The sequence below is a fragment of the Ranitomeya variabilis genome, chromosome 3 (genome assembly GCF_051348905.1).
Source record: "Ranitomeya variabilis isolate aRanVar5 chromosome 3, aRanVar5.hap1, whole genome shotgun sequence".
In the NCBI taxonomy this organism is placed as follows: domain Eukaryota; kingdom Metazoa; phylum Chordata; class Amphibia; order Anura; family Dendrobatidae; genus Ranitomeya; species Ranitomeya variabilis.
In genome coordinates, this window is record NC_135234.1 from 124,155,732 (window position 1) to 125,309,164 (window position 1,153,433).

The 1,153,433-nt window shown below is 43.4% G+C and overlaps 3 protein-coding genes and 1 long non-coding RNA gene across 7 annotated transcripts; 2 read left to right on the forward strand and 2 right to left on the reverse strand.

Moving 5' to 3' along the window:
• Window positions 1-10,955: 10,955 nt before the first annotated feature.
• Window positions 10,956-541,455, forward strand: SH3KBP1 (SH3 domain containing kinase binding protein 1). 2 transcript variants are annotated; one of them, XM_077294639.1, is made up of 18 exons: window positions 10,956-11,365; window positions 137,742-137,899; window positions 238,542-238,662; window positions 306,709-306,815; window positions 332,326-332,452; window positions 339,672-339,865; window positions 444,813-444,891; window positions 448,914-449,008; window positions 458,703-458,810; window positions 470,768-470,819; window positions 475,598-475,681; window positions 477,196-477,358; window positions 482,840-482,925; window positions 525,186-525,295; window positions 532,511-532,636; window positions 534,153-534,406; window positions 537,770-537,833; window positions 538,951-541,455. In XM_077294639.1, the coding sequence occupies exons 1-18, from the start codon at window positions 11,362-11,364 to the stop codon at window positions 538,990-538,992; spliced, it is 1,974 nt and encodes a 657-aa protein (XP_077150754.1). In that variant the 5' UTR covers window positions 10,956-11,361; the 3' UTR covers window positions 538,993-541,455. The 2 variants fall into 2 exon arrangements, with proteins under 2 accessions (XP_077150754.1, XP_077150755.1); XM_077294640.1 differs by lacking the exons at window positions 10,956-11,365; window positions 137,742-137,899; window positions 238,542-238,662; ... (1 more) ...; window positions 332,326-332,452; window positions 339,672-339,865 and adding an exon at window positions 420,580-420,666.
• LOC143815450 (uncharacterized) lies at window positions 539,571-590,670 on the reverse strand. The gene is made up of 2 exons (XR_013223752.1): window positions 589,595-590,670; window positions 539,571-539,701 (listed from the first exon to the last, which is right to left on the reverse strand). It is a non-coding gene; the product is annotated as an uncharacterized LOC143815450 (long non-coding RNA).
• A 65,075-nt stretch (window positions 590,671-655,745) lies between these two features.
• Window positions 655,746-889,578, forward strand: MAP3K15 (mitogen-activated protein kinase kinase kinase 15). Of its 2 annotated transcripts, XM_077294642.1 has the most exons (30): window positions 655,746-656,263; window positions 728,381-728,520; window positions 734,935-734,958; window positions 791,891-792,084; window positions 797,685-797,853; window positions 800,623-800,729; window positions 816,961-817,131; window positions 819,886-819,998; window positions 822,221-822,380; window positions 824,963-825,113; window positions 827,763-827,870; window positions 829,180-829,229; window positions 833,789-833,884; window positions 839,421-839,508; window positions 839,693-839,826; window positions 842,798-842,925; window positions 844,776-844,906; window positions 860,421-860,526; window positions 863,979-864,136; window positions 865,073-865,256; window positions 872,420-872,600; window positions 876,810-876,984; window positions 877,797-877,982; window positions 878,190-878,295; window positions 879,189-879,396; window positions 880,124-880,233; window positions 880,531-880,634; window positions 880,715-880,791; window positions 881,897-881,961; window positions 889,257-889,578. In XM_077294642.1, the coding sequence occupies exons 1-30, from the start codon at window positions 655,885-655,887 to the stop codon at window positions 889,307-889,309; spliced, it is 4,056 nt and encodes a 1,351-aa protein (XP_077150757.1). In that variant the 5' UTR covers window positions 655,746-655,884; the 3' UTR covers window positions 889,310-889,578. The 2 variants fall into 2 exon arrangements, with proteins under 2 accessions (XP_077150757.1, XP_077150758.1); XM_077294643.1 differs by lacking the exon at window positions 889,257-889,578 and having other exon boundaries at window positions 881,897-883,789.
• Window positions 889,579-895,267: 5,689 nt separating this feature from the next.
• On the reverse strand, window positions 895,268-918,644 carry PDHA1 (pyruvate dehydrogenase E1 subunit alpha 1). Of its 2 annotated transcripts, XM_077294644.1 has the most exons (12): window positions 918,446-918,644; window positions 916,083-916,097; window positions 909,190-909,258; window positions 908,799-908,972; window positions 907,630-907,756; window positions 905,509-905,600; window positions 901,999-902,091; window positions 901,589-901,744; window positions 898,806-898,877; window positions 896,603-896,670; window positions 896,023-896,131; window positions 895,268-895,781 (listed from the first exon to the last, which is right to left on the reverse strand). In XM_077294644.1, exons 1-12 carry the CDS (start codon window positions 918,506-918,508, stop codon window positions 895,617-895,619), a joined length of 1,203 nt encoding a protein of 400 aa, XP_077150759.1. In that variant the 5' UTR covers window positions 918,509-918,644; the 3' UTR covers window positions 895,268-895,616. The 2 variants fall into 2 exon arrangements, with proteins under 2 accessions (XP_077150759.1, XP_077150760.1); XM_077294645.1 differs by lacking the exon at window positions 916,083-916,097 and having other exon boundaries at window positions 918,446-918,643.
• Window positions 918,645-1,153,433: the final 234,789 nt, after the last annotated feature.

Below are 1,153,433 nucleotides of genomic sequence, written 5' to 3' on the forward strand. Positions count from 1 at the left end.
TGCATAATTATTCCTCCCTCTCTACTGGATATCCGCTCCATGCATTCATTTCCCTTGGTGTAAGATTCTTTTTCTGACCCAACTAATCTAATAACCAGCTAGCAATGAACTAAAAAATCATAATAAATCATAAACATTACTGATAACGTATGTATATTGATGAAAGGAAAACACATTATCAGCACTCACTATGTTCTGTAAAATGCTGACAAAGATGATAATAAGATGAACAAGCGCCTCTACGGTCAAAAACATCATGGACACATCAATTTATTCCAGACTGTGCAAGAATTTACAGATTTACAGATGATGCAACTGTGCTTAAACTCTATTTGAGCCTGTGCTTCTCAAAAACCAATCAGAGTAGGCAGACCTGCAGGAGGAGGGAATGTGCAGCAGCCTGAACCAATGAGGAGACAGGGGGCGTGGTTCAGACTACCTCAGACTCCCTCTAGGTACAATATTAAGCTGTAGGAGCCGTTCACAGCTCTGCTAATAGATATAAGCTAAAATGAAATCAAGGAGCAAGACCAGAGGAAAATAGAAAGTAGTCCCCTACTATAGGTAGTGAATTACATTTATTTTTAAGCTTTGGAAAGGACAGTCATTTAAAGGGATCATTCAGGTGTCTGATTTTTGTGTACAGATGCTTTCTGAGATTTTTACGGATAGCATTCATACCTGGGATAGTGTTTGGGGACATTCACATATCCGATTTTTTCATATTTGCAGAAAATCATGGAGACATGTCTGAGTTTGATCCAAGGGTTGAATCAAAATCAGCAATGCAAGTCTATGGTTTTCATGAGGGTGTCACGTCCCCTTAAAAGACCTGGAGTTAGATGGTCACATCGGGTAGTGACTCATAGGTCTTCTTTAGAGATGGTGTGATTTGTGTCCCATATTAAATAAATCTAGTTTCCTCTGGTGCTGAAGAGGTTAGCGACCCTTTCTATGCTGGTCAGAAGCATGCAGCTCCATTTCAGCTGCTTCTCATCTGGTTATTACCTCTTTCTATAAAAACTGGCCAGGCCTTCTTGACCCGGTTGAAGCATAAAGCAGAAAGAGAGCGGGCACCGCAACAAGTTTTTTCAACAGGGATCAACCACGTGCATATAAAGAACACAGAAAACAAAAAAAGGAGAAAGATATGCACACTAGTGGGATCAACCAACCATATTACTCTTTATTTTAAATGACATTACAAAAACAGGAGCAAAGAAAAGGACACACAATTTAAAACCATTTAAAAAGGCCAAAAGGGCCAAGTGAAACAACTAAGATCCCCCAGGAAATAATATGTATACATGTAATCAAGCATTTATATAAGTGCAGGCAAATCTGGCAGTAAATATAACAATTTATACAAACACATAACAGTGTGTACAATTAGATATGAAGCAGACTGACACACACAAAAATAAGTAAGTTTGCATTACACAAACCAATAACCTGTGCTGCCAGCTGAACTCAAACACATGCCATCAGCCCATATGTAAACTGATAACCCATTGGTAACATGCAGGGATAAACAAAGTATCACAGTACCAATTATTAAAATAGTGCACGGTTACCTAGATCCTGCCACAGCCAATAAGCATACAATATAAAGTGGGCGACCAAATAATCTGGGCCTAAAAAATGCTGTGGCGTTTTTAGTCAAGTAGGAGGAAAGATATCAGCAATTCCCTAAGTCGTCCCTTGGCCAGCAGGTGCATGGTCCTGCATTCAAATAGCTAAAGTGCATGACAGGGTTACCAAAAATCCTGGGGGGATCAAGGCCTTCTTGTCCCTGCTGGTGAAAGATTTGTCTTCCTGTGCTGTGTGCTAAAGCTAAGTGGTTGAAGTTGTTATAGTATTGTTCTGTGGTTTGCTGTAGTACGTGTGTTTTTAATACCTGGTCCCTGGTCCCATTTAGTTTATTCCTCCCTGTCCCTTTCCTCCTCCCTATTGTTGGTTAGTGCTTTTGTATGATAGAGATTTCTGTTGTCCATGTTGTCTTTGTGTCTTGTTTACCTTACATTTCTGTACCATGACACATGAGGTGGGGGAGGGAACAGATCAGAGTTTAACAGGAGCATAGTAAGGTTTGTGACCCCGGGCCTCTCTACCTTCAAGAGTACTCCTGGGACAGGATAGTTAGGGTCCCAGTTCCAGGGACAGTTTGAGGCCCCCCTTCCTTACCGAAAACCGTCACAGCGTAACAATGTTTCTTGAAAAACTCGGACCTTAATCATATGACATACATGTGTGCTCAGATTTTCACAGACTGTCAGAATGGAGAAGATGGAGGAATTTTTTTAAATTAATTTCTCCATGTATGAAAAAATCGGATGACACTGATCCAACTCTGATCAGAATAATCGGTCTGCTTTTCTCATACGTTTGAATGAGCCCTAAGTGCAGGGAAGTATTTGCCACTAGGCACTTGAGGGCATGTGCCTAGGGTGGGATGATGCGGGGGGTGGCACCTGTGCAAGTTTTTTTTTTTTTTAAAATTACAGTCCGGGGTCACCTCCTGACCGACCCCCCCCCTCGCCTGCCTCCTTCAAGACGTCATGCTCACCCTACTCCAGCGATGCCTGGTCTCAGCAGCGGCAGCTCGTCCTGTGTGAGCGGTCATGTGGTACCGCTCATTAAGATGAATATGGACGCATATTCCTGACCTTAATGAGCGGTACCACGTGACTGCTCACGCCGGAAGGTGCTGCGCCAGGACAGAGATGGAGGGAAGTTCGGCGCGGTGTGGGAAATGTGAGTATGACAGCCAGGGAGGACGGGCTGGGAGGATGAAGGAGGACGGGGAGCCGAGCCATGCAAGATGGGAGCGGGGAGCCGAGCCATGCATACAGGAAGGGAGGGAGGGTTAGATGAGCCATGCATACAGGATGTTAGGGGAGCCATGCATACAGGATGGGAGGGGGGTGAGATGAGCCATGCACACAGGATGGGAGGGGGGGTGAGATGAGCCATGCATACAGGATGGGTGGGAGGGTGAGATGAGCCATGCACCCAGGATGGAAGGGGGGAGATGAGCCATGCATACTGGATGGGAGGGGGAGAGGAGCAATGCATACAGGATGAGAGGGGGAGATGAGCCATGCATACAAGATGGGAGGGGGGCATTATACAGTATGGAGCATCATGTGGGGTTATTATACAGTACTGAGCATCATGCGGGGTCATCATACAATATGGAGCATCATGTGTGGCCATTATACAGTATTGAGCATCATGTGGGGTCATTATACAGTATGGAGCATCATGTGTGGCCATTATACAGTACAGAGCACTGTGTGGCCATTATACAGTATGGAGCATCATGTGTGGCCAATATGCAGTATAGAGCACTGTGTGGCCATTATACAGTATTAAGCATCATGTGTGGCCATTATACAGTATTGAGCATCATGTGTGGCCATTATACAGTATGGAGCACTGTGTGGCCATTATACAGTATGGAGCATCATGTGTGGCCATTATACAGTATAGAGCATTGTGTGGTCATTATACAGTATGGTGCACTGTGTGGTCAAAATACAGTATGGTGCACTGTGTGGCCATTATACAGCATTGAGCATCATGTGTGGCCATTATACAGTATAGAGCACTGTGTGGTCATTATACAGTATGGGGCATCATATGTGGCCATTATACAGCATAGAGCACTGTGTGGCCATTATACAGTATGGAGCACTGTGTGGTCATTATATAGTATGGTGCACTGTGTGGCCATTATACAGTATGGAGCATCATGTGTGGCCATTATACAGTATTGAGCATGTGCGGCCATTATACAGTATAGAGCACTGTGTGGCCATTATACTATACACAGCATCATGTGGGGCCATTATACAGTATTGAGCATCATGGGGGCCATTATACAGTATGGAGCACTGTGTGGCCATTATACTGTACGCATCATCATGTGGGGCCATTATACAGTATTGAGCATCATGTGGGGCCATTATACAGTATGGAGCACTGTGTGGCCATTATACTGTATGGAGCATCATGTGGGGCCATTATACAGTATTGAGCATCATGTGGGGTCATTATACAGTATGGAGCACTGTGTGGTGATATATTTTTTTGTTTAGAATTATTGTTTATGAAACAGTGTGATCAGCAGTACTAAATGGGTGTGGTTGGGGCATGGATATGGGTGTGACTAGTTGTGAAATGGGTGTGGTCAGAGGCATGGCCTAAAATTTGCCGCTGCGCTCCTCTTTCCCTTCTTCAAAAGTTGGGAGGTATGATACCGCATTTGCCAGATCGCGGCAAGTGCCGCAAATCCCATAGGAAATGGAGTGTTGCCATAAGTGATCCGTTACGCGGCAGATGCGGAAAAACTGCCGGATCTGCTGCAAAAGGCTACTTTCACATCAGCGATTTTTTACAAAGTCACTGCGATAGTGTCATACTCACCAAAGGGGGAGGCAGCACTAAAAGTGCCTAGGGCAACAGAAGCTCTAAATTCAGCCCTGCCTAAGTGTGCGCTTCTGTCCGGCAAACAGACCTATATTCAATCGGGTCATATAAATCAGAGACACCGTGATTGCAATGTTGTGCCAGATTTCAGTAAGGGCTGTCCCACACGTCCAGATAATTCCGGTACCGGAATAAATCGGTACCGGAGTTATCCGTGTCCGTGTGCCTGGGAACTCACGGAGGCCATACGTGCGGCACACGTGTGCCGCCCGTATGGCGAGTGGGTACCACACGGAGCGTGTGGTACCCACTCTGCATGGTGCTGAAGCTGCGATTCATATCTTCCCTGCAGCAACGTTTGCTGTAGAGAGAATATGAAGAATAGTGTTTAAAATAAAGATCTATGTGTCCGCCGCCCCCCCCACCCCCTGTGCGCCCCCCCGCTGGTCAGAAAATACTTACCCGCTCCCTCGCTCCTTCCTGGTCTGGCCGCGGCTTCTCCTGCATGCGGTCACGTGGGCCCGATCATTTACAGTCATGAATATGTGGCTCCACCTCCCATAGGGGCGGAGCCGACTATTCATGATTGTAAATGATCGGCCCCACGTGACCGCATACAGTAGGAGGCGCGGCCAGACCAGGAAGGAGCGAGGGAGCGGGTAAGTATTTTCTGACCAGCGGGGGGGCGCACAGGGGGTGGGGGGCGGCGGACACATGGATCTTTATTTTTAACACTATTCATATTTTCTCTATAGCAAACGCTGCTACAGGGAAGATATGAATCGCGGCTTCAGCACCATGTGGGGGGGACAGCGCTTACTGTAGCGCTGTCTCCTGCACGCACACGGACCCCAGACGGAGAATGTCCGTGTGAGGTCCGTGTTTTACGCGGACCCATTGACTCTATTGGGTCCGTGTAAAACGTGCGCTCCCACGAACACTGACATGTCTCCGTGTTTGGCACACGGAGACACGGTCCGCAAAAAATCAATGACATCTGCACAGATGCATTGATTTTTATGGGTCTACGTGTGTCAGTGTCTCCGGTACGTGAGGAAACTGTCACCTCACGTACCGGAGCCACTGACGTGTGAAACCGGCCTAAGAGAAATTTCTAAGCTCTCTACAGATCCCTTTCATTCAGGAAATCAGCAAGAGATCTCCTCCTTCACCAATGTGATCTCACATGTACTATTTCAGTTTCTCATTATTTCTACCAAGAACTACTCCTACAATAACACTGGTCAACAGCATTTTTGGTGCCAAAGATATTTCATCGAATTTAGGGTATTTTTGGGGTGCTGATTCTGAATACGTCATCAGTTTTGCCAGATTGGCTCAAGTTTTTGAGATTTTTGGTGTCTTATTTATAGCACTTGTTGGTAAATGCGACGCATCATCTCATTAATTTCTTTGGATTAGTACTTGAACTGAGCAGTTCTCAATATAGTTTTGTGTTAATTAGTGTTCTAAAAGTTTGTTCATAGCTTGATTTTTGCACTAACTTTATGTTGTTGTCTGTTTTCCAGTGAAAAGCATGAACTCATCAAGAAGAAGTTGTCTTAACGATCCAGACTCATTGTGTTACATTTGTGGTGAATACACACTGCCAAAACATAGAAGAAACATAACAGACTTCGTAAAAAAAAGTGTATTTTGCCTATTTTGGGGTTATGCTTGGGGACCAAGACAAGTTTTGGGCACCACACATAGTGTGCAAAGCATGTATCGAATTATTACGAAAATGGAGCAAAGGACAAAGAAAAAGCTTCAAATTTGGTGTTCCAATGGTGTGGAGAGAGCAAAAAAATCATCATGATGACTGTTATTTATGGTAAACACAGGTACAGGCACATCTTCACAATGAGGGACAGGCCTTCTTGCAGATTCCATGTTACTCCCATTTTCGTTTCTTATGCTTATTGAATCCTTGCACTTGCACTGCACAGAAATAACAGTCATCATGATGATTTTTTGGCTCTCTCCACACCATTGGAACACCAAATTTGAAGCTTTTTCTTTGTCCTTTGCTCCATTTTCGTAATAATTCGATACATGCTTTGCACACTATGTGTGGTGCCCAAAACTTGTCTTGGTCCCCAAGCATAACCCCAAAATAGGCAAAATACACTTTTTTTACGAAGTCTGTTATGTTTCTTCTATGTTTTGGCAGTGTGTATTCACCACAAATGGAACAGAATGAGTCTGGATCGTTAAGACAACTTCTTCTTGATGAGTTCATGCTTTTCACTGGAAAACAGACAACAACATAAAGTTAGTGCAAAAATCAAGCTATGAACAAACTTTTAGAACACTAATTAACACAAAACTATATTGAGAACTGCTCAGTTCAAGTACTAATCCAAAGAAATTAATGAGATGATGCGTCGCATTTACCAACAAGTGCTATAAATAAGATACCAAAAATGTCAAAAACTTGAGCCAATCTGGCAAAACTGATAGCATATTCAGAATCAGCACCCCAAAAATACCCCAAATTCATTAAAATATTTTGGACACCAGAAAAAAAATTTTTTTTTGTTGACCTGTGTAATTAATTAGGAAACTGTTCTTTTCTGTGGGCAATTACTAAACAGGACAATTATAAATACCAACAGAGAAAGAGAAACTGATGTCTCGCCGTCTGAATGCACAATACTCATTAAAGGATCCTGTCAGCAGGTATTTCAGACCCTAAACTAACGTCATCCGTGAAGAGCATCTGCAATGTTGGTTATATGTCCAATTCTTCGTCTTCTAAAAAATCATTTGCGGATATGCAAGCACGGGGCTTGGCCGGCACCTACACGTCTCTTTTCTTAATGCCTTTTCTCTTCTGAATCTCGGCTAATTTTCGCCCATTTAAGTCTATGGGAGCTAAGAAATAAAATATCAGCCCCATGCGGTTCTTCGGTATAGCATACGATTTTTACTACTTTGCAATTATTAATACAAGATTTTTTCTCTCTCTTGTCATCTATGTGCTGTCCGCTTCTTTACTCTGCAGCTATTTATCATTTACAGGACCATTTACAGTTTCCTAGGTTACAGAATTGTAATGTATCCTTAAAAAGCTCGTGCATTACTGATGGTCCGTATGGCATCCGATTTTTTTTCCCGTGCCCATCAGATTTTGGAGTGAAATGCCAGCATACTGCATTTTTTTAAAAGACAGATTCTGTCAGTGAAACAAATCAGTCATCAGCACTGTCGCTTTGAACATCATTGGTCCAAGTGCGATATATATATATAAATATGACAGCACTCATCCAGTTTATAAGTTTATACAGAGGTGTGATCGAGCCCTAAAAGTGATGGAAATCCGAGATTCCTCTGACCTCTGTCCTTAGAGCAGAATTGTCCGGTTTCTGATGAATGGCTGTGCCCATGTAATCGGACCCCTGCCTTCTCAAGGGATTAACTGACACTTCCTCTTAAAGGGAACCTGTCAGGTCCCCAGTGCCCTCCAACCCAGCACCATTCACTTATGTATCAGTAAATTCCCTGCCTTACCAGCCTTGTATAATGTTTTTAGGTGAAAAATTAGGTTTAAAAACTAAAAATGCATTTATATTTCCCTGTTTTCTATGCAAATTAAGGCTTTGACTAGTTGATGGGCCGTTAGTTACCCCAGACTAGTCAGTCCTCTTTCCAAAACCTAATTTTTACCTAGAGACGTTTTACAGGGCTGGTTAGGCAGGGAATGTACTGATACATAAGTAAATGGTGCTGGGGTGGAGGGCATGGGGGACCTGACAGGTTCCCTTTAAAATCTAGTAATCCCCAGTATGTATAAAACCGATGGTAGTCCACTGCTGGAAAATTCTCTTCCTCTTTTTCTTGCTTTCTGGCAATGATTAGTGGCTGCACTACAGCTTCTGCGTGGGTTGCTGGTACCTTGTGATGCAATCCCAGCCACAGATTTTAGCCCTGACCTCCCGAGGGTCCAGGCTCCGACATCAACCCGCAGTATAACAGGACCCAAATGTGGAGCAGAAGACAAGGCGATTTCTTCTCACTCGGATGTAGTTATTGGACGACTTACAAACGTCCGCTGTGTGCAATGCCAGCAATTCCTAGTTCTCTATAGATGGGGCTCCTCATTTACAATATGGAGAACCTGCAGATTCGGCACCAGGACGTAGAACATGACTGTACAATAAATAAAGCTATCCATATGTAGCTGAAGTGTTCCCAGTGAGCAAAATCCATGCCGCGGGTTTTCCAATCTGTTCTATGCTCATTCTGTTGAAGAAATGCCACAGATTTTTCACTGCAAATTTAACCCCTTAAGCATACAAGGGGTAAAAATCTCAGTGAATCAGCAGGAAAATCTGCATATAACATATGGCGTATCTCCAATGATAGCAATCTGCAGCGATATCCGTGGGGCACAGATCTTCTCTACATCCGACTTACCCTGAGGCCACGTTCACATATATAGCGGCAGATAGATCACGCAGTTTATGTCAGTTTTCTGGTGTAAAAGAGCTCGAAATGTTGCAGGATTTTTGTGCCTTTTTTTTTACACTCTCGCCCAACTCTGACAGTGCCTGATTGCAGTGGTGCACCGGAGCTGAAAGGTGCACATCTTTCTTCAGTACACACTTCATCAAGTCTAGTGGATATTCTTCAGTCCGGATAAATCACAGCCATATTTCCCACCAATGGATTTGCACTTGACACCTAGTAGTGATGAGCGAACGTGCTTGGATAAGGTGTTATCTGAAAAATATGCTCGAGACCCCGAGGCTGCTCGACAGGCACAAAACCCACAGGGATTGCCTGTTTTTTGACAATCCCAGCATGTGTTGAGGCAGTCGAGCAGCCTCGGGCAATCCAATAAATTTTTTGAGAACGCTGAAGCCACTTGGTTAGCACCCGATCATGCTCAGATAACACCTTGTTCAAGTACATTCACTCATCACTAACACCTAGATCCAGGGACGGACATATCATTGGTTCCACCCATGCGGCTGTACAGGGGCCCAAGAGGTAAGGAAGGCTACCTCCAAAGCAGGTGGGATTGTGCATTGTAATGAGATATTGGACTGCAAATGGTCCACATATTGTTCTTGTGTAGGGGTCAGCCCCTGCTATGAACTGATTTATACTGTGACTTTAAGAGACAATGCTCCCCTCTGATTTGTGTGCATTTGCACTAGTTCCTTCTCCCTTGCAGCTTGCTGTGTGTTGGTTTGAACAAGAAGCAGGACTTGTCGGTTCGAGAAGAGGGAGCCTCCTGGCTGTGACAAACAGGCAGGACAATAAGTGTGTCCTAATGGTAAATGAACTATTGGCTTCAAGTGAGAAGGTAGTGCCCGGTTACTGCAGGATTGATCACCAGCACCGTGTCAGAAGGAAAGCGCCGCATCGCACAGCCAGAGTGGTTCCCCCCAAGCACCTGTAACCTGAGAGAGCAAACAACGCTGAGGTAGCAGTAAGCTCTCAACATTGAAAATGTGAACAAGACTTGCCCAGACAAGGAAGAAGACGAATACATTAACCTGAAAGAAGCACTCAACACAACAAACTCAGCTCCATTACATCAGGACCAAGAAGGAGCTACCAGACTTTCTTCTAAGCTTAAAGGGAGTATGTTACCTCATTTTGGCCCTATAAATTGCGGCCACCGCCATCAGGGGCTTATCTATAGTATTCTGTAATGCTGTAGATAAGCTCCCGATGTAACCTGAAAGGTAAGAAAAACAAGTTAGATTATACTCACCCAGGGGTCCGGGGCCTCCCATCTTCATACGATGTCGTCCTCTTCCTTGCTCCTGCCGCGGCTCCTGCGCAGCTGTACTTTATTTACCATTTTGAGGGCAGAGCAAAGTACTGCAGTGCGCAGGCACCAGGAAAGGTCCGAGAGGTCCAGCGCCTGCACACTGCAGTACTTAGCTCTACCCTCAAAATGGTAAAGTACACCTGCGCAGGAGCCGCGGCAGAAGGAAGAGGACGTCATCGTATGAATATTGCTGTTATCATTCTAAGAACTATTAGCTTCATTTTCCGGCATAAAATCCTCTGTCTTTCAGTAAGGCCGGTGTTTTGTTTCCGCCTGGTCTACTCTACCGCATGTGAGTCCTGCCCGGCAGCGTGGTTGAGGCACCACTTCGTGGCACAGGTCCCCTTCTGTCTGGCAGTGCCTAGGTCACATGCCCGGTATCCTGCCCACCAACTCTTCACATGTCTGTTTTGGGGTTCGTGCAGAACAGGTGCAAACGGAAGCTTGGGGGCACCACTGGGTATTATGGGGTCTATTGGATTTCCATTTGGTGGAGGCTTTCTAGAATGATGGACTCTTCTGTTCTAAAAGTGGAAATGGACTCCAGCTGACCCTGTAATAATCAGTGTGGCCCCTCCTTCTGTTTACATACAATTAGATCCATATGGGGCATTAAATCCGTTGTTTTTAAAACGGATGAGCCAAACGGAACAACCCTAAACCAGACTGCAGGGCGGCGTATCTCCGTGAGGCCACCAGGGTCACTGACACAGCGCGATCCCGGCCTGATCGGTCACTCACAGGTGCCAGGTCGGTGCGGAGCCCCCGCGCACAGCAGCAGGCGGAGGAGGAGCGGGCGGCTCTCGCGATGCTTGGTACCCGGCGCTGGGTGACACTGGCGGCGGAGAGAGAGCATCAGTGAGGCGGCACACACTGCAGGAGCGGCTGCGGGAGGAGGAGGCGCCGGGGAGGAAGGAAGGGGAAATGCTGCGCTCATCACTGCCACACGGCTCCACACAGCGGCGCATCCTCCGGTGCTGACAGCCGCAGACAATAGCAAGGTGCCCCTGGACCACACTGGCACAGCAGCCCGGCTCCTCTCTATGAGGCTGGCGCACCGTCCGCAGGGGGCCCCCTATTCTCCTCACTGGTGAACCCTCCGCACAGCAGGGAACTTTACCGGAGAACCCGAGTCCACATAAATGGGTGAGTGACATTATGTGTAGTGGAGCTGCCTCCTGCCCGTCACCTCCGGGAGCCGGTATACCGACAGTGTACCGACTGTGCCATGTATATACACCAGGTGTGCCACAAATATATATATAGATAGATAGATAGATAGATACATACACACTAGGTGTGCCACATATACTGTATATATACCAGTTGTGCCACATATATATATATATATATATATATATATACACACCAGGTGTGCCACATATACTGTATATATACCAGTAGTGCCACACACACACACATATATATATATATATATATATATATATATATATATATATATATATATACCTGGTGTGCCACATATACTGTATATATACCAAGTGTGCCACATATATATATATACATACACCAGGTGTGCCACATATACTGTATATATAAAAGGTGTGCCACATATACTGTATATATACCAGGTGTGCCACATATACTGTATATATACCAGTTGTGCCACATATATATATATATATATATATATATATATATATATATATATATATATACACACCAGGTGTGCCACATATACTGTATATATACCAGTAGTGCCACACACACACACACATATATATATATATATATATATATATATATATATATATATATATATATATATATACCTGGTGTGCCACATATACTGTATATATACCAAGTGTGCCACATATATATATATACATACACCAGGTGTGCCACATATACTGTATATATAAAAGGTGTGCCACATATACTGTATATATACCAGGTGTGCCACATATACTGTATATATACCAGGTGTACCACATATATATACACCAGGTGTGCCACATATACTGTATATATAAAAGTTGTACTATATATATATATATATATATATATATATATATATATATATATATATATATATATATACACACCAGGTGTGCCACATATACTGTACATATACCAGGTGTGCCACAGATATATACACCAAATGTAACACAAATATATACACCAGGTGTGCCACATATATACACCAGGTGTGCCACACACACATATATACACACACACCAGGTGTGCCACATATATACCAGGTGTGAGATATACGTATATATACACCAGCTGTGCCACATATATATACCCCAAGTGTGCCACAGATATATACATTTCATGTAATATACATAGTATACATATCATTCTAGTTGTATACTATTTGGTATATATACTTCTGATTATTTCTGCATCATGTACAGTGAGTCACACTATAAACATATGTTGTATTCACCAGAAGATTGCAGAAGTATATACATTTGCCATATACCGTATTTTATACCATATGTACTATACTGTAGCACGTAAACACCTTTCACACTGCACTGTACATTCATAACATACAATATGTACACCAAACATGTCTGCCTTATATGTATCCGCCAAATGTATCACATTTACCGGATACATCTTCACACACGTGTATCAGTATTGTGAGGCTCTATTGCCGTACAGTAATGGAATGTGTTCTCTGGCATATAGATAGAAGGCTAGAAATAGACATGTAGATTTAGAGAGATATCTCAATATATACTTACCTTGTAATGTCTTCACATCCTGTTCCGTCCAGATGTGTCCGGATCCCAGAATTCCAAGCGGAGGAAGTTCACCGACCTCCATATTGGGACACCCAAGTGATGGGTGTCTCAATATGGAAACTGCTGGTGGTACCAGCCCCTTGTGTGGTACCACCAGCGGAACACCGTCGCACCACACAGACACACACTGTATATGCCGTACGCACCACACACACACACACACACTGTATACGCCGTACGCAACACACACACACACACTGTATACACCGTACGCAATACACACACACACTGTATACGCCGTACACAGCCTCTTGCACGGTACCACCAGCGGAACGCTGTAGCAAACGCCGCCGCCGGGATTAGCCGAATGATTCACTGACCGCTGCCATCTTCGTACAGGAGGAGTGCATGCACAGTTTTAATGTGACCGCCGCTATCTGCACAAAGATGGCGGCGGTCTGATTTACTGCTCCTGTGCAAATTCCGCGCAGGCGCAATGAATAATTCGACTGATCTCGGCGGCAAATGTGCAACGTGATATGAGGGAAGAAGACAGCACAGTGGTGGAGAGAGAGATATATACGTGGGCTGCGCAATATACAACGTGGGCTGCGCAATATAAAACGTGGGCTGCGCAATATACTACGTGGCCTGCGCAATGTACAACGTGGGCTGCGCAATATAGTACGTGGGCTGCGCAATATAGTACCTGGGCTGCGCAATATAGTACATGGGCTGCACAATATAGTACGTGGGCCACGTAGTTTATAATAGCCCACGTAGCATATAACACAGCTCACGTAGTATATAACAGCCCACACACACAGTATATAACACAGCCCATGTAGTGTATAACACAGCCCATGTAGTGTATAACACAGGCCATGTAGTGTATAACACAGGCCACGTAGTGAATAACACAGGACACGTAGTGTATAACACAGCCCACGTAGTATATTGCACAGCCCACGTAGTATATTGCACTGCCCACGCAGTATATGGCACAGCCCACGTAGTGTATTGCACAGCCCACGCAGTATATTGCACAGCCCACGCAGTATATTGCACAGCCCACGCAGTATATTGCACAGCCCACGTAGTATATTGCACAGCCCACGTAGTATATTGCACAGCCCATGCAGTACATTGCACAGCCCACGTAATATATAACACAGCCACGTAGTATATTGCACAGCCCACGCAATATATAGCACAGCCCACGCAGTATATAGCACAGCCCACGCAGTATATAGCACAGCCCACGCATTATATTGCACAGCCCACGTAGTATATAGCACAGCCACGTAGTATATAGCACAGCCACGTAGTATATAGCACAGCCCACGTAGTATATAACACAGCCCACGGAGTATATAGCACAGCCACGTAGTATATAACACAGCCCACGGAGTATATAGAACAGCCATGTAGTATATAGCACAGCCCATGGAGTGTATAACAGCCCACATACCATATAACACAGCCATGTAGTTTATAACAGCCCACATAGCATATAACACAGCTCACGTAGTATATAACAGCCCACGCACACAGTATATAACACAGCCCACATAGTGTATAACACAGGCCACGTAGTGTATAACACAGCCCACGCAGTATATAGCACAGCCCACATAGTATATTGCACAGCCCACGCAATATACAGCACAGCCCACGCAGTATATTGCACAGCCCACGCAGTATATGGCACAGCCCACGTAGTATATAGCACAGCCCACGCAATATATAGCACAGCCCACGCAGTATATTGCACAGCCCACGCAGTATATTGCACAGCCCACGCAGTATATTGCACAGCCCACGCAGTATATTGCACAGCCCACGCAGTATATTGCACAGCCCACGTAGTATATTGCACAGTACATTGCACAGCCCACGTAATATATAACACAGCCACGTAGTAAATTGCACAGCCCACACAATATATAGCACAGCCCACGCAGTATATAGCACAGCCCACGCAGTATATAGCACAGCCCACGCATTATATTGCACAGCCCACGTAGTATATAGCACAGCCGCATAGTATATAGCACAGCCACGTAGTATATAGCACAGCCCACGGAGTATATAACACAGCCCACGGAGTATATAGCACAGCCACGTAGTATATAACACAGCCCACGGAGTATATAGAACAGCCATGTAGTATATAGCACAGCCCATGGAGTGTATAACAGCCCACATACCATATAACACAGCCACGTAGTTTATAACAGCCCACATAGCATATAACACAGCTCACGTAGTATATAACAGCCCACGCACGCAGTATATAACACAGCCCACATAGTGTATAACACAGGCCACGTAGTGTATAACACAGGCCACGTAGTGTATAACACAGGCCACGTAGTATATTGCACAGCCCACGCAGTATATAGCACAGCCCACATAGTATATTGCACAGCCCACGCAATATATAGCACAGCCCACGCAGTATATAAACAGCCCACGCAGTATATTGCACAGCCCACGTAGTATATTGCACAGCCCACGTAGTATATTGCACAGCCCACGTAGTACATTGCACAGCCCACGCAGTACATTGCACAGCCCACGTAGTACATTGCACAGCCTACGTAGTATATTGCACAGCCCACGCAGTATATAGCAATGTGGGCATCATATCCCTGTTAAAAAAAAGAATTAAAATAAAAAATAGTTATATACTCACCTTCCGTTGGCCCCGGATCCAGGCGAAGCGGTTACCGACGCTCCTCGCGTGCTCCGCGAGACCGCTACGTCATCATCTCGCGAGACCGCAACGCATGGAACGGTCACCGGAGCGTCGCGAGGAGCGGGAAAGGCCGGTTCTGGATGCGGGGGCCGACGGACGGTGAGTATATAACTATTTTTTTTTTTTTTTAATTATTTTTAACATTAGATCTTTTTACTATTGATGCCGCATAGGCAGCATCAATAGTAAAAAGTTGATCACACAGGGTTAATAGCAGTGTTAACAGACTGCGTTACACCACGGTCCGTTAGCGCTGCCATTAACCCTGTGTGAGCGCTGACTGGGGGGGAGTATGGAGCGGGCACTGACTGCAGGGAGTAAGGAGCGGCCATTTTGCCGCCGGACTGTGCCCGTCGCTGATTAGTTGTGGCCGTTTTGCCGCGACCAATCAGCGACTTGGATTTCCATGACAGACAGAGGCCGCGATCAATGAATATCCGTGACAGACAGACAGACAGAAGGACAGACAGACAGACGGAAGTGACCCTTAGACAATTATATAGTAGATATACACTGCTCACAAAAATAAAGGGAACACTAAAATCCCACATCCTAGATATCAGTGAATGAAATATTCCAGTTGTAAATTTTTATTCATTTCGTTGTGGAATGTGTTGAGAACAATAAAACCTAAAAATGATCAACGTAAATCACAATTAATATCCCATGGAGTTCTGGCATTGGAATGATGTTCAAAATCAAAGTGGAAAATGAAGTTATAGGCTGATCCAACTTCAGTGGAAATGCCTTAGGGTCCCTTTCCACTTGCGAGGAAAACGGATGCGTGCAATCCGATAAAAAATCGGATTGCACTCGGACCAATGTTATTTAATAGGTGTCTTTTCATTTGCGATTTTTTTCTCAGCCGAAATCGGACTGAGAAAAATCTGAATCGGCTGAGAAAAAATTCGCAGCATGCTGCGTATTGCTGCGATTCTCGGACGAGACTCGCCAATGCAAGTCAATGGATGCGAGAAAAAAATCGCACAGCACTCGCACCATGCGAGTTCTGTCCGATTTTTACGCACCAGTGTCCTTTGAAAAGCCGGCAATTCAGTGCGGTGTACAGTAAAATCACACTGACAGGTTAGAATAGAGAAGATATATACACATAGAATAGGTATATATACATATATATATGTCAGTGAGACACCTATATATGTATATTTATATTTAATGCAGCGCTAGATAGCTTAAAAGCCCCTGATTCAATTGCCGGCTTTTTCCTTCTCCTTCACAAACCCGACATGATATGAGACATGGTTTACATACAGTAAACCATCTCATATCCCTTTTTTTATTACATATTCCTCTTCACTAATGTAACAAGTGTCTGTGTGCACAATTTGGGGGCTCTAGCTATTAAATTAAAGGGTTAAATGGCGGAAAAAATTGGCGTGGGCTCCCGCGCAATTTTCTCCACCAGAGTGGTAAAGCCAGTGACTGAGGGCAGATATTAATAGCCAGGAGAGGGTCCATGGTTATTGGCCCCCCCGTGGCTAAAAACATCTGCCCCCAGCCACCCCAGAAAAGGCACATCTGGAAGATGCGCCTGTTCTGGCACGTGGCCACTCTCTTCCCATTCCCGTGTAGCGGTGGGATATGGGGTAATGAAGGGTTAATGCCACCTTGCTATTGTAAGGTGACATTAAGCCAGATTAATAATGGAGAGGCGTCAATTGTGACACCTATCCATTATTAATCCAATTGTTTGAAAGGGTTAAAAAACACACACACACATGATTTAAAAGTATTTTAATGAAATAAACACAGCGGTTGTTTTAATATTTTATTGCTGCCTCAATCCATTTGCAGACCCTCGCTTGGCAAAACAATAAACCCACAATATACATACCTTCTGCTGACCCGTCATGTCCCACGAGGTAATCCATCTGAAGGGGTTAAAATAATTTACAAGCAGGAGCCCTGCAAATGCAGCTGTGTTCGTGCTTGTAATTCCCCGGTGAATGAAGGAAATGTAGGTCATTGACCTACATTCCCTTCAGTCGCGGTGATGCGCCCCCTGGTGGATGTCCTCATATGACCTGGAGCGTGGGAAAAAGTTCCCAGGCTGCAGTTCATGAGAACATCCAGCAGGGGCGCATCACCGCGACTGAAGGGAATGTAGGTCATGAGAACATCCAGCAGGGGCTGGATGTAGTTCATGAGAACATCCAGCAGGGGCGCATCACCGCGACTGAAGGGAATGTAGGTCATTGACCTACATTTCCTTCATTCGCCGGGGAATTACAAGCACGAACACAGCTGCATTTGCAGGGCTCCTGCTTGTAAATTATTTTAACCCCTTCAGATGGATTACCTCGTGGGACATGACGGGTCAGCAGAAGGTATGTATATTGTGGGTTTATTGTTTTGCCAAGCGAGGGTCTGCAAATGGATTGAGAAAGCAATAAAATATTAAAACAACCGCTGTGTTTATTTCATTAAAATACTTTTTAATCATGTGTGTGTGTGTTTTTTAACCCTTTCAAACAATTGGATTAATAATGGATAGGTGTCATAATTGACGCCTCTCCATTATTAATCTGGCTTAATGTCACCTTACAATAGCAAGGTGGCATTAACCCTTCATTACCCCATATCCCACCGCTACACGGGAGTGGGAAGAGAGTGGCCAAGTGCCAGAATAGGCGCATCTTCCAGATGTGCCTTTTCTGGGGTGGCTGGGGGCACATGTTTTTAGCCACGGGGGGGCCAATAACCGTGGACCCTCTCCTGGCTATTAATATCTGCCGTCAGTCACTGGCTTTACCACTCTGGCGGAGAAAAATGCGCGGGAGCCCACGCCAATTTTTTCCGCCATTTAACCCTTTATTTGAGCAGCTACAGCGGACAAAATTTGCACATACACACTACTAACATTAGTAGTGTGGAATATGCAAAAAAAATGGGGATATGAGATGGTTTACTGTATGTAAACCATGTCTCATATTATGTCGGGTTTGTGAAGGAGAAGGAAAAAGCCGGCAATTGAATTAGAGGCTTTTAAGCTATCTAGCGCTGCATTAAATATAAATATACATATATAGGTGTCTCACTGACATGTATATATGTATATATACACATTCTATGTGCATATATCTACTCTATTCTAACCTGTCAGTGTGATTTTACTGTACACGGCGCTGAATTGCTGGCTTTTCAAAGGACACTGGTGCGTAAAAATCGGACAGCAATACGGATGTCATACTGATGTCATACGGATGGTGCGATTAAAAAATCGCATGTCACTCGCATAACACTCGCATGACAATCGCATACGTTCCATCCGTTTTTTCGGTCCAGATTACGGACCGTTTTTTATCTCGCAAGTGGAAAGGGACCCTTAAGACAAGGAAATGATGCTCAGTAGTGTGTGTGGCCTCCACGTGCCTGTATGACCTCCCTACAACGCCTGGGCATGCTCCTGATGAGGCGGTGGATGATCTCCTGAGGGATCTCCTCCCAGACCTGGACTAAAGCATCCACCAACTCCTGGACAGTCTGTAATGCAATGTGACGTTGGTGGATGGTGCGAGACATGATGTCCCAGATGTGTTCAATCGGATTCAGGTCTGGGGAACGGGCGGGCCAGTTCATAGCTTCAATGCCTTCATCTTGCAGGAACTACTGACACACTCCAGCCACATGAGGTCTGGCATTGTCCTGCATTGGGAGGAACCCAGGGCCTACAGCACCAGCATATGGTCTCACAAGGGGTCTGAGGATCTCATCTCGGTACCTAATGACAGTCAGGCTACCTCTGGCGAGTACATGGAGGGCTGTGCGCCCCTCCAAAGAAATGCCACCCCACACCATTACTGACCCACTGCCAAACTGGTCATGCTGAAGGATGTTGCAGGCAGCAGATCGCTCTCCACGGCGTCTCCAGACTCTGTCACGTCTGTCACGTGTGCTCAGTGTGAACCTGCTTTCATCTGTGAAGAGCACAGGGCGCCAGTGGTGAATTTGCCAATCCTGGTGTTCTGTGGCAAATGCCAAGCTTCCTGCACGGTGTTGGGCTGTGAGCACAACCCCCATCTGTGGACGTCGGGCCCTCAGACCATCCTCATGGAGTCAGTTTCTAACCGTTTGTGCATACACATGCACATTTGTGGCCTGCTGGAGGTCATTTTGCAGGGCTCTGGCAGTGCTCCTCCTGTTCCTCCTTGCACCAAGGCTGAGGTAGCGGTCCTGCTGCTCAATTGTTGCCCTCCTACGGCCCCCTCCACGTCTCCTGGTGTACTGGCCTGTCTCCTGGTAGCACCTCCAGCCTCTGGACACTACGCTGACTGACACATCAAACTTTCTTGCCACAACTCGCATTGATGTGCCATCCTGAATGAGCTGCACTACCTGAGCCACTTGTGTGGATTGTAAACTCCGTCTCATCCTACCACGAGTTTGAAAGCACAACCAACATTCAAAAGTGACCAAAACATCAGCCAGAAAGCATTGGTACTGAGATGTGGTCTGTGGTCCCCACCTGCAGAACCACTCCTTTATTGAGTGTGTGTCTTAATAATTGCCAATAATTTCCATCTGTTGTCTATTCCATTTGCACAACAGCATGTGAAATTGATTGTCAAAGAGTGTTGCTTTCTAAGTGGACAGTTTGATTTCACAGAAGTTGGATTTACTTGGAGTTGTATTCTGTTGTTTAAGTGTTCCCTTTATTTTTTTGAGCAGTGTATATAATCATTAATAATAATCCTACTATTTCTTTTTTTGAAAGCTCCCTGTCTCCCACCACCCATCTAAACAGAATACCATTTGGCAGATCACTATTGTGCACACACATTGCATCTTTTACTGCTGTTACCTTACATGCGAATAATAGATTGGTTGAGAGGATGCAGGCAGCTCAATGTTAACACTTCCCTGCAGTTATTGTCATACAGTGGTTGTAGTGATGATACAGTGTACTGGCAGTGTGTGGCACTGGGGCCTCTTTCTTTCTTTTTTTTTAAGAAAAGCTCTTACTTATTGTGTAATAATGATTATCAACTCTGATATGAAGATGCGTCACTACTAAGGAAATCATCCGGAATTTGAGTAAATGTGTTTCAGAGAGTCTTATACTAAATACATGTTATGATATATGTTGTACTCTCCCGTTACATTATGTTTGGTTTTCAATGATTGTATAGGTTGGTTGAGCGAAAGATCCTGACACCCAGGTGGTCCTCAGGGCATAATACAGTTGTGATCACATTAGTATATACAGGTCACAGGAGTATGCTAAAATAAACCTTCTATCTATCTATCTATCTATCTATCTATCTATCTATCTGTCTGTCTGTCTGTCTGTCTGTCTGATTATCTGCAGGTAATTCTCACAAAATTAGAATATAATCATATAATTAATTTACTTCAGTTCTTCAATACAAAAAGTGCAACTCATATAGTATATAGAGTTATTGCAAACATAGTGATATATTCCAAGTGTTTATTTCTGTTAATGTTGGTGATTATGGCTTACAGCCAATGAAATCCCAAAAGTCATTATCTGAGTAAATTAGAATAATTAACAAAAACACCTGCAAAGGCTTTCCAAGCATTTAAAAAGGTCCCTTAGTCTGTTTCTGTAGGCTTCACAATCATGGGGAAGACTTCTGACTTGACAGATGTCCAGAAGGCTGTCATTGACACACTCCACAAGGAGGGTAAGCCACAAAAGGTCATTGCTAAAGAAGCTGGCTGTTCAGAGTTATGCATCCAAGCATATTAATGGAAAGTTGAGTGGAAGGAAAAAGTGTGGTAGAAAAAGGTGCACAAGCAACTGGGATAACCGCAGCCTCAGGGCCGGACTGGCCATCGGGCACAGGGCAAATGCCAGGTGGGCCGCTGCACTGTTCCTCCCCCTCCCCCCGCCAGTGCTGCCGCCGCATCTAACTATACCGGCGTCTATGACGCCGGTATAGTTCAATGCAATGATGGAGGAGAGAGCGTCTCCTGACGCTCCCTCTCCCATCATTCCCCGCTCTGCCCCTGACAGTACACTGCGGGTGCGCGATGACGTGGGCAGATGGGCAGACTGCAGCCGCCGAGACAGGAGCAGGGAGCAGCGCGGGCAAAAGGAAAGGTGAGGAGAGTGTTTTTTTTTAAACTGGACTGTGGGGCCATTATCGGGGGGGGAGTTGGTGGGGGAGAGATGAGATGTGGGCTGTGCTCTATATATCCCTGTATGGGCTGTGCTCTATATATCCCTGTGTGGGCTGTGCTCTATATATCCCTGTGTGGGCTGTGCTGTATATACCCCTGTGTGGGCTGTGCTGTATATACCCCTGTGTGGGCTGTGCTGTATATACCCCTGTGTGGGCTGTGCTGTATATACCCCTGTGTGGGCTGTGCTGTATATACCCCTGTGGGCTGTGCTGTATATAGCACTGTGTGGGCTGTGCTGTATATAGCACTGTGTGGGCTGTGCTGTATATAGCACTGTGTGGGCTGTGCTGTATATAGCACTGTGTGGGCTGTGCTGTATATACCACTGTGTGGGCTGTGCTGTATATACCACTGTGTGGGCTGTGCTGTATACTACTACGCGGGCTGTGCTGTATACTACTACGCGGGCTGTGCTATATTATGCAGGCTGTGCTATATACTATGCAAGTTGTGCTGTATACTATGCGGGCTTTGCTATATACTATAGGGGGTATATTATATTCTATGGGGGAGGCCGTGTTATATACTATGTGGCTGTGTTATATACTATTGCGGGGGTATATTATATTCTGTAGGGGAGGCTGTATTATATACTATGGGGGTATATTATATTCTATGGGGGAGGCTGTCTTATATACTATGGGGGGCTGCATTATATTCTATGGGGGGCTACATTATATATTATGGGGAGGTGGGCTGTATTATATTCTATGGGGTGCTGTATTAGATTTTATGAGGGATGATTGCATCATACTCTGATGGGGCTGCATTATATTCTATGGGGAGGTGGGCTGTATTCTATTCTATTCGGGGCTACATTAAATTCTATGGGGGGCTGTATTATATTTATATTCTATGAGGGGTGATTTCATCATACTCTATGGGGGGCTGCATTATATTCTATGGGGGGTTACATTATACTCTGGGATGGCTGCATTATATTCTGTAGGGTGGTGGCTGCATTATACTGTATGTGGGCTGCATTATACTGTATCGAGGACTATGGGGAATACGTTATACTATATGAAGAACTATGGGGTGCATTATACTATGGGAAGTGAATTGTACTACATGGATGACTATAGCGGTGCATTATACTATATGGAGCACTATGAGGAGTGTATTATGCTCTGTGGAGGACTGAGCAGTGTATTTTCATATATGGAGGACTATAGGGAGTGTATTATACTATATGGAGGACTGTGCTGCGCATTATAATATATGGAGGACTATGGGGTGTATTTTACTAAACAAGTAAAATGCTGCATATTCAGATTGTTTTTGCCGGAACAAAAATCATTGTTCTCAGCAGCACATTGCCAGCGTAAACTGTAGATGTGCTGCTGATAACATGATACTGTATGGTGATCTGTTAGTGATCGTTCTGTCCCATCATTCTGTCTCAGACGGTGGAAAGAGGCTGGGAAACAAGCGTTGAACAACTTCAGTATGGTCGATCAAACTCATTTAGCGGCCTGAACTTAGCGCATGTAAATACAACCGAAATGCTTTTGTGTGATGTGCAATATGTTAGCATTTGGGGCCCCATTTTAAACTTTGCCTAGGCGTGGGGCCCCACTTTGCCTAAAACCGGCCCTGCCTACAAGTGTACAAAGATATTATACAGTCACCATGTGACAAGTGGGCCTGTGTAACTTCAAATGCCAGGGCTGAATTTTAGTCCCAGTCCGGCCCTGCGCAGCCTTGAAAGGATTGTTAATAAAAGGCCATTCAAAAATTTTGGGGAGATTCACAAGGACTGGACTGCTGCTGGAGTCATTGCTTCAAGAGCCACCACACACAGACGTATCCATGACATGGGCTACAAGTGTCGCATTCCTTGTGTCAGTCACTCATGGCCAATAGACAATGCCAGAAGCGTCTTACCTGGGCCAATGAGAAAAAGAAGTGGACTGTTGCTGTCATGTCGGACACTGTCCAGACCAGGTCGTCTGACAGACAGCGGTAATTCCGCGTTTGACCACTGTTTGCTCATTGGCGTCGGCTAGTTTTCGTCTGGCTGCTCCGGGGTTAATTTATCTGATCCTCAGATTGGAAGCTGGGCCATGCCCATTTCCTTTAAATGGTTCTCCTGATCTTTGGGCGTCGCCAATTATAGCTTCTGTCTTATCCGTAGTTATCTCGGTCCGGAGTGGAGAGTGTTGTGAACTCTATTTTTGGGCTCCCTCTAGTGGTCACAAGCGGTACTGTGTAGTGTTGTCTTTCTGCAGGTTGGCAGCATCAGCTGGTTCGTTATCCTGGTTGGTTTCCTATTTAGCTCACCTGGATACTCAGTTCCTTGCCTGCTCTCAATGTATTCAGTGCTCTTCAGATTCCTTGTGACTACCTTGCTCCCAGTCTCTCCAAGACAAGCTAAGTTTTTGTTTGTTTATTTTTTGATTATCAGCATTTATCATGTTTCTTGTCCAGCTTGCTAAAATGTGATTTCCTCGCTTGCTGGTTGCTCTAGGGGACTGAGTTTCTCCCCCCACACCGTTAGTTGGTGCGGGGGTTCTTGAAATCTCAGTGTGGATATTTTGTAAGGGTTTTTTACTGACCGCACAGACCCCTTTTCTATTTTCTGCTATCTAGTATTAGTGGGCCTCATTTGCTGAATCTGCTTTCACCCCTGTGTATGTGCCTTCCTCTTACCTCACCGTTATTATTTGTTGGGGGCTTCTATATCTTTGGGGATTATTTCTCTGGAGGCAAGTGAGGTATTTCTTTCTTTCTCTCTAGGGGTAGTTAGTTCTTCAGGCTGGCTCGAGACGTCTAGGATTTTAGTCACGTTCACCGGCTACCTCTAGTGTGTTGGATAGGTTCAGATTTGCGGTCAGTCCAGTTTACCACCTCCCTAGAGCTTGTCCTATGTTTTGTTACTTAGCTGGAGTATTTTGTGATCCTCAACCACTAAGGATCATAACAGGAAAGCTGGTTGTTGGAGAACCGTTGCTGGTGGTGTATTTTCCTTTGTCTTATTTACTCCTTCCTATATTTGTATTTATTTTGCCCTGCACCTTTTTAGTGTATTCCTGATTGAATGCGGCGTGGTGTATATTTTCCTTTATCCTTGTTTGTTATAACTGTGGGTATTGGTCTATTGCATTCACTGGGTGGTGGGCGGTGGTGTTCAGTCTAGGGCTGAATCAGGAGTCAGGGTGAGGGTGGAGGCCTGAACATGCACACCTTCAGTGTAAACTTCAGGTAGAGGGTCAGACAGGGTTTCCCTAGTCTGAGGGATAGTGCAGGGGCCCGGGTTATTAGCTCTCGCCCTCCTTGTATCCCCGTGACAGTTGCTCAGTTGTCCAAGGTGATGTTTTCACATGAAAGTAAATTTTGCATTTCACTTGGAAATCAAGGTCCCAGAGTCTGGAGGAAGAGTGGTGAGACCACAATCCAAGCTGCTTGAGGTCTAGTGTGAAGTTTCCACAATCAGTGATGGTTTGGGGAGCCATGTCATCTGCGGGTGTAGGTCCACTGTGTTTTATCAAGACCAAAGTCGGCGCAGCTGTCTACCAGGAAATTTTAACGGCACTTCATGCTTCCCTTTCCCGACAAGCTTTTTGGAGATGTAAATTTCATTCTTCAGCAGGACTTGGTACCTGTCCACACTCCCAAAAGTACCAATACCTGGTTTAAAAACAACAGAATCACTGTGCTTGATTGGCCAGAAAACTCGCCAGACCTTAACTCCATAGAAAATCTATTGGGTATTGTCAAGAGGAAGATGCGAAACCAGACCCAACAATGCAGACGAGCTGAAGGCTGGTATCGAAGCAACCTGGGCTTCCATAACACCTCAGCAGTGCCACAGGCTGATCGCCTCCATGCCACGCCGCATTGATGCAGTAACTGATGCAAAAGGAGCCCCGACCAAGTATTGAGTGCATTTACTGAACATACATTTCAGTAGGCCAACATTTCAGATTTTAAAATCATTTTTCAAGATGGTGTTATAAAGTATTCTAATTTACTGAGATAATGACTTTTGGGTTTTCATTGGCAGTAAGCCATAATCATCAACAATAATAGAAGTAAACACATGAAATAGATCACTGTTTATATTGACTGTAATATATGAGTTTCACTTTATGTTTCAAAAAACTGAAATAAATTAACTTTTTAATGATATTCTAATTTTGTGCATCGGCTACAAGTGGTCAAAGCTTTGCGAAACCACCCTAGTCTCCATAACTCTCATACACTTCTGTGAGAGTTAGGCTGTGATCAGATACGCATTGTAATAATCGAGACCATCATATCACAGACGTGACTGGCTCAAAACGCAACGTGTCTGTAGGGTTACATTTGCCCAACCGAGGACAAAAGAGGGTTTATTGGATTGGTTCATGTAGAGTACAGTGTTTCATATACAGGATCCTGTAATATAACGTATCCTTTAAACAGATGCCATAGTGGTGTTTGGGTGTCAGGCGTCATGGTATGATCTTCTCAATAGCTTTTCCATATGTAACTAAACGGTTGCCAAATTATTCTGTGTGATTGATGCCTGTGACAAATGCCATACTGTCATATTCGTCATCTATAGACCATTTCAGAGTTATCATATGATTTATCCATTAAACAGATTTTATTTTAGCCAATAGATGACACACAAGACTGTTCGGCATCCATCGCAGGATCCATTTAATGTATAAATCGAGAGTGTATATACTTTAAACGGGGCCATTACTCCTATGTGAGCATAGTCTAATACTCTGATTGTACTATGAGTCAATAGTGGCCAATCTAAAGGTCTGTGTAGTTCAGGTATGTCGTCCATTCACTTTACTTCTGGCCCACAAATCGGCTATATACAGGCAGAGGTTGTTTCCTAGAGATTTTTTACAGATTGATGAACATGATTGGGACAGAACGATGCATACATAAAAATATTTTAAAAAAGTGACCCTATGAACAAGCATAATTTCTGCCCTGTTTAGATGGATCAATAATTGGGGATGAGCTGGCCTATTAATGCATGTTCAAAAACTATGGGCTTAACGAGATGGATCATTACTCTATGTGTTCATAGCAGGTGATTGTGTAAGTAAAGTGGAGAAAACTCCTACATTGCATTGTGTATCTTGTCCTAGAAACGAGAAAATGGAATAAACAGTTATAGCAAAACTAGATGGCAGCCCGATTCTAAAGAATCGGGAGTCTAGAATCCATATATACTTTATTTATTCAAATGTAAGAATAATACAATTAATAAATAATAGTAAGAAAGAACAAAAAATGGCTGCACTCACCAGCTCTTGACAATTCTTGTTATTTAAGGTACAGTTACACAGGATCCATGAACATGCTTATGAGGGGAGTGATGAAAGACATCAGACAACAACTTTGCGTGTTGTGGCAAATGCCACAACAACAGTTCTTTGCTTAAGAACAATAATGTAAATAATATGTATCAATAACTATGTATATTGGTATGTTCTATGACATTTTAAAATATTTCATTATTATGTGGAAAAGCTCTTCGTACCCATACTGGCGCATACTTGTGTGCCCATCAGGTATTTTCACAGTAATTTTACATCTGATGGGTTGGTATGAAACGTTTTTAATCATCTCTTGGGCTTAGCTAAGCCTTCATTTTAAATAATTCTAATAAGTACAACAGAAATAAAAGCCTTTTTGTGTATCCAAATTTTTTGTGTTTATTTTTACAGAAGTGTAAAATTTAAGAAATCAACGTTCATAGTACACCGATGGGCTAATATAAGCATGCCCATCAACCACGTCACGGTAGCCTTTGAACTGATGGGTCCTAACTAACTGATTCCTATTTCTTAATACTCAAACCTCTTTCACATCTGCATGTTTCTGATATTTGCAGAAGTAATGTTAAAAACAATACAACTTCCACACTTGGCACCAAAGAACTGACCTACAACACACTTTCAGCAAGTGCCATGCAATGTAGATGAAGCTTGGAGTTAACTTGCAGTAAATGCGGCAAACGCGGCTTCGACAATTGCATTAAATGCAGCCACAACAAAAACACTGGTAAGTGGAGATTTTGTGGTGAAAACTGCAGAAACCACATGTGCCGCACCTGCCGCAAGTGAAGTACAAATTCCGTATACATTGCATGCAACTTACAGCAAGAGTGGCGTGGGTCAGCCCTTAGGCAGGAAGTGCAGAAATAGCCTTTTTTCCACCATAAATTCTCCAAATAGCAGAAAAATGTTGATGTGAAAGCAAAATCTCTATTCTTTCCCTATCTATCTAAATATGTACCTATCTATATATCTATTTCTATGTACAGAACACACCTGGAGATAGAGATGTGTGTGAACAGCCATCCCACCCGTCTCTTACCTGTTCACAAAAACCTCACCCTTTTTAAAAACAAAATGAAATCTCTCAGCAGCTATACTGCTGGAGCTTCAAATACAGGTTCCTATCACCAAATACAGGCATTTGGATGATACACATCTTACATCTTGTACTTAATGTGTGTTCTACTTACCTATAAAAATATGTATTGATATATCATATTTCTAAATTTATGTAGATATGATATAGAGTTATTAACCCTATATGCTAATGAGTACGTATGTTATATACGTATTTCCTACATAAGTACTTTAAAATCTATATGTCTATGGCTACACTATTTTTTTTTTGTTTTTGTTTTTTTTCCTTATCTCTATACATAGAATTTGCCTATTGCTGTCTATGTTATTAGAAAAACTGAATAATGAAAAAAAAAAAAAGTAACTTTAAACTAAAATATTTTTGTAGATAATATTACGTGTGAAGACTTTAGTATTAACCACTTTAACCCTCACATTGCAACATTGCTTCACCCTGGAAAAAGCAACATACAATTGACCATGGGCAAAAGCAGGTTCTGGTAGATAAATGCCAACTCGATGGAGGGTCTGGCCTTGAGATTTATTTATGGTCATTGCAAATGCGGGCTTGATAGGAAATTGTCTCCATCTTAATTTAAAAGGTAGTCCAGTCTCTGATGGACACAAATCAATTCGTGGAATGAATACCACATTTCCTGCTGCTGACCCACTAATTACTTTAGCCAGTATGATATTGGCATGTAAGGCAGTGACAATGAGCCGCGTACCATTGCAGAGACCTTTGTTCGTGTTCAGATTACGTAATAACATGACAATGGTGCCAATTTTAAGTTTCAGCCGATGTGAAGGCATTCAAGTTGGTGTTAGTGAATTCAAAAACTCAAGTGGGTATTGATCGAGGTCATCAGCTTCATCAGGATCGATGGAATCATCACTGATATATTCAGTATAGTCACCTATCAATAAATCCATGACTTGGGAATTGACTTTCTCAACGTCCTCATTTTTTGGACATAAAATTGCATGAGATGCAGCTGTATTTATGCTTTCGGTGTCATTCACATCAATACAAAGATTATCTCCAAAAATTTCAATTATTAAAGAGCCAGTGCATACCATGTCTGGAGGAATTTCAATTACATCATCTCCAAGGTTATGTTCATTAGATAGTTCACCATTTCCCAGTTGAAGCAACCAACTGCTGTAGTGAGGATCAATGGAGCGCATGTTGTTAATAAGTGGCAGGCGAGTAAAATGTTGCCAGTGTTGTGAATATTTTATACAGCTCTCTACAACATCAGTTCTTGTCCCATGAGGGATGACAGGAAGACATTGTCTAAAGTCGCCTCCAAAAACAATCACTTTACCTCCAAACGGTGTTTTTTCTTTGTGAGCTACATTTGTTGTCATGACATCACGTAAAACTCTATCAATGACATGCAATGCATATTTGGATAGCATTGTGCACTCATCAATAATAAAAAGTTTAGTGCTGTGCAAATCTTTTGCTGCATCGGTATCATTCTTAATCCTGGAAACAGATGTTTCATTCACAGGAATTGGAATCCCATAAAGAGAATGAATGGTTCGTCCACCTTGTAGCAAGTTGGCGGCAATTCCAGTAGTGGCAGCAGGTGACACAATGTCTCCTTGTCCTCTTAGCTGATGTAGGAGTAGATGATATAGGTACGTTTTTCCGCTGCCACCAGGACCATCAAGGAAAAAACACTTTGCTGTAGAATTAGTGTCTTCTAAAGCTTGAGTGATAGCATCAAAAGCAAAAAGTTGGTCCTCATTTAGAGTAGCTTTCATTTCAGCAGCTGCTGATAACTCATAATCTTTATCATACTGTGGGAGGAGGTGTTGTTTCTTGACTGGACGTGGCAAATTAAAATCAGTATAAGTTTTGCCATGAGCTTTAAGAACATGTTGGACATCTGTCATAGCATAGCCTTCACAATTGACACACTCCAGAGTGTCGGAGTGGTATGCATAGCAGTAGTCTTCTACAAAGTGTTCCTTAAATTCATCCCATAAGTCCCGAGGTTTAGCTGGAGGACCAAAAATACAAATGTAGGCAAACATGTCACGTAGCTGTGCTGGCATGTTGAGAATACTGGCATCAAGTAATGTATTTCTCCACAGACTATCATCAAATAGTAAGCCAAGAGCTAATGCCGCATCTTTGAAGGTTTCATGTGTGACTCCGTGTACAGTTTTTATGCTGTCAAAACTGGTTGCACCTTTGACATGTAACAATAACAATCTTAAATAGTAGCGTTCTTGGTCTTTCACACTGACAGTATACATTCGTCCAATCACAGAACCACCTGCTCGCTTTCTAACTTCCCAAGAACCTTCTTTCCAAACATAGTTTTCGGGAATTTCACGGTATAAATAAATATGATCATGATGGTCGTTCTGATTAAGCTTGAAGTAGGCCATAAGTGTAGAATTTTGATGGAGCTTTTGTTTGATGTTTCCAATAGAGTCATCCTCATGAAAATAGAGTGGCTGAGAATGCGGTAGATGTACAGCAAGGCGAATGATGCTATGAGATTGTTTATGCATTGGATATGAGAATATTCGCCAAGCTGCCTCTGGTGCACTGACATATCTTGAATCCATGAATTGGTGTGTTTCATCATGTTGGATGTTAGTCTGGCAGATTTCAAGATTGGCTTTATCATGTCCTTTGTAGACGTATTTAAATAAATATTTCACAGCCTGAATGGAACCACAAACTTCGACATTTATATGGCACTTGTATTTTAATAGCAGGAACGGATTATATGGAACCACCCACGAATTGTCAATCATGTTAGAATGGTGTTGAAAAGATGGGCCAAAGTGTCTGCGATAAGTAGGATAGGCGTCCTTAGCTATGATGGTTCTTGGTTGCAAATCTTTAGGGAAACCTTTTGTACACTTCCCCAGATCCATACAGGGAGAATTTGGGTTGTGTTCTCCACACGGACCATGAATCATATGTTGGAGAACAATTTTATGCAGCTGAGGGTAGTGGGTAGGATTGGGAATTTCAGCCCACACTGTATTGTCTATGTCCTCCTCAGTCCTTAATTTGGAGTTGCTGTCCAGAATAATCAAAATGTGAGCGTGTGGAAGGCCACGTTTTTGAAATTCAATTACATGAACCATAGCGCAAACTTTCCCAAATAATCCGTTGTTAATGTCTTTTAAAAGTGCTTCCAGTTTTATTTTGAAAACACGTGCCACCAAATCAGGTCTATGTTCCACACGCTGCCAAGGTTCCAAATTCTCAGTAATCTCATTCCATTTCGGATTACAGGTCATGGTGATGAATAGATCAGGACGACCATATTTAGTCACAATAGCCATGGCATCCTGGTACCGCTGCTGCATATTCCTGGGACTGCCTTCAAACGAAGATGGTAAAATGACCGTTTTTCCAATGGGGATGCCCTTCTCAATGGATTTTTTCTGGAGATGTTCCTGGAGTACACAATAATCCTCTACTTTCAAATCCTTTTGGTGTTGATGGATATAATTTAGGCGATTTGCCTCGATTTTCACATAAGCATCCACTAAGTACTGCTGAGTGAGTTTGCCACCATTCAGGAGTGGATTAAACTGATTACGGACAGACAGCACATAGCAGTAATATTGCAGTTGTGTAACTCTGCGTGGACTTTGCCCTTGTTGCTTGAGGCCATCATGCCAGCCCTGGTCTCCGTAAGGGAAAAATAAAGGATAGAGTAAAGCATCTAAATTACTGTGTAGAATGCTGACCTGTTGTGTTCTTGGCGCCAAAGGATTTTTGGGGTCCGGTTGTAAATGTATTAAAATATCACGATTAAATGGTGGCTCTCCATTGTCATTTTCAAATACGACAGCAACTTCATTGACAGTTGGATTATTATATCGGCGAGGGTCTTGATTCCGATCTTGTTTAAGGGCCATGATGATATTTGGCATGAGAGTGCCATTAGCTTCAGCTTTAAGATGTTCTTCATGTTCCACATCTCGTAACATTTTGTAGGCAGCAACAAAGGGATTCACATTGTCTAACTGAAGAGCAATTATACTCATCAAAGTGGGATGACATTTTTGATTTTGTTCACAGTTTAAACGTTGTTCATTCGCGGTAGCGGTATCCAAAATATACAGTTGGGCATAAGCTGCAACTTGATCATCACTGGGATGTAGGGTTCCAGTACGATGATATATTTGTCCATGTATACGGAAACAGTAAGGGCCATGTCCAGGTGGAGGGGATATATTGGCACCCATGGAGGCGAAAGCAAATGAGCTGTTAATACTACGAATATTTTCCATGAGATTCTTACTGAACTCACTCTCCCCTGTCAGCAATCGTTTAAAGACCTCGGGATATTGGGGTATAGGTATATGCACTTTACTCTTGTGACAACACAGAGTAAAATTTTTATCTGCTGGTATCTCAGCATTAAAATGTAATGCTTGACAATGTTCACATAAATAGTTCATAGGACCACAGGAGTGTTCTACTATGGTACTGTCATCATTAGTAAAACCTGTAGGATGTTGAGGTACAGGTTGTGGTAACGGAGCATTGGAATGTTTCTTTAAGCCAACATATATAAAGCGTGGACCTGGTAGAGGATCTTCACTGTCCACAGATTCAATCACTGAGGAGTTGGAAGGTGTATCGTGGTCAGGGTTTATTAATATGGAGGTGCAAGCGGTTTTTTTGCGCCGTTCACGGCGTGCACCAGCTGCATTTGGTAATGGTTTGTTTGTTGCCTTAGAAGAGTCAGGTGTGAAGCATGTCTTATAAGCAGACTTAACGGTGTACAGGCGACGGCGTTTATCATTTGGAGTGTAAGTAGGACAGTGTTTGCGCTTACGTGCAGATTTACCAACGGTTAAAGGAGCTTCAGGCTGCACACATTCTATGAATGGAGACAAAGAAGCTGTATTGTGGGCAGAATCTATGACTGAGGACGTGGAAATATTATGTTTGCAACGTTGAGAGCGTGCAGCAGCAGCTTTATTACTTAATCGATTAGTTTTGTCCTCAAAAGACTCATTAGTAATGCGTTTATTGCAAGCAGCATTAACAGTGTCCAGGCGCTTCTGTCTGTCCTCTGTAGTCTCGTTAGCACGCTGTTTGCGCTTACGTGCGGCATCGGCGGCTTTTCGCTCTGCGTCATTGGTATACTTATTATCAGACCTGATGTTACGTGCGCCATCAGCAGCTTTGGGCTCTGTGTCATTAGTATACTTAACAGTGTCCAGGCGCTTGCATCTATCCTCTGTACTCTTGTTAGCACGCTGTTTGCGCTTACGTGCAGCATCGGTGTCTTTTCGCTGTGCGTCATTGGTATACTTATTATCAGACCTGATGTTACGTGCGCCATCAGCAGCTTTGGGCTCTGTGTCATTAGTATACTTAACAGTGTCCAGGCGCTTGCATCTATCCTCTGTACTCTTGTTAGCACGCTGTTTACGCTTACGTGCGGCATCGGCGGCTTTTCGCTCTGCATCATTACCATACTTTATATCAGACCTGATCTTACGTGCGCCATCAGCAGCTTTACACTCTGTGTCATTAGTATACTTAACAGTATCCAGGCGCTTGCATCTATCCTCTGTACTCTTGTTAACACGCTGTTTACGCTTACGTGCGGCATCGGCGGCTTTTCGCTCTGCATCATTACCATACTTTATATCAGACCTGATCTTACGTGCGCCATCAGCAGCTTTGGACTCTGTGTCATTACTATACTTAACAGTGTCCAGGCGCTTGCATCTATCCTCTGTACTCTTGTTAGCACGCTGTTTACGCTTACGTGCGGCATCGGTGGCTTTTCGCTCTGCATCATTACCATACTTTATATCAGACCTGATCTTACGTGCGCCATCAGCAGCTTTGGACTCTGTGTCATTACTATACTTAACAGTGTCCAGGCGCTTGCATCTATCCTCTGTACTCTTGTTAGCACGCTGTTTACGCTTACGTGCGGCATCGGCGTCTTTTTGCTCTGCATTATTAGTATACTTTATATCAGACCTAATCTTACGTGCGCCATCGGCAGCTTTGGGCTCTGTGTCATTAGTATCCTTACTATTAGAGCTCATGTTGGCTAATCTAAACAGCTTTAAACGTGGTGGTGGCAAACAACAGGTTAATAAGAGGCAGTGTCAGGTAGTAGGAAAATAGCCAGTTAATAATAGGCAATAGTTCTTTGCAGGAATACAGATATTAATAAATAGGCAGTTTATATTGCAGAGAAATTGCTGGGCAATAATGGACAATGTCCTTATGTGGCAAATAATAGAGCAATATACCCAGTGTGGCAAAGAAGAGGCTAATAAACGGCAGTCTCTCAGTATGACAGTCAGTGAATAATAGGCAGTATATGGAGAAAACACCAAACAAAAGTTCAAAATTGGTGTGAAAATGTCACTGAACCACTTCACAACTAAATATATATAGTTTTGGTAAATGGTATTATCATTTTTTTGATGAAATTCGGCAGGAGCTTGAAGAGCGACGTCACTGGGACCGCCTCCACGCAGTAGAAACTTGCTGTGAGGTAAAAATTCAAAAATCACACCAAAATGGCGGGCGGAGTGTGTCACAGTACGGCACATTTCTGATTGGTCGCTCGCGGCAGGCGGCAACCAATCAGAAAAGTGCCGCGCACCACGAAGGCATATATCTTTGTCCACCCTGAGCGGGTGTAGGACGCTGGTGACGTCACTTATCTCCGGACATTATCTCCGGACAAAGCCACGGAAGTTGGCACAAATTGCCGGAAGTAGTATTCTAGGCAATTATATATTAGATTTTAATGTTATCAGTGTTTACCTTTGAACGTTTATATTGTATTGTCCTGTCACCAGCCATGTGTACGATTATCGGCCGAAAGCCTCTCTGGAACCAATAATCACCCCATGTAAAGGTATCTTTATAAGTTAAAGATTCAGAATACTATGACTTTTATCATATCCTGAACAGTCAAGTTTTTTATGAACCGTTAAGGTTTTCTGGTTGAAGTAAAAAAAACTGAGTGTTTACAGTTTGAAACCATAAAATGTTGAAAAATTATGTCATTCTTGAGTATATCACTCAATGGTGCTCATAAACGTGTCAAATTTGATCTATAATATACTTTAATATACGTTACTTTAATCTTTAATATACTTAAGAACAGGGCCCCAGACATCACACAGGGGGTCTGAAACACCGCACAGTGGTCCAAAATATCACTGCGCTCTGCCTGGGGCCCCATATGCTGCCTGGGGCCCCTGTGCTCTGCCTGGGGCCCCATATGCTGCCTGGGGCCCCTGTGCTCTGCCTGGGGCCCCCGTGTTCTGCCTGGGGCCCCATGTTCTGCCTGGGGCCCCTGTGCTCTGCCTGGGGCCACTGTGCTCTGCCTGGGGCCCCATATGCTGCCTGGGGCCCCTGTGCTCTGCCTGGGGCCCCTGTGCTCTGCCTGGGGCCCCATAGGCTGCCTGGGGCCCCTGTGCTCTACCTGGGACCACTGTGCTCTGCCTGGGGCCCCATATGCTGCCTGGGGCCCCTGTGCTCTGCCTGGGGCCCCTGTGCTCTGCCTGGGGCCCCTGTGCTCTGCCTGGGGCCACTGTGCTCTGCCTGGGGCCCCATATGCTGCCTGGGGCCCCTGTGCTCTGCCTGGGGCCCCATATGCTGCCTGGGGCCCCTGTGCTCTGCCTGGGGCCCCATATGCTGCCTGGGGCCCCTGTGCTCTGCCTGGGGCCCCTGTGCTCTGCCTGGGGCCCCATGTTCTGCCTGGGGCCACTGTGCTCTGCCTGGGGCCCCATAGGCTGCCTGGGGCCCCTGTGCTCTGCCTGGGACCACTGTGCTCTGCCTGGGGCCCCTGTGCTCTGCCTGGGGCCCCATAGGCTGCCTGGGGCCCCTGTGCTCTACCTGGGACCACTGTGCTCTGCCTGGGGCCCCATAGGCTGCCTGGGGCCCCTGTGCTCTACCTGGGACCACTGTGCTCTGCCTGGGGCCCCATATGCTGCCTGGGGCCCCTGTGCTCTGCCTGGGGCCACTGTGCTCTGCCTGGGGCCCCATATGATGCCTGGGGCCCCTGTGCTCTGCCTGGGTGTAGGACACTGGTGACGTCACTTATCTCTGGACATTAGCTCCGGACATTAGCTCCGGACATTAGCTCCGGACAAAGCCACGGAAGTTGGCACAAATTGCAGGAAGTTGTATTCTAGGCAATTAATCTCCGGACATTAGCTCCGGACATTAGCTCCGAACATTATCTCCGTACATTAGCTCCGGACAAAGCCACGGAAGTTGGCACAAATTGCAGGAAGTAGTATTCTAGGCAATTATATATTAGATGCGTAGAAAGGAAAGAAATCAGACAAGAGGGAGCTTCATAGTGGGACACATGGTGATAACCTTCCTTCTCCATTGTGATGAGCAGGAGCAATCACCCAGCGTTCACTATCTTATTATTCTGTCCAAAGACCTTACTGAGGACTAGGGGGCACTCATTACGGGTGGAAGAAAAGCGATTCCGACAGCTAAATAGGAAAGGGTTCTTTACAGTTAGAGCAGTCAGACTGTGGAATGCCCGACCACAAGAGGTAGTAATGGCAGACACCATAACTGCTGTTAAAAAAGAGTTGATTTCCTTGATACACATAACGTTGTGGGTTATTGTTAAATTAGTGGCAAAATATACATTTGGTGGAGAAAGGTTGAACTTGATGGACCTAGGTCTTTTTTCAACCTATATAACTATGTAACTTATACAAAGGACTGGAGAAGTTCTGCTGGCTATTTGGTTGCTTTCTTTTTGTTGGAGTGACAGTAAACCAGGTTGGACTAAATCGGGAACAAAAATAATTAATATTTGCGACTAATGCCCGTGGTAATCGCCACTAGTCCACATAATAATGCTTGGATGCCAAACCACTAGATATTTCAGGAAAAATGACATCACTATTGCACATTACATGTCCCGTGCCATAATAACCTTCTTCTCCCATTTTGATGAGCAGTAGCACCCAGTGTTCTCTTTTTTTAATGCAAAGTAGCAAAGCGAGATGATAGGCGTTCCTTTATGTAGAAAGATTGTTTTGTCATAGGGAGGAATGGCCAAATCACATTAGAAGCCCTGAGCATGTAAGACATTGATCGGCATCCAACACACTCTCCAGTTAAAGGGAATCTGTCCGCAGATTTTATTTGTAATCCTAGAGCAGCTCAATGTAGAGGATGAGAGTGATTTCAGTGATTTATCACTTACTAGGCTGTCTGCTGTTGTTTCAATACAACAAGTGTTTTATCAGCAGGAGATTAACACTACGGGGGTACATCTCCCATAAAACACCAGTCTATTGTAGGAAGGGGCTATAAGCATATAATCCATAGGAATCAGCCAGGAAGAGACTCAAGGCAGAATACACAGTACTAAGGAATATTCCCATTTTTGACAATAATACCATATCCACAGCACATCTGTGCATTTGGGGCAATGTGCTGCCAATAGTTACAGTATGCATGCAGACAAGCATTTTTCTCATTCAGCGGGTGATTGCTGGCCTGTTTAGGTGGGCCAATAATTGGGAACGAATGGTCCTACAAATGCTTGTTGACCGACAGTAGTTTGTCTAAATGGATCACTGCTCTATAAGAGATCACATCTCTATGTGTCCATAGCAGGAGATTTTGTAAGTTAATGGTAGAACATATCCACTTCTAGAAGTAAATAGAGAACGACACTTCTGTATTTATTCAAAACCTGGATGTTGCAGCCTGGATCCACCTCACCAGGAGGAATAACCTCTATCCAGGAGATAGATGCAGGTCTCACCTTTGAGAGCCGGTCAGAAAAGCAAGTAGTAACAAAGCAGCCGTGTTTAAACCTCCACACTCCTTTTACCCGCCCAGATATATTTCTTGAAGAAGCACTCCAAAGAAGCATCATAGTTTTCGTGCTGGACTGTTAGGGCTGCAGTCACACTGGCGTATACTCTGTTATGCCAGAGAATGGACCGATTATGCTAAGTGTCATCCGAGTGTGATCACATTCTCTTGCATGATAGAATCACAGCAATCTGCATCATCCACGTCAAGGACTTGCCGAGGAGAGGGGTGGAGTGAGTGAACCGAAGCCACGCCCATCGGACCGGACGGACCCTATTAGCATACATCGCGGGAGACATATAAAAGGTTTTTATGGGTGATTCATGGGGAGTCAGGGGGTTATATAATTATTTAGGGAATGCATAGTTGACACTGAATAAAATGATATATTTAGTTGGTAGGACAGAAAAGTGGTGACAGGTTTCCTTTAAATGTGCCACCTAGGACATTTCTGGAACATTGACAGAATATGCCATAAATCACAGACAGATCTAGAAAACAAGGCCTCCTTACATGCTGTCAAGAATAGATGGGTACACATGCACCTATCAATTCATTTCTATCAGCAATGAAAATTGCACAGTAGACTTGCTTGGGGCAGTGTTCACACTGCGTTTTTCATATTTTTGGGGGTTCTGCCTGAATTCCCTTAAAAATGGGATTAGAATGAACCCCGGATGGTGCCATTGACTGCTATGTTGGTGTCATTGCAGCCTGTGGCCCCTTCTGGGGTTGTTCTGAGTCCTATTGTTACAGGAATTCAGGTGGAACTTTCAAAAACCCTACAGAAACGCAATGTGAACACGGCCTATATGTGCTTGCCCAGGTTTTTACATAGATACAGGTCCGATCTATTGGGCCTGTATTACAAAAAGATAGAATCTAGATGAGTCTATTTCTGTATCTCCGTCCATCTCATAATGGTGGCACCGATCGGTTATTTGATTGTATGTTATTATTTGACTATAGTCAGCCATTTATTTGTGTGAAGAATTTATATTAGCGGTAGTGTTGTAAAACTGTCCTGCACGCCTGACATGTACTATCCCACTGAATGCGTAGTGAAGACTATCCTAGAGTGTCTTACTTCCAGCGTACATGCTTTAGTTACAACACGACATACCAAAAAGAAATACAATTGCAGCATAAAAGAAGAAAAACACTTAAAAAAGTCCTGAAAAAGTATTGTGAAAACGTAGCCTTAGGGTTCCAACCTGCTTTAAAAAAAAAAGCTACAAAAATTTTCTGCAAAAAAAAAAAAGCTACAAATATGGCTTTTTTTTACAAGTTTTTGGTCCCATAACAGACATTTTTTTTTCTGATGTTTAGAAACTTATACAAAAAAAGGCAGAAGAAAAAAATCCACACATGGAGCATTGCTGTGTTTTGGGGAAAAAAAGCTACTTATAACAAAAATACCTTAAAAAAATGTGTATGTAAACTTTTCAAAATGTCTCAATATTCTTTACGGTAACAACTACAGTATTTAACCCTCAGTATAATACTAGAATTAGGGGAACCATTCACAACCTCAACTGCCAGCTAGACCAAAAATGGAAGGTCAGAGGGCGCGATGACTTATTAGTGTGCGCGCCGCCCTCTGCCTGAACAGTTAGTGTGGATAAACGGGACTCTGAGGAGCAGCGACAAGAGGTGAGTATGTCAATTTTTTTATTGCAGCAGCATTATATGTGACACATTGTTATATGGAGCGTCTATAGGGCCATAAAGAACTGTATGGAGCATTATATGTGGCACATTGTTATACGGAGCATCTATGGGGCCATAATGAACTGTATGGAGCATTATATGGGGCACATTGTTATACGGAGCATCTATGGGGCCATAATGAACTGTATGGAGCATTATATGGGGCACATTGTTATACGGAGCATCTATGGGGCCATAATGAACTGTATGGAGCATTATATGTGGCACATTGTTATATGGAGCATCTATGGGGCCATAATGAACTGTATGGAGCATTATATGGGGCATATTTGTATATGGAGCATCTTAGGGGGCCATAATGAACTGCATGGAGCACTATATGGGGCATATTTGTATATGGAGCATCTATGGGGCCATAATGAACTGTATGGAGCATTATATGGGGCACATTGTTATATGGAGCATTTATGGGGCCATAATGAACTGTATGGAGCACTATATGGGGCATATTTGTATATGGAGCATCTATGGGGCCATAATGAACTGCATGGAGCACTATATGGGGCATATTTGTATATGGAGCATCTATGGGGCCATAATGAACTGTATGGAGCATTATATGGGGCACAATGCTATATGGAGCATCTATGGGGCCATAATGAACTGTATGGAGCATTATATGGGGCATATTTGTATATGGAGCATCTTATGGGGCCTTAATGAACTGCATGGAGCACTATATGGGGCGTATTTGTATATGGAGCATCTATGGGGCCATAATGAACTGTATCTAGCATTATATGGGGCATATTTGTATATGGAGCATCTATGGGGCCATAATGAACTGTATGGAGCATTATATGGGGCATATTTGTATATGGAGCATCTTATGGGGCCATAATGAACTGCATGGAGCATTATATGTGGCACATTTGTATATGGAGCATTATATGGGGCCCATCATGAACTGTATTGAGCATTATATGGGGCTCCTGATTCAATATGGATATTCAAAAACACTTAACCTACTGATGTCTCAATTAATTTTACTTTTAATTTGTATCTATTTTTATTTTTGAAATTTACCAGTAGCTGCTGCATTTCCCACCATAGGCTTATACTCGAATCATTAAGTTTTCCCAGTTTTTTGTGGCAAAATTAGGGGGGTCGGCTTATACTCGAGTATATACGGTATACAACAAAAAATACAGATTTTTTTTCCCTATATTACATATACAATAGTACTGAAAAATCTTCTATATCTTGTAAGCATGTAATTCCAAAATCAATATGCCAGTGGGTGATCGGACACCTCGCTGCCTGCTCAGGCCTCGTCGGAAGGAAAAGCATCATGCGCCTCCCACAAGTCACGTATGGGAAACATGATGGTCACCTGTGGCACAACTTTTATATTTTCTTGCACACTTCAAATAACTGAGGCTAGATTTACCTGGTGAGTTTGAAAGAAAACCATGATCATACTGTAATGAAATGTGTCCTTTATTGTCTTTCTACATAAAACTGAGAATGAAAATGCTCCATATTCTATATCTTAGAAAGAATTTTCTGTGATTGCCGAAATCTTTTTCTTTGTGTTCTAATCAGTTTGCTGTCAGTGGTCCACATCTATAGTCATCTATCATAGACAGCAAGAAACGGAAATAAAAACTGAGCATCTGTAAGACAAAACATTAATTTTATGTGGCTGTGCTGTATACTATGTGGCTGTGCTATATACTATGTATATATACGGCGCTCATAGCAATCTGGCTATGACAAACATAAAGGTCTGCTGGAGACCTCTGGTTGTCATGCCAACCCATTGGTGACCCGGAAGCACGAGTTAAATGCTGCTGTCAGAGATTCACAGTGGCATTTACCAGGTTAACAGCCGTGGGTGGATTAAAATTCCACCCGTGGCTGTTAGAGGCACATGTCAGCTATTCCAAAGAGCTAATATGTACTGGGAAACTTGTGGGCTCAGCCAGTGTCGGAGCCTACATCAAAGGGAGGCAGTCCGACGTGGGCGTATTATTACACCCAACGTCAGAAAGAGGTTAAACTTTTGTAATTTTGACAACTTTTATATTTCCCCCTTTCCTACTTTATCCTTTCCTAATAACAAGATGCCTATTCACAACATGAACTAGTGTCCACAAACAGTCATTTTTAAGCCATCATAAAATGTATGTATATAATTTGGAAAACAAAATAAATTCTGTTGCATTTAGTGATACTAGCTGATGTCGTTTTAGAAAGAGAATAGTGGAAAAAAGATGAATGGTGGACGGTATTCTTCAAAGCTTTATTTCAAACAGGTTAATAGTCAATGCGTTTCGAGGTCATGCAGGACCTCTTCCTCAGGACAGAACCTTCTTCTTCTGTTCTCAGCAGCACTCCAGTTGGCTTCTGCAGTTTGTGACCTGTCGGATTTCTCCAGTGTTTGATCCAGAGTGATGCTATCATAGAATCACATTGAGAGCTTGTCACCATTAGTTGTGACTTCCGGGCAGTCACAAGATGGCAGAACGGGATCAGAGAGGCATTGGGAAGAGCAGAAGACTGCAGCTGGTATGTATTTTCCTAGAGGCAGGGAACAGACATTAATGATTTTTATTTATTTTACCCCCGGAGTGGCACTTTAACTAAGACATTATCTTTTTTTCATTACCTGGGGCTGCTCAAAACTACAAACAAAAAAACGAAACGTAAAATGCAGCCAATGGATTCAGCCTTAGGCGAAGGCTTTGTCTTACATTCTGTACAACTCAGTTGGCAGGGGAGACATGCTGCGGGCTTTCAGTCTTTTCAGTTAAAGGAGTTTTCCACTTACAGGAAAGTGGACCCCAAATGTGCAAAAATAGGTAGAGTGACAAACACAGCAGGTTCTCTCCCTCCCTGGGTCACCGTTGGTGCTCAGGTCTCGGGTTTGTGGCTGCAGCAGTGACATCATGTCTACAGAGCGCATCACCGTTGTCGCCAGTCTCTGAGCTCAGTGACTCATGCCGCCTTCATCAGTACAGCCACCGATCACAGTGATTAGCTACAAAGGCACTCCCTTGACTTGATGTCATGGCTGCAGTGAAAACACCGAAACCTGAGCATCGGCAGGGAAGTGGTGCCAGATACGGGAAGAATTAGTACCTACAGTGTTTATTTTAAAGCGTTTAGGGTCCACTTTCCTAAAATTGGAAAACCCCTTAAAGTTACATGACAGGAGTTTTATAGCTTGAATTTTATGTATCCTGGAACTTTTAACCTTTGTGCTATAAAGTATCTACAGAAGTACAAGGCTAAAATACAATATACATTATTGTAACACTTCTACTTTTTCATACCAGCCCAGCTTTACAGCATTATTATTCATAATGTTCTCCTTCTTTGGCTCCTAAAAGAGAATTGAACTTCTAGTTGGCAGATATCTTTTGCCTCCATTTAAGAGTCATATTTGAAGGTCTGCCGCTCGTTATATATTCACTCGTGCCTCTTAAGTGAAGTGATAACAGAATATAAGCACATAATATAGTGTGGAAATGGAACAAATTGAAGTCTTCTTAATTAATGTATACCGGTTAGTTTCATGATGAATGCAAATGAAGACGATCCCAGAAGACAAATGTTTTATTTAAAGTCTAATAAACCATATGTATATAATTTCGGAAATTACTGTGCTGTATGGCAAGGTGATACCTATTGAGATGTTACATGACTATATATAGTTCTTATCGTGCCTTTACATGATTCCACAATGTTTGATGTTGATATTGCTAATCAAGTGCAATAACAATAAGAGGCTGTGACCTCAAGGGAATGTGACATTTCAGAATTGGGTAAATTATAGTTGACTAAGAAGCCAAACAATTTAAAGGGGTTATCTGTGACTATTTCGTCTTTCTTTTATAGCCTAAGAACTCACTGGTAGATAGTTAACTACCTGCTTGGTGCCCGCTGCTGTTCTCTGCTTGCTCAATAAGCTGATGGACCGCTCTTTCCGGCAATTCTGCTGTTATGGTGATATCACGTCAACAGAGCAGCTGCTTCTCTTCCACTCTGGTCTGTTGACAGCTCATGACTGCTGATTTCATGCTGATTGACAGCCGGCTCCCTGCTGCATAGCTATGGTAAGCCAGCTGTCACCCACCATTGACGAGGTGCTCTGTTGATGTGAAGCAGCAGAATCGCTATCCTGAGCAGTCTGTGATTGCTCTTAGCCGACGCAGGGCAGAGCAGGCAGGAAGTTAGCAACGACCCACCTGTCAGTTCCTAGCCCAATAGGAAAAAATCAAACATTCCCAGACAAACCCTTTAAGTTAGCCTTATACATCACATAGCTGTCAGCTGAATACTTATAATACATGCAGCTATCTCTCCCATCATCCTGTTCCTCCATGTCACTATTCAGATGCAGCAGACTTTGCTTGGCTGAATGTGCATGTGTACTGAATGAGGAGAAGAGAATGAGCTTCTGTGAGAGATCTCTGGTGGCAAAGTATCTATACTGACAAACAAAGGATCAGGCATGTTGAAATCCAGCTGCCTGATCCTTCTCTTCTCCATCACCCTGGAAAGATTAGGAGGCTTCCATACAAAATAGATCTTCAGCCAGTCTTGCTGAAATTGCTGTGTTCTGCTGACATTAATCTAATGTATTTCCATCTTAAATCATTAGTAAATATACAGCAATTTTCAACATAAAGACATAAAATAAAAAAAGAAAGACAATAAACTCAAAGATCAAAGTTGAACAGTCTAACCATGTCTCACCAAATGGTCTAACGCAGTGTTCCCCAAGTTTGGTCCTTAAGAGCCACCAATGGGTCATGTTTTCAGGATTTCCTTAGTATTGCCCAGGTGAGAATTCCATCATCTAGACAGGCAACCATTCCATCACCTGGGCCATACTAAGGAAACCCTGAAAACATGACCTGTTGGTGGCTCTTGAGGACTGGAGTTGGGGAACACTGGAGCAATGAGAGATCTGTCAAGCTTACTCAAAGACTAGATATTATCAAACAATATAATTCAGTCCCTGAGCTGTACTTGAAGGCGCCATATGGTGTAAGTATGTTTAATATTTGCATTAAGGGATTATTTCTCAAGTTATCCCCTATCCATTGGATAGGGAATATATTACTGATCGCTGACGGTCTGACCACTGAGATTTCCAGTGATCCTGAGATTGGAGCTTTAGAGCCTCGAGAATGGGGCTCTGGAGTAGTATCCTGAATTGAGCGGAGGTATGAATACTGTACATGGTCTCCACTCTATTCACTGTCTTTTATGAGAGTAGCCCTGTTAGGGGTCGAGTTCCCACCTCTGCACAGGGGGAATCTCGGGCCATCTCCGCTGCGGTCTCCCATTCTTCTCCTGCCGCAGTGGAGTCTGCTCAGCGGAGACGTCGGTCCCAGCGTCTTGCTCAGTCTGTCTCTGTGCAAAGGGTTACTGCTGCTTTTCCAGCTTCTGCCATTGAAGCCAGTGCTGGGCAGTGGTGAGCAGATGCTTTTGGGACTAAGTCCTGCTTTTCTCCTTCTGAGCATGCCCAGGGTAAGATCTCTCATTGGAGATCGAGGGTCACATGCTTGGATACTGCAGCAAAGCCCATTGGTTCTCCAGGAAGGTCCTGAAGGTGCTCAACTTCTGTGGCAGCCTCTCATTGGTCCTTCTAGGAAGGTCTTGTACTTGCTGCAGCTATAAAAGGCTCGCATGGCCGCACGGCCATGCTCTAGTATCAATCCAAATATGTGCTTTGCGCCAGTGTGGCTATGTATGAATGTATTCAGGGACCTGGCTGAAATAAGCCCCTAGAATACCGGCACCTCCGGTGAGGAGATTGTATGAACATATTCAGGGACCCAGCTGAAATAAGCCCCTAGAATACCGGCACCTCCGGTGAGGAGATAGCGTGTGTGCAAAACCACTGACTGCTATCAGTTCGGCAGCAAGCTTGTGCTCCTGTGAGGCTAACAGGGCGCAGTGCTTTCCTCTCACGGCTACTCTGTGAAGTAACAGAGCTAGTCTATACCGCCAAACAGTGCCACCATTCACTAGCAGCAGGTTCCTCCTGCACGGTGGACCCCGGGCTGCGAACGCACCATTTATAATAAACATCTATATTTACTCGGTGCGTTCCGCTAGCCGTAACAAGCCCAGCCTTGCACTCAGCAGTCCTGTAGACAATAAATGGAGTGGAGACCATTCTACCTTCAGCTCGGGTTGCAGAACCCCATTCTAAAGCCCTGATCTCAGAATCGCTGGGAGTCCTAGTAGTTGGACCCCCAGTGGTCAGAAAGTTATCCATTATTCCATTGGTAATAATTAGTGATGAGCGAATATACTCGGTACTCGAGATTTCCTGAGTACGCTCCGGTGACCTTCGAGTATTTTTTAGTGCTCGGAGATTAAGTTTTCTTCGCCGCAGCTGGATGATTTACAGCTACTAGCCAGCTTGATTACATGTGGCGATTCCCTAGCAACCAGGCAACCCCACATGTACTTACAGTATGCTGGCTAGTAGCTGTAAATCATCCAGCTGAGGCGATGAAAACTAAATCTCCGAGCACTAAACAATATTCGGAGGTCACCCGAGCGTGCTCGGGAAATCTCGAGTAATGAGTGTATTCGCTCATCACAAGTAATAATCATTTAATCATTGGTTAATAGAGAGGATTGAGAATCTCCAATGCAGGGAAGAAAGTAAATTATGGCAAGGTGGCTTCAGCCAGTAGATCTAAAAACTCAAATTATAATATTAACCAGAGACCTAACACAGCATAATAAAAATGCCCCATTCAGTTTACCACTAAAGACTTGTGTAGCTTTATGTGACAGGCGTTAAAATGTTATGTTTCAAAATGTGTAGATATTCATGTGCTTTCTGTATGTATTGTGGTCACCCTATGTGGATTATGAGCTGTTGAAAATAAAAAAATGTGGTTTTATCCTATTTGGTTAAACATCTTGCATCTTTGAAACTGAAGAACATTTGACAGGAACACTGTCAGTGAAAAAAGATTTTTTTTAAAGGTACCCTTTGAGCTTGTGAAAACTTCCTTTCCTGTAATTTTGCATTTCCCTTAGTTTAAGATTGCATCATTAGGAAACATTAAAATATATGGCTGAATGAAACATTATGGAACAAAGTCAAGGTTCTGTATTCACTCTGGCTGTTGTCGAATTTGGAATCAATCATCTATAGATTCACTTGTCCAGCAGAACCCCGGTCCGTTGTTCTTTGTTCTTTTGTCTCATTGTTTTGTGTTTTTTTTACTATATTGGTGCTATAGAAATAAAGTGTTAGTATCATGGGCATGGCTAATGGAGCTATATGTGCACACTACGAAATCGATTTTTTTAGAGAAAGCCGAAAGTGCTGACACTTAGCTAAGAGTCATCTAATTTTTTTTTAGGAACTTCATATTCAAATTTTATGCTAGAACTGAAGCCTTTTGTTTAAAACCTATTATTTAGAGCAATATTCCCGAATAGTACATGGATTCCAGAAGCTAAAAATAGTGCTCAGCATTACATTTTATAAAATCTGTTTACTGTTTATTTCCTTATTTAGGTTAATTATGTACAGAGCTTATAAAGCAACTTCCTAAAAGGAATCAGTTTCATGTCATCGGCCGAAAACAAAACACCGCATAAAATGCATGTTTATAGTGCTCAGTGGAGACCTATAAAATCATTTATAGGATCATTTATAGTGACTGCGTTAGTTGTTTTATGGAAACATGCAATACACTGTTTGCCTTAAAGTAGCAGATTTCTTTGGTAACCCCATTATATATGGAGCACCCCACTACTATGAGCAACAAAACAAAATCAGCGGATCACAGTGCCAGAATTGTATTTTATGTTCATTTTACTTGCAATATGATTGTCAGCGTTGTCATAAAAAACCAGAACACTCTATGTGACTATCGAACAGTTACGCCTGTGGATGTTCCATAATTGTCTTGAGTGGAAAATCTCCATTTACCGTATATATGCCAGACGCAGAGCCTAGATGTAGTCAACTGTTTGTGTACTCTCATTGTCAGAAAGCATATACCACAAAGTATATGTATTTTTTACAGGTTGCACATGTTTTGGAAAGCATACCTGAATATGCACTATAGGAAAAGATGCTTACTTACTGTACATGGTAATGTGAACAGAGCTTGATATGTGAGTGAACCTAAATTCTGTTCTATGTTAAGGACTACGTGGAAATAAAGTATAGAGCACAGTTCTGTTTTTTGCCTATGTTTGACCTATAAATGCTCCTGTGTGGTCAGAGGGAGCCAGAAGATTGTCTAAAAATGTATACCTAACAAGAAAAAGTTCTCAATGTAATTATTTCCAAGAACTTGTTTGGGTACGTCCAGAACAGCCGACAGCTTCCCTGTTACATCGTCTCATGAAAAACTTTCTGACTTCTACAGAAGTTCGAATTGTCTTTTGCTGTTTGAATGTGCTGATCCATAACACGGTTACTCCATTGGTAACATATTATGTACATGTACATCACATCTGTGCAGGAGGACTATGGAGGGGCAGGCTGTGTTATACAGCAGTGTTATCCATTAATACGCCACAGTCAATAGCAGCTGTGGCCTGTAGCGGTCAAACAGATGTAGCACCCTTCTCATCTGCAGATTTCAGCTATCTTCTGCAGTGCCATAAGCAATAAATGGAGAGGTGGTGGGCATGAGATCACCAAGCTATCAGCTGTCCTTTGGATAGGTGATAGCTTGTAGTCTTAGTACACCCCCTACCTACTCGCTGGACAACATTTGGAAAAAATAATTTGCACGTGGTGTTTTCAATTGTACATGGTAGGTCAGGTTCTGATTGAGGAAGTTAGCTACCTGAAACGTCTTTGACAAGATGCAGCCATGGAAGAGAATCTGCTAGATTATTCTTCAATGGGCCTGGATTTAAAAATCAATATTTACTCTGATGCATGACAGGTTTTGTGGTTTGTTTCTGGGTATTACCAATGTAGCACTAACATCTTGTATGATCGATGCTTCTATCTAAGAATGGCAATGTCCATATTCAGGACTGGGTTGATGTACAGTCCGACAGCGACACAATGTTTTTGTAGGACTTACTTTAGTCTGTCTCGTCTCTACTGAATTTCCATTGGTAGCGTTAGATGAATTTTCTGCTGTAAAAATGCAATGGGGAGAAAATCACTCACAATTTAGCACTGTGTTGGAACCAGGAACAAATTTAGAAAAAAATATTTCTCGTTAGATCTTGCAGCAAGAATGTAATTTGAATTATTTATTAGGGTGGTAGCTGTCAAAGATGATTTCTTGAAACGTTGGTATACTTTAGAAAGTCATCATTATGGTCCCTGTAGTAAACAATAGGTATTTCTTCACATCGTTGTTGCTTGCACCCTATACCACTATCAGAACCATCCATAACCTAGTATTAAACAAGATTTTTTTTATTGATTTATATCAAATAATACACGTGATGGCATATAGAAGATACATAATAAAGACTATTATCTCTAACCTGGTAACAGTAATATCATTTATCTTTGCATCCTTCATGTTAGTATTACATTCCGCCTGCATTGATTTGACACAAGCTGCATTACATTTATGAGGGTCTCTCTACCCCGTCAATCATACAGAAGCACAATGTCATCAGCGTAACAAGTTTCCTATTAAAACAACATTCCAGGTCAATGGTTAATGCAAAGTAATGGATTTGTGATTTATGCCGAGAAGTTTTAATCCTCTAAAGGTTCCAGCCAATGCAGTGTGGCCTCCACATTGTTTGCTAATCCGACAGGACAAAACATTTTGGCGGTGCAGTAATACTCAGCTCCACAAATGGTTGTTGGCCAGCAGGAGCGGCGCAGGCTGGTGACTCCCGCAATGTGGCTGTATTTGAAACTTCTTTTAAGCTCCTGTAGCAAAATAGGATTACAAGTTTCGTCACAGGAGGATCTGCCATGCCTGTCTGGTACAGACTCTCATAATGCTTTCTTACAGCAAGGCAGATATTAGGTTTCTTGACAAGAAATTCTAGAAAGTCTATCATGTAAGTTTATGCTGTCTCTCAAGATGTCTAGTAGACTTTTAGGGTATGTGCACACGTCAGGATTTCTTGCAGAACTTTCCTGACAAAAAACGGACATTTCTGCCAGAAATCCGCATGCGTTTTTTTTGCGTTTTGTATGCGTTTTTTGCGCGTTTTTTTTGCATTTTTTCCCAATGCATAGAATAGCGGGAAAAACGCAAAAAATCTGCAAAATTAATGAACATGTTCATTTTTTTACCGCGATGCGTTTTTTTCGCGGAAAAAACGCATCATGTGCACAAAAATTGCGGAATGCATTCTAAATGATACGGTGCATATGTATACGTTTTTTATGCGTTTTTATCGCAAAAAACGTGAAAAAAACGCGAAAATTCCTAAACGTGTGCACATACCCTTAAAAAGCTTGTTTCTGTTATGTCTTGATTTTTTTTGCACCAACATATTCCGCAGTGCTGTACAGAGGTTACGACACTCCCATCAGCCGCTGGCAACTTGGGGCTCATAGCTAAAGCTGGCCATACACATTAAATAGCTGTCAGATGACTGTTATCTTTCCTGAGTGCCCCATACACTAGAACACTCAGTTCTCCCCCAGGGTTACAAAATGTCCCGAAATTCTTGGACAGTCTGTAAAAACATGGCACATTTTTCCACAGATTTTCCACAGATTTTTATGCCTGTATTCAGGGCCGGCCTTTGCCCTGTGCGACCTGTGCGGCCGCACAGGGCGCCAAGGCTCGTTAGCATACAAGGGGCGCATTTATTGAGCTCAGCAGATTAATGTCACATTACATCAAAATCAGGGGTGGGATTCAGCCGGTACGACCCGGTACGGGGCAGCCGTTTTCTAAAATTTCCATCTGCCAGCGTTCCGGTTACCACGCCCCCGGTCATCGGGCCCCCCCTGGCAGTGGCGTAGGAAGGGGGCGGCACAATGCGGGGGGCGGCACAATGCGGGGGGGCGGGTCGCCGGCGGCGCAGAATTTACCTGGCTGTTCGCTTCTCGGCTTCAGAAAAATGGCCGCCGCGATCTCCATCTGCGCATGCGCGGCATCCCGCGGCCATTTTCCTGAAGCCCCGGGCAGCAGAGCACTCCACCTGCGCACGCGCGGCCTCAGGAAGATGGCCGCCCCCACCGATAAGCAGATAGAGCAGGATCGCGGTCAGGTAAGAAGAACTTGTTTTTTTTTTTTTAATTATTATTGAGAGCGGCGATCGGGAGGGGGGGGGCAGGGCAGAAAGCTGGACACAGGGAGGCAGAACGCTGGACACTGGGGCAGAAAGCTGGACACTGGGGCAGAAAGCTGGACACTGGTGCAGAATGCTGGACACTGGGGCAGAAAGCTGGACACTGGGGCAGAAAGCTGGACACTGGTGCAGAAAGCTGGACACTGGGGCAGAAAGCTGGACACTGGTGCAGAACGCTGGACACTGGTGCAGAACGCTGGACACTGGGGCAGAACGCTGGACACGGGGGCAGAACGCTGGACACTGGTGCAGAATGCTGGACACTGGTGCAGAACGCTGGACACGGGGGCAGAACGCTGGACACGGGGGCAGAACGCTGGACACTGGGGCAGAAAGCTGGACACTGGGGCAGAAAGCTGGACACGGGGGCAGAACGCTGGACACTGATGCAGAACGCTGGACACTGGGGCAGAAAGCTGGACACGGGGGCAGAAAGCTGGACACGGGGGCAGAACGCTGGACACGGGGGCAGAAAGCTGGACACTGGGGCAGAAAGCTGGACACTGGGGCAGAAAGCTGGACACGGGGGCAGAAAGCTGGACACTGGGGCAGAAAGCTGGACACTGGGGCAGAAAGCTGGACACTGGGGCAGAAAGCTGGACACTGGGGCAGAAAGCTGGACACTGGGGCAGAAAGCTGGACACTGGTGCAGAATGCTGGACACTGGTGCAGAATGCTGGACACTGGTGCAGAATGCTGGACACGGGCAGAATGCTTGACACAGGGGCAGAATGGAGACACGGGGCAGGATGACAGACATGGCGTCATGACTGGAGACACTGGAGGCAGGATTGGAGACAGATGGGGCAGGATGGATACGATGGAGACAGATGGGGCAGGATGGGAAGATCATATGGGGCAGGATAGATACTCATTAGGGCAGGATGGGAGAATATATGGCTGACGCCAGGAATGAGACACACGGGGGCCAGGATGGCGAATATTATTACCATAGGGGCTAATTAAGGGATATTATTACTGCAGTGATGTATTTATTTTATTTTTTGAGTATACTGTTTTAAATGGAGGGGCGGTCCTATTACTGTGTAGAGTGACACTATGTCGCCTTCTTCATGTGGTGTAATGTAGAAGTTGGGAAAATTAAGTAATGTGTTCTGCAAGTGGAACTCGAGATAACTGTGTTATTTCCTGCAGAGACGAGTCCTGGCTGGATGAAGTGATGGCGGTCTGTGCGGGATGAAAGATGAAGGACTTCACCTAGAGATGTCACTGGTGAGTCAGTGTGTTACCTATACACTGACACTATACACTGTATACTATATACTGAGGTCCTGTGTATGTCACCGGTGATCACTGTATTACCTATACACAGACGCTGCATACTAAGTACAGATCTCCTGTGTATAATGGCACTTATGGTGATAGTATTGTGGGTTTTTTTATTATTGATCAGTATTGTAGTATTCAGTCACTATGTGGTGGTAATATGTGGTCTGGTCATGATGTTGTGGTATTCGTTCCTTGTATTTGATATTATTCGATCACTGTGGTGGTAATATGTCATCTGGTCATGGTGTGGCGGTGTTTGGCCTTGCAGGCCGCCGCTCTGCACTCTGATTGGCTGTCAGCCCATATGGCTTTGGACCAAGCGTCATTTTTTCCTTTTGGTCCGCTTTAAAGCACTTTATAATTCCCGTTATTGCAATATTAGTGTTTCTTCAAGTGTTTTGCAGGGAAACACAAGTTTTCTAAGTAAACGTGTTGTTGTGAATATTAAAGAGTTATTGTTTTCTTTCAAAGTTTGGAGGGGGGGGGGGCGCCGTCCTGCAGTCTCGCACAGGGCGCCTTTTGGGCTAAGTCCGGCCCTGCCTGTATTTATCACACTTTTACAGCTCACAGAGACTGAGGCTGATGTCTTCTTATATGATTTATGGTCTGTAGACATGTATCACTTATAATCCTAATGATTTATTATGATCATCTAATGTGTCCGTGATTTTTTTAACAGCTGTCCATAAAAGCTAAAAAATCAAGTCGGCAATCCTGTTCATCCCATCCTAATGTCCAGTGACACAATGTGGATGGATAGTCTGGAGGCCCCATACATCTTAAATCAGGTGTGGGGAACCTATATCCTGGCAAGGGCCATTTGGATATTTAGACCATCTCTCGGGGGCCATACAAAGTTATCAACTTGAAAATTACCCTACTATATTTTGTCAGATATTTCATTAACTCATCCCTAATGTGTTGTCTGCAACTGCTTCTGTTTTGTGCGTCTGTGATGTTAGGTGGTATGGATGATATTGCTACTCGTAACTACTTCTCCAGATGTGCATTGGTCTGGATTGCTGTCTATTCTTTATGAGTACAATGGGTACTGAACACAGATGTATATTACAAGTCTCCTCAAAGTGGGAAATCCATTACTGTTCACGGTACATTTATAGACCTCAAGCAGTGGGAGACCTACGGTTTTCATCACATAGGGACACCGTGACTGCTGTATACACATCACATAGGAGACACAGAGAGAGCTGTATGTACATCACATAGAAGACACAAAGACTGGTGTACACATCACATAGGGAACACTCAGACTGCTGTATACAGATCACATAGGAGACACAGAGCTGTATACATCACATGGGAGGCACAGAGACTGCTGTATACATAACATAGGAGATACCAAGAATGCTGTATACATGACATAGACACCAAGACTGCCGTATACATCCCATAGGAGTCACCGAGACTGCCATATACATCACAGAGACACTAAGACTGCTGTATATATCACATAGGAGACACAGAGACTGCTGTATATACTTCACAGAAGACATGGGCTGTGGCATGAATATCACAGGAGACATGGGGCTGCGGCATATATATCACAGGAGACATGGGGCTGCTATGTATACATAACAGGAGACATGGGGCTGCGGCTTATAAATCACTAGAGAGACATGGAGCTGCTATATACATATCATAGGTGATTTGGGGCTGTGACACAGACATCACACAAAATATGGGGCTGTGGTTTAGACATGACAGTAGATGCTGGGGCTGCGGTATTTACTTTACAGTCATGGGGCTAGGGTACATACATCACAGGAGACATGGGACTAGGGTATATACATTACAGGAGATGCTAGGGCTGCGGTATGGGCATCACAGTAGACACTAGGTTTAGTCATCACAGGAGATATGGGGCTGGGACATATACCTCACTGGAGACGCTGCCGCTGCTGTCTTCTTCTCTGAGACAGGAGCACATGGCATGCTATCTCTGCCCACATAGTACGTCCTGACGTTGGCACTGGTCAGTATCTTGATGCAATCTTTCATTGCATGTTCCACAGTGTTGAATAGTGAACCCTGAGTGCGCGTGATTGCAGAGCACAAGAAATTAAACGGCTGGCAGCCATCAAAAGGTAGCTGCAGGCCCAAGCACTGCAGTCCCCTGGAATTTGCCCTGGGGCTGGAGAAAAGGACCGGAGGATTCCCACACCTGCCTTAAATTGTCATCTGATCCCGTGGATCAATACATTCATCTCTAGTCCCAACGGTACTGAATGCAGCAGAGAGTCCTGGATTTAGATCTGTAGTGTCGGGCATCTGCTGATTGTCCCTCACTGCCACCCTCTCTGACATCTCCTCCTGCCAAGACAGAAAGAAATACTAAATGGGTGTGATTTGTGGAGTGGTCATCATTTGCTACTCGCACTTCATGATTTGTCCCTATTGTTGTATTTAAAAATATGGGAGGTATGTTAATATAATACTTGCTTGTAGCTGAACAATGGGCCCCTAGAGTCAGTTTCACTGGTGGGCCCTTGGCACCCCAGTTCAACATGGCCCCATCTTTGCAACCCAACACTGTCAACCACCAAATCACTACGTGTTAACTTTCAATATTTCACTGTTAAAAATATAAAACAATTTTTAACAAATTATACTTAAATCCCCCTATTTTAGTGTTAGAATTTTGTGAGACGTTTCTTCACTAAAGTACAGGAATCCTGGCAAATACAGGATTGTTGGCTGTTTTGTCTTGACAAGGACACTGAGATCCAGAGTGGTCACCTCCAGCTCCAGGTTAGGCGAACCTGTCACCAGGTTTGGCCGATATGAGGTAAAGCCACCACCTTTCAGGGCTGATATACAGCATTCTATAATGCTGTATATCTGCTCCCAACCCGATCTGTAAGAGAAGAAAAAGAGCTTGTATTATACTCACCTGCGGGGCGGTCCAGTCCAAGGGGTGTCGCTGGACTTGGTCCTGTTCCTCTTCTTGCGATGCCATCCTCCTTTCTTGCTTCGTGTGGATGACGCGTCCCTACTTCGTCCACACAGTGTCCCCTGCATCACACTCCTGCGCAGGCGTACTTCTCTGCCTTTGTTGAGGGCATAGTAAAGTACTGCAGTGTGCAGGTGCCGGGAAAGCTGAAAGAGGCCAGCGCATGCTCACTGCAGTACTTTATACAGATCTTAGCATTCTGAGAACTATTAGATCTTCAGCAGAGAAAACAGGGATTTTATTAAAATGACAGCAAGCAGCTCAGTAAGTGACACATCGCTGGAATCAGGATTTCAGCTCCTACAACATACTGCTGATGTATTAAAAACCTGGTGATAGATTCTGACGCGTCCGCCAAGGCCGTGGGGTACCCGGAATAGGATCTGACAGAACTGGGGGAGGTCACGGGGCCGTGATCCGTTTCCGTGGCCATGGCTGTGTCATAAAATGGAGGATAATTATGTGTTGTTTGGTCGTGATGCCACTTGTGATGTTCGGCAATGGGTGGCCGATGCTGCTTTTTAGGTCCACTGGGGCTGATGGTGACTCAGCAAAGATGGTTCAGCTCCCCACGGGTAGAGCGGGCCCCAGTGTAAATATATTTCATTGTTCAGATGGTGGTGAATGTTGGGGGTGCAGCGAAGAAGTGGAGGACTCAGAGGTGCAGTTTTCTTTACCTTTTTACTTGAAAGTAGATGCGATCTGGGGTACCAATTACAGATGACGGATTGAGTCCGGCTTGCCTGGAGGCTTTCAGGGGATCCACCGTGCCAGGTGGGGTTGGGGACTTTCCTTCTGTGCTCTCTTTTAGGGTCCCTGCTGCTTGTGGCTAAGCTGCAGCCCGCTCCTGCGTGATGGTTTCTAACCTGTATGGCAGACAGCGTGAGCCTATTTCACGGGCACTGTCCTTTTCACTGTCAGCCCCGAGCTCTTGGTCTGCTACCGTGCCATCAGGTGTTTGGTGTGGCCAGGGAACTTGCAGTCCCCTGTCCTCCAGATTCGGCTGTCAGGGCGTACAGCACCCGCCCAGCCAGGGACTCTGGCATCCCTTTTTATCAGCACTCCGCTCTGGGGTCAGCTATACGCAGTTTTTATTCCCCTGAGCTCTTGTCTCTGCTCCTGTCCCTTCCCTCTCCACAGACCAACTTCCAACTCTCCTCTCTCACTGCCCTGTCACCAGCTCCAGCTGGCGCCCGTTTCCATGACAACTCCCCTGTTTACTCTCTCAGCTGACTTCTTTCTGACTCACTAACCCCACCTGCTGGCCAGAATTTATAAGGACGCACCTTCCTTCTTGCCTCCAGGCATGACATCACCCCTTAGAGGGAGGCAATGTCACCGTGGCAACCGGACTCTGGGGTGCCACAATTCCCTTTAACAGTTTTTATTCTCTTTAACATTCTAGACAATAGTGAAAGGCTGGATAATCAAATGAAGGCCATGGTTTTAATTTTTCTCTTTAGCCGTGTTGGCAAGTCAGAATCACATTGTAGGAAAATCACTAAATCACAAATCAAAATCAGAAGTACAGACCTGCCAGGATGAATGTAACACAGGCAGAGGAGAAAGGCCGGGTTCACATGAGTCTATTTCATGGTCCATATACAGACACAAACCTACAGCCTCATATGTGTCTATGAAGCTGGGTCAGGAGACCTGAAGAAGGTCAATACATTGTGATCCGTATATCGACTATGAAATACGCTCATGTGAACCCGGCCTAAGAGAAAGAAACCAAGCAGAGAAACAACTTACTTAAAAAAGTGAAATTTTCCGCTGTGTTGCCAAACTGATGTATTCTTTGTTTTGTGTGCAGTGATCATGAGCAAATAACATTTTTTGCAGACAAATTAGAAAACGTAATACAAAAATGATTAGTTATATAATGAATGCATTAGCACTGTTTGCTGTAAAACTGTGACAACTATAATGACAACATTGTTAATTCAACCTCATAAATAACATACCGTAGGTAACCTATCCTTAGAATAGGTCATCAATATCAGAATGATGGTAATCTGCCACTTGGTATCCGTATCGAGCAGCTGTTTTCAGCTTGTATTTGCTGCATGAAGACAGTGAGTGGAGCTGGAACAGCTGTGAAGCTGAACTGCGGTACTTGGGAATGATGACTACAGAGGGATCTGTTCTGTATCATTGTCAGAGCCAAAAATTGCTGATTGTTGCGTGTGCTAGGAGTCGGACACTCACCTTATCCCAAGGATAGGACATCAGTACTTTAAAGGGAACCTGCCCCCGATGTATCCTGAAAGATGAGAAAAAGAGGTTAGATTATACTCACCTGGGCGGTCCGATCCGGTGGGTGTCGCGGTCCGGTCCGGGGCCTCACATCTTCATAGGATGACGTCCTCTTCTGGTTTTCACGCAGCGGCTCCGGCACAGACGTACTTTGTCTGCCCTGTTGAGGGCAGAGCAAAGTACTGCAGTGCGCAGGCGCTGGGCCTCTCTGACCTTTCCCGGCGCCTGCGCACTGCAGTACTTTGCTCTGCCCACAACAGGGCAGACAAAGTACACCTGCGCCGGAGCTGCAGCGTGAAGACCAGAAGAGGACGTCATCTGATGAAGATGGGAGGCCCCGGACCGCGACACCCATGGGACCAGGACCGCCCCTGGGTGAGTATAATCTAACCTCTTTTTCTTATCTTTTAGGATACATCGGGGGCTTATCTACAGCATTACAGAATGCTGTAGATAAGCCCCTGATGCTGGGAGGCTTAGCTCACCCTCTATTTTGGGGGTGACAGGTTCCCTTTAAGGCAGAATGACCTCCTATAAGCTTGATAAAAATCAAAATGAAAAAAGTTCCCATACTGTCTGGAAACTTATGTACCATTGTCAATCCTGCCGGAAGACAAAAGATTCCCTTTATGGCGCTCTTCTTGCTTTCTCAGCTGCAACATTTTGCAAGTTACAGAGACCCTTTGTTGAGTGGTCCAAAAGATGCATTGGGTGCATTGTGGAAAGTCTGAACCGTTCTTCCCGCCACCACTCCAATTCCTTAGGACAAACCAACACAGATAACATTAGAACTTGGCACTTTCAGTCCTATATTTGCCTCCCCTCCACTCCTGTAAGCTATGCTAGCTCTGAAGTCAATGCTGTGATGACGGCGCTGACATCGTCGGTCTATCCCATGGCATAGTGGAGGTAGCGTAAATGCAAGTGAGACACACTCCACAGTGCTCCCACAGTAGTGACCATTTTGGACAGTTAGAAAGGCACCCCAGAACTTGCCAACTGCATCTACGGAGAAAGCAAGGAGGGCACCAAGTATAGTGACTAGATATCAGATATCAGGTATGTATAATTGTATGTCTATGGTGTCGGGCGCTGTAACGTATTTATGATTAACCTACAGAAATTGACTAGTGCCCTTGACTTTTGTAGAATACAGCTCACAGCTCTAAACATTAATTGCATTACTGTTCATACCTGCTAATTACAAAACTTGTAATGCATGTAATTCACATGTTAATAAATCAGTCTCCTGCAAAGTGTTGAGAAAACATAGTAAAAATTATGCTCATGCTGAATACCATTTTTTTGTATTTTGCCAGAAAACCAATTTATTGTAGTAAGTCTTTCCATTGACTTTATCAGATACAGACCAGATCTGTGTAAGTAGAGGACAATATTATTGAGTAAACCGTAGTAGCATCTGCAGGGCTGAATCCCATCACTGACGTTTGGAGTCATGTGTACATAACATAGGATTTGCAGTACAGAATCAGATGCTTTGTTAAGGTCACTGAGAAGTCTGTGTGCACGTCGCGATCAGAATCGGTGTGGTGACAAATGTCTGTATATCAGTAGAGCACACACTTTATGGGGGCTGTTTATTGAGCTTGTCATACCTTCAAACGTCCTTGTTATAACGGTTTAATTACAACCAATCTTTTTTTATCAGAGCAGTTTAGGAAATGATTGACAAACTGGTTATGATAATGTTCTCTATTTTTTGTCTACACTAGTTATTATCTTCATAGTTGAAAATAATCCAAGAGCACCTCTGACATGTATTATAGCTTCTTTGTTTTAGAGACAAGTGATAATCATATCAATTGGATTATCACCTATCAGTAAGTAGGAAATATCTTGGGGCATCACTTGTTTTGGTGGGAAACTCCTTTAAGGCCAAATTCAGACATCCGTAAAACTCCGTCCATGTTCGGAATGTGATTACTGGACTGGCTCTGGGTCGCCTAAGCCAAACTCATCACTGCTGTGGTCTGAGGGGAGACGGGAGGGGCGTAACTAGGTGAACACCTGACTGTTCACTAGAGCCCCTGATGGTGGGGTTAGAATTGGCTCCAGATGGACACCAGGTACTACACCAGGACAGACCACGGACGCACGACAGCTGACGCCCAAGGGGCAGTAAACTGGAACAGCCCAGAAGGAGAGTACAACTGGTACAGGCAGGTACAACAGGAGCCGCAGGTGCTGGCAGGAACAGCTGATATACAGACAGGCACTGGCAGTTGCTGGCTGGTACGGCTGATAAGTAGGCACTGGCGGGTGCAGGTTGATATGGCTGATATATCAGTGAGCACAGCAGGTGCAGGCTCATATAGCTGGTATACAGGTCAGCACAGCTGGTGCAGGCTGGTACAACTGGTATACAGGTGAGCACGACAGGTACAGGGTGATATGGCTGGTATACAGGTAGGCATGGCAGATGCAGGCAGGTACAGCAAGCAAGGCTGGTATACAGGCGGGTACGGGCAAGTACTAGAAGACAAACTAGAACAGGGGACCTGAAAACTTGCAAGCATGCAACAAGCAGAGTATACATATTTCTCAGGCACCACCCCACAGGTGGGGACACTTTAGAATGGAAAGTCCTGTCCCTTTAAGAGAGTTGGAGCGTGCACACGCCAAAAGCTCAGTGCCCAAGGATCTGCAAGCTGTTTGCAGACCTGGGCGGCAGCAGGAGGACGAAGTGCGGGACAGGGACTGTGGCGGTAAGTGGGTCGGCGTCCCTACCAGGGAAGGAAGGAACCATGCAAAGACGCTGGCGCTACACTTATAGGCATATAGTATACACACATTTACCAGAAATGTTGCTGGCAAAACACAGAGGCAAAGGCACATATAATTAAAATATATATTTTTATTATAAATATATTAAAATAATACATAAAACAAGACAAGGAGATTTCATAAAGATATATCTGATGGTGACAAGAAAAGTAAGAATTAAGACATGCTATGGGCATAACATAGAAAAAAGTTTCCAAATAGGACTACACCTTAGACCTCATTAAATAAAGTGCATTGTGCAATAAATATTTTTTTATATATAGGGCCCAAAACAAAGGAAGGTAGCCTCAAATAAGTACTCCGATGTAGGCACTAATGCATATTAACTTAGTGTAATATATAAGCAAAGTGCATAGTGCTGAACAAGCATGAATTATAACCTACAAGCTAGTAGCAGCTTACAAAGGAATAAAATACCATCTGAACACAGTCAAAAGAATGCCCCAGCAAATGAAATGCTATTACTTACTTAAAATGTGACCATCAGTGACCCCGACAGCGCCGTTTCGCCATATTGGCTTCCTCAAAAAGGGGCGTGACACGTCGGGGATTTATCTAACACGTGGATTTATCTAAGACTGTTGCTAGGTTTTGGTTGTGTACAAATCCTCTCCTTCTCCTACTTTGGTTTTTCCTATCCGTCACTCTCTGGTGCCTCCTTCTGTTGTTTGTGAGTGCATTTTTGTATGATTGATATTTTCCTTTATCCTTGTTTGTATTACCTTGTTAGTCTGACAGACTGAGGGCGGATTCTGGAGCTCAGCAAAGTATCTGGCCTTGGCGTCTTCACTATTAGAAGTAATGCGGGAAACAGTGATAGGGCACCCCTAATGTTAGAGACAGGGAAAGGGGTCCCTGGCCCCGGGATACCTGACAATAGAGAAATGACAGCATATCTCAAGAGCAGACCGTGTCAGGAAAAAAAAAGAAATTGCTCAGATTCAGGAGAACAGGTACAATATATCTTTATGGCAACTGAGAGTTTGTCTTCACATCAATACACTTGGTGGCTATTTCACAGTATTGCTTATCAGTGTTGAAAGTATCACCAATGTGGAAAAATTGAAAACCGACTTCACAAACAACTATACTAGTCACCTTATCATTTGAGAGAAAGATACAGGGAAGCAAGATAGGGTTCTAAGGAAAATTAAGAATAAGTCATGTAAATATTTTATTTTTACATTCCTGTTCTTGAGGAAAGTTGACACACAGCTGCATGAGAAATAAGCTGCTCCCATGTATACATACAAACAGTGGTGCCAGGTGCTGAGGCTGTGGTTAACCTCTAAAATTTGTGATAAATATAACTAGATAACAAAATCTGAGTCCCTGAGAACTTGTCATTTCAAACTTTAAATCTCCTTTATAATCTCAAGGTATAGAACAATCAAACAGCAAAATATACTGTCCTAAGGCATTAACACAATTAAAATATGAAGAAAAGAAAAAATACATATAAAATATGGTAGATCTTTATTGAAAAATCATTAAAACAGACATGGGATAAAAAGAGAAACCCCCAAAAAAATAAATTAACACAAAAGGCGGGTAGGATGCAATTTATGGCTACAATGATAAAGGTCTATCAATGCCTGTACAATAATAAGGCCTGGGACATGTACAAATTGATTTAAAGTAAAGTGCAAGGGCAACACAAGAATATGTATCAATCCCTAAATCTAAGACGCATAATTTATACAGAGACAGTGCCAGTTAGCTGAAGCATATGTAGAAAGTATATGTGGGTCAGTACACAGATGCATATAATGTAAAAAAATCAAAGGACATACCCAAATAGTTCACAAAGTGCAAGTGCAGCACGAAAAAAACTTACACATGAATGCGTATAAGTTGGGATAATAGGACCAGAGCAAAGAGAAAGAAGCCACTCAAGAATTTAATGCACACCACCCAAAGTAAGTATCAAAAAGGAACAACTTTAATGGTAAGAAGAAATGTTTAAAAACAATTAAGAACAATCAAAGAACAACTCCCCCATCAGTCCTGTTCAAAGATAATCACTGCGTAAGACATATGAAAACATGACAGTATAATGAGCACACTAAATGGAAATATGCGCCATGAGAACACACTACAACAAACCCACAGGATGTAAGATAAATATTAATGAGTAACCACTAGAATATGTGGCAATACCATATAACCATGCTGCCCATAGGTAAATATAATGGGAGCCAAAAAACTCCTATGTGAGCCAGCAGATAGAAGAAAGCAGTGTGAAAACGGCTGCCCTATAATCACCTATGATAAGGATGGTAGCCAGGCAGCCACACAGAGAACAGGACCGTCAGGTGGGAGATCCCAAGTTGGGATAATAGGTTTGCACAAAGGCACAATCAGCTAACTGGAACATAGGGAAAAGGAATATGTGGAGGTACAAATAAATATATCATTAAATACTGGCTAAGTTGCCAGTAAATGTATAAACAAAGTTTCAGCTAGCTGAGAAAAGTTACCAAAATAGAGAATATATACGGTAATCAAATGGTGACAGACCCAGAAAAATGACCATAAATAAAGTATTGAACATCCCAGCAGTAAAAATCAGTCAGAGAAGGACAAAAGGCCATATTGCAGAGATGGAACACACCCAACCACAGGAAAACACCTCACTATCCTTTCGCCAAAGTTTCGTCCATGGAGTAATGACAAAGCTCAGGCCAAATGCGCATAAGGTGTGCTCCTGTATTTTCTAATTTTCATAAAAAAGGTGTTGCTATTTTATTATGGGGCATTTCTTGAAGGTAAAGGCAGAGTGTAAGTGTCTAGGAAGCAGGTATTTAGATGTTACCTTCTCCACACTTCCGTGTTGTTTTGGTTAGCCTTATGTAATTGTGGCTATTTTAGAGGAGTAAGATAAAGTCTACAGGATACATTCTCAATGTAAGTTCTGTGGATCCAGAATGCAGAGTGCAGTGTCTTCACTGCACCAGCTCTATTATATAAGCACAGCCTCATTTCTGCACTGATTCTCCCTTCTACAGCCCATGAGTGATTCTTCTCTCTGGCATTGACGGACACTGATTCTCACAAGTGTATGATATTGCTCGTTTCTACAGCTAATAACTTGGATGATCTACTATTTGGTTTATAAAAGGATAATGTATACACTAACAGTATATTGGACATATATGAGTCAGAAGTGTTCATGTAAGGATCACTTACTCCTCTCTCCCTTCCCCTCGCAGCAGTGATTGACAGCTAGTTGTTGTGTAACTGCAATGCAGAGGCCCAGTAATCACGGAAGGGCAGGTAGAGTTAGGGCAAGCGCCAGCTCATAAATATATTGGGCTGATAGCTATGTGCCCAGAGTATTGTTTGCCTCCTCTTAGCCAACCTGCATGACTTTTTTTGTGTTGAATTGTCTAGTAGGAGGGCAAAACAGCCAGAATTAGAAAGTTGAAATTTTGCATTTAGGAAGAAAATAACCAATAAAAAAAAAGTTTCCATTCAAAAGTAAATGTAATCTTTATGGAGGTGTTATGTTACTAAAGATTTACAGTCTGCCCCAGTAGCATTGTCATGTTGCTGATAAAATTGTACAGGTCCTTGTCTTTACAAGCACTTTGCTATTTAAAGGGAACCTGTCACCCCCAAAATCGAAGGTGAGCTAAGCCCACCAGCATCAGGGGCTTATCTACAGCATTCTGTGATGCTGTAGATAAGCCCACGATGTATCCTGAAAGATGAGAAAGAGAGGTTAGATTATACTCACCCAGGGGCTGTCACGGTCCGGTTCTGGTCCGATGGGCATCGCGGTCCGGTCCGGGGCCTCCCATCTTCATCAGATGACGTCCTCTTCTTGTCTTCATGCTGCGACGCAGGCGTACTTTGCCTGCCCTGTTGAGGGGCCCTCAACAGGGCAGACAACGTGCGCCTGCGCCAGAGCCGCAGCGTGAAGACAAGAAGAGGACGTCATTGTATGAAGATGGGAGGCTCCGGACTGCGACGCCCATCGGACCAGAACCGGACCGTGACAGCCCCTGGGTGAGTATAATCTAACCTCTTTTTCTTATCTTTCAGGATACATCAGGGGATTATCTACAGCAATACAGAATGCTGTAGATAAGCCCCTGATGCCGGTGGGCTTAGCTCACCTTCGATTTTGGGGGTGACAGATTCCCTTTAACTCATTTACCAACATGAGGCATTTAAAGTCCTGCTGTGGATTGTCTGTCTCAGTCATTTTTCTGGTTATTTGATGTTGCATTATGTTATTGCGTTTCCGCTTGTTCTTTTACTGTTGCAGCCCATAATCGATAAAACTAGTGGTTTTGGGAGTGAGATCAGAGGCTTATAACACTGGAACATACTGGAATTTTACTGTATGCTATATCTAGACAAACAGTCCGATTTATCAAAGCTTTTATGCCGAAAAAGCTTTGAAAAGTCATAACATTTTGGCTCACGCTGTGAAATGTTGCAGCTTTAGGCATTCTCATGCCATTTTCACCCAACCCTGACAAAGTGCTACGCCACAAATGTTACTCTACTAGGGACAGGAGTAAGATTTCTGGCAAGGCGCACACATCTGCACCCTGCTTCACCCCTCATCTAATTAATTATGAGGCGTGCCCCATTGTATGAATCAGGAGTCTGGCACTCCATCATGCCCCCTCATCAAGACCAGCATGAATATCGCCAGTCTTAATGAACTGGGGCCTAAATATTTTTGGTTTTATTCTTCTACCCACTAGATTACGCATTAGAGCTATCTATGATGGGCCTTCGTAACACGCAGATACTGCTGTAGGCTCATGTACTATATGATCTGCACTACCCTGGTGACTACTGGGAGCACCTGGAGAATTCTCTAGTTTTTCTTACCATTTTGTTCTGATAATTTAGTAAATAAATTGTTAGTGAAGTGATAATAAAGTTCAGCCAATGTATTTGCTTTTTGCCCAGAACGTTTTTCTCCATAGGAAAATAGTAATATTGAAATGGAGCCCTTCTCTTATTGAGAAGTTTTTCTTGAGAGATTTTCTTACAGTATCTGCTTACAGTATGCAAGTTTGAGGAAGTTACAACACTTAGAACTGCGGCTCAGCTCAGGCTGTGATCTGATGTGGGAGGCTTGGTGAATCATCTCTGCATCCACTCCTCTGCAGAATGGCTGCAAAAATAGCAGAAGGCTTCAACCTAAAAATTCATTATGTAAATGTGTGTTAGCTTATGAGGGAATAAAAAAACAGGATGGAAAAGTGATAGAATTATAGGACTCCGAATTGAAAGAATCAGCTGTTATTACTTCCTTGCGTTATCATATTCTTCCAGTGCGTTATAGCGGTTTGTTGTTGCGTGATAACCACCATTAAAATTGTCTTCTTGGTTTTCTCTAGATGTGAAAAGCAGACCTATGTACTTATAAGGCCGCCGTCACACATGCGAGTTTTACGGACGTAAGAGCGCAGAAACTACGTGCGTAAAACTCGCATAACATACGGCACAATGCTTCTCAATGGGTCTCGTCCTATCAGCCGTATATTACGGTTCAGTATTATACGGCGTTCTACGGCCGTACAAAATCGCAGCATGCTGCGTTTGTCAGCGTATTGCGTGAAAAAATCGCCAATGAAAGTCTATGGGGGCGAGAAAAATACGGATTCCACACGGACCAGCAGTGTGACTTGCGAGAAATATGCAGCGGTGTTAGTGAAAAGTCGGTAATTCAATTGCCGGCTTTTCATTTCTCCTGCCTAAATCCGACAGGATATGAGACATGGTTTACATACAGTAAACCATCTCATATCCCCTTTTTTTTTGCATATTCCACACTACTAATGTTAGTAGTGTGTATGTGCAAAATTTCAGCGCTGTAGCTGCTAAAATAAAGGGTTAAATGGCGGAAAAAATTGGCGTGGGCTCCCGCGCAATTTTCTCCGCCAGAGTGGTAAAGCTAGTGACTGACGGCAGATATTAATAGCCTAGAGAGGGTCCATGGTTATTGGCCCCCCGTGGCTAAAAACATCTGCCCCCAGCCACCCCAGAAAAGGCACATCTGGAAGATGCGCCTGTTCTGGCACTTGGCCACTCTCTTCCCATTCCCGTGTAGCGGTGGGATATGGGGTAATGAAGGGTTAATGCCACCTTGCTATTGTAAGGTGACATTAAGCCAGATTAATAATGGAGAGGCGTCAATTATGACACCTATCCATTATTAATCCAATTGTTTGAAAGGGTTAAAAAACACACACACATGATTTAAAAGTATTTTAATGAAATAAACACAGCGGTTGTTTTAATATTTTATTGCTCTCTCAATCCATTTGCAGACCCTCGCTTGGCAAAACAATAAACCCACAATATACATACCTTCTGCTGACCCATCACGTCCCACGAGGTAATCCATCTGAAGGGGTTAAAATAATTTACAAGCAGGAGCCCTGCAAATGCAGCTGTGCTCGTGCTTGTAATTCCCCGGCGAATGAAGGAAATGTAGGTCATTGACCTACATTTCCTTCAGTCGCGGTGATGCGCCCCTGCTGGATGTTCTCATGAACTGCAGCCTGGGAACTTTTTCCCACGCTCCAGGTCATATGAGGACATCCACCAGGGGGCGCATCACCGCGACTGAAGGAAATGTAGGTCAATGACCTACATTTCCTTCATTCGCCGGGGAATTACAATTTACTTTTAAATCATGTGTGTGTGTGTGTGTTTTTTAACCCTTTCAAACAATTGGATTAATAATGGATAGGTGTCATAATTGACGCCTCTCCATTATTAATCTGGCTTAATGTCACCTTACAATAGCAAGGTGGCATTAACCCTTCATTACCCCATATCCCACCACTACACGGGAATGGGAAGAGAGTGGCCAAGTGCCAGAACAGGCGCATCTTCCAGATGTGCCTTTTCTGGGGTGGCTGGGGGCAGATGTTTTTAGCCACGGGGGGGCCAATAACCATGGACCCTCTCTAGGCTATTAATATCTGCCATCAGTCACTGGCTTTACCACTCTGGCGGAGAAAATTGCGCGGGAGCCCACGCCAATTTTTTCCGCCATTTAACCCTTTATTTTAGCAGCTACAGCGCCCAAATTTTGCATACACACACTACTAACATTAGTAGTGTGGAATATGCAAAAAAAATGGGGATATGAGGTGGTTTACTGTATGTAAACCATGTCTCATATCCTGTCGGGTTTGGGAAGGAGAAATGAAAAGCCGGCAATTGAATTACCGGCTTTTCACAGATATCGCGCTGTAGTAAATATACGGTAAATACAGACTATACACTCACTGGCCACTTTATTAGGTACACCATGCTAGTAACGGGTTGGACCCCTTTTGCCTTCAGAACTGCCTCAATTCTTCGTGGCATAGATTCAACAAGGTGCTGGAAGCATTCCTCAGAGATTTTGGTCCATATTGACATGATGGCATCACACAGTTGCCGCAGATTTGTCGGCTGCATATCCCAAAGATGCTCCATACAAGGCAGGATGGATCCATGCTTTCATGTTGTTTACGCCAAATTCTGACCCTACCATCCGAATGTCGCAGCAGAAATCGAGACTCATCAGACCAAGCAACGTTTTTCCAATCTTCTACTGTCCAATTTCGATGAGCTTGTGCAAATTGTAGCCTCAGTTTCCTGTTCTTAGCTGAAAGGAGTGGTACCCGGTGTGGTCTTCTGCTGCTGTAGCCCATCTGCCTCAAAGTTCGACGCACTGTGCGTTCAGAGATGCTCTTAGGCCTACCTTGGTTGTAACGGGTGGCGATTTGAGTCACTGTTGCCTTTCTATCAGCTCGAACCAGTCTGCCCATTCTCCTCTGACCTCTGGCATCAACAAGGCATTTCCGCCCACAGAACTGCCGCTCACTGGATTTTTTTTCTTTTTCGGACCATTCTCTGTAAACCCTAGAGATGGTTGTGCGTGAAAATCCCAGTAGATCAGCAGTTTCTGAAATACTCAGACCAGCCCTTCTGGCACCAACAACCATGCCACGTTCAAAGGCACTCAAATCACCTTTCTTCCCCATACTGATGCTCGGTTTGAACTGCAGGAGATTGTCTTGACCATGTCTACATGCCTAAATGCACTGAGTTGCCGCCATGTGATTGGCTGATTAGAAATTAAGTGTTAACAAGAAGTTGGACAGGTGTACCTAATAAAGTGGCCAGTGAGTGTATATATATATGTGTCTCAATGACATATATATATATATATATATATATATATATATATATATATATATACTGTATATATGTTTTCCCGAACATTTGAGCACATAAATCCATTAGATGTCGGCTTTGCAAGCCTGCGAGAAAATATCGCAGTACGGATGCCATACGGATTACATACGGAGGATGCCATGCGCAAAATACGCTGACACACCCTGCCTACGGATCACTATTTTGGGAACATTTCTCCGTATTACGGCCGTATTACGGCCGTAAAATACGGACCGTATTGTCTTACGCCGAGTGTGACGCCGGCCTTACACTCCTACTGCAGGGGTGCATCAATAAATAACTATCCATATTCGTCATGCAGAAGTCTATTACCGGTATGTTAAATGCAGCATTGAGGGAATGTGTATGTAGCTAGGCTTTCCCACCATTAAAGACCCATTTACCATGACCAGAAGATTAAAAAAAACTTTCCTTGAATTTGATTACTCATTACACTGGAAAATATATTGTATTTAGTAAAAGTTAAATGGGTCGCGGGTTGGACAGTGCCTACTAATTAAGAGCGTCACTTTACAAAAAAGCTGATGTCGCAGTTTCCCCTCTTTAGAAACCCCAGGAATCAGCTATAGTCTGTGGGGAAACTTAGCAGAAAGGCCAAATTATCACATTTATGTTTCGTGGTCTGACTACGGACCACGATGGACAGAATGACGTCAAGTCTTCAAAAGGATTATATGTGACTAAAAACAACAGTAAAAATGGATGTGGCTGCCGCAGGGTACTGCACATCCCCCTCCTATTGATTTGATGTGTGAATATGGCCTTAGTATAAAGTTTTCCTGCAGTTGTACTGTAGGAGAAGTTAAAGAGATGTCCACTACTTTAGCATTGATGACCAATCCTTGGGTGCCGGCGGCGGCGTCCGGCCGGAAGTACTCACTTGCGAAGTTGGCTGTCTTCTGATAGTGGCCACCACAGCGTACTGCACATCCGCCTCCTATAGATTTAAAGTGTGAATACGGCCTTAGTGAACAGTTTTCCTGTAGTGCTACTGCAGTAGAAATTAAAGAGGTTGTCTACTACTTTAACATTGATGACCTATCCGATCGCTTATCCTCCAGTGGCAGGTTTGGGATGGAGGGTGTATCAATTTCAGGTCCAGTACTAACGAAGCATGGTCTGACCATGTTATAGAGCCCAATTCTACTTTCTCAAGTAAACTCAGGATTGATATATTAGCAAAAAAATAAATCTATGCTTGTGTGGGTGCGGTGCGGGGGAGAGAAGAAAGAGTAACTCCTTTCCCCTGTGTTATCTATTCTCCAAAGTTCAAACAGAGTTAGATCTGATTAATTTCCTAAATTCCAGTTCCATTTTGTACAAGTTTGTTGAGGGAGGAGTACCCCCTATTATCTGCCTATCAATGATTTCAGAAAAGGGCATATTGAAGTCCCCAACAATTTGTAAGGGCATTGAGGTTAATTTCTCAAAAAAAACCTGCGTAGGAAGCAAATCTGTCCAATATTCGGAGCGTAAATGTTGCATAAGTTTATATATTTACCCCTTAGGCTTGTTTCAATGATTATAAATAAGTGAAATTATATGCATCATAATGAGCGTCTGGTGAATGAAAAAAGCTCAATTCAGAGTTGATACTCACTGGATGTTCCCATACAGATACCCTGGATTGGGTCCAATCCTCCAACTGCTCATAGGTATCCATCACATTCAAGAAACAGGAATAAACTAGTGGAGAGCGGAGGGAAGAACACTTAACGAAGGCGGCTAGGTTCACATTGCGTTAGTGGGTTAGCGCACCCATTGACAGCAATGTAAATTTCGCCTGCAGCGCATCGCTAGCGCGTGCCCTTCTCGGCTCGCGCTAGCGATGTGCCGTTCTTTTGTAGAACGCCTCGGACGCTGCTTGCAGCGTCCACGGCGCGCCCGAGGTCCGTTCCCCGCTCTCGCAGATCAGGGATCTGCGAGAGCGGGGACGTTAGCGCGACCCCTAAACGCGGCCCCTACAAAAACATTGCGTTAGCGCAATCCGCTAGCGCTAAACGGATTGCCCTAACGCAATGTGAACCTAAAAAAGACAACAACAAACAGTCATTTCAAACACAGAGTTGAATATTAGAAAAAAGTTGAAAAAAAGTTTTCCAACAATAATCCTGGAAAGGGGTTTCTCCTGTGGCATCCAATGAGACCACTCAAAAGGAAAAAAGTGAACTTCTGTTTTATCAGGTAAAGAAGATAATAGACTAGCAAACAAAGCCACTTTAATTGGTACGTGGTAGAGGATCCAGGAAATAATTCAGCTAGAAGGAATTTATAAGTAACTGAACAATGTGGCCAAACAGGCACAACATATTTAACAGATGCAAAAAAATTGCTTGATTTATTCATGGCAAAAACCTTAATAAAGTTTTTTGTAAAGTACAAAAGTACTAACCAGTACTATCCAATCAATCCCCAGAAAAAGTATTGAGATATATTAGAGGAACCAGTGATACAAATATTAGAGTCAGCGAGGTCTGGGTGGGGGGCTCGACATCTCCTCTGTCCTCCATTCTCCTCCGCTCCCTTCTTTCCCCACTGAGACCAGACAGGAGCTTCAGATGGGGATGTTGCCTCCCAATCCTGGATCTTTGGGTGTAGTAGTCCCAGGGCATCCCTGAAAGCAGGAAGGTCCTCCAAGGAACGCAGGGTAGGCAAAATCCCATTATGTCTGGCAGTGAGAGCAAAGCGAAAACCCTATCTATATGAAATTTGCTGATCCATCAGAATCCTTAATAACTGAGTAGTCTCCTTTTCTGAAGGGTTATGCGAGAGAGGTTTGAGAACTACTGAATAAGCTCATTGCCCATATAGGATATGGATTTTGGGTGCTTGTTTTAGTTTCACACTCACTGCAGGTCCTGTCTCACACATGCTATTTCTGACGTGCAAGCCTCTTTTACCTCAACAATTAAGGTTTTAATATCAACTTTAGAGGATAGCTGAGTGATACATTTCTTCCATGTTGAGGTGGATGTTGGGGAGATCATGCATCAGCCATTCATAATCAGAGGGATCAAGGGAAGAATCCCTGTGTTGTTGGTATATATTGTTTGCAATGAAGTACCTCCTGTGTCTGAGGAATCCCTTTTTCTCCATTCTGTGTGAGACCTTTTTTGATGGGGTATTCTCTTGTGTTCCCCTTTGTCTGCTTTCCTCTAGCCTTGTTCTGTCTTCCTGTGCTCCCTGCAGTGAGGATAAACAGGGAATGTCCTTGCCCTTTGTTGTGTGTGTTGGTGGGGTGTCAGATACCTTATTGTATTTTGGGCCCCCGATGTAACTGACCCCTCCACCCTTGAATTGAACTGGGTGCCTCCTACCTTTGTGCACCAATTTGCGATGTCTTCCACGTGGGGAACAGGGGCCTCTGGTGCAAGGCAAGATGGCGCCGGAGCCCATGAGTCCGTCGGCTCCTTAGTGAAGAGAGCATCCAGAGCCGTGGTTGTCATGATCTCTGCAGGCAGAGATCATAGCAAGCCTATAGAGGGACAAGCTCTCGGAAGATGGAACTATACTGACCATGAACTAAGCCTGCCGCGCAACTAGAAATAGCCAGGTAGCATTTCCTATTTATCGCTAGATGCCCAGCTCTGGCCTAAGACCTAAATAGCTAGCAGAGGGAAATATAAGACCTGGCTCACCTCTAGAGAAATATTCCAAAGAAGACAGTAGCCCCCCACATATAATGACGGTGAGTTCAGATGAAACAACAAACGCAGCAGGAAAATAGTCTTAGCAAATTTGAGGTCCGCTTACTAGATAGCAGAAGACAGATAGTATACTTTCATGGTCAGCAGAAAAACACTAACAAAACACCATCCAGAGATTACCTTAAACTCTGGCATTAACTCATAACGCCAGAGTAGCAATCCCTGATCAACGAGAGCTTTCCAGACACAGTAACAAAACTTCAGCTGTGAACTGGAACAAATAGGCAAAACAAAACATGGACAAAAGTCCAACTTATCTAGTAGTAGTCTAGAAGCAGGAACAAGCACTGAGAGGCATCAGATAACATTGTTGACCGGCAAGAAACCACCAGAGAAATGAGCTTAAATAGCGACACCCACTACTGATGGAACCAGGTGAAACAGGAAAGAGGATGACAAGTCCAATTCCACAAGCGGCCACCGGGGGAGCCCAGAATCCAAATTCACAACAGTACCCCCCCCTCAAGGAGGGGGCACCGAACCCTCACCAGATCCACCAGGGCGACCAGGATGAGCCCTATGGAAGGCACGAACAAGATCAGAAGCATGAACATCAGATGCATTGACCCAAGAATTATCCTCCTGGCCGTAACCCTTCCAGTTGACCAGATACTGGAGTCTCCGTCTGGAAACACGAGAGTCCAAAATTTTCTCCACAACGTACTCCAACTCACCCTCAACCAACACCGGAGCAGGAGGCTCAACTGAAGGTACCACAGGTACCTCATACCTGCGCAATAACGACCGATGAAAAACGTTATGAATGGAAAAGGACGCAGGGAGGTCCAAACGGAAAGAAACAGGATTAAGAATCTCCAATATTCTATAAGGGCCGATGAACCGAGGTTTAAACTTAGGAGAAGAGACCCTCATAGGGACAAAACGAGAAGACAACCACACCAAATCTCCAACACAAAGCCGAGAACCAACACGACGATGACGGTTGGCAAAACGCTGAGTCTTCTCCTGGGACAACTTCAAATTGTCCATAACCTGCCCCCAGATGTGATGCAATCTCTCCACCACCGCATCCACTCCAGGACAATCCGAGGATTCCACCTGACCGGAGGAAAATCGAGGGTGAAACCCTGAATTACAGAAAAACGGGGACACCAAGGTGGAAGAGCTGGCCCGATTATTGAGGGCGAACTCTGCCAATGGCAAAAAAGCAACCCAATCATCCTGGTCAGCAGAGACAAAACACCTCAGATATGTCTCCAGGGTCTGATTAGTCCGCTCGGTCTGGCCATTAGTCTGAGGGTGAAAAGCAGATGAAAAAGACAAATCTATGCCCATCCTAGCACAGAATGCCCGCCAAAATCTAGACACAAATTGGGTACCTCTGTCAGAAACAATATTCTCAGGAATACCGTGCAATCGGACAACATTCTGAAAAAACAGAGGAACCAACTCAGAAGAAGAAGGCAACTTGGGCAGAGGAACCAAATGGACCATTTTAGAGAAACGGTCACAGACCACCCAGATGACAGACATCTTCTGGGAAACAGGCAGATCTGAAATAAAATCCATCGAGATGTGTGTCCAAGGCCTCTTAGGAATAGGCAAGGGCAACAGCAGTCCGCTAGCCCGAGAACTACAAGACTTGGCCCGAGCACAAACGTCACATGACTGCACAAAGACTCGCACATCTCGTGACAGGGAAGGCCACCAGAAGGATCTTGCCACCAAATCCCTGGTACCAAAAATTCCGGGATGACCTGCCAATGCAGAAGAATGTACCTCAGAGATGACTCTGCTGGTCCAATCATCCGGAACAAACAGTCTATCAGGCGGACAACGATCCGGTCTATCCGCCTGAAACTCTTGCAAGGACCGCCGCAGATCAGGAGAAACGGCCGACAAAATTACTCCCTCCCTAAGGATACCTGTGGGTTCAGAATTACCAGGAGAGTCCGGGTCAAAACTCCTAGAAAGGGCATCTGCCTTAACATTCTTAGAACCCGGTAGGTATGACACCACAAAATTAAAGCGAGAAAAAAATAAAGACCAGCGCGCCTGTCTAGGATTCAGGCGTCTGGCAGTCTCAAGATAAATCAAATTTTTGTGGTCAGTCAATACCACCACCTGATGCCTAGCCCCCTCGAGCCAATGGCGCCACTCCTCAAACGCCCACTTCATGGCCAAAAGCTCCCGATTCCCAACATCATAATTCCGCTCTGCGGGCGAAAATTTGCGAGAAAAGAAGGCACAAGGCCTAATGACGGAGCAGTCGGAACCTTTCTGCGACAACACTGCCCCAGCTCCGATCTCCGAAGCGTCAACCTCAACCTGAAAAGGCAGATTCACATCAGGCTGACGCAACACAGGGGCAGAGGCAAAACGGCGCTTAAGCTCCTGAAAGGCCTCTACAGCATGAGGGGACCAATTAGCAACATCAGCGCCTTGTCTGGTCAAATCAGTCAGTGGTTTAACGACATCCGAAAAACCAGCAATAAATCGGCGGTAAAAGTTGGCAAAGCCCAAAAATCTCTGAAGACCCTTAAGAGAGGAGGGCTGAGTCCAGTCACAAATAGCTTGCACCTTGACGGGATCCATCTCAATGGAAGAGGGAGAAAAAATATACCCCAAAAAGGAAATTTTCTGGACCCCAAAAACGCACTTAGACCCCTTCACACATAAAGAATTAGACCGCAGAACCTGAAAAACTCTCCTGACCTGCTGGACATGAGAGTCCCAGTCATCAGAAAAAATCAGAATATCATCCAGATATATTATCATAAATTTATCCAGAAAATCGCGGAAAATATCATGCATAAAAGACTGGAAAACTGAAGGGGCATTAGAAAGACCGAAAGGCATGACCAAATACTCAAAGTGGCCCTCGGGCGTATTAAATGCGGTCTTCCACTCATCCCCCTGCCTGATCCGCACCAAATTATACGCCCCACGAAGATCAATTTTAGAGAACCACTTAGCACCCTCTATACGAGCAAACAAATCAGTAAGCAATGGCAATGGGTATTGATACTTAACAGTGATCTTATTCAGAAGCCGATAATCAATACATGGTCTCAAAGAGCCGTCTTTTTTTGAGACAAAGAAAAACCCAGCTCCCAAGGGAGAAGAAGATGGACGAATATGTCCCTTTTCCAAAGACTCCTTTATATATTCCCGCATAGCAGCATGTTCCGGCACAGACAGATTAAACAAACGACCCTTGGGATATTTACAACCCGGTATCAAATCTATGGCACAATCGCACTCACGGTGCGGAGGTAACGACCCAAGCTTGGGTTCGTCAAAGACATCTTAATAATCAGAGAGGAACTCAGGGACTTCAGAGGGAATGGACGACGAAATAGAAACCAAAGGTAAGTCCCCATGAATACCCTTACATCCCCAGCTCAACACAGACATTGCTCTCCAGTCCAAGACTGGGTTGTGAGACTGCAACCATGGCAATCCCAGTACCAAATCGTCATGTAAATTATACAGCACCAGGAAACGAATAATCTCCTGGTGATCCGGATTGATACGCATGGTTACTTGTGTCCAGTATTGTGGTTTATTATTAGCCAATGGGGTGGAGTCAATCCCCTTCAGAGGAATAAGAGTCTCCAAAGGCTCTAAATCAAAACCACAACGATTGGCAAAGGACCAATCCATAAGACTCAGAGCGGCGCCAGAGTCAACATAGGCGTCCGTGGCAATGGATGACAAAGAGCAAATCAGGGTTACAGACAAAATAAACTTAGACTGAATGGTGCCAATGGAAACAGACTTATCAAGCTTCTTTGTACGCCTAGAGCATGCTGATACAACATGAGTAGAATCCCCACAATAGAAACACAATCCATTCTTCCGTCTAAAATTCTGTCGCTCGCTCCTGGACAGAATTCTATCACACTGCATACTTTCTGGCGTCTTTTCCATAGACACCGCCAGATGGTGCACCGGTTTGCGCTCCCGCAGACGCCTATCAATCTGAATAGCCATTGTCATGGACTCATTCAGACCTGCAGGCACAGGGAACCCCACCATAACATCCTTAACGGCATCAGAGAGACCTTCTCTGAAAGTTGCCGCCAAGGCGCACTCATTCCACTGAGTAAGCACAGACCATTTACGGAATTTTTGGCAGAAAACTTCAGCTTCGTCTTGCCCCTGAGATAGTGCCATCAAAGTTTTTTCTGCCTGAAGTTCCAAATGAGGTTCCTCATAAAGCAAGCCCAAGGCCAGAAAAAACGCATCCACATCGCGTAACGCAGGATCCCCTGCTGGCAATGAGAAGGCCCAATCTTGAGGGTCACCCCTGAGCAAGGAAATCACAATCCTAACCTGCTGAGCAGGGTCTCCAGCTGAACGAGACTTCAGGGACAAATAAAGCTTACAATTATTTCGGAAATTCTGGAAGCTAGCTCTATTCCCTGTGAAGAACTCCGGCAAAGGAATTCTCGGCTCAGATACCGGAGCATGTACCACAAAATCTTGTAAATTTTGTACTTTCGTGATGAGATTATTCAAACCCGCAGTTACACTCTGGAGATCCATTATTGTCAGGTGCACACAGAGCATACAGAGATTAGGAGGAGAGAGAGAAAAAAGACTGCAGCAAGGCAGACTGGAGGAAAAAAAAAAAAAAAAAAAAAATTCCAGCAGACTTCTTATAACTCTCCTTTCTCAACCTGGGTCTTTAACACTTTATTGGCCGGTCAAACTATCATGATCTCTGCAGGCAGAGATCATAGCAAGCCTATAGAGGGACAAGCTCTCGGAAGATGGAACTATACTGACCATGAACTAAGCCTGCCGCGCAACTAGAAATAGCCAGGTAGCATTTCCTATTTATCGCTAGATGCCCAGCTCTGGCCTAAGACCTAAATAGCTAGCAGAGGGAAATATAAGACCTGGCTCACCTCTAGAGAAATATTCCAAAGAAGACAGTAGCCCCCCACATATAATGACGGTGAGTTCAGATGAAACAACAAACGCAGCAGGAAAATAGTCTTAGCAAATTTGAGGTCCGCTTACTAGATAGCAGAAGACAGATAGTATACTTTCATGGTCAGCAGAAAAACACTAACAAAACACCATCCAGAGATTACCTTAAACTCTGGCATTAACTCATAACGCCAGAGTAGCAATCCCTGATCAACGAGAGCTTTCCAGACACAGTAACAAAACTTCAGCTGTGAACTGGAACAAATAGGCAAAACAAAACATGGACAAAAGTCCAACTTATCTAGTAGTAGTCTAGAAGCAGGAACAAGCACTGAGAGGCATCAGATAACATTGTTGACCGGCAAGAAACCACCAGAGAAATGAGCTTAAATAGCGACACCCACTACTGATGGAACCAGGTGAAACAGGAAAGAGGATGACAAGTCCAATTCCACAAGCGGCCACCGGGGGAGCCCAGAATCCAAATTCACAACACGTGGTGTAAGCTGTCACGGTGACTCCTGCCGGCCCCGTAGTCCTGGCTTTACAGGGACCCATCATAGCAGATCAAACATCTGGTAATGCTGCGGGATTAAGTTGTGCCTGGCAGGAGCACCTCTGGAGACATGACCCTTTAACTTTATTTTTTATAATAATTTTTTTGCTTTTAACTGAGAAATCTAATGCTGGACACCTCTTCCTTCTCTGTTTATCTGTGTACCATGATAGCTCACCTTAAGGGTGTGTTCACACTGAGTTCTTAGGAGTTTTTGAAGCAAAAAATTAGTGGAATTTCTCCAAATCCTCCTCCAAATCTCACACACTTTTTAAAAATTTGAGTGAGTGGCGTAAGATCTGTGTAGTGAAAGCAACCACTCATCATAAATTTAATGTGCAGACTTCACGCCATCCCGCCCCAGCTCTGACCACTTTACCAGAGCTGAGCAAAAATAGTTGGGGTGGGATGGTGCAACCGATGCACGTTAAATTTATGATGAGTGGTGACGCTCACTACACAGATCTTATGCCAACCGCAAAAGTTGCAACATTTTAGAGAAGCCTCCAGTTGCTCTCAAATTATGCAACATTTCAAGGCTTTTTATGCCAGGACACTGGCTTAAATGTTTTGATGAATTGAACCCTTTGTGTGCACATAGCCTCACTCATTATGCTTACTGGCTGTATTATGGAAATCCAGAGATAACTCATTTTAGAATCACAGCAGATGACATCTCCTTCTCAGTTATATCTGTTGAACATGAGATGATTCACCCAGGAATATATATATCAGCACTTTAAGTGCCTCTATCTTGTACCCATTGTGTAAATGAGTCATAAAATTAGATCATGTGTGATTAGGCATTACAAAGTCTGTTATATTATCAACAATCTTAAAAAAGTATGTATATTATGGTATATTAGAGAGGTTTTTTTTATTAAAGATAAACCATGAAGTTAAAGTACCAAATGCGCATTTCCCGATGCCTCTTCCTAGCCCAGTGATGGCAAACCTATGACACGCGTGTCAGTGCTGACACGCGTAGTCATTTTCAGTGACACGCCGGCCGCCGGCCGCGGCCCCATAGAAATTGCTTCTTTCCCAGGGTCTGAAGGAGAGGAAACTCTCCTTCAGGCCCTGGGAACCATATTAATATGTAAAATAAAGAATTAAAATAAAAAATATTGCTATACTCACCTGTCCGACGCAGCCTGGACGTCCGCGAGGGAACCGGCAGCGTTGTTTGCTTAAAAATCGCGGTTTTCCTTCCTTCCTTGAAGTCCCGGCTTGTGATTGGTTGCGTGCCGCCCATGTGACCGAGACGCGACCAATCACAGCAAGCCGTGACGTAATTTTAGGTCCTTCAGGATTTTAAAATTACGTTCCGGCGTTGTGATTGGTTGCGTCGCCCATGTGACCGCACGCAACCAATCACAACGCCGGAACGTAATTTTAAAATCCTGAAGGACCTAAAATTACGTCACGGCTTGCTGTGATTGGTCGCGTCTCGGTCACATGGGCGGCACGCAACCAATCACAAGCCGGGACTTCAAGTAAGGAAGGAAAACCGCGATTTTTAAGCAAACAACGCTGCCGGTTCCCTCGCGGACGTCCAGGCTGCGTCGGACAGGTGAGTATAGCAATATTTTTTATTTTAATTCTTTATTTTACACACATTAATGTTGTTTCGATACCGATACCCGATACCACAAAAGTATCGGATCTCGGTATCGGAATTCCGATACAGCAAATATCGGCCGATACCCGATACTTGCGGTATCGGAATACTAAACAATGGCATTCGATCCGATTTTTTATCGGATCGGATGCCATGCAGGAGGTCTGTGGGTCCAAACAACAGAGCTCCGGTGCAGAGCGTCTAGGCCTGGGACTTCCGGTAGGCCAGGCGCAGCTCCCGGAAGTCCCAGGCCTCTGCATCGGATCTGTGTTGTTTGGGCGACATTGCGCTGCTCCCTGCTGCGCCGACCAGAAGTCCCAGGCTGCACCGACCAGAAGTCCCAGGCTGCACTTCTGAGGCCTGAGGAGATAGCTGTCTGGAGGCCCTGTGATAGCTGTCTGGACTCAGGCCCTGTGATTGCTGTCTGGACTCAGGCCCTGTGATAGCTGTCTGGACTCAGGCCCTGTGATTGCTGTCTGGACTCAGGCCCTGTGATTGCTGTCTGGACTCAGGCCCTGTGATTGCTGTCTGGACAGGCCCTGTGATTGCTGTCTGGACTCAGGCCCTGTGATTGCTGTCTGGACTCAGGCCCTGTGATTGCTGTCTGGACTCAGGCCCTGTGATTGCTGTCTGGACTCAGGCCCTGTGATTGCTGTCTGGACTCAGGCCCTGTGATTGCTGTCTGGACTCAGGCCCTGTGATTGCTGTCTGGACTCAGGCCCTGTGATTGCTGTCTGGACTCAGGCCCTGTGATTGCTGTCTGGACTCAGGCCCTGTGATTGCTGTCTGGACTCAGGCCCTGTGATTGCTGTCTGGACTCAGGCCCTGTGATTGCTGTCTGGACTCAGGCCCTGTGATTGCTGTCTGGACTCAGGCCCTGTGATTGCTGTCTGGACTCAGGCCCTGTGATTGCTGTCTGGACTCAGGCCCTGTGATTGCTGTCTGGACTCAGGCCCTGTGATTGCTGTCTGGACTCAGGCCCTGTGATTGCTGTCTGGACTCAGGCCCTGTGATTGCTGTCTGGACTCAGGCCCTGTGATTGCTGTCTGGACTCAGGCCCTGTGATTGCTGTCTGGACTCAGGCCCTGTGATTGCTGTCTGGACTCAGGCCCTGTGATTGCTGTCTGGACTCAGGCCCTGTGATAGCTGTCTGGACTCAGGCCCTGTGATAGCTGTCTGGACTCAGGCCCTGTGATTGCTGTCTGGACTCAGGCCCTGTGATTGCTGTCTGGACTCAGGCCCTGTGACTACTACAGCAACCATCATCCAGTGAACTGTGGGGTGTCATTGGCCATTACTGAGATAAGTGAGAGGGAGGCATCAGTGATGGCGAACCTGTGGCAGTCCAGCTGTTGCAAAACTACAATTCCCATCATGGCTGGCCATTCAAAGCAAAGGCTTTGGCTGTAAAGACATGATGGGAATTGTAGTTTTGCAACAGCTGGAGTGCCACAGGTTCGCCATCACTGGAAGAATTCCCCCTCCCCCTCACTTATCTTAGTTCACGGCACCCCACACAAGTTAAATAATAGCAAGACCAACAAAAGAAACCAACTGACAGATGAACAAAGAAGTCACTAAGCAGGTAAGTTAATTCTAATTATACATATTTGTTATTTAAACTATACATGTCGCAAAATTATGTTTTTTTATCAAGGTGACACACCACCCAAGTTATGCTCGGTTTTTTGGCGAATTTTGACACACCGAGCTCAAAAGGTTGCCCATCACTGTCCTAGCCACATACCCCTTACCTTTTTGCTCCCTGGTTTTTCATCACCCTTTTGTATCACTCTGGCTAATGGAGTGGATCTGATCTGGGGGTTCTTGTTGATGTCAGACTAGGAGAGATTCGGGAGTACTCTAGTTGGTCTGCAAAATAACATCTACATGAATGCTAGGACCCAAGGTTTATATTGCCCATAGTATTGTACTACATACGGGCTTGCCGTCTTCCCATGGCACATCCTGGTTCCTGTTCTTTCCCTTACAAATAATGTGCATACTACCGGCTGCCACAAGATGACTTATATTATGCAAGCTTCAATGTACTGTGTGTTTTAGCACCTATCACACTATAGCTAGTATTCGCTTTTGCCAAATGCTGTTCATATAGTCCCTTAGCTTAGGCCATATGCTCATGGCATTGTTTCTCTATGCACCGCTAGGGCTATTCTTCCATATTGTGTCTCCATATACAACCATGTTCACATAGAGGTTTTGCATGTTTCAGATTTTATATTTTTTCATCCTGTGTTGTATTAGGAGTATTTAATTGTCCAGAAGGATTGCTTGTAGGAGAAAAAGTCTGCTTTATATGTTGCAGTAGAGAGGAGCTATATGGCTACTTGTACATGTGCACAGGGAGAGTATGGTGGCACAGTGCCCCTATAGTTGTGTATCACAGGAACATAGAACTAAATGTGCCACTGAATATACTACATGCACACAGGTTTGCCATGTGCAAGTGGCCTGAGAGTAACTTCAGGGTTTTTGAGCCTCTATATTTTAGCACATTGCTGTGCATTACCACCTTTGTTAAGTGAAACATTCAGGCCAGAGTAACTTTTTGGACAATAGTTTAGACTTGAGGTGGGTGAGTGACATCTCCTCCCTTCCCCACATACTCCTACCCTTCCCCACTCTGCCCTTTGGAAATTACTTGCTATTCGGTCATGCCTTTTGTATGCCTTTTAGAAGTGAACATTTTTTTTTTACTGTAGGCTGCAAAGCTCCGTACTTTTGTTGGACCTGTGTGCATTGCAGTCATTTGGTCATGAGAAATCAGCATGTGCTAAAACAGCAAATTGGAAATTACATCATTATATGTTGTACGTTTTCTACTTGGAAAAATAAGTTCAAAATGGTGAAAAAAATAGATTTTTTGTAATTCTCACTTAAAATGTGAGTGAGTTGTTAAGATCTATGGGCCAGGCACAGATGTCCCTGATTATCTGCCTCCAGAGCTCATTTGAAATAAAAGGGGGAGATGTAGATAGGAGAGCAGACTGTCAGTCATTACATGTCTCTCTCTGGTAACACCCATGTAAAGTTAGCTGGAAGCAGATACTCAGGGAGATCGCTGTCCATCCCATAACATCTCATTTACATTTTAAGAAAAACACAAATTTCTCTGGAATAAAACATCAAATTGCAAATGTCGAAATATCATTTAATTCAACCTTCTATTACCTGCAAGCCCCAATCCACATTGTTGGGGTGCACTTGCATGCTGTGAGTTTTTTGGCACAGATATTTAGGATATTGTAGTAAGGGAAGAAAATCTAAAAATATTATGATGTGATCATTGTTATGGCAAAATGACTCGCTGAGGCAACAGGGCTGAGATTAATTGGCTAGTCAGGGAAGATAAATTGTCGGCTCTCCTCGTTTTATGTGCAGACAGCTTCAATGCTTCCTCTCCTGAAGCTTCTGGCAGGCGCTTTATAACACCAAACTCCCTACGGCTTCTATATTTCTTTCTTTCGCTAGGACAGCGATGGCAGTTGGGTGGGATAATCACTTCATACTAACCGTCTATGGAAACCGCTATTATTCATAGGCACTTTATGTGATAGCTCTGTGCCCTCTAAGCTGGACAGTCTGGAAATCATATTGGTAAATGGGTTCTAATCCGAAGTCATCGTGAACTGTTGGCTTGGGACCTATATATGACTTACAGGTCCCCAACATTTCGATCCCCAGATGGTGGCAATTATGAATGCTAAGTGATGCCAATAATAATATAATGTTACTGACACTTGGCATAGGGATCAAAAACCATGCAGTGAAAGGTTAAAATTAACCCTAACATCCTGTCGTTCAAGGTATTCTTTACCTTGCAATTGTTGAAATAAAACACAAAAAAACAGTCTGACTGATTCACATCTCTGATGATTCATCAGAGTACTGGAAGCATCAATGCAGAAATCAGTGTAATAAACTGCTCATTCTTACCCTACTAAAAGGCTCCTTTAAGATCGGTACTTCCTTCACAATTATTACATATCCCTAGGCAACCTATTCATTCATTGTCTGCTCAAAACCTCAGTAGAATTATAAGCTTTTCTCTCTGTAGTAATGAATGGTATATCACTAAGAGGATCTCCATTGGGCCCCTTAGAGATGTGTATCTTAGGTCGGATTCGGAAGTGTAACCCAACCGTATTCAAGTAAAACCCCTTAATGTTTTAGTGATCTGAAGGAGTCTGAGATCTCAAATGAACAGTAAGCTATACAACATAACTTGCTATAAGGAGTATACGGTTAAAGGGACTTTATCAGCACAGAATGAGTGTTCATTTTAAGTACCGCTGCTCGTGCACTAGGGTGTGTATAACTGTTTAAAAACACCTTCCCACCTGCTTGGTTTCCCTCAATCTCCACCCCCTCTCCTCTTTGATTGACAGCTCTGGCTTCATAGAGGCAGAGATAGACAGAAAACCAGCAGGTGGGAAGTGGTATATATAAATGATTGGCCCCGCCATAAAGCCCCACCGCCTGTACTTGGTTTGAACAGTCATTCTGTGCTGACAGAGACCCTTTAAATGACTACAAAAAAATTGCCACACTACTGAATGAATAAAAATTAACGCCATCTTTTAAGCAATTATTTATAACTTATGAATAAACTCTAGGAACCGATCTCCCCCTTTTTTTTTCACATTTTCCCACCTTATGGTTTTCGGTTTCTCACTAGCAATGTAGACTCTGTTCAGACTTGTCAAGAACACAAGGCAGTGCTAGATTTATTCCATGACAGTCAACAGTGACAACAACAAACCCTATTTACTTTTAATAATATATTAATATATACTGTATACAATGTGTGTATATATATATATATATATATATATATATATATATATATATATATATATATATATATACATATACATATATACATATATATATATGTTATACATACTGTGTGCAGTGTATATATGTATGTATATATACCCACTATATATACTGTAGTATTTCTCCACTATCTGTGAACGGGGAGTACTCACTTGGCCGGTCGTTGAGGCATACACTGGGACACTCAGGGTTAAAACAAAAGTCCATTTGGTTTATTGATACACAGCATAAACTGAATCTCAGGTACATGGAACCTGGCTCTAGAGTACCCATGGTCCTCGCTGATCCTAGGTGTGCCTAACACGGATTAATGTCCGTTAACTGTCCGTGACGACCACACAGGTTCCCGGATACCTCTTATCCTCAGAGGCATCCTCTCCGGAGGTATACCACAGGCCTCCTCTCTCTAGCTCAGCCAGCACTGCCCGTGCACAAAACACACGGACTCCACCTTGGGTGTTCAGACACACCCCCTTGGGTGGTGTATGTAGATGACTGGACCCACCCATCTCTCCAAGTCACCTGGAAGCCTTCCCAATGTATAGTAACCCTCAGCAGTAGATCTACTGAGCAAAAACAATCCCAGGCTTCCATCACGGGGCCACCTACCTCTGTGATACATACCGCCCATTAACCACGTTGCCACCCGCCATACAACAATACATACACTACCGTTCAAAAGTCTAAGGTCACTTAGAAATTTCCTTTTTTGTTTTAAAGAAAAGCAGTTTTTTTTCCAATGAAGCTAACATTAAATGATTCAAAAATACACTGTATACATTGTTAATGTGGTAAATGATTATTCTAGCTGCAAACATCTGGTTTTTAATGCAATATCTTCATAGGTGTATAGAGGCCCAACAACCATCACTCCAGTGTTCTTATGGTACTTTGTGTTTGCTAACTGTGTAAGAAGGCTAATGGATGGTTAGAATACCCTTGAAAACCCTTGTGCAAGTATGTTAGCACAGCTGAGAACAGTTTGGCTGATTAGAGAAGCTCTAAACCTGATCTTCATTTGAGCTAGTTGAGAATCTAGAGCATTACATTCGTTGGTTCCATTAAACTCTCAAAATAGCCAGAAAAAAAGAACTTTCATGTGAAACTCGACAGTCTATTTCTGTTCTTAGAAATGAAGGCTATGCCATGTGAGAAATTGCCAAGAAACTGAAGATTTCATACATGTACTACTCCCTTAAGAGGAGAGCACAAATGGGCTCAAAACAGTAGAAAGAGAAGTGGGAGGCCCCGCTGCACAACTGAGCAACAAGACAAGTACATTAAAGTCTGTAGTTTGAAATATCGACGCCTCACAGGACCTCAACTGGCAGCTTCATTAAATAGTACACGCAAAACGCCATTGTCAACATTTGCAGTGAAGAGGCGACTCCGGGATGCTCGCCCTCAGGGCAGAGTGGCAAAGAAAAAGCCGTATCTGAGACTGGCTAATAAAAGGAAAAGATTAATATGGGCAAAAGAACACAGACATTGGACAGAAGAAGATTGGAAAAAGGTGTTATGAACAGACGAATACACGTTTGAGGTGTTTGGATCACACAGAAGAGCATTTGTGAGACACAGAACAACTGAAAAGATGCTGGAAGAGTGCCTGACGCCATCTGTCAAGCATGGTGGAATTAATGTGATGGTCTGGGGTTGCTTTGGTGCTGGTAATGTGGGAGATTTGTACAAGGTAAAAGGGATTTTGAATAAGGAAGGCTATCACTCCATTTTGCAACGCCATGCCATACCCTGTGGACAGCGCTTGATTGGAGCCAATTTCATCCTAGAAAAGGACAATGACCCAAAGCATACTTCCAAATTATGCAAGAACTATTTAGGGAAGAAGCAGGCAGCTGGTATTCTATCTGTAACGGAGTGGCCAGCGCAGTCACCAGATCTCAACCCCATTGAGCTGTTGTGGGAGCAGCTTGACCATATGGTACACAAAAAGTGCACAACAAGCTAAACCAACTTGTGGGAGGGGCTTCTGGAAGCATGGGGTGAAATTTCTCCAGATTACCTCAGCAAATTAACTGCTAGAATGCCAAAGGTCTGCAATGCTGTAATTGCTGCAAAGGGAGCATTCTTTGACGAAAGCAAAGTTTGAAGGAGAAAATTATTATTTCAAATAAACATCTTTTTTTGAATCTTGTCAATGTCTGGACTAGATTTTCAATTCATTTGGAAACGAATGTGATTAATAAACATGAGTTATCATGGAAAACACAAAATTGTTGGGTAATCCTAAACTTTTGAACAGTAGTGTACACTCTGACATTGAAATTGCAACAGCTAGAGTGAAACCTTGTGGCATTCTAGAAATAAATTGATAAACATGTTAATAATATGTAAACTAAACAAAATTTTCAAATCTTGATTCATAAGCATCAGGTAGGAGTGCCAGGCACAGAAATACATGTACTTACAGCCTATTAGGGTTCTAAGGGGAAACTCAAAAGTGGACCCTCTGGGTCGCGGCTCCAGAGCCCCCGAAGGAGGAGTGGACCAGATGGATCCACCCCCTATTCAGGGAGTGTTAGGTGCAGGTCCAAGGGGGATGTAACCACAACTGCCGGAGCCAAAGGGACGACTAGGGTAAATCGAGGAAAAGAGAACACAGGTCTAAAAAGGGAAAGGAAGGAAGGTCTGGGACAGACAATGGCTGAGAGCTGCAAGAGAGGGAAAAATCAAATAGGGTGGAACCGTTAAGGGATCAGGCTAGGAGAAATTAAAGATCCAAGAAAAACAAGGAGCGAAGGACTGCAGAAGACACTGAGCTGACAAGCTGACAGGGCACAGAAAGAACGGACAAGCACGGTAGGGGACAGGACAAACAGGGAACAGAAAGACCCAAACAGGCAGAGACACAGGAGCGGAGGACTGGGCAGAGCCAGAAGAATAAACAGAGACACGGGACCTGAGGACGAGAGAGGACACCAGCAAGAATGCAGGCGCCGCAACAACGATACACAGGCGTCTTACAGCAGTAGACGCCGGGCAGAAATATCCGGTGGGCGCCGCCATGATGGGGCGGAGCGACCGGATCACGACCTCCCAGGAAACCTAGCGGCGGAAGAAGCGCAACTGCGCATGCGCGAACCGCCAAAGTGCCGTGAGCCCGAGAAGTTGGGCGGACAGCGGCGAGGGACCATGTCTGGGACGTGCTGGGAGCCAGAAGACAGGTAAGTATCCGAGGACGTGACACAGCCTTGGCATGCTATCAGTGAGGTTACCTGCAGTTGAGCACACAAATCATCAAATTCTGCGGCTCGCAGGTCCATTTGCAATTGTCAACCACTGACGACCCAGATCTGGTCAATAGGAGACAAGTCCAGTGTCAAGTGACAAGTCCAGGCCATGTAAGCACATATACGCCACACAGGCTGCTCACAGTAGCACATTGTTGTGATGAAAAATGACTCATGGGACACTTTGGCGAGATGGCTGTTCCCCATTATGGGTTCCACAATTCATTCATTCTGAACTTCAAATGAAATTGGGCTGTGAGCCAGGTGTCCAGCTTTAGTTGTTCCATTGACCTCAAACCACCATTCTCAAAGTTTTTCATGGTGCAACACAGGACTGCAATGGAGCCTGGAATGGAGGTTTAACCTCTTCAGCAATGAATCCTGCTTTTTGTCTTGGATGCAATGATAGCCAGAGACTAGTCTGGATTCTATGTGGACAATTCCATAAAGAGGCCTACATGAGGGAATGTAAAACTAGTCCTACTAGGGATTATGGTGTTTTTTGGAATTCTGTACAGTAGCCAAACCCCTGTAGTCTACATGCCAGCTACACTAACAGCTCAATGTTATATTGATTTGGTCATGAAACAAATGGTTCGACGATACCTCCAATGTGTCTCAGGAGCTGTATTTCAACAAGAGAACTCCAGGCCTTATGTTGCTTGTGCTAATGTGAGTATCCTGTGTGGCCTAAACGTACTACTGTGGCTTGCAGTGTCTCCAGACTTGTCTTCCATCTAGCATATCTGGGACACCATTGGTCAACAATTACAAAGGGAGCTGCCAGCAGTTGATCTTGATGACTTTCCCAAATGCATTGTGCTTGGCAGAACATTCCTCAGACAATCATTAATAATCTTATTGATTGTATTCCAAAGTGTGTAAATGTGAATAAATCAAAATGTTTTGAAAATGTTTCCATTTCTTCATCATTTTATATACAGTGCCTTGCGAAAGTATTCAGCTCCCTGGAACTTTTCAACCTTTTCCTACATATCATGCTTCAAACATAAAGATACCAAATGTACATTTTTGGTGAACAATCAACAACAAGTGGAACACAATTGTGAAGTTGAACGAAATTTATTGGTTATTTTACATTTTTATGGAAATTCAAAAACTGAAAAGTGGGGCGTGCAAAATTATTCAGCCCCTTTAACTTAACCTCTTTCTGACCTCGGACGGGATAGTACGTCCGAGGTCAGATACCGCGCTTTGATGCAGGGCTCCGGCGGTGAGACGCATCAAAGCCGGGACATGTCAGCTGTTTTGAACAGCTGACATGTGCCCGCAATAGCGGCGGGTGAAATCGCGATTCACCCGCCGCTATTAACTAGTTAAATGCCGCTGTCAAACGCTGACAGCGGCATTTAACCGACGCTTCCGGCCGTGCGGCCGGAAATGATCGCATCGCCGACCCCGTCACATGATCGGGGGTCAGCAATGCGTCAGAATGGTAACCATAGAGGTCCTTGAGACCTCTATGGTTACTGATGCCGGCCTGCTGTGAGCACCACCCTGTGGTCGGCGCTCATAGCAAGCCTGCATTTCTGCTGCATAGCAGCGACCTGATGATCGCTGCTATGTAGCAGAGCCGATCGAGTGGTGCCAGCTTCTAGCCTCCCATGGAGGCTATTGAAGCATGGCAAAAGTAAAAAAAAAAAGTTGAAAAAAATGTGAAAAAAACAAAAAAATATATAAAAGTTTAAATCACCCCCCTTTCGCCCCCTTCAAAATAAATCAATTAAAAAAAATCAAACCTACACATATTTGGTATTGCCGCGTTCAGAATCGCCCGATCTATCAATAAAAATAAAGGATTAACCTGATCGCTTAACGGCGTAGCAAGAAAAAAATTTGGAACGCCAGAATTAAAATGCAATAACGGGCGATCAAAAGAACGTATCTGCACCAAAATGCTATCATTAAAAATGCCAGCTCAGCACGCAAAAAATAAGCCCTCACCCGACCCCAGATCATGAAAAATGTAGACGCTACGGGTATCGGAAAATGGCGCAATTTTTTATTTTTTTTGTTTAGCAAAGTTTGGAATTTTTTTTCACCACTTAGATAAAAGAGAACCTAGACATGTTTGGTGTCTATGAACTCGTAATGACCTGGAGAATCATAATGGCCGGTCAGTTTTAGCATTTAGTGGTGAACCTAGTAAAAAAGCCAATCAAAAACAAGTGTGGGATTGCACTTTTTTTGCAATTTCACCGCACTTGGATTTTTTTCCCGTTTTCTAGTACACGACATGCTAAAACCAATGATGTCGTTCAAAAGTACAACTTCTTTCACAAAAAATAAGCCCTCACATGGCCATATTGACGGAAAAATAAAAAAGTTATGGCTCTGTGAAGAAGGGAGCAAAAAACGAACACTGAAAAATGGAAAATCCCAAGGTCATAAAGGGGTTAATACTTTGTTGCGCCACCTTTTGCTGCGATTACAGCTGCAAGTCGCTTGCGGTATGTTTCTATCAGTTTTGTATATCGAGAGACTGAAATTCTTGCCCATTCTTCCTTGGTAAACAGCTCGAGCTCAGTGAGGTTTGATGGAGATCGTTTGTGAACAGCAGTTTTCAGCTCTTTCCACAGATTGTCGATTGGATTGAGGTCTGGACTTTGACTTGGCCATTCTAACATCTGGATACGTTTATTTGTGAACCATTCCATTGTAGATTTTGCTTTATGTTTGGGATCATTGTCTTGTTGGAAGACAAATCTCCGTCCCAGTCTCAGGTCTTTTGCAGACTCCAACAAGTTTTCTTCAAGAATGGTCCTGTATTTGGCTCCATCCATCTTCCCATCAATTTTAACCATCTTTCCTGTCCCTGCTGAAGAAAATCAGGCCCAAACCATGATGCTGCCACCACCATGTTTGAAATACAAAAGCGTCTAAAAACATATAAATGCTAATATATAGGGACCTTCACCATGGAAAGACTTCCCAAAAAGCATAAAAGTATAGGGGTGTGTAGACTTACAATAACCTCACACACGGATACAAAGTATCCAAACACACACAAAATGAGTGTTAAAGAGATAACACTTTTTATTAGAAGTATAGTTAATAGAAATATCATAAATAACATGTCACAATACTAAGTAAGAGAAAAGAATTTTTACCCGAGTATATTGCACAAAATAAGATAAAGAGAATACATACAGGCTCTTTGATCATGTGATTCATGTGAAAACGCTAACACATCAACATGCATTGTATAAAGCCTGGCCGAGCTGGCCGTAAAGTGCACAGTGCAAATGCCTAGATAAGTCAATGAATATATAATAGCTGACACATACCCATATAGTACGCCCGTCCTCAGTATCACAAGCACCCCGACGCGCGTTTCGCGTACCGCTTTCTCAAGGGGAAGGTGTGTTCAGGGTGTTGAGCTGTGTTGCCTTTACGCCAAACATATCGTTTGGCATTTTTTGCCTAAAAGTTCGATTTTGGTTTCATCTGACCAGAGCACCTTCTTCCACATGTTTGTTGTGTCTCCCAGGTGGCTTGTTGCAAACTTTAAACAACACTTTTTATGGATATCTTTGAGAAATGGCTTTCTTCTTGCCACTCTTCCATAAAGGACAGATTTGTGCAGTGTACGACTGATTGTTGTCCTATGTACAGACTGTCCCACCTCAGCTGTAGATCTCTGCAGTTCATCCAGAGTGATCATGGGCCTCTTGACTGCATCTCTGATCAGTCTTCTCCTTGTTTGAGATGAAAGTTTAGAGGGACGGCCGGGTCTTGGTAGATTTGCAGTGGTATGATACTCCTTCCATTTCAATATGATCGCTTGCACAGTGCTCCTTGGGATGTTTAAAGTTTTGGAAATCATTTTGTATCCAAATGCGGCTTTATCTCCACAACAGTATCACGGACCTGCCTGTTGTGTTCCTTGGTCTTCATGATGCTCTCTGTGCTTCAAACAGAACCCTGAGACTATCACAGAGCAGGTGCATTTATACGAAGACTTGATTACACACAGGTGGATTATATTTATCATCATTAGGCATTTAGGACAACATTGGATCATTCAGAGATACACAATGAACTTCTGGAGTGAGTTTGCTGCACTGAAAGTAAAGGGGCCGAATAATATTGCACGCCCCATTTTTCAGTTTTTGAATTTCCACAAAAATTTTAAATAACCAATAAATTTTGTTCAACTTCACAATACAAATTATATTTTTCAAATATTTAGAAACCCATGTATCACTTCCTTTACACTTCATAAATACTTTTCTACTTTGTGTTAGTATATCACATAGAATCCAAGTAAAAAAATTAAATTTGTTGGTGTAATGTGACGTCAATGCTGCTGTCAAACAACAGAGACTGGGCAGCCACGAAGAGCTGGCTCTGGACCCATGAAGAGGAAATAATACTCTGTTTTTTATAACTATCACAGCTTTTAGCAGTCAGTTTTCTGAAATGGAACAAACCATTTAAAGATCTCATATAAATTTGCTGAAAGTTGGCTGAACAACCGATTTCAGTAGGACCGATCTGATGTGTATGGAGACCTCCTGACTCTTGAAGAGCAGTGGACAGTTTACATTCAAGCACTTGTTCCAAGAGATTTTTTCCCCTTTACTCATTAAAATCTCACAGGCTCATGTATATAGGTAGTTGAGAGAGATGGGTAAATGCAAACAGCGTTCTCATGTGTATGGGCTCCTTTAGTTGTTTGTACTTTATAATCATTCTGTCTGTAATTGTTATTATGTAAATCATTTATTGCTGGACTGACTTCCTGCTGGACTTTTGAGGTATGACTGGCTGTGACTAATCAATGGCTTTGTTCAAATCTGAAAAAGCTGAAGATGATAGGTAAAGGATTTGTAAACAACCTGGACTTTTTGCATAATCAGAAATATTGTAGCTGTTTTTTTTTTTACTAGAATAAATAGCACTAAGAGCAAACCTGAAATCATTCATCACTGAAAACTGGAGCAGGTTCAGAGAAGAGCTACTAGGATGGTGAGCGGATTGCAAAGTATGTCCTACTAGGAATGGTTACAGGGTCTGGGAATGTTTAGATTGCAACAAAATAGAAGGCTAAGAGGAGACGTACCGTATATACTCGAGTATAAGCCGACCCGAGTATAAGCCAACCCCCCTAATTTTGCAACAAAAAACTGGGAAAACTTATTGACTCGAGTATAAGCCTAGGGTGGAAAATGCAGCAGCTACCGGTAAATGTCAAAAATAAAAATAGATACCAATAAAAGTAAAATTAATTGAGACATCAGTAGGTTAAGTGTTTTTGAATATCCATATTGAATCAGGAGCCCCATATAATGCTCCATACAGTTCATTATGGCCCCATAAAATGCTCCATATACAAATATGCCCCATATAATGTTCCATGCAGTTCTTTATGGCCCCATAAGATGCCCCATATAATGCTCCATGCAGTTCATTATGGCCCCATCGATGCTCCATATAATGCTCCAAGCAGTTTATTATGGCCCCATAAGATGCCCCATATAATGCTCCATGCAGTTATGGCCCCATAGATGCCCCATATAATGCTCCATGCAGTTATGGCCCCATATAATGCTCCATGCAGTTATGGCCCCATAGATGCCCCATATAATGCTCCATGCAGTTATGGCCCCATATAATGCTCCATATAATGCTCCATGCAATTATGGCCCCATAGATGCCCCATATAATGCTCCATGCAGTTATGACCCCCATATAATGCTCCATATAATGCTACATGCAATTATGGCCCCATAGATGCCCCATATAATGCTCCATGCAGTTATGGCCCCATATAATGCCCCATATAATGCTTCATGCAATTATGGCTCCATAGATGCCCCATATAATGCTCCATGCAGTTATGGCCCCATATAATGCTCCATATAATGCTCCATGCGATTATAGTTACATAGTTATTAAGGTTGAAGGAAGACTGTAAGTCCATCTAGTTCAACCCATAGGTGAACCTAACATGCCCTAACATGTTGATCCAGGGGAAGGCAAAAAAACCCCATGTGGCAAAGAGTAACTCCACCATGGGGAAAAAAATTCCTTCCCGACTCCACATACGGCAATCAGACTAGTTCCCTGGATCAACGCCTTATCAAGGAATCTAGTGTATATACCCTGTAACATTATACTTTTCCAGAAAGGTATCCAGTCCCCTCCTAAATTTAATTAATGAATCACTCATTACAACATCATACGGCAGAGAGTTCCATAGTCTCACTGCTCTTACAGTAAAGAATCCGCGTCTGTTATTATGCTTAAACCTTCTTTCCTCCAGACGTAGAGGATGCCCCCTTGTCCCTGTCTCAGGTCTATGAATAAAAAGATCATCAGAAAGGTCTTTGTACTGTCCCCTCATATATTTATACATTAAAATAAGATCACCCTTTAGTCTTCGTTTTTCCAAACTAAATAGCCCCAAGTGTAATAACCTATCTTGGTATTGCAGACCCCCCAGTCCTCTAATAACCTTGGTCGCTCTTCTCTGCACCCGCTCCAGTTCAGCTATGTCTTTCTTATACACCGGAGACCAGAACTGTGCACAGTATTCTAAGTGTGGTCGAACTAGTGACTTGTATAGAGGTAAAATTATGTTCTCCTCATGAGCATCTATGCCTCTTTTAATACATCCCATTATTTTATCCCATTATGGCCCCATAGATGCCCCATATAATGCTCCATGCAGTTATGGCCCCATAGATGCCCCATATAATGCTCCATGCAGTTATGGCCCCATAGATGCTCCATATAATGCTCCATGCAGTTCTTTATGGCCCTATAGACGCTCCATACAGCATTGTGCCACATGTAATGTAATGCTGCTGCTGCACTAAAAAAAAAAGAATGACATACTCACCTCTCGTCGCTGCCCGCTGCTCCTCAGCGTCCCGTCTCTCCGCACTGACTGTTCAGGACAGAGGGCGGCGCGCACATGAATACGTCATCGCGCCCTCTGACCTGAACAGTCACAGCAAGAGGACAGGAAGACAGAGCTTTGGTGGAACGAGGGAAGGTAAATATACTCACCTACTCCCGGCGCTCCTGACGCGGCACCTGCATGTCCCACGGTGTACAGCGCGGCAGCTTCTTCCTGTAGTGAGCGGTCACATGGTACCGCTCATTACAGTAATGAATATGCGGCTCCACCCCTATGGGCGTGGAGTCCATATTCATAACTTTAATGAGCGGTACCACGTGACTGCTGAAGAGGGTAAGAACGTGAAGCTGCCGCGCCGAACACTGTGGGACATGCGGGGACCGCGTCAGGAGCGCCGGGAGTAGGTAAGTATTTCACAGGCGTCGCTCCCCCTCAACCGCCGACCCCCCCGCCGACCATGACTCGAGTATAAGCCGAGAGGGGCACTTTCAGCCCATTTTTGGGCTAAAAATCTTGGCTTATACTCGAGTATATACGGTAATTACAGTGTAGGGGATCATCCTTATTCTCATTTGCACATGGAAGCAATGGAATGAAACTGAAAGGGAGAAGATACAGATTAGATATTAGAAAAAACTTTTTGACAGTGAGAGTGATTAAGAAGTGGAACAGGCTGCCACTAGAGATGGTGAGTTCTCCTTCAATGGAAGTCTTCAAACAAAGGCTGGACAACATCTGCTGAGATGGTTTGGTGAATCCTGCATTGAGCAGGGGGTTGGACACAATGTGTCAGGACTCTGAACATTTTTATTACCTTTTGTGCATTACTGCCCTTTTCCAAGATGGCGTCTTTGATCTCATGTGCACTGTGTCTTCCTGCTATAAAACTCCACCCCAGCCTTCAGTCTGTGCTAGAGTATTCTGCCTTGCATCCAGCTCCTGACTCTGATTACTCCCTGGCTATATACATGCTCCTGTGAACCTGTGTGGTTATCCTACTACTCTGCTCTGAGTTCCTGCTGCATACTCCAGTTTCCAGTAATCCTCCTTCATCTGCTGCTCGTGTTTACTGCCATCTGCATTTGCTGGAAATGTAAGCTGTTGCTGCTCTGCTTAAACCTGAGATTATCACCCAGGCCTTCCTGGTTGAGATAAGACATTGCTTGAACTGCCTTATAAGCATATCTATCTATGTTTGGATTAAAATGAAGGACTTATTCGTGTCATGTTTCCTCAAGAATAACTGTGCTTCATAGACTTTCTGCGTGATTGCATTTTCCTCTGAAGTTCCCTATAGACTGTTTAAGCTGCGTTTAATATTTACACCAAGTGTTGTGGACTTGAGTTTCTCTCTGCACCTGTTTGAATCACCGTGTGATAATATAGACTTTACCACTTATAAGACTGTGTCCTGTAGTTGTCTTGTTCCATGCAAAGAGTCTCCTGAGTTATCCCCTATAATCATTACAGAATGACCCTGGAGTTCCCTTCCAGCTCTAACATTCTATGATTCTATGATGTAGACACACACACAACTGCACTGCACCTACAGGTTCTATTATCCTATGATAAAAGTTTGGCCCCAATGGATCAGCGCTAAAAAAAAATAGTCCCAAGAGAAGAAAGGTGAGCTGCACAAAATAGTGAGTGAGCAGTGTGTCATAGGCAGTTTCTTGTACAGTGTGATATACTGAGAACCATGGCTGCACTTCCTCTCTTTACACTTCATAAACTTCTCTTAATAAAGGAAGCAAATGGGGGAAGTGAACGTTTTCAATAACTTAATGACTAATTGTCCCATCAGTATAAACAAATATATGACTGTTATAAGCTAAAGGTTTCAAGTATTACTGTTCACTGAATGTTGATCCAAATCTTATTTGCTGTAGGTCCTGCAAACTGTCACATGATAATAATTTACTCTTTAATCCTTAGCCAATGGAAAGTGGCCTAAATCTGACAACAGATTTGTCATTGAGTTGGAATAATTTGCCTTTTTTTATGTCAGTGTTACTGGTAATGGTAATTGTAAGCCTATTAGTGGAACTTGTTGTATATTCCTCACATTATGTTAATTTTCTTTCAATTCCTTAGTGACAGAGCCAATTTTAATCTTAACGACCAAACCAAATTTTACAATTCTGGCTACTGTCACTTTATATGGTAATGACTCTGGAACGCTTTGATGCATCCCACTGATTCTGTGATTTTGTTTTTGTGATATATTGTACTTCATGTTAGTGGTAAAAGTTATTCGATATGGCTTGCGTTTATTTATGAAAAAAATGGAAAGTTGGCAAAAATTTAGAAAATTTTAAATTTTCAAACTTTTAATTTGTATGCCCTTAAATCAGAGAGTTATGTCACAAGAGAGCGTTAATAAATAACATTTCCCGCATGTTTACTTTACATCAGCACAATTTTGGAAACATGCTTTTTTTTTGTTAGGAAGTTATAAGGGTTATAGTTGACTAGCTAATTTCTCATTTTTCTAACAAAATTTACAAAACCATTTTTTTTAGGGACCACATCACATTTGAAGTGACCTTGAGTGGCCTGTATGACAGAAAGCACCTAAAAGTGACACCATTCTAAGAACTGCACCCTTTAAGGTGCTCAAAACCACAATCAAGAAGTTTACAGGAACTGAAGCTTTCTGGAATGAAAAAAGTGACCATTTTACTTTTTTTTCACAAAAAATGTAATAAAAAAAAATTAAAATTAATTTAGACCCAAATTTTTACAAGGGCAACTAGAGAAAATGGACCACAAAATTTGTTGTGCAATTTCTCCTCAGTACGCCGATACCCCATATGTGGGGGAAATCCACTGTTTGTGTGCACGGCAGAGCTCAGAAGGGAAGCAGCACCATTTGACTTTTTGAACACAAAATTGGTTGAAATTGAAAGCATACGCCATGTCACGTTTAGAGAGCCCCTGATGTGCCTACACAGGGGAAATCTCCTACAAGTGACACCATTTTGGAAACCACACCCCTCAAGGATTTTATCCAGGGGTATAGTGAGCATTTTGAACCCACAGGAACAACACAGAATTTGATAACATTAGGTTGTCATATTGAATACATTGTCATTAGTGACGAGCGTAAATCATCGCCACTCCAGTTTGCATTGGGTGCTTGAGATATGCGCTAAATATCACGGGTGCTTGAGTGACATTCTCAAGTTCCCGCCCCACTTGTTTTGTGACTGTTAGACACCCCCCAAAAAAATGTGGGGATCCGCGATACTCCGTGCATACCTGAGCACCCGATGTAAACTCAAGTAGCGAGCACATGCTTTCAAGACTAGCCGTCATATCGTCATCATTTTTTTTTTTACTTGTGAAAAAAACCCAATTCTGTCTCCAACCCTAACATAACCCTAACCCCAACCCTAGCTCCAACTGCAAATAATGGAGAAAAAATGATTTTATACGTTTTATCTAACTAACGAAAGTGACAAAGGGGTACTGGATTTACTATTTATTTATTTTGATCACTGTGATAGGGTCTATCACAGTGATCAAACGGAGCCAATAGGAATGGGTGTGCGCTAGCGATGTGCCGTCATTGAGTGACAGACCCTGGGACGCAGGCTGCAGCGTTTCCGGGTCCGTCACTGCTAGCGCAGATAGAGCATCTGCTAGCTCTATCTGCACTAGCGTGATGACATATTGGCACTTGCGTTAACAGCAGCCCGTTAACGCATGTGTTGAATGGGCTGCTGTTAACGCAATGTGAACCTAGCCTAATATTTATCAAATGTGAATCTCCCGGGTTTTTGTATTATACAACCGGAGGTGTTGACTGCCTCCTTTCTGGCTGAGCACTCCTCCCATCAGCCTAAGGTGGTTTTTAATTAATGCTGGATCCTACCTGTTTTTTAAAATTGTAGGCTTTTAGCCCAGGAGAGGCATATTTGATACATTTTACGTTTAGGGTCCCATCAAAGAAAGTTACGCCTTGCCGTGCTTAATGGACTCACATGAATATGCCAATTTATGCACCAAGTTCCTTCATCTTTATAATTTTCATATAGCAGTAATGCAGTTAAAATGTCATATTCAATGTTTGCATGCTTCTTAGCTCTTGTATCGTGCTGCTGTATTTTTTTGTTATATATGAAAAAGGAAAAGAGGAAGGCAGCACTCCAAAAATTTCAAATAGAAAGTGGATTTATTTGAAAACAAACATGGTATGGCGACGTTTCGGCTCACAATGAGCCTTCCTCAGGCTGCATCTTTTTGTTTGTGTGTGTGTGTGTGTGTGTGTGTGTGTGTGTGTGTATATATATATGTATATATATATATATATATATATATATATGTATATGTATATATATATATATATATATATATATATATATATATATATATATATATATACCGTATTTTCCGGCGTATAAGACGACTGGGCGTATAAGACGACCCCCCAACTTTACCAGTTAAAAAATAAAATCTTCTTAAAAGTCGGGGGTCTTCTTATACACCCTATGTCGTCTTATAGGGCCGGTGAATATGTGCCTTTTGGGGGGGGGGGAGTGATCCTGATGAGGACGAGGGGGCGTCTCACAGGAAAGTGAGTATCCCCCATTACCTTATCATAGCGCTGCAGCGTGGGGTCTCTGTGCTGGGAGCGGCGGCTGCTGTGCTGTGCTGTGCTGTGCTGTGGCGGCTCCTCTTCTGCAGTGTGGGGCCTCTGGTGCTGTGGGGCGGTGGCGGCGGCGTATCTTCATACAGTCGGGGCTCCTCCGGCATCTCAAAGACTGGAAGCCCCGCCGGCAACTCCATGGGTACAATGCGGTCAGGTGGCCTCCGGGAAAATGGCCGCTGCTCAGATTCAGATCTCGTCCCGAGATCTCGGGAGACGAGATCTGAATCTGAGCAGTGGCCATTTTCCCGGAGGCAGCTCAATAGGTGCGATGCGGTGGCCCGGCCGCTGGGGGCTGCGCATGCTCAGATTCAGATCTCAACGAGATCTGAATCTAAGCAGCGGCCATTTTCCCGGAGGCCAGCGCATTGTACCGATGGAGTTGCCGGCGGGGCTTCCAGGCTGAGATGCCGGAGGAGCCCCCACTGCATGAAGATACGCCGCCGCCGCCACCGCCCCACAGGCCCCACACTGCAGAAGAGGAGCCGCCACAGCACAGCAGCCGCCGCCGCTCCCAGCACAGAGACCCCACGCTGCAGCGCTATGATAAGGTAATGGGGGATACTCACTTTTCTGTGAGACGCCCCCTCGTCGTCATCAGGATCACTCCCCCCCCCACCCACCATATACACCCGGCGTACAAGGCGATTCCCGGCGTACAAGACGACCCCCGACTTTTAAGAAGATTTTCAGGGGTTAAAAAGTCGTCTTGTACGCCGGAAAATACGGTATATACAGTTGTGCTCAGAAGTTTACATACGCGGCAGAATTTTTGCTTTCTTGGCCTTTTTTCAGAGAATATGAATGAGAACACCAAAACTTTTTCTCCACTCATGGTTAGTGATTGGGTGGAGCCATTTATTGTCAAACTACTGTGTTTTCTCTTTTTAAATCGTAATGACAACCAAAAACATCAAAAGTTCACATACCCTGGTGCTTTTGGCCTGATAATATGCACAGAAGTTGACACAAATGGGTTTGAATGGCTACTAAAGGTAACATCCTCATCTGTGACCTGTTTGCTTGGAATCACTGTGTGCATAAAAGCTGAGTGAGTTTCTGGGATCCAGACAGACTCTTGCATCTTTCATCCAGCCACCGACATTTCTGGATTGCGAGTCATGGGGAAAGCAAAAGAATTGTCAACGGATCTACGGGAAAAGGTAGTTGAACTCTATAAAACAGTATAAACATATAAACAGCTTTATAAGGATGTCAGGGACAAGATCATAGACCTGCGCAAAGCTGGAGTCTGCTACAAAACCATAAGTAAGATGCTGGGTGAGGAGGCAAGTTTTGGTGCAGTAGTAAGAAAATGAAAGAAATCCCAAATGACTGTCAGTTGACACCTTGCAAAATCTCACCTCGTGGGCTATCCTTGATCATGAGGAAGGTGAGAGATCAGCCTAAAACTACACGGGGGAACTTGTTAATGATCTCAAGGCAGCTGGGACCACAGTCACCAAGAAAACCATTGGTAACATTACGCCGTAAAGGTTTAAAATCCTGCAGTGCCTGCAAGGTCCCCCTGCTCAAGAAGGCACATGTGCAGGCCCATCTGAAGTTTGCCAATGAACACCTGGATGATTTTGTGAGTGATTGGGAGAAGATTCTGTGGCAGTCTTTGGCATTAACTCAACTCGCCGTGTTTCTAGGCAGAGAAATTCTGCCTATGACCCAAATAACAACGTCCTCACTGTCAAGCATGGAGGTGGAAATATTCTGTTTTGTGGGTGTTTCTCTCCTAAGGGCACAGGACTACTTCACCGCATCAATGGGAGAATGGATGGAGCCATCTACCGTAAAATCCAGGGTGACAACCTCCTTCCCTCCACCAGGACATTTAAAATGGGTCGTGGCTAGGTCTTTCAGCAAGACAATGACCCAAAACATACAGCCAAGGCAACAAAGGAGTGGCTCAAAAAGCAGCACATTAAGGTCATGGAGTGGCCTAGCCAGTTTCCAGACCTTAATCCCAAAGAAAACTTATGGAGGGAGGTGAAGCTCCGAGTTGCCAAGGGACAGCCTCCAAATCTTAATGATTTAGAGGTGACCTGCAAAGAGGAGTGGACCAAAATTCCTCCTGACATGTGCGCAAACCTCATCATCAACTAAAAAAAAAGTTTGCTTTGCTTGCCAACAAGGGTTTTGCCACCAAGTATTAAGTCTTGTTTGCCAGAGGGATCAAATACTTATTTCTCACTGCAAAATGCAAATTTACATAATTTATACAATGTGATTTTCTGGATTTTGTTTTTTGATATTCTAACTCTCAAAAATTAGCCTACCCTTTAAAATTATAGACTGTTCATGTCTTTGTCAGTGGGCAAACTTACAAAATCAGCAAGGGATCAAATACTTATTTCCCCCACTGTATATTTTAATCAATATCTCACTGAATACAAAAACATTTTCCAAAATCTAAATCCAGCAGCACTCCTGCAGCCCTACATAAGGACACTATCACCACAACGTTTTACTGTAGGCACCATGCATTTCCAAAAAGGATTTAGAAAAATGCATGGTACCCACAATGAAACATGTTGGTGGCAGTGACCTTATGTGGTGCTGCATGAGTGCTGCTGATGTGAGAGCTACATGTCATTGATGGTATCATGAATTCACAGATGTACTTCTCAATATCCGTGCCCTTGGGAGACGTGCACTTTTCAACATGACGATAATCCAAAACACACATCTCAGGCCACTGTTGCATTACTGAAGAACAGGGTGAAAGTCCTTCAGTGTCTATGTATGTGTCCTCATCTGAACCCAATTGTATACCTGTGGGTAGTTCTGTAGAGACAAGCTGAGCACCACTCTCCATCCAGCATCAAGGCTCCAAAAGAGGTTGTTCTTGCAGAATGGGAAAAATAGATGTTGCAACACTCACTAACTTGTTAATTTCATGCCCAGAAGACTTGGTGCTGTCCTTAAAGGGAACCTGTCACTAGAAAAAAAAAACGATTAACCTGCAGATATGGAGTTAATTATGTTATTATCGTGTGCACTTAGCCAAACACTGTGGGAAGAAAATGTATTTTATTCTCTTAGCAGTGTTCCAGATTCATTCATGGGGCAGCTCCAACACTGGTTCTGTCACTGCTGTAACATTTTCGTGTTTTGTATACTGTGAGAATATATATATTTTTTTAATATTGTGACTGGTCACTGTGTCACCATTTCTCTGGTTAATGGGGTCAGCAGGATAAGATGGTATTTAATGAAGACCATGGACCTTCTGCTACAATAGAGAGCCAGCACTACATAAACAGCTGTTATTAATGGCAGCAAATATGTTTCCCTTGGAAAGTGGATATTTGCTAACTATTATGGGGGCTTAACCTATGCATAATAATTTTTGCTGCATTTCGTCTATACTTCCTTATGCTTTTATGTCCAGTACTCCTTATCCGCTTTGTGTGTGATTGTATGTTAGATTCTTCATTAGTTTAATGTACTAGCTGCCAACCACAGGATATCCTGCTCTCAAAGGCTGATTGCATGGGGCACAGGACTAAATATTCACATATTTAACAGCATGTTGTCCTGCTTGGTGTAGATTAGATATCCAGCAAAAGCACAGTCTGCATAAAGAAGAGGCCATCCAATAAACGCTTGTAAAGAAAATAAATATGCATGACACTCATAAGCAGCCCACGACTTATACCCTGCTTGCCACATTTCCTGATTCCCGGCTCTTGCTCCACAAAGGGCCTCCTTGAAATGAAAGAGATCTTACAAATTATGTTATTGCTCTACTATTTCTGCCTACCTGCACCCGCAACAGATGTCTTTACAAAGACAGCTCCTGGTCGAAACGTTGGACCACATCTATTTTTGACTCCTTATAAACTTACAATGCAGCAAGACCTACAGTCTCATTATCTTTTGTGGTGCAGAGGTTCCTGCTCGAGATGAGTGAACTTGTTCGGAAAACGGTCACCAATCCTAAATTTGGCATGAACGTAGAACATTCAGATTCGTGTTTGGTTTCCCAAACATTTTTACTCAAAATAGTCAAAATTCGTTTACAGTTCGGTAAGTCATCGTGTTTGCACTAATACTTTTGTCATTACTTTGGCTATGGTAGTGGTGCTGTATAATGAGCGAGGTGGACAGGGAGACGTGTTTGATGAGGGGAGGGGGGTGTCTAGGTTAGAGGAGCTGCAGAGAGTAATTATTTTTTCTTTAACCCCTTTCCCACCTTAGACGTATAGGTACATCTAAGGTTGCCACCCCCTGTGTGATGCGGGCTCCGGAGATCAGCCAGCAACTTTTCCGGCACATGTCCACTAATATCATTAGCAGACATGTGCCCCTAACAGCAGTGAGTGGAATTGTGATCTACCCGCAGCTATTAACATGTTAAATGCCACTGTCAATCTCTGAAAGCAGCATTTAACATTCTCGCACCGGAAACACACCACTAATCCCACCCATCGGCGCCCATCTCACATAACTGCCAATGGATTGGCATGACAATTCGGGGTCTTTTTTCTTCGGTATGTACATATATTCAGGAGATGATCATGATGAAACTCAAGTACCAGAGGCGCACGCGGACGGCACTGTGGTGTCAGGGCAGCAAGAGGAGGGTGACTCTCAGGGTGAGGAGTGCGAGAACAGAAAGGATGACTATGAGGTTATAGATCCCACTTGGTGTGAACCCAGAGGTATGCAGCTGAGTAGCTTAGCAGAGGAGAGGAGGATTGATGAGGAGGTTACGTTACGGCTTCCCACAAAGACATGATGTGATGCAACCATGACAAGCACTGCATCCTTAGCCTCAACTTTGGCTGTGGCCAGCATCAGTCACGTGTGCAGTTCGCAGGGGCTTCAGGGGTTTCCTAGCCTGGGTCTTTTTGAGACTGCAAATGATGACCCAAATCACGTTATCTACCAAATTTGCAAAAAAAATCGCAATAATTTAACAACTACGTGCATGAAACTGCACATGCGCTATCAACATGCCTTAGTGTGGGAATCTCACTGTGCTAAAATGCCAATTAGCAGGACTCGCCAACCACTGGCTGACCCATCAACCACATCTGCTGCTTCTTCCTTCTCCGTCATTGTGCCAAGTCTTCACACACAGGTCTCTGGCAGCAGAAACTTCACTTGTTTACCCCCTACAGTTGGGGTGTGTGAGAACCCGCTAGCTGTTACGTAAGTGGACATGACTGCTGTTTTTGTGTTACCTAGCACAGCACATCTTTCTCAATCCACCACTGCATCTCATCCTGCACCTCATAGTCCAGCAGTTTGGCCTGTTCTCTGTATTCCACCCTCTCTCAGCACAGTATCCAGATCTTGTTCTTGCAGTTGTGGTCACGTAAAAGAATGTTTCCTCCTACGCATGCCAAAGCTAAGAGCTTGAACTCCACCATCTCCAATCTGTTGGCCACGGAAATGCTGCCTTTCTGCCTGGTGGATACAGACAGTTTCAGAAAGTTGATGGCTGTCGCAGTCCCAGTGCCCTGTCACCTTTACTTCTCTAAGAAAGCTGTGCCTGCGCTACACAAGCATGTCGCAGAAAACATCACCCGTTCCCTGTAAAAAGCTATGTCTGCCATAGTGCGTTTCACCACTGACACCTGGACAAGCAAACCTTGGCAGGGGTGTTACATCTTGCTGACTGGGCACTGGTTGACTCTGGTGGCTTTTTTGGGCAGGCGGTCAATGGGCTCCTACACAAGTCTCTGAATCCCCAAGGCTTGTGTAAATAACACTTCCTCCACTGCTGCTGGCTCCTCCACCTTCTCAACCCCTCCCTTAATCAGACTCACATTCCAGCAGTGCAGATAGAATCCCTCCACCTCTGTGCTGCGCAGCCATGGCTCACAGCATTCAGGTAGTGTTCCAATTAATATGCCTTGGGGATCGCAGTCACACAGCTCAAGACTTGTGGACAGCTATCCGGGCAGAGTTAGAGCAATGGCTGTCTCCACTGAACCTGGAGCCAGGCGAGGCCGTGTGCTATAATGGTGCAAACCTGGTGGTGGCCCTACGCCGGGGCAACCTCACACACGTGCCTTGCAAGGCTCACACCCTCAACCTGGTGGTACAGCAATTTCTTTGCAACAGCCTGGATGCACTGCTGCAGAAAGCATGTGTTGTGAATTTACCTTTTGGCTCCCTCTAGTGGCTACTAGTGTTTTTACTCTGGGTATGTCTATCATCCCTTGTATGCTCACCTGGGTCGTTAGGTCAGGGGTGTTGCTATATTAGCTCCCTGGACCTTCAGTTCAATGCCTGGCAACGTTGATATCAGAGCTAATCTGTAGTGCTCTTGTCTACTGATCCTGGTTCCTGCTTGATTAAGCTAAGTCTGCTTTCTTGCTTTTTGCTATTGTTTTTGTTTGCATTTTTGTCCAGCTTGTACATAATCTGTATCCTATCCTTGCTGGAAGCTCTAGGGAGGCTGGAGTTCTCCCCCCGGGCCGTTAGACGGTTCGGGGGTTCTTGAATCTCCAGTGTGGATTTTTGTAGGGTTTTTGTTGACCATATAAGTTATCTTACTACATTCTGCTATTAGTGAGTGGGCCTCTCTTTGCTAAACCTAGTTCATCTCTGTGTTTGTCATTTCCTCTTACCTCACCGTTATTATTTGTGGGGGGCTTGTATCCAACTTTTGGGGTCTATTCTCTGGAGGCAAGAGAGGTCTTTGTTTTCCTCTTCTAGGGGTAGTTAGTCCTCCGGCTGGCGCGAGACATCTAGCGACCAACGTAGGCATGTTCCCCGGCTACTTCTAGTGTTGGCGTTAGGAGTAGATATATGGTCAACCCAGTTACCACTGCCCTATGAGCTGGATTTTTGTACTTCGCAGACTTGCTGATATCTCTGAGACCCTCGCCATTGGGGTCATAACAGCATGGTTGCTATGTGCTCCATTATGACTATCGCACTCCGCAGGTCATCGACGTGCATCACTACAGAAGTCTTTCTGCCTATTGGTTAACTATTTTTTTTGCAATGTGCTGACACAGCGGAATTCCATTCTGCACATGTAGCAGCGATTGTGGCTGTAGTGATGAGCCCTGGTGCAGTATGTCCTTTTGCATAGCCTGGGCCAACGCAGTATGGACGTGATGCAAATCACGCTTGCGGAGTGGGCACAGCTGAAGGACCTCTGCACCCTTCTGCACAGTTTTGAAATTGCTTCTTAATTGTTAGCGCTGATGATGTCGTCATCAGCATCACTACTCCAGTCATCTACATGCTGAAGCACACTTTGAATAGTCTGCTTGAGGAGCTGGTGGTCCCAAAGGAAGAGGTGGAAGCAGAGGAGGATACGGAAGAAATAATATCTCAATTTTCTGGACTGTCATCGCACAGGCGGGTGCCATGGGAGGGTGGTTTATAATGATCGAGGGGAGCTTATGGTACCAGACAAACTCTTAGTAAAGGTGCAGGAGCCGAGGAACAAATGGCGGAGGAAGAGGTGATGGACGCTCAACAGTCAGGAGATGAAGAGGAAAATGATTCCCTCTCTTTTGTGCGTGGTTGGCAGGAGGGGACGGAGGAAGCACCCTTGAGTATTACCCCCTCACCAACACACCATGGACTTGATCCTCATGGAAGCATCCGACACCTGAGCGCCTTCTTGCTGCACTATCTTCAACATGATGCCCATATTTTTAGGGTTATAAATAGTGCTGTTTAGCAAGTAAGTTTAGCAAGAAGTTTTCTCCCCTAGAAAGAGACGTGCGCATGCTGTAGTTTCAAAGCATGATTGTAGGCAATCTTAAGAGTGTTTTTTCCAAGACAGCTGTGAGGCACACAGTGTGCTTTGCAGTTATAGACGTTGCACCCTAGGAACATCAAGGTGTCATTAAAAGAACATTAGCAGCAGCAATAGCAGCAGTGTAAGTGGAATAAGCAATTTCTGTGAGTCGATTCACACATTTATTAGACCAACCTGTGTACCAGCAGAAAAGAGTACAAGTCTGACACGTGAACGACTGGAGAGGATAGTGCAGGGGTATCTGAAGCTCAGTATCAATGCCATCAGGGGGATTTAGACCCTTTTGAATTTTGGTCTTCAAAAATAGAAGAGTGTCCTGAGCTCATCCGTCACGCCTTGCCCTTGAAGGTTTTTCCATGCCCGGCAGCCAGTGTTCTCTCAGTGCGTGTCTTCAGGGCCGGCCTTTGCCCTGTGCGACCTGTGCGGCCGCACAGGGCGCCAAGGCTCGTTAGCATACAAGGGGCGCATTTATTGAGCTCAGCAGATTAATGTCACATTACATCAAAATCAGGGGTGGGATTCAGCCGGTACGACCCGGTACGGGGCAGCCGTTTTCTAAAATTTCCATCTGCCAGCGTTCCGGTTACCACGCCCCCGGTCATCGGGCCCCCCCTGGCAGTGGCGTAGGAAGGGGGCGGCACAATACGGGGGGCGGCACAATGCGGGGGGGCGGGTCGCCGGCGGCGCAGAATTTACCTGGCTGTTCGCTTCTCGGCTTCAGAAAAATGGCCGCCGCGATCTCCATCTGCGCATGCGCGGCATCCCGCGGCCATTTTCCTGAAGCCCCGGGCAGCAGAGCACTCCACCTGCGCACGCGCGGCCTCAGGAAGATGGCCGCCCCCACCGATAAGCAGATAGAGCAGGATCGCGGTCAGGTAAGAAGAACTTGTTGTTTTTTTTTAATTATTATTGAGAGCGGCGATCGGGAGGGGGGGGGCAGGGCAGAAAGCTGGACACAGGGAGGCAGAACGCTGGACACGGGGGCAGAACGCTGGACACGGGGGCAGAACGCTGGACACGGGGGCAGAACGCTGGACACTGGGGCAGAACGCTGGACACTGGGGCAGAACGCTGGACACTGGGGCAGAACGCTGGACACGGGGGCAGAACGCTGGACACGGGGGCAGAACGCTGGACACTGGGGCAGAAAGCTGGACACTGGGGCAGAAAGCTGGACACTGGGGCAGAAAGCTGGACACTGGGGCAGAAAGCTGGACACTGGGGCAGAAAGCTGGACACGGGGGCAGAACGCTGGACACTGATGCAGAACGCTGGACACTGGGGCAGAAAGCTGGACACGGGGGCAGAAAGCTGGACACGGGGCAGAACGCTGGACACGGGGGCAGAAAGCTGGACACTGGGGCAGAAAGCTGGACACGGGGGCAGAAAGCTGGACACTGGGGCAGAAAGCTGGACACTGGGGCAGAAAGCTGGACACTGGGGCAGAAAGCTGGACACTGGTGCAGAATGCTGGACACTGGTGCAGAATGCTGGACACTGGTGCAGAATGCTGGACACGGGCAGAATGCTTGACATAGGGGCAGAATGGAGACACGGGGCAGGATGACAGACATGGCGTCATGACTGGAGACACTGGAGGCAGGATTGGAGACAGATGGGGCAGGATGGATACGATGGAGACAGATGGGGCAGGATGGGAAGATCATATGGGGCAGGATAGATACTCATTAGGGCAGGATGGGAGAATATATGGCTGACGCCAGGAATGAGACACACGGGGGCCAGGATGGCGAATATTATTACCATAGGGGCTAATTAAGGGATATTATTACTGCAGTGATGTATTTATTTTATTTTTTGAGTATACTGTTTTAAATGGAGGGGCGGTCCTATTACTGTGTAGAGTGACACTATGTCGCCTTCTTCATGTGGTGTAATGTAGAAGTTGGGAAAATTAAGTAATGTGTTCTGCAAGTGGAACTCGAGATAACTGTGTTATTTCCTGCAGAGACGAGTCCTGGCTGGATGAAGTGATGGCGGTCTGTGCGGGATGAAAGATGAAGGACTTCACCTAGAGATGTCACTGGTGAGTCAGTGTGTTACCTATACACTGACACTATACACTGTATACTATATACTGAGGTCCTGTGTATGTCACCGGTGATCACTGTATTACCTATACACAGACGCTGCATACTAAGTACAGATCTCCTGTGTATAATGGCACTTATGGTGATAGTATTGTGGGTTTTTTTATTATTGATCAGTATTGTAGTATTCAGTCACTATGTGGTGGTAATATGTGGTCTGGTCATGATGTTGTGGTATTCGTTCCTTGTATTTGATATTATTCGATCACTGTGGTGGTAATATGTCATCTGGTCATGGTGTGGCGGTGTTTGGCCTTGCAGGCCGCCGCTCTGCACTCTGATTGGCTGTCAGCCCATATGGCTTTGGACCAAGCGTCATTTTTTCCTTTTGGTCCGCTTTAAAGCACTTTATAATTCCCGTTATTGCAATATTAGTGTGTCTTCAAGTGTTTTGCAGGGAAACACAAGTTTTCTAAGTAAACGTGTTGTTGTGAATATTAAAGAGTTATTGTTTTCTTTCAAAGTTTGGAGGGGGGGGGGGTGTTGTGAATTCTGTTTGTGGGCTCCCCCGGTGGTGTTTTATGGTAGTGCCACTTATTTGCCTTCTTCTATCCTTGATCACCTGTTGCCACCCATTAGGGGAGTTTCCTATTTAAGGCTGCTTGGCTGCTGGTCCTATGCCGGCCAACAATGTATCAGTAGCATTCTGTTGCATTCTCCTGCCTCAAGCTCCTGTTCAGCTAAGTTGAATTTTGTTTCTTGTTTATGCTATTTTTGTCCAGCTATCTGCAATGTGACTCTCTGTAGCTGGAAGCTCTCGCGGACTGAAATTGCCACTCCAGTGGCATGAGTTGTCACTGGAGTTTTAAAGTAATTTCAGGATGGTGTTTTTGAGTAGTGTTTTGAAGTTGACCGTGAAGTAACTCTTTCCTGTACTTCTGCTATCTAGAAAGCGGACCTCACTGTGCTAAATCTGCTGTTCATCCTACGTATGTCTTTTCCTCTTGACTCACCGTCAATATTTGTGGGGGGCTGCTATCACCTTTTGGGGTTCATCTCTGGAGGTAAGGCAGGCCTGTATATTCCTCTGATAGGGGTAGTTAGATCTCCGGCTGGCGCGTGGTGTCTAGGGCATCGTAGGAAACACTCCCCGGCTACTTCCAGTGTCGTGTCAGGTTCAGGTCACGGTCACTTTAGTTCCCATCACCCGAGAGCTAGTCCGTTCGTTATTTTTGATTTCCCTGCCATTGGGAGAATCACAACAGTTTGGCCGGCCAATGTGTTAAAACTATGCACTAAAGCAGGAAAGGATGTGAAAAGGTTTTTTTTTTTTTTTCTCCTTCTGTGTTTGGAATGTGCTCAGTTGTACTCCTTGCTTAAACTGCAGTCTTCAGCCTTTTTTTTTCCTCTCCTCTTAATCTCTGAATGGCTTTGGTTACACCTGTTTGAATCATGGATCCACAGACTTTGGTTGCAGGTTTGAATAACCTGGCTACAAAGGTCCAGAACTTACAAGATTTTGTTATACGTGCTCCAATGTCTGAACCTAAGATCCCTATGCCTGAATTTTTTACCGGAGACAGATCCCGTTTTTTGAATTTCAGAGAGAATTGTAAATTGTTTTTGTCTCTGAGATCTCACTCTGCTGGTGATCCTGCACAACAGGTTAAAATTGTTATTTCTCTATTACGGGGTGACCCACAAAGTTGGGCATTTGCATTGTCGCCAGGGGATCCTGCGTTATTAAATGTAGATGCGTTTTTTCTGGCTCTGGGGTTGCTTTATGAAGAACCTAATTTAGAGATTTTGGCTGAGAAAGCCTTGATAGCTCTTTCCCAAGGGCAAGATGAAGCTGAGATATACTGCCAAAGATTTCGTAAATGGTCGGTGCTTACTAAATGGAATGAGTGCGCACTAGCAGCTAATTTCAGAGAAGGTCTCTCTGATGCCGTGAAGGATGTCATGGTGGGGTTCCCTGTGCCTACAGGTCTGAATGATGCCATGAAATTGGCTATCCAGATTGATCGGCGTTTACGGGAGCGCAAAGCTGTGCACCATATGGCGGTATCTTCTGAGCAAAAATCGGTGCACCATATGACGGTATCTTCTGAGCAAAAGCCTGTGCACCATATGGCGGTGTCTTCTGAGCAAAAACCTGTGCACCATATGGCGGTATCTTCTGAGCAAAGACCTGTGCACCATTTGGCGGTGACCTCTGAAAAGGCACCAGAGCATATGCAATGCGATAGTGTTTTGTCTAGAGGCGAACGACAGAATTACAGGCGCAAAAATGGGTTGTGCTTCTATTGTGGAGATCCAGCTCATGTTATATCAGCTTGCTCTAAACGCATAAAGAAGGTTGATAAAAAGGTTGATAAATCTTTTTCTATGGGTACCTTGCAGTCTAAATTTCTTTTGTCCGTGACATTGATTTGTACTTTATCATCTGTTACTGTGGATGCTTATGTGGATTCTGGCGCCGCTCTGAGTCTCATGGATTGGTCCTTTGCCAAGCGTTGTGGGTTTGATTTAGAGCCTCTGGAGGTTTCTATTCCCTTAAAGGGTATTGATTCTACACCTTTGGCTAGCAATAAACCACAATATTGGACACAAGTGACTATGCATCTTTCCCCAGACCATCAGGAGATTATTCGTTTCCTTGTGTTATATAATCTACATGACGTATTAGTACTTGGATTACCATGGTTACAAATTCATAATCCAGTCTTGGACTGGAGATCAATGTCTGTGCTGAGCTGGGGATGTCGGGGGATTCATGGGGATGCACCTTTGGTTCCCATTTCTTCATCTACTCCCTCTGAGATCCCAGCATTTCTGTCGGATTTTTATGATGTCTTTCAGGAGCCTAAAACTGATTCTCTCCCTCCTCACAGAGAGTGTGACTGCGCTATTGAGTTGATTCCCGGTAGTAAATTTCCTAAGGGTCGCTTGTTTAATTTGTCTGTACCTGAACATACTGCTATGCGGGAGTATATCAGAGAATCTTTGGAAAAGGGTCATATTCGCCCCTCTTTGTCTCCACTGGGGGCAGGGTTTTTCTTTGTGGGCAAAAAGGATGGTTCATTGAGACCTTGTATCGACTATCGACTTCTGAATAAGATTACAGTTAAATACCAGTATCCGTTACCTTTACTGACTGATCTGTTTGCTCGCATAAGGGGGGCGAAATGGTTCACTAAGATCGATCTACGTGGTGCGTATAATTTGGTGCGGATTAAGCAGGGGGATGAGTGGAAGACCGCATTTAATACGCCTGAAGGCCATTTTGAGTATTTGGTAATGCCTTTCGGTCTCGCGAATGCCCCTTCCGTTTTTCAGTCCTTTATGCACGATATTTTCCGTGAATATCTGGATAAATTTATGATTGTGTATTTGGACGATATTTTGATTTTTTCGGAGGACTGGGAATCTCATGTTCAACAGGTCAGGAGAGTTTTTCAGGTTTTACGAGCTAATTCTCTTTTTGTGAAGGGCTCAAAGTGTATTTTTGGGGTTCAGAGAATTTCCTTTCTGGGATATATTTTTTCCCCTTCATCTATGGAGATGGACCCTGTTAAGGTTCAGGCTATTTGTGATTGGATACAACCTACTTCTCTAAAAAGTCTTCAGAAATTCTTGGGATTTGCTAATTTCTATCGCCGATTCATAGCGGGTTTTTCTGCCATTGCTAAACCTTTGACTGATTTGACCAAGAAGGGTGCTGATGTTGCTAATTGGTCCTCTGCGGCTGTGGAGGCCTTTCGGGAGCTTAAGCGCCGCTTTTCTTCTGCTCCTGTGTTGCGCCAGCCTGATGTGTCGCTCCCGTTCCAGGTTGAAGTAGATGCTTCCGAGATCGGAGCAGGTGCAGTTTTGTCGCAGAAAGGTCCTGACTGCTCAGTGATGAGACCATGTGCGTTTTTCTCTCGAAAGTTTTCGCCCGCTGAGCGAAATTATGATGTTGGAAATCGGGAGCTCTTGGCCATGAAGTGGGCATTTGAGGAGTGGCGTCATTGGCTTGAGGGTGCTAGACACCAGGTGGTGGTCTTGACTGACCACAAAAATCTAATTTATCTTGAGTCAGCCAGGCGTCTGAATCCTAGACAGGCGCGCTGGTCGTTGTTTTTCTCTCGATTTAACTTTGTGGTTTCATATCTGCCTGGGTCTAAGAATGTGAGGGCGGATGCCCTCTCTAGGAGTTTTGAGCCTGACTCGCCTGGTGATTCCGAACCTACTGGCATCCTGAAGGATGGGGTGATATTGTCAGCTGTCTCCCCAGACCTGCGGCGCTCTTTGCAGGAGTTTCAGGTGGATAGGCCTGATCGCTGTCCGCCTGGTAGACTGTTTGTCCCTGATGACTGGACCAGTAGAGTTATTTCGGAGGTTCACTCTTCCGCGTTGGCAGGTCATCCTGGAATTTTTGGCACCAGGGATCTGGTGTCTAGGTCCTTCTGGTGGCCTTCCTTGTCTCGAGATGTGCGTATTTTTGTGCAGTCTTGTGATGTTTGTGCTCGGGCTAAGCCCTGCTGTTCCCGGGCCAGCGGGTTGTTGTTGCCCTTGCCTATTCCTAAGAGGCCTTGGACGCACATCTCTATGGACTTTATTTCTGACCTTCCTGTTTCTCGTAGGATGTCCGTCATCTGGGTGGTGTGTGACCGTTTTTCCAAGATGGTTCACTTGGTACCTTTGCCCAAATTGCCCTCCTCCTCTGAGCTGGTCCCTCTATTTTTTCAGAATGTGGTGCGTTTGCATGGTATTCCTGAGAATATAGTGTCTGACAGGGGCACTCAGTTTGTGTCTAGATTTTGGCGGGCGTTCTGTGCCAGGATGGGCATCGACTTGTCTTTTTCGTCTGCATTCCATCCTCAGACTAATGGCCAGACTGAGCGTACTAATCAGACCTTGGAGACTTACTTGAGGTGTTTTGTGTCCGCTGATCAGGACGATTGGCTTGATTTTTTGCCATTGGCAGAGTTTGCCCTTAACAATCGGGCTAGTTCTGCCACTTTGGTTTCTCCATTTTTTTGTAATTCAGGGTTTCACCCTCGCTTTTCGTCCGGTCAATTGGAGTCTTCGGATTGTCCTGGAGTAGATGCTGTGGTTGATAGAATACATCAGATTTGGGGACAGGTTGTGGACAATCTGAAGTTGTCCCAGGAGAAGACTCAACAGTTCACTAATCGTCATCGGCGTGTCGGTCCTCGTCTTTGTGTTGGGGACCTGGTTTGGTTGTCTTCTCGATTTATTCCTATGAAGGTCTCGTCTCCTAAGTTTAAGCCTCGGTTTATCGGCCCTTATAGGATTCTGGAGGTTCTCAATCCTGTGTCCTTTCATTTGGACCTCCCAGCATCTTTTACTATTCATAATGTTTTTCATCGGTCATTATTGCGGAGGTATGAGGTGCCGGTTGTTCCTTCTGCTGATCCTCCTGCTCCTGTGCTGGTTGAGGGTGAATTGGAGTATGTGGTGGAAAAGATCTTGGACTCCCGTGTTTCCAGACGGAAACTTCAGTATCTGGTTAAGTGGAAAGGCTATGGTCAGGAGGATAATTCTTGGGTGACAGCATCTGATGTTCATGCTCCTGATTTGGTTCGTGCATTTCATAGTGCTCATCCAGATCGCCCTGGTGGTTCTGGTGAGGGTTCGGTGCCCCCTCCTTAAGGGGGGGGGGTACTGTTGTGAATTCTGTTTGTGGGCTCCCCCGGTGGTGTTTTATGGTAGTGCCACTTATTTGCCTTCTTCTATCCTTGATCACCTGTTGCCACCCATTAGGGGAGTTTCCTATTTAAGGCTGCTTGGCTGCTGGTCCTATGCCGGCCAACAATGTATCAGTAGCATTCTGTTGCATTCTCCTGCCTCAAGCTCCTGTTCAGCTAAGTTGAATTTTGTTTCTTGTTTATGCTATTTTTGTCCAGCTATCTGCAATGTGACTCTCTGTAGCTGGAAGCTCTCGCGGACTGAAATTGCCACTCCAGTGGCATGAGTTGTCACTGGAGTTTTAAAGTAATTTCAGGATGGTGTTTTTGAGTAGTGTTTTGAAGTTGACCGTGAAGTAACTCTTTCCTGTACTTCTGCTATCTAGAAAGCGGACCTCACTGTGCTAAATCTGCTGTTCATCCTACGTATGTCTTTTCCTCTTGACTCACCGTCAATATTTGTGGGGGGCTGCTATCACCTTTTGGGGTTCATCTCTGGAGGTAAGGCAGGCCTGTATATTCCTCTGATAGGGGTAGTTAGATCTCCGGCTGGCGCGTGGTGTCTAGGGCATCGTAGGAAACACTCCCCGGCTACTTCCAGTGTCGTGTCAGGTTCAGGTCACGGTCACTTTAGTTCCCATCACCCGAGAGCTAGTCCGTTCGTTATTTTTGATTTCCCTGCCATTGGGAGAATCACAACAGGGGGGGCGCCGTCCTGCAGTCTCGCACAGGGCGCCTTTTGGGCTAAGTCCGGCCCTGCGTGTCTTCATCGCTGCTGGTAGTGTCCTGATGGATAACTGCATCTGGCTGTCCCCTGAAAGTGTAGACCACCTAACTTTCATCAAAATGAACAAGTCATAGATCTCCAATTACTTTTACACCCCAGTTGTAGACTGCACAGTCTAGGCGATGGTTTCGTTTTTAGTGTCATTCATTGATCTCATTTATTGCAGTCTGTAACACCTTTGTTGTGGCTTCTGTGCCTGCTGTTGCTACTGCTGCTGGTGTTACAAACAATTTTTGTAATGTGGAGACTGCAAGTTGGGTCTACTTCTGGTGGGTTGCCTCTAGAGGAAGATGTGTCAGAGACCTATTATGCTATTTCTACTCTGGAAATTAATCCCACTTTAGTGGTGTGTGACAATACTTTTTTTCTATTTTGTATTAGAAGGTGTATCAGAGGCATATTATACATTTTCTACTCTGTGGAAATTGATGCCCCTGTTGTTGTCTGTGAGAATATTTTTTTTGAAATGTGGAAACTCCAAGTTGAGACTCCCATCTGGTGGGTTGCGTATGTAAGTAGGGCTCCCAGTGAGGCAGGCCTGTACTTTCAGTCAATTACCTGTGTTACTTTCCTTACATTTTTCTTCCAATAATACTGTATGAAACTGATGTTTATGCCATCTGAGCGTGGCTGAAAAAAAAATATTGGAGATATTGCATGAGGTATCAGGGCTCCCAGCTAAGAAGGCTTACACCTCTCCCTTAACTACCAAGTCCTCATTGAAACTTCAATTCAAAGCTGTAAATGCAGGCCCAGACCCTGATACCTCATGCAGGCAGCAGGGTGGCTCAGTGGTTAAATTTGCAGCGCTGGATCCAAATCCCACCAAGGACAACATCTGCAAGGAGTTTGTATGTTCTCCCCGTGTTTGCGTGGGTTTCCTCCCACATTCCAAAGACATACTGATAGGGTATTTAGATTGTGAGCCCCATCAGGGACCGTGCCAATAATGTCTGTAAAGTGCTGTGGAATTAATGGTGCTATATGAATGAGTAAAATAAATAAATAAATGCATGGCTGACTGCTGCTGTGCCATTTACAAAATTTCTACTGTGGGTCAATTGATGGCCACTTTTCATGGTGTCTTCCCCTAAATTAAGCTGTTTGGGAAGCTTTTTATCACTTATTAAGGTGTTGTTTATACATTGTTTGACCACCCATTAAATTTAATGGGGTTTGGGTACGTACAGCGAACCTTTCGGCAACTGTCTAAACGTTCGGCAAATCTAGTCGAACTGGACCTTGAAAGATTCGCACACCTCTAGTTCCTACCTTTATAAATCTGGACCACGATTCTTTTTCTCAAGCACACAATTCATTTAAAAGGACAGTGTGCCAGCCTTTTTCCTTCATATATTAAAGGGAACCTATCACCCCGTTTTTTTCGGTATGAGATAAAAATACTGTTAAATATGGCCTGAGCTGTGCATTACAATAGTGTAGTTTGTGGACCCCGATTCCCCACCTATGCTGCCGAAATACGTTACCAAAGTAGTCATTTTCGCCTGTCAATCAGGCTGGTCAGGTCGGATGGGCGTGGCTTCTTCCCCCAGATATTGCGTAGTTTTCCGTTGGTGGCGTAGTGGTGTGCGCATGTCCAAGGTCCCCAATCCTGCACGGGGGGGTGAAAATAGCAGCGATGTCCGTTATTCCATTGGTGGTCGGTGGGCGCGGCCATCTTCCTTTGGCCGCGCGTGCGCAGAAGCGGCGCTCTGCTGGCTGCGGCTTCAGGAAAATGGCCGCCGCGATCTCCATCTGCGCACGCGCGGCATCCCGCGGCCATTTTCCTGAAGCCGCGGCCAGCAGAGCGCCGCTTCTGCGCACGCGCGGCCAAAGGAAGATGGCCGCGCCCACCGACCACCAATGGAATAACGGACATCGCTGCTATTTTCACCCCCCCGTGCAAGATTGGGGACCTTGGACATGCGCACACCACTACGCCACCAACGGAAAACTACGCAATATCTGGGGGAAGAAGCCACGCCCATCCGACCTGACCAGCCTGATTGACAGGCGAAAATGACTACTTTGGTAACGTATTTCGGCAGCATAGGTGGGGAATCGGGGTCCACAAACTACACTATTGTAATGCACAGCTCAGGCCATATTTAACAGTATTTTTATCTCATACCGAAAAAAACGGGGTGATAGGTTCCCTTTAATATTCATGGCGTTTTAGCTAATGATTTTGATTTTGTCAGCTTATATGGCACGGTCTGCTGGTTGCAATGCAACACGACCACTTGCGTCACAATTTAGCAATGGAATAGTACAATCTCTTACCAAGCAATGTCTATTGTGGCCAAAGTCCCTGTGTAGCACCACCCTTACTGTATATGTAAGAACAAACCTTGTACACCATGATCCTATAAATTTCTTTTTATTTTAAGGGAAGCTGGATTTTCAGTAGTCTAGCAGATATATGAGATTTGGCAGTCACAGCAGGGACCAAATATGTATGTCTGGAGCTCATTATTGAATCTGGGTCCATTGCCAGACAAAAAAATAACTTCCTGAGCAGCTGTAGGACTGCAGCATTTTCTATGGGTCCTGCTTCTTGCTTTGCGACATTTTCCGTATGCTGGCTATTCACTTTCTAATCCTTTGAAGTTAACATTGCATGAAAGGAGAATTTTCTAAGAATTGTGTATAAAAATATCAATAATTGTGATTTATGAATCTGCAAATTGCACATATGATTTCATGTGATTCTGCAGATTCTCCATTTGCCCAAGCACACTCATTATTGATACGTCATATGGGGAGCAGATATCATCTGTACTGTGGAGGTTATCAGTGGAAGGATTTAAGCTGTGAAATTTAAAATGAATGCTTTATTGGGATTTTTTCATGATCATAAATGTAATTTTAATGGAAATTAGTGTCTTGGCCTTGGAATTCTGCTCTATGGTACATGTCTTCCAGGTGTTGAGAGTCTACTGATGTTTATAGTGCTGCTTGCTTCCAAGTAGATTCCAATGCCCAAGTCATGTAAGATATCAGAATACGCATCCTATATGAGGCTTGTAAGATATCAGAATGCACATCCTATAGAAGGCATGTAAGATATCAGAATACACATCCTATAGAAGGCATGTAAGATATCAGAATGCACATCCTATAGAAGGCATGTAAGATATCAGAATACGCATCCTATATAAGGCTTGTAAGATATCAGAATGCACATCCTATAGAAGGCATGTAAGATATCAGAATGCACATCCTATAGAAGGCATGTAAGATATCAGAATGCACATCCTATAGAAGGCATGTAAGATATCAGAATACGCATCCTATATAAGGCTTGTAAGATATCAGAATGCACATCCTATAGAAGACATGTAAGATATCAGAATGCACATCCTATATAAGGCTTGTAAGATATCAGAATGCACATCCTATAGAAGACATGTAAGATATCAGAATGCACATCCTATAGAAGACATGTAAGATATCAGAATGCTCATCCTATAGAAGACATGTAAGATATCAGAATGCACATCCTATAGAAGACGTGTAAGATATCAGAATGCACATCCTATAGAAGCCATGTAAGATATCAGAATGCACATCCTATAGAAGACATGAAAGATATCAGAATGCACATCCTATAGAAGGCATGTAAGATATCAGAATACGCATCCTATATAAGGCTTGTAAGATATCAGAATGCACATCCTATAGAAGACATGTAAGATATCAGAATGCACATCCTATAGAAGACATGAAAGATATCAGAATGCACATCCTATATAAGACATGTAAGATATCAGAATACACATCCTATAGAAGACATGTACGATATCAGAATACACATCCTATATAAGGCTTGTAAGATATCAGAATGCACATCCTATAGAATACGTGTAAGATATCAGAATGCTCATCCTATAGAAGACATGTAAGATATCAGAATGCACATCCTATATAAGGCTTGTAAGATATCAGAATGCACATCCTATAGAAGGCATGTAAGATATCAGAATGCACATCCTATAGAAGACATGTAAGATATCAGAATACACATCCTATAGAAGACATGTACGATATCAGAATACACATCCTATATAAGGCTTGTAAGATATCAGAATGCACATCCTATAGAATACGTGTAAGATATCAGAATGCTCATCCTATAGAAGACATGTAAGATATCAGAATGCACATCCTATAGAAGGCATGTAAGATATCAGAATGCACATCCTATAGAAGCCATGTAAGATATCAGAATGCACATCCTATAAAAGACATGTAAGATATCAGAATGCACATCCTATATAAGGCTTGTAAGATATCAGAATGCACATCCTATATAAGGCTTATAAGATATCAGAATGCACATCCTATAGAAGGCATGTAAGATATCAGAATGCACATCCTATAAAAGACATGTAAGATATCAGAATGCACATCCTATATAAGGCTTGTAAGATATCAGAATGCACATCCTATGGAAGACATGTAAGATATCAGAATACACATCCTATAGAAGACATGTAAGATATCAGAATACACATCCTATATAAGGCTTGTAAGATATCAGAATGCACATCCTATAGAAGGCTTGTAAGATGTCAGAATGCACATCCTATAGAAGGCTTGTAAGATATCAGAATGCACATCCTATAGAAGACGTGTAAGATATCAGAATGCACATCCTATAAAAGACATGTAAGATATCAGAATGCACATCCTATATAAGGCTTGTAAGATATCAGAATGCACATCCTATAGAAGACATGTAAGATATCAGAATGCACATCCTATAGAAGGCATGTAAGATATCAGAATGCACATCCTATATAAGGCATGTAAGATATCAGAATGCACATCCTATATAAGGCTTGTAAGATATCAGAATGCACATCCTATAGAAGGCATGTAAGATATCAGAATGCACATCCTATAGAAGGCTTGTAAGATATCAGAATGCACATCCTATAGAAGACGTGTAAGATATCAGAATGCACATCCTATAAAAGACATGTAAGATATCAGAATGCACATCCTATAAAAGACATGTAAGATATCAGAATGCACATCCTATATAAGGCTTGTAAGATATCAGAATGCACATCCTATAGAAGACATGTAAGATATCAGAATGCACATCCTATAGAAGGCATGTAAGATATCAGAATGCACATCCTATATAAGGCATGTAAGATATCAGAATGCACATCCTATATAAGGCTTGTAAGATATCAGAATGCACATCCTATAGAAGCCATGTAAGATATCAGAATGCACATCCTATAGAAGACATGTAAGATATCAGAATGCACATCCTATATAAGGCTTGTAAGATATCAGAATGCACATCCTATAGAAGACATGTAAGATATCAGAATGCACATCCTATATAAGGCTTGTAAGATATCAGAATGCACATCCTATAGAAGCCATGTAAGATATCAGAATGCACATCCTATAGAAGACATGTAAGATATCAGAATGCACATCCTATATAAGGCTTGTAAGATATCAGAATGCACATCCTATAGAAGACATGTAAGATATCAGAATGCACATCCTATATAAGGCTTGTAAGATATCAGAATGCACATCCTATAGAAGGCATGTAAGATATCAGAATGCTCATCCTATAGAAGGCTTGTAAGATATCAGAATGCACATCCTATAGAAGGCATGTAAGATATCAGAATGCTCATCCTATAGAAGGCTTGTAAGATATCAGAATGCACATCCTATATAAGGCTTGTAAGATATCAGAATGCACATCCTATATAAGGCTTGTAAGATATCAGAATGCACATCCTATGGAAGACATGTAAGATATCAGAATACACATCCTATAGAAGACATGTAAGATATCAGAATACACATCCTATATAAGGCTTGTAAGATATCAGAATGCACATCCTATAGAAGGCTTGTAAGATGTCAGAATGCACATCCTATAGAAGGCATGTAAGATATCAGAATGCACATCCTATAGAAGGCTTGTAAGATATCAGAATGCACATCCTATAGAAGACGTGTAAGATATCAGAATGCACATCCTATAAAAGACATGTAAGATATCAGAATGCACATCCTATATAAGGCTTGTAAGATATCAGAATGCACATCCTATAAAAGACATGTAAGATATCAGAATACACATCCTATAGAAGGCATGTAAGATATCAGAATGCACATCCTATAGAAGGCATGTAAGATATCAGAATGCACATCCTATATAAGGCTTGTAAGATATCAGAATGCACATCCTATAGAAGCCATGTAAGATATCAGAATGCACATCCTATAGAAGACATGTAAGATATCAGAATGCACATCCTATATAAGGCTTGTAAGATATCAGAATGCACATCCTATAGAAGACATGTAAGATATCAGAATGCACATCCTATAGAAGACGTGTAAGATATCAGAATGCACATCCTATAGAAGCCATGTAAGATATCAGAATGCACATCCTATAGAAGGCATGTAAGATATCAGAATGCTCATCCTATAGAAGACATGTAAGATATCAGAATGCTCATCCTATAGAAGACATGTAAGATATCAGAATGCACATCCTATAGAAGACATGTAAGATATCAGAATGCACATCCTATAGAAGACATGTAAGATATCAGAATGCACATCCTATAGAAGACGTGTAAGATATCAGAATGCACATCCTATAAAAGACATGTAAGATATCAGAATGCACATCCTATATAAGGCTTGTAAGATATCAGAATGCACATCCTATAGAAGACATGTAAGATATCAGAATGCACATCCTATAGAAGGCATGTAAGATATCAGAATGCACATCCTATAGAAGGCATGTAAGATATCAGAATGCACATCCTATAGAAGACATGTAAGATATCAGAATGCACATCCTATATAAGGCTTGTAAGATATCAGAATGCACATCCTATAGAAGACATGTAAGATATCAGAATGCACATCCTATAGAAGGCATGTAAGATATCAGAATGCACATCCTATAGAAGCCATGTAAGATATCAGAATGCACATCCTATATAAGGCTTGTAAGATATCAGAATGCACATCCTATAGAAGGCATGTAAGATATCAGAATGCACATCCTATAGAAGGCATGTAAGATATCAGAATGCTCATCCTATAGAAGACATGTAAGATATCAGAATGCACATCCTATAGAAGCCATGTAAGATATCAGAATGCACATCCTATAGAAGGCATGTAAGATATCAGAATGCACATCCTATAGAAGCCATGTAAGATATCAGAATGCACATCCTATAGAAGGCTTGTAAGATATCAGAATGCACATCCTATAGAAGGCATGTAAGATATCAGAATGCACATCCTATAGAAGGCATGTAAGATATCAGAATGCTCATCCTATAGAAGACATGTAAGATATCAGAATGCACATCCTATAGAAGACATGTAAGATATCAGAATGCACATCCTATAGAAGCCATGTAAGATATCAGAATGCACATCCTATATAAGGCTTGTAAGATATCAGAATGCACATCCTATAGAAGCCATGTAAGATATCAGAATGCACATCCTATAGAAGCCATGTAAGATATCAGAATGCACATCCTATATAAGGCTTGTAAGATATCAGAATGCACATCCTATAGAAGACATGTAAGATATCAGAATACACATCCTATATAAGGCTTGTAAGATATCAGAATGCACATCCTATAGAAGACGTGTAAGATATCAGAATGCACATCCTATATAAGGCTTGTAAGATATCAGAATGCACATCCTATAGAAGACATGTAAGATATCAGAATACACATCCTATAGAAGGCATGTAAGATATCAGAATGCACATCCTATATAAGGCTTGTAAGATATCAGAATGCACATCCTATAGAAGACGTGTAAGATATCAGAATGCACATCCTATAGAAGGCATGTAAGATATCAGAATGCACATCCTATGTAAGGCTTGTAAGATGTCAGAATGCACATCCTATAGAAGACGTGTAAGATATCAGAATGCACATCCTATAGAAGGCTTGTAAGATATCAGAATGCACATCCTATAGAAGGCATGTAAGATATCAGAATGCACATCCTATAGAAGACGTGTAAGATATCAGAATGCACATCCTATAGAAGACATGTAAGATATCAGAATGCACATCCTATAGAAGGCATGTAAGATATCAGAATGCACATCCTATAGAAGACATGTAAGATATCAGAATGCTCATCCTATAGAAGACATGTAAGATATCAGAATGCACATCCTATAGAAGACATGTAAGATATCAGAATGCACATCCTATAGAAGGCATGTAAGATATCAGAATGCACATCCTATAGAAGGCATGTAAGATATCAGAATGCACATCCTATAGAAGGCATGTAAGATATCAGAATGCACATCCTATATAAGGCTTGTAAGATGTCAGAATGCACATCCTATAGAAGACGTGTAAGATATCAGAATGCACATTGTCATGGTTCCCAATGGCAAGGGAACGTAAAAAACACATAAGTAACGAACGAGCTCTCGGGTGATGGAAACTCGAGTTGACCGTGAGCTAAATCTACCACACAACTAACAGTAGCCAGGGAGCATACCTACGGCTTCCTATATGCCACGCGCCAGCCGGAGGACTAACTGCGCCTGGTAGAGGAAGAAACAGACCTGGCTTACCTCTAGGGAAATACCCCAAAAGATGATAGCAGCCCCCCACATGTAATAACGGTGAATTAAGAGGAAAAGACATACACAGTATGAAAGTAGATTTAGCAAAGAGAGGTCCACTTTCTAGATAGCAGAAGGATACAAAAGAGGACTTCATGGTCAACTGAAAACCCTTTCAAAAAACCATCCTGAAATTACTTTAAGACTCCTGTGTCAACTCATGACACAGGAGTGGCAATTTCAGCCCGCAAGAGCTTCCAGCTACAGAGAATCACAAAAATTGCAAACTGGACAAAAGGTACAAAACAAAAGGACAAAGTCCACTTAGCTGATCAGCAGACTAGTAGCAGGAACATGCAACCGAAGGCTCTGGTTACAATGATGACCGGCAAGGAAATGACTGGAGAGCAAGGCTAAATAGGAAACTCCCAAACACTGATGGAAGCAGGTGAACAGAAGAAGCAAAGTGCAAACAAGTCACCAGTACCACCAGCAACCACCAGGGGAGCCGAAAAAGCGGATACACAACAGTACCCTCCCCTTAAGGAGGGGGCACCGAACCCTCACAAGAACCGCCAGGGCGATCTGGATGAGCCCTATGAAAGGCACGAACCAAATCCGAGGCATGAACATCAGAGGCAGTTACCCAAGAATTATCTTCCTGACCATAGCCTTTCCATTTAACCAGATATTGAAGTCTCCGTCTGGAAATACGGGAGTCCAAGATCTTCTCCACGACGTACTCCAATTCACCCTCCACCAGCACAGGAGCAGGAGGTTCAGTAGAAGGAACCACCGGTACCTCATATCTCCGCAACAACGACCGATGGAACACATTATGGATAGCGAAAGATGCCGGGAGGTCCAAACGAAAGGAAACAGGGTTAAGAATCTCCAAAATCCTATAAGGACCGATGAACCGAGGCTTAAATTTGGGAGAAGAAACCCTCATAGGGACAAAACGGGAAGACAACCACACCAAGTCCCCAACGTGAAGGTGGGGACCAACACGACGACGACGGTTAGCAAACTGCTGAGTCCTCTCCTGGGACAATTCCAAATTATCCACCACTTGTCCCCAAATCCGATGCAACCGATCCACCACCGCATCCACTCCAGGACAATCCGAAGATTCAACCTGACCAGATGAAAAACGCGGATGAAACCCTGAATTGCAAAAGAAAGGAGAAACCAAAGTGGCAGAACTAGCCCGATTATTAAGAGCAAACTCCGCCAACGGCAGAAAGGCAACCCAATCATCCTGATCCGCAGACACAAAACACCTCAAATAAGTCTCCAAAGTTTGATTAGTTCGCTCCGTCTGGCCATTGGTCTGAGGATGGAATGCAGACGAAAAGGACAAATCAATGCCCAACCTGGCACAGACTGCCCGCCAAAATCTAGACACGAACTGGGTACCCCTGTCAGAAACGATGTTTTCCGGAATACCATGCAAGCGAACCACATTTTGAAAAAACAGAGGGACCAAATCAGATGAGGAAGGCAACTTAGGCAATGGCACCAAATGAACCATTTTAGAAAAACGGTCACACACCACCCAGATGACAGACATCTTCTGAGAAACAGGGAGATCCGAGATAAAGTCCATAGAGATGTGCGTCCAAGGCCTCTTCGGAATAGGCAAGGGCAACAACAACCCACTAGCCCTAGAACAACAAGGCTTGGCCCGAGCACACACATCGCAAGACTGCACAAAAACACGCACATCTCGAGACAGGGAAGGCCACCAGAAGGATCTAGCCACCAAATCTCTGGTGCCAAAAATTCCCGGATGACCTGCCAGAGTAGAAGAATGAACTTCCGAGATGACTCTAGTGGTCCACTCGTCAGGAACAAACAGTCTACCAGACGGACAACGATCAGGTCTATCCGCCTGAAATTCTTGCAAAGCACGTCGCAAATCTGGAGAGACAGCAGACAAAACCACTCCATCCTTAAGGACACCAGCAGGTTCAGAATTCACAGGAGAGTCAGGCTCAAAACTCCTAGAAAGAGCATCTGCTTTCACATTCCTAGAACCCGGTAAGTACGAGACCACAAAATTAAACCGGGAAAAGAACAACGACCAACGTGCCTGTCTAGGATTCAGGCGCCTGGCAGACTCCAAATAAATTAAATTCTTGTGATCAGTCAAAACTACCACCTGATGTCTGGCACCCTCAAGCCAATGACGCCACTCCTCAAATGCCCACTTCATGGCCAAAAGCTCCCGATTACCAACATCATAGTTTCGCTCGGCGGCCGAAAATTTTCGCGAAAAGAACGCACAAGGTCTCATCACTGAGCAGTCGGAACTTTTCTGCGACAAAACCGCCCCCGCTCCGATCTCGGAAGCATCGACCTCAACCTGAAAGGGAAGAGAAACATCAGGCTGGCGCAACACAGGGGCAGACAAAAAGCGGCGCTTAAGCTCCCGAAAGGCCTCCACGGCAGCAGGGGACCAATTGGCAACATCAGCACCCTTTTTAGTCAAATCCGTCAGAGGTTTAGCAACGCCAGAAAAACCAGCTATAAATCGACGATAAAAATTAGCAAAGCCCAAGAATTTCTGGAGACTCTTCAGAGAAGTAGGCTGCGTCCAGTCGTAAATAGCCCGAACCTTGACAGGGTCCATCTCAATAGAAGAAGGGGAAAAAATATACCCTAAAAATGAAATTTTTTGAACCCCAAAAACACACTTTAAACCCTTTACACACAAAGAATTCTCCCGCAAAACCTGAAAAACCCTCCTGACCTGCTGAACATGAGACTCCCAGTCATCAGAAAAAATCAAAATATCATCCAAGTACACAATCATAAATTTATCCAAATATTCCCGGAAAATATCATGCATTAAGGACTGAAAGACAGAAGGTGCATTAGAAAGGCCGAAAGGCATTACCAAATACTCAAAATGGCCCTCAGGCGTATTAAATGCGGTCTTCCACTCATCCCCCTGCTTAATTCGCACCAAATTATACGCCCCACGAAGATCAATCTTAGAGAACCACTTAGCCCCCCTTATGCGAGCAAACAAATCAGTCAGCAAAGGCAACGGATACTGATATTTGACTAATTTTATTCAGGAGACGATAATCAATACAAGGCCTCAGAGAGCCATCCTTTTTAGAGACAAAGAAAAAACCAGCTCGTAAAGGTGATGAAGAAGGATGAATATGTCCCTTTTCCAGGGACTCCTTAATATACTCGCGCATAGCAGCATGTTCAGGTACAGATAGGTTAAACAAACGACCCTTTGGAAATTTACTGCCAGGAATCAGATCTATGGCGCAATCACAATCCCTGTGAGGAGGGAGTGAACCAATCTTAGGCTCTTCAAAAATATCACGATAATCAGACAAAAATGCCGGAATCTCAGATGGAATAGATGACGAAATGGACACCATAGGAGTGTCCCCATGAGCCCCCCGACATCCCCAGCTTAACACAGACATAGCCTTCCAGTCAAGGACTGGGTTATGAGACTGTAACCATGGTAATCCAAGCACCAAAACATCATGTAAATTGTACAACACAAGGAAGCGAATCACCTCCTGATGGTCTGGAGTCATACGCATAGTCACTTGCGTCCAGAACTGTGGTTTATTACAAGCCAAAGGTGTAGAATCAATACCCTTCAGAGGTATAGGGACTTCCAGAGGCTCTAAATCAAACCCACAGCGCCTGGCAAAGGACCAGTCCATAAGACTCAGAGCGGCGCCCGAGTCCACATAGGCATCCACGGTAATAACTGATAATGAACAAATCAAGGTTACAGACAAAATAAATTTGGACTGTAAAGTGCCAATTGAAATGGACTTGTCAACCTTCCTAGTACGCTTAGAGCATGCCGATATAACATGAGCAGAATCACCACAATAGAAGCATAACCCATTTTTACGCCTATAATTCTGCCGCTCGCTTCTGGACATAACTCTGTCACATTGCATTTTCTCTGCCGTCTCTTCAGAAGATACCGCCAAATGGTGCACGGGTTTGCGCTCCCGCAAACGCCGATCAATCTGAATTGCCATCATCATGGACTCATTCAGACCTGTAGGCGCAGGGAACCCGACCATAACATCTTTAACGGCATCAGAAAGGCCCTCTCTGAAATTTGCCGCTAAGGCGCACTCATTCCACTGAGTAAGCACAGACCACCTACGAAATTTTTGGCAGTATATCTCCGCTTCATCTTGCCCTTGAGATAGGGCTATCAAAGCTTTTTCAGCTTGAATCTCCAAATTAGGTTCCTCATAAAGCAACCCTAAAGCCAGGAAAAACGCATCCACATTGAGCAACGCAGGATCCCCTGGTGCCAATGAAAATGCCCAATTTTGAGGGTCACCTCGCAGCAAAGAGATTACAATCTTAACCTGCTGGACAGGATCTCCTGAGGAGTGAGGTCTGAGAGAAAGGAATAATTTACAATTATATTTGAAATTCAAAAACCGAGATCTATCTCCGGAAAACACCTCTGGTGTAGGGATTTTAGGTTCAGAAATAGGAGCATGTATAACAAAATCTTGTAAATTTTGAACCTTCGTAGCAAGATTATTTAAACCTGCAGCCAAACTCTGGACATCCATGTTAAACAGCTAAGGTCAGAGCCATTCAAGGGTTAAGAGGAGGTAAGAAGCAGCTAGACAGCAATTAAGGGCTAGGCAGCAAAACTCTGAGGGAAAGAAAAAAAAATAATTTTCCCTTCAACACTTCTTTTTCTCCTGCTTCAGCCCAAACAATTAACACTTTGTTGGCCGGTCATACTGTCATGGTTCCCAATGGCAAGGGAACGTAAAAAACACATAAGTAACGAACGAGCTCTCGGGTGATGGAAACTCGAGTTGACCGTGACCTAAATCTACCACACAACTAACAGTAGCCAGGGAGCATACCTACGGCTTCCTATATGCCACGCGCCAGCCGGAGGACTAACTACGCCTGGTAGAGGAAGAAACAGACCTGGCTTACCTCTAGGGAAATACCCCAAAAGATGATAGCAGCCCCCCACATGTAATAACGGTGAATTAAGAGGAAAAGACATACACAGTATGAAAGTAGATTTAGCAAAGAGAGGTCCACTTTCTAGATAGCAGAAGGATACAAAAGAGGACTTCACGGTCAACTGAAAACCCTTTCAAAAAACCATCCTGAAATTACTTTAAGACTCCTGTGTCAACTCATGACACAGGAGTGGCAATTTCAGCCAGCAAGAGCTTCCAGCTACAGAGAATCACAAAAACTGCAAACTGGACAAAAGGTACAAAACAAAAGGACAAAGTCCACTTAGCTGATCAGCAGACTAGTAGCAGGAACATGCAACCGAAGGCTCTGGTTACAATGATGACCGGCAAGGAAATGACTGGAGAGCAAGGCTAAATAGGAAACTCCCAAACACTGATGGAAGCAGGTGAACAGAAGAAGCAAAGTGCAAACAAGTCACCAGTACCACCAGCAACCACCAGGGGAGCCCAAAAAGCGGATACACAACAGCACATCCTATTGAAGGCTTGTAAGATATCAGAATGCACATCCTATAGAAGGCATGTAAGATATCAGAATGCACATCCTATAGAAGACGTGTAAGATATCAGAATGCACATCCTATAGAAGACATGTAAGATATCAGAATGCACATCCTATAGAAGGCATGTAAGATATCAGAATGCACATCCTATAGAAGGCATGTAAGATATCAGAATGCACATCCTATAGAAGGCATGTAAGATATCAGAATGCACATCCTATAGAAGGCATGTAAGATATCAGAATGCACATCCTATAGAAGGCATGTAAGATATCAGAAATGTTACTACTTTTAACAGTATTAAGTATCTTAAGTACCATCTTCTTGTATAATCCAATTGTTAGTCCAAAGCAACACCCCCATGAACTCATTTATGTGAGATAGCGCTTACTGAGTGTGTTGGGGACACTCGCTTAACATGGGAGTCAGTCACACTGGCACGGGTTTCCACTTAAACAGTCTATCCGGTGTATTTTATGCAGCATAAACCAGGTCATTCACAGTTCATTATATACACTTTTTACGGCTTCAACTCTCAGACACTAAACATGCTGGACCTTACTTTGTCCAGTCGCCATGGGTGACCACATGCCGCACAGTTCATCAATGTCCAGGGAACAAAACACGCACCAACAGTCTGTTCCACTAGCAGATACTTCTCTGCCGTTATCATAGCCTTTCTGGGTGTTACCTTTCTGGAGCTCCTGCTTCACATGCTGACCTCCTGTCAGTCCTTTCTCCTGGGAAGCTGCCGAAGTGGGATCACTGTTCCGGATAAAGCCTTGCTCACAATGCCACCTGACAGTCCAGATCCTCAGACGGGCTGTAGCTTCCCCAATGCAATGCCGTTGCAGACTGCATAAATTCGGCCTTTCCGTGCGCTCTTCAGGACGTCCGTCCCCACCTGGGACCGTCCAACACACAAGTCTCTCAGTGCACTGTTCAGGGATCCAATCCTACTCCCAGGATCTCCCAACACATAAGTCTCTCAGATCCACAGCCTCTCAGTGTGCGCTATTCAGTTATCCGATCCTACTCCCAGGATCTACCAACACACTAACCCTGCAATCCTCCCATTAAGTAAACAAACACAAATACTTGTGGGGCTACAGGTCCCAGAACAACAATACTGTTTCAGGCTTACAGCGCAGATTCCCTCTGCAACACATACCAGCCATTTACAATCCTGCAGTTCACTGTTTCACCATCGTAATCACAGATACGCCTTCATGGGCATCCTGAGGAGCATCTACAGCGCCCCCTAGCTGTAACAGGGATCACTGCATCACACTTATTATAGAGAAGACTCACATTCCACTATACTCAACCTTTTAATGAGCTCAAACCTCATTAAGGCTGTGTGCACACAATGCGTTTTTGATGCGTTTTTTTTTTTCCATACAGAATTGGCCAAAAAATGCCATGGAATCCTTATGCCAGCAAAGTCAATGAGAATCCTGAAGTGCTGTGCACATGATCCGCATTTTTCCTTTCAGGATTTGCGGTGCGTTTAAATCCACAGCATGTCAATTCTTTGTGTGTTTTTGACACATTGAATGCACAGGAAAAATATGCATGCAAAAAAACGCACTTACAACACGGCAGAATTTTCCGCAGCGTTTTTGCTGCCAGGAAATGCAGAAACCTTGTAGAAATTTCTGCAAGAAATTACTCAACGTGCACACAGCCTTAAATCTATATGGATGGATCCACAACCGTAAAAGGACACACAAAGTAAATAGACAAGTAAAGGGAAGTTGTCAACCCCCAGGGCGTTTTTAAGTAAAAGAGCCACCTTCAGCAGCACTAAAGATGCATTCTGTGAAGGTGGCTCTTATGTTTCTGATCCCTAGTAACACTGAAATATTGACTTTTATATATTGCGCCCCATACCTGTATTGAGTCCCAGAGGTAAGGTGTCTCCCCCTGTTTCTGCCGCCTCCCAGCCATCCATCATCCAGCTCTTGTGCCGCCTCCTGTGTTGCTGTTACATGCCTGGCGCCTGCCCCCATCTCCCTCCTCCTCTTTCTCTTTCCTCCCTCGGCAGAATCTGATGAGCTAAGCTTCCCATACGCAGTTCACTGGCAGTTCTTCTGGAAAGGTGTCTCATAAAAGATAGGGAAAATCTATATATATAATTGTCTAAGGGGTACTTCCGTCTTTCTGTCTGTCTTTCTGTCTGTCTTTCTGTCTGTCACGGATATTCATTGGTTGCGGCCTCTGTCTGTCATGGAAATCCAATCGCTGATTGGTCGTGGCAAAACGCCCACGACCATTGCCACGACCAATCAGCGACGGCCATAGTCTGGCAGCGAAATGGCCGCTGCTTTACTGCCCTGCAGTCAGCGCTGAGTGCTCACACAGGGTTAATGCCAGCGCTAACGGACCGCGGTGTAACGCACTCCATTAACGCAGCTATTAACCCTGTGTGACCAACTTTTTACTATTGATGCTGCGTATGCAGTATTAATAGTAAAAAGATCTAATGTTACAAATAATAATAATAAAAAAAAAAAAGCTTATTCTCACCATCCGACGTCGCACGCTGTCCTCGGCAGTGCAAGCGGCAGGTTCCGGTGCCAAGGATGCTATGCGAGAAGGACCTGCCATGATGTCACGGTCATGTGACCGCGACGTCATCACAGGTCCTGCGCTCATACCAACCCTGGGACCGGAAGCTGCCGCGTGCACCGCACACAGGCGCCAGGACTTCAAGGGGCCTTCGGAAGGTGAGTATATGTTTATTTTTTATTTTAAGTCTTTTTTAACCACGCATATACTGCCCACATTGCTATATACTACGTGGGCTGTGTTACATACTGCGTGGGCTCTGTTATATACTACATCTCTGTGCTATATACTATGTAGCTGGGCAATATACAACGTGACTGTCCAATATACTACATGGCTGTGCAATATACTACGTGCTCTGTGTTATATACTACGTAGCTGTGCAATATACTATGTGGCTGTGTCGGTTCTGTTATATGCTACGTCGACTGCAATATACTACGTGGCTCTGTTAAATACTGCGTGGCTGTGCAATATACTACGTAGCTATGCAATATACTACGTCCCTCTACAATATACTACGTGGCTATGTTATATACTACGTGGCTCTGCTATATACTACGTCGCTGACCAATATACTGCATAGCTGTGCAATACACTACGTAGCTGTGCAATACACTACGTGACTGTGTTATATACTACGTGGTTGTGCAATATACTACGTGACTGTGTTATATACTATGTGGCTGTGTAATATACTACGTGCCTGTGCAATATACTGCGTGGCTCTACAGTATACTACGTGGCTATGTTATATACTACGTGGCTCTGCTATATACTACGTGGCTGACCAATATACTACGTGCCTGTGCAATACACTACATGGCTATGTTATATACTACGTCGGTTGTGTTATATACTACGTCACTGTGCAATATAGTACGTAGCCTGTGCTATATGCTACCTACATAGTCTAGAATACCCGATACGTTAGATTCAGGCCACCATCTAGTAGGTTATAAACAAGAAGGAGATCACGTGAAAGTAAAATAAGTACAGAATTGTAGCTCTGCTGCTACATGAAAGAAATTGAAGACAGCAGCTCCCTGTATACACACAGACATCACATCCAGTTTTATTACTTGGAGATTCACTCTCTCAAGAGAAAAATCTGATACTTGGATCAGGCTGGAGGCTTCATATCAGGGGTCTGAAAATGAATGCAGGAATGAAATTAAATTTTTATTTAACTTAGGCTACACGTTGACTTTAATTGTGACATGGGTCATGCAGCTAAAGATCGTTATATGCTGCTGCAGAATTACTATATAATGAAGGTGAATGAGGTTTCATTAGGAACCTTAGGGTACTGTGACCATGACAATAAGTCACAACAAATACAACTGGTTCCAACTTTTTGTGATTTGCTTTTCGCTAGAACCTAGGGGTCACGAGGTGACCCTATTCACATGCATTACGCAGAGATGTATCAGCAACACATACCAATCTTTGACAACACGCTTTTAAAGGTTAGATCATTTTCAGTATTATGTTGTAATTTCTATTGTAGGGAATATAGACCACTATTGAAGCCCAAGGTGACCTACTACAATAACTTTTCTTATTAGCTGTAAATTCATCTAATAATATGCTTTTGATTACGGTAATTATTTAAGACAAATTCTAGCTTTTAATTATATTTTTGCCATTTATTACTTTGTAGGATTAGTATTGTGATTCCTTGCCTTGTATGAAAATATCTATCGATCAAGAAACCACTTTATAAAATATAGATAAAACACCTTTGTATCCAGGAGAGACCAAGCTTTTTCATAAAGAAATCTAGTTTTTGTGGAGCTACAAGAACATCTATGAGTCGTAGGGCAGATATAGGTGGCATGTGGAGGATGCTGCTGCAGAGTTTATATTGGCAGCCAAAAAGGGCATGAGCCTCCCATTAGCTTTTAGCAATGCTCATCATTCACAAGTTCCAATTTCAAGTGGGATGATGGATTTCTCTGGAAGAAGAATGCAAATTGGAAATAACTAAGTGTTTTAGTAGCGCTTAACACTAACACACCACTATATTGCTCAACTGTTTTGGAGCAAAGAATTTGACTAAGGCCGGGATCACACATATGCGAGATACGGTCGAGTGTCGCAGGTGAAAACCCAGCTCTGGTGCTGGCACTCCGGAGCAGAGCGTGCGGCTCCATGTATTGCTGTGCGGCTGCAGGCTCCGCTCCGGAGTGTCGGTGCCAGAGCTGGGTTTTCACCTGCGAGACTCGGCCGTATCTCGCGTATGTGTGATCCCGGCCTAAGGCTCATATGTGATGATTTTAAATTGGGCATCCAACTACTGTGAGACAGTTTCATTGTGAAAACCAACGGATTTAGCTCTGAGACAGGTCACAGCTCATCATTGCGGGACCCAGTCGGGAATACATTATGATGAGTTCATTGTTAGCGGTCTTTATAGAAAAATGGATACTTCAAATCAAACAATGGTAAAGGATTTTTCCTTTAAAAACTCCCAAACATTTATTACCTATCATCATTTTCTGTGGTCCCACTGCTAAGACCAACACATATCAATAGAATAGGGGAGTCTTGATCTCCTGTTCCTCCTCAGTGCAGTTGGTATTGTATGGCATGTTAATTCATGGCCCGGTCACTTCATTAAGTGCTCAACAATCTCCATCAGTCCCATAGATATGTCATGGAGCGGCAGCGATCATACAGAACGTGACCATACCACTCCTTTCAATTGTGAAGCAGTGAAGAAAAATGACAAAAAATGGAGAGGGGGATGGGTGTGGATCAGCACACCTGTTCTAGTGATTGCTAGGGATCCCAGCAAAACATTTATCACCTGTCTGGTTGATAGCTGATATTTTTCATTTCTGGGAAAACCCATTTAAAGTTACCAACTTAATAAAGGGCAATATAAAATTTGCAAAGCTCCTAGAAATCTGGCAACATTCACAGCTCGTACTATCCAGTTTCATATAAACATGGCTACATAGTGAATTTCTTCTGCCAGACAGACTTGCTATGAAATTGTTATTATTATATTGAGGCAGCGTTCAGTCTGTAAAGTCTGGCATGTACGACTGTTCACGGCTTCATTTATAATTTTACCGTATCACTTAGAACTCTGAAGAAGCTTGTGTTTATTATCTGTAAAAATGGCTGATGAGCCGATTTCAGAACTTGTGCAAACATTCCTAATGAATACACAATCCAATTTATTGATGTTCATTTTAAGCAAAGCTTCTGTACAGTTTCCATGATCCACAACCTGGGCTGATATTTGATTTGGGCTCCTTGATTACGTGGGTATAGAATCTCTTGAAAATATGATGCATGCTTTCCTCATATTCTTTTTTATATGTTAGAAGCTATTTTGTTTGGTTTTAAAAAATAATTGTGTTGTAGAGATTTAACATTTCTATACATATAACAACGTCTCTCTATCTGCTTCCCATTGTAATACTTATGTTTAGCATTTCTCTAAAATTTAAATTCTCAAAATTGTGCATGACTGTAAAGTTCTTATGTTAAAGTTCTGAAGGTAGAAATCTTATTGAGGAATTCTACTTCCATTAGATAATTTTATAATGCTATCATTGTTGGCCCACCCCATCCCCTTCTCAAGATTCACAGTATAAACCCTTTTCACATTTCACATAAATTTCTGATTCGGCACTAGTAGTAACAGTAATAGGTGAAGTCATATAAATGTCATGTTACAAGTTGTCCTTACATTAATCACACAGAGATACATTGAAAAAAAGCTTATAGAAAATAATAGCATTGAGTTTTTCATTTTTTTGTAAAAAGAACAGCACAATTTTGGGGAAAACACAAGCCTGCAATCACTAAATAAAGAATAAAACATTTGCTCCAAGTTACAATAATTATCTGAAGACACAGTTGTTAATAAAACAAGGCAAGGGTTTCCATATAGTCTGGTTACACAAATGATATCACCATCAACAAAAAATTATTCTATCAATCCTTCACTTTTGTCTTTTTCACTAGGTGGTAATTAATATACAATCGTGCCATTGAAACACTGAACCACTTTTCTATAGTTTATACGTATGAAGAATCTAAATATAGAGTTGAATCACTTTGTAAATACATGAGTTATTTTGTGTTGTATTATACTTCAGAGCTGTATTCACAATTCTACAGTCACCAAGCTCGTTGTCAGACACTTTCCTAATAGCTGAGCTCCTGCTATTTTTTTCTTTTACACAATATGATCTATAGACCACACTGGAATAAAACTTGAATGCCAATTACCCGTTCAACTTCTGCATTGACTTTGAGTGTGAAAGCAATTCTGGAAGTTTTCAGCTGATATGCACTTAGAAGTCTGAATACAGCACATGCAAGTAAAAGGAGGTTGCCGAGTTCTATTCATATTTATCTTGCAATGATGCTCGCTCAAGATAAATGGCAATTATATTTCTGTGCATTCATAATGAAAGCAAAGACGTAACACTTGAAGGTTCCTGTATGGTTATGCCGTTTTTGCTGTGTTATTGTAGCGGTAGCTGCGGGGGAGGCACTCGTCTTCTCCTCTGATGCCCCGATGCACTACATGAAAGAGTGGGTCTTGGCTGGGTGTTAGTGATGGTGCTGTGAGGGCAATGGTGTTGGCTGGCCAGGACTATATGTTCCCCAGTTCAATAAAGGAGACTCCCGCTGTAACACAGTTTTTACTGAACGGTAATTTGGTAAGGGTTATATACAAGGGGTAGCGGGTACAAAGTATCCTTCCACTGTAGTCTACTCCAGGGCTGGTGGAGCACACTGTTTCACCCTACTTCATCATAGTCTAGGCTCGTCACCACAGTCCTGATGAGAAAGGCTGTCTACGTGCTCAGCGGTTCTGCATCCTATTTCTTCCACTACTGTTGCCCAGAATCTACCACTCAGAACTCCCACTAGCCCCATGAGTTCAGTTTTATTTAGATCCGTTACTTTCAGCTCTTGACACGTTGTCCTATCCAAGGACCCCTTTTTGGTGGAAGGCCACCTCTTACTATGGGCTAGAACATTAAGTCTTTCACTCCGCTAACGTCACTATCTAATATTCACTATCTTACCCTACCTATCTTATGTCCTAAGTCCTAACCTATGTCTTACCCTATATCTTACCCTACCTATCTTATGTCCTAAGTCCTAACCTAAGTCTTACTCTGTGCTATCCTATACTGTACACTATGTCCTACACTGTACATTACCAACATTACTTATCTTACATTTTACTACATCACACAAGAACATATCACATGACACAATGTACGGTATATATACAAAAGACGCAAGACCTACTACACACAACGCGATCGGTGTCCTCAGGGGTTGGAACGTGACAGTGCAATCCACACCCATTACCTTATTACGCAGTGTATTTTGTACATAAAATTCACAGTATTTTACAGTACCAGCGTAATCAACTAGACTTCTGAAATCTCACACACAAGCTGATTTTTTTATCCACATATTTAAGACGCAGTATGTCAATTCTTTCAGCGTTTTTGTTGAGTTTTTCAGACATTCAAATAAATGGGTGAAAAACACAAGTAAAAACGATGCAAAAAAGCCACATGTGAACATGCCCTAATTGAAAGACTTACAGTGAAGATCTAGCCTTTGTCTTATTATAATTTAATTTTATGGATTAATCCAATAATGAAATGTTTTATTTCTGTAACTTTTTTATCAAATTTATATTATTTATTTCTTTGCAGTGGATGCGATTGTGGAGTTTGACTACAAGGCTCAGCATGATGACGAGCTGACTATTGTGGCAGGTGACATCATCACCAAAATCAAAAAAGAAGATGGCGGTTGGTGGGAAGGAGAGCTGAAAGGAAGGAGAGGACTTTTCCCTGATAACTTTGTAAGAGTGAGTATCTACTATATATTTCTATAGAAAATTAGAAGACTATAAAAATGTTATAGCCAATAGGATGGGAATAGCCGATTGGAAATGTACTTAAAGCCTTACTCCATTCCACCCATGAAAATGTGGCTGTTGCTGCTCTAATGGTTAATATCCTACAGCTCCTACTCTCAAGAGGCCAGTAAAAATATCATATAATATCATAATCTGAGCTGGCCCAGTGCCTGTCTACGATTTGTGGGCACCGGTAGTTTCTTTTGTGCAGGGTTAACAACATTATTTTCACAGTTAGGGAGGTCACAGTGGACCCGGAAAAATTGGTGTTGTTAACAAGCAACACCCCATATCTTAGCAATCTGGTTCTTCAATGTAAGTGTGACATGGTGGAATGTAAAAATTCTGGCTAACTGCGCCACTCCTAAATCAAGTGGAATTATAGAAGTAGCATTATGTTTTTTAGACAATGTTCCTGCATCTACACGGCTGTTCACTGAACCAGGGCCACAAGAGAGTCATTTTGGTTGATATGTGATAGCATACCTCTTTAAAGGCAGTCTGTCACTCTCAAATTGCAAATTAACCCCTTAGTGACAGAGCCAATTTGGTACTTAATGACAGAGCCAATTTTTACAATTCTGACCAGTGTCACTTTATGAGGTTATAACTCTGGAACGCTTTATCGGATCCCGCTGATTCTGAGATTGTTTTTTCGTGACATGTTGTACTTCAAGTTAGTGGTAACATTTATTCGATATTACTTGCGATTATTTATGAAAAAAATGGAAATATGGCGAAAAATTTTTAAATTTTGCAATTTTCAAACTTTGTATTTTTATGCCCTTAAATCAGAGAGATATGTCACAAAAAATAGTTAATAAATAACATTTCTCACATGTCTACTTTACATCAGCACAATTTTGGAAACAATTTTTTTTTTTGTTAGGGAGTTATAAGGGTTAAAAGTTGACCAGCAATTTCTCATTTTTACAACACCATGTTTTTTTTAGGGACCACATCACCTTTGAAGTGATTTTGAGGGGTCTATATGATAGAAAATAACCAAGTGTGACACCATTCTAAAAACTGCACCCCTCAAGCTGCTCAAAACCACATTCAAGAAGTTTATTAACCCTTTACGTACTTCACAGGAACTAAAACAATGTGGAAGAAAAAAATGAACATTTAACTTTTTTTTGCAAACATTTTACTTCAGAACCATTTTTTTTAATTTTCACAAGTGTAAAAACAGAAATTTAACCACAAATTTTGTTGTGCAATTTTTCCTGAGTACGCCGATACCCCATATGTGGAGGTAAACCACTGTTTGGGCGCACCGCAGAGCTTGGAAGTGAAGGAGCACCGTTTGACTGTTTCAATGCAGAATTGGCTGGAATTGAGATCGGACGCCATGTCGCGTTTGGAGAGCCCCTAATGTGCCTAAACAGTGGAAACCCCCCACAAGTGACACCATTTTGGAAACTAGACCCCCCAAGGAACTTATCTAGATGTGTGGTGAGCACTTTGAACCCCCAAGTGCGTCACAGAAGTTTATAACGTAGAGCCGTGAAAATAAAAAATCGCATTTGTTTTCACAAAAATGATTTTTTCGGCCACAAATTCTTATTTTCACAAGGGTAACAGGAGAAATTAGACCACAAAAGTTGTTGTGCAATTTCTCCTGAGTACGTCGATACCCCATATGTGGAGGTAAACCACTGTTTGGGCGCACCGCAGAGCTTGGAAGTGAAGGAGCACCGTTTTACTTTTTCAATGCAGAATTGGCTGGAATCGAGATCGGATGCCATGTCGCGTTTGGAGAGTCCCTGATGTGCCTAAACAGTGGAAACCCCCCACAAGTGATACCATTTTGGAAACTAGACCCCTTAAGGAACTTATCTAGATGTGTGGTGAGCACTTTGAACCCCCAAGTGCTGCACAGAAGTTTATAACGTAGAGCCGTGAAAATAAAAAATCTCATTTTTTCTACAAAAATGATCTTTTTGCCCCCAAATTTTTATTTTCACAAGGGTAACAGGAGAAATTAGACCACAAAAGTTGTTGTGCAATTTCTCCTGAGTACGTCGATACCCCATATATGGGGGTAAACCACTGTTTGGGCGCACCGCAGAGCTTGGAAGAGAAGGAGTGTAGTTTTACTTTTTCAATGTAGAATTGGCTGGAATTGAGATCGGACGCCATGTCACGTTTGGAGAGCCGCTGATGTGCCTAAACAGTGGAGACCCCCCACATATGACACCATTTTGGAAACTAGACCCCTTAAGGAACTTATCTAGATGTGTGGTGAGCACTTTAAACCCCCAGGTGCTTCACAGAAGTTTATAACGTAGAGCCGTGAAAATAAAAAAATCGCATTTTTTCTACAAAAATGATCTTTTTGCCTCCAAATTTTTATTTTACCAAGGGTAACAGGAGAAAATGGACCCCAGAAGTTGTTGTACAATTTGTCTTGAGTACGCCGACACCCCATATGTGGGGGTAAACCACTGTTTGGGCGCATGGCTGAGCTCGGAAGCAAAGGAGCGCCATTTGACTTTTCAATGCAAAATTGACTGGAATTGAGATCGGACGCCATGTCGCGTTTGGAGAGCCCCTGATGTGCCTAAACAGTAAAAAAAAAACAAAAGTGACCCCATTTTGGAAACTAGACCCCCCAAGGAACTTATCTAGATGTGTAGTGAGAACTTTGAATGCCCAAGTGCATCACAGAAGTTTATAATGCAGAGTCGTGAAAATAAAAAATATATATTTTTTAACAATAAAGATTTTTTAGCCCCCAAGTTTTTATTATCACAAGGGTAACAAGAGAAATTGGACCCCAAAAGTTGTTGTCCAATTTGTCCTGAGTATGCTGGTACCCCATATGTGGGGGTAAACCACTGTTTGGGCGCACGGCAGAGCTCGGAAGGGAAGGAGCGCCATTTTGGAATGCAGACTTTGATAGAATTGTCTGCGGGCGTTATGTTGCGTTTGCAGACCCCTAATGTACCTAAACAGTAGAAACCCCCAACAAGTGACCCCATTTTGGAAAATAGACCCCCCAAGGAACTTATCTAGATATGTGGTGAGAACTTTGAATGCCCAAGTGCTTCACAGAAGTTTATAATGCAGAGTAGTGAAAATAAAAAATATTTTTTTTCCCACAAAAAAGATTTTTTTAGCCCCCAAATTTTTATTTTCACAAGGGTAACAAGAGAAATTGGACCCCAAAAGTTGTTGTCCAATTTGTCCTGAGTATGCTGGTACCCCACATGTGGGGGTAAACCACTGTTTGGGCGCACGGCAGAGCTCGGAAGGGAAGGAGCGCCATTTTGGAATGCAGACTTTGATAGAATTGTCTGCGGGCGTTATGTTGCGTTTGCAGACCCCCTAATGTACCTAAACAGTAGAAACCCCCAACAAGTGACTCCATTTTGGAAAATAGACCCCCCAAGGAACTTATCTAGATATGTGGTGAGAACTTTGAATGCCCAAGTGCTTCACAGAAGTTTATAATGCAGAGTAGTGAAAATAAAAAATATTTTTTTTTCCCACAAAAAAGATTTTTTTAGCCTCCAAATTTTTATTTTCACAAAGGTAACAAGAGAAATTGGATGCCAATATTTGTTCTCCAATTTGTCCTGAGTATTCTGGTACCCCATATGTGGGGGTAAACCACTGTTTTGGCACACGGCAGAGCTCGGAAGAGAAGGAGCGCCATTTTGGAATTCAGACTTTGATAGAATTGTCTGTGGGTGTTACGTTGCGTTTGCAGAGCCCCTGATGTACCTAAACAGTAGAAACCCCCACAAGTGACCAAATTTTGGAAACTAGACCCCCTAAGGAACTTATCTAGATATGTAGTGAGAACTTTGAAAGCTCAAGTGCTTCACAGAAGTTTATAATGCAGAGTAGTGAAAATAAAAAAATATTTTTTTTTCCAACACAAAAGATTTTTAGCCCCCAAGTTTTTATTTTCACAAGGGTAACAGGAGAAATTGGACCCCAAAAGTTGTTGTCCAATTTATCCCGAGTTCGCTGATGCCCCATATGTGGGGGTAAACCACTGTTTGGGCGCACGGCAGAGCTCAGAAGGGAGGGAGTACCATTTGACTTTTTTAGCGCAAAATTGGCTGTCGTGTTTGGAGACCCCCTGATGTACCTAAACAGTGGAAACCCCCAAATTATAACTCCAACCCTAACTCCAACACACCCCTAACCCTAATCTCAACCCGATCCATAATCCTAATCACAACCCTAACGATAATCACAACCCTAACCCCAAAACAGCCCTAATCTCAACCCTAACCATAACCCTAATCAAAACCCTAAATCCAACACACCCCTAACCCTAATCCCAACCCTAACCCTAATCCCAACCCTAATCCCAAACGTAACACTAATCCCAACCCTAATCCAAACCCTAACCCTAATCCCAACTCTAACCCTAACTTTAGCCCCAACCCTAACCCTAACTTTAGCCCCAACCCTAACCATAACTTTAGCCCCCGTCGTCACAAAAAAAGTTCAATGTAACCTTTTTTTTGTACGTCGCGTCCGCCATTTCCGCGCATGCGTGGCCGTAACTCTGCCCCCTCCTCCCCAGGACATAGACTGGGCAGCGGATGCGTTGAAAAACTGCATCCGCTGCCCACGTTGTGCACAATTTTCACAACGTGCGTCGGTACGTCGGGCCGACGCATTGCGACCTCCCCGTACCGACGCAAGTGTGAAAGAAGCCTAAGGCTACTTTCACACTAGCGTCGCACTCAGCCCATCGCAGTGTGTCGGGCCGACGTACCGACGCTAGCGTTGTAAGCGCCGCACAACGGGTGCAGCGGATGCTGTTTTTTCAATGCATCCGCTGCCCCATTGTGAGGTGCGGGGAGGCGGGGGCGGAGTTCCGGCCACGCATGCGCGGTCGGAAATGGCGGACACGTCGCACAAAAAGTTACATGTAGCTTTTTTTGTGCCGACGGTCCGCCAAAGCACGACGCATCCATCGCACGACGGATGCGACATGTGGCAATGCGTCGCTAATGCAAGCCAATGGAGAAAAAAACGCATCCTGCAAGCACTTTTGCAGGATGCGTTTTTTCTCCAACGACGCATTGCGACGGAAGCCAAAAAACGCTAGTGTGAAAGTAGCCTAACCCTAACCGTAGCCCTAACCCTAACCCTAAATTTAGCCCCAACCCTAACACTAACCCTAACTCTAACCCTAACTCTAACCCTAACTCTAACCCTAACTCTAACCCTAACTCTAACCCTAACTCTAACCCTAACCCTAATTTTAGCCCCAACTTGTCTTCTCCTGCCGGCCGGCAGATGGCAGCAGATGGCGGGCGCACTGCGCATGCGCCCGCCATTTTCTTTCCCGACGAAGAAGCCGGCCGGCAAGAGAAGACACAGGAGGACCCAGGGACACCGGGTGAGTATTATAGGGTTCCCGAATCCCCCTATTTCTCTGTCCTCTGATGTGCGATCACATCAGAGGACAGAGAATTACAGATCGCTTTTTTTTTTTTTTTTTTGCGGTCGCCGGTAAACTGTTAATTACCGGCGATCGCAAAACAGGGGTTGGTGCAAACCGACCCCGATCATGTTCTTTGGGGTCTCAGCTACCCCCGGCAGCCGAGACCCCAAAGATCTTCCGGGTGCCGGGCGGCGGGCGCACTGCGCGTGCGCCCGCCATTTTTTCCCGGAAAAAAGATGGCGGCGCCCATCGGGAGCCACGAGGAGCACCGGGAGAGGTAGGTAAGTATTGGGGGGCTATTGGGGGCCATCGGGGACCACATTTCTCTGTCCTCCGATGTGCGACAGGACATGAGGACAGAGAAATTAAACGGCAAATCGCGTTTTTTTTTTTTTTGTTGCGACCGCCGGTAAACGGTTAATTACCGGCGATCGCAACTCGGGGGTCGGTAAAAACCCCCTGAATCATGTTCTCTGGGGTCTCGGCTACCCTCGGCAACCGAGACCCCAGAGAAAATCCGACTCTGGGGGGCGCTATTCACTTTTTCCACAGCGCCGTTAATTAACGGCGCTGTGGTTTAAGTACCCTTAGCGGCCGCCGTTAAAAGGCGTATCGGCGGTCGTTAAGGGGTTAAGCTAATTAAACATTTATTTAGGGGACATGGCGTCAATAATAAAATCATACAACAAAAAAATTTGGGATGCTATGTAAAGTGTAAAGAAAACAAGAATACAATGATTTGGATATCTCATATTTTATTCACAATAGAACATACAGATAAAAAATTGAAAAATTAGACACTTTTCATTTGAAAAAAATGAACTCAATAAGAAATAGACAGCAGCAACACAAATATGTTGAAGGGTAAATAAAAAGGCGGGAAAAGTAAGTGCTACTAATGAAAACCAGCTAGAGGATCAATATTCAACTATGTCACTTGACTGTGTATAAAATGAGCATTTTATAGAGGCAGAGTCTCTCAGAAGTAATGATAGTCAGATGTTCACCAATTTGTGAACAACTGCTTGTAAACATTGTGGAACAATTTCAGAAAAAATGTTTCTCCATATAAAATTGCAAATACCGTATATATTAGAGTATAAGCCAAGTATTTCAGCACATTTTTTTGTGCTGAAAACACCCTCCTCGGCTTAAACTCATTAAAGTCATTGTGCTAGAAGATGGAGGAGGAGGGGGAGTGGCGGAGCAGTGGGTCACAGGAGGCAGGATCTGGCTGCTGCGGCTACCTCCTGTGCCCGCTGCTAAAGAGAAATTAATATTCACTGCACTGACAGTGAGTATTCATTTCTCTGTACTAGCATGCACAGTGTCAGCCGTAGCTGCTGGTTTCGAGCAGTGCCCGGGCTGCCACGTGTCCCCACTAGAAATGAATATTCACCTTTCTCCACTCCCAAAGGTGTAGAGTGCAGTGAATATCTTTCCCTTAAGTGGCGGGGACACGTGATCGCCCAGCCGCTGCAGCTGCTGGCACCGGAACAAAATGCTGCGAGGGAGCGCAGGGACGGTAAGTAGGATGTTTTTTGTTTTGTTTTAATGCCTTTCTGATGGGGGCCATACATACAAGGATAGGGATGAGCGTGCCATGCATACCAAGATAGGGATGAGGAACCATGCATACTAGGATAGGGATGAGATGACCATGCGTACAAGGATGGGGATGAAGGGTCCATGCATACAAGGATGGGGATGAGGAACTATGCATACCAGGATAGGGATGAGATGACCATGCATACAAGGATGAGGATGAAGGGGCCATGCATAAAAGGATGGGGATGAGATGGCCATGCATACAAGGATGGGGATGAAGATGCCATGTATACAAGGATGGGGATGAGATGGCCATGCATACAAGGATGGAGATGAAGGGCCATGCATATAAGTAAGGATGGGATGAGGGGACAATGCATACCTGGCTTATATTCGAGTCAGTAAGTTTTCCCAGTTTTCGTTGCAAAATTAGGTGCCTCAGCTTACATTCGGGTTGGCTTATACCTGAGTATATACGGTACTTTAAATTATCACATCATCTATATTACAATAAACTGCTGGAAGGAAAAAAGCGCAATAGGGTCTTATCCGGGTACTAGGAGATAAATTCCACTTGGATTTACTCACCAGATAGAGCCCAAATACAGGCTCATGAAAGTGTCAGCTGCTGCAGATCCACCCGGTGGATTATCTCCGCGCTGCTTGACATATAAAACAGTCCAAAGAGACTCCTTCATCAGGATACCACAAATGTATATCTTATATATATACATTTGTGCAATCCTGATGAAGGAGTCATAGTGCTCCGAAACGTTTTGAATAAAGCCACTTTTTCATTTGATTTTCTCTGTGGACTGTTTTATACATCAAGCAGCGCGGAGATAATACTTTTTTCCACTATTATCTATATTACGTAATATCATCAAAAGATTTAGAGATTCTGGGGAAATCCATGTGCACAAGGGACAAGGCTGGCACTCAATACTGGATGCTCATGATTTACAGGCCCTCCCAAGCGGCACTGCAATAAAAACAAGCAGGTTTTGTGCAAATTACTGCATAAGCTCAGGAACACTTCCAGAAATCATTGTCTGTGAACACTGTCTGAAATGAAATCCACAAATACAAGGAAAGCTCTATTATGCGAAGAAGAAGGAACCAAATACAATCCAGAAACACTGGCACCTAATCTGGGTCAAAGCTCATTTAAAATGGACTGAGGCAACATGGGGAAACTTTTTTTGTAGTCAGAGGAATCAAAACGGACACTGTGTCCTATAGACTCAAAGAGGAGAGGAACCATCCAGCTTGTTATCAGTGCAGAGTTCCTGCATCTCTGATGGTATGGGGCTGCATTAGTGCCCGTGACAGGGGCAGATTACACATCTTGAAAGACACAATCAATACTGAGCATTATATACAGGTTAGAACCACATATGCTCCCACAACCAGACAGCGTCTATTTCAGAGAAGGTCGGTATATTTTACCAAACCATACATCACAACAGGATGACTACCCAGAAGAAGAGTTCACATGAAGAATTGGCGGCCAGCAAGACCTTTTACCAACAGACAACATTTGATGCATTATGAAATGTAAAGTCCAGCAAAGAGGAAACAGGGCTCTTGAGCTGCTAGAATCCTACATCAGACAAAAATTGAACAACATTCTTCTCCCAAAACTCCAGCAATTGTCTCCTCTCTTGCCAGACATTTACAGCCTGTTGTAACAAGAAGAGGGGATGCTACACAATGGTAGACATGGCCCCGTCCCATCTTTTTGAGACGTGTTTCTGCCATCAATTTCTAAATTCGTAAAAAAAATTTAAAAATGGGAACATTTCTAATTTTCATCATCTAATCTGTGTTCTGTGGTCTGAATAAAATATGGCTATATGAGATTCCCAAATCATTGCATTCAATATTTTCTTTATATTTTACACGACGTCCCAACTTTTTTGGAATTGGAGTCAGACTAGTGTGCCAACGACCCACCAATTCCTGGGCCCCACTTTTAAGTTACATGCAATATATCCTCAATCACAAATTTATGTAACACTCAAGATTGTTATATGAATAGGATGCTTGCTTTGTCTGTACATAGTGCCAAGTACTGCTCATATAAGGGGGTTGTGGCCCACTCCTGCACTGGGGCCCACCGGACGATTCTCCTGTGGGCCAGTCCAAGCCCGATTATACCTGTAACATGCATTTTAGCTGCTCAAAAATTTTCTTTGAATCCATATGCAAATGATGACACTTTGTTGCAACCTTGGTGTGGCCAACGTTGCGGTGCACCATTATGACCTCCAATTCCAATATCGAACAGTGTCCCTGTGCTTGATTGACAGCTAATCTCAAATCCCCTAATGTTTATTTAGATGAATTTGCACTTTGGAAGTCTTTTAGACTCCCTTTCTGTATCTTTGAAAGCAATATAAAGCAAAATGGGATACGGTTACAGTATATAGGTCAAGATCATAGGTTTGGTGTATAACTGATTTAAGATAACTGAAAGATGTCTCCTTTGTGCTAATAAACGTCTCCTCTTGCAGATATATCTATTTATGGATTTCATTACTCTTTTTTACGCCATCTGGTATTTGGGGTGTAGTGTATACAGTGAGATATGTGGCGGCTTTACTTATCACACTGATCTCAGAGCAGAGAAACTGTACGCCAGTCATCTTCGCAGTTTATTAAAAATTCACACCTCTAAAGGTGAAGTGTTACTTTTTTTTTCAAAAATGCTAAATAAATTACTATTTTGAATAAAAGAGGGGGTCTGTAATGGGAGTACATTGTTCATCACAACTTTTCTGCTTTGCGTTGAGCATTTATCATTATTGACTGCATCACAATATTGAGGACGGCCACTTCATGGCTAATGAGGGAAACTCCAACAGAAATAGGACTGCTATCTGCTGAAGCGTGTAACTAGACTGGGTTGTTCAGCCAGTCACCTATATTTTCCTTGACCTGTGGGCACAATATTAAATAAGACGTCTGGTTAAAACAAGTTATCGCCTAACTACAGCATAGGTGATAACTCGTAGAGTGGTTGGTGTCTCTTTTGTAGGCTCCGAACCCTTTGGCAGACCGAGGACTTTTTATCACCAATGGGGAACTTTTATCCCCATTACAAAATGGTGCAACAGGCCGGACGTCTGAGCACCACTCCAGTCATTGTGTATGGGGCTGCCATAAAAAAACTGAGTACATCACTGCACGACCCCATTGATTGAAAGTACACGTTCAGGCATGTGCATTGCCGCTTCCTTGTAACGGGGATAAAAGTTCAATGTTCTACCAATCACTATGGATGACAGCGGCTGGACCCCCATGATCAATAAGCTATCACATGGATAAGTGATATTTTCTTAACTATACAACCACTTCAGCAACAGAATTTTTACTGTATCGCTCAAGTCTACATGTCTTAGAAACCCAAGAAAGGTTTCATATGCGTTTATTAAATAGCAATTTTATACGGTTTAAAGGGGTTAAGGGCTTAGGCTGGTTAAAGCAAAAATAAGAAAAGTAACACTCTTAGCAATCCACCATAGCTCTTGCTTATTCCAGCTCTGCTAGTTTCCACTTCCTTGTCCCATCTCAACACATTGAATATGGCCCTATATGTGGCTGGATGCAGTGGTGGCTTTTCCAGACAACTCAGACCACCAAATATAGACTAATGGGAACTAGCTAAGGGTCGGAATGGACCTGTAAGGCATTGATGAGGGTGAGTTTTATTTGCACTTTTGTTACCCAGGTTGTGTTTTTTCAAAAAATATTTAACCTCAATACATGGAAGTTTTGTTATATAATCCGAGAGCTGAATGATGCAACTTCAGAAGGCTATTAACCTGCAGATTAGCTTCATATCTGCAGGGTAATAGCATTTTTTTTACATGAAAGGTTCCCTTTAACAGAAAAAAAGAGGACAACTCTGTTTAACTGTAAGTAAATGTGAGGCTAGACCCCCATGCTTGCAACCAAATTACAGTCTCCATTTTCATTACTGATATTTTCTGGATGTTTAGCTTAAACTAGATTTTTAAAGAAGGAAATAGAACAGATGTGATTTTTGTATACAGATAGATCAAAAAGAGAAAATCCAAATATTTTAGAAATCAGGAAACTGAGGCCGCCAAGTTTACAGTATGTGGGCTAACCACCTGACCATGGCTCTGAGAGAGCAGATGCCATTGCGTCTAGGATATACTGTAATGAATGTTTTATTGCTAAATGGGTATATATTGTGTGCAGACTGCTGCTGAGTGTCCACCTCCAGTAGGTGTATATGCCGAAAAATAATGCACCATTATAGGCAGTGGCCTCGTCGGCGCGCACACCTGAAACCCTTTTTTCCGGGGGGTTCAGATGTGAACCCTGATGGGACCACCGAACGTCGGCAAGAACACAATGTGAATGGGGCATTAATGTACATTTATAGCCAAGGAAATCACTACTCACTCCTCAGACTTTTGAGTACTGTGAAGGCCAAGGGCACTTTAATTAAAAAGAATGTAACATGCTAATAATGCAGATTCATTGCTTTTCTTATGGATTTAAATCATATCTTCCTTTTTTGTTCAAAACTTTCAAAGTGACTTAATGCGGCTGTAGAAGTTCAATAGTTTGATAGGTAAAAACCATACCCCAGAGACGGCTGTTGGTAACATGCTTAGTTAACAGAATGTTGTCCCACCGTGTAAATTGCAAATTAACCTTTTAATTAGCTGTTAAATGGCCCATTGCTCTTTGTTAACTTGACCTCAGCAATGACATCTTGATTAACCACACCACTAAGGCCAGTGATTGTCTGCAGCAGTCAGGTGTGCAGACAGGATCAGGACATCAGTATTGCAGCCAAGTAAGCAAAAGACCCGTTCACTACAGCATTACAAAATTCCTTGTGGACATTCCTGCAACATTCGGAGCTCATGGCTTAAGACAGGTGCTATGGAGAGCACCTCAAATATTTCCGTAGAGCGGATGATGGAAGTGGAAGCGCATATAGGAAAGGTAACGGATCTCGGGTGTACTGTGGATCTGGACTTGGAATCGCCGGGGCTGACAGGATCAGTGAGCATAGGGATAGTCCAGGTAGAATGGAAAGAAAAGCTGAAAATGTACTATATTACAGAAACAAGAAACGGAGGGTGCTATGCCCGATACTGCGTGCTACAATCTGATGCACTTGAAGTGTTGAATAAACTTCTGTGTGTTAAAACAAACTGGATGTCCCCTTATCTATGTACAGTGGCTCCTGAAGTTGGAGAACTGGAGACAACGGAGGCCAGCGGCCTGCAAATGAGTGTAATGCACCGCACACGTCACAGCACAGTGGGACTGGGGCACGACCTTTCTGTATTGTGCCAGGGAGACATAGAGCAGCAGTGCGCCCATGACTAATGCCCTCTGGCAGCTTACACTCACATGTAACTTAGTGCAAAGAAGAAGCAAGTGAATGTTGGAGTGCTTATGCTTAAAGGGATATTTTCCTCTTCAAGATCCTTTCCAATATGTAGTAGGTGTAATAATAATAATAATAATAATAATATTAGCAAATATCTCAAATTAGAAATTTAGTATAGTTCTTCTGATTCGCTAAGTCGCTTACCCCATGTACAGATCATTGTTAAAGCTTAGATATCCCTGGTTACGACCACTAACTGCTAACTAATTAACTAGCTGTTACTATATGAGTGGATACCTAAGCTTCTGCAATGCCCTGCACATGGGGTAAGCGACATAACAAATCAGAAGAACTATACTACATTTCAAATTGGAGGTATTTGCTAAGAAAATTATTATTACGCCTAATACATATTGAGATACATATATATGCGTGGACTGATTGGTAGTCTCCTGACCTGATCTTCCATCCTCATAGATACAGTACATGTGAGGTTGTAAGTCTTGTTCGGGAGACCCGCTGCCAGGCTGAGCATTGCGGTCTGTATACGGTCTGTGACAAATGCTCATATGAACTCGGCCTTGATGAATACAGCTATTATAAATTGATTCTCAGGACCTGATCATTTTTCGGTATCAGTGTCTATAGTTATGATAATCTCATACGTCCTGGTATATGTTGTAGGTAGTACCGCAGGATAGTATGTGGTGTGACACACAACAATGATCCTGATATGGTTTGCTGATACTTCTTTTTCTTGCCAGTCGGTAAGGTGTCAGAAGATAATAATAATCTTTATTTTTTATATAGCGCTATAGCTATAGCGCTTTACATTTTGCACACATTATCATCACTGTCCCCGATGGGGCTCACAATCTAAATTCCCTATCAGTATGTCTTTGGAATGTGGGAGGAAACCGGAGTGTTGTGAATTTGGATTCTGGGCTCCCCCGGTGGCCGCTTGTGGAATTGGACTTGTCATCCTCTTTCCTGTTTCACCTGATTCCATCAGTAGTGGGTGTCGCTATTTAAGCTCATTTCTCTGGTGGTTTCTTGCCGGTCAACAATGTTATCTGATGCCTCTCAGTGCTTGTTCCTGCTTCTAGACAACTACTGATAAGTTGGACTTTTGTCCATGTTTTGTTTTGCCTATTTGTTCCAGTTCGCAGCTGAAGTTTTGTTACTGTGTCTGGAAAGCTCTCGTCGATCAGGGATTGCTACTCTGGCGTTATGAGTTAATGCCAGAGTTTAAGGTAATCTCTGGATGGTGTTTTGTTAGTATTTTTCTGCTGACCATGAAAGTATACTATCTGTCTTCTGCTATCTAGTAAGCGGACCTCAAATTTGCTAAGACTATTTTCCTGCTGCGTTTGTTGTTTCATCTGAACTCACCGTCATTATATGTGGGGGGCTACTGTCTTCTTTGGAATATTTCTCTAGAGGTGAGCCAGGTCTTATATTTCCCTCTGCTAGCTATTTAGGTCTTAGGCCAGAGCTGGGCATCTAGCTATAAATAGGAAATGCTACCTGGCTATTTCTAGTTGCGCGGCAGGCTTAGTTCATGGTCAGTATAGTTCCATCTTCCGAGAGCTTGTCCCTCTATAGGCTTGCTATGATCTCTGCCTGCAGAGATCATGACAGTTTGACCGGCCCAGTTAAAGTGTTAAAGACCCAGGTTGAGAAAGGAGAGTTATAAGAAGTCTGCTGGAATTTTTTTTTTTTTTTTCTCCTCCAGTCTGCCTTGCTGCAGTCTTTTTTCTCTCTCTCCTCCTAATCTCTGTATGCTCTGTGTGCACCTGACAATAATGGATCTCCAGAGTGTAACTGCGGGTTTGAATAATCTCATCACGAAAGTACAAAATTTACAAGATTTTGTAGTACATGCTCCGGTATCTGAGCCGAGAATTCCTTTGCCGGAGTTCTTCACAGGGAATAGAGCTAGCTTCCAGAATTTCCGAAATAATTGTAAGCTTTATTTGTCCCTGAAGTCTCGTTCAGCTGGAGACCCTGCTCAGCAGGTTAGGATTGTGATTTCCTTGCTCAGGGGTGACCCTCAAGATTGGGCCTTCTCATTGCCAGCAGGGGATCCTGCGTTACGCGATGTGGATGCGTTTTTTCTGGCCTTGGGCTTGCTTTATGAGGAACCTCATTTGGAACTTCAGGCAGAAAAAACTTTGATGGCACTATCTCAGGGGCAAGACGAAGCTGAAGTTTTCTGCCAAAAATTCCGTAAATGGTCTGTGCTTACTCAGTGGAATGAGTGCGCCTTGGCGGCAACTTTCAGAGAAGGTCTCTCTGATGCCGTTAAGGATGTTATGGTGGGGTTCCCTTTGCCTGCAGGTCTGAATGAGTCCATGACAATGGCTATTCAGATTGATAGGCGTCTGCGGGAGCGCAAACCGATGCACCATCTGGCGGTGTCTATGGAAAAGACGCCAGAAAGTATGCAGTGTGATAGAATTCTGTCCAGGAGTGAGCGACAGAATTTTAGACGGAAGAATGGATTGTGTTTCTATTGTGGGGATTCTACTCATGTTATATCGGCATGCTCTAGGCGTACAAAGAAGCTTGATAAGTCTGTTTCCATTGGCACCATTCAGTCTAAGTTTATTTTGTCTGTAACCCTGATTTGCTCTTTGTCATCCATTGCCACGGACGCCTATGTTGACTCTGGCGCCGCTCTGAGTCTTATGGATTGGTCCTTTGCCAATCGTTGTGGTTTTGATTTAGAGCCTTTGGAGACTCTTATTCCTCTGAAGGGGATTGACTCCACCCCATTGGCTAATAATAAACCACAATACTGGACACAAGTAACCATGCGTATCAATCCGGATCACCAGGAGATTATTCGTTTCCTGGTGCTGTATAATTTACATGACGATTTGGTACTGGGATTGCCATGGTTGCAGTCTCACAACCCAGTCTTGGACTGGAGAGCTATGTCTGTGTTGAGCTGGGGATGTAAGGGTATTCATGGGGACGTACCTTTGGTTTCTATTTCGTCGTCCATTCCCTCTGAAGTCCCTGAGTTCCTCTCTGATTATCAAGACGTCTTTGACGAACCCAAGCTTGGGTCGTTACCTCCGCACCGTGAGTGCGATTGTGCCATAGATTTGATACCGGGTTGTAAATATCCAAAGGGTCGTTTGTTTAATTTGTCTGTGCCGGAACATGCTGCTATGCGGGAATATATAAAGGAGTCTTTGGAAAAGGGACATATTCGTCCATCTTCTTCTCCCTTGGGAGCTGGGTTTTTCTTTGTCTCAAAAAAAGACGGCTCTTTGAGACCATGTATTGATTATCGGCTTCTGAATAAGATCACTGTTAAGTATCAATACCCATTGCCATTGCTTACTGATTTGTTTGCTCGTATAGAGGGTGCTAAGTGGTTCTCTAAAATTGATCTTCGTGGGGCGTATAATTTGGTGCGGATCAGGCAGGGGGATGAGTGGAAGACCGCATTTAATACGCCCGAGGGCCACTTTGAGTATTTGGTCATGCCTTTTGGTCTTTCTAATGCCCCTTCAGTTTTCCAGTCTTTTATGCATGATATTTTCCGCGATTTTCTGGATAAATTTATGATAATATATCTGGATGATATTCTGATTTTTTCTGATGACTGGGACTCTCACGTCCAGCAGGTCAGGAGAGTTTTTCAGGTTCTGCGGTCTAATTCTTTATGTGTGAAGGGGTCTAAGTGCGTTTTTGGGGTCCAGAAAATTTCCTTTTTGGGGTATATTTTTTCTCCCTCTTCCATTGAGATGGATCCCGTCAAGGTGCAAGCTATTTGTGACTGGACTCAGCCCTCCTCTCTTAAGGGTCTTCAGAGATTTTTGGGCTTTGCCAACTTTTACCGCCGATTTATTGCTGGTTTTTCGGATGTCGTTAAACCACTGACTGATTTGACCAGACAAGGCGCTGATGTTGCTAATTGGTCCCCTCATGCTGTAGAGGCCTTTCAGGAGCTTAAGCGCCGTTTTGCCTCTGCCCCTGTGTTGCGTCAGCCTGATGTGAATCTGCCTTTTCAGGTTGAGGTTGACGCTTCGGAGATCGGAGCTGGGGCAGTGTTGTCGCAGAAAGGTTCCGACTGCTCCGTCATTAGGCCTTGTGCCTTCTTTTCTCGCAAATTTTCGCCCGCAGAGCGGAATTATGATGTTGGGAATCGGGAGCTTTTGGCCATGAAGTGGGCGTTTGAGGAGTGGCGCCATTGGCTCGAGGGGGCTAGGCATCAGGTGGTGGTATTGACTGACCACAAAAATTTGATTTATCTTGAGACTGCCAGACGCCTGAATCCTAGACAGGCGCGCTGGTCTTTATTTTTTTCTCGCTTTAATTTTGTGGTGTCATACCTACCGGGTTCTAAGAATGTTAAGGCAGATGCCCTTTCTAGGAGTTTTGACCCGGACTCTCCTGGTAATTCTGAACCCACAGGTATCCTTAGGGAGGGAGTAATTTTGTCGGCCGTTTCTCCTGATCTGCGGCGGTCCTTGCAAGAGTTTCAGGCGGATAGACCGGATCGTTGTCCGCCTGATAGACTGTTTGTTCCGGATGATTGGACCAGCAGAGTCATCTCTGAGGTACATTCTTCTGCATTGGCAGGTCATCCCGGAATTTTTGGTACCAGGGATTTGGTGGCAAGATCCTTCTGGTGGCCTTCTCTGTCACGAGATGTGCGAGTCTTTGTGCAGTCATGTGACGTTTGTGCTCGGGCCAAGTCTTGTAGTTCTCGGGCTAGCGGACTGCTGTTGCCCTTGCCTATTCCTAAGAGGCCTTGGACACACATCTCGATGGATTTTATTTCAGATCTGCCTGTTTCCCAGAAGATGTCTGTCATCTGGGTGGTCTGTGACCGTTTCTCTAAAATGGTCCATTTGGTTCCTCTGCCCAAGTTGCCTTCTTCTTCTGAGTTGGTTCCTCTGTTTTTTCAGAATGTTGTCCGATTGCACGGTATTCCTGAGAATATTGTTTCTGACAGAGGTACCCAATTTGTGTCTAGATTTTGGCGGGCATTCTGTGCTAGGATGGGCATAGATTTGTCTTTTTCATCTGCTTTTCACCCTCAGACTAATGGCCAGACCGAGCGGACTAATCAGACCCTTGAGACATATCTGAGGTGTTTTGTCTCTGCTGACCAGGATGATTGGGTTGCTTTTTTGCCATTGGCAGAGTTCGCCCTCAATAATCGGGCCAGTTCTTCCACCTTGGTGTCCCCGTTTTTCTGTAATTCGGGGTTTCACCCTCGATTTTCCTCCGGTCAGGTGGAATCCTCGGATTGTCCTGGAGTGGATGCGGTGGTGGAGAGATTGCATCACATCTGGGGGCAGGTTATGGACAATTTGAAGTTGTCACAGGAGAAGACTCAGCGTTTTGCCAACCGTCATCGTCGTGTTGGTTCTCGGCTTTGTGTTGGAGATTTAGTGTGGTTGTCTTCTCGTTTTGTCCCTATGAGGGTCTCTTCTCCTAAGTTTAAACCTCGGTTCATCGGCCCTTATAGAATATTGGAGATTCTTAATCCTGTTTCTTTCCGTTTGGACCTCCCTGCGTCCTTTTCCATTCATAACGTTTTTCATCGGTCGTTATTGCGCAGGTATGAGGTACCTGTTGTACCTTCTCTTGAGCCTCCTGCTCCGGTGTTGGTTGAGGGTGAGTTGGAGTACGTTGTGGAGAAAATTTTGGACTCTCGTGTTTCCAGACGGAAACTCCAGTATCTGGTCAACTGGAAGGGTTACGGCCAGGAGGATAATTCTTGGGTCAATGCATCTGATGTTCATGCTTCTGATCTTGTTCGTGCCTTCCATAGGGCTCATCCTGGTCGCCCTGGTGGATCTGGTGAGGGTTCGGTGCCCCCTCCTTGAGGGGGGGGTACTGTTGTGAATTTGGATTCTGGGCTCCCCCGGTGGCCGCTTGTGGAATTGGACTTGTCATCCTCTTTCCTGTTTCACCTGATTCCATCAGTAGTGGGTGTCGCTATTTAAGCTCATTTCTCTGGTGGTTTCTTGCCGGTCAACAATGTTATCTGATGCCTCTCAGTGCTTGTTCCTGCTTCTAGACAACTACTGATAAGTTGGACTTTTGTCCATGTTTTGTTTTGCCTATTTGTTCCAGTTCGCAGCTGAAGTTTTGTTACTGTGTCTGGAAAGCTCTCGTCGATCAGGGATTGCTACTCTGGCGTTATGAGTTAATGCCAGAGTTTAAGGTAATCTCTGGATGGTGTTTTGTTAGTATTTTTCTGCTGACCATGAAAGTATACTATCTGTCTTCTGCTATCTAGTAAGCGGACCTCAAATTTGCTAAGACTATTTTCCTGCTGCGTTTGTTGTTTCATCTGAACTCACCGTCATTATATGTGGGGGGCTACTGTCTTCTTTGGAATATTTCTCTAGAGGTGAGCCAGGTCTTATATTTCCCTCTGCTAGCTATTTAGGTCTTAGGCCAGAGCTGGGCATCTAGCTATAAATAGGAAATGCTACCTGGCTATTTCTAGTTGCGCGGCAGGCTTAGTTCATGGTCAGTATAGTTCCATCTTCCGAGAGCTTGTCCCTCTATAGGCTTGCTATGATCTCTGCCTGCAGAGATCATGACACCGGAGTGCCTGGAGGAAACCCACGCAAACACGGAGAGAACAAACAAACTTTTTGCAGATGTTGTCCTTGGTGGGGTTTGAACCCAGGACCCCAGCGCTGCAAGGCTGCTGTGCTATCCACTGCGCCACCGTGCCGTGAAGATGATTTATGTTTCCTGCGTGTTCAGATACTTAACAAATACGCTGACAATTTAATGAGCTAACACTGTATAGCCATATTCCTATATATGTTTTACATTGTATTATTACTTTTAACATGGCTCTTCTCTTTATGTTGATGTAGAGAGCAAACAACATCACTTATTTTTTCTTACACCTATTTAAAACACTGACTTTTCTATCTTTTTCTGCTCCATTTCATTAATGCTGGTGAAAGCACAACATATTCTCCAATTTACTCATTTTGAAATCAAGCGCCTTGTCAGAAGACACGAGTGCTAGATGCCTGTCTAGGAGGGGCACCGGGTGATGGGTACCATTACCATAGCAACTAAAAATATGAAAAAGAAACAGCTTTTAACACAGAAAAATATTTTAGGCCCCTTTCACACATCAGTTTTTTGCCATCAGTCACAATCCGGATAGCAAAAAACTGATGTGTGAAAGGGGCCTTGCAAAGTGGCAAGTGTTGACCTGAGGTCGAGAAACTTGGCTACAATCTTTTAGCGGTATTGTGTGCTAGTTTGCTACACTTCAGAGTCATCATCCAAACTTGCCTGTATGACCTCCCTACAACACCTGGGCATGCTCCTGACAAGGCTGCGGATGTTCTCCTGAGGGATCTCCTCCCAGAACTGGATTAAAGCATCAGTCAACTCCTGGACAGTCTGTGGTCCAAAGTGGCCGATGGAACTAGGATGGATGGAAAGAGACATGGCATCCCAGATGTGCTTGTTTGGATTCAGGTCTGGGGAACGGGCGGGCCAGTCCATGGCATCAGTGCCTTCATCATGCAGGAACTGCTGACACACTTCAGCCATATGAGGCCTAGCATTATCATGAATCAGAAGAATCCCAGGGTCCACCGCACCTGCATATAGTCTCACAATGGATCTGAGCATCTCATCCCTGTACCTAATAGCAGTCAGGGTACCTATGGCTAGCACATGGAGGGTGTGCGGCCCTCCAAAGAAATGCTTCCCTACACCATTACTGACCCTCTGCCAAACCGGTCATGCTGGAGAATGTTGCAGGCTGCAGAATGTTCTCCACGGCATCTCCAGACTCTGTCACATTTTCTCAGTGTGCACCTCCTCTTATCCGTCATGGGCACAGGGCGCCAATGTTGAATCTGCCTATCTGGGTGTTCTCTGCAAATGCCAATCGCTCTGCACCTGTTTGGCTGTAAGCACGACACCCACTTGTGGACTTCGGGCCCTTATACCACCCTCATGGAGTCTGTTTCTGACAGTTTGAGAAGACACGTGGATGTTAGTGGCCTGCTGGAGGTCATTTTGCAGGGGTCTGGCACTGCTTCTCTTGTTCCTTCTTGCACAAAGGAGGAGGTAGCGGTCCTGCTGCTGGGTTGTTGCCCTCCTATGGCCCCCTCCACATCTCCTGGTGTACTGGCCTGTCTCTTGGTATCTGTTCCATGCTCTGGACTTTGTGCTGACAGACATAGCTACCCTTCTTGCCACAGCTCACATTGATGTGCCATTCTGGATGAGCTGCACTACCTGAGCAACTTCTGTGTGTTGTAGACACCGCCTCATGCTACTGTACAGAACCTCTATTGGTGAGAGCAATGACAAAATGCAAAAGTGACCAAAGCAATACCCAAAATGAATGAGAACAGAGAAATGGTCTGTGGTCACCCCCTACATAACCACTTGTTTATAGTGGTTGTTTTGCTAATTGTCTATAATTTTCTACTTGTTGTCTGTTCCATTTGCACAACAGTAGTAGAAACTGATTCACAATCAGTGTTGCTTCATAACTGGACAGGTGAATTCACAGAAATGGTTAAAAAAATTAACCATTACTGACTACCACATTTTTTTTTCTTGTTTTCTTTTAGTGTTTCTTAAAGCCAGAAAGTTGCCACTTGAAATGACTTTAGTTTTGTGCCATGTCTGTGATCTGCTTTTTTCTACAAAATTAAACTGAATAACATCCTCCAAGGCCGGTGATTCCATAATTTTTGCCAGGGGTTGTATATATATATATATATATATATATATATATATATATATATATATATATATATATATATATACACTCACCGGCCACTTTATTAGGTACACCATGCTGGTAACGGGTTGGACCCCCTTTTGCCTTCAGAACTGCCTCAATTCTTCGTGGCATAGATTCAACAAGGTGCTGGAAGCATTCCTCAGAGATTTTGGTCCATATTGACATGATGGCATCACACAGTTGCCGCAGATTTGTCGGCTGCACATCCCAAAGATGCTCCATACAAGGCAGGATGGATCCATGCTTTCATGTTGTTTACGCCAAATTCTGACCCTACCATCCGAATGTCGCAGCAGAAATCGAGACTCATCAGACCAAGCAACGTTTTTCCAATCTTCTACTGTCCAATTTCGATGAGCTTGTACAAATTGTAGCCTCAGTTTCCTGTTCTTAGCTGAAAGGAGTGGTACCCGGTGTGGTCTTCTGCTGCTGTAGCCCATCTGCCTCAAAGTTCGACGCACTGTGCGTTCAGAGATGCTCTTAGGCCTACCTTGGTTGTAACGGGTGGCGATTTGAGTCACTGTTGCCTTTCTATCAGCTCGAACCAGTCTGCCCATTCTCCTCTGACCTCTGGCATCAACAAGGCATTTCCGCCCACAGAACTGCCGCTCACTGGATTTTTTTTCTTTTTCGGACCATTCTCTGTAAACCCTAGAGATGGTTGTGCGTGAAAATCCCAGTAGATCAGCAGTTTCTGAAATACTCAGACCAGCCCTTCTGGCACCAACAACCATGCCACGTTCAAAGGCACTCAAATCACCTTTCTTCCCCATACTGATGCTCGGTTTGAACTGCAGGAGATTGTCTTGACCATGTCTACATGCCTAAATGCACTGAGTTGCCGCCATGTGATTGGCTGATTAGAAATTAAGTGTTAACAAGAAGTTGGACAGGTGTACCTAATAAAGTGGCCGGTGAGTGTATATATGTATATATATACAGTCATATGAAAAAGTTTGGGCACCCTTATTAATCTTAAGCTTAATGTTTTATAAAAATTTTTTTTTTTGCAACAGCTATTTCAGTTTCATATATCTAATAACTGTTGGACACAGTAATGTTTCTGTCTTGAAATGAGGTTTATTGTACTAACAGAAAATGTGCAATCTGCATTCAAACAAAATTTGACAGGTGCATAAGTATGGGCACCCTTATCATTTTCTTGTTTTAAATACTCCTACCTGCTTTTTACTGACTTACTAAAACACTTTTTTTGGTTTTGTAACCTCATTGAGCTTTGAACTTCATAGCCAGGTGTATGCAATCATGAGAAAAGCTACTTAAAGTGGCCACTTGCAAGTTGTTCTCCTGTTTAAATCTCCTCCGAAGAGTGGCATCATGGGCTCCTCAAAACAACTGTCAAATGATCTGAAAACAAAGATTATTCAACATAGTTGTTCAGGGGAAGGATACAAAAAGCTGTCTCAGAGATTTAACCTGTCAATTTCCACTGTGAGGAACATAGTAAGGAAATGGAAGAACAATCCTCAGACCACCTCCAGAGATCTGCAGCATCAACTTGCTGCAGATGGTGTCACTGTGCATCGGTCAACTATACAACGCACTTTGCACAAGGAGAAGCTGTATGGGAGAGTGATGTGAAAGAAGCCGTTTCTGCAAGCACGCCACAAACAGAGTCGGCTGAGGTATGCAAAAGCACATTTGGAGAAGCCAATTTCTTTTTGGAAGAAGGTCCTGTGGACTCATGAAACCAATATTGAGTTGTTTGGTAATACAAAAAGGCGTTATGCATGGCGGCAAAAAAACACAGTGCTTTATATAGTTGACCGATGCACAGTGACACCATCTGCAGCAAGTTGATGCTGCAGCTCTCTGGAGGTGGTCTGAGGATTGTCCTTGACTGATCTCACCATTCTTCTTCTCTGCCTTTCTGATGTTTTTCTTGGCCTGCCACTTCTGGCCTTAACAAGAACTGTACCTGTGTTCTTCCATTTCCTTACTATGTTCCTCACAGTGGAAATTGACAGGTTAAATCTCTGAGTCAGCTTTTTGTATCCTTCCCCTGAACAACTATGTTGAATAATCTTTGTTTTCAGATCATTTGACAGTTGTTTTGAGGAGCCCATGATGCCACTCTTCAGAGGAGATTCAAACAGGAGAACAACTTGCAAGTGGCCACTTTAAGTAGCTTTTCTCATGATTGCATACACCTGGCTATGAAGTTCAAAGCTCAATGAGGTTACAAAACCAAAAAAAGTGCTTTAGTAAGTCAGTAAAAAGTAGGTAGGAGTATTTAAAACAAGAAAATGATAAGGGTGCCCATACTTATGCACCTGTCAAATTTTGTTTGAATGCAGAGCGCACATTTTCTGTTAGTACAATAAACCTCATTTCAAGGCAGAAACAGTACTGTGTCCAACAGTTATTAGATATATGAAACTGAAATAGCTGTTGCAAAAGAAATAATTTTTATAAAACATTAAGCTTAAGATTAATAGGGGTGCCCAAACCTTTTCATATGACTGTATATATATATATACTCCCGAGATATTGGTGCTGAGATTTGAATCTGCACATGCACCCCCCCCCCCCTTTCCCGGCGGCCATTTTCCGGGAGTCCACTTCACAGGAAACCACGGAACTGCTCTGGCCTTTTACAAAATGTTGGCAAAGCCCCCCGCAGCACCCCCGGGACACAGTGCTGCAGCAGCACTGGATACAGCACAGCAGCAGCACGGACACCCGCAGCAGCGCACCAATAAGGTATATATTTGGGGGGGAAAGTGCGTCTTATAATCCGAAAAATACAGTGCGTATATATGTGTGTGTGTGTATGTGTGTATATATATACAGTGTATGTATATATATATATATATATATATATATATATATATATATATATAGCCTGGGATAGTGCAGCATTTAAACATGTCTTCTTGCTGAATGTAGTTATGTGTGTGGCAAAAAGATTTGTGATGAAAAATTTGTAGCAAAAATGGACAACACAGAGTTGTACTCTCTACAGTAGACCTTTTAATGGTTACTAGTAATGTTTATGGAGTGGCGCGTTCATGGGAATATAGTATATAGTATTTTTATGGGGTGCTCTATTGGCACTATTTATGGGCAGCACTTTGTACTATTTTTTAAGATCACACTGTTAGCTGGGTTATTCTGGTCCCTGTTGTTTTCTACTTACTTTCTGCTGTGATCCCATGCTGTGCATCATTCACATGTTGTGACCATGAGGCCATGGATTGGCTGCAGGTGTCACATGGATTATGCACAGCACATGATGTCTGCAGAATGTAAGCAGACACTGTTGGTGACATCTGGAGCAGGTGTGGAACTGCAGGAGATTAGTGGGAGTGAGTGAGGGGTTTTTTTTTTCTTATTTTTAAACCCATTCCCTGTTCTCTGTCATTTTATTTAATGAATCCCAGAAAAATACATAACATAATTTTTTTTTGTTCAGAAATTTTTACACAGTCAAATGAATACAGATAATATTTCTAACAGATTTTTTGTCCATTAACCAGGGCAAAACTACTCCAGGAAATCAATAAAAATATCTAAAATTCAGCTATACATTATACAAGTTCAAACTAATTCAGGCATTTCATTTCCCACATGTTCTGCATTTAAGGCGCACATACTGCAGAGGCCAGGGAGTTGCAGATGTTAAATGTTTCAGAAGGCTATTCTCCACATACATTACATTGGAGAGGAGCAAATACTCAGACTTGTCTGGAAAAGTCAGTCTGACAAAAGGTGAATGGAAAAATAATTGTCCAACATTAGCAACCTAATACAGCCAGGGCTGAGTGTGGATTAAATCTTCAGCGTCTGCCCGGAATACAGTCCAGGAAGCACAGATTCACAGTGACGAGAACACTTGTATTACCATCTCAGTGTTTCCCAATCTATTGGTAATCTTTATAAACTGGAGATCTACCACTCCACAAATCAGAAAAAATTGTGTATTGGAAAACTGAATTGAAGTTGTAGTGGCTAGATGATGTATCCTCCAAGAGCAGATATCATTATAGATAAAAGATTGGTTTAAGTACTAGCGTTATCTTCTAAGAAATATATTCAAGTATGATATAAAAACAAACAAACATTAAAGTATTCACTCCTTACCAACTAGGGGATTATTCATTTAATCTTACATTTTTCCTCCTTTTTCTTCCAAAACCCACAACCCAACATAAGCATATAAGGACCTTTTTTTCCTGGACAAGTTGTAGTTTTGAATAACCATCATTCATTTTACCATATAATGTACTGGAAACATGAAAGAAAAAGGAGGACGGCATGACAAGAAGATGGGAGGCACCGACCAAGAAGAGTAACACCCCTTGGACTGGACCACCCTGCAGGTGAGTATGGTAAAAGTTATTTTTCTTCTCTTACAGGTCGGGCAGATATACAGCATTATAGAATGCTGTAAATCAGGGCTGAAAGGTGGTGGCCTTATCTTATATCCACCAAAGCTGGTGACAGGTTCGCTTTAATGGTGATGTCAGGAAACCATTGTAGTCATAGGACTGCAACACGGTAGTTAATTTGGAAGTCGATGGTCCTGTCATATAACAGATGCTGTTCTATGATGTCATACATTGAGCAGTTGATTTATTGGTGTTATCAGGAAAAAGTTGCAGTCATATGACTACATCAGGGTCGTTAGTATGGAAGTGGCTGATGATGTCATAAAGCAGGTATAGAACTATGAGATCATATATTTAGCAAGTTGATTTGTGGTTGCATGGAACGTCACAAAGTGAATGTGGAGTTGTCACATGTTACATTGTAACATTTTATCACAATAAATATTTTGTAGTGAGGCATATCCTTGTATTCATCTAACATTGCTGACAATACATAAGTGTGCTGCTGCCTTGGCAGCCTTCTGGGATTCTCTGGGTTCTAGTTGGAAATGTGTAAGATCATCTGGTTTACTGTACTTTAGGATTTACTCCTTTTCAGTTCTATGAATCGTGTGTAAAGAATTTATGAATTGCAATCTATTCACTACATTGTGATGCCTATAAGCTAGCTTATGTGGGAAGCTGATCTGATCGTGTCACATACAGTTCTTAGGTTACTGTCTTCCAGATATAAACTGTGTACAGTAGACTGAGGATATTGTGCCGTGTCAGTGTGTCTGGAGCAATGGGGTACTTTCATCTTTATATCATCTGCCGTTTTGTGGTTTTCACACAGCTTACTTCTGTTGAAAACTGATTGTTTCATATTTAAATAGCAAACGGTGTAAAATATGCACTCAAAAGTCAGGATAATCATTCCCGGTATGTAGCACAAAGTGTAAGAATGTATTCTATGAAAAAATAATTAAATATTCTGGTCTTCTCAATAACAAAATCAAATCAGCTTGATAACCAAACTCTTTGTCATTCTTTTCTGCCACTTCCTGTTCTCTTCATTACTGAATCCAATTATACTTAAATATTACAATGTTTTATATTGATGTCTAAAATTGATTTCCACCTCCATCACAGCCGGATACAATGTGGTCACCACTTTACCCCATGTTTCTGCTTCTATAACTTCGAAAGTGTGAGTTAATTAAATACAGTAGATCAAGCTACTAATTAGTTTCATATATAGTACTGCTACAATAATTCCCGTCGATAGTGTGAGAAGCCTACGCTGTTGAAATTGTTTTCATGTTTCCTGGTTCAGAACTACAAATACTGATGCAAAAATCTGCCCATAATACTGTCATGTGAAAGTGGCCAATGAGTGTCTTCACATTTGGGTATGGAAAGAGATAAAGTTGTGGAGAAGAGTGAAGCAGGATTAGGTTATTAAAATATAGCCCAGGATCTGAATATCTCATTGAGCACTGACTGTTCAATCCATCATCCAAAAATGGAAGGAGCATGGCACAACTGTAAACCTACCAAGACATGGCCGTCCACCTAAACTGACATCCCAAGCTTGGAGAGCACTAATTAGAGAAGCATCCAAGAGATGCTACAGAGATCCACAGCTCAGGTGGGAGGATCTGTCCACAGGACAACTATTAGTCATATACTGCACAAATCTGGCTTTTATGGAACAGTGGCAAGAAGAAAGTCATTTTTGAAAGCAAGCCATAGGAACTCCTGTTTGCAGTTTGTCGGGGACACAAATAGCATGTGGAAGATGTTACTCTGGTCAGATGCAAAAACACCATCCCCACCATCAAGCATGGTGGTGACAGCATCATGCTATGGGGAAGCTTTTCTTCATCAGGGACAGGGAAGCTGGTCAGAGTTGATGGGAAAATAGATGGAGCTAATTACAGGGCAATCTTGAAGAAAAACCTGTTATAGCCTGCAAAAGACTTGAAACTGTGGCGTAAGTTCACCTTCCAGCAGGACAATGGCAGTAAACATACTGCCAGAGCTACAATGGAATGGTTTATAATATATCAAAACATATTCATATGTTTCAATGGCCCTATCAAAGACCAGAGCTAAATCCCTTTGAGAATCTGTGACAGGACTTGAAAATTGCTGTTCACAGATGCTCTCTACCCAATCTCACTGAGTTAGGGCTCGTTTGCAAAGAATAGGCAAAAATGCCTGCCTCTAAATATGCAAAGCTGGTAGAGACATACCCCAAAAGACTTGTAGAAATAATTGCAACTAAAGGTGGTCATACAAAGCAGGGCTGTGAAGTTGAAGTCGTGGAGTCAGAGTTGGTGTCCATTTTGGTCGAGTTGAAGTTGGAGTCGGTATAAAATGGACCGACTTCTAAAATATATAATAAATTGGTTTCTATGCAGGATGCGCTGTAAATGTTTTCATAATAATTTGGGAACGTTATGAAATGGCCTATAAATGTCTGTACTGTTCCTGATCTTAGAATCTAGGCTTTTAGTTGAGATGAATCTGTTCTGCACTTTATGTACATGCTCAGTAGTGACCAGTGCTATGGAGTCGTGAAGTCGGATTCGGAGTTGGAGTCGGAAGTCAGGGAAATTGAGGAGTTGAAATCAAAGTTGGAGTCGGTGATTTGGCTTACTGACTCCACAGCCTTGCTGCAAAGTAATGACTGAGGGGCAAAATACAAATGCATGCCACAATTTTCAGATTTATATTTTTCAGTTATTTAGGAAACCATGTATCATTTCCTTTACACTTAACAAATACTTGCTACTTTGTGTTGGTATTTCACGTAAAATCCCACATAAAATACATTTAAGTTTGTGGGTGTAACATGAAAAAAATGTGGAAAAGTTCATGGTGTATGAATAACTTTTCAGGCACTGTAGCAGTTTCTTACTATGTAATACATCAGTAAAGTATAATCTCGTGCCATATATTGTTGGGCCAGTGATATACGAGATATAATTGCTGCAGCCAAATAAATGGAAGATCGACATGGAGTATTGGGGGGCTGGAACGGTGGGATTAAATCAGTGCGTATGCACCTAATAGTTATTTTAGTGCTATTCATGGCGGCAGCCAGGTTTAAACTGATGTGAAAACCTCCTTAATTTAGCATTTTAGGCAGAGGCATTCTTTCAATCACAATGCTCAAGATATACTAAAATACACTTGAATTAGAATTTGGCTGAAATAGTAATGCAGTGTTTAGTCCCTCATATTCAGGGGAACCATAAGACCTGTTGTGTTTCACAACGGAGGTTGATTCTTTTGTAATGTCCCATTGACAATATGATCAGTGATAACAAAAATTCCCCATTAAATGTCACCTGCTTAACCCAGCAGGAAGTACGGCGGCGTCTAAGGCTTTGTGCACACTTTGCGGTGTGCTCTGCGGGTTCTCCCGCAGCGGAATTGATAAATCTGCAGGGCAAAACCGCTGCGGTTATCCCTGCAGATTTATCGCGGTTTGTTTTGCGATTTCCGCTGCGGGATTACTCCTATACTATTGATGCTGCATATGCAGCAATATGCAGCATCAATAGTAATGTTAAAAATAATAAAAATTGGTTATACTCACCCTCTGATGTCCGGATCTCCTCGGCGCTGCACGCGGCGATCCGGTTCCAAAGATGCTGTGCGAGAAGGACCTTCGTGATGTCACGGTCATGTGACCGCGGCGTCATCACGGTCATGTGACCGCGACGTCACCCCAGGTCCTGCTCGCACAGCAACTAAGACCGGCCGGCCGCGTGCAGCGCTGAGAGGTGAGTATAGCATCATTTTTTATTTTAATTCTTTTTTTTTACACTATTTAGGCTTCCCAGGGCCTGGAGGAGAGTCTCCTCTCCTCCACCCCGGGTAGCAACCGCCCATTATCCGCTTACTTCCCGCATCGTGGGCACAGCCCCATGCGGGAAGTAAGCGGAACAATGCATTCCTATGGGTGCAGAATCGCTGCGATTCTGCACAAAGAAGTGACATGCTGCGGGTTGTAAACCGCTGCGTTTCTGCGCGGTTTTTCCCGCAGCATGTGCACTGCGGTTTCCATAGGGTTTACATGTTAATGTAAACGCTATGGAAACTGCTGCGGACCCGCAGCATCAAAATCGCCGCGGATCCGCGGTAAAAACCGCAAAGTGTGAACATGGCCTAAAAGTCACTAAAATTGACAAATCTCCGGACACGGATGGGTTACACTCCCGAGTACTGCAGGAACTAAGTACAGTCATTGATAGACCATTATTTTTAATCTTTAAAGACTTCTATACCACAGGACTGGCGTATAGCAAATGTGGTGCCAATATTCAAAAAGGGGACAAAAGCTGAACTCGGAAATTATAGGCCAGTAAGCTTAACCTCTGCTGTGGGTAAAATCCTGGAGGGCATTCTAAGGGATACTATACTGGAGTATCTGAAGAGGAATAACCTCATGACCCAGTATCAGCACGGGTTTACTAGGGACCGTTCATGTCAGACTAATTTGATCAGCTTCTATGAAGAGGTAAGTTCCGGACTGGACCAAGGAAACCCAGTGGACGTAGTGTATATGGACTTTTCAAAAGCTTTTGATACGGTGCCACACAAAAGGTTGATACATAAAATGAGAATAATGGGGATAGGGGAAAATATGTGTAAGTGGCTTGAGACCTGGCTCAGGGATAGGAAACAAAGGGTGGTTATTAATGGAGCACACTCGGGCTGGGTTGCGGTTAGCAGTGGGGTACCACAGGGGTCAGTATTGGGCCCTCTTCTTTTTAACATATTTATTAATGACATTGTAGGGGGCATACAGAGTGGAATTTCAATATTTGCAGATGACACTAAACTCTGCAGGGCAATCAATACAGAGGAGGACAATTTTATATTACAGGATGATTTATGTAAACTAGAAGCTTGGGCTGATAAATGGCAAATGCGCTTTAATGGGGATAAATGTAAGGTCATGCACTTGGGTAGAAGTAATAAGATGTATAACTATGTGCTTAATTCTAAAACTCTGGGCAAAACCGTCAATGAAAAAGACCTGGGAGTATGGGTGGATGACAAACTCACATTTAGTGGCCAGTGTCAGGCAGCTGCTACAAAGGCAAATAAAATAATGGGAAGCATTAAAAGAGGCATAGATGCTCATGAGGAGAACATCATTTTACCTCTATACAAGTCACTAGTTCGACCACACTTAGAATACTGTGTACAGTTCTGGTCTCCGGTGTATAAAAAAGACATAGCTGCACTAGAGCGGGTGCAGAGAAGAGCGACCAAGGTTATTAGAGGACTGGGGGGTCTGCAATACCAAGATAGATTATTACACTTGGGGCTATTTAGTTTGGAAAAACGAAGGCTTAAGGGTGATCTTATTTTAATGTATAAGTATATGAGGGGATAGTACAAAGACCTTTCTGATGATCTTTTTAATCGTAGACCTGAGACGGGGACAAGGGGGCATCCTCTACGTCTGGAGGAAAGAAGGTTTAAGCATAATAACAGACGCGGATTCTTTACTGTAAGAGCAGTGAGACTTTGGAACTCTCTGCCGTATGATGTTGTAATGAGTGATTCATTACTTACATTTAAGAGGGGACTTGATGCCTTTCTTGAAAAGTATAATGTTACAGGTTATATACACTAGATTCCTTGATAGGGCGTTTATCCAGGGAACTAGTCTGATTGCCGTATGTGGAGTCGGGAAGGAATTTTTTTCCCCAATGTGGAGCTTACTCTTTGCCACATGGTTTTTTTTGCCTTCCTCTGGATCAACATGTTAGGGCATGTTAGGTTAGGCTATGGGTTGAACTAGATGGACTTAGAGTCTTCCTTCAACCTTAATAACTATGTTACTATGTAAATCCATTCAGGGTCATTACTAATATGATGATGAACACAGCACAGCTCACGAAATCTAATATATAAAGCTGAATGTGTGTATGTGTGTGTATGTGTGTATGTCCGGGATTGGCATCTGAACCGTCGCAGCTACAGCCACAAAATTTTGCACAGTCACACGTCTGGATCCCGAGAGCGTCATAGGCTATGTTGTGAGGTGAAATTTTAACCCTGCGCTTTCCAATTCACCAAACAATTTTGCCCCTATCTACATAATGGGGAAAAAATGAAAGGAAAAGTGTTGGAGGCGTCGCAGCTACAGGCACAAAATTTTGCACAGTCACACGTCTGGACCCCGAGAGCGTCAAAGCTATGTTGTGAGGTGAAATTTTAACCCCGCGCTTTCCAATTCACCAAACAATTTTGCCCCTATCTACATAATGGGGAAAAAATGAAAGGAAAAGTGTTGGAGGCAAATTAACAGCTTCCAGATGTGAACAAGGGGGACTTAAAGAATGACAGCGATGGCGCCAAAGAGTATATACTGTACAGTTGCTAAGGTGGGGCCCCGACATGGGATAATCACCACACCACCACGGGGATATGAACACACACACAAAATGCGCCACACACTACCACGTGCTTGAACACATATACCACCCTCAGCGCACATTTCACCACACATACACCAACCTCGCCACATAAAAGTCGAAACACAAAAGTCGCCGCTCAAAACTCGCCACACGCAAAACTCTCCACATGCAAAACTCGCCACACGTGCAAAACTCACCTCATGGAAAACTCGCCACACGCAAAACTTGCACACGCGGAAAAATTGCCACATGCACAAAAGTTGCAACACATGCAAAAGTTGCCTCACACAAAACTTGCACATACTCAAAAGGCACCACACATAAAACTCGCCACGCGCAAAACTCGCCATGCGCAAAACTTGCTGCACACAACTTGCTACACTAACCTGTCACATGCAACTCGACACACAAAAAGTTGCTACACGCATGTCGCCACACAAAACTCATCTCACAAAAGTCGCTACATGCATGTCGCCACACGCAACTCAACACACACAACTTGACACATGAAACTCGGCCTAAAACACACACAAGTCTGGTATTATCCTTCAAAAATAAAAATCTGATTAATAAGCAGACAAACTACAAGAGCAACAAATGTACCATATAGGAATCCGGCAGCTGTCAGTCACATGACCAGTCTATTATGTGTATGTGTGAGCTAATATATACTGCCAGGGGGTGGGCTTACTGTTGGCTGGAGATTACAAAATACTGAGGTAAAAATACTGACCAAATAACGTGTGAACGAGGTCTAATACAGGAGGTGATGACATACAGATATATACTATATACAGGAGGAGATGACACACAGGTATATACTATTAACAGGGGAGATGACACACAGGTATATACTATATACAGGAGGAGATGACACACAGATATATACTATATACAGGAGAGATGACACACAGGTATATACTATATAGAGGAGGAGATGACATACAGGTACATACTACATACAGGAGGAGATGACATACAGGTATATACTATATACAGGAAGAGATGACACACAGGTATATACTTTATACAGGAGCAGATTACCTACAGGTATATAGTATATACAGGAGGAGATGACATACAGGTATATGCTATGTATAGGAGGAGATGACATACAGGTATATACTATATACAGGAGGAGATGACACACAGATATATACTATATATAGGTGAGATGACACACAGGTATATACTATATACAGGAGGAGATTACATACAGGTATATACTATATATAGGAGGAGATGACATACAGGTATATACTATATACAGGGGAGATGACACACAGCAGGTATATACTATATACAGGGGAGATGACATACATGTATATACTATATACAGGAGATGACATACAGGTGTATACTATATATAAGGGCGATGACAAACGTATATACTGAGGTGAAAATGAGAGGTGTGAGGTGAAAATGAAAAGGTGTGAGTGCAAAATGAGAGGAGTGAGGGAAAATAGTGGAGTGATCGGAAAATGACAGATGTGAGGTCGAAATGACAAGTGTTAGGGGGGAATGAGAAAATGAAAGATGTGATGGGGAAAATGAGAGGCGTGATGGGAAAATAAGAGAAGTGAGGTGCTATAACTAACCACAGATATTTACTATGCCCAGGCAACGCCGGGCTCTTCAGCTAGTATGGTATAAACAAAGAAGCCTTTTCGGAAAACCAATCCCCCTGACAAATCCATAAAATCTGTTCTGGCACAGAACTTTATGGGAGCTGCGAGAGTGTTCTCATTTGCATGTCTCCGAGCAATGTAGCTCAATGTAGCACTGGAAACGTTGCTCTGGATTTTATTACCATGTGTTTCTATGAGCTTTCAAGGGATAAACCTATTTTAGATAAACCTATTTTGTAAAGATAAACTTGGCAGACTAATCAGGTAAATCAGGCATATTGCCAAGTCAACCTGCTCTAGCCTCTGTAAAAGCATAAGTGGACTAGGCATACACTCTGCAGGTTCCAATCTTTTTCTACAGATATATTGGAAAATATTTTAATTTTTAGCTGTAACTTTAAAAAAAAAATCTTTGGTATATGACAAGTTTATATTATATCCTAGTGCATCTAATATACCATAGGTCATGGTACCCAGCATTTATTATATTTAATTGGAGTCTTTATTTTTGGCTCATACATTTATTTTTTGTCTTTTTTAACCGATCTAAACGTAAAGTGATATTACCAATGGGATATTATTAAAGATGGTTATTATCTTTGCTTGGCATGTTCATATTCTTATTATGATAATTTAGCTTTTGAACAATTTGTAAAAGGCTTGAATAATGTGGAATTTGAAATGTGGCTTGTCCAAAAGCAGTCTGAGGTACATACAGTGCCTACAAGTAGTATTCAACCCCCTGCAGATTTAGCAGGTTTAATAAGATGCAAATAAGTTAGAGCCTTCAAACTTCAAACAAGAGCAGGATTTATTAACAGATGCATAAATCTTACAAACCAAAAAGTTTTGTTGCTCAGTTAAATTTTTATAAATTTTAAACATAAAAGTGTGGGTCAATTATTATTCAACCCCTAGGTTTAATATTTTGTGGAATAACCTTTGTTTGCAATTACAGCTAATAATCGTCTTTTATAAGACCTGATCAGGCCGGCACAGGTCTCTGGAGTTATCTTGGCCCACTCCTCCATGCAGATCTTCTCCAAGTTATCTAGGTTATTTGGGTGTCTCATGTGGACTTTAATCTTGAGCTCCTTCCACAAGTTTTCAATTGGGTTAAGGTCAGGAGACTGACTAGGCCACTGCAACACCTTGATTTTTTGCCTCTTGAACCAGGCTTTGGTTTTCTTGGCTGTGTGCTTTGGGTCGTTGTCTTGTTGGAAGATGAAATGACGACCCATCTTAAGATCCTTGATGGAGGAGCGGAGGTTCTTGGCCAAAATCTCCAGGTAGGCCGTGCTATCCATCTTCCCATGGATGCGGACCAGATGGCCAGGCCCCTTGGCTGAGAAACAGCCCCACAGCATGATGCTGCCACCACCATGCTTGACTGTAGGGATGGTATTCTTGGGGTCGTATGCAGTGCCATCCAGTCTCCAAACGTCATGTGTGTGGTTGGCACCAAAGATCTCGATCTTGGTCTCATCCGACCAGAGAACCTTGAACCAGTCAGTCTCAGAGTCCTCCAAGTGATCATGAGCAAACTGTAGACGAGCCTTGACATGACGCTTTGAAAGTAAAGGTACCTTACGGGCTCGTCTGGAACGGAGACCATTGCGGTGGAGTACGTTACTTATGGTATTGACTGAAACCAATGTCCCCACTGCCATGAGATCTTCCCGGAGCTCCTTCCTTGTTGTCCTTGGGTTAGCCTTGACTCTTCGGACAAGCCTGGCCTCGGCACGGGAGGAAACTTTCAAAGGCTGTCCAGGCCGTGGAAGGCTAACAGTAGTTCCATAAGCCTTCCACTTCCGGATGATGCTCCCAACAGTGGAGACAGGTAGGCCCAACTCCTTGGAAAGGGTTTTGTACCCCTTGCCAGCCTTGTGACCCTCCACGATCTTGTCTCTGATGGCCTTGGAATGCTCCTTTGTCTTTCCCATGTTGACCATGTATGAGTGCTGTTCACAAGTTTGGGGAGGGTCTTAAATAGTCAGAAAAGGCTGGAAAAAGAGATAATTAATCCAAACATGTGAAGCTCATTGTTCTTTGTGCCTGAACTACTTCTTAATACTTTAGGGGAACCAAACAGAATTCTGGTGGGTTGAGGGGTTGAATAATAAATGACCCTCTGAAAAGACTTTTCCCAATTTAAAAAAAAAATAAACAAAGAAATAACATTCTTTTTTGCTGCAGTGCATTTCACACTTCCAGGCTGATCTACAGTCCAAATGTCACAATGCCAAGTTAATTCCAAATGTGTAAACCTGCTAAATCTTCAGGGGGTTGAATACTACTTGTAGGCACTGTAAGTAAAGGTGTTACACTCAGCTGTCGGGATAGACTTCAAGTACATTAAATCATTTGAATGACCATTCACTTCCATTGGTGCTAAGCTGCAGTACCTAAAATGTCCAAGAGAACTCCTCTGTAAGAGAATATTAGCTGATCTCCAGTACCCAGCAGTGGCTGCTACACATTGAATGTAACGTCACCCTGCGGTTCTGTTCAATACTTACCTCCAGTTGCCATGGGAGCTAATACAAATGGATTGTTGGGTTTGCTGTTGGATTGTTGGAGATGACCAAGGATAGGTCATCAATATAATTTTCCCCAACAACCTTTTAAAGGGAACCTGTCACCCCCAAAATCGAAGGTGAGCTAAGCCCACCGGCATCAGGGGTTTATCTACAGCATTCTGTAATGCTGTAGATAAGCCCCTGATGTATCCTGAAAGATGAGAAAAAGAGGTTAGATTATACTCACCCAGGGGCGGTCCCGCTGCGGTCCGGTCCGATGGGTGTCGCTTTTCCGGTCCGGGGCCTCCCATCTTCTTACGATGACGTCCTCTTCTGGTCTTCACTCTGCGGCTCCTGCGCAGGCGTACTTTATCTCTCCTGTTGAGGGCAGAGCAAAGTACTGCAGTGCGCAGGCGCCGGGAAAGGTCAGAGAGGCCGGGCGTCTGCGCACTGCAGTACTTTGTTCTGCCCTCAACAGGGCAGACAAGGTAAGCCAGTGCCAAGCCGCAGCGTGAAGACAATAAGAGGACGTCATCGTAAGAAGATGGGAGGCCCCGGACCGTGACGCCCATCGGATCGGACCGCCCGCCCAGGTGAGTATAATCTAACCTCTTTTTCTCATCTTTCAGGATACATTGGGGGCTTATCTACAGCATTACAGAATGCATTACAGAATGCTGTAGATAAGCCCCTGATGCTGGTGGGCTTAGCTCACCTTCGATTTTGGGGGTGACAGGTTCCCTTCAAGTTCTTCAGTTTGTGTATATCATGCAACTGTTCTTTACCTCTTGTTGCGGAACACTCCCTCTACCATGACTTGATTAATTAATAATTGCTAATTACTAGAGATGAGCAAATAAATCCGCAAGGATCGAGATTGATTCAAATTTCCTGACATTTGCGGTTTAATGTCAATTAGAACATTTTGAAATTTGATTTGTGGTTGTACTTTGATATTATCCATATGTCATGGCATAATTTTTGTATAATTTCCATGCTAATAACAATTGGGCTGTGACTGTGCTGTGTGCTGACGTAACTAAGTACATTATATCTGTGCTGTGACATCACTGTGTCCATTCATGCTGTTCTGTGACATCACTGTGTGTATTATCTTTTCATTTTGACCTCCTACAGTATGTGCACCAATCTTCTTAGTACTTGTAACCTTGCCAACTGAATTAAACCTGTACCATGACATTAGGGTCTATATTATAATTTCTTCATGGTCTGCAATCACATGCTGCTGAAGATGGACATTATGGACCCTCTCTATTTCCTCTATGATGTCTATCTGAAAAGTAGTACTGTGCCAATAGGGTTCACATATGGCTTTAAAGCCCATGGCCCCTTTCCTGATGAACCATCCTTCTGATAGGCCGCACCTCCTTGTTGAACGTGTCTCGTGTACATTTAGGTTAGTAAATTAGCCACATTGTTTTTTTGGAAAACAGACACTGCACAGTTTGATGCATTGTTCTGATCCAAAGCTGGTAGTGGATCCAACAACAAAGGAGACGTTATAAGTCTGTATTCATATGTAGAGGTGGTCCAATGGAGAAAAGCCCCCTTAGACACCTTGGATCCCGGTTAGACGCCTCTCACCCAGCTAAACCACATCTCACACTTAGCACTGATGAGGGGCAGTATCCCGAAACATGGTGTCTGCAAATTGAGATTTTGGTTTTGGCTTTTATCCTAAGTCATGTAAAAGGCTCATTAGAGGGTCGATATTGACTGGTTGGATTGCTACTTCTTATAGGTGGTGCTAGAGTTCTAATCCTCTTCCTTTCTGAAGAGACAATTTGCAATGGCAAAAAAAGCACTCCGCCATACCTGTCTGCATGCTTTGCAAATGACAGAACATCTAATCGCCATGTGATACTGGCCCTGTGGTTATGATGCAATAGTGCAGTTCACTGTGCAGCCTTTAATATTTTGCTCATATGCCAATATATTTTTGTGTGAAACCAGCCTGTGGGCATTTTCAACTATTAAGTGATTTGTATGTCTTCCATCTAGCTCAGTGCATTTCCTATCTAATTTAATTTAGCAAATTTGAAAGAGCCATTCAATGTATAAGGCTCCCTTTAAAATGGTCAGCACGTGGTAGCCATTTTTTGTGTCTGATATGGCTGTGTGAATGTGCCATTAAATTGACAGCCTGTCATCAAAGACCAGGAAAAATGGATGAGAGGCATTGCTGGACTTTCATAGGATGAGTATCTGAGATTTTTTTTCTTTCTCCATTTTTCCCTTGCTCAAGCATTTAGAGATTAAAAAATAACAGAAAAACCCTTAAATCATTAAAGTATCCTGTTGATATTTTTTTGTTACCGGTATTTACTGACTTATATAGCGCCATTATTTCCACTGTGCTTTACAGCCGTCATAGTGTAATAACAATAAATGGTGTTATATAGTGACCCGCATGCATTAAAATAAGTATGGGTATAATGTTGATAATCTGTCATTAAAACACACAACACACACAGACACATAAATATATATATATTGTACTGAGTCAGCTCTTTTTACATATGGTAGCGTTCACACAGGCTTGCGGTATCTTTGTCTAAACTGGCAGATTTATTAAAGTTCATAAGTCTGCACCATAAACAAATGTACATCCTTCCGGCATAAAGCAGAGACAAAATGACAATAGTCTGTACAGCAATATGGCTCAGCCATTTAGATATCACAGGGCTTTGTCCCGCTCTGATCTGGGCTGAAAAGCACAATAGGCCTTTCCACCTGTCCACACAGACCAAGACTGAAGCAGCTGAGCCGCCGTAAATATGCCGTTCAACTCTTGGGGTGGAGATATGGGAGCAGCCAGTCTTCCCCATCTTTTCCGACTGCTCCTAAAAACCCGGACCAATGCTGCCCTACTAAAAAAAAGTCTCAGCGTCTTTGCATCATTGAGGCTAACAACCTCGATGACACATATCTCCCATCGAGGACTTGTTCTGCTGCAACTTTACTATATATATACCGTATATATATATACTGTAGATAATGTTGTTTTTGCTATATAAATGATTATAGATTGTTATATACAGCTCTGGCAAAAATTAAGAGACCACCACATCAAAACCCTGTCATGGGCATCCCAATCTCCAGACCTGAACCCCATTGAAAACCTCAGGAATGTAATCAAGAGGATGATGGATAGTCACAAGCCATCAAACAAAGAAGAACTGCTTATATTTTTGCACCAGAAGCAGAGTGAAAGACTGGTGGAAAGCATGCCAAGACGCATGAAAGCTGTGATTAAAAATCATGGTTATTCCACAAAATATTGATTTCTGAACTCTTCCTGAGTTAAAACATTAGTATTGTTGTTCCTAAATGATTATGAACTTGTTTTCTTTGAATTATTTGAGGTCTGAAAGCACTGGTTTTTTTTCGTTTTTTTTTTATTTTGACCATTTCTCCTTTTCAGAAAAAAAATACAAAATGTATTGCTTGGATATTCGGAGACATGTTGTCAGAAGTTTATAAAATAAATGAACAATTTACATTTTACTCAAAAATATGCCTATAAAGAGAAAAATCAGACAATCCTTCAGTTATTTTTCAGTGGTCTCTTAATTTTTGCCAGAGCTGTATTTTGAAAACTATGACCTCATTTAGGCGTGTGATTTTTTCACGTTTTGGATCACAGTTTCATCAGTGTTTGGTCCATATATCAGTTTTTACCATCCGTGCTTCGATATTTCAAAGCTTCTCCAATCCTTTTTAATGTTAAAAATGGACATCTGACAGATTGCACTTGTATAGGTAATTTTTTCCATGCGTCCACTCAAAATTGGACTTGTTTCTGTGATTTTTTTTTTTTTTTAAGTCACTCGGTTCACAAAAAACAGACTGGCGAAAAGCTCCTTGGATCATAATGAGTAAATGGATTATAATGGTGTCTGAAAAATGTATGAAAAACTGATGTGAGAATGTTTGTGAAAAAGGGATGTCTGAATGAGGCCTAAATAACTTCCATTAGAGTGTGCCAAAGCTCATTTTCCGATCAGATGACTAAAAGCCCCTAGAACTGTCATCTATAAAACAACTCAAGACAATAAAGTGATTTCGGTAATGGCAATTTTAGTGTTTATAACTACGGTAACTGGAAAGTGAAATCGTTTTGCCAAAGTCACAACATCTCATAGAGTACAGATGTGCTGGTTATGTGGAAACTTTCTTCATTTGTCATGCACTTAACTGAGAAAGAAATCTTAAAATTGAACCGTTCCCTTCTCGTGGTGTATGGGTAGAAGCTCCAATCACACTGGGACTCTGTGATGATACATCTGGCATTTGGAAGAGATGAGGGAATGCAATGTCATTTTCACGATTTGTTCTTGCCCAGTTGCTTACTCAGTTTACAGAAATTCAGAGGTAGGAAGAAATTACTTAAATCCATTTGCTTCAATCCTTTGAGTCATAGGTCTTAATAATAATAATAATAATAATAATATAATAATAATTGGGAATAATGCTCAGATAGAAGAAACATTTCGTCCATAGCAGCTGAATGTGGGGACATATTGGCACAATGCCCCTGTACATCAGATGCTTATTTGAGTGCCAGGTGAGGCTATATTTCAGATAAATCATTTCCTTTTTCTGATGCCCCCATACTATTTTATATGATCAAGGATTCTTATTGTCTGGCAGAAATTAACCCCTTCACCCCCGGAGCTTTTTCCGTTTTTTTCGTTTTCGTTTTTCGCTCCCCTCCTTCCCATAGCCATAACTTTTTTATTTTTCCGTCCATATGGCCATGTGAGGGCTTATTTTTTGCGGGACGAGATGTACTTTTGAACGATACCATTGGTTTTACCATGCCGTGTAACAGAAAACTGGAAACAAATTCCAAGTGTGATGAAATTGCAAAAAAAGTGCAATCTCACACTTGTTTTTTGTTTGGCTTTTTTGCTAGGTTCACCAAATGCTAAAACTGACCTGCCATTATGATTCTCCAGGTCATTACGAGTTCTTAGACACCTAACATGTCTATGTTATTTTTTTATCTAAGTGGTGAAAAAAAATTCCAAAGTTTGCTAAAAAAAAAAAAAAAAAATTGCGCGATTTTCCGATACCCGTAGCGTCTCCAATTTTCATGATATGGGGTTGGGTGAGGGCTTATTTTTTGCGTGCCAAGCTGGCGTTTTTAATGATACCATTTTGGTGTAGATACGTTCTTTTGATCGCCCGTTATTGCATTTTAATGCAATGTCGTGGCGACCAAAAAAACTTAATTTTGTCGTTTTGATTTTTTTTCTCGCTACGCCATTTAGCGGTCAGGTTAATCCTTTGTTTTTATTGATAGATCAAGCGATTCTGAACGCGGCGATACCAAATATGTGTACCGTATTTTCCGGCGTATAAGACGACTGGGCGTATAAGACGACCCCCCAACTTTTCCAGTTAAAATATAAAATCTTCTTAAAAGTCGAAGGTCTTCTTATACACCGTATGTCGTCTTATAGGGCCGGTGACTAATGTGCCTTTTGGGTGGGAGTGGTCCCGATGACGACGAGGGGGCATCTCACAGGAAAGTGTGAGTGGACTATCCCCCATTACCTCATCGTAGCGCTGAAGCGTGGGGTCTCTGCTGGGAGCGGCGGCTCCTCTTTGTGCCGCGTGGGTGCTGTGGGGCGGCGGCGGCGTATTTTCATGCGGTCAGTCGGGGCTCCTCCGGCATCTTCTAGGGGCAGCGCATGCTCAGATTCAGATCTCGTCCCGAGATCTCGGGAGACGAGATCTGAATCTGAGCAGCGGCCATTTTCCCGGAGGCAGCTCCATTGCTGCGATGCGGCGGCCTCCGGGAAAATGGCCGCTGGGGCGGCGCATGCCCCTAGCGGCCATTTTCCCGGAGGCAACCGCATCGTAGCAATGGAGCTGCCAGCGGGGCCTCCGGGCTTTAAGGAGATGCCGGAGGAGCCCCGACTGACTGCATGAAAATACCCCGCCGCCGCCCCACAGCACAGAGGCCCCACACTACAGAAGAGGAGCCGCCGCTCCACAGCACAGCACCCACACGGCACAAAGAGGAGCAGCAGCCGCCGCTCCCAGCACAGAGACCCCACGCTGCAGCGCTACGATGAGGTAATGGGGGATACTCCACGCACTTTCCTGTGAGACGCCCCCTCGTCGTCATCAGGACCACTCCCCCCCCACCCACCATATACACCCGGCGTACAAGACGATACCTGGCGTATAAGACGACCCCCGACTTTTAAGAAGGTTTTCAGGGGTTAAAAAGTCGTCTTATACGCCGGAAAATACGGTAGATTTGATTTTTTTTTAATAGTTTTATTTTGATTGGGGCGAAAGGGGGGTGATTTGAACTTTTATATATTTTTAATTTTTTTAATATTTTTAACCACTTTTTTTTTTTTTATTTTGGCATGCTTCAATAGCCTCCATAGGAGGCTAGAAGCATGCACAACTCGATCGGCTCTGCTACATAGAGGTGACATACAGATCACCTCTATGTAGCAGAAAGGCAGGTGTACTTTGAGCGCCGACCACTGGGTGGCGCTCAAAGCAATCGGCCATCAACAACCATAGAGGTCTCAAGGAGACCTCTGGTTGTTATGGCGATGCACTGCTGACCCCCGATCATGTGACGGGGGTCAGCAGTGCGAGCACTTCCGGCCGCGCGGCGGGGAGCGCTAGTTAAATGCCGCTGTCAGCGCTTGACGGCGGCATTTAACTAGTTAATGGGCGCGGGCGGATCGCGATTCCGCTCGCGCTCATGCGCAATGTACAAAACAGCTGACATGTCGCGGCTTTAAGGTGGGCTCGCCGCCGGAGCCCACCTTAAAGCAGGGGATCTGCCAGCTGACGTACTATTCCGTCAGCTGACAGAAAGGGGTTAAGAACATGTACTGCAAAAAATGCAGGTGTAGGGTTTGGTTTTTAGTTTGGTAGTAAGTGACTCCGCATACCTAACTTGTGGACGAGAAATAGTAATTTGCTAAATTATTTAATTATTTTTGTAGTGGGTTCTTAAAGTTTATGTATTGGAAAATAGATAAGCATCAGGATCTGAGTAGCCAAGTTATAATGGCTGGATGGGTTAGAACATTTCCAAAATGGCATTACTTGTGGGGTACTAGCAGTAGGCTGTGAATAGAAACTATTAAAAAATGTTTATGAGTGAAGAACTGATAAACCAACATGATGCATGTCAATATAATTTATCTGATTGAAAGGAAAAGATGTTAAAGGAAAGCTGTCATTAGAAAAATATTGTATATACTCATGTATAAGCCGACCCGAGTATAAGCCGAGGCACCTGGGAAAACTTATTGACTCGAGTATAAGCCGGGTATGCATTGTCCCCTCATCCCTGTCCTGGTATGCATGGTTCCTCATCCCCATCCTTGTATGCATGGCTCCTTATTCCCATCCTTGTCTGCATGGCTCCTTATTCCCATCCTTGTCTGCATGACTCCTTATCCCTATCCTTGTATGCATGGCTCCTCATCCCTATCCTTGTATGCATGGTTCTTCATCCTTATCCTTGTATGCATGGTTCCTCATCCCTATCCTTGTATGTATGGCCCCCATGAGAAAAGCATAAGAAAAACACCTCATCCTACTTACCTTCCCTGTGTGCCCTTGCACCATCTTGTTCCAGTGCCAGCAGCATCTGCGGCCGGGCGATCATGTGTCCCCGCTCATTAAGGTAATGAATATTCACTTCTCTCCATGCCTATGTGAGTGGAGAGAGGTGAATATTCATTACCTTAATAAGCTGGCACCCGTAATAGCCCAGTAACTGCAGGAGCCGGTGTTTGCGGCTGTAACTGTGCGCGTTATAAGAGAAATGAATATGCATTGCTAGTGCAGCGAATATCCATTTCTCTTTATTAGCTGGCACAGGCTTTAGCCGCTGCAGATGGCTCCTGCCTCCTGTGACCCGCTGCTTGCTGCTCCCCCTTCCACGCCGTCTTCTGGGACAATGACTTGTGTATTAACTGAGGAGGGCATTTCCCGCACAAAAAAATTGCTGAAAAACTCTACCTATCAGATTTTTTATGTTAAATGTATTTTGCAAAAAATGTTGGCAATGTTTTTATTTTCCATTATCGCACAATCTGTATCCAAAGTAAAAAATAGAAATCTTGCAATTTTAATACTGGCCACTCTGGAATTTTTTGTAATTTTCTAGCTTCCTGTTATTTCAGAAAATCCACATGTCTATTAGCAGCAACAATCTGACTCCAACTCTATCTTTTGTATTGCAGCATCTAATCAACCTGTGCAGAGGTCATTGTGAAGGGAGGAGAGGGGTCAGCTGTGACAGTGCCTATTATTATTGGTTGATCCTGTTTTGTCAGCTGTGTATAGAGGTGTTACCTGTCATTGTAATCCTAACTCTGATGATAGGGAGCCTGATGAAAACTCTTTCTCAAAGGACAGGAACTGAGTTTAAAAAAGTCCCAGTTGTCAGTGTGAAAATTACAAGATTACAAATTTTGTTTTTAATAAAGATTGTGTTATGAAAAAAAAATTGCCAACAATGTTTAAAAAAATACATGTAACACAAAAACCTGATTTAAACAATAGGTCTTTTTGTTCCTGTAGCTTCTCTTGAATGATAGAAAGGCTGTCAGAACACAGAGTGCATCACAGACATCTGTGTATTGGACTGTGTAGCCATTGACCATCCACTGTGCCCGTGTAGATGCCTGTCCACCAAATGTGTGACCACTGAGAACATGACGATGAAACAGAGGAAAATTGTCACCTGGTCTTATTAATGATATTCTCTTTTACATTAGGAGAATGTTTGGGTGTTTGTGCTTTGCTTAATTAGGAGGAAAACATGGTATCGCTATGGAAAGAAAGCAAGCTGATAGTGTGGTGCTCTGGGCAATGTTCTGCTCAAAATCCCCGGGTCCTGGCTTTTATGTTCCTTAGACATTTACCACCCATCTAAACATTTTAGAGGCCCATGTATAGCCTGTCTTGGTTATACTATTTCCTAATGGCAATGGACTCAGCAGGATTATGTGCCCTGCCACTTTACAAAACACGTTCAGAAAAGGTTTGAGGAATATGTAAAAAGGTGCAAGGTGTGTTCAAGATTCCCCAAATTCCACAAAATCAGTCTGATTGATCAGTTGTGGGATGTACAGGTAAAAAATCTTCCAAGGAGGCCACAATGTGCACATTCAAAATGTGCCCGATGCCACAGGACCCCTCCAGAGGTAGGTGCAAGTAGTTTTAATGTAAAGGCTGATCAGTAGAGACTTAGGCCGCTTTCACATTTGCGGTTGTGTCCGCAGCGTTTCTTCCGCAAATATCTGCATGCGTTGTGTATTCCTATCTTTAACATTATGGACGCATGCGTTTTTCTATGTTCGCGTTTTGCCGCGTTTGACGACGCATGCGTCGTCTAGCCGTCTGCGTCTTGGCGCGGAAATGCAACATGTAGTAATTTTTAGAGGCGTCAATTTGCCGCCTGGAAACGCATGCGGCTGATTGCGCAAGGTTTGCGCCCAAAAAACGCATTGTAGTCTATGTAAACGCATGCGTTTTCCAGTACATGCGTTTGCTTGCGTTTGCCGACGCATGCGTCTCAATTGAGAAAAACATGTCTAGACACTGATAAGCCACCCCCCACATAGAAGGTGATAAAGGGAGGAAGTGGACATTTGCAGGTCACTAGTCAGCAGACTGCCTTGCAGACGAGACGCCCCACAGCCCCTTGGATCAGCAAACAAGCCTCAGAACTATGTGAGTATATCCTATCCAAAGCATTTCTTTTCTATAATCTGTGTCTATGTGCCCTAATTTCTGTCATTCCTTTCTTTCTGCACACATCAGAATGTCTTCTGCTTCTGATGAGGAAACGCCTGGGCCTGCACAAGGGGAACATGTCAGCGAAGTGAGTATTCACCTCCTCAGATTGGTAAGTATTCACTGTCACATCTACACATATGACAATGTATATTTTCCCTTTTTCAGACCACTTCTTCTACAGCGGAAGACACTGAGCAGGAGACTGGGCAGGAGCAGCGTAGTCACGGCCGGGCAACACGGCGGCATCGTGTAAGTATAGCTGGCTGAATGTGTATTGTATCCTCACTTTATAATTCTGGAATCTTCATTTCTTTCTACTTCTCTCTTTCTTTCCCTTTGGCTTCAGCACCAGTGTTTTTTTTTTATTTCAATATTCATGCCATTCCTCTGATTCTGTTTTCTGTCTTCCGTATGTGAATGCCTCCAATATTAATGTCCTTTTTGTTGTTAGGTTCCAGAGGAGGATGAGGACCTAATTGAGAATGAACACCTCATCTCCCTGGTTCACGAGCGAGTCGCATTGTGGGACACCAGGGATCCACTGCACGCCAACAATGTGACGATCCGGAGGCTTTGGAATGAGGTGGCTGCAGCGTTGTGGGATGGCTGGGCCAATGCCCCGGCTCGGGTCCGTTCTGCATTTGGTAAGTATCGCAATGCAGTGTGATGTAGTCAATACCTTGGCCATGCTCACACAACTGTGTATGATGTCAGAAAGTCATTACTTTTTCACAGCACATACAGTTGTGTGACCATGGTCAAAAGACCATTGTCCTAACTATTATGTTTTGTTTTGCCAACAGTGTCAAAAGTGAAAACACGTTGGAGATCGATGAAGGACCGCTTCAACAAGGACCTGCGCCAAGAGAGCCGGCTTCCAAGTGGTTCTGCAGCAAGGATACGCAAATACAAGTACCACCGCATCCTTGCGTTTTTGAGACCAGTCCTTGCACGAAGAACGTAAGTATATTGGTTAAAAAAGAAAAAAAAATGGTGTATAATGCAATTTGTTGTTGGTCATTATTTCCCATCAGTATTTGTAATCCGAAACCTTGATTGATTGATAGATGCAGCAGTGGGGTACGTGTTCTTTGAATACTTTCCCTCACATAGTTCCTCTCCAGGTTTTGGCATACCAATACTGATTTGAAATACTGATCAAATACTGAGAGTGTGATGGCAGCCTGCACAACAGATCTATACTCAGCAAGTTAGGTGTCAGAAATAATGAATTCAGGATGCCAATGGCTCATCAATTCATTTTTCCTGACACTTGTCCTGGTGAGTATACAGGTGGCTTGTATGTCCTCTGTCGTCAATTCGTATTTCCCATCAGTATTTGTAATCCGAAACCTTGATTGATTGATAGATGCAGCAGTGGGGTACGTGTTCTTTGAATACTTTCCCTCACATAGTTCCTCTCCAGGTTTTGGCATACCAATACTGATTTGAAATACTGATCAAATACTGAGAGTGTGATGGCAGCCTGCACAACAGATCTATACTCAGCAAGTTAGGTGTCAGAAATAATGAATTCAGGATGCCAATGGCTCATCAATTCATTTTTCCTGACACTTGTCCTGGTGAGTATACAGGTGGCTTGTATGTCCTCTGTCGTCAATTCGTATTTCCCATCAGTATTTGTAATCCGAAACCTTGATTGATTGATAGATGCAGCAGTGGGGTACGTGTTCTTTGAATACTTTCCCTCACATAGTTCCTCTCCAGGTTTTGGCTTACCAATACCTTGTATAGAGATATGGCTTGTATTGCCTCCATCGTCTCTTCATAGTTTACATCAGTTTTTGTAATCCCCAAGGACTGGTCGATGCATGCAGAAGTATAGCATGTTGTTTTATGAAACTTTTATTCCTACTGTTGAACTCCTGGCTTGAAAATTCTGATGTAAAATTCACTACAAATAGTAGTGTGACCTTTCCCTATCTGAATGTGTATCTAAACTGTTCAGTTATCTTTTTGTAAATGTTTTGTAATATTTTTTTTTTTTTTTCCACAGCACTTGGAGCTCCACTGTTGGCCCAGGTTCTGGAGCGGTCCTTCATCAGTCAGCCACGGACCCGTCCCAGCCATCCTCCAGCGCTGCAGCAAGTGGGCCTGCCACACAACCTGGAGACCAGGAAGCTGGTCCATCAGATGTTCCCCTTCCCCAGTCCTCTGCCTCTAGCCAATTTTTTATGGGCTCCTCCCGGCAGCGGCAGAGGGCCGCGGACAGGTCACTCATGCCCGAGTTTTTGCACTTGAGCTCGGTCTTCCATGAGGGACTCAAGGCGATGGGTGACCGACTGGATACTGCCATTCGTCATATGAGCACATGTATCCAGGAGGTAACCACAGCCCTTGCCCAAGTGAAAGCCGACCTCCAGAGGCCAGCACATCATTTTTTTAATCAGATAGAACAGGGCATGTCGGAACACCTTAGTCCTGAGCTCCAGATTACTATTATGCAGGCCTGCAATGCTGCTTACGTGCAGGCTATGCAGCAGAGTCGGTATTTTCAGCAGACAGTGGGGGCATTTCCAACAGTGCCCACACTGTCACGCTTTACATCAATGCCGACATCTGCTGCATACCACTGCACGGCCACCTCCATTCCAAACACTTCCGGACCGTATTATAGCACCACCACCATGCCCAGTGCAGTGGGTCAGCCCACCGCCACCACCATGACAACTGCTGCTCCTGCTTGGGCCTCCTCCACTGCCACCAGCATGCTGCCGCCGCCGGACCCTGCCCTGGTGTTTCCTGGCACCACCACTACCAGACTGCCGCCGCCGGACCCTGCCCTGGTGTTTCCTGGCACCACCACTACCAGACTGCCGCCGCCGGACCCTGCCCTGGTGTTTCCTGGCACCACCACTACCAGACTGCCGCCGCCGGACCTTGCCCTGGCGTTCTCTGGCACCACCACTACCAGACTGCTGTTGCCGGACCCTGCCCTGGCGTTCTCTGGCACCACCACTACCAGACTGCCATTGCCGGACACTGCCCTGGCGTTCTCTGGCACCACCACTACCAGACTGCCATTGCCGGACCCTGCCCTGGCGTTTCCTGGCACCACCACCACCAGACTGCCGTTGACGGACCCTGCCCTGGCGTTTCCTGGCACCACCACCACCAGACTGCCGTTGACGGACCCTGCCCTGGCGTTCCCTGCCACCACGACAACGTGCCCGCGCAAAACAAGAAAGGGGAAAGGCAAAAAAAAACAAAAAACCATAGCTATCCCTCCCCCCTCACCTCCCAATGTGTCTGTAATGTCTGGTTTGTCTCACCCTTCCAGTGTGTCTCAACCCTCTCATGTGTCTAGCCCTATCCCTGAATATCCTGACCCCAGTAGTTTCATAGCGCCTTCTCCTGCCACCCCTATGTCGGCTACAGTAATAAGCCAGACCTCACTACTCAACACCCCACAATATCGGCACTCAACCCCAAGCAGGCGCAGTTAATTTTTTGGTTTGTGTGTGTTTAATAAACCTGTGTTTTTTGCCCCAATAAGGTTTGGTTAATTGTGTATTTCGCCACCGTCACCACACAGCCTGCGCCAATAACAAATTATGCGTCAAACACATTTTTGGGGGCCACCTCCAACCTCCAGTACCTACTTAGCAGAACACTGAAGCTTGGTGTGTTTGGTTGAGAGATATGAGGTTGCCCCCAAAAATAACACTTGTATTTTCTCCAAAAACAGTTCTTTCTGTTTACTCCGTGACTTTTGGTCGCACACAGAAGACAAAATGGTGGTAATACACAGCACAACTATACTCAACAGGTCCTTTCTTATCCGAAACATTATTTATGACCCCTGACCTGCTGATTTTAGAAATGCATTGTATTACCTCCATTTTATCTTATTGGTACATATACATATATTTCACACAAAGTGAAGGAACAATGTACATGGCATATCTATACTCACCCGGACAAGTGTCAGGAAAAATGAATTCAAGAGCAAATAGCATCATGAATTCATTAGTTCAGACACGTGACTTGATGACTATAGATCTCTGGTGTAGGCTGCCATCACACTGTCAGTATTCGCTCTGTATTTTACAGCACTATTTGTAAGCCTAAACCTGGAGTGGAACTATGTGAGGAAAAGTACATTAACATTAAACAGATATGCACCACTAAAAGCATTTAACTACCGCTCCTGGTTTAGGCTTACAAATACTGATGTTAAGTACTGGACAAATACTGCGACAATAACGGACATCGTCTATACAGTCTGCGGCAAAAAGCTAATGGTGAACCAAGACAGGACTCACGTCAACAACCTAAGCCCAAAAACCCAAAGTGGTTTGTTAAGGAAATAGATAGGAGACATGGTGAAGAAAGTAAAACACAATTATTTTATTTGAAAAAACATTAACATTCCAAACATAAATTTGCAGACCCGAAACCAGCAGTACATTTTACACCATATTGTCCTGCCATGGCACACGTCCAATGTCAGAATCAAAAAACGCTGCAAATTGGTCCCGCATGTGGCCTACTTCAACTGTTGACCGCAGCGGATGATGACGGTAATCAGGCAAAGGGTTGGCAACAGGTTCATCAAGTTCTATGGTGGGTCGCTCCTTAGCCAGAATGAAATTGTGGAGAACCACACAGGCTTTAACTACCTCATCCACTGTCTCCATTTTTAGATTTATTGCAGTTGCTAGAATGCGCCATTTGGACACCATAATCCCAAAGGCACACTCTACTGTTCTGCGTGCCCTGGTTAGTCTGTAGTTGTAGATCCGTTTTGTGCGGTTCAAGTCCCGACTTGAATAGGGCTTCAGGAGATTTTCACTCATCTGAAAGGCCTCATCCCCAACCATTACAAATGGCAGCGGTGGGCCTTGAGTGTAGGGGAGTGGTCGTGGCTGTGGGAAATTAAAATTTTTGCCATAAACACGTCGGCCCATATCAGAGGTTTTAAAAGTCTGTGAATCGTTGCCACGGCCAAAAGCACCAATGTCCACAGCAATGAAGCGACAGTCCGCATCGGCTATTGCCATAAGAACTACAGAAAAATATTTTTTGTAGTTGAAGAACTGTGATCCCGTTCTGGCTGGTTTGGTAATCCGGATGTGCTTCCCATCCACCGCACCCAAACAGTTGGGAAAATCACAAACAGTCCAAAATTTGTCAGCAATTTCTTTCCACATGTCCTCCGTGGGTATGGGTATAAATTCCTCACGGAGAATGGTCCATAAAGCCCGGCAGGTTTCAAAAACAATTCCGGAGAGCGTGGAAATCCCAAGGCGGTACTGGAAATGAAGGGATGACAAGCTCTCTCCAGTTGCAAGAAATCTGTAGTAAGAATAAATAAATTACAAAATAGGCAAAAAAACATCAGACCTGCAAAAAATTTTGGTTAGCTTTTGTTTAGAATTATTACGTACCTTAAGGTAACCAGGAGACGTTCCGCTGGTGGAATGGCTCTACGGAGCTGTGTGTCCTGTCTCCGGATGGCTCCTTGGACACGATCAAGCAAATCCCGGAAAGAGTCTTGTGACATCCTGGTATATTCTGGGAATTTTTCTGGGTTCTCATTGAGCTCGCCATACAGGGTGTGATATGTACCACGGCTCTCCCGCAGTTCTACAATGGGGTGTTGCCAAAACCGCCTACGCCTTGTCCTTCTCTGTCTTTCCCGGTTTCGGTGTTGCTCCCAAGCAAACGCACATGCCAGAAAAATCTTGATGCTCAGATCCAGTTTAAAGTAATAGCTATCCATGTGAAGATCCATCTTCTCACAGGACACAGGAGCAAAATCTGAAGATTTCAGCTGTCCTAGGGTCTATATATAGATTTCACATAATACACGCCCTCTGTAGTCCCATTGGCTGGTTCTTGCATCTAGAATTTTTCTCTGGTGAAATTTTGCGCCATGCGCACAAAAAACGCAAACGCATAGAAAACGCAAGCAAAAGCATGTAAACGCTGCGTTTTAATGACGCATGCGGTAACCGTAAGCGTTTTAAAAACGCTGCGTTTACACGCGTTTTCATGCGTTTTTCGTGTCCTTCCGTTTGCGGATTAAACGCTGCAGATTCAAACGCTAATGTGAAAGTAGCCTTACAAATCAATTCCTAACAAAACAAATTTTTAATGAGTTTCAATAAAAAGTCAGAACCACCAGCATCCACCTTTTTTGGGATTTGATTCACACTAAGGCTACTTTCACACTAGCGTCGGGCTCGGCCCGTCGCTGTGCTTCGGGCCGACGTTCCCGACACTAGCGTTGTCTCCGCCGCACAATGGGGGCAGTGGATGCATTTTTCCAGCGCATCCGCTGCCCCATGGGGAAGTGCGGTGAGGTGGGGGCGGAGTTCCGGCCGCGCATGCGCAGTTTGAAAAAGCGGACCGTCGTGAGCAAAAAATGTTACATGTAGCGTTTTTTGCTCCCGACGGTCCGCCACTGCACGACGCATCCGTCGCACGACGGGTGCGCCGTGTGGCAATGCGTCGCAAATGCGTCGCTTAATGTTAATCAATGGTGAAAAAACGCATCCTGCAAACACTTTTGCAGGATGCGTTTTTTTGGCAAAACGACGCATTGTGACGGAATGCAGTTAACGCTAGTGTGAAAGTAGCCTTATCCAGCAAAAAAAAGGTGCTATTTTTTTAAGGGCAGGAAAGGGGTAAAAATAAATAAAATGTCTTACCTCTCCCTAATTTGTTCTTGTGCCACCTTTGCCCCCAATGTAGCTGCCAGATCCTCCCCACTAGTCTTCAGTTCTTCTGGCCAAGGTCATTCAGTCGGATTCCTGTCTTTGGCCTCACACAGTCTTTCATGAGATTCACTTGTCCCTAGTGATCAGTTAATTTGTACCATATCCAAATTTCCAATAGTTCTTTATTATTATCCAATCACACTGGTTTATTGGAATTGTACTGCATTTAAAAAGATATAGCCATGCTGTCACAACTATATATATCGACACTGGGATGCTTGCCTGAACTTCCATTTTTCTGGTATCAGGAGAGAACATAGATAAGTGCAAGTGATGCAGGATTTGTATTAGCGTTATGCCATAATCATGCGGTATGAGACCATTATATTTCACTTCTGTATTCTGACTTTTTGTTATATACAACGCTGCCCACACCAAAGACAGACACAAGCTACGCTTTGTAACGCTTCCCAGTACTGGTTACCAAGGTACTGTTAATGCACACCTGGAGATCAGACAGGACTGGAAAGAAAGTTCAACGACTTCTCTGGAAATTAAACCGTTAAAGCAGTTGGGAGGAAATTAGCTACATTGATTTATTAAAGGTATTTGCTATATGCGGCCCTGTAGTTCTCATTATCATGGAGGAGAAAAGCTTCAGCTAATTGATACATGGAGGCAGAATCTCTCCGCTGGGCTTCAAGGCAAAGGAGAACTGCTGGTTGCTGTCTAATTGCTCAGCATTTGTTAATTTTCTTCAGGCAGATGGTCCATCCAAATGATTCTCATGGCTTTTTGTCAGCTGAAATGACAGATTTCGTTTGTATACAATGCTAGGCACATTTGGAAGGAATCCTTATACAACGTAGCTGACACCACTGTTCCCCACACAGCAATCTACAGAAGAGGTTCACACAAGGTAATAGGATGTGTGGTGATGACACTGAATATTAGGATGTTTTTTAATTCCTCTATAATTATTCTAATGCCCTGAGCTATTACATTCTGGTAGTGGAGGAAATGTGAAATGTAGTCACTGTCAGATGATCTGTATATATAAAGTTGAGTGTATGTATGTGTGTGTGTGTATGTATCGAGCCATGCCCGCTCCACATAGCAGGCACAGGACACATCTAGCTCCGTCGTGTCTAGAATGGAGTTGCTCCTGTAAGGTTAGATGTCAAGGGAAAGAGAGGAGCCTCATGGATAGAGATGTGAGTGGGGAAATGAGTGAAGTGAGGTGCTGCTGCAGTAGGAGGCTGTGTATAGAGAAGAGTGAAGCGCTGCAGGTGGACGCTGTGTATAAGGGCACATTCACACATTCCGTATTTGGTCAGTATTTTACCTCAGTATTTATAGGCCAAAACCACGAGTGGGAGAAAAATACGGAAGTGGTGACGTGTTTCTAATATACTTTTCCTCTGATTGTTTTACTCCAAGTTTTAGCTTTCAAATACTGAGGTAAAAATACTGACCAAATAACGTGTGAACGAGGTCTAATACAGGAGGAGATTACACACAGATATATACTATATACAGGAGATGACACACAGGTATATACTATATACAGGAGGAGATGACATACAGGTATATACTATATACAGGATGAGATGACATACAGGTATATACTATATACAGGAGGAGATGACATACAGATATATACTATATACAAGAGGAGATGACACACAGGTATATACTATATACAGGGGAGATGACATACATGTATATACTATATGGAGGAGATGACATACAGGTATATACTATATACAGGAGGATACTACCTACAGGTATAAACTATATACAGGAGGAGATGACATACAGGTATACACAATGACACACAGGTATATACTATATACAGGAGGAGATTACATACAGGTATACACTATATACAGGAGGAGATGACATACAGGTATATACTATATACAGGAGGAGATGACATACAGGTATACACTATATACAGGAGGAGATGACATACAGGTATATACTATATACAGGAGGAGATGACATACAGGTATAGACTATATACAGGAGGATATAACATACAGGTATACACTATATACAGGAGGAGATGACATACAGGTATAGACTATATACAGGAGGATATAACATACAGGTATACACTATATACAGGAGGAGATGACATACAGGTACATACTATATACAGGAGGAGATGAGACATAGGTATCTACTATATACAGGAGGATATGACATACAGTATATACTATATACAGAATGAGATGACATACAGGTATATACTATATACAGGGGAGATGACATACACGCATATACTATATACAGGAGGAGATGACATACAGGTATATACTATATACAGGAGGAGATGACATACAGGTATATACTATATACAGGAGGAGATGACATACAGGTATACACTGTATACAGGAGGAGATGACATACAGGTATATACTATACACAGGAGGATATGCCATACAGGTATATACTATATCCAGGGGTGATTACTTACAGGTATACACTATATACAGGAGATGACATACAGGTGTATACTATATACAGGGGAGATGACATGCAGGTATATACTGAGGGGAAAATGAGAGGTGTGATCTGAAAATGAGGAGGTATGAGTGCAAAATGAGAGGAGTAAAAGGAAAATAGTGGAATGATCGGAAAATGACAGATGTGAGGTCAAAATTACAGGAGTTAAGGGGGAAAATTAGAGGAGTGAGGGGGAACATGAGAGGTCTGAGTTGAAAAATGAGAGGAGTGAGGGGAATATGAGTGGTGTGAGGGGGTAAAGGAGAGGTGTGATGGGACAATGAGAGAAGTGAGGTGCTATAGCTAACCACAGTTAATTACTATGCCCAGGCAATGCTAGCAACATTTTTAATACACTGAACCCTTTAACCTCTCAAGAACCGATCTTATACGCACATGCTATAAACTGTTTCAGAAAGCCTTCACCTTGTTTGATAGAGGTAGGCATTAGTGATAAGTGAGCGTGTTTGGATAAGGCATTATCTGATGTCACGGGTGTGTCAGATGCAACAGACTGTTGCTCTGCATGTGGCTGCAGAAGGTCTCTGCATTTGACGTTACAGATGCCTCCTTAATCCTACTGACTCTTGGACCCAGCGGCAACCTCCCTCCGGCTCTAGTTGACACACCTGGACCTGGGTGTTTATAAATCCCCAGTTTGCAGCAGAGAGTCGCCGGTGATATTCATGTTTTTCCTTTGTGAAGGCTTGGAACTATTGCACTTGGCTAAATTCCTCTCAGGAGCTGTTTGAGGACGTTTGGTGTTGCTTCTCTGAATCTGCTCAAGCTAAGTTCATTCCCCTTGTCTCTCAACCTTTTGTCTTTAGTTTAAAGTGGGGATTGGCCAGTGCTTATCCCCTCCCTATCCAGGGCCTAGCTCTAGGGAGATACAGGGCTTAGGTTCCTGCTCAATGATTGGTGAGGAACCAATTTAGGGACGGTAGGACAGATAGGGTGTTATCAGATCTGCCTATAGGTCTCCACTCACCAAAAACAGGCAGAGATGCTTACCTGTCTTAATGGGCCGCAATACAAATGCACAAGCAGGGTGCAGCGGACCCAAATAAAATAGCAAATGCACAGGTGCAATACCTAATGAAACAGCCAGCCTTCAATCAGGGATTGGCCGTGTGGTACACCAATGCACTAAGATACATACTCTGTATGTGGCGTGTTCACACAAGGAATGCAGAGCATCTGGTTCTCAGCCTATTAATGACGCCCTGTGGCGGGCTGCCCAGTGCTAACTATAATGAATCCTGTGTGAACAGAGGCCACAGTGTACAGAACCATTTGGGCCCAACTGCACCCCGCAAAAAATACAACGTGCAAAACAAAATATATAAATATATGTAAGGTATTGGTTGATATTCTGGCCATAATATGTAAGCCGGCAACCCGCGTCAAGGGTCCTTACGTTTTGCCAGTCCTACTCTAACATGAAAAACACCAAAAAAGGAAAAATTCAAGAAAACACACCACCCTTTCCCTAATGTCTGGGCTTCCTTCATCTCATCCCTTCGTGTTGCACTTAGTCTTCCCACACTGTACATGACATCTGAACACGCTCGGGTGCTAACCGAGTGGCTTCAGCATGCTCGAATAATATATTCGACTCTTCGCACATGCTTGTCTCGCTGCTGTTCGACAGTCACAACACAGTCGCAGCCTTTTGTTAGGCAATCCCTGCATGTGTTGTGGCTGTCAAACAGCCACGAGATATGCAAGCACAGAGACTCAAACATGGTTAGCACATAAGCACGCTCGGATACCACCTTATCCAAGCACGTTCGCTCATCTCTAGTAGGCATATTACAAAGCACGATTAAATATCTTTAGGGATCCTTCATATGCTATTTTTCATAGGCTTTTATTAAAAAGCACCTTACTTGTTAAAAAAAAAAAAAATTCCACCTTGGTATTTGTCTCAAGCATTTTTAATAACATTTTAACAACATTTTTGAAAAGCGCTTTTATTATTTGGGACTATAAGGCTGTGTGCCCACGTTGCGTTTTTTATGCGCTTCTGCCGCGTTTTTTGCCGCAGCGGAAATGCTTCAAAAAACGCTTAAAAAACACATTCCCATGCAATCCTATGGGATTCCGCAGTTGCTGTGCCAATGCTGCGGATTTTCCTGCTGCAGAATCGCATAGCGGTAAAATACGCAGCATGTTCATTTCTGCGGAATCGCAGTGATTCCGCCACCATAGGATTGCATTGAAACGCTCACTTTACGCATGTGGCTATGCCCACCATGCGTAAGGTGAGCGCTTCATGTGTGGATGGTACCCAGGGTTTCGAGGAGAGGAGACTCTCCATCAGGCCCTGGGATCCATATTCATGTGGAAAAAAAGAATTAAAATAAAAAATAGAGATATACTTACCTTCTGATGGCCCCCGGAGCCCTCCCGGCTCTCAGCGGTGCACGTGGCAGCTTCCGTTCCCAGAGATGCATTGATTGAATCACCTGAGATGACGTCGCGGTCATGCAACCGTGACGTCACAAAGGTCCTTCGCGCAAAGCATCCTTGGCAACGGAACGTGCAGGGAGCGCCACTGAGGAGATCGGCCGCCGTCGGAAGGTGAGAATAACCATATTTTTTATTTTTCTTAATTATTTTTAACATTCTATCTTTTACTATTGATGCTGCATAGGCAGCATCAATAGTAAAAAGTTGGTCACACTTGTCGAACACTATGCTTGACAAGTGTGACCAACCTGTCAATTACTTATCCAAGCGATGCTTCAAATTGCTTGTAAAAGCGCAAGCTTTCTGCAAGCTAAAAACGCTTGCAAAACGCTTGTGTTTTGCGGGAAAACGCATGCGAATTCCACATGCGTTTTACCTGCGGCAGGCAGTTGCGGAAATGCTGCAGACATTTCCGCAGCATTTCTGCAACATGGACATAGCCTAAAACATGTTTTTATTCTGGTGCTTTTGAAATATTATAGAAAAGCCTCTTTGTATGTTGTTGTGTTCAATCATTTTGCTGAAGACTTTAATGTAACATCTGGTCACGTAGTTTTTGCCCTAAAAAAAGTGTTATTAAAAACAGAAATAAAAACACAACAAATAAATGCCACATATTGTGTGTTTAACATAATCGGTCCCTGTTGCCTTCATTCTATAGATTGTCAATTTATCATAATATCTATAAATTACGATATTAAAAAATAATCACTCCAATGTGCCTTCCACTCGCTGTCTCCCTTCATTAATTCCTGTAGTCCTGAGACAGGTCTTAGTCTTTCTGCTATTGCTCTCCTGTCTGTCAGTCTGCATGCTGACAAAACAGAGAGGTGGGCTTTCACCTCAGGGAAGGCAAGCTATTGGACAGTAGCAGTTAAAATGCGTACTGAGAAGTGATCAAAAAAAGTTTTAGCACCTGTAGTGCCGGTAGGATGCAGAGGAAAACTAACTACCCACTACAAAGAATAAATAGCAAGTTGTAGACCAAGAGATTTAGACTGTTCCTGAACATACAATATTAAATATACCATATATGCTGGAGTATAAGCTGAGATTTTCAGCCCATTTTTTTAGGCTGAAAGTGCCCCTCTCGGCTTATACTCGAGTCATTGTACCAGGGGGCTGGCGGGGGAGGGGGAGCAGGAGTAGTGGCGGCTGTTACATCATACACACCCCCACCTGACGCATCTCTGCACGTCCCTGCTTCTCAGATGGTGTCTGGCGCTTGCAGCTCTTCCTGTCTTCAGCGGTCACATGGTACCACTCATTAAAGGGAACCTGTCATCCCCAAAATCGAAGGTGAGCTAAGCCCACCAGCATCAGGGGCTTATCTACAGCATTCTGTAATGCTGTAGATAAGCCCCCTATGTATCCTAAAAGATGAGAAAAAGAGTTTAGATTATACTCACCCAGGGGCGGTCCCGGTCCGGTTCTGGTCTGATGGGTGTCGCGGTTCGGGGCCTCCCATCTTCTTACGATGATGTCCTCTTCTTGTATTCACGCTGCGGCTCCGGAGACCATCGGAAAAGCAGGGACTTGCAGAGACCACGCCAGGAGAGGGTGAGTATTATGGGTGAGGGTGAGCCATGCGATATTCACCTGTCCCCGTTCCACCGCCAGGCTGTGTCTTCCGCGTCCTCTGGCTGTGATGATCAGGTCAGAGGGCGCGATGACGTGTTTAGTGTGCACCCTCTGCCTGAGCAGTCACTGCAGAGAGCCAAAAGACACAGCGGCGCGAGGCGGTGGAACGGGGACAGGTGAATATTGCAAGTGCTGGGGGTCTGAGCCAGCGGCGACTCCAGCACCTGGCCCCCAAAGCGTGCTGATGTCCCTGCCTGCTCAGGACACCGGCACTCGGCGCCCAGCGATGAGAGGTGAGTATGTCATTTTTTTTTTAAATTGCAGCAGCAGCATGTGGGGTATATTATGCTATGGAGCATCGTATGGGGCATCAACCTTTATGGAGCAGCATATTAGGCATATTATTCTATGGGGCATCTTATGGGGCCATCAACCTTTATGGAGCATCATATGAGGCATATTATCCTATGGAGCATCTTATGGGGCCATCAAACTTTATGGAGCAGCATATGGGGCATATTATTCTATGGAGCATCTTATGGGGCCATCAACCTTTATCGAGCATCATATGAGGCATATTATCCTATGGAGCATCTTATGGGGCCATCAACCTTTATGGAGCAGCATATGGGGCATATTATTCTATGGAGCATCTTATGGGGCTATTAACCTTTATAGAGCAGCATATTGGGCATATTATGCTATGGGGCATCTTATGGGGCCATCAGCCTTCATGGAGCAACATATGGGGCATATTATTCAATTGAGCATCTTATGGGGTCATCATTAACCTTTGTGCAGCATTATATGGGGCATATTTTTATATGGAGCATCCTATGGGGCCATTATTAACCTTTGATCAGCATTATATGGGGCATATTTTTGTATGGAGCATCTTATGGGGCCCATCATGACCTTTATGGAGCATTATATGGGCCGTATTTTGTATTGAGCATCTTATGGGGCCCATCACGAACTGTATGGAGCATTATATGGGGCTCCTGATTCAATATGGATATTCAAATACATTTAACCTACTGATGTCTCAATCAATTTTACTTTTATTGGTATCTATTTTTATTTTTGAAATTTACCGGTAGCTGCTGCATTTCCCACCCTAGGCTTATACTCGAGTCAATAAGTTTTCCCAGTCTTTTGTGGCAAAATTAGGGGACTCCGCTTATACTCGGGTCGGCTTATACTCGAGTTTATACGGTACTATGAGAACTGAAAGCCGTTTTAAACTTATTGTTGGGCAAGGCCATGCTTTTCTACAGGTTGTGTGAAAAGACACGAATGTTTTAAAGTGTATGAAAACTATATTATATTTTATGTGTAAATATAAACCATTTATAATTTTAAGTAACTTTGCTTCATGAAAGTTCATTCATATCAGTAGTTGCATCCACCATTTTGCTGGTTTCTTGTAAGTTCTGATTTAGCAACTACCTGCTGGATCAGTGTCTAATCGTGTAAAGTTCTCGTGTAAAGTTGCAACTTCCATGTTCTATGGTCAATAATGAGGTTTAGGCATCATTAAGTTCTGTCTGGTATGGCTTTAGAAGTCCTGCTGTAAACTAATACAGAAATATCTGCATTAGAGTGTATTAGCCAAGATAGTAGGAAAGTGTCAGCAGAATCATTTAACAGCATCATTTTACAGATGTTTTTCTCTTTTACTTTATTGTGCAGTGGTAAATATAAGCTTTTTTGAGCAGCGACACTCAGGGCCGGACTTAGCCCAAAAGGCGCCCTGTGCGAGACTGCAGGACGGCGCCCCCCCCCCCCTCCAAACTTTGAAAGAAAACAATAACTCTTTAATATTCACAACAACACGTTTACTTAGAAAACTTGTGTTTCCCTGCAAAACACTTGAAGAAACACTAATATTGCAATAACGGGAATTATAAAGTGCTTTAAAGCGGACCAAAAGGAAAAAATGACGCTTGGTCCAAAGCCATATGGGCTGACAGCCAATCAGAGTGCAGAGCGGCGGCCTGCAAGGCCAAACACCGCCACACCATGACCAGATGACATATTACCACCACAGTGATCGAATAATATCAAATACAAGGAACGAATACCACAACATCATGACCAGACCACATATTACCACCACATAGTGACTGAATACTACAATACTGATCAATAATAAAAAAAACCACAATACTATCACCATAAGTGCCATTATACACAGGAGATCTGTACTTAGTATGCAGCGTCTGTGTATAGGTAATACAGTGATCACCGGTGACATACACAGGACCTCAGTATATAGTATACAGTGTATAGTGTCAGTGTATAGGTAACACACTGACTCACCAGTGACATCTCTAGGTGAAGTCCTTCATCTTTCATCCCGCACAGACCGCCATCACTTCATCCAGCCAGGACTCGTCTCTGCAGGAAATAACACAGTTATCTCGAGTTCCACTTGCAGAACACATTACTTAATTTTCCCAACTTCTACATTACACCACATGAAGAAGGCGACATAGTGTCACTCTACACAGTAATAGGACCGCCCCTCCATTTAAAACAGTATACTCAAAAAATAAAATAAATACATCACTGCAGTAATAATATCCCTTAATTAGCCCCTATGGTAATAATATTCGCCATCCTGGCCCCCGTGTGTCTCATTCCTGGCGTCAGCCATATATTCTCCCATCCTGCCCTAATGAGTATCTATCCTGCCCCATATGATCTTCCCATCCTGCCCCATCTGTCTCCATCGTATCCATCCTGCCCCATCTGTCTCCAATCCTGCCTCCAGTGTCTCCAGTCATGACGCCATGTCTGTCATCCTGCCCCGTGTCTCCATTCTGCCCCTGTGTCAAGCATTCTGCCCGTGTCCAGCATTCTGCACCAGTGTCCAGCATTCTGCACCAGTGTCCAGCATTCTGCACCAGTGTCCAGCTTTCTGCCCCAGTGTCCAGCTTTCTGCCCCAGTGTCCAGCTTTCTGCCCCAGTGTCCAGCTTTCTGCCCCAGTGTCCAGCTTTCTGCCCCCGTGTCCAGCTTTCTGCCCCAGTGTCCAGCTTTCTGCCCCCGTGTCCAGCGTTCTGCCCCCGTGTCCAGCTTTCTGCCCCCGTGTCCAGCTTTCTGCCCCAGTGTCCAGCGTTCTGCATCAGTGTCCAGCGTTCTGCCCCAATGTCCAGTGTTCTGCCCCCGTGTCCAGCTTTCTGCCCCAGTGTCCAGCTTTCTGCCCCAGTGTCCAGCTTTCTGCCCCAGTGTCCAGCTTTCTGCCCCAGTGTCCAGCTTTCTGCCCCAGTGTCCAGCTTTCTGCCCCAGTGTCCAGCTTTCTGCCCCAGTGTCCAGCGTTCTGCCCCCGTGTCCAGCGTTCTGCCCCCGTGTCCAGCGTTCTGCCCCAGTGTCCAGCGTTCTGCCCCAGTGTCCAGCGTTCTGCCCCAGTGTCCAGCGTTCTGCCCCAGTGTCCAGCGTTCTGCCCCTGTGTCCAGCGTTCTGCCCCCGTGTCCAGCGTTCTGCCCCCGTGTCCAGCGTTCTGCCCCCGTGTCCAGCGTTCTGCCCCCGTGTCCAGCGTTCTGCCCCCGTGTCCAGCGTTCTGCCCCAGTGTCCAGCGTTCTGCCCCAGTGTCCAGCGTTCTGCCCCTGTGTCCAGCGTTCTGCCCCCGTGTCCAGCGTTCTGCCCCAGTGTCCAGCGTTCTGCATCAGTGTCCAGCGTTCTGCCCCAATGTCCAGCGTTCTGCCCCAGTGTCCAGCGTTCTGCCCCAGTGTCCAGCGCTCTGCCCCCCCTGTGTCCAGCTTTCTGCCCCGTCTCCAGCTTTCTGCCCGTGTCCAGCTTTCTGCCCCAGTGTCCAGCTTTCTGCCCCAGTGTCCAGCGTTCTGCCTCCCTGTGTCCAGCTTTCTGCCCTGCCCCCCCCCTCCCGATCGCCGCTCTCAATAATAATTAAAAAAAAAAAACAAGTTCTTCTTACCTGACCGCGATCCTGCTCTATCTGCTTATCGGTGGGGGCGGCCATCTTCCTGAGGCCGCGCGTGCGCAGGTGGAGTGCTCTGCTGCCCGGGGCTTCAGGAAAATGGCCGCGGGATGCCGCGCATGCGCAGATGGAGATCGCGGCGGCCATTTTTCTGAAGCCGAGAAGCGAACAGCCAGGTAAATTCTGCGCCGCCGGCGACCCGCCCCCCCGCATTGTGCCGCCCCCCGCATTGTGCCGCCCCCTTCCTACGCCACTGCCAGGAGGGGCCCGATGACCGGGGGCGTGGTAACCGGAACGCTGGCAGATGGAAATTTTAGAAAACGGCTGCCCCGTACCGGGTCGTACCGGCTGAATCCCACCCCTGATTTTGATGTAATGTGACATTAATCTGCTGAGCTCAATAAATGCGCCCCTTGTATGCTAACGAGCCTTGGCGCCCTGTGCGGCCGCACAGGTCGCACAGGGCAAAGGCCGGCCCTGGCGACACTCAACTTTCCTAACCCAGTGAACCATTATAAAGTATGAGATAATCATGTGCCATAGCTTGGGTTGTGGCCTGTGGAGTGCCTTCTGTTATATCTGCCTCCCACCCCCATTCTTATGGGGTACCGTGCAGTGCCCAAATGAAATTGTTGTAAGGTGCCAAATAAGACTACCCAATCAATAAAACTAGGGAATAGTGCTTCCACAATCCCATAGGTCTGAGCAGCAAATGTGATATCAGACTTTAGGTGCCTTAAGAGATACAGTGGGTACGCAAAGTACTGCAGTGCGCAGGCGCTGGGAAAGGACAGAGAGGCTCGGCGCCCGTGCACTGCTGTACTTTACTCTTCCCTCAACAGGGCAGAGAAGTACGCCTGCGCAGGAGCACGATGGCGGGGAGCGATGAAGAAGCTGGAGGGCGGCGTCACAAGAAGATGGGATGCGCCGGACCCGTACCTGCAACACCCGTCGGACCGCACCGGACCCCCCTTCCCCCGGTTGAGTATAATAAAACGTACTTTTCTTATCTTTCAGGTCGGACCAGGGGCTTATCTACAGCATTACAGAATGATGTAGATAAGCCCTGAAAGGTGGTTGCCATATCTTATATCGGCCAAAACTGCTGACAGGTTTGCTTTAACTATTTAATTAAAGCAAACACTTAAACAAACACTCGCCAATACGATGACCCATATGTAATTTTCAGAATATAAATAATGGGAGGGTGGGAGATCCTTACTGTCTGTTGGGAACCTAAAATGGCTACTCAACCCAACTTGGCCGTCCCTTATAAACTTTACTCCTCCTCCTTAGATGTCCCCACACCTTAGTAACAATTAACATGCCCACCCCAATCCCATGTCTACCCTGACAGCACCACTAACCCTTTGGCTCACTATAAGTCTGCCGTCACACTATCAGTATTTGGTCAGTATTTTCCATCAGTATTTGTAAGCCAAAACCAGGAGTGGGTGATAAATACTGAAGTGGTGCATATGTTTCTATTATACTTTTCCTCTATTGTTCCACTCCTGGTTTTGGCTTACAGATACTGATGGAAAATACTGACCAAATACTGCTAGTGTGATGGCTGCCTAATTCCTGCATTAACCCTGTCATGCCCACCTCCCTGTAATGACCCTGGGCCTGAGTATGGCCTCCCTGTAGAGTCGTATCTGTAAATGCAGAAATGACAAGTAATAACTATGTGTAAGATATGAACATAAACGTCTTGTCAATATGTAAAGATGGGTGTTTCGGTGTTTCTTAGCAAGAAATAGATGGAAAAATATGAATGCGATTGAAGAGAAGGATTCCTGGGACATTTGGTATTTGAGTTGCAGTTTGCACAATGTTTATATACAGCAGCACTGATATGTTAATTTCAGCAGATGAAGAGACGCTGTACACAAGTCATAAAAAATCCAGCCCATCTGTGTGTCTCATTGATGATCATATATATACGGTAATTACCATGGTGATCTCCTGAACTGCTGCTGTTTTTCATGGCCTTGTCAGGACAAAATAAGAGCAGTAAGGATGAGAAATGAGCTCTTGGGCGATAATGGTCATTATCTCCAATAGAAATCAGTTTCCTTCTAAGTGGTAATTAAAGCACGGCTCAGGAATTCTGATATTAACCTTTTTCTCAAAGAAATAGTAAAAATGAGAGGTTATTGTCCCTTCTCGCAATATAATAGTCCATGAAAATTCTGGTTTCCAAGAAAAAAAAAGTAGATTGAGCTTTTTTTTTGTCACATAATGTTGCCTTGGGTAAAAAAAAAACAACACAATATATCAGAATTTTCTTCTTGGCTCTATCCTTTGCCCCATATTTTTGTAAGGTGCGCTTCCTCTTTCTGATTGGAAGGAATATAACAAGACTGTGTGTAATATGGAGAGACAGTCTGTTATGAAGCTGATGGGATGTACATCCGGAATCGTTACCCCGATAGAAAGTCATGCATACGGTAAGTAACCTGAAATACCAGTGTGTTTAATAAACTACGTGAATCATGAATTCTACTTATTTTCTGCTCCATAAATGTGTTTGGACGATCAGTGCTTTGTCTGATGAACGAGCTTCTCAGCATTTCTGTCATGAAACCATCTGGAAGCCATGTTTTTCTGGAGGTTTCAAGAGCCTTTGTGGGCCTCCCAAAACATTTACCAACTCTCCCGAGAGTTTAGGATGGCTCTATTGTTTCCAGGAGACTCCGATGTTTGTTGGCAAGTTTTTTCTCAGTAATGGTTGTGTCACTGCAGTGACTTTAGACCTATTTATAGTATAATAATAATAATAATAATCTTTATTTATATAGCGGCAACATATTCCGCAGCACTTCACAATTAAGCGGGGACATATACAGACAAATTCAATACAAGTTAAGACAATTTAAACAGTGACATTAGGAGTGAGGTCTCTGCTCGCAAGCTTACAATCTACAAGGAAATGGGGGGACACAATAGGTGAAAAGTGCTTGTTATTTCAGGTCTGGCAATTATAATACATAGGGATTTTCATACAAAGCTGCATGATCCGGTCATCAGCCCGTGTGTTTAAGTGCAATAGTCAAGTATCAAGTGCAGTTATCATGTGCATGGAGGGTGTGGAGACAGATGAATAGTAGGGTGCAGATTTAGAATAATATTTGGAAGGAGGGAACAGGGCAAAGTTAGTTTACTGAGTAGTTGATGTGGTAGGCTTGTTTGAAGAGATGGGTTTTTAAAGCGCGCCTGAATAGATCGGGGCTAGGTATCAGTTTGATCGTCTGGGGAAGGGCATTCCAGAGAGCTGGCGCAGCACGAGAGAAGTCTTGGAGACGGAGGTGTGAGGTTCGGATTACAGGGGATGTTAGTCTTAGGTCGTTTGTAGAACGGAGGGCACGTGTAGGGCGATATACAGAGATGAGAGAGGAGATATAAGGTGGTGCAGAACTGTGGAGAGCTTTGTGGGTGAGAGAGATGAGTTTATACTGGACCCTGTAGCGAATGGGTAGCCAGTGTAATGACTGGCACAAGATGCAGGCATCGGTGAAGCGGCTAGACAGATATATGACCCTGGCTGCTGCATTCAAGATGGATTGGAGAGGAGAAAGTTTGGTAAGAGGGAGACCGATCAGAAGAGAGTTGCAGTAATCCAGACGAGAATGAATAAGAGCGACAGTAAGAGTCTTAGCAGTTTCAACTGTGAGAAAAGGTCGGATTCTGGAGATGTTTTTAAGATGCAGGTGACAAGAGCGAGCGAGTGATCGGATATAGGGAGTAAAGGAAAGTTCGGTGTCGAATATGACCCCAAGACAGCGGGCATGCTGCTTGGGAGTTATGGTTGAACCCTCCAGGGTAATTTCGATGTTGGGTAGAGAGAGGTTAGTAGAAGGGAGAAACACAAGAAGTTCCGTTTTGAAGGGTGGTATAGGGTGGTTCCGTATAGGTGGTACATTGGTGGTACAGCAGTCACAGGCATCAGTTATTGCTCCATGTAAATGTAGATACCAGAACCCGTTCCTGTGGGCAAATGGGGGGTATCAGCGGTGGATCACTTGGAGAAAGTATAATTTTTGGGTCTGGGATCCCCTGAGACGGGATTGGTCCTTCTTTGTACAATCCTTAATACGGTAGTTTTATCAGCCTGGCCTATAATATGTTATCTAAGCCCACTTTTACCGAATGCTTTTGGAATTGCATCAATGTAGTAAAGTCATTGTGCTTTATGGTATTTGAAAATTGTTCTTTTTCATTTCTGCAATCCTTGCTATAGTCCACTGATCTGTTAACATCTGTATTTAATGGAGAATTAGGGTACATTATCACAGATAGCAACAGTTCCTGTTTTGGACCTTTTATTACAGAAGTAGTAAAACAACTCCACAGACATGGCAGAATTGTGAGTGCAAAATACACATATATTGAGGAATTGTGTGAAAAGGTGAGCCATTGTTCTTTGCTGTGTAAAGGATTGATTAAGCTGAGGATACCAAGACAATTTGTAACCCTGATATTGTGGCATGTGGATTACTCTTCATTATTCGTCTTCATGTTCATGTGTCAGCCACACAGACATCTGATGGATGCGGTGAGCATGTCCCTCGGCAATTAGTGATAGTACTGTATTAAAGCCAGATCTTATACCAGCAGGCCTCTGGAGAAAAAAAACTGTTCATTCCAGCAGCTTGTAGGAGGGCCAGCTCTGAGTGTGTAACTCTCCACCGTTACATGGTACCACACTCGGTGATGGCACAATTCAGCAGAATGGGTCAAAAGCAGCCAGTTTTTGCTCTCATTTTATTCCTATTGCTTCTCTGAGTATTCTTTGTGTTGTTTTTTTTAATATGCGCCATATGGTTTTATTTATTTATTTTACTCACTTATATAGCACCATTAATTCCGCAGCACTTTACAGACATTATTGGAACTGTCCCCGATGGGGCCCACAATCTAGATTCCCTATTAGTATGTCTTTGGAGAGTTTGAGGAAACGGGAGAACCCGGAGGAAACCCACGCAAACACGGGGAGAACTTACAAACTCCTTGCAGATGTTGTCCTTTGTGTGATTTGATCCCACGACCTCAGAACTGCAAGGCTGCAGTGCTAACCACTGAGCCACCGTGCCACCTGGTTTCAGAAATATGGGATTTTTTTGGGGGTGCTAATTTTTATTTTCTTTACGAAAGGGGAAATGCTCCCAGAGTAATAATACAGAGCGGCTTAAAGATACATCCCTGGAGAATCCTGAGCGCACCAACCCCTTTGGTGAAGATTGGATTTTAAAAAAAATCCAAGAAGCAGCATACTCAGGGAAACATCGGGAACAAAATAAGAGGAAGAACAGCACACTTTAGACCATGTGACAGATCCTCTTTAAAGGTTAAAAATAGTGATGAGGAAGCGTGCTTGGATAAGGTGTTATCCGAGCATGCTTATGACCTAATCGAGTATTTTCTGCGTGTTTGAAAAAATGCTCGAGTCACTGCAGCTTCATGTCTTGCAGCTGTTACACATGCAGGGATTGCCTGCTTATTAGGCAATCCACGCATGTGTTGTGGCTGTCGAACAGCCGAGAGACATGCAGTCGTGATGACTTGAGCATTTTTTTCAAGCAAGCCTTATCTGAGCATGACTATGCCTACTGGTTATGTTATATGGTACAGAGTCTTGGAAGTTACAGTCTATTGACACACAATTTTTGTGGTTACTATCTTTTGGCAAAATATTTTGGCAGTATTAGTTAACTCAATGGCTGCCGGCTCAGGTCAGTTATTGTCTAATCATACTGTATATTGAGTTCTGTCCACCATCTGTAACTTTTCCCAGAGTGATCTTCAATGACACACGGGAGACACAGACTGCACCGATGTTGTCAGGGACCACTTACAGGTGCTTCTCACAAAATTAGAATATCATCAAAAAGTTAATTTATTTCAGTTCTTCAATACAAAAAGTGAAATTCATATATTATATAGAGTCATTGGACGCTGTGTATACCCATAGCGGCCAGATGTAACAGCATAGTGGATGGGATTTCAAGAAATCCCATCTCCACTATGTGTGCAGGGACGTCTCCGGCTTCCCTGTGGAGTCAGCCATGTGGCCCATCTTTCCAGACCACAGCATGTCTATTCATCTTGCGGAGACGCTCAGTCTCCGCAAGATAAATATCACCAGTCCAATGTATTGGGTGCTGTGATTCCACACAGTTCAATGAACACATGCGGAATCGCCTGCATTCAAAAGCCAGCAGCGCTTTGGACAGAGCAGACATGTGCTGCGTCCAAAGTACTGCCCAATACTGACCGTGGGAACATACCCTTAATGTTGATGATTATGGCTTACAGCCAATGAAAACCCAAAAGTCATTATCTCAGTAAATTAGAATAATTAACAAAAACACCTGCAAAGGCTTCCTAAGCGTTTAAAAAGGTTCCTTAGTCTGTTTCAGTAGGCTCCACAATCATGGAGAAGACTGCTGACTTGACAGATTTCCAGAAGGCAGTCATTGACACACTCCACAAGGAGGGTAAGCCACAAAAGGTCATTGCTAAAGAAGCTGGATGTTCACAGAATGCTGTATAAAAGGATATTAATGGAAAGTTGAGAGGAGGGAAAAAGTAGTTCTGGATACTGGAGTGCTCCAGAACCAAATAGCCAGGATACACAGGATAAATGTGCTTGTACTCACAAACGCTAGACATCTCCATGTGTCTTTACCCTTCTGACAGGCCAGCCACCTCACTGTCTGCACATGACACACTAATTTTCCTCCAGCAAACCAAAAGCTATAAAGGGAACCAATCAGCTGATCCATGCTGCCCAGACTATGGCCAGAATGAATCAGACAGTGGCTGTGTTATTGCAGTAATGTATGTTTTATTCTGAAATGCTGCGGGTTTCTGAAAAAACATACTTTGAAAAGCTGTCTGGGAACTCTGCATCTTGAATGACTAGTCCAATGCAGTCCCCGGAGGCTTCTCCACGCCCCACTTCCCTAGACTGACAGGTTATCATACCACATCTCCTGGGCAGGGGAGGAAGCAAAAAAATGTATACAGATAACACAGCATGCGATCACAGCTGATTATTTTTGTGAGGTAAAACATTTCACTTCCCGTTTTTTTTTAATGTTTTACCTCACAGAAAGAATCCAGTGCTGTAATTTCTGTATATTTTTTCCTCCCCCCCCTGCCCAGGAGATGTGGTATGATCAGACCATGTTCCTGTATGGTCAGACACAGCCATTACACAGTACACAGCAGGGGCACATGTATAAGATTATCTCAGCACAGGAACATTTTATTTAAACACATCCAATTGTGGAAATTATTATTATTTCAAGATGTTTTCATTAAAATTAACTGTGTTCATGGAAAAACCCCTTTAAAGTATGTTTTCTCTGAAATAGTGCAGTGCTATAACACAACTGCAATCTACACAGCCATTGTCTGATCCATGTTGCCCGCACTTCCTTTTAACCCCTTAATGACCGCCGATACGCCTTTTAATGGCGGCCGCTAAGGGTACTTAAACCACAGCGCCGTTAATTAACGGCACTGTGGAAAAAGTGAATAGCGCCCCCCAGAGTCGGATTTTCTCTGGGGTCTCGGTTACCGGGGGTAGCCGAGACCCCAGAGAACATGATTCGGGGTTTTTTTACCGACCCCCGAGTTGCGATCGCCGGTAATTAACCGTTTACCTTCGGTCGCAAAAAAACCCCCAAAACGCGATTTCCCATTTAATTTCTCTGTCCTCCGATGTGATCGCACATCAGAGGACAGAGAAATGGGGTCCCCGATCGCCCCCGATGGCTCCCCGATACTCACCTGTCTCCCCCGGTGCTCCTCGTGGCTCCCGATGGGCGCCGCCATCTTCTTCCGGTAAAAAAAAATGGCGGGCGCAGTGCGCCCGCCGGCCGGCACCCGGCAGATCTTTGGGGTCTCGGCTGCTGGGGGTAGCCGAGACCCCAAAGAACATGATCGGGGTCGGTTTTTACCGACCCCTGTTTTGCGATCGCCGGTAATTAACTGTTTACCGGCGACCGCAAAAAAAAAAAAAAAAAAAAAGGCGATGTGTAATTCTCTGTCTTCTGATGTGATCGCACATCAGAGGACAGAGAAATAGGGGGATTCGGGGACCCTATCATACTTACTGGTGTCCCTGGGTCCTCCTGCGTCCTCTCCTGCCGGCCGGCTTCTTCCTATGGAAAGAAAATGGTGGGCGCATGCGCAGTGCACCCGCTCTCTGCTGCCATCTGCCGGCCGGCAGGAGAGAGGAGTTGGGGCTAAAATTAGGGTTAGGGCTAGGGTTAGGGCTAGGGTTAGGGTTGGGGCTAAAGTTAGGGCTAGAGTTAGAGTTGGGGCTAAAGTTAGGGTTAGGGCTAAAGTTAGGACTAGGGTTGCGGCTAAAGTTAGGGTTAGAGTTGGAATTAGGGTTTGGATTAGGGTTGGCATTAGGGTTACGTTTGGGATTAGGGTTAGGTTTGGGATTAGGGTTAGGTTTGGGATTAGGGTTAAGGTTAGGGTTGGGATTAAGGGTGTATTGGGATTAGGGTTAGGTTTGAGGTTAGGGTTGAGATTAGGATTAGGGGTGTGTTGGATTTAGGGTTCTGATTAGGGTTATGGCTGTTTTGGGGTTAGGGTTGCGATTATCCTTAGGGTTGTGATTAGGATTATGGATCGGGTTGGCATTAGGGTTAGGCCTCTTTCACACTTCAGTCTTTTGGTGTCAGTCTGAAACCGCCATTTTCGTCAAATAGCAGATCCGCCATTTTTTTTTGTCGGATCCGCTATTTTCCCATAGACATGCATTAGCGACGGATTGTGGCGGATGGTCGTCCGTTCCATCCGCCATGCGACGGATCCGTCGAGATTTGGCGGACGTCATCTAGACATTGACGGCCATTGTAACGTTTTTTGTCTGCGCCCAAATTGCGGTTCGCGACGGATCCGTCGCGTTCGTCATTCCATAGAATGGCCGCCTATGGGCGACGGATCCGTCGTTACCGTCATTTTGGTGGATCCGTCGCCCCAATCCGCTATTTCAATTGCGCATGCTCCAAAAAGTAGATACTTTTCCCAGACAACCCCCAAGTAACAAATCCGTCATAAAAACGGATCCGTTAGAACCGTTTTCTCAACAATTGTGACGGATCCGTCGATCCGTCACTATGTCGGAGCTGACTGACGCCAAACAACTGAAGTGTGAAAGAAGCCTTAGGGGTGTGTTGGGGTTAGGGTTGGAGTTAGATTTGGGGGTTTCCACTGTTTAGGTACATCAGGGGGTCTCTAAACGCCACAGCCAATTTTGCGCTCAAAAAGTCAAATGGTGCTCCCTCCCTTCTGAACTCTGCCGTGCACCCAAACAGTGGTTTACCCCCACATATGGGGCATCAGCGTACTTGGGATAAATTGGAAAACAAGTTTTGGGGTCCAATTTCTCCTGTTACCCTTGTGAAAATAAAAACTTGGGGGCTAAAAAATCTTTTTTGTGGAAAAAAAAAATATTTTTTATTTTCACGACTCTGCATTATAAACGTCTGTGAAGCACTTGGGCATTCAAAGTTCTCACCACACATCTAGATAAGTTCCTTGGGGGCTCTAGTTTCCAAAATGGGGTCACTTGTGGGGGGTTTCTACTGTTTAGTTACATCAGGGTCTCTGCAAACGCAACATAATGCCCGCAGACCATTCTATCAAAGTCTGCATTCCAAAATGGCATTCCTTCCCTTCCGAGCTCTGCCATGCCCTCAAACAGTGGTCCCCCCCACATATGGGGTATTAGTGTACTCAGCACAAATTGGACAACGACTTTTGGGGTCCAATTTCTCTTGTTACCCTTGTCAAAATAAAAATTTGGGGGCTTAAAAATCTTTTTTTGTGGAAAAAAAATTTTATTTTTATTTTCACGACTCTACATTATAAACTTCTGTGAAGCAGTTGGGCATTCAAAGTTCTCACCACACATCTAGATAAGTTCCTTGGGGCGACTAGTTTCCAAAATGGGGTCACTTGTGGGGGTTTCTACTGTTTAGGTATATCAGGGGCTCTGCAAACGCAACATAACGCCCACAGACCATTCTATCAAAGTCTGCATTCCAAAACGGCGCTCCTTCCCTTCCGAGCTCTGCCATGCGCCCAAACAGTGGTTTACCCCAACATATGGGGTATCAGCCTACTCAACATAAATTGCACAATAAATTTTGGGGTCCAATTTCTCCTGTTACCCTTGAGAAAATAAAAAATTGCAGGCTAAAAAATCATTTTTGAGGGAAAAAAAAAGATTTTTTATTTTCACGGCTCTACTTTATAAATTTCTGTGAAGCCCTTGGGGGTTTAAAGTGCTCACCACACATCTAGATAAGTTCCTTAAGGGGTCTAGTTTCCAAAATGGGGTCACTTGTGGGGGGTTTCTACTGTTTAGGCACATCAGGGGCTCTCCAAACGCGACATGGTGTCCGATCTCAATTCCAGCCAATTCTACATTGAAAAAGTAAAACGGCACTCCTTCTCTTCCAAGCTCTGCGGTGCGCCCAAACAGTGGTTTACTCCCACATATGGGGTATCGACGTACTCAGGAGAAATTGCACAACAACTTTTGTGGTCTAATTTCTCCTGTTACCTTTGTCAAAATAAAAATTTGGGGGCAAAAAGATCATTTCTGTAGAAAAAATGCGACTTTTTATTTTCACGGCTCTACGCTATAAACTTCCGTGAAGCACCTGAGGGTTTAAAGTGCTCACCACACATCTAGATAAGTTCCTTAAGGGGTCTAGTTTTCAAAATGGTGTCACTTGTGGGGGGATTCCACTGTTTAGGCACATCAGGGGCTCTCCAAACGCGACATGGCGTCCGATCTCAATTCCAGCCAATTCTACATCGAAAAAGTCAAACGGCACTCCTTCTCTTCCAAGCTCTGCAGTGCGCCCAAACAGTGGTTTACCCCCACATATGGGGTATGGATGTACTCAGGAGAAATTGCACAACAACTTTTGTGGTCTAATTTCTCCTGTTACCCTTGTGAAAATAAAAAATTTGGGGAAAAAAGATAATTTTTGTAGAAAAAATGCGATTTTTTATTTTCACGGCTCTACGTTATAAACTTCTGTGAAGCACTTGGGGGCTCAAAGTGCTCACCACACATCAAGATAAGTTCCTTAAGGGGTCGGTGTCACTTGTGGGGGGTTTCCACTGTTTAGGCACATCAGGGGCTCTCTAAACGTGACATGGCATCCGATCTCAATTCCAGACAATTCTGAATTGAAAAAGTCAAACGGCGCTCCTTCTCTTCCAAGCTCTGCGGTGCGCCCAAACAGTAGTTTACCCCCACATATGGGGTATCGGCGTATTCAGGAGAAATTGCACAACAAAATTTCTGTTTTTACACTTGTGAAAATAAAAAAAAAATGGTTCTGAAGTAAAATGTTTGCAAAAAAAAGTTAAATGTTCATTTTTGCCTTCCGCATTGTTTCAGTTCCTGTGAAGCACGTAAAGGGTTAATAAACTTCTTGAATGTGGTTTTGAGCACCTTGAGGGGTGCAGTTTTTAGAATGGTGTCACACTTGGTTATTTTCTATCATATAGACCCCTCAAAATGACTTCAAATGTGATGTGGTCCCTAAAAAAAATGGTGTTGTAAAAATGAGAAATTGCTGGTCATCTTTTAACCCTTATAACTCCCTAACAAAAAAAAATGTTGTTTCCAAAATTGTGCTGATGTAAAGTAGACATGTGGGAAATGTTATTTTTTAACTATTTTTGTGACGTATCTCTCTGATTTAAGGGCATAAAAATAGAAAGTTTGAAAATTGCAAAATTTTAATTTTTTTTGCCATATTTCCATTTTTTTCATAAATAATCGCAAGTAATATCGAAGAAATGTTACCACTAACATGAAGTACAATATGTCACGAAAAAACATTCTCAGAATCAGCAGGATCCGTTCAAGCGTTCCAGAGTTATAACCTCATAAAGTGACAGTGGTCAGAATTGTAAAAATTGGCCTGGTCATTAATTACCAAATTGGCTCTGTCACTAAGGGGTTAAAACATCTAGCTCCACACTAGGAGACAGTCTGTCACCACCCTTACCATCTTCACCTGCTCAAAGGCCACTATTGGCCACAACAAGCATTAGTATAACATTTCAGCATAAATGTCTAGGTAACTTAATTTTTTTCAGTCTAGAACACCAAGTTATAAGCTGCATTTGCTAATAGAAGGAGATACTTTTTGGGGAACTCTAAACTTTTCTGTTCCAAGTGGACATATGAAAATGGAGCATTCAAATCAGTACTCTGGTGATGATTTTATTCTTTTATGATGTTTTCTGAAGTAGATTAAGACAAATATCAACGTACATATACCTGAGCTGAAAGGAGATACAAATCTGATGTTGCATTTCCTATCAGGTGAATGGTAAGTTATGCATTACATGGTTTCCAGTGGCATAGTTAGATGAAGGGGGAACAGGGACAGTTGCCCTGGTACTTGTTGTCCAGGGGTGGGATGACGTATGGTGTCAACAATCCTCTTTGCATGGTTTGTGGTATATAGTACAGGACTTAGGTGTCTGATTGACCCTTTTCCCCGGGTGAAGGAAAGCCAAACTGCAGCTCTGATGGTCATATTCAATCCACCAACTATATGTTATGTTGCATTTGCTGATGATTGGAATAACTGCATCGTTGATCCAATTCATTCTATGTGACTGCAGACTTGTGAATGCACACATCACGGGTCTTTGGTAGGCACGTAACTGCAAGTATGTGATTTGTATACCTACGGTCATGTGCTGACTAGACGTTCGCCTCACTCAATTCAAGTCTATTGAGCAAGGCAGGACAAGTCTAGTCGGAATGTGACCGGAAGTGTACTGTTATGACCCCAATGGCAGAGGGTCTCAAAAGTACATACCAAGTCTGCAAACATAAAAAACCAGCTCATAGGGCAGTGGTAACTGGGCTAACCGTATATCTAATCCTAGCACAACAAATAGCAGCAGCCGGGGAACGTGCCTACGTTGGTTCTAGACGTCTCGCGCCAGCCGGAGAACTAACTAACCCTAGAAGGGAAAAGATAGACCTTTCTTGCCTCCAGAGAAAAGACCCCAAAAGTTGGATACAAGCCCCCCACAAATAATAACGGTGAGGTAAGGAGAAAAGACAAACGTAAGAATGAACTAGATATTTAGCAAAGAGAGGCCCACTGACTAATAGCAGAATATAGTAAGATGACTTATACGGTCAGCAAAAACCCTATCAAAATTTCCACGCTGGATATTCAAGAACCCCCGAACCGTCTAACGGCCCGGGGGGAGAATACCAGCCCCCTAGAGCTTCCAGCAAAATCAGGAATCACATTTAGTACAAGCTGGACAGAAAATAAGAGCATACAAATAACCAAAAAACAAGGAAGCACGACTTAGCTTAATTTTGCAAGAACCAGGACAGCAGACAGGAGCAAACAGAAAGGATCTGATTACAACGATGCCAGGCACTGGACTGAGAATCCAGGAAGCTTATATAGCAACACCCCTGGGCTAACGACCCAGGTGGGTGCCAAACTGAGAAAGACAATCCCAGAGTCATATCACCAGTGACCACAAGAGGGAGCCAAAAAAGTCTAATTCACAACAGTACCCCCCCTTTAAGGAGGGGTCACCGAACCCTCACCAAGACCACCAGGGCGATCAGGATGAGCAGCGTGAAAGGCACGAACTAAGTCGGCCGCATGCACATCAGAGGCAACCACCCAGGAATTATCCTCCTGACCATAGCCCTTCCACTTGACCAGATACTGAAGCCTCCGCCTGGAGAGACGAGAATCCAAGATCTTCTCCACCACGTACTCCAACTCGCCCTCAACCAAGACCGGAGCAGGAGGCTCAACAGAAGGAACCACAGGTACAACGTACCGCCGCAACAAAGACCTATGGAACACGTTGTGAATGGCAAACGACACCGGAAGATCCAAGCGAAAGGACACAGGATTAAGGATTTCCAATATCTTGTAAGGACCGATGAAGCGAGGCTTAAATTTAGGAGAGGAGACCTTCATAGGAACAAATCGAGAAGACAGCCATACCAAATCCCCAACACGAAGTCGGGGACCCACACCGCGGCGGCGGTTGGAAAAACGCTGAGCCTTCTCCTGTGACAACTTCAAGTTGTCCACCACATGATTCCAGATCTGCTGCAACCTATCCACCACGGAATCTACCCCAGGACAGTCAGAAGGCTCCACATGTCCCGAGGAAAAACGGGGATGGAAACCAGAGTTGCAAAAAAAAGGCGAAACCAAAGTAGCGGAACTAGCCCGATTATTAAGGGCAAACTCAGCCAACGGCAAGAATCATCCTGATCTGCAGAAACAAAACACCTCAAATAAGCCTCCAGAGTCTGATTAGTTCGCTCCGTTTGTCCATTAGTCTGAGGATGAAAGGCAGACGAAAACGACAAATCAATGCCCATCTTAGCACAAAAGGATCGCCAGAACCTGGAAACAAACTGGGATCCTCTGTCAGACACAATATTCTCAGGAATGCCGTGTAAACGAACCACATTCTGAAAGAACAAAGGAACCAGATCGGAAGAGGAAGGCAGCTTAGGCAAAGATACCAAATGGACCATCTTGGAAAAGCGATCACATACCACCCAGATGACAGACATGCCCTGAGACACCGGAAGATCTGAAATGAAATCCATGGAAATGTGTGTCCAAGGCCTCTTCGGGACAGGCAAGGGCAAGAGCAACCCACTGGCATGAGAACAGCAAGGCTTAGCTCGAGCACAAGTCCCACAGTACTGCACAAATGACCGCACATCCCGTGACAAGGAAGGCCACCAAAAGGACCTAGCCACCAGATCTCTGGTGCCAAAAATTCCCGGATGCCCTGCCAACACCGAGGAATGAACCTCGGAAATGACTCTGCTGGTCCACTTATCAGGAACAAACAGTCTGTCAGGTGGACAAGAGTCAGGTCTACCAGCCTGAAATCTCTGCAACACACGTCGCAAATCCGGAGAAATGGCTGACAAGATAACTCCCTCTTTAAGAATACCAACTGGTTCTACGACTCCAGGAGAGTCAGGCACAAAGCTCCTTGAAAGAGCATCAGCCTTCACATTCTTTGAACCTGGTATATACGAGACCACAAAGTCAAAACGGGAGAAATACAATGACCAGCGGGCCTGTCTAGGATTCAGGCGTTTAGCAGACTCGAGATACATCAGATTTTTGTGATCAGTCAAGACCACCACACGATGCTTAGCACCCTCGAGCCAATGACGCCACTCCTCAAATGCCCACTTCATGGCCAACAACTCCCGATTGCCAACATCATAATTCCGCTCAGCAGGCAAAAACTTCCTAGAGAAAAAGGCACATGGTCTCATTACAGAGCAACCAGGGCCTCTCTGCGACAAAACGGCCCCTGCCCCAATCTCAGATGCATCCACTTCAACCTGAAAGGGCAGTGAGACATCAGGCTGGCACAAAACAGGCGCTGAAGTAAACCGGCGCTTCAACTCTTGGAAAGCTTCCACGGCTGCAGGAGCCCAGTTAGCAACATCAGAACCTTTCTTGGTCATATCCGTCAAAGGTTTAACAATGCTAGAAAAATTAGCGATAAAACGACGGTAGAAGTTAGCAAAACCCAAGAACTTCTGAAGACTTTTAACTGACGTGGGCTGAGTCCAATCATGAATAGCTCGGACCTTGACTGGGTCCATCTCCACCGCAGAAGGGGAAAAAATAAACCCCAAAAAGGGAACCTTCTGTACTCCAAAGAGACACTTTGAGCCCTTAACAAACAAAGCATGCTCACGCAAAACCTGAAATACCATCCTGACCTGCTCTACATGCGAGTCCCAATCATCAGAAAAAAACAGAATATCATCCAGATAAACAATCATAAATTTATCCAGATACTTCCGGAAAATATCATGCATAAAGGACTGAAACACTGAAGGAGCATTAGAGAGCCCAAAAGGCATCACCAAGTACTCAAAATGACCTTCGGGCGTATTAAATGCAGTTTTCCATTCATCTCCCTGCTTAATGCGCACAAGGTTGTACGCACCACGAAGATCTATCTTGGTGAACCACTTGGCACCTTTAATCCGGGCAAACAAGTCCGACAACAGAGGCAAAGGATACTGAAATTTAACAGTGATTTTATTCAGAAGCCGATAGTCAATACAAGGTCTCAAAGATCCGTCCTTCTTGGCCACAAAAAAGAATCCCGCACCAAGAGGGGAAGAGGATGGATGGATATGCCCCTTCTCCAGAGACTCCTTGATATACGAACGCATTGCGGTATGCTCAGGTACAGACAGATTAAATAGTCTTCCCTTAGGAAATTTACTACCTGGAATCAAATCTATGGCGCAGTCACAGTCCCTATGAGGAGGCAGAGCACTGGACCTGGACTCGCTGAATACATCCTGATAATCAGACAAATACTCAGGAACTTCCGAAGGAGTAGAGGAAGCAATAGACACCGGCGGGGAATCACCATGAATTCCCTGACAGCCCCAACTTGACACAGACATTGCCTTCCAATCCAAGACTGGATTATGGGTCTGTAACCATGGCAGACCCAAAACGACCAAATCATGCATTTTATGCAGAACAAGAAAACGAATCACCTCCCGATGTTCAGGAGTCATGCACATGGTTACCTGTGTCCAAAACTGCGGTTTATTTTCCGCCAATGGCGTAGCATCAATACCTCTAAGAGGGATAGGATTTACCAAAGGCTCAAGAACAAAACCACAGCGCTTGGCAAATGACAGATCCATAAGACTCAGGGCAGCACCTGAATCCACAAACGCCATAACAGGGTAGGAAGACAATGAGCAAATTAAAGTCACAGACAAAATAAATTTAGGTTGCAAATTACCAATGGCGACAGGGCTAACAACCCTTGTTAGGCGTTTAGAGCATGCTGATATAACATGTGTAGAATCACCACAGTAAAAACACAACCCATTCTGACGTCTATGATTTTTCCGTTCATTTCTAGTCTGAGTTCTATCACATTGCATTAAATCAGGTGTTTGTTCAGACAACATCACCAGAGGATTAGCAGTTTTGCGCTCCCGCAAACGCCGGTCAATTTGAATAGCCAGCGCCATGGAATCATTCAGACTTGTAGGAATGGAGAAACCCACCATCACATTCTTAATGGCTTCAGAAAGGCCATTTCTGAAATTTGCGGCCAGAGCACACTCATTCCACTGAGTAAGCACGGACCATTTCCGAAATTTTTGGCAATACACTTCAGCTTCATCCTGGCCCTGAGAAATAGCCAGCAAGGCTTTTTCTGCCTGAATTTCAAGATTGGGTTCCTCGTAAAGCAATCCGAGCGCCAGAAAAAACGCATCAATATTTGCCAATGCCGGATCTCCTGGCGCTAGCGAGAAGGCCCAATCCTGAGGGTCGCCCCGTAAGAAAGAGATAACAATTTTAACTTGCTGAGCTGAGTCTCCAGATGAACGGGGTCTCAGAGATAGAAACAATTTACAATTATTCCTGAAATTCCTAAACTTGAATCGGTCTCCAGAGAACAGTTCAGGAATAGGTATTTTAGGTTCAGACATTGGACTACTGGTAACAAAATCTTGTATGCCCTGCACACGAGCAGCAAGCTGATCCACACTTGTAATCAAGGTCTGGACATTCATGTCTGCAGCAAGCACAAGCCACTCAGAGGTAAAGGGGAGGAACAAAGAGAGGAAAAAAAAAAAAAAAAAACTCAGAATTTCCTTTCTTATTATCCCACTTCTGCAATGCATTAAACATTCAACTTTGGCCTGGCATACTGTTATGACCCCAATGGCAGAGGGTCTCAAAAGTACATACCAAGTCTGCAAACATAAAAAACCAGCTCATAGGGCAGTGGTACCTGGGCTAACCGTATATCTAATCCTAGCACCACAAATAGCAGCAGCCGGGGAACGTGCCTACGTTGGTTCTAGACGTCTCGCGCCAGCCGGAGAACTAACTAACCCTAGAAGGGAAAAGATAGACCTTTCTTGCCTCCAGAGAAAAGACCCCAAAAGTTGGATACAAGCCCCCCACAAATAATAACGGTGAGGTAAGGAGAAAAGACAAACGTAAGAATGAACTAGATATTTAGCAAAGAGAGGCCCACTGACTAATAGCAGAATATAGTAAGATGACTTATACGGTCAGCAAAAACCCTATCAAAATTTCCACGCTGGATATTCAAGAACCCCCGAACCGTCTAACGGCCCGGGGGGAGAATACCAGCCCCCTAGAGCTTCCAGCAAAATCAGGAATCACATTTAGTACAAACTGGACAGAAAATAAGAGCATACAAATAACCAAAAAACAAGGAAGCACGACTTAGCTTAATTTTGCAAGAACCAGGACAGCAGACAGGAGCAAACAGAAAGGATCTGATTACAACGATGCCAGGCACTGGACTGAGAATCCAGGAAGCTTATATAGCAACACCCCTGGGCTAACGACCCAGGTGGGTGCCAAACTGAGAAAGACAATCCCAGAGTCATATCACCAGTGACCACAAGAGGGAGCCAAAAAAGTCTAATTCACAACAGTGTACATATACTTGTAGTCATATGACAGCCCACTACTGGCACCAGCACCTGGGAATTCTTACAGCACGCAGTGCGCACCATTTTTAGATTCACAAATCTGCAGTCACATAGAGTGATTGCAGACTTGTAGCCTACGACTGGACAGCCCCTTTAATGGTTCTAGTACTGGGCCTGACTCCAACTCAATTGAACATGTATAGTTACAAAACTTGAGTCTAAGTGAGAGCTCCTGGAATAGCTAAAGGTGTTCTTTACACTAATAAACCTGATTTTACGCTCCTCTCCATTTCACATTCTCTGGTGTTCATTAGATACAGGAAATCATAAACTGTAAATCCTCCGTCACCTGGAGATCAAAGCTCTGTAATCAGAAATCTCATCTATTTAATTTCCCTTTGGTTTTCATATGCTTTCCATTGTTTTTTTCTCTTTCATCTGCACATTTTGTCGTTAAACCCTGTTTTGGGTTGTGTGATGATGAATTTTCTTGGATTAATTTTAGCATAATTTTTTTTCCAGTTCTAATTCTAGTAGTATTTAATTTTCTAGATGTTTGTGCAGTTTGTGTTTATGTGGATATTTCTACTTTTTTCTTACATCTATTATAACTTGTTTGCCATCCAAGCTTAGAAAATCTATTTGTAATCTTGCCTGAAGAAGGAGCCCCTGTGCTCTGAAAGCTCGCAAACATATTATTTTCTGGTTAGCCAATAAAGGTATCACTCCTAGAATACTTCTGTCATCATTGGGCAGAAAAGTATTCACATCGTTAACATATAGTGTCATTTAATCTGTCTTACTGCAAAGATTTTTAATAGTGCCTTATTATACCCATCACAATTGTAAAACTATCCTCCATCTTTACCAAAAAATCAGTAGGGATATTGGGGAAGATATTGCACGAAAAGATGTGACACCCATACAACAAATGAAAGTTGTAATTTAAACACTTTTTGCACTTACTGACAATTTTTTTAAATGTGTCCTGGAGAAAGAAGCATAATTATGAGGGGATAGCGAATATGCCGAATAGATTAAAAATGTTAAGCATTTTTTTGGTGCGGGTATTACAAGTTGGCGTAAGACAGGGAAAGTTCCTAGCAAGTTGTACAAAAATGTATAACTTTTGTCATTTGAAAAAAATAAAATAAAACCCCATTGACTCTTGTCCGTCTTATGATGACTGTGCTTCAGGTTTTATGATATTTTTAGGCTTTGCCCATACAGGATGACGCACAACGCAATTTTTGCCTCAAAAGATAGGTTTAAGTTGTGGATTAGATTTTATGAAAAAGCAAGTAAATTAAGAGGTGCTGATTTACAGTAAATCTACAGAATTTCTGCAACATAATCCACATAAACTTCCATACCTCGTGTAAAATTTGCAGAATATGATATACCGTACAACCCTTATGGACATACCCTTGATCAACACTGTATCTTTAGCCAGAAGTACAACAGTGCGTAAAAATTTGGTGGTCCACCAGTATGGGCACACAACTTGTTTTTCAAGCTGTAAAAGCCGTGAAGTGACTAAAAGAGGTGACCCAGCAACTCTTCTGGCAACTTCCATTTGGAAACGGCTTAGTACTATATATTTATATTTACTTATATTTATTCAACAAGAAAAAAGACACTGGGCTCAAAAACGACACCAGAGAAAATTTTTCAAGAAAAACACATGCGGCATTTTGCTGAAGCATCTTGCTATAACAAAAGCACAGCGATTACACTGGCGTCTGTAAGACACTATGGACACACCGTTAGTGGATTATTTAATTAAGAAAAAAGGCAATGAAGCACAGTACCCAAATATTCATCAATATTCAACATTGCTACCCGACCAGAGGCTCTTGTGTCCCCTGCATGTGACTCCATAGCTGTTAGCGGTTTCAGATCCTATTGTGCATTAGTGGCCTTAGCAGAACTTGGCAATGGGTAAAAGCCATATAACTGAGGGTAAGATATGAGATGGTCAGATCTTAAGTAGGCTGATTTATTCACTAGGGAGCTCTGGCCCAGGGAATAAATCATGCAGAATGTTTCTCAATTTCGCTTTGAAATTAAGTATACTTCTTGTAATTATTTATGAAATATGTTAAGAGATATAATGAGCTTACATTTATTTTGCTTCTATTGCAGTAATTTAGTGATGGTGTAAGATTAAAGCATCTAACTTTCTTAAGTGCTTATTATCAGGGGAGAAGATCCTCCATACTCTGAGACAAAATAGTCATTAGAAGGGTGGAGTAATGAGGAGCCCAGCGATTAAGGAACCTGTTGCTCCATACGACTTCTTCAAGGAAAATACTTTTTAGTTAAGTAAGACTTTCACACTAGCGTCGTACGACGCACGTCGCAATGCGACGTGGCAACGTACCGACGCCTACTGTGCAAGAAAAACACAACGGGGCAGCAGATGCAGTTTTACAACGCATCCGCTGCCCCATTGTGATGTCCGGGGAGGCGGGGGCGGAGTACATGTAACTTTTTTTGTGCCGACGGTCCGCCTCAACACGATGCAACATGTGGCAATCCGTCGCAATGCGTCGTTAATGCAAGCCTATGGAGAAAAAAACGCATCCTGCAAGCAATTTTGCAGGATGCGTTTTTTTTTCCAAAACGACACATTGCGACGTACGACGCTAGTGTGAAAGCAGCCTAAGGGTATGTGCACACGATGCGGGTCCGCAGCAGTTTCCCATGAGTTTACATTACAATGTAAACCTATGGGAAACAAAAAACGCTGTGCACATGCTGCAGAAAAAAACTCAGCGGTTTACATTCCGCAGCATGCCACTTCTTTCTGCGGATTCCGCAGCGGTTTTACAGCTGCTCCTATGGAAAACCGCAGGTGTAAAACTGCAGTGAAAACCGCAGAAAAACCACGGTAAATTCAAGGTAAATCCGCAATAAATCTGCAGCAAAAATGCAGCGTTTTTGCCCTGCAGATTTATCAAATCCGCTGCGCAAAAATCCGCAGTGGACCAGAATACGTGTGCACATAGCCTAACAGTTCACTTCCTTCAAGAATCATTGTCTACAAAAACCATTGTTAGATAAAGCGATCGGCGGCTAATATGATTCTGCGCTATAGTATATAGTAGGGAATCCTCTAATAGTCATTTATTATTTGTATTGTTGTAGATTATTTTCCTTAAATTATTACCCATTTTTAATTAAGGTAATCAGGCAATTTGTTTTATATTATTTAAAATACCTTTTTTTTAATCACAGAGACCTATTATTCACAGATCATTTTCATGAAAAATTATTGTACAGCTAACAATATACCTCATAATGATAGGATTAAATTATAATGATGTTATGTAATAACAATTATAACAAATATTTAATGATGACATTCTAATGACAGCTGAGCAAAATAATTCACAGGATGCTGGTCCAGTGGCCATGTTGGTGCTCTGTGTCAGCCAGGCCAGAGCACTATGGACCTCCTACTACTTGCTGGCATTCTCGGTGCCTCTTCTGAATATTATGCCCCCACAATATTATGAATAAGGCTATGTGCACACGCTGCAGATTTTGCTGCCGTTGCAGATTCGCAGCAGTTTTCCATGAGTTTACAGTACCATGTAAACCTATGGAAAACAAAAACAAAATCCGCAGTGCACATGCTGCGGAAAAAAAACGTGCGGAAACGCTGCGTTGTTTATTCCGCAGCATGTCAATTCTTTGTACGGATTCCACAGCGGTTTACACCTGCTCCTCAATAGGAATCCGCAGGTTTAAAAACGCAGGTGAAATACGCACAAAAACCGTGGAGAAAAAGGTAAATCCGCGGTAATTCCGCAGTAAATCCGCAGTGCGGATTTCCTGTGGATTTACCAAAATCAGTGTGGAAAAATCCGCACAACATTCCACAACGTGAGCACATACCCTAAGGCCTGTCCCACACGTCCAGATAATTCCGGTACCGGAAAAAATCGGTACCGGAGTTATCCATGTCCGTGTGCCCGTGAGCTCACGTAGGCCATACGTGCGGCACACGTGTGCCGCCCGTATGCCGAGTGGGTACCACACGGAGCGTGTGGTACCCACGCGTGTGGTACACTGCATCGTGCTGAAGCCGCGATTCATATCTTCTGTGCAGCAGCGTTTGCTGCATAGAAGATATGAATAATAGTGTTTAAAAGAAAGATCTATGTGTCCGCCGCCCTCCCACCCCCTGTGCGCCCCCCCGCTGTTCTGAAAATACTCACCCGCTTCCCTCGTTTGCTGTCGATGCTTCCTGGTCTGACCGCGCCTTCTACTGTATGCGGTCACGTGGGGCTGCTCATTTACAGTCATGAATAGGCGGCTCCACCCCTATGGGAGGTGGAGCCACCTATTCATGACTCTAATCGGCGGCCCCACGTGACCGCATACAGTAGAAGGGGCGGCCAGCACAGAACACTGCGAGGGAGGCGGGTGAGTATTTTCAAAACAGCGGGGGGGGCGCACAGGGGGTGGGAGGGTTTTGGACAGATAGATCTTTCTTTTAAACACTATTATTCATATCTTCTATGCAGCAAACGCTGCTGCACAGAAGATATGAATGGCGGCTTCAGCACCATGTGGGGGGGGGACAGCGCTTACTGTAGCGCTGTCTCCTGCACGCTACACGGACTGCACACGGAGAAGGTCCGTGTGTGGTCCGTGTGTGGTCCGTGTTTTACAGGGACCCATTGACTTTAATGGGTCTGTGTAATACGTGCGCTCCCACGAACACTGACATGTCTCCGTGTTTGGCACACGGAGACACGGTCCGCAAAAAATCAATGACATCTGCACAGATGCATTGATTTTAATGGGTCTACGTGTGTCAGTGTCTCCGGTACGTGAGGAAACTGTCACCTCACGTACCGGAGCCACTGACGTGTGAAACCGGCCTTAGGGAATGTCTGATGTGCCACAGAAACGCACGGGCACACGGATAACTCCGGAACCGATTTTTCCGGTACCGGAATTATCTGGACGTGTGAGACTGGCCTAAGTGAATGATCATTCTTTCATGTACATAAATGCCTGTCTTTAGGGCTCATTCAGATATCTGCTTTTTCCACTTAGCCTGCGGTCACACGTTCAGTATTTGGTCAGTATTTCACATCAGTATTTGTAAGCCAAAATCAGGTGAGGAACAATCAGAGAAAAAGTATAATAGAAACACGTCACCACTTCTTCATTTTGGACCCACTCCTGGTTTTGGCTTATAAATACTGATGTGAAATACTGACCAAATACTAATAGTCTAACTGTGGCCTTATGAGAAAAACGGATCAATCAGACCTCTTTTACACTTGCCGTGTTTTTGGGGCCCGTTTTTGCGACCCCAATACATTTCTATGAGGCTGCAAAAACGGGCCGCAAAAATTCGTCGGTATACCGTATGGCCGTGAGGGCCGTATTTACGGCTGTGAAAAAATATCGAGCCTGCACGATATTTTTCACGGCTTACGGACACGGTCCCCATTGAAAATCAGTGGGGCCGCAAAAACAAAGGAAGCTTGTTTTTGCGGTGCACCGTGAAGACTGTATTTGCGGAATGCCGGTTTTTTCAATACTTTTTCCCTAGTATTCGAAACCAGAAAAACAGCGATCCGCAAGATTTTTGCTGCACATTTTCGTGGCAGACAGTGAACATTACGGCAAAAAGGCCCCCCCAAAAAGGGTCGCAGAAATCACGGCAAGTGTAAAAGAAGCCTTATTCTGATCAGACTTTGATCAGAGTGTGGTCCCAAGGTCGCCTGTTTTCCTTACACGATGAGCAATAAACAAAACTTTCTACACCTTCGCCATCTGAGTGCGGTCTGTTTTTTTCACGGATCCATTGACTTTACCAATTTTGATCTGACCCTCTGATATATCTCCAATTTTTTCTGCAGACCACTGCAGAAATATGGACTTGTGCGCAGCCCCATAGAATATCGTAGGTACAAGTGCAGTGCTTTCCATGAAAACCACGGATAACATTCGTATGGGAAAATTGAACGTGTGAACGAGCCCTTAATTCCTTGTCTTATTCTTATGTTGTAGCTTAGGTAAGCAATGCGAAAGGTTTGTACAGACACATCTGACGTTTTCTGAATATCATTCCCTGGGCAACTCAAATGCAATGCTTTACCAACTTGTTCTTTGTATGTGGAGGGCATTGGTAAATGGGATTATATTGTCCTCCTGAATGGAAGCGCATTTTCTGAATCAGATGATGTTGTAGCAAAAGGTGAAGTCTCATTTCGTGTATCAAAGACATTGGAAAGGGTTTGCTGTGAAAGGCGAGATAGAAGAACTGCACAGACGTGATTACTTCTCTCCATGTGATCTTTTCCTTCCTGATTGATATTCTGTACATACAGTCTAGATGTGGTAATAAAATCTATATTGCTCTTCACAGCTATTTCTGCCTCACAATTCATTCGGCCTCCAGGGTTATTGTGTGCACGTTGTTTACAGCACTTGCAGCGTGGTTCAGACTAATGGGTTATTGTGCCTTTCACTAAAGACCTAAACGTTATTATAATTGCTAACGATCATTATGTGTAGGCTTCAAAAACAATAGGTTCAAATGGAAAATAATCTGTCTACCTGCCATAACAGCTTTTGCTTTAGACCATTTGCTACACGGACTTTTTGTGCAAATAGAGCCCGATATAAAAAATACAAAAAAAAATTATTATTTTGAATACTTATATAGCGCCATTAATTCCGCAGCATGTTACAGACATCATCATCACTGTCCCCATTGGGGCCCACAATCTAGATTCCCTATCAGTATGTCTTTGGAGTAAGGGAGGAAGCCAGAGAACCCGGAGGAAACCCACGCAAACACGGGGAGAACATACAAACTCCTTGCAGATGTCGTCCTTGGTGGGATTTGAACCCAGGACTCCAGAAGGCGGCAGTGCTAACCACTGAGCCACCGTGCTGTGCTGGCCTTTATTATGCCCCCCGGCCGCTCCCCATCAGTCATATATTTTTTAAAGTAATTTTTGTCAGGTAAAAATGACATCTTACCGCTGTTAACGTTTTGTAAAAATTGATAGAAAATCATGCTTGTGGCTAAAAGTCTGACCCAAACGTCCTGAAATGCGATAGATCTGTAAATAGGGACAGATAGGAAACATTGGTTTGCATATAACACTATATCTTGCATTATATTAATTTGCCCTATGTTCATTTAAAAGGGCTCTAAACACAATTTTTCTCATACATCGCTTGCATATAATATCTATGGCTTCCTTCAGATCATCAGGTTTTACTTTTTAGATTACTGCCATTTCTAGTTTTGAGTTTGCTGCAGTGATAAACTGTAAATGAAAAACATGCTGTCTCCTTTTCTACTTGGTAAATTCTCGTATAACAAGTTGCCCCTTCTCATGCGTCTTTCTGAAGGGAAGTTACCATTTTAATTGACAAAGGATGCGACATACAGTCTTTTATACATTAACACATGTAGAAAGAAATGTTTAAAACCTCCGCCATTCGATGCCCTGGTGATCTGAATGACACAACATGTTATGGTCCATTTAAATTGATGGTGCTTCGGTTAGAAAGTTGTGCTGGAGGTGTAGAATAGTCTGATGTCTGGCTCTTCTCTCACATATCCATTACAAAATAACTTTAATATATCATGTAATTTCATCTGTATTTAAAGGGACTCTATTACCAGGTTTTCGCTATGTAATCTGAGAGCAGCATAACGTAAGGGCAGAGACCCTGATTCCAGGAATGTGCCACTTACTGGGCTCTGCATATTGTAGTTTCAATAAAATCAGCATTTTATCAGCAGATTATCACTAGAGGATTAGTTTTCTTGTGCCATGTAATCTTCCTGCTCTGTGTAATCCCACCACTGATTGTCAGCTTTCTGCCTATGCACAGTGTACACAGTATGCTGCTAATGAGTGGTGTGGGTGGGTTCATTCAGGGCTAAGAAATTCAGAGAAAGGTAATTCAGCAGATAAAGCAGTATTATTATTAAAAGAACACCAAGCAGCCCAGTAAGGGATAAGTCGCTAATATAAGGCCCTCTGTCCCTGCATCTTGCTGCTCTCAGATTACATACAATCCTGGTGACAGATTCCCTTTAAGGCTGTTTTAATTGATGTTTGTATTCTTTATTAGTACAAAGGAATATTAGAAGTCTGAAAGCATTAAAGTGAATTTTCACACCTCCCCAAGATAGATAGGACTAGAGGCAAAGAAAAAAAATGTGGGGATATAGTGGGCGCCCCGTAAGTAGAGAATGCAGAGATGAATCCAGTGGCTAGGAGAATGTTTTTGCGCCAATAGATTGTATTTAACAGACTTTAGGCCATGATCTGTGAGGTACCTGTCCACTGTGTATGACCTGGGGAAGAAAGCAGCATGCTTTCGAAACGCGTTGCCTTTTTATACAATACAATTCTCCTATCTACTGGATTCATCACTGCTTTGTTTCTGTACAGGTCGCCCACTATATCCCCACGTTTTTTCCTTAGCTACTGCTCTTAAGCATGAGTACAAAAATGCGTGATATGAATGCGTTGGTTGCTCTTATTATATATGCGTTGATCCAATGACCATTGACCATCGGGAATAAATATAAGAAAAAGAGGATCCACCAAAAAAGAACTAAAATTCTAAATCTTTATTCCATCAAGTTAAAAATTAAGACATCCCTAGCACATGATAAAAACCATGTTCTTTTTACCACGTTTCTGGCCAAAGCCCTTAGTCGTAGAATATCAATATAATTTTACAACTAAGGGCTTCAGCCAGGAAAACAATAAAAAAAATGTTTATTATCTTGCACAATGGATGTCCTCATTTTTAACTTGATGGAATAAAGATTTGGATCTTGATTTCCTTTTTTTTGCTGGTGCTCTTTTTCTTATACTCTTATGCATGACAGCTTACTAATAGTAAGCCTTTTACTGACGTTTTCACAAATCATGTATTGCGCAGGGTTTATGGTAGAAATAAAAAAAAAAGAAATTTAGAATTAAATACAACATACATAAACACAACTTAGAAGTGATCTATAGGTAACTTTTTCTATATCTAATTTTTATTGTGCATCATTTCTGGTTATAGACATCGATCACTTACAATTTAAAGGGAATCTGTCATGTCCAGAAATGTTATTTACTTGCAGATATAGGGTTTCTCTGCAAGTAAATCATTTTCAAATCATTTCTGCATGCTTTAGTGGAATCGCAGCTACAGGGAGAAAATGACCATGTATCCTCCCCCTACTATTACTACTTGCTTCCAATAATAGGGGGGGACATGGAGCTATTATAGTCACCGATCACTATATCATGAGGGCAGCTGTTATCACTGTGCCTACATAATGATTGCCCTTAGGACATCATATCTGACATTTAGGTGAAGAAGTTTTATTTTTCACCATACACAGCTTGGTCAGGACAAGGAAAGACTAGAAGCAATGGGATAAAACTGAAAGGGAGAAGATACAGATTAGATATTAGAAAAAAACTTTTTGATAGTGAGGGCGATCAATGAGTGGAACAGGCTGCCACGAAAGGTGGTGAGTTCTCCTACAATGGAAGTCTTCAAACAGAGGCTGGACAAACATCTGTCTGAGATGGTTTAGTGAATCCTGCATTGGACAGGGGGTTGGACACGATGACCCCGGAGGTCCCTTCCAATTCTAACATTCTAATTCCAATTTCTTTACAGGTACTGACATTTCACTGAAGGAGCTGGTAATAATTAGGGGATGCATGCTGAATGAAGGTTTTACAGTAGCATTAGAAATCCATCTACTGTCCTTGAGAAATAATTATATTGCACAATTATAGTAATTATACAAATAAATTGAAATGTCAAATTTTGTGAAATAATGTCTCGTATGCATCGGACCACGACGCCTACATGTCTACGCTACGCTCTCTCCTTGAAAACTGTTTGCTTTAATTAAGAGTCCTTGACATTTTAGTTTTAGTCATTATTTTTATAACTCATCTGTTTTATTGTCAACTAATAGAAACTCAAAATCTGTATTCGCTAGTTAGGGTGCCATTAGTAAATCCCAGCCTGCCATCATTCTTACATGGCTGGTGAATATGGATCTGATCTGGATAGTTGTTTGTTGCAGTTCGCACACTGGTGAGCCGGTGGTCACTGGATATTTTCTTTAGCTGACTGAACATAATAATTGCTCTACCGGGAAAAGTGTCAGAAGAATTTTTTATGCTTTATATTCTATGCAAAGAAAATGACAAGCTACTCCATCCATCCAATGAGACATTCCTGTATAGCTGTTCCAATATCTCATCTTCCTGCATCCTTGAATGACGTGAGGATGATATTGGGGTTAAAAGCTGACCTGCGTTCTTTTATTAAATGTAAATAGGCAGTTTGAGGCACTTTTTTATTTTTTAATTGGGGTTTAAAGGTGAGGTTTGATCTTTAGCTACAAGTCTGCAGAGACTGTATGTGACTCTGTGTGACTACAGACTTGTGAATCCTTACGTTGGGCGCACTGTGAGGATTCTCCAGGAGTGGCGGGCACATGGTCGCAAGTATGTGATTTGCATACATGTGATCACGTACCGACTGCATGGGCGCAGCCTCATTCAGTGCAAGTGTATTGACGGAGGCCAGAAACAGTGTAGTCAGAATGTGGCCAAGGAAACCCTGGAGTGGTTATTATCATGATCATTCTTCGTGAAGCAACTGAGTGAATACTCTGGCGACTGCCTGCACATACTGTACTCTACAGAGAACTCTATAAGGTACTACATTTATGCAAACAAAGTCAGACTTAAAGAAATATTTCAGAAATTAATGATACAATCAAATATAAAGGAAATTTTGTAATATATTGTATAAGAGAAATATGCTTCTTTCTCCATTTATAAGCCATTTCTCCTACCCCATGCATGCTGAACTGAACTTACACTCTGAACAACTGCTACAATTTTGGGCCAGACCGTATAAGACTGTTAGTTCACTGTTGGATCAGGTTACAGTTGCCTATTTTAAGACTATTTCCAGAGAAGGGGAAAGAATTAGGGAGAAACAGATTGAAAGACAGAGACACAAACAGATTTTGCTTGTTTTCACAGCTTTTCCAGGTTCCACAGTTAAAATGCTCAGTAATGTCCTCCATTCTGCTACACAGAGACAGGAGGAAATATTTCTGTTTGTAATGTTCAGGAGACAATCATAGCAGCTAGTCTCCGCACACTAGGTCCGAGGAAAGTGAAAACTAAAAAATTTAGCCTTTCAAATAAGGCATATAAAATTTACCTTTATTTAAAGGTAGACGTTAAATAAAGCTTTTATATTACATAATTTGTGGAATAGAACATACAGTGGCATGTAAAAGTTTGTGCACCCCTCGTCAAAATTACTGTTATTGTAAACAGTTAAGCAAGTTGAAAATTAAATGATGATGATTAAAGTTAAAGATGACACATTTCATTTGTATTTAAGTCAAACAAAAAAAAATTGTCATATTTTACATTTTTAAAAGTGTAAAAAGAGAAATTTTGCAAAAGTTTAAAGTTGGAGATACCTAAATTAGCCTGTTAGGGATATAACTTGTTCGATATCATGCAAATTTCCCAGCTTTATAGAAACCTAACCCCCTCTAACCTTTTGCCAAAAAACAGCAGCCATGTATTCTTCTAAGCTGCTGCCTAGCACTTGAAAATTAAATTGGTGGAGGCCCACAAAGTAGGAGAAGGCAGTAAGAAGATGGCAAAGCATTTTGAAGTTGCCCTTTCCTCAGTTTGAAATGTAATTAAGAAATGGCAGTTAACAGGTACAGTGGAGGGCCACAAAAGGTCTGGAAGACCAAGCAAAATTTCAATGAGAATTGCTTATATGATTGTTAGAGATGCAAATCAGAACCTGCTTGACTGCAGTAGACCTTCAAAAAGATTTAGCAGACTATGGGAGTTGTAGTACATTATTCAACTGTTTAGAGACACCTGCACAAATATAAATATACACCTTAATGGAAGAGTCATCAGAAGAAAACCTCTACTGCATTCTCACCATAAATTTCAGCGTCAGAAGTAGGCAAAAGAACATCTAAACAAGTATGATACATTTTGGAAACAAGTCCTGTGGATCGATGAGGTTAAAATAAAACTCTTTAGCCACAATGATTAAAAGATATGTGTGTTGAAAAAAAGGAACAGAATTTCATGAAGAGAACATATTGCCAACCATTAAGCATGGGAGTGGATCAATCATGCTTCGGGGTTGTGTTGCAGCCAATGGCACAGTGAACAGTTCACTGATAAAGTGAAGAATGGATTCAGTGAAATGTAAACACTTTTTTATGCAAACATAACACCATCTGTAAAATAGCTGAAGTTGAAAAGAGGATGGCTTCTTCAAATGGATAATGATCCTAAACACACATCAAAATCCATAATAGACTACCTCAAAAGGGGTAAGCTGAAAGTTTTACAATGGCCCTTACAGTCCCCTGGTCTGAACATCATTGAAATCTGTAGCTAGACCTCAAAATAACAGTGTATGGAATATGACCCGGAAGTCTCACAGAACTGGAAGAATGGATGAAAATTCTTCAAACAAGAATTAAAAGACTCTTGGCTGGCTACAAACAGCGTTTACCAGGTGTGATACTTGCAAAAGGGGTTCTAATAGGTAAAAACCATGTAGGGGCCTAAAATGCAAAGTATTTTTCTTATTATAAGACACACTTTTTCCCCTCCAAATTTTTTGGGGAAAATGGGCATGCATCTTATAGTTCGAATATACCTTACCAGCTGCAGTGGAGCAACCCTGGGATCCTGCTACACCGCAGCCGCCACCTTTGGTAAGTAATAAAATACACGGATTATAAGAAGCACCACCATTTTATTAAAAAATATTTTTTCTTATTTTTCTCCCCAAAATTTGAGATGCGTCTTATAATCCGTTGTGTCTTATGAAAAACAAAATACGCTAATTGTGTCATTTTTACCTTTAGGTAAACTAAGTAAGTTAAGTACTATATTTTGGACTATAAGATGCACTTTTTTCCACCCATATTTGGGGTAAAATGGGGGTGGGTCTTACAGTCAGAATGTAACTACCAGTAGTGTGGCGGCAGCAGGAGTCTTGCGATTCTGCAGTGGTCCGATGATACAGGGCGATGATCTCACTCCCATCCCAGGCTGGTGCGGCAGTATTTGCCAGTGCTTGGTGGTGTGGGGGCTCTGCTGACATTTTGTGAAAGCCCAGAGCCACCGCACTTCTTTTGCGACGATGCTGTGGCCTCCAAGAAAATGGCCGCCGGAGGTGGCGCATGCGCACATTGAGATTTCAGCAACGATATCACGGGAGATGAGATCTCGATGACGAGATTTCAGTCTGCGTATGCGCTGCCTCTGGTGGCCACCGCATCGCAGCAATGGAATGTCCGGGGGCTCCAGGTTTTCACAAAATGTTGGCAGAGCTCCCTTACCACCAAGCACCGCCGAACCTGCCACATCAGCCTGGGATGGGATTTCCCATAGGCCACCGCATTGCAGCAATGGATGTGCGGGGGCTCCGGTCTTTCACAAAATGTTGACGGAGCCCGAGCACCACCGAACTTGCCACACCAGTCTGGGAGTCATGTGATCGTCGGACCACCGAACACCCCCTGTGACCCTGCTCCACCAGTGCTGCCGATCCCCCCCTGGTAAGCTGAATTTGGACTGTAAGACAGACCCCCATTTGACGCATTCATTTTTTTCCCTATCTTCCTTCTGAAAATTTGGGGTGCGTCTTATGGTCCGGTGCGTCTTATAGTTCTAAAAAATACGGTAAGTTTAACATCAAAACAATTCAGATTGAATAAATTATATTGACCAACTAGTGGAGACTAGAAACATAAAACTTATATTTATTACATTATTATTATTATTATTATAATGCTCTCTAAGTGATCCTGTTTGCGCAGATAGCAGGAATCGGAAGTTATAGTTTTAGGTTATGTGAGAGTGACAGCTTTAAGATGCCGATGCTGGCGCTGAGGTTTTTGTAGGAGAAGGAAAAAGCTCAGTGTTTTTCCTGAAGTGGCTTCGCTAGACGTTTTGTCATCAATTTAGGCGCTTCAGTCTATTTTTTATAATTTTAAACTGTAACTAGGTTCTACTGTGAAGCCACTTGAAAAATGAGCATACTACTTTTTACAGCAAAACGGTTTCTGAACACTGAAGTAGTCAAAAGAAGTAACAAAACACTGATCATGTGCACAGCAGTGTTGTTATAACATTGCTGTGCACCATACTCATTGTTTGCAGTGGCTTCACAGCGCTTTTTCAGGTGACTTCCAGGCAGAATTCTGCCTGAATAAGACGTTGTTTTCACATTCCATAATATTTTCTTTAGGTTTATGAGAGAAGTAACCTAAGCAGAAGTCACACTAGTTAAAAAAACACACAACAGTACAAATCAGGTGAACTCCAAAGCTGTGCAAGTGCAAGACAGGACGTATGGTAAATGTGAAGGTTATGAGTCACTTTATATAAACATAGCCAAAAAGGACAAAGGGAATTTTGCTGCTGTAAATCATGAAATATCTTGTCATGTGGTTATAGGTGACTGTTCCTAGTTCCCTCTCCTTTTTTATGTGTGGATGCTTGACTAAGGTTATGCAGCGCCCCAGAGCCCTGGTCGTTGCAGTACTGTGGCTCTGCCGCTAAGGGGAGCTATGGTACGTCTGATGGCACTGAAGGAGTTCATCTGACCAGGTATCACAGACACCAATACATTTCACAGTCGGGCCTCCAGGGGGAGCTAAGGGTGCTATTCACTAGGCCACTCCCCACCATTGTGGGTAAACTGGGGGTCAGGCAGGAAGTTAGATCAGAAAGCTGACTGGGTTGGAACCAGGCAACACCTTGTGGCAGAGGGTGTTGTGGGGGAAGATACAGTAGGGTCTCTGTCAGGGGTGGGATCCTGACAGAGGCTTGGCAACTTGAACGAACGTAACGGGACCGTGCCTGCTCAGCATAGCGGCGGTGCCCAAGGAAGGATTAGAAGCGAGATAGATTGTGCTGAGTGAGAAACGAGATCACGCAAAAGGAGAAATACCAGTAGGAGTCATGCTGTAAGACCGAGGCAACATCCTACTGAGGCGCACTACCGGTGGCCGGAACGCCGAGGGAGTATCATAACATTCAGCTTCAAGCAATACTCCAAACAGCGGCAGGACAGTCAGTTTAAGGCGGGCTGTCTAACTTAAATCACCTATGCAGTCTTGGGGGGCAACTTGTGGAGAGGGGCGACTCTAGGGTCCCGGAAGAGCTCCGAGCCTACCCGTCAAACGGGTGCCGTCCCAACCAGAACATCAGGGAGGGACGGAGGATTAGCAGAACATCATCTAATCGAGTTGTGAGGGAACTTAAGAAACAGACACAACAGTTGTGGGGGACTTTCCGTAAGCACAGCAGGGAAGGACCACAACACATAGCGCAAGCAGGAAGGCACAGATTTCCACCTGTGAAGAGAACTCTGGAGGTGCCATTGGACCGGCCGGACTTGCGCAGCCTGGTGAACCGTATTCTGGACTGAGGACCCAGAGATCTTCAGTAAAGAGGTAAAAAGACTGCAACCTGGTGTCCTCGTTATTTACCGCGACCTGCACCCCACAACTGCACCGTTATCACCACCATTCACATCTTTCCCTACTTGTTTTACTGCGCGCCCCACGGCAGGGTCACGGACCGGGGCCTAGCCACCGTGACAACCCCAGAGCAGAGACTCAGAGGCCCGGTACCGGGTACCCCTCGGCCCTGCGGCGGTGGGGGCGCTGCAGTTACTTTCACACTAGCGTCATGCACTGCACGTCGCTATGCGTCGTTTTGTAGAAAAAACGCATCCTGCAAAAGTGCAACGACGCAATTCGTCGTGCGTCGTACGACGCTAGTGTGAAAGTAGCCTTAGTCGTCTGGGTTTTTGCATACAGTATAGGATTGTAACGCATATTAGTCTTTTGTATAATACTCATTAAAATAAAATTTATAAACAAATCTTATATAATTAACTCCTTTATAAAAAAAAATATTTTTATATTTTTGGCATTTAAATTTCTTGTTTTTGTTTCTCTCCATAGCTTTTAATATAAAGGCTAAATTAATATAACAGTGGGCACATGTAATGCTGGTTCCCTTGTGCTTTCTACATTAATGCAGATGCCATTCATTCAGGTTCTGCAATAAAGGCTATGAAAGGGTTTATCCCGTTTTTTGTTCTCAGGAGCGCACTGCTGCCCTGGTGCCCGGCTTTTTGCTTGCAGAGGCTGATGGCTCCTGTTCAATTGACAGTTTGGAATAATGGCATCATTCTGGGGTTGGCCCGAACTGTCTCCTCCAGTGATCCCAACAAACTTTAGTGCAGTGCAATCAATAGAAACCAGATTGTAAGCAATGTATATGTTCTGCCACCAATGCTAAGCGCAGCAGTGGCCAGTAACGTAGGAAACGAGCAGTAAACAATAGGAGATAAAAGTAGAATTAATGGAGCAGTGCAAACTTTAATGATTTTACAAGCACTTGTCCATTATACCCATTTTTAGGATGGGATAACCTTTTCAAGTGTATTTATCACTAAGATTTAGCATGCATCATGGAGGATGATGAACATTAAAGTTTGACACGTTCTCCAGGGTCATCTTGCTGTAATGTCTTCTGTCTTGGGAATTAGGGCCCATTCATATGTCAGTTTTCTTGCCCAAGTGATATCCAAGTTTTTTATGGATAGACCTCATGCCTGTTATAGTCTATGGAGTATTTCAGATATTTTCCTCACACAGAGTGGTCTGCGCAAAAGCATGGAGATTTGTCCAATATTGATCCCAGTCAGCTCAAATTCACCTATGCAAGTCTGTGGATCCGTGAAAAAAATTGGACAATATTGGGATGCCGTCCATCTGATGTCCCTTTTCTTTGAACTTTTTGTTATGAGAAGCTTGATAAACCTCCTTAATTTTTTTTTCATCTCAGAAAAACTGAAGAACTTCTGACAACTCTGACGGCGAAAAGTGACACTGACCAAACTCTGGTGATTCTGATCAAAAACACTTGTGAAACTTGGGCCGTGAGAAAATAACTGACATCTGTATGAGCCCTTGTTTTTAGCATGTAAAAGAGCTTGTCCCAATCAAATGTTTCTCTTATTTACTTAAGGATTATAAAAGTCCATCCTAGAACTCAGAAAAATAAAATGCTCAATAAATCTTTTAACTCAAGATCAATGTTATGATATTGTAGTCAAATAAATCAATTCTCATAGCTACAGATGGAGCCAAGTTTGTTGTTGACCAAAATCTCAGGACAAAAAGTCTGTGTTATACATCACCTCCTTCAGTGCTGAGTAGAATGATGGATCCGTCTCTGCACAAAATATTCAGAGTGCCATGCATTTATGCCATTTACTCCTAGCTCCTAAATGTTAATTCACCAAAGGTGGTTGTCCCCATTGAAGGGATATTCCTATCATCTACATTTATGGTATATTATATTGATGGACACAGACAGAAGAGTCCCCTGTGCAATAACAAGATATGGGCCCTTTGGAGCCCGATATTTTATCATAATGCACAGTTCCATCTGCTTTGGAGGTGGAAATGGGCACCCTTGCCTCTTGGGCCCCAGTGAGGTCACACAGGTTGCAGCAGTGATATGTCCGCCCATGGTATATTACCAGGATATAAATATATATATAGGGTTATCAAAAGCAAAAATGTTTAATAGGTCATTTTAGTACAATTTAGAGCCCGCTTTCAATATTCTGTGAGGACTTTACCAGGAAACATCTTCTTTTGAAAGATGACCAGTTAATATGTAATGTTTAATATTTAAATTAGTAAATATTTAAAGCACCACTCCAGTGTGTGTTTTTATTGCAGCGCTGGAGTGGTGCTACTAATCTAAGTTGACTGACCCTTGTCTTATGCTTAAGAAGCTCTGGAGAGGGACAGAGCCACACACAAAACAGGAGAATACCGTCTGGTAAGGGATAGGTATAATTGATGGTAGCACTCACCTAAAGGTGTAGTGTGCAGGCTCAAGACCTATAAAAGTGTGGAAAGTCACTGCTGCTGCTCGGTGGCTGGAGGAAATGGTTCTTCCAGAGGTATAATGGCAAAAATGAACTCTGACACGTTTAGGGGAGCTGCACTGCAAAAATTAAGTGCCTTGGGACTCTAAACTGGCGCCTTTCTCAAGATATAATAATGGGTTTTATACCTTGAGAAAGGAGCCGGTCCAGTGCAGAAACATGTTGGTATTAATAAAAACTGTTTTGGAATCCCAAGGCTCTTCATGCCTCCAGCTTCCATTTTTGCTAGTAATATGCTTACTAGCCGCCTTCCTCAGCTCCTTTTGGCTCCGCTCCCTGTTCCGCTTTGCCATCTTGTGACCCCCAACTCCTGACTGGCCATAAGCCCTCAATGTAAGTGTATGAGAACCAGAAAGAGGCTTTCATAACTTGCATTGAGAGGTGACCTCCCGCTCACCCAGCAAACTCTGGAGCGGCAGACCACAAACTATTGGAGACCGATTGGAGTGGCATGGAAAAATATAAAGGCGGCTCTTAAGTATAAGGTCAGAAGAAGGACCTTAAGTAAGTCGGACCACTCTAGCGCTGCCATAAAAAAACTGCAGTGGTGCTTTAAGAGGATCACATAATACACGATGAGATGAGATTTCATTATACTGGAGATATCGTCACCACCTATTTATACTTTTTTTGACTCATTTCTGCTTGTATAGTGTATTTTATGGACTATACTTACCGTATGCTGTAGACCTTTATAACTTTTCCATCCGGGAGATGGAAATAATAGATTGTATAATTACTGCCGTTTGGTATACCATAAATATGTTTGCTTTAGCTGTTTTATTTGACACTTGTACAGGCAGGCACTACAGGGGGCACAATGACCTTTGTTTGATGTGACTTCTAAAGTTGTCATTTCTTCTCTCTATACATTATTTTTATTTTTTTATGCAGGAACTAAAGAAAGACGTTAAGAAAGACGTGAGCAGTAAACCACCAGACAGACCTAACCAGACCATATCTAATGGCAGTGCCCTGCTCTCAAGTGAAGCCGTGGTCCGTGGTCACGGAAGAGGTAATTGAAATATCACTCTGTACACTGCCTTGATGTCTTTTGGTAAAATGCGTTTCAAAATATTTTCAATTTTTTTTTCATTAAGGAGATTGTTATAAATAATTATTTCAAATTCTTCCACCTATGTCCTTTGAAATTCTGGATGATCGGATTGCTCATGTTTCATTACCAGTGCAGGTTGCCACCATTGTGAAGGATCACAAAATAACATGTAGGAAAAGTGTTGATACATGAAATATTGTTGTAGAAGCATAATTGTGTAACTGAAATAGTAAAATATTCACTTATCCTGTAATGAGTACTGCAATGGTGTCTACAGTGTGAGCAGCTGAAAGAGAACCTGTCATCGGGTTTTTATTCCTCAAACTAATGCCATCTATGTAAAGGCACTGACCTTCATACCTTTATTTCAGAAATATAAATTTCCAATTTAGAGAAATGTAGTGTTGAATGGTTATGCAGATGAGCCACAAGGGCAGCAGGGGGGGCACTGCACTTATAGCTCTGCTGCCTCTCTTCCCTATTTCCCTCTCAATGATTGACTGATCTTTCATCTTTCAAGGACTTTTCTCTCCCACTCAAGGTCTAGTGCAACCACGATCATTCACCAGATTGGTGCAAGCACAGTACGACGACTGTAAGTGTTTGTCAAACTATGTAGATCATGCTTGCAATACACTGGCTGTCTTTTGAACTTATGCTGCTCGTTCCCATATCGGGCATCCTGCTGAAGAGGACTTTTGATATTTGGAGCAATCTGCAAACTATGCAGATCACAGCAGACACTGATAGTCTTCTTCATTAGGACAATATTGTTCATGCACTAGCCCAGAGAATGACTAGATCTTGGCAGGTAACTGAAAGAAGAGTGACCTATCAATCATGCAGGTGGGGAATAGGGAAGAGAGACAGAAGGACTGTATGTGCAGTGTCTGCCCCGCTGCACTTGCAGCTCTTTCGCATAACAAGTCAACAATAAATTTCTCTAAATCAAAAACTCATATTTCTGAAGTAAAGGTATGGATGTAGTCAGCATTACAGTGCCTTTGCATAGGTGGCATTAGTTTGGCATTCCCTTTAATGCATCTGGGGCTGTAAAGTGTGTTTAACAGCTCTGCTTATACTGCACTTGTAAAGAACTACTTGGAAATAAATTTCGCACAGGAAATTATTATATAATTTAAAAAAAATTATAAAATGTATAATAAATAAAGACTGTATTGAGAAAATAACACTGGTGTGCACACTTGTGTTGTTGTTTTTATATGTACACTATACAGATATTCAACAGCGTCAAAAACTCACCAAAAGCTCATCGTAGGAAAGTAGCCTAGAACAGCAAAAGTCAACATTTTTGCTTGAAAAGTTGAAAATATTATCCTATGTTTTTAACAGTAGAAAACAAATATAAAGCTTTAATAACTCCCCCTATAAGTGTTCTGATCTGGTGGCCCAGGAGCAGCATGGACAAGCTCTGGAGTAGGTGGCCTCTATACTGACCGCAGACCCTGAACTTAACACCGCAACTATAAGTAGCCGTGGGATGTTCCTGTCACTCCCTCGACACCTCGTCACAGCCGGAGGACTAATTACCCCTAAAGAAAGAAACAGGAAAACTATCTTGCCTCAGAGAAAATCCCCAAAGGAAAGACAGCCCCCACAAATATTGACTGTGAGAGGAGAGAGAAATTACAAACGCAGACTGAAAACAGAATTTAGCAAAGGAGGCCACGCTACCTAGAAAGAAAAGACAGGACAGAGTACTGTGCGGTCAGTATTAAAATACTACAAAAATCCACCACAGAGAATACAAAAATCTCCACACCTAACTAAAGGCATGGAGGGTAACTCTGCGACTCCAGAGCTTCCAGCTTGGCTGAATAAATCCTTACACAGACAAAGCTGGACAAGAAAAAACATAGCAATTCACTGAACTATAAAGTCCACCGCATGTGGACTGCAAAAACAAAGCCAGGACTTATCTTTGATGATTTGGACAATCCAGCAGGAGAAACCAAGCAGAGATGTGAATCCTCCAGAAAAACAATGGAAAACTGGCACTCACTAAAGGGTGAAGCCAGACTAAATAGCCCCGTCCAAAGTGGAAGCACCTGATGACTGCTGTGAAGGACAAACAGCAGCACTACCACTTATAACCACCGGACGGAGCCCAAGAGCAGAACCCACAACAGAATTCACAACAATAAGTCTTGAAACTGCAGAGAAACACCATCCAATTGCTAAGATAATAAAGTACCTGAAATGCTAGAGAACTGGGAATGGAAATTAGACCGAAGTGGCAAAGTGCTGAAACGGAGGCCAGAGAGAGCACAGAGTCATAGAATCATAGAATGTTAGAGGGACCTCCAGGGTCATTATGTTCAACCACCTGCTCAAGGCAGGATTCAGTAAATCATCTCAGACAGATGTCTGTCCAGCCTCTGTTTGAAGACTTCTATTGATGAAGAACTCACCACCTTGTGGCAGCCTGTTCCACTCATTGATCACCCTTACTATCAATTTTTTTTTCTAATATCTAATCTGTATCTTCTCCCTTTCAGTTTCTAAACATTCCCAGAATCTTTAACCATTCCTCATAGGACATAGTTTGCAGTCTGCTCACCATCCTGCTGGCTCTTTTCTGAACTTGCTCCAGTTTTTCAATGTCTTTTTTAAAATGTGGTGCAGAACTGGACACAGTATTCCAGGTGAGGCCTGACTGACTGACTCCATCTGCTTCATTAAACTCAAAGGGCTCGTCGGTGGTTCTGCTTGAATCCTGTTTTGTCAGTGCTTCTAACAAAATGGTCAATTGACATGTGGCAAAGAAGCAATGTGTACATGGCCCGAGCTGGATGCTCTGAAAATGATGTACCATATATACTCGAGTAAAATAAGAGGGAGAAAAAGGTATATAGCAGCATCACTATACTAATAATGTCGTCCGTTTAATGTGATACAATGTAATCTGTAAGGTGTGGACTTATTAGAGATCAATCGCCATCAGTACATAAGGGGAGGGAAAGTTTGTGGAAACCACAAAAAATGCGACAGTACGATCTGAGATGTAAATATACCACAAGATCTTTATTGGAACATACAATGGGACTAATGGAGAACATGTGCAAAAAACATGCAAGAAAGTGCAACTGTGCAGAAAAATGACGACGGTCTGGAAAGAAATCACCATAAATATTATTTCCTCCTGACGAAGGAGCTAGTCTCCGAAACGCGTGTCGGGACTCACGGGCGGTCTGGGATCTTTCACCTGCCAGCATCCAGGTAATTGTGCATGGACATTCTTTCTACCATTCCCCCTTAGTCTACCTCCCTCCCTCGTGGCTAAGTGCTATCAGCTCTCACCATTAGGTGTCTATCTCAAACAGGCTGGTCTTTCATGTGCCAGCTGGCAACTAATATCACAGTTTGACATTGCCATTGAGTGAAGAGTTATATATACTAGTACCATTTTTGACAGACATATCTTTAGGTCTTTTGATATATACTACCATTTTTTGCATATATCTATAGTTTTTCATACAAGGTTTCCTTGGGGGTGATGATCATTATTGTCATTGTTGCCATGCATTAGCTATGTACATATAACTTATGTCAATAGAAATAATATTTATGGTGATTTCTTTCCAGACCCTCATCATTTTTCTGCACAGTTGCACTTTCTTGCATGTTTTTTGCACATGTTCTCCATTAGTCCCATTGTATGTTCCAATAAAGATCTTGTGGTATATTTACATCTCAGATCGTACTGTCGCATTTTTTGTGGTTTCCACAAACTTTCCCTCCCTTTTTATACTCGAGTATAAGCTGAGATTTTCAGCCCCCCAAAAATGGGCTGAAAGTGCCCCTCTCGGCTTATACTCGAGTCATGGAAGGCGGGGGGGTCGGCGGGTGAGTGGGAGTGACAACGGTCATGTACTCACCTGCTCCTGGCACTCCTGACGCAGTCCCTGCATGTCCCACGGTCTCCGGCGCCGGCACCTTCTTCCCCTGTTCAGAGGTCACGTGGTACCGCTCATTAACGTAATGAATATAGACTCCACTCCCATAGGGGTGGAGCCGCATATTCATTACTGTAATGAGCGGTACCAGTGACCGCTCAATACAGGAAGAAGCTGCCGGTGCCGGAGACCATCTGTCCGGGAGAAGCTGCCAGGGACCACGCCGGGAGCAGGTGAGTCCCTCGTTCCAGCATCGGCGCCGCTCCGTCTTCTGCGTCCTCTGCAGTGACTGTTCAGGTCAGAGGGCGCGATGACGTATTAGTGTGCGCGCCGCCCTCTGCCTGAACAGTCAGTACAGAGATACGGGACGCTGAGGAACAGCGACGAGAGGTGAGTATGTAATTTTTTTTATTGCAGCAGCATTATTTGTGGCACATTGTTATAAGGAGCGTCTATGGGGCCATAAAGAACTGCATGGAGCATAATATGTGGCACATTGTTATATGAAGCATCTTATGGGGCCATAATTAACTGCATGGAGCATTATATGTGGCACATTGTTATATGGAGCATCTATGTGGCCATAATGAACTGTATGGAGCATTATATAGAAACTCAACAATATCTCATACCTTCCGTCGTTCCGTCAGTCCCACGATGTAAATCCATCTGAAGGGGTTAAATCATTTTACAGCCAGGAGCTGTGCTAAAGCAGTGCTCGTGGCTGTAAAACCCCCGGGAATGAATGGATTGCAGGGGAATGACCTGCAGTTACCTTGAGTTGCGGTGAGGCGCCCTCTGCTGGATGTCCTCATATGAACTCGAGCGTGGGAACTTTTACCAGGCTCCAGTTCATGAGGACATCCAGCAGAGGGCGCCTCACCGCGACTCAAGGTAACTACAGGTCACCCCGCTTTCCATTCATTCACTGCTTTAGCAGAGCTCCTGGCTGTAAAATGATTTAACCCCTTCAGATGGATTTACTTCGTGGGACTTGACCTGAGCGTCGGAAGGTATGAGATATTGTTGAGTTTTTATTTTTCCTTTGTTACAGGACGAGGGTCATCAGGTGGATTACCAGTATAATAAAATATTACAACAACCTGTGTCTTTATTTCATTAAAATACTTTTAAATAATGTGTGTGTGTTTTATTAACCATTTCGTACTATTGGATTAATAATGGATAGGTGTCATAATTGACGCCTCTCCATTATTAATCTGGCTTAATGTCACCTTACAATAGCAAGGTGACATTAACCCTTCATTACCCCATATCCCACCGCTACACGGGAGTGGGAAGAGAGAGGCCAAGTGCCAGAATAGGCGCATCTTCCAGATGTGCCTTTTCTGGGGTGGCTGGGGGCAGATGTTTGTAGCCAGGGGGGGGCCAATAACCATGGACCCTCTCTAGGCTATTAATATCTGCCCTCAGTCACTGGCTTTACCACTCTGGCGGAGAAAATTGCGCAGGAGCCCACGCCAATTTTTTCCGCCAATTAACCCTTTTATTTTACAAGCTAGAGTGTCCACATTTTGCACATACACACTACTAACATTAGTAGTGTGGAATATGCAAAAAAAAAGGGATATGAGATGGTTTACTGTATGTAAACCATGTCTCATATCATGTCGGGTTTGGGAAGGAGAAATGAAAAGCCGGCAATTGAATTACCGGCTTTTCACATATCTCGCGCTGAATTAAATATAAATACAGAATATATATATATGTGTCTCAATGACATATATATATATATATACATACTGTATATATGTTTTAACGAACATTTGAGCACATAAATCCATTAGATGTCGGTTTTGCAAGCCTGCGAGAAAATATCGCAGTACGGATGCCATACGGATTACATACGGAGGATGCCATGCGCAAAATACGCTGACACACCCTGACTACGGATGACATACGGATCACTATTTTTGGAACATTTCTGTGTATCTGCGTATTACGGCCGTAAAATACGGACCGTATTTTCATACGCTGAGTGTGACACCGGCCTTAGGAAAATCATTACAGCACTGGTTTCACCAGTACTATGTAGCAATTGCACTTGTCGCTTGGGTTAGGCCTGGCAACATAAAAAGGAATTGCTTATATTGGATAACCCATTTAAGGCTTCCTGGAATCACTTTATTTTGCTTTTTCCATGAGTTTTTACTAATGTTCTTTATGTGCTGTTTATTTTTTATGTGTTTTAAAGAAATAACTTGGGGAAAATGTATAAAGAAAATACCATATGTACAGTATGCTGTGGTTTGAATAACTAAAACACACACCAAAAATTACTAAAAAAACAGCAAAACCCCCGTACTATTTGTAGTATTGTATTTTTGTTTATCCTTATTCACAGTTAGGCTGCCGTCTCACTAGCAGTATTGGTCAGTATTTTACATCAGTGTTTGTAAGCCAAAACCAGGAGTGAAACAATTAGGGCTCATTTCCACTTGCGAGGAAAACGGACGAGTGCAGTCCAATAAAAAATCGGATTGCACTCGGACCAATGTTATTCAATAGGTGTCTTTTCATTTGCGATTTTTTTCTCAGCCGAAATCGGACTGAGAAAAAAAATCGCAGCATGCTGCGTATTGCTGCGATTCTCGGACGAGACTCGCCAATACAAGTCAATGGGTGCGAGAAAAAAACCGCACAGCACTCGCACCATGCGTATGACATCTGTTTTTTACGGATACCTTACCATTCTGTGGCATAGAGCACTGTAAATGGTCCTGAGTGTAAATGACTGTATAGAAATAGTTGCTGAGAAAAAAAACAGATTGCATACGGATGACATGCGGATGTAAAACGTATGGTGCGATTAACAAATCGCATTGAACTCACATGACAATCGCATACTTTTCATCCCTTTTTTTCGGTCCATATTACGGACCGTTTTTTTTTTCGCAAGTGGAAATGAGCCCTTAGAGGAAAAGTATAATAGAAACATATGCACCACTTCTGCATTTATCACCCACTCCTGGTTTTGGCTTACAAATACTGATGTAAAATACTGACCAAATACTGCTAGTGTGTTGGCAGCCTTACACAGAAGCAAAAACACAGGAAAAACTGGGAGGAGAAATCCCCAAATGTGGCTTTCTTCCTAAAAAAACAGAAACTATAGTAAAGATGATGATTTCAATGTAAGACACAAAGATACGAAGCATGGTGTTGATTGTCTACATTGCCAAGTATAACAAGAAGCATGCCTATTGGAATGATTTAATGGCACAGAAATAAATTGGTAAATAAGTGATCACTTAATTTGACAGCCATTGTATATGTGGACAGATTCTATGGATTAGTCTGTAAAGTGCACACATATTATTCAGAGTAATGTGCGTGTCCATGTTAAAGTGACTGTTAAATGCACACACTGCCGCAGCGAGATTTATGATCGCGTAGTCTAGATAATGACATTTCCTCGCAGGGGGCAGCGTAAATTGATTATATGTCAGCAGAATGCATGGAAAGTGCAGCTTGTTGCCACAATCTGGGGGAAACATTACAATTCCGTTGTTTCTCGAAAATGTCTGCCGGAGACGCTGAAAAATTCCAATTAGCTTTTTTACTCTATCATTGTAACGGGGTAGCTTGAGACTCACTGTAATTAAAATGACCTACGACCAATGGCTTGACAGGTATGATCATTTCTGGTGAATCATTTTCATTGTGAGTTATTTCAGTAAGGACTAGAGAGCAAAATAACATATACTAGGAGTGAATGCTTTTTTTTGTTCTTTTTCTTTAATTTTAATGTATGCAAAATTCTATGCAAATTTTTAACCCTTTAGGAAAGCAGCTTTCTTGCAGTTCATCCATCAGTGATTTGAGATTTTTTTATTTTTTCCATCGACTTATGTAGAATTGTACATTTGCATTTTAAATAGCTTCATTTTATTGCTATCAATCACTATACTGCAGTTGAACAAAATAAAAGAGCAAGTATGTGCAGGGCGCAGAGTAAGGCCCCCTTCACAAGTCATTTTTTTATGTACGTATGCAGTCCGCTTTTTAAGGACCGCAAATACGTAGTACATACGCACATATTGCATTCAATGGTGGTGTGCTCATGTCTGGTTTTTCACACGGACCGTGTGTCCGTGTGAAAAACCCGCATACATGTCAGTTTTTATTGCGCAGCACGGACAAAATGCATGGCGCACACTGATGACACAAATGGGAAAAAGCATTACGTTTCGCGCTGATCCCAGGTGCCAGCTGCTGAAAGCAGCTCTCATCATTATCGCCTGGTCTCCCTGAGATTAGCGCGACCAGGAGACAATGATGGGGGTTGTATTCAGAACTCACAGTGTACATCCTGTGTAAAATTAAGAATTGAATTAAAAAAATTGTGTGGACTCCCACATAAATTTCTTATCGAGCAGAGGGAAAGTCCACGGCTGATGTTAATAATCTGGTAAAGAGGACAATATCCCAAAAGGTTCCCAGACTATTAATAACAGCTCACAGCTGTTTGCTTAGCCTTTACTGGTGAGTTTATGGGGGACCCCAGAAAAAAATCACTTGGGGTCCCCTATAAATTCAAACCAGCAACGGCTAAATAGACAGCTGTGGGTTGATATTAATAGCTTGGGAATGTGCCAGGGATATTGCCCCCCCCTCCTTAGTTACCCCATAGTAAGTTTTTAAATAAACACACAGTAAGAATAAAGTCCTTTATTTGAAATAAAGCTCAACACCCTCTTTTACATATTTATAAAAGAAAGTCATATTCAACGTTATGCCTATTATTATAATCCATCGAAGCCCATGTCCCCTGTAAAAGACAAAAAATAATAAACATCCATATTCCCCACCTGTCCGATGGGAAGATAATCCATACTGTCCCATACTGTCCTACAACTCTCCTCCTGGCCCTGGGAATCAAATATTTGTAAAAAAAAGGAATTAAAATAATAAATCATGATATTCTCACCTTCCGGCATCCCTCGCAGCGTTCCCGCTCCTCGTGATGCTCCTGTTCCCAATAATGCCTGGCGGCAATGACCTGTGATGACCTAGCGGTCTAGCGAGACCGCTACGTCATCACAGGTCATTCTTGCAATGCATTACTGGGAACAGGAGCATCGCGAGGAGCGGAAAGACTGCTGGGGACGCCGGAAGGTGAGAATATCACGATTTTTTTATTTTTTTATTATTTTTAACTTTAGATCTGTTTACTATTGATGCTGCATAGGCAGCATCAATAGTAAAAAGTTGGTCACACTTGTCAAGCACTATGTTTGACAAGTGTGACCAACCTGTCAATCAGTTTTCCAAGTGATGCTACAGATCGCTTGGAAAACGCTAGCATTCTGCTAGCTAATTACGCTTGTAAAACGCTAGTGTTTAGCGGGAAAACGCATGCCAATTCTGCGGCAATTCCGGATGTGTGCACATAGCCTAAAAAAAAAGGATCCCAAGTCATCAAGATGGGGAGGAAGGGGGGGCGTGTTGGAGTCAGATCCTACAGATTCATTAAGAGGTGCATGTTTGTTAATTATTAAGGCGCATCTGTCAAGTGGCATACGCCCCCTTTTGCTTCACCAGAAATCTTACTCCAGCCACAGCTCATCATGAATTAGTTGAGTTTTGGCGTCATGCCCCCATCCCACCCTAGCTCTGCCCATTTTGGCAGAGCTTGGCGAAACTACCATGAAAATGCCAAAAGTCGCAATTTTTTTGTGTAATTGCTTTGATAAATCAGTGCCAAGGAGTGTGGCTACAGCTATACATGGCACCAAACTGTTATGGAACCATCTTGTGGCCAAATACATCTCTTAGAATGGTCATATTAGAGCGGTGATCTTTAACTCATGACTCTCCAGCTTTCCAAAAGCCATTAGTTGCCCATGGTTGGAAATGCTCTGCGGATTTACAGCTTGAATTTACCATGCTGAAAATCTTATTATAGTAGCAGCAGCATCGATGAGATTCTACCAGATCATCATCATTGCCCTGCGTTAAAAATCCACAGCCTAAATTGGCATGTGGTGCTTATATTCAATCTTCAGCCCGTTTATGTTGTCGACTTTCACAGCGGTTCCAAACTTTGCAAATAAGTCTGAAAAAAAAGGTCAAGATTTGGTACTTTCTTTTACTGTGGCATCAGTTCTGTAGCTTGCCCTTGTTACACTTTCATATTGCCTATATCATTAAATGCCCTTTTCAATTTCATATTCATCCACAGATAAATCTAAGAAGAAAAAAAGAAATTAAAATTAGAATTCAATTTCAAAAATTCTAATTATAAAGCTGAAATAGCATTTTATCTAGAAAATTAAAAAAATATATACAGTATATCAAGTGGAAATAGGAAATATAATAGTTAAGGAATGTAATCATTACTGTGATAAATACCAGTTTAATCTCGGAATTACCCATAAATATGTGAAATATTCTTCCTGCAGCCTGTGTTTTTTCTTTGTGGCAGCATTTGTGAAATTTTCATAATGTTCTGCATTTGTAATAATTGCCTTTAGCAAAATATGAAGATTCTTAATGTTTGTATGCAGCAGATGAAGAAATTAATTTTACTGTCATATTAATTTGTAAACCATTACATTCATCATTAACTATTTCATACAGATCTATACAACATATTAACAAAGAGGAAGCTTGAACTAATTTCTTGTAAACTCTGTGGCCCTAATTCATTATTCCTTTTTTGCTTTTGTTTTATTTTTTAATTAAAGTTTTAAGTATTTTATGCCACATTCATTATTGATATTGCGTTACGTTTACTCTAGTGTTTTCAGACATGTCTTTTTTGGGGGTTTGCTTGACATCATGGGCACAATTTTCATTTTCAATTATTTCATCACTTGTGACTTTTTGAAATGCTGCAAAATGTTTGTACAATGGTGCTTCAGGCTACGTTCCCACGATTAGCTTTTGGTGAGTTTTTGATGTTGCAGATTTTCTGCACTAGTTTTGCACCTATTAAGTAAAATATACAACACCTACAAGAAAGAAAATGAGCAAAACCCCCACTATAACTAAATAAGTAAAAAGTAAAAGTGCATTTAAATAACTCAGGATTCTTAATAATACTGTTTTTTATCAAAAAAAGCCATCCCACCTCGACAGGGTGACTCTGATCGGGACGGTCCTATGCCGTCTAATATTAAAAATTAAGTAAAATAGGTTACCGTACTTGCCTTTTTTTCTAAAGTATGCGGCGGAAAAAATTCACCAAAAAAATCATCATGGGATCGTAGCCTTAAGCATGTGCACACGTTGAGTATTCGGTGATTTTTTTCCTCAGTATTTGGCAGCCAAAACCAGGAGTGGGTTCTTCTCCTCTGATTGTCCCACTCCTGGTTTTGGCTTACAGATACTGATGTAAAAAATACACATGTGCACGTGGCCTCAGAGTACAAAATCTGTGTTAGGCCGGGGTCACACTAGACCGTAATACGGACGAGTGCTATGCGATAAAAAATCGCATAGCACTCGGCCCAATGTTAATCTATGGTTCAGCTCCCATCATCCGATATTTTCTCCACCGTATTTCGGATCCGAGGGAACTTGCAGCAGGCTGCGATTGTCAGCGTATCTCGGCCGAGACTCGCCAATGCAAGTCTATGGGTGCGAGAAAAAATCGGATTACACACGGACCATGCGTGTGCATTGCGAGAAATACGCAGCGGTGTTAGAGAAAAGCCGGTAATTCAATTGCCGGCTTTTCATTTCTCCTGCCTAAACCCGACAGGATATGAGACATGGTTTACATACAGTAAACCATCTCATATCCCCCTTTTTTTTGCATATTCCACACTATTAATGTTAGTAGTGTGTATGTGCAAAATTTCAGCGCTGTAGCTATTACATTTAAGGGTTAAATTGCGGAAAAAATTGGCGTGGGCTCCCGCGCAATTTTCTCATATCATGTCGGGTTTAGGCAGGAGAAATGAAAAGCCGGCAATTGAATTACCGGCTTTTAACATATCTCGTGCGGAATTAAATATATATACAGAATATATATATATATATATATATATATATATATATATATATATATATATATATATATGTGTGTGTCTCAATGACATATATATATGTATACTGTATATATGTTTTAACGAACATTTGAGAACATAAATCCATTAGATGTCGGTTTTGCAAGCCTGCAAGAAAATCTCGGCATACGGATGCCATACGGATGTCACACGGATGTCAAAGGGATCATTTGATGCGAGGAAATCGCATCCTCGCACTGCACACGGATCACTGTTTTGGAAACATTTGTGCGATTCTCGTCCGTGAAAAACGGACCGTTTTTTTATACGTTGTGTGTGTCCCCGGCCTTAATGTTTTTGCGCAGTTGAAGACATTGCGTGCCTCCAAAAAGGCACAAAAAAGCAAAAGAGGAAAAAAAAAGTTGTACTAAATTTATGAAACCTCTTGTGTCATTTTCACAAATTTGACTTAAAGGGCCGCTGTCACCCCCCTCCAGCCGTTTAAACTAAAAGAGCCACCTTGTGCAGCAGTAATGCTGCATTCTAACAAGGTGGCTCTTTTAGTTTTAGGTTCAAGCATACCCCAAATAAAGCGTTTTTATACTTAGCCACAATTCCTGTCTCTAGCTAGGTAGGCGGGTCCTCACTCCCCAGCTTGGCCAGCTCCTCTGCCGTCACTCACATCTTCCTGCGCTTTCGGCGCCGCCCCCTCAGCGCTGTTATCGTTTCAAATCCGGCGCCTGCGCTGTGTACTGGTGTCCTGCGCAGACGCAGTAAGCTCTGGCCGTCTGATGTAATGGCTGATACCAGAGAACAAAAGACATCCACAGAACACCTGTTATGGTTTCCAATGGCAAGGAAACACCAGAAGCATAGAATAAACGGGCAAGCTCTCGGGTGATGGAAACTAGAGCTGACCGCGATGCTAAACCTACACACCACACTAGAAGTAGCCAGGGGGCATTCCTGCGTTGTCTCTAGATGCCGCGCGCCAGCCGGAGAACTAACTACCCCTGGTAGAAGAAAACACAGTCCTGGCTTGCCTCCAGAGAATGTCCCCACAGGAGATAGCAGCCCCCCACATATAATAACGGTGAGAGCAGATGAAAAGACACACGTAGTATGAAAGCAGATTTAGCACAGAGAGGCCCGCTAACTAAATAGCAGAAAGATACAACAGAGGACTTCGCGGTCAGCTGCAAAACCCTTCAAAACACCATCCTGAAATTACCTTAACTCATGTGACAACTCATGCCACTGGAGTGGTAATTTCAGCCCAACAAGAGCTTCCAGCTGCAGAGATTCACATAAGTGCAAACTGGACAAAACATACAAAAATAGACTTAAGGACTAAAGTGTCCAACTTAGCTGAGCAGAAAACTGGGAGCAGGAACATGCAACAGAATCACTCTGGATACATTGATGGCCAGCATTAGAATGACTGAGGAGCAAGGTTAAATAGGATACTCCCACATCCTGATAGGAACAGGTGAACTGAGAAGGCAAAGCTTGCAGGACACCAGTACCACAAGAGACCACCGGGGGAGCCCACGAACCGAATCACAACAGTACCCCCCCCTTAAGGAGGGGGCACCGAACCCTCACAAGAACCACCAGGGCGATCTGGATGAGCCCTATGAAAGGCACGGACCAAATCAGAAGCATGAACATCAGAAGCTGTAACCCAAGAATTATCCTCTTGACCGTAGCCCTTCCATTTCACCAGATATTGAAGTCTCCGTCTGGAAACACGGGAGTCCAAGATTTTCTCCACCACGTACTCCAATTCACCCTCAACCAGCACAGGAGCAGGAGGCTCAACAGAAGGCACAAGTGGTACCTCATACCTCCGCAATAATGACCGATGGAAGACATTATGGATAGCAAAGGATGCTGGGAGGTCCAAACGAAAAGACACAGGGTTAAGAATTTCCAAAATCTTATAAGGACCGATGAACCGAGGCTTAAACTTAGGAGAAGAGACCCTCATAGGGACAAAACGGGAGGACAACCACACCAAGTCCCCAACACGAAGACGAGGACCAACACGACGATGGCGATTAGCAAAACGTTGAGTCCTCTCCTGGGACAACTCCAAATTGTCCACCACCTGCCCCCAAATACGATGCAACCTATCCACCATGGTATCCACTCCAGGACAATCCGAAGACTCCACCTGACCAGATGAAAAACGAGGATGGAACCCTGAATTGCAAAAGAAAGGGGAGACCAAAGTGGCAGAACTGGCCCGATTATTAAGGGCAAACTCAGCCAACGGCAAAAAGGAGACCCAGTCATCCTGATCAGCAGACACGAAACACCTCAAATAAGTCTCCAAGGTCTGATTAGTACGTTCCGTCTGGCCATTTGTCTGGGGATGAAATGCAGACGAAAAAGACAAATCAATGCCCATCCTGGCACAAAACGCCCGCCAAAATCTGGACACAAACTGGGATCCCCTGTCGGAAACTATATTCTCCGGAATACCATGCAGCCGAACCACATTCTGAAAAAACAGGGGCACCAACTCAGATGAGGAAGGCAGCTTGGGCAAGGGCACCAAATGAACCATCTTAGAAAAGCGGTCACACACCACCCAAATGACGGACATCTTCTGAGAAACAGGGAGATCAGAAATAAAATCCATAGAGATGTGTGTCCAAGGCCTCTTAGGAACAGGCAAGGGCAACAACAACCCACTAGCCCGAGAACAACAAGGCTTGGCCCGAGCACAAACATCGCAAGACTGCACAAAAGTACGCACGTCCCGAGACAGGGAAGGCCACCAGAAGGACCTAGCCACCAAATCTCTGGTACCAAAAATTCCCGGATGACCTGCCAACGCAGAAGAATGAACCTCCGAGATGACTCTATTGGTCCACTCATCCGGCACAAACAATCTACCAGGCGGACAACGATCAGGCCGATCCGCCTGAAACTCTTATAAAGCACGTCGCAGGTCTGGGAAGACAGCAGACAATATCACCCCATCCTTAAGTATACCCGTAGGTTTAGAATCACCAGGGGAATCAGGTTCAAAACTCCTAGAAAGGGCATCCGCCTTCACATTCTTAGTACCTGGCAGATACGAAACCACAAAATTAAACCGGGAGAAAAACAACGACCAGCGCGCCTGTCTAGGATTCAGACGTCTGGCCGACTCAAGATAAATCAAATTTTTGTGATCAGTCAAGACCACCACCTGATGTTTAGCACCCTCAAGCCAATGACGCCACTCCTCGAATGCCCACTTCATCGCCAAAAGCTCCCGATTACCGACGTCATAATTTCGCTCGGCGGGCGAAAATTTTCGAGAAAAGAACGCACAAGGTCTCATCACTGAACAATCTGAACTTTTCTGCGACAAAACCGCCCCCGCTCCAATCTCGGAAGCATCAACTTCCACCTGAAAAGGAAGAGAAACATCAGGCTGGCACAACACCGGAGCAGAAGAAAAACGGCGCTTAAGCTCCCGAAAGGCCTCCACAGCAGCAGGAGACCAATCTGCAACATCAGCACCCTTTTTAGTCAAATCAGTCAAAGGCCTGACAACGCTAGAAAAACCAGTTATGAATCGACGATAAAAGTTAGCAAAGCCCAAAAATTTCTGAAGGCCCTTAAGAGAAGTCTGTTGCGTCCAGTCACAAATAGCCCGAACCTTCACAGGATCCATCTCAATAGAAGAGGGGGAAAAAATGTACCCCAAAAAAGAAATCTTCTGAACCCCAAAAACACACTTTGAACCTTTAACAAACAGAGAATTGGTCCGCAAAACCTGAAAAACCCTCCTAACTTGTTGAACATGAGATTCCCAGTCATCCGAAAAAATCAAGATATCGTCCAAATACACAATCATAAATGTATCCAGATATTCACGGAAAATATTGTGCATAAAAGACTGAAAGACCGAAGGGGAATTTGACAGACCAAAAGGCATCACCAAATACTCAAAATGGCCCTCGGGCGTATTAAATGCGGTTTTCCACTCATCCCCCTGCTTAATTCGCACCAAATTATACGCACCACGAAGATCAATCTTAGAGAACCACTTCGCCCCCTCAATGCGAGCAAATAAATCTGTCAGCAATGGCAAAGGATACTGATACTTGACTGTGATCTTATTCAAGAGTCTATAATCAATACAAGGTCTCAAAGAACCATCGCTTTTAGCTACGAAAAAGAACCCCGCTCCAAGAGGAGACGAAGAAGGACGAATATGTCCCTTTTCCAAGGACTCCCTAATATACTCTCGCATGGCAGCATGTTCAGGTACAGACAGATTGAATAGACGACCCTTAGGAAATTTACTGCCAGGGATCAAATCTATGGCGCAATCGCAATCTCTGTGAGGAGGAAGAGAATTAAGAGTAGATTCCTCAAAAACCTCACGATAATCAGACAAAAACTCAGGAATTTCAGAGGGAATAGATGAAGCAATGGAGACCAAAGATGTGTCCCCATGATTTCCCTGACATCCCCAGCTTAGTACAGACATTGTTTTCCAGTCAAGGACTGGGTTATGAGTTTGCAACCATGGCAATCCCAGCACCAACACATCATGTAGATTATACAGTACAAGGAAGCGAATCACCTCTTGATGGTCTGGAGTCATACGCATAGTCACTTGTGTCCAGTATTGTGGTTTATTACTAGCCAATGGTGTAGAATCAATACCCTTTAAAGGTATAGGAACTTCCAGAGGCTCTAGATCAAACCCACAGCGCCTGGCAAAGGACCAATCCATAAGACTCAAAGCGGCGCCAGAATCCACATACGCATCCGCAACAATAGAAGATAACGAACAAATTAGAGTTACAGACAAAATAAACTTGGACTGCAAAGTGCCAATAGCAGAGGATTTATCAACTTTCTTTGTTCGTTTAGAGCATGCTGATATAACATGAGTAGAATTTCCACAATAGAAGCACAAATGATTTTTGCGCCTATAAATCTGTCGTTCGCTTCTGGACAGAAAGCTATCACATTGCATACTCTGTGGTGCCTCTTCAGAAGACACCGCCAACTGGTGCACAGGTTTGCGTTCCCGTAAACGCCGATCAATCTGAATTGCCATTGTCATGGACTCATTCAGACCAGTAGGCTCAGGAAACCCCACCATGACGTCTTTTACAGCATCAGAGAGACCTTCTCTGAAAATTGCCGCCAGAGCGCACTCATTCCACTGAGTAAGCACAGACCATTTTCGAAATTTTTGGCAATATATTTCGGCTTCATCTTGCCCCTGAGAGAGGGCTATTAGGGCTTTCTCAGCCTGAATCTCCAAATTTGGTTCCTCATAAAGCAACCCCAAAGCCAGAAAAAACGCATCCACATTGAGCAACGCAGGATCCCCTGGTGTCAATGAAAATGCCCAATTTTGGGGGTCACCCCGCAGTAAAGAAATAACAATTTTTACTTGCTGGGCAGGATCTCCAGCAGAATGAGATCTCAGCGAAAGAAACAATTTACAATTGTATTTAAAATTTAGAAAACAAGATCGATCTCCAGAAAAAAACTCCGGTATAGGAATTTTAGGTTCAGACCGAGGAGCATGTTACAAAAAATCTTGTATATTCTGAACTTTAGAGGCAAGATTATACAAACTAGTAGCCAGACTCTGGGGATCCATATTTCAACAGATAAAGTCTGAGCCATTCAGGGGTTAAGAGGAGAGGAAAACAGGAGACTGCAATTAGAGCTGGAGTGCAACTTCAGAGGAAAAAAAAAAAAAGGTTTCACACAGTTCCTTTTCTCTCCTGCTTCAGCCTATAGATTAAACATTCTGGCTGGCCATACTGTTATGGTTTCCAATGGCAAGGAAACACCAGAAGCATAGAATAAACGGACAAGCTCTCGGGTGATGGAAACTAGAGCTGACCGCGATGCTAAACCTACACACCACACTAGAAGTAGCCAGGGGGCATTCCTGCGTTGTCTCTAGATGCCGCGCGCCAGCCGGAGAACTAACTACCCCTGGTAGAAGAAAACACAGTCCTGGCTTGCCTCCAGAGAATGTCCCCACAGGAGATAGCAGCCCCCCACATATAATAACGGTGAGAGCAGATGAAAAGACACACGTAGTATGAAAGCAGATTTAGCACAGAGAGGCCCGCTAACTAAATAGCAGAAAGATACAACAGAGGACTTCGCGGTCAGCTGCAAAACCCTTCAAAACACCATCCTGAAATTACCTTAACTCATGTGACAACTCATGCCACTGGAGTGGTAATTTCAGCCCAACAAGAGCTTCCAGCTGCAGAGATTCACATAAGTGCAAACTGGACAAAACATACAAAAATAGACTTAAGGACTAAAGTGTCCAACTTAGCTGAGCAGAAAACTGGGAGCAGGAACATGCAACAGAATCACTCTGGATACATTGATGGCCAGCATTAGAATGACTGAGGAGCAAGGTTAAATAGGATACTCCCACATCCTGATAGGAACAGGTGAACTGAGAAGGCAAAGCTTGCAGGACACCAGTACCACAAGAGACCACCGGGGGAGCCCACGAACCGAATCACAACAACACCAGGATGGATCTGCTGCACAGCAAATAGCTGCTGTAGGACCTGTGATGATGTCACTGCCATGTGATTAGGGCAATCACATGGCAGTGACGTCATCGCAGGTCCTACAGCTATTTGCTGTGCAGCAGATCCATCCTGGTGTTCTGTGGATGTCTTTTGTTCTCTGGTATCAGCCATTACATCAGACGGCCAGAGCTTACTGCGTCTGCGCAGGACACCAGTACACAGCGCAGGACACCAGTACACAGCGCAGGCGCCGGATTTGAAACGATAACAGCGCTGAGGGGGCGGCGCCGAAAGCGCAGGAAGATGTGAGTGACGGCAGAGGAGCTGGCCAAGCTGGGGAGTGAGGACCCGCCTACCTGGCTAGAGACAGGAATTGTGGCTAAGTATAAAAACGTTTTATTTGGGGTATGCTTGAACCTAAAACTAAAAGAGCCACCTTGTTAGAATGCAGCATTACTGCTGCACAAGGTGGGTCTTTTCGTTTATAACGGCTGGAGGGGGGTGACAGTGGCTCTTTAAAGTCCATTTGCGGAAACAATGTAGTACAATTACTGCAAGTGCAATATTAAGGCATATGTGCTCGACAAGACTGATGAGTTTTCCAAGCAGAAGACAATTCAGGAAACTTTGACATTTTTTTTCTTGAACTTCTTTTGTGTCATTTTTTTGGTCATTTCTTGTGCAAGTTTCCCATGTTTATGTATTTTTTTTAGGGTTTTACCGTGGTTTTTGGGTAATCTTTTTTACAATCCATTTCTGGTTCTTTTCACTCCTGTGAACACTGAAGAGACCGAAAGTGTTTTTTTAAGCATAAATGATGTCAAATTGCTCTAAAAGACGTCCGATCGTCATCTGTCTTCTCAACCCTCCCTTTGACTTGTGTAGTACAGAGGGTCTTAAAAACAGAAAACATAAGAAGAAAGGAAAGGTCACTTCTTTTAACTGATTGGCTTTTTTAGAATACTAAACCAGTTTAACAACTTTCAAAACCCTGAACATATGCACAGCAAGTTGTTTTTACATAGAAATGCAACATTTAATTATTTTGAGCTTTTAACGATAAGTTTTTTAAGTGTTTTTCACTTACTGGGCTACTAAGTGTAGTTTTGATAAAATCACTGTTTTATAAGCAGGAGATTATCACCAAAGGACTTGATAAACTGCTTCCATGTAGTTAAGCATATTCATGATATTGCGGCCAGATTTTGTCAGGGTGATTTTTGTGCTGGGAAACTTTCTATGTGAGAGTATAGAGTTCAGCAATGCCCATCCATTCTAACAAAGTTGGGACTTAACCAGAAGCCAGCTTTTGGTGATGACCTTTTTTTTCATAATATTACAATTTAAGGATGGCATTCGGGAACACTGCTTTATGGCACATAGGGCAAAGCATATTTGACAGCTAAAGCATTTGTCTTGATGACATCAAACAGCTATCCATATCACAGTTTCCAGGATCCTAGAAGTCTGTAACAAAATGTTCTCCGTGTAGTACGTTATATTGGATCATATCTATAGAATTCAGTTAAGCTGGAAAAACTACATAGCATTCGTTGTCACATCAGCGCATATAAGCAGTACTCGTGGTAAATATTTGCTATGTTTTCAAGCTCATCTGTTTTGTTCTGCTTTTTGTTCCCTCTTTATACCTTTTCTACCTACTGCTAAATATAATTTCATTCAATGCCACAAAAAAGGCCAATAGGCATGAGAATATTTGGGCCATTTAATTCCTAATATACAGTGGGGCAAAAAAGTATTTAGTCACTCAGCAATAGTGCAAGTTCCACCACTTAAAAAGATGAGAGGCGTCTGTAATTTACATCATAGGTAGACTTCAACTATGGGAGACAAACTGAGAAAAAAAAATCCAGAAAATCACATTGTCTGTTTTTTTTATCATTTTATTTGCATATTATGGTGGAAAATAAGTATTTGGTCAGAAACAAAATTTCATCTCAATACTTTGTAATATATCCTTTGTTGGCAATGACAGAAGTCAAACGTTTTCTGTAAGTCTTCACAAGGTTGCCACACACTGTTGTTGGTATGTTGGCCCATTCCTCCATGCAGATCTCCTCTAGAGCAGTGATGTTTTTGGCTTTTCGCTTGGCAACACGGACTTTCAACTCCCTCCAAAGGTTTTCTATAGGGTTGAGATCTGGAGACTGGCTAGGCCACTCCAGGACCTTGAAATGCTTCTTACGAAGCCACTCCTTCGTTGCCCTGGCGGTGTGCTTTGGATCATTGTCATGTTGAAAGACCCAGCCACGTTTCATCTTCAATGCCCTTGCTGATGGAAGGAGGTTTGCACTCAAAATCTCACGATACATGGCCCCATTCATTCTTTCATGTACCCGGATCAGTCGTCCTGGCCCCTTTGCAGAGAAACAGCCCCAAAGCATGATGTTTCCACCACCATGCTTTACAGTAGGTATGGTGGTTGATGGATGCAACTCAGTATTCTTTTTCCTCCAAACACGACAAGTTGTGTTTCTACCAAACAGTTCCAGTTTGGTTTCATCAGACCATAGGACATTCTCCCAAAACTCCTCTGGATCATCCAAATGCTCTCTAGCAAACTTCAGACGGGCCCGGACATGTACTGGCTTAAGCAGTGGGACACGTCTGGCACTGCAGGATCTGAGTCCATGGTGGCGTAGTGTGTTACTTATGGTAGGCCTTGCTTCATTGGTCCCAGCTCTCTGCAGTTCATTCACTAGGTCCCCCCGCGTGGTTCTGGGATTTTTGCTCACCGTTCTTGTGATCATTCTGACCCCACGGGGTGGGATTTTGCGTGGAGCCCCAGATCGAGGGAGATTATCAGTGGTCTTGAATGTCTTCCATTTTCTAATTATTGCTCCCACTGTTGATTTCTTCACTCCAAGCTGGTTGGCTATTGCAGATTCAGTCTTCCCAGCCTGGTGCAGGGCTACAATTTTGTTTCTGGTGTCCTTTGACAGCTCTTTGGTCTTCACCATAGTGGAGTTTGGAGTCAGACTGTTTGAGGGTGTGCACAGGTGTCTTTTTATACTGATAACAAGTTTAAACAGGTGCCATTACTACAGGTAATGTGTGGAGGAAAGAGGAGACTCTTAAAGAAGAAGTTACAGGTCTGTGAGAGCCAGAAATCTTGATTGTTTGTTTCTGACCAAATACTTATTTTCCACCATAATATGCAAATAAAATGATAAAAAAACAGAAAATGTGATTTTCTGGATTTTTTTTTCTCAGTTTGTCTCCCATAGTTAAGGTCTACCTATGATGTAAATTACAGACGCCTCCCATCTTTTTAAGTGGTGGAACTTGCACTATTGCTGACTGACTAAATACTTTTTTGCCCCACTGTATACTAGTCAAGAACTGTTTGTGATTCTTGCTCCCTTATCTACAGGTATCATGTAGAAGTTTTGCACCTGTTTGTAGTGTCCCCCGGATCTGTCAGAGGCTTTTATTCTTGGAGAATAATATTTGAGCTCTAAGAAATGCTCATTGGGGAGTGCAGTGGTGTGATTGATGTCTGTACAATTAGATTTTACCATTTGCACCTGCAAACCTCATCTGCCTGATTGTATTGTATAATTAGAGCCTATATAATGAGCGAACATACAGTTACCGTCACACGAGGATTCTGCATAGAAATGTTGCCATGTTACACTTATCACCTTGTCTCACTGTAGCTTCATTTCTATCCCACTACTGGTAATAAACACCATTATTCATTTCTCTGATGTCTTATGGCTGAGAAATAATCTTACCAATTTACGTGATGTTATTGAAATAGAAAGTAAAAACCCCTTTGACATGTGAAATGAATTTATTTGTTTATTCCTAGAAGGAATAATATGGGAACGGCACAGTGCAGAGTTATAATAAAATATACTCTAGAACTGTTACTGAGAATGCAATAATTTACTAAAACAGACTCATTGGAAAAGACTGTTCTTCTTTAAAGGTGTTTTTTTATTATTAAAGGGGCTGTCCATGACTCAGACAACCCTTCTGAATCCATATGTTTCTCCCCACTAAAATAATAACACATAAACTCCCCTCCAGTGCTGGCGCCGTCCCCGCAGTGTGGACACTGGCTCTTCCGGGAATCGCGTGACATAACAATTAGCGTTGGTTTCACGCTCCTCTCCTTGGGACAAGTCAAGACATCCAGAGGAAGCGGTGGCTGCTGCTCTCTCACCTCCTCCGGAGGTTAATTACATCTGTAGGAGAGGAGAGTGAGGCCAGCTCTGATTGGCTGCAGGGATCAGTGCCAAAATGACCCCCGGGAGAGCCAGTATTAACACAGTCGGAACAACGTCGGCATTAGAAGTGACTGTAAGTGTTATTATTTTACTGGGAGGAAACACAAGGAGTGAGAAGGACTTGTCCGAGTACTGAACAACCCCTTTAAGACACATATAGAAACAGGCGTCAGATAATTACTATACATATGGCGACTCAATCATAAGTTATTTAAACCGGAGAAACAAGAGTCAAAATTGGCCCAAAAAGATAAAAAAATATTATTTATTGAAAATTAATAATGACCACCTAAAACATACACATAAAGTATAATAGATAATAATTCACAAAATTGTGTAAGGTGACTAATCCATAGGTGCAACCAATATTCCAGGTATACAGAAAAGGACACTAGTAACTCCGATCATAACAAAGGGTGCCTGGTACGTACTCATAAATAATAGTAAGTCTGGTATATGGCACATAGAACAAATGGCAATGTCACATGGCTATACAAATTAGACCAATAGTACCACCATGCACCATACCTGTACAGACCAAAACATGTGAACTAAAATGAAGAAGTAAACAGACTAATTACCCATGTCTAACAGAGTGTCCTGAGGAAGCGGCAACACACGAACGCGAAACGCGCGTTGGGGTACGGGACCAGGATCCAGACAGGACACTCTGTTAGACATGGGTAATTAGTCTGTTTACTTCTTCATTTTAGTTCACATGTTTTGGTCTGTACAGGTATGGTGCATGGTGGTACTATTGGTCTAATTTGTATAGCCATGTGACATTGCCATTTGTTCTATGTGCCATATACCAGACTTACTATTATTTATGAGTACGTACCAGGCACCCTTTGTTATGATCGGAGTTACTAGTGTCCTTTTCTGTATACCTGGAATATTGGTTGCACCTATGGATTAGTCACCTTACACAATTTTGTGAATTATTATCTATTATACATTGTGTGTATGTTTTAGGTGGTCATTATTAATTTTCAATAAATAATATTTTTTATCTTTTTGGGCCAATTTTGACTCTTGTTTCTCCGGTTTAAATAACCCATTAAGACACATGTGGTGTTAGGGATGTTAATTTATGAGCCATTACAGAAGTTTAGCCATTAGCCACACATTCCAGGACAAACATGACCAGTATACAATACCGCTTTACCCTTGCAGCAAGGAAATAATAATATCTTGGGCTGTGTTCCTTGTGTCCTTTTACCTTTATAAGAAAAGAACATGAGCAGCCTCTGAGCACATGTATTGTACCTGGAAGGAATAAAGGTTCCATAAGCTGAAACTATGAAACAAAAAGGAAAAATCATAAATATGACAGATAGAAAAGGCTGCACAGTAAAGCTACATACAGACCTATTGTTACTGTCAGAACAAGGGAAATTACAATGGAACCATTTATAATTCAATCTGCAGTATTGGGGACATTAATTTCTGGGCTGTAACAAAGGGCTGGCGGAGGCGGTCCAACCACACATCACAAGGACGAACATGCTCTTCAATGGCTGCTATATAATGCCATGTTACCATTGTGCCATGGGGAAAAAGGCAAAGTTGTTTTCACAGACTCTGTTCCTTTTACCTTTATAAGAAAAAAACATGATTAGCGTCTGAGCACATGTATTATACCTGGAGAGAATACATGTTCAATGGAACTATGAAAAAAGGAAAGAATCCCAAACATCACAGGAGGAGTGGAACTGAATGCAAGACTTATCCCTACTGCCAGAACAAGGGAAAGCACAAGGGAACCAAGCATAATTCAGTACGACCCATTGGGCACTGCTGGTGTTAGTCATGACAGCATGGATCCAGGTGAAGAGGTTAACAGTGGTTAATCTGATCTATATCGCAGCCCTTGGGTTTACTTACACGGTAGACAAATTGTGCAGCTGGGTGCAGCGACACAACTGCAATAAGTATAGGTAGCTGAAGCTCAGCAATGGTTTTAGAAAAGTTTAGTCGCAACTAAATCATATAATGGTGCTGCTGCCGCCATTCTGTGCATTTCCTCCCCTAGAGCCTAGTCTGGTAGCAGTAGCAGCATCCGTTCTGACGAAGTTGCGTGAAATGATGTTTCACACGGTAAATGTTTATTAGTAATTGTTGTGTGACTTGCGCTCTAGCAGTCGGCGGCTGTTGTTTTCATTACTTGTTATGGCCAGTTCTGTCAGTAATCTGTCACTGGCAGTAAATTTAGTTATCATTTTTCATTCTTTTTTAATAAGCTCAGCTATATACTCAGTTTCGATATATGGAAACAATTCAGTATGTTTTTCGGAATATAGGTGGAGTCAAGTGTAACCATTCATCATGTATGCTAATTCAGTTGTAATCATCACTTTCAATCTTGTGAACCAGATTTGAGTCTGTGTTCGATATATATTATCATGGCTGCTGCTGTTCTGCTACTTATTATATATATATATATATATATATATATATAATATATCCCTGGCTCCTTTTTTGAATAATTGGCGTGGCACGTTGTCCTGCTTGCTTAGTATGACAAATTCCTCATTGAGTTTGTATGCGTAATGTGGCTCTGTCAGTGGTCTCTTGGCAGCTCTAAAAATGGATACCACAGACAGGCTTAGCACAAGCCACTACGTTTACCATAGCCTTGGTTTTGCCCTGGCCTTTACCCTTTAACCCTTGTACAGGAATCTGGACTTACCTAGGAGCCACTGAGCTGGAGCCATGGAGTCAGCTGCTGTTGTGGTGCAGGCTGGTAGTAGTGGTCATGTAGCTGAGTCAGAACCAAGAGGACAGAGGAGGTACAAAGTCAGAAGATGGAAGAGTAGTCAATAAGCAGGCCAAGGTCAAAACAAGAAACAAATACACTAGACAGGAACTGAGACCACATAAGAGTCAACTAGAGGATCGCACGTCTTTATCTGGCCGCATCCAGCAGTAAGCTGGAATCTTAAGTAGGTGTTGTGCTTTCCAGTAGGCTGAAGCAGGGGGCTTATTACTCTAGCTGAACAGCAAATACACATACTGCCAGACTGAATGGTACTACAGATCCAGCCACCCTAATCTTAATGACTGGACAGAACCTGGTGTTTCACGCAGAACTTCTGGCTCCGACATCTCATCCATCACCAGTGCTGCCTGTAGAATAAATACAGCGGGCCTGGTGACAGAAGCTGACTCTGTAGGAGCAGGTCCCAGAGGAGATGTGACAGTATGTTTTTGTTTTTTTTTGTTTGGGTTTTCTTCTCCTCAACGTTTTATTTTTTCTCCCCAATGTTCATATTATTCAAACGTTTGTTAAATGAAAAAAAATGGGGCACTACCCAAAAGAGATGGTGGTATAAAGTTTAACTACCCAGTCTAAAAACAGGATGAGCCATTTTGATAAACTTAGCAAAATTTAAAGAGGTCTATCTAAAGCTTATAAGCATGTACTGTTTACATCAGCAGAGTCTCTGAGTGATTGGCTGCAGCGGTGATGTGAGCTGTTGGCATGATGTCACTGCTTCAGCCAAAACACTGAGACTGGAGCAGCGGCTAAGAGTTGGAGCTGAACCCTGGGAGGATTAGTATTATCTGATTTGAGTATTTTATACAAGTTTTACCACCACAATTCCAAAAATGTTGGGCATAGGGTAAAATATAAAGAAATCAAGAATCTAATGATCTTATAGCCATATTTTATTTACAACAGAACATAAAACACAGATCAGAAGTTGAAAGTTAGACATTTTTCTATTTGATTTAAAAAAAAAATAAGCTCTTTTAGAAATTAATGGCAGCAACACATCTGAGAATAGTTAGTGCAAGGCCATGTCTAACTGTCTGAGGCAGTATTTCCCAAACTCCAGTCCTCACGGACCCCAACAGGTCATGTTTTCAGGATTTCCTTAGTATTGCACAGGTGATGGAAGTATCAGGAGTTCTCTCACTTGTGCAGCACTATGGAAATCCTGAAAACATGACCTGTTGGGGTCCGTGAGGACTGAAGTTTGGGAAATACTGGTCTAAGGCCAAGTCTAACATTGTGTAGTATCCTCTCTTGTTATTACAATTTTTGATCCTCTGGGAAATAAAAATATTATTTGCTGAAGTTTTGGGTGAGGAATGTTGTCCCATTCTTGTTTGATGTAGGATTCTATATAGTCAAAAGTTGTGGGTCTTAACTGGATGTTTGTTTTATAATGTGCCTAATGTTTTCTATTGGTGAAAGGTGTAGAGTGCAGGCGGCCGGTTCATCACTCTTCTGTAAAGCCGTGTTGTGTTGGAGTCAGTATATTGTTTAGCATTGTCTTACTGAAATATGCAAGGCCTTTCCTGAAATATACGTTGTCTGGATGGAAGCCTATGTTGTTGTAAAACCTTCATATACTGCTCAGCATCGATAGGGCCTTTCAGGATTGTAAGCTTCCCATGCCGCAGGCACTAATGCAACTCCCCATACCAAGCTGGATGGTCTGACTCCTCATAAGTACGCAGGATACGGTGTGTGGTTTGCACAAAAAAATGTCACATTTTGATTCATCTGACCACAGAACAGACCACAGAATTTTGTCTCAGTCCATTTTAAATGAGCTTTGGCCCAGAGAGGACAGCAGTGTTTTTGTATTTTGTTGATATATGGCTTCTTCTTTGCATTATAAGAGTATTATCTTGCATTTGTGGATTGCAAGGAAAACTTTGTTCACAGACAATGTTTTCTGGAGTGTTACTGAGCCCATGCCGTGATTTGTAGGACCAAAACATGCTTGTTTTTAAAGCAGTGTTGCCTGAGGGCCCGTAGATCACAAGCATCCAATATTGACTGTCGACCTTGTCCCTTGGGCACAGAATCCAGAATCTCTGATTGTTTTGTAATGATATTATGTACTGTAGAAGGTGGGATATTCAAAGTCTTTGCAATTTTACGTCGAGGAAAATTTTTCAGAAATGGTCTCAAAATTTTTAAACCCTGTTCACAGATTGGTGAACCTCTGACTATCTTTGCTTCTGAGAGACTCTGCCTCTTTAATATGCTATTTATGTACACAGTCATATGATTTAATTAAAAATTGACTTCCAGGTTTATTTCACTAACACCATTTATATTTCCACCCTTTTTTTTAACCTTGATATGTGTTGCAACCATCAATTTTTAAATGAGTACACTGTGTAAGCATTAGACCTTTTTAGTAAATCTGACAGTGTGTGATTTCGCTACCAGCCTTTTGGATGGCTGAGTCCAAGCTCTGAATGTGACAGTTCTCTCTCCACTTTGCGTTTTAGTAATTTTTAGTGCAACAAAAACAGAAAAAGATGAGAGAATAAGAGCATATTCCAACAATGGCGTCCAATTCTCTAATGTAAATTTAAATGAGGTGATCAGACAGGCACTGAGGGAATGCAAAGAGCTTATTGTCCGTCTCACCGAAGGGATGTAGCTAATTTTCTACACAATGCAAGTAAAATGGAGGCACAAAAACTCTCTGCATTAAAATAGGATTTTCCTTAACAAACAGAAAGTCTCCTCTGATTTCTCCTGTCGGATCAATCAAGTGTGATATTGCATGTTCATGCTGTGGAATATATAAAATCTACCGTCAGAGATAATAATGTCAATCTTCTTAAATTAACGTTCAACTCTCAGTAGGCAAAATCATGCACCTAAGACATTTTAGACGCTGTACAATTAATATCAGGTTACGGTCTTGTTTCTTTTTTTTTGTGCACCTCCATAGTTTAATAATCCTTAAACCATGCTATGAAGGATTTATGTTTTTACATTATATTACTATTGCTAATAATCAACTACTGCATTTTCATTGTGCAGTTTACATTACGTTATTTCTTATTTTAAGAGGTTTTTGTCATGAACTCTCTACAGTCAGCTGTGATTGCCCAAAAGAAACCACATATTGCCACGTCATCTGCTGCAATAGAAGTGAAGCAGTACACAGCGGCCATTCAGGGGAATGGCTTTCCGTTCTGGCTCATAGATCGGGTCCCAAAAAAGACCACCTTTCAAAAATAGATAGGTGTGTATGAGAGTTGTGCATAATAGAATAGCGATAGAGTTACAACCAGGGCTGCGGTGTCAGTAAGCCAAACCACCGACTCCGATTCTGGCTCCTCAATTTAATTGACTTCCGACTCCAACTCTGACTCCACGACTCCGACCCCACAGCACTGATCACTACTGAGCATTTACATAAAGTGCAGCACAGATTCATCTCAGCTAAAAGCCAAGATCCAAATTCTTAAGGAAACATTTACAGCATTTTCTGCACTGAACTACTGAACCCAATGTGTTGTATATTTAAGGAGTCGGAGTTGGTCCATTTTGTATTGACTTCCCACTTCCGACTCCACCAAAAGACACTTAGACTCTGACTCCACAACCCTGGTTACAACCCATGGGAGATTCTCAATAATTGCTACAATGAATCAGCCCCCAAAGCCCTTCCAAGCAATAAATTCCTTTATATACTCAAGATTTACCTCAGTGAACTTTAAATCTTCATGTTCATAGCCTTGTGCGGCAACAGTGATAGAATTTACATGTACATTACTATACCTTCAAAGGATGTGGCAGCAGCACATGTTGTTTATATATTTATCATGCTGTCATCATTTTCCGCAGTGTTTTACAGACATTTTCATCACTTTTCCCATTGGGGCTCACAATTAGTGATGAGCGAATATACTCGTTGCTCGGGTTTTCCTGAGCACGCTTGGGTGACCTCCGAGTATTTGTTAGTGTTCGGAGATTTAGTTTTCATCACCGCAGTTGAATGATTTACAGCGACTAGCCAGGCTGAGTACGTGTGGGGGTTGCCTGGTTTTGAACAGCTGACATGCGCCCACAAGAGGCGCGGGTGGAGTCGCGATCCACCTGCACCTATTAACTAGTTAAATGCCGCTGTCAAACTCTGACAGTGGCATTTAATGTGCGCTTCCGGCCATCGGGCTGGAAATACGCGCACCACTGACCTCCGTCACGTGATCGGGGTCATGGGTCATCGGCATAACAACCAGAAGACTCCTTCAGACCTCTATGGTTGTTGATGCTGGATTGCTATGAGCGCCACCCTGTGGTTGGCGCTCATAGCAATGCAGTAATTCTGCTACATAGAGGTCATCTGAGCATCGCCTCTATGTAGCAGAGCCGATCAAGTTGTGGCAGCTTCTAGCCTCCCATGGAGGCTATTGAAGCACGCCAAAATAAAAAAAAAGTTTTTAAAAATATAAGAAAATATAAAAGTTTTTAAATCACCTCCCTTTCACCTCATTCAAAATAAAGCAATAAAAATAAAATCAAACCTACACATACACTGCGGTTCCAAAGTTTAGGGACACCCAGACAATTTTGTGGTTTCCATGAAAACTCATACTTTTATTAATCAAATGAGTTGCCAAATGAATAGAAAATCTAGTCCAGACATTGACAAGGTTCGAAAAAAAAGATTTTTATTTGAAATAATAATTTTCTCCTTCACACTTTGCTGTCTTCAAATAATGCTCCCTCTGCAGCAATTACAGCATTGCAGACCTTTGGCATTCTAGCAGTTAATTTGATGAGGTAATCTGGAGACATTTCACCCCATGCTACCAGAAGCCCTTCCCACAAGTTGGTTTGGCTTGATGGGCACTTTTTGCGTACCATACGGTCAAGCTGCTCCCACAACAGCTCAGTGGGGTTGAGATCTGGTGACTGCGCTGGCCACTCCATTACAGATAGAATACCAGCTGCCTGCTTCTTCCCTAAATAGTTCATGCAGAATTTGGAGGTGTGCTTTGGGTCACTGTCCTGTTGTAGGATGAATTTGGCTCCAATCTAGCGCTGTCCACAGGGTATGGCATGGCGCTGCAAAATGGAGTGATAGCCTTCCTTATTCAAAATCCCTTTTGCTTTGTACAAATCTCCCACATTACCAGCACCAAAGCAACCCCAGACCATCACATTAATTCCACCATGCTTGACAGATGGCGTCAGGCACTCTTCCAGCATCTTTTCAGTTGTTCTGCGTCTCACAAATGTTTTTCTATGTGATCTAAACACCTCAAACTTCGATTCGTCTGTCCATAACTTTTTTTTCCTAATCTTCCTCTGTCCAATGTCTGTGTTCTTTTGCCCATATTAATCTTTTACTTTTATTAGCCAGTCTCAGATATGGCTTTTTCTTTGCCACTCTGCCCTGAAGGCCAGCATCCCGGAGTCGCCTCTTTCACTGTAGACATTGACACTGGCGTTTTGCTTGTATTATTTAATGAAACTGCCAGTTTAGGACCTGTGAGGCTTAGATTTCTCAAACTACAGACTCTAATGTACTTGTCTTGTTGTGCAGCGGGGCCTCCCACTTCTCTTTCTACTCTGGTTCGAGCCTGTTTGTGCTCCCCTCTGAAGGGAGTAGTACACACCGTTGTAGGAAATCTTCAGTTTCTTGGCAATTTCTTCATTTCTAAGAACAAGAATAGACTGTCGAGTTTCACATGAAAGTTCTTTTTTTTCTGGCCATTTTGAGAGTTTTATGGAACCAACAAATGTAATGCTCCAGATTCTCAACTATCTCAAAGGAAGGTCAGGTTTATAGGTTCTCTAATAAGCCAAACTGTTTTGAGCTGTGCTAACATATTTGCACAAGGGTTTTCAAGGGTATTCTAACCATCCATTAGCCTTCTTGTTATCAAACACAAAGTACCATAAGAGCACTGGAGTGATGGTTGTTGGAAATGGACCTCTATACACCTATGAAAATATTGCATTACAAACCAGACTGTTGTGAATTCCGCTCTTGGGCTCCCTCCGGTGGTTATAAGTAGCATTTTTGTGAGTTCTGCTCTTGGGCTCCTGTTATGATCCTGGTGGTAGGATCTCAAACTGACCTGACAAATATACCCTGAGTATATAGGACAAGTTCTGGGGATGTGGAAGCTATACTGACCGCAATCCTGATCCTATCCAAACACACTAAAGGCAGCTGTGGAACGTTACCTGAAAACCTAGACGTCTCGTCACAGCCTGAGAAACTGACTACCCCTAGAGAGAAAGCAAAGACCTCACTTGCCTCAGAGAAATGTACCCCAAAGTTTTAGATAGCCCCCCACAAATAATAACGGTGAGTCAAGGGGAAAACACAAACGTAGAGATGAAACAGATTTAGCAAATGAGGCCCGCTAATACTAGATAGGCAGAAAATAGATAGGTGTCTGTGCGGTCAGTACAAAAACTATCAAAAGTAAACCACGCAGAGAATACAAGAACCCCCACACCGACTCACGATGTGAGGGGCGCACTCTGCACCCCAGAACTAACCAGCAAGCAAGCAAGCAAAAAATCATATAAAAGCAAGCTGGGCTGAACTCATAATATAATGAGAAACGTTTTCAAGGAAATAATGAGAAACTGAACAAGCAAACTTAGCTTCTCATAGCAGGAGACTGGTCACAAGGAATATTCAGGAGAGCACAGGATCAGGACTGAATACACCGACAGCAGGCGACAAGTAAAGGTCCAGGTGAGTTAAATATGCCCAGCCTAGCAGGAGATGAAACAGCTGAGCCCAGCCAAGACCAGCCATATCGCTAAAGGCCACCAGAGGGAGCCCAAGACCAAACTCACACAGTACCACTCATGACCACAGGAGGGAGCCCGAGAACGGAATTCACAACAGGCTCCCTCCTGTGGTTTTGAGTGGTATGGCTGCTTCTTGGATTTAGCATCAGCAGCTGTTTTCACTGATCATCTTTCTGGCTCTGCTATATTAGTCTGGCCTTTTCCCTAATTCAATGCCAGTTGTCAATTGTTGAGCTTGGAGTCATGGCTCTCTGAGGATTTCCCTGTCACTCTGACCATTTCAGCAAAGCTAAGTCCTTGCCTGTCTTTTTGCAATTCACTTGTTGTGGACTTTGTTGTTTAGCACTTTCTATGTTTTGCTCATTTGTCCAGCTTATCAGTATGTATCTAGTCAGCTAAGCTGGAAGCTCTGGGCAGCAGAGTTTGCCCTCCACACCTTTAGTCAGGTGTGGAGATTTTTGCATTTCTCTGCGGTGGACTTTTTCTAGTTTTTATTACTGACCGCACAGTGTTCTGTCCTGTACTAATTCTTTCTAGCTAGTAGTGGCCTCCTTTGCTAAATCTTGTTTCATACTACGTATGTCATTTCCTTCTCCTCTCACAGTCATTATTTGTGGGGGGGCTGTCCTATCCTTTGGGGATTTTCTCTGAGGCAAGATAGCTTTCCTGCTTCTACCTTTAGGGGTAGCTAGATCTCCGGCTGTGATGAGGTGTCCAGGGAGTGACAGGAACATCCCACGGCTACTGCTAGTGTCTGTGTTAAGATCAGGAACTGCGGTCGGTATAGTTACCACCTGCTCAGAGCTAGTCGCATGTCGCTCCTTAATCACCAGACCATAACAGTACAACTGGCCAAAAATGAGCTGAATGCATCTCAAAAGAAGGAAAAGAAAAAGAGTTTTGAGCCATTTTTTTTTTCTTTAGTCTGTTTTGTCTTTTTCCTTGCTCTTAATCTCTGGGTGATTCAGGATTTGGATGCGGGCATGGATGTTCAGGGGTTGTTTTCTCGTGTGGATCAGCTTGCTGCAAGAGTACAGAGTATTCAAGATTATGTTGTTCAGACTCCGGCCTTAGAGCCTAGAATTCCTACTCCAGATTTGTTTTACAGGGATAGATCTAAGTTTTTGAACTTTAAAAATAACTGCAAATTGTTTTTTGCTCTGAAATCCCGTTCCTCTGGTGACCCCATTCAGCAAGTAAAAATAGTTATTTCTCTGCTGCGTGGTGACCCTCAGGACTGGGCATTCTCCCTTGAGTCAGGGGATCCGGCATTGCTTAATGTAGATGCATTTTTTCAATCGCTTGGATTATTGTATGACGAACCTAACTCTGTAGAGCATGCTGAGAAAACACTGTTGGCCCTGTGTCAGGGTCAGGAAGCGGCAGAATTATACTGCCAGAAATTTAGAAAATGGTCTGTGCTCACTAAATGGAATGAGGACGCTCTGGCAGCAATTTTCAGAAAGGGTCTTTCTGAAGCCCTTAAAGATGTTATGGTGGTGTTCCCCACGCCTGTTGGTTTGAGCGAATCTATGTCTCTGGCAATTCAGATTGATCGGCACCTGCGCGAACGCAAAGTGGTGCACCATATGGCAGCGTCCTCAGAGCAGAGTCCTGAGTCCATGCAATGTGATAGGATTTTGACTAGAGCGGAACAGAGGGGATACAGACGTAAGAATGGGCTGTGTTTTTACTGTGGGGATTCTGCTCATGCTATTTCTGATTGCCCTAAGCATATTAAGAGGGTCGCTAGATCTGTTACCATTAGTACTGTGCAGCCTAAGTTTCTCCTGTCTGTGACCCTGATTTGCTCATTGTCATCTTTTTCTGTCATGGCATTTGTGGATTCGGGCGCTGCTCTGAACTTAATGGACTTAGAATTCGCTAGGCGCTGTGGTTTTTCTTTGCAGCCTTTGCAGAGTCCCATACCCTTAAGGGGTATTGATGCTACACCGTTGGCCAAGAATAAACCTCAGTATTGGACTCAGCTGGCTATGTGCATGGCTCCAGCACATCAGGAAGATTGCCGTTTTCTGGTGTTGCATAATTTACATGATGTTGTTGTACTGGGTTTTCCATGGTTACAAATACACAATCCAGTGCTGGATTGGAAATCAATGTCTGTGACTAGTTGGGGTTGTCAAGGGGTACATAGTGACGTTCCTTTAATGTCAATTTCCTCTTCCCCCTCTTCTTATGTTCCTGAATTTTTGTCAGATTTCCAGGATGTATTTGATGAGCCCAAGTCCAGTTCCCTTCCTCCACATAGGGACTATGATTGTGCTATTGACTTGATTCCTGGCTGTAAGTTCCCTAAGGGCCGACTTTTCAACCTGTCTGTGCCTGAACATACCGCCATGCGGAGCTATGTAAAGGAGTCTTTAGAGAAGGGGCATATTCGGCCGTCTTCATCACCATTGGGAGCGGGATTCTTTTTTGTTGCCAAGAAGGATGGCTCGTTGACACCCTGTATTGATTATCGCCTTCTTAATAAGATCACGGTCAAATTCCAATACCCTTTACCTTCTTATCTTCTTTATCTCTGATTTGTTTGCTCGGATTAAGGGGGCTAGTTGGTTTACCAAGATTGACCTTCGAGGGGCATATAATCTTGTTCGTATTAAACAGGGTGACGAATGGAAAACTGCATTTAATACGCCCGAAGGCCATTTTGAATACCTGGTGATGCCTTTCGGGCTTTCTAATGCTCCTTCTGTATTTCAGTCCTTTATGCATGATATTTTCCGCAATTATCTTGACAAATTCTTGATTGTGTATTTGGATGATATTTTGATTTTTTCCAATGATTGGGAGTCTCATGTGAAGCAGGTCAGGATGGTATTCCAGATCCTTCGTGATAATGCTCTATTTGTGAAGGGGTCTAAGTGCCTATTTGGAGTTCAGAAGGTCTCTTTTTTGGGGTTTATTTTTTCTCCTTCGTCTATAGAAATGGATCCTGTTAAGGTCCAAGCCATTCATGACTGGATTCAACCCACATCTGTGAAGAGCCTTCAGAAATTTTTGGGCTTTGCTAATTTTTATTGCCGTTTCATTGCCAACTTCTCTAGTGTGGTTAAGCCCCTGACCGATTTGACGAAGAAAGGCGCTGATGTGACTAATTGGTCCTCTGAGGCTGTTGAGGCCTTTCAGGAGCTTAAACGCCGATTTACTTCTGCCCCTGTCTTGCGTCAGCCGGATGTTTCTCTTCCTTTTCAGGTTGAGGTTGACGCTTCTGAGATTGGGGCAGGGGCCGTTTTGTCACAGAGGAATTCTGATGGTTCCTTGATGAAGCCATGTGCCTTCTTTTCCCGAAAGTTTTCGCCTGCGGAACGCAATTATGATGTCGGCAATCGGGAGTTGTTGGCTATGAAGTGGGCATTTGAGGAGTGGCGACATTGGCTTGAGGGAGCCAAGCACCGCATTGTGGTCTTGAATCTGATTTACCTCGAGTCGGCCAAGCGGCTGAACCCTAGACAGGCTCGGTGGTCCCTGTTTTTCTCCCGTTTTGATTTTGTGGTCTCATATCTTCCAGGATCTAAGAGTGTTAAAGCGGATGCCCTCTCTAGGAGTTTTTTGCCTGATTCTCCTGGTGTCCTTGAGCCGGTTGGCATTCTTAGGGAAGGGGTGATTCTGTCTGCCATCTCCCCTGATTTGCGGCGGGTGCTTCAGGAATTTCAGGCTGATAAACCTGACCGCTGTCCTGTGGGGAAGCTGTTTGTTCCTGATAGATGGACAAGTAAGGTAATTTCTGAGGTCCATTGTTCTGTGTTGGCCGGTCATTCTGGGATTTTTGGTACCAGAGATTTGGTTGCTAGGTCCTTTTGGTGGCCTTCCTTGTCGCGGGATGTGCGTTCTTTTGTGCAGTCCTGTGGGCCTTGTGCCCGGGCTAAGCCTTGCTGTTCCCGCGCTAGTGGGTTGCTTTTGCCTTTGCCTGTCCCGGAGAGGCCTTGGACGCATATTTCCATGGATTTTATTTCGGATCTACCTGTGTCCCAGAGGATGTCTGTTATCTGGGTGGTTTGTGACCGGTTCTCTAAAATGGTCCATTTGGTACCTTTGCCTAAATTGCCTTCCTCCTCTGATTTGGTTCCATTATTTTTTCAGCATGTGGTTCGTTTGCATGGCATTCCAGAGAATATTGTGTCTGACAGAGGTTCCCAGTTTGTTTCCAGGTTTTGGCGGGCCTTTTGTGCTAAAATGGGCATTAATTTGTCTTTTTCTTCGGCGTTCCATCCTCAGACAAATGGCCAAACTGAGCGAACTAACCAAACCTTGGAAACCTATTTGAGATGCTTTGTGTCTGCTGATCAGGATGATTGGGTGGCTTTCTTGCCGTTGGCCGAGTTTGCCCTTAATAATCGGGCCAGTTCGGCTACTTTGGTTTCGCCTTTCTTTTGTAATTTTGGTTTCCGTCCTCGTTTTTCTTCAGGGCAGGTTGAGCCTTCTGATTGTCCTGGTGTAGATTCTGTGATGGACAGGTTACAGCAGATTTGGACTCTTGTGGTAGACAATTTGACGTTGTCTCAGGAAAAGGCTCAGCGTTTTGCTAACCGCCGTCGGTGTGTTGGTCCTCGGCTTCGTGTGGGGGATTTGGTCTGGTTATCCTCTCGTCATGTTCCTATGAAGGTTTCTTCCCCTAAGTTCAAGCCTCGGTTTATTGGTCCTTATAAGGTTTCTGAGATTATCAATCCAGTGTCTTTTCGTTTGGCCTTTCCAGCCTCTTTTGCCATCCACAATGTTTTCCATAGATCTTTGTTGTGGAGATATGTGGTACCCGTTGTTCCATCTGTTGATCCTCCTACCCCGGTGTTGGTTGAGGGGGAGTTGGAATTTGTGGTTGAGAAAATTTTGGATTCTCGTTTTTCGAGGCGGAGGCTTCAGTATCTTGTCAAGTGGAAGGGTTATGGCCAGGAGGATAATTCTTGGGTGGTTGCCTCCGATGTCCATGCCGCCGATTTGGTTCGTGCTTTTCATTTGGCTCGTCCTGATCGGCCTGGGGGCTCTGGTGAGGGTTCGGTGACCCCTCCTCAAGGGGGGGGGGTACTTGTTGTGAATTAGACTTTTTTGGCTCCCTCTTGTGGTCACTAGTGATATGACTCTGGGATTGTCTTTCCTCAGTTTGGCACCCACCTGGGTCGTTAGTCCAGGGGTGTTGCTATATAAACTTCCTGGATTCTCAGTCCAGTGCCTGGCATCGTTGTAATCAGTTCCTTTCTGTTTGCTCCTGTCTGCTGGTCCTGGATCTTGCAAAATTAAGCTAAGTCCTGCTTCCTTGTTTTTTGGTTATTTGCATTGCTCTTATTTTTTGTCCAGCTTGTACTAAATGTGATTCCTGATTTTGCTGAAAGCTCTGGTGGGCTGGTGTTCTCCCCCCGGGCCGTTAGACGGTTCGGGGGTTCTTGAATATCCAGCGTGGAAATTTTGATAGGGTTTTTGCTGACCGTATAAGTCATCTTACTATATTCTGCTATTAGTCAGTGGGCCTCTCTTTGCTAAATATCTAGTTCATTCTTACGTTTGTCTTTTCTCCTTACCTCACCGTTATTATTTGTTGGGGGCTTGTATCCAACATTTGGGGGCTTTTCTCTGGAGGCAAGAAAGGTCTATCTTTTCCCTTCTAGGGTTAGTTAGTTCTCCGGCTGGCGCGAGACGTCTAGAACCAACGTAGGCACGTTCCCCGGCTGCTGCTATTTGTGGTGTTAGGATTAGATATATGGTCTGCCCAGTTACCACTGCCCTATGAGCTGTTTTTTTGTGTTTGCAGACTTGGTATGTACTTTTGAGACCCTCTGCCATTGGGGTCATAACAGGTACTGTTGTGAATTCCGCTCTTGGGCTCCTGTTGTGAATCCGCTTTTTGGGCTCCCCTGGTGGTTGCTGGTGGTACTGGTGACTTGTGTGTGCTTTGCTGTCTCAGTTCACCTGCTCCCATCAGTGTTTGGGAGTTTCCTATTTAGCCTTGCTCTCCAGTCATTTCCTTGCCGGTCATCATTGTAACCAGAGCCTTCGGTTGCATGTTCCTGCTACTAGTCTGCTGATCAGCTAAGTGGACTTTGTCCTTTTGTTTTGTATCTTTTGTCCAGTTTGCAGTTTTTGTTATTCTCTGTAGCTGGAAGCTCTTGCGGGTTGAAATTGCCACTCCTGTGTCATGAGTTGACACAGGAGTCTTAAAGTAATTTCAGGATGGTTTTTTGAAAGGGTTTTCAGTTGACCGTGAAGTCCTCTTTTGTATCTTTCTGCTATCTAGTAAGTGGACCTCTCTTTGCTAAATCTACTTTCATACTGTGTATGTCTTTTCCTCTTAACTCACAGTTATTACATGTGGGGGGCTGCTATCATCTTTTGGAGTATTTCCCTAGAGGTAAGCCAGGTCTGTTCCTTCCTCTACCAGGCGTAGTTAGTCCTCCGGCTGGCGCGTGGCATTTAGGAAGTCGTAGGTATGCTCCCTGGCTACTATTAGTTGTGTGGTAGATTTAGCTCACGGTCAGCTCGAGATTCCATCACCCAGAGCTCGTCCGTTATTTTTGTGTTCTGATGTTTCCCTGCCATTGGGGATCATGACAGGCTCCCTCCGGTGGTTATAAGTAGCATTTTTGTGAGTTCTGCTCTTGGGCTCCCTCCTGTGGTTTTGAGTGGTATGGCTGCTTCTTGGATTTAGCATCAGCAGCTGTTTTCACTGATCGTCTTTCTGGCTCTGCTATATTAGTCTGGCCTTTTGCCTAATTCAATGCCAGTTGTCAATTGTTGAGCTTGGAGTCATGGCTCTCTGAGGATTTCCCTGTCACTCTGACCATTTCAGCAAAGCTAAGTCCTTGCCTGTCTTTTTGCAGTTCACTTGTTGTGGACTTTGTTGTTTAGCACTTTCTATGTTTTGCTCATTTGTCCAGCTTATCAGTATGTATCTAGTCAGCTAAACTGGAAGCTCTGGGCAGCAGAGTTTGCCCTCCACACCTTTAGTCAGGTGTGGAGATTTTTGCATTTCTCTGCGGTGGACTTTTTCTAGTTTTTATTACTGACCGCACAGTGTTCTGTCCTGTACTAATTCTTTCTAGCTAGTAGTGGCCTCCTTTGCTAAATCTTGTTTCATACTACGTATGTAATTTCCTTCTCCTCTCACAGTCATTATTTGTGGGGGGGCTGTCCTATCCTTTGGGGATTTTCTCTGAGGCAAGATAGCTTTCCTGCTTCTACCTTTAGGGGTAGCTAGATCTCCGGCTGTGACGAGGTGTCCAGGGAGTGACAGGAATATCCCACGGCTACTGCTAGTGTCTGTGTTAAGATCAGGAACTGCGGTCGGTATACAGGTCCTTCTCAAAAAATTAGCACATAGTGTTAAATTTCATTATTTACCATAATGTAATGATTACAATTAAACTTTCATATATTATAGATTCATTATCCACCAACTGAAATTTGTCAGGTCTTTTATTGTTTTAATACTGATGATTTTGGCCTACAACTCCTGATAACCCAAAAAACCTGTCTCAATAAATTAGCATATTTCACCCGGCCAATCAAATAAAAGTGTTTTTTAATAACAAACAAAAAAACCATCAAATAATAATGTTCAGTTATGCACTCAATACTTGGTCGGGAATCCTTTGGCAGAAATGACTGCTTCAATGCGGCGTGGCATGGAGGCAATCAGCCTGTGACACTGCTGAGATGTTATGGAGGCCCAGGATGCTTCAATAGCGGCCTTAAGCTCATCCAGAGTGTTGGGTCTTGCGTCTCTCAACTTTCTCTTCACAATATCCCACAGATTCTCTATGGGGTTCAGGTCAGGAGAGTTGGCAGGCCAATTGAGCACAGTAATACCATGGTCAGTAAACCATTTACCAGTGGTTTTGGCACTGTGAGCAGGTGCCAGGTCGTGCTGAAAAATGAAATCTTCATCTCCATAAAGCATTTCAGCCGATGGAAGCATGAAGTGCTCCAAAATCTCCTGATAGCTAGCTGCATTGACCCTGCCCTTGATGAAACACAGTGGACCAACACCAGCAGCTGACATGGCACCCCACACCATCACTGACTGTGGGTACTTGACACTGGACTTCAGGCATTTTGGCATTTCCTTCTCCCCAGTCTTCCTCCAGACTCTGGCACCTTGATTTCCGAATGACATGCAAAATTTGCTTTCATCAGAAAAAAGTACTTGGGACCACTTAGCAACAGTCCAGTGCTGCTTCTCTGTAGCCCAGGTCAGGCGCTTCTGCCGCTGTTTATGGTTCAAAAGTGGCTTGACCTGGGGAATGCGGCACCTGTAGCCCATTTCCTGCACACGCCTGTGCACGGTGGCTCTGGATGTTTCCACACCAGACTCAGTCCACTGCTTCCTCAGGTTCCCCAAGGTCTGGAATCGGTCCTTCTCCACAATCTTCCTCAGGGTCCGGTCACCTCTTCTCGTTGTACAGCGTTTTCTGCCACATTGTTTCCTTCCAACAGACTTACCATTGAGGTGCCTTGATACAGCACTCTGGGAACAGCCTATTTGTTGAGAAATTTATTTCTGGGTCTTACCCTCTTGCTTGAGGGTGTCAATGATGGCCTTCTTGACATCTGTCAGGTCGCTAGTCTTACCCATGATGGGGGTTTTGAGTAATGAACCAGGCAGGGAGTTTTTAAAAGCCTCAGGTATCTTTTGCATGTGTTTAGAGTTAATTAGTTGATTCAGAAGATTAGGGTAATAGGTCGTTTAGAGAACCTTTTCTTGATATGCTAATTTATTGAGACAGGTTTTTTGGGTTATCAGGAGTTGTAGGCCAAAATCATCAGTATTAAAACAATAAAAGACCTGACAAATTTCAGTTGGTGGATAATGAATCTATAATATATGAAAGTTTAATTGTAATCATTACATTATGGTAAATAATGAAATTTAACACTATATGCTAATTTTTTGAGAAGGACCTGTAGTTACCACCTGCTCAGAGCTAGTCGCATGTCGCTCCTTAATCACCAGACCATAACACCAGACGTTTGCAGCTAGAATAGTCATTTACCACATTAACAATGTATAGAATGTATTTCTGAATCATTTAATGTTAGTTTCATTGTAAAAAACTGTGCTTTTCTTTCAAAAATAAGGAAATTTCTAAGTGACCCTAAACTTTGGAACGGTAGTGTATTTGGAATTGCCGAGTTCAGAATCACCTGATCTATCAATAAAAAAAGGATTAACCTGATCGCTAAACGGCATACTGATAAAAAAAGTCAAAACGCCTGAATTACGTTTTTTTGGTCACCACGACATTGCATTAAAATGCAATAACGGGCGATCAAAAGAACGTATCTGCATCAAGATGGTATCATTAAAAACGTCAGCTTGGCACGCAAAAAAATAAGCCCTCACCCAACCCAAGATCACGAAAAACAGAGACGCTACGGGTATCGTATGTCGCAATTTTTGCAATTTTTTTTTTAGCAAATTTTGGAATTTTTTTTACCCCTGAACTCATAACGACCTGGAGAATCATAATGCCAGGTCAGTTTTAGCATTTAGGGAACCTAGCAAAAAAGCCAAACAAAAAACAAGTGTGAGATTGCACTTTTTTTTGCAATTTCACCGCACTTGGAGTTTTTTTCCCACAACATGCTAAAACCAATGATGTCTTTCAAAAGTACAACTCGTCCCGCAAAAAATAAGCCCTCACATGGCCATATTGACAGAAATATAAAAAAGTTATGGCTCTGGGAAGGAGGGGAGCAAAAAACAAAAACGCAAAACCGGAAAAAGCTGGGGTCATGAAGGGGTTAAAGAAGAATTAGTCTTAACTGTTGTTTAATTTTTCGTAATTAGAATTTTGTATGCCAAACTTTAGCTTTGCTCCTAAGACTTTCATTTTAGCAACATGGTGTTTAATAATTTAGTTAGGAAATTAATTTTTGAGTGTACAAAATAACAAACCTTGTTTCCTATCAATGGCCCATATTTGTGGGAGTTTTTGTAGTAGGTATCCCATGGAAAATATTGATTCTGAAAGGAATATAAAGGTTTTCTGACAAATCTGTTGGGGTGTACATATTTATTCTTAGCACTGTATATGGAGGTAAGAACCCATACAGTTTTATGTACACCACCATAAAAATCGGTTCTAATTTGTAGTGTAAATATGGCCATGTATACAAAGCCATGGAATTACTAAGAACTAGAGATCCAAAGGCACCTCTATTTGCAAGAGACAATGCCTCCATAATAGAGCATGCAATGCTGCATGAAACAAAACTCTGTGTGCACCTGTATATAAAATCGAAGGGCTCATAGCAGATTGTGGGAGATGGAGATAATAGGTATTTCTAAGCATCTCTATCAATGATGTTCTTGGCCACCTGGGGAAGAATTGCACTAGACTGTGGATTGAAAAATGATGGACTTTTAAAGAAAAAATGCATACATAGCCCAAACTAAATCATGTCTTGTATGATCAATTAATCCCTTTATTCTTGAATAAAGTAACTTTAAGGCTATGTGCACACGTTCAGGAATTCTTGCAGAAAATTCCTGAGAAAAACCTGAAATTTTCTGCAAGAAATCTGTATGCGTTTTTTGCGCGCTTTTGCCGCCTTTTTGGTGCGTTTTTGATGCGTTTTTTTCCGGACATTTCCCAATGCATTTTATAGTGGGAAATCCGCAAAAAAAACCCCGCAAAATTAATGAACATGCTGCGTTTTTTACCGCGGAAAAAAAACGCATCATGTGCACAAAGCATGCGGAATTCATTCTAAATGATGGGATGCATATTGTATGGTTTTTTTTTTGCAGTTTTAGAGCGTTTTTATCGGGAAAAATCGCGAAAAACTGCCAAAAGTCAGCAACGTGTGCACACAGCCTAAGATGGCACACTTTCAACAAACTTTGCACAAATCAATAGTGCAGGTAGATATAAAAAAAATTGTAATATATCTTATCAGAGTAATCAGCTTCCTTACCATTTATCAGCCTTTTCTTCCTATCTCTCCCCTGGTTCCTGAAGGTGTCATTCACTCTGAACAAAATCAGCCCATTATACTATTATACTCACTGGAGAGTGGAGGAGGGTAGAGGATTGGGGAGCATGGAGAAGAAAGAAGGAGTGGGAAACATAGAAAGATCGAGTTGAGCTTTTCAAATTATCTTTTAGCTAACCGCAGAGATGAATCTCATCTACACAACATTACAGTGTTATATAATTTGCGGCAATGATCCTGCAGTTTGTCTCTGTGGGCTAATTAATGAATGAAGAGCAGGAATCCTCTGTGTGCTGCGCTGTGTATGGCAGAGATACCAACACCAACTCAGAATGGATTGCAAATTGGAGATAAAGAATGCAGATTGGAAAGCTGGTGAAAATATAGGATGCAAATCATGTAAAAGCCAGAAATAGTATTCTTCCTCATGTACACACACAGGACAGCTTATTCTAAAAAGATAATTAAACATACGATCACCCCTTTATGTCAAATAATTTGTGTGAATTGTTTTTCCAGCTGTTCATTTGGCATACTGTAATATTTGCTGCTTCTGAAGTGCACGGGAAGAAATGAAGAGCTGAACAGCCCACACAGTTGTGTCTGGCAGGGTTAACGATTCTGTGTCCAGTTTTAACACCCCTGCTATCTGGTGCTTAGTTCCCTGCTATCCTGTACATTGCACTAGGAGTTATTAGTTCCGCAGTGACAGACTGTGAAAACCTGTCCTTACAATTTTACTTGTACTTTCAAGTATTTAATGCTCTATAGGGATGTACGAAAAGCCTGGCCTTTTATAAATGGGTCAAGACAAGGCATTTATTTTCCAGCATTTTTAACATGCTGATCTGGCAGATTTACTTATTTATTACTGCTAAGTATAATCCAACATTTAAAGGGAAAAATAAGGTTTTTATGTAATCTTGCCATATTGAGTCTTATAAAGATGGTAATCTTTTAGTGTCCCATTGCATAGAGACCCTGTAATTAGCCAATGTCACCAGAGGGGTGAATTTATGACCAATCATTTACTACTATGGAGAAAATGTTAGATCACATTGAGCGCTTTGAAATTATATAATATTACAAAGTTATTCCCATGTTATGCATTTATGGCTGAGATGGAAATAACAGCATCCAATCAACAGCCACAGTAGGTAAGATTCCAAAAACATGCAAGTGTGGCCAAACTACGCTTTTTCAACAACTGCGATATAAGTAAATCAGATAAGTTCAGTTAGCTGCATTGTTTTGTAACTTCTATTCATTTACATGGGAGTTACTGAACCCGAGTAGTGCATTCGTGCTCAGCTGTTTCTGTAGCTCCACTGTCAGGAGGTTGTCACATCCCCCTGGGAGACCTGGAGTTAGACGGTCACGTCAGCTAATAAATCTCAGGTGTTCTTTAGAGATGGTGTGATTTGTGTCTCATGTTAAATGGATTTAGTTTTCTCTGGTGCTGAAGAGGTTATCGACCTTTTCTATGCTGGTCAGAAACATGCAGCTCCATTTCAGCTGCTTCTAATCTGATCATTACCTCTTCCTATATAAACTGGTCAAACCTTCTTGTCCCTGCCGGTGAAAAATTCATCTTCCTGTGCAGTGTGCTAAAGCTAAGTGGTTGGAGAAGAGTTGTTGTAGAAGTGTTCTATGGTTTGCTGTAGTACTTGTGTGTTTATCTCCTGGTCTCTGATCTCATTTAGTTTATTCCTCCCTGTCCCTATCCTCTTTCCTATTGTTGGTGCTTTTGTAATGTAGAGGTTTTGTCTTTGTGTCTTGTTTAAATTGCATTTCTGTCCAATGCCTCATGGGGTGGGGGCAGTGGACAGATTAGGGTTTAACAGGAGCATAGTAAGGTCAGAGACTTGGGCCTCTTTATCCCCTTAATCCCATATGACTTACTATCCCGTCGAGGTGACCTGGGACTTAATTCCCAGTAACGGGATAGTACGTTGTATGCGATCGGCCACGCTCACGGGGGGAGCGCGGACGATCGTGGCTGGGTGTCAGCTGACTTTATCGCAGCTGAAATCCCGCACTATGTGCCAGTAGCGGTCACGGACCGCCCCCGGCACATTAACCCTCGGCACACTGCGATCAAACATGATCTCAGTGTTCCGGTGGCATAGGGAAGCATCGCGCAGGGAGGGGGCTCCCTGCGTGCTTCCCTGAGACCCTCGGAGCAACGCGTTGCTCCGAGGGTCTCCTACCTCCTCCCTGCAGGCCCCGGATTCAAAATGGCCGCAGGGCTACATCCGGGTCCTGCAGGGAGGTGGCTTACCAGCGCCTGCTCAGATCAAGCGCCGGTAAGCCTGCAGCCCTGCATGTCAGATCGCTGATCTGACACAGTGCTGTGCAAAGTGTCAGATCAGCGATCTGTCACTATAACATGATGATCCCCGGAGCAATGTTATAAAGTAAAAAAGAAAATGATTCACATGTGTAGAAAAAAAAAAAATCCTAAATAAAGAAAAAAAAAATATTGTTCCCATAAATACATTTCTTTATCCAAATAATAAAAAAATGAAAGTAAACATATTTAGTATCTCCGTGTCCGTAACAACCCCACCTATAAAACTGTCCTGCTAGTTAACCCCTTCATCGAACGCGGTAAAAAAAAACAAACAAAAAAAAGCGAGGCAAAAAACAACGCTTTATTATCATACCGCCGAACAAAAAGTGGAATAACACGCGATCAAAAAGACGGATAGAAATATCCATGGTACCGCTAAAAACATCATCTTGTCCCGCAAAAAATGAGCCACCATACAGCATCATCAGCAAAAAAATTAAAAAGTTATAGTCCTTAGAATAAAGCGATGCAAAAATAATTATTTTTTCTATAAAATAGGTTTTATCGTATAAAAGCGCCAAAACATAAAAAATGATATAAATGAGGTATCGCTGTAATCGTAGTGACTTGAAGAATAAAACTGCTTTATCAATTTTACCAAACGTGGAACGGTATAAACGCCCCCCCCCAAAAGAAATTCATGAATAGCTGTTTTTTGTTAATTCTGCCTCACAAAAATCGCAATAAACAGCGATCAAAAAATGTCACATGCCCGAAAATGTTACCAATAAAAACGTTAACTCGTCCCGCAAAAAACAAGACCTCACATGACTCTGTGGCCCAAAATTTGGAAAAATTATAGCTTTCAAAATGTGGAGACTTAAAAACTATTTTTTGCAATAAAAAGCGTCTTTTAGTCTGTGACGGCTGCCAATCATAAAAATCCGCTAAAAAACCCGCTATAAATAGTAAATCAAACCCCCTTCATCACCCCCTTAGTTAGGGAAAAATAATAAAATTAAAAAATTGTGTTTATTTCCATTTACCCATTAGGGTTAGGGCTAGGGTTAGGGCTAGGGGATAGGGTTAGGGGTAGGGTTAGGGGTAGGATTAAGGCTAGTGTTAAGGCTAGTGTTAGGGCTAGGGTTAGGGCTAGGGTTAGGGCTAGGGTTGGGGCTAGGGTTAGGATTTCAGTTAGAATTGGGGGTTTCCACTGTTTAGGCGCATCAGGGCTCTCCAAACGCGACATGGCGTCCGATCTCAATTCCAGCCAATTCTGTGTTGAAAAAGTATAACTGTGCTCCTTCCCTTCCGAGTTCTCCCGTGTGCCCAAACAGGGGTTTACCCCAACATATGGGGTATCAGCATACTCAGGACAAATTGGACAACAACTTTCGGGGTCCAATTTCTCTTGTTACCCTTGGGAAAATAAAAATTTGGGGGGCTAAAAAAACATTTTTGTGGGAAAAAATGATTTTTTTATTTTCACGGCTCTGCGTTATAAACTGTAGTTAAACACTTGGGGGTTCAAAGTTCTCACAACACATCTAGATAAGTTCCTTGAGGGGTCTAGTTTCTAATATGGGGTCACTTGTGGGGGTTTCTACTGTTTAGGTACATTAGGGGCTCTGCAAACGCAATGTGACGCCTGCAGACCAATCCATCTAAGTCTGCATTCCAAAGGGCGCTCCTTCCCTTCCGAGCTCTGCCATTCGCCCAATCGGTGGTCCCCCCCCCCCACATATGGGGTATCAGTGTACTCAGGACAAATTGGAAAACAACTTTTGGGGTCCAATTTCTCCTGTTACCCTTGGGAAAATACAAAACTGGGGGCTAAAAATAATTTTTGTGGGAACATTTATTTTTTTATTTTCACAGCTCTGCGTTATAAAGTGTAGTGAAACACTTGGGGGTTCAAAGCTCTCACAACACATCTAGATAAGTTCCTTAGGGGGTCTACTTTCCAAAAGTGTGTCACTTTTGGGGGGTTTCAATATTTAGGTACATCAGTGGCTCTCCAAACGCAACATGGCGTCCCATCTCAATTCCTGTCAATTTTGCATTGAAAAGTCAAACCCGCTCCTTCCCTTCTGAGCTCTGCCATGCGCCCAAACAGTGGTTTACCCCCACATATGGGGTATCAAAGTACTCAGGACAAATCGTACAACAACATTTGGGGTCCATTTTCTCTAGTTACCCTTGGTAAAATAAATCAAATTGGAGCTGAAGTAAATTTTGTGTTAAAAAAGTTAAATGTTAATTTTTATTTAAACATTCCAAAAATTCATGTGGAACGCCTGAAGGGTTAATAAACTTCTTGAATGTGGTTTTGAGCACCTTGATGGGTGCAGTTTTTAGAATGGTGTTCCACTTGATTATTTTAGATCATATAGACCCCTCAAAATGACTTCAAATGATATGTGGTCCCTAAAAAAAATGGTGTTGTAAAAATGAGAAATTGCTGGTCAACTTTTAACCCTTATAACTCCCTAACAAAAAAAATTTTTGGTTTCAAAATTGTGCTGATGTAAAGTAGACATGTAATGTATCTTATTCAAGAATTCTTCTTTCTTCACTTAGGAGCCATTTTCCCTTCCACTTATCTCCTATACTTATCATATACTCTAAAAAAAATAAAAAAAACAACTTAAATCTGTCCTGTGTGACCATGAACCAAGCTGTGGCGCAATATTGGGGTGTTGATGGCTTGCCATGACTTGCCATGATGATACTCCAGCCTGTGACTCATATTCATTGGAAATTGTTTTTTACTATGATATTGCAGTGTATAGCCCAAGCATTTTACTATATACTGCAATACGGTATTGCAGTGTATAGCTCAAGCAATCGGATGATCACAGATTCAGGTTCCCTAAGGGGACTATAAAGTAAAGTATAAATAATTTCTGACATTTATTTCACTACTTAAGTTAAAAAATGATACAATTTGGTAATGCTTTAATGGTATTGACCTGCAGAATCATTTTACAAGGTATTTTTTTTTCTGCTCAATGAGTGCTGTAAAATCAAAACACAAAATAAAAAGAAATAGTTGTCTACAACGTACATATCTTTTAAGCTAACCATACAATATTTGTCATTCACTAGCAGTACCATCATTTTAATTGCTTGTATAATTTCTTCAATGTATCCTTCAGTCTCCAATTATGCCATGTAGTTGTGTGATGTGTGCAAAATTGTCAGAGAAGTATTACAGTACATAATGACGAAAGTATATTGACCAATAAATCAGTTTGGAAATACACTCTCACATAAATTAACCCTGACAGGAACAAATGTCATTATCGTATTTTGGAATGATGCATTCTATGGCCATATACACTCACCGTCCACTTTATTAGGTACACCATGCTAGTAACGGGTTGGACCCCCTTTTGCCTTCAGAACTGCCTCAATTCTTTGTGGCATAGATTCAACAAGGTGCTGGAAGCATTCCTCAGAGATTTTGGTCCATATTGACATGATGGCATCACACAGTTGCCGCAGATTTGTCGGCTGCACATCCCAAAGATGCTCCATACAAGGCAGGATGGATCCATGCTTTCATGTTGTTTACGCCAAATTCTGACCCTACCATCCGAATGTCGCAGCAGAAATCGAGACTCATCAGACCAAGCAACGTTTTTCCAATCTTCTACTGTCCAATTTCGATGAGCTTGTACAAATTGTAGCCTCAGTTTCCTGTTCTTAGCTGAAAGGAGTGGTACCCGGTGTGGTCTTCTGCTGCTGTAGCCCATCTGCCTCAAAGTTCGACGCACTGTGCGTTCAGAGATGCTCTTAGGCCTACCTTGGTTGTAACGGGTGGCGATTTGAGTCACTGTTGCCTTTCTATCAGCTCGAACCAGTCTGCCCATTCTCCTCTGACCTCTGGCATCAACAAGGCATTTCCGCCCACAGAACTGCCGCTCACTGGATTTTTTTTCTTTTTCGGACCATTCTCTGTAAACCCTAGAGATGGTTGTGCGTGAAAATCCCAGTAGATCAGCAGTTTCTGAAATACTCAGACCAGCCCTTCTGGCACCAACAACCATGCCACGTTCAAAGGCACTCAAATCACCTTTCTTCCCCATACTGATGCTCGGTTTGAACTGCAGGAGATTGTCTTGACCATGTCTACATGCCTAAATGCACTGAGTTGCCGCCATGTGATTGGCTGATTAGAAATTAAGTGTTAACAAGAAGTTGGACAGGTGTACCTAATAAAGTGGCCAGTGAGTGTATATGTACATTAGTGCAGAACACCTCAGAGTCCCTTGTGGCTTCTGACTTTGGAGTTAAAAAATCCTCCTCATTCTGTCTTATAAAATTGGGCATAGAGAAGCATAGTAAAGCGCTAATAAGGCTCTACACATCAAGAATCTGTGATAGAACCATGTGCATGTGACCTCAAGATGAATATTTTTATTCAGGAACACGCTCGGCACCATTTATTCTGTTTGGTGACAAGGACATACTGTAATTATTTCCGTTCTTTGACATTTTAGTGTAGGTTTATGTTGTCGACATGACAGTCTGGAGAATTGCAGTGTGATTTAAGGTAAAAAAAGAACAGAGAGATGAACAGTTATCATTTGTGATGTGTAGATAAAATCATAATAATTGCCCTCTGACTTATTATTGTGTTATATGAATTATTTTCATTAATCTTTTTTTTAAATCTTTTAATCTTCTGTGATTGATTATTGTAATTGAGTTATTCTATTATAATACAATAACATTTTTGTTTTCAATCATAGCAGTAACATGGTACAATACTGACCTTTAGTAATATTTTTAGCAGTCATCTTGCAAAGCTCCTTAAAGGGTAACTATACTTTCAAGTAACATTTCAGAATAAGCTGTCCTGTGTGAATGTACATTAGTACTAACATTATCTATAGCCATTATATCATATTTATACTAGATTTTCTCCAGTTTTTACCTTTACAGGCTCTATTTCATAATTTGCAAATGACTCTGAGCTAGTGGGTGAAGACTGCCTGCTATGATGTATCGTATACACAGCACAGCACACAAAGGGATTCCTGCTCTTCTTTTCACAGTTAGCTTACAGAGAGAAGCAGAGTCATGGAGGATAATATAAAGCACTACTTTGCTACGTGGATGTGAATCAAGCTCCGGGTTGAAGTAAAAAGACTTGCTAGAAAGCTCAGCACAATCTTTCTTTGTCTCACTCTGACTGTTTCCCCTTCCTGCTCCCCACTCCTCCTCCACCCTTAAAGTATATTGGGCTGTGCTACTGGACACCACATTTAGCCTGCATCCTATCTTGTTTGAGAAAGATGGATTATGAGCTACACTGATGAGCAAAAGGGTAGCAATGTTTGACTTGCAGCTATTTAACATATGACTAGTTATGCAGATTCTTATCATGTCACTGTATTGTTACTTTTTTTATCCTAAAAATCTAAATTTTATTTTTTAGTATGTTGTTAGTATTTTTAAATCCACCTTTTAGCTTTCTTTCTTTCAATGTTCTTTTTACTGAGAGATTCAAATATAACAAACAGTGTTTGAGAAAGTGACCGTAACAGAAATAGGAACAACAGTTATTTCCGGTAAATGTACAATGGTTATTTTGTATACAAAACTCAATCACCGTAATCAATAGATTTTCAGAGACTTTCAATTTTAGTTAAAAGAATGAGATGAGCAACAAAAGGAGTACACCTTTTAGCTTTCAACCCTGCCTGAATCCTTCTGGGCATGCTCTCGATCAGATTCAAACATGTCTCGACCGAAATCTGATCCTAGGTCTTTTCTACATGTTCCCAAAGTTGGTGCATACTGGTCGACTCCTTTGGGTAGGTATACTGTTTTTTTCTTCAACTCTACCCATGCGTGTTTGATTGGGTTGAGGTCTGGGGACTGTAGGGGCATTCCAGCACCTCTACTTCATTGTCATTGAACCATTTCTTGACAATCTCAGCGCTCAGTGTATTCTTCGGGTATTCGGGTATTGTTCTGCTGGAACAATATTTCATCCTTTTCATACCCATAGTTCTCGAGTGTAAGAAATAACTTGTCTTGTAGGATACTCACATATACAGTGCCTTGCGAAAGTATTTGGCTCCCTGGAACTTTTCAACCCTTTCCCACATATCATGCTTCAAACATAAAGATACCAAATGTAAACTTTTGATGAACAATCAACAAGTGGAGCACAATTGTGAAGTTGAATGAAATTTATTGGTTATTTTACATTTTTGTGGAAATTCAAAAACTGAAAAGTGGGGCGTGCAATATTAATCAGCCCCTTTAACTTGATACTTTGTTGCGCCACCTTTTGCGGCGATTACAGCTGCAAGTCGCTTGGGATATGTCGCTATCAGTTTTGTACATCGAGAGACTGACATTCTTGCCCATTCTTCCTTGGCAAACAGCTCGAGCTCAGTGAGGGTTGATGGAGATGAGATCGTTTGTAAACAGTAGTTTTCAGCTCTTTCCACAGATTCTCGATTGGATTGAGGTCTGGACTTTTACTTGGCCATTCTAACACCTGGATACTTTATTTGTGAACCATTCCATTGTAGATTTTGCTTTGTGTTTGAGATCATTGTCTTGTTGGAAGACAAATCTCCGTCCCAGTCTCAGGTCTTTTGCAGACTCCAACAGGTTTTCTTCAAGAATGGTCCCGTATTTGGCTCCATCCATCTTCCCATCAATTTTAACAATCTTCCCTGTCCCTGCTGAAGAAAAGCAGACCCAAACCATGATGCTGCCACCACCATGTTTGACAGTGGGGATGATGTGTTCAGGGTGATGAGCTGTGTTGCCTTTACGCCAAAGATAACGTTTGGCATTGTTGCCAAAAAGTTTGATTTTGGTTTCATCTGACCAGAGCACCTTCTTCCACATGTCCCAGGTGGCTTGTTGCAAACTTTAAACAACACATTTTATGGATATCTTTGAGAAATGGCTTTCTTCTTGCCACTCTTCCATAAAGGCCAGACTTGTGCAGTGTACGACTGATTGTTGTCCTATGTACAGACTGTCCCACCTCAGCTGTAGATCTCTGATTAATCTTCTTGTCAGGACTCTGAACATTTTTTACCTTTTGTGCATTACTGCCCTTTTCCAAGATGGCGTCTTTGGTCTCATGTGCACTGTGTCTTCCTGCTATAAAACTCCACCCCAGCCTTCAGTCTATGCTAGTATTCTGCCTTGCATCCAGCTCCTGACCTCTGATTACTCCCTGGCTATAAACCTGCTCCTGTGAACCTGTGTGGTGATCCTGCTACTCAGCTCTGAGTTCCTGCTGCATACACAAGTTTCCAGTAATCCTCCTTCATCTGCTGTTCGTGTTTACTTCCATCTGCATTTGCTGGACATGTAAGCTGTTTCTGCTTTGCAATAACCTGAGACTATTAACCAGGCCTCCCTGGTTGAGCTAAGATATGATTTGAACTGCCTAATAAGCATATCTATCTGTGCCTGGACTAAGACAAGGATTTATTCGTGTCAAGTATCCTCAAGAATAACTGTGCTTCATAGACTTTCTGCTTGATTGCATTTTCCTCTGAAGTTTCCTATAGACTGCTAAGCTGCGTTTATTATTTGCACCAAGTGTTGTGGACTTGAGTTTCTCTCTCCACCTGTTTGAATCACCGTGTGATAATATAGACTTTACCACTTATAAAACTGTGTCCTGTAGTTGTCTTGTTCCACGCAAAGAGTCTCCTGAGTCATCCCCTATAATTATTACACTTCTCCTTGTTTGAGATGAAAGTTTAGAGGGACAGCCGGGTCTTGGTAGATTTGCAGTGGTATGATACTCCTTCCATTTCAATATGATCGCTTGCACAGTGCTCCTTAGGATGTTTAAAGTTTTAAAGTTTTGGAAATCATTTTGTATCCAAATCCGGCTTTAAACTTCTCCACAACAGTATCACGGACCTGCCTGTTGTGTTCCTTGGTCTTCATGATGCTCTCTGTGCTTCAAACAGAACCCTGAGACTATCACAGAGCAGGTGCATTTATACGGAGATATACGGTGGATTATATTTATCATCATTAGGCATTTAGGACAACATTGGATCATTCAGAAATCCACAATGAACTTCTGGAGTGAGTTTTCTGCACTGAAAGTAAAGGGGCTGAATAATATTGCACGCCCCAGTTTTCAGTTTGTGAGTTTCCCAAAAAATGTAAAATAACCAATAAATTTCGTTCAACTTCAGAATTGTGTTCCACTTATTGTTGATTCTTCACCAAAAATATACATTTGGTATCTTTACGTTTGAAGCATGATAAGTGGGAAAAGTTTGAAAAGTTCCGGGAACCGAATACTTTCGCAAGGCACTGTAGCTCAGCATTGAGACCACCATCAATCCTGGTCAAGTATCCAACGCCTTTGGCTGTGAAACAATCCTATATCATCAGGCTTTCTCCACCGAGCTTAACAGTTCCTTCAATTTTTCGATCCGTTAGCCCCTTTTTCCCTTGTTTCTTCCAGACCCATTTGCACCCAGCAGAGCCTAGTCTGCTGACTTTCGTGTCATCACTAGCTTCTTACATACACTTTGTGAAGACGCATACCTGTGTATGTCTGCATGTAGAGGATTCCATAAAAACCCCAGGCACCTCTATGACTGCCCAATCATTGTCCTATGCAGAAGCCATGTGCATGAGTTCTATTAATAATGGTCTTGTATGCTATAACTTTCTGAACATCATTTGGTCTTCCGACCATGAGAAAGGCGCCGATACGGTGTTGAAACACGTTAGAACTAATAAAAGCCTTATCCTAAGTTCCAAGGCTCGTCATTTCCCACAACGCAGCCCACCTATCGTGATTCTCTCCATTCTGGTAAAAAGCTTCCTGAATGTTTCGGCTCTCAACACACATACATGTAGATAATTGTTTTTGCATGTGTCTTCACATTCTCTAGAAATCTCAGATCCCATTCCATTGTGCTGGAATGTAAGGAATTACCTTCAGACCGCTGTGTTCATATTGTATTGGTGCATCCCAGCTATTTTATATTGATCAGTCTGGTTAGAATGTCCGGCAATGAATCATTTTGGATGTTTTCTCTATCTGGGAAGCACAAGTGGTCAGCAGATGTTGAAATTACTATTACTCGATCCTAAGACAGGTGACATTCATCAGGAAATGAATTGCTATCCTGCTTACTCACATACATTGCTGCTTACTATCCTGCTTACTAAGACACTTTGCACAGAACACTCTGTATAATATGGTGGGATTGCAACCACACATCACTTCTATGCTACCGCTGTATTCTGACAGTGATACGACTCAGCAAACAGCTCTTGTTTCTCTATATTATATTTTCCACATTGAGTTTGTGTTGCTTTTTTTGTTATGTACAACATTGCTTATCAAAAGTCAAACGTTTGTTCACAAATTATTTTGAAGTAATGCAATAAATTGCTGTTTTGCATTGCAAGCTCCAGTTGCTGTACTAAGTTATGACATTAAAATGCTTCCTCAGTGGCTGTCGTGCCCAAATTAAGGTGGTGGCATATGTAGTATAGTGACCTAGGTTATAGGTAGGGGGCGCTGTATGAGCTTCCCAGAGTGTGCATAGAGGCATGTGTAGGCCATAGAAGTGCATGATAATCACAGATATAAGTGTGGTGATGAGTCAAAGTCCGGCATTATGGTGAATGGCCGGTGTGTGTGTGTCTCAGAGGGAGACACTCTGCACTGTCAGCCTGAAGCAAGGATGTTCTGGGACCTGTAGTCCTACATGTGAATGGTGTTGTTTAGCTAGGGAGGCTGGCAGCGCTAGTTCTGAGAGATGGGAGGGTCAGACTAGCCAAATACACTCCCATCTAGGGGAGTGGTTAGTAGCATGTAATGTGACTGATGTTTGGTCACATGGGCTCTGAGTGTGGACCTGAATGGTCTGTGCTGGAAGGTCCTGGAGAGAGCCCCATGTGTTGGGAGTGTCGGCTCCCTGAAGAGCACATGGCAGGGGCTCTGGACCTTGCACAGACCAGGCTGTGGAACGGATGGAGATCCGTGTTGTACTGACTGGGGTCAGAGTGAGAATGTCTGAAGGATACCTCTGAGGAAGAGAGGTATCCGGGAACCTGTGCAGCAATGGCAGGTAACGAATGGAGATTCATGTTGTACTGACCGGGGTCAGAGAAAAGGAAAGACAGAGTGAGAATGTCTGAAGGATGCCTCTGGTGAAGAGAGGTATCCGAGAACCTGTGCGGCACCCACAGGTAACTGGAAGGAACCGTGTTGTACTGACCGGGGTCAGAGTAAATGAAAGAGAGAGACATTGTGTCTGTGGCACCTCTGAGGTCAAGGGGTGTCCAGGAACCCGTGAAGGTCGCCAACAGGTAACGGATGAGGTCCGTGTGTTATGCTGATCGGGATCAGTGAGGTACTGTGATGAAGCTGAATATGTACAGACGGTGTTTATGCTGTTATAAAGTTCCTGAAGATGTTGTTCATGTGGATGTGAAATAAAGCTAAGAGACTGTGTTTTGATAGAAAAACGTGCCTGTATGCGTTATTCCCGTGCCAAGCGAGTGTCCCCCAAGACCCGAAGTAAGGGAAACGCTACACATAGTATGCGAAACCTTAGTCGTTACATATGCAAGTGGTGGCGCAAGGATCAAAGACGAAAAACATAATAATAATCTTTATTTTTATATAGCGCTAACATATTCTGCAGCGCTTTACAGCGCAAATTATCATATCTGTCCCCGATGGGGCTCAAAATCTAAATTCCCTATCAGTTTGTCTTTGGAGTGTGGGAGAAAACCGGAGTACCTGGAAAAAACCCACACAAACACGGGGAGAACATATAAACTCCTTGCAGATGTTGTCCTTGGTGGGATTGGTGCTAACCACTGAGCCACCGTGATTCTGATTCCCATATTATAGGCGGGAAGATTTGTTTGTTTTTTAAATAACGTGAAGATAATTGTATTTTTTTTGCACACGGTATCTTGGTAATATCATAGTTTTTGAACCCTTCCATCCATTTGGTTCAGGAATGGAAGGTCCTATTATATCTCCAAAGTCTTAGGCTATGTGCACACGTTGCAGATTTACTGCGCATCCGCAGCGTTTTTTTCCATGCAGAAACGCTGCAGAACCGCAAGTGATTCCCATGTAAATCAATGGGAAAATAAAAACGCTGTGATAATGGTGTGGAAAATTTCGCAAGGAATCCGCAGCGGATTAAAAAAAGGACCATGTCAATTCTTTGTGCGTTTCTGCAGTGTTTCTGCACCCATTCCATTATAGGAAAACGCAGGGGAAAAACGCATAAAATCTGCAGTAAAAACGCACAAAATCCGCATAAAAAAACACGCAGATTTTGACCTGCGTTCTCTGCCAAGAGATGCAGAATCCGCACGGAAAATTCCACAGGCAAATTCGCAACGTGTGCACATAGCCTTACCTAGATGGTCATGGAAGATTGGAAGATGTGTACGTGTCTTCGCGCAGGTTGTTCTTAAAGCCTGGCTAGATAACATTTACATGACTGCCTAAAGCATAAATAGGGATTAGGGTTCTGCTCTTGAGCCTTTTGGTTATGTATACAGCCAGGAAAACTTCAGGAATAAATGATAAATTATCCTTAGAGATCCATTAAGGATAGAAGAGTGATCTTTTTGCCTCCATGAGGGTTGGTAGCAGAGTGCACTTTCATTTAAAAAGGGCAAAACGAAAGAAGCGAACAACACTCGTTTACGATGTTACCAAGGGACTCAATGGGCGTTGGAGTTACACATCAGAGAATCTTCCTGGCTTGTACTGCCAATAAAAATCCAAACGTGGTATACAAATAGAGCCTGACCTGTTGTGAATTCCCTTCTCGAACTCCCTCCTGTGGTCATGAATGGTACTTCGGCGAGTTCTGTCCGTGGACTCCCTCTGGTGGCTGTGAGTGGAACTGCTGGTTCTTGAGGTTGCTTCCTCAGCTGCCCTCGTTTGCGGCTAGGCTGGCTTCTCTATTTAACTCCACTCAGATCGTTACTTCATGCCAGCTGTCAATGTATCAGTACTGGTTCAGATCTCTCTCGGATCTTTCTGATGACCTGTCTACTCCAGCAGAAGCTAAGTCCCTGCTAGTTTATTTTTTGTTCATTGTGTACTGAATATATTTCTTAGTACTTGCTAAGTTCTAGTCCAGCTTGCTAACATGATATTGTTTTGCTAGCTGGAAGCTCTGGGGTGCAGAGTGGCACCTCCGCACCGTGAGTCGGTGCGGGGGTCTTTTTGCACACTCTGCGTGGCTTTTTGTAGTTTTTTGTGCTGACCGCATAGATCCCTTTCCTATCCTGTCTATTTAGTGAAGACTGGCCTCCTTTGCTGAAACCTGTTTCATTCCTGTGTTTGTGACTTTCCTCTTAACTCACAGTCAATATTTGTGGGGGGCTGCCTTTACCTCTGGGGAATTTCTCTGAGGCAAGGTAAGGCTTTATTTCCTATCTTTAGGGGTAGTTAACTCTTAGGCTGTGAAGAGGCGTCTAGGGAGAGTTAGGTACGCTCCACGGCTATTTCTAGTGTGTGTGATAGGATTAGAATTTGCGGTCAGCAGAGATCCCACTTCCCAGAGCTTGTCCTGTTGTCTAGTTTAACCATCAGGTCATTCCAGGTGCTCCTAACCACCAGGTCCATAACAGTACAGCTGGCCAACAAAGTGTTAATGCATCTCAATAGAGGGATAAGAGAAGTTCTGAGACCATTTTTTTTTTCTCTGCAGTGTGTTTTGTCTTTCTTTTCCCCTTAACCTCTGGGTGGTTCAGGACTCAGGTGTAGATATGGACATTCAAGGTCTGTCCTCTTGTGTTGATCAACTCACTGCAAGGGTACAAAGCATTCAAGATTATGTAGTTCAGAATCCGATGTTAGAGCCTAGAATTCCAATTCCTGATTTGTTTTCTGGGGATAGATCTAAATTTCTGAATTTCAAAAATAATTGTAGACTGTTTCTTGCTTTGAAACCCCGCTCCTCTGGTGACCCCATTCAGCAAGTAAAAATCATTATTTCTTTGTTACGTGGCGACCCTCAAGACTGGGCATTCTCCCTTGCGCCAGGAGATCCTGCATTGCTTAATGTAGATGCGTTTTTTCTGGCGCTTCGATTGCTTTATGACGAACCTAACTCTGTGGATCAGGCAGAGAAAATCTTGCTGGCTTTGTGTCAGGGTCAGGATGAGGCGGAGGTATATTGCCAGAAGTTTAGAAAGTGGTCTGTGCTTACTCAATGGAATGAGTGTGCCCTTGCAGCAATTTTCAGAAAGGGTCTTTCTGAAGCCCTTAAGGATGTTATGGTGGGGTTCCCCATGCCTGCTGGTCTGAATGAATCAATGTCCTTGGCCATTCAGATCGATCGGCGCTTGCGTGAGCTCAAGGTTGTGCCCTATTTGGCGGTATCCTCTGAGCAGAGGCCTGAGCCTATGCAATGTGATAGGACGTTGACCAGAGCTGAACGGCAAGAACACAGACGTCAGAATGGGCTGTGTTTTTACTGTGGTGACTCCACTCATGCTATCTCTGATTGTCCTAAGCGCACTAAGCGGTTCGCTAGGTCTGTCACCATTGGTACGGTACAGCCTAAATTTCTTTTGTCCGTTACTCTGATTTGCTCTTTGTCGTCCTACTCTGTTATGGCATTTGTGGATTCAGGCGCTGCCCTGAATTTGATGGACTTGGAGTTTGCCAGGCGCTGTGGTGAGCCCTTGCAGTATCCTATTCTATTAAGGGGAATTGATGCTACACCTTTGGCCAAGAATAAACCTCAGTACTGGACTCAGTTGACCATGTGCATGGCTCCTGCACATCAGGAAGATATTCGCTTTTTGGTGTTGCATAATTTGCATGATGTGGTCGTGTTGGGTTTGCCATGGCTACAGGTCCATAATCCAGTATTGGATTGGGAATCAATGTCTGTGTCCAGTTGGGGTTGTCAAGGGGTACATGGTGATGTTCCGTTGTTGTCAATTTCTTCTTCTACTCCTTCTGAAGTCCCTGAGTTTTTGTCGGATTACCAAGATGTATTTGATGAGCCCAAATCCAGTGCCCTACCTCCTCATAGGGATTGTGATTGTGCAATTAATTTGATTCCTGGTAGTAAATTTCCTAAGGGACGACTTTTCAATTTATCTGTGCCGGAACACGCCGCTATGCGGAGTTATATAAAGGAGTCCTTGGAGAAAGGGCATATTCACCCGTCGTCGTCACCGTTGGGAGCAGGGTTCTTTTTTGTGGCCAAGAAGGATGGTTCTCTGAGACCTTGTATAGATTACCGCCTTCTCAATAAAATCACGGTCAAATTTCAGTACCCTTTGCCTCTACTGTCTGATTTGTTTGCTCGGATTAAGGGGGCTAGTTGGTTCACCAAGATAGATCTTCGAGGGGCGTATAATCTTGTGCGTATTAAACAGGGCGATGAATGGAAAACAGCATTTAATACGCCCGAGGGCCATTTTGAGTACCTGGTGATGCCATTCGGGCTTTCTAATGCTCCATCTGTGTTTCAGTCCTTTATGCATGACATCTTCCGAAAGTATTTGGATAGATTCATGATTGTATATTTGGATGATATTTTGGTCTTTTCGGATGATTGGGAGTCTCATGTGAAGCAGGTCAGAATGGTGTTCCAGGTCCTTCGTGCTAATTCTTTGTTTGTGAAGGGGTCTAAATGTCTCTTCGGAGTTCAGAAGGTTTCCTTTTTGGGCTTCATTTTTTCCCCTTCTACTATCGAGATGGATCCTGTTAAAGTTCAGGCCATTTATGATTGGACTCAGCCTACATCTGTGAAGAGCCTTCAGAAATTCCTGGGCTTTGCTGATTTTTACCGTCGCTTCATCGCTAATTTTTCTAGTGTTGTTAAACCGTTGACGGATTTGACCAAGAAAGGTGCTGATGTGGTTAATTGGTCCTCTGCAGCCGTTGAGGCTTTTCGGGAGTTGAAACGTCGTTTCTCTTCGGCCCCTGTGTTGTGTCAGCCAGATGTTTTGCTCCCTTTTCAGGTCGAGGTTGATGCTTCTGAGATTGGAGCAGGGGCTGTTTTGTCTCAAAGAAGTTCTGATGGCTCTGTGATGAAGCCATGTGCTTTCTTTTCTAGAAAGTTTTCACCTGCTGAGCGCAATTATGATGTTGGCAATCGGGAGTTGTTGGCTATGAAGTGGGCATTCGAGGAGTGGCGACATTGGCTTGAGGGAGCCAAGCACCGCGTGGTGGTCTTAACGGATCACAAGAATCTGACTTATCTCGAGTCTGCCAAGCGGTTGAATCCTAGACAGGCTCGATGGTCGCTGTTTTTCTCCCGTTTCGATTTTGTGGTTTCATACTTTCCGGGTTCTAAGAATGTGAAGGCCGATGCCCTTTCAAGGAGTTTTGTGCCTGATTCTCCGGGAGTTCCTGAGCCGGCTGGTATTCTCAAAGAGGGGGTAATTCTGTCTGCCATCTCACCTGATTTGCGGCGGGCGCTGCAGGAGTTTCAGGCTGATAGACCTGACCGTTGTCCAGTGGAGAAACTGTTTGTCCCTGATAGATGGACTAGTAGAGTTATCTCTGAGGTTCATTGTTCGGTGTTGCCTGGTCATCCTGGGATTTTTGGTACCAGAGATTTGGTGGCTAGGTCCTTTTGGTGGCCTTCCTTGTCACGGGATGTGCGTTCTTTTGTGCAGTCCTGTGGGACTTGTGCTCGGGCCAAGCCCTGCTGTTCTCGTGCCAGTGGTTTACTTTTGCCCTTGCCAGTCCCGAAAAGGCCTTGGACGCATGTTTCCATGGATTTTATTTCAGATCTCCCTGTCTCTCAAAGGATGTCGGTCATCTGGGTGGTTTGTGATCGCTTCTCTAAGATGGTCCATTTGGTACCCTTGCCTAAATTACCTTCCTCCTCTGATTTGGTTCCATTATTTTTCCAGCATGTGGTTCGTTTGCATGGCATTCCGGAGAACATCGTGTCGGACAGAGGTTCCCAGTTTGTTTCAAGGTTTTGGCGGTCCTTTTGTGCTAAGATGGGCATTGATTTGTCTTTTTCTTTGGCTTTCCATCCTCAGACAAATGGCCAAACCGAACGAACTAATCAGACTTTGGAGACCTATCTGAGATGCTTTGTTTCTGCTGATCAGGATGATTGGGTGACCTTCTTGCCATTGGCTGAGTTCACCCTTAATAATCGGGCCAGTTCGGCTACTTTGGTTTCGCCTTTTTTTTGTAATTCTGGTTTTCATCCTCGTTTTTCTTCAGTGCAGGTTGAGCCTTCAGACTGTCCTGGTGTAGATTCTGTGGTGGACAGATTGCAGCAAATTTGGACTCATGTAGTGGACAATTTGACATTGTCCCAGGAGAAGGCTCAACGTTTCGCTAACCGCCGTCGTTGTGTTGGTCCCCGACTTCGTGTTGGGGATTTGGTTTGGTTGTTGTCTCGTTATGTCCCTATGAAGGTTTCTTCTCCTAAGTTTAAACCTCGTTTCATTGGTCCTTATAAGATTTCTGAAATTCTCAATCCTGTGTCGTTTCGTTTGGCCCTTCCAGCTTCTTTTGCCATCCATAATGTGTTCCATAGGTCGTTGTTGCGGAGATATGTGGCGCCTATGGTTCCCTCCGTTGACCCTCCTGCTCCGGTGTTGGTCGAGGGGGAGTTGGAGTATGTGGTGGAGAAGATTTTGGATTCTCATATTTCGAGACGGAAACTTCAGTACCTGGTCAAATGGAAGGGCTATGGTCAGGAGGATAATTCCTGGTTTGTTGCCTCCGATGTCCATGCTGCCGATTTGGTTCGTGCCTTTCATTTGGCTCGTCCTGATCGGCCTGGGGGCTCTGGTGAGGGTTCGGTGACCCCTCCTCAAGGGGGGGTACTGTTGTGAATTCCGTTCTCGAATTCCTGTGGTCATGAATGGTACTTCGGCGAGTTCTGTCCGTGGACTCCCTCTGGTGGCTGTGAGTGGAACTGCTGGTTCTTGAGGTTGCTTCCTCAGCTGCCCTCGTTTGCGGCTAGGCTGGCTTCTCTATTTAACTCCACTCAGATCGTTACTTCATGCCAGCTGTCAATGTATCAGTACTGGTTCAGATCTCTCTCGGATCTTTCTGATGACCTGTCTACTCCAGCAGAAGCTAAGTCCCTGCTAGTTTATTTGTTGTTCATTGTGTACTGAATATATTTCTTAGTACTTGCTAAGTTCTAGTCCAGCTTGCTAACATGATATTGTCTTGCTAGCTGGAAGCTCTGGGGTGCAGAGTGGCACCTCCGCACCGTGAGTCGGTGCGGGGGTCTTTTTGCACACTCTGCGTGGCTTTTTGTAGTTTTTTGTGCTGACCGCATAGATCCCTTTCCTATCCTCTGTCTATTTAGTGAAGACTCGCCTCCTTTGCTGAAACCTGTTTCATTCCTGTGTTTGTGACTTTCCTCTTAACTCACAGTCAATATTTGTGGGGGGCTGCCTTTACCTCTGGGGAATTTCTCTGAGGCAAGGTAAGGCTTTATTTCCTATCTTTAGGGGTAGTTAGCTCTTAGGCTGTGAAGAGGCGTCTAGGGAGAGTTAGGTACGCTCCACGGCTATTTCTAGTGTGTGTGATAGGATTAGAATTTGCGGTCAGCAGAGATCCCACTTCCCAGAGCTTGTCCTGTCGTCTAGTTTAACCATCAGGTCATTCCAGGTGCTCCTAACCACCAGGTCCATAACACTGACCTACATGTATCTCAGAAGATCTGCACTCAAAACTATCATGTGCAAGACATTATTTTGTTTTAGAGTGGGGTTACAATGGGAACCTTGTGTCTGAAAAGCTGGAAATTTGCTCGAAAGGGAACCGGTCATCAACTTTAGACCTTTCCTCACACAAACGAATGCATGGAAATACAATGTAATTGATACCTGTATGTACCAAAGTGATATTCCAGTGCTAAGAAATCCCATTCTGAACTTATCTTTATGAGGCTGGAAGTTCCTTGGTGGCTGATCGATCCATACGCATGTGTTTTCTTCATTACTCCCCACCCAGCACCACTCTCCTTTCCTTGATTGACAGCTCTTCCCTCTGTCGTGCTAGGGGTTTGGCTGGTGGAAAGCCAGACATTTCCATATAACTTAAATTAAACATTACTTTGTTCATTAAATCAATTAATTTTTTCCTCTACCGTATTTAACAAAAATATTTTCACAACATCCAGCAAGTGTCTCTATATGGAAAAATGAGTATAAAATGTCAATCTACACTGCAGATATCCTGCTTGTTCTCTTCCCTTGATTTCATGCTCCACTTACTCAGCAGTGACATTATCCAATAACCCAGAACATCTAGCTCACTTAGGATGATACAACATGTCCAAGGAAAGTGAAGGTAAAGTGAGTTTTCATTATAACTGTAATGTGCCTATGAAGTGTAACACTATAAATGGTGACAGCCACCTTCACGACACCATCACGTCTGGTTCAGTGGTCTTACTGTTATCCAGGGAAGCATATTTTAGCACACAGGTAGAATATGTGAAAACTTTCTTACTATTGCAGAAACTTATGGAGGAGGAATTGTAGAAGACATGATCATTTCTTTTTCATCGTCTGCTTTTAAAGTGATGCTGGAGATATTTCAAGTATTGGGTGTTGAAAAATTAAGACATAAATGTATAGATTCCACTTCCTTGCCGAATAAGGTAAAAAGAAACTAAAATACACAGTATTCGGATATTGCGGGCTATAGCGGTTCACCAATACCTTAGATGAGGGGTGATAAATTTTCCTAAGATGCCACATGAGAGACCCTGACTGTTGTGTTGCTTATTATTATTTAATATTTTTATTACTTAATATTTTGCAGAATTCAGTATATTGAGCAGCAGCTACTGTTAATACATATTCAAAATAGGGCTTAGTGTAACATGTATTCTTACATGCAGCAGCTAAGCAAAACAATATAATTTACTACTTTTTAGAAAATTTATAAAAAACAGCAAATTGTACTGCTAATGCTTTTCAGTCTTAAAGATATTTAATAAGTATAGATGTACCTTTATCAACAGCTCCCCCACACAATATGTGTGCCTCACGCAGTATTTTGTCCCTACAGGCCCCCAGGCAAGTATGATGTCTCCACAGCCACTCACACATTTTATGGTTCTCCCACACAAGTATGATGTCCCCACAGAACCCCACACATTATGAGGTCCCCACAAACAAGTATGAGGTCCCCACAGCCCCTCACAAAGTATAAGGGCCCTAGAGCCCTTCATTATGTCCCAAAAGCTGCACATCCAGTATTATTTCCCCACATTCTGTTACACAGTATCATGGCCCCACAGCCCTTCATACAGTATTATGTCCCTACAGTGCCACACAGCATTATGTCCCCACAACCCCACAGAAAAATGTGATGCTTCCACAGCCCCTCACATAGCATGATGCCCCCTCAGCCTCTCACGCCGTATTATGTCTCCAAAGGCACTCATATTGTTATGGTCCTCCCACACAAGTATGATGTCCCCACAGGCCTTCTCACAGTATCATGTCCCCATAACCCATCACACAGAATTTTGTCACCACAGCCTCTCATACAGTAATATGTTCCCACACCCCTTCACACATTATGATGTCCTCACACTAATATGATGTTCCCTCTGCTCTTCACTCAAGTATGACATCCAAACAACGCCTTACATAGTTTTATTTCCCCAAAGCCCCTGACACTGTATAATGCTCCCCACGCAAGTATGATATTAAAATAGTCATTAGATTTATTGTGCTACTTATATTAAAATGTCTAACATTAAAAACAGCTACAGTGCAGCTTCCATGTCTATGGAACAGCTTGAAAAAATGAAAGCAGAGCTTTGCTTAGTTGTCTCATTTATCTGTTAGACCATTTTATTAACAGGAGCCCAGATTCTTGGAAATGATCGACCATTCTGTGGATAAGCATTTGAACATTTCCACACATTTAGGAAAGTTTGTCATCATCTAGAACAGGGGTCCCCAACCTGTAGCTCGGGAGCCACATGTGGCTCGCGGGCCCGTGATGTGTGGCTCGCGGCTGCCAGCTTGGTCCATTAGCACCAGGTGTAAAGAACTATTAAGAGCAGATGTCTAAATGGTTACTTTTGTGTGTAGCCCTGTATGGAAGAGCAGGCCTGAATGGGGGTGAGATAGGAAACCGTGGAGCTTGGCATACTGCCTTGATGCGATTTCAGTGGAAAAGCTTTGGTTCTCATTATACCAGTAATGGAAGCTCTCGATGTCACTACTGTGAGTGGGGAAGGAGCTGGTTGTGCTCACGACCCTCTCTCAGAGCTGAATGTGGCTCACGACCCTCTTTCATAGCTGGAAGTGGCTCTCAAGGTCAGAAAGGTTGGGGACCTCTGATCTAGAACAATATTACTACATATTGATTGTTTTGTGTAAATAAGCAATTGTGTAAATTGATTGGGGGAAAATGCTAAAATAAATAAGCCCACTAAACAAAACATACTGTACAAAATATTCATACATAATGTGAAATGGTAGAACATTTATTTCAGCAGCTACTCACAGACATTGATGCTGCCACTTCTGCGACACGTTGTGCAATCTCACCTAGCAAAGACCAAACTTACTTGATTACGGTGTTTTGCTCCACATTTTTTTCTGCAGCACACAGTATTTTGAGGTACAAAATGGGAACACGAAAGTTATGATTTTTTCACATTGCAAATATTTTACATGTAAGTAACCCTAGAAGAGAATGACTATATGTAAATTATCCTGGGGTGTTTCAGTTCAAAAGTAAATGTTTCAGTTCAATATGTTCTGGCCTAAGGTAATCGCATTGTTGATGCTACCCCCTGACACCTATCTACGAGGGCACATGCCTTGAGTTCTACGTCTTTGTCTTGTTCTCGCTTAGCCCCATTTGTAGATTAGCTATAATTTGTAATGTCTATAACCAAAATTAGAAAAATGTTGTCTCTGTCCCAATATATATGGATGTAACTGTACATTGTAAATCCAAATTAGCAGAGAAATCCAGATGTTTTCCATCAGTTGTTTCATCAGTACAATTTCCTTGATACCTTTAAGGGTGACGGCATCCACATCCAATATGTCTTTTATTTAAATAACACATACCCGCTCTCTCTTCATGACCAGTTTAGCAAATTCTTGTATTTTTGATATATTAATACTGCTGCAGCGTCTTTTCTCACAACTCTGTGTTGTGTCGTTCCTCGGTTATTCTTGCTAGAAATGTATGAATAAATTGATAATTGAATGTTGAGGATGCATCCCATTAACAATGAATGATACTGCCTGCTTGTAAAGTTATTCATAAATATTCAGGAGGACTAACAGAAGAACTTTACAACATAGAGGGATCCTACACATGCCCATGCCGATTATGCTTCCTGTAATTCACTTATGGTCCATCATGTTCAGTCCCACCACTTCTAAATGAAGCGATTCCGCAAGAATAAAATCTGTCTTTATTTGGAATGGTTGTGTCACAGGCTCTAGGCTTTATCATATGCAAAAGCCCCAATAGCATTATTTTTACTCAGATAACTCTATGCAATGTATGAAAAAGTTATTTATATAAGTTCTAAAATATTGGCATCAGATGCTTGTCATGAGATGATGTTTATTGGCTTTACTCAACTCTGATATTTATATTTTTATATTTAGTCATTTTTCTCTGCTTTGTGCTCACCTAGGAACTAGCGCACACAATATTCCACTGGGAAGAGGCGTTCTATATTGTTTATATCTATGACTATGAGTTCTTTTAGAACTAAAATGTTAAGTGCTTTCTTTTATTTCTGTTCTCGTGAAAAATATCACTTTGCATTGTATTCAACCCTCGCTGCTGTTTCAGTTAAAAATTAATCATAAGAAACAATGGAAGATCTAACTGCCTTGTCTGCTTTACTCTGGGTTACCACATATTATTTCAGATTATAATAAAAGGTATTACCAGAGTAATATTTCTTTATCTATATGAAAATCAAATACTTTTTCTATCCTCCTCTGATATTAGGTGCCTTTTAACTGGCTGCAAGTGCATGAAATAAGTCTCAATGTTATTTCAGATCACCTCTTATAGATGTTATTCCAAGATATCTTTTGTAGGGCCTTGTGTCCTTATTTCCAGATTATTTTGTGTTTTAAAGGTTATGACATGGAAAGATCCATTTTTGCACAGAACTATGTTGCCTCAGGGATAAAGCCGGGTAGTAGGGCATGTGCCCTGGGTTTTGGTTGCTTTTTTAAATATTCCATAGACTAGTGGATCAGGAATATCGGTGGCAGGTGACTGGTGAATGGGCAATATGGAAATTATGGTTTGCAAATTGGGAAGTATATTATTTTACTACTTTATTTCCTAATGAACCAAGTTGGTTATTTAGGGAAACTAATTTAATGGGTGGCTCATCTTGGTTGGCAGACTTAGAGGATCTCACGGTACCACTAAATTCTATTCTATTTTTTCATTAGACTTGAATAAAATAGGGAGAATAGGTTGAATGGCCTGTTTTGTGGTCATCTTGCTTGTATTAGAAGCATATTTTTACCTCTCTTCAATCTCTTCATGTGGACAGGTGAGAGAACAAGGCGGAGAAGATGTCAAGTGGCCTTTAGTTATATACCACAGAATGAAGATGAACTTGAACTTAAAGTTGGGGAGATCATTGAAGTACTTGGAGAAGTAAGTCACTGTTTTTATGGTTCTGAATGCTATGCTTAAAGTCATATAAATGCTTAAGGCGGGATGCTGAGACCCCAACAATAGTTAAAATGAAGAAACAGAGGTGCTCAGTTGTGCAATACTCTCCTCCAAAAATTAGGATAGAGTCTATGGACGTTTTATGTCTTCAGTCTTGGAGGAGAGCAGCTCTATATTGATGCTGTATCAAAATAACACTGTTCCATTGGTTGTACATGTATTGCATAGAGAAGTAGATTGACATTGTTACATGTAGTAATATTAATAGATAAGCATACAGAAACCCATTTACACATTCTTTGACCATGGATGTGAGTCACATAAAGAAGAGAGCACCTGGAACTATGCTTTATCATTTCCATAATTATGTTTTTGTAATTGCCACCTAGGGCAGCGTTCACACATCCATTTTTTTCGGCAGCACACAGATTCGGAGTTTAATTGATCCATACACACCGATCCTTGAGACTCAAAGCATGTTATATTCTTGCTTGTTTCGTGGGTCAGACTCGGGGAATAAAGCCTTTGACGATCTGTTAAACACTGATGAAAAATAGAAGATACACTTTGTCGTTCCATCCTTCCTTCATCTGTTTTTCACATACCCATTGTTAAGAGTCACTGGATAAAAGTTCACACAGTTTACCTGCTCCAGTGAGAAAACAAAGAATGCAACATGGAGGCAAAACAGACGACATATGGAAGAAAAATTGTCTGTTTTACACAAATGTGAAAATAGACATAGATGTGTGATTGTATCCTAAGGGCTTGTTCAGACTAGCCTGTTGTATCTACTGTGTGGGTTAAATTTGGACACCACACAAGCCAATATTATTAAATGAGGCTGTCAAGTATGCACTAATCTCTTCCAAATTTTGGATAAGACTCAACCATATAAGTCTATGGGTGTGCAAAATCGAAATGGATCCCATACGGATCATTTGTATTGCATCCATTTTTTTTACAGATACATTACAATTATTTTTAAATGTTCATGTATAAAAAAGTACCGTATGCCATACAGATGTTAAAAACAGACATGTGGATGACTCACGGATGGTATACAGATAGAATACTAATGTGAAAAACAGACATACCGTTGACTCACGGATGGTATACAGATACTAATGAAAATCATCCGTTTTTTTCTGGATGAAAATTGGATAATTTTTCATACGTTTGTCTAAACCGCGGCCTAAAGGTAATATATTGTTGGTATTATAACAAAAAACTTTCTTCCATGTTGAGATTTTAGGAGTTAAAAAAGACATATTCCTTCAGTAGAACTGAAACCACATAAGATTTATTGCTCTATGGAAAGAAATAACATTTTTTTCTTTTATGCGCTCTCCTTTTATGTTAATTGTGAACGGTGGGTGTTTATTGAGCAAAATGGCTTTACTATTTTTATTCTTAATGTGCCTTATATGTAGGCATCCCCATGGAGTTGCTGATGTGTGGGTTTTATGTCACTCGCATACAGACCTTTTGAATTTGCAATAATTAATAAGAAACTAACTTCTGTTCAACTTTCTCAGAATGTATTTTTTAGTAAGCATGACTTGGTGTTTTAAAGGGCACTCCATTTAAAGCATTACATGGCAAGCCTAAACGAAATGCAGGAGCTCCTCAATGCCACTGTTAACTCCCTTACTTTCTCCCTCTTAATAAAGACAATAATCACAGATTTTATTGGGGCCTTACTGTTCCCTAGTATTCCTCACAGAAGAGCTGCCATCCTGTTTCCTGAACCTGGAGCCCTTTCTTGCAAAACTTAGATTTTCCTGCATTTTAGAAAGAATTGTTAGTGTTTAATTTAGATAATGCCATTAGCGATCAATTCCATTTATACATGTACATTACCAGTGATTACATGGACACTGCAGTTGTGTCTGTGTCCATGTGATCAGGAAAAGGAGTGTGGCTTTAATAATAATAATAATAATAATAATAATAATAAGCTTTATTTATATAGCGCCAACATATTCCGCAGCACTTTACAGCTTAACGGTTTCAAACACAACAGTCATAAGTAACAACGTTAACAATACAATAATTAAAGCGAAATCAGACAACCCTGCTCGTGAGAGCTTACAATCTACAATGAGGTGGGGGAGATGCAAAGTACAGGAGCTTATTTACAATGATGTATTTACAATGATGGTCCAGCCATCTTCAGGGAGGGGGGGATACATGGAAGTAGTGAATGGGCTACACACAAACATAAAATGACTGCTTAGGGAACATGATAGGCCGCTCTGAACAAATGTGTTTTGAGGGAGCGCCTAAAACTGTGCAAATTGTGAATGGTCCTAATATCTTGGGGTAGAGCATTCCAGAGGATTGGCGCAGCACGGGAGAAGTCTTGGAGTCGGGAGTGGGAGGTACGGATTAGTGCAGAGGTTAGTCGAAAGTCATTTGCAGAGCACAGAGACTGGTTAGGCCGATAGACAGAAATGACGGAGGAGATGTAAGGGGGTGCTGCACTGTGAAGAACTTTGTGGGTGAGAACAAGTACTTTGAATTGGATTCTATAATGAATGGGCAGCCAGTGTAACGACTGGCGTAGAGCGGATGCGTCCGAGTAACGATTAGCTAGATAGACAACCCTGGCTGCCGCATTAAGGATAGACTGGAGAGGGGAAAGTCGAGTAAGGGGGAGGCCAATTAACAGAGCGTTTCAGTCATCCAGGCGGGAGTGGATCAGGGCGACAGTGAGGGTTTTTGTTGTTTCCATAGTGAGAAAAGGGCGGTTTCTAATGATGTTCTTTAGGTGTAAGCGGCACGAGCGGGCAAGAGATTGTATATGGGATGTGAAGGAGAGATCGGAGTCAAACGTAACACCCAGACTGCGTGCCTGCTGCCGGGGTGTTATTATGGTGCCACCCACGGAGAGGGAAACGTCAGGTTTAGGGAGGTTAGTAGATGGTGGGAGCAGAAGAAGTTCAGTTTTGGAGAGGTTAAGTTTCAGATAGAGAGCGGACATGATGTCGGAGACTGCGGACAGACAGTCACTGGTGTTCTGCAGTACAGCGGGAGTAAGGTCGGGGGATGACGTGTATAGTTGTGTGTCGTCGGCATAAAGATGGTACTGAAAGCCAAATCTGCTGATGGTCTGTCCAATTGGGGCCATGTAGAGAAAGAAGGGAAGGGGGCCAAGGACTGAGCCCTGAGGTACCCTGACAGTGAGAGGAAGAGGAGATGAAGTGGAGCCAGAGAATAGAACACTGAAGGAGCGGTCAGAAAGATAGGAGGAGAACCAGGAGAGAGCAGTGTCCTTAATGCCTAGTGACTGGAGCCTAGAGAGTAGGAGAGGGTGGTCAACAATGTCGAAAGCTGCAAAAAGATCTAGAAGAATAAGCAGAGAGTAGTCACCGTTACATTTTGCTGTCAGACGGTCGTTGGTCACTTTGATGAGTGCAGTTTCTGTCGAGTGTAGGGGGCGGAAGCTGGACTGTGAAGGGTCTAGGAGGGAGTGAATGGAGAGGTAACAGGTAACAGCCAGACCCTTACTTCAACACCTAGGGTCAGAGATAACTTTGATCTTGGCTTGAGAAAGGATTTTATATCCGAAACGTCGCCATGCCATTGGGCTTTAAAGTTCAATTTTTTTTATATTTTTGTGCTGTTTCCCCTTTTTGCTATTTATTCAAAGGAGCCAGTTGATTGCTGGTTGGGGAAGCATGCACGCTATTGAGGTATTTTCTATGGTGCTGTTCCAATATATATATATATATATATATATATATATATATATATATATATATACATACTGTATATATATGTGTGTGTGTGTGTGTGTGTGTTCCCCCCTGGATTTATGCATAGTGTGACTCCTATGCACATGCATACAGTGGGAAAAATAAGTATTTGATACAATGAAGATTTTACATAGTTTCCCACTTACAAAGAATGGAGAAGTCTGTAGTTTTTATTGTAGGTGCACTTCAACTGTGAGAAACAGAGTCTAAAAATATAAACCAGAAAATCACATTATATGATATTTAAACTATTAAATAGCATTTTATTGCATGAAATAAGTATTTGAACACTTACCAACCAGCAAGAATTCTCCCACTAACAGACTTGTGAGTTTTTCTTTAAAGGGAATCTGTTATGTCATTTCAAGCATCTAAACTGTCCAGAGTGCGTTATTAGTGATGCAATGTGTTTCACGAACACTTTTTTTTAAAATTAAAAACAGCGCTGTAATGATGTCCAAAAAGCACTTTATACACTTACATTGTACCTGCTCGTTTAGTAATAGGAGTGTGTGTCATTTTCTGTTCAGTCATGTGCATTTCCGATCACTCAGTTTGATTGATTTCTTAGGTTGCGCCGATGTCACTGGAATCCCCCGCGTGCAGTGTGACACTTGGAGTCATGCTTGCGCAGTGTCTAGCGGGCATCTGCGCTTGCGCAGTGTGTAGGGTGGAGCCGGCCGTTCTTGCACAGTGTCGATCGGGGAGCCGAGCATGGGCTGTGACACTCGACTCCCCACTAAGCATTGCACAAGCGCGGCTAGCTCGATGCTACACACTGCGCAAGCGTGGCTCCAAGCGCCACACTGCGCAAGCTTGGGATTCCAGTGATGTCGGCTCAACCAGGGAAATCGATCAAATTGAGTGGGTGCGATGCCCGTGACTGAACAGAAAATAAAGCACACTGTAATAGGACGGGTTTCCCTCCTAACTAAACTAAAAATAATAAACCTTATAGTATCAAAGGAGGAACCCTCCTTACACCTCTAGTGAGGTCCGATATTAACTATTATCACGGAGCTTGGCTAATAATAATTAATATCCACAAAATAATGCCTCAACGTTATCTTTTCCTTATGCTATATACAAACTGAGACAAAACAGTGTAACAATAAAGGATATTTATTACACATACACACAAGTCTGCAGTCTATAACATACATATATATTTATACCCAAGCTGGTGACTATAAATATATATATATACAATTATGCTGATACTACAACACTAATACAGTAATTTCACTACAGTATACAGTGATATCCCAACAATATCACACAGTAATAACCGTCAATTAAGATGTGACACAGTAAAAACCCACAATAAACTGCCCAAATTACCCAAATCACATATACAATATCACCCCTCCCATCTATAGCTTGCTATCCCTAATGAGTAGTACAGGGCCTCATAAGAAAAGGAGATACAGAGTATACTTAACCACCATGTACGTCCATGATCTTCCCAGCAAGCCAGAGAGGCAAAAGAGGCCTCCAAGCACATGTGTTGTCCCTTTTATGTCCAGCCAAGAAGAGGTGTGTCCAGCCCCAGGTATGTGGGGATGAGGTCACAAGTCTAGTGTCCGCTGGCAAAGGTATATCCCCTCAATCCTGATACCAGCACATGGTGCAAGGTGGAGGAGAGGCTACTGAGCACATGTGGAGGAATTATATATCACTATACACATATCTATGTAAAGATGTACATTTTGGGGTACTTCCCTTCTACAATCTTCCTGTTGTCGAGAACACTACAATGAAATTTGAGGGAAGTGTTGTGCTGGGATTTATTTGCCTACTCAACCCCATTTATAACTAGTGACAGTTCATGATGGAATGAAGTATAATTCTGCACTTAGGTACCTAGACATCATCCACATGGCCGTCAGCTCTTCCCTGCAGTTCACCGTAACCCACATCTCTATCCACAGAGTTCACCTTCTTCTTCTTTCTTGGAGTCTTATTGCAGTCTTCAGTCTCTGTTCTGGTTTTTAGTTGTCAATCTTCAGGTTTCCGCCTATCCCAAAGCCATCTTTCTCCAGTTGTGACTGGTCAGACTCTGGAACAGCTTCATCCTCACAGTCCATAGGTCAGTCAACATCATCCTGTTTGCACCCGTCACCTTGCCAGACTTCACGTTACTCTCCAATAGCTTGATTCAGCAGGCTTTTGAGAATGTCTGGCATGATGAGACTGCTGGATGTCACAAGTTTTTTTTCTTTTTTCTGGATATCGTGGACTAAGGCACTGGAAATGACTGGACTCAGGCACTGGAAACGACTTTCATCAGACATGCATCAGACATGACTTCCATCAGGCAGTTCTCCTGTAGTCTTGATTAAAGATCGTTGATGAGGTTCCTCCATGAATAGATATGCAGATCTTTACTAGGCATGTCACAATTTCTTGAGTAGGGAGTGATGTGACAATACCTAAGTTAACTGCGGGAAGAACACCGTCTAATTCTAACCGACATTCAATCCATCCCATACGAACTTCACCATTGCTAGGGTTAAAGTGGCAAATAACTTAGAAGCTGAGAGGACCTGTCCTTAGAGAACCTTACTCTTTTTCCCCATTCACACAAAACACATAAATTACAATTCCATAATGCATATAGAGACCTAAGCTAAAATAGCATGGCTGCTAATGATCCATAATTCACATGCAGATCATTGATCCACGTACAGTTGGAGTTATCTACTGGCTGTAAGTGCATGAATGGGGTTGGGCCGATCAGTTGTGTTGTGCAGAAGTCTGGTGGATACACAGCTGATAGTCCTACTGAATAGACTGTTAGAATTTGTATTATGGCAAGAAAAAAGCAGCTAAGTAAAGAAAAATGAGTGGCCATCATTATTTTAAGAAATGAAGGTCAGTCAGTCTGAAAAATTGGGCAAACTTTGAAAGTGTCCCCAAGTGCAGTGGCAAAAACCATCAAGTGCTACAAAGAAACTGGCTCACATGAGGACCGCCCCAGAAAAGGAAGACCAAGAATCACCTCTGCTTCTGAGGATAAGTTTATCTGAGTCACCAGCCTCAGAAATCGCAGGTTAACAGCAGCTCAGTTTAGAGACCAGGTCAATGCCACAGAGAGTTCTAGCAGCAGACACATCTCTACACCAACTGTTAAGAGGAGACTTTGTGCAGCAGGCCTTTATGGTAAAATAGCTGCTAGGAAATCACTGCTAAGGACAGGCAACAAGCAGAAGAGACTTGTTTGGGCTAAAGAGCACAAGGAATGGACAATAGACCAGTGGCAATCTGTGTTTTGCTCTGATGAGTCCAAATTTGAGATCTTTGGTTCCAACCACCGTGTCTTTGTGCAACGCAGAAAAGGTGAACGGATGGACTCTACATGCCTGGTTCCCACTGAGAAGCATGGAGGAGGAGGTGTGATGGTGTGGGGGTGCTTTGCTGGTGACACTGTTGGGGATTTATTCAAAATTGAAGGCATACTGAACCAGCATGGCTACCACAGCATCTTGCAGCGGCATGCTATTCCATCCGCTTTGCGTTTAGTTGGACCATCATTTATGTTTCAACAGGACAATAACCCCAAACACACCTTCAGGCTGTGTAAGTGCTATTTGACTAAGAAGGAGAGTGATGGGGTGCTACACCAGATGACCTGGCCTCCATAGTCACCAGACCTGAAACCAATCGAGATGGTTTGAGGTGAGCTGGACCGCAGAGTGAAGGCAAAAGGGCCAACAAGTGCTAAGCATCTCTGGGAACTCCTTCAAGATTGTTGGAAGACCATTCCCGGTGACTAGCTCTTGAAGCTCATCAAGAGAATGCCAAGAGTGTGCAAAGCAGTCATCAAATCAAAAGGTGGCTGCTTTGAAGAACCTAGAATATAAGACACTAGATGGTGGCCCGATTCTAACATATCGGGTATTCTAGAATATGCATGTCCACTTAGTATATTGCACAGCCCACGTAGTATATTGCCCAGCCCACGTAGTATATTGCCCAGCCCACGTAGTATATTGCCCAGCCCACGTAGTATATAGCCCAGCCACGTAGTATATTGCCCAGTGACGTAGTATATTGCCCAGTGACGTAGTATATTACCCAGTGACGTAGTATTTTGCCCAGCCACGTAGTATATTGCCCAGTAACGTAGTATATTGCCCAGTGACATAGTATACAGCACATAGCCACGTAGTATATTGCCCAGCCACGTAGCATATTGGCCAGTCACGTAGTATATTGCCCAGCTACGTAGTATATTGCCCAGCCACGTAGTATATTGCCCAACCACGTAGTATATTGCACAACGACATAGTATACATCACAGAGCCACGTAGTATATTGCCCAGCCACGTAGTATATTGCCCAGTTACGTAGTATATTGCCCAGTGACGTAGTATTCAGCACAGAGCCACATAGTATATTGCACAATGACGTAGTATACAGCACAGAGCCACGTAGTATATTGGCCAGTCACGTAGTATATTGCCCAGTTACGTAGTATATTGCCCAGTGACGTAGTATACAGCACAGAGCCACGTAGTATATTGCACAGCGACGTAGTATACAGCATAGAGCCACTTAGTATATTGCCCAGCCACGTAGTATATTGGCCAGTCACGTAGTATATTGCCCAGCTACGTAGTATATTGCCTAGCCACGTATGTCACAGGTTTAAAAAAAAAAAAACCATATACTCACCTTCCAGGGACCCTTGTAGTCCTGTCGCCTCCTTCTCGCGCAGGCGCGCAGAACCTGTGATGACGTCGCGGTCACATGACCGTGTCGCGGTCACATGACCGTGACGTCACGGCAGGTCCTTCTCGCGCAGGCGCGCAGGACCTGTGATGATGTCGCGGTCACATGACCGTGACGTCATGGCAGGTCCTTCTCGCAGACCATCCTTGGCACCGGAACCTGCCGCTTGCATGGAGCGGTCACCAGAGCGTCGCGAGGAGCGGGAAAGGTGAGTATATAATGATTTTTTATTATTTTTATTATTTTTCAACATTAGATGTTTTTACTATTGACGCTGCATAGGCAGCGTCAATATTAAAAACTTGGTCACACATGTTTAATAGCGGCGGTAACGGAGTGAGTTACCCGCGGCATAACGCGGTCCGTTACCGCCGGCATTAACCCTGTGTGAGCGGTGACTGGAGGGGAGTATGGAGCGGGCGCCGGGCACTGACTGCAGGGGAATAGGGAGGGACTAATCGGACTGTGGCCGTTGCTGATTGGTCGCGGCAGCCATGACAGGCAGCTGGCGAGACCAATCAGCGACTTGGATTCCATGACAGACAGAGGCCGCGACCAATGAATATCCGTGACAGACAGAAAGACAGACAGAAAGACGGAAGTGACCCTTAGACAATTATATAGTAGACTAGATGGTGGCCCGATTCTAACGCATCGGGTATTCTAGAATATGTATGCGTAGTGTATAGCACAGCCCACTTGGTATATTGCACAGCCACGCAGTACATTGCGCAGCCCACGCAGTACATTGCGCAGCCCACGCAGTACATTGCGCAGCCCACGCAGTACATGGCGCAGCCAATGCAGTACATGGCGCAGCCAACGCAGTACATGGCGCAGCCAACGCAGTATATTGCGCAGCCAACGCAGTACATTGCGCAGCCAACGCAGTACATTGCGCTGCCCACGCAGTACATTGCGCAGCCCACGCAGTACATTGCGCAGCCCACGCAGTACATGACGCAGCCAATGCAGTACATGGCGCAGCCAACGCAGTACATGGCGCAGCCAACGCAGTATATTGCGCAGCCAACGCAGTACATTGCGCAGCCAACGCAGTACATTGCGCAGCCCACGCAGTACATTGCGCAGCCCACTTAGTATATTGCGCAGCCCACGTTGTATAGTCACGTAGTATATTGCCCAGCCACATAGTATATAGCACAGCCCATGTAGTATATTGCCCAGCCACGTAGTATATAGCACAGCCCATGTAGTATATTGCCCAGCCACGTAGTATATTGAACAGCCCATTTAGTATATTGCCCAGCCCACGTAGTATATAGCAATGTGGGCATCATATCCCTGTTAAAAAAAAGAAATAAAATAAAAAATAGTTATATACTCACCTTCCGGAGCCCCCGGATCCAAGCGAAGCGGTTACCGACGCTGCTCGTGCGCTCCGGTCTCAAAAGTGCATTGCGGTCTTGTGAGATGATGACATAGCGGTCTTGCGAGACCGCTACGTCATCATCTCGCGAGATCGCAGCATGGACCAGTCACCGGAGCGTCGCGAGCGGGAAAGGCCTGTTGTCGATCCGGGGGCCAACGGACGGTGAGTATATAATGATTTTTTATTTTTAAATTATTTTTAACATTAGATCGTTTTACTATTCATGCTGCATAGGCAGCATGAATAGTAAAAAGTTGGTCACACAGGGTTAATAGCAGCGGTAACGGAGTGCATTACACCGCGGCATAACGCGGTCCGTTACCGCTGCCATTAACCCTGTGTGAGGGCAGACTGGAGGGGAGTACGGAGCAGGCATTGACTGCGGGGAGGAAGGAGCGGCCATTTTTCCGCCGGACTGTGCCCGTCGCTGATTGGTCGTGGCTGTTTTGCCACGACCAATCAGCGACTTGGGATTTCCGTGACAGACAGACAGAAGGACAGACAGAAGGACAGACAGAAAGACGGAAGTGACCCTTAGACAATTATATAGTAGAAGAGCAGCCAGATACAGGTAAATAAGAAAATTATACATGAAAAAAAAAAAGTATGTATTCAGTGCAGTGGACACTGATGGAGACAATGTGTAAAAGTAGGTATTCTAGAATATGTATGCGTAGTGTATAGCACAGCCCACGTAGTATATTGCACAGCCACGTAGTACATTGCGCAGCCCACGCAGTACATTGCACAGCCAACGCAGTACATTGCGCAGCCCACATAGTACATTGCGCAGCCCACGTAGTACATTGCACAGCCCACGCAGTACATTGCGCAGCCCACATAGTACATTGCGCAGCCCACGTAGTACATTGCGCTGCCCACGTAGTACATTGTGCAGCCCACGTAGTACATTGCGCAGCCCACGTAGTACATTGCGCAGCCCACGCAGTACATTGTGCAGCCCACGTAGTACATTGCGCAGCCCACGTAGTATATTGCGCAGCCCACGTAGTATATTGTGCAGCCCACGTAGTATATTGCGCAGCCCACGTAGTACATTGCGCAGCCCACGTAGTACATTGCGCAGCCCACGCAGTACATTGCGCAGCCCACGCAGTACATTGCGCAGCCCACGCAGTACATTGCGCAGCCCACGTAGTACATTGCGCAGCCCACGTAGTACATTGCGCAGCCAACGTTGTATAGTCACATAGTATGTTGCCCAGCCACGTAGTATATTGCCCAGCCCACGTAATATATAGCAGTGTGGGCACCATATCCCTGTTAAAAAAAATAATAAAAATAAAAAATAGTTATATACTCACCCTCCGTCGTCCAACGAAGCTGTCCCGATGCGCGAGCTGCTGCCGCCAGCTTCCATTCCCAGAGAGGCATTGCGAAATTACCCAGATGACTTAGCGGTCTCGCAAGACCGCTAAGTCATCTGGGTAATTTCGCAATGCCTCTCTGGGAATGGAAGCTGGCGGCAGCCGCGCGTGCATCGGCGGACAACGGAAGGTGAGAATAGCAGGTTTTTTTTTTTTTTTATTATTTTTAATATTAGATTTTTTTTTACTATTGATTCTGCATAGGCAGCATCAATAGTAAAAAGTTGGTCACACAGGGTTAATAGCAGCGTTAACGGAGTACGTTACCCGCGGCATAATGCGGCCTGTTAACGCTGTTATTAACCCTGTGTGAGCGCTGACTGGAGGGGAGTATGGAGCGGCGCCGGGCACCGACTGGACGGGAGTAGGGAGGGCCTAATTCTCGGCCGGACTGTGCCCGTCGCTGATTGGTTGAGGCCTGACGGCCTCGACCAATCAGCGACGCAGGATTTCCGGGACAGACAGATGGAAGTGACCCTTAGACAATTCGCATCGGGTATTCTAGAATATGTATGTCCACGTAGTATATTGCACAGCCCACGTAGTATATTGCCCAGCCACGTAGTATATTGCCCAGTGACGTAGTATACAGCACACAGCCACATAGTATATTGCCCAGTTACGTAGTATATTGGTCAGTTACATAGTATATTGCCCAGTGACGTAGTATACAGCACAGAGCCACGTATTATATTGCCCAGTGACGTAGTATACAGCACACAGCCACGTAGTATATTGCCCAGTGACGTAGTATATTGGCCAGTTACGTAGTATATTGCTAAGTGACGTAGTATATTGCCCAGTGACGTAGTATACAGCACAGAGCCACGTAGTATATTGCCCAGCTACGTAGTATATTGCCCAGCCATGTATGACACAGGTTAAAAAAATAAAAAATAAACATATACTCACCTTCCGCAGGCGCGTTGTAGCTCTGTCGCCTGTGTGGGGTGCAGGTGGCAGCTTCCGGTCCCAGGGTGTGATGACGTCGCGGTCACGTGACGATGTCGCGGTCAAATGACCGTGACATCATGGCAGGTCCTTTCCGCGCAGGCGCGCAGGACTTGTGATGACGCATTCCTTTCATTAACTGCTCAAACAGATCTGAGTAGTGAGGTCTCGGTAGCATAACTTTTCCTTTTTGGCAGCATTGCGTAAACTGATTGTCAGATGGTTTTTCATCAATGAAATTCAGAGAGACGCATTTAGAGCAAACTGCATTCATATTCCCACAGTAGTGTTCATGAATTGTACTTTCATTGTCTGTTACGTAATGTGCAAGTTGTTGAATATTGTCCTGGTAGTGCCTTAGTTGGTAGAGTATTCGTTTTTTATGAATTTTGCGATCATGTTGTTCCTGTCGTACAACAGTTTGTTGTGGTGTCTCCAGTTGGCGACGGTGTCTGTGAGATTCCGCATCCTGGGCTTGTCTAGCAGCAGTTTGTTGTGGTGTCTCCTGTTGGCGACGTTGTCTGTGAGATTCCACATCCTGGGCTTGTCTGGCGGCAGTTTGTTGTGGTGTCTCCTGTTCCCGATGGTGTCGTTTTCTTGCTGCTGCTTTTCTGTCATCCTCATTGGCGTATTTTCATTTACGACCCATTCTAAGATAGAAACACAGGGAGATGCCGCCCATACAGGGAGACGCAGGCACACACCCTACACAATGGCGGCACTTGACAGCAGTGGAGGACAATGATGATTCCAGAATTCGCGGCAGACTGTGCCCGTCGCTGATTGGTCGAGGCCGGCTGGCCTCGACCAATCAGCAAGGCGGGATTTCCGAGACAGACAGACAATTAGACCCTTAGACAACACAATGGCGGCACTTGACAGCAGTGGAGGACAATGCCCGTCGCTGATTGGTCGAGGCCGGCTGGCCTCGACCAATCAGAGACTGTGCCCGTCGCTGATTGGTCGAGGCCCAGGCGGCCTCGACCAATCAGAGACGCGGGATTTCCAGGACAGACAGACAATTAAACCCTTAGACAATTACTTGTTTCACACTTTTTTGTTAAGTATATAATTCCACATGTGTTAATTCGTAGTTTTGATGCCTTCAGTGTGAATGTACAATTTTCATAGTCATGAAAATACAGAAATATCTTTAAATGAGAAGGTGTGTCCAAACTTTTGGTCTGTACTGTATATAAAATAATGACCAGGAAGAAAATGACAGGAACAGGTAGCTTCGGGCTTTATTATGGTCTCCTCCTCATGGCTGAAATCTGAGAGGAGATGTTTCAGCTCGGCACCAAACGTAAGAGTGGTGTTCTGGAGTCACTCAGGGGCATCTGGGCAAAGGTCAAGACTTCTTCTCTGGAGTGATAGGTGCTCTTCTACATAGATACCTAAAATGGGACAAAAGGAACAATACGCTCTGGGAGATCTCCCAGTGTAGTTAAAAACATCCTTATTTGATGCTTCCCTGTCCCACCAAACTCACTCATTCTTTATACTTTTACTTCAGGGTGACCTCCCCCTGTTAACCTTTCTTGAGCTGCCCAGTAATTAACTAGTGCCTCAACTCTCCTGAACCCCACAAAATTAATGCAATTTTCTTATAGTACGATCTTAGTCAATTGCCTCTGTTTCCTGTACAGACACCCCTACCAGTTTACCACAATTCAAAAGAGTAACATACAACCCTCACCGCTTCTTAACACCCTAGGAAAACTAAACGTAAATCTAAGGTACACTGACTTTAGTTGTATCCTGCATCAGGTCTTAAACAAAACCATGTTATCGTTCCAAACTTCAAGGTCAGCACATAGTATAACACGACACTCCATCGTGTACGTCCGTTATCTGTCCATGCTTCTTTGCCTGTCTTAGTTCACGTAACAACAACCTTTATCCAATCTAAGATGCACAGGAAAACAAGCAAACAAAGTAAATTTTACAGCTGAATTTCAAGGCCTAGGTGAACACACACCTCCCTACCTATCTTAGTTCAAGCAACAAATCAGAGCATCCATGGATGTGACTCTATTATCCTGTGATCTGTGTTACTCTTAGCATTATGAATTCTATGGAAAACTGGAGCTAAAAATACAAGTACCAGTAAATAAACCTCATTTACTTTACAGGGGGTCTGATAGAAAACAGCAAACAACCAACATCTAACAAATCCTGTTATCATTGCAATCACAATGAACCTCAGAAAAGGCCCTTCTGCCTCCTGTCTAAGGGTACCGTCACACAGTGCCATTTTCATCGCTACGACGGCACGATTCGTGACGTTGCAGCGTCGTATAAGTATCGCTCCAGCGTCGTATACTGCGGTCACACGTTGCAATACACGGCGCTGGAGCGATAATTTCATGACGTATTTGCGATGTAGAAGCCATTGGTTACTGTGCGCACATCGTATACAACCTGTGTCACACAATGCAATCATGCCGCCACAGCGGGACACTAGACGACGAAAGAAAGTTTCAAACGATCTGCTACGACGTACGATTCTCAGCGGGGATCCGGATCGCAGTAGCGTGTCAGACACAGCGATATCGTAAATGCATCGCTGGAACGTCACGAATCGTGCCGTTGTAGCGATCAAAATTGCACTGTGTGACGGTACCCTAAGGGTACTGTCACACAGTGCAATTTTCGTCGCTACGACGGCACGATCAGTGACGTCGCAACGTCGTACGATTATCGCTCCAGCGTCGTAGACTGCGGTCCCACATTGCAATCACGGCGCTAGAGCGATGCCGAAGTCCCCGGGTAACCAGGGTAAACATCGGGTAACTAAGCGCAGGGCCGCGCTTAGTAACCCGATGTTTACCCTGGTTACCAGGGTAAATGTTAAAAAAACAAACAGTACATACTCACATTCCGGTGTCTGTCCTCCGGCGTCTCAGCTTCTCTGCACTGTGTAAGCACAGCGGCCGGAAAGCACAGCGGTGACGTCAGACGTCACCGCTGTGCTCGCTTTCCGGCTGGCCGGCGCTCACAGTGCAGAGAAGCTGAGACGCCGGAGGACAGACACCGGAATGTGAGTATGTACTGTTTGTTTTTTTAACGTTTACGCTGGTAACCAGGGTAAACATCGGGTTACTAAGCGCGGCCCTGCGCTTAGTTATCCGATGTTTACCCTGGTTACAAGCGAACACATCGCTGGATCGCTGTCACACACAACGATCCAGCGATGTCAGCGGGTGATCAAGCGACGAAAGAAAGTTCCATACGATCTGCTACGACGTACGATTCTCAGCAGGGTCCCTGATCGCTGCTGCGTGTCAGACACTGCGATATCGTAACGATATCGCTAGAACGTCACGAATCGTACCATCGTAGCGATCAAAATTGCACTGTGAGACAGTACCCTAAACTTCACTGGTCTAACAAAACATTTCACTTAAGGTACCTTCACACTAAACAACTTTACAACGAGAACGACAACGATCCCTGACGTTGCAGCGTCCTGGATAGCGATCTCGTTGTGTTTGACACGCAGCAGCGATCTGGATCCCGCTGTGATATCGCTGGTCGGAGCTAGAAGTCCAGAACTTTATTTGGTCGTCAGATCGGTGTGTATCGTCATGTTTGACAGCAAAAGCAACGATGCCTGCAATGTTTTACAATGGTAACTATGGTAAATATCGGGTTACAAAGCGCAGGGCCGCGCTTAGTAACCGGATATTTACCCTGGTTACCATTGTAAAAGTAGAAAAAAAAACAGTACATACTCACCTTCTGATGTCTGTCACGTCCCCCGGCGTCCGCGCTGCTGCTCAGAGCTTCCTGCACTGAATGTGTCAGTGCCGGCCGTAAAGCAAAGCACAGCGGTGACGTCACCGCTCTGCTTTAGGGCCGGCGCTTACACAGTGCAGGGAAGCGGACGCCGGGGGACGCGACACACACCGGAATGTAAGTATGTAGTGTTTGTTTTTTTTTACATTTACACTGGTAACCAGGGTAAACATCGGGTTACTAAGCGCGGCCCTGCGCTTAGTAACCCGATGTTTACCCTGGTTACCCGGGGACTTCGGCATCGTTGGTCGCTGGAGAGCTGTCTGTGTGACAGCTCTCTAGCGACCACACGACGACGAAACAGCGACGCTGCAGCGATCGGCATCGTTGTCTATATCGCTGCAGCGTCGCTTAATGTGACGGTACCTTAAGTCTCCACATCCTTGTGCATGTCGTTGTGTTGCATTACTTTTTATCAGAAAGCACACAGACCCGCTGAGTATGTCCTATTCTTATCCTCAGCGTCGGCTCCGAGCGCGACATGCTCCAAGTTTAACCAATCTCATTCTCGGATCTGTCATTTTCATGGATATTTGAATGGATCTGTTATTCTTCAAGCTCGTCAGATATCACTCAGAGATTTCACACAGTTTTGTGAATGCATCCTGATGCCCCAGCTTCTGTGTGTTTGGGAATGAATGGGGGCAATAAAAAGCCACTTCTACCCTGTCCAAAGTATTTAATTGTAGGGCTAGATTAGTGAACTGCACTTTTGCCCCAGGTGAAGGAAAGCCTAGCTACGGCTCTGACCTGAAATCATTCTTCCACGAAGAAATGTGACCTAAATATTTGCAAAGCTGCAATAATCTGTATTACAAAACATTGTACTCCACCCACGTATGTGTCTGATGTTTCTCTTATTAGTACTGATTTATTATAAAATAAAGGAGCAGCATTCTCTTATCTTTACAATATGATTTATGGCATTTATGGATTTATTTTATGCATCAAAATATTTAGGGAAAATGCAAATAAATATAATTTTCTATGATATAATGAAGTTACCCTTGAAGTTTGCCCTTAAACATCCATGACTTCCACAGTTTTCATGACCAGATCAGGCTTAATTTTACTGGTATATTTGCAGGGCCGGACTGGCCATCGGGCACTTCGGGCAAATGCCAGAAGGGCTGGTGCCAGTAGTGGGCCGCTGCACTGTTCTTCCCCCTCCCCCGCCAGTGCCGCCGCCGCATTTAACTATACCGGCGTCTATGACGCCGGTATAGTTCAATGCAATGATGGAGGAGAGAGCGTCTCCTGACGCTCCCTCTCCCATCATTCCCTGCTCTGCCTCTGACAGTACACTGCGGGTGCGCAATGGCGTCATATCATCGCACACCTGCTGTGTCCTGGGCAGACTGCAGCCGCCGAGACAGGAGCAGGGAGCAGCGCGGGCAAAAGGAAAGGTGAGGAGAGTTTTTTTTTTAACTGGACTGTGGGGCCATTATCGGGGGGGGGGGGGGGAGAGATGAGATGTGAGCTGTGCTCTATATATCCCTGTGTGGGCTGTGCTCTATATATCCCTGTGTGGGCTGTGCTGTATATACCACTGTGTGGGCTGTGCTGTATATACCCCTGTGTGGGCTGTGCTCTATATATCCCTGTGTGGGCTGTGCTCTATATATCCCTGTGTGGGCTGTGCTCTATATATCCCTGTGTGGGCTGTGCTGTATATACCACTGTGTGGGCTGTGCTGTATATACCCCTATGTGGGCTGTGCTGTATATACCCCTATGTGGCCTGTGCTGTATATACCCCTGTGTGGGCTGTGCTCTATATATACCTGTGTGGGCTGTGCTCTATATATACCTGTGTGGGCTGTGCTCTATATATACCTGTGTGGGCTGTGCTGTATATACCCCTGTGTGGGCTGTGCTCTATATATCCCTGTGTGGGCTGTGCTGTATATACCCCTGTGTGGGCTGTGCTCTATATATCCCTGTGTGGGCTGTGCTGTATATACCACTGTGTGGGCTGTGCTGTATATACCCCTATGTGGGCTGTGCTGTATATACCCCTATGTGGCCTGTGCTGTATATACCCCTGTGTGGGCTGTGCTCTATATATACCTGTGTGGGCTGTGCTCTATATATACCTGTGTGGGCTGTGCTCTATATACCCCTGTGTGGGCTGTGCTCTATATACCCCTGTGTGGGCTGTGCTCTATATACCCCTGTGTGGGCTGTGCTGTATATACCCCTGTGTGGGCTGTGCTGTATATACCCCTGTGTGGGCTGTGCTGTATATACCCCTGTGTGGGCTGTGCTGTATATACCCCTGTGGGCTGTGCTGTATATACCCCTGTGTGGGCTGTGCTGTATATACCCCTGTGTGGGCTGTGCTCTATATATCCCTGTGTGGGCTGTGCTGTATATACCACTGTGTGGGCTGTGCTGTATATACCCCTATGTGGGCTGTGCTGTATATACCCCTATGTGGCCTGTGCTGTATATACCCCTGTGTGGGCTGTGCTCTATATATACCTGTGTGGGCTGTGCTCTATATATACCTGTGTGGGCTGTGCTCTATATATCCCTGTGTGGGCTGTGCTCTATATACCCCTGTGTGGGCTGTGCTCTATATACCCCTGTGTGGGCTGTGCTGTATATACCCCTGTGTGGGCTGTGCTGTATATACCCCTGTGTGGGCTGTGCTGTATATACCCCTGTGTGGGCTGTGCTGTATATACCCCTGTGGGCTGTGCTGTATATACCCCTGTGTGGGCTGTGCTGTATATACCCCTGTGTGGGCTGTGCTGTATATACCCCTGTGTGGGCTGTGCTCTATATATCCCTGTGTGGGCTGTGCTGTATATACCACTGTGTGGGCTGTGCTGTATATACCCCTATGTGGGCTGTGCTGTATATACCCCTATGTGGCCTGTGCTGTATATACCCCTGTGTGGGCTGTGCTGTATATACCCCTGTGTGGGCTGTGCTGTATATACCCCTGTGGGCTGTGCTGTATATACCCCTGTGTGGGCTGTGCTGTATATAGCACTGTGTGGGCTGTGCTGTATATAGCACTGTGTGGGTTGTGCTGTATATAGCACTGTGTGGGCTGTGCTGTATATACCACTGTGTGGGCTGTGCTGTATATAGCACTGTGTGGGCTGTGCTGTATATACCACTGTGTGGGCTGTGCTGTATACTACTATGCGGGCTGTGCTGTATACTACGCGGGCTGTGCTATATTATGCAGGCTGTGCTATATACTATGCAAGTTGTGCTATATACTATGCGGGCTTTGCTATATACTGTAGGGGTATATTATATTCTATGGGGGAGGCCGTGTTATATACTATGTGGCTGTGTTATATACTATTGCGGGGGTATATTATATTCTGTAGGGGAGGCTGTGTTATATACTATGGGGGTATATTATATTCTATGGGGGAGGCTGTCTTATATACTATGGGGGGCTGCATTATATTCTATGGGGGGCTACATTATATATTATGGGGAGGTGGGCTGTATTATATTCTATGGGGGGCTGTATTAGATTTTCTGAGGGATGATTGCATCATGCTCTGATGGGGCTGCATTATATTCTATGGGGAGGTGGGCTGTATTCTATTCTATTCGGGGCTACATTAAATTCTATGGGGGGCTGTATTATATTTATATTCTATGAGGGGTGATTTCATCATACTCTATGGGGGGCTGCATTATATTCTATGGGGGGTTACATTATACTCTGGGGTGGCTGCATTATACTCTGTAGGGTGGTGGCTGCATTATACTGTATGTGGGCTGCATTATACTGTATCGAGGACTATGGGGAAAACGTTATACTATATGAAGAACTATGGGGTGCATTATACTATGGGAAGTGAATTGTACTACATGGATGACTATAGCGGTGCATTATACTATATGGAGCACTATGAGGAGTGTATTATGCTCTGTGGAGGACTGAGCAGTGTATTTTAATATATGGAGGACTATAGGGAGTGTATTATACTATATGGAGGACTGTGCTGCGCATTATAATATATGGAGGACTATGGGGTGTATTTTACTAAACAAGTAAAATGCTGCATATTCAGATTGTTTTTGCCAGAACAAAAATCATTGTTCTCAGCAGCACATCGCCAGCGTAAACTGTAGATGTGCTGCTGATAACATGATACTGTATGGTGATCTGTTAGTGATCGTTCTGTCCCTTCATTCTGTCTCAGACGGTGGAAAGAGGCCGGAAAACAAGCGTTGAACAACTTCAGTATGGTCGATCAAACTCATTTAGCGGCCTGAACTCAGCGCATGTAAATACAACCAAAATGCTTTTGTGTGATGTGCAATATGTTAGCATTTGGGGCCCCATTTTTAACTTTGCCTAGGCGTAGGGCCGCACTTTGCCTAAAACCGGCCCTGCCTACAAGTGTACAAAGATATTATACAGTCACCATGTGACAAGTGGGCCTGTGTAACTTCAAATGCCAGGGCTGAATTTTAGTCCCAGTCCGGCCCTGTATATTTGTATTCATGCTCATTAACTCTCTTAGCCAAGCTCCTGTCATGGGGATGCCACCACAGAGTGGGGCCAGAGGATTGTGGCATCTGGTTACACGTACATCTGGTTTGGTTAGAACTGCTTCACCTTCCTATAAAGCCATGTATTGTTCACACGTTGCGGTTTTTACCACAGATCCGCGGCGTTTTTGACGCTGCGGATCTGTAGCAGTTTTCCATGCGGATTACAGTAGCATGTAAACCTATGGAAAACCAAATCCGCTGTGCACAAGCTGCGGGAAAAAACGCATGGAAACGCAGTGTTGTTTTTTCCGCAGCATGTCAATTCTTTGTGCGGATCTGCAGTGTTTCTGCACCCATTGACTTGCATTGAGTCGGGCACATACGCAGCAAAACGTAAAACGTAAAAAATTTAAAAAAGATCTGCAGTTTGGCTGCAGGTGAAAACGCTGCCTTTTGGGAAGGGGAAATGTGTGGACGGAGTGTGGGCGGAGACTGCGTGTCTGTGTGTGCGGGCTTGTCGGTGGTCTGTGCGGGTCTCTCAGGTCTTTTTGTGTGTGTGTGTGTGTGTGTGTGTGTGTGTGTGTGCAGGCATCGTCCGATGGGACTACAAGTCCCATCGGGCTATGCCTGCTACAATGACAGTGATTGACATATTAGCCAATGATGGGACAGTAGTAGTCCCATCATCCGGCTAATGTGTTGAGTGTAAAAAAAAAAAAATACAACATATGACAGAACATATAACAGAACATACAACATATAACAGAACATACAACATAGAACATACGACATATAACATATAACAGAACATACAACATATAACATACAACATATAACAGAACATACAGCATATAACATACAACATAGAACAGAACATACAACATATAACATACAACATATAACAGAACATCCAACATATAACGTATAACAGAACATACAACATATAACATATAACGGAACATACAACATATAACAGAACATACAACATATAACAGAACATACAACATATTACAGAACATACAACATATAACATACAACATAACAGAACATACAACATATAACAGAACATACAACATATTACAGAACATACAACATATAACATACAACATAACAGAACATACAACATATAACAGAACATACAACATATAACAGAACATACAACATATTACAGAACATACAACATATTACAGAACATACAACATATAACATACAACATAACAGAACATACAACATATAACAGAACATACAACATATAACAGAACATACAACATATAACATACAACATATAACAGAACATATAACATACAACATATAACATACAATACATACATACAGTACATTCATACATTACATACATATATACATAGAGTACATACTCACCATCACCTTGTCACCTTGATCCCCGAAGCCAGTGTCACCTGTAAAAAATATTAAAATAATAAACAACCAATATACTCCCTGACCCGCAGAAATCCAATTAAAACGAGCGTCCCATGACGATCTCCCGTGGAGAGCAGGAGCATCAGCTGATGCGACTGCTCTCTAGGGGCTCCAGGAATACAATGACGGAAGGTATCCTTCCACACTGTATTCCTCCGCCACTGTAAAAAATAGTGCCTAGTCTCACTTGTGGCACTGCTGTGTGTGAAAGTTCCCACGCAGCAATGTCATAAAGTGAGACCCTGAACTGAGGTAACCTCAGTGATACACAGCAGGAGCCATTGTCTCCTGTCAGTGTGTCACTGGAGGTCCTATAGAGCAGTGACATCACCCGATGTCACTGTTCTATAGGGGAGATCGTCGTGGGACATTCGTTATTAATTGGAGTATAAGGTTTATTATTTTTAATTTTTTACAGGCGATTGAGTAGGGTAAGTATGGTTAAATTAAGAATATTAAAATAGTTTTTTCTGGCTGTGTCTTTATTTTTTTTTTAACTCTTTCACTACTCTAGGGTTAATAATGGATAGGCGTCTTATTGACGCCTCTCCATTTTTTACCCGGCTTAATGTCACCTTACAATAGCAAGGTGACATTAACCCCTTATTACCCCACAGCTACTTGGGAGTGGGAAGGGAGGGGCTAAGTGCCGGAATTGGCGCATCTCACAGATGCGCCATTTCTGGGGTGGCTGTGGGCTGGTATTTGTAGCCGGGGGGGGGGCCAATATCCATGGCCCCTCTCTAGGCTATGAATATCAGCCCGCAGCTGTCTGCGTAGCCTTTCTGGCTATAAAATTTAGGGGGACCTCACGTCATTTTTTTGGAGGTCCCCCTATTTTAATAGCCAGTAAAGGCTACGCAGACAACAGCGGGCTGATATTCATAGTCTGGGAGGGGGCCATGGGTATTACCCCCTTCCCAGGCTACAATTATTGGCCCCCGGCCGTCGACTTTCCCCCTCTGGCGCAGAAAATTGGCGGGAGCCCACGCCATTTTTTTCGTTTTTTTTTTTTTAATTAAACATTCATTAAGAAACATAGGCCTTGCTATTATATATCTATGGATATATCTATGGATATATCCATAGATAAATCTATCCATACATGGATATCTATGGATATATCTATGATATATCTATGGCTATATCGATCTATAGATATATTTATAGATAGATAGATATATCTATAGATACATAGATGTTTCTATCCTTATATCTATCTGGCTACTTTCACACATCAGGTTTTTGCCTTCAGGCACAATCCGGCGAGTTTTAACAGATCCGTGTTTTTTTTCCACCGGATCCGTTTTTTTCTCATAGAGTTGTATTAGCGCCGGATTGCGCCTGATGGCCTCACGTTTCATCCGTTTTTTGCCGGATCCATCAGAAAAGCTGTTTCCAGCGGACGGAGAAAACGTACGGCGAAAGAACGCGCAGCGACGGATCTGGCGAAAAACGTATGAAACTGAGTTGTGACATGATGAATCCGGCCTCCGAATCCGGTTTTTCATCCATTTTTTCCATTGAAATCATCCATATATCTATCTACATCTATCTATCTCATTCCATCTATCTATCTATCTATCTGTCTGTCTGTCTGTCTATCTGTCTGCCTGTCTATCTATGTGTGTAATGGAGTGTTAGTTGGACAAATGTAAAAGAGGTTGGACAAGACATGACATCACAAGTCTTTTTTTTTGTTCAATTATACATCTTTATTTAGCTTTCAAAAACGCATACAAAACCGCATAAAAAAACGCATCAAAAAACGCAAAACCGTGCAAAAACCGCGTAAAAAAAATGTGCAAAATATGTGCATGAATCTACTGACAAGCCCCTGTTTTTCAGGCCATCCAGTTTTCATCTTCAATTCTGCACCTTCAATAATAATCGTTCTTTAAGAATACCTGGGGAGGAAGGGTTTTCTCTGTCTACTACTTCGGTATGGTGGGGTGTTTTTACATTTTTAAGGTGGATGGGTTCCAAATATAATTGCATGGTTGATCAGAAACGCTTGGGTGGTCCGGACCTCTGTGTTGATGATTTTGTGTGGTTGTACTCGAAGAACATTAAGTTGAAGGTTCCTTCTTGTAAACCGTGACCCAGGTTTATCGGCCCCTATAAGATAGTTGCCATCATTAATCCTGTAGCATTTTACCTTGCTTTATATATACGTGGCTCACCCTGTATATTGGAGCACACCCGTTTTTGAAAACGTCAACCCTTTAGTAACACAAAGTAACCCCAATTATCGGACAAACCACAAAATGTCTAAAACATAATAAATGTGGTGCAAGGCATGTAAGATAACTGGTGCCATGTTTAGCCTAGTAACTCCCCACTGTCTCACTTTACATTAATATCCCATCCACAGTGTGCTTTGGCAGCTGTCATATTCTCTCAGCTGTGTATGTTACACAATATTTTATTGCGTGCACGATATGCTATCAATTTTGCACATGTCAGAAAAACAGTATTAGAGAAATCAGAAGCGCGGTTTTATGGGCTTTCAAATGCATTTTGTGCCATCAACAGCTATGATAACGTTCATATTTCCAATTAAGCATAAGCAGTAACTCATGAATTATTTGTCATTGCCAGTGTTAAAACAGTGACAGTTTGCTGAAATGAGATCTGTAAATTACTGCCTCATGAATCAGTGTCATCTGAAAAGATACAAAATAGCTACGGAATATGTCGAGGCATAATGAACACCTATTAAGGAAGAAATTAGAGGGGTATCCCAGACTAAAGATATTACCTATTCACTGGATAGTTCGGAACTGTGACATTGGTATGGGTTCCACTGCTGCCCCCTCTTTTTCCTGATTGCCAGAACAGGGGCTTGTATTTTTTTGAGCCAGAGCTGTAAATGGGTCCAGCTTAAAAAAAAAGAAGTCTTTCTTTTATATTTCCCTTTCCTTAGAAATTCACTTTTGGCTTTGATTGAGAAAATTAGCTAAAAAATTATCCCAAAAACTGTAATCCCGATTCATCAAGACTGGAGTGTTAATCTGGAGTATAGTGCTTCAAATGTATTAACCCCAAAGCTGCTTAAGCGCTGTTTTAGGATTATATTTGACACAGATCTGCCCTTCACTCCCTATATCCAATCACTCACATGTTCGTGTCACCTGCACCTCTACAACATCTCTAGAATTCACTCTTTTCTTACTTTAAAGCTGCAAAAATTCTTACTGTTGCTCTTATTCATTCTTGTCTGGACTACTGCAGCTCTCTACTAATTAGTCTCCCACTTTCCAAGCTCCCCTATACAATCTGTCCTAAATGCAGTAGCTAGGGTCATAGTTTTATCCAGCCACTATCCTGGTTCCTCCACCCTGCACCAGCCATTGCACTGGTTCTTCGTTTGCTACAGAATAGAACATAAACTTTCACATTTACCCACAAAGCTCTCGACAATTCTTGATGTAGCTGGGCCTATATTTTCAAGTACTTTAGCTATTTGCCTTAAACATTATTATTATTATTACTACTTATTTTTATTATTAGATAAAGCTAAAATTGTGTTGTTTTTGCTTCATGAAGGTGGAGGAAGGCTGGTGGGAGGGAATTCTCCATGGAAAGTCTGGCATGTTTCCCTCTAATTTTATTAAAGAGCTTGTGACTGAAACTGAAATTGGAGGAAATTTTGATGAACACCAAATAAAGCAAGGTAAGAAAATAGCACATGATTAAATGATCATATTGTTAAGTTTGATATAATTTTGGGGAAAAATAATTTCAAACACAATATCTCCTTTTTAAAACAACAGCAATTAAGTTCAAGAGGGTTTGTCCAAAAATTAAGGAAAAAAAATAGTGTAGAATGGAATGGGTTGCATTAAAAAAAAAAAAAACCACAAAACCAAACATATATACACTGTGTTCCAAATTATTATGCAAATAATATTTCCTCATATTTTCTCTAAATTACCTATCTGAATTGCAGTCATTGTTATTTTCCAGTCATCTACTATTCTAGTATAATTGCAATGTTTTGGAACAAACTGCCTATGAAAACAGTATCTTTTTAAAAAAAATTAAACACTCAAAATGCATGTTCCAAATTATTATGCACAGCAGAGTTTTCAACCTTTTTTTTTTATTTTGAACAAACAAATGGTCAATTGTGAAGTTATAAGCATTATCAGCTTATTACAAAATGAAATCAAACAGTTTTCAAGTGAAAACTTTATTCTAGGTGATGTTACATTTGCACATAGGACCCCTTGTTCGAAAGAAGCTTCTGAACTCTCTCGTCCATTGAATTTGTCAGTTTTTGGATGGTTTCTGCTTCAATTGTTTTGCATGTGGACAGAATACCCTCCCAGAGCTGTTGCTTAGATGTGAACTGCCTCCCGCCATCATTGACACTCCTTTTGATGATGCTCCAGAGGTTCTCAATGGGGTTGAGGTCAGGGGAAGATGGTGGCCACACCATAAGTTTGTCCTCTTTTATGCCCATAGCAGCCAGAGGTGCAGATGTGTTTTTTTGCAGCATGAGACGGTGCATTATCATGCATGAAAATGATCTTGCTGCGGAAAGCACGGTTCTTCCTCTTGAACCATGGCAGGAAGTGTTGTTTTAGAAACTCCACATAGATTATGGAGTTCATCTTTACCCCTTCAGGGATCATAAAGTGGCCCACAATCTCTCTCCCGATGATTCCAGCCCAAAACATTACTCCACCTCCTCCTTGGTGGCACCTTAGCCGTGTTTTCATGGGGTGTCCATCAACCAGCCATCCTCCACTCCATCCATCTGGACCATCGAGCGTTGCACGGCACTCATCGGTGAACAAAACAGTTTGGAAGTCAGTCTTCATGTATCGTTTGGCCCACTGGAGCCGTTTCTGCTTGTGTGCAGTGGAAAGAGGTGGTCGACAAGATGGCTTACGCACAGCTGCAAACCTCTGAAGGACCCTGCATCTTCTTGTTCTGGGGACGTTGGAGGCACCAGCAGCTTCAAAAACTTGTCTGCTGCTATGACAAGGTATTTTTGCAGCTGCTCTTTTAACCATACGCAATTGCCTGTTGGAAAGAGTCCTCAATTTTTCCTTATCAGCTCGCACACGTGTGTGCTGGGAATCAGCTACATACTTCTTGATTGTGCGATGATCACGATGAAGTGTCTTGGCAATGTTGATTGTAGTCATGCCTTGACCTAAGTACTCCACAATTTGTTGCTTCTCAGCAGCCGACACATCCTTTTTCTTTCCCATTTTGGCAAAAAATGTAGGCTGCTTAATAATGTGGAACAGCCTTCTTAAGTAGTCTTGCCTTTATTTGGACACACCTGCCAAACTAATTTGCACAGGTATCTGCAATTGCTTTCAGTGATATAAAGAGCCCTGACACACATCACCATCAATGAGTTTAAATGACAAACAAAAAAATTCTAACCTTATCACTCATAAACTCTTTGTGCATAATAATTTGGAACACAGTGTATGTAGACATTATATTTCTGCAGTGGATATGAAAAGTCTACATGCCCCTGTTAAAATGCTATTTTTTTATCATGTAAAAAAACATATCAAGAAGAAACATAAAAGAACTTTATCTACCTTTAATGTCGACTATAATCCATATTAGTCAACTGAAATCCTTTCCAGGTGGAAAAACAAAAATAAAGAACTAAAATAACATTGTTGCACCAATATACACACCCTTAATTAATACTTTTGTTGAAGTACGCTTTGAATTTTTTACAGGATTCAACCTTTGATCACTCTTCCTTGCAGTAGCACTCCAAATCTGTCAGTTTGCGAGGGCATCTCCTGTGTACTGCACCCTCTTCAGGTTAACACACATTTTAAATTGACTTCATGTCCAGGTTTTACCAAAATTGTGATCTTCTTCTGGTGAAGCCATTTTTTTGTTGATTTGGGGTATGCTTACAGTCGTTATTGTGCTGAGATTCATCTTCAGCTTCTTAACAGAAGGCTCCAGTTCCAGCTTGCAAAAAACAGCCCCAAAGCATAATTCTGCCTCCACCATAATTAACTGAGGGGCTGGTGTTTTGTTGATGCGAGGCATTAACTTTCCCCAAACAGGACTATTTGAAACAGCGAGTGCTGTAATCTGCTTTCTTTGGCAGGCTCCATTGAAGACAGCACTTTGCTAAGTCCCATTCCGGATATAAGTAGTGGTTCAACTTGTCCAACATTGTGACCCCGAAGGTACTGCACTGCGACAAACAAATTGCAAGCATGTCAGACACAGTTGAATTGTTTGCAACTTGCTTGTTTCAGTTACAATACCCTCTGAGTTGAAATGCGAGCCCATTTAGTTGTATTGTGCTTAGATATAATAGTGACATCTTTGGCTGCTCAACCCGTCTCAAGTTGCTGTACTACCCCAGCCTTAAAGTTTTTTTCTATATTTGCCGATAAATAAGTAAAAGTATTTAGTAGTTATTAACCTGGTAGAAAGACTCCTTCTAAGAGTATGTGCACACGTTCAGGATTTACAGCAAAAAATTCTGCTGCAAATTCTGATGTGTTGACAGGAAAAATACTGTGTAAAATAGCACTTTTTTGCTGCATTTTTATCACTTTTTTATATGCATTTTTGTTGTAGATTTTTCCCCACTTACTAGCTATGTAGCACAAACCATTTTCAGTCATTATTAGGTCTGTTTAAAAGACTATTAGTTTGGGAAATAAAAAATGGCAATGTTCGTGATAGTGAATACACGTTTTCTTATGACAACTCACAGAACATCTATAATATAACGCTGGGAGCGTCACTCTGTCCGAAGCCTTTATAGACTGCGCAAGCGCAAGCGCCGGCGCAGTCTGGACCCCACAGAGTGACGCTCCCAGGAGATCGCGGTATGCGTAACGCACACCGCGATCTCCAACGGAAAAGCAGGTACCAGCCAGGAGGGTGTGAGTATGCTATATTTACCTGACTGTCCCGTTCCACCGATGCGCGCTGCTCCATCCTCTGCCTGTGACGTTCAGTTCAGAGGGCACGATGACGCGCTTAATGCGCGCCGCCCTCTGACTGAACAGTCACAGCCAGAGGACCCGGAAGGCGGAGCGGCACGCAGCAGTGGAACGGGACAGTCAGGTAAATATAGCAAGTGCCGGGGGCCTGAGCTAGCGGCGACTCCGGCACCTGACCCCCACAGCGCGCCGGTGTCCCCGCCTGCTCAGGCCCCCAGCACTCGGCGCCCAGCACAGCCACGCACAGCCGCCCGCACTCACCACAGCCACGCACAGCCGCCCGCACTCACCACAGCCACGCACAGCCGCCCGCACTCAGCACCGCCATGCACAGCCGCCCGCACTCACCACAGCCACGCACAGCCGCCCGCACTCACCACAGCCACGCACAGCCGCCCGCACTCACCACAGCCACGCACAGCCGCCCGCACTCACCACAGCCGCCCGCACTCAGCACAGCCATGCACAGCCGCCCGCACTCACCACAGCCACGCACAGCCGACCGCACTCAGCACCGCCACGCACAGCCGCCCGCACTCAGCACCGCCACGCACAGCCGCCTGCACTCAGCACAGCCAGCTCAGCCGCCCGCGCTCACCACAGCCACGCACAGCCGCCCGCACTCAGCACAGCCGCGCACAGCAGCCCGCGCTCACCACAGCCACGCACAGCCGCCCGCACCCACCACAGCCACGCACAGCCGCCCGCACTCACCACAGCCACGCACAGCCGCCCGCACTCAGCACCGCCACGCACAGCCGCCCGCACTCAGCACCGCCACGCACAGCCGCCCGCACTCAGCACCGCCACGCACAGCTTCCCGCACTCAGCACCGCCACGCACAGCCGCCCGCACTCACCACAGCCACGCACAGCCGCCCGCACTCAGCACAGCCACGCACAGCCGCCCGCACTCAGCACAGCCGCCCGCACTCAGCACAGCCACGCACAGTCGCCCGCACTCACCACAGCCACGCACAGCCGCCCGCACTCACCACAGCCACGCACAGCCGCCGGCACTCAGCACAGCCGCCCGCACTCACCACAGCCGCCCGCACTCACCACAGCCATGCACAGCCGCCCGCACTCACCACAGCCACGCACAGCCGCTCGCACTCAGCACCGCCACGCACAGCCGCCCGCACTCAGCACAGCCACGCACAGCCGCCCGCGCTCACCACAGCCACGCACAGCCGCCCACGCTCACCACAGCCACGCACAGCCGCCCGCACTCAGCACAGCCACGCACAGCCGCCCGCGCTCACCACAGCCACGCACAGCCGCCCGCACTCACCACAGCCACGCACAGCCGCCCGCACTCACCACAGCCACGCACAGCCGCCCGCACTCACCACAGCCACGCACAGCCGCCGACACTCAGCACAGCCGCCGGCACTCAGCACAGCCGCGCACAGCCGTCCGCACTCACCACAGCCGCCCGCACTCAGCACCGCCACGCACAGCCGCCCGCACTCAGCACCGCCACGCACAGCCGCCCGCACTCAGCACCGCCACGCACAGCCGCCCGCACTCAGCACCGCCACGCACAGCCGCCCGCACTCAGCACCGCCACGCACAGCCGCCCGCGCTCACCACAGCCACGCACAGCCGCCCGCACTCACCACAGCCACGCACAGCCGCCCGCACTCACCACAGCCACGCACAGCCGCCCGCACTCACCACAGCCACGCACAGCCGCCCGCACTCACCACAGCCACGCACAGCCGCCCACACTCAGCACAGCCGCCGGCACTCAGCACAGACGCGCACAGCCGTCCGCACTCACCACAGCTGCGCACAGCCGCCCGCGCTCAGCACCGCCACTCACAGCCGCCCGCGCTCAGCACCGCCACGCTCAGCCGCCCACGATCAGCACCGCCACGTACAGCCGCCGGCGCTCAGCACCGCCACGCACAGCCGCCGGCGCTCAGCACAGCCACGCACAGCCGCCGGCGCTCAGCACAGCCACGCACAGCCGCCGGCGCTCAGCACAGCCACGCACAGCCGCCGGCGCTCAGCACAGCCACGCACAGCCGCCGGCGCTCAGCACAGCCACGCACAGCCGCCGGCGCTCAGCACAGCCGCCGGCGCTCAGCACAGCCACGCACAGCCGCCGGCGCTCAGCACAGCCGCCGGCACTCAGCACAGCCACCGGCACTCAGCACAGCCGCCGGCACTCAGCACAGCCGCCCGCGGGCAGTAGAGCCGGAGAGAAAAATATGGCAGCAACATATGGCAGAATGGAAACAGGAACAGGCAGAATGGGTGCAGCACATTACAACAGAATGGGGGCGCAGGATGGGAGCAGCACATGATAGAATGGGGGCACGGGATGGGATCAGCACATGACAGAATGGGGGCACGGGATGGGAGCAGCACATGACAGAATGATTGCGCACGACGGGAGCAGCACATGACACAATGGGGGCGCACACATGACAGGATGGGGGTGTAGGATGGGAGCACATGACAGGATGGGGCGCAGGATGGGAGCACATGACAGGATGGGGCGCAGGATGGGAGCACATGACAGGATGGGAACAGCACATGACAGATTGGGGGCACAGGATGGGAGCAGCACATGACAGAATGGGGACACACACATGACAGGATGGGGGTGTAGGATGGAGCAGCATATGACAGGATGGGGGCGCAGGATGGGAGCAGCACATGACAGAATGAGGACGCAGGATGGAGCAGCACATGACAGGATGGGGGCGCAGGATGGAGCAGCACATGACAGGATGGGAGAGCAAGATGGGAGCAGCACATACCAGGATGGAGACCATATACCAATATAAATGCTCGCCACCCGGGCGTAGAACGGGTTCAATAGTTAGTTAGTACATAATGAAATAAACCAATGTATTAGTCCAATTTACAGTAACTCTGAGCCCCTACTGACTAGCTAAGAAAAAAGGAGCTCTAAAAGACAAATCACAACTTAGGAGAACTAAGTAAAAAGTGATAAGTTGGGATGTAATGATCTTCAATGTTGCAAATGTGCAATGACACTCATGTTGACATGTAAGACAATGATTCATGGTTGCTTTGTAATATCGTGGGAGGCACTGCATGACAGTAACAGAAAAGCTATGCTATGGGGTTTGGTGGTGGAAAGGGAAATGTTGCTTCTTCTTTTGGAAATTTGATGTGAAGTAAGAAAAGAAATGACCCCTGTAAGCTGAAGAAACAGGAGCTGCAAGCAATTTTAAATATTGGGGCCCAATTCATCATTTGTGTTTTTTAAAGTCACTTTTCCTTTTTTTTATCTTGTAGTGTTTGCTGATTTTTTTCATTCTAAACTCATAAAAATAGCGGACACGGATCATAAATTTTGCCTAAATTAAATATGGTCTATTTTTCTGCTTTTAACCATCTTTGCAAATTTTTAGAGCATAAAGACACATGTTTTGCAAAATGTCACAAAAAATGGTAACAAATTACTGGTGTACATAAAATCAGTTATGTTTGGGAGTACTGGAGTACATTTGTGACAAATTTTGCAATTCTTTGGAAAGTCCCAAATGATAAATCAGGCAAAAACATCTGAGGACCCTATACCTCGCCTACATTGGTGGTATAAACAAAAACAAACAGGCGAAAACACATAAGATAGACTTTAAAAAAGACACAAATGGAAAGATAACTGTTGAAAACCAAAAAAAGTTTCAAAACGCCAAAATCTCAAGAAAAAGCTGCGCAAATGCAATAATGAATTGGGCCCTTGGTGATTAGATATTGTCTACGAGTTTACGTCATGGCACTTTCATAGAATATATGGTAACGAGGATAAAGCGTCTTAACATTTTACATAATTTAGGGTTTTTTCAGATCTAAAGCCTCCTTATTAGAAGTACAGTGAAGAAGGAACAGTTACCTCCTAAAATCAGACCAGGTTGTCATAGCAATTATGTTTTAATGTTTCTCTTCCTGGCAGGATTTAAAGATACTGCCGGCTCCGAGAGTGATGGGGGCGACTCCAAGTCAGAAGGGACTAATGGAACAAGTGGAGCAGAAAACCAAGCAAAAAAGATCAGGGGATTTGGCTTTGGGGATATTTTCAAAGACAAACCAATTAAACTGAGACCAAGGTCAATGGAAATAGAAAATGACATTTCTTCAGTAGAAAAGGTAAATATGTGTCTGTATGCTATACATACTTTATTGTACCGGCGTCTGGTTTTACTAAATACAAGGAAAACAGACTTGACTTGGGCTGCCTGGCTAGAAACCACAATGGTGGCTCATATAGATGCCTGAAAGCCAGGTGTCCTTCACAGATGCTTCATATTTTATTGGATCATCCTACAAAACTAAGTACATTTCTCTTCTCTGTTGAATGTGAATAGAACCATTATCTTCCTTCATTTCCTCAGCTTTATATAACTAGAACATATTACATAGTGACCATCAGCAGTGGATGACCTTCTTCCAGATGTGCTCATTAGTTGGAGCTGCATGATGTTGAGGATGTCAGTGGTCGGACCTGCATGATCTGCGGGATAACATTGGTTGGACCTGCATGATTTAGGGGATGCTGCATTAGTATATTTATTTCCCGTTGTCCACACGTTACAGAGCTCTGTACAAATATCAGAAGTGTCTCGGTCCCAGTAGGGTTCACATTTTTGTTTCCCTATGAGGGTTGCCAATTTGACTTGACTTTTTGTTTCTGGACAGCTTTTCAAAAAATCATGGATAGACTATTTTTTTTTATTTTGATTATAAGTGATGCATGTCTACACCCCATAATTCTGACAAAAGGCATTAGCTACCCATACTGTGAACTGGAAAGTGAAAATTATAGTCAAAAATAATCTGCATGAGATTCTTCAGATTCCAAAAAGTCACGGATGCTTTATATTTTTTTTCACAGACAGAGCAAAAAAGTTCCCTATTTTTACTTACTGACCAGAAATTTCTGGATGGATGGCAAATAGGGGTCTCTTTTGGGGTGCCCACATTAGGACCATTTTGATATGCTGGGAAGAAAATGTGCTTCAGAAAAATACATAATGTGTGATATCAATCACCGTACATATTTTTTTTTAAGTTTTTTTAAGGAGTTTCCCATTTTCACACAAAATTTGGGGGAACATGCAGGTAATTGTATAATTAACAAAAAATCATTAATCATCTATTGAAGCTCCTGCCACTTTAGCGCCACCTCTTGGCTACTTCCTGCTAGTTTTTGTTTATAGGGCTGCAGTGGTGATGTTTTAGCATATTTTATATCCTAAGGTAGATGGCATATATATGAATTTTCCCTATAATTTGTCTGTAGCTACAGTTATGTGTTTTTAAAGTGCTTTGCCAATGCAGACATTTTGGGGAGAGGTAACCATTAATAAGCCGTCTCCAAGCTGGAGGGTTTCTTAGTGTGACAATAAGAGGCAGCTCTAACCTCTGTATGTTACTTAGAGCCATAGGGTAAAATGAGGGCAGCGTTATTTAAATCCAACAAGCCCCATCATGATCACCAGGGTCCATCAGGCACCTTGGCGGCTCATCATGTAAAGGTTCTCATACCAATATTTTGCCAATCTCTGCCAATATTTTTGTAATTGTGTTGGTATAAGGCATATAGTAGGATGGCAGTGTTAGGCAACTCACATGGTGGATGAGGTGATCTCTCACAGATTTAGCATTGGGGTCCTATGTTCCCCTTTTGAATCAGGAACATATCTCCCATCCCACAATCATCCATAAAGCTATGATCAGCAACATAATTAGGAAAATGCTTCTATTTACTGTGTTAAGAAAACTGATTTGTTGTGTACTTGGGTGGACCATGGTGGCCATGTTCCAAACTATATTGTAGATGCTATATTTTTCCATGCATCACAGTTATTTCCATGTTTCCTCTACTTAGCGGTTTAACCAACATCTCTGGAACTGTACAGAACATTTATGTTCCACTTACCAATAGCTTTTTTCACCCCTTTTTTTGGTTTGCATTAAAGTGATCTCAGTGTGACCTTAAATGAACCATCTATCATGCCAAGTGATTTATTGGGCCAGTTATCTGGGGACCCATGACCAATAGAAGAGAAAAATAATTGACAGTGTGTGTCTTGTAGTTGTGTTGATATAGTCTATAAGAAGTCTAATTGATTTTTTAGGTCAAGGTAAAGCACCATTTTTTTATTTTTGTAATTGTTTTTTTTTTTTTTTACTTGCTCTAATATCAAACATTTCTGTTCTGTTTCTTCCATATCTCCATTTTATTTCAAGTCCACATGTAAGTAACATTTTCCAGGCTAAATTAACCCTTTAGCTCTAATGGATGTACCGGTGTCCACGTTAGTGGTTTGCATCTGTAGAAGCGACTCAGGAGCTGAGCACGCTCCATGCACTTCAGATACTGGTTGTGTCACACACCTGACATATGTGTCTAAATGCAGTGACCAGTAGTACTGGTGTGAACACCTGAAGTCAATGGGTTACCATGGCAATTGTGGGGCTGCTTATAGTCCTCATTGCTGTCATATTGGTACTTCTAGTCCGACTAGTCTTCCGTGTGGCTTGGTCCCTGACAGCTTTTAAGCTGTTTTTCTCTGAAATGCCACAGTGTTTCAGAGTTAAACATACAGTGCTATGAAAAAGTATACCCCGTGAACTTTTCCACTTGTTTTCACATGACACCCACAAACTTAAATGTATGTTATTGGGATTTTATGCGATATACCTACACAAAAGTAGCAGGTATTTGTAAAATATAAAGGAAATGATGCATGTTTTTCTAATTACTTCAATAAACATAAATCTGAAAATTGTAACGTGTATTTGTATTCAGCCTTCTGTTGTCTGATACCCCTAAATAACATCCTGAGTGACCAATTGCCTCCGAAAGTCACATAATCAGTAAATAGAGTCCACCTGTGTGTAACTTACTCTAAGTAAAACTACAGCTGTTCTAATAAGGGCTCAGAGGTTTGTTTGAGAACATTAAGGAATCAAACAGCATCATGAAAACCAAGGAACAAACCCGACAGGTCAGGGATAAAGACGTGGAGAAGAGTAAAGTTAGATTATAGAAATCTAGCCCAAACTCTGAACATCTCATAGCACTGTTTAATCATCATCCAAAAATGGAAGGAGTATGGCACAACTGCAAACATACCAAGAAATGGCCATCCACCAAAACTGGCATCCCAAGCAAGGAGAGCACTAATTAGAGAAGCAGCCAAAAAGCCCATGGTCACTCTGGAGAAGCTGCATAGATCCACTGTTCAGGTGGGAGAATCTGTCTGCAGGACAACTATTAGTCGTATATTACATAAATCTGGCATTTATGGAAGAGTGGCAAGAAGAAAGCCATAAAAACTCCCATTTGCAATTTGCAAAAAGCCATGTAGGGGACACAGCATGTAGAAGAAAGTTCTCTGGTCAGATGAGACCAAAGTAGAAGTGTTTGGGCTAAGTGCAAAATGCTATGTGTGGCGGACAACTAACACTGCTTATCACCCTCAAAACACCCTTCCCACCATAAAACTTGCTGGTGGCAGCATCATACTGTAAGGATGCTGTTCTTCATCAGGGTCAGCAAAGGTGGACAGAGTTGTTGGGAAGATGGATGGAGCTAAATACAGGGCAATATTGGAGGAAAACCTGTTAGAGGCTGCAAAAGACTTAAGACTGCGGCATAGGTTCAACTTCCTGCAGGACAACGACCCTAAATTGTCAAAGCTAAAATGGAATGGTTTAGATTAAAGCATATTCATGTTAGTGTGACTAGACCACTGAAAGTCCAGATCTAAATCCTGTTGAGAATCTGTGACAAGACTTGAAAATTGCTGTTCACAGACATCTCCATCCAATCTAGCGGAGCCACAGCTAGTTTGCAAAGAAGGATGGGCAAAAATTTCAGCGTCTAGATGTGCAAAACTAGTAAAGACAGACTGCAAAAGACTTGCAGCAGTAATTGCTGTGAAAGGGGATTCTACAAAGTATTGGTTTAGTGGGACTGAATACAAATGTATGTCACAATTTTCAGATTGATTTTTTAAAAATCAAGAAAACCATGTATCATTTCTTTTATACTTCACAAGTATTTTCTACTTAGTGATTGTGGGTGTAAAGTGAACAAATGTTGAAAAAATTATGGGTATGGTACTTTTATAAATACTTACCGCTAAAAGTCACAATGTGAAATCCTCCTTCAATAAAAAGTAGAGCAAGAGCCAGTTAAAAAAGTTACTTTCGTTCAACCACAAAACTAGATTGCCTTCGTTAGCTTCAATTATTCATGAAATTCCTATAACAAGGTGATTTGACGTAGGAGTGCGGTATGTGAAAATAGGTTGGGGAATTCATGGACAGCTGGCATATTATGAAGCCTCAGAAATGATTCACCTTTTTTTGCTTCTCATCACTTTATAAATGTAAGACATTTACTGAATAAGTCATTTTACAGATACATGCCAACCTGACCTGCATTCAGAGCAACAGCAAGTAACTTACCTCTATGTTCAAACTATTAGAGATGTGGAATTTTTTGTCAGTACTGTGAGATAGTGACAGGAAAAGTGGTCAGGAATTTGTAAATTTCCACAAGATTCCTCTTAGGACTCATGCAGACATCCGTGCAAATAGGTCCAAACCTAATAACTGGTTTGGACACCCTTAGCAGCAACAAGCGTTTGTGATAACTGGCAATAAGTCTTTTACAACGCTGTGGAGGAACTTTGGCCTACTCATCTTTGCAGAACTGTTGTAATTCAGCCACATTGGAGGGTTTTCGATCATGAAACGCCTTTTTAAGGTCATGACACAGCACCTCAATTGGTTTAAGGACTTTGACTAGGCCATTCCAAAGTCTTAATTTTGTTTTTCCTAAGACATTCAAAGGTGAAGGTGGTGGTGTGTTTTGGATCATTGTCCGGCTGCATATCCCAAGTGAACTTCACCTTGAGGTCACAAACAGATGGCCAACATTTTCCTTCAGGATTTTTTGGTAGAAAGCAGAATTCATGGTTCCATTTACTACAGCAAGTCTTCCAGGTCCTGAATCAGCAAAACAGCCCCCAATTTAATTATAAACAAAAAAAAATATGGCCACAGAGCTCCATACTGTATAATGGCCACACATGATGCTCAATACTGTATAATAGCCACACATGATGCTCCATACTGTATAATGGCCCCACATGATGCTCAATACTGTATAATGGCCACACATGATGCTCAATACTGTATAACGGCCACCACGCATGATGCTCCATACTGTATAATGGCCACACACAGTTCTCCATACTGTATAATGGCCACACATGATGCTCAATACTGTATAATGGCCACACATGAACAGTGCATATTCAGTTTGGATTTACATATGCTTGACCAGCAAGTGCACGGCACTGAATTCTCCGGTGCAAGAAAACCAGAGAAGCGACAGAAATAAAAGTTACAGATTCTGAAAGGGCTGCCTAAGCCATATTTCAGGATACCATTAGTATTGTATTAAAAAATCAGCTGCCCATCAAGTTCAACCTATAACCCAACATGTTGATCCAGATGAAAGGAAAAAACCCTGAGGCAGATGTTAATTGCCTCATATTGAGGGAAAAATTATTTCACAATTGCATTCAGACTAGTTCCCTGGATAAACAGCCAATCTTAACCCCTTAACGACCGCCGATACGCCTTTTAACGGCGGCCGCTAAGGGTACTTAAACCACAGCGCTGTTAATTAACGGCGCTGTGGAAAAAGTGAATAGCGCCCCCCAGAGTCGGATTTTCTCTGGGGTCTCGGTTGCCGAGGGTAGCCAGACCCCAGAGAACATGATTCGGGGGTTTTTTACCGACCCCCGAGTTGCGATCGCCGGTAATTAACCATTTACCGGCGGTCGCAACAAAAAAAAAAAACGCGATTTGCCATTTAATGGCCCCCGATAGCCCCCCAATACTCAACCAACTCCCCCGGTGCTCCTCGTGGCTCCCGATGGGCGCCGCCATCTTTTTCCGGGGAAAAAATGGCGGGCACAGTGCGCCCGCCGCCCGGCCCCCGGAAGATCTTTGGGGTCTCGGCTGCCAGGGGTAGCCGAGACCCCAAAGAACATGATAGGGGTCGGTTTTTACCGACCCCTGTTTTGCGATCGCCGGTAATTAACTGTTTACCGGCGACCGCAAAAAAAAAAGCGATCTGTAATTCTCTCCTCTGATGTGATCGCACATCAGAGGACAGAGAAATAGGGGGATTCGGGGACCCTATCATACTTACCGGTGTCCCTGGGTCCTCCTGCGTCTCCTCCTGCCGGCCGGCTTCTTCCTCGGGAAAGAAAATGGCGGGCGCATGCGCAGTGCGCCCGCCATCTGCTGCCATCTGCCGGCCGGCAGGAGAGACGAGTTGGGGCTAAAATTAGGGTTAGGGTTAGGGCTAGGGTTAGGGTTGGGGCTAAATTTAGGGTTAGGGTTGGGGCTAAATTTAGGGTTAGGGCTAGGGTTAGGGCTAGGGTTAGACTACTTTCACACTAGCGTTTTTTGGCTTCCGTCGCAATGAGCCGTTTTGGAGAAAACGCATCCTGCAAAAGTGCTTGCAGGATGCGTTTTTTCTCCATTGACTTGCATTAGCGACACATTGCGACGGATTGCCACACGTCGCATCCGTCGTGCGACGGATGCGTCGTGCTTTGGCGGACCGTCGGCACAAAAAAAGCTACATGTAACTTTTTTTGTGCGACGTGTCCGCCATTTCCGACCGCGCATGCGCGGCCGGAACACCGCCCCCGCCTCCCCGCACCTCACAATGGGGCAGCAGATGCGTTGAAAAACAGCATCCGCTGCACCCGTTGTGCGGCGCTTACAACGCTAGCGTCGGTACGTCAGCCCGACACACTGCGACGGGCCGAGTACGACGCTAGTGTGAAAGTAGCCTTAGGCTTCTTTCACACTTGCGTCGGTACGGGGCGGTCGCAATGCGTCGGCCCGACGTACCGACGCACGTTGTGAAAATTGTGCACAACGTGGGCATCGGATGCAGTTTTTCAACGCATCCGCTGCCCAGTCTATGTCCTGGGGAGGAGGGGGCAGAGTTACGGCCACGCATGCGCAGAAATGGCGGACGCGACATACACAAAAAAGGTTACATTGAACTTTTTTTGTGACGACGGTCCGCCAAAACACAACAGATCCAGTGCACGATGGACGCGACGTGTGGCCATCCGTCGGCAATACAAGTCTATGGGCAAAAAAGGCATCCTGTGGGCACATTTGCTGGATCCGTTTTTTGTCCAAAACAACGGATTGCGACGGATGCTGTTGTGAACTCTGTTCTCGAGCTCCCTCCTGTGGTCAGGAATGGTATTTCTGTGAGTTCTGTCCGTGGGTTCCCTCTGGTGGCTGAAAGTGGAGCTGCTGGTCTGGAGGTGGCTTCCTCAGCTGCATCGTTTAAGACTGGGCTGGTTCCTCTATTTAACTCTGCTCAGATCGTTACCTGATGCCAGTTGTCAATGTATCTGTACTGGTTCAGATCTCACTTGGATCTCCTGATGACCTGTCTACTTCAGCAGAAGCTAAGTCCAAGTTAAGCTCATTTGTTGTTCATTTGTGTGCTGAATGTATTTCTGAGTACCTGCTAAGTTTTGTCCAGCTGGCTATCATGATATTGTCTCGCTAGCTGGAAGCTCTGGGTTGCAGAGTGGCACCTACCGCGCCGTGAGTCGGCGCGGGGGGTTTCTTGCTCACTCTGCGTGGCTTTTTGTAGTTTTTTGTGCTGACCGCAAAGATCCCTTTATCTATCTTCTGTCTATTTAGTAAGTCGGGCCTCCTTTGCTGAAACCTGTCTCATTCCTGTGTTTGTGCCTTCCTCTTAACTCACAGTCAATATATGTGGGGGGCTGCTCTTTTCCTTTGGGGAATTTCTCTGAGGCAAGGTGAGGCTATATTTCTCTTTAGGGGTAATTACCTCTCAGGCTGTGAAGAGTCGTCTAGGCAGAGTCAGGTACGATCCACGGCTAATTCTAGTGTGTGTGATAATAGATTAGGGCTGCGGTCAGCAGAGCTTCCACTTCCCAGAGCTCGCTCTATTTTGCAGTTTTGACTATCAGGTCATTCCCGGTGCTCCTAACCACCAGGTCCAGCCATAACAGTACAACTGGCCCAAAAGTGTTAATGCTTCTCAATAGAGGGATAAGAGAAGTTCTGAGACCATTTTTTTTTCTCTGCAGTGTGTTTAGTCTTTTTTTTCCCCTAAACCTCTGGGTGGTTCAGGACTCAGGTGTAGATATGGACATTCAAGGTCTGTCCTCTTGTGTGGATAATCTCACTGCAAGGGTACAAGGCATTCAGGATTATATAGTTCAGAATCCTATGTTAGAGCCTAGAATCCCAATTCCTGATTTGTTTTCTGGGGATAGATCAAAGTTTCTGAATTTCAAGAATAATTGTAAACTGTTTCTTGCCCTGAAACCTCGCTCCTCTGGTGACCCTAGTCAGCAAGTAAAAATCATTATTTCCTTGTTGCGTGGTGACCCTCAAGACTGGGCATTCTCCTTTGCGCCAGGAGATCCTGCATTGCTTAACGTAGATGAGTTTTTTCTGGCGCTTGGATTGCTCTATGACGAACCAAATTCTGTGGATCAGGCAGAGAAAATCTTGCTGGCTCTATGTCAGGGTCAGGATGATGCTGAAATGTGTTGTCAGAAGTTTAGAAAGTGGTCTGTGCTTACTCAGTGGAATGAGTGTGCTCTGGCAGCGATTTTCAGAAAGGGTCTTTCTGAGGGCCTTAAGGATGTTATGGTGGGGTTCCCCACGCCTGCTGGTCTGAATGAATCAATGTCCTTGGCTATTCAGATCGATCGGCGTTTGCGGGAGCGGAAAGTTGTGCACCATATGGCGGTGTCCTCTGAGCAGAGGCCTGAGCCTATGCAATGTGATAGGACTTTGACCAGAACTGAACGGCAAGAGCACAGACGTCAGAATGGGCTGTGTTTTTACTGTGGTGACTCCACTCATGCTATCTCTGATTGTCCTAAGCGCACTAAGCGGTCCGCTAGGTCTGTCACCATTGCTACTATACAGACTAAATTTCTTTTGTCCGTTACTTTGATTTGCTCTTTGTCATCCTACTCTGTTATGGCGTTTGTGGATTCAGGCGCAGCCCTGAATTTGATGGACTTAGAGTATGCCAGGCGCTGTGGTTTTTTCTTAGAGCCCTTGCAGCATCCTATTCCATTAAGGGGAATTGATGCTACGCCTTTGGCCAAGAATAAGCCTCAGTACTGGACCCAGTTGACCATGTGCATGGCTCCTGCACATCGGGAAGATATTCGCTTTTTGGTTTTGCGTAATTTGCATGATGTGGTCGTGTTGGGTTTGCCATGGCTACAGGTACATAATCCAGTATTGGACTCGAAATCTATGTCTGTGTCCAGTTGGGGTTGTCAAGGGGCCCATGGTGATGTTCCAGCATTGTCAATTTCTTCTTCCACTCCTTCTGAAGTACCTGAGTTTTTGTCGGATTACCAGGATGTATTTGATGAGCCCAAGCCCAGTGCCCTGCCTCCTCATAGGGATTGTGATTGTGCTATTAATTTGATTCCTGGTAGTAAGTTTCCTAAAGGCCGACTTTTCAATTTATCTGTGCCAGAACACGCCACTTTGCGGAGCTATATAAAGGAGTCCTTGGAGAAAGGGCATATTCGCCCGTCGTCGTCACCGTTGGGAGCAGGGTTCTTTTTTGTGGCCAAGAAGGATGGTTCTCTGAGACCTTGTATAGATTACCGCCTTCTTAATAAAATCACGGTCAGATTTCAGTACCCTTTGCCTCTATTGTCTGATTTGTTTGTTCGGATTAAGGGGGCTAGTTGGTTTACCAAGATAGATCTTCGAGGAGCGTATAATCTTGTGCGTATTAAGCGGGGCGATGAATGGAAAACCGCATTTAATACGCCCGAGGGCCATTTTGAGTATCTGGTGATGCCATTCGGGCTTTCTAATGCGCCATCTGTATTCCAGTCCTTTATGCATGACATCTTCCGAAAGTATCTGGATAGATTCATGATAGTATATTTGGATGATATTTTGGTCTTTTCGGATGATTGGGAGTCTCATGTGAAGCAGGTCAGATTGGTGTTCCAAGTCCTTCGTGCTAATTCCTTGTTTGTGAAAGGGTCTAAGTGTCTCTTCGAAGTTCAGAAGGTTTCCTTTTTGGGCTTAATTTTTTCCCCTTCTACTATCGAGATGGATCCAGTTAAAGTCCAGGCCATTTATGATTGGACTCAGCCTACATCTGTAAAGAGCCTTCAGAAATTCCTGGGCTTTGCGAATTTTTACCGTCGCTTTATCGCTAATTTTTCTAGTGTTGTCAAACCACTGACTGATTTGACCAAGAAAGGTGCGGATGTGGTGAATTGGTCCTCTGCGGCCGTTGAGGCGTTTCAGGAGCTGAAACGTCGTTTTCCTTCGGCTCCTGTGTTGTGTCAGCCAGATGTTTCGCTCCCTTTTCAGGTCGAGGTTGATGCTTCTGAGATTGGAGCAGGGGCTGTTTTGTCTCAGAGAAGTTCTGATGGCTCTGTGATGAAGCCATGTGCTTTCTTTTCTAGAAAGTTTTCGCCTGCTGAGCGTAATTAAGATGTTGGCAATCGGGAGTTGTTGGCCATGAAGTGGGCATTCGAGGAGTGGCGACATTGGCTTGAGGGCGCCAAGCATCGCGTGGTGGTCTTGACGGATCACAAGAATTTGACTTATCTCGAGTCTGCCAAGCGGTTGAACCCTAGACAGGCTCGTTGGTCACTGTTTTTCTCCCGTTTCGATTTCGTGGTTTCATACCTTCCGGGTTCTAAGAATGTGAAGGCTGATGCCCTTTCAAGGAGTTTTGTGCCTGATTCTCCGGGAGTTTCTGAGCCGGCTGGTATTCTCAGAGGGGGTGATTTTGTCTGCCATCTCCCCTGATTTGCGGCGGGTTCTGCAGGAGTTTCAGGCGGATAGACCTGACCGCTGTCCTGCAGAGAGACTGTTTGTCCCTGATAGATGGACTAGTAGGGTTATCTCGGAGTTTCATTGTTCGGTGTTGGCTGGTCATCCTGGAATTTTTGGTACCAGAGATTTGGTGGCTAGGTCCTTTTGGTGGCCATCCTTGTCCCGGGATGTGCGTGCTTTTGTGCAGTCCTGTGGGACTTGTGCTCGGGCGAAGCCCTGCTGTTATCGTGCCAGTGGGTTACTTTTGCCCTTGCCGGTCCCAAAGAGGCCCTGGAAGCATGTTTCCATGGATTTTATTTCAGATCTCCCTGTCTCTCAAAGGATGTCGGTCATCTGGGTGGTTTGTGATCGCTTCTCTAAGATGGTCCATTTGGTACCCTTGCCTAAGTTGCCTTCATCCTCTGATTTGGTTCCGTTGTTTTTCCAGCATGTGGTTCGTTTGCATGGCATTCCGGTGAACATTGTGTCGGACAGAGGTTCCCAGTTTGTTTCGAGGTTTTGGCGGTCCTTTTGTGCTAAGATGGGCATTGATTTGTCTTTTTCTTCTGCTTTCCATCCTCAGACAAACGGCCAAACTGAGCGAACCAATCAGACTTTGGAGACCTATCTGAGATGCTTTGTTTCTGCTGATCAGGATGATTGGGTGACCTTCTTGCCATTGGCTGAGTTCGCCCTTAATAATCGGGCCAGTTCGGCTACTTTGGTTTCACCTTTTTATTGTAATTCTGGTTTCCATCCTCGTTTCTCTTCAGGGCAGGTTGAGCCTTCGGACTGTCCTGGTGTGGATTCTGTGGTGGACAGGTTGCAGCAAATTTGGACTCATGTAGTGGACAATTTGACATTGTCACAGGAGAAGGCTCAACGTTTCGCTAACCGCCGTCGCCGTGTTGGTCCTCGACTTCGTGTTGGGGATCTGGTTTGGCTGTCATCTCGTTATGTTCCTATGAAGGTTTCTTCTCCTAAGTTTAAGCCTCGTTTTATTGGGCCTTATAAGATTTCTGAAATCCTCAATCCTGTGTCATTTCGTTTGGACCTTCCAGTGTTGTGAATTTGCTTTTTGCTCCCTCTAGTGGTTACTAGTTTTTTGACTCTGGTTTTTCTGTCATTCCTTTTATCCGCACCTGGGTCGTTAGTTAGGGGTGTTGCTATATAAGCTCCCTGGACCTTCAGTTCAATGCCTGGCAACGTAGTTATCAGAGCTAGTCTGCTGTGCTCTTGTCTACTGATCCTGGTTCCAGTTATATCAGCTAAGTCTGCCTTTTGCTTTTTGCTATTTGTTTTGGTTTTGTATTTTTGTCCAGCTTGTTCCAAATCTATATCCTGACCTTTGCTGGAAGCTCTAGGGGGCTGGTGTTCTCCCCCCGGACTGTTAGACGGTTCGGGGGTTCTTGAATTTCCAGTGTGGATTTTGATAGGGTTTTTGTTGACCATATAAGTTACCTTTCTTTATTCTGCTATCAGTAAGCGGGCCTCTCTGTGCTAAACCTGATTCATTTCTGTGTTTGTCATTTCCTCTTACCTCACCGTCATTATTTGTGGGGGGCTTCTATCCAGCTTTGGGGTCCCCTTCTCTGGAGGCAAGAAAGGTCTTTGTTTTCCTCTACTAGGGGTAGCTAGATTCTCCGGCTGGCGCGTGTCATCTAGAATCAACGTAGGAATGATCCCCGGCTACTTCTAGTGTTGGCGTTAGGAGTAGATATATGGTCAACCCAGTTACCACTGCCCTATGAGCTGGATTTTTGTATTCTGCAGACTTCCACGTTCCTCTGAGACCCTCGCCATTGGGGTCATAACAGTTTGCCAGGCCAGTATTAAATGTTTAATGCATTGCAGAAGAGGGATTATAAGAAAGAAGATTCTGAGTTTTTTTTTTTTTTTCTTCTTCCCCTTTACCTCAGAGTGGCTATGCTTGCTGCAGACATGAATGTCCAGACCTTGATTACAAGTGTGGACCAGCTGGCTACTCGTGTGCAGGGCATACAAGACTATGTTATCAGAAATCCTAGGTCAGAACCTAAAATACCGATTCCTGAACTGTTTTCCGGAGACAGGTTTAAGTTTAGGAATTTCGTGAATAATTGTAAATTGTTTTTGTCCCTGAGACCCTGTTCATCTGGAGATTCTGCTCAGCAAGTAAAAATTGTTATTTCGTTCTTACGGGGCGACCCTCAGGATTGGGCTTTTTCGCTGGCGCCAGGAGATCCGGCATTGGCTGATCTTGATGCGTTTTTTCTGGCGCTCGGTTTACTTTATGAGGAACCCAATCTTGAGATTCAGGCAGAAAAGGCCTTGCTGGCTATGTCTCAGGGGCAGGACGAGGCTGAAGTGTATTGCCAAAAATTTCGGAAATGGTCCGTGCTGACACATTGGAACGAGTGTGCACTGGCCGCTAATTTTAGAAATGGCCTTTCTGAAGCCATTAAGAATGTTATGGTGGGTTTTCCCATTCCCACAGGTCTGAATGATACTATGGCACTGGCTATTCAAATTGACCGGCGGTTGCGGGAGCGCAAAACCGCAAATTCCCTCATGGTGTTGTCTGAACAGACACCTAATTCGGTGCAATGTGATAGAATCCTGACTAGAAATGAGCGGAAAATTCATAGACGCCGGAATGGCTTGTGCTACTACTGTGGTGATTCTACACATGTTATCTCAGCATGCTCTAAACGTATAGCTAAGGTTGTTAGTCCTGTCACCGTTGGTAATTTGCAACCTAAATTTATTCTGTCTGTAACTTTGATTTGCTCACTGTCATCTTATCCTGTCATGGCGTTTGTAGATTCAGGTGCTGCCCTGAGTCTCATGGATCTCTCATTTGCTAAGCGCTGTGGTTTTACTCTTGAACCATTAGAAAATCCTATTCCTCTTAGGGGTATTGATGCTACACCATTGGCAGCAAATAAACCGCAGTATTGGACACAGGTTACCATGTGCATGACTCCTGAACACCGCGAGGTGATACGTTTCCTGGTTTTACATAAAATGCATGATTTGGTTGTTTTAGGGCTGCCATGGTTACAGACCCATAATCCAGTCCTGGACTGGAAGGCTATGTCAGTCTCAAGTTGGGGCTGTCGTGGTATTCATGGGGATTCCCTGCCTGTGTCTATTGCTTCTTCTACGCCTTCGGAAGTTCCGGAGTATTTGTCTGATTATCAGGATGTCTTCAGTGAGTCTGAGTCCAGTGCACTGCCTCCTCATAGGGACTGTGACTGTGCTATAGATTTGATCCCAGGCAGTAAGTTTCCTAAGGGAAGACTGTTTAATCTGTCGGTACCTGAACATACCGCTATGCGTTCATATATCAAGGAGTCTCTGGAGAAAGGACATATTCGTCCGTCTTCTTCCCCTCTTGGTGCGGGATTCTTTTTTGTGGCAAAAAAGGACGGATCTTTGAGACCTTGTATTGATTATCGGCTTTTAAATAAGATCACTGTCAAATTTCAGTATCCTTTACCGCTGTTGTCTGACTTGTTTGCCCGGATTAAGGGTGCCAAGTGGTTCACCAAGATAGACCTTCGTGGTGCGTACAACCTTGTGCGCATTAAGCAAGGTGATGAATGGAAAACCGCATTCAATACGCCCGAAGGTCATTTTGAGTACTTGGTGATGCCTTTTGGGCTCTCCAATGCGCCTTCAGTTTTTCAGTCCTTTATGCATGACATTTTCCGGAAGTATCTGGATAAATTTTTGATTGTTTATCTGGATCATATTTTGTTTTTTTCTGATAATTGGGATTCGCATGTGGAGCAGGTCAGGTTGGTCTTTCAAATTTTGCGTGAAAATTCTTTGTTTGTCAAGGGCTCAAAGTGTCTCTTTGGTGTACAGAAGGTTCCCTTTTTGGGGTTCATTTTTTCCCCTTCTGCTGTGGAGATGGACCCAGTCAAGGTCCGAGCTATTCTTGATTGGACTCAGCCCTCGTCAGTTAAGAGTCTTCAGAAGTTCTTGGGCTTCGCTAACTTCTACCGTCGTTTTATTGCTAATTTTTCTAGCATTGTGAAACCTTTGACGGATATGACCAAGAAGGGCTCCGATGTAGCTAACTGGGCTCCTGCTGCCGTGGAGGCTTTCCAGGAGTTGAAACGCCGGTTTACTTCGGCGCCTGTTTTGTGCCAGCCTGACGTCTCACTTCCCTTTCAGGTTGAGGTGGATGCTTCGGAGATTGGGGCAGGGGCCGTTTTGTCGCAGAGAGGCCCTGGTTGCTCTGTTATGAAACCTTGTGCCTTTTTCTCTAGGAAGTTTTCGCCTGCCGAGCGAAATTATGATGTGGGCAATCGGGAGTTGTTGGCCATGAAATGGGCATTTGAGGAGTGGCGTCATTGGCTCGAGGGTGCTAAGCATCGTGTGGTGGTCTTGACTGATCACAAAAATCTGATGTATCTCGAGTCTGCTAAACGCCTTAATCCGAGACAGGCCCGCTGGTCATTGTTTTTCTCCCGCTTTGATTTTGTTGTCTCGTATTTACCAGGTTCAAAGAATGTGAAGGCCGATGCTCTTTCTAGGAGCTTTGTGCCTGATGCTCCTGGAGTCGCTGATCCTGTTGGTATTCTTAAAGATGGAGTTATCTTGTCAGCTATTTCTCCGGATCTGCGACGTGTGTTGCAGAGATTTCAGGCTGATAGGCCTGAGTCTTGTCCACCTGACAGACTGTTTGTCCCGGATAAGTGGACCAGCAGAGTCATTTCCGAGGTTCATTCCTCGGTGTTGGCAGGTCACCCAGGAATTTTTGGCACCAGAGATCTGGTGGCCAGGTCCTTTTGGTGGCCTTCCTTGTCAAGGGATGTGCGGTCATTTGTGCAGTCCTGTGGGACTTGTGCTCGAGCTAAGCCTTGCTGTTCTCGTGCCAGCGGTTTGCTCTTGCCCTTGCCTGTCCCGAAGAGACCTTGGACACATATCTCCATGGATTTCATTTCTGATCTTCCGCTATCTCAGGGCATGTCCGTTATCTGGGTGATATGTGATCGCTTCTCCAAGATGGTCCATTTGGTTCCTTTGCCTAAGCTGCCTTCCTCTTCCGATCTGGTTCCTGTGTTTTTCCAGAACGTGGTTCGTTTGCACGGCATCCCTGAGAATATTGTGTCAGACAGAGTATCCCAGTTCGTTTCCAGGTTCTGGCGATCCTTTTGTAGTAGGATGGGCATTGATTTGTCGTTTTCGTCTGCTTTCCATCCTCAGACTAATGGACAGACGGAGCGAACCAATCAGACTTTGGAGGCTTATTTGAGGTGTTTTGTCTCTGCTGATCAGGACGATTGGGTGACATTCTTGCCGTTGGCTGAGTTTGCCCTTAATAATCGGGCTAGTTCCGCCACCTTGGTTTCGCCTTTTTTCTGCAACTCTGGTTTCCATCCTCGCTTTTCTTCGGGTCATGTGGAGCCTTCTGACTGTCCTGGGGTGGATTCTGTGGTGGATAGGTTGCAGCAGATCTGGAATCATGTGGTGGACAACTTGAAGTTGTCACAGGAGAAGGCTCAGCGCTTTGCCAACCGCCGCCGCGGTGTGGGTCCCCGACTACGCGTTGGGGATTTGGTGTGGCTTTCTTCCCGCTTTGTTCCTATGAAGGTCTCCTCTCCCAAATTTAAACCTCGTTTTATTGGGCCTTACAAGATATTGGAAATCCTTAATCCTGTATCTTTTCGTCTGGATCTTCCTGTGTCGTTTGCTATTCACAATGTATTTCATAGGTCCTTGTTGCGGCGGTACATAGTGCCTGTAGTTCCTTCTGCTGAGCCTCCTGCTCCGGTGTTGGTTGAGGGCGAGTTGGAGTACGTGGTGGAGAAGATCTTGGATTCTCGCCTCTCCAGGCGGAGGCTTCAGTACCTGGTCAAGTGGAAGGGCTATGGTCAGGAGGATAATTCCTGGGTGGTCGCCTCTGATGTTCATGCGGCCGATTTAGTTCGTGCCTTTCATGCCGCTCATCCTGATCGCCCTGGTGGTCGTGGTGAGGGTTCGGTGACCCCTCACTAAGGGGGGGGTACTGTTGTGAATTTGCTTTTTGCTCCCTCTAGTGGTTACTAGTTTTTTGACTCTGGTTTTTCTGTCATTCCTTTTATCCGCACCTGGGTCGTTAGTTAGGGGTGTTGCTATATAAGCTCCCTGGACCTTCAGTTCAATGCCTGGCAACGTAGTTATCAGAGCTAGTCTGCTGTGCTCTTGTCTACTGATCCTGGTTCCAGTTATATCAGCTAAGTCTGCCTTTTGCTTTTTGCTATTTGTTTTGGTTTTGTATTTTTGTCCAGCTTGTTCCAAATCTATATCCTGACCTTTGCTGGAAGCTCTAGGGGGCTGGTGTTCTCCCCCCGGACTGTTAGACGGTTCGGGGGTTCTTGAATTTCCAGTGTGGATTTTGATAGGGTTTTTGTTGACCATATAAGTTACCTTTCTTTATTCTGCTATCAGTAAGCGGGCCTCTCTGTGCTAAACCTGATTCATTTCTGTGTTTGTCATTTCCTCTTACCTCACCGTCATTATTTGTGGGGGGCTTCTATCCAGCTTTGGGGTCCCCTTCTCTGGAGGCAAGAAAGGTCTTTGTTTTCCTCTACTAAGGGTAGCTAGATTCTCCGGCTGGCGCGTGTCATCTAGAATCAACGTAGGAATGATCCCCGGCTACTTCTAGTGTTGGCGTTAGGAGTAGATATATGGTCAACCCAGTTACCACTGCCCTATGAGCTGGATTTTTGTATTCTGCAGACTTCCACGTTCCTCTGAGACCCTCGCCATTGGGGTCATAACATTCCAGCTTCTTTTGCCATCCTGTTGTGAACTATACTTCTTGTCTCCCTCTTGTGGTCACTAGTGATTTGGCACTTGGATTGTCTTTTACCAGGTTTGTACTCACCTGCTTCGTTAGGCCTGGGGTGTTGCTATTTAAACTTCCTGGATTCTCAGTCCAGTGCCTGGCATCGTTGTATTCAGTTCATTTCTGTTTGCTCCTGACTTCAGGTCCTGGTTCTTTGCAAGATAAGCTAAGTCCTGCTTTCTTATTTTTTGTTATTTTGCTTTGTTCATATTTTTGTCCAGCTTGTATAAAATGTGATTCCTGATTTTGCTGGAAGCTCTAGGGGGCTGATATTCTCCCCCCTCACCGTTAGTCGGTTTGGGGGTTCTTGGATATTCAGCGTGGATATTTTGCAGGGTTTTTTGCTGACCATATAAGTCACCTTACTATTTTCTGCTATTAGTCAGTGGGCCTCTCTTTGCTAAAATCTAGTTCATTCTTACGTTTGTCTTCTTACCTCACCGTTATTATTTGTTGGGGGCTTGTATTACTTTGGGGTCTTTTCTCTGGAGGCAAGCGAGGTCTTATTTTCCCTGATAGGGTTAGTTAGTTCTCCGGCTGGCGCGAGACGTCTAGGATCAACGTAGGCACGTTCCCCGGCTACTGTTAGTGTTTGTGCTAGGATCAGGTATATGGTCAGCCTAGTTACCACGTCCCTATGAGCTGGTATTTATGTTTGCAGACTTTGCTGTAATCTCTGAGATCCTTTGCCATTGGGATCATAACACCATCCATAATGTGTTCCATAGGTCGTTGTTGCAGAGATATGTGGCGCCTATGGTTCCTTCCGTTGACCCTCCTGCTCCGGTGTTGGTCGAGGGAGAATTGGAGTATGTGGTGGAGAAGATTTTAGATTCTCGTTTCTCGAGACGGAAACTTCAGTATCTGGTCAAATGGAAGGGCTATGGTCAGGAAGATAATTCCTGGGTTCTTGCCTCCGATGTCCATGCTGCCGATTTGGTTCGTGCCTTTCATTTGGCTCGTCCTAATCGGCCGGGGGGTTCTGGTGAGGGTTCGGTGACCCCTCCTCAAGGGGGGGTACTGTTGTGAACTCTGTTCTCGAGCTCCCTCCTGTGGTCAGGAATGGTATTTCTGTGAGTTCTGTCCGTGGGTTCCCTCTGGTGGCTGAAAGTGGAGCTGCTGGTCTGGAGGTGGCTTCCTCAGCTGCATCGTTTAAGACTGGGCTGGTTCCTCTATTTAACTCTGCTCAGATCGTTACCTGATGCCAGTTGTCAATGTATCTGTACTGGTTCAGATCTCACTTGGATCTCCTGATGACCTGTCTACTTCAGCAGAAGCTAAGTCCCAGTTAAGCTCATTTGTTGTTCATTTGTGTGCTGAATGTATTTCTGAGTACCTGCTAAGTTTTGTCCAGCTGGCTATCATGATATTGTCTCGCTAGCTGGAAGCTCTGGGTTGCAGAGTGGCACCTACCGCACCGTGAGTCGGCGCGGGGGGTTTCTTGCTCACTCTGCGTGGCTTTTTGTAGTTTTTTGTGCTGACCGCAAAGATCCCTTTATCTACTGTCTATTTAGTAAGTCGGGCCTCCTTTGCTGAAACCTGTCTCATTCCTGTGTTTGTGCCTTCCTCTTAACTCACAGTCAATATATGTGGGGGGCTGCTCTTTTCCTTTGGGGAATTTCTCTGAGGCAAGGTGAGGCTATATTTCTCTTTAGGGGTAATTACCTCTCAGGCTGTGAAGAGTCGTCTAGGCAGAGTCAGGTACGATCCACGGCTAATTCTAGTGTGTGTGATAATAGATTAGGGCTGCGGTCAGCAGAGCTTCCACTTCCCAGAGCTCGCTCTATTTTGCAGTTTTGACTATCAGGTCATTCCCAGTGCTCCTAACCACCAGGTCCAGCCATAACAGGATGCCACACGATGCAAGTGAAAGTAGCCTTAGGGCTAGGGTTAGGGTTGGGGCTAAAGTTAGGGCTAGGGTTAGGGTTAAATTTAGGGTTAGGGTTGGGGCTAAATTTAGGGTTAGGGCTAAAGTTAGGGTTAGGGCTAGGGTTGGGGCTAAAATTAGGGTTAGGGTTGGGGCTAGGGTTAGGGTTGGGGCTAAAGTTGGGTTAGAGTTGGGATTAGGGTTAGGGTTTGGATTAGGGTTGGTATTAGGGTTACGTTTGGGATTTGGGTTGGGATTAGGGTTACGTTTGGGATTAGGGTTGGGATTAGGGTCAGGGTTGGGATTAGGATTAAGGTTAGGGTTGGGATTAGGGTTAAGGTTAGGGTTGGGATTAGGGTTAGGGGTGTATTGGGATTAGGGTTAGGTTTGAGGTTAGGGTTGAGATTAGGATTAGGGGTGTGTTGGATTTAGGGTTTTGATTAGGGTTATGGTTAGGGTTGAGATTAGGGCTGTTTTGGGGTTAGGGTTGTGATTATCGTTAGGGTTGTGATTAGGATTATGGATCGGGTTGAGATTAGGGTTAGGGGTGTGTTGGGGTTAGGGTTGGAGTTAGAATTGGGGGGTTTCCACTGTTTAGGTACATCAGGGGGTCTCCAAACACGACAGCCAATTTTGCGCTAAAAAAGTCAAATGGTGCTCCCTCCCTTCTGTGCTCTGCCGTGCGCCCAAACAGTGGTTTACCCCCACATATGGGGCATCAGCGTACTCGGGATAAATTGGACAACAACTTGTGGGGTCCAATTTCTCCTGTTACCCTTGTGAAAATAAAAACTTGGGGGCTAAAAATCTTTTTTGTGGAAAAAAAAATATTTTTTATTTTCACTACTCTGCATTATAAACTTCTGTGAAGCACTTGAGCATTCAAAGTTCTCACCACATATCTAGATAAGTTCCTTAGGGGGTCTAGTTTCCAAAATTTGGTCACTTGTGGGGGGTTTCTACTGTTTAGGTACATCAGTGGCTCTGCAAACGCAACATAACGCCCGCAGACCATTCTATCCAAGCCTGCATTTTAAAATGGCGCTCCTTCCCTTCCGAGCTCTGTCGTGCGCCCAAACAGTGGTTTACCCCCACATATGGGGTACCAGCATACTCAGGACAAATTGGACAACTTTTGGGGTCCAATTTCTCTTGTTACCCTTGTGAAAATAAGAACTTGGGGGCTAAAAAATCTTTTTTGTGGAAAAAAAAATATTTTTTATTTTCACGGCTCGGCATTATAAACTTCTGTGAAGCACTGGGGCATTCAAAGTTCTCACCACACATCTAGATAAGTTCCATGGGGGGTCTAGTTTCCAAAATGGGGTCACTTGTGGGGGGTTTCAACTGTTTAGGCACATCAGGGGCTCTCCAAACGCGACATGGCGTCCAATCTCAATTCCAGTCAATTTTGCATTGAAAAGTCAAATGGCGCTCCTTTGCTTCCGAGCTCAGCCATTCGCCCAAACAGTGGTTTACCCCCACATATGGGGTGTCGGCGTACTCAGGACAAATTGTACAACAACTTCTGGGGTCCATTTTCTCCTGTTACCCTTGGTAAAATAAAAATTTGGAGGCAAAAAGATCATTTTTGTAGAAAAAATGCGATTTTTTTATTTTCACGGCTCTACGTTATAAACTTTTGTGAAGCACCTGGGGGTTTAAAGTGCTCACCACACATCTAGATAAGTTCCTTAAGGGGTCTAGTTTCCAAAATGGTGTAACTTGTGGGGGGTTTCCACTGTTTAGGCACATCAGGGGCTCTCCAAACGTGACATGTTGTCCGATCTCAATTCCAGCCAATTCTACATTGAAAAAGTAAAACGACACTCCTTCTCTTCCAAGCTCTGCGGTGCGCCCAAACAGTGGTTTACCCCCACATATGGGGTATCGACATACTCAGGAGAAATTGCACAACAACTTTTGTGGTCTAATTTCTCCTGTTACCCTTGTGAAAATAAAAATTTGGGGGCAAAAAGATTATTTTTGTAGAAAAAATGCGATTTTTTATTTTCACGGCTCTACGTTATAAACTTCTGTGAAGCACTTGGGGGTTCAAAGTGCTCACCACACATCTAGATAAGTTCCTTAAGGGGTCTAGTTTCCAAAATGGTATCACTTGTGGGAGGTTTCCACTGTTTAGGCACATCACGGGCTCTCCAAACGCGACATGACGTCCGATCTCAATTCCAGCCAATTCTACATTGAAAAAGTAAAACGGCACTCCTTCTTTTCCAACCTCTGCGGTGCGCCCAAACAGTGGTTTACCCCCACATATGGGGTATCGACGTACTCAGGAGAAATTGCACAACAACATTTGTGGTCTAATTTCTCCTGTTACCCTTGTGAAAATAAGAATTTGTGGGTGAAAAGATCATTTTTGTGTAAAAAAATGCGATTTTTTATTTTCACGGCTCTACGTTATAAACTTCTGTGAAGCACTTGGGGGTTCAAAGTGCTCACCACACATCTAGATAAGTTCCTTAAGGGGTCTAGTTTCCAAAATGGTGTCACTTGTGGGGGGTTTCCACTGTTTAGGCACATCAGGGGCTCTCCAAACGCGACATGGCGTCCGATCTCAATTCCAGCCAATTCTGCATTGAAAAAGTCAAACGGTGCTCCTTCACTTCCAAGCTCTGCGGTGCGCCCAAACAGTGGTTTACCTCCACATTTGGGGTATCGGCGTACTCAGGAGAAATTGCACAACAAAATTTGTGGTTAAATTTCTGTTTTTACACTTGTGAAAATTAAAAAAAATGGTTCTGAAGTAAAATGTTTGCAAAAAAAAGTTAAATGTTCATTTTTTTCTTCCACATTGTTTCAGTTCCTGTGAAGCATGTAAAGGGTTAATAAACTTCTTGAATGTGGTTTTGAGCACCTTGAGGGGTGCAGTTTTTAGAATGGTGTCACACTTGGTTATTTTCTATCATATAGACCCCTCAAAATGACTTCAAAGGTGATGTGGTCCCTAAAAAAAAGATGGTGTTGTAAAAATGAGAAATTGCTGGTCAACTTTTAACCCTTATAACTCCCTAACAAAAAAAAAATTTGTTTCCAAAATTGTGCTGATGTAAAGTAGACCTGTGAGAAATGTTATTTATTAGCTATTTTTCGTGACATATCTCTCTGATTTAAGGGCATAAAAATACAAAGTTTGAAAATTGCAAATTTTTAAAAATTTTCGCCATATTTCCATTTTTTTCATAAATAATCGCAAGTAATATCGAAGAAATGTTACCTCTAACTTGAAGTACAATATGTCACGAAAAAACAATCTCAGAATCAGCGGGATCCGCTAAAGCGTTCCAGAGTTATAACCTCTTAAAGTGACAGTGGTCAGAATTGTAAAAATTGGCTCGGTCATTAAGTACCAAATTGGCTCTGTCACTAAGGGGTTAAAATCTAGTACCCGTACTCAATTTTGTTATTGATTCAACCGTTACATCATCATGTGGCAGAGATTTCCATAGTCTCACTGCCCTTACAGTAAAGAATCACTGCTAGTGATGATGTTTAAGCCTGTCTTCCTCTGGATGTAGAGGGCTTCCTTCACCCAGTGTATTACCGGTGCAGAAAAAAAAGAAAATTTCAAAAACACCTAAGAAAAAACAGCCAGACATCTCAAGGATGTTGTGAGGTCAGAGAAAAGTAGCGGTCAATGGAGTTTTTACAACACATGCTGGCATTGTGTCACACACTTTCATCTTGCAGTGTCTCTTTTCCTAGAGGTTGTTAGCCATAAATAACATTGTTACATGTTATATACAAAAAGTTTTTTTTTCCAGTCTGTTACAAGACTTCAGTAAAATGAGTGCATAGGTACTTATTTTGTTAGAAACATCTTAAAATCCTGTGCAAAATATTTTTGTCATTTTGAAATAAATAGTTTGTCCCATTAGGTGAAGAGCTTGCATTTTTTTATGTTGACTTCACTCCTGTTTTTTTTCTCCTTTTCCTTAAGTTGAATGTCCTATCTGCTGCTGGTTATCTCCCCTGGCTTTGCAGTAAACATGCACACTTGGCTGAGCATGCATGTCTATCTCAACACAGAGGTGGCCGATTGAGAGACTGCCAGACACCTCTGAAATTCAACATGACAGATCCTTATCACAAATTTTCTGCCTGGGGACTGTATGGCTGACCCATACACATTACATTATCAGCTTATTTATTATGTATGGCCAACATTAAAGAGGTTTTCTCACCCAATAGCATTCATTAGATGTTACATTGGTGGCATCAGACCTTTAGGACCTCCTCTGACCTCTAGAAAGATAAACCTCAACAAAATGGACAAAAGTAATATAAGTTATTAGAGGGAAACCCCTTTTCATTTTATCTGGTTCTAGAATCTTCATCGTTGCTGAAGAAATGAAAATCTCTACTGAATTTCTGCAGTTTGAACCCATATTTTATATTTCTTAAAGGTGGGTTTACACAAACTTCGTTCTCTTTAATCAAACCAGTTTAGATTTGCCCAAACTTTGCCATTTAGACACCTAATTCTCCTTTATGGACTTCTTTCTACAAACCACCGGTGATCAGAACAGTTATTGCTGAGCATCTTACAGGTATTGTAGGACAACCTTCACATTTGTCAGAGAGAAAACGTCTCCCTGCCGGTGGAGGAACATTGCTGTTGAATAGTGGAGGATCATGTAATGGTTGTCTGCAATGTGTATTCTAAGTTCCACTACATGTGATGTATCTTGTGAACCTAATTGGTAGTTGGCTGGTATAACGAGGCCTTTTCTCATTCTTTCTGATACTCCTAATTAAAATTTAGGTCAGTTTTCTAGCATATATAAAAGAGGGACAGCACCACAGCAGTTGTGAAAAAAGAACCACGTATTTATTCCACCTCTTGCAACGTTTCAGTCCGCAGACCTTTATCAAGAATGCTTGATAAAGGTCTGCGGACCGAAACGTTGCAAGAGGTGGAATAAATACGTGGTTCTTTTTTCACAACTGCTGTGGTGCTGTCCCTCTTTTATATTTGGACTTGGACTTTAACACCGGGATGGATCCCCTGGTAAGGACGTGCACCCTGCTATCCATAGAGATGTTACATGTTTAGGGTGCGGCTTGACTACTTTTCTGTAAGTTTTGCCTAATTTTCTAGCATATGACACACGATTCAACCAGGTCAAGACAAAATTTCCAGTCAACAATATTGATTGATATTGGATGGCTTAAAGGGAACCTGTCACCCCCAAAATCGAAGGTGAGCTAAGCCCACCGGCATCAGGGGCTTATCTACAGCATTCTGGAATGCTGTAGATAAGCCCCCGATGTATCCTGAAAGATGAGAAAAAGAGGTTAGATTATACTCACGCGGGCGGTCTGATCCGATGGGCATTGTGGTCTGGTCCGGGGCCTCCCATCTTCATAGGATGACGTCCTCTTCTTGTCTTCACGCTGCGGCTCCGGCGCAGGCGTACTTTGTCTGCCCTGTTGAGGACAGAGCAAAGTACTACAGTGCGCAGGCTGCGGGAAAGGTCAGAGAGGACCGGCACCTGCGCACTGCAGTACTTTGCTCTGTCCTCAACTGGGCCGACAAAGTATGCCTGCGCCGGAGCCGCAGCGTGAAGACAAGAAGAGGACGTCATCGTAAGAAGATGGGAGGCCCCGGACCGCGACGCCCATCGGACAAGAACAGAACCGGGACCGCCCCTGGGTGAGTATAATCTAACCTCTTTTTCTCATCTTTCAGGATACATCGGGGGCTTATCTACAGCATTACAGAATGCTGTAGATAAGCCCCTGATGCCAGTGGGCTTAGCTCACCTTCGATTTTGGGGGTGACAGGTTCCCTTTAAGTGGGCCAAAGGAACTCTTAAGCATAGAAAATGCTCCTAAAAAAACCCCAGCCTTTCTTTCATTTACTTTTACTTTTTGTTGAACCAGTCTTATCTTGCAAAAAGGAAAAAAAATATAAAGAATAACCCCCACCTCCTGCTCCTTACAAGCCTATGTCTTTCCTGACTTTAACACAACTACTGTAGCTGCAGCAGGAGCCTCTCCCCTATGTCCTGTGTGCTATCGATCATTAAGCACTGCTTCTTCTGCTAAGCTGGACTCCTATCCCACCATTTACCCAGCCTCTAGCACACGATGGATCAGGTAAACAGGAGATTAACCCCTGTGATCACTTAGGATTTCTACAAGACTAATTTCGTGAACATATGGTAATTTACCATGCATTACTTGTTTCTTTTGTGGTAGTCGTTACTTCATTAAGATTACTTTTTATAGAATACCACAATACACATTGTACTGCTGCAATAAGCTTTGTTACATCTGCATATTGAGTCATTATTTCTTGAAAACGAAAAGGGAATGCAGAATACTGTGTTTTTTTTATTTTCATGTTAGGATGAATAATCAGGTTTACATAGTAGATGTGTTATTATAAATGCCAGCCTTTTTGTTAGACTGGAGTCACACTTACTGTATAAAAAAACGTGTGATTTTGACAGCCGAAAATCGCACAAATGTTCCCTAAACAGTGATCCGTATGTAATTCGTTTTTCTAGTGCGAGGATGCGATTTCCTCGCATCTGGTAACAGTGTGATATCCGTAAGGCATCCGTATGCAATGCAATTTTAGCATGAACTTTTACATAGCAGCAGTTCTCTCTATGTAAATAATCTTCAAAACATATATATAGATATAGTTAGATTAAAAGCCGGCAAATGATCTGCCGGGTACAGTATAGAATAGGTTAGAATAGAATATATATATATATATATATATATATATATATATATATATACTGTATATATATATACAGTTCCGTATTTAGAGTTTCTGCTGCCCTAGGCACTTTTAGTGCTGCCTCCCCCTTTGGTGAGTATGACACTATCGGCAGTGACTTTGGCAAGAATCGCTGATGTGAAAGTCGCCTTTTGCAGCAGATCGGGCAGTTTTTCTGCATCTGCCGCGTAACGGATCACTTACGGCAAGACTGCGTTCAGCCTCATTCATTCCCTATGGGATTTGCGGCACTTGCCATGATCTGGCAAATGCGGTACCATACCTCCCAACTTTTGAAGAAAGGAAGGAGGTATAAAGTTTGCGGCGCGCGTAGTGCACCGCGGCAAATTTTAGGCCACGCCTCTGACCACACCCATTTCACAACTAGTCACACCCATATCTATGTTCCAACCACAGCCATTTAGCACTGCTGATCACACTGTTTTATATACAATAATTATAAACAAAAAAATATGGCCACAGAGCTCCATACTGTATAATGGCCACACATGATGCTCAATACTGTATAATGGCCACACATGATGCTCAATACTGTATAATGGCCACATATGATGCTCAATACTGTATAACGGCCACCACACATGATGCTCCATACTGTATAATGGCCACACACAGTTCTCCATACTGTATAATGGCCACACATGATGCTCAATACTGTATAATGGCCACACATGATGCTCCATAGTGTATAATGGCCACACATGATGCTCCATAATGTATAATGGCCACACAGTGCTCCATACTGTATAATGGCCACACATAGTGCTCCATACTGTATAATGGCCACACATAGTGCTCCATACTGTATAATGGCCACACACAGTTCTCCATACTGTATAATGATCCCACATGATGCTCAATACTGTATAATGGCCACACATGATGTACAATACTGTATAACGGCCACACATGATGCTCAATACTGTATAATGGCCACACAGTTCTCCATACTTTATAATGATCCCACATGATGCTTAATACTGTATAATGACCCCCCCTCCTGTATGCATGGCTCATATTTCACCCCCCCTGTATGCATGGCTCGTATTCCCCCCCTGTATGCATGGCTCATATTCCCCCCCATATGCATGGCTCATATTCCCCCTCCCGTATGCATGGCTCATATTTCCCCCTCCTGTATGCATGGCTCATATTCCCCCCCTGTATGCATGGCTCATATCCCCCCCCCGTATGCATGGCTCATATTTCCCCCTCCTGTATGCATGGCTCATATTCTCCCCCCTGTATGCATGGCTCATATTCCCCCCCCCCTGTATGCATGGCTCATATTTCCCCCCCCTGTGTGCATGGCTCATATTTCCCCCTCCTGTATGCATGGCTCATATCCCCCCTGTATGCATGGCTCATATTCCCCCCCCCCCCCGTATGCATGGCTCATTTTCCCCCCCCTGTATGCATGGCTCATATTTCCCCCTCCTGTATGCATGGCTCATCTCTCCACCCCACCCCCCTGCTCCCATCTTGAATGGCGCGGCCTACCGTCCTCTTTCATCCCCCCTCCCCTGTCTCCCCGTCCCTCATACTTACCTGTTCCTCACCGCGCGGCCGCGCTGACATCCCTCTGGCTCTGTCCCGACTCTCGGCGCAGCACCTTCTTCCTGCGTGAGCGGTCACGTGATACCGCTCATTAAGGTCATGAATATGCGCATATTCATGACCTTAATGAGCGGTACCACGTGACCGCTCATTCAGGAGCTCTGCAGAAGCCGAGACCAGGCATCGCTGGAGCAAGGTGAGTATCTTCTTCAAGGAGGGTGAGTGGGAGGTGGGCGGGCTGGCGGCCGGGGGGGGGCGGGGCTGGGTCGGTCGGGAGGTGACCCAGCTTTTACAAAAGAAAAAAAAAATAACAAACCTTGCTCAGGTGCCGCCCCCTGCTTTGTCCCCGCCCTAGGCACATGCCCTCATGTGCCTAGTGGCAAATACGGCCCTGTGTATGTATGTATATATATATATATATATATATATATATATCTTTATATTTCATAGACAGATAGCAGAATAGCCGATAATTCATTTGTCGGCTTCTGTACAATCTTTATACTCGAGAAAAAACTACCAATCCCAATCAATATTCCAATGCAGCAGGGTAGAATGGGTACTAAAATAAAATAAAATATAACTTTTAATATTAGTGTTTAAAATCTATAAAGACAAGAACAGCAACAAAAAGACATAAAACACACACCACCAAAAGGTAGTAAAAAACACCCACAATACCAAACCACTTTTTGGGTGTATCAACAGTTCACTCAGAAAATTCAGCAAGTCTCAATCTCTCAGCCTGTAGATTCTCATAATCCGAGCAACAGCATAACAGTGTCCCTAGGCATAATACGATTGGTATCAGTAACCTCAAAACAACAGGTCTAACTGTACCATGTCATTATCGTGTATCATATAACTATCATAATAGTAGAAGAGACATCTGTTTAAAAACGGAACAATCTCACCCAGGTCGACCCTGCATGTGTTCCTCCTGGTCTCTCAGACGGCTCCAAAAGGATGTTCCAAGTTCCAAGAGTGTGGGGAAACAGGTACACCACAATTCCCGCAATATTGAAAACCCACTATTAGGATACCAGAGCTTCCAGGATTAACCCCGTGGCCTCCCGACGCGTTTCATTGTTCAAAATCATCAGGGGAGGAACAAATGAAAAAGTATATTGCCAGCTTTGGGGATTAGAGGGGTTTTCCTCGCAAGGAATAAACCACCTCCTTGCTTACAATCATCCAGCGATCTGCCGCCGCTCTCATCTCGGCCATTTATAATGACTCACTTGTTTGAAATCCACCTCCAGCACTTCCGGAATCCTCCACATGTGTAACCTCTCCACGTGCAAAAGAGGAACGCCAAAAGGTTGCAGGGGGCGGTCCGCCTCCATACCACAGCGTAATAGATCCGCCCATTCAGTCTGTCACCCAAGCACTATTACCAGACACACTGGAGGGCGGATACAACACCTTCATGCCGGGGCATCAGAGGCTCCACCCCTCCAGTCCGTCATAATCAAGTCCAAAGTAGGACGATCCTTTACCTTCCAGTCTGCCTCTATCTTAGCTCCGCCCACCACTATGTCACTCCAGAGACGCAACAGTTTCTAGAGGGCAGACTCAATACCTATGCCCACCAGAAGCACCTCCCAAATGCGGCGTCATCGTCTCATATGATTAACAGGACGATATAGGGACTCGTGCAAAGGCTAACCACAGTGTTGCAGCCTCACAACCCCGCCTACTTAAATACGTCACTTGATAGACGCTGTAGAATCTATTAGAGGGCGCACTGTATACCTCTGCTGTTGTGAAATTGGATTCTGGGCTCCCCCGGTGGCCACTTGTGGAATTGTACTTGTGTGCATCATCCCCTCTGTTCACCTGCTCCTATCAGGATGTGGGAGTCGCTATATAACCTTGCTCCTCTGTCAGTTTCATGCCGGTCAACAATGTAATCAGAAGCCTTTCTGTGCATGTTCCTGCTACTAGACAACTCCCAGCTAAGTTGGACTTTTGTCCTTGTGTGTTTTTGCATTTTGTTCCTGTTCACAGCTGCTGTTTCGTTACTGTGTCTGGAAAGCTCTTGTGAGCGGAAATTGCCACTCTGGTGTTATGAGTTAATGCTAGAGTCTTAAAGTAATTTCTGGATGGTGTTTTGATAGGGTTTTCTGCTGACCATGAAAGTGCCCTTTCTGTCTTCTTTCTATCTAGTAAGCGGACCTCGATTTTTGCTAAACCTATTTTCATACTACGTTTGTCATTTCATCTAAAATCACCGCCAATATATGTGGGGGCCTCTGTCTGCCTTTTGGGAAAATTTCTCTAGAGGTGAGCCAGGACTGTCTTTTCCTCTGCTAGGATTAGGTAGTTCTCCGGCTGGCGCTGGGCATCTAGGGATAAAAAAACGTAGGCATGCTACCCGGCCACTTCTAGTTGTGCGGCAGGTTTAGTTCATGGTCAGTATAGTTTCCATCTTCCAAGAGCTAGTTCTCATATATGCTGGGCTATGTTCTCTCGCCATTGAGAATCAGGACAGTTTGACCGGCCCAAAAAAAAGGGGTTAAATTACTGGCTGAGAAAGGAGAGAAAAAAGAAGTCTGCTACAATTTTTTTTTTTTTTTTTTTTCCCTCTAGTTCTGAGTGTGCTCTTAATTGAATCACTTGCTAGTCTGCCTATACTGCAGCCTTCCTCTCTTTCTCTCCTTCTTATCCTTGAATGGCTCTGTGTTCACCTGTTTCAAATGGATCTTCAGAGTGTAGCTACAGGTTTGAATAATCTCGCCACAAAGGTACAAAATTTGCAAGATTTCGTTGTTCATGCACCTATGTCTGAGCCTAGAATTCCTTTGCCTGAATTCTTCTCGGGGAATAGATCTCACTTTCAAAATTTTAAAAATAATTGCAAATTGTTTTTGTCCCTGAAGTCTCGCTCTGCCGGAGACCCTGCACAGCAGGTCAGGATTGTAATTTCCTTGCTCCGGGGCGACCCTCAAGACTGGGCTTTTGCATTGGCACCAGGGGATCCTGCGTTGCTCAATGTGGATGCGTTTTTTCTGGCCTTGGGGTTGCTTTATGAGGAACCTCATTTAGAGCTTCAGGCGGAAAAGGCCTTGATGTCCTTGTCTCAGGGGCAAGATGAAGCTGAAATATACTGCCAAAAATTCCGCAAATGGTCTGTGCTTACTCAGTGGAATGAGTGCGCCCTGGCGGCGATTTTCAGAGAAGGTCTCTCTGATGCCATTAAGGATGTTATGGTGGGGTTCCCTGTGCCTGCGAGTCTGAATGAGTCCATGACGATGGCTATTCAGATCGATAGGCGTCTGCGGGAGCGCAAACCTGTGCACCATTTGGCGGTGTCTACTGAGAAAACGCCAGAAAATATGCAATGTGATAGAATTCTGTCCAGAAGCGAGCGGCAGAATTTTAGACGAAAAAATGGGTTGTGCTTCTATTGTGGTGATTCAACTCATGTTATATCAGCATGCTTTAAGCGTACTAAGAAGCCTGACAAGTCTGTTTCAATTAGCACTTTACAGTCTAAGTTTATTCTATCTGTGACCCTGATTTGTTCTTTGTCATCTATTACCGCGGACGCCTATGTCGACTCTGGCGCTGCTTTGAGTCTTATGGATTGGTCCTTTGCCAAACGCTGTGGGTATGATTTGGAGCCATTGGAGGCTCCGATACCTCTGAAAGGGATTGACTCCACCCCATTGGCTAGTAATAAACCACAATACTGGACACAAGTGACTATGCGTGTTAATCCGGATCACCAGGAGGTTATTCGCTTTCTGGTGCTGTATAAGCTACATGATGTTTTGGTGCTGGGATTGCCATGGCTGCAATCTCATAACCCAGTCCTCGACTGGAGAGCTATGTCTGTGTTAAGCTGGGGATGTAAAGGAACTCATGGGGACGTACCTTTGGTTTCCATTTCATCATCTATTCCCTCTGAGATTCCTGAATTCTTGTCTGACTTTCGTGACGTTTTTGAAGAACCCAAGGTTGGTTCACTACCTCCGCACCGGGAGTGCGATTGTGCCATAGACTTGATTCCGGGTAGTAAATACCCTAAGGGTCGTTTATTTAATCTGTCTGTGCCTGAACACGCGGCTATGCGAGAATATATAAAGGAGTCCTTGGAAAAGGGACATATTCGTCCTTCGTCATCTCCCTTAGGAGCCGGTTTTTTCTTTGTGTCTAAGAAAGACGGCTCTTTGAGGCCGTGTATTGATTATCGACTTTTGAATAAAATCACGGTTAAATATCAATATCCGTTACCACTGCTTACTGATTTGTTTGCTCGTATAAAGGGGGCCAAGTGGTTCTCTAAGATTGATCTCCGTGGGGCGTATAATTTGGTGCGAATCAAGCAGGGGGATGAGTGGAAAACCGCATTTAATACGCCCGAGGGCCATTTTGAGTATTTGGTGATGCCTTTTGGTCTTTCAAATGCCCCTTCAGTCTTCCAGTCCTTTATGCATGACATTTTCCGCGATTATTTGGACAAATTTATGATTGTGTATCTGGATGATATTCTGATTTTTTCGGATGACTGGGACTCTCATGTCCAGCAGGTCAGGAGGGTTTTTCAGGTTTTGCGGTCTAATTCCTTGTGTGTGAAGGGTTCTAAGTGTGTTTTTGGGGTTCAAAAGATTTCCTTCTTGGGATACATTTTTTCACCCTCTTCCATCGAGATGGATCCTGTCAAGGTTCAGGCTATTGGTGATTGGACGCAACCCTCTTCTCTTAAGAGTCTTCAGAAATTTTTGGGCTTTGCTAACTTTTATCGTCGATTTATTGCTGGTTTTTCTGATGTTGTAAAACCATTGACTGATTTGACTAAGAAGGGTGCTGATGTTGCTGATTGGTCCCCTGATGCTGTGGAGGCCTTTCGGGAGCTCAAGCGCCGCTTTTCTTCCGCCCCAGTGTTGCGTCAGCCTGATGTTGCTCTTCCTTTTCAGGTTGAGGTCGACGCTTCTGAAATCGGAGCTGGGGCGGTGTTGTCGCAGAGAAGTTCCGACTGCTCCGTGATGAGACCTTGTGCTTTTTTTTCCCGTAAATTTTCGCCCGCCGAGCGGAATTATGATATTGGGAATCGGGAGCTTTTGGCCATGAAGTGGGCTTTTGAGGAGTGGCGTCACTGGCTTGAGGGGGCCAGACATCAGGTGGTGGTATTGACTGACCACAAAAATTTAATTTACCTTGAGTCTGCCAGGCGCCTGAATCCTAGACAGGCGCGCTGGTCGTTGTTTTTCTCTCGGTTTAATTTTGTGGTGTCTTACCTACCGGGTTCTAAGAATGTTAAGGCGGATGCCCTTTCTAGGAGTTTTGAGCCTGACTCCCCTGGTAATTCTGAGCCCACAGGTATCCTTAAAGATGGAGTGATATTGTCTGCCGTTTCTCCAGACCTGCGGCGGGCCTTGCAGGAGTTTCAGGCGGATAGACCTGATCGTTGCCCACCTGGTAGACTGTTTGTTCCTGATGATTGGACCAGTAGAGTCATCTCTGAGGTTCATTCTTCTGCGTTGGCAGGTCATCCTGGAATCTTTGGTACCAGGGATTTGGTGGCAAGGTCCTTCTGGTGGCCTTCCCTGTCACGAGATGTGCGAGGCTTTGTGCAGTCTTGTGACGTTTGTGCTCGGGCCAAGCCTTGTTGTTCTCGGGCTAGTGGATTGTTGTTACCCTTGCCTATCCCGAAGAGGCCTTGGACGCACATCTCGATGGATTTTATTTCGGATCTGCCTGTTTCTCATAAGATGTCTGTCATCTGGGTGGTGTGTGACCGTTTCTCTAAGATGGTCCATCTGGTTCCCTTGCCTAAGTTGCCTTCTTCTTCCGAGTTGGTTCCTCTGTTTTTTCAAAATGTTGTTCGTTTGCATGGTATTCCGGAGAATATCGTTTCTGACAGAGGGACCCAATTCGTGTCTAGATTTTGGCGGGCATTCTGTGCTAGGATGGGCATAGATTTGTCTTTTTCGTCTGCTTTCCATCCTCAGACTAATGGCCAGACCGAGCGGACTAATCAGACCTTGGAGACATATTTGAGGTGTTTTGTGTCTGCGGATCAGGATGATTGGGTTGCTTTTTTGCCTTTGGCGGAGTTCGCCCTCAATAATCGGGCCAGCTCTGCCACCTTGGTGTCCCCGTTTTTCTGTAATTCGGGGTTTCATCCTCGATTTTCCTCCGGTCAAGTGGAATCTTCGGATTGTCCTGGAGTGGATGCTGTGGTGGAGAGGTTGCATCAGATTTGGGGGCAGGTGGTGGACAATTTGAAGTTGTCCCAGGAGAAGACTCAGCTTTTTGCCAACCGCCGTCATCGTGTTGGTCCTCGGCTTTGTGTTGGGGACTTGGTGTGGTTGTCTTCTCGTTTTGTCCCTATGAGGGTTTCTTCTCCTAAGTTTAAGCCTCGGTTCATCGGCCCGTACAAGATATTGGAGATTCTTAACCCTGTGTCCTTCCGTTTGGACCTCCCTGCATCCTTTTCGATTCATAATGTTTTTCATCGGTCATTGTTGCGCAGGTATGAGGTACCGGCTGTGCCTTCCGTTGAGCCTCCTGCTCCGGTGTTGGTTGAGGGTGAGTTGGAGTACGTTGTGGAAAAGATCTTGGACTCTCGTGTTTCCAGACGAAAACTCCAGTATCTGGTCAAATGGAAGGGATACGGTCAGGAGGATAATTCTTGGGTCACTGCCTCTGATGTTCATGCCTCCGATCTTGTCCGTGCCTTTCATAGGGCTCATCCTGATCGCCCTGGTGGTTCTGGTGAGGGTTCGGTGCCCCCTCCTTGAGGGGGGGGTACTGTTGTGAAATTGGATTCTGGGCTCCCCCGGTGGCCACTTGTGGAATTGTACTTGTGTGCATCATCCCCTCTGTTCACCTGCTCCTATCAGGATGTGGGAGTCGCTATATAACCTTGCTCCTCTGTCAGTTTCATGCCGGTCAACAATGTAATCAGAAGCCTTTCTGTGCATGTTCCTGCTACTAGACAACTCCCAGCTAAGTTGGACTTTTGTCCTTGTGTGTTTTTGCATTTTGTTCCTGTTCACAGCTGCTGTTTCGTTACTGTGTCTGGAAAGCTCTTGTGAGCGGAAATTGCCACTCTGGTGTTATGAGTTAATGCTAGAGTCTTAAAGTAATTTCTGGATGGTGTTTTGATAGGGTTTTCTGCTGACCATGAAAGTGCCCTTTCTGTCTTCTTTCTATCTAGTAAGCGGACCTCGATTTTTGCTAAACCTATTTTCATACTACGTTTGTCATTTCATCTAAAATCACCGCCAATATATGTGGGGGCCTCTGTCTGCCTTTTGGGAAAATTTCTCTAGAGGTGAGCCAGGACTGTCTTTTCCTCTGCTAGGATTAGGTAGTTCTCCGGCTGGCGCTGGGCATCTAGGGATAAAAAAACGTAGGCATGCTACCCGGCCACTTCTAGTTGTGCGGCAGGTTTAGTTCATGGTCAGTATAGTTTCCATCTTCCAAGAGCTAGTTCTCATATATGCTGGGCTATGTTCTCTCGCCATTGAGAATCAGGACACTCTGCATTCAAAAGAACTGAAGTCCCATGTGTATCCAAAGCACCATATGGGAAGTATATCATATGACATTTATGAATATTAGAAAATCCCCACTACATTGGTTTAGCCCACGCAGGTTTTAATACATTATACCAATAATAAATACATATATCTCTGGTCAAAGCCAGTTCATTATTCTGAACATCCAAAAAGATACTAGAGGGGATTCACTATAAATTCTTAGCCCATGTACCTGCACAGGTAACATAAATAAAGAGGTGGATAACAATTCCAGATTATTACTGGTTATTCGAAAAATAAGAAGCAAACTCCTACCATCTCAAAGAACTGAGAGAGGAGAATTAAAGGCGAAATGCCCACCCAGGCTCAAACTACAGACACAGATTAGCATGGATAAATAAATGAGTAAAAAAAGGGGGGGGGGGGGGAATTGCTGATTCTATCCAGACCCTAAACTTCCTATATACCCCCTACCTCGCAGCGGGGGTTGGCACCCTAATTAAACGAGAAGGCGCTCTCACTCCACGACGGCTATCCCTCATCTAGCCCTACTTTCCCTGGTTCTAAGTGAGAGAAAAAGAAGAAAAGAAACAACAGTAGTGTAAAGACTTGCTTGTATAAAAAGCAAAGACCGCTATCCTGGTATCAACAAAATGTATGCCTACTGTTCAACTAGAAAAGCTGACCCTGCCTAACCAGTGGAGATTGGCACCCTATGGGAACAGTGATAATGGCGCCCCCACTCCGCGGCGGCTAGCCCTAGATAACCCTATCTCGGGCCATGCACTTTACAAAAAACAGCTAAAGGTGAGGATCTCATTGAGGCCGGTGGGTGTCTGTGTTTTCAGGCGATGAATCCACCTTGCCTCACATTGTAATATTCTCTGGTCCCAATCACCTCCCCTTTTAGGCTTTTCCACCCTATCAATACCCATAAATCTCAATTGTGAGTAATTCCCATTATGAGTGGTATGGATGTGTCTAGATAGCGGAGTGTCCCTCTTCAACTCTATGTCTCTCAAATGTTCACCCACTCTTCTACGCAACTCCCTAATCGTCTTTCCCACATATTCCAAACCCCAACCGCAGTCAGCTTTGTAAATTACTCCCTTTGTCCTGCAGTTTATAAAATGTCTTATCTCAAATTTCTTTTTAACAGCATTGCCTTCAAAGAACTTTCCTTTTTTAATTACGGGACAGGCCACACAACCACTACATGCAAAACACCCCTTTGCCTCCCGTGTCAACCAAGTGTCTTTTTTGGGGGGTACAAAGTGGCTTGACACTAGCCTGTCCTTCAGGGACCTGCCCTTCTGAAAATTTATTTTTGGTTGAGATCCTACTAGCTCCCCTATATCCTCATCCATTCTTAGGATCGGCCAGTTACTCTTTAAGATTGATCGTAATTGCTCTGACCCATTACTGTAGGTGGTAATGAATCTACACACTTGAGGCTCAGATTTGGATACTGAAGGTCTAAGGAGTTGTGCCCTATCCATTTTTGTGGTCTCATTGAATGCCTTCTGTAGGACCCCTTTGGGGTACCCTCTTTGTTGAAATCGTTCACGTAGGTCATCCGCCTGCTCCAAAAAATCCCTTTCCAAGGTACAGTTTCGTTTCAACCGTAAGTATTGTCCCTTGGGGATGCCCTTCCTCAGGGGAGCCGGATGATGGCTCTCCCATCTGAGGAGGGCATTGGTCGAGGTAGGTTTGCGGTAGACCTTAGTGTTGAGTATACCCTCGGCATCTTTCTGAATCCACAAATCCAAGAAGGCTAGTTCTGTAGGATGGTATTCAAAAGTAAAAGACAGGCCCAGGGGATTAATATTCAATTTAGTAACAAAATTCCTCAAGCTTGTCACATCCCCATTCCAAATTACCAGGACATCATCGATAAAACGTATCCATAATGTAATTTTTGCCATGTCCTCTACAAGATCTTCCCCAAAGACAAAATTCTCCTCCCACCAGCCCAGGAGCAAGTTTGCATAGGATGGTACACAAGGGCTACCCATCGCTATGCCCCTGAGCTGGTGGTAAAGAGAGCCGTCAAACAAGAAAAAATTAGTTGTCAGGCAGAAATGTAGGAGCTTTGAGACAAATTGGTTGTGTAACTTGAATTGCCTTCCCCTCGTATTAAAAAAAGACTCAACCGCTTTTAAGCCATCACTGTGCTTAATAGACGAATAGAGGGCCTCTACATCAATGCTACATAAGATAGAATCTGTTTCCACCTGTAGCCCCTCCAGTTTTCTCAATACGTCTGTTGAGTCTTTTACAAAGGAGTTGAGTGACAAAACGAAAGGTTTCAAGATTTCATCGATGTAGATCCCTGCCCGCTGACCAATACTGCCAATCCCCGACACAATGGGCCTCCCCTTCAGAGGGGATAGGCCCTTATGGATCTTGGGTAAACAGTAGAAGGTCGCCATCACAGGATGTACAGGGAACATGAAATCATATTCGTTCTTACTGATGACCAAGTCACTAAGACCCTCATTCAGAATTATTTTCAATTTTCTGACAAAATCAGATAGGGGATTTGAAGTCAATTTCTCGTAACCCTCTTTGTCTCTCAAAATATTAAGACACATCTCCTGGTAGATATTGTGATCCATTACCACAACATTCCCCCCTTTGTCAGAGGGTTTCACCACAAGATTTTCATCGTTTTCAAGGGCTCTCAGTGTCTCCATTTGTGTTTTAGTCAAATTTCGATAACCACCCAATTTTTTATTTTCTAATCTCTCGAGATCTTTTGACACCAATTCTAAAAATACGCCAATTGTAGATTGGTCACCCTGTACGGGGGGCATCCTCTTACTTTTAGATTTTAAATTTGTAAAAGGGCCTTCCCCTGTGGTTCCAGGGACTGGGTCTGATAGACCATAAAGCAATCTTACATCAGATAAAAGCGAATCGGGGATATCCATATTTTGACAAAGACGTTTATCCTCCCTAATGTAATGTTTTCGCCACTTCAACTTTCTTACAAAAAGGTGGAGATCTTTTAAACAATCAAAAACCCGAAAGTCAGATGTTGGGACGAAATTTAAACCTTTATTGAGAATCTCTGTTTCACTCTCCGTCAATATTTTAGAGGATAAATTGATGACCTGACATTCCTCTATGGGTTTTGATTCATTCGATTTCTTTTCTTCCTCTAAGAGGATATGCATGAACCTAAGGGAACTTACTTACACTCCCTCTTACAGCAATGCCTTCAAAGAACTGACTAAAGCATATAAAACCCAAATTTCTAGCTGGTGGGAGGTGCAGAGCCTAGAAAGTTATACAAAATCAGGTATAATCCCACGTCATCTGAGAATTACCCTTCAACCTGGGTTTAGATATAGAAATTCATCCTTTAATGAACAATGGGAGAAAGAGGCGACTGCCAGTTCCCTTAGGTTCATGCATATCCTCTTAGAGGAAGAAAAGAAAACTTTGATAAGTGCAAATGACAAACTTAAAGAACAAATTGAAATTACTAAAAAATTTTCAGGGGAGACGGACTTTGTGACAAAAGAACTGACTCTCCAGAACACAATAGAGAGATACCAATATAATTTGAAGGAACGAAAACATCGAAATTTCGTTAGGGACTTACAGGATTTTAGAGATAAAAAGGCTTATCAACTCCCAACCAGCAGAAATACATCACGAAATTTTGAGACTGATATATCCTCAACAGACACTGATTTATCAGATGTAGAATCACGTCATAAGACTGGGAGAAATAGACAACGGGGTCGGGGTGGTCAAAGAGGGCGACCAAATGAGAGATCAACTGGGGTACGTTTTTTAGATCAGGGGTACCCCTTGAGAAATCGAATGAATCAAAACCCATAGAGGAATGTCAGGTCATCAATTTATCCTCTAAAATATTGACGGAGAGTGAAACAGAGATTCTCAATAAAGGTTTAAATTTCGTCCCAACATCTGACTTTCGGGTTTTTGATTGTTTAAAAGATCTCCACCTTTTTGTAAGAAAGTTGAAGTGGCGAAAACATTACATTAGGGAGGATAAACGTCTTTGTCAAAATATGGATATCCCCGATTCGCTTTTATCTGATGTAAGATTGCTTTATGGTCTATCAGACCCAGTCCCTGGAACCACAGGGGAAGGCCCTTTTACAAATTTAAAATCTAAAAGTAAGAGGATGCCCCCCGTACAGGGTGACCAATCTACAATTGACGTATTTTTAGAATTGGTGTCAAAAGATCTCGAGAGATTAGAAAATAAAAAATTGGGTGGTTATCGAAATTTGACTAAGGCTACGTTCACATTTGCGTTGTGCGCCGCAGCGTCGGCGCCGCAACGCACAACGCAAACAAAAACGCAGCAAAACGCATGCACAACGCTGCGTTTTGCGCCGCATGCGTCCTTTTTTTTATTGATTTTGGACGCAGCAAAAATGCAACTTGCTGCGTCCCCTGCGCCTGGACGCGTGCGCCGCAGTGACGCATGCGGCGCAGAACGCAAGTGCGACGCATGTCCATGCGTCCCCATGTTAAATATAGGGGCGCATGACGCATGCGGCGACGCTGCGGCGCCCGATGCTGCGGCGCAGACCGCAAATGTGAACGTAGACTAAAACACAAATGGAGACACTGAAAGCCCTTGAAAACGATGAAAATCTTGTGGTGAAACCCTCTGACAAAGGGGGGAATGTTGTGGTAATGGATCACAATATCTACCAGGAGATGTGTCTTAATATTTTGAGAGACAAAGAGGGTTACAAGAAATTGACTTCAAATCCCCTCTGAATGAGGGTCTTAGTGACTTGGTCATCAGTAAGAACGAATATGATTTCATGTTCCCTGTACATCCTGTGATGGCGACCTTCTACTGTTTACCCAAGATCCATAAGGGCCTATCCCCTCTGAAGGGGAGGCCCATTGTGTCGGGGATTGGCAGTATTGGTCAGCGGGCAGGGATCTACATCGATGAAATCTTGAAACCTTTCGTTTTGTCACTCAACTCCTTTGTAAAAGACTCAACAGACGTATTGAGAAAACTGGAGGGGCTACAGGTGGAAACAGATTCTATCTTATGTAGCATTGATGTAGAGGCCCTCTATTCGTCTATTAAGCACAGTGATGGCTTAAAAGCGGTTGAGTCTTTTTTTAATACGAGGGGAAGGCAATTCAAGTTACACAACCAATTTGTCTCAAAGCTCCTACATTTCTGCCTGACAACTAATTTTTTCTTGTTTGACGGCTCTCTTTACCACCAGCTCAGGGGCACAGCGATGGGTAGCCCTTGTGCACCATCCTATGCAAACTTGCTCCTGGGCTGGTGGGAGGAGAATTTTGTCTTTGGGGAAGATCTTGTAGAGGACATGGCAAAAATTACATTATGGATACGTTTTATCGATCGATGATGTCCTGGTAATTTGGAATGGGGATGTGACAAGCTTGAGGAATATTGTCACTAAATTGAATATTAATCCCCTGGGCCTGTCTTTTACTTTTGAATACCATCCTACAGAACTAGCCTTCTTGGATTTGTGGATTCAGAAAGATGCCGAGGGTATACTCAACACTAAGGTCTACCGCAAACCTACCTCGACCAATGCCCTCCTCAGATGGGAGAGCCATCATCCGGCTCCCCTGAGGAAGGGCATCCCCAAGGGACAATACTTACGGTTGAAACGAAACTGTACCTTGGAAAGGGATTTTTTGGAGCAGGCGGATGACCTACGTGAACGATTTCAACAAAGAGGGTACCCCAAAGGGGTCCTACAGAAGGCATTCAATGAGACCACAAAAATGGATAGGGCACAACTCCTTAGACCTTCAGTATCCAAATCTGAGCCTCAAGTGTGTAGATTCATTACCACCTACAGTAATGGGTCAGAGCAATTACGATCAATCTTAAAGAGTAACTGGCCGATCCTAAGAATGGATGAGGATATAGGGGAGCTAGTAGGATCTCATCCAAAAATAACTTTTCAGAAGGGCAGGTCCCTGAAGGACAGGCTAGTGTCAAGCCACTTTGTACCCCCCAAAAAAGACACTTGGTTGACACGGGAGGCAAAGGGGTGTTTTGCATGTAGTGGTTGTGTGGCCTGTCCCGTAATTAAAAAAGTAAAGTTCTTTGAAGGCAATGCTGTTAAAAAGAAATTTGAGATAAGACATTTTATAAACTGCAGGACAAAGGGAGTAATTTACAAAGCTGACTGCGGTTGTGGTTTGGAATATGTGGGAAAGACGATTAGGGAGTTGCGTAGAAGAGTGGGTGAACATTTGAGAGACATAGAGTTGAAGAAGGACACTCCGCTATCTAGACACATCCATACCACTCATAATGGGAATTACTCACAATTGAGATTTATGGGTATTGATAGGGTGGAAAAGCCTAAAAGGGGAGGTGATTGGGACCAGAGAATATTACAATGTGAGGCAAGGTGGATTCATCGCCTGAAAACACAGACACCCACCGGCCTCAATGAGATCCTCACCTTTAGCTGTTTTTTGTAAAGTGCATGGCCCGAGATAGGGTTATCTAGGGCTAGCCGCCGCGGAGTGGGGGCGCCATTATCGCTGTTCCCATAGGGTGCCAACCTCCACTGGTTAGGCAGGGTCAGCTTTTCTAGTTGAACAGTAGGCATACATTTTGTTGATACCAGGATAGCGGTCTTTGCTTTTTATACAAGCAAGTCTTTACACTACTGTTGTTTCTTTTCTTCTTTTTCCCTCACTTAGAACCAGGGAAAGTAGGGCTAGATGAGGGATAGCCGTCGTGGAGTGGGGGCGCCTTCTCGTTTAATTAGGGTGCCAACCCCCGCTGCGAGGTATGGGGTATATAGGAAAGTTTAGGGTCTGGATAGAATCAGCACTCCCCCCCCCTTTTTTTACTCATTTATTTATCCATGCTAATCTGTGTCTGTAGTTTGAGCCTGGGTGGGCATTTCGCCTTTAATTCTCCTCTCTCAGTTCTTTGAGATGGTAGGAGTTTGCTTCTTATTTTTCGAATAACCAGTAATAATCTGGAATTGTTATCGACCTCTTTATTTATGTTACCTGTGCAGGTACATGGGCTAAGAATTTATAGTGAATCCCCTCTAGTATCTTTTTGGGTGTTCAGAATAATGAACTGGCTTTGACCAGAGATTTATGTATTTATTATTGGTATAATGTATTAAAACCTGCGTGGGTTAAACCAATGTAGTGGGGATTTTCTAATATTCATAAATGTCATATGATATACTTCCCATATGGTGCTTTGGATACACATGGGACTTCAGTTCTTTTGAATGCAGAGGTATACAGTGCGCCCTCTAATAGATTCTACAGCGTCTATCAAGTGACGTATTTAAGTAGGCGGGGTTGTGAGGCTGCAACACTGTGGTTAGCCTTTGCACGAGTCCCTATATCGTCCTGTTAAACATATGAGACGATGATGCTGCATTTGGGAGGTGCTTCTGGTGGGCATAGGTATTGAGTCTGTGTCACGATACTAGTGGATACAACTGGACACCAGTGGCTAGGTCAAAGAGACTGCAGACACAATGGTTTGAACAAGCAAGATTGTATTTGTGATCTGAATGCTATATAGCATGTAAGTCCAGATAAATGTTCAGTCAATCTGATAAACAGTAATAGCAGAGCTGATACTCTGCGACACAGCATGCAAAGTCACTGAGCAATGAGTGCACAAGACACAGTCTCTTGCAGAGCAGAGGAACACATTAGCTGGCTGGAGTTCTTACTTCACCGCAGGTGTGGTCAGGCAGAGATTTCTGTTGTCAGGTGTTTAGCAATCACTTGGTCAGCAGGCAGGGATCCAGACGTGCAGGTTGGCAGAGGACTCCGCCGTTAGGAAAGGACCCACAGGGATTGTAAGTCCAGGCTTGGGACTGCAGAGGAACAAGGTCCAAAACATAATACACAAGCAATGAAACAGAGCAGGTGCTGGCTTTATATACAACTTTGGCAGGAAGCAAGATGGCCGACGTGAAACATCAAGATCCATGTTAACTAAGGGCAAGTCTAAGGGCAAGAGAAACAGATTCCAGGACTAGATACTGACATTACTCCCACCTCAAGAACGGCCTCCGGACGACCCAAAACCAGGTTTGCCAGGGTACCTTTGATGGAACTGCTCAATCAGTCGGGAGGCGTTAATATTGTTCACGGGTTCCCAGGAATTCTCCTCTGAAGAATAGCCTTGCCATTTAATCAGATACTGTAATCGATTTCTGTAGATTCTTGAATCCAGAATCCTCTCAACGATGAACTGCTCTTGACCATCCACAAGAACGGGATTGGGCGGAGGAGATGAACGTCCTGGAAAAGGATTTGGTACTACAGCCTTTAGGAGGGAAGTATGAAAGACAGGATGTATCTTCATTGTTCCTGGGAGTTTTAAGCGACATGCAACAGCCCCTACCAGACCACTGATCCTATAAGGACCGATGTACTTCTGTCCCAACTTAGGAGAAGGGATCTTCATCTTTAAATTCTTTGTAGATAACCAGACTAAATCTCCTACCTTAAATTTTGGTGTTGGTTTGCGAAATCTGTCAGCTGCATTCTTGTACCTATCTTGTGCGGAACCCAAAGTCTCTTTCAGAAGTTCAAGGTTCTGTTGAAGTGAAGAGATCCTGTCGGCAACTGCTGGTAAAGATGTATCTACCGGTAATCTGGGAAGAATGCTAGGGTGATAACCCAGGTTAGCGTAGAATGGAGACTGCTTGGTGGAGGCACTCTGAGAGTTGTTGTAAGAAAATTCAGCCAATGGGAGTAGCCTTACCCAATCATCTTGCAAATGGCAAACGTAGCAGCGAAGGTATTGCTCCAGTGTTTGATTGGTACGTTCTGTCTGCCCGTTGGACTGTGGGTGGAAAGCAGAAGATAAGTTAACTTCTATGCCTAGTGCCGAACAAAAGCTTCGCCAGAACTTTGAAGTAAATTGAACTCCACGGTCCGAAACAACTTCATCCGGAACCCCGTGCAGACAAAAGATGTTCTGGATAATTAGATCAGCAGTGTCCTTCGCAGAGGGTAAACCGGAACAAGGGATGAAATGGGCCGCCTTGGTCAGGCGATCGACCACCACCAAAATTGTACTCTTTCCCTCGGAAAGGGGCAGTTCTACAATAAAGTCCATAGAAATGGATCCCCACGGGCGAGACGGCACCGGCAAAGGCTGTAACAGACCAGTAGGGGAGGCACGTGGGACCTTGAATTTGGCACATACCTCGCAAGATGAAACGTACTTCTGAACATCCTTCCGAAAACCTGGCCACCAGAAGAAGCGAGATAAGAATTCTTGAGTCTTCTGAATTCCTCTGTGCCCTGCAACCTTAGAGTCATGAACCATTCTCAACACTCTTAACCTCACAGCTTCAGGAATGTAGAGGCGCCGTTCCCGGGTCCAAACTCCATTCCTAAAAAGAAGGCTTACCTCTTCAGATGGCTGAGACAGGAAAAGATCAGAGTTGTAAGCTTCTTTGATGACCTGCAACAAATCTTGGTTATGAATGACACCTACAAAATTGCAATCAGAAAGTATGGTCTTAGGTGGAGCATCTGGAACAGTGTCAGTAGAGTACATCCGGGATAGAGCATCTGCTTTTCCATTGCGAGAACCTGGTCTATAAGAGATTGTAAAATTGAATTGGTTAAGGAAAAGACTCCAACGGGCCTGCCGTGGGGTCAGGCATCTTGCTGACCTGATGAACTCAAGGTTGCGGTGGTCCGTGAGGACAATGATCGGTTGTGAAGCTCCTTGCAGAAGATGTCTCCACTCCTTGAAGGCGGCGATGATAGCCAGTAATTCTTTATTTCCTACATCATAGTTCTTTTCGGCAGGAGACAGTCGCTTGGAAAGAAAAGCACAAGGATGAAGTAAATCTTTCTCACCTGTTCTTTGGGACAGTATAGCCCCGACGGCACAGTTTGAGGCATCTACTTCAATAATGAAGGTGAGTTCCGGGTCAGGGTGGATCAGTACTGGTGCTGACGTGAACTTGGTCTTGAGTCGAGAGAATGCTTCTTGGGCTTGAGGGGACCAAATAAATGCTGTCTTCTTCTGTGTCAACCGGGTGATGGGTGAGACGATGTCAGAGAAGTTCTTGATGAAACGTCTGTAGAAGTTAGCAAATCCGATGAAACGTTGGACTTCCTTGACGTTCTTGGGGATTGGCCACTCCTGAATTGCCCTGATCTTGCTGTTATCCATACTCAGACCCTGTGGAGAAATTACATAACCTAAGAATTGGATCTCCGACTTGTGAAATTCGCACTTCCCCAGCTTGATGTACAGATGGTGTTCCCTCAAACGCTGCAAGACAGTCTTGACATGTTGCTGATGTTCCTCCATGGAGCTAGAAAAAATCAGAATGTCATCCAAATAGATTACGACAAAAATATCAAGAATGTCTCTAAAAATATCATTTACTAGGTGTTGGAAGGTTGCTGGGGCATTGCAAAGTCCAAATGGCATGACCAAATACTCAAAGTGTCCATATCGAGACCTAAATGCTGTTTTCCATTCGTCTCCAGGTCTTATACGGACTAGATTGTATGCCCCGCGTAGGTCCAATTTTGAAAAGACCTTGGCCTGCCGAACTCTCTCGAGAAGCTCCGGAATTAATGGCAGGGGGTAGCGGTTCTTGATGGTTACCTTGTTAATTTCCCGGTAATCAACACAGGGTCTGAGAGATCCATCCTTCTTTTTAACGAAAAAGATGGGTGCACCGGCTGGAGAGGACGAGGGGCGTATGAACCCCTTAGACAGGTTCTCGTCAATATATTCTTTGAGAGTCTTGAGCTCAGGACCGGACAATGGATAAATATTTCCAAAAGGAATGGTAGCAGCAGGCAGAAGCTCGATTGGACAGTCATAAGAGCGGTGTGGTGGCAATTTGTCTGCATTCTTTTTATCGCACACATCCGAAAATTCTTTATAAACTGTCGGTAACTTTAGGTCTGATGATGGGTCGCCCGGAGATGGGTCAATCGAATTCACAGAGGTTACCTCCTTAGCTGGGAAGCGCAATCTCTTTGTCTCCCAGTCAATGATGGGATTTTGAGCCTGCAACCAGGGTAAACCCAAGATAATAGGGAAATGTGGAGAGGAAATCAGAAGGAAGGGCAATTTCTCCTGGTGATCATCTCCCATGAGGACCTTCAGTGATTCAGTCTGCTGGTCTACTGGCCCCGAGGTCAAAGGGGATCCATCCACAGTCTCCATCAGAATTGAAGATACTCTCCTCTGTGATCGGATTCCATATTTCTTAGCAAAAGAAGTGTCCATGAAGTTACCGCTGGCCCCAGAGTCTATCATGGCGGAACTGTTCACCCAACGGGAGTCAATCCAGATCTTGATAGGGAGGTAACAATGTGAGTCTTTTTTTTTATTGACAGGGTGTGAAACTGCAGAAGATAGAACAACAGCATTGATGGGTAGTACCGTTTCGGATGTAACAGAGTTCATATCTGAAAAGTCATAATCCGGAACAGTTGCTGCAATCTCGGGTGGCCCTGATTCGGAAGTCACGGAGTATGATTCAGAGAAGTCGCGTTCTACCACGGCTGCGGTGGTCCTGCGAGAACGACTGGGACAGTTGATAATAAAATGTCCTGACTTCCCGCAGTAAAAACACAAATTCTCCTTGAAACGAAATTCCTTCCGTTCATCACTTACTCGACTTCGTAGGGAATTTACCTGCATCGGCTCGGGTGCGGACTCCTGAGGACTTGAGTCTGGAGTCTCCTTAGGAAGAAAAGGAAGAAGCGATTTATTGCTGCGGTTCATCTCAGTCCACCTTTCTAGTTTTCGTTCAGAGATTCGAGCGTCTAGGCGAATACAGTGATTGATGAAATCTCCTAGAGCAGTGGGAGCCTCCGCACGTGCAAGCTCGTCCTTGATAGAACTGGACAACCCCTTCTTAAATATTGAGTACTTTGCTGCACTATTCCAGGTGGTATCCTGAGCCCACCTTCTAAAGTCCATAGCATACTCAGTCACTGGGCGTTTACCTTGACGCAAATTCAGCAGGGCCGTCTCCGCTGTAAGGCAACGGTTCGGATCATCAAACATCTGCCCCATGGCAGCAATGAACATATTAAAGTCATTCAGACATGCATCCTGCGATTCTATCAGAGGGTTTGCCCAGGCAAGAGCCTTGTTAGTCAGCAACATGATAATAGTCAATACTTTGGATCGGTCCGTAGGAAACTGTGTGACATGTGCAGCAAAGTATAAACGACACTGGTTCAGAAACCCACGGTATTTGTCTCGGTCGCCACCAAACCTAAATGGCGGTAGTTTGGGGATGGCAGGAACAGAAGCCTGAGATTGTGCCTCCAGAGCCGCAACTCGACCACGCAATTCCTGAAGGGTCTGACTGAGCACTTGTATATCATATTTAGTCTGCCCCTCTAGGCCTTCTATTCTGCTCTTCCATGTCTGCACTTCAGCGTGTACAGTGGCAGTGATATTATTTAGCTTCTTAACACGCACCTCTAAAGTCTCTGACCCAGCGGCATCCATTTTTTTTTTAGGCTTGTGTATCCTGTCACGATACTAGTGGATACAACTGGACACCAGTGGCTAGGTCAAAGAGACTGCAGACACAATGGTTTGAACAAGCAAGATTGTATTTGTGATCTGAATGCTATATAGCATGTAAGTCCAGATAAATGTTCAGTCAATCTGATAAACAGTAATAGCAGAGCTGATACTCTGCGACACAGCATGCAAAGTCACTGAGCAATGAGTGCACAAGACACAGTCTCTTGCAGAGCAGAGGAACACATTAGCTGGCTGGAGTTCTTACTTCACCGCAGGTGTGGTCAGGCAGAGATTTCTGATGTCAGGTGTTTAGCAATCACTTGGTCAGCAGGCAGGGATCCAGACGTGCAGGTTGGCAGAGGACCCCGCCGTTAGGAAAGGACCCACAGGGATTGTAAGTCCAGGCTTGGGACTGCAGAGGAACAAGGTCCAAAACATAATACACAAGCAATGAAACAGAGCAGGTGCTGGCTTTATATACAACTTTGGCAGGAAGCAAGATGGCCGACGTGAAACATCAAGATCCATGTTAACTAAGGGCAAGTCTAAGGGCAAGAGAAACAGATTCCAGGACTAGATACTGACAGTCTGCCCTCTAGAAACTGTTGCGTCTCTGGAGTGACATAGTGGTGGGCGGAGCTAAGATAGAGGCAGACTGGAAGGTAAAGGATCGTCCTACTTTGGACTTGATTATGACGGACTGGAGGGGTGGAGCCTCTGATGCCCCGGCATGAAGGTGTTGTATCCGCCCTCCAGTGTGTCTGGTAATAGTGCTTGGGTGACAGACTGAATGGGCGGATCTATTACGCTTTGGTATGGAGGTGGACTGCCCCCTGCAACCTTTTGGCGTTCCTCTTTTGCACGTGGAGAGGTTACACATGTGGAGGATTCCGGAAGTGCTGGAGGTGGATTTCAAACAAGTGAGTCATTATAAATGGCCGAGATGAGAGCGGCGGCAGATCGCTGGATGATTGTAAGCAAGGAGGTGGTTTATTCCTTGCGAGGAAAACCCCTCTAATCCCCAAAGCTGGCAATATACTTTTTCATTTGTTCCTCCCCTGATGATTTTGAACAATGAAACGCGTCGGGAGGCCACGGGGTTAATCCTGGAAGCTCTGGTATCCTAATAGTGGGTTTTCAATATTGCGGGAATTGTGGTGTACCCGTTTCCCCACACTCTGGGATCAACTTGGAACATCCTTTTGGAGCCGTCTGAGAGACCAGGAGGAACACATGCAGGGTCGACCTGGGTGAGATTGTTCCGTTTTTAAACAGATGTCTCTTCTACTATTATGATAGTTATATGATACACGATAATGACATGGTACAGTTAGACCTGTTGTTTTGAGGTTACTGATACCAATCGTATTATGCCTAGGGACACTGTTATGCTGTTGCTCGGATTATGAGAATCTACAGGCTGAGAGATTGAGACTTGCTGAATTTTCCGAGTGAACTGTTGATACACCCAAAAAGTGATTTGGTATTGTGGGTGTTTTTTACTACCTTTTGGTGGTGTGTGTTTACCTTTTGGTGGTGTGTGTTTTATGTCTTTTTGTTGCTGTTCTTGTCTTTATAGATTTTAAACACTAATATTAAAAGTTATATTTTATTTTAGTACCCATTCTGTTCTGTACAATCTTTGCAGAAGCCGACAGGATAGGAGACTTGGTTTACATACAGTAAATCATTGCAGAACAGTTATATTTATATATGTCAGTGACTAATGCTGTTATTAGTATGTGTGTAAAATTTGGGTCTGTATGTATTTAATAAAAGAATGTTTTTACTGAAAAAACTGGCGTGGGCTCCCGCCCAATTTTCTGCGCCACAGAAGGAAAGCCACTGCCCTGTAGTGGTGGCATATGGGGTAATAAGGGATTAATGTCACCTTTGTATTGTAAGGTGACACTAAGCCGGCTTAGTAATGGATAGGTGTCAATTAGACACCTATCCTTTACTAATCCTATAGTTGTTAATGGGTTAAAAAAAAAAGACACAGCCAGAAAAAAGTATTTTAATGAAATAAAACACTAAACACAGTTTGACCATTTTATTGTTACTGGTAATCCATGCAAAGCCCTCGATCTCCTGGAAAAAAAATAAAAAATAAAAAACCAACAATATACGCATACCTGTCTGGCGTTCAGTCAGTCCCACGTCGTGATCCATATCTGAGGTATATAAAGTTTACAATCGGGAGCGGTGCTAATGCTACCATCCCGCCTGTAAACTACTGGGAAATGAATGAAATGTTGGGAGCTGAGCTTCAGTGACTAGCGGTGACGTCACTGAAGCTGCGCTCCCTCACAGCATGAACTCAGATGAACTCTTGAGCATGGGAAAATGCCAGCTGATTTTCCCACGCTCAAGAGTTCATCTGAGTTCAGGCTGTGAGGGAGCGCAGCTTAAGTGACATTACTGCTAGTCACTGAAGCTCCACTCCTAGATCGAGGGCTTCGCATGGATTACCAGTAACAATAAAATGGTCAAACTGTGTTTAGTGTTTTATTTCATTAAAAGACTTTTCTGGCTGTGTCTTTTTTTAACCCATTAACAACTATAGGATTAGTAAAGGATAGGTGTCTTATTGACACCTCTCCATTACTAAGCCGGCTTAATGTCACCTTACAATACAAAGGTGACATTAACCCCTTATTACCCCATATGCTACTGTTAGGGTGTTCTGCAAGTCAGACCCTCAGGGATATTGGATGGCTGCCAGATATGGATGCTCCAGAACAATGATGGACAGAGACAGACGTAATCTGTTTCAGAAACCATAAATTTAATAGTTCCGGACCGTCAGTTATGTACACCTTTGAGTAGGCGTATACATTATGTTTGTGCACAAATCAGCTGTTTATTACATATGAGAACATTCTTAATTCATCAGTTTATTCCTTATAAGGAGAGAACTGTGGACAGGTAGTGGTGTGAGAGGTCCTAAGTCTCATCTTGATTAACCTCACCTTCTGTCAGCAATTCTAATTGATAATCAATAGTCAGCAGAATTACTTTAGCAAAACAAGGCTTGTCCGGGCATATTCTGTCAGTCTCAGAGACATGTATATGATTTGTAAGAATACATCAAGGTGGTCCCTGATTTCCCCATCACTACCATTACAGGGCAGTGGGAAGAGAGAGGCCAAGTGCCAGAATTGGCGCATCTTACAGATGCACCTTTTCTGGGGTGGCTGGGGGCAGATGTTTTTAGCCAGGGGGGCCAATAACTATGGTCCCTCTCTAGGCTGTTAATATCTGTCCTCAATCACTGGCTTTCCCTCTCTGGCGCAGAAAATTGTGCTGGAGCCGACGCCATTTTTTTCAGTGAAAACATTCTTTTATTAAATACATACAGGTCCCAAATTTTACACACATACTACTAACAGTATTAGTCACTGACATATATAAATCTAATTGTTCTGCAATGGCTTACTGTATGTAAGCCATGTCTCCAATCCTGTCAGCTTCTGCAATGATTGTACAGAAGCAGACAAATGAATTATCAGCTATTCTGCTATCTGTCTATGAAATATAAAGATATACTGTATACACTGCTCACAAAAATAAAGGGAACACTTCAACAACAGAATATAACTCCAAGTAAATCAAACTTCTGTTAAATCAAACTATCCACTTAGGAAGCAACACTGTTTGACAATCAATTTCACATGCTCTTGTGCAAATGGAATAGACAACAGATGGAAATTATTGGCAATTATCAAGACACACTCAATAAAGGAGTGGTTCTGCAGGTGGGGACCACAGACCACATCTCAGTACCGATGTTTTCTGGCTGATATTTTGGTCACTTTTGAATGTTGGTTGTGATTTCACACTCGTGGTAGCATGAGACGGACTCTACAACCCACACAAGTGGCTCAGGTAGTGCAGCTCATCCAGGATGGCACATCATTGCGAGCTGTGGCAAGAAGGTTTGCTGTGTCTTGTCAGCGTAGTGTCCAGAGGCTGGAGGCGCTACCAGGAGACAGGTCAGTGCACCAGGAGATGTGGAGGGGGCCGTAGGAGGGCAACAACCCAGCAGCAGGACCGCTGCCTCAGCCTTTGTGCAAGGAGGAACAGGAGGAGCACTGCCAGAGCCCTGCAAAATGACCTCCAGCAGGCTACAAATGTGCATGTGTCTGCACAAACGGTTAGAAACTGACTCCATGAAGATGGTCTGAGTGCCCAATGTCCATAGATAGGGTTTGTGCTCACAGCCCAACACCGTGCAGGACGCTTGGCATTTACCACAGAACACCAGGATTGGCAAATTCGCCACTGGCGCCCTGTGCTCTTCACAGATGAAAGCAGGTTCACACTGAGCACATGTGACAGATGCGACAGTGTGTGGAGAAGCCATGGAGAGCGATCTGCTGCCTGCAACATCCTTAAGCATGACCGGTTTGGCAGTGGGTCAGTAATGGTGTGGAGTGGCATTTCTTTGGAGGGCCGCACAGCCCTCTATGTGCTCGCCAGAGGTAGCCTGACTGCCATTAGGCACCGAGATGAGATCCTCAGACCCCTTGTGAGACCATATGCTGGTGCGGTTTGCCCTGGGTTCCTCCTAATGCAGGACAATGCCAGACCTCATGTGGCTGGAGTGTGTCAGCAGTTCCTGCAAGATGAAGGCATTGCACGTGCAGTTGGCTCTCCAGTTGTAGGTGAGACATGCTCTCCTTCTGTACGCACCTTCAGATCCACTAGGTTGGCTGTATTTTACGGCGGTACCGTTTATAATTACCGGTGGTATGTGGAATGCGCACACCCGTGGGTTACTACATTTGTTGGTTGTTGCCACAATGACCCTGGTTCAGGCTAATAAGGGTGGTGCGCATATGGTACTTTGTTAGGAGGGCTTAGTCTCAATGCAATACAATTGTTATTTGTATGGTTATGATTGGATATGTGATATTATACTGAGGGCCATCTTTATCTGGTGTCTTTGATTACCAATACTTTCATCACTTTGTCTGTGTTTTTAAATTGTTTGTTATTGGTCTTTAATAAAGTTTTTGGTATTTTTATAGAAAAAACTCCCAGTTGGTCTCCGGTGTTTTTTATTGGTTTATAATGTGGAGGTATATGTACTGATTTAGTGACTACTTGCAGTCACAAATATGAATCTGGAAAATGTCTTATTAAAGATGAAGGCATTGAAGCTATGGACTGGCCCACCCGTTCCCCAGACCTGAATCCGATTGAACACATCTGGGACATCATGTCTCGCACCATCCACCAACGTCACGTCTCACCACAGACTGTCCAGGAGTTGGCGGATGCTTTAATCCAGGTCTGGGAGGAGGTCCCTCAGGAGACCATCCGCCGCCTCATCAGGAGCATGCCCATTCATTGTAGGGAGGTCACAGGCACGTGGAGGCCACACACGCTACTGAGCATCATTTCCTTGTCTGGAGGCATTTCCACTGAAGTTGATCAGCCTGTAAATTCATTTTCCACTTTGATTTTGAGCATCATTCCAACTCCAGACCTCCGCGGGATATTAGTTGTGATTTAGGCTGATAATTTTTAGGTTTTATTGTTCTCCACACATTCCACTATGTAATGAATAAAGATTTACAACTGGAATATTTCATTCCGTGATATCTAGGATGTGGTATTTTAGTGTTCCCTTTATTTTTTTTAAGCAGTGTGTGTGTATATATATATATATATATATATATATATATATATATATACTAGATTGTGGCCCGATTCTAACGCATCGGGTATTCTAGAATATGCATATCCCCGTAGTATATGGACAATGATGATTCCAGAATTCGCGGCAGACTGTGCCCGTCGCTGATTGGTCGAGGCAACCTTTATGACATCATCGTCGCCATGGCAACCATTATGACATCTACGTCGATACTGTGCCCGTCGCTGATTGGTCCAGGCGAATTCACGGCAGATTGTGCCCGTTGCTGATTGGTCGAGGCAACCTTTATGACATCATCGTCGCCATGCTGTGCCCGCCATGCCTGTGGAATCCCTGCTTTCTCTGCTGCAGATCTATCAGTGCCAATAATACTGATCTCTATTGCCCCGCCCACACCACTGATTGGCAGCTTTCTGTCAATGTACAGTGTACACAGAAAGCAGCCAATCATTGGTGGGGAGTGTCATACAGAGCAGTTGACTAGGAGGCACCAGACATCTAGTCCTGTAGTGATAATCTCCTGGGAATCAGGGTCTCAGGCCTTACATCATGCTGCTCTCAGGATAAATACCTGATTGTGGAGCCCTATAATGACGGAGGTCCTATTTCCACATGTAGATTACTAAATACATTTTCTAATGAGCTTTCTATATCCTGTGTCTGAGTTGAAAGCAAAATATATTTAAACAAATTCAGGTTATGCCCATGAATTGTGAAACAAAATCATAAAATTAAATATAGAAGCATTATACATTATATATTGACCCAAATAATGTAATCACCGTTTAATTGCCTTAAATGTCAAAATATTTATGAAATAATATGTCATTATTATTATGTAACTGTGACTGCGCTATTAAGGGAGGCTCTGTAATGAATGTGCAGAGACTTCTATAACACCCAAAGGACCTTCCATCTAACTCTTGTTGTGATAGCTGTTATGGAAAGAGTCAGAGGAAGTCAAACCCTACATACTATTTTTAGGTGAGGGAATAGTGGCAGAATTTTCCTTCCCAGTAGTCCATGTACATTTGCTTCATGACTCTGGAAGTGGTCAGTCTATTTCCTAGTCCTGTACATAATAGGAAACGTTTTATTTTTTCCCCCTAGATTGAATTTGCAGTGTGAACAGGGCTTGTCGAGGACGCCAGGTTATCATTTGACTGGACCCTGTCCTCATTCTCATTATTGCATTGCGATGCTTTAATGAGGTTATTACACCATAAGTTATTTATAATAACATTCTGGCAGATTTTCAGTAGTGACCTAAGAAGAGCCATAGTCAAGGGAAAAGCTATTTATTTACTTCTTGCTAAATTGTACTAAACTAATTGAAAAAGGCACACATTGTACAGGGTGATTCACTCACTACCCGGAAAAATTGCTGTAATTTCTAAAAGGGACGGCTGATCGTACCGAAATTTGGACTGTTCACACTTTTGGTTCCTGAGAAGTAGTGTGTAATGATATGACGAGAAACATCCTCGCACCACGTGGTCTCACCAACTTGTCGCCCCGCCGGTGGTCTCCACTATGACATAGACTTTGAGTGTCGGTAGTTTGTGTGGTGTTTGCATTTCACTCCTGCCGGATTCCTTCTTCGTTTGCTAACAATGTACAGATACAGTTTGGAGGAGCTTGTTTTCATTGTGAAAACTTATTGGAAAACTGAGTCCTTAAAGAGATGCTAAAGTGAGTTTCTAAGAAGTTAGGAGGTCGAAACCCGCCATCCAAACCCTATATTCTGTCATTGGTGAATAAGCTGGAACATGCAGGAACATTGCTGGATAGGCATGATGGAGGACATCCGAAAATGTCTGAGGAAACAATTCAAGATGTGAAACAACGATTTCTGGAATCGTCACGTAAATCGTTGCACAGTTTTCCCGGGAGACCGGCATGTCGTATTCCACCTGTCAACGAGTGGGGAAGACAGGTTGCGTTCGCCCGGACAGAGTCACTGTCGTTCAGAAATTAAAAAAGCCCGGTCAAGAGAAAATAATTAATTATTGCCTGATTTTTTCCTTTGGGGCCATTTGAAGGGTTAGGTGTACAGTGACAAGCTGCGAACATTACAGGAACTGCGAGAGATCATACAATGAGAAATTCAGGCTATTACCCCAGACCTCCTGCGGAATACATTCAACAATATGGAATGGTGCATGCAGGTGTGTGTGGATGTGAACGGTGGACATTTTCAACACCTGCTTTAAAACATCAGTTTCTCATGAACCAAAGTGTGAACAGTCCAAATCTCAGTACGGTCGTCAGTCTCTTTTAGAAGTTTCAGCAATTTTTCTGGGTAAAGTAGCGAGTGTAATATCTAAGATGCTGCTCCTAGCAAGACGCCTCTTGTGTGTTTATGTAGTCCACCATTTACCAGACACAAATGTCTAGGAAAACACAGCAGCCTGTGCTTTGCAATTCCTATTCCACGCCTAATGCTCCATGTGGACTGCATTTTTGTTTTAGAATGAGGCCTATGCTGGGCAGATGCCACATGAATCAAAACAGTGACCCTAGCTAGTGGATCAATTCGCAGTTTCGACACTTTATATAAATTTCTACCTGGTGCACAATTCTAGTCTGTTTATTTGTGTACTGACTTTTCCTTTAATTAACTACTCTTGCATTAACCCCTCGATGCCCACATATCATTCCATGTGACAGAATCATTACACTTGTCACGCATTCTATTCTAACTAAGCCCGGCTGTTACCTTTCTAAAAACATTCCACAAAAGTATCTCATTATTTTCCTAAAGCCTCGTTCACACGCTCACGTATTTGGTCAGTATTTCATATCAGTATTCGTAAGCCAAAACCAGGAGTGGGTGATAAATGCAGAAGTGGTGACATGTTTCTATTATACTTTTCCTCTGACTGTCCCACTCCTGGTTTTGGCTTACAGATACTGATGTAAAATACTGACCAAATACTGATAGTGTGACTGTAGCCTAAAAGTGAGAACAGTTTTAGGTCACTAGGTATGTCTTAAAGAGAGGGGTCCCTCTCCCCTCTTTTCCAGTCTGTCATTGTTAGTTTGTTCATTGTAATTTATCTCTGTATTTTGTTTGTAACTCCTTTTACATGAACAGCACCATGGAATCAATGGTGCTCTAAAAGTAAATGATAATAATTATGTATCTAGGGTGAGAGATTGATAACTGAGTAGCTACCTATAGGTGGCACTGTAAGAAAAATGAAAAAAAGAACTACAGACAAGCCTAGGCATTATCAATAGATTTTCAGATTTATTCAGTATTTTGCATAATTTTTTTATTTTATTTTAACTCCTTTTTGCCAGCTGACAGAATAGTACGTCAGCTGGCAGATCCCCTGCTTTGAGGTGGGTTCCGGCGGTGAGCCCACCTCAAAGCCGCGACATGTCAGCTGTTTTGTACAGCTGACATGTGCGCGCAATGAGCGCGAGCGGAATCGCGATCCGCCCGCGCCCATTAACTAGTTAAATGCCGCCGTCAAACGCTGACAGCGGCATTTAACTAGCGCTCCCGGCCACGCGGCCGGAAGTTCTCGGACCGCTGACCCCCGTCACATGATCGGGGGTCAGCGGTGCATTGCCATAACCTCTATGGTTGTTGATGGCCGATTGCTTTGAGCGCCACCCTGTGGTCGGCGTTCAAAGCAACCCTGCATTTCTGCTACATAGAGGTGATCTGTGCTTCACCTCTATGTAGCAGAGGCGATCGAGTTGTGCATGCTTCTATGAAGCATGCCAAAATAAAAAAAAAAAAGTGTTTAAAAATATTAAAAAAAATATATATATATAAAAGTTTTAATCACCCCCCTTTCGCCCCAATCAAAATAAAACAATAAAAAAAAATCAAAACTATACATATTTGGTATCGCCGCGTTCAGAATCTCCCGATCTATCAATAAAAACAAAGGCTTAACCTGATCGCTAAATGGCGTAGCGAGAAAAAAAATCAAAACGCCAAAATTACGTTTTTTTGGTTGCCGCAACATTGCATTAAAATGAAATAACAGGCGATCAAAAGGACGGATCTGCACCAAAATGGATCATTAAAAACGTTAGCTCGGCACGCAAAAAATAAGCCCTCATCTGACCCCAGATCACGAAAATTGGAGACGCTACCGTTATCGGAATATTGCACAATTTTTAATTTATTTTTTTTTAGCACATTTTTGAATTTTTTTTACCACTTAAATAAAAAAGAACCTAGACATTTTTGGTGTCTATGAACTCGTAATGAGCTGGAGAATCATAATGGCCGGTCAGTTTTAGCATTTAGTGAACCTAGCAAAAAAGCCAAACAAAAAACAAGTGTGGGATTGCACTTATTTTGCAATTTCATCGCACTTGGAATTTTTTTCCCGTTTTCTGTTACATGACATGGTAAAACCAATGGTGTCATTCAAAAGTACAACTCGTCCAGCAAAAAAATAAGCCCTCACATGGCCATATTGACAGAAAAATAAAAAAGTTATGGCTCTGGAAATAAAGGGGAGCGAAAAACGAAAAGGAAAAAAACGAAAAAAGCTCCGGGGGTGAAGGGGTTAAATAAAACTAGGAGTGGATTCTAAGCGCAAAAATGTGGAGAAAACTCTAGTATTCATCTTTGCATTAAGTCCTGATTTTAAAGAAGTAAGATATTGACCATATTTTCAGTCCGTTAGTAGATGTGGGAAAAATTCTTCAAAGTAAGAATGCTTTCAAAAATAGAAGTATTATTAGTTTACTTGTATCAATTACAAAAATGTAAAGTGAATGAACATAAGAGAAATCGAAGTCAAATCAGTGTTTGCTGTGACCGCCTTTTGCTTTCAAGTATCCATTCTTCTAGGTACTTGTCACTTACAGTTTTTGAAGGAACTCAGCAGGAAGTTTGTTCCAAACATCTTGAAGAACAAATCACAGATCTTCTGTAAATGTAGCCTTGCGCAAATCCAGCTGTCTCTTCATGTAGTGTAATGTTTTGTTCACCCAGAGCATTTGTGCTAAGTTTTTTTTGTTGCATTTTTTTTCTGCAGAAAAGAAGCTGTGTTTTACAATTCCTGCCAAAGCTATGAGATTTCACAAATCTCACGCTCACGCTTGTTTTGTTTTTGTCCTGACTGAATTTTGAGAACTTTTTTGAAATCGGCAGCATGTCAGTTCTTTCATTATTTTTGGGTTAGTACAAAAAACACTGCAAAAAATGCAACAGACGGGATTTACTGCATTTTTGTAGCATTTTTCGTTGAATTTTTGTTGAATAAAACTGACTTTAATAAACTTGAACTGTAGACAAATCACAGCTGTAATCTCCCCCAAAAAACACCAAAAACTTGCATTTTGAATGCAGCGTTTTTACAGTCGAAAGAGAGCAGGTTTTGGGTGAAGAAAGAAGTCTAAAAACACTGCAAAGTGGAAAATGCCAAGCTGAAGTAAGGAGGCTTATAGACCATACAATGCTCCCCTAAGAATTTAAATATGTAACTATCCTCTTCAGATAAAAAGAAGACAGGACCTCTAGCATCATCTATTGCATGTAACAACCCTAAATGTCAATATCAACTCTTAACGAGACTTGGCTCAGGAATTAAAAAAATAATCCAAACCAGAAGATCCATTTGCAGACATGTATTTTGGGGTGTTTGCCCCTCCTCAGTGCAAAGCAAGAGGTTTGATTTGGGTAGGTGTGAGGCCTTTCACATGGTGTCCAAGCGGAGGACATTTCTCCTTGTTGGGAATGCCAAGGTTTGAGCTCTTATCCTTAGTCATGTGCCCTTTAATGTTTCCTATTTGCACCATATTTCAGGCTAATACTAATATTTCTACTAATAATGCATCCAGTAGAATAAGCCACTGTCTCCTCTTGTGTTCCATATGAAATTGGAGGCATATGGAGATGCTTTATGGATCCATAGATCTTAGGTCATGTATTCTTACTCTTTGAGCCTGTACTAATGTTGCCTTGTCCATTAGATCAATCTCTAGTAGCCTGAATGCTCGTGGCCTTCACATCTTGTGAATTACCTTTCTCTTACAATATGACATTTGGCTGGCACAAAATCGCATGGATTTTTCTACATTTTACATTGTTACCAAGGCACTAACAAGGTCCTGCTGTATGAATATGATATGAATTCATGGAGGTATGTTCTTACCAGCGATGTATTCGGACACTAGCCATCTGCAGTACAGATCATTAGAGCATTCGTTTCCTAACACATTACCCAACAAACGTTATATCCCATGCTAATTGATGAATTCTTGTCTGAGGGTAAGGGTTAAATATGCAAAGGCGTTTTATTCCTTCTAATTAGCGCTGTCTGTGCGGATTATATTTTGACTGTATTTTTAATGAAATAATTAAAATGAAAATGGAATTAGGAAGGAAAGAACGTCAGAAGCCGGAGCTGCCCACACATCTGTATCTCCAGGATCCATTCACAGAGGAGCTGGATCATCTCCTGGCTGCTCTCTTGTGCCCGCAGCTACTAAAATGTATATTTTCTTGTTCATGTTCCAGGATCACGTCTCTTCTGAGGCTTGTGAGTCACCACTAGTGCTTTCATGTAAAATTAATTGGCGTGGATGGGTTCTTTACAGTGAAGTTGCTAAATATTACAGTATATTGTATTTTTGCATTAGGGCTCATTTCCACTTAAGAGAAAAAAACGGTCCGATTTACGAACCGAACAAAACGGAGGTAAATCATGCGATTGTCATGAGAGTGTCATGCGATTTTTAATCGCAACATCCGTATGACATCCGTATTACATCCGTATGCAATCTGCGTGCAATGCGATTTTAACATGAGCTTTTACATACAGCAGTTCTCTGACATTTACACATCGTGTTATAACGAAATATTCTTCAAAACACACACATATTTTTATATATATATATATATATATATATATATATATATATATATATATATGAAGGAACAGCACAAAATACTTATCTTCGGGTGCAAGGCCCCCAGACAACCTGTCCACCGATCATCCAGACGTTATAAACTTCAAAAAAAAGCACTCCATTGTTCCAATATAAAATGTGCAGGGTTTAATCTACCCACATGTCTAGGCAACGTTTCAGCTCAAAATGAGTGAGCCTTTCTCAAGCCCATATATATGTGTCAGTGAGACACCTATATATATTTATATTTAATATAGCGCTAGATAGCAGAAAAGCCGGTTTCAATTGCCGGCTTTTGCTATCTCCTTCCCAAACCCGACAGGATATGAGACATGGTTTAAATACAGTAAACCATTTCATATCCCTTATTTTTTTACATATTCCTGACTACTAATGTAAGAAGTGTCTGTGTGTAGAATTTTGTGGCTCTAGCTGTTAAAATAAAGGGTTAAATCACAGAAAAAATTTGCGTGGGCTCCCATGCAATTTTCTCCGCCAGAGTGGTAAAGCCAGTGACTGAGGGCAAATATTAATAGCCTAGAGAGGGTCCATGGATATTGCCCCCACCTGGCTAAAAACATCTGCCCCCAGAAAAGGCACATCTGTAAGATACGCCTATTCTGGCACTTAGCCACTCTCTTCCAACTCCCGATTAGCAATGGGATATGGGGTAATAAAGGGTTAATGCCACATTGCTATTGTAAGGTGACATTAAGCCAAATTAATAATGGAGAGGCGTCAATAAGACACCTATCCATTATTAATCCAATAATAATAAAGGGTTAAAAAAACACACACACACACATTAGGAAAAAAGTATTTTAATTAAATAAATACGCATGGTGTTGAAATAGTTTATTATACGTTCAATCCAATTGAAGACCCTTGTCACGTGAAACAAAGTTAAAATAAAAAAACAACAATATCCCATACGTGTCCGCCATATACAGTCATGTCCCACGATGTAAATCCATCTAAAGGGGTTAAATAATTTTACAAGCAGGAGGTCTGCTAATGCAGCTGTGCTCCTGTCTGTAAAAATTGGGGAATGAATGGAATGCAGGGGAACGTAGCTACCTAGACTTGCGGTGCTGCGCCCCCTGCTGGCATAACCTCATATGAACTGTAGCATGGGAATTTGTCTAAATATTTTCCCATGCTACAGTTCATAAGAGGTTATGCCAGCAGGGGGCACAGCACCGCAAGTCTACTATGCTATGTTCCCCTGCAGTCCATTCATTCCCCAGTTTTTACAGCCAGGGGCGGCTGCATTAGCAGGCTTCTGGCTGTAAAATTATTTAACCCCTTCAGATGGATTTACAGCGCGGGATAAGACTGTAACGTCGGAGAGGTATGGAATATTGTTGCTTTTTTATTTTAACTTTTTTTCAGGTGACAAGGGTCTTCAATTGGATTGAGCATATAATAAACTATTTCAGCACCATGTGTTTTTATTTCATTAAAATACTTTTTTCCTAATGTGTGTGTGTATTATTAACCCTTTATTACTATAGGATTAATAATGGATAGGTGTCTTATTGACACCTCTCCATTACTAACCTGGCTTAATGTCACCTTACAATAGTAAGGTGACATTAACCCTTTATTACCCCATATCCCACTGCTACTGGGGAGTGGAAGGAGAGTGGCTAAGTGCCAGATTAGGCGCATCTTACAGACGTGCCTTTTCTGGGGTGGCTGAGGGCAGATGTTTTTAGCCAGGGGGGGGTCAATATCCATGGTCCCTCTCTAGGCTAATAATATCTGCCCTCAGTCACTGGCTTTCCCACTCTGGCGGAGAAAATTGCCAATGTTTTCCGTGAATTGACCCTTTATTTTAACACCTAGAGCCCCCAAATTTTACACACAGACACTTCTTACGTTCGTAATGAGGACTATGTAAAAAAATAAGGGATATGAAATGGTTTACTGTATGTAAACCATGCCTCATATCCTGTCGGGTTTGATAAGGAGATAGCAAAGCCCGGCAATTGAATTTACCGGCTTTTCTGCTATCTAGCTCTGTATTAAATATAAATATATATATCTACCTATACTATATGTAGACATTTATTTTATCTACTAGATGGTGGCCCGATTCTAACGCATCGGGTATTCCAGAATATGTATGTATGTATATAGCAGCTACATAGTATATAGCACAGGCCACGTAGTATATAGGAGCCATGTAGTATATTGCAGACAAATACTACGTGGCCTGTGGTATATACTATGTGGCTGCTATATACATACATACATACATATTGTAGAATACCCGCTGCGTTAATACAGGCCACACAGTATATAACAGTGGCCACGCAATATATAACACAGCCCAAACAGTATATAACACAGCCCACTCAGTATATAGCAGCCATGCAGTATATAACACAGGCAACGTAGTATATAACACTGGCCACGTAATATATAGCTCAGCCCACGCAGTATATAGCACAGCCCCCGCAGTATATAACACTGGTCACGTAATATATAGCACAGCCCATGCAGTACATAGCGGCCACGCAGTATATAGCACAGCCCCCGCAGTATATAACACTGGCCACGTAATATATAACAGCCCACGCAGTATATAGCAGCCACGCAGTACATAACATAGCCACGTTAGTATATAGCACAGAGATGTAGTATGTAACAGAGCCCATGCAGTATGTAACACAGCCCACGTAGTATATAGCAATGTGGGCACTATATGCGTTGTTGAAAAAGACTTAAAATAAAAAATAAACATATACTCACCCTCCGAAGGCCCCTTGAAGTCCTGGCGCCTGTGTGCGGTGCACGCGGCAGCTTCTGGTCCCAGGGTTGGTATGAGCGCAGGACCTGTGATGACGTCGAAGGGTGAGAATAACCTTTTTTTTTTATTATTCTTATTTGTAACATTAGATCTTTTTACTATTGATGCTGCATACCAAAAGTTGGTCACACAGGGTTAATAGCTGCGTAACCGGAGTGCGTTACACCGCGCTCCGGTAATGCTGGCATTAACCCTGTGTGAGAGCTGACTGGATGACTGGAGGGGAGTATGGAGCGGGCACTGACTGCGGGGAGGAAAGAGCGGCCATTTTGCCGCCGGACTATGGCCGTCGCTGATTGGTCGTGGCAATGGTCGTGGGCGTTTCGCCACGACCAATCAGCGACTTGGATTTCCATGACAGAGGCCGCGACCAATGAATATCCGTGACAGAAAGACAGACAGACAGACTGAAGGACAGACAGAAAGACGAAGGTGACCGGTGCGTAAAAATCGGACAGCACTCGCATGGTCTCGAGTGCTGTGTGATTTTTTTTTTCTCGCACCCATTGATTTACATTGGCGAGTCTCGTCCGAGAATCGCAGCAATACGCAGCATGCTGCGATTTTTTTCTCAGTCCGATTTCAGCTGAGAAAAAAATGAGATGTCACCCATTGAATATTATTGGTCCGAGTGCAATCCGATTTTTTATCGGATTGCACTCATCCATTTTTCTCTCAAGTGGAAATGAGCCCTAACTCCCCGATCAGTGACGGTTTGCCAGGGCTTTTAGTTGTTTACTACTTTAGAGTCTATTACTCCTGTAGCGGCTCTTCTTCAGGTTTTGACGTTCTATTGTGAGAGTGTCCTACAAATCAAGTACTGTTTATAGTAAGGGAAACGACTGAAATCCCCAAAGCGTGCATGTATTTGGTTTTTATATGTAATATTAAAATATATATGTCTAAATTAAAGGGGTTGCCCACTGCTAGGACTATATGTTTGCTGCCGATAAAAAAAAATAACACTTATCCTCACCTGGCGCCATTCCAGCGGTGTTGACACTCGTGTTCCTGGTGCTCTCGTGCGGTTGTTATGACACATGAGCCCTGCGCCTAATCAGCGCTGGCATCACTGCCCCTGCCTTTGGACAAATCGAGCATCAAGAGGAAGTCAGAGAGAACCTGATAGGGATTTAGATTGTGAGCCCCATTGGGGACAGCGACGATAATGTGTGCAAACTGTAAAGCACTGTGGAATATGTTAGCACTATATAAAAATAAAGATTATTATTATTAACTGTATGCTTTACTAGAGTTATTCTCTCGTAAGGCCAACATAGACATTGGATAAAAGACGACCACACCTACAAAATTTGGTGACCATTTAATGTGTATATGGGCCTCTTTCCTTAAAGATGATGTTGGGTGGAAAGAGCAAGCCAGCCTGAAGAATTTCATGGACCAATACTTTTGCAGGAATCTAGATTTGGCTCTCTTACAGAAAACACAAGAATGCTCGGGGGTATTGGGAGAGATAGCTGAGGGCCAAAATGAGCATTTGTCGCACAGTTATCTAGACATGTTGCTTTAGGTTGAGAAGTCAGGGGTCACCATTCAGTGACATATGGACTATGTTTGTATCCATGATATTGATCCGTAGTGACCCTGTGTGACATTGTGCTTAGTATACTTGTAAACCCTTATTCAAGCCCTGTTTGACTAGTGAGCTGCCCCTAATAGCTCCCTGCTCTGCTGGTACAGGAGCAAGTCTTCTAGGGTGAGAGCTGAAGACTGACAAGTATTATAAAGTGACAGCAATGTCAGTGCAAATGACTTGGGAACGTTTCACAATCCCTTGAAAAGAAAAGTTGATAGCAGAGCCTCCTGACCTGACGTTCACCCTTATAAATTGCTTGTCATTGTGTATTGTGGTGCAGAAACAATAACATTTGCCGTCTTATATAAGTGGCCACTTCATTTATCTTAGTGTAATAGATGAGAATAATCAATTTGAATGAATGTAATTATTCGCAGACTGTGCACATACAGTGTGTATGTGTGATCCTTTAAGGGCTCACGAGTTTGTGATTTCGACCCATGGCCACCAGTGTGCCGCCACATGGTGCATCTGTGAGGCAAAGGCTGTTTCCATAGGAGCAGTTCTCAGCTATACTTTGTGATGGGACTAAAATCTATGAAGAAAAAACCTTCTTAAAGGGAACCTGACAGCTGATTCATTGTGCCCCAAACCACGGGCAGCAGGAAGCAGATTGTGGCTGGGTTATTACAGACTGATATGCTCTGCTCTGAAATGTTGCAACTTTTCAGGGAAAACATACCTGGAAAAGAGGCCCATGTCAGTCTGATGGCTAGTCCGAGGCTAGTCCCTCCGCACTAAAGCATGGTTATGGACAGTAGTGCCCTTCATTTGTGTTCACTATACACTGTCACAGAACATTAGACTTCAGGTTTCATTTTTCAGGTGGAAATTATCTGTGAGGTCCCAAATGTGTCTATTTAGTGCATGAGACTTAAATTGCCAGACATATTGGCTCATTTCTCATATAAACCAATAGTTTATGCCAAATTAAAAGTAACAAGTGTCAGAATAGATATTGCCCATTCAGTCTACACTCTTACTCTTTTTCATAAGAAAATCTGACACCGTTTTTCCCAAATCAGTAACAGCAGATAAGGTCAGCTTGTTTTAGAACAGGAGAAATTGAACAGATTGATATATAGGTTTCTGGGAAAAGATTCAGCATAACTTGCATTTTATTCATTGAGATCCCAGATCATTCAGAGGATAGCAGTCAAGGGGGCTGTCCTAATCAGTGATTGACAGCTATCTCACTTATGTACACGTATGCAGGCTGTCAGTCACTGATTAGGACCACCCCTTCACTGATAAGGCCAAAATCAGCAGAGATTTCAATACATCCTGTAAATATAAGTTATATGGAATCTTCTCCCACAAACCTATATACTGTATCCCTCTGCTCAGCACTTTCTTTTCTGTTACAAGCTGCTGGCAGATCACGCTGCATTTTCAATGTCAGACACAGGACAACCGTTGTTGAACATATACTCTTATTCAAAGGTCATAACTCCTTCACGTGGTGCTCTGCTTATATGTTCATAATGCAGCCTGCTGGCCGGTCACTGATGCCTCACTGACCTGCCCCCTAGTTTACATAATGAATAAATGTACATACTGTAGAAAAAACCCTTCTGCAGGCGGTGCCAGCCATGGCCCCTGTGCTGCAGCATAATCACATGTTTACTGTGATAATAATAAATGTGCTTGAGGTTATCCAGAGAGTGTGTGTATATATATATATATATATATATATATATATATACACTCACTGGCCACTTTATTAGGTACACCTGTCCAACTTCTTGTTAACACTTAATTTCTAATCAGCCAATCACATGGCGGCAACTCAGTGCATTTAGGCATGTAGACATGGTCAAGACAATCTCCTGCAGTTCAAACCGAGCATCAGTATGGGGAAGAAAGGTGATTTGAGTGCCTTTGAACGTGGCATGGTTGTTGGTGCCAGAAGGGCTGGTCTGAGTATTTCAGAAACTGCTGATCTACTGGGATTTTCACGCACAACCATCTCTAGGGTTTACAGAGAATGGTCCGAAAAAGAAAAAAAATCCAGTGAGCGGCAGTTCTGTGGGCGGAAATGCCTTGTTGATGCCAGAGGTCAGAGGAGAATGGGCAGACTGGTTCGAGCTGATAGAAAGGCAACAGTGACTCAAATCGCCACCCGTTACAACCAAGGTAGGCCTAAGAGCATCTCTGAACGCACAGTGCGTCGAACTTTGAGGCAGATGGGCTACAGCAGCAGAAGACCACACCGGGTACCACTCCTTTCAGCTAAGAACAGGAAACTGAGGCTACAATTTGTACAAGCTCATCGAAATTGGACAGTAGAAGATTGGAAAAACGTTGCTTGGTCTGATGAGTCTCGATTTCTGCTGCGACATTCGGATGGTAGGGTCAGAATTTGGCGTAAACAACATGAAAGCATGGATCCATCCTGCCTTGTATGGAGCATCTTTGGGATGTGCCGCCGACAAATCTGCGGCAACTGTGTGATGCCATCATGTCAATATGGACCAAAATCTCTGAGGAATGCTTCCAGCACCTTGTTGAATCTATGCCACGAAGAATTGAGGCAGTTCTGAAGGCAAAAGGGGGTCCAACCCGTTACTAGCATGGTGTACCTAATAAAGTGGCCAGTGAGTGTGTATATATATATATATATATATATATATATATATATATATATATATATATAAAATCTAATTGAAAATGGCGCCCGCCGATGCAGTAGCAGCTATCGGTGTATATGGAGGCTCAGGCGTTGGTAGCGCCATCTTCAAGGAGGACATTTTTTTTCTTCTCTAGCAAGATGTGCAGTAGCAGCTATTGGATCACCTCTATGTACACCAATAGCTGCTATTTCGCAGGCGCCATTTTAAAATGGATCTTATATATATACAGTACAGACCAAAAGTTTGGACACACCTCATTTAAAGATTTTTCTGTATTTTCATGACTATGAAAATTGTACATTCACACTCAAGGCATCTAAACTATGAATTAACACATGTGGAATTATATGTACCAATAGAGGAACAGACTGGAGGAGCAATTTCCAATATTAAACCATTTATTAGTTAAAATAACCACAGTACAAAACAATACATAAATAGAATGATCAATAAAGAAGGAGTACCACTCAGATGGAATAGCCCATCTGTGAATTGATGTCAGCAGAAAAAGAAAAAAACCAGGAGCAAAACCCAAAGACCATGTAGACCAAAATGAATAACCCAGGGAGCTATATGATAGTAAGCTCTTAAAACTTATACCAGGGGCAGTCAATAAACATAAGTATATTGGACAGCGATGAAGCCTCCTTCAAAGTATAATACTGCCACCAATATTGCACCAACCCATAAGCCTAAAATAACCTGTTAATCATATCAAAACATATCATGGCATGAGGGCAAAAGGGCAATAGTATATACACTCACCGGCCACTTTATTAGGTACACCATGCTAGTAACGGGTTGGACCCCTTTTGCCTTCAGAACTGCCTCAATTCTTCGTGGCATAGATTCAACAAGGTGCTGGAAGCATTCCTCAGAGATTTTGGTCCATATTGACATGATGGCATCACACAGTTGCCGCAGATTTGTCGGCTGCACATCCCAAAGATGCTCCATACAAGGCAGGATGGATCCATGCTTTCATGTTGTTTACGCCAAATTCTGACCCTACCATCCGAATGTCGCAGCAGAAATCGAGACTCATCAGACCAAGCAACGTTTTTCCAATCTTCTACTGTCCAATTTCGATGAGCTTGTACAAATTGTAGCCTCAGTTTCCTGTTCTTAGCTGAAAGGAGTGGTACCCGGTGTGGTCTTCTGCTGCTGTAGCCCATCTGCCTCAAAGTTCGACGCACTGTGCGTTCAGAGATGCTCTTAGGCCTACCTTGGTTGTAACGGGTGGCGATTTGAGTCACTGTTGCCTTTCTATCAGCTCGAACCAGTCTGCCCATTCTCCTCTGACCTCTGGCATCAACAAGGCATTTCCGCCCACAGAACTGCCGCTCACTGGATTTTTTTTCTTTTTCGGACCATTCTCAGTAAACCCTAGAGATGGTTGTGCATGAAAATCCCAGTAGATCAGCAGTTTCTGAAATACTCAGACCAGCCCTTCTGGCACCAACAACCATGCCACGTTCAAAGGCACTCAAATCACCTTTCTTCCCCATACTGATGCTCGGTTTGAACTGCAGGAGATTGTCTTGACCATGTCTACATGCCTAAATGCACTGAGTTGCCGCCATGTGATTGGCTGATTAGAAATTAAGTGTTAACAAGAAGTTGGACAGGTGTACCTAATAAAGTGGCCAGTGAGTGTATATAATACCTGTGGTCATGATGGCCTGAGTATCTGACCCGCACTAGACACCTCGACGCGCGTTTCACCACGCCAGTGGCTTCATGGTAAAATAGCTGCTAAGGACAGGCAACAAGCAGAAGAGACTTGTTTGGGCTAAAGAACACAAGGAATGGACATTAGACCAGTGGAAATCTGTGCTTTGGTCTGATGAGTCCAAATTTGACATCTTTGGTTCCAACCACCGTGTCTTTATGCGATGCAGAAAAGGTGAACGGATGGACTCTACATGCCTGGTTCCCACCGTGAAGCATGCAGGAGGAGGTGTGATGGTGTGGGGGTGCTTTGCTGTTGATTTATGCAAAATTGAAGACATACTGAACCATCTTGGCTACCACAGCATCTTGCAGCGGCATGCTATTCCATCCGATTTGCATTTAGTTGGACCATCATTTAGTTTTTCAACAGGACAATGACCCCAAACACACCTCCAGGCTGTGTAAGGGCTATTTGACCAAGAAAGAGAGTGGTGGGGTGCTACGCCAGGTGACCTAGCATCCACAGTCACCAGACCTGAACCCAATCGAAATGGTTTGGGGAGAGCTGGACCTCAGAATGAAGGCAAAAGGGCCAACAAGTGCTAAGCATCTCCGGGAACTCCTTCAAGATTGTTGGAAGACCATTCCCGGTGACTACCTCTTGAAGCTCATCAAGAGAATGCCAAGAGTGTGCAAAGCAGTCATCAAAGCAAAAGGTGGCTACATAGAAGAACCTAGAATATGACATAATTTCTGTTGTTTCTCACTTTTTTGTTAAGTATATAATTCCACATGTGTTAATTCATAGTTTTGATGCCTTCAGTGTGAATGTACAATTTTCATAGTCTTGAAAATACAGAAAAATCTTTAAATGAGAAGGTGTGTCCAAACTTTTGGTCTGTACTGTGTGTGTGTATATATATATATATATATATATATATATATATATACACATACATACACTCACCGGCCACTTTATTAGGTACACCATGCTAGTAACGGGTTGGACCCCCTTTTGCCTTCAGAACTGCCTCAATTCTTCGTGGCATAGATTCAACAAGGTGCTGGAAGCATTCCTCAGAGATTTTGGTCCATATTGACATGATGGCATCACACAGTTGCCGCAGATTTGTCGGCTGCACACTCCAAAGATGCTCCATACAAGGCAGGATGGATCCATGCTTTCATGTTGTTTACGCCAAATTCTGACCCTACCATCCGAATGTCGCAGCAGAAATCGAGACTCATCAGACCAAGCAACGTTTTTCCAATCTTCTACTGTCCAATTTCGATGAGCTTGTACAAATTGTAGCCTCAGTTTCCTGTTCTTAGCTGAAAGGAGTGGTACCCGGTGTGGTCTTCTGCTGCTGTAGCCCATCTGCCTCAAAGTTCGATGCACTGTGCGTTCAGAGATGCTCTTAGGCCTACCTTGGTTGTAACGGGTGGCGATTTGAGTCACTGTTGCCTTTCTATCAGCTCGAACCAGTCTGCCCATTCTCCTCTGACCTCTGGCATCAACAAGGCATTTCCGCCCACAGAACTGCCGCTCACTGGATTTTTTTTCTTTTTCGGACCATTCTCTGTAAACCCTAGAGATGGTTGTGCGTGAAAATCCCAGTAGATCAGCAGTTTCTGAAATACTCAGACCAGCCCTTCTGGCACCAACAACCATGCCACGTTCAAAGGCACTCAAATCACCTTTCTTCCCCATACTGATGCTCGGTTTGAACTGCAGGAGATTGTCTTGACCATGTCTACATGCCTAAATGCACTGAGTTGCCGCCATGTGATTGGCTGATTAGAAATTAAGTGTTAACAAGAAGTTGGACAGGTGTACCTAATAAAGTGGCCAGTGAGTGTATATATATATATATATACACACACACACTATCTGGATAACTTTTTATTTATTATTATCACAGTAAACGTGATTATGCTGCAGCACAGGTGCCACGGCCGGCTCTGCCTGCAGAAGGGTTTTTATTCAGTATGTACAGGTATTCATTATGTAAACTAGGGGGCAGCTCAGTGAGGGATCAGTGACCCATCATATGAATACCTAATCAGTGCACCACATGAAGCCCACCACAGGTCGTCCCAGAGCACGGGCATATCATCAAATAAAAACTACAAGTAAAGATTAAACAGCCACAAGATGGATTTAATCACCCAGGTATCATTTTAATCAGTATAACGGTACCTACCTGACACTGTAGGTTACTGTATACAAGCCTGCTGACAGGTTCCCTTTAACACTCTTAAAGTTTTTAAGAGGGCTTGTCACTTCTAAAAATAATTGAGTTAAATTAATTGAGTTAAACACACTGTAGAAATCCCTGCAATTCTCTGCCACGTAATTCGCTTTATTGTGCTACTCCACTGCAGAGATATTCACATTTATTGCTTTTGGAGTGCAGTATGTGAAATCTCTGCTTGCAGGCCAACTGGGCATCTTTTCTGGAGGTGTGTACTTTCACCCCTCCCTCCCAGCCGCTGTCAATCACTGCTTGTCAGCTTCTGAGATTCAAAGATCAGTTGCAGTGCTGAGATTGGCAGTGTCTGGAAGGGGTGACAGCGTATGGGCCCATAGAAGACTGATGAAATACTGTACATAGTTGGACTACAAGCAGTGATTTCACCTACTGCGCTCCAACAGCAGTAATAATTGTGAATGTGTCTGCAATGGAGCGACGTCATGGAAAATTTTTTAAAAAAAAGGCAGATTTAGGGGAGCTCAGATTTTTACAAGGAATTTACCAAAATTTTTCTAGAGAGTGACAGGTCCTCTGTATGATTATAATTTTGATAGTTTAAAGTAGTAATCTGAAATTCTTCACATTTTAAGATGCGACTGATCAAAATGAGCCTGTTTTGTTGACCCATAAATAATGTAGCTTACTGCTCCCCTATTTATGTCCCTTGACTTCATGTTTCAGATACCAGCGGTAAGCCTGTCATTGTCATTTTATTCTGAAACCAGCACAGTCAATATACTGATGTATTTAGATATAGTGTGGTTGTAGCGGGAGCGAAAGAAGTCTGGCCTCCGTAAGTAGTTATCACCACACCAGAAGAGAAACTGAGAATTTCCTGTGGTAATTAGGCCTCATACAGCACAAGTCTTTAAGCCGTTGCTTGGATACAAGAGGTGAAAGTCTTCTGTCCTCCTAAGTATGTGTGATTTACATCGTCTCTCAGCTGTTTAAAGAATGAGTTAAATCTGGTAGTTGATAGCAAAAATATTTTGTAATAGCATTTACGGGGACCCAAGGTTTAAGGACCTCGTTTATAATCTAGAGTGAGGAATCCCTCAGTTTCAGGGCTCACTCACATGCGCGAATGTAACGTGGCGCGGGCCGGTAGCCGTGGGTGAGGTACTTGTGTCTTCCGCCCCATCACGATACATGAAGCTGGGGGACCGGGCTGGATGTGTGGACTTGTGGTGTGGGGGCGCTGCGCCTTTGTAGGCCGCATGTAACTGATGACTTGGGATGGCCAGGTCCAGGTGTTTGACAGTTCAGTAAGGTAGATCACCAGTCAAAAAGAAACTTTTTACTCAGCGATAAATTGGGAGGGATTACATACAGGGGACATATCTTGTTAAACGTTTTATTTACAATACGGAGCATTTTCCATATACAATATCAATACCTTCCTCAATTCCCTTTTATCTTCTATCTTTAGCGTTCCTCTACACTTCACCATAGCCCGGCTCAATACTACAGTCCAGTTAGTACAGTCCTATTCTCAACCCACGGTTCCGCATCTTCTCTCTCCTCTATATTGCCAGTATGGCTGATACTTGGTCTTCTCTTTCTCTGATGCTCTTGAACTCCTGCCCAGGGCATTAGGAACAGCCATGTCATGTGGCACTGCTCACATTAGACCTCAGGTCTTTTCTCTATGCACACTGGGCGCTTTCTGACTTCCTGACAGGAAAACTACTACTTCTGTCCCATCAGCTTAGCCCCTCCCACTTCGGGCTATTCCCGGCACAACGTGGGCAGCGGATGCAGTTTTTCAACGCATCCGCTGCCCATTCTAAAGTCCCGGGGAGGAGCTAGAGATCTCCGCCCGGGCATGCACACTCCAAAGTGCAGGATGCAATGTACGAGAAAACGTTCCCTTGAACGTTTTCTCGTGACGACGGTCCGCCAAAACACGACGCATCCAGTGCACGACGGACGCGACGTATGGCCATACGTCGTGATCCGTAGGCAATTCAAGTCCTTCGGAAAAAAACGCATCCTGCGGGCACATTTGCAGGATGCGTTTTTTTCCCAAAACGACGCATTGCGACGGAGACCAAACGACAGAAGTGTGAAAGAAGCCTAACTGTCCTTGTCAAGTACCCGTTTCTGGGTGGAATACAATGCCAACACCATTTCACAGTTCACATTACACATCAACAATACACATATTCTTCAAGGGGAATGTTGGGCAATATGTCCATCCCTTACATGAATAGGGTCGATTATGGTAATGACAATCTGTTCAAATTCTCAAAGTTTGATGTGAGTATCAGTTTACTGTGATCCGATTCACTTGCATGAGAATATTGCAGAACAGATGCGGAGAAGACGGGGAACTTAATTTCTCCATCTCCTACATTGTGTGTGTCCTTGTAAATCGGACTGCATTGATATGACATCCGAGTGTAGTCCGATATTTTACACACACCCATTTCTTTGACAGTCTATTGATAATACCTAGAAATGTGTAATGCTTCATTATTCCTGTGGAGGTGCTGCAGGCAAACTGAATAGTTGCTAAAAAAGTATTCTGCAGATTACAGACTATGGCTTAGCAAGTAAACACATACAGGAAACGTTACCATTTTCACATTTTACATGTACAGTACGTGCTGGTTGTTAATTTTGGTAATTATTGACAACCCTTCAGGGCATGGTAATAGATAGTATAAGGCAGACCTAAAACGCATCTCATCTGAATTTTACTGGGAGGCAGAGTCCAAGGCCACAGTCACACGTCCAGTATTTGGTCAGTAATTTACATCAGCATCTGTAAGCCAAAACCAGGAGTGGAACAATCAGAGGGAAAGTATAATAGAAACATATGCACCACTTCTGCATTTTTCACATTCTGATTTTGGCTTACAAATACTGATGTAAAATACTGACCTAATACTGAACGTGTGAATGTGGCCTAAGGGTTTTATAACCATTCAAATTTGTTTTCAGCCTATATTAGTTTTTGTTTCCTGGTTACTGCACCAGAAGGAAATGAGCCCACTATTGTCATTGCTGTCGACATTTTGTCATTTACCTTTCCTCTTTGCAGAACCAGGAAATACGTTATTAGAAATGATTTCCTATAATAACAGCGCTGTTACCTTACAATATTAAGATTTTCTTTTATTACAGGAAACCCTATTTTTATATGTAGTTACAGTATTTTTTCTTGTACTACAGTTGTGTGAAAAAGTGTTTGCCCCCTTCCTTATTTCCTATTCTACTGTATGTTTGTCACACTTAAATGTTTCAGATCATCAAACAAATGTAAATATTAGACAAAGATAACACAAATAAACACAAAATGCACTTTTTCACACAGGGCCCTGTAGGTTTTCCCTTAATAATAAAGAACTGCGTTTAAAAACTGCATTTTGTGTTTATTTGTGTTATCTTTGTCTAATATTTACATTTGTTTGGTGATCTGAAGCATTTAGGTGTGACAAACATGCAAAATAATAGGAAATCAGGAAGGGAGCAAACACTTTTTCACACAACTGTATCTACTATACAATTGTCTAAGGGTCACTTCCGTCTGTTTGTCTGTCTGTCTGTCACGGATATTCATTGGTCGCGGCCTGTCATGGAAATCCAAGTCGCTGATTGGTCGTGGCAAAACGCCCACGACCATTGCCACGACCAATCAGCGACAGGCACAGTCCGGTGGTAAAATGGCCGCTCTTTCCTCCCCGCAGTCAGTGCCCGCTCCATACTCCCCTCCAGTCAGCCCTCACACAGGGTTGATGCCAGCGTTACCGGAGCGTGGTGTAACGCACTACGGTTACGCAGCTATTAACCCTGTGTGACCAACTTTTTTACTATTCATGCTGCATATGCAGGATCAATAGTAAAAAGATCTAATGTTACAAATAAGAATAATAAAAAAAAAAGCTTATTCTCACCCTCCGACGTCACCCGCTGTCCTCGGTAGTGCAAGCGGCAGGTTCCGGTGCCAAGGATGCTATGCGAGAAGGACCTTCCATGACGTCACGGTCATGTGACTGCGACGTCATCACAGGTCCTGCGCTCATACCAACCCTGGGTCCGGAAGCTGCCGCGTGCACCGCACACAGGGCCAGGACTTCAAGGGGCCTTCGGAAGGTGAGTATATGTTTATTTTTTTATTTTAAGTCTTTTTCAACAATGCATATAGTGCCCACATTGCTATATACTACGTGGGCTGTGTTACATACTGCGTGGGCTATGTTATATACTACATCTCTGTGCTATATACTAACGTGGCTATGTTATATACTGCGTGGCTGCTATATACTACGTGGCCAGTGTTATATACTGCGTGGGCTGTGTTATGTATTACGTGTCCAGTGTTATATACTGTGGGGGTTGTGCTATATACTGCGTGGCTGCTATGTACTGCGTGGGCTGTGCTATATATTATGTGGCCAGTGTTATATACTGCGGGGGCTGTGCTATATACTGTGTGGCTGCTATATACTGCGTGGGCTGTGCTATATATTACGTGGCCAGTGTTATATACTGCGGGGGCTGTGCTATATACTGCGTGGCTGCTATATACTGCATGGGCTGTGCTATATATTGCGTGGCCAGTGTTATATACTATGTCGCCTGTGTTATATACTGTGTGGCTGCTATATACTGCGTGGGCTGTCTTATATAGTATATGGGCTGTGTTATATACTGCGTGGCCACTGTTATATACTGCGTGGCCTGTATTAACGCAGCGGTTATTCTACAATATGTATGTATGTATGTATGTATATAGCAGCCACATAGTATATAGCACAGGCCACGTAGTATTTGTCTGCTATATACTACATGGCTCCTATATACTACGTGGCCTGTGCTATATACTATGTGGCTGCTATATACAGTCATATAAAAAAGTTTGGGCACCCCTATTAATCTTAAGCTTAATATTTTATAAAAATGGTTTATTTTGCAACAGCTATTTCAGTTTCATATATCTAATAACTGTTGGACACAGTAATGTTTCTGCCCTGAAATGAGGTTTATTGTACTAACAGAAAATGTGCAATCTGCATTCAAACAAAATTTGACAGGTGCATAAGTATGGGCACCCTTATCATTTTCTTGTTTTAAATACTCCTACCTACTTTTTACTGACTTACTAAAGCACTTTTTTTGGTTTTGTAACCTCATTGAGCTTTGAACTTCATAGCTAGGTGTATGCAAGAAAAAGAAAAGCTACTTAAAGTGGCCACTTGCAAGTTGTTCTCCTGTTTGAATCTCCTCTGAAGAGTGGCATCATGGGCTCCTCAAAACAACTGTCAAATGATCTGAAAACAAAGATTATTCAACATAGTTGTTCAGGGGAAGGATACAAAAAGCTGTCTCAGAGATTTAACCTGTTAATTTCCACTGTGAGGAACATAGTAAGGAAATGGAAGAACACAGGTACAGCTCTTGTTAAGGCCAGAAGTCGCAGGCCAAGAAAAACATCAGAAAGGCAAAGAAGAAGAATGGTGAGATCAGTCAAGGACAATCCTCAGACCACCTCCAGAGAGCTGCAGCATCAACTTGCTGCAGATGGTGTCACTGTGCATCGGTCAACTATACAACGCACTGTTTTTTTGCCGCTATGCATAACGCCTTTTTGTATGACCAAACAACTCAATCTTGGTTTCATGAGTCCACAGGATCTTCTTCCAAAAAGAAATTGCCTTCTCCAAATGTGCTTTTGCATACCTCAGCCGACTCTGTTTGTGGCGTGCTTGCAGAAACGGCTTCTTTCCCATCACTCTCCCATACAGCTTCTCCTTGTGCAAAGTGCGTTGTATAGTTGACCGATGCACAGTGACACCATCTGCAGCAAGTTGATGCTGCAGATCTCTGGAGGTGGCCTGAGGATTGTCCTTGACTGATCTCACCATTCTTCTTCTCTGCCTTTCTGATGTTTTTCTTGGCCTGCCACTTCTGGCCTTAACAACAACTGTACCTGTGTTCTTCCATTTCCTTACTATGTTCCTCACAGTGGAAATTGACAGGTTAAATCTCTGAGACAGCTTTTTGTATCCTTCCCCTGAACAACTATGTTGAATAATCTTTGTTTTCAGATCATTTGACAGTTGTTTTGAGGAGCCCATGATGCTACTCTTCGGAGGAGATTCAAACAGGAGAACAACTTGCAAGTGGCCACTTTAAGTAGCTTTTCTCATGATTGCATACACCTAGCTATGAAGTCCAAAGCTCAATGAGGTTACAAAACCTAAAAAAGTGCTTTAGTAAGTCAGTAAAAAGTAGGTAGGAGTATTTAAAACAAGAAAATGATAAGGGTGCCCATACTTATGCACCTGTCAAATTTTGTTTGAATGCAGATTGCACATTTTCTGTTAGTACAATAAACCTCATTTCAGGGCAGAAACATTACTGTGTCCAACAGTTATTAGATATATGAAACTGAAATAGCTGTTGCAAAAAAAAACATTTTTATAAAACATTAAGCTTAAGATTAATAGGGGTGCCCAAACTTTTTCATATGACTGTACATACATACATACATACATACATACATACATACATATTCTAGAATACCCGATGTGTTAGAATCGGGCCACCATCTAGTGTATAATATTCAGCTTGTGTTCTGCATTTGGTCACTGATTTATAGACTAATGTCCAGTTTAGAACTGTTTTCATATAATCTATAAAGGAAATTCTGAGTTTGTAGAGGAGGTCTATTCAGGGTTCCTGCTCATAAAGGAGAACTATTACAAAGACCATATCGTGTATGGAGAACCTTCCCGCTGCTGTATTACACAGACAACCCGCTCATTGTCTTCAGGACCATCCATGTGGTGGTGCTGCAGAAAAAATAAGCACGCACTGCTAGGTGTCCCGAAAGATTTCAGATGGGGGAGTGAAGATCCCAACTATGAGAAACTTTGTGAGACACTTGTTAGGCTATTTTCATACCTCAGGTTTTTGCGGTCAGGCTCAATCCGGCAAGTTTTGAAAAAAACGGATCCGTTGCAAATTGTGAAAAACTGATGTGACAGATCCGGTTTTTAACCGGATTCAGAGAGAGAGAGAAAAACGGAATTCGTCGCCGGATTCCATAATTTGACGGATCCGGCGCCATAGTGTTCCATTATAGCAAACGATGAACAGCGACGGATCCGTCTGTCCGTTTTTTCGACGGACACACCGTTTTGCCTGGCCGCTGGAAAAAGAATTTTTTTGACGGATCATGCGAAAAAACGGATGAAACCTGAGGCCATCTGTCGCTAATACAAGTCTATGAGAAAAAAACGGATCCGGTGGCAACTTTTGCCGGATCCGTTTTTTTCAAAACTCGCCGGATTGTGCCTGATGGCAAAAAACTGATGTGTGAAAGAGGCCTTATCAAGTGGGATATTTAAAAAGTAGGGCTAGAGAACAACCCTATTAACCACCAATGTCTCAATGATATGCAGGATCATTCACCCTGTAATAGAAGGGATTTTACTAATATTACATCGCGGCCTGCTGTAAACGGTGTGGCTTTCAACCTATCAAGAGAAAGACTAAGGGGCTGGTACATCAAAGTGTTTATGCCAGAACACTAATGAAAGACACTTTGAATAGTTAATTTTTAAGCAATGTTGAGTTGCACAAACATTTTCAAACTTTTTACTTTTTAATGCCAGTTTAAGCAGCTCCGCCAAAGTAGGTGGAGCTTGGGAGGAGCCAGGATGGGATGTTGCAGCGCCCCCCATCAAAATCAGCAACGTACTACTGATAATGTGCTCCCAATTCGCTCGCTGGTGTGCGCCTCGTAATGAATTCAACTCCTCTTATTCCTGCAGGTCCCTCATTAACACTTGTGTACGAAACGCCAGTCTCAATAAATCAGGGCCTAAGGATCCAATTCATCATTTCTAGTTGTTTTATGTCACTTTTCTTTTTTTTTTGTTTTATGGTATTCGTTGATGTTTTTTGTGCCAAATCCATCAAAATATCACATGTAGTTCATGAAATGTTGCTCGAAAGCAAAGATGCTATTTATTGTTTTCTTTTACCTGTTTCTGCCTTTCTAATGCAAAAAGTCACATGTTCCGCTAAAAAGACACAAAATGTATGGGGGATAAAAAATCAGACATACGGTAAATAAAATCATTCCAGAAGGAGCTTGAATACATTTGGCCACAAAATGTGCGACTTTAAAAAAAAATTGCAATTGATTATTCAGCCATAGATATCTAGAAAACAAAAAACTCTGCCCACAGAAGCAAATATGAAGAAAAGAAACAAACAACAAGCCAACACTAATAAAATAGAATTACAAAAGGTGCAATCAAAAGAAGAATTTGTTGCAAATCAATAACACCAAAAAGTAGACAAAAATGCAATAATAAACCAGGCTCTTTATATGAAATTGGATGCATAGTGAAGTACCGTGAATCTTCATCTATATCTATGAGTATTGCTTACTAAACCGTATAACTCTGAGCTTGTGCGAATCAGTAATATGACCATGTGTAGGGAGTTGTAAGTGGAATCTGTCACCAAGATTCAGATACTCCATCTAAGAGCAGCATAATGTACAGACAGAGACCATGATTCTAGTGATGTATCACTTACTTTACTGCAGGCTGTAGTTTTGATGAAAAACTGTTTTATCTGCTCCAGATTTAGCAGTTCTCTGAATGCTGAGCTCTGTATAACCCCTCCCACAGCACTGAATGGTGGCTTTCTGCCTATGCACAGTGTACAATGAGTGGTGGACTATTTGGCAGCAGGTTTACTAGTCCTCTAGTGATAATCTCCTGCTGATAAAACAGTGATTTCATATAAACTACACTAAGAAGCCCAGTTAGTGATACGTTGTTGGAATCTAAGCGGATTTTGCGTTACAGTTTTGCAAAATCTGAAAGAATCCAGTGAACGAAGTTCATTTTTTTTTTTTCAGAATTGAAAAGGGATTTTCGAAAATCCAATTCCCAATGATCTCAAGGTCGTATGTGGAATCTGTACTCAAAAGACTCCCAAGAAATGTTCTTTACATTTTGTTATCTTTACCGTTACTTGCTTAATCTATAGAACACTGGTAATAAATATGACATTAAGTTTAAGAGACTTTAAAAACGTACTTAAAAGCAAACAGACCTATAAGAGTCCTCAGTGTTTGCCTGTGTATACAAATGGCTGCAACCCACACTGGAAAATGCTAAAATATTCCTGATGCATCCTCCCTGCTGAAAGTCACCAGAGCTGAAGCTGCGTTTTTTGGAGAGAAAGTAAAAAAAAACAGGGAAACCTCCAACGTAAAGTCTCCCAACTGGTAAACTGCTCCAAGCTTCCTGTGTAATAAACAAATGTAAGCTTTGTTTTCCTGCAAGCTCATTTGGCCCTAAGTGTGACTCAGTATTAGGCTGTGTCTGTCAGTCTTTGTGTACTTAGCTGCTTAAAGGAAGTGGGAGGATTGGAGTTCTGACTTCTTGGACATTTTGCACAGCAGCCACTTTTCACAATGGGAGATGAGGTATTTGAATGTCTTGTGTTTTCCTATTTATTGTCATATTTACAGTATTATGATGTGGCAGTATTAGCTGGAGGAGGAAGCGGAAAAAAGAGAACAGGAACTCCATTGAGTGCTGGCAGGGTGGTGAAAGTTTCTCCTCCGTGCAGTCATACTTCCAGGGATGTTCATTAGAAGAACTGTATTAATCTGTTAGTGATTAGTCAGGAAAGCCTCTCGCTGCCCTGACTTATGTGGCAATTTTAACGATTTTTTTCTTACATTTCTGGAGGAATTGTATTTCCAGATGTGTGTTCATCTTTCCCCTAATTTATTTTTCCGTGACATCCTCCTGTAAGGAAGAAGATGTGCCGTTACTGTGCTGTAGCCGCAATCTGTCCATTTTGGGACTTTTTCGGCTTCTATATGTAACTGACGTACAAATAACAAAATGTATGATTTCTAAAAAAAAAACAAAAAAAAACAAACTTGTTTTTTCCTGTAGTACTGATGTAAAATACAATGTAAAGAGTGGATGAATGTAGTAAAATATGTGATATATAGAGACAAGATGCAAGAGTCCTGTCTAAAAATGCATATATACATGGAATTTTTTTTGTCCTTTGCATTGCCCTCACTGTTGTGAACTACAAGGCTCACCATGCCTGAACTGGTATTGGTTGAAAGTATTTTATAAGCAGCTATAGCAGCCTATCACCGGGACTATACGGCTCCACATGCTCAGTTTATGGCCCATATGCAATTAAAAAAATTGCTAGCAGGGCTCAATTTACATTTTAACTTTTTTCCATAAGAATAATGCAGTCGTTATTCTTGCTATCAAAAATAACAAACCAAAACATAAACCAGTGTAAATGGAAGCCATGACAGCTAAGCAGAGTGTCTTTTCTAGTGGTCCTTTTCCTTCAAACCTTTAGAGACTGTTAGTTTTATCTATTTTTGGGAATTCTGGGTGACAGCAAAAATTGCAATTGGTACAGTACTTGCCGTCACCCAACTTTCCACGTCTACTAAGCTGCATTAGTATTGAAGGGGACATCATTGCCTAACTCATAGGAGCTGCTACTTAGCAGGACATGATGGTTGTCATCTTTTCCAGTGGCAGAAAAAAAAGTGGTTGTACTGTCGGAATGAATGTCAGAAAGCGCCTATAGACCCTGGTAGCCTAACAATTGCCAGAAGATGGGCACTCGAGTTCTGCAGTCCTAACTAACAGTGTGAAAAAAACATAGTTTACTGCAAGTTTTTCTTGCAATGGCAGTCTATGACAGATATATGCATCTTTAGGATTTGGTTACACCTGCGTATAAATTCAGCAAGTGCAATGCGAGAAAAAAATCTCATTGCACTTGCACCAGTTACTCATTGAGACAGTGCTCATCTGCTAGTTTTTCCTCAGCTAGAATTGGGTTGAAGAAAAAATTACAGCATGCTGTGTATGGCCTCGTAGAATGACCGAGACTCGCCAATGTAAGTTTGTGGGTGCTGTCCAGTTTTTACTCATACAACTCAAAGGAAAGCCGATGTTTCCTCAGCCACCCCAGTAAATTCACAGCCCGAACCGTCAGAACAAAATAGATAGGTAGAAAGATGTCAGTGATATATTTAATCAGTGCTTTCAAGTTTTCTTTACTTGTATTTAGCTAATAAATAAATAAATGAAAAAATGGCTTGGGGTTCCCCTTATTTTTTAATAACCAGCTAAGGAAAAGCAGACAGCTGTGAGATGATCTTGTCAGTCTGGGAAGAGGCCGATAACCATTGAGCTTTCCAGCATATTAATATCAACTCACAGCGGTTTGCTTAGCCTTTAGCAGTTATTAAAAAGGGGACCAAAAACTAAATTATGTGGTGTCACCTCTATTTTTCATAACCAACAACAGGTTAAGCAGACTGCTGTGGGTTGATATTAATATGCTGGTAAGGTCCATGGATATTGGCCCCTTTCTTTCCTAATAAGACCTACCCTCAGCCACCACAGAAATGGCGCACCCATTAGATGTGCCAATTCTGGCTCTTAGCCTCAGGCTCTTCCTGATTGTCCTGGTGCGGTGGCAATCAGGGTATCCAGAGCCCTGCTTCAGAATTACAGCAGGAGTCGGTGCACGTGTTACAGAAGGATAGAGAGAAAGTAAGGAGAGCTGCGGTGAACTTACCTGCTGGATGGCAGGACATGAAACATAAGAAATCTGGGGGAGTGGACGGAGGCAGAGCCACATCCCGAGTGGCGTTTGCTGGAGAGTAGTCTGAACGTGCCGAAGTCAAGCTGGGAGGTCAACGTAGTGCCAAAAGAGTGAGACGTAAGCGTGGTCGGGACATAGCAAAAAGGTAGGGGAGCAGTGCAGTACAAACGGGGCAGACAGGAGGTAAGTTAGAGTACCAAGCTGAAGGTCAGAGCCAGAAACAGACAATTAGCTCAGAGACACAAAGCACAGAATGCGAAAACAAACCAAGTCATACACAAAAAAGCTACCGGACAACAGTATGCAAGCACACCAGGGGGTCAGACACAGCCAAGACAGATGTATCACTGGCAAGGATCCCCAGATGAAGGCAGGTAAATATAGGCCTCCTCAAACCAGAAGGAGGCTATACAAATTAACCCTGAGAGGACAGGGAAGGAACCCTGTACACCAGAGGTGTCAAACTGCATTCCTCGAGGGCCGCCAACAGGTCATGTTTTCAGGATTTCCTTAGCATTCCACAAGGTGCTGGATTCATTCTGTGCCGGTGATTAAATTATCACCTGTGCAATACAAGGAAATCCTGAAAACATGACCTGTTGGCGGCCCTCAAGGAATGCAGTTTGACACCTCTGCTGTACACAACCATGACACATGGTAATGGTTTTGGGGTTGATGGCAGCTGTATAATATCCACTGACTTCAAGCCCAGGGGTTCGTAATGGAGTAAAAAAAATAATAAAACACACACAGAAAAGTCCTTTAATTGTAAAAAGCACTCCCCAACACTTGTCCTCTTTTACCCATTTGTTACTATAAAAGAATAATCCACAGGGGTCCGCCGCAATCCATAATATGGATGTCCCACAACGTTCCCCATCTTCTTCGTCTAGTCTTTGGAGCCCCGTTCAGAGAATGCACCTCCATAGACTGGAGCAGCAGCCACTGCCGGTTCTTACACTGTGTAACACGGCAGCTGTGAACTGCAGTGTCATCAGTAAGGTTACAGCAGTTCACAGCCATTGAACTGCAATAACATTACTGACGTCACCGCTCAGATGTGAGCGAACCCTTATAGGCATAAACTTAAATGTACCGTATCTGTCTATAATTCGAACTTAGAATACACTTACCAGACATGCTAGTTTTCACGTCAGAACCAGATTTCAGCTAATAGTAGAACGTTTTGGGGTTCTAAGGAATGAATGAAAGGATTTGTCCAGTATTAGAACACATGGCTGAGTTCGATCAGAAATAACCTCCGCCCCGACCATGAGTTGTGCGTGATATTGCAACTTAGTTACATTCACTTCAATCGGGCTGATTTGCAGTATCAGACATAACCTGTAGTCAGAAGTGGTGCTGTTTCTGCAAGAAAGCAGCCATGATTTTCTAATCATGGTTAACCCCTTTAAATTTAAGATATTCTTGTAAAAGGTTAAATCAGTGAACATTTGGAGCATCTACAATAGGCTACCTGCACCAGAGTTTTGTGTGTGTATAATGTACCTGGTCTTCAGTTGAGAAGGATATTTGGGAGGAATATTGTGAATTTGTCAGCTGACACACAAAGCTGTTCTCACAATGCCCCCCCTACAGTTATTTTCAGCTGGATGCCAGGAACAGCAGGGAGGGCATACCATTGGTGCAACCTGTTCAGCTGCACAGAGGCCTAAGAGGTGGGGGGGGGGGGGGGCACATCCAGCTGGAAAGCAGGTGGAATTGTGCATGATGATGAACTATTGGATGAGCTTGCACAGGGGCCTCTTCTGTCTGTGTCCTCCGCTGAGGCACAGCAAACAGCCCCGAAACTCATTTGCACTCTATACGTTAACACTTTTTCAGCCACTATCCATGACCTTTTTTTAATGTGTTTCCATCTCATAACTACTGTTCATTAAAGGGGTTTCCCACGACTTCGACAACACCTTTTAAATTCTCTAGTTGCTGGATAAAATGTAATACAGCTTATACTCTCCTCCTGCACCAGCAGTAGTCCAGCAATGACAGCGTCAAGTCTCCTGCTGCTCCCTTGACATTTTTATGTCACATATGCGCTGCAGCCAATCAACAGCTAATTGGCTGCAGTGTTCACACGTCCCCATATGTCCCAGTTTTGTCCAAGGGAGGTGGATGTGCAGCAGCCAATTAGCAGCCACTGATGGGCTGCAGTACTCACATGGCCTAACAGTGTCATGCGAGCTCCAGGGGACCTGGCTCCCATATCGCAGGAACAGTGCTGGCATGAGAGAAAAGTGGAAGCTTAATTTATTTTATTTTACTTGGAGTACGACAGCATTTAAGGAGGGGTGTCCAAGTAGAGGAAAACCCTTTCAATCTCATTTAAATTGCTACAAACTAAGTTAGCTTAAATGAATGTATCATCAGTATATTACCATGTATTTATATCATTTTTTTGTTTGAATGTGTTTTTTAATTTAATTTTGAATGTTTTTTCTTTTCACAGTGTGCAGTAAAAATGTTTTTAAATATTGCCTTTTTTACACTGACAACTGGGACTATCATGCACTTATATTTCATGTTCTTTACAGAAAAGTCTTCAGTAGTCTCCTTATTACAGGCAGGATTACAAGGACTGATAAGACCTCTATACACAGCTGATTACATGATATCCACCAATCACAATAGGTGATGTCACAGCTGACCCTGCTCCCCCTCCCTTCACAAAGACCTCTGCACATGCTCATTAGATGCTTTGGTAAAAATCATGGGGTCTGAGTCTTTTTCTGGTAATGTGCGTGTGGATACAGCGGGGAAACAGCGCTGGGTCTCGGGATGATGAAACCGCTAATTAGCTACATACACTTTAGGCTCAGTTCCCACGATGAGCTTTTAGTGTGTTTTTGACACGGCATAATTTCGCTGCTCAAAAAACGCAGCGTCTTACAGTTCCAGTAAAGTGGAAGGGATCTGTGGAATTCTCCTGCCCACTGGGTTTTTTTTTACGACGTGTAAACTGAGCTGCTGTGCGATTTTGATATCTGCTATCTGTCATTGTCTCTTGCGGGAAATATATGTTTTATTTGCAGATTTTCCCCATAGACTTTAATGAAATGAGCAAAATCTGCAGGTAAAAAACCGCATGTGTTTTTAGTGCGTTTCCACAACTTTATCAATAAAGTTTTATTAAAGCAAGTTTTAAAAACAAAGCGGCTTAATTTAAAACTTGAATTAATTTGAACAAAAAGACAAAATCCGAAGCTGAAAAAATGTAATAAAAACTGATGGGAACGTAGCCTGCGTGTGAGGGTATGTTCAGCATAATTTATTACAGTCTCATAATTTGTCACATTTTCTTACTTACTATGGAATACCGTTGCCATTTTTTGTTCTAAATCTCAGTGTATACTTCCTATAGAAAGCTGTGACATATCTGGCTGTATAGTCTTATCGAGGCTGTACCAATTGTAAAAAACAAAATACCGTAAGAAAAAGAAAAGTTTATTTTCCAGAATATTTCTTTACGGTGTACCTTTGTATGGAGTAATTTGGTCTGTGTCTCCGCTCCATACAGTATATACTTAAGGGTTTTCTGGGCTGAAAACCCTTGGCAGTGTTAAAATGATTAAAATTATACCTGGGGTGAAGAAATCTGTCTTATGGTTCTTGAGTAATCTGTGTTCAGAGTCTTATCTTCCTGCCCTAGGCCAGAGAAACAAGAAGAGACCTGTCCACAGGCCGCCCCAAAGCACAACCAGTGCGCAGGTGCCGGGGCTCTTCGACCATTTCTGGACCTGCACACTGCAGTACTTTGCTCTACCCTCAACAGGGCAGATAAAGTATGCCTGCACAGGAGCGCGATGTCGGGGAGCCCATGTGGATGATGCAGCGACGCATCATCCACAAGAAGCAGGCAGGAGGGCAGCGATCATAAGAAAATGGGAGACGCCGGACCAAGACCAACAACACCGACACCCATCGGACCAGACCGCCCCCCCCCCCCCCCCCCCCCGGTAAGTATAATAAAACGTATTTTTTTAGTTCTTCCATGTTGGGTTGGGGGCAGACATACAGCATTATAGAATGCTAGAATGCTGTATATCAGCCCTCAAAGGTGATGGCTGCATCTTATATCGACCAAACCTGGTGACAGGTTCACTTTTAACTGAAAACCTCTAACATTCATTGCATAAGAACCACAAGATGGATTTCTTCATCCCAGGTATCATTTTAATCAGTATAACAGCGGCAACCTGACAGTGTCTGTAGGTTACTTAGCAAACTCCTGCTGACAAGTTTGCTTCAAGGCCTCTAGTTCATTTATACCCTTTGAAGAGTTCTAAACATATATGTAAAACAGAGGCTCAGTGACATCTCTCACCAATAGACATTCACTTTTAGAAATGTATCCATTTAACATAATTTTTTTTTCTGGATCCTGGATGGAAAAGCACAGTCCAGTGGTATTCTATATTTTTTTTAGTCCACTACAGTATTCTATATATTTGTTTTTTGCAGTATGCTACAAGTATAGCAGCCAGAGCAAAGCCAGAAAGTCACTCTTGAGGCCTCTGTATAGTAGTAAAACCCTAGTTTGTACGCCAGCAGCTTTCCTGCATGGCAGTCAGGGCCAGCGTCAGCACCCGGCGCACCCGGGCAAGTGCCGGGGCCCTGAGCAGGCAGGGGGCTCACTTGCCGTCGGGGACACTGGCGCGCTATAGTGTCGGCCCCCGCGAGTGGACCCCCCGCCTGCTCCGGGCCCTGGCACTTGCGATACTTACCTCTCCCGGGTCCAGCGCTGCAGCATCTTCCATCCTCTGACTGTGACGTTCAGGTCAGAGTGCGCGATGACGTCACCAGTGCGCGTCCTCTGCCTGAGCAGTCGCAGGCGCACAGAGAGCAGGAAGACGCCAACGGTGAGGAGTCCAGAGCAGAGCAGCGTCAAGCAACGAGAGGTGAGTATTTCATTTTTTTTTTTTATATTTGGAGCAATATATGGGGCTAATTCTATATGGAGTATCTTATGGGGCCAATAATATAGGGAGCATCTTATGAAGCCAATTCTATAGGGAGCATTATATGGGGCCAATTTAATATGGAGCATCTTATGGGGCCAATTCAATATAGAACAGTATATGGGGTCAATTACATGTGGAGCAGTATATGGGGCCAATAATATATGAAGCATCTTATGGGACTAATTATATATGGAGCATTTTATATGGCCAATTATATATGGAGCATTATATGGGGCCCATTATACATGGAGCATCTTATGGGGCCAATTATTTTTGGAGCATTATATGGGACCCATTCTGTAAAGAGCATCATATGGGGCCCATTCTGTATGGAGCAATATATGGGACTCAGTATACTGTATGGGGCCGATCATATACTGTATGGAGCATTATATGAGGCCCATTGTATATGGAGCAATAGATGGGTCCCATCATATACTGTATGGAGAATTATATGTGGCTCACTATACTCTATGGAGCATCATATGGGGTCTGTTCCGTATGGAGCAATACAGTATATGTGGCTCATTCTGTATGGAGCACTCTGTGGTGCCCATTATACTGCATGAAGCATTATATGAGGCTCATTATTCTGTATGGAGCATAATATTGGGCTCATTATTCTGTTTGGGGCAATATATGGGGCTCATTATTCTGTATAGAGGACTATGTGGTGCCAATTATACTGTATGGAGCACTATATGGGGCCATTATACTGTATGGGGCAATATATGGGGCTCATTATTCTGTTTGGAGCAATATATGGGGCTCATTATTCTGTATAGAGGACTATACTGTCCGGTTTCTGAGCTAATGTAGAATGCACAGTAGATATCACTCATGTAATGTAAGAAGTAAGTGAAATCTTTGGCATTGTACTATACCTATATTTCTCTGCCGTATCTGTGCATTATGAATTGTGGTATGTGTTAAAGGGGCCCACCGGGACTCTTTCGCCCAGGGCCCATGAAAACCTGGAGCCGGCTCTGATGGCAGTAACGCTCTGTGAGTGCTGCGTAAGGCATACTGAGTGGATTTATACCGAAAGGTCACTCATAGGAAATATGCTAGGTCAATGAGGGCTATAGAAGAGTTTAATGTATATGTTGGAGATTTCCTGGCGCATATAGGGGTGCAAATAGTTATGTTAGGAGGCCCTGCAATATGCTGTGTATAGCAGTAGAGTGTTTTTTGTTATGTTTTTTGTCTATTATAGTATATACGGTTAATATGATTTCATTTTCACTAATGACACATGCAGCCAAATCATGTAAGCTTATATATATATCTTTTAATTGCCATGTCTAATGGTATTCCAGTACGGTAATTATAGCAGTCTAGTTACTGTAGTAATACTGGGAGTAAATGTTTACTGTAGAATAATACCTATAAAAGTAAGAATGACCTAAATTTGCAAGCACTAATTCGGCAGTGAACTACGTGCAGGATTTTTTTTTTTTGGCAAAAAGTTCTACAGATGTTTTAGATCAACTAAATATGGTCTACAGAGTATGTTTCTAAATTAGCTGTATGGAGAAACACCCTATTCATTTTAATTTTGTATGTCGCGTGATCTTAAAAGCTGTCATCTGCCAAAATGGCTACTTTATGGGAAAGTTCTGAACATTTCACCTCCTTTACCGCCAAGGTTTTCCTTTAAGGGGTTAGGCTAAGGTGTGTTTTCTTGGCTGCGCTGGTGTCTGCTCTTGACCCCTCATACTCCATGGTTATCAGCACCAGGATGTCATTAGTGGCACTGTGCTGTGTCCCACCCCATGTGGTATTAATGATATGTTCAGTAGACATTGTTGTGCAGTGGTTAATAATGGAAAATATGTTCCTTTTTTCTGCTCACAAGGCATAGATATATGTCTGCAGCTTTAAAATAGTCTACTACCATAAACTACAAGTATCCAAAGGGGCCGTGACGCTCCTCGGAGCCCTGAAACCTTTGCAGCACCACTTCGAGATTTCATTTAGAAACAAATAGAAGCAAAGGGCTTTTCAAATAAATGGCAGCTTGCTTAGAGCGTTTTGTCAGAGAATTGTTAAAATTGACTTCTGGGTTTCTGAGAGATTTGATTACTCAATAGTGTAGAAAGCAAAAACCTATGGCCCCGATTCATGAAGACCGGCGATTTTCACTCTGACTTAATGAAGGGGCATGCTGGAGTCAGATGCTCTTGATTAGGAGGCTCGTGCCTAGTGGCTTGCGTTCCCGTGTGCCTCACCACAAATCTTACTTCAGTCGGTGACTGAAGTAATATTTCTGGCTTGAGGTACGCCACAGCTAGTCATGACCAGCTGTGGCGTCATGCTCCCATCACACTCCCGTCCTGTTCCAGCTCATGACAGATCTGGGAAAACTGGTGTGAAAACTAATTTTTCGACTATTCAATGCACTTTATGCCATTCCGATGTAATCGCTATTGTGAATATGGGTCATAGTCGTCATTTTGGAATCTAATAACATCAGAGACATATTTCAGCTGGGCTCATATAAGAAAATGCTTTATCATTGCAAAATCTAGGGCCCCTCACTTTCACAGGTTTTAAATAGTATTAGCCTTTTGGGTATTCCTTTAACTTCTGGGTCTGGCTGGAGCTGTAACTCATGCACCCACTATAGTTATGTCCTTGGGAGTAGGGAATGTTTCTCTGAATATTCAAAAACTTTATTCAGACAAGCCCCCAACGTTTCCATGCATTGCACTAAGCCAAACGTCATCCAAACAATGTACGGTAACTTTGGACTCGGTTTACCTCCTTTTTGTCAGTGTCTGTCTATTTTGTGGGATACAGTCAGATAAACTACCACACTGTTGTATCTTGCAAAATAGATGGATACCACCAGACAGAATGCAAAGTTTTATCTTATGGACCCTGAGTCATTGCAGAATGGAAAGTCAGAGGATATCTGAATAACATTTTTGAGAATGCAGCTTTAACCCCTCAATGGAATATTGAGTGTAGAGCGTCTTCCTAATGTGAACCCTGGCTTAAAGCGAACCTATCAGCAGAATTATGTTAAGTAAACTACAGACATGTTCAGATTGGCACTGTTATATTGATTAAAATGATACCTGGGGTGCAGAAATCCGTCTTGTGGTTCTTGTGTAATCAGTGTTAGAAGTTTTCAGTTAATGATATGCCCATTCTCTGGGGCGGGACTGTAGGCAGAGTCTTATCCTCCTGCTCTAAGCCGAGAGAAACCAAGGAGAGACCTGCCCACAGGCCACCCCGAAGCACAAACATTTTCCTCATCATAGAGACAGACAGAGAGACAGACTGTGCTTTGGGGAAGCATGTGGACAGGTTTTTCCTTGGTTTCTCTGGCTTAGAGCAGGAGGATAAAACTCTGCCTACAGGCCGCCCTGGAGAACAATAATCTCATTAACTGAAAACTTCTAACACTGATTACACAACAACCACAAGACGGATTTCTTCACCCCAGGTTTCATTTTAATCAGTATACCAGCGCCAACCTGACAGTGTCTGTAGTTTACTTAGCAAAATCATGCTGACAGGTTCATTTTAACTTATGTTTATATGCAGCTGTTTTTTTCCTGCATTTTTTTATGCAGATTAAAAGCTGCTCTTTACAGTACCAGCAAAAGCGATGAGATTTCAGAAATCACATGCTTGTTCTTGTTCTCGGACTGAATTTGAGAACTGCATTGTTTTTATTTTTTAACTCTGCAGCATGGCAATTCTTTGTTTTTGTACAGTTTTGTTTTACCCATACAAATCAATAAGAACGTATAAAAACACTGCAAAAATCAGAGTTTGCTGCATTTTAACAGTGTTTCTGGTAAATAAAACTAACTTTATCAAACTTGTACTGTAGACAAAGCACAGATGTAATCCGAACTCAAAAAACGGTGAAAAACGGGAGTTTTGAACTTGTCATTTATACTGCCAAGTGAGCAGATTTTGGCTGCAGAGAAAAATAGGCAGCAAACACGCTGTGTGTGAACATAACCTTTCCGTTTATGCTGCCGAGTGCTCATACCCTATACCACGGTGAAGCTATGCTCACACATGATGTTGCAGTCCTTGTGCTATTTTCCCCTCCCATCAAACTCAAACCTTCATATTAGGTGGGTCTCCTCCACCCCCCAATCAAATTTAAAGACCTTAGACATAATCAGCCTCTTGCCTGCACACCTAAATATTGCTTCATGCCCATAATGCCATTATACAATCGTAATGCGAAATTGCAGTGCACTATACAAAATGTAGCTATAAATGCAATATTTATACGGTAACTATTGCCAATACAGCACATAGAAAAAATGTTGACATACAGTACTAATACGTAATGCTGCCATACAGTGCAAAATAAAAACAAACAAACAAGTTTTAGAATACAGCACTATTCATACATAAAAACACAGAGACACACCAATATGTGTACACATAACCTCTCCAAGATACATGATGAATACGGTCGCTCTTTTCGGTAAACAGTTGGTGAATTGTGATGTGCTGATCATGCAAGAAATATGAATGTATGAATGTACCCATGTGATCCGGGGTAGGACATTGCTTGTGATACACAGAGGAACGTCTGATCTCGGGGATTTAACCATTAGAATGTTATAATCAATGCCAATCAGAGCTTCATTTTCATTTGAGGTATTGGAGGAACCTACTGTGACTAGATTGAGGACCTTACCTAGTATGAGCACCAAGGGCTTTTTGGCCACACGTACCCATTATAACCTATGGTGCTATGCAGATGCCTTTGTTTTTACATGGACCATATGTCAGTGCAGAACACACAGATGACAAGGGCCAATGCAAGTCTTTGGGTCCGTGAAAAAACATGTACAACACACAGATGACATCAATGTACAGTCCGTGTGCTGTCTGTATATGACATTGCAAAATATAGGGGAAGCTTCGTAATTTATTTATTTCTTTATCTATACTGGAAAACACTGATGACACTGGTGGTAAAAATGGACACACTGACAGAAAACACTGACACCTGTATCGGTTTTTCACATAAGTGTTTTGTATGGACATGTGAAAGAGGCCTTAGGTTATGTGCACACAACATCTTTGTCAGGCAGGCGAGCTCAGGGAGTTTTTCAAAAGAAAGATGCTTCAGGAAACAGCACTGTTTTTCTTTTTTTTTTTTGCTTGTCTACTGTATGCTTTTTTGACCACTGGCTCGTATTTTGAGCAGTTTCCCAGCATTTTTGTGGTGTCTTTTTTACTGGTGTTTTCTGGTCTTTTTTTTTTTGTTTACTCTGTCCAACAATGATGAAACTGTTGGCTGTTTTGTAAGAAAAAACGCTTTAATAACGTTCAAAAAGATGCCCTTTTATCTTCTGGGCGTCTTCTGTTATAAAATACAGAGCGTCTTCCAAGTGGAAAACGCATGAAGAATGATCATATGATTTCTTTTAACCACTTGGTGTCTTTAGAAACCTGAACCAATTCATAGGAGCTCAAACCCTCAACAAAAGCAAAGCAAGCAAGGCTGTGGAGTCGGTGTCAATTTTGGTGGAGTCAGTATAAAAGTAATCGATTTCTCAAACATATAATAAATTGGGTTCAGCACTACAATTCAGGATGTGCTGTAAATGTTTTCAGAAGGATTTGGGAAAGGTATAAAAAGTCCTATAATTGTTTGTTCTGTTCCTAATCTAAGGATCTCGGCTTTTAGTTGAGATGAATCTGTGCTGCACTTTATGCACATGCTCAGTAGTGACCAGTGCTGTGGGGTCGGGAGTCAGGGAAATTTAGGAGTCAGAGATTTAGCTTACAGACTCCGCAGCCCTGATAGCGAGTCATTTTTGCATATTTTTATAAATTCATGTTTATTCTTTTGAGTGTTTAGTTTGCTCTTCTTCAGATTTCAAAGCATAATCCACCAGAAAGAGATCACATATTCTTTTAGACATCAGAAACCTGCTAAGTTTCACTAGCAAGAGACACTTAATAAAAATGTTAGTGGTATTTTTTTAAGCATAATTTTTGCTGTCTTCTCTGTCATTTATTGCTTTAGATTGGTCACCAGTAGTGATGAGCGAATATACTCGTTACTCGAGATTTCCCGAGCACGCTCGGGTGTCCTCCGAGTATTTGTAAGTACTCAAAGATTTAGTTTTCAGTGCCGCAGCTGAATGATTTACATCTGTTAGCCAGCATAAGTACATGTGGGGATTCCCTAGCAACCAGGCAACCCCCACATGTACTTATGCTGGCTAATAGCTGTAAATCATTCAGCTGCGGCACTGAAAACTAAATCTCTGAGTACTTACAAATACTCAGAGGACACCCGAGCATGCTCGGGAAATCTCAAGTACCGAGTATATTTGCTCATCACTAGTCACCAGTGTTGTTTTCTTATCTACTGGTATGTATAAGTCAGTGACTTTCTTAGAGGAAGCCTCCTGAAGAACAGTCAGGTCACTTCTTTTAACTGCTTTACATCTTTAGAAGCGTGAAGTGGTTAAAAGAATCTCAAAGAAGCACTGAGCATGCGCACAGCAAGTTGTTTTTACAGTTACAGTGCATAGGTTCGTTCTTGTTAACGTTCATTGTTATGATCCTAGTGGCTTAGGATCACAAATCTAACCAGCTAAGTAGAAAATAATAGGACGAGCTCTGGGGATGTGGTAACTGGACCAACCGCAAACCCGATCCTAACCGCACACACTATAGGCAGCCGTGGAACGTTTCCTGAAATCCTAGACGTCTCTTCACGGCCTGAGAAACTGACTACCCCTAAAGAGAAAGCAAGACCTCACTTGCCTCAGAGAAATCCCCCAGAGATATAGAAGCCCCCCACAAATAATAACGGTGAGTTAAGAGGAAAAGACAAACGCAGAGATGAAACAGGTTAAGCAAATGAGGCCCGCTAACGCTAGATAGCAGAAAATAGCAAGGGATCTGTGCGGTCAGTAAAAAACCCTATGCAAAAATATCCACGCAGAGAATGCGAGAACCCCCACACCAACTAACGATGTGGGGGGAGCAACTCAGCACCCCAGAGCACCAGCAAGCAGGGAAATCACATATTAGCAAGCTGGACAAAAACTCATCATATACTAGGAAACATCTTGAACACAGATGAGCAAAAATAAGCAAACAGAACTTAGCTTCTCTTGGAGAGACTGATAACGGATGTAGACAGGAGCAATCAGAATAGCACTGAATACAACGGCAACAGGCAAGGAATGAAGGACCAGGTGGATTAAATAGGAAACCTAACTAGCAGATGACGAGACAGCTGATCCTGCCAGAAACCTGCAAAATAACAAAAAGAGCCACCAGGAGGAGCCCAAAGAGAGAACTCACAGAGTACCACTCATGACCACAGGAGGGAGCCCGGAAACAGAGTTCACAACAGTTCATCTAGGGCTATTTCAGGTGAGTTATGGAGTGAACCCTCCTGAACATTGTGTGCGCATACTCATAGATTGCTCAGTTTCCTCTTATGTGTGTCCATAGTGGTCATTGCCACATTTGGTCAATCTCTCTTCTTCATGCATTAGAAGAGATAAGATCTTCGTATTTCATCTTGATGTTAGCCTGTTATTGTATATCTATACTATCAAAAAGTTTTAAAGGGGTTTTATTTATTTAATCACCATCATAATCCACAGCACCTTACAGACGCTATAATTACTGTCCCCATCAGTATGTCTTTGGAGTATGGGAGGAAACCGGAGAACCTAGAGGAAACCCATACAAACATGGGGAGACAAAATAATCCCCTTACAGATGTTGTCTTTGGTGAGATTTAGACCCATGACCCCAATGTTGTAAAGCAACTGTGCTAACCACTGAGCCATTGTGGTTGACGCAACATCATAAATGGTTAAAATTAGAAAGTGTTTGTGGAGACAAGCATCTCTTATTCCACTTCCTCTCTGTTCTCAAGAACTGATGGATGTTTAATTGTATTGTTTATTGATCTTTGCCTAGGTTACCGTCCATGCTTGCAGTCTGTCAGAGGTGTCCGATCTGCTAGGAAAGGAGGACAGCTCTTGCAGGTTCTTTGCAATAGAGCTTGCAAGCATTGCTGTAAAATTGGGCAAATCGTTACAGCCAGGGCAGGTTCCAATGCCAAAGATTTCTCTTACTTCTTACATTACATGAGTGATATCTATTGTAAATTCTACAATACCTCAGAAATCAGCGAATCCTTGCAGCGCACAGCACACATAGTGACTGTAGACTTTTCATTTTAGTACAGTATAGTCCTCCATGCTGTATTATGGGCACCACATAGTCCTCCATACAGTATTCTGGGCACCACGTAGTCCTCTGGGCCCCATATGTTGCTCCATACAGTATAATGGGCCCCATGTAATGCTCCATACAGTATATTGGCCCCACATAATGCTCCATACAGAATAAAGGGCCCCATATATTACACCATACAATATATTGGGCCTGTATAATGCTTCATACAGAGTAATTGGCCCCATATAATGCTCCATACAGTATAATGGCCTCATATAATGATCCAAATAGTATATAATGGCCTCATATAATGCTCCATATAGTATATAATGGTCTCATATATTGCTCCATACAGTATAATGGCCCCATATACTGCTCCATACAGTATAATGGTTCCATATATTGCCCCATTCAGAATAATGGCCTCATATAGAGCTCCAGACAGTATAATGGGCCTCATATAGTGAACCATACATAAAAAGAAAATAAATACCTCTTCTTGTTCCCTGCAGCTCTGGTCTCCTCAGTGTCTTCTAGCATTCTGCACTGCTCAGCACAGGGCGCGCTGTAGTGGCGTCATAGTGTCCACTGCCCTGAAAAGTCACAGAAAGTCAGAAGGTGCTGAAAAGACCGGAGCAGCGTGAAACGTAGAGGTAAATATTTAAGGAGGGTTGGTGCCAGCGCTGGCACCCACCGGGCTCCCCCGACTCACGGGCACCATAAAGTGCCGTTGTTCCCGACAACAATTGGGCCCCCCATTCATCCTGGACCCCTGCACTAGCCGGATGGTCCTGGCTACAGCTTCAGTTTCCCTGTCATGGGAGAATGCACAGTTCAGGCCATTAGCTCCACCATGTTGTGGAGATAAATTATTAATGATCTGTAGCGCCCCAGCAATCAGGGAGGCAGAGGAGCTCCTGAAGCGCTATGTTGGGATAATGATTTTTTTTTTTTCTTTCCTTTTGGTATTGCATAATACATCTTTATTATTGATGTTGATGATTACATTTCTTAACTACCGGTAAATCTTTTAAGTGTAGACTCCTCTTCATTAAATAGGATATGATGGAAATATAATTTAAATAACAAGTTTAGTGACTTAGTAAATCAATGCATTAGACTACTTATCATCTTTTACTCATCTGCCATAGACCAATTATTATAGCCTTGAGCTTTACTGTATTCTTGGCTGCACTGCAATTCTACTTTCATATTTTTGCTTCATGTAATTCTCTCCAAACGAGTTTGTCTCTTTTGGACCTTTGGGGCTGTTTATTGGTTAATAGCCTGTTCTAATTCTGCAGGGCCAGTCTAACCCTTCTTCTCCAATAGCAAATAACCAGATACATTTATATAGATCCACTTAACTAGCAATAGGTTTTTGGAGAACATTTATGTTTTAAAATGGTGCTCAAAAATAAACTTTCACTCTATTGATTCTATGGGTTATTTATATATTAACCCACAAGGGAAAAGCCAGATATGGATGAATGTTATGGCCATGTATTTTGGCAGGTGATACAGCTGTTGCCCCTGCAAAATCCAGTAATTGTTCAATAGGCTGTTTGAAAACCATAGCGGCTCCCTGCCGTCATAGTTCTGCATCATGAGCACCTACAGACACATTTTTCTTTCTTTTTGCATATTAAAAATTGACCATTTTTGATAAGTGTGCTAGTTCCAGTTTTCTTACATGTTTGGTCCATGCATCTATATTTACCATCAATGTGGCATCTGTATTCCTTATATACTGTAAAAACATTCCAAGTGTCTTCTACCCATTAGACACATAAATGGCATCTGAAGGCCATTGTTTTCTTTGATGGACCCATTTAATTGAATCGGTGAGTTTGATCCAGAAATAGGGTGCAAAAAGAAATTGTCTCTGTTTTTATTACCTTATTTTGCAGACAGTCTGGACATGTGAACATAACCATTAACTGTAATAGGCACGTGTTCTATCGGTGAAAACCATCAATAGAGCACATATGTGAAAAACAGACATGTGAATAAGGCCTAAGAAATATTCCCTAGTTGCAAGTGATTGGCCCCAAATGAGTTTTCTTTTACTTGATCCCTACAGCCCATTATTGCATGAGAACCTGGGCTCACTGGGGCATTTGTCGGTGTGCCACTCTGTCTATAGATATGACACATTCTAAGAAATTGTATGAGAAATCCTCACGTTGCATGTTTTAAGTATAGACAGACAGCCTTACAAAAGCTAATTTTACGCAGCCAATTTACGTAACTCAAGATACTTCAATCATCATATTTCAGGTCATAACTCTGTATTTGTATGATTGGAACAATAAACTGCTAAACAAAGCAATTTACATTACCAGTCAAAAGTTTGGACACAGCTGTTCATGCAGTGGTATACCTTGTTCTTATGGGAATGTACTTATTATAGATTCAGATTGTTACTAAGTAATATAAAGTATCCAAAACATTTTTTTTATTTAAAGCATGACACCAAAAAGAGTCAAAAACTTCAGATGAAAAAATGTGATAACGCACTCAAAAACTTAATGAAAAAATGCAAGTAACCTTATTTAGCTAATATATACAAAAATACCATAGAAAATCTGCAACATCAAAAAAGCACCAACTACCCATCATAGGAATGAAGCCTAAGAAATAAAGGTCAGTCAATCCCCCAAAAAATTGATAGAACCATGAAGGAATTCTCAAGTGTAATCATGAAAACCATCAATTGCTATGATGACACTGGCTGTCATGAGGGCTGCACCAGGAACAGAAGACATAGATTGACCATTATTGCAGAGGATAAGTGCATCAGAGTTACAAGCCTTAGAAAATGCAAATTAACAACACTTCAGATAACAGCCGTCATAAATAATGCACCGTAAGTAATAGACAGATCTCCTCATCAGCTATCTGAATAAGACTGGGAAAAGTTGGTGTTTATGACCAAATTTCTGCAAAGAAGACTTTACTTAGGGCTACAAATAAGAAAATACTTATTTGGAGCAAACAACTCAAGGACTGGACATTAGATCAGAGGAAATCTGCTGTGGTCTGATTAATCAAAATGTGCAACTTTTAGTGTTAACTGCCATGTCTTTATGAGTTGCAGAAAAGATGAGTGGATGGATGCACATGTGTGGAGCCCACTGTGAAGCATGGAGAGGAAGGTGTGATGGTGTAGGGATGCTTTGCTGGTGACACTGTTGGTGATTTATTCCAAATTCAAAGCACACGTACCCATCAAGGCTACCACATCATTCTTCAACGACATGCCATCCCATCTAGCTTCCAATTAGTAGGACCGTCGTCTGTGTTTTATCAGAACAATGACCCAAAACACTTCCTAGGCTACATAAGGCTTATGTGACCAAGGGGGATAGAGTGCTGCGTCAAAATACATGGCATTCACAGTCACCCCACCTCAGCCCAATTGAGATGGTTTGGATGAGTTGGACACAGAGTGAAGGTAAAGCAGCCAACAAGTCCTCAGCACCTCTGGAAATTCCTTCAAGACTGTTGTAAAAGCCATTCCAAGTGACGATTTAATGAAGATGCTTGAGAGAATGCCAATTGTGTGCAAAGCTGTCATCAGAGTAAAGGGAGTATACTTTGAGGAATCTACGTTTTAACACACCTTCTGGTTAGTGGGGCAGCATGGTGGCTCAGTGGTTACACTGTTGCTTTGTACAGTATATGAACAATATATTGGGCAGTTGCTGTTTAAGCAAAGGATTAGAATCCATGGTGTTTTGGTGAATACATTTTACTTCTGTGTACAGCTGTCTGTCTTTTCGGTCTGCTAACCTTCAAGCGTAAGGACATCCGCCAACTCCGTGAGACTGCATGCCACGCAGCAGTACTTGTCATATTAAACAGCCTAATTTTCCTGCATTTATATGAAAAGCTGATAAATGGCTTAGACGCTGCCTGATGAATCTGCTGGTAATGTTCCAATTTGTAAAATAAATCAGTCACTGCTACTAGCTGCTCATGAAACATTCATGAATTTCCATATCATTAAAGAAAACAAAGAAAGGACTAATTGTACTTTGAGATTGATAAACCTGGGGAGAACCTAGCTAACATCTTCCCTGCACGGCTGCTGGCTGCTTTTCCAAAACAATAATTCATCTCACAGCTTGAATTCCCTCCTTCTGCCAGTGGAAAAAACGTTCATTCACTTGTCCAGAGAAGATAAAAATGTGGAAAGTTTTCAATTCAGCTACTGTATAGCAAATAGCTTTGAAGGGTTAATTACGAGGCGAAAAATGGCATCCCATTTGGCTGCGCCTTTTCGCCATCATGTATAGTTTAAAATAAAAGAGGGCTAATTACATCAATCACAAATGATTACAGACATCCAGAATAATAAGTGATGCTGTTTAGCTAATTACTATTGGCAGAATTGATGTTTGTGTTGTTTTCTGTCCTTCCGTCTAGCGCTCAGTAGTACGGCTTGAAATTGAATATTTCATATTTTAACATACGGCTCTTTGGAGACCATACAAAACCTCTTTGGAAGAAGTCAATGCGCTGCTTGGTCTGGCTGATGTTTTGAAAGCTAATCTCATCTAGCTGTCAGAGAAACTGTCAGCTGTGTTTATCTTGGTAAGCAGGCCGAATAATCAGACTCAATCAGGCTTTCCAACATGCTCAGTATTTGAGTGGGTGCACAGATGTGAATATATAAATAACAGGGTTCTTGTGGTAGATTCATTCTATGCCCAAGCAATGAATGAGAGCTCCAAGGGTAGCCATTTGGACACAATGACCATTAGCGTGACCTAGTAATTGGCTGTCGTTGTTTTGTATCAACTGTGCCTGTAAATACAACTTGGAATCGCTTGCAAAGATAGAGTCCAATGATCGAGTGCCTGCAAGATCAGGCAGATGTCCAATTTCTCACTTTTTTATTTTTCTTGTAATTATCTTGTTTAACTTGTTCAACTTTGAAAACATCATATTTTTTATCTAATGCATCTAAATGTAAAATGAAGAAAATAAAATGTCAATTATTAGACAAAAGCATGACTGTTATCGAGTGCCGATGCAGGATTGAAGGAACCTGTCTTGTAAAAAAAATGCTATTAGCCTGCATATATCTGGTTAATCTTCAGGTTAATAACGTTCCAAAGTTGCCAGACCACTGCACTGAAAGCCCAGTTGCCAGAAAGAAAAGAACTTTATTCTTCCGGCTTTCAGTCATAGAGTCAACACCAGTCACCGCCAATACACAGTGTGCGGGGGGTGTAACTGTGCCCTGGAACTGACTGACATCCAGCTCTGTACTGAATCACTGCTGAGCCGGCTGTCAGTCATTGCTGCTCACCGTGTGTTGAGCGGTGACTGAAGCCGTGCCTCTATGACTGAAAGCCGGAGGTTGCTGGGAGGAATAAAGTTCTTTTCCTCCAGGTAGCCATTGCTTTCTGCCATCTGCAGATGATAGGTGAATGGTGAATATTTTCCATGCAATCTTCTCCAGCAGATAGCAGATGGCCTGACTGTAAATGTACATGAGCTGGGGGAGTGAGGACACAATTCGGATCGCCAGTGCAACCCACAGTGATCATACTTAAAAGGGAACCTCGTTCGATTCATGCTGTCCAAACCACAGGCAGCATGAATCAGAGCTTGGCTGCACGATGGCAGCCAGACACATTTTACTCTGAAACACTCCAGAGCTTCAGAGAAGACATAATTTGAGGATCCAGTAGAGGACTACAGGGAGAGGTCCGGCTAGCTCTGCACTGGCCTCAGCCAGCTTCTCCTCACATTGCTGCACTTCTCTCCCAATGTACACACAGGGGAGAGATGTGTCAGTCAGCTAGAGAGGTGCAGGGAGAAGTTGGCCAGAGACAGCACAATACTAGTGTTGTCTTTGCTGATGGTCCTTGGCTGGATCTTCAGTTTATCTTTTTCTGAATTGCAGGGGCGTTTCAGAGTAAGAGATACCACACTACAATCATGCAGCCAGGCTCTGAATCATGCTTCCTGTGGTTAGGGCAGCATGAAATGACTGACAGGAGCTCTGTCCCCAAGCTGTACTTTACTGACCCACCCCAGGTTGAGCATGGAAAATCTGCCACTGCTCCCAGTGTCTATTATTGTCTGCAGTCTGGTATCAGCATCTTGTCGATAGTGTTGTAGTCAATAACAGAGTTTAGCGACTCTGCCCGGGTTCATGGCAAGAGCGCTCAGAGCTGCTGAGCTCTCCGATTGGCTGCAGTGCTGCCAAATGTGCCAACAATGCCACAGACAATAACAGACACAGTGAGTAGCAAAGGAGACACATTGCTGGAAGGTGAGTAAAGCAACATTTTGTTTTTAGTAAAACAAACTGCAACTGGGAGACAACCGGAGCGGTTACCTACATACGCAGACTAGAAGGCGGTATGGTGGTGGCCTGGCAGAAATATTACTTTACCTGGCAGGAGTTTCCCTTATGATCATCCACAAAGTTCTGATTCAGAAAGCTGTTTCTTGTACAATAAACTGAAAACAGAAGAAGCCTAAAGCCCAAATCACTAAACTAACAGCTTCATGCTGCCACATTATCATGACAGACAAGAATATTACATGAACTGTGCATTCATGGTCCATTCCTCACCAAAGCTTAAAATTCAGGCCAAAAAGTGAGAGCACAGTATTTATTTCTGCATATCTTGGGTTAAAGAAAATCTTTCATAATGGAGAACTTGATCTTGGTTGAAATCGGGAACAATGCGCACATACGGTGATAACGTTTCAAAAAAGAGAAAAGTGAGACTGCAATCATGCTCACCTATTTAGGTTGTGACAGGCACAACTCCCCAAAGGCATAAAAAAAAATCTGCAGCTCCATGTGCAGATGGAGTGATGTTATTCAGCAACAGGATTGGAGTGTATAGGAACCATGGATATGGTTGATGCGTTTCGGAGCTGTAACAGCTCTTTTCTCAAGACAAAACCACATCACTTGAGAAAGGAGCTCCAAAACTAATCGACCAATAAACAACATTTCTATTTGTGTCTTTCAATCCTCTGTGGAGATTCCTCTGATTCCAGCAGTGCACCACCATATCTATGGATATCCCTATATATGCTCTATAACGGAGAACATGGCATTCCTTCAAATGCCTTGGGAGTGTGCCAAGACTCAAGTTACAGTACGTTCTCGGAGCTAAAAAGTCAGTAATGAGGAAGGATCTAAAATAGTGTAAAAAATGTGATGTCTTTTCTTCAAAAGTCCAGTCAATCTCTTCAATGTCTATTCTGTGTGATAAACATTACATCTCATAGGTCTGTTGTACATAATGATCTTCTATTCTCCGTCTTCAGATTACCATGATTACATCAGCACGTTCCTGAGGTCTCTGTTCTCTTCCCTGTCCCACATTAGTAAATTGTTCCAATGTATACACCCGACATACATCCTGGACATATGACTTACATGCATGACATATACCTCACCCATTGATTCCCATCGAATAAGAATGTATTTAGAACATTTTTTTGCAGATAGTGTATTGAAATTCGGACTTGACTACAGTTTGGAATTCAGATTTTAGACATTAAGACTAAGTTCCTATGATGAGTTGTTGGTGTATTTTAATATTGCAGATTTTCATCAGCAGTTCTATATCAATTAGCTAAGGTTAGGTTACTTGCGTTTTTGAGTAGGTTTTTTTAACAGATACTTTTATCGCATTTTTATTCTGCAGTTTTTGCTTCCTTTTGATATGTCATGTATTAAATAAAGCTGCTTTGTTTTTAGTGCTTCCTATTAGCTTATAATAAAACTCTACTGATACATTCATGTGAGAATTCCATGTGATTTTTGTGTGTTACTGGAGAAAAATTTCCACATTTCATTCACATAAAAACATATACCGTATTTACTTCAAGAGAAATTTAGTTTTTGCAAATTTAAGAATACGGTAATTTCTCAGGTCTGCATCTGCAGCTTTAAAAAACGCACAATGGGCCTGAGAATGTGAGAAATTCCATCTGCTTTTCTGTAAGTTTAAAAAGCTGTTTTTTTTTGTGCGGCAAAAAAATACACCAAATACTCAACGTGGGAACTTTGCCCAAAAGGAGCATGTCATTGGGCTTTCCCTATAAAAGCCATTGCCACCACATTCGTCAGCCTTTTAATACTTTCCTATATTCACCAGATCCCCTGGGCAACGTTGCACACCTGAATAAGAAGTTTTGAAGTTCTCCAGCACTGAGTGGTCCTATGGGTGTCTCCGGATCGTGCTTAGCATTGCCTCTATGTCTTGTTGCTTTGCTCCTCTTATGAATGACGTGGATGAGGTCCTCTTCATCATCCACACAGCCAGCAAAGCCTTGTGCACGCACTGGTTCTCCGCTGTCTGTGTACATCATCGTAAGTGGATAGGTGATGTTACAGGGCCGAGAGTGGACGCCCGAGCATGGTCCAGAGACGCCCATCGGTCTGCTATGTGCACATTAGAATGCAGCCGGGCAACTTCAATGCTCATGTTTTAAAGATATTTAAAAGGTTGAAGAATTTAGTGGAAACATCTTTTATAGGAAAAACCTGATGACACTGTCCCTTTATGTGAAAAATAGTACTCGGAGGACGGAGGTGGACACTGGCTGAAAGAGGTCCTCAGTTTTTTAGTTGTGTGTTTAGCTTGCATGTTAGGTCCACGTGCTTGAGCAGCTAATATCAAGGTCCAATGAAATAAAAAAGCACAAGCACAATATTAAACACATCTTTTAGTATTTAGGTTGATGGTTGAATGGACTTTAAAAGTTACAAATTCTTGATTTTTTTTCTTTCCAGCAAACAATGGGGAAAAAAATTCCGTCAGCCATAGCATCACAGGAATCTCTGAAGATGGAAGCTGAAAACAAATCAAAGAGTAAGATTTCTTCTGTGCACCGTTACTGCAGTTCTAGTATTTCAATACTTCTATCACCATGCGTTATGATATAGAATGTTATAACTGATCTGATACAGTACTATACATGCCACGCAGTGACCCCTTGTCAGAAAATCTTCATACATTTCCTCTCCAACTTTAGTTTCCAGAAGGGCCATTCCGTCTCCTATAAGGCCATGATGTCTTAATGAGTTTCCCAGAAGTGACATTCATTGCCTTTATAGTGCTGTACAGCCTAAAGGGGATTTAAAAAAATATTTTTTAAATATGTGACAATGTTATGAGAAATGGCATGAGAAACAATAACTAAGCTACACTCACCTATTTTAACCAGTGGACCCCATAGGTCTCTGCTTACTTCCTACAGAGATGATGTGCCGTCCATGAGCACCTGACCACTCAAACATTCACTGGTCTTATGTGCCGCACATTATTAATGAGATCAATGATTGTCTGCAGTGGTATTTTGCAAGTAGCCCATCAATTTTCTTAGAAATAACCAGAGACCGAAAGAGACGACTGGAGCGGCAGCACCAGAGCATGTGAAGGTAGAAAAGCATTTCCTTGAAACTTCTTTTCTTAAATCAGTGGAACTGGAACCCCCATTGATAGGTCTTTCACGTCCTCACCAGGGGTGGCTTATTGGGTTTGCAGCCTCTTCCAGTCTGTTTATGGAGGGGACGTCATTATGCTGACATGCATCTGGAAATGTGTTCATTTCAATATCTACATATGCAAAAAATGCCGTGCCATTTGCACAACTCGTTAAAGGGTTGATTGTGACTTGTAGGATCGCTACTTCCAATAGGTGGCGCTGTAGAGTTTAAGTCCTCTTTTTCTCAGAAGAGGCAATTTGCATATTCTGCCATTTAGTGCCATTCTTGTAATAACTCCCCATAGGTGCGCCAATGTGTAAAACTCGTATTAATATTCTAAGTTATTTAACGTACATTAAGCCATTACGCAGAATATAAAATATGGTTTTCATCAAGTCATGTTATAGTATATGGACCGGCTTAATCTGTGCTATTTTATAGCACAAATGACTGCTCACCGTAAACCAGGAGCCATGTTTCCACTATACCTGAGAATGCTCTAGTCAGACAAACAGGTGGAGCAGTGATAAAACCACCGAGACAGAAAGCCACCGAGACAGTGCAATGTATAACCAAGGCACATGATGTGAGCAATACCCAGTACTCAGATTGTACATGCTTTATTGTACCAGAAACCCTCAAGGCAATGGCTTCTCCAGTCCTCCTAAGGGCACTCATCCACAACAAATAGCTGATTGAAGAATGTGGCATCAGCCCAGACGCACATTCACTGCAGGCGCACAATCTTCACAGCCAAGCACAGACTTGGCATGGAGCGAGCCGGGATTGTAGGGAAATATATAGTGAGTGGTTTGGTGTAAAATAACTATCACTTCCTATACAATCATGTTTCATTAGATTATTCACGCAGCTATTTGTTAATGTCATTCCTTCCATTTTTTGCAAATGTTTTGGTTTTTCAAGTTTCTACATTTTTTTCCCTTGTTTTAAAGTAGCTGATGTCGCAGTATGATCTCCTTCAGAATTCTAAAGCACATTGTCCTATGTACTAAGTATAAGCAAGGGCCAAAGCTGAAAAAATGAAGTACTGCAGCGCCCACTCTACCTTTAGGAAGTGGCTGTTGTATTCTGTAACATTTTTAGCAATGAACTGCTTCACGTTCTCAGAACCGTCCATTATTGGAACTAAAATAATTTCACTAAAAGCTTAACACCCAGACATTAGTGTTGGCATCAACTTCTATTCTAGAAGAGGACGTCACACTTGGCAAGCCACACTGTTATTATACCGTGAGACCGGAAGGAGCTCCACCCGATTCTGCCTATGAATGCCCTTCCCTTTCAAGCTTTTCTGGTCCAGTGTGAAGATTCTGCCTCCTGCTCTACGCTCCTACACCTCAATGTATTTTCGGATGTGTCTTCCAAGTAGTTTATGCCCATTTCATAAAAACCGGCTGGCAGTATTATTTATAACATTTTATGGCATATGGTTTCATCAACACTAGTATATGCCTGCCACATGGTCATGAAATTGGCAAATTTTAACACAGTCATTTGGAATCCATTAAAACATTTTTCGGGGCTGGGAAGGTGCTTTTTCTCATGGTGGAGACTGCCAAATAGTGTAGGGAGACTTATAAACCATGTACTTCTTCTTGGGGGGGAAAAAAGTATACAAATTAGTTTTCCTCCAGATAAGTTGCATTACGTGACAATAACAACTACATACTGTATGGAGCTGTGGTGTTCGAGCAGCTGTGGAACCTGCAAACAGCTGATCAGTGGGGGCGCCAGGTGTCAGACCCCCATTAATCCGATATTTATTACATACCCTAAGTATAGGACGTTATTAATATTAAAGTCTTGAGCAATATCCCTTATGTGTAAAGAGCCTCCCATACATTAAACTAATGTTGGCCAAACCCCCTGATATCAATGGGTTCAATCAACAGTTTAATGTTCATGGAGCCCTCGACTCTTACTTGACACTTGATGTATACCCAGAGCAGTGACTGAACCAGTGCCGCCCCTGTGACCGAAACAGGAATGCTGTGGGGGAGAATAAAGTTCATTTTCTCCCGCAGCATTAGGCTAACTGCAGGCATCGGCCAGTATAATAACTCTATTAACCTGCAGATATGGGGTCAATCTGAACCTGCAGATATGGGGTTAATGTGAACCTGCAGATATGGGGTTAATCTGCAGGTTAATAGTATTTTTTTCCGTTGACAGGTTCCCTGTAATGCTGTACCAGACATATCTATCTCCCCTATCTCTCAGTTTCGTGCTGTGAGTCCTATTACTACCCTGACTGTGAATTTATTTCACCTGTTCATAAAACTACTTTAAAGCAGATCTGTCCACCAGATTTCACAATACAAACTGTGGACATTAATTAGATCTTTCATCCCTGTTGTGGCTGGTGTATTTATTATGAAAAGCAATGTCAAAATGGTTGCATAATCTTTTATGAAAGTTTAACCACATCTCCACCCACATGTTGCTGAGATCCCACACTCCTCAGTACAAGCTGCAGCTGTCAGTCAGGGTGGGTGAGTGGAGATTGAAGACACTTGGACTCATGAGTTATATTGTTGGTGAGTGTGTGAGTGGAGATTGAAGACACTTGGACTCATGAGTTATATTGTTGGTGAGTGGGTGAGTGGAGATTGAATACACTTGAACTCATGAGTTATATTGCTTTACAGCTGGACTCATAAAATTCTAGTCATAATATCAGGATTATGCATCCCTTCTGTCGTTGATTTTCAAAGTAAATACACCAGCCTCATTAGGCCTAAGACATGTATTTAATAATTTGTGCAGATTGTATTGTGAATTCTGGTCATAGATCTTTTTGATGCACATACACCTTGAATAGTTGTTGACTTGTTCGGCTGTCTGCTAACTCTTCCGAATCCCCCATACGCATGAACATTCAGCTCAAGGTGTTCAATTTTGTGTGTGGCGGCGAAGGGGGAGCGGCTTTTCTGCAGGCAGAACAAAAAGGTCACGCTATTAAATTATATCTGCCCAGTCCTTATATCTCCTACATCATCTTTCAGAGGAAAGTTGGGAGGTCTTGATGCACATTAGATAGTTGGCTGATCATGGGTGGTTCAGCCATGTTTTTACCTTACGTATATGGGGGCCTTTACAGATATATAACTGTGATATTGTCTTTGTCCCATTATTTAGCTTTTTTATGGACTAGTACATCAGTTTTCCATATAAAAACTTCAGAAACTCTCATCATCATGCGTGCTATGATAGCGAGCTCTATTTTATGCCTAGCAGCAGTTTTGTAATATTGGATTGCATATATTCATGCATACAGAGTTATTAATTCTTGGCCTCTGCCAGCTTCTCTGATAGCAGCCCATCCATTTGCATACTGATTACTGATGCTAAATAAATCAAATCTTGTTTCTTTTTGTTTCGTAGCCAAGGATTACTGTAAAGTCCTCTTCCCATATGAAGCGCTCAATGAAGACGAATTGACAATCAGAGAAGGTGATATTGTGCTCGTCGTAAACAAGGTAATTTCCCGATGTTAATGTTCACGTCAGATATTTATTCTGGCACTTTCAGATTGGAAATCTCAATCCCATGGTCTCCATTAACAAGTATTGCGCTTATTTGATTGCCATCTGGAGCAAATTACAAATATAGCAAGAAATATCTTAATGTCAATGGAGTGTTCAGCTGGGCTGCGACCATCAAAAATTCAGGTCAGCAGAGCAATTTTAGGTTCAGGATAGTTCTTAGCCCTTATACCCATGGCAGAGACACATGTAATCCCTGTGAGTCCGTGTAATTCCGCCAAATGACGATATCATATTGTGTTGTATCAGGAAGGTAATGCATTGCCTCGCTGTAAAGTCCTACCATTGTCATCAGTATGACACGTGGGAACTGTAGTGACCATGAAAGTCTATGAGCGATGTATTATGGCTTCATGAAATATATGTATTGTGCACAAGCCTTTATGTAGAAGCAGTAAATATGCAGGAACACATTGCCATTCACATTGCATAAAATCTACCTTCTTTAGCGCTATAGCAGTCTGACAGCCACTGTAGGTAATTGTAAGATTTGCCCCTTCACGTTTAGTTTTACACATGGCTTCCACTTGTGAAAAATTAACTTTCATTGATCCAGCAGATCAGCAGTATCACATAAAATGACACCCAGAATCCAAATCAATGTTTGTTGGTCATCAGCTGCTAGGCAGGCTTCACGGTATATAATCTCCAGCAGGTTTTGCATGCTTTTAGCCATACAGTTTGATGTATGAGTAGCGATTTTGTCTATTTTAATACATTATATGTAAAGGCTTAAAAGAACAGAAATACCGAATCAAACAGTCCAATGATAACCTGCCTGCTAGAGATGAGCGGGAGTATGTCCTTGTTATTCATTGTGGAAAAGTGGGCAATTCTTGGCAAAGGCTCAGCGATCTATCTGTGTCTTCTGCTAATCATCTAGTCCAGAAACATATCACCACTGTTCTAGTATTTTACCCACCTTTTTATAGTCTGTCATTAGAACAGGTACCATTATTTCCTAGTAAATAGCACGCTGCATACTGGAATGGACACAGCTAGTGGTTCACTGACCCCGAAGAATAATTGGTGGCCACTCAGCAGTACCCTCTTAGTCCGAAATGGTTATATCGACTGGGAAGCTGAATACCACAGTTCCTAACATTAGAGGGAAGGCTCCTGGAAGAGACCATAGAGGAGAAGAGCCAAAACTTATGGCCATCGATTTATGTGGGCCAAGAACTTAACAGTTTATGGGGCAGGAGAGAGAGAAGCTATATTACATCATGTACACGTGATCCCAAGAACAAGGGTTTATTGTTATAAGCAAGAGGACCAGATGGACCCTGATGCAAATCCTGGAACAGGCCTACCACCTATGAACATTTATTATATTGGCCCCTCAGCCTCCAGGACTTTGCCGGAAATCTGCACCCTGATTGTACAGCTCTGGGGAAAGCCTCTGTTGTAATAACTACGGTAAATCACTGAGGATGCCTAACAGGATAAGAGTGCCTTACCAACAGTGAAAATGTCAGTGGATGTTTATTTTGGATCCCAACAACACAGATTTATAGATACAGTATGAATATTACAATTCTGCGCCCGAGATGTAGATTTTCCCATAAACTGATTGTTTGTGGATAGCTCTAGAATAGCTAGAGTAGCGCCAGTACCACCGCAGCACTGTGGTCAAGAAGAGATCCAAAGGTTGTCAACAGGACACAGTCAGGAATGCAACAGGCAAAAGGATAAAATGGGAAAATTGTAAAGAAAAGAGCCAAGGGTCTGAACTACGAGTAGAACAAGTATCTGGGAGACAAAATAAATTAATGTCCAATAAAGACCCATTGCATCACTCATGCAAACAGAAGCAGAGGAACCATAATGATGCCCTCATGTGTCAATTTTTAGAACGGATAAGTATGATGTGCTTTTTCTTTCTAAAAGCAGATACAGATCAGAACCCAGACTGACCCTAAAATAGCTAACGAAGTCCCTTTGCATCAGTTATGCAACACATTAGTCTTGGACGTTAATTCTGAATTAGGAATGTCCAAAGTGTGAACAGAGTATTACTATTTCTTATAAACTAGGGAACATTATATCCTTACAGTGACCTAGAGAAATGTCTATAACCTGGGCTTTCCCGTATTATGTCTTCTATGTTTATTTTTGCTTGTTTTCGGGTATTTTTATTCTCCCTGCAGTGGAGCTTAGTTATTTCCTTGAGAATTTTCATTTTTATTCTCCTTGTATCCACACTTTTAAGGAATAAAGTAAAGTATTCATAGTGCATAAAAACCAATTACTTTATACCCTGCTAAATGCTTCTGCTATTATATGTATGCCCCGAAACTGAAAGGATCATTAAGTGTGTGTGCTGCAGCAGGCTTTTAGCTGCCTCTAATCAGGTTTTATGGCCTACTAACTTTCACACCATTTGCAGCTTACACCTTAATGTGTTGCCAATGTCACAGTGAAAAGGCCTTGTCTGGTTTAGACATCCCCCACTAGTTTCCCAAAACATCACTGATGACAAATGGGGCAGTCTCACATCAGAGGGAATGCTGGAGCACAAGAGTCATTTGAGTTGACAGCAGCATTTGCAGCATTTAACCCTTTCAAGTTTATATGGCACAATAATCAGTACAATGTACAGTTGTGTGAAAAAGTGCTTGCCCCCTTCTGATTTCCTATTCTTTTGCATGTTTGTCACTTAAATGTTTCAGATCACCAAACAAATTTAAATATTAGACACAGATAACACAAGTAATCACAAAATACCTTTTTTTAAATGAATGTTTTTATTATTGAGGGAAAAAGAAATCCAAACCTACAGGACCCTGTGTGAAAAAGTGATTGTCCCTTAACCTAATAACTGGTTGGACCACCCTTAGCAGCAACAACTGAAATCAAGCGTTTGCGATAACTGGCAATGAGTCTTTTACAACGCTCTGGAGGAATTTTGGCCCACTGATCTCTGCAGAATCATAGTAGTTCAGCCACATTGGAGGGTTTCCGAGCATAATCCTTTTTAAGGATCTCAATTGGATTAAGATCAGGACTTTGACTAGTCCCCTCCAGAGTCTTAATTTTGTTTTTCTTAAGCCATTCAGAGGTGGACTTGCTGGTGTGTTTTGGATCATTGTCCTGCTGCATAACCCAAGAACACTTCAGCTCGATGTCACAAACAAATGGCCGAACATTCTCCTTCAGGATTTTTTGGTTGCCAGCAGAGTTCATGGTTACATTTACCACAGCAAATCTTCCAGCTCCTGAAGCAGCAAAACAGCCCCAGGCCAACACACTGCCACCACCATATTTTACTGTGGGTATGATGTTCCTTTTCTGAAATGCTGTATTACTACTATGCCAGATGTAATGGCACATACACCTTCCAAATAATTCAACTTTTGTCTCGTCAGTTCACAGAATATTCACCCAAAAGTCTTGGGGGTCATCAAGATTTTTTCTGGCAAAACTGGGACGAGCCAATATGTTTTTATTGCTCAGCAGTGGTTTCTGTCGTGAACTCTGCTATGCAAGCCATTTTTGCCCAGTCTTTTTCTTATGGTGGAGTCATCAACACTAGCCTTAACTGAGGCAAGTGAGGCCTGCAGTTCTTTGTATGTTGTTGAGGAGTCGCTTGTGACCTCTTGGATGAGATGTTGCTGCGCTCTTGGGGTAATTTTGGTTGGCCTGCCACTCCTGGGAAGGTTCACCACTGCTCCATGTTATCACCATTTGTGTATTATGACTCACGCTGTAGTTCGCTAGAGTCCCAAAGTTTTAGAAATTACTTTATAACCTTTCCTAGACTGACAGATCTCAATTACTTTTTTTTTCTGTATTTCATTTGTTCCAGAATTTCTTTGGATCACAGTATGGTGTTTAGCTTTTGAGGACCTTGGTCTACTTCCTTTTGTAACGCGGGTCCTATTTAAGTTATTTTCTGATTGAGAACAGGTGTGGCAGTAATCAGGTTTGGGTGTGGCTAGGGAATTTGAACTCAGCTTCCCAAAGATGTGATGAACCACAGTTAATTTATGTTTTAACCCCTTTACCCCCAAGGGTGGTTTGCACGTTAATGACCGGGCCAATTTTTACAATTCTGACCACTGTCCCTTTATGAGGTTATAACTTTGGAACGCTTCAACGGATCCCGGTGATTCTGACATTGTTTTCTCGTGACATATTGTACTTCATGATAGTGATAAAATTTCTTTGATATTACCTGCGTTTATTTGTGAAAAAAACGGAAATTTGGCGAAAATTTTGAAAATTTTGCAATTTTCCAAACTTGAATTTTTATGCAATTAAATCACAGAGATATGTCACACAAAATACTTAATAAGTAACATTTCCCACATGTCTACTTTACATCAGCACAATTTTGGAATCAAAATTTTATTTTGTTAGGGAGTTATAAGGGTTAAAAGTTGACCAGCAATTTCTCATTTTTACAACACCATTTTTTTTTAGGGACCACATCTCATTTGAAGTCATTTTGAGGGGTCTATATGATAGAAAATAACCAAGTGTGACACCATTCTAAAAACTGCACCCCTCAAGGTGCTCAAAACCACATTCAAGAAGTTTATTAACCCTTCAGGTGTTTCACAGGAATTTTTGGAATGTTTAAATAAAAATTAACATTTAACTTTTTTTCACAAAAAATTTACTTCAGCTCCAATTTGTTTTATTTTACCAAGAGTAACAGGAGGAAATGGACAACAAAAGTTGTTGTACAATTTGTCCTGAGTACGCCGATACCCCATATGTGGGGGTAAACCACTGTTTGGGTGCATGGTAGAGCTCGGAAGCGAAGGAGCGCCATTTGACTTTTCAATGCAAAATTGACTGGAATTGAGATGGGACGCCATGTTGCGTTGGAGAGCCCCTGATGTGCCTAAACATTGAAACCCCCCACAAGTGACACCATTTTGGAAAGTAGACCCCCTAAGGAACTTATCCAGATGTGTGGTGAGCACTTTGACCCATTAAATGATTCACAGAAGTTTATAATGCAGAGCCGTAAAAAGAAAAAATCATATTTTTTCACAAAAATGATTTTTTCGCCCCCAATTTTTTATTTTCCCAAGGGTAAGAGAAGAAATTGGACCCCAAAAGTTGTTGTACAATTTGTCCTGAGTATGCTGATACCCCATATGTGGGGGTAAACCACTGTTTGGGCGCATGGGAGAGCTCGGAAGGGAAGGAGCGCCGTTTGTCTTTTCAATGCAAAATTTACAGGAATTGAGATGGGACGCCATGTTGCGTTTGGAGAGCCACTGATGTGCCTAAACATTGAAACCCCCCACAAGTGACACCATTTTGGAAAGTAGACCCCCTAAGGAACTCATCTAAATGTGTTGTGAGAGCTTTGAACCCCCAAGTGTTTCACTACAGTTCATAACGCAGAGCCATGAAAATAAAAATTATTTTTTTTCCACAAAAAATATTTTTTAGCCCTCAGTTTTGTATTTTTCCAAGGTTAACAGGAGAAATTGGACCCCAAAAGTTGTTGTCCAATGTGTCCTGAATACTCTGATACCCCATATGTTGGGGTAAACCCCTGTTTGGGTGCACGGGAGAGCTCGGAAGGGAAGGAGCACTGTTTTACTTTTTCAACGCAGAATTGGCTGGAATTGAGATCGGACGCCATGTCGCGTTTGGAGAGCCCCTGATGTGCCTAAACAGTGAAACCCCCCAATTATAACGGAAACCCTAATCCAAACACATCCCTGACCCTAATCCCAACGGTAACCCTAACCACACCCCTAACCTTGACACACCCCTAACCCTAATCCCAACCCTATTCCCAACCGTAAATGTAATCCAAACTCTAACCCTAACTTTAGCCCCAACCCTAACTTTAGCCCCAACCCTAACTGTAGCCTTAACCCTAGCCCCAACCCTAACCTTTGCCCTAACCCTAGCCCTAACCCTAATGGGAAAATGGAAATAAATAGTTTTTTTAAATTTTTCGCTAACTAAGGGGGTGATGAAAGGGTGTTTGATTTACTTTTACAGCGGGTTTTTTAGTAGATTTTTATGATTGGCAGCCGTCACACACTGAAAGACGCTTTTTATTTCAAAAAATATTTTTTGCGTTACCACATTTTGAGAGCTATAATTTTTCCATATTTTGGTCCACAGAGTCATGTGAGGTCTTGTTTTTTGCGGGACGAGTTGATGTTTTTATTGGTACCATTTTCGGGCACATGACATTTTTTGATCGCTTTTTATTCCGATTTTTGTGAGGCAGAATGACCAAAAACCAGCTATTCATGAATTTCTTTTGGGGGAGGCGTTTATACCGTTCTGCATTTGGTAAAATGGATTAAGCAGTTTTATTCTTCGGGTCAGTACGATTACAGCGATACCTCATTTATATCATTTTTTATGTTTTGGCGCTTTTATACAATAAAAACTATTTTATAGAAAAAATAATTATTTTTGCGTCGCTTTATTCTGAGGACTATAACTTTTTTATTTTTTCTTTGATGACACTGTATGGCGTCTCGTTTTTTGCGGGAGATGACGTTTTCAGCGGTACCATGGATATTTATATCCTTCTTTTTGATCGCGTGTTATTCCACTTTTTATTTGGCGGTATGATAATAAAGCATTGTTTTTTGCCTCGTTTTTTTTTTTTTTTTTTTACGGTGTTCACTGAAGGGGTTAACTAGTGGGACAGTTTTATAGGTCGGGTCGCTACGGATGCGGCGATACTAAATATGTGTACTTTTATTGTTTTTTTATTATTATTTAGATAAAGAAATGTATTTATAGGAACAATATATATTTTTTTTTTTTGCATTTTATTTGGAAATTTTTTTATTTTTTTTTACACATGTGAATTTTTTTTTTTTACACTATAACATTGCCCCAGGGGGGGCATCATGTTATAGTGTAAGATCGCTGATCTGACACTTTGGTGTGCACTGTGTCAGATCAGCGATCTGACGTGCACAGATCCTGGAGGCTTCCCGGCGCCTGCTCTGAGCAGGCGCAGTGAAGCCACCTCCCTGCAGGACTCGGATGCCGCGGCCATTTTGGATCCGGGCCTGCCGCAGGGAGGAAGAGACCCTCGGAGCAACGTGATCACATTGCGTTGCTCCAGGGGTCTCAGGGAAGCACGCAGCGTGTCTCCTCCCTGCACGATGCTTCCCTATACCGCCGGAACACTGCGATCATGTTTGATCGCAGTGTGCCCGGGGTTAATGTGCCGGGGGCGGTCCGTGACCGCTCCTGGCACATAGTGCCGGATGTCAGCTGCGATAGTCAGCTGACACCCGGCCGCGATCGGCCGCGTTCCCCCCGTGAGCGCGGCCGATCGCGCTGGACGTACTATCCCGTCGGTGGTCATACGGGCCCACCCCACCTCGACCGGCCAGAAGACCGCGGTGTATGATTCTACTTACTCCTTCACTGATTAGAAGGACTTTCCCTTCACATTTAGCAGTGCAGAGGTTAAACTGTTCAGCTTAGAGTCTCTGAAGCATCCCTGCTTGGATGATCTCAGCTGTTCAGTGCTCTGCTATATATACTGACCTCTGGTAATTTGTATTGCTAGTGTTAGCTTTCTACTGCCTGGAGAGGAGGAAGAGTCGGTTGTTGGTAGAGGCGTTTGGAGTGTTGATTTGCGATTGTTGCTTGGTGTTTCTGCTGTGTGTGATTCTTCATCCTCTCATATATTGCTTACCCCCCTTTTCTCTCCAGTGTTCCTCTCAATTGTGTGAATACATATTTGTATGGTTGGTATTTCATTTGACCTGTACATCCTCTCTTGTTAGTCTGGTTTGTGTATATACATGCACTATTAATCCCCACTTCCCTGGGTGGGCGAGATTGACAGCTATAGGGCTGATGCAGGAGGTCAGCAAGGTATGTGGCCCGGCGTCTTCGCCATCAGAAGTAATTTGGGGTGCAGGCATAGCTATGGCACCCCATAGCATTAGGGACAGGGATGGAACCCCTGGCCCCGGTTATTCCAACTATAGAGTTGTGACATTTATGCTTTTTATGTGTAGTGGAAATATTTTGCCTATCGTAATATTATGGAACTATTGTATGATTGGTGGGCATGCAAGTGGGGTGGAAAAGTACCCACATACCAGTAAGTAAGATAAATACTCTAGATTGTACATGTAGTGACAAGGGTTTTCGAGGCTCTTAAAGAAATAAAAAGAATTCCCACTTTTTGTGACACCTTACAATATTAACTACGGTAACCTGATTCACATGAAAAAGTTCTGAGAACAATCCTTCTGCCAATTGTAAAATTGTCATTGCTGTAAACATGTCACGTTACAAGCAATGGAAACAGTGTTACAAATGTAACCAAAATTTGTAAGAGTAAACTCCATTAGTATGAAAACCAGATAAATATTGAGTAGTTTTTTGTCTTGTCAGTGCCATATTTAAAAGGGATAGTCCAATGTTTTATACTTTACCTTAGGATAGGTCATCAGTATAAGTGGGGGTGCGACATTGGTCACTCATACCATCCAGCTGTTCTCAGTGTCGGTGGCAGCCAGGAGTGATCAGTTGCACTGGGAAACAGCACAGCTCCACCAACTGTGTAATGGCCGTGCAGTACCCGGCTGAGGCTATTATACAGTTTACGGAGCTGTGCTGTTCCGCTCCACAACTGATCCCTTCCAACCGATGCTGGCACCGAAAAGAGCTGATCGGTGAGGGTGCGGGGTGTCATCCCTCACTGATTTGATATTGATGGCCTATCCAATTATTTTGTGACTTGCTTGTCGCAGAAGTCTGACAATGCTACCAGCTCTTTCACTTGTTTCGTGCTGTGATATAGGAGCGACACTTAGCAAACTTTGGTGTTCGTGACAGGTGTCACAGATAAAGTTGTCATGTAGCCAAATCTTTAGGACTACTCTTGATAGCACAATTTATAACAGCACTATATAGTATTAGCAACCTCTAACGCATAAAATAATTTCCAAAAAAAGATTGCGTTTCTAGGTCCGTATTTTCTATTTTCCCCTCCCATAGGATGTTCATTTTCAGCAGATTTGTCACTGACATTTTCGCAACTGGACGTGCAAGGCCATTTTCACATTTCTAATATTCAATGCCCTGACCGTTCGTGGTCTCCTGACCCAAACTCAACAGTCTTATTGATACATATGACATCAAGGTCCGTGCCATGAATGTTGGACATGTGCAACCGACTTAAACTATACATCTGAGCCAGGTTGCATTTGCAAAACCTATATAATTTTTTGCTAAAATTATTAGTACCACAAAAGTTAAAAAGATTTACTATTTTTCTGAGGCTGTATGCTTCCAATTATAGGGTTTTAAAATGGAAGCTTTTTATACAAAGCCATAGTTGCTAATAGCACAAACTATAGACATTATCATATGTTATCGTATATTACTTGATCGATTGGTTTCAACCAATGGAAGTTGTAATATTATTATTGTTACTGATTCAAGCTAATACTTATTTCCAAGAAATACATATATTTGAATGCACATAAATTACAAGTTCAAAAGACAGAACAACTTTCAAACATATCTTCTAATTCTTTAATTGAAATAGTGTTTGTTGAAAATTCTTAGTTTTGTCAGGTATTCTTTTTCTGTAAGTTATACTGTTAGTTAGATGACAAAAGCTCATTGAATAGCTATAACGTGATTTTTTTATTAGGACTGTGTGGACGTGGGATGGTGGGAAGGAGAACTAAACGGCAGAAGAGGTGTGTTTCCAGATAACTTTGTCAAGCTACTTCCTCTTGATTACGAAAAGGAAATCCACGTGAGTGCCATTTCATGTTATTTTTAGCCTTGATAAAAACCCCTAAATGTTGGCGTTCTTTCACACATTCAAACCTTTAGTGAAGTATAAAAGGGATTGTTCACTACTAGACATTACCATCTGAATCACGCCAAGATGCAGCATAAAATAAAAAATTGCATATTTGCTTCTGGATTGGCTTAGTCGGTAAGTCTCGCACGTGGTATAACAATATAACATTATTATATCACGTGACCACTGCAGTCAATCAGGGCGCTGATCGGCTGCAACCTTTCAGCAATCTGTCAGAGCACATGACGTAAATAGGGGATTAACCAAAGATGAGAACATATTGTATATTTTTTGTAAATTTATTACGTCCTCTACTATCTGTCCATTGTTTTTTTTAATCCCGGACGAACCCTTGCAGCAAAACTCCAATTAAGCAAAATTAAAAAGCTGCTAAACAGGTGCAAAAAAAGTAATGATAATGCATTGTGCGGGCGGCCATATTCAGTCTCTATTTTATACTGAGCGGTATTAGGGCACGCATAGAGGTGCTTGGATACTTAGGATTTCTTTGAGAGATGTTCAGATAATTTTTTTGTACCCATCTGACAGAAGAAAACCCTCTTTATTTGCATGCTGTATATTAAGGTCTAATCACATTATATATATTCCAGAATGTTACTATATTAAGAATATTTCTTCCAAGTGAGACTATCTCCACACATGGCAGCTGATGAAGCGGTGGCACGTGGAGGCCTGTACTACACCTACACTGGGTCTTGCCCGAATGTAATGCGTGCAACTTTACATCTCAGTTAAAATGAACTGACCGCGTTTTCTCAGAACTACTAGATAGGTTGAATTGTAGTGGAGGAGATAGACTTATGGTGAACATAAACGCAAAGTAAATGAAAGTTGTCAGGACATTTTTATTACTTAGCCTAGTGGCATGATTGCAAAGGTCCTAATAACACAATGAACATAATACCTGTTTTATGGTAATTCGACGTGCAAGCACAGAGAAATCAAGTTTTAATGCTGTATGCAAATTGGTCTGTCTGGAAGTGTATTAGGGTATATCCATTTTCTCTGAGTGCATCAACACACCCTCAGAGCACTTCAGGAAAAGGGGAGTGGTCCAGTTCCATTGGCTTACTCCCCTTCTCTACAAGTACAGCGGGGAAAATTTCATACACTGCTGATTTTGCAAGTTTTCCCACCTACAAAGAATGGAGAGGTCCGTAATGTTTGTCGTAGGTACACTTCAACTGTGAGGGCAGAGTCAGACTGCCATATTTCTCGTGCGAGAATCGCACTGCACGGACTGGCCTGGCACCTCTCCTGACCTGAGCACAACAGTGTGATGGATTACTACGCAGCTGTCAAGCTCAGGTCAGGAGAGCCAACAGCCAGTACGAGGTTTAAGATGCGATCCTCGCATGATAAATATGGCAATCTGTCTCTGCCCTGAGAGACAGGATCTAAACGTAAGAACCAGGAAACCACATTGTATGATTTTTACATAGTTAAATTCAATTTTATTGCATGATATAAGTATTTGATCACCTACCAACCAGCAAGAATCGTCCCTTTCACAGACCTGTTAGTTTTTCTTTAAGAAGCCCTCCTACTCTGCACCCATTACCTGTATTAATTGCTCCTGTTTGAACTCACTACCTGTATAAAAGACACTTGTCCACACATTCAATCAATCACACTCCAACCTCTCCACCATGGCCAAGACAAAAGAGCTGTCTAAGGACATCAGGAACACAATTGTAGACTTGCAAAAGACTGGGATGGGCTACAGGACAATAGTCAAGGAAAAAACTGTTGGCAAAATTTATTAGAAAATTGAAGAAACACAAGATGACTGTCAGTCTTCCTCGGTCTGTGGCTCCATGCAAGATCTCACCTCGTGGGGGTAAGGATGATTATGAGAAAGGTCAATAATCCGCCCAAAAGTAGACAGGAGGACCTGGTCAATGACTTAAAAAGAGCTGGGACCACAGTCTCAAACATTAACGTTAGTAGCACACTATGCCGTCATCGATTAAAATCCTGCAGGCACGCAAGGTCCCCCTGCTCACGCCAGCACATGTCCAGGCCCGTTTGAAGTTCGCTAGTGACCATCTGGATGATCCAGAGGAGGCATGGGAGAAGGTCGTGTGGTCAGATGAGACCAAAATAGAACTTTCTGATAGCCACTCCACTAGCCGTGTTTGGAGGAAGAAGAAGGATGAGTACAACCCCAAGTACACCGTCCCATCCTTGAAGCATGGTGGGGAAAACATCATACTTTGGAGGTGCTTTTCTGCAAAGGGGACTGCACCTTTTTGAAGGGAAAATGGATGGGGTCATATATTGCAAGAATTTGGCCAACAGCGTCTTTGCCCCTCAGTAAGAGCATTGAAGATGGGTCATGGCTTTGTCTTCCAGCAAGACAATGACCCGAAACACACATGGCAACTAAGGAGTGGCTCCGTTAGGTCCTGGAGTGGCCTAGCCAGTCTCCAGACCTAAATACAGTAAAAAAATCTTTGGAAAGAGCTGAAACTCAATGTTGCCCAGCAACAGCCCCAAAACCTGAAAGATCTGGAGAAGATCTGTATGGAGGTTGCCAAAATCCCTGCTGCAGTGTGCGCAAACTTGGTTAAGAACTACAGTAAAAGTCTGACCTCTGTAATTGCAAACAAAGGTTTCTGTACCAAATAATAAGTTCAATGTTTCTATTGTATCAAATACTTAGTTCATGCAATAAAATGCAAATGAATTATGTAAAAATCATACAATGTGATTTTCAGTTTTTTTCTTTTTAGATTCTGTCACTCACAGTTGAAGTGTACGTACGATAAAAATTACAGACCTCTTAGCACTCTTTGTAGGTGGGAAAATCGGCAGTGTATCAAATACTTATTTTCCCCACTGTAGCAGGTCCATAGCTGTCAGCTGAAGAAGAGTTTAGCTGCTAGCTATGTGAAATACATGAAATACACTGCCACTTCTGGTTCTGATTTGGACAATTTTTTCAGCTGCAGTTATGATATACTGTATAGGAATGGATGAATAAATCAGACAACTGCCCTGATAATGTGAATGATGGAGGTAATCGACTCAGTGATCGTTATGTGCTCTTTCCAGAGTAGGGACAATATTTAGACATTTTATAGGAATTACAGTGGAATTCTGTGTCACTAGAGGAAATAATGCAATTTATGGATGAAAAATACAATGTGAGAGACCTGGATACCTCTTGAGAAAAGAACAGCATAAGTCATCCTGAGCTGACACTGTAAAATAATGTTTCCCTGCAGTTTGAAATCTGCCTGTCATTTTAACAATGGAAGTACAAAAATAGTCCAGGCCAGACATCGGAAATCGTGAGTTAAATTGCTGTAATTATAGAGTTCCTATTTAATTCAACAATTTACGCCCACCTCCCTAGGTCAGATTAAATCATCTATTATATTGAGAGAAAAAGTTCAGGCTTAACAGTAGCATGTGCTGAATGCAAGGCTGCAGACTGCTCTCTTAAGACCTTTATCTTCTGAAAATGTACACAACATATTTACCCCCTACTTTAAAATGATTTACCACAGCATCTGGGTTTTTTTCGGTTTGCATCAGTTCATGCAAAGAACATGCCCATAACTGTGAGCATGTGATTTTCTCTTAATTGTGAAGCAAACAACAAATGGGACAAAATAACTGAAAACTTAACTGTACATATTCACCCCCATTGTAGAGCCTCCTATTGTGGCAATTTCAGCTGCAAGTCGCTTTGGCTAAATCTCTATGACCTTTCCACATCTTGTCATTGGGAATTTTGCCCATTTCCTCAACGCAGAACTGCTCCAGCTCCTTCAAGTCTGACCACAGATTCCCAATTGGATTAAGGTCTGGGCTTTGCCTAGGCCACTCCCAAAATATTTACACGTTCCCCCTTAAACCTCTCGAGTGTTGCTTTAGCAGTATTCTTTGGGTCATTGTCTTGTTGGAAGGTGAACTTCTGTCCCAGTCTCAAATCAGTCAGTGACAGACTGAAACAAACTTCAGTATCCATCTTCCTCTCGACTCAGACCATTTTCCCTGTCCCCATTGCCGAAAATCATCCCCACAGCATGATGCTGCCACCACCATATTTAACTGTGGGGATGGTGTTCTTGAGGTGATGAGCTGTATTGGTTTGTGGCCAGACATAGCGTTTACCTTGGTGGCCAAAAAGTTAAATTTTGGTCTCATCTGACCACAGCACCTTCCTCCATACATTTGGGGAGTCTCCCACATGTCTTTTGGCAAACTCAAATGAGCCTTACAATTTTTGTGTGTACTGTAAGTAAAGGCTTTTTTTATGCCCACTCTTCCATAAAGGCCACCTCTATGGAGAGTACGGCTTATTGTGGTCCTATAGACAGATACTCCAGTCTCTGCTTGGGAACTCTGCAGCTCCTTCAGGGTTACCTTTGATCTCTTTGCTGCCTCTCTGATTAATGCCCTCATTGCCCGGGCTGAGTGTTTTGGTGGGCGGCCCTCTCTTGGCAGGTTTGTTGTGGTACCATCTTCTTTCCATTTGATGATAATGTATTTGATGGTTCTCCGGGGGTTCATCAGAGATTGGGATATTTTTTTCTCATAACCCAACTTTGGCCCTGACTTGTTTGGAGATCTCCTTGGTCTTCATGGTGTTTGGTTAGTGGAGCCTCTTGTTTAGTGGTGTTGCAGCCTCTGTGGCCTTTCAGAAAAGGTATGTATATACTGACAGACCACCTGACACTTAGATTGCACACAGTTGGACTTCCTTTCACTAAACATGTGACTTATGTAGGTAAATGCTTCCACCAGAAATGTTTAGGGGCTACGTAGGAAAAGGGGTGAATACATATACCAATTTTATTTATTTGATCCCATAAATTTCATTTAGACCTATATTTTTTTCACTTCATATTTATTAAAACTTTGAGTTATGTGTTTTTTTCTGTTATTCATCCTAGAAATGTATGAGTAAATTGACAATTGGGTGATACTAGTTGGGGGCATGGCCCTAAATTCTATTGCACTGTTCAATCAGTGCCTCACGCCTTTGACAAGCAGAATAATGACAGAAGGAAAAACAGAAGATCAGAACAATGCAGAAAACATGATGCCCTAATAATAGCGTAATAAAGGGTGCCTGTAGTGATAAAGGAGTGTGTATATGTGATAAGTTATGCAGCAGCACTCTACTACTGCTGGCTACATGAGTTCCACTATTGCTACATAAAAATGTGAGATTCTTACTCCACATTGTAATCAAAGTGTGTATGCCCACCTGCCGACAACTTCTTTTAGATGAAACCCAAAACTAAACCCTCATATTTGTCTGTGCCTAGACCTTAAATGAACTGGAGATAAATAGAATCTTCTGGATTCTGCATCCAATTATTTTCAAGTTCAGCTGAAGGCTGAGCACAAAAAATAGGAGAATCGTAGGGTCCCATCTGTAAAAGGTCATCTTATCCTTAGCAAATGTGCATACACACTAAGGTCAAAATAAAATAGGAACCTCCTGTTTTTATGTTTGTAAGAATAGTGAAATTTGCCTTTTTGGAGAACTAATAGGATTCAGAATCCAGAAGATCCCATTTTTCCTCAGTTCAGTTGAGGTCTACGTACAGACAGAAGTGAGTGTTTAGGGTCTCATCTGAAGGAGGCAGATGAGCATACACGCTGCTTAAAATGTGGACAAGGAACCTCCCATATTTACCTGTGTGCCAATAGTGGCATTTGTGTGCTCAGTAATAGCAGAGTGCTGACGCTTAGTATTTCCATGTAAAGCCACAGTGTACTTGCACCTGCGTATTTATTAATTATTATAACGTGTGATTGCCAATTTGTAGATTTATGTATCATGTGTTATGGCTTTGGGAGGTACGATAGATTTATTTAAATAGTGTAAATGATCATTATAATAATTTTGTTTACTAGCAGACCCCACAAAGAGATCCAGGTAACTCTGCCTGCTAAAGCCCCCTATTACTGCAGGAAACTAGATACAGTATTTCCCATAAAGCAACCATGTAACTTGTACAGTGGCTTTTAGCTCTGTCTAATGCACACTATTACAGAACCACAGGCAGATGATGTGCTGCCATACAGAGCTTTGTGTACAATGGCTACATAGTGTTCTCCCCTAAAGGGCGATGCCTTAAGAGGATTTGTAATGTGATTCAGAGGTATGCGGAGTATATAAACGGCTACTGGGACACTTTCAATTTCCCTTGTGAAGGCTTCTTCATGGCATTACCCACGTGGCCTCGAGACCAGTCTATGGCTATCATTGCATTTAAGACAAAATATGGATACATTGCTGAAGAAGATGGACCTCCATTCCAGCCTCCACGGTTGTCTTGCTCTGTACTATGATGGGGCACCAATGGAACACCTGTAGCTGGACGTCGGGCTCAAAGCATAATGTGGTGCAAACTCCTGGCTGTTGGTGTAGACACTGTTTGGCTGGGTATGTGATGTCCAATTTCACTATGCAATACAGATTGGATTGCTAAGCACCATTCTTCGAGTCTAATGAAACCACATGAAGCAACAGTATGATGATTTCATGAGGGAACATCACACCACTCCTACTACCGATATTAAGGTATTATTTGTCATAATGTACTCGAGTCTCTTCATTCTAGGTACACTAACAGCTCAGTGTAACATTGATTTGATCAGGAAACCAGTGGTAGGACACATTTCTCCTGTATCCCAGTAGCAGTTTTTCAACACAACAATGCCAGGTTCCATGTTACTTGTGCTACTGGGAGCTGTCTACATGGCCTAAACATTGTACCATGGGCTGCAGCGTCTGTGGACTTGTCTCCCATCAAGAGAATCTGGGATGTCATTGGTCGACAATTGGAAAGCTTGCTGCCAGCTGTGGATCTTGATGATTTATGTTCCCAAGTGCATTCAGCATTGTAGAACAGTCTTGAGACAACCAATATTGACCTCATTGATAGCAGCCAAGGCGGTTAAGGGCAGGAATTGCTGCAGTATGCACTCATACTTGATGCTGAATAAGTCAATATATTTAGAAAATTTTGTTTCCATCTTTTCAGCTTTTGTACATCATTAACATGTCTATCCATTCTATGATTTTCATAACTCCACAACTTTTTCTTCTTGGTGTTGCATTTTCAATATTGACGAGTGTAGATTAAGGTAATTGTTGGATGTTCTTCTTCAGGAACACAATTAAATTGTTTTAAATGGTGTGTAGTACTGATTCAGTAAAGGAGGAACATTATTTTTACTCTTTAGCAAATTAGTTTTTTTTTCTTCTAAGCTTTTTGTGCACATAACAATCTAATATGTCCAGGAACTGTCTTGATTCTCATGCCTGGCCCATCTACTCTTTTTGGGTATGTAGTTTATCTTCACCAGCATTCTGTCAGCACTATACATGCTAGAACTTCCATTCTCACCACTTTCCATTATGTATTGAAACAGATTTCACTAGACAACAGGCAGTATACAGCTAGTCAGACAAAAAGGAGACACCTATTAGCTTGCACTTTGGATTAACTTTTTTAAGGCTACGTTTCTCCTTGTGGAGAGTGACATACCAACTCTGGCTTGTCAAGACAAGGAGGATTATTCGCCGTGCAATGCTCCTCTGGGGAATTTAATATGCAAATTGTCTCTTCAGAGAGGAAGAGGACTAGAACTCCATAGTGCCACCTATTGGAAGTAGCGATCCCATAAGTCACAATCAACCCTTTAATGAGTCTTGCAATATGACTTAGGATAAAAGCCAAATCAGAATCTCAATTTGCAGACACGGTGTTTTGGGCTATATACCCTTGACAGTGCAAAGTATGTCACTCTCCACAAGGAGAAACGTTATCCCTTAGACCCCAGTCACCTAGCCAAATCAGATCTCATACTTTGCACTGATGAGGGGCAATACCCTGAAACACCGTGTCTGCAAATTGAGATCCTGTTTTGGCTTTTATCCTAAGTCATATTGCAAGACTCGTTAAAGGGTCCATATTGACTTGTAAGATTGCTACTTCCAATAGGTGGCGCTATAGAGTTCAAGTCATCTTCCTCTCTGAAGAGACAATTTGCATTTTTTGAGGCTGACGTCTAATTTACAGTAGAGAACCTTCAGTTGTTTTAACCATTGCAGTGGCCATCGTATGAGCCCAAGTTTATTGAATCGACGGTGACCATTTAAAAAGTAGAACAATACATCGATCAAAATAAGACCTAACGATTACTACCATAGGATATTAAAAGCAAATTATGATTTTGCAGGTAGCAGGAGATTACATTTGTAGGAAAGTTCTTTTGATTGCTAATTTATTTCTGACCTAATACACCAATGCGTATTTGAGATTCATGACTGGAATTAATGTCTGATAATATTCTTTATTTTGCATAAAATCTGTTTAAATGTGAGGTTTAAGATGTGGGGGTGTAATATTCCATTATATTTGCAAATAGAAATATATGATTGTATATTAATACATTCTGATCTGAATTAAACAGAAATCAGGGTCACTCCGGGAAACCAGGCAATGAGTAAATTGGTATTCTGGATGTGAAATGGAGCAAATTGTCCATTTTGCAATTTCCATGGATCAATTTCAGACGTTAAATGGTGATTCACCGGGAATTTAGCTGCACATTGAACATTATACAAAATAAATATATTTTACGTAGAGGAAAATATATTTGCATTACCTAGCAGATTGTGCACATGTAATCTCTAGAGAAAATGATATGCAATCTAAATAAGCACCTGCAAAGCCCTGTAGGATCTTTCATCAGCAAAAGCATTAGCAAAGTTAAAGAGCACATTAGACTCTTTTAGTGGAGTCTGAATTCATGTTTATTTAGGGATTATGGATGTTTTTATGTGAATAATGTTTCCATCTCATGACATTAGAGGTTTTGCTAGCTGTCCCTCTATCTAAGCCTAGATTCACAGCATGTTTAGGCTTTACAATTGGCCGGCCGTGTGAAACTTTATGATGAACATATGCCCAGATGTATGCAATTGTGTGCTTGTACAGTTGCATGCTGTACTGTGCAAATGATTTAGGCAGGTAAAATTCTGCAAAGTAAGTATGCTTTCAAAAATAGAAGTGTTAATATTTTTTTACCCATTAACAAAGTGCAAAGTGAATGACCAAAGAGAAATCTAAACCATATGAAATTTTGGTGTGACCGCCCTTGACTTCAAAATGGCATCAAATAATCAATTATTGTAGTTACACTTAAACAACATCAAGATTTATATTCAAGCATAGGAGTAACCAGTTCGACCAAACAAGGTATAAATCATTTTCATATATATGCAGGGTGCGGAACAGCCAAACTCTGCTGCAAAGGTGAGGTTGTGGAAGACAGTTTCATGTCATAGGTCATACACCATGGCAAGACTGAGACAAGCACAAGACACAAGGTATTATTCTGCGTCAGCAAGGTCTCTTCCAGACAAAGATTTCAAAGAAGACTTGGATTTTAGGAAACGCTATTCAAGCTCATTTGAAAAAAAACATGAAGAAATGGGACTGCAAAATTGGAGGTTGGCCAAGAAAATTTAGTGCAGCAGATGAAAGACAAATCATGTTTACTTCCTTTTGAAATCAAAAGATTTCCAGCATTGCTATTTTCTCAGGACTGGCAGAACATGATGTCTTGGCGTAGGCCATGACCTTTGAGGCGCATGAGCAGAACCCTGGCCTATCAAACCCCTATCAGAGCGGTCGATGGCAATCCAATGTGAAGATTCAATGAGAACAAAATCACTGACTGAGGTGGACTGCAGATAAAATTTAACTTTTATTGTTATTACTCTAAAATGATATATTTTCAACTCCACCGTGCCTGTGCAGTCTATCCACTACAACCCCACTTTACATTCTGAGGTCATATATTGGATACTATTATTTCATAAAAATACTCATATCTGCTAATGTCCTCTGTTCTAACTATTGTCCTTCTAATAACTGTCTAATTGATAATATTCCCCTGATTATTGTTATAACATCAGGATAATATTATATTTGTAGATCACCATCTACAATAGTATTGCACCTACGCCCTCAGACGTATTTATGTGGGAATATTATATTATTCAGTCCAATCACAAGTTGAGGTTCCTTTTTATACTTATTTCTATACCCTACAGTGTCTCCACATCAGGGACTTAGTCCCAATTGGATATCACTCATAGTTATCCTCAATATATTGCACTCTTGCCCTTAGGGCAGAGACAGACTGCCGTATTTCTCGTGGGAGAATCGCATGGCACTGCACGGACTGGCCGGCACCCTCCTGACCTGAGCATGACAGCATGAGGAATTACTATGCAGCTGTCAGGCTCAGGTCAAGAGAGCAGACAGCCAGTACAAGTATTACGATGCGATTGTGTGTCTCTGCCCTTAGTAGAATTATAGCAGGAATATTGCACTATGCCCTTTATTGTTACTAAAGCATAGCCAGAAATTGCACATTCCTTAGAGTCACATTGACAAACTGTATATCTAAACAGAGGGCATTGTAGGAGTATGAATCTATGAGCTACATTGAGAGCCACTCGCGGTTTATAGATTAAACCCCGGCCTTCCCCGACGCGCACACCCTAGAGCCAATCACGTAGACTCTACCTTAGAGCCAATCACATACAGTGGAGTCTGAGGCACGTGCCATTATGTCATCCAGGATGTGGCGGTATTCATGGTGATCAGACGCCAGAGAAGCTGAGGTATGAAGATCTCCTAATATTCATTACACTTAGCGATTTGCTTTCTCAAAGTTCTATGTACATTATAGTATCACATTTAGGTTAGCTATTGCAAACCTTTCTGCTAGATGCCATTTACATGTTATGCTAGCCTTTATGTCCTACTCTCAACTTTTATGTATTTATTTGTAACTCATCAGATGGACAAACGGACCTATTTCTGGGTAAGTATTGTTAGTGTTTTATAATTCACACCTCTGTCGGCCATCTGATGAGTTACAAATAGATACATAAGGGATGAGTTTCCTAGGTCCTCACAATGTGAAGATGGAATGAGGACCAGATGGGCGGCAATGAGGAGCTGAGGGACCAGAGAGCTGAGCGGTAAGGTGAATATAAGGTTTTTTATTTTTTAACATTTTTTCCATGGGTAGCACGGTGGCTCAGTGGTTAGCATTGCAGCGCTGGAGTCCTGGGTTCAAATCCCACTAAGAACAGTATCTCCAAGGAGTTTGCCAGTTCTCCCCGTGTTTGTATAGGTTTCCTCTGGATTCTCCGGTTTCCTCCCACTCTCCAAAGACATACTGATAGGGAATCTAGATTGTGAGCCCCATTGGGGACAGTGCCAATAATGTATGTAAAGCGCTGTGGAATTAATGGCGCTATATAAGTGAGTAAAATAAATAAATGGTCTTACGGTTCACAAAGATGGCCAGCAGCTCCCATTTTACTGAGTCCACACTGAAGCAAATTGCTGAAAATCGGCATTTTTTGTGAAAGTGGATTTTTGTAAAATTCAAGCAGAATTCAATTCCAGTAAATGTATTCAGTCATCTCTGACGCAAACCTACGGATCATCCACAGAAGATCTGTGGTTAGTGTTCCAAGATGTTTGGAACAATTTCTCTGTTGAGTTCCTTCAAAGACTAGGTGCAAGTGTATGTAGAAGAATTGATGATGGCTTTATAGCAAAGAGTGGTCACACCAAATATTGATTTGATTTAGATGTATCTTTTGTTCATTCATTTTGCTGTTTTCTTACTTGATTAAAATTAACTATTGACACTTCTATATTTGAAAGTATTCTTACATTGCAGCATTTTTTCCCCACCTGTCTAAAACTGTAGCATGTACAAATATATTTCTGGAATTCAGAAAGAGATGTTTATTTCATAATATACATTTTTTTTGTATTTTAGGTGTTTGCACTAATATGTATATTTTCATTTTTTAGAGACCGAAGAAGCCACCTCCTCCATCAGCGCCAGTCACCAAACCAGGAGCAGGTAACTGAAAAGCCAGTAAAATCACTAGAGATGAGCAAATCGATTCACGCTGCCCGTGTCTGACATCCAGTCTTCACTTCTGCACCCTGCATACTTGGTCCGGCAACTTAGACTATGTTCACACGTTGCGTTTATGCTGCGGTTTTTTTTTCGGCAGGCAAAACCTGCTCTCTTAGCAGTAAAGAAGCTGCCTACAAAAAGCAAGTTTTGCTGCTTATTTGCTGTTTGGTTTTTTTGCTGCATTTTTATCAGGTGCATTTGTCTCTTGGGCATGCTGATAAAGTTAAGTATATATAAAAAAAACATCATGCAACTTCCTTAGGTGTTTGCACTTCCGCATTGCTTTCTATGGGTGAAAAAATCCTGCAAAAACGCTGAAAGAAGTGACATGCTACAGTTTTCAAAGCGCAGCAGTTTTCCCAATTTAGTCAGAAAAACAAAACCAATGTGTGTGTGTATAAGATTTCTGAAATCACTTAGCTTTTGCTAGTACTGTAAAATGCAGCTTAATATTTGCACTTAAAAACACTACGTGTGAACATAGCCTTAGGCTCTTCTGGCGCTTATTAGGCTTCACAGCATCATGACAATACGGTGCGATGTATGGAACGTGATGCTTGGAGACTGGGCTCACATAACGTTATACCATCAGAGGGCTAAGAGCTGTAGGCACCCAGTGTGCCAGATTAGGAATACGGGGCACAGAAGTGAGGACCGGCTGCCACAGAAGACCACACTGGACACCGAACATGGCAGCGCAAATGGAAAAGTCATTTCTACTAATGACACTAGGTTTGTTCCAATTATTGATTTATCTGCAAACACCTATCTATCTAACAACAAGAACAACAGACAAGCACAGGTAACTAGTATAGCAGGGGAGTGTAAGCCACAAGGCCCCAGCCAGAATAGTCCACATATACATACCCAAAAACAGCACTCCAAATGGTTAAAAGTAAAGAAAATAACGTTTATTGACCTAAGCTTGCGATGTCTCAGCCCAGGAGTCTTGGACCTTTTTCAAGCTTGTTTTGAATATTTGGGAATTAAACAATATGAAAGTTTTACTGTAAGAAGGTTCTCAAAAGGTAGGGACATTTGCCATCTAGTGGTCATCTGCAGTAAGAAACACATAGCTATTGGTACATGCTTCTTGCTTTGGCAAAACTAAATGCACTATTGGTAACCGACCGCCTCATTATCTTAAATTTGGGAATGAGTTTGCTGCAATAAATATATATAATAGATTAAGAAGCTGGGGATGTCATAGCACTTAGGAAAAGAAAGGTCACTGTAAAGTAAATTTCTGATAATGTGCCAATTTTGGGGAAGCATGATGTAATTTCAGTACTCTTAGCCTTCTCATCTTACTAAAAGACGGGGGGAAAAGAGTGGGGTAATACATCACTGTACAATTTGATTACTTAGGGGGCTTGCTTATAGTCAGTTCCCATGGAGACACAACGGATTGCATAAGCGCAGTATACACTATAATGTTGCGCTATAATTTTTTGTCCTTGCTTACACAACCCTTTTACTAATACAAGTTCATTTCATGGTATATTGACTGACTGAAGATTAATATTATGTAAGTGAAAAATGTTTAAAGAAGCAAATGCAGAAAAAACTATTCTACAATCCCTCGGCAATAGTGTTAAAATATCAATTGATCTTTTCTGATTCTTAGCAGCATTAAGGCCCCGTCTCACATAGCGATTTACCAACGATCACGACCAGCGATATGACCTGGCCGTGATCGTTGGTAAGTCGTTGTGTGGTCGCTGGGGAGCTGTCACACAGACAGCTCTCTCCAGCGACCAACGATCAGGGGAACGACTTCGGCATCGTTGAAACTGTCTTCAACGATGCCGAAGTCCCCCTGCAGCACCCGGGTAACCAGGGTAAACATCGGGTTACTAAGCGCAGGGCCGCGCTTAGTAACCCGATGTTTACCCTGGTTACCAAAAAAAACAAACAGTACATACTCGCCTTTCGGTGTCCCTTGCCGTCTGCTTCCTGCTCTGACTGAGCCGCCGTACAGTGAGAGCAGAGCGCAGCGGTGACGTCACTGCTGTGCTGCGCTCTCACTTTCCGGCCGGCAGTCAGTCAGAGCAGGAAGCAGACGGCAAGGGACCTGACGGACATCAGATGGTGAGTATGTACTGTTTGTTTTTTTTTACTTTTACGCTGGTAACCATGGTAAACATCGGGTTACTAAGCGCGGCCCTGCGCTTAGTAACCCGATGTTTACCCTGGTTACCAGTGAAGACATCGCTGGATCGGTGTCACACACACCGATTCAGCGATGTCAGCGGGACCTCAACGACCAAAAAAAGGTCCAGGCCATTCCGACACGACCAGCGATCTCGCAGCAGGGGCCTGGTCGCTGGTACGTGTCACACATAGCGAGATCGCTACTGAGGTCGCTGTTGCGTCACAAAACTAGTGACTCAGCAGCGATCTCGCTAGCGATCTCGCTATGTGAGACGGGGCCTTTACAATCCTCATTTGAACATTGTGACCGCAATTCATACTAGCCAAATTACACAGCATCTTCCATCGTCATGGATTGGTAGCTGCTGTCCCTATGTAAATCTCACATCAAGACTCTCATATACCCCTGTATAGGTATCTAACTTACACAGGGGTCTCTGGGTAAGGGCTTCAGAGTCAGCTTCTATTTGGGGTTGCAAGCTGGCCAGAAGGATAGTCAGGTAGCTGGGTCCAAATCAAAAGGTTGGAAAAGGTACAAAATCGTCAGGCAGGAGACACATCAATAAACAGGCTGAGGTCAAAGTACAAATACAGCACAGGAGCAGAAACCACAGACCTAAACCAGGGAAGCACAAAGCTATATCTGGCAGCTTCTAGCAGTAATCTGGAAGCTTAAGTAGGGTGTAGTGCTCTCCGATTGTCTGGACGGGGAGCTGATAACTCCAGCAGGACAGCACACACCCATAATGCTAAACTAGATGGCACTATGGCTGGACAGAGCCTGTGCCATACAGAGCGTCTGGTTCCATCATCTCTTCCTGATCCTGCAATAGAAGCACACTTCGCAGGATCGGGTCCTAATGGAGATGTGACACCTACATTGAGAAAGCGACTTCTAGAACAAACAGAAGACGCTGTGTGAGCCGTTCAGTCTGATTGTGGTTACATTGTTCCGAAGATCAGAAATTCACTGGGAACTGAAGAAGACGCAGTCAGTATTTTAACATTAGGCTTCTTTCACGCTTGCGTCGTCTGGCGGCCGTCACATTGCGTCGGCGTGACGTATCGACGGATGCGTCAAAAATAGTGAAAAGCGAATGCAACGCATACAGTATTTCGACGGATCCGCTAGTCGGTTCCGTCTAAAAACTGGATCCGTTGCATCCGTCATGTCCGTTTTACCGTTTTTTTTGACAGATCCGTTTTAAGGGAAACCTATATATTGACTGTTTTTACACTCCATCTTTGATAGGGTTTAGAGAAAGTGGCAGAGATGCAAGGAGTGCTTGTGAAGATTGCGACCATATGTTCTGATGTTATTTTTGAGACCAATAGGCTGGCAATAATAGTTCACAGGCGCACGCAAACACACACAGATTCTGGCTGGATGCTGGCAGGAGTCTAGCTGGCACATTTGGGGGTGACACCCCAGGCCAGGTTTATATAGATTTGGGGCTGTCTGGCCAATTGGCTACTAAATCCTGTTTCTGAGCATGCTCAGTGTAAAAAAACGGATTCCAGCGCTCGATTCCGTCATACGACGTGTCACGAAGGATCCTGCCTCCATAGGCTTCCATTGTAGCCAATGACGTATGCCACAGGATCCGTCGCGACACGTTTTTCCGACGCAGACAAAAAACGTTACATTGAACGTTTTTTCCAGACGACGGTCCGCCAAATTCTGACGGATCCAATGCACGACGGATGAAACGTGTGGCCATACGTTGCGATCCGTCGCTAATACAAGTCTATGGGGGAAAAGCGCATCCTGCGGGCACATTTGCAGGATGCGTTTTTTCCCCAAAACGACACATTGCGACGGAGGCCAAACGACGCAAGTGTGAAAGTAGCCTTATACCTTCATATACACAACCTATTGCTAAGTGATTAGGGACTACATTTTTTTCGGAAGTGCTTCTTTAATCAGTCATTTGCATTATTAACAATCTCGGAGTGGTATGTGTACACTGTAGCAGGATGCCATTTATCTGTACCGTAAGGCATAGAAAGCGTTCACATCTGTGCTCATAAAAAGGCTGAGTGCATGGCGGGCAGCTGTTTAAATAAAGGAAAAATTGACAGCACTGTAGCTAATGCCGATCACCAGTGAGATAATGAGGTTCTGCGGAGCATTTTCTATTCTTGGTTAGTGCACTGAGGGAATTGAGCCCAGGGCGCATCCACATCATTACACACGAGGTGACCAGGAATGACATTATTTGGCTTTGTATCTGTATGTAGGCAGGGTTTTGTCAGCTGAGATTTATCTTACATGCGTTATAAATTCCCTGAAGAGGTGAGGGAGAATCTATACATCCTGGATTTACATTTATGAATTTTAAGTAGATGGCGTATGGTGCTAGACAAGATAATCTTATTTCCATCAAGGTGTCCTGACTAAGCTTCTTGCACTGTATTGTACGGCTGGCTGCTTCTCCTGGAGTGTGCTGCCTGAATCATGGCTGTAATCCCAGTGTTGTGCGCTGAATGTTGGATTTGTGGGCTGTTTGGCTGATATCCCCTTTTGTAGATAAGTTCATTTAGTGTTTTTTTTTCTCTCGCAGTGGGAGCATCTGACAGAAAGCAAGACATCAGGAAGATTCCCCCAGAAAGGCCTGAAACGCTCCCACACAGACCAGAAGAGAAGGGTCAGTGCCGTGCATTATTCTACAGGAAGGAAGTCTATAAGCAGAAAATCACATGTTATTACTTAAATGCTTTTTCTCTGGAAACTTATTATGCTATTAATGTTTTTTTTAATCTATGTTTTTGTTACATTTCCATTTTCACTTTAGTTCTTAGTACACAACAGGTTGACATTTTCTAGTTTTTTTTCCCTGCTCATTTTCTGGCTTTCCTGTGTAGAATGGGTCAGATTCAGTAGAGTCATCCCATTATTATTATCGGTCAGGGCATGTAATTTATACATTGAAATCAGTAATAAAATATTATGAAGCAATCCCCTATGTTTCCTGTAATAGTCATGGCAAATAAATAGATTTCCATCTAATTTCCATCTTATTTAAATATATGATCAAAGGGAAATAGCTGTGTCGGAAAAATGATAATAAGAATTTGTTGGTTTACCATAAATGCATAAGCTTGATTAAATGGGTTCTCTGGCAAATGTAAAAAAAAATAAATAAATACAAATTTACATATAAATATTTAATTTAAATATTAAACATTTTTCTAAATACCTTTATATAACAGAAATGTTCATTTTATCATCTACTTCACTCTGTCAGTATTTTAAAGATGGCAGCTGCCATTAATCACAACCCGTCCTAGATTTCATAGGACATGCAGTAGGAAGGGCTGCATGACGTAGGAGACAGAGGTCACGTCAGAGCAGCGTCAGGCATCCTGAACCCAGGTTACACTGGGTTAACCATACGGTAATGACATAGACACTTGAGACTACAGACCATGATTAGCTGTTGGCCCTCCAAGCCAACCTTTTATATAAAAAACGTTATTAAGAACATTGCTTAAGAAAATATTGATTCCCTAGCCAGACTTTATAATGCAATGTAAAATACAGACATGAAATGGATTCCCATAAATTGGCAACAAAATGCAAAAAGAAATGCCATGTAAAATATCACTTGTATGGGCAGTATGTGTGGGGTATTGCCGTGGGTGGGTCTACCCACTTATCATTAGCATTAGTACTAATATTGTATCTCCGGAAACTGTCACATTTGGTGTTAGGATATGTTTTTTTCTCATTTCATGTTATAAAAAGGTCTTATCTTTCATACAGCATATGCTCTTCATTGGATATGTAACTGGTTATGTAATCTTACTGTGACACGTCTTTTATAACCCTCAAGTACCTATACCATGTAGTTCTAATGTTTTTAATTGCATGTTTGCTCATTGTTCTATGTGATATTTAGTTATATGCATATGCATTTTGGATAATTCACTGACTGCTCATTTACATCTTTTCCCACACTGCTTTTTTCTCTTTGTTCATGTATGACTTTCCTTGGTGTGCGGAAAGTAAAATCTCCATTGTATTCTTAGTATTGCAAATTATACAAGTGAGGATATTCAATTTAAGGATTAAGATATTTCTTTTATTGAAATCGTTGAATTATCGTTCTGCTAGTCCTTTTGATTTCTCTTTTTAATTTGATCAAGCATTTTATTACAGAGAGGTCAGACCGAGAACACAAAGGGGACAGTTCACTGAAGCACTCAGTTCCCGCTATACCTCCAAAGAAGCCTCGCCCACCCAAAACTAGCACTTCTAATAAGTCTGGCACTCTTCCTCCTCGGAGGCCAGAGAGACCAGCAGGACCTGTAACACATGCACGGTAAGTCTCGGACTAGAATCTAATCTTTCTTTGTTTTGATTTGTTTTTTTTATTTTATCTGAAGATTTCCAATGTATTTTTTGTATATTACCACTATCCGTACCCTGACACAAATACAGTGGCATGGAAAAGTCTGGGCACCCCTGGTCAAAATTACTGTTATTGTGAACAGTTAAGCAAGTTGAAGATGAAATATTCTCTAAAAGGCCTAAAGTTAAAGATTACACATTTCCTTTGTATTTTAGGCAAAAAAAATTATATATAGCCATTTTAAAAATTACAAAAAGGAAAATGGGCCAATGCAAAAGTTTAGGAGATTTGTGTGCTCAGATAACTTTGACCAAGGTTTCAGACCTTAATTAGCCTTCTAGGGTTATAACTTATTCACTGTCATTGTTAGGAAAGGCCAAGTGATGCAAATTTCCCATCTTTATAAAAACCTAGCCTGCTCTAACCTTGTGCCAAAAAGCAGCAGCCATGGGCTCTTCTAAGCAGCTGATAAGCACTCAAGCACTCTGAAAAGGAAAATGATGGAGGCCCACAAAGCAGGAGAAGACTACAAGAAGATAGCAAAGCGTTTTCAAGTTGCCCTTTCCTCAGCTCGAAATCTAGTTAAGAAATGACAATTACCAGGAGCAGTAGAGGTCAAGATAAGGTCTGGAAGAATAAACAACATTTCAGTGAGAGCTGCTTGTTGATAACTAGAGAGGCAAATTAAGGTACCTTCACATTAAGCGACGCTGCAGCGATAGCGACAACGATGCCGATCGCTGCAGCGTCGCTGTTTGGCCGCTGGGGAGCTGTCACACAGACCGCTCTCCAGCGACCAACGATGCCGAGGTCCCCGGGTAACCAGGGTAAACATCGGGTTACTAAGCGCAGGGCCGCGCTTAGTAACCCGATGTTTACCCTGGTTACCAGCGTAAAATGTAAAAAAAAACAAACAGTACATACTTACATTCGCGTCCCCCAGCGTCCGCTTCCTGCACTGACTGAGCGCCGGCCCTAACAGCAGAGCGGTGACGTCACCGCTGTGCTGTACTTTCACTTTCACTTTACGGCGCTCAGTCAGTGTGGGAAGCGGACGCCGGGGGACGCGAAGGTGAGTATGTAGTTAGTTTTTTTTACATTTTACACTGGTAACCAGGGTAAACATCGGGTTACTAAGCGCGGCCCTGCGCTTAGTAACTCGATGTTTACCCTGGTTACCAGTGTAAAACATCGCTGGTATCGTTGCTTTTGGTGTCAAACACGACGATACACGCCGGTCTGATGACCAAATAAAGTTCTGAACTTTGTTCAACGACCAGCGATATCACAGCAGGATCCTGATCGCTGCTGCGTGTCAAACTAAACGATATCGCTAGCCAGGACGCTGCAACGTCACGGATCGCTAGCGATATCGTTTAGTGTGAAGGTACCTTTAGACTGCAAAAGACCTTCAGAAAGATTTAGCAGACTCTTGAGTTGTGATACATTGTTCTAGTGGTCAGAGACACCTTCATAAATATGGCCTTCATGGACGATTCATCAGAAGAAAACCTCTCCTGCGTCATCACCATAACATTCAGAGTCAGAAGTATGCAAAAACATGTAAACAAGCCTGATGCATTTTGGAAACAAGTCCTGTGGTCCGACAAAGTTAAAATAGAACTCTCTGGCCACAATAAGCAAACGTATGCATGAAAAAAAAGGCATAGAATTTCAGGAAAAGAACATCTCGTCAACCAATAAGCATAGTGGTGGATCAATCATGCTTTGAAGTTGTGTTGCAGCTTATGGCACGGGGAACATTTCACAGTTAGATGGAAGAATGGATTCAATTAAATTTCAACAAATTCTTGATGTAAGCATAGCATCATCGGTAAAAAAGCTGAAGATGAAAAGAGGATGGCTTCTACAAATGGATAATGATTCTAAACACACGTCAAAATCCACAATAGACTATCTCAAAAGGCGCAAGCTGAAGGTTTTACAATGGCCCTCACAGTCCCCTGATCTGAACATCATTGAAAATCTTTGACTAGACCTCAAAATAGCAGTGAGTGCAAGACGACCCAGGAATCTCACAGAAGTGGAAGGATTTTGGAAGGAAGAATGGATGAAAATCCATCAAACAAGAATTGAAATACTATTGTCTGGCTACAAAAGCATTTACAAGCTTCCACAAGGGGGTGCAACTAGGTTCTAACCATGCAGGGTGCCCAAACTTTTGCATTGGCCCATTTTCCTTTTTGTAATTTAAAATGAGAATTTATTTTTTTTTTTGCCTAAAATACAAAGGAAATGTGTCATCTTTAAGTTTAGGCCTTACAGAGATCATTTCATTTCAACTTGCTGAATTGTTTACAATAACAGTAGTTTTGACCAGGGGTGCCCAAACTTTTACATACCTCTGTATCACACCAATACAAAACTATATAAGTAATATACATTTTATTAACTACACCAGAAAAGACACATTGAGGAGAATTTATTATCCCTGTTCACCAGTTTTCTGAGATCAAAAAGGTACAATTTCTTTGCAAGTGTCATTTGCATAAAAGTTTACTGCCTTTTTATCCTGGCACTTTTCTAAAAAAATGGCTCAGCAAAAGGTTTGAGGCAAATTGCTGCTTACCATATACTGTACATTACAATGTGCACCATAATCTGATGAAAATTGTAGCTGAAATATATGGAAACTCTCATAGATTAGATCATGGAGATTCAGCAGGCTTCTAGTTTAAGATTAGTGTGAAAAATTCCGCCAGTGTCAAACAAATATAAAATAAATAAAAAACAAACATAGGACAGAAGAAAATGCCAAGTGCTGGCATTTATTTTATGTATAGTAAGTAATCAAAATGACAGCAAAGAGTGCTATACTCAGTACCCCTAGAGGAAGCCGTGGGGTGAAACGTATGTCAGTCTGAAGTGAAGGTTGCTACCTGGTCATTGTGTAAAATAGTAGGTAATTTATAACATTACTGATTTGTTTTCTTCCACTACCCCTGCTTATTCTTCTTATTATTATTATCATGACATTGCTTGATAGTTTTGTGTTATAAACATTTTACAGTGGCACTTCTTACTATTTGCTGTGATACATTATTGCCCTCACGTGGCACTGTCCATTTTTCCTCATTTTTGGGGGGAATGTTTTGATTGCTTTTATGTTTGTGACATATCTTCAAAGAGAATCTGTGACCTAATTTAACAATAAAAATGCATACATTATTATATAGGTCCCTTAGACCCAGTGAGGCTGGTGTAGTTGCAGTAAAAATCCATGTCTGGATGACTGTTTTAGTCGTTTGGAAATGTTCCCACTGGATATGGAAATGCTCTTTAATATAAGGATTATACTGATTTTCCATATGGTGTCATAAACTACAGTATAACCACCTCCTTGTGTGTACATGGAAGATGTCCAGTTAAAGATCTTATTATATGATCTCAGCCACTTAAATGTAATGAGGAGTTAATTGGACCCACAGAAGTGTTCTTGTGAGTAGTAAATTGAAGTGTAAGCCAAGGGCAATGGCAGCCCAGACGTAGGTGACATGGAGGTGACTCCTCTGGCAGCTCTGCCATTTCAGCGTGATATACTAATAGATGAGTTATATTTATCATCATCTGCTGGCTCAGCGTACTACAGTCATGCTGTGTTATTAATTACTGTTCATATTAGAGCATACATAACAGTGTTTTCTGTCATCATGATCAATCCTATGTGACAATAGTTTGAGGAGCGGACATAATGCCTCTACAGCCGGTTCAACTGCACAAGGGACAATGGGGTCGGGTGGCCAAACCAAGAACCCAATCTTTGCCAACATGATCTATGCACTAATTAACAGCAGTACAGTCATTACAACAGCCAGAGCTTTCCTCCTAATGTATATGTGCCTAGTCACAGGAGTAATGATGGATGTCCGATCGCTTGGACCCCATGAAAGACTCCAAAGTTTAAAGTCTAAGGGGTAACGTTTCTCCTTGTGGACAGTGTCATGCCATCCCTGGAATGCCAGTGTAAGGAGGCTTATTTGCCATGCAATGCTCCTCGCAAACAGGAAGAGGACTAGAACTCTATAGCGGCACCTGTTTGATGCAACGATCCCTCAAGTCACTAAAAAGTAATGCAAAGTAATTTCATCCTAAATCCTTAATCTGAACTCATTTCTAATATACATGAATTAAAAATTCCCTTCCGTTCCCTAACTAAACTATTCATCTGGTTTCTTTCTTTTTTTTACTACTTGCTTTATTGATGACACTTCATGTGAGAAAACTCAGTGCATGGTGGGACACTCAAGCGAAGCGTCATCTGAGGGCACAGACAGCAGTCATCAGTGACGCTCGATGCAAGGGCTGGGCTATTCCCTGCATGCTGTGCAATTTCCAGAATGACAGTGCACTCTGTGTTGCTGACTCAGATAAGCAATAATGAGCCGGCAACAGAGCGCACTGTTAGTGTGCGTTCTATAACTATCTGGAATGCAGAGACCAACGCCGTCACTGCATGCGGTTAGTCTTAGAGCACACATCGCACAGTGCGCAGCATGCAGGAACTAGCCCAGCCTTTGATGACGTTTTTGTTACAGGTCGGGGACAGAGGCTGCGGCAGTGACCACAGCCTCTGCCCCCTGACGACGTGTCAGTAAAGTATCCCAGCATGCACTGAGATTCTCAAATAAAGCATCGTCAAAAAAGGAAGCAGTAAAAAAAAGAAAAGCAGTTAGATAGTGTAGTTAAGGGATGGTAGGGAAATTTCAATTCAAGTATATTAGAAATTAGTATAGATTATGGCATTGAATAGATAGGGATTTAGGATGAAAATTACTCTGTATGTCAGACCACCTCATTAACAAGCCACACACTAAAGGTAAATTGCACAGTAGATTTGTTCTTACAACGGCCCCCAACAAGAGTGTCACTTTGAGAATGTGCAAATTGCCTCTGCTGAAAAAAAGAGAGGACTTAACTCTATAGCGCCACCTATTGGAAGTAGCGATCCAACAAGTCACAATCAACACTTTAACGAGTTGTGCAATATGACTTAGGATAAAAGCCAAATCAGTATCTCAATTGAGATACTGATTTGACTTTTATCGTAAGTCATATTGCACGACTCGTTAAAGGGTTGATTGTGACTTGTAGGATCGCTACTTCCAATAGGTGGCGCTATAGAGTTAAGTCCTCTCTTTTTTTCAGCAGAGGCAATTTGCATATTTAAATTCCCAGAGGAGCATTGCACGGCGAATAAGCCTCCTTACCTTGACAAGCCAGCTGGTATGTCACTCTCCATAAGGAGAAACGTTACCCCTTAGACCCCACTTTGAGAATGCTAAGATACTAAAACTCCATATCGTGCCTTCAGCACGTTCATATAGTAAGAACGGCAGACATGTGCATTTAGAGAATACGTTTGTTTCTTTGTGACATGTGAGCACAGGCTAATATCTTAGTTTGCTAATGTTTGGCTGTCTTGATAAATAGGAGTGACAGTCCGAAGGCCGAGGTGGGAATCAGTACTGTGTCCAGCACTCCCGACAGAGACTCGTCAGACAAAAGCAATGACATTGGTAAGTCCTGAATGTCTTACTGCCTGGTTATAAATAGAGTCCGGACTCAGACATCCACACTGACAGATTCATGCACCTCCTAAATATCAGCCTACTCCATTACTAAACCCCTGTAGGGTCCGCACACAAAGCGCTACACTAGTAACGGCAGATCTGGGGAATACTACTAACCAAAATACTGGCAGGACATTCCTGCAATAGACGTATGCAAGAGTGCCAGTGTCATCTACAGGGGACAAGCCTCTGACAAGTGGAGAGGGATCTGTATAGCAGGAGGATTAGCCGGATTGTGCATCCTTACAAGTAATGCATATAACATTCTAAATTTATTTTCCAATAGTTTTTATTATAATTTTAAGACATTTAAGACAAGACGGAAGAGGGAAAAGGGTAACATGGGGAAAAGGGAGAGGGGGATAACACACACTACAATAATGTCTAAAGTAGCAAAAGCCATATACTACAGACATAAACAATTAATAAGATAAAACCATCTCTTTAACCTAAAACAATAATCTAAAATGTTGATATCAGATACTAAATCTCAACCAAATCTCAACAGGACACCCAAAGTAATTAATTGCTGGAGTGTAAAGGGGAGAATGCTTTGACTTGAATTTCAAATTCCAGGAATCCCATTTATTCGTATATTTTGGAAGGAAATTATTATTTATCGCAAATCTCCACTCCAAAGGACTGTGAATCAGAAGGGAGTCAAGAATCTCTGAAAATTTTGGAGGGTCCTTTTTTTTTTTTTCCACCGTGAGGCCAGGGTGTTCTTTACCACCAACAGAATATGTATAACAATCTTCCTGACAGCAGGATCAATTTCCCCTATTGTGACATTTTCTGCTTTTTTATTATGTTTTAATTTGATATGAAATAAAATTACGTTTTATTTGGATCTCTTCAGTGTTCGACCCATTAATCGGATCGAAATGTGAAACATATAATATTCTAAGACTAGTTCTCACATTTCTTCTTCTATGTCACTTTGACATATACTTGGTTGGTATTTTAAAACCCAAACTGTGTTGGTATAAATAGTAGTCCGCATTTGTTTTCCAGGCATATGAGATTGATGACCTATGCGTGTGATAGATAATAATAATAATCTTTATTTATATAGCGCCAACATATTCCGCAGCGATTTACAATCCAACAGTTCATATACAAGCCATGAGTAACAACATTAAACATGATACAATAATTAAAGCAAGATAATGACGACTCTGCACGTAAGAGCTTACAATCTACAATGAGGTGGGAGACAAAAAGTACAGGTGCTTCTTTACAATGATGGTCCTGCCATCTTGAGGGAAAGGGTATAGTTAAAGGCTGCACGAGATGGTCACCAGAAAGTATGTGTGGTGCTTTTGGGTGCTGTGGAGATTGATGGGGAGTTATGTTCAGAGAAAGTGATCTCTCTCTCTCTCTCTCTCTCTCTCTCTCTCTCTCTCTCTCTCTATATATATATATATATATATATCTATATATATGTTTGGACTTCGATTAGGGAACGTGATAGGCCGCTCTAAACAGATGTGTTTTTAGGGAGCGCTTAAAACTGTGTAAGTTGTGGTTAGTCCTCATTTCTTGGGGTAAAGCATTCCAGAGGATTGGTGCAACTCGTGAGAAGTCTTGGAGCTGGGAGTGGGAGGTACAGATTAGTGCGAATGTTAGTCGAAAGTCAGAGTGTAACGAGCGGGTCAGCTGATAGACAGAAATGAGGGAGGAGATGTAGGGGGTGCCGCACTGTGGAGTGCTTTGTGGTTGAGGACAAGCAGTTTAAATGGGATCCTGTAATGTATGGGCAGCCAGTGCAATGACTGGCAAAGAGCTTAGGCGACCGGGTACCGATTGGCCAGATAGACGACCCTGGCTGCTGCATTAACCCCTTCATGACCTTGGGATTTTTCGTTTTTCCGTTTTCGTTTTTCACTCCCCTCCTTCACAGAGCCATAACTTTTTTATTTTTCCGTCAATTTGGCCATGTGAGGGCTTATTTTTTGCGGGATGAGTTGTACTTTTGAACGACATCATTGGTTTTACCATGTCATGTACTAGAAAACGGGAAAATAATTCCAAGTGCAGTGAAATTGCAAAAAAAGTGCAATCCCACACTTGTTTTTTGCTTGCCTATTTTGCTAGGTTCACTAAATGCTAAAACTGACCTGCCATTATGATTCTCCAGGTCAGTACGAGTTCATAGACACCTCACATGTCTAGGTTATTTTTTACCTAAGTGGTGAAAAAAAATTCCAAAATAAAATTGCGCCATTTTCCGATACTCGTAGCGTCTCCATTTTTCGTGATCTGGGGTCAGGTGAGGGCTTATTTTTTGCGTGCCGAGCTGGCGTTTTTAATTATAGCATTTTGGTGCAGATACGTTCTTTTGATCGCCCGTTATTGCATTTTAATGCAATGTCGCGGCGACCAAAAAAACGTATTTCTGGCGTTTCGATTTTTTTTCTCATTACGTCATTTAGCGATCAGGTTAATGCTTTTTTTTTATTGATAGATCGGGCGATTCTGAACGCGGCGATACCAAATATGTGTAGGTTTGATTTTTTTTTTATTGATTTATTTTGATTGGGGCGAAAGGGGGGTGATTTAAACTTTTATGTTTTTTTTATTTTTTTCACATTTTTAAAAACTGTTTTTTTTCACTTTTGCCATGCTTCTATAGCCTCCATGGGAGGCTAGAAGCAGGCACAACCCGATCGGCTCTGCTACATAACAGCGATCATCAGATCGCTGTTATGTAGGAGAATTGCAGGTGTGCTGTGAGCGCCGACCACAGGGTGGCGCTCACAGCCACCGGCGATCAGTAACCATAGAGGTCTCAAGGACCTCTATGGTTACCATTCAGAAGCATCGCCGACCCCCGATCATGTGACGGGGGTCGGCGATGACGTCATATCCGGCCGCCCGGCCGGATGCGGTAGTTAAATGCCGCTGTCTGCGTTTGACAGCGGCATTTAACTAGTTAATAGGCGTGGGCAGATCGCGATTCTGCCCGCGCCTATTGCGGGCACATGTCAGCTGTTCAAAACAGCTGACATGTCCCGGCTTTGATGCGGGCTCACCGCGGAGCCCTGCATCAAAGCATGGGAGCTGACCTCGGACGGTATAGTACGTCCGAGGTCAGTAAGGGGTTAAGGATGGACTGGAGAGACGAAAGTCAAGTGAGGCCAATTAATAGAGCATGTATGGAGGCTAATAGCTGCATAGTAAATGGAAGGTATGTGTCACAGAGATGGCTGCTCTCTGTGATGTATTTTCTGTAGTGCTAGTAAGCACTAAGAGGTTTGTTTGGTGCACCTGGGACCGGGTTGCGGGTAGCTATGAAAGATGGGAGGATCTCATCTCGGTACCTAATGGCAGTCAGGCTACCTCTGGCGAGCACATGAAGGGCTGTGCGGCCCTCCAAAGAAATGGCACGCCACACGATTACTGATCCACTGCCAAACCTGTCATGCTGAAGGATGTTGCAGGCAGCAGAGAGCGGCGTCTCCAGACTCTGTCACGTCTGTCACATGTGCTCAGTGTGAACCTGCTTTCATCTGTGAAGAGCACAGGGCGTCAGTGGCGAATTTGCCAATCCTGGTGTTCTGTGGCAAATGCCAAGCGTCCTGCACTGTGTTGGGCTGTGAGCACAACCCCCATCTGTGGACGTCGGGCACTCAGACCATCCTCATGGAGTCAGTTTATAACCGTTTGCACAGACACATGCACATTTGTGGCCTGCTGGAGGTCATTTTGCAGGGCTCTGGCAGTGCTCCTCCTGTTCCTCCTTGCACAAAGGCTAAAGTAACGGTCCTGCTGCTGGGTTTTTGCCCTCCTACGGCCCCCTCCACGTCTCCTGGTGTACTGGCCTGTCTCCTGGTAGCGCCTCCAGCCTCTGGAGAGACAGCAAACCTTCTTGCCACAGCTCGCATTGATGTGCCATCCTGGATGAGCTGCACTACCTGAGCCACTTGTGTGGGTTGTAGAGTCCGCCTCATGCTACCACGAGTGTGAAAGCACAACCAACATTCAAAAGTGAGCAAAACATCAGCCAGAAAGCATTGGTACTGAGATGTGGTCTGTGGTCCACACCTGCAGAACCACTCCTTTATTGAGTCTGGAGGCTGTTGTTTGGCACATGGTCTGTGTGTTGGGAGGGAGAAGGACTCCTGTGTTTTTGGCTCCAGGCCGAGCCTGAGAACTGGACACTAACCTAACCTGTGTGCCCACAGGCCTGGCTGTGCAGAGCCCTGCTATGGACATTTTGTGTTGTATTTGCCTGATCTAAAAACTGTTTATGTTCTGTTTTGCTTATGGGGATTATGAAGCAATAAACCCCCATGAACTTTTAAAGGAACAAGCCTCCTGTTTTCCTCCCGTTGCACCCGAGTGAGTAAAACCCCTACAAGCATTACAGTCCCACCTCTGATTGACAGCTGAAACCTGTCAGTCAGTGGTGTGGGCGGGTTATACAGAGCTCAGCAGTCAGGGAACTGGCAGATCTGCTGCAGATAAAACAGAATTTATCAAAACTGCAGCAAGCAGCCCAGTAAGTGACAAATTTCTAAAATCAAGGTCTCTGACCCTACATCATGCTGCTCTTAGATTAAGTAGAAAAAACTTGGTGAGAGATTCCTTCAAGAATCCTCTCCATTCTCTAGAATTTTTAATGCTATAGTTTACAGCTTGTTCTGGTGCTTATCATTGATCAGTTTTCTAGAAGTGCAGTCCTTTGTTTCACAGCTTGCAAGCGCAGCTCTGATGCTGCCTGGATATCAGTGTTTGGACATTTTCTGTGCCCCTGCTATATTACCTTCCGTCATCGGAGAGCAGACAGTTAAGACCAGCATCTGAACCATATCACCATATCGTTGGTCCAAAGTGTCAATCATCAGGATCGCACCATTCCCCAAGCAAACAATAAGCACTAAGTTCACTCTTAAAGAAAGTTCTTGAGAGAACCCCATTTTTGTACTCTTGTGTTGTGCAAAAGTTTTGCAACTTTTCACATTTTTTTATGCCATACTTCTGGCGTAAAAGTTTTGATGAATCAAGGAACTTGTGTCTTTGTTGCCCGCTGGTCATTAGAAAGCTGCAGTGTGATTGGTTGCCATGGGTAACAAAAACAGTTTTTCTTTTAGATCGTTTTGATAAATCTGCCCCAGGTCTTTGTTGTCCATAGTGACCAATCGCAACGTAGCTTTCATATTAATTTCTGTTTCTGAAAAATGAAAATTTCGCTCTGGTTGGTTATGGTGGCAGCAAAAGCAATTTTTTCTAATTTTAGACAGATTTCATAACAGTTTTATTTCCACAGTATTATACTGCAAAACCAAAGAAATGAGCCGAAGTATGAATGGATATATGTGCAATGTGTAGGAACATATTCACACTGTGGCCATTTCACAGACAAAACCCAAGAAAAAAACAAAATGAGCATATTCCCTGTAGTAAGTAAATAGTACTAGTACATGTAAATGACATACTGGAGGTGCTACTCTACATTGTAGTAATCATTGCGCTCTGATGACCTCTCACTTTTAAGCTCAGTTGCAGCATTGTTAGGCCTCCCTCACATGAGAGTACAACACGGCCGAGTGATATCCAATGTTTTAGCGGAAAGCTCTCAGACCAATGTTAGGCCAGTCTCACACGTCCAGATAATTCCGGTACCGGAAAAATCGGTACCGGAGTTATCCGTGTCCGTGCGCTCACGTGGCACATCAGTGTGGCACACGTGCCGACTGAGGACCACACGGACCGTGCAGAAGAGACAGCGCTACAGTAAGCGCTGTCGCCCCTGCGTGTGGTGCTGAAGCCGGCATTCATTCCTTCTCCCCAGCAGCCTTTGCTGGAGAGAAGGAATGACAAATCAAGGTTTTTGGGGTTTTTTTGTGTTTAAAATAAAGTTCCTGGACACCTCCCGCCTCCCACCCCCTGTGCGCCCGCCCGCTTGCATTAAAATACTCACCCAGCTCCCGCGATGCTTCCTCTCAGCGCCGGCAGCTTGTCCTGTGTGAACGGTCACGTGGTGACGCTCATTACAGTGATGAATATGCGGCTCCACCCCTATGCCGCATCAGTATCACACAGATGGGCGCCAGGGGAGAATGATGAGAGTTATGTTCAAGTGATAACAATGACAGCAGGTGGACTATTACTCCCATCAGCCTACACCTGCTGCCGCTAATAACAGTGACAGCAGGAGCGGCTGATAGGAGTATTACTCACCCGCCACCTGCGCTATAAATAATTTAAAAAAAACAGCATAAGGACCCCTCTATTTTTGATAACCAGCCTTGCTGAAACTGACAGCTGAGGGTTGCAGCTTCCAGCTGTGAGTTTTGTCTGGCTGGTTATAGAAAATACAGGGGAACCCACGCTGTTTTTTTCATTTAATTATTTATTTATAGCGCAGGTGGTGGGTAATGAATACCCCCATCAGCTGCTCCTGCTCTCACTGTTATTTGCGGCAGTAGGTGTAGGCTGATGGGAGTAATAGTCCCAAAAGCTGCCGTCTGCTGTTAGTGTTGTCACTTGAATATAACTCTCATCATTGTCCCCTGCTCGCGCTGATCGCTGGCATAGCAGGGGAGAATGATTAGAGCCATCTTCAGCACCCGTCGCCGAGGAACAGCGCTTACTGTACCGCTGCTTCTCAGGCGCCAGAACGTGTCACGTGTATGACATCCCAGTGCGTCACTGTCATCCGTGTGCATTTGTGCGGGATGTTTTGTGGCCCATGCTGATGGTAAAAAATGGTCCGTGGAAACACACTGACATGTGCACAGACCTATTCACTTGAATGGTTCTACTTGTGTCAGTGTCTCTGGTACGTGTGAAAACTGTCACCACAGGTACTGGACACACTGATGTGTGAAAGAGGCCTTATAGAAAGCAATTGTTCTCTCTTAAATGTGTTATTTGGATTCATTTTTATTTCAGAATGGGCTTACAGATGTAGAAAATAACAAAGTCGGCTACATCCACCCTCCCCAGGTCCAGCGCTGCCTCTGACCTGTCTTTTTTGACAGTCTACAGTGGTGACATCACAACTACAGCTCGCATGCAGCCAATCATTGGGCTCAGTGGTAATGCCAATGTAGAGTATGAGTCTAGTGATTAGCTGCAGCAGTCTTGTTGACTTTAGTTATGACATCTGCAGCCTTTCAACAAAGACTGGGAAAGTAGTACAAAGGCAGCAATGGACCTTGGGACAGTGAGTATAACTGAGTTCGATCATTTTGCATGTCTTTAAGCTTATGCTAAAATAACAATTATTTCTGCATTACCTCTTTAACTTGTTTTTAAACTTTATATATCCCATGTTGGTAAGCAAACACAAAGTTGTACTCTTCCAATAGATGCACTGGTGGTGGTCATCAATCAGCCATATATCACCCATAGATTCTCACGCTCACTGGCATACAGAAAACACTCGGACAGTCAGTGAGCCCATCTTGTTTCCTGCTGAGTAATGGTGCGGTCATCACTGGCTGGTTTGACTCCACTACTAAATCATTGTCTACTTGGAACCTTCCTCATGCTGATTGCTACTGGGGTGTCTCCCTTCTCACTCCATTACTTCTTAGGGCTCCTACTCACTTGCACGAGACTCGGATGAGTCTCGCACGACAATACCCAGCACTGCACCTGGCACAGAGGAGCGGAGCGTGCGGCTGCATGTATTCCTATGCGGCAGCACGCTCAGATCTGAGTGCCAGCAGCAGCGCCGGGTATTAACAAGTGAGTAGGAGCCCTTAGTGTGGAGTCGGTTTCTTCTCTCTCGTCTACAATTCCTTTTTCTACTTGTTCTACTATCATTCACCATGTGACTGTAATTGTTTCCTCTATTAAAGAACAACACTTGTTTTGTGATAAAAAAAAATGAAGTTTTGGTATTTCTACCGTCTCATGGTGCACCAAAGCATGAATGAACAGCACAGCGACGTTTCGTACTGTGTTGAATAGATGTTGCATTACATGGAGCTGCCTCTCCGTGGCGGTATAAATTGTGCTTAAATTGTGCATTAAGAAACAAGGGTTTCCCTTAGGGCAGGTGCAGACAATCGTAAATTCTCATCCAAGAGAATCGGGTCAACTATGCAAACCACACACTGGTCAAACTCTGACCAGGGTGTAATCATAGTGTGATCCGAATCTTTTGGATGAGGAGAAGATGGAGAAACAAAAAATTCTCCATCTTGTCCGTTCTGTCAGGCGGTGGAAATCGGATGGCACATCTGAATGCAGTATAAAGTTTTCCAGGCACTCACTTACTTGCATGGCCGAGTGCGATCCGAATATCGTATTCAAATTCGGGCATGCTGCGATTTTTCTTTGCCCGAAGAAAAAAAATCAGACTTGTGCACAGCCCAATAGAATAACATGGGGACAAGTGCTATCCATCAAAACGGATAGCACTTGTTCAGTTATTACAGCCATGTGTATGAGCCCTTAAAGGGGTTATCCCACAAATAAAGTTCATTTTAATCAATAGATTTTGGAATAAAAACAAGTTCCACAATAGGATGTGTTAAATAAAAAATGTTCCTCTGCTGAGATAATCTTATACATGTGTCCCTGCTGTGTACTGTGTAATGGCTGTGTCTGACCGTACAGGGACATGGTCTGATCATACCACATACATCTCCTGGGCAGGGGAGGAAGGAAAAGAGAGTATACCGACATTACAGTAGGTGTTCACCAATGATTTTTCTTTGAGGTAAAATATTGTTTAAAAAAAGGCAGGAAAATGTTTTACCCCACAGAAGGAATCAGCTGTGATCCCGTGCTGTAATGTCTGTATACTCTTTTGCTTCCTCCCCTGCCCAGGAGCTGTGGTATGATCAGACCATGTCCCTGTACGGTCAGACACAGCCATTACACAGTACACAGCAGGGACACATGTACAGTATAAGATTATCTCAGCACAGGGACTTTTTTATTTAACACACCCAATTGTGGAAATTATTATTATTACAAGATCTATTGATTAAAATGAACTCCTTCAAGTAGAGAAATTTGTATACCATCACCTTCCGTTGGGAAAAGGCACTGTAGCCTCAGAAGGGCTATTGCCACTTGGTGGTAACGATTGCATTAGGAATTTACAGTATGTAAGGTAATTATCCCCCTTATGTAAAAAAAATTGTAGCAGCCATTTATTGACATAATAACGATGCCGTATTATGTAACACCTAAAGGTCTCTGCAGCACTGCTCTTTTAAACGACTTTAGAGGACAACTAATGATGCTATTTCCTAGGGTCGCAGGGTATTTTGGGGGGGTTATGTAATGGGCTGCTAAAAGTTATAACTGAAATATGGATCATGTATAATTGAGAGTTGAACAATTTGCAGTGTAGCCCAGCTAGTCTGTGTGTAGTGTGATGGGGCAGAGCGGGTGCTGGGCTGTGCTGCAGGCGCTGCGCTAGGGAGACAAGGTCTCTGGTAAACAGATCATGTAAGACACGTGTCACTTCTCCAGTGTCATCTGCTCAAGTCACTCAGTGCAGTCACAGCTACTTTGTTACTCTGCAGCAGTGAGACCAAATCTTCCTTTCTCGCCTGCCAGGTAAGATTTTGTATTCGTTGCAATGACAGGATCCCGTGTTACATCTTCCCATGATTATTTCTTATTTAGTACTGCTGCTAATCTAAATGACACCATCCTATTTTTCTGGCAAGAAGCGCTGCAGCCCAGTCTGTCTTAATAAAAGATATGATTTCTATACATCAGATAATTAAAAAACTCATGAGAAGAAAAACATTGTAAATGGTGTGTGTGTGCGAAAATAATATTCCTGCAAATTGTTAATGAGTAGGTTCCTAAGGATGGAAGGAAGTAAAGAGAAGGGGGTCGTAGTCCTAGTGCCAATCTTCTTGCTACATATAAATGCCGGGGACATACTTTATGAAGTATTCAGATTACTGTTATAAGTTCAGGCGCTTATACACACCCTGCAATACTTATATGTCCACATCGGGTTATCATACACATAGTAATAAATGGGTAATATTCCATGTGGATGCTTATCAGATCGGAGGCAGAAGGAAGGTACATTAGGTACAGCCTGTCATCCTGCAGCCACTACACGTATGTAGAATGTAAATGACTTGTAATACATGAAACAGAATGTCCCCAAAGAAATGACTCCGAAGAAATGCGGCTGTGTCGAATTCCCGGAGTGCCACCCACCCTTCTCCCCATGACTGTTCTGTATTCCTGCCAGATTGTTGCTTCATTTATCCCTATCATTCTTTTAAGTCTTGTGTGTTAAATATAAAAAGATAAAATAGAATTTTTATTCGGCTACTATTGGGAGTAGAGTATCTTGGGAATCCAGAAACTGGATGAGAAGTTTATTTGGAACATCAGTCTAGAGGTACGCCATGATCTTACTAGCCTTACATTACTGTACAATGCATCTATGGCCTGTGTGTGTAGAACAAGATGCAAAACGCAATCCTGTTATAATGGTGCTTCATAGGGGTTCTGTAGCTCCGGCTATGGCATATATAGTGGATATATGTACCTGGCACATATTATTATATTTGTATTCATTCATCTAATATAGTAATTTAGATGGATTGTATATGGCAGCTTTTACAAATGATTTTCAAAAGGTTTCCTGTTGTTAGTCTAAACTGACCGCTAGGCTGGTAATGCTTTAAAATGAATGAATAATCATTTCTTATCTGAGGAAGCCTGTGCTACATGTCCTCTCTTCCCCGACATTTGTTTGTCAGAATCACGTGTATAACACATGACCACTGCAGCCAATAGCTAGCCGGAGCGGTCTTGTGCTGTCTGCTTTAGCATGTCCAGTGATTGGCTGCAGGGGTCACATCTTGTAAATGACATGTCAGTGCTACAGGCATGTAAAAAATGCTGGTGGAGAGAAACAGAGAGACGACTAAGTAGTGCTTATTTCATTTTAAAATATTACAAGCCTGAGGGTCGATTGGACCTGAAAATGGACAATCCGTAAACAAAGTCAGACTGCACTCTGAAGACATCTGAGTGCTGATCAACTTCAAAGACTGACAGAATAGAGCAAATAGAGAATTTTTTTTTCCATCTTCTCCTTATCCAAGAAAATCGGATCACACTGTGATCAGAGCGTGATTAGCATAAACCGACTGATTTTGTCGGATGAGAAAAAATAAAATTGTTTGACTATAGCCGTATTTATTTATTTTTTTTACCTCCAGATATTGTTACATGGTTTCTGGTAATTAACAGCAGTATTTCTGGTTAATGCTGATTCATTGTAGGTCAGAAGATGCTGGACCAGTGTTATAATAGACACTATTGTTTTATGCAGTCAGAATGCATGCACAGTTTCATACAGAGAGGTTTCCCTTTGGTGTCATTGTTTATATTTTTCCCTGTTTTTTCCCCTGTGTGTGCTTGTCATGTATTACGCATGGAGGGAAATGTGACGCGCAGTGAGTTAGTGCAGTTGTGTAAATGAACACTGAAGCTATTCTATGAGGATATGTATTGAAGCAGATATATTTTCTTGTTTGGAGCAAATGTAGAAATTAATCATTTAACTTACATAGAAGTATTGAATGTATTAAACACACAGATACAGTCATGGCCAAAAGTGTTGTCACCCTTGAAATTGTTAAAGAAAATAAAGTATTTCTGCAAAAAATTGTCGCAATTATACACGTTTTGTTATACTCATGTTTATATCCCTTTTGTTTACTGGAACAACACAATCATACAGAGAAAAAAAGGCAAATTGCACATCAGTTCACAAAAAAAAAAAACACAAAATGGGTCGGACAAAATTGTGAGCAACCTTAACTTAGTATTAACTTGCATACCCTTTGGAATAAATAACTGCAGTCAATCGCTTCGTATAACCATTAACATGCTTCTTACAACTCTCACCTGGAATTTTAGGCCACTCTTCTTTTACAAACTCATATTTGATAGGTCACTTCTCACAACAGAAATTTTCAATGGGATTTAGATTCGGACTCATTGCTGGCCATTTCAGAAATCTCCAACATTTTGTTTCCATCCATTTCTGGGTGCTGCTTGACTTAGTACTCAAACCCAGCTTTCTGACACTGATCACTACATTGGGACCCAAAAATCCTTTAGTAATCTTCAGATTTCATGATTAAAGGGCACACAGTCAAGGCACCCAGTGCCAGAGGCAGCAAAACAACCCCAAAACATATTTGAACCTCCACCGTATTTGACTGTAGGTACCATATTATTTTCTTTGTAGGCCTCAATCTGTTTTTGGTAGATAGTAGAAGGATGTGCTGAACCAAAAAGCTCTATTTTGGTCTCATTTGTCCACAAGACGCTGTCGCAGAAGGATTTTGGCTTACTCACATACATTTTGACAAACTGCAGTCTAGCTTTTTAATATCTCTGTGTCAGCAGTAGAGTCCTCCTGGGTCTCCCGCCATAGAATTTCATTATATTCAAATGTTGATGGATAGATCGTGCTGACACTGATCAACCTTGAGCCTGTGGGACATCTTGAATTTCTTTTGAACTTGATTGGGGCTGCTTATTCATCATCTGGACTATCCTGTGTTGCAACCTGTCATCAATTTTTATCTGCCGTCCACATCCAGAGAGATTAGCTACAGTGCCATGGGTTGTAATCTTCTTGATTATGTTGCACACCATGGACAAAGTAACATCAAGATGTCATGCTGCTGCAGTGCAGTGTAACGCAACCTCCGCTAGAGGGAGCTTGAGAGGGAAGTGAGATTGCATACACACAGAACTCTACAGAGCAGCCACACAGGCGCCACCAAGTGGCGAGAGAGTTGTCAAACAAGCCAAGTCAGAAACCGTTCAGATGCAAAGTACAAAAAGGAGTAAGAAGTATACGGGTCAGGAGCAAGCCAGGGGGTACAACAATGGTCGAAAGCAGATAAGGCAAAGACAGAAAGCAGAAACAAGTCTGAATACAGGCCGAGTCAGAAACCAGATAACCGAGAAACAGAATCGCTGGGAAAAGGGCAGACTAAGGAAGACAACAGACCTGGTGCAAGTCAGGGATCACAGCAGGACAAATCAAGGGTTACCAGAGTCAGGATCACACACCGAAAGCAGAACTATAGCTGACACTGCCAGCAAGATTCATGGGAGCTAAATAGCAAACCTGAACCCAGAATGAGGCAGAGCAAAGTTAACCCTTGACATGATCTGCCCAGAAAAAGGGCAGACAGGAATAAACCCTGGAACGGATCATGACACAAGATCTCTGGAAATGGGCATGTAACCTTGAAATTGTTGAGATTGTTTAACAACTTTTGTGCTCAAGTCCTCAGACAGTTTTCTTCTCCTTTTTCTGTTCTTCATGCTTAGTCTAGCACACACAGACACAGTGCAAATATTGAGTCAACTTCTCTCCTTTTTATCTGGTTTCAGGTTTGACTTTCATATTGCCCACACCTGTTACTTGTCACAGGTGAGTTTGAGTGAGCATCACGTGCTTGAAACAAAGTGGTTTACCCACATTTTTGGAAAGATGCCAATAATTTTGTCCCAACCATTTGCAATAATTTTCTGAGAGAAATACTTCATTTTCTAGAGCAGTTTCAAATGTGCCAACATTTTCGGCCATGACTGTACAACACTTGAGCTTAGTGTATTGTAAAGATAAAAGTAGCTTCTATAAAGACCATTTGCCACATTAATGATATCTGATGATACATTTCACCTGGTTCTACAATATTGACAGATAGAAATAATGCAATTCAATATAATATCCATACAATACTACATCTCTTACTCTGCAATAAAGCTGCTTTGTGCAGAACAATCAGTAACAACATTGAAATGCGCATTGAGTGGGAGTCCTAATCAGAGCAGAACGAAGCAATCTCTCTTTTTTGTACCATACTATTTCCTATGGGGCATGTTATTCCAAATTATTGTAATTATGCTGCATAAAGATCATGAAGAACCTCAAAACAGAGAGGAATAGCAAGCCAACAATTAATTTTTTGTATGTTTCCGTATAATGCTACTCTTCAAACTAGAGACATTTTGGCCTCCCCTGATCATTTACATGTTATTATATTTTTTTTTCCCTGCAATATGTAATAGCTTAGTCTGCTACACACGTGGTCAAAAAAATTCTTGGTACCCCTCGTTTAATGACAGAAAAACTCACAATGGTCACAGAAACACCTTGAATCTGACAAAAGTAATAATAAATAAATAATCTATGACAAAGAACAAATGTACAGTACTGATCAAAAGTTTGGACACACCTCATTTAACATATGAAAGATGAAGAAACAGCGGCACTCACCAGTTTGCTGAATGAATGTCTTTAATGTGTCTTCAATCCATTTTCCAGATTACAATAAACACATTCCAGGTATTAGCGAGGGTGCGGGGAGTGAAGGAGGACGACGGCCTTTTCATGCAATCAGCACTTCTACGGGTCCATGTCATAGACCCGTAGAAGTGCTGATTGCACAAAACGGCCGTCGTCCTCCTTCACTCCCCGCACCCTCGCTAATACCTGGAATGTGTTTATTGTAATCTGGAAAATGGATTGAAGACACATTAAAGACATTCATTCAGCAAACTGGTGAGTGCCGCTGTTTCTTCATCTTTCATATGGAAAATGGAATCGTTATGACTTGTTGAGCTGAGCACCATAATCCAGTTGCTTTCGGTAACCGCTTGTGAAAGGAATAACGGGATCATATATGGGAAAGGGCTGGTAATGAAAGATTGTATCCTAGTGCCATTCCATCCTCAGTCTTGACTACGTAGTACACCTCATTTAACCCCTTAAGCCCCAAGGGTGGTTTGCACGCTAATGACCGGGCCAATTTTTGCAATTCTGACCACTGTCCCTTTATGAGGTTATAACTCTGGAACGCTTCAACGGATTCTGATGATTCTGACAATATTTTCTCGTGACATATTGGGCTTCATGATAGTGGTAAAATTTCTTTGATATTACCTGTGTTTATTTGTGAAAAAAATGGAAATGTGGCGAAAATTTAGCAATTTTCGAACTTTGAATTTTTATCCCCTTAAAGCACAGAGATATGTCACACAAAATACTTAATAAGTAACATTTCCCACATGCCTACTTTACATCAGCACAATTTTGGAACAAATTTTTTTTTGTTTGTTAGGGAGTTATAAGGGTTAAAAGTTGACCAGCAGTTTCTCATTTTTACAACACCATTTGTTTTAGGGACCACATCACATTTGAAGTCATTTTGAGGGGTCTATATGATGGTTATTTTCTAAGTGTGACACCATTCTAAAAACTGCACCCCTCAAGGTGCTCAAAACCACATTAAAGAAGTTTATTAACCCTTCAGGTGTTTCACAGGAATTTTTGGAATGTTTAAAAAAAATGAACATTTAACTTTTTTTCACAAAAAATTTACTTCAGCTACAATTTGTCTTATTTTACCAAGGGTAATAGGAGAAAATGGACCCCAAAAGTTGTTGTACAATTTGTCCTGAGTATGCCGATATGTATGGGGGTAAACCACTGTTTGGGCGCATGGCAGAGCTCGGAAGGGAAGGAGCGCCATTTGACTTTTCAATGCAAAATTGACTGGAATTGAGATGGGATGCCATGTTGCGTTTGGAGAGCCACTGATGTGCCTAAACATTGAAACCCCCCCACAAGTGACACCATTTTGGAAAGTAGACCCCCTAAGGAACTTATCTAGATGTGTGGTGAGCACTTTGACCCACCAAGTGCTTCACAGAAATTTATAATGTAGAGCCGTAAAAATAAAAAATAATATTTTTTCACAAAAATGAACTTTTCGCCCCCAATTTTTTATTTTCCTAAGGTACCAGAAGAAATTGTACCACAAAAGTTGTTGTACAATTTGTCCTGAGTACGCTGATACCCCATATGTGGGGATAAACCACTGTTTGGGCACATGGCAGAGCTCGGAAGGGAAGGAGCGCTGTTTGACTTTTCAATGCAAAATTGATTGGAATTGAAATGGGACACCATGCTGCATTTGGAGAGCCCCTGATGTGCCTAAACATTGAAACCCCCCACAATTGACACCATTTTGGAAACTAGACCCCCTAAGGAACTTGTCTAGATGTATTGTGAGAGCTTTGAACCCCCAAGTGTTTCACTGCAGTTTATAACGCAGAGCCGTGAAAATATAAATTCTTTTATTCCAGAAAAATTATTTTTTAGCCCCCAGTTTTGTATTTTCCCAAGGGTAACAGGAGAAATTGGACCCCAAAAGTTGTTGTCCAATTTGTCCTGAGTATGCAGATACCCTATATGTGGGGAAACCACCGTTTGGGCGCATGGCAGAGCTCGGAAGGGAAAGAGCGCCATTTGGAATGCAGACTTAGTTGGATTGGTCTGCAGGCGTCACGTTGCATTTGCAGAGCCCCTGATGTACCTAAACAGTAGAAACCCCCACAAGTGACCCCATATTAGAAACTAGACCCTCCAAGGAACTTATCTAGATGTGTTGTGAGAACCTTGAACCCCCAAGTGTTTCACTACAGTTTACAACGCAGAGCCGTGAAAATAAAAAATCATTTTTTTTCCACAAAAATTATATTTTAGCCCCCAGTTTTGTATTTTCCCAAGGGTAACAGGAGAAATTGGACCCCAAAAGTTGTTGTCCAATTTGTCCTGAGTATGCATATACCCTATATGTGGGGAAACCACCGTTTGGGCGCATGGCAGAGCTCGGAAGGGAAAGAGCGCCATTTGGAATGCAGACTTAGTTGGATTGGTCTGCAGGCGTCACGTTGCATTTGCAGAGCCCCTGATGTACCTAAACAGTAGAAACCCCCACAAGTGACCCCATATTAGAAACTAGACCCTCCAAGGAACTTATCTAGATGTGTTGTGAGAACCTTGAACCCCCAAGTGTTTCACTACAGTTTACAACGCAGAGCCGTGAAAATAAAAAATCATTTTTTTTCCACAAAAATTATATTTTAGCCCCCAGTTTTGTATTTTTCCAAGGGTAACAGGAGAAATTGGACCCCAAAAGTTGTTGTCCAATTTGTCCTGAGTACGCTGATACCCCATATGTTGGGGTAAACCCCTGTTTGGGCGCACGGGAGAGCTTGGAAGGGAAGGAGCACTGTTTTACTTTTTTAACGCAGAATTGGCTGGAATTGAGATCGGACGCCATGTCGCGTTTTGAGAGCCCTGATGTGCCTAAACAGTGGAAACCCCCAATTGTAACTGAAACCCTAACCCAAACACACCCCTAACCCTAATCCCAACCACACCCCTAACCCCAACACACCCCTAACCCTAATCCCAACCCTAACCACACCCCTAACTCCAATACACCCCCAACACTAACCCTAAGTTTAGCCCCAGCCCTAACCCTAACTTTAGCCCCAACCCTAACTGTAGCCCTAACCCTAGCCCCAACCCTAACCCCAACCCTAACTCTAGCCCTAACCCTAATGGGAAAATGGAAATAAATCATTTTTTTAATTTTATTATTTTTCCCTAACTAAGGGGGTGATGAAGGGGGGTTTGATTTACTTCTATAGCTGGTTTTTTAGTGGATTTTTATGATTGGCAGCTGTCACACACTAAAAGACGCTTTTTATTGCAAAAAATATTTTTTGCGCCTCCACATTTTGAGAGGTATAATTTTTCCATATTTTGGTCCACAGAGTCATGTGAGGTCTTGTTTTTTGCCGCATGAGTTGACGTTTTTATTGGAAACATTTTCGGGCACGTGACATTTTTTGATCGCTTTTTATTCAGATTTTTGTGAGGCAGAATGACCAAAAACCAGCTATTCATTAATTTGTTTTGTGGGGAGCGTTTATACCATTCCATGTTTGGTAAAATTGATAAAGCAGTTTTATTCTTCGGGTCAGTACGATTACAGTGATACCTCTTTTACATCATTTTTTATGTTTTGGCGCTTTTATACAATATAAACTATTTTATATAAAAAATAATTCTTTTTGCATCGCTTTATTCTGAGGACTATAACTTTTTTAATTTTTCGCTGATGATGCGGTATGGCGGCTCGTTTTTTGCGGGACAAAAAGACGTTTTCAGCAGTAGCATAGTTATTTATATCTGTCTTTTTGATCGCGTGTTATTTCACTTTTTGTTCTGCGGTATGATAATAAAGCGTTGTTTTTTGCCTCGTTTTTTACGGTGTTCACTGAAGGGGTTAACTAGTGGGACAGTTTTATAGGTCGGGTCATTACAGACGCGGCGATACTTAATATGTGTACTTTTATTGTTTTTTTAATTTAGATAAAGAAATGTATTTATGGGAACAATATTTTTTTTTCTTTATTTAGGAATTATTATTATTTTTATTTTTTTTACACATCTAAATATTTTTTTTACATTATCACATTGTCCCAGGGGGGGACATCACTATATAGTGACAGATCGCTGATCTGACACTTTGCAGAGCACTGTGTCAGATCAGCAAACTGACGTGCACTGCTCCAGGCTTACAGGCGCCTGCTCTGAGCAGGCGCTTGTAAGCCACCTCCCTGCAGGACCCGGAAGTAGCCCCGCGGACATTTTGGATCTGGGGCCTGCAGGGAGGAGACGCTCGATACAAGGTGAGCACATCGCCTTGTACCGAGGGTCTCAGGGAAGTCACTGGGAATTAAGTCCCAGGTCACCTCGACGGGATAGTACGTCATATGGGATTAAGGGGTTAAAGATTTTTCTGTATTTTCATGACTATGAAAATTGTAAATTCACACTGAAGGCATCAAAACTATGAATTAACACATGTGGAATTATATACTTAACAAAAAAGTGTGAAACAACTGAAAATATGTCTTATATTCTAGGTTCTTCAAAGTAGCCACCTTTTGCTTTGATGACTGCTTTGCACACTCTTGGCATTCTCTTGATGAGCTTCAAGAGGTAGTCACCGGAAATGGTTTTCACTTCACAGGTGTGCCCTGTCAGTTTTAAAAAGTGTGATTTCTTGCCTGGGGTTGGGACCATCAGTTGTGATGAGCAGAAGTCTGGTGGATACACAGCTGATAGTCCTACTGAATAGACTGTTAGCTGCTCTTTTCTTGCCATAATACAAATTCTAAGTAAAGAAAAACGAGTGGCCATCATTACTTTAAGAAGTGAAGGTCAGTCAGTCCGAAAAATGGGGAAAATTTTGAAAGTGTCCGCAAGTGCAGTTGCAAAAACCATCCAGCGCTACAAAGAAACTGGCTCACATGAGGACCGCCACAGGAAAGGAAGACCAAGAGTCACCTCTGCTTCTGAGGATAAGTTTATCCGAGTCACCAGCCTCAGAAATCGCAGGTTAACAGCAGCTCAGATTAGAGACCAGGTCAATGCCACACAGAGTTCTAGCAGCAGACACATCTCTACAACAACTGTTAAGAGGAGACTTTGTGCAGCAGGCCTTCATGGTAAAATAGCTGCTAGGAAACCACTGCTAAGGACAGGCAACAAGCAGAAGAGACTTGTTTGGGCTAAAGAACACAAGGAATGGACATTAGACCAGTGGAAATCTGTGCTTTGGTCTGATGAGTCCAAATTTGAGGTCTTTGGTTCCAACCACCGTGTCTTTGGGCGACGCAGAAAAGGTGAATGGATGGACTCTGCATGCCTGATTCCCACCGTGAAGCATGGAGGAGGAGGTGTGATGGTGTGGGGGTGCTTTGCTGGTGACACTGTTGGGGATTTATTCAAAATTGAAGGCATACTGAAGCAGCATGGCTACCACAGCATCTTGCAGCGGCATGCTATTCCATCCGTTTTGCGTTTAATTGGACCATCATTTATTTTTCAACAGGACAATGACCCCAAACACACCTCCAGGCTGTGTAAGGGCTATTTGACCAAGAAGGAGAGTGATGGGGTGCTACGCCAGATGACCTGGCCTCCACAGTCACCAGACCTGAACCCAATCGAGATGCTTTGGGGTGAGCTGGACCGCAGAGTGAAGGCAAAAGGGCCAACAAGTGCTAAGCATCTCTGGGAACTCCTTCAAGATTGTTGGAAGACCATTTCCGGTGACTACCTCTTGAAGCTCATCAAGAGAATGCAAAGAGTGTGCAAAGCAGTCATCAAAGCAAAAGGTGGCTACTTTGAAGAACCTAGAATATAAGACATATTTTCAGTTGTTTCACACTTTTTGTTAAATATATAATTCCACATGTGTTAATTCATAGTTTTGATGCCTTCAGTGTGAATTTACAATTTTCATAGTCATGAAAATACAGAAAAATCTTTAAATAAGAAGGTGTGTCCAAACTTTTGATCTGTACTGTAAGTCAGACATTGCTTTCAACCATTCTTCCACAGAATAAAAAAAAACCAAACTCATGAAATAGGCCTGGACAGACATGATGGTACCCCTGAAAATAATGTGACAAAAGGGACATGTTAAATCTAGGTGTGTCCACTAATTAGCATCACAGGTGTCTACAATCTTGGAATCAGTGAGAGGGCCTGTATATAGGGCTACAGATACTTACTGTGCTGTTTGGTGACATGGTGTGTATCACACTCAACATGGACCAGAGGAAACGAAGGAAAGAGTGGTCTCAGGAGATTAGAAGGAAAATTATAGACAAACATTTTAAAGGTAAAAGTTATAAGGCCATCTCCAAGCACCTTGATGTTTCTGTGACTACAGCTGCACATATTATTCAGAAATTTAAGATCCATGGGACTGTAGCCAACCTCCCTGGACGTGGCCGCAGGAGGAATATTGATAACAAATCAAAGAGATGGATAATACGAATGGTAACAAAAGAGCCCAGAAAAACCTCTAAACAGATTAAAGGTGAACTTCAAGCTCAAGGAACATCAGTGTCAGATCGCACCATCCGTCGTCATATGAGCCAAAGTTGACTCCATGTGAGACGACCAAGGAGGACACCAGTGTTGAAAAAAAAAAATCATAAAAAAGCCAGACTGGAATCTGCCAAACTACATGCTGACAAGCCACAAAGCTTCTGGAAGAATGTCCTATGGATAGATGAGACAAAAAGGAACTTTTTGGCAAGGCACATCAGCTCTTTGTTCCCAGACGGAAAAATTAAGCATATCAAGAAAAGAGCGCTGTCCCTACTGTGAAACATGGAGGAGGATCTGTTATGTTCTGAGGCTGCCTCTGGCACAGGGTGTCTAAAATCTGTGCAGGGCATAATGAAATCTCAAGACTATCAAGGGATTCTAGAGAGAAATGTGCTGCCCAGTGTCAGAAAGCTTGGTCTCAGTCACAGGTCACGGGTATTGCAACAGGACAATGACCCAAAACACAGCTAAAAACACCCAAAAATGGCTAAGAGGAAAACATTAAACTATTCTGAAGTGGTCTTCGATTAGCCCTGACCTAAATCCTATTGAGAATCTTTGGAAAGAGCTGAAACATGCCATCTGGAAAGGGCAACCTTCAAACACAAGACAAATGGAGCAGTTTGCTCTTGAGTAATGGGCCAAAATACCTGACGAGAGGTGCAGAAGTCTCATTGACAGTTACAGGAATCGTTTGATTGCAGTGATTGCCTCAAAAGGTTGTTCAACAAAATATTAAGTTGAGTACCGTCATTTCTGTCCAGGCCTATTTCATGACTTTCATTTTTTTTAAATTCCGTGTAAGCATGGTTGAAAAGCAATGTCTGACTTTCATTTGTTCATTTTCATAGATTCTTTATTTAATATTACCGTATATACTCGAGTATAAGCCGACCCGAGTATAAGCCGACCCCCCTAATTTTGCCACAAAAAACTGGGAAAACTTATTGACTCGAGTATAAGCCTAGGGTGGAAAATGCAGCAGCTACCGGTGAATTTCAAAAATAAAAATAGATGCTCCATACCATTCATTATTGCCCCATAGATGCTCCATATAAAGCTGTGCCATATATAATGCACCATACCATTGATTATTGCCCCATATATTATCCATATATAGCTGTGCCATATAGAATGCTCTGCACCGTTCATTATGGCCCCATAGATGCTCCATATAAAGCTGTGCCCCATATACAATGCTCTGCACCGTTCATTATGGCCCTATAGATGCTCCATATAAAGCTGTGCCATATATGCTCTGCACTGTTCATTATTGCCCCATAGATGCTCCTTATAAAGCTGTGCCATATATGCTCTGCACCGTTCATTGCCCCATAGATGCTCCTTATAAATCTGTGCCCTATATGCTCTGCACCGTTCAGTTTGGCCCCATAGATGCTCATTATAAATCTGTGCCATATATGCTCTGCACCGTTCATTGCCCCATAGATGCTCCTTATAAATCTGTGCCCTATATGCTCTGCACCGTTCAGTTTGGCCCCATAGATGCTCATTATAAATCTGTGCCATATATGCTCTGCACCGTTCATTGCCCCATAGATGCTCCTTATAAATCTGTGCCCTATATGCTCTGCACCGTTCAGTTTGGCCCCATAGATGCTCCTTATATAGCTGTGCCCTATATGCTCTGCACTGTTCATTATTGCCCCATAGATGCTCCTTATAAAGCTGTGCCATATATGCTCTGCACCGTTCATTGCCCCATAGATGCTCCTTATAAATCTGTGCCCTATATGCTCTGCACCGTTCAGTTTGGCCCCATAGATGCTCCTTATAAAGCTGTGCCATATATAATGCTCTGCACCGTTCAGTTTGGCCCCATAGATGCTCATTATAAATCTGTGCCATATATGCTCTGCACCGTTCAGTTTGGCCCCATAGATGCTCATTATAAATCTGTGCCCTATATGCTCTGCACCGTTCAGTTTGGCCCCATAGATGCTCATTATAAATCTGTGCCCTATATGCTCTGCCCCGTTCAGTTTGGCCCCATAGATGCTCCTTATATAGCTGTGCCCTATATGCTCTGCACCGTTCAGTTTGGCCCCATAGATGCTCCTTATAAAGCTGTGCCATATATGCTCTGTACCGTTCAGTTTGGCCCCATAGATGCTCCTTATAAAGCTGTGCCCTATATGCTCTGCACTGTTCAGTTTGGCCCCATAGATGCTCATTATAAAGCTGTTCCCTATATGCTCTGCACCATTCAGTTTGGCCCCATAGATGCTCCTTATAAAGCTGTGCCATATATGCTCTGCACCATTCAGTTTGGCCCCATAGATGCTCCTTATAAAGCTGTGCCCTATATGCTCTGCACCGTTCAGTTTGGCCCCATAGATGCTCATTATAAAGCTGTTCCCTATATGCTCTGCACCGTTCAGTTTGGCCCCATAGATGCTCCTTATATAGCTGTGCCCTATATGCTCTGCAGCGTTCAGTTTGGCCCCATAGATGCTCCTTATATAGCTGTGCCTTATATGCTCTGCACCGTTCAGTTTGGCCCCATAGATGCTCCTTATATAGCTGTGCCTTATATGCTCTGCACCGTTCAGTTTGGCCCCATAGATGCTCATTATAAATCTGTGCCCTATATGCTCTGCACCGTTCAGTTTGGCCCCATAGATGCTCCTTATATAGCTGTGCCGTATATGCTCTGCACCGTTCAGTTTGGCCCCATAGATGCTCCACATAAATCTGTGCCATATATAACGCTGCTGCTGCTGCAATAAAAATAATAAAACACATACTCACCTTTCTTGCTTGCAGCTCCCCAGCGTCCGGTCCCGGCGTCTCTCCGCACTGACTGATCAGGCAGAGGGCGCCGCGCACACTATATGCGTCATCGCGCCCTCTGACCTGCACAGTCAGAGCGGAGAGACGCCGGGAAGACAGAGCGGCGCCCGGCGTGTGGAACGCGGACAGGTGAATATGCGATACTTACCTGCTCCCGGCGTCCCGCTCCTTCCCCCGGAAAGCTGGTCTCCGGTGCCGCAGCTCTTCCTCTGTCAGCGGTCACCGGCACCGCGCTGATTAGAGAAATGAATAGGCGGCTCCGCCCCTATGGGAGTGGAGTCCATATTCATTTCTCTAATGAGCGGTCCCACGTGACCGCTGTACAGGGGAAGAGCTGTGGCACCCGGAGACAGTGTGACGGGCAGGGGGAGCGTCAGGATCGCCGGGACTAGGTAAGTATGCCTCAGCGCCCTCTCCCCCTCACCCGCCGACCCCACCGCCGACCATGACTCGAGTATATGCCGAGAGGGGCACTTTCAGCCCAAAAACTTGGGCTGAAAATCTCGGCTTATACTCGAGTATATACGGTACTTTTGTCAGATTCAAATAATTTCTGTGACCGTTGTGGGTTTTTCTGTCATTAAACGAGGGGTACCAACAATTTTTACGTGTGTATATTTTTTTCAAACAGAAACATTTAATAAGAAAAACCATATACCACAATAGATTATACCGTATACCGGGAAAAAATGTGTGTGTGTCTATAACATATATACAGTGGGTACGGAAAGTATTCAGACCCCTTTAAATTTTTCACTCTTTGTTTCATTGCAGCCATTTGGTAAATTCAAAAAAGTTCATTTTTTTTCTCATTAATGTACACTCTGCACCCCATCTGGACTGAAAAAAAACAGAAATGTAGTCATTTTTGCATATTTATTAAAAACGAAAAACTGAAATATCACATGGTTATAAGTATTCAGACCCTTTGCTCCGTATTGAGTAGAAGCACGGTTTTGAGCTGGTACGGCCATGAGTCTTCTTGGGAATAATGCAACAAGTTTTACACACCTGGATTTGGGGGTCCTCTGCCATTCTTCCTTGCAGATCCTCTCCAGGTCCGTCAGGTTGGATGGTGAATGTTGGTGGACAGTCATTTTCAGGCCTCTCCACGCTTCCTATTACAAAAAAACAAAACAAACAAACATCCTACTCGCCCTCCAGCGTGCCCTCACAGCACCGGCGCCAGCAGCTCTTCGTGTGCTGAGCGATCATGTGGCACCGCTCATTAAGGTAATGAATATTCCCTCCACGCCTATGGGAGTGGAGACACATGCATATTCTTTACATTAATGAGCGGGGGACACGTGATCGCTCAGCACAGGTAGAGCTGCTGGAAGCTGGTACCAACGAGATGCTGCGAGGGCGCCAGAACCAACGAGGTGCTGCAAGGGCACGCTGGAGGGTGAGTAGGATGTGTTCTGGAAGCCGGCGGCTGCGGGTGTTGCTGTGCACGCTGTAAGAGAAATTAATATTCATTTCTCTTTAGCAGCGGCACAAGCTTTAGCCGCAGCCGCCGGTTCCTGCCTATGTGACCCGCTGCTCCGCCGGCTTTCTGCGACACTTGACTGGTTTATAAGCTGAGGGGGGCGTTTTCAGCACAAAAAAATGTGCCATAAAACTCGGCTTATATACGGTGTGTGTATATATTTATATATATATATATATATATATATATATATATATATATATATATATATATATATATACAGTACAGACCAAAAGTTTGGACACGTTCTCATTTAAAGATTTTTCTGTATTTTCATGACTATGAAAATTGTACATTCACACTGAAGGCATCAAAACTATGAATTAACACATGTGGAACTATATACTTAACAAAAAAGTGTGAAACAACTGAAATTATGTCTTATATTCTAGGTTCTTCAAAGTAAGCCACCTTTTGCTTTGATGACTGCTTTGCACACTCTTGGCATTCTCTTGATGAGCTTCAAGAGGTAGTCACCGGGAATGGTTTTCACTTCACAGGTGTGCCCTGTCAGGTTTAATAAGTGGGATTTCTTGCCTTTTAAATGGGGTTGGGACCATCAGATGTGTTGAGCAGAGGTCTGGTGGATGCACAGCTAATAGTCCTACTTAATAGACTGTTAGAATTTGTATTATGGCAAGAGAAAAGCAGCTAAGTAAAGAAAAACGAGTGGCCATCATTACTTTAAGAGATGAAGGTCAGTCAGTCTGAAAAATTGGGAAAACTTTCAAAGTGTCTCCAAAGTGCAGTTGCAAAAACCACCAAGTGCTACAAAGAAACTGGCTCACATGAGGACCGCCCCAGAAAAGTAAGACCAAGAGTCACCTCTGCCTCTGAGGATAAGTTTATCCGAGTCACCAGCCTCAGAAATCGCAGGTTAACAGCAGCTCAGATTAGAGACCAGGTCAATGCCACACAGAGTTCTAGCAGCAGACACATCTGTACAGCAACTGTTAAGAGGAGACTTTGTGCAGCAGGCCTTCATGGTAAAATAGCTGCTAGGAAACCACTGCTAAGGACAGGCAACAAGCAGAAGAGACTTGTTTGGGCTAAAGAACACAAGAAATGGACATTAGACCAGTGGAAATCTGTGCATTGGTCTGATGAGTCCAAATTTGAGATCTTTGGTTCCAACCACCGTGTCTTTGGGCGACGCAGAAAAGGTGAACGGATCGACTCTACATGCCTGGTTCCCACCGAGAAACATGGAGGAGAAGGTGTGGGGGTGCTTTGCTGGTGACACTGTTGGGGATTTATTCAAAATTGAAGGCATACTGAACCAGCATGGCTACCATAGCATCTTGCAGCGGCATGCTATTCCATCCTCTTTGCGTTTAGTTGGACCGTCATTCATTTTTCAACAGGACAATGACCCCAAACACACCTCCAGGCTGTGTAAGGGCTATTTGACCAAGAAGGAGAGTGATGAAGTGCTACGCCAGATGACCTGGCCTCCACTGTCACCAGACCTGAACCCAGTCGAGATGGTTTGGGGTGAGCTGGACCTCAGAGTGAAGGCAAAAGGGCCAACAAGTGCTAAGCATCTCTGGGAACTCCTTCAAGATTGTTGGAAGACCATTCCCGGTGACTACCTCTTGAAGCTCATCAAGAAAATGCCAAAAGTGTGCAAAAGCAGTCATCAAAGCAAAAGGTGGCTACTTTGAAGAACCTAGAATATAAGACATATTTTCAGTTGTTTCACACTTTTTTGTTAAGTATATAATTCCACATGTGTTAATTCATAACCCCCACCACCCCCGCCCCTCCATATCACCACACATAATCCCGCCCCCCACCCTATTACCACACACAATCCCGCCCCCCACCCTATTACCACACACAATCCCGCCCCCACCACATCACCACACATAATCCCGCCCCCACCACATCACCACACATAATCCCGCCACCCTCACCACATTACCACAGATAATCCTGCCCCCCACCACATTACCACACATAATCCCGCCCCCCCACCACATCACCACACACAATCCCGCCCCCCACCACATCACCACACATAATCCCGCCTGCCCACCACATCACCACACATAATCCTGCCCCCCCACCGCATCACCACACATAATCCCGCCCCCCAACACATCACCACACATAATCCTGCCCCCAACACATTACTACACATAATCCCGCCCCCCCACCCCATTACCACACATAATCCCGCCCCCCACCCCATTACCACACATAATCCCGCCCCCACCACATCACCACACATAATCCCGCATCCCCACCACATCACACTCGCTAATCCCGCCCCCTGCACAGTAGCTTCGCCCCCACCACATCACCACACATAATCCCGCCCCCCACCCCATTACCACACATAATCCCGCCCCCACCACATTACCACACACAATCCGGCCCCCCCACCACATTACCACACATAATCCCGCCCCCCACCACATTACCACACATAATCCCGCCCCCCACATCACCACACATAATCCCGCCCCCCACCACATCACCACACATAATCCCGCCCCCCACCACATCACCACACATAATCCCGCCACCCTCACCACATTACCACAGATAATCCCGCCCCCCACCACATTACCACACATAATCCCGCCCCCCACCACATCATCACACATAATCCCGCCCCCCCACCACATCACCACACATAATAACTCCCCCTCACCACATTACCACAGATAATCCTGCCCCCACCACATTACCACACATAATCCCGTCCCCCCACCACATCATCACACATAATCTCGCCCCCCACCACATCACCACACATAATCCCGCCCCCCCACCACATCACACATAATCCCGCCCCCCACCACATTACCACAGATAATCCCGCCCCCACCACATTACCACACATAATCCCGCCCCCCACCACATTACCACACATAATCCCGCCCCCCACCACATCACCACACATAATCCCACCCCCCTACCACATTACCACAGATACTGCCGCCCCCACCACATTTCCACACATAATCCCGCCCCCCACCACATTACCACACATAATCCCGCCCCCACCACATTACCACACATAATCCCATCCCCCCACCACATTACCACACATAATCCCGCCTCCCCACCACATTACCACAGATAATCCTGCCCCCACCACATTACCACATAATCCCACCCCCACATTACCACACATAATCCCTCCCCCCACCACATCACCACACATAATCCCGCCCCCCACCACATCACCACACATAATCCCGGCTCCCCACCACATTACCACAGATAATCCCGCCCCCCCACCACATTACCACATAATCCCGTCCCCCCACCACATTACCACACATAATCCCGCCCCCCACCACATCACCACACATAATCCCGCCCCCACCACATTTCCACACATAATCCCGTCCCCCCACCACATTACCACACATAATCCCGCCCCCCACCACATTACCACATAATCCCACCCCCACCACATTACCACACATAATCCCGCCCCCTCACCACATTACCACATAATCCCACCCCCACCACATTACCACACATAATCCCGCCCCGCACCACATTACCACAGATAATCCCGCCCCCCACCACATTACCACAGATAATCCCGCCCCCCCACCACATTACCACATAATCCCACCCCCACCACATTACCACACATAATCCCGCACCGCATTACCACAGATAATCCCGCCCCCCACCACATTACCACACATAATCCCGCCCCCCCAACACATAAGCACTATTGAATGTTGTCATTATTTACTTTAATTTAATCACTAGCAGCGTTAATTAGATCGCAATGAGCATGCCGAGCGTTAGCTGGCTGGAAACAGCTAGTACAAATATATATGTACATTTACACTCTAAAAATTCACCCATGCCTCCGATGGCTAAAAATATCAAGAAAACTCACATTCTACACCAGGTTCTGATGAAATAAACAGTTTGTGTGGAGAGAGGGGTAGTAGTTCTGTCTCTGTAGCTGTCACACATTGTTCTCTTCTCAACTTTCTGTGTATGGTTCTATCATTTCTACCATTATAAGTGATGCTTCTTTTTTCCCATTCATTTTCCATCAAGCTTTCTTCACATTCTTCTCTTTACTATGGGTAACTACTCTTCTTCGTTTGATGAGGGTAAGGCTTTCTTCCTCTTCCATGAGTGTGTATGCTGTAGTTGTAGACTGCATGTTTGAAGTGGCAAACGTCCATCCCATTCTAAGCACAAACTCTGCTCTGGATGGTTTTTAGGGTCCACATTGTCATATAATTTCAATACAGAAGACCACTGCTTGGAACTCATCAGTGTCTCTCCTGCTGCCATTCTGAGTTATCATTGTAGATGATATTTGCATCAAAGTTTTGTTCATTTCTAATATCTTTGCTAAAATGTCTCCATTTCCACATGAGTATGTGTAAACCAGCACAATTATTTCATGAGTTGCTGTCATTCCAGTTATTAGGATGTTGACTACTGAGTTCTTTTTTTTTTACTTCATTAACAATGTCAGATGGCTTCAGATGAGAAAAGATCTGAAAGCATTTAGAATGGCTTTCTGCTATTATTAATCTACTATAATTTTCAGACTCATTTAAACAGTGTTCTTTAGCAGCCAGCACAAGAGGTCACTTTTCTATATGGTACCCCCTTACATTTGATCTATTTTTTTGCATGTTTAATAGACGTTTCTAAAAATGTAACTTGAAAACTTCTTATTCATATCACTAAAAAGCAGCATAGTTTTGCATGTTGAGAAATTGTTTTGTGGCAAGCATGACAATGCAAAAAAAAAATTAAGAAATGTGTCACAGCGTATAAGTAATAATATAAGCAACTGCCCAATGTTTTTAGAATTTTATCTGAATCTCTGAAAATATATTATATTCTTTTTAATGGACCTTGAAGGAGATCTCCAGGAATAGAAAAAAAAATAAAGGACATGACAATTTAAATCAGTTCCAAAATACATTTAATTAGCAGATCACACTACGAAGGTTATCACAGTAGAATTAATATGCCACTCGGAATTCAGACGATAGACAGCAGTGTGAACAGCCTCGTATCTCAGCGCCCCTGGTACCTCCAGTATTAAATCAGGTAAACAGGATGGAGAAGCAGTGTTAGCAGCCGCCTCTTACCTCAGCAACGCTGGTATCTTCAGTATTAAATCAGGTAGGCATAGTAGACAGCAGTGTGAGCAGCTCAACAAATTTATGCTTGGGGGTGTGTACTTCTTCCCCTGTATGACGTTGACCAATCATAAGTAGGCAGCAATATACAATAGCTTATGTATGAGACATGTAATGTTACACAGCCATGCTCTTTCTGAAGAGCTGTGTGTAGTTCTAAAGTCTGAGGACTAGAGTACTGTTTAGAGGGTTTACAAACATCTTTCAGCCTTCTCATGGCAATCAGGGGGATACATCAGAACTGGTAAACGGAGCTATAGCAGCAAATGCCTTTGCTCAGCTAGAATGTACTCTTATGACTACCATAAGGTGAAACGTGTATGTAATCACACTCATCTCTGATCTGATCCAGGTGCTTGTAATTACATACAGTTCTGCAGTGAGACCAGTGAGTAAATCATACCGTCTATCATTACATGTCTCACCCAGTAGAAAGCCTGATTCAAGCTATTGTGGGGTGTGTTCTTTTTTCCCCTGTATGTTGCTACCTGCTTATGATTGGTCAGCATCATACAGGGAAAGAAGTACACAGCCCAAGATACACATCCTTATCCTATAGATATGCAGACTATAGGATTATATGAGCTCTACTTTATTTCTGTGCTTTAATTTTCACATGAAAGCAAATTATTTTCCTCACAGATTTTGTCTGAATCTGTAACACAAAATTGTGATCATAACAGGAAATGTTCTTTATCAAATTACATACCACATGTTTGGGTTCCTTCTTTTTGGTCTTCACTAATTCCGAATGGTCTTCCATTCCTCCACATACAGCAGATATACAGTATATCACTCACTATTTATGTGATTCACTGTATGTATACATATATATAGATATATATATATGCATATATACACACATATATATATATATATATATATATATATATATATATATATATACACTGCTCAAAAAAATAAAGGGAACACTAATATCCCACATCCTAGATATCACTGAATGAAATATTCCAGTTGTAAATCTTTATTCATTACATAGTAGAATGTGTTGAGAACAATAAAACCTAAAAATGATCAACGTAAATCACAACTAATATCCCATGGAGGTCTGGAGTTGGAATGATGCTCAAAATCCAAGTGGAAAATGAAGTTACAGGCTAATCCAACTTCAGTGGAAATGCCTCAAGTCAAGGAAATGATGCTCAGTAGTGTGTATGGCCTCCACATGCCTGTATGACCTCCCTACAATGCCTGGGCATGCTCCTGATGAGGTGGTGGATGGTCTCCTGAGAGATCTCCTCCCAGACCTGGACTAAAGCATCCGCCAACTCCTGGACAGTCTGTGGTGCAATGTGACGTTGGTGGATGGTGCTAGACATGGTGTCCCAGATGTGTTCAATCATATTCAGGTCTGGGGAATGGGCTGGCCAGTCTAGAGCTTCAATGCCATCATCTTCCAGGAACTGCTGACACACTCCAGCCACATGAGGTCTGGCATTGTCCTGCATTAGGAGGAACCCAGAGCCTACCGCACCAGCATATGGTCTCACAAGGGGACTGAGGATCTCATCTCGGTACCTAATGGCAGTCAGGCTACCTCTGGTGAGCACATGCAGGGCTATGCAGCCCTCCAAAGAAATGCCACCCCACACCATTACTGACCCACTGCCAAACCGGTCATGCTGAAGGATGTTGCAGGCAACAGATCACTCTCCACGGCATGTCCAGACTCTGTCACGTCTGTCACATGTGCTCAGTGTGAACCTGCTTTCATCTCTGAAGAGCACAGGGCGCCAATGACGAATTTGCCAATCCTGGTGTTCTGTGGCAAATGCCAAGCATCCTGCACGGTGTTGGGCTGTGAGCACAATCCCCATCTGTGGACGTTGGGCACTCAGACCATCTTCTTGGAGTCAGTTTCTAGCCATTTGTGCAGACACATGCACATTTGTGGCCTGCTGGAGGTCATTTTGCAGGGCTCTGGCACTGCTCCCCCTGTTCCTCCTTGCACAAAGGCTGAGGTAGCGGTCCTGCTGCTGGGTTGTTGCCCTCTTACGGCCCCCTCCACATCTCCTAGTGTACTGGCCTGTCTACTGGTAGCGCCTCCAGCCTCTGGACACTACGCTGACAGACACAGCAAACCTTGCCGCAGCTCGCATTGATGTTCCATCCTGGATGAGTTGCACTACCTAAGCCACTTGTGTGGGTTGTTGAGTCCGTCTCATGCTACCACGAGTGTGAAGGCACAACCGACATTCAAAAGTGACCAAAACATCAGCCAGAAAGCATTGGTACTGATATGTGGTCTGTGGTCCCCACCTGCAGAACCACTCCTTTATTGAGTGTGTCTTGATAATTGCCAATAATTTCCATCTGCTGCCTATTCCATTTGCACAACAGCATGTGAAATTGATTGTCAAACAGTGTTGCTTCCTAAGTGGACAGTTTGATTTCACAGAAGTTTGATTTACTTGGAGTTATTTTCTGTTGTTTAACTGTTCCACCATATTTGACTCTAGGTACTGTGTTATTTTCTTTGTAGGCCTCATTCCATTTTCAATAAACAGTAGAATGATGTGCTTTACCAAGCAGCTCTATCTTGGTCTCATCTGTCCACAGGAAGCTTTCCCAGAAGGATTTTGGCTTACGTACATTTTGGCAAAATGTAGTCTAGCTTTTTAATGTGTCTGTGTCAGCAGTGGGGACCTCCTGGATCTCCGGCCATATTATTCATTCAAATGTTGACGGATAGTTTGAGCTGACATTGATGCACTCTTAGCCTGCAGGACAGCTTGAATTTCTTCGAAACTTGATTGGGGCTGCTATTCCAAATCCAAACTATCTGGCATTGCAACCTTTCATCAATTTTTCTCTGCTGTTCACGTCCAGGGAGATTAGCCACAGTTCCATGGGTTGTAAACTTCTTGATTATGGACCAATGGACAAAAGAAACATCATAACCTTGAGATTGTTGACAAATTTCAACAATTTTGGTTCTCAAGTCCTCAGACAGTTCTCTTCTCTATCTGTTCTACATACTTAGTGTGGCACACATATACAAGCATCACATGCTTGAAAGTTTTTACCCACTATTTTGGAAAGGTGGCAACAATCTTATCCTGTCTATTTTGGGGTTTTTGGTGTGAAATTTTTGTCCAACTTGCATTTTTTTGTGTCGTTCCAAAACATGTGTAATTAGAAGAATAAATAGTTCATGTTCTGGAACAAGGGTGCCAACACTTGCGGTCATAAGTATAACATATACTTGAAGTCAAAATTACAGACATATTAATTATATCCGCAGCATGAGTATAATTAAATGCGATAAAGTTTTTGCTTCAGTATATAGAGTAGACCTAAAATAATAACATCATATTGCTAAATCATGCAGAGTGATATTTATGGCAGCAACATATTAATTCTTTTCTGTGGAATATACCCGTTTTCTACCCCTACATTGCTATTAATATCTATTTCTTCTTGTTAAATATAATACATTTATTCATACTGTTTTTATGTGAAATGTTAAAGGAACCTGGAAATTGAGCCTAAACTTAGCTAGAGTCTGACCTTTAATATGTTCTATAAATATGTTTTATAGTTAAAGGTGTTGGCCAAGGACTGCAAGTGTTTGAAGCCTAGACCAAATATGCAAATTTCCTCTTCCGAGAGGAAGACCACTAGAACTCTAACGCCACGTATTGGAAGCAGCGATCCTAAAAGTCAATATCGACTCTTTCATGATCCTTACAATATTACTTAGAATAAAAGCCAAACCATAATCTCAATTTGCACACATGGTGTTTCGGGGGGTGTTGCACCTCATCAGTGCTTATGTGAACTTACAAGTCTCCTCACTCTGACATGCCAATCTTGGCTTGTCACTCTCCACAAGGAGAAACGTTACCTTTAGATCTCAAGCCTAGACCAAGAAACATTGAAAATCACTATACGGTACTTTACAAATTACAATGTAAGGGTATTACAAATTATTACTCTGCTCCCCCTTCTAGATGTTAACAGCTGCGATAAGTGGGTAATAAGTCTACCCGGTATGGTACATGGTGCCTTGGCAGTCTGTATAGTGATGGGAAGAGTCCAGCTTCAGATTGTAGTAAAATACACTCCTCACCATTTAAATTGCAACACCATGAAGGAAAGGAAAAGTTGTGGAGTTAGGGAAATCACAAGATTGATAGGCATGCTAATGATATGTAAATTATAAAAAAAAGGAAACAAATTTTTCAAAACATCTCAATTTATTCAGTAAAAAGTATGAGCCCCACATACAGGAATACACACACTCATACACCAGGTACACAAACTGAGCAGCCTTACATTGCTTTGGTCATAGATTTAACGGTGCAGTAATTTCTCCAATGTCTCCTAGAAGACATTTTTCAACTCAACGCGAAGCCATATGTTGCTCGTGTTACTGTGAGCAGCCTGTGTGGCCTTAACACACTTGCCACGGCCTGTTGCATCTCCGGACTTGTCTCCCATGGAGCACTTCTGGGACATCATTGGTCGGCAATTGCAAAGAGAGCTGCCAGCAGCGGACCTTGATGATTTGCCCAAGTGCATTCAGTGTGGTAGCTTATTCCTCAGACAACTATTAATAATAACCTCATTTCTAGCATACCAAGGTGTGTAAGTGTGTGTATTTCTAGGTGTACTGCTCATACTTAATACTAAATAAATTGAGATGCTTAAAAAATATACAATTTTTTTAGAAAATCATATCATTGCCTTCTCCATAAATCCTGTGATTTCTTTAACTCTACAGCTTTTCCTTCTTGATGTTGCAGTTTAATTGTTAAAAAAGTATATTAGCATAGATATATTTTCAGTTCATCCATATATTACATACAAGCCTGTCTCTTTGAGAAGACTAGTGAAATAAAACTTTTCATAATTTTCCTAGTTATTTTTCTTTCCTTTTCATATCTGCCAGATTTATGTGGGTGTCTGTGTTCTTCTGTACGGAGCATTAGAGGTAGGGGGGAGTAGTTTGATCATCTTATGCTAAGTATACAGTATATCTTTGACATTTTGACACATCTGTAATTATTGATAAAACACGCACAATAATAAGTTAGAGAAGAAACATGCATTCATTCCTACATATTGTGTCAAGTGACGTTGGAGTGGCTTGGAGCACATGTTATTTGCCATTTTTTACTTACTGTAAATCATGTGCTTGTCTTATATAGAATCGAAAATGTGCATAGAAACATTCACAAATTCACAAGTGACCCACCATAGACAAGACAGGGATGGAGAAAATGTTTATTTTATTTTTATTGTTTTCAGGGCTGGACCATAAAGAGGGCAAGTTGCTCAGTTTTTTTCTACTGAATAGCATTAGATTGTATTGATCATGGTATTTGTATAATGTACTGACTTGGTTCTAAGAGGAGCCATAGCTTTGGTTTTAAACTTGTCTGAATAGTTTTGGAGAAAACATACTTTATGTTCATATGCAAATTAGGTAGTCAGAGCACAGTGGGTGAGTCTAGAGCACCCTTCCTCCGAAGCTGTAGGAGATTGGACCAGAGCAACCTGTCACCTCACTCACGGTGCATATGTACGTGAAAATGTTTTCTCCAAAACTATCAAATGGATTGTTAAACTAAATGTGTGCTCCCCTCCAGTATACAGCTCTGGCAAAAATTAAGAGACCACCACATCAAAACCCTGTCATGGGCAGCCCAATCTCCAGACCTGAACCCCACTGAAAACATCTGGAATGTAATCAAGAGGATGATGGATAGTGACAAGCCATCAAACAAAGAAGAATTGCTTACATTTTTGTGCCAGAAGAAGTGTGAAAGACTGGTGGAAAGCATGCCAAGATGCATGAAAGCTGTGATTAAAAATCATGGTTATTCCACAAAATATTGATTTCTGAACTCTTCCTGAGTTAAAACATTAGTATTGTTGTTTCTAAATGATTATGAACTTGTTTTCTCTGCATTATGTGAGGTCTGAAAGCACTGGGGTTTTTTTAATTTTGACCATTTTTCTGTCGGAATAAAAAATACAGAATTTATTGCTTGGAACTTCGGAGACATGTTGTCAGAAGTTTATAGAATAAATTAACAATTTACATTTTACTAAAAAAATATACCTATAAAGAGAAAAATCAGACAAACTGAACATTTTGCAGTGGTCTCTTAATCTTTGCCAGAGCTGTATATGATATCCGTTTTTTTAACGGATACCACACTTACCAATTATAACCTATGGTGCTATGCACATGTCCGTGTTTTTACACAGATCAGGTGTCCGTGCAAAACCCACAATGACACATCCATTTTTTTTCTGGCAGCATGGATGACAAGGGCTGATACAAGTCTATGCTTCCATGAAAAACATGTACAGCACACAGATGGCATCAGTGTGCAGTCTGTGTTTAACACTGTAAATTTGTAATTTCTTTCTTTATCTATACCTGAAAAAAAAACTGTTGACACATTGATGGAAAACACACAGGACACCAGTACCGGTTTTACATGTACATGTTATTTATAGACATGTGAAAGAGTCTTAAGCGCAAGAACCCCAACAAAGACCTGTGATTACTTTGATATAGATGTCCGAACTGATAGAATCCCTTTAGCGTAACTCGCACTAAGGCTACGCACACACTTTGGTATTAGGCGAGTTTTTTACCTTAGTATTTGTAAGCCAGAACCATGACTTCTGGATATGGGACGGACCCTCATTTATTAGCACATAACCCAAACTACATAGCCCAATCAAATAAAATACACAGCATGTTGTTTTGGTGTCAAAAAGAACACAGCTTTTATTAATCCCCTTTGAGATGAAGCCTTTTTTTGTTTTTGCGTTTGTTTTTGGCTCCCCTTCCTACTAGAGCCATAACTTTTTTATTTTTCTGTCAATATGGCCATGTGAGGGCTTGTTTTTTTGTGGGACAAGTTGTTTTGAACGACACCATTGGTTTACTATATCGTGTGCTCAAAAAATGGGAAAAAAAATCCAAGTGCGGTGAAATTGCAAAAAACGTGCAATTCCACATCAGTTTTGGGGATTTTTTTTACCATGTTAACCAAATGCTAAAACTAACCTGCCATTATGAGTTTCCAGGTCATTGCGAGTTCATAGACACTAAACATGTCTAGTTTCTTTTTTTATTTAAGTGGTGAAAAAAATCCAAAATGTGTTAAAAAAATGTGCCTTTTTCCGATACCCGTAGCGTCTCCATTTTTCGTGATCTCGGGTTGGGTGAGGGCTTTTTTTTGCATGCCGAGCTGATGTTTTTAATGATACCAATTTAGTGTAGATACGATCTTTTGATCTCTCGTTATTGCATTTTAATTCAAAGTTGTGGCAACCAAAAAAACGTAATTCTGGCGCTTTTAATTTTTTCCTCGTTACGCCGTTTAGTGATCAGGTTAGTTATTTTTTTATATTGATAGATCGGGCAATTCTGAACTCAGCGATACCAAATATGTGTATGTTTGAATTTTTTTATTGTTTTATTTTGAATGCGGCAAAAGAGGGGTGATTTAAACTTTTAATTTTTTTAATTTTCTTTAATATTTTTAAAAACTTTTTTTTTACTTTTGGCATGCTTCAATAGTCTCCAACGGAGACTAGAAGCTGCCATAACCCGATCGGCTCTGCTACATACAGGCGATGATCAGATCACCTGTATGTAGCAGAATTGCTGACCACCGGGCGGCGCTCATAGCAATCCGGCAGTGACAACCATAGAGTTCTCCAGGAGACCTCTGGTTGTCATGCCAACCCATCGGTGACCCGCGATCACGTAACGGGGGTCACCGATGGGCGGATTTCCAGCGTGATCGCTGGAAGCGTGCATTAAATGCCGCAGTCAGCGTTTGACAGCGGCATTTAACGGGTTAATAGCCGCGGGTGGATCATGATTCAACCCAGGGCTGTTTCGGGCGCAGGTCAGCTGTTCAAAACAGCTGACATGTGGTGGAAAAGATCTGGGCTCACCGCCACAGCCCACATCAGAGGGGGACAAGCGACTTGAGCAGTACTAGTGTGGCGCATGTCATGAAAGAGTTAAAGATCACATGAAAATAGTAAGAGGCCGGTGAAATGCTAGGCAAGTATATTCTGAAATTCACGGGTAACGTGAGATCTCCAAGCTGCCTGACATACAGCAATCGGCAGGCAGCAATCCAGGGGTGGTACACTCTGATTTGCCACAGTAGCAAGTCAGAAATATCAGTACACAGCATGGATAACAGGGTGGTCTGATACCAGTGAAATCTGTATACAGCACTGGTAACATGGTGGTCTGATACCAGATAGATCAGTTTACAGCACAGATAACATTGTGTCTGATACCAGCAAGATCTGTATACAGCACTGATAACATGGTGTCTGATACCAGGAAGATCTGTATACAGCACTGATAACATGGTGTCTGATACCAGAAAGATCTGTATACAGCACTGATAACATGGTGTCTGATACCAGGAAGATCTGTATACAGCACTGATAACATGGTGTCTGATACCAGAAAGATCTGTATACAGCACTGATAACATGGTGTCTGATACCAGGAAGATCTGTATACAGCACTGATAACATGGTGTCTGATACCAGGAAGATCTGTATACAGCACTGATAACATGGTGTCTGATACCAGGAAGATCTGTATACAGCACTGATAACATGGTGTCTGATACCAGAAAGATCTGTATACAGCACTGATAACATGGTGTCTGATACCAGAAAGATCTGTATACAGCACTGATAACATGGTGTCTGATGCCAGAAAGATCTGTATACAGCACTGATAACATGGTGTCTGATACCAGAAAGATCTGTATACAGCACTGATAACATGGTGTCTGATACCAGATAGATCAGTTTACAGCACAGATAACATTGTGTCTGATACCAGCAAGATCTGTATACAGCACTGATAACATGGTGTCTGATACCAGAAAGATCTGTATACAGCACTGATAACATGGTGTCTGATACCAGATAGATCAGTTTACAGCACAGATAACATGGTGTCTGATACCAGCAAGATCTGTATACAGCACTGATAACATGGTGTCTGATACCAGATAGATCAGTTTACAGCACAGATAACATTGTGTCTGATACCAGCAAGATCTGTATACAGCACTGATAACATGGTGTCTGATACCAGAAAGATCTGTATACAGCACTGATAACATGGTGTCTGATACCAGAAAGATCTGTATACAGCACTGATAACATGGTGTCTGATACCAGAAAGATCTGTATACAGCACTGATAACATGGTGTCTGATACCAGAAAGATCTGTATACAGCACTGATAACATGGTGTCTGATACCAGAAAGATCTGTATACAGCACTGATAACATGGTGTCTGATACCAGAAAGATCTGTATACAGCACTGATAACATGGTGTCTGATACCAGAAAGATCTGTATACAGCACTGATAACATGGTGTCTGATACCAGAAAGATCTGTATACAGCACTGATAACATGGTGTCTGATACCAGAAAGATCTGTATACAGCACTGATAACATGGTGTCTGATACCAGAAAGATCTGTATACAGCACTGATAACATGGTGTCTGATACCAGATAGATCAGTTTACAGCACAGATAACATTGTGTCTGATACCAGCAAGATCTGTATACAGCACTGATAACATGGTGTCTGATACCAGGAAGATCTGTATACAGCACTGATAACATGGTGTCTGATACCAGAAAGATCTGTATACAGCACTGATAACATGGTGTCTGATACCAGAAAGATCTGTATACAGCACTGATAACATGGTGTCTGATACCAGAAAGATCTGTATACAGCACTGATAACATGGTGTCTGATACCAGAAAGATCTGTATACAGTACTGATAACATGGTGTCTGATACCAGAAAGATCTGTATACAGCACTGATAACATGGTGTCTGATACCAGAAAGATCTGTATACAGCACTGATAACATGGTGTCTGATACCAGAAAGATCTGTATACAGCACTGATAACATGGTGTCTGATACCAGAAAGATCTGTATACAGTACTGATAACATGGTGTCTGATACCAGAAAGATCTGTATACAGCACTGATAACATGGTGTCTGATACCAGAAAGATCTGTATACAGCACTGATAACATGGTGTCTGATACCAGAAAGATCTGTATACAGTACTGATAACACTATGGTGTAGTCCCTTGATGCCTGTGGCTTCCGTCAAGGTCCTCACTATTCTCTCTGTCCTCCATAAAGGTGGGACACTAACCCGTATGACAGGTGGCTCGAGCCTTTTTTCAGGGTCTCTATCATGACCCGGGCTCTATGCACCACTGTGTCTCCAGGTGGACAGGTGACGTGTAGTCCCCTGTCCTGCCGGTTTCTGCTGTAAGTCTTGGAGTCCCCCACAACCTCGGTCTTCCGGCTACCGGTGTCTGCGCTCTGCTGGGAGGTAGCTCAACCGCAGCTACTCTCCCCAGGTCTCACTCTCCGGGGCTACACTTCTCCAACACGCTCTCTGCAAATCTGTTCGTCCTTCTCTTTCTCTCTTACTCTAGGAGCTGCAGCACCCTCGTAGATCTGTATACAGCACTGATAACATGGTTTCTGATACCAGATAGATCTGTATATAGCACTGATAACACACACTAATGATTCATCAAGCTCCCTAATTTGCATGTTTGATTAAACTTTAGTTAATGCAGAATAAAGATAATTAAAATTGTATTTTTTATTGTTTACTGCCTAGTGCCTAGACAGTAGCAGTGGCTAAACATGCACTTATAAGCTCTTTCATAGTGAGCTTGTAAACACTGCACTGACACTGGACAGGATCACTGGAGCATGCTATTAGCTCCGATCCTGGCCAGCTTCAGTACCACTGCGCTCCTTTAATGCTGTCTCATGTAGCATCGGAGATTCACATCTAGCCTGAACTGTCAATCAAGCAGGAGCGCACTGCTTCTTAGCAAGTTGGTAGCTGTGAGTCTGGGGAGTGGTGCGCTCCTGAAAAGCAATCAAGCCCTTTAATTCTATTTATGTTGCGCACTATTTTATTTGTCCAACAAATAACAAAAAAGGCAGCATTTCTGGCACTGGTAGCACACCCTCCAGGAACGCATTAAGGCAAACATAATAGCGGATGGTCAGATATAGCGGTGCTCAGATTGAGATAAAGCAGTGCAAAATTATGAGCAAAAACAGTATGAAAAACTGAATGAGAGTGGCACTCACCACTGGTACTTGAATATACAGCACTATATTGTGGTCATCATGTGAGGAGAGGAGACATAAAGAGGTAAGTAAGCGACAGTCGGCTCAGCCAGAAGAAGGATAGTTTACGTGAAACGGCTATCGCTTACTTACCTCTTTATGTCTCCTCTCCTCATGTGACAACCACAATAAAGTGCTGTATTTTCATGAACCAATGGTGAGTGACACTCTCATTCAGTTTCATGCTGTTTTTGTTCACTAGTGCTTTGTGTTTTTCAGCCCACTGAAATTGGCCATCGGAAACTGTTGGCCAAATGTAAAATTCTGACTTTTTTTTTACCATCATTGGCCATTTAATGGCTGTGGTCTTTTGTGCAAAGAACTGGGTAGATGGGACAGATAAGTTGAAATTTTGGCATGTGATGTATTCCAGTCTGTGTTGGTCATCAGTAGCCGAGAAATTATAGATTACCATATATGCTTACAACTAAAAATCCTATTTACATAGAGCAATATATATATAAATACCCAGAATAAAAGAACACCGTAGAAGCTTCATGTAAGCTGTAGATCATTACACTGTCCAAACTCTCTGTTCCTGAACGGAGTAAATCTATAACACGAGTGCCTATTTAATGACATAACAGAAGTTCCTCCTGTTTTTTTTAATTTTTGGTGAAGGTGACTGAGTACTAGTGATTAAAAAGAATAAAGGCCAGTGTACAAGACAGAGATCTTTGACCGTATCCAACTTGAAGAGAAAGAGATTTAACCCAGTTGATAGGTTTGTTGCCTATCTAGATGTTGCCATATCTGTATTTTATCTTTTAGATGTTGAAGGCTTTGATTCCCTTGTGTCAACTGGAGAGAAACTTAGTCATCCTACTGCTTCAAGGCCTAAATCCAGCGGGAGACGTCCACCTTCCCAGTCTCTGACATCGGTATGTATGTGCCTAATTTCTTGTTCGAAAACGACTAGGCACAGATTATTATTTAATGAACATAAGTGCTGTACAGAATAGGAGAGCTAAAACAGTAATCAAAATGCACAATAACAATGATTGGGCTGAGGGCATAATAAAGTATAGCTCACCCAAAAATATAGAGGAAATGCAAAGAGGCGATTACTCCCAAAAGACGTTATGAAACTAGAGAATTGGAGTAAGCCATAAACCACCAGAATTTATAAACAAAAACCAGTCCAATTTTTATTAATACGCATAAAACACACATATAAAATAAAAAAAGGGAATCCGAGTAAACATGGAAACATATGGTGGAGGCATGAAGGTAGGCGAGGAAGGAAGACAGACAACAATCTATTTATGTAATTGCCTTGTAATGTTTTCATTTCCTGTTCTGTCCAAATGTCACCGTATCCCAGAATTCCAAGAGGAGGAAGTTCACCGACCGCCATATTGGGACACCCAAGTGATGGGTGTCTCAATATGGAAACTGTTGCTGGTACCAACCTATCGTGCGGTACCACCAGCGGAACACCGTCGCATCACACACTCTATACGCCGTACGCACCACACACACACACACACACACACACACACTTTCACTTACACTTACACATTCACACACTCATATTCACAGTCACACACACATTCACACAGCCTCTTGCGCTGTACCACCAGCGTAACACCATTGCAAACACGCTGCCGCCGGGATCAGCCGAATGATTCACTGACTGCCACCATCTTCGTACAGGAGGAGTGCATGCGCAGTTTTAATTTGACCGCCGCTATCTGTCTGCACTAAGATGGCGGCGGTCTGATTTACTGCGCCTGCGTGAATTACGCTCAGGTTCAGTGAATCATTAGGCTGATCCCGGCGGCAGATGCGCGACATGTCTACAAGCAGAGGAAGCCGGTCACATTAAATGGGTTTTCCCATGAACGAAAGTTCATTTTAAAAATTTACTGTGTCTGACCGTGTACGGAGCATACCACATCTCCTGGGGAAGGGAGGAAGCAAAAGATAATACTGACATTACAGCAGGAGATCGCAGAGGATTCATTTTGTGAGGTAAAATATTTTTTAAAATTGTACCTCACAAAATGTATCCTCTGCGATCTCCTGCTGTAATGTAAGTATTGTCTTTTGCTTCCTCCCCTGCCCAGGAGCTGTGGTATGTTTGGTACACGGTCAGACACAGACAATTTTTAAAATGAACTTTTTTTCGTGGGAAAACCCCTTTAAAAAGCAAATGTCAACGCCAACATGGCTCCTCCTAAAAAGTACACCAATGACAATGAAAAGAAAGCAGCAAAGGCACAATGTCCAAGACAACAAAAGGCAATTGAGACTCTTGAAGAGCAACAGCATCGCTGGGAGAAAAACAATGCATATAAGCGTAGGCGTCAAGCAAATGAGTCCCCTGATGCAAAAGTCAATAGATTATCACAGGATGCCATTAGGCAACAAAAGCGCCACATGCCTGCCCCATCGTGACATTACCGCCCTCGCATCGGGTCTCCATCTAGTGCAGAAATAAGACCAGTAAGACAGATCCAGGAAATCACTATAGCACAGGCCCAAAAATAAAAGCAGTAAGGATAAAGTGCAATGTGTGCATCAAATAATGAGCCAGTCATTAACAACTCTTATCTGCTTACCCATGGTGTGTCACAGCAGCTGTCGCCCTCCCGCGGCCCCTGACTCGTGTTTCGTGTGCAAACTTTGTCGAAGGGGATGATGGAATGTCCCAAACTCACTGATTAAATATGCCCCAGGAGACTCGGTACACTTCCGGTCACCTCCTCCACCGCCGTCGCATTACTGTGCGCATGCGCGTGAACTTGCACCCTATGATGTCACGGAGCGTTCGCACAGCAACTGAATCGATAGCTACAGAGGGAGCGACGTGTTAAGCAGAGTCCCAGTGTGCATGCGCGCCCTCGGTGGCCATATTGTGAGAGCGCACAGTCAAATATAGAAGTGGCATCTTGGGTAATAGCCATTAATGCATAGAGAGTATCAGCGAACCTCCAAGAAAGAAAATGACACATATGGGAGAAATTAGAATGAAGGTAAATAGTGAGATATGAAAAAAGTGGGGGAAAAGGTGAAAGGAAAAGAATGAGAAAAATGAATAGTGATAAGCAATATACTAAAAAGGGTACAAAACTCAGTACCTAGTGCATATAAGTGCCATACACAAAACATGAAAAAATAATGAAATATCACAGGGCATCAAGAAATGATGCCTAACAAATATAGAAATATAAACCATGTATATTGGCAATGCGGAGCAGTTTTAATATTATAGCATAGGCTAGAAAAATATTATAAAAATATAAGTGTAAAGGGACACACATATTGCCAAAAAAATGGAGGGATCACTGTAAAGCATACATACAATAATACTATAAGAAAATTATATTAACCATACTCCAGCATGGCAGCTGTTAATAACTACTAATTACTTCCACAATGGGATAAAACCAGACTGCAAAAGCCAACCAAAGATGGCTAAGAAAGTTCATACATATATGGCAGATCTTCATAAGGCCAGTAATAGGAATCTCCTGACACACTGGCCATGACCGTGACACAAACGAGCAGGGAATGGAGGAGATAAGTCCGGAAAAGCACCTACAGTCTTCACAAAGGGCGTCCAAAGGTCAGGATACGGATAAAAGGAACCAACAATAAAAACTAAGGACAAACCATCAATTAAAAATCAAAATGGCAGAGAAACCACAGGAACATAACAATGCATAGAATGGTGAAAAACTCTATATTTCGAGGTTAAACAGTCATATAGAATAGGCGAGAACAGGTCAAACAGGCGGGAATATGTCACAAAAAAGGGACAAAACTGATCTTTTCATTCAAGCCCTTTCGAGACATGGTGTCAAGGCTGACGATCATCCTGAATTCTTGTTGAACTAGGATCTGTGTAGATTGCCACCCCTAGAACCACCGTGTATCGTGTCAATGCCCCTGACCTTCAAACATATGGGATCGGACCCATGAAAAGTCCTGAAATGTTTTGGTATAGTTTTAAGTGTCAACATATCTGACGCTTCCTTGGCAGCAAGAATATTGCATACATGTTCGCAAGTTCTTGTCTTTAGCTCCCTAGACGTGAGACCTACATAAATGAGGTGACATCTCCCCGAACCCTGGCCCCCCCTCCACCAGCATACATTACTCTCCTCCAGCTGCATATAGAAACCCTGCTAATCTTATTAACATTCAATGCATGCCTTCTCCTATAGCTTTCCAATGTGCACTCTGGAATGCTCGGTCTGTGTGTAACAAACTTACATTCACGATCTTTTCCTCTCTAATTCCCTTAACCTTCTGGCTATTACAGAAACCTGGATCCAGCATTCAGACACCACCGCTGCTGCCGCTCTCTCGTTTGGTGGGCTGAAATTTTCACATACCACCAGACCTGAAAACAGACAGGGTGGGGGTGTTGGTTTGCTCCTTTCATCACAATGTGCTTTCCAGGTCATCCCCCCGGTTCCCTCACTTACATTTCCTTCCTTTGAAGTCCACACCGTCAGACTCTTTAAGCCCTTTTCCTTGCGGGTGGCGGTTGTTTACCGCCCTCCAGGCTCCTCCCGCCTGTTTCTAGACCACTTTGCCACCTGGCTTACTCACTTTCTATCCTGTGACATCCCCACCCTCATCATGGGAGACTTTAACATCCCCATCAATGATCCCCTCTCCCAATCTGCCTCTCATCTTCTTTCTCTAACTTCTTCATTCGGCCTCTCACAGTTTACTAATTCTACGCATGAGGATGGGAATACTCTGGACCTGGTTTTCTCCCGTCCCGGATGGCTGCACGAGTTTACTAACTCCCCTCTCCCGCTTTTGGACCACAACCTTCTTTCATTCTCTGTCAAGAATTGTCTTCTCACTCAGGACACCCCCACTTACCACATTTATCGGAATACACGTTCCATTAATACCCAGCAGCTTATGGACAATCTCCACACATCTTTAGCCCCCATCTCCTCCCTCTCTTGTCCAGACTTAGCATTGTCACACTTCAATAATACACTGAAGAATGCCCTAGATGAAGCAGCACCTTCTACACGCAGAAAGACCCGACACAGACAATGGCAGCCCTGGCACACTATGCAAACACGCTTTCTTCAGCGTTGTTCAAGGTGTGCAGAGCGGCAGTGGAAAAAGTCTCTCTTAGCAGAAGACTTCATCCACTATAAGTTCATGCTCAAAACCTATAACTCTGCCCTTTATCTGACCAAACAATCCTACTTCACCACCCTCATCACCTCACTATCCAACAACCCAAAACGACTTTTTGAAACCTTAAACTCCCTCCTGAAACCTAAAGTACAGGCCCCCATTACCAATCTCAGTGGTGAGGATCTGGCCACTTATTTCCTAGAAAAAATCAACCACATCCATCAGGATATCTCAGCCCAATCTCCTCAGTGCCTGGATCCCATTCCCTGCCGCACCTCAAGCTCACTAGACATCTTTGAGCCTGTCTCAGAAGAAGAAGTTTCCAAGCTCCTCGCTTCTGCTTGGCCTACAACCTGCAACAGTGACCCCATTCCTTCACCTCTCCTGCAGTCTCTCTCACCAGTGGTCACCACTCACCTGACTAAAATATTTAACCTCTCTCTTTCTTCAGGTATCTTTCCCTCCTCATTTAAACATGCCATCATAACCCCTTTACTTAAAAAGCCATCCCTGGACCAGAACTGCACTGCTAACTACAGACCTGTATCTAACCTTTCCTTCATCTCTAAACTCCTGGAACGCTTGGTCCACTCCCGTCTAATCCGCTATCTCTCGGATAACTCTCTTCTCGACCCCTTACAATCTGGTTTTCGCTCTTTACACTCCACTGAAACTGCCCTCACTAAAGTCTCTAATGATCTAATAACAGCTAAATCCAAAGGTCATTGCTCTCTGCTGATTCTCCTGGATCTATCTGCCGCATTTGACACAGTGGATCACCAGCTCCTTCTCACTATGCTCCGCTCCATAGGCCTCAAGGACACAGCCCTCTCCTGGTTCTCCTCCTACCTCTCTGACCGCTCCTTCACTGTATCCTTTGCCGGCTCCTCTTCCTCTCCTCGTCCCCTTACTATCGAGGTTCCGCAGGGCTCAGTCCTAGGCCCCCTCCTCTTCTCTCTATACACGGCCCCTATTGGACAAACAATCAGCAGATTTGGGTTCCAGTATCATCTCCATGCTGATGACACCCAATTATACACTTCTTCCTCTGTCATCACCCCTACCCTAATTCAAAATACCAAGGATTGTCTGTCTGCTGTCTCTAACATCATGTCTTCCCTCTATCTGAAACTAAATCTCTCCAAAACGGAACTTCTTGTGTTTCTCCCTTCTACTAACCTCACTCTTCCCAACATCGAAATTACTCTGGAGGGTTCAACCATAACTCCCAAGCAGCATGCCCGCTGTCTTGGGGTCATATTCGACACCGATCTTTCCTTTACTCCCTATATCCGATCACTCACTCGCTCTTGTCACCTGCATCTTAAAAACATCTCCAGAATCCGACCTTTTCTCACCTTTGAAACTGCTAAGACTCTTACTGTCGCTCTTATTCATTCTCGTCTGGACTACTGCAACTCTCTTCTGATCGGTCTCCCTCTTACCAAACTTTCTCCTCTCCAATCCATCTTGAATGCGGCAGCCAGGGTCATATTTCTGTCCAACCGCTTCACCGATGCCTCCATCTTGTGCCAGTCATTACACTGGCTACCCATTCGCTACAGGGTCCAGTATAAATTCATCTCTCTAGCCCACAAAGCTCTCCACAGTTCTGCACAGCCTTATATCTCCTCTCTCATCTCTGTCTATCGCCCTACACGTGCCCTCCTTTCTACAAACGACCTAAGACTAACATCCCCCGTAATCAGAACCTCACACCTCCGTCTACAAGACTTCTCTCGTGCTGCGCCAGCTCTCTGGAATGCACTTCCCCAGACGATCAGACTGATACCTAGTCCCGACCTATTCAAGCGCGCTCTAAAAACCCATCTCTTCAAACAAGCCTACCACATCAACTATTCAGTAAACTAACTTTGCCCTGTTCCCTCCTTCCAAATATTATTCTAAATCTGCACCCTACTATTCATCTGTCTCCACACCCTCCATGCTCATGATAACTGCACTTGATACTTGACTATTGCACTTAAACACACGGGCTGATGACCGGATCATGCAGCTTTATATGAAAATCCCTATTTATTATAATTGCCAGACCTGAAATAACAAGCACTTTTCACCTATCGTGTCCCCCCCATTTCCTTGTAGATTGTAAGCTTGCGAGCAGGGACCTCACTCCTAATGTCACTGTTTAAATTGTCTTAACTTGTATTGAATTTGTCTGTATATGTCCCCGCTTAACTGTAAAGTGCTGCGGAATATGTTGGCGCTATATAAATAAAGATTATTATTTATTATTATTAATGAGGGAGCAGGGACAAGTAGCATAATAAATTACGTGTGTGGTGTTACATGAAATAAAGTCACAGATTTTAAATTCCCTGCTCCCATCAGATGATGTGAAGGTTCCACATCTAAGGATATTGGGACAAGCCACGCATGACCCGCAAGGAAAGCAACCATGTTTGGGGCCACCAGAACTAAAGAATGATTTTTGTTTTGCCCAATGGTGGCTTCTTACAAGGTGATCCCTCAGGTTTCTTCCCCTGCGTTGTGTCATGCATGGAGTCAAAGGCAGAATAGGAGAGCTGCAGTGATACACTTTATACTACCCAGCCGAGTCCTTAAACATTCTTCTAATTATTCTGCTAGTCCTATTTATAAGGCAAATAGTGAGCACTCTCCTGAACCAAGCAGGTCAATGTATAGACTGCTGTAGTTTTCAAGGAGTGTAACTTCTTCTCATGAGTACAGTTGCCTTGATGCTGTGAAAATAGAAGGAAGATAGGGATGGAGGAAACTCAAATGGTCCCAAGGGGTAGACTATCATAAAAAGCGCAACACAGCACTTACCGTAGCTAATATATTAGTGTTGTTCTCTAGTCAATTCATTTTCACTGAAGAGTCTCTTTATAGCTGTGCTCGTAAGAATGGCGATTGCTGTCGTATTACACATCTTCTTGTCATGTAGGAAATATTGTTACATTCAGTAGACTTTTATTCTGTACGTTCTTTTGTAGTCCTCCCTTTCCAGTCCTGATTTCTTTGACTCTCCAAGTCCAGAAGATGACAAGGATGACATCAATCACCTGTCACAGAGAACTATAGACTCATCCAAGAAAGCCCCACGTAGTCTTACATCACAGGTAAGTAAGGGGAGCGTGCGCTGTGTTGTGGATCAATACAATTAGGATTAGGAGGGTTAGAAGTCAATATCTGATATGCTGAGCTAGAACATACTGTAGCTGGGTACATGCTTATGTGGAGATCTTTTACTATGGAGGAAAGGTGTAGATAATCCACGTTTATAGGAGAGTATAGAAATATAGTTGTCAACTATGGCCGCCCTATTTCCTGTTGTGCTGATGGTCCATAGGGTGTACTCTCTTCTCTTATAAAAGGTAAATAAATGGTTGTGGGAAAATCTTTTTCTAGAATATTTTTTCCAGTTTATCATAGATTGCTCCCTTTAAGGTATTGTACAACTTGACAAAGTTATCATCCATACATAGAATAGGTAATAATCTGCTGATTAAAAATGCCAAAAAGATTCGAAGGACTTTAGTCCAGCTGCCATATTGGTAGTCCATGGCTGCCAGACCAAAGCCCTGTGAAGCTCATGGTGGTATTCCCAGCACTTCTTCTCATTCTTCTACTTCTTCTGATTCATAGGCTTGGCCCACTATCATTGTTCAGGTGCTATGCACACATGACACTATGACAGGCATGCCGGTCAGCACAGGCACTAGGGATTCTGGCAGTTAAAAGAAGGTTCACAGGGCTCTGCTCCGATGACCAATGGATACTATTGGTTGTTGAACAAGGATAGCACAAATCTTTTTGCTCATCACTACTGCAGATTGCTTGAGGTCCCACTGCTGTGATTACCACAATCCTAAAATATGGGCTCTATGCCCTGTTTGACTAGAGTGATGACTGAACATTGTACAGCACCACTCCAGTCATTATCTGAGGGACTCTGGCAGACCCATAGAAATTGAATGGAGCAGTAGTGCACATGCGCCGCCATCACTACAGTCTTGTACTTGTATGGTAGATTGCTAAGTTGGGACAACCCCTTCAAAGTGATTATCCTACAAACAATAGGTGATTATTATATGATAATTCAGGGTCAAACTGCTGGGAGTTCCACCAATCCTGAGGACTGTATTTCCCATGTGAATGGAGCATTAGGGCATATCTACAACCACTGCTCTATTGACTGCCTATGGCAAAAGTGGACACAAGTACTGCTGTTCCACAGACTCTTAGAAGTGAATGGATCTCTGTTCTTGCAATTGATGGAGGTCCCAGTGTACAGACCTCCAGTAATCTTACTTTTGTCACCTAACTAATGGATAGCTTGTGCTACATTAGCCAAGTCAGTTCTGTAACATCTGTGGTTGTCACTGTATATATTATAATATTAAATGAAAGTGTTTTTTGTGTTTTTTTCCTGTTTAATCAGAGAGGCTGAGCTATAACTGGTGCTGCATTTTCTTAACATCTTTCAATAATGAAAGACTACCTAATAGCACACACATTACGGCCGAATTTATGCATTGATTTACCAGCACGTGGGAGATATTTCTTTACGATTACTACATGTGTCCTTATAATAATAACTTTCTGTAGATATTCAGTTTATTTTCTGTCTCATAGGTACCAGATAACAGAGCTGCGTTGCCCCCCAAACCAGGAGGCTTGATTTCAAGCGTTAGTTTCTCACACGGCGCTCCTGGAGTCCCATCAGCATTTCACTCTGTCACCTCAAGTAGTCACCGGTCAAACTCTCCGTCCTTTGGTAGCTCCGATGCAAGACACAAAGTTGAACATGGCCAGTCATCACTAGAAGAGCTGCAGGCACAAGTCAAGGAGCTGCGAAGCATCGTTGAGACAATGAAGGACCAGCAAAAGTAAGCTTTATTATACAAGATGCCAGCAGCCAGGAATTAAATGAAAGGGCTTGTTCTCATTTAGTATTTTTGTGTAACGTTTCAAAAATGTCATGGATGACTTTGTATAATGTGCAAACCAAACAACTGGCTTCCATGTCATATATAGCCACCTGAGTCTACAAGATGGAGAACCTTGCTTGTCAGGCTCATAAAAGAGGCTTCCTGGAGGTTCTCATCTGTAACAGGTTTTCCTGATGAAATAAGCTCTTAAGTTGTCATGATACATTGTATTATTTATGTCATATTTATGTATTTCATCACCTTAATAATTAATACATACTTTTTTTTCTCTGACCGTGAATTCAGTTGGAGCTTATTTTCATCAGATCAGAGCTAAGAGACGCTATAATTGTCACAGTCAGTGATTTCCTTCTGGCTAAAATAAGACTCTGCAACAGACGAAAAACAAATCTGCAATTATGTTCCACAATATCAATTTATCAGAGAATAGGAAGTAATTAACAAAAGCTATTCACCCTCATCTAATAGTCTCTAATGGATGTTATCAGACTTCATTCAGCACATTAGCAGATTGTTTAGGTATACTTTCAGAAAATGGACTGACCTTCTTTTCTTTAGTTGGATCTAAAGGTGCGGTGTGCAAATGTACAGCCATATACCGTACTTAGGCCCATTTACTATCAGCTTCCAGTAGTAAAAGAAATGAGTTGGGATGCTGTTTTTGACAAGGCAGAATAAAGCCTTAGACTGTGTGACTATATGACTATACTTTTGTGTCCTAGGGTTTTTCATCCGTTTTTGCATTTAGTACATCTCAGTATGGAAGTTGTGTGAATGTACCTATCTTTCTCCTGCACTTATATAGTGAGATCCACTGGTAATCTAAAACATTGGGCCAGTACCCCTAGACAGAGGGTAAAAAGAAAGAATTAGACTGTGTACACTACAAGATCTAGAAAAGGGCTTTCCAGCCTGTGGCTCACGGACCTTTGACGTGTGGCTCGCGGCTGTGTGTCAGCTTGTTGCATTAGCTCCGTAACTAACAAACAGATATAAACAAAATGATTGAATATTAAATTATTGTTTTTTGATCAAAAACATGTTAAATAAGTACCGTATATTATTTTCATGCCCTATGCCAGGAGTCCCCTACCTTTCTTGAGAGCCACATTCAGCTCTGCAAGAGGGTCGCAAGCCACATCTATCTCCTGTTCCCCTCACAGTAGCGGCAACCAAAGCCCCTATTACGGGTATAATGATAACCAAAACTTTTCCACACAAATCACTCTAAAGCAGTATACCAAGATCCAGGGGTTCCCACCAAACCCCCATTCCGCATTCTTCCATCGCACACTCCCAACACAGTCACATCCAGCCTCAAGTACCTCCTCTGACATCCTGTCTCCATCGTACCAAACTTAAATTATCTCTAAACCCCCAAGACCAGTAGAAGTGTACCCAAATCAGCTCTTCACTGCAGGGTTACTCACAAAGTTCACCATTTTGAGATGTGCTCTTCATACCAGTTTACGAAATCTGGAGCTAATGCACCAAGATGCCAGACAGACGCGAGCCACAATTCATGGGACCGGGAGCCACATGTGGCTCCCGAGCTACAGGTTGGGGACCCCTGCCCTATGCTATTTATTTATTTTACTGCAGGGTATTCAGTCATTATGTTTCTGTCTTTATTTTTCTGTTTAGCGGCCAGTGTGAATGTGCACTTACATGCTGCATGCACACCAGTTTATATCCCAGTTTATACCTTTGTTGTTTTTTTTTAACAAACAGATATGAAGAGCAGGTCTCTAATTTCTGACCTTTGTGAGTAGCTCCATAGAGAAGAGCAGATCTAGATGCACATATACTGACTTCAAGAGGTTGTCCACTACTACTGTGAATGTTTGCCTCCTTTAGAATAAAAACACCTATACTCGTCTCCAGTGCCGGCGCTGTTCGGCATTCGCGCTCGCTGGGCTCTCGTGAGGTTATGTTATGTCACATGAGCCCTGTGCCCAGTAAGTGCTGGCGTTGCTACCCCCGCCTTTAGACGTATAAGTAATCAAGAGAAAGTGAGCATCAGCCGCAGCTCTCAGTTACTTCTCATTACTTATACGTCCGAAGGTGGGCAAAGTGACCACACTGATTGAGCTCACGTGACATAACAACCACACAGGAGCCCCAGAACCTGAGTGCCGACACCACTGGAACATTGCCCGCACAGGAGCTAAGTATAGGTGTTTTTATTTCAACGGAGGCAAACATTCAAAGTAAGAAGGAGTTGTCCTAGTAGTGGATCTATATGATCTGTAGTTCTATTTGCCAGCGATAGGTAGCAGCAGTAATTAATAATTTAAATGGCGGGTCAGTGGAACAAAAACTTCTTTATATTTAGTGCCATATTAAAGAGGAGAAAAGGATGGACATATAAGACAGCGGAATCACTTGACTTATGTGATGTAGTGTCTGAAGCAGGTCGCAAAGTCACTGAGCATATCACCAGACCGGCAATATGGTGCCTGGTGTATAGATAAGATGCTAGGCATTGCACATGTAACTATGGCACATCAGTGACTGACCGAGGTGTGAATTAGTGGAGGCACATAAATACACCGCTGCCCGGTTTAGTTGATTCTCACTTGCTTTCCTGAGTTTCTCCTGTAGATGTATACTGCTTCGCGTCTCCTCCTCCGGGTCCAGTTAAGTCATCATAGTGGGGAATCCTTTTGTGGACTGTCACTGCCATGTCTCCTCAGAACATTCCCCCTTGCGTATTTCCACCCTCAGACGTCTCGCCAGCCCAAAAAACAGATTCCAACCCAAAGATGAAGGGTTTTTAAGGTGGTCGGAATATGTTGTACCCCGGGTAATCTTGCCATGGGGTGGGAGCTCAACTCTGGATGTGAGGCTTGAAATATTGCTCTATGCATAAGCAGTAAGTTGCTGGCTCTATGCTTAAAATATGTAGGCCCAGGATTATTAAAAGGCTCGATGCAGAACCCAGGATGATGTGTCCACATCATCTGAATGTTTTTTGTATGTTTGCCTCTTTGCAAATGCGGATTTGTCATGTGAAGATTTGTTTTTCTGGTGAACATTAATTTATTTATCCAATATAAGGAACAGGTAGGGTGATAAAGGGAGCGGCACATTATTGTCAGCCTATCTAATATGGCATATTCAGTATATGCAAAGAAGACTGTGAAATAAATCATCTATGGAGCACATATCTCAGATCTCAACACCTCTTACCCCAAGCAGTATTTCAGGGGTCACTTTGCTGCTATTTAAACCATACTTTAGTATACATGAAGTTACCCCAGAAAATAAACTCCATCATTCTTGTTTTTTTCATTTTAGAAAAGAAATAAAACAATTACTGTCTGAGCTGGATGAGGAAAAGAAGATCCGTCTACGATTGCAGGTACACATTGTTTGACTTACAGCCCTTCCTAAATAGTAGTTTGGAGATCTATGCTGTAGTTGTGCTATGACAACAGGTTCTGGTGATGTGATAAAAATCGGAAATTATCAGTGTCCTGGTAGTAGATCATCAAACATAGACTTCCTCTTTAAAATGGTGTAAAGAAAATTGAGTAGTCTTTTTTCATTCATTTGACTGCTGATTGTTGGAACAACATTTCAGGGGAGTTTTAGTGATCGATAGTGGTCTCAGAACCAAGACACTCACCAAGACCCTCACCAATCTGCAGGCAATTGAAGGAACAAAAAATATACCGTAATTTTTTTGTGAAAACATTTAATCACTTTTTAATAAATTGCTGCCATTATATCATTGATTTCATATACTTTGGAGAAGGAACTGGGTGTGTGGGTAAAAAAAACCCTGTCACTTCCTCTGTAATACCTGTTAACATAACGATCTATCTTTGGAAGGTATTGCCTTCTTTTCTGTATTCTATCGCTGTACTAGCAGAACATGGTCCTTGCACAAATGGAGCTCTTCCCAAATACCAGCAGAGCCATTCCCCTTGTTCCAGCAGAGAATTCATCAGCAGAGTATGCCCCTCGTACCAGCAGTCATTCTCTTTGGACCAGCCGAGCGTGCCCCTTGGATCAGTAGACTGTACTGCTTGTAGCAGCAGAGAGTACTCCTTGTACCAGCAGACTATGCCCTTCATAACTCCAGAGCATGCTCCTTGTCATAAAGACATTTCCACTTGTACCAGTAGAGCTTTCCCCTTGTCGTAAAGAGTATTTCCTTTTGTACCATAAGAGAATGCCCCATTGTACCAGTAAATAATGCTCTTTGTACCAGTTGAGTGTGCCCCTTCTACCAGCTGAGTGTGCCCCTTGTACCAACAAAGAATGCTCTTTGTACCAGCTGCATGTGCCCCTTGTGCCAACTGCGTGTGCCCCTTGTACCAACTGTGTGTGCCCCTGGTACAAGGGGACTGTGCCCCTTGTACTAGCTGACTGTGCCACTTGTACCAGCGGACTTTGCCCCTTGTACTAGCTGACTGTGCCCTTCGTAGATGAAACAGTTGATGCTCTAAATCCCGTCTCCATTTTTATTCCAGATGGATGTGAATGAAATTAAGAAATCTCTACAATCCAAATGAGAACAATTAATATGTCGTACCCCACATCAGAAGTCCTAGAATCATGAACTTTTCTTTCTTCCAAGGCCAAAATACTTTTGGTGCCAAATGATCTAAAATTTGCCTCAAACGCGACAAGCACAACAGCAGTTCACCCTACCAAGGACACCCTGGTGACTTGTCTACTGCTCACCCACGTGTATATCGGTGGACTCGACGTTGTGCTGAAGTGTTCCTCCTCAAGACTGCGCATGAAGGAAACTCGGGCAGTTTTTCTTCAGAGTGGTACTTTTTTATGATATTTTTCCATGAATAAAGAGTATTTCCAATTGTCTGTTTACAAGCTTTATAATTTTATGTTTTTTTTTCTTTTTTATTACGTCTTTTATCTCGGATTTTCTGAAATATCTGTGCAGCTGAGTAACCCTTTCTTGTCCTTTCCGTTACCTTCTGAGATATACTGTATGGGCTTGGGTCTCTGACTGTGACTGGAAACGTACATATGCAAAGTACTGTTCATACAATGTGATAAAACGCTTTGCTTTTCACTGTACTTTACGAATGTGTTCCCTAAGACAGGAAAGTATGGTGTTTAAAGATAATTTGTGCCTTTTTTTAATTTTTCATTCCTGCAGAAACACAATAGTTACAAGTTGGCCCAAACTCCATTGGTGATCAGACCGGCCAGAGGAAGCTTGTAGGGTCAGAAATGCCCTTCTCCGAACGTCACCTGAGACAGAAGGTTAATAGGACTATTATAATAATAGAAAATGCAATAAAATAACTTAAAAATAAACTTTATCATTTAGGAAGTATGGTTACATTTATTTTAAAAAGACAAGATGCAAATTAGAAATACAAAAAAATGATTATTATTCTAGTAATGGAGGAGGAATTATAGATTTATGCTAAAAATAAAATCAAAAATGCAAATAGTTGGAGAGAAATAGGTGACCACATCGATTGAATATTTCTTTAGATTCAGTAGTAATGGAATTCTGATTGGAAGATACGGACAATACCTTACAATAATTTGGTATGCGTTACAAGGGATCGTAAATGTATTTTAGAATAGGGTTCTGGATTAGTTTACATTCGCTCTCCAAGTAGTGAAGCAATGAATAAAGACGATGATTGTGAAAGCCAAGGCGTCCCTTGTTTACAAGCAGCTGAGATTTCTGAATTTCACTCTAGTGGTGACGTTCGGTACTGCGTGCAGCTTATTTTATGTCACTAGATAAAGTACAACAGAGCCCTCTAGTGGTACAAATTGTAAAAGACACATTATACCAATGACTATTTTTAATTGTATGATGCGTAAATGTTTAAATCAAAAAATGCAATATGAATATATACTGTATTGATATCTAACATGATATAGAAAAATGTAGAAACATGCCCAAAAACTAGCGGTAATAATGTAGACAAACTGGTAAAGATTCTACTCAAAATTGGTGACAATAGTGTGGACTATCGGTGTTGCCATGAGGTCGGTTGGTGCACTTGTTATGCCTCTTTACGTTGCAAGAGTGAAAAAGATGCTGAATATGTCTCATTTTCTATCATCTTCAAGTGAACACAAACAGGAAAGTATAGAAGGATAAATCTAATGTAACATGTCTCTCCCATACTTATATGTGACGTTGCCCTTTCTCAAGCTGCACCCCACATGGGGTCTAAGAATCAGGACAAACACCTAGAAATCTGGGTGCTTGAGTGTTATATATGTATATATACAATAAAATGTCTTTAATTCAGCTTTGATGGGACCTGAAAGGTGACAGATGAACTAATACACTGGATTATTGGACTGTCATTTATATGTTGTGGATGAAATCTAAATAGAGAAATGTATAGGTCTGATGCCAGATAATCAGAACTTCTGAACTATTGGATGCCTAATTAAAGGGATTTTGCTGTATGTATATATTTAGTTTGTGTGTAAAGTTAATGTGCCACCAAGTGATCTCATTGAGAGCGGTGCATGGGGTTATAAGGAATTGGTGACATTTATGTAGATGTAACCCATTTTGTATATCACGGTAAAGCGACGCACTGGTTTTTGACGTCACCTGCTGTTTCCGTAACTGGCAAACACCACAAGTCAGTGCGGACAATCTTAAGAGGTGGAAGATTACATTACTGCTGAGTTACGCTAGATTGTCATAGCATGGAATGAATGTCCCCATCATTACAACATGTTGTACTTGCAGGAACTTCATTGTGTTACCAGTGTATGTTCCTTATTATGATTTACCACTTCACTGTAATTTATAGTCATCACCCAAAACTAAGTGTGAATTATGTTTTACATTTTTTTGCTCCCCTTGGGCAAATAAAAATTCAATCTCTTGGCTCGTACTATAGATTCCCTGCATATTTAGTGATGTTGTTTTTAACTTGGATTTTTATAATATCTCTGGTATTTATGTATTGTCACTTGCCGCTCTGTTGTAAGCTTCATAATGAAACTGATTTTTTTTATATTGATGTCATTGTGTGATTTATTTCTTCCATGAGTCATGATGTGTCCAAATAGACTTATCCAATCTTTTCAGAAAGTGGCCGAACAAGTGGATATGGGGGAAGGTTACAGATAGATAGATAGATAGATAGATAGATAGATAGATAGATAGATAGATAGATAGATAGATAGATAGATAGACAAAATAAGGAGCGCAGGTAAAGGTTCCACCACACAGACTGCAACTCACTAAGCTATGACACAAAAGTAAGCAAAAAAGAAGGAAGAACTTAATAGAAAATTACATAAAAATGCTTAAAAAAAGTGGATTTTCAGCATAACTAAGCAAAGCCTCATCAGGTCTAAGAAATCTAATTAATAATTTGAACAGTTTGTATTGTGGAGTTTGCTCCACTTCAAAGTTATCACATATATTGGGAATAAACCTTTAACCCCTTCTCCTCTAAGCTAGTTTTCACCTTCCTGACCAGGCCAATTTTTTTAAAACTAACTTGCCATTTTATGTAATATTTTTTTTCTGGACTCATTGTACTTTATGTTCTTGTAAATTTAAGAAAATATGATTGTCATTTATATATATTAAAAAAATCATAAATTTGATGAAAAATTCTCAATTTTTGAACTTTGAATTTCACGCAGTTAAATGAAAAAAATGAAAAATTTACATTTTATCCACAAAAATTTAACTTTAGCCTCAAATTGGACAACGCAGTGAAAATTTCTTCTGAGTAGGCCAATACCCCATGTGTGGTTGGAAGATACTTTTTGGATGAATAGCAGGGCTCATAAGGGAAGGAGCAACATTTTTACTTTGGAGCACAATTTTGGCAGGAATACATTCCATATACCATATCATATTTGCAGGGCTCCTGAGGTGCCACAACCAAGATCTCATCTTCCCCGGCGGTCATTTTCCCAGAGTCCACCGCACAGGAAACCACGGGAACTGCAGGGACTCTGGCCTTTCACAAAATGTTGGCAGAGCCCCGCCGGACACAGCGCAGCAGCACTGGACACAGGGCAGCAGCAACGGACACAGCGCAGCAGCACTGGACACCTGCAGTGGCATGCCGATAAGGTATATCTGCATTATAAGATGCACCCCCATTTTCCCCCATTTTGGGGGAAAAAAAGTGTGTTTTATCATCCGAAGAATACCGTAAATTGCTTTTTTAATTATGAAAAAAAACGGAAATTTGGCTAAAATTTAGAAAATTATGCAATTTTCAAACTTTTAATTTTTGTACCCTTAAATAGTTAATAAATAACATTTCCCACATGTCAACTTTACATCAGCACAATTTTGGAAACATAATTTTTTTTGTTAGGATGTTATAAGGGTTGACCAGTGATTTCTTATTGTTCCAACAAAATTTACAAAACCATTTTTTAGGGACCACCTTACAGTTGAAGTGAGATTGGGGGGTTCAATATAACAGAAAATACCCCAAAGTGACTCCATTCTAAAAACTGCACCCCTCAAGGTTTGTAAAACCACATTCAAGAAGTTTATTAACCCTTCAGGTGCTTCACGAGAACTAAAGCAATGTGGAAGGAAAAAATTAAGTTTACTTTTTTCACAAAATGTTTTACTTTGGAATCAAATTTTTTTATTTTCACAAAGGTATCAGGAGAAAATGAACTGCAAAATTTGTTGTGCAATTTCTCCTGAGTACGCCGAAACCCAGTATGTAGGAGAAAGCCACTGTTTGGACACATGGCAGGGCTTAGAAGGGAGGGGGCACCATTTGACTTTTTGAATGCAAAATTGGCTGGAATCAATGGTGGGTGCCATGTCGCGTTTGGAGACCCCTTGATGGACCTAAACAGTGGAACCCCCCCAATTCTAATTCCAACCCTAACCCCAACACGCCCCTAACCCTAATCCCAACCCTATCCCTAACCCTAATCTCAACCCTAACCGTAATCCCAACCATAACCCTAACCACAACCCTAACTCCAACCCTAGCCCCAGCCCTAACCCTAGCCCCAACCCTAAGCCTAGCCCAACCCTAACCCTAGCCCCAACTCTAACCCTAGCCCCATCCCTAACTCTTTCCCAACCCTCAACCCTAGCCCTAAATTCAACCCTAGCCCAACCATACCCCTACCCCAGCCCTACCCCTAGCCCAAACCTAACCCTAATGGAAAAATGGAAATACATTTTTTTATTTTATTATTTTTACCTAACTAAGGAGATGATAAAGGGTGGTTTGATTTAATATTTTTATTTTGATCGCTGTAATAGGGTCTATCACAGTGATCAAAATGAACCAATAGGAAAAATTTCCTATTGGTGCCAGCCGTCAGATCTCATCCACCGCACTCCCTGTGTGGAATATCTTAGAAACAAAAGGATTTTTTTATATTTGCTAATTTATTCAAGTGAAAAACAGAAAATCAAATGTGACAGATCAAATAGTAGGCAGTATAAGCGACTGAGTGATTTTGACGTTTCGACCCTCCCGGGTCTTACTCTAAAGTCGCACTTAATCCAGGATTTATGAGTGGCTCTTATGGTAGTGAGGATGTTATCCCTGTAGTGTCAAGGGGCAGGTACAGTCTTTTTGATACCAAGTATGGCCTGATAGTCGATTTCTCTCTGAGTATGACCTTGCTGAGGAATATTCCTCAGCAAGGTCATACTCAGAGAGAAATCGACTATCAGGCCATACTTGGTATCAAAAAGACTGTACCTGCCCCTTGACACTACAGGGATAACATCCTCACTACCATAAGAGCCACTCATAAATCCTGGATTAAGTGCGACTTTAGAGTAAGACCCGGGAGGGTCGAAACGTCAAAATCACTCAGTCGCTTATACTGCCTACTATTTGATCTGTCACATTTGATTTTCTGTTTTTCACTTGAATAAATTAGCAAATATAAAAAAATCCTTTTGTTTCTAAGATATTCCACACAGGGAGTGCGGTGGATTTCAATAATACTGATACTAGACCTTACGGTCTGTCTCACCAGCACCCCGATCTAAATTTAGAGTGCAGGCCAAATTATATTTACATTTAAGCCGTCAGATCTCGGCGGGCACACTGTGCATGTGCCTGACATTTTCTTCCAGGAAGAAGACTCCAGGGGGCAGGACTGGGGGATGCAGGAGAGTCCAGAGACAACGGAGGTACTGGGGGAGGGCTCGGGGGACCCCATTTCTCTCTCCTCTGATGTGCTAGATCACATCAGAGGAGAGAGAAATTAAATGGGAAATCAGACTTTTTTGTGGTCACAGTTATTCCATGAATAACGGTGATCGCAACACCACTAGGTTCAGTGAAAACCGACCCAAATCATGTTCTCCGGAGTCTTAGCTACCCCGGGTAGTCGAGACCCTGAAGAATTTCTGACTCTGTGGGGCGCTATACACTTATTTCTCAGCGCCATTGAAAAGGGGCCCTGAGGAATAAGTACGCTTTAGCCTATGTGCACATGTGGCGGATTTTGTTGCGGATGCGCAGCGTTTTTGGACCAAATCGGCAGTGTAGTGCACAACCAATGTTATTCTATGTGAATCCAGAATTGGTGTGCACATGCTGCAGAAAAATCCACACGGATTCGCAGTGTTTTATTTTCCGCAGCATGTCAATTATTTTTGCGGATCTGCAGCATTTCTGCATCCATTGACTTCCATTGAGTCGGTCAGATCTGCAGCAAAACTGCAGGTGTAAAAAGATCTGCGGATTTGCTGCGGATGTGCGTGCGAAAAGCGCTGCAGAAAGGCAGGAGAAATAATGTGTGTGGGCGGAGACTATTTGTGTGTGGAGAAGATGTGAGTGTCTGTGTGCGGGTGTCTGTGTGTATCTGCCGGTGTGTGCGGGGCTGTGTGTGTGCGTGCGGGTCTGTGTAGGCAGGCATCATCCGATGGGACTACTAGTCCCATCCGGCTGTGTCTGCTGTCACATAGAACAGTGACAGCATTAGCCGATGATGGGATAGTAGTCCCATCATCTGGCTACTGTGTTAAATATTAGAAAAAAAAACATTTACATATACACATACAGTACATACATGTACACATACAGTACATACTTACCAAACGGCTAATCCCCGATGTGATGTGACCGCTCCACAGGGGCTCCGGTGATACAGTGACAGGAGGTATCCTCCCGCACTGTATCACTCCGCCACCTACAGGTCACCGTAGTTCGTCCTGTCACTTGGGGCACCGCTGCGTGAGAAAATTCTCACACAGCTGTAGTGCCGTAAATTGAGAGCACGAACTCATATGAACTCTGATGCACTGCGGGAGTATTATCTCCGGTCAGTGTATCATCGGAGGCCCCTGTACAGCGGTTAGATCTCCTGATGTTACAGCTCTACACGGGAGATCATTGTGGGACAGTCATTATTAACCCCTTCATGACCCAGCCTATTTTGACCTTAATGACCTGGCCGTTTTTTGCAATTTTGACCAGTGTCCCTTTATGAGGTAATAACTCAGGAATGCTTCAATGGATCCTAGCAGTTCTGAGACTGTTTTTTCGTGACATATTGGGCTTCATGATAGTTGTAAATTTAGGTCGATAATTTTTGCGTTTATTTGTGAAAAAAATGGAAATTTGGCGAAAATTTTGAACATTTCGCAATTTTCAAATTTTGAATTTTTACTCTGTTAAATGAGAGAGTTATGTGACAAAAAATAGTTAATAAATAACATTTCCCACATGTCTACTTTACATCAGCACAATTTTGGAAACAACATTTTTTTTGCTAGGAAGTTATAAGGGTTAAAATTTGACCAGCGATTTCTCATTTTTACAACGAAATTTACAAAACCATTTCTTTTAGGGACCACCTCACATTTGAAGTCAGTTTGAGGGGTTTATATGGCTGAAAATACCCAAAAGTGACACCATTCTAAAAACTGCACCCCTCAAGGTGCTCAAAACCACATTCAAAAAGTTTATTAACCCTTCAGGTGCTTCACAGCAGCAGAAGCAACATGGAAGGAAAAAATGAACATTTAACTTTTTAGTCACAAAAATGATATTTTAGCAACAATTATTTTATTTTCCCAAGGGTAAAAAGAGAAACTGGACCCCAAAAGTTATTGGACAATTTGTCCTGAGTACGCCGATACCCCATATGAGGGGGGAACCACTGTTTGGGCGAACGACAGGGCTCGGAAGGGAAGGAGCGCCATTTGACTTTTTCAATGAAAAATTGGCTCCAATCTTTAGCGGACACCATGTCGCGTTTGGAGAGCCCCTGTGTGCCTAAACATTGGAGCTCCCCAACAAGTGACCCCATTTTGGAATCTAGACTCCCCAAGGAGCTTATCTAGATGCATAGTGAGCTCTTCGAACCCCCAGGTGTTTCACAAATTGATCTGTAAAAATGAAAAAGTACATTTTTTTTCACAAAAAATTTCTTTTAGCCTCAATTTTTTAATTTTCACATGGGCAACAGGATAAAATGGATCCTGAAATGTGTTGGGCAATTTCTCCTGAGTACACTGATACCTCATATGTGGTCACAAACCACTGTTTGTGCACACGGCAAGGCTCGGAAAGGAAGGAGCGCCATTTGACTTTTGAATGAAAAATTAGCTCCAATCGTTAGGGGACACCATGTCGCGTTTGGAGAGCCCCTGTGTACCTAAAGATTGGAGCTCTCCCACAAGTGACCCCATTTTGGAAACTAGACCCCTCAAGGAACTTATCTAGATGCATAGTGAGCACTTTGAACCCCCAGGTGCTTTACAAATTGATCCGAAAAATGAAAAAGTACTTTTTTTTTCACAAAAAAATTCTTTTAGCCTCAATTTGTTTATTTCCACATGGGCAACAGGATAAAATGGATCCTAAAATTTATTGGGGAATTTCTCCTGAGTACGCTGATACCTCACATGTGGGGGTAAACCACTGTTTGGGCACACGGCAGGGCTCAGAAGGAGCGCCATTTGACTTTTTGAATGAAAAATTAGCTCCAATCGTTAGCGGACACCATGTCGCGTTTGGAGAGCTCCCCCACATGTGACCCCATTTTGGAAACTAGACCTTCCATGGAACTAATCTACATGTGTGGTGACCACTTTAAACCCCCAAGTGCTTCACAGAAGTTTATAACGCAGAGCCGTGAAAATAAAAAATCATTTTTCTTTCCTCAAAAATTTTTTTTTAGCCCTCAATTTTTTATTTTCACAAGAGTAACAGGAGAAATTGGACCCCAAAAGTTGTTGTCCAGTTTGTCCTGAGTACGCTGATACCCCATATGTGGGGGGAATCACTGTTTGGGCACACGTCGGGGCTCGGAAGGGAAGTAGTGATGTTTTGGAATGCAGACTTTGATGGAATGGTCTGCGGGCATCATGTTACGTTTGCAGAGCCCCTGATGTGCCTAAACAGTAGAAACCCCCAACAAGTGACCCCATTTTGGAAACTAGACCCCCCAAGGAACTTATCTAGATGTGTGGTGAGCACTTTGTACCCCTAAGTGCTTCACAGAAGTTTATAACGCAGAGCCGTGAAAATAAAAAATCATTTTTCTTTCCTCAAAAATTATGTTTAGCAAGCAATTTTTTATTTTCGCAAGGGTAACAGGAGAAATTGGACCCCAATAGTTGTTTCCCAGTTTGTCCTGAGTATGCTGGTACCCCATATGTGGGGGTAAACCACTGTTTGGGCGCACGTCAGGGCTCGGAAGGGAGGGAGCACCATTTTACTTTTTGAACGCAAGATTGGCTGGAATCAATGGTGGCGCCATGTTGCGTTTGGAGACCCCTGATGTGCCTAAACAGTGGAAACCCCTCAATTCTATCTCCAATACTAACCCCAACACACCCCTAACCCTAATCCCAACTCTAGCCATAACTCTAATCACAACCCTAACCCCAACACACCCCTAACCACAACCCTAACCCCGACACACCCCTAACCCTAATCCCAACCCTAATCCCAACCCTAACCCTAATCACAACCCTAACCACAACCCTAACCCCAACACACCCCTAACCATAACCCTAACCACAAGCCTAATCTTAGCCCTATTTCCAACCCTAGCCCTAATTCAAACCCTATCTCTAATTCCAACCCTAACCCTAAGGCTATGTGCCCATGTTGCGGATTCGTGTGAGATTTTTCCGCATAATTTTTGAAAAATCCGCAGGTAAAATGCACTGCGTTTTACCTGCGGATTTACCGCGTATTTCCAGTGTTTTTTGTGCGGATTTCACCTGCGGATTCCTATTGAGGAACAGGTGTAAAACGCTGCGGAATCCGCACAAAGAACTTACATGCTGCAGAAAATACAATGCAGCTTTTCCGCGCGGTATTTTCCGCACCATGGGCACAGCGGATTTAGTTTTCCATAGGTTTACATGGTACTGTAAACCTGATGGAAAACTGCTACGAATCCGCAGTGGCCAATCCGCTGCGGATCCACAGCCAAATCCGCACCGTGTGCACATAGCCTAATTCTAACCCTAGCCCTAACCCTAGTTCTAACCCTAACCCTAGTTCTAACCCTAACCGTAGTGGAAAAATAAAAGTAAATATATTTTCTTTATTTTATTATTGTCCCTACCTATGGGGGTGATAAAGGGGGGGTTCATTTACAATTTTTTTTATTTTGATCACTGTGATCAAAATGTGCCTGGAACGAATCTGCCGGCTGGCAGATTCGGCGGCTGCACTGCGCATGCGCCTACCATTTTGGAAGATGGTGTCACCCATGGAGCAGACGGACGGACAGCGGGAGGCTCGGTAAGTAAGAGGGGGGGATCGGAGCATGGGGGGAGCGGACAGGAGGATGGGGAAGCGGACAGGCGGACGGAGGGGAGCGGAGCACAGGACGGAGGACTGGGGAGGCGATCGGTGGCGGTGGGGGGGGGCAGATCAGGGTTTCCAGCCATGGCCGATGATATTGCAGCATCGGCCATGGCTGGATTGTAATATTTCACCAGTTTTCATAGGTGAAATATTACAAATCGCTCTGATTGGCTGTTTCACTTTCAACAGCCAATCAGTGATCGTAGCCACGGGGGAGTGAAGCCACCCCCCCAGGGCTTGAAGTACCACTCCCCCTGTCCCTGCAGATCGGGTGAAATTGGAGTTAACCCTTTCACCCGATCTGCAGGGACGCGATCCCTCCATGACGCCACATAGGCGTCACAGGTCGGATTGGCACCGACTTTCATGATGCCTACGTGGCGTCACAGGTCGGGAAGGGGTTAAATGGATTACATCGGAACAGGGAGTATTTGTGTTGGTTTATTATTTTATCTTTTATGCAGAAGCACGAGGGTGTCGAAGGAATTAGGTGTATAATAAATATGGGAAGCTGTGTGGTGTTTTATTTCATTGAAATACTTTATTCTGGCAGTGTATTTAACCCCTTCATGACCCAGCCTATTTTGGCCTTAATGACCTTGCCGTTTTTTGCAATTCTGACCAGTGTCCCTTTATGAGGTAATAACTCAGGAACGCTTCAATGGATCCTAGCGATTCTGAGATTGTTTTTTCGTGACATATTGGGCTTCATGCTAGTGGTAAATTTAGGTCGATAATTTCTGAGTTTATTTGTGAAAAAAACGGAAATTTGACGAAAATTTTGAAAATTTCGCAATTTTCACATTTTGAATTTTTATTCTGTTAAACCAGAGAGTTATGTGATACAAAATAGTTAATAAATAACATTTCCCACATGTCTACTTTACATCAGCACAATTTTGGAAACAAATTTTTTTTTTGCTAGGAAGTTATAAGGGTTAAAATTTGACCAGTGATTTCTCATTTTTACAACAAAATTTACAAAACCATTTTTTTTAGGGACCACCTCACATTTGAAGTCAGTTTGAGGGTTCTATATGGCTGAAAATACCCCAAAGTGACACCATTCTAAAAACTGCACCCCTCAAGGTGCTCAAAACCACATTCAAGAAGTTTATTAACCCTTCAGGTGTTTCACAGCAGCAGAAGCAACATGGAAGGAAAAAATGAACATTTAACTTTGTAGTCACAAAAATGATCTTTTAGCAACATTTTTTTTATTTTCCCAAGGGTAAAAGGAAAAACTGGACCACGAACGATGTTGTCCAATTTGTCCTGAGTACGCTGATACCTCATATGTGGGGGTAAACCACTGTTTGGGCATACGGCAGGGCTTGGAAGGAAAGGAGCGCCATTTGACTTTTTGAATGAAAAATTGGCTCCAATCTTTAGCGGACACCATGTCGCGTTTGGAGAGCCCCCGTGTGCCTAAACATTGGAGCTCCCCCACAAGTGACCCCATTTTGGAAACTAGACCCCCCAAGGAACTTATCTAGAAGCATAGTGAGCACTTTAAACCCCCAGGTGCTTCACAAATTGATCCGTAAAAATTAAACAGTACTTTTTTTTCACAAAAAAATTATTTTAGCCTCAATTTTTTCATTTTCACATGGGCAACAGGGTAAAATGGATCCTAAAATTTGTTGGACAATTTCTCCTGAGTACACTGATACCTCACATGTGGGGGTAAACCACTGTTAGGGCACATGGTAAGGCTCGGAAGGGAAGGAGCGCCATTTGACTTTTTGAATGAAAAATGATCTCCATCGCTAGCAGAGACCATGTCACGTTTGGAGAGCCCCCGTGTGCCTAAACATTGGAGCGCTCCCACAAGTGACCCCATTTTGGAAAGTAGACCCCCCAAGGAACTTATCTAGAAGCATAGTGAGCACTTTAAACTCTCAGGTGCTTCACAAATTGATCCGTAAAAATTAAAAAGTACTTTTTTTTCACACAAAATTTCTTTTAGCCTCAATTTTTTCATTTTCACATGGGCAACAGGATAAAATGGATCCTAAAATTTGTTGGGCAATTTCTGCTGAGTATGTTGATACCTCATATGTGGGGGTAAACCACTGTTTGGGTGCACGGCAAGGCTCAGAAGGGGAGGCGTGCCATTTGACTTTTTGAATGGAAAATTAGCTCCAATCGTTAGCGAACACCATGTCGCGTTTGGAGAGCCCCTGTGTGCCTAAACATTGGAGCTCCCCTACACGTGACCCCATTTTGGAAACTAGACCCCCCAAGGAACTTATCTAGATGCATAGTGAGCACTTATAACCCCCAGGTGCTTCACAGAAGTTTATAACGCAGAGCCGTGAAAATAAAAAAATAATTTTTCTTTCCTCAAAAATGAGTTTTAGCCCAGGATTTTTTAATTTTCCAAGGGTAATAGGAGAAATTGGACCCCAAATGTTGTTGTCCAGTTTGTCCTGAGTACGATGATACCCCATATGTGGGGGTAAACCACTGTTTGGGCACACGGCAGTGCTCGGAAGGGAAGGCACGCCATTTGGCCTTTTGAATGGAAAATTAGCTCCAATCATTAGCGGACACCATGTCACGTTTGGAGAGCCCCTGTGTGCCTAAACATTGGAGCTCCCTAACAAGTGACCCCATTTTGGAAACTAGACCTCCCAAGGAACTAATCTAGATGTGTGGTGAGCACTTTGAACCCCCAAGTGCTTCGCAGAAGTTTATAACGCAGAGCCGTGAAAATAATAAATGTGTTTCCTTTCCTCAAAAATATTTTTTTAGCCCAGAATTTTTTATTTTTGCAAGGGTAACAGGAGAAATTGGACCCCAAAAGTTGTTGTCCAGTTTCTCCTGAGTACGCTGATACCCCATATGTGGGGGTAAACCACTGTTTGGGCACATGCCGGGGCTCGGAAGGGAAGTAGTGACGTTTTGGAATGCAGACTTTGATGGAATGGTCTGCTGGCGTCACGTTGCATTTGCAGAGCCCCTGATGTGCCTAAACAGTAGAAACACCCCACAAGTGACCCCATTTTGGAAACTAGACCCCCCAAGGAACTTATCTAGATGTGTGATGAGCACATTCAACCCCCAAGTGCTTCACAGAAGTTTACAACGCAGAGCCGTGAAAATAAAAAATCATTTTTCTTTCCTCAAAAAAGATGTTTTAGCAAGCAATTTTTTATTTTCACAAGGGTAACAGGAGAAATTGGGCCCCAATATTTGTTGCCCAGTTTGTTGTGAGTACAGTGATACCCCATATGTGGGGGTAAACCACTGTTTGGGCGCACGTCAGGGCTCGGAAGGGAAGTAGTGACATTTGAAATGCAGACTTTGATGGAATGGTCTGCGGGCGTCACGTTGCATTTGCAGAGCCCCTGATGTGCCTAAACAGTAGAAACACCCCACAAGTGACCCCATTTTGGAAACTAGACCCCCCAAGGAACTTATCTAGATGTGTGATGAGCACATTCAACCCCCAAGTGCTTCACAGAAGCTTATAACGCAGAGCCGTGAAAATAAAAAATAATTCTTCTTTCCTCAAAAATTATGTCTTAGCAAGTAATTTTTTATTTTTGCAAGGGTAACAGGAGAAATTGGACCCCAACAGTTGTTGCCCAGTTTGTCCTGAGTACGCTGGTACCCCAAATGTGGGGGTAAACCACTGTTTGGGCACACGTCGGGGCTTGGAAGGGAGGGAGCACCATTTGACTTTTTGAATGCAAGATTGGCTGGAATCAATGGTGGCGCCATGTTGCGTTTGGAGACCCCTGATGTGCCCTAACAGTGGAAACCCCTCATTTCTAACTTCAACACTAACCCCAACACACCCCTAATCCTAATCCCAACTGTAGCCATAACCCTAATCCCAACCCTAACCCCAACACACCCCTAACCACAACCCTAACCCCAACACACCCGTAACCCTAATTCCAACCCTAGCCCTAATTCCAACCCTAACCCTAAGGGTATGTGCCCACGTAGCGGATTCGTGTGAGATTTTTCCGCACGACTTTTGAAAAATCTGCAAGTAAAAGGCACTGCGTTTTACCTGCGGATTTACAGCAGATTTCCAGTGTTTTTTTGTGCGGATTTCACCTGCGGATTCCTATTGAGGAACAGGTGTAAAACGCTGCGGAATCCGCACAAAGAATTGACATGCTGTGGAAAATACAACGCAGCGTTTCTGCACGGAATTTTCCGCACCATGGGCACAGCGGATTTGGTTTTCCATAGGTGTACACGGTACTGTAAACCTGATGGAAAACTGCTACGAATTCGCAGCGGCCAATCCGCTGCGGATCCGCGGCCGATCCGCTGCGGATCCGCGGCCGATCCGCTGCGGATCCGCGGCCGATCCGCTGCGGATCCGCGGCCGATCCGCCGCGGATCCGCTGCGGATCCGCCGCCGATCCGCTGCGGATCCGCGGCCGATCCGCTGCGGATCCGCTGCCAAATCCGCACATGCCATAACCCTAACCCTACCCGTAACCCTAACCCTAGTTCTAACCCTAACCCTAGTTCTAACCCTAACCACAGTGGGAAAAAAAATAAAAAATATTTTCTTTATTTTATTATTGTCCCTATCTATGGGGGTGATAAAGGGGGGGGTTTATTTATTATTTTTTTTATTTTGATCGCTGTGGTAGAACCTACCACAGCGATCAAAATGTACCTGTAAGGAATCTGCCGGCCGGCGGGCGTACTGAGCATGCGCCCGCCATTTTGGAAGATGGCGGCGCCCAGCGAGGAGACGGCCGGACACCGGGAGGATCGGTAAGTATGAAGGGGTGGTGGGGGGGTGGATCTGAGCACAGGGGGGGTGATCGGAGGACGGGGGGAGCGGACAGCAGGACGGGGGAGCGGGCAGGAGCACGGGGCAGCGGAGCACAGGACGGAGGGGACCGGACCCCATAACGGAGCGGTGGGGGGGGCGATCGGTGGGGTGGGGGGTGGTCACTTCAGGTTTTCCAGCCATGGCCGATGATATTGCAGCATCGGCCATGGCTGGATTGTAATATTTCACCTGTTTTTTAGGTGAAATATTACAAATCGCTCTGATTGGCAGTTTCACTTTCAACAGCCAGTCAGAGCGATCGTAGCCACGGGGGGGTGAAGCCACCCCCCCTGGGCTGAAGCACCACTCCCCCTCTCCCTGCAGATCGGGTAAAATAGGAGTTAACCCTTTCACCCGATCTGCAGGGACGCGATCATTCCATGACACCACATAGGCGTCATGGGTCGGATTGGCACGGGTTTTCATGACGCCTATGTGGCGTCATGGGTCGGGAAGGGGTTAACATGTAACAACTATAGGATTAATAATGGATAGGTGTCTTATTGACACCTCTCCATTACTAAGCTGTGGGCTTGATGTCACCTTAGTATACAAAGGTGACATCAACCCCACAACTATTACACCACCTGCCACCACTACAGGGCAGTGGGAAGAGAGAGGCTAAGTGCTGGAATTGGCACATCTTAGAGATGCACCATTTCTGGGGTGGCTGAGAGCTGATGTTTTTAGCCAGGGGGGACCAATAACCATGGTCCCTTCCTAGGCTATTAATATCAGCCCGCAGCTGTTTGCATAGCCTTTTTTGGTTATTAATTATGGGGGGACCCCACGTCATTTTTGAGGGGGCTCCCCTATTTTACTAGCCAGTAAAGGCTAAGTATACAGCTGTAAGCTTATATTAATAGCCTGGGAAGCTCCATGGGTATTACCCCCTTCCCAGGCTATAAACATGGCCTCCAGTTGCTTGCTTTCCCTCTCTGGTTTGGAAAATTGCGTGGGAGCCACGCCATTTATTTTAAAATTAAACATCGTTTAAGGCCGGGGTCACACTTGCGAGAAACTTTAACGTTTCTCGCATCTAAATACCCGGCACTCCCGCTGGCACTCAGGACCGGAGTGTGCTGCTGCATGTATTTCTAGTGCCAGCGGCAGTGATGGGTATTGAGGTGCGAGTTTCTCGCGAGTGAGACCCCGACCTAACGCAGATTCTTTTTTTTGTGTGTGTGTGTCTTTATTTAACTCTTTATGTACCATTTTATTATGTTTATTACTAAACATCAGGCTTGGTATTATCTATCTATCTATCTATGTCTATCTATCAATAGATATATCTACGGTCCAGTAAGGCCTCTTTCACACTAGCGTTGTGCACTGCACGTCGCTATGCGTCGTTTGGTTGAAAAAACGCATCCTGCAAAAGTGCTTGCAGGATGCGTTTTTTCACCATTGATTAGCATTAGCGTCACATTGCCGTGTTTTGGCGGACCGTCGGCTGCAAAAAACGTTACTTGTAACGTTTTTTGCTGCCGACGGACCGCCATTCCCGACCGCGCATGCGCAGCCGGAACTCCGCCCCCACCTCCCCGCACCTCACAATGGGGCAGCAGATGCGTGGAAAAACAGCATCCGCTGCCCCCGTTGTGCGGCGCATTCACTGCTAGCGTCGGTACGTTGGCCCGACGCTCTGCGACGGGCCGAGTACGACGCTAGTGTGAAAGTAGCCTAAGTGATATATTGCTTAAAATAGGCTCGCTTGCCCTATATTATGCTGCTTTCAGATTACATAGCAAAAACCTGCTTGCAGATTCCCTTTAACAGATAAGTAATTAGTAGCTAGTAAACTATTTATTGGTTCTACTATTTTGTTGGTGCATTAAGTCTGATTCAGTTGGGGTTTTTCTCTGTACATTAGAATCACATTAATTAAGACTTGTGTTATCCACATCAGTTTTAACGAAGGGACTTGCTGGAGTACAATGCTCCTTATTAATCAAGTAAATTGTGACGCTTAATAAACTAGGTGCATGTAAAAATGTACTCCAATTAGTGACTGGAGTACACTTCTGGAGTAAGTTACGCTGTAGTTGCATAACATATAATGATTGGAGTAGCCGCACCCCATCCATGCACATTATATGCTTATAATAGTGTAGCTGGTGAATTCTGGCATAATCACCTTAGCGAATCATGACCTTAGACTAGTTAGGGAGTTGTCCTCTACTCAGAACAACCCTTCTCAATCACTTTGTTTCCACCAAGTCAAATAATAGCAGCTATATTCGCCTCTAGTGCTGGCGCCATTCCAGCTGAATCACTGAGGGGCTCCTCCACGTACCGAGCAGTCAATGTCTTTGATCCCAGCTGTTAACTTTAAATAATCCCTTTGATGTCTCAACCTATAATAGCAGTGGCATGTAGGTTGTTAACCCCTTTCCCACCTGAGATGTATCCATACGTCCCTGTGACCTGGGTCTTATTGACCTGGGACGTATGGATACGTTCCGGCGATTTTGCGCACACAGGTTGTACGCTCACAATTGCCGCTGGGTGTCAGTCCTGCACCGCTCCTGACACTAACACCCTAAATGCTGCAATTGAACTTGATTGCAGCATTCCAGGAGCAGGCAGAGGAAAGACAGCCCCTCTGCCCTTGGAGCGGAGTCCCTGCGACATCTTTGTGTGGTCCCGATCGTTGCCATGGTGACCCGGTGTCGTCATGATTACATCCGGGTCACCAAAGCTAGCAAAGTTGCTAGATCATGCTCAGAGCATGATCAGCAACTTTGTCTGGCAGTGCAGTTCTGACAGTTTGCATAGCATAGAGATGCTGCTGCATTCCCATGCTATACAAGCAGTCAACCTGCAAAAAATGATGGTCCCACAGTAGGGCAAAGTACAAAAGTTAAAGATAGTTTAAAAAAAAATTAAATAATAAAAAAAAATCTAAATATATTGTACCCATAAATATTTTTATGAAAAAAAAATATAACCAATGAAAGTACTCATATTTGGTATTGCTGCATCCAGAACGGCCCGATCTATGAAAGTGTCCCACTTGTTAACCCCTTTAGTTAACAACATAATAAAAAATAAAATAAAAAACAAGGCAAAAACAATGCTTTATCATCATACTGCTGAACAAAAAGTTAAATAAAACTCGATAAAAAAGACTAATATAAACATGATAACGGTGAATACATCATCTTGTCCCACAAAAAAACAAGCCATCATACAACTGCATCAGCGAAAAAATAAGAAAGCGAAAAAATAAAAATAAAACTCTCAGAATAAAGCCATGTAAAAATAATTATTTTTTCTATAAAATAGTTTTTATAGTGTAAAAGCGCCAAAACATAAAAAACTATGTAAATGGGGTATTGCTGTAATCGTACTTCCCAGAAGAATAAAACTGCCTCATCTATTTTGGAATGACGTAACTCCCCCCCCCCCCACCCACAAACTATTCCTGAATTGCTGTTGTTTGTTCATTCTACCTAACAAAATCGGAGTAGAAAGCGATCAAAAAATGTCACGTGTCTGAAAATGGTACCAATAAAAATGTCAACTCGTCCCGCAAAATACTTTGTGGGTCGAAAAATGGAAAAATGATAGCTCTCAAAATATGGCGCTGCAAGAACTACTTTTTTTTTACAATAAAAAGCATCTTTTAGTGTGTGACAGCAGCCAAACATAAAAACCTGATATAAATCTGGTATCGCTGTAATCGCACAAAGTAATTCCGCCTTATCACTTATACCGCACGAGTAACGGCTTGAAAAATAAACACACTTCTTCACATTCTGTTTTGTTCATTCAAATTCCCACAGTGTTCCTAAACCACACATAGTGTCCACATGTTTAAAATTTCTGAAGCGATGAGAGCTGCCCTAACTTATGGGTGCATGTCTCCAAAAGCATGAGCTGGGCATAACGTACTGGTCACTATAAAGTACTGGTCACTATAAGGTACTGGTCACTACAGCGTACTGGTCACTGCAATGGCAGTTTGCAATTTTCACTCTGCAACATTCATTGCTGATTGTTTCTGGAAAACACCCATGGAGTCAAAATCGTCACTACATCTGTAGATAAATTCCCAAAGTGGTGTAATTTCCAAAATGGGGTCACTTAAGGGGGGATTCTGCTCTATGGGGTGTCGGTGTACTCATGAGAAATTTCACAGCAAATTGTATGGTGCAATTTCTACTGTGACCCTTATGCAAATGCAAAATTTGAGGCCAGGAAACATAGGGATGAGGAGCCATACAGACAAGGATAGGAATGAAGAGCCATGCATACCAGAATAGGGATGAGGAGCCATGCAGACCAGGATAGGGATGAGGAGCCATGCAGACCAGGATAGGGATGAGGAGCCATGCATACCAGGATAGGGATGAAGGGGCCATGCATACCAGGATAGGGATGAGGAGCCATGCATGCCAGGATAGGCATGAGGGGGTCATGCATATCATGATAGGGATGAGGGGGTCATGCATACCAGGATGGATATGCGGAGCCATGCATACCAGGATAGGGATGAGGAGGACCATGGCTACCATGATAGGGATGAGAGGGCCATGCATACCAGGATAGGGATGAGGGGGTCATGCATACCAGGATAGAAATGAGGGGACAAGGATGGGGATGAGGAGGCTGTGCATGCCAGGATGGGGATGAGGGGACAATGCATACCAGGCTTATACTCGAGTCAATAAGTTTTCCCAGTTTTTTGTGGTAAAATTATGTGCTTCGGCTTATACTCGGTTCGGCTTATACTCGAGTATATACAGTAAAAAAAGTAAATAACAAAAATAAAATGTTTATAAAAAAAATAACATACATCCCAAGTTCTGCTCTTTGATGTGTGCTTGGGAACTGATCTGTTCAATGATGGCTGCGTTATTCAGCCATGATCTGCCTCTAACAGTGGAGAAAAGCTCCTCCGGCAGCTGTTAACCTGTTACATGCCGCTATCAATCTGTGACGGCAGCATTTACAGCGAGTGGCCCAGGGAGGCGGCATTGTTCTAACTGCCCATCAGTGCCTCCGCAACGCGAATGTGGGGTGCAAAATAGTTGCCATGACAGACTGGTCTGCTGAACACCCCAGTGCTTGTCATGACAGTACTCCTTTGAATGCCAGCCTGTGGAGAATAGGAGACTGTAATTTTTCCTATATACAGAAGCAGGGCTGCCACCAGGAATTTCAGCATCACATGCCTGCAACATTTTCAGGCCCCCATGAGATTCCATCCCACCTCTGCCTCCACCCCTCGAACCTTCCACAGTCCCATCGCCCCACTCTTAGAAAAACTCCACTTCTGCACCACGTCCTCACCAATCACACATTAACATTTCCCATCTTACAGATGCGCCTTTTCTGGGGTGGCTGGGGCAGATTTTTTTTAGCTGGGGGGGCAATAACCAGGGGCTGGCTGGCAAGTTTTGGCCTGGGGGGCAAGTACACAGCAGTGGCCCATTAGCAGCGGCACATCCTTAGGGTACGTGTCCACGGTCAGGAAACGCTGCGTGGTTGACGCTGCGTGGGGCTGCAGCGTCATACACGCAGCGTCCAGATGTTCCAGCATAGTGGAGGGGATTTTTTGAAATCCCGTGTCCACTATGCGTGGAAACACGCACGCGGCGGCCCTGCGACTCCGGACATGCTGCACGTCTTTTCAGATCGCAGCATGTCCGTGTTCCTTGCGGCGACGCTGCATCGCCGCAAGGAATAACACAGGGCCCTATGCGAGGGGTGCGATGATCCCGGATGTGTACAATGAACACATCCGGCATCATCGCGTCCCAGAAGGGGGCGGGGCTTAGCGCGGAGCGGGTTTGCCGCTCCGACGATACCGCCGGCCATCCTGACCGTGGACACGTACCCTCATTGTGTTTACCTCTGGCTGATTTTAAAAGGGAGTAGAGGTTACAAGAGTTTGAAAAGATAAAGTCGGAGTAATGATGGGATAGTTGTGGTCAAATGCTGACTAGATTCTCATCCACTTCTCTCAGTGAGCTACTCAGAGAGTTGTCTCAGACTCTAGTCTGCTCGTGAGCATCGCAAGTATGCAAACTCATACTTGCAATCACTACGCTGGCAATTCCAGGGAATCGTGACCATGTGTACAGTGCTCTATCATGATTCAGTAACGTGCCATCACACAGAATCACTGCAGAAAATCATCTAGAGCCCAGGAAACAGTGTTGGAAAAAAGAAGTGTGTGGCTTGGAAATTGCATTTTGTCCTCATAGAATTGATTCATATATACTCACCTTCATTGTAAAACAAACAAAACAGTCCACCTTAAGAAACAGTCATTAACTTTTTTCTTTAAATCTGTGTAAGGCTATGTGCACAAGTTCAGGATTTTTCACTTTTTTCCCCTATAAAAACACGATAAAGACTCTTAAAAAACGCATACATATGCATCCCATCATTTATAATGCATTCCACAATTTGTGCATACGTTGCATTTTTTTCCATGAAAAAAGCACATCGCAGTAAAAAACGCAGCATGTTCATGAATTTTCCGCTATATAATGCATTGGGAAAGCTCCGGAATAAAAAAACGCAAAAAAAAAAACGCAAGCGGATTTCCTGCAGAAAAAGTCCAGTTTTGTTTAGGAAAATTCTGCAGAAAATCCTGACGTGTGCACATAGCCTAAATGTTAATTTAGTGCAGTGTCAGTGTGTTAATGGACTCACAGATCGCAGTCTTCTCCAGTATACAGCGCCGCTCCTCTTCTAAGTCACCTGAGGGCTATTCAGACTCTATGGGTCACCCTGTGCTCAGTGACCCATAAGTGGCTTTTACAATATAAGTCTATGGAGCATGAGAACCAGGCTCAAAATGAGGATCCATTGACTTACATTGTAAAGAGACTGACAGGTCATATACCGGTGCTTCTCACAAAATGACAATATCATCAAAAAGTGAATTTATTTAATTTCTTCGATACAAAAAGTGAAACTCCTATATTATATAGAGTCATTAAACACAGGAGGATTCTTTTAGGGTGTGTGTCCACGGTCCGGATTGAGCGGAAAACCCGCTCCACCCAAAGCCCCGCCCCCTTCTGTACGAGCGGTGATTCCGGATGTGTTCATTGCACACATCCGGAATCACCGCACATCACACATAGGGCCCTGTGTTTTACCTTGCGGAGACGGATCATTACCGCAAGGTGAACAGACATGCTGTGTTCTAAAAAGACGCGCCGCGTGTCCATAATCGCAGGGCCGCCGGGTGCATGTTCGCACGCATAGTGGAGACGGGATTTCATAACATCCCCTCCACTATGCTGTAACATCTGGACGCTGCGGGTTGAACACTGCGGTTGTACGCAGCTTTCAATCTGCAGCTAATCCGGATGTAATCCAGCCCGTGGTATGTGATATATCAGTTACATATCATCTGTATACACATCAAATATAATTTCTCAGAGGGGCCACGTGACAGACCATGACTGTCGTGGAGGCCAAACCAATAAGCTGAAATTAATTCTGCTCAGGGCAGAGCAAAGTTCTGCGCATGTGCGGGCAAAGGTCAAAGAGCACTGACGCATGAGCATTATACAGTAGTACTGTGCTGTGCCCTCAGCAGGGCAGACAGAAGAGCGCCTGCACAGCAGGAGCACAATGGGGAACACTGTGTGGATGACATAGGATGCATCACCCAAACGAAGGAGGGAAGGAGAACACCATCGCAAGATGAGAGGAGGCACAAGACCAGCGGCGTCCATCGGACCGGACTGCCCAGTAGGTGAGTATAATAAAACCTATTTTTTTACGTCACAGGGCGTCATATACACAGCATTAGAACACTGTCACATGGGGCTGAAAGGTGGTGGTCATAGGTTATATGGTAATAACCTGGTGACAGGTTCCCTTTAAGTATACTGACATCTCCCGTATATACAGTATGAGTCCACACACAGCCCGCCATATGAGGTATGAGCCTCCACATAACTTCTTTATCTGCAGCATGAGCTGTCACATAACCCCTTATATGGAGTGTGAGCTCAACAGGTTCCCCCTATATACAGTATGAGCCCTCACATAGATCCTTATATTTAGTGAGTCCTCACATAGCCCACTATGTACAGTATGAGCCGCCTCATAGACACTTAAAAAAAATGTGAGCCCCCACATGTCCCTCTATATTTCGTATGAGCCCTCACATGGCCTCTCTATATACAGTATAAGCCCCAAATAGCCCCCAATATTCAGTATGAGCCCCTATATAGTATGAGCCCTCACATATCCCCTATATATAGGCACACGTCCTACATATTAATGTATTTTAGCCAAGGTTTTGGGCAATAGATACTATTTAGACTCATGCTGCTATATCGTATATCTATGCTGCTAAAATTCTAAATTATATGAGTTAATTTGCCTCAGTTTTCTTTCAGTACCATTTCCTGTTTTAAATCATTTTAATATTGAAATAATAATTTATATTTTTAATACAAGTTTTTGTCACTTCTATTTTATACCAGCAACCAATTGGTGCTTTAGGTATAAAGGTTGTATAGACATGAGATGATGTCTGGATGTCTGTAACACAGTATATTACAGTGATGGCGAAGCTTTTAGAGACCGAGTGCCCAAACTGCAATCTAAAACCCACTTATTTATCACAGCGTGCCAATACGGCAATTTAACCGCAATACTGAGGTTTTATATTAGAAAGACAACTCCTACATTAGCGCCCTATAGTGTCTATACTATAGAATAACAAAGAATGATGACCCCATCACAGTGTGATTTTCCAAAGGTAAACCCAACACAGCTCTCCATACAGTATAATCTGCACAAAATGTCCTCCATACAGTGTAATGGTTCCACATAGTCCTCCATACAGTGTAATGGGCCTCACATAGTGCTCTATACAGCATAACGGGGCTCTGCATTGCCTTCCATACAGAATTATGGTCCCACATAGTGCTTGATACAGTATTGTGGTCCCAAATGATGCTCCATTCTGTATAATGGCCCCACATGATGCTCCATACTGTATTCCGTACTGTATAATGGCCACACATAGTGCTCAATACTGTATAATGGTCCCACATAATGCTCCATACTGTATAATGGCCCCACATGAAGCTCCATACTGTATAATGGCCACACATTGTGCTCCATACAGTATAATAGCCCCACATGATGCTCCATACTGTAAAATGGAACCAGATGATGCTCCATACTGAATAATGGCCCCACGTGATGCTCCATACTGTATAATGGCCCCACGTGATGCTCCATACTGTATAAAGGCCACACAGTGCTCCATACTGTATAATGGAACCAGATGATGATCCATACTGTATAATGGCCCCACTTGATGCTTCATACTGTATAATGGACACACATAGTGCTCCATACTGTATAATGGCCACATATGATGCTGCATACAGTATAATGGCCACACATGATGCTGCATACAGTATAATGGCCACACATCATGCTGCATACAGTATAATGGCCACACATCATGCTGCATACAGTATAATGGCCACACATCATGCTGCATACAGTATAATGGCCACACATCATGCTGCATACAGTATAATGGTCCCATGTGACGCTGCATATAGTATAATGGCCTCACATTAAAAAAAAATCCACTTACCTCTGCCCGTTCCAACGCTGATCTGGTCTCTTCATCTATCAGTCCTACCTGTGGGCATGAGCGCCATCTTGGCAATAGTGCCGCAACCACTCTTCTCAACCCGCACGCCATCCTCGTCCTCAACCCGTGCGAGATCCCCGTCCTCAGCCCGTGCGCAGACTGATGGAACGGCGCGTGGCCTGATGGGGGAGTTAGGAGCAGAGGAGAGTGGCTGCAGCACCGACGCTAGGGAAGAGAGTGGTGGCAGCGATAGTGCTGAGATGGCGCACGTGCCCATCTGGAGGGCTCTGTGTGCCCCCTCTGGCATGCGTGCCATAGGTTCACCACCACTGGTATATTACACACCAGTCATACACTAATCTGTGTAGTAATGTCCTATACTATGAGCACATGCCTGCAGTGTTATATGCACTGATCACACCAGAAACTGGCTGCAGACCTCACATTATAATGTATGGAATTATATGTGACATATAATGTTCTGGAGCCAGGCTCAGGAGCAGTCAGTGCAGGATGACTCTGTATACTGGGGTCTGACCCTGACTGGGAGTTATTGCTGCAGTTTGAACTTTCCTGCAGATCGGGTGACACTGGAGCCTATGACTCCCACTGACAGATCGACCTGAGCTGCATGAAAGTTCACACTGGTGCAATAAATCCTCACACCGTGCTTCAGAGCCTCCGACGCAGGATCCGGCCCTGTCCCTGACCTCTTGCCCCGGCCCCCCTGCTGACCTCTTCTCTGAAGCTGCTCTGTCTCATACCGGAGGATGACAGGTCACAGGAAGCATCCTGGCCAGCGCGCTGCTGAGGTGAGATCAGAAGACACGCCCACACAGTGTGCAGAAGAGTGGGCGTGTCTACAACACAGGGATGGCCGCCCGGCACTTGTACACGTTAGTACAGTGCCACTAGCCTTCCTCTAGGCAGCAAAGGGCCGGGCGTCCCACAACTGCTGCCGGGGGGACCGGCCCGCAACTGCTGCCGGGGGGACCAGCCTGGGGGGCACTTGCCCCTTTGCCACCTGGCCCAGTCCGCCCCTGGCAATAACCATGGTCCCTCTCTAGACTATTAATATCTGCCCTCAGTCACTGGCTTTCCCTCTCTGGCAGAGAAAATTGCGCGGGAGCCCACGCCATTTTTTTCCGTGAATCCTTTAATTTAACACCTAGAGCTCCCAAATTTTGCACACACACACACACTAACATTATTAGTGAGGGATATGTAAAAATATAACTGACATGCAATGGTTTACTGTATGTAAACCATGTCTCATATCCTGTCGGGTTCGGTAATGATTTAGCAAAAGCCGACAATTGAATTACTGGCTTTTATGCTATCTAGCTCTGTATGAAATATAAAAATATATATGTTTCAATGACATATATATATATATAGTTATTGAACCCATTCTATGCCCGGGTGGCGAGCATTTATATTGGTATATGGTCTCCATCCTGGTATGTGCTGCTTCCATCCTGCGCCCTAATCTTGTCATTTGCTGCTACCATCTTTCGCCCCCATCCTATCATGTGCAGCCCCCATCCTGCGCCCTCATCCTGTTTTGTGTGCCTCCATCTTGTCATGTGCTACTCTCTTCCTGAGCCCTCATCCTGTCATGTGGTGCTCCCATCCTGTGCCCCAATCCTGTCATGTGGTGCTCCCATACTGCACCCCCATGCTGTGATGTGCTGCTCCCATCCTGCTCCCCCATTCTGGTATGTGCTGCTCCCATCCTGCGCCCTCATCCTGTCATGTGCTGCTCTCATCCTGTGCCCCCATCCTGTCATGTGCTGCTCCCATCCTGTCATGTGCTGCTCTCATCCTGCGCGCCCCATCCTGTCATGTGCTGCTCCCATCCTGCACTCCCATTCTGTCATGTGCTGCTCTCATCCTGCGCCCCCATCCTGTCATGTGCTCCTCCCTCCTGCGCCCCCATCCTGTCATGTGCTCCTCCCTCCTGCGCCCCCATCCTATCATGTGCTGCTCCCATCCTGCGCCCCCATTCTGTCATGTGCTGCTCCCATCCTGCGCCCCCATTCTGTAATGTGCTGCCCCCATTCTGTAATGTGCTGCTCCCCCATCCTGTCATGTGCTGCTCCCATCCTGCGCCCCATTCTGGTATGTTCTGCTCCCATCCTGCGCCCCATCCTGTCATGTGCTGCTCTCATCCTGCGCCCCCATCCTGTCATGTGCTCCTCCCTTCCTGCACCCCCATCCTGTCATTTGCTGCTCTCATCCTGCACTCCCATCCTGTCATGTGCTGCTCCCATCCTGTCATGTGCTGCTCTCATCCTGCGCGCCCCATCCTGTCATGTGCTACTCTCATCCTGTCATGTGCTGCTCCCATCCTGCGCCCCCATCCTGTCATGTGCTGCTCCCATCTTGCGCCCCCATTCTGTCATGTGCTGCTTTCATCCTGCACCCCATTCTGTCATGTGCTCCTCTCATCCTGCGCCCAATCCTGTCATGTGCTGCTCCCATCCTGTCATGTGCTGCTCTCATCCTGCGCCCCCATCCTGTCATGTGCTGCTCCCATCCTGCGCCCCCATTCTGTCATGTGCTGCTCCCATCCTGCGCCCCCATTCTGTAATGTGCTGCTCCCATCCTGCGCCCCATTCTGTAATGTGCTGCTCCCCCATCCTGTCATGTGCTGCTCCCATCCTGCGCCCCATCCTGTTATGTGCTGCTCCCATCCTGCGCCCCATTCTGTCATGTGCTGCTCCCATCCATTTGTCCCGTACACTGATCCATAAAGGGTGATGGCCCCCATAAGATGCTCCATAGTATAATATGCCCCATATGGGGGACCTGAGCAGGCGGGGACACCGGCTCGCTATGGGGTTCAGGTGCCGGAGTCGCCACTGGCTCAGGCCCCCAAGACTTGCTATATTCACCTGTTCCCGTTCCACCGCTGCGCGCCGCTCCGTCTTCCGGGTCCTCTGGCCATGACTGTTCTTTCAGAGGGCGCGCACTAACCACGTCATCGCGCCCTCTGTCTTGAACGTCAGGTGAATATAGCATACTCACCCTCCTGGCACGATCCAGCTTCTCCGTCAGAGATCGTGGTATGTGTTCAGTGCTTACGATCTCCTGGACTGCATCACTCTGTGGGGTCCAGACTGCGCAGGCGTTTGCGCTTGTGCAGTCTATAAAGGGGACAGACAGAGTGACGCTCCCAGTGTTATATTATAGATATATATATGCCATATATACTCGAGTATAAGCCGACCCGAGTATAAGCCGACCCCCCCTAATTTTGCCACAAAAAACTGGGAAAACATATTGACTCGAGTATAAGCCTAGGGTGGGAAATGCAGCAGCTACCGGTTAACGTCAAAAATAAAAATAGATACCAATAAAAGTAAAATTAATTGAGACATCAGTAGGTTAAGTGTTTTTGAATATCCATATTGAATCAGCAGCCCCATATAATGCTCCATACAGTTCATGATGGGCCCCATAAGATGCTCCATATTAAAATATGCCCCATATAATGCTGCACAAAGGTTAATGATGGCCCCATAAGATGCTCCATAGAAACATTTTCCCCATACAATGCTGCATAAAGGTTGATGGCCCCATAAGATGCTCCACACATTATGGCCCCATGAGATGCTCCATACATTATGGCCCCATGAGATGCTCCACACATTATGGCCCCATACGATGCTCCATACATTGTGGCCCCATGAGATGCTCCACACATTATGGCCCCATAAGATGCTCCACACATTATGGCCCCATGAGATGCTCCACACATTATGGCCCCATACGATGCTCCATACATTGTGGCCCCATGAGATGCTCCACACATTATGGCCCCATAAGATGCTCCACACATTATGCCCCATAAGATGCTCCTCAAATAAGATGCTCCTCATATATGTCCCATAAGATGCTCCTCATATATGCCCCATAAGATGCTCCATACATTTGCCCCATTTGCTGTTGCTGCCATTAAAATAAAAAAAATCACATACTCACCTCTCTTCGCTCAGGCCCCCGGCACTTGCGATAGTCACCTTCCACGTTCCATCGCTGCGCGCTGCTCTGTCTTCCATCCTCCGCACTGACTGTTCAGGCAGAGGGCGGCGCGCACACTAATCGCGTCATCGCGCCCTCTGACCTGTACAGTCACAGCCAGAGGACGGAAGACAAAGCGGCCCGCAGCGGTGGAACGAGGAAGGTGACTATAGCGCAATACTCCCCCTCCCCTGATATACTCACCTGCTTCCGGCGCGGTCCCTGGCAGTGTCTCACTGTCAGATGGTCTCCGGGAGCCGGCGGCATCTTCCTGTGTTCAGCGGTCACGTACCGCTCATTAGAGTAATGAATATGCGTGCATATTCATTACTTTAATGAGCAGTACCACGTGACCGCTGAACACAGGAAGCGGTGCCCGGAGACCATGGGACACCAGCCGCCGCTCCCCCTCACCCACTGACCCCACACCGACACTGACTCGAGTATAAGCCGAGAGGGTCACTTTCAGCCCAAAAAAGTGGGCTGAAAATCTCGGCTTATACTCGAGTATATACAGTATATATATATATATATATATATATATATATATATATAACCGTTACTCGAGATTTCTCGAGCATGCTCGGAGTCTTACGAGTATTTTTTAGTGCTCGGAGATTTCGTTTTTCTTGCCGCAGCTGAATGATTTACATCTGTTAGCCAGCATAAGTACATGTGGGGGTTGCCTGATTGCTAGGGAATCCCCACATGAAAATCGGACCACACTTGGATGTAGAGTGGCCGACTGCCATCCGAATCTCGGAAGCAAATAGTGCATGCTGCAATTTTTTTTCGGTCCAAGAAAATATATCTGACATGTGTACAGCACCATAGAATAACATGGGTAAGAGTGGCATCCGTCAAAACCAGAGACAGCATTCATCCGATTTAAACAGTTGAGTGCACAAGCCCTAAAGGTGGTCCTAAGTATAGTTGTTTTACACCCGACCATTAATCTATGATTCTGCAAAGCGATAGATCTGAATAATTTTTTTGGAATAAAATGTCACATATTAGGGCTCATGCAGATGTCCTCTGATCACGGTCAGCAACTCACAGACTGGCCACGGGTCTCCCGACTGGAGCATTACAGCTTCACATATTTCTATGAGGCTGTCATGCTCTGGTAGGGAGACCTGCGGACAGTCCAAGCATTGTGGTCCGTAATCGGACCGATATTCACAGACGTCCACATGAGTCCTTATGCTGTATATAACATCTGATGTCTGTATACATAGTATATTACATCCATTATACAGGAGAATATGTGTCTGACATCCCATGTCATACACAGGATAGTATGTGATTGTAAACATGAACATATCAGATATTATACCAGCTGCATTATATCCTGAATATAACCTCTGTAGTCCGTATATCATGTTCCAGCCACATATCATCCTGTATACAACGTACAACATTGGATGTCTGCGCACTATATACCACATACAGTGTACAGGACAATATGTGACTGGTATATGATACATACTGGTATGATGGTATACAGACATCACATGTCATGTAGTATAGTATCTGATGGTACAGTATATATTATACTAAAAGTAAAGAGCATCAGATGTTATATCAGCCACATATTATTTTGTATATACACCCTGATGTCTGTGCAAATAATATATTACATACAGGATAATATGTGACTAGTATATGTTACACTCTGGCTGCAGACATCAGATGATATACATAGGATAATATGTGACTGTTGTATATTATACTACGATTACAGACATCATATATTACACCAGTCGAATTTTATCCTGTATATAATATCGGATGTCTGTGCACATCCAGTATATGGAACAATATGTGACTGATATATCATATACTGTGGCTACCGACATCAGACGGTATATACAGGATAATATGTGATGGCATATACAAGGGGCGGACAGTTAATTTGCCAGAGGGGCTATACGGGAGAACATGACTGTTGTGGAGGGCTGAACCAATAGTCTGACATTAATTCTGCTCAATATCAATATTAAATATCATAATTTTATATTAACATTCTCACTTACATACCCCTATATACCATATGAGCTCAGAAACAGCCCCCTATATCCAGTATGAGCCCCACATAACCCTTTTATATATAGCAAGAGCACTCACATAGCCCCTCTATATACAGTATGAGCACCCACATAACCCCTATATTCAGTATAAGTCCCACATAGCCTCCTATATACAGTATGAGTCCCACATAGCCCCTTACGTACAGTATGAATCCTCACAAAGCCCCTCTATAAACAGTATGAACACCCACATAACCCTTATATTCAGTATCAGCCCCACATAGCCTCCTATATGCAGCTTGAGTCCCACATAGCCTATCTATTTAGACAAAGTCACTGGTAAATTGCTGGAGGGGAGATATGTTTCCCTGTCCTTAATGGTGTCAGTGATGCATAAACCCAGAGATTTTCCTCCAGCACACTAAGTCCTGTGAGGGTTTAACAGCTAATTTGTATAATGGCTGGGTTTTTGAGGACAACCATACAGTGGGTGGGAGGTTGTCCACCGTATCTCCACCCTACAGTGTGGTCTGGGTCTTAAGTAGATGGCCTCCATAGGAATTAGTTGTTCAGTGTCTGGAGGAACACTCCAGAGAAGTGTTTGTGCCTGTGCAAAAGGACCTGATCCGTGGACCTTGCTAACCCTGAGCGGGCTGATCCCCACTAGGTGAAGGAATGTGTTTTGTTTTGCCGTTTTGCCCAGAGGGCCGTGTTTATTTTTTCCAGCTTGATTTATGCTGCACTTAATATACCAAGGACATTCTTATAGAGACAGTGTTCCCATGTCTACCTCCGTGTCTAGCTGAGTGACCTGATTTACCATACTATATATAGTGTGAGCCCCCACATAGTCTATTTATATACAGTAAGAACCCTCACATAGTCTCCTATTTACATTATGAGCCCTCACATAACATAGCCCCTATTTACAGTATGAGCCCCCACATAGCCTCCTATACACAGTATAAGGTCCACACACAGTCATCTATATACAGTATAAGCCCCCACATAGCCTCTTAAATGCATTAGGAGCCCACACATAGCCCCCTATATACATGCAAACATCCTATACACATATGAAGAAAAAAACAAACAACATAAACCTCACTCCCATTCTCCCAGCGCTCTGTTCCTGTCTCACTCCACATTCGGTGGCCCCCCTCCACCAAAGGTTTCACAGCCAACTGCATCCTGAGGATGCAGATAGTGTTGACATCGTTAAGCGGGCGGCGGCAATGCAAGGGCATCGTGCGGCACATGAGTCACTGTTTTCAGATCTTCGGCTGTCTCAGTCTGGACTGTAACAGCTGGAGGTGTCATGATTCCCAATGGCAGGGACATGGGCAAAAAACGGACTAGCTCTAGGAAGATGGTATCTCAGGTAACCGCGATGCTGAACCTAACACGCAAATAAAAATAGCCAGGGGGTGTGCCTACGTTGTATCCCTAGACACCTCACGCCAGCCGGAGAGCTAACTACCCCTATAAGAGGAATACACAGACCTGGCTTGCCTCCAGGGAAACCCCAAAAGTTATAGTAGCCCCCCACATGTAATAACGGTTAGGTAATAGGAAAACACAAACGCAGTATGAATATAGATTCAGCAAAGTGAGGCCCTCTGACTAGATAGATGAAAATACAAAAGAGGACTTCGCGGTTACCTCAAAACCCTAAGCAGCCATCCTGAAACTACCTTAACTCCGTTATCAACTCATGACACCGGAGTAGTAATTTCAGATCACTAGAGCTTCCAGCAGCACGAGAAATATAAATGCATGCTGGACAAAACAAACACAAAAAGCCAAAGATTTCAACTTAGCTGAATTGCAGACTTGGAGCAGGTAGCAAGCAACAGAGATGCTCTGGTAACATTGATTGCCGGCACTAGAGTGACTGAGAAGCCAGACTAAATAGGAAACTCCCAGTTTCCTGATGGGAACAGGTGCAAGACAAAAGTCAGCCAGTACCACCAGTAACCACCAGAGGGAGCCCAAAAACAGAATTCACAACAGTACCCCCCCCTTAAGGAGGGGGCACCGAACCCTCATGAGAACCACCAGGGCGATCTGGATGCGCCCTATGAAAGGCGCGAACCAAATCAGAGGCATGAACATCAGAGGCAGTCACCCAAGAATTATCCTCCTGACCGTATCCCTTCCATTTAACCAGATATTGAAGTCTCCGTCTGGAAACGCGAGAGTCCAAAATCTTATCCACAACATACTCCAATTCACCCTCCACCAGCACAGGAGCAGGAGGCTCAACAGAAGGAACAACCGGTACCTCGTACCTCCGCAACAACGACCGATGGAAGACATTATGAATGGTGAAAGATGCTGGTAGGTCCAAACGAAAAGATACAGGATTAAGAATCTCCAAAATCCTATAAGGACCTATGAACCGAGGTTTGAACTTAGGAGAAGAGACCTTCATAGGGACAAAACGAGAAGACAACCACACCAAGTCTCCAACACGGAGATGATGACCCACACGACGATGACGATTAGCAAACTGCTGAGTCTTCTCCTGAGACAACTTCAAATTGTCCACCACATGACTCCAAATCCGGTGCAGTCTATCCACCACAGAATCCACTCCAGGACAATCCGAAGACTCCACCTGACCAGACGAAAAACGAGGGTGAAACCCTGAATTGCAAAAGAAAGGAGAAACCAGAGTAGCAGAACTGGCCCGATTATTGAGAGCAAACTCTGCCAACGGCAAAAAGGCGACCCAATCATCCTGATCAGCAGACACAAAACACCTCAAATACGTCTCCAAGGTCTGATTAGTTCGCTCCGTCTGGCCATTAGTCTGAGGATGGAACGCAGATGAAAAAGACAAATCAATGCCCATCCTGGCACAGAACACTCGCCAGAACCTAGACACAAATTGAGATCCTCTGTCAGACACGATGTTTTCCGGGATACCATGTAAGCGAACCACATTCTGAAAAAATAAAGGAACCAACTCCGATGAAGAAGGCAATTTGGGCAAGGGTACCAAATGAACCATCTTAGAAAAACGGTCACACACCACCCAAATGACGGACATTTTCTGAGAAACCGGGAGATCCGAGATAAAGTCCATAGAGATGTGCGTCCACGGCCTCTTCGGAATAGGCAAGGACAACAACAATCCACTAGCCCGAGAACAGCAAGGCTTGGCCCGAGCACAAACATCACAAGACTGTACAAAGGCACGCACATCCCGAGACAGGGAAGGCCACCAGAAGGACCTGGCCACCAAATCTCTGGTACCAAAAATTCCAGGGTGACCTGCCAACACAGAAGAATGAACCTCCGAGATGACTCTACTGGTCCATTCATCTGGAACAAACAGTCTCCCAGACGGACAACGATCAGGCCTATCAGTCTGAAACTCCTGCAAAGCACGTCGCAAGTCTGGGGAGACAGCAGACAAAATCACTCCATCCTTAAGGATACCCGTAGGCTCAGAATCACCAGAGGAGTCAGGCTCAAAACTCCTAGAAAGAGCATCTGCCTTCACATTTTTCGAGCCCGGCAAGTATGAAACCACAAAATTAAACCGAGAGAAAAACAATGACCAGCGCGCCTGTCTAGGATTCAGACGCCTGGCGGACTCAAGGTAAATCAGATTCTTGTGATCAGTCAAGACCACCACCTGATGTCTAGCACCCTCAAGCCAATGACGCCACTCCTCAAATGCCCACTTCATAGCCAAGAGCTCCCGATTACCGACATCATAATTTCGCTCGGCGGGCGAAAACTTTCGAGAGAAAAATGCACATGGTCTCATCACTGAGCAATCGGGACTTTTCTGCGACAAAACCGCCCCCGCTCCAATCTCGGAAGCATCAACCTCAACCTGAAAAGGGAGCGAATCATCAGGCTGGCGCAACACAGGGGCAGAAGAAAAGCGGCGCTTAAGCTCCCGAAAGGCCTCCACAGCCGCAGAGGACCAATTGGCAACATCAGCACCCTTCTTAGTCAAATCAGTCAGAGGTTTAGCAACACTTGAAAACCCAGTTATAAATCGACGATAGAAATTAGCAAAGCCCAAGAACTTCTGAAGACTCTTCAGGGAAGTAGGCTGCGTCCAATCACAAATAGCCCGAACCTTGACAGGATCCATCTCAACAGAAGAAGGGGAAAAAATATACCCCAAAAAGGAGATCTTCTGAACCCCAAAGATACACTTTGAACCCTTTACAAACAGAGAATTGGACCGCAAAACCTGAAAAACCTTCCTAACCTGTTGAACATGCGACTCCCAGTCATCCGAAAAAATCAAAATATCATCCAAATACACAATCATAAATTTATCCAGGTATTTACGGAAAATATCGTGCATAAAGGACTGAAAGACTGAAGGAGCATTAGAAAGACCAAAAGGCATTACCAAATACTCAAAATGGCCCTCGGGCGTATTAAATGCAGTTTTCCACTCATCTCCCTGCTTGATCCGCACCAAATTATACGCACCCCGAAGATCAACCTTAGAGAACCACTTTGCCCCTTTAATACGAGCAAATAAATCAGTCAGTAGTGGCAAAGGATACTGGTATTTGACTGTAATCTTATTCAACAGGCGATAATCAATACAGGGCCTCAGGGAGCCATCTTTTTTACCCTCGAAAAAAAAACCTGCTCCTAAAGGGGATGAGGATGGACGGATATGTCCCTTTTCCAAGGACTCCTTAATATACTCTCGCATAGCAGCATGCTCAGGCACAGATAGATTGAACAAACGACCCTTGGGAAACTTGCTGCCCGGAATCAAGTCTATAGCACAATCGCAATCCCGGTGAGGGGGGAGAGAACTAAGTTTAGGCTCCTCAAAAACATCACCATAATCAGACAAAAATGCCGGAATTTCAGAGGGAGTAGATGAAGCAATGGAAACCAAAGGTACTTCCCCATGAGCCCCCTGACATCCCCAGCTTAACACAGACATTGTTTTCCAGTCAAGGACTGGATTATGAGTTTGCAACCATGGCAATCCAAGCACTAAGACATCATGCAAGTTATGCAACACAAGGAAGCGAATCACCTCCCGATGGTCAGGAGTCATACACATAGTCACTTGTGTCCAGAACTGTGGTTTATTCCTAGCCAAAGGTGTGGAGTCAATACCCTTCAGAGGGATAGGAACTTCCAAAGGCTCTAGGCTAAACCCACAACGTCTGGCAAAGGACCAATCCATAAGACTCAAGGAAGCGCCAGAATCCACATAGGCATCCACAGTAATAGTTGATAATGAACAGATCAAAGTTACAGACAAAATAAACTTAGACTGTAAGGTGCCAATTGCAAAAGACTTATCAACCTTTTTTGTGCGTTTAGAGCATGCTGATATAACATGAGCAGAATCACCACAGTAGAAGCACAACCCATTTTTACGCCTATAATTCTGCCGTTCACTTCTGGACAGAATTCTATCACATTGCATAATCTCCGGTGCCTGCTCAGAAGACACCGCCAAATGGTGCACAGGTTTGCGCTCCCGCAAACGCCGATCAATCTGAATAGCCATAGTCATGGATTCATTCAGACCTGTGGGCGTAGGAAACCCCACCATGACATCTTTAACGGCGTCAGAGAGACCTTCTCTGAAATTCGCCGCCAGGGCGCACTCATTCCACTGAGTAAGCACAGACCATTTTCGAAATTTTTGACAATATACTTCAGCTTCATCATGCCCTTGAGAGAGGGCTAGCAAGGCCTTTTCAGCCTGAATCTCCAAATTAGGTTCCTCATAGAGCAACCCCAGTGCCAGAAAAAACGCATCCACATTGAGCAGCGCAGGATCCCCTGGTGCCAATGCAAATGCCCAATTCTGGGGGTCACCCCGCAACAAGGCAATAACAATTTTAACCTGCTGAGCGGGGTCTCCAGCGGAACGAGATCTCAGAGAAAGATACAATTTACAATTGTGCTTAAAATTCAAAAAGCGAGATCTATCTCCAGAAAATAACTCAGGTATAGGGATCTTGGGTTCAGACATAGGAGCATGTATCACATAGTCTTGGATATTTTGAACCTTAGAGGCAAGAGTATTAAGATTAGAAGCTAAACTCTGGATATCCATTTCTCAACAGCAGAGATCTGAGCCATTCAGGGGTTAAGAGGAGAGAAAAAAAACAAAAAACAAAAAAAACAGCAGATTGCAATTATGGCTAGACAGAACCTCTGAGTAAAAAAAAAAAAAAAAAAAAAAAAAAATGTCAGAAACTTCTTCTTTCTCACCTTCTTTAGCCAATACATTTAATACATTAGGGCCGGCAATACTGTCATGATTCCCAATGGCAGGGACATGGGCAAAAAACGGACTAGCTCTAGGAAGATGGTATCTCAGGTAACCGCGATGCTGAACCTAACACGCAAATAAAAATAGCCAGGGGGTGTGCCTACGTTGTATCCCTAGACACCTCGCACCAGCCGGAGAGCTAACTACCCCTATAAGAGGAATACACAGACCTGGCTTGCCTCCAGGGAAACCCCGAAAGTTATAGTAGCCCCCCACATGTAATAACGGTTAGGTAAGAGGAAAACACAAACGCAGTATGAATATAGATTCAGCAAAGTGAGGCCCTCTGACTAGATAGATGAAAATACAAAAGAGGACTTCGCGGTTACCTCAAAACCCTAAGCAGCCATCCTGAAACTACCTTAACTCCGTTATCAACTCATGACACCGGAGTAGTAATTTCAGATCACTAGAGCTTCCAGCAGCACGAGAAATATAAATGCATGCTGGACAAAACAAACACAAAAAGCCAAAGATTTCAACTTAGCTGAATTGCAGACTTGGAGCAGGTAGCAAGCAACAGAGATGCTCTGGTAACATTGATTGCCGGCACTAGAGTGACTGAGAAGCCAGACTAAATAGGAAACTCCCAGTTTCCTGATGGGAACAGGTGCAAGACAAAAGTCAGCCAGTACCACCAGTAACCACCAGAGGGAGCCCAAAAACAGAATTCACAACAGCTGGAGGGCCGGATATGGACAGCGGGCGGCACTTTGCCCAGCTCTGGTATATACTATAATATGACTACAGGCATTAGATATTTCATTAGCCGAATTCTACCCTGTATATAACACCGGATGTCTGTGCACATCCAGTATATAGAATAACATGTGACTGGTATATCATATACTGTGATACAGGCATCAGATGGGTTACAGTCCATACACTGTCATCTATATGTGGAACGCCCGCCAGGGCCGTGGGGTACTCGGTACCGGGTCCAGTACTTAAAGAGGTGTGTCATGGCGGCAGTGACTTGGTCCGTGCCCCTGGGCGCCCATGTTAAAGGAAAGGTTTTTAAAGGGGTTGGTGAAATGTTCGTGACGCCACTTGTGGTATTCGGGCAGGAGTGACTGACACTGCTTAAAGAGGTCCTCTGGGGAGTGATGTTATGGCAGCTGGGATGGTATGGCTTCCCACAGGTGAAGCTGGGTCCCCAGGGTTCCCGGTGTAGTAGATGAAGATGGTGTAGTAAGAAACAGAGGACACAGGGTTGCAGTCTCTGTACCTCTTTACTTGGTTTAAGGCAGCCACAGTCCAGGGTACCGGATCACAGGTGCTTGTATAGTCTGGCCTGCTTGGAAGTGAATCTGGAATCCACCTAACCAGGTGGGGTTGGAAGCCTTCCACTACGCGCTGTGTTGTAGTTCCTTGCTGCCTTAGGCCTCACACAAGGTCCTCACGTTCTCTCTATCCCCCTTGTTGGTAGGACACTACCCACACAACAGGTAACTCAAGCCTTTTTACAGGGTCTCTCAGATGACACTGGGCTCTATCTGCTATTGTGTCCTCTGGTGTTAATGGTGGGCAGGTGACTTGAAATCCAGCTGTCCGCCGGTTTCTGCTGTGAGACATAAAGTACTGCACAACCTCGGTCTTCTGGCTACCGGTATCTGCACTCAGCGTGGAGGAATGTCATGGTTCTCAATGGCAAGAGAACGTAGTAAAGCATACAAAAAGGACTAGCTCTTGGAAGATGGGAACTCGAGCTGACTGTGAGCTAAACCTACCGCACAAATAACAGTGGCCGGGTAGCGTGCCTACGTTTTATCCCTAGACGCCCAGCGCCAGCCGGAGAACTGACTGACCCTAGCAGAGGAAAATACAGACCTGGCTTACCTCTAGAGAAATTTTCCCCAAAAGGCAGACAGTAGCCCCCACATATATTGTCGGTGATTTCAGAGGAAATTGACATACGAAGTATGAAGATAGGTTTAGCAAATTGAGGTCCGCTTACTAGATAGTAGGAAGACAGAAAAGGGAACTTCACAGTCAGCTGAAAACCCTTTCAAAACACCATCCTGGAATTACTTTAAGACTCTAATATCAACTCATGACACCAGAGTGGCAATTCCAGCTCACAAGAGCTTCCAGCCTCAGAAATAAACAATCACAGAGAACTGGAACAAAAATGCAAAACAAACTTAGGACTACAAGTCCAACTTAGCTGATAGTAGTCTAGGAGCAGGAACATGCAACAGAAAGGCTTCTGGTAACATTGTTGGCCGGCATAGAAATGACTGAGGAGCAAGGCTAAATAGACAACTCCCACATCCTGATGGAAACAGGTGAACAGAGGCGATGAAGCACACAAGTTCAGTACCACCAGTGACCACCGGGGGAGCCCAGAAACCAAATTCACAACAGTACCCCCCCCTCAAGGAGGGGGCACCGAACCCTCACCAGAACCACCAGGGCGATCAGGATGAGCCCTATGAAAGGCACGGACCAAATCGGAGGCATGAACATCAGAGGCTGTCACCCAAGAATTATCCTCCTGACCGTAGCCCTTCCACTTGACCAGATACTGAAGTCTCCGTCTGGAAACACGGGAGTCCAAGATCTTCTCGACAACGTACTCCAACTCACCCTCAACCAACACCGGAGCAGGAGGCTCAACGGAAGGCACAACCGGTACCTCATACCTGCGCAACAATGACCGATGGAAGACATTATGAATAGAAAAAGATGCAGGGAGGTCCAAACGAAAGGACATCTTGTACGGGCCGATGAACCGAGGCTTAAACTTAGGAGAAGAAACCTTCATAGGGACAAAACGAGAAGACAACCACACCAAGTCCCCAACACAAAGACGAGGACCAACACAACGACGGCGGTTGGCAAAATGCTGAGTCTTCTCCTGGGACAACTTCAAATTGTCCACCACATGCCCCCAAATCTGATGCAACCTCTCCACCACAGCATCCACTCCAGGACAATCCGAAGACTCCACCTGACCGGAAGAGAAACGAGGATGAAACCCCGAATTACAGAAGAAAGGAGAAACCAAGGTGGCAGAACTAGCCCGATTATTGAGGGCAAACTCCGCCAAGGGCAAAAAGGCAACCCAATCATCCTGATCCGCAGACACAAAACACCTCAAATAAGTCTCCAAGGTCTGATTAGTTCGCTCGGTCTGGCCATTAGTCTGAGGATGGAAAGCAGACGAAAAAGACAAATCAATGCCCATCCTAGCACAGAACGCTCGCCAAAATCTAGACACGAATTGGGTTCCCCTGTCAGACACGATATTCTCCGGAATACCATGCAAGCGAACCACATTTTGAAAAAACAGAGGAACCAACTCGGATGAGGAAGGCAATTTAGGCAAGGGGACCAAATGGACCATCTTAGAGAAACGGTCACACACCACCCAGATGACAGACATCTTTTCAGAAACAGGGAGATCAGAAATAAAATCCATGGAGATGTGAGTCCAAGGCCTCTTCGGAATAGGCAAAGATAACAACAATCCACTAGCCCGAGAACAACAAGGCTTGGCCCGAGCACAAACATCACAAGACTGCACAAAACCTCGCACATCTCGCGACAGGGAAGGCCACCAGAAGGACCTAGCCACCAAATCCCTGGTACCAAAGATTCCAGGATGACCAGCTAACGCAGAAGAATGGACCTCCGATATGACTCTACTGGTCCAATCATCAAGAACAAACATTCTACCAGGCGGGCAACGATCAGGTCTATCCGCCTGAAACTCCTGCAAGACCCGACGCAAGTCTGGGGAAACAGCAGATAATATCACTCCATCCTTAAGGATACCTGTAGGTTCAGAATTACCCGGGGAATCAGGCTCAAAACTCCTAGAAAGGGCATCCGCCTTCACATTTTTAGAACCCGGTAGGTAAGAAACCACAAAATTAAACCGAGAGAAAAATAACGACCAGCGCGCCTGTCTAGGATTCAGGCGCCTGGCAGACTCAAGATAAATCAAATTCTTGTGGTCAGTCAATACCACCACCTGATGTCTAGCCCCCTCAAGCCAATGACGCCACTCCTCAAAAGCCCACTTCATAGCCAAGAGCTCCCGATTACCAATATCATAATTTCGCTCAGCGGGCGAAAATTTACGAGAAAAGAACGCGCAAGGTCTCATCACGGGGCAGTCGGAACTTTTCTGCGACAAAACCGCCCCAGCTCCGATTTCTGAAGCGTCGACCTCAACCTGAAAAGGAAGAGTAACATCAGGCTGACGCAATACAGGGGCGGAAGAAAAGCGGCGCTTAAGCTCCCGAAAGGCCTCCACAGCAGCAGGGGACCAATCAGCAACATCAGCACCCTTCTTAGTCAAATCAGTCAACGGTTTAGCAACATCAGAAAAACCAGTTATAAATCGACGATAAAAATTAGCAAAGCCCAAAAACTTCTGAAGGCTCTTAAGAGAAGAGGGTTGCGTCCAATCACAAATAGCCTGAACCTTGACAGGGTCCATCTCAATGGAAGAGGGGGAAAAAATGTACCCCAAAAACGAAATCTTTTGAACCCCAAAAACGCACTTAGAACCCTTTACACACAAGGAATTAGAGCGCAAAACCTGAAAAACCCTCCTGACCTGTTGGACATGAGAGTCCCAGTCGTCCGAAAAAATCAAAATATCATCCAGATACACAATCATAAATTTATCCAAATATTCACGGAAAATGTCATGCATAAAAGACTGAAAGACTGAAGGGGCATTTGAAAGACCAAAAGGCATTACTAAATACTCAAAATGGCCCTCAGGCGTATTAAATGCGGTTTTCCACTCATCCCCCTGCTTAATTCGCACTAAATTATACGCCCCACGAAGATCAATCTTAGAGAACCACTTGGCCCCCTTTATTCGAGCAAACAAATCAGTAAGCAGTGGCAAAGGATACTGATATTTAACCGTGATTTTATTCAAAAGCCGATAATCAATACACGGCCTCAAAGAGCCATCTTTTTTAGATACAAAGAAAAAACCGGCTCCTAAGGGAGATGACGAAGGACGAATATGTCCCTTTTCCAAGGACTCCTTAATATATTCCCGCATAGCAGCGTGTTCAGGCACAGATAGATTAAATAAACGACCCTTTGGAAACTTACTGCCCGGAATCAGATCTATTGTACAATCGCAATCTCTGTGCGGAGGTAGTGAACCAAGTTTAGGCTCCTCAAAAACGTCATGATAATCAGATAAAAATTCCGGAATCTCAGAGGGAATAGATGACGAAATGGAAACCAAAGGTACGTCCTCATGAGTCCCCTGACATCCCCAGCTTAACACAGACATAGCTTTCCAGTCGAGGACTGGGTTATGAGATTGCAGCCATGGCAATCCAAGCACCAACACATCATGTAGATTATACAACACAAGGAAGCGAATAATCTCCTGGTGATCCGGATTAATACGCATAGTTACTTGTGTCCAGTATTGTGGTTTATTACTAGCCAATGGCGTGGAGTCAATACCCTTCAGAGGTATAGGAACTTCCAGAGGCTCTAAATTAAACCCACAGTGTTTGGCAAAGGACCAATCCATAAGACTCAAAGCGGCGCCAGAGTCGACATAGGCGTCCGCGGTAATAGACGATAAAGAGCAAATCAGGGTCACAGATAGAATAAACTTAGACTGTAAAGTACCAATTGAAACAGACTTATCAACCTTCTTAGTACGTTTAGAGCATGCTGATATAACATGAGTTGAATCGCCACAATAGAAGCATAACCCATTTTTTCACCTAAAATTCTGTCGTTCGCTTCTGGACAGAATTCTATCACATTGCATAATCTCTGGCGCCTTCTCAGTAGACACCGCCAAATGGTGCACAGGTTTGCGCTCCCGCAAACGCCGATCAATCTGAATAGCCATTGTCATGGACTCATTCAGACCTGCAGGCACAGGGAACCCCACCATAACATCTTTAATGGCATCAGAGAGACCCTCTCTGAAATTCGCCGCCAGGGCGCACTCATTCCACTGAGTAAGCACAGACCACTTACGAAATTTTTGGCAGTATATTTCAGCCTCATCTTGCCCTTGAGACAGGGCCATCAAGGCTTTTTCAGCCTGAATCTCTAAATGAGGTTCCTCATAAAGCAACCCCAAAGCCAGGAAAAACGCATCCACATTGAGCAACGCAGGATCCCCTGGTGCCAAAGCAAATGCCCAATCCTGAGGGTCGCCCCGGAGCAAGGATATTACAATCCTGACCTGCTGTGCAGGATCTCCAGCGGAGCGAGATCTCAGAGACAAAAATAATTTACAATTATGTTTGAAATTCTGGAAGCGAGATCTATCCCCGGAGAAAAATTCAGGCAAAGGTACTCTAGGTTCAGATATAGGAGCATGAATTACAAAATCCTGTAAACCTTGAACCTTCATAGCGAGATTGTTCAGACCTGTAGCTAAACCCTGAGGATCCATTTTCATCAGGTGAAGTCAGAACCATTCAAGGATTAGAAGGAGAGAGAGACGAAGGCTGCAGTAAGCAGAGAAGCTAGTGAATCAACTAATGAGCAAACCCAGAAAAAAAAAAAAAATTCTCTGCAGACTTCTTTTCTTTCCTTTCTTCTGCCAACAATTTTAACCCTTGGCCGGCCAAACTGTCATGGTTCTCAATGGCAAGAGAACGTAGTAAAGCATACAAAAAGGACTAGCTCTTGGAAGATGGGAACTCGAGCTGACTGTGAGCTAAACCTACCGCACAAATAACAGTGGCCGGGTAGCGTGCCTACGTTTTATCCCTAGACGCCCAGCGCCAGCCGGAGAACTGACTGACCCTAGCAGAGGAAAATACAGACCTGGCTTACCTCTAGAGAAATTTTCCCCAAAAGGCAGACAGTAGCCCCCACATATATTGTCGGTGATTTCAGAGGAAATTGACATACGAAGTATGAAGATAGGTTTAGCAAATTGAGGTCCGCTTACTAGATAGTAGGAAGACAGAAAAGGGAACTTCACAGTCAGCTGAAAACCCTTTCAAAACACCATCCTGGAATTACTTTAAGACTCTAATATCAACTCATGACACCAGAGTGGCAATTCCAGCTCACAAGAGTTTCCAGCCTCAGAAATAAACAATCACAGAGAACTGGAACAAAAATGCAAAACAAACTTAGGACTACAAGTCCAACTTAGCTGATAGTAGTCTAGGAGCAGGAACATGCAACAGAAAGGCTTCTGGTAACATTGTTGGCCGGCATAGAAATGACTGAGGAGCAAGGCTAAATAGACAACTCCCACATCCTGATGGAAACAGGTGAACAGAGGCGATGAAGCACACAAGTTCAGTACCACCAGTGACCACCGGGGGAGCCCAGAAACCAAATTCACAACAGAGGAAGCTCAGTCGCAGCTTCTCTCTCCTTTGCCCCACTTCCCCTCTCAGTCTCTTTACAGACTGCTCTGCTGCTCTTTCCTTCCAGGAGCTGCAGCACCTCACGTGGCTGCACGGCCCCAGCTTTCCTCTCAGACTCTCTCCTTCCCTGTCTCTGTCAGACTCCTCTCACTGTCTTTCCCTCCAACAGACTCATTAACTCCTCCTCCAGACCAGAATAAATCTATATCTAGGGAAGCTACCCTAAAACGGGGTTCAGAGATCCCCCTTTAGGCCTGGAGTCATAACAGTGTTGTATGTGCTGAATACCTGATAAAGGGATCCTTCCCCGCTTCCAAGCATGACATCACTCTCCGCGTGAGGAAAGCAATGCCATTGTAACAACCAGGAACCTGGGGTGTTACATATATATATACATACAACAATGTATATACTGTATAAAGTTTAATGTCTGTAGTCACAGTATGTCAGCAATGTATATACTATATTGTGCACTGACATTTATATGCACTCAGCGTTGGACTGGAGTACCTTGGGCCCACAAGAGAAAATCATTCTTGGGGCCCACTATGCAGCTACATAGAAATAAATACAAGTCCACGGATTTTGCAGTAAAACACTCTAATATCAGGGTATATTAAAAGGTAGTACACGTCTTATTTATGTAGCAGGGGTTAGGGTAGCTCCCTCATAGAATATAATGTAGCCCCCCTCATAGAATATAATCTAGCCCCCCTCATATAGTATAATGCAGCCGCCTATAGAATATAATGCAGTCCCCTCATAGGGTATAATGCAGCCCACTCATAGAGTATAATACAGCCCCCTTCATAGGGTATAATGCAGCCCCCCACAGAATATAATGCAGCCCCCCACAGAATATAATATAGACCCTCATAGAGTATAATGTAGCCACCAATAACAGAATATAATCTAGCCCCGAAGTCCCAGTCTTATGGCCAATAGCACTCACTGATTATATATATATATATATATATATATATATATATATATATAAAACCCACAATACTCGCCTCTCCCCCTCATTCCCACACTGCTTCCTGCTCTGCTCCAGTATCAGCAGCTGCACTGCTGTCTACCGGCACCCAGTGGGTACACGATGAAGTGACGTCATTGCGCATCCGCTGTGTCAGAGGCAGAGGGGCTTGATGGGAGAGGAAAAGTCATCTGATGCTCTCTCCTCCCTCATTGTTTTCAACTGTATAGGCATCTTTGATGTGGCAAGCACGGGGGGCACCGCTGGTACTGGGTCGAGCCCCCCTGACTCACGGGCCCCTTAGTGGCTGGGGGCCCCTGGGGGAGCGGGGGCCCTGGTCTGCTGGCCCTGAAAGACTGCTGTTAACACTGTCCGCTATTAAAGTGAAATGAATAGTCACTCCTTTCCATGCGAGTGAATATTAATTTCTCTTTAGCAGTGGGGACAGGCTTTTGCCACAGCAGCTTATGCCTCCTGACACCCGCTACTGCTCTGCTGGCACTGGGCCGGCCCCCCTGACTCACGGGCCCCATAGCAGCTGTGTGGTGTGCCGCTATTAGCGACACACCACTGGCTGGGGGCCCTAGGCAGTGGCCAGCCCTGTATGCCAGCAGGTGTCAGTGCCTGGGTCCACCGGAGAATCTTCTGGTTCTCCGGTGGGCCAGTCCGGCCTTGTATGCACTGCACATCCTGCACTGGCTACCAGACATCACACTTTATAGATAGCAGTATATATAATCTGTGATATCCTGTAGCTGGTGCAGGATCAGTCCTGTACAGGGGTCTGTATAGTCAGGTCTGCAGTGTCTCTATCTGGGGAACATTCATACTGATCGGGAGGCGATGACCTTACACTGACAGCGGGACCTCAACCTGCATGAAGGGTCAAACTGCTACAATAAATCTTACTGATCCTCAGCAGAACGGTCATAGATAACATTTAGGATCCGGCCCTGGACTTGTCAGGAGGTGAGCAGCGTACTGCCACTTCTCCACACAAAGCATAAATCTGCCCATACCACTATCTGGTGCTCAGACTTACAAGAATCAAAAGATGTCTGACCTCCCTTACTGCTCTGCGGCTGAAGCTTCTCCGGCACACAGAAGAACCTGAGTAGTGTCTGCTGTGCTGCAGCCACCCGGGCTGGCACATGTTCACATTTACAGATACAGTGCATTACCTAAAGCAGCAAATGGCTGGGTGGCCATCAACAGCTGCTTGGCAATCGGGCCGAAGGGCATGTGCCCCTCTGCCCTCCGGCTCAGCCTGCCCCTGGACAATATGATACCACCCCCATAGGCAGCCTGTATAGTATAATTCACCCCAATAGGCAGCCTGCATAGTATATTGCACCCCCATAGGCAGCCTGTATAGTATAATGCACCCCTATAAGCAGCCTGCATAGTATGTTGCGCCCCGATAGGCAGCCTGTTGTTACTCCGGAGGCGGCGGGAATCAAGAGTGGACCCACTGGACCGTGATTCCTAAACTCCCCCGAGCGAGCGCACCAGATTTGTCCAACCCCTATACAGGGATCGTTAGGGAGCAAGCTCAGAGGCCTCTAGTACCACGGATGCCAGGACCAGGGGTTGGCTCAGGGGTAGTGCACAAACAGAGATGGGACTGGGAAGTGAGGAGAGGGATAGAGCAGAGTGGGAAAGGAGCAGGAGATGCATGGAAGAGGTAAACCACGAGATAATGAGGGTATAGGGCAGAGGGAGGCCAAAGTGGAGATGGTATGCAGACTTGAGAAGAGACAGGAGGAGATGGTAGCAGGCTCTAGGAGGACGCAGGACAGAGGCGGACACTGGAAGAGGAGCAGGGAGACAAGGGGTTAAGATGCCAGCGATACAGGACATCAAGCGGCAGCAAGACGGGCCTGGACAAGGGAGATTAACTCAACAATCAGGTGCCTCCACTAGGGGAGGGTGGCCTGAAATACCTATTGCCTGCCCCTATTGTCCCGGCAATACTGCCAGGTCAGGTCACAGCGCTGGATAAGGGGGAAGAATGTGCACGCGCTCAGTCCCTAAGGCGCACATGGGAAGTGACAGGGCATGCAGCCGGCAGTAGGGAGGGAGCGCGCTGACGTGCCCAAGCAGGCACGCACTGGCAGACAGTCCAGGGAGAAGCCTGCAGCAGCGTGGGAGCGGCGGTGAAGGAGGAGGAAGGAGTGGCGAGCATGGCGCCAGCAGTGACAGCCCCAGGGCCGGCGGTGGTGAGCATGGTGGTATCACCTATATACTATAATGCACCCTCATAGGCAGCCTGTATAGTATATTGCACCCCGATAGGTAGCCTGCATAGTATAATGCACCCCCATAGGCAGCCTGTATAGTATAATGAACCCCCAGAGGTAGCCTGCATAGTATATTGCACCCCCAACGTGCAATATACTATGCAGGCTACCTGTGGGGTGCATTATTTTATGCAAGCTGCCTATGGGAGTGCATTATACTATACAGGCTGCCTATGGGGGTGCACTATACTATGCAGGCTGCCTATGGGGGTGCATTAAACTATGCAGGCTGCCCTTTGGGGTGCATTATACTATGTAGGCTGCCTATGGGGGTGCATTATACTATGCAGGCTGCCTATGGGGGTGTATTATACTATGCAGGCTGCCTATGGGGTGCATTATAATATGCATGCTGCCTATCGGGGTGCATTATACTATGCAGGCTGCCTATGGGGGTGCATTAAACTATGCAGGCTGCCCTTTTGGGGTGCATTATACTATGCAGGCTGCCTATGGGGTGAATTATACTATACAAGCTGCCTATGGGGTGCATTATACTATGTAGGCTGCCTATGGGGGTGCATTATACTATGCAGGCTACCTATGGGGGTGCATTATATTATGCAGGCTCCCTATGGGGGTGCATTATACTATGCAGGCTGCCCTTTGGGGTGTATTATACTATGCAGGCTGCCTATGGGGGTGCATTATACTATGCAGGCTGCCTATGGGGGTGCATTATACTATACAGGCTGCCTATGGGGGTGCATTATACTATGCAGGCTGCCTATAGGGGTGCATTATACTATGCAGGCTGGATATGGGGGTGCATTATACTATGCAGGATGCCTATGGGGGTGCATTATACTATGCAGGCTGCCTATGGGGGTGCAGTACATTATACAGGCTGCCTATAGGGGTGACATATACTATGTAGGCTGCCTATGGTGAGTGCATTATACTATGCAGACTGCCCTTTGGGGGTGCATTATACTATACAGGCTGACTATGGGGGTGCATTATACTATACTGGCTGCCTATGGGGTGAATTATACTATACAGGCTGCCTATGGGGGTACATTATATTAGGGGCTGCATTATACTATAGAGGCTGCCAATGGGATTGCATTTTATTAGAGGCTGCATTATGCTATAGTCTGCCTATGGGGGTGCATTTTATTAAGGGCAGCATTTTACTATGGAGGCTGCCTATGGGGCTGCATTATATTAGGGGCTGCATTATACTATAGAGGCTGCCTATGGGGTTGCTTTATATTAAGGGCTGCATTATACTATAGAGGCTGCCTATGGGGAGTGCATTATGCTATAGAGTCTACCTGTGGGGGTACATTATACTATAGATTCTGCCTATGGGGGCTGCCTTATACTATATAGAGTCTGCCTATGGGAAGTGCATTACACTATATGGAGGCCTATGGGGAGTGCATTATACTATATGGAGGCCTATGGGGCATGCATTAAACAATTTGGAGGCCTATAGGGAGTGCATTATACTGTATTGAGGATTGTCTGATGCATTATACTATATGGAGGCTATCTAGGGGGCCATCATACCGTGTGGAGAATAGTGTTAGAGCTATCAAATAGTTTGAAGGATACTAAGGGGTCAGTATATATACAGTGTGGGGGCATTAGACTGTATAAGAGAGCATCATATTGTGTACATGGGAGCTTTAAAGTGGGGAGACTCGGGACATTATTAAATATAAACTGGGCACTTATTGTTATAGGGGAACTCCGGTTACTGCGACTGTAAAAGGGGCACATAGAGGACATTATTACTTTCTAGGGGACAAAATGTGACCTGTGTTTTCTAGGGCACTTGTACCTGGCATTACTATATTCTAGAGGGTTGCTTTAGAAATAAGAGGGCACAGAGAACCACACAGCAGGTGCAGTAATAGCAGCTCAGCATTGGGGTATCAGCAGGATGAGGAGTTTGTGCAGGTTGGGAATAGTTCCATTGGGGACAGTGCTGAAAATGTGAGAAGTGAAATGTGTCTTTGTTGTATTCTCTGCAGATGAGTCCTGGCTGGAGAAGTCGTCATGTCGGTCTGGGCCAGATGGGAAAGAAGTGAAAATTGAACGATTCCATCAGAAAGAATGTCAGCAGTAAGTCACTATCTGTAACTACGCTGTGATTTCTTATATGTTCTGTAGGGCTGGTATCTACCACTGACCATATGGCGGTAATATCCATGTTGGTCTTTATATAGAGATTATTTTCAGCAACAGCGTGGTCATCTGCTGAGGTTCTCCTCCACTATTAGGGTGAGTCACCCAGTTGTAATCAAGGTTACCTGGTTAGAGGCCCACTGAGAAGTTTCACCCCCCTGAACCAAAACCCTAGCTACGCCTCTGACTACAAGACATGGTACTTTATTATAGTATATTCATACAGACAAAACATGGCAATATAAAAGACGTGACCGTACGAGCATAAAATTGTCCCACCATTAATTAAAAAAAAAAAACTTTATTGAAATACAGATAATACTTGTAAACAAAAATATTAACACATTTTCAAATTGTATATAAAGTGCCCAAAAGTAAATAGCCATGACATATAGTGTACACAGGGTCCCCCACATGGTATAAACAAAATACAATGTCATCCATTTTTATGATATGCACAATTATTCAGCATCAACTAAATGGCATAAAGTAAAAAAAAAAATAGTTGACAAAAACACATTTTACTAAACAGAAAAACTTTCCTGCAGAGCAATGTAAATGTCCTATCAGGAATGTGATGATGGTAGGAAGAGGTTCTGCAGCAGCAGCTTGAATATTACTAAGATTATTGGGCTTCTTTAGTAACAGCCCTGATCAGTGGATATAAAAATGTCCATAGACTACTACATGGCGATGATGCTTACAAATGAGATAATGCACAGCTAATACTGTAAATTATATATTTTACATAATATATGTAAATAATAATATTATATAAATTATATATATATATATATATATATATATATATATATATATATATATATATATATTATAATTTTCTACCTCCTCCTTTTCTTCCACTTCTTTCTTCTGGACGACTGGTTGTTTGGTCCTCTTGACTGAAGACTTCCTCTCATCATCCGATGTTTCGTAGGTAGGTAGGTCTTCATCTCTTCACTCCTTCTCTCCTCACCACACTCTCCTCCGCTTTTGTATCCATATAATCGCTCTGCTTTGGGTCAGCAGACATCTCCTCCACCGTCGCTGGGCAAAACCAACTGTCACTTCCAACTGTCACTCACTGCAGTTCATATGGAATCATCGTGCATGCGCCACGACTGGTCATGTGATCAGCAATTGACCAATGATATTTAAGACATAAATAAACTTGGGGATAGAGAACCATGCAGGAGTGTGCCATGCAAACAGTGAGGAATATCAAAATGGGATACATGTGGGTCCCAGTGTCTCACAAACTGTGGCAGAACATAGTCTAAAGGTGCCATCAGCTGAATCAGTAATAGGTGCACACACCAAGGGACCCTTGTTTCTTTGACTAAGATATTGTTTTTGACTATATTTCTTCGATGAAGACCACTTTTGACCAGTACACTGGATGGGTGGACCTGGGAGCATGTGGCTGTTGCCAGTTCTGTGCTGATGGTATTACTGTATTCTTTCAATTTTGAAGGGAAGTCAGCATGATGTGCTTTTCATCTGCAGCAGTAAGTTTCAACGGGCAACCCCTGCATCTACAGTCCTCAACATTGGCCACTTCTTGGTGTTCTGAATTCCGGAGAATTACAGACAGATATTTATCCATCATGCAGGACCTTCAGGGAGGCGACTGATTAGCTCCAAATTTATCTTGCAGCAGGATGAGGACCACAAGCATACAGCCAATGTCAGGAAGAACTAACTTTAGCAAACAGAACAAGCAGTCCTGGAAGTGATGATATGGCCCCCAAAGAGCCTTCATCTCATTGTCATTGAGTCTGTATGGGATTACACGCGGAAAAAGAAAGATTTGCGCAAGCAATCCACAAAAAGAGCCGTGGTTAATTATCCAAGATGGTTGGAACAACCTGTGTGCAAGTGACCAGTGTACCTGGAAGAATTAATGAGGTTTTATAGGCAAAGAGTGGTCACACCAAATATTGATTAGGTTTAGATTTCTCTTTTGTTTATTCACTTTGCATTCTCTTAATTGATTAAAATAAACTATTAGCACTTCTATTTTGCAAAGGAATTTTACTTTACAGCAATCTTTACACACCTGCCTAAAACTTTTCGTCAGTACTGTATATTGGTCTCAAATAGTTAAATAAAAGAACTGTAAAAAATTGTGTGTCAAACTCTTTTTGACCCTTTTTTGAATATTAGCACAATTTTTGCTCTGAGTCAGTATTGTGGCACAGAAGCCTTAACCCTTTCGCTATAAGGGTTTTCTGGACATTTTGCGTCTCTTTTAGCCAGGACAAGTTTCACACTCTTGATATGTTTAAATAAAACCTAAATTATAAAATAAAAAATTGATACCTCCATACAGTCATGACCGAAAGTGTTGTCACCTTTGAAATTGTTCCAGAAAATTATTGGAATTAATGCTGTTTTGTTACACTCATGTTTATTTCCTTTGTGTGTATTGGAACAACACAAAAAAATAGAAAAAAAGGCAAATTAGACTTCATTTCATGCATAACTCCAAAAATGGTGAGGACAAACTTGTTGGCACCCTCAACTTAATATTTGGTTGCATACCCTTTGAAATAAATAACTGCAATCAATCGCTTCCTATAAACATCAACAAGCTGCTTACACCTCTCACCTGGAATTTGGGGCCGCTTTTCTTTTGCAAACTGCTCCAGGTCTCTCATATTTGAAGTTGCCTTCTCCAAAAACAATTTTAAGATCTTTCCATAGGTGTTGAATGGGATTTAGATCCTGACTAATTGCTGGCCATTTGAGAACTCTCCAGCCCTTTGTTTCCATCCATTACTGGGTGCTTCTTGAAGTATGGTTGTGGTCATTGTCCTGCTGGGGCAACCAGCAAACCCAGCTTTCTGACACTGGGCACTACATTGCAAACCAAAATCTCTTGGTCATCTTTAGATTTCATGATGCCTTGCACATAGTCAAGAACATTTGACTGTAGGTACTGTGTTCTTTTCTCTGTAGCAAAATTTTCTATCTTGGTCTCATCTGTCCACAAGATGCTTTCCCAGAATGATTTTGGCTTACTGCAATTTAGCTTTTTAATGTCTGTGTCAGTAGTGGGTTCCTCCTAGGCCTCCTGCCTTAGCGTTTCATTTAATTCAAATATCGATGTATAGTTTGCGCTGACACTGATGCACCTTGAGCCTGCAGTAGAGCTTAAATTTCTTTGGTACTTAATTGGGGCTGTTTATCCACCATCCGAACTATCCTTCATTGCAACCTTTCATCAATTTTTGTACTCTTATTGATTATGTTACGCATTGTGGACAAATGAACATCCAAATCTCTTGAGATGGACTTATAACCATGAGGGTGGCATACACAGACACAATGCAATGCAACTTTTCCCCTTTTCACATTGCCCAGACCTGTTACTTGCTACAGGTGAGTTTGAACGAACATCACATGCTTGAAGCAAAGTTGCTTATTCAAAATTTTGGAAAGGTGCCAACAATTTTGTCTGGCCCATTTTGGGGGTTTTGTATGAAACAATATACACTTTGTATGGTTCCAATACACACAAAGGAAATAAACATGTGTATAACAAAACATGTGTAATTGTAATAATTTTCTGGGAGAAATACTTCATTTTCTGGAACAATTTTAAAGGTGCCATTGGTACATATTATCATGACTCTTGATATTACATATTGAGTATGCAACAACAGTTGAACAATTATGCTCAGGTACTTTTCACATTCAGTTTTGGTATCCATTTGGGGTTTAAATCCAAATAATAATAAATAATAATAATAACTTCCCGCTAGAATACGGTTACAAAGACAACTGGAGAGAATGACAATCACATATATTCCGGGTAATGAACGGGACAATTGGGTCTCATGTGAAAACAAAGCAATGATGAAAAGCAAATGAAGAATTGCATTTTCCTTTTGAACATATATTGTAATTCCATTTTATTATTAGTTACAGACTACTATTAATACACCAAATCTTAGCATGGAATTTGATTCTGGTTTGTAATAACATAATCCTATTTTTATAATAGCTTTCTTTGTATCTTGGCAAGTTAAAGGTGCACAAAAGTCTCCGGTTATTGCCTTTAGCTCCTTAGAGGTTTATCACACCAGTACGTTTACATGGCTGCTTTCCAGGCTGGAACATGGAATTGAATTGTGCAAGCTGTGACATTTGATTTATACCTAGACCACATATGAAATATTAAACCCAACCTAGGAGGTCATATCTGGATTTAAAGGGCACCTGTCAACAGAAAAAAAACACGATTAACTTGCAGATATGCCATGGGCTTTATCACCCCCATGCGTAGGGACAATAATAAAATAAAGAAAATAATTTTTTTTTCCACTAGGGTTAGAACTAGGGTTAGAACTAGGGGTAGGGTTAGGGGTAGGGTTAGGGTAAGGGTTAGGGGTAGAGTTAGGGTTAGAACTAGGGTTAGAGTTAGAATTAGGCTATGTGCACACGGTGCGGATATGGCTGCGGATCCGCAGCGGATTGGCCGCTGCGGATTTGTAGCAGTGTTCCATCAGGTTTACAGTACCATCCACTGTGCCCATGGTGCGGAAAATACCGCGCGGAAATGCTGCGTTGTATTTTCCACAGCATGTTAATTCTTTGTGCGGATTCTGCAGCGTTTTACACCTGTTCCTCAATAGGAATCCGCAGGTGAAATCCGCATAAAAAACACTGGAAATCCACGGTAAATCCGCAGGTAAAACGCAGTGCTTTTTACCTGCGAATTTTTCAAAAATGGTGCGGAAAAATCTCACACGAATCCGCAACGTGGGCACATAGCCTTAGGGTTGGAATTAGAGTTAGGGTTGGAATTAGGGCTAGGGTTGGAAATAGGGTTAAGATTAGGCTTGTGTTTAGGGTTATGGTTAGGGGTGTGTTGGGGTTAAAGTTGTGGTTAGGGTTGGGGTTAGGGTTGGGATTAGGGTTAGGATTAGGGTTAGGATTAGGGTTAGGGTTGGGATTAGGGTTAGGGTTGTGGTTAGGAGTGTGTTGGGGTTAGGATTGTGATTAGGGTTATGGCTAGAGTTGGGATTAGGGTTAGGGGTGTGTTGGGGTTAGTGTTGGAGTTAGAATTGAGGGGTTTCCACTGTTTAGGCACATCAGGGGTCTCCAAACGCAACATGGCGCCACCATTGATTCCAGCCAATCTTGCGTTCAAAAAGTCAAATGGTGCTCCCTCCCTTCTGAGCCCTGACATGCGCCCAAACAGTGGTTTACCCCCACATATGGGGTACCAGCATACTCAGGACAAACTGGGCAACAACTATTGGGGTCCAATTTCTCCTGTAAACCTATTGCTTGCTAATACATAATTTTTGAGGAAAGAAAAATGATTTTTTATTTTCACGGCTCTGCGTTATAAACTTCTGTGAAGCACTTGGGGGTTCAAAGTGCTCACCACATATCTAGATAAGTTCCTTGCGGGGTCTAGTTTCCGAAATGGGGTCACTTGTTGGGGGTTTCTACTGTTTAGGCACATCAGGGGCTCTGCAAATGTAACATGATGCCCGCAGACCATTCCATCAAAGTCTGCATTCCAAAACGTCACTACTTCCCTTCTGAGCCACGGCATGTACCCAAACAGTGGTTTACACCCACATATGGGGTATCAGCAACAATTTTTTTATTTTCCCAAGGGTAAAAGGAGAAACTGGACCACGAACGTTGTTGTCCAATTTGTCCTGAGTACGCTGATACCTCATATGTGGAGGTAAACCACTGTTTGGGTGCACGGCAGGGCTCGGAAGGGAAGGAGCGCCATTTGACTTTTTGAATGAAAAATTGGCTCCAATCTTTAGCGGACACCATGTCGCGTTTGGAGAGCCCCCGTGTGCCTAAACATTGGAGCTCCCCCACAAGTGACCCCATTTTGGAAACTAGACCCCCCAAGGAACTTATCTAGATGCATAGTGAGCACTTTAAACCCCCAGGTGCTTCACAAATTGATCCGTAAAAATGAAAAAGTACTTTTTTTTCACAAAAAAATTATTTTAGCCTCAATGGATCCTAAAACTTGTTGGACAATTTCTCCTGAGTACGCCGATACCTCATGTGGGGGTAAACCACTGTTTGGGTGCACGGCAAGGCTCGGAAGGGGAGGCGCGCCATTTGACTTTTTGAATGGAAAATTAGCTCCAATCGTACACGGACACCATGTCGCGTTTGGAGAGCCCCTGTGTGCCTAAACATTGGAGCTCCCCTACAAGTGACCCCATTTTGGAAACTAGACCCCCCAAGGAACTTATCTAGATGCATAGTGAGCACTTAAAACCCCCAGGTGCTTCACAGAAGTTTACAACGCAGAGCCGTGAAAATAAAAAATAATTTTTCTTTCCTCACAAATGATTTTTGGCCCGGAATTTTTTATTTTCCCAAGGGTAATAGGAGAAACTGGACCCCAAATGTTGTTGTCCAGTTTGTCCTGAGTACGATGATACCCCATATGTGGGGGTAAACCACTGTTTGGGCGCACGGCAGGGCTCGGAAGGGAAGTAGTGACATTTGAAATGCAGACTTTGATGGAATGGTCTGCGGGCGTCACGTTGCATTTGCAGAGCCCCTGATGTGCCTAAACAGTAGAAACACCCCACAAGTGACCCCATTTTGGAAACTAGACGCCCCAAGGAACTTATCTAGATGTGTAATGAGCACTTTGAACCCCCAAGTGCTTCACAGAAGCTTATAACGCAGAGCCGTGAAAATAAAAAATAATTGTTCTTTCCTCAAAAATTATGTTTTAGCAAGTAATTTTTTATTTTTGCAAGGGTAACAGGGGAAATTGGACCCCAACAGTTGTTGCCCAGTTTGTCCTGAATACGCTGGTACCCCATATGTGGGGGTAAACCACTATTTGGGCGCACGTCGGGGCTTGGAAGGGAGGGAGCACCATTTGACTTTTTGAACACAAGATTGGCTGGAATCAATGGTGGTGCCATGTTGCGTTTGGAGACCCCTGATGTGCCTAAACAGTGGAAACACCTCAATTCTAACTCAAACACTATACTCAACACACCCCTAACCCTAATCCCAACTGTAGCCCTAACCCTAATCACAACCCTAACCCCAACACACCCCTAACCACAACCCTAACCCCAACACACCCGTAACCCAAATCCCAACCCTAATCCTAACCCTAATCCCAACCCTAATGCCAACCCTAACCACAACTGTAACCCCAACACACTCCTAACCCTATCCGTAACCCTAACCACAAGCCTAATCTTAACCCTATTTCCAACCCTAGCCCTAATTCCAACCCTAACTCTAATTCCAACCCTAACCCTAAGGCTATGTGCCCACGTTGCGGATTCGTGTGAGATTTTTCCGCACGATTTTTGAAAAATCTGCAGGTAAAAGGCACTGCGTTTTACCTGCAGATTTACAGCGGATTTCCAGTGTTTTTTTGTGCGGATTTCACCTACGGATTCCTATTGAGGAACAGGTGTAAAACGCTGCGGAATCCGCACAAAGAATTGACATGCTGCGGAAAATACAACGCAGCATTTCCGCACGGAATTTTCCGCACCATGGGCACAGCGGATTTGGTTTTCCATAGGTGTACATGGTACTGTAAATCTGATGGAAAACTGCTACGAATTCGCAGCGGCCAATCCGCTGCGGATCCGCGGCCAATCTGCTGCGGATCCGCGGCCAATCCGCTGTGGATCCGTGGCCAATCTGCTGCGGATCCGCAGCCAAATCCGCACTGTGTGCACATGCCCTAACCCTAACCCTACCCCTAGTTCTAACCCTATCCCTAGTGGAAAAAGAAAAAAAAATATTTTCTTTTTTTTATTATTGTCCCTACCTGGAAGATGGCGGCGCCCATGGAGAAGACGGATGGACACCGGGAGCCTCGGTAAGTATAAGGGGGTGGAGATCGGGGCACGGGGGGGGCGTCGGAGCACGGGGGGTGGCATAGGAGCACGGGGGGAGCGGACAGGAGGACGGGGGAGCGGAGCACAAGACGGAGGGGAGTGGAGCACAGATCGGTGGCTTGGGGGGGCGATCGGTGGGGTGGGGGGGTCACATCAGTCTTTCCAGCCATGGCCGATGATATTGCAGCATCGGCCATGGCTGGATTGTAATATTTCACCAGTTTTTTAGGTGAAATATTACAAATCGCTCTGATTGGCAGTTTCACTTTCAACAGCCAATCAGAGCGATCGTAGCCACGGGGGGGTGAAGCCACCCCCCTGGGCTGAAGTACCACTCCCCCTGTCCCTGCAGGACGGGCGAAATTGGAGATAACCCTTTCACCCGCTCTGCAGGGACGCGATCATTCCATGACGCCACATAGGCGTCATGGGTCGGATTGGCACAGGTTTTCATGACGCCTATGTGGCGTCATGGGTCGGGAAGGGGTTAAAACATATTAAATGTTTAGAAATTCTACTGTGCCTAATAATTTGGAACAGTGCATTTTGAGTTTGTATTCATTTTGGAGATTATACTGTTATGATTGGGAAGTTTCTTCAATAAAGTTCGATGTATACTCTAACGGGTGATGACTGTTATTAGGCTGACTGTCATTTGCAACTACCATTTAGGAAAATCCGAGAAAAATGTCATTTGCATAATAATTTGGAACATGGTGTAGAAAGATGAACAATGAACAACTAATCACTCCAGTGGCGGACACTGACAGAAGAGGGCCTTGTGTAAGAACAGTATATGGGCACTTTGCAGCCCAAAAGCTCATCATAATGCACAGTTCCACCCGTTTTGGAGGTTGCAGAGGCCCACTTACTTCTTGGACCCCTGTGAGGCAGCACAGGTTGCACCACTCTTATGTCTTCCCCTGAATCGCCCTCCAAGACCAAACTGAAAAAAGTTAGGGAACCTGGTGTCATCAGACTCCTCAGTAATAAACTACACTACTAACCTTACTGAGCCCAGAGTCTGATTCCATACCCCGCTTTTGTTGCAGAAGGAATCATATTTGAAAGGTAAGATTTAAACTGCGTCCTAAATAGGGTGTTAAATGCATTGTCAGGCTTCATCTGTACCTCAATGATTAGCCAGCCTCTGGCAAATTCAATATCCTAAAGCTAGGGATTACACATTTAATTCAAGGGCGAACGAGAACTACAGTAGGCCACCTCATTTTCTAATTAGTCATTATGTCCTCTCACTTTTCACCTAACATGCACCATTGGTTCTCTGGTCTGGACTTGTCATTCTAGCTTCGACTCAATAGTAGTTTTAGGTGATCTCACCTCATTCCATTCAGGTTAGAGTATGTGTGCAGCTCTTCAAGAGCTATATGCTGTTAAAACTGATGCTGTTGTGTCTGCAAAGTCCAGACAAGACTATTGCATGCTGCCCTTTTTACTGCGATGATCCAATTGGAAATTTGATCAAGAAATCCAGTGTGCATTAACATATCAGTTTTCATTGGTCAGTATATGCAGTCCTAGTGTGGTCAGACAGTACACTGACTGAAAAGATGCCCACTTACCCTTACTCTACGCTTTATATTCATTCAGTAGGAAACAGTTAAAATGTTTTATCCATGATAAATTTTAAAGGGTTTATGACCTCAAAGCTGTCCAGAAGCAATTTTGGTAATGCCTCACATACAACGAGTGAAATAAGTATTGCACACGTCACCAATTTTCTGAGTAAATATACACTGCTCAAAAACATAAAGGGAACACTAAAATCCCACATCCTAGATATCACTGAATTAAATATTCCAGTTGTAAATCTTTATTCTTTATATAGTGGAGTGTGTTGAGAACAATAAAACCTAAAAATTATCAACATAGATCACAACTAATATCCCACAGAGGTTTGGAGTTGGAATGATGCTCAAAATCAAAGTGGAAAATGACGTTACAGGCTGATTCAACTTCAGTGGAAATGCCCCAAGACAAGGAAATGATTCTCAGTAGTGTATTTGGCCTCCACGTGCCTGTATGACCTCCCTACAACGCTTGGGCATGCTCCTGCTGAGGCGGTGGATGGTCTCCTGAGGGATCTCCTCCCAGACCTGGACTAAAGCATCTGTTAACTCCTGGACAGTCGGTGGTGAAACGTGACGCTGATGGATGGTGTGAGACATGATGTCCCAGATGTGTTCAATCGGATTCAGGCCTGGGGAACGGGCGGGCAAGTCCATAGCTTCAATGCCTTCATCTTGCAGGAACTGCTGACACACTCCAGCCACATGAGGTCTTGCATTGTCCTGCATTAGGAGGAACCCAGGGCCAACCGCACCAGCATATGATATGGTCTCACAAGGGGTCTGAGGATCTCATCTTAGTACCTAATGGCAGTCAGGCTACCCCTGGCGAGCACATGGAGGGCTGTGAGGCCCTCCAAAGAAATGCCACTGACCCACTGCCAAACTGGTCATGATGAAGGATGTTGCAGGCAGCAGATCACTCTCCATGGCGTCTCCAGACTCTATCACGTCTGTCATATGTGGTCAGTGTGAACCTGATATCATCTGTGAAGAGCACAGGGCGCCAGTGGCGAATTTGCCAATCCTGGTGTTCTGTGGCAAATGCCAGCCATCCTGCACGGTGTTGGGCTGTTAGCACAACCCCCATCCGTGGACGTCGGGCACTCAGACCAGCCTCATGGAGTCGGTTTCTAACTGTGTGCAGACACATGCACATTTGTGGCCTGCTGGAGGACATTTTGCTGGGCTCTGGCAGTGCTCCTCCTGTTCCTCCTTGCACAAAGGCTGAGGTAGCAGTCCTACTGCTGGGTTGTTGCCCTCCTACGGCCCCCTCCACATCTCCTACTGGCCTGTCTCCTGTTAGCGCCTCCAACCTCTGGACACTATGCTGACAGACACAGCAAACCTTGCCACAACTCGCATTGATGTGTCATCCTGGATGAGCTGCACTACCTGAGCCACTTGTGTGGGTTGTAGAGTCAGTCTCATGCTACCACGGGTGTGAAAGCCAACCAACATTCAAAAGTGATCAAAACATCAGCCAGAAAGCATTGGTACTGAGATGTGGTCTGTGGTCCCCACCTGCAGAACCACTCCTTTATTGAGTGTGTCTTGATAATTGCCAATAATTTCCATTTGTTGTCTATTCCATTTGCACAACAGCATGTGAAATTGATTGTCAAACAGTGTTGCTTCCTAAGTGGACAGTTTGATTTCACAGAAGTTTTATTTACTTGGAGTTATATTCTGCTGTTTAAGTATTCCCTTTATTTTTTTAAGCAGTGTATTTCTAAAGGTGATAGTGATATGAACTGCTCCCCAGATGTCAAAAACAACTCATCCACTCCACACAGGCAAAGAAATCAAACCATAGGTTCCATAAATTCCAGTAAGTTATGTGTAATAATGAGAAATGAAGAAGTATCCTAAAAGTCCCTTGGGCTCCTTCTATGATTTCTAAAATTTAGTTTGTTCCGTACATTCTCTATAGGATCTAGGTCACGTGATTGGCTGGGCCATTCTAGCAGCTTAATTTTCTTTCTGTGAAACAAATTGAGAGTTTCCTTGGCTGTGTGATAAGTATCAATGTCTTGCTGAAATGTCCACCCTCGTTTCATCTTCATCATCCCAGTAGATGGCAGCAGATTTTTATCAAGTATGTCTCAGCACATTTCTCTATTGATCCTTCTGTAAATCATTTGGTTTGCCAGAGCCGTATGCTGAAATACAGCACCACTCCATGATGTTCCCACTTCACTGTTGGTATGGTGTTTTTGAGGGGTGATATGCATTGCCTTTTGGCCTACAAACATGGTGTATGTTATGGCATCCAGAGAGTTCAATTTTGGCCTCATCTGACCAGACTACATTCTCCCAGTATTTTACAGGCTTAGCTAAATGTTGTTGAGCAAACCTTAAATGCACTTGAACATGATTTTTTGTTCAGCACATGGTGAGGGTGCATACGTGCAATTGAGGTTAAGTGCATTACTTATTGTTTTCTTTTAAACAATTGTACCTGCTGATTCCAGGTCTTTCTGTAGCTCTCCACAGGTGGTCCTTGGCTCTTGGATGCTTCTGATAATTCTTTTCTCTTTGTCTGAAATCTTGTGGGGAGCATCTCGCCTTGGCTGGTTTATGGTGAAATGATGTTCTTTCCACTTCCAGATTTTGACCCCAACAGTTCTCACTCGAAACTTTTGTAAATTAGAAATTGTTCTGAAACCAACGACATCAGTTTATTTTGCCATAATAAGGTTGTGAAGGTCTTGAGACAGCTCACTGGTTTTACCCATCATGAAATTATTCTTGTGTGGTACCTTGGTAATGAGACATGTTTTATAAGACATAAGTTGAACCAGCTGATATTATTTTTCACTAAGTAGTAGGATTGCTAGGTAAATACTGAGAGATTTCATGACTTTCCATGTCTTTTTGCACTTCTCTTTCTTCATGTGTTCAATACTTTGTCCCTGGGTCATTTCTCATTATTACACATAACTTAATTTATGGTTTAATTTCTTTGCCTGTGTGGATTGGATGGTTTCTTACTGACAGCTGGTGAGAATTTCATATCAATAACACCTTTAGAAATATATGTACTTGGAAAATTGGTGACTTCTTGAATACTTATTTCAACCACTGTATGGAGAGTACATAAAGGGAACTAGTCATCATTTCCTCATCCTAAATGGCTACCACCAGGTGGTTCACCCTATAAAGACATTTCTGAACAACCTTGAGGGAAAACTAATTGACAGGTTCTCTTTACATCAGAGGTGTAGCTGGGGTTTTGTTTCAGGGCGAGGGCGAAAACTTCTGAGTGGGCCTCTAACTGGGTAACCCTGATTACAATTATGGTGGCTCCCCCTAATAGTGAATGTAGGAGAACCTCAGCAGATGACTGCGCTGTTACTAACAAAAATCTCTATACAAAGACTAACACTGATATTACAGTCATATAGTTACCATATAGTGGTAGATACTAGTCCTGCAGAACAATTAAGAGATTACAGTACAGTTACAGATAGTGACTTAAAGCTGACGTTCTTTATGATAGAGTTGGTCACTTTTCCCATCTTTTCTGTCTGACCCAGACTAACATGACAACTTCTCCAGCCAGGACTCAGCTGCAGAAATTACAACAAAGACACATATGACTTCTCACATTTCAGGCATCGTCCTCATCTATCAAACTCCTCATCCTGCTAACACCCCAATACTGAGCCGCTGCTGTCGTATGTGTCCCTATTACTGTACCTACTGTGCATCCTCTAAATGGTAAAACAAACCTCTAGAATATAGTAATGCTGTGTGCAAGTGCGCTAGAAAACTGTGCCCACATTTAGCCCCATAGAAAATAATAATGCTCTCTGTGTGCCCCTTTGACAATCACAATAACCTGAGTTCCCCTGTAACAATAAGTGCCCGCTTAACATTTAATAATGTTCCAAGTCTCCTCCCCAAACAGCTTCCCTCTACACAGTATAATGCCCCCGCACAGTATACTGCCCCTTTGTAGTCCCTAAACTGTTTGATGGCTCCAACACTGTATGATGGCCTCCAGATTGTACACAAAGACCACACACTGGCTTCTGCACTGTATGATGGCCCCTTAAATAGCTTCCATATAGTATACTGCACTCCTCATAGGCCTCTATATAGAATAATGTACTCTACATAGCCCTCCATATAGTATAATACATTCCATAGGCCTCCATATAGTATAATGCACTTCCCAAAGGCCTCCATATAGTATAACACATTCCATATGCCTCCATATAGTATAATGCATCTCATAGTCATCCATATAGTATAATGCATTCCATAGGCCTCCATATAGTATAATGCATCTAATAGTCATCCATATAGTATAATGCACTCCCCATATGCCTCCATACAGTATAATGCACTCCCTGAAGGCCTCCATATAGTATCATGTACGCTCCATAGGCCTCCATTATTATTATTATACATTTTTATAGTGCCATTTATTCCATGGCGCTTTACATGTGAAAAGAGGCAAATATAGACAAATACAATAAACATGAGCAAAAAACAAGGCACTAACAGGTACAGAAGGAGGGAGGACCCTGCCCGCGAGGGCTCACAGTCTACAGGGGATGGGTGAGGATACGCTAGGAGAGGGTAGAGCTGGTTGTGCGGTGGTTCAGTTGGTTGAGGATCACTGCATGCTGTAGGCTTGTCGGAAGAGGTGAGTCTTCAGGTTCTTATTGAAGGTTTCTATGGTAGGCGAGAGTCTGATGTGTTGGGGTAGAGAGTTCCAGAATATGGGGGATGAAGAGATAAGAGGGGAGTAGAGAAGGAGATCTTGAGAGGATTGAAGGTTGCATGTAGGTAAGTACCGGGAGACCATGGAGAGATGTATGGAGTAGACTGGTTGAGGATGGCTTTGTATGTCATAGTAAGGGTTTTGAACTGGAGTCTCTGGATGATAGGAAGCCAGTGAAGGGCTTGGCATAGTGGAGAGGCTGGGGAGTAGCGGGGGGACGGGTAGATTTGTCGGGCAGCAGAGTGTAGGATGGATTGGAGTGGTGCTAGAGGGGAGGCCAGAGAGTAGGAGTTTGCAATAGTCAAGGCGGGAGATAAGGGCGTGCACTAGTGTTTCTGTGGTTGCGTGGTCAAGGAATGCACGGATCCGGGAAATATTTTTGAGTTTGAGACAGCAGGAGGAGGCAAGGGCTTGGATATGTGGCTTGAAAGAGAGGGCAGAGTCAAGGATCACCACAAGGCACCGAGCATGCAGGACTGGGGAAAGTGAGCAGCCATATAGTATAATGCATCCCATAGTCATCTATATAGTATAATGCATTCCATAGGCCTCCATATAGTATAATGCATCCAATAGTCATCCATATAGTATAATGCACTCCCCATACGTCTGCATACAGTATAATGCACTCCCCAGTGGCCTTCATACCGTATAATTAATTTCCCATACAAAAAAAACTTACCTCTCCTCCTCGTTTCCCCGCTGCTTCGATGTTCATCTCAGCACAATGGGCTCCATGTGGTGACATCATCGTGCCTGCTGTCACTTTCTGCGTCTGGGGAAAACTGCCCCCTCTGACCCCCAGTACCTACGCTACAGCTTTAAGTATCTATCATTGGCTTAAGACCGACTTTGAGCTGATTTTTTTAAAGTTTTTGTTGCTGTGTAAAACACAAATACTATGAATTTGTCGCAAATATGGTAGACTCTTGCATCTTGATTTCACTTCCAGTTACTAGCTATATTCCACTAAGTGTAAACCACTACTCAGGCCACATATGAAATACACCTATGACTGATTAAAAATAGGTAATAGATAAGTGGTTCACAGTACTTCTCAGTGTAATACCTGATATAGCGATACACATATGAAATATTCTGTACATTTCCAGCCATTTGTGTACATTACAGACATAGGATGTTCACTGTGAGCAACCAAAGTATTACATTAAATGAATGTAATGCAGTAATGTGATCAAAATTAGAGTTATTTAGTTTGGAAAAATATGGCTTAGAGTGACCTAATAGATAAAATATATATAGATATATCAAGGATCAATACAAAGATCTGTGTCATGATCTGTACATTCACTATGTTTAAAGAACAAGTTTAGAGGAATCAGCAATCATGCCATTGTTCCTTATGGAGACAATATTTTTTGACACTTCACTAATATGCAGATGTCCCATACTCCAGTGTTTTGGTTGGACCTTTGAACAAGGAGCTTGGAAGACGAACTTATAAAAGGATTGGTTGAAAACTCAAAAGAAAAAAAGGAAAATACCTAATGGGAGTAATGCCCACTTGACCTACAGTACATGCTATGTTCCTGTACCCTTCCTGCATTGACAGATACTGGCTTTATGGAATCCAAAGAGGCACTATGCACCCTACTTGGTGAAGTTGTACCAAACATCAGCCCCCCTGGTCATAGATTTTAGGTATTTGTAGAGAGTATGTGGAATGCCTGCCAGGGCCGTGGGGTACTCGGTACGGGGTCAGGTACTTAAAAGGATGTGTCACGGCGGCGGTGACCCGCACCATGGCCCTGGATGCCCAAGTAAAAGGGACGGTCTTTAAAGGGGTTTGTAAAGTAATAAAAGTTTGTGACGCCACCTGTGGTATTCGGTCATGGATGACAGACGCTGTTTAAAGGGGTCCTCTGGGGTGATGTAATGGCAGCTGGGATGGTATGGTTTCCCACAGGTGAAGCTGAATCCCCAGGGCTCCCGATGTAGTTGGGACAGGTGGTAGGTGGTGTAGAAAGAAACGGAGGACACAGGGTTGCAGTCTCTTTACCTCTTTACTGATGAATTCAGGCAGCCACAGTCCAGGGTACCGGATCACAGGTACAGGTACGGTCCAGCCGGCTTGGAAGCAAATCTGGACTCTGGATTCCCCTTTACCAGACGGGGTTGGAAGCCTTCCTACTAGCGCTGTGGTGTAGTCCCTTGCTGTCTTAGGCCTCACACAAGGACCTCAAGTTTCTTCTCTCTGTACCCCCTTGTGGGTAGTACACTACCCATACAGCAGGTAACTTGAGCCTTTTTACAGGATCTCTATCACCACCCGGGCTCTATTCTGCTACTGTGTCCTCGGGTGTCCATGGTGGACAGGTAACTTGCAATCTGCTGTCCGCCAGTTTCTGCCATGGAGCATAGAGTTACCCCCACAACCTCGGTCTTCCGGCTACCAGTATTTGCGCTCAGCATTGAGGAAGCCCAGTCGCAGCTTCTCTCTCCAGCTCTCAACTTTCCTTTGCTCCTTTCCCTCCTCCCACTGTCTCTACAAACTGTCATGTTCTTGTTACTTCTAGGAGCTGCAGCACCTCTCGTTGCTGCACGACCCCCTCTTTCTCTCTCAGACTCTCACCGTCTGCTTCCTCTCCGTTCTGTCCCTCTGACAGACTGTCTAACTCCTCCCCCAGACCAGAATATATATTTATATACAGGGAAGCTCCCCTGAAACCAATCCGGGTTCAGAGCTCCCCCTTCTGGCCTGGAGTCAGAACTGTGTTGCATGTATGTGAATACCTGATAAAAGGAATCCTTCTCTTCCAAGCATGACATCACTCTCCCCATGAGGAAAGCAATGCCACTGTAACAACCAGGAACCTGGGGTGTTACATATGCACCTGTGGTGGTTCAGAGGAAGTCAATCCAGATCTCTGAATGTTCTTGACACTCAGCTACTTTGATACATTTTTTTACTTAAAAGAAAGAATACACAAAAAAAGATTTATTTCACGTTCAATATTTGGTGAGTTCGTGTTAATTGAAACCGGGATGTTTTCAAATTGAATCATGATAAAATGAATAAATAAAGTGTAGACATATATATCAAGATGATTTACACATCATAATTGCTTCTATTGTTCAAACAGGAACTAAGGTCCAGCACGCTATCTGATCAACCTTACATGAAGATGGCTCTAGGGAGCACTAAAAAGATAATTTACTGCAATTACATAGCAGCTGCTGAGTGTTAGGTATCAGAGATTTGTGCAAAATTCAATTAAAGCTTGTGAAGATATACAAAGCTAATTTACAGTTAAAGGGACACCAAAGTCTTATCTATATTTGCTATAATCTGTCAAAGTATAAGTATAAGGCCGGTTTCACATTTGCGGTTGTGTCCGCAGCATTTCTTCCGCAAATATCCGCATGCGTTGTGTATTCCTATCTTTAACATTAGGGACGCATGCATCTGCGATCGTTCGCGTATTGCCGCGTTTGACGACGCATGCGTCGTTTCGTCATCTGCGGCTTGTAGCGGAAATGCAACATGTAGTAATTTTTAGAGGCGTCAATTTGCCGCCTGGAAACGTATGCGGTCAATTGCGCAAGGAATGCGCCAAAAAAACGCATTGCTGTCTATATGAACGCATGCGTTCACAAGCACATGCGTTTGCTTGCGTTCATGAACGCATGCGTTCCACAAGAGAAAAACATGTCTAGACACTGATAAGCCACCCCCCACATACAAGGTGATAAAGGGAGGGAGTGGACATTTGCAGGTCACTACTCAGCAGACACTGAAGCAGACGAGACGCAGGCTACATCCTTGGAGGAAAACAAGACACTGAACAATGTGAGTATATCCTATCCAATGCCTTTATTTTCTATTTTCTGTCTCTACATGTCCTAATTTCTGCCATTGCTTTCTTTCTGCATGCATCAGAATGTCTTCTTCTGATGAGGAGCAATGTCCTGGGCCTTCTGAAGTAGAACATGTCAGTGAGGTGAGTACTTGCCTCCTCAGATTGGTAAGTATTCACTGTCACATCTACACATATGACAATTTTTGTTTTTCATTTTTTTAGAGCACTTCTTCTACTGCGGCAGAGACTGGGCAGGAGCAGCGGAGTCACGGTCGGGTGGCAAGGCGGCAGCGTGTACATATACAAGGCTGACTGTTTACTGTATCCTCACTTTAGTATTCTTGAATCTTCCTTTCTTTACATTCCTATTTCTTTACATTCCTCTTCTGGAATCCTTTTGTATCTTGACTTTCCTATTCATCCCATTTCTCAGCCTCTGTTTTCTTTCTTTTCCTTATGTTAATTGACCCAACATTAATGTCTTTATTTAATTTTTAGGTTCCAGAACGGGATGAAGACCTCATAGAAAATTACCTCCTCATCTCCCTGGTCCAGGAGCGAGTCCCATTGTGGGACACCTGGGATCCACTGCACTCAAACGTGACGATCCGGCGCCTATGGAAGGAGGTGGCCAAAGCGATGTGGGATGGCCGGGACAACGCCCCAAATCGGGTCCGAACTGCATTTGGTAAGTATTGCAATGCAGTGTGAAGCAGCAGAGACCTTGGCCGTGCTCACACAACTGTGTGTGATGAAAGAAACTCTCAGGAGTTTCTCTCATCACACACAGTTGTGTGAGCACGGCCAAAAGTCCATTTTCTGACCATAATGTTTTTTTTTTTTAACAGTGGCCAAATTCAAAACACGTTGGCGTTCGATGAAGGACCGCTTCAACAAGGACCTGCGTCAAGAGAGCCGTGTTCCCAGTGGTTCAGGAGCAAGGATCAGAAAATACAAATACCATCGCATTCTGGCATTTTTAAGACCGGTCCTTGCCCAGAGAACGTAAGTATTTTTCCCTTGCATTAGGTTGTATTGTATTTCCATAATCTGTATATTTCTATTCCACAGGATTTTGCATCAGGTTAATTTTTGGTATTAATTTTCTTTTTACTTTTTTCACAGCACATGGAGCACTACTGTTGGCCCAGGTTCTGGAGTGGTCCTTCATCAGACAGCCACGGACCCGTCCCAGCCATCCAGCAGCGCTGCAGCAAGTGGGCCTGCCACAACACTAACTGGAGACCAGGAAGCTGGTCCATCAGGTGTTCCCCTTTCCCAGTCCTCTGCCACTGCCCCTTTTTTTGGGGGCTCCTCACAGCAGCGGCAGAGGGCATCGGACAGGTCCCTCATGCCCGAGTTTTTGCACTTGAGCTCGGTTTTTCACGAAGGACTCAAGGCTTTGGGTGACCGAATGGATATTTCACTTAGCCACATGAATACATGTATCCAGGAGGTCACCAAAAGCCTTGACCAAGTAAAAGCCGACCTCCAGAAGCCAGCACATCATTTTTTTAACCAAATTGAGCAGGGCATGTCGGAACACCTTACTCCTGATCTCCAGCTGAGTGTCATGCAGGCCTGCAATGCTGGTTACGTGCAGGCTATGCAGCAGAGTCGGTATTTTCAGCAGACAGTGGTGGCATATCCACCTGTGCCTTCGCTGTCACGATTAACCTCAATGCCGACCTCTGCTGCATACCACTGCACAGCCACCTCTATTCCTTGCACTGCCGGACACCTGTACAGCACCACCACGATGCCGAGTGCTGTTGGACAGCCCATCGCCACCACCATGACAACCGCTGCTCCTGCTTGGACCTCCTCCACTGACATGACGATGCAGCAAGACCCAGGCATGGCCTTCCGTACCGCCACCACCACGATGCAGCAGGACCCTGGCATGGCTTTCCGTACCGCCACCACCACGATGCAGCAGGACCCTGGCATGGCCTTCCGCTCTACGAGCACTATGAACTCTGGCATGGCTGCACGCTCTACGAGCACTATGGACTCTGGCATGGCTGCACGCTCTACGAGCACTATGGACTCTGGCATGGCTGCACGCTCTACGAGCACTATGGACTCTGGCATGGCTGCATGCTCTACGAGCACTATGGACTCTGACACAGTGCAGCCGGACCCTGACAGGTCACCCACCACGACCATGCCACGACATATGAGCCCACCGAGGCTTCCCAGAACCCGGCAATCACAAAAAAAACAAAAAACAGCGGACTCTTAGTATTCCTCCCCCTTCACCTCCCAGTGTGTCTGTAATGTCAGGTTTGTCTCACCCTTCCAGTGCGTCTCAAGCCTCTCATGTGTCAAGCCCTATCCCCGAACTACCAACCCCACTAGTTTTAATGCCCCTTCTCCTGCCACCTCTGCGTCGTCAACGGTTAGCCAGGCCTCAGTGCTTCACCCCCCCCCCCCGTTTACATCACACTACTTATTATCTCTAATATTTTGGTTGATAAAAAATAAATACAAGTTTTTTTGCCCCAATTATGTTTGGTTTATTGTGTCTTTCGCCCCCAGCAACACACACCGTGCGCCAAATAAGAAACTTCGCCACACTCTTTATTTTTTGGCCACATCATATCTCCAGTAGTTAGCAAGTAAAAGACTGCAGCTTTGTGTGTCTTTAGTATAGAGATATGAGGTTGGCCAAAAAATTAATTCATGTATTATCTCCATAATCTCTTCCTTCTGCTTAGTCTGTGACTAGTGTTGCAGTCTGAAGAGAAAATGGCAGAAATACAATGCAGAACTATACTCTACAGGTCAGGTGTCCAAAAACTCATTAGTTAGGACACCTGACCTGGTGAGTAGAGAACTGCCTTGTATAACCTCCATTTTCTCTTCTGTGTACGTAATCTATTCCTCACAAAGTGAAGGGACGATGGTGGTCATACACGGCATATCTATGCTCACCTGCACAGGTGTCAGAAATAGTGAATTCATGAGGCTGTTATATGTGCATCATGAATTCATTATTTCTGACACTTGACTTGATGAGTATACATCTCTTTAGTATGACAGTCATTGTCTCTTCAGTCTGTGTCCAATGGATACTGCAGAACAGAATCAGGACGCAATGACGTCAACAAGCTTACCACTAAAGCAACATGGCTGCCATCACACTAGCAGTATGTGGTCAGTGTTTTATATCAGTATTTGTAAGCCAAAACAAGGAGTGGAACAATTAGAGGTAAATTATAATATTAACCCCTTCCCGACATGTGACGGTATAGTACGTCACATGTCGGGACCCCCGCTTTGATGTGCGCTCCAGCGATGAGCGCACATCAAAGTCGCGACATGTCAGCTGTTTTTTACAGCTGACATGTGCGCGCAATAGCGGCGGGTGAAATCGCGATCACCCGCCGCTATTAACTAGTTAAATGCCGCTGTCAAACGCAGACAGCGGCATTTAACTACTGCATCCGGCCGTGCGGCCGGATATGAGCGCATCGCCGACCCCTGTCACATGATCGGGGGTCGGCGATGCTCCTCCATTGTAACCATAGAGGTCCTTGAGACCTCTATGGTTACTGATTGCCGGTGGCTGTGAGCGCCCCCCTGTGGTCGGCGCTCACAGCACACCTGCATTTTAGCTACATAACAGCGATCTGATGATCGCTGTTATGTAGCAGAGCCGATCGGGCTGTGCCTGCTTCTAGCCTCCCATGGAGGCTATAGAAGCATGGCAAAAGTAAAAAAAAAAAGTTTTTAAAAATGTGAAAAAAATAAAAAAAACATAAAAGTTTAAATCACCCCCCTTTCGCCCCAATCAAAATAAATCAATAAAAAAAAAAAAAAACCTACACATATTTGGTATCGCCGCGTTCAGAATCGCCCGATCTATCAATTAAAAAAAAGCATTAACCTGATCGCTAAATGGCGTAATGAGAAAAAAATTCGAAACGCCAGATTTACGTTTTTTTGGTCGCCACGACATTGCATTAAAATGCAATAACGGGCGATCAAAAGAACGTATCTACACCAAAATGCTATCATTAAAAACGCCAGCTCGGCACGCAAAAAATAAGCCCTCACCTGACTCTAGATCACAAAAAATGGAGACGCTACGAGTATCGGAAAATGGCGCAATTTTGTTTTGTTTTGTTTTTTGCAAAGTTTCGAATTTTTTTTCACCACTTAGGTGAAAAATAACCTAGTCATGTTAGGTGTCTATGAACTCGTAGTGACCTGGAGAATCATAATGGCAGGTCAGTTTTAGCATTTAGTGAACCTAGCAAAATAGGCAAGCAAAAAACAAGTGTGGGATTGCACTTTTTTTGCAATTTCACTGCACTTGGAATTTTTTTCCCGTTTTCTAGTACACGACATGCTAAAACCAATGATGTCGTTCAAAAGTACAACTCGTCCAGCAAAAAATAAGCCCTCACATGGCCAAATTGACGGAAAAATAAAAAAGTTATGGCTCTGGGAAGGAGGGGAGCGAAAAACGAAAACGGAAAAAGCTCCGGGGGTGAAGGGGTTAACATAATAACTAGCACCTCTGCCTTTATCACCCACTCCTGGTTTTGGATTACAAATACTGATATTAAATACAGACCAAATACTGCTAGTTTTAGGACAGCCTTGGTTTGTAGAGGAAATACATAGGAGACACGGTCAACACAACCAAAAATAAAGTTTATTAATGAGAAATATTATTAACATTTAAGAAAATTACTGGTAGAGATAAAATTACAACAGGACATTTACACAACATTGTCCTGCCATGACACACGTCCAATATCAGAATAAAAAAAGGCAGCAAATTGGTCCCGCATGTGACCAACTTCAGCAGTTGACCGCAGCGGGTGATGCTGGTAATCGGGCAGTGGGTGTACAACTGGTTCATCCAGTTCAATGTTGGGCCGCTCCTTAGCCATAATGTAGTTGTGCAGAACCACACAGGCTTTGACCACCTCGTCAACTGTCTCCATTTTCAGATTTATGGCTGATGCAAGAATGCGCCATTTTGATACTAGAATCCCAAAGGTACACTCTACAGTTCTTCGTGCCCTGGTCAGTCTGTAGTTAAAGATCCTTTTAGTGTGGTTCAAGTCACGACTGGAATATGGCTTCAGTAGGTTTTCACACATCTGAAAGGCCTCATCCCCAACAATAACAAATGGCATCGGTGGACCTTGACTGTTGGGGAGCGGTTGTGGCCGTGGAAAATTAAAATTTTTGCCATACACACGGCGGCCCATATCAGAGTTCTTAAAAGTCTGGGAATCGTTGCCACGGCCAAAAGCTCCAATGTCCACGGCGATGAAGCGACAGTCCGCATCGACTATCGCCATGAGCACAACAGAAAAATATTTTTTGTAATTGAAGTACTCCTATCCTGTTCTGGCTGGTTTGATAACGCGAATGTGCTTTCCATCAACCGCTCCCAAACAGTTTGGGAAATCACACACACTCCAGACTTTTTCCGCAATTTCAAGCCACATGTCCAAGGTGGGTAGTGGTATAAACTCATCCTGGAGTACATTCCACAAAGCCCGGCAGGTGTCCGCAACTATTCCGGACAGGGTGGATATTCCAAGCCAGTATTGGAAGTGGAGGGATGATAAACTCTCTCCGGTTGCAAGAAATCTATAAGAAAAACAAACAAAATAAAATTACAATCTATTCTATTTATGGTGTGTTTACGCTAAAGACAGAAAGGAAAATACCCAAAAAATACATGTCAGAAAACCCAAAATTTGGACTGTCATTGGTTTAGATTTGGAACATACCTTAATGTAACCAGCAGACGTTCCTCGGGTGGAATCGCTATAAGGAGCTGGGTGTCCTGTCTCCGTATGGCTCCTTGGACACGAGCAAGCAAATCCCGGAACGAGTCTTGCGACATCCTTGTATATTCCTGGAATTTCTCTGGGTTGGAATTAAGCTCGCCATACAGCGTGTGATAGGCTCCACGGCTCTCATGTAGTTCGATAATGGGGTGTCTCCAAAAACGCCTACGCCGTCTCCTTCTCCATCTTTCGCAATTTCTGTCTTGCTCCCAAGCAAACGCACAGGCAAGAAACAGCTTGATGCTTAAATCCAGGTTGAAATAAAAGCTCTCCATGCGAAGATCCATTAAAACACAGCATACAGGAGCAAAATCTGAAGATTTCAGCTGTTCAAGGGTCTATATATAGAGATCCCATAATACACGCCCTCTGTAGTCCCATTGGCGGCTTCTGGTTATCTAGATTTTTCTCCTGTAAAATTTGTGACCAAAAACGCAAACGCAGGAAAAAACGCATAGAAAAGCGTGCAAACGCGTTTTTTTAACCGCATGCGTCCCCGCATGCGTCTAAAAAACGCTGCGTTTGTACATGTTTCCATGCGTTTTATCCTGCACTTGCGGATGCAGATTAAACGCGGCGGATTCGAACGCTAATGTGAAACTAGCCTAAACTAAGCACATACCCGTGTGGGAGATATATCCCTATAAAAATTGAACTTTTAGGCTGTGTGCACACGTTGCTGATTGAAAACGCTATAAAACCGCAAACAAACAGCATACAATATGCATCCCATCATTTAGAATGAAATCCGCAATCTTTGTGCACATGATGCGTTTTTTTCCGCGGAAAAAACGCATCGCGGTAAAAAACGCAGCATGTTCATTAATTTTGCGGGGTTTTTTTGCGGATTTCCCACTATAAAGTGCATTGGGAAATGTCCGGAAAAAAACGCATTAAAAACGCACCAAAAACGTGGTTAAAATGCGCAAAAAACGCATGCAGATTTCTTGCAGAAAATTTCAGGTTTTACTCAGGAATTTTCTCCAAGAAATCCTGAACGTGTGCACATAGCCTTAGTATCCTAATAAGTGTCTCCATTTTGCAGAAACTGATGTCAATATGCACTCTAGGTTGCTCAGTGCACCCTTGGCGTTCTGGTGACTGACAGTACTGGTTTACCTGAGGTTTCTCTGCACACAGTACTTGCTCCAGGCAAGATATTGCTGTCAATCACCAGTGAGGAAAGTGTGGGCATGTACTATTAGTGGGTAAAATGGTGCACACCAAAGGTTGCCCTCAGCATTCCATTTAGCATATTTCAATAACCCCTTTGCCCCGAAGTCTGTTTTCACCCTACTGCCTAGGACAAATTTTACAATTCTGAACACTGTCACTTTAATAGGTCATAACTCTGTAACGCTTCAATGGATCCTACTGATTCTGATAAAGTTTTCTTGTGAAATATTGTACTTCATGATAGTGGTAAAATTTCTTTGATATGACTTGCATTTATTTGTGAAAAAAGGAAATTTCGCAATTTTCAAACTTTTAATTTGTATGCCCTTAAATCAGAGATTCATATCGCACAAAATACTTAATAAATAACATTTCCCACATGTCTACTTTACATCAACACAATTTTTAAAACATATATTTACTTTTGTTAGGAAGTTATAAGGGTTAAAAGTTGACCTGCAATTTCTCATTTTTACAACAAAATTTGCAAAGCCATTTTTTTAGGGACCACCTCACATTTGAAGTGACTTTGAGGGGCCTATATGACAAAAAATATCCAAAAGTGACACCATTCTAAAAATTGCACCCCTCAAGGTACTCAAAACCACATTCATGAAGCTTATTAACCCTTCCGGTTTTTCACAGGAATTTTTGGAACGTGGAAGGAAAAATAAACATTTACTTTTCTTTCGCAAAAATTTTCATTTAGACCTAATTTTTTTACTTTGGCAAGGGTAACAGGAGAAAATGGACCACTCAATTTTTTGTGCAATTTCTCCTGAGCATGCCGATACCCCATATGTGGGGGAAATCTACTGTTTGGGCACACGGCAGGGCTCAAAAGGAAAGGAGCCCCATTTAACTTTTTGAATGTAAAATTTGCTGGCATAATTAGTGGATGCCATGTCATGTTTGGAGAGCCCTGATGTGCCTAAATAGTGGAAACCCCCCAGAGTTGACACCATTTTGGAAACTTGACCCCTTTGGGAACTTATCTAGATGTATATTGAGCACCTTGAACTCCCTAGTTTACAAAATTAAACTGTGAAAATAACAAAAATCACACTTTTCCCAGATAAATCTTTTTTAGCTTCAAATTTTGCATTTCCATAAGGGTAACAGGAAAAATTGCTCCATACAATTTGTTGTGCAATTTCTCCTGAGTGTGCAGATATCCAATATGTGGAGGAAAACTACTGTTTGGGTGCACGGCAGGGCTTGGAAGGGAAGGAGCGCCATTTGACTTTTTGAATTTACAATTTGTTGGAATAATTAGCAGTAACCATATCAAGTTTGTAGAGCCCCTGATGTGCCTAAACAGTGGAAACCCCCAACAAGTGACACCATCTTTGAAACTAAACCCCTTAGGGAACTTATCTAGATGTGTATTGAGCACATTGAACCCCAGGTGCTTCACAGAAGTTTATAATGTTAAGCTGTGAAAATAAATAATCCCATTTTCCCCAAAAAATCTTTTTTAGCTCCAAATTTTGTATTTTCACAAGGGTAACAGGAGAAAATGGACCCCAAAATTTGTTGTGCAATTTCTCCTGAGTTCACCGATACCCCGTCGTCAAAAAATACTTTTGAGGCACAGTGCAAAGTTCCCTGCACGATTCTCCTCTATGTTGCTGTCACTACTGACAGCGGCATCAGAGGGGTTAAATGCCTGTGATCGATGCTAGCACAGATCGTGGGCGTTGCTGCGGGGTGTCAGTTCTCACACAGAGCTAATACCTGCATGCAATCACCATGGCGCTCAGCATGAGGCCGCTCGATTGTGCCCCCGTACATGTACTGCTGTTTGCGGGAACGCAGCTCCCTCAGAGCAGTATATGTACAGCGCATGTCGGGAAAGGGTTAAAGGGAACCTGTCACCAGTTTTTTAGTGTGTGATCCAATGCCATTACTTTTCTGAGTGCCTGTACTGCATTACACAAATGTGTCCAACATCCCCAGACTCTCCCTGTATGACACCAAAAATACATTTTTTCTAGTGCTGTATGTAAATGATTTTGGTCTGGTCCGGTGGGCGTCATTTCCTCGCCATCTGGAAATTAATATGTACACACAAACACAATAGGGTAGCACAGAAAAGAAGTACATAGAATAAAATGGTGGTCAGCCCACAGTATGTATCCTCAGCGGTAGCAGAGAAGAGCCTCGCTACCAGCAAAGGGAAGATTTACAAAATATCAGAAAAGATTCAATAATAACAGAAAAAAACAACTTTCCCAATGAAGAAAGAATTTAAAAAAAACAAAGAATTTTACTGTCAGAAAAAGGGGAATGGCCTGTAAATCCCAAACAGATATTATGCTAATAAATTCTGAAATAAAAACTTGCCTGTAAGTGCACTATATGAACCATTGATTCCAATGTGTGCTGTGTAAGGCCGTGTCCACATCTGCATCCTGAGTCCTGTTAGAATCATCCTTAGCAGTTTCCATACTTTCTAGCAGAAGAAATAGCGCCATAACTAGCATTGATTTTTCTAATTAAATGATTAATTGCATTGAAGTCAGTCAAATCTGTTGGATGATCATTTAACAGATTTGACCAATTAGTTAATTCCTATTTTTTGTTCCTATAATAGAACAGAAAAATATAATTTATAACAAAGATGAACAAAGTACATATAGCCTAAGTTATTAATTCTGCCAACGTATCACTGCAAAAGAAATAAGAATAGATCACAATTCTTCACTTGATAATCAGCTGGGTATACTCAATACAGAGAGCTGTATAAAGGGGTTTCTACTCCTCTGTTCTAAAAAGCATAAGGCATATTTGTATAAGGAAGGAAAATAAAATGTAACGAAAAGCATGGGGCCCAGTAGAGGGCAGTACTGCAACACACAATGACTTGAGAATTTTGGGAAATTTACAATGAACATGCCTACTAGTTTTAACAATATGCAAATTGCCTCTTCTGAGAAAAAGAGGACTTAACTCTATAGCGCCACCTGTTGGAAACACTGTGTCTGCGAATTGAGATACTGATTTGGCTTTTATCCTAAGTCATATTGCACGACTCGTTAAAGGGTTGATTGTGACTTGTAGGATCGCTACTTCCAACAGGTGGCGCTATAGAGTTAAGTCCTCTTTTTCTCAGAAGAATAAGGCTCCTTACCTTGACAAGCCAGCTGGTATGTCACTCTCCATAAGGAGAAATGTTACCCCTTAGACCCTAGTTTTAACAAAAAATTACAAAATTTATAATGGGATTATGTAATATAAGGGTAAGTTCACACTTTTTTTGCTATGATTTTGGCATGCTGGCTTTGTCTCAGAGGCCGGTTTCACACGTCAGTGGCTCCGGTACGTGAGGTGTCAGTTTTCTCACGTACCGGAGACACTGACTCACATAGACACATTAAAATCAATGTGTCTCTGCACATGTCAGCGTGTTTTCACGGACCGTGTGTCCGTTTGAAAAACACGGAGACATGTCAGTGTTCGTGGGTGCGCACGGATCACACGGACCCATTAAAGTCAATGGGTCCGTGTAAAACACGTACTGCACACGGATGCTGTCCATGTGCCGTCCGTGTGCCATGCAGGAGACAGCGCTACAGTAAGCGCTGTCCCCCCAGCGTGGTGCCGAAGCCACCAGCAGCGTTCGCTGGAGTGAAGAAATGAAAAATCATTGTTTGTTTGTTTTTTTTGTGCGGTTGAAATAAAGATCTTTGTCATCACCCCCTTCCACCCCCTGTGCGCCCGCCCGCTGGAAATAAAATACTCACCCGGCTCCCTCGATGCGTCCTCTCAGCGTCGCAGCTTCTCCTGTATGAGCAGTCACGTGAGCATAGGGGTGGAGCCGCATATTAATCACTGTAATGAGCAGTACCACGTGACCGCTCATACAGGAAGAAGTTGCGGCGCTGAGAGGAAGCAGCGAGGGAGCCGGGTGAGTATTTTATTTCCAGCGGGTGGGCGCACAGGAGGTGGGAAGGGGGTGGTGACAGGGATCTTTATTTGAAACACAAAAAAAAAATAAAAATGATTTTTCATATCTTCTCTCCAGCGAACGCTGCTGGAGAGAATAAATGAATGGCGGCTTCAGCACCAGATGCAGGGGACAGCGCTTATCTCTAGCGCTGTCTCCTGCACGGTCCGTGTGGTACCCAGTCGGCACACGGGCGGCACACGGCTGCTGCACGTGTGCCACACTGATGTGCCACGTGAGCACACGGACACGGATAACTCTGGTACCGATTTTTCCGGTACCGGAATTATCTGGACGTGTGGGACAGGCCGTATGCATGGTGATAAAGTGTTGGAAAAAAGTCCTATTCTATAGAATCTGGTTTTGGCACAAAAAAAACCACATCAAAATCTGATACCTGTGTTTTTTTTTGTTGAGTTTTTTCACCATCCAATCATTTCAATGGGTGAAAAACGCTGAAAGAAGTGACATGCTCCATTACGCAAAAAAACATGCAAAGCACAAAATCCTGATGACAAAAAAAAAAAACAAGCTGTGTGCATAAGATTTCTGAAATCTCATAGACTTTGCTGGTACTGTAAAACGCATCTGAAAATTTACAATAAAAAAACGCATAAAAAATACGCCTAGTGTGAACTTAGCCACAGAAAGCAAGAAGTGCAAAAACACCTAGTGTGAACTTAGCCTAAGGCCGGCGTCACACTAGCGAGTTTTACGGACATATGAGCGCAGAAAATACGTCCAGAAAATACGCATTGCACACGGCCCAATGATTCTTTATGGGGCAGCTCCTATCTGCCGTATATTACGCATCCGTAATATACGGCATGTTACGGGCGTAGAAAATCGCAGCATGCTGCGTTTGTCAGCGTATTGCGCAAAAAATACACCAATGAAAGTCTATGGGGGCGAGAAAATTACGGATTACATACGGACCATGCGTGTGACTTGCGAGAAATACGGACCGGTGTTCTATAGAAAAGCCGGCAATTCAGTGCGGTGTACAGTAAAATCACACTGACAGAATAGAATAGAATAGGTAGAATAAATGTGTACACATAGAATAGGTAGATATATATATATATGTCAGTGAGACACATATATATACACTCACCGGCCACTTTATTAGGTACACCATGCTAGTAACGGGTTGGACCCCCTTTTGCCTTCAGCACTGCCTCAATTCTTCGTGGCATAGATTCAACAAGGTGCTGGAAGCATTCCTCAGAGATTTTGGTCCATATTGACATGATGGCATCACACAGTTGCCGCAGATTTGTCGGCTGCACATCCCAAAGATGCTCCATACAAGGCAGGATGGATCCATGCTTTCATGTTGTTTACGCCAAATTCTGACCCTACCATCCGAATGTCGCAGCAGAAATCGAGACTCATCAGACCAAGCAACGTTTTTCCAATCTTCTACTGTCCAATTTCGATGAGCTTGTACAAATTGTAGCCTCAGTTTCCTGTTCTTAGCTGAAAGGAGTGGTACCCGGTGTGGTCTTCTGCTGCTGTAGCCCATCTGCCTCAAAGTTCGACGCACTGTGCGTTCAGAGATGCTCTTAGGCCTACCTTGGTTGTAACGGGTGGCGATTTGAGTCACTGTTGCCTTTCTATCAGCTCGAACCAGTCTGCCCATTCTCCTCTGACCTCTGGCATCAACAAGGCATTTCTGCCCACAGAACTGCCGCTCACTGGATTTTTTTTCTTTTTCGGACCATTCTCTGTAAACCCTAGAGATGGTTGTGCGTGAAAATCCCAGTAGATCAGCAGTTTCTGAAATACTCAGACCAGCCCTTCTGGCACCAACAACCATGCCACGTTCAAAGGCACTCAAATCACCTTTCTTCCCCATACTGATGCTCGGTTTGAACTGCAGGAGATTGTCTTGACCATGTCTACATGCCTAAATGCACTGAGTTGCCGCCATGTGATTGGCTGATTAGAAATTAAGTGTTAACAAGAAGTTGGACAGGTGTACCTAATAAAGTGGCCAGTGAGTGTATATGTTTATATTTAATTCAGTGCTAGATAGCAGAAAAGCCGGTAATTCAATTGCCGGCTTTTCCTATCTCCTTCACAAACCCGACATGATATGAGACATGGTTTACATACAGTAAACCATCTCATATCCCTTCTTTTATTTCATATTCCTCTTTACTAATGTAACAAGTGTCTCTGTGTAAAATTTGGTGTATCTAGCTATTAAATTAAAGGGTAAAATCCCGGAAAAAATTGATGTGGGCTCCCGCGCAAGTTTCTCCGCCAGCGTGGGAAAGCCAGTGACTGAGGGCAGATATTAATAGCCTAGGGAGGTACCATGGTTATAGGACCCCCCCCCGGCTAAAAACATCTGCCCCCAACCACCCCAGAAAAGGCACATCTGGATGGATGCTCCCTACGGGCTTCCCTGAGACGAACGGTACAAGGCGATGTGCTCACCTTGTACCGAGCGTCTCCTCCCTGCAGTCCCCAGATCCAAAAGGGCCGCAGGGCTGCATCCGGGTCCTGCAGGGAGGTGGCTTCACAGTGCCTGCTCAGAGCAGGCGCCGGGAAGCCTCCCTGCTGTGCTGTGTGATCGCCGATCTGACACAGTGCACAGCAAAGTGTCAGATCGGCAATCTGTCACTTTACTGTGATGCCCCCCCCCCCCCCCCGGGGCAAAGTAAAAATGTTTAAAAAAAATTGCATGTGTAAAAAAAAAAATCCTAAATAAATAATAATAAAAAAATATTGTTCCTATAAATACATTCCTTTAGCTAAATAAAAATAAAAAAACAATAAAAGTACACATATTTAGTATCGCCGCATCCGTAACGACCCGACCTATAAAACTGTCCGACTAGTCAACACCTTCAGTGAATACCGTAAAAAAAAAACGAGGCAAAAAACAATGCTTTATTATCATACCGCCGAACAAAAAGTGGAATTTTTTTTCGCATGTTGCGAAAAAAAGACAGAAATAAATAACCATGGTACCGCTGAAAACGTCATCTTGTCCCGGAAAAATCGAGCTGCCATACAGCATCATCAGTGAAAAAATAAAAAAGTTATAGTCCTCAGAATAAAGCGATGCAAAAATAATTATTTTTTTCTATAAAATAGTTTTTATCGTATAAAAGCGCCATAACATAAAAAAATGATATAAATGAGGTATCGCTGTAATCGTACTGACCCGAAGAATAAAACGGCTTTATCCATTTTACCAAAAGAAATTCATGAATAGCTGTTTTTTGGTCATTCTGCCTCACAAAAATCGGAATAAAAAGCGATCAAAAAATGTCACGTGCCCGAAAATGTTACCAATAAAAACGTCAACTCGTCCCGCAAAAAACAAGACCTCACATGACTCTGTGGACCAAAATATGGAAAAATTATAGCACTCAAAATGTGGTAACACAAAAAAAAGTTTTTGCAATAAAAAGCGTCTTTTAGTGTGTGACAGCTGCCAATCATAAAAATCCGCTAGAAAACCCGCTATAAATGGTAAATCAAACCCCTCCTTCATCACCCCCTTAGTTACGAAAAATTAAAAAATAAAAAAAATGTATTTATTTCCATTTTCCCATTAGGGTTAGGGTTAGGGCTAGGATTAGGGTTTGGGCTAGAGCTACAGTTAGGGTTAGGGTTGGGGCTAAAGTTAGGGTTGGGGCTAAAGTTAGGGTTGGGGCTAAAGTTAGGGTTAGGGTTTGGATTACATTTACAGTTGGGAATAGGGTTGGGATTAAGGTTAGGGGTGTGTCAGGGTTAGGGGTGTGGTTAGGGTTACAGTTGAGATTAGGGTTAGGGGTGTGTTTGGATTAAGGTTTCAGTTATAATTGGGGGGTTTCCACTGTTTAGGCACATCAGGGGCTCTCCAAATGCGACATTGCGTCCGATCTCAATTCCAGCCAATTCTGCATTGAAATAGTAAAACAGTGCTCCTTCCCTTCCGAGCTCTCCCGTGCACACAAACAGGGGTTTACCCCAACATATGGGGTATCAGCGTACTCACGACAAATTGTACAACAACTTTTGGAGTCCAATTTCTTCTCTAACCCTTGGGAAAATAAAAAATTGGGGGCGAAAAGATCATTTTTGTGAAAAAATATGATTTTTTATTTTTATGGCTCTGCATTATAAACTTCTGTGAAGCACTTGGTGGGTCAAAGTGCTCACCACACATCTAGATAAGTTCCTTAGGGGGTCTACTTTCCAAAATGGTGTCACTTGTGGGGGGTTTCAATGTTTAGGCACATCAGGGGCTCTCCAAACGCAACATGGCGTCCCATCTGAATTTCAGTCAATTTTGCATTGAAAAGTCAAATGACGCTCCTTCGCTTCCGAGCTCTGCCATGCACCCAAACAGTGGTTTACCCCCACATATGGGGTATCGGCGTACTCAGGACAAATTGTACAACAACTTTTGTGGTCCATTTTCTCCTGTTACCCTTTGTAAAATAGAACAAATTGGAGCTGAAGTACATTTATTGTGTAAAAAAGTTAAATGTTCATTTTTATTTAAACATTCCAAAAATTCCTGTGAAACACCTGAAGGGTTAATAAACTTCTTGAATATGGTTTTGAGCACCTTGATGGGTGCAGTTTTTAGAATGGTGTCACACTTGGGTATTTTCCATCATATAGACCCCTCAAAATGACTTTAAATGAGATGCGGTCCCCAAACAAAATAGTGTTGTAAAAATGAGAAATTGCTGGTCAACTTTTAACTCTTATAACTCCCTAACAAAAAAAATTTTGTTCCAAAATTGTGCTGATGTAAAGTAGATATGTTGGAAATGTTACTTATTAAGTATTTTGTGTGACATATCTCTGTGATTTAATTGTATAAAAATTCAAAGTTGGAAAATTGCGAAATTTTCAAAATTTTCGCCAAATTTCCATTTTTTTCACAAATAAACGCAGGTAATATCAAAGAAATTTTACCACTATAATGAAGTACAATATGTCACGAGAAAACAATGTCAGAATTACCGGGATCCGTTGAAGCGTTCCAGAGTTATAACCTCATAAAGGGACAGTGGTCAGAATTGTAAAAATTGGCCCTGTCATTAACGTGCAAACAACCCTTGGGGGTAAAGGGGTTAATGTCACCTTGCTATTGTAAGGTGAAATTAAGCCAGGTTAATAATGGAGAGGTGTCATTTATGACACCTATCCATTATTAATCCAATAGTACGAAATGGTTAATAAAACACACACACATTATTAAAAAGTATTTTAATGAAATAAAGACACATGGTGTTTTAATATTTTATTATACTCTTAATCCACCTGAAGACCCTTGTCACCTGAAATAAAGTTAAACAAAACAAACAACAATATTCCATACCTTCCGTCGTTCAGTCTTGTCCCACGCTGTAAATCCATCTGAAGGGGTTAACCCTTTTCTGACCTCGGACGGGATAGTATGTCCGAGGTCAGAAGCCCCGCTTTGATGCGGGCTCCGGCGGTGAGCCCGCATCAAAGCCGGGACATGTCAGCTGTTTTGAACAGCTGACATGTGCCCGTAATAGGCGTGGGTGAAATCGCGATCTGCCCGCGCCTATTAACTAGTCAAATGCCGCTGTCAAACGCAGACAGCGGCATTTAACTACCGCTTCCGGCCGGGCGGCCGGAAATGAGCGCATCGCCGACCACCGTCACATGATCAGAGGTCGGCAATGCTTCAGCATTGTAACCATAGAGGTCCTTGAGACCTCTATGGTTACTGATCCCCAGCAGCTGTTAGCACCACCCTGTGGTCGGTGCTCACAGCACACTTGTAATTCTGCTACATAGCAGCGAACATCAGATCGCTGCTATGTAGCAGAGCCGATCGAGTAGTGCCTGCTTCTAGCCTCCTATGAAGGCTATTGAAGCATGGCAAAAGTAAAAAAAAAAAGTAAAAAAAATGTGAAAAAATAAAAAAAATATAAAAGTTTAAATCACCCCCCTTTTTGCCCCAATCAAAATAAATCAATTAAAAAAAAAATCAAACCTACACATATTTGGTATTGCTGCGTTCAGAATCGCCCGATCTATCAATAATAAAAAGCATTAACCTGATCGCTAAACGGCGTAGCGGGAAAAAAATTCGAAATGCCAGAATTACGTTTTTTTGGTCGCCGCGACATTGCATTAAAATGCAATAACGGGCGATCAAAAGAATGTATCTGCGCCAAAATGCTATTATTAAAAACACCAGCTCAGCATGCAAAAAATAAGCCCTCAACCGTCCCCAGATCATGAAAAATGGAGACGCTACAAGTATCGGAAAATTGCGCAATTTTTTTTTTTTTTTTTAGCAAAGTTTGGAATTTTTTTTCACCACTTAGATAAAAAATAACCTAGTCATGTTAGGTGTCTATGAACTTGTACTGACCTGAAGAATCATAATGGCAGGTCAGCTTTAGCATTTAGTGAACATAGCAAAAAAGCCAAGTAAAAAACAAGTGTGGGATTGCACTTTTTTTGCAATTTCACCGCACTTGGAATTTCTTTCCCGTTTTCTAGTACACGACATGGTAAAACCAATGATGTCGTTCAAAAGGACAACTCGTCCCGCAAAAAATAAGCCCTCACATGGCCAAATTGACAGAAAAATGAAAAAGTTATGGCTCTGGGAAGGAGGGGAGCAAAAAAAGATCATGGAAAAGCGGGAAATCCCAAGGTCATGAAGGGGTTAAATCATTTTACACCCAGAAGTGCCCTCTGCTGGATGAACTCATATGAACTCGAGCCTGGGAATTTTTCTGAAAAGTTCCCACGCTTGAGTTCATATGAGTTCATCCAGCAGGGGGCGCATCACCACGACTCGAGGTAACTACAGTACATTCCCCTGCATTCCATTCATTCACAAAGTTTTACAGACGGGAGCACAGCTGCATTAGCAGAGCTCCTGGGTGTAAAATGATTTAACCCCTTCAGATGGATTTACAGCGTGGGACAAGACTGAACGACAGAATGTATGGAATATTGTTGTTTATTTTGTTTAACTTTATTTCAGGTGACAAGGGTCTTCAGGTGGATTAAGAGTATAATAAAATATTAAAACACCATGTGTCTTTATTTCATTAAAATACTTTTTAATAATGTGTGTGTTTTATTAACCATTTTGTACTATTGGATTAATAATGGATAGGTGTCCATTATTAACCTGGCTTAATGTCACCTTACAATAGCAAGGTGACATTAACCCTTCATTACCCCATATCCCACCGCTACTCGGGAGTGGGAAGAGAGTGGCTAAGTGCCAGAATAGGCGCATCTTCCAGATGTGCCTTTTCTGGGGCGGCTGGGGGCAGATGTTTTTAGCCTGGGGGGGTCCTATAACCATGGTACCTCTCTAGGCTATTAATATCTGCCCTCTGTCACTGGCTTTTCCACTCTGGCGGAGAAAATTGCGCAGGAGCCCACGCCCATTTTTTCCGGGATTTAACCGTTTAATTTAATAGCTAGAGACACCAAATTTTACACAGAGACACTTGTTACATTAGTAAAGAGGAATATGTAATAAAAGAAGGGATATGAGATGGTTTACTGTATGTAAACCATGTCTCATATCATGTTGGGTTTGTGAAGGTGATAGGAAAAGCCGGCAATTGAATTAGGTAACGTTCACATTTGCGTTGTTGGGCGCAGCGTCGTCGACGGATACCGACACATGCGTCATGCGCCCCTATCTTTAACATGGGGGCACATGGACATGCGCCGGTATGCGTTGTAATGCATTTCACGACGCATGCGTCATATTGACGCACAAGACAGGGCGCAGAGGACACTACTTGTAGCGTTTTTCCTGTGCCGAAAGTCCTGATCCTTACTATCTTATGACAACGCATGCGTCGCAAAATGCTGCGTTGTGTACATGCGTTGTTGGTTGCGTCGCCGACGCTGCGCCCACCAACGCAAATGTGAACGTAGCCATACCGGCTTTTCTGCTATCTAGCGCTGAATTATAAAAATATATTTTTTGTATCGCTTTATTCTGAGAGCTACAGTATAACTTTTTTATTTTTCCACTGATGGAGTTATATGGCGGCTTGTTTTTTGAGGGACAAGATGACGTTTTCAGTTATACTATTTATATTTACATTCATTTTTTTGATCGTGTTTCTTTTTCTTCAGCAGTATGATGAGAAAGCATAGCTTTTTGTTTTGCTTTTTATTTATTTTTTTTAACGGTGTTCACTGAAGGGGTTAACTAGTGGGACAGTTTTATAGGTTGGGTTGTTTCAGATGTGAGAATATTAAACATATGTACTTTTTTGTTTTTACATAAATAATTTATTGGATTAATATTTTTTATTTTTTTGTTCTTTATTTTGTGATTTTTAAAAATATTTTTACAATGTTACAATTACAGGATGGGACATCAATTTTCCACTGAAGGATCGCTGGTCTAATACTCTGAAATGCTTCTGTGTCTCTAACACAGGAAGGAGGCTACCGTCCTTGGTGAACCCGGGGCTATCTTTCGTCCTGAGGACACCATAGAGACGATCGGCACATCGCCATTGCGTTGTGCCGATCGTAGCACAGAGGGAGCTCCCTCCCTCTGTGATGTTCCTCGATGTCACTGTCATTATTAACAGCGGCAAAAACAGGTTAAGTGCTCGTGATTGGTGCTAGCTCTGATCGTGGGGGTTGCTGCAGAGTGTCAGCTCTAATATAGAACTGACATCCACATTTGATCGTTGCGGCGCTCAGCGTGAGCCCGTGTGATCATCACACCCTACATATATGGCGGTTTGCAGAAACGCAGCTCCGTATATATATGGTGCATGTCGCAAAGGGGTTGAGATCTCAGCATTCTGCACATCTTTTAATGTTCTTTTTTTTTCTTCTAGTGTAATACACTGCACAGTGGGCATTCTTGGGCATTTTTTTTTTAGCAAATATTGAAGTAAATGGGAGCTGAGCAGCAGTTCTCAAGAATGGCGACCATACAATACATAGAGCTGTGGTGTGCTCCGCACACTGTATACTTCTAGACAGCCCTGTAAATAGTTGGTAATAAAGCAGCAGCGTGTCACTGCTATTTCAGAAGTGTGGAAGACGTATGAGACCAATTTTTAAACGATAACATAATGCATTTTTTTTATTTCGGATTTGAAAAATTTTTTGGCTGCTAACATTTTAATTCCAGGAGCTAAATTCACTCAGGTAAAATCTTTTTGCTGAAATCACCACCAAATGTGCCACAGAAACTGCATGTGCAAATCTTCAACCAAACTCATAATGGGCTTTTTCTGTTGCAATTACGTTGAATGTGGACTTAAGCTGAAAATTAATTGAAATGTTGTTTTTTTTTATTTTCTGTCGAACAGCCCTAGCTCTACGGGAACACTAACTCAAAAGTAATAGTGCTACGAGTTTAGCTTTGTAGGGAAAGAATGTAGAACTTCAAGGCGATGGGAAATGAACTTTTAAACTTTTTCTGCATAGTTTGTAGGCAACATAAACATCATTGTAGTCTTACTGACAAGCTGTGAGCCCTCCTACTACACACCTAAGTGTCTGCTGATGTAGGGTGCAGCCAAGCCAAAACTAGGAGTGGAACAATCAGAGGAAAAGTATAATAGAAACACATCATCACTTCTATATTTATCGCACAATCCTGGTTTTGGCTTACAAATACTGATGTAAAATACTGACCAAATACTGAATGTGTGAACATGGCCTTAGGATAGGTGATTACTTGTTTTCACCGTAGAAGATCCATAAGTGCATATTTGCTACTGTGTAATAGTCACATGATAGGTAGGGGTTAAACACCCAAGTATTTAGTATCTATTGGAAATCATGAATCTTGCCCTCATTGATATCAGAGAGAACAACTGATCTCCATACACAACACAATCCACTATGCCAAGACCAATAATACCACGTACAAGGAACAAATATTGCCACACCGTGACCAGACTACATATTATCACCATACAGTAACCAAATAATACCACATAAAAGGAACAAATATCAGCTCAAAAAAAATACAAATTTTCTGGCATGGACTTTAAGAACAGTTTTAGACTAATTTGAGGGTGCTGAATTAAAATCTGAGCTTATAATTTCTCTATCACATCACGTTTTTGCGCTATAGGTATATAGCCCATTTTTTTTAAGAATTCCATGATAAATATAAGTAGTGTATGAAAAGTGCCGGTTTATACGGTTCACTAAGGTAAATTTAGTTTTCATTTAGTCTCCCGATAAATGTGAGAATATCTTTGTTTTCTTTGAACATGCATAATTCCCATTTGTTATTAGAACACCCTTGTTTTCTGTGCTACTGGACAATAGAGCTACAGCAGAGCATTGGGTGAAAACTGAATTGCCTCAGCGACAGAGTTTGGCATTTGGCGATAAGAATGTCATCCATGATCCTCTAGTGGATAGGAAGGACATTGTCTTTCCTCCCTTACACATAAAACTTGGATTGATGAAGCAGTTCGTCAAAGCTCTCAATCACAGTGGAGAATGTTTTAACTATATACAGTATGTTCAACTTTTCCTGGTCTTAGTGAAGAGAAGAAAAAGGCTGAAATATTTGGTGGACCTCAAATAAGAACACTTATGAGAGACCCAAATTTTATCACATCAATGAATGAGACAGAAGAAAGAGCTTGGAATGCATTTTGTAATGTGGTGCAGAATTTTCTAGGGAATAAGAAAGAAGACAACTATGAAGAGATTGTGGAAGAGCTACTAATGTCTGCGAAATCTTGGATGTAGAATGAGCATCAAGATTCACTATTTACACAGCCATTTGGACTTTTTTCCAGAGAATCTTGGGGATGTGAGCGAGCAACAAGGGGAGCGTTTTCATCAGGACATTAAAACAATGGAAGAACGGTATCGAGGCCGGTGGGACTCACATATGATGGCTGACTACTGCTGGAGCTTGGTGAGAGACAACCCAGAAGCTGTACATCACAGATCAGCCAAGAAAAGAAAGTTCAAATAACTGCCATTTGTCATTCATCTGTGTGCCATATATATGTGTTTTTATATTTTGTAGTTTAATTCTGTAAGTATATTTGATTTGCTTATCTTCTAGTCTTATCTTCTATCTTCTAGACTTTGCTAGTCTTTGACATAGACTTTGTAATCTTTGTTATTCCTTGATTAAAAATATACAATGTAGTATCGAAAATCATGTGTTTTTATCATAAAACAGAAGATAGGAGTAATTTTCATCAAAAATTGAAAATCTCGAAATCTTGATGTGATAGCCAAAAACGAAGTTCATATTTGTAATCAGCAGCCAAAATTGACTTAAAATGTTTTAAAACCTTTTGCCAGAAAAATTGCGTTGACCAGTGTTATTAATATAGAAACACAATACCAATAACACTAATATTACCTGACATTAGACTGTACATAAGAGCTCTGTATATAGTTTCAATGTACAGGTAATGCAGTGATCACCAGTGACATTATACACAGGAGCTCTGTATATAGTGTCAGTGTATAGGTAATACAGTGAATCACCAGTGACATTATGCACAGGAGCTCTGTATATAGTGTACAGGTAATACAGTGATCACCGGTGACATTATGCACAGGAGCTCTGTATATAGTGTCAGTGTACAGGTAATACAGTGATCACCAGTGACGTTATACACAGGTCTGTATATAGTGTCAGTGTACAGGTAATACAGTAAGTCACCAGTGACGTTATGCACAGGAGCTCTGTATATAGTGTACAGGTAATACAGTGATCACCGGTGACATTATGCACAGGAGCTCGGTATATAGTCAGTGTACAGGTAATAAAGTGATCACCTGCGACATTATACACAGGAGCTCTGTATACAGTCAGTGTACAAGTAATACAGTGATCACCGGCGACATTATACACAGGAGTTCTGTATATAGTGTCAGTGTACAGGTAATACAGTGATCACCAGTGACATTATACACAGGAGCTCTGTGTATAGTGTCAGTGTACAGGTAATTCAGTGATCGCCAGTGACATTACAGTATACACACAGTGTCTGTGTATATAGTATACAGGTAATACAGAGATCACCAGTGTCATTATAGACATGAGCTCTGTATATAGTGTACAGGTAATACAATGACCACCTGTGACAATATACACAGGAGCTCTGTATGTAGTATACAGTGTATAATGTAAGTCTACAAGTAATACACTGACAGACCAGTGACGTCTGTAGTTGAAGTCCTTCATCTTCGCTTTTCTTCTTCATCCAGTGCAGACCGCCATCACTCCTTCCAGCTGGGACTCATCTCTGCAGAAAATAAGACACAGTTATCCATAGCTGATCGCTTCTGGAGCACAATCCCCACTTTTTCTCTGACTTCTATGCTACATCAGATGAAGAAATTAAGTGATATAGTGCTGTGTTATGATCCTAGTGGCAAGGATCGCAAATCTGACTAGCTAAGAAACTGAACCGACGACTAGCTCTGGGGAAGTGGTAACTGAATTGACCGCAACCTGATCCTATCCGCAAACAACTATAAGTAGCCGTGGAACGTTACCTGGAAATCCTAGACGTCTCGTCACGGCCTGAGAAACTGACTATTCCTAGAGAGAAAGTAAGTCCTTACTTGCCTCAGAGAAATGACCCCCAAAGATATAGAAAAGCCCCCCACAAATATTAACGGTGAGTTAAGGGGAAAGCACATACGCAGAGATGAAATAGATTTAGCAAATGAGGCCCACTAACACTAGATAGCAGAAAATAGGAAGAGAACTGTGCGGTCAATGAAAAACCCTATTCAAAATATCCACGCAGAGATTGCTCGAGCCCCCGCACCAACTAACGGTGCGGGGGAAGCAACTCCGTACCCCAGAGCTTACCAGCAGCAAGAAATCACATATTAGCAAGCTGGACTAAACTCATCATAAACAGAAATCATATTGTAGACAGATGAGCAAAAAATAATCAAGCAGAACTTAGCTTCTCATGAAGAGACAGAAAACCAAGATAGTCAGGAGTAATCAGAATAGCACTGAATACATCGACAGCCAGCAACAAGTGGAGGTGAAGCAGAGCTAAATAGGAACCTCCCTAGAGAATAACAAGGCAGCTGATCCAGCCACAGACCCGCAAGATAACAAACAAAGCCACCAGGGGGAGCCCAAAAATAAAACTCACGCAATACCACATGTGACCACAAGAGGGAGCCCGAAAACAGAGTTCACAACAGTACCCCCCCCCCTTGAGGAGGGGTCACCGAACCCTCATCAAAACCCCCAGGGCGATCAGGGTGAGCCACATGGAAGGCACGAACCAAATCGGCCGCATGAACATCAGAGGCGACAACCCAGGAATTATCCTCCTGACCATAGCCCTTCCACTTAACCAAATACTGAAGCCTCCGTCTAGAAACACGAGAATCCAAGATCTTCTCCACCACGTATTCCAATTCACCCTCAACCAGCACAGGGGCAGGAGGCTCAACCGAAGGAACCACAGGCACCACATACCTCCGCAACAACGACCGATGGAACACATTATGAATAGCAAACGATGCTGGGAGGTCCAGACGAAATGACACAGGGTTAAGGACTTCCAAAATCTTATAAGGACCGATAAACCGAGGCTTGAACTTAGGAGAGGAGACCTTCATAGGAACAAAGCGAGAAGACAACCACACCAAGTCCCCAACGCGAAGTCGAGGACCCACACAGCGACGGCGGTTGGCAAAGCGCTGAGCCTTCTCTTGTGACAGCATCAAATTGTCCACCACATGATCCCAAATCTGATGCAACCTATCCACCACAATATCCACTCCAGGACAGTCAGAAGGCTCCACCTGACCCGAGGAAAAACGAGGATGAAACCCCGAATTACAAAAAAAAAGGAGAAACCAAAGTAGCAGAACTAGCCCGATTATTAAGGGCAAACTCGGCCAATGGCAAAAAAGTGACCCAGTCGTCCTGATCAGCAGAAACAAAACATCTTAAATAAGTTTCCAAGGTCTGATTAGTTCGCTCGGTTTGGCCATTCGTCTGAGGATGGAAGGCCGACGAAAAAGACAAATCAATGCCCATCTTAGCACAAAAGGTCCGCCAAAATCTAGACACAAACTGGGATCCTCTGTCGGAAACAATATTTTCATGGATCCCGTGCAAACGAACCACATTTTGAAAAAACAGTGGAGCCAACTCGGAGGAGGAAGGCAACTTAGGCAAGGGCACCAAATGGACCATCTTAGAAAAACGATCATACACCACCCAGATGACAGACATTCTCTGAGAGACAGGGAGATCTGAAATAAAATCCATGGAAATGTGCGTCCAAGGCCTCTTCGGGACAGGCAAAGGTAACAACAAACCACTGGCACGAGAACAGCAAGGCTTAGCCCGAGCACATCCCACGACAAGGAAGGCCACCAAAAGGACCTGGCCACCAAATCTCTGGTACCAAATATTCCAGGATGGCCCGCCAACACCGAAGAATGAACCTCGGAAATGACTCTACTGGTCCATCTATCTGGGACAAACAGTCTATCCGGTGGACAACGGTCAGGTCTATCCGCCTGAAACTTCTGCAACACTCGTCGCAAATCTGGGGAGATGGCGGACAAAATCACCCCTTCTCTGAGGATACAAGCCGGCTCTGAATCTCCAGGAGAGTCAGGCACTAAACTCCTAGAAAGAGCATCAGCCTTCACATTCTTCGAACCAGGCAGGTACGAGACCACAAAATCAAAACGAGAGAAAAACAACGACCAACGAGCCTGTCTAGGATTCAGCCGCTTGGCCGACTCGAGATAAATCAGATTTTTGTGATCAGTCAAGACCACCACACGATGCTTAGCTCCCTCGAGCCAATGTCGCCACTCCTCAAATGCCCACTTCATAGCCAACAACTCCCGATTACCGACATCATAATTCCGCTCGGCAGGCGAAAACTTTCTTGAAAAGAAAGCACATGGCTTCATCACAGAGCCATCAGAGCTTCTCTGCGACAAAACAGCCCCCGCTCCAATCTCAGAAGCATCAACCTCGACCTGGAAAGGAAAAGAGACATCTGGCTGACATAAGACCGGAGCAGAAGAAAACCGGTGCTTCAGCTCCCGAAAGGCCTCCACAGCCGCAGGAGACCAATTAGTAACATCAGAACCCTTCTTGGTCAAATCCGTCAAAGGCTTAACAACACCAGAAAAATTAGCGATGAAGCGACGGTAAAAATTAGCAAAACCCAAGAACTTCTGAAGACTCTTAACAGATGTAGGCTGAGTCCAGTCATGAATAGCCTGAACCTTGACTGGGTCCATCTCAATAGTAGAAGGAGAAAAAATGAAACCCAAAAAAGAAACCTTCTGGACTCCAAAAAGACATTTTGAGCCCTTCACAAATAAAGCATTGGCACGCAGGACCTGAAACACCATCCTGACCTGCTTAACATGGGACTCCCAATCATCAGAAAAAAACAGAATATCATCCAGATACACAATCATAAATTTATCCAGATATTCGCGGAAGATGTCGTGCATGAAGGACTGAAAGACAGAAGGAGCGTTAGAAAGTCCAAAAGGCATCACCAAGTACTCAAAGTGGCCTTCGGGCGTATTAAATGCAGTTTTCCATTCATCACCCTGCTTAATACGCACAAGGTTATAAGCACCACGAAGATCTATCTTGGTGAACCAACTAGACCCCCTAATGCGAGCAAACAGATCAGATAACAATGGCAAAGGATACTGAAATTTGACCGTGATCTTATTTAGAAGGCGATAATCAATACAAGGTCTCAGGGAACCATCCTTCTTAGCCACAAAAAAGAACCCCGCACCAAGAGGGGAGGAGGAGGGGCGAATAAGTCCTTTCTCCAAAGACTCCTTTATATAACTCCGCATAGCAGCATGCTCCGGCACTGACAAATTGAAGAGTCGTCCCTTAGGAAACTTACTACCAGGAATCAAATTTATAGCACAATCACAATCCCTATGAGGAGGTAGAGAACTGAGTTTGGGCTCATCAAATACATCCTGGTAGTCTGACAAAAACGCAGGGACTTCAGAAGGAGTGGATGAAGCAATTGACACCACAGGAGCGTCGCCATGAATTCCCTGGCAACCCCAACTTGACACAGACATTGCTTTCCAATGCAGGACTGGATTATGAGTCTGCAACCATGGCAGACCCAACACGACGACATCATGCAAATTATGCAGTACAAGAAAGCGAATCACCTCCTGATGAACAGGAGTCATGCACATGGTCACTTGCGTCCAGTACTGAGGTTTATTCATAGCCAATGGTGTAGCATCAATTCCCCTTAGTGGAATAGGGAATTTTAAAGGCTCCAAAACAAAACCACAGCGCCTGGCAAATGACAAATCCATCAGACTCAGGGCAGCACCTGAATCCACAAAAGCCATAACCGGGTAAGATGACAGGGAACAAATCAGGGTAACAGACAAAATGAACTTAGGCTGTAAAGTACCGATGGTGACAGACTTATCAATCTTTTTTGTGCGCTTAGAGCATGCTGAGATAACATGAGCTGAGTCACCACAGTAAAAGCACAACCCATTTTGCCGTCTATAATTTTGCCGTTCACTTCTGGTCAGAATTCTATCACATTGCATAGACTCAGGTGTCTGTTCAGAAGACACCGCCAAATGGTGCGCAGGTTTGCGCTCCCGCAAACGCCGATCAATCTGAATGGCCAGAGTCATTGACTCATTCAGACCTGCAGGCGTAGGGAACCCCACCATGACATTCTTAATGGCTTCAGAAAGACCTTTTCTGAAATTTGCAGCCAGGGCACACTCATTCCATTGAGTAAGCACCGACCATTTCCGAAATTTCTGACAATACACCTCTGCATCATCTTCCCCCTGAGAGAGGGCCAACAAAGCTTTTTCAGCCTGGTTCTCAAGATTAGGTTCCTCATAGAGCAATCCAAGGGCCAGAAAAAACGCATCCACACTGAGCAATGCAGGATCCCCTGGCGCCAATGCGAAGGCCCAATCTTGAGGGTCGCCGCGCAAGAAAGAAATAATAATCTTAACTTGCTGAACGGAATCACCAGAGGAACGAGGTTTCAAAGAAAGAAACAACTTGCAATTGTTCTTAAAATTCAGGAACCTAGATCTATCTCCAGAAAACAACTCCGGAATAGGTATTCTAGGCTCTGACATAGGACTGTGAACAACAAAATCCTGAATACTTTGCACCCTTGCAGCAAGATGATCTACACTGGAGGCCAAACTCTGGATATGCATGTCAGCAGCTGAGCTCAGAGCCACACCAAGATTAAGAGGAGGAGAGAGGCTAGACACACAGCAGCTAGACACACAGAAACAAAAAAAAAAAAAAAAACTCAAGGCTTCTCTTCTCCTGCTTCTGCCATGCAATTAACACTTTATAGGCTGGCTGTACTGTTATGATCCTAGTGGCAAGGATCGCAAATCTGACTAGCTAAGAAACTGAACCGACGACTAGCTCTGGGGAAGTGGTAACTGAATTGACCGCAACCTGATCCTATCCGCAAACAACTATAAGTAGCCGTGGAACGTTACCTGGAAATCCTAGACGTCTCGTCACGGCCTGGAAAACTGACTATTGCTAGAGAGAAAGTAAGTCCTCACTTGCCTCAGAGAAATGACCCCCAAAGATATAGAAAAGCCCCCCACAAATATTAACGGTGAGTTAAGGGGAAAGCACATACGCAGAGATGAAATAGATTTAGCAAATGAGGCCCACTAACTAGATAGCAGAAAATAGGAAGAGAACTGTGCGGTCAATGAAAAACCCTATTCAAAATATCCACGCAGAGATTGCTCGAGCCCCCGCACCAACTAACGGTGCGGGGGAAGCAACTCCGTACCCCAGAGCTTACCAGCAGCAAGAAATCACATATTAGCAAGCTGGACTAAACTCATCATAAACAGAAATCATATTGTAGACAGATGAGCAAAAAATAATCAAGCAGAACTTAGCTTCTCATGAAGAGACAGAAAACCAAGATAGTCAGGAGTAATCAGAATAGCACTGAATACATTGACAGCCGGCAACAAGTGGAGGTGAAGCAGAGCTAAATAGGAACCTCCCTAGAGAATAACAAGGCAGCTGATCCAGCCACAGACCCGCAAGATAACAAACAAAGCCACCAGGGGGAGCCCAAAAATAAAACTCACGCAATACCACCTGTGACCACAAGAGGGAGCCCGAAAACAGAGTTCACAACAGTGCTGCCCTGCACAGTAACAGGACCCACCTTTTGTTTTCCACCATGGAAGACAGTATCCTCAAATATAAATTAAATTACAGAAGTAATAATGTCCCCTGATTGGCCCCTACAATAATGATGTCCCCTCTTGCCACCATAAACCAATAATGTATGTGTCACCACCTCGCGGTCCGGGGCGCCCACTTTCTCTTCCCCGCCTGCTCATACCTCTTCTGGTCCTGTCCTGAGCCAGCAGGGTCATGCTCCGATCATCCGCCGGCGCTCCGGGGTCCGTCCCTGCAGACATGCTGCCCGGGTCCTCCTCCTAGGTCGGTTTAACACAGGTTTCTGCTTCATCGGACCCTCTATTGGAGGTCAAGGGGAAATCCCTGTATAGGGGTCACTCCAAGCTTTGGACTCCTTAGAGGCACCCTGGTGTTTTGGTCCTGTGGCCTTCCTTTGGGGTATCTCCCCTAGTATATTTGTATTTCTTTACAATAAAGCTTTTGAATCTGCTTCCCTGGTCTGGCTCTCCCTTCCTGGTATCAGCAACCGCTGTATTTGCGGTCCAGTGGGTCCACCCGATTGATCCTTCGGTAAGGCGTGACAGATTTTGCCCAGGCCATGGACCCCGCTGATGCCAGGTTTGATGCTCAGAGGGAGCTCGCTAGTCTCCGCCAGAGCCAGGAACAGCTTGTTGCGTTCATGCGGACCCTTGAGGCCCGTCTAAGTTCCCCTCAGGGGGTGGATGCATCTTACTCCTCTCATCTTGCAGATCTCCATCAGGAGCTGGATCAACAAGGATGGATGCAGACCCAGATGCTGGATTACATGACGTCTGTGGATGAGCGGCTCTCGAATCTGCAGCGGTCTCCTTCTGCCCCGGTTGCTGCATCCGTGTTGAGTTCCGGTGCCGTAGGAGGCGTCTTCTCTTCCCCTCGTCTCTGCAAACCCACCAGGTACTCTGGGGATCCAAAAATGTGCAGGGGTTTTATCAACCAATGCCAGCTGCATTTCAGGCTTCTCCCTCATCAATACCCTATGGATGTGGCGAAAGTGGCCTTTCTGGCATCACACCTGGAGGGCGAGGCCTTGGCCTGGTTCAACCCACTACTGGAGAGAGAGGACCCCATTGTTTCCGATTTGCAGGCCTTCTTGGACACCTTCCGGAAGATCTTTGATGAGCCAGGTCGGGTGGCTTCTGCCACGGAGTTGTTCAACTTACAGCAAGGTACTCTGTCGGTTGGCCAATACGCCATACAGTTTCGCACTTTGGCTTCTGAGCTTCGCTGGTCTGATGAGCCCCTGATCGGTGTCTTCTGGAGAGGGTTATCCAGTCGCCTGAAGGACGAGCTCGCCGTACGAGATCTTCCCGGTACCCTCGACGAATACATCTCCCTTGCCGTCCGGATAGATCGCCGCCTACAAGAACACACCAAGGAGAGAACCCAGGAGAGAAGACCACCTCGATTGGCACCCTCTTTTCAGAGGCCTCTGTTACCAGGTAACGCTTCATCTGCTGAAGCACCCGAACCCATGGAGGTGGATCGTCTCCGGCTGAGTCCCCGGGAGCGTGAGGAGAGAGTCGCCCGGAGCTTGTGTCTCTATTGCGGTGGCTCCAACCATTTTCGCCGGCAATGTCCCAGAAGACCGGAAAACTCCTCCACCTAGGACAGGTAAGAGAGGCCATCCTAGGTGAGAGTGATACCTCTCAACCGTTAACTGTTTCCATACAGGTGAAGGTCGGTGACAGGCGATTCTCAGAGTTGGCGTATTTGGACTCGGGATCTGCAGGTAACTTTATTCAGCGAGACATGGCTCTCCGCCTCGGCATTCCTATACACCCCCTGCAGCATCCCCGCATCATCACCACCATAGACGGGAGACCCCTACAAGATTCCATTGAGGGCATTACCAGTGAGGTGGAGCTTCAGATCGGAGCTCTCCATGCTGAGAAGATTGCCTTTTACATGCTACCCACTCTCTCCCCGCCTTTCATGCTCGGTCTGCCATGGCTGCGTACGCATGAGCCAGTCATAGACTGGCGTAATGGGGAGGTCCAGCGTTGGGGTTCGGCCTGCCATAGCCGTTGCCTGCTGTCCGTCCGGCCTATCCGTTTGCCTCCCTCACCTACGTCCTTGCCCGGACTTCCGGAGGCCTACTGGGCATATGCGGATGTCTTCGATAAACGAGAAGCAGAGGTCTTGCCCCCGCACAGGCCTTATGATTGTCCCATCGATTTGGTTCCAGGTGCTTCTTTTCCTACAGGACGAATCTACCCTCTGTCCCCTGCTGAGACTCAGGCGATGTCAGAATACGTCACAGACAGCTTGGCCCGGGGATTCATCCAGAGGTCCACATCCCCTGTGGGAGCCGGGTTCTTCTACGTGAAAAAGAAGGATGGGTCTTTGCGTCCTTGCATTGACTACCGCGGATTAAACGCTATCACGGTAAAGAATAAGTACCCACTACCTCTTATTCCAGAACTCTTCGATCGGCTCCGGGGAGCCCGGATCTTCACCAAGCTGGACCTGCGAGGGGCTTACAACCTTGTCCGCATCCTGGCCGGTGACGAGTGGAAAACCGCCTTCAACACCCGTGATGGTCACTTCGAGTACCGGGTGATGCCCTTCGGACTGTGCAACGCACCAGCCATTTTCCAGGAGTTCGTGAACGACGTCTTCCGTGACATGCTGTATGTATGTGTAGTGGTATACCTGGATGACATCTTGGTTTTCTCCCCAGACCTACCCACACACAGAAGAGACGTCCGACGAGTTCTCCTTCGATTACGGGAGAATCGCTTGTATGCCAAGTATGAGAAATGCCTCTTCGAGCGGTCTTCTCTGCCGTTCCTTGGATACATCGTCTCTGACTCTGGGCTGGAGATGGATCCTGACAAGGTGTCGGCCATCATGAACTGGCCTCGGCCGGTCGGGATCAAAGCCATCCAGCGGTTCGTAGGATTCGCCAACTACTACCGGCAGTTTATCCAGCACTTCTCGGATCTGGTCAAGCCTCTCACAGGACTCACACGCAAGGGAGTACCTGCTAATGGATGGACTCCAGAGGCCGAGTGTTCCTTCCAGGCACTCAAACGGGCCTTCTCCTCCGCACCAGCCCTGCACAGGCCCGTCGCTGAGAAGCAGTTCTTTCTGGAGGTGGACGCATCCTCCACAGGTGCCGGGGCCGTCCTCACGCAGAAAGCCGCCTCCAGACGTATGGTTTCTTGTGGCTTCTTTTCGAAGGCCTTTACTCCCTGTGAGCGGAACTACTCCATTGGTGACCGTGAGTTGCTTGCCATCAAGATGGCCTTGGAGGAGTGGCGTTATCTCCTAGAGGGCGTGGTGCACCCGGTGGTGATCTACACCAACCACAAGAACTTGGCCTATCTCCAGTCTGCCCAGAGGCTCAATCCTCGCCAGGCCCGTTGGTCTTTATTCTTTGCTCGGTTTGACTACCGTCTTCATTTTCGTCCCGCAGATAAGAATATCAAGGCTGACGCCCTTTCCCGGTCTTTTCTTACCAACGATCAGGAGGAGGAACCTCGTCCCATCATCGATCCATCCAAGGTGATCATGGTTGCACCGCTTCTACTGTCGCAGGTACCTCCTGGTAAGACGCTGGTTCCCGAACAGAATCGAGAACGCGTTCTTCGCTGGGGACATTCCTCCTTACTAGCCGGTCACGCGGGTCTGACAAAGACTCTACAGTTGATCGGTCGGCCCTACTGGTGGCCTGGGATGCGTCAAGAGGTGTCAGACTACGTCTCTGCCTGTTCTTCCTGTGCCCGCAACAAGACCCCCAAACGGCTTCCCGCCGGTCAACTCTTGCCCTTGCCTATACCATCAAAACCATGGCAACACATTGCGATGGACTTCATCACGGATCTCCCTGCATCCTCCGGGAATACTGTCATCTGGGTCGTGGTGGACAGATTTTCCAAGATGAGTCACTTCGTTTCTCTGCCTGGTCTTACTTCGGCACCCAAGCTGGCCGAGTTGTTTGTTCAACATATCCTCCGGTTGCATGGGTTACCCTCCAACATTGTTTCCGATAGGGGAGTACAATTCGTGTCCCGATTCTGGCGGTCTCTCTGCAGGAAACTCGATATTGCCTTGGACTTCTCTTCGGCTTATCATCCACAGTCTAACGGACAGGTGGAATGGGTAAACCAGGTGTTGGCAGGTTTTCTACGACACTTTTTCAACGCACACCACGACAACTGGACGTCCCTACTGCCTTGGGCGGAGTTCTTTTACAATAATCATGTTGGTGAGTCCTCTCGTAACACTCCATTTTTTATTGTATATGGACAGCACCCGAGGATCCCGACTCCCTTGGACATCGCGACTCCCAATCCTGCAGCAGAGGCTGTGGCTCGCGACTTCGCCAACATCTGGAACAAGACTCGTGAAGCTCTTATGAAAGCATCCCTGCGTATGAAGGACCATGCCGACAAGAGAAGACTTGATGCCCAGATGTTTCAACCGGGTGACAAGGTATGGTTATCAGCCAAGTACGTCCGCCTTAAGGTGCCCTCCTTCAAGCTCGGACCTTGGTACATCGGACCGTTCGAGGTGTCCCGGAGACTCAACGATGTGTGCTATCGGCTACTACTGTGCTGTGAACTCTGTTTTTGGGCTCCCTCTGGTGGTCACAAGCGGTACTGGGTAGTGTTGTCTTTCTGCAGGTTGCTTCGTCAGCTGGTTCGTTATCCTTGGTTGGTTTCCTATTTAGCCCACCTGGATACTCAGTTCCTTGCCTGCTGTCAATGTATTCAGTGCTCTTCAGATTCCTTGTGACTCCCTTGCTCCCAGTCTCTCCAAGACAAGCTAAGTTCTTGTTTGCTCATTTTCTGATTATCAGCGTTCATCATGTTTTTTTGTCCAGCTTGTTAAAATGTGATTTCTTACTTGCTGGTTGCTCTAAGGGAATGAGTTTCTCCCCCCACACCGTTAGTTGGTGTGGGGGTTCTTGAAATCTCAGTGTGGATATTTTCTAAGGGTTTTTTACTGACCGCACAGACCCCTTTTCTATTTTCTGCTATCTAGAATCAGTGGGCCTCTTTTGCTGAATCTGTTTTCACCCCTGTGTATGTGCCTTCCTCTTACCTCACCGTTAATATCTGTTGGGGGCTTCTATATCTTTGGGGATTATTTCTCTGGAGGCAAGAGAGGTCTTTCTTTCTCTCTAGGGGTAGTTAGTTCCTCAGGCTGGCTCGAGACGTCTAAGATTTTTAGGCACGTTCACCGGCTACCTCTAGTGTGGTTGGATAGGTTCAGTTTTGCGGTCAGTCCAGTTTTCCACCTCCCTAGAGCTTATCCTATGTTTAGTCACCTTGCTGGAGTAATTTGTGATCCTCAACCACTAAGGATCATAACAGTATAGCAGGCCAACAAATTGTTTAATGCATCGCAGAAGTGGAATTAAAAGAAGACCTGAGTACATTTTTTTTTTGTGTGTGCTGCAGTCTGTCTAGCTTCTTTCTTCCCCTTGAACTCTGAGTGGTCTTTGGGCTCAGCTGCAGACATGGATGTTCAGACTCTGACTTATAGTGTGGATCGTCTTGCTGCACGGGTGCAAAGTATTCAGGATTTTGTTATTCATAGCCCTATGTCAGAACCAAAGATACCTATTCCTGAGTTGTTTTCTGGAGATAGATCTAGGTTTCCGAATTTTAAGAATAATTGTAAGTTATTTCTATCTCTGAGACCTCGTTCCTCTGGTGATTCCGCTCAGCAAGTAAAAATTGTTATCTCCTTGTTGCGTGGCGACCCTCAGGATTGGGCTTTCTCTCTGGCGCCAGGAGATCCTGCATTGCTTAATGTGGATGCGTTTTTTCTGGCTCTTGGACTGCTTTATGAGGAGCCTAATCTTGAGAATCAGGCAGAAAAAGCGTTGCTGGCCCTCTCTCAAGGGCAAGATGATGCAGAAGTGTACTGCCAGAAATTTCGGAAATGGTCGTTGCTTACTCAATGGAATGAGTGTGCCCTGGCTGCAAATTTCAGAAAAGGTCTTTCTGAAGCCATTAAGAATGTCATGGTGGGGTTCCCTACGCCTGCAGGTCTGAATGAGTCAATGACTCTGGCCATTCAGATTGATCGGCGTTTGCGGGAGCGCAAACCTGCGCACCATTTGGCGGTGTCTTCTGAACAGACACCTGAGTCTATGCAATGTGATAGAATTCTGACCAGAAGTGAACGGCAAAATTATAGACGGCAAAATGGGTTGTGCTTTTACTGTGGTGACTCAGCTCATGTTATCTCAGCATGCTCTAAGCGCACAAAAAAGATTGATAAATCTGTCACCATCGGTACTTTACAGCCTAAGTTTATTTTGTCTGTTACCCTGATGTGTTCCCTGTCATCTTTCCCGGTTATGGCTTTTGTGGATTCAGGTGCTGCCCTGAGTCTGATGGATTTGTCATTTGCCAGGCGCTGTGGTTTTGTTTTGGAGCCTTTAAAATTCCCTATTCCACTAAGGGGAATTGATGCTACACCATTGGCTACGAATAAACCTCAGTACTGGACACAAGTGACCATGTGCATGACTCCTGTTCATCAGGAGGTGATTCGCTTTCTTGTTCTGTATAATTTACATGATGTTGTCGTGTTGGGTCTGCCATGGCTGCAGGCTCATAATCCAGTTTTAGATTGGAAAGCTATGTCTGTGTCTAGTTGGGGTTGTCAGGGAATTCATGGCGATACTCCATTGGTGTCTATTGCTTCTTCCACTCCTTCTGAGGTCCCTGAATTTTTGTCTGACTACCAGGATGTATTTGATGAGCCCAGGTCCAGTGCCCTGCCCCCTCATAGGGATTGTGACTGTGCTATAAATTTAATTCCTGGTAGTAAATTCCCTAAGGGACGACTTTTTAATTTGTCTATACCAGAGCATGCCGCGATGCGGAGTTATATAAAGGAGTCTTTGGAGAAGGGACATATTCGCCCATCCTCTTCCCCTCTTGGTGCAGGATTCTTTTTTGTGGCCAAGAAGGATGGTTCTTTGAGACCGTGTATTGATTATCGTCTTCTGAATAAAATCACAGTCAAATTTCAGTATCCTTTGCCACTATTGTCTGATTTGTTTGCTCGGATTAAGGGTGCCAGTTGGTTCACCAAGATAGATCTCCGTGGTGCGTATAATCTTGTGCGCATTAAGCAGGGAGATGAATGGAAAACAGCATTTAATACGCCTGAAGGCCATTTTGAGTACTTGGTGATGCCTTTTGGACTCTCTAATGCTCCTTCTGTGTTTCAGTCCTTCATGCATGATATTTTCCGAGAATAGCTGGATAAATTTATGATTGTTTATCTGGATGACATTTTGGTCTTTTCTGATGATTGGGAGTCCCATGTGAAGCAGGTCAGGATGGTGTTTCAGGTCCTGCGTGTCAATGCTTTATTTGTGAACGGCTCAAAATGCCTCTTCGGAGTACAGAAGGTCTCCTTTTTGGGTTTTATTTTTTCTCCTTCTACTGTGGAGATGGACCCAGTCAAGGTCCAGGCTATTCATGACTGGACTCAGCCCACGTCTGTTAAGAGTCTTCAGAAGTTCTTGGGTTTTGCTAATTTTTACCGTCGTTTCATCGCTAATTTTTCTAGCGTGGTTAAACCCTTGACGGATTTGACCAAGAAGGGCTCTGATGTGACTAATTGGTCTCCTGCGGCCGTGGAGGCCTTTCGGGAGCTTAAGCACCGGTTTTCTTCAGCTCCAGTCTTATGTCAGCCAGATGTCTCTCTCCCCTTCCAGGTCGAGGTTGATGCTTCCGAGATTGGAGCAGGGGCTGTTTTGTCGCAGAGAAGCTCTGAGGGCTCTGTGATGAAGCCGTGTGCTTTCTTTTCAAGAAAGTTTTCGCCTGCCGAGCGAAATTATGATGTTGGTAATCGGGAGTTGTTGGCTATGAAGTGGGCATTTGAGGAGTGGCGACATTGGCTCGAAGGAGCTAAACATCATGTGGTGGTCCTGTGTCATGTTCCCAATGGCAGGGAATTAAACACATAACACGGGCAAAAACAGGATGAGCTCTAGGGTGATGGAACCTGAGCTGACCGCGATCCTGAACCTCAACACTCAACTAACAGCAGCCGGGGAACGTTCCTGGGGGGACTCTAGACGTCTCGCGCCAGCCGGAGATCTAGCTACCCCTATCAGAAGAATCACAGACCTATCTTGCCTCCAGAGAAATATTCCCACAGAAATAGCAGCCCCCCACATATAATGACGGTGAAATGAGAGGAAGGCACAAACGTTGTTATGAAAACAGATTCAGCAAAATGAGGCCCGCTTAAGCTAGATAGCAGAGGATACAAAAGGTGAACTGCGCGGTCAACTTAAAACCCTTCAAAATACCATCCTGAAATTACTTGAACTCATGTGCCAACTCATGGTACATGAGTGGTAATTTCAGCCCACTAGAGCAACCAGCAGCAGAGAATTACATATCTGCAAGCTGGACTAAAAACATAAAAGCAAACATGAAACAGGGAAATCCAGACTTAGCTTGTCTTGAAGGCCTAGGAGCAGGTAGCAAAAGTAACAGAGACACACTGATACATTGATAGCCGGCAAGGGAATGACAGGAAAGCCAGGTTAAATAGGAAACACCCAGGCTCTGATGGACAGGTGGAAACCAGAGACCGCAACCCACCAAAGTCACCCAGTACCAGTTGTAACCACCAGAGGGAGCCCAAAAACAGAATCCACAACAGTACCCCCCCCTTGAGGAGGGGTCACCGAACCCTCACGAGAACCCCCAGGGCGATCAGGATGAGCTCTATGGAAGGCGCGGACCAAATCAGTCGCATGAACATCAGAGGCGACCACCCAGGAATTATCCTCCTGACCATAACCCTTCCACTTAACCAAATACTGGAGTTTACGTCTGGAAACACGAGAATCCAAGATCTTCTCAACAACATACTCCAATTCTCCCTCCACCAGCACCGGAGCAGGAGGCTCAACCGAAGGAACAACGGGCACCTCATACCTCCGCAATAACGACCGATGGAACACATTATGAATAGCAAACGATGCTGGGAGATCCAAACGAAAAGATACAGGGTTAAGAATCTCCAAGATCTTATAAGGACCGATGAACCGAGGCTTGAACTTAGGAGAAGAGACCTTCATAGGGACAAAACGAGAAGACAACCACACCAAGTCCCCAACAAGAAGTCGGGGACCCACGCGGCGACGGCGATTAGCAAACTGCTGAGCCTTCTCCTGAGACAACTTCAAATTGTCCACCACCTGATTCCAAATCTGATGTAGCCTGTCCACCACCACATCCACTCCAGGACAATCCGAAGGCTCCACCTGACCAGAGGAAAAACGAGGATGAAACCCCGAATTACAAAAGAAAGGAGAAACCAAAGTAGCAGAACTAGCCCGATTATTAAGGGCAAATTCGGCCAGTGGCAAAAAGGCAACCCAGTCATCTTGATCAGCAGAAACAAAACACCTTAAATAAGTTTCCAAGGTCTGATTAGTTCGCTCCGTCTGGCCATTCGTCTGAGGATGGAATGCAGACGAGAAAGACAAATTAATGCCCATCTTAGCACAAAACGTCCGCCAAAATCTAGACACAAACTGGGATCCCCTGTCAGAAACGATATTCTCCGGAATCCCATGCAAACGAACCACGTTCTGAAAAAATAAAGGGACCAACTCAGAGGAGGAAGACAACTTAGGCAAGGGTACCAAATGAACCATCTTAGAAAAGCGGTCACACACAACCCAGATAACGGACATTTTCTGTGAGACAGGGAGATCTGAAATAAAATCCATGGAAATGTGCGTCCAAGGCCTCTTCGGGATAGGCAAGGATAACAACAACCCACTGGCCCGAGAACAGCAAGGCTTAGCCCGAGCACACACTTCACAAAACTGCACAAAGATGTGCACATCCCTTGACAAGGAAGGCCACCAAAAAGACCTGGCCACCAAGTCTCTAGTACCAAATATTCCAGGATGACCAGCCAACACAGAAGAATGGACCTCGGAGATGACTCTACTGGTTCAATCATCCGGAACAAACAGTCTTTCTGGTGGACAACGATTAGGTTTATTCGCCTGAAACTCCTGCAATGCACGTCGCAAGTCTGGGGAGACGGCGGACAATATTACCCCATCCCTAAGGATACCAGTAGGCCCAGAGTCTCCAGGAGAGTCAGGCACAAAACTCCTGGAAAGAGCATCTGCCTTCACATTCTTTGAACCTGGCAGGTATGAAACCACAAAATTGAAACGAGAAAAAAACAACGACCAACGAGCCTGTCTAGGATTCAGACGCCTGGCAGACTCAAGGTAAATCAGATTTTTGTGATCAGTCAAGACCACCACACGATGTCTAGCACCCTCAAGCCAATGACGCCACTCCTCAAATGCCCACTTCATGGCCAAAAGCTCCCGATTACCCACATCATAATTGCGCTCGGCGGGCGAGAATTTTCTAGAAAAGAACGCACATGGCTTCATCACCGAGCCATCGGAACTTCTCTGTGACAAAACCGCCCCCGCTCCAATCTCGGAAGCATCAACCTCAACCTGAAAAGGAAGTGAAACATCTGGTTGACATAACACAGGAGCAGAAGAAAACCGGCGCTTAAGTTCCTGAAAGGCCTCCACAGCCGTAGGAGACCAATTAGCAACATCAGCACCCTTTTTAGTCTAATCAGTCAAAGGTTTAACAACACTGGAAAAATTAGTAATGAACCGACGATAAAAATTAGCAAAACCCAAGAACTTCTGAAGACTCTTAACAGATGTAGGTTGTGTCCAGTCACAAATCGCCTGAACCTTGACGGGATCCATCTCAATAGTAGAAGGAGAAAAAATGTACCCCAAAAAAGAAATCTTCTGGACTCCGAAGAGACATTTTGAGCCCTTCACAAACAGAGAATTGGCCCGCAGGACTTGAAACACCTTCCTGACCTGTAGAACATGAGACTCCCAGTCATCAGAAAACACCAAAATATCATCCAAATACACAATCATAAACTTATCCAGATATTCACGGAAAATATTGTGCATAAAGGACTGAAAGACTGAAGGAGCATTAGAAAGTCCAAAAGGCATTACCAAATACTCAAAATGGCCCTCAGGCGTATTAAATGCGGTTTTCCACTCATCACCCTGCTTTATCCGCACAAGATTATACGCACCGCGAAGATCTATCTTAGTGAACCACCTAGCCCCCTTAATGCGAGCAAACAAATCAGTCAATAATGGCAATGGATACTGATATTTGACTGTAATCTTATTCAGAAGGCGATAATCTATACAAGGCCTCAGGGAACCATCTTTTTTTGCCACGAAAAAAAAACCTGCTCCCAGAGGGGACGAAGATGGACGAATATGTCCCTTTTCCAAGGACTCCTTAATATAATTCCGCATAGCAGTATGCTCTGGCACTGACAGATTAAATAAACGACCCTTAGGGAACTTACTGCCAGGAATTAATTCTATAGCACAGTCACAATCCCTATGAGGAGGGAGCGAATTGAGCTTAGGCTCCTCAAAAACATCCCGATAGTCAGACAAAAACGCAGGGACCTCAGAAGGAGTAGATGAAGCGATTGAAATCAGAGGTGCATCATCATGAACCCCCTGACATCCCCAGCTTAACACAGACATTGTTTTCCAATCCAGGACTGGATTATGAGTTTGTAACCATGGCAGACCAAGCACTAGTACATCATGTAAATTATACAGTACAAGGAAGCGAATCACCTCCTGATGAACGGGAGTCATGCGCATGGTCACTTGTGTCCAGTACTGCGGTTTATTCATAGCCAATGGTGTAGAGTCAATTCCCTTCAAAGGAATAGGAACTTCCAGAGACTCCAGACTAAAACCGCAGCGTTTGGCAAATGACCAATCCATAAGACTCAGGGCAGCGCCCGAATCCACATAGGCATCGACGGAAATGGATGACAGTGAACAAATCAGAGTTACAGACAAAATGAACTTAGACTGCAGAGTACTAATGGCAAAAGATTTATCAACCTTTTTTGTGCGTTTAGAGCATGCTGATATAACATGAGCTGAATCACCACAATAAAAACACAATCCATTTTTCCGCCTATAATTTTGCCGTTCACTTCTGGACTGAATTCTATCACATTGCATAGTCTCAGGTGCCTGTTCAGAAGACACCGCCAACTGGTGCACAGGTTTGCGCTCCCGTAAACGCCGATCAATCTGAATGGCCATAGCCATAGACTCATTCAGACCTGTAGGCGCAGGGAACCCCACCATAATATCCTTAATGGCCTCAGAAAGACCATCTCTGAAGTTTGCAGCCAGGGCGCACTCATTCCACTGAGTAAGCACCGACCATTTCCGAAATTTTTGACAATATACTTCCGCTTCATCATGCCCCTGAGAGAGGGCTAATAAAGCCTTTTCAGCCTGAATCTCCAGGTTAGGTTCCTCATAGAGCAATCCCAGTGCCAGAAAAAACGCATCCACACTGAGCAATGCAGGATCCCCTGGTGCCAATGCAAATGCCCAATTCTGAGGGTCGCCCCGCAGGAAAGATATTACAATCTTGACCTGCTGAGCAGGGTCTCCAGAGGAGCGAGATTTCAAAGAAAGAAACAATTTGCAATTGTTCCTGAAATTCAGGAAGGTAGATCTATCTCCAGAAAAAAACTCTGGAATAGGAATTCTAGGTTCAGACATAGGAGTGTGAAGAACAAAATCCTGTATGTTTTGAACTTTTGCAGCAAGATTATTCAGGCTGGAAGCCAAACTCTGGACATCCATGTTAAACAGCTAAGGTCAGAGCCATTCAAGGGTTAAGAGGAGGTAAGAAGCAGCTAGACAGCAATTAAGGGCTAGGCAGCAAAACTCTGAGGGGAAAAAAAAAATTTCCCTTCAACACTTCTTTTTCTCCTGCTTCAGCCCAAACAATTAACACTTTGTTGGCCGGCTATACTGTCATGTTCCCAATGGCAGGGAATTAAACACATAACACGGGCAAAAACAGGACGAGCTCTAGGGTGATGGAACCTGAGCTGACCGCGATCCTGAACCTCAACACTCAACTAACAGCAGCCGGGGAACGTTCCTGGGGGGACTCTAGACGTCTCGCGCCAGCCGGAGATCTAGCTACCCCTATCAGAAGAATCACAGACCTATCTTGCCTCCAGAGAAATATTCCCACAGAAATAGCAGCCCCCCACATATAATGACGGTGAAATGAGAGGAAGGCACAAACGTAGTTATGAAAACAGATTCAGCAAAATGAGGCCCGCTTAAGCTAGATAGCAGAGGATACAAAAGGTGAACTGTGCGGTCAGCTTAAAACCCTTCAAAATACCATCCTGAAATTACTTGAACTCATGTGCCAACTCATGGTACATGAGTGGTAATTTCAGCCCACTAGAGCAACCAGCAGCAGAGAATTACATATCTGCAAGCTGGACTAAAAACATAAAAGCAAACATGAAACAGGGAAATCCAGACTTAGCTTGTCTTGAAGGCCTAGGAGCAGGTAGCAAAAGTAACAGAGACACACTGATACATTGATAGCCGGCAAGGGAATGACAGGAAAGCCAGGTTAAATAGGAAACACCCAGGCTCTGATGGACAGGTGGAAACCAGAGACCGCAACCCACCAAAGTCACCCAGTACCAGTTGTAACCACCAGAGGGAGCCCAAAAACAGAATACACAACAGTCCTGACTGATCACAAAAATCTGATTTACCTCGAGTCTGCCAAGCGCCTGAATCCTAGACAGGCTCATTGGTCGTTGTTTTTCTCCCGTTTCAACTTCGTGGTCTCATACCTGCCTGGTTCGAAGAACATGAAAGCTGATGCACTTTCTAGGAGTTTCGTGCCTGACTCTCCGGGAGTTTCTGAGCCGGCTGGTATTCTCAGAGAGGGAGTGATTTTGTCTGCCATTTCTCCAGATTTGCGACGAGTGCTGCAGAAATTTCAGGCGGATAGACCTGACCGTTGTCCACCAGAGAGACCGTTTGTCCCGGATAGATGGACCAGCAGAGTTATTTCCGAGGTTCATTCTTCGGTGTTGGCGGGTCATCCTGGGATTTTTGGTACCAGAGATTTGGTGGCTAGGTCCTTCTGGTGGCCTTCCTTGTCGCGGGATGTGCGTTCCTTTGTGCAGTCTTGTGGGATTTGTGCTCGGGCTAAGCCTTGCTGTTCTCGTGCCAGCGGTTTGCTTTTGCCTTTGCCTGTCCCGAAAAGGCCTTGGACGCACATTTCCATGGATTTTATTTCGGATCTGCCATTATCTCAGAAAATGTCTGTCATCTGGGTGGTGTGTGATCGTTTTTCCAAGATGGTCCATTTGGTGCCCTTGCCTAAGCTGCCTTCCTCCTCCGATTTGGTTCCTCTATTTTTTCAGATTGTGGTTCGCTTGCACGGCATTCCTGAAAATATTGTGTCTGATAGAGGATCCCAGTTTGTGTCCAGGTTTTGGCGAACTTTTTGTGCTAAGATGGGCATTGATTTGTCTTTTTCGTCGGCCTTCCATCCTCAGACTAATGGCCAAACCGAGCGAACTAATCAGACGTTGGAGACTTATTTGAGATGTTTTGTTTCTGCTGATCAGGATGATTGGGTGACTTTTTTGCCATTGGCCGAGTTTGCCCTTAATAATCGGGCTAGTTCTGCTACCTTGGTCTCGCCTTTTTTCTGCAATTCTGGTTTCCATCCTCGTTTTTCCTCGGGTCAGGTTGAGTCTTCTGACTGTCCTGGGGTGGATTCTGTGGTGGATAGGTTGCAGCGGATTTGGAGCCATGTGGTGGACAATCTGAAATTGTCACAGGAGAGGGCTCAGCGCTTTGCCAACGGCCTTCCATCCTCAGACTAATGGCCAAACCGAGCGAACTAATCAGACGTTGGAGACTTATTTGAGATGTTTTGTTTCTGCTGATCAGGATGATTGGGTGACTTTTTTGCCTTTGGCCGAGTTTGCCCTTAATAATCGGGCTAGTTCTGCTACCTTGGTCTCGCCTTTTTTCTGCAATTCTGGTTTCCATCCTCGTTTTTCCTCGGGTCAGGTTGAGTCTTCTGACTGTCCTGGGGTGGATTCTGTGGTGGATAGCTTGCAGCGGATTTGGAGCCATGTGGTGGACAATCTGAAATTGTCACAGGAGAGGGCTCAGCGCTTTGCCAACCGCCGCCGCGGTGTGGGTCCCCGACTTCGTGTTGGGGATTTGGTGTGGCTGTCTTCTCGGTATGTTCCTATGAAGGTCTCATCTCCTAAGTTTAAGCCTCGCTTTATCGGTCCTTATAAGATCTTGGAAATCCTTAACCCGGTGTCTTTTCGTTTGGATCTCCCGGCATCGTTTGCCATCCATAATGTGTTTCATAGGTCTTTGTTGCGGAGGTATGTGGTACCTGTGGTTCCTTCTGTTGAGCCTTCTGCTCCGGTGCTGGTCGAGGGCGAATTGGAGTACGTGGTGAAGATTTTGGATTCTCGTATCTCTAGACGGAGACTTCAGTATCTGGTTAAGTGGAAGGGCTATGGTCAGGAGGATAATTCCTGGGTTGTCGCCTCTGATGTTCATGCGGCCGATTTGGTTCGCGCCTTCCACGCAGCTCATCCTGATCGCCCTGGGGGTCGTGATGAGGGTTCGGTGACCCCTCCTCAAGGGGGGGTACTGTTGTGAACTCTGTTTTTGGGCTCCCTCTGGTGGTCACAAGCGGTACTGGGTAGTGTTGTCTTTCTGCAGGTTGCTTCGTCAGCTGGTTCGTTATCCTTGGATGGTTTCCTATTTAGCCAACCTGGATACTCAGTTCCTTGCCTGCTATCAATGTATTCAGTGCTCTTCAGATTCCTTGTGACTACCTTGCTCCCAGTCTCTCCAAGACAAGCTAAGTTCTTGTTTGCTCATTTTCTGATTATCAGCGTTCATCATGTTTTTTTGTCCAGCTTGTTAAAATGTGATTTCTTACTTGCTGGTTGCTCTAGGGGACTGAGTTTCTCCCCCCACACAGTTAGTTGGTGTGGGGGTTCTTGAAATCTCAGTGTGGATATTTTGTAAGGGTTTTTTACTGACCGCACAGACCCCTTTTCTATGTTCTGCTATCTAGAATCAGTGGACCTCTTTTGCTGAATCTGTTTTCACCCCTGTGTATGTGCCTTCCTCTTACCTCACCGTTAATATCTGTTGGGGGCTTCTATATCTTTGGGGATTATTTCTCTGGAGGCAAGAGAGGTCTTTCTTTCTCTCTAGGGGTAGTTAGTTCCTCAGGCTGGCTCGAGACGTCTAAGATTTTTAGGCACGTTCACCGGCTACCTCTAGTGTGGTTGGATAGGTTCAGTTTTGCGGTCAGTCCAGTTTTCCACCTCCCTAGAGCTTGTCCTATGTTTAGTCACCTTGCTGGAGTAATTTGTGATCCTCAACCACTAAGGATCATAACACTACTGCCTCCTTCTCTGCGAATACATAATTCTTTCCACCGTTCCCTCCTCAAACCTGTGATCCTCAACCGCTTCTCCCAGGATCCGGGAGAGCGTCCGCCTCCGATTTTGGCCAATGATGAGTATGAGGTCAGTGCCATTCTGGACGTGAAGAAGAGAGGGCGTGCCACATGGTACCTGGTTGACTGGAAGGGGTTTGGTCCTGAGAGGTCCTGGGAACCGGAGGGCAACATCCATGCTCCTCGGCTCCTACGTCGGTTCCTTGCCAGTCCCCGCCCGGGGGGGCCTAGAGGGGGGGGGGTACTGTCACCACCTCGCGGTCCGGGGCGCCCACTTTTTCTTCCCCGCCTGCTCATACCTCTTCTGGTCCTGTCCTGAGCCAGCAGGGTCACGCTCCGGTCGTCCGCCGGCGCTCCGGGGTCCGTCCCTGCAGACATGCTGCCCGGGTCCTTGCTCCCATGTCTGCTGCACTTCCTCCTTCCTCTTCCTCTCCTAGGGAGTGCATAGGGGGCAGGTAGGCGAGCTCTCTGGCTTCTTAAAGGGCCAGCCCCTCTCCACTCACTGCCCCTCCTCCCGGCCTATCACCTGGAGGCTGGAGGGATATAAGGATCTCAGTCACTCCTGGACGCCGCCTGGGCAACTTCTATTATCCTGAAGTCTCTGCTCCAGGTCTTGTCTAGCTAGGCTTACCAGTCCAATTTGCCTGTCTTACTCTGTTTACCTTTTTCCCTAGGATCGTGTCTGGTCTTCTCGGCATCCTGAGTCCCGTATCCAGTGCGGTTCCCTGCAGTCTTCAGCCTGCTTCCAAGTTCCTCATTCTGCCCCGTTTTTGTCCGTTCATTTCTTCCCAACCTCCTAGGTCGGTTTAACACAGGTTTCTGCTTCATCGGACCCTCTATTGGAGGTCAAGGGGAAATCCCTGTATAGGGGTCACTCCAAGCCTTGGACTCCTTAGAGGCACCCTGGTGTTTTGGTCCTGTGGCCTTCCTTTGGGGTGTCTCCCCTAGTATATTTGTATTTCTTTACAATAAAGCTTTTGAACCTGCTTCCCTGGTCTGGCTCTCCCTTCCTGGTATCAGCAACCGCTGTATTTGCGGTCCAGTGGTTCCACCCGATTGATCCTTCGGTAGGGCGTGACAGTATGTTCCTCATCCTGAACCTCATATAGTAATTATATCACCCCTTATTTAATAAGGTCCCAGATCCTACGCTCCTTTATTTAGTGTCCTCATCCTAGGACCCTATGTTGTCCCCATTTTGGACCTCAATGTCCACTTTAATACGGTCCCAGATCCTGCACTCCTTTATTTAATGTCCCCATCCTGGGCCCTATGTTGTCCCCATTCTGGACCCGGGTCATTCCATCGTAACTCAAGTTACATTCACAAGCCAAAAACTGGCTACCGGCTGTTCTTTGAAGGCAGGCACAAAAAGGAGTGAATGTACACTCACTGGCCACTTTATTAGGTACACCTGTCCAACTTCTTGTTAACACTTAATTTCTAATCAGCCAATCACATGGCGGCAACTCAGTGCATTTAGGCATGTAGACATGGTCAAGACAATCTCCTGCAGTTCAAACCGAGCATCAGTATGGGGAAGAAAGGTGATTTGAGTGCCTTTGAACGTGGCATGGTTGTTGGTGCCAGAAGGGCTGGTCTGAGTATTTCAGAAACTGCTGATCTACTGGGATTTTCACGCACAACCATCTCTAGGGTTTACAGAGAATGGTCCGAAAAAGAAAAAAAATCCAGTGAGCGGCAGTTCTGTGGGCGGAAATGCCTTGTTGATGCCAGAGATCAGAGGAGAATGGGCAGACTGGTTCGAGCTGATAGAAAGGCAACAGTGACTCAAATCGCCACCCGTTACAACCAAGGTAGGCCTAAGAGCATCTCTGAATGCACAGTGCGTCGAACTTTGAGGCAGATGGGCTACAGCAGCAGAAGACCACACCGGGTACCACTCCTTTCAGCTAAGAACAGGAAACTGAGGCTACAATTTGTACAAGCTCATCGAAATTGGACAGTAGAAGATTGGAAAAACGTTGCTTGGTCTGATGAGTCTCGATTTCTGCTGCGACATTCGGATGGTAGGGTCAGAATTTGGCGTAAACAACATGAAAGCATGGATCCATCCTGCCTTGTATGGAGCATCTTTGGGATGTGCAGCCGACAAATCTGCGGCAACTGTGTGATGCCATCATGTCAATATGGACCAAAATCTCTGAGGAATGCTTCCAGCACCTTGTTGAATCTATGCCACGAAGAATTGAGGCAGTTCTGAAGGCAAAAGGGGGTCCAACCCGTTACTAGCATGGTGTACCTAATAAAGTGGCCGGTGAGTGTATATTGTACATTAAACTATTTTCAAAAGATTTCAACACAGTTTGACTTTTCAACAATAAAATTAAATACAAAATACAGAGTTATTACTTGGTAACTTATGTTACAAAAAAAGGAAAGACAATTGTCCTTCATGAATCTGCCTAATTTTCTGTTCTGGTAAACGGGGGAGAAGCACTATTTTTATTGTATTAAAACACCATAGTCCTAGCAACTTTAAAAAATTTATTTTAACCTCTCAAGTTAAAAGCAACAGTTTTTATTACAAGAAATATAGATAACTTACGTTACTGCACAGTATAGTAACTTACGTTACAATGTTACCATCCATTGGATTAAACTTATTGTAAGGTAAGTTACCATCATCTTTGTAACGTACGTTACTATAGTGTGTGATAACATTAGCTACCATGGAATGACCCACCCCAATGTCCACTTTAATAAGGTCCCCATCCTGGGCCCCAACGTCAGCCCCTTTGTCCACTAGCCTGCCCAATCACACGGGGGGAAAAAAAGATTCTTCTCACCTTCCTACGCTCCCCAGGGTCCTCTTGTGGCTTCAGATTTGGCGTAGTCATTAAAATGGCAGCCAACTGTGAGGGGCCGCGCTCTGACATCATGGAGCAGTACCATTTTTCCCCTTTCCTATCTTTATCATATAGCTGTTTTCATTAAAGTCATGTGCTATGTTTCACTCTTGCAATATACAGGACACTGGATACTTTATAAGCAGTGCGGTTTACCTGCGGATTTAACAAAATCAGTGCGGAAAAATCACTTTCCGCAATGTGGACACATAGCCTCAGGACAGTGCTGGGACTGAAGATAAGTTCTTGTGAACGAGCCCTTGTAATGCGGCCATGGCAGAGCGGTGTATGCAAGATGCAGGCAGCAGGACCACGATACAAGTGTCCATAGACTGCGCCCACCCAGCTCTGCGGGCCCCTGACCGTCACCAAGGGGCTCCGTGAGAGAAGGAGGTGTCCTTCATGACATGGAGGAGGAGAAGGAGAGAGGACCCGCCCTGAGGTCGAGATGTGAGTCCGGACACTGATAACATCCCGCAGAGCAGAGCTCCCGGGACTGGCACCGTCCATCTCAGTGCCGGGCACAGCCGGCTCCTCCGCCCCCGGCACAGCCGGCTCCCAGTCCTCCGGGTGCTCTCCTCTCCCAGGCGGTATGTGACACAGGCATGGCCGGTGCCGTGCACAGTATGCGGGGGTACACTGCGCAGTGATCCCGGACTCCGCCACACTACTTTCCCTAGCACATCTCCATGTGGGGAGGGACGGAGGCAGCGGCCGGTAGCAGCATGGAGAGCAGCGGGCTGTTTCCTCCGGTGCCCACTCCCGGAGAGCAGGGGTTGTCAGGAGAGTCCCAGGGTAACCCCCAATGTGTGCCCCCCTCAGCCTGTGCCCCTCCGGAGCCGCCGTGTTCAGGTGAAGGTGCCCAGTGGCTGAGTAAGCAGAGGTCGCTGCGGGTCGTCTATGTGCTGAATGACAGCATGAAGTCAGCCATGGGAGGCAGCCCGGAATCTGGCGCCCTGCACTGCCTGCGCCGCGCCTGTGACGGTGAGGGGGCGCAACTCACCAGCGTCAACTTCGGCGAGCTGGACTTCGGGGAGACCGCGGTGCTGGACACCTTCTATGATGCAGGTGAGTGCAGAAGCCAGAAACTGCTTTATGGGACGTGCCAGGGGGTACACAGGACTGTGCCCAGGAGTGACGTGCCAGGGGGTGCACAGGACTGTGCCCAGGAGTGACGTGCCAGGGGGTGCACAGGACTGTGCCCAGGAGTGACGTGCCAGGGGGTACACAGGACTGTGCCCAGAAGTGACGAGCCAGGGGGTACACAGGACTGTACCCAGGAGTGACGTGTCGGGGGGTGCACAGGACTGTACCCAGGAGTGACGTGCCAGGGGGTACACAGGACTGTACCCAGGAGTGATGTGTGTGTGTGTGTGTGTGGGGGGGGGTGCACAGGACTGTACCCAGGAGTGACGTGCCAGGGGGTACACAGGACGGTACCCAGGAGTGACGTGCCAGGGGGTACACAGGACCGTACCCAGGAGTGACGTGCCAGGGGGTACACAGGACCGTACCCAGGAGTGACGTGCCAGGGGGTATACAGTACCGTACCCAGGAGTGACGTGCCAGGGGGTACACAGGACCGTACCCAGGAGTGACGTGCCAGGGGGTACATAAGACTGTACCCAGGAGTGATGTGTCGGGGGTGCACAGGAGTATACCCAGGAGTGATGTGCCGGAGAGTGCACAGGACTGTGCCCAGGAGTGATGTGCCGGGGGGGGGGGGGGGGGCTGCACAGGACTATACCCAGGAGTGATGTGACGGGGGGGTGCACAGGACTGTGCCCAGGGGTGAAGTGCTGGGGGGTGCACAGGACTGTGCCCAGGGGTGATGTGCCGGGGGGGGGGGGGGAGTACACAGGACTGTGCCCAGGAGTGATGTGTCGGGGGGGGGGAGTACACAGGACTGTGCCCAGGAGTGATGTGTCGGGGGGGGGGGCGGGGCAGGGGGTGCACAGGACTATACCCAGGAGTGATGTGATGGGGGGGTGCACAGGACTGCGCCCAGGGGTGAAGTGCTGGGGGGTGCACAGGACTGTGCCCAGGAGTGATGTGACGGGGGGGTGCACAGGACGGTGCATTAGTGCTGATGTGATGCCTGGGTGCTCAGTACAAGGGTAAAATGATGAATGTTTTTCTTTGTGTAATGAAGTTCTGCGATATTGTTTTTACTGTTCCTTTGTGGCGTCAGTATCTCTTCTTGATGTAATAAGTAGGAGCGTTGGTTCCTTACCACTTCTGTCCGTAGCCATGTGATGGACACAGTCATGCAGGGTTCACACACAGCGTGGGAAATCTGTGGGGTAGAGACTTGCTGTAATAGGATGTTATGGGTTATTCCCACGGTTACCACAAAATCCTCATAAAATGGGCAAAATCATACAATTTGCTCTTGTGCCCAATTCTGCTGGACTAATCCATGTGAATATACCCCCAGTGTATGAGCTGTGCACAGGGGTCCGTCACACAAACCACTGGTGTCTGCAATCGTGAACAAATTCTAAGAAAGTATACTGGAAAATTGTATTTCTCTTCATCAGCCGGAGGGCCACTAACAGCGGCCCATGTGTGGTGTGTACTGGGGCTTATCAGGTCTCAGCCATCACAGCTACCTTACAGTATATAGCAACCGATCAGAGCTCAGCTTTCATGTTACCAGATGGGCGTAAGGCCTGAATCTGGCCCATTGTGTTGTGTCATGTGCGAGTCTGCCCAGCAGCCATATTGTTATGGTAGAGGCTTCTATACACACAGGCTCATTCACAGAAACACACCGCTCTGCTTCTCAAATGCTAGGCCGACGCTGCAGACATCCAGGAGAGGATTAGGGGAAGGCTGAGGAAAGTGAAACAAAGATGACCCTACCAGGCATCAGCAAAACAGCAGGGCGATGTGTATGAGCCACCCACTGTAGACATGCTGATGATTTGAAAATAATGAAATAAAATTAAAAATATCCTGATTTATTCTGCATTGAGTAAAATTGCCACATGCAAAATCCCCATCCTTACACTCCTTAGCTGCTGTCAATGAGGTTATGAATACGGTAGTTGTCTGACGATTGTTCTGCCATGCTGAATGAACTTGGGCCAATCATCAAGGTCCTCTACTGGCAACTTCCTTTACAACTGCCCACCAATGATCTCCCAGATGTGCTCCATGGGAGACATTTAGGCCACACAGGCTGCTCACAGTAGCACGAGCAACATGAGGCCTAGTATTACTGTGTTGTAAAATGGCTGCTGCGACACTTTGGAGAAATGTCTATACCACTCGTACCATGACCAAATCAATGTAACACTGCGCTGTTAAGAGTACCTGAAATGAAGTCTAAATTAGGGAGTATGACCGATGTGATATTCCCTTGTGAGGGCTGCTTCATGTGAATGTTTACGTGGTCTTCAGACCAATTTCTGGCTATCATTGTGTCCCTGACAAAAAGAGGACTGATCACTGAAGAGGATAGACCGCCATTCCAGCCTTCTTTGCTGTCTTGTTCTGTACCATGAATGTCTGTGATATCATTGATGTGAGGTAAATGGACGCCTGTAACAGGACTTCAGGCTTGTAGGCCAATGTCATGCAAACGCCTTCTAATGGTGTGGGGTGGCATAATGATTGGTAGCCGGACCTTTCCAGTCTTCGTTCTAGGTACACCAGCTGCTTAGCTAACTAGACTTTTTGGCTTGGAGGATTTGGGAAGCGATTCATGTGCTCTTGCTTTATGAGGGCTCATTGTGTACTCTAATCTTAGGCATTTTTTTGAAGCGTTCACAGAAGAAAACCAAATTATAGTTTGTTCTCTGAAGTGCTCCTGGATGACACTGTATTTGTAAATCAGATGAAATAATAGTTCAGAATTACAACACACTGGGTACTGAAAGCTGCTGATTGTCCCAGGCTCTTGTGGAAATTGTTGCCACCCCCTACAGAGACCAGATAAAGGTCCGAGTATGAAGGCCCCATACACATTAGACTAGTGTCTTCTGAACCTACTGATATCGACGGGTTTGGCTTGGCAGTTGAATGTGTATGGGGGCCCTTGACTCTCCCCCAGAGATGATGTTGGGAGAGAGAAGGATATGGTATGTCCCATTTTGAAGTACTTTTGCTTCCTGAGATAAGTCACCGCCGGAGATGTCTGTCAGTGACTTTCTCATAACCCACATAGGAGCACTTGGCAGAGCGAGCGTTCTGGTGTATGGGAGATGGCTGCTATCCAAACGATCAGCCAAACCATCGTTCAGCCAACAATTATCTAAAGTGTAGGGGGCTTTACATCCAGACATACTGGTGTCCAGTGAACAGTAAAAAGGTAGTTTAGATTATGCCCGCCCTTACCAGATATATGGAGGTCTCTTTACTTGGAGCCTCGCCACCATTAATGGGAGAGAAGTTGCAGTATGTTTGATCATGTATGTCTTAATTTGGATCAGGGATTTATGGCGTCCAAGATGTTTCACTAAAAATATTCAGCATTTTTATAATATCTGCAGTTGTAATCATAGTATTCAGTTTAATTAATATTTAATCAGGATGTGTGTACAAGTGCAGAGGTTGTACAGGGATCGGCTTGTAGTAGTCTGGACTGTAGCCATGCTGGCACTGTTTAGCACCGCCAACATTCTCTGCAGTGGTTATTGGCAGGGAACGGTTCCTCGGTGTAATTTGGTTCGGACTCGTTGGGTCCCAGCTATACTCCTGATCTTGCTGCTGAGCACGTTCTCCTTGTGAGACCTAAACATCCACTCTTCTATATATTTTTATGTCCTGCATGTAAAAGGCTTTTGTTGTGAGAGATCATCAGGGATAATGAATATGTGGGCAGTAGAGTTTTGTGCTTTCGTGTCCGGCGTCACTTCTATTTCGAGCCTCCGGCTTCCTGGGCACCTCTAGCGTTCACTAGGACCTGCATGGTCATGATGTCTCACGGTCTAATATGTCAAGAGATGCCAAGAATGCCGGCCAAAAAAGTGAAAACAGGACTGGTCCAACTGCTTTGGAGGACCGGACTAGATGGCAGACGAGAGCAATGTGAAGCTTTTTGCTCAACTTTAGTAGGAAGCAAAGGAGCCTCAATCAATATTGCAGAGGAAATTAAAAGGTTAAACTGCTGTTACAACGAGTAGGTACCCTATTATATAACTCTCTGAATCTTTTTCCTATGCTTCTTTAGTCTTTCAGACATTTTTACTTCTGAGTCTGTTAAATGATGGTATATGTCCCTCTATGACTTGTGTTACAGACTGAGTATATGCAAATATGGAGGAGAGTGAAAAGCCAGAAGATATCTTCACCCTCCTGGGGCGGAGGCTCACAATCTAATTTCTAGATATACAGAGATCATTGGAGGATTAATCACACAGCAGCAGATCGCTATTTAAAGGGTTTCTCAGGTGACAATAAGTTAACACCTTTCCATTTACGCTCCACATGGCTGTTGGAAAAAGTCAAGCACAGCACTTGTCCACCCCATAGAGAAGAAATAGCTGGGCGGTCGAGCATGCACACTTCCACTTCATGCTAATGGGGATAAAAGTACCCCCTATAGTCAATCGCTAGGGTCCCTTGGACTCTCACCCGTCAGTACAATATCACCTTTACAGTGGATAGGTGATAACTTACACCAGAGAACCCCAATAAAGTACCTGTGTCAATACTTTGGTGGCAATTGATTAGGTTTTCGTGCTACAAAAGAGATGTATGGCTGATATTTTGGTGCTCAAAACTTTGACTCGTGTCATCTGTACACCAGTCCTGTATTTTTGTATAGATTGAATGGGCCAAGTAGAAGGTAGAGTAAAATATAGCAGATATCTTCTGACTCATAAATGGTGTAAATTCCCCCCAAATTCATTAAGAAACATGCTCCTCTAAGTGCCCATTCACTTGTCCATAGAACAGGTGCCCAGTATCGTCTATGGATATGTTCACATGGCCGCTCCTTTTTGCAGACTATCAGTCCACAAATAGAGACAGTGGCATGTCCTTTCTCTGATGTGTTGAATTATAGTGCTTTCCATTTTCACTGTCTAATTGGTAGAATCTTGGTAACTTTCAGGTTTTTTTTGTTTGCATTCAATATTCATGGATGCAAAGCTGATGACAAAAACAAAACAGAAAAGAAATTGAGATGACCCCATCATATCAGAATTTTGCATATAGGAAGCATGAAATGGTGAAGAAAAAAGATGCATACACAGAATGCAATAACACAATAAGATTAAAAACGTAAAATATATAACATGGTACATTACAATGTCTGAGTATGGCCATGACAGACACACATTTTTTTTTTTTTAGCTAGTAGACAGTAGTAGTACAAAAGTAGAGGTTGACATGTGGCCACCTTTTCCAGTTTGCAATATACCGGTAGATGAAAAACATAAATATGATGTACACACAATATTTATTATATCCACAATGAAAATGTGTACAATAATATTAATAAAGAACCAGAGTGCACTAAATGGCAAACATACAAAAACTAAATAGACCACAAGATAAAGTGCAATAACCATCGAGCAAAGATAATCTAGCCTCATAAAAGTCAGACATAGCTAAAGACAGGGCATAGAGGGCTGCAGCCCCACATGTATCACCACCTACATTGGCTTCATCAGGGGATACATGATGGTAAAAACAGAGGAGTGCATTAAAAATGGATGCAAAGTGGTTAAAGTACACTTTAATTACAGAGGGAAAATTTAGTTTATTACTGAATTTTCACATTTGACTGTTTCAGTTTTAAAATCAAGATGGATAGAAAATGGACTGTCAGCAGCCTTTATTGCAGATAATCATTTTTAGGGTATGGAGTCTGGGGCATTCACCATTATCTGACATCTACCTCCTTTCTAAAGCCAATGGTCAGAGGATGAAATGGAAAACATGGGTATACTATGTACAACCCTTTTCCAACAAATGTCTTGTGTCTTCTGTCAATGTCAGCAAATCTCTCATTGAAACCAAACAAATAATTCAGCTTGAGAGCTACAAGGACAGACCAGTTTCTAATGCAAATTCTTTAGCTGCTATTGATCAAAGCCCATGCTGCTCTTCTTCTGTAGCAACAGCCCATAAATCCACTACAAATGTCACATGAAGTATGTGCCAAAATAGCAATGCTGCACGCCATGTACACTATTACTTAGTGACTCCAGCAGATTGTCATTTGTGTGACCGAAGAGCGCAGAGGTGACACATTACACTGTTTTACATGATGTAGGATTATGATATCATTGTTACAATTGCTCCAATGAAGACTTATAGCAGACACCTGCCGCTGGGTGTGAAGGACATTGCATCATTTCTTTCAGCAATGTTGTTTTTCAGGTTTTTCCCTTTATTAGCATATACAATCTGGAAGACAATGAAATGTACCGTATATTCTCTTTTACGACAGTCATTACATTGGACTGAGGTGTAAATATGATTGTAACTTACAGTGAAATCTGTAGGAGATGACCACCCAAAAATGCAACAAGAATGTTTTCTGTATGTGATTATTATATCATAGGACTCAAGTACCTGATTCCTCTGGATATACATCAATATTATTCAATATGCTGAAATGGGGTTCTAGCTTGTAGCTATCACTTGCTCAGTCTGGGCTAGGCGATCAAAATGGTTTGGAAAAGTATAGCTAAAAACGGGACTTGTTTACATTGAATGTGAATCTGGGCCGATTGACCTGTTGTGTGCTGCAGTTAGCTGAGTTTTGTTTTGTTTGTATCTTTTAACAAGGTTTTTATGCAGTTTGTTACAATTTCAGACACACATTATCACAGATTTTTCCTGTGGGTGCTTTAACTAAAGGGCTCAGTCTGAGCTTGGTGAACTAAGTAGTTTGGGAATTAAATGCAGTTAAAAAAATAGGAAATAGGAAGAGGTTTAACACCATGAGCAAAGAACATTTTAATCAATAGTTGTTCCTGTGCTAAGATAATTTTATAAATGTGCCCCTACTGTGTAATGGCCGTGTCTGACCGTACAGGGACATGGTCTGACCATACCACAGCTCCCGGGCAGGAGAGGAAGGAAAAGAGTATACAGACAGGAGAGTGACAACAAGGGAGAATAGCTGCGACAGGGCTACCTCCCTGATAGAGCACAGATACCGGTAACCGGAAGACCGAGGTTGTGTCATACTCTAGGAGGCACAGCGGAAACCGGTAGGACAGCTGGACTACACGTAGCCTGTCTGCCCTAACACCCAGGAGACACAGTGACACATAGAGCCTGGGTCATGATAGAGACCCTGTAAAAAGGCTCGAGTCACCTGTCATACGGGTTTGTGTCCTTCACTAAAGGACAGAGATAACTGAGATGACCTTGCGAAGAAGCCATAGGCAGTAAGGGACTACAACAACACAGCGCTAGAAGGAAGGCTTTTAACTCCACCTGGTAAAGCTGGACTCAGAACTCGCTTCCAAGCTGGCCGGACCCTGCCTGCCCTGTGCTCTGGTGCCCTGGACTGTGGCTGCCTGCTACCATCAGTAAACCAGGTAAAAAGACTGCACAACTGCGTCCTTCGTCCTTTACTGCACCACTCACCATCTTCCATCTATTCACCGGGAGCCCTGGGATATACTTGAACTGTGGGAAGTTGTACAATCTGGCTGCCATAACATCACCCCAGAGGACCCCTTTGGGCAGCGTTAGTCATCCCTGACCGAATACCACAGGTGGCGTCGCAAACTTTCTTTCTTTATTTTGAAAACCCTTTTAACCCCTTCCCGACATTTGACGTACTATCCCGTCGAGGTGGGGTGGGCCCATATGACCGCCGACGGGATAGTACGTCATACGCGATCGGCCGCGCTCACGGGGGGAGCGCGGCCGATCGCGGCCGGGTGTCAGCTGCATATCGCAGCTGACATCCGGCACTATGTGCCAGGAGCGGTCACGGACCGCCCCCGGCACATTAACCCCCGGCACACCGCGATCAAACATGATCGCGATGTGCCGGCGGTGCAGGGAAGCATCGCGCAGGGAGGGGGCTCCCTGCGGGCTTCCCTGAGACCCCCGGAGCAACGCGATGTGATCGTGTTGCTGCGAGGGTCTTACCTCCCTCCCTGCCTGCTCCAGACCCGGATCCAAGATGGCCGCGGATCCGGGTCCTGCAGGGAGGGAGGTGGCTTCACAGAAGCCTGCTCAGAGCAGGCACTGTGAAGCAGCTCGCACTTCTCGCAGATCGGTGATCTGTCAGAGTGCTATGCAAACTGGCAGATCACCGATCTGTATTGTCCCCCCCTGGGGCAAAGTAAAAAAGTAAAAAAAAAAATTTCCAAATGTGTAAAAAAAAAATAAAAAAAAATATTCCAAAATAATGAAAAAAAAAAAAATATATATTATTCCCATAAATACATTTCTTTATCTAAATATAAAAAAAAAACAATAAAAGTACACATATTTAGTATCGCCGCGTCCGTAACGACCCGACCTATAAAACTGGCCCACTAGTTAACCCCTTCAGTAAACACCGTAAGAAAAAAAAAAAAAAAAACGAGGCAAAAAACAACGCTTCATTATCATACCGCCGAACAAAAAGTGGAATAACACGCGATCAAAAAGACAGATATAAATAACCATGGTACCGCTGAAAGCGTCATCTTGTCCCGCAAATAACGAGCCGCCATACAGCATGATCAGCAAAAAAATAAAAAAGTTATAGTCCTGAGAATAAAGCGATGCAAAAATAATTATTTTTTCAATAAAATAGTTTTTATCGTATAAAAGCGCCAAAACATAAAAAAATGAGATAAATGAGGTATCGCTGTAATCGTACTGACCCGAAGAATAAAACTGCTTTATCAATTTTACCAAACGCGGAACGGTATAAACGCCTCCCCCAAAAGAAATTCATGAATAGCTGGTTTTTGGTCATTCTGCCTCACAAAAATCGGAATAAAAAGCGATCAAAAAATGTGACGTGCCCAAAAATGTTACCAATAAAAACGTCAACTCGTCCCGCAAAAAACAAGACCTCACATGACTGTGGACCAAAATATGGAAAATTTATAGCTCTCTAAATGTGGTAACGCAAAAAATATTTTTTGCAATAAAAAGCGTCTTTCAGTGTGTGACGGCTGCCAATCATAAAAATCCGCTAAAAAACCCGCTATAAAAGTAAATCAAACACCCCTTCATCACCCCCTTAGTTAGGGAAAAATAAAAAAAAAGTATTTATTTCCATTTTCCCATTAGGGCTAGGGTTGGGGCTAGGGTTAAGGCTACAGTTAGGGTTGGGGCTAAAGTTAGGGTTAGGGTTTGGATTACATTTACGGTTGGGAATAGGGTTGGGATTAGGGTTAGGGGTGTGTCAGGGTTAGAGGTGTGGTTAGGGTTACTGTTGGGATTAGGGTTAGGGGTGTGTTTGGATTAGGGTTTAAGTTATAATTGGGGGGTTTCCACTGTTTCGGCACATCAGGGGTTCAAAGTTCTTACAACACATCTAGATAAGTTCCTTGGGGGGTCTAGTTTCCAAAATGGGGTCACTTGTGTGGGGCTTCTACTGTTTAGGTACATTAGGGGCTCTGCAAACGCAATGTGACGCCTGCAGACCATTCCATCTTAGTCTGCATTCCAAATGGCGCTCCTTCCCTTCTGAGCTCTGTCATGCGCCCAAACAGTGGTTCCCCCCCACATATGGGGTATCAGCATACTCAGGACAAATTGGACAACAACTTTTGAGGTCCAATTTATCCTGATACCCTTGTGAAAATACAAAACTGGGGGCTAAAAAATCATTTTTGTGAAAAAAAAAAAAGAATTTTTATTTTTACGGCTCTGCATTATAAACTTCTGTGAAGCCCTTGGTGGGTCAAAGCGCTCACCACACATCTAGATAAGTTCCTTAGGCTGTCTACTTTCCAACATGGTGTCACTTGTGGGGGGTTTCTACTGTTTAGATACATTAGGGGCTCTGCAAACTCAATGTGACGCCTGCAGACCATTCCATCTAAGTCTGCATTCCAAATGGCGCTCCTTCACTTCCGAGCCCTTCCATGCGTCCAAACGGTGGTTCCCCCCCATATATGGGGTATCAGCGCACTCAGGACAAATTGGACAACAACATTTGGGGTCCAATTTCTCCTGTTACCCTCGGGAAAATACAAAACTGGGGGCTAAAAAATAATTTTTGTGAGAAAAAATTTTTGTTTTATTTTTACGGCTCTGCATTATTAACTTCTGTGAAGCCCTTGGTGGGTCAAAGCGCTCAAAACACATCTAGATAAGTTCCTTAGGGGGTCTACTTTCCAAAATGGTGTCACTTGTGGGGGGTTTCAATGTTTAGGCACATCAGTGGCTCTCCAAACGCAACATGGCGTCCCATCTCAATTCCTGTCAATTTTGCATTGAAAAGTCAAACGGTGCTACTTCCTTTCCGAGCTCTCCCATGCGCCCAAACAGTGGTTTACCCCCACATATGGGGTATCAGCGTACTCAGGACAAATTGTACAACAACTTTTGGGGTCCAATTTCTCCTGCTACCCTTGGAAAAATACAAAACTGGGGGCTAAAAAATCATTTTTGTGAAAAAAAAAAAAGAATTTTTATTTTCACGGCTCTGCGTTATAAACTGTAGTGAAACACTTGGGGGTTCAAAGTGCTCACCACACATCTAGATAAGTTCCTTGGGGGGTCTAGTTTCCAATATGGGGTCACTTGTGGGGGGTTTGTACTGTTTGGGTACATCAGGGGCTCTGCAAATGCAACGTGACGCCTGCAGACCAATCCATTTAAGTCTGCATTCCAAATGGCGCTCCTTCCCTTCTGAGCTCTGTCATGCGCCCAAACAGTGGTTCCCCCCCACATATGGGGTATCAGCATACTCAGGACAAATTGGACAACAACTTTTGAGGTCCAATTTATCCTGATACCCTTGTGAAAATACAAAACTGGGGGCTAAAAAATCATTTTTGTGAAAAAAAAAAAAGAATTTTTATTTTTACGGCTCTGCATTATAAACTTCTGTGAAGCACTTGTTGGGTCAAAGTGCTCACCACACATCTAGATAAGTTCCTTAGGGGGTCTACTTTCCAAAATGGTGTCACTTGTGTGGGGTTTCAATGTTTAGGCACATCAGGGGCTCTGCAAACGCAACATGGCATCCCATCTTAATTCCAGTCAATTTTGCATTGAAAAGTAAAATAGCGCTCCTTCCCTTCCGAGCTCTGCTATGCGCCCAAACAGTGGTTTACCCCCACATATGGGGTATCGTCATACTCAGGACAAATTGCACAACAACTTTTGTGGTCTAATTTCTTCTCTTACCCTTGGGGAAATAAAAAAATGGGGGCGAAAAGATCATTTTTGTGAAAAAATATGATTTTTTATTTTTACGGCTCTGCATTATAAACTTCTGTGAAGCACTTGTTGGGTCAAAGTGCTCACCACACATCTAGATAAGTTCCTTAGGGGGTCTACTTTCCAAAATGGTGTCACTTGTGGGGGGTTTCAATGTTTAGGCACATCAGGGGCTCTCCAAATGCAACATGGCATCCCATCTCAATTCCAGTCAATTTTGCATTGAAAAGTCAAATGGCGCTCCTTCCCTTCCGAGCTCTGCCCTGCGCCCAAACAATGGTTTACACCCACATATGGGGTATCAGCGTACTCAGGACAAATTGCACAACCATTTTGTGAGGTCCAATTTCTTCTCTTACCCTTGGGAAAATAAAAAATTGGGGGCGAAAAGATCATTTTTGTGAAAAAATATGTTTTTTTTATTTTTACCGCTCTGCATTATAAACTTCTGTGAAGCACTTGTTGGGTCAAAGTGCTCACCACACATCTAGATAAGTTCCTTAGGGGGTCTACTTTCCAAAATGGTGTTACTTGTGGGGGGTTTCAATGTTTAGGCACATCAGGGGCTCTCCAAATGCAACTTGGCGTCCCATCTCAATTCCAGTCAATTTTGCATTGAAAAGTCAAATGGCGCTCCTTTCCTTCCGAGCTCTGCCATGCGCCCAAACAGTGGATTACCCCCACATATGGGGTATCAGCGTACTCAGGACAAATTGTACGACAAATTTTGGGGTCTATTTTCTCCTGTTACCCTTGGTAAAATAAAACAAATTGGATCTGAAATAAATTTTGTGTGAAAAAAAGTTAAATGTTCATTTTTATTTAAACATTCCAAAAATTCCTGTGAAACACCTGAAGGGTTAATAAACTTCTTGAAAGTGGTTTTGAGTACCTTGAGGGGTGCAGTTTTTAGAATGGTGTCACACTTGGGTATTTTCTATCATATAGACCCCTCAAAATGACTTCAAATGAGATGTGGTCCCTAAAAAAAAATGGTGTTGTAAAAATGAGAAATTGCTGGTCAACTTTTAACCCTTATAACTCCGTCACAAAAAAAAATTTTGGTTCCAAAATTGTGCTGATGTAAAGTAGACATGTGGGAAATGTTACTTATTAAGTATTTTGCGTGACATATGTCTGTGATTTAAGGGCATAAAAATTAAAAGTTGGAAAATTGCGAAATTTTCAAAATTTTCGCCAAATATTCGTTTTTTTCACAAATAAACGCAAGTTATATCGAAGAAATTTTACCACTATCATGAAGTACAATATGTCACGAGAAAACAATGTCAGAATCGCCAAGATCCGTTGAAGCGTTCCAGAGTTATAACCTCATAAAGGGACAGTGGTCAGAATTGTAAAAATTGGCCCGGTCATTAACGTGCAAACCACCCTTGGTGGTGAAGGGGTTAAAAAGACTTTCCCTTTAACATGGGCGCCCAGGGCCATGGACCGAGTCGCTGCCGCCGTGACACATCCCTTTGAGTACCGGACCCGGTGCCGAGTACCCCACTGCCCTGACAGGCGGCTCAGAAGCAGATAAATATCCACATTTTGGCAAATGCTAATTTTTGTAAAATTCAATTATAATTCAATTCGACTTGCATAAATTCTCTCATCACTTGTCTGCACATATCTTCTTCTCAGTTGGCAGTATGACGGCCTCCATAGCTGCCATCTATTCAATCACAACTTACCGTATTTTGCGGATTATAACATACATTGGATTATAAGATGCACCCTAGATTTTGAGGAGAAAAATAAGAAAAAAACCTTTTTTTTTTTAATAAAATGTTTGTGCTTCTTATAATCCATGCATCTTATTGCTTACCGGGGGTGGTGGCTGTGGTGGAGCAGGGTCCCAGGGTCGCTGCTGGAGAAGGCAGAAGAGGAGTGTTGCTGCCGGCCGCAAGCTGGGATGAGGGGGTGTTCGCATGTGCGCCGGTGTTCAGTGGTGTGGGGGCTCTTGCGACATTTTGTAAAAGCCCGGAGCCCCCGCACTTACATGGTTTATAAATGTGGTGGACTCCGGGAAAATGTCTGCCCGGGGTGGCGGCGCGTGCGCAGATGGAGATCTCGGCACCAAGATCTCAGGAGATGAGATCTCAGAATATGTGCTGTTATTATCGTTTATGTTGGTAATATGGTCCACATTTCTTTTTTGAGTTTTCTAAGTGTACAAGCAATATAACGTACTTTGCAGGTGCCACACTCAATGCAATAGACAATGTGGTCAGAATCACAATTGATAAAGGAATTGATAGTGTGTATTGTGCCATGTGGAAGAGAGAAGGTTTTTTTCTTATTGTTGTCAAATTAACAGACATTGCATCTAGCGTTGGCTCATTTGTAAAAACCTTTTAGGTTTTTTTTTTTACCAATAACTAGATGGTCGTACTGGATGAAAACTCCATCTGCCCCCTCCATTCCTCACCAGTCAGATTGCTCAGCTAAAACCTTGCTTTTACTGGAGGCTTCTTGTCAAGTGCTGAACACAGATGAGCAGAAGAGGAGGATGTAATTATTGTAATGTACACAAACGGCTGACGAAGCCGATGCGAAACGCGCGTTGGGGCAACGGTGTGGATCCCCAACTGACGCTGGCATCTGGGTAAGAACCTGGAGGTTATCTACTATGTACATATTATGTTTGAGCCTGTGTACAGGGCTCATGTGAGTGCATATATTACCCGGTTACCATACCCCAGGGAAATGTACCTATATATAGTTGCATTATGCACTTTATGATATGCAGTGGGCGTCTAGTTGTTTCCACACCAGTTTTTGGTCTGTGCTACCCGGCTCTCTTTAGCTGAATGAGTCTGTAAACTACATGTTTGTTTGAATTTTATGTATTGACTTTTTTGACTTCATAAACTTACTATTTAATTAGTTGATGGACATGTACTCCATTTTTTTCTGTTATATCTAATTGCTTGGAGTGTCCTGGTACATGTTATTGGTACCTATTTCTCCTCCACGTGCTCCTTCCAGTGTGTTTTGGAGCATGGTGGTTCATTTGACTAATATACCCTCCATTCTGGGCTTATTTTTCCACGTAGTATATTGCCCAGCCACGTAGTATATTGCCCAGTCACGTAGTATATTGCCCAGTCACGTAGTATATTGCCCAGTCACGTAGTATATTGCCCAGTCACGTAGTATATTGCCCAGCCACGTAGTACATTGCCCAGGCACGTAGTACATTGTCCAGGCACGTAGTATATTGCCCAGCGACGTAGTATATTGCCCAGCGACGTAGTATATTGCCCAGCGACGTAGTATATTGCCCAGCGACGTAGTTAAAAAATAAAAAATAAACATATACTCACCTTTCCGAGGGCCCCTTGTAGTCCACGGCAGCTTCCGGTCCCAGGGTTGGTGTGAGCGCAGGACCTGTGATGACGTCGCGGTCACATGACCGTGTAGCGGTCACATGACCGTGACGTCACGTCAGGTCCTTTCCGCGCAGGCGCGCGGGACTTGTGATGACGTCGCGGTCACATGACTGTGACGTCATGGCAGGTCCTTCTGTCATACCATCTTTGCCACCGCAACCTGCAGCGGACTACAGAGGGTGAGTATAGCAGGTTTTTTTTTTTTTATTTTTTTTTAACATTACATTGTGTACTATTGATGCCGCCTAGGCAGCGTCAATAGTACAAAGTTGGGGACACACAGGGTTAATAGCGGCGGTAACGGAGTGCGTTACCCGCGGCATAACGCGGTCCGTTACCGCCGGCATTAATCCTGTGTGAGCGGTGACCAGAGGGGTGTATGCGGGTGCTGGGCAGTGAGTGCGGGGAGTAAGGAGCGGCAATTTTTTTTCAGGACTGTGCGTGTTGCTGATTGGTCGCGGCAGCCATGACAGGCAGCTGGCGAGACCAATCAGCGAACGAATAACCGCGACAGACAGACAGACAGAAGGACAGACAGACGGAAGTACCCATAGACAATTATATAGTAGATTGTAAAAGGGGGATGTCCACTACTTTTATATTAATAACCTGTTCTAAAGGGTTATTTCCATCTTTAGAGGTTATCACGGCTTTCATAGATGGGTAATAACATCTAAGGATGGGAATATTTCAGGTCATTAAAATATGATTGAAGGCCTTTGTCCTGACTTCCTCTTACAGCGTGGGCATGATGAGAGTTGGACCTGGGCTGTTCCTCACTATACTCCGTCTACATCAGCCTCCGGCCGTGCTAATAACAGCTGATCGGAGGGGTTTGCTGGGTGTCGGACCCCCATGATCTTATGTTGATGATCGATCATCAATAACAGGGCTTGCTCACACTAGAGTATACATTGGACAAGGGAAATAAAGGTATTGCACTCGGACCGATGTTATTCAGTGAGGCAGATTTGTTTTTTGATTTTTTTTTTTTCTCAGCTGTATTCAGAATGAAAAGAAAATCACAGGTTGCTGCAATGTCACTCCGAAATCTGATGGGCGTGAGAGAATAATCGGATGCCATATGGACCATCAGTAAAGCATGCGATTTTTACCAATACATCACAGTTCTGTAATAGAGGAAACTGTAAACGGTCCTGGAAAAAAAACAAAAAACTGCTGAGTAAAGAAGCGGACAGCACACAGGTGACAAGTGAGAAATAAATCAGCCCACATTTCTGGATGAGAATGGAACTGATTTTTTTTTTTTTTTTTTTTATTATACTTTTTTTTTATACGCTAGTGTGAAAAATGCGTTTCATTCCTGGGAAAAGCAAAACACCTTAGACACAATTCTGTAAGCTTTATGAGTAGAATAATATGCTGAAATTCAGTCATATTGTTTAAATACACCTTCCTAAATAAAATCCCTGACAACTTCCCCCACCAATAACTTGTAGAATTGCATTAGGAGGGTGAGCTTCACGAAATGAAAATATTACATTGCATGAGAGCGTATAGTCTACACATATGGGTGTGGGTAAAAGTCATCTCCAGGAATTTTACTCTGTAACAATAGCCATTTATCTCCATGATCTGGAGACTGCATGGATTTTTTTTTTTCCATATATAATATCAACGGCTTTCACTGAAAGGCCTTAAATTCTAACTTATTAGTAACAGTATTTTATTAACGTAAAGTGATCCTGACAGCTGATACATTTGTGGGCAGCGAGTATCAGGCCTGGCTGTATAAACCCAGCCAGGTATCTGTGACTCTGAAATGCTGTCTGACTAGGCTACAGCCGCAGCGTTTGCGTCAGACGTACCTGGCTGAATTCATCCTGCCCATGCCTGATACATGTTGCCTATGATTGTGCATCGTTTATAGGTTCACTTTAAGGCCGGCGTCACACTGGCGAGGTTTACGGACGTATGAGCGCAGAAAATACACCCGTAAAATACGCATAACACACGGCCCAATGATTCTCTATGGCCCAGCTCCTATCAGCCGTATTTTACGGATCCGTATTATACGGTCTTCTACGGCCGTACAAAATCGCAGCATGCTGCGTTTGTCACCGTAATGTGCAAAAAAATCGCCAACGAAAGTCTATGGGGGCGAGAAAAATACGGATTACACACGGACCAGCAGTGTGATTTGCGAGAAATATGCAGCAGTGTTCTATAGAAAAATCAGGTGGTTTACCAGTATAATAAAATATTACAACACCCTGTGTCTTTATTTCATTAAAATACTTGTAAAAAATGTGTGTGTGTTTTATTAACCATTTCGTACTATTGGATTAATAATGGATAGGTGTCATAATTGACGCCTCTCCATTATTAATCTGGCTTAATGTCCCCTTACAATAGCAAGGTGACATTAACCCTTCATTACCCCATATCCCACCGCTACACGGGAGTGGGAGGAGAGTGGCCAAGTGCCAGAATAGGCGCATCTTCCAGATGTGCCTTTTCTGGGGTGGCTGGGGGCAGATGTTTGTAGCCAGGGGGGGGGGGGGGGGCAATAACCATGGACCCTCTCTAGGCTATTAATATCTGCCCTCAGTCACTGGCTTTACCACTCTGGTGGAGAAAATTGCACGGGAGCCCACGCCAATTTTTTCCACCATTTAACCCTTTATTTTACAAGCTAGAGTGCCCACATTTTGCACATACACACTACTAACATTAGTAGTGTGGAATATGCAAAAAAAAAAGGGGATATGAGATGGTTTACTGTATGTAAACCATGTCTCATCCTGTCGGGTTTGGGAAGGAGAAATAAAAAGCCGGCAATTGAATTACCGGCTTTTCACATATATGTGTCTCAATGACATTATATATATATATATATATATATATATATATATATATATATATATATATATATATATATATATATATATATATATATATATATATATATATATATATATATATATATATACATACATACATACAGTGGGGCAAAAAAGTATTTAGTCAGTCAGCAATAGTGCAAGTTCCACCACTTAAAAAGATGAGAGGCGTCTGTAATTTACATCATAGGTAGACCTCAACTATGGGAGACAAACTGAGAAAAAAAAATCCAGAAAATCACATTGTCTGTTTTTTAATCATTTTATTTGCATATTATGGTGGAAAATAAGTATTTGGTCAGAAACAAACAATCAAGATTTCTGGCTCTCACAGACCTGTAACTTCTTCTTTAAGAGTCTCCTCTTTCCTCCACTCATTACCTGTAGTAATGGCACCTGTTTAAACTTGTTATCAGTATAAAAAGACACCTGTGCACACCCTCAAACAGTCTGACTCCAAACTCCACTATGGTGAAGACCAAAGAGCTGTCAAAGGACACCAGAAACAAAATTGTAGCCCTGCACAGGCTGGGAAGACTGAATCTGCAATAGCCAACCAGCTTGGAGTGAAGAAATCAACAGTGGGAGCAATAATTAGAAAATGGAAGACATTCAAGACCACTGATAATCTCCCTCGATCTGGGGCTCCACGCAAAATCCCACCCCGTGGGGTCAGAATGATCACAAGAACGGTGAGCAAAAATCCCAGAACCACGCGGGGGGACCTAGTGAATGAACTGCAGAGAGCTGGGACCAATGTAACAAGGCCTACCATAAGTAACACACTACGCCACCATGGACTCAGATCCTGCAGTGCCAGACGTGTCCCACTGCTTAAGCCAGTACATGTCCGGGCCCGTCTGAAGTTTGCTAGAGAGCATTTGGATGATCCAGAGGAGGTTTGGGAGAATGTCCTATGGTCTGATGAAACCAAACTGGAACTGTTTGGTAGAAACACAACTTGTCGTGTTTGGAGGAAAAAGAATACTGAGTTGCATCCATCCAACACCATACCTACTGTAAAGCATGGTGGTGGAAACATCATGCTTTGGGGCTGTTTCTCTGCAAAGGGGCCAGGATGACTGATCCGGGTACATGAAAGAATGAATGGGGCCATGTATCGTGAGATTTTGAGTGCAAACCTCCTTCCATCAGCAAGGGCATTGAAGATGAAACGTGGCTGGGTCTTTCAACATGACAATGATCCAAAGCACACTGCCAGGGCAACGAAGGAGTGGCTTCGTAAGAAGCATTTCAAGGTCCTGGAGTGGCCTAGCCAGTCTCCAGATCTCAACCCTATAGAAAACCTTTGGAGGGAGTTGAAAGTCCGTGTTGCCAAGCGAAAAGCCAAAAACATCACTGCTCTAGAGGAGATCTGCATGGAGGAATGGGCCAACATACCAACAACAGTGTGTGGCAACCTTGTGAAGACTTACAGACAACGTTTGACCTCTGTCATTGCCAACAAAGGATATATTACAAAGTATTGAGATGAAATTTTGTTTCTGACCAAATACTTATTTTCCACCATAATATGCAAATAAAATGATAAAAAAACAGACAATGTGATTTTCTGGATTTTTTTTTCTCAGTTTGTCTCCCATAGTTGAGGTCTACCTATGATGTAATTTACAGACGCCTCTCATCTTTTTAAGTGGTGGAACTTGCACTATTGCTGACTGACTAAATACTTTTTTGCCCCACTGTATATATTGTAGCATGGCTAAAGGGTGTATAATCGACGGGAGGTATGTGCCACATAAGTGCCTTGTTGCTGTAATGTAGCTCGGAGTATTTCTTTGTTGTATATAAACATGTATATATATGTCTTACAGGACCTGTGGTGATGTCAGACCACATGGCTAATCATGTGATGGGTTACTGGGTGTGGTTAGCTTTATATAAGACAGGCTAATGCTTAACACAGGATATATATGTGTGGAGCTGCTAGCCTCCAGTGGATGTTCTTGGAAGCAGACAGGGCAGTTGTCTGCAGAGCTCTCTGTGCGGAGCAGCACAGAGGCTGAGGGAGCCTGAAGGACTGGACACTTTGTTTTCTTTTCCTGAACTAAAGGCCATTTATTTGCTGTTATCTTTCCATGTGGTTTGAGGTAATAAACCCTGAGAACTTTTAAAGAAACCTGCCTCCTGAGTGTCAGCCATCGCACCTGAGTGAGTGAAATCCCTACAATTGGTGGTAGACGTGCGGGCAGCGTTCCCAGCGGAGACGAAGAGTCTGTTATTGGATGTCCTGGGTCAAGTCTGTTGTAAGCCAGCAAGCATTGCCAGGGAAAATGGAGGATCTGCTGAAACACGTGCTCCAGTCGCAGCAAGAGACCAACAGGCTGTTGATGCAGCAGATACAACAGAGCCAGCAGCAGATACAACAGAGCCAGCAGGAGCAACGGCAGAGCCAGCAGGAGCAACGGCAGCAGATTCAACAGAACCAGCAGGAGCAACGGCAGCAGATGCAGCTTCTGGCAACCGCCATCCAGGGCAAGATGAGCGCCCCAACCCCAGGTCTGGCTGATGACACCCACGTCCGGAAGACGGTAAGACGCGCATTGCAGAAAATGACTCCCGGGGATGATGTTGAGGCCTTCCTGACAGTGTTTGAGAGGGTCGCTGAGAGGGAAAAACTTCCGCCAGAGCAGTGGGCAGAGGTACTGGCGCCATACCTGACGGGAGAACCCCAGAAGGCATATTATGATTTAACCTTGCAGGATGCCAAAGAGTATCACAAATTGAAAGTCGAGATTCTCGCACTTTTGGGGGTGACACTGACTGTCAGGGCACAGCAAGTTCACAGCTGGGCCTATCACCGGGACAAACCGCCTCGCTCTCAAATGTTTGATCTGTTGCACCTGGTCCAGAAATGGCTGCAGCCAGAGTCGTGTACACCTGCACAGATGGTGGAACGGGTGATGATGGATCGGTTTGTGCATTCCCTCCCGAGGTCCATACAGACTTGGGTTGCCCAGGGTGATCCCCAGAATGCCGTCGAGCTGATCGGACTAGTTGAGAGATACCAAGGGTTGGAAGGCTCCTCCGGGAGGCAACCCATGCCGTACTGGGGGTCCCAGAAGGGAGCTGAGTCCCAAAAAGGGGTGGCGCGTCCAAGGTCACAAAGGGCGGGGGAGGTGGTGCCCAAGGTCCCTACGGGTGATATTATTTGTTGGAGGTGCCACCGGCCAGGACATATAGCTGCCCGTTGTTCCCAGACCACTGAGCAGATGGACTGCAGCATGGGACGCCGTTGTTCATACTATGCGTATCCAGCCTGCAGTGTGAACTCTCCGCCCAACGAGGGACCTCAAGCGTGTCCAGTAAAGGTGAACGGTCGAGCTGTAACGGCACTGTTAGACTCGGGGAGCCTAGTGACCCTGGTGAGGGCCACTTTTCCTCTCCACCTGCTCCCGGGAAAGAAGGTTGGAGTGCGGTGCATACATGGTGATGCAAAGGACTACCCTTTGGCCAGGGTGGACATTGAAACGGCATGTGGCACTGAGTCCCACATAGTCAGCGTCGTGCAGGACTTGTTGCACCCTATAATTATTGGCCGGGATTTCTGTTTGTTTTGGGATTTGTGGGGAAAAGGTTCTGAGCTCCCTAGCTAGAGTAAGGAACCAATGAACCCTGGAAGGGTGTCGCCACACCCAGAGTCAGACAGGTTTCCTTTTTGTGTTCTGGTTGGGGATGAGGAGGAAGTGTCCCCTGCATCTGACATTCTGGAGTTAGAGGTAACCGTTGAAAATTTTGGGACTGCCCAACATAGGGACCCCACTCTGAGGGAAGCCTTTAATAATGTCACAGTTATTGACGGGGTGGTACAGGAGCCGGGGGCAGACACAAGATTTCCCCATTTTCTGATGAGTGGGGAGTTGTTGTACCGGGTCACGAAAGTAAGGGAGGAGTTGGTAGAGCAGTTGGTAGTGCCGGGTCCATATAGACGGAAGGTGTTGGACATGGCCCATTCACACATCTTGGGTGGACACCTAGGGGTGGAAAAAACGCAGGAACGGGTTGTGCAGAGGTTCTATTGGCCTGGGTGTCACCGGGAAATAGTGAACTATTGCAGGTCCTGCCCTACATGTCAGCTAACTGCTCCCACTCCTCATTTCCGGAACCCCCTTGGGCCACTGCCCATTATTGAGGTGCCGTTCGAGAGAATTGCCATGGACTTGGTCGGTCCCTTAGGTAAATCAGCCCGGGGCCATCAGTATATATTAGTCATCCTGGACTATGCCACACGCTATCCTGAGGCAATTCCTCTGAGAAATTCTTCCTCGAAGAATATAGCCCGCGAGTTGGTCCATGTCTTTTCCCGGACAGGTCTGCCGAAAGAGATCCTGACTGACCAGGGGACACCTTTCATGAGCAAGGTGATGAGGGAGTTATGCAAAGCCCTGAAAATCTCCCAGTTGAGGACCTCGGTGTACCATCCCCAGTCAGATGGCCTTGTTGAGAGATTTAACAAGACACTGAAGAGCATGCTGAGAAAAGCTATAGAGAAAGACGGAAGAGACTGGGATTGTCTCTTACCCTATCTGATGTTTTCCATTCGTGAAGTTCCACAGGCCTCCACAGGGTTCTCACCGTTTGAGCTTCTATATGGCCGACATCCACGAGGACTCCTGGATATAGCCAAGGAAACCTGGGAAGCCGAAGTCACGCCCCACAGAAGCGTCATTGAGCATGTGGCCCAGATGCAGCCGAGGATTGCAAAGGTGATGCCTATTGTGAAAGAACACCTCCTCCAGGCACAAGAAGCTCAGGCCAGAGTCTACAACCGGTCTGCAAGAGTGAGGCAGTTCAGTCCGGGAGACCGAGTTCTTGTGTTAGTTCCGACGGTGGAGAGCAAGTTCTTGGCCAAATGGCAAGGGCCATATGAGGTTGTCAAGAAACTTGGGGAAGTAAATTATAAAATTCACCAACCAGGAAGAAGGAAACCATTCCAAGTATACCATGTCAACCTCATCAAGCCGTGGCAAGATAGAGTGCCGACAGTAACTCCATCGTTGTTAAGCAACCCAGAAGGTGAGGTTGGAGCGGTTACTATAGCGGAGACGCTATCAAAGACCCAGAAACAGCAGTGCCGGGAGTTACTCCAGAAAAACAGGGACCTGTTTTCAGAGTTGCCAGGACACACGAAGGTCATAGAGCACGAGGTCCTAACAGAGCCACATGTGTGGGTGAACATGAAGCCCTATCGTATTCCTGAGGCTCGTCGAGAAGTTATCTCCAAGGAAGTGGAGCGTATGTTGAAGCTTGGAGTTATTGAGGAATCCAAGAGCGGTTGGTCGAGCCCAATTGTCCTGGTCCCAAAGCCTGATGGAGAGTGGAGGTTTTGCAACGACTATCGGAAGTTGATTGAGGTCTCCAAGTTTGACGCTTATCCCATGCCCCGTGTTGATGAGCTCATCGAAAGGCTTGGGCACGCCAGATATATATCCACCTTGGATTTGACAAAGGGGTATTGGTAGATCCCCATGGCACAGGAAGCCAAGGAGAAGACGGCCTTTTCGACACCTGATGGATGCTTCCAGTATGTCCGGATGCCGTTTGGCCTACAGGGAGCTCCGGCGACCTTCCAGAGGGCTATGGATAGAGTCCTTGCGCCCCATAAGGCCTACGCTGCTGCATACCTAGATGATATCGTCATCTTTAGCCCGGACTGGGAGAGTCATCTGGAGAAAATCCAAGCGGTGTTTGATGCTCTATGAAAGGCGGGGTTTACAATAAACACGAAGAAGTGTGCCTTGGGTAAGGAAGAAGCTAAATACCTAGGCTATATAGTGGGTCGTGGAGAAATAAAGCCCCAAATCAGGAAAGTGGAGGGAATCCAAACATGGCCGAAACCACTCTCCAAAAAGCAAGTTAAAGCCTTTCTGGGAATCGTGGGATATTACAGGAGGTTCATCCCGAACTTCCCCACAGTGGCTGCGCCTCTGACTGATCTGCTAAAGGGGACAAAATCGGTGATGGTTAAATGGTCCGAAGAGACAGAGTCAGCCTTTCAAGAGTTGAAAGGGGCTCTATGTAAGCAGCCCGTTCTGATGGCCCCAGACTTCAATAAAGAATTTATTCTTCAAACAGATGCCTCAGATGTTGGGGTAGGAGCAGTCCTTTCCCAAGAGCTACATGGGGAGGAGCATCCTGTTCTCTATCTGAGTAGAAAGCTGTCCTCATCGGAGAACTACTCAGTCGTGGAAAAAGAGTGTTTGGCCATAAAGTGGGCCGTGGACACGTTACGGTACTATCTGCTGGGTCGTAAATTCAGACTAATATCTGACCATGCCCCACTTAGATGGATGAGGGAAACAAAGGGTAGAAATGCTAGGGTCACCCGTTGGTTCTTAGCCCTGCAGGACATCAGTTTCCATGTGGAACATAATGCCGGAAAGCTGCACGGTAATGCAGATGCCCTATCAAGAATCCCTTGTTTAGTGGGGGAAAGTGCCAAGCCCCACGGCTTTAGACAGAGGGGGGGAGGTATGTAGCATGGCTAAAGGGTGTATAATCGACGGGAGGTATGTGCCACATAAGTGCCTTGTTGCTGTAATGTAGCTCGGAGTATTTCTTTGTTGTATATAAACATGTATATATATGTCTTACAGGACCTGTGGTGATGTCAGACCACATGGCTAATCATGTGATGGGTTACTGGGTGTGGTTAGCTTTATATAAGACAGGCTAATGCTTAACACAGGATATATACACTCACCGGCCACTTTATTAGGTACACCTGTCCAACTTCTTGTTAACACTTAATTTCTAATCAGCCAATCACATGGCGGCAACTCAGTGCATTTAGGCATGTAGACATGGTCAAGACAATCTCCTGCAGTTCAAACCGAGCATCAGTATGGGGAAGAAAGGTGATTTGAGTGCCTTTGAACGTGGCATGGTTGTTGGTGCCAGAAGGGCTGGTCTGAGTATTTCAGAAACTGCTGATCTACTGGGATTTTCACGCACAACCATCTCTAGGGTTTACAGAGAATGGTCCGAAAAAGAAAAAAAATCCAGTGAGCGGCAGTTCTGTGGGCGGAAATGCCTTGTTGATGCCAGAGGTCAGAGGAGAATGGGCAGACTGGTTCGAGCTGATAGAAAGGCAACAGTGACTCAAATCGCCACCCGTTACAACCAAGGTAGGCCTAAGAGCATCTCTGAACGCACAGTGCGTCGAACTTTGAGGCAGATGGGCTACAGCAGCAGAAGACCACACCGGGTACCACTCCTTTCAGCTAAGAACAGGAAACTGAGGCTACAATTTGTACAAGCTCATCGAAATTGGACAGTAGAAGATTGGAAAAACGTTGCTTGGTCTGATGAGTCTCGATTTCTGCTGCGACATTCGGATGGTAGGGTCAGAATTTGGCGTAAACAACATGAAAGCATGGATCCATCCTGCCTTGTATGGAGCATCTTTGGGATGTGCAGCCGACAAATCTGCGGCAACTGTGTGATGCCATCATGTCAATATGGACCAAAATCTCTGAGGAATGCTTCCAGCACCTTGTTGAATCTATGCCACGAAGAATTGAGGCAGTTCTGAAGGCAAAAGGGGGTCCAACCCGTTACTAGCATGGTGTACCTAATAAAGTGGCCGGTGAGTGTATGTGTGGAGCTGCTAGCCTCCAGTGGATGTTCTTGGAAGCAGACAGGGCAGTTGTCTGCAGAGCTCTCTGTGCGGAGCAGCACAGAGGCTGAGGGAGCCTGAAGGACTGGACACTTTGTTTTCTTTTCCTGAACTAAAGGCCATTTATTTGCTGTTATCTTTCCATGTGGTTTATGAGGTAATAAACCCTGAGAACTTTTAAAGAAACCTGCTCCCTGAGTGTCAGCCATCGCACCTGAGTGAGTGAAATCCCTACTATATATATATATATATATATATATATATATATATATATATATATATATATATATATATATATATATATATATATACTGTATCCATTAGATGTCGGTTTTGCAAGCCTGCGATGCCATACGGATTACTTATGGAGGATGTCATGCGCAAAATATGCTGACACACCCTGCCTACGGATGACATACGGACCACTATTGTGGGAACATTTCTGCGTATTACGGCCGTAAAATATGGACCGTATTCTCATACGCTGAGTGTGACGCCGGCCTAAGGCTGAGTTCACACAGGGCGTTTTTGCTGCCTTTTTTATGCTAATTTTGAGCTGTGTTTTACAGTACCGCCAAAGCTTATGGGATTTCAGAAATGTCGTGCACACACCTTGTTTTTTGTGTCATCAGTATTTTGTGCTTTGCATGGTTTTTTGGACATAGAGCATGTCACTTCTTTCGGTGCTTTTCACCAATTGACTTGAATGGTTTGTGGAAAAAACGCACCAAAAATGCAGGTTGCCTGATTCCATGCAGTAGGAATTTTTTATTTTTTTTTTTCAACATTAAACGGTATCAGAATGCACAAGAGACAAATCTAGCATGCCAATACTGCTGCAAAAAAAACTCAAGAAAAAAGGAAACCTGCTTTTTTTTTTTTTCTGCAGCCTCTTTCCTGCGAAGAGATCAGGTTTTGCTGCAGAAAAAAACTGTTTAGTGTGAACTTACCCTAAAGAGAATTTGTCAAAAGGTTTTTGCTGCCCCATCTGAGAGCAGCATAATATAGCGGCAGCGACCCTGACTCAGAATTCTATCACTTAGGCCTCTTTCAAACGTCAGTGTCTCCGGTACGTGTAGTGACAGTTTTCTCGCGTACCGGAGACACTGACACACGTAGACACATTAGAATCTATGTGTTTCTGCACATGTGCGTGTTTTCACACGGACCGTATGTCCGTGTGCAAAACAAGTAGACATGTCCGTTTTTTTCCGGCAGCATGTACAGCAATACGTCCTGCACACGGAGAACAGTGTGCACTCTCCTCCGTGTGCACGTACCGCCCGCAGGAGAGACAGCACTACAGTAAGCGCTGTCCCCCCCGCTGTGGTGCTGAAGGCGGCATTCATCTCTAATCCCCCGCAGGAGAGAAGAGATGAAAGATCAAGTTTTTGTTATTTTTTGCGAAAAATAAAGTTTGCATGTGACCCCCGCCTCCCACCCCCAGTGCGCCGCCCGGCCCCTTGCAGAAGAAATACTCACCCAGCTCCCGCGATGTCTCCACTCTCCTCTCAGCGCCGGCAGCCTGTCCTGTGTGAGCGGTCACGTGGGACCGCTCATTACAGTGAGGAATATGCGCATATGTGTGCACTGTGAAAAGGCAGACAGCTGCCAATCAGTGGTGTGGGATGTGTTGGACTACCCTGGCAGCTGGTTTACTAGTCCTCTAGTGATAATATTCTGCTGATAAACCAATGATTTTATAAAAACTACACTAAGCAGCTTAGTAGGTAAATGTGGCTGGAATCAGGATCTCTGCCTCTACATCCTGCTACTATCAGATTAGGTAGCAGAAACCTGGTGACAGAATCCCTTTACTGAAATTATAAAAAAAAAAACGACTTGCGTTTCTTCCACAACATTCTTTTTCACCAGGCTGGGATTCCTTGCCAAGAGCTTCACCAGCAAGACTGATGACTTAGATTTAGTAATATTGGAAGAAAACTTTGATATGGTGGAGGCATAAGGTAGCGGGCTATAGTCTGTTGTGGATGACCCTACAAATAAGCAAGGGGAGGACTTACTTATATGTAATACAACCCCTGGCAAAAATTATGGAATCACCAGCCTTGGAGGATGTTCATTCAGTTGTTTAATTTTGTAGAAAAAAAGCAGATCACAGACATGGCACAAAATTAAAGTAATTTCAAATTGCAACTTTCTGGCTTAAAGAAACACTAAAAGAAATCAAGAACAGAAAATGTGGTAGTCAGTAATGGTTACTTTTTTAACCAACCATGGGGAAAAAAGTATAGAATCACTCAATTCTGAGGAAAAAATTATAAAATCGCCCTGTAAATTTTCATACCCAAAACACACACCTGCATAAAATTACATCTGCTCGTTAGTCTGCATCCAAAAAGGAGTGATCACACCTTGGAGAGCTGTTGCACCAAGTGGACTGACATGAATCATGGCTCCAACACGAGAGATGTCAATTGAAACAAAGGAGAGGATTATCAAACTCTTAAAAGAGGGTAAATCCTCATGCAGCTCAGTCAGCTGTGTCTAAAATCTGGATCAAATACAAATAACATGGGAAGGTTGTTAAAGGCAAACATACTGGTAGACCAAGGAAGACAATAAAGCATCAAGAGCGGAAACTTAAAGCAATATGTCTCCAAAACAGGAAATGCACAACAAAACAAATGAGAAATGAATGAATGGAAACTGGTGTCAACGTCTGTGACCGAACTGTAAGAAACCGCCTAAATGAAATGGGATTTACATACAGAAAAGCTAAATGAAAGCCATCATTAACACCTAAACAGAAAAAAACAAGGTTACAATGGGCTGAGGAAAAGCAATCGTGGACTGTGGATGACTGGATGAAAGTCATATTGAGTGATGAATTGCAAATCTGCATTGGACAAGGTGATGATGCGGGAACTTTTGTTTGGTGCCGTTCCAATGAGATTTATAAAGATGACTGCCTGAAGAGAACATGCAAATTTCCACAGTCATTGATGATATGGGGCTGCATGTCAGATAAAGGCACTGTGGAGATGGCTATCATTACATCTTCAATAAATGCACAAGTTTATGTTGATATTTTGGACACTTTTCTTATCCCATCAATTGAAAGGATGTTTGGGGATGATGAAATAATTTTTCAATATGATAATGCATCCTGCCATAAAGCAAAAACTGTGAAAACATTCCTTGAAAAAAGACACATAAGGTCAATGTCATGGCCTGCAAATAGTCCGCATCTCAATCTAATTGAAATTCTTTGGTGGAAGTTGAAGAAAATGGTCCATGACAAGGCGCCAACCTGCAAAGCTGATCTGGCAACAGCAATCAGAGAAAGTTGGAGGCAGACTGATGAAGAGTACTGTTTGACACTCATTAAGTCCATGCATCAGAGACTGCAAGCTGTTATAAAAGCCAGAGGTGGTGCAACAAAATACTAGTGATGTTTTTTTTGTTTGTTTGTTTTTCATGATTCCATAATTTTTTCCTCAGAATTCAGTGATTCCATAATTTTTTCCCTGTGCTTGGTTAAAAAAGTAACCATTACTGACTACCACATTTTTTGTTCTTGATTTCTTTTAGTGTTTCTTAAAGCCAGAAAGTTGCCATCTGAAATTACTTTAGTTTTGTGCCATGTCTGTGATGTTTTTTTTTTCTACAAAATTAAACAACTGAATGAACATCCTCCAAGGCTGGTGATTCCATAATTTTTGCCAGGGCTTGTATCTTCCCTGAACCCCAACCTACTGTCACGGGAAGACTAGGTGGGCAAGAGCTAATAACCCGGGCCCCTGCAATTTCCCTCAGACTAGGGAAATCCTGACTGACCCTCTACCTAGAGTTTACACTGATGGTGTGCATGTCTAGGCCTCGACCCTCACCCTGTCTCCTGTTTCAACCCTAGGCTGAAACCACCGCCCACCACCCAGTGAAAAGATAATACACCAATACCCACAGTTAGCACAGTGTCATGGTTCCCAATGGCAAGGGAACGTAAAAAACACATAAGTAACGAACGAGCTCTCGGGTGATGGAAACTCGAGTTGACCGTGAGCTAAATCTACCACACAACTAACAGTAGCCAGGGAGCATACCTAAGGCTTCCTATATGCCACGCGCCAGCCGGAGGACTAACTACGCCTGGTAGAGGAAGAAACAGACCTGGCTTACCTCTAGGGAAATACCCCAAAAGATGATAGCAGCCCCCCACATGTAATAACGGTGAATTAAGAGGAAAAGACATACACAGTATGAAAGTAGATTTAGCAAAGAGAGGTCCACTTACTAGATAGCAGAAGGATACAAAAGAGGACTTCACGGTCAACTGAAAACCCTTTCAAAAACCATCCTGAAATTACTTTAAGACTCCTGTGTCAACTCATGACACAGGAGTGGCAATTTCAGCCCGCAAGAGCTTCCAGCTACAGAGAAATACAAAAACTGCAAACTGGACAAAAGGTACAAAACAAAAGGACAAAGTCCACTTAGCTGATCAGCAGACTAGTAGCAGGAACATGCAACCGAAGGCTCTGGTTACAATGATGACCGGCAAGGAAATGACTGGAGAGCAAGGCTAAATAGGAAACTCCCAAACACTGATGGAAGCAGGTGAACAGAAGAAGTAAAGTGCAAACAAGTCACCAGTACCACCAGCAACCACCAGGGGAGCCCAAAAAGCGGATACACAACAGTACCCTCCCCTTAAGGAGGGGGCACCGAACCCTCACAAGAACCGCCAGGGCGATCTGGATGAGCCCTATGAAAGGCACGAACCAAATCCGAGGCATGAACATCAGAGGCAGTTACCCAAGAATTATCTTCCTGACCATAGCCTTTCCATTTAACCAGATATTGAAGTCTCCGTCTGGAAATACGGGAGTCCAAGATCTTCTCCACGACGTACTCCAATTCACCCTCCACCAGCACAGGAGCAGGAGGTTCAGTAGAAGGAACCACCGGTACCTCATATCTCCGCAACAACGACCGATGGAACACATTATGGATAGCGAAAGATGCCGGGAGGTCCAAACGAAAGGAAACAGGGTTAAGAATCTCCAAAATCCTATAAGGACCGATGAACCGAGGCTTAAATTTGGGAGAAGAAACCCTCATAGGGACAAAACGGGAAGACAACCACACCAAGTCCCCAACGCGAAGGTGGGGACCAACACGACGACGACGGTTAGCAAACTGCTGAGTCCTCTCCTGGGACAATTCCAAATTATCCACCACTTGTCCCCAAATCCGATGCAACCGATCCACCACCGCATCCACTCCAGGACAATCCGAAGATTCAACCTGACCAGATGAAAAACGCGGATGAAACCCTGAATTGCAAAAGAAAGGAGAAACCAAAGTGGCAGAACTAGCCCGATTATTAAGAGCAAACTCCGCCAACGGCAGAAAGGCAACCCAATCATCCTGATCCGCAGACACAAAACACCTCAAATAAGTCTCCAAAGTTTGATTAGTTCGCTCCGTCTGGCCATTGGTCTGAGGATGGAATGCAGACGAAAAGGACAAATCAATGCCCAACCTGGCACAGACTGCCCGCCAAAATCTAGACACGAACTGGGTACCCCTGTCAGAAACGATGTTTTCCGGAATACCATGCAAGCGAACCACATTTTGAAAAAACAGAGGGACCAACTCAGATGAGGAAGGCAATTTAGGCAATGGCACCAAATGAACCATTTTAGAAAAACGGTCACACACCACCCAGATGACACACCTCTTCTGAGAAACAGGGAGATCCGAGATAAAGTCCATAGAGATGTGCGTCCAAGGCCTCTTCGGAATAGGCAAGGGCAACAACAACCCACTAGCCCTAGAACAACAAGGCTTGGCCCGAGCACACACATCGCAAGACTGCACAAAAACACGCACATCTCGAGACAGGGAAGGCCATCAGAAGGATCTAGCCACCAAATCTCTGGTGCCAAAAATTCCCGGATGACCTGCCAGAGTAGAAGAATGAACTTCCGAGATGACTCTAGTGGTCCACTCGTCAGGAACAAACAGTCTACCAGACGGACAACGATCAGGTCTATCCGCCTGAAATTCTTGCAAAGCACGTCGCAAATCTGGAGAGACAGCAGACAAAACCACTCCATCCTTAAGGACACCAGCAGGTTCAGAATTCCCAGGAGAGTCAGGCTCAAAACTCCTAGAAAGAGCATCTGCCTTCACATTCCTAGAACCCGGTAAGTACGAGACCACAAAATTAAACCGGGAAAAGAACAACGACCAACGTGCCTGTCTAGGATTCAGGCGCCTGGCAGACTCCAAATAAATTAAATTCTTGTGATCAGTCAAAACTACCACCTGATGTCTGGCACCCTCAAGCCAATGACGCCACTCCTCAAATGCCCACTTCATGGCCAAAAGCTCCCGATTACCAACATCATAGTTTCGCTCGGCGGCCGAAAATTTTCGCGAAAAGAACGCACAAGGTCTCATCACTGAGCAGTCGGAACTTTTCTGCGACAAAACCGCCCCCGCTCCGATCTCGGAAGCATCGACCTCAACCTGAAAGGGAAGAGAAACATCAGGCTGGCGCAACACAGGGGCAGACAAAAAGCGGCGCTTAAGCTCCCGAAAGGCCTCCACGGCAGCAGGGGACCAATTGGCAACATCAGCACCCCTCTTAGTCAAATCCGTCAGAGGTTTAGCAACGCCAGAAAAACCAGCTATAAATCGACGATAAAAATTAGCAAAGCCCAAGAATTTCTGGAGACTCTTCAGAGGAGTAGGCTGCGTCCAGTCGTAAATAGCCCGAACCTTGACAGGGTCCATCTCAATAGAAGAAGGGGAAAAAATATACCCCAAAAATGAAATTTTTTGAACCCCAAAAACACACTTTGAACCCTTTACACACAAAGAATTCTCCCGCAAAACCTGAAAAACCCTCCTGACCTGCTGAACATGAGACTCCCAGTCATCAGAAAAAATCAACATATCATCCAAGTACACAATCATAAATTTATCCAAATATTCCCGGAAAATATCATGCATTAAGGACTGAAAGACAGAAGGTGCATTAGAAAGGCCGAAAGGCATTACCAAATACTCAAAATGGCCCTCAGGCGTATTAAATGCGGTCTTCCACTCATTCAGACCTGTAGGCGCAGGGAACCCGACCATAACATCTTTAACGGCATCAGAAAGGCCCTCTCTGAAATTTGCCGCTAAGGCGCACTCATTCCACTGAGTAAGCACAGACCACCTACGAAATTTTTGGCAGTATATCTCCGCTTCATCTTGCCCTTGAGATAGGGCTATCAAAGCTTTTTCAGCTTGAATCTCCAAATTAGGTTCCTCATAAAGCAACCCTAAAGCCAGGAAAAATGCATCCACATTGAGCAACGCAGGATCCCCTGGTGCCAATGAAAATGCCCAATTTTGAGGGTCACCTCGCAGCAAAGAGATTACAATCTTAACCTGCTGGACAGGATCTCCTGAGGAGTGAGGTCTGAGAGAAAGGAATAATTTACAATTATATTTGAAATTCAAAAACCGAGATCTATCTCCGGAAAACACCTCTGGTGTAGGGATTTTAGGTTCAGAAATAGGAGCATGTATAACAAAATCTTGTAAATTTTGAACCTTCGTAGCAAGATTATTTAAACCTGCAGCCAAACTCTGGACATCCATGTTAAACAGCTAAGGTCAGAGCCATTCAAGGGTTAAGAAGAGGTAAGAAGCAGCTAGACAGCAATTAAGGGCTAGGCAGCAAAACTCAGAGGGAAAGAAAAAAAAAAATTTCCCTTCAACACTTCTTTTTCTCCTGCTTCAGCCCAAACAATTAACACTTCGTAGGCCGGTCATACTGTCATGGTTCCCAATGGCAAGGGAACGTAAAAAACACATAAGTAACGAACGAGCTCTCGGGTGATGGAAACTCGAGTTGACCGTGAGCTAAATCTACCACACAACTAACAGTAGCCAGGGAGCATACCTACGGCTTCCTATATGCCACGCGCCAGCCGGAGGACTAACTACGCCTGGTAGAGGAAGAAACAGACCTGGCTTACCTCTAGGGAAATACCCCAAAAGATGATAGCAGCCCCCCACATGTAATAACGGTGAATTAAGAGGAAAAGACATACACAGTATGAAAGTAGATTTAGCAAAGAGAGGTCCACTTACTAGATAGCAGAAGGATACAAAAGAGGACTTCACGGTCAACTGAAAACCCTTTCAAAAACCATCCTGAAATTACTTTAAGACTCCTGTGTCAACTCATGACACAGGAGTGGCAATTTCAGCCCGCAAGAGCTTCCAGCTACAGAGAAATACAAAAACTGCAAACTGGACAAAAGGTACAAAACAAAAGGACAAAGTCCACTTAGCTGATCAGCAGACTAGTAGCAGGAACATGCAACCGAAGGCTCTGGTTACAATGATGACCGGCAAGGAAATGACTGGAGAGCAAGGCTAAATAGGAAACTCCCAAACACTGATGGAAGCAGGTGAACAGAAGAAGCAAAGTGCAAACAAGTCACCAGTACCACCAGCAACCACCAGGGGAGCCCAAAAAGCGGATACACAACAGCACAGACAAGGATAACGGAAAATATACACCACGCCGCAGTCACTCAGGAATACACTAAAAATGCGCAGGGCAAAATAAATACAAATATAGGAAGGAGTAAATAGAGACAAAGGGAAATACACCACCAGCAGCGATACTCCAACTACTAGCTCACCACTCCAGACCGAGATAACAACGCACAAGACAGAAGCTATAATCGGCGATGCCCAATGTTCAGGAGAACTATTTAAAGGCAGTGGGCATGGCCCCGCTTGCAATCCGAGCACCAGGTAAATTAACCCCGGACCAGCTAGATAAAATCTAGCCGACGCCAATGAGCGCATAGTGGTCAAAAGCGGAATTACCACTGTCTGTCGAACGACCTGGTCTGAACAGGGTCCGACATGACACCTACGTGATAATATCTGAGGCAAATAAACATCTAGAGTCCCTGTGAAGATAAAGGAAGGGAGAAAGAATAGTAAAATACTGTTAGGGGTTTGTCATAAAGGTACCTTCACACTCAGCAACTTTACAACGAGAACGACAACGATCCGTGACGTTGCAGCGTCCTGGATAGCGATCTCGTTGTGTTTGACACGCAGCAGCGATCAGGATCCCGCTGTGATATCGCTGGTCGGAGCTAGAAGTCCAGAACTTTATTTGGTCGTCAGGTCGGCGTGTATCGTCGTGTTTGACAGCAAAAGCAACGATGTCAGCGATGTTTTACATGGAGCTAACGACCTGTGAGAACGATAAGTGAGTCACCGTTACGTCACTGGATCGCTCCTGCATCGTTCTGGAGCTGCTGTGTTTGACGTCTCTACAGCGACCTAAACAGCGACGCTGCAGCGATCGGCTCGTTGTCTATATCGCTGCAGCGTCGCTGAGTGTGACAGTACCCTAAGTCTCCAATTATAATGAAGGCTGCAGAAAAACTATTCATCAAGCAAATAGATGAGGAAACAAATCAAGGTAAAAAAGTTATTATGGGGGACTATGTACCGTAACTAACCTGATATAAACTGGGGAACAGGTTTTTGACAATAATAAAAGACAATTACCTTTCACAAGTGGTTCAGGACCCAACAAGAGGGGGACACAGCTAGATCTAATGGTTACCACCAGGACAGACATAGTATCAAATCTATAGGTTGGGGGTCTCTTCACATATCCTTTAATAGGATGTATAGTAGAGGGGCTACAAGGAAACTAAACTTCAGGAATGCGAATTTCCATAAATTGGGACAATGTCCTCAAAATAAAAATACACACAGAAAATGGGAGACTTAGTAGGACAGGGGTGGTGAATGTTTTTTTTCTGCCAAGGGCCATTTGGATATTTATATCATCCTTCAGGGGTCATATAAATTTTACTCTGCCCAAAAAATACATCCTGATGCTAACACTAGTGTAAGGACGTAACCTTAATGCTGCGTACTCACAGAGCAAGAAGAAATTAATGGGCCGGCGGTCTTCAAAATACAGCTGATGGCCCAATCACTGCGGTTCCTAGGAATCTGCCTGGGGGCCGGATAAAAGGACATCGATGGCCGTTGACAACCCACGAACCTTAGGTTGCCCACCCCCAGAATAGGACCTGTGCACAGTATATGCCCTGTGGGATTAAACAGGCTAGAAATAGGAGGAAACCACTATGGCTAAATAGAGCTGTAAGGGGCCTAAAAGATGACAAAAAAAGAGCTAAAATTAGAAGGTAGTGACGAGACCTCAAATAACTATAGGGTAATTAAGTACAAACTTTCTCATGTTTGTAAAAAAAATAAAAAATAAAAACAAGAACGCTTAAAAGGGAACCTGTCACCAGGTTTGGCTGATAGGAGATACGGCCGCCACCTTTCAGCCCAGATATACTGCATTCTATAATGCTGTATATATGCTCCCGATCCGGCCTGCATCATAAGAAAAAGACCTTTTATTATACTCACCTGCGGAGCGGTCTGGTCCGATCAGTGTCACTGGTCTTGGTCCGGCGCCTCCCTTCTTCTTGCAATGCCGTCCTCCTGTCATTGCGCTCCTGCATAGGCATACTTCTTTGCAAAGTGCTGCAACGCTCAGGTGCTTGGAAAGGTGAAAGAGCCCCAGGGCCTGTGCACTGCAGTACTTTATAGTGGCAGATGTGCAATACCCGATCACAGCCACTATATTTTTGATGGCGCTGTGCAGCTCTGCATCTGTTGACATCCAGCCAGCACCTGGAAGAGCTGATCTGCAGAGGTGCCAGATTCTGCCCCCTCACTCATCTGATATTCATGATATGTCATCAGTATAAAAGTATCAGACAACCCCTTTTATTCCTTATCTGGTTTCTGTATTTGCATAATGCCTTATGGAGGTTGGAAAAAAGGTATTCACATTTCTTGGCACCTCTTTCAACATCATCATGTTATACTTTTCCCTTCTTCTAGATTCCGCAGCTTTGTGTAACACATCACAGAGCATGTATACATCCTTTGACATGGTTTTTATCATGTTATTTGTATGTTTTTCTTCTTTTTTTGGGTAATGAGTTTAATATTGTACTAGCTGTGACGTGTTCAGCCAGGAATCTCTGTGCCCATCATAAATCATTGGCACACATCTCCGTTTACCAACCCGTGTTTTATAGCCTGGATTAGATTGGATGAAGCGGCGCTGTCCTGGCACAAATTTAGGTGACACAGTGCATTCTTTTATAGTTGTTTTTATTCACTAATCCTGTTCAAGTCTTATTTTATCTTGTCTGCTGTATTTCCATGTCAGAAAAGGCAGACGGCAGCCTGGTCACCATACAGGGCCCGATACACACCGGAGGAAAGCAAGACTCATTACATAAAGTGTTAGGCTAGTTTCACACTAGCATTTTGAGGAGCTGCGGAGGGCTGCGGACTTCCTCCGTGAAGCCCCGCCCTCAGCCGCACCTCCGCCGCTAGCTCCGCCTACTTCTGCATGCGGCCTGCGTGCCTATCTTTAACATTAGGTATGCAGGTCGTGTGGCTGTATGCGGATGCTTCCGCATGCATCATTTTGACGATGCGGCGACCTGCGTAGGACGCAGCTGGTTGCAATTTCTTTTTTTCTCCACATCGTCAAAGCGATGCATGCGGAAACATCCACATACAGCCACACGACCTGTGTACCTAATGTTAAAGATAGGCACGCAGGCCGCATACGGAAGTAGGCGGAGCTAGCGGTGGAGGTGCGGTGGAGGGTTTGGCTTCACGGATGAGGTCCGCAGCCCTCAGCAGTGCCTCAAAACGCTAGTGTGAAACTAGCCTTAGATGGACAACAAAAGGGAAAGTGAATAATTTGAGGCAGACAGGTCATCATCTGTGAATTATTGGACTAATTGTATAGAATTGACTTATACGGTCTGCAGAGCATCCATTTACATACACTGTGTTCCAAATTATTATGCAAATAATATTTCCTCATATTTTCTCTAAATTATCTATCTGAATTGCAGTCATTGTTATTTTCCAGTCATCTACTATTCTAGTAGAATTGCAATGTTTTGGAACAAACTGCCTATGAAAACAGTATCTTTTTTAAAAAAATAAACACTCAAAATGCATGTTCCAAATTATTATGCACAGCAGAGTTTTCAACCTTTTTTGTTTTATTTTGAACAAAAAAATGGTCAATTGTGAAGTTATAAGCATTATCAGCTTATTACGAAATGAAATCAAACCGTTTTCAAGTGAAAACTTTATTCTAGGTGATGTTACATTTGCACATAGGACCCCTTGTTCGAAAGAAGCTTCTGAACTCTCTCGTCCATTGAATTTGTCAGTTTTTGGATGGTTTCTGCTTCAATTGTTTTGCATGTGGACAGAATACCCTCCCAGAGCTGTTGCTTAGATGTGAACTGCCTCCCGCCATCATAGACACTCCTTTTGATGATGCTCCAGAGGTTCTCAATGGGGTTGAGGTCAGGGGAAGATGGTGGCCACACCATAAGTTTGTCCTCTTTTATGCCCATAGCAGCCAGAGATGCAGATGTGTTTTTTGCAGCATGAGACGGTGCATTATCATGCATGAAAACGATCTTGCTGCGGAAAGCACGGTTCTTCCTCTTGAACCATGGCAGGAAGTGTTGTTTTAGAAACTCCACATAGATTATGGAGTTCACCCATAATTCAGGGATCAAAAAGGGGCCGACAATCTCTCTCCCCATGATTCCAGCCCAAAACATTACTCCACCTCCTCCTTGTTGGTGCCTTAGCCGTGTTTTCATGGGGTGTCCATCAACCAGCCATCCTCCACTCCATCCATCTGGACCATCGAGCGTTGCACGGCACTCATCGGTGAACAAAACAGTTTGGAAGTCAGTCTTCATGTATCGTTTGGCCCACTGGAGCAGTTTCTGTTTGTTGCAGTGGATAGAGGTGGTCGACAGGATGGCTTACGCACAGCTGCAAACCTCTGAAGGACCCTGCATCTTCTTGTTCTGGGGACGTTGGAGGCACCAGCAGCTTCAAAAACTTGTCTGCTGCTATGACAAGGCATTTTTGCAGCTGCTCTTTTAACCTTACGCAATTGCCTGTTGGAAAGAGTCCTCAATTTTTCCTTATCAGCACGCACACGTGTGTGCTGGGAATCCGCTACATACTTCTTGATTGTGCGATGATCATGATGAAGTGTCTTGGCAATGTTGTTTGTAGTCATGCCTTGATCTAAATACTCCACAATTTGTTGCTTCTCAGCAGCCGACACATCCTTTTTCTTGCCCATTTTGGCAAAAAATGTAGGCTGCTTAATAATGTGGAACAGCCTTCTTAAGTAGTCTTGCCTTTATTTGGACACACCTGCCAAACTAATTTGCACAGGTATCTGCAATTGCTTTCAGTGATATAAAGAGCCCCGACACACATCACCATCAATGAGTTTAAATGACAAACAAAAAAATTCTAACCTTATCACTCATAAACTCTTTGTGCATAATAATTTGGAACACAGTGTAATTTGTCCTACTCAGGCCATGTTCACACTTTGCGGGTTTTACCGCAGATCCGCAGCGTTTTTGCAGCTGCGGGTCCGCAGCAGTTTCCATAGCGTTTACATTTACATGTAAACCCTATGGAAACAGCAATCCGCTGTGCACATGCCCACTTGTCATGTCTTGTCAGTGCATGTCACTTCTTTGTGCAGAATCGCTGCGATTCTGCACCCATAGGAATGCATTGATCCGCTAACTTCCCGCATGGGGTTGTGCCAACAATGCGGGAAGTAAGCGGATAATGTGCAGATGGTACCCGGGGTGGAGGAGAGGAGACTCTCCTCCAGGCCCTGGGAACCATATTAGTGTAAAAAAAAAGAATAAAAAATAATGATATACTCACCTCTCAGCGCTGCACGCGGCTGTCCTGTCTCAGGATTGCTGTGCGAGCAGGACCTGCGGTGACGTCGCGGTCACATGACCGTGATGACGCCGCGGTCACATGACCGTGACGTCACAAAGGTCCTTCTCGCACAGCATCTTTGGAACCGGACCGCCGCGTGCAGCGCCGAGGAGATTGGGATGTCAGAGGGTGAGTATAAACCATTTTTTATTATTTTTAACATTACTATTGATGCTGCATATTGCTGCATATGCAGCATCAATAGTATAGGAGTAATACCCGCAGCGGAAACTGGAAGACAAACCGCGATAAATCTGCAGGGATAACCGCAGCGGTTTTGCCCTGCAGATTTATCAAATCCGCTGCGGGAGAACCCGCAGAGCACACCGCAAAGTGTGCACATAGCCTCACTTGTCCTGTTGACAATATTTACACAAAGCATAACTATATAATAGTGTTATCTAAAATATTCCACTTAGAATCTGCTGATGTAAGGATACCTTGTAATTAGTGATGAGCGAGTATACTCTATTGCTCGGGTTTTCCTGAGCACGCTCGGGTGACCTCCGAGAATTTATTAGTGTTCGGAGATTTAGTTTTCGTTGCTGCAGCTGAATGATTTACAGCTACTAGCCAGGCTGAGTGCATGTGGGGGTTGCCTGGTTGCTAGGGAATCCCTACATGTAATCAAGCAGGCTAATAGATGTAAATCATTCAGCTGAGGCGATGAAAACTAAATCTCCAAGCACTAACAAATACTCGGAGGTCACCCGAGCATGCTCGAGAAATCTCGAGTAACGAGTACGCTCGCTCATCACTAGTTGTAATAGTTGATGATAGGTGTATTTCCCAATGATCTTTCTCTGTTAAGCTGCCTTCACATGTTGTGGTGTTTTGCCACAATTGCGGTTAAATGACAACCTTTTTACAGAAATTTTCATAAATAGTGGCAAACAGGTTCTCAACCTCTATCAATTCACTTGTATTGAGCGAGGCCGAGCACATCTAGTTGGAATGTGGCCAAATGTATGAAAATCACATAGTTGTGGTCATGTGACCTCCCACTCTTGCCACAGACACCGGAAAATCCATGTGGTGTGCAGATTCAGAAGTCTACAGTTACATAGAGTGACTGAAGACGTTTAGCAAAAGACGGGACAATCTCTTTAAGGTGTCCATACACACTAGATGAACATGCGCTGGACCTACCGATTTTGGACCTTTACCTAATGATTTCGGGGTATCCCGACTGGTATTTTGCTTTCAAATGTGCCTTGCTGCAGATTGGGTATAAATAAATGTATGCTTAACATGTTTATGGGGGTTGTCAGGAAAACCAGTCAGACAAATCCGCTTTCTATAGACAGCTATTTATGGTAGATGGCCAACTTACGTTTACTTTGTAACCAAATTATGGGAAGGAGAAAATAATTCTACCCTTTTAGAGAACCCCAAACCTCTGTTCCCTGATTGGATCTGATTGCTTTGTAACTTCATTATTCCAGATATAGCAGATTGAGCAGAACTTCATTGTTGAGCTGTGTATAACCTGCCCACAGCACCGCTTCCTGTGTGCATTGTATAGTGACAGAGAGCTGCTGACCAGTGTTGGGTGAGTGGTTGGACTAAGATGCAGGAGGCCAGTTGTCCTGTAGTGATAATCCCCTGCTGATAAAACACTGATTATATTGAAAGACAAATCACTGCTTAGTAAGTGATACATCACTGAAATCGGGTCACTACCCCTTCATCACCGTGCTGTATTTATTATTTATTATGCTTTGCTTATATAGCACTATCTTATTCCGCAGCGCTTTACATACATTGTCATCGCTGTCCCCAATGGGGCTCACAGTCTAGATTCCCAATCAGTATGTCTTTGGAGTGTGGGAGGAAAACTTAGGAAACTCACGCAAACACGTAGAGAAGGCTACAGTGCTAACCACTGAGCCATCATACTGCCCTTTCAGAATAAATAGCCAAAATCTGGTGACAGGTTCCCTTTAAGGCAGTAAAAGTGAGGAAGTTTTCATCACCTTTGGGAAAACATAGGTTTGTCAATTGCTGTATGCCCCATACTGCAGGATAATTAGGGTCATGACTATTTGACATAGTGTTACATTATGGCTGTGTCCACGTTGTGTTTTTTATGCGTTTCTGCAACGTTTTTTGCCGTAATGTAAAAATGCTTAAAAACCGCATTCCCATGCAATCCTATGGGATTCTGCAGTTGCTGTGCCCATGCTGCAGATTTTCCTGCTGAGGAATCACATAGCGGTAAAATCCGCAGCATGTTCATTATTTCTGCGGAATCGCGGCAACTCCGCCTCCATAGGATTGCATTGAAACGCTCACGTTTACGCATGTGCATGCCCACTATTCGTAAAGTGAGCGCTTCATGTGTTGATGGTACCCAGGGTCTGCAGGAGAGGAGACTCTCCTCCAGGCCCTGGGTACAATATTCCTGTAAAAAAAAAAAGAATTAAAATAAAAAATAGGGATATACTTACCTTCTGATGGCCCCAGAAGTCCTCCCGCCTCTCAGCGGTGCACGCGGCTTCCGTTCCCAGGGATGGATTGCGCGAATGACCTGGGATGACGTTGCGGTCACGCTGCCGTGACGTCACAAAGGTCCTTCGCGCAAAGCATCCGTGGGAACAGGCCGCTTAGGAGATCGGGGGCCGTCTGAAGGTGAGAATAACCATATTTTTAATTTATTTTTAACATTCTGTCTTTTACTATTGCTGCTGCATAGGCAGCATCAATAGTAAAAAGTTGTTCACACTTGTCAAGCACTATGCTTGACAAGTGTGACCAACCTGTCAATCACTTTTCCAAGGGATGCTTCAAATCGCTGGGAAAACGCAAGCATTCTGCAAGCTAAAAACGCTTGCAAAACGCTTGTGTTTTGTGGGAAAACACATGCGAATTCCGCATGCGTTTTTCTGGCGGCAGGGAGTTGCAGAAATGCTGCGGATATGTCCGCAGCATTTCTGCAAGGTGGCCACGTAGACTTACTTTTTGGAGCAATGAAAAAAAAATGTTTCTAAACTGTAGTGTGTCCTTTGAGATACATGGTATAAAAGTTTCTGAGATGCAGCCAACGTATTACCTGACCTTAATGACTGTGATTCGCATTCACAAATATTTATACCCGTGTAGGATTGGAATCTCTGAGGTTGTGGGACAAGAGTCTATCAGTCGTGTGACCGTGTCATCTACAGGCACAGGAAGTAGGAAGCAATCAGTAAAGAGTAATGCAAAAGCTAAATCTGTCTTGTGGCTGTGACACCACAGGGTAAAAACCAACATGAAATTCCTGAATGAATATTTGGCTAAACGCCATCTCACAACACCAACTCACAAAGTAAAGAGTTTAGTGGAGAAATAAAAACACTCTCACAGACATTCATGTTTAGGAAGTACTCATCATGGACAATTTGAAGAGGTATTCCCATCTGATAAGGTAATTGTATATTTAGGATCCGACTTCCAAGACCATCAATGACCTTGAAAATGTAGGGGTCGCACTGTGCTGAAAAAGACAGTAAATCAGCGCTGCCTTTCATTTATTCTCAGGATTGGTAAGGGTATGTGCACATATATTCTTGGCCACTGCGGATTTTTCTGCAGCAGATTTGATAAATCTGCAGGGCAAAAAAGCTGCGTTTTTGCTGCAGATTTATTGCGGTTTTTCTGCGGTTTTCACTGCGGTTTTACAACTGCGGTTTTCCATAGGGGCAGCTGTAAAACCACTGTGGAATCCGCAGAAAGAAGTGGCATGCTGCGGAATGTAAACCGCTGCGTTTCCGCACGTTTTTTTCCGCAGCATGTGCACAGCATTTTTGGTTTCCCATAGGTTTACATTGAACTGCAAACTCATGGGAAACTGCTGCTGTGGACCCGCAGCTGCAGAAACGCTGCGGATCCGCCGCAAAATCCGCATCGTGTGCACATACCCATAAAGGTAAAGGGGTATGTCCCAGGGGTATAAAGACCAAATAAAGTGTATGTGTGTGTGTATGTGTATGTGTATATATATATATATATATATATATATATATATATATATATATATATATATATATATATATATATATATATATAATGTGTATGTGTGTGTGTGTATATATATATATATATATATATATATATATATATATATATATATATATATATATATATATATATATATATATATATATATATATACTAGCTGTACTACCCGGCTTCGCCCGGGGTAATAACTGCTGTTAGCAAAATAGAGTGTGTTAACAAAAATTTATTCTGCACAAAAAAACCACAAAGCAAATAGATAGAAATGTAATTATTAAAAGGCAAAAACTAAGCTAATAGAAGCATTTTACAACATATATTTCAACACCAGAGATATTCCACACAGATTTAACTAAATTGGCCAAGTAATGTGAAGTAATCTTCTACTGCTTATTCGAGAGCCTTTTGATAAACGACATTCTTAGTTTTTCCTTCAGGTGCAAAGACAAACAGATTTTTGGCCGTTCCAACTCTTGAACAGGCCACATAAAGTTGACCATGAGAAAAGCATGGAGATTGTAAATCTAAGCTAGCTGAAGAGCCCGGCGTTGCCTGGGCATAGTAAATATCTGTGGTTAGTTATAGCACCTCACTTCTCTTATTTTCCCATCACGCCTCTCATTTTCCCCATCACATCTTTCATTTCCCCCCTCACATCTCTCATTTTCTCCCTCACACCTCTCATTTTCCACCTCACTCCTCTCATTTCCCCCTAACACTTGTCATTTCGACCTCACATCTGTCATTTTCCGATCACTCCACTATTTTCCCTCACTCCTCTCATTTTGCACTCACACCTTTTCATTTTCACCTCACACCTCTCATTTTCACCTCAGTATATACATGTTTGTCATCTCCCTTATATATAGTATATACCTGCTGTGTGTCATCTCCCCTGTATATAGTATATACCTGTATGTCATCTCCTCCTATATATAGTATATACCTGTATGTAATCTCCTCCTGTATATAGTATATACCTGTGTCTCATCTCACCTATATATAGTATATATCTGTGTGTCATCTCCTCCTGTATATAGTATATACCTGTATGTCATCTCCTGCTGTATATACTATATACCTGTAGGTAATCTGCTCCTGTATATAGTATATACCTGTGTGTCATCTCCTTCTGTATATAGTATATACCTGTATGTCATCTCCTGCTGTATGTAGTATGTACCTGTATGTCATCTCCTCCTCTATATAGTATATACCTGTGTGTCATCTCTCCTGTATATAGTATATATCTGTGTGTCATCTCCTCCTGCATATAGTATATACCTGTGTGTCATCTCCTCCTGTATATAGTATATGTCTGTATGTCATCTCCTGTATTAGACCTCGTTCACACGTTATTTGGTCAGTATTTTTACCTCAGTATTTGTAAGCTAAATTGGCAGCCTGATAAATCCCCAGCCAACAGTAAGCCCACCCCCTGGCAGTATATATTAGCTCACACATACACATAATAGACTGGTCATGTGACTGACAGCTGCCGGATTCCTATATGGTACATTTGTTGCTCTTGTAGTTTGTCAGCTTATTAATCAGATTTTTATTTTTGAAGGATAATACCAGACTTGTGTGTGTTTTAGGGCGAGTTTCGTGTGTCAAGTTGTGTGTGTTGAGTTGCGTGTGGCGACATGCGTGTAGCAACTTTTTGTGTGTCGAGTTGCATGTGACAGGTTAGTGTAGCAAGTTGTGTGCAGCAAGTTTTGCGCATGGCGAGTTTTGCGCGTGGCGAGTTTTATGTGTGGTGCCTTTTGAGTATGTGCAAGTTTTGTGTGAGGCAACTTTTGCATGTGTTGCAACTTTTGTGCATGTGGCAATTTTTCCGCGTGTGCAAGTTTTGCGTGTGGCGAATTTTCCATGAGGTGAGTTTTGCACGCGTGGCGAGTTTTGCATGTGGAGAGTTTTGCGTGTGGCGAGTTTTGAGCTGCGACTTTTGTGTTTCAACTTTTATGTGGCGAGGTTGGTGTATGTGTGGTGAAATGTGCGCTGAGGGTGGTATATGTGTTTGAGCACGTGGTAGTGTGTGGCGTATTTTGTGTGTGTGTTCATATCCCCGTGGTGGTGTGGTGATTATCCCATGTCGGGGCCCCACCTTAGCAACTGTACAGTATATACTCTTTGGCGCCATCGCTCTCATTCTTTAAGTCCCCCTTGTTCACATCTGGCAGCTGTTAATTTGCCTCCAACACTTTTCCTTTCATTTTTTCCCCATTATGTAGATAGGGGCAAAATTGTTTGGTGAATTGGAAAGCGCGGGGTTAAAATTTCACCTCACAATATAGCCTATGACGCTCTCGGGGTCCAGACGTGTGACTGTGCAAAATTTTGTGGCTGTAGCTGCGACGGTTCAGATGCCAATCCCGGACAGACATACACACATACACACATACATACACACATTCAGCTTTATATATTAGATATATATATATATATATATATATATATATATATATATATATATATATATATATATATATATATATACACAGTTAGGTCCATATATATTTGGACAGAGACAACATTTTTCTCATTTTGGTTATAGACATTACCACAATGAATTTTAAACAAAACAATTCAGATGCAGTTGAAGTTCAGACTTTCAGCTTTCATTTGAGGGTATCCACATTAAAATTGGATGAAGAGTTTAGGAGTTTCAGCTCCTTAACATGTGCCACCCTGTTTTTAAAGGGACCAAAAGTAATTGGACAGATTCAATAATTTTAAATAAAATGTTCATTTCTAGTACTTGGTTGAAAACCCTTTGTGGGCAATGACTGTCTGAAGTCTTGAACTCATGGACATCACCAGACGCTGTGTTTCCTCCTTTTTGATGCTCTGCCAGGCCTTCACTGCGGTGGTTTTCAGTTGCTGTTTGTTTGTGGGCCTTTCTGTCTGAAGTTTAGTCTTTAACAAGTGAAATGCATGCTCAATTGGGTTGAGATCAGGTGACTGACTTGGCCATTCAAGAATATTCCACTTCTTTGCTTTAATAAACTCCTGAGTTGCTTTGGCTTCGTGTTTTGGGTCATTGTCCATCTGTAGTATGAAACGACAACCAATCAGTTTGGCTGCTTTTGGCTGGATCTGAGCACACAGTGTGGCTCTGAATACCTCAGAATTCATTCGGCTGCTTCTGTCCTGTGTTACATAATCAATAAACACTAGTGACCCAGTGCCACTGGCAGCCATGCATGCCCAAGAGATCACACTGCCTCCGCCGTGTTTTACAGATGATGTGGTATGCTTTGGATCATGAGCTGCACCACGCCTTCGCCATACTTTTCTCTTTCCATCATTCTGGTAGAGGTTGATCTTGGTTTCATCTGTCCAAAGAATGTTCTTCCTGAACTGGGCTGGCTTTTTTAGATGTTTTTTAGCAAAGTCCAGTCTAGCCTTCTTATTCTTGATGCTTATGAGTGGCTTGCACCGTGCAGTGAACCCTCTGTATTTACTTTCATGCAGTCTTCTCTTTATGGTAGATTTGGATATTGATACGCCGACCTCCGGAAGAGTGTTGGTCACTTGGTTGGCTGTTGTGAAGGGGTTTCTCTTCACCATGGAGATTATTCTGCGATCACCCACCACTGTTGTCTTCCGTGGGCACCCAGGTCATTTTGCATTGATGAGATCACCAGTGCTTTCTTTCCTTCTCAGGATGTACCAAACTGTACATTTTGCCACTCCTAATATTGTAGCAATTTCTCGGATGGGTTTTTTCTCTGTTTTCACAGCTTAAGAATGGCTTGTTTCACCTTCATGGAGAGCACTTTTGACCGCATGTTTACTTCATAGGAAAACCTTCCAAATGCAAGCACCACACCTCAAATCAACTCCAGGCCTTTTATCTGCTTAGTTGAGAATGACATAATGAAGGGATTGCCCACACCTGTCCATGAAATAGCCTTGGAGTCAATTGTCCAATTACTTTTGGTCCCTTTAAAAAACAGGGTGGCACAGGTTAAGGAGCTGAAACTCCTAAACTCTTCATCCAATTTTAATATGGATACCCTCAAATGAAAGCTAAAAGTCTGAACTTCAACTGCATCTGAATTGTTTTGTTTAAAATTAAATTGTGGTAATGTCTATAACCAAAATGAGAAAAATGTTGTCTCTGTCCAAATATATATGGACCTAACTATATATATATATATATATATATATATATATATATATATATATATATATATATATATATATATATATATATATACACAGTGCCTACAAGTAGTATTCAACCCCCTGCAGATTTAGCAGGTTTACACATTTGGAATTAACTTGGCATTGTGACATTTGGACTGTAGATCAGCCTGGAAGTGTGAAATGCACTGCAGCAAAAAAGAATGTTATTTCTTTGTTTATTTTTTTTTTAAATTGTGAAAAGTATTTTCAGAGGGTCATTTATTATTCAACCCCTCAACCCACCAGAATTCTGTTTGGTTCCCCTGAAGTATTGAGAAGTAGTTCAGGCACAAAGAACAATGAGCTTCACATGTTTGGATTAATTATCTCTTTTTCCAGCCTTTTCTGACTATTTAAGACCCTCCCCAAACTTGTGAACAGCACTCATACATGGTCAACATGGGAAAGACAAAGGAGCATTCCAAGGCCATCAGAGACAAGATCGTGGAGGGTCACAAGGCTGGCAAGGGGTACAAAACCCTTTCCAAGGAGTTGGGCCTACCTGTCTCCACTGTTGGGAGCATCATCCGGAAGTGGAAGGCTTATGGAACTACTGTTAGCCTTTGAAAGTTTCCTCCCGTGCCGAGGCCAGGCTTGTCCGAAGAGTCAAGACTAACCCAAGGACAACAAGGAAGGAGCTCCGGGAAGATCTCATGGCAGTGGGGACATTGGTTTCAGTCAATACCATAAGTAACGTACTCCACCGCAATGGTCTCCGTTCCAGACGAGCCCGTAAGGTACCTTTACTTTCAAAGCGTCATGTCAAGGCTCGTCTACAGTTTGCTCATGATCACTTGGAGGACTCTGAGACTGACTGGTTCAAGGTTCTCTGGTCTGATGAGACCAAGATCGAGATCTTTGGTGCCAACCACACACGTGACATTTGGAGACTGGATGGCACTGCATACGACCCCAAGAATACCATCCCTACAGTCAAGCATGGTGGTGGCAGCATCATGCTGTGGGGCTGTTTCTCAGCCAAGGGGCCTGGCCATCTGGTCCGCATCCATGGGAAGATGGATAGCACGGCCTACCTGGAGATTTTGGCCAAGAACCTCCGCTCCTCCATCAAGGATCTTAAGATGGGTCGTCATTTCATCTTCCAACAAGACAAGGACCCAAAGCACACAGCCAAGAAAACCAAGGCCTGGTTCAAGAGGCAAAAAATCAAGGTGTTGCAGTGGCCTAGTCAGTCTCCTGACCTTAACCCAATTGAAAACTTGTGGAAAGAGCTCAAGATTAAAGTCCACATGAGACACCCAAAGAACCTAGATAACTTGGAGAAGATCTGCATGGAGGAGTGGGCCAAGATAACTCCAGAGACCTGTGCCGGCCTGATCAGGTCTTATAAAAGAAGATTTATGCATCTGTTAATAAATCCTGCTCTTGTTTGAAGTTTGAAGGCTCTAACTTATTTGCATCTTATTAAACCTGCTAAATCTGCAGGGGGTTGAATACTACTTGTAGGCACTGTATATATAATGTATGTATAAAGACTATAAAGGTCCCAGAGGTTGAACGTCCATCAGTCATGAAGTGATGTTGCAGTTGTGCTCAAAAGTTTACATACCCCTGCAGAATTTTGCTTTCTTGACCTTTTTCAGAGAATATGAATGATAACACCAAAACTTTTTCTCCACTCATAGTGGTTTGTGAAGCCATTTATTGTCAAACTACTGTGTTTTCTCTTTTTAAATCATAATGACAACCCAAAACATCCAAATGACCCCGATCAAAAGTTCACATACCCCATTTCCTAATACCATGTATTGTCCCCTCTAACATCAATGACAGCTTGAAGTCTTTTGTGGTAGTTGTGGATGAGGTTCTTTATTTTCTCAGATGGTAAAGCTGCCCAGACTTCTTGGCAAAAAGTTTCCTGTTCCTGTAAATTCTTGGGCTTTCTAGCATGAACTGCCCACTTGAGATCTCCGCAGAGTGGCTCAATGATATTGAGGACAGGAGACTGAGATGGCCACTCCAGACCCTTCACTTTGTTCGGCTGTTGCCAATGATAAGTCGACTTGGCCTTGTGTTTCGGATCGTTGTCATATTGGAACGTCCAAGTAAATCCCATGCGCAGCTTCTGGGCTGATGATTGCAAATTTGCCTCCAGTATTTGCCGATAACGTGCTGCATTCATCTTTCCTTCAGCTTTGACCAAGTTTCCTGTGCCTTTGTAGCTGACACAACCCCAATACATCAGCGATCCACCTCTGTGCTTTACAGTAGGAATGGTGTTCCTTTCATCATAGGCCTTGTTGACCTCTCTCCAAATGTAACGTTTATGGTTGCGGACAAAAAATTAAATTTTGTTCTCATCACTCCAAATTACCTTGTTCCAGAAGTTTTGAGGCTTGTCTTTGTGGCATTTTCTAGCTCTGGTGACCCGGATGTCATCCGTTACCATGGCTCTCCGATTTGCACCATCGCATTGTCATCACGAGGGCACAGATCAAAGAGCGCAGGGGGCTCCCTCTTTTTGCGCACCTGTTAAATGATTTAATCAATATCGTTTGCAGCATTTAGGGGGTTGATTTCTGGACCTAAATGTGCAAATAGTTTTGGGGGATGAAAGCATGCTGACAGATTCTCTTTAAAGGGAACCCGTCATATCCTTTGTAGCATGTAACTTGTATTGTTTCGATGCAATTTGTGTCACACGTTTTTTTCATTAACAACGGCAGTCTAATCATATGGAAAAAACACTTTATATAGTTCTATTATACCTGCTCATTTAATCATAGGGGTGTGCTTCCTTTCGTTCAGTCATGGTTGTTTCTGCCCATGTAATTTGAATGATGTTCCCGAGGTTGTTCAGTGTATCATGGAGCCGCACTCGCGCAGTGTGGGTCTGGGACCCGCGTATGCACCATGACGAGTGGCTCCTCACGCTGATACTCCACATGCGCGGCTCCATAATACACTGTGCAAGTGCGGGATTTTCAAATCGGGTTTGAGTGACGTTGGCGCCACCCCTGGAACAGAAACATGTTAGGGATACACATTGCATCACTAGCAACGCACTGGGTGCAGTTTACAGGCTGCAAGGGACCTGACAGGTTCCCTTTAAGGAAGGAACACATCATTTCCTTACAAGGAAGTTGAAGAACCCCTAGTATGGCACCAAACATTTGGTCTTAAAAGAGCGAGAATCCCTCCCTTATCCTTAGTCGCAATCAGACTTTATGTAAGTAACTCTTTATATTTTGTTCCACCTTTATCCCCTTCCCCCAGGATGTACAGACTGGGCAGACATGTACCGTACTTCTGAAATTTTCCAGGCTGTTCTATTTCACTCTCATTTATTGACTTATAAAGTTATTATCCTTATTTTCATGTTACAATATTATATGAAATGATTGATCTCAGACATGTTTCATGCATTAACTTCACCGAGGCCTGAGGAATGTTTGCGTTTATATTTATGTATATTGTATATCTATATGAAAGAAACATGAGCACTATATATCAGAAATTATATTGTTAGAAATATTTTACATATATTTGAAGTTGTGATCATTATTACACATATTAATTCTTTGCTTTTTATTCTTAATGTTTTGGCCAAAATACAAGATTTCCCCTGAGGGATGATTAGCGTGGGTGTACATTCCCACCTCTCTTCCCAGTGCCGTATAGAAAGGCAAGTCTGAGCTTGTTATATGTCAGGCTGAAATCTCACTTATGTAAAAGTTGCTAAAAATGTACAAGGAACTTATGTGAGTTTATCTTAGCATGAAGCACAGATACAAAGATTCTTAGAAAGCTAAGTCTATGGTACATAGAAGCTGAAAGCGTACATACTGTACATGTCGCAGCGCATGGACACAGGGGCATAGTCCCTGATTCACTAAGACCCGCGTTGTTCATGCCAGTCCTGATGAGGGCGTGCTGGAGTCAGATGCTCCTGATTCATTAAAGGGGTTGTCCACTACTCGGATAACCCCTTCTGAATCACTATGTTTCCGTGCAGTAAAATAATAACACTTATATTTGCTTCCGGTGTCAGCACTGCCTTTCCCGGGGCTCGCGTGACATCATGTCGCAATTCCTGCAGCTAATCTGGTATGGCTTCATTCTCCGCTTTTATAGACATAATTGACATCTAGAGGAAGTGAGAACTGCAGCTCCTCTCTCACTTCCTCCTGATGTCTTGATTTATCCAAAAAACGGAAGACTGAATACACCATTGATTGCCAGAGGGATCATGTGACATAACAGTGTCATGGGAGCCCTGGGAGAACTAGTGCTGACACCTCTGAAACAGGCTTAAAGGGGTTGTCGGCTGCTAGGACAACCCCTTCTTAATCTAAATGTTTGTCCCCTATAAAATAAAAAAGCTTATACTCACCTCCCACCCTAGTGCCGTTCCATCAGTGTCTGCACTTGCTTTCCCGGTGCTGACATGCGGTTGTTATGACACGTGAGTCCAATGCCCAATAAGCGCTGACATCACGGTCTCCGCCTTCATACAAATTGAACATGGAGAGGAAGTCCGGGCTGCAGCTGATCTCTGACTTCCTCTTCATGTTTAGTACGAAGGTTGGGACAGTGACACAGCGCTGATTGGGCATCGTGCTCACATGTAATCACAGCCACACGAGAGCAAGTGCCGACACCGCTGGAACGGCAGCAGCAAGGGAGGTGAGTATAAGCTTTTTTTTTATTTTATCGGGGCCAAACATTTATATCAAGAAGAGGTTATCCTAGTGGTGGACAACCTCTTTAACCGGAGGTGAGTATAAGTGTTATTTCATTGGGGGGAAACCTAGGGTTTCAGAAGGGGTTGTGTGAGTAGTGGATAATCCCCATAAGAAGTGCAGGCAGTGGTGTAACTAAAGTCCAATGGGCCCAAGTGCAAAATTTGGACCTGCCTCCCCACCCCCGTCCTTCTACATGTTGGTTAGATGTATAGGCCCCTGTTGTGTTTTAGATCCTATAAGGACAGATGTGTTGTCTCCCCATGCTTTACTAATGTCCCCCATCTTTTACTAATGCCCCCCATCCGGTATCCCTTCCAGGTATATATGTTCCGCATCCTAGACCCCTTCCAACACACAGGCTCTCTATGCATGTGTTGTGACTCACACAGCCATGACACATGCAGCTGCAGCGCTGATTATCGGGAACGCTCCAGTTAGCCGGGTTCCCGATGCTGCTATTCGGTAAGTGGTATAGCTTGCCAAATAAGGAGGGAGCCGAACATATTCGCTCATCTCTACTTCTCACAATGTGCGGCTTCCTCTTCTATAGCCAGCACAGAGGCAGGCAGCTGACGTCTGTGTGCCTGCTGTGGGCGACGTATGACGTCACTGCCGTGCGCCACCTGCTGATGTCAGCTGGTAGCCTCTGATTGGCTGCAGAGCCCCGGAGAGTCTCTGCACCAATATACACTTTAGCTAAATGTGTGTTGTGATGCACATCTAGCTGAAATAGGCGCCGCTGTCGTTGCGACCAGGGCTGTGGAGTCGGAGTCGTGGAGTCGGAGTTAGTTTTGGTCGGAGTCGGTAGAAATGTACCGACTCCGACTCCAGCTTTAAAAAAAATGTATTAATATTTCATAATTGAACTTTCATATGAAATTTATAAATGTTACTCAAATATATATGTTCTATCAAACTATGAACAACAGTGATAAGCAGTTCTGCTGGAGATAGAGACATTTCTTACTTCTTGTGTGTCACTGTTCTCCACTGCCCTTATCTAATCTTATACTTGGTTAACCTCATAGTGCCCCAACCCCCCTACTTACAATGTATGAAACTGAAAGTGAAAATGTGTTGCAAATTCTTAGTAGTAAAGCTCCTCCTCTAGACTAGATGTTTACTAGGTGTGCGTCTTCCAAGCATCTCACAGCTGCTACTCAGAAGAGGAAGACTGTAAGAAGTATTATCCTTTCAACAAACTTTGCATCAGTTAACTGTGAGTACATGAGGAATAAGGGTACTGTCTCACAGTGGCACTTTTGTCGCTACGACGGTACGATCCGTGACGTTTTAGCGATATCCATACGATATCGCTGTGTCTGACACGCAGCAGCGATCAGGGACCCTGCTGAGAATCGTACGTCGTAGCAGATCGTTTGGAACTTTCTTTCGTCGTTGGATCGGTGTGTGTGACACCGATCCAACGATGCGTTCGCTTGTAACCAGGGTAAACATCGGGTTACTAAGCGCAGGGCCGCGCTTAGTAACCCGATGTTTACCCTGGTTACCAACGTAAAAGTAAAAAAAAACAAACAGTACATACTCACATTCCGGTGTCCGTCAGGTCCCTCGCAGTCTGCTTCCCGCTCTGACTGACTGCCGGCCGTAAAGTAAGAGCAGAGCACAGTGGTGACCTCACCGCTGTGCTGTGCTTTCACTTTACGGCGGCACTCAGTCAGAGCGGGAAGCAGACTGCGAGGGACCTGACGGACACCGGAATGTGAGTATGTACTGTTTGTTGTTTTTTACTTTTACGATGGTAACCAGGGTAATCATCGGGTTACTAAGCGCGGCCATGCGCTTAGTAACCCGATGTTTACCCTGGATACCCGGGGCCTTCGGCATCGTTGGTCGCTGGAGAGCTGTCTGTGTGACAGCTCCCCAGCGACCACACAACGACTTTCCAACGATCACGGCCAGGTCGTATCGCTGGTCGTGATCGTTGGAAAGTTGCAGAGTGTGACAGTACCCTGACAGTATTACTGACCACTATATCAGTTGTACGACCTGGCAATAATTTTGTACAATTGTTTTTAGGAAAAACAATTGTCATTTGGATTGTGAATGCAGAATTAAAAACCTGAGAATGTCAAAGAAGCGTCACATTAAATCAGCTGTATTTGAACATTTCACCATCACTCAAGATAGAAAACATTATGTCTGTCAGTGTATGACAAATGATCCAGACGAAAACAAATGCTGTGAAGCCAAGATCAGTGCATATTCAGGCAAAGATAAAAATGCTCCTACTAGAGATTCTAATCTAAAAAGACATTTACAGCGCTTTCATCCAGAAGTACTGAAAGCAGTGGATGAGAAAGACTGCATCCAAACCAATGAACCAGTGCCCAGCTCTTCCAGCCAAACAAAGGAGCAGAGAACTTTGCAGCCATCAGTTGCAAGATATTTTGTCAGTGACAAAGTTACTGTGACAATGACAGTAGATACATTTAAAAAACAGATCACAGAGCTTGTTGTAAAGGATAGTGTGCCTATTTCATTATTTTCACAACCAGCTGTTGTGTCTGAATGGGGAAATGGCCCGCAAGCTTGGTGTTTCTCTGGAGAGAGAGAGTATTAGAAAATTAGTAATCGAAGAAGCTTTTAAACAAAAGGAAGAACTTAAAAAAACTCTCAAGGGACGCTTTCTGTTTCTTAAAATGGATGCCTGCACACGTCAGAGTGAACTATTTTGCCATCAATGTCCGATTTGTTTGTGACAAAAATGAAATAGTTACCAAGACATTGGCAGTAAAAGACACCAATCACACCAGTGAGTTTCTCCAGGTCTTGGTGGAAAAGGTTCTGCAAGACTATGAACTTAAAAAAGAGCAAGTTCTTTCTGTCGTAACTGACAATGCTTCCAATATGATAAGTACTATTAAGCTAATGAATGAAAGTAATGATGGTGACCAGCAGCTAGAAGAACATTCTGGGTCCACAGACACAGAAATGTTTGAAATAGAAAAAAACAGTATTGTAACTGAGGAGCAAACTGAAGTTGCTTCAGATGAACAGCAACATGATAGTTTAGTGAAAAAGAGGGTTTAAACCACACGAATACGTATATATAGGGATAGTAAATATAATAATAATTAAAATTAATTTATGAAGTGTGGTTTAATGGATAGTGGAGACCACTAAATTGCAAGGGAAAACACCAACCCAGAAAAAGAAACCAATAAAAGAGAGAGATACAACCAAGGGATTCATATAAGTGTATCTTTATTAAGGTAGTAGCAAGTCAATATACAAAAATACTATTTAAAATTTATTACACAAAATATATAAAAGGTGCAACACGAGAAAACCAAACGGTACAAATAATCAATTTATATAAAAAGGATTTAATATTTATATATATATACCATATGTCCGGAATAAAGATAGACAAAAAAATGATCTCAGGCCGTTAAAAAAGGTGAAATATTCATAAAATATATATTGAAAAAAATGAAAAATGCTATAAAAAATAGTGACGGAGCACTGTGTAATACCAGGTAACAACCTAGAGGAAATATATAAAGTGCATAAGTGCCACAACAAAAAAGAGGGGGGGAAGGGCTACTTTATATAATAAAACATAGACGTCCCAAACGGTGTAAAAGAGTGACAAAAAACTGTGAATAATATCACAAGATCACCATAATATGGTAGAAATTACCTATAGAGAACTGATTGTGTCACAAATAAAGAAATGGCAACGTGAATACAACAGCATAGATGTAGCGTGGATATTACACAGCTATAACACAGCTATACCAGAGATCAAGGAAGGGGGATAAGATACATATATCAATCCGGACATAGGAAGTACCTTATAGGGTTGGTATCAGCGTGTACACGCTCCCCGACGCGCGTTTCGGTAATGATTCCTTCGTCAGGGGGAATAGTATGAGGAGTTTAACACCAGGTTTTTATAGGAAAACTAGCCCTGGAGATAACGCAGCCCGGGCGTAATCGGCGCATGCGCCGTCAGGAGGTCCAGGAAGTCCCGGGACACCGCATCACGTGACCGGACGCACGGCATTGTGGATCCGGCGTTACCAAGGCCACAGAGATGCGGCGCCCCGGAGCCCAAGGACGCAGACCACGCATGCGCGCAACCAAGGGCGCGTCATCAGCAGGGAAATGTGCATGTAAATAAAAACAGTAGCCAAAATGAATAGGACCATAGATATGCATGAAAAAATAATAGTAATTTTAGTCACAGCGGAGATCCTTGTAAAGATACACTTATATGAATCCCTTGGTTGTATCTCTCTCTTTTCTTGGTTTCTTTTTCTGGGTTGTTTTAACATGATAGTTTAGATGATCTTGTTGAAACTGTGTCAATATGTTCTTTCATTCATCACATGCGCTGTGTTGTGCATACGCTACAGCTGGCTGTAAGAGACAGTCTGCAAGAAGGACATGCTGCTGCACTGATTGGGAAGGTGAGAAAATTGGCTACTGTTGCCAGAACCCCTAAAGTTGACTCAATTTTGAAGAGACGTGCTGGAAAAGGGGCAATTATTGATCAAGCCACACGATGGGGCAGTACTTAATGATTCAGCGCTTGGTTGAACCTTTCTTGTAGACATGGCTAACCCTAAACTGACGCTAAATGAAAGTCAGTGGAATCAGGTGACAGCTGGAAAAATTGCTAGAGCACCCATTTACAGTGACTAAAAAATTACAAGCAGAGGACTTAATTCCAGGTATTTTCTTAAAGGAGTGGAAGAACCTGATGTTTCGCCTGTCCCAAAGAGGAGGGTTAATTGCAAGTGGCATTGCTACATTAATGAAAGGGAGAGAGGAGTTACTATTACAAAATAACATTCTTTTGGCAGCTGTTTATGTAGACCCAATGCATCGGATTCTTCTAGATGATCAACAGCTAACTAAAGGAAAAGAAGCTCTGTTTGAAATAGCAGTAAGGATGAAAGGGTTGCAGAACAGTCAGGAGGAACAAGAAGAATTTGGTCGTCCTGCCACATCTTCACCCTCATCAACTGATGAAGAATTTAATTTCAAAAAATATTTGGATCACAAGGACCGTGCAAAGCGTTCCCGCATAGAAGAAGTCATCCCCATCAAAGAACATAGCCAGTACATTTCAGCAGAATTTTTCATGTGCACTAAAAGAAATTGAGAAATTTGACCGTTCATCAAAAATAACAGTGCAACAAGCAATTCCTCTGTATCCTGACATTGTCAGAGATGTTGCCCGAGTGGTTACTGCTTTGCCACCAACCCAAGTTAGTGTAGAGAGGTTGTTCTCTGCTCTCAAAATAATTAGATCAGATTTGAGGGCATCCATGGAGGAGGATCTGACAGAGGCTATACTTTTTCTGAGGACAAATTTATAGATTTCTTCTTATTAACTGCATAAGTGTTTATTGCATATTTACTTACAAGAGTTTATAAAAGTTTATAAAAGTTATTTGCTGTATTCTAATTGTATTCTAATAAATATAGTTTTTACTCTAAGTGGTCTGATTACTTATATGATGGTGAGAAACTGAATAAGCACGATGTTAATATTTTACAACAGTAAATTTATTGTTACGAATTGGCCATTTATGAAGGAGTCGGAGTCGGAACCTGATAAAATCCAGGAGTCGGAGTCACAACTGTGGCTTACCGACTCCACAGCCCTGGTTGCGACCCCTCCCGCATAGGGCGCTGACCTCTTAATGAATCACGACTGTCAGACAATTGGTGTGCGACTCTGTGTATGTCTCGTCTCAGATCATACCGCAGTCCCTGCTGGAGTAAGGTTTGTGGCTTAGTGAAAACCGCGGCTCGTCATTAATTTGAATTTCTACGCAATATCTAAGGGGTAAGGTTTCTCCTTGTGGAGAGTGACATACCAGCTCTGGCTTGTCAAGGTAAGGAGGCTTATTCACCGTACAATGCTCCTCTGGGAAATTTAATATGCAAATTGCCTCTTCAGAGAGAAAGAGGACTTGAACTCTATAGTGCCACCTGTTGGAAGTAGTGATCCTACAAGTCATAATCAACCCTTTAATGAGTCTTGCAATATGACTTAGGATAAAAGCCAAATCAGAATCTCAATTCGCAGACACGGTGTTTCATATCATAAAGATTCGGTCACTGTCCAAATATTTCTGCACCTAACTGTCCATGCAGGTCGGATTAATCGATATATATCACATGCCGATGATGACTGGTCTAGATTGGCAAGACAACTTTTAGATTAGAAAGAATGAATCTTCCGGTACCAAAACATTTTCTTGCAATGAGTCATACAGTTATTCAGCTAAGATTTTGTGTCATGGATCACATTTCCCCAAGAGATGAGGCAGGGACAGACAATGTCTGCTCAGATTACAAGAGTTGAAATGGATCCATACCATAAGTGCCCCACCCCCCCAACATAGGGACTAGAATAATGAATATAGTCTTTTCTCATATGTAGATAGTTGCTTGTAGAGTAATGTTACGCTGTGCTCCTACAGGGTCTGTAATTACTGAGGAGGCTACTTTTGCCCCAAGCCCTTGAGATGAGCATATAATTTTTAATGCCTCTGTTTTTTCTTAACCCTCCGTCAGGGGCAACTGATCTGACAGGCGCAGCTCACTTAGTTTCATTTTTCTATTTTCAGTGGTTTGTCTGGGAAACACCCTCCTCCCAGTACCTTCCTAAAGGTACCTTCACACTGAACAACTTAACAACGATAACGATAGCGATCCGTGACGTTGCAGCATCCTGGATAGCGATATCGTTGTGTTTGACACGCAGCAGCGATCAGGATCCTGCTGTGACATCGTTGGTCGGAGCTAGAAGGCCAGCACCTTATTTCGTCGTTGGCTCACCCGCTGACATCGCTGAGTCGGCGTGTGTGATGCTGATTCAGCGATGTCTTCACTGGTAACCAGGGTAAACATCGGGTTACTAAGCGCAGGGCCGCGCTTAGTAACCCGATATTTACCCTGGTTACCATTGTAAATGTAAAAAAAACCAAACACTACATACTTACATTCCGGTGTGTCGCGTCCCCCGGCGTCCGCTTCCCTGTACTGAATGTGTCAGCGCCGGCCGGCCGTAAAGCAGAGCACAGCGGTGACGTCACCGCTCTGCTTTATGGCCGGCGCTTACACAGTGCAGGGAAGCGGATGTCGGGGGATCCGACAGACACCGAAATGTAAGTATGTAGTGTTTGTTTTTTTTTTACATTTACACTGGTAACCAGGGTAAACATCGGGTTACTAAGTGCGGCCCTGCGCTTAGTAACCCGATGTTTACCCTGGTTACCCGGGGACTTCGGCATCGTTGGTCGCTGGAGAGCCGTCTGTGTGACAGCTCTCCAGCGACCACACAATGACGAAACAGCGATGCTGCAGCGATCGGCATCGTTGTCTATATCGCTGCAGCGTCGCTTAATGTGACGGTACCTTAACTTTAAAGGCTGTGTGAAACCTGAGAAGCCTCTTGAGCTGCAGAGCTGCAGGAGATCGGATATCAGTGTTTTGGCTTCTATTTGCTGTTTTTATTCATCCCAATTGTTTTTTTAGCTTGTTTTATGAATAGCTAGTGCTAAATTTGTGGATTTGTCATAGAAGGTTTTGTTAGAAATAAGAGTGTGCTTCTCAGGCACATTGCGCCCTAACACATATTCTCTCTCTTGCTTCATCTTTTCTTCTGAAATGGCGAGGAGAATATTTGACTTGTCAAATGCCCTTCATGTTGAGCAAGTGCAAAATATACTGCTTGCTGATGAGACAGACCCCTTACAGCAAGAAGATTTAGGGGCAGAAAGTGACATTGATTCAGAAGATGATGTGGAAGAATGTCCAGATGTGTCTGATACAGATCAATATGGAGAGAGTGAGGAGGATGCTCAAGACATAGAAACATATTACCGTACTTTTCTGGTTATTAAACATTTTTTTCTACCTGATTATGTGTATTCTCATTTATTACATTCCTATTAAGGTAACTGATCACTTTTAGAGCATTGAATTTTTTATAAAAGGAAAATATAGCCAATTTTCTAGCATGTGCCGGACAGGCGCAATGCCCCTAAACTCGTTATGAAACATATTGCCCCTGACGGAGGGTTATCACAGATGGGTACAATTCCTGGACTGAACATCAGCTGTGGCCATCAATCTACTTGGACTGTTTTTTTATTTTTTCATATTTTAGTGTTTACTAAATTGTAATTAGCGAAACACAATTGGCTGTTTATTGGGGAATTGTTATCTTCTTGTTGATAGCCTTGGAACTTTTGACATCCATTGAGGTTGAAGGTTGGGCCTCAATGGTGTTGGCATGTAATATATGCATGTACTGATGACGTCCCTTAATGGGGGTGCATGAGGTTGTGCCCTTGATAGTTAGGAACCATTAATGGATATATTCCATGTTGTGCCCAGCTCAGACCATGATACATTTTATGGGGTATTTATGTCAGACCTCAATTGTCCGGTCAAGATGGAGGCCTACAGGTATTTTTACATGGGCTTACATGTGCTTTTAACCCCTTAAGGACCAGGTGATTTGCAATTTTTTTTTTTCTTGCCGTCTTCCAAGTGCCATAACTCCCCCCCCCCCCCCCCCCCCCTGCAATATAGCTGTTTGAAGCCTTACTTTTTGCAAGACAAGATGCACTTTTGAATGACACCATGCATTATACTGGAAAATGGAAAAAATCTGTGTGGTGAAATGGCCACAAAAAGACGAAGTTCCGCAAGGCTTTTTTTGATTTTTGTTCTCTATGGCCCTCATTGTGCGGTAAAAACAATCTGTCAGTATAATATTCTAGGTCAGTACAATTATGGTGATGCTGACATTGCATCTGTTTTTTATCTAGGCGATGAGATAAAAAAAAATTGGAAATTCATAGATTAACAAAAAAAATAAAAAATTGTGTTGCCATTTTCCGAGACGTGTAACATTTTCATTTTTGAGTTGACAGTGCTGTGTGATGGCTTGTTTTTTTGCATGGCAAGCAGACGTTTTTATTGATACCAGTTTGAGGTACATATTGTACAACTCTTTAGTAGTTTTTCATTGCAATCAAGCAAAAAAAAAGCAACAAATGAAAAACATCAACCGAAAAATACAGCCATCATCTGCTGCGAATAGTGCTGGCTCATGTCCTGAGCCCGTTCCATACACCCACTCCTGATGAACGCTGTATATGTAGGGAGCTCGTCATTGACCACTATTATAAGCATTATTACCGTAGTTGTTTTTTTTTTTTATAGTCCATGTACGGTAAGTTTACTTGAGGGGTTTATCCTATGGTTTTACAATACTTCCCATTCCCTTTAGATATTGGACATGTTTCTGAGGGGGTTCCCATTTCTGTGGAAAGAGTCTCTGATTTGTTGCTGAGGGGCACTTTTTGATCTGCCTATATGCTATAATGACACTCTAAGTAGAGTATATTCCAATATAATTGTGTTCTCTTTATTAGTTTTGTAGGATGTGGGAGGTTGGAATGGTGACCAGTTGGTTAGGAGCGCCAGAGCCTTCGGTGGTAGCAATTCCGATGGTCAGGCATCCGTCCCACTTCAGCAATGCTGACCGTCACATTGCATGCACAGTGGATGGGCAAGATTGCTACAGCTACTTCCAGAAGTGTAAACTTGTTTTTATTATTTTGCTATGTTATTGCACAGGTAGCACCTTACATAGAAATTACTGGTGGACTGAACATGTTAAAGGGTTATTCCCAGAATCGCATTGTTTTTCACAAAGCGCACTAAATGTATACTTACTGTTACGGTAAATTGCAACCATTTTTCTACAAAGCCTAATTTCTGGGGCCCGAACGTAATTGGACAGATTAACTTTATCGTAAATAAAATGTTCATTTTTAACACTTTTGTTGAGAATCCTGTGCAGGCAATGGCTGCAGAATATTCCACTTATGTACCTTTAACCCCTTAACGACCAGAGGTATTTTTGGTTTTTGCGTTTACGTTTTTCTGCTCCCCTTCTTCCCAGAGCCATAAATTTTTTATTTTTTTGGTCAAAATGGCCGTGTGAGGGCTTGTTTTTTTGTGGGACAAGTTTTTTTTTTTTTTTCGTGGGACGAGTTGTACTTTTGAGCGACACCATTGGTTTTAACATATCCTGTACTAGAAAACGGGAAAAAAATTCCAAGTGCGGTGAAATTGCAAAAATAGTGCAATTCCACAGTTGGTTCTCCAGATCATTATGAGTTCATATACACCAAACACGTCTAGGTTCTTTTTTTATTTAAGTGGTGAAAAAAAGATCCAAACTCAGAGAAAAAAAATGACGCCATTTTTTTAGACCTGTAGCGTCTCCATTTTGCGTGATTTGGGGCTGGGTAAGGGCTTATTTTTTGCGCCCCGAGCTGACATTTTTATTGATACCATTTTGGTGTAGATACGATGTTTTGATCGCCCTTTATTGCAATGTAGAGGTGACCAAAAACACGTAATTATGGCGTTTACATTTTTTTTCTCGTTATGCCATTTACCGATTGGGTTAATTCTTTTGTTATATTGATCGGGCGATTCTGAACGCGGCGATGCCAAATATGTGTATGTTTGATTTTTTTTTTATTATTTTGAAGGGGGGAAAGGGCGGCGATTAAAATTTTTTTTTTATTATTTTTTAAAATATTTTTAGTAATTTTATTTTTTTATTTTTTGCATGCTTCAATAGTCTCCATGGGAGACTAGAAGCTGCAGTTGTCTGATCGCCTGTGCTGCACCCAGACAATGATCAGATCGCCTGTATGTACCAGAAATGCCCACTTGCTATGAGCGCCGACTACTGGGCGGCGCTCATAGCAATCCAGCTATGATAACCATAGAGGTCTGCTGAAGACCTCTGGTTGTCATGCCAACCCATTTGTGACCCGCGATCATGTGATGCGGTCACCAATGGGTGGGACTTCCAGCGTGCTTTCGGTAAGTGCAAGTTAAATGCTGCTGTCGGAGATTGAGCTCCTTTGACTTCATGTTCTGGGTTCACAACAACAGTTTCCAAATGCAAATGCCACACCTAAAATCAGCTCCAGACTATTTACCGTACTTGCTTGATTGATGATGGATCACTGAGGGAAAGGCCCATGCAGCCCATTAAAGGGCTTTTGAGATAATTGTCCAATTACTTTAGGTCCAGTGACAAAGAGGCAGCTACATATTAAAGAACTGAAATCCCTAAACCCTTATCCAATTGTAATGTGAATACTCTCCAACTAAGGCCGGGTCACGCTTGCGAGTGCAATGCGAGAAACTCGCATCAATACCCAGCACTGCCGCTGGCGGTTCGGATCCGGAGCTTTCAGCTTCATAGAAATACATGCAGCCTTACACTCTGGTCCCGAGTACCGGCGGCAGTGTCGGGTATTGATGCCAGAGACTCGCGCAAGTTTTTTGCATTGCACTCGCAAGTGTGACACCGACCTATGGCTGAGAGTCTGCACTTTAAGCCTATATCTATCTATATAATCGTCTAAGGGGTACTTCCGTCTGTTTGTCTGTCTGTCTTTCTGTCTGTAACGGAAATCCCGCGTCGCTGATTGGTCACGGCCGGCTGTCCGCGACCAATCAGCGACAGGCTTAGTCCGGCCGCGAATTGGCCCCTCCCTTCTCAAGTCAGTGCCCCCTCTCTACTCCCCTCCAGTCAGTGCCAGTGTGTCGCCCCATCCCGGACCAACTTTTTACTATTGATGCTGCCTATGCAGCATCAATAGTAAAAAGATATAATGTTAAAAAATGGGAAAAAAATTGTGCTATTCTCACCTTCCGCCGTCCACCGATGCGTGCGATGCTGCCGCCAGCTTCCATTCCCAGTGATGCATTGCGAAATTAGCTTGATGACTTAGCGGTCATCTGGGTAATTTCGCAATGCATCACTGGGAGCGGAAGCTGGTGGCAGCATCGCGCGCATCGGGACAGCTTCGGTGGAATCTAGAGGGTGAGTATATAACTATTTTTCACTTTAATTTTTTTTTAACAGGGATATGGTGCCCACACTGCTATATACTGCGTGGCCTGTGTTATATACTGCGTGGCCTGTGTTATATACTGCGTGGCCTGTGTTATATACTGCGTGGCCTGTGTTATATACTGCGTGGCCTGTGTTATATACTGCGTGGCCTGTGTTATATACTACGTGGGCTGTGTTATATACCACATGGGCTGTGTAATATACTATTTGGGCTGTGCTATATATTGCGTGGGCTGTGTTATATACTGCCTGGCTGCTATATACTACATGGCAGTGTTATATACTGCGTGGCCTGTGTTATATACTGAGTGGGCTGCTATATATTACGTGGGCTGTGTTATATACTACGTGGCTGTGCTATATACTACGTGGCTGTCTGTGTTACGTGGGCTGTGCTATATACTATGTGGCTGCTATATACTATATGGCTGCTATATACTACGTGGCTGTGCTATATACGTGGCTGTGTTATATACTACGTGGCTTTGCTATATACTACGTGGCTGTGCTATACACTACTATACATATTCTAGAATACCAGAATGCCACCATCTAGTTGATTATATAACTATCTTGAATATCTTTTGGTAAACCGCTAAAATGCCAGAACTTGTCACTGTTCAGATATTTCTGGACCAAACTGTATATCAATGTTTCATTTCATTACTGTCATCATTATATGGATGGTAAAGGAATCACATTTAAAGAGAACCTTTCACCATATTCTCCATCTTGAACAGTATTGACAATGTTATAATGGCTACAGAGCAGAATAAAATGTGTTTTTTTTCTTTTTTTTTTTCAAATTGTTTGGTAACTAATGAGTTAATTTTCATTAAGTCCAAGTGGGTGTTATTGCAGACTATTCCCCAGCGGCGTGTATTTTTTTCCTCTCTATCACATTGATCAATCGTAAGCAAGCAGGAGAACTCAAGAGAACACACCATTCCCATAGCTTAGAACAGGCTACTCCTGTCTGAGATGTACGAAAGGTCACATTACAGCATGAAACATTTGGTGAAAGCTCCTGTTTAATCCTATTGCTACATGAGCAATTGAGAAATGAAAAATTCCCTTTCCTAGTGGACCTTGATAAAATGGTTTAAAGGGAACCTGTCAGCCAGGAAGCTTCAGAGGCGCAAAGACGTGTCTGTAGAAAGCTGCGGCCTGCGTACAGTTTGCAGAAAGCTGACAATGGCGCCGGTTCTTGTATATCATGCCCACATATCTGAGACATCCTATTTTCTAACCTTTCAGGGTCACTAACTATTCTGTTGACCCATAACATGTGGCTGAAAAGTATTGACATGATCATATTCTGTGGATAATTGCTGTCAAACAGAATGAGGTTATTCCGGTCAGTTGGTTTGGTATATGCAATACATCGGAATGTAGGTTTCCATCCAATATCTATACCAAAATGTCCAAGAACTGAGCTTCAGACTGAACACGTGCGGGTGAGCGGCATTTTAGGAATATTATTATTGAGTTCACAATGGAACGTATCCAATCCCTCAATTGTACCATCCCACGCTATGTATCCAATCCCTCAATTGTACCATCCCACGCTATGAAATGTCATCTATATATCTGAGCCAGCACTAGACGCGAGCCCAGAGACCAGACGTCGGCACAGACTTCTCAGGGGCCGCCAGGAAGATGTTAGCATTAGGCCGGCGTCACACTGGCGAGTTTTACGGACGTAAGAACGCAGAAATTACATCCGTAAAACTCGCAAAATAAACGGCACAATTATTCTCTATGGCCCAGCTCCTATCAGCCGTATATTACGGTTCAGTATTATACGGCTTTCTACGGCCGTACAAAATCGCAGCATGCTGCGTTTGTCAGCGCATTGCGCAAAAAAATCGCCAATGAAAGTCTATGGGGGCGAGAAAAATACGGATTCCACACGGACCAGCAGTGTGACTTGCGAGAAATACGCAGCGGTGTTAGTGAAAAGTCGGTAATTCAATTGCCGGCTTCTCATTTCTCCTGCACAAACCCGACAGGATATGAGACATGGTTTCCATACAGTAAACCATCTCATATATCCCCTTTTTTTTTGCATATTCCACACTACTAATGTTAGTAGTGTGTATGTGCAAAATTTCAGCGCTGTAGCTGCTAAAATAAAGGGTTAAATGGCGGAAAAAATTGGCGTGGGCTCCCGCGCAATTTTCTCCGCCAGAATGGTAAAGCCAGTGACTGAGGGCAGATATTAATAGCCAGGAGAGGGTCCATGGTTATTGGCCCCCCCGTGGCTAAAAACATCTGCCCCCAGCCACCCCAGAAAAGGCACATCTGGAAGATGCGCCTATTCTGGCACTTGGCCACTCTCTTCCCACTCCCTGTAGCGGTGGGATATGGGGTAATGAAGGGTTAATGCCACCTTGCTATTGTAAGGTGACATTAAGCCAGATTAATAATGGAGAGGCGTCAATTATGACACCTATCCATTATTAATCCAATTGTATGAAAGGGTTAAAAAACACACACACACATGATTTAAAAGTATTTTAATGAAATAAACACAGCGGTTGTTTTAATAATTTATTGCTCTCTCAATCCATTTCCAGGCCCTCGCTTGGCAAAATAATAAACGCACAAGATACATACCCTCAGCTGAACCATCACGTCCCACGAAGTAATCCATCTGAAGGGGTTAATTATTTTACAGGCAGGAGCCCTGCTAATGCAGCGGTGTGCTCGTGCTTGTAATTCCCCGGCGAATGAATGAAATGTAGGTCATTGACCTACATTTCCTTCAGTCGCGGTGATGCGCCCCCTGGTGGATGTCCTCATATGACCTGGAGCGTGGGAAAAAGTTCCCAGGCTGCAGTTCATGAGAACATCCAGCAGGGGCGCATCACCGCGACTCAATGTAAGTACAGATCCAGCTTTCCTTTCAGCACCCGGGGATTACAGGCACGAGCGAGTGGTTTATCGCAGCTCATGCCTGTAATATTAGTTAACCCCTTCAGATGGATTACCTCGTTGGATGTGATCGGACATCAGAGGGTATGTATCTTGTGCGTTTATTATTTTGCCAAGCGAGGGCCTGCAAATGGATTGAGAGAGCAATAAATTATTAAAACAACCGCTGTGTTTATTTCATTAAAATACTTTTAAATCGTGTGTGTGTGTGTGTGTGTGTGTGTGTGTGTGTGTGTGTGTGTGTGTGTGTGTGTGTGTGTGTGTGTGTGTGTGTTTTTTAACCCTTTCATACAATTGGATTAATAATGGATAGGTGTCATAATTGACGCCTCTCCATTATTAATCTGGCTTAATGTCACCTTACAATAGCAAGGTGGCATTAACCCTTCATTACCCCATATCCCACCCCTACAGGGAGTGGGAAGAGAGTGGCCAAGTGCCAGAATAGGCATCTTCCAGATGTGCCTTTTCTGGGGTGGCTGGGGGCAGATGTTTTTAGCCACGGGGGGGCCAATAACCATGGACCCTCTCCTGGCTATTAATATCTGCCGTCAGTCACTGGCTTTACCACTCTGGTGGAGAAAATTGCGCGGGAGCCCACGCCAATTTTTTCCGCCATTTAACCCTTTATTTTAGCAGCTACAGCGGCCAAATTTTGCACATACACACTACTAACATTAGTAGTGTGGAATATGCAAAAAAAAAGGGGATATGAGATGGTTTACTGTATGTAATCATGTCTCATATCCTGTCGGGTTTGTGCAGGAGAAATGAGAAGCCGGCAATTGAATTACCGGCTGTTCACAGATATCGCGCTGAATGAAATCTAAATACAGAATATATATATATGTGTCTCAATGATATATATATATATATATATATATACTGTATATATGTTTTCCCGAACATTTGAGCACATAAATCCATTAGATGTCGGTTTTGCAAGCCTGCGCGAAAATCTCACAGTACGGATGCCATACGGATTACATACGGAGGATGCCATGCGCAAAATACGCTGACACACCCTGACTACGGATCACTATTTTGGGAACATTTCTCCGTATTACGGCCGTAAAATACGGAACGTATTGTCTTACGCCGAGTGTGACGCCGGCCTAAGTCGGGCCACAGTGGATCTATGTCTCTGCAGGAAAACAATATCCCCAAAAAGAAAATAATTATTTCAAAGGATGAATCCTGGCAGGGTGAGATTGAAATCTGTGGTTCCCAGGTCATGCCCAGCGACCAAGACGGAGACAACCACTTCCAATGCTTTCTCATAGGCAGTGGAAGTGTATAGGGATGTGACATCAAAGGTTGGAAGGTTTAACAATAAGAAATTCCAGTAACTTCTCATGGATCAATCATACATCACAGTGGAACTCAGCTGTACAATTGCTCATTGTGATTCAACGAGGCAGTGCTGTTGTCCAATTTCTTTTTTCACTGACAGAATCAGTGACAAAATCACTGCATGCTGCGATTTCACTCTGAAATCAGAAGACACTGACCAATTCAAGTCTATGGGAGTGTGGAAAGCATCGGACTGTACTCGGGTGACATCTGAGTGCAGTCTGATTTCTGCTAACTCACGGAATGGAGAAGATAGAACAATGTTGTTCTCCATGTTCTCCTCACCTGTGCTTCGGTTCTCTCATCCTAGAGAATCAGATCACACTATACTGACACTCTGAGCAAACTCTGATCACAGTTTGGTGGTAATGATATTAGTACAATTGACCCAATACTATCTGTTGTGAGACCCTGGCCAAACAGTTACTCACCATATTGATTATGCTACTGCCATGTCTTATGGTCATGGCCAGTGTGGTGGTGCCTGATTCCCTGTCTTCACAAAGAAGAGTTTACATAACACAGCCCTTCTTTTGTTTTTTAACTCTTTGTCCGCCTACATGAGAATCCGTTTCCTATTCCGTTCCCGATGTGTTAGGTTACAGCGACATACTGTACGCACAGGACAGATCTGTAGGACAGGACATTACATCAGCAAAGGTGCCGAGAATATTGTGGGATCATGAAAGATGATGTAACCCATTCGATAGGGTGCGAAAAGGAAGGAAGCTGGGGGTTATTGGCAGAAGTATTCATGTTGGTGACAGATAAGTGGAGAGGGAAATTGCAAAGAAGCGAGCAGATGTTTGGAGACATATAAGTGTTATTTATGACCGCACATGACGCCGGTTGTTAGATACATTACTGCGCATATTAAATGGTTGCCCACTATTATTTGTTTAAAAAAGTGTGCTGGGTGACATGATTCTGTGGCATCTCCCAGTATATAAATGTCACAGGTTCTCCTCCTGCGCCTGTTAGTTCACCCTTCGTGGATCAGTGTTTGGTCCATGTGTTCGTTCTTAGCACCTGTGATTCCCAACTCATTTTTCGGAAGCAAAAAATAAAGAAAAAACCTCACTGAGCATCACCGTGTGCCTGTCCGCATAGCAGCCGCTGGTTACGCGCTCCAGTCTGGTGCAGACATTACACGAGACCGGCACAGGTTGGCATTTTTTTTTTTCTTCGCATGGACTTGAGATTTTGGGGAAAACTAGATGTAAACCCGCACATAGGCGAATACTAGGTCTGCGTGCCGTCCTGGTTTCCACATAGCACGCACAGTGAACCCTAATGGTGGCGTGTTAAAACCTTCTACATCTTAGCGCTCAGCTCTGGTTAACATTCCTCTACATCAGAACAATTCCCAGGCTGTCTGTAAGTCTTGTTGGGAATTATTAACTTTTTTTTCCCAGAGGAAGTGCATCTATTTATAAGATCTATGACCACCCGAATAAAATAAAAGCTGAATTTACCACGATCATAAATGTTTTCTGTAAATCTGATCTACAGGCATTTCCTAGCACTGTTCCTTTATCCCTTAATGACCCGGCCTGTTTGTGTCTTAATAACAGCTGCTTTCTTGCCTCGCTGCATTTTAGCAGCCATTATTATAATTTTTTTTAATTGATGTGGCTGTATAAGGTCTTGTTTTATGAAGAGTAAATGTTACGGTGTTAGCGTTGTTTAGGGGGTATATATTAATTACTGTGTAGTATTTTCCGTGAAATTAAAACTATTTTGGGTTATTCTGTAGGCCAGTAAAACAACATTTTACCAGTCATTAGGTGGTTAAAGAGCACTTGTTTGCAGTTTTGATGAACTTGGCCTTAACCCTTAAACGACCGCCAGTACACATTAAAGCGACTGCCGCTAAGGTGCTTTACTACCAGGGCTGTGGAGTCGGAGTCGGAGCCCATTTTGGTGGAGTCTGCATCATGGAAATTGAGGAGTTGGAGGTTTGGCTTACCGACTCCACAGCCCTGCTTACTACTCCACATATGAGGGTCTGGTCTCCCCACCATCGCTCGCTATGACATACTTGTTATATGGATCCAAGTGGACACAGACGGACCTTACTGATTTAAATAGGTTTGTTGGGATTTTGCCTGTATTTTATGATGGCAAGAATAAGGGCTTGTTCACACATCTGTGTTTTCAGTCCAAGCGCTGTCCGTGGAAAAAATGGCCACCACTCGGACCAATGTTATTCAATGGGGCAGTGCAGATGAGCAATTTTTCACGGACCAATTCTGTGTTTGAAAAAAAAAAATTGCAGCGTGCACTAGTTTCTTCCGTAACTCCGAAAAAAATCGGACGCCATACAGAGCCACAGTCTCTCTTCCGATTTTTACGGATAAATTGCAATTGTCTAACATAAGAAACTGTAGATGTTCTTGTAAATTATTAGTATCTGCTGAGAAAAAAAACAGATTGCATGCAGATGACATTGTGGGTTATAGTTAATTTAGTGACAAAGTGTATAATTGGTGAACTTGCTGGCCCTAGGTCTTTTTCAACCTATGTAACTATTTAAGTGAAAAAAAAGGCCCACTTTTCTGAATGAAACTCAGAACGATTTTTTCATACGCTCGTGTGAACCTGCCCTGATACTGCGGAATATTGTTTCAGTTTTATGTCAGTATTTCCAGAGAGTATAGAAGAAATCCAGCTCACTGGTATAAAATCTTCAGCTTTATTTGTATATAATGAAAACCTCTTCAAATGCATCTTTAGTCCATAGATCGGAACAGCTATGCGTTTCTGGTGCACTCGGCTCCCTCACTCATCATAAATAAGGCTGTGTTGAGCTGGATTTCTTCTACCCACATTGATCATCATCGCTGGTGGCAGCAGAGGGTTTTTGTAATTGTGATGAGCTGGCCTTTTTTCTGTAGAGGCAGAGACCCTGATTACAGCGATGTGTCACTTAGGCTGGTTTCACATTTGCGGTTGTGTTCCCAGCATTTCTGACGCATACATCCGCATGCGTCTTGATTTCTTATCTTTAACATTGTAGACGCAGGTGCATGCCTTTGCATGCGTTCGCCCGCGTTTGCTTATGCATGGTTTTTTTCTCGGTGTGAGGCTGGGCGCAGCTAACGCACCGTGTTGGAATTTTTGAGGCGGCAAATTTCCGTCAAATATGCGCAGGCATGCGGATGAGTGCGTTAAAAAAAACTCATTACTGTCTATGGGAAGGCATGTGTACTCATATCCTTGCGGACGCATGCATTCGATGCGCTTACGTAGTACGGACTGCGCGTGTCCAGGAACTGATTTAGACATGCCCATTAGGAAGCGCCCTCCTGGAAATATCAAACGCATGCGCATAAAAAGCACAAACGCATGTAAAAACGCATACAAACGCTGCGGTTTTTTTCAGTCATGCATAAGCTGATGCGGATAAAAAACGCAGCGTTATCATGCGTTTGCATGTGTTTTTGCATGCTTTTGCAGTTGTGGACGATACGCTGCGGACTCAACCGCAAATGCGAAACCAGCCTTACTGAGCTGCATGCTGTCATTTTGATAGTCAATGTTTTCTTTGCTGCTCATCTACCAGTACCATGAATACTGAGCTCTGTATAACTCCACCCACACTGCTGATTGGCTACTTTCTCTGACAGAAAACCCCTAATCGGTGATAGGGGTGGAGTTACACAGAGCAGGAGAGGACTACAAGCCACGAGACCACTAGTCCTCTAGTGATAATCTCCTGCTGATAAAACGATGATTTTATTGAAACTATAACAAGCAGCCCAGTAAGTGACACATCACTGGAATCCTGGTCTCTGCCCCTACATTCTACTTCTCTCTGACTAAAACCTGGTGACTGATTCCATTTAATGACAAATAGATATAAATGCAACTGGCAGTTATAGTAAAAGAAGCAACGTAATCATTATTAACCTTCTTCTTATTGCAGATGTTGCTGTAGTGGACATGAGTGATGTGGGAAGACAGCCTTCTCTTTTCTACCACCTCGGGGTACGAGAAAGTTTCGACATGGCAAATAATGTTATTATTTATCACGATACAGATCCTGATACATCATTATCACTCAAGGTAAATCTCATGAATATTGTTTTGTTAATTTTAGAACCTAGAATACAATCTACTCACTTTATAGTTTTTACAAAAATAACACTATAGGAAAATGTGTGGTAAAATAGAAAATCATGGCAAAATGTCACATTTGAACTCAACCTTTAACGGATCTAGTTAATAAAATGACTAAGGGTACTGTCACACAATGCCATTTTGATCGCTACGACGGCACGATCCGTGATTATCGCTCCAGCGTCGTAGACTGCGGTCACACGTTGCAATCACGGCGCTGGAGCGATGCCGAAGTCCCCGGGTAACCAGGGTAAACATCGGGTTACTAAGCGCAGGGCCGCGCTTAGTAACCCGATGTTTACCCTGGTTACCAGCGTAAACGTAAAAAAAACAAACAGTACATACTTACATTCCGGTGTCTGTCCCCCGGCGTCTCAGCTTCTCTGCACTGTGTAAGCACAGCGGCCGGAAAGCAGAGCGGTGACGTCAGACGTCACCGCTGTGCTCGCTTTCTGGCTGGCCGGCGCTCACAGTGCAGAGAAGCTGAGACGCCGGAGGACAGACACCGGAATGTGAGTATGTACTGTTTGTTTTTTTTTTTACGTTTACGCTGGTAACCAGGGTAAACATCGGGTTACTAAGCGCGGCCCTGCGCTTAGTTACCCGATGTTTACCCTGGTTACAAGCGAACACATCGCTGGATCGCTGTCACACACAATGATCCAGCGATGTCAGCGGGTGATCAAGCGACGAAATAAAGTTCCACACGATCTGCTACGACGTACGATTCTCAGCAGGATCCCTGATCGCTGCTGCGTGTCAGACACTGCGATATCGTAACGATATCGCTAGAACGTCACGGATCGTACCGTCGTAGCGATCAAAGTGTGACTGTGTGACAGTACCCTAAGGCTTTGTAATAACCAATGAGGAGTCACCCACAATTACTGAAAGATAGTGCTTGTGCAATGTATGGCTTATGAGTTCATTAGTTTACCAGCCAACATTAGGAGGTAACCGCACACTCCCATCAATCCTGGCCAACTTCAGAACAGTGCTTCCAAGCTCATTAGACAAGAGCGTGTAAGCATTGCGCATAGTCTGCTGTTTAGCAATGGTGGTCGGCCTCCAAGGCAACAACTGTAAACAAAAGAAAAAAATTGTTAAAGGGAAGGTGCCATCCAAAAAAATTTTTTTGCAGCAATTGTAAAAATGTAAAGAATTAATGTTTACATTTTCTTAAAAAATATTATCATTTGTTTATAATTTAGTAAAATATGAAAAATAATTTGAAAAGTTTTGGAATTTCCACTTTTAAACACTAGGGGGAGCAGCTGCTGAAATTTCAGAAAAACCTAGTGTACAACTAGCTCACATTACTGCACTGCAGTAATTATGGGCGGAGTCTGCTGACATGTGTGATGTCTCCTCTCCTTCCCTTCTGGGTGTCTGCTAAGGGATAAGGGAGGATGATATTCAGGAACCCAGTGAGCAGCCATTTTGTTGGTGACTGCAGAGTAAGGCTGCCGTCACACTATCAGTATTTGGTCAGTATTTTACCTCAGTATGTGTAAGCTAAAACCAGTAGTGGAACAATTAGAGGAAAAGTATAACAGAAACATATGCACCACTTCTGTATTTATCACCCACTCCTGGTTTTGGCTTACAAATACTGAGGTAAAATACTGACCAAATACTGCTAGTGTGACCGCAGCCTTAGGCTACTTTCACACTAGCGTTGTTTGCAATACGTCGCAATGCGTCATTCAGGAGAAAAAAAACGCATTCTGCAAAGACGGTTGCGTCGTGTTTTGGCGGACCGCCGCCACAAAAAAATGTTACATGTAACTTTTTTTGTGCGTCGAGTCCAACATTTTCGACCGCGCATGTGTGGCCGAAACTCCGCCCCCTCCTCCCCGGACCTTACAATGGGGCAGCGGAAGCGTCGTTAGACTGCTTCCACTGCCCACGTCGGGCATTTCTTTCACAGCATGTGTCGGTACGTCGGGCCGACGCACTGCGACGGGCCTGTACCGACGCTAGTGTGAAAGCAGCCTTATACTGACAAGTAGACAGTCACCGAGGATGGCAGGCAGCAAGGATTCTGGGAGATATGTGGTGGAGGGAGCAGGGTGACAGCAGCACAGAGTATTTCAGGAGAGCAGTGTGCTGGTCTATGGGGGGCACCCTGTTTAGTGCGCGGAGCAGCCAGGGATTGTACACAGAGCACTGTCTTTTATACACATGGATGGACCGTCTCCTCAGAAATCCAGGAAACATTTCTGCGGATTGATGGCCTGTTCTGATCCAGACTTTGCATGCAGACCCCATTCCCCTCCTCAGATCCTGACTTCTCCATCCTGTCCTGGCGATGTGTGAAAGCGAGGCGACAGGCGCAGTCTGGGGTGACGCTGGGAAGGAAATGTAGCCATATAGTAACGATAAAAATGAGACTCCTCTTCAGCTGCCTCACCAGCCTTCCCCTGACTGCACCTAACTGGAGGTCATGCTGCCCCCTCTATTACCCCAGACCTGCGTGCAGGTGCTCAGCCACAACCACCCTATAATGGGTCCGCTTTCTGAAGATAATACTGCCATAGTGTTCTCACATAATACCGCCATATAGATCACACATAATACCGCCATATAGATCACACATAATGCTGTCCTATAGTTCTCACATAATACCATCATATAGATCGCAAATAACGACGCCATAGTGTTCTCACATAATACCGCCATATAGATCACACATAATACCGCCATATAGATCACACACAATACCATCAAATAGATCACACAATACTGTCATACAGTTCTCACATAATACCACCATATAGATCACACATAATACCGCCAGTGTTCTCACATACCGCCATATAGATCACACATAATACCTCCATAGTGTTCTCACATAATACCGCCATATAGATCACACAATACCGCCACATACTTGTCACAATGCCGCCATATAGATCTCACATAATACCGCCATATAGATCACACACAATACCACCATATAATTCTCACAATACTGATAAAGCATATTACCACCATACAGATCACATAATACCGTCATATAGATCTCACATAATGCCATAATACAGCATGACCCCTGCAGCTCCTGTTATCGCACGCATTGAGTTGTGTGTGCAATGGGGAAAGACATGCAGGGGGGAGAGGAGTGCATAGGAGAGGATTAGATACACTGTTCACCAGACAGTATCACACAGGATAGGATTAGATACATGGCTCAGCAGACAGTATCACACAGGAGCGGATTAGATACACGGCTCAGGCTACTTTCACACTTTCGTCTTTAGGGATACGTCACAATGCTTCGTTTTGGAGAAAAAACGCATCCTGCAAAGTTGCCTGCAGGATGTGCTTTTTCCCCATAGACTTACATTAGCGACACATTGCGACGTATGGCCACACGTCGCATCCATCGTGCGACGGATGCGTTGTGTTTCGGCGGCCGCGACGCGCAAAAAAAAGTTCCATGTAACTTTTTTTTGTCCGTCGGTTCCGCTTTTTCTGCCCGCTCATGCGCGGCCGGAACTCCGCACCCTCCTCCCCGCTCATCACACTGGGTAGCGGATGCGTCGTAAGACTGCATCCGCTGCCCACGTTGTGCTAAATTTAGCACAACATCCGTCGGTACGTCGGGCCAACGGTTTGCGACGGCCCCGTACTGACGGAAGTGTGAAAGTAGCCTCAGCAGACAGTATCACACAGGAGCAGATTAGATACACAGGTCAGCACAGTATAGGATTAGATACACAGGTCAGCATACAGTATCACACAGTATAGGTTTAGATACACGGTTCAGCATAGTATCACACAGTATAGGATTAGATACACGGCGCAGCAGACAGTATCACACAGGATAGGATTAGATACACGGCTTAGCAGACAGTATCATACAGGATAGGATTAGATACACGGCTCAGCATAGTATCACACAGGATAGGATTAGATACACGGCTTAGCAGACAGTATCATACAGGATAGGATTAGATACACGGCTCAGCATAGTATCACACGATAGGATTAGATACACGGCTCAGCATAGTATCACACAGTATAGGATTAGATGCATGGCTCAGCACACAGTATCACACAGGATAGGATTAGGTACACGGCTCAGCAGACAGTATCATACAGGATAGGATTAGATACACGGCTCAGCATAGTATCACACAGGATAGGATTAGATACACGGCGCAGCAGACAGTATCATACAGGATAGGATTAGATACACGGCTCAGCAGACAGTATGACACAGGAGAGGATTAGATACACGGCTCAACATAGTATCACACAGGAGAGGATTAGATACACGCGCAGCAGAAAGTATCACACAGGATAGGATTAGATACTCGCGCAGCAGAAAGTATCACACAGGATAGGATTAGATACACGGCTCAGCATAGTATCACACAGTATAGGATTAGATGCATGGCTCAGCACACAGTATCACACAGGATAGGATTAGGTACACGGCTCAGCAGACAGTATCACACAGGATAGGATTAGGTACACGGCTGAGCAGACAGTATCATACAGGATAGGATTAGATACACGGCTCAGCATAGTATCACACAGGATAGGATTAGATACACGGCGCAGCAGACAGTATCATACAGGATAGGATTAGATACACGGCTCAGCAGACAGTATGACACAGGAGAGGATTAGATACACGGCTCAACATAGTATCACACAGGAGAGGATTAGATACACGCGCAGCAGAAAGTATCACACAGGATAGGATTAGATACTCGCGCAGCAGAAAGTATCACACAGGATAGGATTACATACACGGCTCAGCATAGTATCACACAGTATAGGATTAGATGCATGGCTCAGCACACAGTATCACACAGGATAGGATTAGGTACACGGCTCAGCAGACAGTATCACACAGGATAGGATTAGGTACACGGCTCAGCAGACAGTATCACACAGGATAGGATTAGATACACGGCGCAGCAGACAGTATCATACAGGATAGGATTAGATACACGGCTCAGCAGACAGTATGACACAGGAGAGGATTAGATACACGGCTCAACATAGTATCACACAGGAGAGGATTAGATACACGGCTCAGCATAGTATCACACAGTATAGGATTAGATGCATGGCTCAGCACACAGTATCACACAGGATAGGATTAGGTACACGGCTCAGCAGACAGTATCACACAGGATAGGATTAGGTACACTGCTCAGCAGACAGTATCACACAGGATAGGATTAGATACACGGCGCAGCAGACAGTATCATACAGGATAGGATTAGATACATGGCTCAGCAGATAGTATGACACAGGAGAGGATTAGATACCCGGCTCAACATAGTATCACACAGGAGAGGATTAGATACACGGCTCAGCATAGTATCACACAGTATAGGATTAGATGCATGGCTCAGCACACAGTATCACACAGGAGAGGATTAGATACACAGCTCAGTTAGTATGACACAGGAGAGGATTAGATACACGGCTCAGCACACAGTATCACACAGGAGAGGATTAGATACACAGCTCAGTTAGTATCACACAGGAGATGATTAGATGCATGGCTAAGCAAACAGTATCACACAGGAGAGGAGTAGATACACAGCACAGTAACACACATGGGAGGAGATAACTGCTCAGTCAGCACCACAAAGGAGAGGATTAGATTCCCTCTCCCCCCTCCCCACTGATACTTACTTCACGGCTCCCGGCTGAGTCCTTCTCCCTCCCGTCCTTGGTCTCCTCCTCCTCCTCCTATGACTGCAGGGCTCCTGTGATTATCCTGGTAAGCTGGAGCTCACAGCTGCAGTGTGAGCTCCAGGAAGATGGCGCTGGTCTCCTGCCTCTGCCGTGCTGTGGACGGCTCAGGGGGCGTGGCCAGACACAGAAGAAAGCAGCTTATAATGGTAGGTATAGAGTCGGCTCCCGACCGCAGCCTCCTATGCCCTGGGCTGCCGTAAATGCAGAGTGTAAGTGACGTGCAGCTTCACTTACACTCCTGCAAAGCAAAATGGCGGCGCCCAGTGGCTGAAAAAAAAATTAATAATAAAAAAAATGTTAAAGTTAAAAAATGTAAATTTGTATTAAAAATAATTGTTTATATAAACAATCATTTTTAATACAAAAAATAAAATGCGGCACCTTTCCTTTAATATCTCAAGACCTGCTGAAAATTTCAATAAGAACTAAATTGCAAAATTGCTTCTATTTTTCCTTTATGAAAATGGAATAACCTTTTAATGAAGTTTGCAATTGGAACACTGGAATAATGGCAGCTAATATAGTCATATAAACTAAATTCAATAACACAATAACCAGTTCTAGGACTTCTGTCTTTAAGTTATTAACAAATATATTGGCTCCTGAGTTTGTCAACTTTTGCTTCTTTTTTAGGATATGGTGGCTCAGAAAAACACAGTGAGTATGAAAATATATTTATATTTTTTCAAAGGTTATGGCTGAAACAAGTACAATAGATATTGTACCCAATAATATAATATTTTAATTTGCACAATTTTCAAATTTATATTTGTTTGTGTTAATAAATAAGATTTTCTTGAAAAACTAAAAAAATAAAAAGTCAATCTATGAATGCCAGAATTAAAAGTGATTGCTTTGCGACCGCAAACTAATCATGAGAAATATTATAGTTGTGCACCCTGCACATTGATGCCCAGTAACAATTGGGTGGGATGTGCTGCAATTCCCTGCACAGCCAGGTGGCATGGAGCAGTGCCTTCCATCCATACTCAGAATGGCGGGGATCTCAGAGGTCAGCATATCTTAGTGAGGTATTAAAAGGTTTTTAACATTATCCTCATTTACCATCCTAGCATAAGAAATTACTAATTTTTAAAAATTGGTAAACCTATTTGTACTATTGATATGTGTTCATACTAAATACAGTGGGTGAAATAATTATTGAACTTGTCACCAATTTTCTAAGTACATATACTTCTAAAGGTGCGATTGATGTGAAATTCTCACCAAATGCCAGTAATAACCCATCCATCCAATCCACACAGGCAAATAAATCAAACCATAGATGTCCATGCATTAAATTACTGTTTATACTCGAGTATAAGCTGACCCTATTAGCCAAGGCACCTAATTTTACCACAAAAAAACTGGGAAAACTTATTGACTTGATTATAAGCCTGGTATACATTGTCCCTTCATCCCCATCCTGGTATGCATGACTGCTTCATCCCTATCCTGGTCTGCATGCCCTCTCATCCCCATCCTGGTATGCATGGCCCTCTCATCCCTATCCTGGTATGCAGGGCCCTCTCATCCCCATCCTGGTATGCATGGCCCTCTCATCCCCATCCTGGTATGCAGGGCCCTCTCATCCCCATCCTGGTATGCATGGCCCTCTCATCCCCATCCTGGTATGCATGACCCTCTCATCCCTATACTGGTATACATGACCCTCTCATCCCTATACTGGTATACATGACCCTCTCATCCCTATACTGGTATGCATGGCCCTCTCATCCCTATACTGGTATACATGACCCTCTCATCCTTATCCTGGTATGCATGGCCCTCTCATCCCTATACTGGTATGCATGGCCCTCTCATCCCCATCCTGGTATGCATGGCCCTCTCATCCCTATACTGGTATACATGACCCTCTCATCTCTATACTGGTATGCATGGCCCTCTCATCCCTATACTGGTATACATGACCCTCTCATCCCTATCTTGGTCTGCATGCCCTCTCATCCCCATCCTGGTATGCATGGCCCTCTCATCCCCATCCTGGTATGCATGGCCCTCTCCTCTCATCCCCATCCTGGTATGCATGACCCTCTCATCCCTATACTGGTATGCATGACCCTCTCATCCCTATCCTGGTATGCATGGCCCTCTCATCTCCATCCTGGTATGCATGGCCTTCTCATCCCCATCCTGGTATGCATGGCCCGCTCATCCCCATCCTGGTATGCATGGCCCTCTCATCCCTATCCTGGTATGCATGGCCCTCTCATCCCCATCCTGGTATGCATGGCCCTCTCATCCCTATCCTGGTATGCATGGCCCTCTCATCCCTATCCTGGTATGCATGGCCCTCTCATCCCTATCCTGGTATTCATGGCCCTTTCATCCCTTATGCTGGTATGCATGGCCACCTCTTCCCTATCTTGAAATGCATGGCAACCTCATCCTTATCCTGGTATGCATGGCCTCCTCATCCCTATCCTGGTATGCATGGCCCCCATCAGAAAAACATTACAAAAAATAAACCATCTTACTTATCTTCCTGCGCTCCTTCGCAGCGTCTTGTCCCGATGCCAGCAGATGATTTATGCTTGTAAGCAGTGCGTGACAATGACGTAATGTGCTGCTTACAAGCAGAGGACAGCTGCCGGTATACTCACTGCTCTCCACACAGTCCCACACAGGACTGTGTGCGTGGAGAGCAATGAGTATTCATTGCTATTTAGTAGCGGGCACAGTAGCAGCAGCCGCTGGCTTCTCTCAGCTGACGGGTGTTTACGTTTGCCCACTACTTAAGGGAATGAATATTCACTGCTCTCCTTGCCCATGGGAGTGGAAAGAAGTGTATATCCATTTCTCTTAAGTAGCATATCTTCAGAGAGGAAGAGAGCTAGAACTTTAGTGCCACCTATTGGAAGGTAGCAATCCTACAAGTCAATGTTGACCCTTTAACGAGCCTTGTCAGTGCAGTGAATATTCATTTCTCTTTAGCCACGGGCACAGGAGTTAGCCGCAGCAGCCGGCTCCTGCCTCCTGTGACCCGCTGCTCCGCCGCTTTCGCTCTCCTTCTATCCTGTGGGATCATCACTTGAGTATAAGCCATTGGGGGCTTTTTCAGCATAAAAAATGTGCTGAAAACTGGGCTTATACTCGAGTATATACTGTATGTGTAATACTGAGAAATGACACAGGGAAAAAGTATTGAACACTTGCTGAAATTTGTACAAAAACCTTTGCTGGTGATGACAGCTTCACGACGCCTTCTGTTTCGAGAATCTAGTCACCTGCATTTCTCAGGTGTGATTTTGGCCCATTCTTCAACACAAACACTCTTCAAATCCTGGAGTTCCCAAAAGCTTCTTCTGTGAACTCTGAGCTTTAGTTCCTTCCATAAATTTGGCTGGGCCACTCTAGCAACTTTATTTTTTTTGTTTCTCTGAAACCAATTGAGAGTTTTGTTTGCTGTGTGTTTGGGTCATTGTCTTGCTGAAATGTTACCCCTCATTTCATCTTCCTCATTCACTGTTGGCATGATGTTTGCATTGCCTTGTTGCCTTCAAACATGTTATATATTATGGCATCCAAAGAGTTCAATTTTGGTCTCAGCTGACCAGATTATATTTTCCCAGTATTTCACAGGCTTGTCTAAATATTGTTGAGCAAACTTTAAACGCGATTCTACATGCTTTTTGTTCAGCAGTGGATTCTTATGTGGTGAGTGTGCATACAAGCCATGGAGGTTGAGTGCACTACTTACTGTTTTCTTTGAAACAATTGTACCTACGGATTCAATGTCTTTCTGTAGCTTTCCACGGGTGGTTCTTGGCTCTTGGACAACTCTTCTGATAATTATTTCTACTCTTCCATCTGAAATCTTATGGGGAGCATCTGGTTGTGGCTGCTTTATGCTGAAATTATGTTTTTTTTTTACACTTCAGTATTTTGGCCCCAATAGTGTACACTGGAACCTTCAGTAATTTAGAAATTCTTCTGTAACCAATGCATCAGTATATTTTGCAACAACAAGGTTGCAAAGTTCTTTAGACAGCACATTGATTTGCCCATCATAGGATGTTTTTTGTGTGGCACCTTGCAAATGAGACACCTTTTTATAGGCCATCAGTTGAACCAGCTGATATTATTCTTCACTAGGACTGCGTTCTCATTACTGATAGATTTTATCTGGTGTCATGACTTTCCACCTCTTTCTTACTGTGTTCAATACTTTGTCCCTGTGTCATTTCTCATTATTACACATAACTTACCGTATATACTCGAGTATAAGCCGACCCGAGTATAAGCCGACCCCCCTAATTTTGCCACAAAAAACTGGGAAAACTTATTGACTCGAGTATAAGCCTAGGGTGGAAAATGCAGCAGGTACCGGTGAATTTCAAAATTAAAAATAGATACTCCATACCGTTCATTATGGCCCCATAGATGCTCCACATAAAGCTGTGCCACATATAATGCTCTGCACCGTTCATTATGGCCCCATAGATGCTCCACATAAAGCTGTGCCATATATACAATGCTCTGCACCGTTGCCCCATAGCTGTGCCATATAGTGCTCTGCACCATTGCCCCATAGCTGTGCCATATAGTGCTCTGCACCGTTACCCCATAGCTGTGCCATATAGTGCTCTGCACCATTGCCCCATAGCTGTGCCATATAGTGCTCTGCACCGTTTCCCCATAGCTCTGCCATATAGTGCTCTGCACCGTTTCCCCATAGCTCTGCCATATAGTGCTCTGCACCGTTTCCCCATAGCTCTGCCATATAGTGCTCTGCACCGTTGCCCCATAGCTGTGCCATATAGTGCTCTGCACCGTTGCCCCATAGCTGTGCCATATAGTGCTCTGCACCGTTGCCCCATAGCAGTGCCATATAGTGCTCTGCACTGTTGCCCCATAGCTGTGCCATATAGTGCTCTGCACCGTCCATTATTGCCCCATAGCTGTGCCATATAGTGCTCTCCACCGTTGCCCCATAGCTGTGCCATATAGTGCTCTGCACCGTTGCCCCACAGCTGTGCCATATAGTGCTCTGCACCGTTGCCCCATAGCTGTGCCATATAGTGCTCTGCACCGTTGCCCCATAGCTGTGCCATATAGTGCTCTGCACCGTCCATTATTGCCCCATAGCTGTGCCATATAGTGCTCTGCACCGTTGCCCCATAGCTGTGCCATATAGTGCTCTGCACCGTCCATTATTGCCCCATAGCTGTTGCTGCTGCTGCAATAAAAAAAACACATACTCACCTGTCTTGCTTGCAGCTCCTCGGCGCCATCTTCCCGGCGTCTCTCTGCACTGACTGATCAGGCAGAGGGCGGCGCGCACACTATATGCGTCATCGCGCCCTCTGCCTGAACAGTCAGAGCGGAGAGACGCCGGGAAGATGGCGACAGCGCCCGGCGTGTGGAACGAGGGAAGGTGAATATGACATACTTACCTGCTCCCGGCGTCCCGCTCCTTCCCCCGGACAGCTGGTCTTCGGTGCCGCAGCCTCTTTCTCTGTCAGCGGTCACCGGCACCGCTTCATTAGAGAAATGAATAGGCGGCTCCGCCCCTATGGGAGGTGGAGCCGCCTATTCATTTCTCTAATGAGCGGTCCCACGTGACCGCTCAGGGGAAGAGGCTGCGGCACCGAAGACAGTGTGACAGGCAGGGGGAGCGCCAGGATCGCCGGGACTAGGTAAGTATATGACAGTGCTCACCCGCCGACCCCACCACCGATCATGACTCGAGTATAAGCCGAGAGGGGCACTTTCAGCCCAAAAATTTGGGCTGAAAATCTCGGCTTATACTCGAGTATATACGGTAATTCATGGACTTCTATGGTTTGATTTCTTTCCTGTGTGGATTGCATGGGTTGTTACCGACATCTGGTGAGAATGTCATGTCAATATCACCATTGGAAATATATTTATTTAGAAAATTGGTGATGGGTTCAATGCTTATTTCACCTGCTATATAATGTTATTTACAGACTTACCTCTCCTTGCCTTTGCACCGCATGCGTCGGCTGTCATGTGTCACTGCTTGGTTTCAGTGAGCATACGGACACATGTGGGGATTCCCTAGCAACCAGGCAACCCCCACATGTACTTATGCTGGCTATCAGATGTAATTCATTCAGCTGCGGCAAGAAAAACTAAAACTCCGAGCACTAAAAAATACTCAGAGGACCCCCGAGCATGCTCGATAAATCTCGAGTAACGAGTATATTCGCTCATCACTATTAAATAACCCTAGCAACTTAGTCATCAACTCCTTATTGAGGTTTTTGTATACCTCAGCAGGGATGCCGTCAGCCCCCGGAGCCTTCCCCTCCGCCATGGACGCCAAAGCCCCCCTCAATTCCTCCTCTGAAAGTGGCCCATCTAACCAGTCCCTATCTTCAGTGCTCAATTTAGGCAAGTTTGCTTCCCCTAGAAACCTATCCATTTCCCCTTCGACCTGCTGTACCTGTGAGGAGTATAGCCTACTATAAAACCCCTTAAAAACCTCCAAGATTTGTTCCCCCTGCGTAACCACACTTCCATTCTCTAATTTTAAGGCATATACATGTGCCGAGTCTCACTGTGCAGATGCCACCACAGAAAGCAGATGTCCTACTTTTTTGCCCGCCGCATAAAAAGCTTCCTTTTGAAATGCCCTCACCCTCTCCGCCTTACGCAAATGTAGTTTATTTACCTCCTCCTGAGTGACCTTCATGCGTTTCTGTGTGGCTTGTGAACATAGATTACTCAAAGCTTCCTCCGCTGCCTTCAATTTCTCCAATACTGCTTTATCAGAATTTCTAGATTGTGTCTTGATACGTCTCTGAATAGAATCCCCCTTAAGTAGGCCTCCATAGTGCGCCAAATAACAAGTTGCGCTGCACTACCCTCATTAAGTGTAAAAAATTCCCCTATCTCATCCCCAAACTTTTCCATATCCAGGAGTTATAACCAGAAGGGAATAATTTTCCAACCCAAACCCACATTATTCCTCGGACAATTTGCAGTGTCACCACTAACGGACTATGGTCCGATACTACTCTGGGCATGTATTCCACCCCTTTACCAAATTGTCCATCCATTCATTTCCCAAGGCTAAATCAATACGGGACAGAGAGCCATAAGTTGTCGAGTAGCAGGAGAAGCAATACTTATCTACATTCCGTACTCTCCATAAATCAGTCCAAGCTACTTCCTTCAAGTAACTACCAAACGCTGTCTCTTTCCCTTCTCTCCTCAACAGGGCATGTCTTCCCTTATCCAAGTGATCATTAACAATATTATTGACCTCTCCTTCTACAAGTAAAGGGACCCCTACCCACATGCCCGATATGTCTAAAATTTCTTGCAGCTTTTTCCCAGAATATGGTGGAGGAATATACACCGACACAATACACAACATTCTGTTAAAAATATTACACACTACAAACACGTATTGCCCGTCATTGTCTATCACCACCTCCACCTCTCCAAACGGAGTGCTTGTGCGCACCAGGATTGACACCCATCTGGCGCATGATACGCCTTCCTCACCCATCTTCTTTGCAACCCAACTACTTTTTCCTTCACCAAATGTGTTTCCTGAAGGCATATCACCGAGGGTCTCTGCTTCAAAATATACTGCTGTATTGCTTTAGGTCTTGTATTGTTAGATAGACCCCTGACGTTCCAACTCAAAATTTTAACCCTTCCTCCCATCATATTCATTGACCTCAGAACTTTGCCTCCATTCCCCCCCAAAACCCTCCCCCCCACCACCAACCACTCCCCAATTTTACATTATTACAACTCAACATAACCAATCCCGCCAACTTCCCCGACCCACTTCCCACAGGAATTGTATGAACCCTTTATGTAAATACCTCGCCCTCTCTATACGAGAAAGAGGTACGCTTTCCTACCACCTAGCAATTATAATAAAGGTCCGAAACTCCGGACACTTATCTACTCTCCCAAGTAACCCTTCAAAATTTTGTCTCTCCCGCCCACCATTATTTAAGCAAAATGTCTGGTGCACCCCCGAACGTAGTTATCTGAACTCAATCCTTCCACAATATCATAAGACATCTGTTATATAGCTAAACCAACTTTAGCATTTTCAATAACATTTAGCAATCAACCACTGTCCCACAATTATGTGGAGCTGTCTTCAATGCCTCTTCTCTGCTCCAATCCGTTTGGCGTTTTGATCTTGCCAATTTGTTGCCTCCTCTGGGTTCTGAAAAAAGTTCACCCCTCCCAGAGCCACCACCCTTAATTTGGCCTCGTAATCTTCTCATAACCTCTCCAAATTTCATCCTGAGCTTTTGAACTGCTGCGGAGTAGTCAGGGTAAATGGAAATCCGGTTACCATCAATGGTTGTCTTCCATGTCTCTGGCCTTTCTAAGTAGAATGTCACGATCCCGATAGTTCAGGATTTTGGCCAGGATAGATCTCGGGGCGGATCCGGGAGGCAAGGGTTTAGATGGCACCCTGTGTGCCCTTTCCACCGCAAACAATTTAGTAAGGCTGTCTCCACCCACTTTTGTTTTTTGCCATGTCTCAATATAGCCTGTGGGGTTGTTTCCCTCCACTTTTTCGGGCACCCCAGTAATTCTCAAATTATTCCTGCGGGAAAGGTTTTCCAAGTCATCAGTTCCAATTCAGTGATACGTTTGATATATATATTTTTTTCTCCCTTTTTAACAATTCAGCCGCCTGATCCTCCGCTCCCCTCACACGCTCCTTCACCGTCTCCACTTTCTCCTCTACTCTATGCATAGCGGAACGAAAAGTAGCCATTTCGCCCTTGAACCCCTTTCTGACCTCAGATGGGATAGTACGTTCGAGGTCAGATCCCCTGCTTTGATGCAGGCTCCGGCGGTGAGTCCACATCAAAGTCTGGACATACCAGCTGTTTTGAACAGCTGACATGTGCCCGCAAAAGCGGGTGGATTCGCGATTCACCCGCCGCTATTAACTAGTTTAAATTACGCTGTCAAACGCTGACAGCGGCATTTAACTAGAGCTTCCGGCCATCGGGCCGAAATGAGCCCATCGCTGATCGGGGGGTCAGCGATGCATCGGCATGACAACCAGAGGTCTTCTTGAGACCTCTATGGTTGTCGATGACAAATTGCTGTGAGCTCCACCCTGTAGTCGGCTCTCATAGCAATGCAACAATTCTACTACATAGGAGCGATCTGAGCTTCGCTCCTGTGTAGCAGAGGCAATCGAGTTGTGCTAGCTTCTAGCCTCCCATGGAGGCTATTGAAGCATGGAAAAAGAAATAAAAAATGTTTTAAAAAATAAAAGTTTAAATCACTCCCCTTTTTGCCCCATTCAAAATAAAACAATAAAAAAATCAAATATACACATATTTGGTATCGCAGAGTTGAGAATCGCCCGATCTATCAATAGAAAAAAAAGGATTACCTGATCATCAGCTCGGCGCTCAAAAAATAAGCCCTCACCCAACCCCTGATCACGAAAAATGGAGATGCTACAGGTATTGGAAGATGGCGCAATTTTTTTATTTATTTTTTTTAGCAAAGTTTGGAATTTATTTTCATTACTTTGGGAAAAAAATAACCTAGACATGTTTTGTGTCTATGAACTCGTAATGACCTGGAGAATCAAAATGGCAGGTCAGTTTCAGCATTTAGTGAACCTAGCAAAAAAGCCAAACAAAGAACAAGTGTTGGATTGCACTATTTTTGCAATTTCACCGCACTTGGAATTTTTTTCCCGTTTTCTAGTACATGACATGCTAAAACCAGTGATGTCGTTCAAAAGTACAACTCATCCCGCAAAAAATAAGCCCTCACATGGCCTTATTGACGGAAAAATAAAAAAGTTATGGCTCTGGGAAGGAGGAGAGCGAAAAACAAAAACACGAAAATACCACGGGTCATGAAGGGGTTAATCCGTCAACTTGCACTGTCAGAGTGGTGAGTGCTTTTTTGCAAAATATCACTGCTGAGAAAATGTCTTTACGAGTCGGCTCATTCACAACAGCTTTACCCTCACTCGTTATCTGCCCACTGGGCACAAGGGCTTGCGGGGCCTCAGCCATGTGTGACATGCCTCTCTCCTCAGGTACCTTGTCAGCACGTGCAGGGATCCGCTGGGTCACACTCCTGTCCAGTGCCTGGGAACGCTCCTCCATCAGCTTTCCTGGGTCGCTCACACCCTCAGCCTCCTTACCTCCAGCTCCCAACCACAGCTTCTCTGATCCCTCCATCCTGGTGAACGTCTCCAGCTTGGAGATAACCTCCATTTTCCTCCTGTATGCGGCGCTTGCTTTTGCCGCCTCCTCCTCTGCTGACTCAGCTCCATCCGTCCCCATCTCCTTCTGCCTCCTGTGCGTCATCTGGACTTCAGGTACCGGCACCTCCAGGCTCCACTTACTCCCCGCACTCATGGGCACCCCGGCAGCTGTAGCAGGCATTTGGTGGCGCCCCCGAATGGTCCTGTATACCACGTGGCAGCGGGAGAGCTCTTTCAGGCGTCATCTCACATGCTCCGCTAGGCCCTCGGGTATCATTTTAGTCAGTATAACGGTGCTGACCTTACACTATCTGTAGGTTACTGTGCACACTCCTGCTGACGGATTCACTTTTAATATCCCCTTCGTCTCTTCACCTGTGATCGATTTTTGGAGCCGGACACTCGGCTCACGCTCACAGCAGAGTTTGATCTGAGTGTCCATAGCATATTGCATCCGATACTCTCGCATCTTATGCCATACGCTAAGGTGACCTCGGCCTTATACTGTCTATTGCTGGCTGCAGAATGAGGTAACAGTCGCCACTTTATCTTTATGATAACAGATGTATTGAGGGCATGATTTTGCTGCCCTTACTACTACATAGGTATGATACGTCCTTATCCTGCTTGTGTTGGTGCAGCTTTTCTCTCACACTGACCAGCACTTCTGCCCATACAATGGCTGCTAGTGGAGGAACATGTGACCAGACCTGCCCTTCATCCTCCTCCAATAGAAAAGCAGCTTTCTCATGCAAGGTTTTCAATTGGACAACTTTTAGCTTTGCTCCTAATACTTTCCTTGGGGTGTACACATTTTGGCAATATGGTCTTGAAGGAGTTTGTTAGGAAAATTACCTTTCTGGGTGTGCAAAATATCATATTGCTTGTTTGCAATCAATGACTTGCATTTGTGGGAGTATGGCAGTATTTTGTAGTGTGGTATCCCAAAACTACATGTTTTCTATCAAATGATTTATACTGAGCACCCTGCAAATATCATGCATTATTTCCTATATATTTAATGTAAGGTACCATTTTTTTTATTTCATCAACTAGTCTTCAGCTGCTTTTCCCAGTCTCAGACTGTGTGACACAAGCAGTCAGTAATCTTGGCCATGAACTTCATTCTGTTGCTCTTTTGAGCCGGTGACATCACTTGGCATGGCAGCGGTGTCGGCCTGTGTCCTAGGATCACTCATCCATCAGGCCTCGTTCTGACGTGGCCCTTTACTACAGTTTCCATTTTAGTTTCTGATCTAGTGCCAAGAGTGAAACTTCAGAACTGGAGCAATTGTTGGTCACAGCACAATGTAAAGACAAGTCATTTATAACTATAGCTCCATAAAATAATATAATGCTCTTATACATGGAACTTAAATGAGTTTCATTTCCCAAATCTATTACTTCTTCAACTAAATGTTATCTCCCCGATAAAATAATAAAGCCTATACTCCCCTCTTGTTTCGGCTCCAATCCAGCGGTGTCGGCACTCACATTCCCTGGGCTGTGATGCGGTGGAATGACACGTAATATCCAGCACCCAATCAGCGATGGTGTCACTGACTCCGCCTTCAGACAAACTGAACATGAAGAGGAAGTCCTGGCTGCAGCTGATCCCTGGCTTCTTCTTCATGTTCAGTTTGTCCGAATCTGGAGACAGTGACGCCAGCACTGATTGCGCGCCAGTGTCGCGTGTCACAACAGCGCACTACAGTCCCGGAGAGAGCGAGTGCCGACACCGTGGGAACAGTGCCGGAATGGGAGATGAGTGTAGGCTTTATTATTTTATCGGGGTCGAACATTTAGTTTAAGAAGAGGTTGTCCCAGTAGTGGACAACTTGTTTAATCAATATCCATACCCCAAAATTCATAGTGGATCATAAATAGAGCTATAACTTTAAAGTTCCTAGTTGTAGATTTTGTAGGCCTGACATACCGGATAATATAGGGTTCAAGTATGTTTTCACAATGCAGGAGCTATTTTACACTCTATTAACAGATTGCAAGGTATTGAATGACCAAGGTCAGAAATGGAAATAAGTAAGCGATGATCATGTGATCTATTGGATTTCTTGATTTTGTTTAACTCACTGTCATGCTTTCGTCCCAACAAAGGAATATTGGAAGACTAATAATGTCTCAAATTAAACCGTAGATCATTTTTTAAGGCCATAGCCATCTTAATTACCAAAGTACATATGGGTAGTCACACATGCCAACGCTTAAGCCAAGTTCTTTCTAAACACAAAGGAACCAATTTATCAAAGCTTTTACATAATTTTTCTGGCATAAATCATTTTGAAAAGTCGCAAAGTCTTTGTGAAACTCCCAAAAATATGAACAGAGCTGAGGAGGAGGTGGGGCACAGCATCCCTGGCATTTTCCCATGGTCCTGAACTCAGAGCTGTTCATGCCGGCTGCGAGAACAGCTTCAGTGAATAGATGTGATGTCACTGAAGCTACGCTCCCTCACAGCCTCACCCGCACTGAACTCTTGAGCGTGGGAAAATCAGCTGGCATTTTCCCACGCTCAAGAGTTCATCTGAGTTCAGGCTGTGAGGGAGCGCAGCTTCAGTGATGGCACCGCTAGTCACTGAGTCTGCGCTGGCAGCATTTCTTTCATTCCACAGTAGTTTACAGCCGGGGCGGTTGCATTAGCACCGCTCCCGGTTGTAAACTGTATATACCCCAGATATGGATTACGGCGTGGGACTGAATGCCGGACAGGTATGGGTGTATTGTTGGTTTGTTATTTTTCTTTATTACAGGAGATCGAGGGCATCGCATGGATTAGCAGTATAATAAAGATGGCAAAACTGTGGTGTATGATTTCATACCAACTATAGGATTAGTAATGGATAGGTGTCTTATTGACACCTCTCCATTACTTAGCCGGCTTGATGTCACCTTACAATACAAAGATGGCATCAACCCCCAACTATTACCCCATATGCCACTGCTACAGGGCAGTGGGAAGAGAGAGGCTAAGTGCCAGAATTGGCGCATTTTAGAGATGCGCCATTTTGGGGGCAGCTGTGAGCTGGTGTTTGTAGCCAGGGGGACAATAACCATGGTCGCTTCCTAGGCTATGAATATCAGCCCGCAGCTGTCTGCATAGCCTTTTCTGGTTAGTAATTATAGGGGACCCCTATTTTAATAACCAGTAAAGGCTAAATATATAGCTGCAGTCTGATATTCATAGCCTGGGAAGATCCATGCATATTAACCCCTTCCTAAGCTATCAACATCGGCCCACAGTCGCTGGCTTTCCCTCTCTGGCGCAGAAAATTGCATGGGAGTCCACACCATTTTTTTCACAGAAAAGATTCTTTTATTCAATACATACAAGTCCCATAATTTGCACACGCACTATACTAATTGTATTGGTCACTGACATCTACTGTATATATCAAACCATTCTACATGGATTTACTGTATGTAAACCATGTCTCCTATCCTGTTGGCTCCTGCAGTGATTTTTACAGAAGCGGACAAATGAATTAAGAGCTAATCTTCTATCTATATCTCTATGCAACATAAATAATAATAATAATAAAAAAAAAATTATATATATATATGTATATATATATTTTCACACACACACACACACACACACACACACACACACACACACACACACACACACACGTATGTGTCACTGACCTATACGTGTGTGTGTACATAATAGATATATACACCATATCTATCATATCTATTCTATTATAACCTATTCCATACTGTACGCAGCAGATCATTTGCCGGCTTTTAATCCATCTATCTAATATATATATATATATATATATATATATATATATATATATATATATATATATATATATATATATATATATATACTAGCTGTACTACCCGGCTTCGCCCGGGTTAATGACTGCTGTTAGCAAAATAGAATGTGTTAACAAAAATTTATTCTGCACACAAAAACCACAAAACAAATAGATAGAAATGTAATTATTAAAAGGCAAAAACTAAGCAAATAGAAGCATTTCACAACATATATTAGCTTTGTTATACTGAGAATGTCTTTGTTGCCTATATTAACCAATCAGAGCTCAGGTTAATTAACTGTAGCAAAATAGAAGCTGAGCTGTGATTGGTTGCTATTGGCAGCCTGATAAATCCCCAGCCAACAGGAAGCCCTCCCCCCTGGCAGTATATATTAGCTCACACATACACATAATAGACAGGTCATGTGACTGACAGCTGCCGTATTTCCTATATGGTACATTTGTTGCTCTTGTAGTTTGCTTATTAATCAGATTTTTATTTTTGAAGGACAATACCAGACTTGTGTGTGTTTTAGGGCGAGTTTTATGTGTCAAGTTGTGTGTGTTGAGTTGCGTGTGGCGACATGCATGTAGCGACTTTTGTGAGATGAGTTTTGTGTGGCGACATGCGTGTAGCAACATTTTGTGTGTTGAGTTGCATGTGACAGGTTAGTGTAGCAAGTTGTGTGCAGCAAGATTTGTGCATGGCGAGTTTTGCGCGTGGCGAGTTTTATGTGTGGTGCATTTTGAGTATGTGCAAGTTTTGTGTGAGGCAACTTTTGCATGTGGTGCAACTTTTGTACATGTGGCAATTTTTCTGTGTGTGCAAGTTTTGCATGAGGTGAGTTTTCCATGAGGTGAGTTTTGCACGTGTGGCGAGTTTTGCGTGAGCCTAGTTTTGCATATGGCGAGTTTTGCATGTAGCGAGTTTTGAGTGGTGACTTTTGTGTTTCGACTTTTATGTGGCGAGGTTGGTGTGTGTGTGTGGTGAAATGTGTGCTGAGGGTGGTATATGTGTTCAAGCACGTGGTAGTGTGTGGCGCATTTTGTGTTTGTGTTCATATCCCCGTGTGTGGTGAGTATCCCATGTCGGGGCCCCACCTTAGCAACTGTACGGTATATACTCTTTGTCGCCATCGCTCTCATTCTTTAAGTCCTCATTGTTCACATCTGGCAGCTGTCAATTTTCCTCCAACACTTTTCCCTTCACTTTTTCCCCATTATGTAGATAGGAGCAAAATTGTTTGGTGAATTGGAACGCGCGGGGTTAAAATTTCACCTCACAACATAGCCTATGACGCTCTCGGGGTCCAGACGTGTGACTGTGCAAAATTTTGTGGCTGTAGCTGCGACGGTACAGATGCCAATCCCGGACATACACACATACATACATACACACATTCAGCTTTATATATTAGATATACCTGTATGTAATCTCCTGTATATAGTATATACCTGTGTGTCATCTCACCTATATATAGTATATATCTGTGTGTCATCTCCTGTATATAGTATATACCTGTATGTCATCTCCTCCTATACATAGCATATACCTGTGTCATCTCCTCCTGTATATACTATATACCTGTAGGTAATCTGCTCCTGTATATAGTATATACCTGTGTGTCATCTCCTCCTGTATATAGTATATACCTGTATGTCATCTCCTCCTGTATGTAGTATGTACCTGTATGTCATCTCCTCCTCTATATAGTATATACCTGTGTGTCATCTCTCCTGTATATAGTATATATCTGTGTGTCATCTCCTCCTGTATATAGTATATACCTGTGTGTCATCTCCCCTGTAAATAGTATATACCTGTGTGTCATCTCCTGTATATAGTATATAGCTGTATGCCATCTCCTCCTGTATTAGCCCTCGTTCACACGTTATTTGGTCAGTATTTTTACCTCAGTATTTGTAAGCTAAAATGGCAGCCTGATAAATCCCCAGCCAACAGTAAGCCCACCCCCTGGCAGTATATATTAGCTCACACATACACATAATAGACTGGTCATGTGACTGACAGCTGCCGGATTCCTATATGGTACATTTGTTGCTCTTGTAGTTTGTCTGCTTATTAATCAGATTTTTATTTTTGAAGGATACCAGACTTGTGTGTGTTTTAGGGCGAGTTTCGTGTGTCAAGTTGTGTGTGTTGAGTTGCGTGTGGCGACATGCATGTAGGGACTTTTGTGAGATGAGTTTTGTGTGGCGACATGCGTGTAGCAACTTTTTGTGTGTCGAGTTGCATGTGACAGGTGAGTGTAGCAAGTTGTGTGCAGCAAGTTTTGCGCATGGCGAGTTTTGCGCGTGGCGAGTTTTATGTGTGGTGCCTTTTGAGTATGTGCAAGTTTTGTGTGAGGCAACTTTTGCATGTGTTGCAACTTTTGTGCATGTGGCAATTTTTCTGCGTGTGGCAATTTTTCTGCGTGTGCAAGTTTTGCGTGTGGCGAGTTTTGCACGTGTGGCGAGTTTTGCATGTGGAGAGTTTTGCGCGTGGCGAGTTTTGAGCGGCGACTTTTGTGTTTCTACTTTTATGTGGCGAGGTTGGTGTATGTGTGGTGAAATGTGCACTGAGGGTGGTATATGTGTTCGAGCACGTGGTAGTGTGTGGCGCATTTTGTGTGTGTGTTCATATCCCCGTGGTGGTGTGATTATCCCATGTTGGGGCCCCACCTTAGCAACTGTACAGTATATACTCTTTGGTGCCATCGCTGTCATTCTTTAAGTCCCCCTTGTTCACATCTGGCAGCTGTTAATTTGCCTCCAACACTTTTCCTTTCATTTTTTCCCCATTATGTAGATAGGGGCAAAATTGTTTGGTGACTTGGAAAGCGCGGGGTTAAAATTTCACCTCACAATATAGCTTTGACGCTCTCAGGGTCCAGACGTGTGACTGTGCAAAATTTTGTGCCTGTAGCTGCGACGCCTCCAACACTTTTCCTTTCACTTTTTCCCCATTATGTAGATAGGGGCAAAATTGTTTGGTGAATTGGAAAGCGCGGGGTTAAAATTTCACCTCACAACATAGCCTATGACGCTCTCGGGGTCCAGACGTGTGACTGTGCAAAATTTTGTGGCTGTAGCTGCTACGGTTCAGATGCCAATCCCGGACATACATACATACATACATACATACATACACACACACACACATTCAGCTTTATATATTAGATATATATATATACACACACAGTACATACAGTACAGACTGAGCAAAAGTTTGGAAACACCTTCTCATTAAACCCCTTAAGCCCCAAGGGTGGTTTGCACGTTAATGACCGGGCCAATTTTTACAATTCTGATCACTGTCCCTTTATGAGGTTATAACTATGGAACGCTTTAACGGATCCTGATGATTCTGACATTGTTTTCTGGTGACATATTGTACTTCATGGTAGTGGTAAAATTTATTCGAGAAGACTTGCGTTTCTTTGTGAAAAAAACGTAAATTTGGCGAAAATTTCGCAATTTTCCAACTTTGAATTTTTATACCCTTAAATCACAGAGATATGTCACACAACATACTTTAATAAGTAACATTTCCCACATGTCTACTTTACATCAGCACAATTTTGGAACCAACATTTTTTTTTGTTAGGGAGTTATAAGGGTTAAAAGTTGACCAGCAATTTCTCATTTTTACAACACCATTTATTTTTAGGGACCACATCTCATTTGAAGTCATTTTGAGGGGTCTATATGATAGAAAATAACCAAGTGTGACACCATTCTAAAAACAGCACCCCTCAAGGTACTCAAAACCATATTCAAGAAGTTTATTAATCCTTCAGGTGTTTCACAGGAATTTATGGAATGTTTAAATAAAAATGAACTTTTAACTTTTATTCACACAAAATTTACTTCAGCTCCAATTTGTTTTATTTTACCAAGGGTAACAGGAGAAAATGGACCCCAAAAGTTGTTGTACAATTTGTCCTGAGTACGCCAATACCCCATATGTGGGGGTAAACCACTGTTTGGGCGCATGGCAGGGCTCGGAAGGGAAGGAGCACCTTTTGACTTTTCAATGCAAAATTGACAGGAATTGAGATGGGATGCCATGTTGCGTTTATAGAGCCACTGATGTGCCTAAACATTGAAACCCCCCACAAGTGACACCATTTTGCAAAGTAGACCCCCTAAGGAACTTATCTAGATGTGTGGTGAGCACTTTGACCCACTAGGTGCTTCACAGAAGTTTATAATGCAGAGACGTAAAAATAAAAAATCATATTTTTGCACAAAAATGATCTTTTCGCCCCCATTTTTTTATTTTCCCAAGGGTAAAAGAAGAAATTGGACCCCAAAAGTTGTTGTGCAATTTGTCCTTAGTACGCCGATACCCCATATGTGGGGGTAAACCACTATTTGGGCGCATGGCAGAGCTCGGAAGGGAAGGAGCGCCGTTTGACCTTTCAATGCAAAATTGACTGGAATTGAGATGGGACGCCATTTTGCGTTTGGAGAGCCACTGATGTGCCTAAACATTGAAACCCCCCAAAAGTGACACAATTTTGGAAAGTAGACCCACCAAGGAACTTATCTAGATGTGTTGTGAGAGCTTTGAACCCCCAAGTGTTTCACTACAGTTTATAACGCAGAGGCGTGAAAATAAACATTTTTTTTTTTCCCACAAAAATTATTTTTTAGCCCCCAGTTTTGTATTTTCCCAAGGGTAACAGGAGAAATTGGACCCCAAAAGTTGCTGTCCAATTTGTCCTGAGTACGCTGATACCCTATATGTGGGGGGAACCACCGTTTGGGCGCATGGCAGAGCTCGGAAGGGAAGGAGCGCCATTTGGAATGCAGACTTGGATGGATTGGTCTGCAGGCATCACGTTGCATTTGCAGAGTCCCTGATGTAACTAAACAGTAGAAACCCCCATAAGTGACTCCATATTGGAAACTAGACCCCCCCAAGGAACTTATCTAGATGTGTTGTGAGAACTTTGAACCCCCAAGTGTTTCACTACAGTTTATAACGCAGAGCCATGAAAATAAAAAATCATTTTTCCCCAGAAAAATGGTTTTTAGCCCCCCAAATTTTTATTTTCCCAAGGGTAACAAGAGTGATTGGACCCCAAAAGTTATCGTCCAATTTGTCCTGAGTACGCTGATACCCCATATGTTGGGGTAAACCCCTGTTTGGGCGCACGGGAGAGCACGGAAGGGAAGGCGCACGAATTGAGATCGGACGCCATGTCGCATTTGGAGAGCCCCTGATGTGCCTAAACAGTGGAAACCCCCAATTCTAACCCTAGCCCTAACCTTAGCCCTAGCTCTAACCCTAGCCCTAATCCTAGCCCTAACCTTAGCCCTAATCCTAACCCTAGCCCTAACTCTAATGGGAAAATGGAAATAAATAATTTTTTTAAATTTTATTATTTTTCCCTAACTAAGGGGGTGATGAAGTGGGGTTTGATTTACTATTTATAGCGTTTTTTTTAGCGGATTTTTATGATTGGCAGCCGTCACACACTAAGGGTATGTGCACACGTTCAGGAATTTTCATGTTTTTTTTGCATCCATATGCATCCTATCATTTAGAATGCATTCCGCATTTTTTGTGCACATGATGCCTCAAAAAACTGGATGAAAGCTCGGGGAAAATGCCAAAAGCTGCAACATGTTTGCGCAACAATTGAGTTGCATAAACATTTGGATACTTATCAAAGTGTTTTACCCAAGATTTCTTATGAAAACACTAATGACCGCATATATGCAAAGCGCATACTTGTAGTCACATGACTGCCCGCTCTCACCAGCAATACCGGTGAATCCTGACCGTGCAACACGCTATCAGGATGTCTCCGGTCACATAAAGTGACTGCAGACTTTTGTCAGAAGACTCGACAAACCTTTTAAGGCCGGGGTCACACTAGAGAGGAATACGGACGAGCGAGAGGCGTAAAAACAACGCATTGCACACGGATCAATGTTTCTCTATGGGGCAGCTCCTATCTGCCGTATATTTCTCGGCCATATTTTGCAGGCTGAGAAAATCGCAGCATGCTGCGTTTGTCAGCGTATTGCGCAAAAAATCCGCCAATGAAAGTCTATGGGGGCGAGAAAAATACGGATTTTACACGGACCATGATGCCTGTGACTATACGCAACACTTTTCCAGGTGCTAATTAGCTTAAAAAGCCAGACAGCCATCCCGGAAGTACGCCGCATGCCTCCACGGAGTCTCCTGCATCATGTCTACCGTTATAAATGTAGAAATGCTGCTGGTCCAGGTGCAAGGGAGGCCAGAAATATGGGATCAGCGAGATGCCCATTATTCCAACCGGGCCAGAAAAGAGGCGGCATGGAGGAGCATCTGTGGCCTCCTTTTTCAGGATTTTGGACAGCGGCCACGTGAGGGACAGCAGCAAATAAGTAAGTTCACTCATGTTTCTCAACTAATATTCTAAACTCCAGTAACTAACATGTTTACACACTATCCCCTTAAATCCTATTGTGCTGTTTGTAATATTATTATTATTATTACTGAAGATATTTTATTCAAAATCCAGCTTACTAGGCCACATTACTATGTAAAATCACTGACACCTTGTTGTACCACTGTGCATAATGGCCTTTTACATTATTTTCTTCTCTGGCATTGCAGTGGAAGATGTTATGAGACGATGGCGCAGCATTAGGGACCAGTACCGGCGAGAAAGACAGCAGCGGGCCAGGAATGGTGCATCTGCTCCTACCAAAAGGTAATATATATATTTCGACCGACTGTCATTTCTGGATCCCAGTATGGATCTGAGATCGTAAGTACAAACCTCACACCACATTACACATATGTATTTAATGCTCGTATATTAATTTTGATTTTATTATTGTCATACTTTCATAACAGAACTCAGTCCAACCTCACTGAGAGGTAGACCGGGTCCGACTGCACCACATGCTCCGCCAAGAACTGGCCAGATGCTGCACCACCTACCACAGCTGCACCAGCTCCAGTCAGCCAGGAAGATCCTGGGAACAGCAGCAGCCCGACTGTCCCGCTGGAGGCCTCCCCACAGCCTGCTGTTAGTTCTCGCCGTGGCCACAGGAGAGAGCTATTGGAAAGCAGGAGGCATGTGGATAGTGGTGTCCTAAATTATCTGGCCAGGGCTGCTCAGGATATGGGTGAGAAGACATATTCGCGCAGCCTGGCCAAGTACCTCCGTCCCCTACCCCATGAGGTGAGGCTACGTGTGAGAGGGTGGTTTCAGATCCTTCTTGATGCATGCGCCCCCCCAATAGCCCTTATGAGTTATTTGAATATTTGGAGAGGTGGCAGTTGTCATCACGTAACCTCATGCGTCTTCAAACAACCCAACAAGTGCATACTCAAGAGGGATCTGATGCACCTCCTCCACGTGTGCCTACACCTCAACCCTTTCTCACCCAAAACCAACCGATGCAACCACCTATCCAAATGCCATCCTACCAGCAGCCTTCCCAATATGGCCACTTGTACAGACCCAGTGTTGGAGGCTGGTCCCAACCTGGGTTTGGATGACATGGCCATATTGGGGGGGGGGGGGGTGTATGAGTCACGTGGCTACTATCATCCTCTCGAGGCCCATAATCTAAATCCTTATGGCCAATCGGCAAGTGGCCAATGCGAACGTGGCCAATATTTACAGCATGGCCAACAGAGATTACCCACACAGGGTGAAGGACAATTGGGGCAGCAAAGACCGTAAGACCAAGAACCTGAACTGCTGCCATCACCTCCACCAACTTATCAGAACCTTTCAGTTGTTTCTGGTTTAAAATTTTGTTGGTTTTAACATGCTTGTTATTCTGCTGTGATCGCATATTAAGATTTGTGTTTTATGTTAGGCCAAATTTAAATGGCCACAAAAGCCATATGACGTTAATATGGTTTTTGCAAATAAGTAAATTTATGTTTTTTGGAACAATCATTAATACACCATACAGAATTACTAGATTCTTAACCATCTCTTAAATAAGGAAATTCAACACACACAGTAACTTAACATAAGATGCGTATATATATATATAGAGAGAGAGAGAGAGAGAGAAAAGAGAAAAGAAAAAAAAAACAACCAGCACTCCTAATGTGAACACGTGCAAGCTGCAAACTGCATCATATAGATAAAAAAGAACAGCAGCACATGTACATGAATCTAGGCCATGTGAAGACAGACAATTCAATATGAATTATACTTCTCAAAAATATTTTTTTCACAAATTTTTTCAAAAAAATGTTTTTTCATAAAACTTACAGTAATAGATGAAATGAAGATTCTTAGCACATAAATTGGCCAATTCATGTGTGCCCATCAACCACGGCAAGGTGATCTCCCTCTGATGGGTCCTACTCTACCATACATGCCACTTTTGGGCCACCAGCCTACAACTATGGACAAAACATGTCACTCTGGGCTAAACCTACAATTTATATATATAACTTATATTCTCTAATTACAACATATAGACAGCATTATCTTGCCATGGAGTAGTATCCTGAGGTGAGAGAAACTAATTTGTAAAAATATCACAGGCTTTGAGTCCAGAAAGTGGACGACGCTGAGGGATGACATGTGGTGTAGGCCTACTCACATTGGACAACACACCTTCAGCTCCATCAGCTGAGGAGCACTCATGTAGTCTGGTGGAATTATGTAATACTACACAAGCTTTTATAACTTCGTTGACGTTGGCTTCACTCAACTGAATTGCAGACTGGAGGACCCGCCATTTGGCACAAAGAATGCCAAAGGCGCACTCCACCAGTCCCCGTGCCCGTGATAACCGCAAGTTAAATATCCGCCGCCGGTGGTCCAGGTTTTGACCGGGATATGGCCTCATGACATGCCTTGTTAACTGGAAGGCCTCATCTTCCACAAGGACATATGGCACAGCTTCTACATTGGAGCCTGGAGGTTGACGTGGTGGTGGTGGTAGGTCCAACTGGTTATCGCGCAGCTGCCGACCCATAATGGAAGAATTGAAGACTCTAGAGTCTCCAGTTCTCCCATAGGCTCCAATATCTACAATTATAAACCTACAGTGACTGTCAACCACAGCTAACAGCACTACAGAAAAATACTGTTTATAATTATAGAATTGGGACCCTGAGTTCGGCGGCTTACGCACACGGATGTGTTTCCCATCAAGGGCTCCAATACAATTTGGGAAATCACAATGCTCCTGAAAGCCACACGCAATCTTCATCCAGTCTTCCATCTTGGGCACAGGCATGACCAGTTCATGTAGTCTGGACCTAATTTCCACACACGTAGCCCGCACTATGCCGTAGATAGTTGACCTCCCAATTAAAAATTCCAGATGTAGGCCAGCATAAGAGATTCCAGTTGACAGGAAGCTGAAAGTAGACAATAATCTCAATTATTACCAATGTTTTAATGCTTATAAAATTTCATATACAACACAAGTAATGTGTGGAACTAAAAAGGCAGGCAACCAGTACCATCAAAAATTTACACTGGCTATAGAAATTTAACATTAACTACATATTCTAAGTTAGATTTTCTTTTAATTTTTACATATAATATTAATCAATTTACTTCAGCTGCTAAGCAAAACTAAATAACACATTTATATTATAAAAACAAAAACAACATAGAGTATGTGAGGATGGGGAATACATACCGTAAAGTAAGGAGAAGACGCTCCTCGGCGGATATACATTTCCGCATCCTGGTGTTCTGATATGTTATTCCAGGTCTCCAACAAAATATCAAAGGTCGCTATACTCATGCGACAGTACTGGAATAATTTTTTAGGATGTGTCCGCAGAGATGCATTTAGATGGTGAAAATGGCCGTTAGTGAGGCGTTGCCTCAAAAGCGGATGTACCCACATTCTTCTCCTCCTCGGATCCATTATCACTGGGTATGGCTGGCCAAAGCGACGTGACAACACCCAGTTATATAACACCCGCTCAGTTGAGGTGAAATGCAGTAGGTCAGACATGTTGCCAAAGAACCACCAGCAAACCAACAGAAGGACAGCAACAAAATGGCCAGATTGGAGGGTGCCACCTGTTGTAGAGGCAATAAATAGTGTTGCTGATGATGATTTAAATTAATTTCAGGCCTGAAAACCGTTAAATGTCCATTTTGGAAGGTTGCGGGGGAAAAAACGCAGTATGGTTGCCATACGGATTACATACGCAGGATTACATGCGCAAAATACGCTGCCACACCTTGCCAACGGATTACATATGGAACACTGTTTAGGGAACTTTTCTGCGTACCTTGGCTGTAAAAAATGGACCGTAATTTACTACGCTAGATGTGACCTCGGCCTAAGTTGCCACTTCCAATATGTCCTTTTTGTTTAGTGAATTTATTAATGAGTATTTCAGAGAGTTATAGGGTTATGCCTATTTCACAAAGTAATATTTGTAAATTCCTGTGAAATATGATGGTGCTATATAAATTACCATAATAAATAAATAAAGTAATCACTTTAAGGGGTTGTCCACTACCAGGACACCTCCTTCTTGAAATAAATGTTGTCCCTGATAAAATTATAAAACCTATACACACCTCCTGTGCTGGTACCATTCCAGCAGCGTCGGCACTCGCTGTCCTGGAGCTCTCGTGCGGTGTTGTGACACGTGTGCTCATCGCCCAATCAGCGCTGTCGTCACTGTCCCGCCTACATACGGATTGAACTTGAAGAGGAAGTCGAGGATCAGCTGCAGCCCTGGTGTTCTCTTCATATCAATCCGTACTAAGTGGGGAACAGTGATGCTAGCGCTGCTTGGGCGCCAGGCACCATGTGTCACAACACCGCACAAGAACCCCGGCACCGTGAGTGCTGACACTGCTGGAACGGTGGCGGCACATGTGGTGAGTATAGGTTTTTTTTTATTTTATCGGCGATGTATTTGTCTGCCACAAAAATTCTAAAGGGGCTTTTCAGAGTCCTGTTCCCAGGAATACTAGGGCCCTCAGCCATCAGCAGGTTGTCTCTTATCCTGTGGATAAATGGTAACTTGCAAAGGGGAATATCCCTTTAAGCCCCTTATAACTTTTTAATGTGGGATTATATGGGAAAATATATTGTGACAAAAGGCATTTACTGTGGGGAAAATAAGTATTTATACACTGCCAATTTAGCAAGTTTTCCCACCTACAAAAAATGGAGAGGTCTGTAATTTTTATCCTAGGTATAAAAAAATCTAAAAGAAATCCAGAAAATCACATTGTATGATTTTTTTACATAATTAAATTGCATTTTATTGCATAAAGTAAGTATGTGATCACCTACCAACCAGCAAGAATTCTATCTCTCATAGAACTGTTAGTTTTTCTTTAAGAAGCCCTCCTACTTTGCTCTCATTACCTGTATTAATTGCTCCTGTTTGAACTTGTTACCTGTATAAAAGACACCTGTCCACACACTCAATAAATCACACTCCCACCTCTCCACCACTGCCAAGACCAAAGAGCTGTCTAAGGGCACCATGGACAAAATTGTACACCCGCACAAGGCTGGGATGGGTTACAGGACAATAACAGTCAAGCAGCTTGGTGACAAGGCAACAACTGTTGGCCCAATTATTAGAAAAATGGAAGAAACACAAGATGACTTGTCAATCTTCCTAGGTCCATGCAAGATCTTCTTTGGTTGGGTAAGGATGATTCTGAGAGAGGTCAAGAATCAGCTACAAGAAAGGACCTGGTCATTGACCTGAAGAGAGCTGGGACCACAGTCTCAAACATTACTATTACTAACACACTACGCCGTCATGGATTAAAATCCTGTAGGGCACGCAAGGTCCTCCTGCTCACACCAGCACATGTCCAGGACTGTTTGAAGTTCACCAATGACCATCTGGATAATCCAGAGGAAGCATGGGAGAAGGTCATGTGGTCAAATTAAACCAAAATAGAACTTTCCGTGTTAGAAGGAAGAAGGATGAGTACTAGTGATGAGCGAGTGTGCTCGCTACTCGACTTTTCCGAGCATGCTCGGGTGTTCTCCAAGTATCTTGGGCGTCCTCGTAGATTATGTTTGTGTCCCCGCAGCTGCATGATATGCGGCTGCTAGACAGCCTGAATACTTGTGGGGATTCCCTAACAAACAGGCAATCCCTGCATGTGTTCAGGTTGTCTAACAGCCGCAAATCATGCAGCTGCTGGGACACAAACATAATCTACGAGCACGCCCAAGATACTCGGAGACCACCAGAGCATGCTCGGAAAACTCAAGTAACGAGCACACTCTCTCATCACTAGTGAGTACTACTCCAAGAACACGGTCTCAACCATGAAGCATGGTGGGGGAAACATTATACTTGGTGCTTTTATGCAAAGGGGACAAGAAGCCTGCACCATATTGAAGAGAGGATAGATGGGGTCAAGTATCTCAAAATTTTGGAAAACACACCAAAAACAGGCAGAGATGCTTACCTGTCTAAATGGGCCTCAATACAAATGCACAAGCAGGGTGCAGCGGACCCAAATAAAATAGCAAATGCACAGGTGCAATACCTAATGAAACAGCCAGCCTGTAATCAGGGATTGGCCGTGTAGTACACCAATGCACTAAGATACGTACTCTGTACGTGGCGTGTTCACACAAGGAATGCAGAGCATCTGGTTCTCAGCCTATTAATGACGCCCTGTGGCGGGCTGTCCAGTGCTAACTATAATGCATCCTGTGTGAACAGAGGCCACAGTGTACAGAACCATTTGGGCCCAACTGCACCCTGCAAAAAATACAACGTGCAAAACAAAACATATAAATACCGTATTTTCCGGCGTATAAGATGACTTTTTAACCCCTGAAAATCTTCTTAAAAGTCGGGGGTCGTCTTATACGCCGGGTATCGCCTTGTACGCCGGGTGTATATGGTGGGTGGGGGGGGGAGTGGTCCTGATGACGACGAGGGGGCGTCTCACAGGAAAGTGAGTATCCCCCATTACCTCATCATAGCGCTGCAGCGTGGGGTCTCTGTGCTGGGAGCGGCGGCTGCTGTGCTGTGGGGCGGCGGCTCCTCTTCTGCAGTGTGGGGCCTCTGGTGCTGTGGGGCGGCGGCGTATCTTCATGCAGTCGGGGCTCCTCCGGCATCTCCGTAAAGCTCGGAGGCCCCACTGGCAGCTCCATCGGTACAATGCGGTGGCCTCCGGGAAAATGGCCGCTGCTCAGATTCAGATCTCGTGTCCCGAAATACTTACTTTCCCACCATACCACTTCCTCTAACCAGGTATTAGTTTTAGGCTGTATTCCCACGTTGCGTTTTTTATGTGTTTCTGCCACGTTTTTTGCCGCAGCGGGAACTCGTAAAAACACCATTCCCATGCAATCCTATGGGATTCCGCAGTTGCTGTGTCCATGCTGCGGATTTTCCCACTGTGGAATCACATAGCGGTAAAATCCGCAGCAGGTTCGTTATTTCTGCGGAATTGTGACAATTCCGCAGCCATAGGATGGCATTGAAATGCTCATTTTACGCATGTGGCTATGCCCACCATGCATAAAGTGAGCGCTTCATTTGCGGATGGTACCCAGGATTTGGAGGAAAGGAGACTCTCCTTCAGGCCCTGGGATCCATATTACTGTAAAAAAAAATTTAAAATAAAAAATAGGGATATACTTACCTTCTGATAGCCACCGGAGTCCTCCCGCCTCTCAGCAGTGCACATGGCAGCTTCCGTTCCCAGAGATGCCTTACTTGAAGGACCTTTGTGACGTCGCGGTCACGCGACCATGACGTTACACAGGTCCTTTGTGCAAAGCATCCCATGCATGGGAACGGAACGTTACGGGAGCGCCGCTGAGGAGATCAGGGGCCGTCGGAAGGTGAGAATAACCATATTTTTTATTTTTTTTCTATTATTTTTAACATTCTATCTTTTAATATTGATGCTGCATAGGCAGCATCAATAGTAAAAGGTTGGTCACACTTGTCAAGCACTATGCTTGACAAGTGTGACCAACCTGTCAATCACTTTTCCAAGCGATGTTTCAAATCACTTGGAAAACGCAAGCATTCTGCAAGCTAAAAACGCTTGTGTTTTGCGGGAAAACGCATGCTAATTCTGCATGGGTTTTACCTGCGGCAGGGAGTTTCAGAAGTGCTGCGGATATTTCCGCAGCATTTCTGCAACGTGGGCACATAGCCTGAAAGGGTTTTTCTGAGAGTTAAAGAAATAAGCTAGATGCAGGATATGTGTTATAAAATAAAAACAAACATTGCTTACCCATTAAATTCACTATGGCACTAACACCAATCATTGGTTCCTGCTGCTCTTTCATTTTCCTGGAACAATAATGTACCCTGAGAGCCCCATACAAATTAGAACAGCCCAACCATCTGATATATATGGGGGCCTCCTGACTCTCCCCTGACAGGTAATGTCAGGGAATGCCAGGGTCACACTTGCGCGTGCAATGCGAGAAACTCGCGCATCAATACCCGGCATAGAAATATATGCAGCTGAACACTCCGGTCCCGAGTGCGGGCGGCTGTGCTGGTTATTGATGTGAGTTTCTCGCATTGCACTCACAAGTGTGACCCCGGCCGAAGAGACGGATCAGGCAGTTGGAACTTCAATGGCCTACGTTTCTGTTTGCATTGCCAGAAGTTTCCCTCCCCATTGAAAAAGCATGAACGATCCGCTGAGCCAAGTGCTGATACTAATGAAGGAGGTCTAGAGACATGCCTGTCTAATGAATGTTCAGCTGACTGCTAACTCATGTGTATGGCCAGCTTTAGCCGTGATGCCAGCATGTACGAAATGTGAGTGCATGCAGTGCTTATGTGTTGAGCCTTTAATCTCCCCGGGACGATAAACAAAGACTGGTGAAGACCTGATGAGGAATATATATTTATTTATTTTAAATTGTTAAACCTTTCCAACAACTATTTTAATTTCTTTACATCTAGTATAATTCCTTTACACCCTGTATTAACCCCATGAGGTCACCTTTTAGAATCATTTTACGAACAGTGGAAAATGGTAACATAGGTTACTACCGATAGCTTGTATCGTTTTTTTTTACTCCATTAGAACATGCCTCCTTGATAGCATGTTTTTCCCCTGCACAATACCTCTCCCTTCAAGAAAATGTGAGTGGGGAGCCGCAGCTGTCACAAAGTTATTGAATGTGGCCTTGGTGAAATTTCCCTGCAGACTGGGTGGGCAGTATGCCATAGATCATGATAAAGAATGCAAGGGGCCACAGCAATGCACCAACTTCTTCATATACACCGAGACTACATCCCATGGAAGACAATGGGATATATATATACATTATAATCACGTAGGAGACTCTGGGACTGGTGCATATACATCATATAGGATACACTGCTGCTGGTATATATACATCACATAGGAGACACTGAGACTGCTGTATAAACATCACATAGAAGACACTGGGACTGCTGCATATACATTGCATAAGAGATGTCGGGTCTGATGCATATGTACATATATATCACATAGAAGACACTGAGGAAGGTGTGTATACATCACACAGGAAACACTAGTCTGGAGCATATTCATCACATAGGAGACACTGGGCTGGAGCATATACATCATATAGCAGACATTGGGACTAGAGAATATTTATTTAACTCACTTATATGGTGCCATAAATTCCACAGCGCTTTACATACAGTACAGATCAAAAGTTTGGACACACCTTCTCATTTAAAGATTTTTCTGTATTTTCATGACTATGAAAATTGTACATTCACACTGAAGGCATCAAAACTATGAATTAACACATGTGGAATTATATACTTAACAAAAAAGTGTGAAACAACTGAAAATATGTCTTATATTCTAGGTTCTTCAAAGTAGCCACCTTTTTGCTTTGATGACTGCTTTGCATACTCTTGGCATTCTCTTGATGAGCTTCAAGTGGTAGTCACCAGAAATGGTCTTCCAACAATCTTGAAGGAGTTCCCAGAGATGCTTAGCACTTGTTGGCCCTTTGCCCCAAACATCTCGATTGGGTTCAGGTCTGGTGACTGGAGGTCAGGTCATCTGGCGTAGCACCCCATCACTCTCCCTCTTGGTCCAATAGCCCTTATACAGCCTGGAGGTGTGTTTGGGGTCATTGTCCTGTTGAAAAATAAATAATGGTCCAACTAAACGCAAACCGGATGGAATAGCATGCAGCTGCAAGATGCTGTGGTAGCCATGCTGGTTCAGTATGCCTTCAATTTTGAATAAATCCCCAACAGTGTCACCAGCAAAGCAACCCCACACCATCACACTTCCTCCTCCATGCTTCATGGTGGGAACCAGGCATGTAGAGTCCATCCATTCACCTTTTCTGCGTCGCACAAAGACACAGTGGTTGGAACCAAAGATCTCAAATTTAGACTCATCAGACCTAAGCACAGATTTCCACTGGTCTAATGTCCATTCCTTGTGTTCTTTAGCCCAAACAAGTTTCTTCTGCTTGTTGCCTGTCCTTAGCAGTGGTTTCCTAGCAGCTATTTTACCATGAAGGCCTGCTGCACAAAGTCTCCTCTTAACAGTTGTTGTAGAGATGTTTCTGCTGCTAGAACTCTGTGTAAGCATTGACCTGGTCTCTAATCTGAGCTGCTGTTATCCTGCGATTTCTGAGGCTGGTGACTCGGATAAACTTATCCTCAGAAGCAGAGGTGACTCTTGGTCTTCCTTTCCTGGGGCGGTCCTCATGTGAGCCAGTTTCTTTGTCGCGCTTGATGGTTTTTGCCACTGCACTTGGGGACCCTTTCAAAGTTTTCCCAATTTTTCGGACTGACTTGCCTTAAGTTCTTACAGTAATGATTGCCACTTGTTTTTCTTTACTTAGCTGCCTATTTCTTGCCATAATACAAATTCTAACAGTCTATTCAGTAGGACTATCAGCTGTGTATCCACCAGACTTCTTCTCAACACAACTGATGGTCCCAACACCATTTATAAGGCAAGAAATCCCACTTATTAAACCTGTCAGGGCACACCTGTGAAGGGAAAACCATTTCTGGTGACTACCTCTTGAAGCTCATCAAGAGAATGCCAAGAGTGTGCAAAGCAGTCATCAAAGCAAAAGGTGGCTACTTTGAAGAACCTAGAATATAAGACATAATTTCAGTTGTTTCAAACTTTTTTAAGTATATAATTCCGCAAGTGTTAATTCATAGTTTTGATGCCTTCAGTGTAAATTTACAATATTCATAGTCATGAAAATACAGGAAAATGTTTAAATGAGAATGTGTGTCCAAACTTTTGATCTGTACTGTACATTATCGTCACTGTCCCCATTGAGGCTCACAATCTAAGTTACCTATCAATATGTCTTTGAAGTGTGTCTGGAGTGGGTTGAACTCCCACTAAGGACAACAACTGCAAGGAGTTTGTATGTTCTCCCCATGTTTGCATGGGTTTCCTCCTTGTACTCCGGTTTCCTCCCACTCTCCAGAGGCATATTGATAAGGAATCTAGATTGTGAGCTCCAATGGGGACAGGTATGATAATGTCTGTAAAGTGCTGTGGAATTAATAGCGCTATATAAGTAAGTGAAATAAATATATCACATAGAAGAAGAAATTTGGGCTGGGGCATATACATCACATAGGAGACACTGGGCTGGGGTATATAAATCACATAGGAGACACTGTGCTGTAGCATATACAGGGGTTGGACAAAATAATGGAAACGCCTAACGTTTTGGCATCATAATCTTCGAACATGTGATAAACATGCAAACCGTGACATATGGTAATGTTTTGTAGTTAATTATTTGTGTTATGTGATATGTATGTAAATTAACTGTTTGTTTTGCATAATTGTAAGAACATTGATGAGAACCTGATACCAATGGCAGACCTCTCGGATTTTCAAAGAGGCCAAATTGTTGGTGCTCGTATGGCAGGCACTAGTGTAACAGAAAGTGCCCGAATGCTTGGCGTGTCAAGAGGTGCTGTCTCCAAAGTAATGACTGCGTTTCAAAAAGAAGGAAAAATGTCCGCAGCAAAGCAGAGGTCCGGCCGAAAGTCAAAGTTGACTGAGAGAGACCGTCGGACTCTAAAGCGAATTGTGAGAGAGGATCGCAAGACCACGGCTCCGCAAATCACTGCTGAGCTCAATGAACACCTACAGAACCCAGTTTCCATGAAAACTGTTCGTCGGGAGCTGCACAAATCTGGATTCCACGGAAGAGCTACAATTAGAAAACCGCTGCTCTCAATGACAAATGTTTCCAAGCGTTTAGAGTGGTGTAGAAACCTCCAGAATTGGTCCCTCGAGCAGTGGAAACATGTGATATTCTCAGACGAATCATCGTTTACCCTATTTCCGACCTCCGGCCGAGTGTACGTTTGGAGACAGCCGAAAGAAGCATTCCATCCAGACTGCCTTCTCCCAACCGTAAAACATGGTGGAGGTTCTGTGATGATCTGGGGAGCTATTTTGTGGAGATCCGCCGGGCCAATGATATCCCTTCATGGAAGAATTAACAGCCGAGATTATTTAGGCATTTTGGGCGACCAAGTGCATCCAATTGTTCAAGCACTGTTCCCGGAGGGGAACGCCATCTTTCAGGATGATAATGCACCAATTCATCCAGCTAGAATCGTTAAAGCATGGCACTAGGAACATTCTAATGAAGTTAAGCATCTCATCTGGCCCCCACAATCCACAGACCTGAACATTATTAAGGATTTATTGTCGATTTTAGAGATTCAAGTTAGACGTCGATTTCCGCCGCCATCGTCGCTCAAAGAACTGGAGGGTGTTTTAACTGCAGAATGGGCTAAAATTCCTTTGGAAACAATTCACACCTTGTATGAATCCATACCTCAGAGAATTGAGGCTGTAATCGCCGCAAAAAGGTGGACCTACACCAGATTAAACTAACTGTTGTTGATGTTTCCAGGTGTTTCCATTATTTTGTCCAACCCCTGTACATCACATAGGAGACACAGGGCTGGAGCATATACATCACATAAGAGACACTGGGCTGGTGCATATACATCACATAGGAGAAACTGGGCTGGGGCATATACATCACATAGGAGACACTGGGCTGGGGCATATACATCACATAGGAGACACTGAGCTGGGGTATATAAATCACATAGGAGACACTGGGCTGAAGCATATGCATCACATAGGAGACACTGGGCTGGAGCATATGCATCACATAGGAGACACTGAGCTGGGGTATATAAATCACATAGGAGACACTGGGCTGGAGCATATGCATCACATAGGAGACATTGCAACTGCTACCTTCTAGATAGGAATGAGGCAGGAGTGCAGAGCGCACTATCTTCACCCACAAAAAAAGTCCTTATGATGGCACTGTCCAGCAACAGGATGTAATCCATAATTTCATGCGCCTTCGTTTAGTAGTCAACGTTGTTGTGCGTGTGCTCACAGTGTAAGAAGGAATTAAAGAGCTGGCAGCTGGCAAAATGGGGCCCCAAGCACTACTGGCCCCAATAGTCTCCCCGCGGCCCGGAGGTTCCCCATTCTATCATTTATTAGCATATGCGTATTTGATATATGTGTGTTTAATGTGAATGTGCATGTAAATGTGTCTGTAAGGGGCATGATGGAGGAGAGGGGCACAGCCAAAAATTCTGTACAGGGTATCTGTCATATTTGATTAGATGGATCTGAGGGATCAGTGTTTGGGAGATATTTGGGAGGTCTTTTATAATATAGCAAGGAATTCCTTTTCGGGATGACTTAAAGTTTAAAACTGTTTGTATTCAGTAGCCCATTAAAGGGGTTATCTGAGGCACACCATATTTGATTCTTAGAAAACCTGAACAGAAGAATCTGTCCAGCCCAGTTCCAGCAGAAAAACACAAATGATCTGGTCACCATCCTAAAATTAAACTGCAGGAATAATGTAACGTCTTCATCAATAAGGGTCCAATGCTCAGCACCTGTGTCGATCAGATGGGTAACGAGGAGAACACGTGTCCCCTCTGTTGTTCCCCAGACACAGCTCTATACTTTTAAGGGTCTTATCTCCTTCAAATAGCTGATTGGTGCAGAGAGTTAAAGGGAACCTGTCACCCCCAAAATCTCTGGTGAGGTAAGCCCACCGGCATCAGGGGCTTATCTGCAGCATTCTGGAATGCTGTAGATAAGCCCCCGATGTATCCTAAAAGATGAGAAAAAGACGTTAGATTATACTCACCCAGGGGCGGTCCCGCTGCTGGTCCGGGTCCGGCGCCTCCCATCTTCATCAGATGACGTCCTCTTCTTGTCTTCACGCTGCGGCTCTGGCGCAGGTGTACTTTGTCCTGTTGAGGGCAGAGCAAAGTACTTCAGTGCGCAGGCGCTGGGAAAGGTCAGAGAGGCATGGCAGACAAAGAACGCCTGCGTCATCTGATGAAGATGGGAGGCGCCGGACCAGCAGCAGGAACGCCCCTGGGTGAGTATAATCTAACGTCTTTTTCTCGTCTTTTAGCATACATCGGGGGCTTATCTACAGCATTCCAGAATGCGGTAGATAAGCCCCTGATGCCGGTGGGCTTACCTCACCCGCGATTTTGGGGGTGACAGGTTCCCTTTAAACCTTTACTGATCTTAATTGGCCTAATAAGATAAAATACATTTTATTATAATGTACATTAAAAAGGTCACTGTTTCAATTCAATATGTTTGATGTAGAATCGTATTAATTCATTAATACAGCAGGAGCGGACACAGGCAGAAGAGACCCCTGTGCAAGAACAGTATATGTATATTTCCACCTGATTTGGGGGCAGACGTTGTCCCCCTGCCTCCTGGCCCCTGTGTAGCCCCTGACATACATAATATTACTATTGTCACCTCTTTAGTAATGACTTCAGGGAGGATTTACAGCAGCATAATAATTCCTTATTGATGTGTAATAGTGTTCACTTAATTACTGTAAGAAAGCCGTGCATTTGAACCTGGGCCAAATCTAACATTCATGAGGGATGGCCAAGACACAGTAGAATTTTTTCCCACATCACATTGTATTTCTTCTCAGGGATGAAATATTGCAAAGTACAAAATAAGAAGTGTGTAGATGTAAATTCAAAGGGCAGATAGCAGAAAATGAATATTGAAGTGTACTATAAAAGCCTTGGCCATTGGTTTTCTGTGCTCAAAAAGTGAGAATTCTTATAACTTTGGTGAAAAAGACCATTTTAGTCCATTTGTATGTTTTTACCATAAGTGAAAAAATAGAAGAGAAAAAAAGAATGGAGGTTTCCCGAGGTTCTCCTAGCAATCAGATCATGGAAACCTGACCGTTCATGGATACTTTTTTTTTCATTACCTATTCATTTAAAAAAGGACCAGAGTAGGACATGTCTTTGTCTTTTTCATGAGGATCACCAGTGTTAAAATAAAAACCCTTTACATGAATGAAAACTGACAGCAGACGGATGGTATACACTGATATGTGAATTAACCCTAAATTAGGGCAGGTCATAACAATGTGAAAATTAAGTATATATACAAAATGGAAAGAACTTAGGAGCCGATTCATTAAGAATGGCATTGCACACGCCAGAGTTAACGAAGGGCTTTTATGGAGTACCATGGCCGAATTCATTAAGGCCGGTTTCACACGTCAGTGGCTCCGGTACGTGTGGTGACAGTTTTCTCACGTACCGGAGCCACTGACTCACGTAGACACAATAAAATCAATGCGTCTCTGCACATGTCAGCGTGTTTTCACGGACTGTGTGTCCGTTTGAAAAACACGGAGACATGTCAGTGTTCGTGGGAGCGCACGGATCACACGGACCCATTAAAGTCAATGGGTCCGTGTAAAACATGTACCGCACACGGATGCTGTCCGTGTGCCGTGCAGGAGACAGCGCTACAGTAAGCGCTGTCCCCCCAGCTTGTGTTGCTGAAGCCGCCATTCATTTCTTCTCTCCAGCAGCGTTCGCTGGAGAGAAGAAATGAAAAATCTTTTTTCTTTTTTTTGCGGTTCAAATAAAGATCTTTGTTACCAACCCCCTCCCACCCCCTGTGCGCCCGCCCGCTGGAAATAAAATACTCACCCAGCTCCCTCGATGCTTCCTATCAGCGCCGCAGCTTCTCCTGTATGAGCGGTCACGTGGTGCCGCTCATTACAGTGAGGAATATGCGGCTCCACCTCCCAGTATCTCAATGCGAATTGAGATACTGATTTGGTTTTTATCCTAAGTCATATTGCACAACTCGTTAAAGGGTTGATTGTGACTTGTAGGATCGCTACTTCCAACAGGTGGCGCTATAGAGTTAAGTCCTCTTTTTCTCAGAAGAGGCAATTTGCATATTATAACTCGTGACCATAATTCTTTCTCCTCCATTCAGGGACTCAAGTAAGGTTTCTGGAGTAGCACACGGAGGCTCACGCCACTTGTCACACTCCTGATTCATTAAAAGGTCTGACTTGATTCATTCAGTCTTGATGAATCAGGGCCTTGGTACTTTACATAAATTATGTACTTAACTGTCTTTCTTCCTGACCATACTATTGGATTATCCCCTTGTACTTTTGGTGGATTGTTGTTGTTGATCCTCGGATTATCTCACTACTCTTCTGCCTTGACCTCTGGATGCCACATCTAACACTTGTAGTTCTCCTGGTCTGTACTCCTGACAACAGTCCTGCCTTGTCTCTCAGATATACTTGATGCCTGTATTTCTACTTTAGGTAACCATTCTTTTCCTACACCTGACTAGGCATCTGTTTCACCACTGTGCTGCCAGTTGGCGACCATCCTGGAAACTGCAACCTGGTAATTCTGTTGCTGTCAAGTCCAACTTTTTGTAGGATGTGAGGGTGAAGGCAATGGAATTTCTTAGACCTTGCAGCCCAGTCTGGCCCAAGCTGATTGCAGTTCTCAATTCTAAATGACAAGTGAGCAAGTGTAACATAGTTCTTCTGTAGGATCAGACCACACGTGCCATCTTTTGCTCCAAATGTACATGAATAAATCTTGGATTCAGTTAGGTACAAACCACTTCACGGCTTGTCGTGGAGGAGATCAGATCCATTTCATTGACAATTGTTCCTTCTTTCAATTCATCAACTTCAAATACTGACTGTTCACTTGCTGCCTGATGTATACTATACCTTTAACGGAATATATATTTCGGTATGAAGTGACTTTATCGCTGTGAGAACATCTGCTTCTGTGTTGTACCATCAGTTTTCTTCCATGTAAGATTCTATTAAGAAGCAAGACAAAGCCAGTTCTGTGGGATGTTGTATTTTCTTATCATGAGGAGAAGTAACAAATCATGATATCAAGACTATATAGTTAGACTGTCATGTAAAGAATGTATGCATGAAAGGCAGCTTGGAAGGCAGCGGTATAGGTCACTGCACTCCCCCAGACCAAGTAATTACATCTCTGACTGTTGAATCCATATTAAGAGAACTGAGACTCATGAAACCAGGGGGAGTTTAACCTCAATTATGCAGATGGTTGACAAAGCATGAATTTGGAGTGATTGTTTTTTTTTCCTCTGAGTACAATGTATGTACAGTGTATCAGTGTGGAATATCAGTGTTAGAACAGTTCTTCAATGTGAGGATTCATAGAATTTTCCATATTTCTTCATGAATTTTACATAAAACTATATAACTTTTTTACAGAAGTCTCAAAAATAGATGAAGAGAACAAACGAGTTAAAAATAATAGACTTGGAAAAAGTATGTAAACCTTTGCTTTCACAAACTGGTGTGAACCCCTAGTGTAGCAATAACTGCATATAAACATTACCAATAATTGTTGATTAGTCCTGCACATCGACTTACAGGAATTTTGGTTAATTCCTCCCTACACATTAGTTTAAACTTAGGTTGGTGGGTTTTCCTCCATGAACTGCTTGCTTTAGATCCTTCTACAACATTTCCAAAGGGCTAAAATCAGGGCTTTGACTTTGCCATTACAAAATGTATTATTCTTTAACCATTCTTTTGTACAACGACATGTGTTCTTTGAGTTGTTGTCTTGCTCAATTACCCGAGTTCTCTTGAGATTCAGATTCCTGGATAAATTCACTGATTCAGGTTCATGGATAAATGTCCTGACATTTTCCTTTAAGAATTTGTGATAACATTGACAATTCATTATTCCCTCTGTGATGGGGAGCCTTTCTGGCCAGATGCCACAAAACTGGCCCAAACCATGATACTACCACCATGTTTCACAGTTGGCATGAGTTTTGTATACTGTAATCCAGTGGTTTTATTTGTCCAATCAGATCATGTTTCTTCTAAATAATTGTTCCTATAGCCTTTCGGCTTGTCTAGGTTATCTTTATGAAACTGCAGTAATGTTCTTTTTTTCCTTGCCATCCTGCCATGCACAACATGATTGTCAGTATCCTCCTGGTAGACTTATGCACATTAACATTCACTAATGTGAGAGTGGCCTTTAGTTGCTCATGTGGTTACCTTGGATTCCTTTGTCACCTCTGGCGCTGTTATACAACTTGCTTCTCAAGTGATCTTTGTTGATGGATCACTTCTCGAGTAGTTTTATAATCGTCTTGAATTTCCACCCTTTGTACACAATATCACTGACTGTGGATTGGTTGAGTCCAAACTCTATAGTGGTCTTGTAACCTTATCCAGCCTGATGAACATCATCAACTTTTCTTCTTAGATCCACAGAAATCTCCTGTGCTCGTGCCATGTTACACTTCCATAAAAATGTTGTGAAGATCAGAGACATTTGATAGGTCCAGGTCCCTGTTCTTGAAATAAAACCGGTATCTCACTCACACGTTTGACATCCCTTTAAATGAAAACACGACTCTTAATTTCACATTCAAATCCTGTTCTAATATTTAAGGTTCACATACTTTTGCAACGTAGACATGTGATATTGGACCTTTGCCTCATTTAAAAAATGACAAAGTCTTATATTATTGTCTCATTAGTTTTATTTGGTTCTCTTTATCCACTTTTAGGACTTGTGAAAATTCGATGTGGTTTTAGGTCAAATTTATGCAGAAATGAAGAATTTTGAAAGGTTCACGAACTTTCAAGCACAACTGTAATGCTAACTGATTTCCTTTTACTAAGCTCCCTCTAATCCATCCTGAACATAGCATCCACACTCATATTTTTGTCCAGTCGCTACACTGATGCTTCTACCCTGTGCTAGTAATTGTGCTGGTTGTCCATCCGCTACAGAATACAAACTAAACTTATCACACTCAATGACAAAGTTCTCCAAAGTTCTGTAACATCTTTCATCTCCTCTCTCATCTGTCTATCACCTTACCAATGCTCTCTGTTCTGCCAATGATCTAAGACTAGCATACTAATATAACAACCGGTAATCCGAATTTCCATTTGTGTACAAGACTTTATTTGTGCCACACCACTTCTTTGAATACCACAGATAACACATTTACCACTGTCTACAGTTTTAAAAGGCATTTGTCACCACATTTGATCAAAACTATTAATATGGGCATACAGGTTAAGGACAGCTGAAAAATGTCATACCTGTATACATCATATTAAATGCCTTGTTACTGAGAAATCATCTTTTATCACTTTATATAAATGACCTCTTCCAGGCTCTGGGAAGAACGCTGCCTGGAAGATAACTCTGCCTCCAGAGCTTATTTTACATGAAGGGGAGTTACCAGTGTGAGACAAGTAGCAAACACAGAACAGGAGAAATTAAATTTGGCTTCTTGCACACACATTTTTTGCTTCTCTCTGAGCTCTGCTGTATTGCAACCCCGTCTGCCTGTGAGCTGGAAGCTGAGAGGAACATGCAATATGTCAGATATAACCACACACAGCTCTGCAGTGAGATCAGGATAGCAGAGAGCGGCCATCACACATCACTCTGGTAACACTGGTATTACACATCACACTGGTAACCATTACACATCACACTGGTAACTCCCCCGTTGTGTAAAACAAGCTCTGGAGTCAGAGGTGTATCTAGGTTTCTGGCACCCAGGGCAAGAATTCAGTTTGGCGCCTCCCCCGCCCTCCCCACACTTAGTCATGTACCGACAAGCCGCTCTCCCTGATGCTCTCTATTTTCAGTGACAAACAGAGAAGCAAGAAGAGAAGCTCATTGTCACAGGAACATAAGTATGAAATTCGCATATGATTGAAGTGTCAATGTGATGACTACTGGAACCTGCAGAGCTGAATCCTGACAATGCAGGCTTCTGAATTCTTACAACGAATGCACTGCACACTTTTAGGATTCCCCCTTGCTGGTGGCAAGTGTGGACGGTCATGTCAGCACAAGCATGCAGTTTGTATACTTCTGGCCACATTCCGACTAGACATGTCTGCCCTCGCTCAGTTCATTTTCATTGAGTGAGGCCACATGTCTAGTCAACATGTGACCGAATGTATGTAAATCTCCGGCACTAGATTATCAGCGGTGCTCACTGTGAGGATTCAGAATTCTGCAGTCACATAGAATGACTGCAGACTCATCACAAACCTGGACAACCCCTTTAATGCTCCTAACATAAATAAAAACATGAGAATTAGTCAGTATCACAAATAACATTTACATCCAAGTATCTTATAGATGAGATCATCTCTGGAGTCTTTCTCATTTTCTTCATCTTGTCCACACCCCAAGATGAGTTTTATCATCCACAGCTCTTATCTGCAGACTTCCATCATCTTCAGTCTTCTGCAGCAAATCTCCACATGATGCCCTTAAAGATAGAAGTGTCATTATAATGCTCCTGAATAAAAATATCTACCCTACACTGAGCCCCTGAATAAACAATTGCTACTCACTATATTGTATGCACAAAATATGACCCCCACACTGTCCCTCTTATGGTACATGCTCTTCACACTGACCTCTCCTTTCCATACTGGGACCCTTTTTCACACTGTCCTTCCTATAGGGCCCAGTCTCTACACTGTACCCTCTCGTCACACTCCCCCTCCGTGGTATATTGTCCCTTCCTGGTTGTACCTTTACACTGTCTCCCCATGCTACTCCTCTACTACTACTGTAATGACCCCGGGGCGGTCCCTGTTTGGGTCCGATGAGCGTTGCAGGTCCGGGTCCGGTGCCTCCCATCTTCATGCGATGACATCCTCTTCCTTGCCTCTGTTGCGGTTCCTGCGCAGGCGTGCTGAGAATTACCCCTACACAGGAGCTGCAACAGAAGCAAAGAAGAGGACGTCATCGCATGAAGATGGGAGGCACCGTACCTGGACCTGTGGCACCCATCGGACCCGGACCGCCCCTGGGTGAGTATAATCTAACTTGTTTTTCTTATCTTTCAGGTTACATCGGGGGCTTATCCACAGCATTACAGAATGCTGTAGATTAGCCCCTAATGGCGGTGGATGCAGTTTATAGCGGCAAAAAGAGGTGACAGATTCCCTTTAAGGAGACAGTATGGAGGGAGAAAAGTGAGTGGTCACAGAATAAAGACTGAGTAGTGGAGGGGTAGCATGGGGAGACAGTGTAAAGGTACAGCCAGGAAGGGACAATATACCAAGGAGGGGAGTGTGATGAGAGGGTACAGTGTATACAGTTTATAGCGGCAAAATGAGGTGACAGATTCCCTTTAAACTATTCCCCTCCCTTCTCATACTGTTTCCTCTCACATCCCTCCTGTTTACCATACTGTCTCCTCATATATTTACCCCCTTACTCTCTATACTGGCTGCTCACACATACCCCAACTCCACATAATGTGTCTCCACACATCCCATCACCCTCATTCCCCATACTGTGACCTCATAAATTTTTCCCATCGCTACTCATACTGTGTCTACATACATTCCCCCGTTCATTCCCCATACTGTCTGCACCCATCCCCCCACTCACCATACTGTGTCTGCACCCATCCCCATACTGTTTCCTCATACATGCCCCATTCACCCCTACTGTTTCCTTATACATGCCCCCCATACTATTTCCTCATACATGCCCTTCATCTCCCCCTTTGCTCCTCATTTTGTGTCTTCAAATCCCCCCACACATTAAATACTCCATTCCCACTCCAAACTTCCCCCACAAGTTAAATCCCCCCATCCTCACTCCAAATCTCCCCCACTCACATTGAATCCCCCCATCCCCACTCCAAATCTTCCCACACACATCAAATCCCATCCGCACTCCATATCTCCTCCCACACAATAAATCTCTGCATTCCCACTCCAAATCTCCCCCCTACACGCTAAATCTCCCCAGTCTATATCTCCCCACACACATTAAATCCCCCCCATCAACACTCCAAATCTCTCCCCACATTAAATCTCACGATCCCCACTCCAAATCTCCCCACACACATTAAATCCCATCCGCACTCCAGATCTCCCCCCACACAATAAATCTCTGCATTCCCACTCCAAATCTCCCCCCCACATGTTAAATCTCCCCACACACATTAAATCCCCCTATCCCCAGTCCAAATTTCCCCCCCCCCACATTAAATCTCACCATCCCCACTCCAAATCTCCCCCACACATTAAATCTCCTCATCTCTTCTCCAAATCTCCCCACACTTATTAAATCTCCCAATCCCCACTCCAAATCTCCCCCATGCACTTAATCTTCGGTGTCTTCAGCTCCACTGGAGCACTTGCCACCAATGTGCGCCTCTGCAGCGCCGGCAAGTGACGTCAGCAGTGTGATCACATGACAGGATCTCACTGCTGGCGTTGCTCTGACCCTGCAGTCAGAGCTTCAGTTGTACTCGTGTCTGTAAGATGTGAGTACAACTGATAATTGGGAGCCGGTGCGCTTCAGCTTCTTGACAGGCGGCACAGAGAACGGTGACTCCAAGTCCAGGGTACAGGGAGTGGCAGAATGAAGCCGCCAAGGAATACACTGCGGACCGCCGCATTAGGCGTCCTGACTGCTCCCCCTGCTGGCTGCGCCTGGGGCACATGCCCCGGGTGCCCCCCCCCCCAGATGCATCTCTGGGATACGCCCCTAGGCAGAGTTATCTCCAGGCATCATCCTCACCAGAGCCTGTAAGAGGTCACTGCTATAAAGTGACAAAAGTTGATTTGTCAGCAACAAGGCATCTGATATGAGACATACGGTTATGACTTTTTTCAGCAGTCTATAGCCTTAATGCCCATTTTAATAGTTTAGTTATAGTAGGTCAAATGTGGTGATAGGTTCCCTTTAAGTGTGCCCTAAAAGCTCATCTTTTAGCCAGGAATATCAGGTCACCTCACTAATGTAACTTCTCCCTTCCTCACTCTTTCTGTGCAGATGCTGTCTGGTGACTGATTCATGCAGCTTTACATGCATAGCCTTATTTTGTCTGGAGCGGACACTACTAGCACTTTTTACCTTTTGGGTCACCCTATCTTCTCATAGATTGTGAGCTCTTCTGATCAGGGATCTTACTCATGAACCCACTGCAATGGAATATCTTGGCATCAAATAAATGTAGTATGACGATGAGCTTTTATTACTGTATCGATATGGTAACCAATGTCTACAAATGCCAGACCAATGCCAGACCTACGCCTAGGGTGCAGAAACCGATCCAAATGTGTAGCAATCTAGTTAGTAAAAGAATACAAGCTGCATTTTGCAAACAAGAGCTGGCACCTGATTATGTCTACGTTTTATTTCTTTGCACTTATTGTGTAATGTGAACATGTGGAAGTTAGATGGTTTGTAACCACTGACCCTACAGAGGATAGAAAAGCATCTGTGCATCTATGTAATCGTTCTCCTTATGATAAAATAGTAGATCCATGGCTGAAACCACAATCTCTGCATATGCAGCACCTATGTATGACTACTGTGCTGTGCTACCTGAGATCCATGCAAAGAGATCGATACAGTACGTAAGCGATCATGTGGCCCCTTCATTCTCCGAGATAGTCCAACGTGTTCCTAAAATGTGACATTATTTCCGTAGTTTGTGCTTATATGACCACACATATAGAACAATAGACATTATCATCTGATGTATGATAACATATGAATGGATGTTACAATGAGTAAATGTGCACGTATCAGACATTGAGATTATTTTAGAGACAGGTGGACAGTGTTGGTACATTTGTCTCATTGCAAATAGTGTACAGTGTTTATTTTGCATTTTATTTTCAGAAGGTATAAATTCTTTGGAAAAAATGAAATATTTGTACAATCAATTACCGTAACTATGTGTCAAGATGTCTTTTTATTTTATTATTATACTTGTCAAATATTTGTCTGTCCTTTATTTGAGTCATCAAATGGTTACTTTAAGGTAACCTGGATGGGAGGAAAAATATGGAAAATATTTAACTTATAAAGGCAACAATGTGAATGAAAACTAGTTGACTGCCAAACATAGCACAGTAGTGTTTGCACAGAGCGGCGTTGTATGCTTTCCTTTGCACTTAGGTTGCTGTATCTTTAGCTATGACGTTTCCTTCTAGACAGAACTGTTCCAGTTGATGTGTGTTTGTTTGTACCATCGTTCAATGCCAATGTATACGGAGTGCGTGAGCATGTGATCCCTATCCTGAAATTGAAAATTCATGCAAGAAGCAAGCCATAGTAACCCCACTGTAACACCAGTGAAGCCTCCGTAGCACACAACACCAAAAAAGGAACAAAAAACGCTATGAACTTCCAGCATTTTTTTTTGTTAGACTTAGTTAGCTTTTTGACATTGTGAAATTTTTATTTTATAATATGTAAAAAAATATTTAAGCCTTGTGAGGCAGTGACCTAGGTCATGTGCGAGAGTCGCTATGTGTCCCCCAGGATGCGCACACAAGCATATTGAGGCCATGGGAGTACATTGCAGTCACAGGCATAGCTGTGATTGCAATGCAGAATAAAAGTGAGTGTTGGCTGTGGGCAAGCTATTTGTCCAAGGCAGATTTAAGAAAACCTGCTCTGGGCTTTTATTTTTTAAACGGACTACAGGATGGTAGTGGGGCGGTCCGTTTCCTCACCCTCCCTCGGCCTGGGTCTTGCATGTGGCCAACGGCCACAGGTTCTTTAGTAAAAAAAAATCCCTGCAGCGGAGGGTTGGGTGTGTCATTTTTGGTCTTGCAAGCAGGCAGAGTAGAAGGCTCTGCAGAGCTCAACCTGTGTGAGGCAACACAGGGCCAAGCAGAGCCAAAAGTTCTGGCACCCTCAGCAAACACGGCGGTGCAGTCACCCACTGCAACCAGTCATGGACCTGTCTTTTTTCCCGGCTGTGATACGGAGGATACTGTCTCTTTTGTTTGTAAGTTTTGGACATTAAACCTATGTTTACTTTGAACTTTCCTGGGTCACTGCCTCACCTCTGCACAGTGAGGACACTGCTGCACTACAGACTATAGAAAAAATGCCATACCTAAACCATACTGCAAAAAACAAAAGTATGTCGATTTTTCAATAATTTTCTACATACTTTAAACATCAAGGCCCACAGTGCTTTAAAAATTATATTAAAAATACCAGTGGACAAAGTGGAATATAATGGAAAGTGCTGTGCATGCTTTATTCGACACAAAGAGATTGCTGTTCACAAAGTCAGCTTAGGGCATTCAGCCATTAATTGCTATTTGCCAAAAGGCAACAAAACCCCCATCTAAAGACCATAAAAATTAACTTTTAATTCACTATTTAAAAGGAATATTATTAAAACCTTGCAGAGGTCAGTGTGTATACAGGGACTACTAGAGTATATCGTTATCTCTCATTAATTACAATATCATTGTTGTACTTATCTTTATCCCATTTATTCATACTCTGTTATGGTTTATAGGAATTGCTCGGTGCGGCCGCTACTTCACTTCCTTTAAACTAACCATACACAACTGGCCAATGCTGATTAAAAAGTGGCCTGAAGACTCCCCGACATGTTTCACCAGAGACCTGGCTTCATCAGGGGTTTGAGGCTGTTTGAGTGAGCGCATGTGGAAACCGAGGCTCAGAGTGAACGAGCCCTCTGACTTGCATCATTTTTGGGCATGTACGCCTACTGGAGACTGACACCCAGACTAAGTCTACTACGTCTGAGTGTCTGCCTCCAGTAGGTGTATATACCCAAAAATCATGCAGAGGGCACAATCGCTCTGTCTGCACCATTATCACTCCACTCTAATTATTTGGGTGTATTTCATGTGGGTACTCTTGTTTTTTTACGAACATTCAACCGTCACCGTCCCAAGAAACAAAACAAAAAAAATGCCAACTCATACTGGTTGATTGTAAATGTAGATTGTGAGTCAATATAGGGTCATGAACACGTGAGTGCTGACCATCTCTCAATGTGTGGGCGCTATATAAATGAATGCACTTATGGAAACACTAAATGACACTGATTGAAATGCTAGCATGTAAAACACGGTAATGAAGGTTTCACATTGGCCCTGTGGCTAGGGGGCATATTTATGACTAGCTATTGAACCCATTCTACGCCCGGGTGGCGAGCATTTACATTGGTATATGGTCTCCTTCCTGGTATGTGTTGCTTCCATCCTGCGCCCTAATCTTGTCATTTGCTGCTACCATCTTGCGCCCCCATCCTGTCATGTGCAGCCCCCATCCTGTTTTGTGTGCCTCCATCTTGTGATGTGCTACTGTCTTCCTGAACACTCATCCTGTCACGTGCTCCCATCCTGTACCCCAATCCTGTCATGTGGTGGTCCCATCCTGTACCCCAATCCTGTCAACTGGTGGTCCCATCCTGTACCCCAATCCTGTCATCTGGTGGTCCCATCCTGTACCCCAATCCTGTCATGTGGTGCTCCCATACTCCACCCCAATCCTATCATGTGCTGCTACCATCATGCGCCCCCATCCTGTCATGTGCTACTCTCTTCCTGAGCCCTCATCCTGTCATGTGCTCCCATCCTGCTCCCCCATCCTGTCATGTGCTGCTCTCATCCTACGCCCTTATCCTGTCATGTGCTGCTGCCATCCTGCTCCCCTGTTCTGTCATGTGCTGCTCCCATCCTGTCATGTGCTGCTGCCATCCTGCTCCCCTGTTCTGTCATGTGCTGCTCCCATCCTGAGCCCCGATTCTGTCATGTGCTGCTCCAATCCTACCCCCCCCGTTCTGTCGTGCTGCTCCCATTCTGTGCCCCCATGCTATCATGCTTTGCTCCCATCTTGAGCCCCCATCCTGTCATGTGCTGCTCCCATCCTGCGCCCCCATTCTGTCATGTGCTGCTGCCATCCTGCACCCCCGTTCTATCATGTGCTGCCCTATTCTGTCATGTGCTGCTCCCATCCTGCGCCCCCACTCTGTCATGTGCTGCTTCCATCCTGCACCCCTGTTCTGTCATGTGCTGCTGCCATCCTGCACCCCCGTTCTGTCATGTGCTGCTCCCATCCTGCGCCCCCACTCTGTCGTGTGCTGCTTGCATCCTGCACCCCTGTTGAGTCCTCATCCGTCCCTGGCTTTCTGATGTAGAGAGATCCAAGTAATAACACACAGCACAAGAGTTGTGTGATCATATGCAGGGATCGCCCAGGAGCGCATCTGGCCCCCCTGGTCTCTCACCCCTCTTTTTATATGGCAAAGAGATAAGCATTACAGACATGCGTACAAGCGCTCATATTCTCTAACAAAAGAGTATCTATTCTACTGATAACGTTCAACTTCTGGAATGTAGGTTAAAGGTCACAATAACAAGAAGGAATGCGTCCATAAAAGGAAATGTCTACCTTGCTCAAGTTTCTTCATATACGTCTCTGAGTAGAGGAAGACAAAATGGATTCTTCAATCTGATCTCTACAATTCCCCCCTTTGACATATTCCTTTTATAATCTATCACAAATCCCCTTTAACATATCCATATTTTAGATTACCACAGGGCCAAAGACAAAGCCTTTATTTTTGGTATTACACATGTACACGCTTGTATTCAATAAGAGAATCAAATCTAGTATCAATTCTTCCGTTTAACTCTCACAACCTTTTCTTTGTTTTGCAATAAGTATACTAAAATATAAAAACAAAAATTAGTACAGTAATATTAATTAGAATCACTAGAGGATAACATAAGAATAAAGAAGAAAATTTATACTCTTGCATCTATTACACAAAATTTATCTGTGCATACTGAGATACTCTTGAGCACAATCTGGAATAGTACGTATATGACTACAATAATCATAACTATATGTATTATGCTCTGCATAATCCCAGCAACCCACCCGCCGATTCCTCTGAACCAGTTGGCTGGGTTGAGAAAAGAGAAAGTATCAGACCACCAGCTATCCTTATTCTGGTCATTGTCTTTATCATACTGATCTCTGAGTCGTTGTACATCCTTTAATTTAAATGTCATGTACTAATTTTCTATGATGTTGCACGAATCTATTGTTCAAAGGGGTTAGAGAATTCAGTCTATCCCATGCCTCCGTTGAGGTTAACACTATTAACATCAATGTTATGAGTTTTATACTGCTCTTTTGCAATGGCTTGCATGTATCCATGATGCCTTTCCTTCGAGCTTGACTGATGTAGGTGTTGTCAACAGGACTTGGAAGGGTCCGTCAAATCTTGGTTCAAGAGCCTTTCTGGTGTGTCTTTTTACATAGACTTGATCACCTGGTTCCAACTTGTGACTTCCTTCAATGTTGTCAGGATCTGGAAGGGAAGCAAAAACTTGTGCATGCACCTTAGTTAATTGTTTCTGAAGATTTTGCACATAAGAAGTCAATGACTCAATATTTAACACAAGTTGCTGTGGAAAATAACATCCTAAATTGGCAGTCCTGCCAAACAAAATTTCATATGGAGACAGTTTAGTCTTACCCCTTGGGGTATTGCGTATTGAGTAAAGGGCCAGTGGAAGGCATTCTGTCCAAGGCTTTCCTGTTTCAGCCATGGCTTTCTGTATTTTTAATTTTAAAGTTCCATTCATGCGTTCCACCTTACCAGAACTTTGAGGATGGTACGGAGTGTGTAACTGACTTTCAACACCCAACATTTTCAGTACATTTTGAAATATTTCTCCAGTGAAATGAGTACCCCTATCTGACTCGATCACTTCAGGGAGACCGTAACGGGGTATCAGTTCGGCAACTAGCTTTACAGCAGTGTTTTTAGCTGAAGCCTTCCGAACTGGATAGGCCTCTGGCCACCCCGAGAACATGTCCACACATACCAACACATACTCATACCCATTACTTTTCGGCAGCTGGATAAAGTCTATTTGTAATCGCTGAAACGGATAGAGAGGTCGGACGTGATGCTTCATAGGGGTCTTTGTTGTCTGTCCGGGATTATGTGCCAGGCATATAGCGCATGTTGCACAATAGTCTCTTGCGTAGTTGCCAAAACCTGGAGCCAACCAGACTTGCTTTGCCAGTAGTGTCATTGCATTTGCAGACACATGAGTAGGGTGGTGCAGTCCACCAACTACAATCGGGTACCAGGCTCTAGGTAGACATATTAGTCCATCTTTCTTCCAAATTCCTGCTTGTTCTTCTGCCCCTTCCTTTTTCCACCTGTCCCTCTCCTCTTCTCCTGCATCTTCCTGTGCTTGTCTCAGTCTATCTTCAGTATTTTCTGTGGGGTTTACAGTATGAACCTGCTGTAAGGGTTTGACCGCTGCTGCCTTGGCTGCTTTATCAGCCCTATCATTTCCCCTAGATTCCCTAGTGTCGAGTCTCACATGTGCAGCTACCTTAATTACTGCTACTTCTTTTGTTTCTTGTGCAGCCTCTAAGATCTGTTTGATCAGAGAAGCATGTTTTACAGGTTGGCCTGACGCTGTCATGTAACCTCTAGCTCTCCAGATTACTCCAAAGTCAAACACAATACCATGTGCATACCTAGAATCAGTGTATATATTAGCTGTCTGATTCTCAGCTATTTTTAGCGCTTCAATCAATGCTGTTAGTTCTGCTTCTTGTGCAGACTGTTTCGGTGGAAGAGGTTCTGCTTTGAGAGTTTCAGATTCTGACACAACTGCATACCCTGTATGGAAATTACCTGTGTCATCTGCAAACCTACTACCATCTATAAACAGCTCTAAATCTGGATTTTGAAGTGGTGTTTCGGATACATTGGGTAAGCCTACCGTTTCTTGTAAAATGAGCTCTGTACAATCATGTGTGTCTGTAGGGAAAAAATTTGCGTGTGGATCAGTGTCCTTATTCCCCCCTTCAGACTCGAGAGGTAGCAGTGTAGCTAAATTGAGAGTCTGAAGCCTTGCAAATGTGATAGTAGAGGGGAGCAGCAAAGAACACTGTAGCCGCAAATGTCTGGCCATGGAAATGTGTTTTGGCTGGACCTGGTTTAATATCCCATAAACATCATGCGTAGTTTGAACTGTGAGTGGATGCTCTAGGACAATTTCTGATGCTTTGTCCAACAATAGTGAGACAGCAACAACTACACGTACACAGGTTGGCGCTGCCCTAGCTACGGGATCTAACCTTGCTGAAAGATATGCAATTGGTCTTTGTTTCCCTGCATGCTTCTGGGTAAGAACTCCTGTAGCATGGGAATCAACTTCTGCAGCCATAAGCTGAAATGGTTTGGTGTAGTCTGGTAGCCCTAACGCTGGAGCTGAAACAAGGGCATCTTTTAATTGTTGGAACGAAATCTGACCTTCTTTTGTCAACAAATAAGGTTCACTTTTTACACAGTCATACAGTGATTGCATTAGTTGACTGGCATGTATAATCCATTGTCTACAATGAGACACTATTCCTAAAAATGCTCGTAGCTGTTTATGATTTCTAGGCTCATTCATCTGTCTTATTGCTTCAGTTCTTTGAGGTGTAAGATGCTTTTTACCTTGAGAAATGCAATGACCTAGAAAGACCACTTTGATCTGACAAACTTGTAGCTTTTGTCTATTCACTTTACACCCTTCTTTTTCTAGAAAACATAGTAAACTCACAGTGGACCTTTCTGCAGTTTCTAGATCTGGGCAGCAAAGTAGTAGGTCATCCACATACTGCAAAATTACTACCTGTGATTCAGGTTCAAACCTTTGAAGAACTGTTTGTAGGGCATTTGAATAAAGAGTAGGGGAGTGTATCATTCCCTGTGGAAGGCGTGTCCACGCCAACTGTTTGCCCTTAAATGTAAATGCAAACAAATGCCAACTGTCTTGGTGTAAAGGAACCGAGAAAAATGCATTTGAAAGATCTATTACAGTAAACACTTGAGAACTGGCTGGTATCTGTGATAGTAACGTATGAGGATTGGGTACAACTGGGGTGATTGGATCTAGAACTTTGTTTATTTCTCTTAGATCATGTACCATACGATATTTGGGCATAGAACTCTTATCAAGAGTTCTCTTTTTGACTGGATACAGAGGGGTGTTAGCAGGTGATTGTATCTCTACCAAAACTCCTTTCTCTCTATATCCCTCTATCTGTTTTGTAATTGCTAATTCCTGCTGGGCACTCACAGGGTATTGTCTGAGCTGTGGGAGAACAGTTCCTGGTTGCACAGATAATTTTACAGGAGAGATATGCAATAATCCCACATCAGTGTCACCCTGTGCCCACAGTGTTTCTGGGACCGTTGAGAGATCTAGATCTGTGGTGTACTCTTTTTCTTCAGCATAATCCTCAAAAGCCTGAATTCTGACATATTGTTCTAATGTTTCTGCATCATCAGGGATAGTCAACATAACTGTGCCATCGTCCCTAAAATTGATGTTAGCTTCTAATTTCTTTAGGACATCAGTTCCTAACAAACATGTTGGGGCACCTCTGGCATACAAAAATCTGGATGCAAAACATTTAGGTCCTAACGAGACCTCTAGGGGCACAGTATATGGCAGTGTTCGAATTACCCCATCATAACCCTCAGCAAAAGTTGTTTGTTCTGAAATATCTTCCGGATTTGGAAGAAAATCTTGATTCAAAATTGAGGAAGTTGCACCTGTATCTATCAAAAATGGAATCTCTCTCCCCCCCACATTCACCTGTATCATAGGTCTCCTAGCTGGTAGGGAAGTTTGTAACACATTGAGTCAATCTGAATCTGGTATGGGACCATCTACGATAGTAGATTTCTGCTGGTTGTCCGTTTGGGGAGGGTTATTTCTGGGAACAAATTTGCCTGACTTTATATCTGCCAACTTTTTCCTGCACTCTCTTTGGAAATGACCTGGCTTTTTACAGTAGTGGCAAGGAAAATTGTGTCTCACTCTTCCTCCTGTATTAGCTTGTGCTATTCTAACAGGCTTACGATTCTCTCTCATATCCATGGCTATTCCTAAACATCGCTGTTTCACAATATTTGGTTGTTCAATTGTTCTCCAATCTGGAGTAGAGGATTTAAATTTTTCTCTGATTTTCGGATCTAACCCCTCTATTAATTGTTTTGTAAAAAGTCTCCTTACTGAAGCATCAGTCAAATCCAATCCTTCATCCCTAAAGCTATTTTCTAGTTCTTGACTATATTCTTCAATACTTTGCCCAAATTTCTGCATAATCACACCTGTAGACCCCCTTTCCCTCTGTTTTCCTCTCATGAAAATTATTAATGCCTCTGTGAACTGGGTACCTGATGCTTCTGTCTGTAAGGCACCCCCTTCTGCCACTGGTCTATTGGGCTGTAAGTGTGTCAATAATTCCTGAAAAAGTCCGGGGGACATTTTCATTCTACATAATTCTTCCCCGTCCGCCCAGACCCCAGCATGAGTCTGCATGATTTGTTGTATATACTGTGCAAATCTAACTGGAAACTGGATAGGATCTGGTGCGTTATGTAAGAGGGACATACCCTCAGCAGGGGACCAAGGGAAGTATTGTCTGGTCTGATGATATCTGGTGTTCATTACCCCGTCAGCACCAGCTTCTCTAAAAGGTCTTGGTACTACCCTAACAGGGGCAAGTACAGCGCCATATCTAGGTGTACCACAGGCTAGGCAATCATTTCTCCAATCTGGATTTTGTTGTCCACAGTGTGAACATTCCCATCCTCCTACCCCACCAAGATTGGGATACAAGGCTGGAAATTGTTTTCCTCCTTCTGCTCTTCCAGATGGTAGAAATGATTGGGCTTTTGGATCTAGGTAAGGTGGTGGGATTATATCACAACTTTTTCCCTTTCCCATGATCCATTTGGAAGTGTCTGGATCATACTTCCAATTCTCCTCTTTAGCTGTTTTTGAGACCTCTATCATACAGTGTATGATTTCTTCCCACCCATTGTCTTTAATAATTCCACCTCGTTCTTTACTCAGTCTTTCCCATTCTGTACTGAACATAAGTGCTTCTGAAATTCCCAATTTTCCTCTCACTCTTCTAATCTGACTTCTGACTGCCTTTCCACATCTTTCCTGTATGATATCTGCTGCTTCCACTTGTCCTAAGACAGTTTTGGTCTGTTTATTTCTCATTTTAGCTATTTCTACCCCAGGTGACGTTTGGACAATCACTGTGGTGATGTCTCGTTGCCTTCTCTCCTAGGGAGCTAAAATATCCTTTCAATATTTGCTATTTCTACCCCAGGTGACGTTTGGACAACCACTTCCTCTGTTGGTGGCGTCTCGTTGCCTTCTCTCCTAGGGAGCTAAAATATTGAAGGGCTTGTCTGCTCCGTTTCTTCTAATATGCAGGACGTACTTAAGTGCTATTATGCACACAGACCCAGCAACACCATACAGATCACAAAACTTTCTGTGTCAGTTAGCATACTTGTCCCAGGCTCATGAAAACCGCGTCCTGGGCTCATTCTATCACACCTTATCCAGGGAATGTAGAAACAAGTTCTATAGGAGAGTCAAGCATGGGCGGAGGTCTCCCAGAAGGACGCTACCTCATAACCCAGTTAGGCTGACTTCACCAATAACCTTGTTCTAACAATCGTGGCTTATTGTTCTACGTACTTCTATTCTTCTTTCACAACATGTCACAACCTTCACACTGTTCACACACTGTTCACACACTGTTCACACACTGTTCACACACTGTTCACACACTGCCAGGGACTAGACTCATAAATCTATACAATATGGTAACCCGAGTTTTATAGGTATCTACTCACTACTAGACTAACCCAGCGTGACACGGCTCATAGAGATCTTTCGGATAATACAGGGCAGATAAAAGAGAACTAATAATGTCTCTTACCTGGCCAGGTTTTTCAGTTCATTTGCCGTCCATTATCCGAGATCTCCGTTGTCCGTATCCGCAGGTAAATCTCGAGCAAACACTCTCTCCTCAGGTCCCTGTTCAGGCGCCAGAATTGTTGAGTCCTCATCCGTCCCTGGCTTTCTGATGTAGAGAGATCCAAGTAATAACACACAGCACAAGAGTTGTGTGATCATATGCAGGGATCGCCCAGGAGCGCATCTGGCCCCCCTGGTCTCTCACCCCTCTTTTTATATGGCAAAGAGATAAGCATTACAGACATGCGTACAAGCGCTCATATTCTCTAACAAAAGAGTATCTATTCTACTGATAACGTTCAACTTCTGGAATGTAGGTTAAAGGTCACAATAACAAGAAGGAATGCGTCCATAAAAGGAAATGTCTACCTTGCTCAAGTTTCTTCATATACGTCTCTGAGTAGAGGAAGACAAAATGGATTCTTCAATCTGATCTCTACAACCCCGTTCTGTCATTTGCTGCTGCCATCCTGCACCCCCGTTCTGTCATGTGCTGCCCTATTCTGTCATGTGCTGCTCTATTGTGTCATGTGCTGCTCCCATCCTGCGCCACCGTTCTGTAATTTGCTGCTCCCATCCATATGCCCCATACGCTGCTCCATAAAGGTTGATGGCCCCCATAAGATGCTCCATAGTATATGCCTCATATGCTGCTCCATAAAGGTTGATGGCCCCCATAAGATACTCCATAGTATATGCCTCATATGCTGCTCCATAAAGGTTGATGGCCCCCATAAGATGCTCCATAGTATATGCCTCATATGCTGCTCCATTATGGTTGATGGCCCCCATAAGATGCTCCATAGTATATGCCCTGTATGCTGCTCCATAAAGGTTAATGGCCCCCATAAGATGCTCCATAGTATTATAAGCCCTGTATGCTGCTCCAATAAAAATAAAAAAAATAACATACTCCCCTATCGTCGCTGGGCACCGAGTGCTGGGGGGCCTGAGCAGGCAGGGACATCGGCGCGCTGTGGGGGTCAGGTGCCCGAGTCGCCGCTAGCTCAGGCCCCCGACACTGGCTATAGTCACCAGGCCCTGATCCACTGCTGCGTGCCGCTCCGTCTTCCGGGTCCTCTGGCTGTGACTGTTCAGTCAGAGGGCGGCGCGCATTAAGCGCGTCATCGCGCCCTCTGAACTGAACGTCACAGGCAGAGGATGTGGAAGACGGAGCGGCGCGCATCGGTGGAACGGGACAGGTGAATATAGCATACTCGCCCTCCTGGCTCGTCCCTGCTTCTCCGTTGGAGATCGCGGTGTGCGTTCAGTGCTTATTCATACCGCGATCTCTTGGGCTGCGTCACTCTGTGGGGTCCAGACTGCGCCAGCGCTTGCACAGTCTATAAAGGCTTTGGACAGAGTGACGCTCCCAGCGTTATAGATATTTTGCCAATTTTCCCACCCCTTTTTGGGTATGCCATTATTAGTATACTGCAGTGTCACACAACAGACGCGTGCACTTGGTTTAAACATTTGTGACGTCTCACAATGAAATGTTTTTTATACGGGCACTGGGCAGGGATTCTCATCACAGACCACGCTGTCACTCTGTTATTAATTAGACCATCCTCCCACTTACCACAACTATAGGCAGGGACATTGGAAAATATCTTTAAATAGTCAAAACCAATTAGTCTTGTTTAAAAAGTAAATAAGTATCATGGTTATGTATTATCTATCAGCGCTGGAACTGCTATGTTAGCAAACTGGATTTAAATAAATATTGACTGAGATTTATGGAAGCCGGGCAGCTCGATCTGACGGGGACATAGATGTTCACTAGGGATGCTTGTTCTGCATCTGCCTATTTTCGTCTGAAGGACCCTAAACTTGGGATCTAGAGCTCCACAAATAATTGGGGAATGCAGCCCCCCTGGTTTTGTTCTTTTCCTGATTGTTACATAACTTATTGTCATTAGATTAATTGAAGGAGCCAAGGTAACCAAAGGAACCCCATTTGTGCTCATGAAACTTTCTCCGGGTTTTCTATATTTAGATGAGTGGATGTTATTTACTCTATCAGAATTCAGCTTTCTCGGTTTTATTTATATCTATAAATTTTAGAGGATATGTTCCAGTTTTGATGCATTCACTGTCTTTTACTCCATAGTGTTTGAACCCCCCCCCCCCCCCCCCCGCCACCACCACCAAATTAGCCTTTGTATTATTGCAAAGAAGAAAGGGTTTGGAGGCTCAAGACCTGCCATGTAGCCCCCTGAAATATTCCAACAAAGGCTCAAAGATTTTTGCTTAAATGGAATCTGTCAGTATGATCAACCCTCCTAAGCTGTCTATATGTAGGTTATAAGAATTGAAATAAAATGATACCGTGTTATCTCTGATCTGATGTCTTAGTCCAGAGAAATCCGTGTTTTTCTTGTATGTAAATGAGCTCTTCAGGACTAATGGCCGTACATTGATTCGCATGAGAATCTGCCTCCAGAGATTATTATAAATAATAGGAGGCGTTACCAGGTGAGGCGTTAGCAGCTGCAGCTCTCACAGCTCTGCTGTATTGCAACAATGGTGGAGTGGTAACTCCACCTTTCGTGGAAAATAATCTCTGGAGGCAGATTTTCATGCAGATCAGTCTTAATATCATAGATTTTTACAGCTCATTTACATGAAAAACGTGGATGTCTCTAGACATCAGATCGCAGATATCAAGTTATCGTTTTATTCAGCTTCCTATGACCTACATGCCCATATTGAATTCTTGTGAGGGTTGATCCTACTGCCAGATTCACTTTTTTTGCTCCTATACATCCAGGAGCTATGATTTTTTTTATTTTTCACCCGATTAAAGTTGTATGAGGCTTGCTTTTTTTGCGGGACGAGCGGTTTTATCATTACTATTTTGGGGTTGATACAACTCTTTGATCTCTTGTTATTGCATTTTCTGGGAGGAGCTAAAGTGATCAGGGTTTATCCTAGTGGCAGATTCCCTTAAAGAAGCACTTCCACTAAACTTTGTATTCATTAAAGGTACGTGTATATGCATGTAATGTAGTGTGAGTGTATGAATATGCTCAGTTACCACCGCTTTCTCCGATGCTTGTACACACATTTGATGAACAAAAAAGTTAGAGTGCTTTTAAATGGTTTGTCCCAAACTTTGTTATCCCCTTTCCATAGGATAAGCCAGTGTTCCCCAAGTCTGGTCCTGAAGAGCCACCAACAGGTCATGTTTTCAGTATTTCCTTAGTATTGCACAGGTGATAATTGCATCACCTGCACAGGCAATAATTCCATCACCTGTGCAATACTAAGGAAATCCTGAAAACATGACCTGTTGGTGGCTCTTGAGGACTGGACTTGGGGAACACTGGGATAAGGGATAGCTTACTGATCATCTGGGGTCCAAATGCTGGAACTTCAGAACTTCTGAGATTGGGGCCTTGGAACCCTAGAACTAAGCTATTTCATTGTCTATGGGACTGCCAGAGACAGCCGAAAACAGATGTTCTACTGCGGCTCAGAATTGGTTTTAGGGTTGAAAAAAAAACGAGTTTCCAACCTCTAACTGTGCTACTTCTAATATCTCTGTGTTATTAATTATATTGTTTTTCACTTTCCCTGTTTTCAGGCCTCGAGCGGTAACTACTACTTTATTTCATACATTGTGACACCCTGTGGTGACTACTTTTGTTGTGAGAGTGATGCCCAGCGGAGAGCTTCAGAATACATGCAACCCAACTGGGACAACCTGTTAGGACCCCTGTGTGCTCCTCTGATTGATAGATTTATCAGTCTGCTTAAAGACATACATGTTACTTCATGGTAAGTAGAACATCTTCCATAAATGATAATACCGTGGTGTGGAACAAAGCAGTATATTTACCCAAAACAGAAGAATGGCCGAATAGTAGTGATTGATAAGTCAGCGTAGTAGCCAGAGTTGGTAATTACATTTTTCTTACTTTTTTATATATTTTTTTATTTTAAATATTCCAACATTTTGTTGTTTTTTATTGTGACTATCATAATTTAATGGGTTCTTGGATTCTTTTATTGTTATTATTTATGTAAATTTCATATCAGAAGAACATCCAATTTAAAGGGATTGTCCACATCCAAATTTTTCCAAATTTCAGGAGGGTAAAAAAGTAATAATAATAAAAAAATTCACCAATGCCCCCCCTCCATTCAGACACTTGTCGCCTGCCAGTCTATGCTTTCTGCTGTAGCTAAAAAGTTCTGAGAGGGCCATGTGACTGCTGCAGCCAATCACTTCCTGCAGTGGTGTCTTTCTATAGCCAGCGGTTGGCTGCAACTATCGGTATAGACCAGAAGGGGACCGGGTAGCATTGGAACTGTAGAAGCAGGAGATCTAAAAGGTGGTTTTGCATCTCTTATTATTTTTGTCCATTCTGGGCCTTTTGTGGACTTGGACCACCATTTGAAGTAGATGTCCACTACTGTTTTTTTCTCTCAGGTAAAATGTGAACACTGCATCCAATCACGGTGGATTTGGGGGGATGAGACGCTGCAGTGGTAGCTATGGAAGAGTGGCGCCAGTCTGAAAAGTGAGAATCAATTCTTTTTGATTGTCTTTCTCACCGTCGTGGACCCTCTTTCAGGCCACATGCACACAAGTATTTGGTGAGTTTATTATACCAGTATCTGTAAGCCAAAATCGGGAGTGGAACAGAGGAAAAGTATAGTAGAAACACGTCAGCACTTCTGTATTTATCACCCACTCCTGGTTGTGGCTGCCAAATACTCAGGAAAAAATCTCACCAACAAGTGCACGTGACTTCCGGGGTTGCTTGAAAGTGGACAACCCCTTTAAGGCCCCTTTCACATGTACGTGTTTCCGGTACATGCTTCGTCCGTTTTTTTCACGGATACCACACTTATCCCTTATAAACTACAGTGATCTTCACATGTCCGTGTGAACCACATGAAGACATGTTCTTTTTTTCCGGTAGCACGGATGACAAGGGCCAATACAAGTCTATGGGTCTGTGAAAAACACGGAACAACACACGTGTTTTACATTGCAAATTATAGGAGAAGCTTGTATCACTGATGATACTGATGGCACACAGATCCAAAACACTGATGGCACACTGATGCAAAATACTGATGGCACTCAGGGCACACTGATCCAAAACACTTAGGACACTGTGATCCAAAACACTGATGACCCTGATGGCACACTGAACCAAAACACTGATGATACCGGTGCTTTTTTTTTTTCAGGTACCGGTTTTATACGGATGTGTTAATGGGCCCTAATACTGTTTATGTACAGTGTAACGGATTGCTTTTTGCCTTTTATATTCAATAGCAAAGCCAAATGCTTTTTGGTGGTGTTTGCATTCCAACAATCACCATTGACACTAAATCCAGAGAAGTTTCATTGTTTGCGGTTTTATTAACTAATATCGTGATAGGTACAGTAACATTGATATACCTACATTTTTAGCAATGCATTCCATGCTTAATCCCTTAAGGACCAGGAAGTTTTTCATTTTTCTTCTCCCTTTCTTCCAAGAGTAATACCCTTTTTTTTCTGCCCACATAGCCGTTTGAGGTCTTGATATTTGTAGGACAAGTTGTAATTTTGAAGGACGCTATTCATTATGCCATACAAAGGACAAAGAAATTTCTTTTGTGCCACCATGTTCTGAGATAGAAAACAGATTAATTTTTTCTACAAAAAAATACAATAAAAAGTAACAGCAACATGGACAAACGTTTCTGGACTGAGAGTTCAGATGTTGCTCCTGGGATCTGTTGTAGCCATTTTTCCAGCTTAGGGGTCATTGTTCAAGTGCTCCTATCACCACTGGAATCCCTGTTGCCTTCACCTTCCACATCTTCTCCAGTTCTCCTTTGAGGCCCTGGTATTTCTCCAGCTTCTCATATTCCTTCTTTCTGATGTTGCTGTCACTTGGCACTGCCACATCTATTATCATTGCTTTCTTCTGATCCTTGTCTACTATCACAATGTCTGGTTGGGTAGCCAACACCTGCTAGTCCGTCTGGATCTTGAAGTCCCACAGGATTTTAGCCCTTTCATTCTCCATCACTTTTTTTGGGGTCTCCCACCTGGACTTCGGGGGACTTAGCCCATATGCTTTGCAGATGTTCCTGTTTACAATTCCAGCTACCTGGCTCTGGCGTTCAATACACGCTGTTCCTGCTTGCATTTTGCATGTTGCCACTATGTGTTGGATGGTTTCTGAGGCCTCTTTGCATAGTCTGCACCTTGGGTCTTGTCTTGTGTGGTACCATATTTTTCGGACTATGAGACGCACCGGACCAAAAGACGCACCCCAAATTTTGGGGTGGAAAATAGCAGAAAAAAGATTTGTGTAAGATGGGGGTCCGTCTTATTGTCCGAATTTAAGGTATCTTACCTGAGAGCCGGCAGTGGTACAACGGTGTCACACAAGGCAGGGTCCCTTCCTCAGGAAGCCAGCGATGGCAGAAGTGGGGCAATGCTGCAGTCCCGGGGTGCGATGCTGCAGGTCCAGTGTCTGCGGTGAGGCAGCGCTGGAGCAGGGTCCCATCCTCAGAATGCCATCTGCGGCAGAGTTGTGGCGATGCTGCGGCGGTGCGGAGTGCACCTGAGCAGGGTCCCTTCTTCAGGATGTCGGCAGCAGAAATGTGGCGGCGTGGCTGCCTGGTGTCCACGGTGAGCAGACTGCATCAACGGTTTCCCTGCGGCCGTGTGCCACCGGAGGCTTCAGGAAAATGGCCGCCGGAGGCTGTGCGTGCACAGATTGAGATCTCGGTGGATATTTTCCTGAAGCCTAGTGCCGCAAAGATTTCAATCTGCGCACGCACGGCCTCTGTCGGCCATTTTCTTGAAGCCTCCGGCGGCCCACGGCTTCAGGAAGATGGTCGCAGGGAAACCGGTGATGCAGTCTGCTCACCGTGGACACCGGGCAGCGGCGCCGCCACATTTCTGCCGCCGGCATCCCAAAGAAGAGACCCGGCTCATGTGCACTCCGCACCGCCCACAACCGCAGCATTGGCGCACCTCTGCCACAACCCCCCGGTAAGCCTGTGTTCGCACTATAAGACGCACCCCCCATTTTCCTCCCAAATTTTTTTGGGAAAAAGTGCATCTTATAGTCCGAAAAATATGGTAGATTACTACTTCTATACATACAGTGGAGAAAATAAGTATTTGATACACTGCCGACCTTGCAAATTTCCCTACCTACAAAGAATGGAGAGGTCTGTAATTTTTATCGTAGGCTCATTTCATCTGTGAGAGACAGAATCTTTTAAAAAATCTGTTTTCTTTTCTTTTTTTTTTTTTTTTATCACATTGTATGACTTTGTATGAGTGCAGAGTAGGAGGGCTTCTTAAAGAAAAACTAACAGGTCTATGAGAGCCAGAACTCTTGCTGGTTGGTAGGTGATCAAATACTTATATCATGCAATAAAATTTAAATTGATTACCGGTATGTAAAAATCTTAAAATGTGATTTTCAGTTTTTTTATTTTTAGATTCTGTCTCTCACAGTTGAAGTGTACGTACGATAAAAATTACAGACCTCTCCATTCTTTGTAGGTGGGAAAACTCGCAAAATCGACAGTGCATCAAATACTTATTTTCCCCACTGTGTATATATATATATTTACATATGATATACATACATACATACATACATACATACATACATACATAGTGTTTTTACATACTTAAAAATCACCTCTATCAACATATAAAACTGATTAACCAGATTGGTAAAAGGCATAACAAGAAAAAAATTCAAATGCCAGAATTGCGTTTTTTTGCCGTGTGCAACACTGCAATAAAAGGCATCAACACTTGTATCTGCCCCAAAATGGTATCAATAAAAATGTTGGCACAGGGCACAAAAAAACAAGCCCTCATAAAGCACCATCCACCATAAATTTAGAACATTGAAGCTTTCTGTAAAGGGTAACCCAATTTGTTTTTCAGCACTTAAATAAGAAAAAAAACTGCTATATTTGTTATCGCCGTAATCGTACTGACCTGGTGAATCATATTGCCACGTCATTTTCACCTTGCAAATAAAAAACATCAAAAACTATTGCAGAATTGCACTTTTTTTAATTTTGACACACTACATCAAATGATAAAATGGATGGTGTCATTCAAAAGTACAACTTATCCTGCCCCCCCAAAAAAAAACCTTCACGCAGGCAGCTATATCACTGGAAAAATAAGTTATGACTGATGGAAGAAAAAATGAAAGCACAAACAAACGGAACATTGCCTGGTCAGGAAGGGGTTAATAAAGATTGTAGTCTAAAAAAAATTGACAAAAATGTGTAAAAAAAAAAAAAAAAAAGTAAAATTAAAAAAATAATTGTAACACAAAACCTAATTTATGCAACAGATCGTTTTCTGATGATAGCTTCATTTGTACAGTCACAATTTAGTTCTATTCTTACTTGGATGATTGTAGCACACATGCCGCACTAATGTTATACTTTTGCATTCTTTATTGTATTACATTAATGAACGCATTATTGTTTGACTTGTATTTCACTGCTCTATTCCTGCAAATGGTCTGTGCCGTAGAGCAGGGGTGTCAAACTGCATTCCTCGAGGGCCTCAAACCATGCGTGTTTTCAAGATTTCCTTCTCATTGCACAAGGTGCTGGAATCATTCTGTGCAGGTGATTAAATGATCACCTGTGCAATACAAGGAAATCCTGAAAACATGACCTGTTTGCGGCCCTCGAGGAATGCAGTTTGACACCCCTGCCGTAGAGCATTTAGAGGGAATCTGTCAGCAGGTTTTTGGTATGTAATCTGAGAACGCCATATTGTAGGAGTAGAGACCCTGATTACAGGGATGTTTCACTTACTGGGCTGTGTTTTGCTGTTTCAATACAATCAGCTTTTAATCAGCAGGAGATTATCACCACAGGACAACTGGCCTTGGGCCTCCTAGTCCAACCACACCGCCAGCACTGATCAGCAGCTCTCTGTCACTATACAATGCACACAGGGAGCTGTGGTGCAGACTGGGTTATACACAGCTGAACAACGGAGCTCTGCCTGATCAGAAAACTATCACTCTATCATAACTGCTGCACCCAGTAAACTAAGTGACACATCACTAGAATCAGGGTCTTTGTCCTTACCTCATGCTTCTGTCAGATTACATAGCAAACACCTGACAGATTCCCTTTAAGAGACTGATGTACTCTAGCCCACCTTTTGGACTTTCACAAATATCTAGAATGAGGGTCCTGCAAGTCAAGTGCCATTTGATGGGGTAGCTGCCACATCCAAATGAAAAATGGGTAATTACACAAACAGCTTTGCAAGAAATCTCTACATATGCGCAGCTATCAGAGTATATTTTCCTTCTAAAGAAAAAAATAAAAAAAAGTCTTTTGTTTTTCATTTCTCATAGTGCATACTACAAAGAAACTCTGCTTAATGACATCAGGAAGGCCAGGGAGAAGTACCAAGGAGATGAACTTGCCAAAGAGCTATCCCGCATAAAACTGCGAATGGACAACACTGAGGTCCTGACATCAGATATTGTCATCAACCTGCTTCTGTCATACCGAGATATTCAGGTAACGGTCCAAGAAGAAAGCGTAGAATAGATACTGAAAGGCCGGGGTCCCACTAGTGTATCACACCGGATGCAGCTAGCTATCGACCATCTTGTACTGCGCTGCTGCGAGGGTGAGCCTAGTGTCAGTGCTATGTTCTCCGATGCTCTCGCATGACAGGATCGCGGCACAACTGCGGAGGAGACGGAGAAAGTCGTTTCTCCATCTCCTCTGTTTCCGGCGTCGGTGGGAATCGCACTGCACTTGGCTGATATTCAAGTGCAGCGTGATGTTTTACACGCACCCATAGACTTGCATGGGTGCATGCGATCCGAATTTGGCATGCAATCACAGCATGCTGCGATTTTTTTTTCCTGGTCCGGTTGGAGCAGGAAAAAAACCCATCACTGAGAACAGAAGCATAGGATTCAATTTGTACGAATGCAATCAGATTTTTAATCTGATTGCATTAGTCTGATTTAATCGCAAGCAGAAGCGAGCCCAAATAGCTATATCGAGAAGGTGTTTGCGTCACCACGTGACTTTCCGGCTAGTGTCCTACAATCAGATTTGGACCATACAGTAAGTACTGGGGTTATGGCATTTTTTCTTGTGATGGTGGTTAATCCTTCTCTATGACAATTTGCCTTTTTAAGTATTTGCGTAAATCATAGTAGAAATTGTACAGGCTGCATGGTACCCAGCAATATCAGGCCTTTATACACAGGCCTGTCATATGAAGCTGGCTATACAGTGGGGAAAATAAGTATTTGATACACTGTAGATGGGAAAACTTGCAAAATCGGCAAAGAATGGAGAGGTCTGTAATTTTTATCGTACGTACACTTCAACTGTGAGAGACAGAATCTTTAAAAAAAAATCCAGAAAATCACATTGTATAATTTTTACATAATTCATTAGTATTTTATTGCATGGAATAAGTATTTGTTACAATAGTAAAACAGAACTTAATATTTGGTACAGAAACCTTTGTTTGCAGACTTTTACTGTAGTTCTTGACCAAGTATGTACACACTGCAGCAGGGATTTTGGCCCACTCCTCCATACAGATCTTATCCAGATTTTTCAGGTCTCGGGGATGCAGCTGGGCAACATTGAGTTTCAGCTCCCACCAAATATTTTGTATTGGGTTCAGGCTAGGCCATTCCAGGAACTTGAAATACTTCTTAGAACCACTCCTTAGTTGCTCTGGCTGTGTGTTTTGGGTAATTTTTTATGCTGGAAGACTCAGCCATGACCCATCTTCAATGGTCTTCCTGAGGGATGGAGGTTGTTGACCAAAATCTTGAGATACATGACCCCCCCATCCTCCCTTCAATACGGTGCAGTCATCCTGTCTCCTTTGCAGTAAAGAACCCCCAAAGTATGATGTTTCCCGCACTATGCTTCATGGTTGGGACAATGTTTTTGGAGTTGTACTCATCCTTCTTCTTCCTCCAAACATGGTGAGTGGAGTTGATACCAAAATGTTCTATTTTGGTCTCATCTGACCACATGACCTTCTTCTATGCCTCCTCTGGATCATCCACATGGTCATTGGCGATTCTCTCACAATTGAACTGTACCTACAATTAAAAATTACCAACCTCTCCATTTTTTGTAGGTGGGAAAATTTGCTAAAATCAGCAGTGTATCAAATAGTTTTTTCCCCACTGTATATGTGGCTACAAATACAAAAAAAAGTTCCATCAGTGTTTCAGATCCAAGTTTCATCAGTATTTGGTCAATTTTTACCATCAGTATTTCATCATTTATTTTTCACATGTGTATATATATATTAAAATTGAATATTTGGAGTACTCTGTCCAAAAAAAAACACAGACATGTGAACAGCGCCGGAGAGTATAATGGGTATGTATTCTATCCGTAACAAAGGTGTACGACACTCGGATGTCTGAATGAGGCCTAAGATTGAGAAGTACAGGAAGGAAATGACATTTATTGGTCTATGAACGTGTCATGTTCAGGGGTACCACACTTTACAAAGTAAGCCAACATTTTGTGGGTCTCGGCCTGTTCGGAGCAGTGTAGTGGGTGCTCTGTGGAGAGGATGACTGTACGCTATCCTGTATGATTGCCGGGATATCCTTCTACGATTGATTAGCAACATCCACCCGGGTGCCGACCATATCCTTTCAAAGATTGAGAAATTACATGCTCCAATACCGGATGTTCTTAAAGGGGTAAACCGACTCTACTCACTTCTGTATTCGTAAGGGACTGGGGCCGGTGATATCACCTCTACAGGTCAGGTGCATGATATCTGCCGCTTGGGCACACAGGACAGCAGAGGTCTGTAACGGGACATCACCCGCTCAGCTCTCTATACAAGTGAGCACGGCAGGATTAAACTTCCCTGCGATTTGTTCTTTCTCACTGTAATTTAACAATTCCTCAAAATCCAGTTTCAGAATTAGCACTGGAAACGAGTTGGGTCAGTACGCTGAGAGATCTCTATCTGGATGGTGAGAGGTTGTGATTTACGTGAACCTGATAATTCACAAGGGAAAATGGTTAATCTGCCTTAATTGCCTATTAGATGACTAATGAAATATTGGCTAGAGAAAGGCAAATCTCAAAGCAGATAACGATTGATGTAATCTAATTTATACTGAACCGTACAAAACAAACAGTTTGCTTTTTATTTTTTTAATGAGCCCTCCCAATGGTCGCTTTATGTGGGGGCACCGTTTAACGAGCAGTGTGTATCCTGGGTGATTTTCTTGTGTGGTCTGTGAATACAGCAAATGACCATTTGTTTCATTTTAGGATTACAATGCGATGGTCAAATTGGTGGAAACTCTGGAAATGCTGCCAACTTGTGACTTGGCAGATCAACACAATATAAAGTTTCATTATGCCTTCGCACTCAATCGGTAAGAATCCCTTATTGAGGTTATTGATTTTGGGACTGTAGCTCTTTTTACTACTGTTCTCATGCAGAAGAGACATCTATTTATATAATTGCCTTAAATTGTCTGTCATCCACTTCCGTCTGGACATCCTCGAATCCCACAATCCACTGCACCGCAACGGAAGTATGCCGACCGCCATATTGGAATACCCAAGTGATGGGTACTCCAATATGGCACCCGCTGGTGGTACCAGGCCCTAGCGCAGTACCACCAGCAGGTCATCGATGGAAGCCCCCCCCCCGCTGCTGGGACTCCCCCGCCGCAAGAACCCAACGCCGCAAGGACCCCTCCCAATGGCTGGGATCCAGGCCGGCGCTGGGATTCCGGCCGCCGCCCGGATCCAGACCACCGGGGCACCCTCCCCGCTGGCCAGCCGTCTCAGTGCTGCAAAGCCTGCCCCCATTGGGACGTCACCACCCTCCTGACGCGATAGCATCAGGCCTCCATCTAGTTTAGTATATAAGTCTGAAAAGCACCAAAACGACCAGTTGACAAAGCGTTCAAGCCTTGTATTAGAGGCATGCCGATACTGCTAGACTCTCCAGGTGTAGGCATATAAGCCATACACGGCCCATAGGGTCCCTTTGTAAGTAAAAAAACACATAGCTGACAATACGTTTTCTTTATTACAGTGGATATCTGTAGAGGAACAGGTCTGCTATACTTTCCTACCCAGTTAAAAAAAAAAAGCAAGCCAGGCTAGCGAAACACTATTTATATATGGTATTTATGGTATATTCAGGGAATATGACATAAACGTATGGTAGAACCAGGGCACACCGATGAAAACTGCATCTCTCCTCAGGATGAGGCCCTGACGCACACCAATGTCAGTGGAGAGGTCAGAATTCCCTTTGATTTGTATGGGAATTCCCACTTTCTTTACCCTGAAAGAGTCTCCTAACGAGGCTTTATTCTTGATAGAGATGTTGCTCCCATTGGAGGGATCCATGTCTACTATACATTTACTATATGTGTAAGCGATGGTAATACCTCTTTAATAGAAATGCCTGCACCTTTTTTCCACGTATCCTATATATAAGGCCTAGGCACAATGTATACTGATCTGGAGAGTGTCTTTTAGGCCTCCATAAGGCTGAGCTATATCAGCCTGAGTAAAAATTGGACAGCAGACTGACTAATGTAACTCAGTAGGATTGTCCAGATGACCGGTTTTTCTCACAATCCGGGAGTCTTTGTGAGAAAAATGGCAGTTTGGCGTTCATTATTCTCTTCCGTATTTCAGATGATACTCGCCCATTCAAGTTTATAGGAGTGCGAGAAAAAGTCACATCACTTGGATTAGAGATGAACGGATCAATTTGTGCAGCTCAGTATCTGGCAGCTAGACGGGAGACCCTGAAGTCTCTTACATTCTAGCGTCCTCATTGCAAGTGTTTGATTTTTCATGACCGGCACGACGCTAACTTTGTGACATTTTAATAGATGAATGTGGATAAAATCCGCGCTGCTACGACAAATGATGGATCCAAATATAGTTATAAGATGTTTCGAGTGGTTTATTCAACGCGTTTCGAAGCTCATGGCTTCTTCTTCAGGAAGTTTCCACTCGAAACATCTTATAACTATATTTGGATCCATCATTTGTCGCAGCAGCGCGGATTTTATCCACATTCATCTATTATAACGGTTCTGAGAGGTCGCAGCGCCGACCTGTGGATCTGCAGCAGCTGACAACTACACGCTTTTACTTTGTACCACCAGGTGAGCAGTTCTCTCATAATTGATTGGAAACAGTCTTGGGGATAAGACCCTATTTGCGCTTTTTTTGTCTCCTACCTTTCTATACTACCTTTGTGACATGACGCACAGATGATGTCCCACAAACCCGGGCTGATCAGAAGCTGTGCTGGAGATGCTGGAAGGTAGGAGACTCGTGGGCCTGTTGTCTAGCAGCCAGTTACCTCTGACCTGAACGCTGGAACAGAGTCCCGCCTATAGATCTGCTCATCCCAAATACGGATCATCTGATTTTTAAGGCTATATTCCCATTATTAACATAGGAAACTATGTTTGGTCATGTACATTTTAAACTGTTGATGTACAAATACGGGAGTGTCATGGACATAAGATACAGACACATGGATAGTATATAGGTGAAAATCGTTTGAGATTTCTGGATGAAAATAAAATCGGAACTTTCTTTTGTACAATGTATGCCAGAGTATTACTATGGTGGCAAAAGTTGTAAGTGTGCGGACATCTCCGACTGCTCGAAGATAATGTTCAGATTGAGGATTATTATTACAGTAGAGTAGGATCCGGAACAATGAAGCCCAGTCAGGGATCAGGGCTTCAAGTGCGTTATCAGTAAGCTGCCGTCAAATAGAATAAGCGCCCTTCTTGGTAAGAATCCAGAACGTATCCTACAACGTCCCTGATGTCCAGATACAGCCCTGCGATTAGTAATGGCTATAGTTCACTTGTCCATATTTCCAAATGCTACTTATGAGACCAAGACATTTAAAAGGTGGAATTTTTAGAAGAAAGGGTGGAATTTATTGAAGTATCACAATTTTTCAAGGATGGAGTTAAAATGTCTTCTCTGCCTGTGGATTTTTCAACTGTCTTGTCTGCATATCTTTAACCCTGAACTAGCTGTAATGTGAGTCTAAAGAACTGGTTTACTCTTGAAACCGAAAAAAAGTGTGAAAGAAGTTGAAAATATTGTCAAAATAGATACTGGCAATATAGATTTCACAGTTTTTATTATATATACGCACCCTAAAAAGAACCTGAAAGAAGAGTCATGCTGCTCGAACTCCAGCAGCATGATAGATAGGATGGCTGCGTTATTGCAGAACTGTTTGTTTTTCTCTGAAACATTGCGGCTTGTGTGTATAGGGCGAGACCTGTTGGTCTAGGGGAGCAGAATAGTCACCCATGACACATTCTCCTGCCAACTTTTCAGCAGGGCTGTGGAGTCGGTAAGCCACAGTTGCGAATCCGACTCCGACTCCTGGATTTTATCAGGTTCCGACTCCGACTCCTTCATAAATGGCCAATTCGTAACAATAAATTTACTGTTGTAAAATATTAACATCGTGCTTATTCAGTTTCTCACCATCATATAAGTAATCAGACCACTTAGAGTAAAAACTATATTTATTAGAATACAATTAGAATATAGCAAATAACTTTTATAAACTTTTATAAACTCTTGTAAGTAAATATGCAATAAACACTGTTATGCAGTTAATAAGAAGAAATCTATAAATTTGTCCTCAGAAAAAGTATTTTTTTCTGTCAGATCCTCCTTCATGGATGCCCTCAAATCTGATCTAATTATTTTGAGAGCAGAGAACAACCTCTCTACACTAACTTGGGTTGGTGGCTAAGCAGTAACCACTCGGGCAACATCTCTGACAATGTCAGGATACAGAGGAATCGCTTGTTGCACTGTTATTTTTGATGAACGGTCAAATTTCTCAATTTCTTTTAGTGCACATGAAAAATTCTGCTGAAATGTACTGGCGGTGTTCTTTGATGGGGATGACTCTTCTTCTATGCGGGAATGCTTTGCACGTCCTTGTGATCCAAATATTTTTCGAAATTAAATTCTTCATCAGTTGATGAGGGTGAAGATGTGGCAGGATGACCAAATTCTTGTTCCTCCTGACTGTTCTGCAACCCTTTCATCCTTACTGCTATTTCAAACAGAGCTTCTTTTCCTTTAGTTAGCTGTTGATCATCTAGAAGAATCCGATGCATTGGGTCTACATAAACAGCTGCCAAAATAATGTTATTTTGTAATAGTAGCTCCTCTCTCCGTTTCATTGATGTAGCAATGCCACTTGCAATTAACCCTCCTCTTTGGGACAGGCGAAACATCAGGTTCTTCCACTTTTTTAAGAAAATACCTGGAGTTAAGTCCTCTGCTTGTAATTTTTTTAGTCATTGTAAATGGGTGCTCTAGCAATTTTTCCAGCTCAGTCACCTGATTCTACTGACTGTCATTTAGCGTCAGTTGAGGGTTAGCCATGTCTACAAGAAAGGTTTTCAGTTCAACCAAGCGCTGAATCATTAAGTAAGTACTGCCCCATCGTGTGGCTTGATCAATAATTGCCCCTTTTCCAGCACGTCTCTTCAAAATTGAGTCAACTTTAGGGGTTCTGGCAACAGTAGCCAATTTTCTCACCTTGCCAATCAGTACAGCAGCATGTCCTTCTTGCAGACTGTCTCTTACAGCCAGCTGTAGCGTATGCACAACACAGCGCATGTGATGAATGAAAGAACGTATTGACACAGTTTCAACAAGATCATCTAAACTATCATGTTGCTGTTCATCTGAAGCAACTTCAGTTTGCTCCTCAGTTACAATACTGTGTTCCTCTATTTCAAACATTTCTGTGTCTGTGGACCCAGAATGTTCTTCTAGCTGCTGGTCACCATCATTACTCTCATTCATTAGCTTAATAGTACTTATCATATTTGAAGCATTGTCAGTTACGACAGAAAGAACTTGCTCTTTTTTAAGTTCATAGTCTTGCAGAACCTTTTCCACCAAGACCTGGAGAAACTCACTGTGTGATGAGCTTTGGTGTCTTTTACTGCCAATGTCTTGATAACTATTTCATTTTTGTCACAAACAAATCGGACATTGATGGCAAAATAGAACACTCTGTGACGTGTGCAGGCATCCATTTTAAGAAACAGAAAGCGTCCCTTGAGAGTTTTTTTAAGTTCTTCCTTTTGTTTAAAAGCTTCTTCGATTACTAATTTTCTAATACTCTCTCTCTCCAGAGAAACACCAAGCTTGCGGGCCATTTCCCCATTCAGACACATAAAAGCTGGTCGTGAAAATAATGAAATAGGCACACTATCCTTTACAACGAGCTCTGTGATCTGTTTTTTTAAATGTATCTACTGTCATTGTCACAGTAACTTTGTCACTGACAAAATATCTTGCAACTGATGGCTGCAAAGTTCTCTGCTCCTTTGTTTGGGTGGAAGAGCTGGGCACTGGTTCATTAGTTTGGATGCAGTCTTTCTCAGCCACTGCTTTCAGTACTTCTGGATGAAAGCGCTGTAAATGTCTCTTTAGATTAGAAGCTCTGGTAGGAGCATTTTTATCTTTGCCTGAATATGCACTGATCTTGGCTTCACAGCATTTGTTTTCATCTGGATCATTTGTCATACACTGACAGACATAATGTTTTCTATCTTGAGTGATGGTGAAATGTTCAAATACAGCTGATTTAATGTGACACTTCTTTGACATTCTCAGGTTTTTAATTCTGCAATCACATTCCAAATGACAATTGTTTTTCCTAAAAACAATTGTACAAAATTATTGCCAGGTCGTACAACTGATATAGTGGTCAGTAATACTGTTATTCCTCATGTACTCACAGTTAACTGATGCAAAGTTTGTTGAAAGGATAATACTTCTTACAGTCTTCCTCTTCTGAGTAGCAGCTGTGAGATGCTTGGAAGACGCACACCTAGTAAACATCTAGTCTAGAGGAGGAGCTTTACTACTAAGAATTTGCAACATATTTTCACTTTCAGTTTCATACATTGTAAGTAGGGGAGTTGGGGCAGCATGAGGTTAACCAAGTATAAGATTAGATAAGGGCAGTGGAGAACAGTGACACACAAGAAGTAAGAAATGTCTCTATCTCCAGCAGAACTGCTTATCACTGTTGTTCATAGTTTGATAGAACATATATATTTGAGTAACATTTATAAAATTCATATGAAAGTTCAATTATGAAATACTAATAAAAAAAATTTAAAGCTGGAGTCGGTACATTTCTACCGACTCCAACCAAAACTAACTCCGACTCCACGACTCCGACTCCACAGCCCTGCTTTTCAGAGCATGTTTACACTTACATGCCATAGCATATTTCAGAAAAAAACATACATGGCTGCAATAACCCAGCCAGGTTCACATTACAACAGGTCGGGCAGCATGGAGCGCCTGTCTGAGTCCCTTTAATAGCCAAAGCAGTTTTGCTACGTCTTCATTTAACATGTATCCTCTTGAATTTGCTACTCCTTTTTTTTGGGGGGGGGGGGGGAGAAACTGCTTCTAATTGGTGATATATATTATAGGTATTATTTTCAGGTTTTTTTTTTTTTTTTTGTGAACGACAAGAAAGGTGGAGAACACTCAGTTCGTGATTCATTAATATTAAAACTGGCGTCTTGTGCATAAGCCATAGAGGGAAGCTATCATCAGAATTAGGTTTTTGTGTTACATGTATTCTACTTTTATAATTTTGGCAATTTTTTCATGATTTTTATTGAAAAACAATAAGAATCGAATATACTGTTCAATATTTAAAACAAATAATCTGGTTCAGGAGATTGATATAACTATTCCATAGGGAGACCTATATATATATATATATCAGGGTGCCAAGGAAATGCATGGTAAAAAGTAAGTAGCAAGTTTTTGAAGGTCTTACCTCCTAATTTTGTTCCTTTTTGGTCATAGATATTTAATGTTTTTCTTTTTTTCGTCATGCATATCCCGCGTTATGTATGGTATGTTATGCCATTTACCGATCAGATTAATTATTTTTTACGCGAAAAACTGAACTGACTGCTACTAACTACTGATACATGTACAATGTACATAATTGTGTAATGGACATTTACTGTAATAGAATGCTTACTGCCATTTTATGTTTTTTTAATTATAAATAGTATATCCGGTTAAAGATATGATGACAAACTGAGTGGATGTTGTGTGTACAATATTGTGGATAATGATAAACATGGAATAATTCACATGCCTTGAGCAAGTGGTAAATATACGGTAAATTTAATGTCAACATATTTTACATGGTGAATCCTTATGCCAAAAGGAACAAATTTGAGGGGTAAGACTTACCAATTTGCAAAGTTCATTTTTCCTTGGCACCCTAATATATATACAGTACAGACCAAGTTTGGACACACATTCTCATTTAAAGATTTTTCTGTATTTTCATGACTATGAAAATTGTACATTCACACTGAAGGCATCAAAACTATGAATTAACACATGTGGAATTATATACTTAATTTCAGCTGTTTCACACTTTTTTGTTATGTCTTATATTATAGGTTCTTCAAAGTAGCCACCTTTTGCTTTGATGACTGCTTTGCACACTCTTGGCATTCTGTTGATGAGCTTCAAGAGGTAGTCACCGGGAATGGTTTTCACTTCACAGGTGTGCCCTGTCAGGTTTAATAAGTGGGATTTCTTGCCTTATAAATGGTGTTGGGACCATCAGTTGTGTTGTGCAGAAGTTTGGTGGATACACAGCTGATAGTCCTACTGAATAGACTGTTAGAATTTGTATACGGCAAGAAAAAAGCAGCTAAGTAAAGAAAAACGAGTGGCCATCATTTCTTTAAGAAATGAAGGTCAGTCAGTCCGAAAAATTGGGAAAACTTTGAAAGTGTCCCCAATTGCAGTGGAAAAAACCATCAAGCGCTACAAGGAAACTGGCTCACATGAGGACCGCCCCAGGAAAGGAAGACCAAGAGTCACCTCTGCTTCTGAGGATAAGTTTTTCCGAGTCACCAGCCTCAGAAATCGCAGGTTAACAGCAGCTCAGATTAGAGACCAGGTCAATGCCACACAGAGTTCTAGCAGCAGACACATCTCTACAACAACTGTTAAGAGGAGACTTTTATCCAGTATACAGGATGATTACCTGTTGTGTATTTTCCTCACACCTTAATGGCTGCTATTAAACTAATCTCTGTTAGGACAGATCTGTTCTTTTCCAACTGCAGTTTACCAACAATGTCTACAGGGAGTGTGAGGCGGTCTGAGACACGCCCCCTGCCTGCTCATTGGTCCAGGCTGCTGCTCTCTCCCTCCCCTGCAGATTTTTCTCCTTAGATTGTATCACAGGGAGTCGCTGCAGAATAATTTCTGATCCAAAAAGAAGTGAATTGAGTCATTTCTGGTCACGTACAGAGAGAAATCGGCATCAGTAAATGATAGCCTAAGTGGTGCTTTCAAAGGAAATTATGTTATTTTACCAGCACAATATAATATGAGTATAATATGGAGTTGGTAAACCTGCTGATAAAAGTGTTTTCATGTTTTAGCCCCCCCCCATGGTTTTTGCACTGTAACTAAAGAAATAAATTGACTTTAAATGTCAGCAAGTATAAATTGGTAAAGCTCCTGTAACTCGCTGAAAAGCATCAGGCAGCTGCTTGTGGATGAGTAACAAAGGCTTCATCCCTACACCTGCCTGACCACCGCCGTAGTGTCATCTACACCACATCGGAGGGAATGCTAATCTTCCCTGTTACTGGAGCGGGCAACATGTCTACCTAACTACTTCATCCATCTATTAGTGGATGTGATGGTCCATAAATCACAGCGGCAGCACTAAATGCCTGCCGATTAGCTACTTGTATGCTGACCGCCGGTCATTTCATAGCCTGTTTGTATAGGCAGACCGCTCTTCACATGCGCACAGAGCAATCAGTGATAAATCTTACTGGGCACATAGGCTGCCACTATTCTCGGCAGCACAGGTCCTGTTTAAACAGGACAATGCAATGTTAAAAATGATGATCCTTTTGTAAATTAAAAGCTCATTTCACCTTTCTGATCGTTGGGCGATCAGCTGCCTGTTTATACTGTCCGATTGTCATAAAACAAGTGCACATAGGAGCGCTCCTTCATGATAATCGTGCAGTGTAAATGCATCTTAAGAAGAATCCTATTCCCTTAGTAAGATACTACAGAGGCATTATACAGCTGAAGAATAAAAGTATTTGGAAGTCAAGAAATTCCATTCTCTCCTATACTGATGAGTGCTGATCCCCTGTACACTATGGTTGGGGTTTATGTATTTTATTTTTTACTAGTTAGGTCCATTGATTCATGATTTTTTTTTCTTTCATATTCTGGGCGCAGCGATCCAATGTCACAATTCTTTCAGTACCAACCTACACCTATAGGGAGCGATAACCTATGGCTAACATATTTTCTGGTGTGGGAAAATATATGGAGATAAGAGCCACTAGCTGCTACGTTGTAGAAACATTGAGACTTATACAACATGATGCTAGAGAAAACACAAACATCAGGCGCACTCACTATTTTCAGGGGGTTTTTCATTGGCTTCCTTTTATTAACAAGCTGCTGAGTATATAATCCCACGGCTTATCTTTACTGGACTAGTATATAATTATAAGAAGGTCTTTAGGCCATTTTACATTCTGTCCTTGCTGTGGCAGTAGGCTCCCCGTAAGTCACTGCCTCCGGCAAAATAGCACAACCTGGAGCGATAAGTCGGCACAGACATACGCTGAATAATCTTTCGCAGAATTTATTGCCAGGTACTAATAATTAAACCAAAGAACACTACTTAGCAGAATAAACATTGTGCCCTAAGCTGAGTAATTAATCCGGTTAATAAATAAAATATGGGAACATTGTGTTGCCGCTGCTCTTACCTTACTGTGTCGCCTGCTGTTCATAGAACAGTCTATTGTAGGTATTTGCATACAATTCTGCAGCCATTAAAAACCAACGTACTGTATGATGAACTGCTTTTGACAGTGTTGGCTTCACATCTGCTTACAAGTGTCAAGAACATTTACCCATGATAAACCATGTGTTACAAAACCTGACTAAAGGAAATAGAGCAGTTTTTACTTAAATGTATGTATTTTTGTGGGGAAAAAATGGTGTAATGTAGTTTTATAAAAAATTTAGTCAGTAGGACAGCCCGGTACTGGACTCTAATACCTCCAAATACCAGGGATTTCAATAAGTAAAATACAAGTTTTACTGAATTTTTTACCACAAGCCTACATATCGTTCTGCTCCACTTCTTCATACCGTTCTGTCCATGGTTATGACTGCACAAGCACATGGGTAGCGTACAAACCAGGGGGACAAAAACCTGAACCTGACAAATTCCTGTTCAAACTGGTAAAATCCCTCCTCTGACCCTGGTCTGTCCCTACCTGACCATGGAGGTTGGCTTCCTACGATTACGCAATGGTTCTCCCACTCAGTGACGGTTCACCCCGAATGCCCCGAAGCACCTAGTATTGCTATGCCTGTGTAGTAACTCACTCGGGAGAATAGGTTATACACTAAAAACTGCAACTGACCCTGCCGATTCCTGTACAGACTAGATACCCTGACTCCGCAGTCCCTAGTGGGACAGAGCCTGAACCACAGACTAGGAGATGACAACTCTGGCCTAAAAGGCCTGAGGATAAACTGAAGATAGGGCAAACTATAGTAAAGAAATAGCAAGGCGAAAACCCTTAGCTGGAATCTCCAAACATTAATACAATGTCAGAACAGCCAAATGAATCTACCACCAGCAGGAAACGCCAGCCGGGGGACCGAATACAAAGCTGCACCCAAAAGGTGATAGGCACACAAATGAAAACACCTGTGATAAGCTAAACCGACCTCAGCCAGAAAAGCAGACCCCATACACCCAGAGGAACGGCATGTCTCCTGTGACTCGGCAGAAACAGAAGCCGACAAGAAAACACAAGCACAAATATCGAATCAAGGAGCATGACATCCACAGATCGGAATACATGTACAATGTGTTCCCTACATAACAGCCTTTCTGTATTACAGTCCACAAAAGATGGTAGTGGATCAAAAAAGGTGCTAATAGTAATAAAGGGGACATCTTATCATAGGCAACCCTTTTAATATGAAACTTGCAATAAGTAGTAGTATGTTTGCATTCATACACAAGCAAGGAAGCTATGAACGATGCTACTGATTTGTTTTCTTCTTGCCTAGTCGATCCTAATTGGATATGTGTACAATTACAAGAAGGAAAATAGAAAATGTGGATATATGTGGACACTGTGAGATGTCAATCAATAGTTCGTATAATCTGCATCAAGATGAAGATCTGTTTCAGTTAAAGGGGTTGATGCATGCCCTTTCTTCATATCTGTTTCAATTAAAGGGGTTGATGCATGCTCTATCTTCAGAGTTACAGTGCTTCCCTGGCTCCAAGCTTCTTGCTTTCCAGAGGAGAGGATGGTTCACTCCTGATGATTGACCAGGTTGGACCAGTGGCGTTGTTGCGTCGCTGAACTGAACTGTTCGCTTTCCCATGATGCAAAGAGTGGCTGCTTTGCCTTTGCAGCATCAGTGGTGTGCATGAACGCTGAATGTGACCTGATCCAGTGATGCGACCAGTTTCAGAGCAGCACTTGCAATCTCTATAGTAAAGAACTTGTAAGAGCTGCGCTGCTTGCCTAGGACAACTACCACTTGGTAGACAGTAGTGGTGGCCTGCAAACTAAGTAATGAGCCGTAAACTATACATTTAGGGTAAGTCTACACAGGGCGTTTTTGCTGCGTTTTTTTTTGCTAATTTTCAGCTGCTATTTACAGTACCAGCAAAGCCCACGAGATTTCAAAAATCTCATGCACACACATTGTTTTTTTGTATCATCAGGATTTTGTGCTTTGCTGCTTTTTTTGTACATAGAGCATGTCACTACTTTCAGTGTTTTTGCAGCGTTTTTCACCGATTGACTTGAATGGGTGGTAAAAAAAATGCTGCTAATACGCAGGTTGAGTTTTGTTGCAGCGTATTTGCTGTAGAAAAGTCAAGGATAGCCGGATGTGACCTCACACTCGGCTCTGCTATATCTAGATGGCAGGCTGCATGGTGCGTCCATGCAGCTTATCCAGCAGAGCGGACCCGAACCCCATTCACTTGAATGGGGGGCCTGACAATACAGTGTTTGACATGCTGTCATATGCATAACAGCGCCGCAAACACCGCTTCTGATCGGCGGGGAAATCATTCCCACCGGTCAGAGAGCCGCGGTTCCGATACTGTCAGAAGACAGCAGGAGCGCTCAGCTGTGATCGGAGGTATAAACTTTACCTCCGGTCCCTGGTGTCAGCTGATGGGACAACTGCTCCCATCGTCTGACACCTACAGCCGCTAATTACAGTGACAGCAAGAGTGGCGGATGGAAGTATTCATCTGCCGCTCCTGCGCTATAAATAAATAATAAAAAAAAAAACTGCAACCCCCAGCTGTCAGCTTAAGCAAGGCTAGTTATCAAGAATAGAGGGGTCCTCACGCTTTAAAAAAAAAAAAAAAGTAAATAAATATTTTTAAAAACGGCGTGGGGTCCCCCCCATTTTTGACAACCAGCGTTGCTAAAGCAGACAGCTGGGGGCTGGTATTCTCAGGCTTGTAAGTGGCCATTTATATAGGCCCCCCAGCCTAAAAATAGCAGCCCGCCGATGCCCAGAAAAGGCGCATATATTAGATGCGCCAATTCTGCTGCTTTATCTGTCTCTTCCCACTTGCCCTGTAGCGGTAGCAAGCGGGGTAATGAGGGGTTAAATGTCACCTTCCTACTGCAAGGTGACATTAAGCCTGCTTAGTAATGGAGAGTGTCAATAAGAAACCTCTCCACTACTAATCCTATAGTGGTTAAAGGGTTAATCAAACACCACACAGTAAGAAAAAAGTATTTTAATGAAATAAAACAATATACACAGTTTTGCCATCTTTATTGTTCTTCCATTCCAAGCGAAGCCCTCGATCTCCTGAAATAAAATAATAAACCAACACAAATACTCCCTGTTCTGACACAGTACAATATAACGAGCAGTAATTCATATCTGGGGGAGATTAAGTTTAGAACCGGGAACGGTGCTAATGCGACCTCTCCCGGCTGTAAACTACTCGGGAATGAGATGCTTCCGACGCTTGCTTCAGTGACCGGGGGTGACGTCACCGAGCCTGCGCTCCCTCACAGTATACGCAAGCAAGGAAGCTATGAACGATGCTACTGATTTGTTTTCTTCTTGCCTAGTCGATCCTAATTGGATATGTGTACAATTACAAGAAGGAAAATAGAAAATGTGGATATAATGTGATCAATGAGCAGAACAGGCTGCCACTAGAGGTGGGGAGTTCTCCTTTAATCGAAGTTTTCAAAGAGAGGCTGGACAGACATCTGTCTGAGATGGTTTAGTGAATCCTGCATTGAGCAGGGGGTTGGACACGACTACCCCGGAGGTCCCTTCCAACTCTAACATTCTAGGATTCTAAGTGCAAAGTAACAAGAAAACTAAACTAAAAGAAATTGAAATATACTGGCGTTTTCTATATGACACAGAGGTGTTTTGTAACCTGGGTCATACCCAGCCAAATCCGATCTCACGCTTTGCACTGATGAGGGGCGATACCCCGTAACACCGTGTCTTCAAATTGAGGTTCTGATTTGGCTTTTTTCCTAAGTCATATTGCAAGACTCATTAAAGGGTCGGTAATGACTTGTAGGATCGCTGCTTCTGACAGGCGACAGTACAGAGTTCAAGTCCTCGTCCTCTCTGAAGAGGCAGCTTGCATGTAACCTGGGTGGTGATTCGTAGACTATTTCATTTATGACACCCGGTGTCTGTCAGTTAAGTAATATTGCTCCAACTTGAGGATTGCGAAAGTCACTTGACATAATACTTTCCTCCCGAGTTGTCCTCACGTGTAATAGCGGCATTACTGGAAACCGCTGGCTGGAACCAGCAGTGCTTACAGGGCAAACAATCACAGTTCTCATACTGTACATTAGCCTATTCCTGGATACCAGGGGATCAAAAAAATCATAATCCATGCTGAAAACTGATCAGTAAACTTTCCAAATCCTGCGGTGATTACCAGCATGCCTTCAAGTGGCTTTTAAGCTTAGGAGATGTGTTTGCTTTTCTCCTAGGACTGCTTTTTTTTCTCTTCACTGTACAGTGACCTTTTCATGGCAATAGAGGGAGGAAGTTTTAATTAATGCAAAGCGGGGTGGTAAATACTTGTTTTATCTGGTTGTAAATGCAGACGTGGGGTTATCTCTTACAACCCGACAGATAATGATGCCCGGTCTATTCTTCTCCATGCTCTTTCCTGTTTTAAAGCTAGGAAGCGCAGTGCATTAGGCGTCAATATATTGTGTCATCCCAGCTCGGAAAGCATTTTATCCTTTACATCCTTTTATGTGAAGAGCTTATTTGCACTTTATAGGAACCCATTTATTTATAATAAAAGAAGGATGTCTCTGTGGTGCGTAGTTTAAAGCACTCTGCCATATGTCGCTCTATCAGATGGGCTTTACAAGGGACACCTTTGTGGATATTTCTTTATTTCTCACTGAAAATATGTATTTTTCTTGAAATTTTGAACTATAATTACCAGTATTAATAAGATCTAATGATAACATATTACTGTCTTTTTTGATTTTTTAAATGGATTTTTTTCTATCTTTATAAAACTTACGGTAAGTTTATTTAATGTGTGAGTGAATCAGCTATTTGGGTTTCAATATTTCTGCTTGCTGTGAGTCGGTTGAAGCAGTCTGAAATGTCCTAACCATGTCTACCTGAAAAAATTCCTAATACAAAGAACACCGATACATCTAAATTCTAAATGTTACAGAGAAAATACATTTTACACATAAGTCAAGTATAGACATAACCTAAAACCGAAACAAAATGAACATATACCCAGCTGTAAGTAAAAGCAATAGTGTGTATAAATAACATGGGGTAGTTGGGAAACTTTTGATTTAAAAAAAAAAAAAAAGTGTAAAAGCCATCCCACCAGCGTCAAGGTGTACCCAAATTAGGATGGTCCTAACCTCCAGTATTAAAACCATGTGTCAAAGTGCTGTCAGTGTGAATAAGGGCCGAGCAGGACCGGGTCCGGAATATGGATACCCAGTAATGGGAAGCTAGTCAGTATATAGACACTGAGTTTCCTTTGTAGAATTGGGGTTTGCTCTAATGCAGAATGGAGGAGGCGCATCTGATGCATATATTTTGGGTGTGCAACAGGTTAGGCCCATGTTGGAAAGATCCATTGTCACTAATAGAAATGGTATTTGGGGTGCGAATTCAGGCAGACCATAAAATATGCATATTGGGGTTTTTAGGGGATTCTGTACATTTTGAATCTCTGATAGCTATAGTGATGTCATATATTTTATACCAAGCAACCAAGCTTATTGCACTTCATTGGCTACATGCCCAATCACAGTGGAACTAAAATAAAATGAAAAATATTACCGTATTTACTTGGAAAAAAGGGTGGAGAGAAAGAAAAATGCAATAAAGAAATTTGGAAATATTTGGGGACCATGGCTGGATGTTGAGGATAAGGGTATGTGTCCACGTGCAGGAAACGCTGCAGAGCCGCAGCGTCAAACACGCAGCGTCCAGCTGTTACAGCATAGTGGAGGAGATTTTATGAAATCCCGTCTCCACTATGCGTGGTAACACGCATCTGGCGGCCCTGCGATAACGGACATGCTGCGCGTCTTTTAAGATCGCAGCATGTCCGTGTACCTTGCGGCGACGCTGCGCCGCCGCAAGGTATATCACAGGGCCCTATGTGTGGGGTGCGATGATGCCGGATGTGTGCAATGAACACATCCGGCATCATCGCATCACAGAAGGGGTTTGCCGCTCCGTCCAAACCGCCGGCCATCCTGAAGGTGGACACGTACCCTTAGCGTCCAGAGTCTCGTTCAGGGACAGGGTATTGCAGCTATTAGTCCCTCGCTAGTGGGATCCGAGTGTTATAGCCCTTTCTGAGAACTGGTCATCTGCAGCTCAAAGTTCTGTGACCCACTTACTTTCATTGAATAGTAGATATTACAAATTAAACAATGTTATTCTACTTAAAAAAAAAAAAAGGATATGTTGCTTATATCTGTCTCTGGCGTGTTATGGGGTGGGAGATTGTGATTATAATAAAAAAAATAAAAATAAACGAAAAATGTATTTTGTAACCTGGATAATGCATAGATGAAGTTAAAATGATGTTTGTAAGAATGTAAATTTTTCTTGAAATTAAAGAGTTTATCTGATTAAAAAAAATAAGTTCACATAAGTCCCAGCTTTCCATCAGAAGTATGTGTTGGGAGAATGTACGCTCCTGAATGTAATTGTCATCATCTACTGATTGCAAGCAGAGATCTTGTAAATAGCAAATTAATGAAACGTAAATGAAATTGATAAGTTGCAGAATTTTGTACATTGGCAACTGTGTTCTGTGTTTCTGAAATGCAACCACTATCAGGTTTCCCATTATGACCAGTGCCATAAGGCATTGCTAAAGAGGGATTGTGCACCACAAGTGGCACTGTAGCCCCAGCCGTAAACCCAGCCAATACCATATTCTTTCTGTCACATTTGTAGAAGGAATAATGCTGGTGACCGAGAGAAAGCCTTACATGTAATGCTCCAAGTGCAGGAGGCCTGCGACCACCCGGCACCGGACATGTTCTGCTTGTGTGGACGGATCTATAAGGACATGTTTCTGGATTCTGACTGTAAGGACACAAAGAGTCGGGACAGTGCAATTGAATGGTAAGATAGAAATATAGGAATCTATAGCTAAACTTTTCAGCTTACAATGGAAATGGCTCTTTGTGATATCTGACTTAACTCTACGGTCATGCACACAAAAAAAAACAATCACAAAGCAATGTTAAAGGGAACCTGTCATGTAAGAAAACACTGTTAACCTGCAGATATGGGGCATAATCTGCAGGTTAATAGTGCTCTGAACCTGCCCAGCACTTAGAGCCCCTCTGCCAGGAGGAAATTAACTTTATTCCCCCCAGCAGCCTCGCTCTTTCAGTCATGGGATGACTTACCTTAAAGAGAATCTATCACCGAGAGCAGCATTGAGTAGGGGCAGAGACCCTGATTCCAGCAATGTATCACTTTTGATAAAATCACCGTTTTCTCTGTTGCCGATCTAGAAGCTCTCTGAATGCTGAGCTCTGTATAGCCCTCGGCCACACCGTTGATTGGCAGCGTTCTTCCCACATACTGTGTACAGGGAGAGCTGCCAGGCAGTGGTGGAGGTGGGGTTATATAGACCTCATGAATGTGCTTGAAAGTAGATTTACTAGTCTGCTGATATCTCATGCTGATAAAAAAGTGATTTTAGCAAAACTGCAGTCTGCAGCCCAGTACTTGTCACATCGCTGGAATCAGGGTCTCTGCCCCATTATCATGCTTCTCTCAGCCTAGGTGCAAAACATGATGATGGGTTCCCTTTAATGGACGATAATAGGGCTACTCCTTGTATCTTCTTATACAGGTTGAGCACATGGTTTCATTATGCTTCAGGTTCAGCTACACGGTGGCAGCAATTCTCAGGCCAGTCCCGCAACCGAGAATATTCTGTAAGACGCGTGCATGACAGCTGGGGCTGACCCTTGTACAGATTTGGGCCACTTCCATTGCAGACCTCCGACTTCTTCCACATATCCTCTTGTTGGATTAGCTATAGGCTAACCTTGGCAAAGTAGTGTAAGCTGTATACAGTTGTGGCCAAAAGTATTGACACCCCTCCAATTCTGTCAGATAATACTCAGTTTCTTCCTGAAAATGATTGCAATCACAAATTCTTTGGTATTATTATCTTCATTTAATTTGTCTTAAATGAAAAAACACAAAAGAGAATGAAGCAAAAAGCAAAACATTGATCATTTCACACAAAACTCCAAAAATGGGCCAGACAAAAGTATTGGCACCCTCAGCCTAATACTTGGTTGCACAACCTTTAGCCAAAATAACTGCGACCAATCGCTTCCGGTAACCATCAATGAGTTTCTTACAATGCTCTGCTGGAATTTTAGACTATTCTTCTTTGGCAAACTGCTCCAGGTCCCTGATATTTGAAGGGTGCCTTCTGCAAACTTCCATTTTTAGATCTCTCCAGAGGTGTTCTATGGGATTCAGGTCTGGACTCATTGCTGGCCACCTTAGAAGTCTCCAGTGCTTTCTCTCAAACCATTTTCTAGTGCTTTTTGAAGTGTGTTTTGGGTCATTGTCCTGCTGGAAGACCCATGACCTCTGAGGGAGACCGAGCTTTCTCACACTGGGCCCTACATTATGCTGCAAAATTTGTTGGTAGTCTTCAGACTTCATAATGCCATGCACACGGTCAAGCAGTCCAGTGCCAGAGGCAGCAAAGCAACCCCAAAACATCAGGGAATCTCCGCCATGTTTGACTGTAGGGACCGTGTTCTTTTCTTTGAATGCCTCTATTTTTCTCCTGTAAACTCTATGTTGATGCCTTTGCCCAAAAAGCTCTACTTTTGTCTCATCTGACCAGAGAACATTCTTCCAAAACGTTTTAGGCTTTTTCAGGTAAGTTTTGGCAAACTCCAGCCTGGCTTTTTTATGTCTCGGGGTAAGAAGTGGGGTCTTCCTGGGTCTCCTACCATACAGTCCCTTTTCATTCAGACACCGACAGATAGGACGGGTTGACACTGCTGTACCCTCGGACTGCAGGGCAGCTTGAACTTGTTTGGATGTTAGTCGAGGTTCTTTATCCAACATCCGCACAATCTTGCATTGAAATCTCTTGTCAATTTTTCTTTTCCGTCCACATCTAGGGAGGTTAGCCACAGTGCCATGGGCTTTAAACTTCTTGATGACACTGCGCACGGTAGACACAGGAACATTCAGGTCTTTGGAGATGGACTTGTAGCCTTGAGATGGCTCATGCTTCCTCACAATTTGGTTTCTCAAGTCCTCAGACAGTTCTTTGGTCTTCTTTCTTTTCTCCATGCTCAATGTGGTACACACAAGGACACAGGACAGAGGTTGAGTCAACTTTAATCCATGTCAACTGGCTGCAAGTGTGATTTAGTTATTGCCAACACCTGTTAGGTGCCACAGGTAAGTTACAGGTGCTGTTAATTACACAAATTAGAGAAGCATCACATGATTTTTCGAACAGTGCCAATACTTTTGTCCACCCCTTTTTTATGTTTGGTGTGGAATGATATCCAATTTGGCTTTAGCACAATTCTTTTTGTGTTTTTTCATTTAAGACAAATTAAATGAAGATAATAATACCAAAGAATTTGTGTTTGCAATCATTTTCAGGAAGAAACTGAGTATTATCTGACAGAATTGCAGGGGTGTCAATACTTTTGGCCACAACTGTAGCTTGGGTGTAAGTAAGCACAATGGGAGTTTTTGATAAAATCCGCTGAAATTTGACTTGTCTTTTTGGATACGTAGCAGATTTTGTCTTTCACTTAATGACATTTCTCCATATAAAAATAAAATTGCTGAATAAGAAACTTGTTTCTATAGGTATCGGAAAGGTTTTGATCTTCAGCCATCCTTGTATTCCGGAATTAATCTTGCGGTTTTACTCATTGTTGCTGGACAGCAGTTTGAGACCTCTATAGAACTCCGGAAAATAGGTAAATGTTCTATATGTAATCCAGCAGGAGGGGTACGGTACATGTAGATTATTATTTGTGGACAGTCGTGACCCCAATGACGCACATTATGTCTGGTGCACTACATGTGGCTCCACGGGGGTCTACAGCTCCTCGGAGTCTTGTGCCTCAGTCCGAGGTTGCCAGCACCCATTCATGTGGCAGGAACAGGTCAGTTACAGGTCAGTCTTTATCAATCATTTTTGATAAGTTTTGTCTTTTGACAACATTCAGCATATCTAATTGTGACCAACACTAATCCAATATTAAAAGTAACGTATCATCAGAAAAGGAACATTTGTTTCAATCAAGTTTGTATGTTAAATGTGTTGTTTTCTAATTTGGCAGTAGTTATTAATTAATTTTCCTTTCAAGAGATGTATTACAAAAAATTAGAAATCTTGTAATTTTCACACTAGGGCTATTCTACGCTCATACTTCCTGGTCAGGAATAGCACATGCACATTAGAGCGTGTGCAGAGGTCATTGTGAAGGGAGGAGGAGCTATGACATCGCCTATTGTGATTGGTGGATTCTGTGTTATCAGCTGTGTATATGTTCTCCTGCCTCTGCTGATAAAGAGCCATCTTAATGAGGACAGGAACTATGGGCCTGATTCATCAAGGCTTTTATACCAGAATTCTGGAGTAAACGTTTTGAAAAGTCACAAAATTTAGGTGCAACTAAATTTTGCAACTTTTGGAGATAAAATGGGCGAAGCTGGGGCAAGGCAGAGTTGCGTCGGGGTCATAGGCAGTTGAATGATACCTTGGCATCTGTAATCTGGTGTCTTATTCCTGAGAAATTCTCACGTTTCTTACAGTCATGGCTCAAAGTGTTGGCATCCTTGAAATTGTTCCAGAAAATGAAGTATTTCTCCCAGAAAATGTCTGCAATTACCCATGTTGTACACAGGTTTATTTCCTTTGTGTGTATTGGAACAACGCAAAAAAAATGAGAAAAAGAGGCAAATTGGACCTAATTTCACACAAACTCCAAACCTGGTCAAAATTGTTGCCACCTTTCCAAAACTATGGGTTAAGAACTTTGTGATACTCGTTTATACTCACCTGTGCCAAGTAACAGGTGTGGGCAATATGAGAATCACACCTGAAACCAGATATAAAAAAGAGAAGTTGACTCAATCTTTCAAAGCATGGAGAACAGAAAGAGGAGAAGAGAACTGACTGAGGACTTAAGAACCAAACTTGTTGAAAAATATCAAAAATCTCAAGGTTGCAAGTCCATCTCCAGAGATCTTGATGTTCCTTTGACTACAGTTAACCCATGGCACTGTAGTTAATCTCTCTGAACATGGATGGCAGAGTACAATGATGAAGAAAGATTGCAACAGAGGATAGTCCAGATAGTGGATAAGCAATCCCAATCAAGTTCCAAAGAATTTCAAGCTGTCCTGCAGGCACAGGGTGCATCAGTGTCAGGGAGAACTATGTGTTGACATTTGAATGAAATGAAATTCTATGGCAGGAGATCCAAGAGGTCTCCACTGCTGATACAGACTAAAAAAAAATCTGACTGCAGTTTGCCAAAATGTTCGAGTAGGCAAAAATCCTTCTGGGAAAGTGTCTTGTGGACAGATGAGACCAAGATAGAGCTTTTTGGTAAAGCACATCATTCTACTGTTTACCAAAAACAGAATGATGCCTACAAAGAAAAGAAGAAAGTACCTGTAGTCAAATATGGTGGAGGTTCATATATGGTTCGGGATTGGGCTGGACATTGATCTGCATGAGAATCTGCCTCCAGAGCTTATTTTATTTAAAAGGAGTAATTACCAGTGTGAGACATGTAATAACTGACAGCTCTCCTTATACTCATGTCTCACACTGATAACGCCCCTTTAAGCCATGGAGGCAGATTCTCAAGGAGATCTGTGTCTATCTCAGAGATCTTAACAGCTCATTTACATATTAAGAAAAATGCAGATTTCTCTGGAATAAGACATTGGATCGCAGATATTGAGGTACTATTTTATTCAGCTTCCTATGACCTACATGCCCAAACAGACGGCTTAGGAGGGTTCATCCTACTGACAGATTACCTTTAACATAAAACCTGATTTAGACCATAGGTAATTTTCTGCTGATAAATTCTATTTAATAGTTGCCAATTAATTTTAGTTCACTTATTTTGGAGCATATCAGAATATCACGATCGATATTAACCCTTGAGGTTCTTTTAAGGTGTTCGTCTGAACAGCCTGCTGGGAAGGAAAGGAAGCTTGGAGAAAATGAACAATTACTGGGATGTGGGTCAGTTCTTCAATGTCAGCATGCTGGCCAGTGACATTGGAAAAGCCGTACAGGCGGCCGAGCGCCTTTTCAAACTCAAGCCTCCAGTTTGGTAAGCAATCCGTGAGCGCTGGACACCCAGTCTTTAACATTTACTCTTTAAGGCCAGTTTCACACATCAGTGTCTCCGATACGTGTAGTGACAGTTTTCTGACATACCAGAGAACCAAATGAATGGGTCTATGCACATGTCAGCGTGTTTTCACGGACCGTGTATCCGTGTGCAAAACACTCAGACATGTCCGTTTTTACCCGGACACATGGTTCGCAAAACGTGCCACACATGTGTACACTGTCCTCCGTGTGCACGGATGGCTGGCGGGGAAGCAACGCTACTGTAAGCCGCTGTTCCCCTGCGTGTGGTGCTGAACGCAGCTTGCATCCATTGTCCCCTGCTCTGCCGGTGAGCAGGGGACAATGAATAAATGAAAAACCCGACGTGGGGTCCCCCATAGTTTATTAACCAACCAGACAAAACTTACAGGTGCGGGCTGCTATTCTCAGGCTGGTAAGGGGCCATGGATATTGGCCCCCAACCTAATAACAGCAGCCCACAGCTGCCCAGAAAAGGCGTATCTATTAGATGCGCCAATTCTGGAGCTTTACCCCGTTCTTCCCACTTACCCTGTAGCGGTGGCAAGTTGGGTAATGGGTGGTTAATGTCACCTTCCTATTGTAAGGTGACATTAAGCCCGGCTTAGTAATGGAGAGGTGTCAATGAGACACCTCTCCATTACTAATCCTATAGTTAGTAAAGGGTTAAATAAACACACTCACATGCAGAATAAAGTATTTTAATGAAATAATACACCACACAGTTTTTCCATCTTTATTGTCCAGGTAATCAAAGTGACTCCCTCAATCGCCTGTAAAAAATGAAAAAATGACAAACCAACAATATACCCATACCTGTCCGGTGTTCAATCAGTCCCACGCCGTAATCCATATCTGGGGTATATAAAGTTTACAAACGGGAGCGATGCTAATACGACCGTCCCGGCTGTAAACTTCTGGGGAATGACTGATACGCAGGGGGCTTAGTAACTAGCGGTGACGACACTGAGTCTGCGCTCGCTGCCGGCATGAACTCCTGTGACCTCAGGACCGTGGGAGAATGCAAGTGATGAGGTCACGGCAGTTCAAGCTCTGTCACAGTGACCTCATCACTTGCATTCTCCCATGGTCCTGAGGTCACACGAGTTCATGCTGGCGAGCGAGCACAGACTCCGTGTCGTCACCTCTAGTTTCAGAGCCTGTGCCCCCTGCGTATCATTCATTCATTCTCCCCTGCTCGTGCTGCTCGCTGGCCAAGCAGGGGAGAAGGGATGACTGATGGCTTCAGCACCACACGCAGGGAAACAACCCTTACTGTAGCGCTGCTTCCCCGGCGGCCGTCCGTGTGGTACTGAATGCGTATGGTTGCCACACATATGCCGCACAAGTACACACACAGACACTGATATCTCTGGTACCGGAAATATCAGGACATGGGAAATCGGCCTAATGGAGTCTTTACCTAATCGCTTGGTTACATGGCATTATCTGAGGTCCGTGTTCTGTCTGTAGCTTTTACAAGATATTGGATGGAGTTCTCACAGAGGGAGCAAAATCAAGCCACGACCAGATTTTTTTTCTTTTTACACAATGGAGATGCAGATTTTTCCATTTTAAGGGGCATTTACACTGCAACATAATTGTGAACGAGCATTATTAACAACACTCATTTTATGATGATCTTGCCATTTAAACAAGCTGCCGATCACCTGATGAACAAAACATGCTCGTTCTTTGGGTGAAATGATCTTTTACACACCATGAAAAAATCATTGTACTCCGCATCACCATCATTTACGGTACTTTGTTTTGCCTGTGTAAACAGCCATTCAATTGATGGCAGATGGGTAAAAGTTTACTGATGGGTAGTTGTATTTCACCGCCAGTCGGTCTGTGTAAACAGACCCCTAATATGCAAAACAACAATCAAAGTGGGAAAGCTTTAGTCTGCATGTAAGTATCTGACAAACAGGAGCAAATTACGCCATTTGCCCCATTAAGGTAAATGGACTGATGTCAGTGATTATAGAAGATGTCATTCTATCCAGAATAAACAGTTGTGTCAATAGATTGGAACCAAAATGCACCACAGGAGAGAAAACGCACCTTGTGAATGAGATTTTAGAAATCCTATTACTTTGCTGTTATTGTAAAATACTGTCATTTCCCTGTATGAAAAAAATGCACCAAAAACACTCCTGTACCTGTGCGTGTCTGATACACACACGCCTGGACCAATGACTCTGGAATATAAAGCGTTAGTGACACCCATGTGACACTGCGACTTTTTCCTTTGCACTTTACCATTTTCCTATTGTGGGTACAGTATGTGTCCAAAACAAGAATGGAAACCTGCAAAGAGAAGAAGGGAAGCTGTGTATTCGGAAGGAATCTTTGCTGTGTGCAGGGATTTCATCCATTGTTTGTAGGATATAAGGGCAGAACCCTGTGGCGGCCACAGGAGGTGTTTTTAGCTTCAGATTTAATGTACCATAAGAATATTATCTTCTCTTTTACCGTCAGTATTGTGTATACAACCATGAAGGCCTCTAATCCGGACAATACTTATTTACATGGCAGGTACCTGAGATCAGTTGTGCAGAATTTGCTTCTAATACAGAGATTCAAGAAACTCAACACCGAGCACTCTCCAAGACAAGAAAGGCTGAATTTCTGGATGGATATCATTGTGGAGGCAACAAAAGAATCAACCAACGGATTAAGATTTCCAGTATGTAATTATCAAATGGTCCTGTACTTTATTTATGTGTTTATTATTTATTTTTGTTACTTTAATATTATTATTGTTTCTTTCCTTACACTTTATTTTAGTTGATTTCTCTGTTTTTTATTTTATGTTTATTTTATTTTTAAGAATGTAAGAAACAAACTAAAACATTAGCAAAGTTGGGTGGGTGTTTTTTGTTTTTTCCTTTTTATATAACTATTTGTATTCTTTTTTTTTTTCCTTCCATGTCTTTCATATATTCTATGTCCATATCTTAAGATTTTTACAGCCAAAGTAACAGTGTTGCAGTATTTCAAAAGTTATTTCACAATACAAGAAAGACTGCAAAGTTCATCAGGAAATTTTCACAACATCTCATACAAGTGAAAATGGCAAAGGGGGTACAATCATCACTCTTGGGATTGTTCCACTTTTTGTGTGTTACTCATAGTTTAAAAAAAAAGGATGCCATTTAAAGAAAGAAAAGCATGAGGCTTTATAGATGGGGTGTGGACACATGTATTTCAACAGATTAATTCTCCAGAAAGTCACCAGAAAGTGTTGTAATTTACAGCAGAAATCTACTATTGTTCTCTGTTGACCAACCCTATTAAGCATTTGCTGGTAAAGTAGCATGTCCCGAGGCATTAACAGCATCTCAAAACTGAAGAAACAAAAATGCCACACACAAATATAAACATAATCTAAAACCATAAAAAAAACGAACGCACAATAAAAGGCCACGGTATATCAGACATGTAAAAATGCACGTGAATGGCTGAATAGGAGTTTAAATCAAATCACAGTCACAAGTGTAAGGAAAGCAACTGTATATATGCGAAGTGTGTAAAAAATAAGAATATGTAATATAGAGGGTCAAAAGGCTAAGTAGCCATACTAAGTGAGCAACTACATGTATAAACACAGAACTGTGAGAAAGGCACCATCAATAAGCGAAATAGTAGATATCAATGCTAGAAATATAGATGATGTAATGAGATGGATACTTCATAAGCCGTAAGAGAAAGAATAAAGAATTCAGAGGGCTAAATAGCCATGATCACGTAGATGCATACATACATTCACAAAGGAACACCCCCAACACGCGTTTCGCTGGTGCTTCATCTGGGGTGACTAGACTTAGGAATTGGCCAGTAAGTTTAGTCTGCAGTTTTGTAATTTAAAAGGTTGGTGCCAAGTTTGGAAATTATCCTGTATCCCAACAACATAAGAAGTTCTGTAAAACCTGGATCAAATACTGGATGTTTTCCCTTCTGAGAGAGAAATAAGTTATTTAAAGGTTTGGGCCAAGTTTGGAAAGTATCCCTTATGCATAGGATAGTGGATAACTTCTCGATTGCTAAGGGTCTGACCATTGGGACTCCCCACTGATTTTGAGAATAGGGCTTTTAATACCCCCATCTGAATGGACTGGTGCTCGAGCGTGTGTCCCTCTTCTCCATTCAGGGTATGTGCACACTTTGCGGATTCTGCTGCGGTTTTTACCGCAGCGGATTTGGAAAATCCGCAGTGCAAAACCACTGCGGTTTTCACTGCGGATTTTCTCGCGGTTTCTTCTGCATATTCCTCTGCGGTTTTTCAACTGCACTTTCCTATTGGTGCAGGTTGAAAACCGCTGCGGAATCCGCACAAAGAATTGACATGCTGCGGAAAATAATCCGCTGCGTTTACGCGCGGATTTTTCCGCAGCATGTGCACAGTGTTTTTTTTTTCCCATAGGTTTACATGGTACTGTAAACTTTGGGAAAACTGCTGCGGATCCGCAGCGTCAAATCCGCTGCGGATCCGCAGCAAAATCCGCAGCGTGTGCACATACCCTTATTCTCTTGGTGACTCCAGGAGATAGCAGAGAGCGGTAGATGGCTTTCTCCTAAAGGACCCATAGAGAATCATCTTCAATGCCCCATTCTAGGATTGTTAAGGTCACATTGGCCGAACCCTTAGTGACGAAGAATTAAAGCCCTGCTATGTGGATCGGAGAGAACTTCCAAACTTGGCACAACCCCTTTAAATTATTTCTCAGAAGCAGAAATATCTATTGAGATCCAGTTTTTAAAGGCACTGCATGTGTTTGCTGGGTTCAGGATAATGCGGTCATTCATTCCTTTTTTTGTACCGTGTCTGTTACAAATTTATATTTTTAAAAGAGTACGTCATCAGTTGTATCTGTAATGTAGAGACTTTCCTAAATGGATCTCACTCCATGTGTAATAGCCAATGGGAGGACATCTCATAGGAACAGACCTATTACCAGGATGTATCTCACAGAATGGATGAGCACATACAATTTATCCTCTGTCCTCTTCTACATTTAGCAGTGTCTAGGTTCATGTCCACTCTGACATGGTTAAAATCTAGAATGACCACTGAACCTGATGATGTCCCGAAAAATGGCGGAAGAAACAGATCAATTCATCTCCAATTTGCATTTTTGCCTATCACTTTGTGCAGATAAAGTAAAGTCAGTATACATTGTAGAGCTATAGGAAATGCACATGCAGCGGGAATACAATTACTGTATGTATGATGCTATCACAAATCTCATGTGGGTTTGTATTCTGTGGATACAGGTCTGTAAAACCTCCATTATCTGTTAGCAATTGTGTGGCTAAATGCAAGTTATTATTCTAGGTGCTCGTCTTGGAGCCCACTAAGGTTTATCAACCATCGTATGTTTCAATAAATAAAGAAGCGGATGAGAGGACGGTTTCATTATGGCACGTATCTCCTGTGGAAATGGTAAGAGCGCCTTTAGTTAGTGTTACTATTGAGCTAATGAATATTGCAGTACAACGGACACAGAGCTCACATCCAGCCTACATTACTGAGAGGGACACTCCCACAAGATAAAAATCTGAAACTTGGTTTAGGCTGCAGACTGAACATCAGTTAGATAAACCTACAAAACAAGCGAGGCAATGGATCAATAAATAATGTCAGGACAATATATATATATTGTTCACAATGTAATTGTACAGAAAATCCATGCCAAAATAGGGGTTAATGATTAAGCAATACAAATTTTATTTAAAGAGATATACATTCACATAGACAAAATATACAGTGGATAAATGATAACAGCTAAAAAACAACCAGTGTCCATAGATGGTATAAAGATGGTATAAATGCACTGGTGGAAAACACAATTATCCTGCTGCAGCACCTGCAATGCACTGTGCTGTACCGTCATATGTAAGGTGGTCAGAGTACTAGGGAGACCATACTGAAGAAATGACTAGGCTGAATAGCCTTCCAATGGTCCACTAATACCTAAAGTAGTGGCTGACAAAAAGCATTACTGCGACCCAAAGTTGTTAATCATCAATCTCTGCCAATCATGGCTATATACGAATACCTTGGGACATCCTTGCAGAGGAGTGCAGGCGTGCTGTCAGGATAAGGGAAGGCCTCGACACGCGTTTCACCACCTTGACTTCATCAGGTGGCGTGGTCAATAAAAAGGGGGCTGGAGATTTTATAGGGAAGTATAATCGCCCGTTATTGCATTTTTTAAAAACGTTACACCAGCAAAAAAACGTAATTCTGGCGCTTTCATTTTTTTCCCGTTAAGCCGTTTACAGATCGGATTATTTCTTTTTATATTGTGATAGATCGGGCGTTTCTGAACTCGGCGATACCAAATATGTGTATTTTTTTTTTTCTTGTTTTATTTTGAATATGGCAAAAGGGGGGTGATTTGAACTTTTAAAATTTTTTTATATTTTTAAAAACACTTTTTGTTTTACTTGCTTCAATTGTCTCCTTAGGAGACTAGAGGCTGTGATCGTGCTAAAGCCCTGCTATGTGAAGCAGAAATGACCATCTGCCATGAACGCTAGCCACGGGCCAGCGCTCATAGCAGATCTGCAGTGAGAACCATGGGGGTCTCCTGTAGACCCCCCCAGTTGTCATGCCAACTCAGCGGTGCCCCCCGATCATGAGACAGTGGCACAGATGGGTGGCGTTTGTGACGCGCTTTGGGCCCGAGCATGTTAAATGCCGCTATCAGACATCATCATTATCATTGTTATCATTATTCTAATTTCAGAAAGGAATTCATGAGTGGAACTTCACTGCGTCTTCTATCAGAGGCATAAGGTGAGAGGCCAACCAATATGCATGTTTGTTGTATCAGACGTTAGGAGAAAGCTTTGTGTTTATGCGCTGTCAAAAAACAATGGCAGGAAGGTCTGCAAGCCGTGGTAGCTTATTTCCCAATATTTCCCAAATAGTCCCTGGAAAAGGACATTATGCGCTACAAAATGTACCTGCTTCTGCCCATTTACTCCTTCACTTCAAGGGAATCTGTCAGCAGGTTTTTGTATTTAATCTGAGAGCAGCATGATCTGGGGGCAGAGAGCCTGATCCCAGCTATGGATCAATTACTGAACTGTTTGGTGCAGTTTCTATATAGCCCCTGTTTTCCCTGTTGTAGATGTAGCAATGTTCAGAATACTGAGCTGTTTATAACCCTCCCACAGTTCTGATTGGCTGCTTCCTGTGTGCATTGTCAGTGGCGGGGCGGGTCATACAGATTAGCTGGACTGGCTGTCACAGGAGACCTGGTCCTTTAGGAATAATCTCCTGCTGATAAAACACTGGTTGTATTGACACTACAACACACAGCCTAGTTAGTTATACATCCCTGGAATCAGGGTCTCTGCCCTATATTCTTATTTCCAATGAAATAGTAAAAACCTGCTGACTGATTTCCTATAATGACAAATAAAATCTCTTTTATGTTTCAGTTGTGTTGCTGTAGAATCCCTTTGTTCTGTACATAGAGATATAGCAGACTGTGGCTCCTAGGGGCCAACTTAGGAAAAACAGCCTGAAACAGCATGACCTGAAGTCAGGACCGAATCAGCCGAAGTAAAGGATTTCAGAAGTGCATTATAAAGAACGATATTGTTAAATAAAGTACAATTGTATATCATGCATATACTGAATGCATTTATGCCGGTCAGGATGTGTATTCCTACGAAAGAAGCCACTATATAGGCATGCAATGGCATATGTCAGCCCTAGACTGTCTAGGTATAGCACGTATATGTGTTATTTTACTGCTTCCCTCTACATAGGAGAAAGCAACAGAATACACCTTCCTATATATAGTAATAAAAGTGCATGCAGATTTATTCCAGCGCAACATAAGCCAACAAAACGAACAGTGCACCCCAGCGATCCGACCAGCTTCATAACGGCGCTTACAAGCTATATAAGCAAGAGCCTGTAAGCACTGTGCACGTTTTGCCTCCATTTATAGATTGTGGTGGCTGGTGACCGAGACAAGCCATAAATAGTCAAATTAACAATGACTTTGTTCTTGAGAACGCAGAAGACGTTTAGTAACATGTAAATGGCAGAGTTGCTTTTTAACCCCTGTAAGAACATGGGAATAACTTTTACTCATGTAATGGCCTCATTCAGATTTGTGCTGTTTACAACTCAGGATCGTGTTACTCTATAGCTCATGCATTAGATCTAGCCATAGAAATGTGTGTGTATTAACCCTTGCAGCAGATAAATGTTCTTTATTCTAGGATCTCCTCTGACAGTCAGTTCTATATTAGCCTTCTGTTTCTTCATTGATCTCTGGTAGAAAAAAAAACAACTTTAAGAACTTCTGCGTGTTTTGTTTCCCTCTGATGGCTGAGATCTCTTCTCCAGGGACATACTAACTACGAAAAATCAAGCGATCCTCCGTTCATTCTTATGTTTCGTATACTACATATAGTTAAAGGAAATCGGTCACCAGGTTTTTCTTACCACTTCTGAGGGCAACAAGATGTAGAGGCAGAAACCCCAATTCCAACTATATATTGCTTACTGGGCTGCTTGCTGCAGTTTTTATAAAATTAATGTTTTCTCCCTTCCAGCTCAACCGGTTCTCTGAATGCTGCACTCTGTATAACCCTGGCCACACCACTGATTGTCAGCGGTGCGTACACTGTGCATAGGCAGAAAGCTCTAAAAATTACAGCAAGCAACCCAGTAAGTGGCACATCGCTGGAATAAAGGGCCCTGTATTTATATTATGCTGCTTTGAAATTAGGTGGCAGATTCCCTTTAGGGGGAATCTGTCAGTAAGTTTGACCCCTAAAGCATCCATATGAACTACAGTGCCTTGCGAAAGTATTCGGCCCCCTGGAACTTTTCAACCTTTTCCCACATATCATGCTTCAAACATAAAGATACCAAATGTAAATTTTTGGTGAAGAATCAACAACAAGTGGATCACAATTGTGATGTTGAATTAAATTTATTGGTTATTTTAAATTCTTGTGGAAATTCAAAAACTGAAAAGTGGGGCGTGCAATATTATTCGGCCCCTTTACTTTCAGTGCAGCAAACTCACTCCAGAAGTTCATTGTGGATCTCTGAATGATCCAATGTTGTCCTAAATGCCTAATAATGATAAATATAATCCACCTGTGTATAATCAAGTCTCCGTATAAATGCACCTGCTCTGTGATAGTCTCAGGGTTCTGTTTGAAGCACAGAGAGCATCATGAAGACCAAGGAACACAACAGGCAGGTCCGTGATACTGTTGTGGAGAAGTTTAAAGCCGGATTTAGATACAAAATGATTTCCAAAACTTTAAACATCCCAAGGAGCACTGTGCAAGCGATAATATTGAAATGGAAGGAGTATCATACCACTGCAAATCTACCAAGACCCGGCCGTCCCTCTAAACTTTCATCTCAAACAAGAAGACTGATCAGATATGCAGCCAAGAGGCCCATGATCACTATTGAACTGCAGAGATCTACAGCTGAGGTGGGACAGTCTGTCCATAGGACAACAATCAGTCGCACACTGCACAAATCTGGCCTTTATGGAAGAGTGGCAAGAAGAAAGCCATTTCTCAAAGATATCCATAAAAAGTGTTATTTAAAGTTTGCAACAAGCCACCTGGGAGACACACCAAACATGTAGAAGAAGGTGCTCTGGTCAGATGAAACCAAATTTGAACTTTTTGGCAACAATGCCAAACGATATGTTTGGCGTAAAGGCAACACAGCTCATCACCCTGAACACACCATCCCCACTGTCAAACATGGTGGTGGCAGCATCATGGTTTGGGCCTGCTTTTCTTCAGCAGGGACAGGGAAGATGGTTAAAATTGATGGGAAGATGGATGGAGCCAAATACAGGACCATTCTTGAAGAAAACCTGTTGGAGTCTGCAAAAGACCTGAGACAGGGACTGATATTTGTCTTCCAACAAGACAATGATCCCAAACAAGGTGTTAGAATGGCCAAGTCAAACTCCAGACCTCAATCCAATCGAGAATCTGTGGAAAGAGCTGAAAACTGCTGTTCACAAACGATCTCCATCAAACCTCACTGAGCTCGAGCTGTTTGCCAAGGAAGAATGGGCAAGAATTTCAGTCTCTCGATGTACAAAACTGATAGAGACATACCCCAAGCGACTTGCAGCTGTAAGGTGGTGCAACAAAGTATTAAGTTAAAGGGGACGAATAATATTGCACGCCCCACTTTTCAGTTTTTGAATTTCCACAAAATTTTAAAATAACCAATAAATTTCGTTCAACTTCAGAATTGTGTTCCACTTGTTGTTAATTCTTCACCAAAAATTTACATTTGGTATCTTTATGTTTGAAGAATAATATGTGGGAAAATGTTGAAAAGTTCCAGGGGGCAGAATACTTTCGCAAGGCACTGTAATTGGTACCTTTATGTTGTCAATCCAATCTCGAGAAATCCAGAATTTTAGTGGTATGCAGATGAGATGTTGAGCAGGTCGGCAATGTCCTGTGTGGAGCCTGATGTCAGATACACATCAACTATCAATTAACAGAGGAAAAAAGTCACCAAGAATGTTATTAGCCAAAGGAGGCAGAGCTGCATCAGGTGCATTCTCCCGCCCACTGCACTTTACACCTATTACCGCTGAAAATGTGGATTCCTCAAGACTCGGGCAAAGGTTTGCCAAAGTAAAGGTACCGATGAGGACATTTGTCGCTGGCTACAAACTCATAGAAACTGCTTAGGGAGATCAAACTTACTGACACATTCCCTTTAAGTGATAGTCTGCAGTTGGTCAGCCTTGTCTAATTTGTCAATGTCAGTTTACGTTTTTTCGCTGTCCCCCTTTCATTCATTGCCTTTAATTACCCAGTCTCTGACGATACATGTGGCTTGGCAAGCAGTGCTGTCCTTCTTTCTCTAATTGCAGATTATAGTAACATTAATAATATATCACATTTCGGCTTTGTTATATTGTTGGTAGTGAGTGCTACTGCTTGGAAGAAGAAATGATGGGGTCTAGATGGGTCTGTGTACAGAAGGCTCAGTGGTTAATCTTTCCTTACAGACACTGAAGATGAGATATTGTAGTGCTTGATAGAAAGTAGCAGTGGTCATGGAAATATCAACCAGGGGAATGTATGTAGTAGTGGCATTCATAAGAACCTTTGGCGGCTATTTCCATGTTTGGAGACTGTTGAAGAGTCACGGTTGTTCCATGGGACAGGCGTCCTCGTGGCTTTCACTGTGATGTGGACGTGGTAGTCTCAGCAGGTCAGGCACGATAATAGCCATTCTTTATATAACTTCTTCCGATACGTTCATGAAATATCACACCTTTTTCCCCATAATCCATTCATATTATTATTTTTTTCTTTCTGCAGCATTTCAAAGTTTGATGAACGTTGTTGCTTCCTATATGTTCATGACAATTCTGATGACTTTCAAGTTTACTTTTCCACCGAGGACCAATGCAATAGGTGAATATGTATATCTGAATCTTCATAATTGTAAAGACATTAAAGGGAGTCTGTCACCACCTTAAAGGGAATCTGTCACCCCCAAAATCGCGGGTGAGGAAAGCCCACCGCCATCAGGGGCTTATCTACAGCATTCTGTAATGCTGTAGATAAGCCCCCGATGTATCCTAAAAGATGAGAAAAAGAGGTTAGATTATTCTCACCCAGGGGCGTTCCCGCTGCTGGTCCGGGTCCAGCGCCTCCCATCTTCATCAGATGACGTCCTCTTCTGGTCTTCACTCTGCGGCTCCGGCGCAGGCGTACTTTATCTGCCCTGTTGAGGGAAGAGCAAAGTACTGCAGTGCGCATGCGTGGGCCTCTCTGACCTTTCCCGGCGCCTGCACACTGCAGTACTTTGCTCTTCCCTCAACAGGGCAGATAAAGTACGCCTGCGCAGGAGCCGCAGCGTGAAGACCAGAAGAGGACGTCATCTGATGAAGATGGGAGGCGCCGGACCTGGACCAGCAGTGGGAACACCCCTGGGTGAGTATAATCTAACCTCTTTTTCTCATCTTTTAGGATACATTGGGGGCTTATCTACAGCATTACACAATGCTGTAGATAAGCCCCTGATGCCGGTGGGCTTACCTCACCCGCGATTTTGGGAGTGACAGGTTCCTTTAATGCTGATTACACTGATTAATGGGGAGATCCAGGCCTGTGGTACAAGTCTGCATTCACTATGACTTGTGAATACTCACAGCACGCACGTTACACGCTGTCAGCATTCTCCAGTGCTAGTGCTGGGAGCTAACTGCAACTATGTGATCTGCATACATCTGATCACATGCCGACTAGACGTACACAGCCTTACAATATACAAGTATTATGGGAGACCGGACGCATGCTAGTTGGAATGTAGCCGAATTAGTGCTGGGAGCGATTGGGCGCGTGACTGCAACTGTGCGATCTGCATACATCTGATCACATGCCAACTAGATGTGCACAGCCTCACTAAATACAAGTGTATTATGGGAGACCGGACACATGCTAGTTGGAATGTAGCCGGAAGTATGCAAATCGCATACTTGCACTCACATGACTGCCTGCTCCCAGCATCGGGAAAGAAGAATCTTGACAATGTGTGCTGTGAGGATTCACAAGTCTGCAGTCACAAGTAGTGACTGTAGACTTGTACCGCAAGCATGAAAAACCCCTTTAAACAGTTATGTAGGCGACTTCCTAATAGAATCATACAAGCAGTATATATTTCATTGCTCTAATTACTTTTAAAACTTGTTTTATTCCATGTGCAAATGAGAGAGCAAAATTATATTTTCGACATTACAGACTACCTACCAGCAAAGGTACATAAAGGAAAGTGTCACTGGGAAAGATAAGAAGTGACCAGGTCAGAAAGTTATTAACCCACATATTGAATAGAAATTAAAGTCATTGCAATATAGGTCCCTGAGTTGTCTTCTTATATGTTCTTTTGTAGTTATTAACTTTGCGTGAAATTAAAAAAATATATATAATATTCAAGGTCATTAGATCGGGTCTGTGACCACCACGAGTACTGTAAAGGCTGCTGTTAGTGGCTGTTACCCAGAAATTCACTGAAAAGGACATTAAATCCAGACACACCACAGATTGAGAAGGCCATGCTCACCAATACCGTGCTCCAGTGAAATAAGGTGGAGGTGGCACAGAGAAAAATATCCATGAATAACCGTTACTCCCCTATCATCCATAAGGAGGGTGATTGCTTAGTATTCTAACTACACACAGATAAGGCTTTTGTAAGACACCAGTCACACAGTTACGTGTAGTGCAGCATGCCGGCTTACCGCCTCATGATACTCGCTCAGGCGGGCTGCCCAGCCCAATTCTGCACCTGCGCTGTCTGAGCCTTATATCGTGGGCCGGTCCGCATCCTGCAGTATATGCCAGCTGTTAATTCCGAGATGGCTGATAAGAATATTATGTGACGCAAGACAACACCACTGGAAGTTACCGTATATTTCTAGAGTATTTTCAACTAAAGTAAAAAATCTCTATAGTTTCCTAATTAGTGTGAAATACTTAAATGTTTGTGTGTCCGGCTGCAACTCCGTATTGAGGGGATACAGTCATTCATTTCAGCCTCATGCATCCTGTTAGTCTCCATACTGTGCCTTCATCTGATTTTAATTTTTACACATACAGTCCGGGCACCCCTGGTCAAAAGTACTGTTATTGTGAACAGTTAAGCAAGTTGAAGATGAAATGATCTCTAAAAGGCCTAAAGTTAAAGATAACACATTTCCTTTATATTTTAGGCAAAAGAAAAAAAATCACATTTAAAAAATTGCAAAAAGGAAAATGGGCCAATGCAAAAGTTTGGGCACCCTTGGATTTTTGTGTGCTCAGATAACTTTGACCAAGGCTTCAGACCTGAATTAGTCTGTTAGGGTTATGTCTTGTTCACGATCATCGTTAGGAAAGGTCAGGTGATGCAAATTTCCCAGCTTTATAAAAACCCAGCCTCCTCTAACCTTAACCAAAAAACAGCAGCCATGGGGTCTTCTAAGCAGCTGCCTAACACTTTGAAAATGAAAATGATGGAGACCCACAAAGCAGGAGAAGGCTGTAAGAAGATAGCAAAGTGTTTTCAAGTTGCCCTTTCCTCAGTTCTAGATGTAATTAAGAAATGGCAGTGGAAGTCAAGATAAGGTCTGTAAGTCCAAGCAAAGTTTGTGAGAGCTGCCTGTAGAATTGCTAGAAAGGCAAATCAGAACCCCCGCTTGATGCAAAAGCCCTTCAGAAAGATTTAATTTAAAAAAGAAAATTACAATTAAAAGTTTGAAAATTGCCAAATTTTAAAAAATTTTGAGAAATTTTAGTTTTTTTCACAAGTAAATGCAAGTCATATTACATTTTTTTACCACTACCATAAAGTACAATATGTCACGAGAAAACATTCTCAGAATCAGTGGGATACATTGAAGCGTTCCAGAGTTATTACCTCATAAATTGACAGTGGTTAGAATTGTAAAAATTGGCCCGGTCAGGAAGGTGAAAACAGGTGTATTTATGTATATACTGTATATATAATGGAAAAAGTGGAGAGGGAATGCACAATGGGTCAGTAAACAGCTTTTTTTCCACTAAAGTAATGGTGTGCTGCTTCCTCATTTTCAATACAAAGGAAATGTGTCATCTGTAACTTTAGCCATTTTAGAGATCATTTCATCTTCAACTTTCTTAACTAATCACTATAACAGTAATTTTTGACTAGGGGTGCCCAAACTATTACATGCCACTGTATGTGCATGCATGGTTGCATTAATGTTCAGAGATGCAAGGAAACCATATGGAATTTGGATTGTTATCTCTGGCATAAAAATCATTGTTCTCGGCAGCACAAACAGAGAATGTGCTGCTGATAACGTGATGTTGTATGTAGACAGGACAATCGAATTGTGTTGTTCCCACCAGTACTTGTCGGCCGGTATTTGCAGTATACTACAGAAGCTGGAGTGTGGAGGTGCTGAGCTAGGACTTTACAAGCAGGGAAGCCAGTCAGCGCCAGGCATCTGTGTAAAAGATGGAGTCTGTTTTTTTTGTTGACACGGAACTTATGATGGTTTGTATAGGATAGCCAAGTGACAAAATGGGGTGCCGATAAGGTGAAGATAGTGGCGGGGATTAGGGACGGATCGTGTATTGGTAGGGATTGCGAGGTCTATGGCATACTGTGGACACTCTTTGGACCTGATTATAGTCTGTTTCTGCTGGAATAGTACACAGTGTTCAGTAGATTTCGGCATGAGAACGCCTCACATCCTAAGGAATGGAGACCAGGTAGACTTGTTTCTCACACCAATGTCAGAAGCTTCACATCTCAGTCAGCGAAGCTCTAGAAACACAAACATCGCTGACTTTTCCGTAGAGATTGTCCACCTAGAGGACAGAGACACTTTGCACGTGCCGCTCTGATGTGGGGTCCTGTATCTGCTCTGGTCTTGTGGCATTTTCATGTACAGTATATGTTGGTTATTTCATGGAAGTGCAAAATTACTTGTATGTAAAACATACATTTACTATTGTCACCAATCATATTTCCCTCCCAAGAGGTTTAATCAGATCTTACTTATTTAGTCAGATTCTTTATTTTTATAGTGATATAATGGAGCTCAATTATTGATTACCTTTGCATCCGTTTTCTGGCTAGATTTGACTGTTTTACGTCTTTTTTTGTGCCATATTCATCTTTCCATTTGTGCCTTTTTATGTTTGCTTGTGTTTTCTGTCTTTTTTATTTTAGCTCTCTCTGGATGGAGTTTGTTTTCGCCTGATTCATTATTTGCAACTTTTTCGAAAGGTCGCAAAATTTGTTGAAAATGTACTCTAATCTCAGGTGGAGGGATTTCATGTATGTCGGATACTTTGGTGTAACCTTTGCAGCATATTAGTGGAACATTTGCGCTAAAAAGTCACAAAATGAGTTAAAGACAAAAATAAAAAAAACAAACATTTTGTTTTGTGCAAAATTCATCAAGTGCATGTGCCATTTTGATGAATTTGGCGCAAGAAATGTCAGCAACAAAAACAAGACAAAAAATCGGTCCCATAGTCTGTATACACGCTGAGTAGTTGTAACTGTACACTTATCTAGAGTTACGGGAATTAGGATTGTAGTCTGAACTCGATAGTCCTGAGGGTTTTTTTCAACCTCAACAACTTTGAAATGATGAAAAACTTATATAATTAGTCCAGACATGTATGTAACGTTTTTGCATGCGTCACAGCTGAAATCTCTCAGCATTTCTTGCCTACCCTGCAGAGTAGGAGAAACTTTAGGCCAGGTAAACTAATCTCTATGAATTTCTTGTAGGAAAAACTATCTTTCACATCGAGTAACATTGCAAGAATCAACCTGAAAGTGTTCATGATCTTTTCCAAGCCATAAAAGTATAGTGGCCACTTCCCTGCCCCATCTCCTCTGGGCATGCCATAACTAAATGTTGACCGTGAGCCACTTTAAAGTACTTTTATATTGATGACGTATCCTTGGGATCTGTCTTCAACCTAAGATCAGTAGGGGTCCATTACCTGGCACCACAACTGATCAGCTGTTGTCACCACCACCACATACAGCTCTGTACACTGTTTAGGGCCTGTTCCTGGGTACTGCAGATCAGCTACTATTCGTCTCCCACCTGCTGGCATCCCCGGCACGGTTACGGCATGCCACACTCGTGTCAAGCCTAGTAGTTAGGAGTGGGATCAGGAATTCAGGCAGGTTGGAGATGGTTCGCAAGGCTCCCACCGGGCAGACAAGGACCACTGACATGGCCACCGGATAAGGTTTCATTCATCATTAGTCATCAGTATAAAAGTGATGGATCATCCCTAAGTCAAAGCATTTCCTGAACCGTTATGTTTTGTGAATTGTGGCTGTAGTTACCGTTCTTCCACATTTATGTATATTTCACATTTACTGTTCTCTTATGTCTGTACCTACTGTGTATACTGAGCTCAAAGCTTAATTATTTGTTCTACCATTTTATAGGTTTTGTACTCTCGTTAAAGAAATCATCACGGATGTTGTAGGCAGCACAGTGGAACTGGAGGGTGAAGCAGATGGCGATACATTAGAGGTGAGCAGCTGGGTATGGAGCTGTGATATTTACCATTACACTACATATTACACCTGAAGAGATAACACATCACTTTATACTGAATATGTTGACTTGGCTTTTCAATTCCCATTGCCTCTATTCTATAATAGAATATTGTTCTTTTGTTTTTTTTTTTGTTTTTTTGTTTTTTTTAATCTTTCAGTATGAATATGATTATGATGAAAATGGAGACCGAGTGATCCTGGGTAAAGGCACCTATGGAGTTGTGTATGCCGGCCGGGATCTCAGTAATCAGGTCCGTATAGCAATCAAGGAGATACCAGAAAGAGACAGTAGGTGAGTACCGATAAAGAAATATATTCTTGTGTCTCTACTGCAAATCCTGTAATGGAGGTAGAATTATAAAAATACATCCAACTGTAAACATTGAGCACCATAATAAATAAACTGGCATCAATAGATATGGAGGCGGCTTTATAACCAAAGTGCATACAGTGATGGTTATGAATGGCAATAATTAGATAAACCTTTATAGGTTCAGATATAACAACCTTGGATACAGCAAAATGCCACCTATGTACATATGGTATCAGCATGTGTCTGCAAGTGTAAACTACCAAGAGTACTTTTTAAGATCCTTCATTAATATTAAAGTGCAAATTAATATTGTATCAAGTAATCATTACTGCAATAGACACACCCATAAGAACGTCTCTTAACGTCCTCTATTCTTTTGTGAATAGACACAAGTAACTGAAGGAAATGCCATTATTAATAATTTCTTTAAATTACATTTAATTAACAAATCACAATTGTCTTGTCTAGAGTGCTGACCATTATAGAATTAAAATGGCAACCAACTTTTAATATAGAATGTTACGACTAGTGTCTGAGCATGTGCAGTAAAAGCTATGCTCCCCACTCTCCCATGTGTGTAGGAACATGTGCTACAGCCGATATCCTTTTCTTACTGGATGTACAAGGGGTGCTGAGGTAAAAAGTGACTGCTCACACTGCTGTCCACCCTGTCTTTCTGATCTTATACTGGAGATACCAGGGGTGCTGAGGAAAGAAGAGACTGTTCACACTGCTGCCCACCCTGTCTATCTGATCTAATACTGAAGATTCCAGGGGTGCTGATGAAAGAAGAGACTGCTCACACTGCTGCCCACCCTGTATCTAATCTAATACTGGAGATACCAGGGCTGCTGATGAAAGAAGAGACTGCTCACACTGCTGCCCACCCTGTCTATCTGATCTAATACTGGAGATACCAGGGCTGCTGATGAAAGAAGAGACTGCTCACACTGCTGTCCACCCTGTCTATCTGATTTTATACTGGAGATACCAGGGCTGCTGATGAAAGAAGAGACTGCTCACACTGCTGCCCACCCTGTCTATCTGATCTAATACTGGAGATACCAGGGCTGCTGATGAAAGAAGAGACTGCTCACACTGCTGCCCACCCTGTCTATCTGATTGATTTAATACTGGAGATACCAGGGCTGCTGATGAAAGAAGAGACTGCTCACACTGCTGCCCACCCTGTCTATCTGATCTAATACTGGAGATACCAGGGCTGCTGATGAAAGAAGAGACTGCTCACACTGCTGCCCACCCTGTCTATCTGATTTAATACTGGAGATACCAGGGCTGCTGATGAAAGAAGAGACTGCTCACACTGCTGCCCACCCTGTCTATCTGATCTAATACTGGAGATACCAGGGCTGCTGATGAAAGAAGAGACTGCTCACACTGCTGCCCACCCTGTCTATCTGATTTAATACTGGAGATACCAGGGGTGCTGAGGAAAGAAGAGACTGCTCACACTGCTGCCCACCCTGTCTATCTGATCTAATACTGGAGATACCAGGGCTGCTGATGAAAGAAGAGACTGCTCACACTGCTGCCCACCCTGTCTATCTGATCTAATACTGGAGATACCAGGGCTGCTGATGAAAGAAGAGACTGCTCACACTGCTGCCCACCCTATCTATCTGATTTAATACTGGAGATACCAGGGGTGCTGAGGAAAGAAGAGACTGCTCACACTGCTGCCCACCCTGTCTATCTGATCTAATACTGGAGATACCAGGGCTGCTGATGAAAGAAGAGACTGCTCACACTGCTGCCCACCCTGTCTATCTGATTTAATACTGGAGATACCAGGGGTGCTGAGGAAAGACGAGACTGCTCACACTGCGGTCCACCCTGTTTATCTGATTTAATACTGGAGATACCAGGGGTGCTGAGGAAAGAAGAGACTGCTCACACTGCTGTCCACCCTGTCTATCTGATCTAATACTGAAGATACAAGGTGTGCTGAGGAAAGAAGAGACTGCTCACACTGCTGTCCACCCTGTCTTTCTGATCTAATACTGGAGATTCTACTAGGAGTTCTGCAGTAAGAAAATTGTCTTCCTGAATACATGGTATAGTTATCTTCAAGATATTGGTGACCATTTTAATTCTATAGTGATTATCTGTCTAAACCAAATGATTGTGATTTACTAATTAAAATTATTTAAGAATTTAGAATGCCATTAGTTATTTTTTTTGTTTTCCTGGGTAAACCCCTATGACTACATCTCAGCCAATCATTTGTGGCATGTAAAATATAAATAATTACCATAATTTTTCCTGTCATCAAATCAGCCATAATTGTGTGAACATATCACTAATAGCTATCGTCCTGTCATCCGTGGCTGTTGTGAATGCCCAGGACTGTGCTCACTGACCTTCTATGACCCCATATTTAATTTGGGACCAGATATCTGTTAGACATCATTATCCTTTTTGCTTTGTAACTGGGGTACACATATTTATGTCATCACGTTGCCTCTCTGCCTCAACTTTCAATAATCACATCTCAAATCGTTAGTACATAGCCAAGAAAGGAGGGAGTACATGACAAAAGGAAAAGTCCTGGTAATAATGTAATCTTACAAGCCAAGATGGCGCGCACAGAACAGAAGAACGCACTGGGTACTTGTGCCTATTTGTTACTGGATACAATATGCGTTTGCACTTTATCATTGTTCAGAACTAATGAGACTATATAGATTTGTATTTTCCGGTATTGAAAGCGCCCTTGTTTATGGGTAGGATTGGTTTTTCGTCTCTCAACGAGGCACCATTTATCTGTCAGGACAGTAGATATGGACTATGGCCAGATAAATGTGACCCCACTCTACAATTAGCTAATGAGCACATTTTTCCTGTTACCAATATTGATGTGTCTAGATGTTGGCTGGTGGTAACATTTTTTACAAGGTGTCATAATTAATAACATATTGCCACTTTCCAGATATTCTCAACCACTTCATGAAGAAATTGCACTCCATAAATATCTTAAACATCGCAACATAGTTCAGTACCTTGGCTCCGTTTCAGAAGATGGATACATCAAGATCTTTATGGAACAAGTCCCAGGAGGTATTTGCAGTTAACACCCAAGGGCTGAATAACGTATTAAGCAAGTTGGACTATATCCAAAGTAATTGACAGGGATGAGGAATCGGCAGCTCTCTAGCTGTTGTGAAACTACAATTCCCAGCCTGCACTGACAGCATAGTGGGAGTTGTAGTATTACAACAGCTGCAAGTTGCTGGCCCTGGTATAGAGCATTGGTGTCTTATCCTACTCTCAAAATGTTATACTAGAGGTAGACTAGACATACAGGTTGGCTTTTATAAAAACACTGCTGATAACTGTCTGGCTCAGTGAGTTATTTGTATAAACGCTTCATTTTAAAGGCTACATCCACCCTCTCATTCATGTGCTTTTCAGCCCAGTAGAACTAAAATAAAAGCAGTAATGCATTTTTGCAATCAAATAAAATACTATTCCTAAAAAAGTGTTTTCCATCATATTGTGCGTCCATCTCTTTTGTGTGTCTTTATGATTGCAGACTATTGTGTAGTCCAATCTTGCAGTCGTACTGTCTTTTATGTTCTATACTTTTCACTTAGTTAAAAAGGACTTTTCATCAGAATTTTTATGTGGCACTGGACATAAGATGCAATAATAGCTGTAGAGCGGAATACATTTTTTGTGTCACCTCTCTGTTGCACAGATATTGGCAATCAAAATATTTGGAACCTAATCAGTTAACTTTTTTAAGTCCAAGTGGGTGATATCAGAGTTAACAATGGGGCTATGTACTTAAACCTGCATGATGCTGACCAATCATAAGTAGACAGCAACACTCAAAGGAAAGAAGCACACGCCACCACGATAGCTCAGAGCAGATATCTCAGTGATATGTAATGATAGAACTCTGATCTCCTGGTCTAACCTCCTGCATAATTAGTAAGCCCATATGACGAACAACTTTCAGATAAGGTCCCTGTAGGAAGAGGGGCATTACTGTTGAGTTATCTGTGTCATATTACAAACTCTTCTATCAGCTCCCTTCCTTTAATAGTGTGGTCAGCTCTGCTGTACTGCTACTCCGCATACTTGCCTGCCTTGTCCTCACTGTGCAGTGGGCAGGCTGTCATTACATCTCACACAGGAGTAGTCCAGAAAAGCCAAGGATGCTCCTGTGTGAGACATAAGGACACAATGGTTTGTAATGTGACACAGCTAATTCCAGCTGCACTGCTCCTCCCACCATACTGACTCATGCAGGAGGTTAGACCAAAAGATGAGGACTGTATTGTTACACCTCACACTCTGTGAAACCTCTTCTGAGCTATGGTGGTGATTGATCTTCTTTCCTTTGAGTGTTGCTGCTTGCTTATGATTACTTATGATTGGTCAGCAAGTGCAGTAAAAACTCTGAAAATACCCACTTGGACTGTAAAAAAAAGTTAACTGATTAAATGTCAAATACTTTGATTGCTAATATCTCTGAAACGGAGAGGCGAAATAAAAAAAAAAAAATAAGTTTTATTCTGCTCTGTACCCACTGTTACATTATGAGTCTAGTTTAATATGAAAAATTTGATGAAGGTCCTGTTTAATATGAAATAATCTGACCACACAATTAGAATTTGCTGGCTGTCATTCTGGAATCTTGGAGACACAGCTTTGCACAGCAGCTACGGGCTCAGAAGAAAAGAAATGTTTAATCAAAACTATTTGAAATTGCTTCATTTTTAATATTATGTTAGAGATGAATTAGGACATATAAAAAATTATAATAGTGATGCATCGCAGGCTATATTAACATACTATTTCCTTTAAAACTTTTAATATTTCAGTGTAGAAAGTGATGCAGTTTTAATCTTATTTCGAAAACTAACTACGTCACTTTCATGATGATCTCTTCTTGTAAACAGGGAGTCTGTCAGTTCTTTTGAGGTCTAAATGGGGCCCTATGAAGGAACCGACCATTAAATTTTACACTAAGCAGATTTTGGAAGGATTGAAGTATCTGCATGAAAATCAAATAGTTCACAGAGATATAAAGGTAATCTAAATGTGTATTACGCTAAATAGCAAATTATAGTACTGTAATGTTACTGAACACTGTGAACAGAGGTTGACATGATTTGCCATAAATTATCCTTTTGAGATGAATAGCAGACTATATTTTAATAATTATATAAATTCATTTTATCAACATATGCATTGCTAGTAATATTGCTGTTTATATATATATCTAATATATAAAGCTGAATGTGTGTGTGTGTGTATGTATGTATGTATGTATGTATGTCCGGGATTGGCATCTGAACCGTCGCAGCTACAGCCACAAAATTTTGCACAGTCACACGTCTGGACCCCGAGAGCGTCATAGGCTATGTTGTGAGGTGAAATTTTAACCCCGCGCTTTCCAATTCACCAAACAATTTTGCCCCTATCTACATAATGGGGAAAAAGTGAAAGGAAAAGTGTTGGAGGCGTCGCAGCTACAGGCACAAAATTTTGCACAGTCACACGTCTGGGCCCCGAGAGCGTCAAAGCTATGTTGTGAGGTGAAATTTTAACCCCGCGCTTTCCAATTCACCAAACAATTTTGCCCCTATCTTCATAATGGGGAAAAAATGAAAGGAAAAGTGTTGGAGGCAAATTAACAGCTGCCAGATGTGAACAAGGGGGACTTAAAGAATGACAGCGATGGCGCCAAAGAGTATATACTGTACAGTTGCTAAGGTGGTGCCCCAACATGGGATAATCGCCACACCACCACGGGGATATGAACACACACACAAAATGCGCCACAGACTACCACGTGCTCAAACACATATACCACCCTCAGCGCACATTTCACCACACATACACCAACCTCGCCACATAAAAGTAGAAACACAAAAGTCGCCGCTCAAAACTCGCCACGCGCAAAACTCTCCACATGCAAAACTCGCCACACGTGCAAAACTCACCTCATGGAAAACTCGCCACACGCAAATCTTGCACACGCAGAAAAATTGCCACATGCACAAAAGTTGCAACACATGCAAAAGTTGCCTCACACAAAACTTGCACATACTCAAAAGGCACCACACATAAAACTCGCCACGCGCAAAACTCGCCATGCGCAAAACTTGCTGCACACAACTTGCTACACTAACCTGTCACATGCAACTCGACACACAAAAAGTTGCTACACGCATGTCGCCACACAAAACTCATCTCACAAAAGTCCCTACATGCATGTCGCCACACGCAACTCAACACACACAACTTGACACACGAAACTCGCCCTAAAACACACACAAGTCTGGTATTATCCTTCAAAAATAAAAATCTGATTAATAAGCAGACAAACTACAAGAGCAACAAATGTACCATATAGGAATCCGGCAGCTGTCAGTCACATGACCAGTCTATTATGTGTATGTGTGAGCTAATATATACTGCCAGGGGGTGGGCTTACTGTTGGCTGGGGATTTATCAGGCTGCCATTTTAGCTTAAAAATACTGAGGTAAAAATACTGACCAAATAACGTGTGAACGAGGGCTAATACAGGAGGAGATGACATACAGCTATATACTATATACAGGAGGAGATGACACAGGTATATACTATTTACAGGGGAGATGACACAGGTATATACTATATACAGGAGGAGATGACACACAGATATATACTATATACAGGAGAGATGACACACAGGTATATACTATATAGAGGAGGAGATGACATGCAGGTACATACTACATACAGGAGGAGATGACACACAGGTATATACTATATACAGGAGCAGATTACCTACAGGTATATAGTATATACAGGAGGAGATGACATACAGGTATATGCTATGTATAGGAGGAGATGACATACAGGTATATACTATATACAGGAGGAGATGACACACAGATATATACTATATACAGGAGATTACATACAGGTATATCTAATATATAAAGCTGAATGTGTGTATGTATGTATGTGTGTATGTCCGGGATTGGCATCTGCACCGTCGCAGCTACAGCCACAAAATTTTGCACAGTCACACGTCTGGACCCCGGGAGCGTCATAGGCTATGTTGTGAGGTGAAATTTTAACCCCGCGCGTTCCAATTCACCAAACAATTTTGCCCCTATCTACATAATGGGGAAAAAGTGAAGGGAAAAGTGTTGGAGGAAAATTGACAGCTGCCAGATGTGAACAATGAGGACTTAAAGAATGAGAGCGATGGCGACAAAGAGTATATACCGTACAGTTGCTAAGGTGGGGCCCTGACATGGGATACTCACCACACACGGGGATATGAACACAAACACAAAATGCACCACACACTACCACGTGCTTGAACACACATACGACCCTCAGCACACAATTCACCACACACACACCAACCTCGCCACATAAAAGTCGAAACACAAAAGTCACCACTCAAAACTCGCAACGCGCAAAACTCACCTCATGGAAAACTCACCTCATGCAAAACTTGCACACACAGAAAAATTGCCACATGTACAAAAGTTGCACCACATGCAAAAGTTGCCTCACACAAAACTTGCACATACTCAAAACGCACCACACATAAAACTCGCCACGCGCAAAACTCGCCATGCACAAATCTTGCTGCACACAACTTGCTACACTAACCTGTCACATGCAACTCGACACACAAAATGTTGCTACACGCATGTCGCCACACAAAACTCATCTCACAAAAGTCGCTACATGCATGTCGCCACACGCAACTCAACACACACAACTTGACACATGAAACTCGCCCTAAAACACACACAAGTCTGGTATTGTCCTTCAAAAATAAAAATCTGATTAATAAGCAGACAAACTACAAGAGCAACAAATGTACCATATAGGAAATACGGCAGCTGTCAGTCACATGACCTGTCTATTATGTGTATGTGTGAGCTAATATATACTGCCAGGGGGGAGGGCTTCCTGTTGGCTGGGGATTTATCAGGCTGCCAATAGCAACCAATCACAGCTCAGCTTCTATTTTGCTACAGTTAATTAACCTGAGCTCTGATTGGTTAATATAGGCAACAAAGACATTCTCAGTATCACAAAGCTAATATATGTTGTGAAATTCTTCTATTAGCTTGGTTTTTGCCTTTTAATAATTACATTTCTATCTATTTGTTTTGTGGTTTTTGTGTGCAGAATAAATTTTTGTTAACACATTCTATTTTGCTAACAGCAGTCATTAACCCGGGCGAAGCCGGGTAGTACAGCTAGTATATATATATATATATATATATACAGTTTTACAAAACTACTGTGAAACACAGCTGGGACAAGACTCGGGAATACTCCATTCCAAGCAGCAGATGCAACAACAAATGTTAGATTGCTTTAACCCCTTCCCACACATTGGGTGCTGGTGTATGGGGCAGGAGGGGTTACTGAGCCCACTCCATACAGGACAGGGGCCTGCTATATACAGTGCTCAAAAAAATAAAGGGAACACTTAAGCAACTGAATATAACTCCACGTAAATCAAACTTCTGTGAAATCAAACTGTCCACTTAGGAAGCAACACTGTTTGACAATCAATTTCACATGCTGTTGTGCAAATGGAATCGACAACAGATAGAAATTATTGGCAATTATCAAGACACACTCAATAAAGGAGTGTTTCTGCAGGTGGTGACCACAGACCACAACTCAGTACCAATGCTTTCTGGCTGATGTTTTGGTCACTTTTGAATGTTGGTTGTGCTTTCACACTCTTGGTAGCATGAGACGGACAAAACAACCCACACAAATGGCTCAGGTAGTGCAGCTCATCCAGGATGGCACATCAATGCGAGCTGTGGCAAGAAGGTTTGCTGTGTCTGTCAGCGTAGTGTCCAGAGGCTGGAGGCGCTACCAGGACACAGGCCAGTACACCAGGAGACGTGGAGGGGGCTGTAGGAGGGCAACAACCCAGCAGCAGGACCGCTACCTCAGCCTTTGTGCAAGGAGGAGCACTACCAGAGCCCTGCAAAATGACTTCCAGCAGGCCACAAATGTGCATGTGTCTGCACAAACGGTTAGAAACCTACTCCACATGGATGGTCTGAGTGATCGATGTCCACAGATGGGGGTTCTCACAGCCCAACACCATGCAGGATGCTTGGCATTTGCCACAGAACACCAGGATTGGCAAATGTGCCACTGGCGCCCTGTGCTCTTCACAGATGAAAGCAGGTTCACACTGAGCACATGTGGCAGACGTGACAAAGTCTGGAGACGCCGTGGAGAGCGATCTGCTGCCTGCAACATCCTTCAGCATGACCGGTTTCTCAGTGGGTCAGTAATGGTGTGGGGTGGCATTTCTTTGGAGGGCCGCACTTTTCTCCATGTGCTCGCCAGAGGTAGCCTGGCTGCCAGTAGGTACCGAGATGAGATCCTCAGACCCCTTGTGAGACCATATGCTGGTGCGGTAGGCCCTGGGTTCCTCCTAATGCAGGACAATACCAGACCTCATGTGGCTGGAGTGTGTCAGCAGTACCTGCAAGATGAAGGCATTGAAGCTATCGACTGGCCCGCCCATTCCCCAGACCTGAATCCGATTGAACACATCTGGGACATCATGTCTCACACCATCGACCATCACGTTGCACCACAGACTGTCCAGGAGTTGGTGGATGCTTTAGTCCAGGTCTGGGAGGAGATCCCTCAGGAGACCATCCGCCGCCTCATCAGGAGCATGCCCAGGCGTTGTAGGGAGCTTATACAGGCACGTGGAGGCCACACACACTACTGACACTCCTTACTACTGAGCATCATTTCCTTGTCTTGAGGCATTTCCACTGAAGTTGGATCAGCCTGTAACTTCATTTTTCACTTTGATTTTGAGCATCATTCCAACTCCAGACCTCCGTGGGATATTAGTTATGATTTACGTTGATAATTTTTAGGTTTTATTGTTCTCCACACATTCCACTATGTAATGAATAAAGATTTACAACTGGAATATTTCATTCAGTGATATCTAGGATGTGGGATTTTAATTCCCTTTTTTTTTTTTTGAGCAGTGTAGAAAACAGAACTAGCTTTAGTGATAAGCTAAGGAGCTCGGATAAGGCGTTATCTGAGCATGCTCTTGTGCTAACCCAGTGTGATCTCAAAAAATATGTCAGAGTCCCCGCATCGGCATGTCTCGCGTCTTTTCAACAGCCGCAACACATGCAGAGATTGTCTGTTTGATAGGCGATTTCCGCATGTGTTGTGGCTGTCGAACAGCCTGGAGACATGCAGCTGCGGGGACTTGAACATATTTTTCGAGCACACACTCGGATAGCACATGAGCATGCTCAGATAAAGCCTTATCCGAGTATGTTCGCTCATCACTAACTAGCTCCAATCACTGTTGATTAACCATTTGATTTAAATTTCAATCTCTGACAGAGGGATTTAACAGGCTTGTTCTAAATGGTTGTCCATTCCAGCATCCATTGCCCTCAAGCCCCATCTAAGTCCCCAGCAATGCAATCATTGGGTGCCAATAGACTGTGTCAGTAATCACATTTAGGCCTCATTCAGACGTCTGTGTTGCATGTATGTATTGCATCAGTTTTTTTTCACATGTGGCCATTATAATCTAAATTGCTATTCACATGTCCGTATTTTTCCAGCAGCACAGATGGAATGGGTCAAAACACGTACAGCAGCACATGGATGGCATCAGTATGCTTTCCGTATTTAGCATTGCAAAGCATAGGAGAAGCTTTGTAATTTATTTATTCATCCATGGTAAAAATAAACACAAGGATTCCATACTGATGACACACTGATGGTAAAAACGGACACACGGATTCTATACTGATGACACACTGATGGTAGAAAAATATTTAGAATTGAGAGTCCTCAGTGGTTGATACCTTTTAATGGCTAACTGAAAAGATGGTAACAAATTGCAAGCTTTCGAGACTACACAGGTCTCTTCATCAGGCAAAGACTCTTTGCCTGATGAAGAGACCTGTGTAGTCTCGAAAGCTTGCAATTTGTTACCATCCTTTCAGTTAGCCATTAAAAGGTATCAACCACTGAGGACTCTCAATTCTAAATATTTTTCTATATACTGGCTAACACGGTACCAAGATATATTTCTTTCCTGTATCACACTGATGGTAAAAATTGACACAAAGACCAAACTCTTATGACTCATTGATTCAAAACACTGATGACACTATAGCTTTTTTTCATGTGCGTACTTAAATACGGATTTGCGTATGAGGTGTGTGTTTGTAATCACAGCAACTTGTATTTTCTCTGCAGTGAGATCAGGGCTGTCTGTCATTATATGCCTCACATAGGAGTAACTGCTTCTAAACTATAGCACAGCATGTTCTTCTTTCTCCTGAGTGTTCTGATTGGTCAATATCATACATGGAGATGAAGTACATGCTCCCAGTGGAAATTCTGATAATGCACTATTGGATTTAATGAGTATTAACTAAACACTAAAACAAAAACTTTGATTGCTAATATCTCAGCAATGAGGAGGTGAGATAAAAAAAGCAAAAAAACAAACAAAAACCTTTCAGTCTGCTCTGCATCCACTATTGTATTGTGTCCTATTTCAACATGAAAATTTTAGTAAAAGGTCTTCTTTAAAGGGAACCTGTCACCTGAATTTGGCGGGACCAGTTTTGGGTCATATGGGCGGGGTTTTCGGGTGTTTGATTCACCCTTTCCTTACCCGCTGGCTGCATGCTGGCCGCAATATTGGATTGAAGATCATTCTCTGTCCTCCGGAGTACATGCCTGCGCAAGGCAATATCGCCTTGCGCTGGCGTGTACTCCGGAGGACAGAGAATGAATTTCAATCCAATATTGCGGCCAGCATGCAGCCAGCGGGTAAGGAAAGGGTGAATCAAACACCCGAAAACCCCGCCCATATGACCCAAAACCGGTCCCGCCAAATTCAGGTGACAGGTTCCCTTTAAATATATGAAATGCTGGGCAGGGATTGAAGCATAATTTTCCGATTCTAGCATGTATAGTTGTAGCATTGAGATCAACAAAAATAGGAAACACAGATATTCTGGAGCTGCTCCGAACCAAAATTATATGCAGTCTCTTTACAACTTCAAGTTATTATTGTAATTCTACATTTTTATAGCGCCATTTATTCCATGGCCCTTTACATGTGAATGGGGCGTTCAGAAATTACACTCATTTGGGTTTGGGATAAAAAGCGGGTGAGTACAACAATTTGGCACTTGGACTTTTTATTCCAAAACTATACAAAGTTAATAATTGCTATAGAAAAGCATGAGCAGAGAAAAACGTCAACAAAGATCTAAGAGCCGAGTTATAGGACCCTCGCCTGACACATTCCAGTCATTACTATTTCTAGTTTTGATTGTAAACCTGCAAATCTGGCGGAAGGTTTAGTTTTGGCCTGTGGATAAACTACAGTGGAAATCTACCTGCATTTCAATATTTTCTGGTCATAGATTCTGAATTATTTATCACTGTCGCACATCCCACATGTACGCGATAAGTCTCATGAACAGAAGTTGTGTATAAGACAGGCAGAATTCCACACATTGTTTGCATTCATTACATACAGTACTTGTGACTTGTCCAGGCTAGAAAAGCAAAAGTGAAATTTTCTGTTTGATCTCTACTACGATTTATATTTAGCAATTTATTACTCTGAAATGTACTGGAAGTTATAGAGGCACAGTTACTTTTTATGGGGTGTAAGATAGGCATATAATGCCATAAAATGATACTTGGAGCAAACGTTAATATGTCTGTGTTAGATATCAGATGCAATATTCTGGCACAGATGGCAGAATTCTACATCATGTCAGAGTGGTGTCTCTTACCACATTTCACAGGATTTATTACAATGCATATTAAGTAAATTAACTTCCTGATGGAAAACATTCCTGATCTGATGTCCAGAAAGATATTTAAGGGTTTTTTCTCATCCTCCTAAATGGGCAAAATTGCAAAGTGTTTGTGAAAACAAGAAACTTTGCAATTAGCCTCTTATTAAAAATCCTCTCTATTCTCATACAGGAAAGATATATATCTTGGTACCATGTTAGCCAGTTGATAGAAAAATATTTAGAATTCAGAGTCCTCAGTAGTTGATACCCTGTCCTCTCCAACAGCTGCAGGAACCTTTCCTTGCAACCAGAAAAAATTTAAAACCTGTCCACTCATAATGACCACGGACAAGAATAAAGATCCCTAATTCATATCAGGACTACAAGATACCAGGTACATTCAGCTGCATTATATCTAATGTGGTGTACCTAATTATTTGTACTAAATGTCCAACTGGGGGTCTGTATGTTGGGGAGACAGGGCAGAAACTGAGAACAAGGATAAATTCTCACCACCACACAATAAAAGAAAAAAGAATGGATCTAGCTGTGGCAAAACATTTCTGTATGTCTGATCATAACACCATGGACCTGAAATTACTTGTATTGAAAGGTAACTTCAAATCTCAGAGAGACATGAGAATCTAGGAGTATAAATTTATGACAACCTTTGACACACTTAGTGCAGGAATGAATGTGTCGCATGGATTTATGTATTTTTACATCAATTAAGGAACTCTTAGACCTTATGGGGCGTCATAACAAAGAGCCAGACCCCAATCAGAGGACAACAAAACATTCACTCCTTATCTAGGAACTTTCCAATATTTATGGACACAACTGTTTATCACTCTCCCATAATGACAGCTCTGTGCTGTGTTGTGTATGAATATGTGATTCTTCAGATGTTCTATTAGTCTATGACTGATGAAGAGACCTGAGTAGTCTCGAAAGCTTGCAATTTGTTACCATCTTTTCAGTTAGACATTATTTTTCACCATTCTCAAGAATTTGTAATTATATTGTTTACAGTTTGTTGCCTAGGCTACAGACCACTGCTAAAGTCTGTCAGAGGTGGCTGAGTATTGCAGTTTTTTTTAGTTTTTTTTTTTTTAAAAGCACGCCTCCAATGTTCTTTTTAGTTTTACTGCTGAAGTGGTGCTGAAAATTCAAGTCCCCTGCCCCTTTTCTGATACTCACCTTCTGGCGTTTTTTTTTTTTTGCAAATCTTTATTTATAAAGTTTTAGAACAAACATTTGTATTACAATATAACATCATTGCTCAGATTACTTTAGTCAAGATATAAACAGCCAGTATGCTGATAAACTGAGAGGAGCAATGTACATGTCAAAACAGAGAAAAACAAAAGAACCACAACGTAAATTGGATCAGGCCAAGAGTAAAGATCGATTCCAGGTCTAATGTTCCTCAAGGGTACATCTGGGGATTTACATAAGTAGATGTGGAAAAAGGACTCTTCACTAGAAAATATCATTTAGCTTGGAAGTAGAACGAGACAAAGCTAATCATTGTTAGAGACTAAGACGGGCTACCAGTCTGAGCAACGGACTCGACCACCCCGGCGTGTATATTAAAGACAAAAAAAGGGGAACCAGATCATAGCAAGTCTTAAGGAGGGTGTGGGAATCCTTCTGGCGTTTTCATCTGTTTTTTTCGCCTCTCTGGTCCATCTCCTGCAGTTTGTGATCTGCCATCATCTCCAGCATTTCATGGAGCGTGCGGTAGGTCACTAACCAATGTAAATCTATGAGAGCCTTGTTCTCGCACTCTGTCTCCTTGCATTTGTGACACAGTGTCTGACTTCCGGCCACTCCGAATCTGTGTTCACAAGATTGTGCCTAAGGACTGGAACGGCGCAAAAAATAGTGAAGACACCAGAGGGTGAGTATATGACCGGGGGCAGGTGACTTAAGTTTAAAGCACCACTCCAGCAGTGAAAAAAAAGCAACAAAACGCTGGAGTCGTGCTGTAAAACAAACTGCCTCTTTGGAACAAGTGTTTTCTGAAACCAGAAGACCTCTTTAAAGTTCACTAAATTTATCAAAGTTGTTCATGCTCTTTGATAAAATTGGGGCATCTTTAGCCTGACTAATCTACAGTACTACTCATCATTATTGGCACCCATGAAGTTTAAGTACAAAATGTGGAATATCTCCTGAAAAAAGTGAATCGAGTGAAAAAGGTTTTTTGTATAGAGCCCTCATGTTAAATACAAAAGAACAAATGATAAACAATAATTTAAAACAAAAAACAATGGGAGGGAAAAATAGAAAAACCTAAAGCTCGCTCTGGCACCCTTTACATTAAATTAGTATGGAAACATATTATGACTCACCTGTGGTAAATCACAAATGAAAATTAACTGTGAATTATTGTTGACATGAATTAGCCAATGAATGATGACTTCAGTGTTTTTAAAAGCCACATGGTAGGCACTGTTCCTTTGTCACAATGTTGAAGACCAAGGAGTTGTCTGAGGACATCAGAACTGCTATTATTAGCATACACAAGACTTTCAAAGTGTATAAGGCCATCTCCAAAGACCTTGGTATCCCCGCTTCTTCAGTGCACAATGTTATTAAGAAGTTTGCCAAGAATGATACTGTCAAGAACCTCCCTGGAAGTGTGGAAGTGGGAGAAAGAGGAAAGTTGACAAGAGATGTCTTCGAAGATGGTGCGAGTGGTTGAAAAAACATCACATCAAACATCAAAAGATCTGAAGGCCAACCTGGAACAGTCTTGGGTCATGGTTTCAATAAGTACCATACTCCACATACTAAATCAAGCAGGGTTTTGTAGACAAAGGCCAAGGAAGAAACCGTTGCTGAATAAAAGACATAAAAAGGAACGACTGATCATTGCCAAAGAGTACCTTGACAAACAATCCTTCTGGGAAAATGTTCTGTGGAAAAATGAAACAAAATTAGAGCTTTTGGCAATGGAAAGCAACAGTTTGTTTACAGATGGTGCAATAAAGCTTATAAGGAAAATAACATCCTACCAACAGTTAAGCATGGTAGAGGAACCATAATGCTGTGTGGTTGTTTTGCCGCATCTGGTACTGGAGGACTTGACTCTATCACAGGAATCATGAACTCAGAGAATTATCAAGAGATTTTAGAGTGAAATGTCCTACCCGGTGTAAGAAAACTTGGTTTGAGTCGAAGATCATGGGTCCTCCAGCATGTTAATGACCCAAAGCACACATCCAAAAGTGCACAGGAATGGTTGAAAAAGAAAAAATGGACTGTTTAAAATGTCCAGCAATTAGTCCAGATCTCAATCCCATTGAAAATCTTTGGTGAGTTGAAATCTGCCATTGGGAAAAAGAACCCTGCAAATTTGCAAACATTTCTACATTTGTTTTTTTTTTTAAGCCAAGATGGAGTGCAGAGTGTACATTAATGTGAAAAAAGGAACTTTTTTGAATTTATCATATGCCTGCAATGAAACAAAGTGTGAATTTTTTTTTTTTTTAATCAGATATTTTTTATTAAAGTTTTCAGAACATAACAGAATTTTTTCCAAAATACCCCACAATCTTTTCCCCATTCCCAACCGCTCCCTCCCCTACCCAACCCTGGTGTGAAAATTTTAAAGGGGTCTGAATACTTTCTGCACCCACTGTACAGTTGTGCTCAAAAGTTTACATATTCTGGCAGAATTTTTGCTTTCTTGGCCTTTTTTCAGAGAATATGAATAACACCAACACTTTTTCTCCACTCATAGTTAGTGGTTGGGTGAAGCCATTTATTGTCAAGCGACTGTGTTTTCTCTTTTTAAATCATAATGACAACCAAAAACATCCAAATGACCCTGATCAAAAGTTTACATATCCCATTTCTTAATGCTGTGTATTTCCCCCTTTAACATCAATGACAGCTTGAAGTCTTTTGTGGTAGTTGTGAATGAGGTTCTTTATTTTCTCAGAGGGTAAAGCTGCCCACTCTTCTTGTCAAAAAGCCTCCAGTTCCTGTAAATTCCTGGGCTGTTTAGCATGAACCATGCACTTGAGATCTCCCCAGAGTGGCTCAATGATATTGAGGTCAGGAGACTGAGATTGTCACTCCAGAACCTTCACTTTGTTCTGCTGTTGGCAATGACAGGTAGACTTGGCCTCGTGTTTTGGATTGTTGTCATGTTGGAACGTCCAAGTACGTCCCATGCGCAGCTTCCAGGCTGATGAGTGCAAATTTGCCTTCAATATTTGCTGATAACATGCTTCATTCATCTTTTCTTCAAATTTGACCAAGTTTCCTGTGCCTTTGTAGCTCAGACATCCCCAAAACAGAGATCCACCTCCGTGCTTTACAGTAGGAATGGTGTTCCTTTCATCATAGGCCTTGTTGACCTCTCTCCAAATGTAATGTTTATGGTTGTGGCCAAAAAGTTCAATTTTGGTCTCATCACTCCAAATTACCTTGTTCCAGAAGTTTTGAGGCTTGTCTCTGTGCTGTTTTGCATATTGTAGGCAAGATACTTTGTGGCATTTTACAGTAATGGCTTTCTTGTTGCGACTCGACCATGCAGCCCATTTTTTTTTTCAAGTGCCTCCTTATTGTGTATCTTGAAACAGCCATACTGATAGTTTTCAGAGAATCCAGTATTTCAGCTGATGTTATTTGTGGGTTTTTCTTTGCATCTCGAACAATTTTCCTGGCAGTTATGGATGAAATTTTTGTTTCTCTACCTGACCGTGGTTTTGTTTTTTTAACCTGATTTGTCTGGCAGAAACCTTCCTCATTATGCCTTTATCTGTACTAACCCTTCAGTGCTCTGTATCCTCCACAAATCTCTTCACACTACGATAATCACGCTTAGGTTTTCGTGAAATATCTAATGTTTTCATACATTGTCCATGGCACTGTACTATTTGACACTTTTTGGCAGCAGTGAGAACATTTTTCTTTCCCATATTGCTTGAAACTTGTGGAGTGTCGTACTTAAGTAGTTTTTCATTTAATTGGGCTCACCTGGCAAACTAATTATCACAGGTGTTTCAAGGTTGATTTCAGTGCTCCAAAGAACCCAGAGTCACAATACCATCCATGAGTTTATTTGAAAATCAAAAAACTACATCTTTATTCCTCTTAAACCCAATTTGAATAATAATTTGGATCACGGTGTATAGTAACCAGTAAGACATTTGTTACCTTTCCTATAATTAAAACTAAATGTCTATTGTGAAAAACTACCAATAAATTAGTTTACAGGAAAGAACAAAATCAAACATAACATACATTGCAGTAGAAATTTTGCATCACATGAGAACAATGTTTGCGAGACAATCTTGTATGACTTGGCATTTGTGGTGCTTGTGCAAACTACAGTTGTGCATGACGAAAGAATGAGAAGAGGAGGAGGTGGGTGGAATATTTACACACCTACTGCCTTGTATCCATATTATACATCATATGTCTTTTGTCACTTCTTTGAATGCCGTGAAGCTGCTAACAGATGTGACTGGCCCACTCTTCTGCCAACTTCCGCTTGAAAACTGACACTATTTTATATATGAAATATTAAAAAAATAGACACCTGCTGTAAAGCCGTTGCAAAAGACATCAGAAGAGATGCAGAAAAGACAATGAAAGGGGTTTTCCCATGAACAAAAGTTATTTTTAATCAATAGTTCTTGAAATAATAATTTCCAGAATTGGATGTGTTTAAATAAAATGTTCCTGTGCTGAGATAATCTTATAAATGTGCCCCTGCTGTGTACTGTGTAATGTCTGTGTCTGACCGTACAGGAACATGGTCTCATCATACCACAGCTCCTGGGCAGGGGGGGGAGGAAAAGAGAGTATACAGATAGCACAGCTGATTCTTTTTGTGAGGTAAAGCATTTTTCTGCCTGTTTTTTACACAATGTTTTACTTCAAAGAATTAATCAGCTGTGATCCCATACTGTAATGTCTGTATATTCTCTTTTCCTTCCTCCCCTGCCCAGGAGATGTGGAATGATCAAACCATGTCCCTGTACGGTCAGACACAGACATTGCACAGTACACAGCAGGGGTACATGTATGAGATTATCTCAGCACAGGAACATTTTATTTAACACATCCAATAGTGTAAGTTATTATTCCAAGATCTGTTGATTAAAATGAACTTTTGTTTGTGGGAAAACCCCTAAGGTAACCCATCCCTCGCATTTTCCTGGTACAGTACGTCCTACACAGAAAAACGTTGCGGCTACATTTGTGTCTAAAAGATGCTGAGTGCACCCAAGGTATCATTTTATTCAACTTTATATAACCTGCATTCCCTTATACATCACTTAGGAGGGTTGATCCTATTGACCGATACCCTTAAGAACTATACACCCTTTTGCTATGGAGCCATGAAAGAAATGATTTTTGCATATCTTAGTAGTTACCTTTTATTAACAAATTAGTGTTTTGTTTCAGGTTGCACTCTCCATCTCGTCATTTATTTTCAGACCTTCTGACATGCAGTTTGCAGCCTCCTACTTCTAGATTCTAGATAGGGAGTGGGATAATAGAGAGAGGCAGCACAGCCAGGGCCAGAGTGTGGTGGGAAGCAGCAAGACTGCCAGCTATGTGAAGGAGGAATACAGACTCTGCTCTCAGCAGAGGAAGTTGAGGTGTGGTGACGATACATGACAAATATGTTGTCACTTTTCAGCGTCATGCTGGAGGGTCACTTTACCTCTGTATTTAGGAATCAAATTACCAAATGAAATAGACTTGGTTTCCGCGGGTCTCCTTGCTTCTTCTTCTGGTAAGGACTGGCATGTGCCCACTGCAGATAATTTTAAGATGGTCTGTGAATATCCTGTTCTGACTGTATGGACATGTGAACGCTGCAGCCAGTCACTGGCAATGCATGTCTACAAATTGTCTGTAGTGGTCACAAATAGAGACGAGCGATTATGGGTGGCTCCCTCCTTATCCTGCAAGCTATAATGCTTACCGAAGAAGCTACAGTGGGAACCCAGATACCTGGATCGCTCCTGATAATCAGGTGTCTGGTGCCCCAGCTGCATGTGTCCCGGCTGTGTGACAGTCACAACACACGGGCTCTCTATGCATGTGTTGTGACTGTCACACAGCAGCGACACATGCAGACATCGGGGGCGCTCCAGGTTATCGGGCTCCCGCTGCAGCTTCTTCGGGAAGAGCTATAGCTTGCCGACTAAGTAGGGGGCCAAAGATATTCGCTCATGTCTAGTCACAAACCATTTCCAGCTGAAAGAGGAAATATGAAGAATTATTTTTCAGCATTTTTTTATCTGTAGTGTACAATCCCTTTTAAAATAATTTTTCAGATTCAGCTTCCACTTTCTCTAATTTAAAGTGACGGTTAATTAACATCAATGTTTGGTAAAAAATTGACTTCAATAAATTAGTTTGTATGTGTGTTGTATGTGTGTATTGCCAAGAAAGTCCATTTTAGAAAGTTTCTTGCCAATCATCGGCACCTTTTCGTTACAGGAGTGAGTGTGCAACGTGCCAACCGATGGCACAATGGCAGGTTTCAGCCATTGTACACTGAAACGTTGGTTGTGGCGAATAACAGATCTGCATCTGAAATCCCTGATGTGTGACTAGCTTTAGACTAGAGTTAATGTGTGGAGCGATGATACCTTATTTCTACGGTATGCCTGGTAGAACCTCACTATCAGTGCTCTCCATGCAGTAATGACATTAATTCTCATGTAACGATTGTCTCTTTTATCTAGGGCGACAATGTTCTGGTCAACACTTACAGTGGAGTAGTGAAGATATCCGATTTTGGGACATCAAAGCGACTTGCTGGAGTGAACCCTTGCACCGAGACATTTACTGGTAATACCTTAGTTATTATGTTTCCTTGGTCCCAGAGATTAGTGGTAATAACTTCTGGGCCAACACCATTAACTATTTGCTGTCATTGGCTAATCTTATGAATACACGATTTTCATTGATGTCTTAACCCTGTGTCTTTTCACATCTGCTCATTGTATTATACAGCAACCTTCACTGCACTGGAGGTTGCACTCTTGCATTACTTGCATATTGGAAACCATTGCTGTACTGTATGTATGTATGTTCTTGCTGGGCATTATATGTAATAACTAAAATCAGCTGTGGGTATATACCAGTGGTACAGAACCATTTTTGGGTACATTTTTACATTTTACCATTCTGTAGAGTCTCATTAAAACTTAACGTGGTATTCCATTCAGACAGCGTGAATACCTGGTAGGTAGGGGTTCCATTCTGGGACTTGACTAATGTGGGAAGATGGGGACACATCTGTTCAGCCTTCTATATTGTAGTATATGAGAGTTTACGTGAACAGCGTAGTGATTCACGTCCCTCATAAACTATGATGGCGAGAGACACAGAAATGCACAGACAACTCTTCCCCTCTTCTGTGCGGAACATAAATAACTCCCCATTGTTGAGGTACCAAAGACGACATTGGAGGGATATATGTATCTGGGTTTACTATCAGTTAAATGAATGTTCATAGGAATGATCATTTCAGTGGTTAGCATTGTTGCTTTGCAGCGCTGGGGTCCTGGGTTCAAATCCCACCAAGGACAGCATCTGCAAGGAGTCTGTATGTTCTACCTGTGTTGGTGTGGGTTTCCTCCCTCACTCCAAAGACATACTGATATGGAATTTAGATTGCGAGCACCAAAGGAGACAGTGATGATAATGTATGTAAAGCTCCATGGAATTCATGGCTCTATATACAGGTGCTTCTCACAAAATTAGAATATCATAACAAAGTTATTTTATTTCTGTTCTTCAATGCAAAAGTGAAATTTATATATTATATAGTCATTACAAACCGAGTGATCTATTTCAGATGTTTATTTCTGTTAATGTTGATGATTATGGCTTACAGCCAATGAAAACCCAAAAGTCATTATCTCAGTAAATTAGAATAATTAACAAAAAACACCTGCAAAGGCTTCCAAAGCGTTTAAAAAGGTCCCTTACTTTGTTTCAGTAGGCTCCACAATCATGGGGAAGACTGCTGACTTGATAGATGTCCAGAAGGCAGTCACTGATACACTCCACAAGGAGGGTAAGCCACAATAGGTCATTGCTAAAGAAGCTGGCTGTTCACAGAGTGCTGTATACAAGCATATTAATGGAAAGTTAAGTGGAAGGAAAAAGAGTGGTAGAAAAAGGTGCACAAGCAAACGGGATAACAGCAGCCTTGAAAGGATTGTTAAGAAAAGCCCATTCAAAAATTTGGGGGAGATTCACAAGGACTGGACTGCTGCTGGAGTCATTGCTTCAAGAGCCACCACACACAGACATATCCAGGACATGGGCTACAAGTGCCGCATTCCTTGTGTCAAGCCACTCATGACCAATAGATAAAGCCAGAAGCGTCATACCTGGGCCAAGGAGAAAAAGAACTGGACTGTTGCTCAGTGGTTCAAGGTGTTGTTTTCAGATGAAAGTAAATTTTGCATTTCATTTGGAAATCAAGATCCCAGAGTCTGGAATAAGAGTGGTGTCCGGCTGTCCTGGGAGTGAAAGAGGGTTACTGCTCCTCCCTGCGTCCTTTTATCCTCCTTGATCTCCCTCCTTCTCCCCCGTGCCTAGGTCACTTCCCCTATGTCATTTCCCCCTTTGTCAATCCTTTACTTCCTCCCCCCCTCCTTCCTTTCTGTTCTTCCTGCCTTCTCCCAAAATCCCCAATCACCTGGTCTCTGGCAACCTGCCCCGATCATGCCCCCCTCCTTCCGACCCTCCGTGCCTCATCCGGGGGTTACTAGACCAAAGTCAGCGCAGCAGTGTCTACCAGGAAATTTTAGAGCACTTCATGCTTCCCTCTGCCGACAAACTTTTTGGAGATGGAAATTTCATTCTCCAGCAGGACTTGGCACCTGTCTACACTGGCAAAAGTACCAATACCTGGTTTAAATACAACGGTATCACTGTGCTTGATTGGCCAGCAAACTCGCCTGACCTTAACCCCATAGAGAATCTATGGGGTATTGTCAAGAGGAAGATGAGACACCAAACCCAACAATGCTGATGAGCTGAAGGCTGCTATCAATGCAACCTGGGTCACAGGCTGATTGCCTCCATGCCACGCCGCATTGATGCAGTAATTGATGCAAAAGGAGCCCCGACCAAGTACTGAGTGCATTTACTGAACATACATTTCAGTAGGCCAACATTTTGGATTTTAAAATCATTTTTCAAGAGGGAGTTATAAAGTATTCTAATTTACTGAGATAATGACTTTTGAGTTTTCACTGGCTGTAAGCCATAATCATCTATGCAAATTGCCTCTTCAGAGAGAAAGAGGACTTGAACTTGTAGCACCAACTGTTGAAGTAGCGATCCTACAAGTCACAATCAACCCTTTAATGAATCTTGCAATATGACTTAGGATAAAAGCCAAATCAGAATCTCAATTCGCAGACACAGTGTTTCAGGCTACTGGCCCTCGTCAGTGCAAAGTATGAGATCTGATTTGGCTAGGTGAGAGGCTCTGGACTGGGTCTAAGGGGTAAGTTTTCTCCTTGTGGAGAGGGACATACCAGCTCTGGCTTGTCAAGGTAAGGAGGCTTATTTGCGTGCAATGCTTCTCTGGGAAATTTTATATGCAAATTGCCTCTTCAGAGTGAAAGAGGACTTGAACTCTATAGCGCCACCTTCTCTCTGAAGAGGCAAAACGAGCTCTGACTCCACAGCCCTTGTTTGTACTGACCCTTACTATATCCCTTGTACTTTCTGTATTATTTTCTGGTGATTTATGAAATATTGTTTTCATATTGTCCTTAATATATTTTAAAAGAACCTGCTAACCTCTCAATAAGTGTGCCAAGTAGTAGTAGTGCTGCTCTACAAAATTGCCATGAAGACACACAGTACAGAGCCCAGGATCAATCAGTAATTCAGGCCTTCGAGTGCAGTGTGATTTGGGTCCTGAATATTTTGTGAACGATTCTAATTGATGGGATGCATATGTATGCGTTTTTATCTCGTTTTTATAGCGAAAAAAATGTGACGTGTGCACACAGCCGTAATGTTACAGGAAATAACTGCTAAGTAGCTACGACTGACTCCATATGCCTTGGTGACAGATGTGTTAACTTGGCTCTATTTGGAAGTCTTCTCTCTAGTTTTATGTCCGCAGAATCTTGTCTTCTTGATTAAGCAATATGGCCCCATTACTGCTCCTGCCCAGTAGTAAAGAGGCAATAATTGCAGAAATGTAAAAGCCAGTCAATTTATGTTACTGATTACTGATCCTTTTTCCTATAATCTTCTTGTTTCAGGCACATTACAATATATGGCTCCAGAGATTATTGATAAAGGCCCCAGAGGATACGGTGCTCCTGCTGATATCTGGTCTCTTGGATGTACTATTATTGAAATGGCAACAGGAAGGCCTCCATTTCATGAGCTGGGGGATCCCCAAGCTGCCATGTTTAAGGTACATAATAATAATTTTATTAATATAGCGCCAACATATTCCACAGCGCTTTACAAATTATAGAGGGGACTTGTACAGACAATAGACATTACAGCATAACAGAAATCACAGTTCAAAACAGATACCAGGAGGAATGAGGGCCCTGCTCGCAAGCTTACAAACTATGAGGAAAAGGGGAGACACGAGAGGTGGATGGTAATGTAATGTAATGGAGGTACATGTTCTATGTCAGGATTTATTTTTCAGGCTTTCTCGGTAAGGATCTTTTCACACTAGTGGTTTTTTTTTATTCCACTGGAGATCACTTTTATTTTCCTAGTTTTCTGACTTAGATTTTGGGCCAGATTCTGTTCTGAAATTCACATGAAAAAATGCTCTAGGTTATTTCTGCTAGAAAAATGTGCTCTAAATTTGACTGTTGAATTAACTGAAACAGAAAAATGCCCCATATACACAAGAGGCTTGTTTTGACCCATGTTTTGATATGGATTTTTCAGCTGGAAAAATATTGTATGCAAATGTACCCCAGAACTACAGGAAGACATAGATATAAATATGGAAATCATGATAACCATGTGAGCAGAGCTTTACATACCATACGTGATATGAATGGATTCTATGCCTAACTGCACTGATTCTTTGGCTGAACACCCTTTTATTAACTAGTATTAGACAAATCCCTTTTCTAGGATGCTGTGATGACCTTAATGTGGCTTTGGTGACCACATGGTACTTATCGGATGGGGGGTGAGGCTTACTGTGACCATTGGGAGTTAGGGGGTAGTTCTGTGGCTGCTGGGGCAGCGAGTGGTGGACGACATTTTAACACTAACTTATGGTTTTCATGAGGATCTATAGTCTCAACCTTCTCATTGGATGTGAGAACATTTCTAGTAGTTATGTATATGGGTACTAATAATAACTGTTGTTTTACAGGTGGGAATGTTTAAGATTCACCCAGAAATTCCCGAGTCCTTGTCTGCGGAGGCCAGGGCTTTTATATTACTGTGTTTCGAGCCTGACCCAGTAAAGCGTGCAACAGTAGCAGACTTACTGAGAGACTTCTTTCTGAAACAAGCAAATAAAGGAAAGAAAAGTAAAATTGCATTTAAGCCCACAGGTAAACTTCCACAAATATCAAGTGCACTGTGCTGCAGTATATTACCCCATACGACCCTCGTCATGTGCCTGGAATATAACATCTCCGTCCGCTTATGTAGAAACATCACAGGATTATAAACATCAATTTTATGTATTGATTGCAAGTGACATCAATTGTGCAACATCACAGTGACACACACACTGTATATAAACGGTGCTTTGAAAAAGTATTCATAACCCATGAACTTTCCACATTTTTCACCTTACACCCACAAACTTCGTTGTATGTTCTTGGGGTTTATGTGATATACCAACACAAAGTAGCGAGTATTTGTGAAGTGTAAAGAAAATGATACATGGTTTTCTAAATAATTTAAAAATGTAAATCTGAAAATTGTGACATACATTTGTATTCTGCCTCACTGAGTCAATACTTTGTAGGACCACTTTGCACTGCAATTACTGCTGCCAGTCTTTTGGGGTCTGTCTCACCAGCTTTGCAAATCTAGAGGTGACCTTTTTACCCAATCTTCTTTGCACGCTCGCTCTAGCTCAGTGAGATTGGATGGAAGGTGAGAACACTACATCTGATTGTTTTGGCATTGTATAGTTGGCATTGGTTCCATCTCCAGTAGCACCATGTCTAGCAGGTCTAGGATGCGCAGGTACCGAACAGAACCTGACCCTTAAGTGCAGTTGTTGCCTTATGACTGTTTGACAGAGAAGTTTGCAGAAAAGTCTTCCCTACTTCTAGGTAATTCCATCCATATTGACCTCCATTGCTGATAAAGAAAATGAACCCTGGGATTTTTATATTACACTAGCTGAAGAGCCCGGCGTTGCCTGGGCATAGTAAATATCTGTGGTTAGTTATAGCACCTCACTTCTCTTATTTTCCCATCACGCCTCTCATTTTCCCCCTCACATCTCTCATTTTCCCCCTCACTCCTCTTATTTCCCCCTCAATCCTCTCATTCCCCCCTCACTCCTCTCATTCCCCACTAACAATTGTCATTTCGACCTCACATCTGTCATTCTCCGATCACTCCACTATTTTCCCTCACTCCTCTCATTTTGCACTCACACCTTTTCATTTTCACCTCACACCCCTCATTTTCACCTCACACCTCTCATTTTCCCCTCAGTATATACATGTTTGTCATCTCCCTTATATATAGTATACACCTGTATGTCATCTCCTGTATATAGTATATACCTGTATGTCATCTCTCCTGTATATAGTATGTACTTGTATGTCATCTCTTCTGTATATACTATATACCTGTATGTCACCTCCTCCTATATGTAGTATATACCTGTATGTCATCTCCTGTATATAGTATATACCTGTATGTCATCTCCCCTGTATATAGTATATACCTGCTGTATGTCATCTCCTCCTCTATATACCGATGTGTCATCTCCTCTTTTATGTAGTATATACCTGTATGTCATCTCCTCCTGTATATAGTATATACGAGTGTCATCTCCTCCTGTATATAGTATATACCTGTGTCATCTGCTCCTATATATAGTATATACCTGTGTGTCATCTCCTCCTGTATATAGTATGTACCTGTATGTCATCTCCTCCTGTATATAGTATATACCTGTGTGTCTTCTCCTGTATATAGTATATACCTGTGTGTCATCTGCTCCTGTATATAGTATATATCTGTGTGTGTCATCTCCTGTATATAGTATATACGTGTGTCATCTCCCCTGTATGTAGTATATAACTGTGTGTCATCTCCTCCTGTATATAGTACATACGTGTGTCATCTCCCCTGTATATAGTATATACCTGTCTGTCATCTCCCCTGTATATAGTATATACCTGTGTGTCATCTCCCCTGTATATAGTATGTACCTGTATGTCATCTCCCCTGTATATAGTATATACCAGTGTGTCATCTCCTGTATATAGTATATACCAGTGTGTCATCTCCCCTGTATATAGTATATATGTGTGTCATCTCCTCCTGTATATAGTATATACCTGCATGTCATCTCCTGTGTATAGTATATACCTGTCTCATCTCCCCTGTATATAGTATATACCTGTGTGTCATCTCCTCTTGTATATAGTATATACCTGTGTGTCATCTCCTCCTGTATATAGTATATACTTGTGTGTCATCTCCTCTTGTATATAGTATATATCTGTGTCATCTCCTCCTGTATTAGACCTCGTTCACACGTTATTTGGTCAGTATTTTTACCTCAGTATTTGTAAGCTAAATTGGCAGCCTGATAAATCCCCAGCCAACAGGAAGCCCTCCCCCCTGGCAGTATATATTAGCTCACACATACACATAATAGACTGGTCATGTGACTGACAGCTGCCGTATTTCCTATATGGTACATTTGTTGCTCTTGTAGTTTGTCTGCTTATTAATCAGATTTCTATTTTTGAAGGATAATACCAGACTTGTGTGTGTTTTAGGGCGAGTTTCGTGTCAAGTTGTGTGTGTTGAGTTGCATGTGGCGACATGCAGGTAGCGACTTTTTTGAGATGAGTTTTGTGTGGCGACATGCGTGTAGCAACTTTTTGTGTGTCGAGTTGCATGTGACAGGTTAGTGTAGCAGGTTGTGTGCAGCAAGTTTTGCGCATGGTGAGTTTTGCGCGTGGTGAGTTTTATGTGTGGTGCGTTTTGAGTATGTGCAAGTTTTGTGTGAGGCAACTTTTGCATGTGTTGCAACTTTTGTGCATGTGGCAATTTTTCTGCGTGTGCAAGTTTTACGTGTGGCGAGTTTTCCATGAGGTGAGTTTTGCACGTGTGGCGAGTTTTGCGTGAGCCTAGTTTTGCATGTGGCGAGTTTTGCGCGTGGCGAGTTTTGAGCGGCGACTTTTGTGTTTCGACTTTTATGTGGCGAGGTTGGTGTATGTGTGGTGAAATGTGCGCTGAGGGTGATATGTGTTCAAGCACGTGGTAGTGTGTGGCGCATTTTGTGTGTGTTCATATCCCCGTGTGTGGTGAGTATCCCATGTCGGGGCCCCACCTTAGAAACTATACGGTATATACTCTTTGGTGCCATCGCTCTCACGCTTTAACTCCACCTTGTTCACATCTGGCAGCTGTCAATTTGCCTCCAACACTTTTCCTTTCACTTTTTCCCCATTATGTAGATAGGGGCAAAATTGTTTGGTGAATTGGAATGCGCGGGGTTAAAATTTCGCCTCACAACATAGCCTATAACGCTCTCCGGGTCCAGACGTGTGACTGTGCAAACTTTTTTGGCTGTAGCTGCGACGTTGCAGATGCCAATCCCGGACATACACACATACACACCTACACATACACATTCAGCTTTATATATTAGATTTTATTAGAAGGTTCATATACATGCACAGTAATAATGTCCCTATGTGTAACATGAATGCAGGTACAGACTGGGGCTGAAATTCAGTCCTGGCATTTGAAATCACACAGGCCCATATTGTCCCGATCCCCATAAACCAGATGGGATATACAGTATTACTAATATTACCCTGGATGGAGGAAAGGAAGATTTTCTCCAAGACCAATATTTCTAATGATACCCGTGGCTTCTGGGGTAAGTGACGGAGTCAGCAACTTTGTGCTCCATCACAACTCTTAACAGTATGGGTATCTTGAGAACACCGATTCTGTTAACAACGTAGCAGACAAGGCAGCCCATGACCAGACAGGCCCTTCTGGCATTTGCCAGAATTGCCAGATAGCCAGTCCAGCCCTGCATGTATGGTAGGTTCAACAGTAAGCAGGGGTCGGGGTAGAGTAGCTTTGTATTGTAGGTTCAGCAGTAAGCAGAGGATGGGGTACAGTAGCCAAGTATGGTAGGTTCAGCAGTAAGCAGGGGTCGGGGTACAGTAGCCATGTATGGTAGATTCAGCAGTAAGCAGTGGTCGGGGTACAGTAGCCATGTATGGTAGGTTCAGCAGTAAGCTGGGGTCTGGGTACAGAAGCTGTGTAATTGTAGGTTCAGCATTAAGCAGGAGACATTGTACAGTAGCCTTGTATGGTAGGTTCACCAATAAGCGGGGGATGGGGTACAGTAGACCAGTATGGTAGGTTCAGCAGTAAGCAGGGGTCGAGGTACAGCAGCCGTGTATGGTAGGTTCAGCCGTAAGCAGGGGACAGGGTACAGTAGCCGTGTATGGTAGGCTTAGCAGTAAGCAGGGGTCGGGGTACAGTAGCCATGTATGGTAGGTTCAGCAGTAAGCTGCGGTTGGGGTACAGTAGCCAAGTATGGTAGGTTCAGCGGTAAGCAGGGGACGGGGTACAGTAGCTTTGTGTGGTAGGTTCAGCAGTAAGCAGGGGTCGAGGTACAGCAGCCGTGTATGGTAGGTTCAGCCGTAAGCAGGGGACAGGGTACAGTAGCCGTGTATGGTAGGCTTAGCAGTAAGCAGGGGTCGGGGTACAGTAGCCATGTATGGTAGGTTCAGCAGTAAGCAGAGGATGGGGTACAGTAGCCAAGTATGGTAGGTGCAGCAGTAAGCAGGGGTCGAGGTACAGCAGCCGTGTATGGTAGGTTCAGCAGTAAGCTGCGGTTGGGGTACAGTAGCCAAGTATGGTAGGTTCAGCGGTAAGCAGGGGACGGGGTACAGTAGCTTTGTGTGGTAGGTTCAGCTGTAAGCAGGGGTCGGGGTACAGTAGCCGAGTATGGTAGGTTCAGCAGTAAGCAGGGGACGGGGTACAGTAGCCTTGTATGGTAGGTTCAGCAGTAAGCAGCAGTCGGGGTACAGTAACCTTGTATGGTAGGTTCAGCTGTAAGCAGGGGTCGGGGTACAGTAGCTGTGTATGGTAGGTTCAGCAGTAAGCAGGGGATGGGGTACAGTAGCCTTGTATGGTAGGTTCACCAATAAGCGGGGGATGGGGTACAGTAGAGCAGTATGGTAGGTTCAGCAGTAAGCAGGGGTCGAGGTACAGCAGCCGTGTATGGTAGGTTCAGCAGTAAGCAGCGGTTGGGGTACAGTAGCCGTGTATGGTAGGTTCAGCAGTAAGCAGGGGACGGGGTACAGTAGCCTTGTATGGTAGGTTTAGCTGTAAGCAGGGGACGGGGTACAGTAGCCAAGTATGGTAGGTTCAGCAGTAAGCAGGGGTTGGGGTACAGTAGCTGTGTATGGTAGGTTCAGCAGTAAGCAGGGGACGGGGTACTGTAGCCGTGTATGGTAGGTTCAGCAGTAAGCAGGGGACGGGGTACAGTAGCCTTGTATGGTAGGTTTAGCTGTAAGCAGGGGACGGGGTACAGTAGCTGTGTATGGTAGGTTCAGCAGTAAGCAGGGGTTGGGGTACAGTAGCTGTGTATGGTAGGTTCAGCAGTAAGCAGGGGTCGGGGTACTGTAGCCGTGTATGGTAGGTTCAGCAGTTAGCAGGGGAGGGGGTATAGTAGCCGTGTATGGTAGGTTCAGCGGTAAGCAGGGGACGGGGTACAGTAGCCGTGTATGGTAGGTTCAGCAGTAAGCAGGGGTCGGGGTACAGTAGCCGTGTATGGTAGGTTCAGCAGTAAGCAGGGGTCGGGGTACTGTAGCCGTGTATGGTAGGTTCAGCAGTAAGCAGGGGTCGGGGTACTGTAGCCGTGTATGGTAGGTTCAGCAGTTAGCAGGGGACGGGGTACAGTAGCTGTGTATGGTAGGTTCAGCGGTAAGCAGGGGACGGGGTACAGTAGCCTTGTATGGTAGGCTCAGCAGTAAGCGGGGATCAGGGTTCAGTAGCCTTGTATGGTAGGATCAGCAGTAAGCGGGGATCGGGGTACATCATGTTATATTTGCGCCTCTGTAGTTATCTAACATAGCGTTCACTTTCATAAAGGCTTTAATCTTGTAAAGTTATGTAAGGGTGTTGGCCCCGAGCTCTTGTTCTTGGTGACGCTTAGTTTAGGTGTGTTAAATCTCAAGTAATTAAATAGTTGGGATTACTGCGATGTAACAAAGTCTTTAGACTTTAACCTTTATCATAGTGTGATATGTTACAACATATGTCCTGTACACATACTGCTCAGCGTTTATGTGATATCACACCTACCTCATTTACCAACTTACCTGATCTCATATTGTGGCTTATTTATCGGTAATGATTATAAAGCAAAATAAGGAAGTTCTGCAAGTAAATAGAATGTGCGTCTCTTTCTGGGAAACCTCTTTTGTTACAATTATCACTTCCCATGTCAGTTAAGCAAGGACAGGAAATCATAAAATTTCCTTAAAAGAACACTAACTATAGAAAATGCACACACATACAAAAAATCATAGTATTCCTCTTCTTATCCATCCTCTCTGTGTCTAACTCAGCCACAACTGTTTGTTTTAAAAGGGATCTGTCAGCGGTTTTTTGCTACCCCATCTGAAGCCAGTATGACGAAGGGGCAGAGACCCTGACTCCAGCAATATTTCACTCACTGAGCTGCTTGCTGCAGTTTTGATAAAATCCCTGTTTTCTCTGGTGCGGATTTAGCAGTTCTCTAAATGCTGAGATCTGTGTAGCCCCACCCCCACCACTGATTGGCAGCTTTCTGCCTATGCACAGTGTACACAGAAAGTAGTCAATTAGTGGTAGGGGAAGGGTCATAAATATGGAGGACTACATGGCAGCAGGTTTATTAGATCGCTAGTGATAATCTCCTGCTGATAAGTGTTTTTGTCAAAACTACTGCAAACATCCCAGTAAATGACACATCGCTAGAACTAAGGTTTCTGCCCCTACATTATGCTGCTGTCAGATTTGGTGGCAAAAACCTGGTGACAGATTCCCTTTAAAAACATGCACAAAATCTGCAAGAATTAGGTCACATGCAGATGGCCATAATGCTGGTACATTTTAGCATTTATATTCTGGCTGTAGGTCCTGGCCTAACACTAACCTGAAAATGGACAGATGTAATAGTATTACACTGCAGGCACTATTGGCGGTAATACATACTGCCAAAATGGAAACCTGTTTAGTTTTATCATTCTAAGTTTGACACAAATGCAGAATGTGTCCTGTCTAGTGATGGGCGAGTGTGATTGAGCCTGTGGGTATAAGGATGTCCGCATGCGCCTCTTAATGAATCAGGCGCCTCTGGCTCCAGCAAGCCCCCTCATCATGATTGATGAACCTGGACCATTGTCTGTAGAGATGACTGCCCATCAGTATAGGTTACATGCTGAATAAAACACCGCGTAATATGACAGTGATAAGGCCTGTATTATGGTTGCAGATTACAATCGCAGTACGTCCCTGCCATTGCCAGTGCCCGGGGAACTGGCAGGGAGTAGCAGCAGTGAACATGGATCAGTATCGCCTGACTCAGATACCAAGCATGAATTATTCTTTGAAAAGGCTAAAAAATCGAGTTCTGAAACTCCTTCCAACAAAGCTCCTACGTCCAGTTTATTGAGGTGAGTGCACTATTGACACTGAAGGCTTAGCTTTATTTCGTATATGCAGCTTTTTTTTTTACAGTGGATGCTACTGCTCTATTCAGAGTCCTTAGGACTGGCAGTGATCGCCAAAGAAAACACTTGGCTTTCTCATTCAGTTCTATAGAAGGTGAGTGGAGCGGCAGCTTGCATGTACAACCCCTGGCAAAATTATGGAATCACCGGCCTTGGAGGATGTTCACTCAGTTGTTTAATTTTGTAGAAAAAAAGCAGATCACAGACATGGCACAAAACTAAAGTAATTTCAAATGGCAACTTTCTGGCTTAAAGAAACACTAAAAGAAATCAAGAACAGAAAATGTGGTAGTCAGTAATGGTTACGTTTTTTTTAACCAAGCATAGGGGAAACATTATGGAGTCACTCAATTCTGAGGAAAAAATTATGGAATCACTTTGTAAATTTTCATACCCAAAACTAACACCTGCGTAAAATTAGATCTGCTCGTTAGTCTGCATCTAAAAAGGAGTGATCACACCTTGGAGACCTGTTGCACTAAGTGGACTGACATGAATCATGGCTCCAACACGAGACATGTCAATTGAAACAAAGGAGAGGATTATCAAACTCTTAAATGGGATAAATCATCATGCAATGTTGCAAAAAATGTTGGTTGTTCACAGTCAGCTGTGTCTAAAATCTGGACCAAATACGAACAACATGGGAAGGTTGTTAAAGGCAAACATACTGGTAGACCAATGAAGACATCAAAGCGTCAAGACCGAAGACATCAAAGCGTCAAGACCAAAAACTTAAAGCAACATATCTCCAAAACCGTAAATGCACAACATAACAAATGAGGAACGAATGGGTGGAAACTGGAGTCAACGTCTGTGACCAAACTGTAAGAAACCACCGCCTAAAGGAAATGGGATTTACATATAGAAAAACTAAACGAAAGCCATCATTAGCACCTAAACAGAAAAAAACAAGGTTACAATGGGCTAAGGAAAAGCGATCGTGGACTGTGGATGACTGGATGAAAGTCATATTCAGTGATGAATCGCGAATTTGCATTAGGCAAGGTGATGATGCTGTAACTTTTGTTTGGTGCCGTTCCAATGAGATTTATAAAGATGACTGCCTGAAGAGAACATGCAAATTTCCACAGTCATTGATGATATGGGGCTGCATGTCAGGTAAAGGCACTGGGAGATGGCTGTCATTACATCTTCAATAAATGCACAAGTTTATGTTGATATTTTGGACACTTTTCTTATCCCATCAATTGAAAGGATGTTTGGGGATGATGAAATCATTTTTCAAGATGATAATGCATCCTGCCATAGAGCAAAAACTGTGAAAATATTCCTTGAAAAAAGACACATAAGGTCAATGTCATGGCCTGCAAATAGTCCGGATCTCGTGGCACAGTGCACCAGACGCTGTGGACCCACCTATACAGAATCAAAATACAACTGGGACCAGAGGTACGTGGGTACCCAGAGGGACAAAACAGTGAAGTAATGGCGGACTCACCGTGTTTGATGAAGACTCAATGAATGGTGAAGGGTGACATCCGGATGAGATAGCAGGGTCCGTCGGGTGAGTGTGCAAGCTGGCACACGAGCGAGCAGGGAAGGGTAACTGCAGAGTAGCGTGCGATGCGGAAGCTGCGTAGAGCCAGGGACAGCTCCGGCCGGTAGCGTCCCTGGATACGAGCGGGAAAGGAGTAGAGGAGGGAGCTCGCTGGCAAGGGCTCAGCGCGTGACGTCACTGAGCTCGTGGGAAGTACGGGGTAACGCAGAGACCAAACTACCGACGCGTTTCGAAGGAACAGCGTCCTTCTTCATCAGGGAGCCCTTGCCAGCGAGCTCCCTCCTCTACTCCTTTCCCGCTCGTATCCAGGGACGCTACCGGCCGGAGCTGTCCCTGGCTCTACGCAGCTTCCGCATCGCACGCTACTCTGCAGTTACCCTTCCCTGCTCGCTCGTGTGCCAGCTTGCACACTCACCCGACGGACCCTGCTATCTCATCCGGATGTCACCCTTCACCATTCATTGAGTCTTCATCAAACACGGTGAGTCCGCCATTACTTCACTGTTTTGTCCCTCTGGGTACCCACGTACCTCTGGTCCCAGTTGTATTTTGATTCTGTATAGGTGGGTCCACAGCGTCTGGTGCACTGTGCTGCGACACATACTCCCTTTACCCCTGCAACATCTATGATTGACACACTGTGCATTTAGCTAGCGGAGCACCTATCAGACATTTCGGTACACTTATCGGTGTATCTTTGCTGACCTAGTATCACTTTAGCGCGGATCCATACGTTTTTACTCTTACATTGTTTTATTGACAGTATTAGCCCCTTTCTGTCCTGGTTCCTGCAGCTTAGTGATTTTTGTCAGGCAGCGCTGGTGTATCTTCCTATACCATAGTCCGGATCTCAATCCAATTGAAAATCTTTGGTGGAAGTTGAAGAAAATAGTCCATGACAAGGCTCCAACCTGCAAAGCTGATCTGGCAACAGCAATCAGAGAAAGTTGGAGGCAGACTGATGAAGAGTACTGTTTGACACTCATTAAGTCCAGGCCTCAGAGACTGCAAGCTGTTATAAAAGCCAGAGGTGGTGCAACAAAATACTAGTGATGTGTTGGAGTGTTTTTTGTTTTTTTTCATGATTCCATAATTTTTTCCTCAGAATTGAGTGATTCTGTAATTTTTCCCCTATTCTTGGTTAAAACAAGTAACCATTACTGACTACCACATTTTTTGTTCTTGATTTCTTTTAGTGTTTCTTAAAGCCAGAAAGTTGCCATTTGAAATGACTTTAGTTTTGTGCCATGTCTGTGAGCTGCTTTTTTTCTACAAAATTAAACAACTGAATGAAAATCCTCCAAGGCCGGTGATTCCATAATTTTTGCCAGGGGTTGTACAAGCATCTCTCCACATGGGAGACATAGGATCCATCATTTTGGGAAATAGTACGATCCCAGAAGTAAGACCAGCAGTTATTTCCCATCGTGTGGACTGATGATGACTTGTTTTGATTGGCATACCCATTTTGACATAAAAGTAGGCAATGTTAGTTGTCCCTAAATCTTAAGTTACGGTGACAAGTCTGCTCTAAAATAATTAAAGGGAATTTGTCACCTCTAAAAATCAATTTCATCTAATCAGATATTGAGGACCTAGGGTACTGTCACACAGTGGCACTTTGGTCGCTACAACGGCACGATCCGTGACGTTCCAGCGATATAGTTACGATATCGCTGTGTCTGACACTCTACTGCGATCAGGGACCCCGCTGAGAATCGTACGTCGTAGCAGATCGTTTGAAACTTTATTTCGTCGTCTAGTGTCCCGCTGTGGCGGCATGATCGCAGCGTGTAACAAAGGTGCGCACGATATTCCCAATGTCCCGTATGACTTCTACATCGCAACTACGTCATGAAATTATCGCTCCAGCGCCGTGCATTGCAAAGTGTGACCGCAGTCTACGACGCTGGAGCGATAATCAAGCGACGCTGCAACGTCACGGATCGTGCCGTCGGAGCGATCAAAGTGCCACTGTGTGACAGTACCCCTAAGCCCTTAGAAAAGATCTTACCTGTAGTCTAGTTTTCTCAGATGATTATCCAGAAAACAATGTTTAGTTTGCAAATGTTGATTCTCGGTGCGCCCTTGGTGAGGCCAAGCTCTCAGTGCTCCTTTCCTCCCCTGATCCCTGCCGAGGACTAACACTGATTGAATTGAAAGCTCCTCTGTTTTGAGTTCAGGCAGGACTCACTCTAGACAAGCGGGCACTGTTTACCAACATAGGGTGAGCAGTAGAACGGTGCACTGAGAGCTTGGCCGGGCCAGAGGGGCATCGAGCACCAACATTTGCATAATAAAGAACGTTTTCTAGATGACCACATCTGAGAAAGCTAGACTATAGGAGGTTTAGAGGGGCTGAGTGCCTTTTTTATGACTTTTTAATTTGTTTAAATTGAGTTTTGTGGGTGACAATTAAAAATTCAGGGCTTACAGAGACTGTGATTGTCTTTAGGAACTGTATCTGATCAGCCAGGGAATGACTCATATATTAGAGGACAGATATAGGAAATAGAAGAATAATTAGAAAATGAAAATCTGCTAAATCAACACTGAATGTGCATGAAGTTCATTACAGGGAGCCAATTGTATAAATGTAATATACATTCCGCGACTACTTTATCACACAGTGTTCCAGATGACGGCTCGGTGTCTGAAGATAGAAGTTCCCCAACTTCTCCTGATGAGCGGGATTCTGGTCTGTTTCTTCTCCGAAAGGATAGTGAACGTCGTGCAATCCTCTATAAGATCCTCAAGGAAGAGCAGAATAAAGTGTCCTCAAACCTACAAGAATGTCTTATGCAGGTACAATAATTTACTGCATATACAGCCATAGAAAATGGAGAAAAGGACTTTGGAATAAAAGGGGCGCTGGGATAGGGACAGTGTATATTCTGAAATGATATAATGGGCAAGGCACCAAGTGTAGGGTCCTAAGCCATGCTTCCCCTTTCTTCTTTGGCCTCTGCCTTCATTGCCCTCTTTTCAGTACAGATACTTTACCCCCATTTAGGTTTTTAACAATTCCTTTTTGCATCTTTACTTTCACACATCTTTTCTTCATTGACTTTAGACAATATACATCTTGGTTATGATATACTACCACATCAAGTAGCGATGATATCCTCCTTAATTGTAAGGGGGCATCCCAAAGTGCTTAGAACTGGCTATACCCGTGGTCGCTCAGCAGATGGCGAACTCACCTGACTCCCCCATACACAAGAGTAGAGTTGAGCAACTATCTTTGGTTCCCTGCTTATTTGGCAAGCTATAGCACGTTCCAAATAAGCTGCAGAGGGAACCCGGATACATGGAGCGCGCCGGCTGATCACCTGTTCAGCTCTGCAGGGTATTTAAAAAAAAGTTAGAAAGTAAGTAAAATTGTAACAGCCTCATGGAGAATTAGCTGCAAAATTATACATCTAGAAATATCCATTGCACCATATTTACAGGTGGTATGCATCGTGCTCATATCTAATAGCCTACAAGGAAACGGTTTCCATGATGTTTAAATACAAGAGGAAGAAAAATGTACTTAAGAGTTACCAAAAATAACAGTAGCCTTACAGCTGAGTGGTTGGGCCCTGCTGGATGCGTAACTCTCCTCTACTCTGCAGAGCTCAGAAGACGTGCAGCTTTCAGTCACTCACATCAAACAAATTATTAATATCCTGAGGGACTTTATCCGCTCCCCGGAGCACAGAGTGATGGCTTCCACCATATCCAAACTCAAAGTGGATCTGGATTTTGACAGCACATCTATAAATCAGATCCAGCTGGTCCTGTTCGGCTTCCAGGATGCGGTGAGTAGTCAGTATCTAGACTATAGTCGCTGGGATGCTGCATGTCATGGTGAAATTGGTGCAGTCCCTTCTGTGCTTATATTTCACTGATTTACTAATTATTTTATCATATTCTGGAAAATGCCAGGATGAAAATCACATTTAGTGATAAGATGTGGCGTTTATAATGTGCTCTATGCTTACAAGTGACATATCCCATATACCCAGGTTAATAAAGTCTTGAGGAACCACCTAATCCGACCTCACTGGATGTTTGCAATGGATAATATTATTCGACGTGCAGTGCAGGCGGCGGTCACTATCCTTATTCCTGGTAAGTGGACGAGACCTCTGTTCGGTTCTCACTTCTTAAATGGACCCTGTCGTGAGACAATGTGTCTATTTCACTAAAGCCAAGTTTACGTACATCTTGATTTATATACAGGCTCGTGCCCAGGCTTAGCGTCAGTCATTTTGGCAGGGCTGCTAACTGAAGAGTCATGTCTCTACTCATTGCCTGTGCTGTAATCACACTCACTGTTCCTTCATTGACAACCCAAACAGTCATCAATCAAGGAACAGTGGGAGTGGGACGGAGAGACAAGTGGCACTATGTATGTACAGTATATATATATATAATATATTACTGTATCTATGCCCATCACCTCCGGATTACTGGGGATCTGACTGGGACCATCACAAGATCAGAGAGGCTGAATCTCCTTTAGTGTTTTCAGAACTCTTTATAGCACCATTGCCCTGTAGCAATTGGCGGGTTCCTATGATCAGACCCCCATTGACTCCAAAGACATACTGATAAGGAATATAGATTGTGAGCCCTAGTGTGAACAGTGATGATGTTGTCTGTAAAGTGATGTGGAATTAATGGTGCTATATAAGTGAATAGATTAAAAATAAATAAATAAAAATAAGCTGTGTACATGAGCAGCCCATCTGTCCCTGACGTCTGCTGAGGACGGCATGGATCCTAACATATAGGCTGTGCAGCTTTTTAAGATGCTATGCTTTGCTGTGCAATCTTCCTTATGGAGACCTATAGATTTCCATCAGTCCTTTTACTGATGACAGTAAGAAAACACATGGGAAGGACTAAATTGCTGTGATGGTCGGATGGCGGAGTTGTTGCTTTTCCATCTATTCCTATGTCCATCCTTGTGGTGCTGAGTACATGGCTTTTATCTGGTCTTCTTTGCTTGCCCTGCACAGAGCTCAGGACACACTTGGGGCCTGCATCAGAAAGTGAAGGAGTGGACAAAGAAGCAGAAGATGAAGATTACCCGCCAGTTCAGCAGAATAGCTCTGAAGAGGTTGTCATCACATCAGGGGTCAGCACGCTTAGTTCGGTGGTCTCACATGAGACACAAGGTCATCAGCTAAACCTACAGCTTGGGCAATTGAAACAAGAGACCAACAGGTAGCTAGCTCGGCATTGTTTTCATAAGATCACTGCTTCCATCCATTGTGGTTTTTATCAAACACAGGAAGTAATCTCAGCAAAAGGAAGCAGCGACATGTACTAGAACATTTCCACTGGGAATGTTTCCTTTGTGGTGGGAGGTATTTCTGATGTGGAGAAAAGAAACAAAGTGGGTTGGAAACATATCTCCCAAATGCAGAAGAATGAGGCCCTAAAGGCTACCATACACGGCAGATAAAAGTTGTCTGAACCCGACCATTTTGACAGCATCAGTTGTCCATCTCATGTGTATGCGGTCCTCCCTATTCTTCCTCCACCGATTATTGGGGGAAAGAAGGATTTGACCAATGAAATTTCAGTGGTTCATTGTTTTGTTTCGCTTCCTGAAGAGTCTGGCAGTGGCTCTCTCTCGTAGTGAACACAGAAGGCAGGAGAGATAGTTGTTGGTGACAGCTATGTAGTGTGTATGGGGCCTTTAGCATCCTAAAGGGACTGTCCACGCTTGTCACGAAAGTCTACGGTCACTGTATGTGACTGCAGACTGCTGAATCGTGACCGCATGCAGGTGGACACCTCCACAATTCTCAGTGTGAGTGAGGTTATGAGCGAGTGAGCTTAGCCTTTATAGAAGTGAGGACTGCACATTGTACAGCATGTGGTATGTTTTCATACAGCAGGTTTTTCCTCGGTGGCCTCATTTTTCGTTTGGTGTGTTTTATTATAGATTATTGGAGGAGCTCGTTCTAAAGGAAAAGGAATATCAGTTTCTTTTAAAACAATGCCTGGAACAAAGAAGCCACGACTTACACCTCCTGCAGATCAAGTCTAGCATGGGTAAATATTCCTACACCTACTTGCTGTGGTGAAACTTGAAGCTTGTGGGCACCAATGCAAAATCTCCAACAGGGCCCTCAACTATCACAGGTCTTTAATAGTAATGGTCTTTTTCTATGAGCAAAGGGTCCTTTTGAGCCTCCCTAGTTTCCAGGGCCTGGGTTCGATTGCAACACCTGCACCTCTTATAGTTATACCCCTGCCTAACTGCCTCATTTCTTGATTTCTGGCCATAGATTTTTTGGAAGAACTGTTAATATAGATTATCGTAGTTCCATTTCTTTGTTGCCTTTTCAGATGTTCCCAGATCTGCATCCTATGTGTCGATAGGCATTAATAGAGACCAGGAGCTGATGGACTGGCTGAGACAGCAGGGCGCTGCAGAAGAGGTTGTGGAGCAGGTACTGGCTCCACCTTATCACACATTATTCCTGACACCCTTTTTAATGTCTGACTTATTTCATACCTATTTACTTACCAGTTTGTTGGGGAAGATTATACCCTTCAAGACGTTCTGCATGAAGTCACTAAAGAAGATCTGCAAAACCTAAAACTCCGGTATGAAACGCAGTAGTATGTAGGAAGAAACCATGACAATTGGTGTAAAGATGGCAGCTCAAAATGTGGATTGTGTGCTTCACATGTAAAGGGATGGGGGCGGTAAGGGGAGATCCTCGTTGTTATCCACACCTGGCCAGCGGATCATATAAAAAAGTAATCTGCACTCAATACCTCCTTTAATTTCTCAGGACAAAAATAGTTGGACAATGAGGCATTCTCACAATCCACTCTTTTGGAGAGTACATATCAAAAGTTTACAAATCAAGTGGGGCCAAAAAGAAAGCAATGATAAAAGCAAAAGATAAATACCATTTATAGAGGACCTGTGACTTACTACAAATGTGTAGTTTTTTTTACTTGATGTAAGTGCTGTTGTTCTCCTGAATCTGACATTCCTGCGCATTTCGGTTCCTCAGATATAGCCCCTGCTTCACTGTATGCAAATATAGACTTGTTATCCAACTAGGTGTGTTCCTCAAGAAGAAGAGTTAAATGAGTATTCCCGTCTCCAAGATCCTATCCCAATATGTAGTAGGTGTAATAATAATATTCGCAAATACCTCCTATTAGAAATGTAGTATAGTTCTTCTGATTCCCTATGTCTTTCCTCATGTGCAGGCATTGCAGGACCTTAGGTATCCATGGTTACAACCACTAGCAACTAGCTAACTGTCACTTTATGAGTGGTTATAACCATGGATACCTAAGGTCCTGCAATGCCTGCAGATGAGGAAAGAGACACAATGAATCAGAAAAACTATACTACATTTCTAATTGGAGGTATTTGCTAATAATATTATTATTACTACACTTACTACATACTGGGATAGGATCTCTAAGGACCAATATTATTTAACTGAAAATGCTAGATTTAAAAACAGGGAAGAAAAGGTCATATTTCCGGAAAAGATAGGTACAGAAACAAACAAAAATTACCAGATCGAGAAAAACAGCAGCATTTTCACCAGGAAAAAAAATTATGGCAAGTGACAAGTCTTTTATCTAATACATATTCATTTTACTATGGATGTTAATGTTACTTGAGATTTTGGGATGATGATAGATTGTAGTAATATACTCTCTGTCTTTTTCTATATCCCAGGGGTGGACCTCTCTGCAGGATCTGGAACGCAATCTCCAAACACCGGAAGCCTAAGAAAGTTCTTGGTGTGGATAATTGACAGTATAAATATTTCTGACCTGTAGAAAAACAGAGTGTAAAGTGTAACATATAGAAAAAACATTCCTACTCCTAAATTATTTATCTTTTGTATATGGCTGTATAGGCATTACCTCCTAGGTGTATGTTATTTCTTCTTTGTAGAGGTTTTAAGACTGGTGGACTGTAACTAGTGAGCAGGGTTGAGTATTTCTTCTCTTAGAGTCTGATTGTTGCTGAATCAGATATATTGCAGTAATGTAGCAAGTGAAGAGCATCAGGGGTCAATGTAAAATACACAGAGTGTATGAGTGTGCACACGCTAATGACATGAAACTCTCACCAGGTGTTTGCAACAACCACATGCAGTCCACACAGGCAAAGAAATAAAACCATAGATGTCCATAAATTAAGTTATATGTAATAATGATAAGTGATAAAGGAAATAAGAATTGAATGCATGAAGAAAGAGAGGTGCAAAAAGCCATGGAAAATCATAACACCTGCTAAAACCTTTCAGTAACTAGAAAGCACGCCTGCTGCTTAGTGAAAAATATCAGTTGGTTCAACTGATGGCTTATAAAAAGGTGTCTCATTACCAAGATGCCACCCAAGAAACATTTCATAATGGATAAAACCAGTGAGCTGTCTCAAGACCTTTGCAACCTTATCATTGTAAAACATACTTATGACATTGGGACAGCGGGTGACTAAGTCCGCTAGCCGGAACCGCATGGACCAGGGATCGTCCTGCCTAACGCCCGCTCTCCTGTTAACGTGGGCACAACACTACTCAGACAACACAGGGTGAGGGTAAAACAGTGTGGCAATACTTTATTGAACCACAAAACAGGCAGATAACACATAGAACAGTCACCGCAAAATTCCCCAAGATGGTGCACATTACAGAGTCTCACTCTTTCACTGACCCGCCGAGATAATGGCAGAAGTCATGTCAGAGGTCCCAGGGTTGGCTACCCCACCTGTGATACACACACAGAGAGGAAGTGACAACAAGCATAGGGAGATGACAGTCCATACAGTCCATACTAGGTCCAAAGCCAATTGACACAAGAGTCACCATCTGGCTTATCTGAACAACTCCATGGACCCAGGCGACCAGCGGGTCCCAATCCTGGCTTTCTCCAAATGTATCCATGGTTCAGCGATGGTCAATGGTGCAGATCTGTATCCTTCCAACCGGAGCCGAAAGCCTCTAGGTTGTATCCTATAGAATGATAGATCCGTGTCCCTTGTGATGGAGCCATGGTGAATTGGCTGCTGTCCTATCTCTTGTTTGTTGGGATTTTTGTAGAATGTCCGCTGTGTCGCTCTCTCCCAGTCTCTCTGTCTCTGAGTCTCTATTTTTTTTTAATCAAGTACTTTTTATTAAAGCATATATCAAAAATGTAATAGTCTGACACAAACTTCAGACAGATACCAAAATGACAAAGCAGATTGATACATTTTCAATTAACATGAACTAGCCTCTTTACCCAATTTCCCCCCCCCCCTCTCCCTTTCCCCCCCCTCTCCCTTTCCCCCCCCCCTCTCCCTTTCCCCCCCAAATCCCATCCCAATATCCTTTATTATCAAACTGGTACATCTCCTCTTGATAAATTTACATACCGCGTTAAAAAAAGCTCAGCCGCAAAAGTACAATTTCTGCAGAGGTAATTAACCGACTCCCAACCTACTCTGCAACAGCTCAACAGATGCCACACCCAGACAATCCATCCATCCACCCCACACATTTTCAAATTTTGTATGTTGACCTCTCTTAATGTAAATATTCCTTTCCATGAGGACAATAAAGTTTATTTTATTCACAAACTCTTTTTTGACTGGTGGTTTTTCATGTAACTAATGCATCGCACTAAGCTTCCTCGCAGCATATAGCAATTTTGCAATAGCCAGTTTCCCACATTCATCCGTAGCAATATCATCCATACATCCTAAGAGGCAAGTCAGCGGGTTACGCACAATATTTACCCCCATCACTTCTTGAATCCGATTGAGCACTTTCACCCAAAAGGGCTGAAGGCGAGAACACGACCACATCGTGTGTAGAAGGTCGGCATGCTCCTCAGAACACCTTGGACATTTTTAGTCTCCTCTCAGACCTGCCTTCATCATCCATGACAGGGTCCTGTACACTCTATAGACTAAATATAGCTGTGACACCCTTTTAGCCTCACTTAAAGAAACCTTGGGAATATATTGTAATATGGACTCCCACTGAGACTCCGATAAAGGACCCAGGTCTGCCATCCATTTTTCCCTCAACATTAACGGATGTCTCAGTAAAAAAAAGAGTCCAACAGGCCCCTGTACATCAAAGTGATGAACCCCCTCGAATTCCTCCGAGGTCCTATGAGATTCAACAAACTATCTGACTGCAGAACCACACGTGACACTTTGAGTTGTTTATTTAGGGCATGTCTCATATGCTGACATTGAGACGCTATATAATATATCCAGGGGTTAGGGACCAAACCACCCTCGTCCTTTGATCTCTGCAGATGCTCTAATTTGATGCGTGCCCTTCCACCTTTCCAAATCAGATCCCTAAATAGAGTATTCTATAAAATTCGCTCTGTGCCAACCATACTGGAGCATTATGCAGTATATAGAGGAGCTGAGGCATAAGTCTGTGAGACTCTTTATACAGAGGCATGTAACCTATTTTTAGATATACCCAGTGTCCCACCCTCACAAATGAGGAGAAAAATTGTGATGACCAAGTGGCCTTGTTTGATTATGTAATCTATTTGCATAGATTCTCCTCCTGTTTTAAAAATCAACAAACTATCTGGGCTAGACCATGTATAATTAGCATATCAGTAGCCCTCACTATTCATCAAGGATAAGAGCACACTATGTTATATCAAATATCAGCTTACAAGTCAATATTCCAGGCTAAGGCCATGTGCACACGTTAAGGATTTTTTGCGTTTTTTTCGCGTTTTTTCGCTATAAAAACGTGATAAAAACGCGAAAAAAACGCTTACATATGCCTCCTATTATTTACAGGGTATTCCGCATTTTTTGTGCAAATGTTGCGATTTTTTCCGTGAAAAAATCGCATCGCGGAAAAAAAAGCAACATGTTCATTAAAAATGCGGAATTGCGGGGATTCCGCACACCTAGGAGTGCATTGATCTGCTTACTTCCCGCACGGGGCTGTGCACACCATGCGGGAAGTAAGCAGATTATGTGTGGCTGGTACCCAGGGTGGAGGAGAGGAGACTCTCCTCCACGGACTGGGCACCATATAATTGGTCAAAAAAAAGAATTAAAATAAAAAATAGTCCTATACTCACCGTCTGATGGCCCCCGAAGTGTTCCCGCCTCTCCGGTGCATGCTGTCTCTTCGGTTCCTATAGATGGTGTGGTTCAGGACCTGTGATGACGTCACAGTCTTGTGATTGGTCGGGTGACCGCTCATGTGACTCACGCGACCAATCACAAGCCGCGACGTCATCACAGGTCCTGAACCACACCGGCATCTATAGGAACGGACGCCGCTGAGGAGATCGTCTGGGTGAGTATAACCATTTTTTATTTTTTTTATTAGTTTTAAACATTCTATCTTTTACTATAGATGCTGCATAAGCAGCATCTATAGTAACAAGTTGGTCACACTTGTCAAACAGTATGTTTGACAAGTGTGACCAACTTGTCAGTCAGTTTTCCAAGCGATGCTACAGATCGCTTGGAAAACTTTAGCATTCTGCAAGCTAATTACGCTTGCAGAATGCTAAAAAAAACTGAGAAAAAAACGCGAAAAAAAAATGCGGATTTCTTGCAGAAAATTTCCGGTTTTCTTCAGGAAATTTCTGCAAGAAATCCGGACGTGTGCACATACCCTTACACAAACAAAAGTCTGTTTTCTTGACAGATAAAAAGTCAATTCTTCTTGGTTTGCTAAACATAGTCGTTTGGGTAATTAAGATATAATCTGGTTTCTTCACATTGGTTATAGAAGAATTTCTAAACTACTGAAGGTTCCAGTGAGCACTGTTGGGGCCATAATCAGGAAGTGGAAAGGACATAATTTCATCATAAAAAAAGCCACGACCAAAGGACCACCTGTGGAGAGCTACATAAAGTCCTGGAATCAGCAGGTACAATTGTTACAAAGAAAATAATAAGCAGTGCATTCAACTTCTATGGCCTGTATGCACGCTCACCACACAAGACTCCAATGCTGAACAAAAAGCATGTTAAAATTTGTTCAACCGCATTTAGACAAGCCTGTGAAATACTGGGAGATTAAGAATATAGTCTGTTTTTCTTTTTTGGACCTTTGATCCCCGTTGGTGCCCTCACTACTGGTTATGATTGTGACTTCCCATTTTATTGGAATCTATATCATCTCACGAGGGTTGTTTATTCATTAATATTTTTTCACCATTTTTACTTATTTGTATATGGGGTATTTTTAATGCATACCGATAATGTTTTATAGTTTTAATAGAGGGACATTTTCTGGCATATAACAGTTTACACCCTATTATTCTATTACGTGTTAATAGAGAATATAGTCTGGTCAGATGAGACCATGCTAATAGTGACATTTGGAGGTGGGAACATGATGGTGTGGAGCTGTTTTCCAGCATATGGCACTGGAGACCTCATATGATTGAAGGAAGGATGAATGGACAAATATACCTAGACATTTTTAAGACATTTCAGCAAGACAATGATCCAAAACACACAGCCAAGGAAACTCTCAATTGGTTTCAGAGAAAGAAAAAACTGCTATTATTGCCAGCCCAATCACCGGCCCTGAATCCAATACAAAGAACTAAAGCTCAGAAATCATAGAAGGAGCCCACGGAACCTTCTGGATTTGTGTGGAAGAATGGGACAAAATCACATCTGAGTATTGCATGTGCCTAGTTTCTTTTAGAAGTTTTCATCACCAATAAAGGCTCTTGCACGATGTATAAATTAAATTTCAGTAAGTGGGTTCAATACTTTTTTATCTATGGTTTGATTTCTGTGCCCGTGTGCATTTGGTGGGTTGTTACTGACAATTGGTGAGAATTTCATGTCAGCAGCACTGTTGAAGTATATTTACTTTACTTAGAGAATTTGTGACGTGTTCAAAATGTATTTCACCCGATTGTGTGTGTGTGTGTGTATATATATATATATATATATATATATATATATATATATATATATATATATATATATATATATATATATATACGGTATATATATATATATATATATATATATATAGTATATATATAGTATATATATATATATGGTGTATATATATATATATATATATATGGTATATATATATATATATATATATATATATATATATGGTATATATATATATATATATATGGTGTGTATATATATATATATATATGGTGTGTGTATATATATATATATATATATATATATATATATATATATATATATATATATATATATATATGTATATATAGCAAATATTTGTGCTGTGTAAAGGAAATTATATATGGCTAATTATTATAAAATTATAAACCTGAAAATAGTGATGTGCGTTTGTATTCAGCCCTCTGTTGTCGGGAAACCCCTATATAAAATCCTGAGTGACCAATTGCCTCCAGAAGTCACGTAATCAGTAGAGTCCACCTGTGTGAAATTTATTGTCAAGTTCACTACAGCTGTTCTGTGAAGGGCTAAGAGGTTTGTCTGAGAACATTAGGGATCAAACCGCATCTTGAAAACCAAGCAACACACCAGACAGGTCAGGTTTAAAGTTGTGGAGACAGGAGACAAGTAAGGTAGGGTTAGTTGCGTGTGTGTGTGTATAAGTATATATATATATATAAAGCCCAAAGAGAGCACTAATTAGAGAAGCATCCAAGAGGCCCATGGTCACTCTGGAGGAGCTGCGGAGATCCAAAGTGCAGGAGGGAGAATCTGTCCACAGGACAACTGTTAGTCGTATATTCCATGAATCTGACCTTTTATGGAAGAGTGGCAAGAAGAAAACAATTTTTGAAAGCCAGCCATGAGAAGTCCTGTTTGCAGTTTGGAAAAATCCATGTAAGGGACACAGCAAGCATGTGGAAGAAGGTACACTGGTCTGTTGAGATCAAAATAGAACTTTTAGGGCTAAATGTGGTGAAAAACTAACATTGTACATCACCATGAAACACCATACCCACTGTCAAACATGGTGGTGGCAACATCATTCTGTGGGGATGCTTTTCTTCACCAGGGATCGGGAATCTGGTCAGAGTTGATGGGAAGATGGATGGTGCTAAATACAAGGCCATCCTGGAGGAAAAACTGTTAGAGGCTGCATAAAACTTGAGAATGGGGTGTAGGTTCACCTTCAAGTTGGACAATGACTCTAAACATGCTGCCAGAGCTACAATGGATGGTTTAGATCAAAGCATATTCATTTGTGTGACTGGCCCAGTCACAGTCCAGACTTAAATCCTATTGAGAATCTGAGACAAGACTTGAAAATTGCTCTTCACAGACGCCTCCATCCAATCTCACTGAGCTACAGCCAGTTTGCAAAAAACAATGGGCAAAAATGTCACCTCTAGATATGCAAAACTACTTGCAGTAGTAATTGCAGCGAATGGTGATCCTACAATGTATCAGACTACAGGGGGTCGAATACAAATGCACGTCACAATTTGTAAATTAATATTTTTAAAATATTCAGAAAACACGTATCATTTAATTTACACCACAAATACTGGCTACTTTGTTGATATATTACAGCAAAATCCAAATAAAAAACATTAAGTTTGTTGATTTAAGGTGAAAAAAATGCAGAACACGTCACAGCGTATGAACACTGTATATGCTCGCCAAAACTGGAGATATGTTGATAATGCAGCGATCAGAGATTTCTCATGACATCACAGAAGAATAGAAAAACAAAAAGAAACCGCAGCCAATCCAGGTGAAAAAGAAAAAAAAAATGTATTCTTCCATGATACGTTTCAACCAGTGTTGGTCTTTCTCAAGTACCAACACTGGTCGAATTGTTGTATCATGGCGGAATAAAGATTTTTTCTCTTTTTCACCTGGATTGGCTGCGGTTTCTTTTTGTTTTTGGATTGTTGTATCTCCAATTGTTTCCACTGGAGATGGAACGTGCATCTATACATTAAAGTACTGTTGTCCCCCTTCTATATGCTGCATCACAGAATAGAATGACAGACTGAATGCAAGCGCACAACAGATGTATATAAGCCTCATTCATGCAGATGTGTACGTGCCTCGTTCATACCTCTGTTAATCACATACATGTTCAATCCGTGTTTTTCAGGTATTGGACATGTACCTGAAAAGGCTTCATACAGTTGTGAATATCACAGATAGAACACATACAAATTATAATCTTTGGTGCCATTCACGTCTGTGTATTTTGTGGACACGTCTGTTTTTGATCCAAATCACAGATCAGAATTACCCCTACAAGTCTGGGGTCTTTGAAAATCACAGATGGCAAAAGTGTGCTGTGATCAGCCTTGCAATGAATAGGAGAGGCTTTGTAGTTTATTTTTTGTTTCTCATATGTAAAGAAAACACTGATGAAACACTGTAAAAACTGACCAAACACTGATAAAATCGTATCCAAAACCCTGCTGAAAAAAGGAGCATTTTTTGTGCACGGGGAAACTCACTAATGACTGAATGCGGGCTAGGAGGTTTTGTGCCTCTTTTACAGTGATCATTTGTATAGTAAAATGTTATGGATGCAGATTGTTGTGTAGCACGTTTTGCTATATCCTCGTAACACATTTATCATCCCGTATTCGGATCTGTGAAGGAAGCAGCATAAATGCTGTGCGCCTGATCATGTCCGTGTTCCCCATCTTTATCCTTCCCGATTACTATGTCCATTACCGCTGTCCTGAACATTCATCCTATAAGGCAATGACCACCTACTGTATCTTCTGTATACCCTACTAAGTGGTCTCGGTGCTTGGACGTTTGAGACCCTCCACCACTTTACAGATTGTGCCTGGGATTTTTTGGGGTACAGTTTTCTTTGTACAAAACAGGAACCACATTTACAAGGCGATTGTAAGGCTCTGCACCACTTTACATTTACAGAGAAGCGGTCATTATCACGAGGTTTTTATGCCATACATTCACTATTTTTAAATGCTTACATGTCAAATCATATTCTCACTTGAAATGGGAAGGAAATGTCTAAAAATCAGCTTTCTTTTACTTGTAGTGCCATAACCACAGTGCTTCCTAGTTGTATCTGTTTTTCTAAAAATTAACCATGCACAATGTTAGGATCAGCCATTGCCTTATTTGTATGGAGGATCCAACCAGCTATACACCAGACTAAACTGGAAGATCAGGAACAGAGAGGGCGTGCGCAAAACGTGGAGTAATCAGATGATTATACCGTAAACGTCTAACTCCAGCAGACCAAAACATCCAACATCACAGATCACTGTTTTTGTAGACGATTGGACCTGACATATAATCTTAGGCCACGTTCAGTATTTGGAAGCTAAAACCAGGAGTGGAACAAGCAGAGGAAAAGTGTAATAACTACAGAAGTGGTGACGTGTTTCTATCCCCGACTCCTGGTTTTGGCTTACAAATACGGAGGTAAAATACTGACCAAATACTGATCGTGTGAACGTGGCCTTGAAATGATGATCACTGATCACAATAGAAGATTAAAGGTACCTTCACACTTGAACAACTTAACAACGATAGCGATCCGTGACGTTGCAGCGTCCTGGATAGCGATATCGTTGTGTTTGACACGCAGCAGCGATCAGGATCCTGCTGTGACATCGTTGGTCGGAGCTAGAAGGCCAGCACCTTATTTCGTCGCTGGCTCACCCGCTGACATCGCTGAGTCGGCGTGTGTGACGCTGATTCAGCGATGTCTTCACTGGTAACCAGGGTAAACATCGGGTTACTAAGCGCAGGGCCGCGCTTAGTAACCCGATGTTTACCCTGGTTACCAGTGTAAATGTAAAAAAAAACAAACACTACATACTCACATTCCGGTGTCTGTCGGGTCCCCCGGCGTCCGCTTCCCTGCACTGTGTCAGCGCCGGCCGGAAGAAAACATATAGACATTACAGTGCGGGATCACAGCTGCTGGTTTCCGTAAGGAACAACATATCACTGCTTGTTTAAAAACTTGTTTTACCTCACAGAAAGAATCTGCTGCGATCCCCTGCTGTAATGTCTGTATATTCTCTTTTGCTTCCTCCCCTGCCCAGGAGCTGTGGTATGATCAGATCATGTTCCTGCACAGTAAGACACAGCCATTACACAGTACACAGCAGGGGCACATTTATCTATAGCATAGATTCTCGGGACAGGAATATTTTTTTTTTAAACAGCCAATTATGGAACTTTTTATTTTAAGAGCTAGTAATTAAAATTCTTTGTTCGTGGGACAACCCCTTTAAGTCTTAAAGGGGTGGTCTGAAACTCAAAAATTCCTTATCCTTCCCTAACTACACTAATTGCTTTATTTTACTACTTCCTTTTTGATGACGAATCCCAGTGTAGGCTGGGATACTCAAACGAAGAGTCATCAGGAAGAAGAGGCAGCGGTCACTGCCACAGCCTTTGCCCCCTCTGTGAAATCGTAGCATGCTTCAGTTGTCAATTCTGACAGATGCCCAGTAGATTCTTGTCACTGTGTGATGTGCACAATGACAGTGCACTCTCTCTTGCTGGCTCAAAATCAGCTGTAACGAGCTGGCAACAGAGCACGTTGGAAGACAAATACCCTGCATGCAGAGCCCATCACCACCCTCGTAAATGACATCAGGCACTGGGATTCTCAAACAAAGCGTCATCACAAAGGAAGTAGTAAAAAATCAGGCATTTAGTGTAGGTAGGAAGGATAGAGAATTTTGAATTACAGTATATTAGAAAATAGATTAGATTATGGCACTAAATAGGCATTTAGCATGAGAATTAATTTGTTTCGAACCACCCCTTTGAAGACCCCCAAATATATTAGATAAAATTGGCATCATCTGTTGGAATTCAGTTGCCCAATCCTCTTCTTTGGCACGCATATAAGTCTCTGCAAGATGATTTGAGCCAAACGTTCCTGTGTACGGGAGTTGGCAGAGATCGCCGTCTGTCAAATGGCCGTTTAGTTGACACTTATCTAAAGGTGTGTGTCCTGCTTCAACCCTTGTTCATGTAGTACCTTAGATGGCCCCAAGATGGCGCAGAAGGGATCTTGGCTTACATCTGGCATTTTATTTTCACAACTGAATAAATTGTGGTACAGTGGTAAGTTAATATCATTCCTTATTCACACACAGCTTCAGTGTGCAGTCTCATGACCGTAGTGCACAATAAGTAGCCCGCCCGCGGGGCTCCTGATCTGAACCAACAGCGTCGTAAGCTGTATGCACTTAGTACAAACAGAGGTCTTTTTTTGCAATCTCTGCCATCTCGGAGTGGGGCAAGAATTCCCCAATGACTTCAATAACAGATGCAGAACAGTCCACAAGCATCTTTTACATTTAATGACAAACTTACATTTTCTATAGAAAGAGGTCTAGGAACATTTCCTGGAAAACCATGTCAGACAAAGCAGTTTTGCTGCAATTGTGCAGCAGTGGAGGAGTTCTGACAGTATGTGACCAAAGCCTATGGATGCGTCCTCACTATAGGGACAAATTAACTCTGAGTCTATGTTGTACAGCTGCCATGTGTTTATTTGTGTGTAATAACATTTGCTGGTTGTTAAAGGACTTGTATCTTGCATTTTTCACCAGTTTTCAACTCTGCAGATAATTTTAATCTTCCAATCTTTCTGAATTGATGGACAAACTAGCTGCTATGATGTTTCTTATACTTAGTAACAAGATATTTTCTGTTTTGTTCTCTATGTAGCAAATGTTCAGAAGTGGTAGCACAGCATGGAGGAGATTATTCATCAGTACTGAGCTGTGTGGCTGTAACTCCAGCTCCGGGATAACTAAATCACTCACTAACTTTCGCACTTTCTGTCTGATGTGTCTGCTTTCTCCTCCTTTCCTCCTCTCTCTCTGTCCATAGACTATAATAGGAGGTGTAACCTGACACTTCACTTTGCTGGCATTTTTTTGTAGATTTAATGTTGAATTCAGGAAGATGAGAAGTAGAAGTGGTTCATATGTGGAGAAAGAAGCAGAATTCTCTGCTAAGATATATTACAAGGTTTCTTATATTCACTTTTACTATTAATTTATTTTACATTTCTTGAACAGACCGTGACTAAAGGCAATCAGCAGGAAATTCACACCCCAAATTATTTATGCACACCTGAAGCTCTTTCAAAGGCCGGGGTCACACTTGCGAGTTCAATTAAAGAACTCGCACAAGCCTCTCGCATCAATTTCCGGCACTTGGGACCGGAGTTTGCATGCATTTCTATGCAGCTGCACGCTCTGGTCCCGAGTGCTGGCTGCAGTGCCGGATATTGATGAGAGACTCGCACGACTTTCTCACATTGAACTAGCAAGTGTGACCCCGGCCAAAGACAAGTCCAACAATACCTTCACACGGCCAGTCTGTTCCTCCACTATGGAGAAATCAGAGTTAGAATTGCTATGCAAATAAGGCTGAAGGACTAGATGTAGATCTGAAGCCTCTGTCACTCCAGCTCTATTCCCCATCTCCTCCTGCTTGACTGACAGCCTATATGCTGAGTGACTTCAAGCAGAACAGCCATCAGCCAAGCAACAGGAGGCGTCACTGGGCAGGGTAACATTAGCTGGAGTGACACAGGCTGCCGATCTACATATAGCTTTTCAGACTCGTTTGCATATCAAAAGCCAATTTCTCAGAGGTGAAAAGGACTGGCCAGGTAATGTATTGCTAGATTTATCAAAAGAGCTTTGGTCTGGGGGTGGAGGAGCATGAAATCCTGATGACCAAGTCCCTTTAAAGATATCTGGTCTGTCCAAAAGGTGATCAGTGAACTTTACATGTAGTGATGAGCGAATATACTCGTTACTTGAGATTTCCCGAGCACGCTCGGGTGACCTCCGAGTATTTTTTAGTGCTCGGAGATTTAGTTTTCCTCACCTCAGCTGAATGATTTACATCTGTTAGCCAGCTTGATTACATGTGGGGATTCCCTAGCAACCAGACAACCCCCACATGTACTTATGCTGGCTAACAGATGTAAATCATTCAGCTGCGGCGATGAAAACAATCTCTGAGCACTAAAAAATACTCGGAGGACCCTCGAGCGTGCTGGAGCAGTCTCGAGTAACGAGTATATTCGCTCATCACTATTTACATGTTCATGCTGTTTCAGGATTGTATATTGTAGATTTTATTTCCAGGTTCGAACACTACTGTAAAAATGGTAATATGAAGAATACATTTTTTGTAAGCCAAGTTTAAAAATCCATTAATGGAACTATAAATATCATAACCCCAGCTCCAATAAACTACATGATAGTGACAAAGTTGTGGGTGACTGTCCTACTACCAACTTTAGATTTACAGTATTTGGATTCTAAATGTAGTGATAGCACTGAATATTGAAGTGTTGAGTTCAGAGGATGATTTGCAACTTATCAGATGATGTAGAAAGAAATTATTGTTTTACTCATTAAGAGATAATATATACAACTTGCTGAAGGGGATCCCTATAAACACAAATAAATGGTGGTCAAAGGTAACAAATCGTGCACTATGCTGTGTAGCTTGCGTTTTTTCCTTAGTGTTAGCTGCAGTTTTTGGCTTTCGTCACTTACAGGATGAGCCATCTAATTCTGACAGTAAGCCGTCCTATACCTGGCATCTTCTTACCATTGCATATCATTTCTCACTTCTGTAAATAAAATGTCCCATCAGTGGTTTGCCCTCTAACGAGTCTGTAAGATTAACCGGTTATCATATTTACCATGTGTCTACTGCTCCAACTCATGTTCTTATTTCCTTTTCTGAGCTGTTCTTACCTGCATAGCCGCTGGTATATGTGGAGCTGCCGGAGAAAGCACAGCACATGGACAGCATCATTTGCCTTTAGGCACAGCCTTACTTAAAGATTTGTTCACATGAGGCCGAAACAAAAATTCTTTTCATATCTTAATGGGGTTTGTAAAAATCGCAAGCTGTAAAACGGCACTTTTTTTTTTTTAAAGTTTGACATTCTTATCAACAATTGCCCCAATAGCCCTGAATAGTGATTACCAGGGATCATCAGTGGATACATTCTGTGTCCCCTTCACCAATATCCTGAGCTGCTCTGATGGCTGTATCCTATTTATACGTTCATCTTTTGTGATCGGATTAAAATAAAAGATGCACTAAAATAAGAACACAACATTCATATGAAGGCCAATTTTAATGATAGAAAAAAATGCATGTAGGGTAAGAGACATGATTCGCTTCTGGATGGTTTAAGTTTAGAGGCCTTCTATAAATAAGACGGATCAATGGGAACATACCATGACGGCGTTCTAACCACTGGGGGCTTTATGTAGACTGTAGGGCAATCGGCAGACTTAATTTAATAGTTTTAAACACAATAGTCCCAGTTGTATAAATGGAAATATTCTGCCTTAGGTAACTTATGTTCATCCCCAATAGATGTGGAAAGGGTTAAATGAAATGATAAACTGTCCCCATGTAACAGACTAAACACATGGCTTGCAAGTGCTTCTAAATGGAAGGTTTAGCTGACAGATTTGTACTTGATCCAGGGGTTTGCGCCTCGTACTTCAAAAGTAGGTTCGTTGTGATAAATGTGATATCCTAGTTCCTCCAGAGGGGGCTCCGGGTCAGTGGTGGCAAACTGGGCGGCTTCCTCAATTTCTTTTCGCACTTCAACATCGATTTCCTACAACGGACAAAAGGGAGGTTAGAGGTTGGCAACATTTAATTTATCCAGGGTCACAGATTCTTCGGTCAGATCCTGATGACGCTTGGCTGCATCCCACCGCTACCATACGACGTGTCGTGTGCCCCCTCCCCGCTACCCAACCACACATTGGCTGCACCCCAACCACGGGTTTGCTGCACCTTCAGTACCGGACCAGGTATCAGCTGCACCCCCACTACCCAAGGACAGGCTACTGTACCTTCAGTTCCTCCACATTGGACAGGTTGTTGTTGAGCATCCGGTCCTTCAGCAGAGTAATGGGGTCACTTTTACTCCTCACTTCCTGAATCTCTTCTCTTGTTCGGTAACTGGAAATTACAGAAGTACATGGTCATGAATGTCAGATGATTTCTAGCACATTGCTAAGTGTTATATTAGATTATTATGAGTGAAGCAGGAATTAGCAGTGTATTATTATTGTGCCATCCAGTCTGGATATACAGAAACCATGATCATCGCCATCACACATGGATACCTAATAGTCATGTCCCTGGCATTCATTCAGCATTGCTGGCTGCGTTATTTATTGTACATGGAGAAAATGATTATATAAAGCTTAATTGAACTTTCTAAGACCTATAAATTGATGTCAACTAAACGTCCTACTTCCTATTTCAAAGAGGTGACACGTCATCTGGGACCCTGGAAAGAATAAGAAAGGCATTGTCTCACAATTTACTAACAGGGTATACCTCCTCCATATACTAAAATAGTATAAAATGGTGCAGAAAAGGAAAGAATAGAACAAAAACCACTAATTCTCTGGGCAATGTACTTGCCTAACTCCAGGGTCACTCATACTATGTCCATGGTAACGATACGTCTGAAGCTCCATCAGAATAGGCCCCTGAAACACAACGAGCATACAGGCAATGTAAGACATAAGGCGTAACGCATAACTGAACATTCAGAAAAATTTAAATGTCGCAGAAACATCAGAAGTTTTGATCACCCCAATCGCCAAGACAAAGGGGCAGAAGCGCTCAGTCGTATGCTGCTTTTCTCTAATCCTGAAGATGGCTCAATAACAAGTATGGCGTTCATCTTCAGTATCCGAGGGAAGTAGTGCTCAACTGACCGCTTCATTTTAAAGGGAAGGTGCCACCAGTTTTCTTATAGTCTGTTTTTTGTGAAATTAAGCTTAAAATAGTAATAAAAATGTATTAATGCAATATTTTCAAACATTTCTATATGAAAAATCTACTATATAATTGTCTAAGGGTCACTTCCATCTGTCTGTCCCGGATATTCATTGGTCGCGGCCTCTGTCTGTCATGGAAATCCAAGTCGCTGATTGGTCGTGGCAAAACGCCCACGACCATTGCCACGACCAATCAGTGACGAGCACAGTCCGGCGCCAAAATGGCCGCTCCTTCCTCCCCGCAGTCAGTGCCCGCTCCATAATCCCCTCCAGTCAGCCCTCACACAGGGTTAATGGCAGCGCTAACGGACCGCGTTATGCCGCGGTGTAACGCACTCCATTAACGCTGCTATTAACCCTGTGTGACCAAATTTTTTACTATTAATGCTGCCTATGCAGCATCAATAGTAAAAAGATCTAATGTTAAAAATAATTTAAAAAATAAAAAATCATCATATACTCACCTTCCGCCGCCTTTCCGGCTCCTCGCGACGCTTCGGTGACCGCTCCATGCAAGCGGCAGGTTCCGGTGACAAGGATGGTATGCGAGAAGGACCTTGCATGACATCACGGTCATGTGACCGCGACGTCATCACAGGTCCTGCGAGATGGACCTTCCATGACGTCGCGGTCATGTGACCGCGACGTCATCACAGGTCCTGCGCTCATACCAACCTTGGGACCGGAAGCTGCCGCGTGCACCGCACACAGGGCCAGGACTTCAACGGCCTTCGGAAGGTGAGTATATGTTTATTTTTTATTTTAAGTCTGTATACTACGTCGCTCTGTGCTGTATACTCTGTTGCAGTGCAATATACTACGTGGCTGGGCAATATACTACGTGGACATGCATATTCTAGAATACTCGATGCGTTAGAATCAGGCCACCATCTAGTATTATATATTGTTGTACAAATATATATAATTACCACTAAGGGGAGCATTTTCTGTTTTAGACCTCAACCACCTATAGTGAGACTTACCATTTTTACTGTTAGCTTGAAAATTGGGGCAGTAACTGCTGACATCACCATTTCCCTTCCCTTTTGGGTGTTCTAGTATTCCTGGGGCAGAATGAAGAGTAGCATCACAGGGCAGATGCCCTGTGATCTGCTATCACCAGCAGTTACTGTCTCTCTCACTCACTCAGACTACATGCATCTCACCCCCCTCCACAAGTTCACTGCAGACCACCAGCTCCTTATCTTTACTGAGGGATGAGTCACAGCTCTTGCTGACAGCTCCTGCTGGGATACATCATACACTGTTGATCATACACTGTTCCTCCTTGATGTCTTTGCAGTCTCTGATACTCTCCTGGAGCTTTTATCTGGCATTTTACTCCTGTCAATCAATGATCTGTTCTGCTGGAAGCAGTACTGCTTGTTAGCAGATCCTAATGACAGGAGATGAGAATCGAGCACAGTCGACAGCCGAGGGCTCCATGAATATGGCAGCAGAACACTCCCACTACTGTGAATTGTGCAGCCCACAGAGGCGTGCCCAGTTCACAGCAGTGACAGTTCCATTACAATAGATAGGAGATAACAGACAGACGCCGACCCTATGACCATGGGGTGGCGTATGATGACACTGAAAGTGTTGTGCTGCTACTGTGAAAGCAAGATGTCAGCCCCCAGTGCCTTATTTAAATTCCTATAACACACAAAATATGTTTCAAATGCAATAAAAACTTAGTTATAACAGTATGTTATGGTACATTACATTCATTTATTAATGATCTACAAACGATCAGTGGGGGCTTTGCACCCAGCCTCCACCAATCTTGTAGGTCTCTGACATACAACATAACATCACAAAGACTGTAAGAGATGTCCTACCTTCCCAGATCTGCAGTGATTAGCAGCAAACTTGGTGGCTTCTCTGACGCAAAGAACATCCATGCCATCAACCTAGGGAAAACAATTTAGAAACAAATCACATCAGACATTACCTTAGAAAGGGAACCAGTGACCAGATTTTCCCAATATGAGTTACGACCACCACCTTTCAGTCTTCATAAAAAAGTTTTATTATACGCACCTTTGGGGTGGTCCAGTCTGAGGGGTGTCGCTCTTCTTGGTCCAATGCCTCCCTTCTTGATTCGTGTGGATGACATGTTCCTACGTCATTCACACAGTATCCCCGGCATCGCGCTCCTGCACAGGTGTACTTCTCTATCCTGACTAGGCCGGAGTGAAGTACTGCAGTGCACAGGCGCAGGGAAAGGTCAAAGAGGCCCGGCGCACTGCAGTACTTTACTCTGCCCCAGTCAGGGCATAGAAGTACGCCTGCGCAGGAGCGCGATAGCGGGGACACTACATAGATGATGTAGGAACGCATCATCCACAAGAAGAAAGAAAAAAGACAGCATTGCAAAAAGAAGGGGAGCGCTGGACCGAGAAGAGCGGCACCACTTGAACCAGACCGACCCACTCTTAAGCTCTTTTTCTTATCTTTCAGTGTGGGTTGGGGGCAGATTACACAGCATTACACAGTTTGTGGCCGTATCTCATACCGCTCAAACCTGGTGACAGGTTCGCTTTAAAGAGAATCTGTGAGGTATTGTGTGGGCACCCGAACTGCTAAAACTGAGGACCTGGGGAATGATAGATGGGTCACATTGCTTGTTAAAAATATGTCCCCTACTTGGGAATCAGCTGGCCGTGAGTCTTTAGTGTGGTTTGTTCTGGTTGACTCTGCCATGAGACAAGTGGGCAGGATGATATACGCCAGCACGTGACTTGTCAGCAGGACTGTGTGCAGTGGGTCTTTCGGAGCTGCGCTGGTGTACACCTTACAAACACTGAGCACCAGGCACGCGCTACATCCAGGAGCAGTCCGACTTGTCTTATGTCAGTTATCTAAATAGGAGCCAAATCTGCTTCACAAGCTAAAAAATACACCGCACTCTTCTACGTCTGAAACACCCGACAGGCTTCTAGCTGCCAATTTCTAAATGTAAAAAAAAAAAATCTTTGCTAACGCATCCATACACAACAGGTTCGGATGACAGTAATGTGTATGGAGGCCTCTGGAATGGCCCCCAATAGAAGATGTTGGGGAAGGTAAGGACTGGTATCTCAAAATTCACTCTGCCAATCCTTTTCTTTAAGAAATAAGTTACCACCAGAGATGTCCGACAGCTGCTTTCTCATAGAGAACACTGTATCGCTGCCATGTATGGAGGAGTTGGGAGACACAACTGCCGGCTGGACAACTGGTCGAACCATCGTTCGGCCCACAGCTATCTAAGGCCCCTTTCACACATCAGTTTTTTGCTATCAGTCGCAATCTGTCAAATTTTGAAAAAAACGGATCCGGTGACTGATGCCATCGGGTCTGTTTTTTTCTCATAGACTTATATTAGCGACGGATAGCCTCATGTTTCACCCGTCGTTCGCCGGATCCGTCGAAAATTGTCCGGCGGCCAGAGACAACGGACAAAGTAACGTTTTTTGTGTACGTCGAGAAATTGGAGAGCAACAGATCCGTCGTTTGCTCGAATGGAAGCCTATGGGAGCCAGTACCGTCAAATGACTGAATCCGGCGACGGATTCTGTTTATTTTAACTGAGCATGCTCCGATGTAGAATACACCCCACGTGTCATTCTCAGTGCAGTGATTGGGTGGATCCAAAAATGGCGCAGATGCATGATGCGCTGTCTTTCTCGCTCCTTTTCAAGAATGATCGCTTCCAAATGATTTGCCTCAAAAGTAAAATCCACATAAATCTTCACAATGTTCGCAATCACACCTTCCATTTTTGCAACTTTCTACAACCTACAAGATGGGCTGTGGAAACACTGTATATATAGGTTTTCAGTAGCCAATAACGTTTGGGAGCCTCCCATGTGCGTTTTTAAAAAAACAAATCCGTCGTGAAACGGATGAAAAAAAAAACTGATGCGATGGATCCGTCGAGCCAACGGATTGTGACTGACGGCAAAAAACTGATTTTAAAATACTATCGATTCGGAAGAGCTATCTTTTACTACAAAAGACACATGGGCCCCGATTCATCATTTGCAACATTTTTTTCTTTACTATGTCACTTCTTTTGTGTATTATTGTATTAGTTGCCATTTTTGGTGACAAATTCTTCAAAATGATGCACTGGATTTATAGATTTGGCACAAAGTGAAAAATGGTCTTTTTCTCTGTCTTGAACTGTTTCTGCAACTATTTCGCTCCAAAAATAACATGTTAAGCAAAAATTGCATCAAAATACTGTCGTACTCAGGAATCCACCAAAGGGAAGGGGACTGGAGTTGTACCAAATTTTAAGGCTTTTTAAAAAGTTGCTATTGATCAATCAGGCAAAAACATTTGAGGAAAGAAAGAAAATAAATAAATCAGGTGAGCCGAGCACATTTAAAATACGCTTTAAAAAAGAGGTGCAAATAGAATAATGAACTGGGTGCAAACAAGAAAAAAAAAAAAAGAAAACTAGACAGGAAACAGGAGCAGAGGCGATGACGTAAGAATGGTTTCCCATAACATAAGGACTCCGCCAGTCACTGCTGCCGCTCTCAGGTTATGACCAGCAATGTCCCAAGAGAGTCGCAATTTGTAAAAGGGGGGTTTCATCATTGCAGCGATATGGACTCATCGGATTACTCACCCTGAGGCCTGGGATGTAGTCCCCACGTTTGTAGTAGTCGGTACTTGCTGCCGCCCTCTCCACAGAGGTGCCCATACCATATCTGTTGTTTTCACAAATGAAGATACAAGGCAGTTTCCATAGGGCAGCCATGTTGTAGGTCTCAAAAATCTGACCCTGTAACGGTGTATGCATGAAACATTACGGCCGGACAGTGGGAAAATTACTGAAATAATTTACAACAAATTAAAGTGTTTATTTCATTAAAAATATGATGAAGGAAGCATTGGCCGGCTGTCACATGGGAAAAGATGGTCTTTATTCTACACCATTGAACAAGATTATAGTTCCGCAAGTTTTCATGTTGTTGTAGATGAAAAACAAAACAAAATCCTTCAGAAAAGGTTTAAACCCTTCTCTAACATCCTTACCTGGTTAGCGGCACCGTCGCCATAAAGGGACACACAGATCTCATCCTTTCCGAAATACTTACAGGCCAGAGCTATGCCGGCTCCGAGGGGCACCTGGAAAGTAATCACACAAATAAATTCCCCAAAGAAACACAAAGAGAACAATCTAAAGATTCTGACAATGTGGATTTAGCAAATGCACCAATGCCCTGTGCTTATAAAGCACCAAACAATGGTGCAATCACGTAATAAAATAGTGTATTTCTAATTACTGGCCACTACATTGTCATATATATCTGGATAGAACACAAATCTTAGAGAGTATGCCCCTCAATAGACATTGTAGGAACCTCGGTGATACTTTCAATATTTTTGCCAATCCTGTGTGTTCCCAAAACTTCCAGGGAATATGACGTCAATGCAACAGAACAAAAAAAAAAAAAAAAAAAGATTTTAAATCTCCACGCAAGAAATGACAGGTTTAAAGGGGTATTCCCATGCACAAGATTCTATCCCAATATGTAGTAGGTGTAATAAAAATATTAGCAAATACCTACTATTTATTTCCTCATGTGCAGGCATTGCAGGACCTTAGGTATCCATGGTTATGTCCTCTGATGACGTGACAGCTAGTTACTAGTGGATGTAACCATGGATACCTAAGGTCCTGCAATGCCTGCATATGAGGAAAGAGACATAGCGAATCAGAAAAACTGTACTACATTTCTAATTGGAGGTATTTGCTCATTATTAGGATAGCATCTCGTACATGGGAATACCCCTTTAAAGGGAACCTGTCACCCCCAAAATCGAAGGTGAGCTAAGCCCACTGGCATCAGGGGCTTATCTACAGCATTACAGAATGCTGTAGATAAGCCCCCAATTTATCCTGAAAGATGAGAAAAAGTTTAGGTTTAGATTAGATTATACTCACCCAGGGGCGGTCCCAGTCCGGTTCTGGTCCGATGGGCGTTGCGGTCTGGTCCGGGGCCTCCTATCTTCTTACGATGACGTCCCTGTTGAGGGCAGAGCAAAGTACTGCAGTGCGCAGGCGCTGGGCCTCTCTGACCTTTCCCGGCGCCTGTGCACTGCAAGCAAGGCAGACAAAGTACGCCTGTGCCGGAGCCGCAGCGTGAATACAAGAAGAGGACATCATCGTAGGAAGATGGGAGGCCCCGGACCGGACCGCAACACCCATCGGACCGGGACCGCCCCTGGGTGAGTATAATCTAATCTAAACCTAAACTTTTTCTCCTCTTTTAGGATACATTGGGGGCTTATCTACAGCATTACAGAATGCTGTGGATAAGCCCCTGATGCCGGTGGGCTTAGCGCACCTTCGATTTTGGGGGTGACAGGTTCCCTTTAAGTCTCTGATTGAACTATTCATATTAAATGACAGCAAGTGAGGATATTTAAAGATAACCTAGCAATAACCTGCTGACAGGTTATCTTAGGATAGCAAGAAATAGATGCTGAAACAACTAATTCAAAGTTTTGTCACTTATCAAGCTGCATGCTGTTTACTTACAATGAAGATCTTATCACTAGGGCATTATCCTTGCTTAGACTGGCAGGTACATGCCACCTGTCATCTCCGCCCCCTCCAGTGATAAGCAGCTCAGTCAATAGACTATGTACATACAGAGCCTGGTGTGGGCAGTGTTCGCTTTCCCAGGGTGCTGCATCTAAAAACTCGTGTCCGAAGCGCTGAACCCAGTAAGCTAAGTGATACATCATTGGATTCAGGGTCTCTTTGCCTACATTATGCTGCTCTCAGATGAGGTAGCAAAACTGCTGACAGATATTCCTCGTGATTAGAAAGGTAATCTATGTACATACACTGAATGGCTACTTTATTAGATACACCCATAGAGTAGCCCTTTGGACCCCTTTTAGCCTTCGGAGCAGCACTAATATATTGTGGCATAGTTTCTACTAGGTGTTAAAACTACGGTGCAGGAACTTTGGCCCATGTGGACAGGATAGCTTCTCACTGCTGTCTACACTGTAGCAGAGATGCTCTGTAGGTTTTGATGACTGTGAAAAGCAGGGAAACTCGCTGTCACTTTCCTGGAACCAACTCATGACTGTCAGTGTACATTGTCCCAAAATCAACATATCACACACCCACAGCATGGATGTACGTTTCCAGGGATCAAACTAGTGGGCACACAACAATCACAAAGTCCACTGTATTACGGAGTACGTGCCAACTATCATCTGGGCATTAAAGAAGCACTCCTCCTCCCATCAAAGTATTTAGCCTCTTAATATATTGCAGTCATCATATTATATAGCACTGTGCACTTATAATTCCCCACTTTGCCTTTCTACTGAGCTATTTCTCGGCTGTCTGTAGGAACAGGAAGTCTCTTGTCCCTGCATTTATCATTCCCCTCTTGAACTCCTGACCTAGGCTGCTTCCTCCTCCCCCTGCCAGGGGACTTTTGCAGGGACTCATAAAAAACACAGGGGAAATTGACCTCCTGTTTCTACACAGAGCTTAGAAGGATTCAGCTAATCAGTTATTAATCACGTGATGTCATAGACCTAATGGAAAAGCAAATAATTAGCTGGGTAAAAGGGAAAAATGAGCAATTGTAAGTAAACAGTGCTGTATAATCTGATCATTGTTACATATTAAAGGGAACCTGTCACCCCCCCCCCCGTTTGTAACTAAAAGAGCCACCTTGTGCAGCAGTAATGCTGCATTCTGACAAGGTGGCTCTTTTAGTTATTGGTGCTGTAACTGCAGAAATAATCCGTTTTGTAATTTGTCCTAAATACCTTCTCTTCAGTCAAGGAGGCAGGCCTTTCCCCCCCCCCCCCCCCCCACACACACACACACAGCCGTCACGCAAACCTTCTTGGCGCCGGGCGCCGCCTCCTCAGCGCTGTTTTGAAATGAGCCGGCACCTGCGCTCTTATCTCCTGCCTTGGGCAGGCGCAGTTAGCGCTGCCCGTCCTCTGTCCTCATATGCAGTCCAGCTGACTGTGCCTGTGCGGCCGCCCTGCCTGTGAATCCCAGCCCCACAATGTGAATAAATCAGAAGACACTGCGGGGCTGGGATTCACAGGCAGGGCGGCCACACAGGCGCAGTCAGCTAGACTGCATATGAGGTTTGGACGGGCAGCGCTCACTGCGCCTGCCCAAGGCAGGAGAAAAGGGCGCAGGCGCCGACTCATTTCAAAACAGGGCTGAGCCGGCGCCAAGAAGATTTGAGTGATGGCTGTGTGGCGTCTGCTGCAGGGGGGAAACGCCGGCCTCCTTGTCTGAAGACCAGGTATTTAGGACAAATTATAAAACTGATTATTTCTGCAGTTACAGCACCCAGAACTAAAAGAGCCACCTTGTCAGAATGCAGCATTACTGCTGCACAAGGTGGCTCTTTTAGTTTCAAACGCCTGGGGGGGGGGGAATAACAGGTTCCCTTTAAGAGGATACAAATTTTGATGGGAGCAGCATATTTGCATTATAAAAAGAATAAACCAGATCAATGCCATTAAAAACGAAAGCCACTCACATACCTGAGCTCCTACGATGCCATTTCCACCGTAAAAGTTTTTGGCATACATGTGCATAGATCCTCCTTTACCTTTGGCACAGCCGCCTCTTCTTCCTGTTGTAAAACAACATAACATTTTCCTGTATAATCCAGCCATTACCCCAGAGACGGCCACAGGGGGTTCTAAGTTGTAACGTCATCACAGTTTTAAAAATTAACCTAAACTGCACAAAATGTTTTCAATAAAATACACAAAAGTCTGTTCACCCGGTCCGTCCCCTGCCACTCCAAGGTCGGTGCCCCAGTGCTCATCACGTGGCTGTACGGCATGCCATCGCTGCAGGGAATAAAGACCACCAGGGACCCCTAATATGGAGGGTGAATAATCAATGGCCAGATTCCTCAGGACCAGAGTTTTGTAGACCAGTCTAGATGAATTGTGTGAATGTGGAACTATTTTAGCTGCTGTGCGTCAGCGCAAACCGCAAAAAAATGTGCGCCAGTCAGTCGGGGTCTTACCGGCATTTTGTTTTGTGGTGTAAATTATCATAAATTTGTCAGGTGTGATCAGATACACCCCTCCTGGCCCAGTTCTATGCACTTTAAAAAAAAAATGGTGTAGAAATGCCAAAGTCGCAACATTTTGTACATTGCAAACAATTTTACGCCAGAAAACAGGTGTAAACTGATGAATTGATCATTTATTTGAGGACAGTCTACGTCTTAGTTCTGGACATCTCTGAGAAGCCAGAGTTTTAGTGTACTTGTTCTAAGTGATCCCAATAGTGAACACCATTATGAAGAGGCTCCAAGACATCGTGTCACCATCTACACACAATATCACCAGTGACGGCAGCAGTTGCCGCTACCTATGCTAAAGTCACGGCAAAAGCACCTGTGGTTATGTCACTTTAGGCAAGAATGGAGATAATCATCACTATGGAAGGACGTTATTAGGGCTCAGGTAACAGTACAGCTTGGGATTGTCATCTCCAAGATCCTATCCCACTATGTAGTAGGTGTAATAATAATAACAGCAAATAGTTAACTTGGTATTCTTGATACTTGGTATTAGTGACTAAAAGCTTAAAGGGGTTCTCAAACCAAAAATATCACCACCAGCATGTGCATCACGACTCCATTCGCACCAGTGACTTTAGGAGCCCTGTTCTCCAGCTGGGCGGGGGTATGAACAGTCTAACCCGAGCGGTCATACATTTTATCACCTATCCTTAGGACAAAAATATACCGTAAATGTATTTAGGAGGACAGCCACTTTAGGAATGAATAGATGAGCACATGGGGTCTTTTTCCAAAGATTTCACAGCAGCACCTCCAAGTTTTTTTTTAAGAGAAATTGGAGAACTCAGTTTCTAATCTAAAACCTCCTAAAATAAAAAAAATTCTATGTGCACATATGGGAATTTAGTCTAAGGGTGAGTATGAGGGGAGTACTAGATTACTTGCATTTTTTTTTTCATTGCGTTTTTGAGGCTGTGGTTATTGTCTCTTTTTAGGATGTCATGATTCAAATAATTCTGCTTTGTTTTTGATACCTCTTAAATCTTTATTGATAAAGTGAGTTCAGATTAAGGAAGTTTAGAACGCGTTACCGCAGCGAAAGTGCCTTAAAAAAGCATAGTGTCCAGCAAATCTTCCAAGTCTATTGCAATTCTATGGGGAAAATCTGCACATAAAACTCAGCGTACCTGCAAGAGAAATTGACATGATGCCGACTTGCAAAGTGTAAGGCCCAAGATCCGGAACTAGCAGCACTTTTGATGAAGCACATGTTCGCTGCGACCAATACATTGTACGGGTGACATTTCTCCGCAAGAGGAACGGACATGCTACAATCTGGAAAGACGTGCTCAGAAAATACACAGCTCCGAAAGTTCACCAACAACCAATTGTGGGAACTTCATCTTGGCGTGCTTTCTGACGGGTTTTCTAGTTTTTCAAGCCAATGCCAGATGCAGGTCATTTATGGTGTAAGGGAATTATATATAAAAGTTTCAACAGTTTGCTTTTTTGCAAGCCAATCCCAATTTGAGTTAAGAAACTGCATGAAAATGTGTCACTTGACGAGACCCTTATAAAAGATGAATGGTCACATACTACAAGGCTGGTCAGACACACAGACCTGTCAGCTCCGCCAGGATTTCCTTCACGGAGACTCCGCGGGTATAGGTGTACCCATGTGCTCGGTAGGCTGTGATCAGGTGATCGGTGGGGTTTATACCAGATTCTAGACCGACACAACAAGCTTCCTGTAAAATGAATGGAGAGGAACGTACAAAATTATTTTCATTTCAATCAAGTGTTTATCACAAAAGTGTTTTATTAACCCCTTCCCGATGTGTCACATACAAGTACGTCATGCACTGAGTCCTGATGTATAGAGGTGGCTCAGTAGCCAAGACTGCAATGTACTCAGCTGTGTTACATACAGCTCGGATCACTGCTGTTTAACCATTTAACGGTCATTTAACTATATACTGTAATACACTACTACTGCAATGTATCAAACAAGCCAGCAAAGCATCACAAGCTCTAGTCCCCCAAGGGGACAAAGAAAAATAAGAAGGTTTTAAAAATACGAAATATATGCACATGCATAGCTTCAAATCACTTCCCTTTACTTTCCCTACCATTTGGTATTGCCATGTCTGTAAATGTCTGAGCAAAATATAAAATTATCCCGTAGAGGAAACGCTATAACGAGAGGAAAAAATCTAAGACACCATTTTCATGGTTGACGTACCTCCCTAAAAATGCCATAAAAAGCAATCTAAAATGTATCTACTCCTAAATAGTATCAATACAAATGTCAGCTCACCATGCAAAATAAAATAAAAAAATCTCTCCCTCACACATTGCCATCGACCAAAAGCGAAAAAAAAAAAAGCTACGGATCTCAGAATATATTATTACAGCCACTTTAGCAGTCAATAGAGGATTATACACCAGTGGACAAAACGATTAAAAATATACTAGTTTCTCATTGCCAGAATCAAGTTCATCTGGAAAGTCAAGTTTCCAAAAAAAAAACAATGTCGGAATTATGTTTTTTTTTCACCATTTCACTGCACTTGAGATTTTTTTCAGTACAGTATATAATAAAATAAATGATGCCATTCAAAACTACAACCTGTCCTGCAAAAAAAACTCTGTATGGTGATGGCAAAATAACGTTCTGGCTCTTGGAAGAAAGGGGGGAAAAAAGAGAAAGAACAAAATCACCAGATGACGAAGGGGCCAACACCGGCACATCTATCATCACGGATAGTCGGACTTGGTGTCCGTTCTCACCTGCCCATCATAAAGATGGCAGAACCCGCGAATAATCTTCTGCTTGTAGAGCTGGTCTGACTTCAGCTCCATGCGCCGGATGGTCTGCATGGTCCTGTAGTACTGCAGACCCTCCTCGCGAGTCAGCACCGCAGTGGTCGGTGGGGTCTCCTCCAGTTTGTGTACGTCACATTTCTAGGAATATTAGGGAATATGAATATTATTTTGTGAATACGCTGGAAACTTCTTATAGGGGGACTTGCAATTACATATAATGTAAGACAGCTAAATAAGGGGGGATTCTGCATCCTATGGGGGTGGGATATATGCAATTCAGGGAAATTTAGGGGACAAAAAAAAACCAGAACACTACATTAGATTTTCTCTAAATCTCCCCATTGGGAAGTCTCACCTTGATGTCAAATGTTGCTTCAGATGCAAAGTCTGCGTAGCTGCGTGATGCCACAATAACACGGGCGGCCTTAAAGACAAAAAATAAAATAAAACCTGACACATATCTTCTTGATTTATCCATGTATGTGTGGTCATTTACACAAGTCCGACATCCACACAATGAGGACGCCTTGAGGATGTGGCGACAGAAGCCGCCGCCATTGTACAGGCGCTGCATCCATGGAATAAAACAGTATGCAGTATTTTAAGTTCTAGTGCGCACAGTGACATCCTGTAAGATGGCTGGTTACCCAATACCCGGTCTGACCGCCAGGTGTCCCGACTGGAGCCAACTGCCTCACAGGCCTGGCATATGTAAGAGTTAATGTGGGTCAGGTCGCGGCGGGCGGGTCAGGTCAAGGTGTCCGACCCCACTGGTGAATATTGATAACCTTTCCCTGGGATAGGTGATCGGTATCGTAAGTAGGGACAACCCCTTTAGTTTTTTGAATAGAAGGATATACTATCTGCCAATGGATTATGGAAACACATCAGTGTGGTGCAATGAGGACATCCGGCAACACACTTTCACTCAAAAATCAATGGGTTGGTATAGTGATCAGAACAAATCATACAAAAACTACTAATACCTAAAATATTAAATTTTATTAGAATACTTTAAAAACTATGTAGGACAATACCCTCCCTCCCTCTCCTTGTCCCTTCCCCTTGGGTTTAATCATTTTCGGGGCCCTTGGTTATACTTGAGATAATTAAAGTGGATAGGGCTATCGAGGGCTAGTCGACGAGACCGGGGGCGCCATTTGCGTGGTTTATTCAGGGGTGCCAACCTCCGCATGCTAGGCAGGGTCAGCCTGTTTAGGGATCACTAGGGCTAGACCTTTGGCACCTTTATCTGCATATTATACCCCGAGGTACAACCACTGGGGGTGTCCTGATAATATTGGACCTAATTAGGCCAGTACATTCCCGTTATCAATAAAAATTGGTACCCGTAGAAATCACCATCCCCCTTTTTTTATCCATTAGACGGCACGCCTGGTAGGGAGATTGGCATATGGAGCAGCCCCGCGGGCAGTATGACCGACTAGGATAAAGGGTATAACCAGACTAATTATATTAACTACTGGCTGGGGTATTATCGATTTTGGTGGTACGGATATAAAGGGAATTTAGAGCCTTATTTATTATTGTTATAGGTTTGTAGTTTTTGCGGGTATTGTCCTACATAGTTTTTAAAGTATTCTAATAAAATTTAATATTTTAGGTATTAGTAGTTTTTGTATGATTTGTTCTGATCACTATACCAACCCATTGATTTTTGAGTGAAATTCTGATTTTACTGGATATGGCTGGTTTTCTCTCTGGACCAATTAATAGTGAGTCTTGGGTAAACGAGGCAAGCAAGGTCTTTTCGGAGGAAATAGACTATAGTAGCATTAACTCCAGCCCATCAATTCACACTGTCTTTAAGGAATTAACTGGTGTCTATAAAAATTATCTTAAATCTTGGTGGGAGACAAAAGCCCTAGAGAATTACATCAAGAATAGCATTGTACCTAGGGGTCTCCGCATTAATATTTCCCCTTCGCCACGGGTGAGTAATCCAACGCTCCTGAAGGCCTGGAAGGAGGAATTAATTGCATCCTCTGTTAGGCTTATGAAACTTCTATTGGAGGAGGAAAAAATCATCTTGGAAACCTCATCCAAAAAGCTGAATGACCTGATAGAAAAAACTCTTAAATACAAGTCAGATCCAAGTTTTAATAGGAAAGAGAGTGAATTACAGGTATCAATAGAGAGGTACCAAACGCAGATTAAAAATCGTAAACACTCTCAATTCCTGAGGGATTCTGCTGAGTTCAAGGACAACACAGCTTATAATTTTAGTCATTCAGGAACTATTGGTTCAGAGATTTCGTCGTCTGAAGCAGAGACGTCCGATACCGAAAGACCCCCAGGAATAAGTACCTGGAAACGCAGGGGTAGAGGTTATACCTTCCAACAGGGGGGAAGATGGCGAAATCAGAGGGGATACTCAGGAAGGTATCAAGGGGGAAGAGGTCGAGATCAAGGCCCTCAGGGAAATATCCCGTCGGGTCAACCTCCCAACATCCTAAGGCCTGTGGCATCCTTAACAGGAGCCTCTTCAGCTTCTTCATCTTCTGTTGGTTTTTTAGATCAGGGAGCTCCGACGGGTTACGACCTGAGAAAACGTCCCTAAACCAGATACAACCAGAGAATCAAATTATTAATCTGAGCCAATATAATCTATCTTCAGCTGATATGGGTATTCTAAGCAAGGGGTTGACATTTGTCCCTACTACACAGTTCAGCACATTTACATGGGTCAAGGACATAAATTTATTTTGCCGCAAATTGAAATGGAAGAAGTTCTTTAAATTGAATGACCAAGAAAGATGCCGTGAATTGGGCATCGCTGAGGAAGATCTCAGTGATATGGATAACTTGATATACCTCTTGGAGGAAAATGAGCAAGATATTGGCACTGGTCCATGTACAAATCTTAAATTAAAGAGCAATAGAATGCCCCCCCCGGGGAATTATGCAAATATCGACATCTTCCTCAAAGTGGTGGAAGAAGATCTGAAACGCTTGGGAGGAGTCAACCAACAGTTTCATTCGAATCTTAGTTTGGAAGAAAAAGATGCTCTGTCGTTATTAGAGAAAAATAGGGACATAATCATAAAACCCTCGGACAAGGGGGGGAATTTAGTTGTCCTTGACCATGTAATATATGTTGATATGTGCAAACGCATACTCAATGACAGAGAGACATATAGACTCCTAGATACAAATCCCACCATTGAATTTACAAAAGCACTTATGATAATCCTAGACAAGGGCTTGGAGGATAGACTCATTTCACAGAACGAATACAAGTTTATGGCACCTCGGCATCCCACTATCCCAACATTTTATGCTACACCCAAAATTCATAAGGGGTTGTCCCCGTTAAAGGGACGCCCCATAGTGTCTGGGGTAGGATCTCTTAGCCAGAATGCGGGTATATATGTGGATCGTGTCCTTAGACCTTTTGTTATGTCTCTTCCATCCTATGTAAGAGACACATCTGACTTATTGGGCAAAATTGAAGGTATCTCGGTAGACAAGGAAACTCTGCTCTGTTCCATAGACGTTGAGGCTCTGTATAGTAGTATCCCACATCATTATGGTTTGAAAGCCCTGGAGTTCTATCTAAAAACCAGGTCTGTCCAGTTCAAGGGACATAATGAGTTTACATTATCACTTATGGAATATATTTTGACTCATAATTTTTTTATGTTTGATGGCAAGTACTTCCACCAGCGCAGGGGGACTGCAATGGGGTGTTCATGTGCCCCTTCATATGCTAATCTCCTCCTGGGCTGGTGGGAGGAAATGACCATATTCCCTGATGTAGAGGTATGGTGGACCGAAAAAATCTGGGCGTGGTACCGCTATATAGACGACGTCCTTGTTATCTGGAATGGAACAGAGCAGGAGTTTGAGAGTTTAATACGAGAGCTAAACATTAATATATTTGGTCTACATTTTACCTTTGAGTGTCAACGGTTTGAGTTAGCCTTTCTGGACGTTATGATCAGTAAAAATGGTTCAGGGCTCTTGGAAACCAAGGTGTTCCGCAAACCTACATCCACCAATGCCCTCTTGAGATGGGACAGCCATCATCCTGAGCCTCTCAAGAGAGGCATTCCGCGCGGACAGTACTTACGCCTAAGAAGGAACTGTTCTCAGGTCGAGACGTTCAGGACACAGGCATATGACCTAAGAAATAGGTTTAGGGAACGTGGGTATCCTGATGAGGTCTTAAATCCGGCCTTTAGAAATGCCCTTGAAAAAGATAGAGGGACACTCCTTCGACCTCGGGAGCAACAGGAGGAGGGAAACATCTGTAGGGTGATAGGTACATTTGACTCCCAATCGGATAACATCTATAGGATCTTGAGGAAACATTGGCAGATCCTTAAGGCAGATGATACACTTGATGAATTTATTCCTTCCAAACCACGGATTACATTCAGGAGGGGGAAATCCCTCAGGGATCGCCTAGTACATAGCCATTATGTTAGGAAGACACCTGAAGGGACGTGGTTGGATAGAAAGATCTGTGGCATGTTCAGATGTGGAAACTGTTCCTTTTGTAGGGTGATTGCAACGGGTAAATGTTTTTCAAGTGCATCAACCAATCGGCAATACTTCCTGAGAGACTTTGCCAATTGTAAAAGCACGGGCGTTATCTATATGGCAACTTGCTCTTGTCCCATGAACTATATAGGGAAGACAAAGAGGGAAGTAAGGAAACGGATAGGTGAGCATCTTGGTGATGTGAGAAATAAAAGAGATACCCCTGTAGCCAGACACATCTGGGAATGCCATCAAGGGGATGCGGAGGTTCTAAAGTTCTGTGTTTTAGAGGTTGTGAAACCGAATGGTAGACAAGGCGACTGGGATAGGGTCCTGTTACAAAGGGAATCCCAGTGGATTTTTAGAATGGAGTCCATAACACCTAAGGGACTAAACGAATTACTTACTTATAGCTGTTTCATTTGAAAAGATTGTCACTGTTTAGTCAGACTATATTGTACTGACTACTCTACCCGAGTAGACCTTTCCAGCCTGTTGCACATACTTACGAGATAGTATGTGAGCATGATCTTGTGAGGGATGAAGATTCATTTTTTGGTTGCCCCTCAGTCATTAATTTTGAGTATTATGTACTATATGGGCAAATTTGCTGGCCCCTCTAGGCCGGGGATAAGTAAGTGCTTTGATGTTGTAGTCAAATAAGGACCATAAAGATATGAACTAACACCTTGTAGATTTATGTAGGTATATTTCATGTGTAATCAGCTAGTAATAGAGCTCTAATTGAATGTTGGGTTCTGAAACCGGCTGATACACTTGCTGGAACCAAGAATGTGGAGCGCTTTAATTGGTACATTGAAGCGTTATGAATTCTGATGAGCGCGGGATTAGAGACTGTGGAACGCTTTAATTACAACGATGTAGCGTTATCATCTCTTATGAGCGCTAGTAGCTGTGCGCTGGAAAGACAGTAGCGTACATTAAGATTGTAGAGGGCCAGAATTAATAACGCTATAACGATACCGATGTATGCGGTGGAGCACCATAATGAGTACGCCGCAAAGATAACCTCTTGCATGCTGAAGTTGGGAGCGCCACAATATGAATGCAGCAATGATAGTGCTTACATCTGCAGTAATTAAGGCCATGTAGCGCTATTAAAACTATGCTATAATGACACTAATTATGGGCATGTGATTATGTAGCAATATACATTGGTCCTTAATACGACTGTAGTGAGGGGTGTTCCAGACTGGAACTGCGCATGGCAGTGTTAGGTGACGTATGTGAGGTAGGCAAGGAGAGGAAATCCGAATACCTCTAGTGTTTGAAAGGCTGAGACATGCGCACTTCTGATGTGAAGACATCAGCTGTAAGTTCCGCCCCTTGAGGTTTTTCCTCTGTTGTTATCCGGAGTCTAGAGGGGGAAGGTCTAACTGCAACAGCGGTAAGCATAAAATCCCTGCTGTTAGGGGCACCGCATGTCTACAATTACTGTAGCATGACGGCCGTATGCTGTATCTTTGCACAACGGTCTTTCCAGCAGCCTCCTGACGAACTGGCATCCTGGCAGGGAAACGCGTTGAGGCATTAAAAGAGTGTCTGGACAATGGCACTAGATAATCATCTGGACACCAGATAAGTCATGCAGATCTTTCAGGGTATCACGTTATATTAACTGCAGGGTGGTTTGCATAAAAAAAGGGGAGGAACGTTTTGTTTTGTTTGTTTTTTTTTTTTTGTGGCTTTATACAGCCTCTAGGAGTGTAGGCATCTTAAGCACTTTTAAAAAAAAATAAATATATATCTTATATTCTCTATTATATTGGCTGTCATCTTTGAAGGACTGTGGATGCTAATTATATAGAGATATGAGGCTATGGCATGTGTGCAATATTTGTTGAATGGGTCATTATTCTGCTACTTATCCCTTTGAGATATCTAAATATATATGGGAAATTGAGAGAATAATTATGGTCCTTTATATCTATAAGTAGCATACATGTGATAAGACAAAGATGGTATATATGCTATGATGTCAATTTGAATATAAGCATCTATTCACCTCCTGTACCTACCTGTGCAGGCTTATTCTTTTTGGCCCATCCGGAGACATTATCCCTCTCCTTGTCCCTTCCCCTTGGGTTTAATCATTTTCGGGGCCCTTGGTTATACTTGAGATAATTAAAGTGGATAGGGCTATCGAGGGCTAGTCGACGAGACCGGGGGCGCCATTTGCGTGGTTTATTCAGGGGTGCCAACCTCCGCATGCTAGGCAGGGTCAGCCTGTTTAGGGATCACTAGGGCTAGACCTTTGGCACCTTTATCTGCATATTATACCCCGAGGTACAACCACTGGGGGTGTCCTGATAATATTGGACCTAATTAGGCCAGTACATTCCCGTTATCAATAAAAATTGGTACCCGTAGAAATCACCATCCCCCTTTTTTTATCCATTAGACGGCACGCCTGGTAGGGAGATTGGCATATGGAGCAGCCCCGCGGGCAGTATGACCGACTAGGATAAAGGGTATAACCAGACTAATTATATTAACTACTGGCTGGGGTATTATCGATTTTGGTGGTACGGATATAAAGGGAATTTAGAGCCTTATTTATTATTGTTATAGGTTTGTAGTTTTTGCGGGTATTGTCCTACATAGTTTTTAAAGTATTCTAATAAAATTTAATATTTTAGGTATTAGTAGTTTTTGTATGATTTGACATCCGGCAACACACACAACTCAGAAGCATCACTGAAGCTCGGAGTAGTTCCTTACCTCGCCAGCTGCTCCCTTTACACAGCCGCATGGCCAAGACATAAAAGAGAAGAGATATAGTCTTACCATAGAGCATGGCTACAACACTGTGGGGAAATGTTAGGGGATATTCAGGAGTATGTGATGGATAATAACATAAGTGATCGCGGGCCCAATTTTAACTAAGGGACAGAAGTTGTCAAACCAAGCTTAGTTTTTATAAAGAGGTGACTAGAAACCTGGACAGAGGATTAGCTCTAGATATGGTGTTTTGAGACTTCACAAAGGAATTTTACACGATCCCACATATGTGGCCAGCACAGTGGCTCAGTGGTTAGCAGCACTGTTGCTCTGCAGCGCTCGGGACCTGGGTTAAAATCCAACCAAGGAGAACATCTGCAAGGAGTTTGTACGTTCTCCCCATCTGTGTAGGTTTTCTCCCAGAATCCAAAGACTTAGTGATAGAGAATTAGTCTTGTGAGCCCCAATGGGGACAGAGATGGCAATATCTGGAAAATGCTGTGAAATTAATAAAGAGTAAAATAAATATATTTCTAAAAGTTAAATTAAAGTCTATAGGCTTAGAAACTAAGGTTCGTAGCAGGATCAAAAACAGGCTCAAGAGCGCACCCAGAGATTCATGGTAAATGGCTGAATCTGAATGGTGCCTGTTTATAAGTAGTGAACCCCAAAGATCAGAGCTGTGTCCACCAGTATTCTACTTATTTATTAATTAATAAATAAAAGATGATGGGATTAATAGCATTTATATTTTTTGTGCAGAGGACACCAAGTTATGTAGCATAGAGATGTCCATGGAAGATGTTTGTAAGTTACAAGCTGACTTGGACAACAGTGTTTGGGGGGTTACTGGTGTACACGCTGTCAGGTACATGGGGGGGTTACTGGTGTACACGCTGTCAGGTACATGGGGGGTACTGGTGTACACGCTGTCAGGTACATGGGGGGGTTACTGGTGTACACGCTGTCAGGTACATGGGGGGGTTACTGGTGTACACGCTGTCGGGTACATGGGGTTACTGGTGTACACGCTGTCAGGTACATGGGGGGGTTACTGGTGTACACGCTGTCAGGTACATGGGGGGGTTACTGGTGTACACGCTGTCAGGTACATGGGGGGGTTACTGGTGTACACGCTGTCAGGTACATGGGGGGGGTTACTGGTGTACACGCTGTCGGGTACATGGGGGGGTTACTGGTGTACACGCTGTCGGGTACATGGGGGGTACTGGTGTACACGCTGTCAGGTACATGGGGGGTACTGGTGTACACGCTGTCAGGTACATGGGGGGTACTGGTGTACACGCTGTCAGGTACATGGGGGGGTTACTGGTGTACACGCTGTCAGGTACATGGGGTTACTGGTGTACACGCTGTCAGGTACATGGGGGGGTTACTGGTGTACACGCTGTCAGGTACATGGGGGGGTTACTGGTGTACACGCTGTCGGGTACATGGGGGGTTACTGGTGTACACGCTGTCAGGTACATGGGGGGTACTGGTGTACACGCTGTCAGGTACATGGGGGGTACTGGTGTACACGCTGTCAGGTACATGGGGGGGTTACTGGTGTACACGCTGTCAGGTACATGGGGTTACTGGTGTACACGCTGTCAGGTACATGGGGGGGTTACTGGTGTACACGCTGTCAGGTACATGGGGGGTTACTGGTGTACACGCTGTCAGGTACATGGGGGGGTTACTGGTGTACACGCTGTCAGGTACATGGGGTTACTGGTGTACACGCTGTCAGGTACATGGGGGGGTTACTGGTGTACACGCTGTCAGGTACATGGGGGGGTTACTGGTGTACACGCTGTCGGGTACATGGGGGGTTACTGGTGTACACGCTGTCAGGTACATGGGGGGTACTGGTGTACACGCTGTCAGGTACATGGGGGGTACTGGTGTACACGCTGTCAGGTACATGGGGGGGTTACTGGTGTACACGCTGTCAGGTACATGGGGTTACTGGTGTACACGCTGTCAGGTACATGGGGGGTACTGGTGTACACGCTGTCAGGTACATGGGGGGTACTGGTGTACACGCTGTCAGGTACATGGGGGGTACTGGTGTACACGCTGTCAGGTACATGGGGGGTACTGGTGTACACGCTGTCAGGTACATGGGGGGGTTACTGGTGTACACGCTGCCAGGTACATGGGGGGTACTGGTGTACACACTGTCAGGTACGCAGCGAGCACAGGTGTTATGTCGCCATGTCAGCCCTCGTCCTGTGCGGCCTCTGGTTGCTATGGTGATGACACCATTTCTCCTTCATTAGTGACAGTACATGACAATGGAGCCCATCTCCCAGGCTCCCGGTGCGGGGCGGCAGCCGCGTCCTCCTCCCGCTACTTACAGTGACAGGCTTCTGGGCCGAGCCCCGGAGCACACGGGACAGTAGAGACAGCATGTTTTGCATGGGCGGCCGCTCACAGGAGGATCCGGGTCACTGTCCGAGATTCCCGTCTGGTGACACCGACGACCTCAAAGTCTGATCGGCCGCCTGTAACCTTCCAGCGGCCTACCCCAGCTACGCTGCCTGCGCGACTCTGACGTCAGCACACACCTCCTCACGTCACTGACGCACGCCCGCGGCGGCCATCTTTACTAAGGTCACTGGAGGAGGAATTCCATCATTTTCTGTTCCTGCTTATAGTTGTGATCTCTGATAGTGGAGACGCTCTGCAGGAGTGTGACACCGGCATATTGGCTATGTCAGTAGTTTTATCTAAGACCACCCTCAAATGTTTATGCTTACCTAACAGCAGAGGTGTGGTGGCCTCTATAGGCATCCCACCGACCAGCTGTCCGACATCCCCCCGACCAGCTGTCCGACATCCCACCGACCAGCTGTCCAACATCCCGCCAATCAGCTGTCCGACATCCCACCGACCCGCAGTCCGACATCCCACCAATCAGCTGTCCGACATCCCACCGACCAGCTGTCCGACATCCCGCCAATCAGCTGTCCGACATCCCACCGACCCGCTGTCCGACATCCCACCAATCAGCTGTCCGACATCCCACCGACCAGCTGTCCGACATCCCACCAATCAGCTGTCCGACATCCCACCGACCAGCTATCCGACATCCCACCGATCAGCTGTCTGACATCCCACCGACCCGCTGTCCGACATCCCACCGACCAGCTATCCGACATCCCACCGATCAGCTGTCTGACATCCCACCGACCCGCTGTCCGACATCCCACCGACCAGCTATCCGACATCCCACCGATCAGCTGTCTGACATCCCACCGACCCTCTGTCCGACATCCCACCAATCAGCTGTCCGACATCCCACCGATCAGCTGTCTGACATCCCACCGACCCGCTGTCCGACATCCCACCAATCAGCTGTCCGACATCCCACCGATCAGCTGTCCGACATCCCACCGATCAGCTGTCCGACATCCCACCGACCAGCTGTCCGACATCCCACCGATCAGTTGTCCGACATCCCACCGATCAGTTGTCCGACATCCCACCGACCAGCTATCCAACATCCCACCAACCAGCTATCCGACATCCCACCGACCAGCTGTCCGACATCCCACCGACCAGCTATCCAACATCCCACCAACCAGCTATCCGACATCCCACCGATCAGCTGTCCGACATCCCACCGACCAGCTATCCAACATCCCACCGATCAGCTGTCCGACATCCCACCGATCAGCTGTCAGCCCCCCCATTGACCTGCTGTCCAACATCCCACCGATCAGCTGTCAGCCCCCCATCGACCTGCTGTCCAACATCCCACCAATCAGCTGTCAGCCCCCCATCGACCTGCTGTCGAACATCCCACGATCAGTTGTCCAAAATCCCACCAATCACCGCCCGCAACACGATCAGCCATCCGACCCCACCGATCAGCAAGAAGAACATAGCAAACCTATTTCCCAGCTAAATAGTAAACATTAATATTAAAATTATAATATCAATAGAATCAAATAAAGGAAATTGTGATTGCTAGAAAAAAGAGAATGGCGGACCATTCGGGACACTGAAGATAATAAAACCCATCGTAGGATCTAAAAAAAATAATATATAAATGATATAAATATACAATAATACAGATATACTAAAATAATGTAAAAAATGCCTTTATTACATATTATTTGGCAAACGGTAGCACTAGTACAATGTGCCCATACTTGGAGCTAACATTAACAACTTAAACATTGTTTAAAAATATATACGTGTTATTATAAAATGTAATAAAAGTAAAAAGCAAAAAGGCCTGCCAAAAAACAGGTGCAATAAAATATAAGATCATATGAGATCATATACAAACATCAGAGGAAATTATGCTGTAGTGTGCGTATATAACATGTCCAAAGATATATATATATATATATACTAATATATTTACCTGCAATAATTGCAATATATCAATAAATATTCACTAAGTGAAATGTAAAAAAGTGCAAAGGGCAATATAGGAAAAAATAGTAAAAAATAAAAAATAATACGCGGGTGATAAAACCAGACAAGATGACAATATGACAATACAGTCAAAAGGGTGAAGGAAGACAAGGTGGAAATAATATATATATATGTGTGTGTGTGTGTGTGTGTGTGCTCTGCGCACACTAAGAGCAAAAATTGTGCATAGAATTTAAAGATGATATGTGCCTTAAAGGCCCGCCTCTCCAATTACAGCGCATCCCACCGACCAGCTGTCCACCCCCCACGATCTGCAGTCCTCCTCATCTCCAGATATAAGAAGTGGAACAGCGTGGATACGCTTACTGTGCAGTCGCCGATCTCGAGATCAGCTCACAATCACTCGTGTAGACCTGATCTTTTCCACTTCGCTGGTTACATCGGTAATAATTGGGGGCAGTGTGTGTTGACACCAACTGATCTCATATTGATGACCTGTCCTAAAGATAAAAGAGAACCTTTCACCACTTTTGGCAAATTAAACTGGCTGCATTATGATATGAGTGCTGAAGCGTTAAAGAAAATGGACTTTTCCTGTTATTTCTCCTTCCCATTGCAGAGATACTGCTTCTAAACTTTAGGACGTCTAATCTACTAATTTCCCCTTCAACCAAAAGGGGGTTAAGGGAGCGTATTAAGAAGGCAGTGTCACACAGGGCCATAGATAGATCCAGGGTGTTATATGTGACAAACACTGCTCACACAGTCATCTTCATCATTGCTCTGACACTGCAGCTCTCCTCTCCCTGTTCTGTAATGACATTCATAATGTAATGATATAACAGTGCTGTTAGAGGAGAGCTGCAGTGTTTGTTACATATAACACTCTGGACCTATCCCAGGTATCAGGCATTATTCTGTGATGCCTGTGATAGATACAGATACATCAAGACCTGCATTGTTCATGCCAGCCTCGATTAAGGAGTGTGCTGGAATGAGATACTCCTGATTAATGAAGAGACATACTTTGTGTGCACCTTGCTACAAATCCTACTCCGATTCCTGCTGAAATAAGATTTGTGGCATCATGAATTTGACAAGCGACAGTCGCCATGCCCTGTCCTGCCCCAACTAATCAAAAGAAGAGCCGTTGATGCCATCAAGTAGGAAATAGTTCTCAGGATTCCCGCCTCTCAGCCACAGATTACTTACATGCCTGATGAACCAGGTCATGCAAATCTATTCATCGGCGTGATTTATTAAGCGTTTTACATTCCCCACTTAATTGTAAAGTGGTGGCACTATATAAATAAAAACATTATTATCATTATCATTATTATAATATATACTGTATAGGAATAATTATTCCTTGTCAATTGTATCTATAGTAATAACTCTTTCGCCCACTAGGTGGCACACATGTATCACAAACCTGCCATTTAACAATAGTCCATTTAGATTACACACATTCACAGTAAACAGATATTGATGGAGTAAAATTGATCAGCCAGCTCACAGAGAAAACCCCAATTGCTCTATAACAATGTTATCTTTATTAATAAAAATACCGGAAATGCCTGAACGTTGCTATGGATAGGTGTTAACTTGTTTTTTGGGGGAATAATCCTTTATATTTAGGATTGCCAACAACTAAATAGCACAACTGAATGTGATAACTTTATTTTACATATTTGTCTTGCGTTATATGTGTGTAATCTAGCTCACAAAGAAAACCCCAATTGCTCTATAAAAACTTTAGTAATAAAAATACGGGTGCACAACACAATACCATCACCAAGAAACCAAAAATATATACTAAAATATATACGCTCTACTCCCCCCCCCCTCCTATAAATCCAGTACTCCCAGACTGGGAAGAGAAAACAACAATACATTAGCAAAAGACATGCAAAAGTTTTTGAAATGCTATAAAACAAATTAATTTAACTGTGCTTCCCTTCATGGGAGGTGAGAACACTTGAAAACGTTACAAACAAGAACATATTTACATTGCCAGCTTACTTCTATAGATGACCAACAACAGATGCGCTTTCTAACTATAAAATACAATTACCCGTACAGGTATACTATCTACTAAGTGCAAGTACCCTCTAAGGGTATACTATAAAACCTCAAAGTGCAAATCAACATTTTCTTTATTCTTCTACACATGCAGGACTATCTATCAACCCCCACGGGCTCACTGTATCTTCCTTCAATTTATTAGCGTAAAACCTCGAGTTTATTCAAAGTACATCATTTAACATTTCCTATTCTTAGTTACATACTATCAACTATATAAACATTATTGCTATCGCTACGTACTGTATTACCCTATAATATATTAACTTTTTGGCACAGTGCAATACTTCAACATTCCCTTTAAGAGGAAACCCAAGTCTTTTCTGAGGTAGTGTAAACACATCAATCACATCATCAGTATTCAAGTCAATTTAAAGGTGACGTGATGCGAGGGACCCATGACAAACCCCCGAACATTGGTCTTGGGTGGGCTACAAGATGTGTAATCCTGACCCGGAATTGTGCCACACCAACGGGTTTTTCTTCAGGTCTGTAAGGCAAAGTTATTTTTACAGCAAAATTAACAGCAGTTTCTGTTAAGAGGCAGTCTCTGTAAAAGCCTCCTTTGTAAAACCAGTAGAGAGCACCTTTAAGAAGGTGCAAACTATTTACAGGAACATCAAAAGGAAAAAGGTATCTGCCTAGTTTAGTGGCAATGCTCCAAAATAATATACTCATCCAAAAAAGCAACAAAAAAGCAATATAACCATAAAATAACAAGATTTTATTAAGGGTACATATAAATACAGAAAAATGTTAAAAGTATCTGATAACAGTATGGGGATAGAAACTATACAAAAAAGTAACCACCATGAGGCAAAATAACATATCAATATGGTATAATATATTATTCAAATGACATGATTATGCGCAAAACAAATGTAAAGAGCCAAAAGGTATATAGTATAACTATGGTATGGTTATACAAGGCAAAGATGCAGATCATACAGTGCGCATAAAAATGAGATGAAAAAAGTGAAAAAAAGATGTATATACACCAGGCATGTTGTTATGATGCCAAAAGATGATTTAAATGGGCATGTGGAAGAGGATCATGCTTATAGCAACGCATACTAATGGAAGATGCGAGCATATATTAATAATGTCTATGGTACCAACATCTATGATACTAACGCCTATGTCTATATAGAAACCAAATGGTTTTTGAGCAAAAGATGTATGGCCAAATGGAAAATAGTGGTGGTTATAACCTACCAATAGCCAGATTCCACATGCACTAAAAACAAAACATGACCCATGTTAAGTAGCAGCCTGGATTATTACCTCACGGTGGTGGCAACGTCCCGACGCGCGTTTCGCGTAATGCTTCGTCCGGGGAAGAGTGCATGTGCTGTGTCTATTTCCAAATGTTTAAATAGAGAGGGTTTGACTCGGATTGGTGGCGGTTTAATGGCGGCGTCTGTACGAACACTCCTGTGTGCCGCCGCTGCTGATCGGCATCACGTGACGCCCGACCGCGCCTCCTCTGCCCGACGCGTCAGAGCAGGGGGCGGGCCGGACGCCAACTGAGACGCGTCTCCACAGCGACCGCAGAAACAGGAAGTTTATGTGTATGCATGGTGCACGGCAGATAGAAAAATCGTTCCGGATCTGACTCCACAGCATGTAAAAAGGTAAACATGCGCACAGATTAAATATATCGCACGCAGCGTACTCATAAAGATGTGTTGAGCAAGGGGCCAATCAAGATGAGGACACAAAGAAAAAAAGTGCGCCATTATACGAAGTGCAAAAAACATCCAGAGACTTATATAGATATCCCATATTCTATATATACGAAGTTTGGGCTATATATGAAGAACAAACATAAAAAGTGATGCCAAATTAACCATTAAACAATATACATTTATAAATAACGAGAGAAATTGCTGATATAGAACATTATGCATAAAGTGACCCGTGCATTCTATATATACACACGCATTGCACATTATATACGTGCATTAAAAAATCGTTCTAAAAGGGTATTAGAAAAATATACATATAATGTGGATAATTCTGTAAAACACAAAAATGGATAAAGATGATATTAATATACCATATTATTAATAAAAGTGAGCCGTGTATTAATTTTGGTGCATAAAGTGGCCAGTGCATCCATATGTATATTACTTACATACAAGAAAATGGTTATATATAAAAATATAAAAAATAAAGAATAAAAAATGAAAATAAGGAATAATTAGTAAGTAATTAAAGTAAAACAAGTACTAGCTTTGGCATTGGCCACAGCAGCAGGTCTAATAGTGGTAGTTATGCACACATTTAGTCGTGGCAGCAGATGGCGCTGCTGCAGGTTCACACCGTTTAACGTTCTTAGCGTACCAACCCTTCGCACTCCAGTGGCGATTGTATGTTACGTGATCCCCTCTCCATAATTCTCGGTCAGAATGACCTTCCCGGCAATGGAGCTCCACATCGCGGCGGGTTACATAGACTTCTGTCTGCAGTCCCGGCTCCTGAATGAAGTCCCAACCCCTTGTCGGGTGAAAGGCTACAACTATCCCTCGCTTTGCCGGACTCCTATTACAGCGTTTGGTTTTATGACTCTGCCCTTCACACTGAGCATTCGACTCCCTCTCCTTTTGGTCTTTCCAGTGCGCGAGTAAGCATTGTTTGTACTCCTCCCAGGTGAGTATGGCAATATAGGAACTGCTTGCTCCCTCTCTTGGTGCGTCCCAGCGAAAGATCACCCCTTCCGGGCTCACGTCCACTGATATACCCTCGCCTTCCAGGCGTGGGAATGGTGTCTCGTCAGTGGCGCAGGAAGTCGCTGGGACTGGAGCAGCAGCTGGTGGTCGGTCACAGTCTGGGCGAGGAGCGGTCACTGGAGCAGGATCGGTCGGTGGCGCAGGGGCGTTTTCTGTACCTGCATCTGATGTGGTTCCACCGATGTCGATCCGCTCCGCTGATGAGGACGCTAGAGTCTGCTGCTGCCCGGACCGCAATTCTTCCGGTGTGATCTTCCTGCACAGCTCCGACTTCCATTTCTTCACTATCATCGGTTCTGCGTCTGGGAGTTGATGGCTCGGCTCCTCCACCTGCGGATCCAAGGATGCAAGGAGTCCGGATCCTCCAGCAGCGGCAAGTTCAGATTCGCCTCCAGTCGCTTGAGATGGTCCTGGGTCACTTTGTCGTCGTTCAGGTACCTGCTGGTCACCATCTCTGCTCCTGGACCTTCAGTAGCACACGCACGCTGCTCCTCCATTTTCTGGGGGCGGAACGCCTTGGGCGCTGGGCACGTCGTCATCTCGTAGCAGTAGTCGGAGGGGGCGGTCGTCATTCCTGGCGCCGCTTTGGTAGTCACCTCCCATATTGGCACGCCCCCCTTCTTCTCCTGCGCTCCTCGTGGCGCTGTAATGGCGACAGTTTTGGCGGGAATTTTGGTGGCAAATGGCAATGCCCAGTCTTTAAGCAAATCACAGTTCAAATACAGTTCTGGCACAGTTCTTAGGCGCACATGACCCGACTTTCAGGCTTAAGTAGATCCTGTTTGTGACGCCAAAAAGATTTGGAGCGCCCCCAAGGGCTAGGGGTTACTTGGAGCCGGGCCCTTCGGTTCTCAATAGGGACGTCACCGTGGCTGACGCGGTCCGTGGCCCTAGGGACGTCCATTATAAATGGGGGAAAGGTCTTTAAAGGGATAATGTTCGTGACGCCACCTGTGGTATTCGATCAGGGTGACCGACGCTGCTTAGGGGTCCGCTGGGGTGATGTGATGGCAGCTAGATGGTATACCTTCCCACAGGTGAAGTATATCCCCAGGGCTTCCCAGAGTGTAGATGGTGGATGGTGGATGATGTAAGGCGCAGTGAATAACGAGGACACAAGGTTGCAGTCTCTTTACCTTTACTGAAGGCTTCAGCATCCACAGTCCAGGGTACGGACCACAGGGCAGGCAGAGTCCGGCCGGTCTGAAGGCAAATCCAGAGTCCCCTTATCCAGGTGGAAATCAGTAGCCTTCCTAGCGACTGGATGTTGTAGTACCTCCCTGCTGAGCTTCTCGGTCAGGTCCTCACAACTGATGTTGGTGTTCTAGATGTTATTTCTCTTTCTCTCTGTCCCCCAGATGGAATGGATAGGACAAACCCGTATGACTGATGGCCTGAGGCTTTTTACAGGGACTCTAGCACGCCCCAGCCCCCACAAGTTGCCACCGTGCCTCCTGGGTATAGGTCGGGCAGGTAACGTGGAATTATCTGTCCTGCCAGTCTCTGAAGTAAAGCATAGAGATCCTTACTCGCTCGGTATTCTGGCTACGGGATCCTGCGCCTCAGAAAGAAGTAGCTTGTTCCTGGCTGATCTCCCTCTGATATTCCTCTCCTGTGCTCTGCTTTCCTGCACACTCTCTGCAATATGCTCACTTTAGTGTCTTCTTCCAGGAGTTGCAGCACTCCATGCCACAGAGCTCCTCTTCCTCTGTCTTCCTGACAGGAACTGAACTCTGAACTCCATTTCCCTCCAGATCAGGATGTTATATGGGGGAGTTCACCTTAAACAGGCTTAGAGCTCCCCCTTCTGGTCTGGAGTGTGAACATGTTGCATGCGTTGTGTTTACCTGGTGAAGAGATCTCCTTTATTGCCTTCAGATGTAACATCACTCCCCCTGGTGGAAGAACGACATTACTGCAACGACCAGAACTCTGGGGCGCTGCAGAAACGTGTCGAGTTCTTGCATATACATGTAATATGGGTCAATGTCATTATGGGGAATATGGAGGTGAAATGAGATTTCTCTTTGAACTCTAACTTTAGAGGATCTATTTGGGTGAGCGATACTGTGAGGAGCCTATGGGGGTGGGCTCCATTGTGGTTTATAATTTATACTTTGTTCTGAACATTTATGTCTACATATTTGCATAACTGTGATGCTATTTAGTAAGCTCCCCCAATTTCCTGTTTACATTTTGGCCCATAATTTACAGAGTAGGGTCTTTACAATCATTGGCCCCTTATCTTGATTGTCATTATTCCTGTTCCCCGCAGTCAGGTAGGGTTGCTGCGGCCTAGAGCAGGGCCAGGCACCACCCTTGGCCTTTTCTATTTTAGTATATATTTTTGGTTTCTTGGTGATGGTATTGTCTTGTGCACCGGTATTTTTATTAATAAAGTTAACATTTGTGTAGAGCAATTGGGGTTTTCTCTGTGAGCTAGATTACATACATATAACACAAGACAAATATGTATAATAAAGTTATCACATTCAGTTGTGCTATTTAGTTGTTGAGAATCCTAAATATAAAGGATTATTCTCACCAAAAAACAAGTTAACACCTATCCATAGCAGCGTTCAGGCATTTCCGGACGTCCGATTGACAACAAATGGAGTGGAGGCGAAGCATGTACACCTCTGCTATATTCAGGACGGCCTTATTCTCGATGTTTCAGAGCTTCACACTCGTTATCGCTGCTGGTCTCAGTGGTCAGAGCCCCAGCAATCAGCAAGTTATCCCCTATCCTACTGGGTGTAGTCCTGAAATATTGTACCTTCATGAGTTTTTCACATCAGTACAGAAGGGGGCGCCTTACTATACAGCAGTGAGACTATGGAACTCTCTGCCAGAGAAATCTGTCATAGTGAATTCGCTAAAAAAATTCAAAAGGGGTCTGGATGACTTTCCTAAGTGTAAGGCCACATTCACACTAGCAGTATTTGGTCAGTATTTTACATCAGTATTTGTAAGCCAAAACCAGGAGTGGAACAATTAGAGGAAAAGTATAACAGAAACATATGCACCACTTCTGTATTTATCACCCACTCCTGGTTTTGGCTTACAAATACTGATGTAAAATACTGACCAAATACTGCTAGTGTGACGGCAGCCTTATAGTACAGGTCATGAGGAAGACTACTTACTGTTGGTGATGAGATTCAGTGTGATATTGCCATATTTTCAGAACAGCAGGTGTTTAAATTAAATGGAATCTGTCAACAGGTATTTGCTATATGTAACAGCAGTATGATGTAGGGGCAGAAACCCTGATTCCAATGGTGTGTTACTTACTAGGCTGTGTGTTTCTGTTTCAATAAAATCCATGCATTATCAGTTGGAGATTATAACTACAGGACTGGGTGTCTCATGCATCCTGGTCAACTACTTTGTATAACCCCACCTACTGCTCCACCCAGTAAACTATGTGGCACATTGCTGGAATCAGGTTCTCTTCCCCTACATCATGCTGCTTCTTTATTATTTATATCACTCACTCACATTAAGGCCGGCGTCACACATGCGTGTTTTACGGACGTAAGAGCGCAAAAACTACGTCCGTAAAACTCGCATTACATACGGCACAATGATTCTCAATGGGTCTAGTCCTATCAGCCGTATATTACGGATCTGTAATATACGGCTTTCTACGGCCGTACAAAATCGCAGCATGCTGCGTTTGTCAGCGTATTGCGCAAAAAAAATCGCCAATGAAAGTCTATGGGGGCGAGAAAAATACGGATTCCACACGGACCAGCAGTGTGACTTGCGAGAAATACGCAGCGGTGTTAGTGGCAAGCCGGTAATTCAATTGCCGGCTTTTCATTTCTCCTGCCTAAACCCGACAGGATAACAATAAAATACTAAAACAACCTGTTTGTTTCTTACATTAAAATACTTTTAAATCATGTGTGTGTGTGTTTTTTAACCCTTTCAAACAATTGGATTAATAATGGATAGGTGTCATAATTGACACCTCTCCATTATTAATCTGGCTTAATGTCACCTTACAATAGCAAGGTGACATTAACCCTTCATTACCCCATATCCCACTGCTACACGGGAGTGGGAAGAGAGTGGCCAAGTGCCAGAATAGGCGCATCTTCCAGATGTGCCTTTTCTGGGGTGGCTGGGGGCAGATGTTTGTAGCCACAGGGGGGCCAATAACCATGGACCCTCTCCTGGCTATTAATATCTGCCCTCAGTCACTGGCTTTACCACTCTGGCAGAGAAAATTGCGCGGGAGCCCACGCCAATTTTTTCCGCCATTTAACCCTTTATTTTAGCAGCTAAAGCGCCCAAATTTTGCATACACACACTACTAACATTAGTAGTGTGGAATATGCAAAAAAAATGGGGATATGAGATGGTTTACTGTATGTAAACCATGACTCATATCCTGTCGGGTTTGGGAAGGAGAAATTAAAAGCCGGCAATTGAATTACCGGCTTTTCACAGATATCGCGCTGAAGTAAATATAAATACAGAATATACAGTATATATATATATATATGTATATATGTGTCTCAATGACATATATATATATATATATATATATATATATATATATATATATATATATATATATATATATATACTGTATATATGTTTTCCCGAACATTTGAGCACATAAATCCATTAGATGTCGGTTTTGCAAGCCTGCGAGAAAATATCGCAGTACGGATGCCATACGGATTACATACGGAGGATGCCATGCGCAAAATACGCTGACACACCCTGACTACGGATCAATATTTTGGGAACATTTCTCCGTATTACGGCCGTAGTACGGACGTATAATACGTTCCGTATTGTCTTACGCCAAGTGTGACGCCGGCCTAATTCAACAGCGCTTCACAGAAAATAATATCACTGTCCCCATTGGGGCTCACAATCTAAATTCCCTATCAGTATGTCTTTGGAGTGTGGGAAAAAATTGGAGTACTCGAAGGAAACCCACACAAACACGGGGAGAAGGCAAAGCAACAGTGCCAACCACTGAGCCACCGGTCTGCCCTGCTGCTTTCACATTGCATGGCAAAAATCTGGTGACAGGTTCTGTTTAGAATAGATAGACTAGGTGTTTTTTGAGCCTTACAAACTTCTACTTTCATGTCACATGTAGCAAATGAACTTGGTGTAATTGAAATGTTTTTCTGTATAAAGAATTCCAAAAAGAACATAATGATGTAGGCTAGGTTCCTATGCATTAGTTGTGTCCAGTCAGTAGTTTTCTGCCTGAGTCAGACATATCTAATGATAAAGTTGTCCGCACTTCATCGAATACAACATTTATGATCCAGTATAGACTCAGTCTGGCCTCAGTAGGGCGATAGACAGAGATAAGGGGTAGGGTGGTACAGAACTGTGAGAGGTTTTAGGTGAGAGAGATAAGTTTATATTGTACTCTGTAATGGATGGGTATCCAGTGCAATCACTGGCACAGAGTGGAGGTATCGGTGTAGCAGCTGGACAGAAATACAACCCTTGCTGCAGCATTTAGGATGGATTTGAGAGGAGAGAGTTTAGATAGAGGTTGACCAATCAATAGAGAGTTGCAGTAGACCAGACAAGAACAAATAAGAGTGACAGTAAGAGTTTTTCAAAGGTGAGAAAAGGCCAGATTCTGGAGCTGGTTTTAGGATGCAGGTAACATGAACGAGTGAGTAAGTGGATATAGGGAATAAAGGAAAGTTCTGTGTGAAATATGACCCCAAGTCATGCTGCCTGGGAGTTATGGTTGAACCACCCAAGGTAGTTGCAATATTGGGTATAGGTAAGTTAATAGAAGAGGAAACAGGAGATCAGTTTTGGAGAGATTCAGTTTCAGATAAAGATAGGACATAATGTTAGAGACAGCGGTCAGACAATCCCTGGTATTTTGTATTATGTCAGGAGAAGAGGTGTATAATTGGGTGTCATCAGCATAAAGATGGTACTGGAAACCAAATCTACTAGTGGATTGTCCAATAAGCACAGTGTATAAAGAGAAGAGAAGGGGGCTAGGACTGGACCCTGAGGAACCCCTACGGTAAAGGGAAGAGGAGAGGAAGTGGAGCCAGCAAATGATACAGTGAAGGATCGGTCTGAGAGGTAGGCCAGAGTCACACTAGAGAGGAATACAGACTAGTGTTATGTGAGAAAAAATCGCATAGCACTCGGCCCAATGTTAATCTATGGGGCAGCTCCCATCATCAGTTTTTTTTCTCAGCAGTATTATACGTGCGAGTGAAATTGCAGCATGCTGCTATTTGCACCGTATATCGGCCGAGACTCGCCAATGCAAGTCTATGGGTGTGAGAAAAACTTGCACACCACATGGACCATCAGTGTGACTTGCGAGAAATACGCATCGGTGTCCTTTCGAAAAGCTGGCAATTCAGTGCGGTGTAATGTAGGTGAACTTGACAGTGTGGAAAAGTGTTCAGAAACTTTCCTACACTAATGAGTTCATGTCCAGTCAGGCAGGGAGGCTGTGAAGATAGCTTTTCATTCATTACACAGTGGTTTACAGTCGGGCGGTAGCATTAGCACTGCTCCCGGTTGTAAGCAATTTAACCCCTTGAGATGGATTGCAGCGCGGGACTTGACTGTACGGTGGACAGGTATGGGACACGCCCCCTGAAGAAGTGTGGATGAAACGCGCGTCAGGGAGGAGGAACGAGGCTCGGATATCACATACTATGTAAGTCAGTATTATTCACAATTGCATATGTAAGCTTTAGCGATTTGGGCATATTGGGATCCTTTTTTACATAGGGGAGTAACCATTTGGTTGGATATAGTATACTTAGCACAAGATACATTGGTGCTAATTACCCCATATAAAGGCTTTGGAATCGGAATCCCTTTCCATGTATAGTTTGTCTGGTCTCATTTGCAAGCTCCATTAAGTAGCGTTTCAACTGCAATTTGTGATTACTGTAGGTGTATATGTTGATATACCTTGCAACCTGTGTTCCTCACATTGGAGGCAATTCTTTTTATGTAAATTGTTAGTATTTTAAATTTAATTTTGTATTTAATAAAATTGACTATATTTGAAATATATATGGACATTGTGCAGTTTGGTCATTCCTTGCTTTATAAAAGTGAATTGTGGCTGGTTTTGGATTGAGGTATGGGATTGTTGCTTTTTTATTTTAGATTTTTTACAGAAGAACAAGGGCTTCACTTGGATTGAGAGTGCAATAAAGATGGAAAACCTGTGTGTTTAATTATTTCATCAAAATACTTTATTCTTAACGTGCGTGTATTTTTATCCCTTTCATACTATTGGATTATTAATGGATAGGTGTCTTATTGACACCTCTCCATTATTAAGCTGGCTTAATGTCACCTGACAATAGCAAGGTGACATTAACCCCTTATTACCCCATATGTCACCGCTACAGGGCAATGGGAAGAGAGAGGCTACAGATGAGCCTTTTCTGGGGTGGCTGGGGACAGATGTTTTTAGCCAGGGGGGGGCATTAATCATGGTCCCTCTCTAAGCTATAAACATCTGCCCTCAATCACTGGCTTTCCCTCTCTGGCAGCTCCACAATTTTACACACACACACTACTAACATTATTAGTGAGGGAAATATATAAATTTAACGGATATGCAATGGTTTACTGTACGTAAACCATGTCTCATATCCTGTCGGGTTCTGTAATGATTTAACAAAAGCCGACAAATGAATTACCGGCTATTCTGCTATCTAGCTCTGTATGAAATATATGTATACAGTATATATATGCCTTTCTAAATTAATAAAGACTTTACATGTTTTCTGCACAAAAATTATTGGACTGTTACTCCATGTTTGCTTGTATTTAATGCAAATAGCCTCTGCAGAAGGAAAATTACTTTAGCTCTGGTGCCAACTACTGAATGTAGCAATCCTACAGGTCAATACTGAGCCTTGCCAAATGACTTAAGGTACCTTCACACGAAGCGACGCTGCAGCGATAGCGACAACGATGTCGATCGCTGCAGCGTCGCTGTTTGGTCGCTGGAGAGCTGTCACACAGACCGCTCTCCAGCGATCAACTATGCCGAGGTCCCCTGGTAACCAGGGTAAACATCGGGTAACTAAGCGCAGGGCCGCGCTTAGTAACCCGATGTTTACCCTGGTTACCAGCGTAAAATCTAAAAAAAACAAACAGCACATACTTACATTCACGTCCCCCTGCGTCCACTTCCTGACTGACTGAGCGCCGTACAGTGAGAGCAGAGCGGTGACGTCACCGCTGTGCTGCTTTCACTTTCACTTTGCGGCGCTGAGTCAGAGGAGGAAGCAGACTGCAGGGGACGCAATGTGAGTATGTGCTGTTTGTTTTTTTTACATTTTACGCTAGTAACCAGGGTAAACATCGGGTAACTAAGCGCGGCCCTGCGCTTAGTAACCCGATGTTTACCCTGGTTACCAGTGTAAAATATCGCTGGGTATCGTTGCTTTTGCTGTCAAACACAACGATACACAGCGATCGGACGACCAAATAAAGTTCTGGACTTTATTCAGCGACCAGCGACATCACAGCAGGATCCTGATCGCTGCTGCGTGTCAAACGAAACGATATCGCTAGCGAGGACGCTGCAACGTCACGGATTGCTAGCGATATCGTTATAATGTCGTTTCGTGTGAAGGTACCTTTAGGATAAGAAGCCAAACCAGAAACGTCATTTACAGACACGTGTTTTGGAGAAAGGATTGATATTGACTTTTGGGATTACTATGTACAATAGGTGGTGCAGATATAAAGTTATCTTCTTTCTGAAGAGGCTATTGATTTGCATTGATAAATTCCCAGAGGAGCATTGTATGGCCTACAAGTATCCGTACATCGGCTTGGCTTGCCACTCACCCACTTAAGGGCATTAGGCAAATGTGTTACATGACACACTATCCATGCTCCTTTGTGTTAGGACAATAGGCAATTTTTGTTTTCCTTGTTTGGCTACGGCAGCTATGTCAAAGGCTGGAACTGTACTTGGCGTACGTGGTTGGTGCTTTTTGTCAGTATAGGGTATTTGGCTTGAAACACTGTTTTATGTTACCTTGCTACAGCTTGTCTCCTCTTCCTCTTCCTTGTAAGACCGAGATAAATTAATCAGTAGTAGGAAGCAAGAGAGAGAGGATTATGCTGCATCACTCTAATAGGTATACCTCAACAGAGCGAGGTCGGAAGATAGCACCGTCTGGCTACACATGTACCTGCACTGGATGCATCTGCTTTGCCTTCCAGTTAGCTGTGCAGATTTCCCTTGTTCTGGTGTTGCAACAGTTAAGTTGTGCTGATCTCCCTTGCTCTGTTTTTGCAAGGGTTAAAAAGTTCTGTTTGTCTTCTAGAGCTCTCTGTCCAGAGTTATCTCGGCTGTTCTGAGTTCTTCACTCCCCTGTGGTATAAATGCTCACCTTTTAGCTTGAGTAGTTGCCAGTGATAGCTTGCTATACCTTGGAGTTGGTTTGGGAGCTACGAGCTGTGGAAAGAGAATTCGTTTAGGAGTTGTCTCTGTAGATTGCTGCTTCGATGTTTGGTGTTATCCTTCTCCTTATCTCTCTTTTTGGTTTGCCTCACCCTTCCTCTTCCGTTATATACTGTTCCTAAGTCTGGGTGCGCTGAGATTGATTGCTGTTTTCTTTACCCTTGTCTGTCTCCCTTTTGGTCTGTATTGTAGATCAGGACTAGCGTTCCTGCTGCCCCACACACTAGCCAGGGCCATGCTTAGGGCAATACAGGGATTAGAAATATGATCGCCGTACTGGGTGAAAGAACACACCCATTTAGGGATGTCAGGGAGCTTTTCAGGGGAGCCCCGTTAAAGGGAACCTGTCACCCTCAAAATCGAAGATGAGCTAAGCCCACTGGCATCAGGGGCTTATCTACAGCATTCTGGAATGCTGTTGATAAGCCCCCGATGTATCCTGAAAGATGAGAAAAAGAGGTTAGATTATACTCACCTGGGTGGGTGGTCCGATCCTATGGGCGTCGCGGTCCGGACCGGGGCCTCCTATCTTCATAGGATGACGTCCTCTTCTTGTGTTCACGCTGCAGCTCCAGCACAGGCGTACTTTGTCTGCCCTGTTGAGGGGAGAGCAAAGTACTGCAGTGCGCAGGCGCTGGTCCTCTCTGACCTTTCCCGGCGTCTGCGCACTGCAGTACTTTGTGACGCCCATCGGACCGGACCGCAGCGGGATCGCCCCTGGATGAGTATAATCTAACCTCTTTTTCTCATCTTTCAGGATACATCGGGCGCTTATCTACAGCATTCCAGAATGCTGTAGATAAGCCCCTGATGCTGGTGGGCTTAGCTCATCTTCGATTTTGGGGGTGACAGGTTCCCTTTAATCTGTCCCTAGTTGCTGTGCTTCCCTTCCAATCCGTCTTGCTGTGCTCTGTCTGGCTCCTTAGTGAAACTTGACAATCACAAGGGGACTCTGCAGTGTGAATCAGGAACGGAAGATCTATATCACACATTTTTTCCAGAAATATAGGTTGATAGCATTCGATGTGCATTTCTTCCGGATTAGACCCCCACTAGAAAAATGGAGATGCTAAAGTACTGTGTCCCTATCAGTGCTCCTCCATACACTGTAGCTCATCAACTACTCCTGTTACTACAGCTAAAACCAATCCAGGGATAAGGATAGGCCACCAATATGTGTTTCTTAATGCTTAGTAATGTTTTTATTTTAAAAAGGTTGCAAGGGATTTTGAAAAAAGACTTACCACCACTACTACTAATAAAAATAAAAAGCAAACAGAGGGATATTTAACAATACACAGTACTTGTTGGTCTTTTTTTTTTTACTTTCCTGCAGCTGTGACCTGCCATACACCCATGTGACCACTGCAGCCAATCACTGCCCTTAGTAATATTACTGGCATCTATGGCATAAGACTGCTAATGCCAGTAATTGGCAGCAGAGCTCATCACTGCTGCAGTAAAATGAATGGTGACTATTGAGGACCACCAGGATTTCTATCAGGTGAGTAATGTTTTAATTTACTGCATAATATAATAATATTTTCTCCTTTTAGCATAATTTCTTAAAATACTGTACAACTCCTTTGATCCCTTTAACCCCCTTTTGTCTGCCAAGGCTTGCCCCTTTCTGCCATTTTTTTCTGTACCAATAACAATTGGTGTCATGTTTTCCAGTTTGATTTTACTTTCTAACTGGGTGAGACAGAAACTCAGCTAATATTACTTTAACTCAACGCCAAGTCTCTGGCAATATGGTCGGATTAGGAAAAGAAATCTCCACCCTGGACAGCATTCCTGAAACATGAACTTACTGAGCGATGCAAACCCAGAAGGCCCGGTCTAGTCTGGAGAGTAAAGCATGCATCTAAAAGCTTTCTTCTTGTTGACATGTATTTGGAAAACCTCTGCTGAACTTACTGATCGGGCATGATGATAGTATGAAATTCTTCATATTAGAGAAAAAGCAGACTAGCAGTTAAATTGCAGGGTAAAAAATAACAAATAACAAGGCTCTTATATAAATCAGTCTTGTACAATGTAGCTCAATAGATTTTAGATGATGATACTACCTAGATTATTTTGAAACCTTGTAATAATGTTGAAGAGGTGGTATTATCAGAAGTATGTCCCTGCCACACTCATAGGAGAACACAGTCAGTGGAATAGAGCATATATGCAGAAGAGTTAGGAACATATCATGGTTCTGTAAGCCAAGAGCAACGTATGGACCACCATACAGAAATGATCACAAGGTCAATGGCCCCATAGTACAGAGCCGCCGGGATTCCATGTGCCTCCTTGAAATCTCCTACACAGGATTTTTTGCATTATGCTTCAGTCACCTCTGTGGCTATTGACTAGCTTTCACAGTCACATAGTAGGATGTCCGCTATGATATGGACACCACTGGAAAGTCAGAGTCCAAAGTTTCATATGAACTCATTAGACCTCATTGAAGTTTGTGGCTCTGACGCTGACAAGTCTTAATTCTGGGATTTCTAGATGGAGTCATGACTATTGTAAAGGCCCCCATACACATTAGATTAAAATTAGTCAAATCTGTCAGTATAACTTTGATCGGACAACAAGCAAATGACTTTGCAAGGAGGATGCCCATCAGAACGGACCAGCCTCATTTACTTACAGTGTGGGACCAAATCAAATTGTATTTTTGAGGTGTACAGGAGTCCGGACACAGTGTAATCATTTGTGAAATGCATAACAACAGCAGAAAAAGGTGGTGGCATTTGTTGAGATAGTAAAAAACTGGTGACAGGTTCCCTTTAACCCCTTAATGACCGCCGATATGCCTTTTATCAGCGGCAGTTAAGGGTACTTATTCCTCAGCGCAGCTTTGTAGTGGTGATGAGAAATAAGGGTATAGCGCCCCCCAGTGTCAGACCATCTCCGGGGTCTTGGCTACCCCCAGTAGCTGGAGAACATGATCAGGGACGGTTTTTATGGTCACATGATCGCCGTTATTCACCGAATAACGGCTATCACATAAAAAAGCCTGATTTAAAATTAATTTCTCTCTCCTTTGATATGATGTATCATATCAGAGAAGAGAGAAATGAGGTTCCCTGAGCCCCCCGATACCTCGACCATCCCCCGATCCCTCCTGCTCCGTCCCCCGGACCACCACATCATCTTCCTGGAAAAAAATGGAGGACGCATGCACAGTGCGCCCGCCAAGATCTGCTGGCCGGTACCGAGCAACAATAGGGAACTTTTCCTAGTGGTTCCATTTGATCACTGTGATAGACCGTATCACAGTAATCAAAACCAAAACACGAGTAAATTATAAAATAAAAAATATTTTTTTTCCACTCTTTGCTGTTAGGGTTGAGGTTAGTGTTAGGGTTGAAGTTAGAATTGGACTTTTTTCAAAAGTAAAAAAAAAAAAAAAAAGATGACAGCTAGTGTTGAGCGCAAGTGTCTGCTACTCTAGCTTACATCGGGTGCTCGGGTATGCACGGAGTATCGCGGATCCTTGCATTTTTTGGGGTGCCTAACAGCCGGGAAATATGCGGGGAAGGGACTCGAGCACCCGCGATATTCAGTGCTTTCCTGAGCGCCTGATGCACTGAGTAGCGAGCACTTGCACTGAACATGAATGACGACATATTAAATATGACAACCTAATTTTATCAAATTCTGTGTCATACCTGTCTGTTCAAATTGCTCACTATACCCGTGGATAAAATTCTTGAGGGGTGTGGTTTCCAAAATGGGGTCACTTGGGAGTTTCCCCTGTTTAGGCACAGGGGACAGGGGCTCTCCAGACACAATGTTGCATCCACTGTCAATTCCAGACAATTTTGCGATCAAACGGTGCTCCTAACCTTCCATGCTCTGCTGTGCGCCCAAAGGTTCATTATTTCCTTCCACATTTCTTTAGTTCCTGTGAAGCAACTGAAGGGTTAATAAACTTCTTGAATGTGGTTTTGAGTACCTTGAGAGGTGCAGTTTTTAGAATGGTATCGCTTTTAGGTACTTTCTGTCATATAGACCCCTCAAAGTCACTTCAAATGTAATGTGGTTTCTAAACAAATGGTTTTGTAAATTTTGTTGGAAAAATTAGAAATCACTGGTCAACTTTTAACCCTTATAACTTACTAACAAAAAACATTTTTTTTTTCAAATATTGTGCTGATGTAAAGTAGACATGTGGGAAATGTTATTTATTAACTATTTTGTGTGACATATCTTTCTGATTTAAGGGCACAAAAATTAAAACTTTGAAAATTGCAAACTTTTCAATATTATTGCCAAATTTCCTGTTTTTTCATAAATAAAAGCAAGTCATATCTAAGAAATTTTACCACCGTCATGAAGTATGATATGTCACGAGAAAACAGTCTCAGAATCAGTGGGATCCAGTGAAGCGTTCCAGAGTTATTACTTCATGAAGTGACAGTGATCAGAATTGTAATAATTGGCCTGGTCATTAAGGTCAAAATTGGCTCGGTCACTGAAGGGTTAAGCGCCGCAGCAGTGTGATTTTTTTTTAATTTATAAAGTGGCATTTTCTATTTTGTTGAAGTGAACATCTGTGTAAAAGCGTCATAAGGAAGTGCAGCCATGTTGGTTGAATCGTCTTATTAGAAATTGAGTGCAAATTGTCATTCTGACACTGGGCTACTATTGCTGACATTACTGAAGTTATTGAATGAAATTTAACAAAGCATACTAATACAAATCAGTACCAACCCTCCCATACACCACGTGTCATGTCGGCTGTCTTCTGTGGCAGAAACCTCGGTCCTCATCACCAGGACACAAATGTGGCTTTTACCTTTGCACCCACTATAACTAAACCGCTCGTGGACAGATTTTTAATTAGGTGGAGTTTATGGTTTAAGGTGGGTCCAGTGTAAATTCTATATTGGAAAAAAAATAAATCCCTGCTGCTCAAATAAAACTCGTAAAAACACCAGACGTTGTAAGAAGTGAAAACTGTGAAGCAAAATTTGGCAACTTCACAATCCAGCAACACTATATCATTAATACCTAATCTACCAGCGCATTGAGCAACCTACATAGTTCCCGCTCTGGTAGAATATATAAGGGTATGAGTCATCCCTCTAGAGAAGCTAATGTTGTACTTTGATTTATGAGAGCCGTTCAATCTCTTATGGAAATAAATGCTATTTATGCTGTCTGCAGCTTTCCATTACACATCTATTTAAAATTAATGTCACTGAAATCATGTATTTTGTTCAGAGTCTTAATTATTCCAATTTGGAATTTAAGGTGCCATGTGTCTGCAAATATCTTACCGCCATAAAACGTGGGAAACATTTAAATAGCATTAGTTAGGACTAAGATATAATCCTCACAGCTGGTCATAAAATGCAGACACATAGCCTCAGTATGTGTTGTAGTAGAACTACTGCTGACATCACTTCTGTCTGTATAATTGTACCGCTCCGTCTGTCTGTCTATCTATCTATTCCTCTTTCTATCCCTCTAAGGGGCATAGGGTGGTAGTCATGAGCGAGGAGCTGCTGGCCCCCTACTAACAAATAATGTCTTCTCTGTGGTGTGGTTTGTGTGTAGTATATGACATTCACTTTTGTGCATGAAGTCTCTGCCGGTTCCGTGACCCCGGATCTGCATGCCACCACACATTCAATAATAGACTCTGTATTCATTTTTAACAGTCCACCTTTACTTAGCATCAGAGGTTCCATGGCAATTACATTACAGCACGTGTCCACTTTGTCGGTTTTTCCAGCTTGAACTCTCCCATCTATTCCTGGCACTTTGGGCCCCTGAGAAGCTTTTTCTGGTTCCACAGTTCCCATACCTCCTGGTACCTCCACTTTTCTGACTCGGTTTCCCATCTTCCTCCCCATCCTATGAGATGAAAAAGGCACCTGCTTCAGTACCTGTTTCAGGTCCTTGGCTCCAGATATCCTGGGAGAGACTGCGAAAGTAGTGGCGGTCGTCCGCATGCTGTTCCCCAAAAGTCCGGTGATTTTTCGTTCTATTTGGGCCACTGGCCTAATCTGCCTTGATCTGTCACTAACTTATCTCCAACTCTAACTCTCACACCTTCTGCACACACTTGGACTTTTTTCTCTATCTTCAACTTTCTGCCCCAAACCAGGAAGTGTCCATCTTATATTTACTCCTACCCCTCCCAACTAGGAAATTCCCTGTGTTATTAACTGTGTTAACTACTTCTGTTCTGATCTTAGCTAACTTCCTGTACTGCGGTACCCTCCACTGCACTTCCCATTCCTATCTATATTAACTATCTTAATTACTCTATCTTATCCTTATATCTATGCCCTAATCTCTTACCCTAATACTTTCCCTAATCATATTACAATATCATAAAACACATATGATTAATAAACACGAGTCATCCACATATATAATTGTGATAAAACCATCTACTATATAATTGTCTAAAGGTCACTTCCGTTGTTCTGTCGGTCCTTCTGTCTGTCTGTCTGTCTTTCTGTCTGTCACGGATATTCATTGGTCGCGGCCTCTGTCAGTCATGGAAATCCAAGTCGCTGATTGGTCGTGGCAAAACAGCCTCGACCAATCAGTGACGGGCACAGTCTGGAAGAAAATGGCCGCTCCTTCCTCCCCGCAGTCAGCGCCCGCTCCGTACTCCCCTCCGGTCACAGCGCCCGCTCCGTACTCCCCTCCGGTCACAGCGCCCGCTCCGTACTCCCCTCCGGTCACAGCGCCCGCTTCGTACTCCCCTCCGGTCACAGCGCCCGCTCCGTAATCCCCTCTGGTCACAGCGCCCGCTCCGTACTCCCCTGCGGTCAGCGCTCACACAGGGTTAATGGCAGCGTTGACCGCGGTGTAACGCACTCGGTTAACGCTGCTATTAACCCTGTGTGACCAACTTTTTATTATTCATGCTGCCTATGCAACATGAATAGTAAAAATATCTAATGTTAAAAATAATAAAAAATAGTTACATACTCACCCTCCGGTGGCCCCCCGGATCGAAGCGACCGGTTACCGATGCTCCTCGCGACGCCCCGGTGACCGCTGCATGCAGTGCAGTCTCGCGAGATGATGAAGTGCGGTCTCGCGAGACCGCTACGTCATCATCTCGCGAGACCGCAATGCAATCTTCAGACCGGAGCGCGCGAGGAGCATCGTTAACCGGACGCTTCGATCCGGAGGCTCCAGAAGGTGAGTATGTAACTATTTTTTATTTTAATTCTTTTTTTTTTTAACAGGGATATGGTGCATACTACGTGACTGGCCAATATACTACATGACTGGGCAGTATACTACGTGGCTCTGTGCTGTATACTATGTGGCTGGGCAATATACTATGTGGCTGGGCAATATACTACGTGGCTAGGCAATATACTACGTCACTGGGCAATATACTACGTGGCTGGGCAATATACTACGTGGCTGGGCAATATACTACGTGACTGGGCAATATACTACGTGGCTGGGCAATATACTATATGGCTGGCCAATATACTACGTGGCTGGGCAATATACTACGTGACTGGGCAATATTGTGACTGGGCAATATACTATGTGGCTGTGCAATATACTACGTCACTGGGCAATATACTACGTCACTGGGCAATATACTATGTGGCTGGGCAATATACTACGTGGCTGGGCAATATACTATGTGGGCTGCGCAATATAGTACGTGGCTGGGCAATATACTGCGTGGGCTGCGCAATATACAACGTGTACTGTGTGGGCTGCGCAATATACTATTTGGCTGGGCAATATACTACGTGACTGGGCAATATACTATGTGGCTGGGCAATATACTACGTGCCTGGGCAATATACTATGTGGGCTGCGCAATATACAACGTGTACTGTGTGGGCTGCGCAATGTACTGCGTGGGCTGTGCTGTACACTATGCATACATATTCTAGAATACCCAATGCGTTAGAATCAGGCCACCATATAGTTACCAATATATGTAAACATCCTACAGCACAATTCACATTTTAAGTAAAGTGTACCTGTCATGTGTCTGTATGACTGTGTCAGGACTCTGAACATTTTTTACCTTTTGTGCATTACTGCCCTTTTTCAAGATGGCGTCTTTGGTCTCATGTGCACTTTGTCTCCTGCTATAAAACTCCACCCCAGCCTTCAGTCTGTGCTAGAGTATTCTGCCTTGCATCCAGATCCTGACCTCTGATTACTCCCTGGCTATACACCTGCTCCTGTGAACCTGTGTGGTGATCCTGCTACTCTGCTCTGAGTTCCTGCTGCATACATGAGTTTCCAGTACTCCTCCTTCATCTGCTGTTCGTGTTTACTTCCATCTTCATTTGCTGGTCATGTAAGCTGTTGCTGCTTTGCAATAACCTGAGACGTGACTGGCCAATATACTACATGACTGGGCAGTATACTACGTGGCTCTGTGCTGTATACTATGTGGCTGGGCAATATACTATGTGGCTGGGCAATATACTACGTGGCTAGGCAATATACTACGTCACTGGGCAATATACTACGTGGCTGGGCAATATAATACGTGGCTGGGCAATATACTACGTGACTGGGCAATATACTACGTGGCTGGGCAATATACTATATGGCTGGCCAATATACTACGTGGCTGGGCAATATACTACGTGACTGGGCAATATTGTGACTGGGCAATATACTATGTGGCTGTGCAATATACTACGTCACTGGGCAATATACTACGTCACTGGGCAATATACTATGTGGCTGGGCAATATACTACGTGGCTGGGCAATATACTATGTGGGCTGCGCAATATAGTACGTGGCTGGGCAATATACTGCATGGGCTGCACAATATACAACGTACTGTGTGGGCTGCACAATATACTATTTGGCTGGGCAATATACTACGTGACTGGGCAATATACTATGTGGCTGGGCAATATACTACGTGCCTGGGCAATATACTATGTGGGCTGCGCAATATACAACGTGTACTGTGTGGGCTGCGCAATGTACTGCGTGGGCTGTGCTATACACTATGCATACATATTCTAGAATACCCAATGCGTTAGAATCAGGCCACCATATAGTTACCAATATATGTAAACATCCTACAGCACAATTCACATTTTAAGTAAAGTGTACCTGTCATGTGTCTGTATGACTGTGTCAGGACTCTGAACATTTTTTACCTTTTGTGCATTACTGCCCTTTTTCAAGATGGCGTCTTTGGTCTCATGTGCACTTTGTCTCCTGCTATAAAACTCCACCCCAGCCTTCAGTCTGTGCTAGAGTATTCTGCCTTGCATCCAGATCCTGACCTCTGATTACTCCCTGGCTATACACCTGCTCCTGTGAACCTGTGTGGTGATCCTGCTACTCTGGTCTGAGTTCCTGCTGCATACATGAGTTTCCAGTAATCCTCCTTCATCTGCTGTTCGTGTTTACTTCCATCTTCATTTGCTGGTCATGTAAGCTGTTGCTGCTTTGCAATAACCTGAGACTATTAACCAGGCCTCCCTGGTTGAGCTAAAATATGACTTGAACTGCCTAATAAGCATATCTGTCTGTGTTTGGACTAAGACAAGGATTTATTCGTGTCAAGTATCCTCAAGAATAACTGTGCTTCATAGACTTTCTGCTTGATTGCATTTTCCTCTGAAGCTTCCTATAGACTGCTAAGCTGCGTTTAATATTTACACCAAGTGTTGTGGACTTGAGTTTCTCTCTGCACCTGTTTGAATCACAGTGTGATAACATAGACTTTACCACTTATAAAACTGTGTCCTGTAGTTGTCTTGTTCCACGCAAAGAGTCTCCTGAGTTATCCCCTATAATTATTACAGGATACTCTAGCCTAAAAAAAAAAAAAGGAGACTGCTGGAACAATGACTGCAGAAAGCAGATTAGAGCAGGTGTTTTCCATAATTAGATCACTGCAGAAAGATGTGGAAGGTCTGCAAAAGAAGTTTGGAAGCTTTGAACACAATCAACAAGTGCTTGGACAAGCTTTGCAGGACTTAAGCAACCGCATGGCAGCCCAGGAAAATAAACTTGCTGGCATAGAGTCCCAGTATGGATGGGCTTTTCAGGACATAAGCATGCAAATAGCTGCACAAGTGACTTTACCCTCTGGGCAACCGCCACCAGCTAGCCCACCTAAGTTTCCCCCATTCAGATTTAATGGTGATCGCGACAAATTTCGTGGCTTTGTGAATCAATGTATGCTATATTTTGATGTGCATGCTAACCGTTTTCCTACTGATAGATCCAAAGTATTGTGTGTAATAATGCTACTGACCTCAATAGCGCTCGCCTGGGCGAATCCGATGATTGAGTCTCGTGACCCACGGTTAAATAACTTGGATGATTTCTTGGCCGCTATGGCATTAATGTTTGATGACCCTAATCGCCGTGCAACCGCTGAATCTGCTTTGTTGTCTTTACGCCAGGCTAAATGTTCTGTTATTGAGTATGCCACTGAATTCAGGAGATTAGCGGTAGATACCAATTGGGACAGTTATGCACAATTGCCTATTTTTAAAAGGGGTCTGTCTAGTATTGTAAAAGATGAACTAGCTCGCTCTGAGTCACCACAAGAGCTAGAGACATTTATACAGCATTGTGTGCGCATAGACATTCGCCTTACTGAGCGTAGGCAGGAGAAATTTGCTGCATATAACCGTATTTCTAACTTTTCCCTTCCTTCCAAAGAGCCTGCAGGTGGAGGAGGTGCCCATGCAAATTGATTCCGTTCAGAGGCGCGAGATCAATGAGCGCCGGGAGCATCGCCTTCGTGAAAGTCTATGCTTCTACTGCGGCCAGTCTGACCACTTCTTGATCAATTGTCCTAAGTGTCCTAGACAGCCTAACAAGGTGCTAGCAGCAGTAGGGGAGTATGACAACTGTGATGATGAATCTGACATCTCTGAATGTAGCCTGCCTTTAGACGCTGTATTCCATTCACTTTCTATGACTTCACCCCCCAAGGAGCTGAAGGAAAAGAACTCTCACTGTTCTCTCCCTATTAAGATCCTGTGTTCAGGACAGTGGATTTCCAGTTCAGCTATGATTGACTCTGGTGCAGGTGGCAATTTCATGGATATCGCATTTGCCAAGGAACATGGTATTAAAATTCAGCAAAGAGCCTCTCCAATTACCATGGAAACAGTGGATGAGTCACCTTTAGTGTTGAGCATTCCGATACTGCAAGTATCGGGTATCGGCCGATACTTGCTGTATCGGAATTCCGATACCGAGATCCGATATTTTTGTGATATCGGGTATCGGTATCGAAACAACATTAATGTAAAAATGTGTAAAAGAGAGAATTAAAATAAAAAATATTGCTATACTCACCTCTCCGACGCAGCCTGCACCTTACCGAGGGAAGCGGCAGCGTTCTTTGTTTAAACTTCGCGCTTTTCTTTCATTTACGTGAGTCCCGGCTTGTGATTGGTTGCGTGCCGCCCATGTGACCGGGACGCAACCAATCACAGCAAGCCGTGACGTAATTTCAGGTCCTTCAGGATTTTAAAATTACGTTCCGGCGTTGTGATTGGTTGCGTCGCAGTCACATGGGCGACGCAACCAATCACAGCAAGCCGTGACGTAATTTCAGGTCCTTAAGGATTTTAAAATTACGTCCCGGCTTTGTGATTGGTTGCGTCGCAGTCACATGGGAGACGCAACCAATCACAAGCCGTGACGTCACGGGAGGCTGGACACGCGCGCATTTTAAAATTTTAAAATGCGCGCGTGTCCAGCCTCCCGGCTTGTGATTGGTTGATCGCGGCGCAACCAATCACAAGCCGGGACGTCACGGGAGGCTGGACACGCGCCCATTTTAAAATTTTAAAATGCGCGCGTGTCCAGCCTCCCGGCTTGTGATTGGTTGATCGCGGCGCAACCAATCACAAGCCGGGACGTCACGGGAGGCTGGACACGCGCCCATTTTAAAAAGCGCGCGTGTCCAGCCTCCCGTGACGTCACGGCTTGTGATTGGTCAGGGCGGCCATGTTGCCGGGACGCGGACCAATCACAGCAAGCCGTGACGAAATTACGTCACGGCTTGCTGTGATTGGTCCGCGTCCCGGCAACATGGGCGCCGTGACCAATCATAAGCCAGGACGTCACTGGAGGCTGGACACGCGCGCTTTTTAAAATGGGCGCGTGTCCAGCCTCCCTGTCATGATCTCAATGGCAAGAGAACATAGCATCAGCATATATAGGAACTAGCTCTTGGAAGATGGGAACTGAGCTGACCATGAACTAAACCTAACACACAACTAGCAGTGGCCGGGTAGCATGCCTACGTTGATTCTAGATGCCCAGCACCAGCCGGAGGACTAAATAATGCTAGCAGAGGAAAATATTAGTCCTAGCTCACCTCTAGAGAAATACCCCGAAAGGAGACAGAGGCCCCCCACATGTATTGGCGGTGAATTAAGATGAAATAACAAAACGTAGTATGAAAATAGGTTTAGCAAATTTGAGGTCCACTTACTACATAGCAGAAGACAGAAAGAACACTTTCATGGTCAGCTGAAAACCCTATCAAAACACCATCCAGAAATTACTTTAAAACTCTGGCATTAACTCATAACACCAGAGTGGCAATTCCTGTTCACAAGAGCTTTCCAGACACAGTAACGAAACTACAGCTGTGAACTGGAACAAAAATGCAAAAACAAACATGGACAAGAGTCCAACTTATCTAGTAGTTGTCTAGGAGCAGGAACAAGCACAGAGAGGCTTCTGATAACATTGTTGACCGGCAAGCAACTAACAAAGCAGCAAGGTTATATAGCGACTCCCACATCTTGATGGGAACAGGTGAACAGAGAAGATGAAGACACCAGTTCAATTCCACCAGTAGCCACCGGGGGAGCCCAGAATCCAAATTCACAACAGTACCCCCCCCTCAAGGAGGGGGCACCGAACCCTCACCAGAACCACCAGGGCGATCAGGATGGGCCCTATGAAAGGCACGAACCAGATCAGAGGCATGAACATCAGATGCATTCACCCAAGAATTATCCTCCTGGCCGTATCCCTTCCACTTGACCAGATACTGGAGTCTCCGTCTGGAAACACGAGAGTCTAAGATTTTCTCCACAACGTACTCCAACTCACCCTCAACCAACACCGGAGCAGGAGGCTCAACGGAAGGCACAACCGGTACCTCATACCTGCGCAATAATGACCGATGAAAAACGTTATGAATAGAAAAGGATGCAGGGAGGTCCAAACGGAAGGAAACAGGGTTAAGAATCTCCAATATCTTATACGGGCCGATGAACCGAGGCTTAAACTTAGGAGAAGAGACCCTCATAGGGACAAAACGAGAAGACAACCACACCAAATCCCCAACACAAAGCCGAGGACCAACACGACGGTGGCGGTTGGCAAAAAGCTGAGTCTTCTCCTGGGACAACCTCAAATTGTCCACCACCTGCCCCCAGATCTGATGCAATCTCTCCACCACAGCATCCACTCCAGGACAATCCGAAGATTCCACCTGACCAGAGGAAAATCGAGGATGAAACCCCGAATTACAGAAAAACGGGGACACCAAAGTGGCAGAGCTGGCCCGATTATTGAGAGCGAACTCCGCCAATGGCAAAAAAGCAACCCAATCATCCTGGTCAGCAGACACAAAACACCTCAGATATGTCTCCAGGGTCTGATTAATCCGCTCGGTCTGGCCATTCGTCTGAGGATGGAAAGCGGACGAAAACGATAAATCTATGCCCATCCTAGCACAGAATGCCCGCCAAAATCTAGACACGAATTGAGTCCCTCTGTCAGAAACGATATTCTCAGGAATACCATGCAAACGAACAACATTTTGAAAAAAACAGAGGAACCAACTCGGAAGAAGAAGGCAACTTGGGCAGAGGAACCAAATGGACCATCTTAGAGAAACGGTCACACACCACCCAGATGACAGACATCTTCTGAGAAACAGGCAGATCTGAAATAAAATCCATCGAGATGTGCGTCCAAGGCCTCTTAGGAATAGGCAAGGGCAACAATAATCCACTAGCCCGAGAACAACAAGGCTTGGCCCGAGCACAAACGTCACAAGACTGCACAAAGCCTCGCACATCTCGTGACAGGGAAGGCCACCAGAAGGACCTTGCCACCAAATCCCTGGTACCAAAAATGCCAGGATGACCTGCCAACGCAGAAGAATGAACCTCAGAGATTACTCTACTGGTCCAATCATCAGGAACAAACAGTTTATCAGGTGGGCAACGATCAGGTCTATCCGCCTGAAACTCCTGCAAGGCCCGCCGCAGGTCTGGAGAAACGGCTGACAATACCACTCCATCCTTAAGGATACCTGTGGGCTCAGAGTTACCAGGCGAGTCAGGCTCAAAACTCCTAGAAAGGGCATCCGCCTTAACATTCTTAGAACCCGGTAGGTATGACACCACAAAATTAAACCGAGAGAAAAATAATGACCAGCGCGCCTGTCTAGGATTCAGGCGCCTGGCGGTCTCAAGATAAATCAAATTTTTGTGGTCCGTCAATACCACCACCTGATGTCTGGCCCCCTCAAGCCAATGGCGCCACTCCTCAAAAGCCCACTTCATGGCCAAAAGCTCCCGATTCCCAACATCATAATTCCGCTCAGCGGGCGAAAATTTACGGGAAAAGAAGGCACAAGGCCTCATCACGGAGCAGTCAGAACTTTTCTGCGACAACACTGCCCCAGCTCCGATCTCAGAAGCGTCGACCTCAACCTGAAAAGGTAGAGCAACATCAGGCTGACGCAACACAGGGGCAGAGGAAAAACGGCGCTTAAGCTCCCGAAAGGCCTCCACAGCATCAGGGGACCAATCAGCAACATCAGCACCCTTCTTAGTCAAATCGGTCAATGGCTTAGCAATATCCGAAAAACCAGCAATAAATCGACGATAAAAGTTAGCAAAGCCCAAAAATTTCTGAAGACTCTTAAGAGAAGAGGGCTGCGTCCAATCACAAATAGCTTGAACCTTGACAGGATCCATTTCAATGGAAGAGGGGGAAAAAATATATCCCAAAAAGGAAATCCTCTGTACCCCAAAAACACACTTAGAACCCTTCACACACAAAGAATTAGACCGCAAAACCTGAAAAACCCTCCTGACTTGCTGGACATGAGAGTCCCAGTCATCCGAAAAAATCAGAATATCATCCAGATACACAATCATAAATTTATCCAAATAATCGCGAAAAATATCATGCATAAAGGACTGGAAAACTGACGGAGCATTTGAAAGACCAAAAGGCATCACTAAATACTCAAAGTGGCCCTCGGGCGTATTAAATGCGGTTTTCCACTCATCCCCCTGCCTGATTCGCACCAAATTATACGCCCCACGAAGGTCAATCTTAGAGAACCACTTGGCCCCCTTTATGCGAGCAAACAAATCAGTCAGCAACGGCAATGGGTATTGATATTTAACAGTGATTTTATTCAAAAGCCGATAATCAATACATGGTCTCAAAGAGCCGTCTTTTTTTGACACAAAGAAAAAACCGGCTCCTAAGGGAGATGACGATGGACGAATATGTCCCTTTTCCAAGGACTCCTTTATATATTCTCGCATAGCAGCATGTTCAGGCACAGACAGATTAAATAAACGACCCTTTGGGTATTTACTACCCGGGATTAAATCTATGGCACAATCGCACTCTCGGTGCGGAGGTAACGAACCAAGCTTGGATTCTTCAAAGACGTCACGATAGTCAGACAGGAACTCAGGAATTTCAGAGGGAATAGATGATGAAATGGAAACCACAGGTACATCCCCATGAGCCCCCTTACATCCCCAGCTCAACACAGACATAGCTCTCCAGTCGAGGACTGGGTTGTGAGATTGCAGCCAAGGCAATCCTAGCACCAAATCATCATGTAGATTATACAGCACCAGAAAGCGAATAATCTCCTGGTGATCCGGATTAATACGCATAGTTACTTGTGTCCAGTATTGTGGTTTATTATTAGCCAATGGGGTGGAGTCAATCCCCTTCAGAGGAATAGGAGTCTCCAAAGGCTCTAAATCATACCCACAGCGTTTGGCAAAGGACCAATCCATAAGACTCAAAGCGGCGCCAGAGTCGACATAGGCGTCCGTGGTAATAGATGACAAAGAGCAAATCAGGGTCACAGATAGAATAAACTTAGACGGTGAGGTGCAAATGGAAACAGATTTACCAAGCTTTTTAGTGCGTTTAGAGCATGCTGATATAACATGAGTAGAATCACCACAATAGAAACACAACCCATTTTTCCGTCTAAAATTCTGCCGCTCGCTTCGGGACAGAATTCTATCACACTGCATACTCTCTGGCGACTTCTCAGTGGACACCGCCAGATGGTGCACTGGTTTGCGCTCCCGCAAACGCCTATCGATCTGAATAGCCATTGTCATGGACTCATTCAGACCCGCAGGCACAGGGAACCCCACCATAACATCCTTAATGGCATCAGAGAGACCCTCTCTGAAAGTCGCCGCCAGGGCGCACTCATTCCACTGAGTAAGCACAGACCATTTACGGAATCTTTGGCAGTAAATTTCCGCTTCATCTTGCCCCTGAGATAGAGACATCAAAGTTTTTTCTGCCTGAAGCTCCAAATGAGGTTCGTCATAAAGCAACCCCAAGGCCAGAAAAAACGCATCCACATTGAGCAACGCAGGATCCCCTGGTGTCAATGAAAAAGCCCAGTCTTGAGGGTCGCCCCGGAGCAAGGAAATCACAATCCTGACCTGCTGTGCAGGGTCTCCGGCAGAGCGAGATTTCAGGGACAAAAATAATTTGCAATTATTTTGAAAATTCTGAAACCCAGATCTATTCCCCGAGAAAAATTCCGGCAAAGGAATTCTCGGCTCAGATACAGGTGCATGACAAACAAAATCTTGCAAATTTTGTACCTTCGTGGCGAGATTATTCAAACCTGCAGTTACACTCTGAAGATCCATTACAAACAGGTGGACACAGAGCCATTCAAGGGTTAAGAGGAGGTAAGAAGCAGCTAGACAGCAATTAAGGGCTAGGCAGCAAAACTCTGAAGGGAAAAAAAAAAAAATTTCCCTTAAACACTTCTCTATCTCCTGCTTCAGCCCAAACAATTAACACTTTGTGGGCCGGTCAAACTGTCATGATCTCAATGGCAAGAGAACATAGCATCAGCATATATAGGAACTAGCTCTTGGAAGATGGGAACTGAGCTGACCATGAACTAAACCTAACACACAACTAGCAGTGGCCGGGTAGCATGCCTACGTTGATTCTAGATGCCCAGCACCAGCCGGAGGACTAAATAATGCTAGCAGAGGAAAATATTAGTCCTAGCTCACCTCTAGAGAAATACCCCGAAAGGAGACAGAGGCCCCCCACATGTATTGGCGGTGAATTAAGATGAAATAACAAAACGTAGTATGAAAATAGGTTTAGCAAATTTGAGGTCCACTTACTACATAGCAGAAGACAGAAAGAACACTTTCATGGTCAGCTGAAAACCCTATCAAAACACCATCCAGAAATTACTTTAAAACTCTGGCATTAACTCATAACACCAGAGTGGCAATTCCTGTTCACAAGAGCTTTTCAGACACAGTAACGAAACTACAGCTGTGAACTGGAACAAAAATGCAAAAACAAACATGGACAAGAGTCCAACTTATCTAGTAGTTGTCTAGGAGCAGGAACAAGCACAGAGAGGCTTCTGATAACATTGTTGACCGGCAAGCAACTAACAAAGCAGCAAGGTTATATAGCGACTCCCACATCTTGATGGGAACAGGTGAACAGAGAAGATGAAGACACCAGTTCAATTCCACCAGTAGCCACCGGGGGAGCCCAGAATCCAAATTCACAACACCTCCCGTGACGTCCCGGCTTGTGATTGGTGAATGGCGGCCATGTTGCCGGGACGCGGACCAATCACAGCAAGCCGTGACGTAATTTCGTCACGGCTTGCTGTGATTGGTCCGCGTCCCGGCAACATGGCCGCCCTGACCAATCAGAAGCCGGGACTTCACGTAACCAAGTAAAAGCGCGAATTTTAAACAAACAACGCTGCCGGTTCCCTCGCTGAGGTCCAGGCTGCGTCGGAGAGGTGAGTATAGCGATATTTTTTATTTTAATTCTTTCTTTTACACATTTATATGGATCCCAGGGCCTGAAGGAGAGTTTCCTCTCCTTCAGACCCTGGGAACCATCAGGAATACCGTCCGATACTTGAGTCCCATTGACTTGTATTGGTATCGGGTATCGGTATCGGATTGGATCCGATACTTTGCCGGTATCGGCCGATACTTTCCGATACCGATACTTTCAAGTATCGGACGGTATCGCTCAACACTAGTCACCTTTAATCTCTTGGCCTGTGGATCAGGAGACTGTACCCCTTGAATTTTGTTGGAGCCTAAGCATCAGGAGCAACTTTCTTTCTTGCTAATTTCTTCTCATTTTCCTGTGATTTTAGGCATTCCTTGGTTGCGTTCTCAGAACCCAATTATCAACTGGGAGACCAAGGAGATTATCTTTCCAACAAGGAGCAACTCAGCGTTAACAGAAGCTGTCCCTGAGTCCACGGATACGGAACCACATGTACAGGTATTTTCTTGACCTCCAGCATATAAAGAGTTCTCTGACATCTGTGACAAGAAGAATGCAGATCAGCTTCCTCCACACAGGCATTATGACTGTCCCATTGAGCTGCTTCCTGGGGCAGCTATTCCTTTTGGTAACGTATACACTTTGGCGGCACCTGAGCTTCAAGCCTTAAAGGAGTATATTGCTGAAAATCTGGCCAAAGGCTTCATATGTCCTTCTTCCTCACCAGCAGGGACACCTATATTTTTTGTAAAAAGAAGGATGGGACCCTGCGACCCTGTGTTGACTATCGGGAACTCAATAAGGTAACTGTACGAAACCGTTTCCCTTTGCCTCTGATTCCCAAATTACTGGAAAGAGTCCGCCATGCTAAGGTGTTCTCTAAACTGGATCTTCGTGGGGCTTATAATTTGGTGCGTATTCGTCCAGGGGATGAGTGGAAGACAGCATTCCGATGCTGGTATGGACACTTTGAATATCTCGTGATGCCCTTCAGGCTTTGTAATGCCCCTGCAATGTTTCAACACCTTGCTAATGACATTTTCAGAGATTTGTTGGACCACTTTGTGGTGATCTATTTGGACGATATTCTAATCTTTTCTGACTCTCTACAGGAACATGAAGAACATGTCAAAGCTGTTTTAAGATGTCTGAAAAAGAACCATCTGTATATCAAATCGGAGAAATGCGAGTTCCATCATTCTGAGATACAGTTCTTAGGTTATATCATCTCTCCCCAGGGGCTGAACATGGAATCTGGTAAGATTCAGGCTATCCTTGACTGGCCGGTACCCAAGAACGTTTAGGAGGTCCAACGTTTTATTGGTTTTGAAAATTTCTACAGTCGCTTCATTCGAAATTTTTCTGATATTGTCCGTCCCATTACTTCCTTGACAAAGAAGGAAAAGCCCTTTAAGTGGTCATCACAGGCTCAAGAAGCTTTTGATCGGCTTAAGATCTGTTTCACATCAGCACCACTGTTGATACACCCAGATCCAACACTTTCATTCATTGTGGAGGGTGACGCTTCTGATAATGCTTTGGGGGCTATTCTCTCCCAAAGAACTGGAGAGAAGGGTCTGCTACATTCTTGTGCTTTCTTTTCCCGTAGACTAACCTCAGCAGAGAAGAATTACGACGTGGGAGACAAGGAATTGCTGGCTATTATTGCGGCTTTCAAAGAATGGAGGCATCATCTGCAAGGAGCTGCACAACAGATCATAGTGCTAACTGACCATCGCAATTTAGAGATCCTTAGATCCGCTAGATGTCTTTCTTCTCATCAGGCTCGTTGGAACTTATTTTTAAATCAATTTAACTTTGTTATCTCGTACCGTCCAGGTTCTCGTAATGGGAAGGCTGATGCTTTATCCCGAATCCATGCTGCGTATTCCGTACCTGGAGCCCCGTCCAAGACTATTCTATCTGATGCCAATTTCATCGGAGTTATCCACGATCAGGACTTGTGGAAGGAGTGCAGGGAGGCCTATGACGGTGATGTATTTCTGGCCAACCCACCTGTGGATATTAATCTTGTCTTTAAGGGTGGCATGTGGTTCAGAGATCGACGTATCTACGTCCCTGAGGCCGTCCGTCTGCAGATCCTCAAGTTGGTACATGACACCAAATTGGCTGGTCACAGGGGGGTACAGAAGACACAAGAGTTCCTGAGCCGATTCTTCTGGTGGCCAACTTGCCTGAAGGACACCAAGGACTATGTTCTCTCTTGCGAGGTATGTGCCTGTTACAAAACTGCTCATGTGCACCTACGGGTCTTCTACAACCATTACCTGTTCCGTCCCGCCCTTGGGGGTCTGTATCAATGGACTTTATTGTGGAGCTGCCTACATCAGGGGGCATGAATACAATCATGGTGGTAGTTGATTGCCTGACTAAAGCTGCTCATTTTATTCCGTGCACCGGCCTCCCCTCAGCTAAAGATACAGTGAACTTGGTTATACAGAATGTCTTTCGGTTGCATGGGGTTCCGGATGAGATCATCTCTGACCGTGGAGTGCAGTTCACTTCAAGATTCTGGAAGGGGTTTTGCTCTGCACTCAATATTAATGTCTGTCTCTCTTCTCTCTTACCATCCCCAGACAAATGGTCAGCCTGAGCGTACCAACCAGACGCTGGAACAATATCTAAGGTGTTGTGAATTCTGCTCTTGGGCTCCCTCCGGTGGTTATAAGTGGTAGCACTGCTGTCTCTGAATCGCAGCATTTATCAGGTGTGTTCACTTTTTGCAATTCTGACTGGGCTATTTAGTCTTGCTTGACCCTTTAGTCAGTGCCAGTTGTCCATTGTTCCTGGAGGATTCACATCCCTGCCTGGTCTCTCCTGCTTTGCTGTTCACTTCAACAAAGATAAGTTCTGGCCTTGATTTTTGCTGTCCACATGCTGTGGCCTTATTGTTCAGTTCTTTTCCATGTTTTTGTCTTGTCCAGCTTGGTCTGTATAAGGATTTGTTTAGCCAAGCTGGTATCTCTGGAGATGCAGATATACCCTCCATATCTTTAGTTAGCTGTGGAGATTTTGTATTTTCTGTGGTGGATATTTTCTAGTGTTTTAATACTGACCGCATAGTACTCTGTCCTATCCTTTCTATTTAGCTAGAAGTGGCCTCCTTTGCTAAATTCTGATTTCAGTCTGTGTATGTTTTTTCCCTCTCCTCTCACAGTCAATATTTGTGGGGGGCTGTCTATCCTTTGGGGATTTTCTCTGAGGCAAGATAGTTTTCCCTTTTCTATCTCTAGGGGTAATTAGTCCTCCGGCTGTGTCGAGATGTCTAGGGAGTGATAGGTACATTCCACGGCTACTTCTAGTTGCGGTGTTAAGTTCAGGGTCTGCAGTCAGTACAGGTACCACCTTCTCCAGAGTACATCTCATGCTGCTCTTAGGCCACCAGATCATAACAGTACAACTGGCCAACAATGAGTTAACCGCATCTCAGAAGAAGGGAAGGAAAGTGCTGAGCCATTTTTTTTTCTGTAGTCTGTTGTGTTTTTTTTTTCCTTCTTTACCTCTGGGTGGCTCAGGAGTTCGGCGCTGGTATGGATGTTCAGGGATTGGCTTCTCGTGTGGATCAACTTGCTGCTAGAGTACAGGGTATTTCCGATTATATCGTTCAGACTCTGGTTTTAGAGCCTAGAATTCCAACTCCTGATTTGTTTTTTGGGGACAGGTCCAAATTTTTGAGCTTTAAAAATAACTGTAAACAGTTTTTTGCTCTGAAACCCCGTTCCTCTGGTGATCCAATCCAGCAGGTTAAAATTGTTATATCTCTGCTGCGTAGTGACCCCCAGGATTGGGCATTTGCCCTGGAACCTGGGAATCCGGTGTTGCTTAATGTAGACACCTTTTTTCAGGCGCTTGGGTTATTGTATGATGAACCTAATTCAGTGGATCATGCTGAGAAGACCTTGTTGGCCCTGTGTCAGGGTCAAGAAGCAGCAGAATCATATTGCCAGAAATTTAGAAAATGGTCTGTACTGACTAAATGGAATGAGGATGCCTTGGCGGCAATTTTCAGAAAGGGTCTTTCTGAATCCGTTAAAGATGTTATGGTGGGGTTCCCCACGCCTGCTGGTCTGAGTGATTCTATGTCTCTGGCCATTCAGATTGATCGGCGCTTGCGCGAGCGCAGAGTTGTGCACACTATGGCATTGTCTTCCGAGCGGAGTCCTGAGCCTATGCAGTGTGATAGGATTGTGTCTAGAGCTGAATGACAAGGATTCAGACGTCAGAATAGGTTGTGTTTTTACTGCGGCGATTCTGCTCATGTTATTTCTGATTGCCCTAAGCGTACCAAGAGAATCGCTAGTTCTGTTACCATCAGTACTGTACAACCTAAATTTCTGTTATCTGTGACCCTGATCTGCTCATTATCGTCATTTTCTGTCATGGCATTTGTGGATTCAGGCGCCGCTCTAAACTTAATGGACTTAGAATTTGCCAGACGTTGTGGTTTCCCCTTGCAGCCTTTGCAGAGTCCTATTCCTTTGAGGGGCATTGATGCTACACCGTTGGCTAAAAATAAACCTCAGTTTTGGACACAGCTGTCCATGTGCATGGCGCCAGCCCATCAGGAAGATTGTCATTTTCTGGTGTTGCATAATTTGCATGATGCTATTGTGCTGGGTTTCCCATGGTTACAGGTGCATAATCTGGTATTAGATTGGAAATCTATGTCTGTGACTAGTTGGGGTTGTCAGGCAGTTCATGGTGACGTTCCTTTGATGTCAATTGCCTCCTCCCCCTCTTCTGAAATTCCTGAGTTTTTGTCAGATTTCCAGGATGTATTCAATGAGCCCAAGTCCAGTTCCCTTCTACCGCATAGGGACTGTGATTGTGCTATTGACTTGATTCCAGGCTGTAAGTTCCCTAAGGGCCGACTTTTCAACCTGTCTGTGCCAGAACATACCGCCATGCGGAGCTATGTTAAGGAGTCCTTGGAGAAGGGGCATATTCGGCCATCTTCTTCACCATTGGGAGCAGGTTTTTTTTTTGTTGCCAAAAAAGATGGCTCCTTGAGACCCTGTATTGATTATCGCCTCTTGAATAAGATCACGGTCAAATTCCAATACCCTTTGCCTTTGCTTTCTGATCTGTTTGCTAGGATTAAGGGGGCTAGTTGGTTTACTAAGATTGACCTTCGAGGGGCATATAATCTTGTTCGTATTAAGCAGGGTGACGAATGGAAAACTGCGTTTAATACGCCCGAAGGCCATTTTGAATACCTTGTGATGCCATTCGGACTCTCTAATGCTCCATCTGTGTTTCAGTCCTTCATGCATAATATATTTCGGAATTATCTTGATAAATTCATGATTGTATATTTGGATGATATTTTGATTTTTTCAGATGATTGGGAGTCTCATGTGAAACAAGTCAGGATGGTATTTCAGATCCTTCGTGATAATGCCTTGTTTGTGAAGGGGTCTAAGTGCCTCTTTGGAGTACATAAGATTTCTTTTTTGGGGCTTCATTTTTTCTCCCTCATCTATAGAAATGGATCCGGTTAAGGTTCAGGCCATTCATGATTGGATCCAGCCCACATCCGTGAAGAGCCTTCAGAAATTTTTGGGCTTTGCTAATTTTTATCGCTGTTTCATTGCCATTGCCAGTGTGGTTAAACCCCTGACCGATTTGACGAAGAAAGGCGCTGATGTGACGAATTGGTCCTCTGCGGCTGTTTCTGCCTTTCAGGAGCTTAAACGCCGATTTACTTCTGCCCCTGTGTTGCGTCAGCCGGATGTTTCTCTTCCTTTTCAGGTTGAGGTTGACGCTTCTGAGATTGGGGCAGGGGCCGTTTTGTCTCAGAGGAATTCTGATGGTTCCTTGATGAAACCGTGTGCCTTCTTTTCTCGAAAGTTTTCGCCTGCGGAACGCAATTATGATGTCGGCAATCGTGAGTTGTTGGCTATGAAGTGGGCATTTGAGGAGTGGCAACATTGGCTTGAGGGGGCCAAGCACCGTATTGTGGTCTTGACCGATCATAAGAATCTGATTTACCTTGAGTCTGCCAAACGGCTGAATCCTAGACAGGCCCGATGGTCCCTGTTTTTCTCCCGTTTTGATTTTGTGGTCTCGTATCTTCCGGGTTTTAAGAATGTTAAGGCTGATGCCCTCTCTAGGAGCTTTTTGCCTGATTCTCCTGGGGTCCTTGAGCCGGTCGGCATTCTGAAGGAAGGGGTGATTCTTTCTGCCATCTCCCCTGATTTACGACGGGTTCTTCAGGAATTTCAGGCTGATAAACCTGACCGCTGTCCAGTGGGGAAACTGTTTGTTCCTGACAGATGGACTAGTAAAGTGATTTCGGAGGTTCATTGTTCTGTGTTGGCTGGTCATCCTGGGATTTTTGGTACCAGAGATTTGGTTGGTAGGTCCTTTTGGTGGCCTTCTTTGTCACGGGATGTGCGTTCTTTTGTGCATTCCTGTGGGACTTGTGCGTGGGCCAAGCCTTGCTGTTCCCACGCTAGTGGGTTGCTTTTGCCTTTTCCGGTCCCTGAGAGGCCTTGGACGCATATTTCTATGGATTTTATTTCGGATCTTCCGGTTTCCCAGAGGATGTCGGTTATCTGGGTGGTTTGTGACCGGTTTTCTAAGATGGTTCATTTGGTACCTTTGCCTAAGTTGCCTTCCTCTTCTGATTTGGTTCCGTTGTTTTTTCAGCATGTGGTTCGTTTGCATGGCATTCCGGAGAATATTGTGTCCGATAGAGGTTCCCAGTTTGTTTCTAGGTTTTAGCAAATAGTTCAATGGCTGCACTCAAAATTTACTGTGCTAAGACAAGGAAAATGTGCAATAAATGAAATGTGAATAGCATAATGGCTAGGGAAATTTATGAAAAAACACATGAGATTCTTAGCACAATATTTGGCCAAACGTTGTGAGCCCATCCACCAAACGTCAAGGTAATCTCAGATCAGATGGGTAACTGAGCTGACTGCCTAGTGTGAACACTTACCTATGGCTAATAACATGGTAAAGCCTGCTTTTATAGGAAGCTCAGAACCAACAGTGTATGGATGTAATTAAAATCACAGCATGGTGAAGGGCGAGGCATTCAAGCCAGAAAAATAGTATATACTAAATATAAGAAAACTGACTGAACAACAATATAATATGAACTGGTGCATAGCCAAAAAAAGTCATATAGCAAATAGATCAATGGCTGCACTCAAAATTTACTGTGCTAAGACAAGGAAAATGTGCAATATATGAAATGTGAATAGCATAATGGCTAGGGAAATTTATGAAAAAACACATGAGATTCTTAGCACAATATTTGGCCAAATGTTGTGAGCCCATCCACCAAACGTCAAGGTAATCTCAGATCGGATGGGTAACTGAGCTGACTGCCTAGTGTGAACACTTACCTATGGCTAATAACATGGTAAAGCCTGCTTTTATAGGAAGCTCAGAACCAACTGTGTATGGATGTAATTAAAATCACAGCATGGTGAAGGGCGAGCCGTTCAAGCCAGAAAAATAGTACTTTTTTTGGCTATGCACCAGTTCATATTATATTGTTGTTCAGTCAGTTTTCTTATATTTTGTTTCGAGGTTTTGGCGGGCCTTTTGTGCTAGGCTGGGCATTGATTTGTCTTTTTCTTCCGCATTTCATCCTCAGACAAATGGCCAAACCGAGCGAACTAATCAGACTTTGGAAGCTTATTTGAGATGCTTTGTGTCTGCTGATCAGGATGATTGGGTGGCTTTCTTGCCATTGGCCGAGTTTGCCCTTAATAATCGGGCTAGTTCTGCTACCTTGGTTTCACCCTTCTTTTGTAACTCTGGTTTTCATCCTCGTTTTTCTTCGGGGCAGGTTGAGCCTTCTGATTGTCCTGGGGTGGACTCTGTGGTTGACAGGTTGCAGCAAATTTGGGCTCATGTTGTTGACAATTTGGTGTTGTCTCAGGAGGGGGCTCAGCGTTTTGCTAACCGTTGTTGGTGTGTTGGTTCCCGGCTTCGGGTTGGGGATTTGGTCTGGTTGTCTTCCCGTCATGTTCCTATGAAGGTTTCTTTCCCTAAGTTTAAGCCTCGGTTTATTGGCCCTTATAGGATTTCTGAGATTATCAATCCAGTGTCTTTTCGTTTGGCCCTTCCAGCCTCTTTTTCCATCCATAATGTTTTTCATAGATCTTTGTTGCGGAAATATGTGGTGCCCGTTGTTCCCTCTGCTGATCCTCCTGCCCCGGTGTTGATTGATGGGGAGCTGGAGTATGTGGTTGAGAAGATTTTGGATTCTCATTTTTCGAGGCGGAAGCTTCAGTATTTTGTCAAATGGAAGGGTTATGGCCAGGAGGATAATTCTTGGGTTATTGCCTCCGATGTTCATGCTGAGGATTTGGTTCGTGCCTTTCATTTGGCTCGTCCGGATCGGCCTGGGGGCTCTGGTGAGGGTTCGGTGACCCCTCCTCAAGGGGGGGTACTGTTTTGAATTCTGCTCTTGGGCTCCCTCCGGTGGTTATAAGTGGTAGCACTGCTGTCTCTGAATCGCAGCATTTATCAGGTGTGTTCACTTTTTGCAATTCTGACTGGGCTATTTAGTCTTACTTGACCCTTTAGTCAGTGCCAGTTGTCCAATGTTCCTGGAGGATTCACATCCCTATCTGGTCTCTCCTGCTTTGCTGTTCATTTCAACAAAGATAAGTTCTGGCCTTGATTTTTGCTGTCCACATGCTGTGGCCTTATTGTTCAGTTCTTTTCCATGTTTTTGTCTTGTCCAGCTTGGTCTTTATAAGGATTTGTTTAGCCAAGCTGGTATCTCTGGAGATGCAGATATACCCTCCATATCTTTAGTTAGCTGTGGAGATTTTGTATTTTCAGTGGTGGATATTTTCTAGTGTTTTAATACTGACCGCATAGTACTCTGTCCTATCCTTTCTATTTAGCTAGAAGTGGTCTCCTTTGCTAAATTCTGATTTCAGTCTGTGTATGTTTTTCCCCTCTCCTCTCACAGTCAATATTTGTGGGGGGCTGTCTATCCTTTGGGGATTTTCTCTGAGGCAAGATAGTTTTCCCTTTTCTATCTCTAGGGGTAATTAGTCCTTCGGCTGTGTCGAGATGTCTAGGGAGTGATAGGTACATTCCACGGCTACTTCTAGTTGCGGTGTTAAGTTCAGGGTCTGCGGTCAGTACAGGTACCACCTTCTCCAGAGTACGTCTCATGCTGCTCTTAGGCCACCAGATCATAACACTAAGGCTGGTTTCACACTTGCGTTTTGATCTGCAGCGTTTTAGCGCTAAAAAAACGCATGCTTTTTTTTCCTATACTTAACATTAAAAAAACGCATGCGTTTTTTAGTGTGCGTTTTGATGCGTTTTCGGCAATGCATGCGTTTTTTGACGCATGCGTTCATTTGCAGAAATGCAACATGTAGTAATCTCTAGCGGCGTTTTTTTGCCACAAAAAAACGCATGCGTTTATTCGCGGCAAAAAAATGCATTGCTGTCTATGTAAACGCATGCGTTTTTAAGCACATGCGTTTGCTTGCGTTAAAAACGCATGCGTTTTTACCGAAAAACACAAGAAAACACAAGAAAAAACCAGAAAACCCTAACCCTAACCCTAAACACAAGAAAAAACAAGAAAACCTTAATCCTAACCCTAACCCTAAACACAAGAAAAAACAAGAAAACCCTAACCCTAGGGTTACTAGGGATCCTAACCCTAAACCTAACCCTAACCCTAACCCTAAGGTTAGGATCCCTAGTAACCCTAGGGATCCTAACCCTAACCCTAACCCTAACCCTAGGGATCCTAACCCTAACCCTTAGGGTTAGGGTTAGGATCCTAACCCTTAGGGTTAGGGTTAGGATCCCTAGGGTTAGGGTTACATTTAGGTTAGGGTTAGGATCCCTAGGGTTATGGTTAGGGTTAGGAGTAGGGTTAGGGTTAGGGGTAGGGTTAGGGTTTGGATCCCTAGGGGTAGGGTTAGGGTTAGGGGTAGGGTTAGGGTTAGGGTTAGGGGTAGGGTTATTGTTAGGGGTAGGGTTAGGGGTAGGGTTAGGGTTTAGATCCCTTTATCACCTTGATGGTTGGGGGTGTCTTATCAGTGACCTGGTGACCAGGACATTCTAATAAAAAGCTACCCCTAACCCTAACCCTAGGGATCCTAACCCTAACCCCTACCCTAACCCTAAACCTAGCTAATTCTATTAATAGTGTGTTTTCTAGTTGATTTTGATGATTGGCAGCTGTCACACACTTCTCAGCATGCGTTTAAAAAACGCAAACGCGGGAAAAAACGCATGTAAACGCGGGAAAACGCAGCGTTTTCCCGCGGTTTTTTTTGGGGGCGCAAAAACGCATGCGTCTAAAAAACGCAGCGTTTACATGCGTTTTTTCACACATGCGGTTTTTTTTAAAACGCTGCAGATCAAAATGCAAGTGTGAAACCAGCCTAAGATGCTATGCCAGCCATCTCCAGGATGATTGGTTGGAGTTGCTGCCGTTAGCCGAATTTTCATATAATAATTCTCAGAGCACCTCCACTAAATTTACACCTTTATTTGCCAATCTAGGTTATCATCCATGTATTTTACCTAGGTCTCCAATTAATTCTCCGGTTCCGGCAGTGGAGGAAAGGCTGACTGCGATGAGACAAAATCTGGAGGTTCTGAAGGAATCCCTGACCACAGCTCAAGAACGTTATAAGAGATCGGCTGATAGATTCCGTAAACCTGCACCCATGTTCAAGGTAGGAGATTCCGTGTGGTTAGCAACTAAGAATCTGAAGGTAAACGTTCCTTCACAAAAACTTGGACAGAAATTCATTGGCCCTTTCAAGGTCAACGGTATTGTGAGCTCTGTGGCCTGCCGGCTGAAGCTGCCTAGGACTATGAAGGTACACCCAGTTTTTCATGTATCTTTACTAAAGCCTATATCTCCTAATACCTTCCAGGAATGTGTTGTGCCACCTCCGCAGCCTGTGGTGATTGATGGGCAAGAACAATTTGTGGTGGAGGAAATTATTGATTCCAGGATTCGCAGGAATCGGCTCAAATATCTGATAAGATGGCTGGGATATCCCCCTGTGGAAGACTCTTGGGAACCTGTGGAAAACATCAATGCCCAACAGAAGATTTCTCATTTTCATCAGAGATTCCCTGAGAAACCAGGTCCAGGATCATCCTGAGGCCGCTTCTAAGGAGGGAGTAATGTCAGGACTCTGAACATTTTTTACCTATTGTGCATTACTGCCCTTTTCCAAGATGGCGTCTTTGGTCTCATGTGCACTGTGTCTTCCTGCTATAAAACTCCACCCCAGCCTTCAGTCTGTGCTAGAGTATTCTGCCTTGCATCCAGCTCCTGACCTCTGATTACTCCCTGGCTATATACCTGCTCCTGTGAACCTGTGTGGTGATCCTGCTACTCTGCTCTGAGTTCCTGCTGCATACAGTTTCCAGTAATCCTCCTTCATCTGCTGCTCGTGTTTACTTCCATCTGCATTTGCTGGACATGTAAGCTGTTTCTGCTCTGCAAAAACCTGAGACTATTAACCAGGCCTCCCTGGTTGAGCTAAGATATGATTTGAACTGCCTTATAAGCTTATCTATCTGTGTTTGGACTAAGACAAGGATTTATTCATGTCAAGTATCCTCAAGAATAACTGTGCTTCATAGACTTTCTGCTTGATTGTATTTTCCTCTGAAGTTTCCTATAGACTGCTAAGCTGCGTTTAATATTAATATTTACACAAATTTAATATTTACACCAAGTGTTGTGGACTTGAGTTTCTCTCTGCACCTGTTTGAATCACTGTGTGATAATATAGACTTTACCACTTATAAAACTGTGTCCTGTAGTTGTCTTGTTCCACGCAAAGAGTCTCCTGAGTTATCCCCTATAATTATTACATATGGCTTTTGATGTCACTGACAAATAGGCATACATTACCAGTAGCTTCTTAGACTTTCACTTGATGTACAGTATTTAATTGCAATATTCACTAACCCACCTTTCCGAGGTTCTAATTTTGACCCCAGAATCTATCCTTTACTTACCTTCATGTCTCCTCCATTTCTATATACTATGCCTATATGTACTGTGTCTAATCTGATTTTATTGTCACTTTTCTAATAAATATTACATGTTTATTTACCTTTTGTGGCTTGTTGCTATTCCTTTTTTTGTTTCTGGTTTTTGATATCAGCATACATCCAGGCTGTCAATTGAATGCTCCCATTAAGTGTGTCTCTTTTTCTTACATTTTCCCAATGATGAGTACTGTCTCTGGTGTGTTGTCCCTTTTTAGGACTATAACTAGACACATACAACTTATTAGGTAGCCTGAGATTGGAAAACATAACCGTTACCATTTACCTCAAGACATAACGATATGAGCAGTCAAGCGCATCCCACAGAACTTAGATGCCTCCAACTTCAAGGGATCCGTACATCAGAACAGCGCCGAACTAGCCAATTCTCTTAAATGTTGGAAACAAAAAAGAACACTCATAGTGGCATGAACACAAGACCAGTGTCCCTCTTTTCACGAAACACCTCCCCGTCCCTTATCATCGCGCAGAAGCCTTTCGTTAGTGTCCATCCAAGCCATCGTCTCTTTGGGATTGTCAAACATCTGGACTTATCCTGCTGCAGCCACTCTGAGATGTGATGGATATAGCATGGAATATTGGATATGTTTTTCACGCAGTTTCCTTTTTATGTCCAGAAATTGGGTCCTCTTCGCCGAAAAATCCAGATATATGGACACATTGGATCTGTTGATGGTTAGAGACTTATAATCCCTTGTTTTGCATAGAATCATATCTCTATCCCGAAAATGAAGGAGTTTCGTTATAATGGGACGAGGAGGAGCGCCAGGTAGCCATGATCGCGTGTGTGGCCTCTGTGCGCGTGCTTTATGGCAAAGAAGAGGGACATGGCCTCCTTGTCAAACACATCCAGAAGCCATGCTGCAAAATAAATGACTGGGTCTCAGCCACCTTTTCTGGCGCCCCCACAATGCGCAGGTTATTACGCCTTGACCTATTTTCATTTCAAGTGTCATCCACTTTATTAAGAAGCATATTAATATTTTGCTTATGAATTTTAACTTTCTGAATATTAGATTCTGCTTTGGATAAAACCATCAACACAGGATAATTTAAGTGCTGATTTGGGTAATAATGCAAAAGAAAGAAATGATACAGAAAAAGGAAAAAGATTTGTATTCCGTTTCAGATTTGGTCCCATGGATAATTGTATCTGTTCAGTAATAAGGAAAAATTGGCACATATTAAAAAAAGATGTTGCCTTATCAGAAATTGCAGCTAGGGGTCCTCTTTTTGCTTGCAGGCCTTCTACCAGTTTGAGGGATATATTGGTACAAAATCGTATCAGGAATGATCAGAAAGATTGGGTGGGTTCGGGTGTCCCCAAAGGCAATTTCAGTTGTGGACACTGTTCGTTTTGTCCCTTTCATATCACAGGAAACCGTTTACAAATTGGCCCGATATCGCATTGTATCTGTGATTTTATCACTTGCAGAACCAATTATGTAGTTTATGTCCTGTTTTGTCCCTGCAAATATTTTTATATTGGTAAAACCATACGCCCACTTTTTATTAGATTTCGGGAACATCTTAATTCAATTACACAGGCAAGGGAGTCCCGCAATTAATTAACCACATGAGAGAGCACCATGGGGGGAATCCGGAGGCATTGCGCTATGCGGGGTTAGAACGCGTCATTTTACCTGATAAAGGAAGCGACCTTCATAAACTGCTGCTTAGAAGGGAGGCACGCTGGATTATGCGCACTGGCGCCCTAGGAGCAACAGGGTTTAATGATAAAATTGGCATGTCGGTATTTTTGTAATGGTTCTGTTGTAATAATAATTGTTTGTCTTCCCTTCCCTCTGTATTTGATGTGTCTTGCAGTTTGCTCATTTTAAATAATTTTTGGTTATTGCATTCACAGTTTTTTTTATAGTAACAGCCCTGTTTGTGGTGAGGTCAGAAGGGGGAGGTGTGTCATGATTCTCAATGGCGAGAGAACATAGCCCCGCATATATGAGAACTAGCTCTTGGAAGATGGAAACTATACTGACCATGAACTAAACCTGCCGCACAACTAGAAGTGGCCGGGTAGCATGCCTACGTTTTTTATCCCTAGATGCCCAGCGCCAGCCGGAGAACTACCTAATCCTAGCAGAGGAAAAGACAGTCCTGGCTCACCTCTAGAGAAATTTTCCCAAAAGGCAGACAGAGGCCCCCACATATATTGGCGGTGATTTTAGATGAAATGACAAACGTAGTATGAAAATAGGTTTAGCAAAATCGAGGTCCGCTTTCTAGATAGCAGGAAGACAGAAAGGACACTTTCATGGTCAGCAGAAAACCCTATCAAAACACCATCCAGAAATTCCTTTAAGACTCTAGCATTAACTCATAACACCAGAGTGGCAATTTCCGATCACAAGAGCTTTCCAGACACAGTAACGAAACAGCAGCTGTGAACAGGAACAAAATGCAAAAACACACAAGGACAAAAGTCCAACTTAGCTGGGAGTTGTCTAGTAGCAGGAACAAGCACAGAAGGCTTCTGATTACATTGTTGACTGGCAAGAAACTGACAGAGGAGCAAGGTTATATAGCGACTCCCACATCCTGATAGGAGCAGGTGAACAGAGGGGATGATGCACACAAGTTCAATTCCACAAGTGGCCACCGGGGGAGCCCAGAATCCAATTTCACAACAGTACCCCCCCCTCAAGGAGGGGGCACCGAACCCTCACCAGAACCACCAGGGCGATCAGGATGAGCCCTATGAAAGGCACGGACAAGATCGGAGGCATGAACATCAGAGGCAGTGACCCAAGAATTATCCTCCTGACCGTATCCCTTCCATTTGACCAGATACTGGAGTCTCCGTCTGGAAACACGAGAGTCTAAGATCTTTTCCACAACGTACTCCAACTCACCCTCAACCAACACCGGAGCAGGAGGCTCAACGGAAGGCACAACCGGTACCTCATACCTGCGCAACAATGACCGATGAAAAACATTATGAATCGAAAAGGATGCAGGGAGGTCCAAACGGAAGGACACAGGGTTAAGAATCTCCAATATCTTGTACGGGCCGATGAACCGAGGCTTAAACTTAGGAGAAGAAACCCTCATAGGGACAAAACGAGAAGACAACCACACCAAGTCCCCAACACAAAGCCGAGGACCAACACGACGACGGCGGTTGGCAAAAAGCTGAGTCTTCTCCTGGGACAACTTCAAATTGTCCACCACCTGCCCCCAAATCTGATGCAACCTCTCCACCACAGCATCCACTCCAGGACAATCCGAAGATTCCACTTGACCGGAGGAAAATCGAGGATGAAACCCCAAATTACAGAAAAACGGGGACACCAAGGTGGCAGAGCTGGCCCGATTATTGAGGGCGAACTCCGCCAAAGGCAAAAAAGCAACCCAATCATCCTGATCCGCAGACACAAAACACCTCAAATATGTCTCCAAGGTCTGATTAGTCCGCTCGGTCTGGCCATTAGTCTGAGGATGGAATGCAGACGAAAAAGACAAATCTATGCCCATCCTAGCACAGAATGCCCGCCAAAATCTAGACACGAATTGGGTCCCTCTGTCAGAAACGATATTCTCAGGAATACCATGCAAACGAACAACATTTTGAAAAAACAGAGGAACCAACTCGGAAGAAGAAGGCAACTTAGGCAAGGGAACCAGATGGACCATCTTAGAGAAACGGTCACACACCACCCAGATGACAGACATCTTCTGAGAAACAGGCAGATCCGAAATAAAATCCATCGAGATGTGCGTCCAAGGCCTCTTCGGGATAGGCAAGGGCAACAACAATCCACTAGCCCGAGAACAACAAGGCTTGGCCCGAGCACAAACGTCACAAGACTGCACAAAGCCTCGCACATCTCGTGACAGGGAAGGCCACCAGAAGGACCTTGCCACCAAATCCCTGGTACCAAAGATTCCAGGATGACCTGCCAACGCAGAAGAATGAACCTCAGAGATGACTCTACTGGTCCAATCATCAGGAACAAACAGTCTACCAGGTGGGCAACGATCAGGTCTATCCGCCTGAAACTCCTGCAAGGCCCGCCGCAGGTCTGGAGAAACGGCAGACAATATCACTCCATCTTTAAGGATACCTGTGGGCTCAGAATTACCAGGGGAGTCAGGCTCAAAACTCCTAGAAAGGGCATCCGCCTTAACATTCTTAGAACCCGGTAGGTACGACACCACAAAATTAAACCGAGAGAAAAACAACGACCAGCGCGCCTGTCTAGGATTCAGGCGCCTGGCAGACTCAAGGTAAATTAAATTTTTGTGGTCAGTCAATACCACCACCTGATGTCTGGCCCCCTCAAGCCAGTGACGCCACTCCTCAAAAGCCCACTTCATGGCCAAAAGCTCCCGATTCCCAATATCATAATTCCGCTCGGCGGGCGAAAATTTACGGGAAAAAAAAGCACAAGGTCTCATCACGGAGCAGTCAGAACTTCTCTGCGACAACACCGCCCCAGCTCCGATTTCAGAAGCGTCGACCTCAACCTGAAAAGGAAGAGCAACATCAGGCTGACGCAACACTGGGGCGGAAGAAAAGCGGCGCTTGAGCTCCCGAAAGGCCTCCACAGCATCAGGGGACCAATCAGCAACATCAGCACCCTTCTTAGTCAAATCAGTCAATGGTTTTACAACATCAGAAAAACCAGCAATAAATCGACGATAAAAGTTAGCAAAGCCCAAAAATTTCTGAAGACTCTTAAGAGAAGAGGGTTGCGTCCAATCACCAATAGCCTGAACCTTGACAGGATCCATCTCGATGGAAGAGGGGGAAAAAATGTATCCCAAGAAAGAAATCTTTTGAACCCCAAAAACACACTTAGAACCCTTCACACACAAGGAATTAGACCGCAAAACCTGAAAAACCCTCCTGACCTGCTGGACATGAGAGTCCCAGTCATCCGAAAAAATCAGAATATCATCCAGATACACAATCATAAATTTATCCAAATAATCGCGGAAAATGTCATGCATAAAGGACTGGAAGACTGAAGGGGCATTTGAAAGACCAAAAGGCATCACCAAATACTCAAAATGGCCCTCGGGCGTATTAAATGCGGTTTTCCACTCATCCCCCTGCTTGATTCGCACCAAATTATACGCCCCACGGAGATCAATCTTAGAGAACCACTTGGCCCCCTTTATACGAGCAAACAAATCAGTAAGCAGTGGTAACGGATATTGATATTTAACCGTGATTTTATTCAAAAGTCGATAATCAATACACGGCCTCAAAGAGCCGTCTTTCTTAGACACAAAGAAAAAACCGGCTCCTAAGGGAGATGACGAAGGACGAATATGTCCCTTTTCCAAGGACTCCTTTATATATTCTCGCATAGCAGCGTGTTCAGGCACAGACAGATTAAATAAACGACCCTTAGGGTATTTACTACCCGGAATCAAGTCTATGGCACAATCGCACTCCCGGTGCGGAGGTAGTGAACCAACCTTGGGTTCTTCAAAAACGTCACGAAAGTCAGACAAGAATTCAGGAATCTCAGAGGGAATAGATGATGAAATGGAAACCAAAGGTACGTCCCCATGAGTTCCTTTACATCCCCAGCTTAACACAGACATAGCTCTCCAGTCGAGGACTGGGTTATGAGATTGCAGCCATGGCAATCCCAGCACCAAAACATCATGTAGATTATACAGCACCAGAAAGCGAATAACCTCCTGGTGATCCGGATTAACACGCATAGTCACTTGTGTCCAGTATTGTGGTTTATTACTAGCCAATGGGGTGGAGTCAATCCCTTTCAGAGGTATCGGAGCCTCCAGTGGCTCCAAATCATACCCACAGCGTTTGGCAAAGGACCAATCCATAAGACTCAAAGCAGCGCCAGAGTCGACATAGGCGTCCGCGGTAATAGATGACAAAGAACAAATCAGGGTCACAGATAGAATAAACTTAGACTGTAAAGTGCTAATTGAAACAGACTTGTCAGGCTTCTTAGTACGCTTAAAGCATGCTGATATAACATGAGTTGAATCACCACAATAGAAGCACAACCCATTTTTTCGTCTAAAATTCTGCCGCTCGCTTCTGGACAGAATCCTATCACATTGCATATTTTCTGGCGTTTTCTCAGTAGACACCGCCAAATGGTGCACAGGTTTGCGCTCCCGCAGACGCCTATCGATCTGAATAGCCATCGTCATGGACTCATTCAGACTCGCAGGCACAGGGAACCCCACCATAACATCCTTAATGGCATCAGAGAGACCTTCTCTGAAAATCGCCGCCAGGGCGCACTCATTCCACTGAGTAAGCACAGACCATTTGCGGAATTTTTGGCAGTATATTTCAGCTTCATCTTGCCCCTGAGACAAGGACATCAAGGCCTTTTCCGCCTGAAGCTCTAAATGAGGTTCCTCATAAAGCAACCCCAAGGCCAGAAAAAACGCATCCACATTGAGCAACGCAGGATCCCCTGGTGCCAATGCAAAAGCCCAGTCTTGAGGGTCGCCCCGGAGCAAGGAAATTACAATCCTGACCTGCTGTGCAGGGTCTCCGGCAGAGCGAGACTTCAGGGACAAAAACAATTTGCAATTATTTTTAAAATTTTGAAAGTGAGATCTATTCCCCGAGAAGAATTCAGGCAAAGGAATTCTAGGCTCAGACATAGGTGCATGAACAACAAAATCTTGCAAATTTTGTACCTTTGTGGCGAGATTATTCAAACCTGTAGCTACACTCTGAAGATCCATTTGAAACAGGTGAACACAGAGCCATTCAAGGACTAGAAGGAGAGAAAGAGAGGAAGGCTGCAGTATAGGCAGACCAGCAAGCGATTCAATTAAGAGCACACTCAGAACTAGAGGAAAAAAAAAAAAAAAATTGTAGCAGACTTCTTTTTTCTCTCCTTTCTCAGCCAGTAATTTAACCCTTTTTTGGGCCGGTCAAACTGTCATGATTCTCAATGGCGAGAGAACATAGCCCCGCATATATGAGAACTAGCTCTTGGAAGATGGAAACTATACTGACCATGAACTAAACCTGCCGCACAACTAGAAGTGGCCGGGTAGCATGCCTACGTTTTTTATCCCTAGATGCCCAGCGCCAGCCGGAGAACTACCTAATCCTAGCAGAGGAAAAGACAGTCCTGGCTCACCTCTAGAGAAATTTTCCCAAAAGGCAGACAGAGGCCCCCACATATATTGGCGGTGATTTTAGATGAAATGACAAACGTAGTATGAAAATAGGTTTAGCAAAATCGAGGTCCGCTTTCTAGATAGCAGGAAGACAGAAAGGACACTTTCATGGTCAGCAGAAAACCCTATCAAAACACCATCCAGAAATTCCTTTAAGACTCTAGCATTAACTCATAACACCAGAGTGGCAATTTCCGATCACAAGAGCTTTCCAGACACAGTAACGAAACAGCAGCTGTGAACAGGAACAAAATGCAAAAACACACAAGGACAAAAGTCCAACTTAGCTGGGAGTTGTCTAGTAGCAGGAACAAGCACAGAAGGCTTCTGATTACATTGTTGACCGGCAAGAAACTGACAGAGGAGCAAGGTTATATAGCGACTCCCACATCCTGATAGGAGCAGGTGAACAGAGGGGATGATGCACACAAGTTCAATTCCACAAGTGGCCACCGGGGGAGCCCAGAATCCAATTTCACAACAGAGGTGTTTTACCTCTGCCAGGTATATACCTCGTCACTTCCTCTCTCCCACAGGACCCATAGGAGCGCCATTGTGCGAAACGATCGTCGTCCTGTTTGGTAATTCCACGTCCTCTCCTGACCTGGATATTTTAATAATGCCGCAGTAAAGTGAATTTTAAGGACAGTGAGTGCCACTCTTTTTCCACTTGCCACAAGGACATCCAGAAGTCATGCTTCAAAATAAATGACTGGGTTTCGGCCCCCTTTTCTGGCGCCCCCACAATGCGCAGGTTGTTACGCCTTGACCTATTTTCGAGGTCATCCACTTTATTAAGAAACATATTAATATTTTGCTTATGAATTTTAACCTCCTTCTGTATATCAGGAACAATGTCCTCCACTTATCCAACTCTTTTCTCCTCTTCCTCCATTCTTTCATTAAATGTATGCGTGTCTTGTCTGAAGTGATTAATGTCCACTTTAATGTCATCCACTTGCAGCCCCAGAGAATCTATAGAGGAGCTACAACCACTTATAGCTGTGTATATGTCCCTGAGAGAGGGCTCTTTATAGGCACAACTGCATTCCTCTGACTTTTCTTTGGATCAAACTGCCTCTGAGGGAGGGACGCCATTATCTCCCCCTGCAGCCCGACACTGACCTCTACCTCTTCCTCATCTGATCCCATCTGCTCCTGAGCCATATTGCACCATGCAGAATGAGCAGGAGAGTTATCCACCAGCCTGGCAAATAGCTGCTGCCATCTCTGACATCCTGACTCTCTCAGGGCTGCTGTGAGGAGGAGCCATCTTGTCTGCCACACTGAGACAGTCTCTCTGCTTTTGTGCTTTACTGTCATCTGTCACAGATATTTATACAAGATCTGTCTCCATTTACTCCCAACACCTTCTGATAGCTGTGGTCTTTGTTATGCAGTGCACTGGTCTGACAGCGAGATAGGATTCCCTACTAGAGATGACGTCTAAGGCTAGTTTCACACTAGCGTTTATCCAGGCTGCGGAGGGATGCAAACTTCCTCCGTGAAGCCCTGCCCACTGCCACGCCTCTTCATTCAGCTCCACCTACGGCTGCATGCAGCGTGTGCACCCTGTTATGATCCTTAGTGGCTGAGGATCACGAATAGACCAGCAAGTGAATAAACTAAGGACAAGCTCTAGGGAGATGGTAACTGGACTGATCGCAAATCTGAACCTATCCAACACAACTAGAGGTAGCCGGTGAACGTTCCTAAATAATTCCTAGACGTCTCGAGCCAGCCTGAGGAACTAGCTACCCCTAAAGAGAAAGAAAGACCTCGCTTGCCTCCAGAGAAATTATCCCCAAAGATATAGAAGCCCCCAACAAATATTAACGGTGAAATAAGAAGAAGGCACATACGTAGGGATGAAATCAGATTCAGCAAAAGAGGCCCACTAGTACTAGAAAGCAGAAAATAGAGCAGGGGTCTATGCGATCAATAAAAAACCCTTACAAAATATCCATCCTGAGATTTCAAGAACCCACGCACCAACTAATGGTGTGTGGGGAGAAACTCGGTCCACTAGAGCATCCAGCAAGCGAGGGAATCACATTTTAGCAAGCTGGACAAGAAAACATGATAAACACTGCTGATCAAAAAATGAGCAAACAAAACTTAGCTTGTCCTGGATGGACTGGGAGCAAGGTGGTCAGAAGGAATCTGAGTAGCACTGATTACATCGACAGCCGGCAACAAGTGAAAGTAAAACAGAGCTATATAGAAACCTCCCAGAGGATAACGAACCAGCTGATAGCCAGAGACCAGCAGGAAAACAAACAAAGCCACCAGGGGGAGCCCAAAGCAAAAGTCACACCATACCACCAGTGACCACAAGAGGGAGCCTGAAAACAGAGTTCACAACAGCACCCTATCTTTAACATTGGGTACGCAGGCCATGGCGCTGTATCCGGATGTCGCCGCATGCGTCGTTTTGACGGTGTGGCATCTGCACAAAAATGCAACATGCTGCGTTTGGCGCAGGTCGTCGCACCGTCAAAATGATGCATGCGGCGGCATCTGCATACAGCGGCATGGCCTGCGTACCCAATGTTAAAGATAGGGTGCGCACGCCGCATGCAGCCATAGGCGAAGCTGAACGAAGAGGCGCGGTAGTGGGCCGGGCTTCACGGAGTAAGTCCGCATCCCTCCGCAGCCCGGATAAAAGCTAGTGTGAAACTAGCCTAAGGGGTAAGGTTTCTCCTTGTAGAGAGTGACATACCAGCTCTGGCTTGTCAAGGTAAGGAGGCTTATTCGCCGTGCAATGCTCCTCTGGGAAATTTAATATGCAAATTGCCGCTTCAGAGAAAAAGAGGACTTGAACTCTATAGCTCCACCTGTTGGAAGTAGCGATCCTACAAGTCACAATCAACCCTTTAACGAGTCTTGCAATATGGCTTAGGATAAGAGCCAAATCAGTACTGATTTGGCTTTTATCCTAAGTCATATTGCACGAGATGCAGCTTCACAAGTCTTTCTTACATGGCCTCCAGGACACACCGCACTACAGCCACTGATTGACTGCAGTGGTCAGGTTCTGGTATGACATATCCTTGCGCTGGAATTTAAACAGTGCTGTAGTGGTAAAAAAGGGAAGCAAAATTTTAATATATTCCATTTTGTGCTGACTCTTTTCCTTTTTGTAATCTACTTCTTAGAAATCCTTTCTCTGAGCCAAATCTATTTAGTAGTAGTGTTGAGTAGTGTTGAGCATTCCGATACCGCAAGTATCAGGTATCGGCCGATACTTGCGGTATCGGAATTCCGATACCGAGATCCGATACTTTTGTGGTATCGGGAATCGGAAGTTCCCAGTGTATGGTTCCCAGGGTCTGAAGGAGAGGAAACTCTCCTTCAGGCCCTGGGATCCATATCCATGTAAAAAATAAAGAATTAAAATAAAAAATAGGGATATACTCACCCTCTGACGCGCCCTGGTAGTAACCGGCAGCCTGCTTTGCTTAAAATGAGCGCGTTCAGCACCTTCCATGACGGAATTTAGGACCTGAGAATGACGTCACGGCTTGTGATTGGTCGCCTGGTGGTCACATGAGCGGCACGCAACCAATCAGAAGCCGTGACGTCATGGAAGGCCCTAAACGCGCTCATTTTAAGCAAAGAAGGCTGCCGGTTACCAGCGGTGATGTCCAGGGGCCTCCGGAGAGGTGAGTATATCAATATTTTTTATTTTAATTCTTTATTTTATACAGTAATATGGATCCCAGGGCCTGAAGGAGAGTTTCCTCTCCTTCAGACCCTGGGAACCATCAGGATTAGTGTTGAGCGATACCGTCCGATACTTGAAAGTATCGGTATCGGATAGTATCGGCCGATACCGGCAAAGTATCGGATCTCGCCGATTCCGATACCCGATACCCATGCAAGTCAATGGGACACCAAGTATCGGACGGTATCCTGACGGTTCCCAGGGTCTGAAGGAGAGGAAACTCTCCTTCAGGCCCTGGGATCCATATGAATGTGTAAAATAAAGAATTAAAATAAAAAATATTGATATACTCACCTTACCGCTGTTAACCGGCAGCTTCCGTTGCTTAAAATGAGCGCGTTCAGCACCTTCCATGACGTCACGGCTTCTGATTGGTCGCGTGCCGCTCAGGTGACCGCCAGGCGACCAATCACAAGCCGTGACGTCATTCTCAGGTCCTAAATTCCGAATTCTAGGAATTTAGGACCTGAGAATTACGTCACGGCTTGTGATTGGTCGCGTGGCGGTCACATGAGCGGCACGCGACCAATCAGAAGCCGTGACGTCATGGAAGGTGCTGAACGCGCTCATTTTAAGCAAAGCAGGCTGCCGGTTACCAGCGGTGATGTCCAGGGGCCTCCGGAGAGGTGAGTATATCAATATTTTTTATTTTAATTCTTTATTTTTTACATGGATATGGATCCCAGGGCCTGAAGGAGAGTTTCCTCTCCTTCAGACCCTGGGAACCATACACTGGGAACTTCCGATTCCGATTCCCGATACCACAAAAGTATCGGATCTAGGTATCGGAATTCCGATACCGCAAGTATCGGCCGATACCCGATACTTGCGGTATCGGAATGCTCAACACTACTCAACACTATTTAGTAGTATTAGTATTTAAAGTGGGAGCATATAGAAAAATATAACCAGGTAGATTTGTCATTCAATGTAGATTTAGAAAATTCCAGTAGAGAAAGTATTTCTTGAAAATATTTTTTAAAAAATGTGGCTATTGCTCTGATCCTTTTTACAGCCTTTCCAATAGGCAATGCTGACTACTAAAAGGTACTCTAGATTACTAGTAGGGCACATGTACCCAATAGTTTGAAAATCTTTCTACCTGTTCTGAATAGTGGCCTACACTGTACAAAACTTTCTGTACCCCTGTGTGACACTTCCATTTTCGTGGACAGAAGCCAAAGCAAGTACAGTAGATATATTGCACAAAAAGCCCAGTTCACTCACCATCCTGCAGGTGTACTGGTCACGAGATGGTGTAATCAGACAAAGGAAGTGATTTCCAGCACCGATTCTTGCTCTGTTTTATTATAATATTCACATATTGAATCCAGACAAAGACACAAGGTATTGTTACTGACGCATTTCGGATCAGTTGTGATCCTTTGTCATACCATGAGTACAATAAGTTAATACAGACTGAAATTGTGTATCCCTGACCGTGCAAAAAAAGCTTCATACAAATGTCGTAGTTGTCCCCTAAACTATTTACAAGGACAGCTGTTGTTGGGTCTGAAATACTTAGAAAATCATGTATCACCTGTAAAGAACACCCCATGGAAATCCTACAAAAGTAGCCAGCACCCCACAACCAGCACTTGATATGGAAAAATACCGTAAATATCGCTATCATATGGAAGATCACAAGTGTAATTTGCTCATCCGTACATATCACTTCATAGTTCTGATGTGGTATTCAAACTCGTATCTGAGGCTGTAAAAAACAGAATAATTTATTTTGACAGAAGCGGATCCTAGATGGAGTCAGTGTGGACATTTTTATGGTTCAAATTGCCCCACGTGTGACTCGTGTGGACGTGCAGTGCTGTTTCTAGACATGTTAATGCTATCTCAGCATATACATTTTATTAGATTTCTACACTAAATGCCAGATTCAACTTATCATTATAGTGTCTGCAAGAATTTAATTATACTGAGTAGGTTCTCCTGGGTGTGAGGCCACCGCTGACATGATAAAAGGGCTGAACAACTATAACTGACATGCTAAATGAGGAACATCTGTGGGGTTAGAGTAACATGTCTTCTGTGTTTTGCAGATGCATTGGGGCATTTTCTCCATCTGGTGAGAGGTTATACAAGTGTACTTAAGCTGGAGAGAGTGTCTGGGTAGCACCCCGCCCTGTATCTTTTGTCCATATTCGATTTGTTTTTCTTTGCCGTGTTTATTAAAGACATAATACATGAGAATGTTGATCGGGTCAGACAGATCCAATATGCAGCACACCAAAGGAATACATCATTATGCATAGTAATTACAAACGACACTATTGTTATATTGCAGGTCTAGTCCAGATAGTTAACAAAAATGACCTGGATCCATCTGGATTGCTTACAATATAATACATCATACAGCGAATGATATCATTCTAAGAGGTGTTCGGACAATCAGCGCAGTCCCCTACACATTTATATTCTGGCCTGTGAATAGGGACTCCCTGGCCCTGTGAAGCAATAGGGCCTGACCCACCACATCTGGACTTTTGGAGCTGTTCCCAGCAGCAGTGAGGTCTGTTTAGAGTAAACTCCCTGCTCGACAAATATTAGTCCACCCCAAAATATGAGAACATCCCTTCTTTAGTCAGCCAATATGAATTTATCATACTCTGTACCCCTTGGCTTAGATGAAAAATGAACACTTTAGCCAACCTTGGAGCTGGACTTATTGCTTTAATTTTCTTAGCAGCTTTGTTTATACAAGTGCTTCCCCTCCTGATGTACAAAAATGGGAGCAGATTGTATTTTAGCTTTGTTATTTTATGACTTATTGTTCCGTGCCCAAGATTTATAACACAAGCTTTTAGTTACCCACTTTCTCCAATGATACAAATCTACAGCCTCAGGAACCACAATAAAATATACCTGTTAACTATATGAATGAAGACGTTTGATGACATTTAAAATAATGTAAAATTAATTAACTTTTTAATATATTTTATGTATCAAAACTGAATGGTGCATCCAATTTCAGATTTTTTCTTCTGGTCCCGGAAGCTTCCCGTCCACTGCTGTTCTGAACCATTCTCCTACTCTCTACGATGTGCTGTCATTCTGGCTAAGTTCATTAGCCCCCTTTTCCCCTTTCTCCATCACGGCTGTTGCAAAGACAGAGAAAGGGAGCTGGTAACGCCAATGAACTAATCCAGACAGTGTGCCCCCTTCATACGCCAACAGACAGATGAAGGAAGGTATCTGTTTGTGTTAGCACGCCATCGTAAGAGGAGCTTCAAGAGGGAGTCTCTAGGTCTCCGTGATGACCAGGGATGATGTATCGCACCATCTGTCACACCAGCCAGACAGTGAGACTGATGAGTTATGCGCATATGCTTAAAAAATATAATTTAATATATAAATCTTCTCTGTTTTGTATTAAATTAGATCAAATCTCGTAATTATTCGTGCTTTCTGTAATTAGTAATATTGTAATCTTATTTTCGACCCCTCCCATTTGGTGCCAATTTTGAAAATTATATATTGCTTTAATATTGACTCGTATCACTGTCTTTTTATCTGATGAAGGGGATTACCTTGAAAAGCGTTATTTTTAGATAACAAGTGTTTTTATACTAGACCTTTAGTACATACAATACTTAGGTTTTTTATGGTTACTACAACCTGTTCTACTAACCATTCAGATTAGTCTGTAGAAGATCAGCTATCTAAAACTCAGCTGTTGATCTTTGAATTAACTACACAAGACTATCCATTGTTGTTGTGATACTCAGAACAATACAAGGTGAGAATTTCTCAATTGTAAAGTCTTATTTGGGTAATACTGTACTACCTTCTGTAGTGCACCGCATTTTATAGTACTGCCTCACATGTGTCTGTTTTAGGACACCTGCAGAAATGGAGCTTGTAGGACCACAAGAGTGAATCCATAATTGAATAACTCACTTCTTTATATTGCTAACTTAATTTAGTTTACAATATAAAACCAACAACCTTTTCTACGGTCCAACAAACGCCTGTAAAGAAATTGGTTAGAAATCGCATTTTCAAGTACACTATTTTAGAATTCACAGGTAATAAAGGGAAGTTCCCTGTTGAAAACCCTCACCCTTTGACAAGAAAGCAGCTACAGCAAGCTTTTCTAAATTTGGAAGCCCCAGCTCTTCATTGAATTACACGGACACCCCATTCATTATATATAGAGCAGTGATTAATTTCTTCAGTAGTGGCGCCTCGTGAAACTAAATGTCTATTAATCAGTTTCCATCCAGATTTATCTCTTGGGGTCCAGGTGATAGGACTACTTATGAAAGGTTTCTTGCTCATGGACCTTTTTAACAAAAAGGAATTCTCCAAGGTTAACAACCACTCTTTTTTATTTGTATTTTATCGTCTTGTCTTGTTCTTTTTTGACGTCTCGATGAACTTCTATCTAAATTTGGAATCTGGACAAGCTTTTTCCTTATTCCTTCATTTCATACATGAGATTTTTAACATATAATGACCTTCCTTAATAAGGTCTCTATAGTATAACACAACGGTAAACCTTTCACATCTGGATATATTCAGCTACAATGTTTGCTTTTAAAGATTCAGTAAAGTGTCGTATTAAGGGGTATAGGAAGGTTTCTGCAGAACATATCCAGGAGGATCTCCAGATGTGGACTGTCACATTGCACTTTTACTGAACTTACATTATTTCTTTACTGGACCATTTGCATAATGTGGACCATGGACTACACTGCATGAATGTGAAAGGCTATTTTAAAAATTACAGTCATTTAGTCTCATTTTTAAGACATGGCTATTTTAATCCGATTTGCAGATCAAATTGCCTATTCAAGTGAAAAAGTCCTTAAAAAAACAAATTGCTAGTCAAGAGCTGTCTGTTTTTTACAGCTTAATGGGTAGAAGAAATTTTGTATTTTTCTTTGCATACAAGAGAAATGGAAAAAAAGTGGATGAAAATTGATTCCAGCTCTCTTAAAAAATGGGAAAAAAGGACCTCTGAATTTCGAGGCCCAATTTTGCATTGTCTGCCTCAGGAATAGTGACATACTTATTTCCCCCACTGTAATAGATAGTATGAAGTTTTGGGAAAGCACTCTATTGTCCACAGAGACCCTCTGAAGATGCACAGCTTACCCATATGATAAGTCTAGCTTTGGGACAGGGTGAGCCCTATATATTTATTTTTTGACGTCCCTATTTATACATTACTTGACAGTAACTGTGCTGCTTGGCTACTATGATGTGCAGGGTAACTTTTAGAACTATCCTAAGTAATAAGGCCTAGGTACAAAAGAACAATGCTAGGTACCAAGCCAAACAATGCACAGTCATATCAAGTCTACTACTTCAACAAGCAATAGACTGACCTCAGGAAAAGTCTGCAAGGAACCACTAGAAGGGTAGAAATAAGTCCTAAATTCAAAGCCTACTGCTGTTTTAAGGAATATATGTATCAATAGTCCCAAATCTGCCAGGACTTAAACTGTATCAGTAATGGGATACTGTATTTGGGGGAATAATGTGGGGACAATTTATGAAGAATTGTGTTTCACATACCAGTCTTAAGGCGCCCATGCACATTAGATTACAGTGAACTGAACCCACAGATATTAGCGAGATCAGCCGACAGTCAACTGAGTATGGAGGCCTCCTGTCACGCACATTGTAGGAAAGACTAAGTGCAACACAAAGGGATAAGGGGAAGGGAACCCAACACTACGGAAGGGGGGAGTGGAGACCTCAAGGCAGATCTAACGTCACCCTGTCTGCCCTAAGCATCCCTATATACAGTAGATTCCGTACCTATCGCCGAGCAGGATACCTAACCCCTGCCTGACCCTGGTGATAAGCCCTGCACAGGGAAGGATGGGATAGGCCCAAGTCAGTCCCCATTACCACTGAAGACAGTTGGGATACACAAACAAGGGGAACACTTAGCTTGAGTAGACTCAGAGAGAAACACAGAACAGACATTCTCCAAACACCAAGAAGGAAGATAGCCAACTGCTATATGGTCTTACCCATCTGTCCCACAGGTATCTATCCACCCCAATAGCCAAGGACATGGCGGCCTCCAGTAACACAGGTGTTTCATACACTGATATTGTGTCCTTTAACTTTTCAGCGAGGCCCTGAAGGAATTGGCTTCTAAGAGCAGGGTCATTCCATTTGGTATTAGTTGACCACCTGTGGAACTCAGAGCTGTAAGTCTCCACTGAACGATTCTCTTGCTGAATGCAATGCAGCTTGGATTCAGCCAAGGAAATATAGTCAGGATCATCATAGATCAGGGCAAAGGCCCTGAAAAACTTCTCCACAGACTGGAGACACAGAATCCTGTGGCCGAGAAAAAGCTCAGGACTGAGGTTCCCCCTGCAACAGTGAAATAACAATTCCTACTCATTGTTCCTGATCTCCAGAGGAGTAAGGACAATGTTTAAAGTACAATTTTCATGCCTCCTTAAACACAAAAATCTTGTTCCTATCCACAGAAAATCTGTCCGGGAGGGCAATTTTGGGTTCAAGCTGTGCCGACTAACCTGCAGCGTCCCCCACAATAGGAGCCTGCAGCCACTGCCGTTGCTGCTAGACCTCAGACCGAAGGTCAATCACCTACAGTGACAACTTCTGCAGCTGCTCTGCCAGCACAGAAATGGGATCCATGAAACCAGCAAAAGGAGAAAAAAACACCCCCAAAAAAGTGTCAGTTTTTGTTTCTTTTACAAACGTAACGGGCTGGTGATAATGTCACGCACAGTTTAGATAAGAGTACTGCAACACAAAGGGATAAGGGGAAGGGAATCCAACACTAGTGAAGGAGGGAGTGCAGACCTCTAGGCAGATCTAATGTCACCCTGTCTGCCCTAAGCATCCATATATAGGTTCCGCACCTATCGCTGAGAAGTATACCTAACCCCTGCCTGACCCTGGTGATTAGCCCTGCATAGGGAAGGACAGGCTGTGCACTAGTCAATCCCCACTACCACTAAAGACAGATGGGATACACAAACAAGGGGAACACTTAGCTTGAGTAGACTCAGAGACAAACACAGACGTCCTCCAAACACCAAGGAGGAAGATAGCCAACTGCTATAGCTCCAAGCCTCAACAGGGAAATGGAAACATCACCGGCATTTTCTAGTAGCAAGCCGGGAGTTATAAACATCCGGTCCCAGGTGAGTTCATTAGAGTAGAAGGAAATTTGCCACTGGGTCATAGAGTCAGAAGGACTAGCAAGAAGTCTTCAAAGCAAACTGAATAGCCGCGGGTGGAATCGGGATCCCCCCATGGATATTAACCCGTTAAATGCCACTGTCAAACGCTGACAGCGGTATTTAACTCGCACTTCTGGCCATTGGGCTGGAAACCCGCCCAACAATGACCCGAGATCAGCCTCTATGGTTGTCACTGCCGGATTGCTGTTAGTGCCACCCAGTGGTCGGTGCTCATAGCAAGTGAGTAATTCTACTACATAGAAGTGTTCTGATCATCGCCTCTTTGTAGCAGAGCCGATTGGGTTGTGGCAGCTTCTAGTCTTTCATGGAGACTATTGAAGCATGCCAAAAGTAAAAAAAAAATGTTTAAAAAAAAAAATAAAAAATATAAAAGTGCAAATCATCCCCCTTTCGCCCCATTCAAAATAAAACAAGAAAAAAATCAAACATACACATATTTGGTATTGCCGCTTTCAGAATCGCCCAATCTATCAATAAAAAAAAAGGATTAACCTGATCGCTAAATGGCGTAGAGAGAGAAAAAGTCTAAATGCCAGAATTCTGGAGTTTTTTTGGTCGCTGCGACATTGCATTAAAATCTCACACCGGGCGACCAAAAGATCTTATCTGCACCAAAATGGTAGCATTAAAAATGTCAGTTCAGCACATAAAAAATAAGCCCTCATCCAACCCGAGAACAAAAAAACAAGTGTAGGATTGCACTTTTTTTGCAATTTCACCGCACTTGGATTTTTTCCCTTTTTCTAGTACACAACATGGTAAAACCAATGGTGTCATTCAAAAGTACAACCCTCACTCGGTCATATTGATGGAAAATTAAAAAAGTTATGGCTCTGGGAAGAAGGGAAGCAAAAAATCCCCCGCAAAACTGAAAATACCTCTGGGGATAAGGGGTTAAACCATACCTCCCAACCGTCCCGGATCCCGCGGGACTGTCCAGATTTTGACAGTCAGCCCCGGGATCCCGGACGGGACATTAGTTGTCCCGCACTACGTGCCTAGGGCGGGGACAATGCAGGGGGCGGCACCTGAGTAACCTGAGTTTTTTTAATAAAAGCTGGGTCACCCCCCGCCCCCTCCTCTGTGCGGCGCTGCCACACTGAGGGAGAGAGCCAGCAGCAATCAAGATGAAAGGTCAGCGACTCACTACCTCCTGTGTGTGCACGGAGCTCCGGCTTCTGCTCTTATCTGCTATCCCGGCAGAGAAGGAGAGATGGGGGAGGTGCCGGGAGAGTGCAGAGATGTGAGCAGGAGAAACTGAAGAGCTGCACATGGACAGATCAGCCGCCCCTGCACCACAGAAGAGATTGTGTGTGTGTGTGTGTGTGATGTGTGTGATGCTGCATGTGTGTGTGTGTGTGATGCTGCATGTGTGTGTGTGTGTGTGTGTGATGCTGCATGTGTGTGATGTGTGTGATGCTGCATGTGTGTGATGTGTGTGATGCTGCATGTGTGTGTGTGATGCTGCATGTGTGTGTGTGAGATGCTGCATGTGTGTGTGTGTGAGATGCTGCATGTGTGTCATGTGTGTATGAGGTATCTGGTGTGTATGTGATGGCTGCGTGTGTGTGATGGCTGCGTGTGTGTGTGATGGCTGCTTGTGTGTGTGTGATGGCTGGGTGTGTGTGTGTGTGATGGCTGCGTGTGTGTGATGGCTGCGTGTGTGTGTGTGATGGCTGCGTGTGTGTGTGTGCAATGGCTGTGTGTGTGTGTGTGATGGCTGCATGTGTGTGTGTGATGGCTGCATGTGTGATGCATTTGTGTCAAAGCTGCATGTGTTTGTGAGTTGCGTTTGTGATGCTGCGTGTGTGTGTGATTCTACGTGTGTGTGATGCTGCGTGTGTGTGAGCTGCATGTGTGTGAGCTGCGTGCGTCTGTGAGCTGTGAGCTGTGTGTGTGCTGCGTGTGTGTGAGCTGTGTGCGTGTGTGTGAGCTGCGTGCCTGTGTGTGAGCTGCGTGCCTGTATGTCATTATACAGTATGGAGAACTGTGGCCATTATACAGTATGGAGCATCATGTGCAGCCAGTATACAGTATGGAGCATCATGTGCAGCCAGTATACAGTATGGAGCATCATGTGCAGCCAGTATACAGTAAGGAGCATCATGTGCAGCCAGTATACAGTATGGAGCATCATGTGCAGTCATTATACAGTATGGAGCATCATGTGCAGCCAGTATACAGTATGGAGCATCATGTGCAGTCATTATACAGTATGGAGCATCATGTGCAGCCAGTATACAGTATGGAGCATCATGTGCAGTCATTATACAATATGGAGCATCATGTGCAGCCAGTATACAGTATGGAGCATCATGTGCGGTCATTATACAGTATGGAGCATCATGTGTGGCCATTATACAGTATGGAGCATCATGTGCGGTCATTATACAGTATGGAGCATCATGTGCAGCCATTATACAGTATGGAGCATCATGTGCAGTCATTATACAGTATGGAGCATCATGTGCAGTCGTTATACAGTATGGAGCATCATGTGCAGCCAGTATACAGTATGGAGCATCATGTGCAGTCATTATACAGTATGGAGCATCATGTGCGGTCATTATACAGTATGGAGCATCATGTGCAGTCATTATACAGTATGGAGCATCATGTGCGGTCATTATACAGTATGCAGCATCATGTGCGGTCATTATACAGTATGCAGCATCATGTGCGGTCATTATACAGTATGCAGCATCATGTGCGGTCATTATACAGTATGCAGCATCATGTGCAGTCATTATACAGTATGGAGCATCATGTGCGGTCATTATACAGTATGGAGCACGGTGTGGCCATATTTTTTTGTTTATAATTATTGTATATGAAACAGTCGGCAGTGCTAAATGGGTGTGGTTGGGACGTGGATATGGGTGTGACTAATTATGAATGGGTGTGGTCAGAGGCGTGGCCTAAAATTTGCCGCGGCGCGCTTCGCGTGGCGCAAACTTTGTCCCTCTTTCCCGTCTTCAAAAGTTGGGAGGTATGGTTAAACAAGGGGCACCACTAACCAAACAACACCATGAAGACCAAGGAGGTCTAAAAACAAGTCAGGGAGAAAGTTGTTAAGAAGTACAAGTCAGGGTTACAATCTCTGATGTTCCCCCCGAAGCACCGCCAAATATATTAACATCAAATGGAAAAAACATGGTACCACAACAAACCTGTCAAGAGAGGGCCGGCCACCAAAACTCTCAGCCCGGGCAAGGAGGGCATTAATCAGAGACTGTCCATATGACTGCAATAAGCCACTGCTTATTGCTAAAGCAAAGGGAAATGTGTAAATGTTTTGGAGTGGCCTAGTCAAAGCTCAGACCTTAAAGGGAACCTATCACCCCGTTTTTTAAAGATTAGATAAAAATAGTGTGAAATAGGGGCAGAGCTGGGCTTTACATTAGTGCCTTTTTGTTGCCTTTATTCCCCCGTTAGGCTGCCGAAATACCTTTGTGAAGTGGCCGTTTTGTCCTGTCACTCAAGTTGGTCAGGTCGGATTGGCGTGGTTAAATAGTATGACGGGGTGATAGGTTCCCTTTAATCCAATTGAGAATCTGTGGTCAGACTTGAAAATTACTTTTCACCAGAGGAAACCATGTAACTTAAAGGAGCTAGAGAAGTTTTGCAAAAATCTCAGTGGTAAGATGTGGAAAGCTAATAGAGACTTATCCAAAGCAACTTGCAGCTGCAATTGCGGCAAAAGGAGGCTCTACAAAGTACTGACTTTAGGGGGTGAATAGTTATGCACACTGACATTTTCAGCAATTTTGTCCTATTTGTTGTTTGCTTGAGAATAAAAAGAAAACTAAATGTTTACAGTTGTAGGCATGTTGTTTAGGCTAGTTTCACACTAGCGTTAACTGCAATACGTCGCAAATGCGTCGTTTTGCCGAAAATACGCATCCAGCAAAAGTTCTTGCTGGATACGTTTTTTCGTCATAGACTAACATTAGCGACGCATTTGCGACGCATTGCAAAACGTTGCGTCCGTTTTGCGACGCTTGGGCGTGTGGTAGCGGACCGTCGGGAAAAAAAAACGTTACATGTAACGTTTTTTGCTCCCGACGGTCCGCCCCCACCTCCCCGCACTTCCCCGCACCTCACAATGGGGCAGCGGATGGGTGGGAAAAATGCATCCGCTGCCCCCGTTGTGCGGCGGAGACCACGCTAGCGTCGGGAACGTCGACGCACAGCGACGGGTTGTTCCCGACGCTAGTGTGAAAGTAGCCTTACATGAACTGATGCAAAACCTCAGCAAAAAAAAAAATGAAATTCCAGAATGTGAGGTAGCACAAAAACTGCCAAGGGGTGAATACTTTCGCAAGTCACTGTATATATCATTCTAAGAATACTCCTTTCAATAATTTTTTGGAATATTCTAAGCCAGTTGCCTATCAAATTGTGAGGTGTGCCAAGCCCTTCCCTAGTTATTAGTGAGGCACAGCTGGAAAGCATTTTTGACAATCATGACTATGAGCTGAATAGGTCTTTCTATTGGTTTTTCAAATCTCTAGTTTAACTGCATCAATGATTCCCTTCATAAATGGTATTTTTCACATGCACATTTAATAGTCTGTTAATTCTCTTGATATTGAGTAAGGTTGAACATTCAGTTCAATGCCCAGGAATTTCCTTCGTTAACTTAATGAGTTCCGAAGATTAAGGCTGCCGTCACACTAGCAGTATTTGGTCAGTATTTTACATCAGTATTTGTAAGCCAAAACCAGGAGTGGAACAAATAGAGGAAAAGTATAATAGAAACATATGTGCAGCGCCCCAGAGTCCTGGTCGTTGCAGTAAAGTCATTCTTCCACCAGGGGGAGTGATATTACGTCTGAAGGCAATAAAGGAGATCTTCTGTCCAGAAAATAAGATGTATAACTATGTGCTTAATTCTAAAACTCTGGGCAAAACCGTTAATGAAAAAGACCTGGGTGTATGGGTGGATGACAAACTCATATTCAGTGGCCAGTGTCAGGCAGCTGCTACAAAGGCAAATAAAATAATGGGATGTATTAAAAGAGGCATAGATGCTCATGAGGAGAACATAATTTTACCTCTATACAAGTCACTAGTGCGACCACACTTAGAATACTGTGCACAGTTCTGGTCTCCGGTGTATAAGAAAGACATAGCTGAACTAGAGCGGGTGCAGAGAAGAGCGACCAAGGTTATTAGAGGACTGGGGGGTCTGCAGTACCAAGATAGGTTATTACACTTGGGGCTATTTAGTTTGGAAAAAGGAAGACTAAGGGGTGATCTTATTTTAATGTATAAATATATGAGGGGACAGTACAAAGACCTTTCTGGTGATCTTTTTAATCATAGACCTGAGACAGGGACAAGGGGGCATCCTCTACGTCTGGAGGAAAGAAGGTTTAAGCATAATAACAGACGCGGATTCTTTACTGTAAGAGCAGTGAGACTATGGAACTCTCTGCCGTATGATGTTGTAATGAGTGATTCATTAATTAAATTTAAGAGGGGACTGGATACCTTTCTGGAAAAGTATAATGTTACAGGGTATATACACTAGATTGCTTGATAAGGCGTTGATCCAGGGAACTAGTCTGATTGCCGTATGTGGAGTCGGGAAGGAATTTTTTTCCCCATGGTGGAGTTACTCTTTGCCACATGGGTTTTTTTTGCCTTCCCCTGGATCAACATGTTAGGGCATGTTAGGTTAGGCTATGGGTTGAACTAGATGGACTTACAGTCTTCCTTCAACCTTAATAACTATGTAACTATGTAACTATGTAAGGTATCGCAACCACACACAACACACTTCACACACCAGTCCACCAGGGGGAGCAAAGGTTCTATCTACTAGGCCACTCCTCACAGATAGGTAAAACTGGTGGGTTGGTTAGGAAGTTAGTCAGAACTCGACGGAGATTGGCAGAAGCTGGCTGGAGTGGGTTCCAGCCAGATCCAGACTGCGGTCTGAGGAGGACGAGGGTCCATGGAGCTGCGCCTGCCCCATGTGCGGCAGCATCCTAAGAAAGAGACATTGAAAGGAAGTGTATTGCAGTGAGTGAGAAATGAAGGCATAGCAACAAGTGGATACCAGAGAGGATAGTGACCGAAGAGAAGCAGCATCCTTCTGATGCGCGATCCGGTGGCCGGAATACCGAGGGAGCAACTGTCTCCAAGCCTTCCTTCAGAGACCGGCAGGACAGTCAATTCCAAGTTGGCTGCCCGACCTTAATACCTAAGAAGACACGGTGGCAACTTGTGGGGGTCGGGGCGTCTCTAGGGTCCCTATAAACAAGCCTCAGGCCATCAGTCATACGGGTTTTGTTCTATCCGACCACGGGGAACAGTGAGAAGAGTAATAACAGTGAGGACCTCATTAGAGCTTATGCAAGTGGGAACCTACTGTGTTACTGGGCGCATGGGAAGGCTATTGCATTCCACCTGGACAAGGAGACTCTGGATTTGCCTTCAGACCGGCCGGACTCTGCTACCCTGTGATCCGGTGCCCTGGACTGAGGACACTGAAGCCTTCAGTAAAGGTTAAGAGACTGCAACCTTGTGTCCTCCTTCTTCACTGCGCCTCACACCATCCACCACCTACACTCCGGGAAGCCCTGGGGATATACTTCACCTGTGGGAAGGTATACCATCAAGCTGCCATAACATCACCCCAGCGGACCCCTAAGCAGCGTCGGTCACCCTGACCGAATACCACAGGTGGCGTCACGAACACTTCCCCTTTAAAGACCTTTCCCAAAACCATAAAAACTCCTTTCTTTATCAGACGTCCCTCAAAGGGCCACGGACCGGGTCGGGCCACCGTGACATCCCCACTGAGAACCGAAGGACCCGATGCCGAGTACCCCAAGGCCCTACTGGGGGCGATCCATATGCACCACTTATGCATTTATCACCCACTCCTGGTTTTGGCTTACAAATGCTGATGTAGAATACTGACCAAATACTGCTAGTGTGACGGCAGCCTTACAGTTATTATCTATGTAACCAGATTGTTCAAGATAAAGAGCTTTAGCACACAGAATTTTGTTGCAATGCAAAGTTGAGCAACTTTCTTGTCTTAAAGGGAACCTGTCACCCCCCTGGCGTTTGTAACTAAAAGAGCCACCTTGTGCTGCACTGATGCTGCGTTCTGACAAGGAGGCTCTGTTAGTTCGGGTCCCTGGCACTGCTGAAATAATCGTTTATGAAATTTGTCCCTCATACCTCGAAATCGCCAGGGGGGCAGGTCTTTCCCCCCTAATCCAGACGCCGCCCAGCCGTCACTCATGACCTCTGCGTGCCGCCTCCTCTTCATTAGCGTTCCCGGCACCTGCGCTGTTATTTTATTTTTTCGGGCATGCGCAGTTGCGCTGCCCTTTGAACTTACAGCGCAGGCACCGGGGACGCTAATGAAGGAAGAGGAGGCGGCGCCTGGCGCGCAGAGGCCATGAGTGACGGCTGTGGTGCGTCTGGATTAGGGGGGAAAGACCTGCCCCAGGACAATTTCACGGTATGAGGGACAAATTTCATAAACGATTATTTCAGCAGTGGCAGGGACCCAAACTATAAGAGCCACCTTGTGCATTAGTGCTGCACAAGGTGGCTCTTTTAGTTACGAACGCCTGAGGGGGTGACAGGTTCCCTTTTATTAAATAAAATTTCTTTAATTTTGCTACTGAGTGCCTATACGTTCTATATCTTGCTAAGTTCTCTCCCAAACTCATACAAATCATCAGAGATCCAGATCCCGGTTCTGATGTCTCTCTACTCGTCCCCTCACTTCTTACAGTGTTAGCAGCAGAGAGGGAAGGGTACACAGATTTTCAGTGAAAACTGGATTCTGAAAAGGAGGAAAGCAGGTGACAAAAAAGCATGTGCAAGATTGAAGCTGTACTTATTAGAGATGAGCAGATATTTTGAAATTCAAATTCGCCAGCCTCACTGACTTCTCCCTCCCAAATTATTTTTTTTTACAATATGCACTTTGTGGGAGGTAGACATTTGTGGATTAATATCAGGAATGTGGATATTTTTTATTTTGTCTTTTTCAAAAAAATATGGCTTGTTCATCTCACAAGCCAGGAAGCACATTTTCTGACACACAAGCCTTGTTTTCAGAATTTTTGTTTTGTAGCAAAATTAGGATAGAGTGGTATTAAACTGCTTTCCTTGTTTGATCTAGTGTGTGAAGAATATTAGAAAAGCTGATATTAATCAGTTCAAGACCAAACCATTTTTCCCCAGGCACATTTTTTTTCTTATATGTTGTTTAACCCCTTAATTCCATATGATGTACTATCCCATCAAGTTAACCTGGGACTTAATTCCCAGGGACGGGATAGTAGGTCATAGCGATCGGCCGTGCTCACGGGGGGAGCGCGGCCGAACGCGGCCGGGTGTCAGCTATCGCAGCTGACATCCGGCACTATGTACCAGGAGTGGTCACAGACCACCCCCGGCACATTAACCCCCGGCACACTGCGATCAAAGATGATCGCAGTGTTCCGGCAGTATAGGTAAGCATCGTGCAGGGAGGGGGCTCCCTGCAGGCTTCACTGAGACCCTCGGTACAAGGCGATGTGCTCACCTTGTACCGAGCATCTCCTCCCTGCAGGCACCAGATCCAAAATGGCCACGGGGCTGCATCCGGGTCCTGCAGGGAGGTGGCTTACAAGCGCCTGCTCAGAGCTGGCGCCTGTAAGCCTGGAGCCCTGCATGTCAGATCGCTGATCTGACACAGTGCTCTGCAAAGTGTCAGATCAGTGATCTGTCAATATAATGTGATGTCTCCCCCTGGGGCAATGTAAAAAAGTGAAAAAAAAATATTCACATGTGTAAAAAAGAAAAAAAAATTCCAAAATAAAGAAAAAAAAATATTGTTCCCATAAATACATTCCTTTATCTAAATAAAAAAAACAATAAAAGTACACATATTTAGTATCGCCGCGTCCGTAATGACCAAACCTATAAAACTGTTCCACTAGTTAACCCCTTCAGTGAACACCGTAAAAAAAAGTTAAAAAAAAACGAGTCAAAAAACAACCCTTTATTATCATACTGTCGACAAAAAGTGGAATAGCACACAATCAAAAAGACAGAAATAAATAACCATGGTACTGCTGAAAACGTCATCTTGTCCCTCAAAAAATGAGCTAGCATACAGCATCATCAGTGAAAAAATAAAAAAGTTATAGTCCTCAGAATAAAGCGATGCAAAAATAATTATTTTTTCTATAAAATAGTTTTTATCATATAAAAGCGCCAAAACATAAAAAAATAATCTAAATGAGGTATCGCTGTAATCGTACTGACCCAAAGCATAAAACTGCTTTATCCATTTTACCAAACGCGAAACGGTATAAACGCCCCCCCCCCCCAAAAGAAATTCATGAATAGCTGTTTTTTGGTCATACTGCCTCACAAAAATCGGAAAAAAAAGCGATAAAAAAATGTCACGTGCCCGAAAATGTTACCAATAAAAACGTCAACTCGTCCCGCAAAAAACCTCACATGACTCTGTGGACCAAAATATGGAAAAATTATAACTCTCAAAATGTGGTAACGCCCAAAAATATTTTTTGCAATAAAAAGCGTCTTTTAGGCTGGTTTCACATTTGCGCTTACCTGATCTGCGGACGGCTGCGGACTTCCTCCGTGAAGGTCCGCCCTCGGCCTCACCTCCGCCGCTAGCTCCGCCTACTTCTGCATGCAGCCCGCATGCTGCCTGCGTACCTATCTTTAACATTAGGTACGCAGGTCGTGCGGCTGTATGCGGATGATGCCGCATGCGTCGTTTTGACGATGCGGATAAAAAAAAAATGCTACATGCTGCGTCCTACGCTGGTCGCCGCATCGTCAAAACGACGCATGCGGCATCATCTGCATACAGCCGCACGACCTGCGTACCTAATGTTAAAGATAGGTACGCAGGCAGCATGCGGGCCGCATGCAGAAGTAGGCGGAGCTAGCGGCGGAGGTGCGGCCGAGGGCGGACCTTCACGGAGGAAGTCCGCAGCCTGCCGCAGATCAGGTAAGCGCAAATGTGAAACCAGCCTTAGTGTGTGACAGCTGCCAATCATAAAAATCCCCTAAAAAAACAGCTATAAAAGTAAATCAAACCCCTCGTCATCACCCCCTTAGTTAGGGAAAAATAAAATTTTATTTTTTTTTATTTATTTCCATTTTCCCATTAGGGATAGGGTTAGGGCTAGGGTTGGGGTTAGGGCTAGAGTTAGGGCTAGGGTTAGGGTTGGGGCTAGGGTTGGGGCTAGGGTTAGGGCTAGGGTTAGGGATGGGGTTGGGGTTAGGGCTAGGGTTAGGGTTGGGGCTAGGGTTAGGGCTAGGGTTGGGGTTAGGGCTAGGGTTAGGGCTAGGGTTTGGGTTAGGGCTAGGGTTAGGGTTAAGGTTGGGGCTAGGGTTGGGGCTAGGGTTAGGGCTAGGGTTAGGGTTGGGGTTGGGGTTAGGGTTAGGGCTAGGGTTAGAGTTGGGGCTAGGGTTAGGGTTGGGGCTAGGGTTAGGGTTTGGATTACATTTACAGTTGGGATTAGGGTTAGGGGTGTGTCAGGGTTAGGGGTGTGGTTAGGGTTATGGTTGGGATTAGGATTAGTGGTGTGTTGGAGTTAGGGGTGTGGTTAGGGTTGGGGTTAGAGGTGTGGGTGGGATTAGGGGTGTGTTTGGGTTAGGGTTTCAGTTAGAATTGGGGGTTTCTACTGTTTAGGCACATCAGAGCTCTCCAAACGCGACATGGTGTCCGATCTCAATTCTGCATTGAAAAAGTAAAACAGTGCTCCTTCCCTTCCGAGCTCTCCCGTGCGCCCAAACAGGGGTTTACCCCAACATATGGGATATCAGCGTACTCAGGACAAATTGGACAACAACTTCTGGGGTCCAATTTCTCTTGTTACCCTTGGGAAAATAAAAATTTGGGGGGCTAAAAAAATATTTATAAACTGTAGTGAAATACTTGGGGGTTCAAAGTTCTCACAACACCTAGATAAGTTCCTTGGGGGGGTCTAGGTTCCAATATGGGGTCACTTGTGGGGGGGTTCTACTGTTTAGGTACATCAGGGGCTCTGAAAATGCAACATGACGCCTGCAGACCAATCCATCTAAGTCTGCATTCCAAATGGCGCTCCTTCCCTTCCGAGCTCTGCCATGTGCCCAAACGGTGGTTCCCCCCACATATAGTGTATCAGCGTACTCAGGACAAATTGGACTACAACTTTTAAAGACCAATTTCTCCTGTTACCCTTGGGAAAATACAAAACTGGGTGTTAAAGATAATTTTGTGGAAAAAAATGATTTTTTATTTTCACGGCTCTGCGTTATTAACTGTAGTGAAACACTTGGGGGTTCAAAGTTCTCACAACACATTTAGATAAGTTCCTTGGGGGGTCTAGTTTCCAATATGGGGTCACTTGTGGGGGGTTTCTACTGTTTAGGTACATTAGGGGCTCTGCAAACGCAATGTGATGCCTGCAGACCATTCCATCTAAGTCTGCATTCCAAATGGCACTCCTTCCCTTCCGTGCTCTGCCATGCGCCCAAACGGTGGTTACCCGCCACATATGGGGTATCAGTGTACTCGGAACAAATTGGAAAACAACTTTTGGGGTCCAATTTCTCCTGTTACCCCTGGGAAAATACAAAACTGGGTGCTAAAAAATATTTTTTGTGGAAAAAAAAAAGAATTTTTATTTTCACGGCTCTGCGTTATAAACTGTAGTGAAACACTTGGGGGTTCAAAGCTCTCACAACACATCTAGATAAGATCCTTAGGGGGTCTACTTTCCAAAATGGTGTCACTTGTGGGGGGTTTCAATGTTTAGGCACATCAGGGGCTCTCCAAATGCAACATGACATCCCATCTCAATTCCAGCCAATTTTGCATTGAAAAGTCAAACGGCGCTCCTTCCCTTCCGAGCTCTGCCATGCACCCAAACAGTGGTTTACCCCCACATATGGAGTATCAGCGTACTCAGGACAAATTGCACAACAACTTTTGGGGTACAATTTCTTCTGGTACCCTTGGGAAAATAAAAAATTGGGTGTGAAAAGTTCATTTTTGTGAAAAATATTATTTTTTATTTTTACGGCTCTACATTATAAACTTCTGTGAAGCACTTGGTGGGTCAAAGTGCTCACCACACATCTAGGTAAGTTCCTTAGGGGGTCCACTTTCCAAAATGGTGTCACTTGTGGGGGGTTTCAATGTTTAGGCACATTAGTGGCTCTCCAAACGAAACATGGCTTCCCATCTCAATTCCAGCCAATTTTGCATTGAAAAGTCAAATTACGCTCCTTCCCTTCCGAGCTCAGCCATGCGCCTAAACAGTGGTTTACCCCCACATATGGGGTATCCTGGTACTCAGGACAAATTGTACAACAACTTTTGGGGTCCATTTTCTCCTGTTACCCTTGGTAAAATAAAACAAATTGGAGCTGAAGTAAATTTTTTGTGAAAAAAAGTTAAATGTTCATTTTTTTTAAACATTCCAAAAATTCCTGTAAAACACGTGAAGGGTTAATAAACTTCTTGAATGTGGTTTTGAGCACCTTGAGGGGTGCAGTTTTTAGAATGGTGTCACACTTGGGTATTTTCTATCATATAGACCCCCTCAAAGTGACTTCAAATGTGATGTGGTCCCTTAAAAAAATGGTGTTGTAAAAATGAGAAATTGCTGGTCAACTTTTAACCCTTATAACTCCCTAACAAAAAAAAAATGTTGTTTCCAAAATTGTGCTGATGTAAAGTAGACATGTGGAAATGTTACTTATTAAGTATTTTGTGTGACATATCTCTGTGATTTAAGGGCATAAAAATTCAAAGTTGGAAAATTGTGAAATTTTCAAAATTTTTGCCAAATTTCCATTTTTTTCACAAATAAACACAGGTAATATCAAAGAAATTTTACCACTATCATGAAGTACAATATGTCTTGAAAAAACTATGTCAGAATCACCGGGATCCGTTGAAGCGTTCCAGAGTTATAACCTCATAAAGGGACAGTGGTCAGAATTGTAAAAATTGGCCCGGTCATTAATGTGCAAACCACCCTCAGGGCTTAAGGGGTTAAAGAGCTGTAAGAACATTTCCCATTCGGATAGCCAAAATATTTTTATTTTCATTACTTGCGAGGCCTATTTTTGTTATTGTCATGCTCTCTTTTTTTGCTGATATCAGTCAATATTAGTAGAAAAATAAAGGAATGAAAGACATCTGGGGGTCTCAAAAATGAATGAAGGAATGAGGATTGCAGACTGAACATTAATGATGAAATTTTAATACCTTAAAGGGAACCTGTCACATCCAAAATCGATGGTGAGGTAAGCTCACCATCATCAGGGGCTTATCTACAGCATTCTGTAATGTTACCTGAAAGAGGAGAAAAAGACGTTAGATTATACTCACCCAGGGGCGGTCCCGCTCCGATGGGCTTCTCAGGTCCGGTACAGCGCCTCCCATCTTCTTACGATGACGTCCTTCTCTGGTCTTCACACCACGGCTCTGGCACAAGCGTACTTTGTCTGCCCTGTTGAGGGCAGAGCAAAGTACTGCAGTGCGCAGGCGCCGGAAAGGTCAGAGAGGCCCGTCGTCTGCGCACTGCAGTACTTTGCTCTGCCCTCAATAGGGCAGACAAAGTATGCCTGCGCCAGGGCCGCGGCGTGAAGACCAGAAGAGGACATCATGGAATGAAGATAGGAGGCGCCGGAGCGGACCTGAGACACCCATCGGACCGGACCGCAGCGGGACCGCCCTTGGGTGAGTATAATCTAACCTCTTTTTCTCCTCTTTCAGGTAACATCGGGGGCTTATCTACAGCATTACAGAATGCTGTAGATAAGCCCCTGATGACGGTGAGCTTACCTCACCATCGATTTTGGGGGTGACAGGTTCCCTTTAAGCTATTCAATACTATACAGTATGTAAAATAGTTGTCCATGTCAAATGTGAACATAACTTTTACATTTAGCCACTGATGGAATATCCTTAGCTTAGGCCATGAGTGTTATATTGACAGGGAATGTTTGTTTTATTTTTTTTAACATGTTATAGCTATTGATATATTTTTTTTTAAAGCTTCCCAGTGACGGTCATATTGGAGAAAGACACCTTCTGCATGCATTGTCAATTTAGTACACTTAATGGCAGCTGTGATAAATGAGACTCGCCACAAAAAATGTCATAGCTTTTTGATTATTATAGTCTTGATGATTTGTAAATCATTCAGCATGGCAGAATATTCCTTAACTAGTAATAACCTCACTGATAGCAGCCGAGGTGTATAAGTACATGTATTTCTGAGTGTGGTACTGATACGCGATATTGAATAAATTGAGATGCTTTGAAAATTTTGCTTCCATTTTTTAATCATTGGCATATCATTAACATGTTTATCGAACCTGTGATTTATATAATTCCATGACTTTTTCTTCTTAGTGTTACAATTTCTATGTTGAGTAATGCATGTACAAAGACATGATTATTATTTATTATTATACATTTTTATAGTGCCATTTATTCAATGGCGCTTTACATGTGAAAGAGGCAGACATAGACAAGCACAATAAGCATGAGCAAAAACAAGGCACACACAAGTACAGAAGGAGAGAGGACCCTGACCGCGAGGGCTCACAGTCTACATGGGATGGGTGAGGATACACCAGGAGAGGGTAGAGCTGGTCGTGCGGCGGTTCAGCAGACTAAGGATCATTGCAGGTTGTAGGCTTGTTGGAAGAGGTGGGTCTTCAGGTTCTTTTTGAAGGTTTCTGTGGTAGGCGAGAGTGTGATGTTTTGGGGTAGAGAGTTCCAGAGTATGGGGGAGGCACGGGAGAAGTCTTGTATGCGGTTGTAGGAAGAAGAGATAAGCGGCGAGTAGAGAAGGAGGTCTTGAGAGGATCGAACGTTGCGTGTAGGTAAGTACCGGGAGACCATGTCACAAATGTATGGAGGAGACAGGTTGTGGATGGCTTTGTATGTCATAGTTAGGGTTTTGAACTGGAGCCTTTGGATAATAGGAAGCCAGTGAAGGGATTGGCAGAGAGGAGAGGCTTTGGAATAATGGGTAGACAGGTGGATTAGCCGGGCAGCAGAGTGTAGAATGGATTGGAGTGGTGCCAGAGTCCTAGAGGGGAGGCCAGAGAGTAGGAGGTTAAAAGGTAATATTAATAAGCAGTAAGTAATGAAATAGGGTAGAAAAACATAAAAATTGCTGTGACATACATTCTTGGTCCATCAAAGGTGGATTTGTACATCTCCACAGTTTTCGCAGTTGTAATTACTTATACTTAAAATAAGTAATGGTAAATCTTTTACATTTATTCTAATGTACATACATCAGATTACAATTCATTTTCTTAACTTTATGCTTCCTTCTCAGCTAGGCGTTGACTCGTGGAGAAATGAGTTCCATTACACGTCTCCTGGCTCAGACGACCAGATCCTCATACAACCATTTAGTTGCCTCGGAGATATTGCCAAACAAACAACATAAAACAAGCTTAAAGAATCATGTAAAAGTGTTTCTCCAAAGACACGATATATGCAGTAAGTAATGTTGAGTACCAAGTTCACCCAGTGGTTTTCTATATCAAAGAGGCACATTTGTGCGAGGAATAATATTTACTTGCCTGAAGTTCCGCACGTCAGCTGATAAATATGTTTGAACAGGAAGTGAAACTTACATCATACTCCTTTTCTAAGAAATTCTCTTCTTTACCAAATTCAATTTTGAACTGTAAATATTACTATTTTGCATGAAATGCTGACTCAACTGTCATCCAATCAGTTTACTGCTCCGCAGCAATTGCATCTTCCCAATTCTTGAAGTTTTCTACAAAAGATTAAAAGTGACTCATAAGTTATGTCACTTTATGACATATACAGTGGAATGTAAAAGTTTGTGCACCCCTGTTCAAAAATACTGTTATTGTGAACAGCTAAGCAAGTTGAAGATGAAATGATCTCTAAAAGGCCTAAAGTTAAAGATGACACATTTCTTTTGTATTTTAGGGAAAAAAATAAATATTGTTATTTTTAAAATTACATAAAGGAAAATGGACTGATCCAAAAGTTTGGGCAGCCTTGAAGATTTGTTTGCCTAGATAACCTTGACCAAGATTTTAGGCCTTAATTAGTCTGCTAGGGTTATGTCTTGTTCACTTTCATCGTTCGGAAAGGCCAGGTGATGCAAATTTCCCAACTTTATAAAAACCCAGCCAAAAACAGCAGCCATGGGGTCTTCAAAGCTGTTGCGTAACACTCTGAAAATGAAAATGGTGGTGGCCCACAAAGCAGGAGAAGGCTATAAGATGATAGCAAAGTGTTTTCAAGTTGCCTTTTTGTCAGTTCAAAATGTAATGGCACTTAACAGGAACAGTGGAGGTCAAAATAAGGTCTGGAAGGTCATGATAAAGTCTGGAAGACCAAGCAAAATTTCAGTGACAGCTGCTCGTAGGATTGCTAGAGAGGCAAATCAGAACACCCACTTGACTGCAAAAGACCTTCAGAAAGATTTAGCAAACTCTGGAGTTGTGGTACATTGTTCTACTGTTCAGAGACACCTGCGTCCTCACCATAAAATTCAGCATCAGAAGTTTTCAAAAAAAACATTTAAACATATCTGATGCATTTTGGAAACAAGTCCTGTGGACCAATGGGGTTAAAATAGAACTATTTGGTTACAATGATCAAAGTTATGTGTGGAGAAAAAAAAGGCACAGAATTTCAGGAATAGAACATCTCGCCAACTATTAACCCCTTTCCGACATCGGGCATAATAATACGCCGATGTCAGACACCCTCCCTTTCCGGCACATGTCAGCTATTTTGAGCAGCGGACATGTGCCGCTAACAGCTGAGGGAGGAATCGTGATGCCTGCAAGGCTAGTAGCTCGTTAAATGCTGCTGTCAAACTCTGGCAGCATCATTTAACACGTGCTTCCGGCAAGTGCGCCGGAAATCCAACCATCGGTGACCCCCGTCACGTGATCGCTGGTTCTCCTGCAGACCTCTATGGTTGTCACTGATGGATTGCTATGAGCGCCACCCGGTGGCCTACGCTCATAACAAGTGAGTAATTCTGCTACATACAGGCGATCTGATCATCTCTTAATACCCAAACTTTCGCATCAGCCCATTTTCCTTTTTATAATTAAAAAAAAATTTAAAATATGAAATATATATACAGCTCTGGCAAAAATTAAGAGACCACTGCAAAATTTTCAGTTTGTCTTATTTTTCTCTTTATAGGTATATTTTTGAGTAAAATGTAAATTGTTATTTTATTCTATAAACTACTGACAACATGTCTCCGAATTTCCAACCAAATACATTTTGTATTTACTTTCTGAAAATGAGAAATGGTCAAAATAACAAAAAAATGCATTGCTTGCAGACCTCGAATAATGCAAAAAAAACAAGTTCGTAATCACTTAGAAACAACAATACTAATGTTTTAACTCAGGAAGAGTTCAGAAATCAATATTTTGTGGAATAACCATGACTTTTAATCACAGCTTTCATGCGTCTTGCATGCTTTCCACCAGTCTTTCACACTGCTTTTGGGTGACCTTATGCCATTCCTAGGACAAAAATGTAAGCATTTCTTCTTTGTTTGATGGCTTGTGACTATCCATCTTCCTCTTGATTACATTCCAGAGGTTTTCAATGGGGTTCAGGTCTGGAGATTGGGCTGGCCATGACAGGGATTTGATGTGGTGGTCCTTCATCCACACCTTGATTGACCTAGCTGTGTGGCATGGCGCATTGTCCTGCTGGAAAAAAACAGTCCTGAGAACTGGAGAACATTGCCTGAGCAGAAGGAATCAACTGTTTTTCCAGGATAACCTTGTATGTAGCTTGATTCATACGTCTTTCGCAAAGATTAACCTGCTCAATTCCGGCCTTGCTGAAGCATCCCCAGGTCATCACCGTTCCTCCACCAAATTTCACAGTGAGTGCAAGACACTGTGGCTTGTACGCCTCTCCAGGTCTCCATCTAACCATTAGATGACCAGGTGTTGAGCAAAGCTGAAAATTAGACTCATCAGAGAAGATTTCCTTACTCCAGTCCTCTATGGTCCAATCCTTATGGTCTTTGGCAAACTTCAGCCTGGCTCCCCTTTGCTTCTCATTGATGAAAAGCTTTTTTCTAGCTTTACATGACTTCAGTCCTGCCTCTAGGAGCCTGTTATGAACTGTTCATGCCGTGCACTTCACCCCAGCTGCCATTTGCCATTCCTTTTGTAAGTCACTTGATGTCATCCTGCGGTTGCTGAGTAACATTTGAATAAGAGGAAAAACAAGAGGAAAGATATGCACACTATGGGATCAACCATACATAATAAATTTTATTAAACAAATCACTACAAACAGAGGCAGTAAAGGAGACAAACGATTAAAAACATTTAAAAACTAGATGGACCAACCCACATCCCCCAGGACATGATGATGCAAAAACGGACCAATAAGGCGATACATATAATATGCACAATGTTGTAAAGGGCATCAAACCAAGTAGCAAATTCAGACAATAACAATGAAAATACTTAGTACCCCGTGCTACCAGCTGACCAGGCCCCTTATGCCACAGATCCAAATATACCGGGCAATCCCTTACAGTCAAGCAGACATGAAAAAAGTGCCAGTAATAAACCACACAAACGAACGGTATAACATGTCTGTATCCCTCCTTAGTACTAGCACCCCGTACCATACGCCACCAAATAAAAAGGTCAGATCCTGACTGTTGGAGAGCTGATATCCTGATGGTTCGAATATACGGGTATACACTCTGAAGGGGTGCCCAAATGCTAAACACACAACCTTCCCCTGATGAAGACGCTCCAGTAGCGTCGATACACGTGGGGCCTCCTTCCCCCTTTGGACCTTCCCTGGGCAATCCCCCTATACATCTCAGTTGTGCTAAGTGGCACACGCGCTTGTGTGTTTATCATTTGGGCACCCCTTCAGAGTGTATACCCGTACACAAGCGATCGGATAATCGCAGCTTCAAGTCTCCTAAGGGGACTACTAAAGCAAGTAAAAAGTAAACAAAAATGTAAAAAAAAAAATTTTTAAATTAAAAAATAAAAAAGTTAAAATCACCCCTCTTTTGCCTTATTTAAAATAAAACAAAATAAAAAAATTCACATATTTGGTATCGCTGCATTTAGAAATGTTCGATGTATCAAAATGTAAAAACAATTAATCAGATTGGTAAACGGCATAATGAGAAGAAAAATCAAAATGCCAGAATTAGGGTTTTTTTTGTGGATGCAACATTGCAATAAAATGCAATAACAGGCTATCAGAACATCATAACTACCCTCAGATCCCAAAAAATAGCGCCATTTGTTTTGGGGGGTTTTTCTTACAAACTTTGGCTTTTTTTTCACAAGTTAAATAAAATAGAACTTAGGCTGGTTTCACATTTGCGGTTGTGTTCCCAGCGTTTCTGACGCATACATCCGCATGCTTCTTGATTTCCTATCTTTAACATTGTAGACGCAAGTACATGCATTTGCATGCGTTGACCCGCGTTTGCTTGCGCATGCATTTTTCGTGGTGTGCGGCGGGGTGCGGCTAACACACCATGTGGGAATTTTTGAGGCTGGAAATTTCCGTCAAATATGCACAGGCATGTGCATGTGGATGAGTGCGTTAAAAAACACATTACTGTCTATGGGACCGCATGTATATGAATCGCCCCCAGTAGGGCCGTGGGGTACTCGGCACCGGGTCCTTCGGTTCTCAGCGGGGATGTCACGGTGGCTGACCCGGTCCAAAGCCCTCGGGGGTGTCCAGTAAAAGGAATAGTCTTTATGGGAATAGTGTTCGTGACGCCACCTGTGGTATTTGCTCAGGGTGACCGACGCTGCTTAGGGGTCCGCTGGGGTGATGTTATGGCAGCTTGATGGTATACCTTCCCACAGGTGAAGTGTATCCCCAGGGCTTCCCAGAGTTTAGATGGTGGATGGTGTGAGGCGCAGTGAATAACGAGGACACAAGGTTGCAGTCTCTTTACCTTTACTGAAGGCTTCTGTGTCCTCAGCCCAGGGCACCGGATCACAGAGTAGGCAGAGTCCGGCCGGTCTGAAGGCAAATCCAGAGTCTCCTTGTCCGGGTGGAATGCAATAGCCTTCCTATGCGCCCAGTAGCACAGTAGGTTCCCACTTGCATAAGCTGTAATGAGGTCCTCACTGTTATTACTCTTCTCACTGTTCCCTGTGGTCGGATAGAACAAAACCCGTATGACTGATGGCCTGAGGCTTGTTTATTGGGACCCTAGAGACGCCCCAACCACCACAAGTTGCCACCGTGTCTTCCTAGGTATTAAGGTCGGGCAGCTATCTTGGAATTGACTGTCCTGCCGGTCTCTGGAGCAAGGCTTGGAGACAGTTGCTCCCTCGGTATTCCGGCCACCGGATCGCGCACCAGAAGGATGCCGCTTCTCTTCACTATCCTCTCTGGTATCCACTTGTTGCTATGCCTTCATTTCTCACTCACTGCAATACACTTCCTTTCAATGTCTCTTTCTTTGGATGCTGCCGCACGTGGGGCAGGCGCAGCTCCATGGACCCTCGTCCTCCTCAGACCGCAGTCTGGATCTGACTGGACCTCACTCCAGCCAGCTTCTGCCAATCTCCGTCGAGTTCTGACTAACTTCCTAACCAACCTACCAGTTTTACTTATCTGTGAGGAGTGGCCTAGTAGATAGAACCTTTGCTCCCCCTGGTGGACTGAAGTGTGAAGTGTGTTGTGTGTGGTTGCGATACCTGGACAGAAGATCTCCTTTATTGCCTTCAGACGTAATATCACTCCCCTTGGTGGAAGAATGACACTACTGCAACGAACAGGACTCTGGGGCGCTGCATATACGCATGTCTTTGCATACGCATGCGTTCAATGCACTTGCATACTTTGGACTGTGCATGTCCAGGAACTGTTTTAGACATGCCCATTGAGACACGCCCTCCCGGAACTATCAAACGCATGTGCATAAAAAGCACAATCGCATGTAAAAACGCATGCAAACACATGCAAACGCTGCGTCTTTTTGCCGTCATGCGTAAGCTGATGCGGATAAAAAATGGTGCGTTATCATGCATGCGTGCGTTTGCATGCGTTTTTGCATGCGGTTGTGGATGATACGCTGCGGACTCAACTGCAAATATGAACCTAGCCTTACACATGTTTGGTATCTGCAAACTCGTAATGACCTGGAGAATCGTAATGGTAGGTCATTTTTTTAAGATTTAGTGAATATGGTAAATAAAATACTCCAAAAAACAATTGAGGAATTGCACTTTTTTTGCAATTTCACCGCACTTGGAATTTTTTTCCCCGTTTTCCAGTACAATATATGGTAACATCAATGATGAGTACAACTCATCTTGTGAAAAACAAGCCCTCATATGGCTATATTGATGGAAAAATAAAAAAGTTATGGTTCTGTGAAGAAGGGGAGAAAAAAATGAAAACACAAAAAAACGGAAAATTGCAAGGTCGTGAAGAGGTTAAAACAAGAGTCTGGACCACATAATTCCCTGATCCGTCCCTGAGGATTACATTTAAAGAGAACCTGTCACTTGTTAAAGAATATTGAATTAAATACCCTGTAAACATCTTCCTCCAAGGCAATGTCTGAGACTACTAGACTGCTAGATTAGCTGCCAAGCATTGATTGGCAATGTCTGGAGGATGAGAAATAAGTGCACACCCCTAGAGAAGACTCTGAAGAAACACCCAGGTTGCCTGCAGGCAGAGCTTTCACATATTTCACTCCAAAGCAACAAATGTGAATATCTCTTCAATGGAACGACGCAGCCGAAAACGGAGAAGTATTTAAATAAATTTCTTTGAGCAGATGACAAAAGCTATTTTTACAGACACAGAGAGCATTCCAAAATACCACAACTGTTCTAATAAATGGAGTGCTAAAAGAATACACTGGGCCCTTAGTTTATGAGTCCGGTGCATTTATGATATGAGGCTCCCCCAGGCACATCATGCCTGATCCCAACAGTCAGCTCGGTATATGTGCATGCACAACAGTCACCGTGCTGAGGAGCAGGAGAGGCTATCCTCATCAATACACCAGATCCATAAAGTTTGTTTCTGCTAAATTATTTCAGCAGTCTTAATAGGCCAATAGCAGATTTTTTGTAGCCTTTTGGCTATTAGGAGGAACTGTGGCTGTAATTTTCTACTCTTACATAAAGGAGTATATTAAGCTGATAGATCCACTTTAAATATATTCATAATATGATATTCTTAAACCACATGGTATTTTATGGACATTTTATTACAACAGGAGGCAGATTTTACAACCACTTAAACATCATGCCACGTTCACTTAATACAGCGGTGAATAAAAATAACACCATGCTCCAAAACAGAATTTTTTGTCGTTACCCTGTAATAGTTTGGGAAGGGAGGGGGGTTGTAGAAGGGGCTGGACAAATTCTCTTACCGTGAATTTACAGGAAAGAACTTAAGAGAGGTTGATGGCATACCTACTGGTTCATCCTCTATTCTTGCACATACAGCTGGTATGAAGGAGGCCATTGACCTTGTACTTATAAGACTGCATGGGATAGAGTCTAATCAAGTCCAGTATTCTAAATTGTGCCTCCTGCTGTTAGAAACAGTCCAGAAGCATGTGGTCAGACACAACGCTACATCACATCATAGAATGCGGGTTACCCAAGCAAGAAAGGCCAGGATCGCTGAAAAATGACAACTCCTAAGGCTGACAAGACTGTAATTGCGGCTCATGGTGATGGCACAGGCTGTAGCTTAGCATCAGTACAAGGTAACCACATAATGTATTTACAAGTAACTCACATTTTTTAGTAAATCTTCTGCTGAAACTTGAAAATATTGTGCAAAATAATTGTCTAGTGAAGATCACCATCCACAGGATAGGTGATAACTTTTGGTTGGCATGGGAGCACCTCCTCTGTTTCCTGCGCTATGGGCCAAACAATGGACTTTTATTTCCATTAAAATGACCTGGAAGTGTGCATGCCGACCGCCGCTCCATTCATTCTCTATACGACTGTGTGCAAAAGTTGGGTGCACTGCTCATCAGCCACAAAGGAAATGAAGGGGGCAGCAGTCGGACATGTGCACTACTGCTCCACTCCAACAGGGATGAAAAAGTGCCCCATTGTGGATAAAATTGCCTTCTTCTGCTGGAAAAATATTTAGAATTGAGAGTCCTCAGTGGTTGATACCTTTTAATGGCTAACTGAAAAGATGGTAACAAATTGCAAGCTTTCGAGACTACTCAGATCTCTTCATCAGGCATAGACTAATAGAAATTCTGAAGAATCACATATTTATGCACAACACAGCACAGAAATAATGCCATAGATAAGACACGTGACGTGAAGCAGAACTACCATTATGTGAGTGATAAACAGTTATGTCTATAAATATTGGAACAGTTCATAGATAAGGAGTGTGAATGTTGTATTGTCCTCTGATTGGGGTCTGGTTCTATGTTATGGTGCCCCCACACGGTCTGAGGAGCAAATTCCTTAATTGATGTAAAAAGACATAAATCCATGGGACACATTCATTCCTGCACTGAGTGTGTCAAAGTTCATCATCAGTTTATATTCCCAGACTCTTTTGTCTCTGTGAGATTTGAAGTTCTTCTGCTGATCATTGGTTGGGACACCACTTATCTATAAGGTGATCTCTGTCCTATGCATTGCTTATGAGTCACAGTTTCTGACTTCCTTTGTATATTATTGGAGTCTGATTATATAAGATGGAATCTAATAATATGACAACATTAGGGGATTGTTGTTCATGCAATTCCTTGTTAATTTAAAAAAGTTATTGGATTTTTCAAAATTGAAGGATTATACTTAGCATAGGCTATCAATAATAGATGGGTTAGGGTTCTACTCTTGTCACCTCTTGGATCAGCAAGAATGGGAACAAATCTTATGGACCCTTCAAAGAGTGGCTGAAAGAAGAATCTTACTACTAATATTGATGGCCTATATTAAAAAAAAGGTAATCAATCGTAAAGAACAGAGCAACCCTCTACTAAAAGTTTACTGAGATGATCATCCAAAATAACTGTAAAAAATGGTCTTCTCAGCAAAGAAAGCCAGAATGCTTAGAATATCATAGAACTAAAAAAAAAATCTGCAACTTGATATCTAGTTATAATAAGGAGGGGGTCTTTTCAAAGAAGTGGTCTTTTGAAATGGTTACATTGTATATTTCTGAAGCTTCGTCTACTCTGTAAGTCTTTTGAAGTGGAGAAAAGTAGAAATGATGTTGTATTTCACAATGAAATTATTTAGACCCAGAAACTGTGACAGATTCGGCTCAGTAGACTTGGCACTTATATGAGACACCATTTTACTCCAGTTGGCTTCCTCTTGTCCTGTCGTACAATAAGATCTCTGTGGGGATTAAACAGCAGAATTCCAATACTTTAATTTGGTGGAGGAGACATTTTACTTACTCTTTGGTCTGATGCACAAATGTAGTTCCATCTGTGGAAGCCAAAACTGTGGGTGAATAGGTGCAGTTAGTCTCTGGATGGTATTAAAGATTACATCTAGTATTTTATATCAAAGCAGGTTAAAATGTCAATGTCTCTTTCCAAGTACACTGAGTCTAATCAAGATTATGTGATTTCATTATTATTAGTCTACAGCTACCACTTGAACATTTTCACAATGAATTCTGCGAGTTTTAATATGAAAATCTACTATACAGTAGCTGTCTTTATTGTATATATATAATTGCATAATGAGAAAATGAGGATTAATGTACAGATGGTGCAGGCACCAATAATTCTGTAAATTGCATAAAATGGCCATTTATTTACTTTGTATTTGGTTGTTTGCTCTGTGACTATTAATTTTAATTTTAATTTCACTTGCAGTTTCTACAAGTGAATATACTGTAACAAACTACAAAATTCAATAAAAAACTCAGTATGTCTCAACCTCCTTTATTCCATCCAAGTTGCACCCAACTTTCTACCTAAAGCATTAGATTATTTGCTACAGTACTAACATTCCTAGATTTTCTACGTAGGAAGCGGCAGACACAGTCAGCTTGGGTACTCTGCAAGAATTATGTCTGGCTAGATATTTATCTATCTAGTCATGAATCTATCCCATATCTATCTATCTATCTATCTATCTATCTATCTATCTATCTATCTATCTATCTATCTACAGTGCCTTTCGAAAGTATTCAGCCCCCTGGAACTTTTCAACCTTTTCCCACATATCATGCTTCAAACATAAAGATACCAAATGTAAATTTTTGGTGAAGAATCAACAACAAGTGAAACACAATTGTGAAGTTGAACAAAATTTATTGTTTTTTTTTGTTTTTTTGTGGAAATTCAAAAACAGAGTCCTGACCTAAACCCAAATGAGCATCTCTGGAGAGACCTGAAAATGGCTGTCCACCATCGTTCACCGTCCAACCTGATGGAAATGGAGAGGCTCTGCCAGGAAGAATGGCAGAGGATCCTCAAATCCAGGTGTGAAAAACTTGTTGCATCATTCCCAAGAAGACTCATGGCTGTACTAACTTAAAAGGGTGCTTCTACTCAATACTGAGCAAAGGGTCTGAATACTTATGACCATGTAATATTTCAGTTTTTCTCTTTTAAAAAATTTGTAAAAATTACATTTCTGTTTGTTTTTTTCAGTCAAGATGGGAGTGTACTAAAAATGAAGTTTTTTTAATTTACCAAATGGCTCCAATGAAACAAAGAGAGAAAAATTTAAAGGGGTCTGCATACTTTCCGTACCCACTTTACTGGAGACCCGTAGTCTCACAGATGTACGTTCAATCAAGATCATATTTGTACATAGTTAGCATCCATTCATTATTATTAATAATAATAATAATAATAATTTTATTTCTATGGCGCCAACATATTCTGCAGCATCTTACATTTTAGAGGGGACTTGTACACACAATAGACATTGCAGCATAACAATGAACACATAGATCAAAACAGATACCAAGAGGAATGAGGGCCCTGCTCGCAAGCTTATGTAAGGTACTAGCAGGAATGCATGATGCAGTGACAAGTGGGAGACAGAGCAAGAGTTAATGTGTTTTTTATATTTGGTTAACACAACAGCAATACACCACGCAGTGAGTATGGGGGTGAAAGTATGTTGAAAACACAACAATGTTATTGATAACTTATCAGTCTCTGGTTCCTGGATGATGGAGGCTGGAAAATCCCACGATGGCGCCGTAGGTGACACAAGAAGTCTCTGAGCCGGTCCTGAAGATAAGTGAAGCACTGTCTCTGCATGGTGGTGAAGTATCCTGGTCTTTCTACACGTGGTCTCCTGGTCTTGGAATGAGATGTTACCCACAGGGAGGTCAGAAACACAGCAGGTAGTATACAAAGTTCCCAAGTGGTGACCGCAGTATCACTACTACAGTTAGCGTTGCGTGTCTGGAGTTGTCAGCGGTACAGACTGGTTAGTGCTGTTGAGGTCTGAGGGTAGTGTGGAAATGTCCCCTTGCGGTACACAGTCTGTATGAAAGGGGATCAGACTTGTATCAGGCAGCCCTGTCAGTTGGCATAGGTGAGCGGAGAGGGAGTCAACCTTCTTCTATCTCACACGCTGGGTGCCCGTCAAAAGCCCCCTTCTCCCACGCTCAATCCCTTTTATCTACGAACCGCCTCCAACAGTCAGGTAAAAAGGTCTGCCACGGTCAGAAAGTCTTTCCCCCAGCAACAATGGTGACAGTTCCGGCCCGGACACGCAAGAGCGACCAGTAGCCCGGTCCATCTTCCTACACTTACAATCTATGAGGAAAAAGGGAAACACAAAAGGTGGATGGTAACAATTGCTTTCATTGTTCGGATCAGCCATAGTGTAAGAATCGGGTGTTCATGTAATGCTGCAAGAACCGGTTATTGACCTAAGTATGTAACTTTACAGACACAGAGGGCTATTAAATGCATAAAGCATGTGAGAACATGATGTGAGGAACCTGGTTATGGTAAAACGTTTGAATGGGCAACACAGTGATAGTTAGGTTAATGCGTTGAGGCAGTAGGCCAGTCTGAACAAATGCGTTTTTAGGGCACTCTAAAAACTGTGTGGATTGGGGATTAATCAAACTAACCTTGGTAGTGAATTCCAAAGAATTGGCACAGCAAGTGAAAATCTTGGAGACGGGAGTGGGAGGTTCTGATTATTGAGGATGTTAACCTCAGATCATTAGCAGAACGGAGGGCATGGGTAGGGTGGTAGGCTGAGATGAGGGAGGAGATGTAAGGTGGTGCTGAGCCATGGAGTGCTTTGTAGGTGAGGGTAATAAGTTTGTACTGGATTCTGGAGTGGATGGGTAACCAGTGTAATGACTGGCACAAGGTACAGGCATCGGAATAACAATTGGTGAGGAATATGATCCTGGCTGCAGCATTCAAGACAGATTGGAGAGGGAAGCATTTGGTAAGAGGGAGACCAATTAGTAGAGAATTACAATAGTCCAGACAAGAATGAATAAGAGAAACAGTAAGTGTTTTTGCAGAGTCGAAAGTAAGAAAAGGTCGAATTCTAGAAATGTTTTTGAGGTGCAGATAACGAGCGAGCCAGTGATTGGATGTGAGTAGTGAATGAAAGCTCGGAATCAAGTATGACCCCAAGACAACGGGCATGTTGCTGGGGAGTAACAGTGGAACCACACACGGAAATGGCAATGTCGGGCATAGGTAGGTTAGTAGAGGGAGGAAACACAAGGAGTTCAATTTTTGACAGGTTCAGTTTCAGATAGAGGGAGGACATGATGTTGGAGACAGCGGTAAGACAATCACTGGTGTTTTCTGAAAAGGCAGGTGTGATATCAGGAGTAGATGTGTATAATTGGGTGTCATCAGCATAGAGATGGTACTGGAAACCAAATCTACTGATTGTATGTCCAATGGGGGCAGTATACAAAAAGAAAAGGAGGGGGCCTAGAACTGATCCTTGAGGAACCCCAACAGTAAGGGGAAAAGGAAAGGAGGAGCCAACATAAGATACAGTGAAGGAGTGGTCAGAGAGATAGGAGAAGAACCATGAGAGAGCGGTGTCCTTGAGATCGATGGAGTGGAGCATAGTGAGGAGGAGCTGGTGATCCACAGAGTCGAATGCTGCAGACTGATCCAAGAGAATTAGCATGAAGTAGTGACCATTAGATTTAGCTGTTAGTAGATCATTAGAGACTTTAGTGAGGGCAGTTTCAGTAGAGTGTAAAGAGCGGAAACCGGATTGTAGAGGGTCGAGAAGAGAGTTATCTGAGAGGTAGCGGATAAGACGGGAGTGGACCAGGCATTCCAGGAGTTTAGAGATGAAGAGAAGATTAGAGACAGGTCTATAGATAGCGGCACAGTTTTGGTCGAGGGATGCCTTTTTATGAAATGGATGTATAATGACATGCTTAAATGAGGAGGGAAAGATACCGGACGAGAGAGAGGTTGAATATTTTTGTTAGGTGAGTGGTGACAACGGGGGAAAGGAACTGGAGGTGATGTGACGGAATGGGGGTGAGAAGATGCAAGGAGCCTGATTGCTTCTTCTTCTGTGACTGGTTAATTACCTCTCCATGTTATCTAACGCAAATAATGTAAACATATCGAACGCAGATTCAAATAATATAAGAGAAGGTCAGTAGACCCTATCTCTAGTTTATACAACAAAATAAAATAGCATATAAAGTGGAGACATCCAAAATGATGGGAAAGGAAAAGTCAGGAGCAGTAGGCGTGGACAAACTTTTTCATGCATATTATTTTACATTCTTATATATTTACTTTTGTAGAATGTTCAGTCAAGTAGACAGATAGGATGAGTTATACTTTCATTTTTTCTATTTTCTTTTGTTCCTATACCTAGAAAAATAATTAATAAAATTAATACATAAATAATAATTGTGGAGAAACGGGGTCAGTGGGTGCTCTCATCCGCTGGCCCAGCTGCCTTTAGCAAGACTGCATGGACCAGAGCTCATACCACTGAATGCCCGCTCTATCTCCCTGTGGGCAATACACTTCACAGACAACACAGGGTTAGGGTAAAACAGTGTGGCAATACTTTATTGACCCACAACACCCAATAGCAAACAGACCAATCCCAGCAATTACCCCAAGATGGTCCACATTACAGGGTCTCACCCTTCCGCTGACTCGCCGGGATAATGATAGATGTTACGTCAGAGCTCCTAGGGTCGCTATTCCACCTGTGATACACACAGAGAAGAGATATCGACAAGCATAGGGAGATGACTGAGAACAGTCCATAGAGTCCGTACAAAGTCCACAGTTAGTTGACATGACGTCAGAGCTCCCAGGGTCACTATTCCACCTGTGATACACACAGAGAAGAGGTAACGACAAGTGTAGGGAGATGACAGAGAACAGTCCATAGAGTCCATACTAAGATAATAAGATAATAATAAGATCCAAAGTCAGTTGACACGAGAGTCACCACCTGGCTTATCCGACCATCTCCATGGAACCAGGCAACCAGCGGGTCCCAAAACCTGGCTTTCTCCAAACATATCCATGGTTCAGAGATGGTAACTGGATCAGATCTATGTCCTTCCAACCGGAGCCGAAAACCACTAGGTTGTTTCCTATAGAATCATAGATCCGTGTCCCTCGTGATGGTGCCATGATGAATTGGCTGCAGTCGTCGCTCTCATCCGTAGGTGTTTTGCAGAATGTCTGGCTGGTAGTTCTGTGTTACTTCAGTTCTAGTGATAAGATCTCTGAGTCTTTTAATACCCAAGGCATGTAAGCTATTTTTAGAATTACCCAGTGTCCTTCAGTCCACCCTCACAGCCTTTCCCTATCTACTTTCGAAGTCAACAAGCTGGTTCCAGAATACTATGCACAATTACCATATCAGCACACATCAATAAACAAAGATAAACACACACTATGTACAAGTCACTATTACAGACTTACACAGTATGCTAAATGGTATACCAGTTTGCAAGTCTGTCTTCTTGACCCACCAGAAATAAACACTTAAATCCACAAGCCAATATACAGATAAAAAGTCAATTCTTCTTGGTTTGCAAAAACATAGTCATCTGGGAAACTCAGATACAATCTGGTTTCTTCACATTAATATACAAAAATCTTATAAATGTATATACATACTACACCAAAGGAGGATAATAAATAGAAAAAAAGGGAAATAGCAAACAAATTTTAAAGTGTACTATTTAGTTTATATTCTACATTTAAACCGTTAGCTCTTAGGGTTTTAAGTCTGAAAATCCATTCGAGTTCTTTCATTTTTAATATCCTAGCCCTATCTCCCCCATCTTAAGTAGTAGAAGATGGTCTATAATGCAAAATTTAAGATGTTTCTCTGAGTGTCCCTGCTCAACAAAATGCTTAGGTATGGGTAGGTCAAGTCTGTTCTTTCTAATTGTGTATCTATGTTGGTTAATGCGAGTTTTTGAAATCACAGGTAGTTTCTCCCATGTACCACAAATTACAGGGACACTACAATAAATACACAACAAATTCAGATGTACATGACAGATAGTGTTTTATAAAATATTTTTAATCATAAATAGGATGTTGAAAGGAAGAACCCTTTATCATATGTGTACAGTTAGCACAGCTCAAACACGGAAAACAGCCTGTTACTTGTCTTCTTGCCATCTAAGTCGGCGTATTCTGTTTTCTACTGTCAATGTTGGACCATACTAGTCTATCTTTTATATTCCTCTCTCTTTTAAATGATATAATAGGAGGAGACTGGTATTCTTCTATGTTGGGAAGGCATTTACATAGCATCGGCCAATGACGTTTAACAATTTTAACAATGGATCCCCAGTGGTAACCAATGGAATTTTTTATTCACTTTTTTCCGTACTTCATATAAAATGGAGTCAAGGGTTAGTGAATCAAACCCCCTTTATCACCCCCTTAGGTAAAAATAATAAAACAAAATAAATTTATTTATTTCCATTTTTCCATTATGATTAGAGTTGGGCTAAAGTTAGGGTTGGGCTAAAGTTAGGGTTGGGCTAGGGTAGGGTTAGGGTTGGGCTAGGGTTAGGATTGGGGCTAGGGTTAGGGTTGGGCTAAAGTTAGGTTTGGGGCTGAGGGTTAGGGTTGGGGCTAAAGTTAGGATGGGGATAGGGTTAGATTTGGGATAGGGTTAGGGTTGTGGTTATGGTTGAGATTACGGTTAGGGTGGGGATTAGGGTTAGGGGTGTATTATGGTTAGGTATATGGTTAGTGTTATGGTTAGGGTTGGGATTAGGGTTAGGGGTGTGTTAGGGTTGTGGTTAGGGTTATGGTAATCGTTGGGATTAGTGTTAGGGGTGTGCTGGGGATAGGGTTGGAGTTAGAATTGGGTGGTTCCATTGTTTAGGTACATCTTGGGGTTTCCTAACATGATAACATGACATGGTGCCACCTTTGAGTCCAGCCAATTTTGCATTCAAAAAATAAAACGGTGCTCCCTCCCTTCTGAGCCCTGCCATGCACCCAAACAGTAGCTCTCCCCCACATACTGGGTATTGGCGTACTCAGGAGAAATTGCATAAAAAAATTTTGTGGTCCATTTTCTCCTGATATCCTTGTGAAAATAAAAAAAATTGGTTCCAAAGTAATTTTTTGGTGAAAAAAGTAAAATGTTCATTTCTCGTGAAGCACCTGAAGGATTAATAAACTTCTTAAATCTGGTTTTAAGCACCGTGAGGGGTGCAGTTTTTAGAATGGTGTCACTTTTGGGTATTTTCTGTTATATTGACCCCCCAAACTCACTTCATATCTGAGGTGGTCCCTAGAAAAAATGTTTTTGTAAATTTTGCAGGAAAAATTAGAAATGTGTTGGACTTTGGAAAAATGGCTGCCGTGGGCTGTGCATGCGCAGATGGAGATATTGGCACCAAGGTCTCAGGAGCCATTTTCCCGGAGTCCACCGAATAGTGAACCATGTATGTGTGGGGGCTCTGGGCTTTCACAAAATGTCGGCAGAGCCCCAGCACCACCAAACACCTGCAGCGGGGCACATCGGAACACCCCCTCATCCCCGCCTGCAGCAATGCTCCACTCTTGCCTCCAGCAGCGACCCTGGGACCCCGCTTCACCGCAGCCACTACCCCCGGTAAGCAATAAGACGCATTGATTATAAGAAACACCACCATTTCATTAAAAAAAGTTCTTTTACCTATTTTTCTCCTCAAAATTTGGGGTGCGTCTTATAATCCGCAAAATATGGTATATCATATCTATCTATCTATCTATCTATCTATCTTCTATAACATATCTATCTTTCCCATGTCTATCTCATATCTATTTATCTATCTATCTATCTCATATCTACAGCGTCTATCTATCTATGTATCTCACATACTGTATATCTAACTCATAGTTATCTATCTATCTATCTATCTGAGAAAGGCTTGAGAGAGGCTCACACTTGGAGCTGAAATGTTGCTGTATGGGTTATTTAATCATTTTTTATAATTTTTTAAAGAGGAATGCTGCATATGTATCTGATATATTTCTATCTATCTATTGTGGTAGATCAGCTCATTCAGCAGTACACAGAGGTAGACATGGGAACACTGTCTCTTTAAGTCCTTCACTGGTTTATTAGATACATGCGGCATAAACCGTGGTGAAGAAAAATAAACATGGCCCTTTGAACAAAACAAAATGGTATCTCACAGTATCTCTCATACGTCTGCATGGATCCGCCCGCTCAGGGTCAGCAAAAACCACTTGGTTCAGTTTAGCACCAACACAAGCACTTTCCTGGAGTTAGTCTCTCCAAACACACGGAACTCTGAATGCCTAAGAAGGCTGAACATTTAAACTCCAGACCACACCCAGGGGTGAAGATAAGATGGACAACCTCTCACCTGCTCTATGGTTGTTAACAAAATAACAGCCCTTAAAATGGCTGATTAACCCCTCTCAACACATAGTGTGCTGGAGCAAACTTCTGGGTTTCAAATCACTAAAGCTAATAGCCTCAGTGAGACTTATCTCCACTCCAGCACTTTGTGACTTTGTCAAACTATCTATCTACACACGTGGTCAATATTGTTGGTACCCCTCGTTTAATGAAAGAAAAACCCACAATGGTCACAGAAATAACTTGAATCAGACAAAAGTAATAATAAATAAAAAATATATGAAAATGAACAAATGAAAATCAGACATTGCTTTTCAACCATGCTTCCACAGCATTAAAAAAAAAACAACTCATGAAATAATCCTGGACAGAAATGATGGTACCCTTAACTTAATATTTTGTTGCACAACCTATTGAGGCAATCACTGCAATCAAACGATTCCTGTAACTGTCAATGAGACTTCTACACCTCTCGACAGGTATTTTGACCCACTCCTCAAGAGCAAACTGCTCCAGTTGTCTCGTGTTTGAAGGTTGCCATTTCCAGATGGCATGTTTGAGCTCTTTCCAAAGATGTTCAACAGGATTTAAGTCAGGGTTCATAGAAGGCCACTTCAGAATAGTCCAATGTTATCCTCTTAGCCATTCTTGGGTGTTTTTAGCTGTGTGTTTTGGGTCATTATCCTATTGCAAGACCCATGACCTGTGACTGAGACCAAGCTTTCTGACACTGGGCAGCACATTTGTCTCTAGAATCCCTTGATAGTCTTGAGATTTCATTGTACCCTGCACAGATTCTAGACACCCTGTGCTAGATGCAGCAAAGCAGCACCAGAACATAACAGAGCCTCCTCCATGTTTCACAGTAGGGACAGTGTTCTTATCCTGATATGCTTCATTTTTCCATTTGTAAACATAGAGCTGATGTGCTTTGCCAAAAAGTTCCTTTTTGTCCCATCTGTCCATAGGGCATTCTCCCAGAAGCTTTGTGGCTTGTCAGCATGTAGTTTGCCAAATTTCAGTCTGGATTTTTAATAATTTTTTTTCAACAATGGTGTCCTCTTTGTTCCTCTCCCATGAAGTCCACTTTTGCTCATACAACAATGGATGGTGCGATCTGTCACTGATGTACCTTGAAGTTTACCTTTAACCCCTTTCTGACGTCGGATGGGATAGTACCCACTTTGAGGTGGGCTCCGGCGGTGAGCCCAACTCAAAGCCACGACATGTCAGCTATTTTCAACAGCTGATATGTGACCGCATTAGGCACGGGCAGAATAGCGATCCACCCCGCCTATTATCTAGTTAAATGCCACCGTCAAACTCTGACAGCGGCATTTAAATCACGCTTCCGGCCATCGAGCCGGAAATACGCGCACTGCTGACCCCGTCACGTGATCGGGGATCAACAGTGCGTCGGCATGACAACCAGAGGTCTTTTTGAGACTTCTATGGTTGTTGATGCCAGATTGCTATGAGTACCACCCTGCAATGCAGTAATTCTGCTACATAGGGGCGATCTGAGCATACCCGAGGCTATTGAAGCATGCCATAAGTAAAATAAAGTGATTAAAAATATGAAAAAATAAAAAAATATAAAACTTTAAATCACCCCCCTTTCGCCCCATTCAAAAGAAAACAATAAAAAAAACAAACATAGACATATTTGGAATCGTCGCATTCAGAATTGCCAGATCTATCAACAAAACAAAGGATTAACCTGATCGCTAAACGGCATAGTGAGGAAAAAAAGCAAAACGCCAGATTTATGTTTTTTTGGTCTCCGCGACATTGCATTAAAATGCAATAACAGGCGATCAAAATGTCGTATCTGCACAATCATGATATCATTAAAAACGCCAGCTCGGCACGCAAAAAATAAGCCCTCACACTACCCAAGATCACGAAAAGTGGAGACGCAACGGGTCTCGGAAAATTGTGCAATTTATTTATTATTTTTTTTAAAGCAAATTTTGGAATTTTTTTCACCACTTAAATAAAAAAGAAACTAGACATGTTTGGGGTCTATGAACTCGTAATGACCTGAACAATCATATCGGCAGATCAGTTTTAGCATTTAGTGAACCTAGCAAAAAAGCCAAACAACAAGTGTGGGATTGCACTTTTTTTGCAATTTCACTGCACTTTGAATTTTTTTCCAGTTTTCGAGTACACAACATGCTAAAACCAATGGTGTTGTTCAAAAGTACAACTCGTCCCGCAAACAATAAGCCCTCATATGGCCATATTTATGGAAAAATAAAAAAGTTATGGCTCTGGGAAGGAGGGAAGCGAAAAATGAAAACGCAAAAATGAAAAAATCTCCGGCCATAAAGGGGTTAATCTGTTTAAATGTTTTTCTGGACTCTTTCATTACCGTTCCTATTATCCATCTCTTTGATTTGTCATCAATTTTTCTCCTGCTGCCACGTTCAGGGAGGTTGGCTACAGTCCCATGGATCACAGGAACATCAAGCTGCTTGGAGATGGTCTTATAACTGTTACCTGTAACATGTTTGTCTATAATTTTCTTTCTAATCTCCTGAGACAACTCTTTCCTTCACTTCCTCTGGTCCATGTTGAGTGTGATACACAACATGTCACCAAACAGCGCAGTGAGTATCTGTAGCCCTATATACAGGCCCACTCACTGATTCCAAGATTGTAGACACCTGTGATGCTAGTTACTGGACAGACCTTGATTTAACTTGTCCCTTTTGTCACATTATTTTCAGGGGTACCATCATTTCTGTCCACGCCTGTTTCATGAGTTTTTTTTTTTTTTTAAATCCTGTGGAAGCATGGTTGAAAACCAATGTCTGACTTTAATTTGTTCATTTTTAGAGATCTTTTATTTATTTCAGATTCAAGTTATTTCTGTGACCATAGTGGGTTTTTCTGTCATTAAACGAGGGGTACCAACAATTTCGACCGCGTGTGTAATTATATATCTACATCTATCTATCTATCTATCTATCTATCTATCTATCTATCTATCTATCTATCTATCTATCTATCTATCTAACTATCTATTATCAGGATACGTCTCTATACATAATAAGTGATGTTGTTTTACACAGAAGAATAGTACTCCTATCATTCCACTGCAAGGCATAAAGAATGGATACAGAATAAATATTTATTTCTATTTTCTTAGAGTCATTTTTTTAATTTCTTTTTTATCTTGTCAGACCTTCATTTTGACATCTTTCAGCAACAAGATTTTTGTGGCTTCCTTTTTATTCTCTTAAAGGGATTTGATTTAGGCCTATCTTGTGAGTAGGAGGGCGAGACCTACCTGGTGTTCCGGGCCAAATATACTCACAATACAGGCCACATTTGGCCCATGGGCCCGAGATTGACATATGTGGACTAGAGGATTTCATTATTCTGATCAAGTGACTATTTTCATTTATAGAAATGCATACTCAAATACAGATATCACCCGCAGAGCACAAGACCTTTGCCTATCAAAAGCCTAGACACATAAGTAAGCAGTTTAAAAATAAGAACTACCACAGTCAAATCTGAATTTTCACATTTTTCTAGGTGTTATGTAGTATTATAAAACAAAATGTTAACTAGAATGATAATGTAAGGATCTGCTCACATCATGTTTGGACTCTATGTTCAGGCTACAATTTTAGATGACATCTGTTTTCTGACTTATTGTAAAAAACTGTATAGAGTATGCCTATTCTTAGATGTATTAAAAAGGTATAGTTTACTGTAACATTTAAAAAGGTTAAAGCAAGCCATACATAGCTACACTATAGAGCAAAGTATTAGGACACATTTTTGCAGGGTTGTACACACTTGGATCCTGCTCAGGGAGCAATGGGTAAGCAACTTTCCTTGACCCTATATCCTATATATATATGCAGCGCCCCAGAGTCCTGGTCGTTGCAGTATCATGGCTCAGCCACTAAGGGGGGCCATGGTGCGTTCGATGGCACTGAAGGAGTTCTCTGAGCAGGTATCACAGTCACCAATACATTTCACAGCTGGGCCTCCGGGGGGAGCTAAGGGTGCTATTCATTAGGCCACTCCCCACCATAGTGGGTAAACTGGGGGTCAGGCAGGAAGTTAGGGAGAACGCTGACGGGATTGAACGGAGCAACACCCTGTGGCAGGGGGTGTTGTGAAGGGAGAGACTGTAGGGTCTCTGCCAGGGGTGGGATCCTGGCAGAGGCTTGGCATTGAAAGAACGTAACGGGTCCGCGCAGGCTCCTGGAAGCGGCGGGACTCAAGAAAGGACTAGAAGCGAGATAGATTGTGCTGAGTGAGAAACGAAGTCAAGCGAAAGGAGATACCAGTGAGGGTTGTGCTGAAAGAGGCAGCACCTTACTGAGGCGCACTACCGGTGGCCGGAACGCCGAGGAGGTAAAGAGTTTCAAGCCATACCTCAGACCTACGGCAGGGCAGTTAGCTTTAGGCGGACTGTCTCACGCATCACCCAGGAAGGCAAAGGGGGGTACCAACAGGAGAGGGGCGCAGATAGAGTCCCGGAAGATCTCCGAGCCTCCCCGTCATACGGGTGCGTTCCTACCATAGTATCTGGAGGGACGAGGAAGATCATTGCGAATTAAGTTGTTGTGAGGGAACACGAGAAACAGACACAACAGTTGTGGGGTACTTTCCGTAAGCACAGCAGGGAAGGACTGCAACACATAGCGCTAGAAGGAAGGCACCGATTTCCACCTGCAAGGAGAGCTCTGGAAGTGCCATTGGACCGACCGGACTTGCGCAGCCTGGTGAACCGTATTCTGGAATGAGGACCCAGAGAGCTTCAGTAAAGAGGTAAAGAGACTGCAACCTGGTGTCCTCGTTATTTACCGCGACCTGCACCCCACAACTGCACCGCTACACCGTTACTACACCACTTATTGCACCGGACGTCCCCCACTGACAGACAGGGCCACGGACCGGGTCTAGCCACCGTGACAACCCCAGGACTGAGACCTAGAGGCCCGGCTCCGGGTACCCCTCGGCCCTGCGGCGGTGTGGGGGCGCTCCAACTTGGCGTCACGAACAGGATCTACTTAAGCCTGAAGAATCGGGTCATGTGTGCCTAGAGACTGTGATTTGTTGTGCTTGGACTGTACTTTATTGAGAGAACTGTGTGCTACTGCTTGCCGTTGAGAGTTCGCGCCAAAATCCGCCGCCATTGCAGCGCTGAGAAGAGCGCAGGAAGAGAAGAGGGGCGTGGAGTGGGCGTAGACGAGCTGCAGAGCGCGAACAACAATGGCCGCCCAGTCTAAGTATTTCTGTGTCCTGAAGACGTGCCCGTCAACAGCCGAGGTACGCCTCCTGATCCTGGTTGGAGGGTGGAGACCATGGGGACGGGGCCGCCCACGAAAGAGACCGCGGGAAGAAAACGCGGAAGAGGAGAAAAAGATGGCGACATCCAGAGTGCCACGCGGAGCTGACCCGGCTCGGCCTGAGGATACGCAGCCTGAGGTAGCCTCAGGGACGCCCACACTGCGGGGTTCGGCCTTGGCAGGGCCACCGATGGGACGACCCCCTCCGCCGATGTCCGCGGAGTGTGCGGCTGCAGCCGAGACCCGACAGCTGGCACGCCGCCTAAAGGTTGACACCCGTGTGCTAGCTCGGATGGGGCAGCCAACAGAAATCCGCCTGTCCCCAGTGTCCCTTGCTCCTTCCCACCTGGCCGCATCTGAAGATACACCACCGACGCCGGACTTGAAAATAATCCCGGATGCGGAACACTACCGGCGTCCGATGGCAGCCTGGCGGAGCCGGCCCCAGCCCGCTGAGCAGATTGACCTGGTAAGCCCCCCAGAGATCCCACCGTCGCACTGGGGTGTATTGGTGGCCTTCAATCCCCAGTCTGGACGGGGAATAATCCAGGAGATCGGGGAGCCACTACAGGTCCGTGTGGATCGGATAGAGGTGGAACCAAGCAGCGGGAGGTTTGATTGCAACTTAGAGCCAGGTGATGCTGTCACCTACACGCGGTGGAGGAGGGCCGCGGGTGAGACGGGCTGGATAGCCCGAGGCGTGCAGCGATGCGTTGCCCTCCAGGCTGCTGCAGGAGCACCGGAAGACGATACTCCGGCGAGGAAAGCTGCAGAGCCCGGTCCCGCGGAACCATCAGAAGCTCGACCTCACCGTGCCCCGGGGGAACGTGTACGGTTACCGACCAAGAGGATCTCCCAGCGGGGGATTCTGGCACTGCTGGGACCGGAACGACGCCCTGGCTCACCAGAACGATCTGTTGGTTTGGTGAGGCCGGAGAGAAGACCCCCCGCCACATCTCAACGGTAAAGTAATACCACTGAAAAATGTACATAGTTACTGTTCTTCCAAGTTGCTGCTAAACCCGTTTAGGGTTAAAGGTGACCCCTTGTTGACCCGGGGCCACTATTGTTGTTCTCAAAGTTTTGCACAAGTTTAAAAAACTGCAGAAATCATGAACTGCGCATGATTCAAACTCTCCCTTGTAAAAAGTTGCACCTTCTTAAAGGTGCTCCCTACTGGTTTTAGCCAAAGACACTTTGCGAAGATATTTGCCCTATTGGTTTGAGCCAAAAGACACTTTGCGAAGATTCCTTCTCTACTGGGTTTAGTTAAAGACACTTTGCGAAGAAACCTTTCCTACTAGTCCTAGTTAAAGACACTTTGTGAAGATCCCGGGCTGGAACTTTGCATAAGACTGGTAGGCTGAGAAGACGAGCTACCTCAGAAAGACTTGGTCCCCTCTTAAAGGGGATGTGACGAAGTAAATTTGAAAGAGATACTGTTACCGAACAGTAATGTGATAATGATGCCTTGAAAAAGAAAATGTAACTGTTTTACATGCCGAGTTATATGTGTTGAAGTTGTTGAAATGTAAAATCTGAATAATGTTTTGTAGAAAGGAAAGATGCAGAGAGCCCGTAGGGGTAGATGTAGAAGCCTGCATAGTTGAAAGTAAAAGAAGTAATAATGAAGGTGAGGATAGAAGGTAAACCCCGCGTCCCCATTGAAAAGTTACTTTGTTACTAAGGACAGAGAGTGAACCCGTAGGGGTTAGAGAGTGAGTCCTTAAAGGAGCCGAGTAGAGCGGGCTCAGAGTTCTTTAAATGAAAGGAATGTTATGTCTATACTGTGTATAGTAGCGAAAGGCAGTAGGCCCTGGCTGAACAGGGCGGTCCTGTAAAAGAAAGGAGAGGCAGTAGGTCTGGTGCCGTAGGGACAGGCGGTCCTGCAGGTTCACAAGAAGGAGAATGTAAAGTTGAAATGCCTTATAATGTGATTATAGGAAGGCCTTTGATAGACTAAGAGTGTGAGTTTCTTAAAGGCAATGTTAAGTTATTGTTCCAAAAATTGCACTAAGTAGAATACCCGGTTGGGTAACAGAAGTTATTTATGCTCTGTAATTTATAATGTTGATTATGTTTGTAACGTTAAAAGTGTCCTCACCTCCCATAAAGGGAAGCCTACTTAAGTATACTTACTGTTATTTGCACTCAACAAAATTGTATGTCTTTTTGCTAACCTGTATTGTTGTTTTTCTTCCCAGTCCCGGAGTACTGTGTTTAACCAGGGGGGAGTGCAGCGCCCCAGAGTCCTGGTCGTTGCAGTATCATGGCTCAGCCACTAAGGGGGGCCATGGTGCGTTCGATGGCACTGAAGGAGTTCTCTGAGCAGGTATCACAGTCACCAATACATTTCACAGCTGGGCCTCCGGGGGGAGCTAAGGGTGCTATTCATTAGGCCACTCCCCACCATAGTGGGTAAACTGGGGGTCAGGCAGGAAGTTAGGGAGAACGCTGACGGGATTGAACGGAGCAACACCCTGTGGCAGGGGGTGTTGTGAAGGGAGAGACTGTAGGGTCTCTGCCAGGGGTGGGATCCTGGCAGAGGCTTGGCATTGAAAGAACGTAACGGGTCCGCGCAGGCTCCTGGAAGCGGCGGGACTCAAGAAAGGACTAGAAGCGAGATAGATTGTGCTGAGTGAGAAACGAAGTCAAGCGAAAGGAGATACCAGTGAGGGTTGTGCTGAAAGAGGCAGCACCTTACTGAGGCGCACTACCGGTGGCCGGAACGCCGAGGAGGTAAAGAGTTTCAAGCCATACCTCAGACCTACGGCAGGGCAGTTAGCTTTAGGCGGACTGTCTCACGCATCACCCAGGAAGGCAAAGGGGGGTACCAACAGGAGAGGGGCGCAGATAGAGTCCCGGAAGATCTCCGAGCCTCCCCGTCATACGGGTGCGTTCCTACCATAGTATCTGGAGGGACGAGGAAGATCATTGCGAATTAAGTTGTTGTGAGGGAACACGAGAAACAGACACAACAGTTGTGGGGTACTTTCCGTAAGCACAGCAGGGAAGGACTGCAACACATAGCGCTAGAAGGAAGGCACCGATTTCCACCTGCAAGGAGAGCTCTGGAAGTGCCATTGGACCGGCCGGACTTGCGCAGCCTGGTGAACCGTATTCTGGACTGAGGACCCAGAGAGCTTCAGTAAAGAGGTAAAGAGACTGCAACCTGGTGTCCTCGTTATTTACCGCGACCTGCACCCCACAACTGCACCGCTACACCGTTACTACACCACTTATTGCACCGGACATCCCCCACTGACAGACAGGGCCACGGACTGGGTCTAGCCACCGTGACAACCCCAGGACTGAGACCTAGAGGCCCGGCTCCGGGTACCCCTCGGCCCTGCGGCGGTGTGGGGGCGCTCCAACTATGAGCATTACTAATTTGTTGTCCTTTTTCTAACCATGAACATTACCATGGGTCTAATTTTTTACTTATGGACATACACTAAGCATTTTTGTCCCTCCACATGTTGTGATTGTGCATTCTACAAGGGTGCATTGGTGTTTTTTTGTTTGAGTCTGCACCTTTAATTTGAATTTTATCATTACTCTGTTTATTACTGTGTTTCATGTCATTCTAATAAAATTTGAAATTTTATATAGTTGGTTATATGACTCACTGTTTTTGTAGCACATATACATATTTTTGTGTATGTCTGAAAAAGATGAATACTACTGCCATAGAGGCCAGACAGCGTCCATAGTCACTGTTGAATACTAGTTTTGTTAATACAATGCTTCATACTGCTGGGCTGAGAGCACTGTAATAATGTGAACCTAGCCTTTGGCATAATATACAGTATGAATCCCCTAACACTATACTTCTGCTATTATTTTTTTATTTTGCAATAGCTGAACTAAGAATGTTGCCTTTTTGCCAAACCATTTTGGAATGAATTGTTGAATAAAATAATTCACTTACCTGGTTTTTAATATATTAAATTACTGCATTATTGTTAGAGGAAATAAGATCCTTGTTCCAGAAAATAATGAAGATACAATGTGTCATAGAAAAGAACAGAAAGATATGTTATTAGAACCAGTATTTTCACAATCGGCTCCACATAGGTAACTGAATTCATGTATTTCTGAGGTAAGCCTATAGCTCTCTCTGGCATCTTGCCATATTCCCATGACCTCTGGTTGAATAAAGATCAGCGGAAGCCAGGTTTTGAACATGTAGAATTAAGTAATACTGGATTATTTGACCATGCCAAGATGTTAATGAGATGTTAAGGGTACGCAAGGGGGGGGGGGAACATGTAATTATGCAAGCCACCAGAGACAAATAGATTGTTAAAAATACAGTGGGTACGGAAAGTATTCAGACACCTTTACATTTTTCACTCTTTGTTTCATTGCAGCCGTTTGGTAAATTCAAAAAAGTTCATTATTTTCACATTAATGTACACTCTGCACCCCATCTTGACTGAAAAAAAACAGAAATGTAGAAACTTTTGCAAACGTAATAAAAAAGAAAAACTGAAATATCACATGGTCATAAGTACCGTATTCAGACCCTTTGCTCAGACACTCATATTTAAGTCACATGCTGTCCATTTTCTTGTGATCCTCCTTGAGATGGTTTTACTCCTTCATTGGAGTCCAGCTGTGATTAATTAAACTGACAGGACTTGATTTGGAAAGGCACACACCTGTCTATATAAGAGCTCACAGCTCACAGTGCATGTCAGACCAAATGAGAATCATGAGATCAAAGGAACTGGCCAAGGAGCTCAGAGACAGAATTGTGGCAAGGCACAGATCTGGCCAAGGTTACAACAGAATTTCTGCAGTACTCAAGGTTCTTAAGAGCACAGTGGCCTCCATAATCCTTTAATGGAAGAAGTTTGGGACCACCAGAAGTCTTCCTAGACATGACCATCCAGCCAAACTGAGCAATTATGGGAGAAAAGCCTTGGTGAGAGAGGTAAAGAAGAACCCCAAGATCACTGTAGCTGAGCTCCAGAGATGCAGTAGGGAGATGTTAGAAAATTCCACAAAGTCAACTATCACTGCAGCCCTGCACCATTTCGGGCCTTTATGGCAGAGCTTCTCCTCAGTGCAAGACATATGAAAGCCCGCATAGAGTTTGCTAAAAACACAGGAAGGACTCCCATACTATGAGAAATAAGATTCTCTGGTCTGATGAGACAAAGATAGACCTTTTTGGTGATAATTCTAAGTGGTATGTGTGGAAAAAAATAGGCACTGCTCATCACCTGCCCAATACAATCCCAACAGTGAAACATGGTGGTGGCAGCATCATGCTATGAGGATGTTTTTCAGCTGCAGGGACAGGACGACAGGTTTTCATTGAAGGAAACATGAATGCAGCCGAGTATAGAGATCCTGGGTGAAAACCTCTTCCAGAGTGCTCTGGACCTCAGACTTGGCCAAAGGTTCACCTTCCAACAAGACAATGACCCTAAGCACACAGATAAAATAACAGAGTGGCTTCAGAACAACTCTGTGACCATTCTTGACTGGCCCAGCCAGAGCCCTGACCTATACCCAATTAAGCATCTCTGGAGAGACCTAAAAATGGCTGTCCAACAACATTCACCATCCAGCCTGATGAAACTGGAGAGGATCTGCAAGGAAGAATGTCAGAGGATCCCTAAATCCTGGTGTGAAAAACTTGTTGCATCATTCCCAAGAAGACTCATGGCTGTACTAGCTCAAAAGGGTGCCTCTACTCAATACTGAGCAAAGGGTCTGAATACTTATGACCTTGTGATATTTCAATTTTTCTTTTTTAATAAATTTGCAAAAATTATTACATTTCTGTTATTTTCAGTCAAGATGGGGAGCAGAGTGTACATTAATGAGAAAAAATGAACTTTTTTGAATTTACCAAATGGCTGCAATGAAACAAAGAGTGAAAAATGTAAAGGGGTATGAATACTATCTGTACCCACTGTGGATTATTAATTGGTTGCTTACTGTAAGCAATAAGGTTATTAACAGATAATGAAACAGCTGTTTCAATCTGTGGGACCTGCATGGCCTTGCTATTTTAGCTATATTGCTGCCTTTCACCGTGTTTGCACTCTAGGAGCTTTAAGGCTACTTTCACACACAGCATATTTGCTGCGTATTTTTACGCGCGCGTATTTTGCTGCTGCTTTACCTGCGTTTTTTTACGCAGGCAAAAAACGCAGCTGCTTTCACACACTGCGTTTTTTGCTGCGTTTTTTGCTGCGTTTTTTGCAGCTGCGTTTTTTTCAGCATTGTGTACTGAAATTAAAGTTTGTTTGAAAAAAAAAAAAAGGTGAAAAAAAAAAGAGTCATTGAGGTCATTTCCTGTCTTTATGACTCAGAATACAATACACACTGGAGTTAACACTGGAGTTTTCCGGTACTCCACATTGTTTGCTGTACGTTATTCCTGACACTCCTGTGAGTTCTTCTACCATAGATATAGAGTGCCTTCTATTCAGCAGTTCCCCTCGTAGTATATCTGATTTCTAGGGGGTGTCCTCTATTCATGGCAAGTGGGTGTTATGTAATGTGTATTTTTTGCCATGGTCGACAAATCAAAGAAGCAGACTACATCATAGTTAAAAGTTCAAATATTTATTTGTAGTAACTGTCAAAATTGAAAAACTTTTCTAATAAAATTGAGAATAGAATGATTTGTTGTTTTTTTTTGTTATTAACAAAATTCCACACGTAAACACTGTAAACATCCCCAAAATGGGATTATAAACCTGTGGATGTCCAAGTCCACTCATTAATTGCCGCCAGGAGGGCATGCTTCCAGCTTTCATTAGTATTGCGCAAGGCCCTTTCCCCGTCACCACTGACGGTGAGTCATTCGGCACTTGCGCAACACTAATCAGAGCTGGAAACATGCCCTCTTGGCGGAAACTGAGGAGTGGACTTGGACATCATGGCGTTTTAAACATGAAAAGCAACATTATGCCTACTGGTCCTCATATAGGCTTTGTGAATATGAGTAGTAGCTCCAGTCTGGATGGTGTTCTTCAGACTTCTTCAGAAGGGATTCCCTTCTTTCACAATTCACTGAATTTTTTTTTTTTTTTTTTAAAGAACGGGGGTTTCCATGCAGGATGGGGTATTCCCCGCTTTCACAATTTTATAAAATTATTTTAATATATTTTACGTATTTAAGTGCCACGTGCCACGTATTTCAGTGCCACGTGCCACGTATTTAAGTGCCACGTGCCACGTATGTAAGTGCCACGTATGTAAGTGCCACGTATGTAAGTGCCACGTGCCACGTATGTAAGTGCCACGTGCCACGTATGTAAGTGCCACGTATGTAAGTGCCACATATGTAAGTGCCACGTGCCACGTATGTAAGTGCCACGTATGTAAGTGCCACGTATTTAAGTGCCACGTGCCACGTATGTAAGTGCCACGTATGTAAGTGCCACGTGCCACGTATGTAAGTGCCACGTATGTAAGTGCCACGTATGTAAGTGCCACGTGCCACGTATGTAAGTGCCACGTATGTAAGTGCCACGTATTTAAGTGCCACGTGCCACGTATGTAAGTGCCACGTATGTAAGTGCCACGTGCCACGTATGTAAGTGCCACGTATGTAAGTGCCACGTATGTAAGTGCCACATGCCACGTATGTAAGTGCCACGTGCCACGTATTTAAGTGCCACGTGCCACGTATGTAAGTGCCACGTATGTAAGTGCCACGTATGTAAGTGCCACGTATGTAAGTGCCACGTGCCACGTATTTAAGGACAATGGCTCCTGCAGTGCATCACTGAGGTTACTATAGTTCACTGGTCTCACTTTATGGCAAAAAGCTGCGTGGGAACTTTCTCATACAGCATGCCATAAAGTGAAACTAGGGACTATTTTCTCACAGGGGCGTAGGAATACATTGTGGGGAATACATTGTGGAAGGATACCTTCCTCCCCTCATTGTCTTCCTGGAGCCCCTGGAGAGTGGTCGCATCAGCAGATGCTCCTGTTCTCCACGGGAGATCGTCGTGGGACACTCGTTTTAATTGGATTTCTGCGGATCAGGGAGTATATTGGTTGTTTATTATTTTAATATTTTTTATGACACTGGCTTCGGGGATCAAAGTGACAAGTGATGGTGAGTATGTAATCTATGTTATATGTACTGTATGTCTGTATGTATGTACTGTATGTCTGTATGTATGTATGCGCATGTCGTCGCATGCCATCGCATGGCGTCGCATGGCGCCGCATGGCGCATGTCGTCGTACGCCGTCGCATGGCGCATGCAGTCGCATGGCGCATGCCGTCGCGTGGCGCATGTCATCGTACGCCGTCGCATGGCGCATGCCGTCGCGTGGCGCATGTCGTCGCATGGCGCATGTCGTTGCGTGGCGCATGTCGGCGCATGTTCTGTATGTGTGTATGTACTGTATATGTGTGTTGTTTTTTTTTGTTTTGTTTTTTTTTTTACATTCAACACATTAGCCGGATGATGGGACTACTACTGTCCCATCATTGGCTACTGTGTCACTGACTGTCACTGTAGCAGGCAGAGCCCGATGGGACTTGTAGTCCCATCGGACAATGCCTGCACACAGAGACACACACACACACACCAAAGACCACCCCACCCCCCGCAGCAGACCCAGCACATACCCATACATACACACGGGGGGGCGGGGGGGACACGGCACACACACAGGGCGCACACGGCACACACACAGTGGGCTTCCCTCTTCCTGTCCGACGTCACGTCCGGTCCTGGGTGTCAACCCCTCCGTACAAAGACGCCGACACCCAGGACAAAGGCGCTGTGTGTGCACGTTAATATGGGGCCCTATGGGGATACGCAGACACGCCGCTGCGTAAAGAATTGACATGTCAATTCTTTTTACGCCGGCGTGTTTGCAGACAAAAGCGCCGCGTTTTTTTGCGGTGTGTCTGAACGGCAAAGTGAATTTCTCATTCACTTTGCCGGCAGACGAAAATGACATTGCGCATTTTTGAAAAGCGCCCGCAAAATAGCGCTCAAAAATGCGCTATGTCTGAAAGTAGCCTAAAGAGAATCTGTCAGCTCATCCTACCACCAAACGTGTGTAAGATATATGAAGACATTAATTCCATACCTGTTACACACCTGTCCCGGGTCTGGGCTCTGCTCTCTTCAATCTGGTCTACAAAACTTTCTTGTGCTCCATGTTGGGCTTTACAAGTAGCTTGGCATGTTTTCATATGTTGAACTTGCTAAGGCCTACCAAGACACACACCTGTGCCTTGGTACTGAGACTTTGGTGTTTCTGAGTCCTGTCTGAATTCGGCTTCTAGTAACCTGTCTGCGTGTTATGCTTGGTGATGGTGAAATTACCTACTGCTTGCTAACAAGAGTAGTGTGTCAGGCCGGGTATACACTTTACCCGCCTCCCAGTCCTGGCAAGGGGGAACTTTAGCAGAACCCTGCCCAGGCAGCGAACAGCATGGCAGCTGGTGACCGAGCACACAAACAGCAGACAGGACAAACTTACCAGAACAAAAAAACTACAGTACAACTGCATAAACTAAGGTGAACAATAATAAACTAAGTTGTCACAGGTTTACCGCGACATAGAGGAGCCAGAAGACCACAGCGTCTGATTTCTCCTACTCCTGTACTGATTAGAAGCACTTCACCTTCATATTAAATGTGCAGGTTTCTTTTAGCAGTGCAGGGGTTAATCTGCTCAGTTGAGAGCTTTTGGAAGCTTTCCTGCATTAAGGCTCTCAGGTGTTCAATGTTAACCACTCCCATCTCCTATACAATCTGTGCCCTGGCAAGCACTTATTGCCAGAGCTAGCTTATGCAGCAAGGTTGGAGATGGTGGTTGTTGTTTGAGAAGGCGTTTGATGGACTTATCTGAGACTATTGTTAGGTTTTGGGTGTGTTCTAATCCCCTTCTTCATCTACTTATTTTTTTTTTACCATCCTCCATTTCCTGGTGTTGAGCACTGTTGTTTGTGTGAGTAAATTTGTATGATTGGTATTTTCCTTTAACCCTATTTGTATTACCTTGTTAGTCTTGTTGGTGTATTATAGTACACTACTACTTCCATCTTCCCTGAGTGGGGGAGGCGTACAAACTGAGGGCAGATTCAGCAGCTAAGGCAAGGTACGTGGCCCCTGCATCTTCACCATCTAAAGTAATCCGGGGAACAGGGCAAGCTAGGGTGCCACTGGCTTTAGGGACAGGTAAGTAGCTCCCAGTCCTGAGATACCCAGCAACAGAGTCGTGACACAAGCACAGGCACCAAAGCATGAACTTCCTCAGAAGCATAGAAACACTGAACTTAACCACACACCAGAAATGAAAATAGTCAGCAACAAATGGAGGAAATGGCAGGTTTAAATCTGCCTCCCAGCAGTCGCATGACATGCTGGGGCAACAGCCAATCTCCTCCCCCGAGCCACAAAGACACTGTAGGAGGGGAGAGAAGACTGGAGGGAATCTCCCACCATCTGACTGCCTTAGCAGGTACACACCCAGTGGCAGCAAAAAACACCAGAGAACCCAGCTTCCCTAGGTCCCCGCACAGCATGAAAGCTGGAAGCAGTGGTGTCCCGCCTCCCAGCGATGCTAGGACTGCATCTCCTAGAATGCGATATCTGAACTGACCCTCACAAGCATCAACCGCTGGAGGTGACACCCCGCCGTTCATGACCAGTGAAAGGCGACGGGTGACCCACTGAAGAGCCGGAGCCCGCCCAGGAGGGGCTCGCTTATGTAAGGAGCTACCATTCCTGACGGTACCCCCATCTTGAGGAGATAACTCTGGACTCTCAGCACATGGTTTGCCAGGAAGATGGAATGGAATTAGTCAATAAGCTCATTGGCATGAATGCGCCCCTAGGGGAGCCACGATCTCTCTTCTGGTTCATGACCCTTCCAATGAATTAAATATTAAACAGAATTCCACATTTTTCTGGAATAAACAATCTGTTCAACCTCATACTCGTACTGACTGTCCAGCAGGCCAGGGTCTGGGGGAATGAGGCACCATCACTCTCTAAGTTTTCTTTAGGAGGAACCAATGAAAAACATTGGGGACCCTAAGGAACTTAACCCTAAAAGCAATCAGGTTAACCACCTCCAGAATGGGAAAAGGTCAAATAAACCGATGGAATAGCTTAGAGCAGTGTAAATTGAATTTAACTTTTTTAATGGACAACCGCACCAGATCCCCAACTGCCAACTGCTCCTCTTGAGATCATCGTTTATCAGATGCAACCTTCTGCCTGGCGGATGCCTTCCGAAGACCTAAGATGGTAACCAAATTTTTAAAAAGAAAGGAGACGTACTTCATGACTCATTATGTATATTATTGAGGGCAAACTCCCCCAAAGCTAAATAGGCCCTTCATTCAAGTAGGTTATGTGAACTAAAGCACATGAGGTACATTTCCAGGGACTGGTTAGCCCTTTCCAAAAGACCATTACTCTGGAGGTGGTGTACAGAGGAAAATGACAATTCCATCCCAATCGTACCACAGAAAGCTTTTCATAACCTAGAGATAAATTGTAACCCTGGTCAGACACTATATTAACTGTGACACCATACAATCTGACCACGTTATCAATAAACACATTTACTAGCTTGTGAGAGGAAGCAAGCATGCCATAGGGATGAGGTAGCACTGGCGGGAGAAACCCATAAGCAGTAACCAAGATAACATTCATCCCATCAGAGGTGGGTAGATCAGTGATAAAATCCATTGAGATGTGTGATCTGAGTCGGTCCAGAATGGGAAGTGGGAGGAGTTTACGAACCTGAGTGGTTCGCGATACCTTACTCCTGGGGCACACCTCAGAGGACTGAGCAAGTGCATCAACATCCTGACCCAAGGATGGCCAGTAATACCCTTGTTTCACCAAGTGTGTGGTATCCTTGACCCCTAGGTGGTCAGCCAGGGCAGAATCATGACAGTCCTGGTTTATATAGTTCGTAAAGTTAACAGACACAAACAACTTATCCTGTGGGGTATCAGTAAGGGCCAAATGCTGTGACTTAACAATCTCCCATTCTACACTGGTAGTGGTGACCACCATACCAGGGGAAATCATGGGGGGAGCCTCTTTCTGCTGAACAGGGCATAAACTCCGGGACAGAGAATCCGCACTGGTGTTTTTAGATCAAGGAATGTGTCATACCTGCCGCTCCTGACGCTGCGGCCGCTTCCTCCATTAGTTCCTCTCGTTGCGCTCCTGCTGTCCGTCCCGGGCATCGCGCCGCTCCCTCGTTCTCTCTTGCGGCTGCTGGGGGTCTTCAGCGTGGCGCTCGTGCTCCCTCCTTCCTCCGGCCGGCGTCTGCTCCGCACATGCCCCTTAGGTCGCGGGCGCGCGCTCTTCCTCCCTCTTAACCCCTTCCGCGTCCTCCCTGTTTCACCTCTACCAATCAGGTGATTCCTTTGCCTTTATCAGGCGCCCTCCCCATAATGGAGGCGCCTGATTATTGTTGTGCTTTTGTTCGCAGTGTTAGGCCTTTTTCTCCTCAGTCTGGTTGCGTCTACTTTCAGCTGTGTTCCTATTTTCCGTTTTGCCTCCTCTGTGTCTTTCTTGTTCCAGTCCAGCCTCCCTCGTTCTGTTCCCAGCCTCCCTTCCTCTTACCATTCAGTCTTGTTTTACGTCCCTCTCCTCAGTCTGTTATTTTTCCTGAGCTGCCCCTCTTGTACCAGCTGTTGCAGTGTAGTTCCCCTTGGGCTTGCTCCCCACTATCCCTGTATAGGGGTAGCCTCTCCCCGGGGTTGCTCGTCCTTGGGTCGTCTGCACTGTGACCCTGAGGGTCCACTCTCTCTTGTACGCCTCTGTGCGTCACAGTATAATCAGGCCATGGACCCCGCTGGTACTTCTGCAGCAACGCAGAAGGAGTTGCTATTTTTACGGGAGAACCAAGGTCGGATCATGTCTGTCATGAAGTCCATGGATTCCCGCTTAACTGCCCTTCAGACTTCCGATCCTGGCAACGCTCCTTTGCTGGCAGGACTCCAGCAAGAGCTCGCACAGCAGCGTGATACGCAGTCCCATATCCTAAACTATATGGCATCCGTGGATGACCGTTTACACTCCCTTCAATCTACGGCCGCTGCTTCAGTCTCTCACAGGGATCCGGTTCCCCTTCCCCCTCCTCGTTTGGGAAAGCCCCCTAGATATAGTGGTGATCCCAAATTGTGTCGAGGTTTTTTGAACCAGTGCCGCCTTCACTTCGAGCTTTTGCCCCAGCAGTATCCATCCGATCGCGCTAAAGTGGCCTTCATAGTGTCTCATCTTGAGGGAGAGGCCTTAGCCTGGGTAAACCCTTTATGGGAGCGGGACGACCCGGTAGTTGCCAGTATTCAGATTTTTTTAGACACATTCCGCAGAGTCTTTGATGAACCCGGACGGCTGGCTTCCACTACTGAGTCCCTCTTTAGCCTCCAACAGGGAAACCTTACTGTCGGACAGTACGCCATCCGTTTTCGGACATTATCCTCCGAACTCGGGTGGAATAACGAGGCACTGGTAGGGGCTTTTTGGAGAGGGCTTTCGTCCAAAATCAAGGATGAGCTCGCTGGCCGCGATACTCCTACTACCTTGGAGGATCTCATATCTCTGGCCACGCGTATAGACTTACGCTTCCAGGAGCATTCTCGGGAATCGGTCAGGGAGAGAAGGTCCTTCAGGCCAAACTGGGTACCTGGTCCTTCCCCAAACAGGTCTTCCGCCTCTTCCATACCAGAACCAATGCAGGTAGACCGTGTTAAGCTATCTGAGCAGCGACGTAAGGAGAGGTTAGCTCAGGGTTTGTGTCTCTACTGCGGAGGGGTTAATCATTTTTTGCGCTCCTGTCCAGAGAGGCCGGGAAACTCCTCCACCTAGGCCAGGTAAGGGAGGCTTCCCTAGGTGACCCAAATTCCTCTCTACCCTTAACTATTTCAGCTTTGATTTCTCTAGGTCTTGAGCGTAGGTCTGTGGAGGCGTATGTGGACTCGGGTGCGGCTGGTAACTTCATTCGTGAGGAGGAGGTGCACAAGCTTCAAATACCAGTAGTTACTTTGGAAACCCCACGTGTCATTACTGCAGTTGACGGCAAACTCTTACCGGATCCTATCACCATGGTGACTCTCGAGTTGGAGATGCAGATTGGAGCCCTACACCGGGAGAGGATCGCCTTCTATGTTTTGCCCAATCTGTCTCATGTCCTGCTTTTGGGTCTGCCCTGGCTCAGATCGCACGAGCCAGTTCTTGACTGGCGCTCCGGAGAAGTACTCCGCTGGGGGCATGGATGTCATAAACATTGTCTTCTGTCCGTCTCTCCCCCTGGTCCTCCTCAAGCGGTCACCAATCCTTCCTCTCTTCCTACAGCTTATCACTCGTTTGCTGATGTCTTCGATAAGAAGGAGGCAGAGTCCCTTCCACCGCATCGAATTTTTGACTGTCCCATCGAACTAATTCCCGGAGTTACCCTTCCCAAGGGTAGAACATATCCCTTGTCTCCGGCTGAGACTTTAGCTATGTCTGAGTACATCAAAGAGAATTTGGCTAAGGGATTCATCCGGAAGTCCTCTTCTCCGGCAGGAGCTGGTTTTTTCTTTGTTCGGAGGAAGGATGGGTCTCTTCGGCCTTGTATTGATTACCGAGGTCTGAATGCCATCACAGTCAAGAATCGTTATCCTCTTCCGCTGATTCCTGAACTCTTCGACCGACTAAGAGGAGCCCGAGTCTTTTCTAAACTTGATCTGAGAGGGGCCTATAATTTGGTTCGAATTCGCGCGGGAGATGAGTGGAAGACCGCCTTTAACACTCGCGATGGTCATTACGAATACCTCGTCATGCCCTTTGGTCTCTGTAACGCTCCAGCAGTCTTCCAAGAGTTCGTAAATGAGATCTTCCGTGACCTATTGTATTCCTGCGTGGTGGTATACCTTGACGACATCCTTATTTTTTCACCCGACCTCTCCTCCCACAGGAGAAGTGTCCGTTTGGTCTTGCAACGACTCCGGGAGAATCGTCTTTACGCCAAACTAGAAAAGTGTTTGTTTGAACAGTCTTCCTTGCCCTTCTTGGGGTATATTATTTCTGACGTGGGGCTGAAGATGGATCCCGAGAAGTTGTCTGCTGTACTCAAATGGCCCCGTCCCTGTGGAGTTAAGGCCATCCAACGTTTTCTGGGCTTCGCAAATTATTATAGACAATTCGTGCCACATTTCTCTTCCGTAACCAAGCCCCTTGTCGCCCTAACCCGGAAAGGGACGAGGCTTCATGATTGGCCTCCGGAGGCGGAGGACGCCTTTCTTGCCTTGAAACAGGCCTTTGCTTCTGCTCCAGTTCTTCATCGACCAGTGGCTAGCAGACCCTTCTTCCTTGAGGTGGATGCCTCCTCTACTGGAGCTGGAGCGGTACTCTCCCAGAAGACCTCTTCCGGACGTCTAGTCCCTTGTGGATTCTTTTCTAAGTCATTTTCCCCCGCAGAATGCAATTACTCAGTTGGAGACCGGGAGTTGCTGGCAATTAAGATGGCTCTACAGGAGTGGCGTCATCTCTTGGAGGGGGCCGCCCATCCTTTTATTATTTTCACTGACCACAAGAACTTAGCCTACATCCAGTCCGCTCAGAGACTTAACTCCAGGCAAGCCAGATGGTCTTTGTTCTTTTCTCGTTTCGATTTTAAGCTTCATTTTTTGCCCGGAACTAAGAATATTAAAGCAGATGCACTTTCCCGGTCCTTGCAATCCCCTGAGATAGAAGAGGGTCCTTCACATATCATTGATCCCGCCAGACTCTTGGTAGCTCCTTCAAATCTCCTCTCGGTTCCTCCAGGCAAGACCTTCGTTCCGTGTGACAAGAGAACTGAAGTTTTACGTTGGGGACACTCTTCCAAGATTGCCGGACATGTCGGTACCAAGAAGACCCTTGCTCTTCTTTCCCGGTATTACTGGTGGCCATCTCTTCGACAAGACACGTCGGATTTTGTAGCCTCTTGCATGACTTGTGCTAAGAACAAAGTACCAAGAGAGTTGCCTTCAGGTCTCTTGCATCCTTTACCCGTACCCGAAGCCCCGTGGCAACAAATAGCCATGGATTTCATTACGGATCTGCCTCGTTCCTCTGGGTGCACAGCCATCCTTGTGGTGGTGGACCGGTTTTCTAAGATGGCCCATTTCGTCCCCTTGCCCGGATTACCCTCAGCTCCAGAATTGGCAAGAGTCTTCATTCATCAGATCTTCAGATTACATGGTCTTCCTCAACGAATCGTGTCCGACCGAGGAGTCCAGTTTACCTCCAGATTCTGGAGAGCTCTCTGTAAACTCCTAGGCATCTCTCTGGATTTTTCCTCCGCCTATCATCCTCAGACTAATGGGCAAGTAGAACGGATAAATCAAGTTTTGACTTCCTACCTACGTAACTTTACCAACGCTCATCACGATGATTGGGTAAACCTTCTTCCTTGGGCTGAGTTTGCCCATAACAACCATGTCAGTGAAGCTACTTCCAAATCTCCGTTCTTTGTAGTTTCTGGTCTGAATCCGAGAGTACCTCTTCCAATGCCTTCCTCTTCTGGTGTTCCTGCAGCAGATACCTTTTCTTCTGATTTTTCCCAAATTTGGAAAGAGACCAAGGAGGCCCTAGTACGGACTGCAGTTCTGATGAAGAGACATGCTGACAAGAGAAGGAGAGATCTTCCTCCATATCATCCTGGTGACAAGGTCTGGCTTTCGACCAAGCATATCCGCTTGAAAATTCCCTCTTACAAGTTGGGTCCTCGATACATCGGTCCCTTCGAGGTCTTGGGTCGAATTAACAATGTGGCGTATAGATTGAGGTTGCCGGCTTCGCTCCGAGTCCCTAACGTCTTCCATGTCTCGCTTTTGAAACCTCTCTTCCTTAACCGTTTTTGCCCAGCTCCGCTGGATTCTCCGCAACCTTCTGGTGTCGATCATGATTTTGAAGTAAGAGATATTCTAGCTATGAAAAGGGTTAGAGGTAGAGTCTTCTATCTTATTGATTGGAAGGGATTTGGTCCTGAGGAGAGGTCTTGGGAGCCTAGGGAGAACATTAACGCTCCACGGATTCTGAAAAGATTCTTGACTAACCTTGGTAGAGGGGGTCTTAGAAGGGGGGGTACTGTCATACCTGCCGCTCCTAACGCTGCGGCCGCTTCCTCCATTAGTTCCTCTCGTTGCGCTCCTGCTGTCCGTCCCGGGCATCGCGCCGCTCCCTCGTTCTCTCTTGCGGCTGCTGGGGGTCTTCAGCGTGGCGCTCGTGCTCCCTCCTTCCTCCGGCCGGCGTCTGCTCCGCACATGCCCCTTAGGTCGCGGGCGCGCGCTCTTTCTCCCTCTTAACCCCTTCCGCGTCCTCCCTGTTTCACCTCTACCAATCAGGTGATTCCTTTGCCTTTATCAGGCGCCCTCCCCATAATGGAGGCGCCTGATTATTGTTGTGCTTTTGTTCGCAGTGTTAGGCCTTTTTCTCCTCAGTCTGGTTGCGTCTACTTTCAGCTGTGTTCCTATTTTCCGTTTTGCCTCCTCTGTGTCTTTCTTGTTCCAGTCCAGCCTCCCTCGTTCTGTTCCCAGCCTCCCTTCCTCTTACCATTCAGTCTTGTTTTACGTCCCTCTCCTCAGTCTGTTATTTTTCCTGAGCCGCCCCTCTTGTACCAGCTGTTGCAGTGTAGTTCCCCTTGGGCTTGCTCCCCACTATCCCTGTATAGGGGTAGCCTCTCCCCGGGGTTGCTCGTCCTTGGGTCGTCTGCACTGTGACCCTGAGGGTCCACTCTCTCTTGTACGCCTCTGTGCGTCACAGAATGTAGGTAATTGAAAAATGAAATCATGAAAAAAACAAGGCCCATCTGGTCTGCCTAGGATTAAGTCTTGGCATTTTTCAAATAGATAACATTTTCATATTCAGTGAGCACTACGAACGGATGTCTAGCTCAGTCCAAGAAGTCTCCATTCCTCAAGAGCCTATTTAGGAGAAAATTTCTTAGAAAAAAAGCACGAGGCCTAAGGTGAGTGAGAGCAGCAGATCCCTTGGACAACACCACCCCCACGCTGACCTTAGATACAAACACCTCCCCCACAAATGATCCATTGAAGCCCAGCTGGACCAGAATCGGGGCAGAGGCAAATGCCCTATCGGCCTCAAACTCCCACCTAGCTATATCGGCCTCCTTGCGAGTAAGGTCTGTAAGGAGTTTCACAATTTTGGAAAATCCCACGATGAACCTTCTGTAGTAGTTGGCAAAACCTTTGAAGAGACTTGAGGTTCTTGGGTTGCACCGAGTCCTGTATGACCTCTATCTTAGCAGGGTCCATAGGGAAGCCAGTATTGGACAAAATTACTCCAAAAAATCCAATCTCCTCCACCTCAAAAGAGCATTTGGGCAGATTAACATATAAAGAATTATCCTTGAGTCTATTGTGGACAATACAAACATGATCTCTATGGGACACATCCTTAGAGAAAATAAGATTATCATCAATATAGACAATAACAAAACTTCCCAGAATAGCTCTAAAGATGTAATTAACCAAAGCCTGAAATACTGGAGGGACATTACAGAGACCAAATGGCATTACCAAATATTCATAATGCCCCTCGGGAGTGTTAAAAGCAGCCTTCGACTTATCTCATGACTTGAAGCGAACAAGATTATAGGCCCCCATAGTATCCAGTTTAATAAAGATTAGTTCGTTACTAGTGAGTTGGTTAAACAAGTCAGAGATAAGAGGAAGAGTATACTGTTTTTTAACAGTAATTTTAATAAATTCCCGGTAGTCAATGCATGGTCTTAAACCTCCATCTTTTTTAGACACAAAAAATAACCCAGCTCCCACAAGGGATTTAGAAGGACAGATGAACCCTTTAGATATGAACTCTCATAGCTACCCTCTCAAGTTCAAACAGATTAAAGATTTTACCCTTGGTAGTGGGGCATCAGCCATCAGCAGTATCTCACAATCATAGGGCTGGTGGGAAGGCAAACCCAAGCTCTCTTTTTTGGAGAATACCTCTGGAAGCTCCTCCAAATACCAAGGAGTTGGAGTGGTTGAGCAATCAACTCAAGGAATTTTGTTAAAATATTTTCTCCAACACTCCCCACCACCCAATGACATCCCCAGTAACCCAGTCAATATGGGGATTATACTGTATTTTCTGAGCCAAAGAAGACCCAGTGCCATGAGAGCTGTAAGGGTTTGAAGAACCAAGAATGTTATCTCTATCTTATGGAGGCACCCCACCCGCAGGGATACTGTACAATCAGTACCAGTTTATACACACTGAAAAAGAAGGGTGTTATCATGTGAGGTAAGTTTGATGACTTGCTCCAAAGCCTTGAGGGGAATCTCCAATGCCTTAACTATTGAGATATCAAAAAAATTGGCTTCTGCCCCACAATTGACAAACGTACAACATTTAGCCTCCCTCCCCGTAAGCCAATATGAGAAAAAAAACATTTTTTTTAAACAGGGTTACCTGTGCGTCTAGTTGGGGGGCTCCTAATCCAACCAGGAGTAGTCATTTCCTGGAAGTTTAGCTAACTCGCAGAGGAGGCACAATTTAATATCCCAACGTCGTCGTCGTCTTTGCTCATGTGTAGGGGGCACCTTTTCCAGTTGCATTGGCTCCTCCCCGGGAGGTGAAGGTAGTTTCGGAGACGGCACTACTCATCTACCAAAGGCTTTTTCCTGTAACCGATCTCGTCTCCTTCTGTGCAAACAAACGGGCAGAGTCATGGCGGCCTCCAGACTTTGAGGCAGTGAGTGGTGCACCAACATGTTCTTTACGCAATCCAGGAACATGCTCCATAAGGCTGCATCATTCCACTCCAACTCAACAGACCACCGTCTGTTTTGAGAAAAATAAGAGTTTAGATAAGTGATCGCGTCTCTATCTGGTTCATCATAAACGAGTCCCAGTGCCCTCAAAAATTCCTCAACAGAGTTACAGGCCAGGGAATCATCTGCTAGAGCAAAGGCCCATGTCTGGGGATCCCTCTTAAGATAACCATCCCCACTTGAGACCTTCCGACTCCTGAAGACAAGGGTCTAAGCTGAAAATACAGCTTGCAATTCTCACGAAAATTAAGAAATTGCTTGCAATCTCCGGAAAAAAAAATGTGGCAATCTTTATTCATAAGTAATCTTTATTTTTATATAGCGCTAACATATTCTGCAGCGCTTTACAGACATTATCATCGCTGTCCCCAATGGGGCTCACATTCTAAATTCCCTATCAGTATGTCTTTGGAATGTGGGAGGAAACTGGAGTACCTGGAGGAAACCCATGCAAACACGGGGAGAATATACAACTCCTGCAGATGTTGTCCTTGGTGAGATTTGAACCCAGGACTCCAGTGCTGCAAGGCTGCAGTGCTAACCACTGAGCCACCGTGCTGCCCTGAGATGGAATTTTAAGCTCACAAGATCCTATGGCACCAACCACAGGGTCCAGTACATGGAGTATAGAAGCTTCCCCAAGAAAGGGTGCTTTAGTACTGAGCCAGGGCATGGGCATGATGCCACACATTAGCAGCCAAATACTGAAACATTCTTAGCAGAGCCCTTCCCAGGTGGTGAACAGTACAGCGGCAGGTGACCGGACAAACGAATAGAAGACAGGGCAAACACACCAGAACCCCAAAAAAATGCAGTGCAACTGCATAAATTATGGTGAACAATAATAAACCAAGTACAGGCACCAGAACACCCATAGCATTAGGGATAGGGAAGGAGCTCCCGGTCCTGTGATGCCCAACAATAGAGTCATGACACAAGCACAGGCACCAAAGCATGAATCTTCTCAGAAGCATAGAAACAATGACCTTAACCACCCACCAGAACTGAAAATAATCAGCAACAAAAGAAGGAAATGGCAGGTTTACATCTGCCTCCCAGCAGTCATCTTATATGCAGGGGCAATGTCCAATCTCAACCCCCGAACCACAGAAACACGAAAGGAGGGGAGAGAAGACTGCCCCAGCTGGTATGGCATGCTGTACCTGCTGTCAGAAGCTAATACCAGAGGACCTCGTGTCCCTGGGACCCTGCACAGCTTAGGCTACTTTCACACATCAGGTTTTCGCTGTCAGGCTCAATCTGGCTAAATTTCAAAAAAATGGATCCGGCAAATGTTTCCTGTTGCCGCCGGATCCGTTTTTTTCCCATAGACTTATATTAGTGCCGGATTGCGCCAGATGACATTGCATTTCATCCGTTTTTCACCCGATCCGGCAAATCTGCCATTTCTGGTTTCTGGAAAAACGTCCATAGCAATGTTTTTTGTCTCCGGCGAAAAAGCCGGAAGCGCCGGATCTGGCGCTTCCGGCTGTTTGCTAGAAGGGAAGCCTATGGGAGCCAGAAGGTGCCGGATCCAGAAAATGACGGATTCCGGCACCGGATTCCCGTTTTTTAAACTGAGCATGCTCCAAATTTTTTTTTATCCAATAATCTAGATATGCTAGCAGGATCCGTCGAAAAAATGGATCCGTCACATCAGTTTTTCACAATCTGCGCCGGATTGTGCAAAAAACCTGATGTGTGAAAGTAGCCTTAATCAATGGGAGCAGCAGCTTCATGCCACCCAGTGATGCTAGGAGTGCATCTCCTAGAATGCAATTGTAATAATTATAGGGGATAACTCAGGAGACTCTTGCGTGGAACAAGACAACTACAGGACACAGTTTTATAAGTGGCAAAGTCTATATTATCACACAGTGATTCAAACAGGTGCAGAGAGAAACTCAAGTCCACAACACTTGGTGCAAATATCAAATGCAGCTTAGCAGTCTATAGGAAACTTCAGAGGAAAATGCAATCACGCAGAAAGTCTATGAAGCACAATTATTCTTGAGGATACTTGACACGAATAAGTCCTTGCTTAGTCCAAAACACAGATAGATATGCTTATAAGGCAGTTCAAATAATATCTTAGCTCAACCAGGGAGGTCTGGGTAATAGTCTCAGGTTCTTGCAGAGCAGAAACAGCTTACATGTCCAGCAAATGCAGATGGAAGCAAACACGAGCAGCAGATGAAGGATGATTACTGCAACTGGTGTATGCAGCAGGAACTCAGAGCAGAGTAGCAGGATAACCCCACAGGTTCACAGGAGCAGGTAAATAGCCAGGGAGTCAACAGAGGTCAGGAGCTGGATGCAAGGCAGAATACTCTAGCACAGACTGAAGGCTGGGGTGGAGTTTTATAGCAGGAAGACACAGTGCACATGAGACCAAAGACTCCATCTTGGAAAAGGGCAGTAATGCACAAAAAGGTAATACAAAATGTTCAGAGTCCTGACAGCAATATCTGGACTGAGAAAGCACCACTCCTGAAGGTGACACCCCTCTCCTCATGGCCAGTGAAGGGTGACGGGTGACCTGCCAAAGAGCCAAAGCCCGCCCAGTAGCTCGAGGGGCCCCCTCAGGTATGGAGCTACTATTCCTGACACTGCGGTCTCCAGTACCTCTGCTACCTGTGTTCAGTCTCCAGGACCTCTGCCACCTGTCTATGGTCTCCAGGACCTATCCTTCCTGTCAGCGGTTTCCAGGATCTTTGGTATTTGTCTGTGGCTCCAGGACCTCTGCTGCCTGTTTGTGATCTCCAGGACCTCTGCTACCTGTCTGTGGTCTCCAGTGCCTTTATTTACTGTATGCTGTCTCCAGGACATCTCCTGTATGCCTGTGGCTTCTAGTACCTCTGCTGTCTGTCTCCCACGTGCCTCACCTGACTGCTGCACAGATGCTCGTGGCCCATGTGCCCACCCAGACCTTACGCTTGGGGGATCTACCTCACCAGGTGAGCCTAACAATACCATTAATAAACAAAAAGCTCCTCTGTCACATCGATGGATGGGACAGAGCACTTCCACTGCCTCAGTTCTAAGCTCCATTCTATAACACTGTGTACTTACAATTGCTCATTTTACCTTTTTACCCAATTAATTATTCTGTTTTCCATTAGGTCTATGACATAATGTGATTATAAACTGACTAGCTGAATCCTTCTATGCTTTATGTAAAAACAGGAGGTCAATTTTCCATGCATCACTCATGAGTCACTACAACAGGTCCTAGCAGGGGTAAAGAACGGAGCTGCTGGGTCAGGAGTTGACGAATGGAATGATTTCTACCAGAAAAGGTGACTTCCTGCTTCTACACAGAGCAGAGAAAAGCGAAGGATTAACTGGGTAGAAAGGCAAAATGAGCGACTGTAAGTACACAGCACTAAATAATAAGATACTAACAATATATTAAGAAAGTAAACAGTTTGATGGAAGTGCATCTTGAATTTAAGTGAATTTTTAAGATAATGGCAGGACTGGATGAAATTGGCAAAGGAAGGATGGCAGTAATTTAGAAACCATGGACATCTCAATATGAACAGACTTACTATACCCTTTAGTAAGTAAATAGTAGTAATACATGTATGTAACTTACAGCACTTAGTTAACACTATTTTGATCAAGAAAGCATAAAAGCCATCTCTCCATGACAAGGTGTACCCAATGTACCCTATACTGTCTCTAGTATTAAAACTTTACCTTGTGTTATATAAGAACAGTACATCAAATCTTGAAGCGTTTGCAACACGTTATTCAATCATAACGAATGTAATGAAGGGTTTAGTTTGTTCTGATGGTAAGGAGGGGCTGGGATCGGAACCTTTGCTAGGAAACTGTTTAAATAAAGGACATATTGTCGGAATCAGTAGATACATTCATAGATTCAATATTTATTTGAACTACCAAACATGAGAAGATAGCTTTATACAAAGTACAATTAATTTGTTGAGTACTGGAACCCACCTCAAAGTTTCAGTTTAACAAAGAGCAGATCTTATTGGCATCAAAGATATGAACATTTTGTTTCAATTGTCTCATATAATGTGAGAATTCCCAAAACATTTCCTTGTTCCACTGTCTGGGATTCATCAGCTTCTGAAGTGAATAAATATGTGTTACTTTTGTCGCATGAGTTACTTTACAGTGCTACAGTATTGCAGACTGAAATCTTGAAACTACAGGTTTCTTGAAATAGTTAATAACAGATATTATACAATGCTCTGCATAAAAAAGTACACTCCTTTTGAAAAGTAAAATAATTATTATCTCACTGAACACAAGAACAATTTCTAAAATTTTGACCAGATTGAGTTTCATAGAACATTTTTTAACCCACAATATGAAAATAAAGCGAATAATATAACTTTTATTATAGAGTCTTCAGTGTTACTCAAATTAGTTGACACAAAAATAAATACACCCCATATCAAAAACTACTACATCTAGAATTTTGTATGACCTCCATGATTTTTCAGGACAGCGCCAAGTCTTTTAAGCATGAAAGGAACAAGTTAGGGTCACATTGCAACATCTATCTTTTTCCATTCTTCAAGAAAAACATCTTTTAGAGCCTGGATGCTGGCTGGAGAGTGATGCCTTTAGTGTTTGGTCTGTGTCTTATCAGTATTTGTCATGTATGAATAAATAAAGTTGTGTGAAAAAATGTTTGCTCCATTCCTGAATTTCCTAATATTCTTTTGCATGTTTGTCACACTTAAATGTTTCAGATCACCACACAAATTTAAATATTAGACAAAGATAACACAAGTAAAAACAAAATGCAGTTTTTAACCCCTTCACCCCAAAGCCTGTTTTCACCTAAGTGACACGGCCAATTTTTAGAATTCTGACCACTGTCACTTTATGAGGTCATAACTCTAAAACGCTTCAACGGATCCTGGTGATTCTGACATTGTTTTCTCGAGACATATTGTACTTCATGATAGTGGTAAAACTTCTTCGATATGACTTGCATTTATTTGTGAAAAAAAAAAAAAATTGTCGAAAATTATGAAAATTTAGCAATTTTCAAACTTTTAGTTTTTATGCCCTTAAATTAGAGAGTTATATCTCATAATATAGTTAATAAACAACATTTCCCACATGTCTGCTTTACATCAGCACAATTTTGGAAACATAATTTTTTTTTGTTAGGGAGTTATAAGGGTTAAAAGTTGACCAGTGATTTCTCATTTTTGCAACAAAATTTGCAAAACCATTTTTTTTACGGACCACCTCACACTTGAAGTGACTTTGAGGGGTCTATATGACAGAAAATGCCCAAAAGTGACACCATTCTAAAAACTGCACCCCTCAAGGTACTCAAAACCATATTCAAAAAGTTTATTAACCCTTCAGGTGCTTCACAGGAATTTTTGGAATATTTAAAAAAAATTGAACATTCAACTTTTTTTTCACAAAATTTTTACTTCAGATCCAATTTGTTTTATTTTACCTAGGGTAACAGGAGAAATTGGACCAAAAAAGTAGTTGTACAATTTGTCCTGAGTACGCCGATACCCCACATGTTGGGGTAAACCATTGATTGGGCACATGGCAGAGCTCGGAAGGGAAAGAGCGCCATTTGACTTTTCAATGCAAGATTTGCTGGAATTGAGATCGGAACCCATGTCGCAATTGGAGAGCCCCTGATGTGCCTAAACAGTGGAAACCCCCACAAGTGACACCATTTTGGAAGTAGACCCTCTAAGGAACTAATCTAGATGTGTGGTGAGCACTTTGAACCTCCAAGTGCTTCACAGAAGTTTATAATGTAGAGCCGTAAAAAAAAATTCATATTAATTTTCACAAAAAATGATCTTTTTGCCCCAAATTTTTTATTTTCCCAAGGGTAACAGGATAAATTGGACCCCAAAAGTTGTTGTGCAATTTGTCCTGAGTATGCTGATATTTCATGTATGGGGATAAACCACTGTTTGGGCGCATGGCAGAGCTCGGAAGGGAAGGAGCGCCATTTGACTTTTCAATGCAAAATTGGCTGGAATTGAGATCGGAACCCATGTCGTGTTTGGAGAGCCCCTGACGTGCCTAAACAGTGGAAACCCCCACAAGTGACACCATTTTGGAAAGTAGACCCTCTAAGGAACTAATCTAGATGTGTGGTGAGCACTTTGAACCTCCAAGTGCTTCACAGAAGTTTATAATGTAGAGCCGTAAAAAAAAAATCATATTAATTTTCACAAAAAATGATCTTTTTGCCCCAAATTTTTTATTTTCCCAAGGGTAACAGGATAAATTGGACCCTAAAAGTTGTTGTGCAATTTGTCCTGAGTATGCTGATACTTCATATATGGGGATAAACCACTGTTTGGGCGCATGGCAGAGCTCAGAAGGGAAGGAGCGCCATTTGACTTTTCAATGCAAAATTGGCTGGAATTGACATCGGAACCCATGTTGTGTTTGGAGAGCCCCTGACGTGCCTAAACAGTGGAAACCCCCACAAGTGACACCATTTTGGAAAGAAGACCCCCTAAGGAACTTATCTAGATGTGTGGTGAGCACTTTTAACCCCCAATTGTTTCACTAAAGTTTAGAATGTAGCGCTGTGAAAATTAAAAAATCATTTTTTCTTTCCACAAAATGATGTTTTAGCCGCAATTTTTTTCTCCCAAGGGTAACAGGAGAAATTGGACCACAAAAGCTATTGTCCAATTTGTCCTGAGTACGCTGATACCTCATACATTGGGGGGAACCACTGTTTGGGCGCATGGCAGAGCTCGGAAGGGAAGGAGTGCCGTTTGAAATGCAGACTTAGATGGATTGGTCTGCAGGTGTCATGTTGCATTTGCAGAGCCCCTGATGTACCTAAACAGTAGAAACCCCACACAAGTGACCCCATATTGGAAACTAGACCCCCGAGGAACTTATCTAGATGTGTTGTGAGAACTTTGAACCAACAAGTGTTTCACTACAGTTTATCACGCAGAGCCGCGAAAATAAAAAATATTTTTTTTTCCACAAAAATGATATTTTAGCCTCCACGTTTTTATTTTCCCAAGGGTAACAGGAGAAATTGGACAACAAAAGTTATTGTCCAATTTGTCCTGAGTACTCTGATACCCCATACATTGGGGGGAACCACTGTTTGGGCGCACGGCAGAGCTCGGAAGGGAAGGAGCGCCGTTTGAAATGCAGACTTAGATGGATTGGTCTGCAGGAGTCATGTTGCATTTGCAAAGCCCCTGATGTACCCAAACAGTAGAAACCCCCCACAAGTGACCCCATATTGGAAACTAGACCCCCCAGGGAACTTATCTAGATGTGTTGTGAGAACTTTGAACCAACAAGTGTTTCACTACAGTTTATCTCGCAGAGCCGCGAAAATAAAAAAAAAATTTTTTTCCACGAAAATGATATTTTAGCCCCCACGTTTTTATTTTCCCAAGGGTAACAGGACAAATTGGACCCCAAAAGTTGTTGTCCAACTTGTCCTGAGAACGCTGATACCCCATATGTTGGGGGGAACCACTGTTTGGGCACACAGGAGAACTCGGAAGGGAAGGAGCACTGTTTTAGTTTTTCAAAGCAGAATTGGCTGGAATTGAGATCGGACGCCATGTCGCGTTTGGAGAGCCCCTGACGTGCCTAAACAGTGAAAACTCCCCAATTCTAACTGAAACCCTAACCCCAACCCTAACCCCAGCCCTAACCCTAGCCCTAACCCCAACCCTAGCCCTAACCCTAGTCCTAACCCTAGCGCTACTTTCACACTAGCGTTTTTTTGCATACGTCGCAATGCGTCGTTTTGGTGAAAAAACGCATCCTGCAAAGTCATCTGCAGGATGCGTTTTTTCCCCATAGACTAACATTAGTGACGCATTGCGACGTATTGACACACGTCGCAACCGTCGTGCGACGGTTGCGTCGTGTTGTGGCGGACCGCCGGCAGCAAAAAACGTTACATGTAACTTTTTTTGTGCCGACGGTCCACCATTTCCGACCGCGCATGCGCGGCTGGAACTCCGCCCCCACCTCCCCGCACCTCACAATGGGGCAGCGGATGCGTGGAAAAACAGCATCCGCTGCCCCCGTTGTGCGGCGCTTTCACAGTATGCGTCGGTATGTCAGGCCGACGCAGCGCGACGGCCCCGCACCGACGCTAGTGTGAAAGTAGCCTAACAGGAAAATGGAAATAAATATATTTTTTAAAATTTTATTATTTTTCCCTAACTAAGGGGGTGATGAAGGGGGATTTGATTTACTTTTATAGCATTTTTTAGCGGATTTTTATGGTTGGCAGCCATCACACACTAAAAGACGCTTTTTATTGCAAAAAATTGTTTTTGCATCACCACATTTTGAGATCTATAATTTTTCCATATTTTGGTCCACAGAGTCATGTGAGATCTTGTTTTTTGCGGGACGAGTTGACATTTTTATTGGTACCATTTTCGGGCACATGACACTTTTTGATCGCTTTTTATTCCGATTTTTGGGAGGCGGAATGAACAAAAACCAGCAATTCCTGAAATTCTTTTAGGGGGGGCGTTTATACCGTTCCGCGTTTGGTAAAAAGGATAAAGCAGTTTTATTCTTCGGGTCAGTACGATTACAGCGATACCTCATTTATGTAATTTTTTTATGTTTTGGCGCTTTTACACAATAAAAACTATTTTATATAAAAAAAATAATTGTTTTTGCATCGCTTTATTCTGAGAGCTATAACTTTTTTATTTTTCTGCTGATGATGCTGTATGGCGGCTTTTGTTTTGCGGGACAAGATGACGTTTTTAGCGGTACCATGGTTATTTATATCCGTCTTTTTGATCGCGTGTTATTCCACTTTTTGTTTGGCAGTATGAGAATAAAGCGTTGTTTTTTGCCTCGTTTTTTTTTAATTTTTTTTTTACGGTGTTCACTGAAGGGGTTAACTAGTGATAAAGTTTTATAGGTGGGGTCGTTACGGACGCGGCGATACCAAATATGTGTACTTTTATTGTGTGATTTTTTTTTTATTTAGATAAAGAAATGTATTTATGGGAATTTTTTTTTTTTTCTTTATTTAGGATTTTTTTTTTTTTTTTTACATATGTGGAAATTTTTTTTTTTTACTTTTTTACTTTGTCCCAGGGGGGGACATCACAGATCGGTGATCTGACAGTGTGCACAGCACTCTGTCAGATCACCGATCTGACAGGCACATTGCAGAGGCTTGCCGGCGCCTGCTATGAGGAATTCTCAGCAGACGCCGGCAAGCAGGGTCATCTCATGACCCGGAAGGAGTCCCGCGGCCATCTTGGATCCGGGGACTCCTTCCAGGTCACCGGAGCAGCGCGATCTCATCGCGCTGCTCCGGTGGGAGAGCGCAGGGAGCCCCCGTCCCTGCGCGATCCCCCTCTATGCTATTGTCACTATTGACAGCGGCATCAGAGGGGTTAAATGCCCGCGATCGGTGATAGCGTCGATCGTGGGCATTGCTGCGGGGTGTCAGCTGTCATATACAGCTGACACCCGCACCCGATCACCGCGGCGCTCAGCGTGAGACCGCGGTGGTCGGGGCGCTGCACTAGTACTGCGGCTGGCACTAATGCAGTGCCGGCAGCGCAGTACTAGTACGGCGCATGTCGGGAAGGGGTTAAATGAAGGTCTTTATTATTAATGGAAAAAGAAATCCAAACTTACAGTGAAATCCAAACCTACTGTGTCAAAAAAATGATTCTTAAAACATGACAAAGTGAAGTAGACCAAAAGTTCCTCAAAAGCTAGACATCATGCTGTGATCCAAAGAAATTCTGGAACAAATCAGAAACAAAATAATTGAGATATATCAGTCTGGAAAAGGTTATAAACCTATTTCTAAAGTTTTGGGACTCCAGAAAACCACAGTGAGAGCCATTATCCACAAATGGTGAAATCATGTAACAGTAGTGAACCTTCCCAGCAGTGGCCAGCGAATCAAAATTACCCCAAGACCACAGTGACGACTCATCCAAGAAGTCACAAAAGACCCCACAACAACATCCAAAGTGTTCAGTGTTCATAACTCCGCCTTAAGAAAAAGGCTGGGCAAAAATGACCTGCTGAGTGCTAAGAACATTAAGGTTCATCTCAGTTTTGCCAGAAAATATCATGATGATCCCAAGACTTTTAGAACACTCCGATGAAGCAAAAGTTAATCTTTTTGTAAGGTGTATGCCCTATTTCAGAAAAGAAACATCATACCAACAGTAAAACATGGTGGTAGTGTGATAGTCTGGGGCTGTTTTGCTGCTTCAGGACCTGGAAGACATGCTGTGGTAAACTGAACCATAAATTCTACTGTCTACAAAAAAATCCTGAAGGAGAATGTCCAGCCATCTGTGACTTCATGCAGCAGAACAATGATCCAAAACACACCAGCAAGTTCATCTCTGAATTGCTTAAGAAGAACAAAATTAAGACTAGTTAAAGTCCTGACCTTAATCCGATTGAGATGCTGTGGCATGACCTTAAAAAGGCGGTTCATACTTGGAAACCCTCCAATATGGTTGAGTTTCAACAATTGCAAAGATGAGTGAGGAAAATTCCTCCAGAGCATTGTAAAAGACTCAATTCCGGTTATCGCAAATGCTTGATTGCAGTTGTTGCTACTAAGGGTGGCCCAACTAGTTATTAAGTTTAAACGCAATCCCTTTTTCACACAGGGCCCTGTAGGTTTGGATTTCTTTTCACCTTAAAGGGAACCTGTCACCCCCAAAATCGATGGTGAGGTAAGCTCACTGTCATCAGGGGCTTATCTACAGCATTCTATAATGCTGTAGATAAGCCCCTGATGTTACCTGAAAGAGGAGAAAAAGACGTTAGATTATACTCATCCAGGGGCGGTCCCGCTGCGGTCCGGGTCTGATGGGTGTCTCAGGTCCGGTCCGGCGCCTCCTATCTTCATTCCATGATGTCCTTTTCTGGTCTTCATGCCGCGGTTGTGGCGCAGGCGTACTTTGTCTGCCCTGCTGAGGGCAGAGCAAAGTACTGCAGTGCGCAGGCGCCAGGACAGGTCAGAGAGGCTCTCCTCTCCTGAGAAATGTGTCCTTCCTTTCTCCCTGTCTCTCTCTGATGTCTCTGATGTGAATAACCCCTCCCTTCTTCCTCATTCACCAGCTATCAGCCATCTTAGAAGCTCATGTGTATGCTGTCCTGTTTCTGAAAAATCTTTTTTACCTGCTGTATATGTGCATATGTTTATAAAGAACTCAGCAATATAAAAGTGCTATATAGAGATTTTTATTATTATTAACTTCCACTTATTTTATTTTCTAGGGTGGTTAAATTCAAGCTTTCACAGTTCATTTTTAGCAAAAAGACTGTAGTTTGGTCAAATGACCCAATTTTTCTATGACTAAACATACCTGTGAAAAATACAAGCCTTGTCTCCGCAGCACAGTTCACATGCTCTTTAAATATATTTTCTTATGTGCTAATAATAAGCAGTCTTTGCTAAAACGATGAAACTAAGCTAGAGAGCTTGTAGGTGTGACTTTGGCTAAGTTATGTACTGGACTGTGCCAAATTAATGTAAAATCCATACAATGAGCTGCAACATTCCATGATTTTAAGTATGCAGTTAACATTATTTTTCTTTTCTCCCATATTCCCCTGGTGGGATTTATAGTAGTAATGTAGTAATCATTTTGGTATGATCATGAAAGCTTGATGTACTGACAGCTGTTTGCTCAGTATCACCCAGACACAAATTTCATATATTTTTCTAAGTTAACAATTTTCTGCATTAAAGTTTTGACTTGAAGCCCTCTTATAACCTGTTCTTAATGCCAGAGATGACATAAGAGGCATCTGGAATTTTCATGAATAAGCTAGGTAAGGTCAGACTTGACAATATATTCTTTTTTTTTATACTTTACCTTTAGACAAACGTGGACCTACTTTATAGCCGGTATGGTTGGGTTATAGTATCATTTCAAATGTTACAATTTCTAATTACTTGACTGATAAACAATAAACACAATAAAGGCAACCTAGAATAAAAACGTAATGTGCAGGCACACTGTTTTAAGTAAATAAATACTAACACATAAAAATTAGGTTAGTTTGTTATCATTTTTTTAAGAAAAAAGTGTAAAATCTATCCCACCACAAGAAGGTGAGTTACTAGGGTTAGGGACCATCCTGATTCTGATCAGCTTGTCGTGGTGAGATGGCTTTCATGCTTTTTTGATGCATACAGTGTTCCTATACATTATGTTTTTATTCTAGGTCATATTTGTTTGCTAATGGCCAAAGCTGACGTGTTCACCCTACATATTACACTTATACTAACAGGTGTGCTGACCCTCGTTTTTGGTTTTGCTTTAATAAAAACTAAATTGTCACATCACTTTTAACCCCTTTCTGACATCTGACGTACTATCCCGTCGAGGTGGGGTGGGCCCGTATGACCACCGACGGGATAGTACGTCATATGCGATCGGCCGCACTCACGGGGGGAGCTCGGCCGATCGCGGCCGGGTGTCAGCTGACTATCGCAGCTGACATCCGGAACTATGTGCCAGGAGCGGTCACGGACCGCCTCCGGCACATTAACCCCCGGCACACTGCAATCAAACATGATCGCAGTGTTTCGGCAGTATAGGGAAGCATCGCGCAGGGAGGGGACTCCCTGCGTGCTTCCCTGAGACCCCCGGAGTAACGCGATGTGATCGCGTTGCTCCGAGGGTCTCCTACCTTCTTCTCCCTGCAGGCCCCGGATCCAAAATGGCCATGGGGCTGCATCCGGGTCCTGCAGGGAGGTGGCTTACCAAGCGCCTGCTCAGTGCAGGCGCTGGTAAGCCTGCAGCACTGTAAGTCAGATCGCTGATCTGACACAGTGCTCTGCAAAGTGTCAGATCGGCGATCTTACACTATAACATGATGCCCCCCCCTGGGGCAATGTTATAGTGTAAAAAAATATTCAGATGTGTAAAAAAAAATTAAAAAAATCCTAAAAAAAATAAAAAAAATATATATACAGTATATTGTTCCCATAAATACATTTCTTTATCTAAATAAAAAAAAAAATAAAAGTACACATATTTAGTATCACCGCATCCGTAAAGAACCGACCTATAAAACTGTCCCACTAGTTAACCCCTTCAGTGAACACCGTAAAAAATAAACGAGGCAAAAAACAACGCTTTATTATCATACCGCCGAACAAAAAGTGGAATAGCACGCGATCAAAAAGACGGATAAAAATAACCATGGTACCGCTGAAAACTACATCTTGTCCCGCAAAAAACGAGCTGCCACACAGCATCATCAGCGAAAAAATAAAAAAGTTATAGTCCTCAGAATAAAGCGATGCAAAAATAATAATTTTTTCCATAAAATAGTTTTTATCGTATAAAAGCGCCAAAACATAAAAAAATGATATAAATGAGGTATCGCTGTAATCGTACTGACCCAAAGAATAAAACTGCTTTATCCATTTTACCAAACGCGGAACGGTATAAACGCCCCCCCAAAAGAAATTCATGAATAGCTGGTTTTTGGTCATTCTCCCTTACAAAAATCGGAATAAAAAGCAATCAAAAGATGTCATGTGCCTGAAAATGTTACCAATAAAAACGTCAACGCGTCCCGCAAAAAACAAGACCTCACATGACTCTGTGGACCAAAATATGGAAAAATTATAGCTCTCAAAATGTTGTAACGTAAAAATTATTTTTTCCAATAAAAAGCGTCTTTTAGTGTGTGACGGCTGCCAATCATAAAAATACGCTAGAAAACTCACTATAAATAGTAACTTAAACCCCCCTTCATCACCTCCTTAGTTAGGGAAAAATTAAAAAATTTAAAAAATGTATTTATTTCCATTTTCCCATTAGGGTTAGGGTTAGGGCTAGGGTTAGGGCTAGGGTTAGGGTTAGGGCTAGGGTTAGGGTTAGGGCTAGGGTTAGGGCTAGGGTTAGGGCTAGGTTTAGGGCTAGGGTTAGGGTTAGGGTTAGGGCTAGGGTTAGGGCTAGGGTTAGGGCTAGGGTTAGGGTTAAGGCTACAGTTAGGGTTGGGGCTAAAGTTAGGGTTAGGGTTTGGATTACATTTACGATTGGGAAAAGGGTTGGGAGTAGGGTTAGGTGTGTCAGGGTTAGGGGTGTGGTTAGGGTTACCGTTGGGATTAGGGTTAGGGGTGTGTTTGGATTAGGGTTTCAGTTATAATTGGGGGGTTTCCACTGTTTAGGCACATCAGGGGCTCTCCAAACTCAACATGGCATCCCATCTCAATTTCTGTCAATTTTGCATTGAAAAGTCAAACGGCGATCTTTCCCTTCCGAGCTCTCCCATGCGCCCAAACAGTGGTTTACCCCCACATATGGGGTATCAGCGTACTCAGGACAAATTGTACAATAACTTTTGGCATCCATTTTCTCCTGTTACCCTTGGTAAAATAGAACAAATTGGAGCTGAAGTAAATTTTTTGTGAAAAAAAAGTTAAATGTTCATTTTTATTTAAACATTCCAAAAATTCCTGTGAAACACCTGAAGGGTTAATAAACTTCTTGAATGTGGTTTTGAGCACCTTGAGTTGAGCAGTTTTTAGAATGGTGTCACACTTGGTTATTTTCTATCATATAGACCCCTCAAAATGACTTCAAATGAGATGTGGTCCCTAAAAAAAAATGGTGTTGTAAAAATGAGAAATTGCTGGTCAACTTTTAACCCTTATAACTCCCTAACAAAAAAAAATGTTGGTTCCAAAATTGTGCTGATGTAAAGTAGACATGTGGGAAATGTTACTTATTATGTATTTTGTGTGACATATCTCTGTGATTTAATTGTATAAAAATTCAAAGTTGTAAAATTGCAAAATTTTCAAAATTTTCGCCAAATTTCCTTTTTTTTCACAAATAAACGCAGGTAATATCAAAGAAATTTTACCACTATCATGAACTACAATATGTCCTGAGAAAACAAGGTCAAAATCACCGGGATCCGTTGAAGCGTTCCAGAGTTATAACCTCATAAAGGGACAGTGGTCAGAATTGTAAAAATTGGCCTGGTCATTAACATGCAAACAGCCCTTGGGGGTAAAGGGGTTAAGATAATAAAAGATACAAAGTCAAATACAAGATATTACAACCCCTGGCAAAAATTATGTAATCACCGGCCTTGGAGGATGTTCATTAATTTGTTTAATTTTGAAGAAAAAAAGCAGATCACAGACATGGCACAAAACTAAAGTCATTTCAAATAGCAACTTTCTGGCTTTAAGAAAAACTAAAAGAAATCAAGAACAAAAAATGTGGTAGTCAGTAATGGTTACTTTTTTTTAACCAATAATAGGGGAAAAGTTATGGAGTCACTCAATTCTGAGGAAAAAAATATGGAATCATGAAAAACAAACAAACAAAAAAACACTCCAAAACATCACTAGTATTTTGTTGCACCACCTGTGGCTTTCAAGCTTGCAGTCTCTGAGCCATGGACTTAATGAGTGTCAAACAGTACTCTTCATCAATCTGGCTCCAACTTTCTCTGATTGCTGTTGCCAGATCAGCTTTGCAGGTTGGAGCCTTGTCATGGACCATTTTCTTCAACTTCCACCAAAGATTTTCAATTGGATTGAGATGCGGACTATTTGCAGGCCATGACATTGACCTTATGTGTCTTTTTTCAAAGAATGTTTTCACAGTTTTTGCTTTATGGCAGGATGTATTATCATCTTGAAAAATGATTTCATCATCCCCAAACATCCTTTCAATTGTTGGAATAAGAAAAGTGTCCAAAATATCAACATAAACTTGTGCATTTATTGAAGATGTAATGACAGTCATCTCCCCAGTGCCTTTACCTGACATGCAGCCCCATATCATCAATAACTGTGGAAATTTGCATGTTCTCTTCAGGCAGTCATCTGTTGTGAACTCTATTTTTGGGCTCCCTCTAGTGGTCACAAGCGGTACTGTGTAGTGTTGTCTTTCTGCAGGTGGCTGCATCAGCTGGTTCGTTATCCTTGGTTGGTTTCCTATTTAGCTCACCTGGATACTCAGTTCCTTGCCTGCTATCAATGTATTCAGTGCTCTTCAGATTCCTTGTGACTACCTTGCTCCCAGTCTCTCCAAGACAAGCTAAGTTTTTGTTTGTTCATTTTTTGATTATCAGCATTCATCATGTTTCTTGTCCAGTTTGCTAAAATGTGATTTCCTCGCTTGCTGGTTGCTCTAGGGGACTGAGTTTCTCCCCCCACACCGTTAGTTGGTGCGGGGGTTCTTGAAATCTCAGAGTGGATATTTTGTAAGGGTTTTTTACTGACCGCATAGATTTCCTTTTCTATTTTCTGCTATCTAGTATTAGTGGGCCTCATTTGCTGAATCTGCTTTCACCCCTGTGTATGTGCCTTCCTCTTACCTCACCGTTATTATTTGTTGGGGGCTTCTATATCTTTGGGGATTATTTCTCTGGAGGCAAGAGAGGTCTTTCTTTCTCTCTAGGGGTAGTTAGTTCCTCAGGCTGGCTTGAGATGTCTAGGATTTTTAGGCACGTTCACCGGCTACTTCTAGTGTGTTTGGATAGGTTCAGATTTGCGGTCAGTCCAGTTTGCCACCTCCCTAGAGCTTGTCCTATGTTTGTTACTTAGCTGGAGTAATTTGTGATCCTCAGCCACTAAGGATCATAACAGTATAGCAGGCCAAAAAGTGTTTAATGCATCGCCGAAGTGGGATAAAAAGAAGACCTGAGTACATTTTTTTTTTTCCTCCCGCTTTTCCTTTGCTGCAGTCTGTTTAGCTTCTTTCATCCCCTTGAACTCTGGGTGGTTTTGAGCTCAGCTGCAGACATGAACGTTCAGACTCTGACTTCTAGTGTGGATCATCTTACTGCACGGGGGCAAAGTATTCAGGATTTTGTTATTCATAGCCCTATGTCAGAACCAAAGATACCCATTCCTGAGTTGTTTTCTGGAGATAGATCTAGGTTTCTAAATTTTAAGAATAATTGTAAGTTATTTCTATCTCTGAGACCTCGTTCCTCTGGTGATTCCGCTCAGCAAGTTAAGATTGTTATCTCCTTGTTGCGTGGCGACCCTCAGGATTGGGCTTTCTCTCTGGCGCCAGGAGATCCTGCATTGCTTAATGTAGATGCATTTTTTCTGGCTCTTGGACTGCTTTATGAGGAGCCTAATCTTGAGAATCAGGCAGAAAAAGCTTTGCTGGCTATCTCTCAAGGTCAGGATGAAGCAGAGGTGTATTGTCAAAAATTTCGGAAATGGTCGGTGCTTACTCAATGGAATGAGTGTGCCCTGGCTGCAAATTTCAGAGAAGGTCTTTCTGAGGCCGTTAAGAATGTTATGGTGGGGTTTCCCACCCCTACAAGTCTGAGTGATTCTATGGCTTTAGCCATTCAGGTTGATCGGCGTTTGCGGGAGCGCAAATCTGCTCATCCTTTGGCGGTATTTTCTGAACAGAGACCTGAGTCTATGCAATGTGACCGAACTCTGACCAGAATCGAGCGACAAAGTCATAGACGTCAAAATGGGTTGTGCTTTTACTGTGGTGATTCTACTCATGTTATCTCAGCATGCTCTAAACGCTTAAAAAAAATCGCTAAACCTGTCACCATTGGTACTATACAGCCTAAATTTATTTTGTCTGTTACTTTGATTTGTTCTTTGTCGTCCTACTCGGTTATGGCTTTTGTGGATTCGGGTGCTGCCCTGAATCTGATGGATTTGTCGTTTGCCAGGCGCTGTGGTTTTGTCCTGGAGCCTTTGGAATTTCCTATTCCTCTGAGGGGAATTGATGCTACGCCATTGGCTGAGAATAAGCCTCAGTATTGGACGCAAATGACCATGTGCATGACTCCCGTACATCAGGAGGTGATTCGCTTTCTTGTTCTGCATAATTTGCATGATGTTGTCGTTTTGGGTCTGCCATGGCTGCAGGCTCATAATCCAGTTTTAGATTGGAAAGCTATGTCTGTGTCAAGTTGGGGTTGTCAGGGAATTCATGGCGATACTCCGTTGGTGTCTATTGCGTCTTCCACTCCTTCTGAGGTCCCTGAGTTTTTGTCTGACTACCAGGATGTATTTAATGAGCCCAGGTCCAGTGCCCTGCCCCCTCATAGGGATTGTGACTGTGCTATAAATTTAATTCCTGGTAGTAAATTCCCTAAGGGACGACTTTTTAATTTGTCTATACCAGAGCATGCCGCGATGCGGAGTTATATAAAGGAGTCTTTGGAGAAGGGACATATTCGCCCATCCTCTTCCCCTCTTGGTGCAGGATTCTTTTTTGTGGCCAAGAAGGACGGTTCTTTGAGACCTTGTATAGATTATCGTCTTCTGAATAAAATCACAGTCAAATTTCAGTATCCTTTGCCACTATTGTCTGATTTGTTTGCTCGGATTAAGGGTGCCAGTTGGTTCACCAAGATAGATCTCCGTGGTGCGTATAACCTTGTGCGCATTAAGCAGGGAGATGAATGGAAAACAGCATTTAATACGCCCGAAGGCCATTTTGAGTACTTGGTGATGCCTTTTGGACTCTCTAATGCTCCTTCTGTGTTTCAGTCCTTCATGCATGACATCTTCCGAGAATATCTGGATAAATTCATGATTGTTTATCTGGATGACATTTTGGTCTTTTCTGATGATTGGGAGTCCCATGTGAAGCAGGTCAGGATGGTGTTTCAGGTCCTGCGTGCTAATGCTTTATTTGTGAAGGGCTCAAAATGCCTCTTTGGAGTACAGAAAGTCTCCTTTTTGGGTTTTATTTTTTCTCCTTCTAAAATGCACGGTTTCTGTCCTTAGCCTTTTTTTGTACCATGCTTGGTTGGGCACATTAATTATTATAGTCTGTATTGGGTATTTTAAAGAACTGATATATTAAAGGTTATATTTTAACTAGTAGCTTCTTTGACAGGCCACTGCTGGGTGTCCTTAGTTAGGGTCTTGGTCCTTCTCAGCCCTTATTCGCACAAATGTCACATGGTAAGGTTTTAATAGATAAAAGTGTAAAAGGGAAAATGGATGGAGCTCATCTCGCCGCGATGTCCAGGATGGAGATAAATGTGAATGGTGCCGCATCTGCTGGGGAGGCACAGCCATGAAGAGGAGGAGGAAGGAAGGAATCTGGCATAACCATCCAAATTTAAAATCCAGTTTATTCACAAGCCATGAAAAACAAGGATCCAAGAAAATCTTACAAAATATGATGCATTTCTGGTGCAGTACAGGCGCCCTTAGTCTTAGGATAAAGGTCTACAATATACACAGGATATACATATAACATTAAATACCAATCATATGCAAAGGAATGATAATTGCTGCGTACTACACTGATTAACCATTGCTTTTCTGGTGATTCTAGGGAGAGAAAAATAAAAAAACCCAAGCAGAAAATATTGACTGTTATATAGCAGGCAAACTATAGCAGGTATGATGGAATCACTGACTAGGTGGATCAGGGAAATGCGGTAGATATAGTATATCTCGACTTCAGCAAAGTATTTGATAAAGCATCTCATACTATCCTTATTGAAAAAATGACCAATTATGGAATTGACAAGCCTATGTTAGGTAGATTCCTAACTGGCTCTGTGATCACATTCAAAGAGTGGTAATAAATGGTTGCACATCCAATTGGAAGAGTGTTTCAAATGGGGTACCACAAGGTTCTGTCCTGGCCCCAGTGTTGTTCAGCAATTTTATAAATGATCTAGATAAGGGAACTTAAGGAAAACTAATCAAACCTCCAGACGATGCAAAGCAAGGAGGGATATCTAACACTAGAAAAGATAGAAAAAGGATTCAGAAGGATATAAATAAGCTTGAAAAATGGGCAGTGACTAATAGAATAGTATTTAACAGAGAAATGCAAGATTCTACACCAAGAGTAGACTTAATAGTTGTGTTCAAATAACTGAAGCGATGTTACAGTGTAGAGAGATTAGCATTATTCTCATTGCACATGGAAACACGAAAAGCAATGGAATGAAACTGAAAGGGAGAAGATACAGATAAGATATTAGAAAAAAAACTTTTCAGTGAGTGGAACAGGCTGCCACGAGAGGTGGTGAGTTCTCCTTCAATGGAAGCCTTCAAACAGAGGCTGGACCGACATCTGTCTGAGATGGTTTAGTGAATCCTGCATTGAGCAGGGGTTGGACACGATGACCCCTAGTTTTAACTAAAATGATTTAGAATATAGGTATGTTCATTTAATTAAAGAAAACTGTCTTCCAAAAGTTTTTTATATATTATATATATACTATTTACTGATCACAACAAAGAGAGTAATTCATTGTTTACAATGCCTTAACTTAGTATTATCCACATGTATAAATACCATCAGTGCAAATTTGTAGGTGTAAGCTTGTTGGCAATCGACCAAGGAACAAGTAAAATAATGTTGATTCATAGGGTGATTTGATTGTTTATGCTGGAACAAAAATCATTGATCTCAGCAGCTCTTCATCCTATGTAAACAGGAAATATGCTGTCAATAATATGAATTTGAACAAAATGATTTATCATCAATTTTCCTCAGCCTGTGTAAAGTGGACAGTAAGCAAGCATTGAATAACTATAATATAGTTAAGTGGCTCTCGTTTAACCGTCTGAAAGCAGTTTGTGTAAATGCTCCTGAAATGTTTCTGTGTTACGGTGCATCACATTAGCATTTGGGGCCCCACATTTATTTTTTTTCCCAGGGCCACACTTTGCTTAAAGTCAGTTTTGCCATAATTATATGATTCCATTCTGTAATGTTTTTTAACCTCCTTAATATATAAAGTATTCTCTGTATTCAATCTATTGGCTATTCTTCAAGTAGTAACCAATATTGATTTATGAATACTATTGATAGGTTTCTCATTGGTAGCCTGACTTCCACAGTAGATAGGCTACCTCCTGTCCCTTACTTGCTGCAGGAGCTTATTAATGGTCATTGCAACTTAAAAAATGAACTCTCTCATCCAAATATCCCGTTCCTTAAGCCACGTTCACACGTTCAGCATTTGGTCAGTATTTTACATCACTTAGACATCATTTGACAAAAGAACTTTAGTTGCGAAACACTAACATAATGACACAGGTGGACAAGTCATTGACTCCTTTATGTGAGCAAATAATGAACTTGTTGTCAAAAGATCTGATTGTTCTAGCACTAACTTTACCAAACATGAAGAATTTCCAAACATTGCCTGATGTGTGATTCTGCTTAACCATACACGTACATAGGTCACGGGTCTTTAGTACCCTTTGCCTGATGTGTGATTCTGCTTAACCATACACGTACATAGGTCACGGGTCTTTAGTACCCTTCCATTCATAAATGCACCTTTCTGGGTCTAGTGGCGCTCCTTATGTAGGCTTGACATAGTTTGACAAACAAAGGCTGCAAAGGGCAGCAATAACAAGACAGAAATAAAACTTGTTACAACAATTATACTGACAAAATAAGCAATCCTGCATTTATATTGTTTGCTCCTCGGAACACCTTGAAATATTCTTGAAGTTAAAATAATAAAGTTTAATCAAATATGGTATTCTGTGTACACTAAATTTAGAGGATAAAGCTAAGACAGTGTTAACATCTAACAAAAATGCCTGAAGACGTAAGACAAACATAAAATGAGCTTATATAACAGAAAGGATAGAGAGGTGGAAATGTCAAAGCTTAATAATACAATAGAATTACTTATGTAATATGGACTCACCCTACATCAAAGATTAAAACTTGCATAGAAAGTATTTCCTGACATATTAAAAAAAAATTAAATAATTTCCTCATTCCTTTTTGTAAATAGCACTGTTGACAAACAGTCTTCATCTGCTTTTAGTACTAAACTTGGGCTATTTTGCCATGATATACATATGTACTTTCCTAAAAGGTTCTGTGGGCAGCAGTGATATATTTGTGAGGCATGCCAGGGTCGGAGTCACGGTCCGAAATGACAGCTGATGGAACACACCCTGGCCACCCGACACATGAAAACAATGTCCCTTTGTCAGCGTACCTGTCTCTCCATTCTCCGAACCATCAGGGTCACCTCTGGTCTGTTGCAGGCTCACTCCCAACAATTGCACACAAATAGAGACAGAGCCCAGTTCCAATTTTAAACGGGTAGCTTTACCAGTTTCTTTTCTCAGCACATCCAAATCCATTACAGCATCAACATAGGGTTCCACACAGTTTACATCCTTCACTTTCCCTGTGATCTCCCTCATGTCCTTCAGCACATTCCTGGATTGTACCGTCTTATCCGGTACTGCAGTGTCCTCCCTGACCAGCTTCACTACTCTTAGGAGTTCCCCTGTCCGCTTCTCACTAGACATAAGGGCATCTGCCCACGTGGTAAGCTGCCACATAATAGAGCCACTTGCGTGTAAAGATTATAAGGGATAACTCAGGAGACTCTTTGTATGGAACAAGACAACTACAGGACACAGTTTTATAAGTGGTAAAGTCTATATTATCACACGGTGATTCAAACAGGTGCAGAGAGAAACTCAAGTCCACAACAATTGGTGTAAATATTAAACGCAGCTTAAACAGTCTATAGGGAACTTCAGAGGAAAATGCAGTCACGCAGAAAGTCTATGAAGCACAATTATTCTTGAGGATACTTGACACAAATAAGTCCTTGGTAGTCCAAACACAGATAGATATGCTTATAAGGCAGTTCAAATAATTTCTTAGCACAACCAGGGAGGCCTGGGTAAAAGTCTTAGGTTTAAGCAGAGCAGCAACAGCTTACATGTCCAGCAAATGCAGATGGAAACAAACACAAGCAGCCAGATGGAGGATTACTGGAAACCGATGTATGCAGCAGAAACTCAGAGCTGAGTAGCAGGATCTCCACACAGGTTCACAGGAGCAGGTGCAGGTGCAGGTGCAAAGCCAGGGAGTTGTCAGGAGCTGGATGCCAGGCAGAATACTCTAGCACAGACTAAATGCTGGGGTGTAGTTATATAGCAGGAAGACACAGTGCACATGAGACCAAAGATGCCATCTTGGAAAAGGGCAGTAATGCACAAAAGGTAATCAAAATGTTCAGAGTCCTGACATTACTCCCTCCTTAGAAGCGGCCTCAGGACGATCCTGGACCTGGTTTCTCAGGGAATCTTTGATGAAAACGAGAGATCTTCTGTTGGGCATTGATGTTTTCCACAAGTTCCCAAGAGTCTTCCTCAGGGAGATATCCATGCCATCTTATAAGATATTGGAGCAGATTCCTGCGAATCCTGGAATCAATAATTTCCTCCACCACAAATTGTTCTTTCCCATCAATCACCACAGGCTGCGGAGGTGGCACAACACGTCCCTGAAAGATATTAGGAGATACAGGCTTTAGTAAAGATACATGAAAAACTGGGTGTACCTTCATAGTCCTAGGCAGCTTCAGACGGCAGGCCACAGAGCTCACAGTACTGTTGATCTTGAAAGGGCCAATGAATTTCTGTCCAAGTTTTTGTGAAGGAACATTTAACTTCAGATTCTTAGTTGCTAACCACACGGAATCTCCTACCTTGAACATGGGTGCAGGTTTACTGAATCTATCAGCCGATCTCTTATAACGTTCTTGAGCCGTGGTCAGGGATTCCTTCAGAACCTCCAGATTTTGCCACATCTCAGTCAGGCTTTCCTCAACTGCTGAACCGGAGAATTGTTCGGAGACCTAGGTAAGATACATGGATGATAACCCAGATTGGCAAAGAAAGGAGTGAACTTAGTGGAGGCGCTCTGAGAATTGTTGTATGAAAATTCGGCTAACGGCTGTAATTCCAACCAATCATCTTGGAGATGGCTAACATAGCATCTTAGATATTGTTCCAATGTCTGGTTGTTACGCTCAGTCTGACCATTTGTCTGGGGATGGTAAGCGGAAGAGAGACAGACATTAATATTGAGTGCAGAGCAAAACCCCTTCCAGAATCTTGAAGTGAACTGTACGCCACGGTCAGAGATGATCTCATCTGGGACCCCATGCAGCCGGAAGACATTCTGAATAACCAAGTTCACTGTATCCTTAGCTGAGGGGAGGCCGGTGCATGGAACAAAATGAGCGGCTTTAGTCAGGCGATCAACTACTACCATGATCGTATTCATGCCCCCCGATGTAGGCAGCTCCACAATAAAGTCCATTGATATAGACCCCCAAGGTCAGGACGGAACAGGTAACGGTTGCAGGAGACCCGTAGGTGCCATTCGAGGAGTCTTGTAACAAGCACATTCCTCACAAGAGAGAACATAGTCCTTAGTATCCTTCAGGTAAGTTGGCCACCAGAAAAATCGGCTTAGGAACTCTTGTGTCTTCTGTACCCCCCTGTGACCAGCCAACTTGGAGTTATGTACCAACTTGAGGATCTGCAGACGGACGGCCTCAGGGACGTAGATACGTCGATCTCTGAACCACATGCCACCCTTAAAGACAAGATTAATATCAACAGGTGGGTTGGCCAGAAATACATCACCGTCATAAGCCTCCCTGCACTTCTTCCACAAGTCCTGATCGTGGATAACTCCGATGAAATTGGCATCAGATAGAATGGTCTTGGATGGGGCTCCAGGTACGGAATCCGCAGCATGGATTTGGGATAAAGCTTCAGCCTTCCCATTACGAGAAACTGGACGGTACGAGATAACAAAATTAAATTGATTTTAAAATAAATTCCAACGAGCCTGATGAGCAGAAAGACATCTAGCGGATCTGAGGAACTCTAAATTGCGATGGCCAGTAAGCACTATGATCTGTTGTGCAGCTCCTTGCAGATGATGCCTCCATTCCTTGAAAGCCGCAATAATAGCCAGCAATTCCTTGTCTCCCACATGGTAATTCTTCTCTGCTGAGGTTAGTCTACGGGAAAAGAAAGCACAAAGATGTAGCAGACCCTTCTCTCCAGTTCTTTGGGAGAGAATAGCCCCAAAGCATTATCCGAAGCGTCCACCTCCACAATGAAAGAAAGTGTTGGATCTGAGTGTATCAACAGCGGTGCTGAGATGAAACAGATCTTAAGCCGATCAAAAGCTTCTTGAGCCTGTGATGACCACTTAAAGGGCTTTTCCTTCTTTGTCAAGGAAGTAATGGGACGAACAATATCAGAAAAATTTCAAATAAAACATCTGTAGAAATTTGCAAAACCAATAAAACGTTGCACCTCCTTAACGTTCTTGGGTACCGGCCAGTCAAGGATAGCCTGAATCTTACCATATTCCATGTTCAGCCCCTGGGGAGAGATGATATAACCTAAGAACTGTATCTCAGAACGATGGAACTCGCATTTCTCCGGCTTGATATACAGATGGTTCTCTTTCAGACGTCTTAAAACAGCCTTGACATGTTCTTCATGTTCCTGTAGAGAGTCAGAAAAGATTAGAATATCGTCCAAATAGATCACCACAAACTGGTCCAACAAATCTCTGAAAATGTCATTAGCAAGGTGTTGAAACGTTGCAGGGGCATTACAAAGCCCGAAGGGCATCACGAGATACTCAAAGTGTCCATACCGGCATCGGAATGCTGACTTCCACTCATCCCCTGGACGAATACGCACCAAATTATAAGCCCCACGAAGATCCAGTTTAGAGAACACCTTAGCATGGCGGACTCTTTCCAGTAATTCGGGAATCAGAGGCAAAGGGTAACGATTCCGTACGGTTACCTTATTGAGCTCTCGATAGTCCACACAGGGTCTCAGGAACCCATCCTTCTTCTTTACAAAAAATATAGGTGCCCCTGCTGGTGAAGAAGAAGGACATATGAAGCCTTTGGCCAGATTTTCATCAATATACTCCTTTAAGGCTTGAAGCTCAGGTGCCGGCAAAGGATATAGGTTACCAAAAGGAATAGCTGCCCCAGGAAGCAACTCAATGGGACAGTCATAATGCCTGTGTGGAGGAAGCTGATCTGCATTCTTCTTGTCACAAATGTCAGAGAACTTTTTATATGCTGAAGGTAAAGTAAATACCTGTACCGGGGGTTCCGTAGCTGTGGACTCGGGGACAGCTTCAGTTAATGCTGAGTTGCTCCTTGTTAGAAAGATAATCTCCTTGGTCTCTCAGTTGATAGTTGGATTCTGAGAACGCAGCCAAGGGATGCCTAAAATCACAGGAAAATGAGGAGAAGAAATTAACGAGAAAAAGAGTTGCTCTTGATGATTAGGCTCTACCTCTCGAGATGTTTTACCTGCAGGCTCTTTGGAAGGAAGGGAAAAGTTAGAAATACGGTTATATGCAGCAAACTTCTCCTGCCTACACTCAGTAAGGCGAATGTCAATGCGCACACAATGCTGTATAAATGTTTCTAGCTCTTGTGGTGATTCAGAGCGAGCTAATTCATCCTTTACAATGCTAGACAGACCCCTTTTAAAAATAGGTAATTGTGCATAACTGTCCCAATTAGTATCTACCGCTAATCTCCTGAATTCAGTAGCATACTCAATAACAGAACGTTTAGCCTGGCGTAAAGACAATAAAGCAGATTCAACGGTTGCACGGCGATTAGGGTCATCAAACATTAATGCCATAGCGGCCAAAAAATCGTCCAAATTATTTAACCACGGGTCACGAGATTCAATCATCGGATTCGCCCAGGCGAGTGCTCGTGCGGTTAGCAGCATTATTACACACAATACTTTGGATCTATCATTAGGAAAACGGTCAGCATGCACATAAAAATATAGCATACATTGATTCACAAAGCCACAAAATTTGTCGCGATCACCATTAAATCTGAATGGGGGCAACTTAGGTGGGCTAGCTGGTGGCGGTTGCCCAGATGGTAAAGTTGCGTGTGCAGCCATTTGCGTGCTTTTGTCCTGAAAAGCCTGTCCATACTGGTACTCTATACCAGCAAGTTTGTTTTCCTGGGCTGCCATGCGGGTGCTTAAGTCCTGCAAAGTTTGTCCAAACACTTGTTGATTGTGTTCAAAGCTTCCAAACTTCTGTTGCAGACCTTCCACATCTTTCTGCAGTGATCTAATTATGGAGAACACCTGCTCTAGTCTGCTTTCTGCAGTTATTGTTCCAGCAGTCTCCTCTTTTGAGGCTAGAGTATCCTGTAAAGATTATAAGGGATAACTCAGGAGACTCTTTGCATGGAACAAGACAACTACAGGACACAGTTTTATAAGTGGTAAAGTCTATATTATCACACGGTGATTGGTAGTCCAAACACAGATAGATATGCTTATAAGGCAGTTCAAATAATAATAATAATAATTTTATTTATATAGCGCCAACATAGTCCGCAGCGCTTTACAACTTATAGAGGGGACTTGTACAGACAATAGACATTACAGCATAACAGAAATCACAGTTCAAAACAGATACCAGGAGGAATGAGGGCCCTGCTCGCAAGCTTACAAACTATGAGGATAAATAATATCTTAGCACAACCAGGGAGGCCTGGGTAAAAGTCTTAGGTTTAAGCAGAGCAGCAACAGCTTACATGTCCAGCAAATGCAGATGGAAAAAAAAACACAAGCAGCCACATGGAGGATTACTGGAAACCGATGTATGCAGCAGAAACTCAGAGCTGAGTAGCAGGATCTCCACACAGGTTCACAGGAGCAGATGCAGGTGCAGGTGCAAAGCCAGGGAGTCGTTAGGAGCTGGATGCATGGCAGAATACTCTAGCACAGACTAAAGGCTGGGGTGGAGTTATATAGCAGGAAGACAGTGCACATGAGACCAAAGACGCCATCTTGGAAAAGGGCAGTAATGCACAAAAGGTAATCAAAATGTTCAGAGTCCTGACATTGCGTTCCTGTGCTGCTGCAATTTCTGGTCTCTTGGCCTTGGACGACTGGGTTTCTAGCTTTCAACTTTACGGGGTCCACTGTGCTGCCCCGGGCTCTACAGGACTGCCTGGGCTCTCTGGCCCTACTGGGCTGTCTGGGCTCCTTGGCCCTACTGGGCTGTCTGGGTTCCCTGGCCCTACTGGGCTGTCTGGGCTGTCGGGCCCTACTGACCACTATCAGGAAATACTCCTGTCTTACCCACAGTAGGCCCCTCCTAAGTTAACTATTTGTCATAATAAACTCTTATTCCTATTCTACTATGCCCCCCTCTAGTGGCTAATCCTGTAACTGCACTGTCCCTTTCTACACAACACATAGATATATATATATACACATAGCAGCATCATGTAATTATATATACAATTTGTCATGGGCCTGTCATGTCGGACGCTGTTCATACTAGGGCGTTCGACAGACAGCGGTAAATCCGCTTTTGTCCACTATGAGCTCAGTGGCGTCGGCTAGTTTTATCTAGCTGGTCCGGGGTTAATTTAGCTGGTGCTCGGATTGGAAGCTGGGTCACGCCCACTGCCTTTAAATAGTTCTTCTGAACATTGGGCGTCGCCGATTATAGCTTCTGCTTTGTGCTTGGTTATCTCGGTCTGGAGTGGTGGTCTAGGAGTTGGAGAATCGTATCTGGTGGTGTATTTCCCTTTGTCATATTTTCTCCTTCCTTTATTTGTATTTGTTTTGCCCTGTGCACTTATAGTGTATTCCTGTGTGACTGCGGCGTGCTGCATAGTTTCTGTTATCCTTGTCTGTGCTAACTGTGGGTATTGGTGTGTGGTCTCGTCACTGGGTGGTGGGTGGAGGTTTCAGCCTAGGGTTGAAACAGGAGACAGGGTGAGGGTGGAGGCCCAGACATGCACACCATCAGTGTAAACTCTGGGAGAGGGTCAGTCAGGGTTTCCCAGAGTTGAGGGAGATCGCAGGGGCCCGGGTTATTAGCTCTTGCCTATCTAGGCTTCCCGAGACAGGGTCCTTCTTCGGTACCACACAATCAACAGAGCCAGCGAAGAGTGACCAATTCCAAGACCTTTATTTAGGCAAAAATCCGAAAGGTCCATATACGATCCACCACACAAAGGATAAAATAGTCCAGAACACGAATGCAGTTCAGTAACAGGATAAAAGTCCAACAATCCAGCAGACAGAGGATAGCATAGTCCATATACTCTTCTTTCTCTCGGAGATGCTGTGAACACATCATAGTTCCACACAGGACTCATCTGTGTCTCACCTCCCTGATATTTACAAGTCCCCCTCCTCATTCACAAGTCAGGAGGGGAAAGGTCTCAGGGGCTCATTGTTTCAACAAGCTAGCTCAACATGTCATTAGCGTATTAGCAAACAATACAGTGCTGTGGGGGCTGATATCAGATGGCAGCAACAGCCATTCATCAATTAGCAAATAACTCCTTCTACAAGAGAACACCATGAAAATAAGTAAAATAGAAATATACGCGAAAATGATACCCACATAGCATATCACACCATCACACAATTATACGAACAAGGTAATATCAACATGAGTAAAGGGATTGGAGCATCACACGGTCCCGGTACACCCCTTTCACATTTATCGTAAAAGAAAGGAATTGACTAGGCACTATCCTGTGATTAGAATGGGAACATCCTGTGTGCATTTGTTCCTTTATCCAAAGCCCAAAAATATCTGGAGGTGCTCAGCCAACCAGTCCCACATGGGTAAAGGCATTAAAATGTGTCCAATAAAGAAGAAGGCTGGCGGCACTCACCGATGTTCATAAAAAGTTTTTCTTTATTTCAAACCTTCTTTATAGCCATGTCTGTAGCGGAAGAAACAGGGAGAGGAGGAGGGAGGCAGGTGCTACAGAACAGACAACGGCCGTTTTGCGCTAGAGTGTACTTCAATGGGTCAGAGATTTCTTATGAATATTGGTGAGTGCCGCTAGCTTTCGTCTTGGACACAACAGTGATACATTGTCTAGAGCGGCTATTTGTTCAGATTGCTTAAACTAAATGGAAAAAATCAATTAAAAAAAACAAATGATCAAACTGCTCTTTATGAAAGTCCATGGAGAAACACCTTGTATTTATTGGATACCATTAACCTATCCATCCAGATTATCACAATCCAGTCACGGCATGAACAGCCTTCATTGAATGACTGCATGCAAAACTATGTAATCTGATAACAGCATAACGTAGTGGCAGACACCCTGATTCCAGCAACTAACAGACCCTGATTCTAGCTATGTCATTTCATGAGCTACTTAGTGTAGTTTTTATAAAATCATTGTTTATCAGCAGGAGATTATCACTAGAGGATTACTTGGCCTGCTACCAGGTAGTCCAATCCCACCTACAATACTGTTTGACAGCTTTCTGGCTCTGCACAATGTATACAGAAAGCTGCCAATCAGTAGATTGCAGCACATAAAAAAAAAGATTTTATTAAAACTGTAGTAAGCAGCCCAATAAGTGACACATTACTGAAATCAGGGTCTCTGCCCCTACATTAAATTAGCTGTGTAAATTTGTATATTTATAATACAGATACATAAGTAACGGTAAGTACAGTATGTAAAAGATTAAACATATGGTGTTATGATGGAAATACTACCAATATATTGTATATAATTGTACATATTGTACACCAAATCTTAAAAACTGCTTGTGAATTCAGAATTCCAGGTCTGCATGTATGTTTGGAAAATTGGAGCTTGGTTAGTGTATTTAATATAAAATAGACATTAGTTATAAAGTCTTTATATGTATGGCTTTCCACCCAGATATGTTCATATGAGGTCAGAGTGAAAGTGTTTCACACACACACACACACACACACGGCTCGCACAGAGTCGCCAACATTTTAAAATCATTTCCAAGACACTTGGCTGCGGATCCTATGCAACTGAGCAAATCACACAGCTCTTGGCTTCCCTAACATTTGCTGAAATTGGATACTTTTTTCACTGGTCAGAAATATAGGATTGTTAGGACTATAATAAATGAATACAAATTACACAAAATATAGTAAGAGATGCACTTTATTGAATATTTGGCAATTGAATAATAGGCACATTTATTAAAGTGGTTATCCATTTTATTTTTGATTTTTGCCATTGGTTTCATGTGCATAAAAATAACAAAAACAGCTTTACGTACCCACATCTGCTCCAGTGCCAGCTCTCTGCCGCTGAATTAGTCTTTGTTGATGTGGCTGCCTACACGTCAACATCACATGACTGCTCCTGCCAATCACTGGTGTCAGCAGGTATGCCAATGTAGATGGCACCTGACCACTGAGCCAGTGATTGCCTGCAGTGATCCCATAAATCTCCAACCCTTCCTTGTTTAAATGAAGCATTACTGAACATGTACAACCACTGATCTGTCCATTAAAGGGATCCTGTCAGCAGGATTGTGCACAGTAACCTACAGACAGTGTCAGCTCGGCGCCGTTATACTGATTAAAAGGATACCTGGGTTGATGAAATCCATCTTGCGGCTGTTTAATTTTTATTTCAGTTTTGAGTTAATGATATGCTCGTGCTCTGGGGCGGGCTGTGGGGGTCTTCAGATGGTGCTCTGATTAGGTATTCGTAGAGAACACAGAAGGCTAGCACTTGACTGGTGTGGACGTGACGGTGCTAGTGAACGGAGCCAAAGGTCCCATCAATCATAGAAATGTATAATCACTGCACTCGTACTATGGAAAATATTTGTTTGAAGTGAAAAGTTTATTCAAATTAGAAGTGGTGAAGCGATAGGCAAAAAACGTTTTGGCCAACCCGTGGCCTTGTTCACAATATCGCCTTTTTGAAGGTTCTACTGCGGTCCTAGTTACGGGAGGCCTCTCCCCTGCTAGGACACGGATTGTGTCAGCTCCACTTAGCCACCAATGCTGGCTCCCGTTACTAGGACTGCGGTAACCACAGGACCCATATCTGTGTATTCCCCCATTGGGCATTAACGGAATACAGCTGTATTACAGTTTGGACCTGGCTGGTTTTACATTTCTCTGGCAGCTAGTTTCCTTCAACTACGTACGGCGATGTCATTTTAACCGCTGCATACCTGGCTCTAATTGCACAAATACTATGCCGGAATATGTACCTCTAACCCTAGTAGAGTACCCCAGCAACACCGCATATTCATACTAGAAAGAACCTTCAAAAAGGCGATATTGTGAACAAGGCCACGGGTTGGCCAAAACGATTTTTGCCTATCGCTTCACCACTTCTAATTTGAATAAACTTTTCACTGGAAACAAATATTTTCCATAGTACGAGTGCAGTGATTATACATTTCTCTGATTAGGTATTCATCAGTATGGCTTCTGACAGGTCACTGATCCCTCAATGCTCTGCTCCCTAGTTTACATAATGAATATTATATATATATTTTGGAAAAAAATCCTCTTCAGCAGGCAGGTGGCGGCCATGGCACCTGCACTGCAACCTGATTGCATATGTAAAGTGTTTATAATTCATTTGTTTGAGGTTATCCTGAAATTGATAAGAAAATAAAGAATCTGTTTGAAAATGACGCCGTTCGTGCCTGCGCAGTAGAAGCTATCGGTGATCCCATAGCTGCTACTGCATAGGCATTGGCGGCGCCATCTTTGTCGGGAAAAAGAAATTCCTTATCCAACATGGCGCCACTGGCGCTTGCACAGTAGCAGCTATCGGCGAACACCTGTGGGATCATTAATCTCTTTAATCTTATCTCCCAGTGGAGACATACATTAGTTTTGTGTCTAAACAGATTAATGATTTTATTCATAGTACACGTTTAAATGGTTCTGCTCCAAGAAATAACCTAAGTACTAATGTAAAATGCTTTGACAGCATTAATGCAAGATGATTTCATTGAAATAAAGCCAGCAGATAAAGGGGGCTAGATAGTGATGATGGATCACATGAAATATAAGAACAAAATATGAAGACAATTGTCAGATTGCAAAACCTATACACCACTTAAATCACACCCCCTCATGAGGATTCAGCGTAAAAATTTCAGGTGTAATAGAGAAATATAAAAAATATTGATTACAAATTAGCAGAATATTTAGTTGATGATCCTCTCATACCAATTATTTATGTATTGCCAAAAGTTCATAAAACACTCACTGATCCCCCAGGCAGACCGTTTGTGGCATCTATGAACTCTGTATTGTCACCGCAGTCCATCACATTGGAAAAAATCCTAACCCCTTTAATAAGAAAATCAAAATCCTTTCTATTAGACACTAACGACTTTTTGAAAAAAATTAGAACCATCGATACTATTTCTGATACAATCTTAGTAGCTATAGATGTGGTAAGCTTCTGCACCTCTATTGAACACCAAAAGGCTCTAGCGGCAATAAAATGGCTTTCGAACCTGAATGTGTTCCCACAGGTACAAATAGATTTCGTTATTGAGTCTTTGACTGAAAATTACTTTATGTTTCAGGAATAGGATATGTTTTAGAACCAAAGGCGAGGTCCGGCGATGGGTGCGAATATGGCCCCCATATACAAATGATATATTGCCATCTTTGAAGAAAATTTTGTATGTAAAAATGTGGTACAGATTTACGATATCATTTGCATATAGAAGGGGCCACTGGAATCATTAAAAACCTTCCATGCCCACCTACATAATGTTTGGACTGAATTACAATTCACTATGACATTCAGTCTGTGTAAAATTAATTTTCTTGACACTTTAATCATTAAAAATGACAACTTTGTTCTTGATATTGAACTTTATAGGAATAGCCAGACAAAAATAACACATTGCACTTTGATAGTATGCTTTAAAAAGGCTATGCCAAAATCACAATTTCATAGGGTTCGTAGGACAGTGTCTGAACCCTCTGTACATGTAAACGCAGAATAAGGGAGATGAGAACTACTTTTCGCCTAAGAGGTTATCCAGCACACCTTTTGGAAGGTGAAACTGCCATTGAGAGTGACACCCGCAAGATGTCATCTGCAAGGATCCCCTTTGTGAGAGTTTTTCGTCCTACAAATACAAGGTTGATCACATATGGTAATTAAAAAGCATTGGTACATTTTGCCTCAAGCATATCCCAATTTTATAGAATTTAGAAGCCCCCCATTGATCTGCAATAAAAGCAATAAATTGTCTCGAGCAGATATGGGTAGTGAGCAGGTACGGACTGGGGCTTAACTTCAGCCCTGGCATTTGAAATCACAAAGGCACATGCTGTCTCCATCCCCAAGCACCAGATGGGATATATTACTAATATTACCCTGAGTGGAGGAAAGCAAGATTTTCTACAAGACCAATATTTCTAATGATACCTCCATCACAACTCTTCACAGTATGGGTGTCTTGAGAACACCGATTCTGTTAACGTAGCAGACAAGGTGCCCCATGTCCAGACAGGCCCTTCTGGCATTTGCCAGAATTGCCAGATGGCCAGTCCGGCCCTGGTAGTGAGATTTATTTCCACTAAAAATATAGTATATCTTATTAAATGTCCGTGTGGATATCTTTACTTTGGAGAAACAACCCAACAAGTAGCAGTGCGTATATATAAACATGTCAATGATGAGATGTGGTGATACTTTATTACTACTCCCGTCTAACTTTAAGGACAAAAATCACACTATTGCACAATTGAAATTTCAGGTAATAGAAAATTCTTCTCCGTATAGAGGCATACTGGATACACACCCTTAACTATCACCAAATGGCTTGAACAGAGATTATAAAATTAATCGCATCATGTGAGGTCAGTTTTTTATTCTCTTCAGTTTTTTTGTTTGTTTGTTTGTTTTTTAGTTTGTTTTTCTACCAATTTTGCTAAGTTTTTTTTATGGTTTAATATATTTTTCTCTGTTTCTTATAGAAGTCCCATATACTCTAATTCACATTTATGGGTTCATTTATTAAAGGGTATACAAAACAAGTGGTTTTAGAGCAATTTATATTAAAACAATTGATTAGGAATTTATACCCTATCATTAATATATTTCTGATATATGAAACAATATTCACTAAAAAATATTAAATATTTAAGAATAAAATTGAAAAATTCATTAAGTAATCAATAATATACAAAAAAAAAACCTTTTTGAACCTATGCAATTGGTTCATTGATCCACTGTATATCTGATCCATTCCTATTGCAGTAATAGATGTATTTACTTGGGTCATCAATAACACCTGTGATATTTTTTTCGTGTATATTAAAATAATATATTTACATATTCGTCCTATTTTTTTCTGCTTTATGAAATTCTTGTATTGATCTTATAAAAAACATGTAAATTGTATGTAATATATTACTGTCTTCACACCTAAAGCATATGATGTAATTTCTTTGAATGTGACACTATATAAGTAAAATCTTGTATTCTTACTGCACTATTGAAAAAAGCCTGGAATGAGCTGGAACGTTTAATTGGATTTGTGCATTGAAATAAAGAAGCAATTATCCAACACGTGAGTGCCGAGTCCTGGCTTCCTTCCAACGCGTGAGTGCCGGGTCTTGGCTTCCATTACTCTGAAGAAACACAAAATGACTGTAAATCTTCCTCAATCTGGGGCTCCATGCAAGATCTCGTTTCATGAGGTGAGGATGATTCTGGGAAAGGTCAGAAATCAGCCCAGAGCTACAAGGGAGGACCTGCTCAATGACCTGAAGAGAGCTAAGACCACAGTCTCAAACATTACCGTAGTAACACACTATGCCGTCATAGATTAAAATGCTGCAGGGCACACAAGGTCCCCCTGATCATGCCAATACATGTCCAGGCCCGTTTTAAATTCGTTAATGACATCTGGATGATCTAGAGGAGGCAATCGAGAAGGTCATGTGGTCAGGTGAGACCAAAATAGAACTTTTTTATCAACCCCATTGGCTGTGTTTCTACAAAGAAGGATGAGTATAACTCCAAGAACACCATGCCAACCGTGAAGCATGGTGGGGGAACAACATACTTTGGGTGTCTCTTTCTGCAAAGGGGACAGGATAACTGCACCATATTGAAAGGGGGCTGGAAGAGGTCATGTATGGTGAGATTTTGGCCAACATTCCCCCTCAGTAAGAGCACTGAAGATGGGTTGTGGCTCGGTCCTCTAGCATGACAGTGACCTGAAACACACACCCAGAGTAACTAAGGAGTGGCTCTGTAAGAAACATGTCAAGGTCCTGGAGTGGCCTAGCCAATCTTCAGACCTGAAACCAATAGAAAATCTTTGGCGAGAGATGAAAATCATTGTTTTACAGCGACATCTCAGAAACCTGAAAGATCTGGAGAAGATCTGTATGGAGGAGTGGGCCAAAATCCCTGTTACAGTGTGTGCAAACTTGGTCAAGAACTACAGGAAATGTCTAATTGCAAACAAAGGTTTCTCTATCAAATATTAAGTTATGTTTTTCCATTGTATCAGATACTGTATATACTGAAGTATAAGCCGACCTGAGTATAAGCCGAGGCACCTAATTTTGCCACAAAAAACTGGGAAAATTTATTGACTCGGGTATAAGCCTAGGGTGGGAAATGCAGCAGCTACTGATAAATTTCAAAAATAAAAATAGGTACCAATAAAAGTAAAATTAATTGAGACATCAGTAGGTTAAATGTTTTTGAATATCCATATTGAATCAGGAGCCCCATAAGATGCTCCATACAAAAATATGCCCCATATAATGCTGCATAAAGGTTAATGAAGGCCCCATAAAATGCTCCATACAAAAATATGCCCCATATAATGCTCCATAAAGGTTAATGATGGCTCCATAAGATGCTCCATAGATAAATATGCCCCATATAATGCTGCACAAAGGTTAATAATGGCCCCATAAGATGCTCCATATTAAAATATGCCCCATATAATGCTGCACAAAGGTTAATGGTGGCCCCATAAAATGCTCCATACAAAAATATGCCCCATATAATGCTTCACAAAGGTTAATGATGGCCCCATAAGATGCTCCATACAAAAATATGCCCCGTATAATGCTGCACAAAGGTTAATCATGGCCCCATAAGATGCTCCATATTAAAATATGCCCTATATAACGCTGCACAAAGGATAATGATGGCCCCATAAGATACTCCATAATAAAATATGCCCCATATAATGCTGCACAAAGGTTAATGATGGCCCCATAAGATGCTCCATATTAAAATATGCCCCATATAATGCTGCATAAAGGTTAATGATGGCCCCATAAGATGCTCCATGCAAAAATATGCCCCATATAATGCTCCATAAAGGTTAATGATGGCCCCATAAGATGCTCCATAGAAAAATATGCCCCATATAATGCTGCACAAAGGTTAATGATGGCCCCATAAGATGCTCCATATTAAAATATGCCCTATATAACGCTGCACAAAGGATAATGATGGCCCCATAAGATGCTCCATAATAAAATATGCCCCATATAATGCTGCACAAAGGTTAATGATGGCCCCATAAGATGCTCCAAATTAAAATATGCCCCATATAATGTTGCTGCTGTTGCTGCAATTAAAAAAAAAAAGACATATCTCTCTTTGCTGCCCGCTGCCCCTCAGTGTTGCCGGCTCTCTGCAGTAACTGTTCAGGCAGAGGGCGCACACTAACCACGTCATCGCGCCCTCTGACCTGAAAGTCACAGCCAGAGGACCCAGAAGAATGGGGACAGGTGACTATTACATGGCTCACCCACCCCAGTCCTACTCACCTTCCTGGCACTGTATATCAGTCCCTGCATCTTGGGAATCGGCATCTCTTTCCTGTCTTCCTTCCTGTGCTGAGCGGTCGGTGATACCACTCATTAAAGTAATGAATATGCGCTCCACGCCTATGGGAGTGGAGATGCGTGCATATTCATTACTTTAATGAGCGGTACCACGTGACCGCTCAGCACAGGAAGGAAGACAGGAAGAGAGATGCCGTCGCCCGAGATGCAGGGACTGATATGCAGTGATGACACAAGGCGGGTGAGTATGATGTCTTCTGCTCCCCCTGCTCCCCTCCTCCACCAGCAATGATTTGTGTATAAGCTGAGAGGGGCATTTTCAGCACCACAAATTGTGCTGAAAATCTCGGCTTATACACAAGTATATACGGTACTTATTTCATGCCATAAAATGCAAATGAAGTATGTAAAACTCATACAACATGATTTTCTAGAATTTTTTAAAGATTCTGTCTCTCACAGTTGAGAGATAAAAATTACAGACCTCTAAATTCTTTGTAGGTGGGAAAACTTGCAAAATTGACAGTGTATCAAATACTTATTTTCCCCACTGTATAAATGCACTCCACAGTACCACTTCTCCTGTCCTGTATAGTGGGTGTAACTATCAGTATCAGTATTCCTGTGGCTGCATGATTTGGGGCTGTTAGACAGCCTGAACACGTGGGGGTTGCCTGTTTGTTACACAATCCCCACGTGTTGAGGATAACAGCCCCAAATCATGCAGCCGCAGGGACTTTACAACATAATATATGAGCCCTCCCAAATGCTCGGATAACACCTAAGCATGCTCGGATAAGACGTCATCACTAATGGAGAACATACAAACTCAGAAGATGTTGTCCTTGGCGGGATTTGAACCCAGTGCTGCAAAGCAACAGAGCTATCCATTGAGTTAACACACTGTTAACAGTCTTTTTTTTCTTAAAGGGCTTGTGCACCCTAAATGTATTGATAACTTATCCATAGGTCATCAATATCAGATAGGTGGGTGTCCAGCATCAGGGTCTTTGGTGATCAACAACAAAGGCAACAGGTTTCTGCTAATAACCAAGAAAAATTATCTTTCACAATTGGTGCAGAATCCAACCAGAGGAGCAGCACTTTTAGACCTAATACTATCTAATAGACCTGACAGAATAACAAATCTGCAGGTGGTCGGGCATCTAGGAAATAGCGACCACAATATTGTACAGTTTCACCTGTCTTTCACTAGGGGGACTTGTCAGGGAGCCACAAAAACACTGAACTTTAGGAAGGCAAAGTTTGACCAGCTTAGAGATGCCCTTAATCTGGTAGACTGGGACAATATCCTCAGAAATAAGAATACAGATAAAAAATGGAAAATGTTTAAGAACATCCTAAATAGGCACTGTAAGCGGTTTATACCTTGTGGGAATAAAAGGACTAGAAATAGGAAAAACCCAATGTGGCTAAACAAAGAAGTAAGACAGGCAATTAACAGTAAAAAGAAAGCATTTGCACTACTAAAGCAGGATGGCACCATTGAAGCTCTAAAAAACTATAGGGAGAAAAATACTTTATCTAAAAAACTAATTAAAGCTGCCAAAAAGGAATCAGAGAAGCACATTGCTAAGGAGAGTAAAACTAATCCCAAACTGTTCTTCAACTATATCAATAGTAAAAGAATAAAAACTGAAAATGTAGGCCCCTTAAAAAATAGTGAGGAAAGAATGGTTGTAGATGATGAGGAAAAGGCTAACATATTAAACACCTTCTTCTCCACGGTATTCACGGTGGAAAATGAAATGCTAGGTGAAATCCCAAGAAACAATGAAAACCCTATATTAAGGGTCACCAATCTAACCCAAGAAGAGGTGCGAAACCGGCTAAATAAGATTAAAATAGATAAATCTCCGGGTCCGGATGGCATACACCCACGAGTACTAAGAGAACTAAGTAATGTAATAGATAAACCATTATTTCTTATTTTTAGGGACTCTATAGCGACGGGGTCTGTTCCGCAGGACTGGCGCATAGCAAATGTGGTGCCAATATTCAAAAAGGGCTCTAAAAGTGAACCTGGAAATTATAGGACAGTAAGTCTAACCTCTACTGTTGGTAAAATATTTGAAGGGTTTCTGAAGGATGTTATTCTGGATTATCTCAATGAGAATAACTGTTTAACTCCATATCAGCATGGGTTTATGAGAAATCGCTCATGTCAAACCAATCTAATCAGTTTTTATGAAGAGGTAAGCTATAGGCTAGACCACGGTGAGTCATTGGACGTGGTATATCTCGATTTTTCCAAAGCGTTTGATACCGTGCCGCACAAGAGGTTGGTAGACAAAATGAGAATGCTTGGTCTGGGGGAAAATGTGTGTAAATGGGTTAGTAACTGGCTTAGTGATAGAAAGCAGAGGGTGGTTATAAATGGTATAGTCTCTAACTGGGTCGCTGTGACCAGTGGGGTACCGCAGGGGTCGGTATTGGGACCTGTTCTCTTCAACATATTCATTAATGATCTGGTAGAAGGTTTACACAGTAAAATATTGATATTTGCAGATGATACAAAACTATGTAAAGCAGTTAATACAAGAGAAGATAGTATTCTGCTACAGATGGATCTGGATAAGTTGGACACTTGGGCTGAAAGGTGGCAGATGAGGTTTAACAATGATAAATGTAAGGTTATACACATGGGAAGAAGGAATCAATATCACCATTACACACTGAACGGGAAACCACTGGGTAAATCTGACAGGGAGAAGGACTTGGGGATCCTAGTTAATGATAAACTTACCTGGAGCAGCCAGTGCCAGGCAGCAGCTGCCAAGGCAAACAGGATCATGGGGTGCATTAAAAGAGGTCTGGATACACATGATGAGAGCATTATACTGCCTCTGTACAAATCCCTAGTTAGACCGCACATGGAGTACTGTGTCCAGTTTTGGGCACCGGTGCTCAGGAAGGATATAATGTAACTAGAGAGAGTACAAAGGAGGGCAACAAAGTTAATAAAGGGGATGGGAGAACTACAATACCCAGATAGATTAGCGAAATTAGGATTATTTAGTCTAGAAAAAAGACGACTGAGGGGCGATCTAATAACCATGTATAAGTATATAAGGGGACAATACAAATATCTTGCTGAGGATCTGTTTATACCAAGGAAGGTGACGGGCACAAGGGGGCATTCTTTGCGTCTGGAGGAGAGAAGGTTTTTCCACCAACATAGAAGAGGATTCTTTACTGTTAGGGCAGTGAGAATCTGGAATTGCTTGCCTGAGGAGGTGGTGATGGCGAACTCAGTCGAGGGGTTCAAGAGAGGCCTGGATGTCTTCCTGGAGCAGAACAATATTGTATCATACAATTATTAGGTTCTGTAGAAGGACGTAGATCTGGGGATTTATTATGATGGAATATAGGAATATAGGCTGAACTGGATGGACAAATGTCTTTTTTCGGCCTTACTAACTATGTAATACAATGTAATCAGTTGATACAAGCTCTGGGGCAGCTGGATGTAAACACATTGAACAGAACTGCATTGCACAGCTCCATTCAACATGTGGTTGCAGAACAACTCCTATTCGAAAGAGCTGATAGCGGATATGTCAGTTTTCAGATCCCTTCCTATCCTAAGATATTCTGCCCAGACAACCCCCTTGAAGTAACCTGCGAGTTTCACTTTCTAAAATTCGTTTTACAGCATGAGGTGGCACAAAGAAGAGAAAATATTTGTTTTACGTATGCCATTTTCATAAACGCATGCATTACGTCTATACATTTCTCCATTGTGTTATAATTCACACCTTGATGTAGAGTACACCCTTTTTCAGTGTAATTTCCAGCTTTGTCCCTTTTATTATAAAACACTGTATTAGAAGGTATTATATTAAAACTTTTTCACATATTGCAATAGGCTAATAATGAGCTAAACGCACCCGAAGCCAGTTCACATATCCACACCACTCTTGCTGCTATCAGGAAGCGAAACACCTACCCTGGGTAACTCACAAAGACACAAGCACACCCAGCTTTCCAGCACCCAACAGGTACAGTTTATGTTACCCTGGCAAACTTACCTATATTATCCATCTTTGAGGTTGTGGGTATAATTAGAGCATCAAGGAACAAATTTGTTAGATTTATTATACAATAGATAAGGTTCTTACAAAATACAAAAAGATGAAATAACAAAATGCACACAAGGCAAAATAGTATAAAAATACTTTATACCTTCCTCCTTGTCAGGTGTGTGGAGGATGACTAATTATATGCAAAGAAACACAGTTTCAGGACACAATTCTAATTTATTTCATATTTTCCCATAGGAACCTCCTAGTGGAATAATATGACTGCCAAGTTTCCAAGCATATTTTTACCATCCTAAAAACATTAAACATGATATAATTCGGTTTAACATTACATTTCTGTGGTTTCCCAAGGCTGAAAATGCTGTTGCTCAAATCCACAAAAGCAATTATGCTCTCAGATCACGGATATAGCAGTGGATGGTTTTAAAGTCGAATTATTGTAGATATGGTTTTGAAAAATTGCATTTTCATGGTGCCAACAATGCTCTACTTGGTGAAGCTAGTCTACTTTAGCGGCAATTGTCTTTGCCCGTTTGTTAGTACCTCTTTGATAATAAGGAAGTCCACAGGGAGCATGTCTTGACTCTGTTGTCGGGTGTCCCAGGACCAGGGTCTCCTTCCCTGTCCCTAACGCAGGGCCATGTACCTTGGCTTAGCTCCTGAATTCGGCCTCAATCTGTACCACTACCCCACCCAGGGAAGAGGGGAGTAGTAGTGTACAGTAAAACACCAACCAGACTGACAAGGTAATATGAACAGGGATAAAGGAAAATACCAAACACACAAATATGCACACATATACCAAGGAATGCACCGGGGAGTGGAGGATGTGGTTAAACCAAAGTAGGAAAGGGGAATTATCACACACCCAAAACATAGCAACAGTTACTGATAAAATAAAAATAAGATACATCAAACAAGGCAGGTCTTTGTTGCCCGACCACCACAACCCCTTTCTATACCAGACCAATACCCTAACCCCATAACTTCCCACTCCAAAATCACTGAAGGAGAGCTTGCTCATCTTCTCTCCAAATCACACCTTACCACTTGTGCACTTGACCCCATCCCACCTCCTCCCCAACCTCACCACCACACTTAACCCATCCCTAACCCATCTCTTCAACCTATAACTAACTCCTGGTACGGTCCCCTCTGCTTTCAAACATGCCACAATCACACCTATCCTCAAAAAGTAATCCCTTGACCCGAGCACTGTGTCCAGCTATCGCCCCATATCTTTGCTCCCATTTGCATCCAAACTCTTTGAGCTGCACGTCAATGCTGAACTTTCCTCTCATTTTGCATCTAACTCACTTTTCGACAACCTACAATCTGGCTTTCGTCCCCACCATTCCACTGAGACTGCCCTGACCAAACTTACTAACAACTTACAGCCAAAGCTAACAGACAATTCTCTATACTCCTCCTTCTAGACCTGTCCTCTACCTTTGACACAGTTGACCACCGCCTCCTACTACAGATCCTCTCCTTCTTTGGTGTCAAAGACCCTGCCCTATCCTGGATCTCCTCATACCTTACCAACCATACATTTAGCGTTTTCTACTCCCACACTATCTCCTCATCTCTCCCTCTCTCTGTTGGTGTCCCTCAAGGCTCTGTCTTTGGACTCCTTCTCTTCTCACTCTATACCCTTGGCCTGGGACAACTCATAAAGTCCTATGGCTTCCAGTACCATCTATATGTTGATGTATGACGCCCCAGGATCCTGGTCGTCACAGTGACATTGCCTTCCTCACGGGGAGAGTGATGTTACGCTTGGAAGTGATGAAGGATATCTCTTTATCAGGTACCACAATGCATACAACATGTTCACACTCCAGGCCAGAAAGGGAGCTCTAAGCCTGGTTTAGGATGAACTCCCCTATAAATACATTCTGATCTGGAGAGAAAGGGTTCAGAAAGTTACAGACAGAGAAGAGAGCAGACCGACATAGAGTGTCAGAAGGTCTGAAGGGGTCCTGTAGTCCGAGGTACTACAGCCCCTGGAGAAAGAGACATACAGAAGGAAAGAACATCGTTCAGTGGGCGTGAAGGAGAGCAAAGCACAGGAGAGTGATATCAGGGGAGGACAGCTGCGAATGAACTATCTCCATCTGAAGCATAGATCACCGGTAGCCGGAACACCGAGGTTGTAAGGGACTCTAAGACTTACAGCAGAGACCGGCAGGACAGCTGAACTGCAAGTTACCTGTCCACCACACACACCTGAAGACACAGTAACACATAGAGCCTGGGGCGTGATAGAGTCCCTGTAAAAAGGCTTGAGCTACCTGTCATACAGGTATTGTCCTATCCTATATGGGGAACAGAGAGAACTGTGAGGACCTTATCAGAAGCCATAGGCAGTAAGGGACTACAACACCACCGTGCTAGAGGAAGGCTTTCATCTCCACCTGGTAAAGGGGAACTCTGGATTCGCTTCCAAGCCGGCCGGACCCTGCCTGTACCTGTGATCTGGTGCCCTGGACTGCGGTTGCCTGAAGCCTTCAGTAAACAAGGTAAAGAGACTGCAAACCTGTGTCCTCGTTCCTTACTGCACCATTCACCATCTTCACCTATACACTGGGAGCCCTGGGGACCTACTTCACCTGTGGGAAGTTATACCATCTAGCTGCCATAACATCACCCCAGAGGACCCCTTAAAGCAACGTCAGTCCCCACTGACCGAATACCACAGGTGGCATCACGAACATAAACTTTATTCAATTTCCCCTTTTACATGGGCGCCCAGGGCCACAGACCAGTCGCCACCGTGACATCCCACTGTGAATACCAGACTCGGTACCGGGTACCCCACGGCCCTGGCGGGCGACTCAGATGACACTCAGATCTACCTCTCTGGGCCAGATGTCACCTCTCTGCTGTGCAGAATCCCAGAGTGTCTATCAGCCATATCCTCCTTCTTCTCCTCTCGCTTCCTTAAGCTCAATGTGGACAAATCTGAACTAATTATCTTTCCTCCATCTCTTATATCTTCCCTACCTGATATATCAATCACAATAAATTAAATCCCACTTTCCCCTATCCACTGCCTCGGAGTAACCCTTGACTCTTCCCTGTCCTTTAATCTGCCACCTCCTGTCACCTCCAGCTCAAATATATTTCCAGGATCCTTCCTTTCCTCAACCCTCACTCTACCAAAATGTTTGTGCATGCCTTAATCATTTCCCGCCTCGACTACTGCAACATCTTCCTCTGTGGCCTACCTTCTAACAGTCTCGCACCGCTCCAGTCCGTCCTTAACTCTGCTGCCCGACTAATTAATCTCTCTCCTCGCTACACTCCTGCTTCTCCTCTTTGCAAATCCCTTCACTGGCTCCCAATTTCCCAGCATATCCAGTTTAAACTAACACTGACCTACAAAGCCATCCATATCCTTTCTCCTCCGTATATTTCTGAACTAATCTTCCAATATCTTCCTTCACATAATCTCCGGTCCTCCCAAGACCTCCTTCTCTTCTCAACGCTTATTCGCTCCTCATCAAATTGCCTCCAAGATTGCTCCCGAATAGTGTTGAGCATTCCGATACCGCAAGTATCGGGTATCGGCCGATATTTGCTGTATCGGAGTTCCGATACCGAGTTCCGATATTTTTGTGATATCGGAAATCGGAATCGGAAGTTCCCAGTGTATGGTTCCCAGGGTCTGGAGGAGAGGAGACTCTCCTTCAGGCCCTGGGATCCATATTCATGTAAAAAATAAAGAATAAAAATAAAAAATATGGATATACTCACCCCTCCGGCGGACCCTGGACCTTAGCGATGTAACCGGCAGCCTCCGTTCCTAAGAATGCAGTGAGTGTAGGACCTGCGATGACGTCGCGGCTTGTGATTGGTCGCGTGAGCGGTCACATGAGCGGTCACGCGACCAATCACAAGCCGCGACATCATCGAAGGTCCTTCACTCTGCATTCTTAGGAACGGAGGCAGACGCTTGGACCGGTGAGAGCCAGGGGCCGTCCGAGGGGTGAGTATATCAATATTTTTTATTTTTATTCTTTATTTTATACATGAATATGGATCCCAGGGCCTGAAGGAGAGTTTCCTCTCCTTCAGACCCTGGGAACCATTCCGATATTTTGTGTCCCATTGATATGCATTGGTATCGGGTATCGGTATCGGCGATATCCGATATTTTTTGGGTATCGGCCGATCCAATCCGATACCGATACCTTTGCATATCGGAAGGTATCGTTCAACACTACTCCCAAATATTCCCCATCCTCTGGAATTCTGTGCCCCAACACATCTGGTTATCCACCACATTTGGATCCTTCAGACGGAACCTGAAAACCCATCTCTTCAAAAAAACAACCCGTAATGACCACGCGGCCACCTCAATACCATCGGAGCTACTGCAACCCCCAACCTACTGTATTCTTCCCCATAATCCTGCAGAATGTAAGCCCGCAAGGGCAGGGTCCTCACCCCTCTGTACCAGTCTATCATTGTTAGTTTGTTTACAGTAAGTGATATCTGTATTTTGTATGTAACCCTGTAATAATTATAGGAGATAACTCAGGAGACTCTTTGCATGGAACAAGACAACTACAGGACATAGTTTTATAAGTCGTGAAGTCTATATTATCACACGGTGATTCAAACAGGTGCAGAGAGAAACTCAAGTCCACAACACTTGGTGCAAATATCAAATGCAGCTTAGCAGTCTATAGGAAACTTCAGAGGAAAATGCAGTCACGCAGAAAGTCTATGAAGCACAATTATTCTTGAGGATACTTGACACGAATAAGTCCTTGCTAGTCCAAAACACAGATAGATATGCTTATAAGGCAGTTCAAATAATATCTTAGCTCAACCAGGGAGGCCTGGGTAATAGTCTCAGGTGCTTGCAGGGCAGAAACAGCTTACATGTCCAGCAAATGCAGATGGAAGTAAACACGAGCAGCATATGAAGGAGGATTACTGGAACTGGTGTATGCAGCATTAACTCAGAGCAGAGTAGCAGGATAACCCCACAGGTTCACAGGAGCAGATATATAGCCAGGGAGGAATATAAACCAGCTCACCCGTGATGCATAAACCAATCCTCGGGAGCACGGACCCGCTGTGTTCAGGCGTATAGAGTCAAAAAAATAAAAGAATGTCCAGCTTCACCGAATCCGTAAAAAAGAGTTTTCTTTATTCACGTACTATTAAGCATAGAGGATACAGACTTCAGCACAAGCCATATGGGTAAGAATCTCAACGCGTTTCTGGAGACTAAGCTCCCTTATTCATGACATGAGATTCTTACCCATATGGCTTGTGCTGAAGTCTGTATCCTCTATGCTTAATAGTATGTGAATAAAGAAAACTCTTTTTTACGGATTCGGTGAAGCTGGACATTCTTTTCTTTTTTGGACTCTTCATAGCCAGGGAGTCACCAGAGGTCAGGAGCTGGATGCAAGGCAGAATACTCTAGCACAGACTGAAGGCTGGGGTGGAGTTTTATAGCAGGAAGACACAGTGCACATGAGACCAAAGACGCCATCTTGGAAAAGGGCAGTAATGCAGAAAAGGTAATAAAAAATGTTTAGAGTCCTGACAAACCCCTTCTCGTGTACAGCACCATGGAATCAATGGTGCTCTATAAATAATCAATAATAATAATAATAATAATAATAATAAATCCACCGAAAGCATTCACCAATAATAACCACTAACAACAACCTGCAGCCATGCAGCATAAGCTAGCCTTAACGCAGGAAAGCTTCCAGGAGGTCTCAGCTGAGCCGGTTAACTCCCGCACTGCTAAAAGAAACTTGAACTGTTTAATATGAAGGTGAAGTGCTTCTAAACAGTGCAGCGGTAGGAGAAATCAGACACTGCTGCCTTCTGGCTTCTCTCTGTTGCTTTAAACTCGTGACAGAGCATTTGGTTTTCCTGAGACTGTCATGTCACAGGTGGTCCTATATGCTCACAGAGGATGATGTTTGTTGGTGTGCAATAAAATCAGATTTTTTTATTCATCAAATCAATAACATGCTACTTTTATGTTTTGACCATAACAAGCATATATACAGTGGCTTGTGAAAGTATTCACCCCCTTGGCTTTTTACCTATTTTGTTACATTGTGTCCTGCATTTAAATATGTTTGTAATCCAATTTGTGTGTAATGCATCAGCAGCACTAAATAGTCTATGTGGGTGAACTGAGAAAATGTAGGCATAAATTGATTTTATGGGATGAAATAACAAAAAATTTGCATTTGCATATGTATTCACCCCTTTTGCTATGAGGCCCCTAAAAATGTTGGTGCAAGTAATTGGTTGCAAAGTCACATGGTTAGTAACAGGAAGTTCTCCTGTGTATAATGTAAGTGTCACATGGTCTGTCAGTATATACACACCTTCTCTGAAAGGCCACAGAGGCTGCAACACCATTAAGTAAGAGGCAACACTAACCAAACACCATGAAGACCAAGGAGATCTCCAAAAATGTCAGAGACAAAGTTGTTGAGAAGTAAAGAAGAACATGGAGTCCTGGAAATGATGATATGGCCCCACTGAACCCTGATCTCAACATCAATGAGTCTGTCTGGGATTGCCCGAAGCGAAAGAAGGATTTGTGTAAGTGACATCCACAGAAGATCTGTGGTTACTTCTCTAAGATGTTTGGAATAATCTCCTTGCCAAGCTCCTTTACAAACTGTATGCAAGTGTAATTAGAAGAAAGGAATGTTTTGGTGCTATTTTGAAGGTAGAGGGCGGTCACACCAAATATTGATTTGATTTAGATTTCTCTTTTGTTCATTCACTTTGTATTTTATTAATTGATAAAAATAAACTATTACTATTTCTATTCTTGAAAGCATTCTCACTTTCCAGCATTTTTTCCACAACTGCTTAAAACTTTTGCACTATATTAATAGTTACAATTAAATATTCCACCCACCAATACCTGAATTCAGCCCACAACTCAAGGGATCAGTTTTAGCTACTGAACCTAAGGCTGCTTCTGCATCAGTTTCTTTAATAACAGGAAGAACATGACTATTGTGTTCAGACTTATTAATCATGATTGACTAGAACCAATCGTGTGAATTTTAATGGGAGAAGCGAGAACTGATGCTGGATACTTCTGGAAGTGGTGTAACTCCCGCAAGAACAAAAGAAATTCATACTCAATCTCCCACAACATCAACTGTCAGTGGACAGTCTACAAGCGTCTGACACATTAGATGGTCAGTTGATCCCACCAAAATCATCAAAACCACATGGGTAACTTTAGCTAACGCAGCACGAATCAATTGCAACATGAAATTATTACACCTGCTCCAAAACTTGGAGATATGTCTGATTTCATCCAACTGAGTACCAAATCAATTGGGAATATATACAAGGAAAAACAACTGTGCCAAATCATAACATATGGTGCCTGAACTGTATTTCATAAGAGTAAACTAGCTGCAGCTACTTGTCTTGTACTGCTGAGTTCATGATAAAAATAGCAGGGACCTAAATGGCCCCCGTTCTGTACAGATGTGGTTTTCCCCAAAAAAAATTGTTACACCAAAATGCCTATCAAAAAAATTATATGAACAACTGGATATTACCAACAACGACATACTTGAGGAATACCTAGAGTTTCAAGAATCTAACTAAAGTAATTTTGCAGATAACAGCAAAAAAGTAAGCACCAATACGCATTCTAGGGTTAAGTATAATTTATTATTAATTCTAAATTGTCACCTTTAATTGCTATTTAATCACAAGTATAATCAAATATTTTCATGATAACATAAACCCTGGATATAATCCATTAGTAAGGTTTACAAGTGAAAGCAACCCAGGAACAAGATAACACTAAGTGGAAATTGAAATAATTCTCTTATCAGATGACATAAAGAGCTGGATATATTTTTATTAGCTTTTTATTCTGGAAGCTTTTTGCTAATAGAAGTTCAAACAAACGTGATCATACAGTTTCTCAAATAGGAACTACAAATGGGTAAATCAACCATGGCAGTAGATGAAAATTTGCTGCTTTGAGTATATTTAGATACACATATAAAAAAGTAACAAAGCACCAACTGCTATTATTGAAACTTTTGTTTTAGTTTTCTACTTTGGCTGACATTTATACATATGAGAATTAATTTTGAGATCAAAATAAATCAAGGTCAGTAGGGTAGACTAACATAAGACAAATCCAAAATGTAAAATATAACTTTTAATTTTAATACTAAAAAAAGACTAACAACATGTATAATACACAAAGTGACACACTGTAAAAAAATGAAAACCTCCTGGGCTATCCTCAATGCCTGTTTCTGGTTTCCTGCCTGCCAGCTGAGTTTGGCACCCTCAGAATGCGACAATGGTGCCCCCGCTCCTCGGCGGCTGACCCTCCTTTCCTTGGATAATAACACGTAACCCAAAGGATTTTCCACCAGGTAAAGAAAACCTTCCAATAAATCCAGATTAATCACAATGTACTTCAAACCCAATATGTATACTATACTATACTTTCCAAAGGAAAAATTGGAGAGAAAAGCAGCACATAGAAAACCAGAATATGGGCAATAGTGGAGTTTCCAATAAACCATCAATAAACCTGCATTTGTTTGATAATAGGCTGTTCCTATTAGATACAGGGTTGATAGTTTCATTATGAGCCTGGTATATCAATATCATTATTTTTTCATATCTGCTGAATGTATTGGGCTCAGTGTTTATCTAAGCTGAAATACCACAAAAGCATACGCATAAGAATGATGAGCTTGTCAGTTGATTAGATTACACTGTCTAATATTTTAGCAATACATTTTTTGACTTTGCCAAACTGTGGATTTATGTTCATGATCATCTAGAGACTATGGATTGATTACAGAAGGTTTTCTTTACCTGGTGGAAAATCCTTTGGGTCACGTATCATTATCTACAAAGGGTATAGCAGGGAAAGGAGGAACAGCCGCTGAGGAGCGGGGGCGCCATTGTCACATTCTGAAGGTGCCAACCTCTGCTGGTAGACAGGAAACCAGAAACAGGCATCAAGTAGGGATAGCTGAGGAGTTTTTCATTTTCATTGTTTGCGTATTATACATGTTGTTAGTCCTTTTTTTAGTATAAGTATTAAAAGTTATATTTTACATTTTGGGCATCTCTTATGTTAGTCTGCCATTTTCTGGATTCAAACAGGCTGAAAATGAGTTAAAAAAAGCATGAAAAATTGTACTTACCTAGCAGCTCACCTACTAGTCCTCTGCCAGCATCCTGAGGCCTCCAGTCCTTTTCATCATCATCAACATCCTCTTTACTCCTTGCCTCAAACACATTCTGATGATATGATGTGCACTCTCTCAATTAATGGCATGGAGTCATACATTTTCTTATATCGTTGCGTCAGAATGTGCGTCAAGAACTAGCCACTGCTGGAAGCACTGGCAAAGAGTAAAAAGGAGACCAGCACTGGAAAGGAGTGAGTGCCTTAGGAAGCCGATGGAGGACTGGTATGAACATATACCAAAGATCAGCTCTGCACTAGTGTGTCGAGAACTCTCAAGTTGCATGGTCATCTGACTGGATCTACAGACTCTTTGAATCTAAACATAGAAAAAGTCTCACAATGTAGAGATAATCCCATAGAACTTAACGTATATTCCACTGGAGAAAACAAGCTATCAAGATATACATGAGCCTGTGAACCAGCCTACACGTTATGGCCTATGGAAGGTAATCTAACAATGTGACAAACAAGTTTAGGTTGGTTTTAGCTGATGATAATTTTTATGAGAATTTCAGGTGTACTTAAAGTACAGTCATTTACTTAATAAACACTTATGTTATTTGGCTCACAAAACACGGTATGCTTTATATACTGTTAGTAACCTGATAGGAGCAAAGGACATCTGTGCAACACATTTCCTTAACTTATTTACCACTTGGAAGTTGAAAACTTCAGTTTCTAGTCATTCATGATTAATTATTCTGAACACAATAGTAATGTTCTTCCTGTTATTAAATAAACTTATGCAGAAACAGCCTAAGGCTCAGTAGCTAAAACTGATGCCATGAGTTGTGGGCTGAATTCAGGTGTTGCGCTGTAGATGGGTGGAATATTTAATTGTAACTATTAATATAGTGCAAAAGTTTTAAGCAGTTGTCCAAAAAATGCTGAAAATTGAGAATACTTTCAAAAATAGAAATAGTAATAGTTTATTTTTTATCAATTAATAAAATGCAAAGTGAATGAACAAAAGTGAAATCTAAAAATCAAATCAATATATGTTGTGACCGCCCTTTACCTTCAAAATAGTATCAAAGCATTCATTCTTCTGATTACAGCTTGCATATAGTTTTTGAAGGAACTTGGCAAGGAGATTATTCCAAACATCTTTGATAACTAACCACAGATCTTCTGTGGATGTCACTTGCACAAACCATTCTTTCTCTTCAAGTAATCCCAGACAGACTCGATGATGTTGAGATCCGGACTCGATGATGTTGAGATCCGGACTCGATGATGTTGAGATCCGGGCTTAATGGGGCCATATCATCACTTCCAGGACTCCTTGTTCTTCTTTACTCTAAGGGTAGGTCTTAATCACATTGGATATATTCTTTAGGTTGTTGTGTTGAGGAGAGCCATAAGATCAAATACTTAATTAACCTCAACACACAAGGTAATTGAGGGAAGCAACCCATAACATGTATTGTTTAACCTTACATAAGTTTTCCTCAGACAAAGTAAGACACTTAAGATGGCTGCCATCTCCTCTACCAGAGCCGTGTGCTCTGGTATCCAAGATGAACAATGAAGACACTGAAGATGGCCGCCATTTCCTGTTTCAGCATGCCGTGTGGTCTGGTATCCAAGATGACGCCCACCCTGATGACCTCATGGATCCACCCACAGTGACGCCCACCCTGATGACCTCACGGACCAACCCACCCTGATGACCTCATGGATCCGCCCATGGACTTGCTCATGCCCAACCCACTAACCAATGGAATACATCCGATCACTCCCATTTTAGAGCTAACCGAGCCCCCTTACAGGAGATATATAACATTGTGTTTGACTAATAAACTTCCCTTCTTGGAGCTGAGCCACACATTGATCAAGGAGAGTTACAGCTGACTGTGTCTGGTGTATTTCTTTAGTGCACATGATCAATATCCATTAGGCCAGGAGTAGGCAACTAGAGAATTGAAGATTATATTAATTGTTCAACCCTAATATTTGGCCGCCCAACCTGGGGCCAGCAGAGGAGAGCCCTGAACCCTGAAAACCGGCGAGTGGAACGGCTGGATGCACTGAGTACCCCGAACCTGGAGACTGATCAACTCCTTAACAGAACACGGTAAGTCTGCTGATTTTTATAATCTGTAGTCTTTACCTGTGTCCTTCGGGGTATCCTGTGCAGATTGCCTGACCGTGTCCGGTTTCCTTGGTATCTGTAAGACGGCAGAAGGGTCTCTCCGCTGCTGGTCATTTAATTGCAAGAACCGTCACGTTTTAGTTGCCTACTGCCTGTTACATGTTGTGAAGAGGGGAGATGACTAGTAGTTAAAAAGAAGCAAGGTTTTTTTTTTCACTTACAGAGGGATAGGCAAGTGATAAAACATGAAAAACAGGTTTTTACAGAAGGAGATGACTGGTAGTTAGGAAAAGCATTGTGTTTGGAACAGGATTAGCAGGTTTCTAGGAAAGAATAAGCAAGTGTTTACAGAAGGAAAAGCATGTGGTAGGACGGGAAAAACAAGTTTGTTTTTAGAGAAGGAAAGCAAGCAAGGAGAAAAAATAAATAAATAAATAATTTTTGTCTGTAGTATACGGTTGTCGCCTGTGATAAGATTTTCAGTTCTGTACAAGAGAGACTAGGACCTGGAGTAATTGACTCGGCCTAGGGGGGCCCGGTAAATCTTGGGGCAATTGGCTCAGTTCGGGCATAATAAATTGTGTAGCGGCTCATTGAAACTTGGAGCAAATTGGCTCAGTTTGAGCCAATTAAATTTATAGTTTTTCTTTTTTTGCCCCGTGACATCGAGTAATTGACTCTGCACGGGGACCGGTAAGTTAGGGAGCAATTTGACAAAGTAGGGAATAATTGGTTTGTAAAGTACGGAGCACAGAAGTCAGACAGGGACCACGTGACAAGAAGCAATAGGAACTGAGTACTGCAGACTCAGTTCCCTTTAGAATCTCAGGTTTGAGTCATCTCCCCCGTCTTATCGTTTGTTTGGTGTTTGTTATCTTGATAGATAGATATATATACTGTGTATCTATAGAAAGATGGAGAAATTAATGCAGTTCTGCCGTATGGGCACTAAGCCAAATTCAGATGGCAAGTTAGACTCATGCACATTAGTGGAAATTGTGTGGAATGCCAGAAGGGGGGATGGTTACAGCCCCTGGAGTGGAAGCTTGTCTTGAGATAAAAGAAAAGGTATCCTAGAAGATAATGGATTGTTGTCTACTGCTAGGGCAGGAGAAAGAGTCTCTGAAAGTCTGTATAAAAAAAAAAAAAAAAAATGGAAATTGGGTAGAAGAGAAAAGGAATAGAAAGAATAGAGTTTTGAGTTGTGTATTGCAAAAATATATCCTGTGAGCGGCCACCACCGTATAATGGTGGCCCAGAGCCATGTGCTAAATGTAATAGCGGCCATTTTGTTAATGGCACATGTGTTAAATGTAATAGCAGCCAAAATGGTGGCCCAGAGCCATGTGCTAAATGTAATAGCGGCCATTTTGTTGGTGGTAAAAATAATTCTGACGGCGGCCATTTTGTTGGTGGTAAAAATAATTCTGACGGCGGCCATTTTGTTGGTGGTAAATATAATTCTGACGGCGGCCATGTTGTTGGTGGTAAAAATAATTCTGACGGCGGCCATTTTGTTGGTGGTAAATATAATTCTGACGGCGGCCATTTTGTTGGTGGTAAATATAATTCTGACGGCGGCCATTTTGTTGGTGGTAAATATAATTCTGACGGCGGCCATTTTGTTGTTGGTAAATATAATTCTGACGGCGGCCATTTCGTGGATGACAAATGTAATTCTGACGGCAGCCATGTTGTGGATGGCGAATGTGCTGCTCCTGGTGGTGAACATCTCAGATTAAGGCTATACGCCACATCACCAAATCCTTGTTACCCAGTAATGACCACTAACGGCCAATACTATATTCCTTCGGGAAGTGAACAGGCTTTACCCATGTTTCCTATCTCAGTTGTTTCCAATGGGGCACCAACCCTTTCCTCTATCACTCCTGTTGTGAATCCAGCAGTCCTCCCACCTGGATCGTCCCCAGCACCTACCCTTTCTACTGTCACTTCCACTGCCAATTTAGCCGCACACCCACATGAGATGCTCCAAGCAGCGGCCTCTCCTCCCAATGCTTCCACAACAGCACTCTCACGCAGCCTACATAACCCTATGCCCAGTACCTCACAGGCTGTCTCGCAGCCAAGCGCACACCTGTATGGGACGGTGGCGACTGTATCAAGGGGGGGCTCAATGTGGGAGGGGGATACCAATAGCACAGGAAGCACAAAGGGGAGGGAATGTTGGCAACCTATTTTTGAAAAAGAACTTCCTGAGGGACCCTTGTTAGTGGTGGGAAAGGGTGACATAACAACAATGGAGACAGACGCTATTGTTAATGCTGCCAATTCTCGGTTAGAACACAATGGAGGTGTAGCTAGAGCTATAGTGGAAGCAGGAGGGGCGACTATTCAAGCTGACAGTCAAATCATTGTTGAGTCACATGGTCAGATAGCTGTTGGGGACATAGCGGTGACTAAAGCTGGCAATCTCCTGTGTAGAATGATCATACACACTGTGACCCCTACTTATGACCCTATTCATCCAGACGTTAGTGCTCAACAACTTCATGCAGCAATAACTCGCATTAATGAGGACAGGACTGTTAAAGCTTTTAAGACTGCCTGCGTCACCTGGAGCCCATACCATGATACTGGAGCTGCCCAAATAGAACCCCTCATTCCAGGACTGTTACCTCCTCCTGCTCCTCATACACAAGGGACTACATCTGCACTCCCGGTGCCATCTCTACTCCCGCTTCAGGTGCCACCGCCAACAGTGCCAATGCTCATGTCTGAGGAGCCCACCCTCTACGTCAAGTTTACACCCCAGCAAGCTGCTACTCTGTTGAACCAAGTTCTAGATCCAGAAAAACAGCCGATGCCTTTCTACAGGGGCATGACGAGACATGGGACTCTGGTATTTTGTTCTGCCAAGAACCTAAGACAAGGGCCTCGGATGAGTTGTCTGACCTATCAATGATTATTGTTGCCAAAGGTTTCCAGATGCCTCAAAGCTGATGCAGCCATTGTACGATGACCTCAAGACGTCAGCGTTTCCACTATGTACTAAATCCGTGGAAGCTTTCTACGCTCTTAAACAGGCCATACAGTCTGCACCAGCTCTTTGAATCCCAAATCCTGATATCATCTGAGGACATCCAGTTCTCTTAATGGCTCCACACGACATAAAAGCTATTCTAGGCCAGACTCAACCTAAACACCTGTCGCTACAGCGTCATATGAGACTCCAATGTTCCCTCTTGATTCCGGATAATGTCACTCTTGTCCGCTGCAGCATCTTCAAACTGTCCACGCTGCTTCCTCTTTCCAGGGGGGATGTGGATGATGATACTGATGCTCTCGGAGAAGATGCCTCTACACACTCAGAGGATCATGACTGTCTCGAACAAATGCAGGAAGAAGCAGCCTCCAAGAAAAACGTGTCTGAAGACCCACTCCCACATGCTGACCTGACGTTCTTCACTGATGGTTTCAGATTTGCAGATGAAACAGGAAGATTCCATATGGGGTATGCCGTGGTTACACATGACCAGGTCATCTCAGCTGGATCGCTACCACCGCACATGTCTGCACAAGAAGCGGAACTTAAAGCTTTGACGTTGGCTTGTCAGGAAGCGACTGAGAAGGTGGTCAACATCTACACGGATTCAAGATACGCTTTTGGAGTGGCTCATGACTTCGGCAGTATCTGGGCAGCCAGAGGATACCTAACGTCCAGTGGAACTCCTGTGAAACATGCTGCTACCATGCAAGAACTTGTGGTCGCTCTGAATCTACCTTCAGAGGTTGCAGTGATTAAGATCAAAGCTCACGGGAGATTGGATTTTCCAGAAGCAAAGGGGAACTTCTTTGCTGACAAAACAGCAAAAACCTATGCTGTGGATCCATTTAGGAAAGAGAAAGCAGCGGTGTACGTGTCACAAGACACTGAAGAAGGGACTAAAGCCTCTCTTATGAGGATTATCCATCTACATCAAGACAAGACATCAGATGATGAAAAGAAGTCATGGCAAGAAGGAGGAGCTAAAAAGGAAGAAGATGGAGTCTGGAGGGTGAACACAAAGGTCTACCCCGTAATCTGTACCCCTTAGTGACAGAATGGGCACACGTTATCACCCACAGAGGCAAGAATCAGATGAATGACCCGATTTGGAAGACCTACATGGCACCTGGGATTTCTACTGTCACCCAAAAATATTTCAAGTCCTGCCTTGTGTGTGCAGCATGCAATCCAGCACCACCTCAGAAAGTTACTCAGAAACATTTGGCTAAACCACTTTATCCCTTCCAGAGAATTCAGATTGACCACATTCGAATGCCAAAAGTAGGGAAGTACGAGTATGTACTGGTAGTGACTGACATGTTCTCTGGATGGCCCGAAGCCTATCCAGTAACCAACATGACTGCCGGAGTGACTTAAGAGACTGATGACTGAAGTAGTCTGCAGATATGGGGTCCCAGAGGTGATTGAGAGTGACCAAGTACCCGCATTCACTGCTGCTCTGACTAAGGAACTATGGACATTGGTGGGAGCGGATTTGGGTTTACATACTCCATATCACCCACAGAGCAGTGGGAAAGTAGAAACACTGAATGGCACCTTCAAAAATAAATTACTGAAAGCCAGTTAGGAGGTCAGACTTGGACAGACATTTTGCCCGTTGCCTTATACTCAGTCAGAAACACTCCAAGGGGTTCTACTAAACTCACACCATTCGAGATTCTTTTTGGGGGGCCTCCAAGGTTGGGTCAATATTTTCCACAACAGCTAGCCTTAGGAAGTGATATTCTTGTAAATTATGTAATTGTTGTTACTAAAAAACTGTCAATAACACATGTACGAGTTTTATCATCCATTCCAGGTCCAGATTCCAGTGAAGGTACCCATGCTTTCCAACCTGGTGACTACGTGCTTGTAAAGAAGTTCATCAGAAAAGACATTCCTGGAGTCGAGATTTAAGGGTCCCTACCAAGTGCTCCTGACTACTCCTACTTCGGTCAGGGTTGCTGAGCGCCTCCTGGATCCATCTCTCACATTATAAACTTGTTAGACAGTTAGGGACAGAGTAGGATCTGACCTGCTTGTCAAAGTCCAGCTACAAAGGGAGGTTTTCCACAAGGGAAAACTTGTCTCAAACTGGTGAAAACTCCGATTCCCCCCTCCCGGGCAAGACGGTCAGATCTAGGATGTGTTGCATCATGGTTAGTCGCACACGTGTATTTTATGTAACCATGGAGATGGAAGATTGGAGACTAATAGATCCCGCAGGTAGTAAAGTCCCGAGGACATGGGTAACACGCTCCGGTATACCCGTAATTGGTCACACATTCTCTGGTGTCAGTAGCATCCGTATTGTCATGAAGCCTCTGATGTCATAGTGACACTTAACACTGGTGGGTTAGAGAACCACGGTGGGATCAAGATAAAAGAAAAGGTTAATAAAGTATTTAGGGGGGACTGTTGAGGAGAGCCATAAGATCAAATACTGAATTAACCTCAACACACAAGGTAATTGAGGGAAGCAACCCATAACATGTATTGTTTAACCTTACATAAGTTTTCCTCAGACAAAGTAAGACACTTAAGATGGCTGCCATCTCCTCTACCAGAGCCGTGTGCTCTGGTATCCAAGATGAACAATGAAGACACTGAAGATGGCTGCCATTTCCTGTTTCAGCATGCTGTGTGGTCTGGTATCCAAGATGACGCCCACCCTGATGACCTCATGGATCCACCCACAGTGACGCCCACCCTGATGACCTCACGGACCAACCCACCCTGATGACCTCATGGATCCGCCCATGGACTTGCTCATGCCCAACCCACTAACCAATGGAATACATCCGATCACTCCCATTTTAGAGCTAACCGAGCCCCCTTACAGGAGATATATAACATTGTGTTTGACTAATAAACTTCCCTTCTTGGAGCTGAGCCACACATTGATCAAGGAGAGTTACAGCTGACTGTGTCTGGTGTATTTCTTTAGTGCACATGATCAATATCCATTAGGCCAGGAGTAGGCAACTAGAGAATTGAACATTATATTAATTGTTCAACCCTAATAGTTGTCTTGCTGAAGAATACTTTTGAAGCCAATCAGGTGACTCTCTGATGGTATTACATGATGGAAAACCCAGGCGTATGCACATACTCTTATTATATGTTTACACTGAGTATTTTTTAGGACTGTTGGGAGGAGAAATTGAATGGAAACTTTCAAATCCTCATCAAAAACTAAACGCTCCTCAAAAACTTGAGGTTTGAACACTACATGTTTTTCAGTTGGATTCCACGCAGAAACTGTCTGGACAATCTATCAAAAACAGTCAAAAGAATGAACATATGCATTTCTATGTGAAAATCACTTGCTGCGCATATGTTCAGGCTTTTGCACCTCTTTTAACCACTTTGGTTTCTAAAAACGCCAAGTGGCTAAAAGAAGTGACCTGACGATTTTTCTGGTGTTTACTGCTCAGAAGAAGCTCTGTACTTTACAATACACGTCAAGGGAAAAGCTCAAAAGATGCCCAGAAGACGCCTTTAGGAGCATTTTGCCATTGTTTTTGCTTAAGAAAAGGGTAGCTGCAGACAAATCCATTGTAAAAAAAACCTCAGGAAATGATAAAAAACTGATGCTTCAGGACGAAAAAACCACCAGAGTTTCTTAACCCCTTAATGACCGCCAATACATCTTTTTACTGACCTGAGATATAAGAGAATAGCAATCCAGCAGTTGTCGGCTGTACACTATAGCTGACAACTTGCTGCATTAGCAAATAGATCAATGGCTGCACTCAAAATTTACTGTGCTAAGACAAGGAAATGTGCAATATATGAAATGTGAATAGCATAATGGCTAGGGAAATTTATGAAAAAACACATGAGATTCTTAGCACAATATTTGGCCAAACGTTGTGAGCCCATCCACCAAACGTCAAGGTAATCTCAGATCGGATGGGTAACTGAGCTGACTGCCTAGTGTGAACACTTACCTATGGCTAATCACATGGTAAAGCCTGCTTATATAGGAAGCTCAGAATCAACTGTGTATGGATGTAATTAAAATCACAGCATGGTGAAGGGCGAGGCGTTCAAGCCAATTGTTCAGTCAGTTTTCTTATATTTAGTATATACTATTTTTCTGGCTTGAACGCCTCGCCCTTCACCATGCTGTGATTTTAATTACATCCATACACAGTTGATTCTGAGCTTCCTATATAAGCAGGCTTTACCATGTGATTAGCCATAGGTAAGTGTTCACACTAGGCAGTCAGCTCAGTTACCCATCCGATCTGAGATTACCTTGACGTTTGGTGGATGGGCTCACAACGTTTGGCCAAATATTGTGCTAAGAATCTCATGTGTTTTTTCATAAATTTCCCTAGCCATTATGCTATTCACATTTCATATATTGCACATTTCCTTGTCTTAGCACAGTAAATTTTGAGTGCAGCCATTGATCTATTTGCTATATGACTTTTTTTGGTTATGTGTTCTGAACTGTGTTTCTGGGCTCCCTCTGTTGGTCACTAACGGTATTGTGTTAGGTATGTCTTGTTGCAGGCCTGAGCTCCAGCTGTGTCGTTAAGCAGCGGGTGTTTCCTATTTGAGTCTCCTCTGGACTCAGTCTCTTGCCTGGCATCGTTGTATCCAGACCTATTTGGTCTCCTCCGGATTCCTTTCAGTCTGCCTCATGCAAGAAAAGCTAAGTCTGTTTTGTACAATTTGGATCGTTTGCATTATTCAGTGTTTTTGTCCAGCTTGCTTTACATTTGATTTTTGACTCGCTGGAAGCTTTAGGGGGCTGATATTCTCCCTCCACACCGTCAGTCGGTGTGGGGGTTCTTGAATGTTTAGCGTGGATGTTTTGTAGGGTTTTCTGCTAACTGCATAGTCCACTATCTATTTTCTGCTATCTAGACTATTGGGCCTCACTTTGCTGAATCTAGTTCATCTCTACGTTTGTGTTTTCCTCTTGCCTCACCGTTATTATTTGTTGGGGGCTTTCTATATCTTTGGGGTTCAATTTCTCTGGAGGCAAGCAAGGTCTTATTTTTTCCCTCTAGGGGTAGTCAGTTCTCCGGCTGGCTCGAGACGTCTAGAACCAACGTAGGCACGTTCACCGGCTACTTTTAGTTGTTTGTGTCAGGATCAGGTATGCGGTTAGCCCAGTTTCCACCTCCCTAGAGCAGTATTTATATTTTTGCTATCTTGCCGGAATATCAGAGATCCTCTGCCATTGGGATCATAACAGAATGCCAGGCCAAAAGAAAATGTTTAATGCATCGCAGAAGCGGGATTAAAAAGAAGTTCTGAGTTTTTGTTGTTTTTTTTTTTTGCTGCAGTTTGACTAGCTTCTTCCATCCCCTTTTTCTCTGAGTGGCTGAAACTCTGCTGCAGATATGAATTGTTATGATCCCAATGGCAAGGATCTCAGAGATTACAGCAAAAGTCTGCAAACATAAATACCAGCTCATAGGGACGTGGTAACTAGGCTGACCATATACCTGATCCTAGCACAAACACTAACAGTAGCCGGGGAACGTGCCTACGTTGATCCTAGACGTCTCGCGCCAGCCGGAGAACTAACTAACCCTATCAGGGAAAATAAGACCTCTCTTGCCTCCAGAGAAAAGACCCCAAAGTAATACAAGTGTTGTGAATTTACCTTTTTGGCTCCCTCTAGTGGTTACTAGTGATTTGACTCTGGGAATGTCTGCCATCCCTTGTATGCTCACCTGGGTCGTTAGGTCAGGGGTGTTGCTATATAAGCTCCCTGGACCTTCAGTTCAATGCCTGGCAACATTGTAATCAGAGCTAATCTGTTGTGCTCTTGTCTACTGATCCTGGTTCCTGCTAGATTAAGCTAAGTCTGCTTTCTTGCTTTTTGCTATTTGTTTTTGTTTGCATTTTTGTCCAGCTTGTACATAATCTGTATCCTAACCTTGCTGGAAGCTCTAGGGAGGCTGGAGTTCTCCCCCCGGGCCGTTAGACGGTTCGGGGGTTCTTGAATTTCCAGTGTGGATTTTTGATAGGGTTTTTGTCGACCATATAAGTTATCTTACTACATTCTGCTATTAGTAAGTGGGCCTCTCTTTGCTACACCTAGTTCATCTCTGTGTTTGTCATTTCCTCTTACCTCACCGTTATTATTTGTGGGGGGCTTGTATCCAACTTTTGGGGTCTATTCTCTGGAGGCAAGAGAGGTCTTTGTTTTCCTCTTCTAGGGGTAGTTAGTCCTCCGGCTGGCGCGAGACATCTAGCGACCAACGTAGGCATGTTCCCCGGCTACTTCTAGTGTTGGCGTTAGGAGTAGATATATGGTCAACCCAGTTACCACTGCCCTATGAGCTGGATTTTTGTACTTCGCAGACTTACTTGTTCCTCTGAGACCCTCGCCATTGGGGTCATAACAGTTTGCCAGGCCAGTTTTAAATGTTAAATGCATTGCAGAAGCGGGATTATAAGAAAGAAAATTCTGAGTTTTTTTTTTTCTCTTTCTCATTTTTTTTTCTTTTCCCCTTTACCTCTGAGTGGCTTGTGTTTGCTGCAGACATGAATGTCCAGACCTTGATTACAGGTGTGGACCAGCTTACTGCTCGTGTGCAGGGCATACAAGATTATGTTATCAGAAATCCTATGTCAGAACCTAAGATACCGATTCCTGAACTGTTTTCCGGAGACCGATTTAAATTTAGAAATTTCAGGAATAATTGTAAATTGTTTTTGTCCCTGAGACCCTGTTCATCTGGAGACTCCGCTCAGCAAGTGAAAATTGTTATTTCTTTTTTACGGGGCGACCCTCAGGATTGGGCCTTCTCGCTGGCGCCAGGAGATCCGGCATTGGCTGATATTGATGCGTTTTTTCTGGCGCTCGGTTTGCTTTATGAGGAACCCAATCTTGAGATTCAGGCAGAAAAAGCCTTGCTGGCTATGTCTCAGGGCCAGGACGAGGCTGAAGTGTATTGCCAAAAATTTCGGAAATGGTCCGTGCTGACCCAGTGGAACGAGTGTGCATTGGCTGCAAATTTCAGAAATGGCCTTTCTGAAGCCATTAAGAATGTGATGGTGGGTTTTCCCATTCCCACAGGTCTGAATGATTCCATGGCCCTGGCAATTCAAATCGACCGGCGGTTGCGGGAGCGCAAAACCGCAAATTCCCTCATGGTGTTGTCTGAACAGGCACCTGATTTAATGCAATGTGATAGAATCCTGACTAGAAATGAGCGGAAAATTCATAGACGCCAGAATGGCTTGTGTTACTACTGTGGTGATTCTACACATGTTATCTCAGCATGCTCTAAACGTCTTACTAGGGTTGTTAGTCCTGTCGCCATTGGTAATTTGCAACCTAAATTTATTCTATCTGTAACTTTGATTTGCTCACTGTCATCGTATCCTGTCATGGCGTTTGTAGACTCAGGTGCTGCCCTGAGTCTGATGGATCTGTCATTTGCCAAGCGCTGCGGTTTTGTTCTGGAGCCATTAGAAAATCCTATCCCTCTTAGGGGTATTGATGCTACGCCTTTGGCAAAAAATAAACCGCAGTTTTGGACACAGGTTACCATGTGCATGACTCCCGAACATCGGGAGGTGATACGTTTTCTTGTTCTGCATAAGATGCATGATTTGGTTGTTTTGGGTTTGCCATGGTTACAGACCCATAATCCAGTCTTGGACTGGAAGGCAATGTCGGTGTCAAGTTGGGGCTGCCATGGAATTCATGGAGATTCCCTGCCCTTGTCTATTGCTTCTTCTACGCCTTCGGAAGTTCCGGCGTATTTGTCTGATTATCAGGATGTCTTCAGCGAGTCTAAGTCCAGTGCACTGCCTCCTCATAGGGAATGTGACTGTGCAATAGATTTGATTCCTGGCAGTAAGTTTCCTAAGGGGAGACTGTTTAATTTGTCGGTACCTGAACATACCGCGATGCGTTCATATATCAAGGAGTCTCTTGAGAAGGGGCATATCCGTCCTTCTTCTTCCCCTCTTGGTGCGGGATTCTTTTTTGTGGCCAAAAAGGACGGATCTTTGAGGCCTTGTATTGACTATCGGCTTTTAAACAAGATCACTGTCAAATTTCAGTATCCTTTGCCGCTGTTGTCAGACTTGTTTGCCCGGATTAAAGGTGCCAAGTGGTTCACCAAGATAGACCTTCGTGGTGCGTACAACCTTGTGCGCATTAAGCAAGGCGATGAATGGAATACCGCATTCAATACGCCCGAAGGTCATTTTGAGTACTTGGTGATGCCATTTGGGCTCTCTAATGCACCTTCAGTTTTTCAGTCCTTCATGCATGACATTTTCCGGAAGTATCTGGATAAATTTTTGATTGTTTATCTGGATGATATTCTGTTTTTTTCTGATGATTGGGACTCGCATGTGGAGCAGGTCAGGATGGTTTTTAAGATTTTGCGTGAAAATTCTTTGTTTGTTAAAGGCTCAAAGTGTCTCTTTGGTGTACAGAGGGTTCCCTTTTTGGGGTTCATTTTTTCCCCTTCTGCTGTGGAGATGGACCCAGTCAAGGTCCGAGCTATTCATGATTGGACTCAACCCTCGTCAGTTAAGAGTCTTCAGAAGTTCTTGGGTTTTGCTAACTTCTACCGTCGTTTTATCGCAAATTTTTCTAGCGTTGTTAAACCATTGACGGATATGACCAAGAAAGGCTCTGATGTAGCTAACTGGGCTCCTGCTGCCGTGGAGGCTTTCCAGGAGTTGAAACGCCGGTTTACTTCGGCGCCTGTTTTGTGCCAACCTGACACCTCACTTCCCTTTCAGGTGGAGGTGGATGCTTCGGAGATTGGGGCAGGGGCCGTTTTGTCGCAGAGAGGCCCTGGTTGCTCTGCTATGAGACCTTGTGCCTTTTTCTCCAGGAAGTTTTCGCCGGCAGAGTGAAATTATGATGTGGGCAATCGGGAGTTGTTGACCATGAAGTGGGCATTTGAGGAGTGGCGTCATTGGCTCGAGGGTGCTAAGCATCGTGTGGTGGTCTTGACTGATCACAAAAATCTGATGTATCTCGAGTCTGCTAAACGCCTGAATCCTAGACAGGCCCGCTGGTCATTGTTTTTCTCCCGTTTTGACTTTGTGGTCTCGTATTTACCAGGTTCTAAGAATGTGAAGGCCGATGCTCTGTCTAGGAGCTTTGTGCCTGATGCTCCTGGAGTCGCTGAACCTGTGGGTATTCTTAAGGAAGGAGTTATCTTGTCAGCTATTTCTCCTGATCTGCGGCGTGTGTTGCAGAGATTTCAGGCTGGTAGGCCTGACTCTTGTCCATCTGACAGATTGTTTGTGCCTGCTAAATGGACCAGCAGAGTCATTTCCGAGGTTCATTCCTCAGTGTTGGCAGGGCACCCGGGAATTTTTGGCACCAGAGATCTGGTGGCCAGGTCCTTTTGGTGGCCTTCCTTGTCAAGGGATGTGCGGTCATTTGTGCAGTCCTGTGGAACTTGTGCTCGAGCTAAGCCTTGCTGTTCTCGTGCCAGCGGGTTGCTCTTGCCCTTGCCTGTCCCGAAGAGACCTTGGACACACATCTCTATGGATTTCATTTCTGATCTTCCGGTGTCTCAGGGCATGTCTGTCATCTGGGTGATATGTGATCGTTTCTCCAAGATGGTCCATTTGGTTCCTTTGCCTAAGCTGCCCTCCTCTTCTGATCTGGTTCCTGTGTTCTTCCAGAACGTGGTTCGTTTGCACGGCATTCCTGACAATATTGTGTCGGACAGAGGATCCCAGTTTGTTTCCAGGTTCTGGCGATCCTTTTGTGGTAGGATGGGCATTGATTTGTCGTTTTCGTCCGCTTTTCATCCCCAGACTAACGGACAAACGGAGCGAACTAATCAGACTCTGGAGGCTTATTTGAGGTGTTTTGTCTCTTCTGATCAGGATGATTGGGTGACCTTCTTGCCGTTGGCTGAATTTGCCCTTAATAATCGGGCTAGTTCCGCCACCTTGGTTTCGCCATTTTTCTGCAACTCTGGTTTCCATCCTCGTTTTTCCTCGGGACATGTGGAGCCTTCTGACTGTCCTGGGGTGGATTCTGTGGTGGATAGGTTGCAGCGGATCTGGAGTCATGTGGTGGACAACTTGAAGTTGTCACAGGAGAAGGCTCAGCGTTTTGCCAACCGCCGCCGCAGTGTGGGTCCCCGACTTCGCGTTGGGGATTTGGTATGGTTGTCTTCTCGATTTGTTCCTATGAAGGTCTCCTCTCCCAAATTTAAGCCTCGCTTCATTGGTCCTTACAAGATATTGGAAATCCTTAATCCTGTATCCTTTCGCCTGGATCTTCCGGTGTCGTTTGCCATTCACAACGTATTTCATAGGTCCTTGTTGCGGCGGTACGTTGTGCCTGTGGTCCCTTCTGCTGAGCCTCCTGCTCCGGTGTTGGTTGAGGGCGAGTTGGAGTACGTGGTGGAGAAGATCTTAGATTCTCGTCTCTCCAGGCGGAGGCTTCAGTACCTGGTCAAGTGGAAGGGCTATGGTCAGGAGGATAATTCCTGGGTGGTCGCCTCTGATGTGCATGCGGCCGATTTGGTTCGTGCCTTTCACACCGCTCATCCTGATCGCCCTGGTGGTCTTGGTGAGGGTTCGGTGACCCCTCACTAAGGGGGGGGTACTGTTGTGAATTTACCTTTTTGGCTCCCTCTAGTGGTTACTAGTGATTTGACTCTGGGAATGTCTGCCATCCCTTGTATGCTCACCTGGGTCGTTAGGTCAGGGGTGTTGCTATATAAGCTCCCTGGACCTTCAGTTCAATGCCTGGCAACGTTGTAATCAGAGCTAATCTGTTGTGCTCTTGTCTACTGATCCTGGTTCCTGCTAGATTAAGCTAAGTCTGCTTTCTTGCTTTTTGCTATTTGTTTTTGTTTGCATTTTTGTCCAGCTTGTACATAATCTGTATCCTAACCTTGCTGGAAGCTCTAGGGAGGCTGGAGTTCTCCCCCTGGGCCGTTAGACGGTTCGGGGGTTCTTGAATTTCCAGTGTGGATTTTTGATAGGGTTTTTGTCGACCATATAAGTTATCTTACTACATTCTGCTATTAGTAAGTGGGCCTCTCTTTGCTACACCTAGTTCATCTCTGTGTTTGTCATTTCCTCTTACCTCACCGTTATTATTTGTGGGGGGCTTGTATCCAACTTTTGGGGTCTATTCTCTGGAGGCAAGAGAGGTCTTTGTTTTCCTCTTCTAGGGGTAGTTAGTCCTCCGGCTGGCGCGAGACATCTAGCGACCAACGTAGGCATGTTCCCCGGCTACTTCTAGTGTTGGCGTTAGGAGTAGATATATGGTCAACCCAGTTACCACTGCCCTATGAGCTGGATTTTTGTACTTCGCAGACTTACTTGTTCCTCTGAGACCCTCGCCATTGGGGTCATAACATACAAGCCCCCAACAAATAATAACGGTGAGGTAAGAAGAAAAGACAAACGTAAGAATGAACTAGATTTTAGCAAAGAGAGGCCCACTGACTAATAGCAGAAAATAGTAAGATGACTTATATGGTCAGCAAAAAACCCTGCAAAATATCCACACTGAATATCCAAGAACCCCCAAACCGACTAACGGTGAGGGGGAAGAATATCAGCCCCCTAGAGCTTCCAGCAATATCAGGAATCACATTTTGTACAAGCTGGACAAAAATATAAACAAAGCAAAATAACAAAAAATAAGGAAGCAGGACTTAGCTTATCTTGCAAAGAACCAGGACCTGAAGACAGGAGCAAACAGAAATGAACTGATTACAACGATGCCAGGCACTGGACTGAGAATCCAGGAAGTTTAAATAGCAACACCCCAGGCCTAACGAAGCAGGTGAATACCAACCTGGTAAAAGACAATCCAAGTGCCAAATCACTAGTGACCACAAGAGGGAGCCAAGAAGTATAGTTCACAACAATGAATGTCCAGACTTTGACTTCTAGTGTGGATCAGCTTGCTGCTAGGGTGCAAAGCATTCAGGATTTTGTTAGCCCTATGTCTGAACCAAAAATACCTATTCCTGAGCCGTTTTTTGGAGATAGATCTAAATTCCTGAATTTTAGGAATAATTGTAAATTGTTTCTGTCTCTGAAACCTCGTTCCTCTGGTGATTCCGCTCAGCAAGTTAAGATTGTTATTTCCTTCTTGCGCGGCGACCCTCAGGATTGGGCCTTCTCTCTGGCGCCAGGAGATCCTGCATTGGTGAATGTTGATGCGTTTTTTCTGGCACTTGGTTTGCTTTATGAGGAGCCTAATCTTGAAAATCAGGCTGAAAAAATGTTGCTGGTTATCTCTCAGGGTCAGGACGAAGCTGAGGTATATTGCCAAAAATTTCGGAAATGGTCCGTGCTTACTCAATGGAATGAGTGTGCACTGGCCGCAAATTTCAGAAATGGTCTTTCTGAAGCCATTAAAGATGTGATGGTGGGCTTTCCTATCCCTACAGGTCTAAATGATTCAATGGCTCTAGCCATTCAAATTGATCGACGTTTGCGGGAGCGCAAATCTGATAATCCTTTGGCGGTGCTGTCTGAACGGTCACCTGATTCTATGCAATGTGACAGAATTCTGACCAGAGCCGAGCGACAAAATCATAGACGTCAAAATGGGTTGTGTTTCTACTGTGGTGATTCAACACATGTTATCTCAGCATGCTCTAAACGTTTAAAGAAAAAAGTTAATCCTGTCGCCATTGGTACTTTTCAGCCTAAGTTTATTTTGTCTGTGACTTTAATTTGTTCATTATCTTCTTACTCAGTTATGGCTTTTGTGGATTCTGGTGCTGCTTTAAGTCTGATGGATTTGTCGTTTGCCAAGCGCTGCGGTTTTGTCCTGGAGCCTTTGGAAAATCCTATTCCTCTTAGAGGAATTGATTCTACGCCATTGGCAGAGAATAAACCTCAGTATTGGACGCAGGTGACCATGTGCATGACTCCTGTACATCAGGAGGTGATTCGTTTTTTGGTACTGCATAAAATGCATGATGTTGTCGTTTTGGGTCTGCCATGGTTACAGGCCCATAATCCAGTTTTAGATTGGAAAGCTATGACTGTGTCTAGTTGGGGGTGTCAGGGGATTCATGGCGATTCTTCATTGGTGTCTATTGCTTCTTCTACTCCTTCTGAGATCCCTGAGTTTTTGTCAGACTTTCAGGATGTATTTAATGAGGCCAGGTCCAGTGCCCTTCCTCCTCATAGGGACTGTGATTGTGCTATAGATTTGATTCCTGGTAGTAAGTTTCCTAAGGGACGACTCTTTAATTTATCTGTGCCAGAGCATGCCGCGATGCGGAGTTATATAAAGGAGTCTTTGGAGAAGGGACATATTCGTCCATCCTCGTCCCCTCTTGGTGCAGGATTCTTTTTTGTGGGCAAGAAAGACGGGTCTCTGAGACCTTGTATTGATTATCGTCTTCTGAATAAGATCACTGTTAAATTTCAGTATCCTTTGCCATTGTTGTCTGATTTGTTTGCTCGGATTAAGGGATGCAGTTGGTTCACCAAGATAGATCTTCGTGGTGCGTATAACCTTGTGCGCATAAAGCAGGGAGATGAATGGAAAACGGCATTTAATACGCCTGAGGGTCATTTTGAGTACCTGGTGATGCCTTTCGGATTATCTAATGCTCCTTCTGTGTTTCAGTCCTTCATGCATGACATCTTCCGGAAATATCTGGATAAATTTATGATTATTTATCTGGATGATATTTTGTTTTTTTCTGATGATTGGGAGTCCCATGTGAACCAAGTCAGGATGGTGTTTCAGGTTTTGCGGGAGAATGCTCTATTTGTGAAGGGCTCAAAATGTATCTTTGGGGTACAGAAGGTTTCTTTTTTGGGTTTTATTTTTTCCCCTTCTACTGTGGAGATGGACCCAGTTAAGGTCCGTGCCATTCATGACTGGACTCAGCCCACGTCTGTTAAGAGCCTGCAGAAGTTCTTGGGCTTTGCTAATTTTTACCGTCGTTTTATCGCTAATTTCTCCAGCGTGGTTAAACCTTTGACGGATATGATCAAGAAGGGTTCTGATGTTGCGAATTGGTCTCCTGCGGCCGTGGAGGCCTTTCGGGAGCTGAAGCGTCAGTTTACTTCAGCGCCAGTCTTGTGCCAGCCGGATGTCTCTCTTCCCTTCCAGGTTGAAGTTGATGCTTCTGAAATTGGTGCAGGGGCTGTTTTGTCGCAAAAAAGTTCTGATGGCTCCGTGATGAAGCCATGCGCCTTCTTTTCAAGGAAATTTTCGCCTGCTGAGTGGAACTACGATGTTGGTAATCGGGAGTTGTTGGCCATGAAGTGGGCATTTGAGGAGTGGCGACATTGGCTCGAGGGAGCTAGACATCGTGTGGTGGTCTTGACTGATCATAAAAATCTGATTTACCTCGAGTCTGCCAAGCGCCTGAATCCTAGACAGGCCCGTTGGTCGTTGTTTTTCTCCCGTTTTGACTTTGTGGTCTCGTACCTGCCTGGTTCGAAGAACGTGAAGGCTGATGCACTTTCTAGGAGTTTTGTGCCTTTCGGGAGCTGAAGCGTCAGTTTACTTCAGCGCCAGTCTTGTGCCAGCCGGATGTCTCTCTTCCCTTCCAGGTTGAAGTTGATGCTTCTGAAATTGGTGCAGGGGCTGTTTTGTCGCAAAAAAGTTCTGATGGCTCCGTGATGAAGCCATGCGCCTTCTTTTCAAGGAAATTTTCCCCTGCTGAGCGGAACTACGATGTTGGTAATCGGGAGTTGTTGGCCATGAAGTGGGCATTTGAGGAGTGGCGACATTGGCTCGAGGGAGCTAGACATCGTGTGGTGGTCTTGACTGATCATAAAAATCTGATTTACCTCGAGTCTGCCAAGCGCCTGAATCCTAGACAGGCCCGTTGGTCGTTGTTTTTCTCCCGTTTTGACTTTGTGGTCTCGTACCTGCCTGGTTCGAAGAACGTGAAGGCTGATGCACTTTCTAGGAGTTTTGTGCCTGATTCTCCGGGAGTCTCTGAGCCGGCTGGTATTCTCAGAGAGGGAGTAATTTTGCCTGCCATTTCCCCAGATTTGCGACGAGGGCTGCAAAAATTTCAGGCTGATAGGCCTGATCGTTGTCCACCAGAGAGATTGTTTGTCCCTGATGGATGGACCAACAGAGTTATTTCTGAGGTTCATTCTTCGGTGTTGGCGGGACATCCTGGGATTTTCGGTACCAGAGATTTGGTGGCCAGGTCCTTTTGGTGGCCTTCCTTGTCGCGGGATGTGCGTTCTTTTGTGCAGTCCTGTGGGATTTGTGCTCGGGCTAAGCCTTGCTGTTCTCGTGCCAGCGGGTTGCTTTTGCCCTTGCCTATCCCAAAGAGGCCTTGGACGCACATTTCCATGGATTTCATTTCGGATCTTCCGGTGTCTCGGAAGATGTCTGTCATCTGGGTGGTGTGCGATCGTTTTTCTAAAATGGTCCATTTGGTGCCCTTGCCTAAGTTGCCTTCCTCCTCTTATTTGGTTCCTTTGTTCTTTCAGAATGTGGTTCGTTTGCATGGCATCCCTGAGAATATTGTATCTGACAGAGGATCCCAGTTTGTGTCCAGATTCTGGCGATCCTTTTGTGCTAAGATGGGTATTGATTTGTCTTTTTCGTCGGCTTTTCATCCTCAGACTAATGGCCAGACCGAGCGAACTAATCAGACGTTAGAGACTTATTTGAGATGTTTTGTTTCTGCTGATCAGGACGACTGGGTTACCTTTTTGCCACTGGCCGAGTTTGCCCTTAATAATCGGGCTAGTTCTGCCACCTTGGTTTCACCCTTTTTCTGCAACTCTGGTTTTCATCCTCGTTTCTCCTCGGGTCAGGTTGAACCTTCTGACTGTCCTGGGGTTGATTCTGTGGTGGATAGGTTGCAGCGGATTTGGAACCATGTGGTGGACAATTTGAAATTGTCACAAGACAAGGCCCAGCGGTTTGCCAACCGCCGCCGCGGTGTGGGTCCCCGACTTCGTGTTGGGGATTCGGTTTGGTTGTCTTCTCGGCATGTTCCTTTGAAAGTCTCCTCTCCTAAGTTCAAGCCTCGCTTTATCGGTCCTTATAAGATTTTGTAAATCCTTAACCCGGTGTCTTTTCGCTTGGACCTTCCAGCGTCTTTTGCTATTCATAATGTGTTCCATAGGTCCTTGTTGCGGCGGTACGTGGTGCCTATGGTTCCTGCTGTTGAGCCTCCTGCCCCGGTTTTGGTTGAGGGCGAGTTGGAGTACGTGGTGGAGAAGATTCTGGATTCTCGTATCTCTAGACGGAAACTCCAGTATTTAGTTAAGTGGAAAGGCTATGGTCAGGAGGATAATTCCTGGGTTGTCGCCTCTGATGTTCATGCGGCTGATTTGGTTCATGCCTTTCACGCTGCTCATCCTGATCTCCCTGGGGGTCTTGGTGAGGGTTCGGTGACCCCTCCTCAAGGGGGGGGTACTGTTGTGAACTGTGTTTCTGGGCTCCCTCTGGTGGTCACTAACGGTATTGTGTTAGGTATGTCTTGTTGCAGGCCTGAGCTCCAGCTGTGTCGTTAAGCAGCGGGTGTTTCCTATTTGAGTCTCCTCTGGACTCAGTCTCTTGCCTGGCATCGTTGTATCCAGACCTATTTGGTCTCCTCCGGATTCCTTTCAGTCTGCCTCATGCAAGAAAAGCTAAGTCTGTTTTGTACAATTTGGATCGTTTGCATTATTCAGTGTTTTTGTCCAGCTTGCTTTACATTTGATTTTTGACTCGCTGGAAGCTTTAGGGGGCTGATATTCTCCCTCCACACCGTCAGTCGGTGTGGGGGTTCTTGAATGTTCAGCGTGGATGTTTTGTAGGGTTTTCTGCTAACCGCATAGTCCACTATCTATTTTCTGCTATCTAGACTATTGGGCCTCACTTTGCTGAATCTAGTTCATCTCTACGTTTGTGTTTTCCTCTTGCCTCACCGTTATTATTTGTTGGGGGCTTTCTATATCTTTGGGGTTCAATTTCTCTGGAGGCAAGCAAGGTCTTATTTTTTCCCTCTAGGGGTAGTCAGTTCTCCGGCTGGCTCGAGACGTCTAGAACCAACGTAGGCACGTTCACCGGCTACTTTTAGTTGTTTGTGTCAGGATCAGGTATGCGGTTAGCCCAGTTTCCACCTCCCTAGAGCAGTATTTATATTTTTGCTATCTTCCCGGAATATCAGAGATCCTCTGCCATTGGGATCATAACAGTTATGCACCAGTTCAGATTATATTGTTGTTCAGTCAGTTTTCTTATATTTAGTTTAACTTGCTGCATTAGCCATGATCAATGTTGGCATCATTCATATCTGTTTAACTCCTCAGATGCTGCTGTCAATAGTGACTACATCATATAAATGGTTAACAGAGTGTGGGGGCTTCCTCTTTAACCCCATCAGCACCCTGAGATCATGATTGTGTGGCCCTGATGTTTGCCATGGCAATTCATGGCCAAATAACGGCCTTACACAAAACATATCAACCTAAATTTACCATGATCACAAATTACAATGTGCTACAAAAAACAACATGAAAATCATTGGGATTTGTTGAAGCATTCCAGAGTTATTCCCACAAAAAGTGACTGGCCAGATTTCAAAACTTGGCCTGGGCACTAAGTAGTTAAAGGGTCTTTCATTTGAAATACTCAACATGCTCCTTGACAAATCTAGAGTGAAACGCACGTTGGGGCACCTGGGCCACACAACTATTCCTTTCTTTTATCACTTGATGTAAGTGTAGTCTTGAACTTTAAAGTGAACCTGTCATCAGGATTTTGCTCAGTAAACTACAGAAACTGTCAGGTTGGTTCTGTTATAATGATTAAAATGATATCTGGGCTGATGAAATCCATCTTGTGGTTGTTATTTAATCTGCATTTGTAGTTTTCAGTTAATGAGATTATCGAGCTTTGTGGTCGCCTGTGGGGGGGGGGCTTTATGTGGTGCCCTGCTTACATATTCATAGTTATGGGCTTATGACAGGTAACTGATCCTTCTGTACATTCCATGCGGAATTCACTTGTAAAAGACGTTGTGTGCACATAAACATACAGTAGATAGATTTTTTTTAGCAGAAACTCAAGTTTTGAGTAGTTTGGAGATTTGGAGCCTTCAGTTTTTCATTACTTTCTGCATCAAAAACTCCTCGAAAAACCCTGTGAGTCTTACAAGAGTTTTTTTGGTTGAACCATTCTTTACAGCCTTTTAATTGGATAGTGCCTAGTTTGGAGAGGTTTCCTTTTTTCCCACCAGGTGTTTTTGAAACCTCTTCATAGAAAAAAAACAGTCAAAAGGAACCAGCACACGACATCATTTAGACACAGGCCACCAAATTTTTCCAGGTGATGTCGCTTCAGGTAAATGCTGGCAGCCGTTTTCTGAGCCGCCAGCGGCTTTCACTCTATACTTTTAGCCATAGAATACAGTCAGCTTCCAAGCAGAAGCCACCCAAGAAAGAGCATGTCACTTCTTTTATCTGCACTAGGTTTTCTGAACTCTGAAACGGTTAAAATATTTGACATAAGACTAAACATGTGCACAGCATTGTCGCTTTCACATTGCTGTTCATTTTTGCAATGGCTTTTGTGTGCACATAGCCAAGAACTCCTCCTGTGAACAGCAAAGTGGATTTTCTGAGCATTTTTGTAACATTTTTTGAGGAGTTGAATGTAGCAATTATTTAGATTTCTTCCTTGTTTTAAAAAAAATAGCTTTTAAAAATGAGAGATGAAATCTAATTGGTTGTTGCTACATTTTTCTCTCTGCCTTGTCTTCATAAACCTCCACCATTGTCCTCATATATTTCCTGTATACATACAGTACCTTTATTAAATCTTCCTTTGTTTCCATAATCATCAGACTTGCAAAGGCAGTACTAAAAACAGACAAGAGACTACATATAATGTTTCTTAGATTTGGCTTATGTTTTCACATTGCGAGGGAACCTTGCTGAAGAATATCATTTATATATTGCGGCAACAGCATTTTATTTGGATGAAGAGGAAACTAATACCAAGAATAATTCTAATTGAGCCACAAAAATGTCTAGAATCAAATTTCCAATTTAAAAAACAGGGAGGGTTCTGAAAGCATGTGCAAAAAGTGAAATCAAGGTCATTGCCAAATAGAAAAAGAATACAAGAACTTCCAAACCACAAGGGAACATTAATTATTTAAGGATTCTATGGATTTACGATTCCACCACAATAGTTAAGTAGCTCAGCTATTGACAAAAGCCTAAGTAGTATATTTCCCTACTCTGACATATAGGGCTTTATCTGGCTTTTCCAGTTGTCTTACAGATAATGGCCATTCCAGTGCCCTTTTATGTTTCTTTCAATGTTTAGAACATTTTTATGAAAGGCAATGACTGTGAAGGGAAGCATTAGCATTCAGTTTTCCTTATCAGGGTTATAAAGACTTTTCTGTAACTCATTAAACCTAAAGGTTACCCTGTAAAATCAATATCTAAAAATGAAACAAAAACAGGACAAAACGTTTAGTAATTTCCATGAAAAAAATATTGTCAAAAGCAGTAATGTATTTTGCACAATTAAACAAACAGAAAATACACATAGTAGATTTTAGGAATACAATAAAAATATGCTGCATAAAAACAGAAGTAAACTATAAGGATATGATATCAACTTGTGGAAAATTTCCTCAAATCAGCAACGACATGTGTAACTTGAGTATTTAATGGCAGATTAAAGCAGAGCTATTGGTCATTGCAAACACCTCTTACAGTTCTCATCTCACGGCAAGCAGTAAAAGATCAGAGCTGCATGTCATTATCAAAACTTTTTGCAGCTTTGATCTCGTATAAGTGAGTTAAATAAAATAAGTTGCTATGTGTGTGGGGGTAGGGAGAGTAGAGAAGAACTATGTGCTATTACAACTCTTGCAGCACTCTTCTCACAGCACTGTCAGTTCTGCTTTACTCCCCACACACTGACTGGCATGAGATGAAAGTTGCAAGATGTTGTTATGACACATAGTTCTGCTCTATTCTACACAGCAGATGCAGTGATTATAAAGGAGAACAGGGCTGAATGATGGTTGTCTTACAAGAGAAAGCCTGTTCTAAGCTTCTATGGTAGAGTGTTATTTTCATTGCATGACACCTCCTGCTTATGATGTGCAACATCATGAAAAGGTAACAGTACACGCTCCCAGAGATGAATCTCTGCTAACGCCCCCTTAGTTGAAGGGAAACTTAGACTGTGACCTTTATAAGCTAATATCTGCTCAACAGAGGAGAGAAATAAAAAAAAAAGGTAAACAAATATGTTTTGTTCAGCTTTGCAGCCTCTTTTCCCTGATGTGGCCAGTTTAACATATTAAAACAGGTAAAAGATCCACTTTGGAGGCATTGTATTGTCCAGGTGCGACATATAGATAACCTATTCGATCAGCTGTTATTTGCTCCGATGGCTTCTGGATGTAAACACATGGACCAGAGCTATTCTTTTATATGAATTTTTATGCAGCATCTGGCTGTGTCAACTACACAATGAATGGAGCTGCATTTTTTCAGCTCTGTTCAATGTGTTTACATACATGAACCATGGTAGCAAATAACAGCTGATTGGTGGGATTGGTGGTGTTGGACCCCCACTGATCAGATATTGATGAACTATCTGAAGGATAAGTCATTGACATGTTGTTCCCAGACAACCACTTTAAATATTGAAACAAAACAGTTCACCTGAATTATACTGTATAAAAATGTAGTACATCTATACATCTACTAAAGACTCTAAATTGGAGTTGAGTATGGATTACACATTTTGAAACTGTTCAGGAAAACAACTGACCTGGACTGTGAATTACCATATACAAGGTTGATAATCACAGGGAATCAACATCCCTGATGAACAAGTGTCCCTATCCTTTAAAATAAGGAAAGAAGATGGAGCAAGGAAATTACAGGCCAGTGAGCCTTACTTTAATACCGGGAAAGATCTTTGATCAAATTATTAAACAGCATGTATGTAAGGACTTGGATAAGAATACAGTGCTTAAACAGAGCCAGCATGGGTTTGTAGCAAACAAGTCATGCCAGACTAATCTAATTTCCTTCTATGATGGAATCACTGACTTGGTGGATCAGGGAAATTCGGTAGACATAGGATATCTCGACTTCAGCAAAGCATTTGATAAAGTATCTCATACTATCCTTATTGAGAAGATGACCAAGTATGGGATTGACAAAGCTATGGTTAGGTGGATTCATAACTGTCTCAGTTACTGTACTCACAGAGTGGTGATAAATGGTTGCACATTCATTTGGAAGAGTGTTTCAAGTGGAGTACCCTAAGGTAGGATCTAGATAAGCTTGAAGAATGGACAGCGACTAATAGAATGGTATGTAATGGGGAGAAATGCAAGATTCTACATTTTGGCAAGAAAAATGAAAATTACATCTACATTCTGTTCTAGGAGTAGAACTAAGCAACAGAAAAAGACTTGGGTATACTAATAGATCACAGACTCCACATGAGTCAACAGTGTGTTGCACAGCAAAAAAGGCAGACACAGTTCTAGGATGTATTAAGATAAGCATAGAGTCTAAATCACGTGAAGTAATTATCCCCCTCTAGTTCTCCTTGGTCAGAACTCATCTGGAATACTGTGTCCAGTTCTGGGCACCACATATTAAAAAAGACATTGAAAAACTAGACCAAGTTCAGAGAAGAGCTACCAGGATGGTGAGCGGACTGAAAATTATGTTCTACGTGGAATGGTTAAAGGATCTGGAAATGTTTAGCTTGTAAAAAGGAGCCTAGGAGGAGACATAATAGCTGTCTACAAATATCTGAATGGATGTTACAGTGTAGAGGGATAATCCTTACTCTCTTTTCCACATGGAAACACAAGAAGCAATGGAATGACACTGAAAGGGAGAAAATACAGATTAGATGTTAGGCAAAACCTTTTGACAGTGAGGGTCATCAATGACATGAACAGGCTGCCATGAGAAGTGGTGAGTTCTCCTTCAGTGGTACTTTTCAAACAGAGGCTGGACAGACATCTGTCTGAGACAGTTTAGTAAATCCTGCATTGAGCAGGGGATTGGACATGAGCCTGGAAGTCCCTTCTAACTCTAACATTCTATGATTCTATGATCCACTGAAATGTGATAGATTGACATAAATTTGTTCAGTGTGAGATACCTTAGCTCCTATAGTGACATCACATAGCAGCAGCCAGATTCGCAACGGAGGCACGCCAGCGGCCAGTGTGCTCTCAGGAGATACCATTTCTACATGGTCATCAACCATTTGACAAAGAACTCACAATAAATTACCGTTGTAGATATCATATGGACAATATGTAAGGACTCTTAATTACCAGGCATAGGAGGATGTAGATAGTATCAAGTTAAGTGTATCCCAATTACATAAGTTCCTCAGTAGTGATGAGCGAGTGTGCTCGTTACTCGAGATTTCTGAGCATGCTTGGGTGTTCTCCGAGTATCTTGGGCATGCTCGTAAAATATGTTTGTATCGCAGCAGCTGCATGATTTGTGGCTATTAGACAGCCTGAATACATGTGGGGATTCCCTAACAAACAGGCAATCCCCGCATGTGTTCAGGTTGTCTAAGAGCCGCAAATCATGTAGCTGCGGAGACACAAACATAATCTATGAGCATGCCCAAGATACTCGGAGAACACCTGAGCATGCTCAGAAATCTCGAGTAACGAGCACACTCGCTCATCACTATTCCTCAGAGTAAAGAGGTCAGTTCATTGCACAGATCATGAACCACATGTTTCAACCCTGTGCTTTTGTCTTCAGCAAGATCAAATTATTTGAGTCCATCTGCCAAGTACAAGTTGCAGGTCATTTGCATTTGTCATTTGCAGGTGGACTCACACATTTTAATCAAAATTTGACTATCAATCACAAACTCCTAAATATAGTCTGCATACCAGTATAGAGATTCATATATGGAATATATGCATTAGGTATTTAGAGGGCTGTTGTGTATGTTTGTATTCTATTAACACTAGCACTGACTTGTTCACAAAATGGATAAAACAGTTTCATTATTTTTTTTTCATATGTACTTTATGTCCATGAGCAAAATCAAAATAATTTCACTTCACTTAGCGTATTATTGGTCAGTGTGATGTGCATGTGCTGTGAAGCCCACTGAGAACTGTGGAAACATTTCTCCAATGTATCATTTATTCTAACCAGTAGTGGAAAAATCATTGGAAGTACACTTTACACACATGATAAAAGCATTTATCTGCCTTGTGCTGTGTTAGTAAATATTGCATGCTGATAAATGTTGTTCAATATTGTTCTAATATTTACCAAGTAATTTGGTTAGAACTATGAAACAAACTTTCCCATAAGATTATAACACTGTGCTCTGAGAAAGCTATAGCTTTTATTCATGAATTCCATGGCAGGTACAGTCAGTGCTTGGATATGGGGTCTGAATCGACGGACCATGCCGATTCCCCTTTACCTTGTAGGGATTTCAATTTCAATGTAATTATTGTTTTTTATTACGTAACTCTGGCATGCAACAGACAGGACCTGAGAAACCACTATTGATATGTTATTATATCACATTAAAGGGAACCTGTCATGTTAGAAATTGCTATTGATTGGCATTTATTGGGTTAATCTGCAGGTAAATAGTGTTACAATGCTGCCTGGCAGCCTTACTGCCTTACTGAAAATGCAGCTATCGGGAGAAGATGAACTTATTTCTTACCAGCTGCCATCTGCTTTCAGCCATGGGGGTGACCTGGTGAGTATAAATCTGCTTTGTATTATACCTCCATCTTCTCCTCAGTCTGCGTTCAATAGATAAAATGCAGAAGAGATTCAGGATGTAATGACGTCAACTACCATACCACTAACATCATAAGTGGTTTTTAGAGGAAAGACATAGGAGACTCGGTACAGGTATCAAAACACGATGTTTATTAACAACAAATGTTAGTAACATTTGAAACATAACCCAACAGCACATTTTACACAATATTATCTTGCCATGCCACATGTCCGATGTCAGAAACAAGAAAGGCAGCAAATTGGTCCCGCATGTGGGCAACTTCAACAGTTGACCACAGAGGATGATGCTGGTAATCTGGCAATGGGTTTGCAACTGGTTCATCCAGTTCAATGTAGGGTCGCTCCTTAGCCATTATGTAATTGTGGAGAACCACACAGGCATTGACAACTTCATCGACTGTCTCCATTTTTAGATTAATGGCTGTCCCAAGAATGCGCCATTTGGAGACAAGAATTCCAAAGGTACACTCAACTGTTCTTCGGGCCCTGGTCAGTCTATAGTTATAAATTCTTTTAGTGTGGTTCAAGTCCCGACTGGAATATGGTTTCAGTAGGTTTTCACACATCTGAAAGGCCTCATCCCCAACCATAACAAATGGCATCAGTGGACCTTGAGTGTTGGGGAGAGGTTGTGGCTGGGGAAAATTAAAATTTTTGCCATACAAACATTGGCCCATATCTGAGTTCTTGAAATTCTGAGAGTCATTGCCACAGCCAAAAGCACCAGTGTCCACTGCGATAAAGTGACAGTCCGCATCTGCTATTGCCATTAGCACTATAGAAAAATATTTCTTGTAGTTAAAGTACTCCTATACAGGTCTAGCAGGTTTGGTAATCCATATGTGCTTTCCATCCACTGCTCCCAAACAGTTGGGGAAATTACACACTCTCCATAATTTGTCAGCAATTTCCATCCACATGTCCGCGGTGGGTAGGGGAATAAATTAATCCCGGAGTACGTTCCACAAAGCCCGGTAGGTGTCCGCAACTATTCCAGACAAGGTGGAAATTCCAAGCCGGTACTGAAAGTGGAGTGATGATAGGGTCTCTCCGGTAACCAGGAATCTGAAAGAAAAAAAAAATTACGAACAGTTGTATTTATGGTTGGGTTTTGCTAAACACATAAAGAAAAATACAAATAATACATGGCAGAACAATAATAATTATGACAGGCATTTGTTTAGAATTGTGACATACCTTAGTGTGACCAGGAGACGTTCCTCTGCAGGAATAGCTCTACGGACCTGGATGTCCTGTCTCCGGATGGCTCCTTGGACATGACCAAGCAAATCCTGAAAACTCTCTTGAGACATCCTGGTATATTCCGGGAATTTGTCCGGGTTGGCATTAAGCTCGCCATATAGCGTGTGATAGGCTCCACGGCTCTCCCGGAATTCAATAATGGGGTGTCTCCAATAACACTGACATCGTGTTCTTCTCTGTCTTTCTCGATTTCTTTGTTGCTCCCAAGCAAACCCATAGGCAAGAAACAGCTTTATACTTAAATCCAGGTTGAAATAAAAGCTCTCCATGCGAAGATCCATCATGACACAGGATATAGTAGCAAACTGTGAAGATTTCAGCTGACCAAGGGTCGATATAAAGATATCCCATAACGCCCACTGTTGTCCCATTGGCGGTGTCTGTTTATTTAGATTTTTCTCCTGTAAAATTTTCCACCATGCGCACAGAAAACGCAAACGCATGCAAAACGCCTGAAGAAGAATGTAAACGTTGCTCTTTTTTACCGCATGCGTTAGCTTATGCGTAAAAAAACCACTGCGTTTGCACGAGTTTGCATGCGGTTTATCGTGCGTTTCAGGTTACGTCATAAACACTGCGGATCCTACGGCAAATGTGAAACTAGCCTGACACAGCCAAACATTATTATAACACTATTATGTTTCTGATTAACTCTATAATTATGCAGGTAAATAGAGTATCGAGGTGACAAGTTACCTTTAATTACCTTTAAAGCCTTAGGACAGGAGTGTGGATTTGGTCATAAACAGGGATGAAGTATTAGGCATTTTACAATCATAAAATACCTCTCACAGGGTATAGACTTTTGCAGGGAATCACCATGTTGTGTCTCCAAGCCATTGACAGCTTACAGACCTTGACTTTCCCAAGCAAGGTGTTAAAGTAGATTAGTTGAAAGAGAACCTGAGAACTGATACATGCTGGTCATGAATGGGCAGCATGTATCAGGCACTGGCAGTATGATCTCAGGCAGGTATGTTTAATGCTGAAACGTCGCCGCATGTCAGATAAAAATATACTTTAATAGCTGCCAGGGACCAAGACCGCATCGGAGACTAGTCGGGCAGGTGGGACCCCGATGACTTCTTCTCGCCCACTGAGCTTGAGTGACAAGTCTCCACCTATACATGCAAGTAGGCTGAGACCTGTCAATTCAGGGAATGGAGGAGCCCCTGAAGACCAAGTCTGTGCTTTAAACTAGGCTATTAAAGGGAACCTATCACCCCGTTTTTTTCGGTATGAGATAAAAATACTGTTAAATAGGGCCTGAGCTGTGCATTACAATAGTGTAGTTTGTGGACCCCGATTCCCCACCTATGCTGCCGAAATACGTTACCAAAGTAGTCATTTTCGCCTGTCAATCAGGCTGGTCAGGTCGGATGGGCGTGGCTTCTTCCCCCAGATATTGCGTAGTTTTCCGTTGGTGGCGTAGTGGTGTGCGCATGTCCAAGGTCCCCAATCCTGCACGGGGGGGTGAAAATAGCAGCGATGTCCGTTATTCCATTGGTGGTCGGTGGGCGCGGCCATCTTCCTTTGGCCGCGCGTGCGCAGAAGCGGCGCTCTGCTGGCCGCGGCTTCAGGAAAATGGCCGCGGGATGCCGCGCGTGCGCAGATGGAGATCGCGGCGGCCATTTTCCTGAAGCCGCGGCCAGCAGAGCGCCGCTTCTGCGCACGCGCGGCCAAAGGAAGATGGCCGCGCCCACCGACCACCAATGGAATAACGGACATCGCTGCTATTTTCACCCCCCCGTGCAGGATTGGGGACGTTGGACATGCGCACACCACTACGCCACCAACGGAAAACTACGCAATATCTGGGGGAAGAAGCCACGCCCATCCGACCTGACCAGCCTGATTGACAGGCGAAAATGACTACTTTGGTAACGTATTTCGGCAGCATAGGTGGGGAATCGGGGTCCACAAACTACACTATTGTAATGCACAGCTCAGGCCATATTTAACAGTATTTTTATCTCATACCGAAAAAAACGGGGTGATAGGTTCCCTTTAAATAAGCTGCAGAGTTTCAAAGTTAAACATACAAGGCTGTGTTCATACAGCCAGATAGGCAGCAAGTATCAGGTGTCAGATTCTCTTTAAGCAGGAACATACAAATCTGAGGTTATTGGCAGAGTCTATACAATATGATAAGATAGATGAGGTTGGGAAAGACAGCAATCCAAAGACAGATTCAGGAAACTGTTTAAGTCAAATCCAAAATGACAAGTAAACACCTTGGCAAACGAAAAGAACCATCAAACCCTGTTGCTCAGGCGAGGTGTGGCACATCTAGGAAAGTTTATATAATCATAGGTGAGCAACCAAAAGCTGAAAGCTGACAAAATCACATAGGCATGTTCTTCAAAGAAGCAAAGCCTGTGTGGGCCACTACGGTTCGGCAGTGGTATGTCAAGAATAGGGATGTTGGCAGCATGAGTCATCTATGTTATACCATAGAGTGGCATGTAAAAGCTTAGGTTCTCCTGGTCAAAATAACTTAATATTGTGAACAGTTAAGCAAATTGAAGATGAAATGATATCTAAAAGGCCTAAAGCTAAAGATTACACATTTCCTTTGTATTTTAGGCAAAACAAAATACGGTAATTTTTATGCCCTTAAATCAGAGAGGCATATGACACAAAATAGTTAATAAATAACATTTCCCACATGTCTACTTTACATCAGGAGAATTTTGGAAACATTTTTTTTTGTTATGAAGTTATAAGGGTTAAAAGTTGACCAGCGAGTTCTGATTTTTACGACAAAATTTGCAAAACCATTTTTTTTAGGGACCACCTCACATTTGAAGTGACTTTGAGGGGCCTATATGACAGAAAATACCCCAAAATCACACCATTCTAAGAAACGCACCCCTCAATGTACTCAAAACCATATTCAAGAAGCTTGTTAACACTTCAGGTGCTTCGCAGGAATTTTTGGAATGTGTAAGAAAAAAATAAACATTTACTTTTCTTTCAGAAAATTTTTCCTGTAAACCTAATTTGTTTTACTTTTGCAAGGGTAACAAGAGAAAATGGGCCATGCATTTTGTTGTGCAATTTCTCCTGAGCATGCCGATACCCCATATGTGTGGATATCTACTGTTTGGGCACATGGCAGGCCTCGGAAGTGAAGGAGCGCCATTTCACTTTTTCAATGTAAAATTTGCTGGCATAATTAGCAGTCACCATATCAAGTTTGATGTGCCTAAACAGCAGAAACCCCCAACAAGTGACACCATTTTGGAAACTAGACCCTGTAGGGAACTTATCTAGATGTGTATTGAGCACCTTGAACCCCCAAGTGCTTCACAGAAGTTTATAACTTTAAGCCGTGAAAATATGAAAAAAAAAACACATTTTTCCTAGATAAAACTTTTTGAGCTCCTAATTTTGCATTTTTATAAGGGTAACAAGAGAAATTGCTCCATTCAAATTGTTGTGCAATTTCTCCTGAGTGCACAGATAACCAATATATGGAGGAAAACAATTGTTCGGGTGCACGGCAGGACTTGGAAGGGAAGGAGCGCCATTTGACTTTTTGAATGTAAAATATGCTGGAATAATTAGCGGATGCCATGTCACCTTTGGAGAGCCCCTGATGTGCCTAAACAGTAGAACCCCCACAAGTGACACCATTTTGGAAACTAGACCCCTTATGGAACTTATCTAAATGTGTATTGAGCAGCTTTAACCTGCAGGGGCTTCACAGAACTTTATAACATAGAGCCGTGAAAACAAAAAAATCACATTTTTACAAAATAAATCTTTTTAGCTCCATATTTTGCATTTTCATAAGGGTAACAGGTGAAATTGCTCCAAACAATTTGTGCACAGATAACCCATAGGTGGGGGAATACTACCGTTTGGCAGGGCTTGGAAGGGAAGGTGTGCCATTTGACTTTTTGAATGTAAAATTTACTGGAATAACTAGCGGATGCCATGTCACATTTGTAGAGCCCCTGATGTGCCTAAACAGTGGAAACCCCCTCAAGTGACCACATTTTGGAAATTATAACCCTTTGGAAATTTATCTACAGATGTAGTGATGATTTGACTCCATGAGTGTTTTCCAGAAACAGGCAGCAGTGGATGTTTCTAAGTGAAAACTACAAATTACCGTTGTAGTGATGAGTACATTATGCCCAGCCCTTTCTTCTAGAGATATGCACCTGTAAATTAGGAGGGCTCTCATCACTACAAAAATGCCAAACATGTTTTCTAAATGTTGTTTAGGCACGCTGGGGATCAGAAGGGGGGGGCATTTGGATTTGCTGAGTTTCTTTTGGGGAGCATGAAGCCATTTTGCTTTTTCAGAGCCTTTGTGCTACCAGTAAAGTGGAGGTTCCCTATATTTCCGTTAACAGATGACGGACCTGAGTGAGGGCTTACTTTTTTTGTGGATTTAGTTGAAGCTTTTATTGGGAACATTTTACATACCGTTAGGGATCACATTTATCCGGCGCTCTACGCTGAGCACTTACTTTGGGATTTCCATCTAAATCTCTGAGTGACGTGACGGATGATACCCCCGATGGAGCCATTCACTATAATGAAGCAGCAGAGTTACTCTGGTCTCCATCTGGCCTCTGTTCAGCAGTGTCCTTCTTTTCAGAAATGCACAAAACTGTGGCCGATGGCACTTTTATACAATTCTAAAAAGATGGCACCGCCGGATCACAGGTCTTATGGCATCCACAGTGCCCCCATTTGCCTCATTACAGGGAATCTTCCGCCAGGGGTTCTGCCTGAATCATGTATTTCAGAGATTTACACAGAAACCCCGGTGTAAGCACTCAGCGCAGAGCGCAGGATAAATGTGCGCCACGCCTTACTGCAATCTTTGAGAGGCAGACTGAAAAAAATCAACAGCAGGTGAAGAATTACTATTATTATTTATTCCTCATGCGGAATAAGTGATTAGGCAACTTTATTCTTTGGGTCGGTGCAATTACAGCGATACCAGATTTATAACGGGTTTTTATGTTTGACAGTTGTTACACACAAAAAATGTTTTTTATTGCAAAAACTAGTTTTTGCATCACCATATTTTGAGCGCTATAATTTTTTCAGATTTCGGCCGACAGAGTCATGCTATGGCTTGTTTTTTGCGGGACAAGCTGATGTTTTTATTGGTACCATTTTCGGGCACCAATGACATTTTTTGATCGCTTTCTATTCTGATTTTTGGGAGACAGAATGAACAAAAACCAGCAATTCAGGAATTGCTTTTTGTTTTTTGTTTTTTAATACGGCTCCGCGTTTGGTAAAATTGATAAGGCTGGTTTCACACTTGCGTTTTTATCTGCATGCGTTTTTTTAAAAACGCATGTGTGAAAAAACGCATGTAAACGCGGTAAAACGCATGCGTTTTTTAGACGCATGCGTTTTTATAGAAAACCACAAGAAAACAAGAAAAAACCAAAAAACCCTTACCCTAACCCTACCCCTAACCCTACCCCTAACCCTACCCCTAACCCTAACCCTACCCCTAACCCTACCCCTAACCCTACCCCTAACCCTACCCCTAACCCTAACCCTAACCTGAAATGCGTGGCACTGAAATACGTTTATATACGTATATAAGTGCCACGATATTTCAGTGGCCACGTATATAAGTGCCACGTATATAAGTGCCACGTAAGTGCCACGTATTTAAGTGCCACGTATATAAGTGCCACGTATTTAAGTGCCACGTATATAAGTGCCACGTATTTAAGTGCCACATATTTCACGTAAATGCCACGATATTTCAGTGCCACGCATTTAACCCTACACTTAACCCTACCCTAAATACGTGGCACTGAAATACGTGGCACTGAAATATCGTGGCACTGAAATACGTGGCACTGAAATACATGGCAGTGAAATATCGTGGCACTGAAATACGTGGCACTGAAATATTGTGGCACTGAAATACGTGACACTGAAATATCGTGGCACTGAAATATCGTGGCACTGAAATACGTGGCACTATGACTGTCAGAAAATGTTCATTAAACGGTTAGGGGTGAGGTTAGGGGTAGGGTTAGGGTTAGGGTTTGGATCCCTTTATCACCTTGATGGTGGTGGGTGACTTTTCAGTGTGTTTTCTTGTTTTTTTCCAATAAAAACGCATGCGTTTTTAATGCAAACAAACACATGTGCTTAAAAACGCATGCGTTTACATAGACAGCAATGCATTTTTTTGCCGCGAAAAAACGCATGCGTTTTTTCGCGGCAAAAAAAAACGCGCAAGAAAATACTGCAGGTAGCATTTCTGAAAATGAACGCATTGCAGAAAAAAAACGCATGCGTTTGAAAACGCGACCAAACGCGTACAAAAAACGCATGCGTTTTCAATGTTAAATATAGGGAAAAAACGCATGCGTTTTTTGTGCAAAAAACGCTGCAGACAAAAACGCAAGTGTGAAACCACCCTTAGACAGCTTTATTCCTCAGGTCAGTATGATTAGAGCGATACCACAGTTATTTTTTTTATGTTTATGTGCTTTTACACAATAAAAACAATTTTATAGAAAAAATTATTATTTTAGCATTGCTTTATTTTGAGGACTATAACTTTATTTTTCTGCTGATGGAGCTGTATGGTGGCTTGTTTTTTGTGGGACAAGAGGACATTTTCAGTGGTACCATTTGTATTTACATCCGTCTTTTTGTTCGCGTTTTATTGCACTTTTTGTTCGGCAGTATGATGATAAATCATTGTTTTTTTTGCCTTGTTTTTTATTTATCTTTTTTACGGTGTTCACTGAAGGGGTTAACTAGTGGGATGGTTTTATAGAGCGGGTCCTTACGGACACAGCTATACTAAATATGTGTACTTTTACTGTTTTTTTTAGTTTACATAAATAAATGTGTTTATTGGAAAAATATCTATTTAACTTTTTTTCTTTATTTAGGAATTTAAAAAAATATATTTTTACACATTCTAATATTTTTTTTTACTTTTTAACATTGATCTGACACGCTGCAGAGTATCAGATCAGCGATCTGACAGGCAGCGAAGGAGGCATGCCAGCGCCTGCTCTCAGCAGGCACTCACAAGCCACCTCCCCGCAGGACCCAGAAGGACCCCGTGGTCATCTTGCGATGTCCTGATGGAAGAACACAGGGAGTCCTCTCCCTGCACAATGCTTCACTATGCCACTGTCACTACTGACAGTGGCATACAACTGACACCCGCACTCGATTGCCGAGGCACTCAGTGTGAGGCCGCGTGATCCGTACTAGTACTGCTGTTTGCGGGAACGCAATTTCCGCAGAACAGTACTAGTACTGATGGGAAGGTTTAAAGGCAGCGATTGTCCAGTGCAAAATGCACCCTTAAATCGAGATACTTTATTGGTTGACATCTTCTCTGATTGGGAATTAAACTGTAAAGCGCTGCGGAATATGTTGGCGCTATATAAATAAAGATTATTATTATTATTATTATTATTATTATTGGGAATGTTCTCATCCTATTCTTCATCATCTGTTCCAGATACCATAATGACTCTGGACATCTACAGAGTAGATCCAAGTCTCTGCAGACTTCCCTCTTCTTTGCTCTTCTACAGCACATTCTGACATATTGCCCTTAAAAATAACAGGGTCATTACAATTACGCCTAAATAAAAAAATATCACATGCTCTGCGCTAAATAAGTGTAAACCCGTCCGAGACACCTAATCGCTCTGCATAGGGAGTGATATAAGATCACCAGAAAAAGCACAAAAACCAAAAATATCGAAAATTAATTAACAATCTTTATTATAGCAAAAATGACAATGAATGTGAGCATTCCTGATGATGAACTATAGCAATTTTAAACACATCATCATTGCTCTTGCTACTGAAGTTTAACATGGTGCTAAGCCGTCTGCGTCCCTCACATTTGAGGCATCTTTTCATTTAAAATTCTTTGTATGTCATTTTTGTTATAATAAAGATTGTTAATTAATTTTCCATATTCCAGTTTGTTTTTTTGTGCTTTTTCTGGTGACCTTAGATCACTCTCTATGTAGAGCGATTAGGCGTCTCGGACGGGTTTACATGTATTGACAGCACGATTTAATTTGGATCATTGATTCTTGTCCACTAAATAAGCCTTATGCTGTGCACCTGAATAAACATTTCCCCCACTATTTGGCCCATTGTGTTCCCTGTCCAAAATGTAACCCTCACATTGTGCCTCTTATGATACATGGCTTCACACTGTCCCCCTTATGTACCACAACCACCATTCCTTCCACATTAATTATGACTGCCACACTGGCTTTTCATATGAACAATATCTGTTAAACCATGTCCCCTTAACAACGACGGTTTATTCGCTGTCAAAACTACACAATGTACCTGTGTTCCAGTTATGCTCAAAAGTTTAGATACCCTGGCAGAATTTTTGCTTTCTTGGCCTTTTTTCAGAGAATATGAATGATAGCACCAAAACTTTTCTCCACTCATGGTTAGTGGTTGGGTGAAGCCATTTATTGTCAGACTACTGTGTTTTCTCTTTTAAATCATAATGACAACATAAAACATCCAAATGACCCTGATCAAAAGGTTACATACCCTGGTGATTTGGGCCTGATAACATGCACAGAAATTTACACAAATGGGTTTGACTGGCTACTAAAGGTAACATCCTCACCTGTGACCTGTTTGCCTGTAATCAGTGTGTGTGCATAAAAGCTGAGTGAGTTTCTGGGATCCAGACAGACTCTTGCATCTTTCATCCAGCCACTGACATTTCTGGATTGTGAGCCATGGGGAAAGCAAAAGAATTGTCAACGGATCTACGGGAAAAGGTAGTTGAACTGTATAAAACAGGAAAGAGATACAAAAAGATATCCAAGGAATTGATAATGCCAGTCATCAGCGTTCAAACTGTGATTAACAAATCGAAAATCAGGGGCTCTGTAAAAACAAAACCACGGTGAGGTAGACCAACAAAAATTTTGTCCACAACTGCCAGGAAAATTGTTCGGGAAGTAAAGAAAAACCCACAAAGTATATAGCACAGAGACGTAGTATATAACACAAGCCACGCAGTATATAACACAGCCCATGCAGTATATAACACATAGTATCTAACACAGCCCACGTAGTATATAGTAATGTGGGCACCATATCCCTGTTAAAAAAAAGAATTAAAATAAAAAATAGTTATATACTCACCTTCCGGTGGCGCCCGGATCCAGCCCAGGCGTTTAGCGATGTTCCTCGCGATGCTCCGGTCCCAAGAATGCATTGCGGCAACAACACGTGATGATGTAGCTGTCTCACGAGACCGCTACGTCATCTCCGGACATTGCCACAATACATTCTTGGGACTGGAGCGTTGCAAGGAGCGGGAAAGGCGCCGGAAGGTGAGAATATAAATATTTTTTATTTTTTATTATTTTTAACATTAGATCTTTTTACTATTGATGCTGCATAGGCAGCATCAATAGTAAAAAGTTGGTTACACAGGGTTAATAGCGTTAACGGACTCCGTTACACCACGTTATGCCGCCGACTGCTAAACCGCAATAGGGGCACTGACTGGAGGGTAGTAGGGAGGGGGCACTGACTGGAGGGGAGTAGGGAAGGGCAAATTCGCGGCCGGCACAGTCCAATCAGCGATGAGGGATTTCCATGACAGACAAACAGACGGAAGTGACCCTTAGACGATTATATAGATAGACTAGATGGTGACCCGATTCTAATGCATCGGGTATTCTAGAATATGTATGTAGTTTATTTATGAAGTTTTCAGAATAATGCAATTCATACACAGGATTTGGCTGGCCGGGCGCGACCAATTAGCGAAGCGTGGTTCAAATTCCGCGCCAATTCGCGGCCAGACTGCGCCTGTCACTGATTGTTCGCGGCCGGCCAGGTGTGACCAATCAGTGAAGCCAGGGCCTGCTCCAGGTTTTTGATGGCCCTGGGCGAAAGAGTCTCAGTGGGCCCCCTCTTTAACACATACCATGATTCATGATGCACAGATACAGCAGAGAAATATAGCACAGTCAAGTAGCATATAACACAGCCCACGTAGCATATAACACAGCCCACGTAGCATATAGCACAGCCACGTAGCATATAGCACAGGCCATGTAGTATATAGCACAGGCCACGTAGCATATAACACAGCCATGTAGTATATAACAGCCCACGTAGCATATAACACAGCCCACGTAGTATATAGCACAGCCACGTAGTATATAGCACAGCCCATGTAGTATATAGCACAGCCCACGTAGTATATAGCACAGCCCATACAGTATATAACACAGCCCATGCAGTGTATAACACAGCCCACGTAGTATATAGCACAGCCCACGTAGTATATAACACAGGCCACATAGTATATAACACAGCCCACGTAGTATATAACACAGCCACGTAGTATATAGCACAGCCATGTAGTATATTGCCCAGCCACATATATTGCACAGCTACGTAGTATATAGCACAGCCCACGTAGTATATAACACAGCCAACGTAGTATATAGCACAGCTCATGCAGTATATAAGACAGCCACGTAGTATATTGCACAGCCACGTAGTATATAGCACAGCCCATGTAGCATATAACACAGCCCACGTAGTATATTGCACAGCCCATGTAGTATATAGCACAGCCCACGTAGTATATAGCACAGCTCACGCAGTATTTAACACAGCCACGTAGTATATTGCACAGCCACATAGTATATAGCGCAGCCCACGTAGTATATAGCACAGAGATGTAGTATATAACACAGCCCACGCAGTATATTACACAGCCCATGTAGTATATAACACAGCCCATGCAGTATATAACACAGCCGTGCTGGCCGCGACCAATCAGCGATGCAGGATTTCCGTTACATACAGACAGACAAACAGACGGAAGTGACCCTTAGACGATTATATAGATAGATTATGTCCTCTAGTTAGCTCTGAGGCACTTTACTGGGGAAACACTCAGCATTCTTTGCATGCCAGTAGCACTTCTCACAATTATCATTATAATATATACTGATAAACACTGAATGCGCTCAGCATAGCACACACTTAGTGCCTTAAACCACCAATGGCACACTACCTTAAAGAAACACTCCCATCAATATTTTTATTTATTCAATGAGTGTATTAGTGCATGTAGTGTAGTGTGAATGTATTAATATACTCACCTACCTGCTCTCTCTCTGAGATCCAGAGCCATTGTACTCCGCTTCTCAGTGGTGTCGCTACTCTTCAGACGCCCTGGGTCATGCTGCACTCTGTGTGTCCGAGAAGTGACTTTTACAATGTTAATTTCTGAAGTGTCACAATGAGGATGCTGAAGACTGCTCTCGTCATTCTCCCCTGCTCTGACGGTGATCAGCACGAGTAAGGGTACGTGTCCACGATCAGGATGGCCGGTGGTATCGTTGGAGCGGCAAACCCGCTCGGCGCTAAGCCCTGCCCCCTTCTGGGACGCGATGATGCCGGATGTGTTCATTGCACACATCCGGGATCTTCACACCCCTCGCATAGGGCCCTGTGTTATTCCTTGCGGCGCCGCAGCGGCGCCGCAAGGAACACGGACATGCTGTGATCTTAAAAGACGCGCAGCATGTCCGGAGTCACAGGCCCGACGGATACGTGTTTCCACGCATAGTGGACACGGGATTTCAAAAAATCCCCTCCACTATGCTGGAACATCTGGACGCTGCGTGTTTGACGCTGCGGCCCCACGCAGCGTCAAACACGCAGCGTTTCCTGAACGTGGACACGTACCCTAAGGGAGAATGATGAGAGTTGTATTCAAGTAATAACAGTGAGAGCAGGCTGCGGCTGACAAGACTACTTCTCCCATCAGCCTACATCTTTTGCTGCTAATAACAGTGAGAGCAGGAGCAGCTGATTGGAGTATTCATCAGCCTTCGCCTGAGCTATAAATAAATAAATAAAATGGCATGGGTTCCCCTGCATTTTTGATAACCAGCCAGGCAAAACTGACAGCTGCGGACTGAAACCCTCAACTGTCAGCATTAGCAAGTTTGGGTACCAAGAATAGAGGGGTTCCCACGCTTTTTAAAAATTATTTAAAGGGAATCAGTCAGCAAGATTGTGCACAGTAACCTACTCACGGTGTCAGGTCAGCGCCGTTATACTGATTAAAATGATACCTTGGCTAATGAAATCCATCTTGTGGTTGTTGTTTAATCTTTATTTGTAGTTTTCAGTTAATGAGATTCTCAAGCCCCAGGGCGGCCTGTGGGGGTAACCTTACGTGGTGCTCTGCTTACGTATGCATCTGTATGGCTTCTGACAGGTCACAGATCCCTCAGTGACCTGCCCCTTATTTTACATACAGAATATAATATATATTGAAAAAAAAAAATCACATTCAGCAGGCAGGAGTGGGCGGTGGCGCCTGCGCTGCAGTATGATCGCATCTATAATATGCATTAAATTATTTTATTCAGTGATATACATTTATTCTGAAAAAAATATTTTATCTCAAAATGGCACCAGTGGCACCTGTGCAGTAGCATCTATTGGATCGCCGATAGATGCTACTGCACAGGCACCGCCAATGCCATCTTGGTGGAAACATTTTATTTTTTCTTTAGAAAAATGGTGCTGGGGGCGCGTGCACAGTAGCATCTATCGGATCGCTTACAGATGCTACTGCACCATTTTGATACAGAATTTTTTTTTCAGAATAAATGTATAACACTAAATAAAATAATTTAATGCATATTATACATATATGCGATCATGCTGCAGCGCAGGCGCCGCTGTTGCCTGCTTGCTGAATGTGATTTTTTTTCAATACACATTATATCAGTATGTAAAATAGGGGGCAGGTCACTGAGGGATCAGTGACCTGTCATAAGCCATACAGATGCATATGAAAGCAAAACACCACTTAAAAAAACCCCATAGGCCGCCTCGAGGCAAGAGAATCTCATTAGCTGAAAACTACACATAAAAATTAAACAACCACAAGATGGATTTAATCAGCGAAGGTATCATTTTAATAAGTATAAGAGCGCCAACCTAACACTGTCTGTGGATTACTCAGCACAATCCTGCTGACAGGTTCCCGTTAAATAAATAATTTTAAAAATGGCGTGGGTTCCCTCCATTTTTAACAACCAGCAGCAGCTAGAGCAGACAGCTGGGGGCTGGTATTCTCAGGCTTATAAAGGGCCATGGATATTGACCCACCCAGCCTACAAATAGCAACCCGCAGCCGCCCAGAATAGGCGCTATTAGATGAGCCAGTTCTGGCGCTTTGCCTGGCTCTTCCTACTTGCCCAGTAGTGCTGGCAAGTGGGTTAATATTTATGGTCATCAAGTGTCACATTCATGTGACATCAAGCACATGGGTCCATTAATAATCCTATAGTTATATTGTAAATAAAGATACAACTAATGTAGAATGTAAGCTCGCAAGGGCAGGGTCCTCCTCCCTCTTTATCAGTCTGTTATTGTTAGTTTTGTTTACTGTAAGTGGTATTTGTATTTTGATGTAACCCCGTCTAATGTACAGCACCATGGAATTAATGGTGCTATATAAATAATAATAATAATAATGATAATAATAATATAAAATCCTTTATTTGAAATCAAAACAAAACACTTTTCTATTTTTATTTAACAATACCAAACACACTTATACTCATCTAATGCCTATTCCATTGAAGCCCTCGTCTCCTGTAATAAAACAAAAATAAAAAACAACAATATTCCTCACGTGTTCGATGTTCTGTCCCACACGGTAATGTATGACTGGGGATAAATAGTTTTCAACCTGGACTGTGCCAAGATGCGACCGTCCAGGCTGAGAACCACTGATAAATAAGCTGCTGCGAGCGCAGCATCAGTGAGCAGCGGTGACCTCATCAAAGTTGCTGTGGGTCACTGAGGCTGCGTTCCCAGCTGGGTTGAACTACAGTGACCTCAGCACCATGAGAAAAATTCACTGAGTTCAAGGCAGATTTCTCACGGTGATCTTCAGTGGCACTGGTGCATTGGCTATAATGAGTGCATGTGCTCTCCGTGTGTGGTCCGTGGGGCACAAAGACAGCAGATATCTGTACAATAAGGTTGTCTGAATGAGTCCTAAGATACAGAAAGCCCCTGAGATCACAATCTCAAGGTGATGATGCACTGCCTTTTCATGTCCTAATGCCAATTGGCATGTTCCATTAGGAAATGAAAAGGCAGAGCACTCATGCTGCAATTTATTTAAAAAAAACAACCTGTCCTTTACTCACCCTCTTCAGGTCTGCAGTGAGTCTCCGCCACTGCTCCTAATGTATGTTATTATCCGAAGTGCTGACGTCGACAGTCCTGCAGCCAATAATTGAGTTCAATGACTCTGTTCTAGTTGACGGCACCACCTGCACAGCACTGCTGAAGTCACTGATTGGCTGCAGCGCTGTCAACGTTACATCAGCACCAGGACCATTGGTCGAGACTCAGCGCAGGACCTAGGGCTGGTGAGTAAAGTGCAGTTTGCTTTTTATTTTTAAAGCAAGCTACAGCTTAGAGACATGGGTTCAGAAGTCAAAAACCTCTCTCAGGAGAAGAAAAATGTCTTGCATATGCACCAAATCTATTACGCAGCTTGTGATAAATTAGTGACTTCCTTTGCCTCTCTGGTCTAGTTCCTGAGCTGTCACATGTAGTGATGTGACCCCCAGCTCCTCATTTCCTGCTATGCTTTGTTCAAAGCACAGAATACAGAGATTTCCTGTCTGTGCTGTCAACAGCAGGTAGCCTGCCAGTCATGCACAGCCCTGCATGAAGAGACAGGGCTCAGACAGCAGCTCTCGGGGCACTGGGCTCTGAACCGTGATATCATGTTGTGAGTGATTGGGTATGTGTACAGTGAGGGAGAGCAAAAGCCACAGATGCAAACATCACAGATGCAGTGGAGACTCTAAAAAGAATACTAAGCTTCTCAACAAGTGACTTTAGCCTGAGGTGGTAGGCATTCCTGAGTGCTCGATTACAAGAAATTAATAGATTATACAGTATGACTTATTGCATCCCTCGACCAAAACTGTGCTGCTATCTACAGACCTGTATATAATCTTCCCTTCATCTCTAAACTCCTCGTATGCCTGGTCTACTCCCGTTTTATCCGCTCTCTCTCAGATAACTCTCTTCTCGACCCTCTTCAGTCCGTTTTTTTGCTCTTTACACTCTACTGAAACTGCCCTCACTAAAGTCTCTAATGATCTACTAACAGCTAAATCTAATGGTCACTACTCCATACTAATTCTCCTACATCTCTCTGTAGCATTTGACACTGTGGATCATCAGCTCCTCCTCACTCTGCTCCACTCTATCGGCCTCAAGGACACCGTTCTCTCTTGGTTCTCCTCCTATCTCTGTGACTGCTCCTTCACTGTATCTCTTGCTGGCTCCCCCTCCTCTCATCTTCCCCTTACTTTTGGGGTTCTTCAAGGATCAGTCCTAGGTCCCCTCCTCTTCTCTCTGTATACTGCCCCTATTGGACAAACAATCAGTAGATTTAGTTTCCAGTACCATCTCTATGCTGATGACACCCAATTATACACCTCCACTCCTGACATCATGACATCACGCCTGCCTTTTTAGAAAACACCAGTGATTGTCTTACCGCTGTCTCCAACATCATGTCCTCCCTCTATCTGAAACTGAACCTGTCAAAAACTGAACTCCTTGTGTTGCCTGACATTGCCATTTCCGTGTGTGGTTCTACCTTGAGGTCATACTTGATTCAGAGCTTTCATTCAACCCTCACATCCGATCACTGACTCGCTCTTGTCATCTGCACCTCAAAAACCTTTCTAGAATTCGACCCTTTCTTACTTTCAACTCTGCAAAAACTCTTACTGTTTCTCTTATTCATTCTCATATTGTAATTCTCTACTAATCGGTCTTTCTCTTATCAAACTCTCCCCTCTCCAATCTGTCTTGAATGCTGCAGCCAGGATCATATTCCTCACCAACCGTTACACCGATGCCTCTACCTAGTGCCAGTCATTACACTGGTTACCCATCCACTGCAGAATTCAGTATAAACTTATTACCCTTACCCACAAAGCACTCCATGGCTCAGCATCACCCTACATCACCTCCCTCGTCTCAGTCTATCACCCTACCCGTGCCCTCCATTCTGCTAATGACCTGAGGTTAACATTCTCAATAATCAGAACCTCTCACTCCCGTCTCCAAGATTTTTCACGTGCTGCGCCAATTTTTTGGAATGCACTACCCAGGTTAATTTGATTAATCCCCAATACCCACAGTTATATGCATGCACTAAAAATGCATTTCTTTAGACTGGCCTACAGCCTCAACACATTAATCTAACTATCCCTGTGTTGCCCATTCAAAATTTTTACCACAACCAGGTTCCTTGCATCATGCTCTCGTTCGCCTTATGCATTTATAGCCCTCTGTGTCTGTACTTTTACGTATTCTGGCTGATAACTGGTTCATGCAGCATTACATGAACACCCGATTTCTTACATTATGGCTGGTCCGAACAACGAAAGCAATTGTTACCATCCACCTTTCGTGTCGCCCCTATTTCCTCATAGATTGTAAGCACAAATATGTATGCAAACATAGTATACAGTGGCTTGCGAAAGTATTCACCTCCTTGTTTTTTTCCCTATTTTGTTACATTAACACCTGTGCTTAAATATATTTGTAATGCGATTTGTGTGTGATGCATCAGCGTTAAGTAGTTTAAGTTGGTGAAGTGAGAAAAATATAGGCATAAATTCAATTTATAGTGTCAAATAGCTAAACATTAGCATGTGCATATGCATTCACCCCCCTAAAGTCAGTACTTTGTAGAGCCTCCCTTTGCGGCACTTACAGCTGTAAGTTGCTTTTGATAAGTCTCTTTTAGCTTACCACATCTTGCCACTGGGATTTTTGTCCATTCCTCAAGGCGAAACTTCTCCAGCTCCTTCAAGTTAGATGGTTTCCTCTGGTGAACAGTAATCTTCAAGTTGGCATAAAAAATATTTTTAAGACAATAATAATAATAAATGTTCAAAATTATGCCGTTTTACATTCACTCTTTCTATTCACTAGTGAAATTAAGTTTTTGCTAGAATTTTCTTTTGGACTTCTTAAATGATAGACATATGACTAGTAGTTTATGGACATTAATCCCAACTCATTAAATGTACAGAATCCAAGTCTATTACAGGTCCTTCTCAAAAAATTAGCATATAGTGTTAAATTTAATTATTTACCATAATGTAATGATTACAATTAAACTTTCATATATTATAGATTCATTATCCACCAGCTGAAATTTGTCAGGTCTTTTATTGTTTTAATACTGATGATTTTGGCATACAACTCCTGATAACCCAAAAAACCTGTCTCAATAAATTAGCATATCAAGAAAAGGTTCTCTAAACGACCTATTACCCTAATCTTCTGAATCAACTAATTAACTCTAAACACATGCAAAAGATACCTGAGGCTTTTAAAAACTCCCTGCCTGGTTCATTACTCAAAACCCCCATCATGGGTAAGACTAGCGACCTGACAGATGTCAAGAAGACCATCATTGACACCCTCAAGCAAGAGGGTAAGACCCAGAAAGAAATTTCTCAACAAATCGGCTGTTCCCAGAGTGCTGTATCAAGGCACCTCAATGGTAAGTCTGTTGGAAGGAAACAATGTGGCAGAAAACGCTGTACAACGAGAAGAGGTGACCGGACCCTGAGGAAGATTGTGGAGAAGGACCGATTCCAGACCTTGGGGAACCTGAGGAAGCAGTGGACTGAGTCTGGTGTGGAAACATCCAGAGCCACCGTGCACAGGCGTGTGCAGGAAATGGGCTACAGGTGCCGCATTCCCCAGGTAAAGCCACTTTTGAACCATAAACAGTGGCAGAAGCGCCTGACCTGGGCTACAGAGAAGCAGCACTGGACTGTTGCTAAGTGGTCCCAAGTACTTTTTTCTGATGAAAGCAAATTTTGCATGTCATTCGGAAATCAAGGTGCCAGAGTCTGGAGGAAGACTGGGGAGAAGGAAATGCCAAAATGCCTGAAGTCCAGTGTCAAGTACCCACAGTCAGTGATGGTGTGGGGTGCCATGTCAGCTGCTGGTGTTGGTCCACTGTGTTTCATCAAGGGCAGGGTCAATGCAGCTAGCTATCAGGAGATTTTGGAGCACTTCATGCTTCCATCGGCTGAAATGCTTTATGGAGATGAAGATTTCATTTTTCAGCACGACCTGGCACCTGCTCACAGTGGCAAAACCGCTGGTAAATGGTTTACTGACCATGGTATTACTGTGCTCAATTGGCCTGCCAACTCTCCTGACCTGAACCCCATAGAGAATCTGTGGGATATTGTGAAGAGAAAGTTGAGAGACGCAAGACCCAACACTCTGGATGAGCTTAAGGCCGCTATTGAAGCATCCTGGGCCTCCATAACATCTCAGCAGTGTCACAGGCTGATTGCCTCCATGCCACGCCGCATTGAAGCAGTCATTTCTGCCAAAGGATTCCCGACCAAGTATTGAGTGCATAACTGAACATTATTATTTGATGGTTTTTTTGTTTGTTATTAAAAAACACTTTTATTTGATTGGACGGGTGAAATATGCTAATTTATTGAGACAGGTTTTTTGGGTTATCAGGAGTTGTATGCCAAAATCATCAGTATTAAAACAATAAAAGACCTGACAAATTTCAGTTGGTGGATAATGAATCTATAATATATGAAAGTTTAATTGTAATCATTACATTATGGTAAATAATGAAATTTAACACTATATGCTAATTTTTTGAGAAGGACCTGTATATCTTAAAGCATAAAGCCAGTCTCTTCTATTATTGATTTGGTAACGTTTTGTCTACTGGCTCCCGATTGTGTAGTACAATAAAGGCTTAGAATCACCTTGAAACAAAGAGCTCCCAGATATACTATAGTAACTAAATCATTCTGGTGTAATGTCGTTGAGCTTTCAGGCAGAAGCCAGACAGGGTGTTTACTGAGCAGGAAACATTTTATGTTATTCTTTTTGTTGTGTTACATGCAGTCTGGTACCTTCTGGGTGGGAGACAACCAAGAAAAACTTTGCCTTTCAGCAGATGATTTCTGTTTTTGTTTATTATATTATGATGACTTTCCTCCTAATTTGTAAGAATTTTTCCAAGATTGTTGAAAATGACGTCTGCAACATAAAGTAAGACAAATTGGACTGTTATCAATTAGGAGAAGGAAATTGATCGCAGAACAAAACCATATTTTATCCAACATATTTTTTTTAAAATAAAGATTCATATAACATTTTTGGTTAGAAGGACATACATTATTTAACAGGTAATAATGACTCCTTTTGCCTATAACATTCTATATAAAGTAGTGGGGAAGAGGCAGGAGGGAGACAAAAGCGAAAAGGCACAAGCAGAAACTGAAGTCTTCTAGTGTGGTGTGAAAATGTACACACTCACATACACAACAGCTTATTCAGAAAAGTGAAGTTATACTAAACCCTTTACCTTCCAAGGTGGTTTGCACGTTAAAGACCAAGCCAATTTTTACAATTTTGACCAGTGTCACTTTATGAGGTAATAACTCTGGAACGCTTCATCGGATCCCGCTGATTCTGAGATTTTTTGGGGTGACATATTTTACTTGATAGTGGTAACAATTCTTTGATATGACATGCATTTATTTGTAAAATAAATTTGGAGAAAATTTGGAAAATGATGCAATTTTTAACCTTCTTATGCCCTTAAATCAGAGAGATATGTCACATAAAACAGTTAATAAATAGCATTTCCTGCATGTTACTTTACACCACCACAATTTTTAAAACATTTTTTTTGTTAGGAATTTATAAGAGTTAAAAGTTGACCAGCGATTTCTCATTTTTCCAACAAAATTTACAAAACCATTTTTTTAGGGACCACATCACATTTGAAGTGAGTTTGGGGGGTCAATATAACAGAAAATACCCAAAAGTGACACCATTCTAAAAACTTATACCACTCAAGGTGCTCAAAACCACATTCAAAAAGTTTATTAACCCTTCAAGTACTTCACAGGAAGTTTTGGAATGTGAAAAAAATGAACATTTAACTTTTTTCTCAAAAATTTTACTCTAGAATTTCTTTTTATTGTCATAAGGGTACCAGGAAAAAATGACTCCCAAAATTTGTTGTGCAATACCTCATATGTGGAGGAAGACTACTGTTTAGGCACATGGCAGAGCTCGGAAAGGAAGGAGCGCCATTTGACTTTTTGAATGCAAAATTTGCTGGAACAATTAGTAAACACCATGCTGCGTTTGGAGAGCTCCTGATGTGCCTAAACAGTGAAAATCATCCACAAGTGACACCATTATGGAAACTAGACCTCTCAGTGAACTAGAAATATGGTGAGCACATTGAACCCCCAGGTGCCTCACAGAAGTTTATAACATTGAGCTGTGGAAATAAAAAAATCACATTTTTCAAACATGTTTATTAGTCCTAAATTTTGCATTTTCATAAAGGTAATAGGAGAAATGGAACCATACAATTTTTAAGCAATTTCTCCTAAGTACGCCGATACCCCATATGAGGGAGAAAACTGCTGTTCAGGCACACGGCAGGGTTCGGAAGGGTAGGAGCGTCATTTCACTTTTTGAAAGCAACATTTTTTGGAATCATTAGAGGACGTTTTGTCCCGTTTGGAGGGCCCCTGATGTGCCTAAACAGTGTAAATCCCCAACAAGTAACCCCATTTTGGAAACCAGACCATTCAAGGAATGTATTTAGATGTGTGGTGAGCACATTGAAACCCCAGGTGCTTCGCAGAAGTTTATAATGTTGAGCTGTGAAAATTATAAAAAAAAAATTCTCCCCACAAAAATGTTATTTTATGTTATTTTTTTATGTTCACAAGGGTAACAGGAGAAATTGCACCATACAATTTGTTGCGCAATTTCTCCTATGTAAACTGATACCCAATATGTTGGGGGAAAACTACTTTTGAGGCACAGTGCAAAGCTTAGAAGGGAAGAAGCACGTTATTGGAATTCAGATTTTGCTGGAATGGTTTGAGGGTGCCATGTCACATTGGCAGAGCCACTAAGGTGCCAAAACCACAAAAACCCATCATAAGTTAACTAATTTTACAAATTACACTCCCAAATGAATTCAAATAGGGGTGCAGTGATCATATTGACACCACATGTGCCTCACAGAATTGTATACCATTGAGCAGTGAAGAAAGAGTAAGTTACATTTTAGCACTAAAAAGTTGTCAAGTTTTTAATTTTTCTAAGGGCTAATAGGAGAAATTGTTGCAACAAACTGAGGTCCATTTTTTCCTGAGTGCGAAAATACCCTGTTTGTAATCGGGAAATACTTTTCAGTTACAGTGCAAAGCTCAGAAGGGAAGGAGTACCATATTATAGTGCAGATTTTACTGTTATGGCTTGCAGGTGCCATGACCCAGCCCCTGAGGTGCCAGAACAGCAGAGCCCCCCTAAGTCACCCCATTTTACAAACTAAACCTCTTAACGAATTCATCTTGTCACAGAATTTATACCATTGTGCAATGAAGAAAAAATAATTACATTTTTACCACCAAAATCTTGTTTTAGCCCCAGATTTTACATTTTCCCACAAGAAGTGGGTAAAAATGGCACCATAATTTGTCCCACAATTTTAAATGTGGCAATACTTCATATGTGGCTGTATAGTACTGCTTAGCCACACAGCGAGGCTCAGGAGGGACAGAGCACTATTTGCCTCCTGGAGCACAGATTTTCATAGAATAGTATGGGGACTCCATATACAGAGATCCTAAGTGCTAGAAGGGCAGAATCTCTACCTCAAGTGACCCCATTTTGGAAATTATACTCCTTTGGAAATTTATTTACAGGTGTAGTGACGATTTTGACTCCATGGGTGTTTTCCAGAAACAAGTAGAAGTGGATGTTGCCGAGTGAAAATTGCAAACTGCGGTTGTAGTGGCCAATATGCTGTAGTGACCAGTACATTATGACCAGATCATACTTCTGGAGACATGCACCGTAAATTCATAAATTAGGCGGGCTCTCATCACTACAGAAATGCCAAACATGTGGACACTATATGTGGTGTAGGCACGCTGCATCTCAGAAGGAAGGGGGCATTTGGATTTGGGAGCACAGAATTTGCTGAATTTCTTTTGGAGGGTGAGGAGCCATTTTGCTTTTCCAGAGCCTTTGTACTACTAGTTACGTGGAAGTCCCCTATATTTCCATTAACAGATGACAGACCTGAGTGGGGACTTGCTTATTTTGTGGATTGAGTTCAAGCTTTTGTTAGGAACATTTTACATAACGTTTGATATCATATTTATCCTGTGTTCTATGCTGAGCACTTACATTGGGGTTTCTATCTAAATCTCTGAGTTATGTGATTCAGAGGAAACCGCCGAGGGATCCATTCACTATAATAAGGCAGCAGAGTTACTATGGACTCCGTCTGGCCTCTGTTCAGCGGTGTCCTTTTTTTCAGAAGTTCACAAAACTATGGCTGACAGCACTTTTATGCATGCCTAAAAACACGGACACATCCGGATTATTGGCCAGATGGCACCAAAGTGCCTCCATCTGCCTCATTATAGGAAATCTTTCACCGGAGTTCCGTCTGAATCACATATTTCAGAGATTTACATGGAAACCTCTATGTAAGCACTCAGCACAGAGCGCAGGATAAATGTGCGCCGAGCCTTAATGTGATCTTTGAGAGGCAGAATGAACAAATCAACAGCAGGTGAAGAATTGGTTTTATTTATTTTTTATGCCATTCCTCGTGTGGTATAAGTGATTAGGCGGCTTTATTCTTCGGGTCAGTGCGATGACAACAATACTAGATTTATATTTTTATGTTTGGCTGCTGTCATACACTAAAAGATGCTTTTTTTGTGCAAAACTAGATTTTGAATTCCCTTATTTTGGAAGCTATAATTTTTCCATATTTTGGCCAACAGTCATGTAAGGGCTTGTTTTTGAGTTGACTTTTTATTGGTACCATTTTCAGTAACATGACATTTTTTGATCGCTTTCTTTTTAGATTTTTGGGAGGCAGAGTAAACACAAACCAGCAATTCAGGAATTTTGTTTTTGTTTTTTTATGTCATGGTAAAGTTGATTCGGAAGCTTTATTCCACAGGTCAGTACAATTACAGCAATACCACATTTTTATAGTTTTTTTATATTTTGGCGCTTTTACACAATAAAAACTATTTTATTGAAAAAGTCATTATTTTGCATCGCTTTATTCTGAGAGGTATAACTTTTTTATTTTTCCACTGATAGAGCCCTGTGATGGCTTGTTTTTTTGTGAAACAAAATTACGTTTTTAGCGGTACCATGTTTATTCATATCTATCTTTTTGATCGCGTTTTATTCCACTTTTTGTTCTGCGCTATGATGATAAAGCACTGTTTTTTGCCTTGTTAATTAGTGAGACAGTATAGGTCGTTCCGGACGAGGCAATAGCAAATATGTGTAATTTTATTGTTTAGATTTTCTCTTTAGAAACTTATTTATTTATGGGTACAATATATATATATATATATATATATATATATATATATATATACATATATATATATTTATATTTACAAAATGTTTCACTTTTTTTAACTTTTCTACTTCGTTCCACTATGTGACTTTCATTTTTTGCAGGATAATCGCTTGTATAGCATAGGGATGCACGAGCATCCCTATGCTATGTAAGCTGTCAGTGCTGCACTGACAGGCAAACTTCCTTCATTATGCTCTGAGCATGATCAAGCAACTTTGCTAGCTCTGGTAACCTGGATGTCATCATTAAGCAACAGCACGTGTGAAAAAGACTTGGGTATACTAATAGATCACAGACTGCACATGAGTCAACAGTGTGATGCAGCAGCAAAAAAGGCAAACACAGTTCTAGGGTGTATTAAGAGAAGCATGTAGTCTAGATCATAAAGTGTACTCCTCCTTGGCCAGACCTCATCTGGAATACTGTGCCCAGTTCTGGGCAACACATTTTAAAAAAGACATTGAAAAACTGGGGCAAATTCAGGTAAGAGCTACCAAGATGGTAAGCGGACTGCAAAGTATGTCCTATGAGGAATAGTTAAAGGATCTGGGAATGTTTAGCTTGCAAAAAACAAGGATAAGAGGATACATAATAGCTGCCTACAAATATCTGAAGGGATGTCATCATTATTCTCATTTGCACATGGAAACAAGAGAAGCAATGGGATGAAACTGAAAGGGAGAAGATACAGATTAGATATTAGAAAAAACTTCATGACAGTGAGGGTGATCAATGAGTAGAACAGGCTGCCACGAGGTGGTGAGTACTCTTTCAATAGAAGCCTTCAAATAGAGGCTGGACATGTTGAGGGAGGATCTAAAGTGATCCTTCACGGTTAACCCAGTGATTTCCAAATTAATATACAAGGTGTTGCCGGCAACTGAAAATGACCAGACGGAGACGTGTGTCTCTGTGTGGGGGGGATCAAGCTGATCTCTCTAGCCCACGTGTAATGAGTACGAGTTTTCATAGTCATAGAAATTATATTTCAACCAATCAGCATAAGAACATGCTCACAGTTCTTAGCCTATAAGAATGCAGGAACAATCTGTGCGTCAAAGCTTCATAGAACAATACACCCTCAGTCTCATATTCTGTTTAGATTGCAACAATCAAGGTCTCATCAAGATCTCATAACAGCTGTAAACTTTAGCCTACTAACAAAATTTATATCAAAACAACAAAATGGAGTCGAAAAGCACAAAATGGAGAACCTTTCTTAATTTCATCCTTCACATTCCCCCCTAGATAAATTTTGTTAATTAATGTCCAGCATCAGAGGTACTATCCCAAGCTATAAGCTCGAGGGGTACTGGTCTTCACATCACTGGTGCCTTGTTACCAGCCATGGCTGTTGCGGCGTACCCATCCCCCCTGTATACTAGAATTTACGAATAACAATTATTGATAACAGTAGTGGGGATCTTTTGAAGATAGCCATGCGCTTGGCTTCAACATCTTCATCAGGTAACTTTGTGAAATCGGTGTAGAGAAGAGCAGAGGTGGCAACGCTTTTGGTTTCATCATTAGTTGTCTTAGTGCAGAATTTCCTAATACATACAGAAATACACCAAAGAACAAGTTTTAGTATTACATACATAACAAGAATAAAGACAACAATATATAACAAACTTTGAAAGATTCCAGCTATCCAGCCCCCAGGTCCCTCAAACCAATTGGCTGGATTAAGAAAGGAGAAGGTGTCTGCCCACCAACTGTCCTCATTACGGTCATTGTCCTTATCATATTAATCTCTGAGTCTTTGAATATCCTCTAACTTTAACTTTAACTTCATAGTGCTATTGGGATTTATATAATGACAGCATGCGGGTCCAATAATCTGACACATACCACCCTGTGCTGCTGTTAAGTAATCCATTACTACAGTATGTTGATTAGTGACTATGATAAGTTGGTTTTGGACAACAACAGTAGTATTAAGTATATCCAATATATCCCAAATGTGATCATCTAGATAATCTGTGGCCCTAACCAATGTATCCCACATTTGTGTAATCATAGGGTAAATGGAGATAGATAGAACTGACAATTTTATTGGCTATACCCATCTGTACTACTAATCTTTCATGACATTGGACAAACTTATTATTCAAGGATATTGGGGAATTTAGGCTGTCCCATATGGTTACCAATATTATTATATGGAAATACGAAAAACCAAAACATTATGTCCCCTTATTTGCTACTAGTCTGTTTGACCAGCTTGCAGTGCGATGCGTAGATTCACGTCGGCCTTCCTTCCAGCTTTACTGACATAGGAGTGGTACTGAGGACTTGGTAGGGACCATCATACAAGGGTTCTAGTCCGTGTTTTCTGACATGCCTTTTCACGACCACAAAATCACCAGACTTTAAGTTGTAACAAATATCGGTTTCTGCTGAATCTGGAAGGGAAGAAGAAACTAAAACATAGGTGTTAGCAAGATTTTTACTAAGCTGAATAACATATTGAACAGCACGGTCAGTTTCCTCTGATAACTACTGAGACTGGAAATTTGCAACTGGGGGCCTAGCACCAAACAATATCTCATATGGGGACAGGCCATGTTTTGCCTCAGGGGTAGTACGAATGTGGTACAGTACAATGGGTAGGAGCTCTGGCCATGGAGCTGTAGTCTCCTGCATCTTTTTGGTCAATTGTCCCTTCAGTGTGCCGTTCAGCCTCTCAACTCTCCCACTGGATTGTGGATGGTACAGAGTATGGAGGGCTACAGTGGATCCAAGCATTGTCAGAACCTCCTGATACACATGAGAAGAAAAGGCCGGGCCTTGGTCACTTTCAACGACTTCTGGAACACCATATCTGCATATAACTTCCATCACCAATTTCTTCGCTGTAGTCTTTGCAGTCATGTTGGTAACCGGGAATGCTTCAGGCCAACTGGAGAACATGTCGACAACCACCAGACAATATTCATACCTTCCAGACTTAGGCAACGTGATATGGTCCACTTGGAGCCTTTGGAAAGGATAGTCAGGCTTAGCAAAATACTTCAGGGGTACAGATTGAAGTTGACTGGGATTGCAGGTCTGACAGATATTACATGGACGGTTGAGTGCTGTCAGGACTGGAGAAATACCTGGAGCCCAGTAGAATTTTTGTACCAGGGCTCGGGCCTGGTTTTTTTCCTCGATGTGTGGGCCCATGTGCCCACGTGGCAATAGCAGGGTACATCTGCTTAGGGAGACACAAGTTGATCCTTTTTCCAGAGACCATTGTCCATACGTGCTCCATCAGCCTTCCACTGCTTCACTTCTTCCTTTTGGGGACATTCTCTGCAGCGTCATTAAGCGGTCTCGCGGGGTCCGACAGAAAACCTCAGTATGTCGTCGATCATCAGGTTCCTGTAGAGTCAGTGTTTCTTGTAACTGTTTACGCTGAGAGCGTGTGGTCACCAGAGTTGGTATGTTCAGTTCAACGGGTAGGAAAGCAGCAGCTTTTGCTTGCATATCCACAAAGACGTTACCAACAGTGTGTGGACTGTTCCTAGGACCGTGCGCCTTAACTTTGATAATGGCCACCTTTGTAGGTAATTTGATTGAGTCCATGAGGGTTTTAACAGCTTCAGCATTCTTCACTGGAGTCCCGGCGGTGGTAATAAACCCTCGATTGGCCCACAGGGCTCCGAAATCATGAGCAATACCAAATGCATACCGTGAGTCCGTGTATATATTAGCCCGCCTGTCTTTGGCCAAAGAACATGCAGTAGACAGAGCCTGAAGTTCTACTTCTTGTGCTGACAGTGAGGGAGTGCAGCTGCGTGCACTACAGTATCTTCCGTAGTAACAGCGTATCCGGTGTGGAATCTGCCAAACTCATCAGCATATCTTGAACCGTCTTTCAGGGCATTGTAGAGAAGTTGCATTATGCGGGATACGTCCGGTATCCACTGACGACAATAAATACATAGTCCAAGAAAACGCTGGAGTTCAGTCTCATCTTTTGGTAAAGGAAGGGAGCTGACAGCTATTTTTCTTTCTTTTGTGAGGTGTCTGGCACCCTGAAGGAGACAGTGACCCAAAAATATCACTTGACCAAGGCAGAACCGAAGTTTCGAGGCCGAAACCCGACAGTTCAGATCTGCCAGATACTTGAGGAGTCTAACAGTAGCAACAATGGCTTCCTGCTCTGTTTGTGCACACAACAAAAGATCAGCCACATACTGAAACAGCATGACGTAGGGGTGTTCTAACTGCCAGGGTAAAAGACACTCGCCCATATTTATTTATTTATTTTTTTGCAAACTGATTGGGACTATTTTGTGCCCCTTGTGGCATAACTGTCCGCGTCAATTGTCATCCCTGATATGTGAATGCAAACAGAAACTGGCAATCTGGGTGTAATGGAATACTGAAGAAGGCATTGGTGAGGTCGATGACTGAACCAAGCAGCATCCTGAGATATCTGGGACAAAAGAGTATGTGGATTAGGCACCGGAGTTTCCAGAACAGTAACTGCATTAACTGCCCGTAGATCTTGTACCAGCCGGTACACAGGGGGTTGGCCGGGTGGGGTCTTTTTCTTAACGGGAAACAAGGGTGTGTTACATGGGGAAACACATGGTATCAGGGCACCATTATCAAGTAACATTTGTATTTGCCCCTTGAGATACTGCTCCTGATCATATTTCAAAGGGTATTGATGGACTTTAGAAAAAGGGGCACCAGGTTTGAGAAACACTTTTACTGGTTCTAAAGGCATTATTGGGGGAGAATCTGGGTCTATCAAGACCATCATAACTGTGGGAAGAGCATGTAGGATACAGATCTCATTATATTCATCTGCATAGGGGTTATATAACGTAAGTATCAGCTGACCATCATCTTGGAATTATATCCTGGAGCAGAACTGTAATAATAAATCTGCCCCCAGTAAATTTACCGAACATGAGGGAGAGATTAGGAACTGAACAGCAACCTCAAGGAAAGGACCCACAGGGATAGGTTTTATAAGAGTATATTTATTGGGTCTGTCATCTACTCTAATTAAAACAAGCTCTTGATCTGAGAATTGACATGGCGGGGCTGGGGAGTGAGATTCCCAGACAGGGTTAAAAGGGATATTTTAGTATGAGACTGGATTTGTGTAAGGTGGGGAGGGCAGGAGCTGGAGTCTGTTACATGAACCGCTGATAAGGGGAGCTGTGTCCTTGCAGATGTGAGGGGGGGGCTGTATTTGGAGCGGGGAATTGCTGTGGCTGGTTTAACCCTTAATTTCCCTGTTAATTTCCCTGTTCCTCTGCTGATGCAGAGCGGGGTAAGTTCTTAAAACCTTTTTTACTACTTTTAATGCATCATCTTCTTCAAACTCTGATATTACTGACTCGGGGGCGGGAGGAGGTGGCGGTAGTACAGGCACAGAAGGCATGTGCTGCGGAAGCGGGGCAGGAGGCTCTGTTACAGTTAGAGATTGTATTGCCTGAATCGGACCTCCTCCAATTTTATGGGGTTTTCCTGTATACAGCGCTCTATTGCTGATACTATAACCATGGCGGCATACTTCCTGGGATATTGGAAGATACCGGCAGAGATTAAAGGTATGGCCATTGTACGTTGAGGCATCGTACCGGGAGGAACGGAGGAGGCATACAGGATTGCGTTCTGGACAGCCTCAGTAAGCAATTGTTGGGACCTGGGAATGTTGGTAGGATTATACCGTGGCCCCACTGCATGTATTACATATTGACACGGCAGCTGTCCTGCTCTGGTTGCTGCGACCTGTCCTGTTTCTACCTGGCCATAAGTTTGTATATATGAATTAGATTCTTCCTGTATCATGGGTCCACCTTTCTGTGAAATCATTGCAGCCAGTCCTCCAGCATGGCGGAGCTGGTTATCTGCGGCATTTACTATGGCCCCAGCATGTTGTTTTGTGAGATCCCCTGTCCCTATCCTAAAGAGCACATCATGACGGTGGGGTCCAGGAATAACATTAGAATACATTTCCTGGAAATCTTCTATCTCCTCTGTATATCCTGTCTCTGACCGAGTGACTAAGGTAGGTGGGGTCGGATACTCATAACCACTAGCAATACTTAGGCATAACAGGAGCTGGTGCTGGTGGTGGCCGATAATAGGTGCCGTCAGCGTTTAGCAAGGGAAAGGTGGGGGCTACAACCCCGGATCTCCTCGCTCCACAATTGTAACAGACCTCTCTACACTGAGAATTAGTAACTCCACATACATCACAAATCCACCCAGCAGGATCATAGAGTGGGGGCGCACTAAGTTTTGGCAACCCAGTATATATTGGTGCTTTGGGATTGAGGGGCACAGAGCTTACAGTCGGGAGTAGAGGCTTAATTTCCTGGGGAGGGACCATATCATCTAACAGGGAGCCCCCCTGTTGATCTTCAATTTGCTATATATCAACCACTCAACTTGAAGCAGGTGAATCTTTTACCAATCTTTCAATCACTTACAAGTTTCCTTCTAAAACTAGACACTAGATTTCACTTTCAAATTCCAGATTATAATATTTCTTTGTACTTCAAAACGATATTGTCGCTTTAAACAAAACACAGATCTACCAGCGTGTACTACACCAAGAAAATACAGAGAGACTCAAGAGTGCAGCCACATGCTGCTGCCCCCTCCCATCGGATATTTTAGAGATAAACAAAGAATACAGCAGTTCTCAGACTTAATTAATTTCTACAAAATTTTCATCACACAATTCACATACCAGAACACCCTAGGAAAAAAAACAATAATTGAGACTATTTTCCCTGCATTCCTGACAGATTTCTTTCCCCGTCTTTGAGCTAACAATATCAAATTCATCACACAATTCAAAATCTTCTTCTACCACGGAAACTGATTCTCCTTTAGAGTTAAATACCCTTACTTAGTCGTGCATAGTACTAGAGCGGCCGTATAGTCTATTCCACTAGGGTTTTTACCTGTCCCCCGCTGAGACAACCCAAAATCGCGGTACTCAGTGAAAGGAGGAGGGCGTCTTAGACTTTCCCTCCGGACACCCCTGGACATATATACTGTATACCTATATATTCCTGAGTTACGCATCCTACCCAATCTTCGATCACCTCACCGCGCCTGATTCTAACAGTGATCAGGAATTCAGGGTATTTTGACTATAAAGAGAATTACATCACTGGTCAATCCGGGGTGTCCGTCCCTTATGAGGTACGGTTCGAGCACTGGGCTTCCAATGGAACTACACCTCTATATGATTCCACCCAAAAATCATCCCACCTCCGGGGACAAACCTCAGATCCTCTTTGCAGCAACAAACACAGGAAAACCACACCAAACGGTCAGTCTGGACAGTATAACTGCCAACTTACCGTGGTTGTTGTGGGGGATGATCAGTCCCAATTTTCCAGTGCCTGCGTCTGGTCCGAGGATCCTTTGTCTTGTTGTCCTTCGGGGGGCAGAGGCGTTCCTGCTTGGAGCCCCACGTTGGGCGCCAACTGTTGAGGGAGGATCTAAAGTGATCCTTCACGGTTAACTTAGTGATTTCCAAATTAATATACAAGGTGTTGCCGGCAACTGAAAATGACCAGACGGAGACGTGTGTCTCTGTGTGGGGGGGATCAAGCTGATCTCTCTAGCCCCCGTTTAATGAGTACGAGTTTTCATAGTCATAGAAATTATACTTCAACCAATCAGCATAAGAACATGCTCACAGTTCTTAGCCTATAAGAATGCAGGAACAATCTGTGCATCAAAGCTTCATAGAACAATACTCCCTCAGTCTCATATTCTGTTTAGATTGCAACAATCAAGGTCTCATCAAGATCTCATAACAGCTGTAAACTTTAGCCTACTAACAAAATTTATATCAAAACAACAAAATGGAGTCGAAAAGCACAAAATGGAGAACCTTTCTTAATTTCTTTCTTCACAGACAGACAACTGTCTGAGATGGTTTAGTGAATCCTGCATTGAGCAGGGGGTTGGACACAATGACTCTGGAGGTCCCTTCCAACTCTAACATTCTATGATGCCTTTTTGTCTGCAGGCAAAATGTTATAGAGTAAGGGGACCTGACCAGATTGATATACATTTTTGTGGAAA

Bases quoted from the DNA above. Each gene is read 5' to 3' on its own strand.
- SH3KBP1 (XM_077294639.1), top strand. The intron at 444,892-448,913 runs GTAAGATTTCTT...TTTGTTTCGTAG, and splicing joins AGCTGAAAACAAATCAAAGA to CCAAGGATTACTGTAAAGTC. The intron at 477,359-482,839 runs GTAAGTCTCGGA...CTTGATAAATAG, and splicing joins GGACCTGTAACACATGCACG to GAGTGACAGTCCGAAGGCCG.
- PDHA1 (XM_077294644.1), bottom strand. From the start codon at position 918,508: ATGCAAAACATGCTGTCTCTACTGTCCCGTGTGCTCCGGGGCTCGGCC. The intron at 908,973-909,189 runs GTGAGACTTCCC...TAATATTCCTAG, and splicing joins AAGCAACATTTGACATCAAG to AAATGTGACGTACACAAACT. The intron at 898,878-901,588 runs GTGAGTAATCCG...TGTTTTCCCTAG, and splicing joins ACTACATCCCAGGCCTCAGG to GTTGATGGCATGGATGTTCT.
- MAP3K15 (XM_077294642.1), top strand. From the start codon at position 655,885: ATGTGGGGAGGGACGGAGGCAGCGGCCGGTAGCAGCATGGAGAGCAGC. The intron at 800,730-816,960 runs GTAAGAATCCCT...TCACATTTGTAG, and splicing joins TATGCCTTCGCACTCAATCG to AAGGAATAATGCTGGTGACC. The intron at 839,509-839,692 runs GTGAGCAGCTGG...TTAATCTTTCAG, and splicing joins CAGATGGCGATACATTAGAG to TATGAATATGATTATGATGA.